At 41.8% G+C, this 1,105,213-nt stretch overlaps 6 protein-coding genes and 1 pseudogene across 20 annotated transcripts; 4 read left to right on the forward strand and 3 right to left on the reverse strand.

Moving 5' to 3' along the window:
• Positions 1-211,367: 211,367 nt before the first annotated feature.
• LOC123810312 lies at positions 211,368-212,335 on the forward strand (annotated as a pseudogene).
• A 1,910-nt stretch (positions 212,336-214,245) lies between these two features.
• On the forward strand, positions 214,246-555,863 carry MGAT5 (alpha-1,6-mannosylglycoprotein 6-beta-N-acetylglucosaminyltransferase). Of its 5 annotated transcripts, XM_045825932.1 has the most exons (20): positions 214,246-214,621; positions 239,579-239,636; positions 272,375-272,456; positions 315,767-315,881; positions 339,127-339,494; positions 354,431-354,595; positions 404,426-404,502; positions 405,474-405,563; positions 420,348-420,419; positions 422,041-422,202; positions 425,524-425,693; positions 428,864-428,998; positions 435,149-435,282; positions 453,155-453,288; positions 501,803-501,952; positions 513,445-513,591; positions 527,226-527,342; positions 533,117-533,191; positions 545,390-545,547; positions 550,020-555,863. In XM_045825932.1, exons 5-20 carry the CDS (start codon positions 339,254-339,256, stop codon positions 550,216-550,218), a joined length of 2,226 nt encoding a protein of 741 aa, XP_045681888.1. In that variant the 5' UTR covers positions 214,246-214,621; positions 239,579-239,636; positions 272,375-272,456; positions 315,767-315,881; positions 339,127-339,253; the 3' UTR covers positions 550,219-555,863. The 5 variants fall into 5 exon arrangements, with proteins under 5 accessions (XP_045681888.1, XP_045681886.1, XP_045681887.1 ...); XM_045825930.1 differs by lacking the exon at positions 239,579-239,636; XM_045825931.1 differs by lacking the exon at positions 239,579-239,636 and having other exon boundaries at positions 339,130-339,494.
• Positions 555,864-557,064: 1,201 nt separating this feature from the next.
• On the reverse strand, positions 557,065-780,471 carry TMEM163 (transmembrane protein 163). Its single transcript, XM_045826113.1, has 8 exons — positions 780,122-780,471; positions 774,370-774,489; positions 640,955-640,998; positions 639,472-639,563; positions 600,860-600,956; positions 571,376-571,487; positions 563,361-563,502; positions 557,065-558,086 (listed from the first exon to the last, which is right to left on the reverse strand). The coding sequence occupies exons 1-8, from the start codon at positions 780,324-780,326 to the stop codon at positions 558,026-558,028; spliced, it is 873 nt and encodes a 290-aa protein (XP_045682069.1). The 5' UTR covers positions 780,327-780,471; the 3' UTR covers positions 557,065-558,025.
• An 88,348-nt stretch (positions 780,472-868,819) lies between these two features.
• On the forward strand, positions 868,820-938,708 carry ACMSD (aminocarboxymuconate semialdehyde decarboxylase). Of its 3 annotated transcripts, none has more exons than XM_045826322.1 (10): positions 868,820-869,011; positions 875,322-875,366; positions 891,249-891,345; positions 895,549-895,598; positions 896,995-897,231; positions 900,910-901,003; positions 904,392-904,487; positions 905,608-905,780; positions 935,251-935,349; positions 937,795-938,708. In XM_045826322.1, the coding sequence occupies exons 1-10, from the start codon at positions 868,955-868,957 to the stop codon at positions 937,855-937,857; spliced, it is 1,011 nt and encodes a 336-aa protein (XP_045682278.1). In that variant the 5' UTR covers positions 868,820-868,954; the 3' UTR covers positions 937,858-938,708. The 3 variants fall into 3 exon arrangements, with proteins under 3 accessions (XP_045682278.1, XP_045682279.1, XP_045682280.1); XM_045826323.1 differs by having other exon boundaries at positions 905,725-905,780; XM_045826324.1 differs by lacking the exons at positions 868,820-869,011; positions 875,322-875,366; positions 895,549-895,598 and having other exon boundaries at positions 891,271-891,345.
• Positions 938,709-951,652: 12,944 nt separating this feature from the next.
• CCNT2 (cyclin T2) lies at positions 951,653-998,565 on the forward strand. 5 transcript variants are annotated; one of them, XM_045825903.1, is made up of 10 exons: positions 951,653-952,004; positions 952,728-952,809; positions 979,269-979,397; positions 981,638-981,698; positions 983,854-983,916; positions 987,068-987,113; positions 988,967-989,130; positions 991,842-992,009; positions 994,227-994,297; positions 994,741-998,565. In XM_045825903.1, the coding sequence occupies exons 1-10, from the start codon at positions 951,847-951,849 to the stop codon at positions 996,166-996,168; spliced, it is 2,370 nt and encodes a 789-aa protein (XP_045681859.1). In that variant the 5' UTR covers positions 951,653-951,846; the 3' UTR covers positions 996,169-998,565. The 5 variants fall into 5 exon arrangements, 4 of the variants coding, with proteins under 4 accessions (XP_045681859.1, XP_045681860.1, XP_045681861.1 ...); XM_045825905.1 differs by lacking the exon at positions 991,842-992,009 and having other exon boundaries at positions 951,655-952,004; positions 994,741-995,899; positions 996,001-998,565; XM_045825904.1 differs by lacking the exon at positions 991,842-992,009.
• A 7,984-nt stretch (positions 998,566-1,006,549) lies between these two features.
• MAP3K19 (mitogen-activated protein kinase kinase kinase 19) lies at positions 1,006,550-1,061,723 on the reverse strand. Of its 5 annotated transcripts, XM_045826174.1 has the most exons (12): positions 1,061,665-1,061,723; positions 1,059,569-1,059,723; positions 1,057,448-1,057,563; positions 1,054,953-1,055,065; positions 1,038,384-1,038,480; positions 1,034,597-1,034,675; positions 1,031,424-1,031,683; positions 1,025,886-1,025,929; positions 1,018,195-1,020,612; positions 1,015,617-1,015,754; positions 1,013,965-1,014,662; positions 1,006,550-1,006,676 (listed from the first exon to the last, which is right to left on the reverse strand). In XM_045826174.1, exons 1-12 carry the CDS (start codon positions 1,061,719-1,061,721, stop codon positions 1,006,583-1,006,585), a joined length of 4,269 nt encoding a protein of 1,422 aa, XP_045682130.1. In that variant the 5' UTR covers positions 1,061,722-1,061,723; the 3' UTR covers positions 1,006,550-1,006,582. The 5 variants fall into 5 exon arrangements, with proteins under 5 accessions (XP_045682130.1, XP_045682134.1, XP_045682132.1 ...); XM_045826178.1 differs by lacking the exons at positions 1,018,195-1,020,612; positions 1,059,569-1,059,723; positions 1,061,665-1,061,723 and having other exon boundaries at positions 1,013,965-1,014,550; positions 1,015,649-1,015,754; positions 1,057,448-1,057,469; XM_045826176.1 differs by lacking the exons at positions 1,018,195-1,020,612; positions 1,059,569-1,059,723; positions 1,061,665-1,061,723 and having other exon boundaries at positions 1,057,448-1,057,469.
• Positions 1,061,724-1,091,834: 30,111 nt separating this feature from the next.
• LOC123810432 (cytochrome c oxidase subunit 7C, mitochondrial-like) lies at positions 1,091,835-1,092,005 on the reverse strand. Its single transcript, XM_045826179.1, has one exon. The coding sequence runs from the start codon at positions 1,092,003-1,092,005 to the stop codon at positions 1,091,835-1,091,837; it is 171 nt and encodes a 56-aa protein (XP_045682135.1).
• Positions 1,092,006-1,105,213: the final 13,208 nt, after the last annotated feature.

Consider the following 1,105,213-nt stretch of genomic DNA (forward strand, 5'->3'; position numbering starts at 1 on the left):
GTTCCTTCTCTGACCCCTCCCCCACATATAGAGCCACAACGCGGAGAAGTGGGTTGCCCCGCCCTGGCAAATACCTAAGGCTCCACCCCTTACTATATAACTGGTGCACTGAGACAAAGAAATATGGCCCAAAAGAACAGTTCAAAACTCCAGAAAAAGAAGTAAGTGACAAGAAGATGGCGAACTTATCAGATGCAGAGTTCAAAACAATGGTAATCAGGATTTTCACAGAAATGATTGAGTACTGTCACAAAATAAAGGAAGAAGTGAAGGCTAGGCAAAGTGAAATAAAGAGAAATACACAGGGAACCAACAGTGAAGGGAAGGAAACTAGGACTCATATCAATAATTTGGAACAGAGGAAGAAATAAACACTCAGCTAGAACACAATGAAGAAACAAGAATTCCAAAAAAATGAGGAGAGGCTTAGCAACCTCTGGGACAACTTTAAACATTCCAAGTTCCAAATCATAGGGGTGCCAGAAGGAGAAGAGGAAGAGCAAGAAAATGAAAACTTATTTCAAAAAATAATGAAGAAAAATTTCCCCAATCTGACAAAGGAACTAGACATGTAAGTCTAGAACACTCAGAGGGTCCCAAAGGAGTTGGATCCAAGAAGAAACACACCAAGCTACATCATAATTACATTACCCAAGATTAAAGATAAGGAGAGAATCTTAAAAGCAGCAAGACAAAAGGAGAGAGTTACCTACAAAGGAGTGCCCAAAAGACTGTTAGCTGATTTCTCAAAAGAGATCTTACAGGCAAGAAGGGGCTGGAAAGAAGTATTCCAGGTCATGAAAGTCAAGAACCTACATCCAAAATTGTTCTATCCAGCAAAGCTTTCATTTAGAATGGAAGGGCAGATAAAGTGCTTCTTAGATAAGGTCAAGTTAAAGGAGTTCATCATCACCAAGCCCTCATTATATGAAACATTAAAGGGACTTATCTAAGAAAAAGTTGAAGATCAAAACTATGAACAGTACAATTACAACAAACTCACAACTATCAACAGCTGAATAAAAAAAAAACAAAGACAAAAACTAAGGAAACAACTAGAACAGGAGCAGAATCAGAGAAATGGAGATCACATGGAGGGTTATCAGTGGGGAGGAGGGGGACAATGCAGGGAAAAGGTAAAGGGAATAAGAAATATAATTGGTAGGCACAAAATAGACATGGGAAGGTTAAGAATAGTATAGGAAATGTAGAAACCAATGAACTTATATGTACGACCCACAGACATGAACTAATATTCATGGAGAATACTGATGTGAGGGGGGTTGCAGAGTGGAGGGGGATAAAGGGGAGAAAAAAAATGGTACAACTGTAATAGCATAATCAATAAAATATACTTACAAAATTAAAAAATCTCAGAAGGGAACATTGATTTTTGTAAATAAGAGGATGAAGAAGATGAGGAGGAAAAAAGAAGAGGAGAGAGAAGAGGGAGAAGGAGCATGAGCAGGAGGGAAAAGGCGAGCAGGAGGAGGAAGACATTTGTATGTATCGTTGGCAGAGAATGAGTTTCAACAGTCCCAGAACTCTGCTGCTGGCTTCCCTGTCTTTTTTTTTTTTTCAGGGAAGCACAGGTGTGGTCACTTGAGGTCCCTGTGTCCAGGGTCCTGAAGGAGGAAGTGGCAGAAGCTTGTGCTACTTCTGGTGACCCTTCCTGCTCCACCCACCTGGCTAGAATAGAAGAGCTTTCCCGGTCAGTTTTGTGAAGAAAGTGCAATTTCAAATGGAAGTTGCTGGCAACTAAATCTTAGGGACTTTTCAACCTACTAATGTTTGACTCATGAATAGTCCTTTTCCTCCATCTGACTTTGTAAGAGGAAAAAGCCTGGGTCCCTCCTAGAGGCAACTTGAAGAGAAACCCAAGCAGTTGCATTCACTTTGATTTCACACAGCCTGGGCTGTGAAATCTAAAATGACCTGCATGCCATATTTTATTTCTTTTTCTTCATCAGTCTTCAGACAGTCAACTGCTGGTTTCTTCTGTCTCTTCTTATTGTCACTTCTCTAGTTCAGGATCAAACATCTATTACCTGAATAGAAATCTCATTCTAACTAAAGATGGAAGATCCCTGCAGTGTGAAACCCCAGCCTCTTGCCCTGCTCTCTCTGCAGTTTGAAGTTGAACAAGTTTGTTTAGAGATACACACACACCCCTCCTAAAAACACTATGAGGACACCATCCCAATCAACTCCTTGGAGAACAAGGGAAAAGCATTTATCAAGAGCCAATTCAGTGCCAGGTGTGAGTAAGAGCTGTAGCTTGTGAGTTATTTAGGTAGCCCCTATGGTACAAGGTTTCATGTCCATTGAAGAAACTCAGGTGTGCATACTCCCTAAGACCACTTACTATTAGTAAATGGCATAGACAGGGTTTGGTACTGTATCTGCCTGATCCAAATTCCAGGATTTTCCCCTATATAAAGAATCAGTTTCTACTAAATTTTTTATTTTAATGGCTCCTTATTCTTCATATTACAATATGCAGATGAGCTTTAGATGATAAGAAAAACATGTGTCCTTTTAATGTTGTATACAAACTGAGTTTTTGTAGCTCAGATCATATATCAAGTATCTTAAATTTCATGGCAAATCCTTTTTCTACATCAAAGAATCCTTTCACAGAGAGCTATTCCCTAATTTATCTCTAGTTTCGTGTGTCAAGTTTCCTTATAGTGTAGATCACTTCCACTAAAGAAACCATACATGAAAAAAAAGACAAAAAAGTAATACAAGGAAGATATTGTACACCCTGAAAAAAGCACCAAATCCAAAGTTACACTGTTTTCAGTGAGAGCAAAGAGGCAGAGCTGGGAGCCGCAATGCAGCCCCTGGAGGGAGACTCTCTGGTATCCGGAGGCTCCTTCTCCTTACTGAGAAGCAGTGGGACCCCAAATCCTCATCCTGAGCCCACTCAGTCAGGCCAGTGCAAACTTCTGTGCATACCCATTCTTGGAACTTCTGGGGGAGGTGTACAGAGGCTGGGTCAGACAGACTTGTCCAAGACCTGTCCCTGGTGCTGTGAATCCCTCAGAGATAGACTCAGGGAAACCTGAGGAACATATAAGAGATGTCCCTGTGAAACTCCCACTCCTCTGCCCACTCTTAACAGCTGAAGTGTGCAGGCAGATTTCTCCTTCTCCTACCTCACCCCACTGCCCAGAAACTGAGTAGGTGAATTTGAGGACTAACACAGACAACTACTTCCAAGCCCTCCCTCTTTCTGTATCTGCCCTGAATTTATGAAGTATGTATAAATCTCTGTGCACCTGAATGGGCTGAGCCTGGGGGTACCTGGACAGATACTGTCCTCTTAGCTTGGACCTAAACTCTTTTAGATCCAAGGCTCATCTTTTGTGCCAGTCAACTGTGTCATCTACCAGATGTCCCCTAGACACAGGTAGGACTGCACTTCCCCAGTGCCTTTAGAGTTAGGCATGGCCATGTGACTTGATCAGTAAAACATAAGCAGAAGCGATGTGTCATTTCTAGGCGGAAGCCTTAGGAGCCCTTGTGAGGGTAGAAGCAGGCATTGAAATTATGCAGTTGTCTGTCTGGGTCCCTAAAAGATGATATTGAGCAGAGCCACCTGCCAAACCCCAGTGGACCCAAAGGGGAAAAAAGCCCAGGATGTCATGGTAGTCCTTAAGAAAACTCTTCAGGGAAGGTGAAGTGGGTGAAGGAACTTCCCAGAAGAGGTTGTGCGATGCTGGGTAGGAGTGGAGAATGAGGCTTGTAGAATGCAGTGGGGAAGGCAGCAGCACAGGAGGAGGAAGCAGCATGTGCGAAGGCCCAGAGGAAGGACAGCCAGAGAGTGGGAAAGGAGGCAAGCAGGGTGGGAGGGAGGGAGGGAAGGAAGGAGGGAGGGAAGGGTCTAGAGTCATCAGCAGGGTCACACATCATCAAAGGCCTGGCTTACCTAAGAACTCCTTCTTTCCTGGTAAACTTTGGAGAAAGAGAAAAAAGGATATTGGAGGAATATAAGAAAAACAGAATAGTACATGTAAGAAAGAGAAAACTAGAAAAGAACAAGAAGCTCAGAAAATTCAGACTAAGGGAAAAATAAGAAACAAGATGCTATGCATGGAATAATGGCCCCAAAGATGTCAAGCCCTCATTCCCGGAACTTGTAAATATGACCTTATTTGGAGAAAGGGTCTTTGCAGATGTGTTTAATGCAAGGATTTTGTGATGAGGAGATTTTCTAGCACAAGTGTCCTTATAAGAAAGGCAAGAAGAATCCCTCAAAGAGAAGAAATCCATGTAACCACAGAGGTGGAGATTAGAATAATGTGCCCCCAGCCCAGAACACCTGCTGCCACCTGAAGCTGGAGGAGGCAAGAAATGGATTCTCCCTGGAGACTCTGGGAGGAACACGGGCCTGTTGACTCCTTGATTTCAGACTTCTAGTACCCAAGCAGTGAGAGAATGCATTTCTGTTCTGCCCCACCCAGACTCTTTGTTGCAGCAACCACAGGAAACTAGTACCATTCTGGCCAGTGTGGCCTGGCTGCTGGAGCATCGTCAGGGCACATGCTAGGTTGTAGGTTTCATCCCTGTCAGGGTGCATAAGGGAGGCAACTGATCTCTCTCTCTCTCTCTCTCTCTCATCAATAAATGTAACCCCAGGTGAGGATTAAAGAAATAAAAAAGAAACTAGTACAGAAGATAGCAGAGAATGACTTGCCACTTCCCCTGCAGAAACTCCTGCCTCAGCCTCCGAGCCTCCTGTGTAGCCAATCAAGTGCTTCTTGCACTTTCCTACCTCAGTAATTGCTAATACCATCCCCTCATTTTCTTTCCTTCCACTGGGCAGCCTGCCCCCAACAGCCCGGTGTTCTCTCCCCTTTCCCCTCCCCCACTCCACTTCAGCCTCTGTGCAGACTACCATGTTATTGGCTGTGTTTCTCCACTCACATGGAATCAAAACTTTTAAGAGGCAAAGAACATATAACCATCCCCATGTTTTTTGTTCAGTGCCACACTAAACACACAGATTTTAATGCATAAATGGCTGACAATTTGGACCTGGTTATTGTTAGTACAACAATCATTTATGAAGTGCCTGTCATGCTCCAGGCATTAAGTAATAATAATAATAATAATAATAATAATAATAATATTAGTTATAATAACTAATGAGCTGTTAACATCATGTGCCAATTATTGGGATACACACTAGAAATTTATTATTTTATTTAATTCTCACCACCATAGTATTATTATCTCCTTCTTATAGATGAGTAAGTCAGACCAAGAGAGGTTAAGTAATTTGTTCAACGTTACCCAGCTTGCAAGCCTTTAGAGCCAGAGTTCAAATTCAAACCTGGCGGGCTCTCGAAACTGTGCTCTAAGTAGGATCTTTGAAAAAACAATCCTAATTATTCTAGATGGCCATTTCCTCAGCCATTTTCTTAAGGTGCCTCAGTTTCTCAAAATTTTGGAGTATTCCTTAAACAATGTGAGCCCAGGTTTACCGGCAAGAAAGACATCAGTGTCTCAGTTCCAGGACCTGAGATCAACCTATTTGGCCACTAGGTGGCATCAAAAGGCGTGTCTGAGACAAATGCCAGCTAGCTAGGCAGGGAGGTTTTCAGCTCTGAAATGCTGCTAGAGGTGAGCTGGGCAAACAGGGAGACAAAGCCGCCCCGAAGGAAGTAAACCAAGGGTCAAAAAAACAAACGGGAAAACGTGTTTCCTCAGGTGTCGAATGCTGATAAGAAGAGATAGCAGCAAATGTGCACACTTGTATTTCAACGAAAAATCATAATCCTGAGGCATGCTGACTATTTAAATACATCTGTTTACCAGGTGTACCCAAAAACCCCATGGGTATTCCAAGAAAGAAAAATTACAGGCACAATCACCAACAGCAAGGATGTCCAAACACCTTAACAAGTCCTTGTTGAAAGGACAGTTCTTAAATGATTCAGCTGCCTCCTAGCCAAAACGCACAGCAACAGCTATAAATATGTTGTAATTAACATCACACACAAAGCAAAATAAACTTTGAAAATATTTCATTTAGCATCTCAAAGGAGTCATAGATATTCTTCCCCATGAATGAAGATACTGTCAAATTATTTATCGAGAGCCAGCTGTGCAGCCTCTGAGCTGTAAAATACCTAGAGAGTGCTCTGTGTTCAGTGGAGGAAGGTGCATTCATTGGACAGCGCCACACTGCTAACCTCGGAGCCCTCCTGGAGTCCTGGTGACAGTACAAGCACCGTGTTCTGCACCACTGCCCCCTGAGTGTGGTCCACTGGGCACTGCCCATCTGTGAACGGTTTGCTACCAGTCCACAAAAAGTACAGAAAGTGAGAGTGAGCATTAGAAACTTGTAGAGCAATTTGCCCTTCCATGATCTCTGAGGCTTCAATCAGTTCAACAGAGATGGACCAGTAGGGATGTTGCAAACTAACGGAGCCATTTGTGGCAAGAGATGTGAACTAGCCCTGCACAGTAAACCCACTCACTGATCTGAAACAGATTGGAAATGAACTGGCACCCCACCACAGGTAGTTTGAAAACCACTGCCCCAGGGCAGTTCTCCAGCTCTGCCCACCCAGGGCCCAACCTGGAGAGGCAAAGAGCCTGGGGATTGAAGGTGAGGGCTTTGAAGTCACAGAGAAGCAGATTGGCCGCCTTCGTTAACAGCTGTGCGCCATTAGACACCTTACCTAAACTTTTGTGTCTTTAGTTTCCTTAGTACTGAAATGAGCCAATAATACATGCTTTATAGAATATTTCTGAGAATGATTTAAAACAAGATGCATGTGGGCAGACTGTGAACAGTCAGATGGTTTTCAAACCTCTTTCTCAATCTCAATCTCAATCTCCCCTCCCCTCTCCTCTTCTCCCTTCTCCTAATGTCTCCTCTCTCCCACCCTGCTTCTCTCTCTGTCTACTTTTATCTTTCTGCAAATAATGTCACTAATCTGTTTGGACAGTGTTTGAAAATGAGATCCTCTAGGCCCTCAAGAAAATATTATCAGTATTGTCTTGGAGGTTCTTAAATACCTAGACTCTGGATTTAGTCAGCCATCAAGTTTTCTTGTGAAGGGAAGAGAGAATTCCAGATTAATAAATAGAAAAGGGAAAAGAGAAGGTGGTGTGGAGGAGGAGTGGAAGGGGAAGGAAGGATTCTCTTGGACAAGAGGACAAAAAGAAGTCTTGAGCCCTGACACAGAGGACAGGAAGGATGAGGAGGTTTGGGGGACAATAGCTACATGCTGACTCTGAAAGAAGGTTCCCGAAGAGTCGACTGTCCTGGAAGGCCAGAAAGTATGCGCCAGGCCTAGAGCTCAGAACCACACGTGAGCCCACTGGCTCTCACTTGCTTGGGGCAGTGCCAATACTCCGCCTGTTCCCAGGGACACCTTGGCTTTGTCAGCGTCCAGCACCTCATCCACTGACTGCCTGGGCATGTGAGGCCCATTCAGGACACATCAACTTGCCGTCTCTGTCTTATCCTGTCATCCAATAAATATTTGAACACTTGCTATGTGCCAGGTGCTGTTCTGACATTAGAGACTTAGCAGTGTTAAGTCTCAGCACAACACAGTCCCTGTGGTCCCTGAGCTCATCTTCCAGATGTGGTAGAAAGAAGACTAAGAAATATTAAATAAACAACAATTCTATCTTCATGGGACAGTGGCATACAATAATTTGCTTCAGGGTGGAGACTGTGCTCTGTGCATATTAAACTGTACACTCGCGGGCAGGGCTTCTCATGCTCAGGCCCACAGAGTGAATCCGGGGGAGCTCAGGACCCCGGATGTGGGACAAAATTACCTCTTTATTTTCACTAACCTTAACAAAAATTTAGCATTTCCCTTTAAATAAGAACTCAGACAACCATAGAAGTTCCTGTGACTTTCTAGCCAATAGATATTACAGAGATTTGCATTTCACATTACAGCAACCGCATGTATTTTGAAATATTTGAAGCTCATGGCTTCTCCAAAATGATGGCAGTTGAGATCTGCCACCAGACCTTAACATTTAACACATTAGTAAAGAACCACATATATATATTTTTTTTTAAATATTTTATTTATTTATTTTTATAGAGGGAAGGGGGGAGAAAGAGAGAGGGAGAGAAAAAAACATCAATGTGCGGTTGCTAGGGGCCATGGCCTGCAACCCAGGCATGTGGCCTGACTGGGAATCGAACCTGCGACACTTTGGTTCACAGCCCATGCTCAATCCACTGATCTACACCAGCCAGGGCAGAACCACATATATTATTACATCACATACATTTGGTATTCAAAGTTTTTTATGATTATTTTAATTATTGAATTTATTGGGGTAACATTGGTTGGTTTTCAAGTTAACTATTTTAATATAATTGGTTTCCCCTACTTGTAAATATTATTTGTAAACACTACTCTGGGGAAAGGGATCTGAGGGTTTTACTAGCCTGCCCAGAGGGTCCAAGTGCAGAGAAGATTAAGAGCCTCTGTTCCTTAACATTTAAATGGACCTCATCAGGAATCCACCCTCCAGGGACTTAGTAGGAAAAACCCCTGTGAGGCAGAGCTCTGTGGCAGTTCTCCCAATCTTGCTATTTTGATAGGTGCTAGTGGGCTTATGAATTAGCATCAGGGATATTAAAAGCAATTTTTCATTGGTGAAAGAAGTGGTGTTGAATATATGCAGAAAAGATATAAATATTGCACAGGCATGCCTGCCTCCCGTGAACAAGAACAGAAGAATTTAGTGAACCCGGCTGCCTAAAACCTCTTGAGCATCTACAAAGTCTAAAACTCCCATTTGACCCTTTGTTCAGATACTCAGGAGGGGCTTCCAGGAGTACGGTCAAGAAACCTTGCCTCTCTTGTCTAGACTATTGTCTCATCTAACTCTAGTTGAAACTTCATGCAAGGTGTTGTGGAAATGCCTGGGGAACTGGTGGCCGGGGTTTCCACAATTCCACAGAATCCGTTTGTATGACTGTTTTTATGCTTGCTTGCATTTCAATATTTGTACACGTGGTAGACTTCCTTCTGAGACCTTCTTCCATGTAGTATACATCTGATAGCAAGGTGGTGGGAAGGAGACTCTGGAAGTAAACAGAAGGAGAACATATGGAGGCTACTTCTTCAGAAATTGCTCTACCAAAGAGTCAACTGCCATCACTTGTTAGGCAGAGACCCAAAGACAGGCAGAGAAGTGGGAAAGCTTTATAGCGGGGAAAAGGGAGGGCTTTGGATATGATCCTATTTCCGTTATAGGCAGAAGGAGACTGTAGGTGGGGTAACTAGAAGCTGGGAATCTCATGAGATTAGTTTGAGGAGCACGTTTGACTATCTCTGGTTAGTCCTGAGTTAAGGGAAAGTTGCCAGACATGGACCAAGTCCTGACAATTCTGGACTGGTTGCTGCAGAGGTGGTGGGTCAGAGCTCTGTTGCCACACATGGCCTGGCCTTTGTGTGTTGTATATTCTGTATGTCAGGGAATAGAGCTCAGCTGCCTCTGACAGTGACAACACCACAACTGGAAAAGCCCAACTGGTTTAGGTCTGTTTGCCACAGGCACATATACACATGGGCATCTCCCAGTAAAGGTCTTGGACACCGTGTAGCCTGATGTTGAGCCAATTCTTCCTACTTAACCTGGAGCAGTTGTAGTAAACACATCTTATGCTCCTGAGCGAATGGTGTGCTTACTGACACCAAATCCATAGCTAAAGCATTAGACACAGTGCCTGACACACAGTAAGCACTCAGGAAACATGTTTTTGTAAGAGAGAGCATTTTGCCAAGGAGGTAGAATAGATATCAGAAGAGATTTTTCTTCCCAGGGAATATTTGATGATGACTGGAAACATTTCTGATTGATTGTCACAACACAAGTAAGGATGCAACATGCCCATGGTCATGAGGAAGTGGCAGGATCAGGGTCACGCTGCATTCCGAGTGCATCGCTCTCTTGATCACTGTGCTGTTCTGCCATCAGAACAGTCCTCTGTGTTTACATAGTTGGGGCCTGGTCTGCTTCTTTCTCATGACTACGGAGAAGTTGCTTGACTTCTCTAACAGTGGATCCCTCACAGGATTCATTGTGAACTGACCTAGGCCAATTTTGTTTCACACATTTTTTAGGTTCCTATCAGGTAAATATGGGTAAACTGAGAAGGTTATGGTGGAGGACAGTTGACCTACCCTGTCACTACAAGACAGCCACCAGGTTAAACAGGAAGGACTTTTCAAAATTCTGTCACACATACAGGTACTTATTAGCAAGCAAATTCAGAAGTGTTCACAGTGCCTGTCTGCATATTCCACAAAGTCCCAGTTCTCAGTCTTTTAGTGCTCTAATCTCCACTCTGCATGAAGGCTCCCTGAAGGCAAACACACGGTGACTGCCAAGGCAGGGTTCTGTTGGAGGTGTCACTGGCATCGGGCCCCAGAACCCTTCTCCTTGCTCATGGCTAGACACCAAACAAGTTAGGGATTCAGTTCTCCTGAGTTATTTCTAAGGATTCAGGTCTACCTGGGTCTTTATACTCAACTCATGCTAAGGTAGAGAGCATTTCTAAAATATTTTATCCAGTCCAAACACTTTGAAGATCTTTATTTCCATTGGAACCCATTTCTAACAGTTACCATGCTCCTTAAAGCCACTGATTTCACCAATAAAGAAGCATTTCTGACATCCTCTAAGCTAATAAACAAAACATCTAATCTCGATGGAGGTGCACATAGCAGAAACCTGTGTTAGCACTCTGGAAAGGCTTCCCAATTAGGGTTCTAGGTGACCACACCTGCGAGTCAGTCCTCATTAGAATACCAGCTGCACCTGGGTGATTGCTTAACCACACACACACACACACACACACACACACACACACACACAGAGGAATGCACTAACCTTAGGCTCAAAGGTTAAATCACAGACAATGTGAGAGGGCTCAGAGAGGTCACATGCACAAAGCATTCAGCAGTCTTCCTGGAATATTATAAATATGAAATATATGTTTCCTATTACTGTAACCATTTTTTAAGCCTTCCTTAAAGTCAGTGAAGAAAGAGAGTAGAGTTTTTAATATATAAGGGCAGCTCAAGGAAGGAAGGCTATGGCATTTGTTGAGTAGCCACCGGGTGCCAAGCACTTTATGAGCTTTGTGGCATTTAATTGGCACAACCACCTGGCCAGGTGGCTTAATTATCACAGATTCCCATATAAGGAAGTTGAAGCTCAGGGGGCCAGGTGCTTCACCCAAGGCCACATAGCAAGTTGGTGTTAGGGCCAAGACCAAAACTCTCTTGGATGGAAAAGCCTGAGACAGCTCCAGCTGCCTCCCCAGAATTGCACTTTGAACTCCCAGTGACAGGAAGATAGTAAAACTCAGAAGTGTCAGGAAGATAAAGCCAAAGGAATAAGTGGCAGGTGGAATTTCACAGAATCCCTGCTAGAGGCTGCCAGCCAGCTCTCCATAAGGGAGACATGGTCTGATGAGGAGAGGACTAACTGGATATTAAATCCCTGGGGATCTTCAAGAGGTGTGTTGTCCCAGGAGCAGAACTGGAACCAAAGATTTGGTACAAGTGACAACATACCAGGGAGTGAATGGGGGCAGGCTCTTCTACAACAACACCAGCCAACGTTGTCCTGGGGCCGTGGCTCTTCAGGCTCTTCTGGTTCCTCCAGTTTCCCTGGGGTGAGGCAGCTCCAGTGAGCTTGGGCAGTGCTCTGAAGGCACAGAGAAACTGGGTGAGGGACTCAGAGCAAGTAAAAGAAGTCCCAGGGGCTCTAGGAAGGGTGCCAACAGTATGCATTGTGATGGTCATCCCCGGCACCCAAAGAGGTTCATCCTTGAAAGTCTAATGAAATTCAAGTCTTTTCCCTGGCCCAATGGACTCGGGCTTGACCCCGCCTATCCGTGTAACTCAGTCCACTCTCTCTTGCCTCCCCCGTTCTGCTCCAAGCTCGCGGGCTTCCCCACCATCCTTCAGAGACACTTAGCACACCAGAGCTTCAGGCCTGGGCAATTGCCAGTCTTTCTGCTTGGCACCCTCTTCTCTGGAGAATGGCCTGTCTCCCCTCAGGTTCTACCCCAAATGACATCTTCTCAAGGAGACCTGATCACCCTTTCTAAAGTAGAGTCCCTGCCTTCTTCCTTTACCCTGCATCCCTTTTCCCTGTCTCCACTTGACTCTACATTATGTGTATTTCTCTGTTGATTTGTTTACCAACAGAGAAATATAAGCTCCTTAAGGGCCAGGGCTTCTGCCTGTTGTGGTCACTGTTCCTTCTTCAGTGTCTAGAACAGTGCCTGGTACAGAATAGAGGTCAATAAATGCTTGCTGAATGAATGAATAAATGAGTGAAAAAATAAATGAAGGAATGAACAAATAAAGCCAGGAGTTCAGAATATATTTCTTAAGGTGGCATTACTACTGGAAGTCAGTCCAAAGACCACTTAGGTCAGAATCCCTTGGGGGAACTTATTATAAAAGCAGAACACTGAGTGGTTCCCTGCCAAGAAAGGGTTCCCTCAGTAGTGCTGACCTTCATGCAGCTCTGCAGAGGCCTCCTGAAGAAGGTGCCAGGTGGGGTGGAGGGAATAATTGCTTGGCCACCCAGAGAGGCTGGGCACTTGGTACAGAGTTCCCATCCCTCCTTTCTCTCTCCCCCAGATTCCCAGACCCCAAGCCCAGCCAGGAAGCAGCAGAGTTGTCAGATTCTAAAGACACTTGTTAGTTTAGAAAACACAGCTCTCAGAGGCCCCCACAGCAGACAGGATATCAGAGGGCCCTCGCCTGTTCAGGTGCTGGCGAGGCCTTCCTAATGCTGTGAGCTCTGGAAGAGAATCATCCCCGACATCAACTGCAGCTGATAAAGTCAGACTTTTTTAAATAAATAAACAGCAACTTGATGTTCTAGTTATTTTTACAACTTACTACTAAGTGGATAATTAATTATATCTATACCATTTTAACCTTTTAACAATATGCATCCTTTATCAGCAGTTTAATATTTAATATTTAGTCAATATTAAATTCAAAATTATATTAAAAATATTAAATAATACTTATGAAACTCATTTTAACACATGTATTTGAACTAAAAGATGAAGTCAGATTATTTCTGGAACTGAGATCACTGTCGATTTGATTTAGAGGAAACAAATTGGTGGAGATGTCTTTTGAAATGCATATGCCTGGGTTGGGGAATCCCAGGTTCACTGAGTCAGAGTCTGTGATCATAGGGCCGTAGAATTTTCATTCTTACTAGGCTCCACATAGAATTCTAGTACCTTCTATGGAATTCAAGGATCCTTGTGATATATGCCCTCAGGGTGAGCGGGAATATTATAACAAGCAGAAGGGGAGGGTGAGGGGCTAGGCCCCTGCTACCCCCAGGCTGCAGGGTACTTGGTAAGGGACAATGTGATTAATAGCCTGTCCCCTTCTTTTAGATACTGAAATGACTGTGTTCCCTTCTGGCCAAAAAGATCCTGTCTGTAGAGCACAGGTGGCCAACATAAGGCCCGTGGCCAAATCCTGCCCTCCAACTTGTTTTATCCAGCCCGGCACCTTTACCTGGTGGCAGCGCCAAGTTCTTGCTTAACTGTTAAGGAGTAGTTACATTTATACAGTCCTAAAATTACATTCGGCCTTTTGAAGGCAACCTCAAGGCTGATGTGGCCCCCGGTGAAAATGAGTTTGACACCCCTGCTCTAGAGGCCTGCTGAGGTGGGTCAGCTGCTAAATTAACCAAGTGCAAGGAGGCAGGCTGGACTTCACAGGGAAAGAGGGGTGGAAAGGAAACAGAGGGAGAATGATAGGACTGCTAAATAGAAAAGATTTGTATTAATTAAGAATGATGTCACTCAAGGTTTCTTTAAGACACAGTAAAGAAAGAGAGAAACTTCTTTGAAAGCAAGCAGCCCAAGAGCTAAATCTGGAGGACATCTCTGTGTCTTAAGGACAGAGCAGGTGGCTGTGATGGAGATCCTTTGGGTTGGAGCTCTGACTCAGACACTCACTTGCTGTTTGTCTGGGAGGATCCTTTCACTACTCTGTGCCCAGGGTTCCTTATTTATGAAAGTTGCATCATTATTCCTGCCCTTCCCCTTGACATTTGGAAGGGTGGGCTGGTGGAGTTCACTGTCAAAGAGACAACCTTATTTTCCTTCCCCAAGGACAAACATGCCTATTCTTGCACTCTCAAGGATTGAGCAGGAACACCTTGCCCTCAGGTTCCAGCCCTACCTTTCACTTCCCTTTGCCTGCCCATGGCAGGTGCATGGCCACCAAGACTTGGAACTTTTTCTTCTTTCTACCTGGACCAGTCTTTCTCTGTACCTCCATGTTGACTTGCAGTTATTTTGGTTGTTTTTTGGGGGTGGGGGGTGTGCTGGGGAGGGATTGGGTTTGGTTTTTTTGGTTTTTGGTGGGGGGGTTGCCTGGAATATTTTTTCATCTCCACATGCTGCCTTGTCATTTAGATCTCAGACATCATCTCTTCGAAGAGAACTTCCCAGGATATCTTGTCCAGCACTGCTCCCTCTACTGTCGCCCCGAGACACTCTCCATTGTGTCATTCTCCTTTATCTTTGTCTTTGGATCCATCCATCTCTAAACCATCTTATTTGTCCATTTGTTCACTAGCCTATTGTCCAAGCCTTCCTTTCCCATGAGCATGTTCCCAGAAACACGCATATGTATATAAATGCCCAGAAATATCCACAGAATGAAAGAATTTACTTGCTCCTCTCTTCTTGCCTCTCAGACCACTTCCTCTCTGTTCCACGCTCAGATCGCCCTTTTGTCTCCTTTGGTCTTTTTATTTCTGCCCTTCCCCCAGCCCCCACCACCTCCTCTAGGCTCCTGACTCACACTGGCAGTTTCCCCTAGATGGCACTGGAGAAGATGGTTTTAGCCTTTGCATTCCTTCTGGAGGATTTTGGGTTGAAATAATCCAGCCTTAATGAGAATCAACCTTTCTCAACCTGATGCTGCTAAAAATATAGCTCTAGAACATTTTTTTTAACTTTTAAATTACAGTTTACATTCTATATTATTTTGTATTAGTTTCAGGTGTTAGCTCTGAGGCATTATTATGTCCACATTTTCTTTCTCATCAAAGATGGTCTTCCAGCAACCCAATTTAGGAAGGGAGTGAATGGGGGTGGGGGTAGAAGGAGAAAATGCCATCCTCCACATTATCTGACAGGCATTGGTGCTGATTTGTGGGATTCCAAAGTGGAAAGCCCTCCAAGGGACTGAAAAAGGAAGAAAATAAGGTTGCTGTCAGCCAGGCAAGCAGGAAAGCAACTAACTTTGGATCAGGACTGCATGATTCACTGGGGCAAACCTCAGGTGGAGGAGCTACCATATCTAAAGGAAGAAACTCTCTCTTGTTGCAGGAGGAGTCTGGAATTCGTAAATGTTTCTTTAGTCTCATTACTTGCCAAACACTTTGCTGAGAGCTTTCTTGGCATTATCTCCTGTAATCCTCCCAAAAGCCCTGTTCTTTGCTACCATTGGTCTTATCCTCAGAAGTAGATTACCAAGACCCCTGGAACAGGAACCGTGTCTTTTGTTTTTCATGATTCTTTTGCTTGATATTTTATCTAAACATCACAGTGCAGAACAGAATCCTGAGAGGAACAACCAACAACGATTGATTAATGCCTCTAGGCAGGGGTTTTCCTCCCTCCTGAAAAAGTCTCCTCCCTTAGCTTCTAGTCTACAACAGCTACATCACTTATTCCTTACCCTTAATCTTCTATTCTCCTGTTCCCTCTGTGAGGAATGCCTCTTTCATCTTTGACAAATATCACTTATTTTAAAGCAATATAGCTTAGCTTAGTGGTTGGGCAAATGGACTTTGGAAAATAAGAGGCCCATGTATGAATTCAGATGCTGCCACAAAATAGCCATGTCAAATTGGGCAAGTTAATGTTTTGTGTCTGTTTCCCTTTAGTGAGAAAAGCTAATTCTAGAATCATTGTAATGGAGATAACTGTACTTGAACAACAATTTAAAAAAGAAAGAAAAAAGAGTTAGTATAAGAGTTGGAGTATAAAGAGTCAATTATTGTCAAGAGTTAAATGGTAATTAAAGACAAAGCACAGAACCTTGGAAGGTAAATCAAGCTGTAGAGACTATTTGGGGATGAAGATAAAAATTGCTGACTGTATGAGAGCTGGTGGGGGGTTTTAATGGCAAGTAAAAGAAATTACATTTGGCTAGGTTAAAGAAAAGGAAAGAAAAGAAACAGGGGTGCTACCTGTATCAAAGGGTAATCAAGACAATCAGCCTGGAGAAGGATGGGCCTGTAGGGGTCTCAGCTGGTACAATTCACTTAAGAGTCTTCTTCTGGGTATTGCATTAGGATGATTCATCTCCAACGCTTTCCATCTGATCCTGGTCTCAGTTCACTTAAAATTCAAATTCCAGGATAGGAAATCTGGGTCATGTCTTCTCTTTGGGGAAGAAGCGAGGTAAGCACAGTGATTGACAGTCAAGGCATCAGCAGAGCTCTGTTCCTGCCATCTGCTATCACAGACTTACACCACATAAGGTAAACACAGAGAGACCTTCCCATCTCCTAATCAGGGGAGTGATGTCCCATCATACTCACAGGTCCTGCCCACATTCAGGGTGTGTATCACACAGATACACACTGTCTATGTGTCTGAAATTGCCTTTTAGTAAGGTGAACAGACAGCATAGGAGGTGTTGGCACAAAGGAATGTATGCGGCCTCATGGGCAATTATGAGCAAAAGCACCTGGAAAAGGAGGGAGGAAATGGGGTTCAGAAAGGAGGTAAACTTCAAGCTGAGTTTTGATGGGTGAGGTTTCCTCCCTAATGCAAGCTGCATGTGTACACCAAGGGGGAACCAAATTCAGGTTTCTGGGTAAAAGACTAATGCTTTAATCTGGACCACTGCTGAATTCCAGGCAGAATTAATGGCTTAATCAGCCAGTCAGACCACTGTTGGCTTGCTTTGGAGATTTAAAAGGGCTTAGACAATGCATCTGGATCCTATTTTTAAAGTTTGCAGCATTTTGAAATTCTTCTTATTTTAGGATTACTAGCAAGTTCACAGAATCTTTTTGCTAAAAAAATACCAGGAAGGAGCAGGGAGGAAAGAAGTCATAATATTGTCTAGATAGTATGCTAGTTGAATTCACCAATCAGCCAGTTGCCCTGGGCTTATTAGTTTCTTTTCAATCTTACAGTGCAATATAGAACTGCAGGATGGCGTGAAATATGAAAAAGAAAAGAAGGGAGGGTTGGAGGGAGGAACACCAAAGCAAGCACAGAACTGAAGGAAGCAGGCAGAAAGCAGCGCGTGAAGTTCCAGCTGGCTAGCACTGATCCATCACAGCTCCATGGGCTGTTGGATTTGTAGGGGGGTGTTGGGGTGGGGTGGTCCTTTTTCCCCAGATGTTTCTTTTTGTAAGACATGCACAAATTTTTCTTAAAAAATTGAGTTTTACAGAAGGATTTGGAATGAAAGACAGCAGTCTCTGGCTATGTTCCCTCACCTCTGTTTTCAAATGTTTGGGAAGTTTTTGCTCTACCTACAAGCAATCTGTTTATGTCACTCTTGCTCTGTGTCCTAATTTGAGAGTTCTCTTGACTCTCTGTAGTAGATGAAGATTTAGCTTACCTATGCTATCATACCAACCCCTAACTTCCAATAAATTTTACCACTGTTTGTACTCCCTCTCCTGATTATTTTTATCACTTTCAATGATATTCCACAACCTTTATTTCCTACTCCATGCCTGTGAACAATAGTACCTCTTGACTTTCTCCCTTGCATTGAAGGGATTTAACAGGAATGTTGACAGGTGAAAATAGTTACACAGATATTAATAGATGGGCCATAAAAAAGTGTTCCATATATAAATAATCTGAAGAAAACCTGGGTAAATAAGTAGAAAAAGTTTCTCTAGAATGGGCCATTTCAGAAGCTTTGATGTGCAACAGTGTGCCGTGCCTCTTCAAAGGGGCAAGCGCCCTGGCCTGTGTGACTCAGTTGGTTGAAGCATCACCCTGTAACCAAAAGGTTGCTGGTTTGATTCTTCACCAGGGCACATACCTAGGTTGCTCATTTGGTCCCTGGTACAGGTATGTATGGGAGGCAACCAACCAGTGTTTCTTCCCACATAGATGTTTCTCTCTCTCCCTTTCTCTCTAAAAGCAATTTTTTAACGAAGTCCTCAGGTAATGATTTTTTAAAAATGGAGGGAGGCATATAATGCGTGACATTTCACAAACATTGGATTGTAAATACTTCTCCCTTCTCCATGGTATACCTACTAATATGTTAGGGAAACACTTATAAAAAGGTAGAGGAGGCAATCTGCTGTTGGATGTGAATAAAGGAGCACCAAAGTCTCCTTTCAGCAAAAGAGAAATGATGTGCCCACACCCTGAGCGCTTGCTAGGGTCAGGGCTACATCAGCGCTGGCACAGAGCACCACATGCGCTCTGCACTTACAGTATCTCCCTTTTACAAAGAGGAGTCTGGGGTGTAGAAATGGTCAATAGCTTGTCCAATGTCCCACATCTTTTTAAGTGGTAGAGTCAGGATTCAAACTGAGGCTTCAGGTTTACAATTCCCCAACAACATTATATTATTTCCCCAAAAGACTGCCACCCTGCTGGAAATGAGGTCAGGGCAAAAGGATTTTTAGAAGAGCTTAAGCGTTTGAACTAGATTCAGTCCTTTCTGCAATCACTATGCTCTCTTACCCCTGCAGAGTGGTTTAGAGTTTACCAACAGCATTTACGTGCATTATCTTGTTTGAGCCTCACCCAGCCCTCTCAGGTCTGTAGAAATTGAATGTGCTGGTCAAATTAACATGGCTCATAGAAAACTAAAATAATCAGTAGTTTGCATTATTATTGGCTATATCCAAGTGAGTAGGGTTTCCAGATTTAGCAAATAAAAGCATAGGACTGTCAGTTACATTAGAATTTTATTTTATTTTTTTAATTTTAAAATTATTTTAATGGATTTTAGAGAGAGAGAGGAAGGGAGAGACAGAGAAACAGTGATTTGTGGTTCCACCCCTCCACGTGTTAATTGATTGACTCCTGTATGTGCCCCTACCTGGCATTGAACCCACAACCCTGGCATTTTTGGAGGATGCTCCAACCAACTGAGCTATCTAGCCAGGGCAGAATTTTAGATAAAGAATGACAAATTCTTATAGTACAAGTATGCCCCATGCAGTATTTGAGATATACTACTAAAACATTATTCATTGTTTATCTGTAATTTTTATCTGCATTTTATCTGGCAACCTTACAAGTGATAACAGAACTCAGAACACAGGATTAAGTGAAAGAAGAGCAGGGGAGCTGAGGGGCCAGGGAGCACTGTTAGAGTACGAACTGTCTCTGAGCTTCCCTGAATGGGTGTGCTAGTGGTTTATGGTGGACAATAAGATGCTGATTTCTCTGCACAGCCCAGGACACCTGGTGTGGCAGAAATGCAAAGTCAGGCACAGCAGTCTCTTACAGGCTCCTTGAATGGTGAATCTAGTGTGATGAGGTCTAACAGTGGGCCCATGGTTCCCTCAGCTGGCATCTGGAATAGTTCCATCGAACCTTTACATGAGCAGCCGCCTGGAAAATATTCCTCCTCCCACTGTGAACAAGGGCCCATGGACACACTAGAGTTCATATTGCAAATGGCCACATAGCAGGGCTCACAGCCCACAGTACAATTTGATGAGGTGAAGGTGTTTAGAGGCCCCTGGCAGGAACAGCTCCAGGCCTTACAACCCCAAATCTCTGTTTCACAGGTATCAGGTAAGTGTTGCTTTGTAGCTGATGTGCTCTTTACTAGCAATGCCCCACTAGTGTCCCATGACTGTTTTGCCATGTATGTTCTATAAATTGGAGCTTCATTGTTATTTTCAAATATTTAACATGCAGAAGATAGTTTGCATTTGAACTGTCTGCATTGTTATAAAATAAAATTTAACATACCATTTGTCAATAAAAGAAAAGGAAGTCTATTAAAGTCTTTAAATACAATTTTAACTCTTACAAATGTTGAGTGGTCATAAAAAAATGGTTTCAAATTTTTATCACCTCTGTGTGAAACTCTGTTTTCAATAGTGATGATAATAATTTGAACAGCACACATTAAAAAGTCAATTAGGATTTGCTTATAACCATTTGACATAAAATTTTATAGAAAAAGCTATGTTGACTTCTACTTCCACTTGGGATATAGAAAGTCACAAGGGAACATTGCTCCCACCTTATCAACAAAAACAAGCCATATAATCTACAAAATCATAATTTTTAAAGCCTGTAGGAGCATTCAGGTTATAAAGAAACCCAATAAACCAAAATCCGAAAGTACCACTGTCCTCATAGGAGAGCCACTTTTACCCTCAGCAGCACAGTGAATGCAAGAGAAAGCAGATTAAAATAAACAGTTGAAGCTTTAGTGCAATTTTAAGAGATTCAGAATCCCCAGGAGCTCAGATGAAAGGGCAATCTCCACCTACCACTGACTTTTTTCTTCAGGCCTTTACTGAATGCTACAGGACACCTCAGGGTAGAGTAAGAAAGCTGAGAAGGTGAAGGGATTAACCAAAAAAATGTATAAGTAACACATAGACACAGACAAGAGTGTGGCATTAGTCAGAGTAGGGAGAGGGGGAGGAGAAGGTGGGCAAAGCAGTGGGACATGGGGGTGGAAAGAGACTTTGTTTGGGGTGAAGGGTGCATGATTCAGTGTGCACATGATGTTTTATTCAGTGGTACACTTGAAACCTGTATGGTTTTGAAAACCAATGTAATCCCAATAAATTTTGTAAAAAGAAAATATTCTCTATGATACCATAATGATGGATACTGTCATTATGCTTTTGTCCAAACAGAGTGTACAAAATTAAGAGTGAGCTCTACTATAAACTATGGACTTTGGGTGAGAATGACGTATCAACAAAAGTTCATCAGTTGTAACAAATGCACCACTCTGGTGGGGGATGTTGATAATGGGGAAGGCTCTGCCTATGTCGGGGGGCAGGGGTGTATGCCCCACCCCCCCGTAATTTCCTCTCAATTTTGCTAAGAACCTAAATCTGCTCTAAAAAAGAAAGTCTGTGTTTTAAAAGAAAGAAAAGAAAAGAGAAAAAAGAAAAAGCTGAGTGACCCTGAGGCAAATGTGTACAGAGCCTGCTGAAGTCTGACCAGGAGAACTCAGGGAATTCCCTGGCACTCAAGTCATGGTGTTGATTATGAGGCAGCAACTTACTACCCCTTGGGTAGGAAAACATCTCTTTTTCCTGAGGCATAGGTGGGCAGAGCCTGCTGCAGTCTGAAGGAAAACAGAAAAATTCCACAGACACCTATGGGCCTCACCTTACTAAGCTAAGTAAGCTAAGTAGGCTACTGGGGAAACAGCTAGAGAGCTAAGACACTACACCTGGAACAAGTACATAGGGCCCACTGAATTCTACCAGCACTGCAGGGATATTGAGCAAACCACCCCCGGGGCTGGCACTGAATAGAAGGCAAGGGTCACAGCCAGTTGGGAGAGAGCAGGAGAAAAGACACAGGCATGAGACAAAGGCAAACAGGGCCTGATACAGTGGAGGGTGGGAAGGAAGAGCTGACAAAATACCCCCAGATACTTATACCCTGAGTCCTGGTAAAGAGAAGGTTCTGATTCCTCCATCAAATAATGGGAAGCCTGTAGTGAACTGAATCTAACTAAAGCAACAAAACTCTCAGACTTAGGTCAACTACAGGCTAGAGTGTCTCAAATCTTCTCACTAATGGGATGCCAAACAGAACATCTAGCCTTTTCTAGATACGATTGTCATTTTCTCCAGACTCTACTATTCACTTATAATTCATGATGCCTGAATTCAGTGACAATCAAATTATAGGAAACATGAAAAAAATGGCTCTTCCTAAACAGAAAACAGTAAAGAGAACCAGACCTATAAAATAGGATTGTTGAAATGATAAAGTGTTTTAAAATAATAATACTAAATATATAAAATGATAAAGTAGAAGGAGAAGAACATGTGTGAACATGTGGACAATTTCATAGTCAAATGGAAATGCTGGGAACAGAAAATTGATCAGAGATAAAGAATGTTTTCAGTGACATTATTAATAGGCTGAACACAGCAGAGGAAGGAATCAGTGAAACTGACAATTTGTGTTTGAACTCTATTTGCATTCAAAATAACTAACACATAATATATACATATAATATATAATATATAGAGTTATATATTATATATTATATACATAAAATTCAAGTAAATACATAATTGGAGTCCTAGGATAAATATTTAAATGGTGTAGGATTTTCTAAAATATATGAAAGACATCAACTCAAGATTCAATAAGCTCAGCAAACTAAAAGAAAGATAAATACAAAGAAATACCAATAAATGCACCCTTAAACACATCATAATCAAACTTCTGAAAGCCAACCATAAAGAGAAAATCTTAAATCTGCCACAGAAAATAAGACACATTACATAAAGGGGAATAATAACAGAAATTACAGCTTCTCACCAGAAATAATGGGGACAAAAAGGCAATTGAATGATATCGTTAAAGTGTTGAAACAAAAACTGTATCAATCTACAATTCTTGGTCTCGATGAATAATTTTCCAAAAATAAAAAAATTTTAAATACAAAAATGAAGGAAGTTGTCTCAGATATAAGGAATTCCTATTATGTAAGGAATTCCTACTATAAGGAATAGCAAAATAAGTTATTTAGGCCAAAATGAAACAATACCATATAGAGAACCAGTTCTTCAGGAAAAAGTGAAGAACAAACACCAGAGAGAGAAAACATGTCAGTAAATACAGAAAACATTAACATACACATGCAAGCATGCGCCTGATGCATAACATACACACTTTAAAGACTACTGACCTTTTAAACTAAAAATAATAACAACGTGATGTGAGGTTCTGGGATATTTAGAAGTAAAATATGTGACAAGAGCAGGAATGGTGAGAGAGTAGTAATTAAAATATATTATTTTAAGATTCTTATATTGTAGTAAATTAATTTTCTATTGTAGATGTGTTAGAGATATATATTATAATTTCTAGGTCAAGCACTAAAAATAATGTAAAGAGACATTACTAATGACTATAACTAACACAAAAAATAAAAATAAGAATGAATACCTAGAAATAGTTAATTCACACCAAAAAAAAGGCATAAAAGGAGGAACAAAAAAACAAAGAGCAGATGTAACAATATAAATCTAATATCACTGCAGTGGATGAAAATCCACATATATCAATAATTGTACAAGCCCTGAAGAGCCAAGTTCAAAGCCAGAGATATCTGGACTGATCAAAAAAGAACAAGACCAGAGTATACGTTGTCTATAAGAAACAACTTTAACTTTACACACACAGACACAGAAAAGTAGAAAGTCAAAGAATAAAAAATGGAACAGGAAATAACACACAAATTCTAATCATTAAAATCTATCAGTACTATGTTTTATAGCAAAGGTAAACTTCAAGACAATATAGGGAGACATTTCATGATGATAAAAAGGTAGTGATCAAGGAAACATAATGATTTCATTATTTATTTTTAAGACATTTTAATTATTTATTTTTAGAGAGAGGAGAAGGGAGTGAGAAAGAGAGGAAGAGAAACATTGAAATGTGAAACATTGATTGGCTACCTCTCATTCGCCCCCAACCAGGGACGTGGTCCCCAACCCAGGCATGTGCCCTGACCAGGAATAGAATTGGTGACCTTTCAGTTTGCAGGATGACACCCAGTCCACTGAGCCACAGCAGTCAGGACAAAATACAACAATTTTAAATGTGACCGAACTACAGAAAAGCATAGATAGATTGACAATTTTTCTTGAATTTAACAATTATCTCTTAGTTGACAGGACAAGTAGACAAATAAGTTAACAAAGACACAGAAGATGCTACTCAACTCAACTGACAGATATATAGCACTATATGCAGCAACAGAAAAGGACTGCATACTCTTCTCAAATGCACATGAAAAATTCATCAATATAGACCATTTTCTGGGCAATAAAACAAGTATAAATAAACATCAAAAGTTAAAATCATGCAGAGTATATTCTCTAGTTGCAATAGTTTTAAATTAAAAATTGATAACAATAAAATATTCCAACAGAATTTTCTGCAATAATGAACGTTCTCAGTGCAGTACCTCAGTGCAGTACTCAGTGCAGTACCTGCACTGCCCAATGGCAGTAGCTATCCATGTGTAACTACTGAGCACTTCAAGTATGGCTAGAGTGACTTAGCAGGTGAGTTTTTAATCTTAACTAATGTAACTGTCTACATATGGCCAAATACACAAATATGCATCACACACAACAGATTTCAGGTGGATTGTAGGTACAAACTTAAAAGCTAAAACTACAAACTTCTGGAATAAAACATGAAAATATTTTCATGACATTTATATGAGTAAAAACTTTATAGAAAGAATAGGAAAAGCAGTAACCATAAAATAAAATATTGATAAATTGGTCTCCACTAAAATGAAAAACTTCTGCATGCAAAAAAATACCATTAAGAAAATGAAAACATAAGTCCCTGGCTGGGAGAAAGTATTTGTAAAATAACGTCTGACAAAGGAATTGTATCTAGAATACATGAAGCGCTCTTACAACTCAAAATAAAAAGACAAATGACTCAAATAAAAACTAAATAAAGGCTTGAACAAACACTTCACAAACAAGATTTAGACATGGCTGATGAGAACATGAAGAGTGTTCAATATAATTATTTATCAGAAAATGCAAATTAAAACAACAATTAGGTATCACTACAAACCAACCAGAATGGCTGAAGTTAAAAACATCAATACCACGAAACATTGGCTAGGTGTGTAAGCAACAGGAAGTTTCCCACATGGGCAGCAGGAGTGTAAAATGGTACAATTACCGTATTTTTCAGACTACAAAACGCACCATTTTCCCCAAACTTGGGACAAAATGGAAGTGCATCTTATAGTCCAAATGTAGCTTACTTGGCTTGCTGTGGGGGTAGGGAGCAGCAGTGGAGCAGGGTCACAGGAGGCAGGAGCAGGGTCGCTGCTGCAGGAAGCTGGTGGCAGCTGAAGTTAGGAGATGCTGTGGACCCTGAGCTGGGAGGAGGGGGTGTCTCAGTGGTGCAAAGCAAGGGAGGCAGGAGTGGAGTCCCTGCTGCAGCATACTATAGTGCTAGGGAGGAGGAGGGTACAGGCATTAGGAAAACAAAGCCTTCGGGCTTGCCTCCATCATGTGACTGGTGTGCCCCCCACCCCCGCCATTACATTAACATAGGACAATTCCACTGCAGGGTCACCTGTCAATGTGGCCCTGCAGCTGTTGCCAAAATACAACTCCCATCATGCTTGGACAGGTTGGGATGATGGGAGCTATAATTTGCAACAGCTGCAGAGCCACACAGGTTGTGCAAAACTGCTGTCCCCATACAAGAGTATTGCACAACCTGTGGCCCTCCACCAGAAGATCTCCCCCATAAAAGTGTCAGCAGCAGATCTCCCCACAACAGTGCGTTATCCACTGATGTTCTCAGCTATAGTGCCCCCATAACTATGAAGGACACAGTGTTGATAGTTCTGCCATTACTGTATTTGGTTGTAGAAAGATACGATAGCATACCATAGTCTCCTGCTGAATCTACCATAATTGTGGAAAGATGTCAAAGCAGAAAAGGATTTCATATAAAATCCCTTTTAAACTGGAGGTGGTGAAGCATGCCAAAGAACATGGGAACAGAGCAGTGGAGAGACACTTTGGGCCACTTCCAACTGAAAAAAATGATACAGGAATGGAGGAAACAGGAGGATCAACTGCAAAAAATGGACAAAACAAAACAATGTTTTCGTGGGCATGCCACAAAATGGCCACAGTTAGAAGTGGATATGAGTGTATCACACGTCACAGGAACAATGGCTTTTCAGTGTCTACAGAAATTATCATATATGAGGCCAAACGTTTTGCTGCAGAGAAAGGCATTGAGGACTTCACTGGCTTACCATCATGGTGCCACAGATTTATGAAGAGATATGGCCTTGCTATGCACACCAAAATTAGGATTACACAAAAAAATGCCTATAGAATATGATTCCAAGATTGTGTCCTTTCACAAATTTGTACTAGATGCAAGAAAGAAAAATGGATTTGAAATAAGCCAGATTGGGATATGGATGAAGTCCCATTAACCTTTGATGTTCCATCAAACAAGACTGTTGATGTGAAATGTGCCAAAACCATAACCGTGAAAACCTCAGGGCATGATAAAACCCATTACATGGTTGTGTTGTCCTGCTGTGCAGATGGCACCAAATTGCCACCTATGCTGATTTTCAAGAGAAAAAACACTCCAAAAGAGGCAATCCCAAGAGGAGTTATTGTTCATGTTCATGACAAAGGATAGATGGATGAAGATGGTGTGAAGATATGGATAGAAAAAGTGTGGTCCAAACGTCCTGGAGGGCTTCTGAAACCTGTTCTATTAGCTCTTGGCCAGTTTAGGGCACATATCACTGAAGCCACAAAAAAAGAGATTTAAAGAAGAGAAAACCCACCTAGCCATAATTCTTATGGGGCTTAACCAGCCATTTGCATCCTTTGGGTTTTTCCATCAATAAGCCATTTAAAGTTTTTGTGAGAGAAGAGTGGAACAAATGGATGGCTGCTGGAAATCATGATCTGACACCAACTGGGCAAACGAAGAGGCCCACTACTACCCAAGTTTGTGAGTGGGTGAAAACCTCACGGCAGTTAAGGATGAAACCGTTGTGAGGTTCTTCAAAAAATGTCTCATAAGCAATGTCTTAGACAGCTCTGAAGATGACGTCCTTTATGAACAGAGTGAAGATAGTGATACTACTGATTCTGAAGAACTAAGCTTCATAAATGTGGACAGTGGTACCAAGGAGTTCTTGGGGTTCCCTGATGATTAGAGGAGTTTCTGTACTTAAAGTTTAAAGTCAGTAGTAATGGTTGTTAATGCTACTGTTGAGTTCTGTTTACCTCTACATTGGTGAAATATTATGTGATTTATGTTATTAAATATTTTACCACATTTTTTTGCTTCAAAATTTTTTTCCCTATTTTCCTCCTCTAAAACCTTCCAGGTTTAAGATGGAGGTGTAGGTAGTCACATTGTGCCTCCTCACACAACCAAAATAAGGACAACAACAAGTTAAAAATAAAAAAAACAATACTGACAGGTTATGGAACTGTATGGAAGTCTGACAACCAAGGAGTTAAAGAGAATACATTCATTCAGACCAGTAGGAGGGGCAGAGTCAGGCAACGGGTCAGAGAGGACTCGCGGCAAAGCAGCCGCTGGCGAACCCTGGCCGCACAAGGCAAAGGCTGCTGGACCCAGTGAGGCAGTGGATTGTGGACTGTAGCATGGCACTCAAGGTGGCTGGTGGACCGGGGATCCCACATTCGCATATAGATAAACCAGGAGAAACTGGGGAGCAAGGCAGACTGCGCAATCCAGGGTCCCAGCTCAGGGAAATAAAGCCTCAAAACACTGATTGAAAACACCTGTGGGGGTTGAGGCCCCAGGAGAAACTCTCAGCCTCACAGGAGAGTTCCTTGGAGAGACCCACAGGGTCCTAGAATGTACACAAACCCACCCACTAGGGAATCAGCACCAGAAGGGCCCAGTTTGCTTGGGGGACATGGTGGAAGGGACTGAAATCTGGCAGAGAGAGGAACAAGTGCCATTGTTTCCTCTTTGACCTCTACCCCACATAGAGCATCACAACCCAGTGATGTGGTTTGCCCTGCTCTGGTGAACACCTAAGGCTCCACCCTTCAGTACAAAATAGGCACATCAAGACAAAAAATGACCCAAATGGAAGAACAGATCAAAGCTCCAGAAAAAAATACAACTAAGTGACGAAGAGATAGTCAGCCTATCAGATGCACAGTTCAAAACACTGGTAATCAGGATGCTCACAGAACTGGTTGAATTTGGTCATAAATTAGATGAAAAAATGAAGGCTACCCTAAGGGGAATAAAGGAAAATGTACGGAGAACCAATAGTGATGGGGAAGAAAACTGGTACTCAAATCAATGGAGTGGACCAGAAGGAAGAAACATCCAATCAGAAAAGAATGAAGAAACAAGAATTCAAAAAATGAGGAGAGACTTAAGAACCTCCAGGACATTTTTAAATGTTCCAACATCCAGATTATAGGGGTACCAGAAGGGGAAGAGGAAAAGCAACAAGTGGAAATGTTATTGGAACAAATAATAAAGGAGAACTTCCCCATTCTGGCAAAGGAAATAGACTTCCAGGAAGTCCAGGAAGCTCAGAGAGTCCCAAAGAAGTTGGGCCCAAGGAGGAACACACCAAGGCACATCATAATTATACTACCCAAGGTAAAAATGAAGGAGAGAATCCTAGAAGCAGCAACAGATAAGGGGACAGTAACCTACAAAGGAATTCCCATCAGACAGTCAGCTCATTTCTCAAAAGAGACCTTATAGGCAAGAAGGGGCTGGAAAGAAGTATTCCAAGTCATGAAAGGCAAGGATCTACATCCAAGATTACTCTATCCAGCAAAGCTTTCATTTAGAATGGAAGGGCAGATAAAGTGCTTCTCAGATAAGGTCAAGTTAAAGGAGTTCATCATCACCAAGCCCTTATTTTATGAAATGTTAAAGGGATTTATCTAAAAAAAAGAAGATTTAAAAAAAACATGTATAGTAAAAGGACAGCAAACTCACAATTATTAACAACCACACCTAAAGCAAAACCAAAAGAAACTAAGCAAACAACTAGAACAGGAACAGAACCACAGAAATGGAGATTACATGGAGGGTTAGCAACAGGGGAGTGGGAGGAGGAGAAAGGGGGAAAGGTACAGAGAATAAGTAGCATAGATGGTAGGTAGAAAGTAGACAGGGGGAGGTAAGAATAGTATGGGAAATGTAGAAGCTAAAGAACTTATACGTATGACATATAGTCATGAACTGAAGGAAGGGAATGTGTGTGGGAGGGGGTGTGCAGGGTGGACAGGAGTGAAGGGGGAAATGGGACAACTGTAATAGCATAATCAATAAAGTACACTTAAAAATAAATAAATAAAATAAAACCTAGGTGCATCTTATGGTCCAAAAAATACAGTACTTTGGAAAACAGGGAGATTTGTAAAATGCTAAGCACACATCTACTGTATTACTCAGCTATTTCACTAAGGTATTTATCCATGGAAAATGAAAATGTATGCCCACAAAAAGCCTTATGCAAGAATTTTCATAGTAAGTTTTGTTCATAATAGCCCCAAACTAGCAACAACCCAGGTATCCATTCACAAGAGACTGGACAAACTGTGGTATGTCCATGCAATGGAATATTACTCAAATTAAAAGTAACAAATGACTGAGGTATGCAACAAGCTGAATGAATCTGAAAAACATTATAATAAAAGGACGCAGACATATAAAAAAAGTATATAGGATATTATTCCATTTACATGAAGGTCTAAAACAAGGCAAAACTCTCTCCAGTAATAGATGTGAGACCAAGCTGCTGCTTCTAGTGCCCAGGCATTGACTGGGAGCAGGCACAAAGGAACTTTCTAGGGTGACAAAAATGTGCTATGTCTTCATGGGGGGTGGGGAGAGGTAATGTGTTCATGTGTCAAAAATGATCAGAAGTGCACACTTAAAATTTGTGTATTTCACTGGATCCAAGTTAAGCCTCAATACACATTTCCAATAAATAATGAAGTGATGTTCAGAAAAGCAGGTTTAAGTTTGTCATTTAAAAATTAAAATGCTTTTATTTGTAAGTGTAATACAAATTTAATTTTAAAAGCTTCTACAATATATCTATTTCATTTTTCTTGCAATATTTTATAGATATAAATTTTTTTTCACCACGCCTTATCTCAATGTCCCAGCATACTCTGGTGTTTATTTCAGTGTCCCATGCAGCTGTGACCCTTTTCTTTGTGAGCCTCAATATGAAAAGGCTGGGAAGCACTGCTCGACCTGGAACTGAAGCAGGGAGGTAGGGGCAACAGAGAGACATGTGTGGGGTGCAAGATGCACGAAAATGTGAAGGGTTGCCCATGTCATAGTTTTATTGTAAGAATAAAAATCAAACAGTCTGTGAAAGTCAAATGAGATCACGCATCTAATGTTCTTGGTTCGATAAATATTATTTCCTCTCCCCTCTTGGGCCCTACTATTCTGGTAAGGTGTAGATTTTGCCTCTCCCTGTATGGAAACCTATAGGCCAGGGGTGTCAAACTCATTTTCACTGAGGACCACATCAGCTTCTCGGTAGCCCTCCAAAGGCTGAATGTAATTTCAACTCCTTAACAGTTATGGAGTAGTTACATTTATACAGTCCTAAAATTATTTCAGCCCTTTGAAGGCAACCACAAGGCTGATGTAGCCCCTGGTGAAAATGAGTTTGACACCCCTGCTATAGGCTATATTCAGGAAAATGCTTTTCTCATACCTTTATTTCCTACTAAATACATTGGAATAGTCAAGGGATACAGTTTTGGCTGCTCTTCGGAAATGAGCTAACTTATAAAACAGAATATTCTGAGTCTTCATATTTACGGTCTTAAACTTTATGCAAATAAGGAATTCAAAATTTATTAATTTATCTTTGGCAATCTTGTGAGTTGTGAAAAGGACAGTATTCCTATAAAACTAAATACTTTGTCATAATTAAGATGACAGTAGGATGGTTTTCAGAACTATAAAGACTCTTTTTTTCTAGACAATAGCCAAATACTTAATTTAGAATACCAAATTTAGAAATTCATTTATTTATCAAGATACCAAATGTTTAAGAAGGTTTTTAGGTTTCTTCAATCTTTATGATTTAATATGCGAAATTAATACAAAAAGAGTATGTCACTGTTCCATGAAAATGTCTTTTAAAGCAGTTTTAAGTCAACAAAGTCTAAATAAAGGGTCCTTTTTAAAAACAGCACTACTGTTTTAGACTTGGGGTAAATATCAAAACAGTCCCTGAGGTGTTATCTCATGCTTTGAACGGGAGGCCTGGAAAGCTAGGTTTCTTTTTGGCTGTGACTAAAAAAATTGAAAAATTTCTTCAATTTGTGAAGACACTGATCAAACACCCATAATATGCAATGTCACAGCCCTTCTCCCATCTTACAGATAGTGAAGTCAGGGGACAACATAGGGTAGTTGATCTATTTACCCAGGGTCAACAACTGATAAAAATTGAGCCAGGATTGAAGTCTCATGCCCTCCCCAACTCCCCATGGTTTCTAACATTCCACCCTGCTCCTGAGCACCCCACACTCCATGAGGAAATCTGAAGGAGAGAGGGTACCATAGCGTCAGGACTCTTCAGTCCTCTTTAAGAGCCTGTGACAGGCAGAGCAATGTGCCCACAAGACACCCAGCCTGCACATGCTTCCTTCAGAACTCTCCAGGGTGGTTTCTCTGCTCTCCCCCATAATAGGGTTTTTGCGATGTTTGGTTTTTCTCACCTGTGTATGCTTAAGAGAATTCTAGTCTAGGATCCCTGCTCCCCATCCTACATGCCACTCACAGCACCACCACCTCCCCAGGGAGACACAAGCTTCAGACAACCACATGTTTCTCTCCCTGTTGAGGAGTATGAGGAGGAGAATTGGCCACTTGGGTGTAAGCATAAGCCATCCCTAACCACCCTGGTATGATTCAAGCAGCACAAAAGGCATACTTGAGAAAACACATCACTTTTAGCAGTCTGTTGCAAAACCATAAAACGCCCACCATTTTATGCCCCACTCAGAGGCCTTCTGGAACCCTCTCTATTTTAACTAGTTTAAATCATTTTTCTTAGCAAAGTCTAATGTCTCAGCTAAAATTCATGTCTTGGTGAACTTGGTTTCCATGACTTCTAAGGGAGACAAAAGACCAACAGATTTTCCTTTTTTACATTGAAGCTGACATTTCAGTGATTCATCCATTGTCCCAGGCAAAACTCACTTCTTCCCTAACCTGTAGCCTTCATTCGACCCTGATAGTGGTTCTACAACAATGGAAAGTGGGGATTCAGAAGTAATTTCTACATAAAATAATATTACTAACATTAAGACTACTTATCCATACTTTCCCAACAGGTTGATATTAATCAGCAATTATCTGAGACTTTGTTACAGAAGCCTCTAAGATGCTCTTGACTTTGGAGTGACCATTTATTGACTGCCAGGAGCTTCATCTACATACATGTCTCTAATGATTACATATAACATAGATATCATTTTTCCAATAAGGAAACCAAGACCCAAAGGGGTTAAATAATAATGAAAACAACAATAAAGGAAGCATTAACATTCAGTGAGCACTTACTAGGTAACAAGTACTGTACAAAATACTATTAATATATTTCATAAACAGCATCATTCTAATTTCCTCCTCTCAACAACCCAATGAGATGGAAACTACTAATTCCCTATTTCACAGATGGGAGACAGAGGTTAGAGAGGACAAATAACTTGCCCAAGTCACATTATTGGTGAGTGGCAAAGCTGAGACTCAAACACGGGCCAGATTGACACTGAAGTTGACACTCAGCCACTCCACTTGACAGGCTACCTTCTCTAGAGTTCGGATTCCAGCCCATATCTGTGTAACTCCGAAACAGATACATTTTCCACCACCACATTTCCTAGCAAGAAACAGCAATCACAGGGAGTCAGTCATTCACACAGATGGTGAACAGCTCATCTAATTCAATCCAACCTGTGCTGTAATAACCCCATCTGTACACCACCCTTTGGTGTTGGGAGCACACACTTGGAATTTGTCAGACTTCTTTTACACTGCCTCTTATTAGCTGAGGGCCCTTATGGATGTCACACAACCTCTCTGAGCCTCTATTCTTCACTTCTGAAATAGGAAAATAATAGTACACACCTCAGAAGATTGTTGTAGGAATTAGAGAGAAGATGTTGGAAAAATCTTGGTACTTGGTAAATGATTATAAACAATACCTATTATTGCAAAACATTGCTCTACAAACCCAATAAAAACAAGATATAATGAAAGACATATTTAGGAATAAAATATTACCCATGTTTTCAATCATAACTTTGCCATTACCTAGCCAAATGAACTTGGAAAAGTTACACAAGGTCTCTAGATCTTGGTTTGTTCATGGATAAGAACAGAGGGCTAGATGAATTTTAAGTTACCCTCAAATAGTAATATTTGATAATTCTATGAATGTACATAAAATTGCTTTAGAGTTTATAACTTACTATAAAATGTACTGTATTATTATCTCCATGACCATCTTCTTTATCATGGACTTAGGGAAGAGCATAGTGAAGCTGATAACCATTGACAGGCACTCTCTGCTTTCTGTGTATTATTCCATTTCTTCCTCATATTTCTCCTAAGGGACTTGTATTTTAAAACAAATATTACTGAGCAACCTGAGGTTCAGAGAGATAAAAATGACTTGCCTAAGTTTGGACTGTTAGACAAGAGGAGGTATCTTTCAAATTCACAACTGTTTGTTTAAAACCCATATTCAACCTTGGAAGTGGCCTTTGAAGATTCACCAAGCTCATCAGAGACTTTAGGAACCAAGGGGAAGTGTTTGTGACCTAAACAGGCATCTCACCCTGGGTGCTGATTGTCAGGCCTTGGAGATTTCCAAGTATCTCAGCCATGGGGACCAAGGGAATCACTGGGGAAGGGAAAAGACATTAAAGTTACAAGGCACCTCCACCTGCTGCTGGATAACCAAAATGCAGCCTCCCAAGCTCAAGTGAACAGCAGCACCCACGCAAAAATAAAACTAAATACATTCTTGAAAAGAATTTGCTATTTCCCCCCAAAATAGGGACATTGTGATTTAGGAAAAATATTTTTAAATTTAATTTACAATTTACACTCTTTTATTTTTTATCCTCACCTAAGGACATGCTTATTGATTTTAGAGAAAGAAGAAGGGGAGAAGAGAGAGAGGGAGAGAAACATCATTGTGAGAAACATCTTTTGGCTGCCTCTTGTGCATGTCTCAATCAGGGACTGATCCCAAAACCTAGGCATGTGCCCTGACTGGGAATCAAACTCACGACCTTTCCATGTACAGGATGATGCTCCAAGAAACTGAGCCACACTGGCCAGAGCTATAGTCTTTCAATTTTGAATTTATGAAGGGACACCATAATTTTAAGTATATATAATTTAAATAATATATGGAGGTAGGGCACTATAAACTTTTAAAAATACATTTTATTTTTTAAATCAGTTTTAGACCCGCAACAAAATTGAGCAGAAGGTCCTGAGAGCATTATGATGCCAGGTAATTCAGTTTTTCCCTTTATGTCCTTTATGCCTTTCCAAGCTGCTGCCCCAGTGCTGGAGCTCAGAGGGAGCAAATCCAAGTAAGTCTGTGCTTGGGCCCTTTAAGAGGAACTGCCTGGGACTCCAGAAACCCTCTGTTTCACTCAGCCACAATCCCTACTGGTTTTTACAGCCAGAAGTTTTGGGGACTTCTCTTCCCAGTTCGAAGAGAAGTCTCCTGGGTTGGGGGGCCTGTTGTGGGGCTGGGACCCCTGCCTCCTCAGGAAGGATCTCTATAGCTGAGTTATCCCTCCCAATTTTAAACCACCATACATGGGTGTGAAAACAGCCACTTCCACTTCTCCCTCTGCCTCTCTTCTGGTCTCTACGTGGCTTTTTCATTATACTGTATTCTTTGTTATAAAACTTCTGTTCAGAAGAATATATTTCAGGTGGTTTTGAATGATAGCTGATTGGTAGTTTAGTTGTAATTTTGATGTGGTTGTAGGAGGATGTGAGTACTGAATTTATCTACACCACCATCTTGACTGGAAGCCAAGAAAATATCTTTACATGCCCCTGAGGTCAGTAGTTTCTACATAAAGTCATACTACCTGGTTAATTCATTTATTGCAGCCAGTTGCAAGAACAGCAACATGAATTTCAGCTATGAAATCTCTCAGTACAAGAAATACAATATATTTTTACCAAAAATTCTATTTCTCTTTTATCCCATAGGAAGAAAAGTTGATTATTTCAATTATTACCAGTCATTAGGGAGTTGGGAACAAATTTAATATTATGCTGTCACTGAAACATAATTAAAGGATTTTTCCTTTAGCTGATATTATGAATACTAGCATTTATCCTAAGTATTAATTTTGAACAAAAATTTTACAAATTGCAATAACAGTTCCCTTCTGCATAGATGTGAATGAATAATTTAACTTAATTTCATTTTACTTTGATTTCAAATCTTTCTTACATCCTCTCATTAAATAACATAATTTTATCCAAATGAAAGCTAGTACCTCTAACTGTCTTTGTATCCCACATGAGCACATGTTCCTTTGTTAGGTCAGCTCACAGCTGGTGCTGAATATTTAATTTGAAGAGAATCTTCAGCATCTGGCATGAACTGTCGGTCTCTCTACATCTGGTTTAGCTGAGATCTTTGTATATTTATGTTTAGTCTTTTCATTGATGTTTTATAAAGAAAAAGAATGTGAGACAAATTAGGAAAAGGGAATGGATAAAAGTAGGGCAACAATAAAATGATGTAGCAGAATTTTTATAGTATCTGGTAAAAAAAATGCAAAATTAAATAGATGGTTATAGGAAGTGTTTCAAAGCTCAAAAATATATTTTACAATTTAGTGTGATAAGTAAGACTTTCTTATTTTATGAAATGTGTAGGAGGTTGGGCTAGTTAGCAAATTTGGGTACTGTTCCAAAAGAAATGATCCATTCAGTTTGATGATAACCAGACCCTTAAGTGGTGTTTTTGGAATCTTTATAGAGGAAATCATAATAGTAAATATGTAGGGATAATAGGTAATAATAAAATAGAAAGTTTTACTGCTTGCCTTACCCACCTATGAAAGATAAAGTAGTTGAGCGTCAGAGGTAAGGAACTTGGAAACAACAAAAGTCAGTTCTCCTACTGTGTAATCAATGAAAGGACACTATGTCCTGAGAATACTATAGGAAGCTTACTGGGTGACTATAACTGAATTAATCACAATGGAAATGGAAATGTTATAGCCTGCACTTATTTGAAAACCTAATAGGTCCACCATTTGCTATATAATTGAGTCAAAATTGAGAACTATTTATTAACTTAAAATATGCCATGAAGTGATCAAATTATGGATCTTACAAGGAAAATTAAAGTTAACTGTTGTGTAATTTCTACAGATTATCTTTTGTACTTGAAAATCACCAACACCAAAATATTGCTTTTATGCACAATAATGGATAATTTTTAAATGGATATTAATACCTATTTTGTATGATTGTTATGAAGATTAAATAAGTAAATTCATGTCAAGAATAGCATTTCACACATAGAAAGCCTTCAATAAATTATAGTTATTGGTTGCTACCTATTTGTAAAATTACCAGATAAGTGGATATCCAAGTTCTGTTCCAGCTTTCCCATTGATGGACATCTTGATTCTTCATGAGGTCATCTGTCCCACTATTGGATAACTCTAACACTTAAAATGAAAATTTTTATATGGAGTTGAAATCTTCATTCCAAATTTTGATTTTTGGTATCAGCTTTGTCCAAAGGAGCAACATAAAACCATTTAAACATTTATACACAGCTACAGCCTCCACCTCCAAGTCTTTTCCCTTTTGACAGTCATCTTTAGAAAATTGAGCCTGGAAATGACCACAATAGTCCACACTAGTGTAGCCAAGGAAGAACTTATTAGGGCTACCAAGAAATTTAGTATTTTATGATGATCTCACCCTTACTCTGGATGTTATAGTTGGAGTTTAAGTCTGTATATTATTACTTAGGAAATTTTGTGTTGCAAATGACAGAAACTTAATAGCTTGAGTTAAAGGGGAATTCATTAAGTTCTATTAGGTTATTAGAATAAAATGATGCTGAGCAAGGAAGAATGCAACTGAACCACAGAATACCTGAGCAAGGAGTCTAAAATTCGACAGAAGTCTCTCTTTCCATCTCTCCTCTTCCTCTCTCACAAATGAGATTCTTTTCTGCCCCAGTGGTGAAGACATGGCTGCCTACAATTTCAGAGCTTTCCAACTTCAAACCCAAGGTTCCAGAGGGAGACTGGCACATGATTCTCTACTTTAAAATAGTCAAATGTTTAAATTAATATGAACTTAATAATTATTAAGTCCTCAGAGATGGATTCTCATTCTTGCACCAAATGTCCACTCCTGGACCCCACCTTTGTGACCATAGGACCAGGTCATGTTATGACGTAAGTGCTTATCTTTCAACCATTTGGACTAGGTGAAGGTGAAACTTCTAGAAAATATGTGCTGGACAGACAGGCCAGCAAGTGTTCACTAGAAAACAAGTTGTGTTATTTTTTTATCTTTTGACTATAAGTTAATTAAACCCTTTATACTGTTTATATTTAAACTGCCATGTAGTCTCATGTGTTCCACTCTCAACTTGTGACACTGGCTTCCTGACTCTATGACACCATTTATACTTACTGAATTTCAGCACATTTTTGAAGCCTATTGAAATTTTGTATCATAATTTCTCATCCAGCATATATTAATACAGGTACTAACATGTATCCCAATTGTCTGTCTGGAGTCTGGCTTCAACATCTTCATGAGTCATAATAAAATGGACAGAGTCACAGACAGAACTTTGTTTCAGTCCACCAGAAACTTCTTTAGGGATTGACATGGATCCATTAATCAGCACTTTTTGGGTACAGTTATTCAAGCAACTGAGATAGCTTAGAAGTGAGTCTTCCCAGAAGCACATAGGTCTAAACGTCAGAGACACTGTGGTTAGGAGATTCATCATCTCCTCATCCCATGGAGGAAATGATTTGAGGAGCAGCATTCCTGCAAAACCAAAAAATAGAAATTCTTAAACAGTTACCCGAAATGCTGATTGTCCCCCTCAAATAAGAGATGGTTCCTGAAATACGCTGTAACATTGTACAGATCATCTCAACAAAACATTTTTCTTGTGAAAAGAGCGCTCAGAAAGAAGTTTTCAGGAAATGCCAATCCTGACAGGAAGGGCAAGGGCTCTAAAATCCCAAAAGGAAGGAGGTGGGACAGGTGCCTCAGTGTCATGTCCAGATTCTGACCCCAGGACAAGTACTAACCTTAGCTGTCACTCCCTGGTCCTCTGAGATACACTGTGCACTCAAAAGCAAAGTCATGCTTCACAAGTTCTGATTTATCTGAATATTTTCTCAACAGACTTGGATAATTATTATCTAGGTACTTCTCAGTTTTTAACTGCTATCTCAAATTGTGTTATCAGTGGAGTGAATGAACTATCCACAATCCATAAACAGTTACCTTTAACTCAAAGTTGATGCTAAACATATAGTTTATTCATTTATCCTTTCATTTGTTCAACAGGTATCAATCAAGCATTTATAATGTGTCAGGCTTTGGGGATAACTTAGTACAAAAAACACAGTCCCTGACTTTATGGAACTTAAAACCTCTCTGGTCCAGCCAAACAAGTCTGCTCACTGACCTCTGAAACTTCCAACACTTTCCTGACCCAGCCCCTGACCCAGAGCTCTTTCCGCTCCATAGTCTCCTGCTTAAATGCATTTCAAAGGGTGCCTCCTCTACTAGCGCTCCCAGATCAACCCAGCCTGCAGTGATCTTTTTGCTGTCTCAGTTCTCAGGACTAAATTGACTGGACTTCTCATGGGCAGCTAGCAACTACATTTGATAGAGAGAAATGAACTTTACAGTAAGAGAGATCCATTTTCAGATCCTGCCTCAGTGACTTATGAGATTTTATATTTGTAGATTATCTAATATTTCTGAGCCACATCTGTAAAGTAAGGGTAATTACAACTTCATAGAGAAGTTGTGAGAAATAATTTGTTGACCTTTCTTAAATTCAGACATTCAGTTCTCCAATGGTGGTGTAGAGAAAAGAATAGGATTTAGGACTAGAGCGTGAGTGACTCTACATTTTTAGCTTTGCTCCCTTGGAAATATTACCCAGTGTCTGTGAGTACCAGTTTCCTGAGAGCCAAAATAGAAAGATAATTCTTTCTTCAAAAGAATTAGTTGTTATGTTTTCAAAAAGAAAAAGTTGTTATGAAAGGGAATCATGTTAATGTATAGAGAAGTCCTTTACGAGCTAGAAAGCACAAATCACACAGCAGATTCTGTCTTGGTGACTATTAAGTAGGTTTCCCAACTGTAACTACAATAGATTGTGAACCCAGTTTGGTCAGTGAACCTCTTATTTTTCTCCTGCACCTCTCCTTTTCCTAACTGCAGAGGAACAGTCAGCAATTCTCTCTCTCTCTCTCTCACTACATACACAAACACACACAGCTGTTTATGTTCTGTTTTATAAACTTTTAAAATATAGCATTCATGCAAAAAGTGCACAAATCTTAACAGTCTGATTAATTTTTTTGAAGTTTATAAGCAGCCACCCACCTTAGAAGCCTTGATCTCAGTACCCCATTCACCCAAATTTAACAACCATCCAAAACCAAGGATTTGGGGGGGGCGGGGGGGGTTTCTGTGCTTAATATAAATGGAATCATACATGAACTCTCATGTGAGGTCAGGCTTATTTCACTCAGCATTAAGTGTAGAGATTTACTCTTTGTTGCATGTAGCAGTGGGTCATTATTTCCATTGCTCTACAGCATTTATTGTATGAATATACCAAAATTGCTTATCCATTTCATGGCTGATGGACATATGTTGTTCTAGTTTGAAGCTATTTCAAATAGTACAGTGAACATTCTTGTTTATTTGGGGATAGACTATGTAGTCTTATTGTGTGAGTACCTGAAAGTGGAACTACTATTTCATAGAATATGGATATATTCAGCATTAGTAGAGACCACCAAATGTTAGTTCAAAGTAGATATGCTGATTTCATTCAATCAATGAGTGTGAGTTCAGTGGCTTGACTCCCTGGCCAAGATTTGATATTGTCTGTGTTTGTTTGGGCTCTTTTGGTGAATATGTGGTGGTATCTTGTTATAATTCTAATTTGTATTCCCTAATGATTGATGAGGCTAAGCATGTTTTCATATTTAGTGGCTATTTGGAAAAACCCTTTGATGAAATGGCTATTTAAAACTCATTTGTCTGCATTTAAACTCGGTTGACTGTTTATGTTTCTTTTTTTAAAATTTAATTTTATTTTAATTGTTCAAGTACAATTTTCTGCCTTTTACTACCATTCCAGCCCACCTTCAAGCCCTCCCCACCTCTCTCCCTTTTCCACCCCCACCTTGTTTTTGTCCATGTGTCCTTCATACTCGTTCCTGCAAACCCTTCGCATTTTCCCCTGAAATTCCCTCCCCTCTCCACTCAGGTCACTGTCAGCCTGTTCTCTATTTCAGTGTCTTTGGTTATATTTTGCTTGTTTGTTTGTTTTGTTGATTAGTTTCCTCCTAAAGGTGAGATCATATGGTATTTGTCTTTCACTGCCTGGGTTATTTCACTTAGCATAATGCTTTCCAGTTTTATCCATGATGTTGCAAAGGTTAGGAGCTCCTTCTTTCTTTCTGCCACATAAAATTCCATTGTGTAAATGTACCATAGCTTTTTGATCCATTCATTTACTGATGGGCACCTAGGTTCCTTCCAACACTTGGTTCTTGTAAATTTTGCTGCTATGAACATTGGGGTGCATAGGTTCTTTTGGATTGGTGTTTCAGGGTACTTATGATATAATCCTAGCAGTGGAATTGCTGGGTCAAAAGGCAAATCCATTTTGAGTTTTCTGAGAAAATTCCATACTGTTTTCCATAGTGGCTGTACCAGTCTGCAATCTCACTAACAGTGCACTAGGGTTCCCTTTTCTCCACATCCTCTCTTTAGAGAGGTTGTTCGTTGTTTGTTGCTTTGTTTATGATGGCCATTCTGACTGATGTGAAGTGGTATCTCATTGTGGTTTTCATTTGCATCTTTCTGATAGCTAGCAATACTGAGCATCTTTTCATGTGTCTCTGGATCCTCTGTATGCCCTCCTTGGAGAAGTGTCTGTTCAAGTCCTTTGCCCATTTTTTAAGTGGGTTGCTTGTCTTCTTAGAGTGGAGTCATGTAAGTTCTTTATGTGTTTTGGAGGTTAAACCCTTGTCTGAGGTATCATTGGCAAATATGTTTTCCCATACGGTTGGTTCTCTTTTTATTTTAATACTGTTTTCTTTAGCCATGCAGAAGCTTTTTATTTGATGAGATCCCATTTGTTTATTCTTTCCTTTATGTCCCTTGCTCTAGGGAACATATCAGTGAAAATGTTGCTGCATGAAATATCTGAGATTTTCCTACCTATGTTCTCCTCTAGGACTTTAATGGTGTCATGGCTTATATTTAAATCTTTTATCCACCTTGAATTTATTTTTGTGTATGGTGTAAGTTGGTGCTCAAGTTTCATTTTTTTGCACGTAGCTGTCCAGCTCTCCCAACACCATTTGTTGAAGAGGTTATTTTTACTCCATTTTATGTTGCAGCCCTCTTTGTTGAATATTAATTGGCCATAGAGGCTTGGGTTTATTTCTGGGCTCTCTGTTCTGTTCCATTGGTCCATGTGCCTGTTTTTTATGCCAGTACCAGGCTGTTCTGATTACAGTGGCCTTGTAATACAGTTTGGTATCAGGTATTGTGATCCCTCCTTTTTTGCTCTTCTTTCTCAAAATTGCAGCAGCTATTCAGGATCATTTATGGTTCCATATACATTTTTGAAGTATTTGTTCTATGTCTGTGAAATATGCCATTGGTACTTTAATAGGTATTGCATTGAAACTATAAATTGCTTTGGGTAGCATGGACATTTTGATGGTGTTAATTCTTCTGATCTATGAACACAGTATATGTTTCTATTTGCTTGTCTTCCTTGATTTCTTTCTTCAGTGTTGTGTAGTTTTATGACTACAGGTCTTTTACCTCCTTGGTTAGGTTTATTCCTAAGTATTTTATTTTTCTTGTCACTATATCAAATGCGATTTTTTTTCTTGATTTCTGCTTCTGCTGTTTCATTGTTGGTATACAAAAATGCCTTTGATTTCTGGATATTGATTTTGTATCCCACTGTTTTCACAAATCTATTTATTAGGTTGAGCAGTTTTTTGGCAGAGTCTATAGGATTTTCTATGTACACTATCATGTCATCTGCAAACAATGACAGTTTTGTTTCCTCCTTTCCAATTTGGATGCCTTTTATTTCCTTTTCTTGTCTGATCACTGTGGCTAAAACTTCCAATACTATGTTGAATAGAAGTAGTGAAAGTGGACAACCTTATCTTGTTCCTGATCTTAGTGGAAAAGATTTTAGTTTTTCCACATTGAGTATGATGTTGGCTATAGGTCTCTCATATATGGACTTTATTTTGAGGAATGCTCCCTCTATTCCCACTCTGCTGAGTGTTTTTTATCATAAATTGGTGCTGTACCTTATCAAATGCTTTTTCTGCATCTATTGATATGATCATGTGATTTTTGTCTTTGCTTTTGTTTATGTGATGTATTACATGTATTGATTTGTGAATATTACACCATCCTTGCATCCCTGGGATGAATCCCACTTGGTCATGGTGTATGATCTTTTTAATGTATTATTGGATGCAGTTTGCCAATATTTTGTTGAGGATTTTAGCATCTATGTTCATCAGTGATATTGGCCTGAAGTTTTCTTTCTTTGCTGTGTCTTTATCTGGTTTTGGGATTAGGATGATGCTGGATTCATAAAAAGAATTTGGGACTCTTCCATCATTTTGGAATTTTTGGAATAGTCTGTGAAGGATAGGGGTTGGCTCTTCCTTAAATGCTTTGTAGAATTTTCCTGTGAAACCATCTGGTCCAGGGCTTTTGTGTGTTGGGAGTTTTTTTATTACTGCTTCAATTTCATCTTCTGTTATTGGTCTATTCAGGCTTTCTGCTTCTTCCTCATTCAGTTTTGGAAGATTATATTTTTCTAGAAATTTGTCCATTTCACCTAGGTTTTCAAATTTCTTGGCATACAGTTCTTTGTAGCACTTTCTTACAATCCTTTGTACTTCTGTGGTATCAGTTGTAATCTCTTCTCTGTCATTTCCAATTGTGTTTATTTGGGTCTTCTCTCTTTTTTCTTGATGAGTCTGTTTAAAGGCTTGTCAATTTTGTTTATCTTTTCAAAAAACCAGCTCCTGGATTCATTGATCCTTAGAATTGTGCTTTTAGTCTCTATGTCATTTAATTCTGCTCTGATCTTGGTTATTTCCTTCCTTCTACTTGCTCTGTGCTGTCTTTGTTGTTGCTCCTCGTGTTCTTGTAGGCATAGGCTTAGGTTGTTTGTTTGAAATGTTTCTATCTTTTTTGGGTAGGTTCATATCACTATGAACTTCCCTCTCAGGACTGCCTTCACTATGTCCCATAAGTTTTGGGTTGTTGTGAGTTCATTTTCATTTGTTTCCAGAAACTTTTTTGTTTCTTCCCTAATTTCATTTTTGACCCATTCATTGTTTAATAGCATGCTATTCAATCTCCATGATTTTGAGTGTTTTGGGGTTTTTTTCCCTTGGGATTGGTTTCTAGTTTCAGTCCCTTGTGGTCAGAGAAAATGCTTGATATGATTTCAATTTTCTTGAATTTGTTGAGGCTTGTTTTCTGTTCTATCATGTACTCTATCTTTGAAAATATTCTATGTGCATTTGAAAAGAAGATGTATTTAGCTTCTTTGGGATAAGGGCTCTAATATATCAGTTGAGTCCATTTCATCTAGTGTTGGGAACCTCCCTGCTTGGTTTCAGGAAACTGTAACCCCCCCCCTCCATGGCTAAGGCTGAATGAGAGACCTCCAGACCAGGAGCCAGTAAGGAGACAAGCTTATCTCCCTGGCAGGAGCACTGCCTGCTCCTTGCCTGGCCCCCATAGCTTGGTCAGTTAGCCAATGACGGGTAATATTCCTCAGAGGAGGATGAATCTAAGACAGGCACAATCACGTGGCAAGGCCCTCAGGGAAAGACTATGGAGGCTGTGGAAAAGAGAGGGCGATCGACCCCGCCCCCCGCTGGCTTTGACAAAGCCTGAGTCCTCATTCTGCCTGTGAGACATCCAAATCTCCTGGCTGTCTCCTCTGCCCAACTCAAGCCTGTGACAATAACAAGGGGTGATGCAATCCACACTGGGGACAGCGGACTTCCTGGGATGATTAGACCTGAAGAAAAATATGTAAAATCCTGTGAAATATGCTTTGCTGAGGATACTCTTAACTAGATTATGAAGGCCTGGTCAGGAAATGAATATACCTCCTTAAGTTCTGTAGATGATAAGACCCCAACTCAGTGTGAGCCCTTTGAACGTTATCTGTCTGTTTGATCCTCATTGCTAGACAATGGTTAATAAGCTATATCTGTGTTCCTACCCAATACTACCTAATAAAAAGCCTGTTCATACAAGATGGTGGGGCACTCTTCCCTTGAGAGAGTGGCCGTGTTGTCCCTATTCCTTCACAGGACTTGGTAGTCTGTGTGTATTTTTCTCATATCTTGAGCAGCAGCCATGGATACTGCTGGCCAGTATCTGCATCAATCTAAGGCTTTATTCAATGCCACAATATCTTTGTTGATATTTTGTTTGGAAGATCTGTCCATTTTTGACAGTGGGGTGTTAAAATCCCCTACTATAATCGTGTTGCTGTCAATATCTTTCCTGAAGTCCTCTAAGATTTTCTTTATGTATTTGGGTGCTCCTATGTTGGGTGCATATATATTTACAATGCTTATGTCTTCTTGGTAGATTCTTCCCTTGAGTATTATGAAGTGACCTTCTGGGTCTCTCTTTATGGCCCTTTTTTGGAAGTGTATTTTGTCTGATATGAGTATTGCTACCCCAGCTTTTTTTTTTCCTGTTCATTTGCTTGGAAAATTTGTTTCCAGCCCTTCACTTTCAGTCTATATAGGTCTTTTGTCCTGAGGTGGGTCTCTTGTAGGCAGCATATGTGTAGGTCATGCATTCTTATCCATTCAGCTATTCTATGTCTTTTGATTGCATCATTTAACCCATTTACATTTAAGGTTATTCTTGATGGGTGCTTATTCATTGCCATTTATGTACCTGTGTTCCTCTCTCTCTTTTCCTTCCTTTCCTTAAAGCAGGCCCTTTAGCATCTCTTGCAGAGCTGGTTTGGAGTAAGTATATTCTTTTAGACTTCTTTTGTCTGGGAAGCTCCTTATTTGGCCTTCTATCTTGATTGAGAGCCTTGCTGGGTAAAGTAGCCTTAGTTGCAGACCTCTTGTTCTCATTAGTTGGAATATTTCTTGTCATTCTCTTCTGGCTTGGAGCATTTCCATTGAGAAGTCAGCTGCTAACTTTATCGGGGCTCCTTTGTATGTTACTTCCTGTTTCTCCCTTGCTGCCTTTAAGATTCTCTCCTTGTCCTGGAATTTTGTCATTTTAATTATGATGTGTCTCGAAGTGGGCCTCTTTGGGTTCCTCTTCATTGGGACTCTATGTTTCCTAGATTTCTGTGACATTTTCTCTCATCAAATTAGGGAAGTTTTCCATCATTACTTTTTCAAATAGGTTTTCTATCTCTTGCTCTTCCTCTTCTCTTTCTGGTATACCTATTACACAGATATTACCACATTTCATATTGTTTTGCATTTCTCTTAATCCCTCTTCATTCTTTCTGAGCCTCTTTTTCTTTTCTTGCTCTTTCTGGGTGTTTTTTTTTCTACTTTGTCCCCCAGCTCACTGATCTGATCTTCTGCTTCATGGATGCTGCTTTTGATTCCTTTTACTGTGTTCTTCAGTTCAGAAATTGTATTCTTCAGTTCCTCTTGGCCCTTGCTGATAGTTTCTATTTCCTTTTTCATGTTGATATAGTTTGCAGTGAGTTCATTGTAGTTTTCCTGTAGTTTCTGGTAATTCACTGTGAGCTCACTGAACTTCCTGATAACCATTGCTTTGAACTCAATATCTGATAGTTGAGTTGCCTCTATTTCATTTAGCATTCTTTCTGAGGCCTCCTCCTTTCCTTTCGTTCAGGGACTGTTTCTTTGTCTTCCCAGTGTTTGTGAGACTCTTCTTCTTAGCCTCAGCTTCTTAAATTGATCTGTTCTGGCTCCCTGGGTTTATGGTGTGAACTTCTGTGGTAGAATACCTGTGAGATTCAGTGGTGCAGTCTCCTTGATCTCCTGAGCTCAATGGTCTTGGGTTGTCATTTAAGTTGGCTCTGTGTTTGTTTTGGGGTTTTGATTGTTGTTGGGTCATTCTTTGGTGGGTCCTTCCCACAAGCTGGCTAACTGAGGGTCACTCTGCCCACCACCTCTTGTATTTTGTTGTGCTGGTGTGGGCAGGTTGGGTTGAAGCTGATTCTTCCATGTGTACAAGGTTTTGAGGATTCTCTCTTGCTCTTGTTCAGTTGTTTGTTCTGGGTAATTTCTCCACTATTTAGTTGTATTTCCAGATAGGTCCTGGATTGAGTTTAGTGTGGCTTCCACTCCCTCCTTCACCTTCTTCTGTTGTTATCTGTTGGTGGTTCCTTTGTTGTTGGGTTTCTTCTTCCAGCGGGTATCCTGGTGTTCACAGCTTCCACCTACTCTTTTCTGTGATCAGTTGGAGGGGGAAGAGAAAATGGTTTAAGACAGCAAGAGTGTATTCTATGATATTTACAGTAGCAGCCAGTAGAAAAGAGATAGGAGACCCCTTTGGCTATGTATAGTGTTAACTGTGATATTCCACCCAACTAGCCACTTTTTAGAAAGGATGGAAAGAACATAAGACTCTTGTTGGGGACAGAAGGATTGTGAGTTGGATCTAGAAAGCAGTGAGGTTGTGGGAGGTCAGATTCTGAGATAAGGTGAGAGTAAAGGATAGTAAGTAGGTGTAGTGTGTGAGAGAATAGAGTTAACCACTACAGTAATAGAGTTCAGGAAACCATGAAGTGGGCTAAGATCTGGGAGGGGTGTTGTGTAGTATTTACAATTGTGTGGAACAGCTATTATTTACAATAATATTAGAGCAGCAATCATATGACAGAATCTATGTGATTTGGATAACAAGAATAGGGAGTATAGGACCTTGAGTAGTGTGCTAATGGAACCCAAGTGAAGTGAAGGATAGTAAATTAGCAATACACTATGAAAGAGAGAACAGGGGACACCTGCCAAATGATACAATATAGCCAGCTAAGCAAAGGCAACTAAACAGAAAGAAGAGGAATACAAAAATACTATTAAAATAAAAGATGTAAGAATAATGAAAAATGATAATACAAATAGGCAATAACTTGCAGGTTCTCTGTAATAGCAAAGTGAAATTTGTCTCACTGTCTCAGCTGTTGGGATGACCACTCTCTGGGTCCAACTCTGGTCTTTTCACTCTTCCAGGTTTTTCTGTCTCACTTGTGGGTATTTAAAAAAAGAAGAAGAAGAAGAAGAAGAAGAAGAAGAAGAAGGAAGGAAAAAGAGATAAAATTGTAAAGAAAGGACGAAGGAATAAAACAAGAAAGAATGAAAGAGAGGAAAAAGGAATCAGAGATAAAAATAATAAAAATTAAAAAATAAAGAATTACTGTAAAAAAAAACCCCAAAAAGCCTCTTGCTGGTTTCAAACTGGCCAAATTGGTTTTGCTGGTCTTGCTGGCTGCAGCAGGCTGAGGGGCAATTGGTTTTGCTTTTTTCGCTTTCTGATCTACACTCGGTCAGTCTCCAGTACACACTCTCCGCAGGGCTAGCTGGTGCCTCTCCCTGTAGCTTTGGGTGTGGGATCCAGGCCTTCCTCAGGGTGCACTTTCTCTCAGTTGTGAGCGTGTGTGCTTGGCCAGGCCACCTCCAGTCCCTCAGCTTCGGGTGCCCTCTCTTCCCAGGGCTATGGGGTGCAAAGGGCCTTTCATGCCACTTCAGGAGTGCTGCCCAGCTGGGTGGAGAGGAGGCCAGAGTGGCTGCTGCAAGAGAATTCCCCAAACAGTGTTTCTTTTTTTACTTTTTCTTTTTGAGAAATTCCTCCTACTGAAGCCTGAGGCTCTGTACAGATGCCTGGTCTCTCACACAGCCCAACTCTCCAAACATACTGGGAACTATCAGGGTCACGGCTGACCCAGCCCAATCCTCAAGTCTCCCCAACTCTCAACTCTCCCTATCCGGCATTCACAGATTCCATAGGTGCTCACAGCCCCTGTGTGTTTGCCACTTAGTCCTTATTTCCCTCTCTGTGACTTCAAGCAACCAGGTCTCTCCTGGTGCTGCTCAAACCTTGTTTGGCCAGAGAGGGAGCAGCTCACCCAGCTCTCTCCCAAGAGTCCTATGGCAGACCCGGTGGGCGCCGGGCCTGGAGCTGCCACTGCCCTGGCCCCCACACTGGTCCCAGGGACCTTATTGTCCTGAAGCACTCTCCTTACCGTCTGGTTTTTCAATGTCCACTACAATTTTTGGTCTCCTATCTTCAACAGCTGGGGTACTTTTGGCTATTTGCTCTGTTCCTCCATAGATCAGCTAGGATTTTCTCCCGTGTGTGGGGGGAGTGGAATCCACTCCCTTCTACCTCACCGCCATCTTCTCAATCCAACATATGTTTCTTAAAAAAATGGTTGACTATTTTTAATAATTTATAGTTTTTTGTATATTCTGGATATGCCTTTCAATATATATTACCAATATATTCAATAGTGTGTGGCTTGTGTCTTTTGATGATAGCAACTTTCTAATTTTAACATAGTCAAAGCTATTGTTTTATGATTAGTACATTTTGCATGCTATTTAAGAAAATTTGGGTACCTGAGGTAATTAAACATAACCTCTGATTTTTTCTAAAATATTTTTCCTTTGCATACATAAATATATAATCCACCTGTGATTGATCTTTGTAATTTAAAGATAAATATTAATTTTTCACATGTGAATATACAAATAACCAGCCCCATTTATTTAAAAGGGCATTTTACACTATACAATGGTGTCACCTTTGTCAAATATCATGTAACTGTACAGATGTGAGACTCTTTCCCATTGGTTGTTTATCCATATGCAAACTTCATTCTCTCTTTTCTTATTTTTACTTTTAAATTATAGTTTACACTCAGTATTATTTTGCATCTGTTTTAGGTGTGCAGCCTCTGTCATAATTTTAATAGCTTTGTGATTGACTCGTCATCTGACAGTATAAGTCCGCAAACTTCTTCCTTTCTATTAATGATGTCCTGGACTCTGTTTGACCTCTTACCTTCCTGTATGAATTTTAGAATCAGTTTGTCGATTTCTACATAAAACCTGCTGAGATTTTAGTTAGGATTTTGTTTAGGCTAAGATTAATTTAGGGAGAATTTACAACCAATTTTAATTCTCCCAAGCAATGAGGATGGGGGTGGGGGAGAGAGCTATCTAGGCTTTTTAAACTCCTCTTGGCAAAGTTGTATATTTTTCAGTGCAGAGGTTTTAATCATGTCATTAAATAGATTCTGAAATTTTAGAGGGTTTATGGTAATATAAATTATACTTTTTTAAATTTCCTTTGTGATTTTTAAATTGCTGGTACATATAAATAAATTTATTTCACATTTTGACCTTGGATCCAACACCTGGATAATTCACTTATTAATTCTGGTAGTTTGCCTCTAAATTTTTTAAAAAATATTTTTTATATACACAATCATGTTCTCTGTGAATAATGATGGTTTTATTTTGTCCTCTTTTTCTAAACCTTATGACTTTCCTTTTTATTATCTTATTGCATTGGTTAAGATTTTCATTTTTATTTTAATAGAAATAGTAAGAACAGATATCCATATCATGCTACTACTCTCAGGAGGAAAGTTTTAAATAATTCACTATTAAATTGACTTCGATTTTGCTATGAGTTTTTATCACAAATCAATATTGTGTTTTATCAAAAGTTATTTCTATAATTAAGGTAATCATTTTATTTATCTCTACTTTTCTGTGAATGTGGTGAATTATATTGAGTATTAATGGTAAAATAGTACTAGCATTTCTGTAATAAACTTTGGTTAGATGCATTTCTATTTTATGTATCACTTAGTTATACTTGCTAATATATTATTTAGAACTTTTACATATATGGTCATACTATATATTAGTTTGTATTTTTCCTCTTTTATAATTTTTGTAGCTCATCTGGCTGTCAAGGCCCCATAGAAAGACTGTGAAAAGTACCTTCTTTTTTATTTTCTAGAAAAGTATTTATAAAATTGGAGTTATTACTTCCTTTAGTAGAATTCACCAGAGAAACCATTTGGTCAGGAATTCTATACTTTGCAGAGATATTTAAAGTAAAACATCTAATTTCTTTAGCAGATACATGATATTCTGCATATTCTCCCTTAGTGTATCAGTTTTGGTCTCATTTTTTTTCCATCATTCTTGCCAGAGTTTTATCAAGTTGATTCATCTTTTTCAAAGAACAAACTTTTGATTTTGTTTATTTTCCTTATTGTATTTTGTCCTATATATTTTTTATCTTTATGTTTATAAATATAATTTTCATGTGCTTTTATTTTTGTTCTTTGTGTCCTTTGGATTAACTTGTATGTGTGTAGTATTTTGTTTTGTTTTGCTTTGTTTTGTTTTAAGATGGAAACTTTCATTACTGATGTATAGCATTTTATTTTCTTTCTAATATGTACAATTAAGAACATAAATTTTACTCCAGGCACTGCATGAATTCTCCCAGTTTTTGTTAATCTGAAGATATGTTTATCTCATCTTTATGTATGAAGGATATTTTTTGATGATTATAGAATTCCAGGAAGTTATTTCCTTAATCACCATTTTCAGCTGTTTTCTACATATTAATATGCTATATCTTCAGTATCATTTAGTTGAAAATATTTTCTAATTTCCATTGTGCTTCCTTTTTTTGATTCATGGGATTCTTAGAATCTTACTGCTTAATTCTATAGCAATTGGTACTTTTGTAGTTAGCTTTTGTTACAGGTTCTGAGAATACTTCCACTATACTCACAGAACATACTCTGAATCTTTTAAAATATATTGCACATTGCTTTATGACACAGCATATGGTGAATCTAGTAAAAGTTCCATGTGCATTTGAAAAACACTGTGTTTTCATTCTGTCATTGTTGGATGCAGTGTTCTATACTGGATATTTAACAGAGCTCCAGTTTTTTGCTATTGTAAGTAATGACACAATATACATCTTACTGTATATATAACTTCTTTTTCTTACTGAATTATTTCCTTGAAGTAAGTTCTCAAGAGTGCATTACTGGGTCAAAGGGTTAGGGATATCTGTATGGGCCTTTCTATTTACACAATATTGCTCTGCATTGCATCTAATTGCAGTGTCAGTTATGATGCATGAAATCACCAAATTCCCCACAGTGTTGGGTGTTGTAATTGTTTTGTTAATCAAATGCATATTAAATTGTAACTCAAAGTTGACAATAATTTTTGTGTCTGGTAACTAGATAAAATGAATGCTTTACAAAGTGTTCACTTATTGTACTATTTCAATATCCTCTCGTGTAAATTGCTAGTCACATGTTTTATAACCTATTGGAATCTTGATTTTTTTTTAGAATAAATTTGAATGAGTAATTTTATAATATTGGAAATTTGCTCTTGGCTTACATATTTAGTGCAAATGTTTTCCCAATCTATTATCTGTATAATTTTAGCTTTGCTGTTTTTCACTCTATAATCATGTTTAATTTGTATAGATTTGAATCTATGCCTTTGTTTGTTTGCTATTCCTATCACTTCAAAACTGTGACAATATTTGATTCTTTTGCAATTCTTTTTTTCCTTTGTTTTTCTTCCCCTAATATTTTTATTGATGCATGGTACAGAGCAGCATTGTCCAAAGAGAATATAATGCAAGATACATATGTGATTTTAAATTTTCTATTAGCCACACTCAGAAAGTAAAAAGAAACAAGTGTATTTAACTTTAATCATATGTTTTATTTAACCCAGTATCCAAAATATGGGCAATGTTGCTGTGCATGCCTTCAATATGCATGAAGTTCAGTTACCACTGCTCAGTTAAATAATATCATGTTCAATATGTTATTCAATATTCAATACTTGATGGTTCACATTTAAGTTACTGTGGTATAAGAACTGAATAATTGCATAAAGTACAAACTTTGCTGCTATGTTTCAAGCCACAACTGACTAAACAATGGGTGCGCATCATTATCAGTGACCAGCCATATGATTTCTTTCAAAGTCTCTTTGTGACTGGTCGCTGCACATCTATTCGTCAGTTCATGCATAGACAGCAAAGTGTACAGGTGTGTTGCTTCCTTGTCTCCCAGTGGTAAATCCCATGGAACATTTACAAAAATGGGAATTTAGATAAGTAGCTGGCCAACAAAGGTGAGAGAGCAGCAAAGAAGCAAGCATGAAGGTGGGCGTGATGAGAAGACGGATGACTGTGGGAAGCTGGCACTTCCACTGGTGTAGAGATTCCAGAGGTGCAGGCAGAGGAACTGGGTAAAGGCAAACGTGACACAATTGAGGAACATGTTGTGACAAAAAGGATATAGATGTCCCAGAAGAAGTGACACCAACTAAACACTGCACAATAAAGAAACTTGAGGAGATACTTTATGACATGGGATAGGAAAGGATAAAATGTTGGGAGAAAATTTCAGAAAGGAGTGTGGCAGTTCGCCAAAGCTTAGGAACATGCTCACTCCACATATAAGTTATACAAGAAAGTGGCAAGCACTGTTCAAACTACTCTTGATAAGTTTATCAAAAGAAAAAGGCACTTTAATTCTCAGTTTTTCTACTATCATAAATGACTGTGTGCCAAATAAATAAATTTTACTACTTTTTTCATTCCTTCAAACATTTGTAACTGACAGTAAGAATTTTTAATATTTTGACAAAAATTTCTAAAGGTCACATAGCAATCATAATTTCCTCCCAATTGATTATTACAATTACTTGTATGGTTTTAGTTTGCACAGTCACTATTGTGGTTCTGCACCACCATGCAAAGCAAGGACTACCTGTAACATCATTTGAACAGATCATCAACATAAAATTTTGAGATTTACCACTTTTTTTCATGCTAAGTATTTAAAAAAAAATGCAACGCGCATGGACACTTACAGAACCATTCCCTTCAGACTAGCTCCATGTCAAGTGCTCCATAGCCACATTGGTTAGTGGCTACAGTATTTGACAACATAAGTCTAGAGCAGACTTTCTTTTTAAGCCAGAGTTGGTGGGAATACAAGTAACTGAGTAGAAATATACTGTCCCAACAAATCACAATTTAACAGACAAAAATGCAGAGATACACTCTCTCCCTTGGCGGTAATGAAGGTACTGACATCACTTCAGCTCCCTCTGGAAGGAAGACTGAGAAAATCAGCCTTGAATTGTTCTCATCAACTCACTAGAGTCAGCCTTGTTGGATAATAAGGGAGAAGAAAAAAAAATAGTCTTCCGGGGAAAATACTGGCTCCTAAGTCTCCTGTGTGAGCCAAAACAGCTTGGCTAAACTTAGCATTGGGGTGATTTATAAAACTTTTTGGGTTAACACATTTTCTCTGAAAGTTCACACAGAGTCTGAGGGGCTCTGAAGAGTGAGTAATCTGTGTGGAGTTTTGAAAATACTTTTACAAGTTGGTGGAGTCAGCACAGTATTTGTTTGACTTCCTCCTCAGTCTCTCATTCGGGAACTCCCAGCAGCCTAATGGAAATGGTAGCAATGCCTGCTTCGCTGCCGGTTTGCAGGCCTTTCCTCCTAATATTCCCCAAATTATTACCCTGCCAATTGTTCTAAAATCTCTAGACTTTTCTTGGGTGAACAAGATTATAACACCTATATCACTTTTTAATCCCAGTTCCATCTGACATTTGGCCCATGCATACTTGTACACAGTTAACATCTGAAACTAGATGCCATGTGTGTGTGTGTGTGTGTGTGTGTGTGTGTGTGCATACTTATGCTACCCATGCTTTCTAACAAATTTGTTATTCATCAGAAAAGAATAAAGTGGTTAAAAACACAAATCTTTGAAGACAAACAAAACTAAGTTCAAGTTTCATGCTATCATTTACTGGCTATGTAATTTTGAACATGTTACTTAATTTTTGTGCCTCAGTTTCCTCATCTATAAAATGGAAATAATAATACCACCAAATTCATATAGTTGAGATCATGCATTTAATGTGCTTAAGCAATGTCTGTCACATTGTACATGCTAAATAATAGCCACAATTCATTACTGGTATTATTATAACTTTTTGTTATTGTTATTATCACTGTTAGACCTTTTGTTTGCAAAGAGCAAAGCAAAACAAAAACACTTAACAAAAGAAAAAATCCAATTTCAAAAGTGGCATTAAATAGTAAATATTTTCTTGGACAAAGAGCATCACAAAAAACAATATATCCCACCCCAGCCCCCAATGAGACTCTGCAAACTTCTCAAAAACACTTTTCAACCGTGTATCTTCCAGGAGCTCCCCCCTCAGAACAAATCCCTTCTGCCTTTCCTCAAAGCTGCAGCCTATACCTGCACCTTCTTCTCTTTCCCCACTTTCTTCTCTTTGCCTTCTGTGTCCCATCCCTTTTTATCTTCATTTCACTTCCCTTCAACTTATTGACATCTTCACATGGTACAAAATTTTAAAGATGCAAAAGATAAGAGTAATATCTTTCTCGCATCTCTAGCCCCTACTATTCAGATCCCAGAGGCAACCACCATAGCCTGGGATATTCTATGCATAGACAGCAAACTGCACGTGAGAGCACACACACACTTTCTTTTTAAAATCACTGTACTTTGTTTCTTCATTTAACAAAACTTGGAGATTGTACCATACTAGTACCTAAAAGTTGCTTCATTTTCTGTAACAGCTGTTTTGTTTGCCACACACCATAACTTATTTATTTAATCCCCTACAGAAAGAGATTCGAATTGTTTGAACATCTTATTATAAATAATGCTGCAATCAGTAACTATGTACACATAATCTTTAACATCTGTAAGATAAATTCCTAGAAATTCAATCTTTGGAATAAGGGTAGTACATTTAAAATTTTTGTAGGTTTGGGCAATTGCTCTCCATGTCAATTTTGCTAATTTATACTCCTGTTAGTAATGTAAGAAAGTGTCACTTTTTCCACATACTCAGCCTGCATAGGTTATTTTAAATTGTATGACTTTTTCTATGCTTTTTCTCAGGCAGAGTAATCTCAGCTTACTCAATACTCTATAAATGCATCTAACCATAGATTCTAATGAAAAAAATGTTTTGTCTCTTCTACATTTTCCCCCTGGAGAATCTTTGCAATCTGCAGCCTGTGGTATCCAGGCTATCTTCTATCCATAACCCCAGATCCTCAAACTTTCCTTCCTCTATGCTTGTGAGGATCTTCTCCATAATGCCCCTAGGGCCTGCATCATCTGAGTCAGACTGTGTAGGGCTGGGAAACCTCTAACTGACCTGAGAGCAAGTGGTTCAGGTCAAGGTGGAACTCCCATCCCCCACCCAGAGTCTGAAGCACCTGCCAAGGGAGGCAGGTGCTATTCTTTCCCAAATCTATTTCCTTGATGATTTAGTCAGATGCCATTTACTAAATCAGGGTATATTTATACACAGGAACACCATAATCCCTGAAAAATAAGTGACCCACTACATGTATTAACATGGATAGATCTCGGGTACACGTGGCAGACATAAAAGCAAGTCATAGAAATGCAGCATTACTGTGTCTATTTAGTACTAAAATGAGCAAACCAAATGATGTAGTTTATTAATATATACATGCATGGTAGAAACTATTCACATTGCAAGAGAAAGACAAATACATACCTCTGGTCAAGATGACAATGTTGGCAGACATGGCCTGCCTCTTCACATGACCACATCAGAACTACAGTGAAAATATAGAACAACCATCACTCAGAAATGTCATAAATTGAGTTGAATGGAAGTATGACAACTACAGAATTGAAGAAACCATATCCAACTTCTGGCCAAGATGGAGGCACAGGGAGATAGGCTTTCTTTCCTCACATAACTGAAAGAAGGACAACAACAAATTTAAAAACAAAAACAACCAGAACTGCCAGAAAATCAAACTTTATGGAAGTCCAAAAACCAAAGAGTTAAAGAAGTAACATTCACCCAAACTGGTAGGAGTGGCAAAGATGGGAAGCTGGGCCAGAGAGGATGCCCAGCAAGGCGGCAGACCAGGTGGGCAAGGCAGAGGCTGGCAGACCAAGCAGTACTACATTTGCATGCAGATAATCCAGGAGAAACAACTGGGGAGCAAGACAAACCACACCACCCAGGATTTCAGCACAGGAAACTAAAGACTCAAAACCTTGGGCTGTAAGAACCTGTGGGGTTTGTGGCAGCAGGAGGAACTCCCAGCCTCACAGGAGAGTTTGCTGGAGAGACCCACAGGGTCCTAGAATGTACACAAAAGCACCCACCCAACAATCAGCACCAGAAGGGCCCAATTTGCTTGTGGAAAGTGGGATAAATGACTTAAAGCCAGCTCAGAGCCTAGCAAGTACCATTGTTCCCTCCCTCACATACAGTGCCACTACACAGCAAAGTGGGTTGCTCCACCCTGGCGAATACATAAGACTCCGCCCCTTACTACATAACAGACTTGCAGAGACAAGGAAATATGGCCCAAATGAAAGAACATATCAAGAAAGATCACTTCAGAAAAAGAGCTAAGTGACAAGGAGATAGCCAACCCATCAGATGCAGAGTTCAAAACACTGGTAATTAGGATGCTCACAGAAATGATTATGGACACAAAATAGAGGAAGAAGTAAAGGCTATGCAAAGTGAAATAAAGAAAAATATATAGGGAACCAACAATGAAGGGAAGGAAACAGGGACTCAAATCAACAATTTAGACCAGAAAAAAAGAAAGAACTATTCAACCAGAATAGAATGAAGAAAGAAGAATTCCAAAAAATGAGCAGAGGCCTAGTAACCTCAGGGACAACTTTAAATGTTCCAACATCTGAATCATAGGGGAGTCAGAAGGAGAAGAGGAAGAACAAGATATTGAAAACTTATTTGAAAAAATAATAAAGGAAAACTTCCCCATTCTGGGAAATAAAACACACTTGCAAGTCCAGGAAGCTCACAGAGTCCCAAAGAAAGTAGACCCAAGGAGGAACACACCAAGACACACTAAAACTAAAGATAGAAAGAGAATTTTAGAAGCAGCAAGAGAAAAGGAGACAGTTACCTACAAAGGAGTTCCCATAAGACTATCAGCTGATTTCTCCAAAGAAATCTTACAAGCAAGAAGGGACTGAAACGAAGTATTCAAAGTCATGAAAAGCAAGGACCTACATCCAAGATTACTCTAATCAGCAAAGCTATCATTTAGAATGGAAGGGCAGATAAAGTACTTCTCAGATAAGGTCAAGTTAAAGGAGTTCATCATCACCAAGCCCTTTTTATATGAAATGTTAAAGGGACTTATCAAAGAAAAAGAATTGCCCTGGCTGGTGTGGCTTTGTGGATTGAGTGCTGACCTGTGAATCAAAGGGTCACTGGTTCAACTATCAGTTGAGGGCAAATGCCTAGGCTGTGGGCCAGGTTCCCTGGTGGAGGCCACACAAATACAACTACACATTGATGCTCCTCTCCCTCTCTTCTTCTCTCCCTTCTCCTCTCAAATAAATAAATATTATAAATAAAATATTTTAAGAAAAAGATGATGATCAAAAATATGAACAGTAAAATGACAACAAATTCACAACTATCAACAACTGAACCTAAAAAAAAAAAACTAGCACAGGAGCAGAATCAGAGAAATGGAGGTCACATGGAGGGTTATCAGTGGGGAAGAGGAGGGAGAGAATGGGGGTGAAAGGTACAGGGAATAAGAAACATAATTGGTAGGTACAAAATAGACAGGAGGAGGTCAAGAATAGGAAGTTGAGAAGTCAAAGAATAGGAAGTTGAGAAGTCAAAGAACTTATATGTATGACCCATGGACATGAACTAAGGTGAGGAGGGAATGTTGGTGGGAGGGTGCAGGGTAGAGGGGGATAAAAGGTAGGAAAAAATGGGACAAGTATAATAACATAATCAATAAAATTTACTTAAAAAAAGATGAAACCACATCCATCCAGACCACTAGGAGGGGCACAGACATGGAATGGGCTGGCCCCACACCAAAGTGGATAAAAATTCAGGAGGAATATCTTGGGAACAAGAAGACCTAGACTCATACCAAACCCCCTAGCTCAGGATTCCAGTGCTAGGAAGGTAAGGACCCACAACTCTGGCTGTGAAAACCAGCAGGGATTGAATTAGTGGATGAGGCTGCTGGAGCCCTAAGCAGTTCCTCTTGGAAAACCCACACTTGGACTCACCTACACAGACTTGCTCCCTCTGTGCTTCAGCACTGGGGTGGCAGCTTGAAGACACCAACATACAGGGAGAGACTGAAGTGTCTGCCATCAGGGCAAGCAGAGTCCATTGTACCTTTGCTGAGCCCATCTCCCCCACAGAGCCGGTAGGCTGGTGCCATATATGAGACTCCATCAACCTGGCTAACTCTGTGTGACCCACCTTGGAGATCCACAGAGGCTCTACCCCGCCCAATTTATAGGCCCGCCCAAGCTGCTTTTCCATAAAAGTGGTTTCTCGTGGCTCCTAAATCATATCAAACAAGCAACAGCTAGCTTCAGTGAGCCCTAGCAGCAGCCAGATTTAGGGCCACAGCATGGCTTCACCTGGGAATCTCTAAGCCCAGAACAATATGCAGCCATTTCAGATTGCTTTACAGCTCAGGCAGGGGCTCCCTGGACAAAGTATATTTTTGCCTGTATCACCTGGAAAACCCCAGGGCCAAGGCACCCAATGGATAGCTACAGACCATGTCAGAAAACCAGCACACTGCCCCTGCACAGCTGATCCTCCAGGGAAGGCAGAGCTTGGAGGTCAGTAGTCACAGCCAGTCCTTGCAGTTGACTAGCCTGGGTAAATCCCTCCCATTGATCTGCCAATGGCAACCAAGGCTCAACTACAAGAGGAGGGTGTACTCAGCCCACACAAAAGGCACACATCAAGTACCCAGCTTGGGTGATAGGGGAGGCTGTTCCACTGGACCCTACAGGACACCTACTACTTTAGGCCACACTACCAAGACACAGAGTCCAAGCAGCTGTACCTAATACATAGAAATAAACACACAGAAGCAACCAAAACAAGGAGACAAAGAAACATGGCCCAAATGAAATAACTAGTAAAAACTCAAAAAAAAAAAAGAGCTAAACAAAATGGAGATAAGCAATCTATCAGATGCAGAGTTCAAAACACTGTTTATAAGGATGCTCAGGGAACTTAGTGAGATCTCACCAGCATAAAAAAGACCAAGTCAGAAACAAAGGACACACTAATTGAAATAAAGAACAATTTACAGGGAAACAACAGTAGAATGGATGAAGCCAAGAATCAAATAAAAAATTTGGAACATAAGGAAACAAAAAGCAACCATGTAGAACAATTAGAAGAAAAAAGAATCCAACATTCCAATATTTAGTTCCCTTATACCTCCTTCCCCCCAGCAATCACCACACTGTTGTCCATGCCCATGAGTCCTTTTTTTTTTTCTGCTCAATTCCTCTACCTCCTAACTTCCCCTCCCCACTACCTATCTGGCAATAATCACCTTAAATGTAAATGCTTAAATACTCAACCAAAAGATTTAGGGGAACTGAATGCATGAGAAAACAAAACCCATATATATGTTGCCTCCAAGAAACACATGTCAGATTGAAAGATACAAACTAAATATAAAGGAATGGAAAAATATATTTCATGCAAATAGAAAAGAAAAAAAAAAAGCTGCCCTGGCTGGCGTAGCTCAGTGGATTGAGCACGGGCTTCGAACCAAAGTGTCACAGGTTCGATTCCCAGTCAGGGTACATACTTGGGTTGCAGGCCATGGCGCCCAGCAACCTCACATTAATGTTTCTCTCTCTCTCTCTTTCTCTCTCCCTTCCCTCTCTAAAAATAAATAAATAAAATCTTAAAAAAAAAAAGAAAAAAAAAAGCTGGTGTAGTAGTACTTATATCTAACAAAACAGTTTTTAAAACTAAGGTTATCCTAAGAGACAGAGGATACTATATAATGATAAAGGGAACAATCCAACAAAAAGATATAACCCTAATAAACTTTCACACACCCAACACAGGAGCACCTAAATATGTAAAGTAAATCTTGATGGACATAAAGGGAGAGACTGACAGAAACACAGTCATAGTCAGGGATTTTAACACCCCACTGACTTCAGTGGATATCTGGTCCAACAATTTGGACCAGAAAAAAAGAAAGAACTATTCAACCAGAATAGATCAGTGGATAGATCTTGCAGACAGAGAATCAACAAGGAGACAGTGGCCTTAAACGACACTCTAAATCAAATGGATTTAATTGACATCTTCAGAGCATTTCACCCCAAAGCAGCAGGATATACATACTTTTCAAGTGCACATGGAACATTTTCTAGGATATACCACATTGATAGGACACAAAACAAGTCTCAATAAATTTAAGAATACTGAAATCATATCAAGCATCTTCTCTGACTACAATGCTAAGAAACTAGAAATCAATAACAAGAACAACATGGAAAAAATAAAATTAAAAATTAAAAAAAAGAACAATGAACAACATGGAAAAACACACAAAGACATGGAAACTAAATAACATTCAATTAAACAATGAATGGGTCAACAATGAGATCAAGGAAGAAATCAAAAGCTACCTAGAAACAAATGAAAATGAGGACACAACAATTCCAAATCTGTGGGACACAAAGAAAGCAAGCCTAAGGGGGAACTTCACACACAGCATTACAAGCCTATCTCAAAAAAAAAAAAAAGAAAAATCTCAAATGAACAACTTAACTTCACACTTAAAGAAACTTGAAAAAGAACAACAAACAAAGCTTAAATGAGTAGAAGGAAGGAAATAAGATAGATTAGAGTGAAAATAAATGAAATAGAGTCTAATAAAATGATACAAAAGATCAATGAATCCAAGAGCTGGTTCTTATTCCTCTTCTTAATAAATTCTATGCTACTCATATTTTTGTATATATAACTATTTCATGATAATTTTGATGAAAAGCTACAGAAGAAGTATGAACTAGAAAGAGAAAGATGATCATGATATATTAAGTAAGGAAAACAATTACAAAATAATGTGTACCTTATGACCCTGCCTTAAACAGAATACATACACACACCCATACACTAAAATTTTAGATAGATATTGACCAAAATGATAATAATGGGTGTCTGGATTGTGGAATTACAATTTTTAAAACTTTTCTTATTTTTCTGATATGTATTTTCCAATTTTTCAAGAATGGACTTTTTTTCTTTTGTAATAAGGATATATTTTGAAACATTTAAAATTAATATAATGTACAAAGTGCCACTACCAAGTGGTTAATAATAGCACTTTTTGAGCTTACTCTGCACAAGGTTCTACACCAAATGTATGGCAAGCATTTTCTTATTTGATCCTCATGGAAAGTCTGTGTAATTGGCATATTTTCTCCATTCTGCAGAAGAGAAGGTCTGAGAGGTTAAGTAACTTACTCATAATCACATAGATAGTCAGTGGCAGAGCCAGGATTCAAGTCAATCTGTCTTCCAGTCCAGTGTGTGCCTCTAGCCAAGCTAACATGTCACACTCACTGGCATAGGGAAGCCCAAAGGAGCTCTACAGCTAATATTAAGGGTCTGGGATTTCACCTTACTTATCAAGCTAGTAAGCTAGCTTGTTACATTTTCATGGATGTTGGCAGAAGACAAAACTCCTGGGTTAAAGACAAAGGAATGTAGTCACAAACAGTAAACCATGAGCATACTGCTGGGTTTTGTCCATTCCTCATGCCCCCCAAGTCCTAGGGGGCATCACAGGTGACCCTATATGAATGTCTCCACATATGGTGGGTGGTGCACAAAAGGAATTAAAACTGGGCAATTCACCACCTTTACAAAAGGCAGAAGTAAGACTGCTGTTTGTGAGAGAGGTTAAGCTCATCCCTCAAGGTGCTCAATGCAAACAGAATCCTTGAGAAGTGTCTCAAGCAAAGATCAGTCAGGACCTTGAATTTTTAACATATCCGGCAAGATTGTGCAGGGCATGTGCAAGATTGCTTCCCAACATACAGTTAAGATTCATCAAGATGAAAATTATACTTACTGAGCTTAAATTTATTTAAACAAATAAGAAAAAAACAAATGAGTGTTAAAGGAAAATGTATTGCCTCACAAAACTCCCCCTTCTCTGTGCCCCCCCCCCCACACTCTTCCTTTCCTCTATGGTGTCTCTGCCCACTGGCAGGCACTTTCCTTATGATCTTAAAGAGAGCCGACTACCTGTAGTACTAACCCCAAAATAGGGCATGCCTTTTTCCAACCCTTCTAACACAAGTCCTAAAATCAAATCTCAGTGGCTATGTTTGGCCTGTATGGGTCTTATGTCCATCCTAAACCAATCACTGCAACCAGGTAATACAGTGCTCTGATTGCCCATATCTGGGTCTCATGCCTTCTGCCAGAGCCAGGTGTGGGATCAGTCCCACCCCAATCATGTGAATTGAGGATTTTTCCCCTCAGAAAATCAGGGTGCCCTTAATAGAAGACAAGGGAATGAATGCTTAGCAGGTAAAATACACATTGTGCCCAGGAATGGATCATCTCTAAAAGATTTAATGTAGTAAGTTGATTGGGCTAACAAGATGAAATGTGAGGTATTCCAATAAGATTTGCAAAGTTCCACAGATCTCAGTGGTACTTCTGCAGAAATGATGCTAAACTGCTGGTTCTCCCCATGACTTTGACACTTAAGGCAGTTATCAGAAGGTTGCAGCAGCTTGACTACACCCAATTGCATTGTGCATGGGGATTTGCCAATATGGAATGGGGATGGGGGGAAGAAAACAAACAAGGGAATTTTTCTAAGATAATCATTTTATAATTGATTTCAGTGCCCTCCTTTAATCTGATGCATCTTTTCTTCTGAACTCTCCTAAAGTTAAGAACCAGGAATAATGTTCCACTATGATGTTACCCAAAGAAAAGTCAATCTGCATGGAAATTACCTAGGCGCCCAGCGTTGTGTTTGTTAGAACACAATATTTTTGATGAGAAGGGAGCATACCTTTACAGTGGCTTAGCTAAACGTAGCAGAATCAAAAAGATTGCATTACTCCCAATATTTGGTCTGAGTCAAAGCTTTTCAGAAGAAGGGACAGTTGTCCCATTTCCTCTACATTGCCAGCTCTGCCACCGCAATAACCTCTTTCCAGTTGCAACAAAATTGTTACAACTGTGATAATGATGGATGACAGTCATGGCTATGAGCTCCCCATTTCACAGAAGGGAAGAGGACTAAAGGTGTCCCTCACAGGCATACTTGCTGCTAGCAAAGATGTAAACGGTAAAGGGCTCTTCAGTGAGGCTGGGGCAGCTCATGTCATGAATATGTGAGACATGCATGAGTACAGAGTTGGCATCCTCTAAATAGTTGTTGATTTGAGCTAGGTTTAGTAGCAGAATAGCCCTGCTTTTGCATCTCTGCCATGTGATGCTATTTCTCTAATTTTTGCCAGCCTGCTAAGTGAAAATGCAAGTATTGTCATTCCAAGAAAATGTACTTTTGTAATCAAAGAGAATGGTTGGCTAGAAGAAACCAATCACAGACCTCAAAAGTCATGATTTCCTCTTCAGCACTAAGAGTCCCCCTTCTTTCCCTTCTCACCACCTTGAAGCCTAATCAACAGCATTCATTCCACTATGCTCAGCTTGCCAATCTTTATTATCATGGATGTTGTTTTCCAAAGAAAGTATCATCCTAGAGCAAGAACTCCGGAGGGCAAGGACCATGTACTAGTTATCTAATGATGTATCGCTAATAAGCCCCAAACTTAGCAGTTTATGGGAGTAGTACCTCATAGTTTCTGAGGTTCAAGAATCCAGGTGGCATAGCTGGGTGTCTCTGGGGGCCTGTTCCAAAACTAAAATCAAGGTGTCAACCAGGCTCAGTTATCTGAAAGTCGAACATTGGAAGAAGCCAAGCTCCCATCAATGGCTGTTGGCATGACTTAGGTCCTCACTGACTGTTGGCTAAAGATATCAGTTTCTTTCCACATGGACCTATTCATGGGGCAGCTCACAACATGGCAGGTGACTTCCCTCAGAACAATGAGAAGAGAGAAGAGAGAGAGAGCAAGATGAAGTCACAGTGTTATAGTATCCTAATGTTGGAATTGGCATTCCATAAGTTCAGCTCCTACCTAGCTCAAGGTCACAAGTACTAGGAGGTGGGGCCTTCTTAAAGTCTTTCTATCACCAACCACATCTTAGTCACGTGGGCATGCCCCACACCGAATAGAAGACCAGGCAAATAGTAGGCTCAATAATAATTGTGGTACCATGATTAATCCAGTCTGAGGGACTCACACCATGTAGAGCAGGATATATACAAGGAATGAACAAATAGTGGTATGATGCCTATGAATTTCATTCCACCAATTCAAGCATGTCAAAATTACAAAAGTTTCTACAACTCAATTTTTATTTGAGCCCTCACCCATCCATGATGACAAAAAATGCACTCTCAGTCCATGGCAAACCACCTCCACTTTAGCTGGGGTAGTTTTGCAGTTCAAGAGAGATTCCTTAGTGCTAAGGCCATTGGGGTCAAGGGAGAGAGGAGGTAATTTCCTGGTGCTTGAGCCACAGGTGTTGGACGAAATGTATCTCATGCCATTTGCTCAGTTACTTGTCTGCATCCTGAGATTCCTGTTCTTGTGGCCCTTTGGGGGATGCATTTTTCTGTTTTACTTATGACACATTGTAAAGTTTCTGAGCCAGAACAGGGCACAAGATTTTCAACCAGGCTCTCTGTGGCCCACCTTCTGAAATTTCCTGCTCAGGCACAACCCATCTAGGCTCTCACAGCCTCCCAAATCTAAGGCCAAGGAGGCAGAAAGTTGCAGGACCTCCTGATCCTCAGCCACTCCCAATTCTCTGCAGCTCATGGGCTCGCAGACCCTGCCTTTGAAGCTGAGTGAACAACAGCCATCTCAGTTCTGTTGACTTCTGTTCTCACTGTCACCTCTCTACCTCTCTCCTCTCTGGGTTGAATCCAACCCTCAGGCCCTTTTCCAGTCTGGGGGTGGGAAAGTAGGAGGAAAAACCTCTTCTCTGTTGATGTTGAGCATATTCCCTCAGAGGTACTCATATTTCCTTTGTCTTCAAGGTTTCCTACTATCCCCCACCCTACCCAGGGCATCTCACCTTCTCTCCCACATGGGTCAGGCTTCCAAAACAGAAAGCCAGCACCTGGCAGGCTACCCTGCCCAACCACAGCCCTCCCTGAGGCAATGAACACAGAGTGGAATCTGGCTTGCACAGGAAGGGGGGAAGAGACAAGAGGGGGAATTAGAAAAAAACCTTTATATTGGTTCATCTTTCAAAAAATATTATTTCCCACAAGGACAAATAGTTTGCACCAAGTCAGAGCCCTGGAAAAATGTTAGTTGACACTTTGAAAAAGAAAGGAGAAGATAACAGGAAGCCAAAGAGTACACAAAGATGAAAGCAATACCAGTTACATGGACAGGTGGGAGATTGGAGTGCTATGGCTCCTTTTACTGGCAGATGAGACTTTTTCTCTCATCTCTTCCAGTTGGTTGGTCTCATTTCACATGGGTCTCTGGCTCTCTGCCTTTGGCCAGTCCCACCATCAGAAAGGAGCTCCTGGAGCCTGGTCTCTCCCAAGCATTCCATGATTTGGGCACACTCTTGAGAAGGTGCACGGCCTCCACTTGATCCAGAAGGAGGCAAGCCCAGACAGACCTAGGCTTCTCTGGAAATAGATGGCCTTCTATGGGAGTCTTGGAATCTCATGAGGTGTCAGATACAGTATTATTAATGCAGAAATTGTGCACTAATAGTAAAAATCATTACTTTAGTTTTTAAACTAACTTATAGTCTTCTCCTTCTTAAGTTTTTCCTTAAGTCTCACATACAAAAGTGCACTATTAGTAATTCTGTAACTAATAAAGAAACTGAGACTAGCAAAACAGTAATTTGAGAATTGAGCTCAGAGACTCTTAGGCTAAAATCAATGTTCTTCCATTAACATATGGCAAAATGGATCTTTCAAGTAAAGGAGAATAAAAAGCTAAACAATTCTCTGGAAGGGTGTAAGCAATCAATGTACTTCATTCTTTTCTTTAATAAATCATTTTGACTGAAAAAAACCCCACAATTTTTTATTTCTTCCCTTTGTTCCAAATATACAGAAAGGTGGTAGTGGCAAGAAAGGTTAGAATGTGCTCATGAGATTTCTGTTTGCTTGTTTTCTATTTTTACAAAGACTGGTAATTAGAGGTGTCAAAGAAAAAAATTAAGGTATTTTGTGACTGATTTGTTCATGTGACTATTGCTGCTAATTAGCTCAATTGTTAGAGCATCCTGGGAGCAAGAATTCCAAAGGCAGGCAAGGCAATTAGCATGATCAGCCTGAGACAGCAGGGGCAGCACTCAGTGCAGGATTTTCTTCCCACAAGAAAGTCAACTCATTGCAAGCATTGGGTTGGTGGTGAGCTAACTGGCATTGTTATTTTTTACAAGCACTTATTTTAAATTTTTATTAAATTTATTGGGGTGACATCAGTTAATAAAATTATATAGGTCTCAAGTGTACAATTCTATAATACATCTGTATATTGTATTGTGTGTTCATCACCCAAAGTCACGTCTTCTTCCATGACCATTTATCCTACCTTTACCTTCTTCTATCTCCCCCAACCTGTGAAAATACCCCTAGTGTTTTTTAACATTTTGGTTTTTATGATATTACAGTTGTCCCACTTTTCCCCCTTTATCCCCTCCTCCCAACCTACCCCCACTTCCATAATCAGTCCCGCACCTTTGTCCATGTCCATGGGTCCCTCATGTATGTTCTTTGACTAATCCCTTCACCTTCTTTCTATCAGCCCCCACCTCCCTCTCCCACTCTTACAGCTGGACATTGTATTTAGTCTCAGTTGCCACTCCTGCTGAAGCTCCCTTCTGTGGTTGATGCATTCTGTATAAAAAGATGAATCTGCTATACAAGAAAAACTTTCAAGCTAATTAGAGGTTCTCAAGGTGGGAACCAACAATTGTTTTTGTAAATGGTACATCCACCCCATAAATATTATACCACACATTGACTAAAGACAAGAGTACTTAACATTTCTTTAGATTATGTATTATGATATCTTAATTATATAGAGACATGGTTATGAATTGACAAAATACAAATTTATGTGAAAGCATTTTTGAATTTATAATAGATTTTGTCCTTTTGTAATTAGGCAATAAGAGGTTACTATTAATAGAAAAGTACAATTTTTATCCTTTGAGAAATCAACAATAATGTTTTGCACTACAAAAGGAACATGATGCTCAAAACTGTTGGAAATCATTGATGTGAATAAACCAGATGACCAATGTTCACATTTGGAAGCAAAGGATTAAAACTGATCCTGGAATCCTCCTCAAGCTGATCTACAGTTAATGCTATCCCAATAAAAAACACAGCTGACCTTTTATTCAAAAATTAAAAGATTATCCCAAAGTTCATATGGAAATGCAAGCAATCCAACATAGCCAAAATAATCCTGAAAAGGAAGAACAAAATTATAGGACTCACATTTCTCAATTACAAAATCTATTACAAATCTTCAGTAATCAAGACAGTATCACACTGTCTTGATACTCTGACAGTGTGATAAGGAGAGGCATATAATAGATCACTTAAATAAAACTAAAAATCAAGAAATAAACCCTCATATTTACAGTTGATTGATTTTCAACAAGATGTAAAGACAATTCAATGGGGAAAAATAGTCCTTTCAAAAAAAAGGTGCCACATGCAAAAGAATGAGGTTGAACCCAACCTCACGCTATATACCAAAATAAACTCAGAATGGATAACTGCCTAAAATCTAGCTGAACAAGGCTCCCACAACTAAGGATATAAAGAAGCAGCCACATCAAGACTGAAAGGAGGGTCAGAGATGAGGAAAAGTCTGATCCCACACCTGCAAGTAGTGAATAAAAACTGGGGAGGATATCTTAGTTGCAGAGGTGCCCCCCTGAAGAGCAAGGGATCCTAGCGCCACACTAGGCCCCCAGCCGAGTTCCAGTGCCAGGAAGAGAAGTCCATATAACTTCTGGCTATAAAAAGCAGTTGGGATGTGGCTGAGTGGCACAATAGGCCACTGGAGTTCCAGACACTCCTGTTAAAAACCCTGTACACAAACTTATTTGGAATCACTCACTCTAAGATTCATTGCTGGGGCAATAGCTCAAATGGCACCAGAGACACACAGGGAGGAACTGAATTATCTGGCATCAGGACAAGAGCTGGAGGGATAGCTTTTTCCCAGATGAAAGGGCTGGCAAAAACCATTGTTCCTTTGCTGAGCCCTCCCCCAACAGAACTGGCATGCAGGTGTCATGTCTGAGACTACATGAACTGACTAACACTGCTTGTCCCACCCTGGTCACTCCCTAAGATCTGCCCCACCCATTTCATGGGCCCACCCAATTTGTTTCCAGTGGCTTTACATATGAAAGCTGGTCTTGGCTTATGCTTCAGACTTTCCTAAAATCTCTCGACCAAGCAGCTTCTGGCCTCAGCATGCCCTGTACCTCTCGTTAAGTGGCCCCAGGCCTAGCACTAGCAGCAGCCAGCCTTGGTTTGCAATTTGGCCTCTTCTGGGCACCTCTAAGCCTAGCAAAAGTAGCAGATATCTGAAGATCACTTTGTAGCTCATGCTGGGTGGGCCCAGGTAGAACACAGGCAATAGCTGACCTTGGCCTGTACTTCCTAGTAAGCCACAGAGCCATTGCACCATTGGACAGCTTCAGATCACAATTGAATACCACCGAACCACTTCCACAAGGGACACACTCAAGGGGCAGATTCAGCAGACACCAGAGCCCTGCTAAAGTAAGTCCTACTTTGAGGATGGGCCCATGCACAGATGATCCTCCATGGTGGTTACATCCTGTCTTTGTGGACAGTTGGCCTGGGGGTAAATGTGCCAACACTGATGTACCAACAGTGATCAAGGCTCAACTACAATAGGAGGGTATACTCAGTCCACAAGGTGGGATAGGGGCACACCTGGAATATCCAGTTTGGGTGATCAGGAAGGCTATGCCACTGGATACTACAAGATACCTACTACATAAATCTACTCTACCAAGCTTGGGAGACATACCAGTTCTATTTCTAATACATATAAACAAACACAAGGAGGCTGTCAAGATAAGGAGACAAAGAAACATGTCCTTAATGAAAGAACAGAACAAAACCCTAGGGAAAAAAACTAAAAATGGAAATAGGCCCTCTACTAGATGCAGATTTAAAAACACTAGTTATAAGGATGCTCAGTAAACTGAGAACTTCAACAACATAAAAAAAGGATGTAGAAACCATTAAAAGAGGACCAGTGAGAAACAAATGATTCACTAACTAAAATGAAGAATAATTTACAGGGAATCAACAACAGAGTAGATGAAGACCAAAATGGAACCAGTGATTTGGAATATAAGCAAGCAAAAACACCCAATCGGAACAGCAAGAAGAAAAAAGAATAAAAGAAACCACAAGATCATATAAGGGAGCCTCTGGGATAATTTCAAGCATACTGCCATTTGCATCATGGGGGTGCTTGAAAGAGAGAAGAGAGAGTCAGAAATTGAAAACCTATTTGAAAAAATAATAACAGAAAACTTCCCTAACCTGGTGAAGGAAATAGACATACAAGTCCAAGAAGCACAGAGAATTCTAAACAAGATGAACCCGAAGAGGCCCACATCAAGATATATCATAATTAAAGGTTAAAGACAAAGAGAGAATCTTAAAAACAGCAAGAGAAAAGCAGTTAGTTACCTACAAGGGAGCTCCCATAAGACTGTCAACTGACTTAACAGAAACTGCATGCCAGAAGGGATTGACAAGAAATATTCAAAGTGATGAAAAGTGAGAACCTATAACCAAGATTACTCTACCCAGCAAAGCTATCATTTAGAATTGAAGGGCACACAAAGAGCTTCCCAGATAAGAAACAGCTAAGGGAGTTCATCACCACCAAACCAGTGTTACATGAAATGGTAAAGGGTTTTTTTTTAAGAAAAAGGAAAAAAATATATAAAAAATATGAATAATAAAATGGCAATAAATACATTTCTATCAACAATTGAATTTAAAAGAACAAATAAGCAGAACAGAAACAGACTCATAGATACAGAGAACATTTTGATGATTGCCAGATGGGAGGAGGTTTGAGGGTATGGATTAAAAATGTGAAGGGATTTCGAAGTACAAATTGGTAGTTACACAGTAGTCATGTGATGTAAAGTACAGCATAGGAAATATAGTCAATAATATTCTAATATCTATGTATTGTGTCATATGGGTATGAGTTTTATTGGGATGATCACTTAGTAAATTATACAATGTCTAATCACACTATTGCATGCCAACTATAACTAAAAAATAAGAAGTGATTAAATAAATTCAAAATGGATAACAGATCTAAACGTAAATGCTAAAACTGTGACACTCTTAGATAAAGACATCAGAGTAAATCTTTGTGACACTGAAGTAGCAATGACTTCTTAGATATGGCACCAAAAGCACAAGTAACAAAAGAAAAAATAGACAAATGGGATATCATCAAAATGTAAAACAATTTTTTTAATTCCAAGGTTATCATCAAAAAAGTGAATAGGCAATCCACAGAATTGAAGAACATATTTGCAAATCATATGTCTGATAAGGGACTAGAATCCAAGATATATAAATAGCTTGTAACTTAATAATAATAACCCAATTTAAAAATGGGTTAAGGGCCCTGGCTGGGTGGCTCAGTTGGTTGTGGTGTCATCCCATACACTAAAAGTTTGTGGGTTTGATCCCCAGTCAGATCAACCAATCAATGTTTCTCTCTCACATCCATGTTTCTCTCTCCCTGCCTCTCTCTCGCCCTTCCACCCTCTCTAAAATCAATAAAAATGTATCCTCAAGTGAGGATTTTAAAAAATGGGTAAAGGACTTGATAAACATTTCTGCAAAATAAATGTTCAAATGCCTGACAAGCACATGAAAAGATAATCATCAGGGAAATGCAAATCAAAACCACAAGACAACACTTCACACCCACTGGGATGGCTAGACAATGCAAGTGTTAGCAAAAATGCAGAAAGATTGAAACCTTCATGCATCATGCTGGAATAGTGAAACAGAATGGCTGCTTTGTAAACAGTTTCTCAGTTCCTCAAAACAATAAACATAGAGTTTATCGCATGACCCTATAACTCCACACCTAGGTATATATATACCCAAGAAGATTGAAAACTCATATCCATGCAAAACTATACAGAAATGTTCACAGCAGCATTACCTGTAACAGACAAAATATGGAAACAACCCAAATGTTCATCAACTGATGAATAAACAAAATGTGGTATATCCACACAATGAAATATTATTTGGCAATAAAAAGAAGTGGAGTACCAATACATGCTACAACATGGGTAAACATTGAAAGCAGTATATTAAGTGAAAGAAGCCAGTCATAAATGGCCACATACCACATTATTCCATTTGTATGAACTGTCAGGAATGGGCAAATCCATAGAGATAGATGGTTTAGTGGTTGCTAGGGGTTAAGGAGCTGACTGCTAATGCATATAAGATTTCTCCTGAGAATCATTAACATGATAAAAATATCACGTTATTTGATAGTGGTGGTAATTCTGTATATATACCCCAAAGCACTGACTTGGACAGACATGGACATTTTCTGTAAAGAACCAAACAGTGAACATCAGAGTCTTTGTGGGCCATATGGTTTTATTTACAGCTACTTGACTCTGCCATTGTAGAGCAAAGAGCAGCCATAGGTCATATGTAAATGATTGGGTATGGTTGTGTTCTAATAAAACTTTATCTACAAAAATAAGTGACAGTCTTCAGCCCACAGATGTAGTTTGCCAACTCTTACTCTAGACAGCGAGATCTTTGAGACCTGGCCGGAAGGGGGTAGTCAATACATACTTACCTGAACAGAAATGCTCTCACGCCATTTTTCTTTCACAGACATAGGCAGCTGCTACCATTGCTCTTCCCTCTTGGCTTCTGACAGCACCAGGGATGTACTGGCCAGCTACCCTCTGACTGGCTATAGGAAGAAGCCCTACATCCTGCAGACAGCTAGGCCTGAGATTGAAAATAAAGTGATGGAAATAGGATAAGATCAAGTGCCAACTAAGTGATGAAGATTAAAACATGGAACCCATTTAACACTTGAGTTGCCTCATCTAGAGCATTCCTAGAAGAGTAGCCTGGCTCAGAGGAAAGAGCTCTGGCCTAGCTGTCCCCAAAACTGCCTCACCTAGAATGCAGACTCTGTGCAGACCCACATGTCTCTAATACACCTAGCACACCAACTGGAAACAGAGTCTGTGGTTCTCTTCTGAGAAAAGACCTTGATTTACTGTTCTAAACCTAGTTAAGGCTTTAAGGCTCTGTTACAGTCTTCCTAGGAAGACCAATTGCATTATTTATCTAGCTTCCTCAAGGAGGAAGGGTAGATGCATTACAGCATTTGCCATCCCAACTTAATTGGTTTGCTTCAAATTGCACGTGTCCCAAAACAATTTGCTCTAGCACAGTCTAAGAAGAGAGATGGAGCAATGAGATTTTGTACCATTAAGAGCAGTAAGAGAAAACAGGCACATTTTCCCTCCCTGGGTTTTCCCTGTAATGAACAGTGGGGATACTCCATTGATGATTTCCACTCACAGGTCTCAGCTCTCTCTCCAAATAACACAGCCTTGCTGTCACCTCTTTGGAAAGTCACCACAGAGTGAGCAGTAAGAAGGAGCTTTGAGCTGTCTTTCAGTGGTGAGAATAGATATGAGTCATCTGCACTCTCTGACCTATATATAGAGTTTAGTGACCTCAGTACAGTGACTTATTATAGACACAGTTGAAGATAAAGACAATTACAGATAAATTTCTATAGCACCATCTTACAGTTGTTTGATACCCAAGTACAGAAAGTGTTCGGGAAACCTTAGGAAATATATTATGAAGTCTTCTGGTAACAGAACATGTCAGATAGAAGTAGAGTTATTAGCTATGCTTTTATTTTTATACAAGGCTAATTTACATGTTTGCTATGTCTAGAAAAAAGAATATATTTGAAGATACAATTATTCAACATGTGGACATGTGTCTTTTATTTTCTTTTTTTAAGTTTCAGACACCCAAGTCAGCCAGTTTGTTAGACATTGAACTAGAGGACACAAAAGCAGAATCTGTATCTGTAGCAAAGCATCTTGGGAGCAAGGATAAATAGGTATTGTTTCCTTGGGTCACAAGCCGACAATTGGAACCTAAGGTTTTAGTTCAGGATGAGCACACACAACCCATAATAATCCTCATAGTGTGATGCTCTAAAATAACCAGTCTGACTCCTTGCTGCATTCCAGGGGCAGGCACTTTAGAAACTGGTGCTGAGGGAGAAGGCAGGGACATAAGGATAAAGCCTCCCCGTTGAAGGTGTGAAGTGGTTTGCAAGCATTTTTATTTATTTCCAGCTTACAATGAAAACCCATTTCATTGTGTGAATTTACATCCATAAATTAGAAACAAAGCCCAAGCCTATGTCATTAGGATATTTGCACCTGTAACTGAACTTACTGAGGAGCTTAAACAAAAAGTTAGGTTAAATCACATAATAAGAAGATAGGCATATAGCATTACAGTTCCAGCCCCATATCGCTTCAGCTCTCTTCTTTCTCCCATCCCTCCTGTGCTGGATTCTCCGACAGGCTTGTGCAAAGATGGTTATAGCTGGTTGAGGCATGTGAAGAATGACAGTGTTGAAAGGAAAGGGACTCTATCTTGCAGTCCTTTGTTATAATCCAGAAACCATAGATGCCCCTATGCAGGATCATCCTCTTGCTTCATAGGCCAAAAATGAGTCACATGCCTCTTCCTAAACCAGTTACTAGTTTAGAATAGTCAGGATCTAACCCTGGGGTTAGGGAAGCTTTTCTACAAATTACCATGAATAGGAGATGTATACCTGAAATCTGTTAGGAGGAAGAAGAAAAAGCAACAGACAACCAGTGATACCCAACTAAAAACACAGAGATCATTGTGTCAAACTGACTCAATTTTCTAGCATTAGGAACCCCACAGCTAGAGATTTGACATGCTGTAGGCTCAGTCGCTTCTCCACCATCACCACCCCTACTCCACTAGCTCCAAGGCCAATTCTTACCTGAGACAGGAACTCTGTAAGTAGAAGACCACCCATTTCAGTTACTTATTCCTGTATAACTGCCCCCAAACTTAGAGGTCTAACGCAACAGTCATTTTATTTGCTCACAATGCTATGAGTCAGGAAGCTGCATAGATACAACAGAGAGGACTCATTATTGCTCCCTGAGAGCTAGGGCTTCAGCTGGGGGACTGAGCAAGACTGCTCAATCAGAGCCATACATCTAGGACCCGGAGTTTCATTCTTGGCTGAGTTTCTTGATCTTCCTCCAGGTTGAGGGTCCACATGGCTAATTTGGGCTTCCTCACAGCATGGTGATTTCAGAATTCAAAGGTGGAACATTCTAAGAGTATAGATCCAATATGCAAGTGCCTATCAGCCTTCTACTATATCACATTTATTGATATCACATTGGCCAAAGCAAGTTACTGGCTGAGACTAGAGTCCATGTGGGATGGGCTACACGAGAGTGTAAATACTGAGAGACATGGCTCTCTGGGGAGCATGAAATGTAAGGTACCACCATAACAATCTGGCTCATCCCTGAGTCCAGTACAGCCCTGATCCTGTTCTGATCATTGTGCCTCTGTGTCTCTAGAAAATTGTCAGCTTTTGAACCTTTCTTTATGCCCATAACCTAAGCCACAGATAACCTGTAAAAAGCAACTATACCTATCTCCTCTTCAGCTCAGGAATTTTTCCATACTCTACCTCTTTCACTCCTCTTTGAAGTTCTTATCTCTCATTTGCTTATCTTCCTTTCTTCTATAAATATTACCATAACCACCCTCTCTGCTCAACCTCTTTCAAATGATGACTACTATTTAGGATGATCTGTTTGACTTTTATTATTCTGTTTCAACTCAGATTCTGCCCCTTACATTGCTTCCTTATTTCTATGTTTGAGGGAATACCTGTGAGTGATGCTCACGCTGGGTCCTTCCCTGGGCTCTGAGCTCAGCACCTTAGAGCCTGGCTGGCTAAGGACAGCACTTAGGTATCTATTTTGTCTCATGATCCTGAGTCCTTGACTTGGAACTCTTTTAGGGCCCCATTTCATCTAGGACTGTCAGATCCCTCATCCTGTCTCCATAATACTTGGCTCCCATCCTGAAGCCCAGCTCAAAAGTGGAGAGAGAATTTGCTACTTACTGAAACACTTCCATGGTCCTAATAGCTACTTATGCTCTAAGATGCCCAATATCTCCAGGTTCAGGGATCCCTGAAACTTTACACTGTCTCCCTGAAAGGACATCCCTGCTGCTTCATGTATAAACAGGACACTTGAACCAGCTTAAGCAGGAGATGGAGATTTATGGGCTCACATAATCAAACCTTGGAAAGGTAGAACTGGCCTCAGAAATAATGGATGCCAGGACTGGAATATACACAGGACCTGCTCTCTAGTCCTGCCTCTCACCATTGTTGTCTTTAAAAATTGGCTCTACCGTCACTCTCTAATGGCAAGAACCATGGTCAGCAGCAGCCCTGGAATCTCTAGTGGGTATAAATTTCACCACCTGCATTAAAATCCATAACTTTCTCCTACAGAAGATGATTTTATGCCAAAGCTAGTTAGCAATAATGAGAGAAGAAACACAGAAGGGAATAGCTTCTTTTAAAGCATTTATTTTTGCTTTTCTTCCCACCATGTTTTGACCCATAGAGGAAACAGAGACTATGAACAAGAAAATAGAGAAGAAGCAGGTTATGCCCATAGGACCCCTGGGTCCTGGGAATCCCCACAGTGTTCTTCACTATGTCTCCAGGTGGAGCCAAGTCCCATGAAGCTGCCTCACCTAGGTTTGCTTCAGAAGGACTTTTAAATAGTTGGGTATATTAATCCAAAACACTTGCTTTTGGAATCAGAGGAGTTTTAGAACTTTTTCAATTTTAAAAACATAAAGTATATACTATGGATTATATGTGACCCCCATTAAGGTGTGGACCATCACTCCATAATGAAACTCATTAACTTTTTTAGGACAAAATATATGAATATTCACAATATTAAAATAAATGACATTTATATAGATCCTCTTGTTAGCTCAGGTCATATCAGACTTTGCCACTATGCATAATGTAAAACCTTTTGATTTTCAGAGTTTAGGATTGCAGAACAAAATACAGGATATTGCAGATCTATACCAGGGATGTGGAAAGCGATCACTAAAACCTGTACGATTGATTCTTGGTGTTAGAGACCATCTCTGATATGAGCTGGGGTCTGTGATTGGTTGAGCTTGTGTCATGTGCCCACTGCTATGCCTCATGCCTTTACCCCACCATGCCTACCCAGCCATGCCTCTACCACAAAGCACCTCTTTCCCATTATTTTCTGCCACTGCTACCATATGCCTAAGGATCTACTTCCAAGGAGATACAACACTTACAATGGATTGTTCATCTCCCAGTTGGAGCCCACCAGTGCACTCCAATTGGCCCCACACTCTTCTTTCCCTATATCACCACAAGATGTCCACAATCCCAGGTTTCTCTTCTCCACCTGGACTCTCACCTCCATAAAGTTCAAATCAAACCCAATTTCCTATTACTTCAAACTTTCCCACTGCATCCTCTGAAACCCATCATCCATCATCAGCAAAATCCTATCCATCCTTAAGAGCTGTACATTTCCTTCTACTTGCTCTTGCTGAAGCCATGCTCCTCCCTGAGTACACTCCCCTCACCTTTGTGGCAAGCTCAAGTCACAGATTTATCTCACATCACTGGTACTGTGAGTGGGAAAGATGTCATCCTTACTCTTCAGTGCCACTTTCTGACCTTCATTCCTCCCCTATGAATACACACACACACACACACACACACACACACACACACAGAGCTTCTTTTACACATACACACCATATAGTACCATCTGTTGTTCCTCTTTATTGGAGCTATTCAAAGCTCTCAGATTCCCTCCTTTCTGTTTCCCACTCTCTCCCTCTAGAACTACTGGTACAACACTTGATGATTTCAGTATTTACATAGATGCTACCTCAGGGACCTTTACCTCTCAGTTCCTCAATCTTCTCATCTCTACTTATTTTGGCCACCCACCTCTGCTCACCCTTACCTCATTCTTCATCATTATCATTTACCACACCCTTCCATTATCTGTGTTTCGAATATCTTAATCTCCAAACAGAGTCTTTTATCACTGGAGCTTACTCCCTCTATATTTTAATACCACTGATTCTTAAACCACATGGGATCTTGAACCCTGTCCATTTGTAACCAAATGTCCCTCACTAGATGCCATGTTCCAATATTATAATCATTCCTCCACAGACATAATCAACTCTTGTACCTCTCTTCCTCTTTCATACTCAATTGGCAGAAAACCCAGTGCTTGTCAAATGCAGCTTTCTTCCTGCCCAATACCCAGTCAGCTGAGTAAGTGTGGTCAGAGAAAAAGCATACAACTACATAACTTGTCTCAAGTTAGTCACTTCAGTGAGCCTGTAGCATTGTCACTCCTACCACATTCCCTTAGTCAATTCACTCCCCCAGGCAGAGATGAGTAATTCACACCTTCTTCTCACTTTCCCAGTAGCCCACTCCCTTCCCATTCCTACTCTCAGCTGAAGACCTTGCCTTTCATTTCACTGAGAGAATAGAAATAATCACAAGACAACTATTATATGCTCCCATATGCTTTTCTCACTCTCATGTTCATACTCATTTTTCCTTTGTTTGATGTGGTTTTTCATTTCAGCTTTTCTCTGGGTGTTGAGTTCAGTCTCCTCCTTCTGAAGATCATCATTCCCATTTCACTTTTTCACTGCCACAAATTCCACCGTGATCACTTCAGAATGACAACTTCAGTCCCCAAGACCCCCTGACTTGTTTCTGAGTTTCAACTCCAATTCTCCGTCTGAAAAAACTGGCTGGCCCTGGCCAGATGGCTTAGTTGGTTGGAGCATCATCCCATACACTACAAGGTTGCGGGTTTGATTCCCAGTCAGGGCACATGCCTAGGTTGCAGTTCCATTCTTGGCCAGGGCACATATGAAAGGTGACCGATCAATATTTCTCTCTCTCTTTCTCTCTCTCCCTTCCTCTCTTTAAAATCAATAAACAGCCCTGGCTGGCATAGCTCAGTGGATTGAGCACGGGCTGCAAACCAAAGTGTTGCAGGTTCGATTCCCAGTCACGGTACATACCTGGGTTGCAGGCCATGACCCCCAGCAATCGTACATTGATGTTTCTCTCTCTCTCTCTATCTCCCTCCCTTCCCTTTCTAAAAATAAATAAGTAACATTAAAAAAATCAATAAACATATCCTTGAATGAGGGCTAAAAAAATTTTTGAACCCTCATTGGCCCATCTTGGGTTAGGTGTTCACCTCTAGTCTTATCAGCTATGGCTATGGAAGAGAGGCTGCATTGAATATGAGGCTCTTATAAAGAGAATACATTCTGAGAATGGCGATAATGTGGCACCAGAAAGTACAGGACAGCAAATGACCCAAACCAAACCAAACAAAATCCCCTCAAAAAGCCTGTCTTCCACTGTAAGAAAAAACATGAATATAATAGGACACTAAAAATTCAGAGAGCAAAGTTGTCCAGAAACTACTGAGAAAAAGGATGATATTATTATAAGAGAAACCTGAGGAAAGCATAGCTACAATGGGACATGTATTTCACTCTGCATCCTGCAGATTGTTAGTGTCCCAGAGCCCAGAACTAGCCCTACCCATCTTTATAACTCAGTATGTAACATGGAACCTAGCATTCAACATTTGCTGGATTGAATAGAATCTCCTAGAAGAATGGCAGAGAAAATGACAGGACATTGAACATTCCAAGTCTCATCTACAGAGAGGCAGAATTCAACATTTCCTGGAGAGTCAAATTTTTCTCGAGCACTGAGTATTTTAAGGGATTACAAAGAAAAGTCTTTATTTGGGTGACATTTGTTCACCTAACAGACAATGGCCTCATCTAAGGCTTTGAAAAGATTCAGAGATGCCCTTAAACTGTCTGTTTCTTATATTATTCCTCTCTAAAGCCAAGGGCATAACACTACATCATGACTCTTGGATGGCATTTCCATAGAGAGATGAGCTCATCTGGCAGAGTGGGATGCTTTCTGACCAAACCCAGGAGCAGAGCTGAGCAAACCTGGAGACGTGACTCTCAGCCATAGGCAGGGGAGTGAGAGGCAAAGGTATTTCAGAGTCACCTGGAAGAATTTTTCAAAATACAAACCACCCTCCACCATGTTTCTAATACCACCTGGGTCTGAGAGTGGGGGTAGGGATGAATCAGAAAGGATACTGACATGTATATTTTGAAAAAACATAGCTCTCTTCCCTTCCTCCCCCTCCCACTCTTTTGGATACCAGGGTCCTGGAGGGATGCATTTGTATTTGATATGTCTTCCTCAAATACCAGTATACATTTTATGTATGCATATATGTATGTATTTATATGCCATCTTGTTCCAGAAAGGATAGCATCTGCCTTACAAAGACATATAAAACACCAAAAAAAGGAGCATAAAAATAGCAACAAAATGCCAAAGAGAAAAAAAAAGTTAGAAATGTAAATGCAAGCAGCTCTAACTGCACTTTCCAAAGTTCAGTTAGCTTCAATTCAGGAGATGCTGAGCTCTCTCAGGGGAGACATGAGGCCTGAGTGCGAGCTGGGCATTCAGAGAGCACAGGAGCTTCAGGCACTGGACAATCTGCTGAGAAGCTGATCATTTGTTACCGCGATGCAGCCCCCAACTCCTGGGTTCTCACAAAATGGAAGCAACCCATCTGCAAGGGCGGTGGACAGCAAGGATCCCATTTTATAAAACTGGAGAGTTTCAGGTTCCCCATAAGAGGAGAGGACTTGGAATGTAAGAAATTAGCAGGCAAGGCAAAGGACTGTTACTTGGCCCTATTACTACTTGTCCTATGCAGAGAGATATCCCAGGTTCAGGCATCTGGAATTAAACTTTGTATACTCAGATTCTGACTTGACCAGTGGCTGAATTACAAATGAGATGTCTAGGTCTCCTAACCCTGATTCTACTTGATTAATTTTATCTTCCTACATATACCCTGTATTTATACTTGGAACGTGACCAGGCATTTATATAAGATCCCATGATAGGACTGAAAACATTAATATGTATGTGGAATGGTGGGGGAAACATTTAGGTGAAGGAGGTCAGATCAATTAATTACACTACTGAATAATAATAATGATAGCTAGGATAGACTTGGAGATGATTATGCTAAGTAAAATAAACAGTCAGAGGAGGACAAACACCATATTATTTTACTTATATGTGGAATCTAATGAACAAAATAATTTAACCAACAAAATAGAAACAGAAGCAGGGATACTTAGAACAGACTGAGCACAGTCAGAGGGGAGGAGTTTTGGGGGGCTGGGTGAAAAAAGGTGAAGGGATTAAGCTTAATATATATAATATATAATATTGTTTTATATGTTATATGTAATATAACATATACAGACAACAGTATGCATATACTGTTTAATGTATATGTATTGCTTAACACACACACACACACACACACACACACACAACAGCATGTTGATTGCCAGAGGGAAGAGATGGTTAGGAGGAAGTGGAAATGGGCAAAGCAGGGATAAATGGGGACAGAAAGAGACTTGACTTTGGGCAATGGGTGCACGATATAGAATGCAAATGATGTTTTATTGAGTTATACACTTGAAACCTATTTGGTTTTATTAACTAATATCACCCCAATAAATTCAATTAAATAATAATTATGAGCCCAGGCCAGGTAGCTCAGTTGGTAGAAGTTCCATCCTCTACACCAAAAGGTTGCAGGTTCAATTTTGGGTTAGGGCACATACTTAGGTTACCAGTTCAGTCCCCAGTTGGGGCACATATATGAGCAACTGACTGATATTTCTCTCTCATATCTCTCTCTCTCCCTCTGTCTCTCCTTTCCCACCCCCTTCCTCTCTGTCAACAATCAACAAACATATCCTTGGGTGAGAATTAAATAATAATAATAATAGCAATATTATTGAGGACTTTTTAAGTTCTGGATGTTTTAAATGCATTATCTCATTGAAGCATTTCAATGATCACCTTGCTAGTATGCTTATCATCATTCTCACTTTATAAATGAAGAAGTGGAGGCTCACAGAGATTAAGTGTCTCACTCAGGACAGTTCAGCTCTTCAGTGGTTAAAACAGGATTCAAATCGTGCAGCCAGCCTGGTCAACAAGACCACAGAGAGGAGGTGAGAGCTGATGTAAACTCTAATTCTGTGAAGCTCAGTGGTCTTAGCTTTTTCAAACCAGTGAAAGAACAGACAGCCTTGGAAACATGTTTTCCCAAGCCCCCTTCCAAATACTGAGTCCTCAGTTATGCCAAAGAAAATTTTCTGCTAATAATTTTGCTGTCACTCTGCTTTGTCTTGCCCAATGATGGGGGAAGGGAGGTTAGAGGTGGGGAAAATAAGATGTCATTCTTAGGAAAAGGAGAATCATACCATCCACCCGGAAGTTTAGAATAGTTTTTTTTTAAACCCACAACACCATTTGATGAAAAATTTCACCATCGCCCTAAGAATTATTGATGTGTACAGAGTGTTTCCTTTGACATGTCCATCCCATTCAAGGAGATTTTATTCAGCTTTACTTTTTCTAGATAAAAATTACCAAAAATACTTAAAATTTATTTTTCCAAATATACATCACTGTTAACAATTGAAGTATGAGTTTCAAACTACTCATTCCACCCCTTTGAGAGATTCTATCTATTTACTGCCTTTGAAGAACATTGGGAAAGACCTTACGGCTGGGAACTTTGGTCCGAACATATTTTCCCTGAAATACTTCCTGGAGTTCAAGAGCTTCTGAAGGGTGAATACAATTGCATTTGGAAGAGTCAGAAAATTCTTTGTTTCTTCCTCATCCCTGGCTCTAAAAAGCCTCATGTGCCTTACTAGAGTAGCAAAATAGCCTGATCTGTGAGAGGTTTGGTGCATTGCTCCTTTTAAGGTCTTAAAAATTGTATTTCCAGACATTTCAATAGTGTTTTTTTAACTACGTGATGCACAAGATTATACACTTATTTCATGTGCTTACCAAGATTTTATCTAACATTTGGGCCCAATATACATGATGAACAGCTAAACTTTGAAGTTACTAAGGCAAGTGTGTAGTGTGTGTGTGCAAACACACCCTGAACTCAGACCACTGAAGATTTTTTGCCAAGGTCTTGCATTCATAATTAAACTAGGCAGGATGATGTTTCTCTCAAAGCTTTCAAATCTTGGGCTTTTCAACTACAAGTTGCTTAAAGATTTAATTAGCTACTCCCTAAGTAGCTAAAGCTTTACTCTAAAATGTACAGTGGATCCTGAAAAAACTCTCTTTGATTAACCTTGCAGCCCTTAGGCCAGAGCAGCTCCTGCAGTGTAACTAAGAATTGCCTTTTCCTAATGATGGAGAAAGAGATATCTAAGGATGTGTACAGACTTCAGAGCCAAGAGATTTGCTTTTATTTTATATAACCTTTTATTTTGAAAGAGTTTAAGACTCATGGCAAGATGCAAAAATAGTGCAGATTGTTCCTGTGGACCCTTCCCCCAGCTTCCCCCAATGATAGGATGTTATTACATAACCATGTACACTGAGGAGACCTGCTCTAATAGCAAATATTTACTGTGCTCTTACTGAGCTTGTGCACAGTGTGCCAGGAAATGTTTTAAGGCTTAATGTATTAACTCCTTTAACCCTCATGGCAAACCTTTGGGGTAGGCAGAGTAGTCCCCATTTTACAGTTGAGGAAGCAAAGTTTACCACTGAGGCACAAAGAGATTTGAGAGATTACTCTTCGCCAGATTCAAACCCCAGCAGTTTGACTCTAGAATGCATGCTTTGAAGCACTCCACTCCTGATTTTTTTCTGTGTGACTTTATCCAAGTTACTTGTATGGCTACCTGTTCATAAAAATTAGATCGTTTGAAGATTTTTTTTTAATTAGGCAAGACAGTACCATGTACAGGTTCCAGTACTCAGTGGATTGTAGTTCTTCTTCCTCCACACCCTCATCCCATTTCCTTTAATGACTGTTGAAATCTGGTCTTCCAAGCACTAGAAAATGCATCATTTGAATGAAGAGAAAGCTTGTGACTGGTGGAAACCACTCACTGGTCAAGTAGCATTTGCATCGAGGTTTGCACAAAATAAACTGGTCATGGGTATGTTTTAATATTCCAGGAACAGCACCTTCTGGTGCTTTCTGGGATTTCAGGTCCTTCAGATAGTTTTCTTAAGGAACAACATATGGGTATAAAAGGCATAATGTGCTGATTTTACAAAATTCAGGATAAGCAGCAAGACATTAAACTAAAGTCACAAAAGTTCTCGAAAGTATTCAAGCAAAAAAAGATGAGAATGGATTTTCCTCTCATGGTAAGGTCTAAGGAGAAGAGCAAGTACCAATTATTTATTATATGACTACTATGTACAAAGCTCCTTATAGTCTCTAATCCTCACAACTTCCATGAAACAGTAGCCCATTTAAAAGGAAAGAAACTGCAGACTGAGCTATTATTCCTACCAAAAGAAAGGAACAGGTGACAATAGCATCCTTTGCTATTCTGTCACCTACTCACATCAGTACTAAAAACCAAGAATAAGGTGACAAGCAAAGATAAGCTAATTAAGGGGACAGTTATCTGCCTTGCTATTTAGGGGGTGTCCCTTACCAATCTCTTGGGGACCTGATAGAATATATGTCATGATATAAATGGTGATCAGTGAAGTCATTAAATTTTATTGGTTCTATATACTAGCTTTCTCCTCCACTCCCTTTCCATTCCTGTTTAGTTCAGGGTTGGAGGAAGCAGAAACATAAACTTAGACCAGGCCAAATTTATTGATAAGGGCTTTATGATGGTTAATTTTATGTGTCAAGTTGGCCCTGTTGTGCCCAGATATTTGAGTAAACATTATTTTTGGAGTTTCTGTGAAAAAGTTTTTGGGTGGGATTAACATTTAAATCAGTGAATTAAGTAAAGCAGATTGCCCTCCACGTGAGTGAGATGATCTAAGCAGTTGAAATCCTGAATAGAACAAAAAGGCAGACCTTTCCCCAGATCATGGACAGTTCCATTGCCTGAAGGCCTTCAGACCTCTTGACTTTTTCTGCCTGTGGATTGAAATGAAACATCAGCTCTTCCTGGGTATCAAGCTTGCCCAACTTCAGATTGGAACCAAAACATCAGTTCTCCTGGATCTCCAGCTTGCTGACTCACCCCTGCAGATTTTGAGACTTGCTAGCCTCTTTAATTGTGTGAACCAATTCTTTATGATCAGAGTCTCTCTCTCTCTCTCTCTCTCTCTCTCTCTCTCTCACTCTCATCTCTCATCTCTTGTTCTCTCTTTCTCTGGAGAACTCTGATTAATATAGGTTCACTAAGGAGAAAATACATTTTGATAATCTAGCTCAAGGAGATGTGAATAACTGTAACATTTTGCTTAGATGCTGAATGGTTAGCTAAATGACATATTGCAAAGAGCAGGACCAATTAGATGGCATTAGTCCAGTCAAGAGAGCATAAAGTATATAAAACAAAGTAGAGTCACTCATGTCAACCAAGATGGCTGCCAGTCAGCTGTGATACTTTGGTTCAGAAGGGAAACTATCTAAGTCATGCTAGACACATCTGACAAGGAGACACACCTAAGATATCTATACATGTGATCAGAACAGTCATGTCTGCCAAGCAGGACCATAGAAAGACTCCTGGGGAAACTCCCTACTTGCCATCAGGGGTGCCAAGACACTTATGAAGAGACTCAGAAGGGTGGAGTATACCACTTTCAAGGTGTAACTGAGGCAGACCACTGCTGAGACAGCTGATATCCACACGCCAAGATGTTCCATTCCATGCTGATCTCCCTTGGCATCAGCCACCAGAGGCTCTGCCCTGCTGGACTGAGGACTTCATCTGCCCTGCTGTTCACCTGGCTCTGGAGATTCTTCCTTGCAAAATGAAGACAACTCCCTTGTTTACCATGCCATCTCCCAGACCACAGACTGAGACTCTGGTACTCAGGTCCATTATCCCCTAATTTTCTCACGTAATATTGTTACTGATTGTTTCTGAGTGATTAGAATTATTATTAGGTTAATAAAAAGCTGAGTGAACCTGCATAATAAGATCTGAGTGAATAGCATAAGTCACCATTGTTGGCTCCCTGTTTTCTTGGTTCTGGTGTCACCTGTAGGACTGGTGATCATATAGGTGGCTCAGCATTTTTGGTTCTTAAGGCCAGGACCAGAAAATTTAAGTGAGGAAAAAATGCTGGCTTATAGATAAGGCTATATCAAGAACATATGCTCATGACAAATATATACAAAGGTGTTCTATAGTAATTGAGGATGAAATGCCTTAACTCCATTGGTGCACTGTAAAAAAATTATATATATAATATTATATTTATAATACATATATTTATTTATTCAAAGTTCTAAGAAGATTGGAATGCCAGAATGAATTAATCACATGGACCTTATAATCCATTCTGGAAGGGTCCAGAGGACACCCCCTTCACTAAGGCTGTGATAAATTCATGAGTGGACCACCTCCCCTTGCACCCCTGAAGAGTTTTGTGGTTGCTCTTCTCTGTAGGTCAGATATTATAGTGTAAATTGTGATTTCTAAATACAATAGGAATGATAGAGTTCTGATGTTGCAGGGACCAAGTGACAGCAGAGCCAAAGCAATTATCACAACAATCTGACTCACAGAGATCTTTGGCATTGCCTAGTTGGTTGTGCTGTCCTCACACCAAAATATTTAGGGAGTATATTAAAGTCTTATTTTATCTGACTAAGAAGTCTACTGAACAGAAGTCTGGCTTAAGTCACTAACCTAGAGAATCACAGCCTCTCAGTCAATTCCCAGGCTTGAGCAAGATCACAAACCCAGAGCTAGAGGGTCCTTGAAGAAGAAGCATGCTACTCTATAAAAAAATATACATTGTTTGTCTTCTTCCCTGCTTCTCCAAAAGGACATGTGACAATTTACTATGGTGACTATACATTGGGGAAGAAGAAACAATGAGACTCTTAGTGGACTATGGGACACTGGGTCTGAATTGGCACTAATTCCTAAAAAAACTAAAATATCCCTATGGTCCACCAGTCAGAGCATGCAAATATGAAGGTCAAGTGGCTAATGGATTTTGGGTTCAATCCCTCCTCGTAGGGGCTCAGTGGATCCTGAAATCATCCTGTTGGTGTTTCCCCAGTCTTGAAGTGGCGTATTTGGAATAGACGTACTCAGCAGAACCCCTATCTGTAGAGTGGTGTCTATCTATTATAGTAGGAAAGGCCAAGGGAAGTCACTAATACTCTCTGTACCTAGGAAAATAGTAAACCAAAGCCATTGTCACATTTCTGGAGAGACTGCAGAGATTGTGTCACCATCAAGGACTTGAAAGATGCAGGGATGATGATTACTTCCACATCCCCATACATTTAGTCTGTAAGAGTTTGCCCACACAGAAAACAGGTGGAGCTTGGATTATCTTAAGCTAAATAAAGTGGTGACTTCAGTTGCAACTGCTTTTCCAGATATGGGTTTTTTTTTTATTATTGGAGCAAAGCAACACTTCCCCTGGCACCTGGCATGCATGTATTGGTCTGTCAAAAGCCCTTTTTTCTACACCTGTTAATAAGGCCATCAGAAGTAGTATTCTTTCAGCTGGCAAGGCCTGTAATACACCACTGTTCTACTTCAGGGCTATAGAAACTCTCCAGTGTTATTCACAATCTAGTCCACAGAAACACGACCACCTTTCCACCTCATAGGATATTGTGCTGGTCCATTGAACTAATGATATTATGCTACTTGGACCTGGTGATCAACTTCTTTAGGCACATTAAGATAACATTTGTGTAAGGTGAAAAGAAATAAATCCCACAAAAATATTAATGAAATTTTATTGTCTGAGGCATATTGAGATATCTTTCAACATGGAGGACAAGATGCTACATCTAGACCATCCTGCATACTGGGTCTCTGGACTGTGGAGGCAACATTTACCAAGTGACTCAAAAAAACTGCCAGTTTTGAGTGGGCCCCCAAATAAGAGAAGGTTTTGAAGTAGGTATAGGCTGCCTTGAAAGCTGCTCTGCCACTTGGACCATATAACCCAGCAGATGTACTCATGCTTAAAGTGTCAGTAGCTCAGAGGAATGATGCGTGGAAACTTCTGTAATGGTTCATAGATGGTTCTTCCTCTGAAAGCAGGTGGCTACAGCACTATGGCCAGAACCAGGATTGGCCAGAAGGACTATGATAAATGAAAATATGCCCAATGGATAATATTTGGAGCAAAGCACTCATTTATCAGGTTGGCCAAAAAGTTCATTTGTTTTTTTCCATAAGATGGCTCTAGTAGAGCTTAGCTGTCTAACTTCATTTGAAACAAATTTGTTAGATTGTATTGTGACAGCTGTCATATTAGCATGCATTTAACAAAACTTACCAAATTGGTGGATTTTTGCGTAGCCATTTTAATATTGAAGATGGAAGAAACTATACAACATTTTCAGCATATTATGTTTTATTATTTCAAGAAGGGTAAAAATGCAACAACTGAAAAGCAAAAACAGATTTATGCAGTGTATGGAGAAGGTGCTCTGACAGATAGAATGGGTCAAAAGTGGTTTGCAAAGTTTCATGCTGGAGATTTCTCACTGGGATGTTCCACAGTCTGGTAAACCAGTTGAAGTTGATAGTGATTAAATCAAGACATAAATTGAGAACAATCAACATTCTACCACATGGGAGAGAGCTGACATACTCAAAATACCCAAATCCATAAAGTTATCAGCGAAAATGAAAAATGCGTCTTTCATTTTATGGAAAAAACTAAACAGACTTTTTGGCCAACCCAATATTTGCCTGGAATTAAGATGGCAAGAGGTATGAACCCAAACTGCTGTATGGGCTATAGCTAATATTTGGACCAGAAAATGAATGGTAAGGAGGTATAGGGAAGAGGTACTCTCCAAATGGAAATGGTTGTAAAGGTATTAGTGCTTTGTGCATAAATGCTCACTAAAGGATGATCTTATGAGATAAGAATTTAATAATCAAGTGGCTAGATGACCCACTCTGTGGATACCAGTCAGCGTCTTTCTCCAGTCACTCTTGTCATTCACCAATGAATTTGTGAACATTGTGCTACTGTGGCTCTGGGACATGAACTTCTCTTCACCCAAGCTGATGTGGTTCCAGCTACTGCTGAGTCCTCAGTCTGCCAACAACAAAGGCCAACACTGAGCCACTGATATGGCACCATTCTTCAGAGCAACTGTGTGGCAGGTTAACTACCTTGGACCATTTCCATTATGAGAGGGAAGTATTTTGGTTTTAGCCAGTTACTCAATATGGATTTGTCTTCCCCACCTACAATTCTTCCATCAAAACTATCATGGTATTCCAAATAGCCTCACTTCTAACCAAAGAACTCATTCATAGAAAATGAAGTGCAGAAATGAATTCATATTTATCAAATTCATGAATTCACTGGTCCCATAATGTTCCCCCATCATCCTGAAGAAGCTAGTTTGGCAAGATGATGGAATGACCTTTTGAAAACTCAATTCTGACACTAAGTTGGCAGCAAAATATTGAAGGGTGGGACAATATTCTCCAGGATGCAATATATGCTCTAAATTAGCATGTGGTGCTATTCGTCCCATCGCCAGGATTCACAGGTTTAGGAATCAAGGGTTGGAAATGGGAACCACTCATTATGATTCCTAGTGACTCACTAGTAAAATTTTCCTACTGTCTCCTCAACTTTAGATTCTGCTTGGTTAGAGGTCTTAGTTTCAAGGGGGAAATACTTTCACTAGCAACATAGCAATGATTCCATTCAACTGAAGACTAGTAAGACTGCCATCTGACCACTTGATCTCCTTTTGCCAGTGACTCAACAGGCAGAAAAGGGGAAGTTCCTGTATAGGTTGGGATAAGTGATCCTGCATATCAAGGGGATATGTGTTACTACACAAAAAGGGCAAGAAGCAGTATGTATGGAATGTAGAAGGTTCTCATGCTCTGAGGTTAAATTCAACAACCCAATTCAGGCAGTACTACTAATGACCCAGACCCTTCATCAATAAAGTTTTGGGTAACTCACTAGGCAAGGAACCATGACAAGTGGAGGTGCTTGTTGAAGACAAAGAGAAAATGGAATGAATGGTGGAAGAAGGTAGTTATTGTAAAAATACCTACTACAATACAACTCTGTGATCAGTTGTAGAGAGGACTATAGTAGTAATGAACATTGATTTTTATATGTGTTCAAATGTTTACTAAATATTTTTCTTTCTCTCTCTCTTCTTTTTTTATCTTAAATCAGATATGTTAATAGATATTAACTTTGTGTTTCAGTATTTAAGGTAGAGGATAAAAAAGGGGGAGTATGAATCTCCCAAAGGAAGAATGAACATTAGCCAAAGACAAAAAAGACTTTATGTCCTCTTTAGGAAAAGGGGTTAGAGTGTTTCTGTTTGCACACTGAATGTTGTATTATGTTTGGTAAAACATGGCTGTTGTTATCTTTATTTGGGAATTAAATATGGTTTCAGCAGTATGTATAAGTGACAAATGGTTAGGAAGAGGACAATGGTGACTTGCTGATGCATGAACTTGGTTAGACTGGACTACATTTGCTTACATTCCCATTCCTGTATGCTTCTGATTAGGGTGGGCCACAAGAGACAGTCTTATGGGAGGTTTTTGGGGGGTGGTTTGGAAGGAAAGCAGCAGGTATTTTGTAGCTCACACATCTTCTCACTTATCTGCTGGTTCATCTCATTGGTGTGAGGGAGTAGGTAGACCTACAACTGCTCTACCCTCCCTTAAATTCTTCTTCAACTTGTGTAACTCTTGGCCCAAGTGTGTGCTTTACTCCTTGATGAAAAGACTCAACTTCTGCAGGAAGTCCATTCCGCCAAGGCCAGAGGCAGCAAGAACTGCCATGAGCTTCACTTCATCTTTCTGGTTCCCACTTGTGCTTGTGAGTTCCAGCTCGTCCTTGTTCTCTTCTACTTTACATTCACATAAATACATATATAGTGTTACAGGTATTTGACCTTACCTATAAATAATAGGTATCACCTCTCTCTATAAATATATAATATAATAAATATAATTATCATGTTATATGTATATATGAGGGGACCCCAAAAAACAGAATCATCTTCTGCTGGTGGGCACCTTGTAGAATAGTCTTCTTCCACTAGATGAGTGTTCTAGGAACCCATCTGTATCAGTGTACTAGCTGGTATTGTGTGAGAGGCTAAGTTCAGCTTCAGTGAATGTTTTTGAAGTCTCCTTCAACACATTTGCCAATTTCATGGTGGGTGATTTACAAGAGCACTTGCCCACACTGTGCTGAGTGTTCAGCAATTTTTTACCAAAAACAGCATGACCCCAGTACCCCACCCTCCCTATTCATCCAACCTTGCCCTGGGTGAATTATTTTTCCCCAGATGAAAATAAGTCTTCGAAGGAAAACATTTTGCCAATATGGAAGAGGTAAAACAAAAAAAGGGCAGAAGAACTAAATGGCATCAAAACTGATGAGTTCAAAAACTGTTTTGAGCAGTGGAAAAAAAGTTGTGATAGGTGTATTGCATCAAATAGAGAGAACTTTGAAGGTGACTGAAGTTTAAACATGTAAGACTAAATACACAATTTTTAGAACTAAATTCTGATTTTATGGGGTATCTCCATATACATATATTTTTATATATTCATATAAATAACTATTTATGTAAAATTTGTTGCAAGGATTTGACCTTACCTTTCTATGTAAATATATAATATATTTACAACAGCATGAATGGAAATGGAGAGTAGTATACTAAATGAAATAAGTCAGGTGGTGAAAAACAAATACCATATGATCTCACCTATAAGTGGAACCTAATCAACAAAACAAACAACCAAGCAAACTATAACCAGAGACATTGAAATAAAGAACAAACTAACAGTAACCGGAGGGAGGGGGATAGAAGGAAAAGCATTGTCAAGGAACATGTATAAATGATCCATAGATAAAGCCAAAGAGATGTAGGATAGAGGGTGGGAGGTGGGGGTAGATGGGGCAGGGGAAAGTAGTGGCAGGAGAAAGGAGACAACTGTACTTGAACAACAATAAAAAATAAAAAAAATATAATACTTCCAGCCAAGATGGCAGTGTAGGTAGACACACTGTGCCTCCTCACACAACCAAAATAAGGTCAGCAACAATTTAGAAACAAGATAACAACCAAAACTGACAAAAATTGAACTGTATGGAAGTCAGACAACCAAGAAGTTAAAATATACACATTCATCTAGACCATTAGGAAGGGCAGAGTAGGGCAGCCGGGCGGAGAGGGGTTGTGGCACAAAAAGTGGTGCCACCGGGCGCGCAAGGCATCTCGGGCACAAGACTGCAGCAGGCAGGCCCTGGGTGCGCAGGCAGCTGGCAGACCCAGCAAGGCAGTGACTGTGAAGTGAGGCACTGTGTGCAAGGCACTTGGCTGTCCTGGCAGTCCCACACTCGTGTGCAGATAAACCAAAAGAAATTGGGCAGTGAGACAGACCTCGCACCCCAGGGTCCCAGTGCTGGGAAATAAAGCCTCAAAACACTGATTGAAAACACCTGTGGGGGTTGAGGTGCTGGGAGAGGCTCCCATCCTCTCAGGAAAGTTTGTTGGAGAGACCCATGGGGTCCTAGAATGTGCACAAACCCACCCACACGGGAATTAGCACCAGAAAGGCCCAGTTAGCTTGGGAGAGGTGGTGGAAGGGACTGAAATCCGACAGAGAGAGGAGCAAGTGCCATTGTTCCCTCTCAGACCCCACCCCCACATACAGCATCACAACCTAGCAACTGGGTTGCCCCACCCTGGTGGACACCTAAGACTCCATCCCTCAAATGTAATAGGCGCAAAAAGAAAAAAAAAATTGCCCGAACAGAAAAACAGATCAAAGCTCCATAGCAAATAAAACCAAGCAACCAAGAGATAGTGAACCTATCAGATGCACAGCTCAAAGCACTGGTGATCAGGATGCTCACAGAATTGGTTGAATTTGGTCACAAATTAGATGAAAAAATGAAGGCTACACTAAGTGAAATGAAGGAAAATGCATAGGGAACCAATAGTGATGGGAAGGAAACTGGGACTCCAATCAATGGAGTGGACCAGAAGGAATAAAGAAACAGCCACACAGAAAAGAATGGAGAAATAAGAATTCAGAAAAATGAGGAGAAGCTTAGGAACCTCCAAGACATCTTTAAATGTTCCAACATCCAAATTGTAGAGGTACCACAAGGGGAAGAGGAAGAGCAGCAAGTGGAAAAGTTATTTGAACAAATAATAAAGGAGAACTTCCCAAATCTGGCAAAGGAAATAGACTTCCAGGAAGTCCAGGAAGCTCAGAGAGTCCCAAAGAAGTTGGACCCAAGGAGGAACACACCAAGGCACATCATAATTACATTAGCCAAGGTCAAAATGAAGAAGAGAATCCTAGAAGCAGCAAGAGATAAGGGGATAGTAACCTACAAAGGAGTTCCCATCAGTCTGTCAGTTGATTTCTCAAAAGAGACCTTACAGGCAAGAAGGGGCTGGAAAGAAGTATTCCAAGTCATGAAAGGCAAGGACCTACATCCCAGATTGCTCTATCTAGCAAAGCTTTCATTTAGAATGGAAGGGCAGATAAAGTACTTCTCAGATAAGGTCAAGTTAAAGGAGTTCATCATCATCAAGCCCTTATTTTATGAAATGTTAAAGGGATTTATCTAAGAAAAAGTATATAAAAAACATGTGCAGTAAGATGACAGAAAACTCACCATTATTAACAACCACACCTAAAACAAAAACAAAAACAAACCAAGCAAACAACTAGAACAGGAACAGAATCACAGAAATGGAGATCACATGGAGGGTTAGCAACAGGGGAGTGGGAGGAGGAGAGAGGGGGAAAAGGTACAGAGAATAAGTAGCATAGATGGTAGGTAGAAAATAGACAGGGGGAGGTAAGAATAGTATGGGAAATGTAGAAGCTAAAGAACTTACGACACATGGACATGAACTAAAGGAGGGGAATGAGGGTAGGAGAGGGTGTACAGGGTGGAGGGGAGTGAAGGGGGAGAAATGGGACAACTGTAATAGCATAATCAATGAAACATAAAAAATGGAAAAAAATTAAAAAATAAAAACATAATATATAATATACATATATAATTTATTGCAGGGATTTGGCATAGAGAGATAGAGACTTGTGACTGACTCCCAAGCACACAGCCCATGAGGCTTTGGAGATTTTGCCCATTCTAGACAATGGCCATCATGAAATTCCCAGCTCTGTGTCTGAAGGAGAAACCTGTGTGCCTTCATGACTTTTTTCCTTCCAGGCTCATCCTTTCCCCAGTTCCACCATCTCAAGGAGAGGTTTATGGTAGGAATGATCCCAGATCAAGATATGCTTGAAGAAATGAGAAATGGCTGCTGAGACTCTTGAACTGTGTCCCAGGCCTAGAATAATTCCCGAAGGACCCAAGAGTCCTTCCTTATTTTTGTACATCTCAGGAAGACATGATTTTCCCCTCACTCCAAGTGAACTATGAACCTCTTTCAAACTTTCACCAAGAAGCACATATTCCTGTCATGTGAAATTGAATATATTCTTCCTCTCTTCCAAGAAATGCCTGTGAGCTCCCATACTAAAAGCCTTCAGCCCAGGCATCCATTGTCTCCAGAGCTTTCTCTGTGAATCCCACCCTTGCCACACACTAGCATAACTTCAGATGTCTCCTATCTTAAACCTTTTTGTTCTAGTGTGGCTCAGGATCAGAGGTAAAGATGGAAGTCTTCCACTTCAGGGAGGGAAGGGGAAAGTAGGGCTTATCCCCTCCACCCCCTCACCCTGGGTGTTCACAGAGGATGAGTGATAGGAACCCCCTCTTCTTTGGAAGATTTCTGCTCCTCTGAATGCCTCAGAACTTCTCCTTCCTTTGGGAAAATGCCACCTGAGTTCTGACCGGTGGGACCTGGGTCTCAGTGGTCCACACTCGCACTGCAGATTGCACTAAACCCCAAAGAGGCTTGAGAGACTGGTGAAAGTGAGAGGTGAAGTCAGAAATCAAGATGAGACCAAAGGCAAGAGCCCAATTTCAGGCTGAATTCTTGATACTAACTTGCTTAGCATACAAAAACCATCAGAAATACCCTCTCTTCCTATCAACAATGAAATACATATTAGGATGTTCACCTCAGCATTCTTGAGAATACTAAAAATGCCAAACAATGTAAGTGCTCAATAATATTGAGTAGTTATAAAAAGTCATATTTTCACTATTTTTAGTAAAAAAGGACACATAACCACAAAATGCTAAATCTCTTTTAAAAGCAATTGGCTGAATGATGTGAGCCCATTTGTTTATATTTTTTAAACTTCGAATTACTATGCCCAGAAAAAGTTCTCAAACTATTAGCAGCAGTTTCTTCTCAAAAGTGGATTTGGAGAGGAGAAAATTTCTCTTTCTTACTATATATATAATCCTGAATCTTTGGGTCTATTTACAATAGTATTTTTGTATTAAAAAAAAAGATTAAAACTCATGTTTTTGATGACAGATAAATGACAAAAATGTTTATAATTCAAATTTAATTTTTAAAAGTAAGACACATAATATAAAGGCTACAATTCCATGAAATACCATACCAAAAAAAAAAAAAGATGGAAAGAAAGACACAGAAAAGAAGAAAATAATTCAACACACAAATGCAAGTGTTTTCTGGGTACATGTATTGAGATTTTATATGGAACTTATGGGATACTTTTTGTATTTGTGAAACTTTTAAAGTGTGAATTAATTTTTTAATCAGAAAAATAAGCATTATTCTTTTTTTATAGTCAGCCTTTAGTCAGTCTTTATGTTAATATCTTATGAAGTGCTAAGCCAGGGCAGCTGTGTAGGACTCACATTTCCTTTTTATTTTTCCCCCAAACCAAAGTTCTTTGTGGAGAATTTTTCTCATGCATGCTGCTGTAGCTGTGCTCCTGTGACAACACTTGGAACAATCCTGCCCACGGAATGGCTCTGTGGGCCACCAGGTCTCTTGGCATTCACACAACCACTCCTCGTGTCATCAGTAGCCACTGTCTCCATTCACCTTATTGATTAACTGGTTATTAATTAACCTTCCTCCTAGGCAGATATTTTTGTGCCCAATTCTCTAATTCATACTGCTGCAAAGCACCATTTCCTTTATTTCATCTACAATATGCATTAAATGGAAAGCATTTAACTCCCTGCCAAAAAGACCAATTCCATAGCAAGGCCACACCCACATAACCAATTATTTTTGCATTCATTTAAGCTCCTGGTGTGTGCCAGTCATCACTGACACTAAAGACACAAAAACCACATTGGTATAATCCTTGTCTTTGGGTGCTTAAAATAACAGGTTAGAGAAGGGCAAGGGGGGCAGGAAAGAGCAAGAAACAAGTTTAGAACTAGTGGGACTCACCAGTAGTTACGATAATGGCAAAGGAAAACTGTGGCCATTGCCACAGAGACAGAACAAAAGTGCAGGATAGTGGCAGAAAGCAAAGCCTAAGCTGGTCCATTTTCCACAAGCAGTTGTTCTCCAGGTGTGGTCCCCAGAACAACAGCACCAGCATCCCCCAGGTCTTTCTGGACATGCACATTCTCAGGCCCCACTGAAGACTTTCTGGGAAACTGAAACTCTGGAAGTGAAGCGCAACCATCTGCATTTTAACCCATCCTCCTCCTGTCTCCCTCTTCCCTCCCCTCAACACACTTCCCCCACCTCCACCACCTGTGATTCTGACATCCACTGAAGTTTGAGGACCCCTGTCTAAAAGTCCAGTGATTGACAGATTCTAAATAACTCAGAAAGGCAAACACAGAAGAAAATTTAGCACAGATAAGTCATCGGTGTTTCCTGGAAAGACCAGAAAAGATGCCCCTGAAAGTTGCCCTTTCAAGATAAGCTGGGGCGTCAGGAGTATGGTGGGAGGAAAGCCCTGTTGCTGTTGCAAATTGAAATCTGGGAGAATTTATGATATGCTAGTTCAACAGTAAGTTAAACACCTATTCAAACAACTCAGAAAGAACTCTCTTGCCATTTCATATTTTAACCATTCACAGGAGTGCTGAGCAACAGAAAATCACCCAACAGCAGCCAAATTCCACGAATCCAGAGAATCATGTAAATTTGAACCTGCACAGGTGGTGAGGTGTGATAAGTGCTTTATCAGAAATTTGAACACAAAGCACCAGAGCACACAGGAAGCAATAACTGCTGACTGGAGATAGTTAAAAGAAGGCTTAACTGAACAGACATCTAATGTAGAGCTTGAATAACTAGTAGAATTTTACCAGGTAGAGAAAGAGTAGGAACAAAAGTTGGGGGATCACAAAGGCCTCCTGAGTGGCAGAGAAGGATGGAAAGGCAGATCACGAAGAGCCCCAGTGCTATGCTGAGGGCGATAAACATTTTCTGCAGAAAGTGGGACCATTAGGAGGTTGCAGAGTAGTGGTGTGATGAATCAGAAATATAGAAAAAACATTCGGTATGGGTAGAAAGAATGGATTGGAGAGAAGCCCAGTTAAGTAAGATTCTGAGTGATTTTTATTTTTATTTATTTGTATTTTTTCTACTATGAATGTACTTTACTCACCACTTCTAATGGCATTAAGACATGTGGACATGAAAAGAAAAAGTGACCGAGGACAGGGACACCCTGGAGATCTAGACATAAGAGGCAAGAAGAGCAGGAGTTTGGGCCACAAGTGGAAGCATTAGCACCAGAACAAGGAGAGACTGTTTGTCCTTGGACATCAGAAAGCAGGGGTGACACATGCATGAAATGTGAAGGTTTGTAAGTGAATAAAGTTGAGATCATTTGTACCAGAGGGCTCTGCTTCCTCACTAGTGAAGACAGCAACATCATTGCCTGAGAATGTAGAATGGGGCTGGGGTGGGAACAAAAGAAGCACTCCAAGGTTGGGATAAGTGACAGCTGACACCCCTGTAGTGTGTGTTATATGCCAAGCACAGTCCTAAGTGTTTTATTTATATTGAATCATTTAGTTCTCACAGCAACACAATGTGGTAGACACCATTATTATTACACCCATTTTACAAAAGAGAAAACTGAGATACAGAGAGGCTACAGTCACATAGGTGGTAAGTGACAGAGTTAGAATTTGAACCCAGACGGTCGCCAACCAATGTCAAGTTTTAGAGGAGAAATACCCGAGGGATGATTCAGATATCATGAAGTAGTGTTGAAATCTCAGCTGAGTTTAAAACCACGTATTTGTCATGGAGTCAGTCCCAAGCCTTGCCCTTGCCCACTTCTACAGAGAGAACCATAGAAAAACTATAGTGTGTTCTCTGAAGCAGAAACGTCTAGGGCCACCCTTAAAATGTTGCAATGAGTTGCATTCGCAGAAGGTGATGCAAGCTGCCACACACGTGAGAAAGCCTTGGTTTTAGCACGCCATGAACACCAACTGTGGGCAAGCAACACCTGCTGAGCCAGAGCCTGCCCCTTCCCCCACGTCTCAGAAGCCCAGGAAATGGCAGTGAGCAGAGGGCTGCTTTCTAGTTAACACCCTCCCCCCACCCACCCTCGCATCTTTGCCTTATCCACTGTGGAATTGGAAGTTCATTAAGTATTTGGGGGAACAGCAGCTGCCAACTAAGCTGAATCAAAGGATCTAAAAATAGTTAAAGAAAACACAAAGACAAAATGTGAAAATCAGATTATTTGGGAAGCCAAAACAAACTTAGAAAAACTACAAGATGGATGGGGAGCAAGAAAACAAAACTGCAGCCTTACTTCCTCCATCTCCCAGGAAATAATTACAGCCCTGATTGTTCATTTGCTTTGCAGGGCTCACTCTACCCACTATTTTTTCCTGGTGAAAATGCTCTCAGGCCACCTTCACTGAACATCAAAGCCTTCAAATCAGATAAACAAACCACCTTGTCTAGTACTGTGCTCACATCAGGCATAATCCCAGAGAAGTGAGAGGGACCCCACACATTCCCTGTCATCAATTGGATGGACCTGCCTTATGTGCAATGGGAATAAACTGCAAAACCTTAAGTGTCTCCAAAAAATGCTCAGCCCTCCTGGTCCTTACATGTGAGATTTTGAGGTGCCCAGAGGAAATCCAGCATAGATTTGGGTAGTGAGCATGTAATTGATTGCCACATCAGAAAACCCTCTTAATAGTGACTTCACAGATAAGGGTATATTATACACACCCACCCACATAATAAAGGTAAAAAGAAAGTTGGAGGAAGGTTGTCTCAGGGTAAACTCAGCATTTCCACATTCACATTGCAACTGAGAGGACCATCCTCATGGCTCCCACACAAGCTGTAAAGAAAGAGACTCACTGTCTGCTCAGGTTGGAACCTTCATGCCCTGCACATCCAAGGGGATGATTATTGTTCTCAGCCAGGACCTGTATTAGTCTTATAAGGGAGTATAGAGTGTGGGCCCCTGACATTAGAGGCACCCTACATTCCCCTCAAATCCTGCAAAAAAGACACAGGAGGGCAAAGGGATAGAATGCCTCAAAAGTGAAAAGCACAGTGTTTAAGGCACATTGCATAACAAAGATAGATTAACAGCCCATGCCTTCTTGAAGGAGAAACTGCTGAAGCTACAAATTGTGTACATGACTTTGAGAACAAATGTCACACTGGCAGAGTGACTTGGCAGAGTGACTCATCACATAGCCAGAAGGAAAGCTCACAGGGTGTTTGCGTGAACTGCAGGGGTGGACATCCACCCTGGATGCCGGTGCATGGCTGGGAACTATTGCCCTGACTAAAGATGGCAGCTGAAAGAGGGTCAAAGACACTGGGGGCTGACAAAAATGGCAGACACTAACACACCATAGAAAGAGTCCATTGTAGGGATAGCTGTTTGGCCACGCAGGAAATTCTGAGCCAAGCCTTTAAAACTGGAGTGGGCCCTGGCTGGTATAGCTCAGTGGACTGAGCACCAGCCTGAGAACCAAAGGGTTATGGTTCAATTCCCAGTCAGGGGCACATGCCTGGGTTGTGGGCCAGGCCCCTAGTAGGGAACGTGTGAGAGGCAACCACACACTGATGTCTCTCTTCCTCTCTTTTTCTCTCCCTTCCTCTCCCTCTAAAAAATAAAATCTTTAAAAATAATAAAAATAAAATTGGAGTGGGCCGAGTAACATGAGGTCTGGAAGTCTGCATGGAGGTCTGTCTGTCAATCGGTCTGGAGGTCTGTTGGAAACATCCTCAGTGGCCCTCGCACACAGAAGATGGCAGCAGAGCTGGTGGCACTGTGGGGAAGCAGCCTGGCCAAGCACACAGACACATGGGAGATGCTTGGAGCTCAATTGTGACAGAGAATGCTGAGCTACACACTTCTGCACTTCTGAAGGATGGTATTTTTGAGTGGCATATTCTGAAACTGGCCTGGCTTGGCAGAGGGAAGTGGGGCTAATCCTTTCTGGGTGTTTTCAAAAGGGTGCAGGACTTAGCAGCAGAAATCTGCTGTTATTCTAAATCTGTACAACCTTTAAATAAATAACCCTTTTCCTTTTTCACCAAACTCTTGACTTGAAAGTTACACTTGGTGATGGGCAGTGGAGCCCCACAGCTGCTCCTGAACACCATTGTCTGGGTTCTGTAACAGTCTCCCTTGCTTTTATCTTCTGGAAGCCACTTTATTCCTTTGCTCATGGTCTTTTTGTCCATCCTCAAAGCCCATTGCCACAACATCTGCTTTCATTGTCACATCTCCTGCCCTCTTCTCAGACCCTCTTGCCTACCTCTTTTAAGGACCCTTGTGGATATATTGGGCCCACCTGGAATACCCAGGACAATCTCATTTCAAAATTTTTACCTAACCACATCCACAAAGTCCTTTTTTTGCCATATTAAGTAACATATACATAGGGTCCAAGGATTAGGATGTGAACATCTTCAGGGGACCGTTACTCAGCCCACCACAGGGCCTCAAAGAGGTATCTCTTTGGCTGTGTCCTCTATGCTCACACTTACTCTAAGGAAACAAGACTCTTCCTAAAGATTTATATCTGGAAATTTACACATGTGTTCCTCAGACAGCCCTTTTGGCTACTCCATGGCATGATCCTATATTTTGGGTCGCAATGGTGATGCTCCTTGACAGTGTATATTAGTCAGAGGTTTTCCAGAGAAACAGAATAAAACAAGTTATTTAATTACTTAAAAATTGGCTCATGCTCTTGTAATGTCTAGCAAGTCAAAAATCTGCACAGTCTATGTCACAGCTTGAGTCCAAAGGTCAGGACTCCTATAGACCCAGGGAGAGCTGATGTCCCAATGCAAAGGCTTTGGGAAGGAGAATCCTCTCTTACTAGGTCAGAGTCAGTCTTTTTGTTTCATTCGGGCCTTCGGCTCATTAGAAAAGGCCCACCCACATCAGGGTGGGCAATCTGCCCTACTCAGTCTGCCAATTTAAACATCAGTCTCATCCATACACCTTCATAGACACACCTGAAATGTTTAACCAGATATCTGGGCACATTGTCACCTAAAATTAACTATCACATAGTGCCAGTCGGAGGTGTCAGTGGCACTACTCATGCCCAGCTGCACCCTGCTAGGAGGGTTGTCACCAATCACTGGCAAGGTCACTGGTACCCTCTATAATCTATACCACAGGTGCCCAGAGGCCACCAGCACCATAGTCCATCACAGCACCACTGCACTGTCAATACCCCACCTGGTGCCAGCAGGTTGGTGCATGGCAGCCTGAGGGTCCCACAAAGAAGGCAGGAACAAAACCTGTGTCATTTGTACCAAAGCCTTTCTTGTAGCTGCCCTTTTCCTGGCAGAGTCATGCAGCATGCCCTGCATCACCTTGATTCCCTTCCCTGCACTTTGAACCAAACATATGTACTTTAACTTCCTCTTCCCTTACCTTGAGCTCTTTTCCTGCAAAATCTTTTATTTTTCATATAAATAGACCCCCCCATGTAGTCCTCTCATGCTTCCTCTCCAACAATCAGCTCTCTACATGATCAGACAAGCCTGAACCCTAAGATAAACATGATTCACAATGTAAACCCAGCCTGAGAAACCTGCTGAAGTGTTCAAAGTCTTCAAGACGAAAGGGAGGAGACTCTGATGTCAACAGTGTCCAGGGTACCTGGGAGCAGAAAAGAAGTGGGAAGTTTGGGAGACGAGGGAGGGGGGAAGGGTGAAATTATATCAGTTAGGCCCTGTCCTGTCTCTTGGCTAAGTGGTTACCCTGAGAACAATGAGGTTTACCCACTGTCACCTGAAGAACTGTCCTTGGGCAGCTTTTCTGATCCTGAGCTACCCTTGAAACAGGAAGATGCTCCAGCCAGAACTCCTCTCCCTCCCTGCTTGGTGAAAGGCAAAGCAGTTAAATAAGAGTGACTCTCATCAGCCTCAATTGTTAATCAGCCCAGCTGATCTGGGCAGAGGCAGACTTCCCAAGGATATTGGAAAAAGCATGCATATTTTATGAAAACCTAATCTAGTTGAGAGTGTAGAGGTTGGAAAAAAAGCCCTAGAGGGCGTTCCCCTCCTGGCTGGGCAATCACGACCAACACCACAATGCAGGTGGTGTCTGCAGAGTCAGGGGGCAGCAGAGTTATTGAGCAGACTTGAGGTTGGGATTGGGAAGCACCAATCGCTCAGGGGCCTTGAGAGAAACCTTTCAGCTGGTCATGAAAGGGGCTAACTTTCAGCTCCACTCCAAAATGTACCAAATGTTGGCCAGTGAGTACCCTTGACTCATGGCAATACTAGGTAGCAGCTGAGAACACAGGTGTGGTATCTGATAGTCCTAGATTTTAGTTCATGCTCAGCCCTTCTTCAGATGAAGAGATGAAACCACTTCCTTTATCTCTCATAGTTAATGATTCTTTATCTGTAAAGATCTACCTAGTATGAAGTTTAATAACAGCACCATTAATAGTTCCCCAGTATCATTAGGGGCCCAGATATTTCCTTCTACTCTGTCTCCCTGGTATGTGGCTTTCATTCTCGAGATCACCTAATGGTCTAAGATGACTATGGATCTTCCAAATTGCAGGCTGCAAGTAGGAGAAAAGTCAAAATGGGGCGTAAAAGAAGAAGAAAGAGGTCTCTTCCTCTCTTCTGGTTTAGAAATCTTTCTTTAAGCAGCTGGTCTGCCTATTTAACATATATTTAAGCTTCCATTTCAAGGAGGAGAGGTTGGTCTCAAGACCAAGATGCAAGGTATAAGGGCACCTGAGAAATATTGCTTATGTGTTTTTATTAAACTAGGTTCATTGCTCACCACCCTAAATAAAATCCAGCTTCTGTTACTAAGGAGGAAGGAGAATTGAATGTTGGGGGAGACTGCAGCACTTGCCACAGGATCCCTAAGCTCTCTTCTACTTAGTTTTGTCACCAGCATCCTGCTCAGTGTCTTCCCTCAACAAGGACCAGAGTCAGGTTCTGAGAGCAGGACTGAGACTAGGGCACAACAATTGAGGAGGCCGATACTCTCAGATTCGTGCAAGTGCAGATGCTGCACCTGCATGGACCTGGGAGTGAGATCCTCCTTAAGTTTCTCATTGTAGGCATCTTGCAGACCTCATCCTAGTCCCAGCTATGCCTTGTGTTGCCAGGTGGAGAGCCCCCCTCCCTTCTTCCCTTCACCACATTGTGCAGGATAATTTCTTCCCATTACATGTTGTCTCCCAGCTGGGCAAAACTTCTATGTCAGTCTCAGCATTTATATCAGTTTAGAGTTCCCAAAGGCCCCAGATTTCTCCAGACCCTCGAGAGCACACAGGTCACTCACAGCCAGTGCCCATGCCCCCCAGAGAGCAGGCAAACATGCCTAGATGGTCAGGCTGGATGCTGCTTTACTGGGAAGGGCAAGCCTGTCATCCCCGTGGCACAACTTGTCATTGCTCTGACTTCTACAACTCCTGCAGGAGTCCCGGCACCGCTCTCATCCTACCTCTGCTTTGACTTCTTCCAAGAACACAGCCACCATCTCACAAACCAGCTGGCCTAAAACATTATGGATTCCATACACAATAGGTTAATTTCCAGTCCAATTATAATAATCTTAATAATTGGCCACACTCTGGGAGCTGGCAATTTCCACTATTTTTAACCTGTATCACTAAGGCAAATGGTTGTATGTACAGCTGGTTCCAAGAGAACTGAATTTCCTCCAGCTGGGAAAATCATGCACCAGGGTCACAGCATAACCCTATTTCTCTGATATTCTTCTTCCAGTATGGCATCACACACAAGTTCCAGGCTCACGTGACCATCAACCTGCTCCTTCTTTCTTACCCTTTCTTCCCAGCTGGCTCTCCAAACCAGCAGAGATCTCATTTATCCTGTTACCATAGGTAGATACACAGGGGCTCTTGAACTCTGAACCCCTCTCAGGGTTGCATTTCCGGAGAAAATCTGTACTACTAGTTTTATTTTGACATCACTCTTTCTGAACCCTGGCGTGGGCCTCCTGGCTCTGTGTGTTTTCTGACATCACTATGGGCCTGACCTCCTGCCTCACAACAGTTGCCAAGACAGAGGAGGTGTTGGCAGGACACCAGGAGGACCACCCGTACTAGGAAAGCAGGAGGGAGGGAATAGGGCAAAGGAAATACTCCATTGCTTTCATCTCTCACCCTATGGATAGAAGGAGTTTGAAGTACTCCTTGTAAAAGGCCTAGAAGGTTTCTAGGGCAGACACAATCCTCTGGAGGAGCTTGGCCCTGCTTTGCACTGTCTTTTTTCTGTGGTGTTTGTGTCTCTCTGATCTCCCTCCTATCAGTGAACCCCACAAAGACAGAGATTGTTTATTTTGCTGTTATCACTCAACACAATTTCTGACACTGTCAGTGCCTGGTGTTTGTTACGCAAATAGTGTTGGGCATTTCCATAGCCTGGATATGTTCAGATTTCACCAACTGAGCATTCAAATAGAATCAAAGGAATAGCAATTACATATTATATATGTCATATCAAAAGGTGCCTATAGGCAATTTTTCCCTGTGTGCTCCTCATTGAGTTGTTACAAATGGATAAATGAGAGGACAGAGCCAGCAATAGGGTCAGGAGAGGAAGTCACTCACCTGGGATGCAAAATGTAAGGGGCACCAAAAACCTCAGTAATCTGCATAAATAATATTTTCATGCAATTGTGTTGGTTTCCTAGAGTTGTCGTACAAAGTGCCACAAACTGGGTAGCTCAAAACAACAGAAATGTGTTCTGTCACAGTACTAGATGCTGCGAGTCAGAAACCAAGGTCTCAGCAGGGTCATACTCCCCCCAAGACTCTAGGGACAAATCTTCCCTTGCTCTTCCAGCTCCTGGTGCCTGCTGGCAGTCTTTGGCTCCTTGACATGTACTTGCAGTGCTCCAATCTCTGCCTCTGTTTTCATGTGGGCATCTCTCCTGTGTATCTCTGTGTGTTCACATGGCCTTCCTATAAGGGCACCAATCACTGGACTTGAGTCTCCCCTCAACCAGCCTAACCTTATCTTAACGAATTACATTGGCAAAGACTCTATTTCCAAATAAGGTCACATCCTGAGGTTCTGAATATGAGGAGTCACTATTCAATCGAATACAACAATATTTTCAAAGTCAAAATTAATGAAAAATCCATGAAGAACAAAATATTTAAATTGTATGTAAGGACAGAATCCCCACCCCCCTCCACACTAGCATGATGCTCTTCATTCACCTCTTCCTGGCCCAGCCCTAATGACAAAACCTCTGTAAAAAGCCTCTAGAATAGTGCAGGGAGCTAGAAAGACACAAAAACATTGGTTTCTTCTACCATTTTGCTCTGTGCATGTTCTCGTAAGCAACTCTTACCTCTTCCTGGGATTTGACCTCTCAGGTATCAAGGAGCACAAGCAATGTTGAAAACACTTCTTTGTCTTCTTGTACCAGCTCTGCATGCCTATATGACTCCATTCTTATTGAAACAGGCACATAAGAGAGGCAGAGCCCAACCCATAAACCAGAAGCCAGATGAGATTTCATTATTATGAGCATCTGAGGGAAGAAGCACCAATGCAGACAAGAACCATCCCCAAGGATCCAGCCCTGTAAGGAATCCTGGGGAAACACACCTATGTTTGCACCGCAGCCATTCTCAATCATACTAGTAGCTTGTGCCATACACTTGGAAAGGTTTCCAGAATTTCCAGAGAAGCCTACCCACCCCTTCACAGAAAAACACACACTCTCTGCTTGTATGCTGGTTTCTTAGCAAAGGAACATAAGAAATAGCACAGCCAGGGCTGCAGAGAACCAAAAAGTAGGTCATAAATAACCTTGAATCAAATTACTGGGGCTAACAGCTGGCAGCAGACACCATCACAAGCAGATTCTATGTGACTTATTTGTCTTTTCTTTCTGGAGGTGCAAAGACAAAAGCACTGAAATCTTCAAGTTTCTCTCACTCTGAAAAAAGTATTTTTTAAAATCTACAGATTTTTTTAGTATACACAAAATTTTATGCAGTTTTCTATGTGTAATTTCCATGAATCCAAGTTGATAAGGTTGATACTGAATCATCCATATTTTCAAAATGAGGAAAGTCTCAGAGAGATAGCTGACTTACCCGATGGCACCCAGGTCAGAATTTGAACCTGGGTCATATGCATTCCTTCAAATACTGGAATCCTTCAGCTGGTTCACATAATACATGCCAAGTATCAATTCTGATAGGTTCATGACCCTTCTGATGATTGTTTTTCTGGAGAGTTCAAAGATTGAAAACAAAACTGATCTACCTCACACGCCTTTGAAACAGGTAAACAGTAACCCAAGCAATTCTCCTTCTAGGAATGTGCACCAGGGACACAATCAATAATACACCCAAAACTTTATCTATAAGATGGCCTATAGCAGTGTGATGAATAATCATGGAAAATAGAAAAACATATAAAAGATGGTTCAATAAATTATGATACGCGCTTAAGTTTAAAGTGTCCCAGTCTTTTCAGTCTCGTGTAGTTAACCCACTATTTAATACCCAAATAAAAATTGGACTTGCCATTCTTTTATGACACAGGGGTTCCTGAATGTTTCTAACAATTCATGAGAATGGCTAGAGTGGTTGTTGTACCTATCAGCTCTTAGTTCTTGCTGCAGTTGACATATCTTTTGACCATATTTTTATCCTTTCTTCACTTCACTGCAAACATGGAACTAGTCTCCTTCCTCCATTTCTCAAGGCATCACTTGGGTGTGTACTCTGTGTGCAATAGTTTTTACTGGGCAGATCATAAACTGAATACAAGACAGGAAAGCAAAACTTCAACCTCAAAGTCAGACATCTTGGCTCACAAACCCATTATTTGTGCTTCAATGCAAGGAGTTTTTTGCTGACCAAATTGCCTCTTCATCCTAGGCTCCCTGCCCCTCTAGAGGCCACTCTCACTCATACCCACATCCTTCTCACTTTCCTAGGTCTGAGACCTGTACCCCTGGCCCCAGACCCCCAAAGGAAAACAAAAATCTGCGAGCACCTGGACAGCTCAAGAAGAGAGCTTTCTCATTGCCATTTATCTGCTGCATGTCTCCAACTTGGGCTCCAGTGACATCATTAGTTATTGCCTTTGCATAAGCAAGAGGCCCAGTTAAGTGTTCCTGTTATCCCAATTGCAAAAAAGAAAAAGAAAACAATTTTTCCCTCAAAGGAATTTTGCTATCATACCCTAAAGAAACCAAGACAAACTGCCAATAGCTTTTAAAATAGCAATTTATTTTTCTTCTCACCACACATTTAATTGAATTTCTCAGAACCATTAAAAGTCATGTTGTAGAAAAGTATTTAATGACATGGAAACAGTGTTTATGGCATATGGATAAGTGATGAAAAAAGACCCATCAATAAGTACGTGCAGTAGAATCCAAATTATATGAAAGTTGTGTGTATATTTGATTATGAAAAGAGGGTAGCATTTGGAAACATAGCATTGTGTTTTTCTATTTTGCCTTCCTACACCCATCTGCTTCAGGGTGAGGCATTATTACACATGCCAAGAGAAAGAAGTACTGTTTAGCTTTTGCTATCTGAAATAGGATTTTACACCTGAGATGGCCTTGACAGCTGGGAAAAGAGGGCCATTCAACATATTAGGGGTTTTGCATAAAAGACTGGAAGGAAGAGAACTGGAGACAAAGTCAGGGAGATGGTCAGGGAGAAGAAGAAGCTGTGTCCCATGAGCTCAAGGGATCAAAGGCAAACATAACCTCATTCTAGTGTCCTTTTGGGACTTGGGGCAGAGATCACTATACAAGGCAAGTGCACAGGACATGACTAATAAGGCAGAGAGACTGCCGAGCAGAGTGAGCATTGCCTCAGGGCAATGGACTCCCAGGGAAGACATTGACAGATGACAGCGTGCATGGGCCAAGCCAGTCAAGAGTATACAGAAGGTATGGCAGAAACTCGGGGGTCTACAGGAGCCATGGAAAGACCTAGTAGCAGAGGGCGGCCCCAGCCTCTGAATAAGCTGAGAAAGAATAGGACACATGTCAACAGTCACAAATGTCAGGGGCAAATGCCAGCAGAGTGTCCAAAGATGAGACCAGGCCAGTTACCTCTTGGCACATGGGGGATATCACCACAAGGTATGGTGTCCCTTTGGTCCCTAGGCTGCTTGAGAGGAGGTGGATGAGGCTGAAAAGGAAACAATCTGAAAGATTGAACAGTTGTCCCAAGAAGACAAAATTAAAACTAAAGGGACTATAAATTATTGGCCTAGGCTAAGTTTAACCCCCGAAAAGCTACCCAAGAATCCTTCGAACATGCCTGTGTAGCAGATGAGTTAGGGGTCAGAATGGCAGTGGATGGGAAAACCAGATTGGGGATAAAGCAGCAGTTCTCAGACTTCAGTGTGTGCACAGTAGAATCCCCCAGAGGACTGATTAAGTCACAGATGCTGCACCCATCCCCAGAGTTTCTGATTTCCTGAAGATCTGAGGTGGGGCCTGAGAATTTACATTTCTAAGAAGTTCATAAACTTCTTAGAAAGAAGTTTGTAGATGCTGCTAGTCAGGAATGATACCTTGAGAACTAGTCTTCTAGAGAGTTAAGGAATTCCATTGTTTTGATATAGAAAAATGTAGTGATACTGTGGCTTCTTCTATATTCTATCTATCTATTTATCTATCTATCATCTATCCATCTATCTACCTACTTACCTTTTTATCTATATATCACCTATCTACCTACCTACCTTTCTATTTATCTGTGTATCTATGACCAGAAGTACCAATACCAAATGGCAGCTATGGTTATAACTAGTTTATAAGAACATGGATGATTTGTATTTTTTACTTTGTGCATTCTGAATTTTTCTAATTATCTAAAATGAGTATGCATTACTTTTGAAATCTGAAAAAAAAATTAGCATTATTCAAAAGAGAGGGGCTTGCTCATTGGGATAGGATTTGTTTAACGCAGTTCAAGAAAATGGTCCAGACTCTCACTCTGCCTTTAGGCCTGGGCTGGTCCTTCCCTTCCCTGAACCTTGCACTGCAGTTATTTTAGGGCAAAGACCAGTCTTTTTAATACAGAAAGGAAGGTGTGGTTTGAGAGGTAAAGCAAATTCCATATATCCCTAAATATCTCACTCACCCACTTGCTTTGGTACAAGAAACGGCTAAGGAAATTTTAAAGGTTTGCATTGTCATTAACTCAGCCTCTATGTTACCTGGTAGGGGTCATTGTTTACTCTCCAACCAGCAAAGCTATATTATAGTACAACACCTGGATTGACTCCAGGTCACTAGGAGACAACAACAATCTAAGGGGTTGGGACAGGTAACAGACTGACCAATTTTGCTAGCAGGTTCAGTACCAAAAGTTTCATGACACTGGACCCAGCCTGAAGGAAATGGTGGTCAGCTGTTAGCATTCATGGTGTAGCCCAGGAAAGGAGACCTGGAGAGAGGCAGCCAAGGCCAACTTGCACAAATGACATTAAGACTGAGAGGCTCCTGGCTCCAGCCTGGCAAGAGGGCTGCCTGGGATGCACTGCCATTCCCACTGGATTCACCCTGCTTCCAGACAGCTAATGCACAGGGGCTTAGTGAGGAGCCTTCTATAAAGGCCAAATGGCCAATAACATGGAAATAGTACATTTCACACACGATTAAGTTTTCAAAGCAGTTGGAATGCTTGTGGAAAACTGTCCTTTGAATGCCTTGGGACATCTTATTTTCCACGGGCAAAATGGTCTCAACAAGAAATGGTGCTGGAGGCTCAAATCTGGCCATAATGAAAATCACAGAATAGATGGTGATTCTATTTTTAAAAGAAATCTCAATTCTTACAGAGACCTGGCTTGCCTCTTGCAAGCACCAGTGCCCCAACCTATTTCTTCTCTGCTGCCTCGTTTCTAAAAATGGCTCAAATATAGATTTCTTAAACTCTGCTTCAAGGATGACCCAGGTTTAGAAGCTCAGCAGGCTGACTTAGAGTTGTGAGCAAAACAAAAGCATCCATTTAAAGAATTCAAATCCATCTTCTTTGACCATAACAGTCTGTTGATTTTATTCCCTCCCCCACTCAGGGAACATTAACAAGCCATGCATGGACTGGATCTCTTGAATCCACCACAGGCTTGACAATCCACAGCCTCTGTACAGAAGGTGACACATGTATTACGCACAGGGGCACAGATGGCCTGCTAACTGCACAGCATTTTTTTATTCCCTTGTTTTTCTCACTACTTGGCTGTGAGCTCCTTGAGGGCTGGAATCACATCTGAATCCTCACTGTAACTGTGAATGCCGAGCATTGGGCCTGATGCATAGTAAGTTCAATAATGTTTGTTGAACGAATGCATGAATGATTCAATAAATGCATAATAATTGTAATGGCTCCCATAGAAAAGACATTTCCTATATATCCAACAGTATGCTAAACAACTCACATTGTATAATTGCATTTAATCCTGTAACTGATCATTTTACAGATAAGAAGTGAGTGGAGGGAAAGAGAATAAATGGGGAAAGAAAAAAGAGGGAAGGAAGATGAAGAGAAGGATGAGGAAAGGGGCTGAAGGGAAGAAAAAGGAAAAAGGGGAAAGCGGATGAAAGGGGAGAGACAAAAGGGGGCAAAATAAAATTGAGAGAGGAAGAATAGGATGGGGAGGGGGGTGGTGAGAAGAGGTGAAATGGGGAAAAGGAGATGGAGAGAGTGAGGGAGGGAGAGAAGGAGGGAGGAGGAATTTAGAGAGACTAGCTGGCACCTGCAAGTGGCCTTGCCCAAAGGGAAGCCCACATCCAGTGGAAGTTACTGGCAGATGTTCAGCTGATCCAGCAAAGCTCACCATCTGGAGGGACTGATCAGAGGAGCCTGGTGCAATGCCCGCACAATGGTCAGCACCAAGATCTGACCAGAGTAAACTGCAGGACAGCAGGCCCTGGCAGAAGGACTCTCCCTGCAGGCCAGATTTGAAAACCAAGGAGACAGGCTTGGTAAAAAGTCTGTCAGCAAGTGGTGAAGCTGGAGATGCTGGATTAGAAACCAGAGACAGGACTCTCATCCAAGGTTACAAACAGAGACAAGCCCAGTGCACAATCAGGAAACCAGTTACAGAGAAGCATGAGGGGAGACCAGGCAAATTGCCTCTGGTCAAACAAGATAATGTAATACATTGTAGTGCAGTGTTCTTATGTCTGTCTGTTTTTATTTTTTTTATTTATTTTTTTTTAAATATTTTATTTATTTATTTTTAGGGAGGGAAGGGAGTGGGGGGAGAGAGAGAGAGAGAGAGAGAGAGAGAGAAACATCAATGTGCGGTTGCTGGGGGTTATGGCCTGCAACCCAGGAATGTACCCTGGCTGGGAATCGAACCTGGGACACTTTGGTTCCCAGCCCGCGCTCAATCCACTGAGCTACGCCAGCCAGGGCTGTCTGTCTGTTTTTAAATTAAGGACTTCATCGTTTGACAGGAAAAAAAATGTGGTAATTCTAAACAAAAATTAAGCAAATCAAAATAGAACAAAGGTCAAAGAATAAAACTCATTCATCTGCATTAACTAGGAATAAACCTTGGTACTAACCATTTGGTAGATTTTACTTCACACAATGCTCTAAGCACATACACACAGAGAAACATAGATAAATAGATGGATGAGTATACAGACTCTTGAACAGACAGGTATATATACTTCTAAAAAGTTATTTTTTAAGTTTATTTTAGTAAAACTTACTTCAATTTAAATTTTACTTAAATTGGCGATCAAAACTTATACTTCCTTGTGATTTGAAAACCTTTAAGCCAAAAATAGAATTTTAAGTCATCCTAAACTGTGATATTGCTGTAAGGCACAGAGCAGAAGTAAATGTACCTTCACTCCAGGTGAATTTCTGTAGATCAAGTTTCAAGAAAAATGAGAAGCCTAGAATTTAATGTCAAAAACACACACAAGAAAAGAAGGTGCCATGTTTGAGAATAAGCAAAGCAAGAAAGGGCTGAACCAACATGAAATATTTCAGATATTAGAATTATTAGACACATAATTTAAAATTATGTTTAACATGCTCAAAGAAATAAAGGGGACACTTGAAAATGAGCAAAGAACTAGAAATATAAAGTGTACCCAAACAAATTTCAAGAAAAACCAAAAGCAACTACTAGAAAAAAAATTAATAATTGAAACTTTAGTGACTGGTTACAAAGCAGTTTCATCAAACTAAAGAGAGACTTAGTGAACTGGAAGTGAAAACTGAGAGGATTATCCAAAAGTAAGCACAAAGAGATGGAAGAATGCTACACAAAAAAGGTTAAAAAGCATCAAATATGGAGAAGGAAGGTGCAACATATGTATAGTTAGAATTCCAGAAAGAGAAAGAAGGAGAATGAGGTAGAAGCAATCTCTGAAGAAATAGGGGCTAAATATTTTATGATAGTGATAAATTATTTTTATCCACAGATTTAAAAACAATAAAGAGGATACTTAAAGTGAAATATATCCAGAGATACATCATAATTAAATTGAAAAATACTCAAAACAAAAAGCAGATTATAAAAGTGGCAAGGAAGAAAAGAAAAATTCATTTTAAAGGAGCAAAAGTTAAAGTACAAGTTTCTTCTCAAAATAAACCAGAATATAGTGGGATGATATTTCAATAATAGAAACTAGTACTTAGATGGTATTTATAATGTACCTAAAAATGTTCTAAGGGCTTTACTTGTATTAACCCATTTAATCTTTGAAATCACAATGAGGAAGGCACTACTGTTATCCTCATTTTACATATAAGAAACTGTAAGAGAAAGCTTAAATAATTTCCCCAGGTTCACACAGCTAGTGTCAGAGTTAGAATTCAAATCAAATTAGTCTTGCATCAGAGGTTTTGCTCTTGACCACTGTATTCAATTAATTTTCTGTGCTGAGATAAATAACCGTCAGGCTGAATTTTTTACCTGCATAAATGTCTTTCTATAATGAGGCCACAGATAGTTTCCTCTTCTAATAATGGCAGACAGCATAAATCAATTAAAGCTTTGAATCTGCAATTAAAAACCTTCCCACAAGAAAAACTCCAGGCCCAGATGGCCTCCCTAATAAATTCTATCAAATATTTAATAAAAAATAAATTAAATAAAGCCAATCATACACAAACTCTACCAAAGTAAACAAGGAAATATCCAAAATTCATTTTTTGAGGTAAATGTAATCCTAATATCCAGACCTGCAAGAACAAGACAAAGAAACAAAATTATAAGTCAATCTCACTCATGAACATAAATATAAAAATTTTAACCAAAATATTAGCCAACTAAACCCAGGGCAATTTGGAAAATCTGTTCAGTTAAGAATGCATCTATCCTGTGACCTGGCAGTCACAATTCTGGGAATTCATTCTACAGATTTAACTGCTCTTATGTAAAACGACACTGCTCACGAGAATGTAGAACATTTATGGTATCATTGTTTCTACAAGGAAAGGGTTAGAGACAACCCAACTTTCCAAAAATAAAGCCTCATTAAATAAATTATTATACATCCATACAGGAGAGTATTGTCCATCTACATAATATTGAACAATGAAAATCTCTTTGAACTGATATAAAGGATTTCTAAGAAACATTGTCAAATTTAAAAATCAAAGTACAAAGAACAGTGTTTATAGTATGGTGCCTGTCATATAAGAAAGTAAAAAATAAGAATTTTGATTCATAGCTATTTGTATAAATACTGAGAAACATCAGAAGTTACAAAAATCTTCTCTGTAGGGAGGTGTCTGAGGGGTGGATAGTAGTCAGCGATGGTAGAGAGAATTTTTTATTGAACTTCCCTTTCATGTTGTGTTTGATATTTCAAACCATGAGATTTTATATATTATAAAAATCAATAAATATCACACAGTAATAATATCCTATAGGAAGAAAGTAAAAGAAGATTACAATGAAAATACATCAAAAAACAGCATGGTAGGAAAGATAGGCAGTATCCGAGATGCTGGGCAAACATACTGGTTAACTTTAAAATGTGATCAGTTAAGTGTTAATGATATGACTTCCAGGCTAATTACTTAAAAAAACTAGAAATATTAAAATAGTATATAACTTCTGAATTGGTAGAAATAAATTGGAATGAGAAAAAATATTTAATCTCTCCAAAAGAAGAGAAGACAGAAAACCCACAATAGAAAAGGCACAGCAAATGGAACACAGAACATGAGATGGTGGAAATAAATCTAAACACACAAGTATTAACAACATATATGAATAGAATGACTGCTTATTAATACACAAAGGCTGTCAGAAATTTTTAAAATCCAAAGATATGCTCTTTATAAGGGCATGTAAAATATGAATAAGGATACAGAGAGGTTGAAAAATAATAATAATAGAATATGAAAGCTATATATCATGTAAATATTTACCAAAATAAAGCTACTGAAGTTATATTGATAATAGAAAAAAAATCCATTCTAAAGCATAAAGACTTTCTTAAAATAATATTTAACTTATATAACATTTGATATAAGATTGGTTTTATTTACTTTTTCTTTTTTACTGAATATATTAGGATGACACTGGTTAATAAACTTATATAGTTCTACAGTGTACATGACCATTTGTCTGCCCTATACCCTCCTCTGCCTCCCCACCCCCCTTTCCCTCTGGCAATCACCATACTGTTGTCTGTGTCTGTGAGTCTTCTCTCTCATTCTTTCTCTCTCTCATTTTTTTTTGCTTACTCTCTGCACTCCCTTCACCCAACCTCACAACCCCAATCACCTCTGACAGCTGTCAGCCTCCTCTATCTATGAGTCTGTTTCTATTTTGTTTGTTAGTTTATTTTGTTCTTTAGATTCCACACATCAGTGAAATCATATGGTATCTGTCTTTCTCTGCCTGGCTTATTTCACTTAGCACAATGCTCTACAGGTCCATCCATGCTGTTGCAAAGGGTAAGATTTCCTTCTTTTTTGCAGCTGGGTGGTATTCCATGACATAAGATTGGTTCGACTGACACAATATGTATCTAATAACATAGCCTCAAAAAATGAAAAGCAAAATTTAACATACTGCTAAGAGATATACATACACATCTCACTATCAGATGGGAGACTTTAATATACCTATCTTAGAAATGTATGGTTTCAAGCAGCCAAAAAATAATTAATTAAGAATATGAAAGATTTGAACAACATAATAAACAATCATGACCTAATAGTCATATATTATGTAACTTTAGACACAATAATAAAAGAGGACATATAAAGCACACATTAAGCATTTGTAAAAATTGACTTTGTACTGGGCTGTAAAGTAAGCCTCAGTAAATTTTAAATAACTGGTATCATAAGACTATACTTTCTTACTACTAGGTTATTAATATAGAAATTCACAACTAAAAATACACATTATAACATCTAAAGAAAGTTAATTCTAATCTTATCCAAGCTATTGAAAGATTACAAAATTAAAATAATATACTCTGACTCATATTATGAGGCAAATATAGCCTTGATAGAAAACATAGCATGGATATCATGAGAAAGTAGCATTATAGCCCACCTTCTCTCATGAACATAAATGCAAAAGCCCTAAACTAAATACAATGCTCTTTCCATTGGCAGAGCAAGAAGGGGACAGAAAGCAAAGTGGTAGATTCTGAGACTAGAATAGAAAATGGCACAAAGGCAGCAGTGGCCTGAGAAAGAAGGCCTCCATAATTTCTGCTCATCTCTAGAGGGCTTGAGTTCTCTGTTAGCAAGAGATCTGGGGCTAAGCACCAATGCCAACTTTCAAGTGTGTGTATTGGAGAGCATGGAGGGGATTGGAGGGGAGTTCTCACCTTTGTACTGTAAAATTGACTATAAATCCCCTGGGCCACACTTTCTCAGAACCTCATAGATATCATTTCATTGTGTTCTTGCATTGATTGTTCCACTAGTTCCCCCCCACCATGGTGTCTCAATTCATCTCTCGGTTGACTGGACTTTATCAGAAAATAGTTCATTTATTTGTTTCCAGAATGGCTCATATGTGCCTATTCCCTGATTAGTTGATGTTTGATAATTGCTGATATGTATTTTAATTGTATTTTTCGATTATAATTTACATTCAATATGATTTTGTATTAGTTTCAGGTGTACAGCAAAGTGGTTAGACAATCATATACTTTACAAAGTGTGCCTCCTGGATATTCAAGTATCCACCAGTTACCATTCACAGTTATTACAGTATTAGTGACTATGTTCTCTGTGCTATACTTTACATCCCCATGACTATTTTATGACTACCAATCTGTAATTCTTAATCCCTTCATCTTTAGTACCCAGACCTTCAAACCCCCCTCCTCTCTGGCAGCTATCAGTCAGTCTGTTCTCTGTATCCATAAGTCTGTTTCTATTTTGTTTGTTCATTTATTTTGCTCTTTAGATTCCACATATAGGTGAAATCATATGGTATTTGTTTTTCTCTGTCTGACTTGTTTCACTTAGCATAATACCCTCTAGGTCCATCCACGCTGTCACAAATGGTAACATTTCATTCTCTTTATGACTGAGCAATATCCCATTTTATATAGGTACCACATCTTCTTTATTCAGTTGTCTTTTGATGGGCATTTGAGTTGCTTCCATACCTTGGCTATTGTAAATAATGTTTCAATAAACATAGGGGTGCATATCTCTTTTCAAATTAGTGTTTTGGGTTTCTTCAGATGTATACCCCAAAGTGGAATGGCTGGGTCATAAATTAGGTCCATTTTTAATTTTTTTGAGGAACTGTCATACAGTTTCTCATAGTGGCTGCACTGGTATGTATGTTTTGTCATACTTTCCCTCAGATAATTGTAGACATTACTCCACTGAATGTGGTTATGAAAAGTCTAAAAATAACCTGATTCTTGCTCAAAAGACTTCCTTATGCTACACAGAGACCTATAGATTGTTATCTTTCCTATTATCCAATAAATTTAAAAGTATGCGTTTCAGAGTCTACTCTACAGACCAATGTCTTTCTATTGGATCGGCCAAAAAGTTCATTTAGTTTTTTCCATATGATGGCTCTAGTAGTACTTAGTTGTTCTTAACTTCATTCAAAATAATTTTGTTAGATTGTATTGTGACAGCTGTCTATCAGTGTGCATTTTTAAACAATGTATCAAAATTGGTGAATTTTTGTGTAGCCATTTTAATATGGAAGATAGAAGAAGATATACAACATTTTCGGTGTATTATGCTTTATTATTTTAAGAAAGGTAAAAATGAAACTGGAAATCAGGAAAAAGTTTGTGCTGTGTAAGCAGTCTGTCTTATGCATTGGAAGATATTTAGCAGCACCCCTGGCCTCTACCCACTAGAAGCCAATAACAGCAGATAGCCAACATACTCAAAATAGCCAAATCAATCAAGTTACTTATCAAATGAAAAATGTGTCTTTTATTTTATGAAAAAAAAACAAACAGAATTTTTTTTGACAGCTCAATACAACACAGTTTGCCTTTTAAATCAGACTCAGATATTCCTTTTAGGTTCATTTTTCTTCTATTAAATCTTTTAATTGTTCTATTCCATTTGTTAAGTTCTCTATTTCAAGTTTATCAACATTTGATCAGCATTATTTCTCTTCCATAGTTGTTATCTTCACTTTTTCTAATTCCTTTAGTCTTCTTCTAAATCAGTTCAATGTATTAAAATTATCTCTAGCTTTTCCTGGATTTCAATTATTACATTTGCAGCCATGATTATTCAATTCTTTCTTGTTTCTAATTTATTCATTACTTCTCTGGTAGTATTTCATTATTATTTATTTTCATTCCTTACCCTTGGAACCTCCTTTCCATCTCATTGAGATGCTTTATCATCTAATTTCTGATTTCTTCTAAAAATTGAATTTAAATTCTTGTTAAGTTGTTGTATAGGATGAAATATTTGTAGAGAAATTTCATGTGTCTTAGGCTATTTTTCCCCAGAATGGATTCTTCAGCTGTCAACTGCACTCTTTGATCATTTAACTTACTATTATTTTTCTATTATTGCTATTATGTTTCTACTATTAGTATTATTTTTGGTTGCTATAGTACATTGACCTAAGTGCCACACACTTTCTTTTGATTTTGCTTATGCTTAACAGGAAAGCCCTGTCCTCTGATGAAGGATGGATGAATTCTCACCCATCTCCTTCCCACCCGAAATCTGTTTCCCATCGCTCCAAACTTCGATTGAAGAGTGGAGCATACACTTTGACCCACCTGAAGCTGGAGGAAAACATCAGCTTGGCCTGTGTGCAATCTTTGTTGGAAAACTTGGCTCTGACTGCTCTCATTTGAGATTCAGTTAAATGTTCTATAGAAAAATGTTCATTCCACTTAATAAAGTGGATAATATTAGCCCTGCACTTCAGCTCTGAATTATACTTGTAATTCAGTGTGATTCTCTGGAGACCATATGAAATTGTCACCAGTTCCAGTTGTTTACTTTTTCTTTTCACCCATCTTTTCCCAGTAGCTGTTTTTACTTCCCCAGGTAGAAATGATCCTGAGCTTTTTGTTCAATTCATTCTTTTTCCTTACCAATTAGAAGATATTTGCAAAAATTCTAAGGACTTTTTAAATTAATCTTCTTTTTTAATACTATGCTTCTAGGTTGGAAAGAAAAGCATTTGTCTTCTTAATCACCACTTTAGAATTTTATGATGGAGTTGTATTTCTTTATTTGGTTGCTGTTGAATTTTATTTTTGTTTTGTTTCTGATTTGTTGTTTTTATTTTATTAGATGTAGAGGGAAACAAAGTGTGTGCTCCAACTTCGTTCCACTGCATTAACCTGGAGTTAGACAGATACATACTGACATGAAGAGATAAATTGTTAAATAAAAAAGTAGGATATAAAACAGTATTTATAATAGATTTATTATCATTAAAACATAAATTTGATCAATTTGTGTGTATATTTGTCTAGCTATATTAATGTCTACAGATACAGATGTATATATAGATACTGGTGTATATTATCTACATAATACATATTTAGATATATAATTATAATATATAAATGCACTATATAAATTATATATAAAAATATGTAAGGGTGCATACCAAAATGTAAATACCAATATTCTCTAAATGAATAGTTTTAACTTTCTTCTTCATACCTACATTTTATAAAATGTTTACATTATATATTAATATGTATTGCTTAAATTTTTTTTTAAAAAGCATGCTATTACCATAGCCAGGTGGCTCACTTCATTGGAACACTGTCCCGTATACCAAAATGTTGTGGGTTCCATTCCCCATCAGGGCACATACCTGGGTTGCAGGTTTGATCCCCATTCAGGGTGCAAACAGGAAGCAACCAATAGATGTTTCCTTCTTACATTGATGTTTCTGTACTACATCGATGTCTATCTGTCTGTCTCTCACTTCCTCTCTCTAAAATCAATAAACATATCCTCAAGTGAGGATTTTTAAAAAGCTCTTGTTTCATTTTTTGTTCTATTTATAGCTTGCCTTTTCCAAAAATGTATTTGACATGGTTTTCAGCAGAAGAAATATACAATGAGCTTAATGAAATAGAAAATCAAGACCAAGGGAAAACAAAGGAAGCAAATAAAGAAAGGGGAGAGGAGCAAATAAAGAAAAGGGCTGTAAGGATGACCTGGTTCTGTTATGAAGTTAGTCTTGCTGTATCCAGCCTGGAGGCGGCCTAGGTCTTGTTAGGGGAGTCAGTAGGACCCAGTTAAGAAAATGAGAGTCATGCCAGGGAGTGAAGCAGAGACTGGGCCTACACTTGCCCTTGAGTAGAGAGGTCACTTCCCACATATCCCAGCCGGAAATAGATTATGCATCCATGTCATGAATAAAACCTACACCTAGAGCAAGCCCAGCCAATGCCATCAAGAAACATTTGTGAATGTGCTTACAGGGTGATTTAAACAAACTGGCATTTGGAAGATAAAATAAGACATTCAAATTGAAAGCTAACATAAGAACAATTCAGAAATTGGTTAATTGTTCTCTGTAGGAATGACACCTTTACATCACTGTTCATAATATTTAAGGTAGATTATTATCTAGGCATGTGGGTTGGGAAGGCAATCCAGCTGCTTCTCTCACTGGCACACATATCTTAGCTGTTCTTTTGTTTGATGCTGCTTCATTTTCCTTAAACATGGCGGAGTCCATTGTATCATCTACCATGTACCCAGGCCCACTCCTAATGCCTCTGCATTGAGTATGAGATACAAATACAACTTCTACAAAATGATATTCATAAAGCTCCCAACATCACACCTCATCCATCTAAATTATTTCTAGCTTAAATTAGCAAAGACTTAGTCTAATAAATGAAGTATATAACTGCATAATCTTCTCTCTAAAATCTGACTGTCTAACAGAAGAGATATGTACATAAACAAATATCAATAATGAAATGTAATGATGCAATAACTTATTCCTCTGTGCAGGGTAAAGGGTCTGTTATAAAAACCTAAGATGGCTAGGAGTCACTTGTGCTGGGTTTTGGAATAGAAAGGGGAAGTGCCAGTGGTAAAGCTAAGGAAAGGAATTCTAGGTAGAATGAGAAAAGACTATACCCCTGGCCAAGTAGCTCAATTGGTTAGAACACTGTCCCTTATTCCAAAGTTGTGGGTTCAATCCTTCTTCAGTATACATATAAGAATCAACTAACACATGTGTAAATAAGTGAAACAGCAAATTGAAGTTTCTCTCTCTCCAAAATCAATCAATAAAAAATTGTTTAAAAAGCATGAGAAAAGACTACAAACATATGACTGTACTTTTTTAAGGGAACAGAGAGCAATGGAGAGAGAGAGGGAAAGAGAGAGAGAGAGAGAGAGAGAGGAAGGAAGGAAGGAAGGAAGGAAGGAAGGAAGGAAGGAAGGAAGGAAGGAAGAGGAAAGAAAAAAAAAGAAAATACAAGAAAAAAAAGAAAAGAACAGGCTATTTCACTGTAAAACTTCAGTGACATTGCATTTATATAAAAATGTCATGTGAATGGTGTTCCATGAAGCTGTGCCACATTAGTGGCCCTTATACTTCTAAGTGGGAGCATTGTGCATGTGACCAGAAAGATAGGTTTAGATTAGGTTCTGAGGGACTTTGAAATCTAACTAATTTATAATTTGTGCTGTGGAAATTAGGAGAGCTATCGGGAATCTGCAAGTCATGGAGTAACTCAATCATGTTTGACTCTTCAAAAAGATAGATATTTTACACGATCACTCTTAGAGTAGTCAGGAAAAGTGTGTGTGAGAGAGAGAGAGAGAGAGAGAGAGAGAGAGATACTACAGTTCAATTAGGAGGCAAGTACAGCAACTTTGACCCATGATTGTTAAGGACTTGATTAGAACAGTGGCAGGAGAATCAACAGTATGTTATATGTGACAACTTTAGAGATAGACTCCAATGAAATTGGTAACCCATTGATGTGGTGAGAGAGAAGGTGAGGTCAACAAGTCCAGGTTGACTGGGTGGTTGGGAATGGTATTCTCTAAAACAAGAACTTCCAGGTAGAAGCTGGTCTATGGGGAAAGTTGATGAGTGCCATGTAAGAAATGTACATTTAACAGGGTTAAGATACTTAGGTTTCCAGATTTTGGTTCTGATATAGACAGTTGCAGTGGATCATCAATCACATTCACTGTGACAACTAGAGAAAAAGTGGATATGCTTTTAAAAATGTACATCTTTAAATAACATCAGGAGTGGTGAAAGCAGTCTACAGGAACAAAGTGCCTGCAAAGGACCGGCCCTCCCAAGGTGAGAAGAGGTCAGGGGCTGCTTTCTTCCCTGGTGGGGGCTACTGACCCCTGGCCCCAGGCCATGGAGGATCCAGCTGCTATAGACAGAGAGATTTTACTCTGTTAAGACCAGCAGAGCTTTGAGCAAACTTGTGAGCTGGCAGGAGAGACTAGAATCTGTAAGAGCTTTAAATGAACTAGTTCTCTTCATCCACCAATTCTCACCATGTATCATTTGCTGAGTGTGTAGTCACAGCAGTGAGGGAAGCTGGGGCTAGGCTGGGGACCAGAGACATCCACAGTCATGCTGTGCTTGGAGTCCTGCTGGAGGGAAGAGCCTGTGACATATACCAGACAGCATCTTGACCCTTATTTCTCACTGCATGCAAAAATTACTTTTAGATGGATATATTAAATGTAGAAGCTGGAATGGTTTTTTAATTGATAAATTAGAATTCCTCAAAATGAAAAACTTCTATTTATGATAAAGCATCATTAAGGGAATTAAAAGGTAAGCCACAGGCTGGGAGAAAATATTCGCTGAATTTATATCTGACATAACTTGTATCCAGAATATGTGAAGAACACCTAGAAATCAATAAGAAAAGCCAAACCAAATAATGAAAAAAAAAAGCAAATGACTTAAGAAGATGTCTACAAAATAAAGATATTCAAATAAACAAAAGACATATGAAAAGGTGCTTAAAATAGTTAGTCATCAGGGAAGTGCAAATGAAAACCACAAACAGATAATACTATAGAACCAATAGAATGAGCTAAAATGAAAGGCTGGCAACTGCAAACATTGGTGAGAATGTGGAGTAACTAGAATTCTCATGTATAGCTGGTATGAGTGTAAAATGGTATAACCATTTCAGAAAACTATATAGCACTTTCTTAAAAATGTAAGCATAAGCTTTCTCTGCAGCCTAGCAATTCTACTCCAAGTTACTTACCCAAGAAAAAAAACTATAAGAGATATGACCGGGAAAAATCTAGCCATTGTTAATATAACCAGAACAGTGCGTGTGACATCAATGGAACCTGGCAATCAAGGAAACCAGGTAAGAATGCACATGTGTGAAAAATGATGACTTCACTGTACTAGTTAGGGGGGGCAGTAGACACTGTTGAGTGAGCATGTGTATTGTGTGGCCATCGCATTCAAAATGACTGAGTGAGTAGAGCAATGAATCTGCATCAAATTTTTCATTAAGCTTGAACATTCCTCCATGGAAACTATTCCGATGATTCAGAAGGCCACAGCTATGGGAAATTGATGAGTGGTGACTTCATCGCAACAATGTGTCACTCATGTCTCATTCAGAGTTTTTTGGTGAAACATCAAATCACCTAGGTGACTCAGCCCCCTACAGCCTAGATTTGGTGCCCTATGACTTCTGGCTAAACTAAAATCTAAATCATCTTTTTCTTTCTGAAAGGGAAAAGATTTCAGATAGTCAGTGAGATTCAGGAAAATACAACAGGGCTGCTGATGGTGACGGGAAGAAATGTGTGAGGTTCCAAGGTGCCTTCTTTGAGGGGGACTGAGACCTTATTGTCCTATGTACAATGTTTCCTGTATCTTGGATCTTCTTCAATAAATGTCTCTATTTTTCATATTATATGGCTAGATTCCTTCTGGATAGAACTTTTTTTTCACATAAGTCTTGTAAAAGGTTCTTCATAAAAATTTTATTCATAATAGCCCAAAACTGAAAATCCTCAATCAACAGGAAAATGGATTAACAAATTGTGATATATTTGTACAGTGCAATAGCATACAACAGTGAAAAAAAGAGTGAATTACGAATACATACAACATGAGAGAATCTCAAAAAATTATGTTAAATGAAAGTAAGACACAAAGAATACCAACTATATGATTTCTTGTATATGCAACCCAAGAACATGAAAAACTAATCTACAGTGAGAAAAGGAAGAATAATGATTTCCTTGGGGTGTGGTTTGGGAGTGAGCATTGACTAGAAAGAGGCACAAGAAAACTTTCTATGTGGATGGAAATATTCTAGATTTTTACTTTGTTTGTTATATGGCTATATGAACACACACAAAAAAAAGCCATCAAGCTATACAGTTGTGATTCCTGCATTTTTCTGCATGTAAATTATATCTCTAGATGTAATACTCTGAAAAGACTATAATATCACTTATGCAGTATTCTAGCATAGACTGCATAACCTGAATCTAATCACAAGGAAATACCAAATGAACAAAAAACAAGGAACTTTCTTTTTTAAAAACAAATGTTAATGCATAAAATACAAAAAAAAAAAGTCTGTGGAAAAGTTCCAGATCAAAAAAAAACTATGGAGCTATGACAGCTAAATGCAATAGCTGACCTTAGATTGACTGCTGTACTAGAAGGGAAAAATGCCATAAAGGACTTTACTGGGACAACTGACAAAGCTAAACAGTAGACAGCAGGTTAGATAAAAGTGTTGTATCAGTATAAACCTATGAAGTTGACAACTATTAGGTAGTGATGTAAAGAAATATCCCAATTCTTAGAATATATGCCCTAAAGAATTTAAAAGTAAAAAGTTTTATATATATATATAAAACATTTTCCCTCAAATGATTCAAAGAGACAGCAAATAATAAAACAAATGGGATAAGATAAATCTATGTGGGTTTTATTTTCATGGTACTGTATTAATTTTTCAAACTTTTGTACATTTGAAATTATTTCCAAATAAAAATTTTTTAAAAAATAAAAGGACCTGAGAAAACAGTCCTGACTGGTGTGGCTTAGTGAATTGTGTGCTGGCCTGAGAATCAAAGGGTCACAGTTTGATTCCCAGTTAGGGCACATGCCTGGGTTGCAGGCCAGGTCCCCAGTAGAGGGCGCACAAGAGGCAACCACACAGTGATATTTCTCTCTCTCCTTTTCTTCCCGTCTCTCTAAAAATAAATAAATAAAATATTTTTTAAAGAAACTGTTTAAAAAATAAAATAAAATGAGAAAACAGCAGATTATAGAATACTGCACATTGGATGATCAGGCAAAATTATTAGCAATGGTTATTTTTGAAGGGTGCAATTATGTGGAAATAGGGAATAAACATTAACATTTTAGTATTATTTGAAATTATTTGTATACTTTTGTTGTTATCAGGGAAAAGATTATTTAAATATACAAAAGACAATTGACATGTGATTTGGCCCATTTTCTTTGGTGGCTCAGGCTTGGAGCAAAAGCCAAAACTTACAATACCTAAATCCTAGCCATCCTTTAAGACTCAGCTCAAGATTTCTGGGCTGATGGAGGCACAGGTAAATGTGGTTCCACTCCTCACACAACCAGAGCAAAATTACAACTAAACTACAGGACAACTATCACTCAGAATCATCAGAAAATCGAGCTATATGGAAGTCTGGAGACTGAGGAATTAAAGAAACCACATTCAACCAGACAGGTAGCAAGGGTGGAAGGGCAGAGTCACAAAGATGTGTCCTACACCCACATGTGGTAGATATAAATTGGAGGGATATCTCAGGAGAAAGGGTACCCAGCCCTACACCAGGCCACTCAGCCTAGGGCTCCAGTGCCAAGAAGATAAGTCCCCATAATTTCTGACTATAAAAAACCAACGGGGGTTGGGTGGGCAGAAGAAACTATAGGATCCTTAGTCATCACCTCTTGGAGGGCCCCACACGCAGGCTTACTCAGACTCATTCCCTCTTGACTCCAGCACCAAGACAGCACCTTGAAGGGCACCACTGGCATATGGGGAGAAACTAAAGTTTCTGGCATCAGGGCAAAAGCTGGGGAACAGCTTCCTCCCAGACAGAATTGCAGACAGTGGCCATTGTTCCTTTTCTGAGCCCTCCACAAAACAGAGCCACAGTGTGGTAGCACCATATCTGAGACTCCATTTACCTGTGTTATACCATTAGCCCCACCCTCATGATTACCTAAGGCTCTGCTCCATCCAAATTATGGACTCACCCAAGCTGGTAACAGTGAATTTTCCATATGAATGGCTGAGCTAGGCACAGGCTTTAAACCTTTCTAAATCTGCTCAAACAAGCATCAGCTGAGCCCAGCCCCCATACCTCTCACTAAATGGACCCAGGCCCAGAACTAGTAGCAGCCATCTGCACATTACTTCATTGTTCATGCCAAGTGATCCCAGAGAGAATACAGATGATGGCTGACCTTGGCCTGAACCACCCAGGAAACCTCAGACCCTGTGCACCCAGCAAGCAGTCATAGCCCACATCAGAGCACCACCACAAGCCATGGAAGGAGGTAGTTGGTGGTCAGTGATTAGAGCCAGTCCTACCAGCTGTCTGACCTAAATAAATCCCTCCCACTGACATGCTGACAGCAATCAAGACTCAACTCTAAGAGGACAGAGTACTCAGCCCACATGGAAGGTGTACCTCAAGTACCCAGGTTGGGAGATAGGGGAGGCTGTGCCACTGGACCCTACAGGACACCTACTACATTAGATCATGCTACCCAGACATAGAGTCAAAGCAGCTTTACCTAATACATACACACAAATACAGGGAGGCTGCCAAAAACAGGAGACAAAGAAATATGGCCCAAATGAAAGAATAAAACAAATTTCCAGAAAAAGAAGTAAACAAAATGAAGATAAGCAATCTATCAGATGCAGAGTTCAAAACATTGGTTATAAGAATATTCAAGGAGCCCTGGCTGGTGTAGCTCAGTGGATGGAGCGTGGGCTGAAAACCAAAGGGTCGCCAGTTCTATACCCAGTCAGGGCACATGCCTAGGTTGTAAGCCAAGTCCCCAGTGGAGGCCACATGAAAGGCAACCACACGTTGATGTTTCTCTCCCTCTCTTTCTGCCTATCTCCCCCTCTCTCTAAAAATAAATAAATAAAAATAAAATCTAACCCAAAAAAAGAATGCTTAAGGAAATCAGTGGGTACTTCAACAGCATAAAAATGATCCAATTAGTAATGAAGGATACACTAATTGAAATAAAGAACAATGTACAGGGAATCAACACTGGAGTGGAATCAACACTGGAGTGGATGAAGCCAAGAATCAAATCAGTGATTTGGAACATAAGCAAGCAAAACACATCCAATCAGTACAACAACAAGAAAAAAGGAATAAAAAAAAAGGATAGCATAAGGAGCCTCTGGGACAACTTCAAGTGTACCAATATTCTCATCATAGGGGTGCCAGGAAAAAAAGAGAAAGATTAAAAAATTGGAAACCTACTTAAAAAAAAACACTGAAATAACACTTCCCTAATTTTATGAAGGCAAAAGACATACAAGTTTAGGAGGAACAGAGTCCCAAACAAGATGGACACAAAGAGGCCCACACCAAGACACAGTATAATTTAAATACCAAAGGATAAAGATAAAGAGAGAATCTTATCTTAAAAGCAACAAGAGAAAAGTAGATAATTACCTACAAAGGAGCTCCCATTTCTCCATTTCTAAAAAGAAACTTCTCAGGCTAGAAGGGATTAGCAAGAAGTATTCAAAGTGATAAAAAGCAAGGACCTACAACCTAGAATACTCTATCCAGCAAAGCCGTCATTTAGAATCAAAGGGCAGGTAAAGTGAATGGCAGACAAGCTAAAGCTAAAGGAGTTCATCATCACCAAGCCAATATTATATGAAATGTTAAAGGAACTTATTTAAGAAAAAGAAGATCAAAACTATGAACATTAAAATGGCAATAAATACATAACTATCAACAATTGAATCTAAAAAGAAAAAACAAAGCATACAAATAGAATAGGAACAGAATCATAGATATGGAGAACATGTGGATGGATGCCAGCGGGGAAGGGGACCTGGGGAAATGGGGGAAAAGATGCAGGGATTAGGAAGTACAAATTGACAGTTAAGAAAAGGCACTGTTATGTTAAGAGCAAGTATAGGAAATGGAGTTGCCAAAGGACTTATATCCATGACCCATAGTCACGAACAAAGGAGGGGGGGTTGCTGGAGGAAGTGAGGGCTTCTCGGTGGAGGAGGGCAAAGGGGGAAAATTGGGACAAGTGGAATAGCTTAATCAATAAAATAATTTAAAAATTATTTTAAAGACTCAGCTCAAATTTCGCCTTCTCTGGAAAGCCCTCAGTTTTAGAAAGGATTATTTTAGTTGCAAGTGACATAAACCCAACTCTAACTAATAAATACCAGTGGTGAATATGTTGGCTGTTGAAATATTAGAAAGGCTTGAACAAACAATACAAGAAAAGAGAGAAAAGTATAGCTGGGCTGCAGGTTCAACTGGAAACATGGAATGAAAGATCATCAGACATTTTCTCTCCTAGTCTTTCTTCATTTAGGCTCCATTCCCTCTCACTATGACCCGATTGTTACCACATGGCAAAAAACACTCTGCTTCAAGTCCCTTAGAACTTTTCCTCTTAAAATCTATGCTCTTAGGACTTCCAGACAAGATGGAGGCATATGTAGATACACTTTGCCTTCTTGCATAACCAAAAGAAGGACAACAACAAATTTAAAAACAAAAAATAACCAGAACTGCCAGAAAACAGACCTGTATAGAAGTCCAACAAACAAGGAGTTAAAGAAGAAACATTCATCCAGACCAGTAGGAGGGGTGGAGATGGGCAGCTGGGGTGAAAAGGATGCACAGCAAGGTGGCAGCTGGAAGACCAGGGCAGGCAAGGCAGTGGCTGGCATTGTGGGTAGTCCCACATTTGCATGCAGATGAACCAGGAAGAACAACGGGGGAGCGAAACAGACCACAAAACCCAGGGTTCTTGGGTTGGGAAATAAAACTTCTGACTGAAAAAACCTGTGGGGATTGAGGTGGCTGGAGAAACTCCCAGCCTCACAGGAGAGTTCGTTGCAGAGACACACAGAGTCCTAGAAAGTACACAAAACCACCTACTTGGGAATCAGCACCAGAAGGCCCTAATTTGCTTGTGGGTAGCAGAGAAAGTGACTGAAAGCTGCCCAAGAGCTGACCAAGCAGGATTTTTCCCTCTCAGACCCCTCCCTCACATACAGCACCACAACACAGTGACATAGGTTGCCCCACCCTGGCAAATACCTAAGGCTCCACCCCTTACTATGTAACAAGCATAAGAAGACAGAAAAAAATATGGCCCAGATGAAAGAACAGATCAAAGCTCCAGAAAAAATACATCTAAGTGATGAAGTGATAGCCAACGTAACAGATGCACAGTTCAAAACACTGGTAATGAGGCTGCTCACAGAAATTGTTGTGTATGGTCACAAAATAGAGGAAGAAGTGAAAGCCATACAAAGTGAAATAAAGAAAAATACACAGGGAACCAACAGTGAAGGACCAAGGACTCAAATCAATAATTTACACCAGAAGGAAGAAATAAACATTCAACCAGAACAGAATGAATACACAAGAGCTCAAAAAAGCCAAATGTCCCAGTGCTGTGAAGAGAGGTTTAGGAACCTCCGGGAAAACTTTAAACATGCCAACATCCAAATCATAGGGGTGTCAGGAGGAGAAGAAGAAGAGCAAGAAATTGAAAGCTTATTTGAAAAAATAATAAAGGAGAACTTCCCTAATCTGGCAAAGGAAATGGACTTCCAGGAAGTCCAGGAAGCTCAGAGAGTCCCAAAGAAGTTGGATCCAAGTAGCAACACACCAACGCACATCATAATTACATTACCCAAGATTAAAGATAAAGAGAGAATCTTAAAAGCAGCAAGAGAAAAGGAGACAGTTACCTACAACGGAGTTCCCATCAGACTGTCAGCTGATTTCTCAAAAGTGACCTTATAGGCAAGAAGGGGCTGGAAAGAAGTATTCCAAGTCATGAAAGGCAAGGACCTACATCCAAGATTGCTCTATCCAGCAAAGCTTTCATTTAGAATGGAAGGGCAGATAAGGTGCTTCTCAGATGAGGTCAAGTTAAAGTTCATCATCACCAAGCTGTTATTATATGAAATGTTGAAGGGACTTATCTAGGAAAAAGAAGATAAAAAACATGTACAGAAAAAAGACAGCAAACTCACAATTATTAACAACCACACCTAAAAAAACCAAAAACTAAAATGAACTAAGCAAACAACTAGAACAGGAACAGAGTCACAAAGATAGAGATCACATGGAGGGTTATCAGTAGGGAGAGGGAGGAGACCAAATGGGGGAAAAGGTACAGGGAATAAGAAGCATAAATTTTGGTAGATACAAAATAGAGAGAGGGAGGTCATGAGTAGTATGGGAAATGGAGAAGCCAAAGAACTTATATGTATGACCCATGACCATGAACTAAGGTGAAGGAATGATGGTGGGAGGTGAGGTACAGGTAGAGGAGGAGAAAAAATAGGACACCTGTAATAGCATAGTCAATAAAATATTTTTTTAATCTATGCTCTTAGAAAGGAACAGAAACTCTCAATTTTAGTTTGAAATATTCCAGAGAAGGAAGCAAATTTGTCAAGCTTGGTCAGGTCCTTTGCGTACACCAGTCAACTACGACCAGGAGTATGGATCAGCTTGAATTTTGTCCCACTATCAGACAAAGAGTGGAAATTATATTTTTACATGAAAACTCCATCAGGAAAGAAGTAATGCTTTACTCTCTCATAGCTCTTAGTTTTGGCTCTCATATCATCTTCTATTCATATTATGGCTATTTGTGTGCTTGCTATAACTCATCAGTAGACTGTAAGTTCCTTAAGGAAAAGAACCTTTCTTTTCTCCATAGGTATCCTATAAAGTGATGACACAGTATTTTCTATGTAATAGGTGAAGTTCAAACTCCAAGCAGAAAGAGATGTTATCCATCATTTTCACTGAAACTTGAAACCTACCTGGCACATGGTCAACACTCGAAATAAATATCTGTTGAGCAAAGGAATAGTTTACATTCAATATATATTGGATGGATGGATGGATGGATGGATGGATGGATATGTAGGTTTTTCTCTTGTGAAGATAAATTTGTCTTCTGGGGAGTCCAAGGTATGCTTTCTGGGCCTGACTAGCAACCAGGCAAGCACAGTTCATTAACACTTGGAATAATCATGTAGTGGCATTGACCTCATTACCTGCAACCTGTACATGGCTGTTTTAGAATGGTGGGTAAACTATAGAGAACTTCAAAAACTTTCTCTCTCTGAAGGATGGAAAGATATCTGGAAACCCAGCTTGGAAGTATTGATATGCATATGAATTCAAATAGCAAATTCTTGGATACCAACTGAGGACCAGACCCCATTCAATGTCTGGGGGCCTAGTGAGAACAAGACAGAAATAAATGTCCCAGTGCTGTGAAAGAAAAGTACTAGGTGCTTGCAAGGTATGTAACAGGTAGATCTAATTTAGCCTTATGGTCTGGAAGGCTCCCTGGAGGAACTGATATTTTAAGCTGAGACTTGAAGGAATTAGTATAAATTAACTAAGTAAAATACCTGGAGAGTGAAGAAGTGTTCCAGTTACAGGGTTTAAAAGCCCACAGCTTAGAAATTAATGGGAACTAAAAAATAATCAAGTATATGGATCAAGACTCATCTGTAAGAATGATTATTATAGCATCATTTATGAGAATAAAAAATAAAATTAACTCAAATGTCCAACAGTAGGGGAAGGATGAAACTGACTATGCTACAGAGAATTTTTAGGTCAGTAAAAAATAACATACATATTATAAAGCTGGATCTATGTCATTATACCTTTGTCCAAATCCATAGAAAGTACAACACTAAGAGTCAACCCTAATGTAAACTCTGGACTTTGCACGATTATGATGTGTCTACATAGTCTCATCAATTGCAGCAAATGTATCATTCTGGTAAGAAATGTGGGTGATAGGGGAGGCTGTGCATGTGTCAGGGGCTATATGAGATATCTCTGTACCTTCCTCTCAATTTTGCTGTGAACCTAAAACTGCTATTAAAAAAGTCTGAAATAAATAAGCTATGCCATCCATGTAACAGAACCAAACAAACCACAAAAAATGTTACAAATGACAATACTCATGATTTATTATTTAAGTTTACAAAAAGGACAAGGTTGTACAATCAAAAAGATCCAAATTCTGCTCTATGTATATTTTATTATGCATTTGCATTGCATGTCCATGATGATGGCCCCACAATTCCACCTGTCATCATATCTGGGTAGTGAAATGAAGGTGATAATTTTCTACTTTGTGCTTTTCACTGGTTTTCAATTTTTTAAAAAATAAACATGCACTTTTTTGTTGTAGAAAATATTTTCAAGAAGAATCAAGCCTGCTGTTTCAGTCCATCTTTCACTGTGTTCTTGCATGTGAAAAACATCAATCAGCAAGCCTGATGAAGGCCCAGCTGGCAGCTCGGCTCACAGGGCCCCAGGCTGTGCTGCTCAGTGAATCCACCTCCCTTGGGTCCATCTGGTGCCACATTCTGGAGGAGGCCCCCTGTCAGAGCAACCTGGGGTTGTGACCTTCCTGCCACAGCCTCCTTTTGTGGGGCCTTTTCCTCCTTCCAGAGGGTTTGCTTTACCTTCATTACACAAGCACTGCTGCTCTGAAAGTGATCTCACTGTCTATGAAAGGTAAGTGCCTTGACTGTACAAAGAACACGGGAGGTGGAGCCAAGCCACTCTTAGCAAGCAGTCTGGGAGCAGGTGCTTACCCCTTTGACCACAGCACCAGGAATGGGCGTGCCTGAGCCTCTGTTTGCTGAGAAATAAGGAGCTGTTGCTTCGCCAGCTGGCTTCGCCACTTCTCCACTCTGTGTGGTAGTGGCCCCACCTGCCCCCAAACAAGGGGCTCTTTCCAATGGGGGAAGATTCCAGAGTGTTGCAGGAAGGAAGGGGTTCTGAATGTGAGTGCATGCATGTCTCAGTTTCAAGCACTTGGTCTCAGCTTGGGCCCCAATTTGGAGTCACCTGGAAATGTTTTAAAAATACTGATACCTAAGGGCCGCACCCAGAGGTCCTGATCTAATCTGTTTGAGGTATGACCTGGGCATGACATCTGGTTCCCTTTTCATCCTCCAGTCTAAACCTCATTGCTGCATTGCATTTTCACCCGTGAGCTGTTACCTAAGTGAGGACCCCTTCCCATGCCACCAGCTTGATGGGTTCTCTTTTCTTTCCATGTTTTAAACCAATTCTGAAATTCTATTTCCTGGAGGAACTTCCAGTTCTGCCACTAAGGTTGTTGAGTTTTAAGGCAAGTCTCTTAATCCCTGTGAGCCTCCTTTCTTTACTCAGGTAGACCTGGTTCTCAGTCCTTCCAACACCTGATGGAACCAGTCTCATAGCGGACCCTCCCTGACACACCAGCAGCAGCCAGACTGCAAGCCCCTCCTCTGAGGTCTGAGTTTCGGCTCCTCCAAGTTCCTAGTGTTAATAATTCCAATTGCTTTCCTTTGTTCTCCCGGTCCTTGAGGTAGAAGCCACCTCCTGGAATTGCTACCTCCTTAATACCTTGATGCTGAGTAGAGGTCAACACACATTTTATTTTTTACTTAATCATTATCGGAGTTTTTTTTCCATTACCATTTAGTCCCCTTAAACCGTCCTCCCCCTAGCATTCACCACAGTTGTCCATGGGTCAGCACACCTTTGAGGCAAAGGCCAAATGCTAATTATTTTAGGCTTTGCACATCATTATGGTCTCTGTTAAGACTATTTAACTCTGTCATTATAGAACAAAGCAGACATAAGCAATATGTAAATAAATGAGCATGACTTGCTCCAATAAAACTTTGCATACAAAAACAGGCAGCAAGCCAGATTTGGCTCAAGGTCCTAGTTTTCAGGCCCTGCCTTATCCTCTTCTTATGCTCTCAGTCACCTAGATACCAACATTACACCCAGTTAACAATTCTTTACATTGTTGTCTCTGTTCAATAACTATTGTTATTACTGTCTTTGAATTGAACTCAGTCTGAAACATCTTTTCTGATTTTTTTATTAGGCAGATGAAAAATATTTTAAGTATTCTTTTCAATGCTACTGTATTGTTTGAATTTTTTATGGTCATATTCGTTTTTGGAAAATTTGACCTAAAAATGAGTTCTTTAATAAGCACTTAGCACTGTCTCTCCTGCATTTTAGCAGCAAAGGAAGATTATTTATATGTTAAATATTTCATTTCACTTAAATTTTCCCTCTGAGGACAGAAGAGTTGCATTCTGCTCAGAAATATCACTGCAATTCTATCTTAAAATTTTGCTGTGATTCTGGCAAATTTGTGTTTTAAATATATATTTTTAGAAGGAAATGCAAAAGAATAATAGTTGCACTGCCCAGCCCAGGGTGGTTGTGAAAAACAAATTAGACAGTGGATGGAAACAATGCTTTGGGTAGTTAGAAGTGCTGTGCAGATATGAGGACTCACAAGACCCTTTCAGCCTCCATAAGAAAGGCTCCTAATGTGCCTTAGGGAAATACTGAATCTACTCACAGCCTGGTTTTTAAGTGCATTGCTCTCATATGTGGATAGTCATTATGGTTCTTGCTAGTCACCTGCCTTGTGTGTACAAGATGGCAGACGGAGGCCACACCTCCACCCCTAGCAGGGCAGAGCCAAGGGTCCCTGAGCTCTCGGTAAATGCCTTGGAATTAAGACTTGGCTGGGGACTGGGTACCCATCCTGTTTGTCCTTGATGTCCCCTAAGAGAATCCACTCACACAGAAGCACTGCCCTCCAAGGCAATCTTTACCAGACACTACCTGGAGAAGGAGGATATGTGCACTATACCCTAGAGCAGAGTTCTTAATCTACAGTCCGTGAACTTGGTTAGACAAAAACACAGTGCAGGTTAAGCACTTCCTTCCATTATGAACGTAGGCAACAAAGTCAACAGTACCTGTCAGTGTCTGACTAACAGAAGTCACAGGCATTTCCATATCACGGTGTAGTTGTTGTATCTAGAAATACATCATCTGCACTCATTGCTACTTCAAAATTTATGGGGGTTATTAGATCTTTTATATAAATTATCAATAACAAAGTGCATATGTCAGTATATCTTAAATTTGGCTTTTTATATTTTGGCCATTATATTTCAATATAATTGGTTTCCTTGGTAATCCTATATGCTGTATTTTTGCCTTTAAACAGATTCCTAGGCCTCACCAGACTGCCAAGGGTTAGATGACACAGAGAAGGTTAAGAACCTTCTCCCTAAGATAACAGATATGTTCTCCCAAGATGTTTTGTTCTTATATTTGTTTTATAGTTGATCCTCACTGGTTCTTCTCTCTTTACTCACAGATTCTTATATACATTCACCCCAGCTTCAAATTCCTTGCCCTACTCAACTATACAGAGCAATTCATATCAGCCACCTTGCCAGGGTACTCAGAAAAATGAGGGTTTCAAACTCCACTACAAAACTCATCTGCCTTCAAAGGCAGTTTACAGATTATGTTTTTTCCCTTGAAGAAGACCTTGGGGTTTTAGCCACTACAACATAGGCTTACTGTATTAAAATGCTCTGCTCAAGAGTAATTTTGATGAATTATTGTAGAAAATAGGACCTCAAACCCTAGGCTTTGAGGAAGACTTTATTGTTTACCCAAAAGCCTCATACAGGAAGAACTGGGGCAAACACACACAATACCAAGTTTCTACAATGCTCACCCCAGTTCCTTCCCTGACCTTTCTAGGCATACGGTTCAAAAGTACAAAAGAAACAATAGATTCTTTTAGGTACATAAGTTAAATTAAGAAACAAGATCATAGCGAAATATTCCAACATGGCAAGATATTCTGTGAAATTCTCTTAAAATAGAGCCTGGATTAGCAATTTCTAAAATGCCACTGTAAAACATACTATGACTTTTGAAAAAAGTCATACTATTTGTTCAGGAGAACTAAAGCACAGTTTGTTCTTGTTTTCTGAGGTCTAAACCAGCAGTCTCTGTGACATGAAGTTTTATTGTTGTGGGACAAAGAGAAAGGAAAGATTTCTTTCACAGAATGATGTCTCTCCATCTTACTATACCAAGTTTACAGTACTATCTGTGAATGACACAGGGAAATATCACACGGTAACTATCAGGTCAAGGAATTTGAGGTCAGGGAGAGAACAGCTTTTTCTGGCAAGCAGTAACAAGCTACAAAAGCAAAGACTCTTGAGAATCATACACAACCTATATGGGGCTCCCATCCCATAATATGAGATCAGAGATAGTTGGTCTGAATCTCTGTACACTTTATTGAGATTTCCTTACAATTTTACTACATTGATAATGGAGGCCTGTCATGAGTGAATGTTGCACAATATAGTCTGGTCTATGAGTCAGCCTCCAGCCTTTGGGATGGTCAGAGTCTCAGGGCTGCCTGCAGCCCTGCAAGCAGCGCCCACACCAAGGAACATCAGTGAGTCAATGAAGGTGACTATGCTATTCACTCAGCTTTCATTAATGCAGATTTAACCCAAACCTATAACAACTTAATAGCAATAATAGCCACTCAGAAACAATCAGTAGTAACATCACACAAGAGAATTGGGGGATAGCAAACCCAAGTCCCAAAGATCCAGGTCAGGTCCGGCTCCGGGAGGCACTCAGCCAGCATCTTAAAAGGCAGTCTGACGGGCTCAAGTCAGCTAGAGCAGAGATGAATGGAGCGCCGTGATGTCACTCTCTCCCTCCCAGCTGTCTCAGCTGTCTGGTTGAAGGCCTTTGCTTTCATACTCTTGTCTAATGCAATGTCGTATCAGCCTCTGATTAACACATGTTGTTTTGTGCTACCCCCATTAGCATATTTTGATTCTGTCACTCTCCTGTGCATGCTCTGAGAGGGTGTTGTCATCCTTCAGATAAACCTTTGTTGTTTATCGCATTGCACAACCAAAGGGGTGTATTATTTCTGAGTCATTGCTGTACTGCGCATGCTCTAAACATGGCTTCCCTTGATACCGTCTTAGCTGATAGGACTGAGGCCGTCTTAGTTCACTCCTGATCACCACAATGCTAAAAAACACCTCTTGATTTTCCTGTCATCCCTGAAAGATGTTTCCAGAAGGTACAGAATTCTAAGTTGGCAGTTGTTTTCTTTAACCACATTGAGGATGTGGTTTTCTGGCGTCCACATTTTCTGTTGTGAAGCTGGATGTCAGTCCTTCAATAGTGATTGGTCTTCACTTTTGGCCTACTTTTAACATATTCTCCTTTCCATTTATTTTCTGTAGATGTGTATTTCTACTAATTTTTCAAATTTTCTTTACTTTGTAACATTCCTTTGGAGTTATGTATTTATTTTTCAATTAACATTTACATTCGATATTATTGTGTATTGGTTTCAGGTGTACAGCATAGTGGTTAGACAATCATATACTTTACAAACTGTTAAGCTGTGGTACACGTATACAGTGGAATATTAGGTATTCAGCCATAAAAAAAAAGAATTAAATCTTATCATTTGCAAGTACATGGATGAATCTTCCTTGGATGGACTTAATATACTTCTTGAATCTGGGTTGTTAATTTCCATCATTAGGACAATAGCCTCAAAAAATGTCTCTTGTAACATTGCCTCTATGCCACTCTCCATTTCCTGTATTTCTGAAACTCCAATTGCAGGTGTGTTAGAACTTCTGATTCTTTACTCCATATCTCTTAATTGCTTTTCATAATTGTGTTACTCTCTGTCTGTCTAGTCTGCCCTCTGTACTTTTCTCTCACTTAGATTTTGTCCTGAAAATTATAACCTTGTCAGCTCTATAATGTTTTTGAGATTTTATAACTCCATTTTTGTACAGCATTTCTGGTAGTTGTCATTATATAGTTATTTTTTATACTTACCCCACCATATTCTCAGAAGCTTATGTGTGTGGTTGAATTTGATCATTAAAGCTATATTTTCATGTTGGAAAATTTGTCACATTAAACTGGAAGCTTCATTTACATGACTTGTGGGTATCTAAAACATGTAAATTTTTTTTACCATATTCATGGATTTATTCCTGGAATCTATTTTATTAATGTATCTGTTTTTGTGCCCATACCACACTGTTTCTATAACTATAATTTTGTAGTATAGTTTGAAATCAGGACGTGTCATGCCTCCAGCTTTGTTTTTTTTCAAAATTGCCTTGAAAATTTGGACTCTTTTGTGTTGCCATATAAGTTTTAGAATTGTTTTTTCTATTTCTGTGAAAAATGCCTTTGCAATTTTGAAAGGGGTTACATTGAATCTACAGATTGCTTTGGGTAGTATGGGTATTTAACAACGTTAATTCTTCCAATTCATGAGCACGGTATATCATTCCGATTATTTGTGTCTTCTCTAATTTCTTTTATCAGTGTCTTATACTTTTCAGTGTACAGATCTCTGACCTCTTTGGTTAAATATATTCCTAAATATTTCATATTTTGATGTTATTATAAATAGAATTGTTTTCTTTATTTTTTCAGCAGATATTTAGTGTATAGCAATGCAACAGATTTTTGTATCTTGCAACATTACTGAATTCATTCATTAGTTCTAACTTTTTTTGGTGGAATCTTTAAGATTACCTGTATATAAGATCATGTTTCCTGCAAACACAGACAGTTTTACTTCTTCTCTTACAATTTGGAGGCCTTTGATTTCTTCTTCTTGCCTAAATGCTCTGGCCGGGACTTCCAGAGTTCTGTGTCATGGTAGCTATGTGCTTATTGTATAGGCCTGAATTATGTTGAAGTATATTCCTTCTATACCCGGTTTGTTGAAAGCTTTTTTTTCATCATGAAGCAATGTTGTATTTGTCAAACACTTTTTCTGCATTTATTGAGAGGATAATATGATTTTTAACTTTTATTCTATTAATATGGTTTACATTTATTGATTTGCATATGTTAAACCACCCTTCATCCTAAGAGTAAATCCTAACTGAGCATGGTGTATACATTTTATGTGTTGTAAATTTGATTTACTGGAATTTTTTTTGCATCTATAGTCATCAGGGATATTGGCCTGTATTTTTCTTCTCTTTTAGTACCCTTGTCTAGATTGGTTTCATCAGATAAAGACCTCCTCTCAGTTCCCTGGGCTGATGGGATTACCTCTGGAATTGCAGTTGTGCTGGGCTGAAGACAGTTATGATGCTGTGGCTGGGTCTGCAGTGGGGTCTGCAGTTGGCCATCTTGTTACCAGGAGCTCAGTCAGGCATGGATTCTATCTAGTCCCTGGATGGATAGGATTACTTTCAGTACCTTGCTTAGCAGGGTGGCACTGAGACAAAAGTTTACTTTAGGGTCCTCAGTCAGCAAGCTTATTACCAAATGTATGGTGGGTGTGGCTCCACAGGGTCCTGAGAGGGCTGCTGCCTGGTTACCAAACTTGTCCCTGAGTGGGCAGGACTGGCCCTGTACCTTGGCTGGGAAGGGCTAGATCTAAGTCCCTGGGCTGTTTCAGGGGCCATAGTCATGACTGCAGTCTGGAGACCTGGTTCTGGAGACATGAATGGATGTGTCTCCACCAGGTACCTGGGTGGGCTAGACTGTTTCTGATTGTGACAGAGCAGCTGGAACCCAACGTATGGTCCTTTAAGGATCTCCTGAGGTGCAGATGTATCTTCTGCTTGGCCTCTTTGCCAGCATGACAGCTCACAGGCTGCAGCTAGGAGGAGCTGCAACCAAAAATAGAGTCTTTTAAAGATCTCCAGGGGCAGAAATGGAAGTGTCTCCCATAGTTTCCCTGGACCAGCAGTACTGCTCGTGGACTATGGCTGGGAGGCACTGGGCTGGCAAGTCTAATGGAAGACTGTGGCTGTGATGGGATTCTCTGGGGATGCAGACAGCAGAGTCTCCTGCTGGCTCCTTGGGCCAGCAAGACTGAAGTTGGGTGGGGCTGGAGCTGAGTATAGGGTAGATGGGAGTGTCTTACTGGTACTTGGACTCTCCACACTACTGGCAGACTATAGTTGTAAGGAAGCTGGAGCAGCCTATTTTTTTTAAAGATTTTATTTATTTTTAGAGAGCGGAGAAAGGAGGAAGAAAGGGAGAGAAACACTGATGTGCAAGAGAAACATCAGTCTGTTGCCTCTTACATGCTCCCAACTGGGATCTGACCGGAAACCCAGCCATGTGTCCTGACCTGGAATCAAACTTTTTGGTTCACAGGCCAGTGCTCAGTCTTCTGAGCCACACCATCCAGGGTTATAGAGCCTTTCATTGTCCCCAGAGGCACAGATGACTCCTCTTGGTTCCCTGAATCAGCTGACTGTTTGTGTACTGCATCTGGGACTGGCTGGTAGAGCCCAGCTACAGGGCTCTTTTCAGATGTACAATCTGACTGACCTTTGTAGGTGTTGGGAACTACCCTGCCTGGTTTCAGAAGCTGTGACCCCCAATGGCTAAGGCTGAATAAAAAGGCCTTAGGGACACAAGCTGCTAAGGAAACAAAAACTTATCCCCCCTCTCTCATATCCCCCTGCTTAGCCTGGGCAGATGACTGGTTAGCCAATGACAGATAAGATTCCTCAAGGGAGGAACAACCTAAAACAGGCAAAGTTGCTAAGGGACCACCAGGGAAGGATTTAGGGGACTATAGAAAAGGGGGATGGACCTTCACCCCTCGGCTTTGTTGTAGCCTGAGTCCTCATTCCACTACAGGAAGTCTCCTACTGTCTTGGCTACTTTGTTTCCATGGCCTGACTCAAGCCTGGCAGAATGCCGCATGGGGGAAGGCACAGCCCCATACTATTATAGGCAGTTCCTGAGGGTAATCAGGCCTGAAAAAGAATGCATGAAGTCCTGCGAGTCCTACTTTGCTAAGAATACCCTTAGGTTAATCTATGTTAGCTGTTTAGGCTTAAAGGATAAAATTAGTTTGTTTCCCAAAGTTTTATGACCCTTTGACATCATTCTATCTATCTGAACCTGACTCAGAATAAGCCCTTCTAGTTCTTTGAATGTTATCTATTACTTTATCATTACTGCCTGACAATGATTGGTGAGCTTTACAGGTACACCCTGTATTCCTATGCAAACTAAACCCAATAAAAGCCCAGGGAAAGAGGTGCGAGGTGCTCAAGACCCTTCTCCTCTGAGAGATTGGCCAGCCTTTTCTCCCCAAGCATATCTATCTTCAGGGACCCCAAGCAGGTTTATCTTCAGGGACTTCCAGGCCATAGCTGAGAGGTGCTGCAGCCACAGCTGAGAGGTACTGCAGCCAAATCATGGGCCGCTTCAGAGTCCACAGCTGGAACTGAGGTCTGTGTGTCTATTACCCAATGCACAGGAGGGCATGACTCCTCCCAGGTCCCTCAGTGTATGATGCTATGAGAAGACCAAGTCCAGCAGAGCTGTAGCCAAGTCCCACAAAGTTATTTCTGTGTCTAGCACAGTTAGCAAGTCAGCACCTGGTTGCAAGCCCGTCTTATCAAAATGGCTGAGGCTTCAACCATTACCCTAAGGCTTCACAATTTCCTACCTAGATCCCAAAGTTCTCACAAAGGTACTTTTCTCTAAATGAATGCCAGGTTGTAGAGAGGGGGATACATGAAGGCTGTCTTATTCAGACATCTTGCTGACATCACTCCCCTTAATTTACATTCTGAGGTATTCTCAGCACTATCTGTATTAGGACCTAATACATAGTTCTCACTTAATAAATATTGTTGAACAAATGAATTTTAAAATCAATAGCATCCTATATTCTCTGGGTGGTTTTTTAAAGTACTTATCTGATGTTTAGTTTAGTCACATTATTTCCACTTATTTTTTAATTAGAAGGTGTTGACATTCTAGCAGATGGTAATTCTAAGTTCTTATAAGAGAGTAGCATTGACTACTAATATTTTCTTGGTGACAATATTGAGCTACTAGAGTGGATTAGAAATGAGTATTGTCACATCATTTTAAGATAGTCATGTATAAGACTTATATTTAACATCTCTGGGCTTTAGGCAATGATTAAATGCATGGTTATAGCTAAAGATTCATAAACATATAATATAGGTAAGCAATCCAATTATACTTTCTATTATTCAGTTTCTAGTAATATTAGAACATATATGTTTTTCATATTCTATTTAATATTTACTTTATTGAATCCAGATATGATATTAGAACTTTTTTAATTGTCTTTATATCTTTTTCTGAAAAGAATATTTTCTTCCTCTTATAATACAAACAATAAATATTCCCTTATTTACTTAAAAATTATATAATGTATTGTTATACCAAAGTTTACAATATATAAATCTAAGTCACTCTCCCAATTAGTGCTATTTTGGACCAATACCAGTTAAAATCCTTATTTTTTCTCAGGACATTTTAAAGAGAATCCCTAATACCTTGGAATTCTTTGTGATTACCAAGGAAGGATACACGCAAACACAAGATTTTGTGAACACTACTTCATATAGTATATGTGTTATTAGTTTTACTTTAAGTTAAAAACAATTCTACTATAAAATGCCAATTTCTGAGAGGCATTTATATATAAACACTGATGTTCATTACTCTAATATCCTGTAAATTTAAACTTCCAAAAGCAAATAAAAAATATTAGAAAATAGAACAATCCTAAAGTATGTTTGGAACCACAAAAGACCATGAATAGCCAAAGCAGCCTTGAGAAAGAAAAACAAGGCTGAAAGTATTACACCTCCTGATTTCAATATGTTACAAAGCTATAGTAATCAAAACAATGTGGTACTGGCATAAAAACAAACACACAGATCAGTGGAATAGGATAGAGATCCCAAACATAAACCCACACATATATGGTCAATTAATTTACAGTAGAGCTAAGGATATACAATGGGGAAAGCACAGTCTTTTCAATACATGGTGCTGGTAAGACTGGACCACTATCTGACACCATACACAAAAATTAATCACAATGGATAAAGACTCAAACGGAAGACCTGAAACCATAACCTCAGAAAAAAATAGGTGGTATACTCCTTGACATTGATCTTGGAAATGATTTTTTTTTATTTGTCAACAAAAGCAAAAATAAACAACTGGGACTACATCAAAATAAGAAGCTTCTGCACAGCAAAGGAAACTATTAGCAAAATGAAAAGGCAACTTACCTAATGGGAGAAAATATTTGCAAATCATATATCTCATAAGGGGTTAATATCCAAAATGAAAAAGAACTCATACAGCTAGCTAGCAAAAAAATAAAAGTCCAATTTAAAAATGTGCAGAATATGTAAATACACATTTTTCAAAAAAAGACATACAGATGGCCAACAGAAAAGGTGCTCAATATCATTAATCATCAGGGAAATATAAATCAAAACCACAAAGAGTATTTGCCTCATACCAGTTAAAATGGCTGTTATTGAAAATACAAGAAATAACAAGTGTTGCCAAGAATATGGAGAAAAGGAAACCCCTGTTCATTATTAGTGGGACTGTAAATTGGTACAGCCACTATGGAAAAGAGTATGGAAGTTCCTCGAGAAATTATAGAGGTCTCGCCATGGGTGGTGTGGTTCAGTGGATTGAGTGCTGGCCTGAGAACCAAAGGGTCACTGGTTCAATTTCCAGTCAAGGCACATGCCTGGGTTGTAGGCCAGGTCCCCAGGTGGGGGCACGCAAGAGGCAACTGCACACTGATGGTTCTCTCCCTCTCTTTCTCCCTCCCTTGACCTTTCTCTAAAAATAAATAAAATCCTTAAAAACAAACTTAAAAAAAAAGAAAGAAATTACAGAGGTGTCAAGAACTACCATATGATCCAGCAATGATCCAGCAACTCTACTTCTGGGTATTTATCTGAAGGAAATGAAATGAAAATACTAACCTGAAGAGATACCGGCACCCTTATGTTGCAGCATTATTTACAACTGCCATGATATGGAAGCAACCTAATGGTCCATCGATGGCTAAATGGATAAAGAAAATGCTATTTGCATTAATATGGGTGGACATCAAGGACATTAACCTAAGTAAAATAAGTCAGACAGAGAAAGACAAATACCATATGAGTTCACTTACATATGGCATTAAAAAAAACTGAGTTCATAAATACAGAGAACTGATTGGTATTTGTCAGAGGCAGGTGGTGGGAAGTGGGAGAAATGGGTGAAGGGAGTCAAAAGGTAAAAACTTTCCGTTATAAAATGAATGTCATGGGGTGATGTATATGTATACAGCCTGACGATTGTAATTAATAATACCATCTTACATATTAGCAGCTTTGAAAGCTGCTTAGAGAGTAGATCTGAAAAGTTCTCTTCACAAGAAGAAAAATTGTGTGACTATATATGGTGACAGATGTTAACTAAACTTATTGCAGTGATCATTCTGTTATATATGCAAATATTGAATCATTATATAGCACACCATAAACTAAAATAATGGCATTTGTCAATTATTTATCAATTTTTAAAAAAATATTTGAAAATACAACCAGGTTGAACCAGATAAAATACATTGTATAATAAACAAATACCAGAAAAATGTGACAGATGTCACCCTTTAAAATTTTACTCAGAACAGGAGAAAGAAAAATATATTAACAGCTTGGCAGTAATCCACAATCTCTGGACCCACTGAAAAGTGTACAAACAAAACCCAGTTGTTTAACAGGAAGTGCATAAAAACCTACAGAGGAAAACTTTAAAACCATCCTGAAGGGCACAGCAGCAAAGTGTTGGAAACAAGCAGGGTCCAGCATTGAGACATCAGTGGAGTAGGCCATGGAGAAGCGACACAGCCCCTTCGGCGAAGCGACACTCCTCTCCAGCAAAAAAGAGGAGTGCAGAGGCTCTCTGTGCACAGCAGAGGAAGGTCTACATAGTAAGTGAAGAAAGCAAATTATCCCACAGTGTCCTTACTATGCTGCTTTTTATATGAAGAAAAGCTGGGAAACAAGAATAAATATTCATACTTGCTTTTATCTGCAAAAACAAACACTAGGATGATAAATAGGAAATTAATATAAATGGCTATCTGTGGGGAACAAGATGGATGGAGTGAATGGGAAAAAGAGTGAGTAAACGATTTAGTGCATACATTTTTGGATTGCTTTGATTTTATTGGACCATGAAACTGTATTACCTATTCAAATAAAATAAAATGTATCCAAAATGTTCAAGTGAAATATTTCTCTAGATGCATATATTTTTTAGATGTTACTAAAGGTTTTACTAGCACCAATTCACAAATGATGACTTTTTTTACAATTGTAACTAGCATAATACAATTATAATACATTTCAATTGAAATCTCATAATACATTACATTTGCATAATGCAATTACTCTTTTCTCTGTGGAGAATAACAACAAATTGCATTCTTAATATTAAAGCAAAATGTTAAAATTTTCATTTTCTTTATATAAATGTTTTTAACAACCTTTGGAAGTTTAAAGGGACAGTATACAAAGGTGCCTTTATTTGAAAAGTACATTTTAGAAAGACAAAATCCACAGAAGACTTTTTAAACAAAAAACCACACCTACACATATGCTTTTTCTAGGACCAGGACTTTTTATTCCTTGGCTTATATTCTCTTGTTAACAGATTAAAAGTTTTTGAGCTTAATAGTATAGTAGGGCCCTGGCTGTTGTGGCTCAGTGGATTGTGCACTGGCCTGTAAACCAAAAGGTCCCTGGTTCGATTCCCAGTCAAGGCACATGCCTGGGTTGTAGGCCGGGTCCCTGGTTGGGAGCATGTTAAGAAGCAACTGATTGATGTTTCTCTCACACAATGGTGTTTCTCGCCCTCTCTTCCTCACTCCCTTACCCCCTTTCTAAACATAAATAAGTAAAATCTTTTGAAAAAGAGTATAGTAGGAAAATAAAATTCTTATTTTTAATTTGTAATTTTTTGTTGCATGCAAATAAATTCACACATTTTTTTCTTGGCTATAAAAGTACAGTAAATTTAGAAAACTGTTCAGAAGTACTTGCATCTTTATCAATGGAAGCTTCGTATTTTCAATCAATTATTTTATAATTGTTTGCTTGGAAAGTGTATTCCAAATTGTCAGGCATTCTTGACATTCGGCAATCACAAAATATCATTTTTATTCAGTACCCGATAATCTCTTTGTTTGTTTTGCTGAATGTTTGTGTCTTTGGGGAGTTTCCTTTGATCCAATTTGTTCATTCCTAGTCAGTCACAGGACACTGTGAGGCTGCATTTTTGCCACTGACCTGGTGGTTGACTGTGAGTCCCTCTTGTGAAACTTGTGGGACCTGTGTGGGACTAGGTGTGTGTAACTAGACTGGTCAGGATGTAACAGCTTGTCCAGCATTGCTCTAAACTCTCTTTCTCTCTGGGGACTTCACCCAACCCATGGGATTGTTTCAAGATGAAAAATTTAAAGGAAGACCTTGAAAAGAAGAAAGAAGGCTCACCATCATCAAGGGGGGCATGCACACAAGGCCAGCACTGACTTAATTTCCCAATGCAGTTACTGGGTTTAGGAGACTGGTTACAAAACCTTTTGCTGGGGTATTGGGAATGGATGGTGCAGGTGAGTAAGCGAGCAGAGACTCTGAGAGGTAAACATGGCAAGAAGGCAAAAGAAAGGTCTTTCTAGGGGACATAGCCAACTGCAATAGTTAACTATGCCATGGAAATATGGAAAGTCAGCATTTGCCTGTCCATGTCTCAAGTCCCAACATCATAAACCTGCATCTCCAAAGAGTTCTTTATGCCTTCCTTGCAGGCCTTATATAATCTTCTCTCAGGGGAAGACACGAAGTAACCCGCTTTCCTTCTAGAGTAGTGGTCAGCAAATATTTTATGTGAGGAGCAACATAGTAACTATTTAAGGCTTTATGGTCATACTGTCCCTGTTGTAACTTCTCCACTCTGCCACAGACAACACAAAAACAATGAGCGCGGCTGTATTCCAGTAAAACTTTATGGATAATGAAGTTTGGACTTCATATAATTTTTATATTTAATAAAAGAGCCATTTTTTTTCTTTCAACCATTTAAAAATGTAAAAATAATTCTTAGCTTATAGGCCATTACAAAAAGAGGTGGCAGGCCAGATCTGGCCTGTGGGCCATAGTTTACCAACTGCAGTTCCAGGGGTAAGAAGAAAACCGTTGAAATATAGGTGGGAACCACCCTGCCCATCCCCTCCCAGTTTCATACAGGCTGGGCTCTCCGGCTGCAGAACTAACAACATGTTCATTAACAAAACTGGGAGATCCTCGGGCCATTTAACATCTCCATTGAAATGTCTACCTAATTTTGTTTAATGTAAAATTTTTGCTCTACCTTGTCAAAGCTTTTCAAGCTTATTGGTTAGAATTTAATGTTTAGGGCTTTACATAGAAAATAGAAACCTTACCCACAAAATTGGAAACTTAATCTAAGTCCATGTTGAAAAATGTATTTTCAGAGCAATATTTTGGCAAAGTAACATTGCCTGCTTTCTTCTAGGGCAACAGTTCTTAATGTAGTCACCAAACCGACAGCATCAGCATCTCCTGGGAACTTGTTAGAGCACAGATTCTTAGGCCCCACAACATACACCAGACCTACTGAATAAGAAGTGGAAGGCATGGCCCGGAATCTGGGTTTTAACAAGCCCTTCAAGTGGTCCTCATTCATACCAAAGTCTGGAAACAACTCTCCCAGCAAAAATTTTGGATCCTCCAGAAAATAAGCATAATTTAAATAGGACTCAGAGCTACCACTTGATAGGAGAAAGTTAATCATTTAATTTGCTAGTTGGTGAAAGGCATGTGATTCCCAGGAAAGTCCCGGAAGGGTCGTGGATCAGCATCCCTTCACCACAAGCAGAGAGCACATGCCATGACAAGCTGCTGTGATGGATAATCCAAGCAAACACAGGCCATTCTGATTTGTTCTGTTCCCTTTGGTTTCCCAGGTGTTCCCTCCAACTGATGTATTGACTGATAAAAGGGACATAGGAGTTATAGGGTGATGGCATGGATGTAAACAGTTCGTAAACAGGATAAGGCAGGTAAAATGCTGTTTTCCTCATGGCCTTTTTCTAATCGGTGGCTTCATTCTTTAAGTCATATAGTTGTTTTATGATTGTCAGGTGGCAAGAAGAAATTGATGGTCCTTGAGAGAAGCAGCTTTAGTGACTGCCATAGTGCAAGCAATTCTCTGACCAACCCCATCTGTGTAATTGATGTGAGCTGTTGGTCATAGGAGAAAAGGTAAGAGGGGTTGAGAATAGGAATATAGTGGAGAGGAAAAATAATGCATTGGCCAAGTAAAACAACAGAGACCTGGGATCCTGCAGAGGATAGTATTAGAGTTAGGAACTATGGGATAGAGCTGACATACACATTGAGGTGGCATGGGTTCTCAACAAAGCATTGCACTTGTCTTCCATCAGAGTTAAATGCCCTGACATCTTCGCTAGGTTTCCTGAGGTATGTGGACTCTGGGTCAGACCACAGACATCCTGTTCAAAGAAGTTATTAACGAAGGACTCAAAATCTATTCTGCTTACTTTGAACACAGATGTTAGAGCATCAAAGTGGCCACACAGGCAACTTAACTTTGGTTTTAGCAGGAGGTGCCTTAAGTTGATTCCCCTCCTCATTAGGGTAGCTGCCCACAGACAGATGGGATTTCAACAAAGGTCAAATCCAAGCTGGACAATACTTGTAACTTAGTCATTGTTAGTTTTGCACTGAAGTTGGGCCAGATATGAAGATCTGGTCCATATATACCATGCTCTGCAGTACATCACTATATTTAAATTACAAAGTAAATCTCAATTCAATACACTTACAGGCCAAGGAGGAAGGAAGGTATGTTCCTTCTTATGATTCAGGGATGGTTTGAAGTCACTTAGTACCATGACAGCTGATTGCTCTTCTTCAGTTCTTATATCAGTAACCATCCAACCAGATGGTAGACAAAATCAATAAATGACAGCATTGACTCAGTAGCCAATGTATAAGAAATCTGCATGCTTCTGTCTCTGATGGGATGTAGCATTGGTAGGTAAAAGGGGGAAGAGTGTTTCTAGGAGTGGCTAAGGCAAGTGGACAAGACATCGTAAGTCCTGATAAAATATAATGGCAACAAGCAAAAGTTTTACAGGTTTCCCAGAATGGTGGTTCTTCCAATGCTCTGGATTTTAAAATAGAATTTATTGGATGAAGTTTAGGAAAGAGTCATCTTTAAGGTGTGAGGTTATGAACCATTGCTCTTGTGAACTTTTAACTTGGAGGAACTTACAATGAGCTCTCTCCCTCTCTTTAGGCAGTAGAGTTGGTGTGGGCTCCTGGAAGGCAAGCAGGGTGACCAAACTAGTTTGTATAGATCTGTCCTACTTTTACCCATGGAAGTCCCATGTCCAGGGAAACCCTCATCAGGATGTTCAAAGTCCCAGTTCTTGATCTTATAACAAAAGATTAAAAGAAAAGTACAAAACAGCTTTATGATAGCTCCCCAACAGGAGCTGAGAGTAACAGTTTTTACTGTCAAATGGATTTGGTGTAGATTATCCATCTTTAATAGTCACTGTTTTTCTCTCCTGGTTGGAATAAAAAGGAGCGAGAATTTCCTGAAGTGATTATAAAGAACTGTGAGGTCATTTGTCTGAACTGTTTGTGCTCCACTAATTGTTGGATAATTATCTTTAATATAAAACTAATGGGCACATTTTCCTTATATCATATATTAATTATTTTCTATTCAAAGCTAGCTTATCACAGCTGAACACTTACCAGCTATGTTCAGGCCCTTTCTCCCAGGTAATCTGCCACATAGCCATCTGTAGCCTCTCTTTCTTTTATTGACAGACAGAATGGTTATCACTGGCATTTTGTGCCTCAGAGGGTACAAGAGGACAATGTCTACATTCAGCCCATCTCTCCATTGCTGCAGTGCCCCATGTCCATTCATTTCATGTGCTAGGTCCATGTCCACTTCAAGCGAATACACGTGTCTATCTGCTATTGAGTCCAATCACCTTCTAAACTGGGGAGGGCAGTCTTCTGATGGGCATTGACATGTCCCAATTTCATGCCCCTGTCAAATTTCCATAGGGCCACAGCCCATATGTGCACACCTTTAGTAGGCCAAGTTTCCATTGCCCTTCTGCTCTGAGACCATTGGCTACTGCCCATGAGTCAGTAAAAACCCAAATGTAGGGGTTTTTACCACTGCTCAATTGTTCTGTCACAACTAGAAAAGCAATGTACAATTTGGCACACTGGGCTGATTTATTCTTATTTTCTTCAGTCAGAGTCTTGCAATCCACTGGTCTTAATGCAGTTTTCCAAAGGGCATAATGTCCATTCATCATGGAACTGCCATCCATAAACCAAGCAGCTTTTTGTTGTTCAGTCAAGAGCTGTTCATAAGATGCTGTCCACATGGCAGTTGGTTCTGGCAGTTCCTTGGATGGCTCCCAAGTTGGTTCTGGGGGGAAATGGGTGCCCTGCTAGTGGCTGCATGGGCACCTCCTTGCATTCGCCCAGCAGCATGCTCCCATATAGACCATTTCCATTTTATTATGAAACTCTTCTGAGCACAGCCTTCCTCGCTGGAATGTTTTTCCAACATCACCCAAGACATCTTGGTTATATCAGGTTTCATTATAATTTAATATCATTCAGTCATTGAAGCAGCCTCAGTTAATGCTCAATAGCAGGTTAGTAATGGTCTCTTAAATGGTGTGTTCAAGTGGCAGCTTCTGCGAATTTTCTGTCCAAAATTCCAACAGTCAGTGCTGGGAGGTATGAGTGGGCTTTTGCCCACAGCTCCATCTGCACAGGTTCTGGTGGCAGACCCTTCCAAAATCATATCTGAGTGGTGATAATAGGGCCCGAAAGTGTCGAGGGAGCTGCCACCTTTTGTAATCCAGACATGGCCTGCTTTTGTTCCGGTCCCCACTCAAATATAGCATTCTTCTGTGTAGACTTTTAGTATTCCCACATGTGGAATATGCATTCCCCAAAATCTAAATAAATCAACTGAACACAGGGCTTCTTGTTTGGTCCTAGGGGTGTGTACTGATGGTAGTTTATTTTTAGCCTGTGGAATATGCTGTTTAGTTCCTGCCCAAGTTTTTCCTCGGAATTTACTGTTTGGGCAGGCCCTTGGACATATGCTGGGTTTTTAATCAGCCCCAGCTGGTCATGTTTGTCACTATTGCATTCAAATCAATCCTACCCTGCCTCTTCAGTTTCCAATATTATCATAATGTCATCAATACAGTGTATTATTACACTTGAGACCTGCATCAAGTCCAAATCCCTCCTGACCACATTTTAATAATAAGCCAGTGAGCTCAGAGAACCCTGTGACAGCACAATAAAAGTACATCGGGATCCTCTCCACATGAAGGCTGACTATGATCAGCTCTTTTCCATGATCAAGATAGAGAAGAGAGCATTTACACGGTCATTGAGTAAAAACCTCCCTCAGCCTGCTATACATTCTGTTTGGTTGAAACCATGCCCAGAACTGCTGAGGCTATGGGTGGTACTTTATTTAAGCCTCAGGAGTCTACTGTTTGTCTCCACAATTCACCCACCTTTCTCATAGGCCACACAGGGCTATTATCCAGAGAATTCATTGGTCCAGCACTGCAGCTTCTAGCACGTCAGTAATTAAACTGGCCATCTCTTTTTGTCCACCATGTTCTTACACTTCTCTAAGTTCATTGCCTGTTTGGGCTCATGCAGTTGTACTGGTTTCCATTTAGCACATCCTATTAAAATGGGTCTGAGAGAGGACTTATATCCTTCTGTACTGGAAGATTAGGTAGGGGAAGCTTTCCCTAATCAAATGCAGTATCCATCCCAATAGTACATGTAAGTAAAGGAGATGCTACTACCTGACACAAAATCTGTTCAAACACCCCAATTTTCATCCAAAAGTTCACCTTAATCACATCCACTGTTGTATTTCCATATCCTCCTATTTAACCTTAGCCCTGTTAAAACTTCACCAACAGGTTTTGTAATCACTGCACAATGGGATCCTACATCAAGGATTCTCAGAAAAATCTCTTCTCTGCCTGGCCATGGGTCCCTGGATGAGGGTGCTGCCAGAGACCCTGGCCTCCATATCAATCTTTACCTTGATTAATCTGCCTAACCATCACCCTAGAAGATTTCTGGTCAGATTCCTCATCACAATCTTCACCTTCTGGCTTTTTAAATTCCTCCAAACTAGGGTAAATTGAGTGGACTTGTTTGGGGCCCTCTAATGTTGAAGGACCACAAGAGGGTTCCATTGGCCCACCCAGTCTCTGGTAGTGTTGTAGCAACACCTTTGTTTCAACTCCATTGATGTCTGCTTTATCCATCCCAATCTTCAATAACCATCTGAAAACTTCCACTCTACAAGGTGGAATCCCTGGACTCTCTGTGTCTCCTCCCATTTTCTTTTTTTTCTTCTTTTTTTTTTTTTGGAGGGACTCAGGTTCTGAAATCTCAGTACTGCTATTGTTAATTGCTGTGTAATCTTTTTTTTAAGATTTTATTTATTTATTTTTAGAGAGGGAAGAGAGGGAGAAAGAGAGAGAGAAAGAAACATCAATGTGTAGTTGCTGGGGGCCGTGGCCTGCAACCCAGACATGTGCCCTGACTGGGAATCGAACCTATGATGCTTTGGTTCGCAGCCCATGCTCAATCCACTGAGCTATGCCAGCCAGGGCTCCATTTTCTTAATTACTTTAATAGCTTTGGCATCAGTAAGGCCCATATGGGGAAGCTGAGATAACAAATCTGATAAGGCTTATCAATCTATCATTTGATTCTATAGCAATAAAATTACGTGGGGTACCCATGGAACAGGGGCCCCCTTAATCACAGCATTAACCATGACCTGGGTAAAGGGCATACTAGGTGGTGTATATCCACCCCAGTCATCATAAAGCCAGTCCCACATGGCCTACTTACAATGCATATCAGCCACTTTGTCAGGTATGTTCCACTTGATATACACTGGGGACAGTTCCCCTTCTCGGGGTACAAAGACAATACAGTGGCTTATATTCTGTCTGGCAGACTAGCTGTTACCTCAGAAGTAACTTTCTGTGTGTCTGGATCATGTACAACCACCTGTGATTGTTCAATAGTGACCTGTGGATTCTGTACTGACCTAAATATGCTCTTCCCTTCTGCAGCCTTCAAGACCAAAGATATGGCTTTTGAATTGGTCACTCTAACCATCAATTTTAGTAAAGGTTCTTCGGAAAGCTGGTGATACAGATCTGCACAATGAGCCAGTTTCTTCATACCATGTCCCCTGGTTTCAGTTGTTTCTTGGTCTTGCCCTCTTACATCCATTAACTACCTTCTTGGTGACCAAAAGTCTTAGAGGTACTTTCTGTTGTTTAGAGACTAATGGCTGAAGCTCAAATCAGCCCAAATCTAAGGTTAGTTCAGCATCAGAGCTTGACCCAGCATTTTATTTTATTTTCATTCATCTCTTATAGATAATAATAACCACATAATCATATATTTAGCATGCTTCTTATTTTTCATTTCATTATATATCCATTGAGCCAAATTCTTGGTAGTCAGTTCTACTACCATTTTTAAGTTCCATTGGTAACTTTTACCTTTAGTAACTGAACACAGCACACCTGCAGTTCTCCAGAGAAAGTTCATAATGTGAGTGACTAGTTGCCCTTCCAGGGATCAAATGTTCTACCTGAGAAAGGGTACATGGTAGAAGAACTGCAATTGGCAAAAGCTATAGGAATTGTCAAGATGAAGGAAGTTTTAAGACATAAAACCCCCACTGGCCCTGGCTGCTATAGCTCAGTGGATTGAGCACGGGCCTGTGAACCAAAGTGTCACTGGTTCAATTCCCAGTTAGGGCACATGCCTGGGTTGTGGGCCAGGTCCCCTTCGGGGAGCCTGTGAGAGGCAATCACATATGGATGTTTCTCTCTCTTTCTCTCTCCCCTACCGTCTCTCTAAAAATAAATTAACTAAATTAACTAATTTTTTTAAAAAAAGAAAGAAAATAAGAAAAATGGATTTCTATCTTTAAGAAAAAAAAAAAACACTGGCTTTATGTCTTAAAACTGGCAGAGACCAGCTTGTTCCAACATGGCAACTAATTACACCTAACAGAAACCCCTAGCCTCACTGTATGCTCCTTGTAATACATCAGGGTGTTTCACACTTAATTTACATTGTAATACATCTGGTGCTTAAATAGCACACCCTGCACTGCCATGATCATAAATAGAAAGCCCATGTAAAGACACAAAATAGTCAACAAAGCTCTTCTGAGAAATATCCACCCCTTTCTTGGGAAGATCCTGAATATTCCTTCCCCTCACTAAAGAACCTACTCCTCGATAAAATGAACCTCAATAAAGAAAACCAATTCCACTGAAGGGGAGTTGCTCTATCTATGGAGTGTCTAGCCCATGCTGTGTCTCACTGCTCCACTAATAAACTCACTTCCACCTTAAACTCTCTTCTGGCTAGTGCTTGAATTCTTTCCTGTGTGATGTCAGGAACCTGCAGTGGGTCATGGACTTTGAATCCCCGGACATGTGGAATGCCTGTATCCTTTCTCTCCAAAAACCACATGTTTCTGTGAGCCAGGTCCTTTCAAGCAAATTCCACTTCACTGACACCAATTGAATTGATGTTCTGAGACCCGCATCCCAGTGAGGGGAAGGGTTGTTCTCACACCAACAAACAATTCTGGAACACCAACACAGTGCCCCAGAATGCAACTAAATTTTGACACTAGCTACCCAGAGAGAGCATTGGATTCCACACGTTAAGGGTTCAGTCCTACAAGCATTCACAAAAGAGTGTCCAAACCTATAGAAAACATTCTATAAGAATTTATCTGAGCCAAGTTTTTGAGAACATGATCAGAAGCAAAATCTCAATGGACTGAGGAAATGCTCCATAGTTTCGTAGTTCCTTTCATGCATTTAGGATCAAAGGAGAAAATGTAAGGAAGGTACATGAAATCCACTGGTGATAGATTAAGGAGGTGGGAGAAAGCAATGTAGGGAAGTCTCTAGGGCTGCATAAAAAACAAAATGAAGAAACATAGTTATTTTGCATTGGTGGGTACAGCATAGTTAACGATGAATACTTACAGCACGTAGGGATGGTGTGCAGGGAACAAGATAACAATGAGGGATTCTGAGCTCTACCGCTCTGAGACCTATGGTTGTGCCTGCAAAGGATTTAGAAAAGAAAATTACTTTGATTTTTCAAAGGTATTATTATCCTCCAAGTGCAAAAACAAGGGACTGGGCTCACTTAAGGTAAAGACAGACCTTTGCTGTAAGCCTGGGACCTGACTACCCACCATGACCTGTCCAGTTAGGAATTTGTGATGAGCCCATCCTGTGTGGTTTCTTCCAGTCACGGAGTGTGTCAGGCCTGCTTTGTGCCCTCCCTGGGCTTGTCAGGTTTATTTTATAGCCCCTTTTCCATTCACATTCCTTAAGGCAGGAGTCAGCCAACTTTTTCTATGAAAGGCCACATAGTAAATATGCGAGGGTTTCCAGGCCATACAGCCTCCATCACAGCTACATCCCTCAGCTGCTGGTGTGAGAAAGGAGCCGTAAAGTGAGGGGGCCTGTGTCCCAACAAAACTTTATTTTGGGGCACCAAAATTTGAATTTCATGTACTTTTTACACGTCAGAAAATATTCTCCTTCTTTTGATTTTTTTTAACCATTACAAGGTTTAAAAGGCATTGTCACTAAACTGTATACATAAAAATGGTTAATGGTTCATTTTATGATATGCGAATCTCAATATTTTTTTTAGAAATTGTTTAGGTCATTTTGGTGGGCAGGACAGATTTGGGCCATGGGCTGCTCCTTGTCAACCCCTGCCTTAAAGATACCAACATTATCTTAGATACACATATGTGCAACTTATGCAGATATGTTGGGAACCGCCCTGACTGGTATCAGAAAACTGAAACCCCCGCCTAGGCTAGGCTAAGGGAACGCCCTTGGAACCGTGAGCCGGCAAGGAGACAAAAGCTTATCTTCCTGGCAGGAATGCTGTTTCTGCTGCTTTGTTCATAACTGAACCCCCCAAAAAGCTTGGTCGGTTAGCCAAAGACGGGTAAGATTCCCCACGGGGGAAACAACCCAAGCCAGGCACGATCACTTTTGGGAGGCCCCCCAAAAGAAGGACTTGGGGGGGGCTGCAGCAAAAGGGGGTGATGGACCCTCACTCCTCGGCTTTGACAAAGTCTGAGTTCTCAGCGTCCGGAAGAAAATCTCCTTATCTCTCGGTGGCCTTAGTTCCCTTGCTCCACCTAAGCCTCAAACAATGACGGGGAAGTACAGCTCGGTACTGGGAAGTGCGGATTTCCCGGGGTGATCAGGCCTAAGAAAGAACATGTAAATTACTGTGAAACCTTCTTTGTTCAAGAATGCTCTCAGTTGAATGAGGAGGGTCTTAGGAGGAAGCTAGTTTGTTCCTCAGCCTTACAGCTCTTTGACCCCCCAACTCAATAGACTGGCAGAGCTCTTTGTTTTCTATATTCCTTACTTCCCCTAATGAGTATTGTACGTTACCTGAGTTATTATGCAAAATGAGCCTAATAAAAGCAGGTATGGACGGTGGATCAGCGCGCTCCCCACTAGGGGGGGTGGCCATTCTGTCCCTACTTCCCCACAGAAACTGGTTTGTCTCTGTGCATGTGTGTTTTTTCTCGCGTATTGTCGAGCCATCCACAGTGTGCCGTGGTCACTGCTAGCCGGTGACCCACGCGCAACACAGATAACCATTATTAAAATAAAATACATTATTTTATTTAAGATCCACTAAATAAGCTATGTGAGATAACATTTTTTTAAAGATGAAGAAACTCAGGTGCACATACACTCACAAATCTTCCCAAGATTGGGTCCCACAACCAATGACAATAGCAGGATTTGAATCCTAGGCCTTTCTGTGTACTTTTCCTACATGAAAATTATAAAAGCTAACACAGATTGAGCATTCAACACATGCCAGACTCTGCTCTAAGAGCCCTAGACCAGTGCTTCCAAAGCAGAGGCACCCTGGCCGCCCCACCCCTCCACAGAGGCACTGTTAGCCAAGGACACAAACATCCTGCAAGGTACAGGACAGCCCCCGGGGCAGAACACTCCAGCCTAAAGTGTCCACTGTACCAAGAACAGAAATCCTGCTCTAGACGTGTTATCTCATTTAATCTTCACACTTCTAAGAGGTAATTATCATTATTTTTTCCCATTTAACACACGAGGAAACTGATGCTTGGAGGAGTTGAAGAGCATACCCAATGGCAACAAGCCAGAAAACTGGATTCTAACCCAGGCGAACCCAGCAACTAGCCCAGGGCCTGCTCAGTGGTAGATACTCAGCAAATGAATGAGTGAAGAAATGAAGAAACACACATGCGGGCGACACCAGAACCACCTCTGCCTTTATTAGCACTGGAACTTTTCAGTCCTCTCCCTCTCCCCCGCCCCCATATATATCACAAACTTCACATAATATGGGAGAGAACTATTTTTAAATGTTATTGCACATTCCTTCTCCTTAAACATTGAGCTGAATAATTAAACTCAAACATTTACTTAGTGCTTTTAAACTCACAGAGGACTTTCTATTTGTATTATCTTGTCTTCACAAGAACACAGTAGCAGGTGTTCTACTATTATTACCCACCTCACCCCATTTGGTAAATGTGAAACGGGCTCAGGGGGATGGTGACTTGCTAAAGGTCACAAGGCCAGTAAGTGGTGGGATTGGGGCTGGCCCACAGCTTGTCTGTGCTTTTCTGTCTCCACCTAGGCCTGCTACTGTCTCATCAGTGAATCCCTCCTTGAGAGTTCAGGGTTTTCTTCTGCCTGTGGGTTGCCGGTCATTCACCATATGCAGTGCCCAGTGAACTGCAAAGCCATGTAGAGTGGTTATGGCCCCAAATGGCTGCAGGTGCCATGTTTCCTGTGCACGTGCACTTCCCATGTATAATGTCTCAGTTTCTTCTTCCGTCATTCTCTTGCAGTCAGCCTGCCCATCATTAGCTCCTCCCCACAAATGCATGCCTTATATTAATTAGAGCTTTCCAGAGAAACAGAGCCAATAGGATACAATATATAGAAACAGGGTTATTCCCAGGAATAGGCTCACACAATTATGGAGGCTGGACAGTCCCACAATCTGCTGTGCAAGCCTGAGGCCCAGGAAAGTTGGTGTAGTTCAGTCTGAGTCTGAAGGTCTGAGAACCAGAGGATCTGATAGTGGGAATCCCAGTTCCGGAGCAAGAGCAGACCAATGTCCCAGCACAGCAGGCAGCCAAGAAGCAAAAGGAGAATTCCTCTTTCCTCCACCTCAACACATTGGGTGATAACACTCACACTGGGGAGGGCAATCTGTTTTACTGAGTTCACAGATTCAAATGATAATGTCATCTGGAAAACACCCTCACTAACACACCCAGAAAAACGTTAATCTGGGCGAGTCAAGTTTACATTTAATATTAACCAACTCTTTTAATTTGATACTTCTAATCTTCTTCAAAATAGAAAGCCAACTGTTTGGACTCATCAAAAGCATACCTTATATAACAATTAGCAGCTGTGAGTGAAGGCCTAGGAGGCAATCCTTTGAGTAAGAGTAAGAGTTCTACCTGTCTGTTTTTCAGTTAGCTGTCACAGAGCTGACTGTAAAGGACAAAGACTGCAAACAGAGCAACCCACCAGCTGGGTCAGGAGGTCAATGCCATCAATGATGGAGCTTGGTAGAGCTGCCTGGGTTGGCCACCAGGAATCAGGCAGGTAAACAACTTGCAGCCTGGGGTTCCTACAGTTGACAAAATTAGGCTCAGAGGCAGGAAATTTTCAGGACAGCAGTCAAGTCTGGGTCAAATAGCCCAGTAGCTATTTGGTGGCTCCCTGGTGGCTATGGGAGCAGGGCTCCACCTCAGTTGTTGCTTCAGAAGGATCTGCCACCTTCCACCTGATGGTGCTAGATTTAAAGAGATGTCTTTCTACCTGATGGACTTCCTTCCTTTCCATCAGTGTGCTTCTGGTGGAGGCACAGATGTCCCTAATGTGGGTCAGTTAGGCCAGAAAGGCCAGGAGGTCCAGGGCTTAGGTTGGATGACTGTGCTACTGACTATAACTACAGATTAGATTAAGTTACTCATGTAAAGGCTTAATACCATCCTGGGTCATTCAGTGAATGCCAGGTTTATTTGGCTGATTTTTACTATTTATTATTCCATAAACAACAGTCTATTAAATCTAGATCAATAACTCCATAGCTTTTTAGGAGCTTCTTGGTGGAAGGTACCTTCCATTTTGCTTTTCTCAGCCATGTTGTGAACAGGTGGAGTGTCTGGATAAGTGGCCTTATAAACCAGGTATGAATAATAAAATATAGTAAGGCACTAGTGTAACCAAGCAGACTGGGGCCCGTCTACATGGTGCCCTGGTGAATGACCAAACAATTAATGCTGGAAGGAACAGGTCTTTATTTACAATACCCCAACCCTGGGGGGGTGCTCAGAGCACTTCTGCCCTGAGCCCTCCTTTCCCATGAGACTCAGCATTTCCCTTGTTCCCCAAGAGGCTATGAGCCAAAAGGAAACCCAATAGTTCTCCATGTTCTTATCTTTAGCCAGCTGTGCAAACAGCTCTCTAGTCTATTTGGAAGATGCCAGAATCTCCGTCCTCACCCAGCAGCTCTCTCTCTCTTTCAGAATCTGAGGTACATTGTCATTGCCTCCATGTAATTGTCCAGGAGAGCATGTGCCATGATACACTGGATCATGGCGAAGTCCAGTGAAAGAACAAGTCTCAAGAGTCCAGATAAAGTCTGGATCTGCATGGCAACAGGTCAGCACCTTGCAGGTAAGGGTCCCTGATGGACTTGGAGTCCGCTAGAGTGGCCATGATCGAAGCAGCCTGTTTGCTTTCTAACTTGCCCATGGCAGAACAGCTCCTACAGCCCACACAGCTCCTGTCTCATTACCGGCAGCATGGCTCTTCCACACCCTCCATCAAGACTCTACTCCCTTCCAAGCTGCATGGCCCAATCCCCTCATGGCTTCACCCCCACACACACTTAAATCCTGACCTGGAACTTCCTACAAGACCTCATCTCTAACTCTTCCAACAATGAGTGACACTTGTGAGTTCTCCTGTACAGTTTATATTCTCTCAGCTGCCATCCCCAGTCCAGGCAAGAGTGGCTTGGTGATCCACAGGCAACTGCCTCCCCTGGCTATATCACGAGTCAGGATACACCTTTCAAGTCACACCTACCGGGGCAGCACAACTATTAACACAACTATTAAACTAGTTACCAGGTTGCTATAGATATGCAAAATGTCTTAATCCTGTCATCTGCTCTCCCTCACCGTCCAACTAAGGTTTGAGAGGGTTTTCCCCTGTTTTCCCAGAGACACCCTTCGCCCTGTGTACCCTGTTACACTATCATTGCATGTTTCCTATGCACCAAGCACTTCTTTCTATGGGTTAATTCATTTAACCCTCTCACCACTAAGAGACAGATGCTATTACTATCCTCATTTACAGATGAGGAAATGGGGGCAAAAGTTCACTCAGTGAGTTGTGCCATCAAGATCACTCTCACCCTTTCATTTTTCTGGAACATCCTCCTTTTAACATACAGCCTCTCCTCCTCATCCCCTACTAACAGTTGAAATCTCACTAAGATTTTGAGGCCGATTTCTGACAGCAACCTCCTCCCAAGTGACCTTTTCTGATCTTCCTGACTTGACAGGTTCCCTTCCTCTTGTAAATGCACCAGAACTTTCTTCCTTCCTCTGCCTTGTGCCTCAAACCTGAGTCTGCCTTGTAAAGTGGTTATCTGTGACCTTGTCTGTATTCCACAGTAAATCATGTCAAAACACAGGTGTGAAACCAAAGTGCACTGAAATAAGTTGTTGGATCTTGATTAGTATTTTCAAAAATAAATAGAATAGAATGGAATAGAAGAGAATAGATAGAATGGAACAGAAGTATAATGAAATAAAAGAAAATAGTGTGCCCATGTAGAAAGAGCAAGTATTATTTGACGAGATTTTTGTATCAGTAGGGTATGTGTGTGTATGTGTGTGTGTGTGTGTGTGTGTGTGTATAGGTCCACGTACTGGGTTGCAACATAAAAACTAGTCCTGCTGGGGAGTTATTGTTTAATGGGTATAGAGTTGCAGCTTTGCCAGACGAAGAGTTCTGGAGAGCTATTCCACAACAATGTGAAGTACAATAGTCCCCCTGCCTTATTCGCAGTTTTGTTGTCCGTGGTTTCAGTTACTCACAGTCAACCATATTCCAAAAATATTAAAATAAAAGCTCCAGAAATAAAAACATTTGTAACTTTTATTTTTTCTAATATTTTATGTCTATTCTTAGAGAGTGAAGAAGGGAGGGAGAAAGAAAGAGAGGGAGAGAAACATCCATTGGTTGCTTCTCACATGCACCCCAAAGAAGGACAGAACCAGCAACCCAGGCATGTGCCCTGAACAGGAATCAAACCAATGACCTTTCTCTTTGTGGGACGACACCAAGCCAACTGAGCCATACAGGGCAGGGCAAGAATTCATAACTTTAAATTGCACACAGTTCTAAGTAGCGTGACGAAATGTCCTGCCATCCTAGTCCCTCCTGACTTGGACATGAATTACCCCTTTGTCCAGTGTGTCCACGCTGTATACGCTACGTGCTCCCTAGTCACTAGGTAGCCATCTTAGTTATTGGATGGGCTGTCATGGCATCACAGTGCTTGCATTTAAGTCACCCTTATTTTACTTAATAAACAACCCCTAAGTGCAAGAGTAGTGGCACTGGCTGGCAATTCAGATGTACCAAGAAGAAGCCATAACGCGCACATCTGTATAGGAAACGATACAGTGTATGATCGTATACATACAGGATTCTGTACTGTCCACAGTTTCAGGCATCTACTGTGGGCCCTTGGACTTATTGTCCAAGGTAACGCAGGGCAACTATATGTAACGTTACTAAATGGCACACTGAAAAATGGTAAAGATGGCAAATTCTGCATCTCGATTTTTCCAAAATTAAATAAAAGTTTTTTAAAAAGGCATTTCTTGTTGTGAATCAGGGCCATAGCCTTTGAGAAATACTGTGCTACTGCCTGAAACCATGCTTCAGTCAGTAGGGCTTGGATCGTGTGTGATTCATCTCGCTACGCTGAGCAGCACACAGCCCGCACAGCAGCAGCAGCCTCTCCTTGAATGTCCCTTGAACGGAATACAGCAAGCCCCCATTTTAATGTCACCAGTAGGTTCTTGGAAAAGGTGGCTTTGAACAAAATGAAACATAACAAAACCAGTTTAACCATAGGCTAGCTGATATAAACAAGTTAAGTTTCTACTGCATATTTCTGGTCACAAAGACATCACCAAACTTCTAAAAAAAGACCTAAACTACTTCTAATATTAAACATTGAGATAAATGTAAATTCTACATACATTTTAAGAAAGATTAATATAATCAAACAAAATAATTACTTTATAACCCATTTATTTCAGTTCAGGGTCATGGGTGACCAGAGTCTATCCCAGCAGCTCAGGGCACAAGGCAGGGACCCACCCTGGACAGAGACCCTTAAAGGGAGAGAACACTTGGGTCACACACACTTTTTGGATCTAAGGGAAGTGAATTCAGTATTCTCATTTTTTCAGAGCTGTAAAAAATTCTTTCTCAGTTCTAACATGAAGAATCCTTTACTTTTTTTGTTTGTTTTTTTTTTACTTTTTTCTCTTTTAAAGAGAAAGGCACTTGTTCTTTTAAAAGCTATCATTTTCTAAATCAGAGGAAAAATAATTTTCTAGCTATTTTCTCTTAGAGACAAATTGTCTTCCTGTTCATATTTTATTGTTTCACTCTTTTTTTCATGTATTAATTGAGGAAGACTCCTACAAGCTGCCCTTCTGTTAGGCCTCCTACGGTCTGGAAACCAAGGATGACAGACCAGGCTCCCACACAGGAATTGCTGACAATCTGTTCAGTAGGGGCCAAATAAAAGCACACTCTCCAAAAAGTAGCCCTGGCCCAGGGGAGCCCCCCATAAGCAAGAGCAGGTCTCCCTTGCAGCTACTCTCTCCATGGAAGGAAGGAGCATGTATCAGAATCTCAGCTCCCCAGGAAACTTCTGACCTGCCCACCTGCAGGAGTGTGGCCCTGCCGCTTCCCCAGGTCTGGAGGAGCCCCAAGCCCAGTCCTTTGAAGAAAGAGACATTTTAGGAGTCTTAAAAGGTGAAGTAGATATTTCTCTGGTAAAGAGGCAAGTAAGGGTGGCTCAGTCAAAGGGACCAGCATATACAATGGACAGAGACAAGGGACATAAGCACTTAGGAAACTTCTTGAGGGTACCCAGGTGGGAAACAGGTGGGAGTGATGGGGATAGAGACTGAGCAGGAGGGCCAGGTTGGATCCAGGCTTGAGAAGCTAAGAAATCCCTTCTGCTTTAAAAAAGTTCCTATGTATTTGCAGTAAGTTAATTTCCCCTGTTTGGATAATTAATATTAAGTATTCAGCTGCAAGAGAGGGGGGTGGGGAGATCTTTCAACAGGCTAAAAGAAAGCTACACCTTGACAATTCATTCTGCTATCTGATGAGCACTAAATTAATTTCCATATTAACACATTATGTGCAGATAAGACACAGCAACACGAATTATAAAAGACACATCAGGCTCTTATTAAATTTCCAAGGAATACAGTACGTGCATTAGTCTGAAGCCCAGAAACCTAATGCAAGAGAGATTTGCAGGGAGCAGCTGTACAGAGATGGATTACCCAGAGAAATAGATTTGGCTCTGAAGCTGATGTTTTCTTTTCTACTGTGAATAGAACAAGATAAGACACATTTCGTACAAAATGGAACCATTTTGGCTCCCTATCCCCTGATTCCCAGCCTCCACCCCAAGTGCTGCCAGGTACAGAGAGTGGCTCTCACCATAAAGCTTGTGGGCCTCTCAGGCAGGCCAAGCTATGCTTGCAGATGAATTGTGAAAATCCAGGAGAAAATGCCCGTCCCCAATCCTCTCAGGCTTGGTCTGCGCTCTGCCAATCCAACTTTGGGTAATGAACTAATGAATTTCCCCCATGAAAGGTACTGAGGCACCTTTGCCACTGGGCCCAATCCTAATGCATTTTAACCTTTTCCCTTTTAATCAACCACCAAGGTGAAAAGATCAACTTGAAAAAATTCCCTAGAGAGATCACAGAGAGCCAGGGATGAGTTCCAGTTTCTTTGAAAGGTTGAAGGCACTGGGGGTAGAAGAGTTTTAGAAACACTAACATGGATTCAGGCCTCCTTGACTGTGGCTGATGCCAGCTGTGGCACCCTCAGGACAGGGTGTGGACTGCCTGAGGAGAGTCCAGAGGCACAGAGCATGTGAGCTGTTCTGTTTTGGGGAGAACAAAGGCAAGGACAAGGATTTGGTGTGCTTTGACCTTGCTGTGTAACCTTAAGCAAGTCATTGAACCCTTCGTTTTCCTCCTCTGTTCAATGAAGAGATTGAGATTCATGATCTCTAATATCCCTGTGAATATGAATGTTAATCACCTATTATTTCTATTATTCTATTAATTAACAGAACCTTATGCTTTCAAATTATGATGGGTACGACCCAGATGACTCTTCAGTGAAGACCCAGCAGTTGGAAGAATTGCCTCAGGCTTCAGGGAGTACCTTGCCAGAGTCCCAGCCCATCCTGGGGCAGCCCACACTGGCAGATGTGGAGTGAAAAGGCCTGGTTCTTTCACCCCAGCTGACACTCTGTCCAGGGGCGTTCTAGCTCCAGAGCTATTCATGTGGTCAAGGTTTTTTTTACCAGATCTCAATTTCTTCTCCACCTAATTATGCTTCAGCCCCTTTCTTCTAAGATATTGCTCCCACAGCTCTTCCTTAACAAGCAGTCTGCATGCTAACCCCCTTCTCAGAGTCAGCTTCCCAGGAAACCCACCAGCCATGCCCATTTCCATAGCTTCATACACTTCAAACCTCTAACTGTACCCCTACCCAGGCCCTCTTCCTCATTTTTCAAAGGAGAAAAAAGGGGCTTAGAGAATGACTTACCAAGTTCACTCTACCGGTAGAACTAGGGCTAAGCCTTTAGTTTCCCAAGTCTTGGTCACATCCTCTTTCTACCACACTTGAGTGCCTTCCCTAACTTACTCATTTTCCTTGCATGGTGGAGAGACACATGGAGTCAGAGAGATAAATCAATTCATCCATCCATCTCCACTGCAAGGAGGAATAATAAGCAAATGCAGAAATTCAGGAGTCATTCACTGCCTCTACTTTAAGTACATAAACCGTGGGTCTATGTTTAGAGATTTTTTTTAACCTCCTTGGGAACTTGGACCACACAACAAACTCTGGATTAGGAACCAGTAAATGAGTTTTAGTCTTTGTTCCTTACTTTTGCATTGCAAATATGCTGCTCTTTGATCTGAGGCCCTTTCAGATTCTGAGACTGATTGATTGCTGGGGTGCGGTGGTGGTAGAAGAGTTGGGGGCTGGGGGGGCTGGGGTTAAGGGGTGGGGAGGAGGTTAATCTTGTGAAATAATAGCCAGTAACGATGGTTACCTAAGATGTCATGGGGGAGGAGGTGAAATGGGTGAAGGTTACAGAGGAATTTTTGTATTATTTTTGCAATGTCTTGTAGTTAAATTTCCTTTATAAAAAAATTTAAATAACCAAAAGATGGTTTCATTTATTCTAACAGGAATGGATGACTTGAGGCAGACAGAAGGGGAGGCAGCAGGCAGGCTGCAGACACGTTAGAGCACCTTACTGTAAGGCTGGTGTATGCTAAGTGCCAGTCAGTGAGATGGAGGATGAAGACTTGCACCAGGCATGTATCTGTAAAACATGTCCTTTGTGACTGAAAATACCTAAGGACTGACAATCTTCAAGCCCACACCTTGAGAAATGTCTGCTACGGCACCTGCTGTCCTGCTTGGACTAAGCTTGCCCCGTGAGTCTCACTTGTCTCCAAGTCTCTCATCCGCTGTGTCTAACCAACTCCCTCGCTGTACAGGTGAAAAAAACTAGCTCTGAGAGGTAAACAGCCTGCACAGGTTGCCCTGGGAGTGGCTAATTTAATATAATAAAAGCAGATTATCCCAAGATATAAATAGACACCTGGCCAGTGCTTTGTAGAGAGTCTTGTCCTATTTCAAGAGCCCAGAGTCAGAGAAGCAGAACCCACATGCAGGCAGGATCCCTGCCCTGTGGAATGGTGTCGGGGACTATGTCCTTAGAGCCAGCCAGCCCCAGCCAAGGGCCACCAGACCAACAGCAGTGCCAAGCAGGCTGTCCAGCATGGTCTCCCGGGAGAGGATCCTGACAGTAGGAGCTGTCCACAAATCACTTAAGAATTGAGCATTTTCAGGTTTGAAACTAAACTGCATTCCAGGGTACTGTCAACTATAAATGAAATGTCACTGTAAAAGACAAAAGCTCATTAACTAAATGGAGATGACTGACTCCTATCACAGTGTCATGTGACAGATAAAAGGCCCAGTTCTTTTCTAAGTCCTAATTTTCTCCTCAAAGAAGTGAATGTTTTTGGAGTCACTAGATGCAAATACAAACCAAAACTGCGGTTGATTCAAAATGCATGCTGCCTTAGTGGTGTTCAATGTCAGACAAAATCACAATGGCCTCTATTTCATGTTTCCAAGTCCAAAGTTACAAAGAGGATGGTTTGAAGACTGTTTATCCATGCACATTTTGAAGGCATATATATATTTTTAATTTTTAATCAACATATATTATATATAATCAAGTATATAAAACTAATTAATTTTATATGTTATATACTCAGTAACCACCACCCTTACCAAGATAAAGAAAATTTCCAGAACCCCAGAAGATTTCTAGAGTGCATACAAATTTAAATAACACTTAAATATTGTACAAACTGAAGCCTCCAGCCTCCCTTGCCTGGGTGGCCAGCTGCGCCCAGACCTGGGATAGGCCCCCTAGGTAGCCAGCAGAGAGGGGGAAAGATTTATACTATAGGCAGTATAATCTATAGTATAGATTTATACTATACTAACTGTGAGACATTCAGGCACACTATTCCAGAAGTCTCCAAATGCCTTGTTAAAACAAGCCCATGCCCTTGAAAACAATTTCTTGACAAAGCAAAAGAATCTTTAAGGCTAGGGGACAATGGAATGAAGGCTGGATGAGGATGGCAATGAACATGAGGTTTAAGGAAAACCCAGACATGGGGGACAGAGAAGCGTAACAAAGAAATTTGAGAGATCTGACTTGTAAATCATGGTTTTCAGTAAGTAGTAATAATGCTTATAACTTCATTTAATAGCCACTGAGCAGTAAAAACATTGCTTTTAGCCTGAAAAATAGATCCTCCTGATGCTTATAAGTGCCTAAATTGATGTTTGCAGGGAGCTGCCTTTTCTTCTGGATTGTTGAATCAGGTGCCAAGTATCTGCTTCCATCCCATTTTTCCAAAGGGAAATTCCCTCCAACTGTGAAGTCAAGATTTCATAACACAGGATGCTGCTGGCAACCCAGGGTTTTAGATTTGACTTCACCAACCTTCTTCATTCTGGGACACCTCAAAGTCTGTTACTTGTCTCCTACCCAGGTTTCTTCTTTGAGGAGCCTATCTACTCTTCAGATTAGAAAATATATCTTCCAAAATTCAATTTCTAGTCCTAAAGAAAGGTTTAAGACTTCCCCCACCTCCCAGCACAGCCTCAGTTCCTTCCCACTGTCTTGCCCAGGGCCTGGTTAGCTGATAAATTAAGCATAGCTGCATTTAGGACAATTTTATTTTTCTATTTTTTTTATCCTCACCTGAGGACATTTTATCATTGATTCTAGGGAGAGAGGAAGGGAGGGGAAGAGAGAGAAACATGATGTGAGAAACATCGAGAGGTTAAACCCGCAACCTGGGTAGATACCCTGAGCAGGAATGTAACCCACGACCTTTCGGCCTACAGGACAACGCTCCAACCAACTGAGCCAACTAGCTGGGGAAAAGACAATTTTGAATAAGACACTTCAAATTGTGGACTGGATTGAGGCCTTGAGAATCAGATGGGGTTAGGATCCCATGTGCTGACTTTTCACCAGTGGAGGAAAAAGACAGTAAATAGAAGACATCATTTCTCAGAGGATCCCACTCAGCCTTCGTAGGTGAGCCTAAGTAGGCTCATCTTCGTCATTGATGAGCCTACTTAGCTCTCCTTGCTCTCCAGCATACGTGAGAATTTTGAGACAATACCAACTCCCTGTGAACTCAGAACTCTCTTTTTCTTTTCCTGAAAGTTGGGATTTGATTCATCTGCTTTCAACAAGGTTGGCAGACTGTGTGTACGCACTGTATAGCTGGAAACCCCAGTTGAGTTCAAATTGAAGTCTGGCTCCTGCTGTGGATCTAACAGGCTCTGGTCATACTTTGAAATTTTTACTTGCAGTAAGTTGATTACATTGAAAAGAATTTGGATTTTTGCTTCAGGAAAGAGGGGTTGCTTCGTGAACAGATGTCTGGGGAGAGAAATCCCACCTCAGCTAGAAGGTGTACATTTTTTCTACACCTTTTATAATCTTCTTCTTACAGTGTTTTCTGGTTATAATATGTAAATATCAAATATTCTTTATAAATAATTCAAACAACTTATAAAATATGATAATTAAAAAAATAAAAATATAAAAAATATATTTTACTAACCTAAGATGACAACACTAACGATCTGGTGACCATTTCTGCAAGCATCTGTTAATGCATACATGCACATATCTATGTCATTTTACAAAAATAGGATCTAGTATAAATGATCATATTTCTGGTGGATACCTTTCCCTACCTCTCTCTGTCCTCACACATATCTGCACCCACACCCTTCTCTATTTTCCCCAAGTAGCCCATATGTCTTAGCCAAAAGGCAGAGTCAGGAAATGAGAGTGTGCATGCGATAGTTTACTTGAGGAAGTGATCCAGGGAACAGGAGTGAGGGACTGGAAAGAACAAAGCAGAGAAGGAAGAAGAGCCAATACAAGGTTTTTTTATGGAGCTGGTCACTCCATAAGCAACCAGGTGCAGCCTCCTTGGGACACTCTAAGGAGCTGAATGGAACATACCTCAGAATTGTCCACCCATGAGAAGAAAGAGGGGAGCACTTTTTATTCACTAGCTTCTACCTCCCATTGGTCAAGGTCACCACATGGAGTATTCATTCCCTCTTACTCCTAGCAAGTGCCAGAATGATTTAGCAGTCATCTTCAGTGAAGCCCTCAGGCAGAAAGTGAGAAATGAGGTGCAGCTCAGGGAAGGTACTAGAAGGTTATATCTGCATGAAGCTGGTCACTGCAGCAAAAGATCCAGTAAAAGGTAGGCAGAAGGGATGTAAAGTCTGAGGCATGATAGATGACCAATACAGTTTACTCTCTACACAACCCGTGTCTAGTAGCAATCTTTGCAGAAGACTGCCAAGGGTCTATAGGTAGCCATAGCCCAGGCCACCTGTGTCCTTATGTACATTTAGCAATCAATGTACTGCCTGCCCACAAAGAGGATTTCTCTTCTCACAGTCTTACAGTCACACCTGGGTGGGGGTACAATGAGAGCTCCATTTTCAGTTAGCACTATCATGCTGAGCTTACCTACCTATGAATAATGTCCAAGTTCTTTCCTCCTATGTCAGTTCGTCTTAAGAATCCCCCCACCCCATTAGACTACAAGTATAAGTTGAGGAGGAGGCAATGGTACAACAGAGACAGGTGGAGTGAGATTCAGGGCTACCAGTTAATGTGACTGTGCCCTTTGTCCCTCTTCATGTACAATCCAAAACCTATAATTTTTTTTACATGATAGATTGCTGCTATATCTGTACAGTCTTATGATTTGGTACATGCCATAATGCCCTACTTTTAATTGGCAGATCAGGTTACATAGTCAGTCAATGACTCGTGTCAGGTGCTCAGTCTCCACTAGGACCTAGTAATGCACAAAGAATTGCTTTTCAAATGGCAAGTGAATTTCTGTGGCAGAAGTTACAATCATACCTCAGAACTCAAGTGCCTGTGATTTTCCTATCAGGGTTTTCCAAGCACTCCATACAAGCATTCTTATCTACCATGGACAATGCTAGCACAATTGCATCTGCTGGGTCTTATGACCCAAGTTGCAGGAAGCTCACCTCCAAGCCTGGACCTGCTGCAGAGCTTTCTCAACAAACAGGATTCTAAGTCGTTCAATCAAGGGAGAAGAGCAGTATTCCCAAATGTATTCAATGCAACCTCCAAAATTGAAAATGGCACTTGAAGTAGTTATCTTTTACTTGGCAGTAAGAGGTGCAAGAAAAAAGTAAGTTTTTCTTTATGACTTACTGGGACTGTCTTGGCACACCCAGACCACTGAGCCCTGAACACTCATTAATGTGCTGGATTCCAGCCCACTCACCTCCAACAACGGAGTCCTTATCGCTGTCTGTCCAGTGAATGGCTAGTTCCACAATCACATTCTTGAGGTTCTGCTTTCTAGGGTCACCTCTGGAACCAAGCTCATTAGCCTAGATTTCCCCCCACTCCCAGAAAGCAGAGCCTGAGACCAAGGATTCCATGTAGGTGATTTATTCTGGGAAATGATTCTATGGACTGGGAATGGATGACTGGAAAGAGGGAAGGAGGGAAGGAGGGAAGGAGGGAAGGAGGGGAGGAAGGAAGGAAGGAAGGAAGGAAGGAAGGAAGGAAGGAAGGAAGGAAGGAAGGAAGGAAGGAAGGAAGGAAAAAGGGAGGGAGGGATGGGGAGGAGGGGAGGAAAGTCAGTCCTTTAATGACCAAGCTTGCCCCAGTTGTGGGCAACTCGGGCTGGATGCCCAAGGGACATTGCATTAGTTTGTTTGCTGTGGCTACTGTAATAAATCATTTGTTCTTAATACTAACAGAATCTTATAAAGACCATATTGCACAAATCCTTTACAGATACATACATACCAAGGCATATAGGGGGTTACATTGTTGTACAAAAGTAGGGTCATATTTCATATACCTTTCTAGTTCTTTTATTTGCAACCCAAATTCCTCCAAGTCATCTGCAATGGTTATAATTCATTCTTTTTAATGTCTACATATTATTTCACAGTGAGGCTATATCACAGTTTTTTCATCCAATGTCTTCTTTTGGTGGGAAATCAGTTTATTTCCACTTCTCAATACTAACCACATCTGAAATACATATTCTTATGCATAATTTTGACAGCCTGTTGGTGAGCCCTGTGGAAAAAGGGATTCAAGGCTGAAAGTCCTAAGGTTTTGTGAGACTAGATAAGGTGCAAGGGCTCAGAACAGTCCACCCTGCAGCCTTGTTATCTGAGGACACCAGCATCCCCAAAGCTCAGGGAGTGGTGCACCAAGCAGAGGGCATTCTCACAAAGGATACCAGCAGTACATGCAGGACCTGAACAGACATGTCCCTGAGCACAGCTAGGCACCCCTGGCGACCTCCAGAAATCCCTGGGGCAGATGTTGCCCAAGCTCTGTTTCCACAGTCACCTCGTGATCATTTGTACCATCAGGTCATTGCAGCTCAGGGTCATCTGGATTGAACAGGGAAGTCTCCCATGTTCCTTTTCAAGGTAACCACAACGCACAACATTGCTCTGAAAAATCCTAGGGGTTTTGAACTCTTGAAATCATCACAGGGTGTCCACATTTTGCAGAGCAAGTGAGAGAATTGCTTAAGCAGCTTTACTTCCCTTCAACAGCAAGAGTAAAATAAATCTGGCAGGAGAGGATGCTGGGGATATAAATGGCAAGTGTCACAATGACAAAAGATTCCATAAAGCATGTGGTATGAAAAGAAAGAAAAAATGTGGAGACTTTATCCATTTTTCCTTCTTGTCATTGGCTCTAATTCTCCACTTTATGATCATCATTAAAAATAAAATTCTCCATGAGGGACTTCCAATGGAGGAGCTATGTCCAGATGACCCTGCCCAGAGACCCACTCCATCCAAGCACATCAATTGCCTAGATTTATTCTTAAGCTCATGATACACTTAAGTAGCCAGTCGAAAAATGGTTATATGCTCACTATGGAAACACTGTCTGGTCACTGCTAAGTCATTTATGTAAAATTTTCCATGGATCTGTATGTCCCTTCACCTGATTCTACTCTTCTTGTGCATTCATACATAGCTACAACATTTTAGATAGCTTTAAAACTCAGAGGGTGGAGAAAAAAACAAGGCAGAGTGAGAGAGAGAAAAATAATTTCTAAAATGGTCACTGATTTCCTGCCCCACCATCTGTTCTGCTATCCTCCTTTCAACTTGAAGCTTGTATCCAATCCCCTGGGCTCTGTGCTGTGTATGGGATAAAGTTCAGTCTCTCCTGCCAGGGTCTCAAGCTCAGCCCCAAACTCACCCTCCAGTTTGACTTCTTGCTGATCCTACCACCAATTACAAACGCCTGGGCCACTCCACAAGTCTCCTCTAGCTCTTTCCCACCATGAGAATTTCCTGTGTTTGGATTTCACACTTGCTGTTCCCCGTGTGATGTCTTTTCTGTGCCAATCAAGGCTGTTCTTCCTTCAGGATATAGCTCAAGCCCCACCTCCTCTAAAAATGTTTCCAAGGATGTAAACTCCCCATAGAGAGTAGCTTGTTCATTTATGTTGTTCGACCATGTATCCCTGCGTGTCTGACACACAGTGGCTGCTAAATAAATATTTGCTAAATGAATGAGAAGCGAAGTCTAGCTTACCACCTGCCAACCGGGGGGACATCTGTCGCTCATAATACCTGCACTTAGATCCTCTGTTGTATGTTGTCTCATCTGATGAGGAAACTTGCATGTTTTGTTGCCTTGTCTTCCTTATAAACAGAAGAATCCTGGAGGGCAAGGATCTCCTCCAACTCACCTTTCCTGTGAGCATATCATATTATTCAATTACATTACTGACTACATAATGCAGCATCAACATTGTAATAAATATATGTTAATTTTCATCTTCTACTACCCTCAGGGACAGGGGTTAGTTAGTTTGAAATCTCTAATCAAGCATCCACACACCATGAGCCTTCAACCACCATTACATTCAATCAATACTGGAGATTTTCCTGAGAGCTTAAGGGATGAAAAAAGTGTTTTTCATCACTGCAATATACAGTTCTCAAAGTGTGTGTATTGCCTACAAATATTGTTTGGGCACTGTAATTGTCTAAACAGAGCACCAGCATCTCTCTTGGGAAAGTGCCTCAGCTTCCTCACTCGGGTCCTTGAACCTCGCTCTCTTAGGTAGTTTTCTAAGAGGCTGTCCAACGTCAAACCAGTCTTCACTGAGCAAAATGACATTTCTCAAACACGAAGCCAACTGTCCTTCACTTGCCCTCTTGCAGCCGCCTGTGGCCTCTGCAGTGCACAGCAGCTGAGGAGCTTCCTGGCCACTGACGACCTGTCCTCCGCACACCTCCCCAGCTTCATCTGTCCACATCGACTCACCAGTCCACCTCTCCCTACCACACACACGTGCACCAAACTTTTATCCCACAAACACTTAGCTCACATTGTCAGATGAACCACGTCCAGGGACTCAGACAAGACACATACAATTTCTCATTTTATCAGTATCTGTCGCCTGTGGAAAGGTGACTTGTCAGTAACCCCCTTCGCTTCAACTATAAAGTGCAAGGCACTTCATCTATAAAGCAGAAATAATTCTCTCACTGGTAATTCTCCCTGCAGAGATTTCAGTGAATCCATTGAGGATTCTATAATTTTTATTTCTTAGAGGATGGGAAAAAAGATGACTACAAAAAAGGAACCATTAAACCAAGGGAAAAGGCTAAGGACTAACTCTGTGTATCTTTGCTTTGGTGTAAACTCTTTTCAGTCGTGGGTGCAGAGTGATATGCCAGTCAGGAGATGAGCTCCGAAGCTGTATTGTCGGAAGTCAGACTGACTTCGGCACACAATTCCTGTCAGACCTAAAGTAAGTTTTATCATCTCTGGGTGACTCAGTTTCTGAATCTGTTAAGTGACAGCAATAACACCATTTACTTCTCTGGGTTTTTGTGAAAGTTAAATAAATTAATACCTGTAAAGTACTTAACATAATGCCCGGCACACAGTGAGGACTCAATAAACCCTATATTATTATTACTACAGTCACCCAATTCATAATCCAAATATCACAATATTCTTACCTGGATGGTATTTTGTGGACAGAGGGTGATGGGGTATAATTGAAAAAGCTCTGTCTTAGAGACCTAGTTTTCAGTCTCATCTCTACCACTTACTGACTGTGTGACATCTGCTAAGCCTCTCCCTAACTCAGGTACATACTTAATTTCCTCAATGAGAGTTGAATGAAACAATGTCATTCAAATTTTAGCAGTGGAACCCCCTTTTAATGGACTGCAATATAGAAGACAGGTAAAGATGACGCTGCTTCCTCCTGGGTATCCCTGCCCAAGCCCCCTGAGATGCCTCTGAACCACCTGAAGGCTCCTGGGTGAGATTGCTAGATTAAATGACTCCTATGGGTCTTTAATTTATGAATGACTTTCCCTTTCAACAGAGAATTCAAAACTTCTGGCCACATAGTAAATACTCAATAAGTACTACTGTTGTTATAGTTGTCGTTGATGGTGATGATATAAGCACTGCTATGCTTGACACTCTGAGTGGCTGTTTATTCATACACGCATTCAACAAATATTCTTCCAGAGAGTCCTCTATCTGCTCAGGTGCTGGACTAAGGAGGGGCAGGGTATTTGAAGCATGCCTTCATTCTAACGCAGGATGATAAATTCTCTCCATGGCCCAGTTGCAGCCATAAATTGCTAATGAACCTAACTCAGTGGCAGGCGTCTGTGAGAAACAATCCCAGTTCCAGGCTCTTTTTTTTACTAACTGTTCTAATGCAAAACAAGTCTCTGCCAATTAGTTACTTCCTTTTTTAAGAATAGCATTGTGGGAGGTAACGTTGAGTAAATACCCTGAGCTGTAAGCCAAGAAAGTTCCTAGATGACTCAGTATGAGAATAAGTGAACTCTGGGTGCCTGAGAGACTATAAAGAAATATCCCCTCCTGGATAAATGACCCCATCTTGTTCCTTGTACATATCAGGGATTTGAGCAGAGAAAATCAATGATGCTTTTGGGAGTGGGATTCTTAAAGGGGAACAAAAGTCCCTTAGGTCATCATGGTGTTTGTTGGTCATTGGTAGAGAGATTTCTGGAGAGAAGGGTGAAGCTTTGGGTCCCAATTTCCATCCCTGCAGACTTGGAGTTTCTCCCTTCACTTTCAACCTCATAGAAATGGATGGGTAGTTATTAAGAAAACCAGTGGGGTTTCCTCACAGGTTCTCCACTTCACCAGGTGTCACCCTGTGACTTCCCCACAAAGGCTGTGTACTCTCCACCTAGGTCTGCCTCTGCCTGTGCCCTTTCTGTCACTAGTATGTAAAGGACTGGTTCACACAGAAGTAAGGAAGGCAAGGCCATCGTCAGGCTGACCCCTCAGAGAAGAGGCAGGTTGGGTGCTCTCTGAAGCTCATTTTTAGGAGATTCCTAAATTCATGTGTTTTTATTGCCCAAATTCAAATGCAGAAGCCCTAACCTCCCCTGTGGCTATATTTGGAAATAGAGCCTTTGGGAGGGAATTAAGGGTAGCTGAGGTCATGAGGGCGGGGCTCTGATTTCTTAGGATTAGTTCCCTTAGAAGAGTAGACTCCAGAGAGCATGTTCTGCTGCCAGCACAGGCACTGGGAGGAAAGGCCATGGGAACACTAAGCCAGAAAGGACTGAGCGGGGAAGAAAGGTCTTACCAGAAACCAAACCCTGCTGGCACTTTGATCTTGGACTTCCCGCCTCCAGAACTGTAAGAAGATAAATTTTAAGTCACACAGCTCCTGGTATTTTGATAAGGCAGCCTCAGATGACTAAAACAGAGATGGGTGTGTGGTTTAAGGCATGGGTGCCTGCCCCCCGCAGGTCTGTGGCCTTCAGGCCTTTAGGGAAGCTGGCCTGAGCTCTGCCTCCTGTCCCCACCACCCTCCTTCCCATCTGGAAAAACCGGTCCCTGGTGTCAAAAAAGTCAGGGAAGGCTGATTTAGGAGGATGTCTCACTTGAGGCTTTGGGCTGCTGACCTGGCTGAGGAAATATGCAGGGTGGTTTTATTGCCCCCTAAACAGAAACTTTCTGAGGGCAATCAGAACCAACTCCTCTCCACTCTTTGTAACTCTCTGGAAGCATTCACATTTCTCTGACAGCGTATTTGTCCCTTTGCAACTTGGCAGATGGAGCTTTGAAAGCCTCTAGGAGACCAGTCCTCTGAAAACCTGGCTTAGTGTGTGAATGGCTCTCAGGGAGGGTTTGCACTCTGTCCTGACTAAGTAACTCAGAGCTTGCCCCAGGCTCCTTCTGGCTGCTGGGCCAGTGCCAGTAGGGTGAGGGTGGAGACACAGTTCAAAACAAACCACATTTAAAATGAGCGTAATGCATACACATAAATAATCTGGTTATAACAGTAATAAGACTTATTTAGAAAAATTGAAAGATCTTTTTAGGTGTGCAATAGGGATTTTAAATTACTCAGACTTCTACTGCCTGCATGCATTTCCTCCCAGTCTATTGTGCGTGTGTGCATGTGTGTATGTGTGATTTTTTAAGAGAATTTAGAACATACCATATATAGTTATATATTCTTCTTCATTATTTATTGTTATGTGTATGGACATTTTGCCAAGTCACAAAGTCTTCTCCAAGAAATAAAATGTTATTTTAGTGGCCTTTTTAATGCAATTTTTACCTAAGTCCATGTAAAAGGAAAGATGATTGTAGCTTCATTTTCTTGTGTTCACGACCCCTCTTAGTGATGATTGCAAGATAACTGGATGGGCTACCAAGAGAAACTGTAGAATCTCTTCTCTCTAGAACCTAAGAGCAAAGGAGTCCCATCCAGCTGGGATGGCTTCAGCAGGTGCTGAGGTAGTAGGTCAGAGCAATTTTTATCAACATCAGGCATGCCAGTTTGGGTCATACTTAATCACTTTAGTTTGTCACTCTTTTTCTCACTGTGTTATCTAGACACAGCCTTAGAAGAAGGCTGATAAGCAGACAGAGGCCCTGGACTCTTTCCTGCAGGTGCCTATAATCTTAGATTGTTGAGTCCAGCTCTTTGCATCTTCTGGGTCAGGAAACTAAGGCTAGAAAAGCTGAGGGTGGCAGAGCAGTGAGACAACACTGCAAATTTGGGCCTGCCCTTGTGCTTGCTTCTCTGTCTCAGCCCATTCTGTCTGCAAAAACAAAATACCATAGATTGAGTGGCTTATAAGCAGCAAACATTTATTTCTCACAGTTCTGGGGACTGGGAAGTCCAAGCTCCAGGCACCAGCAGATTTGGTATCTGGTGAAGACCCACCTCCTTGTTGACAGACACTGTCTTCTTGAACCCAATTATGAATATTTAATAATATATTTAGCCATTCTCATGTTTGTGAACATTTAGGCTATGTTCACGTGATAGCGGCCCAGCACCAAACATTCTTGCACGAGTCTCCTAATTCTTCCAGTGCTTTGCCCACTAAGTTAAGTAACCAATGGTAGCAGCTGCTCCCCACATGCATGTAGATTCTAGTTATGTTCTAATTATTTCTGTTGTAGCTAAATGTGTATTGTGCCATCCTGGGGAGGATGAAAAGGAAACAGAGTGAGAGTAGAATAAGTGAGTTGGACCCAGAACAACTTCACAGGTGGAAATACCTGTAAGAAAAACTCTGACAAGAAGTGGAATAGGTAAGCCCTGGTTGGTTAGCTCAGCTGGTTAGAGCATCATCCCCACACACCAAAGTTACAGGTTCCATCTTTGGTCAGGGTGCATAAAAGAAGAAATCAATGAAGGCATCAGTAAGTGGAAAAACAGATCGCTATTTCTCTCTCTCTCTTCCTCTCTCTCTTTTCCTGTTTCTAAAATCAGTTGTTGTTGTTTTTTAATTAGAAAACACAACAAGAACATCTGGAATACAGAAAAGAAACTCCAGAGAAAACTGTGGCCCTAATTCCATTCCATGACCAGCCCGCACACCCCTCTCCTGGAGGGCACTGAAGCCTCTGGGTCAGATATTCAGGTATTTATTGATTGGAAAGGGGTTGAGTCTCTTTCTTTTTCTTTTTGATCATTAAATTTTAAATGTCATAGATGTTAAAGTTCTTTTAAAATATTTGTGTAATTGCTTGGATCTGGAATATTTTCTTTTCCACCTTTGTCTCTCTGAAATTTTAAAAAATAGCTGTACTTTAACAGCATGCTCTAGAAGACACCAAGCGACAATGTCAACTAATGTTTATTCATTTGAAGTTCTAGCCTTTCTTTTTGTTTTTAAGACTCTCAGAGAAGTTAAACATTAATCCTTCCAGTTTGGTCTGCTTTAGCAAGTGTTAAGATTTGTGGCCTGCATTTGAGTTTTTAATGAATCTGAAATTAAAACTGCTCTCCTGACCCAACTACAAAGGCTGTTCTTTTGTGAGCTGGCTTTCACCTGCATGAGAAGCAAGCTCATTCTTTAACCACCCACCACAGAAAATAAAATTCTCTAAATGTCAGTGAGGCAATGTTTGTCGTTGGTTTTTCCTAACAAAAAGAGGGAAGGATTTAGACACAAAAAAAAGGAATCATTGAAATCTTGGCTCCTTTCTTTCCCAGGATGTGTTTGCTCCAAAGTAGGTCAGACTGTGATGCTATAAATCTTAACAATTCTCTTTAATTCTTTCACAGGTTACACTTGAGGGGTTGGAGGGAAGGAACTCATTCAATGAATTAAAGAAAAATCTCAGTAGAAAGAGAAAGGCTCCTGAAGTGCCTGCTGATGATCCCCATCTCCACCTGCAATGAGTTCATCAACATGAAAATCACTGTCAAAAACTGACTGGTGGTGAGGCGATTATGATACAGTGGATGCTTCAGTAGCAACCATGGGTGACTGCAAACGTTCAGTCTTCCTCCTGGTGTCTGAGAAGGGGGCTGACACAGCTCCAGAGAGAGGCCGAGATGGAGTTCCAGGACGGGAAATGGAATGAATCTTACCACTGCCTGCTTGACATCTCTTCCCTGAAAGTCCAGGAAGGACTTTTCAAACTGAGGATTCAGCAGAAACTTGCTAGAAGGCATTGAATTCGATGGAGAGATGTGTGAGTGATGGGAAAATACTGAGAGCTTTCATAATCTCTGGGTGCATAGTTTTCCTGAATTTAAATCCTTTCTTTTCTTTGGCCTCTAACTTATGTTGCTACTTTACCCATGGTAAAGTTATTCCCAAAAGCAATCTGGCCAAAAAATGAATAGTACAATTTTGCCACTTAATCAAAATGTTGCCAGTTAAATTTTTTAAACGATATATTTATGACTTAAAAAACTTTTTAAATACTTTCTAAATGATCACAGGCCAGCAAAATCTGCAGGGTTCTAAGGGATTTTGAAATGACCTCTAGCCCATTCTCTTCCTATATCTGAGTCTGTAAATTATTTTAGAAAAATAATTCTTCATTAAGCAATCCCAGAAAAAAATATTTCATATTCTCCAATTAACCAATCTAGGACAACACAGTTATCATCAACAAATTCTTTCCTCTGTATGTAAAAGATAAAGGCCCTCTGGTAGTCTTTGCTGGGAGGGGATAATGTTCTTATTTTATTATATTTTATGTCTCTAAAGTTAACTTCTTAACTGATTTCATCTACTATTGCCAAAAATATACAGCCTAAAGATACCAATCCCAAACAACTCCAAAACTCAGTGGCATAATAAAAGTATTTATTCCCTGATCAGGCATTTGGGGGTTGTTGGAGATTTGCCTAACATAGGTTGACCTTACCTAGGTGGACATCAAGCTGTAAGGAGGCACTAGGGCCCCTCCATCTGTCTCTCCTCCTCCTCAAATAGCAGTTTCCTGAGGTACAGATTTCCAGCAGGAAAAGTCGTAGCACAAAGAACAAGCCCAGCCCCACTGATGGACTGAATGTCTATGCACACTTCCCATCCGCTAGCATTCCTTTGGCCAAACCAAATCACAGGGCCAAACCCAGCACCAGTGGAGCCAGAAAATAAGCCCTACCTCATATGGCAGGAACTGCAAACTCACATGTCAAAGGGTGTGGACTGGAGGACAACAGGGAAAAATACGATCTATCTCCCTAATCTTTTCTATTTTAAAGTAAAGTAGTAGTCCATAACCCTTTTAGAAGACTTAGAAGACTGCACAGAGAATCTAATAAACCTTCTGGTTTTGAATGTTGGCTTTTCCACTGACTGGCTGGGTAAATTTAAGTAGAGTGTTCTACTTTTCCAGGCCCCAGTTCCTGCATCTGTAAGATGAGGGAGTGAATGGCAGAATAAATTTACTTTCTGTGACCATTGGAATGACTAAATGCAGTTCTTCTACTTGGTGATGTAAGCTTTTGTGTCATCTTCCTTGGAAGCCCCTTTTAACTCATTCTAAGCATCCCACTTGGCTTTGCCTTTGAGGTCCAGCATCCCAGTCTATCTGTATTTATGTTACCACAGTGTCTTGTTTGTAGCATCTACAAATGAATAACATCTTGTCATCCACAACCTTGACTTAAGGCAACAAACATCCTCAGCAGCTTTGTCCAGCTCAAGCCTAAGACATGCTGGCAGGTTCTCGAGGACTGCAGAGAGCCACAGAGGCCATGAGGGGCAGGACGCAGCATAAAGCTTAGCAGAATGCGATACCCATAGTAAAAATGTGCTCAATAAATAATAACTGTTCATATTGGGTCATTTACTCAGTAGACACTTTTTAAGAATTTACTATTGTTAGGCGATGGTGATACAAAGATAAATGACAGTACCTAAAGGTGATGAGTATTAACTGTGCTTGAAACAAGTAACAGCCACTAGGAGTACACAGGGAAGTTACACTTCATCCAGCCTGATCAGAAAAAGTCTTATGGTAAAGATGATACATAAACAGAGTTTTAGAAAATAAATGGGAATTCTCCAGACAGGTGGGGAAGAGTGCAGTGGGACATCCCAGACAGAGGAATAGCCTGAGAGAATCTGATGTGCTCAGTGTACTATTAGTGAGTATGCAGGGAAGAGGGAGAAAAATTGGAGAACTGTGGTTGGGACAAGGGACAAGTAGTTATCACAAGTTTGCTTAACTAAGAAGTTAGATTATATCCCAAAGTCCATTAGCCATCCAGTATATTCATATTGAGAGCATTCATGTAATGACATCTCCAGTTTGCATTAATGCTACATGGTCTCATCTGAACTCCCGTGACTTGGTACAGAGAGAGGTCTGGAGTCTGCTGGGAGAGAGATCCTTGGTCACACTTGCTGGGTGGGACAGGGGACCTCGGAAGCACCTTCAATCTGATGCAGTGCAGCAAAGGTTTAATGGAATGTTCTTCCCTGCCCAGCACTCTGCTTGGCACTTGAGATGAAGGGGCGGGTTGGAGTGAAAAGTGTGAACAGACAGGAGCTCTGCTTCTGGAGGTTCCAAACCTAGAGTTGCTGTGGCTGTCACATATGCCCAATCCCCTCATCTCCCCACCTGTTCTAGCTCAGGCCACACCCACTGGGATCAGTAAGCAGAGATCATCTCCACTGAGCAGAATGGGCAAGAAATACTTTTCTGGATTTCCTCAAATGCCCTTCCTCTCCTTTTCTCACTGCTCACTGTTTTCCTGGGGAAAGAAGATGGAGTCATCTGGGGGAGTGATGAGAAAGAAAGGAAGGCTTAGACTCATTTTGTATTGCCTATCCTTTGGGGAAAATAAACAGCTCGTGAAGCCCAATTTTCTATCTCATGAAAATTAAAGATAGGGATTTTTAAAAGCTGATCCTGGACATGAATTAGTAATGAGTTTCTGCTGAATTTTTAAAAGTTATACTAGTCACACCATTCAGTGGTCATTACACTTTTCTGATGAATCCAAAAGGTTTAGTTTTGTAATTTGCAATAAAGTGGAGCTTCAGGAGAGACTGTATTGTGTGCTGGTGAACCCTTCAAGCCAAGGTTATTCTAACAGTGGATGAGTCCCTCCCCCTCAAACACAGGAGGGACGCCTGGGAGCCCATCCTGACAAAAGCATCCTCCCTCTGGACTCTCCCTCCCTCCCAACCTCCCAGTCTTCCTCATCCTCCCAATCTTCCAGCCAAAACCCTCACTGCTTCTGCCACCTGAGTTCATACATTTCTTCCTTACCATAATTGACTCCAACATTTAATGCCTGCACCTCTCAGCCAACACTCCTGCTACCTCCTTCTGTGGGTATCAGGTACCATTTTATGTCATCTCTCCCCAGGCCACTGGAAACCAAAGTTTCAGAGACCCCTTTTCAGACATTTCTGCTGTCCTAGCTTGGAGCCGGTGGGTGGGATTCACCCTTATTTGTGGATGATGATGCAATTGACCCCCCTCCAAGAAGGCTTTGAAGGTGGGCTGTCTTAGCCTGAGTCAAGCAGGATCTGATTTATGAATTCTGTTCATTTCCTGTTGCCACTGAAACAATTTACCACCAAATTGGTGGTTGGAAACAACCCAAATGGATTATTTGACAGTTCTGGAGAGTGGAAGGTTTAAGTGGATCTCACTAAGCTAATGTCAAGATGTCAGCAAGACTGCACTCTTTGCTGGAGGCTCAAGGGGAGAATCCTCCTCTTTACCTTTTCTGGCATCTAGAGGCTGTCTGCAGTCCTGGGCTGGGGGCCCCTTCTCCATCTTTAAAGCTGGTAATGACTGAGTCTCTCTCACTTTGTATCAGCTTGATACTGTTTTGCCTCCCTCTTCAATATTGATAAAGGACCGTGTGATTTCACTGGGCCACCTGGATCATCCAGGACCATCTCCTTTTCTTCATGTCAGCTGATTAACAACCTTAATTCCATTGCTCCCTTAATTCCTTTTTGCCAGGTAACATGCTGTCATCACTGGTTCCTGGGAGTAGGACAGGAATATGTTTGGGGAACTGTGAGCCTGCCAACCACACTAATTAGTGTAAAGATGTTCAAGACAAACAGTCCCAAGCTTGTTTAGTGGGACAAATGCAACCCAAGGCAGCCGCTGGGTAGAATGCTTCCAAGAAGGAAGAGCAGAGGAAATAGCATGAAGCAGCATTTCACACCCTCCACTCAATTTCTTTTATCTTCTCAGTGTTTCAGGTTGCCAAAGAGTGAGGGCCTTTCACTTTGCTTATGGCTGCTACTCTGACACACTAATGACAGGGAACTTCCCCAGCCTTGAAAGAGTGGGGAGGACAGATGAGATGGAAGACAGAGCCTGCCTTTCTTCCATCTGCCATGGGCCTGTCAGAGCCATCATTTAACTTTATTCTTCAGGAGTTTTCCTCCTATGTTCCCTGAGAATGAGGCCATCTACTTCCATATCTGTAATTAGCTGCACCCTTGTGCTTCTGCTGCTATTGCATGATGTTATTGTATCTGAGTTTTTTCAAGTATAAGGTGTGCCTTCGTTGTTTGAATCAAGAATTCCTCAGACAATGGTACATATTTTTAGTTTGATTTTTACCCCCTGTTCCACCAGTGCCTGACAGAGGGCACTGGGCTTAATGACCACTCAAGTGGATATGACATTGGCAGGTTAAGGAATCTCTGGGGATGTGTGGAGTCCTTGAGTGGAGTGAGGCCACTAGCATGCTCTTACCTTCCAGGAAGGAGTTGCAAACGGGAAATTGCCATTCATTTTCAAAGTCTTGTGCATGCTGCTTGCTCCATGATCCAGGACAACATGGAAGGGTTGCTAGTCTTCTAGAGCAGGAGAAAGACCAGAAGGGGAAAGGGAATCTTGAGTTGAAAGTTAACAATCCTCACCATTTTGTCCTCAAAGGGAAAAACGCTGGTGATGGGAGCCAAGCAGAGGAATTGGCAGGCACCACAGATGCCATAGGTGTGCACTTGGGTCATAGTTGATGGGAGAGTGAACAAGTAAAAAACAAAGAGCAGCCACTCCCTTTGCCAGCTTTGTCTGGTGTCACATGCCCTTGGTAATATTTTCTGCATCATGGTACTAACAAGTAGCATATCGACAAAGTACCCAGTGGGAAAAAAAAATGTTGAAAGAGCTTTTCTTTTAGACAATGTGCTCAGAGAAAGCAACAGCTCCTCGCTACTAGCCCAGGCCCGTCTCTACTGGAGGGCAAGACCACGGGGCCTGTGGGGTCTCCAAGATGGACAGAAGCCACACATCTTTCAGGGACAGGCATCCTGCCTGGGCATATCTGGGTGGGAGAGCTGACATGGGAGCTGCTCCTCGTTCTCTGCTGGGATCCTGCTATTTGGCCACTTTTTGGTGGAAAAGCAAAGGAAACCCAAACCGGAGCTTCAGAACACACCTGTATCATTACATTTTAGCAAAAGCAGACACTGAGTGTGGTCATGGTTTCCATTAGTGAAGTAGTTTCTGTTTGAATATGTAACATAGTCACATGCTGTACAATTTAAAGAGAAAACAAAGAGTACACAGTGAAAAGTTTTCCCCCATCCCTGACTCCAGGCTTCTAATTACTTCGCTGGAAACAACTAATGTAATTAATTTCTCAGATATCTTGTCATAAATATTTAATGCATATATAAGCGAGCATGTATAAGTACTTTCTCTTCCCTCCTTTATTTTTAAATTTTTCAATTTTTAGAAATGGATGATTTTTTAGAGCGATTTTCATTTCATGGGAAAATGAAGGAGGTACAGAGATTTCCCAAACCCCTTCTGTCCCCACACATGCATGAGCTCCCCCACTGGGAGCCAACACCCCCACCAGGGTGGTACATGTTTACAACTGATGAGCTTACATCGACACATCACAATTAATCAAAGTTTGCATGAGGGTTCACTGTTGGTGTTGTACATTCTATGACTCATGACAAATGTACAATGACATATCTCCATCTTTACAGTCTCACACAGAGTAGTTGCACTGCCCTAAACATGCCCTAATCTCCCCATTTATCACTCCCTCCCCACCAACCCCCGGCAACCACTGACCTTTTTACTGTCTCCACAGTTTTGCCTTTTCCACAATGTATGATTCCCAAACCATATGACACATATATAGCCTTTCAGATCAGCTTTTTCCACTTAGTAATATGCATTTAAGTTTCCACCATGTCTTTTCATGGCTTGATAGCTCATTTCTTTTTAGTGCTGAATAATATTCCATCGTCTTGATATACCAGTTTATTTACCCATTCACCTACTGAAGACATCTTGATTGCTTCTAAGATTTGACAATTATGATGAATAAAGCTGCATAAACATTGTGTACAGATTCTTTTGTGAACATAAGATTTCAGTTCATTTGGATAAACACCAAGGAGCGTAACTGCTAGATTGAACAGTCTCCCCTCCTTTTTACCCAAACAGTAGCATTTCATATACAATGTTCTGCATCTTGCTTTTTTCATTTATATTTTGGAGATCACTCCATTTCAGTTCCAATGAATTCTTAATGGCAGTTTTTAAAAATGCATGGAAAGGATCATGTGTCTAAGCCTATGACAACCAATCATGCAACTAAGCCTTCTATGAGACCTCATTACGAAAGACGAAAATTCCTGCTGAGGAAGCAGATATGGGGTAACTAATTAATCAGCCTCAAAGAGTTGAGGGGGGCTACTCTCTGGAAGCAGGGACACCACTGTGAGACACACAAGATAACCACAGGATTTGGTAAAAGAACAAAGGGTATGGAGTCAAAAACTGGTTCAGACTCTGGCTCTCTCTCTTTCTAGCTGTGGCCTTAGATAAGCCATTCATGGCTCAGGATCCTCAATTTCCTTATCTATAAACTAAAGCCAATAAAAAGTGGTTATCTCACAGGTTTTTGGAAGAATCAAATGAAATATGTGTGAGAGAGGGTTTTGTAAAATCAGTGCTAGAAGCATGTGTTCATTCTCTCCCCAACATTTCCCGGATTCCAGTGGCACATCACACACAGCTCCAGAAACTGGGGTCCTGGGGGGAGAGGTGACAAATTCCCTCACCAGTGGAGCTCATGTTCTAGACACACAAATGAGCAACAGAAGATTTTGTGCTCTAGTGCTGGGAAGGAAATAAAACATGGAGACATGACAGTGAGTGGTCGGATGGGATGTCCAAGTGCCATGGCGAGGTCAGAAAAGTGGCCTGCTCAAGGGCTCCTGACAGAGCTGGTCCCCAACCCACGCAAGGAAGAAGGGAGTTAAAGCCATGTGTAAATTTCCTGTGCCCACCCAGGGCCAAGGGAGTGCAAGGTAGAGACACGGTTGTCTTGTCTTTTTTCAAACTGAAGGTCCTCTCCTTGGTGCTTCCTCTGCCGTGAGACCTGTCTGCGTTGATGGCATCGAGCAAGGCAGCAGAGGCTGTGGGCCATGTAACACTGCTCTCATTCAAGCACAGATCTGGAACAGGAGACCATGGGGACAGCCTGTCCAGCTGTGAGCTTTCCCTCTGCATTGCCTCTGTAGCTGGATCAAGCCGCTTCTTTGTTTGTTTGTTCAGATTGTAGAATTTTTTTCTGCAAAGCAGTGCATGTGTGTGTTTGTTAGGTGGTGTGCATTTAAATGGAAGGAACCAACTTTTATATAAATGTATAAATTCATAGAGCAGCACTTCTAGGCTCTGGCTATGCTTTGAAGTACAGTGAGAGCAAAACAGTTTCTCAGATTCATCCTCCATTCAAGAAGAAGACTGCATCAGCCCCAGAGGAGGCAAGAGAGGGTGTGGTGTGTCTTAAACTGCAGAAATTAATCCAAAGGACACTCCCTTGGTCTCATATCTCAAAATGTCCCAGCCTAAATCCAAGTTATTCTCAGGCAACCTTGTGAATACTAGTAAAAATAACCACCCTCTGTTGAAGACCTACCATATGCACAGTACTCGGGCTAAGTATATTCCATATATCCCTTGTTCTTACAACAAAACTGCAAGGTGGGTGCTTCTGAAGTGAGTCTCAGGAACTGCTAGGCAGGGAGGAAATCAAAGGAAAATCAGTACCACCCTCCCAGGAAGGTTTGATCTATGTAAAACGTGTAACTTGACTAAAGACACAAGCTAGTCAGTGGCAGAGCTGGGATCCCAGCACAGGTGTATCTCATTCTAGAGTCAGCCTGGGTCTACTGTTAACACTGTACTTGGTCCACATCCCCCTACAAGGCACCAGAATCCCCAGATTGCTGGGCTGCTGCTCAGACCACCAAAGACCACCAAACACCAGCAAACAGCCCCAGTTTCCTAAGTAGTATCTGTGTTCTGGCTCTTGAAGGGGGGAAGTTCTGAGTAGCCATGACTGCTGCTTTATGCAGAGAGGCCTGGCACGATCTCATTTGAGTTCCTGCCTCTGCCCTCCTTCCACTGACCAGCCTTAGCAAGATGGACAACCAGGGGAGTAGTGTCTTCTGATCTTGTCTTCCTCAGTAACCATCTATCAAAACTTACCAAAAGCAGGTTAATGGTTGCCCAGGGTTGGGCCAGTAAAAGGAAGGGGGAGTGGGCACTAATGGGTACAAGGCTTCCTTTTGAGGTGATGAAAATATTCTGAAATTAAATAGTGGTGATCTCGGGACAGCACTGTGATTGTACTAAAAACTGCTGAATTGTGCACCTTATGTTGATGAATTGTATGGTGTGTCAAATACTGAAAAATGCTATTAAGAAGAAAAATTCCTACTTGCCTCATCTACCATCTCTTCATGGGTAATCGGGTGATTAGCTGTGGTGAGTTTTAACTATGTCTACAAATCTTTGATACTCTTCCATTCAAGAGATGGAGCTTAATTACCCTCCCCTTGAATATGGGCCGGACTTAGTGACTTTATCCAAGGGAATGGCATGTGACAGAAGTGAGCAAATATAACTTCTGAGAGTGGGTCATAAAAGTCACTCACTCTTGAGGGCAGCTAGCAGCCACCTTGTGAGGACACTCGGACAGCCCTGTGGAGCAGCACAGGTGGTAAGGAACTGAGGCCTCCTGCCAGGAGCCACAGGAGTGAGCCATTTGGAAGCATTCAAGCCTTTATTTAGATGATGACAGCCCCAGCCAACATTTAACCACATCCTCATGAAAGACCCTGAGTTTGAACCACCAGCTAACCCTCACCCAAACTGCTGACCACAGAAACTGAAAGATAATAATTTTTTACTGTTTTAAGCCACTAAATTTTGAGATAATCTCTTTATAAGAAGAGATAACATTAGATACCATAGAATACATTAGATAATTCACTAGATTATATTGGCTAAAAATGAGGCAGTCTGGGCTAAAATTTGGACAAACACTGGTAGCTTAATGCTTTATCCTTCCAAAATAACACTTTTCTATTTTAACAGAGGAACTCTAGAGATACAGTACACCAATCCAAAAGCACCATGACAAAGGTTGAAAAGCACTGTGAGCATTTCAACCTTGGTGGCAGGCCTGCAAGGTTATTTTTGGTCCAGGGCTGGGAAGTCTGTGACTTTCTCATCATACCATGCAGCCTGCTTCCCATTCTTCCTGGAGAGTCTCTACCCATCCCTTAGGCAGACCAGAGACACAAGGGTGGGGACTCTGTAGTATCACGATCAGGGACTGGAAAGTACTCCTTTCTCTCCAGGGCTCTTGTTCCCCTTTCTTTCTGTGGCACCAGCTCCTTTTAGGATATCACGTCTCCCATGAATAAAGGTCAGTCATTCTCTCCTTTATCTCTTTAATCAACGGGGTCTTTCTATTTCAGATAAGTTATATCTTTGCTGCCTGCTACCTTCTTTTCCCTTTCTCTCGCCCTTTTATTTCTTATGTCTCCTTTGACATTTGTTTCTGCTACAGCCCTTTGAAAATCCTGGAATTCCACTAACAGTTTACCCAAGGCTGGGGATTGGAGTTAAAGAAGACTAGAGCCCAGAGCAATTACTTCAGAGTGTTTTATGCTTGGCTGAAACAGAAAAGAAGAGCATGCACACACACACAGTGCACCACCAACAGCACAACGAAATGGCTGGCGTACTGGTTCCTGGGCCCACCTCACGGTGACAGGCCCACAAGGAGGACGGCTGATTGGACTCTCCACCTTTCCTTCTCCCACACAGACTGAGGATTATTACTAGGTAACAAAACCCAAAACCATTCATAAAGGATTAATAATAATCTCTCAAGCACACAGTAGTCCTTTGCTAGACTCTACCTTCCAGTGTGCCATTTCTCCATCTGCTTTACGTATGTTCAAGGATTTCCTGTCATTCACTAAGCATGTAAACAATTGGTTAGCACCACCAGTTACTAACTCTAAGTTTTGAGTTTTGTGGTTTCACCACTTACCTCTTTTTGAAACCATGAACTCTGTTTCAGCCCCAGGATTCCCCTGTTGGGTCCTGGAGTGCCTCAGAGCACTGTGGGGAGCTGCCATGTGAATCAGGAAATTTTATATTTTTTTGAGAGAAAAGCAGCTGTGCTTGACATTGGGGGAGACTAGACTGAGAGAATTCACACTTCAGCATTAGACTCAACTATATTCTTTTATGATAAAAGAATGTATTTGCAAAGCTGGGGTTTTGGTGGTCACAATGAGAAAAAGAAAATGTCACCCAAAATTCAATGTGCAGCAGAAAATGCAGATGGTAGTAAGGTTGGAGAGATTGTGCAGTGTAAATTCTATTCTCAAGTAACTGTGATCTTTTTTTAACCCTAATCTGAGGACATGTTTATTCACCAGAGAGAGAGAGAGAATCAATGTGAGAAGCTTCAATCAGTTGCCCCCCATACATGCCCCCACCAAGGATCATAACCAGAATATACATGGGTATGTGCCCTGACCAGGAATTGAACCCACAACCTTTTGGTGTACAGGATGACATTCCAACCCACTGAGCCACCAGTCCAGGGCAGTAATTGTGATCTTTTAAGAATGAAATAATAATAGTTTTCTTTTCAATTTATGTGTATTTTTTTCCAGTGACAGTAATTGTTAGGACATAAATACCTATTAAGTTGTTTTGACCCAACTACTAAATATATGGAGCCGGTGAGTATTTCTTTTGGCTTCAGGTCACCATGAAAAAATAACTGACATGCTAAGAGAACAACCGAGAAACCGAGAAAGCTTGGAATCTCTGTGTGGCCCATTGCAACCTGGCCTCACTGTATCCATCTCTAACATTTCCCTGATCCCTCATCCTATGCCTTTCCTTAGTGCCCAGGGTGCTATGCCCCAAACTGCCATGCTTCCTCACCTGTAGGACCTCACACATGCTCTTCTCTCTTTAGGAAAATGGCCCTTTTGTCTCTCCTGTCTTCAGTGTATGCTCTCATATCAGCTGTATTTACAATTATAGCAGCACCCACCACATAGTATAGCATTTAATTGGCTTGCACCTTTGTTTTCTCCATAGACAATGAGCTTCTTGAGAGCAAGGACAGATTTTGCTCACCTTGGTATACCCAGCATTGGTTAATTGAAAGAAAAGTGGTAAGCATGTTGCTGGAAGCTTTGTTGAGAATTCTGCTGCCTAGACACTGCCTTTTACTTTCTCCTCCATGGATAGTCCTACTATCCACAACCTCAGCTGGATCATCTGTACTGCAAGAACAGAGTCCAACCATGGATCTATTGGCCTTTCTTCCCCCTGAAACTGTTCCTGTGATAGGTTATCGACGAATTGGGACATAGAGATTTTGTTTGAGATACTCTAGTCTCCCCTTAGGAAGTGCATGTGCTGGGGCTGCCCTAAGAATGAGGCTCTAGAGTGCAGAACCAGGGCAGACACAAGCAACAGAGATTCCAATTCCTAAAGGAAGGAAGAAAGGTGTGTTTTGTGTTTTTTTGGCTTAGTTTTGTTCATTTTGTGACATGGATCCCGACTCCTGGGGTCTGAGGCATTATGGATGAGACGAGACAAATTCACACAGACTACGAAGTCCTGTGGAGGAAAAAGGATGGCTCGGTTTCTCTCTTAAGAGGAGAAAAAGCCTCAGAGCACCTCAGCCACTCTCTCAAGGGGAGAACGCCTCCATCCTTGCCTTGACAAGCTTTTATTGGGTTCCATTTGCACCAGAACGCAGGGTGTATGTGTAAAGCTCATCAATCCTTGTCAGACAAAAATGATTAAACAATAGATAACATTCAAAGAACTCTGAGGGCTTATTCTGAGTCAGGGTCAGATAGTAAAAGGGCCATGAAACTTTGGGGAACAAACTCACTTTCTGCTTGGACCCTTATCATTTAAATTGAGGGTATTAGCAAAGTAGGTGTCATAGGATTTTATGCATTCTTTCTGAGGCCTGATAATCCTATGGAACCCCCCTTTCCAGCACAGGGCCGCACCCACCTCCAGCATTGTTTCAGGCTTAAGGCATTGTTTTAGGCTTAAGGCATTGTTTTAGGCTTAAGTCAGGCAGGGGAAGCAAGCCAGCCAAGAGATTAGGAGACTTCTTGCAGATAGAATGAGGACTCAGGCTATGTCAAAGCTGAGGGGTGAGAGCCCATCACCCCCTTTTTTATAGCCTTTCAAGTCCTTCCCTGAGGGCCACCTCACAACTGTGCCTGTATTAGGTCATCCCTCTTTTGAGGAATCTTACCAGTCACTGGCTAACTGATCAAGCATTGGGGGCCAAGCAGGTTGAAGAGAAAGTGGGCAGAGGTAGTGCTCCTACAAGGAAGATAAGGTTTGTCTCCTAAGTGGCTTATGGTCCCAAGGTCCTTTACTGAGCCTTAGTCACAGGGGATTACAGCTTCTGAAACCAGGCAGGGCAGTTCCCAACAATTTTGATTTGTTTTGTTGGTTGTTTAGAATCATAGCATTATGTTCTTCTCCTAGGCCAAGAGCAGCATCAGTGCCAGGATCCTGGGGCAGCTGTGCTTCCCAGAGCCTGGGATTCTAGTCATGAGCTCAGGACTGGCTCTGAATTCAAAACAATATCAGTGCCCAGGTCATGATGAACCTCACCCAAGGCTCTGTTGTCAGTATAACAAGGTTTCTTCCTCCTCCTTCCAAGCCCCTCTCTTCTGCACTCTCATTACCAACTAACCACCTTTCTCTTTTTAGCTGCAGTTCAAAGTCCAAAGAGAGGGAATCTGGTTGGTCCAACTGACCAGTGAAGTCTCTCTTTGAACAGACATTTTGCAGAACCTATAATCTGGCTGTGCTTGAGTCAGGTGTTGACTTCTCATCCAGTCTGCTGAGGTTAGGAGAAGAGGTTCCAAGGGCATCAGGATGATCATTCAACTGGAAGGAAGTTGAATAGGAGCTATGAGTGCAGCAAATAGCCTGAGAATTTGTTCTTCTGGTCCATGGGACTTTCCAGTTGTAGAGTGCTAACTAGCCATTTTCTCAACAACATTGCTTGCTTTCCTTCAGAATTCTTACTTATCATTCTGAAATTGTCAGTTATAGTTTATGCTCTGATAATGCTCAGACATCTAGTCATGGAGCCATCAGTATCAAGTATATCATTTAACATTTAACATACTACCAAGGGAACTCTTGCTGTTTCCTTCAGCAAGTCTCTTTCTCTCTCAGGGAGCTGCTCCCTGAGCTGCTCTTGGGTACTCAGTTGCATTCACTGAGTAGGTGAGCACAAATGTGCCTTACCTGCCCGAAGAGAGGGCAGAGACCAGTTCACCTAAGGTACTCTCTCACACCAAGAACACAGGATTCTACAGTGATTTATGAACTTAGAGTTTCCAGGCCACTGAAGCAGCATCTATGTGCAGGATAAATGGATCAATAAGGTGGGAAAATAATTTTTTTAATTTGAGCAATGAAACCCATTAAATAAAGAAAACCCTTTTAATTGGCAGGTCCAAATAATTGAGGATGCTGTTCTTTATCCTTGGTCTAAATTGGTAGGTATTTTGCATGGTTCAGGCCAAGCCTGAATCTTCAGTGAGATCCTCCTGGGATTCAGGCACATTCTTAAGACTGGCTTTAAACTTAAATACTGAACTTTTCCTACCTCTTCCACAAGTACTGTCTGCCACTTCAGTCTTTGGTGTTTTGGCTTGTTTATTCACAAATTTCACTTTCTTCTGAACTATTATATTCTAGACTGCTACTCTTCTCTTTTGCAGGTTTTAAGCTCTGTGCCAACTGGTTCTTTTGTCCAAACATACTTAAGCTTCATCCAAAAACTAAATCACCTTCCTTAGACCCTGTGTAATCCTTTAGCTCTCTCTGTTCCTTACACCTGAGCTTCAGGAAAGAATGGCCTATACTCAGAGTCTTCATTTACCCAAACCTCTCATCTCCTACATAAGTCAGGGTGGCTTCTGCTTCCAGCATACCACTGACCTTGCTTCAACCAGGGTTACTGGGAGTCTCCTGATCTTACCCTCAAGAGGGTATAGAATATACCTCTTGAGGTCTAACGTGCCTGACCCTATCCAGTGGTCCTTCTCTGACCCTCTTCACCTGTGAGTTAGGTGTTAATATCTGTACCCATCTGTTATCATATTTATCACAGAGAAGGGTCAGGATAGCATGGTATTAAACACTATGACTCTAAACTGAAATTTCAGGATTTGAATCCCAGTTCTAATGTTTACTAGCTATATAACCTTGAATAATCTACTTAACTATCTTTCTCTCAGTCTCAGTCTTATCTTTATCTGGTACTTACCTCTTTAGGTTGTTGTGAGGATCAAAGGAGTTACCGTACGTGTAAAGTACTTAGGAGAGGGATCAGCAATTAATAAACTGTTTGATACTGTTGGCCATTGTTGTTATAATTTACTTATCTACTTACCTCCCTGGATTGTAAACTTGGTGAGGACAGTCATATGTGTTTGATTCGAGGCTTTGTACTTCAACTAAGCATAGTAGTGTCTGCCACTCTTCTCTGTCACCATAATATAAAGCTATCATAAGAAAAGAATTTATGGAAAATGTAGAGAAATCATCAAATATAAAATACTTACTTTTCAAACTTTTTTTGTTGTTGTTCTTAATGAATCCAAAACAAGGGGCATTCATCTGAGCTATAATTATTTGCTTACTGTTCTTCACAGGAAAGTTGGGAGAAATGTTTAGTGAGAAATAAATTTGTTAAGACTGTGAGAGGCTAGAAAGCTAAAGGTAAATCTTCAACTTACAGAATCATGCTGGTTAGTGATCAGCATTTTCCAAGGAGTGTTTCAAATACTTGTTCCAGGTCCTGGTACTTTATTCTTGTGATGGTGGAGATAGAAATACTGGATTAAACAAATCTATATAAGTTTCTTTGTGGTAGGAATTTACAGATTCTTTAATAAGCTAATGTTCACCATGAATCTCTAAGATAAGATCTCAGATGAATCTAAAGGACAGAACTTCCCAAAGTTATTTGACCAGATTGCTTTTCCATCAACTTCTTTCTTGGGAAACAACTATTTCGTGGCACATACTTTGGAAATACAGTGTGGAAAACACTGGTCCAGCTCATCTTTTTTTTTAATTTACAGATAATGAAGGTAAGGTACAGAGAAATTAAATAACTTTCCCAAAATAACACAGTCGGTGGAAGAGTCTGACTACTGGACCAGGGTATTTTCTTTTCTTTTCTTTTCTTTTCCACATTTTTTATTGTCATTCAAGTATAGTTGCTCTCATTTTCCCCCCACCCCAACCATTGCCACTTTCTCCCCTTAATCCTACCCCCCTTTAGTTTTGTCCATGTGTCCTTTATACATTTTCCTGAAAACCCTTCCACCTTTTCCCTCCTTTATCCGCCCCCCCCCTTCTACCCTCTGGTTACTGTCAATTTGTTCTTAATTTCAGTGTCTCTGGTTCTGTTTTGCTTGCTTGTTTGTTTTGTTGATTAGGTTCCACTTATAGGTGAGATCATATGGTAATTGTCTTTCACTGCCTGGTTTATTTCACTTAGCATAATGCTCTCCAGATCTAGCCATGCTGTCACAAAGGGTAAGAGCTCCTTCTTTCTTTCTGCTGCATAGTATCCCATTGGATAAATGTACCATATTTTTTTGATCCATTCATTTACTGATGGGTACTTAGGTTTCTTCTAGCACTTGGCTATTGTAAAGTATGCTGCTATGAACATTGGGCTGCATAGGTTCTTTTGAATTGATGTTTCAGGATTCTTAGGGTATAATCCCAGCATTGAAATTTCCAGGTCAAAAAGCAGTTCCAGTTTTCTGAGAAAATTCCATACTGTTTTCCACAGTGGCTGCACCAGTCTACATTCCCACCAGCAGTGTACTAGGGTTCCCTTTTGTTCACATCCTCTCCAACACTTGTCTGTTGATTTGGTTGTGGTGGCCATTCTGACTGGTGTGAGGTGGTATCTCATTGTGGCTTTAATTTTCATCTCTCTGATGGCTAGTGATGCTGAACATCTTTTCATATGTCTCTGGGCCCGTTGTATATCCTCCTTGGAGAAGTATCTGTTCAAGTCCTTTGCCCATTTTTTAATTGGGTTATTTATCTTCCTAGAGTGGAGTTGTGTGAGCTCTTTACATGTTTTGGAGATCAAACCCTTGTCTGAGGTGTCATTGGCAAATATGTTTTCCCATATGGTTGGTTCTCTTTTCATTTTAATGCTGTTTTCTTTAGCTATTCAGAAGCTTTTTATTTTGATGAGATTCCATTTATTTATTCTTTCCTTTATGTCCCTTGCTCTAGGGAACATATCAGTGAAAATATTGCTGTGTGGAATATCTGAGATTTTCCTGCTTATGTTCTCCTGAAGGATTTTTATGATATCACAACTTACATTTAAGTCTTTTATCCACCTTGAATTTTACTTTTTGTGTATGGTTTAAGTTGGTGGTCAAGTTTCATTTTTTTGCTTATGGCTATCCAGTTCTCCCAACATCACTTGTTGAAGAGGCTATTTTTAATCTATTTTATGCTCCTGCCCACTTTGTTGAATATTAATTGACCACAGAGACTTGGGTTTATTTCTGGGCTCTCTGTTCTGTTCCATTGGTCTGTGTGTCTATTCTTATGCTAGTACCAGGCTGTTTTGATTACAGTGGCCTTGTAATATAGTTCAATACCAGGTATTTTGATCCCTTCTACTTTGTTCTTCTTTCTCAGATGGACCAGGGCATTTTTAAATAATTATACTAAGGTGCTCTCTTCTAAACTTTCAGAAAGTAGAGGCCTGAGGCTTCTGACTTTGTTTCAAAGTGGTTTTCAACTTCAAATTTCAGAATCTCAAGAAATTTCAAAGCAAAGTTTCTGAAGAAAATAAAAGTGGTTTCATCTCCCTTTCAGTCAGATAGAATGACCTATCTTCTCTGAAGTTCTAAATCCAGCCTATGCCTCAAGGCCTCTTCTTTTAATTCCTAGCATATCAGAGAAGCTCAGTTAACAGTCACTGAGCACTGAACATTCCATAATTTCTCCTATCAATAAGGGATCATCTTCTGCCCTCATAACACATTTTCAGCACTATTCAATGGAAATTTTCATAATCTCCCTGATAACTGCTTACACACATTCTCTTCTCAGCACTAGATTATAAAATCCTGCAAGAAAGGGTCGATAAGTAATTCATCCCTATAAATTAATATCAAAACTTGATTCCAGAGAAAGAGCTATTATAATTATTTATATGTTAATATAAATTAACATGCATCATTTTTCGTGCCATATTAACCCAGGCAGATTAGGTTATGCTGCAGTAACAAAGAGCCCCCAAATCTCAGTGATACAACCCAATAAAAGTTCTCACACATATTACAGACCTTATATGGGCCAGCAGAGGACTCTGCTCCATATAGTCAGTTAAGATCCTTGAGCTAGTTTGATCACCACTCTGAGTATCAGTTCTTTCATCTGTAAAATAAGAAACTGGAGTATGTAACTTCTAAGATACCTTCCTGCTCAAATATTCTAATATTCTATGATGAGGCAGGGGGCATTTATCCCAAGAATTACTCTCTTTCTCTCTATAAAAGAGATCTTGTTGACAAAGGCCTGACATTCTCAGCAGAATTATTCCTTTAATACCAGCTGTTTTTCCCCCCTAAATAAATAGAGAAACTGCAGAGGACAGAATAGTACAGAGAGAATGGATCCAGAAATAGCCTTTTCTTTCAAGCTGGAGTCAAGCAGGAGCCTTGAGCAGATGGGAGATGTTCACTTTGCTTTTGAGAGATGCCAAACTTGTCTCTTGAATCAAATTGGATTTTAAGAGGAGCACAAAAAGTCTTTAATGTTCTCTGAGCTGCTCTCTGGCCTGGGCCCAGGAAACATTGTTATTGTAACTGAGACGTTGGGACATTGGCAGTGTTATGTTCTTGTTTGGCCTGGTACATCTCTTTATTTATTAAAGCCTCTGGGCTTTCCAGGCCATGTTTAGTGTATTAATTTATGTAGTTTGCCTCCTTAGAGAAAAGACCAATTTAAATACCTCCAGCTTCAGTATGACCCAGTTTGCCACCGACATATTAACTCTGAAGATATCTCTTTCCTTTTCTTTCTTATTAAGTCTGTAAAATGTATTTGGTGTCCATGTTAGACAGAAGGTCAAGATCCCATAACTTCCCATTCAAAAGCCATTCTCTTCCTTCCCTATGAAGAATTGAACTCTCAGTTTAATTTAACCAACTGTAAGTTCATTCAACAAACCAAGTATTATTTAGTTTGTTATCATGACTAAATACAACCCAGCTTCTGTCTTCAAGGAGATAGGAATGTACTAGGGAGACACAGAAACAAACTTCTCCAGAATAGTCTGGCTGGGGCAGAGCTAGAGGTAAGTAGTAAGAGGGATGTGGAGGAGGAAGCAGCATTTCTTCCTAAGAGGCACAGGTTGGGAGGTGATTTCTGGAGAAGAGTGCTTGACTTGGGTCCCGAAAGATGGACAAGTTTGCCAAATGTAGTTAAGTGTGTGTCCTAACCTAGATCAAGACATGATGAACCAAAATAACATGCCATGGTTGGGGAACTTCAAATAATTGTAGTTGGCTCAAGCATGGGATGAGTGAGAAGAGGTTCAAAAGTGAGAAAGGGGTCGGATCATAGTAAACATGGTTCTTTAGAAATATATATTTTTTAATTTATTGGAGAGAGATAGAGAGATTTGTTGTTCCACTTAATTTATGCATTCATTCATTAATTCTTATATGTGCCCTGACCAGCGATTGAACCCATGTCCCTGGTGCATTGGGATGATATTCTAACCACCTGAGCTACTCAGCCAGGGTCTTTAAAAATAATTTGAAAAACAGCAGGAAATCTATAAGCCAGGTACAATTTTTCCAAGAGGGCTTCATGAAGTCAACCTTTGTTTCTTAAAAATATTTGGTCATATCTGATTAAATGAGCATCATTCTCAAATAGGATATTCTAGGTAAGGCCATGGCTGCATAACTAATGTTTCCATTTATGTCCTGTTAACAAGAAAGACTGATCATTTTTTAATCTACTCAGATCACTATATTGCCAATAAGAGAGAATATATAATAGTTCCCAAATTCTAGAGAAATCAGGCAGGGAGAAAAAAAATAAGATGTGTTACTTATGTTTATAAAAACATAATTTATTAAAATTTTACAAGATTTTAGAAAACTTAAAGAAAAGACAATTTAAAGGATTTCTTATATTTGGAAAATAGAACATTAAAATATCAACACTATTCTTATCATAAGCCACAATCATGCTTTATCATTCAGTTCTTATCATTAATTCTTGCTCTGCTCCATCTTGGATTAGCAATCTCATGAACCTATATGGTTTTTTTTTTTTCACTATTATCCTGGAAATCCTGACTCATCCACTTGTCTGTCTCTAAGTTGTTTAAGTTAGACCTGAGGCCCTCAGAAACTGTGCCCAAAAGTGCCTGGCCAGGTCCCCTGCATGGGGCTCCAGGGCCGTCCTTGTTGAAGAGCGGTATAGGCAAGACTTCTCAGGGAAGGAGTATAATAAAACAAAACTAGTCTGTAGATGGTGAAAGACTCAAAATGCTTGTGGTTAATTTATTACTGATGATTTTCAAAAGTGAAAGATGTGATAAAAGTCTATTACAAGAATAATGCAGCCGGCAGGAAATTTGGATGTTTCCATGGTGTGCAAAACAAAATAAAATCAATCCAGAACAAGTTTTATAGTATCTATAAACATAGTGATTAATACTATTTTTCAAGAAGAGTAGAGAGAGCATATAATTGTTTTAAAATAGATGAACATGATCTTTACAGAAAAAAATATCTTTAAATATAACATAATAATCCTGAGACATAATATACCCCGAATATTAAGCACATCATCAGACTAAGCCAGGAATATCTTGAGAACATTAAGAGATTCAGAATGTTGCAAGTAGGTCCTAAACACCTATATGTTAGTAAAACTCCATAGGTATCTGAATTCCCACTTGAAAACCACTCGCCTGGATGCTATATTCAAATTAAAGAAGAAAAGTTGTGATCAAGTTAACATTTAAAAAAATGAGTGAAATTATGACTAATGACACTGTACTGCTGTTATCTGGTATCAGGCTAAGCAGTGCCAGGAGTCTGACAAACAGGAACACACGGTGAACAGCGAGGTCACTGACAGTTCTCCAGGAACATCCTACATAGCACGTCACTTCAGAATATTTATAGCAATAACGTTTTGCCAATTCATATTTAACCTGAGGAAGGTTATCAACATTAGCATATCAAATAAACCTAATCACTCCCAGCTCTTCTTTTTTTAAAAGGTGAAAGAACAAATCTCTTGTGATTTTCTGGGGACCCTCTGTGAAATCTTCAAGAGAGCCTTAAAAGATATTATTTAGGATTCAATTTAGGAAAGAAAATATGAAAAACTGTCAGGAGATCTGAACACTGGTTAAGAAAGGATTGTGAGTTACTGAGAATAATCCTTGGCAATCAATTTATTTCAAGTGACAATAACAGATTTTAAAAGTAAACATAGAAGGTAGCATGATGGTAAAGAACATTAATTTAATTTCAAAAGCCAGAAGCTGTTGTTCTCTTAAATGATCAAGGACATGACAAAGTCAACAACAAGCGCAGGAAATTATTCTTAAAATACATAGAAACTTTGTTCTCTAGGCAGATGATATAGAAGGTAAGAATCACCTTTTACAACCTCTCATGGATAGCAGAGCAGTAATCTCAGAATCTTTTGTTATTTTAAATGAGAGAAAGCCAAAGCCTAGTTTTGCATCAGTTCAACAATTGACACCGTTGGTTTTTGAAAATTTCATAAACCTTAGTCAGCTTTGACTACGGCAAGTAAAATTCCCTTTCTGCAAATTTTGTACATCTTTTTATACATTTTTATTCATTTTACTTTAGGACAAAACTACTCTTTTTTTAAAAAACAAAATACATTCCTCCTAGAATAATTTCTCAAAGTGGCAAAAAAAATGAACAAACTTATTAACAGACCCAAAGATATAATCATACAGGACTTTAGGAATATTCAATTTATGTGAGAATAGAGCTCTTTGAAGAGATTTTTATAATCTCTTTTGGTAATACCACCTCTATGTATGTAAGTATATATATTTAATCCTTACCTGAGGATATGTCTATTGATTTTAGAGGGAGAGGAAGGGGTGAGAGAGAGAAAGAGAGAGAGAGAGAAACATCGATCTGTTGCTTCTCATATGCACCCAACCTGGAGAACCTGAAACCTAGGTATGTGCTCTGACCTGAGATGGAACCTGCAGCTCTTTGGTGCACGGGATGATGCTCCAACCATCTGAGCCACCGCCCCCACCCCCAGGGCTCTAGGAATATATTTTTAACACAAATGAACATATAGATACAGGTAGAGAGTTTATAGCTTCAATTTTAAAATTGCAGCTATGGGTCAAGCATAAACACAGAAACACCAAACTCACTCGTTCATATCAAAGAGCTGTTCTCTTCTGATTGTGCACAAATTCTTAATTAACTTGAGCTCAAAAAAGACAAATTGATAAACAGAAAAGAGTAATAAGTCAGATTATCTATCATCTCAATCATCAGTCCATTTGCAGAGATCACAAATGGTCAGACCATATAACCAAAAGTTTACTGTAGAAATCAAGCAAGTACTCAAAAAAAAAAAAAAAGAAGAAAAGAAAATCATATCCTTACTGTACTATCAATGGACAAGATTCTGGAACATGGGACCCCAAGTCAGACTCACTATTGGGTACCCCAGTCCGCAAGTCAAGAAGGGAACACAGCTCTGGCCAGTGTGGCTCAGTTGGTTGGAGGGTCATCCCATAAACTGAAAGGTTACAGATTCGATTCCCTGTCAGGGCACATGACTAGGTTATGGGTTTGGTACTGGTAGGGGCATGTATGGGAGGCAACCTATGAAAGTTTCTCTCTCACATTGATGTATCTCTCCCTCTCTCTCTCTCCTTCCCTATCTTCCCCTCCCTCTAAAATTAATAAGTATGTCCTCAAGTGAGGATAATAATTGTTTAAAAAAGGGAACACAGAGGTCTAAGTCCTCGTTATTTGGGTGGAGTAAACAAGGACCAGAAGGAGAGGCCCAATGCCAACCAGACTGTCAAAAACAAAATGCACTGGGCAATTCAGGAGATGACTTTATTTACACAACTGCAATAAGGAGAACATCCATTACTGAGGAATGACAAAGAAAAGGAAGGGTATCTGGGGTTTCATAGAATCACATAAACAAGGCAATTGTGAGGAACAGTGGAGGTGGGTTATCTACCGTAAGTCATATTGGGAGGAGTGGGGGTTCTTTGCCTTTAGCTGTTTTCTGGAACATCAAAGGGTAAGGATTTCAGAAAATAAAAAAGTCGAAGATTTGCAGAAAACAAAAGGATAGAGGGATTTTTTAAACTACTGCTCTTTCTTTGAGAACAGGGCTCAGGTAAAGTTTAATATTGTGAGGGCTTATCAATCAATCAAAACTAAGCTATGATTATTATTTTAGTGACTTTTGACTTTGGCATTATATTGCGGTGATCATTGTAATTCATTATAAGGTACAACATAAGATTTTTTTTTTACTATATAGAAGTCAAACACTAATGTTTAAAGGTGACTTATCTTTTAAAAATATAATTTCAGACCAAGTCAGCCACTCACTTAATTGGTCGCATGGAAATTGGCCACATGGAATGGAATAGCTTATGCAAAAGCGTTTACAAACTTCAGGGCACTGGGAATTAGCATGGGGAGAGTGTGAAGTGAAGAATGGCCTGGGAAAGTCGAGGCTGGAGAGATAGCCAAGGCCAGGTGAGGAGGCCCTGAGGCCTCTCTCACAGTGACAACCCAATCTGGAGGGTCATGTGCAGGGTTTGGAATTAGGGGTGCAATGCCACCTGCTAAAAGCCTGTCCTTGGGCCAAACTCTCTGGCTTTAGATCAGATGTTGTCACTTACTAGCTCTGTGATTTTGAGGAACTTACCCCAGTTCTCTTCAGTTGTAAAATGATGTGAATAGCACCTGCTTCAGAGGAATTTTGCAATTTTAACACAAGTAAAGTACCCAGAATTATTTCTGGCATGCAGAATTAGCTGTGATGACTACTAGAACCTCTATTGTCTTTACTTTTGTGTGCCCTTTTGGGCTGTTACTGTCCAAAGGCATTGGCAATTGGGCCTCAAATATTCCCCTGTAGGAATCACTCAGTGACACCAATCTGTAAGTTGTGGGTTGGGTAAGGTTTTTGTTTTTGTTTTTTAACTTGCTGGTGTGTGTGTGTGTGTGTGTGTGTGTGTGTGTGTGTGTGTCTGTGTGTCTGTGTGTCTGTGTGACAGAGAGAGAGAGAGAGAGAGAGGGAAACATAGTTTTGTTGTTCCACTTATGCATTCACTGGCTGGTGCTTGTATGTGCCCTGACTGGGGATCAAACCTGCCACCTTGGCATATCGGGATGATGCTTGAACCAACTGGGCTACAAAGTTTTGACTTGCATAACTATATAACTGGACAGCTATGTAGGCAACAGTGAGTCAAGTCAACTGATCACATCAAATAATGAAGTTTTGGAGACTGGGGTATGGGTAAAGTCCAGCCAGTGACACCCTTATTGTGTGGGGGTGGGCAGGAAATGAGGCTGACTAAGGGCTATTGCAATGGTTCATACTATATGGTTCCAGGAAGGTTCCTTTTACATCAGTATCTACTCAGTGGCCCTGCAGTGCAAGTGGGGAACTCAAGTAAAATGAGCAGGGAGAGGTACTAAGGGCCTAAAGGTGTCTGAGGTGTGGAATGCACAGAAAGTCATAAAGCAAAAGCAAAACATTGCATATGTTTGTCAAAATGTATGATGGGTCATCAAAATCTGAGAAATGTGAAGAAGAGCAGCAACTCAGCTTCCTCACAAGGACAGACACACAAAAGTAAAATTTAAGATTCTTGTCTGACACAAAGATTGCTTCAAAATCTTCATTAGCAATGCCAACTAGACTTGCTTCTAATTTCCAGGCCAGGTGAGCTGGCCTGATGCCTTATTCTAAAGCATAAGGTCTCTCAAATTACTGTGCAAGTGCCTGCTGGCCCCAGACAAGGGCTACCAGCATGGCCCAAAGCCAATTCTGTCCCCCATCTCACTCAGGAATAGCACTGCTGAGTCATGTGACATGGTCTGAGAGAAAAAAAAGCAGAGACAGTCATCTCTTGAAGTCATACAAGCAAAATACCCATTCTTTTCATAATTGACATAAATGTAATCTGTAACCTGAACCATTAGGATGAAATATACACACACACCTCCCCCCTCAGCTCCTGCAGGTGGGTAGAGGAGAAAGAAAAACACAGAAACCCAAATAATTATGGCAGAAATATCCATATAAAAATGTCTCTTTCTAAATTAATTTAGGTAGTGTCACAGTTTGCTTTGCTGCAGGGTCAAGCCTTGCTTCCAGGAGCAGAAATGTTTTACACAAATAGATTGTTAGTACTGTGGGAGTTGAAGTTTACTCAATCACTGTGAAAGCCATGGCTTTCAGAGCTTTTGACCATGACCCACTGTAAGAAATGCACTTTCTATTATGACCCAGTGCACACATCCATAACTGCAGCAAGGTTTCCGTGGTGTAAATACTCCCAGCATGGCTCATTACTAGCTATCAACCTGATGTCGCCAAACCGCTGAACATGGGGCTAAGAAGACATGCACATGATTGGCTGTCAGCACACAACTGCCACACACACACACACACACACACACACACACAACAGCAACAACAATGACATCAGTTCAGCCCGGTGAACTAGTATTGCAACACTTTGGGAAACCTTTTCTAATCTGAAAATTTGTAAAACACCACCAACAAAAAATGAGTCCATGTGTGGTATCTGAAGGTGAACATTCACGTCTTCTGTGAGACTCTTTGAGTAAACACCTCCTTTAATAACTTACCTTCTTTTGGGGTTTTCCAAAATAGTGTTCCCTCTCATTTAAATCACTGCCTTCTCTGATTTCATTCTGATCCCTCTCTGCTTCAGTCCAGATGATATTTTTCTTGGAAGTAGGTTTATTTTTTTATTTTAGAGATAGAAGAAACAAGAGAGAGAGAGAGAGAGAGACAGAAACATTGATATTCTGTTCCATTTATTTATGCATTCATTGGTTGCTTCTTGTATGTGCTCTGACTAGGGAGTGAACCCATAGTCTTGGTGCATTGAGACGACGCTACCCAGCTGGGACTCTTAGAATCATTTTTTACCAAAAAACTAAAAAAAATGACTTTGCTACACTTTAAAATGAAGAGTGTATGTGTTAAAATGTATATGACTCTAGCCCTGGCTGGCTGGCTCAGCTGCGTGGGGCATTGCCCCATGTACAAAAGGTTGTGGGTTCCATCCCTACTCAGGGTATGGCCTGAAAGAGGTGAATCTCTCCCCCCACCCCCGCTTCCCCTCTCTCTAAAATCAATAAACATATCTTTGGGTGAGGATTTTAAGAAATTACATGACTTTAGGTATTCAAAACAATTAGATAGACATTTGTAGTTTTTCCTTAGGCCTTAAAGTTATTGTGCAAATAAAAGAATTGTATTGCTGAATAACAAATCACCCTAAAAGTCAGTGGCATTCAGCAATAAACATTTATTTCTCATATTTGAGAGTGAGCTGTGAAGACTCTTGTCTTAACTGGGTTTAGTCTTTTGTTTGTGGGGCTACTGGAGAATCTACTCTGAACTACATTTAGGGGCACAGCTTTGCTCCACACATCCCTGGCCCACCTTGGGGTCACTGGCCTGATGGAAGCATTCTTTCTCCTGGTAATGGCAATAACAATGGCTCAAAAGACAGGAGGAAATTTGCTGTGGGATGGATGTGAATCTTGAGGGACCAGGAGGCAGACTGTGGTAAACTCAATAAGGATCCTCCAAAATGTTCATAGTCTAATCCCTAGAGCCTGTGAATGTCACCTTATGTGGCAAAAGCTATTTTGTATTTATGATTGTTAAGGATTCTTAGATGGGGAGATTATCCTGGATTACCTAGGTAAGGTCCTAATAGAATTAAGGAGGACAAAGCAGGGAGAAAGTGATATGGTGACAGAAGCAGAGGTTGGAGTGATGAGACCAGGCACAAGGGACTCAACTTTAGACTTCTGCCCTCCAGACTGTAAGATAATAAATCTGTATTATTTTAAGCCATTAAATTTGTGGAAATTTGTTACAACTGCAACTGGATACTAATATCATGCCAATAATACAATCTCATGTAGAAATAAACCTAGCTTCCATCTCTTTTATATACAATGTCACTTAAGCATTATAATTAATTTTAAAATGTATGCTGTTATTTTTAAGGTATGCTGTTTGCAAACATTTGACATTCTCAAATGTGATTTGACTGCATATTGTGGCCAATTTGTCTTTCAAAAGAAGGCATCTTTGCTTTAAAGATAAAAGTCAGTTAGTAATGGGACCTGAAATGTCCATGATAAGCAAATGTAAGCCCAGTTTTAAAAATTAAAAATAAAAATTACATATGATGGAGCAACAATTATTAAGATAGGAGAGTTGGAATCTCCAGAGGGAATTTTGCAGTTACAAGTGCCCTTCCTCCCTCCTCAGTTTCACTGGTTCAAAGCCAGGAAGTCTACATTAGAAAGACAGAAACAAGGACTGAAGAAGGAGAAAACCAGGAGCAGAAAGGGAGCCAGAGACCCATGGAGCACGATGCTCTGGAGCAGCAAGGATGTGATCTAAGTGAATAGAGGGAGAAAAGGGACTTTTAAAAAATATATTGCTGTAAATTATATAAACATATTTGGATACTCTTTAAAGTTTTCAAGAAATACAGTGTAAGGGTATAAGCAATTGGGGATTTCTTCTAGTTGTTGAAAGATATATAAGACATACCTGTGATGTTATTTTGAATACTTCCTCAAGGGTTACTTTATCAATTAGGAATGCTTTAGTTTGCAGGTGTTAGAAAAGTGGACCAATAATACCTTAACAAGTAGGGATTTGTTTCCCTCTAGTAACAAGAAGCCTAGGGGTACACAGTTGTAGGAATGGTTCCTCAAGGATCCAGGCTGTTTTCATCTTGCACTGATCCTCTGAGTGGCTTTTAAGCTTAGGCTTATATCTTGTCTAAATCAGGGATGCTGCCACTCCAGGCATCATGACCTTGCTCAAAGTCAGGAAGGACAGGGTGGCCAAGGAAAGAACCTATCTCCTCCTACATTTCTATTAAAAGGAACCAATTTATCTTTCCCAGAATTCTTCAACAAACTTTCCCTTAGATCTCATTGTCCAAAACTGGGTGACATGCTGCCCCATCTACTTGTAGAATAAAGGCAGAGAAAGCAAGAATCTGGCTTTCCAGACTCTGTAGTCAAGTGTAGCAAAGAAAATGAGACTGGGAATGGCTTTTGGATGGCCATCGATGGTGTCTGCTGCAAGAATCCAGTCTCGCTTTTACTCAAGGGGCTCCAGTTTCGTGGACAGCAGTTTTGGGAACTCGGTGAGGGCTACAACTCTTTGTCCTGAGGTCTTGCCTCCAGAGAACAGTCATTGCCATACTCTTCGAAATGCTGGCATCCCTCACCAGTGGGCTTCTCAGTGCTGACGTGAGTATGCGTCTTCTGGACCACCGTGGGGAGTTTGTATTGGAATGAGCAAGTAGGTCATACTTGATAAATCTATTAGATTATTTCCCTAAAGTCTTGGATTCCTTCCTCCAGACCATATGAAAATATTTCTGGCATCTCACCTTTGTAAGAAGAGCTTCAGCATAGACCTTAATTTAAAAGCCGACTCCAGAACGAGGCTGTCTGATTTGAACCTCAGCTTTACCACTTGCAAGCTGCATATGGTAAGTTGTAGAGCCTCTAAGTGCCTTAGTTTTCTCTTTTGTAAGTGGAGGTGATAACATATATCCCAAAGCTTATTCTTAGTATTAAAGAACTTAAAATACAGAAGCATATTAAACAGTGCTTGGCACCTAGTAAGGGCTCCATGAGGGCCAGCTAGAGTTGTTATTTATGCTGGACCCCATGAGTCTAGGTTTCAGTAGCCAACTGAACAGGAGGTTAGAATTTTGGTAACTGCCTTCATTTGAATAGAGTCAGCCTGATCTAAGCTACGTTCTGCCTTCTCTGGTCGAGAATTCTCAGAATCCCTCGCCATATGTATTCCCCAGATTTTTCCTTTTACAAATGAGCAGAAACTCACAACTCCTGTGCTGGGTAAGTCTTCTCCTTCATTGTTTGTCTTTCCAATTGGTCTCATGAGGTGTGTTAGGAACCTCATCATTGCCTTCATTTGGCACGGTAAGCCAACCCAGGGCTCAAGGGGTGAGGAGTACATTAAGTCAGCTGATCGGCTCATGTCTCTCCATTCAGTCCTCAGGGTCCTACTCTGCTCTAATCGATAATCTGGGTTTCAAATAAGAGAATGTTTATGCTGTGAATTTAAGTGACTTTGTAATTTGGCAACCCACCTGATCAAACTTTGTTTTTAGTTTTTAACCTATTTTAGCACCCAGATGCTAGAAAAAGAAATCGTGTTGTTATTGTTATTGTTTGTCTGTTTTAGAACTCATAGGAAATCTGTGGTATGTATATGGTTTGAGCTGAGAACTTGGGAATTTGAACTAAGACATCAAGAGTTAGAGCTCATTATTCTCTTTCTTTGAGCTGTCCACCTCCACAAAACAAAACAAACAAAACCACCTACTCCTATAGTCCTTGTATTCCTCAGCTACTACTTGGTCTCTCCAAAGTTTAATTTAAATGGATACTTTATTCTAGATGAGTACAGCTGATAACTTAATGTTTTGCTGCTGTACGCCATTGACTACCTACATTAAAACCCTTTAAACCAGTTGGATTTTCTTTTCTTTTTAAGATTTAACATTTAGAGAGAGGGGAAGGGAAGGAGAAAGAGAGGGAGCTGGAGATACAAAATCAATGTGCCAGAGATGAATCAATAGGTTACCTCTCTCAAGCCCCCAACAGGGGACCTGGTCGGCAACCCAGGCAAGTGCCCTGACTGGGAATCAAACCAGCTACCTTTCAGTTCACAGGCCAGCACTCAATCCACTGAGCTGCACCAGTCAGGACTAAACCAGCTGGATTTCAACCCTCAGCCTTAATCAGACTAGAAAACCCATTCCCGATTTCTTCTGTTTCCCTGAGGGTTGTGCCTTTTGATTCTAGTGTATCAGTTAGGCAACTTAACGCAGGCAACAAAAACTTAGTCTGACCAATTTAAGGAGAAAAAGAATTCCTTTAAAGGCAAGGTGGAGTCAGGCTCAGAGGCATATGCATCTAGAAATAACTTCTAAAATCATGTCATAGAACTTGCAAGGTGAGGACACTGCTGCCCCTGCCACTATACACCAGACATCTCAGCTTACATTATCAGCAGCATGGCGTCAGTCACTGGGTACCACTGCTGTCGATGCTGTCCTCAAAACTTCATCAGCCACCTTTACCATCAGAAGCTTCACCTTCCACCAGGACTACATAATAAACACCTCCCAAGAGATTTCAGGTCCTGGACAGGAAAAAACAATTCATTTGTTTATTTCAAAGAGACCTGCTACACATTTACATGCAGATAAACTGGGAGGAACAACTGGGGAGCGAGACAGATCCTGCAATGCAGAATTTCACTTCAAGGAAAGAAAGCCTCACACCTCTGATTGAAAATACTGGTGGGGGTTAAGGCAGCAGCAGGAGAAACTCCCAGTCTCACAGGAGAGTTTGTTGGAGAGACCCACAGGGTCCTAGAATGTACACAAGCCAACTCACCCAGGAATCAGCACCAGAAGGGCCCAATTTGCTTGTGGGTAATGGAGGAAGTGACTGAAAACAGTCTGAGAGGGAACAGTGCCACTTGCTCCAATGTTCTGCTTGCTCCATCTAGTCAGAGTGGAGCAAGTGGCACTGTTCCCTCTCAGACCCCTCCCAAACACACAGCATCACAACACAGATTCCTGGGTTGCCCTGTCCTGGTGAACACCTAAGGCTCCACCCCTTACTATGTAACAGGTGCACTGAGACCAAAAAAATGGCCCAAATGAAAGAACAAATCAAAGCTCCAGAAAAAATACAACTAAACAATGAAGAGATAGCCAAACTATCAGATGCACAGTTCAAAACACTAGTCATCAGGATGCTCACAGAATTGGTTGAATCTGGTCTCAAATTAGATGAAAAAATGAAGGCTATGCTAAGGGAAATAAAGGAAAATGTACAGGGAACCAATAGTGATGGGAAAGAAACTGGGATTCAAATCAACAGTATGGACCAGAAGGAAGAAAGAAACATTCAACCAGAAAAGAATGAAGAAACAAGAATTCAGAAAAAATGAGGAGAGGCTTAAGAACCTCCAGGACATCTTTAAATGTTCCAACATCCAAATTGTAGGGGGTGCCAGAAGGAGAAGAGGAAGAGCGAGAAATTGAAAACTTATTTGAACAAATAATAAAGGAGAACTTCCCAAATCTGGCAAAAGAAACAGACTTCCGGGAAGTCCAGGAAGCTCAGAGAGTCCCAAAGAAGTTGGACCCAAGGAGGAACACACCAGGAACATTACAATTACATTAGCCAAGATTAAAGAGAAGGAGAGAATCTTAGAAGCAGCAAGAGAAAAGGAGACAGTCACCCACAAAGGAGTTCCCATCAGACTGTCAGCTGATTTCTCAAAAGAGACCTTACAGGGAGAAAGGGGCTGGCAAGAAGTATTCCAAGTCATGAAAGTCAAGGACCTATATCCAAGATTACTCTATCCAGCAAAGCTTTCATTTAGAATGGAAGGGTAGATAAGGTGCTTCTCAGATAAGGTCAAGTTAAAGGAGTTCATCATCCCCAAGCCCTTATTATATGAAATGTTAGAGGGATTTATCTAAGAAAAAGAAGAAAAAAACATGAACAGTAAAATGACAGCAAACTCACAGTTATTAACAACCACACCTAAAACAAAAACAAAAGCAAACTAAGCAAACAAATAGAATAGGAACAGAATCACAGAAATGGAGATCACATAGAGGGTTATCAACAGGAGAGTGGGGGGAGGGAAGGTACAGAGAATAAGTAACATAAATGATAGGTCGAAAATAGACAGGGGGAGGTTAAGAATGGAATAGGAAATGTAGAAGCCAAAGAACTTGTATGTATGACCCATGGACATGAACTAAAGGGCGGTGGGCGGGGGGGTGGATATAAGTGGGAGGGGATGTGCAGGGCAGAGGGGAATAAAGGGGGGGGAATGAGACAACTGTAATAGCATAATCAATAAAATATATTGAAAAAACAAACCAACAAAGAGACCTGCCTCAAAACTGAATTACCTGGTCCTAGTTTTATAAGATATACATGCATAATTTTTATTCTGTTGCTTATAATTTTCCTATAATTTGAATAGGTCAAGAAATGTGGTTTATGTATAGTACCTGAAATATCCTCTTTAGTTTTTAGTGTAGTCTTCAGAGTAGTGTCTGCCCTGCCCTTCATTTCTTCCAGGTTTCCTGGGGGTGGCCAGCAGAGTATAGTAGAAAGATTTTGAGCTGTGGAGTCAGGAAGACTTTGAAGTCCATACTAGATCTGGTCCTAAAAATAACAGTGTTATTGGTGGGCATATTACCTAACTTTTTGAAGTTGTGGCTTCTTCTTCTTCTTTAAAAATGAGTGTAGTAAAATCTGCTTTGTGAGTTGTTATAAGGATGAACATAATTCACATAGAGCTTAGCAAGAGAGGCTGAAAAACAATGGACTTGATTGTGTGGGCAGAGTTGTGCCCTCAAAGTTTGTAATAGAGCAATTATCTGAAGTTTGGCACTTGAAATAAGCATGGGAATCAAAGGTACAGACTTAGCTACACCAACAGACACTGTTGTGTTGCTGTGAAGTTACCCCAGACACCTTTCTTCTATTAACTGAATACTGTGGTTCATGAGGGATAGAAATGCTAAAAAATGAGTCACAGTTCACCGGGAAAGCATGACCTGGACCAGCAGCTGCCAGGGCTTTCACTATTGAAATCCCACTGTGCTATTTTCTTATACTCTAAGTTTGTAATGAGTTCCCTCCTGAGAGGACATGATGAAATATACAACTCCGTTCCAGTAAGCATCTTTATGTCTATAAGCAGAATCCTTTAGCAATTATTACTATAAATTAAAATCTTAATTCTAGAACAGATTTGGTAGGGGCTGCAAGGAGGCATCGGTCTTTGGTGGAGTTATCCTGGCTGAGTGAGGGGTCCAGGCTCAGGCTTCAGAGTTGGTGGGGGTGTCATTACCACGTGTGGCCTGCAAGCAAGGTGCACAGGCTAACATGGGTCTGATCTTTCCTGAATCAGGAAGAAGACACGTTGGACTTCGTGGACTGATGATTCTGAGGTAGCCTTCTGTAAGGACCACAGCTTGATATTCAATGTCTGCCCAGCGGTGCAGCTTTGGAGGACGGTATCAAAAAACTGATGCTTCCTTGAATTTGCTTCTGTGTTCGCTTCATCAATGTCTCTCATATTAAATATCTTATGACGGATGCTTGAATATTTTGGTTTCTCATGGACCAGGGTTTGCAGATTTGGGAAAATAAAGGCTATGGATTGGCTTGGAGTACTGTTTGTATTATTTGAAAACTTATTCCTTTAAAATATTGTCCCAGGCCTGATTTAGACTTGATCCTGAATCCGAAGACTATAGTAGCTATGGATTTGTCATTTTATCTTTTGCTGATACTTTGTGTGTGGCAAATGATGAATTCAGCTACCTCAACTTTTGAAATAGTATATGACAAAATGAGGCAGATGAGCCCTGGCTGGTGTGGCTCAGTGTGCATTGAACGCTGGCCCATGAACCAAAAAGTTGCAGGTTGGATTCCCAGACAGGGCACATGACTGGGTTGTGGGCCAGGTCCCAAGCATGGATACATGAAAGGCAACCACACACTGATGTTTCTCTCCCTCTCTTTCTCACTCTCTTCCCCTCTGTCTATAAATAGATAAGATCTTTAAAAAATGAGGAAGATGAGAAAAGAGACTTTTCTATCCTTTGCAATTACTTTGGGATCCACTGTCACCTGCTCTAAGACATAATAAACCAATGAAAATGCTCAGCCTATAAATGATGCTACAATGAAAAAAATAGCTGCTTTTGAAGATGAACTAACTTTTCTTTACTCTCAGATTGCTGTGATTGTGGAAGTGCAGGAACTGAAAAGCAGTGCAAATTCTGGCTCCTTTGACTCGAATGATGGGCCTGGTGGTTTGGGACAAGTGCTATCATCAGGGACTGCTCTACTGAATGTTAAACCAGATCTATTTTCAAATTCAGTGCTTTCTTCTCCTTCTCCTCCACCCCCTCAGTTTTCTTCTCTACAGTCTCTACATTCTCCTCTTGTATAGCCAGGATTTAATAATATTTGCAACACAGATAATTCAGCAACTGAAATGAAAAAAAGAGCACCCAGGTGCTACTAAGACCAATTATAATTGTCATTCAAAAAAACAAAAAAAATAAGGATGTTTCAAACATGTTGTGCCCAATTAGGGCACAAGTATATTATTCATGCAAATAAATAGTATGTCTATAATACAAACATATTTGTATTATGTGAAATACATATGTGTGAATATATGAATATTATAGCCTTATACTTTATACATACATACATATACATTCACTAAAAATATCCTGAGATAATCATCTGTAATATCCTCTATAGCAGTTTGTCTGGGAAGTATAAATGATTGATGTCTTTCAGAAATTTCTAGGCAACCAGGTGGTACAATTATTAACCATTCTTGGGGACTTGGCTTCAAAGCAAATCAATTAGGATTAGAATCTGTACCATTCGTGTCCAAAACACAGAAAATCTTGACCACCAGATGTCACCATTCTTCTATTTCCCCTCCCAGTGCCAGAAGAGGGGTTGAGATGTTTTTTCCTCCAAGGGACTGAGGTAAATAGGTGCCTCTCAATATGCCTGGATTTCATCAAAAGGACTTATTAAGAGGAATTGTCCTGCCCATGGAGATTTCCTTGTGGTTATTGAGCATCACCTGGACAGTTTTTGACTGCTAAGGATCCAGCACCCTGTGGCTGATAATTTGGGGCTCATCTGGTCAGAAAATGTTAAAGCCATTTCCTCCAGCTTGAAGTTAAAGCTAGGACTGACCTACTGTGCCTAGAGCCAGCGTGACACAAGAGAGGCCACAGGGTGTTTTCTATTAAGATACTGGAGTCAGGGGACCTCCCTAACTAGCTGGGTGGCCCAAGAGCTCACAAAATGAGGGAGAAGGACTAAGTCATTTCTAGGGTCCCCAAATTCCACGATTCTTTGTTTTTAAATGTCTCTGTTTGGAGGGTGGGCAGCAGGATGGTGTGATCTAAGTTCAAGAATGAAGATCCCAGGGAGGACAGTGAAATGGGGATGGAGAAATCCTGCAGGCAACAGAAGGTGAAGTTGATCATAAACTCTCCTATTCCAGACATAGTTACTGGTTCCATAGTCTGGAACTTGCTGGGGTTATGAACCTTGTCATTTTCACCCCTAAGTACCCACTAGGTCACTCTCCTTGCATTCTAATACTACTTAACAAGGATCTATAATGCTTAATGATGTTAATATACATATTCTCTCTCCCAGGGCTTGGCTGGATTTAATGACCTGTCAGTCAATGTTCTTTGAGGTGCCTTCAGGGCATGGGATGCATTTTATTTCTTTTTGAATTTACAACAGTACAATGTTCAGTTAGCCTATCTGCAGTGTTCATAAAATACAGAGGCGGTTGGGGGAAGAGAAAGAGAAATGGAATTCATTTATTGAACATCTACTATGTGCTAGGTATTGCTAAATACATATATTCTAATTTATCTTCAAAATAACCTCATGAAGCAACATTAATTATGCTCATAGATAAGGAAGTTAAATTCATATGGTTAAGTGGCTTGCCCATGGTCACAAAAACCAGGTGGCAGAAACTCAGACTGCTTCATATAGCCCATTCTATGAGGGAGGAAAGGCTCAGGGCATGTTTGAGATGGTTGAGCTCCAAGTCCCCTAACAGGGTTTCATAGCTGGAAGGGACCTGCTGCTTAGAGACCTGGACTGCGCCACTGTGGAGGATGCAGTGCTGATATGGCAGTGCTGATATGACCTTGCTAGTCAGTGCCCCGACCTTGCTAGAATATTATTTATGGCCGGGATCAAACTATCTCTCTCGCTTGTTTCTCCTTTAGGGCTGCGGAATGGTACGGTTGGTAGAAGTCCTCTAAAACAGGGTTTGGTAGTTTGTAGACGGTCCCTAAGAGGCTAGGGCGTTCCGAATTGGCTGAGCGCTCCGCCAGGGAGGGCGGGGAGTTTGCCGAACGTCCCTGGCCGGAATCCCTGCCTTCCAGAGACGAGAGCCCAGAAGCGGGGAGAAGTTGGAGAGGTCGGGTAAGGGAGGGTTGGTAGAAATTGCACAGACTCCAGCCCTGGTCGGTTGACCTCCCGAGGAGTGCCTTTGCTGCGTCCCGGCCAAGTGTGGACGCGCCGTGCGCGGCCCGGCCAAGGCTGGGAGTTTGCAGACCGTCCCTGCCGCGACCAGCGCGGCGGCGGCCCTGCGGCTCCCGCTGCAGCCGCGGTGGCCCCGGGCAGGATACAGCCCTGGTAGCCGCGCCGCAGGCTTGAGGTACCGCAAATCCTGCCCTGCTGCGCCTTGGGACCCGTCGGGACGGTGACTGGCAGGCTCTTCTGGTTTCTGCTGCTGCCCGACAAGGAGGTGAGAGCCACTGGGTCGGGGCTATCGCGTCGAAACTCTCCATCCCCGCGGGAAGATGCACGCTGAGAGGACCGTGAAGGGCGCAAGGAGCTGGGTGCGGGCAGGGAGAGCCGGTACCGAGGGTGGCGCAGTCTGGGGCTTTCACGCGCCTCCCCTCTGCTGTCTGCGTGGGTGCCCCGGTCGTGGTCGCTCTGCTGGACCCACGAGTGCAGCCGCGGACGCGCCTTGAGGCGCCCACCTGCCTGTTGGCAGCAGGTACCCAGGGAAGGCTGCAGGCCCCCAGGACCCGTGAGGAGGCGGTTTGTTGGCTTTTGAAGGGACTGTCCAGAGGAGGCTTCGGCTTTGCGGGCTGGGGACGAGCGGCTGAGGTTGGCAGATGGGCGCTCAGTCCGCGGAGGAGCTTCGGTGGGGTCATGCTGGGGCTGTGGGCCGGTCTGAGGTACCCCGGACCTGGGCGAGCAGGGCGGGCTCAGTCACCCGCCGGTGAGTAGAAAGAGGAAGGAGGCTGGCCCAGGGCCTCAGGGGGACAGAGATGCGGTGCGCGGTCGCTCTAGTCTGGGTGACCAGGGAAATCCGACGGTGCCCTCCACCCCTTGGGGATGCCTGTTGGCCCGCGATCCCGTCGGCCGGAGAGGCTACCGGGAGCGCTGAGTCCACACCCGCGCCCACACTCCCCGAGAGCATGCTCAGTGCGGCCCTGGGAACTTCCTGCTGAGTCTCGAGTGGCCCCGGCCCCCTCACGGCCCACTGCTCCCAAAGTTGGGGGCGGCGTAGGGGCTCGAGGGAGGGCGCGGAGCCTGCCTGTCGCCCTTTGGCGTTCTTGTTCCCTGCATCGCCCCTGCGGGACCCCAGAGCTTCTGCCCTACGCTGTCCCCGCTGCTGGGAACAGAGGCGTGGATGTCACCCACCCCCGCTCCCCAAGGCCAGGTCCGAGGCCGGGTGGCCAGAGGCCTGGCGGTGGGGCTGCCTGCCGGGTAGACCCGCTTGCGATGCGCTCGCCGCGCGCACGGACCCTGTGCAGTAAGCAGACTGAGTGGAAGGGGGTGTGTGAGCACTGGGCTCTTGGCGCACACACTCGCTGTCACGCACAAAGCCTTGGTTTCATAGCTTTCGAGCAGTGGAAGGAAGAGGTGCCACTTGCATTGTCCAGCTGCTTTTGGAGCACAAACAGAGTGCTCGGTGCCTGGGGGATTCTGGAACCAGCGGACGTTTTCGGTTTTCAGAGATGCCCCAAGTGAATTCTAGGCCCCGGTACTCCTGGCACTTACTGTTAGGCCCTGCCCTGGGCGGACACTGCTGCCTGCACTTGGCTCTGGTAGCCCAGTTAGAGAAGATTGGGCACTTAGGCGGCTGAGAAGTTGGGGTGGAGAAAGCTGAGGTTTGTGTGGGGTTCGGGTGGGATGGCAACACTGCACTTGGAAACATTCGAATCCAAGTGTTTGAGGCAGGATCTCATTCTAAAGAGACAAGTGGGAAGCTGATACCCCTTCACCCAACTCCCCCCAACGCTTCTTTATTGTCAGGACCTGAGACACTTGGTTGGTTTTTAACTCTTGAGAGAGGAACAACCCCCCCCCCGCCGCCCTCCCCGTGTTAGTCACTGTGCAACTCACACCCTAAGCCTTGACCTAGGGTCAGAACTCTCTTGTTTTTGACTTGAGAAAAATCATCAAACAGATTTTCATGATGGAGAAGGCATCACAGGTCTGTCTAGATAAATGAATGTTCACCCCCACCTCCCCACCCTTCCTGTTTTCCTACAAATTGTTTTTGCTGTTACTGTTCAGGGCTGAGATAGGGACCCTAATTTTTATTGCTGTTAGGATGAGAGAAAAACTCCCCTGTCCAGAGATCTTTTAAGTTTTTGCCAGTTATCAGTGTGATGCTCATGTTGTCGACCTGAAATGCAGAGGCCTAAGAAATGAGGTGATGGGAGAGGAAGGGGAAGAGGTGGTGACCTTTTGCCCCTTTTAGGGACTGAGAGAAGAAGAGAAGGAAGCTGCTTTGCTGGACACCAGACTTTTCCTTTTCTCTCCTTTGTGCCAACTTGCCTTCCTGGGTCTGGGAGACTTGTGACTGGAGTCACTAGGGGAAAGGATTCTGCAGTCCTGGTTTTGAGCTTCACAGGGCTTGCACCTGCACAGGCGGCACTGGTTGGTTTTAAGGCAGACAGCAACCGCAGCAGGACTGAAGGTCTCGCCCAGATCTGCTAGTGGCATCTGTGTGTTTCAGCCAATGCTGCAAAGCTGCTCATGGGCTTTTGAATCTTCTCAGGAGTGCGCATTTCAAGTGCTTTGTGTTTGGAAGTGTGAATACAGTACTCATTTATATATAGTCACACATCCCTATAGGTTTTATAAAGAAGCATGGGCATATGTAAGTGCATATGCAGTGTTCTTTGGTAGCATCTTGGAGCTGGAAAGAACCTCAGGAGATCATAGCAATTCAAATTTTCTCCCTTGCCATTCAGTTTCCTCAGTTTAAAAATAACCAACCAGCCTGCTGCCCAGCTGGCTTTCCAAAGCATTTGATGCCATAGTCCCCCTGTGACCCTAGCCAAAGGGAAGGCCTTTGGCTTCTCTGAAAAGTGTGACTCCTCAGGATCTGGTCTCTAACATTGGACATGACTTTTCCTGATTCTCCACAGGGCTTGGGATCTAAGTCATTGCAGAGTCACTCTCAGATTTTGGCAGGGGATAAGTGACCAGTGCCCCCTGCAGCAATGTCTAGAAAATTGCAAAGAGCAGTCAGTCATCAGTAAGTAGGATGTGAGTTGGAAAGTTTGGGCCCTTTCATACTCTGTGGTCATCTGAGGAGGTAGTTGCTCTGCGCCTTCCCAAGAGAGTGGGGATTCATTTTCACCCCCTTCTCCATGTGTATCTTGGCCTACTGGCTCTAGGAAGATGGGGTGGTGGTTGGGGATGGTGGTCTGTATTGGTGTTGTTACTGTAGGTCTCAGGAAAGCATGTGCTATCAGGAGTATTGTCTTTGGGGGTTTGTTACTGTGGATGTCAGAGTTTGGGGGAGGATGCTGGTGTCAGGTGAATAGTTAACAGAGAGTTTTGGCTAAAGGAAGGTGTATGTGTTCCTGAATTCAGGTACTTAACAACAAAGAAAAGAGGAAATCATTTTATATCTGGGGAGAGGGCCACACGGGTGACAGTTGAGAGGTTTGGTCAGAAACATTTGGTGCTTATCAGTGCCATCTTTACTAGGCTGCCTTCAAAGTTCCTACTTGCTTTGAAGTGTAGAATCCTTCCTAATATCCAGAGTATAGCCATACTTTTAATTTTCTGTTTGAAATTGAGTAAAGATCTCCCCATCTCCTTAAAGTTTCTAATGTAAGCCATGTGCCCCTATCCTCTTGTATCCCGTGTCAACACCAAAAATCCAAGCACAGTCATGGTGGCCTGTGTGCCCCTGCAGGCAGACTCGAGTGTGTAGTGTGTGGCACACACACTTAGTGTGTATATTTAGTGTTCAGCCATGCTGTGTGCTGGTGCTGAGTGTAAAGATGTCCTTTTTCAAAATTACCTCCTCACTTTTAATTTGTCTGACCTTCTGTTTCAGTGTGTCAGTGCAGACTAATAGCTCTTGGGAGGCTGCCAAGGTGGGTCCCTGGAGCCTTAGTACTGTGACCATGTTTTCAGCTGAAAGAGTTGGGACTTGAGCTGTGTTTGCCCACTTGCGCTGTTTTATTTGTTTGTTTGTTTTTTTGTTTTTTCATTGCCACAATTAAATGCATCCTTCCCCGACTTTGTCACATTTGGAAGGCTATATGTGTGCATGAGAGGGTTTGGAGGAATCACTCTATTTCTTTGAAATCCCACAGGGCTCTTTTCTGAACATATGACCTTCTGAAAAGAAACCAGGACTTTCTTCTGGGCTCTTTTGCCTCAAAAGTCAGGAGAGGCAAACGGGGTAAGCTCTCATGGCTGGATTCGGTAGGTGCAGTTCTCCCTGTAAATTGGCACCCCCACTGCCACACCTGCGTTTCTGCCTTCTGGATCTTGGCCCCAGGTGGGGCGCTGTCCTAGGGTGGGTAAGGGGTATTTCTCCACCTTGTTGCCCATGAACTCAGGAGTGGCATTATCTAAGTATTTTATTAGTTGTAAGAGTTAAGTACCAGTTTTTGCAATTTAGTTAACTTATAAAAACGTCAGTACTTCAAGGTTATCCCTAGAATAATAACGACCTCACTTATTTGCATCCGTCTATGATTTTTGTGGCTGGCCCTTGAGGGAATGTGTGCTGCCCACCCGCTTCTATCTAACCGCCTCTTAGTGTTGTAGTTCTGAGGAGAGATGGCTTTTATGTCCTGTCATGCTGGTCAGATGCTTTTTATAAATATCCTGCACGGCACAGTCTTCTACTGTGATAGTGTAGATCTCTTTCTTGGCTCAGGCCACGTTTGGGAGTGTGTTGTGTTGGTGATCAGTGTAGTGACTGCATGTCTTGGTGGAGAAATTTCAAGAATAGATGGGTGAGAAAATAGGGATGGTGATGAAAAAACCCTATCTTCTATATTTGACAGCATCACAAATTTTGTATTTCATTTACTCCCCACCTCAGCACTGAAGTAGATACTAATGTCATTCCCAGTTTGTACATAGAGACTGATCATTAGGAGTTCGTGAAACCTGGTCAAGGTTACACATGGCAAGTGGCAGAGTGTGGATTCGCATCCCCATGGTCTGGCTCAGGGCCTGTGTGAGCTGGACTGTGCTTAGTTGTTAAGGCTAGGAACCTCACCCTCTCCTCTATTAGCCAGCACCTTCTTTCCAACCAAAGCCAAGAGAAGTCTTAAGACACTTCGGGGCTGGAAGAGACTTCAGGAAGATCCCTCTGGATCCTTATCCTTCTAGCTGATGTCGAGGAGGTGCAGAGGTAGAAAACTTTCTCTGAGTCTCACCAGCAGAAATCAGTGGGAAGGCTGGCTCTCAATTCTGACTCTTGGTCCCACGGGAACAGTTGGTAGCAAAGGGTAACAGGTATGGCCTGCTGTGCTTGTAGCTTTGATCAGGGAGGAGAATGTGAAGGTATTTTGGTATCTGCCCCTCCCACTCCTAGACCCAACCCTTCTGTGCGCTTACGTCCCCCTTAACCTTGGACTCTGGTGGTGAGCCAATGGGTGTGTTCCGGTTCCTTCACTGTCCCCAAATGGGAGAATCTAAGCATGCCTTTAGTTGCATGTTCCCCTTTTTATGCCACCTTTTGAGTTTGACATCTTAAGAAGGTAGCCTGGGACGGACTCGACATTGCACTCTGAGATTCTTATTTTCTCTTTCTCTGTCTCTGTCTTAGGGCTTAGGGCCCCTTTCAGCATGGATTTCTGCTCTTCAGGTGCATGGGTGACCTAGCAGAGGTGGCAGGGCTGTTTCTTTTGTTTTTTTTTCTCTTTCCCTTTTTATTGAATTTATTGGGGTGATTCTGGTTAACAAAATCATACAGGTTTCAGGTGCACAATTGTACAAATCATCTGTTTGCTGTCTTGCATATTCACCACCCCAAGTCAAGTCTCTGTGACCATCACCATTTAACTCCCTATATTTCCCCCCTCGCCCCCCCACCCCTAATCACCACGCTGTTGTCTGTTGTCTGTAAAGACTATTTCTTAACAGCAATAAAGGGCTGGTGAGGACATTCCCACAGTGTATGTGGAATCCTAGAAAGATTGCTGAATGTAAAAGGTCTCTCTGACCACTGGGGTCTTACTGTTTTGTGGACTTTTCCTGTTTGGCATACAAGGAGCACCGTTTCCTTTCATTTTGTTCCTTGCCTAGGATCAGGATTGTGTCAGGCACATCAGTGCTCTCACTTGATTCTGATTCTGATCCTGCAGGTTTCTGGTACTAAATAGTCCTTAGCTGCTCACAGACTTTGAGGTCTAGGCCTGTGCAGGGCCCACACAGAAGGGTTAAGTTCAGTTATAAGGCAGTATGCAGATGAAGAACACATTCATTCAGCCCAGATGACTTCTCAGGGCCTTAGTTCTTGTGTTGAAAAGTAACGTGAGTGAATGAGCTTTCCAAAGTTCTGTTCAGTCCTAATGCTGTATAATCCTATATATGTAGCAAAGAAGGTGTAGAATAAGGAAATAAAACTGCTTTATTGAAAAGGAAAAAACATTCAGGAAAAACTCAAGTAGTTTTTGCCTTTGCTGGCAGACTATATAGTACATAGGTCAAATACTTACCTAAGGAAAACCAGCCCTCCATTTATTGCTATCTTTTGGGATGTTTAGTTTTGAATGTTTTGAGTGTTTGGAAATAAGAAGTCAGGTGCCTGACTTCTCAGCCAAGAAATAACTTACTCCCCGTAGTGAAGCTATTTTTCCCCTTGGGATATGCAGATTCAGAGTGGAAGATGGCGAGGGGCAGGAGTGTGGGGTGTGCGGGGCAGGGACAGCGCCCTGGGGAGCGTGGCCAGGTGTTCACGCTGTGGCGGGCTGCACCTAGTTCTGTTTGCATACTGTTACCACTTCGGAAACCACTTGGAAAGAACAGGGACTTTGATATCTATCTCCTTGCAGCTGCTTTTTTTTTTTCCCAAGGCCAATTTTTTATTTACTAGTGTTCATGCCAGTGAGAAGTTTCCTAAATTACCAATTCCTTCTTTTACGTATCTTTAGAAAAGCAACCTCTCTGCCTCATGCTAAGCATGATCTTTCTGTTTTCTTAGGACTACATTTCAGTTTGGCGTACTTCCGTCACCCTGCCTCCTGGAATTGTTCAGAGCCACCTAGGTTAGAGGCAGCACCAAGTGGGGTTTGGAGAGGAAAGGACACTTTCCTTCTCCCATCTCCCCAATAATAATGTTCCTCATGTGAAGACTCCCCAGTCTTCTGTGAGACCTTTGCCAAAACAGCCTCAAGGTCCTCTGTCCATCTGGATGGCCTTTCCTCTTTAACAAAGTTCTCAGCTCCAGTGACTAAGAATGGTACATTTCCCCCTCATCCCCTCTTGTGATTTCTATTGTGCTTGCTCCATTTAAAGGTGACACTGTTCTGTGGGTCATCTCTCACTGTATGTTATATATGCAGTTCTCTTGAGTAAATGTTAACAACTTCCTTCTATATGTTCACTGTTACTTATTTGCTATTCTGATGTCCATTGAGCTCCAGAGAAGGAAAGTTTCTGCCCCCCACCCACGTTGCTTAAAAAAAGAAATCTAGCCCTGACTGGTGTGGCTTAATTGATTGGGCATTGTCCTGCAAAGCAAAAGGTCACAAGGTCGAAGATTCCCAGTCAGGGGACATGTGTGGACTGCAGGTTCGGTAGCGGTGTGTGCCAGAGGCAGCCGATCAGTGTTTCTCTCCCTCTCTTTCTCCTTTCCTTCTCCTCTCTCTAAAAATAAATAAATAAAATCTTTAAATAAATGAAAACATCTGGCCCCAAGGATTTCTCAGGAAGGAGTATATAGCTCTAGTAGGCACAGCTGGAAGCCCCATTGCCTTGTACAGGACATGACCCCTGACCACATGATCAGCTGGGCAGCGTGGCATTTACTGAGGGTAAACTACGACTGGGGCAGGCGAGGCCTCTTCGCAGCAGGCTGGCTGTCTACCTGTAGTGTTCTGTGATTCCGGTCTCTCTCCTGTCAAATGAGGCATCCCAGCTTCTCCTACAGCTGTGGGATTCTACTGGTATTCTTCTTGGCTGAGCTCAGCCGACTCATCTGCTCTAATTTCTTTAACCTGTCCTTTAAGAATATTCTTAGGTGTGCTTCTACTCTTGAAGGAAGTACTATTTGGTTGTGTCTGTTTAGAGTTCTGTTTTTTAAATCAATGGACCTGTGGTAGACAGTTTGTCTTTTCTCCCTCACCATGGGTGTAATTCATGGGCTCCTGGAGCCAAGGAAATTGGGACTTGGTGTGTTAGTGAATGAGTGAGTGTGTGTGTGTGTCCATTTTCAAGCAGCGCTAGGGCTTGTTACCTTATTGTCCTGTCATCTATGAAAAGAAGTAGGATCGATCCGAGTTGGCGCTGCAGATCTGGAGTGGCCGTCAGTTAAATGAAGTCCCTGCAGAGTTTCTGTGGAAGGATTTTGGTGGTATGGCTTTCCGCCTAGTGCATGCTTGGAGATGGTACGGGTCGTGCTTTTCCTGTGCTTTCTACAGACTGCAGCAAAGGTTTTTTCAGTCACGAGTTGCTTATTCTATCATACTGCCTTTTGTCTAATTGCCACTATAACTGGAATCAGATACAGCTTTCCTTTTCTCATGCCACTCCTGGTTAGTGTTCTCCAGGTTCCAGACTTTCTTCCTCCCAGTCTAGAGGCTTCAAGAGAGACTTTTCTGTTTCTTCAGTGTCCATCTTTAGGATAAAGATTACAAAATTATGTAATCGTTCTGTTATTGCTATAACAAATAACCACAGCCTTAGTGGCTTAAAGCAACACAAATGTATTAGTTTATAACTTTGTAGGTCAGATATCCAGCATGAATATCACTGGCTAAGATCAAGGTATCTGTTCCTTTTGGGAGCTCCTGGGAGGATCCGTTTCCTTGCCTTTCCCAGCTTCTGGAGACCATGCACGTTGGTAGGCTTGTGCGTCCTTCCTCCGGCATTAGTGTTGAGCCGAGTCCTTGTCCATCTGTCATCAGGTTGGGGCTTTGACCACAGCTGGGAAAGGTTCTCTGATTTTTTTTCCTTTTCTGCCCTGGTTTATTACTTAGAAATTAAACAATGATAATTATAATAAATGTATAATTTACAAAAGCCCTGTGTTTGTTCATAGGATTTATACCTACAAGCATTACAGTACATTCATCTGAAAGACTACAATCAGATGGATGTAGGAACGTGAATTGATTTGAAAGGATACTTATAGCCTGGGTATACGAGAAACAGTAAGTAGCTGTTACATAAATGAAGGCATAAATTTACATAAATATAAGGAACATTAAATTCTAGGAAAAGATTCTCCGATTTTGAGGATCTGTGTGATTAGATTGGGCCCACCCAGGTAATCCAGGATAATTTCATCTCAAACTCTTTAACCTAATCACATCTGTCTTGTAAGGTGAAGTATTCTTAGGTTCCAGAAATTGAACGTCTCTGGGGGCCACTCACCTGTCTCCCACAGTTCTCAGAACCTTTTTCAGAGAAATGGTTTCCTACTCTTTATGGAAAGTAACTGTTCCTTCCTATCGAAGAACTGTACTGTCACAGGAAATGTGCCTATTTCCTTGTTGTTCATATTTTTAAATTCAGTTGTATCTTAGTGTCTGCCAGGGATTGCATCCAGGATTTCCCTTTGGATACCAAGATTCTTGGAAGCTCCAATCCCTCACACAATATGGCTTAGTATTTGATAACCTACATCTGCATATAGGCTACAGCAGGGTGTGCCTACATATCACTTCATTAGCCTGGATTCAGTAGTGCTTGGTGTGTGGCATGTTCATGGTTTGGGTTTTTTTTGGAACTTCTTTCTGGGATTTTTTTTTTTAATTTCAATCTGCAGTTGGTAGAATCCATGGATTTAAAATCAGTGGATATGGAGGGCCAACTGTATATTCAAATAAACCATTTGCAAAACACAATATGTAAGGTTGGTGTTTAGTTGTAGCTAGACACTGAGCTACGCATGTTTACATGTTCCAGTTTATGTGACTGTCGGCAGTCCTGCTACTACAGTGAGGGAGCTGAGGTGCAGAAGAACCCTGCCCAGGGTCACGTAGCTGGAGCGGCGGAGTCGGGGTACAGATGTGGATCTCACTGGTTCCGGAAGCCCAGTCCTTTCACTCTGCCTTCTTGCCTCAGAAGTGATAATGGAAAAACAAAATGAGGAAGGCAATGGGAAATTTTAAAATAATGTGAAATCTCTCTGCTTCTGCCAAGGTGATGACAAATGATAAATATTGTCTGTGGTAGATTGATTCCACTAATGGCCCCAATTAATGGCCTCCCCAGTCCACACCCTTATTTATAACTCTTCAGCCCCATTCCTTGCCCTCCCCCACCACTGGGATTTGCCATGAGGCCTGCTCTAGCCAGTGGAATGTTAACACATGCCATGTAAACAGAGTTTGGAAGAGTCTAGGAGTTTCTAGTAGCCTTTTACACATCTGGGCTGCATGCAAACAGAGTTTAGAAGAGTCTATACACATCTGGGCTGTTCTTGTAGGTCCCTGCCACCACCCTGAGAATATGCACAGATTAGCCTGATGGAGAGGTCTGAGAAACACTTGGCAATGAGCCATGTTGTGTCAGCTGAGGCCATCCTTCAGCAGCCAGCCCCGACCTGAATTCTCCTAACATGTCCAGCCAGATCACCAGAACCACCAGCTGACCTGTAGTATTATGGAAATAATCGATGATTATTGTTTTAAGCCACTGACTTCTGGGGAAGTTTGTTATACAGCAGTTGCTAACTGATACATATCTTGCCAGATATTTAAATAGCACACAAAATATTTTAGTGTCCTTTTGAAAATCATTATGGACTACATGTAACTAAATAGTTTTTAAAAATATTTAATGTTTTTAAATATTTTTTCTTTCTTTAAATATATTTTATTGATTATGCTATTACAGTTGTCCCATTTCCCCCCTTCACTCCCCTCCACCCTGTACACCCTCTCCCACCCACATCCCCCACTTTAGTTCATGCCCATGGGTCGTATATATAAGTTCTTGGCTTCTACATTTCCCATACTATTCTTACCCTCCCCCTGTCTATTTTCTACATACTATCTATGCTACTTATTCTTTGTACCTTTTCCCCCTCTCTGCTCCTCCTGCTCCCCTGTTGAAAACCCTCTATGTGATCTCCATTTCTGTGATTCTGTTCCTGTTCTAGTTGTTTGCTTAGTTTGCTTTTGTTTCTGTTTTAGGTGTGGTTGTTAGTAACTGTGAGTTTGCTGTCTTTTTACTGTTCATGTTTTTTATCTTCTTTTTCTTAGATAAATCCCTTTAACATTTCATATAATAAGGGCTTGGTGATGATGAACTCCTTTAACTTGACCTTATCTGAGAAGCACTTTATCTGCCCTTCCATTCTAAATGAAAGCTTTGCTGGATAGAGTAATCTTGGATGTAGGTCCTTGACTTTCATGACTTGGAATACTTCTTGCCAGCCCCTTTTTCCCTGTAAGGTCTCTTTTGAGAAATCAGCTAACAAGTCTGATGGGAACTCCTTTGTGGGTGACTGTCTCCTTTTCTCTTGCTGCTTCTAAGATTCTCTCCTTCTCTTTAATCTTGGCTAATGTAATTGTAATGTTCCTGGTGTGTTCCTCCTTGGGTCCAATTTCTTTGGGACTCTCTGAGCTTCCTGGACTTCCTGGAAGTCTGTTTCTTTTGCCAGATTTGGGAAGTTCTCCTTTATTATTTGTTCAAATAAGTTTTCAATTTCTCGCTCTTCCTCTTCTCCTTCTGGCACCCCTACAATTTGGATGTTGGAACATTTAAAGATGTCCTGGAGGTTCTTAAGCCTCTCCTCATTTTTTTGAATTCTTGTTTCTTCATTCTTTTCTGGTTGAATGTTTCTTTCTTCCTTCTGGTCCACTCCATTGATTTGAGTCCCAGTTTCTTTCCCATCACTATTGGTTCCCTGTACATTTTCCTTTATTTCCCTTAGCATAGCCTTCATTTTTTCATCTAATTTGAGACCAGATTCAACCAATTCTGTGAGCATCCTGATGACTAGTGTTTTGAACTGTGCATCTGATAGTTTGGCTATCTCTTCATTGTTTAGTTGTATTTTTTCTGGAGCTTTGATTTCTTCTTTCATTTGGGCCATTTTTTTTGGTCTCAGGGCATCTGTTATGTAGAGAGGGGCAGAGCCTTAGGTGTTCACCCGGGCAGGGTAACCCACCTCGTTGGGTTGTGATGCTGTATGTGGGACGGGGGTCCAAGAGGGAACAGTGCCTCTTGCTCCGCTCTCTGCCAGTTTTCAGTCACTTCCCCAACTACCTACAAGCAAATTGGGCTCTTTTGGTGCTGATTCCCGGGTGGATGGGTTTGTGTACGTCCCAGGACCCTGTGGGTCTCTCCAACGAATTCTCTTGTGAGGCTGGGAGTTTCTCCTGGCACCTCAACCCCCACAGGTGTTTTCAGTGGGTGTTTTGAGGCTTTATTTCCTGGCGCTGGGACTCTGGGTTCTGCGGTTTCATTCCGCTCCCCAGTTTTGCCTGGTTTATCAGCACATGAATGCAGGACACCTTGCCGGCCAGCTAGATGCCTTCTGCACCACGCCCCTCCACAGTCCGCTGCCTCGCTGGGTCTGCCCACTGCTGTTTTGTGTGCCCAGGGTCTGCGAGTGGCCCTGCCACGACCCCTCTCATCCCGGCTCCCCAACTCCGCCCCTCCTACTGGTCTGGATGAATGTGTTCTCTTTAACTCCCTGGTTGTGGGACTTCCATACAGTTCAATTTTCTGTCATTACTGGTTGTTTTTTGTTTCTAAACTGTTGCTGTCCTTATTTTGGTTGTGCGAGGAGGCACAGTGTGTCTACCTACGCCTCCATCTTGGCCCGGAAGTCTAGTATTCTTTTAAGAATATACTTTAGGCTCGAGAACTTGCCCATTATGTCTATTCCTTCTCCTTTTTTTCTCAACATGAAACTCCTGTAAATTCTTATCAGTCTCAGTCAGAAGCAGACTTGTTTTCCTGTCTCAAGCTTTTTATTATTTCTAATAGAAATTTCTATCTCTATTATTTCTGAGGCAGTTGACTCAGAACTCACATATATGCAAGAAAAGTTCATGAAACAATACCTACCCTGCTACCTCTGATGTCCCCTCATGTTTTCTGTTCTATTTTATTTACTTAAAAATGCTGGTTGCCACTATGGCCTGTTACCCATTCCATAAATAAAGTTTTATCAGAACACAGCTACTTGTTCCCGTTTGTTCGTCAGTGTTGTTCACAGCTGCCCTCAGGTTACCGTGGCAGAGTGGTGTGACTGTGACTGAGCTGATCTGGCCTACAAGCCTGAAGTGCTTACTTGTCCCCAGCTCTTGAAGAAAATGTTCTGACCCTTGCGCTCAGTTGATTTCATAACCCATCAGTTGGTTGGGACCCTGCATTTAGAAGACTGAGTGACTGTTAGTTTTTGTGATATTCCTATGGAAATTAGAGTAAGTAAATCTGACAGATGTGAAACTAACCCTTTTCCTGCTAACAATTCCATTTTTGCTATATAACATTATACCTAATTGGCTTATATAGGAAACTTTCCAAGCAATTCTAAAATGTTTCATTTTAAATAGTATTACCTCTGCCCCGCCCTCCCCACTATTTTTTCTTTCTAATTTAAATGAGGCTCTCGTGGAAACTAGCTGGAATTAACACGGACCAAATGCCATTCAAGTGCTCCTTATTTATTCATTAGATTCCAGCAATGTCTTTTTTTGTGATATAATGGGTCCATTAGTGGAAGAGGTAGGAAGACTGTGACCTTGGCTTTTACAACACTGGCCTGGCAACTGGTCCTTATTGCCATACTTCTGAATGAGGTGGTATTATTTCTGAGCATTAGTAAGATTTAGAGACATTAAAATCATGGACTTCCAGTGTTAGAAAGACTTTGGAAAACAATTTTTTTTTTCACTCAGACCTATTTGGGCCCTTAAGACCAAATTTCTCCACTACTTAAATTTTCCAAGCCTGTCAGGAAAGGGCAACATTGTTATTTACGTGTTGTGGCCAATGAGATTGAAGGAAGGGAGCTGGGGCAGAAGAGGCTTTGGAATGATCTGGGTGTCTCTAGAATCTGAAATGCCAGGTGAGGAATGATCACTGGTCCTTTTATTTATTGGCAGTGAGAACGGAATGAAAATAAATGGGCTCCAAGTATAGCACGAAGAACCTAGGTACAACCTAAGAAACGTCCCCCAAATATGGTAAGTTCTGTGCATTAGAACAGGTTCTCCTGAGCATTTTTGATGTTAACTGCCCCACTCAGTTTAGGTGGGTGGCCATCTCTGCAGGTGGTTCCATGCCTGTAATTAATAAGGACTCCTCCAGGTGCTTGCACCAGAAACTGCCAGAGCTCACTTCAAACAAATGTGGATAATTTCCATTATGACTGTGGGAGCAGGAGCCGGGAGCTGCCTGCAGCCTGGAGTGAGGTCTCTGGGAGACCTAGGGGCCCCCCTTTGCTTCTTCTCCACCTCCATTTGTCTTCTGGCTGCCTCCGTCTGCTTTTCTTGTTCCAAGGGCAGAACTGTGGGGAAGGGCACTTTTTACTGGGAAAGCCACCCAGGAAGACGGATCTTGCTCTTGTAATGCCGCTTCCAGTTTCCTGGGAAGTATCCCTTCAGTGGCCCAGCTTGATATCACCCAGAGGTGGGCAGAGCATGAGCAGTGCAATACGGATTTTGACTAGTAGGGGCATTTTAGAAATTTGTGGAGTGGTTTTGGTTTGTCAGTGATGGAAGGGTGCTACTAGCATCTGTCGAGCGGGGACCAGCAATGCTAACCACCTGTGATGGCTAGAACAGTCTTATATCCCAAGACGTATCCTTGTGTTCCACTGGGAAGATGATCCTGGATGAAAAAACAAAACCGGTTTATTACTTAACTCACACACAAACAAAGTCTGTTTTGCATGTTTTAAGTAAGCATTGAGTTTCTCAGTCGAAAAAAGACGGTGCTTTGTTTTGTTGGGCAATGTGCCACGGATGATTGCTGTTCTGAAAAATCCCGCCACCCACAGTGTCACCACGTCACCTGGACGGTCCTCACTGACGCCTGGCCCACTGTGGGATTTCACAGGGAAGTACGAGCAACCAGTGACCCCATCATACCTTCCAGATTAGTCTTGCCCAGCAAATTGAATTGGATATTTAAATGCATGTTAGGTTTGTTATAAATTATTTATTTTCCTTTTATTCTCATTTATGTTAACTCTCCAGACAACAAAATATATATGTTTGAAACTGTGTTTAGGAAGTTTTTCTAAGAATGTGATTTCAGATAGTAAAAGAATATTAAAGTTTGCTTATAAGCTTGGGGCTTTGGGGCTGAGAGAGTTTAGAACATGGTGCTAGGGGAAGTGACTTGTAATTTCCCCCTAGCCCAGTGATTCAGCTGATTTAAACACTATTTAAGAAATAAAAAACCGTGGCTCATGCATTGGGTGCAGCTGACTGAGAAAAAAGGAACAGGGATTTTGGCCCCATGCTGCAGACCCTTCCCCCTCCCACGCATGTGATTCATGGCCAGGGTCCAGACTGTGGGTCTCTTCATCTTTTGGAAAAGCCACAGGAGTAGGGGATAACGTTGGATTATCCTGTGTGTTTCGTCCACACCACTTTGCAGGGCTTCCAGGGGATCAGTGAGTTTGCATGAGAAAATACCACACCTTGATTTTCACTAACTCCTAACAAAAGTTGAGCAATTCCTTAACCTGTAAATGTTGACGACAAATCACAGTAATGTTGGTGTTGTTGCCTGTGACTCTGTCACCAATAGAAATTTGATATTTTCATATCATATCATAGATGGCTAACAGATATCTTGAAATAATAATCGTTATGACTTTGAAATTATGGTGGTTATTATACCTGCTGCAAGGTAGTGTTTTTAATGCATTGATAAATAAGCATATGTTATCACAATTTAAAAAATATTTGGATAACCATATTTAACTGTAATTCTGTGTGTTTCATTTTATGCGTATAAAAGGTCCTGAGAAGGAGTCCCTAGGCCTCACCAGTGTGTGATACAGCAGTAATAGAGTAGGTTTTCAGAGTGTCCTTCGCACTACACACCCCACTGCCACCCTGTGTCTTCTGTTTCTCTGGAGTCGACCCCCTCCTGACTTGGTTTCCCCAAGATAAGGGTATGGAGGGGATGTGGGCTTATCTCTGATTGTCTTGCTTCTTTCTTAGACCTGGTCAAAGAATTGAGCTTGATTTACCTTTGGTTCATTCTTTCGTTCTACATGAAGTACATGAGGAGACAAGTTTGTCAGGACATTCTTCCTGAAAGACTGTGTCAGTCAGTGCAAGGTACATAAGGTAATGTATTTAAACCCAAAATGTAGTGATTATCTGACTCCCAAACAGAAGTGTGATTTCTTTTTTCATATTTTCAAGTGGAGAAAAACCACAGACATCCTGCAGGAAAATTCCCAGTATGCAGACCAACTTCTCTTTTCCTCTTTGTATGTTTCAGAGTTACATACAAGAACTTGAAAGGACCCCATTGCCCAAGAAATATGTTGCACAAGTGGCTGCTGGGGTGTTACCCTGCTACTGTATGGCTTGTGGGGGGAGGGACGTTGCTCAGACATCAGGGTGTGAGGTGCAGGCAGACAGCTCCCTGGGTGTGTCCTTCACCCTAGTGTTTACCTTGCCCCTGGGTGAGTCCAGCTAGAGGATGCTGTGCTGCAGCTGTGACTGGATTTTTGGGAACGGTGTTAGCCTTTTTCTATGTCAGGAAACTTCTGTTGGTCGGAAATGAGTTTGTCACGGAATAGCCCACTGCTCTCTGTTCCTTGCAGTCTTCCATGCACGGAGTCGCTGCTGTGCTGGCGTGTGTGTTTTCTCTCTCTGCGTCTGTGTTGAGAGCAGGAAAATGCTGACCCTTCCCTTCCTAATTCTGCACTAGTTGAGCATAGAGAGGGATCTTTACTCATTCAACTCTGATACCTTGGACAACTGTATTCAATAATAATGAGAATAATTTTTTTCACTCTTTGGTTCAAAAGGTATGCTGAAGATTGGAATTGAATAATTTCAAATTTTTAACCTCCATTTTCCTATGGGTCTATTGACTGAATTTCCTAATGAGTAAAAGCCACTCCCTTAAGGTTGTAGGAGCAGCCCCACTACATGATATTGTTACTGCTTTTTTCAGATTAAAGAGAACATACGTTTGTTTGACAAGTGTGTCAGTGAAGTGACAGCATCTCTTTCTTTCTTTTGTAAAAGAAAGCAGCAAAATTCTGTTGCTTCCTGAGCTGCTGATTGCTATTACAGATACATGTGCAAGACTGAGGATACCATTTGGCTTAATTTTTAAAAGTCAGGTACCTCAGTCCTTTTTACTGTGTTATCACTGGATTCATAGGGGCAATTTTTTTGGCTTGAGAAAGTAAGAAATTTACAAATTCATTGGCTGAGGGGTGATTATTTCACATAGCTTGAAGGATCTCCTACTCCTTTCCCCTATTTCAAGTTGCATTTCCTTGGTCTACTTTTCATAAAGGTTTATTTCAGGTGAATTTTGATCTTAATCCCACCTTTGTAGAGAGAATAAATAAGTCCAGAAAATTGAGAGTATAGGTGTTTAAATATCCATGTGTGATTCCTCTCTTGGTTGGATGGTGGTCAGAATTACCTGTGCAGCTTCTGGACACAGTAGACCCCATTGCAACATTATAGAGTCTGTGGATGGTTTATGATATAGACCATCTCACAATGAGAGTTGATACTGGTCCTGTCTTCAAACCTGCAATCAGTGGTGAGGACTGCACATATAGACTCACGCGTTTTCCTGGAAAGTGGACCTCTCGAGCATGTAGCTAATGTTCAGGGGAGTGCTGGGCACTCCTGGGAACCAAGCCCTGAGTACACCGTCTAATTCCATGCTCATGACAACCCTCTAAATTAGGTTCCCTTGTTTTCATTGAACAGGTGTGAAACTGAGTTATGGAGAAGTTAAGTGTCTTGTCTGCAGTGACTCATAATTTTAAGGGGACCTCATAATTTATCATATAAACCTGAAAGCTTTTGAAGGTGACAGGGGGTGGTAATGATAATGCTGGGATAACAGCTATAAATGGGGATATATGGTCCCTCTACTAATAGGGTTCAGATTGGGGGCTTAATTCAAGTGTCTGATTTCAAAGGCTGCCTATTCTCCATTAGAAGCATTAGATCGGGCAGCCTCATTTACAGATAAATGGGTGAGGTAGATACCCAAGAACCTCCTGAAGATGAGTTCTGCAGCAGGTAGAGAGACAAGGAGAAATTCCTCTAAGGCTAAATAAAAGTTTTCTTTGGCAAGAGAAACTTCTACTAGAGATCTTCTTTCACATAAAAATGTGGAAAGGTTTTTTTCTTTGTTTGTTTTTGGGAGGCAGATGGTTTTCTCTTCCTAAAAAATAGTTTTCCTTTTTCCTTTTTTGTTGAAATAATTGAGTCTGCTTTAGCATTTACAAAAAAGATAAAGTGAGACTCATAAAATCTCATATCCAGGGCAAACATCTTCATAGCCAGTGGCTGTGACGATATAGAGTGATATAATGAAATCTTCAATAGTAAAGGGTGTAGAGGGAATTTACTGCCCCTGTTTTTAGCACTCCGTCCATGACTGTTATTATCAAGGCTGATTTTTGTGGCATAATCATTACTCTGAGCTGTTAAGATGAAATCCCAGCCCTGGAATATGTTGCACCCCCAGGACGGGACAGTCCAGCTTGTGATCAGTGTCTGTTCCTCTGTGAGCCGCAGACACACACGAGTGAACACACCCAGCAGAGGTGAGGACAAAAAGATAGATGGAGCTCAAGGTACTTACAGCTGAGATAGTACATCACGTGGCACTCATGCGGGGGCTTATTTGTTCACTGTGTCATGTTCTCTTGCGGCCTTCTAGGCCAGATGAGGTGTGGAAGCAAAGCTTTCCTAACACACCAGTTCTGGCAATACCACTCCTCTAAAAACAGTCCTGCTGGATTGCCATTCATCAAGTCAGCGGTGACAAAGAATGACATACCATTCGTTCAAAGGCCACCAGGGGAAACCTATAGCCAGCAGGTGATGGTTGAGAGTTATGTGGTTGGAAATTTGGGATTTGGCTTTTAACGGAGGGCTGTGGCTTGGCCTTCATTCTACATCCAGATTCCTGAGGAATCTGCCTTCTGAACCTTGGAGCACCTAAAAAAGACTGAATCCCAGAGTAGGCAAATGAGACTTTCTGGTGACCATGAAGAAGCTTCCTGCTCAACAGGAGTGCCCAGTGTGACCTAGAGAGGGACGGCGGGGTGGGGGCAGGTGACGCTCAGGGATTGCATCTGCTCTGTTGGTTTGTTTGAGCTGCTCCCTGAAGAAGACAACAGTTCCTGGTTGTGTTTTTGAAGGGCCAGATTGTCTCCAGGAAATAAGAGAACGACAGGCCATGAGACAGAGAAAAAACGAAAACACAAAGCAGGGTTAGAGGAGAGGCATGAGAAGGAGAAGCGAAGGTGTGAAAGAGGTGGCCAAAGCAGCAAGCAGCAGCTGTTCCTCTGTGGAGAGCAAGAGACCATGGAGTAGGCAGAGGAGCCGTGCTGTCTTAGGTGACAGGAGTCTGCTGGGAATAGGGCAGGAAATGTCAGCTGGGAAGTCAGGAGACCTGGGGGCTGGTGCTTGCCTGCCATTAACCACCTTTGTGAGCCTCTATCTGTGTGCAAAAGTGGGCAGGTTTGGTCGGATATTATCTGTCATGACTTCCAACTCTAAAGGTCCTTGATGCTAAGCCACTGACCCTTTGTGGGGCTCATCAGTGGCCCAGAAACATTTGCTGAGTACTTACATGCCAGGCGTAGGGGCACTAAGGTGAATGCAACACCTGACCCACATCCAGGGCAGGGCCCTTCCATAAACGATCCCATTGCTCCCATACTAAGAATAGCTGACTCTTATAAAGCATTTATTATGTGTCGGGCCGTGTTACAGGTACTTCTTATTGATTTACATCTGTTAGCTCTTTTAATCTTCTCAACCCTCTGAAGTAGTACAACTGTTCTAATTTTAGAGATGAAGGAACTGAGGCACAGAGAAGGGATTTGTCCCTGATTTTGCAGCTAACAACTGATGGAGGCTGGATTTGAACCCAGGGAGCCTGACTCTAGAGCCCACACTGTGCAGCTTCTGGGCCAGGGGTGGCTATCACATGTTCTTGTCTTCACTGGTGGACTGTCAGCTGCCTGAGAACAGCAAACTTGTCTGTTTTCATATTCCTAGTATCTTGATTTTTGTTGGTTCTTGGGACATTTTTGTAGAATGCATGAATAGATGGCTGGGTGGATGGATGAGATATATAGGGTTTTCAGGGACCTTATAGTCTAAAGAGGAAGAGAGATCTGTAAGCACCTAATGTTGGTCAGTGTCAGGCAGGAAGGGTGCTCAACCCAGTGTAGGGTATCAGGGAAGCCTTCCTTGAGAGGGTGATGCCTGAACTGAGCCTTGAAAGATGAGTGGAATTTGGGAGAATTGGTGGGAGGGTGGGGCGGGGAGGGGAGGGAAGGCATGCCAAGCTGAGGGGCACTGTGGGCTGACTTTAGCATTGCCTTGCAGTCAGCTATTTCCAGAGCACAGAGGCTGAGGCAGGGCTGTTGGAGATGGGTCACGACAGGCCTTCCCTGGGAAGGTGGTGGGGAGCTCCTGGAAAGGTTTCAGCAGAGGAGTGACATGGGCACTTTAAATTTCAGATGGGGTGTTCTGGCTACAGTGTGAAGGGCTGAAGGGAAGGAGATGAGATCGGAGCTGGTAGTGGGGGGGGGCGGGTTCCTACAATGGTCTCAGCAAGAGATCATGGGACATTGAACTGAGGATGCATGTTGGGGACCCTTAAGTGGGGCATGTTGGATTCAAGGCATCCTAGGGCTGCTGAAGTGCTACACAGGTGCCCCCACAGGAGTGCAAAGCTGGGCTGAGCCTGGGAGCGTCAGGACCAGGGTCAGTGTGGGTTTGGGCACTGCCTGCCTCAAGCAGCAGTGCAAGCCAGAAGAGCAGGGTGCTCGCACCCCGGTACCTCAGGTGATGATGGGTCACAAGCACTGGAGGAGCAGGTGGCTAGAGGGATGAAATCAGAAAGTGCAGAGCTGTTGTTCAGAATTGGAGGGGGTTGTATGGTTCCATTCATGTGCTTCTGGACAAGTTGCTTCACCTCTGTGATATCTGGTTTCATTTTGAAATTAGGTGATTGTCTGATAAGATTATGGGTAAAATTGAAGGAGGTAATGATGCATGCAGAAGGCCCTAGAATTTGCTAGGACTCAATAAATGCTATTTCTTTTTCCTCCTGGACACTTCCCACCCTACCCACCGCCCCATTTCCTCTTATCTTTACCTCCTGTACCTTCCCCCTCTGGTGGGACAAATGTAAATAGCTGAGACTTCCCGCTGGGCTGGTTTAAGATGTCCATGCTGTTGGCTAGCCTACTCTTTTCCTTGTGCTGTCTCCTTTGTGGGTTCCTTTCCCCAAATTTTCCTGTTTTAAGGAGATTATGTGGCATCCTAAGTTTGTTACAGTGTTTGGTTAATGCTGAAACAACTCATTAATTATGAGCCTTCCCACCCCGTAAAATGCCTTCAAGGAGAACTGATTTCATAGGGATCAGAAAGCAAAATGACGCCATCCTTTTGCCTCCTACGCCGCCATTTCAGGTGTTAAGTCAAAGGAAAGGAGTTCTGAGAACCATTTAATTCAAAATGTTTGTATAGGGTCATTGCAGAAGCCCTCTTACAGTTATGAATGACAGCTGTCACAATACCATCTAACAAAATTGTTTCAAATAAAGTTGAATACAACTAAGTGCTACTAGAGCCATCTTACAGAAAATAAACAAACTTTTTGGCCAACCCAATAATACTCCATGAATGGAAGAAAAATGGAAGAAATGTAAAAGTCATTCTAGCTCTGACCGGGTAGCTGAGTTGGTTAGAGCATTGTCCTAATATGCCAAGGTTGTGGGTTCAGTCCACAGTCAGGGTGTATTCAAGAATCAACCAGTGATGCATAAGTAAGTGGAACATGCATGTTTCTTTATCATTCACTCACTCCCTCTTCCTCCCTATCTCTTTCTCTAAATTAAAAAATTTCAAAAAAGCATCAAGAAAAGTCATTCTGGACTCTTTAGAAAAGTGTGGCTATGAATAAAATAGGCCTTTGAGTAGCTTAGCTCAGTCTGTTGCTAGGTTAAGTGGGTGTGGTCCTTTCCCACCCCAGGAAAATATTTTATTGTTTAGTTAAAAATAACTGTAGGCATACCTCAGAGATTTTTCAGGTTAGGTGCCAGACCACAGCAATAAAGCAAGTACAGGCATACCTCACAGATATTATGGGTTCGGTTCCAAGCACTGTGATAAAGCGAGTATTGCAATAAAGGAAGTCTTGCCTTCTGTTTGTAACAAAGGGAAAATCTGTGGAGCGAAAATAAAGCAAAGCACAATAAAATGAAGTATGCCTGTTCCTTTTAATTTATAACTAAAATTCCAGCCCAGATGTTAATGTCTTTTGAGCTTTCTCCCCCCCACTCCCCACATCAAGCTCTGTTTTGAAGTTCCTAATTGTTTTATTTTTGCATTAGTAAGATGGGGTGATAGTGCAGCATGGATGTGAGCATTAGAACTAATTCAGGAGGAGAGCCTAGCGCTGCACCTGAAGTGTATAGCCACTCAGTACATGGTAAATGCTGTGTTAAATTGAGGTTGGAGAGAGAAGCGTTCAGCTGTGTGCAGGCAGCGTAACACTATATGAAAAGGAACCTATTGATTAAGCACTTAGAAAGTTTCCAAAAACCTCCTTTAAATCCCAAGATATTGGCACTCATGTGATGGATGTCTCGAGGCAGATAAAACAGCTGAGTCTTTTTAGTGGAAGAAACAGGGATCTTTTCACCTCAAGTGGCACTTGAAAAATATTGCTGTAATTAAGATACACAGTGTAGTTAGTTCTCAGAAAATGTAAATTTTTTGAGTTTTGAAGAAGCCTTACAGAGTTACTTTAAAAGACAAAACCAGCCTTTCCTGGAAATTAGCATGGGATGGGTTGAATTTTGTTTTTATATTCTACACCTGGTGATGTTGGGCTGTGCGAGTCCTTGAACTCTGCGCTCTAACTGCACCCTCTCCTCCTCCCTCTAAACCTGGGAGTCTGTCCGCTTGAATGGAAAAAAATTCCATCCTTTATATACAATGAATTCTAACTGAAATTTGGCATTTTCTTCAGTTATGAATGTAGGCAACAAAGCATAGTAATATTAGAAGTATCTCAACTTTGTTGCCAACAAATCATTATCGCATTAAAGGTTTCACAGATGCCTTCAAATATTATTTACATGCATTACTACTGTAAAACAATGGCACACAACAGACCTCCTTTTAGATCTTGTCACTTAGTGTATTAATAAAGAAGCACTTATGTTACCGTATCACAGTTTAACAATATTGTGATAACTAAAGCCAAGTATAATTTGTTTACTTTGAAATGATTTGTATTTTACTTTATGCATTTAAAAACAGTGTTTGTAGGAGATGTGCCCCCGCCCAGGGGTGTCACCTGTTTGCCAGTGGGGTCTGTGGCATGCAAAAGGTTAAGACCCTCCCCTTCACCCTTTGTTTAAATTTTATGCTAAGGGACTAGGACGAATGGAGTGGCTCTCAACCCTGGCTGCCCACTGGAATCACCTGGGGAAGCTTAAAGACCCCCAGCACCCAGGGCATTCCCCAGACCACTCAAATTTGAATTTCTGGCATGGGACCTGGGTGAGTATAGGTGATTTCACTGTGCAGCTGAGGATGAGAACCATTGGTCTACATGTTCAGATAAATCCTTCCCTCTTCCCTTCCTTTCTGATTTTTTAAATAAGAAATTAAGTTTCACGCTTGTGGTAGAAAATTCAAACTATATAGCACAGATCTCTCACCATTCTGAAGATAAGTATTTGGTGATTTTTTTGTGCATAAGGAATCATTATAGACACAGACATCCACACATGTGTCCACAGTGGGATTCTACTCTACATGTGGTACCACACAGACATACTATACAAGTTTTTTCACTTATAGAGCTTTCATAACCAGTTTCTGAGCTAGGTTGGTCCTCAAGGTCAAAATTCTCTTTCATTGGTGTTATTGATTTGCCTGAAACTAGAGAACCTAATCCCTAAGGCCCAGTTCAGGAGTAATTTGGAGACTACGTGTCCTTATTTCCCTTGTCTTATTTTAAGAACTTGTACAATGGAGAGGAAAGAATAGCACCAGAATCAGTCCTGTCTTGGGGGTGGGTCTTTGGGAGAGAATCCGTTTGCTCATTTGTCAGCTGGAGACAAAGAATGCTTCCTTCCTCACAGGGCTGCTGTGAAATGGGTGCAAGGTCTGTGATGGGTAGCTATCATCATTTTCCCCTTTGAAGGTTGTATTCTGCAAAGGGGCTTGGAATGTTCCTTGGGCCCGCTGAGTTCTTTTTCCCATTAGTATGCAGAGAGCAGAAAGCATAGGCTAGGTTAAGAAAAAATTCCTGTGCACCTACTACAAAGTTAGAGGGCCTGAACCCATGCCTCAGAATTGCCATCATTTGGCCAAATTAGGAGTTGGGTTCCAGGCCACACCAGTGATGAATCAGCCTAGTACTGCTCCTCTCAGCCTAGTACTTACACTAGGTTAACAAACTCCCAGAAATGCCCCCATGTTCTTATTGACGCATATCTTTGCATTTCATTGTATTTGCAAAGGCAGTTATGTTTAGAGTGGAGCCAGTACCAGAGCTCCTGGGAGGAAACAGAAATCACCCAAGGTGATTTGAATGAAGACTAATGGAAGGAACAGTTACAGAGGTGCTGGCCAGGCACCGTGGGACACCCAGGGACTAACAACAGAAAATCAATACATCCTTAGAGCTGAGGGGTGAGGGGAGGAAGTAGAGTTGCTGGAGCCCAGTGAGGTATTATAGCACTGGAAAGGGGCTGCTTAGCAGGAACTACAGTCAAGAAGAATGGTGCCCACCTGGCTGGTGTAGCTCAGTGAATTGAGCATGGGCTGCGAACAAAGGGTTGTGGGTTCAATTCCCAGTCAAGGTATGTGTCTGGGTTGTGGGCCAGGTCCCCAGTGGGGGCCACGTGGGAGGCAACCACACATTGATATTTTTCTCTCTCTTTCTCCCTCCTCTCTCTAAAAATAAATAAAAACCTTAAAAAGAAAAAAAAAGAATGATGCCCAAAGATGTGGTATCCTAGGAGAGAGGGAGCTGGTAAGACATACCAGCTTTCTGACCCTGACCTTTCTTCTTTCTCCAGCCCCCTAACCAGGCCTCTGGTTGGCTGAACCAGTGGGAATCCAGGCATTGGAGCCCTGGTGAGTAGTCTACAGGTGTCAGCTGGTCAGGCACAGGCACAGAATAGGACTGAGAATAGTGGGGGTGGGGCAGGCAGAATAACCAGATCACCAGCAGAGAGACTGTTGGATGTCAGAATTGTGTGAAGTGCTTGACAGAGTGCTAAGCACTTAATGATGCACCGTAATTACTGTTTCCTTCCCGTTGCCTCCTAGGGTTGGAATGGCAGCTTGTTCACTCCTGTTATAAGGAAGCAACGGCAAGGCCATTGAGACAGAGAGGGAAGGGGGAAGAGTTTCATCTAAAAAATAGCAAACCCTTGAATCAAGGTCTGTCATACAATAGTTTTCTGAGCTCTGGCTCTCTTGGTGTCTGTGCCGAGAAGCTCTCCATGTACAATGCCCTAGTTCACGGCTGGCACTGGGCGGGCAGTACGCTGAAGACATGGAGATCCAGTTAGGGAGATGTTAATATGGAACCTCCCTCTCTTGCTCCTGATACCGAAGCCTGGAGATTTCTAGTAGTCATCTTGGGTAGCTAGGAGACCACACTGGTGGTGGAGTAGCTCAGAGGCTCCTGTACAGGACAGCCTCTCAGGGCTCAAGGGAACACAGGGCTGCTTCCATAATTTGAGCCTTCCAATATATTTAAAAGGTAAGAAAGTATGTATTATGTTTAGTAATACCATAGGGAATTGCAATGTTTACATGTGAGAACAGAATGTTTTTAACCCAAAGAAACAATATAGCCTATCACTTTTTTTTGTAAGATAATTCTAGGAGGTACAAAAACCTGGAGACATAGCACACTAGAGAAGGTACAATCTGGTAATGGGACCTCAGTTCAGAGTTAGACGATGGATGTCCCCTGTTTCAACCCCATTGTTCTGTCTCTGTGAGGCTCGGGGACTTCACTGGGAGAAAGTAACAGAAGTCTGGATTGGGCTCTTCCGAACTTATGTGCCATTCCTCCATGTTCTGTATGCTTCGAGTCCCGCTGCCTCTATGCCTTTTCAGACCCTGACTGGAAGGGATTCCAGGTTGGAGTATGTCTTCATTTTGCAAAGGTATCAGGCTGACCAAGCATGAGTAAGTGAGTCTTGCAGGACTGTTTTGTTGAACAGAGTGGTCCAGCCTACCACCATGGTGACCGGTCTTCTTTCTGTCTCCACATGTTGACATTTCAGACCAGCAGTTTTCAACCAGTTCACTGCAAGAATTTCTGAAACGTGAAGTACCTTACTGTTGAGTCAGGGGCACTGACCTCTTTTCCCTTAGATTGTCAAATAAAAGAATGACAACAGGAAACACAACAATAACCATCTGGTATGAATGAATCAAAATTATACCTTTTTTTGTCAGATTGGCAAAAAATGTTATTTGCTTTTCGGTGTGCCACAGAATTTTAGTAATTCATTCATTTTTGTGTGCCTTGAGATGAAAAAGATTGAAAATAACTATTTTAGATCACTGGTAGTTCATAGAGACTTCAGTGAAGGAAAAAAAAAGGAAATGTAAACTACATATCTTTATTTATTTTTTAAAATAATGAACTGTCTGTTGAAAGATTTGGGAGCTAGAGACTTGGCTGATGAACACGGTGAAATACGTTTTATCTCCAAATTACATGCAGATATGATTAAGGCTATCTTAGTTTTAAAAGAAAGGTATGATTTGTTGTGTGACTTCAGCTCTATTATCAACAGTGTATTAATAAAAGAAGGCAGCAGTTTGTCAACTTCAGGTGTATGCGAAAGGCCAAAGGAGCTTGCGGAAAAGGCAGGTTGTTCCCTGTCCCGAGGTGTGGAGCCCTGTTGAGCTGACACCCCAGGTGGTTCTGGAAGCAGCTTAGGAAACACTTGCAGGGTGGGGTATTGGTCCTCTTAAGCCGTTTAAAGTTGTTGGTGCTTGATCAGGAGATCTTTGGTGTCTTTAAAAATTGTTTTTTCTTTTATTGATTTTGGAGAGAGGGAAAGGAAGGGGGAAGAGAAGGAGAGAAACAGCGATGTGAGAAACATCCGTTGGTGCCCTCTTGCGCATGCCCAGAGCGGGACCGAAGCCACAGCCCAGGCCTGAGCCCTGACCTGGAATCACATCTGCGGCTTTTCTGTTCGTTCGCAGAATGACACCCAACACACTGAGCCATCCCAGTCAGGGCAGTCCTTCGGTTTTTAAGTCAGAATTGTAAAATTCCTTTGGACCTTCTTACTGTACTTTTTTGTTTTGCTGTGACTCTGTCCTTTAGGCGGCCTGTCACTGGTCAGGCAGCTGCACCAGAAGTCGTTTCCCTGGAGAGGAGTCCACGGCCACATGGTGGAGGATGCTATCTTGTTTTAAAACAAAGAAATAAAACCCTCCAGCAAACTCAGTGGTCTCCCTGAAGAGGTGGAAAAGCAATCCAGTGGCGTGTGTCTGTTTCAAGCCTCTATTATTATTAATCCTGTTACAAATGATGATGCTTTCCATTTACAGGCTTGCTGTCTCTGAGGAGTTTTACATATCTCGTACTAGACCCTGCTGGGTGATTAAGCCATTCCGTCAGCATCTGACAGGCTGCTGGAGGACTGTTTGCGTGTGGCAGGCTCCTGTACTTCTCCCAGAGCTCGCTGTGAGGCCGTTAGCTGTTTCTTCTGGTTCCTTGGGAAGGGGGAACTACTCAGGGCCTAATGCTATGGGGTGGAGGCCCAGAGAGATGGGGTGCTCCTTGCAGTCTTATCCTTTTATCTTTCCTATATTATTAGAAGCTTCTTGGCGCCTTTGAGTGGGGCAAGGGTAGGGCCATAGCTTTTTCCTTTTAAGGTTCATTATTCTCTAGGGAAAAAAAAAAGCAAAATAAAACAAGAGGTAGTTAATTCATACTTTTGTAAGTAAGAGAAAGACAGTTGTTCCCTCACCAGGTTTTAAAGTTTCCATTTACAGTGCAGAACATCTTGGCTGATTATGGCAGTGAGTGTCAGGGGGCAGAATACGGGCAAATGAAAGGCGGGGGAACAGTTAAGGCAAGAGAGAGGTTGAGGTCAGGGGTCAGTTTGCCCACTTCTATAGCCTTTTAAGGCTAAGCCCTTCACACCTCAAATCTATATGGCCTATTCACAGCTGTGGTGAGTGAGGCTGTGACTGACTTACACAAGGAACCGGTGCTTCACTGCCCACCATTCCCCTGTCCTCTCCTCCAGAGGCCCGCCCCGGCCTCTCCGTGCTGCCTGCAGACCTGCAGGACAGAGGACGAGAGCAGGGTTCGCCTGGAGGCCTGGCGGGGCCTGGTGGGGCCTGGAGGGGCCTGGAGCCAACCTGTCGTGGGAGACAGGATGCCCAGCAGCTCCACTGGTTGGCTGGAATGTCCCCACTGCCCACGAAGACCTTAGTCAGCAACTTTGATTCTCAGCTTCTGCAGGACGATTGGTGGGAAGCCTCCATCCCCTCTCCCCATCCTTTTAAGTTAAAGTCAGGTAACACTGACCATACTTCTCAGACTCAACATCTAACCCAAGGAAGTGGTTGAATATCAGGCTTCTCCAAGACCCGTACCATTTTACCAAGTGATAGGTCGGACTTTTCGGGAAAAGTCAGCCCACCTGTCCCGCCACCAGTGTGCTATCACTGTGCCCCTAATGAATGAGGAGGCAATCAAAGTCACTGAGGGGAACCCTTCCCATTATAGCGTGAGCCAGAAGCCTCTCTCTGCCTCTCAGATCAAACCTGACCAGTGTTTGTGAGAGTACTGCTGTGGGGTTTCCTGGCCACTGGTCACCTGTCCTGCTGGACAAGGATGTCCATTCCAAGTGCTAGTTTAAGAACAGTGGCCCTGATTGAAGAGTCCAGGTGCTGATACTTGTCACCACGAGAGCTCTGTGTTTTGGGTTAGTCCCACAGGTAGGACACCCTCTTTTCAGCCCTTCTCCTAGTTCTCCAATGGAACACGCAGGGGGTGAGTTGTGATGCACCACTTTGTTCAGGAGTTTTAGAACTTGGTAAGCAGCCCCTGGGAGAGTCTGCTCTTTCTCTGCTACTCATGCAGTTGTCTTGTTGGGTATCTCTTCTGCCACCACCGTGACTGCTATTTCTTGCCTGGATGAGGCGATGGCTCTCCTTTCATTCTGCTTTCCCTGCCTGCAGGGCACCCCCGGCGAGCTTCTGAAAACACAAACCACATCGTCGTTGATGATGGCCATCAGTCCGCTGCTGCTGACCTCTCCTGCGGAGAGGCAGCATCACCTGTAGTTGAGAGCTTGGTTCTGAAGTGGCTCTGACTGGTTCATTCCTTTACTCGTTGGGTGACTTGGCAACTTAATTAACTTCAGTCCTCATCTGTAAAATGGAGAAAATATGATGACAGAACCTACTTCTATTAAGGATTATATGGTACTATGTGAAGCACTTAGACCAGTGCTGAATAAATGTTTGTCATTATGTTTATTGTCAATATTCTCCCTAAAATTCAGGGCCAGTTGTAAGCCTGTGAGGGGCAGCATGATCCAAGGCTGGGCAACTTCTTTAGCTTTAACTCCCAATTACCCCTGCCTCCTCCTCTGTTTTCTGCTGACACAGGCTTTGTTTGGAATCTCCAAAGCACCAAGCTCTCTCCTGCCCCCGGGCCTTTGCATGAGCCTTTCCTCTGCTGAGAATGCTCTTGTCCTTTCCTCTGTTTGGCCAACTCCTGCTTCTCCTTCATATCTCTGTGTAATTGTCCCTTCCTCAGGGAGGCCTCCCTGGACCCTGAGCTGAAAGGACAGCCTGTCATTCTCCGCTGCAGCACCCACCATTCCTTTCTTTTACAGTGTTTGCCAGCTTGCCATTTATCTTGTCCGTTTTCTGGATTGATATCTTCAAGTACTCCTATGCTTTAAACTCCGTGGAGCCAAGGATGGGGCTGTAGCGTGTAGCACAGGTCTGGCTTCTGGTGGCCAACACCACTCCCTAATTTCAGTGTGTGGTAAGTGAATGTGTTGCCTGCCCTGGGTTTGTGAGTGTCATCCTGGGGCAGATAGTTGACATGTGACTCAGTGCTTATTTGTTTATTGAACAGGTGTCTTGGGCACAGGTCAGCCGGGGGGTGGGGGGGGAAGTACATAGCTTCGTGGTCTTCAGACTGTAGTATGCATCAGCAGCTCTTGGAGGGTTTCTTAAAACTCATTGCTGGGCCCACCACCAGAATTTGTGACTCTGTAGGCCTGAGATGGGCCCCGAAGATTTGCCTCTCTAAGTTCCTGATGATGCTGATGCAGATTTAGGGCCATACTTTGAGAATGACTGATGGAGGTGCAGGCATACCTTATTATGGCACTTTGCTTTATTACATTCCTTTTTTAAAAAAATATATTTTATTGGTTATGCTATTATAGTTGTCCCATTTCCCCCCATTATTCCCCTCTACCACACATGCCCCCCCCACCTTAGTTCATGTCCATGGGTCATACATATAAGTTCTTTGGCTTCTCCATTTCCTACACTGTTCTTACCCTCCCCCTTGTTTCTTTTGTACCTACCATTTATGCTGCTTATTCCCTGTACCTTTCCCCCATTGTTCCCCCTCCCCCTCCTCACTGATAACCCTCCATGTGATCTCCATTTCTGTGATTATCTTCTTGTTCTAGTTGTTTGCTTAATTTGTTTTTGTTTTTGTTCTTTTAGGTTTGGTTGTTGATAGTTGTGAATTTGTTGTCATTTTACTGTTCATATTTTTTATCTTCTTCTTTTTCTTAGATAAGTCCCTTTAACATTTCTTATAATAAGGGTTTGGTGATGATGAATTCTTTTAACTTGACCTTATCTGGGAAGCACTTTATCTCCCCTTCCATTCTAAATGATAACTTTGCTGGATAGAGTAATCTAGGATGTAGGTCCTTGCCTTTCACAACTTATAATTTTGAGTAATGTAATTATGATGTGCCTTGGTGTGTGCTTCCTTGGGTTCAACTTCTTTGGGATTCTCTGAGCTTCCTGGAATTCCTGGAAGTCTATTTCCTTTGCCAGATTGGGGAGGTTTTCCTTCATTATTTTTTCAAATCAGTTTTTGATTTCTTGCTCTTCCTCTTCTCCTTCTGGCACCCCTTTGATTGGGATTTTGGAATGTTTAACGTTGTCTCGGAGGTTCTTAGGCCTCTCCTCGTGTTTTTGAATTCTTCATTCTATTCTGGTTGAATGTTTATTTCTTCCTTCTCCTCCAAACCGTTGATTTGAATCCCAGCTTCCTTCCTGTCACTGTTGGTTCCCTGTACATTTTCCTTTATTTCAATTTTTATAGCCTTCCTTTTCCTCTATTGTGCGACCATACTCAATCATTTCTGTAAGCATCCTGATTACCAGTGTTTTGAACTCTGCATTTGATACATTGGCTATCTCTTGATCACTTAGTTGTATTTTTTCTGGAGCTTTGATCTGTTCTTTATTTGGGCCACTTGTTTTCTTGGTGTGCCTGTTATGTAGTAAGGGGCGGAGCCTTAGGTATTCACCAGGGTGGGCAACACACATCCCTGCTTTGTACCACGCTGTATATGGGGGAGGGGTCCAAGAGGGAAAAGTGCTGCTTGCTGAGCTTTCTGCCAGCTTTCATTCACTTCCCTGATACCCACAAGCAAATTGGGCCCTTCTGATGCTGATTCCTGGGTAAATGGGCTTGTGTTCATTCTAGGACCCTATGGGTCTCTCCAACAAACTCTCCTGTGAGGCTTGGAGTTTCTCCCACTGTTGCAACCCCCACAGGTTTTTATAGCTAGAGGTTTTGAGGCTTTATTTCCCCACACTGGAATCCTGGGTTGCAGGGTCTGACTCACTCCCCAGTTTGCCCTCCCAGTTTATCTGCATGCAAATATGGGCCTACCCAGTCTGCCAGCTGCCACCTTGCTGCGAGTTCTCTCCACCCCAGCCGCCCATCTCCACCCCTCCTACCTGTCCGGACGAATGTTTCTTTAAGTCCTTGATTGTTGGCCTTCCATACAGTTCAATTTTCTGTCAATTCTGGTTGTTTCTTGTTTGTAAATTTGTTGTCCTTCTTTTGGTTGTGCAAGGAGGCACAGTACATCTATCTACCTACACCTTCATCTTGGCCAGAAGTCTCTTGCTTTATTACATTTCACACATGTTGCAATTTTTATAAATGGAAGGCAAGACCCTTCACTAGCATAAAGCTTACAACTTACGTTATTGTGGTAGTGTGGGACCGAACCCGCAGTATCTCCAAGGTCTGCCTATACATAGACAGCTACACAATTTCTGTGACACTGCCCAGAGGCCTGCTGGATCGTGGGTGCCACAGAGGAAACAAAGGCCAGGAGAAGGTGAACAAGGTGGCTTGTTGTGAGCCATCCAGGTGAGTTTGACCTAGTTCCTGCCTCACTTGCTGTGTGCAGTTCTGTGTGAGGTTGATAACAACCTCACAGTGGGAACAGCTCCTCTTCCTACTTTAGTTGCTCAGGTGGTAAAATCTAGGGGCTAGAAAGGTTTGAGGTACTGGATCCCCAAGGAGAAGACTGTTTTAAAGGAGCTTATTGTAATCATGTTGTAAAGGCTCCGTGGAGCATGGCTCCCGGTGGTTTAAGTAAGTTAGATTTAGGATAGTTATTGATGGCAGCTCCTTCTGCTGCATGTTCCTCCAGAAGTGCTGCCTGTAAAGGGCTCTTGAGTTTTTCCTTGCTCACTGAGAGCCACAAGGAAGCTCAGGTTGCTAGTGGACTTAAAACAAGTTACATGATTTCCAAAAGCATGATCTCCCCTTTCCCTTCACAGCCACCCCAGTCTTCTTATGGGTTCCAGGAGCTTTTCATGAATGCAAGTGGCCCCTCACCCTTCACTGTCAGGGAGGGAGATGGTGTGACTGCAGCGAGGCCTTTGCAGTCAGACGTATCCAGGTTTGTGCTGTGCCTTTAGGTGCCTGGCTTCTGTTCCTGTCCCGTATGATGAGGATGATGATATGTAGGGCAGCTTACAGTGCAAGGGTCAAGCAGAGGCATCAGGTTGAAAAGCCTTGCTATTTACTGTCGTGACCAATGAGCAAGTGATTGAACCTTACTAAGGCCCAGCACCCTCCTTCACCAGGTGGGGGCTAAAGTGGTGCTTACCCTGCACTGTTCTTGGGAAGATAAGATTCCTCTGAAGACTGGTGGGAGCCCAGTAAAGACTATAGTTTAGTTAGTGGTATTATGCTGGTCTTAATTTCTTGGTTTTGACAAAATGTGTCATGGTTCTGTAAGAGGTTAGCATCAAGGAAGCTGAGTGAACAATATATAGGGACTTTGTACTATCTCTGTAACTTTTCAGTAAACCTGAAGTTATATCAAAATGAAAATTGTATTTTAAAAAACTGTTTGTGAAGTAGTTAGCAGGATGCGTGAGATTTAGTAAGCCCTCAATAAATGGTGGCCGTTACTGTCACTGATTCTATAAGTACAGTTACTACTGTTGATACCTTGAAGGGTCCTCAATATTGATGTGTGTGTCTAACTGACCACTCTAGAAATTGCGTATTAGTGTCCTACTGCTGCTGCAACAGATTGCTACCAACTCAGTGTTTTAACATGAAGCAGGTCTCAGTGGGGTGACATCAAGGTGCCAGCAGGATTGCTTTTCTTTCAGGAGACTCTAGGGGAAGATTCTGTTTCCTTGCCTTTTCCAGCTTCTAAAGGCAGCCGTGTGTTCCTTGGCTCATGGTCCCCCTTTATCTTCAAAGCAAATGATCAAATCGTGCTGACTTCTGCTTCCATGATACATTTACTTCTCTGAATGTGAACCTCCTGCCTCTCTTCATTAGGACCCTTATGATGACATTGGACCCACCCAGGTAGTCCACGATAATCTCCCCATCTCAAGATCCTTCACATAACAGCCAAGCCCCCTTTGCCATACAAGGTAACATTATTCACAAGTTCTGGGAGTAGGGACAAGGACTCCTTTGGGTGTAGGCATTATTCTGCTCACCACAAGTGGTAAGCTGTCTTTCCTCTCCTTCTGTAATTTGACTGTGTCCCATTTCCCTACACAGCCCTTAGATGGGAAGGAACTGTTGTTTTATTTCCTTGGGTGGAGCTTTGTTCTCCAGCTCTTTTTCCCACGGAGGCCTGAGCTCTGTGTGGGTGCAGCCGAGGGTGCAGACTGTTCCTTGGTGCCTGGCAGGTGTGTGTGATGTACTCCAGGGCACCATGTTACTGGTGGTCCATAGGGCAATGGATCTCATCCTTCAGTTGTGGGTCTGGGCATAAAAATGGTGAAACCTACTAACTCTTAGTTAACAAAGAGTGTTAACACACTCATGTTCGAGGTGGAAGGCTGATTACGCCTAACCCCTTAGGAACACAGATTGTGGGTCATGGATGATCCTGGATGTCATATTTCCTTAGTTGTTTGTTCAAGACCATATTCCCACCCATCTCCTTCCTCTTTCTCTTCCCATCTTGGTGGAATCCTGATTTGTCGGCATGGTAGCCAAGTGTGGCTGCTAAGCAATTGAAATGGAGCTACTTGGAATTGAGGTATGCTGTTAATTCAAAATCCTGAAATTTGGAGACTTATTGTGAAGAAAAGAGTAAAAGATTTTATTAATGTTTAAGTGCCAATTGCGTATTTTACAAAATTTTGGATATATTTGGGTTAAATAAACCACATTATTAAAATTGATTTCACCTGTTTCTTTATACCTTTTTAATGTGGCTACTAGGATGTTTTAAAGTATATATGTGGCTTGCATTATTTTTCTTTTGGAGAATGCTGGTCTAAATGCTACCCATAATGTATGTATGAGAGAGAGAGAGAGAGAATGTGTATGTGTGAAGGGTCCCATTGTTCCCATCACAGTGACATGTAAAAGGCTTCCCTAGGACTTCTGTCTTTCTTTCCCTCACTGCTTTCTGTCTGTCTGTCTTTCTGTATTGTTCTCTCTTTCCTCTCCCCCAACTCCTTTTTACTCGATTGCAAAGAGCCTGGTAAATGAGTCTCTGGAGGTGGAATGTTAAATCATTTGAACCATGACAGGGTTGCTGGGGCTTCATACTGGCCCACAAAGTGAGAAAGTTAATCACAACTTCCAGCTCCTCTCCTTACTGTTTGTGCTCTAGGAGATTCTACATTTTTTGGGTGTCGTTTATTTGTTTTGTATTTGTTGGGGGTGGTGGCAAAACTTTTCAAAAGCTCCCAGGGTGGATTCTAACATCCCTCTCCTTTGAAAATTGCCACTCTGGAGAAAGGGGGGTAGCAATGGTTCCGAAATGACATCAGAGTGAAAATGCAGAGTCCTAAGCTTGGTCTCCGTGGGGTTCTGCCAGGCATGAGGATGGAGTTACACCTAACAAACACATTTGCTGACTAGTGTGGCAGCACAGCCTGGCCTGCACGGTGAGTTTCAGTCTCCATTTCTGCTGTTGCAGAGGGATGCTGATGAGGAGGGCAGTGCAGCTGTTGGTGTAGGTGGGCGTGGACAGGGCTGGTCCTCCCTGGCCTCCCCAGCACCCAGCATGGTGATGGTGATGGTTTGTTAGCCTAAGAGGTCATTCTTTCCTCCAGCATTCTAGTGAAAGGACAGTGAAAGGACAAACAGTCCAGAGTGGCTGGATGCTACATGGCCAACACAAAGGTTACAAGTGAGGTTAGACAGTAGGGGTTCATGTCCTTGCTTCACCCCCTGTCAGCTCTGTGACTCGATGTGTGTTCCTTTATCGCTGTGTCTCCATTTCTTTATCTGCAAATAATAGTCCCTCCAAAAAAGAGCTGTTGTAAAAGTTATTGGCACTGGAGCATAGGGCTTGTCAGGGAGCATTCAGGGCTGCTGACTGCAGCTGTGCTCTGATCATTAGTCTTATCTGAAAATCCTGGTGAACTTCGAGCTTTCATCAGTGAGGAGCATGGAGCTGACTTCAAAGTTTTAGCAAGTGACACCTTCCAGCCCTTAGGCATGAGCCTGAAACCGGTGGGGCTAGGGAAGAATGTGGACGGCTGAAGGTGGTGGTGTGGGCAGGTAAGGAAGTGTGGATGTTGAAGAGCTGCATGGAGTATTTGGGGATGGTCAGTGTTTGCAGCTCTTAAGAGAAGTTTGGGCTCTTGTGAAGCACAACTCACTCTTCCTGGGCCTGCATCAGTTGGCTGAGCAGACTGCGGTAAGAGCCTGCGTGCCTGAGCAAGCCCAGTGCCTGTGGACTGCTGCACCCTTCCCTGGGCCCTGGGCTGGGCCTGGCAGAGCGAAAAGGAAGTGAGGTCATTTTCCAGCCTGGTAGAGTCACACCTTCACCGAGAAGACACACATTCCTGGTGGGAACCTGGCAACTCATATAACTCTGATGCTGGCTTCTTGCCTTTCCTCTCCCCTCCAGCAGTTGAGGTATCTGACTGTAGCTCCGAGGAGGCCAAATCCAGGAACCACACATGGCTCCTAGGTAGGGGAGAGTGAGAGTACCAGGCCTCTCTGCTCTGACTTCCCCTCCGAGGTTTCAAAAACTTGCACATTGACCTGAAGGAGTAGAGTTCATTTTTCTCCCCAGTAAGGGCCTGGTCCTGGTGGGGATGGCCTTTCCTGGGGTTGGACAGCTTTATTTGTTTGAACATTCATCTCAAATCTGGCTTTTTTTCTGAGCAGTTTGGGCTCTTTTCTTGTAAGGATGATTTTAGCCCTGGAGTCGTTTAAAACATGTAACCAGTGTTACTAGTATGTTTTCCCTTCAGGAATGGCCTTACTATTGCTGTGTGTGAGTATGAATCGATATGAATATTTGGAGCTCAGCAAAGCAGTAAAGGCGAGGATGCATGAATGGGTCTCCTTGCAGTGCAAAGTGATTTTCTTGCATCTGCTGTGTGCATGCCCTGGGAGGGGCGGGGCCTGTTCTGTGGGCTTAATGTGACAGGAGGAGATGACAGTGACGTGAGTGGGGAGAACACAGGTGTTCTTTTCCTTCCCACTTGTGTTTTGACTGAGTTACAGTCATATTTAGTAAATGTCACTAATGGAGTGGCTGACTAGGTACTGGGAACTTTCAGAACATTTACTTATTAAATTCTTAGACTAACCCTTTGAGGTTGATTATTATCCCATTTTACAGATAAATATACTGAAGCTGAGTGGTTGAGTAATTTCCCCAAGGTCTCACAGCTAGCATCTGAACAGTTGGGATTTGAACACACAGCAGTTTTATTCCCATAACCATGTCATTTCTTACTGTGCTATATGTGCCATAAGGAGATTTACTGATAATAGTAATAAAAGGGGTAGGGGTAACATTTATTGACTGCCTACTGTGTGCCAGGCACTGTGCTAAGTGCTTTATCCTTGTCTCTAATGTGCAGAGAGAGCTGGGGGCATTGGTACTATTTATTATTACCTCGGCTTCACAAAAGATGGAACTGAGGCTTGGTGGTCACGGGCCTTGCCTGATAGATGGTGGAGCTGGAAGTCACAAGGCAGCCTGAGTCCAGAGCCTGGCTTCCCTCCCTCAGTACAGAGCCTTCATGGGCTTCTGGTGTGCAAACAGTATTTCAAAGGGTTCTTATGGACTGAATCCACTGTTGGAATAATGAGCTTACAAGCATGGATAGAAACTATTTCCAATGGATTACAAGAGTGTCGATTTTGTGTGAGATCCTGGTCTAAAATGCTGTTTAGAGATAGCAAGTAGTGTAAGACGTGTCCTGCTCTTGAGGAGTGACAGTCTGGATATGGGCGTTCCCACGCCCTGGAGGGAACGGGCATTCCACATCCGGGGCAGTTTCTCAGAGTAGTTCTTGTTTGTGTTATGGAAGGGAATGCTGCATGTACACCATGCCTCAGAGATTTTGTGGGTTCAGTTCCAGACCACTGTAATAAAGTGAATATTGCAATACAGTGATTGGTAATATTTTTGCTGGTGGAGGGTCTTGCCTTCAGTTCATAAAAACATAATAACCTGTGAAGCACAATAAAACCAGATATGCCTGCATTGGCGGCAGGTAAAATCTGAACACAATAGGGAGAAAAAGTAGACCAGTGGGCTTGAGCAAAGCAGTCCTTCCTGATTCTGGAGAGCTTTACAGGCCAGGGTTTGATCTAAGAGATGGTTCCCAAGACACGATATTGAATCAAATCAGAAAGGCTGGCCTGGGTGGGTTGTTTCCCAAGGTTCATCTGGTAGGTGGCTAGGAATGGGTTGGGAGGGAGGGGGAATGAGACTGGAGAAAGGTCCATCAGGTTACAAAGCTGTTGTTTTGAGCTATTGGGCAGGAAATGGTTAATGCTAGACCACTCATTAAGCTTAGTGATCTGGATGATGCTTAAGCAAAGGGGAGTGATGCTGGGAAGAGGCAGAAACTGATCTTACTGATGTGACTGCGTTGGGAGCTGGGAGAGAAGAGAGAGGACTGTTTTTCCAGGATTAGATTACTTCCATAGGCTCTAAGGGAGGAATGTGTTAGTTTATCATCTCTCCAGGCTCCATAAAGATGAATCAATTGGCATATTTATTAGAAAACTCTCCACTTTGGTTTCTTGTCCTTGCTTTACAAAATAACTGTTTGTTACTTTACTGTGGTGGTGCACGAGGCCTAGGTCTGACCTGTATACCAGTTTGAGTCTGGGACCGTCAAGGGGTTCCTAACATTACCTAAAGGAGCTGGCAGTGGAGGTGGCTTCCAGACTTCGACCCACTGCTTTGTAGACCAGTGTTGGCAGCCATGAGGGCTGGTTCGTCCTGGGCATAGTGTTCAGTGCCTGGTGCACAGACAGCAGGGAGGGAGGGGAAAGCAATGAAGAATTGAAGGAGAGAAGAAATTCATGTTTGGGGTGTTTGAAGGTGGAATATCAATCACCTCACCACTGTGTGCCACCTCGGGCTGTTCTAATCCAATAGTAACCACCTGTCAGGTTAGTAGGCTTCTCTCCCAAGTAGGAGCTACACTCAGAGTTTCTCAGGGTTTTAATTCCTGGGAATCTTTTGAGTAACTCTTTCCAAGGTGTCACCGAGGAGACGAAGAGGACTGAGATTCTCTTTTCTAGCCTGTTGCTAGACTGTCACCAAGAACTTGTCTCATTGCTAATTATCCTACTTTTAGTGAAGCAATTAAGTGAGAGTGATGGGTAGGAAATAGTGATTTAAAAGGTAGTTTCTTTGCATTGGTCTCTTTAATAATTAGAAAGAAGAGATCAAATTTGGGGACTTTGTCTTGCCAAGGAGAAATAGCAAAGATTAACTTCTCCCCCAGAGAGAGCTTTGGTGAGGATGTGCCTCCAGGAGGCCCTGCGTGGGTGGCGGTCCACGTGTGTGGGGGGGGTGGCCCCTGGTGATTCCTGACCTACGGTTGCACAGAGTGGTTATTGCCGAATGGAAGGTCTTATGATGATTCGTTCTTAATGCTCCTCATCTCTGATGCTTTCTGTTCTATCTGGTCAGACTGCTTGTGTTATGTATAAATTTACTAAGTGACTTCTCAAGGAATACTCTTTCTTAAAAGACAATATCTAAAGACACATAGATATGGCCACCATTAGTCTGATGCAGCGGTTAACTAGTTATGAGGTGAAGAGTGTCCTCCTCCACCGCTGCTGGTGGCCATTAGATGGGAAGGTGCTGTCTTGAAATAGCGCTCTCCCAGTGCCGTCCAGTAGAACTCTCTGCCATGGCGTTCTACGTTTGTGCAGTCTGTCCCCTGGCCGTATGTAGCTATTGAGCACTTGAGATGTGGCTACTGTGTCTGAGGAGCTGAATTTATTTTATTTAATTTTAATGAATGTAAATTTAAATAACCTCATGTAGTAGGGACTGCCATCGGTGAGCACTGCCCTTGACAATCGCTCGAGATGACCGAGGGCTGCACGTAGGAGCTGGCTGCCTGTCTGTCTTTGTTGGGCAGGCTCGTTTGTTTGGGGAGATTTAAGGCAGAGGGTTTAGAGTGGACAGCTGAAAATCTAATAGCATTGAATTGTATTCAGTAGCATAGAGACTGTATTCAAATGTTGGAATTCAAAAGAGACATGGGTCAGTTGGAGCTGGAGTAGGCAGGGAAGTTTCTTGGGCGGCATGCTCGCAGCTCTTAGGTCCTCTGGAATAATGTCTAAACAGCAGTAAAGGGTCCATTTACTCAGGGTCCAAAGGACACAGTGTGGTGTGGGAGCCAGACAGCTCTATATGAAGATGGGGGTCCCTGTGCAAGGTATTTAGCTTTCTGAGTCTCTGTTTATTTATCTGCAAAATGTATATAATCGTACTACCTCGAAGAGCTGTTATGTTAGATGACTTATACAGGACTATTAGTGTCTTGGCACATAGCGGGCTCTCATTAAGGGGGGCATTATTGTTGGGATAGGGTTAGCATATGCACACCAAGGTCCCTGATGTCCAAACCTGTGCAGTGAAACTGAGTTCATACTCATTTTCCTCATATCCTCGGATGAGAGAGACCTGTTTCTTCACAGGTATCGAGCTGAGAGTCCTGAGATGGTTGCAGAGACAGTTGAGAGAAGACAAGGGTGTGAAGAGACTAAGAAATACACAGAAGCACCCTTGGAAAATTGAGAATTGTAGTGGTAAACCAACCCAACCAACTCTTTAGTCAGTGATAAGGGGACAAGTTTAGCTGTGCACATGGTGGTTTTCAGAATTCCAGCTTTCATTCTCCTCCTGTCCCATAAGAGTATTCACTGGAATTTACAGCTTAAACACTTCCTGGGTTTCTGGGCATTTACTTGCATGGTACCTTGGACACCTCCTAGAGATGATTCCATTATTATTTCCTTATCTGGGTTCTGTTTACTTGAACACTTGAGGTTGATTTAGTATCTTACAAGAACTGAACATTGTTCTCCCAACATCATTAATCTCGCCTTTCTTACCCAGCATAAGTATGAAATTAATCAAAAAAGGAAAGGGAAATTAATAGTATGTTGGTATTCACAATTTATCAGGAGATTTCACAGCAGGTATGAAATTTAACTTCTCCGAATTAAGACATACTTCAACAATTTAAAGGTATAGAGAAGGGTTATTTATTATTTAAGAAAAGCACCTTAAAGCTTCCTGCTTTGATAATTAGATGATGGGTGGTGTCTGGTGATAAGACCTTTCAGTTGTGAGATCGACTCGGGGCCCACAGTGAGCATTAAATCAGTTTTTTTTCCATGTTTCCCTGAGATAAGTTAGTTAAAGCAAAATGGTTAGTGCACGCTTGTTTCCTGTCAGTTGGAAATGGTTACTAAACACTTGTAGTTTTGATCTCTGTTTATAATCAGCTAAATTTGATCTAGGTTCTGTGTTTCCTTGTTATGACATGTGATATGATCAGTTTCAAAGGATACATTATTCTGAACACATTATGGAAAAGAAGGGAGTGTTATAATTACAACTCTATTACAGCTTTTGTGGAGGTTGATAAAGGACAGACTTTTGTTACTGGATTGTTGCTGTAATTACATCAGAAATAGCAAGCAGCAGTCACCTCCCATTAGGGGCAGGAGAGAAGGAGACTTACTATTTTATTTAAGTGATCACATAAGGCACTGAGTGAATCATCCTCAGCCTCATCATGAGGATTTAAAAATAGAAAGGAACAGTTGACATCATGCTATAGCAGGTTTTTAAGGAACAGAAAAATGCCAGATAGTATTTTAAGGAAAAGAGCTGTCTGAAGTGATATCCCAGTCCACATGGTATTAGCCTATTGGCTGTAGTTCTTGAACCTAAGCCTGCCTTTGAGTGTGCTGGAGGGCTGGTTCAGGTTGCTGGCCTGGCTCAGGGGAGTGTGGGGGTCTGAGATTTTGTATCACAGCTTCCCAGGTATGATGTTCCTGCTGCTGGTCCAGGAACTGCACGATGGGAACCATTAAGCTAAGGGATGGACCAGGTGTAACTTGGGGATGATTCCAGAAAGAGAATTTTAAGATTAATTCCCTAGCACCTGTTAAAATAATTTTAACGAAAATACCAAATTTTGTTTGGGGCTGTGTGCAGGTTTTATAACAGCGATTTGCTCTTTGTGACATTGTAAATGAACATTAGAACCAGTTGCAAACCTAGATAACTGGTTTCCCAGCACTCCTGGCCCTGTCATCTGCCATCTTGGTAAAATCTTGGATGAACTTTGTCAGCTACAAGTATTATCTCTATAACCCAAGCTAGTGATGAATTTGGAAATTACAAGGTTTGAATACCTTTTTTCTCAAGTGTAGATCAAACGCACTTGTTTACCTGGGGACCATCGCTTTAAGTGTGGGTATTCTAGGCCCCAAGCACTAAGTCGTCATCATTGTGACACCTAACTTACGAAACTGCTGTCAGCAAAATGAAAATTTAGCACATTGGGCACCCCCAGTGGTTGTGATTCCAGGCTTCTGGTTCTAGAACTGTCCTTTTATTATGCCGTTAATTTATAATTCTCTTACAGCAATGGCAACCCCAATAATAATCACTAACATCTGTAGAGGGCTTGCTGCCCCTCTGATGTGGCGGCTGTACTCTTTGGATGTGTTGTTTTAAGTCCTGAATCCCGCCGTCATTTCTGACTGATGCACTGTGATTACCTCTGACGTAAGCACGAGCAGACAGAGGCTTGGAGAGGCACTTGGTTGCCCTCATGGTTTGTGAGTGTATTTGAGTCCGGGCAGTGTGATCAGTATGGGACAGATTTAGATTTGATTATATATTTTGGGAAGCTTTCAGTGAAAGCTTGATGAGAGACCTCACTGACACGGAAAGGTGGTAGAAAGTGTGAAGTGTGGTCAAACTGAATGCATTTAAGGTGAAGATTGTGTTAAGTTCTGACGTCAGGGACCTCTCTAGATGTTTGAAACTGGGCAAAATTTCACTGTGTGGTGCATTTAGCTGCTCTGCCCACCATCAGATGTAAGCTGAATGAAGCCCATATTGTAATCATAGGGTCTTTTTCTATCTGACCATCTGATGTTCGATACGGAAGATTAAGTGAGTTAAAGCTTATGAACATGGCCAGGATTTGTTTCTAGTGACTACTACTAGGTGATCTTATCATTTCAAATCTTTTCTCTAGGCATGTAGATATTTTAGAATCCCTTCAAGTGTTTTCTCACGTGAATAACTATGGGACAGCTTTGGTGTTCTCAATGAGCCACCTTTGCTTATTAGCTGTGGAAAAGAAGGAACGAGGGGAAAAGCCTGCTTTAAGTCATGTCCGTGGTAGTCTTTGCATCAAGATTCTGAGATTCTATTTGGTGAGACATGCCGTTGGGGATAAGAGGATGAACGCTTGACTGTAAATGAAAAGGGGTCAACCCAGCAGGTTCCAGTGTTGACAGGCATGAGGGGACAAGGGGAAGTGTGAGACCCACAAGTTTAGAATTGGCCACCGTGTGTCTTCAGCTCCTGAGGAGACACTGCAGGGGTGGTGCTTGAACATGCTTGCTTTATCCTTGCCCACTTTTTGAGGTGCTTGGAAAGAGGGTTGGGATATAGGCAAGAAAATAAAATGCAGATTTCTAATAGAATTCCACCCTAGAGTGCAGAGCTTATCATTAGGTTATGTTATGGGCCACCTGCAATATATTTTATCCAAAATATAAAATGAAAGAGGCAAAAATGTTACTTGAAAGTGGCGTTTCAGTTTTCTCTAGCTCCTCTTTCACTGCCTGCCCCCTGTGATTGCTGTCTATTCTTTTTTCTAGATTGAATTGCATTCCCATGATCTCTGTTTACAAATGCTTTCACAGTTTTGGTATAATTAAGAACGGGGAGGAAAATCAAAACATAAGCCCAAGAAGAGTTTGAGGGAACGTGTTAATCCCCAGAAAAGATACCTTGGGGTAAAATCTTGATGAAAGTTGTAGTGATTTTGTTTTGAAAATTAGGAAAGAGAAAGGACTTCCTTCAACATTTTCTTTATCTATAGATATAGGTAGAAATGGCTATAAACTTTCATTAATATTATATCCTCGTCTCTGCAGGAAATTATATTAAGATTAGTTGGATAGTAGAGCTTTGCTAAGGATAGAAGTGGATGGCCTTTGGTTCCTTGGAGACCATGAATTTTGCTGATGCATACAGCCAAGGGTAATATAGTAGTTTTCTTGTGACTCAGGGAGTAGCTTGTCTGATTCTTAAGGTAAAATCAAGATTGAGTTCTTAATTATTGCATTATTAAAGAAAAATAAATCCAGGTTTGAAAGCATCGGAGGAGGTACAGAATAATGAACTTTCGTTTTTGGCACACCATGAACATTTTTTGAATCTTAGAATTGATACTACTGATGTGATTCATGCCACCTACTGCCCCTGTACTTGATCCAAGAACTCATAAGGAAAATTGCCAAAGTACCAAATGAGATGTTTATGAAAACACACAGAAAGGAATAAAAGCACTGAAAGTATAGGTTGATACTACTTAGGTCTGAGGCATTTTATTAACCTATACCACTACAGGTGAATGAGGTGATTTTGATGTTGGCTAAGATGCTTAGGATTGTTTTTTCAAAATGTCTTTTTTATATTTATTTTTCATAGTTTTTTAAAGTATATTTTATTGATTATGCTATTAGAATTGTCTCATTATTTTTCCCCTTTTATCCCCTTCTGCCTAGTACCCTCCTTCCCTCCAGCATTGCCCACCCCTGCCCTTAGTTCACATCCATAGGTCATGAAGATAAGTTCTTTGGCTTTTCCATTTGCTATACTATTCTTAACCTCCCCCTGTCTATTTTGTGCCTACCAATTACGCTTCTTATTCCCTGTACCTTTTACCCCCATCTTCTCCCTTCCCCCCACTGAGAACCCCCATGTGATCTCCATTTCTGTGATTCTGTTCCTGTTCTAGTTGTTTGCCTAGTTTGTTTTTGTTTTTTTGGTTCAGTTGTTGATAATTGTGAGTTTGTTGTTATTTTACTGTTCATAGTTTTGATCTTTTTGTTAGATAAGTCCCTTTAACATTTCATATAAGAAGAGCCTAGTGATGAACTCCTTTAACTTGACCTTATCTGAGAAGCACTTTATCTGCCCTTCCATTCTAAATGATAGCTTTGCTGGATAGAGTAATCATGGATGTAGGTCCTTGCCTTTCATGACTTGGAATACTTCTTTCTAGCCCCTTCTTGCCTGCAAGGTTTCTTTTGAGAAATCAGCTGATAGTATTAGGGGAACTCCTTCGTGGGTAACTATCTCCTTTTCTCTTGCTGCCTTTAAAATTCTCTCCTTATCTTTAGTCTTGGATAATGTAATTATGATGTGCCTTGGTGTGTTCCTCCTTGGATCCAACTTCTTTGGGACCCTCTGAGCTTCCTGTACTTGTGTGTCTATTTCCTTTGCCACATCGGGGAGGTTTTCCTTCATTATGTTTCCAAATAAGTTTTTAATTTCTTGCTCTTCCTCTTTGCCTTCTGGCATCCCTATGATTTGGATGTTTGAACGTTCAAATTTGTTGGAACATTTAAATTTGTCCCAGAGGGTCCTAAGCCTTTCCTCGTTCCTTTGAATTCTTGTTTCTTCTTTCTGTTTTGGTTGAATGGTTATTTCTTCCTTTTGTTCCGAAGTGTTGATTTGAGTCTCAGTTTCCTTCCCTTCACTTCTTTATATTTTTGTTTATTTCACCTTGCATAGCCTTCACTTCTTCCTTTATTTTGTTGCCATACTCAGTCATTTCTGTGAGTATCCTGGTTACCATTGTTTTGAACTCTACATCTGACAGGTTGGCTATCTCTTTGTTACTTAGTTCTTTTTCTGTGGGTCTGATCTGTTCTTTCATTTGGACCATATTTCTTTGTTCTCCTGTTACATAGTAAGGGGTGGGGCCTTGGGTATTCACGAGGGTGGGGCAACCCTCTTTGCTGCGCTGTGGCACTGTATTTGGGGGAGGTGTGAGAGAGGGAACAATGCTGCTTGCTCAGCTCTCCACAGGCTCTCAGTCACTTCCCCCACTACACATAAGTGAATTGTGCCCTTCTGGTGCCGATTCCTGTGTGGGTGGGCTTGTGTATGTTCTAGGACCCTGTGGTCCCCTCCAGCGGGCTCTCCTGTGAGACTAGCAGTTTTTTCCACCACCACAACCCCCACCAATTTTTACAGGCAGAGGTTTTAAAGCTTTCCTTCCTAGCAATGGAACTCTGAGTTGCTTGGTCTGTCTCACGACCCCCTTGTTCCTCCCAGTTTATGCACATATGAATGTGGGACTGCCCGGTCTGCCAGCTGCTGCCTCACTTGCCTGGTCCACTAGTCACCGCCTTGCCACATGTTCTCTCCCACCGCCTTGCTGTTCCTACTCTCCACCCCAGCTGTCCATCTCTGCTCCTTCTACTAGTGTGTATGAGTATTTCTTCTTTAACTCCTTGGTTGTTGGACTTCTATATAGTTTGATTTTCTGGTAGTTGTGGTAGTTTTTTGCTTTTAAATTGGTTGTTATCCTTCTTTTGGTTGTATGAGGAAGCAAAGCATGTCTACCTGCACCTCCATCTTGGACGGAAGACTTCATAGGTTTTTTTGTTTTGTTTTGTTTTGTTTTAGATTTTAAAAATTACATTTAACTTTAAATATTATTTTGTATTAGTTTCAGGTGTACAGTATAGTGGTTAGGCGGTTGCATGTTTTACAAAGTATTTTCCCTGACATTTCCAGTATCCAATAGATATTATGCATAGTTATTAGAATATTACTGACCATAATTCCTATGATGTATTTTATATCCCCTTGATTATTTTGTAACTTCCAGTCTGTACTACTCAGTCCCTTTACCTTTTTTGCCCCACTTCCCAACCCCTCCCCTCTGGCAACCATCAGTCTGTTCTCTATATCTATGAGTCTGTTTTGTTTTTTTTTTCTCAAAATATGTTTTGATAATTGGACTTCTTGGACTTAGCAACTTTTTCTGTATTGTGATAGTCTAGTTGCAGAAATCAGTCTTTTACCTTCAAAACTATTTTAAACAGAAGCTGGTATAAAAAGGCAGCCACGTTGCTCACTGGCATTGATTCAGTCTCTTCCAGCCTGCCATCCTTCTTTGGTAAGCATTTATTGAGGGCAGACTGTTTGTGGAAACAGCGGATTTGGAGTGACTGAGGGCTGAGTCTGCTTTCCCAAGTTGCCCCAGTTTGCCACCTTCTGGTATTGCTCAGAGATTGTTGACACAGACAAAAATGTTAATGCTGCGAGGAGTTGTTATATGCTACAGACCATATAAGGAAGGAATTGGCTGGGTTAGATTAAAAATAACAAAACTCTCTCAGACATTTTCTAGTAGAAAATGGTACATGTTCTGACATGAGGTTCATAAATAGAAGGTAGACCAGTTGGTTCCTCTCAGAAGACCAGTGGGCAGTCAGTGTGCAGATGGGCCTGTGCAGCATGGCCTTTATTTTTTTGTCCCTCCTCCTCTCCCTTTCTCTCCTTGCTTCCCTCCCTATTGAGCTCTTTCAGTTTTATAATTCTCTGCTGTTAGATTTTACAATATCAGAAACACACATATTTATCTGTTAAAGGACATGTTTTCCTTCCTTTATAAAGGTGTTTTTAGAGGGAAAATATTAGCTGCATAGAAGCACATAGTAGATATATTTCTAAAATTGCTTTCCATTGTTTTGGGGGGGTTATTCTTCAAGGCAAAGTGGCTATAAGTAGTCTGTTAATATTTGAGTGAACAGGCGTGTAATTCAGTTGGCTTTATCTCATATTGCAGACTCCTTAGTTTTTTATAATAGAGCTATTTGTTGTTAAAATTGTGTGGATAAATATACTTTGGACATTGTGTGTATACATATATATATATATGTGTGTGTGTGTGTGTGTGTGTGTGTGTGTGTGTATTAGTGTAGTTGAGTCCGGAAAGCTTTAGGATTGGTAAAAGCTTTGGTTTAATGCCTCCTGAGATTCGGAACAAAGAGCACTTCTGTGCAGATGCTCTGTCTTTGCCAAATGCAGCCTTACTCCTATGGAACTAATAATGGATGGATTTGGATCCTGGCAAGTGAGATAATACAAGTTTTTAGACAAATGCCTCTAGATGTTGAAGTGATATGGTCCCCCACCTAGCTATTTTTAGGCATCCTTTCTTGGGAGGAGACTATCTTAAAAGTCACTTGGGTTCCAAAATGGAAGAAGCAAGGTTCATAGAAGCTTTTAGACAGACTGTTTGCAGTGAATCAAGTCCTTAAAGAGGAGAAACTTAAAAATGTTTTAGTCCTTGTGATTTCAGGAGTGACCACTGTTCTAAAGTGGACATCGAAGGAGGATCAGTCAGGCCATGTAAGTACTGTAGTAAGCAAACATTTACCTGACTAAGCATAGATCCAGGACAGTTGACCTTGGAAGGGAGAGGGCCAAGTAGTTGACCCAGGTGTTATCGTTTAGAACCATAAAATACAGACACTATAGTCTACCAGTGTAACCCAATCCCTAGAGGACATGTCTGGCTATCTGGTTAAAGCCTGGTGGACTTGATCTTTTGTGATAATTGGGCAAGGATATTTCATCTGTGTAGAATTAGTAAAGTGAGTGGAGCAGAAGGCCAGTTGTTACTTTGTGGAGCCATCATCAAACACACATTTATTCATCTTGTTTATGGCTAGGTACTCTTACATGGATTGGGCTAGCCCTGTCAGAGCAGCCCCACCCAGACCACAGAAGATCATGAATGTAGATGTGAGAAAAGGCAGTGGACTGGGGGGTGACTCCTAAAGATTGTACAGTTACTGAACTGTGTCTGTATCAAGGAACTTGCTCAAGGACTACATTTTCCTCAAGTCCTCAGTCATGAACATACTTTTTGGAGGAAGCAATTTGTTAAATACTTCTTATTTACCTGTCTGAATAGTCTGCAGCACTTGAAACCACTCACTGTTCAGGGTGCCCTTCAGAGTTACCTTGGTGAATGAGACGTGCAACTTGGGAGTAGAATATTTGGATATCATAGGCTGAGTGGATTTGGGTGTCAAGGTTATAGGGCCAACAGAATGAAACATTAAATATTCCTAATTCTTATTTCTTTTATGTGTGTGAGTCTTTGAACAAACTTTGTCTCTAACATCACAGGATTAAAAACTTCCAGCATCTCACAAGCAGACGAATGTCTGATGTGAATGAAAGCCTTGATGTTAGAGCTAGAAAATTATGTGACCATGTGAGTTTTATCAGAGGCTGCTCTCTAGCTGTCACCTTGAGAGTTTGTACTGCTGGAGGAAACCAGAAAAACAGGAAGTGTCTTCTTCAAAACCTCAAAGGAATTTCAAATCTCTAAAGATGAGGGATTTTTGTCTGAGATGCAACAAGCATATTTGATCCATCCCCCTCCCCACCCCACTTCCTCACATGCACACACACACATCTCTCAGTGGAAATGGAACTTTATTTCAGAGACTGACCAACTGAGCAATGCCTTCGAGGGGCTGTTCTGAAATTAGTGTAGTGTAGCAGATAGGGACATTTGTTCACTCCAGGAGTTGTCAGGCATGGCACCTAGAGGTCACAGGGTGACATTCTGCTGACTCAGAGCTGGGTCTCTGGTCCCTGATACCTAGTTACTCTGGCTGATTCTGTGGGAACGATGAGCATCTTTCTGCCTTTCCTGTGCTGTGGGTTGTTTTCTGGTAGTACCCACATCTCCCTCCTGTTCTCATCTCTGTGCTGTGTGTGGCTGACAGGCTTTATGGAACAGGCAGACATGTTGGTGTTGTGTGACACTCCTGGGCTCTGTCTGTCTGCCACCACATATGCTGTCACCTTCCCCGCCCCCCGGCACACCATACCTAGCTGCCTTTGGGGAGGCCTCTTGGCTCCTTTAGGAATAACTACCAAAAGAGCTGCTGTCTTTCAGCTTTCTCCAGACCGATTGAATTGTGTTGTTGTCAACCTGTTGTTGGAAGAGTTCCCAGTGTAGCAGACTTAGCTTTCAAGTCATTTATAACTTGAAAGCCTCATCACAGATGATTTTGCATTTCCTATAATCCTTTAAGTAGCCTTCAGAACGTTAAGCACATGGCTTCTACACCATACTTTGGCAACTTCCAGGAGAGAAGAAAGAGTTGGGTCTTCCAGAAGGTAGAGAAGCAGACCTCTGTTCTCCCGTATTGTAAAATCATGTCTTCTGATGGAGGAAGGAAGAAGTTGTCCTGGCTTTGTGCTTGGGTGTGTGTGGAGCCACGTGAGTCCGTTTACATCAGGAGATTATTGGTTTCTAAGAACAAGTGACTCTTTAGCTCTGACTGCTGTAGAGCCTGTGGAAACTGATGTAAGAAAACTGAGGTCGGAAGGTGTTCCTCACATGGGTTGGTAGATCCTGTACCTGGTCTTTTGTGCCCCAGTTTCAGAAAGAACCAGTTTCTCAGCTTCGCTTCTTGATGCACGACTGGAAGAGGAAGATGCAGTGTTCGTAGTAAAAAGTAAAATTAAAACCAAAGCTACCCCAATAGATCATGTGAACAAATACTACCAAAGAAAGTGGAGAAAGGGCAGAATGAAATTGGAACACATTTTACCACCTGTGATTCTGTCTAGACTGTAAATTTTCCGAGGGCTAGGACTGGACCTGATGCCCCTCATGCCACCGGGGGCCAGCACAGAACCTGGCACGCGGCAACATGATGAGCTGAACAAATGAGTGTAAAGAAGAAAAGGTACAGAAAAGTTGATTTCATTTTACAGTCATGTGTCACTTAATGACAGGGACACATTCTGAGAAATGCATTGTTAGGTGATTTTTCCATTGTATGAAAATCATAGGATATACTACACAAACCTGGGTGGTCTAGCCTATTGCTCCTAGGCTACAAGCTTGTACAGCACATTATTGTACAAAGCAGTAAGACACTAAATCTAGCACAAAAGAAAATGATGCAGTCGAGAGACGTGATAAACACAGCATACTGCTGGCATGGTACAGCATACTGTTTTATAAGTAGGAAGAGTACACTCTAAATTAACAATACAAAGTGCAGTAAATACATAAACCAGCCACTTACCATCAAGTATTATGTACTGTACATAGTTGTTGTGTGTTGTACTTTCACACACTGGCAGTGCAGTAGGTTTGTTTACATAGGCATTACCATGAACATGTAATACATTGAGCTATGACATTCTAAACTTTTTTTAACCTGAGGGTTATGTTCACTGATTTTAGAGAAAGGGGGGTAGGGAATAAAAGGCAGGGGGAGAGATGGAGAGAGACAGAGAGAGAGAGACAGAGACACACATGGGGGTAGAGAAATATTGATTGGCCCCCTCTGCTTGTGCCCCACCAGGGATCAAACCCGCAGCCCGGGCGTGTCCTGACCGAGGAGTGAACCTGCCACCTTTTGATGCATGGGACGGTGCTCCAACCAACTAAGCCACCTGGCCAGGGCACATGACTGTATTTTTATCCTGGTAGTGCTGACATGGAAATACATTAATCAACAAACCCAGATTATGGGACTTAAAGTTAATTATGTTTTCCTGTTGGTGTCAAAGATGAGTAATCTTGGAAGAGGCATGACAGAATTGGGGATTTACACAATAGGCCGTGGAAGTGATTAAAATGAAACACTTTCACTGCCTGTGCTCAGATTTCTGCCTATGGTGCTCGGGACATAAGTCACGTCTCATGAAATGTGAGTGCCCGACCTCTTCTGTGTGCTGCGCAGCTAGGCCCAGTGCATAGTTTGCCAGGCAGGAGTGCACAGGAGCAAGCTCTTGAGCCAGCTTGATAGTGTGGCCACAGGCTTTGAGAAGATGGTCACCCGAGGGGTGTTTGCCACCTTCCTGGCTCTTTGCCTGTGGTGCGAGTTGGTGCTGCATCTGAGTCCCCTTTCTCGGCCCAGGGAGTGCCCTGGAGTCCCTCAGACGGTACTCCAGATAGCCATGGCCCACTATTGATAGAGGGGCGTGGTGGAGGCAACCCCGCTTCCCTCCTGGCCCAGGGAAAGGTGAAAGGTAGAGCCGCAGGGGCAGAGGTGAGGGGTGTGGAGAGCCACTGGCCTTGTTACCTGGCCAGATGTGGAGCCGTAGAGCAGCTGTCTTTTCAGGAGTGCCTGGTTTGGACTGGATCTAATCAGAATTCCCTATTAATGGCAAAAGGTTACAAAACAGTATCTTGCGTCTGTTTTCTGGCTTTGCTTGAAAACAGTATTTAAGAATTTTAAAATATTTCAAATAACCAGACGAGTGATATCCAGACAAACACAGAGACTTACTAGAACACTCACACACTTTCCCTTAGATTCCCTGCCTTTCTGATCTCACTAATCACATGTCTTATTAACTGTAAGAGATGCTTATGTGGGCCTCTATGAAAGTGACTGTCCTTTTGTCCCCATAAATTCTAAAAAGTGAGTTCTGCCTGGAACCCAGACGTACACAAAGCGGCAGCACACGCACGCTCTGCGGAGGGCCGGTGCTGTGTGGGTCCACCGTTACCCCCGGTTTTCTGTGTGCCTCCTGTTACGTCCTGGCCCTCCTTGCCATCTGTTTCTCTCCCCATTCAGTTCCAGGGAGGTGCGTGTGAGTTTCAGTTCTCTTTTCTAGCTGGCGCAGGACTCCCTGGTAAAGGACAGGTCAGTCCTTTACCGGGATGCTCCCCAGGGCTGATACCGTCTCCACATCTCCTTCTCTCCCCGTAACACTTCATCATGCTTTTACTACCACACGCAGGCAGCTCACTTTCTCAGTGGCCGCTCGTTTCTCCCCAGACCAGTGTGGGATTTCTCCATGTGTGCCCATCTCCCCGGAGGAGGGAGGCGAAGGCCATTTCACTTCGCCTTTCAGGTTTGGGGTGATGGATTGACAGCATCTGTCGGGCAGGCTGAGGCTTCCGCCAAGGTTAATTGATGTAGGTAAGACCCATTGACAGGTTTCTGGTCTTCACCGCAGCCATTTTCTGGGACCAGAGCCGTGTTGTTTTAGCTGTGCTGATGGATGACTGATGATTCACTTAACTCCTTCTTTTGTTCTGAGCCTCAAGCTGGCTTACAGGAACCAGGGTCCACACTTACACATTGGAGGGGTCTGCAGAGTGCTTACCACCCCCATGTAACAAGAAATGCCACTGTGAAAGGGAGGGTGGGGGAGTTGCTGAGCCAGGAGGACTGAGGGGAGCCCGGGTGAGGACGAGGCAGGAGGGATTGGGGAAGGGGTGCCCTAGCCTTGGGAATTTAGCTGAAGAGTTTGGGGACTTGGGGTGCTTGCAGTAACTGAACAGTTTTGAAAAATCCTAAGCCATTGTGGTCTGCTACAATAAAAATCAATCACTAGAAAAATGAAATAAAAGAATAACAAAGTTCAAAGTAACAAGTCTTTAATTTTATTATTAGCTTCAAAAACATGAAATTATCCTATCAGCTTGCTACGAAATTTCCCAGAACACTTACCCTCAATTTTGGCACTTCTTTCTTCACAGACCAGAAACCCTTCGTGGACTGCTGCCATCCTGTGGTTCCCTGCCCCCTCTTCCCACCCCGAGTGGCAGGGACCCAGGAGGTGTGGGTCTCAGCTCTGTGTCTGCCTTGTATGCTGGGAGGCCCATCCTGACCTTTCGGAATATGGGTTTTATGTTACGAAGTGGTGGTTGCTCAGTGTGGTTCTGCTCTCCCTGACAGGAATGTAGGACTGGGACGACAGGTGCTTATTCCTGAGTCCCTGACCCCAGTGGGTCTCCTTTTAGGATCCTTCTGGAAGAAGCATACGGGAGATTATTTTACATATCCCCTGGCCTCCTTGACCAGGTGTCTGACCAGGTCGTTTGAAAGGTGTGTGTCCCTGCATTAGTGACTTATAACAAATGGGCCTCCGCATGTGTCTATGTCTGTCTGTCTGTCTGTCTATAGTTATTTTCTTTGTCCACAGTTTTAGACTGGTGGTGGGGGGTGGAGGAAGAGCCCCTTTAAAGAAGACATTTAGCCACCAGGGCTAAAGAGGCCTGACTTCTAGAGCACGGGCCCTCCAGGATCACCATGTGCTGCCGCTCATCCCAGCTCGCTGGGAGTAGGGAACAGGCCGGGGAGCAGCGTGGACGGTTTTTTGACCGGGCCTGGAAGTGGTGTCCCTTCCCATTCCTATCCCCTTGCCGAGAACTCAGTCGCCTGGCCTCGCCTCCTGGGGAAACAGTCTGGCTGTGTGTCCAGGGAGAAGAGAACGTGGATTCAGCGAGCAGCGAGCATTTACTGTTGCCCCTCTTCCCCCGCTTCTCTGACTCACTCATTAGAATCTTGTTCACCATGGCATTCTTTTCTCCAAGTGAAGTCATGTATTCCTCTTTCGTGCCTCCCCCGATTACAGTCAGGCATTCCGTTTTTATGCGCTGGGCTAAGAAGCAGTGGAAGGAAGAGAGAGCAGAAGCTGCCTCGGAATGAACGGGCAGCGCTCGTGCAGGCCGCTGTCAGCAGCCAGGAGTGGCCAGTGCCGACTATGAGAGTCAGCTGGATGAGTGCCATAGGTCGTATTTGCATTTTTTTTTAAAATCAAGGTATTTGTAAGTTGTGAATAATGCTAGTCTTCAAAAAGAAAATGACACTTAGGTGGAGGGAAGCCTTGGTTCAGGGGAAGCCAGTAGCCCATACTGAAGTAATATAACTTGATAAAAAGCTGAAGTGGCTCTAATATCTTTATAAGTACACTTTTCCTGCAGCAATGAATAAAAACAAAAGACACATTTATTGGCTCTCAATGCAGAGAAATCTGAGAGCAGAAAGCGAAAGGTGAGATCTGTGGGAGTGTCAGGGTGTGTGGTGGGTTCTTGGCGGAATTGCAGGGTGTAGCATTCTCCTAGAGCTGGTGTTTAGTAGGATGTCAGACTGAAGAACTGGACTAGGTATTTTTGGACTGAGAATCTACTACTAAAAACCAGCTATGTAGGTCATGGAAGAGGTGAGATGCCCAGGGTATGTGGTAACCCAGAGATTCGCAGCCAGAGGAAGATATTCCCACCCTAGAAGGCTGCAGAAGAGATGGGAGTAAGGGGCATTATCAGAAATGGAAGTGGGGTCTCCAGGAAGGAGCTGCGCCCTGGACAGATGGAAGGAGGGTGAGAGCCCCTGGCATCTTGTGTGCCTGCCCTTCCAGCTTCTGCTGGTGCCTCCCACAGGCCAACCTGCGGGGAAACCAGTTGGCAAGGGTGTTTGGGACATGTCCTCTCCTTGCATGCCTTGCAAAAAGGACAGGGTGTGCAGAGAATGGATTTGAGAGCAAAGAGGTAGATGGCTGGCACGGGGAATGTGACCTCTTGGTGTAAAGGAAGGAAGAGAAACAGATTGAGTGAGAGATTGCTTAAGGAAGAAATTTTGAGTTTTGATTTTTGATGTTTCTTGAAGCCATATATATTCTTGCATCTGTGGTTCCCTATTACCAAGTAAAGTTCTTTTTTCTATAATTTTGTTATGCTTTTTATACCCTGTGAATTCTTTTTATTGACCTACACTGTGGGGCAAAAGTAGGTTTACAGTTGTGAGTGTGCAGAACACAGAGTTTATTCTTGTATTATTGTTTATTAATTATTGAATTATTGTCCATATGACTAGCTGTAAACCTACTTTTGTCCCGCCCTGTATTTGACTCCCCAATAATAGCTAACGTCCATTGAGTGCTCCCTGTGTGCAAGGAAGGAAGTGCTTCATCTGTACCGCATGTCTTGTTTCAGTGCACTTCGTAGACCCTGTGCTTCAGTCGGCATCAAAGTAAGACCGACCCTCCACCAGCAAAAAGAGTAAAATTTGCTGAAGGCTCACAGGGTAGTTAGCATTTTTTAGCACTGAAAACATTTTAAAATTAATGTACCTACATTGCTTTGTTAGGCATAATACTATTACACACCTAATGGAATACAGTGTAGTGTAAGCCTAACTTTCATGTACACTGGGAAAGCAGAAAGTCCGTGTGACTCACTTTGATGCTTGCTTCACGGCGCTGCTGATTGGCTCCGAGCCTGCAGTGTCTCCAAGGTGTGCCTGTTAACCCATTACATCATCACAGCTGCTCTGTGAGGCAGGTTAGTCAGTTCTCATTATTTGCGGATTCTGAATTTGCAGACTTGCAGACTTGTGTTAAAAAATTTATTTGTAATGCTAAAGTCAGTAGTTACAGTGCTTTTGTGACCTTTCACGAAGTGAAGGAGACCCCAAGTTGCCTGATGGGCACGTTCCCAACTGAGGTGGAGCAGGTCAGCCCTTTGCCTTCCGGTTTCAGGTCCCATACTGTGCGTGCGTGTCCTCTTTGTGCTCTAGTTAGTGCCATTTTGGATGTATTTGTGATCTGTTTAAAGAAAGTTATTTTGCTGTTTATGATGGCTACTGAGCATCATGCTAAAGTTCTGTCTAGTGTTCCTAAGTGCAAGAGAGCTGTGCTGTGCTTTAGGTAGAAAGCACACGTTAGATGACTTATTCAAGCCTGAGTTATAGGGCTGTGGCTGTGAGTTCAATGTTAATGAATCAACGGTATATATTAATTAAGGTATCAACACAGAAACACATGTGACATGCTTATATGTCAATCAGTTGACAAAAATGTTGTGACCAGAAGCTCACAAGGACCGATCCCTGTACTTCTCCAGTTCAGTGTTTACCAAGTCAGTGTCAGTGGTGACTCTGTAGGATAAAAATACTGTGAATAAAAAAAGTTGACTGTGCTACTTACTGTTACTCCCGATTTAGAGCGACAGAGGCCTACAGAGTCAACCATGTTGCCCAAGGTCACCCAGCAGGATCAGAACCCAGGCAGTCTGGTTGCCTGCTCTTCTCTCTTCACCTCCATGCTTTACTGCCTTTCGTATCTGTTTCCTACTGTTTTACACCCTCCTGAATCTGCTGCTGATGCTGCTGGAGTCAGCTCTAGTGCTGTTTTCAGTGATAAAACTCCTGTTGGTAAAGCCAACAGTTCTCTGCTTGAGAATTGTGATGTGTATAATCCTGCAATAAAGGTAACAATATTTGACATTTGTATAAAAACCTCCATGTGTTTTGAATGACTAAGTTCTCACAGCAGCGTTACCCTGCACTTCATAAATAAAAACTGGCATCTTGGGAGTCTGTGATTTGGTCAGGGTCCCAGGATGAGAAAGTGGTAGAACAGAGGCTCACACCCAGGTTTCCTGACTTTGAATCCCCAGCTCTTCTGCGCTACCAAGGCTGCCATTGGGGGAGTCTCTGGAGTCTGTGTGCCTGGTAGCTGCTGCTTCTGTCCTGCGTCAATCTGGAGAAACCACAGAGATTAGAATTGTGTGTAGAGAATACTTTTCTTTAAATAGACTGTTTATTTCCAGGTTCATAGGAAATCTCCCATGGGCTCGAATGACTTTTTGGGAAAGATGTTAATTTTTTTCTATTCATTAGGGGAATATTTGGAAATAAGTGAGAAAATAGAGGGAAAATAACTGGAGGGCTGCTGCAACTTTGTCATTGGTCCACTTTCTCACTTAAACGTTGTTCCTGCCTTCTTCTAGCTTCTGTTTGTTATTCAATTTGTATTTGGATAAGAGGTAGATATAGATATTAAGAATTATAAATGTACTATATAAAACAAAGACTTTGCCCTGACTGCTGTAGCTCAGTGGATTGAGTGTGAGCTGTGAACCAAAGCGTCACCAGTTCAATTCCAAGTCAGGGCACATGCCTGGGTTGTGGGCCAGGTTGCACATGAGAGGCAACCACACTTTGATGTTTCTCCCTGTTTCTTTCTCCCTCCCTTCTCCTCTCTCTATAAGTAAATAGAATCTTTAAAAACAAAACAAAGACTTCCTTGCAAGGTGATCACTGTACCTGATTTCTGGTATACAGCAAATCTTGAAAATCCTCAAATAACATCCTTTTATTCAACATTGTTTTGTTTTAATGGTGGTGAGATGCTGTAGAAACTTAACTCTCATTTTTATCAATGAATTTATGCTAAAATTAGTTTTGTCATTTTGCTTAGATTCACAGAACCTGTTGACCCAGGAGGATTTACTGCCCTCTTCCACTGGTGTTCTAACCTCTACCCCAGGGATTTGCAACAGGTACTGAATTTGCTTCCTAGGGGACATTTGTCACATCTTGGGTAGAGGATGGGGGTAGGGCCTTAGTGGATAGAGCCAGGAATGCTACTAAACTTCCTACAATGCACAGGACAACCCCCAGCAAAGGATTATTTGGCCCAAATAGGCAGTAGTGCTCAGGTTGAAAAACCCTGCTCTTCCCTCAATATTAACTGAAGAATTGGTTTAATGTGTGAAACAAAAAAGCTTTCATCTGAACTTTGACGTTGATTTTGTGTTTTTGGAAGGCTTTTGTTTGCCTGGGGTGGGAGTGGTCTTCTCCAGGTACCCACACAGGGCCGGACTTATCTGTAGAGACTAAAAACAGTAAAACCAACTTCAGCAGATCTGCTTTTTTGTTATCACAGTGTGTGGGCAATTCTAAATTCTTAGATGAGCACACTTTTTAAACTTACCCTATAATAAACATTATTTTCTACATGCAAATGTATCTGGAGAACTCTCTGTCATGCCCTGGCCCTGACACACACGTGCTGAGCTGTACATGTCTCTTTGACAGTAAGTAAGTTCCTGACAGTTCACAATTGGAGCTTGCTTCAGGTGCAGCTGATGCTTCTAACCCTTGGTGCATGGTACAAGGAATATAGTATAGCGTATTTCTATGTGTAAATAGAGCTTTTCAATGAACAGTGAGTGCAGTTGAAGATGAAGAAATGGAACTGGAGTTTCTTAAATTCTCTTACTCTGTGTGACCTTTTGCAGTTTTTATCTGATTAAAATTTAAAACAATGAAAGAGTGGAACACTTAGGTGTAATGTTGTTTGAGTGCATACTTTAGTTCATAGAAGAAATGTTTTCCTGAATTTTAGAAGTAACTTTAAAATTGACATTCTTGTTAAATGGTTGTCTTAGCTAATCAAGAATACAATAATAATTGATTATTGCATGATTGTTGCTGGAAATAATTCTGTCCTTTGGGGGAGGGAATGTTTAAATAGAGATCAGCCCTGTGTGTCCCCATGCTAGGTATGTCATGTTAGGAGGCTTGAGACCTTTAAGGAAAATGAATGAAAGAGAATGAAAGCAGGCCCAGCAAAAGCAATTCCTTATTTCTGTTGATCTGGTTTCTGTCCCTTGTGAAACCTGTGATCTCTCAAATGCTACATAGGATTGAAATTCTGACTTATTAATGTCTTTGTGATAGTAGCCAAAATTCCTTCCACCTTAATGTTTTAAAACATTTTTGTTGAATTATATATAAAGAACAGTGCATACCTTGTTAGTATACAGCATGATGAATTGCCACAGCCAAACACACCTGTGTGAGTGTACCCAGATCAAGAAGCCAAACTGAACAGTACCCCCAAGCTCCTTTGTGCAGATCTCCATTCACCCCCGTCCCAAGCATGAGTACCGACCGTTCCAATAGCACAGATCAGTTTTGCCTGTTTTTGGATGTCATGTAAATGGAATTAAGTATTCAGTACATAAAGAGAAGACTAATTTTTAACACATCTCTGGGTTTTGATTCTGGCTGGAAGCACTTGAAATATTCTAAAATGTGGCAGTTAAATAAAACATCCTGCGATTTTAGCAGCAGATGAACAAAAATTCCCACCCTGTTTCTTATGTGGCCTCACTAATAGAAGCATTGGCCTTCAAGTAGTAACATCTAAAATGCTTGCTTCTGTAATGAAGACAACACCCAAATTATGTTATTACTTGTTGGGCTATTGAATTTTATTTGGAAGGCAAATAATTGTACAGAAGTTAAACTGGATTTTGTGCATTGAAGCAATCAAGTTCATTTGCAGCCATAGTAGCTTATAGGCTTAAAGTGTAGTCAGTGAGTTGGATACACCATGTAGAAGCTTATAATTGCATGTGGGTTGGAAACCCTAACATTGTAGTGGAGTCTTATTGCATCAGTGTATTGCATTCAGAATACCATTTTCTGGGTAGTCAGCATGTCTTGTCTATAGGGATGGAACGGATGGGAGGCTTCACGGTTGAAGTTTGGGCCACGGGGATCTGAAATTGCCCTTCACATTATGGGAAAATTTAGTACTCAGTTTGAAGGCTTTTGGGAATGTTAAGTTAACATAAAACTGTTAACTTAGAAAACACAGCCTCCTCTACAACCGTCATCCATGATGAGAGTACATACTCTCATTCCTTCCTGGATCTGTCAGAGGCTGGCTTACTCACGGTGAGCTGTGGTGGCCAAGTTGGGAAGTTGGGGTGGCTCCTACCGAGGTGTTATATGGCAGCAGGCCACGTGGGACGGGAAAAGCATTTGCCACGCAACTTCTGTTGATTCCAGCAGAGATGAAAAGGAACAGTTCTAGCAGAACTGTTAAGTCAGGGATGTTTGTCTCTGAGAAGGTGGTCTTGGCTCACTTACTTTTTTGGTTGTGAAAACATCTTCTTTCATCCCTGTGGTGATTTCTAGCTATCTTCTCGAATTAGAACAAGGAAGAGTCTTATATGCTTTATTCTTTGAAACTTTTTTGTGTCCACTTGCTTAATCTGCCTGTGTTTTGCATTTTCGAACCTTTGATGCAGGAGAGGCAATGCTTGCAAATAAAGCCATTAAGAAACTTCTATCTGAGATGGGAACAGGATCATGACACTCCTGGGCTTCAGTCTCTTTGAAGTCACTCTTCAGGTACAGGTAACTGTAAGTCCTGCGGTGGCATTAAAGGTCCCTGGTCACCTTGTCTTGCCATCCAAGACTTGCCTTGCACCTCCATGCAGTCCAGGCAGGCAGGGGAACTGTGCCCTTGGGTGGGACTATTTGCTGGTGCCTCTCTCCATTCACAGACTCTCCCTGCTGTGGACGCCTTTCTCCATCATCCTCTTTTTATCTTCCAAGATTCCTTGCAGGATTTTCTTCCTCGATCCTCCTAGATAGGATGAGAAGAGCTTCTTCTGTGTTGGAGGAGTTTCTTCTGTGTTCTTGGCAATACCTGTGTCTACAATGTACTCCTGCATTTGTCCACTGGCCTGGTGTGTGCCCAGCATCCAGAGTGGTGTCCTTCACACACAGGTGCTTAACAAACACCCATTGAACCAATGGGTGGATTTCATTTTTATGTTATATTCTGGTTCATGGACATGCCTGTCTCCCTACTACAGTTTGAAGGCAGGGATCATACCTTGTCATCATCCCACGCTCAGCGCCTGACAGAGGTTCCCCAAAATACTTGAATGGAAGACGAGCATTTTACCCCTAGAGGCAGGGAGAGTTTTCTTTGTACCCCAGTCATTTGTATTAAGCCTTGAGTGTACGGGCAGAACCTCTTCCTGTGGCTTTGTGACAGGCGCAAGGGAATCCAAGAATGCTGTGGGGTAAGAACCATGTCCTGTTACTCCCCCATCTTCACCCCCTTGTTTTTGAAGAAGGAATGTCTCTTGTACAGGCAAGTGTTGATGAAGGCATTCATCTCTCAGAGAAAATTCCTGACAGTGATGTTGATTACCCTCTTGATTGCTGATGCAGGAAAACATCAGTTTTAAAAAAAGTGGGTTATGTAAAGGCAATATTAATTATCATCCTTTAAGGGAGATAACTGTCATTTTTACATGATCACTACAGCCCAGTAAAGGTTCCTAGAATCAGATCATAGCAGTGTTTATTTAGTTCCCAGAAAAAGAAAGTAAATGATGGGATAGAGCTTTTCAAATTTAAGTCTTTCTTTCCCTAACCTGCTCTTTGGCAGTCGCTTATTTGCCTGTGAGTGCCCAGCAGGTCATGAAATGAGTAATCAAGGAAAAACTGCATTTAGTAGGAGAGCAGAGGGGTGTGCATTTTTACTATTTCCTGCATTTTTTGTTGTGCGGAGGCCTCTGGCCTCAACACATGCCGTTCCTCTAGTTGGATTTTCCCTGAGTCAGAAGGGGATTCCATGTTGCAGGATGCCCAGGTATCCCAAGAGCCCGTGATTTTAGGGGCTGTGCTCCCTTCACAAGTTTGAGGACCCCGGAATTATGAAGAGGCACATTGCCTGAGGCCTGTGGCCCACACAGCATGGCTCCTTGCTCCCAACTTCAGGGAAAGAAAATAAGAGAGAAGACTGATCCCAAAACACAGTCCTCAACGCTGCCTCTCTCTGCATGGGAGAATTGAGCAGATCAGCATGGATGGTCTGGGGACCGCCACATCCAGAATGCAATGACCGTTTGTGGAGTGGTTGTTACTCTGCATGGATTACCCCCCACTGGCTTGGGCACAAGGGAGCTTTGCTCAGACTGACAGGCAGAAAGGAGGCAAGTGAAGACTGAGCAGCCATGACAATGATGTCCGTCACGAAGGTTGCACCTGCTGATCTCTGCTGTGCTGTGACAGTGCCACCTCGGAAGGACATTCCCTTTCCCAGGCCTGAGGTTAGCAGGCTTTGTGACTCACTGCAACCCTGCCCTCAGAGCCACTACTCTTGCCCAGAGAAAAGAAAAGTTGCTTTGACCACTGTGAAAGGATTGAAGACAGCCGCAAGGGTGAGGCTCCCTTCTCTCTCTGTCTCCCCTCCCCTATCCGTCCTGAGATCTCCACTTCCTGCTTTGGCCTGAATTCCTTTAAGGAGGCTGAGTACCCCGCCCCCAGGCCGGAAGACTTTTCAGCCACTGATTCCTCACACACTAGAGCATAGGGACTGACACCATATTTTCCCCAACAGTGGTTTTTGAAAGGACAAGCGTGTGGGGAGGACTGGCTCTAAGAGGCAAGGGGGGAAGCACAGATGTCAGGTAGGCTGCTGGGCAGTGACTGTTGGCCTGGGTAAGGCGGTGGTGGCGTAGGCTGAGGTTCGGGGATGGGGTAGTGATGAGGGTTGGCTGCCTCATTTCCCAGTGGTCGGGGCCCTCTCCATCTTCATCTCCCGCTGCCCTTCCCATGATCGGCTTCACTCCCACCACACATGTCTTCTTGTACTTCCCCCAGATCCATGTACTTTATTTTTTAAATGTCACTCATTTCCTGAAATGATGTACGTGTGCACGTAAACACACACTTGCTTGTCACTCCTTTGACTTTCTCTCCTGTTGGCAGGCATTTGTGCCAGTGGCAGGCAGGGACTTTCTCATATTTATTGCTGAGTCTCAAGTTCCTAGAATGCTCAAAATATTTACTGAAGGAGTGCTTGAAACGGAAGGACAGCCAGCTGATGTCCTGATTACATAATTTCTATTTCAAAAACTGCTATGACTGCCTGAGGTTTTAATTGCAGTGCTAAGCACATTGAAAACATCAAACTGTAGTATCAATTTAATAAAAATGAAGAAATATTTCATACTTTAGAGTTTAAATAATAGGAAAAAATGAGGGAAGAGGGCACTGGTGTCAACCACAGGTAGGTTCTGCATGTGGTGACAGAGATGACATGAAAGGGGATAGCTTTGACTCTGTTTATTTGTTGCAGTGAAATTTGTCACTTTCATTTACATCTTGTACCATCCAGCTGTTAATTTGTGTTTTTGCTGGAAAAGACTTTCAGTGAAATAGTTAATCTCCCCCAGTGCTATCCGTGTTTTCAACATCAGTTTTCTCAAACCATGAAATTGGCCAGTTCTGCCATCGGAAAGCACATATTCATCCCAAAGGACAGGAGCATGTGACCCGGGTAAGGATGGAGAGGGGGCCCATAAGGATGGGTGGGAAGAGCAGTGGCCATGTTCCCTCGGGTGGGTGGGCAGCTGGCTCTCTCTGCTTTTCCTGTACATGTATGTATGGCTAAGGGGTGGCCTCTAGAGACAGAGAAGCTTGTTTTGAATCCTGGCCCCTCTACTGTGTGGCCTTGGGAAGTACCTTAACCTCACTGTGCCTCCATGCTCTCATCTGTAAAATGGGGATGATGACAGTGCCTGCTCTATGAGGTTGCTTTAAGGATTGAGTGGATACATGTTGAAGGTCTTAGAACAATGTCTGGGGAAGCAGTTACTCAATACATTTCAACTATGGTTGAATGGGGGAACTTTTGTAGTCATTAGCAGTTGTAAATTTTAGCAGATAAAAGTTGTTATTTGGACCTGGGTATTGAGCCAGGATGCAGCAGCACTTGAATCAACTGGAAATACAGGTGTGAGGGGAATATTCCGATACCAGGTGGTGAACTGCAGTAGAATTCTGATGTTAACCATCTGGCATTGGTGTGAATCCCGTAAGTTAAAGGGGATGGTCCCCAACAAGACTGCCCCTACTTCAAATGTCCACTGCAAGTGGGGTCCCCAGGCCTCTGGCACTTCTGACTGGCTACAAATCCGAGGGGGTCCCATGAGTCCCTCAGGTTCAATAATGAACTAGAAGGACTCACCAAACTCAGAAAAGTATTATACTTAGGATTACAGTTTTATTTTAAAGAATATAAATTAGGATTATCCAAATGAAGAGACATGGAGCATGAGGTCAGAGGGGTGGGGTCCAAATGCTGAGCTCCCATGCCCTCTCCCTGTGGACCTTAGGGTATGTCACCTTCCTGGAACATCGTTGTGTTCAAGTATTCCTAGGAATCCCCACTGGGCTTGGTGTGCAAAGTCTTTCTTCAGGCAAGACTGACTCAGTCATTGGCCCTGTGGATAAACTCAGTCTCCAGGCCCCTCCTCTCCGCAAGATGGGGCTGGCTCGTAGCCCCAGCCCTCTGATCACATGGTTGGCCTTTCTGGTGATCAGCCCCAAGCTGACTCTTCTCATCTCTTAGCATCAACTCAGGTGTGATGTAAGGGGCTCATGAGTAACAATAACACTTCCATTACGTGGGAATTTCCAAGGACTTAAGAGTTTCCCTCTTAGGAACCAGGGACAAAAGCCAGTCAGGTTTTTGGCTATATAGTAGGGGATCATATTTGAGATCAAGAAACAAGGTGGTGGCCTGGGACAGGAGCCCAGCTCTTGTCTTGGTGTTGTCACTCTCATCTGGTGTCAGGTTGGATTTATGACTAGGCAGTAACATGATTAGTCTCGATAGCCCTAGCTTTTCTTTAGAACAACTTTATATAGTCTCATGGTGATTAAGCAGTCTTTTGGGATTTTTATAGTGACCTTTTATTAAATAAGTCCCGAAGACAGCATTTCTGAATTTGAGTCTTTCAAAAGTGTCTTTGAAGTTGTTCTGTGATGCTGTTTGAACAGAGTGAGTTACTGACTGGTTGCAGCTGTCTTTGTGGCTCCCAGAAGTATCCTTCTCGATAAGTGCACCCCAGCCCTGGACGGACATGGGGTGCTGGCTTGGGGAGGGGCAGTCTTTCTGTTTTCTGCCTGCTGTGTTCCTGACCACTGAATACTTGAGGCCTGATGATCTGCAGGCTTCTTCAGTGTAGAATAATGCCTTCAGTGTACATCTATGTTGTAGCATGTGACAGAACTTCTTCCTTTTTAAGGCTAATATTCAGTTGTATGTGTATACCACATATTGTTTATCCATTTATCTATTGATGGACATTTGGGTTGCTTTAACCTTTTGGTTATTGTAAATAACGCTACTGTGAATTTGATGTGCAATTACGTTTCAGTCCTTACTTTTAATTCTTTGGGGTACACACCCAGAAGTGGAATTGCTGGATCCCAAATCCTTTTTGACACAGGAAAACAAATATGCCCTTTTATGTGGTTAGTGTGACCTACTTCAGACATGTCAATCACTTAGAATGGTGCCTGGCACATAGTAAGTGCCTGATAAACATTGTGGTAGTGGTTTTTATGAGCAGCAGTCATTTGCACCTATTTGATTGGCAAATAATTTATTGAATGACAATAAAATACAGATAATAGAAACTTTGGTGAAAGTGCAGGGTATATGGGCAATCTTATAGATTGCTAATGGGGAATATACATTGATACAAATTTTCTGGAAGATTGCTATGGGAATATTACTGTGCCCAAAGCCTGGAAATCCTCTTAGGTGACCTGGTAATTCCTTCATTCTAAAGAAGTGGGAAAGGTAGGAGTGAGAGACAGTTTATTATTGTTATTTTTTGATACAAAAAAATTTGGGAGTAAAATAAAATGCCTAATACTGTGAGAGTATTTAAGTAAAACATGATGTGTATGGGCAGTGAAGTACTGTGTAGCTTTTACATTGTGATCAAAATATTCTCATGGGAAAGTGTTTAACATGTGATAACATTTAACAGCAGGCCATGTGAAGGCAAGTATCACATTTTGTGATTTACATATGTTGTGTTTGTGTAATATACCGAAATCTTACTAGTAAATATGTGCAGCGGTGGGATGATAAATAATTTTTAAAATTTCTTTGTGGTTTTTCTGCTTATTTGGCACTGAGTAAGTTTTTGGCATCCATCGACTATTATGTTTCTATTAGAAAAGAAGATGAAAAAAGAAGGTTCTGGTTGGTCATGTGAAATTTTAACAGAGCAAGCCACAGGGGGAGACCGGTGCCGAGCGGGCCTGTCTTACAGGGATTCCCAGCACCCACTGATTGACCTCGTGCCGGCTGTGGTGCACTTGCCCTACAAGCCCTCCTGCCCAGCCAGACTCCAAGGCTCCAGCTTGAATGTGAGCAGCCCCCCACCCCACCAGCTCCAAGTCTGATGGCATTAGTGGATGCAGGGCAGTCTCCCCTCCGTCACATGTTCACAGTCCTGGTGGTTTCTTAAAGACTTTCTAGCTGAGACACTGGAGGGTTTACTGAGATTCCTGAAATTTGGAAGGGCATTGTTTAATCAAGTGTGATGAAAGCTAACTTCTGCTGGATTCCATTTTTGGATCCCATTTTCAAGTTTTTTTAAGTCTCCCTGGCATGCCTGCTGCAGACATTTATGTCCTTCTGGTTTTGTGCATAAGATTTGAAAAGGTTAAAAATAAACTTGCTTGCTGTTGAGAATTGATCCTAAGCAATACATCTTCCACTGGACGTGGCTGGCAGATGGTTTGTACCTCCTGCTGGGTTAATGAATAGGCATTTGCCAAAAACCTTGAGTTGCTCTTGAATCATTCAGATCACCTTAAGCACAAAACTCTGCCAGTGGCAATTTGCATTTGTTTCTTTTTTTCTCCACATTTTGATTTTAGGAAGGAGAAAGAGATGACAGTGTCTCTGGATAATTTCCTATAGGTTGAGTTAGTTTTATTGGTAGTGTATAGATATGTCTCCCTAAGTAAACATATGTTGTGCCAACTTCTGGGAAAAGTAAATTTCTTCTCAGAGCTATCTTTCTTTCTTTTTGTTAAAGTATTTTTTATTGATTATGCTATTACAGTTTTCCCAATTTTTCCCCCTTACCCACCGTCCGCCCTGCCTCCCAACCCTCTAGCATTCCCTCCACCTTAGTGCATGTCCGCGGGTTGTATATATAAGTTCGTTGAGTTCTGTGTTTCCTATACCATTTTTATCTCTCCTCGTCTATTTTATACCTACTAATTATGCTTCTTCTTCCCTGTACCTTCCCCCACCTTTCCTCCCTTACCCCTCCCCACTGAAAACCCTCCATGTGATGTCCATTTCTCTGATTCTGTTCCTGTTCTACTTGTTTGCTTAGGTTTTGTTTTCCCTTTTCTTTTAGGTTTATTTGTTAATAGTTGTGAGTTTGCTGTTATTTTATTGTTCATATTTTTGATCTTCTTTTTCTTAGACAAGTCCCTTTAACATTTCATATAATAAGATCTTGGTGATGATGAACTCCTTTAACTTGACCTTATCTGCGAGGCACTTTATCTGCCCTTCCATTCTAAATGAAAGCTTTGCTGGATAGAGTAATGTTGGATGTAGGTCCTTGCCTTTCATGACTTGGAATACTTCTTTCCATCCCCTTCTTGCCTGTAGGGTTTCTTTTGAGAAATCAGCTGATAGACTAATGGGAACTGCTTTGTAGGTAGATGTCTCCTTTTCCCTTGCTGCTTTTAAGATTCTCTCTTTGTCTTTAATCTTGGATAACTTGATGATGTGTCTTGGTGTGTTCCTCTTTGGGTCCAACCTCCTTGGGATTCTCTGAGCTTCCTGAACTCTCTGGAAGTCTATTTCTTCTGCTGGATTGGGGAAGTTTTCTTTCATTATTTGTTGAAATAAGTTTTCAATTTCTTGCTGCTGTTCTTCTCCTTCTGGCACCCCTATAATTCAGATATTGGAATGTTTCAGGTTGTCTCAGAGGTTCCTAAGTCTGTCTTCAGTTTTTTTAATTCTTGTTTCTTCATTCTGTTCCCGTTGGATATTTATTTTTTCCTTTTGTTCCAAATCGTTGCTTTGAGTCCTGGTTTCCTTCCTGTCACTATTGGTTCCCTGAATATTTTGCTTTATTTCATTTTGAGTATCTTTCATTTGTTTTTTTTTTATTTTGCAACCAAGCTCAATCAGTTCTGTGAGCATTTTGACTACCAGGGCTTTAAATTCTCCATCAGATAGGTTGTTGATCTCTTTGCTTAGCTCTCTTTCTAAAGCTTTGCTCTGTTCTTTCATTTGGGCCCTATTTCTTTGTCCTGTCAAAGCTGATAGGTTTTAAGGGGGCGGGGCCTTAGGTATTCACCTGGGCGGGGCAACCGTCATTGCTGCACTGGGGCACTGCCTTTGGGGGAGGGGCCAGAGAGGGAACAGTGCGGCTTCCCTGCTCATCTCTAGCCCACTTTTCGACGACTCTCTCGTGAGACTGGGAATTTCTCCCACTGGGGCAACCACTGTAGTTCACAGTCAGCTCTAAGTCTCAGTTTCCTGTTCAGCCAGCCCTGCCTGTGCAGTCTGCTGCCTCGCCGTGGTTTCTTACCTGTCTGGTTGTTTTGGTTGATTTTTTTCTTTAATTCCTTGGTTGTTGAAGTTCCACGCAATATGATTTTCTGGCACTTCTGGTTGTTTACTGACTTTAGATTGGTTGTTACCCTCCTTTTGGTTGTGCAAGGAAGCAAAGGGTTTCTACCTATGCCTCCATCTTGGCTAGAACTCTCAGAGCTATCTTCTAATGGTAGTTTTAAAATCAAGTTCTGCCTGAGTTGGAACAGGATGTGTGTAGGTATCAGTGTGATGGAGACCAGAAAGGATGGGCTTGTGACTGAAATACTGATTTCAGCATGGTGTTCCCTGGGATTCTGGCTCACCCATTCTTGCTACAACCTTGAGCAGTAACAAGGAGGCAGACAGTAGAATATTAAGTTCATCTACCCAGTAGTTGCCCAACCAGCTTGAAAATAAGATGTCTGGGTGCTGTGCAGTAATAAATAATGTTTGAATCAATCTAATCAATTTATTCCACAGACTATGAAATAAATGATTGGGGGAGTTGTTTAGAATCCAAGAGCTTTGGTCCTGCCAACATAAATTATTTGCTTCTCCCAGCAGGTGCAGATCCCTCAGACCACATGTAGAGAATATGTTTAGCTCTAATCACTTAAGCCGGTTCTGAAACCCTGCCTCCTTCACCAGGCCTTTCTAGAGATAGGAGTGTTCCTTGATTCTGCCTTCACTATCTGCAAGGGGAAGGCTCTTGTCGAATATCTCCTGTGAGCATTTATGCCTCTCCTTGTTACTGGTATTTTGTGGTTCGGTGGTCCATGCTACCGCAAGAACTGCACCTCAGGAAGCCAATAAAGAGTTGAAGTTGTGAAGTACTTTACCAAAGTCCAGGAGTCTTTTCTCCGTGATCCAAATGGGTTGCTAGGGATCTTAAGGTCCAGCAGTATTTTATTAGTGGCTATAGCTGTGAAGGTCACATATCTACTTTATATTCATTATCTCTGATCTCAAATGTCCCCATGACACAGTGGGCATTGGTGTCATACATAATGGAGGTGGTTAACGTCCATGACTAAAACACCCTTTGGGATATTTCGTCAACAATTTGGATTCCCTCAGGTTCCCAAACCAGCATGGTTCACTTGGTTCCCAAAAGGGTGACTTGAAGCTGAATTAGCAGTTACTATACTAGCATTGTGCCCTTTTTAGTCTTTGACAAATATAACACCCTCAACATTTTTAAAGTGGACTTAGAAAAAAGTTTTAAGTATGAATTTCCTGTTTTGGAAAAGGATTTATCTTTTCAGAGGTTCTAAAATAGTATTTTGATTTTAGTCTGGGCATTGTGTATGACAGTTCTTACTTTATTTTTCACTTACGTTAGATTATAATTTTCTGGAAGTTACTCTAGAAATTAGAGAGAAGAAGGATCCAAACATTTTAATCATGGAGTCAGAAATGTCCCGTAATACCCTGTTCTTATATCCGATGTGGGTTGTAGCATGTCGCTTCGTAATGTACATATGTAATCTCTGTTCCCTTCACTCACAGTGAGTTCCTGGTGGGATGGTTTCCTTTACTTCATTTATTTTTACTTTTTCGCACCTACTGCATTAAGTACATCCCCTTGTAAAGTTTGCCTGGACCCTTTTTAATGTCCATAATTTTTGTTGTATTTGATAGCTGAGCTGTGTGTGTGTGTGTGTGTGTGTGTGTGTGTGTGTGTGTGTGATTCATTTGGGTAGAACTGGGCTGGAGGATCTCCCTTCCCAGAGCAAATGGTCTGAAGGCCCCTCACCTTTAAAATGCTGTAATTTTAAGAATAAGAATGACTTGCTTTATTTTGGGGGAATTCTGGGGTAACCAGTAAGATGATCCTCATAGAATTAAAAGTAACTTTTCCTCAGTTCATCACTCGAGGTGGCTGCCCTCAGGCTCCTCTTTGTACTCTGGGAATGGTCGTAGGTGGTTGCATATTCTCATTGTTCTGTATTGTTCTTTAACCTTTTGTTAGATGTTTGTTTAGTCCCTGCACCAAATTATATGCAATTAGCAGAAGTGGAAATTTTCTCTGAGCATAGAATTTGTCTAGATTGGCTTTGTGTTTGGGAATTATGACCTATGACCTATCTTTGGTATTTCAAAGAATACGTTTTCCTTTATCTTTGAAAAGAAGATTTTAGGCTGCTGCCTCTGGTGCTCAGGTAGTATGGGATGTGTGTATATAAATTTATTTTCTTCTTTGGTTCTTAAGGTTAAAAATATCTATCTAGTATCCAAGGAAGCTTATTAAAACATTGTTTAATGTATGTATGTTTTCTTTCTGATTCAGTGTAGGGTATGTTTTCAAAGCAAAATGATCATTTAAAAAATATGACAGCTCAGATTTCATGCTGCGCTAGCTAATTGTTTTTCTATTAGGTGCAAAATTGTTTTTCTATTAAGTGCAACTCCTGCTAAATGACAGTTGATGATTGTAAGTGTCAAGGATCTTTAGCTCCACTTTTATCCTTGAAGGTTGTGTCTCCTATCTTAACAGACTAAGTAAGGTGTAATAGTGTAAGGAGAATACTTCTGTTGGTTGAGTTTACAAGGAGATTTAAGACAGAGGCTCTGTCTTTGAATTTTAAACTATTTACTCACAAGATAGCAGTTACTATAAGAGTTTCATTCATTAGTTCACCAAATGTTTTTTTGCTGTCTCACTGTGCCAGGTACTGAGATGCAGGCAGTGGGGGTCAGGGGTGTGACCGGAGTAAGCAGTTCTCACCAGCGAGCACCCAGCAGATGGGAGGGCTAACAGGCATATGTATCACAGTGTACTTGGAAAGTCTTCCAAGCCCTTAGGAGTTGGGACATTTTTACATTTGAACTTGGCTATGATGGTGAGGAATTTTTTAGGTCAGGAAGGGCCTTCCAGGCAGAGGGAACAGTAATAGCATTGGTGAGACTTGTTCAGAAGTCGTGAATAACTTACATGGTGATTATTGGTAGAAAGTTCACTTTAAAAGGTAGATTGGGACATTGGCCAAAAGAGGAATGCTTGTGTTTTCAAGGGGGTCTGGCATTTAAAATCCGAGGTTTAGGGGGAAAGGGAGGTTTTAGAGGATCCTGATAGAACTTGCCATCCTTTGGGGCTGAAGGTGAACCTCTGCCCTGTTGTGGGGCAGAGGAGGAAAGGGCAGTGTGAGGGGATAGCTTTTTGATCAGTAGTTCTTATCTTATTCCAAGTAGAAAAGAAATGTTTGGTATTAGGACACATATGCAGCTGCTCTAACAGGAGCCCCAAACCATAGTTAAACAAGATAGAGTTTATTTTCTTTTATGTTAAAATCAGCTGGAATGGCACTTCTGTTCTGCTGAAGTCTCAGGGGCCCAGTCTGCTTCCATAGGGTCACATTGCCATGCCCAGTGTTGCCGTCCCTTGTGTGGCCCAGGGTAAGGGAGGAAGAAGGATGGGAGGAAGGGCATGGGGAAGTGATGACCCAGAAGTTGCCTGGGGGCAGGATTCAATCCCATTGTCACCTTCTGCAGGAGATGCTGGTGCTCTGCTCCATTTGGGGGAGAATGGCTTTGGGGGCACAATAGCAGCTGCTTGGACCATGTCATCTATAGCTGAAGCTTTGGTAACTGGAAATGAAAGGTTCTTTAAACCCTGACTAACCAAGGAGCGTAGCCACAGCTTACTTTCTCCAAGTTCTTTTCACTGGAGAATAAAACATGTTATTATCTATTTGCCTTTTCAGGCTCTCTGAGCCTATTAGCTGGCCTCAAGTTCCCTCCCTGACCTTTCCCGTAGTGGGCAATACAAATGTACTGCTGGACATGCACCCTTCTTGATCTAAGCATTTCCAACCTTCTGACCTGGCATTCTTCAGTCTTGCCAAGCAAGTGGCAGGAATGCCCAGGAAGTTTGCTGGAGGACGCCTTTAGCTCTTTAGTCCATCTGGATGTGAGGTTGGTTTTCTTGAGCCATCTGGCCTCCCTCCAGGGTGGTTGAGTTAATAAGACTTCTTGGGTATTTCAGTACAAGCAGCCTGTGCACCTGGAGTTCTGTGGGTGTGGCTGAGCACAGTCAACTCACCCTTGCCATAGTGCCTGTAGCAGCTGCCCCCAAATGTACCTCGAGCTCCACATCACCTGGAGGAGGGGCTGGTTAAATCGGTGTGTTCCTGTGGTCTGCCCGAGTAGACCAGCTAACTCGGGCTCTCAGGGTGGGGCCCAGGAAGAACACCTCCTCCACGTGGGTTTGACGGTGGGCCAGCTTCGGGAGCCACTGTTTGGTGACCACTCTCTTACTGCGTACCACTTACTCCTGGGAACTGTTCTACATTTCCCCTTCCACTGAGAGATTTCTGTTACAGCTTAATTTGTAAATGCTAGCACTTGGCTGTTTCTGATACTCCATAAGTATGAAAGAGAGACCAAAGTTTATTTTCAAATGAATGGTATTTTCATGAAGCTCCCTGACTCCCTTAAAATGTATTCTCATGGCATATTAAGTTGTCTTAAAACACTTCGGTTAACAGAAGGTAAAAATTAGCATACCAGATATGTTACGTGCACATCATTTCAGAGAAATTAAATACTTTCATATCTTCCAAAATTGGTGATAGATTTTCAAGTAAACATTAAACTCCATTCCAGTTTTTATGTTAAGCCAGTGTTTCTTAGGGAAGTCTTTTGCACATAATTTGATTAAAGTCTAAGCATGCTGAATTCCTGTCCTTTCTTAACTGCATGTTTTTGCCTCCCACCCTCCAGCTCTCATGGCGGGCAGTATGTTTTCCTGTTTCCTGATAGGGCTCAGAGGCTTGTATTTCCTGGACGACAAAATCTCACAGAATGGGTCTGGAGTCTTAGAGCAAGTCAGAGCAAAGTGAGAAAAGCTGTGGGCTGAAAGCCACTTCTTTTGTGCCACCTGTGAACTGTCTGGCTGTCCTGTGATAGAAAGTGATGATTCAGGGCTGGCTGATGGCTGCAGCTATATTTTGTTTGCTTGCTCTGTTTTCTTTTTCTAAAAACAGTAACTTGTACCTCGTTCTTCCATTCACTCTGGGGATGGAGCATTAAATTTCTGTTTTGGAAAAACATAATGATTTTTATCCTGTTCCTTATGCTGTTCCAACAACTCTTTGATGTCAGCGTTCTGTGATTTTCCCCAATATTCATTCTGTGGTTTTGTTCCTCTAGCCACCAGGATTTTCTTCATAGGGTTGACCTGGAATCCTTTGCTTTTTCTTCTCTTCCCTTACTGTTTGAACCTTCAACTTTGGGAAGGATACTCAGAAATTCTTTGCTGGGGAAATGCCTTTGCATAGTGGCTCTTCTCCATCGTTACTCATCAGTCCTGTTGGTGTTTGAGGGGGACAGGTTTTGACTGGGTACCACCTGGGTGCTCTGTATGTGGAGATGTTCAGGTGGCAGGATTGACCATGGTCCTTGCCTGCAAGGAACTTCAGTGGCCTGACAAAAATAGCATCTCAAGCACAACTAGACTGTTGAAACCATTGACTAGAAATAGTTCCCAGAATACCTAGGGACTTATTTTCCTTCTGTCCCTTCTTTGAAATGAATGATGGTCAACTTCTCTGAAATTAAAAATCAATTAGGTAGTCCTTTTGCAGATAGAGTGTTTTTTAAAATTTGGATAATGATGACTCTCCCATCCCCCAGGGAGATTTTGGCTGACTCTCCCATCCCCCAGGAAAGGCTGAGAAAGTCGTAACCTTGGGGAAGTATTCTGGAAGCGTGTGGATGACTGACCTTGGTTAAGGATACTGCCAGTAGTTGTGCTTGAAGGGTTTCAACAGATTTTCTGTCAAGGCAATATAGCCTTCAGCCTGAATGCTTTGGACAGCTGTTTGGAGGTCCCTTGACATCATCTCTCTTTGCAAGTTTTTCTGGAAACTTCCATGGTCTCTACAGTGATGTTGCCTTTGCAGGGACATAGCTCTTCTCCATGATCCATGACAGCCATGGCCAGTTGGTCTCTTTTTCCTCTTTTCTCTATTTAGCCACTCTTTGTCCTTCACCCCCTGATCGTAATCAGGCACACCTGATTTGGTATATGTCACGTGTCTGTTACCTCTCGGCTACTAGCCTTTCTCCATGTATTTCACATATTCAAGGAGTAGCTGAGCACTTACTGAGTGCTGGGTGCTATTCTCATTGCCAAGGATACACTGGTGAACAGAACAGGTGAGTGCTCTGCTGTTGTGGAGCTGGTATTTTGGTAAATAAAATAAATAGGATAATTTTAGATAGTTATATGCCTGTGAAGGAAAGGGAGAGTTGAAGGGGAGCAAGCATTTTGTAAAATGATCGGGGACAACCTAATGCCTACATTGGAATGATGAATTGAGTGAGGAGTCAGGCGTGGGAGAATTTCCCAGGCAGAGGAGAGAGCAAGCACAGAGACCTTGTGAGGAGAAGGTCAAACTGGCATTTTTTCGGGGGGAGTGAGGGAGAATGGGATGAAATGAGGCTGGGGAGGTAGCAGAAGGCCAGGTCACAATAGTCTGCATGTAACCAGGGTAAGGAGTTTCAGATTTCCTTAAGTGTAATGGGAAGTCACTGGAATAAAGAGCACATAGCCTTAGCAAGGCTGTGTAAATGGCCTCACATTTCCATAGTGCTGATATTTTGGGTTACACACTGGTATGTGGACACTGGAGATCCAAGGCCAGGTTATAAACTTAATTTCTTTCCTAGAAATGACACATCACACCGTCTTCACTGCCTTGATACATTCATCCCCAACAATTGAGGCCTTTATCTGCCACCACAGAAGCTGTCATTTGTGATGATCTTGACTCGTGGAGGGATTGTGGAAGGAAAGTTCGGGCCACTCTGCCTGCCTTGTCTGTTCCTGTGTCACTTTGACTAATGTTTTTTCTGGGTTCTTACTGGTGTAGTGAGAGGAAAGGGAAATGGAATAAAGTGTGGGGAGAGCAAGTCATCGTTACCCACATTGTCAGCGCTGTGGCTCTCTTTCTGTCCCTCCTCTCCCTTCTCTTTTCCCATTTGGGGCTGTGCCTAGAGTCTTCTATCTCCCTCACTGTTCCTGTAAATTATTACCAGGGCTCACAAAGACTTAAAGATCATGTGTTAATAAATAGCATAATAAAATTCATATCCATAGTCTGTTAAGTTATGACAGTGTCGAGATTTTCTAGAAGCTACTTTGGATTTCAAACACCTATGAAAAAAATGAATTTACACTTCAGTTTTGTGGAGCTTATCTATTGTGTTTATTTGTTCAGCTACCTTTTTAAAGACCTGCTTTGTGCCTGACCTCACCCCTGGTGCTGTTTCCTGAAGGAGAGGATGTCGTGTCCTGTTGGGGGCCTGTTTGATCTAGTTAAGGCAGGTTGACCTGTGAGCCCATGGGTATAGCAGAGTGTTATGTAATATTGTAAAGGCAGGTCCAGGGGCCAGTGGGAACACAAAAATGGTTCTTTTAGGAGCACCGAAGAACCATCTGCTCTCCGAGATGGGAGAGTGGGGGGTGGCATATTGTAATCCTCTCTTGTGCTTTGGCCATAACAAGCAAATTATTTTTCTCTCTTCTGTTTGAAAAGCCTCTTCCTTTTCATGTTCTTTTATGTTGGGAAATCAGAAAATTGGAGAAAATAGGGAGAATAGGGGTGATGAGGGGAAGAGTAGACAGTCGAATGCCCCTCGAATCCTCAGGAGGGCCTCAAGAAAAGAAGTCGCCATCCTCTGCTGTGCCGTCAACCCATGACAACTCCAGTCAGGGTGAAACTGTTTTTATAACTTGTCTGTGGATCTCTTTCTCCTCCCACCTTCAGGGTGACCTGTGCTTGTCAGATTACCCCAGGGGGTGTTATTGTCAAATGAAGTAACAGCTGCACAATGCTAATGAGAAAACTGAATGGTTTTCCAAGGTGGCTTGGTGGCCGCCAGACACTGGCCTCTTTATCTGCCTGACACACTGCTCTGGAGGCCCTGCTCTCCATACCAAGTGCCTGTTTCTTCTTTTTATATTAATGTGAGAACAGTGGCTACCCATCCTTCCAGAAGCAGCTAATTACCACTCAGGCTTAAACCATTCCATGCTAATGTGTAGTTTGCTGTTCGTAATGCAAGCTGCCTGCGCTTATGGTTGCTAAGTTAATTATTTTCCTTTCTACGATTATTAATACAATAGTTGATTGATCCTAATGAGTATATGCAACTAGTTTTATAGTGTTATTATTATTATTATTGAATATCTTTGAAACCACCTAACCCAAGTTCTTGCATTTGCCAGTAACTCCCATCCCTGCCGCCTCCCCAGTAACCACTAGCTGGAATTTTATGTTCATTGTTCTCTTGCTCAGTCTCTCCCTTGTGGCTGGCCCTGGGCTCAGCACCTGTGTGGATACCAGTGCCTCAGGCTGCCAGCGTCTAGCACCCAACTCACTCATTTTTTTTTTTTTTTGTATTTGGGTAAGTGGGTGGGCAGGGAATGTCTTTAGGGACCTGCCCTACTTGTGAGATTAGCAAAATTTCAGAGTCATTTTATACAGGATCTTTTGCGAATTTAATCCTATAAGGCCCATTATCATCTTTAATAGCAAATATTTTGTAATGGTCTCTTTGCATCTTGAATGCAAGTCATAAATCAGATAACTGACCAGCACACACAATTTCAAAAACAAAAACAAAAAGTGATGCTATTTGCTAGTAAACGTAAAGAGAAATGAAAGAAATCTACATTCAGATATTTCATTGCATCAGTGCTTGGGCCCAACCCTACGAATGAAGAGGACAAAATGAAGGAAACAGATAGACCCCTGTATCTGTTAGTGAACTCACCTGTGCAGGTCACAACTCCAAACACAAGGGTACCCTAACTTGGTGACTCATAGTGGCTTTGTAATCAGTGTTACAGTTTTTTGTTGTTGTTTGTTTTAATAATTAATACCTTGATATAAAAGTTCAAAACAAAACGAAGTATGTTCTAGGCTCATTGTACAGGTAAGTACATTCTGGGAAAATTCAGAACATATTAAAACTATTTGAAAACTAGTTTGTCCCTAGATATGGTCCTGACCAGTGGGTCTTAATCACTCTGCAGGCCGCACTCCCCTGGGGTGCCCGTTTACACTGCAGATTTGTGGCCTCTGCCACTGCTGGTTCATCAGGGCTCTGGACTTTGCATTTTTAATGAGCATCCCAGGTCCTTCTAGAGCAGTTAGTGGACCTGGGACCTTCTAGAGCAGTTAGAGCAACTAGTGCACCTTTGAGATGCACTAGTTGATACTCAGTCTTTATTTATTTTGAGTGCTCTCCAAGGGGTGTTCTGGAAATAGGGAGCACCAGAGCCCACTTATGTTAATGTTTGCTAAGAACACTTGGTCTTCTGAGTGAGCTAAGCATTTTGGTCCTAAAAGGGAAATTTTTGGCTTCATGATTCATGCATTAAAAAATGCATTTTCAAAAAGATCAGTTGCTGTAGGGATTCTAAAACTTTAGAGACACCCAGGGTTTTATGAGGCATGGACTCATGAGAAGCTGAGTGGTGTCCTGGAAAGCGCTGGGGCAGATCTGGACTCTTAACCTCTCCACTCTTTGCTGCTGTGACCTTGGGCCCAAGGCCCATTGGGTTTAATAGACTCCTCCCTCTATTCAAAACATAGTGAAAATTGTATTTTATGATTGTATCCAGGGTGGGCCATATGCATTTTTTCCTTCCGATTTTAAAATAATGAAAGCATTTTCATGGCCCCTAAAGGGTTCATAGGTGCAAGGCCGATGCGTCCAGGAAGCATGGCACAGAGGCTGCCTTGGACATAACATTCTTCTGAACATAATGTTATGTTCTTCCTGAGCATAACATTTTTTTCGACTGAAAAATGAGATAGTAATTACTTTGCAGGTATGTTGTGGGCACTAGAGCCACTATGAGTAAAAACCCTCTGGCATATTTACTGTCTGGCATAAACTGGAGTGGTACGTGGGCCAAGAGGAAGCATCGCATTTAAGAGCCTGCCTTGGCACACACACTTAAAGGATCAGACTTGTCCTTTCACTGCTAATTTTTTTTAATCAATCATGTTGTTTACATGGAGATTCTTTTCCCTCCTAATCTTCATTCCTATTCATGCCAACACTCATTTCACATGTTCTTAAGATTCCTACCATCTGTCGTATTTGACAGATGTCCCACCCCTTTGAGAGGATCTTGTTGTCACGTACTCATCTCTTGAAGGAGAATGATTGGAGATGCATTTGGTCTTCTTGTTGTTGGGAGGATTTCTTCATCTCTGTACTAGAATTTCTAATTTCTGCCCTAGTGGCCTTGTTTTTACTGTGTCCCCTTCTTTCCAGGCCAGTGAGACACTTAAAAGAAAACTTGGTGATTAGCAAGTAGTGTGATACCCTGGGGTTAAGTGAGAGCCTTGGCCAGCAAGAGCTGTACTAAGGAGCAGAAACAAGGCTGGGGAAGGTTAGGGAGCCAGCTAGTTGGCAGAAAGGAGAGAATGGGTAAGGGAGTGGGCGGGGGGGCGCGGGGTGGCAAGCAAGAGCAAGAGAGCAAGAAGCCGGGAGAGGGAATGAAGGTGAAGTGCAGGACCCCGGGATGCAGATCTTGCTCTCTTTTCTCTTTCTCAGTGAAAGAACATCCAGCCCACAGAAAAGTTTTATAAGAGTTTATTTGAGCCAAAATTTTGACATTGAGGACATGGATGGAAGCACAATCTCAATGAATTGAGAAAATGTTCCAGGAAATGTTTGCAGCTTATTTTACACATAACAGTCAGAGGAGGAGCTGTAAGGAGGGTTACATGAAATCCATAGGTGGTAGATAAAGGAGGTGAGATAAAGCAGAGCTGGGGAATCTCTAGGATTGCATAAAAAACAAAATGGAGAAACACGTACTTTTATATTGGTGGGTACAAGATTGTTAATATTTAACATTTGTAGTGCATAGTGGTAGTATGCAGGCAACAAGATAGTAATAGTATGCAGGCAGCAAGATAACAAGGAGGGATTCTGTGATCTAGTGCTCTGGTGGTTGTGTGCTCTGATGCCGGGGTCTGGGAGAACACCTGTTCTTTCATTCCAAAGGTATGTTATCCTAGTGCAGAAGGACAACAGACGGGGCTCACTTAAAGTATCAAAGCAGCTGCAGGCCTAGGAAGTGACTACCCACTATGACTCACGTACGAATGTTTATGTCCAGGCCATCCTGTATGGTTACTTTCAGTCTCCAACTTTGTGAGCCCTGCCACGTGTCCCCTTTTCCCCTAGCTTGTCAAGTTTAGTATATGGCCCCTTTTTTGTTGAAACCTAGAAAATCACTATGCCTTAAAACCAAAGAGACTGACTAAAGTAATATATTGTAAGATAAGTTGATACTGCTTCTGGATTGTCAAACCAGTCAGTAGCTTGCTTGTGATCAAGTGTTGATTGAGCTCCTGATATATGCCAGGCCCTGGGGCTACCATAGTAAAGGGTCCCGTCCTCAGTGAGTGGACACCCTGAGGAGGGGTCACACACTGCATTGGCTGAGGAACAGAGTGGCAGGTGCTCCTGAGCATCCTGAAAAAGACACAGGGCAGTACAAAAGTGCGTGACTGAGGGGTGACTTTCTCCAGAGTAGGGTGACAACTTCAGCATTTGAGGTGAAGTCTCAGGGAGGGAAGAGGACAGACAGGCCTATAGATCGGGAAGATCATTCACAGCCGAAGAGGCAGCAAGTACACAAGCCCTGAATTGGAAACAAGCCTGTGTGCATGGTAATGTCAACAGAAGTTTGCGGCCACCAGTCTCATACCAACAGAAGTCCCTGATCTGGGGTGCAGAAAAAGGAGAAAGTTTATTCAGGTGAACAGTTTGCCAAGCCAGGGAATTACAGCCTCCAGTGGAAACCGGGAGTGCACTCCCCCAGGACAAAGGGAAGACCTGCTTAATGGTCCTGATTAGTCCATTTTAATGTACTTGAGGACTCCCAATTGCATAGTTCTGGTTGGTCCAAGTAGCACTGTCTTGATCGGTCAGCTTCACAAGTTCTTAATGGTTTTTATGGAGCCACTCTGATTGGTCAGTGTAGGTGGAAATGAGGATACAGCTTGCACTTCCCATTAGCCCAGGAATGTCTCAGACTATTGGAAATAGGATTCCAGGAACTCCTTTATAAGGGTCCCTTCAGATGGCAGGAACTCAGAGGTAGGTCAGTCTGTGGCTTTTCCCTGACATGCAGTGTGCATGAGAGGCCTCTGCCAGTGATGGCTGCTGGACTCTGGTTATGAAATTGACCCCAGTTAACCACAAGGAGTCCTTAATGCCAGATATGTTTCTTCTCAGGGTTCACACTAGTAAATAAGGAAGAGAAAGGACACAGAGGTTGAGGGCCAGGCAGTGGCCAGATCAAATAGCTCATGGTCAAGTGTGTAGTTTGCCTGTAGCCGGCAGCCCCTGAATAGTTAATACCTGGGAGTGACCTCTGATTTATACTTTAGAAAGGTGACCAGCTGCCCTGTGGAGGGTGAAGGCCGGTTGGAGGTGAGGGTGAGCATGCTGGAGGACTGGCTGGGATCCGATTGCTGCCATCTGGGTGGGACGTGATGATACTTTGGGCTGGGGTTGAAGTAGGGGAGATGGTAGAAAACAGTCAGGTTTGGCATAAAGATTGAAGGCAGAGCTTATAGAATTACTGATGGATTAAATACGAAAGGCGGGAGGGCTGTGGGATTTGTTTGAGCACTGGGTGGATGGCAGTGTTGGTTACCGAACTAGTGTGTGCTCTGGTCTGGCTGCTAACTTGGGGATACTTCCAAAACAGTCCAGTGGGGTGACTGAATCTGCACTGTGGTATTTGGATCTGGTGCCTGCTCAGGTGAGGGTTCAAGGCTGGATGTATGTTTGAGATCATGGCCAGGGTACACTTACTGCGAGAGAATTTAGGGAGAGAAGAGGACCAAGGATAGAGTCTGGGGGTGTTCCACTTAGGGAGTTCTAGTGGACCAGCCCTCTGGGGAATGGCTGCGGTGTCCTGAAGACAGGTCAGTGAAAAGGAGCAGTTCTATACATAGAAATCCCTGCGGAGACAACAGAAAACCAGCCAGCTGTATATACCACATGCCCTGAGAAAGAATACTGATTGAGAGGTGCTTAAAAGTGTGATGTTCTGCCCCTTGAATTCTAGGAAAGCTACCTGAGGAGGCTGTGCCTAATTGAGTAATATGGCCCTTTAGAATCTCACATTGTCTTATGTTTGTGTTAGGGATTATTGGCTTTGTGAGCAAAGGCTTTTGACATTTGTGGATGGAGTGTGCTTGTTATTATTAAGTGGAATGCTCTGAAATGAATGTCAGTTCTTTTTTCCCCTAAGCTTTGCTTTATGAATTACCACAAAGTTTATTTCAGAAACTTGTGAGAGGTGAGAGGAAAAAGAGAAGGGTGATTTCTGAAAATTCTAAAGGCCATTTACTGCTGAATCTTGTCATTCTTTCACATCTCATGGGGGAAGAATGATGTCATTTTGTATACAAAGAACCTCCTGGGTGTTGATGTGACTAGTTGGGATAGGCCAGCTCCTCCCTCTCACCTAGGCCTTCTGATCTGTAGCACATGTTTGAGAGATTAGGGGGTGTATTACCATAGTTTCCTGTTGTGGGTGTAACAGGTCACTGCACTTCATGTCTTAAAACAAGGCAAATTTAGCCCTGGCTGGTGTGGCTCAGTGGATTGAGTGCCAGCCGGAGAACCAAAGGGTTGCTGGTTCAATTCCCAGTCAGAACACATGATTGGGTTGTGGGCCAGGTCCCCGTAGGGGGCGTGTGAGAGGCAACCACACTTTGATGTTTCTCTCCCTCTCTTTCTCCCCACCTTCCTCTCTCTCTAAAAATAAGTAAAATGTTTTTTTAAAAAAAGACAAATTTGTTATCTTACAGTTCTAGAGGTCAGAAATCTGAAGGAGATCTGTAGCAGGCTGACTAATGCCCTCCAAAGATTTCAGGCTGTAACTCATAACCCCTGTAAATATTCCCTCAGAGGGTAATATTTGCAGGTTGAGTAAATGAAACATTTTGAGATGTGCAGGCTATCCTGGATTATCAAGAAGGACACGATGCCATCACAAATGTCACTATAACAGAGAGGCAGAGGCAGATGACACAGAGACGGAGAGGAGAAGACAGGGTGGCCTCAGAGGCAGAGATTGGAGTGATGGAGACACCAGCCAAGCAATGGTCGCAGCCACCAGAAGCTGGAAGAGCAAGGAAAGGATTGTCCCTGAGGTCCTCTGGTGGTAGCACAGCCCTGCTGAACTATAGAACTAGGAAAGAATAAATTTCTGTTGTTCTTTGCCACTACATTTGTGGTAACTTGTTATAGCAGCAATAAGAAACTACTACAGAGCCTCACTGGGCTGAAATCAAGTGTTGCCAGGGCTGTGGGTTTTTTTCCCCCTTTCCTGGCCGCTCTAAGGGAGAATGTTAATTTGCCTTTTCCAGCTTCTAGGAGCTGCGGGCATTCCTTACTTCATTCTCCCTTTCGTCTTGAAAGCCGGTCTTTCTTGACACTTTTTAGACACCGACTCTTGTACCTCCATCGTCCACCTGCAAGGACCCTTGGAATTATATTGGACCCACCTGATTAGTAGAATCTTAATATCGTCTGATCAACCCTTCAGTTCCACAGACAGCTTTAATTCCTTTTTGCCATGTAAGGCAACATATTGACAGGTTCTGGGGATTAGGACAGGGACAATGTTGGAGGCCATTATTCTGCCTCTCACAGGCGATAATTTTTTTATGATTAGCATCTAATTTTAAGATTAGTGAAGAAATAGGTCTTGCTGGGAAACCTGACTTGCCCATTACTATGGCATGGTTACCCTCCTGCCATGGCCTGAGCCAGCTGGACTTTCCTGTTTCAGCCTCCAGCCCAGGCTTGCTTTCTCAAGGCACGTGGCAAACCCTGTGGTGATACTAACAGTTTAAAAAAAAGGATAGTTGCATACGAGAGATACTGAGCATTTGCGTTTGCTGGGCTCAGATTTTAAGAGCCTGGCAGTGAATGATGACCTTGGAAAGCCCTGCCTTCCTGGAGATCTTGTGCGCAGCAGTCGCTGAGCTCAGATACCAGGCTGCATGATGTGCATTGTCTGTGCTGTCCCCCAGGAGCGCCGCTGGAGTCGGTGCTGCAGGCTTGGAAAGTGGATTTCCTCCACGGCTCCAAGAGGCTTTAAGGAGAGGGCTTTGCTTTCCCTATCTCGCCTTGCCGTTTTTTTGTGTCAAAACTCAGTAACGGTTTATTAGTCTCAGCAGGACAGTGGCCACTGCTTATCTGAAGGCAGAAAGTCCTTGCATTCTATTTCCAAAGATTTCACATTTGTCACACGGTCCTGGCCCTATCAGCTTTGTCGCTGTCATTCTAGGGAGGCCTGCCAGGGGCAGATAGGTGAAGGACCCGTAAGGACAGGTAAGGACACAGTAAGTCAGTCTTTAGGACCAGAGCTTTCTGAACCTTGGCCGAACTTGCCTCTTTTTTCTTTTTAAGTGGACCAGTATTTTCAGAACTTCAGGCATAGTCTTTATCATATCCCTGTTACCACCTGTACGTAGCATACTTGTCTTCCAATTTATTCTAAGTCAACTCATTTATTTTAATTTGATCTCATTCTAATTAACAACATATCCAGACTTAGGATTTGTTATGCTTATGCATGTTAAAATAAACTTAATTATTAGAGTAAAAAAGAATGTGTTTGCATATTGCGTTCCATGGCACCAGTGTATCACACTCAGAGAAAGAATTCTGTTAGATCATGCCTATGTTCCCAGAGGCTCTGTGCCCAAGGGAGATAGTCTTTGATGATCAATCAGTCATCAATCAATCATCAATCAGCCAGACTTCTGTTAGCTAAGAGGGTGGCTGGCTAGCTATTTAAGGACATTTCAAGAAGAATACCTGTCAACCAGGGAGTGGACGTGCCTTTATTCACAACAAGCAAAAGAGTGTCTTTACTTATTCTGTAGTATTTGCAATATAATTACATAGATACGTATATACACCAGAAACCTTCATCTTTATTCCACTTGTGGATAAATGCTAAGGAAGAACTTACATTACGTTATCTGAAGGAAACAGGGCCTTCACCAGAGGTGTGAAATTCGTTATCCAAGGGAAGTAAGAATTTAATCAACATATTTTTATCTATTTGGCCTTTCTTGGCTGTGCTTTTTTAAAAAATATTTTTATACCATATTCTTCGTTTTAATAAAATTATCTTGCTCTCAGCCTCTGGGGAAAATAAAAGAATTAAGTAACAAAGGATCAGTGGGGAAAGGTCCCGTTGTTGCGCTCAGTGTCAGCTTCTGGAAGTGTCCTGCGAGCAGGTTGCCTGGCCTCTGTGCCGCCAGCACGGGAGAGACCCGTGCGAGGCCAGACCGAGGCCTGTCTGCCTCCCGGGGCTCTGCAGTGCTTGTCTCCTCTGTCTCTCACAACCTATGGGATTCGCTTCTTCTTACAACATAAAAGCACCTTAAAATGATTAGCTGGATTCCAGGGCCTCCTCTTGCCCAGCTTTGAGAGAGTGTAAAATCAGAGTTCTTTGGAAATTTGGAGTCTCTCCAACCTCCTCAAAAATCAAGGGTCTAGTTTTACATGGAAAATTGTGAGAAGACTTGGGTTTCGCCATTGCTCATGATCTGTTCCCCTCTGCTTCATTCTCTAGAAATATTCCTTTTATTAGTCAGTTGTATCAAACTGTTATTTTCCAGGGAGCTGGAAGATGTCATGAGACCTTGAGAATGGCATGTCTCTTGAGTGATGGTGGTAAATGAACCGGCTTGAATGCAGAGCTCTACTTGGCGTAGATGCTGATTTGCTGAAGCTGATGCATGTGCAAAATGTAACTCATCTTTTTGACATTGAGATACTGTTTTGCTCTTGGGAAGAACCCTGTCTGGACAGGCCTTTTGAATATTTGCATTTTATTTGCAGAGTCTTTGCTGCTAACTTGGGTAAATGTATTACTTTGCATACCCCCTTACCTCATTTTCCTAGAGGAAACAAAGGTAGCCAACTGACAGGTTGGCAGCAAATTAGACTATTGGGCTGGAACTGCATGTGAATAAAAGGTGGCCCAGGTCATGAAGTGTCATTTTGTCTAATAGCTATGGGGCTGGCTTTGGAAACATTAAGTATATGCAGTTAGTGGCATCTTGGGCATCTTGGGCATCTTCCTTTTAAATCCTGTGTTCTGAGATGAAGAGGGTCAGCGTCAGGTGCTCTTTCAGGTCCCGGCTGGGCTCTGTACCTAATCCTGGGCAACTTCCTCCTTTGATTCTGATTCACTTTGAGAAAGGCCAAGGATGGCGAAATGAGCAAGGAGGATGATCTTAGAACCTTCAGGTACTGGAGTTGAGGAAACACGAGCCAACATTTTGTCCAGCCTTTTTAGTGCTAATAGGCATGTGGGTGAAAGAATGTGCCTCAGGCATACAACCAGCTGATGCCTGAGCTCACTGGTTACCTCTCCAGGAGTAGTCATCATCAAGAACATTATACCCACTGTACAGCCAACCAGCATTTTTAAAAATCCTCTCCAAGCAGTTTTAAAAAGTGATCTTAGAGAGACAGGGAGAGAAAGCCAGCGATGTGAGAGAAAAACATCGTTTGGCTGCCTCCTATACACGCCCTGACTAGGGACTGAACCTGCAGCCTAGGTATGTGCCCTGACTAGGAATCAAACCAATGGCCTTTTGGTGCATAGGACAATGCTCAACCAACCAAGCCACACTGGCCAGGGTCCTACCAGCATTTTGATAGAGAGTCATGAGGTAAGTAGTGACTTAGCAAGGAAACCCATACCCTGTATTTTATTTTTAACTTTTTATTGACCTATAATATATATGCAGAAAAGCACACATGACAAATATACACCTTGATGAATCTTCCCTAAGTGCACGCACTCACATACCCACTCAGAAAACAGAACATTGTCATCACTTCAGAAACACCCCCAGGCTCCCTTCTGGTCACTACCTGTGCTACCCCCAACCACTCTCCCAACCTTCACCAGCACAGATTACTGTGGCCTGTGTTTGGGTACTCTATGTAAATGAATTCATGCAGAGCGTGCTATTTTGTGTTTTGCTTCTTTTGGACAATATTATGCTTGCGAAATTCATCTATGTTGTATGTATAATTGTAGACCAGCGATTTTCAACCTTTTCATCTCATGGCACACATAAACTAATTACTAAAATTCTGAGGCACCTAAAAAATATATTTTTTGCCGATCTGACAGAAAAATAGGTATAATTCTGATTCATTCACACAAGATGGCTATTGTGCTGGCTGTTGTCATTTTTTTATAATTGGCAATCTAAGGGAAAAGAGGTCAGTGCCCCTGACTGAATAGTCAGATATTGCATGTTTTAAAAATTCTTGTAGTGCGCTGGTTGAGAATCACTGTTGCAGACCATTCAGTCTCCTTGCTGTAGAGTATTCCACTGTGTGAATGTGCTGCAGTTCCCTGGTCTGTTCTACCAGAGTTGGGCATTGGGATTTTCAGCTTGGGGCTGTTGGGACTGGTGCTTCTGGAAACGTGCAAGTATGTGGCTCTTGGTGAACACGGGTCCACATTACAGTTGAGTATCTATGTAGAAGTGGAATTTCTGGTCATAGGGGCTACCTGTGTTTAGCTTTATGAGGTAACTGCCAGTTTTTCCAAGTGGTGGTTTCAACGTGTGCTTTTACCAGCAGTGTGTGAGGGCTTCCCTCCCTCACATCCTCAGCACTTGGTATTTCTCACCTTTTTCACCTTAGCCATTCTGGTGCATGTGTAATAGGGTTATGTTGTGGTTTTAACCTCAGCCTTTATATTTGATTCTAAAGGACTTGGATATGTGCTTTTCCTGTGCTTGGCATGGATTTGGGAATCTTCACTTTTTACTGGTGACCTTAGAAGGGCAATACTATTTTAAGTTTTCGAACAGGCTGATGGGTCCTAACAAATGCCCTTATCCTTCGGCTGTTCTGCAAGAGAGAAGCATGTGGAGTTGGTGTCTTACGCTGAATAACACTCTGCTCTCACCATGTGTTTGGTGTGTTGCAGGGAGATCAGCAGAAAATAAGGAACCAAGCCAGCTTAATTTGGTCTAGCTGAATTTATTAGCACCACACCTGGACATTTGTAGTTTTATACAGGGGAATCTGCAGGTGAAAGATGGGTAAGTCTGAAGCTTGTTGACATCAAGGCCCCATGAGACCCAACTCGATTTTCAGGTTTTGAGTGGGATGACATTCCCTGCGGAATCCAGCACGCCGCCTGGATAGAGGGACTGTGAACAGGAAGGAAAACGAAGTGGCTCAGAACCACTGGGCAACTGAAGTTGCAACCCTAGTGTCATTTCTTAGCACAGATTCCATCCAGGGTTTTCTCTTGGTCCAGGCAATTTCACGAGCTGGATAATTTATCCTGAAGGAAAATTAAAGTTCAACTAAGAAACAGTGCTGGTGTGTGAAGCATGCGGGAAAGACCCAGGTCTTATGAAGGTGGGGTAATGTGATTTATTCCTCGGCTATTTTTCTGAGGGCTCACACCAGCACAGGAGGGTGGTTAGCAAAGATGGATTTGGCATTGTTGTTTATGAAGCTACTTTGTCTGGGACCCATGTCAGATGCTCAGTGAGTGAGGGAGGGTGGGCAGGAGTGGGGAAGAGCTGGAGTGCGACTTCTGAGTTCAGATTCCTCCGTTCTAGGTGAGGGCCTGCTGAACACATTGGAGCCCTAGTCTGTGCAGGGATCTTGCCCGGCAAAGGGATTCTTTTTGCCAGAAAATGAAGTCACTATGGGCTTGGCAAAAGACCGACTTTAGTAGGATAATGGGATGCTGTTTCCTAGGACTCAAATGGCTTTTCTCATTAGTTACCCTGTGGATTGTGTAAAGAGACTGTTGGTTTCCCTTCTAGGGAGAGAAAAGCCCCCACAGGTTGGTAGGATCCCTTGTTGATTACACCCGGCATGGTGGATAGAAGTTGAATTCATTCCTGTTGTTTTGGGACATGACCTTTGATACTTTATGCTATTAGTATCATTACAAATGTGACATTTTATTGGGCAGGAGGGGATGAGTGTGGCCTGAAGGACCATACATGTGTGTGCACATGTTGTGTGTTGTTCAAAGTGTGCTTTTGTTGCCGAAAGGGTAGAAAATAGTCTTTTTGGAGCACTGATAAGTGCCTGGGTCAGTGCCAGGCCCTTGGACTCTAACGTTGTATTACCTCATCTTGTTCTCCATTTGGTATCTGCAAGCAGATGCTTGCAGGGTTGATAGTTTGCTGGACTAGTTACCTGGGAGAGTGTAGGGGAAAGTAGATGTCAGTAAGACATTGCATCAGCCACCAAGGCAGCAGTTACCCTCAGCAAGGGCATTCCTTGAAGTACTTTACTGAGGAAATACAGTTGAGATTAGGATCTTCCCGCTCTGCCAATGAGGACAAAGCAGGTGTGGTTAGGGGAACTTTTCATTTTTAGAAGGCATGCCCTGGGGCTCACCACCTGCTGTGGGTTTTTGATGGTTACTTAGGAAAGAATAAGGCTGGGCTCTTATGTGGCTTCTTGCTGACAAGAAGCCCTTTTAGCTTCACCAGACTGAGTTCCCTGAGGGTAGAAGCCATGCCGTTTGTATCCTCAATACTGAGCACAAAGCTAGGTATTTTGTTGACTGAAGGGGAAGAACACCAAGAGTTGAAGGGGAAAAATATGGATTATAACTTTGAAAAATGTTTTTATGCCTTGCCCTTTCCCAGAAGGAATTGACATCATCAACAGAAATTGCCATTTAGATTCACTGAGAACTGGTCCGCAGGCACGCGATGTGCGCAGAGGTGGACAAGACAGGCATCAGTAAACGCTTTCTGTGACCATCATTATTGGCTACCAGGAGGTGTAGTGGGAAATAGGTTCTCCATCCTACTCTTCCACTTTCTTTCTTTCCTTTTGAAGAAACTTATCAAAATGCACAGCAGTAGTGTGATAGATGAGACTGAATCCACACTAACTGCAAGTAAACCCCTTGTAACATTGAGAAATACTTTGTTCAAGTCCCTTACAACAGATCACTGTGTACCTCTTAACGAGCTGCCACACTGTGCCGAAGATCTATGCCCGCAGAGGAAAACTTGCAGCCCCTGCCTGCCCGAGACTTCATGGCCATAAATTCATTCATCGTTAGTTAGCTATTGCCACTACCAGCTACCCCAGTGCTTGATGGCATGAAACAGCTCGTTTTTATTGGTGCTCACAGGACTACAGGTCAGTTGGATCATTATTTGCATCTCAGTTGGGTTCACTTACATGACCTGGGGGTCAGTCTGCTGGTCTTAGCTGGGCTTTCTCACACGTTTGGGGTGTTGGTGGCTGAGTCTGGTCTCAGATGGTGACAGTTGGACTCCCTTCCATGTTGTCTGCCAACTTCAGCAGGTTATTCATGTGATTCTAAGAAGGTAAGCAGAGGCATACAATGAGTGGCTTTTGAGGCCCAGGTTCAGAACTGGCATACTGTGATGTGTGCCGCATTCCATCAGCCAAAGCAAGGTGTGAGACCAGGCTGGATTACAAAGAGTAAGGATAGAGACTCCTTACAAAGAGTAAGTAAGGATAGAGACTCTTCTCAATGGGAGTTGCTGCAGCCTCATTGCAAAGACCATGAACACTGGGAGACCGTTAACTGGGGCCATCAATGTAATCAGTCTACCATGTCCATTGTTTTATTCATCTTTTAATCTTCCTTGTGACCCCTTATGCAGTCTTTTATCCTCTTGTTCCATTCTTTAGTAATTATAATTTACAAAAGACTGTACCACTTACTGTGCACGGTCTGAGGAATCCACCAAGATAAGATACTAAGCTCATTCTGCAGAGACTCATAACCCCAGGGGTAGCAGAGAGACACAAACTCAGCCAAGCTAGAGAGAAAAGGGGCAAGCCCAAAGGAGCCTGTGTGCAGAGTGGGCTGTGAACCCAGAGGAAGAGTGAACTGAATCTGTGGGTTGGATCAAAACCAGAAGAGGAACTGAGTCACCCAGGACCTGGGAGCAGGAAATGGCTGGAGAACAGGAAGAGAAGAGGGGGTGTACAGAAGGTGGAGAGGTGCCAAGGGGGCAAAAGGATGACAGTATTTGTTCTGGAACGCTGGGTTTCATTAGGTGTGGGAAAGGCAGGTGATAAGGTTGGGAAAAGTGTATTGAGGTAAGTAGAGTTGTTCGGACCTAACTGCAGTTGACCCTTGAACAACACAGGGCATCGATCTCCTTACACAGCCAAAAATTGGTGTGTAATTTTTGACACCCCCAAACCTTAACTATTAATAGCTGCTGTTGACCTGATAACGTAAACAGTCTATTAATATATACTTATATATTATCTGTATTTCATACTGTATTGTTACAATAAAGTCAGCTAAAGAAAATGTTACTAAGATCATAAGAGAAAATGCTTATACAATATTTACTGAAAAAATTTGTGCCTAAGGGGACCTACACAGTCTAAAACCAAGTTGTTCAAGGGTCTGTTGTACTCGGTGAATGGAACTTGTATTAGCCATTTCTTTTGGCCTGTGGGTACCATGAAAAAAGTGACTGAGTCACCAACAGTGCAGTAAAGTGGGAAAGTTTGAGTTTGGGAACCTCTGGTCAAGTTGTTAGAGTACTGGGTTTGAATCCTGCCCAAGCCTGTTATTAGAAGTGTGACTTCGGGCAAGTGAGTTACTTTCTCTGACCTCATCTGTAAAGTGGAAATGATACCTCCCTGCCTACGATTATTGAGAGGAATAAATGAGTTTGTAAAAGGAAAGGGCTTTAAATGGAGCCTGGCACAGCATAAGCACTAATCTTGGAAGCTACTTTCTTCCCATTATTAATTCAGTAATGCCATCTTTGGCTACTGCTAGGTCAGTGGTTCTGCCACGGCAACAAAAGCACAGCACAGAGACCCCTGTGGGGGGAAGGAAGGCCTGCAGGGCAGTTCAGGAGCCGCCGAGTGACAAATAGGACTTTACATTCTGCGTGAAATGACAAGCTGAAACAGACACTCTGCATACCTTTATGCTCGTCCAGAAAATCCTAGTTCTCCACTAGCCCGTCATTTCAGAAAACTTAGCTTGCCAAATACAGCTCTGGTTTCAAAGTGATGTTCTCAGGCACAATTATTTATATTGTCTCCTGTGTATTGTTACTCCCCCCGAGGCCCCCACATGAAATAACCTGTCTCTACAATAAATGGCACAGGTTAAAGGAGCATAGATGGTGCCTTGTCATTTCCAACATTAATGGAAAGGAGCAGAACATGGTAACGGGTGTGCGTGTGGTAGGGTGAGGTGCTTGTGCAACTGGGAAGAAATGCTCTTCACACACCATGTAGGGTTTTGTTTGCAACTTAATGCTGATTTGTGATGGCCTAAGCAGATCATTGTTCCCTACCTCCAGTTGGTCTCCTTTTTTTCCTTAAGAGAGCATCAGATTACATTGGGTTAGGTTCTCTGCTGTCCTCAGAGAGAGAAAGAGAGAGAGAGCGTGCGCTTGCGTGTGTGTGTGTGTGTGTGTGTGTGTGAGAGAGAGAGAGAGAGAGAGAGAGAGAGAGAGAGAGGGAGAGAGGGAGAGAGAGGGAGGGAGGGAGGTGCTTTTGTGCTCGGTGTTCCGTAGCAGGGATCTGCCCACTTTCCTCCTCAGCCCTCTCTCTCAGTCCAGTCCGCTTGCTCTCCTTTCTGCCCAGGGAACTTTTTCCTCTCTGCCTCTCCACAGACGTCACTGACTGCATCTCTGACTTGTAACTGGGAGTTGGCTTTGGCCTCATTTCTCATTCTGTTCATGTTCTTTTTGGAGTCTGCCAAATCTCTTTTGCATTTGTTTTTCACCTCAGTGCTCTATTCTGTCAGCAGTGCAGTGAGCCCTTTCCCAGCTAATTTTTCCCCATTTGCTTTTTAATTAGTTTCCGTCTCCAGCTTCTTGCCCCCACCCCTTCGTCCTTCTGTCCTTCTGTGGATAACCAGTACCAGACCCAGGATTTCTCCCATGCTTTTAAGAAAACATGGGTTGGAGCAACACTAGTCCCAGTTACTGTTTCCCGAGTTGTGACTTTGTCATCTTGCTCTGTGATAAATAAGGTGTGCGACTGTTTGCAAGCATGTGTGGTCTGTGGTAAGTTTCCAGAGGCAGGGACCTGGTATCTTGTATAGAATATTTGTTGGAAAGGACTCATATTTTAATAATAAAGTGCTGAGTGTTGACCTCTGTTTTTAAAGTAAATCTTCTAAAAGACAGGTAGCAAGCTTCCTTTTCATAGATTCAGACACAGTCTGTGAACCCCCTGAAATACTAAGTAAACCTTTAGTATCAGTGTCGTCAGGGGTGAGAGTGTTCACAGTTTTTATCGGACTCCTGTAGGAGCATATGGCCCCTGTGTATTAGGACCCCGTGCCTGGCTTACTTAGCCTACGGAGACTTGAGATTGCAGTGTGATCTGGAAGGAGAGGACAGAGGCTGCAGGGGCACACAGAAACCTGCTTCCAGTGAGGATAAAGCCCTTATTAGGTAGCTGGGAGGTGCATAAGTGCAGGTGTGCACAACTCCACCATCCAGACAGGCAGTGGTAATAAAGGAGCTTGAGACTTGTTTTGAGAATTTCTCCCCTGTACTAATTCTTACCCCTTGGAGGTTGGATGGAATAAAAGAAAAGGTGGCTGCCTGCGGAATTTCAGTCCGAAGCACACCACATGAATTCTGTCCTCCGCAAGTTAGCTCAGCTCCTTAGACCAGCTGTAGGCTGCCAGGGACAACAGGGCTTGTGGGTCCCCACTGGAGCTCCTAGCTCCTTGCTGCTCAAAGGGGGTCCCCAAACTGGCAGCAGCAGATCCATTTTGGAGCTAATTAGGAATGCAGACTCTTGAGGCCCACTGACTCAGAACCTCCCAGGTTCCCAGAACCTCAGAGGCAGGTCCCCAGGTGACTCACAGACACAGGAAGGTGCAGGAGTGAACCCTAGGCTCCGTTCCGCCTGTTTCCCTGCGGCAGTCAGATCTCTCACAGGCAGCCTGTCATGGGTGCGGCTTCAGTGTTTTGGACTAAGTTCTGATCTCCTATCATCTTTATGGTAAGTTCTAAAACAGTGGTTCACATGTAGTTCTGTATGCCCGCATGTGATTTGATTTAGTCCCTTTCGGTGGTGGTCACAGGCAGATGTGTAGATCAGGAAAATCATCCTTGCCTCTGCCTGATGTCTGAGGGTGGCAAGATACCATCATGCCTACCATAGGCAACCACCTTTGAAAGCGCTGGGGATTCAAGTGTAAAACACTGGGTTTTTTAGAAATCTGGCCCAGGGATATGAACACACAAAAGGGTAATTCATCTCATACTATGTCTTGTGATAGCATAGCGGACCAGAGAAAAGCATGGGTAGTTCTTTACTCTACTGCTGGGGTATCAGTATATGTGGATAGGTGGACAACTCAATGTGATAAAGACAGTTCTAGAGCTTTGCCAGACTTCTAACCTCTTAGGGGGGCTGTCCTGATTCCTCTGCAGACTGTGAATGGATAGCAACTTTTGTGTTTTCAAGTAAGGAGCTGACACAGTCATTTGTTTAGTGACCCTCCTGCTCTCGTGCAACCAGAGATGGAATGTTTGCTGGGCAGTGTTGTTCTGCTGCTCTGCCCGTGGCTGAGAATCCCTGCTTCCCTTTAGGAGGAATGACTTCCTGCTATGACTTTTGTCTTTGTGATATTAGATCAGAGGCAGGTTATGTTTAAATGTATTGCTTTTCCTTCAGGATTGCCTAGCTGGAGCATGGGCACTAATCCATGGTAGCATTAACCCCATTTGAAGATTTAGGAGGTAGATTTTGGCTCTCTTGATGAAAATTCTTAAAAGTTTTACAGAAGAAAGAAGCAGTGGCCTTATATTTGTACTGTTTACTGTGGGACAAGAACTTTCTGGGAAACTAGAGAGTGTCTGCACTCAGCCTATTGCCTTCTTTATTTTTATTTTTTAACTAGAAGCTCTTTTTTTCTGTACCCTAACTTGTATATCCACACTCCTTTGTGTTGGAGTAAAATAAACCTGGAAACAAATTCTCTAATCATGTACTAGCCGTGTAATCTTGACAAGTGCAGTTAGCTAATTCTCTGAATCTCATATGTAAAGCAGAGAGCACATATTTCAAAACAATTGAGATGAAGTACACAGAGGGTCTAGTAGAGTTCACACAGTTGTTTTTGTTTGTTTGTTTTATATGGAGCACCTGGCATCTAGCAGGCACAGCTCCTGGGACGTATGTACTAGGCACTATGCTGGAATATGCTTGCATTTCAAATGAGGACAAAACCTGTCCTCATTAGAGCCTATCACCCTTTAATATATGACTAAATGGAAACTCTAGGCCTGTAACACAGATGCGTGAAGCAACCTGTGTAGGTTCTGTAGAAAATTGGAGAACCATGTGCCAGTCCTCCATTCCTTACAGGAAAGGGTGCAGAGATAGTCTCATTTTTTTTTCCAGAAGATACTAGAAACTCAGATTTTTGTGTGAAATCTCCCTGTTTTTCAAATGTTGCTGACCAATTAAAAAAAGCTTCATGACCTGATTTCTAGTATGGCTTCAAATAACAGTTAGAGTGTATCCTTATCAACAAATGTACTTCTGATGTTCTGGCCCATGCCTTCACCACAAAGCAAGGCCCCCATTATCCACCCGTCTTCCCTCCACCTGCAGGACACATCGCTGGGGTCTGTATCCCAGGGCCTTGGCTCATCTCTCCTCCTCGTGAATTGTGGGCCACAACAGTGAGAAACTTGACCACAGAATGGCCACTTTTCTGAAATAAAACAGCTTAAAAGATCCATACTAGATTGAGCTCTGGGTATAGGTTTTTTTTCTTTTTTCTGTTTTAATGCTGTTCTAATTGCTGCTTCCACTTGAACCTAAAAATGAAGATCTGAAATAGTGTGTTTTAGAAACTAGCTATTCTCAGCAGGGCCTGCATTTATATTCATCCTGTACAGGGTTCTGCATTTATGAGCACTCAAGTTGTGAGCTACCAATTTTGACTAAAATAAACAAACAAAAAATAGTACTTCTCAAAAAACATTGGCACCGACCTCATTGTCAGAACGGCTTTTTTAGGCTGTCGTCTGGAATGGCCAAGCTCTCACACACATGTACTTACCACTGAGTTACACTGTGTGGTTACTGGGAGTGAGCTTGGCAGGGAAGACTTCCTCAAGGAGAAAAGGTCCTTGGTTTCTTCTGGGATCCTCTTTAACTGTCACTTTCCTCAGCCCCTCCTGTGGCCTCAGACTGCTCTGGTTCATGGTGGGCAGGAGCTGTTCTTCTTCAGCCACTTCCATGTGCTTTGGAGTCGCCGAGGCTGGTGCTAATGGATTGTCTTGCCGGTGGCTGTGGAACATGCCAGAGAGGAATTTGCATGCTTCTTTTATGAGCCTGGGGCCCAGGTAGCCAGCTTTTTCACTCACCTGCCAGCCATTAGAGGCAAAACACAGTGGCTTAAAGGCTCACAGCAGGGAAAAATTGATCCAGAAAACACCATGCTTAGGGTAGTGATTTCCAAGTGAGACTATTAGCACAAAATTGAAGGACTTATACAGAGGGAGTAATCCGAATGGCCCAGAGTTAGCGTGGGATCCATCACAGCAGTGTCACCTGTTGTCACAACATAATGCCTGTTTGGGATGGGACTGTATTTGTGTGTGTTTTGGGAGGTCAGGAGAAGAACAGGAGTGAAGTGGAAGGTAAGAAAAGTGTTCTCTTGAGGGGAGAAGTGAGAATTCACAGGAAAATGTAGAGAGTTAGTGGTGTTACAGATTCAGGGTCAGCCCATGTTAAATTACACTGTAATTTGAGAAGCTCCAATTAGAATCCTTGTTTTCACTTTTTATGCGGACTTTAAATCACTTTTTATTTTTTAATTACGGTTGACATACAGTGTTATATTAGTTTCCGGTTTACAACCCAGTGATTAGACATTGCATAACTTACTAAGTTATCACCATGATAAAGCTAGCATCCCTCTGACACCATGCATTGTTACTGGAATATATGGACTGTATTCCCTATGCTGTACTTTACATCCCTGTGAGTGTTCTGTAACAACCAATTCCTGATTCTTAATCCCTTCACCTTTTTCACCCATCCCTCAAACCCCCTTCACATCTTAAAGAAGGCCTTTAACATTTCTTTTAATACTGGTTTGGTGCCTATGAACTCTGTTATTTTTTGTTATCTGGGAAACTCTTTTATCTGTCCTTTGATTTTAAATGATAGCTTTGCTGGGTAGAGCAATCTTGGTTGTAGGTCCTTGCTTTTCATCACTGTGAATATTTCTTGCCAATCCCTTCTGACCTGCGAATTTTCTGTTGAGAAATCATCTGAAAACTTTATGGGAGCTCTCTTGTAGATAACTAACTGCTTTTCTCTTGCTGCTTTTAAGATTCTCTCTTGGTCTTTAGTCTGGCATTTCAATTATGATGTGTCTTGGTGTGGGCCTCTTTGGGTTCATCCTGTTGGGCTCATCCTGAGCTTGGATGTCTGTTTCCTTCACCAGGTTAGGGAAGTTTTCTGTCATCATTTTTTCACATAGTTTTCAATTCCTTGCTCTCTCACTTCTCCTTCTTGGAACTCCGTGATGAGAATGTTGGTATGCTTGAAGTTATCTCAGCAGCTCCTTACACTGTCCTCATTTTTTTGGATTATTTTTTTTCATTTTGCTGTTATGATTGTTTTCTGCTTCCTTATCTTTCAAATTGCTACTTTCATTCTTTGCTTCTTCTACTCCACAGTTGGTTCCCTGTAATGTATCCTTAGTTTCAGTTAATGTAGTCTTCATTTCTGACTGGTTCTTTTTTATGTTCCCTAGTTCTGTTTTTATGCTTCCTCCCTCTTTGTTGTGTTCTCACTAGGTTCATTTCCTCTTATCCTAAGTTCATAGAGCATCCTTACAACCAGTTTTGAACTCTGCATCTGGTAGATTGCTTGTCTCCATTTTGTGTAGTTCTTTTTTCTGGAATTTTATACTGTTCTTTCGTATGGTACCTCTTTCTTTGTCTCCTTATTTTGGCGGCCTCCCTGTGTTGGTTTCTATGTATCGTGTAGAGCTGTTTCATTTCCTGGGCTTTGTAGAGTGGCCTTATATAGTAGGTGTCCCATAGGTTTCAGTGGCACAGCCTTCCCAGTTACCCAACTGGATACCCAGGTGCGACCCCCTCCCCCCATCCGCACGTGGGGTGAATATACCCTCCTGTCCTAGTTGAGTCTTGATTGCTGTTGTTATGTCAGTGGGGGCGGATTTTCCCCCTTGAAGGATCAGCCGTGCAGGGGCCCACTCACAGAGCAGGGCTTATGAGGGGAGACCACAAAAAAACAAAATTATCTTTTGGAGGACCAGCCCCTTGTAGTACAGTCTTCCCCAGCTAGGTGAGCGTTCTAGGAATCCATTTGTATCAGTGCGCCAGCTGGTGTTATTGTAAGAGGCTGTGTTCAGCTTCAGTGAATATTTTTTGCACCTAGTTTTCAAAACAATCGATTGTACCATCTCAGAATGAAAGAGATCTAGCCGAACAGCAGTTCCAATTATAAACAAAACCATGGTGATTTTAATTGGGGTATGGTAGGGAAGGCTGAATGAAAGCCAAAGATTGCTGTGGCTTCCAGAAAACTCTTAGTTTTGTTCAGCCACTTAGAAACTGAGTAGCCAGGGCAGTTTACTTAGACCTGCTGCAGCTGTTTCCCCGTGTGTAGAATAGGGATGATAGTCTCTACCTTAGAAGTTGTTGTGAAGATCAGCCTGGTGAATGCTGGTGAAGCTCTGCTTGGCACACAGTAGGCACTATATGATAATGATGCAGATGATAGCAAATCGTTACAGAAGTGCGGAGTCTGGAATAAGGATAATGACAGGTCCAGTGTATGGCAAGAATCAGATCCCATTGGAAATGCTGGGATCTGGCTAATAGAATCACTGGCTTAAGGGGACTGCAGGTACAGGGTCCCCTGATGGGGGAGGGGCTGGGAGATGTGAATGCAGTTTCAACTACTAATTATTGAGTATCTTGTGTGAGGCAACTGTGTTAGATGCAGTGGGGATAGAAACCTCACATCACATGTAATGCGGAATAAACTAGGGCTCACCCATAGGGGGTTGTTAGTATGGAATAGTAAGGAGGGCACTGTGCTTTACTGCTACCTCTCAGTGTCAAGTTCCTCATCTGTTACATGGATATTATATTGGCTGTGAGGATTAATTAAGATTTACATAAAACACCTAGCTGGTACTTACTAGCAAGCACTGAAGAAATAGTACTTGTATTATACAACAAAACAAAATCAATGGAATCAGACAAATACAAAAGTAACTATGGTGCAGACATTTAATAAAAGTCCTAAGAGAGATACAGAGTGCTCTGGGATTTGGAGAAGGGAGGAATCTTATGTATTAGGGCCCAAAGAAGCAATGTTTCATTTGAAAATGGCCTTTCAGTAGGTGAAAGATGGGGGTGGAGGTTGGAGGACATGGTGAATATGCTAATTTCTGAAAATCAGTGACATGTAGAAGGACTTTTTTTAGGTATAGAGATGGTAATAGGAGGTATGTATTTTTAGTCCCCTTCTACCTTTTATGATTCTTAGCAGTTTATTCTAGGACCATGTCTTTGGTTTAAGGGGTTCCTGGAATTGTCATTTTCTACCTCACAGAATGCACTCCCTACCGAAACTGGAGGAGCTGTGGCAGTCTACTCAGGAAGTGTCCGAACAGAGGCCCTCTTCCTGTTCCCCAGTAACCTATACTCCCAGTACCAGTAAGAGAAATGTGAGAAAATTTGTTTCAGGATGTTTGATTTTGAGGAAAACTTTTTCAGTCTGATTTCCTGTGGTATTTAGATCTTTTTATAAGAATACTATAATCCAAGCCCCCAGGTGGGTAGACCCTTTCCAAGTGGTAGTATGTGGGGTCAAATGACTAGGTGTGCAGCTGGTGTGGGAAGGATCTGGCCAGGCCACCCTTCTCACCCCCGGAGAAAGTTGTTCGTCTGCCAGTACTTCACACCTAGTTCAACAAGGAAGAGGATATTCCCCTAATAGAGGCAGAAATCTGTTGGTCAGCAATATGTAGTGGAGCACTGTTGCCTTGTATAACCTTTAGGCAGCCTTTTTCCTCCTCCCTCACAAACCGGCTCCTCGTTTTTCTTGTCTTGGTAAAGGACTCAGTGTTTGCTCAGCGGCCGGAGCTGAAAGTCCAGCAGTCATGAGGGACTCCTTCTCCCCTGTCCCCTGCAGTTAGCCCCTCCATAATTGCTCATTGTTGGCTGACTTGATCTCTTAAATGTTTCTGGCTCCTGGTCTCCACCTACCATGACAGCTGTTACCCTGCCAAGACCTTTTTCTGACTCACTGCTCACCCAGTGTCTCATGAATCCCTCACGGCTCTCCAGGTCTCCAGCCCCATCCTCGTTGGATCCTCTCCATGGCAGCCAGGATTACACATGGCAGTCCCTCCACTCTTCAAGTCTCCAGTGATTTATGTTGTCTGGGGTAGTGGTTCTCTTTGAGCAGTGGAAGTTTTCCAGACTCTGCTGACCCTTTTCAGAGTATTTAGGGGTGGGTCCCACTGTAGACATGTAAGTAGAATGGGGGAACTAGAAGGGGTTTGGGCTTCTGTGTTATAAAAATATGCAATAAATAATGATTTAAAAATAGCCTTTTATTTTAAAATAATTATTTCACAGGAAATTGTAAAAAAGAGTACAGGAAGGCTCTGGTACACTATGGAAACCAGGAAGTTAACAATGATACTTAATGTTAAGTAAACTACATACCTAAGTAATACTTTTTAATGTCCATTCTCTTGCCAGGTTACAGTGTAGTGTGTCCTAGTACATAAGCAATTAGGTTATTTCTTGACTTCATTGGGACACATTTAAGTTTGGGAATGGAATGGACATTCCTGATTTTGGGAGTGGTGGTGGTGTGTGTTGTGTGTGTGTGTATGTGTGTGTGTATGTAAGATTTTGATAGCTGCCAGTTGTTTATTCTTACAAAGTGGATTATACCCCAAAAAGCTTTCCAAGAATAGATTTGAGCAATGTAATTCTATCTAGTGACCTAAGGTCATAATTTTCTTACATAAAAAGTCGGAACTGCCATACTAGGTTTTATGCTAGAAGAATAATACAGACATTTATTCTTCTTGAATCTAAGATACAGTTAATTTAAAATTATGTCGGTGTGAATTGCTTCCCAGGCATGTGTAAATCTTGCTTTGTTTAGATCGTAAAGCAAAAGGGCACAGGGCTTGTTCTGTTGTTATGTTTTGGTCATAATTCTGAAATACAGCATATGCTAGGGGATGGCTCCACGCAGTGATCGTAAAGTATGGTTTTGCTCTGAGGAGTGGGATATTATGCTGAGTTATAATGAATTCAGTGGAATGGATTTCAGACTTTTAGGTGCTAACCGAGGACATTCTTGAAACAGCAATCTTCCCCAGTACTGGGAACTGAGCTTGGTGACGGAGCTCTGCTTGGTTTCCTCATCAGAACTGATGGACGAGCTAGAAAAGCTCTGTGTAAATCCTTACCAGTTGCGGTGACATTCTGCTGACACTTGTCTGTGTTTCTTGTGTTTCAGAATTCGCTTACATCTTCTGAGAAAGGGATTGTGAGCACTAAGGAAACCACTCTCTGCTTCAGAAGAAAACTAGGTCAGAGAAGGCCAATCTTCTGCTTTACAAGCAAGCAGTAGGGTGAGTTCTCCCACCTGCCTCGCAGAGGCGCCTGGGCTCCTTTGAGGGGTCATGAGATGATAACCTCACTCTCCTCAAGGGTCAGGTACTGGACTAGGTCCTTTGTAAATTAAAACCTGCCAGGTGGACATTTACAGAGGAGAAACCTAGATCTTCATTTCTGTAACTTCCCGAAGAGGATGCAGGGCCAATTCATGTCAATGCTGAGATTTGAATCTGGAGCTAATTCCCAAGCCTTTCTCTATCATACCAGATCGCCTCTCCATCCATGCAGACCCTTGGGTTCAGCTCTGACCCTCTTGAATGATTCCAAAGCAGGGTTCTGAGAGAGGACTGCCAAGGCTGACTGTTTCCACTGCTGAGAAGCTGCCCTCTGAGGTGTATATCTGAGTGGAGAATTTCAAACACACTGGGTGCCATGACCCTTGATGATGATGATGGGTAATAACCTCATTTAGAATAGGAAGACTTTGTGGCCCAGGGGAAGACAGAAGCAGCCAGCTGGAAGTTACTCATGTGGTTCAGTTCTTCATGTTTCTCTTACTTGTGTGAGCAAAGTGGTGAAGCGGTTCCCCGGGGGCGGAGAAGGAGGGTGTGGTGCGGAGTGGTGGAGACCTTCAGAGACACTCCGGCATCACACCAGCAGGCATCTTTCTTGATCAAGGGGCTATGAGGACTTTTCCAAACAAGTAGTAAGTTGATTTGCAGAAATGCTTGACTCATTTTCTTCAAGGAGTTGGAATCAAACTGAAACTAAAACGTGAGTCGGCATCAGGAATTACCAGGTGATAGGGCTTCTGTACGATGGGCAGCGGTGCAGCTCTGCCCTTTTTCTCAAGTGACCAGCCACCTGCTTTGACTGGGACAGGAGGGTTATCAGGACAGGAGACCTGCAGTGCTCACACCAGGACACCTGCCTTCAATAGTCTTTGTGGCCCTGGGTAGGTCCCTTAGACTTGCTGGATCCTGTGGCCTGCATATCTTTGTCTCTCTGTCTCTCAATGGCTTTTCAATGCCCTTCCAGTTTCTCAGGATTGGCAATTAGGTGTGACTAATTCACAGGCTTTTACTGGATAGAACACGTGGGCTGGAAGCTAGTTTTCTGATGCCTTTGATAATGATTAGACATTGGCATTTGACTGAGAATAATACAAGCTACTGTTTAGTGGGTTAGCAACAGTTGGGCAAATAGGGCAAAGTAACAGATAACCTATAATGAAGTGGACTGCGCAGGTGAGCAAGGTTTAAACTGCTTTGAACTTTGGCCCACCCAGAATTTGTTTTTACAGGTCTAAATTAGTGTGAATGTTTCTAAATACAGAGATTTTACCCCAAACTCAGGGTTGCTGGCTTCCCTGGAAAGATTGGAAGATCTGGCCACTCCAGGCCGGCTTCCCTCAAATTGTCTGGTGGCTGCGGCTACAAAGTGGCCACCCCTTCTAGATAGGCCATGTGGTCACTGGTTCTCACAGGCCCCTACCATCCTTCCCCTCAGACTTGCCCCCCTCCCCCCTTGCTTCCTTTTATTATCTGCCTGGGAAGGCTGACACTTTCAATAGTTCTTAGCATTGGCTGCACCTTAGAATATTTGAGAGTGCTTAAAAATATTTTGGTTTCTTGGCCCTACTCAGACCAATTGAGTCATCATCTTGCAGAGGGTGTTGGGCCGACATCTGTGTTTAAAAACCTCCCCAGGCTGTTGTGATGCACAGTGAGGGCCAAGGACCAGTGCTGAAGCTCCATCCCAGCGTGGGTTTCGATGGGGCAAAGCACCACGGAGCAGGGGAGACAAGGACACAGTTTACCTGATCCCACTGACTGGGGCCATCACAGCCTGAGTTTAGTCATAGCTGAGCTCACTGGGAAAAATCAGGGAAGTATTAAAAAGCAAATATCCCATTGGCATATTCATGGCTCATTTTGCTAAGGTATTAAGAAACTTACCCCAGGTCTTTTCTTTTAAGATTGCAGCTTGTAAAAAATGCTATACTGCCATAGGCATTTAAATCATTATAATAATGTCTATAGTTTTTTGCATGGTGTGATTATGGAAGTATTTTTAATGGGCTTATAAATCTAGTGGTTGTGAGTGGCAAGTAGCATGAATTTAGTGTATTTGAGTCAAGGGATAAAATGGAGGGGCACAGTTTTACATAATGGCTTTATTCATCCATAATTCTTTCACTGTAAATCAATTTCTATCATCTCTGGCCCACGCCCCCATGCCCCCACCCCCTTCTGCCAGGATCACTTCTGGGCTATGAGTGTGGTCACCGTGAATTATTTAAAAATTCAAGTAGTTGGTTAATAAAAACCTTCTCATTTGAAGCTTAAAATGGAAGGGGCTGCGACACTACCTATTTCTGCCTCTTCATTTTAAGGGTAGACAAAACTAAGGTTTTGAAGTGTTAAGTGACTAGTTCAAGCTGTACCCCTACTGCTGGAACCTCGGTGTCACGGTTCCGTCCCTCCTCGGTAGCGCGGTTCCTCTGGGCCGGGCCTCCGTGACTGCAGTGATGGGGTCTCCACGCTGTGGACTTTTCTTTAAGATTGCAGCTTGTAGCCAGTTCCTTTAGTGACTTTGTTCTACTCACCTTTTGTCCCCAGTGTCTAGCTGGGCCTGGCATTAGTTGCAGTTCAAAAACTGAGGGATGATGAAGGAAAGAAGAGGCATTCCAGGTTACAGAGCCTCTATGGAACCTTCTGGGCTTCTTTCCAGCCTCCGATTCTCGGGGACCCACTGGGACCTGCTCTCAGATGCGCCCCTGAGTTAGCAGTGTTCTCTGCTGCTCTCTGTGAGTGTTGGGGAGGTGGGGGTCTGTCCCGAAGGGCGGAGGCATCTCGTGCACCCTCGGTATTTTCTCCACGATGTGTAGGGCCATGGACAGCATACAGCGAGCCTTTCCCTGAATGTTGGTCTGATGGGGTCTCAACTCTCAGGTTGGCCTCGTGCTGACCTTTCATCTAGCTTTCATCCTATGGGAAATATTCTAAAATGGCACTCCAGTGTCACTTTGATAGAATTGCAAGATAAAAAAAATACTAGGATGGATAGTCTATTTCTAAACTGGTGATGTGTGAGTAAATCTCTGATTTTTCTTAGGATAACCTCTAGTTCAAGGTGTGTGTGTTTGACCCTCTTGCTGTGTACCTGGCTGCCTAGCTGTAATAGCACAGTGGCTCTGCTCACTGTTTACATTTTGCTTGTGCATCCTCATGCCTTTGAAATCAGGTTCCCACCAAGAGGCCCCCCACTCAGCCCACTCTGGGTTCTCCTCCTTGCCTTGGGAGCCGAGACACCTCCCAGCAGAGATGCTTCACTGATGAAGCTGGCGCTGGCTAAGAACCGATGTTTGCAGGGTCACCTGGCATGTTGTTTTCTTCTAAAATCCCCCAATAGAAGCCCAGCCCAGAATGACAAAAGAAGAATTTGGAATAGGGATGAGGAAGGTCTCTGCTTAGGGCTATAGATTTAGAAAAATCACCAGGTGATTATAACTCTGTGGTTCCTCATTTGAAAATAACTGGTTTATAGGGTTTCCTTAATGAAAGTGTGGGGGAAAAGCCTACCGAATATGAGAAAGCAACTCATATTTGTTAAGTGCATATTATTATATGCCTGATTGATTGATTCAGTCACATCCCACTCCATTTATTCATTCCATGAGTTTTGATACCTTCTTGGTGTCAGGCTCCCTGATTGGTGCTGAGGCACCCTGAGCATGAATCGTGTGCCCCTTAAGAAGCCAGATGGCCAGAGTCCCTAGCAGCTCTACCACCTGGCAGCTGTGTGACCTTGAGCACATTGCTTAGTTCATGCCTCAGTTTCCCCCACTCCAAATGGGGACAGTCACAGCACCTACCTCAGGGTGAGAAGATGTGTGTTAAGGTGGTAACTGTCCATTCTCACTGCAGTGTTGATGAGGACAGTCCTGCCTTCAGAGAGCAGAGAGTTTGGTGGAGTCAGGGTCCAGAGGCAAAGCCCCATGGCTAGTGTATGTGGCATTGGTCCCTGTCTGTGCTTTTCACATAATGCCATACTGTACAACCCACCCCCCCTTTAATGCCTCATTTATCTATCACTGTCACTTAGGAGCTCGGTTATATGAAATTTTCTAGAAACATTCCAGAAATCTGTTTTGCATCCTGTTATTGAATGATGCCTTGTTATCATGAAAATTGGTTTTGGTCGGAACTGTAGAGAGATGCTCTCAGGCTCTCTGAGAGCTGCTTGCCCTTATGCTAAATGGCATAAACCCATTGTCCTTTTATGCAGGTTTTTTTGTTGTTTTGTCATCTTTATTAGGGAGCCACCTTACTTCTAAAATTCCTAACCTATTACTGTTAGAGTAGAAACGAAGGTCAACAGGAGAAACCAAATGACCAGACTTGTTAAATTGGTGACCTTAGTTTTATACAAAAGACTTAGTTTGAGGGTTCTTCAAAGTTGGAGGTATGATGCTACCTGATGCCAAACTATACTACAAGATCATAGTAATTAAAACAGAATGGTGCAGGCATAAAACCAGACACATAGATCAATGGAACAGAATAGACATCCCAGAAATAAACCCATACCTTTATGGTCAATTCATACATGATAAAGGAGGCAAGAACATACTATGGGGTAAAGACAGTCTATTTAATAAATGGTATTGGAATAACTGGATGTATACATATAAAAAAATGAATCTAGATCACCAACTTACACCGTATACGAGAAAAAACTTAAAATGATTGAAGATTTAAATGTAAGACTTGAAACCATTAAACTCCTAGAAGAAAACATGGGCTGTAAGCTCTCAGACATTTCTCTTACCAAGATTTTTTTCTGATATATCTCTTTAGGCAAGGGAAACAAAAGAAAAAAATAAATAGGACTATGTCAAACTAAGAAAGTTTTTGCACAGCAAAGGAAACCAACAAAATGCAAAGACAACCTACTGAATGGGAGAAGATATTCACCAAAGATACATCGATAAGGAGTTAATATCCAAAGTTTATAAAGAACTCAAAGAAACCAAAAGAATAATCCAATTAAAAAGTGGGCAGACGAGTGAATAGGCATTTCTCTAAAGAGGACATACAGATGGCCAGTAGACATATGAAAAGATGCTCATTATCACTAATCATCAGAGAAATGCAAATTAAAACCACAATGATATATCACCTCATACCTGTCAGAATGGCCATCATTAATAATCAACAAATAAGTGTTGGAAAGGATGTGGAGAAAAGGGAACCCTAGTGCACTATTGGTGGGAATGCAGACTGGTACAGCCACTGTGGAAAACAGTATGAGGTTCCTTAAAAAATTAAAAATGGAACTGCCTTAAGACCCAATAATTCCACTTCTGGGTATTTATTTAAGGAAACCCTAAACACCTATTTGAAATAATATATGCACCCCTGTATTCAATGCAGCGTTATTTATAGTAGCCAAAATTTGGACCCCAATGCTCATCAATAGACAGTTGGGTAAAGAAGATATGGTACATATATACAATGGATTATTACTTGGGCATAAAAAAGAATGAAATCTTAGTATTTGCTACAGCATGGATGCACCTAGAGGGTATTACACTAAGTGAAATAAGTCAGTTGGGTAAAGACAAATACCATTTAATTTCACTTCTATGTGGAATCTAAATAACAAAAATAAATGAACAAACAAAATAGAAACAGACTCAATACAGAGGTCAGACTGATGGTTGCCAGAGGGGAGGGGTGTTGGGGGACTGGGTAAAAACGGTGAAGGGATTAAGAAGTGTAATTCAGTAGTCACAAAGCAGTCATGGGGATGTAAAGCACAGCATAGGGAGTATAATCAATAATATGGTAATAACTGTGTATGGTGCCAGGTGGATACTGGAAGTATTGGGGGAACACTTCCAGTATATGACTGACTAGCCACTATGCTGTGCACCTGAACCAATACAAAATAGTACTGAACATAAACTCTTAATTGAAAAGTAAAATTGAAAAAATAGTCTGAGAGTTCTTGAGGACAGACTATTGTACCCTTATGACATACCCTCTGTCTCCTGTTTCTACTTTTAAGGACCCTGTGGTTGCCTTAAGCCCACCAGAGTAATCCAGGATCATCTCCCCATGTTAAACTCAGCTGATGAGCAACTGTTAGTTCCATCTGGTACCTGGATTCCCTGTTGCCATGTAATGAAGCAGGTTCTGGGAAGGAGGACAGTGGCTTTTTGGAGGGCCACTGTTCTTACTGCAGCCGTTTCATTCCTTTTTGTTTTGCTTACTTTCTTACTGTCATAATATGTTCCAGAAAAAATTAAAACATGTAATACAGGGAGATAAAAACACGTTTAAAATTCAGTAAGGAAAGAAAATGAGGCAAAGAGAAAATCAGAGCAACGGGGGAAAATTGGGACAACTGTTAATAGAACAACAATTAAGAGAAAAAAAAGAGTCAAGAATGAAGTTTAAACACAAAATAGATACCAATTTACTTCCTGGAAGTGGACCCTGAGCTTTACCCAGTGGCTCTCTTGGAGAAAGAAGTTAACATTTTACTGTGTCGGTGAGTCAAGTCTGGCTGAGCTCAGATGCCCACATGAATATCCTTGATGCTGTGACGAAAGAGAACTTTTGACTGGATACATGAAACCAGGTTTATGGTAAACCCAGCAACATGATTCACCTGGCCATCTTATTTATTTATTTATTTTTACTGCTTTCTGTTTTAGGTTAAATGTGCATTGCTTTGACAATTTCTTCGAAAATGTGGTCGAGGGCGAGGCCAAGCCCAGGGGCTGGACTTATCTAAAGCAGAGGTTCCTGCCTGGTGGCTCCTGTGGGGCTGCAGGCGCCCCGAGCTTCTGTTGTGGAAGGCAGTGATGCCTGTGTTCCTGTTTCTGTTTTTGAGGTTCATTAAACAAAACACGTATTTACATACACGATCTTGATCTCTGACCCCCCTTTCCGATGAAGAAGTCTGAAAGCCTACCAGCGTTTATCTAGAGCTTAGATCGTGGTCAGTGACATTCAGAAGAGTGCGCTGCACTAGCAGCCCATATGTTACAATATGGTTTTCATATGGTTTTTGAAAATATGTTACAATAAAAATATTTATTTATGCTCTTAATGGACTGTTGGTTAAAAACAGGATGCATTAGGAACATTCAAGTCAAAATATAATTATTGGGCATTCTGCTGTTTTCCTTCAGGTTCTCTTCCCTCTAGCCGTAGTTGCATTCATCTGAGCAAAATTTCTTTGGCATATCTTATAGTATTTTCTTAAAAAAATCGTTATTAGAAAGAGAAAATATTATGAGTTTCATACGAATTTTTTCTTTTAATTTATTAGGATTAAAGATTCCTACACCTGCAGTGTGTTATTTGTGGAGAAATGCTTTCAAAATAGCTGCTGGAAACCACTTGTCTTTTCCTGATATTTAGAAACAAAACAGAAAAAAATGTAAAATAAACTTATGGGTGTTTGCAGATGCCAATTAATCACACTCTTCTTCCCTTCTGGGCTCTGAACTAGAGGAAATTAAAAAAAGTCAGATGAAGATTGAAGTACAGTACCTGCTTTATTAGAGTAAAGCTGTGTGTCTTGGTGCAAGCCTTTCTCATCTGCCCTAGATGGAACCCACACATCTGCCGGGGTAATGGCCAGGTGGTGTGGGTGCTCTCTGTAGGGTAGGGAAGCTCTGTCCATTTAACATGTGGGGGGCAGGAAGAGAGAGAGTGCACCCCCCAGTCACCTGCCCAACTTAGACACTGTCCTTCCTTCCCTACAAGGCCTGTGTGCTCTGATGCAGAAGCAGGAATAGTCTGTTCTGCAGTTTCATCCTGCGAAATGGAGTGCAGATTCTGCATGAAAACATGTCCAGGGAGGAAGTAAGGAATCCTCCTCTAATAAACCATTTGGTTTGTTTTTAAGTTCAGATGCAGGAAGTCCAAACATTGAGCGGTTTCTTGTCTCATTTTGATTCCCGGGCCAGAAATGAGATTGCTGCCTGGTATTGAATATACATCTGGTCCCCACAACAATTGTATACTAATAAGATGTAATTTTGGAGTTCAATTTGTTGACTAGTCATCCTTTTTTTTCTACAGAATTAAATACTGTATATTACAGGCTACAGGGGCAGAGAGTAATTTTTCATTAATTGTTTTGAACATTAACAAAGATGGTATCAAGATGAATGAACTTGCCCTGGCTGGTGTGGACTCAGTGGGCTGAGTGCCAGCCTGTGAACCAAAGGATCACTGGATCGATTCCCAGTCAGGGCACATGCCTCAGTTGCAGGCCAAGTCCCCAGTAGGGGGTGCATGAGGGGCAACCACACATTGATTTTCTCTCCCTCTCTTTCTCCCTAACGCTCTCTCTAAAAATAAATACATAAAATCTTCAAAAAGTTCAAAATCAATGAACTTTATAAACTTTAATGTCTTGTTTCAAAAATGATATAATTTTACCTTAATAATCCTTCTTTTCATATATATGTAAAAATTAAGAAATGATTTAAAAATTCCTAAGGCTGTGTGTGTGTGAGAGAGAGACAGAGATGATAGAGGAGCTCATTTGTTATAGAAGGCTGGGCAAAGTTGATCTAGAACAGCAGATGAATCGTGTGCCCCTTAAGTCATCCTTCAAATATAGTTTCTTTCAGCACAGCTTTGAAAAGCTTTCAGTAGCCATAAAGCTGTTATGTTCCTAGGAAAATAACAGAATTAGAGACATTTTCAGAAACTTTATTGGTGGACATCATTTTATACAAAATTAAGACACCTAATGAAGATGTTACCTCAGTTGAAGACTGTTTCACTTTAAAGTCAACAGGAAAAGCGGTAGTGGATGTTAAGCAGGTGTTCTAAAGTGTGCATTTCAGCAGTTATAGAACAACAAAAACTCAGTGCATAGGGTAATTTGCTATATGGCATTACAATATTTGCTATAACAGAGTTAAATGTTGGAAGACATGTATCCAGACTGTGTCTTTGATTTTTGCATAATGGATCAAGATGTAGCACATAGAAGTACAACCAGTTGCCTTAGGTGTACTTCTAGTTGACAATGATGAAAATATGCCGTCTGCATATATAATTCTCATCTCAGCTAATGCATCTTAACCATAACTAGGAGTGTCCATAAGTCAAGTGGTCTTCTTACTGACATGTAGCCATCTTATTCAAAAGTTCTGTGCACATTACAAAAAGGAGAGCAGTTGTGCCATATTCTCCATCGTCCTTCCCTGGAAATGAGTATCTGGTTTTCCCTCATTCTTACTCTCCTGGATAAAAGGATAAAAAGCAATGTGTCTCAAACTTTAATGTACAAGCAAATAACTAGGGATCTTGTTATAAACACCAGTTTTGATTTATTTGCTCTGGGGTTTGACCTGAAATTCTGCATTTCTAGCAATCTACCAGGTCTTCTCAGTGCTGTCGGTGCACAGGCCAGATTGTGTGCAGCAAAGTTAAAGAGGTGCTGGTTACTAGAAGTGTTGCTAGACATTGAAGCTATTTGGTTAGACCCATGTAATTTCTCACCTTTGGAACCAAATACTGAGGAGAGGTTAACAAAAACCCTGACAGTCCAACATGATCCTCAGCAAGTCTTCCATGGCAGGGTGGCGATGTAACAGGGCTTCCTAGTGGACTAGCTCTTCCTGAAATGCTGCCTTCTTGGGCACTGGCTTAAGAAAACCAGCTTGCAGTTTTTTAAGGAGAAAACCAGTGTACCTTGCAGATGGATTATCTAGTAAGCCAGTGGATCTACATTTGTGGAAGGCAGAAAGCTTATCTTTTTTTCCCTCCTCCTTTTAAGTATATTTTTATGCTATTATACTTGTCCCATTTTTTCCTCCCTTTTTTCCCCTCCTCCCTGCACCCCCAACCCTCTAGCATCTCCCCACCTTAGTTCATGTCCATGGGTTGTACATATAAGTTCTTTGGCTTCTCCATTTCCCATACTATTCTTAATGTCCCCTGTCTATTTTGTGCCTACCATTTATGCTACTTATTCCCTGCACCTTTTCCCCTGATTCTCCCCTTCCCTTCCCCACTGATAACCCTCCATGTGATCTCCATTTCTGTGATTCTGTTCCTGTTCTAGTTGTTTGCTTTTGTTTTTGTTTATTTTAGGTTCACTTATTGATAGTTGTGAGTTTATTGTCATTTTAATGTTCATAGTTTTGATCTTCTTTTTTGTAATAAGTCCCTTTGCAGGTGGGTGGGCTTGTATATGCTTTAGGACCCCATGGGCCTCTCCAATGGACTCTGCTGTGAGGCTGAGAGTTTCTCCTGCCACCACAACCCCTACAAGTTTTTATAGTCAGAGATTTTGAGTGTTGAGTTTCCTATGCTGAAATCCTGGGTTTCCCAGTCTGACTCACTCCCATTTGTTCTCCCAGCTTATCTGCATGTGAATGTGCGATGACTCGGTCAACCAGCCCCACCTCGCTGGTGCAGCCATCTTGCCTTGTGTCTTCTCTGCCCCACTGCCTATCCCCCATTGCTGCCCATCCTACTGCTGGTCGGAATGAAGGTTTCTTTAACTCCTTGGTTGTCGGGCTTTCATGCAGTTCCGGTTGTTTTTTGTTTTTAAATTGTTGTTGTCCTTCTTTTGGTTGTGTGAGGAAGCGAAGCATTTCTAGCTATGCCTCCATCTTGGCCAGAACTGAATTAGCTTTTCTTGTAAAATATTGGAACAGATCACATTTGGAGTCCCACTTGATAGGACCCGTGGGGTTAATACAAGGGACAACTTTCCACGGATGCATTAGTCCTCATGTCTAGCTGTATATTAAAATCACCTAGGCAGTTTATAAATAAAAATACCCCTCCTTGGGCCACACCTCTGATGACGTAGGTCAGAATCTTCAGGCATAACACCTGGATATTTATATTTTTTAAAAAGGAACCCAGGAAATTCTGAGGTTCATCAGTGTTGAGAGGCCCGGTTTGGCAGTGTCTTAACTCAGTGGGTAGGAAGCTTTCCTGAGAATGCTCCGTGGTAGCTTGAGTTAACTCGTCATTTGTGTAATTGGAGGGCTTGTGACCAGATCCCAGTCGGGCTGACACAAAATATTTGCAGCATTTGGGAAAGTTCACCTTGCTTTATAAATTGGGAGGGATGGTTGTGTTCCTCCCTAAGAAAATTCAGACCTGGGACATTATGACCCAGGATCTGCCAAAGTTTTGGGCCTGTGCTTCATGTGCATTTACTCTAGTCCTGTTTTAGAAGAGAAGGGAAATTCATTACAAGGTTGAAAGGTGAGAGGCTTCTGAGTGGCCACCTCAGATTGTGTGTGTATGTACACACATACGTTCACACCTTGTCATTCATCAGCCAGTTTTGTTTTTTTTTTTTAATTTAACATGGTGACTTCTATCAGGTCAGGTGCTGGGAGGGCTGCCTCATTTCTGCAGAGTGTGGCTGGAGCTCTCACGGGGTAGACCTGCACCAGCCCATGTCTCTCTCCACTCAGAGGAGCGGGGTCCTGGGGGTGGGGTCAGTAGCTAAGGAAGGTTCCAGGAGCACTTGCTGAATAATGAGCTTTACCTTGTGGACTATGCCCCACCTTTGGGGAACAATTTTGACAATTTTTATGACAGATTTTTTTTTCTGTCACTAGGGCCATTTTGGGCATGTTGTCATTCATGAGTATTTTCTAGATACAGTTGCCAGAAGTCTGATCCTTGGACAAAAAAGTACCTCTTGTACTTACCATAAAGATTCCTTTGCAACTCTGCTGTCCTTTGGCTCTGGGTGAAAGCAGATCTTCTGAGCATTTTCATTTAACACAGAAAAACTACCTAACAAATTTAAACACTCTGTGATCTCTTCACTGACTATTCCTCCTCTTCTTAGAGAGTCATTATCAGCCCGTCAGAATGCGTGTTCATGGTTTCCTAGGCTGGAAGCCAGATGGCAATCCTTCCCTTTAGAAAACTTCCTGACATAGCATCATGCAGGCTTTCTTTCTCAAAGCCTTCTTCCCTGTGCCTGTTGCTTTCATAGACTACGACCTTGGTGGGGCAAAGCCCCAGTGCCATGTACTAATTAGTAAAGGGGGCATGGCCAGCCTAGAATGAGCTCCTTGGCTGGTGCCCAGATGGTGCTGTCACTGAAGGATGTGGAAGAAAATACTCATCTGTCAGTCATCTTGGGACAGTGTCGGGACTGGGCCCCCTCACGTCTTTGTGGTCTGTAGTCTTAGCACAGGACACTGTACCTGCTCGTCTCTAGGCCTTTGACTGACTTCTGAGTTCCCCTTCTTCTTGCTCTGCAATGTAGTTCTGTGGGCTTCCTTTTGCCGAACCTGTTCCTGTTGTGTGGGTAAGGCTCTATAGATTGCTAGAGGCAGTGGTTCTCAACCAGGGTGCTTGTATCCTTTAGGGAACATCTGACAATGTCTGGAGACAGTTTTGATTGCCCCAGTTGGGGGGTGGAGGGTTCTCACGGCATCTAACGGTAGAGGGCAGGGAGACTGCGGAATCAGAGCACAGCCCTGAAACAAAGAATTGTCTGGCTTCAGAGGTCACTTGTGCCAGGGATTGAGAAACCCTGAGTTAAACAGGGTTTGTTTCATTTTTCAGGAACCCATGCTTTTTGGTTTTGGTTAGTGTTTTCAGAATTCTTACCTAGTTGCTACGGCTTCATTTTTTTGTTGATGGGGAATTCTGTCAACTGTGAACAACCTGTGGGCCTGGTGAGCTAAACTGACAGAAGTGTGAAGATCTATCTTATCTGATGCAGCAGCAGCAGCTTCCCTCTCACTCCTGCGTCCCCTTTGTCCACCTGCCAGAGATGTGTACGCCCAAGAAGCTAAGTCAGAATACAAGCACCAAACATTCCTTCCCAAGTGTTTTCCCTGCCCCTCGCACCCTCTGGTGGAGATGGCCGTATGTGAAGTCACCAGAGGATGGGGTGGGAGTGGACAGAGGGCAGGATGGGGGCTGTTCTGGATAAGGGGTCATTAGCCTTAATACAGTACTTGAAAATTTATGTTGCCATTCACACCAGATATGGAGCTCTAAACTACACTCAGTGGATCTTGCATCTGTGAGACAAATATCCACTTTAGGGGGCAGAGGGTTCCTTCCCTGCCCACACTAAGAATGCAAGTATAACAATAAATGAAAGCTCTGGGCACAGCCTGTTGTGGTTTGATCACTTCAAATATAAAAGAGACTGGACTGTTTAAAACCCCAGATATTACAAGGCTTCCCCACAACACAGGCCATTGCTCATGCGTAAGCCTGGGTCTGCCAACAGTTTATAGGGCTTATAATAAAGCCAGGATGAAGACTGAATTAAAAAAAAAAACCTCCCTAAGAATACCAAAGGTGTGTTGTCTTAGTGGGTGTCTTTCTGCTAGTGACTCAAAATAAGACTTGTTTAGCCAGATCCAAAGAGAACAGGCTGTTTTCACTTAGAATGTGCTTTTCCTGTTTATAAAGAAAAGTTGCAGAATTCATCAGAGGACTGAGTTATGAAAGTGGAAAGAAGGGCCCCTGTTCATACCTGCTCTGGCCTCCACTGTGGGCCCCTGAGCTCCTTGGCTCCCTGGAGTGCGAGGGGCCCAGTGGTGATTATAGCTGTCAAGGAGTCGCACTTCAGATCGGGGGCTGTTGCCACGTGGGTCGTTTACTTGGATTCAGATTGGTGGCACCAGGCCTGTATGTCCAGGCTACGCAGGGACCTGAAGAACCAACCTCGGAGCGTCTTCCCAGGAATTTGGACTCATTTTGGAGGAAAAGCTGCTTAGCTCTTCTTTCCTTCCTCCTCCTTGCCTTCTCCTTTTAATGACAGAAGACAACTGTATTCCCAGACCATCTGTCTCCCTTATACCGGTATTTCTGTAAATTTGTATTTTTTCTTTCTCTCATCTGTTGATTCTCTCAATTCGTTCAGGTAGGTGGGATGTTGCATTAGACATACAGCTCCTTAAATTCACCAGACTGTGGTTTCTGCTTTGTGTTTCACGTTGATAAGTCTCTTCTATTTTGAGTGTCTGCAGGTGGGTGGTAGCTGCAGCTTGGTTTGGTGGAGACCATGTCACACTAGGAAGCAGGTCTAGGGCTTCAATGGACTTGAGTACGGTTCGATTCCAACTCTAACTGGAAAACAGAACACTCTCTGGGCCTCCATGTCTTCCTCTGTAAATTCAGGGTTCGTACTTGCTTATTATTTTCTGAAGCAAATCTGATGTCTTCCAGTCTATATAAAGTCTGTATGTTAAAACTTATACATTTTAATTCATATTCCCTTTCAAAAGTGTTCATTAGGCAAGTGAGCTGCTCAGATGAAATTTGGTAAAATGGTGTGCAGTCATTTCAAAGTTAGCATCAGATTGATTTATATGTATGTGTACCACATTTTGGTTGCATGGTAGTGGAAATTCAGGTTCATCCTGATTGCAGATGGTAATTACTACTATTTTTTAAAACAATTTTCCACACACTCACGTTTAATGTAGTTGATACAGAGGCTGGAAATGAAGTAGTTGAAAACTGTTTCAAAGTTGAATCATTAACATTATCTAAAAATCTGGTGTTAATTCTTGTAATTAGGAAGTCAAACAAGAAATCGCTGAAACTTATAATTTATGACTGACTCTAATCTAGCGTTTAATTACTCATAATGTTCTCTGTCATACAGTTTTCCATGAGTGGCCACAGAAAGACTGGAATTTAATAAAACAAGTAAGCAAACTAGACCACTGCCAAGCATTACTTTCCTGACCAAAAAACACAGAAATTCAAAGTTCAAATTCTACATAGAGAAGTAGCTAGGGAAGTTTTGTTTTGAATCTCTAGAGTATACCTTGATACATATGTTTATATATGTCCCCAGTATCTTAAAACTTGGCATGCAAAAACTTTTCCTAACAAAATTTCTAAACAGAACACAATTAAAAAAATAAAATTAAAACATTTGTGGAACCTCTGAAACATCTCTAGGAATCCTGACCTCCATTGGAATAGCTTGAAAACCAGTAAGTAGGAGCACCGACCCCTCACTCATCCAGCTCTCTCAGGATTTGCGGTTCTTTCCCCCTTTTATACATACAGAAACTAACACAGACAGACTGGACTAGGATCACACAGTGGCATTAGGTGGAGAAAGCTGTAGATCAAAGATCTGCAGGCCTTGGGTGCAGGGTTCTCTCAGCTCCTCCTCAGCACCCCTGCATGACGTCCTCTGACCACCAGTGATGAAGCAAGCAGCCTCCATGGAAGGTCCTAGCACTGGTTTCCCCTCCCATTCTCTCAGTCCTGGACATTTTTCTTCCCTTAGTCACTGCCCCTTCCAGAATTCTTTTCTGGAGCTTTTCCCCTCTCCTTTTTCTCTTGTAGTTCCTGTCTACTACCATAACAGCTGTAGTTAAGCCCATCTATTTTAGGGCACAGTGATTGTCACTGGGATGTGGCAAGATCCTAGGGTAAAGGCTTCCAACAGGTGAGGTACCATCAGCAGTCTCAGGGAGCCAGGTTCCTTGTGCTTCACACCAGAAGGGGTCCTTGGAGTCATTGCTTACTTGTGTTCATCTCATTCCTACCATCCTGTCCTTTCATCTGCAACCACTGTGTGCAAGGCATGGCCATCTCTGGCATTTCCTGTCTCTGGGAAACGTAGTTAGAGATGAAAAAAAGGATTACTCTACAGAGCGGTAGGCAAGAAGCTCTCCAGAGCACAGACTGCTGCGAATGCCCAAGGAGAATGAGCATTCCTCTCTCTGGGAAGCTTGATACAGGAGGTGGGGTCCAGTTGTGAGATGGGGTGGGATTTCCCAAGGTAGCTTGGATGAGCATAGCAGACTCAAGATTTCTTGAAAGTTATTGCATAGGATGAGGCTAAAAATAGACCTTCGTTTGCTTATCCATTTGTCAGTTGGTAGCCACCAGTAGAAGACAGATATGAAGTAGTTTGGGTGGTGCGTGGTTAGGACAGAAGAGGTATGCTAAGTTAGAGTGGTACTGCCCCATGTGAATGTTGGACCAGCAAGCAGTGATGGGATTGTCCTGTAGGGCTGTTGGAAAAGATCAGGTTGGTGTGGTTGGGGCTGGCACTGCTCCTGGAGGGGTGGTCATTTCCCATTTCATTCATCCTCTGAAGAGACAGGTTTCGATATAAGAAATGGGGCATTGGGTGGGCATCTAAAGGAAATGCTCCATCAGTCTGCTTTTTAGTCCCTCAGTACTGGTTTGTTTTTCATGGTGTTCTCAGGTGGTTCGAGAAATTAGCATCAAGGCAGGCAGGCCATGAGTCATCTGATTGGTGGCCTGTGAGATTGTTCCAGAGCATGGAAGAAATAGCTATGTCTGTTGAGCTGGTGGCAAATTTCTCCATGTAATTTCATTTTGTTGCTAGGTGGTCAGCCCTTAGTAATGGTACAGCCTGGGCTTGGCCTTTCAGTAGGGAATGAGGGAAGAGCTGGGTCCTCGTTGGACTGGGAGGCTTCTCAGCCCACCTCCAAGTACAGCTCCTCCTCCACCCCCAGCTTTGGAGGTGGGTTTTTCCTCCCCCTGCCTCTCAGCTTTATTGAGATATGATTCACATATACAGTTCTCCCATTTAAAGTGTGTTATTCAGTGACTTTTAGTGTATCCACAGAATTGTGTATCTTCACCACAAATTTTAGAACATTTTCTTGACCCTCCAGAATAAACACCCCATGCCTTAGTTGTGCCCTCCCAATACCCCATCCCCTCAAGTCCTAAGCAACTGCTATTGTACTTGCTGTGTCTATGGGTTTGCCCATTCTAGACATTTCATTTAAATGGAGTCATTGTGGACTTTTGTGGCTGCCTTTTCTTTTTCCTTCATTTAGAATAATGTTCAGGGATTATCCGTGTTGGAGCACATATCAGTACTTCATTTCTTTCTATTGACAATATTCCATTGTGTGACTGTACCACATTTTGCTTATCCATTTGTCAGTTGGTGGACATTTGGGTTGCTTCATTTTTTATTTATTATGAATAGTGTTGCTGTGAACATTAGTGTACAGATTTTTGCATGGACATATGTTTTCATTTCTATTGGGAGAATTCCTGGGAGCAGGGTTGTCTGGGTCATATGGTAGCTCTGGGCTTACCATTTGAGAAACTGCCAAAATATTTTCCACACCAGCTGCACCCTTGCACATTCCCACCAGCAGTATGTGGGGCTGCAGTTTCTCTGCATCCTCACTAACACTTGTTCTTATATGCTGTTTTTTTTTTATTATAGCCATGCTAATGAGTGTGAATTGGCATATCATTGTGATTTTGATTTGCATTTTCCTAATGGCTATTGATGTTGAGCAGCCTTTTGTGTGCCTTTTTTTTTGCATTTTTAAATTTTCTTTCCTGTGTCAAGGCTTTTTATTTAATATGTAATCTTATTTTTTTCCATTACCATTTAGTCTCCTTATAGTCCCCATCCCTAGTAGTCACCACCCTGTTGTTCATGTCCATGAGTCCTTTTTGCTTTTTGCTCAAACTCTCTACCCCCTAACCTCCCCTCCCACCACTGGCTGTCATCTGCTCTCCATCTATGAGTTTGTATCTGTTTTGCTTGTTAGTTCAGTTTGTTTGTTAGATTCCACATATGAGTGAAATTATATGGTATCTGTCTTCCTCTGACTGGTTTATTTCACTTAGCATAATGTTCTCTGGGTCCATCCATACTGGTGCAAAGGGTAAAATTTTCTTCTTTATGGCTGAGTAGAATTCCTTTGTGTAAATGTCCCATAGTTATTTTATCCACTCATCTACTGATGGACCCTTGGGCTGCTTCCATATCTTGGCAATTGTAAATAACACTGCAATGAACATAAGGGTGTTTGTGTTCTTTTGAATTAGTGTTTGGGGTTCCTTCAGATATATTCCCAGAAGTGGGATCCCTGGGTTAAAAGGCAGATACATTTTTAATTTTTTGAGGTGTCTCCATACTGCTTTCCACAGTGGCTGTACCCATATACATTCCCATCAACAGTGTGAAAGGGTTCCCTTTCTCCACATCCTCTCCAGCACTTGTTTTTTGGTTTATTGATGATAGCCATTCTGACAGATGTGAGATAGTAGCTCATTTTGGTTTTAATTTGCATTTCTCTGATGATTAGTGACCTTGAGTATCTTTTCATATGTCTACTGGCCATCTATCTATATGTCCTCCTTGGAGAAGTGTCTATTCAGGTCCTTTGCTCATTTCTTAAATGGATTGTTTTATTGGTGTTGTTTTATAAGCACTTCATAAATTTTGGATATTAACCCCTTACCAGATGTATTGGTGAAACCAATTGGTGAATCTGCTGCCTCGCTGGGCCGCCAGCCGCTGCCTTGCAGCGACTCCTCTCTGCCCAGCTTCCTGTCTCCACCCCTCCTACCAGTCTGGATGAATGTGTCTTCTTTAACTCCTTGGTTGTCAGACTTCCGTACAGTTTGATTTTCTGTCAGTTCTGATTGTTTTTTGTTTTTAAATTGTAGTTATCCTTCTTTTGCTTGTGCGAGGAGGCACAGTGTGTCTACCTGTGCCTCTGTCTTGGCCAGAAGTCTTTCCTTCTATTTTAAATGATAGCCTTGCTGGGCAAGTTCTTGTATTTCATCACCTTGAATATTTTACACCACTCCTTTCTGGCCTGAAATGTTTCTGTTGAGTAATCAGATGAGAGTCTAATTGGTGCTTCCTTGTAAGTAACTACCTGCTTTTCTCTTGCAACTATTAGGACTCTCTCCTTGTCTTGAAAGCCTTTTCATTTTAATTATAATGTGTCTTAGTGTAGGCCTCTTTGTGTCCAACTCATTTGGGACCCAGAGCTTCCTGAACTTGTGCAGCTTTTTCCTTCACCGCATTAGGGAATTATCATTTATTATTTCTTCAAATATGTTCTTGATCCCTTGCTCGCTCGCTTCTCCTTCTGTGATTCGAATGTTGTTACACTTCCTGTTGTCCAGAATGTGTCTTAAGCTGTCCTCATTTTTTTAATTCTTTTTTCTTTTCACTGCTCTACCTGTTTTTTTCTACATTGTCTTCTAAATCACTGATTCAGTCATGTGCTTCATCTAACCGACTGTTTATTCCTCCAAGTATATTATTTATCTCAGATATTGTGTTATTTATTTCTGACTGATCCTTTTTCATGGTTTCTATGCCTTTTTCATGCTGTTGAGTATCCTTGTAATCATTACTCTAAACTATCTGATAAATTGCTTACTTCCATTTCATCTAGTTCTTGCTAGAAAATTATCTTATTCTTTCATATGGGATCTGTTTCCTTGTCTTCCCATTTTGGCTGCTGCTTTGTATTTTCTGCCTTAGATGTTAAAGTAATTAGCCACTAATCTGGACAGTTGTTAATCTAATCAATCTGTGATCAGCAGTCAGGCTTAAGCACCACAGGGCAGGCAGAGTGATTCCTGTGGGTAGGGCTATTGCTTCCTCTCAGGCTGATGCCATTCAGAGAGGAGTGCTCTCGCCTAAGAGAGATGGCTCCTGCTGTATGGGGAATGATTCAGCATGTGGATCCTGGCTGCTGTTCCCTCAGTTCTCTCCCAGGCTCACCAACCCCAGACTCTCCTCAAGCATCTCTAGTCCACTCTGCCCTTCCTTTGCCAGGACCCAGGGTAAGTGGCTGCAAACAAAATTTTGTGTGTTGGTCCTTTAAAAGGCTTTCTGCATTTCTAGCCATCTCTCCCTGGATGATAGAACTTGTGCTATTTTTATAGCTGGATGATATCTGTGCTCCTTTCCAGCTCTGGTGCTGTAGGCTGGGGAGCTTAGCTTGGGGTTTAGACCACACACTTCTCAGGGGGAATCCCCTGGACACAGAAATATACCTCCGGAACCTCAGCTGCCACCCTTGGGAGTCCAGCCAGCTCTCTCATACCTCCTCTACACACCCTATCAGTCACATTGTGCTGAAGTGTTTTCTTCTGTCTGTCTTTGGTTGTAAGGCTTCTCTCCAGCTAGTGTTCAGTTGGTTATTCAAGATAATTTCTCTAGAATTTAGTTGTAATTCCAGATTGATCCTAGGAGGAAGTTAGGGTAGCTTCCACTGACTCCTCCACCATCTTGGATCTCCAGTGTCTGCTTTATTTTTTTAATTAAAAGATTTGATGCATTTTCTTGCCAAAGATCTTTGACCACATTTGGAAAGGTGGAAGCGAGATACTGTGTTGAGGAGTGAAGAGGGAAAAAAAGAAGTGAGTGCGGCTCTTTTAAGAATCGCAGGAGTAGAGGAAACGCATATTAGGGTGGTTAGTGGCAGTGATTGATCTAGAAGTTTAACTCATTGCAAACAGACTTGGTGCAGACTTCTTTCTGGAGGAGAGCAGAAGAGGTGATGGCTTCCCTGGCAGTCATCACTTGGCGTCACTGGTGACAAGGCCTTCTGAGATATGCTGTCTAGCCCTTTTTTGTGCCTACCATATCCACTGGGCTAGGTTGTTGGAAGGTCTATAGGCAGGCAGATTCTTGGCCTGACAGACAACTTTTTAATCACTATTGTTCTTTATCAAAAAGAAGGTCCAGCCACTTCCTGAGGAACTAGGGGCACTGGCTACTAGATAATCAGCCCCTTGAGGGAGGGACCTCTGTCATGTTTGTTACTCAGTCCTCAGGACCCAATGGCAGCAGTGCTCAGCACATGCTTGTAGAACGAATGGAAGCAGCAAAGATGGCAGGTGCTGCCCAGCATTTAGAGAGGCCAGAAAAATGCCATAGTGCCCAGATTACTGGTTCACTTAGTCACTGAGTATTTTATTGTGCCCCTGTCCTCAGTGTCTTTCTCTGAAAAGGTATGTGGGGAATCCCGTAGAGCAGGGGTGTCAAACTGATTTTCACTGGGGGCCACATCAGCTTCAAGGTTGCCTTCAAAGGGCTGAATGTAATTTCAACGCCTTAACAGTTAAGGATTAGTTACATTTATACAGTCCTAAAATTATTTTGGCCCTTTAAAAGCAACTGTGAGGCTGATGTGGCCCCCAGGGAAAATGAGTTTGACACCCTTGCCTTACAGGATGTCCTGGGATTCCACACAGACACCGATAGAACAGCCAAGGCAGCAGCAGGCAGTGTTTTAAACTGCAGAGTAGGAAAGAGCATCATAGGCTGGAGCGGTGGGGAAAGTGGTCTGAAGCTGCTGGGTCAGGTGCAGGGGCAGGGGCAAGGCAAGGCCAGCCAGGTGCTGGGAGCAGCCTCCGTGGAGACGGGGAGGCCCTGAGAAGGTTGGCAAGGCTATGGTGATAGAGCAGCAGGTGTGGAGGGTGGGGATGGTGCAGAGGAACTTACTTAGGTGATAAAGTGGAGTGAGAGGGACTTTAGGCCACCTTGTGTTAGCAGTGGGGTGGGGCGACATGATGGTGGCAACCCTCTGCCTGAGTCAGAGGCTCTCACACTTGAGCAAGCATCAAAATCACATGGAGGGCTACTAAAGCACAGGCTGCTCTGTCCCTCACCCCTGCGCCCAGAGTTTCTGACTCCATGGGTCTGAAGTGGGGCCTGAGATTTGCATTTCTCACTTTTGCTCTTGTTGCTGCTGAGTCAGGGGCCCCACTTTGAAAATGACTGGTCTAGAATTTTCTTGTTAAGGACCAGTACTAAACATTTTAGCCTCTTAGCTATGCATGATTTCAGTCACATATTCTTATTTGTCTCTTTTTACAGCCCTTTTAGCATGTGCAGGCCACTCTTGACCATAGATACACAGGCAGGTTGGAGAGGAGGGGTGGTGTAAGGAAGGCAGAGTCTCATTTCCTGGCTCCCGATTGGTCCCTAGATGTTCTGTCCTCTGCTCCGTGGTGCATCTCCCTACACCTTTGTTTTTTATTCTCTAAAACAGGCATAATATTAATGGTTCTTACCATATGAGACTCTTACAAGAGTTCAGTGAGCTAAGGCACAAAAAAACATTAACCACAATGCGTGGGACATACCTAGATTTTATTTTTTACTGTTAGCACTGTAGTGGCACTACCCACTACAGTGACTCTTGATAGGCAAGGTGGATAGGAAGAGTCGGTGACTCTTGATAGGCAAGGGAAGGGCAGTGAAAGAGGAAGACCAACATAGATTCCCTGCATCGCACACTGAAAGTGCTAAGGTTTTGTTATGGTTTCTTCTTAGGTTGTTCACAGAGAAGAGTCTTGAACTGAAACTTGTGCACACTGTGAATACCTCCTGGCTTAGTCCCCCGCAGGAGACCCTTGCTCAGCCTTTCCCTTGGCACACTTAGAAAATGGTGTCCTTTTTAAGCTGGGTGGTTCTTGGGCCCAGGACTCTGCCTGGGGCCAGGGGGGTTCTCTAGCTGGATATCTTAGCCCACCTGCAATTCATTTGCAGCTTATGTTTCTGCCCTATTTGTTGGGAAGCCTTGATTTAGGACCTAGCCTGTGCTGATACCAGATAGGATCTGGTTGCATTACCTTTTTTTTTTTTTTTTTGTAAATTAAAGTACAGTTGACATACAGTAGTATATTTGTTTCAGGTATACAAACATACTGATTTAACATTTGTATTCCTTATGATGTGATGGGCAGAGGAAATGCCTTTTAACTTCGTGTTGCCCGATGGCATGAGTGAAACAGAGAACCGCAATAAAGCAGGTGGGCGAGCACTCCACATTTCCTGTGAGAAGTGTGCTGGTGAAAAGTGAGGTATAGCTTTCACTCATGGCAGGGAGAACTGAAGGACCTCCGAGTACCCTGGCACAGCCTCTCTGTGCTGGTACCTGGGAGAGGCCACTTGGTGGCCCAGAGAGATTCACCTTGTCTCTGGACACTGCTAATGAAAGCTGGCCATGCATAAGTAATAGGAGGGCTCTCTCCCCTTTCCTTGTCTGATTACCCCTGGGGGGCATCCACTTTCTTGCTCACCTGTCCAGCTGCACGCTCTAATCCTTACCAGAACACAGAATAATGACTTTGTAAGCTCACATTACAGACGTACAAAAGTGCCCTGGGGCGATACAGCTCCACCCTCCACTTGGGTTTCTGCTGACATTCAATGAAATATCCTTCCATCTCCTCCTTACCTTGCAAAACAAACTTCCTGTTTTGAACTTGGGCCAGACTGGAACAGCTCTGCTACACTTGTTAACACACTGAGACACACATTTACTCCTCTGTATTTGTACAGCTTTTTGTCCCCTGGATACTAAACTAGCAAATTAAGAAAAAAAGGAAGTTCACATTTTACAGTTAAGTGAAACCAGGGTTTCTGGTTTATTTTACTGTGTTTTGCCCCAGCCACCATGCTAACTTTCCTCCTTCTTCACAGCAGAATGAAAGAGAGGAATGGAAATCGGCTGACGCAGGAGCCGGAGTGAGATGTTCGGCACTGCCGTGAACATGCATTTCTTTTCTGCGCTTTAAGAGCCGACGGCAGGTGACGTTGCCGGAGAGCAATGGCTCTCTTTACTCCATGGAAGTTGTCCTCTCAGAAGCTGGGCTTTTTCCTTGTGACTTTTGGCTTTATTTGGGGTATGATGCTCCTGCATTTTACCATCCAGCAGCGAACTCAGCCTGAGAGCAGCTCCATGCTGCGTGAGCAGATCCTGGACCTCAGCAAGAGGTACATCAAGGCACTGGCAGAAGAAAATAGGAATGTGGTGGACGGACCATATGCTGGTGTCATGACAGCTTATGGTAAGTGCTGTGCTTCTGGGCTTCTTGATTGAACATGATTTTGCCTCAAAAGGACCCTAGAATCCCTCAGACTTGGTCTTGTCGTGGATTGAGTGTGTCCCTTGCCACCGCCTTCATGGCGGTGAATTGCACACAAAGGGACACTTTTAGAAAGTTGAAGCAATGCCCTTTGGGAGGTTCTGAGCTCTTGTACACACTGACAGCCCCAGTAGCAATGGGGGAGAACAGTTAGTATTCTGTTGCTTGTATTTGCAGTTAGCTTTTCCTCCCTCAACACATTTCTGGATTGTATGATTTCATCTGGGAGTATGATCAGGAAATGTAGAAAAATAGTCTCATTATCTTTCCCTAAACAAAACTTAATTAGAACTGGTAGACTGAGGTAAACAGGCTGGGGAGGAATGTTCTGTGGACGCCAAGAAACTCAGAGCCAGTGTGTGCCTCCCTCTGGCTAATGTGCAGGACATCAGGGCTGCGTGCTGGCTAATAGCTTTAACCTTTGACTTCTTCAGAGTTTATTGCTCTTATTTCTTGCCCTTGACTCTAAGTGCTCGCACTTTGAAAGAAATCTTTTTGTACTCGTTGCTTTTTTTGTCAGGTGGCTTAAACCCTTTTTAAAATGAGGTTCAGTAAAAAAATATGCATATGGTATTTCATTTATTTTTCTTTTGGCAAAATTTATGCTTAATATAGAAAAATTTGGAAGCTGAGACCAGCAAAAAAAACAGTAAGAAAAAATAAAATCATGCAAAATACTATGCTAAAAAATAACCACAATTAACATTTTAGTTTATCTCTTTCTGATATTTTATATATGCACATGAAACTACACATAAAAATATATAGAGACACAAAGTACTTATGAAAACATATACATAACTACAAAACAAAAATTCCAAAAGAAATTTAGATCATACCATGTTTTAGAGAAGCCACTTCCCAGGTCTGCTGTAGTCACCGAGGATTGGAATGGACTTGGTCTGTGGGATGACCTGTTGCTGTTCAGTGACATGTCTAGTCTTTGGATGGAGAATTCAGTGGCCTCTGGGTTTCAGACCCCAAGGTGTGATATAGATGAGATACAAGAATGGGGTTGGGTGAGGAGAAAAATGGTGATGGTCCATCTCAGGACCCAATCAAGGAATGTCCCCTGACATATGTAGAATCCAAATGATGATTCCTGAAAATGTATAGCATCCGGTTGAAGCATGAGTTCAGATACAGGAAATCACGCTCAATTACATATATATATATTCCTTTCTTTTTGAAAGGATCCAGGAAACTTGGTTAGTTTTTAGTTTTACACACACACACACACACACACACACACACACACACACATTTTTTTGGCAAGGAGAAAATGGTGGTCTTTAGCATACAATGTGGAAATTCTCTTCCACTGCCTACTGTTTGAATGATCACACTGTCTGTGTTTGGTCTATTCCCTCATGGTTTGGCCATGCCTGTAGACATCAGCTGCTAATATGTCTAAATACAATGCCACCTTTTTTGATTTGATGGATTACTAAAAGGAAACTCCATTTGGAAAGCCTATATTGAAAAACAACTAAGTCATTTTTAGACAGTGCTTTTTTAAACTGCTAATTGACTTCACACTTCTGTAATACAGGGTGGGGCAAAACTAGGTTTACAGTTCTTTGCTATGGAAAATAATAATAATAATACAAAAGTAAACTATGTTTCATGTACTCACACTGTAAACCTACTTTTTCCCCACTCTGTATTTCCTGTCTGTTATTAGTAAACCACCAGAAAAAAAATAAATGAAGCAAATTGTCATGATTAGTATTGCCAGTGTGTGATAAGTAAGCATAACAAAATAGATGACAGCTGGGGGGCTGGTGTTAGGGAGTGGAGGGATCGAGCAAAAGGGAAAAAGGACTCAGGGACATGGACAACAGAGTGGTGATTGCAGAGGGTTTAGGGGCATAAGAGGAATAAATGGTAATGGAAAAGAAATAAAAAATAAAATAGGTGCTGTTTTCAAGTGTCTGGTTTAGTGTATCCCGTTCGGGAGTGAAAAGGGAGGAGTCCAGTACTGGCTTCCTCCTTCTGTTTATCTCCACCTAGCGAATGTTTTCCATAGGAAGGAAAGAAGCAATGGATGGTAAATACAGATTTTCCGTTTCTCTAGTTTTGACCACTTTTATTTCTTGTGTACTGCTAAATATCTCATAGGGTAGGTGTCTGCTACATTCTAAAGGATAGTGATCTGGTCTTAGCTTTTCATCCTCACAGAGATGCTATGGTTTTCAGAAAGTTACCAGCCCCCAGAATAGTATGTTAGATTTCAACCCCCTTGTATGCTTATAATCATAAAACCCTAGAGCTCAAAGAAACTTCAGAAATGTATTTTCTCTTCCTTCCTTTATAGATGACCCTTAGCAAAGTGATCTTTTCTTTCTCAAAAACAACAAAGAAATAACTACATAGACACCATCAGCAAGTCTTAGCTCACACTGCTATTTTTCTGTCATTTAATCAACTTGGTATGTCAGTCAAAATGGTCTTCGGAGCTGAGTTTCTGGCATTTAATTGGACTGTGCATGTGTGCTTGTGGCATTGGAATCATCAAATCATCATGTGGTGAAATCCTAAGTCAGGGTTTCTGACCTCGGCACCGTTGACACTGTGGCCTGGATAAGTCTTTGTTCTGGGGGCCCTGTTTGTGCATGGTAGGATGTTTAGCAGCATCTCCGGTGTCTCAACCCACTGGATACCAGTAGCACCTCCCCAGATGTGACACTCAAAATGTTTTGAGATACAGGGGCCAAAATGCCTCCCTTCCCACCTTGGAAAACCAGTGCACTAAGAGTAGAGACAGCAAACACTACCTAACAGCATCTTCTTCTGGAAGTTCTTAAGCAGATAACTGTTTTTTGTTCTTTAAAATGTAACAGCCTGTCTCCCTCCCTGGTTCCCAATTCTGGGCACCAGCCATGGGACTGAACAAGATGGTATAGTGCACATCAAGCCCCGGAATCCTGAAGAGCCATTCTGATGATGTTGCTTCCCTGGTAATTCACCAGTACCAGACATAGACAAATCAGCAGGGAGGTAGCCCTGGCAGTTGATGCCATATGTCTGATGGAGATGCAGAGACTGAAAGATGGTTCAGTGGTTTAGCTGTGCTGGTGGAGTGGGGAAGAGGGTGCCTGAGTCATCAATTTGCAGTTTCTTTTTGTCTCACAAATGTACCTATAGACAGAATCTGCCTAGAATCTTCTCTGAAAGAGTGAAGAGCTGATCCTGTAGGGTTGGGATCTGTCTCTGGTTTGAATGAATCCAGTTAATAGACAAAGGAAAAAAACCGTTCCTTTTCCTAACCTCATATTGGTATTATCAGAAGTTGCTAGTATGCTGTAAATGTTTTTTATGCTGTGGCAGGTGTTTGAAGAACCATGGTGGCTGATTTCAGATTGTTACTGGTTTATTGGAATCCCTGACTTGAAATCCTAGAGCAGCAGGGTTCAGTCAAATTCAGACCTTTGCCTGTTTGTGCAAATAAAATTTTATTGCAAGCCTACTACTCCCATTTGTTTATAGTAACTGTAATAACTAAAAACCATGATAACACCAGAGTTTATTTCACATAACATCTAAAACATGCTGACTCCATCTTTCGGCAGTGACCTTAGTCCATTCTAAAGCACTCATCTGATTATGTCTGTCCTTGACTCAGGAATTTCCTAGGACTCCCATGGTCTAAGGCATAGTCAGCAAACTGTGGCTCCCTGTTTTTGTGTGCTGTGTCTTGGAACTCAGCACACCCCTTTGAGGTGTCGTCTGTCTGCTTTTGATCTACAGTGGCAGAGCTGCATAGTTGCCACTGAGACAGCAGAGCCTAAGACATTTGCTGTCTGCTGTTTTGCCAAAAATCTTGGTCTCTGCTCTAGATAGTCCCTGGTCAGGCTTTCTGCCTACAGGAGATATTGCGTGCTGTCCTCAAGACTCCTTCACCTTTGCATTTGCATTCACTCAAGGCATCTTCAGGAGGCACACGTGCCAACGCTACATTTCTCCGTCCTCTGGAAATGCTTCTGAACATCACGTTGAGAGTTGAGTGGTTAGATACCTGGGCTTTGGAGCCAGCCAGTTTGGCTTTGCCACCTCATGGCTGTGTGGCCTGGGCCCTGGTGGCACAAACCACTGTGGAGTGGGCTACCACTGCATGCCTGGCCAGGTGGGTGTGAAGCATGAATGAGGTGATGCGTGTCAGGTGCCTGATGAGCAATTGCTGTTTGTAATTTGTCTGACTTGGCCTCAAACAACAGAACTTTTAAATGGTATCTTCCCTTTCACATCCTTTTTGGTAATTTGAAAAGAGACTCTTGAACTTCTTTTGGGATTTGGTAATTCAAAAGTGGTGCCTGGAAGGTGTCCTGGGCAGCCTGTGTGGAACAGTTGGAGCATTCATTCTTGGGGTGTGGCGGGCATTTCTGTGGGCTGCTCTGTCACTCCCAAGAAGAGTGTGTGGAGCCAGAGCTCCCTGCAGCGCAGCCTCCACTGCATCCCCCAGGCCAGCATGGCAGGGCCATGCCTGTCAGTGCCTTCGCCGGAATCGCGTCATGCATGGTGTCACTCACCCCAGTCAATGCCGTTCTTGTTTCTACGGAGAATCGATTTCTTTCTCTGATGGCCTGACCCAAATTCTCATTCTCAGTGATCACCTCTTGTCTAACAGGCCAGGTCCACTTGTGTTCTCTAGGTAACAGGAACGGAAACCTGAGGTGATGAGAGATTCCCCCCACCCCCCATCTTTCTCACCTGCCTGTTTCTCTGGGTGCTGGGATGCTCTGCCCTGGACAACTCACCGGCTCGGACTGAAGCGGGTGTGGGCCCTCCGTTTCTCTGCCACCCCTCTCCCCACCAATATCCTGTTTTCCTGCTCCCCGGCTCCCCTGACCTCTAGGTCTCCACGCCTGCCCTGCCTTCTCTCCTGTCTCCTGGTTCCCTGAATTTCTTGGGCCTAGACTGTCCCCTGGATTGGCTCTTACTCTTCGAGCCTGGCCCTAGAGAAATGTCTGTCCCATTGGCTGGTGTATGGCAGTGCCATCTAAGCTTTGTGCGTGCAGCTGGAAAGTGGCGGACAAGGTCCCTGTCTTGTGGAGGCTGTGTTGATATTGGAGGGAGAAATAATAAACAAGAGAATGTTGGATAATAATAAATTCTGAGAAGAAAAATGACACAGGAGCCCTGACTGGTAAGGCTCAGTGGGTTGGGCATTGTCCCACAAAGCAAAAGGTCTCCGGTTCAGTTTCCCATCAGGGCACATGCCTGGATTGTAGGTCCGGCCCAGGTTGGGGTGTGTACAAGAGGCAACTGATTGACATTTCTCATATTGATGTTTCTCTCCTTCCCTTCCCCTCTCTCTAAAAATTTTAAAAAAAAGTATTTTTTAAAAGGAAAATGACAAAGGAAGATGTGATTTTTTTATGGAGTTTAAAGTGAAAGTGAGTTTATTAGTGAAGCAGTGAGACAGAGAAGAGACTACTCTGACAAAGAGTAGTCAAGTACTTTTTTGACTTTTTTTTTTAAGTAGTTGAGGGCTACTTTCCATGAGAAAGTCAAGGAAAGCCTCTCCCAGGAGGTGTCTTGCTAGCTCAAGTTACAACAAGAAGCTGCTGGGCAGGAAGGGAAGAGGGAGGTTGAGGCGGAGCCAGCTAGGCAGAAGACAGGGCGTGTGCCAGGCTCTGAGGCCGCGTGTGTGCTCTGGGGCAGAGCAGGCTGCTGCAGCTGGAACTGAGTGGGCACAAGGGCCGCCCCCTGGAAGGGGCCGTTGGCTGGGAGGCTGGGAGAGGGCAGCAGGCAGGGTGGCCATGTGATTGTGTCTCACAGTCTATGGGAAGGGGAAGGAGATGAGGGGGATGGGTGTTCTTGTGGGTGAGCTAGGGCATTAGCCCTGTTATCTGCTGTCACTTCCTCGGGGGGTGGGGAGCATAGGGAGGAAGTAAGTTCTTACTTCCTTAAGGAAGTAAAGAACCAGGGTAGGGCTTTTGGGTGCTGGTCAGGAGCAGTGGTGTAGTAGCTGCTTTGGGTGTCAGGTGGCCCTTGTTGGCCTGGGGTGCCCTCTTTGAAGACATTAACACCATTTTCTGTGTTAATGTGCTCAAAAGCCAGTAGGAGGCACCCTCGGTGACACTGGCATGGCTGCCTGGCGTGGCCCTGGAAAGGCAGCCCCTGCTCTGAGTTGAAGACCTAGGTAACCTTGTGAGAGTCAGACAGCAACTTTTACACATGTTTTGTTCCACCTCTCCTATGAAAAAGTAGAAGGAAAACTTAATTTGGATTTTATTAGACATAGAGACCTATAAAGGGTTTTTCATTTTTTCTTTTTGCCTATGTTCTACAACTGTGAAGGGACTGTTTTGCAGGGCGGGGGCACTGTGGAAAACCACCGACACCGAGGCAGAAGTTCTGGGCCTTGAGTGCAGTGCACTGTTCCTGGAGTGAAGGTGGCAGGGCTGTGCGCTCTGTCTGAGGCGGCCCTGGGAATCCATGGTGATGTGGCCGATGTGACTAAGGAAAGGGATTTCTGCTTCCAGAAGCTTGGAATCTACAAAATGGGCCTCTCTGGGCTCGGAGCTTTTTCAGTGATGCCGTGGTTGAGGCCCAGCCCACCCAGCAGCCCGTGCGTGCCAGGATGCACACACAAGCACCCCCCTAGAGTCTGGAAGACTGAGGAGGGCCTCCCAGGGTCAGGTGGGAGTGCAGTCAGGACAGGCACCTCTGGAAGGAGCTGGAGCCTCATCCTTCTACACCTTTGTCACCTAGGCTTCTCTCTCGTGCCACACCACCTCAGGTGTGATCCGCATCCTGACCCGAGAGGGGAAAGCACGAGCGAGGGCCCCAGAGCAGGCTCCCTCGTCTGGCTTGGTGGCCACAGCCCCTCTTCCTGGCTCAGTCTTGGTGTCCTGCCCCTGTCAGAACTGCTTGGGCAGGCCTCTTGCCACTGTGCCACCCATAGAGCCGCTTGCCCTTCTCATGTCATCAGCCTTGGCACGCACTGACTGCTAGGACCAGCAGTTGGGTCTGGATAAGCATTTTTCTGTCTTTGAGCCTCTGCATCAGCTCTTTCCTCCACCTACAAATCTTCCGTCCAGATGGCTTACCCCTTGCTCTCCTGTTCTCTCTCCATTCTCACTCTTCTCAACACTTAAACTATTCAGCATCACATATTTATTGTACTTGATCATCTCTGTCCCTCACTTAGAACGCAAGCCCACAGAGCATAGGTATTTTTGTCTATTTTGTTCCCCAGGGCTTAGTGCATGCCTGACACATAGTAGGGACTGTGAGTGGTTAGCAGTCCCACCCCTAGAGTCCATGTGTGGTACAGCTGCAGTTAGGGCTACTTTGAAAATCAGAGTAATGTTTTTAGTGAGACAGGAAATGAGGAGAGATTCCCTGTGGATTCCATGCTTAAGAGACTCCAAGTAGCTATTATGCGTAATCCTGTCATAGGGAACCACTGTTTATTCTGGAAGGCAGTGAGAGAGTGTTTATCTGTGGCTTGTGGAAGGGGTCCTTAACTAGATGTGTGACCATGGGCAAGTCACTGATATTTTAAGAGCCTGCTTCCTCTGATTAAATAGAAGATTGTAATATTACTTACTTCATAAGATTCTTGTAAGAATTACATGTGACTGAGCTTATTAGAGCCCTGAGATTAATAAAGAGCCTTCGTTACAGTGAGTTATCACTAACCCTGGCCTGCACGTACCTGCATCTGTGACCACCCAACCAAAATTGCCCGTAAACCTAACATTGCTTATTCCCTTGAATGCAGGGCTTCAGGAACCTCTTTATGTAGCTGCCCTTAGCATTTCCCCGGGAGAATGAGGCCCAACCAGACACCCTCTCCTACACAAGGACAGGTTCATCCACCAGAAGCACCCGGGCTGCTTTAAGGAGAGCAATGCTGGGCGCCACACCATCTGGGGTTTGGAACTGCTGCTCTGGCCCCTAGAGAGGTGGCATTGGGCTCCTCACGGGGCCCCTTTCTAAGGGTGTGTTAGTGGCACATTTTAGAAATAGGAGGTGTGATTGTTACTGCCTTGTTGGAAAGAGAAGGCTTCCCTCTCTAGGCTGTGAGGTAGCTCACTCAGTCTCTGAAGGGGGCACACCGGGGGACATTTCTGTGTGGATGGTGAGCCAGAGAACACACCCTAGAGTCAGGTTGGTGACCTTGGGCAACAATGGGCTTGACCTCTTCAAATCTGAGTTCTTTTCTCTTCTATAAAAAAGCAAAAATGCTTGACTCCTACTCTGTGTAGCTGGCTAGTTAGGGAAATTGAGAGAAAGGCCCAAGAATGTCATTCTGGATATTTACAGGTTCCGTAAAGCACGTGATATCATTAACAGGCATAGACATGATCTTTTCTCAGATTCTGCTGCCTAGAAAGTTTCTTAAAATGCCAGTGACACCCCCTGCAGTCCCTCAGGAACAGCACTCACTGCTAGGTGTGAGTCGGAATCAGAGCGTATATCCACACTTAAATCCTAACCCAGGAGAGAGTGTTGGGCAGTGATGCTGAGCATCTGAGCTGCCCTGAGCTGCCCTGTCACTCTGTGATGGCCAGCAACTCCCTTCTGTGCCCTGGTATAGCTGTCTGCGGCCACCACAGGGAAGGTCATGTGTGAGCTCAGGCGCAGGCAAGCCCCCCACTGAGATGAGGCAGTGGGAGTCAGTGACTAGGGTGTTTCGGGGTGGGAGGGTGTCTTGCTATCTGACATCAGGGCACTTGTGGCCAGTATCTTTGAATTCTGAGGATAGAAGTCACTGTACTATGTATTTTAAAGTAGCATTTAATACCTTCGTGATGTGAGAATAATGTGTATTCTTATATAAAATTGAGAGCATATGGAGATAAAGCTATCAAAAGCCCTGGGACTCTGTAGGCAAGTCTTGGGATAGGCATGTTTTCTCTCGCAATATGAAAGGAAAAAGGTTCGTAACTTAAGCAGCTGATTGAGTCACTATTTCAGGCAGTCCAACACAAAAGGCACTGTCAGTAAAACACACGAAGGCAAAGCAGTCCAAGTCTGTCTCTGTGTCCTTGCACGTAAAGACAAATAAAAAATACAGTGCTCCATAACCCCAAACCCAGAAGAGAATTAAAGAATAAAAAATAAAATGCTCCTTAACCCAAACCCAGACAAATTTTGACTTCATTCCAGGCCTTTTTTAATGCAGAGAGAGATGTGTGTGCGCTCATTTTTAAAAATTGGAATATTTCATATACAGCTGTTTAATTTATCTTTCTTATATTTCCTCAAGCCACTAGATATTTTTGGTGACCACATGCTTTTTCTTTCTCATCCACCCATTCAGTAATACTTACTGATCTCCTGATGTTAGTAGGTGGTGGTGGTGACAAACACAGATGGCGAGACAGACCTGCCCTCTGCCTTCCTTGAGTTTCCACTCTAGCAGTTTGTTCCACCTTATGAAGAAAGTGACATGTAATTTAATCTTTTGTTTGGGTATTTGGGGAGTTTCCAGCTTTTGTCTATAACAAATAACACTGTTCTCTTTTATAACTAACTTTGCTTTGAACGTCTATGCACATAATAAATGGCATGTATTTTGGTCATTACTGTAACTGCATTCTCTTTCTGTGGAAAGGTCACTTTAAAATTAATTTAAAAATACATAACCGATGAAACTTGACATGCCTGGCAGTCAATGGGAACGAGAGGTTGGGGTTAATTCTTTTTTCATTAGCACCTTCCTTTCTCATTAACGCCCTGTCTTTGCTGGTTTCTCTGGAGCCCAAAAGTGAAGCCACTCTTTTGTTCACACCCTGCCTCTTGGGGAGCGGCTGTGGTGAAGACGGATTTTCATTAGAAGCAAGCACAGATGTAAATGATTTTTGGCAGTTCAGATGGAAGCCCTTGCTCACTGCAGCTCTCTGCCAGTGAATCATGGCAGCTGCGCTTTAAACATAGTTCTCAACCATGGCTGTGCCAGAGTCCTCGACATGTGGGTTGGTTCTGCAGATTCTCTGTGAGTGCCCAGAGGATGGGCCGGGTGACTCGGACTCCATGGGTAAGCCTGCGGGACAGCAGGCCGGAGAGCCTCTGCCTTAGAAACATATCCCCACGGAGTGGGGTGGGACCAGCATAGGCCCCAAGCACAGGCTTTCTCGATAATCTCTCAAATATTGACTTAATGATCTGGGAAATCAGGGTTCACCACCTGTTCTCACAGCTTCAGCTAACAGACCTATCTATACATCTTTTCCACTAGCAAGACCACTCTCTCCACTGAGATCCTGTCTCCTTGGACTCCAGCTGTGGAGGAAAGTATAGGTGGCAGTGGCACCCCCTTGGCTGCCCTGCTCAAGGATGTGGCAGCATCTTCTAGCCCCTTCTCACCCCTAATGCTGAGATAATGGAGATCTCACCCTTTCTAGCAAGATAGGAACCAAAGCTTACTTTCCCCAGAGGGACATTTTAAATGCTTTCAAATCTCCTCTTTGTCACGTACAGCAATTTTTAGGAACACAGAATTTTGTTAGTAATGTTAGGATTAAATTTTTATTGTTAAGGCTTTGAAACACAAAATTTTAAAAGCCTGTTAGTAATTGAAAATTGTAATGCTGCTGAGGACACACTTTACTGTTAGAATAACTATAAAACATAGTGATAAATATAAAAAATAATAAATTTGGAAGAATGTTTTCACTCTCATTTTTATTAAACTCTATAGAAATTATTCTTGGGTGTATAGTCTTATTGGATATATGGGTTAAGACTAAAGATTAAGACTAAAAGAAACAAAAACACTCTGGCATCAGTTTAAAATTGCAGTAAAACTGTAACAGCTTTTAAATAAAGCTGTTCGTGGGTTTAACCGTAAAATACAAAGGTGAGAACTAATTTCATCACCTAGAAACGTGTGACTGACGTGGCCTTCCCGGTGGGAAGACTGCCCCCACACTCGCGCCCTGCGCAGCACGCACCCCCCGAGCACTGTGGCGTGTCCGGCCCGTGCCGGTCGATGCGGGTGCAGAGACGGGCTTGGCATCGTTTCACCTTGTGTCATTGGCAGTGTCTTTTCTTTCGTGTGGGACTGCCTTGAAATAGTGACTCAGAGACGCTAGAGTTGAAAGTGAACTTTTTTCTTTTCACGTAAGGAGAGGACAGATGCCTACCCAGGTGATGCACCTTAGAGAGTCCAAAGTTTTTGATAGTCTTATATTTCATTCTCATTTTAAGGCAGAAGGGCAGATTTAAAAATTATTTTTAGTGCTGGAGTTGCTTAAAAAACAGTGGCATCAGCAGTTGTTGCAGGTGGTTGCCATACAATTTAGCACGGCTGAGGGCCAGAGGCTAATCCCTGGTGAGTGTGTTCGGAAACAGCAAGGCGGAGCCGCTTGCTGGCCCGCAGGTCCGTGGTGGGTCTTTAGAGGCAGTGCCATGTGGTCGCCTGAATCCTTCTGTGCTGCAACCAGGCTGTGGGTATGAAGACAAGGCTGCAGTCACCTGGAGCAAATTACGTAACCTCTTCCTCCTTGTGCTGCGGTTTATGGGTCTATAAAATGGGGGTGGGACCCACAGTACAGTCACCAGACTGTCAGGACAGGATCGCATGAGTTAATTCATGTGAAGGGCTGAGGTGGTAGCTGGCACAGTAAGTAGTGGTGGTGGCAGCGTGACGGCAGCAGTTAGTAGCAGCATTGGGGTGGAACACCTGCCATCATCACAGATTCCCTTACTTATACCACACCAGAGTCACAGAGGTCAGTCACAGCTAGAGATAAGTCCCGTTTATTGGTGGACTTCAATTTAAGAATTGAGGAAGAATATCTTCTTAATGTTGACATGACTACTTTGTACTCTAACTAAGGTGTGAGCCACTGATAACCGTGGGTTGGGGACTCTGGCCAGTAGTCCCGGTGCCTGTGACCCTCATACAAGGTTACCAGCCCTGGTGTGTCTGTTGGTCAGCTCTCACGGGCAGGAAGGCTGACTTCCCTCATGGTACTGCCTGTTGTGCTTGTAGCATGCCTCCAGTGCCTCAGCAAATGGAAGTCAACGTCAGGCAGGTTGTCAGGCAGGGAGTAGCTTCTTGTGTTTCCCTATCCCATAGTCGCTTTGTCAGAGTTCTCTCTTGGTATCTCCACAGAGGAACAAAGGGAAGAAAAGAGTGGAAAGAATGTGCCTAATTCAGTGGTTCTCAAATGGGAGATATTTTGCCCCCCAAGGGACTCTGGCAATGTCTGGAGACATTTTTGGTTGTCACAAAGGAGTTATTGCTACCATGATTTAGTGGTTAGAGCCCAAAGATGCTGCCAAACACCCTACAATGCACAGGACAGCCCCACACAACAAAGAATTATCTGTCTCATAGTGTCAATACAGTTGAACTTGAGAAACCCTGAGTTAACCCAAACTATAGGGCCAGGCTTCTGTGCCTGGCTAAGTAGTGGGTACCTGTTACATGCCATTTTACACAGGGACTCCCCAGCTGGCGATACAGGCAGAAGCTGGAGGTGGGGGAGCGTGCTATCTTTTGTCAGAGGAGTGGTTTCTCTATACTGAGTGCAACCGTCTCTCTATGGCCCCAGTATCCCCATCTGTGTGGCTGGCCTCTGGCAATCTTCGGATCACTGGAGGACCAGTTGCCGCCTTAGATTCAGTGTAAAAGCAGGGCTGGTGGCTGACTCCCAATGACCATGCCAGCTAATGACGTGCCTGGGACAGACTGTGAGTCATGTGGATGGCAGAGTGGTGGTGGGGGGTCCTTGCGCCCTGCAGGACAGTGATCTTGTGACTCTGGATAGTGATAAAGCTTTGTATCACCCAGGGGGACATTTCTTCAGGAAGGGCAGAAGCATATTCTAGAGGATGGTTTTATTTTTTATTTATATATCTATAGCAGGCAGTTATGTAGTGCCTATTATATATCAGTAAGTGTTTAAAGTATTTTATCCATATTAACCCATTAGACCCTCATAACTGCCCCAGAGGCAGGCTTATTATTATCCCTCTTTTACAGACAGGGAAACAGGAATGGAGAGCGACAGCTCAAACCTAGGGAGTTTGGCTGCAAAATCTGGGCCCTTCACCACTATGCTGTGGATGAAAGACACTGAGTTTCATACTTGGTTTTCTTTTTCTGCCTTGGCTCTTGACTTCTGACTGGTTCCAGGGAGGCATCAGGGAACTAGGCAGACCGGAATGAAGTGTTCATTCTGACTTACATCTGTAACCACAAACAGTTACTTCATGTCTGTGAACCTCAGTTTTCCCATCTGTAAAATGAAGTCCTACCTACTCATGGAGAATATGGACATGTCATGGGATTTCATACACACACACACACACACACACACACACACACACACACCCCTCTTCAGAAAATAATTCTCTTCTACCCTTCTTCACTGTAATCAGATTTTTGGCCTTGTTACTCCAATGTCATGGCCAGCTTGTCTTACTGCCCACAGGTAAGATACATATTGAAGAACAAAAAATAGGCCTGGTCAGATATTCATCAGAATTAGTGAGAGAACAGACTGCTACAGACCTTCACATGCGAAGAAGCCCAGTGTTCGGTGTTGGGCAGTGGTGGAGACAGTGAGATAATGCCAAACGCATCAAACCAGACGTTCAGGATAAAGATGCGGGTTCTGCTTCTGTCTGTAGATTTCAGTCAGCTCCAGCGATGTTGTCTGTAAACCACTGAGAACACATACTTCCATGTCAATTACATATCTGTGTCTCTGCTGGGAAGAGTTTCTCTCTGGACTTGGGGGAACAGGGCAGTCCAAACACCTCCTGGCCAAGGTTGGTTGGCTGTGCTCCAGGGTTGGTGAGTTAACCAGGTGTGTGTTTCTTTCTGGGCTGGATCAAAGTACCTGCTCAGAGCAAGTTTGCTGTTCCCAGCAGAATGGAAGGGGGCAGCTTCCCATTTGTCTCAGTTCAAGACTTTACTATATCCTGCTACCCGCACAGTGTACTGCCCTCTGGCCCGCTCCCAGTTCGTAATGAGTCTGGATTGTGTCTACATGGGTGACCATCCTGTTGTCCTTCTGCCTTTTCCACATGTGCAAGTCAGTGTATCTTTCTTTGATTGTGAGTTTCCAGAGGAGGAGGGCTGTTTCATCTCTGTGTGTGTGTGCTGATACATGTCTGAGGATGACACATCTGGAGGGAAGTGTATGACTCCTTGACCCTCAGCCAGATGTGTAAGAAAGGGCGTCAACTCTTACATGTAAGCGCCATGGGAGAACATCCCTGACATCTAGAACAGCGCCTGGCACATAGCAGTTGTTTGACAGATATTTCTTCAACGAATGAATGCATCTGGTCTTTGTGTATTTTTCAAAGATCTGATTATAGTTAACTGAGTATACTATGCCTGGAAATGTGGAACTGTGGCTTTTATTATTACTATGTCTAACCAAGAGATATAAAGACTTTGCAAAAAAAACACCTGGGACACGTGCTGGAGTACAGGGCACTAAAAATAACAACAAACTTGATCCAGAAGCTACTTTGGGACTTTGGAGTTGTCCTCTGTGCATCAGTAACCATCGTGCTATAAGGAGGAGGAATTTCTAAATAGAGTGCTTTGGTAGGATGCTGAGGCACAATGAGCATTCTCTGTCAGCCCAGGAGCTAGAAATAATTTTTGTCATTTATGCTAAACTTGCATCACAGAATAGACCATGTTGTTTTGTACTTTCTGGCCTGGGGAACAGAATGGAGGGTAGACCTTCAGCGGGGATATGGGAGGGTTTTGGTCATGTTTAAGATACGGTTTGTTAGGACAGGTCTTAGGCAGTACCTTTTGACTACCACTCTTTGTTCCTTAATGTCAAAGAGAGAAAGAGAGAGCATGTGCATTGAACAAATACGCAGTGGTGAAAGAATTTTAAAACTCTCTGCATTTTATTTTACAGATCTAAAGAAAACTCTTGCTGTATTGCTGGATAATATTTTGCAGCGCATTGGGAAGTTAGAGTCGAAGGTGGACACCCTGGTGATCAACGGCACAGGAGCAAACTCGACCAACTCCACCACAGCTGTTCCTAGCTTGGTAGCACTTGAGAAAATTAATGTGGCAGGTAAGAAGGGTAGTCCTGTAGCTTGGCATGGAGCCAAACCCTGATTTGAACTGGGAAAAGAATAAAGAAGCACAGTCGTTCTTTTTGATAGGATATAAATCCCATAAACTTGGTATGGCTCCTATAAAGCCACATTTAAATTTATTTTTGAATAACAGATGTTAGAATGCTTTTATAGTTTCATCATGATGTGTGGTATCTGGTGGTTTCTGTGACATATTTTACATAATGAGCTCCTGGAATTCACTTTTAATGAGAAGATTCATAACGTGGATGAATGAAATATAGAGGTTATCTGGGGAGCTCATGGCAGTTAGAGGTTCTTCCTCCTCCCCATTTTCATCAGACAATTTCAAAAGTTTGTAACATATGGTAGATTCTCTCCTCTGAGCCACCATTGCAGAAAATGCCTCCTGTGTATATGTAGAAAATTTAATTCTGGAAATGGCACTTAGGAAATAACTGCCCCGGCCTCTAGCCACTCATGGTGCCACCATGCATTTCACTGGGATTCATTTGGTCCCTTCTTGAGACTGAAATCTTGCATGAGAGAAGGGAAATGGGGTAAACACAAAACCCAAATCATATACAACATGGACTGTCCACAGCTCATTGGACCACCATTACACTGACCTCGGGCTGGCCTCCGGGTCTTTGTGGTTGAGTCAGGGCTTACTCTTGTTAGGGTGATCACTGTCCTTTCCTAGGGACTCAGGACAAAACAAAGAGCTGGAGGGTTAGGGTTAGGTGCTCTGGGGGAGTGGTTGTGGATACCCATCCTATACTCCTGGTGGGTGGTACCCAAACTCTAGTTAGTGGGTAAAGTAAGTAGCTGAGTTACTTTTGAAATTTTTAAAATGTAGTTTAGCACGCACTTGTTGACTTGCTTCTCTCTCTCCCCCTTTCACAGACTTACTTGGGAGCAATCCTTTCCTTTCCCCTCCAGTGTCAGAACATTTAATCATTTCACATTATGCAAGCTTGTTGTATTACCTGTTTGTTATGTTCTTTGCCCTTTTCACAAGTTTCAAATTGCAGTATATACTTCTGATAATCCAAAGTAGCCCACCAAAGATTTTAAAAATAACTTTTAATTACAACACAGAGGCAGTGTCATCTAGGCCATAAATCCTGTCTTCCCTGCAGTTCCCAACAGCTTCTGTAATTAGACTAGAAAACCTCCCACTGTGTTGAGCTGCTTATTAATAAACAGAACCCATGCCTCTCCAGTCTCCACTCCTCCACCCCTTTCCCAGTGGGAAACACTAATGAAAAGCTCCCATCGGATTTCACGGCAGCTCTGCATTCTCTTAATTCTGGAGGTGGTGCGGGGCACTCTGCCACAAACGCTGTGGCTCCCATTGCCTCTGCCCTGGAGGAACCATGTAAACATGTCTGCTGTCGTTCTTTTCCCTGACAAGGTATCGTGCTGCCTCTGGCTGTCCTGTTCGTGAGCCAGACTCACAGGAAAACTTCTCTTTCCGGGCTCCATGTCCCAGGGTACAGAATGGTGGGTAGACCTTTGGCATTTACAAGGGAGGGATTTGGTGGCTGCTTCTTTCAAATGAGATCCAGCCCTGTGTATTGAACTAGTTTACTAAGTTAACAAATATCTCTTGAGCATATTCTCGAAGCCATTGGTTCTGAGGTAGGCCCCTTTAGTTATATACCATGGGTCCTGTGTTTTCACTAATATTTAAAGAACCAAGTATTTTGGTTTAATTTTTTCTTTTGGGGGAAATGGGAGAAAATTTAGAGTTATGCCTTTAATAATTAATTTCATCTTGCTCCTTTGTATGTTTTGTGTGTGTGATATCCTTCATGCCTTTGTGATTTATACTGGCCGATAAGGAAAATAACACAGACTGTGATCACTGTAAGTGGCAGTCAGTGTGGAAGACTTTTCATGGGAAAGTGAGCTTTGAAGGTAGGAAGGACTGAGGCATAGGGCCCTCATGGAGGAGATACAGACTAGAAATGGGTCGTGGCCCAGAAAGATGCTTGGAAGGAAGGAGAGGAGACTAACACCTAATGAATCCACTAATACCAGTTACTGTTCCTGACTCTTGGAGCCACATGATTTCATTTAATCCTCTCCATGTCTCTGAGAAATGAGAGTGATTTCACTAGTTTTAGTGAGCTGAAGTATTTGGGAGAGGGGGACCTTTGGTACTGTAATCCTCTGAGCTCAGCCTCAGACCTCCTAGCACCACCTGGAGAAGACATTGTGAGTCTGTCTTTGACAGACTCTGTCAAAGACATTGAAGACACTGTCTTTTCTTGCTTCTATTTGTGAATTATCACAAATGAATGCATCTGGGGAAATGTGCTATCATTTTCTTAGAGGTTCCTAACGAACTGACAGTGTAGCCTGTTTAATAAGGAAGTTTTTTTTTGCGTCGGAGTGTCTAATCTTTGGCTGACCTGTGTACTTTAAAAAAATAAAAGGGAATAGCAGCTCGTCCCCCAGGGTGCTTGCATGCATGTGTGTCCCTTCCCTAGATCCCACGTTGGCCACAGTGGGTATAGATGTGAAAAGGACAGGGAAAGCACCCTCCCTTATTTCCCCCAGAGGTTGAAGGGTCCTTTGTGTCTTTTAAAATGATTGACATAAAGTTTTTATTTGTCTTATCTCTAGATTAGGGTGTGAAAAAGAAGGACAAGAACCTAAAGTTCTTAGTCCTAATTCATTATCAGTCCCCCAGTGCTTTCATGCCCTCTGCTGATCTGTGGCCACACAGGCGGTCCTCACAGCCCTCTTATCAAAGCAGAAATAATAGGTCTTGAGCTGTGAGAGAGTTCATTTTATAGGGTTCCAATCCGAGTTGAGTGAAGTTTTTCATTCTCACTTTCTGCATTAAGACATTTGGTAATTGCTCAGAAATGTTCTCCCTGGTGTGTCTTTACTGCTCACTCTGGTGTCTTATTGCTCATGATGTTTCTGATTGCTTACTGTTATGTCTTATTGCTTGTTGATATATCTTCTGGTTGGCTGTAAACTGCTTCTAAATTGGATACCACAGCAGTGGAAGCAGGGCTTCTTAAATTTATGTTCTTTTTGGGGACATTTGCGTGTGTGAGTGTGTGTCCCCTTTCCTTTTCTGTTTGGTCGTACTCAATGTGGCTTCCATCCAAAATGGTTTTTCCTTCCAAATTTATCACTCTTGGACTTTTTTATTATGTGAAAGTGAACATTCCCCAGAGAAATTTAGGTGAAAATGAACCTTATCAAAACCAAAAATCATATTGAACTGCATTTTGAGCTCTATTTATTTTGTTGAAGAGGAAGGTGAATCAGAGGAATGGAAAAAACAGGTATTTAAAAATCCCTACCCTTCAATCAATCAATCACTATTTCTCTAGGTTTTTTCCCTGAAAGAGCTTGTGTATGCCTTTGTCAAAAATTATATGCTTTCAGAATGATACCCTGTTTTTTTTTTAAGACCAATTCTGCTTTTCTCTAGATTTGTGACCTTAGATTATGAAGCAGAGTGAACAGTATTGGGTTTGTGGCTCTTTGCCCTGTAACTAACATGGGGGAAGTAAAAAGTATGTATGTATGATAATGAAAATGCCCGTCTCCTGAGGATTGACAATGCCCTCATTTGTCCTTGTTTTGCCCATAGTGTCTTGTTCAGAGCCAACCTGTTGAAGGTACTCAATAAATCCTGCTCATGTGGTTGGGATTATGTTGGACAGGGAGAGCATTTGGTTTTACTGCTTCAAGGAGTTTTTTATAGTTTCTCTTCTCACAGTTTTGCTCATGAGGATTTGCATTGGAAATAGTGTTTGGTATCTCATTTCCCTTTTCTCACATCTCAGCGGACACTGCCTAGGAAGCAGGATTTACTTTCTGTCTGGCATGACAGCTCCCACAGATGATTCTGTACCTGTGGAGCCTTCAGAGGAAGTGATAGTTACAACTCCAGATTGTAGTATTTGGGGGGAAGGGCCCACATTGTACAGCTGTGTACTGTGGGTGAGAGGAAAGGGAAGCATAGGTATGTACATGGGTGCATTTGTTTATACTCTCAAAAACCAGTTGTTGTCATTCAACATCAGCTGAATAACAGGTTGGCCAGCATTGACAGTTCTCTAAAAGACACAGCATAATGCTAGCATCCCCTTTGAGTTTTGACCACTTGCAATTACAAGAGAAGCAATCACAAAATCAAAGATGCAGGAATAATTCCAGTGGCTGTTTCCTGATATTTAGTCCAAATTGCACATTATGCAGTCTTGTATTTTGCAAACATCACTTGCAACATGCAATATGTTCTAGTATTTGGGTTTGAAGTGCAGTGTATTTGAACCTAAATGCTCTTCTCAATAAAAAGAATCATAATTATTATTCTTACCATTTGAAATTGAAAATGAAAAATGTCCCTGCTGAGTTGCAGGGCTTATGTTTAAAAGTACAGTTCCCCACTTTGTGCTGCTAATGGACCTTAAAATTAAGTTGCACTTGTGCTGTACAACCCACATTGTCAGTTGTGTTAGAGTGCCACCTGAAGGGTCCAAGTTCCCCTTACCCCTGAAATGGTTCAGCAGGGGGCTTTTCCAGGATTGGATATTGGCCAGTCAGTGGCTCCCCAGATGCTGGCAAGAGACAGGAAAGAGATGGGAGTTGAGGGGTACTTTATTATTGATTGGAGCAAGGAACACATGTGTTCCTCCTGTCTGCCTGTCACTTTCTGTTTCATTCTTTGCAAGGACAGCAATAAATAGTCAGTCACATGTCAGAAACAGTCCTTTTAGTACCTTTACCAAAAGATTTATGTCCTTGTTGGTGTGGTTTTCACTTGGCGTGGTCATGGGCATTTTGATTTTTATGATGGAGGAGGAGAAGAACAGGAGAAGGAAGAGGGGGAGAAATACAGTTCAGGAGAATTGATGCTGACCTTTGAGCCTGTGTATTTATAGCACTGAATCCCAAGACAATTCTGTCTCAGTAGGTGACACTTGGAAATGTCTGGAGACATTTTTGGTTGTCACAACTGAGGAGATGCTATTGACACCTGGTAGATAGAGAGGCCAGGGATGCTGCTAAACATTCTGCAGTGCACTGGATGGCTCCACAACAGAGCACTGTCTAGCCCCAAATGTCAGTTGTGCTGTAGTTGAGAAACCCTGATCTAAAAAGATATTGTTGGAACCTGGAATTACCACTTATATGATCAGTGCAGAAAGATGCCTGAGATGTTGAGGTTTCCTGAGAGGCCTGCTGAGACCTAAGGTCTCCTTCCCTCGCCTTTCCATGGCTGTTTGTGAGGTCCCAACACCCATCACTTTAGCTTTACAACTGATGTTTGATATCCCTAAGTAAGAGGTTTTATAAGCTCCCAGGAGACTATTTGAGATCCTGACCTTAAGAAGCTCTTTTTTCTTTTTTTTTTTAAGAGTTTATTTATTTAGTTTTAGAGAGAGGGGAAGGGAAGGAGAGAGAGGGGGAGAGAAACATCGATGTGCGGTTGCCTCTCACGTGCCCTCTGCTGGGGACCTGGCATGCAACCCAGGCGTGTGCCCTGACCGGGAATTGAACCGCAACCCTTTGGTTCTCAGGTCCGAGCAAAATCCACTGAGCTACACCAGCCAGGGCAAGAAGCTCTTTTTCCTAGACCCAAATCAGTAAAATTTTGGCAGTCTTATATTTTACTACTGCTTATATAGAAACCAATTATTTTCAAGAAAGAGCCACTAATTCAGCATAATGATGGTAAAGTAGTCTGAGAGAGTGGATTTAAATTACAAGAAGGTTTTAGAATAAATTTCATTCTATTATTTTAAGCAGATTATATAATTATCAAGATTTGGGAGAGTAAATTACGTAAGTTAAGGAAAATAAGACAGGTTCCTGAAGATCTGCTTTATAGCACGGCACGCCCTACACAGCACGTCTGGAGCAGCGTGGAAGAAGAGGGGACTGCAAGGTGGGTTGGGGAACTTGTGAAGAGTTTTCAGTGTAAAACTACTAAGGAGTTTCTGTTTTGTTCTGTAGGCAGTAACAGCTGATGAGGATTAAAGCAGGAACATGATTAGATGAAATCTCTATTTTCAGAGAAAAATGAATGGCCACGTGGAAGTGGAATGATTTTGAAGGGGGTCATACCACAAACCAGGTGAAAGAGGGGTTAGTTGACTCAGGTGGGAGAAGGCCTGCAGTTGGACACGTGCATGAGTCCCAGGGGAAAGGGGCAGATCCGAGACCATGTCAGGGTGGAGCTGACATGGTGAGGACGCTGGTGAACCATGGGGGTGGGCGAGGGAGGCGCTGTGCTAACGATTGCCAAGGACATGGTTTCTTGACTGGATGACGAATATATATATTGAGGAAACAAGCCAGCAAAGAGACAGGATTGTGGGAACACAGTAGCCATGTGTTAGTGTGGGTTTAGGGAGTGTAAATGCTTTGCTGTGAGCCATGTGGTTAGGAGTAACAGTTTAAAGGCAGTTGGAACATTGGCTTCTAGAACTCAGTACATGAGGAACAAGAAAAGGCCATGTTTGTGTAGCCAGGCCGCCCTGGTTCAAAGCCTGGCTCTTCCACTTCCTACCTCTGTGACCTTGGGCATGTGTTTGAACATTTCTGTGGCTGAGTTTCCTCATCTGTAACATTGGGGAGGTAATAGTAGTACCCATTTTGTGGGGTCATTATGAGGTTTACATGAGATACATGACTAGGGAAGGTGCCCGGTACCAAGTCAGCGTTAACTGAGCTTTTGTTAATTACAGCTTAAATGCCACACGTTTGAAATTCTGATCTAAAAATTAAAATTGCCTTGACTAGTTATTAGGATATTATCACTAATGAAAAAAATAATAACTAGTACTTGTGCTTTATAAATTAGGAAATATTTCTTTCTATATTATTTCATTTAATTGCTTTAAACTTGAAGAAATTCCCAAATTGACCTTTTCTGTCAATACTTAGAGACCTTTATTATCAATATTTAAGAGGCTTAGTAGGAAATCCATGAGTCAGTAATCTCTTGGTTGTGAGAGGCAAAAGAACCCCTAGCTTTTATTGCCTTAAACAGAAAGGGAATTTAGGACTCATGTCATTGAAAAGTTCAAAAGACAATGCTGAGAGCAGCTCTGCTGGACACAGACATGGAAACTGTACTGCCTTCTCTGTTGGCTTCACTGTAGGCCGTGTTTGCACGGTGGTGGTGGTCATGGTCCCAGGAGACTCTGTTTCTGGCAGCGTTCTTGGGGCAGGTTCTGACCCGGTTGACTTGGAATATATCCTTATCCGTGATCCAGTCGCTGTGCCAGCGACCTCCTGATGGGCTGAGCCTGGTTCACATAGGCTACCCCTGAGATTAGGAGGGTCCCTAAAGAGATTCCGGGCAAGCAGATAAAACAGATATGACTTTTAGAGACCCCTGTCACAGTTTGGATGTCCAAAGTCGTCCTAAGACTGACTCTAACATTTCTTTTCTTGAGGGCTCAGAGGGCAAAGCTTCTGAAATACTAACCTTCCTGCCCTCCCCCCCCATTTTAAATGCTGCTGCGGCTGAGTGTGCCTCGCTCCTGCTAGGAACTAGCCTGGTCCCCAGCAGGCTGTTCATTTCTGCCCTTGTACATTTACAGCCTGGAGAGCCCTCCTGTTGTTATGGTTAACGCTTCCCGTCCTTTTCAAAATTCATCTGAAGCACTGTCGCACCTAAAGAGCCTTCTTGACACCCCTCCCACCCAGGAGGTTTCTGGTGACCTTGCTTTGTGTTCCCATGACTGCTGTGTACATTTTGGGAATGTTCCATGCTTCCCCTGTCTCCACTGCCAAGCTGTAAACTACTCAGAGGCACAAGTAAAATATCCTGCATTTTCCTTTTAAACCCAATACCTAACCGGGTGCCTGGTAAATTGCAGGTTCTCAGTCAGTGATCGTGCAGTTGAGTGTGTGCACCCCTCACTCTCCTGAACACACACCAGGCCAACCACTGCCCTGGAATTTTCCACGACAGTGATGGCCACACACTCAGTTCTAGATTGGCAAATCTGCCATCGGCCTGCTGTGGCTGTTGACTACTATATTGTTCAAAAAAGGAAGTGCTTTTGCTTTACTCCGCTTTCTGAAAACTGATACTCCATAATAAGATCATTTCTTTTGTAACTTCTTGGTGGCTGATTATAAAAATGTGAGTAAGATTTAAAAACATTCTAATCCAGCTATGCTATGTCAGAGGTTGTTCTGAATGAATAGTGCTTACAGAAAAGAGGCAGGGATCCACCAGTCTTAATGCCTTTGGACTAGTTTGCTGACCCTTCAGGGAATACATGGCTTTGTCATTTCAGAAAGTGAGAGTGTATATCCCTGTGGGGATTGCTGTTTCTCCTCAGCAATTTGAAGGGAGACAGTGGAGAGAACAGAAGCCTTCAGGAACTTGCACCATGAAAGTGGCCTGGGGAGCTTAGGAAGAATTTGCTGGTTTTTTTTTTTGTTTTTGTTTTTGTTTTTAATGAAAATGCCTCTACACAGGGTTGTTCTGTGGATTGGAGATAGGATGTACTGGAATTAGACTTGTTTGTTTTTGTCAGAAGGCGACAGATCCCACTTGCTCTAATTTGGCTTAATGAGGTGTGTGCATACAGTTGTGCTATCAGCTTACATATGGTACTGGCTCAGTAGACGTTCCACAGCTACAGCAGAGCATATGCTTTCCTGCGCACGCTCCTCTCTTTGCCGTTTAGTCCTTTACCTGAGTCCGTTGACATGTATTTCAACAGGCACATTCTAGAGCCTGCGGTCGACAACTTCACAACTATGTCCTAATTAAAGCTGGTGCTCTCTCTGTCTCTGTGTTGTTGCAAACGTCATTAGATGTACAGGGTTTGAGGGATTTTATTTGAAGCTGTGCTTTTGACTTTGTGTAGCTACAGCTTCTAAAATTAGGTGACCTAAATGAAAATCAAGTGCTAGTTTTTGTTGTTTTTGTCCCCTTTTCACTGTATCTCAGAAAAAGAAGAGATAAAGCATATGTGGTGAAGGTGGACCTAAAAATAAAGAAGAGGTGTCTGATTTTACATGTGATTAAGAGGGGCCAGCCTGACCCTCAGTCTGCACTAACAGCAGCACTAACCTTCCTTGCAGTCTCCTTTCGCTGTCCCTCCTTTCTTTGCCTTTGGACATTCATTCGGCAAGTCTCACATGCATGTTCATAGCCTCCAAGTCCATTTTTCTCAAGCTGAGGGCCTGAAGCACTGACAGAGCCAGTGGAGGTGAACTTAAGCTATCTTAATGTCTCATGTGGTGAGCTTTTCAAGTCAACATTTACAGCAGGACTTTCTACATTGGTGATCCTGGGGATGGGCTCTTGAAACAGAGTTATTGTGGAAGAGCCACAGTTGAACATCAAGTGTAGGGCTTGTGCCAGTGTTTCCCCTGCTGAATAGCAGCTATAAGATTGTGATTCATTCAGATACAGACCCTGGACCCTGACTGCCTGTGTTCAAATCCCACAGGCTCTGCAACCTCGTAGCTGTGTATCCTTAGATAAACTCAGTCAGTTTCCTTGTCTGCAAATGGGAACAAACTACCTGTGCCGTCGTATTGTTGTGAGAACTGTGAGTTTGTATGTGGATACTACTCAAGACCAGCCACAAAATAAGAGCTCAGTAAGTTTCGGCCATTGGGACATGCATTTCTTAAGGACCCAGCTCTGGTCGGGCCCACGGGCCAGGCATGCCAGATGACCAGTGCTTGATGAGCATGTAAAGTACCCAGACCCAATGTTGTATTTTATAGAGAAAACTGCCTGGAAGCCACTGGCTGGACCTGGCCTTTGGCATTAGACAGTTTTGAGCTGAACTCCCAGCACCCTGCTTTACTCATTGTTGGTATTTTACTTACAAGCATAGGCTGTTCTCTGTACAGGGGAGACAGCAATGCCAATACTTTGTTCTTGCACCAGTGAGGATGCCAAGAGATAATGTATATTGAGCACCTAGGAGGCATCTTACACACACTGACCTACAGACCCTGCCCTCTGTGGTTAATACCTTGCTGAGTGTATACTATGGCAAACACTGATGTATCTTTTATACAACCAGTGCTGCCTGTATGGTGCCAGTCCTTGTGTCCAGAATTGGAAGTGCAGCCAGGTGAGAAGCTAGGGCTCCTTTGTGAACAGAGGGCTCACTGTGTAGTGGAGGAGAGGGGGAGAGATTAATAGCAGTGCTCACTATACCTTCCCCAACCCTCACCCTAGAGCTTATTTCATCCTGGCCCAAAAGGACCTGTTGTTTTTGCTGAGCTTTTGGCCTTGGAAATGACTGTTAAACTCTACAGCTCTCTGGGGATAGGGATAGGAATGACCTATAGGATTTGGCACAGAGGGAATTTCACTGCCACACAGTGGAAGTCACTCAGCCTTCCTCACAGCCAACTCAAGCAATGTGGATACCATGCCTGACCCCTCACTATACCTTCTCACTCCTAGTAGGGAAGGGAATTCCCTGTGCTGTGGAACTCAGCTCTGAAGGGAAGACAGTCATTAACCTGTCTAAACTTTATGCTAATAGGACTTTCTCAATAATTGCTTTCATTAAGTATGGTTAATATGAGCAGTTCAAGCTATAGCAAGATAAGCAGAAGAACAAAGTAAATATTTAAGGCTTTATTTCAGGGTGCATTGGGTTGGGGCAAAGAGAAGATTAGTAAAGGCTGAATCTGACAGTATCTGACGTCAAAATACCATGGGCCACTTGGCTGAAGTTCCAGTGGTTTCTCTTCAGTGTCTGTCTTCTCTTGTTCCCAGCTCAGAGGAGACAGATGGATGTCCTTAGGAGGACGGGTATGAGCTCTGTTCTCTCCTTACATTTCTGGCCTGTCAGAGTAACGTGGTAACAAAGAGAAATGGCCTTTCCCATACTTCTAGGCGTGCTGTGAGGATGAAGAACGTGGCTGTTGGCCCATGGCTGTGCCATGCGAAGAGGGCCATTAGTAGCAGCTGAGTTGTTTGGAAAAGCCTGTAACGAGTGTGTGTCCATGGACTGGGCATGCTGATCTGTCATCCAGGGTGCCAGGGGATTAATCCAGCCATGGTTTTCATGTCTCCAGATTACCAGTGACCAAAAGCAGCCATGACTTTATCTTCTGTTTATGTCATGGCAGAGTAGTATTTTCAAAGGGAAAAACTTCACAAACAGAACTTTTGTTCTATATTATTTAAAAAGATAAAATTTTACTGCTTAGAAATTTGGAAATTACAGCTAAGCAAAAGATGAAAATACAAAGCAGGTGAAATTCTATCACCCAGAGGCTGACTGGACTCATTCCTAGCAGGTACTATAAGTGTCTGCACTCTGCCAGGCGCTTTCGAGGCACCGTGGATAGAGGAATGAGCAGAACCAAGTCTCTTTTTCCATGGAGATTGCATTTCAGCAGTGATGGCCAATAATCAACAAATACACAAACATACTGTGCCCAATGAAGATGAATGCTGTGGAGAACAATGAAGCAGGGTGGGGAAATGGCAGGGAAAGGGGGACTGCTTCAAGATGGGCCAGTTGTCAGGGAAAATGTCTCTGCAGAAATGACACACTAAATGGAGACACAAATGAGTGAAGGAGGGAGCCCTGTACCTGGGTAAGGTTCTGTGCAGAGGGGGCCCAGGCACGTTCTTTCTGGGGATGTTCCAAAAACATTGCTGTGCCCTTTGAATCTTACTGCAGAAGGTGGCTTATTAAAATTCCCCAAAAGACCATTTACTACAAAACTGTGTCATTTGAGATTCCCACTTCTGCTAGGCTCATACTGGATATTGAGAGAGCAGCATTAAACCCATGGTCAGATGTCAATGGGTAACACCATGGTTTGGTGTATGATGGTACCTAAGTGTTTGCATCAGCCAAGAGTACAGGCTCCGTGCTCAGGCTGCTGGGGTTTGAATCCTAGTTCCACCAGCAGTGAGACTTGGGCCAAGTCATTCAGAGAGATCGAGTCTCGGTCCCTCATCTATATTACAGAAAGGAGCTCATGGAGATGTTGGGAGGGTCACAGGAGAAAGTGCCAAAGAAGGGCTGATGTACAGTAAATGCTTGGAAATAGTGGTCATTACTGTAATGATCAAAATGAGACTTTGGCAAATGGTTTTAAAAGCCTCTGTGCATGACTTTGTCCCATAGACCTTTCAACCAAAAGTCAACAAGCTTCAGAAATTGTATTAGAGGCACCAGAGTGGGAACAAGTTCAATCATTTGCCAAAGAATGAGCAAAATATAATCAAGCCTTTTTAGGAGGATACATTTTGGGTAGGGTTTAGGCTTGGTCGTGAAGTGGGTGCAGAGTTCGTGGAGATCAACTTCTTGCCTGTCTCTCTCCAGATTTAAAAGCATTGATAAGGAATGTAGAGTTGATTTTAACAGAAACCATTCTCAGCTTTGGGAGTTGGTGTGTGGCTTTGAGTCTTCAGAAAACCACAGGAAAATCGTCATTGGTCCTGTGTGGTATTTGTGAGATTTGACTAAATTGGGTTTTGCTTTTAGTTAATACTTCCTGAAAGATGGTACTTGGATAAGTAAGTCCTCTTGACATAGCTGGGTGTAAGATCCAGATTTTATCACTGTTTCAGTCGTCTACTCTGCTCCCCTTGACATGAGATGAAATCTCGGACACAGGGAGTGATGGGTGAGAGTCTGTCCTCCCTTCCCAGTCTCTACAAGAGATGACTTGCATGTAGCACAGACCATATGACCTTCAAAGCTGAAAGTATTTTTCATCTGGCTCTTCACAGAAAAAGTTTACTGACCCTTGATCTTAATGGACGCTCCCGGGAGTGGATGCACACCCTGTGCCCCCATGTACTATGGCCCTCATCCGACTCAATCTCTGTAAAAGATAACCATATGGGTATGGGGCAGATCTGCTTTGGTTTTTTCACTTGGTGATGTTGGCTTCACCTTCTAGAGCAACTCCTAATCTTTGCAGACTTGAGTCAGTCTGTAGAGTATTCCTTTTCAGAGAGCACAACCTCACCATCCTCATGTCTGGCACCTGTCCACTTCTGGTACAGAATCTTGATTCCTTGCCCCTCAGATGCCCTCCTCTGAGCATGCTCCAGTTTGTCAAGACTCTGTGTATGGTGAGACAATAGGACTGTGATCATTACTTCAGTAACTGAGTAGTCCAGAGCTCAGAGGAAGAGAGGGGCCTTACCCTCCTGTTCTGCACACTGGGCTTGCTTACTGTGGCCTGAATGGACACCTGCTACATTGTGCTGCAGCTCTGACTCAGACTAACCTTACAGTCTTCTCTGTATGGACTGTCATTAAGCCACGTGGTCTCCCTATCTCTACTCCTGTCTTTCTCCCCAGCAATACATGCTTTATTTATATTCCCAGAGCACAGAATTTTATCTTCATCCCTATTCAATATTATTACATCTATTGTTAAATATTTAAATATAATATCGACTTTAAGGTTTTTCTCGTCCACTGAATTATTAGGGTTTTTTTCCCAGATGGGTCATCAGTATTCCCATTTTGTCTTTCAGCCAGCCAGGCACAAATACAACTAGTTATGCCGTCACTTCCCCGCTTTGTCCATGAGGATATCATTAAATGACTAAAGTCAAGATGGCATGTCAGGGGACATTTCTCTGTGTCCTCTAGTCCCTCCATTCCTGGTCTCGTACCCCTTTCAAAAGGGGGAGGGAGGGAGTTGTGAATAATGTTGGCATAGTTGGTATTCTAAGTGCTCTCATGACATCTGTTTAATAATCTCAAAATGATCATTTTGCTGGAAATGAACAGGAAGCTTATTTTTACTTTTCATAATCTTATCACTCCTATCACATTTAAGCATAGAGGAATCATTTGCCCATCTCTAGTCTTCTCAACAGTCCCTTAATAATAGTGCAAAGCTTCCTTATTCTCCCTCTCTACATCATACTTATTCTTTGCCATTCTACAGATTTTGGCAATAGAAACTAAAAGCAGAGTTATTGAAAGCACTATTAAAAATATTTAAAGCACACCCTGCCTGGTACAGCTCCACTGGTTGGAGTGTTGTCCATACGCGGAAAGGCTGAGGGTTCGATTCCTGGTCAGGACACATACCTGGGTTGTGGATTCAATTCCCAAATTGGGACGTGTTCAGGAGGCCACCAATCGATGTTTCTTGTTCACATCAGTGTTTCTCTCTCTCCCTCTCCCTTCTTCTCTCTCTCAAATCAATGAAAAATATCCTTGAGTGAGGATTATAAAAGTACATATTTAAAGTACTGTCAGAGCTGATGGTGAAAATAATCACCTAGATATGCTTTGTGTGGATATAACACACTGATCTTGGTAAATGCCAGCCTAACAGGTAATGCTCTGGTTCATTTACTTTGCAGCATTACAGCTTTCTGTAATTTCACTACTGAACAGCTCTTACATCTCTTGAATTTACATTGGTTACTTTGAAAAAAGAGCTCACAAATTTTTTGCAAGTTTGATCAAGTTCCCTTTGAAATAGCCACTTTTGTTATAAAGGATGAAGTTGTACAAATTTGACACGGTGAGCTAGTCACTGCCGCGGAGCTCTTTGAAGTCAGTTTCTCTTCTCGCCCATTCTCAAACCTCGGCATGTGTGGTGCAAAGTCGAGTCTGGGAGAAAGACTCAAGGAAGGGATGAGGGCAGTGTCTGTTAGTGAGTATGGCTAAGCAGGTTAGACTTGTGGGGTGTTTATAAAATAGGACCAAAAAATAGCCACTATTTTTTTCATGGATTCCTATGTCCATGGCACTGATTATCATTTTAAAGTACTTTACTAATGTTTTCCTCAGAGAAAACCTGCAAAATAATTATCCCAATTAAGAGACAAGGGGTGTCTGAGTGGGAGATACTGTATAATCTGTTCACGTTGGTGAAAGCCTAGGATTCAGATCCTGGTGGCTCAGACCCAAAGTCCATACTCACAGAAGCTGCCCACAGCTGCCACAATAGGATTTCATTGAACATCACACCAAAATGTCACACATGGGGTGTTTTTAAGGATGAGAATAGATTAAGGCTCAAAAATGAAAGATAATGTAAGAAATAGGACCTTTTTCATGATTTATATGTGATTGTAAATATTTCAGGAACCAAGCCTACTTTATTTTGTGAAATTTTTTTTGGTCTTTTTGCTAATGTGCATTGATTTCCCTTTGATTTTTCTTCTTAACCATTAAATATTTCAAATGAATGATTTTTCTCTAGAGAAATACGGAGAACTGCTTTCTAATTTTCTTTTTCTACTTTAAACGTTAAAAGCACTGTAAAAATATTTGACAAAGTGATACAAATATATTGTAGGAAATTTGGAAAATGCAGAAAATAAGAAATAAAAATGACCAGCAATTCAGTTACTGGAGCACATGACATTTAACATGGTTATTTTTTTCTGGTCTTTTGTTTTGTATGCTTGCAGTGCATAAAAATTGTAATTGTTATTAAAATCTTGATTTTTAAAGGAGCATTCTCTCTTGTCCTTATTATCCTTAAAAAGCTTTATTTTTTCAATAACTGCATAATATTCTCTTATTTTATTAACTAGATCCCTATCTTCAATTTTTTTTTCTATTGTGAAGGCCATTGCAGTGCATATAATAAATCTTTGAATCTCTGATTATTCTTTTGGGAGAGTTTCTTAGCTATAGAATGGTGAGGCCTACAGTATAAGCATTTTTTAGGTTTTTTATTTTTATCAAATTTGGACATGCACATAATTTCAGAAGTCATATAGTACAAGGCTTATAAAAAAATCCATTCCCTGCCCTGTACGTCTCTGTCCTCCCTCCTCCTGACTTACGTTGCTTAAATGCAAATACCCTGAACTGTTTTCAGTTGTTTCTTCCACTGTATATCTTCATGTTTCTCATTAATATGTTTATGCTACTTTTCCCTATCTTGCAATTTTCTGTATTGTCTCCTGATTTTCTGTTATGGAAGATGGGAATTTAGCTTTCCAACACTACACACCCCCATTGCCAGGAATCCCTCCCACCTGCCACATACACTTCCTGTCTTCATCCTCCAGAATCTTAATACCCCGATTTCTTTTCTAAGTTAAATCAGTGGTCCGTGCTTCCTCTATAAAGACAGTGCTTAGCCATCTAGTAAAATGGTATGATACTGAATTCCCTTTTGGACACATCTTTTTGTTTTTTCCAGCGTTAATAATTTACTTTTTATATTTGCTTAGTTTTAATTAGTGCAATAAATATTTACTGATTACTTTCAAGGTGCTAGGAACATATCAGTGAACAAAATAGACAAAATTTCTTTCCCTCATTAAAATTGAGCCCTAAACTTTCCATCAGAATCCCTCCTAACATGGCCAGTAGATCCTATCAGATAGTCTTTTGCATACATTTTCTTTGAGCAGCATCCTTTTTAAAAAAAATCTTCACCAAGGATATGTTTATTGATTTAGAGAGAGAGAGAGAAGGAGGAGGAAGAGAGAAACATCCTCGCCTCCCATATGTGCTCCCCTACTGGAGATTAAACCTTCAGCCTTTTTGTGCGCTGGACACTCCAACCAACCGAGCGACCTGGCCAGAGCCAGCAGCATTCTTCCTGGAGCATCTGTGCTCCCGCTGCAGCCTGGCCTGCTTACCTTCTAGCCTGCTGTTCAGCTGTTGTGCGGGGCCTGCCTGTTTCCAATACCTGGGAAGAGCCTTTCCCTCTCTCCTGGGCCAGGTCTTCTATTTGCTGGATTCCATGTCTCTCTCTGTGTTGCTTTGTTACCTCATCCAGGTAGAGCTCTTGTTTTAGTAGTTTACCAAGGATATGTGGGGAGAAATTTTTGAAATTTCTCTCATGTGGGAAAGTATCTTTATTGTACCTTCACACTTGAAGGATAAATTAGTTGAATGTAAAATTCTAGGTTTGAAAATTATTTTTCTTAAAAATGTAAACATCTCATTCCTTTGCCTTGTGGTTTTCAGTGTTATTTTTGATAAGTCCTGTGGTATTCTCATACATGGATGGCACCTGTGGACCCTCTGGAAGCTTGATGGATTTGCTTCCTGTGTTTTCACATTTCTTGTGCTTGCTGTGCACCATATTTCATCCTGACTCTGACCCTTCTTTCCGACCCATGAGCTATACCTCAACCTAATGTTGGGCTTACTATAATTCCTTTTCAGGATTACCGAAGATGGCGGTATATAGGTAGAACTGGCAAGCCTTGGGGATGTTTATGTGTTTCTTGCCTACCCTCCTCTCCTCAGAACTCCTCACTCTACCCTACGTTTTCTTCTAGAACATTATTTGGAATTTGCACTGAAGTGATTGATTTCCCTTCTCTTCAGACCTAACTTTCCCCTCCTATCATATTTCTGTTTATCTTTTTGCTTTATTTTCTGGAAGATTTCCACTACTTTTTATCTAGCTCCTCTACCAAACGTGTTAATTCTTCTACTTTAGTCTTCATTTCCCAGATGTCTTATTCCCTCAAGGTTCCCTTTAAAATAAATAAATAAATAAATAAATAAATAAATAAATAAATAACATCCTGTTCTTTTTATGGTTTCTTAAATCAGTATGTTTCTTTGCTTATCTGTTATATATTAAATTTTAAAAAAACTGTAAATCATATTTTGTTTTCTACATTATCTCTATTTCCTGTGAGTTTTGTTCTTTCTCTTTTCTTCCCTCTCTCTCTTTCTCTTTACCAGTTTGTTTTGACTTCTTTCATGTTAGAATGTTTTCTCAAATGCCTGGTAACCTGTAGGCATTATTTTGTATTTGAGGGGGAGTTGTCTGGGACCACGGTGGTTGGCCATTGGTGAGTGTTGACAGATGATAGGCCACCTCACAGGGAATCAGAGATGATGCCAGAGTCTCTTAGATATCTGTTACCAGTCTTTTCTTTCTGGTTAGTTTCCTTAGAGATGAATGTTTCAGCATCCTGTCCAGGGGACCAACATTGTCACTGCTGAAATTTTGCTATAAAACTGGTGATTTGGGACCTTTTAAAATCGGGGTATGCACCTCACTTCCACTTCTCCACCTTCTCCTCTGTTCTAGGATCTGAACCCTTTTTGTTTCAGTCTCTCCAGAGAGTAAACCTCTGCTGTTTATGACCAGAAGTCTCTAGAATAACTATCTTATGGTTTGACAGGCATTTTAAGTTACACTCCCTGAGTAACGTATGAGTGTTCCTGTTGTACATTCTCTGCCTAAATACTTGGTATTTTCCTTAAAAAAAGCTTTATCAGTATAATAAATAGAAAATTATATTTTGCATGCTGTTTCTTTGATTTTTAGAGTGGTCGGATGTTTTTCATATGTTTCATGGACTCATATATTACATGAATACCCTGTTTGTATCTTTTGTGTGTGTTTCTTCTTTTGGGTACTCACTGAAGTTTGAGTCCTATTGCTGGTGTCTGCAAGTGAAGGCCTCCTTCCTACTTATTGGTTCAGTGTGGTCCTGTGGCCCTGACACAGCACCAGTAGCCTCGTGTGAGGCCAGGGGCACCTGACATGCCTTATCTGGCACATGATGTGCATTTCTTCTCTGGTGGGTTAACACCAGCCCAGCTAAAACTCTCAATGGCCATCCAGGACCTTTTCTACCTCTTACAAGTTCTGTATATGAATCAGTGGTTTGCAAATGACAGCCCACGGGCCAAAATCCAGCCCACGTCTGGTGTAAACAAAGTTTTATTGGAACCCAGCCATCTATGCTCATTTGTTCTCGCATCGCCTACTGCTGCCCTTACGTTGCAATGGCAGAGTTGCACAGTTACAACAGAGATCATTAAAGTCTAGAATATTTAAGATCTGCCCATTTATAAAAATTTTATCAACCCTTGAACCAGATGTTTGTTGGTTTCTTGATACCATACACTATTTGCAAAGTCTCATGAAAATTGATGGTTCCTTGTTCTTATGAGTAAAAACTAATAAGTGTGATTACCATCCCTTCTGCAAAAACCAATAAATAAGATGATAGTGGCAGTCATCCTTCTTCAATGATGTATGTCACTGTAATACCTGTGTCTGCCCACTCTTTGAGGAAGAACTCACCCATATAATTGAGTTCCAGGAATATTGCTTTTGTAGCTACATTCTGCCCTGGCTTGACTGTGCCCACTGCACTTCTTTGCTCGGTGGGGCCACTCTTGTTGTGTGGACCTGCCTTGCTCTCTCTGATTTTGGGAGGGGACTCTCTGCCTAGTTCTGTGCTCCCAGAGACCATTCTCTCCTTCTCTGGGTCAGTATCCTGTGACTCTTGCTAAGTCCCTGTCAGTAACATGTCTCTTGATAGTGGCCCGGACACAGAGATGTCAGCTGCTGATTCCTGCCCACTCTCATGCATGCCGTGTGAGGCATGGGCGTCTGGGCAGCAGCATACTGTGTGTTATGTGTACAGAGATGTGACAGACTTGGGTACAGTGGAAGACTGCACAGAAAGGGTTAGCATAGCAAGCCCAAGAATGCTATCCTTAGAAAGGCCTACCTGCAAGGTTGGTCCATGGCTGGCATCTGGGAATGTGAATATGGGGAGATTTCTGACCACTCCCTGGCAAGAGTGGCTCACTCTGCCTAAACTGTGCAAAAATATGGTTCATGTTGCACATCTGCTTTCCTTCTGGAATCTAGGCACAGGGTAGGCAGAGGTGTATATGTGAGCAGCTCCCAATAAAAACCCTGGACATTAAGTCTCTAAAGAACTTCCCTGGTAGACGGTATTTCACACATGTTGTCACAACTCATTGCTGGAGGAATTAAGTGTGTACTGTGTGACTCCACTGAAAGAGTTAAGTTTGCACCTGGGCTCCTCTGGACTCTGCCCCCTGCACATTTCCTTTTGCTGGCTTTGCTTTATATCTTTCTGCTGTAATAAATCTTAGCTAAGAGATCTCCTGGTGAGTCACTGAACTTGAGAGTGGTCTTGGGTATCCTCCCCAGACACAAGGGCTGATTATTCTCAGTTCTGGTTCTCAGAATGTCCAGAACTCTCCAGGCTATGTAAATCCACGTAGACTGTCTGTTGTTGGATAGTTCTGCACATGTGTTCTTGTGTTCATCTCTTTCAAGAAGGCATGCACTTGAAACTGGTGAAATGATACTGAGAAGAGCCACACCCACCAGCTTTGTCTCTCCACCAGCTGATGCATTGTAGTGTGCTCTTAGCTTTTACTCTTTCACCATTTCTGGCTAGAGCTGCCTTCTTTTTATCTATGATCATGTTGCCCTCAGCAATCTCTAGGGGGTTTTTTTGTGGGAGATTAAAACATGACAGAAACCAGTTCTACTTACAGTGCAACAGATTGGGGACCTGTGGTTGCCATCCTCCTCTTCCTTTATCACACTCCTTCTTCCTGTGTTCTCTCTAGAGGCAAATGAGGCATTTGTTCTTATCTCTTTTCATGTCATACAGTTGGCTTGTACTGATGTCTGACTTTATAAGTTGTTCTAAAACCTCTCCTGATCATCCCTCAGTATCCTGTGGGCCAGGCAGCCTCCATGGCTGGTTTTGCATTAAAGTGGGTGGACCCTGAAAATGGGCACTAGCAGTCTGGTCCAGCATGATTTATCACTGTGGCAGAGCGCCTTGATGATTTGGTGGCTTTCTCTATTTGATATCTCTTGTCAGCACAGGAAAACATACTAGAAGGACTGAAATACAAAGTAAAACCAATTTATTCAGCACTTGACAGTGGTGGTAAAAAAGCAGGTAGCAGCCCTGGCTGGTGTGGCTCAGTAGATTGAATGCCAGCCTGTGAACCAAAGGGTCACCAGTTTGATTCCCAGTCAGGGCACATGCCAGGTTGCAGGCCAGGTCCCCAGTTGGGGACGGGTGAGAGGCAACCACATATTGATGTTTCTTTCCCTCTCTTTTTCCCTCCCTTCCCCTTTCTCTAAACAAATGGATAAATAAAATCTTTAAAAGAAAAAGCATATAGCAGATAACACGTCCCACAGTGGAGCTAAGTAGGAGTCTGAAAATTAATTACATAGTCCAATAAGTATTTATTGAGCTTCTTCTAGGTTCTGGGGACAGATGCAAAACAAAATGGAGCATTCTAGTTAGGGAGACAGGCAGTAGACAGACAAGTTTCACGTAATAGTGTCAAGTGATAAGTCTGACTAAAAAAGTACAATAAGTGAAGGTTGAAGAGGAAATTACCAGGGACAGGTTGAGGATGCATTTAGACTGGTGGGGGAAGACCTCGCAGGGAATGCCATCTGAGCTGAAATTGAAGACAGAGGATACAGCAGAGAGAGAGTCTGGGACTCAGGACATTTCTTAGCATGTCTGTGGGTCAGAGTGAGGCCAGTTTGGCCAGAGAGCAGGGAGTGAGGGTAAGAGTGGTACAAGCTGAAGGTGAGAGCTCCATAGGCTGTTAGGGTCATTTTTTGGATGTTTTAAGAATATATTCATGTTAATTGTGATAGCAGGTGAGTCATTGTTTACTCATACGATTACTTGCTGAGTTAACTTTTTAAAAATGTATTTTACATTAAATTTGTTGTGGTGACATTGGTTGATAAGATTATGTTGGTTTCAAGCATACATTTCTATGATATATGATCTGTATATTGCATTGTATGCCCACTATCCAAAGTCATATCATCTTCTGTCACCATATTTTGTCCCCCTTCACTTTACTGCCCCTTCCAACCCCCTCCCCTCTGGTGACCACCCTACAGTTGTCTGTGTCTACAAGTTTCAGTGTTATATCCCATATATGAGTGAAATCATATGGTTCTTAGCTTTTTCAGACTGACTTATTTCATTTAGCATGATATTCTCAAGGTCTATCCATGTTGCAAATGGCTATATTTCATCTTTTCTTATGGTTGAGTAGTATTGCACAGTATATTTGTACTGCATCTTCTTTATCCAATCCTCTTGAAGAACAGTTTGGTTGTCACTGTGACTTAGCCACTATGAGTAATGCTGAAAAGAACATAGTGGTTCACATATCTTTGCGAATAAATGTTAATCAGTTTTTTAAAGATTTTATTTATTTATTTTTAGAGAGGGGTAGGGAGGGAGAGAGGGAGGGAGAGAAACATCATGTGTGGTTGCCTCTTGCGTGCTCCCTACTAGGGACCTGGCCTGCAACCCAGGCATGTATCCTGACTGGAAATCGAACTGGTGACCCTTTGGTTCACAGGCAGGTGCTCATTGTAGTTTTGATTTGTGTTTCCCTAATAGCTAGCGAAGTTGAACATCTTCTCATATATATGTTGGCCATTTGTATGTCTTCTTGGGAGAAATGCCTATTCAGGTCCTTTGCCCATTTTGATTGGATTATTTCTTTCATATTGACTTATATGAGTTCTTTATATATTTTGGATATTAACCCCTTGCTGGATCTGTTGTTTGCAAATATCTTCTCCCATTCATTGTCAATATTTTTTAAAAGTGTGTAAGACTTGAGCCCTGCTAGAATGTTTTAATGTTCTGTATTTGATGGTCACTCTGACTATATGAAGCATAGTGCTTTCCCTCTCCCTCCGTTGTTAATTATAGAATTTGATCCATTTTTGAACTTTTCATGACTGTTTATATAGAAGATTTCCTTCTGAAGTTTATTCACTTGGTAGGCTGTGTCAGGCTGGAGTGGTTGGCATAGATGATCACATCATTTTTGTTGTCATTGTTTGGAGTGATGTTTTTAGTTTGTGAAAGAGTGGGGCCCATGTAGATTGAAGGAGTAAAATGGAAATGTTCCCTTATGTTGGCAGGTAAACATTGCCTCATTTAGTGAAGTCATTTCAGAATGGGTCTCTGTCTTCGGAACAGAGTGTGTACCTCAGTAAAGGTAGAACAGGAAGCAGTACTGGAATGTCTCTCCTAGGTCTCATTTGGAGAAGAGCATTGAGGGGGAACGTTGTTTGCTTATGATTCCCCGCTCTGAAGCAGGCCACCTGAGACCCGGCTCCATACCCTTTCCAGTCCATCCTAATGTATCTGGTAACAGGAGAGCTTTCTTCTCTTGCCAGCTCTGCTAATGATTGGTAGTTTTAACTCGGGGATAGAGTCACCTTCTGGTTTTTTATTTTTGAAATGAGAAGATTTGGGTTCTTTGTAAGGTCTTCCAACTCCAAACTTACATGATTTTAACGGAAATTTATATGAATTTAGGTTATCCTCTCCCACACCCCTGGCCCCCACCTGAGTCAGTCTGTGTCTCAGTCGTCCCTGAGTGTCCCCCTTCTCCAGCAGGATCTGTCTTCCTGGGTTTTTTGCCTGGGGCCACAGCTGGTGACTGAATTTCCACTTGAATGTTTCTGTTCCATGGGCAACTCTTATAACCAGCAGTTGTGCTGTAGATGACACACAGGGGTCTCTATCAAAGCATATTACATGACTTTTTCTACTCTGACAGCTCTTTGAAAAGCCACTGCATTTGAGCCAGAAACCAAAGTTAATAGGATCAGGCAGTTACTGGGAAGGCCGTGTTTCAAGGTGGAGTCTCCAAATAGCTTTTAGGTGCAGGAGGTCATGGTCTCCCTGAGGCAAAGAGCCAGACCACCCTGGTGGATGTGAAACACAGTGGAAGGCAAAGGCTGGACCACACCCTTCAGCAGGTAACTCCCCTCCCAGGTACCTGCCCAGTCTTTTTTTCTGGGTTTTCGGTGTCCAAATGGAGAGAAGGTGGTTCTAACAGACTAGTACTGGCTTCTTCACAGCATTTTCCATTCACTAAAGAGATCCTGTGCTCTTTTCTGGTGGCCTCAACCCTTTTGCCTGAGTGAGGGACAAATAGAGGAAAGAGATAAAATTGTGTTCTGTCTTCTCTCACAGTGGTTGGTCTGTACTGTTTTAGGCATTAATTAAGGGCAGTAGCTGTTGTCTAGTCCCAGGGGCCCTGGAAATGGTGGGAGCATCTCCATACTAACAGCAGAGTAACTGTCTTCATTTTAATGTTTTCATTTTCATTTTCATCTGTTTCCGAGTCTTAACGTAGGGTCTCAACATAGGATTTTATTGGAATGCCAGGTGTTTGTTTATTTTGCTTCAGATGCTACTAGGATGAAATGTTCAGGGTATGATATTCATGTTTCTCAGACAAACTTAGAAATATGTAATCTAAGAAAGGTTTTTATTCCAGTACATCCTACTGCACATCAAGTTCTTTATAAGGTGATTATAGTCCTGCATGCTGAGCATTTTAGAAAAGGTCCATATATATAAGGTCTGTCCAGAAAACATCCAACCATTGTTAATATAATGAGAACAGTTTATGCGACATCCATGTAACCTGGCAGCGAAGGAGAGCGGACTGGAGTGTGCATGAGTGAACAATGATGGCATCACTATAATATTCAGTGGGGGCGGTAGACACCATTGACCGAATGTGTATCCTGTGCAGCCATTGAATTCAAAATGACTAGGCCATAGAATAGTGGATCTGCATCAGATTTTGTGTTAAGCTTGACTGCTCCTCTGTGGAAACTATTCGGATGATTCAGAAGACCACAGCCATGGGCAGCTGGTGATTGGCAACCTCATCACAACAACGTACCCGCTCATGCATCACGTCTCGTGCAAAGTTTTTTGGCAAAACATCATATCAACCAGGTGACTCAGCCCCCCCACAGCTCAGATTTGGCACCCTGTGACTTCTGGTTTTCCCAAACTAAAATCACCTTTGAAAGGGAAGAGATTTCAGACTGTCAATGAGATTCAGGGAAATAGGATGTGGCAGCTGGTGGCGATTGGGAGAACTGTGCGAGGTCCCCACGTGCCTACTCTGAAAGGGACTGAGGCCTCATTGTCCTATGTACAATGTTTCTTGTATCTTCTTCAGTAAATGTGTCTATTTTTCATAGTGCATGGCTGGATACTTTATGGACAGACAGACTTTGTGTAATTGTAGGTCATTTATTGACATTTGGTAACTCTTAAGGGATTTGAAAACGCCAGGAAAGAGCAATTGGAGACTTAGAGTGGCCAGAAAAATCTAGTAGTTATGGTTAAGCCACTTACAAGTTGAAAATAGCTGTAGTTGAGCTGGATCGCGTGAGAAGTACCTGCTAAAACTGGCTGTGGGCCCAAATCAGTCAGTCAAGGAAAATACAGTCATTTTAGAGCACTTTTTCAGTAATTCCCAAATATTGGAGCTTCGAAATAGGATAGAATTATAACAAACTCTTCATGGTGTTGAAAATATTTTTACCCCTGATTGGCCTCCTCTTTTATTCTCTCTCTTTATTCTCTGTCTTAATTTAAATAGGTAGTTTCGTTATCATTTTACTAAGAGTATTTATTCTCTTTTGACACATCATACAGACTCTCCAAAGCAACAGCAGTAGCCTGATAGTGGCTTGTTCGTGGTGCCACTGGCTTCAAACAGACAGGAAAGGGCTATTTGGAGTTTCTGTTGAAAGCATCAGGAATACTGTTTGGCAGCTCTGAAACCCAACAGGAGTGGTTTTGGGAAGCTTGAGTTACATCAAGTTCCAGTTTGTATTTCAGTCAGTCTTTTTTCTTTACACAACAAATACTCCTCTATCTTAACCTAACTTCTGCTTTAGGAGCTGGGAATCAGCTAGATGATTTCACAGGATTCCTTTCAAATCACAGGGATTTATGGGTTTAGTATTTGTAATGGGACCCAAAAATGACTTCAACATTATTTGGGAGTTAGAGAAAGTTAGGTGAAATCATTTGCAAGTGAAGGGTGGTTCATCCAGTTATATTTGGCAGCCTTAAGCACACATGTTTGTTCTTATTTGAATTTTGATTCTTTGGAAAAAGAAATCTTGGCCATTCAAACAGATAGGTGGAGTGGAGGGAGAAGAGAGTGGGGCACAGACTAAACTCATTAAATTTTCTGTAGCAGGGTAGACAGAACCAACTGCATTTGAATTGCTGTTTTCTGCAGGGCTGTGTTTTAGAGAATTGGGGGTGGATACCAAACACTTTAAAAACAACACACAACTTATAACTTCTCTATAATCATATATAACTTCCTGCACTTGGGAGTCAATGTCTGGAATTTGTGGGCTCTAAATAAACACCAAATATTAAATTACTTGGTTTGGTATTGAGGGAGTTCCCAGCTGATTCATTTTTGCTTGAACTTCCTGTTCTTAATATTCTTGGCTTCAAGTTTTAATTGATGGAAGGTTGAATATTCAGGTCCCCATTCCCCCACCTTTCCAGCATATGACTAAAACTTAAGGTTATTTTGCTTCCTCTTTTTTTTCCCCTTTAACCCTTTGGAATTAATTTTAATACTTGAAAGATAAACCACTTCCCTTATTCCTTATAGAGTATATGAGAGACAGAAAAAAGGGAGAATCTTTTTATACAATTGTATTTATTTTGCAGATGTTGTAATCTATTTCATGTAGCCTCTCATTCTTCTGTTATATATTTTACTTTCCTAAAATAGCTTGCTATTTGATTAGGAAAAGAAAACAAAAATTTTCACTCAAATGGCAAAACCTCTAGAATCCTGAAAAAGGGAAGATAGAAGAAAATTATGATTTCTTCTATTCAAAACTATTGAATATGAATAATTATACTTTTACATTTCATAGTATTTGTAGTTTTCTGTAAACACAGTTTAAGTTGGAAACAGGATTTTCAGTAAGGTGGAGGGTGTAGGTTGACAAAAATGGCAGTGGGAAAACTGAATAAAGTTGTCAAATATAATCATTTCAGGGCTTTGGAAATTGATGAAAGGCATATATCAAGTTGACATGTGATTAATCATGAAAAACTCTTGAACTCTGTGAAAAACAATGGTATTGACAGTAGCCCTTTTGCCTGGAGTTGCTGCCATTCTCTGCCTAACTCTATCAGGGGAATACTTCTCGCAGGGTTGGGCAACCTGGGAAAACTAGCAGCTCCACTGATGGAGGTTTAACTTCATTTGAAGTGGAGTGGATCAAGTGGTTACTACTGTAACGTCCAGTCAGTTACAGTAGTGCTCTTGGCAAGTGAAAATGAATAGCCCTGGCTCAGCCAGACTGAGGATGCCTTCTGGTTTGGGGCAAACAATGAACCAGAAGACTAACTTGATATTTAGTATGAAGATCTGGAAGTAAAAGTCACAAGAAGCTTTAAAAAGCTCTACATGAATCTGCTCAGGAGAGACCAGAAGGGACCAGAGCTGTCCACCTATTTTTTAGCTGCCTGTGAACCTGTGCGAATACATGGAATCATCATAAGAGGGTATGACAGAAAACAAAGGTTAGTTTTGAATATTGCTGAATATTGAATATTTGCCAGCAGACACACATACACACAGATCCATTGGTAGAGGGTGGGAATCTTATTCACTTCAGGTATTTCTGTACAACCTGTAACCAATTATTGGCTGACTACTGAGCTGTGAGGACCCAGGGGTGATCCCTAGGACTCTAGTCTTAAGAAAACAAAACAAAACAAACAAAAATGCAAAAAACCTGAGCAGAGATGACAGCCAAACATGATGGAGAGTATGGAAACAACAGATTCTACAGATTTAGTCTAGACTAATTGCTAAACAAATAATAGCAATAACACCCATGGAGAAAGTCAGAATCCAGAGCTGCTGCAATATATGTATCTAAAATACCTGGTTTCAGCAAAAATACTATGAGACATGCAAAGAAACATAAAGTAATCTACAATAAGAGGGGAAAAATAGTTAATAAAAACTGTCCCTGAGTGGGTTCAGATCTTGAACTTAGCATACAGAACCTTCAAAGCAGCTATTATAAGAACTAAAGAAAACCATGTTTAAAACATTAAAGGAAAGTATATAATGACTCAATAAGTAGAAAATCACACAGAGAGGCAACCTATATAAAATAACGAAATGGAAATTCTGGAGTTCAAAAGTAATATAGCTGAAATGAAAAATTCATGTAAGAGGCCCACAACAATATTTGAGATGTTGAAGAAATAATTAGTGGACTTGAAGGTAGACAAATGGGAATTACCCAATCTGAAGAACAGTATAAAAATAATGATGAAAAACAGAGTCCCAGAAACCTATGTGGATTCAGTCAAATGAATATATGTACAATAGGAGTGCCAGAAAAAAGCAGGAAAGACAGAAGGGGGCAGAAAAAAATCATTTGAAGAAATAATGGCTGAGAAATTGATAGGAAACATTAATCTGATGACCAAGATGCTCAGCAAACTCAAAGTATTGTAAACAGAGATTCGCAGGTAGACCTATCATAGCCAGCGTATTGAAAGACAAAGAGAAATATCTTGAAAGCAATTAAGAGAGAAACAACTCATCACATCAGTAACAAGGAAGACTATAAGACAATGTTACATGAAGTGCTAGTAAAAAAACAAACAAACTAGCACTTTTTTTGTGTGCAAAACTATTCTTCAGTAGTGAGGACAAAATCAAGACATTCCCAGACAAATTAAAAACTTAGAGAATTTTTTCCCAAGTATACCTACTCTATAAGAAAAACTAAGGGGTGACCTTTGGGGTAAGAAAAGATGATACCAGATGGGCAACATGAATTTACACAAAGAAATGAAGAACACCAGAGAATGTAAATGAGTAGATGTAAAAGATAGTAGCTAGGTATAATAAATATATTTTTCTTTACTTAACTTTTTCAAAATTCTATAAAAATAATTACAGTATTGTTGGGTTTATAACATATATTAATGACTTAGAAGTTTAAGAACTTACATTTGAAAAGGTGAAAGATTCCTGTGACTTAAGTTTGTACACTAAGAAACTAGAAAAACAAGAGCAAAGTAAACCCAAAGCAAGCAGAAACCAGGAAATAATAAAGATTAGAGTGAATAATCAATTAATTAGAGGAAGTCAATGAAACCAAAAGTTAGTTCTTGAGACTGAGTAACATCAGCATCATGGCAGAAAGGGAAGGTCCCATTGTTTCTCCCCTTAAATGTGCACGTATAACAAGTTGGACAACGGTAACTCAGCAGAGGGTCCCCTGCTCGACACACAACCAGTCTGACGGATCCATGTGTTGGGACATATGAAGATGGTGTGCTGTAGTGAGTAGGGGAGGTGGTGAAGGCTGGGGGAGGGCAGGGACAGTGGTGGCTGCAGATGTAGTTCAGTGCCCACCACAGCTCTGTGGAGCAATGGGAGCTGGGAAGAAGTCAGGCTGCAGCCCTCAGACTACAGCCTGGAGCGTAAGAGGGGCCAAAGCAGTTTCTCTCCCAGAAAAGGCATCTCCCTTCCCCTGCCCATTACAGCAGAAACAGATAGAGGTGGCTGGGAAACTTTAAACAAAACAGCAGAACAACAGCCACAGGATGGTGAACCTGCCTCCTCTCCCCGACATGCCCAGGAACAGCTGAAAACACAGTGGGAAAAGGATGTAGCTCTGGGAGCTCTCAAAACTGGTCCTCTACCACCCACTACATTTCCCTACCACAGAATGGCGCCCCATTACCAAGGAAAGCCAGTCACAGAGAGGCCACCCACCAACACTTCTCTTAACCAAAGTGACACCACAGTGATCCTAGAGGCACAAAGAGAGTACATAAGGAAAAACAAATACTTATGCTATAGTACCACCTTTTGAGAACACAAAAGAAAATACCCTGCCCATCAATCTGCTGGATTGTCAAGAGCAAAACAGCATCTACACACCTCAAATGTTCAGACAGAGAAACAATCCATCAAATACCATGAGCAATCAAGATAACTTGGGAGCACAGAAGGGAAATGAAGTCTCTAGAAACCAAACTGAAAGCCTTGAAGACTGTGATTTAAATGACAGAAATAAAGGCTGCAGTTATAAAGAAACTCAGTGATGTACAAGAAAACTCAGCAGGGTATCTAAGAATTCAACTCAATTCTGACACTGTCTACCCAGATATAGCATCACATTTCACAGACTGAGGGTTTAATCTTATAAAACTGCCTGTGTCCCACCACACACACACTTCAAACACCAGTTGCAAGCCCAGGCTATTTGTTACCTGTGCTACTGGCTACAAATTGAGGTTACAGGGGCTCCTTCCTTGGGTTAAATACACTAGTGTGGCCCACAGAACTTGGGAAAACCCATTTACTCACTAGAGTACTGATTTATTGCAAAGTATATTAAAGGGTAGTAATCAACAGCCAGATGAAGAGATGCATAGAGTGAGGTCCTCCTGGAGCTTGGAGTCCAGCAAATGGAAGCATTTTGGTTTCACAAAGTGGAAGGCTCTGAAAAAGAGGACCAATGGGCTGTCTTCCTGGGTTTTTGTGGAGGCTTCATTACATAATCATGATTGGCAGTTGAACTCAATCTTCAGCGCCTTTTCCCTTCCCAGTGGTGGAGGGGTTGAGAACTGAGACTGGAAGTCGAACCATTTAATTACATGGTTGATTCTCCCAGTGACCATCCACTACACTTGAGCCCAAAAGTCACTTCATTAACATAACAAAGACACATTTATCATTCTCAACACTTAGGAAATTCCAATGGTTTTGGGAGCTGTCAGGCAAGAACTATGTTTAAAGACCAAATATACATATCATAATACTGTAACTGGAAAAGATGCCAGCGTTCGGGCTGCCTGTCACTACCAAACCCAACAAGCAATGACAACGATTGAATCTTTTATTGGCGCTTTATTCAGATGGCTGGCGATCTGAGAAGATGGTGGGTTCATACCCTAACAGTCCATCTTCCCCTTCTCTTTTTAGGCCAGACCTTTTATAAGAGGGTGCGGGGGGGAGCATAAACAAGGTACTGTGGGCTTTGAGGTACAAGGGGCTTTGAGATTCAGAAAGGGCAACATCCATGTTCTGGGCAGTTAGGTGTTCCTAGGGGAGGGTAGTCGTCTGCTCTCCCTGGAACACAAGGTCCAGGATGCCTCCAACTTGTCCCCATGTGGTCATCTCTAGCAGTGCCCCAGGAGGTCAGCTGTTTTCCCAGGAGCCAGGATGAGCCTTATCTGTAGTTTCTGAAATGAAACCTTTAACATACACATTACTTGCTAGACTTACAACTTTTTACCTTAAGCTAAAATTTTCCAAGTCTTGAGTCCCCTATCACATAGACTTGTGAAAAAACTCCAACAAATGAGTTGAAACCTAGAGGTAAATAATATGCTATTAAGTCTGAATGCTTTTCCCCTAAGATAAGGAAAAAGATGAAATTGCCCATTCTTGCCACTTATATTCAGCTGTTGAAACTGAGCGATGGGGAGTAGGGGTTCATCATATCATTCTTCATGTATTGTGTATATTTCAGCTTTTTTCAATAAAATTTAGAGAAAATAACAGGTTATTTGGGAAAAAAAAACTGAGTCCTAAAGTCTTGTTTTGTTTTCTGTTTAGCCAAATTGTTGAAGATCATGTTAGCAATACTTTTAGAATATAAATGAATATATCTTTATATATTAGTGTTGAATTCCTTGGATAAATAATATAGTCGAAAACTTAGAACATTGTTTTTATTTGTAGTAAGTCGTGTTCAGCCCTCAGAGTGATCAGAGAATTGAAGGAGCCATTTATAAGGGGGACTAGACTTAAAGAAAACCAAATTCTTTTGTTGCAGATCCTTGTCAAAGTTTAATGTCCAGATGTAGTTCTGAGTTACTAGGCTTTGGAAGCTATTTTCGGTGACATAAATTCAGGACCACAGATGAATTTGGTTGAGCTCTTGGAGTCTGTTTTGATTAGCTATGATCAGAAGTATACCAAAGAAGTGACCGAGGCTGGAAATCAGGGAAGGGGTTGTTTATCATGGTGGGTAGTGGCCGTGGTGGTGGGTGAATGTATATTCATGGGTGGAGGCTGCTTGTCTTTGGTTGGTAGGGGTCACGGATTTCATTTAGGGCTGGATGCATGTGATGTGTAAAAGCCAAGATGATTTCAAAGCAACAAAAAGCACAAAAGCAGTTTCAGTCTATCTTCCCTCTGAATAAGGAAGGCAAAAGAAGAGAAGAAGAAAGTGACATTTAAAAAATGATTCTTCCCCTTCCCTCTGAGAGAGAGAGGTCCTCATTGGAGAACAACATACTTACCTAGGTCCTTCTGACAGCACTTTCCATCTTTCCAGAAACACATATGCCTGCCATTTCTTTTCTCCCTTGGGGTTCGTATCTGACCTTTCTGCATGCCAGCAGCACTATCACCATCTTTAACTCACAAAACCTATGTCAATTTCAGTGAACCTTTGTCATTCTATTGTTCTGGGGAACACAAAAGAAGGCCAATGCATCGTCACTGACCTTGCAGAAGTTATTGATTTTGCAATATTTTTGAGTTATGCTCATGTTTGCATATACAAACACACCCTAATTAGAGGACAAAGTGAGTACAAGACAGTTACAGAAGTTCACAGGCAGCTCCAGGTGTCTGTTTGAGCTGAAATACTCTTGCAAAGTTTCACAAATAAGGAAGAGTGTGAGCGAGATCTGAAGGCTGGGTAGGATTTTGAAAGTTCCTTGCATGCCTTCATTAAGTTGAACAAATGATGAAAGCAAGATTTATATTTAAGGTTTTGTATCTCATTGATCTTGCTCTTTTAAATGGAGTGCATCTGCATGTGGACTCTCTTTATTTCAGTCAGATGAGCCACAGTGTGGGTGAGGGTAGATGTGCCCTCTCTCCTGCAGGGCCGTGCCAAAGAGGAGGAGTACCTCAAAGAGCTCCTAGAAATTCTCTCTCTCTCTCTCTCTCTCTCTCTCTCTGATCTAATATTCAGATACAATATCTAATATGTATTTCCTGTCTCATTTTTTTATTCCTCAAGAACTTTAGGTTGGGTATGTATAGGCCCCAATAAAGAAAAAGTTTGCACTTCAAAGCCATCTTCTTGTAACCCCATACATACTCAGTGCCCAGAGGCCTCCGGGGGCACTGTCCCTGCCCTGCAGCAGGCACTGGCCCCTGGCACACGTGAGCCTGGCTCATCCCCACCGGCTCCTCCCTGACCTCCCTTTGCCTTCTGCTGAGCTTACCTGGAACTCGGTGAATTCTAGAAGCTCGTATCGTGCAATTTTGTCATGTAATTATGGAAATCATTAGTCATTACTCTTCGTTCTGCAGTTCTGTGGCAGAGGTCACTAAGAAATTAGTTTCTGTGTTCCAGTGAACAAAGTGGAAGTAAAGGGAGATTAATTCCTTACCCTTCTGGTTGTTCACTGTAACTTTTGCAAGAAGCAGTTATTCTCTGACCCTTTGGTTTATGACCTCTGCATGATGCTGAGAAATGAAAAATTTCTAATTACTCCTATTTCCCTTGCTTAGAGCATTTTCTCTTTTCATAACTTTTCAGAGCTTAGTATGAGAGGCAGAAAGCCACATCCTACAAATAGACTGACAAACAGGGCTGCACGTTGTTAATTAGAGTTAAGTGATTTCTGTCAGAGCCCACAGGCAGGGAGGAGTGAGTCACAGGCTTTCTCACATTGAGTGTATTGCCTGTGAACTATTTCCTGGGACTGCTGTCTCTTTTCTGCCCACGTGCAGTTACATTTTATAGCAATGGCTGCTATTGAAGCCCCTCCTCTGCTTTGGGCCAAGCACTATAAATACACAATGAATTAGTCTGCTCCAAAAAAGGACACCTAGATATAGTCAGTGGCTGAGAAAAACCCTTTACCAACAGATTGTACTTAACTCTGAGATTGCCATTTCAGGAATAAAGATTAAATGTCCATTCTCTCTGTGCTTTTGTGACCAACCTAAACTGAGGGAGCCCCTAGCATGCTCAGCCACAGTGAAACTTGATATTGGAGGCCACGGAAGGGACTGTTATTTGAAGTGCTTTAAGATGTGTAGGTCCTTATTGGAGAATAAGTATTTCCTCTAAAGGTGGCTGGCAAAGGGCTAATGAGTGAAGGGAAATAATATTCCATCATCTATATTCCCAAGTCAATAGAGAAAGCATTTTTTAAAGCAACTTAGCTTAATTTTTATGTAAGATTACATATAATGCAAGGCACAGATTTTAAGTGAGTTTTGGTAAGTGTGTGTATCCCTGAAACCAGTGCTGCAGGCAAGGCACAGAACAGAGCCACCACCCAGGGTGCTCCCTCAGGCCTCCTGACGTTGTCTCCACCCCCCACAGGTGACCGCACTCCTGATTGCCATCACCAGGGCTTAATTTTGCCTGTTTTTGAGCTTCATAAAAATGAAATCATACAGTGTCAGCATTTTTTGTGTCTTGGCTTCTTTGTCTCAGCATAATATTGTTGAGATTCATCCATGGTGTTGCAAATATCAGTAGTTCATTTTTGTTTATTTTTTTAATCACAGGGTAGTATTCTGTTTAATGAATATAGCATGATAGATTTATCACGTCTTCTGATAATGGACATGGGAGTCACTTCCAGTTTGGGACTGTTATGAATAATGCTGCCAGAATACATCAGCTCATCATTCCTTCTAAATTGTAGACTATATTGCTGTAAGTTGTTCATAATCTTTTCTTATTCTTTCAGTATTTATAGGATTTTTAGTGACATACTATTTCAGTTCTTAATACTACTCGTATTTTCTTTTTCTTTATCACTCTTGCTAGGCGGGTTGACATTTTTATTCATCTTTTCAAACAACCGATTTTGGCTTTGTTAATTTGTCTCAGACAAATCAGAGAAGCGGAACCCTAGGAGGTGATGTTCGCGTGTGCCTGTGTGTGTATTAAGGGATTTGTTATAGGACACTGATTGTACACAGTTGTGGGAACTACTTTAACAGTCTCTATAAGGCTGTGTTCTTTGTGTCTGATTCTGGAGCTTGAAATCCACAGGGCAGGTGGCCAAGAAGGGAAAACCACACTCAAAAGTTAATATTAGAGTTAGTATTACAGACTTCACATTTAATTCCATTAATCCCTCACCCTTTGTACTATTGTTAAGTATCTTGCATCTGTAAATGTTTTAAACCTCAGTCTACCCTGCTATGGTTTTTGCATTAGACAGGCAAGTGATAAAGACATTAAAGAAGAGAAAAATGATCTTTTATATTTACCTACATATTAACATTTCCAATGCTTTTCATTCCTTTCTCTAATTCCAGTTTCTAGCTGATGTCATTTTCCTTTCATTGCAAAGGAACTTTTTTTTTGGTTGTTTATTTCTTGCCATGCAGGCCTGCTAGTAGTAAACTCTCTCTTCATTCATTTATCTGAAAATGGCTTCTTTTTGACAGGAATTTTTTAAGCACAGAGATATAGAACCTGGCAGAGAATTCTGGGTTGACCATAGTTTTCTTTCACCATTAAACAAAGACTGTTCATTTGTTTTCTAGGTTTCATCTTTTTGATGAGAAGTCTGGTGATATTTCTTTGCACCCTTTTTTGGAATGTATCTCATGATTGTCTGGCTGCTTTCAGCATTTTGTCTTTATGTTTGGCTTTCAGGAGTTTGATTATGATGGTGCAATTATCTTTGTATTTTTCTGGCTTCTGATTCACTGAGATATTGATTCCAAAGTTGATGTTCTTCACCTGGTTTGGAAAGTTTTTGGACATTATTTCTTCAAGTACTTTTCTCCTCCATTTTCTCTCTTTTTTTTTTTTTATCTCTGGGTGCCACTTCATTTACGGTTTAGTCCACAGGATGACATCCCGCAGGTCACGGAGGCTCTGCTCATTTTGTTTCTCCCCCTGTCTTTATTTTTATTGCCTATTTTCCTGATCGGATCATTTCCATTTTCTTCAAGTTCACTTTTTTTTCCTGACATCTCCAAACTGTTGTCAATTCTAGTGCACAGATTTTTCATTTTAGATGAAAAACTTTTTAGTTCTGGAATTTTTATTTTTTCTTTTGTTAAATTATCCTTTCCTTTCCTTTAATTATATTTATAGTAGCTGCTTTAAAATCTTTGTGAATTTCAACATTTATATAATCCTGCATTATATTTTTGTTTACTCATTTTCTTGATTTTGGTCCTTCCTGCTTCTCCACATTTCTAGTAATTCTTTATTATATGTTGGACATTGTAATGCTAAATTGTAAAGTGTCTGTATTCCATTGTTTTCCTCTGAAGAGTGTTGATTTTTGTTCCAACAGGCAGTTAAATTACTGACATAACACTTTCAACTATGAAGACTTGATTTTATGGTTTGTTGGGCACATCTGTTTGAGTTTTCACCCCAGTCTTAGGAAGTCGTAAGTCCTGGGCCTGATGCAGGGCCTTTCTGGGATTTCATTGGAAAGTTGAAATGTTGACCAAACCCATGTGACTTGTCAAGATTCAAACTTTGACTCCCCAACAGTGAACTAGTAGCTGGATCTCTGAATACCGTTTCAGGTTTCCTTGGAGTCTCCCTTACAAATCCTTATTTATGGGGTCATTCAAGGATTTTAAGACAGTTTTATGTGGATTTGGAGGTTCCCTTCTTTGGTACCCACTTTCTGGAGATACCCTACCTCCATTTCTAGCCACCCTGATGGGTCCAAACTTAATTCTAAAATTGTAGCATTTTGCTTACCTTCTACTTACTTCCCACCACCCAGTAGGGAGGTTCCTAGCAGTAACCCAGCTTTGTAACTGTTGTTCTTATCCAGCACAGTTTCTTTTTTTGTAAGGACCGAATCTCTTCTAGTGTGGGGTCCTTTTCCTTACTCTTCATTGTCTTATTGTATTATCTGTGGGAAGATCATTCTAGTAGAAGCTTCTATGCCATTGTGAGTATATAATTTCTCAGCTTTGATTTGTAAAGAATTACATGTTAAATTAATCATCCACTTCTTTTTTTAATTTTAATGTTTTTATTTTGTAAGTGTATTTTATTGATTATGCTATTACAGTTGTCCCATTTATCTCTCCCCTTTATCCCCCTCTGCCCTGCATCCTCCCTCCCACCAGCATTTAAATGTCTAGTTCTTGCACAAGTAGTGCAGTTGAGCCTTCTGCCCTGGTCAACAATCGGGGTTATTTCTTTCCAGAGCTCTGACTTTTTCCTGCCTTTAGTGTGTATGCCATCTCTTTTTGCTTTCGATACAGTAGCCATTTCTGGGTTGACAAGGAGAGTGAGTTTGTAATGACAGTTCTCCCTCTGCCCTGGCTGGAGAGGTGTGTGTGTGTGTAGTGTGTTCTGGGTACCAGCACAGCGGAACAGTACCTGGTGAAGACCTTCAGGTAGTAACAACCACCAGAGGGTTGGTGCCCTCCAGGAACTGTCTCAAAAACCACAGCCCAGTCTGGCACAGACCCCCTTCTGAAACAAATATCGAGGCATTTGAAAACCTTTGCATTTCATACTATAAAGAACTTGCATTCATACATGTACTAGCCTTTTCTATTTAGCAGATGAATAGCATCCCAGGGTAACACATAACATTTAAGAATATGCACATTATTCTCTCAACTTCACAAGCATCATGCCAATGTCCAAATTTACATGGTCTTAATTAGTACCAGGGATGTTTCCTTTTCACAGGAAAGAAAACCTGCTAAGGTAGGAGAGGTAAGAGGAATTAAGTTATAGTACAACCTGGGTTTTGAGAGACATTCCTAGCCAAGGATATATCTAGCAGGCATAGTGTATATGTTTTATGCCAGTGGGCTTATAGATTTGATGCAACTCCGGATAAATCAAATGAGACCTAGAAATTAAGTATCTCTCAGCCTTTCTTCAAATGTACACAAGGGCTTGGTCTACTTTTGGGTGTTCTCGCCATTCTCTTTCCAGCTTCATTTTTCCTTCTTTCTCAATTTCTTCTTCAAGTACCAAAAGCTTATTATCAAGGTGTCATCTTAATTCTAAACTAACTTACAGTTTATTTTTTCATGCTAAAAAGAGAGAAGGGAAGCTAAAATCAAGCAAACAAAACAAAATGAAAAACACAGTCCATATGAGAGAATGAAAAAATTTTTGTCTTGATCTCCATTAAAAGAATAATCAAAGCACTTCCTCTGTGCCCAGCGGTGTCTGGGCGGCCAGTTAGAATCCCTGTCTTTTACCAGCAGCTGCATAAAGGCTATAACAAGTGATTCAGAAAAGAACACTCTATGGTAACACCTACAATGAAATAGCTTAGGGATATAGCCTGCCTTCTACAGTTGTTAATTCTGTATTTCTTTATTTTCTTTTTTCAGTTTCAAGAAAGAACTGCAAACACGCACACACACACACACTGTATATATTTCTCTACTTTTCTTAACAAAATTCCAACCCCAAGCTCCTCTGGAAGTTTGATAAGGACAGTCATAAATGTGTGAGCTGTGCTTAACTCAGCTGTGCTTTAGCGGAAAAACCGAAGCACTCCTTGTTCGAGGGGAGAAGGAAGATGAGTGTGCTCCATGTTTCGGGCGCATCGCTATTGCGGGGAAAGGGCCGCACGGCGTGTCTTTCCCTCTCTTAGGAGACCGACTGCACATGAGTGAGGACGGGGAGTGGGAGAGGCTGTGTCCTGCCTTGCTCACTGGAGAAGAACAGGTGTCAACATTGCCTTAGGCCCCTAACTTGAGAAGGTGATGGAGCTTTGTAGGTGAATTACACCTGCCACCTACTTCTCAGTATATTTTCTTAACTCTAAGTTGACAACTGAGGATACATCAGAATCTTTTTAGTACTGTGTGTTATTTTTTTAAATATCATACACAGAAATATATATGTATACATGTTTTCTGAAAATATGGCACTGGTGAACCCTTTTTTAAAAATCAGTGTATAAAGTTAGCATTCTCCCAGTTTAATGACTGCTATGCCTGTTATTCATACCTGGATACCCTATTAGTTTTAGGTGTACATCATAGTGATGATATATGTTCTGGCATGCACAGTTGGTCTAGTTACCATCTGTCAGCATGGGAAGTTACTACAATGTTATTGACTGTATTCCCTATGCTGTATATTGCACCCCCATGACTTTTTTATTTTATAACTGGAAGTTTGTACCTCTTAATTCCCTTCACCTCTTTTATCTACACACTATTTGCAGATGCTCTTTTGGGTACAGCAGTATTTGTTGAATGAATCAGTGACAGGTTTGGAGTTTTTTTTTAACGTCTTTATTGAGATATAATTTGCATATAATATAGTTCAGTAGCTTTATGTATTTTCATACAGTTGTGCGACCAATACCACAATCAATTTTAGAACATTTTCATTGCCTTAAAAATAAATTCAATACCTATTAACTATCATGACCATCCTTCCAATCTCTCTTTTCTCTAGTCCTAAACAACCGCTAGCTATTTTCTGTCTTTCTAGATGCCTATCCTAGACATTTCATGTAATATGTGGTCTTTAGTTAGTACCTTCTTTCACTTAAATTATTTTTTCAAGGTTGATCCATGCTGTAGCACAAACCACTACCTCATTCCTTTTTAATGGATGAATAATATTCCACTGTATGGGTAGACCACATTTTGTCTATTCATTTATCAATTTGTGAACTTTGGGTTTATTTCCATTGTTCAACTTCCAGCCCTTATGAATAATGCTACTGTGAACTTGTGTGCTGGCATAGTTTTACATTTTCTTGAGTATATACCTGGGATCAGAATTGCTGGGTCAAATGGTAGATAACTCTGTAACTTTTTAAAGAAATACTAGCTTCTTTTACAGAATAGCTGCACCATTTAATATTTCTACCAGCAGTGCTTGAAGGTCCTGATTTTTCCACATCATTGACAATGCTTGTTATTATCTGAATTTTTTATTATAGCCCTTTCAGTGGGTGAAGTTTTAACTCATTATTGTCTTGATTCACATTTCCCTGATAACCAAGAATGGTGAGCTTTTTAAATTTGTCCATGTCCGTAGCAGGTATTTAATCCCAACCCTTTTCCACCTGCTACACATACATGAGTCTGCCTGACCAACCTTTTCTGCCTGAACGTTCCTGGGACTCTCACATGCTTTTATTACAGCAGTGCCTGGGGTTCCTCAGAACGGAGGGCTGGTCTGTGTGTATACAACATTCTTGTAAGCCCCACCCCCTTCTACTGAGAATCTTAATCCTGGGCCCTCCTTTTTAATGCTGTCCTACAACAAAAGGAAAAACCTTATTAATGCTGGTATCTTAATATTAGATCATTTATGCTGTCCTTTGTAATACTGTCTGTCATTATTATTTTTTTGCAGGATCCTGCAAAATGATAAATTAGTGATAGAGGGTATGACAAAGGCCAGCGTAAATAATCCAGGGTTATTTGACTGTTACTGTGATTTGAAATTTTATGACATTGATTATCCTTGGCAGTGTGTTTTGTTTGTGTCAGTCCCCACACTTCATCATTCTTTTTATATGTCAGTTCCATTCTCAATAAATTGTGCATACTTGTGAAACTGTGTATACTGAAAATGACTTTCTTGTTGACTTCCTTCATGCCCATCGTGTTCATACATGGGCAGTAGTCCGGCTCCAGGTTTTTCACACATGTGTGAGGCCCTTGGAGGTGCTTATTTAGAGAGAAGTGAGAACTTGTTATTTTATTCTTCAGTATTGACCTGTCAGACTTCTAGTGCAGCACATGAAGGTGGTGGTGATGGCAGTGTTAATATCTAGACACTGTGTAGTGGAAGTAATCTTGACTCAGAAGACAGAGGTCTGGTTGTAATGTGTAGAATGCTTTATACATGGGAGGTGCTTAATGAATTGTATTTAATCAGTGAATGAGCAAGGCATTTCATCTCTCTAAGCCTTGATTGTATGAATCAGGAAAAGTGAACAGTCCCTTGCAGCTCTAAAACTTTTTGATACAAAGATTGCATTCCCAGTTTCTTAGGTTAAAAAGAAAACAAAAACAATGAAATAAGCAACTCTTTTCAAGGTGCCTGGTATGCATCCTTGAGGGTATGTGAGTGGGTCTCACCCATTGCAGGATGTGGCTTCCTGCATAGGCCTTTGATGGGCCCTGGCACTGGGTTATGTGTACTTGACTCAGTTATAGAAATTAAATCACTTTTCTCCTAATGCCAATGTAAAGCAGCCCTAAGTGAATATTGGCCAAGCTGAGAATGACTGGTGAGGTCATTTTTAATGGGAGATTATGTTTCACTGTGGCTGATTTCTGTCCGATTTATTGCTCTTAACTCCTGGTGCAGGGCTAGTGATGGAGGTTCTGGCAGGAGCTTGGTCTGCAGGCTGAGCACAGCGGCTTAGTCGGTTCCTGGCTGGCGCCGACAGCCCGGCACCGTGGCGTGCTCCTGTGGGTGCCCTATGGGACCATCTGATAACGGAGGCCGCATGTTCCCCTCAGATGTTGCGAGAGAAACACTGCCTTATCCAACACAGAGAACAGAATCACTGGGGGCTCTTTATCTTTTGAGAGGAGATATGTGTAGGGTATGTTTGGGCTGAATTGAGCCCTCATTCATGAAGATGGTTATCTTAGTTGTTGGCAGAGGAACTGGATGAGGAAACTGAACTGAATTTCCTAAAACTACCTGGGGCAGACAGATGATCGTTTTGGGGTTTTTTTTGGGGGGCGGGGTAGAATTTCTGAGGGTTTTTTAAATCTACTTTTTCTCTCCCCCTTCCTTGCCCCCCCATTTAAAATAGCAATGGTGGAAGAAGCAGAGAGCCTTAACCTCTCAGATGTGTGGCCAGTTCTAAATAAAAAATGAACAGTACCACATTCTACAAGTTCTGAAAAAGAAGTGCGTGCCATTTCAAATACTTGTTATCTTCGCTGTAATTAATGTACGGAAAAATGAGCCTGACAAGGAGGCTGTCATGACAGAGGGAACTTTGAAGTAGCCACCTCCCGTGTGGATCCCGCTTATAGACACCTGCTGCTTCTCTGCGCAGAGCGGGACTCGCAGGCGACACCGGACCGCTGGCCCGGTTGGTTTGGGCCTCCTTTTGTAAACATGCTTCTGATCTCTTTAGTTCAGCAATGAGGTGTGGTTATCATTAACTTTAAATGCGTTTGTAATAGGTGGGTGTTTTATGATGTTACATATTAATAGTTGATGATGTGTTAAAAAACATAAAAGCTAAAAGATACAGCATCCTTGTGTGGTATCCAGTGGACCTTGTATTCTTGTATTTGTTTTGTGAATACATATTGAGATTTCTTTTTTTTTTTGAAGCATTTTTTTTTTATTTTAATCATTGTTCAAATATAGTTTTCTCCTTTTTACTCCCAATCCAGTCCCCCCTCCCACCCTCCCCACTTCCCTCCCATTACCACCCTCCCCTTAGTTTATGACCATGTGTCCTTTAAGTTTGTTCCTGTGAACCCTTCCCACTGTCCCCCTTAAATTCCCTCTTCTCTCCCCTCTGGTCACCGTCAGTCTGTCCTCTATTTCAGTGTCTTTGGTTATATTTTGCTTGTTTCTTTGTTTTGTTATTTAGGTTCCTGTTAAAGGTGAGATCATATGGTATTTGTCTTTCACTGCCTGGCTTGTTTCGCTAAGCATAATGTTTTCCAGCTCCATCCACGCTGTTGCAAAGGGTAGGAGCTCCTTCTTTCTTTCTGCTGCATAGAATTCCACTGTGTAAATGTACCATAGTTTTTGGATCCATTCATTTACTGATGGGCATCTTGGTTGCTTCCAGCATCTAGCTATTGTAAATTGTGCTGCTATGAACATTGGGATGCATAGGTTCTTTTGAATTGGTGTTTTAGTATTCTTAGGATAGAGTCCCAGCAGTGGAATTGCTGGGTCAAAAGGCAGATCCATTTTTAGTTTTCTGAGGAAGTTCCATATTGCTTTCCATAGTGGTTGTACCAGTCTGCAGTCCCACCAACAGTGCACTAGGGTCCCCCTTTTCTCCACAACCTCTCCAACACTTGTTGTTTGTTGCTTTGTTTATGATGGCCATTCTGTCTGGTGTGAAGTGGTATCTCATTGTGGTTTTAATTTGCATCTCTCTGATAGCTAACGATATTGAACCTTGTTTTATGTGTCTTTGGATTTTCTGTATGTCCTCCTTGGAGAAGTATCTGTTCAAGTCCTTTGCCCACTTTTTAATTGGATTCCTTGTCTTCTTAGAGTGCAGTCTTGTAAGTTCTTTATATATTTTGGAGATTAAACCCTTGTCTGAGGTATCATTGGCAAATATGTTTTCCCATACAGTTGGTTCTCTTTTAATTTTGATACTGTTTTCTTTAGCTGTGCAGAAGCTTTTAATTTTGATGAGGTCCCATTTGTTTATTCTTTCCTTTATGTCCCTTGCTCTAGGGGACACGTCAGTAAAAAGTTTCTTCGTGAAATATCTGAGATTTTCCTACCTACATTCTCCTCTAGGACTTTAATGGTGTCACGTTTTATATTTAAGTCTTTTATCCACCTTGAATTTATTTTTGTATATGGTGTAAGTTGGTGCTCAAGTTTCATTTTTTTGCACGTGGCTGTCCAGTTCTCCCAACACCATTAGTTGAAGAGGCTATTTTTATTCCATTTAATGTTCCTGCCTCCTTTGTCAAATATTAATTGACCATAGAGATTTGGGCTTATTTCTGGGCTCTCTGTTCTGTTCCATTGGTCTATGTGCCTGTTTTTATGCCAGTACCAGGCTGTTTTGATCACAGTGGCCTTGTAGTATAGTTTAGTGTCAGGTATTGTGATCCCTCCTTCTTTACTCTTCTTTCTCAAAATTGCAGCAGCTATTCGGGGTCATTTATAATTCCATATAAATTTTTGAAGTGTTTGTTCTATGTGAAATAAGCCATTGGTACTTTAATAGGTATTGCATTGAATGTGTAAATTGCTTTGGGTAGTATGGACATTTTGATGATATTAATTCTTCCAATCCATGAACACGGTATATGTTTCCATTTGTTTGTGTCTTCCTTGATTTCTTTCTTCAATGTTGTGTAGTTTTCTGAATACAGGTCTTTTACCTCTTTGGTTAGGTTTATTCCTAGATATTTTATTTTTCTTTTTGCTATTTCAAATAGGATTTTTTCCTTGATCTCAGTTTCTGCTGTTTCATTGTTGGTGTACAGAAATGCCTTTGATTTCTGGATATTGACTTTGTATCCCGCTGTTTTGCCAAATTCATTTATTAGGTCAAGCAGTTTTTTTGGTAGAGTCTATAGGATTTTCTATGTATACTATCATGTCATCTGCAAACAGTGACAGTTTTGTTTCCTCCTTTCTGATTTGGATGCCTTTTATTTCTTTTTCTTGTCTGATTGCTGTGGCTAAAACTTCCAGTACTATATTGAATAGAAGTGGTGAAAGTGGACAGCCTTGTCTTGTTCCTGATCTTAGTGGAAAAGATTTTAATTTTTGCCCATTGAGTATGATGTTGGCTGTAGGTCTCTCATATATGGCCTTTATTATGTTGAGGAATGCTCCTTCTATTCCCACTTTGCTGAGTGTTTTTATCATGAATGGGTGCTGTACCTTATCAAATGCTTTTTCTGCATCAATTGAGATGATCATGTGGTTTTGGTCTTTGCTTTTGTTTATGTGATGTATTACATTTACTGACTTGCGAATATTGAACCATCCTTGCATCCCTGGAATGAATCCCACTTGGTCATGGTGTATGATCTTTTTAATGTATTGTTGGATGCAGTTTGCCAGTATTTTGTTGAGGATTTTAGCGTCAATGTTCATCAGTGATGTTGGCCTGAAGTTTTCTTTCTTTGTTGTGTCTTTATTTGGTTTTGGAATTAGGATGATGTTGGCCTCATAAAAGGAGTTTGGGAGACTCCCATCTTTTTGGATTTTTTGGAATAGTCTGTGAAGGATAGGGGGTTAGCTCTTCCTTAAATGCTTTGTAGAATTCTCCTGTGAAACCATCTGGTCCTGAGCTTTTGTGTGTTGGGAGTTTTTTGATTACTGCTTCAATTTCTTTTGTTGTTATTGGTCTGTTCAGGCTTTCTGCTGCTTTTTCATTGAGTTTTGGAAGATTATATTTTTCTAGAAAGTTGTCCATTTCACCTAGGTTTTCAAATTTCTTGGCATACAGCTCTTTGTAGTAATTTCTTACAATCCTTTGTATTTCTGTGATATCTGTTGTAATCTCTCCTCTTTCATTTCTGATTGTGTTTATTTGGGTCTTCTCTCTTTTTTTCTTGATGAGTCTGCTTAAAGGCTTGTCGATTTTGTTTATCTTTTCAAATACTGAGATTTCTAACCTGTGGCCTGCAGGCCACATGTGGCCCAGCATGGCTATGAATGTGGCCCGACACAAAATCATAAATTTACTTAAAACATTATGAGATTTTTTTTGTAATTACGTGTCACAATGTATTTAATGTGTGGCCCAAGACCAATTTTCTTCCAGTGTGGCTTAGAGATGCCAAAAGTTTAAACACATATTAATCATTAAGATCATATCTAGCCAAACCATAAGGTTCTCTTTGTAAATACCAACAAGGTGTGAATGCCAGTAATACATGGGAGATAACCACTTCCCCTCTCTTTGCATCAGAAATGATTCCTGTTTCACTGCCCTACCCCCATCCCTCCCCTCATTCCTTTCTGTCGAACCTAAGTTCCTTCCCGTTGTGTTTAGTGTGTCGTCCAGAACTTGGATTTCCTGGCTCAGTGATTCTGAATGAGGATCTCCCACTCCCTTCCTCTGCGATGTTTTCTCCCCTCTTCATGTTTATAGAACTTAGATTCTTCATTCCTTTGTTATATTTGTTCATTCATTTGCTTAAAAGATATACTGTGGAGTTCCCAGGGGGCCAGGAGCTATGCTGGACATTGGGCCCTGGAACTGAGGGTGTTGTCTCCCCTCCCAGGAGCAGGGCTCTGCTGCCAGGTGCCTCGCTCTGCTGGGTGTGGTCCCACCTCCCCCACATCCCGCGCTGTGGTGAGCTCCTTGAGGACAGAGCATGCCTTTCAAGGATGCAGCTTTGACATTTCAGCACATGGCAAACAGCAGGCTTTTGGAGATGTTCCAAGTGACTACAGGTTGAGTTTGGAGGCAGACACCGAGGATTTTAAAGTTTCTCTTTTTCAAACTCTTAGATATCCAACTGTCTTCCTTTCTCAGGAGGATATGGGTAGTGCACCATGCGGTCATGTATGCGACAGCACTTTAGATAGGCAGCTGCTGTATCGAGGGAGGTAGTTCTCATTCACCTGCGTTTCCTGTGTTGCCCTCTTACGGTTCTCACCATCTCCCTGAGCCATCACCACTTCTGTCCTCCCTGCTCTCCTGTCTCCCCACTTTCCTTCCTTCCTCAGAGGCAGAGGAAAGCATGAGTAAAAAAACGTGTGTGTGGTTCCCTATCTCTGTCTCTGGCTTCCAAATACATGTATTGAATCTGTGTTCGTACATTGTGACTGCCGGGGAGAGCCTGGCTCCACACTTCACAGGAGCAGCCCACCCTGGGTGTGTCTCTGGCATCTGTGGCTGCTTCTGCTCCTACCATCCATGTCCATACAGAAACAATCATTTTTGGTAACAAGAAAAGTGTCCTCTTAGATTAAACCCAGTGTTTAGCCCCTCCTACATTATGTGAGTCCTGGTGACTGATAAACAACAACATTTTCACACCTGTGTTGTCTGCCTCTCCTATAATGCCTGGTTGAGAATCCCACAGAATCAGTGCAGAAGTGAGGTCTTCTGTGAAACACGCAACAAGAGCTGGTGTGTGAGGGTAAGGGATGAAACTGGATCCTAAGCAGTATTAAGAGCCGAGCTTCATTGCTTACATTAACATCTTTTTTCCCTTGCCCTTTCACCATTTAAAAAAATGGGGTGCTGGAGAGCATGGGATGACTAGCAGGGAAAAGATTTCACCAACAAATCTTGGCAGAATTCTGTCTCCTCCTTTTGAAGGGGACTTGTGTACAATAAGATAAATCTCCCCTGAAGAGCAGTAACATTAACCTGAATTTTTGGTTTTCAACCAAACTTAAATTGGAGGCTCTTCCACAGGTAGGAACGTGTCCTGTGGATACCAACTAACAAAAACATTATGTTTTGAATCTTTCTCATTGTGATGAAAACAAAATGGGGAGCTCTCCTCTGAGAGGAGCTGTGAGGTGATGGGGGTCTTTCCCTGTCACTGATGCTGGGGTTCGGAGCAGCCCTGGCCCACGCTGGGGAGGCAGCTGGAAGCGCCTGCTTCTCCCTTTCACAGATCTCTGCTACCCCAGAGCCTCAAGCCACTAAACTGAGCTCTTGGAATTCATTGTGTACTCATCATCTTCATCACTGTGTAACTAAATAGAAGACTCATCATAAGAAAGTGGAATTGCAGAGAAGACCCTGTTGGGTTAGTTGATAAACGGCCAGTTGGAGGAGCAGTAAAAAGCCTAGCCTGGTGGGGGTCTCAGCTCAGTCTGGCTCTCCCTGAGCAAAGAGGCAGACCCAGAGTGCCCATGGAACACAGGTGTGTTACTCAGTCGGACAGTACTTACCAGGTGCCTGGTGATGGGGCAGAAAGTCATCGCCTTCCTTAAAGTCCTCAAGGCTTAGGAGGCAAGATGGACAAAGGGGGTAAAAAAAAGAGCTCGCAATTGTTCACTGCCAGGGTGACACTGAAAGCTGACTGAGTGTGGGGAGGAAAGACTGGGACTGTTTGTTCCACAGGTGGGGCTTGAGCCGGGTCTCACAAGAGGCTTTTTACTGAGTGGAGAAAGAGCGGAAGGCGGAAGGGGTGGGAGGAAGGGCATTCCTGGCAGAGGATCCTACAGGTAGCCTTAAAAAAATCATTTCAATAGGTCTTAGCAGAAACGAGGCTCCTCATTTTGGAACTCTTTTAGCATAGCAGATATAGGGGGTCTGTGCCTGTTTTTGTAAATAAAGTTTTACTGGAACACGGCCATGTCCATTCTTCCCCCTGTTGCCTGTGGCTGCGTTGCTGGTACAAACCCGAGTAGGTGGTTGTGACAGAGACCATGCAGCCTGCTGAGCTTCACACATTTACCATCTGGTCCTTTATGGTCAGTGTTTGCTGACTCTTGATGTGACGTTTTTATTCCTAAAACTCCTAGTGAAGAGGATACACATTGTCAGCAGCCAGGCTTTGCTTGCAGACCTTCACGGACCTGTTAGTTTAGCCACCCAGTAATTTCTCTTCACCCCACACATTACACCTGCAACTCAGTAGCTTCTAGTTTTGATGACTTCTGGCTCTGAACATCTGGAATTGGAATACTACATGAAGAAAGGGAGGCATTTCACCCAAACATTTCTCCCCTTAAATGTTTAATTGCCCCAATTCCCAGCTGTTTTGGACTCAGTCTAATTTCTTACAACCTCTGCTGCTGCTGATTTGCTTGGTAAAATGTTGCCAAGCAAAATGGAATTAAAAATAGTGATAGGAGCCAAAGTCATTGAAAAGCATCAGTATTCGTTGGTGAGGCAGTCGATTTGATAAGTGGATTGTGGAGCTGGCTGTTCCCTTACAAGTAAGTGAGAGAGAGTGTGTGTTTTCAAAAGCAGCAATACATTCGAAGTACTGCTTTCTTGGATATAGTGACTGAAAGTTATGTCGAATTACATAACAAATGCCAGCTTTAAGCATCTGCTCTGTTCAGTGTTATCAGTTGTTAAGAGTGCTAGACTTTACAAATATTAACCTATTAAATAACAGCTGGGTGAAATAGAGGTGTAGTTATTCCCATTCTATAGATGGGGAAACAGACTTTGACAAGATAAATATGTTCCATGTTAACTGTTAAATGGCACTGCCCCCGATCTGTGATAAGGAAGATACTAGGTTTTCGCTGTAGTTATCCTTAGGAAGTAGAAAACACTGAATCAAGAAGTCAAAATTTCTCTGTTTCAGACTAGCAGAAGAACTGATTTTCAAGGAAAGATACAGCTAGCCCTCCCCTACCCCCTCTTTAGCACTAACCTCTCTTCTAGCCCCAGCAGCCGCCGACATCACTTACATACCACTGTCAATTGATATTGTGGCCTGGGATCCAATTTCTCATTGATACTTTGTAAAGATAGAAAACTGTCAGCAGTTAGTAATGGTGACATTTTCCAAGCAGGTCTGGAAAATATAGTAGGTCCAGAAAATATAGTATGTTTAGGGTCATTCTAACAGACAGCTCAAATGATCATTCCTAAACAAAACTCTGATTGTAACCTTCCCTCCTTAAAACCTTTCAGAGCTCTGCCACACCCTTGGCATAAGGACCAGAGTCTCTCTCTCTTGGTACTTGAGGTCTTTCTGATTTGGGGTGCATCTGCTTTTCCTGTCTAACCTCTCAGCACCTCCCAGTGTCGTTGCAGTCAGAGCAAGCCCCTGCATTTGCAGCAACCTACCACCTTAGTTCCTGAACACCATCTCTACCTTGTCCCTCTACCTGGCTCACTTCTACTTCCCCTTCACATCTCAGCTAAGCTGTAGCTGGACTCAAGAGGGAGGTCTTCTTTAATTCTCAGAGTGGGATGGGCATCCTTCCCTTGCCCCTCCTGAACATGATGTCAATCATACTACTGTTCAGTTGTTTAATTATTCATCTGCTGTTCACCCCTTTTAGGCTTCTTAAAGGCATTCTTTTTGTTTTGATTCTGTAGTTACAAGGAATAGGAGCCTATTTGAGCTAGTTGAAAGGGAGCTTACAGTGAGGAAATAATTGAAGCAGCAAGGAGATCTTCAAGGAAATTTAAGAGCTGAGTCCCTAAGAGGCTCTGCTCACAGATGTACCTAATGGCATTGTGCTCTCCGTCCGCTAACTCTGTTTGCCCCTGCCTCCTGGTGGCTGCCTCAGCCCTAGCGCATGTCCTCGTGAAGCTGCTCCTGAGCTCAGCCTGTCGCCATGGCCTGGCATCCTCCCCGCCAGCCTGCGGGCCCTCCTAATCCTGTGGCTCTGTTTCCTGCTCCCTACTTCTTTGGTTTCTCAGTTTCCCAGTTGTAGATTTCCAAGCAACTGCTCTGGTTGGTGTAGCACGTCCATTCAAACTGGGCCACACACATCCTGCAGGTGGGCTGTCCTCACTGCACATCAGTCAGACCTGCTGCTAGCTGAGGGGTTGCACGGGTCAGTGCATGGCTACCACTGTGACTCTGTTTTCCATTCCTCTTCCTGCCCCTTGCTTGCAAAGATGCTAGGCTTTGTTTCATGAACTTCATGTATTCTTTGCTCTTTTTCATCTTTTACAGATATCATTAATGGAGCTCAAGAAAAATGTGTATTGCCTCCTATGGATGGCTTCCCCCACTGTGAGGGGAAAATCAAGGTAAGGCTGAAGTATTGAGTATTCGTTTCTATCATCCTCATTTGGCACTAACTTGCCCTTTCTTAAAGGGTGAGTGAGCCCTTTAAGGGAGTTATTTAAGGGATGGTTCAGTCCTGCCTGTTTGGGGCTGTGGTCATGACAACCCTTCCCTGCCGCTGCCAACTCTGTGAGGTCAGTCTACAGTGGCTCCGACTGGTCAGACTGAAAGAGCCTGGACCATTTTAGGCGCCTGCTGTGTCTTTGAGGCTGCCTTTCCCTTGCTTTCCCAGCCTCCAGCAGGTGATCTTTCAAGGGTGAGTGACAAGGGGCTGCCATTATTTAGTGTCCAGCTTCTCTCTCTCAGTCCCTAGGCCCAGCTCTGAGGTCTCCAGATTGTCATTTAAATGTCATATTTGCATTTGCTATTGAATACCCAGAGACACTTGGCCACTTTTCCAGTCTTAATATTTTTTTAAAATATCTTATTTACATGGCCTGTTGTTGGGGAGACCGCTCCCCTGCTCAGTAGTTGCCAGAGAAAAGTCTTGGTTCAGGAGTATGATTAGGGTGGTGAGACCCAGCCCCGGGAACACTTCCACGGTCTCTGAGTCGCCTGCGCTCATTCATGCACTGCCTTCCTAGCACTGTGCTCCTGCTGGTGAAACCAGCTTTCTGGGGAGGGGATTTTGATGCAAGCATCCCATGAGGCACTTGCTCATGGTAAAACTCTCCTAGCTATTGCCTCTCCTGGGCTTTGCTGTCTGATGTGCCCATGACCTCTCTACCTTGAGCACATCTCAAGGCCCAGCCCAAGCCCGTGTGTGTCTGTGGATCATGCAGGAGCTGAGTCTGTCATCCTGACCACAGCTAAGTGACTGAGCTTAGGCCTCCACTTGAGCCGTGCACGTGTCCTCTCCCTCTGATAGGAGATGGGCAGGGTCACCAAGAACAGGCTGTTCAGAGATGTTCTTACCTGGCTCTTGTTGTTTCAGTGGATGAAAGATATGTGGCGCTCAGATCCCTGCTACGCAGACTACGGAGTGGATGGGTCCACCTGCTCTTTTTTTATTTACCTCAGTGAGGTGAGTGGCTTCGGAGGGGTGGATGTGTGTGGTTAAGTAGGTTTTGCAGACAAGCCTAGAATTCAAAGAGCTTGAAAACATGTATTGTTTTTACATGGTAGACCTGTGATTTCCTTCATTACTTTCCTCTGCCTGCCACATAGAGTGACATTTTTTTTTAATTTGACAGAAGACAGACATAGCTAACTAATTTTTTCTAAAACCAATTCTAAACCATTGAGTGTACTTTGAATGCACTTACATTGCTGTGCACCCATCACCACCCTCCATCCATCTTCAGAACCCTCCATCCTGTCCGTGTGAAACTGCCCATTAAACAGTAACGTCCTGTCCCCTTCTTCTCCCAGCCCCAGGCAGCTACCATTTTGCTCTCTGTGACTTTGACTACTTCAAGTACTCATATAAGTGGAATCGTACAGTATTTTTCTTTTAGTGATCAGCTTATTTTACTTAGCGGAACATTCTCAAGGTTTATCCATGTTGTAGCTATATCAGAATTTCCTTCTTTTTTAAGGTCAAACAATATTTTGTTGTATTACATACCGCATTTTACTTACCCATTCATCTGTTGATGGACACTGGGTTGCTCCCACATTTTAGCTATTGTGAATAATGGGTGTGTGTATAGTTCTTTGAGACCCCACTTTCAGGGTTTTTTGGGGTTTTTTTTTTGAGTATCTACAAGTGGAATGGCTGGATCACATGGTAATCGATTTTTTTTCCCTGAGGAACCTCCTGATTGTTTTCTAAAGTGGTTGCACCATTTTACATTCCCACCAACAGTACATAAGGGTTCCAATTTCTCCACATCCTTGTCAACACTTGTTATTTTCTGGGTTTTTTGTTTGTTTGAGAGTAGCCATCTTAATGGGGGTGAGGGACTCTCATTGTGGTTGTGGTTTGCATTTCCTTAATAATTACTGATGCTTGAGCATCTTTTCATGTGCTTATTGGTTGAGTTAACTATTTACTTACAGAATACACTAATTACTTTTGCCTTTTTTTCTCTTTTTTATTTAAAACAATTTTTTAAATCCTCACCTGAGAATATGTTTATTGATTTTTAGAGGAGGGGGGAGGGAAGGGGGGGAGAGAGAGAGAAATGTCAGTGTGAGAGAGAAACATCCATCAAAAACCTCAGATCAGTTGCCTCCCACATGCACCCTGAGCAGAGATTAAACCCTCAACTTTTCTGTGTATGGGGGTGATGCTCCAACCAATTGAGCTACCCAATAAGAGCACCTTTTTTTCCTTTTGAGTTTCATTTTTTGTACACTTGAATTAAAATGGCAGCCTTTTTTAATTTGTTTGTTTTTGTTAAGAAGTTGCAAGCATATTATAGACCACAAGCTTTAATGAACTTATGTCATCTTTAGGAAGGTTGAGCAGATGGAATAGACTTAAGACTTTATCCCAGGCAAGGTACAGGGGAAGGGCTGAGCAGGACAAACTCTGGCTTCCCCCTCCACCCTTCGTGGAAATGGGTGGTGGCTGATTTCAGAGGATGTGCACTTGGCAGGCTCTGGGCTGCCATTTCTCTTTCATTCTCTCCCCCAGTTTGTGTGCAGTTGCCCTTTGACAAATACTGCTAACACCTCCCTGGGCTGCCATGCAGGAGGAGAATGGCTCCATTATGAGGCTGAATGAAATGCTTTTTCCATAGTTTTTCTTGTAGGACTCAAGGGCCTCTTCTCTGTGGCATAAAGGTGACAGGGACAGCTTTTGGGGGATAGAGGCCAAACCAGTATACTTCAGGCATATGGCCTTGGATTCTATGGGTTGTCCTCCTGCACCTTTACTTCTCTTGGCTCTGTAAGACCAATTCTGACCTTTTGTTTTTTTTGGACAGGTGCCCCATGGCCTCCCCAGGGGATCGTGGGAACTGTCTCAGCTAAGACAGTTAAAATGCCTCTTGGAAATTAAAAGCACAGAGGATTGGGTGTGTGATGCTCCTCATTAGCAGGCTGCTGGCAAATTGATTCTGTGACATTTCTCATGGTATATGTCTGACTTAGGTTGCCAGTGGCCCATCTTCCCATTTCCTTCTCCAGAGGAGGAAGGCCTGGGGCCCTGGGTGAACCCCTCTCCAGTGAGCAGTCATAGGAAGCACCTGGCCTACCCTGAGGAAAAGGCTCTTCATTCCGTTTAATTTTCAAAAGTTTTCTCCCCTTTCCTTGGATAGAATTTAGCCAGAGTCCAGCTGTGCTCCCTGATTGACAAGCTGAGCTGATTTCACGCCTTCCTGAGAGTTAGCACATTGGGGCAGGCCGCCAAGGTAAAGGTGGAGGGTCGTACATTCCCACTCCAGCCTTTCTCCACCTGGGAAGGCCTGGGAGAATGGTCCAGCTGGCACTTGGCTGTGACTATTTGTGACATCCTTCCCTTCCTCTGGAGCAGCTGTCCTACTCCCACTCGTTTGAAGGAAGGACGTAGCTGAGATGAGAGAAAAGTGAGATTCTGGGGAAGGTGAACTGACAGGATGTGGGACAGACCGGCTGTATAAAGACATGATGGATCATATATACTTAATATTGGATCCTGGGTGTTTTCTTTCAGAACTTTTAACTATTTTTTCTCTTCCTGAGGTGTGGAACGGTTCTTCATTAGCTTATTCCAATCTCTATTTATGCAGATGATTGGGATTTTCTTTTTGTTCATTTGAATTCAGTTCGGTGAGCACTTATTGCACAGCTATTATATTCATTGATTGTCAACAATTACTGAGAACTCATTTTCTTGGCACCATGCCATGCATTCATTATCTTAGGAGAATAATGTAAGAGGAAGAGTGGATGCAGGCAATTGAACCAGGAGAGTGAAGATAATTCCCCTGGGGAGACAACTAAGAACTCTTTTTTAGTGTTAATTTGAAAATAACGTTGAAACTCTGTCCTTCTAAAAAATTTCCACTTTATCATAGCATCTTAATAGGTACCCTAAAAGAGTTAGTTAGGAGAATTTCACCAATATGGCCATTTTGATAGGAAGTATTGACTTGGCAGCCTCACACCTGACTTTAGCTTGTGTTTCTGATGCTTTCTAAACTATATATTTTTGGAAAAGTTACCTTCCCTCTTTGTGTCTTAGGTGCTTCCTTTATAAAGTAATCGTTTTAATTTTGTTTGTTTGTTTTGAAGGGATCCTACCTTGAGGATTCCTGACTGTATATGGGAACATGCTTAGAGTAGAGCCTGGCAGATAGATGACACTCAATACACCTAACTGATACCTCTATCTTTTCTTCTTTTTTTAAGATTTTATTTATTTTTAAGGAGAGGGACAAAGAGAAGGAGAGAAACATCATAACCTTTTGGTTTGCAAGAGGTCGTGTAATCCACTGAGCCACAGCAGTCAGGGCACTTTGTTTTGTGGTGTTACGTTTTTAGGACAGTTGTGGGGTGTCACTTGCCATTTTATGTGGAACCTTGAGTTTATTTTAGAATTAGGATCAATTTATGGTTTTTATTCAGCAATCTAATTTAATTTTAGATCCCTTGACTTCTGGTAATGTAGAAATTCAGCTATTTCCCTTGGCTTCTTTTCTTGGTTAGGACACTTCTGTTTGACTCAGATTGTGAGCTGATGTGTGAAACAGCTGAATTGTTAATGTAAATTATATTGAGATGTTTTCTTTTTTTAAAAGATTATTTGTTTATTTATTTATTTTTAGAGAAGGGAAGGCAGGGAGAAAGAGAGGGAGAGAAACATCAATGTGTGGTTGTCTCTCATGCACCCAGGACTGGGGACCCAGGCATGTGCCCTGTGACTGAGAATCGAACCGGCAACCCTTTGGCTCACAGGCCAGTGCTCAATCCACTGAGCCACGCCAGTGAGGGCTAGAGATGTTTTCTTAAGCCAATTCTACTCTAGTATTTTTAAAATCCTGGACAATATCTAAGGCTTTGTGGTGCTGTTTTTTGTCATCTTTTTTCCTCTTGATTTCTTGAAACTTTCCTTTTTCGTTCAATTTGTATCATATGCCAGGTTTGTCTTGCAATTGTGAAAATGACTGAGAAAGACATCTTCATTTGATGTGTTTACTTGTTTATCAGGTGTACCAGTGACTTTTATTCTTTTCTTAATCCATATGGAAAAAACCTGTTCTTATTTCCATCTACATTTAATTCATGAACTTTGGCAGATATAAAAAAAGAAGGTGAAATAAAATTTAGTCAGTCACCGGTTGAATGGAGCATTTAGATTCTGACCAGTCTTGGGAGATGGCCACCTCCTTCATTTTTCTGTCCCCCAGGGTCTCAGTGTGCCAGCTGTCACTGAATTGTGGAATTATAAACTTCTACTTTTACTGTCACCAATTTGTCGTCTACAGATCATTTCTGGTGAATTCCAGGAAGTAAAGCCGTTTCCCCTCACGTTATCCCCACAGACACCTGTTACGCAATGCTGTATTAGGGGCTGGATGTGGCAGTAAAAGCCCAGTCCTCGCCCTTTTGGGGTGGCAGACAGTACGAGAAGAATGAACTGTTAATCAGCTCCAATGTAGGCCAGACACCTCAAATACACAGTGTCATTTAAACCGCCCCCCAGCTCTGAGTAGGAAAAAGTCAATCCGAGTGGCCCTGAGGGGTTAAGCTGATGAGTGCTTCTTCACTTCTCATTGCTGTTGCTCCTTCCTGTCAACGGAGAACTGAACTCAGCTCAGCGAGGTGATTTGTCACCATTGACTTTGCATTCACTCCAATGCTCAAATCTACCTGTGTCTGAAATTTTGCCCTCATTCTACTAGTTTCTTTGAATCTATCTTCATTGCTAGTTTTCAAATACAGTTTTGATCTCCTACCCCCTGCCAAAAGAAACAGCACCTTGCAATTCTCCTGAGGACACAACTCATGAAAACTAGGTGCTCAGTCATTTTGAACAGTGGGAGTGAATGAATTAGGCTGCTGTGCATTTCCAGATCATCAGGCAGTTCATTTTCTGTATCTGTTCTTGTGAGCCATGTAACTATTCCCGTTATGAAGACAAGGCCTGGGAAGTAATTACTCTGTCATTGTTTCAGCTATATTAACTTAGCCCTCTGCAGATCCTTTTACTACGTTCAGCTTTTATGAAATTTAGAATGATTTTTTACCCCTATTGATATTATATTGATAGATGATGCTGATATATTTGACACAGACATTTTTTTTCTGTTTACACAATTATTCTAGCAACTAGCAACCACTATACCTTTCAAGACTTCTTAAATGGTTTGTGCTGTTTTATAAAGCACTTCCATTGCCATTGCAAGTATAGTTGCCCTGAAATAATCAAATTGCCTAGTGACTGATTGCTAGACCTTAGGATGTGTGCAGACTGTTGTTTCAAATGCCAGTTTGGCCTAGATGAGTGAGTGTGCGTGCACGTGTGTGTAACTCCTTCCTAAATGAACAAATGAAGCAGCTTCCTACCTTACTCATTGATCTGTCTCTTCTGTGTCATGAACAACAGGCATAAAGGTATTTGCCTCTTTCTGTTCTCCCTTGGCAGTATGTAAAACTAATATTGGCTGAGCATGCTATTAACCTTGAGTTTAAATTCATCATACTTAATCTCTTGATTAATGTCAAGTTTAATGCCCAACAGCAAAGGTTGAAAGCTTAACTGTTTGTGAATGTGAGCATGAAATGAAATCCTAATAACCAGCACAGTGATTTGGATTTATGGGCTGTGTTGGCTGCTAAAGATAACTTGGAAATTGTGTTGCATAGACTAATTTGTCAAAGTGGACAGCGATAAAGAACTGACTATTTAGATTGCAGGAGAAACCTGAATGAGAAAAACATAACTAACATTTTGGAACAAGTCAAGAGTATTTGAAAAATGTCACTAGACTGTTGCCTAAGAACACTAACACACACCTTTTAAATGTTGAACTGCTTCAGTAGGAAATTCCCTTTGTGCGAGATAACATTTCTTGGCAGTAAAAGAGTGGGGAGAGATTTATGATCATGTTCTTTTCCCTGTTTGAGTTCAACCTTTATTTGTATCTTATTCATCTCTGTGTTTTTGTAGCTCTTATTACCTGAATTCTGAGACATCCTTAGAAAAAGGATTTAAGAAAAAAGTCCTGAGTTTACACAACAGTCAGTTTAACTGATCTCTCAGTTTTCTCCCTGCAACCTCTGTCCTCTCCCAAGTTTATCTTCTCAGTGATACCTACCCTGTTTGTTGGTAAGTTTCAGATACTACAACATTTACATGGAGACTCTTTGCGCTGGCTTCCACCTCACAAAATTTGAAAGGACAGGACTTGCCAAAGCCCAAAGCAACACCTCCTTGCTCCTTGGACTACAGCTGGCAGGCAGAGGCTTCAGTGCATTCATCTCCAATTTGTTTTTCTTTAACAAACTTTTAAATACTGTCTTTTGTAATTTCTATTGCATGCCAATAAAATAGTTGTAAAAACGTTTTATGTTTTAAATTTAACATGGGAACTTTAATATGGCAAATTTCAAACACATAGATGAAAAGGAGGTGTGCAACGAGCCCCCTTGTGCTCACGACTCAGATTAACAGTTGTCATTTCATGGGCAATCTCATTTCTCCAGTAACCTCTGCCCTCCATTATTTTGAATTCCATGTGTGAATGTTTCAATATGTGGCTTTAAAAGAGACTCCTCTAAAATATATAAGTACTCCCATTATAACTACTAATAACATTTTGTATAAAAATAATGCAATTCTTTAATATCATCAAAAGTATCAAGTTAGTATTCACATTTTCTAGGCTGTCTTATGAATTAAAGTTTATTTGAACTAGGTTTCAAGTAAAGACCGTGAATTACAATTGTTGGTGTCTCTAAAGTCTTTTTAATTTTAAGTTCCCTTTTGCCACCACCCTACCACCACCTGACTTTTTGTTGAAAAAATTTATTTATTTGCCTTAGAGAATTTGTTACATTCTGCATTTATTACATCCCCATGTTGTTGTAGAACCTGGTTCCCAGCCCCTTATATTTCCTGTGAATTGATGGTTAGATCTGAGGCTTGATCAGAGTCAGCCTTAATATTTTTTGTAAGACTGCTTCGTGAGTGATATATACTAGGCACATCAGTGCCTGCTTGTCTCTGTCTGTGATGTTAGCTGCTGCTGGTGATCAGTGCATGGGTTCATCAATTCACTAGGGGTCCCTTTTTAATCTACCAGGAATAGTTCTGTGAAGAGAAAATACTCTTCTGGTATTTGGTACCCTGAGAGATAGTTCCTGTGGAAAATCTTTATACGTGTCTCTCTTGTTCGCCTAGCATCTTCCATTGTGAACTGTAATTGGTTTGTTTACTTGTACGTTTATTGGTTTTTATCATTATTGTGAAGTCATTGATTGAAACATATTTGATATGTTCACTCTGTTCCAGTTATTTTCTTACTGGGTCTCAAATTGCCCCTTCTTGGGCTAGAGTAAGCTAATTTGTATTATATTCTGAGTCCTTTTGTCATGACTTTGGTAGTTTATAAAACAGTTTTTTGTTTGTTTTTTGCTACCTGGTATGTCAAGCTCTTCCAGGTTCATCTTATACAATTTCTGCTCAAATCTGGAAACAACTATTCCTCTAATGACACCTGGTCCTGCTATGGGAAATAACACTCAGAGACCATCGTCTGCATGCCGAGGACCTGTGTGTAATGCTGCTGGGTGTTTCTGGGTACGGGAGTCAGAACAACAAACAGGAAGATAGACATTCCTCATTAAGGTTATGTTTTGCAGGGGGAGACAGACAAGTTAAAAAGTAATATACATTTTTAGATGGTAGTAAGTACCATGGAGAAAAATAAAACAGGAGAAGGGGGTGAAGAAATGCTCATGAGTGAGGATGCCCATTCTAGGGAGAGCGGCTAGGACGTGCCCACTGAGAAAGGAGAGGATGGTGTCTGGACACCAGGCCGGGGGAGAGCGAAAGGTGTGGGTGTCTGGCAGAGCGGTTCCTTCAGCAGAAGCCCCGGGATGGCCCTCAGCATCCAGTACGGAGAGCAAGCACACGGAGAATGATCTCCAGAGGAAGCTGTCTGTTTTGTTCACAGGTGCAGTGGTTCCTGGCACACATGTTTATTGAACGAATGATTCTATTTAAAACATTTTATAAATAGGTGTTAGCTTTTTGTTTGTTCTGAGTAGTAACCTCTCCCAGCTATCACCTTTCTAATTTTGAAAAAACACTTTGTAAATTGTGTAACATTAAAATCTGCTAAAACATTAATTTTGAGACATGAAGCAGGGTCATTTTGAGCACTTATTAACAATTTTAATATAATGTTCTTTAATGTTATATTTATAAGGGAGTACAAGGGTTCATGTTAGACCATTAGAATGGAATGAGCCAATTATATTGGAAGGCACAGCTTTCTTCCCCATCTTTCATTCTCATTGCCACTCAGCATTATTTGCCTGGATTTATGATTTAGGCAAAATTGCACATCGACACAAAAGGGAACTGTACCCCTGGTCTCTACCATGTAACTACCTCTATAAATTGGGTGATTTTGACTGTGGAAGTGTCCTCAATATGGACACGGGCTTGATGGAGGCCAGCTTGCCTCTGTGCAGCAGGAACTGTACCCAGTGAGAGCTGGTACAGGAAGCATTTCTATGCATTGTCTATGTGGTTGATTACACAGGAATTCATTTTCTGCCTCGCCTGGGTAAAGGAAAATGGACAGTTCTCCGACAGCCATTTGGGATGGATTTTTAAAAGTAACATCTTCTCATTAGAGCCCTGCTTGTTTTGTGGCATGTTGAAAACATACTGCAGCTTCTCTTAAGGTCTGCCCCTTCCCTAACATCCTGAGCAGAACTATCATGGATCTCTCCCGCCCTTGGCTCTATCTTGCACGTGGTAGGTTCGTACTTTCTGTTCATAATATTCCTGCCTCCTTTGGTCGGTGGCAGCAGTACAGTATGATGGAGAACACGTGACCTGATTGCCTGTCTGGGTCCCCCTCCTACCTTCGTGGTCTAGAGCGTTCCCTTCAGTTTTCAGTTGGTTTCTTCTCACTGAGGTCAAGGCTAAGCATGCCTTCGTTGTAACAAAATGATGGAAATGGATAAATGCCACGTAAATGGAAAAGAGAATCATCATCACAAATGTCTTTAATGCTGAAGTGATGTTTTTGATTTATTTATTAACTCCTCAACACATAATGATTGAGTCCCTGTCATCTCCCAGGCACTGCTCTCAGGGATGAGGATAAAGAACTGAACAGGCAAATTGAAACTTCTGTCCTCAAGGAGCTTACATTCGGATGGGGCAGCAAACAATAGTAAACAGTAGTACATGAAAAAATTTTCACAAGTAGTGAGTGCCCCCCTGGAAAAATAGAGTAAGGATTTAGTGTGGCCAGGTGAGTAGGTCAGAGAAGGCTTCTCTGAGGAGAAGTTGGAGCATACTGTGTAAATAAGGGAGTGAAGCATGAAACTCTCTGGAAGGAATAGGAAATGCAGACGCCCTGAGGTATAGGGTTACTAGATAATATGGGGGATAGCCAGTGATACTTAATTTTCCAGTAAACAATGGTTTTTGTAGAGATTTTATTTATTTAAAAAAAATATTTATTAATTTTTAGAGGGTAAGGGAAGGAGAAAGAGAGAGAAACATCCATGTGTGGTTGCCTCTTGCACAACCCCAACTGGGGACCTGGCCTGCAACCCGGGCATGTACCCTGACTGGGAATTGAACCAGCGACCCTTTGGTTCAGAGGCCAACATTCAGTCCACTGAGCCACACCAGCCAGGTCAAGCAATGGCTTTTTAGAACTATAAGTGTATAACATAGTTATACTAAAACAAAATCATTTATATGAAATTCTAATTTAACTGGGTGTTTGGTTTTTTTCGCTCATACATGCCCACCTAAACCTGGCAACCCTTCTGAGGTAGAAATGTTCTGTTCGATGTGCAGGACATTGGATGAGAGTTATAAACAGGGAGCTACTTTATAGCTTACAATACGCCAAGCAGCAGGAGCACAGTAAACCCATTTTGAAGAATTTTATGTAGAAGATTAAGGCACTGACACTCTAATATTGAAGAATGGACTGTGCTTATGGGACTGTAGGAACCAAATGTCAAGTTTCTGTGGGTATCGAGTGGGGATAAGCACCTCTGCTCTGGGGCAGCACCGGGTTTCAGGGCTCAGCTGTGGGTGCTCTGGGTGCCGGTGCATTCATCTGGCATGATTAGCAGCCTTTCCCAGAGGGTTATTGGAAAACCAGTTGAAATAATGTGTGCACAGTGCTTAACCAGCCTAGTGTCTGGTTCCATATGTTGTGCCTTTTGTTCTTTGCAGTTTCTCCTCCCCACTCCCGTACACATCCATTTCTAACAAGCACTTTGGACAAAATATTAATCATCTCATTTGTCTGGTACACAGGACTGGTCTAGAGAGCTGAACCATTTACATGTGTAGGTATCTTTTACCATTTCACTGCCTTTTGAAACTTTAGATAGAGAAGTGCAACAGGGGCGGAGTGAGGTTGAGAAGCCTTTTTTTTTAAACATACACCTTAATGAGTAACTTCGTTTGTTACGTCATCAGTATAACAAATTTGTGTATATATGTGTGCATTTGCATATATATGGATCATCAGTTTATCAAATGAATAGATGTTAGATCAACTGTACTCTTTTGATATATAACCAACTAGCCTGACAGGATGGCAAGCTGTAAAATTATCTTCTGCAGATCTTACAGAATTATTAAGAGGTCACCTGAGCCAATTCCTTCATTTTGTAGATGAGAAAACTTGAAAGCCAAACGGTTTAAGGTTATATTCCTAGTTTGTAAAGTTGGGCATGGAATCCATTTGGCCTATTCCAGTCCTCTTTCCCACTCTCTTGTCTTTGCTGAGCGTGGCCTCTAAGGTGGCTCTAAGGTGTGCTGTTCAGCGGAGCGACAGGTCTCAGGTGTCACCTAGCCCTCTGTTCACTATTGAGCTTACCTCGCAAGTCTCCAGCTCCTCTAAGCCTTGATTTCTTCACATGTAATCGGACGATGGCACCTGTGTCACAGGGCACCTCTGGGATTAACTGATATAATGTATGCAAGCTTTTTTTTTTCCCAGAGACCCTGCCATACTGTGAATCTTCAGTAAATGATTGGGTGCATATATAAATAACTCCTTTAGAAATTATTAATGTAAAAAATCATTGTAAAAAGTCATAATATGCAGATTAGTGTAAAGAAGAAAATGAAAAGCACCCATAACAACATCATCCAGAGATAATCTCAAACTTTTTCCTATGCATTTTTCTCCTTTAGTTTTGATTGCGCTTCACTGTCTGTAAAACACAGCATGTATTTCTGTGTTGGGGACCCGTTAGAGTGAAACACTCACCATCGGTCCTGGGAGAAACAGCTGTGACAGAGCCTGATCATCATGATTTCCAAGGAATTGAACGTTACTGTGAGGAGTTACCCAAGTACATGCGCACATATGTTCAATCTTCTCTAGTTTTTGCTGCCATTTCATTACTTTTTTTTTTAAGAATAATGAATTGTCCATTCCACAGACCTTGAAAGTGTGACCTACTTGAGCTCTGTTTAGGGACTTGGGGACTTTAGGGACTTTAGGGATTCACGTGGCTCATGATTAAGCTGCAAAACCTCCTCAGATCAAAGAAGTTTAAATCATTGGGAGGAGGGATGTCAAAAATCAAATTGGTTGATTTTATATTCCTCGTTCAAAAAAGTGATTTACAAGGCTCTCACGGTGGAATGCACATAATTCTCCAAAGGTCTAGCCTAGCTGGTCTTTTTCTGTTTTCGCTGCCTCTTCATTTTGTTGCTTGAGGCCAGTGTACTAAAAAGATTAGTTTCCTTGGAAGAAGCATTGCCTTCAAATCCAAGGTTATTAGAGTAATGGTTCTGCTCCTCTATTGATTCTTGTGTGTGTTGTCATGAACTGGGACAGTTTTCAAGTCTTGGACTAACTGGTGATCTGTGGACTATGTGAAGGACGTGCAGTCCCTCCACTGGCAGAGGGCTTGGGTGCACTGGGCTGCCAGCTCCAGCAGTCAGGCAGGGTGGGGGGCAGCGGGAGGGCCCAGCATCACAGCCAAGTGTGCCTGTGAGGGCAGGTAACACAACCCTATCCCAGGGAGAGCACCAAGGATCACAGGTGGAAAAGTGTGGCCAAGGCAGTGGGTGAAGGATGGCAGCAGCCACAGGTTGACATAGGACACTGGGGTTCTGAGACCCAGGAGGGGAGAGGAGATGATGAGGATGATTTGGAATGGAAGAGTGTCCCTAGGAGAAAGGCAGTGGGCTCACTCTGGTGTCCTGACATCCTGCTGAGGGGTAAAGTTTCTTATAGGAGCCTGACTAGATCAGACAGAAAACAGGGATTAGAAGGCTGATTTATTAGCTCGAGCAGACTTTCCCTGAGTATAATTGATGACTCTTATTTAGGAACAGGTTGCTCATTTCACAATGTGGAATTACTACCAGTGCTGACCTTCTTCTAATCCTGGTAATCCCCTGAGGTTTCAGAAAGAAATGCTTTCCCCTGCTCCCACCCCTCCCCATGGTGAAATTGGTTTCTGTTCAATTTAATTATCTTCTTAACCAGTTATCCTGTCACTGTATACAAAAACAACCTTAAAAACTCACCTTCCTCATTCTGTGTCAAGATGCTCATAGTTGTTTTTTTCTCCATTATGAGTGAATGTGTGGCAGTAAGATTTCTTGCTAAAAGCTAAAATAGACTGACTCCATTTTCCATGCTTTCAGGAATGCCCTTGAAGTCTTAGAAAGCATTATCTCGTCATTTAGAGTAACAAGAACTGAGATAAATGATCAGTTTCAAAGAGGAATTAAAGCCTTGAGTATTCTATAGGGAAGTCGTATTTCAGAATATCACCTTGGACTGTATTTTCATCAGAGTGAGTTTTGGAAGATTCTTCTTAGGATGGAAAAGTGAGGAGGAAATGTCCTTTCCTTTAGTGGTGTCCGATCTCACTAACATCTCTCCTTTTGCTTGATTTTCTTTATTCATAGTCTTGTTTCATCTTTCTCTGTCATGCTGTTCACGAGGGAGTGTTTCATCTTGATGGTGCTCCGCTGACCGCCAATGTACCCTGCTTGCCCACCGTCATCCTTTTGTGTGGGGTTGAGGGTCTCTCCGTGAGGTCTGCAATCCATTTTAAGCCTTCATGTTATAAATATGCTGTATAGCAGTGTTTTCTTGAGTCCACTGACAAAAATTTAACTTGTACTAAATAACTCAGTTAGGCCCAGCAGTGCAAGGTACACAGGGGTGTGGCGCTATTGGGACCCACTGGGCTTCGTCCTCTTGCTTCTTTTCTGTTGGTTTTCCCTCATTTTTCTTATTGTGGGGCTCCAGATATTGCCTTTCATGGTGATATTGCTGTGAGGTCTCAGCAATTAGGATGAGCATCCAAGGCAAGTTAGTACTTTCTTCTTTTATGAGTAAAAACCATTTTGGCTTTCCTCATGGGGAGTCCTCTGGAGCCTCTGAAGTTATTCACAAATATGGTAAAGTCTAATTTTACTCCACAAGAAGAAAAAGAGAATATTGTGCTTTTCTTCTTCAGGGACTCCATCCTCCCTCTGGCTTTGCTGCCCTCTGCTTAATCGCTTTCAGCTCATTTGCAGGCAGCTGGCTATACGCAATCCCAACAGTTATTTTGGTCTTAGTAAAAATCACCTTGCTTTAAGCACAGTTTCTAGGTGAGTGAAACTGCTGTTTCTTTGAAAACTCACTCTCAGCTGGAAGACAGACCATTTTGTTCGACTCTGCATCACTGACCCAGGAGGCTGTGTCTCCCACGTGTGCCTGCTTTCTCAGTGACTTTCCAAGTCATCCCTCACCCCCTTGCTTTGTTGATCTCTGTAGGTCCTCCTGGCCATAGGAAAAAATTATTTCAGTGGCTATTTACTGTCCATCTTTAATAATCTCATTATGTGTTAGTAAATGGGCGATATGCAGTCTGACAATTATATGGCCAGTTTTGACATTGAGGTCAGACAACAATATTCCTGAATGCATTTTTTATTTTTTCTTTACTAGAAATTGTGAATTTGCCTAATCCTCTTTGATAACCTTTGTTGAAGTGATTCCTGTAAAACCTGGCACGTTTACTTTCTCTGTCTTCCTCCCCACAACTCGCCAGACCCTTGTGCGTTGACAGAACAATCCATCTTCCAGAGTGGTTCTCACAAAATCACTGAGGGTTTTTTTTTTCTTTTTCCTTTCATCTCTGTCTCCAGTAGTTTTTATCATCTTGGTCCTTAGTGTGAAGTGAACAACTGGGAAATGAGGGAAAGCCCGGATCAATTAGCCTTAAACATCAGTTGCATTTCTAATTCTGAGATAAATGACTGATTTCTGTGGCCCAAATGCCAGACATGCCACCGCAGGTAACAAGTCATACCTGTCCTCCTGCTAAAGTCACAGAGGCACCTTTCCCTTCTCATTCCCCTGAGGGAGTGTTCAGGTCTTTTAACTTTCTGCTGTGAGAACCCTCCTTCTCCTGGTGTAGAAATATGAGAATTAAATGATAAAGGAGTCAATCACTGTAGAGTATTTTGAAGGGAAGATACAAAATGTAATCATATTCTCCTTGGGACCTTTGCTGATTACTATTTCATCTGAGGGGACACCTGCCTCTGGATCCCTAGCTGAAGTGTGGGGCTCTGACAATAACAATAACCCACTTCAGTATAGTGCTCATGGCGTGTCAGGAACTGTGCTCAGAGCTTTGTATATACATTAATGCATTTACGGGTAAGCCAGTGTTCTGAGTGCATCTGATTTATATTTTTCAGGTTGAAAATTGGTGTCCTCGTTTACCTTGGAGAGCAAAAAATCCCTATGAAGAAGCTGATCATAATTCATTAGTAAGTGATTTTGGAAACCTCTTATTAGTCTTGTGATTTGGGTCTGCTGCCAGTTGATACACGTGGAGTCTTCTAGAAATGCCAGTTGTTATCTGAAATAGTGGTAAACTGAAGAACTTCTATCCTCACCCCTGTGGAAATCTCCGTAGCCAAATCAGTCAGCCAGTTAGCACATATATTTATGGAGCAATTCTCCGAGGGTCCTTAAGTGACAGGCTACTGATATGAATAAGACCTTGTGCCAGATGTGGAGGCACTCAGGTCTGATAAGGGTGATAGTTGTAAGTAGTGACCATACCTGTGTGAATGCTAGAATACAGACCCATGGAAATTAATGAGGAAGTGTGATCTCAGCCTGCAGGGATGAGCAGATATTGCAAAGAGATGACATTGGAGCTGAATTTATGATGATGAGTGAGTTTATACTGGGTCAAGGAGGTAAGGGCGTCAGCTGTGAGGGGAGAAGGTGAATATGTAAGAGCTCGGCATTTTCAGGGAGTAAAGCACGGTTCAGTGGGACAAGGCCATAGGCATTTGGATACATTGGGGCAAAGGTGAGATTGGAAAGGTAGCTAGGGGGACAGGGAAAGGTTTTATATGCCTCAAGCTTAAGTCTTTCATCTTTACATTGGGGATCTATAAGCTTTTTAAGTAAAAGTCCAGATAGTAAATATTCTCATCTCTGTAGGCCATAAGGTCTCTGTCACAACCACTCAGTTCTGACCTTGTAGCACAGAGGGCAGTCATAGACAAGATGTAAATGCATGGGCATGGCTGTGTTCCAGTAAAAGTTCATGTATGAAAACAAGCAGCAGGCAGGATTTGACCCAAGACCTGTAGCTTAGATCATGGGAATCTGGGGAAATTGTTGAATGAAGGAGGGATGTGATCAGGTGGGTGTTCAGACTGAACCATGGGGCCTGCTAAAAAGTTGATTCAGTTACATGAAATTAATACTGATGTTATTATTATTTCTGTCATTTTAATCACTGGTTGTATGCAGCTATATTACAAACATGTTCTTCCTGGCTTTTACACAGTTCTGGCCTAAATTTTAAATTTTATTCACTTGTAATAGGAAAATGTTATTTCTGGCTTTTGAATTCTTTAGAAAGTAATGAACTTTTATTTGGATTGGGAAAAACCTGGAGGAGGAGCATGTATTTCCCTACCTAATTTTGTGGGCAGAAGGAGGCTTTTTGGCAGCCTCTACACCAGGTGGGCTGTTAAGAACTAACTTCAGTTTTCCCAGGATTGCGCTGCCCTGCAGTAGAATGAAATGGCCAATAAATTGAGGTGCAAAGAATTTCAAGGTACATCAAACAGGCTTATTTTAAAAAATGCATTTTAACATAGCTCAGGGCTGTGCAGTAACTGTGCTTTCTTTCCCAATTTCTAATTTTTTAAATGATGTCCCTTTTGGCGGATCAGCAGTCGGGGGCCTTTGCTTCAATTTGCAATTCTGGGACCTTAAAGTAAAGCTGTGCAGCAGAGAAGACTTGCTTTTGAAGCCCTGTATTTAATTGAGTACCTCTTTCAAGTTTTCAAATGTCACCTCATGAAAAACCATTATGCTTTCTGACTTTTCATCTTCTCATTTTTATTAAATTTCTGTTTCCAGGCTGAAATTCGTACGGATTTTAATATTCTCTACAGTATGATGAAAAAGCATGAAGAATTCCGGTGGATGAGACTGCGGATCCGGCGCATGGCTGATGCGTGGATCCAAGCAATCAAGTCCCTGGCAGAAAAGCAGAATCTTGAAAAGAGAAAGAGGAAGAAAGTGAGTTTGTAATTAATTCCATTCAGTTAGATGCCGGTTTTCTTTTAAAATTTGAATTTGCTGAAAAACAAGACTGAGAGAAATGTCATGCCTCAACGATGCTCCTTCCGCGTGAACTGCCCCGTCTCTCCGCAGCCCCTTCTGCGTTTTCCTTTCCCCGGCTGCAGTCATCCTGCCTAGCTAGGTGCATCCAAGCAGAATATCTGCCTGGAGGATTTTCCTTTGAACCATCTGGCTCCCTCTCTCAGTGGTGTCAGGAAACGTAATCCTCTTTTCTTTACCTGAATACAACCTTTGAGAACTTCCTGTTACATCATCATGACAATTTCATATTTTTGGAGTTTGTCAGTCCCGGGCTTTGGGCAACTGGTGAGTTCCATTACTACTCTGTACGGTTGGTACTTCTGCTTACATTCTTGAAAGAGGGATACTGTGAATTAAACTCGAGCCAGTTTGTTCAAGTTCATGAGGAAATGCCTAGAAAACCTGTAGAAAACTCCTGAGAATGGGAAATTTTGTACCCTATTAGTTAGAGACTAAGTGACTGTGGCTTTAGATTAACTGTTCTGATGATGAACAACTGAGCAGAGTAAACAACATGTTCCTATATCTAAAAATTAATTTAAAATGTGTTTGATATTATTTCTGACTTGGTTCATTTGATATCTTTTGATAAAAGAAAATATAGATGTGCTTCCAAATCACGAGTCACAGTTTGGTGGGTCAGCTCTGCTTCGATCCCTTGAGTTTATGAGACAGCAGCTCCAAACCTCCTGGCACTGAGTAGTCTTCTGCAGAAAAGTACGTGGTCACAGAGCAGATGGGCTGGAAGAAGAAGTAAAGAGCATTTCTGAGTGATCCTATGCAGTAACCTCCAGGGTATACTGCCAGGTGGGGAGACGTTAGGTGGAGAACAGTAAACATTATTCTTTGAGGGGAGAGAGAATTTATCTAATAATCTGTATCTGTACTTCCACATATACATAGAGATGCATACATATATACACACATATAAAATGTAATTTAATATACTATACACTTCTTGCTCATATTTTTAAAAAATGGTTAAAATGGTAAAGTTTATGATATATATACTTTACCACAATAAAAAAATCTCAATAAAGGGACGGAGGGAATAGCATAGAGGCAACAAGTAAAGAGACCAGACAGACTTCTCTGAATATATCTTACTTTGTAGATTTGATACTGGAATCATTTTACAGAAGTGTAAAAACTTAATTACCAATAAAAAGCAATACTTGAAAATCACAAGGAATATAAGACAAATCAACTCATTTCTTAATCTAATTTTATACAAATACATAAAGAAGGACTATTTTTACTGATTTTAGAACATAGTAAATTGGACATTTTCTGATGGGATATCACAAGGGGCAAAAAACCTGCCAAAATATCTTTAAACAGCCTTGGCCCAGTGATGCAGTTGGTTGGAGTGTCATCCCGTGTACCAAAAGATTACAGGTTCAATTCCCAGTTAGGGCACATACCTGGGTTGTGGTTTTGATCTCCAGTTGTGGGGGTACAGGATGCAACCAACTGATGTTTCTCTCTCACATCATTGTCTGTCTCTCTGTCTCTCTCTCCCTTTCCTCTCTCCCCTCTTCCTCTCTCTAAAATCAATAATAAAATATCCTAAGGCAAGGATTAAAAAATATTTTTAATAACTTTTACTAATCATGTAGGAGGTGGGTAGTGGTCATATTCTTATTCTGAAGCCATTGTGTATATTGTAATAAAGCAAGTAATTATGTTAATGAGCTTGAAGAGTGGGATTTTCAGTGTAGGAGAGAGGAATGACAGATGTCAGATGGGAAATGTTATGTAAAATACTGTGATCGTGTGTTTGAATTGGAAAAACCAGTATGAACTCATGATTAGTTTTATCTGTGAGGAGAAAGGTGTTTTCTAGCTGTGTGCTCTGAGAGGCCTACAGACAGTGATAACCTAGAGCATCGTTGGCGCTGGACTTTGATCTTTAAATGCCCTTTCCACCACTTGATCCAAGGTCCTTAGAAAAATTGGCTGATTAGAGCCTGAGACAGAATGTATACGATGAGGTTGGAACACCTTGTCATACCAAGAAACTATTAAAGACTTAAGTATTTACTAGCCTTTTTGTTAAAATGTAAACTGCATTTCAGAGTGCTCAAATAGTTGATACAGGGTAGCTTCTCTTTATAGAAGTATTCCTGCTAATAAATGCAGAAGAAATGAGAGAATATCACCACTCTGACATCCCTAATGGACTAATACATTTAGTGACCATCAATAGCTGCTAATATCAGAAAACAAAGATTGTTCCCACCCGTGGAAGGAAGTGCATAGCACCACCTGTGAAGTAGTGTTGCCAAAAAAAACTGAGTATGGGTTTGGTCATGTCTGTAGATCTAATTACTGATTTACCATGAATACAATCAGCAAAGTCCAGAGTGTGAGAGAGACCACTGGATATACAACCTGGTTTCTTTGTCGAATGAATTACAAGCCCCTCACCACCCCTACCCCAGCGCACCCCCGCCCCTGCAAAAGGATGATCAGGCATTACCATAGGTTAGAGACAGCTAAGAGACATATGAGGCAATTACAATTTATGCACTTTCTTCGACTTCTGACTGGAACGACTACACTTGAGGAAGTGTAAGCACTAACTGGGAACTGGATAATAGCAGGAATAGCTATTCTAGGGGCATTAGTGATGTTATGGTATTTTTTAAGTGAAGATATGTTTCTTTTAGAAATATAAATTGAAATAGTTATCAGTGAAAACATGATATCTAGGATTTGCTTCAAAGAAAGCTAGAGGGGTTGGGAAAAAATGAGGGGTATTCATTAACTGCGATTTGTAACAGTTAATAATTGTTGAAGTTGTGTGAGAAGTACATCAGAATTGACTTTATTGTTACGTCTGCTGTAGTATGTATTTGAAATTTTCCATGTTATGAGCATAAAAATATTTCAGCTGTGGAAAATAGCCCAATGTCGTTAAAAATATTTTATTGTTCTGGCTTACCCTCCTTTAATTTTTAGTTTTCAAATATATCCTTCTTTTTAAAAGGAGGATTACTTGTCCGTATCTCCTCCTCATAGCTGCACCAAAGGCAGTTGTTCCTCTAAGCCAACAATGAAAAAAATCATTTCCTTCCTTCCTTTCTCCTTTGTAGAAAAACTGCTTACCCCACGTCGAGATTTCATTACAAAGTAAACACAGCGTTAGAATTGGTTGATCACTTTTTAGTGTGTTACCGTGGAGTTGGTTCTTGGTTCAGTGGGAATCAGCATGTGCCTCTTTGTCTTTTTCAGGTCCTTGTTCACCTGGGACTCCTGACGAAGGAATCTGGATTTAAGATTGCAGAGACAGCTTTCAGTGGCGGCCCTCTTGGTGAATTAGTTCAGTGGAGTGATTTAATTACATCTCTGTACTTACTGGGCCATGACATTAGGATTTCAGCTTCACTGGCTGAGCTCAAGGAGTAAGGAGATTATTTTTCAATTTTAAAATCAGAATACAAAAAGAAATTGTAAACTCTTAAAGCCCTCTATTAGTGTGTAATTTCTTGTGGAGGAAAATGAAAGTGATAATTCACTAAACAGGAGATAAGAAGATTATTTTCAGGAGGTAAATACATACACTGTGAAAAGGATAATATGTTTTCATTGTAGCTACAGGCTCCAGAGGCTTCATAAATGAATGCCAGAAAATTCAAATTAAGGGGTTTATTCTTTGGTATTACAGGTGCTTCCAACATCTGCAGCACAAAACATTATTGACTTTTCTAATTCCCTGTCTTTTGCTGAAATTCATACCATTCCCTACTCAACATCAAGCTTTCTAAATCTTGAAACAAAGCAGGTTCCTGTTTATAATTTAATTTGGATAGAATGAGTTTCCTGAAAGCCCTGATCCAGTCCTTTTTCAATTAACCAACTTTCAGCTCAGAGTCTGTTAACTCTACCTGGGTTTTCTCTTTCATGGAAACTTGCTTGTGGCTGTAGTCCTCTCTTTATCTCTTTTAGATTGGCACAGCTGGCTAAGCAGGAATGCTTAGAGCCCCTTCTCTCCTTTCGGGTAACTGCCCACTGAAATTTTCCCACCGCACAGCCAAACTGTCATGTTGCAATAGGTCAGATGTTGCAGAAGAGACACGTTGAATGAATGTTCTGTATTCAACGATCATGTCCCACCTGGCTCCTACTTTACTCTTGAAGATATTGACTGCCAGAGAGGTTACCTATGTTCAAGTCCAAGGTCTACACCTGATCAGTGGCAGTGTTGAGATGAAAGCAGTATCAGTAAGATAACATTGGCTTTCATTTGTTAAATGATTTCCATATGCTGAAACTGTGATAAGGGCTTTAGTTATAATAGCAGTTTCAACAATGATGACAACTATGATGGCTATTAACACAGCTCAAATTTGTTGAGCACTTACTGTGCTTCAGATACTAAGTGTTTTATATGCTTTCATCTTATTTAGTCCTTAGCACAAACCTGGAGGTAGGTGTTGTTGCTTTCTGCATTTTAAAGATGAAGAAACTGAGGTTCAAACCAAAAGGAAGTTGTTTAAGGTCACATGGGGAATATGGACTTTAGCCCTGTGTCTGTCTGACCTCAAAGCCTGTGCTCTTGACCTCTGTACTACATGGCTCATTTCAGATCTGGATAAACCCAAGTTCTTCTGAACCCTTAAGCACCACTCTGTCCCTTTTGCACGCTGCCTCCTGTTGCCTCCCTCTTGCTTACTTTGAAATACACTGTGTGCACCGCCTATGAAGTGGGTGCATTCGTGCAGTTAACACTCATCCCTTCAGTGCTTCTTGGTATGGGATATACAGACATGACCAGCACGTGCTCAAGGAGATACCAGTCTTTTGATAATTACAATTAATACATTACATAATGATTATACTAATTACAGTGTGCATAGTACTAATTAAGGTGTGGATGCTATTATGTAAGCACGTGAAGTGAAGAAACTGAATGTTGTTCTCCACTGTCATTTAGCACCAGAAAAGTGCCTAGCATACACTGGGTGCTCCTAACTATGTACTGAATAAATGAGTGAAAGGGTGAATGAGTGGATGGATGAATGAGGGGGTGGGTAAACAAAGAGAATACTGTAGGAGCCCCAGGGACACGTGCTTTCCAGGCAGGTCAGGAATGGCATATTAGTGGTCTGTCAGGCAAAGACTTAGTTTTGTGGTCAAGAGGAAGTCTGTGGAGGTCTTTAAGTATTGCCGATAGGGACAGATGTCTCTAATTTAGGAAGATAATTGTGGAAGAGTATAGAGCAGTAGATTCCAACCATGCCAGTACATTAGATCCTCCTGGGGATCTTCAGACTCCCACAGCCCAGACCATATGTCAGACTAATTAAGTCACCACCTTTGGGGATAGGACACAAACATAAGTACCTTCTGATGCTTCAGATTATTCCAATGTGCACATAAGTTCAGGAACCAGTGAATGCCGGGTGGACCAGGAGTTGGGAGAAAATGGCTCAGCAGGCCAAGTGTAGCCCTGCATGTTTTTGTTAATGAAGTTCCACGGGAGCTGCGCCCATTGCCCATGTACTGTCTGACTGCTTTCGCTCTGCAGTGGCGGAATTGAGTAGCTGCCACAGAGAAAATGTGGCCTTTAAAGATGAAAGTATTTACTATCTGATCTTTTACCCCATCCTTCCCTCTCAAAAAAACCCTCAAATTCTTGGGAAGAAATTGCTTCTAGAGACCAGAACTGAGGAGCAAGGTGCTCAAAGCAGTGTCAGTTTGGAGCCAGAGAGCTGAGTCCTGTGTGTGGCTCTTGTCCTCTGAAGTAGCATGTCCGCCCATGACTTGGTGAAGGGCTGTTGGGCGTGCGCAGGGATGAACACCCTCAGTGATGACCACTTCTAGGAGAATGGCAGTACCCTTAGCAGTGTACTGCCACATGTGAAGTTGGTGCACAGTCCAGTATGTTGGCTCTCTGAGTACAAGTGTGGGTTTGTATGGATGGCTGGGTGGAAAAAGGGTAATGGAAAAGTATAAACCATAGTGCCAGTCGGTCATACAGTCTAATCAGAGGGAACAACTTGATGTAAGAGAAAAAACTAGGAAACAGCACAAGGAGCTATAGAAAGAAGTTTATACTGCAAAGGCTACAAAGAGTAGAGGTCAGAAATAGGTCAATAAGGGCTGGAGTAATAAGAAACTGAGTCAGTATCTAGAGTACATTGGGCACTTTCTATTCAATTCCTCATTTAACCACCAAAGAATCCCCGAGAGGTCGCTATCCAATCTGGTTTTGTGGTGTTGTTTGTTTGTTTGTTTGTTTGTGAATGAGGAAAGATTCTGAGGTTAAGTAACTTGTCCAAGATCTCACAGCTTCTGGGTAGGGGAGAAGTTCAGACCCATCTCTTCCTGGGTTTCAAAAGTGGTGTTTGTACGCCATCATTTGCTCTTGCAAGAGCCAAAGTCAGGACTCTGGGTGGGCCTGGATGAGCCTGGATGGGTGGGAAGAATTTGGATAAGCAGTGACTTGTGAAGAGCCATGCCGTTTTCCCCATATGGATTATTGGATGTTTATTTGCCTGTTAAAGTTGTTAAGTATAGTACCTTGAAGTAAATTGTTTCTTTTTTTCCCTTCCTTCTGCCCCTTCCCTAGAATAATGAAGAAGGTTGTAGGAAACCGGTCTGGCTGCCCAACTGTAGGAGACAGAATTGTTGAGCTCATTTACATCGATATCGTAGGACTTGCTCAATTCAAGAAAACTCTCGGACCATCCTGGGTTCATTACCAGTAAGTGTTACATGCAGTTCTTAAGCTTGTAGAGCTTTTTATTATTTTTTTAAACACAGTTGAATGGTTATAGATAGAAAAAAGCTTATCAAATATCTTTTGAACTGTGAGGAGTATGTTTCTCATTTCTGAATTGAAATTCAGATTCTCTCTATTGACTTCTTACTTTCAAGGGCTATTCATGATTTTCATTGATTTCTTTTAAAAGAAATCATTCTTTTAAAAATAGAAAACAAATGTCCAACGTCCTTTTTACCTTTCCTACTACCTCTCTCAGTATGCCTACAACAATTTCATCTATTTCATCAAATAACAATTTTGATAAAATATGGACAGTGTCATTTCTTGTGTTTCTTAGGTTTGAGATAATGACTCATTTCTCTTCACCTTTCCACCAGCAGTATTCTTGGAAGAGAAAGCTGGGGGAATAGGTTGTCTGAATGCTGGCGTCTTGCACTTTTTACGATAAGCCTTATGCTTAGTATGACTCTAATGCATGTGCTACCCTGTTCACAGTCTTTACTAGTTAGTAGACGAGTTCGGTGTTCCCCTTGCTGTGGGTGTGGGGCATGATTTAGTATTTGAAACTGTTGTCAGTGGAACTCAGGCTCTTCCACGAGATCACAAGGAAAGCATTCCAAGGACCCATGCACAGGATATTGTGATGTGGCAAGGTTTATTCCGGTGGAAATAGAAGCTGCCCCGTGGGTTTCCAAGATCCCATCTCTGCCTGTCCTGCCATGGAAAAAGTCCAGCCTTGTCTCCAGCAAGGCCAAGACAAAAGCCAGTTTCCAGCATTTTTGCTTCATATTAAAGCTTAGTCCTTCAGAATCCATGCAGTCAGCTGCAGGCACCCCAGGAGCTTGCTAGACCCACATGGTCCCGTGCTCCCAGGTAAGAGAGCACACAAACAAACAGGGTGAGTGTGGGTCATGAACAAGAGAGAGAGCGAGCCAGCAAGCAAGCGTGAGCAATTCCCTTACCCCCTAAGGGAATAAAGAAGGGGGTTATATTCAGGATATTTTTCAAAATAACCAACCAACTTCCCAAGCTTTGGGGGGCTTTTGATAGGTCCACCCCCTAGTTAGACTGATAAACCTCTGTGGTCAAATACCTTCCCCTGTGCGCCCCCTCCTCCAGCAGTCTGGAACCAGAGGGGTAGGGAGGAATGTTAATCCACTTGGCAGAGCAGTGCTGTGGTCCCCTGGGGTGTGAAGCTGCAGCTTCCTGGTGAAGCAAGCAGGCTCCTGCTCCCAGTTTATTAAGCTCAGTGTCTAATTTCCTTTGCTCTCTGTCCCATTAATAACTGGTTAACTACCTAGGTAATAAAAAGATTTTGCATGATATACAGCATAACACTAAATGACATTGAATTATATAATGAAGTTTATTAATTTTTCAGTTTTCTTTCAATCTTTCTGAAAAAGGCTTTATTTGATGTTACCGTCTCTCCAGCTCTACCTTTAACACTGCGTGTGTCTTTAACAAAGTGCGGGTGCTGCGCATTCTGGCCGTCAGCAGGCAAAAGTCCCCTGCTCTTTTGTTGTCTTCCATCCACTGCAGTTGATGCTGGCTTTTACTTATGGTCTGTAAAAGTTTCCAGTACATTTTAAAAGATGGATAAATTTAAATAAGTATTATGTTTATTTAATAGTGTCAGTGTTGCTTGAATTTGGGTAAAAAACTTGATGTTAATACCACCTTTATCAAGGATAGTAAATGTTAGTCTATAATTTAAGCCAACTTCCTAAGAGAACACTCTGAAAATCTTTCAATTGAACGACTTGGAAACCCCTCCACGTGTTTCTTTTCTATTGATACTTGGTAAAGAGATGTTCTCATGTGTTCTTTTAACTTCACCAATAAATGAATCCTTAATGGCCTGAACTAGATTTCTTCACTTCAGGTTAGTTTATAGTTTAATATTATTAACTTTCACTTCCAAGGGTATGCCAGATTGGTAGTCCTTTAGAATTGGAAGCCATGAAACTTCAAAATATTGAGATTCTTGTCAAACAACACAGAGGGGACAACACCAAGTCCTAGAACTTCCTTGCGGTAGCAGTGATTTTCTCAGTGGGCAGTGAAACGCCCCAGGCAGAGGAAAGGGGCTGACTGAGGCGCAACTCTGTGCTTTTCATTGCCTTTGGATACAGTCTCATAGAATAGCAAAATAAAAATTTGGTTCGAGCCTGGATAGCACTCTACCTTTTGCATCAGGTTTTCCCTGGTTTGGGTTTGCTGTTTTCTTGAAATCGTCATGAATCCCAGGCCATCACCTTTGTTCTGTTACGTGGAAATAACAATCTCTCTTCTTGGTCCTTGAGCCATGTAAGTAAACAAATGTGTGTTTTTTTTCTTTTTAGCTACAGCATTAAAAATGAAAGAAAGGCAGTGTGTTTTGTCCTAGCATTTTGCAAATGGCAGGCATCCAATAAACGTGCAATAGGAACTGGCCACAGTGGACACCCTGGACTTGTCCTCACCATTAAGAGGGGCTGTTTGGATGGGAAAATACTCTCAGTGGTAGTATTCAGGTCAATTAAAAAGGAAAATTTCATTATTAAAATGGTCACCATTGATTGGTATTTGATTCTTGTTGAATGAAAAGACTCCATCTCAGGGGCTTATGGTAGAGTGTAATGTAATGTTTATCCCTCCTTGCTTTCGTAAATCAGCTACGTCAATGGTGTTGGTGAGTCACTGGCAGGAGGTCTGACAGTGTGTTAGCCCTGCAGTCTTTGTGGTGTGCTGAAGCTCAGCTTTCATCAGAAGGCCAAGCAGGTTTTCTAAAAAGTTTCTTGCTCGTTTCTTTGCTTTTTGAAGATTAGAAATTGTCAGGGCTGTCTGTATTCATCTTGGTTGATGGTAGATGGTATGAATTCCATCAAGTGTGAAGTTATCTTCTGATTTTTCATTTGGGGCAAACCCTTGAGTCATACTGATCTTGGAAAATGTTGATCTTTGTAAATTCTTTCCAATATATGTAGGGATGCAGAAAACTCAAGTATTTATTTAGTACTTGTATGTGACTAGTGTACTGCTAGGTACTGCAAAACTCATACCTGCTTTGTTTCATGTGAAGCCTTTGCTGAGCATTGAGAATACACAAGACAGTGAAATGCAAATAGTCTAACATGTACTACATCTTACATCAAGCTCCAAATTAGAAAGTAGGCCCTGGCAAGGAGGTTGTAAGCATCCATCTCACAATAGTGTGGCTCAGAGCAGAGGGAATACTCCAGGAGTCATTTGGCATAACTGCAGGAATCCCTGTTAGAAGTAGGCCAGCTGCTTGGGCAGCAAGGCAAGTATCTTTTTAAGTCATCAGTCTGTTTCTCATGCTCCACACACACAAAAGACATTAGAGGAAGGGCATAAATATTAACAACACAAACACAATTCCAAAATCCACATATGTAGAATGTGATTGAAAAAGAAAAGCTATATTAAGCCTCCTGTCATAGAAAGAGATCAGTTTCCTGCTTCTAGTTATAAAACAAACCCAGATAAGCTAAAAACCAGACAATTTCTAAATCAAAGCTTCAAGTATGAGGATGTAGAATTAGTAGTATCTGAGACATGAGAACATTCATTCTTACAGCCTTCCGTTGGGAAAAAGCCCAGCATTACACAGCAAACATCTAGGCACTTGAGGAAAAGTCCGGGCTTCTAGGAGTCAGGCAGCTACCAGGCATCTTTATTCACTGTACTTTATTTTAATTATCCAAACTGAAAATAACACCAGCACAACTCCAAGTCAAAAATAGACTGACAAGCCAAAGCTAGAGAGGAACACACAGTCAATTGCAAATAAGTGGAAGCAGCCACAGCCTCCAAGGCAAAGGATCCTTAAGACAGAGTGCCTGTTTGTCCTGCTGTGCCTGCACACAGTGCCATGGTCCCTGGATTGCAGCTCGGTTCCTCTGGCAGGGGCTGGACCTCCCGCAGCCCCACCTGGCAGTGTGTCCCTCCGTCTCTCACAGCAACCTTCTGTAGAGCTGCCACTATCATCCTTGCTGTTCCCTGAATACTTCCGTCTTCCTCGGAAGAAAATACACAGGCCCCAGTCAGTTCCTTTTGCATCTTTATTTTAAAATGAAAACTGTAAGTTATGTCATGGGAATGTTTTATTAAGAAGAAAAAAAGGAATGTTCTGAGCTGTTCAAAGAGCAGGAAAAACATGCGTGGCCAGCTCCTTGCATCCCTAGCTTTTTTCCTCCTGGAACGTGGACGCCATTTCTGTCTGCCTGTTGGCCGAGCCAGCTGATAACATGTTCTTAGTGATATTTTGAAAAGTGTCACTGTGATGATAGCATGTTGCTCAAGAGCCACACAGGGATCCAAAACAAGGAACTGCTTTCTGAGGTCAGCTTGTATTTCACTTGCGGTTAAGACCGCCCCCTTCCACCTGCCTTCCCTCTTTCTTCTCTTTTCTTCCTTGTCTGGACGAGTGATGGTGATGTCTGATGAGAAAAATCATTACACCAAATTGATAGTTTACTATTGCTCTTTCTCAGAAAACCAGTCTGGTGTTTGCATTTTGTTTTTCTGAATCATGTATTGATGTAAAAATTAAAAAGCTGAAAGAATGAACTTCCTAAAAGTGAGAAAAGGAAGAAACTGAATCAAATACTAAAAGTCATTGCCAGCCTCTGATTCTGAAATGTGGGCTTTAATCTTTATTTACTTTCATGCTTTATTGGTTCAATAAGCACTGTTCAGAAATACTATTGACACATGACAACAGAAAAAGTGCTGTTTTAATTGGCCATTATGAGATAAATTTACATCAGTGTTTTGAGAATCAATCAGTAATGAAATGTCATCAAAATCAATAAATTCTGTTTCAGTATTGATTCCTTTCTCCTGACCAGTGATGCCGTGTGCGCGCTGATGCAGGCTCTACTGGCCACGTGGTCTCCACCTCTCTCACTGCGTGACAGCAGTCACAGGAAATACATAAAGAACTGGGTGTAGCTGTGTTCAAATAAAACTTTTTGAATGTTGAATATTGAATTTCTTATAATTTTCACATCACAAAATATTATTTTTATTGTTTAATATACTATCTAAAAATGTAAAGCTCATTCTTAGCTGGAAGGCCACACAGAAATGGGTGGTAGACACGATTTGGCCGACCCCAAGGCTTTGTTCTAAGACTGGTGGGTCAGCCAAATGAAACATCTTGCTTCCTCAGGCTCTGAGAGGAAGCAGTAGTATTCTCTTATCATCAGCTACGTAAAATCACCACTGCCTAGGAAGCGACCTTCTAAGCTTTACCTAAAAACACATTTAAAACAGAGTATTAAACATACTGTGATTATAAAAATGTGATTATGTGATTGATGAAAATGTTGAATGGTTGTTGAAAGAGATAAGGCATGCCATGTGCTTTGGGCAGAATAAGACTGCCACCTGCATCTGCTCAGGCTGCTATTTCATGATACCACAGACTGGGGGCCTTATAAACAGCAAGCATTTATGGCCCATAGCCCTGGAAGCTGGAAGGCTGAGACAGGGTGCCAGAAGGTCAAGTGAGGGCTTTCTTCCAGGTTTCAGGCTTCTTACCTCCTCACACAGTGGAAGGGGCTAAGGAGCAATGTGGAGTTTCCTTTGTAAGAGCACTTTTTCCATTCATGAGGGCCCCACGCACATGACCTCGTCGTCTCCCAACAGCCCCATCTTCTAATGCCGTCCCCTTTTGGGGATTAGGATTTCAACCTTAATTTTGGGGGGATACAGACCATCCATAGCAACCTCTGAAAAATGGTAGTCCTTTGTTTCTTTAAGTGTTCATTAGGCACTACTGTATGCCCGGTCCTGGCTGGGGTTACAGCAGTGGACATGCACTCTGTGGTTCCAGCTTTCGGAAACTTTGTATTTCACAGGTATTTGACTGATCTTCTGTGATTAGTCAATTAATCTGAAGCAGATATATCTGCTGCATGATCATCCAGACTCAAAAGTCACACATGGAGGTGCTTGGTTATACAACGTATTCTAAAACCTCTCAGTTCCTGTCCAGTAGCATTTCTCATTAAAAGTGTCTGTTCATTTTTGGTAGTGCCTGAAAGAGGGCCTACAGCTTCTACTTCCTGAACTTTGGGTCAAGGTTGTAGTTTTACCCACAGTATATTTTTCTTTCAGATGCATGCTCCGAGTCCTGGACTCATTTGGCACCGAGCCAGAGTTTAACCACGCTAACTATGCCCAGTCTAAAGGCCACAAGACCCCCTGGGGAAAATGGAATCTGAACCCGCAGCAGTTTTACACCATGTTCCGTGAGTATTCGTGTTTCACCTCTGCTTTCCAGAACACCACTAAAGATAAATGGGAAAAGAAATTAGACAGCCATGCGTTTTCGGTTATGACTCCCAGGGCCCCCTGAGCCATAGAAATATGTGTCATTGAACCTTGGCCTTGAGAGAAACTGATTTTTTCTAAATTACAATCAAAAGGCCATGTGAGCCTTTTGTGAAAAGCCTTAGAAATGTTCTGGGGAAAAATGTTCCCATAGGCAGCATCACAAGGAACCACTGGGAAAGGGGCTTGGGCCAACTTTGGGCTGGCAGGCACGAAACCTGCTTCCCGCCACACAGGTGCTGTTTAGGGTCCGCTGGATCAGTGATGAGGAATGAGGTCTTCTGTGTCCACACATTTTCCAAATAATTAAACCTTCATTATTTCCCCATTAAACTTTGTAAGGAAAAAAGTTAGCCTCTATTAAATGGAACCTTTTAGAAACTCAATTTCATTCATTACTGACTTCCTTAACACGAGACCCAGAAGGAGACCTCGCCTTCTCTGTTCCTGGGCAGTGGGCGCACTGGAGACAGTGCCCTGATGGGCCGTAGCGGCAGGCTCTTAGCATTTTTCTGTTTCTGTAGTGGTTTTTGTCCCCCACTTTCACCATCTCTTACTGCTTCTATCAGTTTACCTGCCTCTAGCCTCATTTCCTTCCTAATTAGCTGAGTACTCTGAGGCCAGATTTGTTATTTAAGTCAGTAGCTCTTGGTGATGAGGTGAAGTTTGATTCTGTAAATGGAAGGTCACATGAGCAAAACAGTTCATTGAGACGCCCAAGAGTGGAGAATTCTCATTTTCCAGAATTATCAGGTAATTTTATTCAAGAGGTTTCTATCCTAGAATGAATTATCTAAGAGGTAAATCTATTTCCTTTGTATGGTTGTGACCCAAGGGACCCCTACCCTGCCTTTGCCCATGTGGCTGCCACACCCGCTCATCTGCAGCCACCTGAAGGTGACTTTTTTCTCAGGCTCACTAAGGGTGACAGCAGACACACTGGACTAAGCCCTGGGTGTACGGTATGAGAAGGGGGAGAATTAAGAAGGGTTAATTTTAACAATCCGTTCATGTTTAAATGTTTTTAGCTCAGAGAGATTTGTGAGAGCATGTTATGTGTGTGGTAAACGTGATTATTATTGTTCTTGAACTATATCATCCTGTCCATGGGGCACACTTTAGGGGACAAACTAATATATGGCATGTTCAGTGACAGATGGCTGGTCACCATGGTGAAGCATGTGTAACTTTGAAAGGCTGGGATCAGGTGGTACAAAATAATGTAAGAAGTGACCTGTGTGGTACATCAAATGAAAAAAAATGTTAGCTGTGTCGAAAATGGCCAGAACTGATATGTGTATGCCCTCCATGAGATGGTGTTTTTCTGCATCTAGGGGGTAAAAATAAGAACTTTTCCAGAAAGTGTTATAAAGTTTTCTTTTAGAGTGTTAGAATTCAGAGTCCTGAAAAACCTGTTTTGTTGAACATGAATGGAGGATTTCCACAGTGTTGGTTGATTGAACTGAAAGAAATTCATTGCTTCCAATGTAATTAGAGGTGAAACCACATTAATTCCTGCTAACCTGGGAAGTGTATAAGCATCCTAACAGACTCATATTCAGCAGGAATCAAGGGGAAACGGATGCATATGACAGCCCTTAAAACAAAAAGAAACTATGGCAAAAATAACAATAACACCATAAGCAAATTCTGTAGCAGACAGTTAGTATCACTAATATATAAACAACTTCTAAAACATGAGTAAAAAGTTCTACGATCTAATATGAAAGTGGGCAAAAGCTATTACTGGTTCAGAAAATAATGAAATATATTACTTCAAACATATTAAAACATGTTAACCTCACTCACAATAAACAGAAATGAGTTTTCAGACCGCACCAAGATACCATGTCCCACATATCAAGCCAACATCCGAAAGGTTGCTAGCCTAGCTCTTCCAATAGTGTGGCTCCGGGAAGCCGTCTTTTCCTACCCTGTGGGTGAGAATGCAGTACGGCACCAACTGGGAGAGGGCGTATGTCACCATCCAGCCAAACTATCTGTGCATCTTTCCCTGAACTGAACAGGACTCTATCCCAAAGATATGTGAGCAAAATTTAAAGAGGCACGTGCAAAGGCCATTTATTGCGGCACTATTTATAACAGACAAAGACTAGAGCCCTGGCTGGGTGACTGTGTTGGAGTGTTGTCTCATCTGCCAGGGGGTTTTAGGTTTGATCCCCAACCAGGGCACATAAGGAGGGCAACTGACTGCTGTTTCTCTCTCACATCAGTGTCTGTCTGTGGTCTCTCTCTTTCTCTCTTCCTCTCTTTTTATTTTCATTTTATTTTTTTAAGATTTTATTTATTTATTTTTAGAGAGAAGAAGGGAAGAAAGAGGGAAACAACAGTGTGTAGTTGCCTCTTGCATGCCCCTTCCTGGGGGCCTGGCCTGCAACCCAGGCATGTAATGTGCTCTGACTGGGAATCGAACCGGCAACCCTTTGGTTCACAGGCTGATACTCAGTTCACTGAGCCATACCAGCCAGGGCTCTCCTCCTCTCTTTTTAAAATCAATGAACATATCCTTAGGTGGGGATTAAAGAATAAAATGACTAGAAATACCCCAAATGTTCCTAACAGGCGACTGAGTGAATAACAGGTCCACTGATAGAGTGAAGTGCTGTGTAACTGGGGAAAGCAAGGGTGAGGTCTCCACTGCTCTGGAGGGAGATGTTTAGGATACATGAGGTTATAAAAACCAAAGTGCAGGGCAGCACACATGGTTACTCCCTTATGTAAAAGAAGGGTATGGAAGAGGAACGTGTGAATACATTCATGTGTATGAATTTGCTTGTATTTTCAGAAGAAACAATGGAAGAATAAATAAGCTAATAAAAATGATTATCACTGGAGGAGGGGTGTGCAGAGTCAGGGATAGAAAGTAGGTGTTTTTTAACATACCTTACTTTGACTTTGGAACCATTCATTGTTTTACATAGCTTAAAAAGAAAAATCAAAAAGAGAAAAGCATTCACTAATAAATGGAACAGGTTGAAAAATGAAGCAAACCTAGTGATATATCAGGTTAGTGTTAATCTCTCACACAGAGAAAATAAATGATTTCAAGTGACTTTGAAACAGTCTTTGGACCATACATTTATAGGGGAAACATTTATATTATTATCTGAAAATATTGCAAGTATACTGTAGAAATCAAAATTTTCAGCATACAAGAAAGCAGGAGTACTTAAAGACTCTAATACTTAATGTGAATAGGAAATATCAATATGAATTTATTTTTTTCTCTTTAAAAAGATAGTGTTCCCCAGCCTGGTACTTTGAAAAGGATCAAAAGTAAAGGTGACTCACTAGCAGGCAGTATTCTTAGCACTCAGACTGGGATTCCCTAAATACAATTCCCACCAAAAGGAACCTCCTGCTTAGATAAGTATCTGATTCCCAGTCTAGGGCCGGAAGCATTCAGGATGGGACATCTTGTCATGCCAGACAGCAAGGAAGCTAAGGCAGACCAGCGGGGTGGAGTCAGAAGGAGACAGGAGCCAAAGACAGGTTAGTTAGAGCATCAAAATGAATAATGACTGCAGTAGGTTGAAATCAGACCAATGACAAATAATCCATGAGTCCAGAATCCATGATACTTCAAACAAGAAAAACTCACAAAATCAGTCCGGCACCTTAGCAAGTTGCTAGGACACCTCTTCATTACTCTGAAAGACAAAGGGAAACTCTGCTTTGATCTTGATTTTCTAAGACAAATTGTATTTGAAGACAATCAAATAGTTGATGAGAAAAAGTTGTTAATCATGAGGAAATCACAGCTAATAAATGCAAACGTACCCAAGAATTAGAAAATCAGCATTGTATAAGTCTTAATGAGATAATGGAGCTATGCAGGGATCCTCAATGGTTGAGAAACCCATTAAGTAACAGGTTGGTGGGAAAATTCCTCATGGATGAAGCTGTCTTGAATGGAGGAAATAGGGAAATGAAGCAGCTTGAGATCTTTTATCATGCTGAGATGTGTCAGTTGGAGGATTTGCAGCTGAAAACCAACCCTGTGCCCTGTTTCCAGAGCCTGACCTCAGAGAACTTGGGTGCATCCTGGACAGAGGGGCCCTTCCTTCCCACATGGCAAAGGGGTGGGGTCCAGTCCAGTCCAGCCCTGTCTTTGCCACAAAATCTTTCATTCCCTCACTCTTTAGAGAAAATGTGGCTATTCTAGTGGTCTAAAGTGCAAATTTACTAGTGCTTAGCGTATGGGCTGATTGTCATCATTATGTAATTGATGTATAAATATGCATATGTTTTACAGGTATAATTAGATTGTTTTCCATGGCTGGGCACACAATAAAAAATCTAGAGACCACTGAAATAGAGTGTTGTAGGATCAAGTTGTCTTCGAGTGCACCGGTCTTCTTTGAGATAAGTAGTGTTCTACTGGCATGTGTGGAGTGCAGGGAGAGAATGGGAAGCCTGGTCAGAAAGGGCCCAGCAGGAGGATAAAGAAGGAAAAATGCACCGATGGAAGCATTTTTAGGAGCAGTGAAATGAGGTATTTCTGACCAGAACACATTTGTTCTCAAACATTAAGAGTACACTTTTCACTTTAAAGCTGTTCCTATTTCTCCTCTAATTCATTTCCCAAGTTGGAGGAGTTTCTACAAGTTGGAAAGGCTGGTTTTTCTTTATTGCTTTGCCCCCATCTCAGAATTTCACTGGATCATCCTCTCCATGTATTCTGTTTACAATTGGACAGTTCCTTATGTCAGCGTAGACTGTTTCTGATACCTTCCTAAGCAGCTTCTACAGGGCCCAACTGAGTGGTCAGACAACCTATTTCTACTGAGCATCTTTTTCTAAGAAGCTTAGAGATCTGGTTGTTCATTGCTTAAGATGGGCCCCTCTTTTCTGTTTGTCCACACTCTAGCACAGCCTCTGAGCTAGGTACTGAGGCCTTTATCCTGCCACCAGAGCCAGCTCTTGAAAGCTCAGCTCGGGCCAATCCATTTCTCCTCAGAGATCACAGTGCCTTCTCTTTGCTCTCCGAGTCAGATCCAAAGTTCATAGCAAAGCATTTAACACCCTCGTTTCTCAGTCCCCCTGCCCTTCCCGGGTCCTGGTCCCAGCCTCACCAGAAGGCCTGTTGGTCCTGGAAGAGGCCACCCAGATTCCTCACCATTCCTGCCTCCTTCAAATCATTCTGACAGCAAGATTTTAGTTTTTATCTTCAAGACTCTATTTAAATAACCTCCTCTATCTTCCAGTGAAATTTAAAAAGGAACAACCCTATTACAAAAACAAAGAAAGCCCCTTTCCACCAAAAATGTCTTCTGTATCGTAATGTAAGCATTATTATCTTTTTCTTTATTAATTTTAGGGAGAGAGAGGAAGGGAACATCAATTTGTTGTTCCACTTATTTATGCTTATTCCACTTTGTTCCACTTATTCATTGGTTGATTCTTGTATGTGCCCTGACCAGGGATCAAACCTGCAACCTTGGTGTATTGGGACAATGCTCCAAGCAACTGAGCTACCCAGCCAGGACCATTATTATCTTTTACACACATACATTTTTACATGGGTTTAACACACATACTAAAATTTTGTTTCTCCTTTCCTTCCACTTAAGTCATAGATTTCTAGAACCATTGTTTCCAAGTCTGTTTTATAGTGCATCATGTGGCTAGCTCCTAATTTGTATTTATTTGGAGATTCTTTTGTTATTTCTTATTGAGAATTAATTGTTGCTTTTTTCTGAGCTTGTCAGGGACCTGGCTGACCCTGTAGGTAGACATTATTTCAGCCAGTGTCCTTTAGTCTGCTGTGCATGCTGCCTTTACCTAAGTCCTGAAGACAATCTCTTTTCTTTTTCTCAGTCCCAAACAAGGTATGTTATACTTCAGAATGAAAGAAATCTGCCCATAGATAAGCCATTTACCTACACAATTTAGGAGATAAAAATAAACACTAAGGTGATGCTTGTGCCTTGAGTTACTCCGTATGTAGGTAGTTCTAATTACTGTATCTACTACAGATGCCCTCTTTCACAGCTTCTTCTGGCTCATGTAAAAACACCAGCAGTGGGGAAATATCTTTATCTAATGGAATTGTTTCCTCTCTTTCCCTGGAGACTGGCTGAAAGTAGCAGTAGCAGAGATTGTCAGATTCCTTATTCCTGGTTTCAGGCAAGTTTCATTTCAGACTTATATTTACATCCTCTAGTTGAAAACTTGGAAGAATGTTTAGTAGTCTGTCTGCTTAACAACCATACTATTCATATCACTATCATAAAACATCTTATTTTCTAGCAAAGTCTGGGTGTAAATGTTTATTTTTATTTAATAAACTAATTTTTTGAGTACCTGCAACATTTCAGCTGTCATTCACAATATGAAAACACCAAAGAATTTGCCTTTTGGGTGCTTATGGTCTGTAGTTATAGTCAAGGCTGAGGGATAGTCAGTATTCCTTGGTTTTGTGGTAATTTAGGGCAGAGAAGATGGAGATGTAATGAAGTTGAGTGAAGAACAGACTGGAGATTTGGGAGGCATTAATTTACAGCCTTTCCATTTCATCTCCAATCCATCTCTTTTTTTTAGCAACCCCTCCTTCCCAAATCTCTGAGGTTGTACCTTAATAAGGCCTTAAGAAGTGACTAAGCCTGAGTATATTTGCTTTTTCATTGTGAGAGTGAATTGAAGACTTAGGTTGGAATATTTTGAGATGGTTGATTTTATCTACTTATTCAATATAAGTCTAATGACCATGTACTGTATACCAGGCTCTGTGGGATCGTGAAGTGTCTGCTCTCTGGGTTACTTCTTTATGGGGCAGGAGGAACATAATAAAAAATAAGGCTTTATCATCCTCCACTTGAGAAATTACAGGCCCAGTTGAATGGGGCAGAGAGGACTTCAACATAGAGGAAGAGCATATCCTGTTTGTTCTGTCACTCACTTCTGAGGATGTGTTTTGAAGTGCTGGTTCACAGTAGGGTGACCAGCTGATCCCAGTTCTCGAGTTGAATGGCTCGCATTGTGGGAACACCCTCTGTGCCATGCAAACCAGGATGGTTGTTCAACCCGTTTCCCAGTGAGGAGACATTGTAGAGTGGAGCAGAAGTTTATGTAGAGGATGAGGGAAGAAACGAAGACAACTGACAAACACCCATTCCTTGGGCAAAATCAATGGAAAGGGAAGCAGTGCAGGGGAGTGACTACCTCACTCTATGGTGATTAGAAAATAAAGCCATTCAGTTCTCCAGATGATGCCTCTTTAGTTGACAGAACATCTGTCTAGTGTTGTCTCTCCTTTGAGAATTCTAGGTGAAGTGTTGGAGAAAGAGTTTATGGTCGTCTTGTGAAAAGGCTGCAGGTGAAAACCCAGTTGGTGTGCCAGTTCATCTAATTGGGATTAGGATTTGGTGAGAGAGAGGGGCAAAGTAGTAAATAGAAGACCACCAGCTTTGTGTCTATACTTGACATATGTAACGCTGAGTAGTCCCTATTATTCAAGTTGGGCATCAGAAGTTTAAAGCAATTGGCCCAAAATAGCAAGTGGCAAAGGTAAGATCTGAACAGAGCACTTCACAGCCCACGGTTCATTCTTTCCCTTATGCTCACGGTTGAAAGATTGAAAGATTCGTGTCTGGTCTCATCTTCTCTCTTCCAAATGAACACACCTCGGGAGCCTTTAAGGAGGATGCCAGGTCCTAAGTCTGAACTCCTCATCATGATTCCTACACCATCTAGCCCCTGTCGGCCTCTCTGCTATTGTCTTGCTTCCTCTTTTCAGACCATTCCATATGCTGCTCCCTTGTCCGGAAGCCCCTTTCCTGCACTCCCCATCACTCTGCTCACCCTTTAGGGAGGCGTCACGTCCCCAGGAAAACCTTCCCTCCGTGAGCCAGGCTCTGCTGCTCTGTGGCTCCATCAACCTATGTTCCAGCCCAGAGCCCACTTGGCAGCCTCATGAGCATGATCGCTGCCGCGTCCTCAGTGTTTGAAGTAGTTACGCCACTGGTAATAAATATCTGTTGAATTAATGAATAAAGAACAAATACCCCCAACTACAAAATGGAGTGAATTAAAACGTCAATCAGATCATGACCCTCCTTGTCGCAGGGCCATGGTATCGCGGTACGGGGAGAGGTGAGTCATGCCAGTGGCCTGTGGCCTGGCCCCATAGCCCAGCTGGCCTCTTCCCTTCTCACGTGTCATTCTGTCCCCCTGGTATGTGTCAGCAGGGGTTTTGTCTGTTTTCTTCATTGCTAAAACTTAACACCTTGAAAAATGCTTGGCACGTGGTAGGCATCCAGAAAGTATGTATTGATTGAATTAAGTTAAATTGAATGATAATGTCTGTTCTGTTTCTAGTCCGTGCAACAAGGGTTCTCTTTGTCTCCTCGCAGAGTTTATTTACACAGTCGGGTTTCAAGAGTTGTCCAAATCACATTGGTTACTGTCATTGACATTCTAACTCTTTGAATTTCTCCAAGGAGTTGAGGCTTCCAGCCACAGTTATGTGCCTGATCAGATCAGAATAGTGGCTTGTAGACCAAAAATTTTGCCTGACAAAGCAGGAATTTTAGAAACAAGCCTCTTCTTTGTTTTTCTTTTCATGCAAATGACAAACCTGTTGGCTTCAGCTAAGGGTTAGTTGCTTCCACGTATGATTTCCTTTTTAGGTCCTAACAAGCGAAGGAGCTATTTGTGACTTAAACTGCCTTTTGGCCTTTGACTCGGGCCAGAAGGGCTCTGCACTTGTGTGTGGACCAGTGAGTAATAGCATCAGCCTTGGCAATTTCTTCTTCAGTCTGAGTCTGTTCAGGAGTGATGTCCTTCTAAGGAGTCCATTCCTCCTAAATTGTTTTTTGACACTTGAAGAAATTACTCTAGTGTGCTTCTGTCAACAGTTCAGGCACTTATCTTTTCAACTCAACTGTTTATAATAGGTTCCCTAGCTTGCATCCCAGCCTTCGGTCTCTCTCAAAGACACTGGTATCAACCACCATTTCAAAAAAAAATCAGTTTGGGTAAAATTTAAAGCATAACATCACTCACTATCTATGTACAATTTTTAAGACCAGATCACTACTTGTGTGATGTAACTTTATTTTTCAATAAGTTTTTCTATCATGTCAGTTTCATTATCATGGAGATCAGAATTAACCATGTGAATGTGACAGTAGGCAATATCCTCCTTGTTTCGACAAAATGTGTCAACTTGTTATCCTCCTTGTTTCGACAAAATGTGCAAAACGGTGAGAGAAATGTACAGTACAAACCCAGGACCTAGACTCGACAGTGAACAGTTCGCTTATTCCATGATATATCTATACATGAATATCTTCTCTCCATTCATCAGTTCACCCTTTTTAATGCATATCAAAGAACACTTATCCTTAGATGTTTTAGCATGACATCATTAACTAGAGTTCAGTGTTAGTCACCAAACCAATCATGTTTATTTCTTTGTTATCTATAACATTAAATTATTTACTTACTACTTGTCTCCCCAGCTGAACATAAGCTCAGTGAAGGGAGCCTCTTTCTTGCTTGTCAGTTCACTGGTACATCCCGAACTCCTAAGTTGTTGCCTGGCTTGTAGTAAGTACCCAATAGATGTGCTCATTTTGAATGAATGGCAGTATTTTAAAACCTGTGATATTAGAATTTTAAAAGTCTGTATCATTGATTTATTTTCATTCTGCCAACATCAACTTAGTGACCTAGATAAGAAGACATGTTAATTTATTGGTTCAAAAAATGTATATTGATCACCTATGATATGCCAGACCTGAGCCAGCTTCGGGGATAGAATGATAAGCTGCTTTGAAAAACAGGCTGTGGTTTGGGGGCTTTGTGTAAAGAGCATGATGCTAGAAGTAGTTCAGCCATAGCCTCTGCTGCCTAATAGTGTAGATCTGCCGACAAATCAATCACACCAGCTAATTAGACATTCCTCATTGACTTAATCAGTCATGCATTTAAAAAATATTTGCTGACTTTCTACTATGCTTTGGACTCTGGGAATTTATAGACACATAAAACAAGGCTCAGTCCTCAGAGATCATGGCGTCTCTTAGGGGAGACTGTGACGTGTAATGGAGCTCTAACTCTTCGGGTCTGAGGGGAGAGGTACTTATCTCGGTCTTAGGAAGTTAGGGAACCCTTCACCTGGTAGGTGATGGGAGCTGAGACTTAAAGGGAGAGGGAAGTGATAGATGTGTCACACGCATGGCAGCACGAGACAACATGGAAAAACATGGCATTAAAAACCTCAAAAAGGTTATCATGGAGCAGAGGTATTGGCTGAAGGATGGCCCCAAATGAAAATAGAATGCTAGATGTTCGGGGCTTGCTTCATCCTGAAGGAAGTGAAGGTTTTCAGCAGAAAACTGCTGTAGTCACGTATTTGTATCAAAAACTATCTTGTCATCAACACAGAGGATGGATCAGAGTTAGGGAGCAGAGGAAAAGGGGCAAGGCTGAAGTTACGGGGACTACTTATAGGAGCTACTGCAGAGTTGATGAGGGTGCGATGATCTCTGTGATATTCTTGATGTAGATAGAAAAGCATTGGACGTCCTGAATGTCTTGTGGCAGGGTGTATCAGGCAGGATTTCCATCATATTGACGTGACCACAAGGATTTGTTGGCTCTTGTCACTAGGAATTGTAGAAACTGGCTTTAGGTGGAACTGAATTCAGGACTTGGAAGATAAGCTTTACGGGTTTTGTATCTTGGCTTTGCATGTCTCTGGATTGGCATTTTTCTCAGGCAGGCTGTCCTCACATGGGCACACAGATGACCCCTGTAGCTCTGGGCTTCTACCCTGACAGTCTCGTGAATATAGCAGAGAGACAGTAACTTCATCTATGGCCCTACCACCCTGAACACGCCCGATCTCGTCTGACCTCAGAAGCTAAGCAGCATCAGGCCTGGTTAGTACTTGGATGGGAGAAAGACAATGATTTCAAAAGTAGCTCAACTAGTCCTAGAGCTACTGTGATTGGCAGCACTTGAATCGTAAACCCATCCTTCAACTAATCTGGTCAGGTAGAGTCCCTTGGGTTATGTGTCCTGTCCTTGGAGGCACGGACAGTTGGGGCAGTCCTGGGATCTGGATTCTGCCTGAATGGAAAAGAATATCATGGCCTAGGGAGGAAGGGCAGTTGGTTCCACAGAGTAATGCTGGCAGCCCAGAAGGGGGCATCCCAGCTGATGGAATGAGTTCATGCATGAAATATTGTTCTGCTTTAACAAGCAGTGATGAGCTGTGGTTGTTAACCCAGAGAGATACCTGTGGCACATTGGGTAAGTGAAAAAAGGTCTCCAAAGAGCAGGTATAGTAGGACCCAATTTTTATTTGATCCATAAGTGTAGGAGGAAAGCTCATTAACAGTGGTATGTCTAGGTGGTAAGATGATGGATGTCATCGTTATGTGTGTGTGTGTATGTTTCTAAGTTCTTTATTTTTAAAGTATATTTTATTTGTTATGCTATTACACTTATCCCATTTTCCCCTCTCCCTTATTCCCCTCCACCCTGCATCTCCCACCAGCATTTGCCCCCTTAGTTCATGTCCATGGGTTGTACATATAAATTCTTTGGCTTCTCTATTTCCCATACTATTCTTAACCTCCCCTGTCTATTTTGTTACTACCATTTATGCTTCTTGTCCCCTATATCTTTTCCCCCATTATCCTCCTCTCTCCATCCCAGCTGATAACCCTCCATTTGATCTCCATTTCTGTGATTCTGTGATTCTGTTCCTATTCCAGTTGTTTGCTTAGTTTTTGTTTTTTGTCTTTTTTTAAGTTCAGTTTTTAATAGTTGTGACTTTGTTGTCCTTTTACTGTTCAGTTTTGATCATCTATTTCTTTTTTTGAATTTTAAAAATATTGATTATGCCATTACACTTGTCCCATTTTCCCCACTTTATCCCCCTTCCACCCTGTATACACCCTCCCACCGGCATCCCCTCCCTTAGTTCATGTCCGTGGGTCATACATATAAGTTCTTTGATTTCTCCATTTCTTATACTGTTGTTAACCTCCCCCTGTCTATTTTCTACATACCTTTATGCTACTTATTCCCTGTACCTTTTCCCCCATTAACCCCCTGCCCCACCCTGCTGATAACCCTCCATGTGATCTCCATTTCTGTGATTCTATTCCTGTTCTAGTTGTTTGCTTGGTTTGTTTTTGTTTTTTTTTTAGGTTCAGTTTTTGATAGTTGTGAGTTTGTTGTCATTTTACTGTTAGTAGTTTTGATCTTCCTCTTTTCTTAGATAAGTCTCTTTAACATTACATGTAATAAGGGCTTGGTGATGATGAACTCCTTTAACTTGACTTCATCTGGGAAGCACTTGATCTGCCCTTCCATTCTAAATGATAGCTTTGCTGGATAGAGTAATCTTGGATGTAGGTCCTTGCCTTTCATGACTTTGAATACTTCTTGCCAGCCCCTTCTTGCCTGCAAGGTCTCTTTTGAGAAATCAGCTGAAAGTCTTACGGGAACTCCTTTGTAGGTAACTGTCTCCTTTTCTCTTGCTGCTTTTAAGATTCTTTCCTTATCTTTAATCTTGGGTAACATAATTATGATGTGCCTTAGTGTGTTCCTCCTTGGGTCCAACTTCTTTGGGACTCTCTGAGCTTCCTGGACTTCCTGGAAGTCCATTTCCTTTGCCAGATCAGGGAAATTTTCCTTCATTATTTTTTCAAATAAGTTTTCATTTTCTTGCTCTTCCTCTTCTCCTTTTGACACCCCTGTGATTTGGATGTTGGAACATTTAAAGTTGTCCCAAAGGTTCCTAAGCCTCTCCTCATTTTTTTTTAATTCTTATTTCTTCATTCTGTTCTGATTGAATGTTTATTCCTTCCTTCTAGTGCAAATCATTGATTTGAGTGCCGGTTTTCTTCCCTTCACTGTTGGTTCCCTGTATATTTTTGTTGCACTTTGTATAGTGTTTACTTTTTCCTCTATTTTGCAACCATATTTAACTATTTCTGTGAGCATCCTAATTACCAGTGTTTTGAACACTGCATCTGAGAGGTTGGCTATCTCTTCGTCACTTAGTTCTTTTTCTGGAATTTTGATCGGTTCTTTCATTTGGGCCATATTTTTTTTTATCTCAGCAGGCCTGTTATGTAGTAAGAGGCAGAGCCTTAGGTATTCACCAGGGTAGGGCAACCCACATCCCTGCTTTGTGGCTGTGTATGTGAGGGAGAGGTCCAAGAGGGAATAATGCCACTTGCTCAGCTCTCAGCTGGCTTTCAGTCACTACCCCTGCTACCCACAAACAAATTGAATCCTTCTAGTGCTGATTCCCATGTGGGTGGGTTTCTGTATATTCTAGCACCCTGTGGGTGTTTCTAATGAACTCTCCTTTGAGGCTGGGAGTTTCTGCCACCACCGCAACCCCCATGGGTTTTTACAGCCAGAGGTTTTTGAGGCTTTATTTCCTCATGCTGGAACCCTGGGTTGCATGGTCTGTGTCACTCCCCAGTAGTTCCTCCCAGTTTATTCGCATGCAAATGTGGGACCACCTGTCTACCACCTGCCACCTTGCCCTCCCTGGTCTGCCAGCTGCCACCTTGCCCACCCAGTCCTCCAGCCACTGTCTTGCTTCTCATCCTTTCCAATCCACCTGCCGATCTCCGCCCCTCTTACCAGTCTGAACGAATATTTCTTCTTTAACTCCTTGGTTGTCAGACTTCCATACAGATCCATTTTCTGGCACTTCTGGTTATTTTTTGTTTTTAAACTTGTCCTCCTTTTGGTTGTGTGAGGAGGCAAAGTGTACCTACCGACACCTCCATCTTGGCCAGAAGTGAGATGTCATCTTTATGTTCCCTGTATCTTTCTCTATTCTCTGAAAAAAGTTTTGCACTGAAGGTATATTTCTGTTATAATCAAGGGGAAGAAATACCAACGCTGTTTCTATTTAGGAAAAAGGAAAACTTATGTATTGCAGAAGTCTTGGTAAGAATCAATGAGGCCAGAGCTGAGAAAAGTGAAGAGAGGAAAGGAGTTGAAAGATTTTCGAGAAGCTGACATCCTTGGGGCTTGGTGTTTGACTGGCTAAGGGAGAGCCCAGGTTGGCTGTGCAGGTTCTGCCTTTGGAGACCTGGCAGCAGGTGGTACCCAATCCTAGAGCCACCTGAGGACAGGCCAGCAGACAACATGTTAAAATGAATATTTGCACTTCTTAGAGATTTTGAGGACTTAATGGTGGAAAAACTGACCGTGGAGATTTATGCAATGAAGGAAGAGTCCATTTGACTTAGTAAAATTATTGATTTACATTTTAAAAAAGGATGTTATTACTGCTTGGTAGATATAGTGTGTACCTCATTTATTAAATAGTTGGTAAGCTCTGTGAGGGCAGAAAATCATCTTTATGTTTGAAATCTCTCAATACCTAGAATATAATCTGGTTTGTAAAATAATGCTTTAAAATGTTTGTCACTGAATGAATTATTGAAGCCAAACTAATATTAGTTCTTAGAAGAAGTCATCACCACAATCTCAGGAAACTCATCAAACTAACTTGTCATACACGTGTATTTGTAAAGAGGCACTCCCAAAGTACTTAAAATAATGCTTTTCTTAAAAAGAAAAAAGTTTGCTCCAAGTTATTTTAAGATCATTGTTAATGTTTAGCAAATCCCTCCTAATTTATACAAGTCAGAAAATCAGCTTGGTCCTACATACAAAGAGCATAAGTTGCTCAAGAAACTGAGGTGACAGATTAGATACAGGGTCCAGCAGAAGTATCTCCTGCATGAGTGTGGTTGGTGGGTAATAATATGATGTGATAATTTATAGTTTTCATTTGAACATTTCACCTAAAATGCCATATGGCGTGCTTGAGTGTGATATTGGTACATTACAGAATTACATGCTTATGATTTTGTAATAAACGATTTTGTAATAAAAAGGAGGCATTATTTGTGCTATACCCTGTATTTTTCCCTGGATCTTTCTTGTAACATTATTTTCCTCTGAAGCGTGTTTACCACTATGGTTCAAGAGCCCAGAAAATAAGTTACTTGGACTATGAGGCTATGTATTAGAAGTGCTTTAAGGAGCATGGGCTCTGGAACCACTGGCCTGGCTCTGAGTCCCAACATTGCAGTGTGTGGACTAGGGTGGGTACTGTAACTCTCTCTCTGTGTTCTCACCTGTACAAACATATTATCAGGGTGCCATGAAGATACAATGAAATAGTTACTATAGAATACTTAGCACAGAGGTCAGCTTGTAGTCAGAACTCAAATATCAGCCATTTTTTAAATCCAGACTTGTTTCTCTTCTGGGATGGAGTGATTTCCAAAAAGTACAGGATTTCCTGTGTCCCATTTATAATGGGACTTCTTAAATTTACCTTGAAATATGTAAATACCTTCTCTTAGAAACCCTCTCAATATAGCTAAAGTCTGCGTCACCATTTGAAGGCAGACCAAAAAGACAAACCTTGGTTAAGTTTAGATCTCCTCGAAAGGTCATTTCAGATACCATCAGTCTGACCTTGAGGCTTTTGATTGATCATAAGCAGTTTTAGGATATCACCATGCAGTACCTGGCTGCTGGCCTGCCTTTATTTCCAGATCACCTGCGGCAGAAGCCACAGCTGAGCAGCCCCTCATGCTGTAGCCCTCCAGTGTCCTATGAGGGTTCCATGTTACCTGGGAAGGAACATACAGGGTCTGACCATTGCTCATGAAATGCGGTGGTGCCATTTGTAAGCACTGCTGGCACTTCTCCTTAAGTCTTGTCTGAGGTCCTTAAACTGCACTTGCTCACTGTCAATCCTCAGGTTAACATTTCCAGATAAGAGAAAAGAGGCCTGCCATTTCTCACAAGTTTTTGAATAAATTACGTACTTCCCCTCCTTCTTACTACTCACACCATACACTAGGGAGATCTTTGACCCAAAAATGTAAAGATATATGTCTTTTTTTCTTTTGGGGGTTTGATGGTCATTTTATTTTTGACTACATCTGAGTGTGTTTTAACATAAAATAAAGCCTATCAAGTGTTTTAGATGCTAGATTATTTCTTTTTTTTTATAAAAGTGCCCACATAAGGACTAGAGTACTGAACTGCAGAGACATTCCAAAGCAAGAAGCTTTGGTCACCACATAACTTTACTGACAATAAAAACGTCAGATCCTATTTCAGAATTTTTACAATAAAAAGTTTAACAAAGAAATATTTAAAGTTGTATTCTTCACATTCTGAATACTCATAGAGCCTCTTCCATACCCTATATCCCTTCAAATCCCCCTGACCCAGCTCCTAAAAAAACAAACAAACAAACAAACAAAAAACAAAGAAAAGAAAGGCAAGGATTGCCTCTTGTTGGCAGTAGCACTTATTCAGTAATTTACTTTCCAGCCAACTGCAGCCAGTGCCATTGCCTCTGGGCACTTGTTCAAAAACACAGAAATGCAATAACAGATTGGCCAGACCTAACACAACTCCCCAGTCTCAGCCCTATTATCTCCTTGTGCTGTCACCCCCATCGGGCACAATCCTGGGATCTGGGTGGTGATCAGTCGGGCTTTCGGCCAGTGCTCCCTCCTCCACCTTCACTCACGGCGTTGGGGAGAGGGGCCTGGTCTCCAGGACCCTGGGCCTTCGTTGTGAGGGCTGTTGTGCTGGCGTCCTGCCTGGAAAGGGCTCCTGAATCCTAAGAAAAACAGAACCAGACAAAGAAACCAGCTTCCTCTGTTTGTTGACCACCCACCTGTAATGAACATGGCTGTGTGGAGTGAAGATGTACTATGTGTATTTTACTCAATGTCGAGTATCTCTCCATTTAGGTTATTTATACTTGTTCTGTTCAGGTTTGAGTCAAGCAGAGCCGTTGCTTCATTTAATATTGTAAACCGCTGCAGCACCACCTCCTTGAAAAACAGATTTCTCTGGACAGAATGAGTGTACAGGAGAAGAGTGCCTTTTTTTCAAGAGAATTGTTTTCTGATTGTTGCCTTCTGGTGAAATTTTTTAAAAAATTATAGGCATAAGAGGCAAATGTTTGATGAGGGTTTGGGGCTGCTTTCTGCCTGGGTCAAGTGTTAAAATAGTGAAGTTTTACAACTTAAATTATGACAGATCCAGAGGAAAAAGCCTTTTCTCTTCCAGAAAAGTCTGTTCTGTGAACCAGACACTAGTCACTGTGGGTCGTTGGCTTTTCAGAGTGAGCCAACCACCTTACAGTGAGCTTTACCTTTTTTTCCTTTATTTCATTATTGGTTCAAAATATGGCCCCATAATTACATCTTTCATTAGTAATTCTTAGAGGATTGGGGGTGACGTTGCTGGGTTTTGCCCCCAAATCCCTTTTTACCCAGCTGGATGGCGAACCCAGCTGGAGCCTGAATAGATTGTGTGGGGCCCACCGACAGCACCCCCAACCCTAGTGAGAACCCTTGATTCAGCCCTGCTCCCTGCAGAGTTCTGGTTATTAGTGGATAAAACCCAGATGAGAGTGTTTCTATCAGGAGACAGTGGCCTTGTTCTGAGGAAACAGGAAGGAGGAGAGCACACGGCTGAATGCTTTTTAGACAAATGTATTTTCCACTAACAAAACCAGTATTTGGTTCAGGTTAATCCATCCGAAGAGAATTATTCTTGTGAGAATGTTTTGCTGGGATATGTGGGGGCAGGCAATTCTTCGCCCCTCCCAGGTAGGAAAGAACAGGGTAAAATGAAAACATTTGGTTATGTGCGAGATGGCTTGTTAAATTTGGTAATTGTTGTTTCTTCCCGCTGGTGAAATCCTAACTGCCCTGCCCTTTCCTTTCACATCAGCTCATACCCCAGACAACAGCTTCCTGGGGTTTGTGGTGGAGCAGCACCTGAACTCCAGCGACATCCACCACATTAACGAAATCAAGAGACAGAACCAGTCCCTGGTGTATGGCAAAGTGGATAGCTTCTGGAAGGTAAGTCAGTCTGTGCTCCCCCCTCTGTCTCCCTGAAAAGATGCTTGTTGGGTAATTTAATTTAGATTTGATCCAGGGAGTAATCAAGCCAAGTGCTCTGGGCCTAATAGAATCTGCTTAGAAGTAAACAAGAGTGTGCACGGATCTGGTTGCTCAGCATCTGGGTGTCTGTCTCATCAAGGCTGTACCTGCTCGTCCGCACGGTGGCTGCCCCACAAAGCCCTTCACTCTGTGCATGTTGGAAGTGACACATTACACCTTCTTTCACATCTTACATTTGCTTCTGAAAGCCAGGTTCCCACAGAAGCTGGGTATCTCTCTGGAGCAGAGCATTGCACAGAGGGACGCTTTGCCAAATGGCTCTTTGCCTCTGCCCCTTGGGAAATGGTGTGTGTGAAGACAGGCAGCTCCCTCTGCATGGGGAGCGCAGGGGCCCTAGCATCTGTGTGGCCGTTGTCAGTGCTCGCAGTGGTCAGTATTCAGCTAACCAGGAAAGGAACGTGACTGCCAGGGCTGACTGTGGGCGGTGTGCTCAGGGACACCTTGGATAGAACAACATTCTTGGCCACAGGCTGACCGGGCTTTCCAAAAGTGCTGGGCTCTTGGGCCCTAGAGGGTCCCTTGGCTCTCCTGGATGCTTTCCGGAGTACATCTGGGGAAGGTCAAACAGGAAAGGAACCGATTGACATGACGTGCGAATGTCTTGATTATTTTTGAGGACGTTTGTGTAGCACAAAACAAACTCCAAGAGTTCAAAACATGCCTCTTTCTAAACATGAATGAATCACTTTCTGGAATGATGAGGAACTGTGGTCTCAGATGATCGTGCCTTGCTTATTGAGGAAGTTAGAAATCAGCTCGCTGAGGACGTGAGCACACAAGATGTCCTGGGTAGCATTCCTGCTGTTGGTCTTCTGACCCCTGATCAAAAAAAGGGCAAGCAGTGCTGCCTGCTCTTCAGTTCTAAAATTCTCACTGTGCCAAAGAGACGATTCGGTCGGCCTGTTTCCAGGGCAGCGGATTTAATTCCAGGTGACTGGCTTGCTGTAAATGGCTAGAATTTTGTCTCCATACAGTACAGTGGTTCTCAGCCGGGGGCAGTTTCACCCCCCAGGGGACATGTGGCAGTGCCTGGAGACAACTTTGGTTGTCATGACTGAGGGGAGGTACTACTGGCATCTCGTTGGTGAAGGTCAGGGACACAGCTAAATGTGGGACAGGGCACAGGACAGCCCCACAACAAGCAATTATGTGGCACAAAATATCAGTAGTGCTGAGATGTTGAAACCTGGGCTGGTGAATAAGATTTTCTTCCTATATTATTCTACATTTTCTCTTCTCAAATAAAATAAAATCAGGCTGAATTATAAATGGCTATTTAAGAACTTCCTATAAATTTATACATCTTTTGAAAGATGTATGAAAAGATGTGTGAAAATTGCCCATGCTAACAGCATTATTCAACTAACTTTCAGCCCATTTTGGGTTAAAAAGGGTACATTGGGCGTTCCCATTCTCAGCTCCATTGTGACGTGAATGGAACACGTCACCAGCTTTAGGAAGGCGTGGGCTCCTAAAAAAAGTGTAACTGCCTCCTCGCCTCTGCACCTGCTCACAGAAAATAATTTGTGTGTCTCTATGGACTCAACCTTCAAATTGTATCACTTCTGTTTTGAAAGCAAGTGCGGCTTCCTCCTAGGTGCCTCTGGCAGCTTTTTTGGTCTTCCTAGAAAATCAAAACAACAAAGCAGTTCTGAATACTTTGGGGTCACCTTTTCTTGGATAAAATAAGGCTGCCACTGAAAGGGTGATTTCTTGATGCCAAGTGGAATCCCAAAAGTATGAATCATGTGATTTGGCGTGTGGTCAGGAAATTCTTCCGAAATTCTGTGGATGATCTGACTCTTCAAGTACTGGGCATTGCCCAACTGTGACGCAGTGCTGAGTGGCAGTGTGCCTACATTAGTCTGTCTAAACACCAAAAATCTGGGCTGGGTTTTTTTTTTTTTTTCAGTTTTACTACATCATCATTACCTAGCATGCATTGATGAGAAAAATGCAAAAAGATGAAAAGTGCTGTAAAGTTTTCACATGAATTCAGGACATCTCCTAAAACTTTTGATTACAGGACAGCATTGGGAGTTTAGCTTCTTTTTTCTAAAACCATCCTCATCCCACGATATCTAGTGAGTGTGCACAGGAAAGAGATGCGCCTTGTAGGTGTGATGCTATAGCACCCGCATTCCCAGAGTTGCATTCCACACGGACTTGAGCTGGCAGGAAGTTTTGGAAGTTGCTTTTCCCGCCACTTGCTCCATTCTCCCCCCACCCTTTGCATCAGAGATCTTTGGGAAGGGGGGTGATGCTGTCAGTCCTGGGAGCATTTGCCTGGCAGTGGAGCACATGGGTATGCACAGGTCTGCACCCAGTGATCTTGGGAGGTCCTCTCCTCTTTCCCTTCAGATTCTAGGACTCACTGGAATTCTGAAGGCACCTTGCTATGCTGTCAGTCCTGCTTCACCGTCCTCCTCCTCCTCCTGAGGGAATCTCCTCCCCTGCCAGGGCACCTGAGTGATGCCTCCACCCATGGCTGGTTGGCCTGGGGTCGTCCTCTGCTCCAAGGCAGCCCACCTTATTGGTGGTTGGCAGTTGTGATTCTGGCTCAAAAAGTCAACCTATATCAATGAGAAGTTTCACCTGGCCTTGCAAAATAGAGGGACAGTGACAGCCATAGGGACAGAAACTAAAAGGATATATCTTTAGTTGCCATGAGGTCAAGGGAGAAGACTTCCAGAAGTCCAGTGATGAAGAAACAGGGCCAATTTGGAAAGGGAGAGAGCACTGTCAGCATGATGGAGCTGAACCTCAGGGAAGAGAGGCCCCGCCGTGAGAGATGTAGGGTGCTTCGAAGGCCAGACAGACATAACTCATGCAGCCTGAAGAGAAAGAAAAAGCAGATGCCAGTGTTCTGGAGGCTTTCCTTTTCCTATCCTACATCCTTTTATCACACTCTGTTCTTTGCAGTAGCCTGAGTGGTTTCTGTCCCTTATAGTCATGTCAAGGATGTCTACTAATATACAGGGTGAGGCAAAAGTAGGTTTACAGTTGTTCATTTGTAAAGTAATACAATAATTAATAAATAATAATATAAGAATAAACTCTGTTTTGCATACTTATAAGTGTAAACCTGCTTTGTCACACCCTATAACAGGCCTTCGCTGCGTTCCAAGTACCTAGCAAGAAACACAGCCTGTTCAGTACAGAGGCTGAGGAGGAATAGGCTACCACCTCAGCTGCTCCCCACTGGCCGCCAATTCATGGCCAAGGTTCCCTGTGGTCTTACCCTGATGTTATAATATGTGGTGGAGGAGTGGGAGGGACATTGCTATCTGACTCCAGAATCCCAAACACACCAGTTTAGGAATCATCTCTGCCCAAGACCCTTAGCATCAAATGACACTTCTTAGAGCCTAATCCCAACTACAAATCTCTTTCTTAGCCCAAGAACCCACAGTTCTAGGATCTGGACATCTACCTCTGGGGCACACTGATCATTAGTATCAGCTAACAAATGTGCCAGGAAAAGAAATCTGCCCAGTGTGGCTGAAATTCAAGGTCCTTCAACATCAGGGAATGAAAAATCAGTCAATTTTGTAAAAATAAGAGATTTTGAAAATTATGGAAATTAAAATCAATTGAAGTTTTGCTTAACTGTATTATTTATTTCTACATTTCTTTAAAAGAATAGCAGCCTGACATGGCTGGTATGGCTCAGTGGATTGAGTGCTAGCCTGTGAACCAAAGGGTTGCTGGTTTGATTCCCAGTCAGGACACAGCCTGGGTTGCAAGACAGATCCCCAGTAGGGGGCACGTGAGAAACAACCACACATTGATGTTTCTCTCCCTCTCTTTCTCCCTCCCTTCCTTTCTCTCTAAAAATATATAAATAAAATCTAAAAAAAAAAAAAAAATAGCAGCCTGGCCCTGGCCAGGTTGCTCAGCTGGTTAGAGCATTGTCCCAACACACTGAGGTTGTGGGCTCAATTCCCAGTCAGGGCACATACAAGAAGCAACCAATGAATACACAAATAAGTGGAACAACAAATTGGTGTTTCTCTCCCCCCGACTTGTTCTCCCTCCCTCATTCTCTGTTTTTTTCTCTAAAAAAATAAAATTAAATAGGTAATAAGAAGAAAAATAGTGGCCTGAACATAACTGAATCTTTCTTTGATGGTGCAAGGTCAGCATATTACATATACCTGATCCCACCAGGATTTTCTGATTACTCACTGATGCACAACTGTGCTAGGGTAAATGTCCTGAAAGTCTTGTTTTGAGTGCCTCTGGGGAATAAACATGGCCTCTGAACCACAGGCTGGGGCTCACAGGTGGTCCTGCAACTCAGCAGCGTGTGAGGCTTTGAGCATTGGCTCCTGGCCTGCAAAAGAGGAGCAGTAGCATCTATCACATAAAACAGAGCTGTTCTGCATGTGGATCATCTGGCATCTTGTTCAGGTGCTGATTGTGCAGGTCTCACAAGCACCCAGGTGATGCTGATGTGCTGTTCTGAGTAACAAGGCGTTGGGTGTTTAGGACTGTGCAGAGTGGTTGGCAATGAGTAGCTGACCGCTCAGTGAATGAATAATTCCTCTTTCCTTTCACCTTCTTGCTACTCTGTCAGACTGCCAGCTGTCATGTTATTTTTTTTTAGTATTCACACCTGATTCCAGTCACTCCTCAAACTTACTTCCCTCTCACTACCCTTGCAAGGCTCAACCCCTTAAAATGGCGTGAACCTGTGGTAAGCAGTAGACTCTAAGAGGAAGTGAAAGATGTAGTATCTTCTCATCATCTGCTCTCCTGGTTTGTACAGGATGCTTACTGGCAGTATGGGATAGTGGTTAAGAACACAGAGCAAAGTAGCTGGCTTCAAATCCTGCCTCTTCCACCAGCTGCCTGATCTTGGGTGATTTAGTGAACTTCACTTGGCCTCATTTTTCATGGAGATGATAACAGGGTTTCTGTATAGATTAAATGAGTTAATGTATGCAAAGTGCTTATATTAACTCACAGTAAGTCTGCTGCTATTAGTGATATTAGTTCTGGGGCCAGATGGGAAACATAGTAAGAATGTGTGTGGGTATGAGATTGCAGTGGGGCGGGGGGTGAAGTAATGCCTATTAGGAACTTGGCAGATGCAAGCCTGCCCAGAGATATTCAGATTCCAATTTTTAAACTATGTTAGTGGTTGGCAAACTCTGGCCTTCCAGCCAGATGTAGCCAGCCATCTATTTCTATAAATAAAGTTTTATTGTAACAGAGCTACACCTGGTGGTTGTCTGTTGCTGGTTTTGCACTAAAATGGCAGAGTTTTATAGTTGTGACAGAGATTCTCACACCAGCAAAGCATAAGATATTTATTATCTGGCCCTTTACAGAAGAAGTTTGAGACCCCTGAAGTATCAATACATCATGTTCCAAGCAAATCAAACCTCCTATAGGATACATTTAGCCAACAGTCCCTGGCATCAGAGGCCTTTTTAGCTTGTTTGTGTGTTCTTGAATTTTTTTCTGTGTGATTGAGACTGATAGATAAGTAATGGGAAAATGAAGTGCGATTTTTTTTACTGCAGTCTCTGTTACTTTAAAGACAAAGCCCCAGGCCCTGAGCTTGACCTCTCTTAATAGGCATTCAGTACAGCTACCGCTTATTCGATTACTAATACATCAATAATCAGAAGCTTTATATTAGTGTATTTACACTTCTCTGAGCCTCCACAGCCATCATTTAAGGAGGTGCATGCCACTCCTTCTGAGGAAGGGCAGGAAATTTTCATCCTCCTTTACCATCCTGGGGAGGACCTGGCCTGAGGAAATAGAGTGATTTGGCCAAGGTCCTACGACAGGTTATGTGACGAGTCCAGAGCCAGGATCAGGGTTCCGATCTCTTCTCTTAGGATCACCTCCCTGCTGCCACTTGCAGAAGGTGTTGTTCCTCTGCCCCTGCCCCAGGGGCCGAGGCATGTTCACAGCAGCATTTGGAAGCCAGGAAGCAAGGTCTACAGAGTGACTTATGTAAGCAGCAGGAGCCCTGGGCAAATACTGGCCTACCAGGTAAAGTGTTGCTCCTGGCTAGTCATCTCCCAAACGATGAAGTCTGCAGCAGCCTTGAAATCAGTTCTACGAAGAGTAAATGAGCCTCGTTTGGGCAATTCAGATTGTTTCCACCTCCAGACCCCAAGGGCCTGGCTTGCCCAGCCCTAGCCTACTCAGCAGCAACCACAGTTGACCAGTGTCAACTGAGTTGCGAAAGCCCCTTTCATCTACATGTCCAAGACTGTGTGGTGTTAAAGCATCCGCTGAAATGACATGTGGTTTCATACCTACAGGCCTAAGTAGTAAGGCAGCCTACCTTCCTGAAATGAGGTACAACTTCTCCTTTTACTCCGTCCCTGAATTCTTGCCCTTCTTAATCCATTCTCCACACAGCAGCAGCTAGGGTGATCTTTTTAAAAATGTGAGTGGGATTGTGTTTCTCCTTTTCTCAAAAGCCCCCAATGGATTCATCCAGTCCCCGCAGTGTGACCTAGCGAGGCTGTCAGCGAGCAAGCCGAATGTGCCCTGAACCCACCAAGGCTCTGGCCACCCAGGGTCCCTCCTGCCACTCTGCATCCCGAGGCTTGGCCGGGCCTCTGTAACAGCTGCTACCTGCCCTACTCTGCCCCAACCCTAGCCTCCTAGGGTCACCCTGTCCCTCACATATGCCCTCAACCAGCCGTCACTTCTGCCCATCCCTATCACAGCATCCTCTTCATTTTATGCAATTTTAATCATTTTGATAATTCCTATACTGTAAACTCTTTGAGGGCAGAAATCATTATTGATTTTGCTTTACCCAACACAGTGCCAGGCACATAGTAGGTGTTTGCTCAGTAACTACTAGATGAATACATCAGTCTTCTTTTGATTTTGTTAAGTGCAGTTTACCTGGGGATCCTGGGATATGACTTGGAATGTGTTTTGCTTTGGTCATTGGCCTGTGCTCACAGATCCAAGGGACACTAGAAGAAAGGATTTGAAGGAAAAATAGCAGAGCTACACCTGTGCAAATTCTGCAGACCACATAGAGGTCTCCAGGTTTTCAAAACCCCTGGTGAAATTAGCAGGGAGATGGCATGGAAAGGAAACAGTACGTGGGAGGCGGGGCCCGGCTCTGGGCCAGCTCTGCTGTCAGCCACGTGATTTCTGGGCGGGTACCTCCAGCCTCTGTTTTCTCACTTGCATGCATGAAGGTACTAGTAAGAAGGAATGAATTATTACACAATAACACAGTGGACCTTAAAATAATCATGCTGAGTGTGAGAGCCAAACATAAAAAAGAGTCTGGACTGTGTGGTTCTGTGTATATAAAACTCTAGAAAATTCAGACTAATGCATAGTGACAGAAAGCAGATGGGTGGTTGCCTGGGGAAGGATGAGGGAGAGAGGTGGGTATGTCCCTGTCTTAATAGTGACCATGGGTTTACAGTGTATCCACACAGGCACACTGTGCTTCAAAGCACATAGATTTGTGCTTTAAAGCGCACAAACCTGTGTGCTTTAAATACGTGCAGTTTATATATGCCAGTTACACTTCAACAGTGCTGTTAGCATAAACTACAGCTGGTAAACAGTGACCTTAGGGGCCAAATTTGGCTGATGACCTGCAAGCGAAAAATGTTTTTTCCATTTTGAAATTCTTAAAAAAAAAAACAAGAAAAGAACCTAAAACAAAAGAATGTGTGACAGACCTTATGTGTTCCCTCAAAGTCTAAAATATTTGATGCCTGTCCCTGTACAGACAAAGTTTGCTAATCCCTGGATGAGACCGATGATTATTTACCTGTGTTCTTGGGAGCACTGGCCAGGGCCTGCCGCTGAGGGACGTGGGGGCCACCCGGTTGGGTCTGCTGGCCACCGCAGCTCTGCTTACCTCCGGCAGAGGCTTGGATTTCCAGTCAGAGTTCGCTGCAGAAAGTGTTCAATGGCTTTAAACAACCAAAAATACATCTTGAAAGTCTCTAGACTAGGTAACCTGAGTCTGAGATAGACTTGCATTCTAAAAATTATGTAATTAGCTCACTAATTTGATTGACTTGGGCCTAGCTTAAATTAATGCAACATTGGAAAGAGGAGTAGTTTGGAGAAATGCCATTTTATTTCCTAATACAAAGTAACTGCTCTTAGTTATATATTGTTTTACTAAACCACCAAAGACCTTTGTAATTAGAGAATGTATTGAAATCCTTGAAAAAGGCACCTTTTTGTAAGTAGGTTAAATCTTGTAGTCCTGTTTGTTCTTTAATCTACCTGGTCAGACCTGTCTTTCCAGATAATGTAGATGTCAACCAGATAAATTTAAACCCATCATCAGTCAAATTGGCTTACATTCTGAAGTAGTGAAATTGGAGTCAGTTTTGTTGAATTTGCTGGGAAATCTAATGTGGTATAGTTCTTCAGTTCTTGTTCCAGACAGAACATTCAGAAGCATCCCCGTATCTCCCCCAATTTATTCCCCTTAGGGGAAAAGTCCATCAGAACAGACCTAGTTATGATCCCTCAAGACCACACTGGCCAGTGGCAGGGGTCATACTACTTTTCCTCAGGGAAGACTCAGGTGTGCCAGTGGAGAGACAGCCCCTCCAGGGCAGCCCCGCACCCGTCCTCGGTCACCTGTGCGTGGTTTTTCATCTGACTCAGTTCTTCACACGTGATAAAGTACAGTCACACTGAAGAGCCTTTCCCCAAAGTTCAGGTGCAAATTTTGCAGGGGCTGGGGGAAGGGGGAAGAGAACAGAGAGGAGAAACCAAATGCAAAGGAAAACACCAGAAATGAATCATTGGCTTTGAAGATTCCAAGGGCTACAGCTCAGAGGACTTAAGGATTTTCTAAAAAGTGTTGGTTGTGTGCTGACTATAATCTAACTCCATGTAGCATCGTTGTGAGCATGTCAGTGTTTGGTGAGCACACGTGGACAGGGAGGAACACTGAGCTTTGAGAACCCTTGGGCAGCCTTTTCTTCTGTCTCATCAGCTAGTGGTCTGTTCCCTGTTTCAGCACATTTTCTGCTCTCATCTTAAACCCGTAGGTATTTACTTGTTCCGTGAGCACAAAGAACACATTCTCCTTGTGCCGCAGCTTTTTGAATAGCATCATGTCATTCAGCATCCTTTCATTATGGTGTTGATTTAAAACAATTATTCCCGGTTGGGGCCACTGTCTGTGGAGTTTGAATGTTCTCCCCGTGTCTACAAGGATTGTCTCTGGGCTCTCCACGTTCCTCCCACATGCCAGAGATGTGCACGTCAGGTGTCCTGGCGTGTCTGCTGTCCCCGTCGGAGTGAGTGTGGGTGTGTGAGTCACCCTGTGATGGAAGGGTGTCCTGTCCAGGGTAGGTTTGCTCCTTGAGCTCTGAGCTGCCAAGAGAGGTTCTGGCCACCCATGACCCTGAACTGGAGTAAGTAGGTTAGAAAAGAATGATTTTGTTAAATTCATCTCTTTTAAATGTATGTATAGCTCACATTTATTTCAGTGCTTATTATTAGAAGTGTTTTGGCTCTTCATTTAGAATTTTGGTGATTTTTTTGTGTGACCAGGAATATGCCATAGGAACTTAACTCGTTTGTATCAATCAGCCTATATAGTAAAGGCTGATCCTTTACTATAGGTTTTCATGTGCATTATTTCCCTTAAAGTCTCAGTTTCCAAGAACCTATCCTGCACATTAAGTGAGGACTTGCCGTAACTGTATTTCAGCCTGACGCACTGATTGGAGACAGTCTGGAGCAGTTGGCAGAGCTCTGGGTGGGAAAGCAGACGCCCAGATTCTAATTTCAGCTACACCACCCACTGGCAGCTTGTCCTTGGACTTGACTTGCCCTCGGGTCTAGCTTTCCTCATCTGTAGAACAAGGCAGAGGACGGGATGTTCTTTTGTTTTACTCCCTAGAGTTCCATGATTCTATAATCTAAACTCCGTGGCTGTCTCTGATTCTTTCAAGAGCAAGGGCACAGAGAAGACAGCCTACAAGACAACTTTATGGGCCATCAGAAATAGGACAGGGGATGATAATTGGGCCAGGCCAGGCACAGAGTCCATAAAGCCAATTGCCTGAGGAAAGGATGGGGTTGCTGTGACTTAGCATCCATGTGAGTAAAAGAGATTTAAGGGATTTGTTCACAGTAAGCTCATGTGAGTCAAGTGTGGAGAACTGCCAACAATTCATAATGGATCCTTAGTTGACGCATAACATGGAGAATGAAGGGCTGTTAGTTCCCATCCATTTGAGAGCACCTAGCACGCCCCATTGCCTAATGCTGTGGGCATGTGGATGCACTTCCTTTCTCTGCACGGTGAGCCCAGCTGGGGACGTGGAGAGCCAGGAGCTCGGACTGTGGAGCCAGACTGACTGGTGGGCTCCCACCCTGGCTCTGCAGTGACTAGCTGTGTGACCACAGGCAAGTGTCTTGGGCTCCCTGTGCCTGTCCTCTCATCTGTAAAATGGGCGGTAATAATAAAAACCTCCTCTAGGGTTTTTATGAAGATCATATAAGTAAATAAATACAAAGGTATTAGAACAATGCCTGGTATTCATTAATGTCTATGCTAGTTTGCTGTTATGAATACTATCCAGGCAAATCAGAACCATTTGACCAGAAGGAGTAAAATGTGGGGTGACTCGCAGCCATGCTTTATGGAGACTGATTGAAGAAACTGACATGTCTGGACAGGAAAGAAAAACAGGCTTATTTGAGGCTGCAGGTGGGTAGGTGAGGATTCCAAAGGAGTGGCAAACAAATGAGGAATCTGATTTGTCCTGGATGCCCCTCAAAAGGACAGAAATAAGCCACTAGTGAACATGCTGAGCTTTCAAGAGATAGCAGGAGATGTAACTCAACCGTCCAAAGATGAGGTGAGCCACCTGGGAAGCCATTAACTTCCCATCACTGTTGGCTGAAGGGACATTTGGCAGGGCTTTGGGAGAGGTGTCACTAATGCCAGGGGTACGTTGGACTGCCTGAACTGTACTGGCAACCCAGAGATCCTGTGTTTGCAGAATGAGATGAAGAGAGACAGGAGGGAATACTCCATGGAGGACAGGCTTATCCATAGCTGGTGGCATCAGAAAACATGTGGTCCAGTTGACTGTTGTTCTGTCAGGGCTCAACTTTATGCCTGGAGTGACAGATATGGCCTTGGACTCCACAGATCAAATCCAGCTCACAGGCATTTTTGTTTAGGTGGCACAATGTTTTTTAAATTGGAAAATTTGCCATTTGGGAAGGTTCACCTATAAAGCTGGAATTCTTGGCTTCTCTCGGAAATGTAGATGGTCTGCCGAATTGGACTCACATGCCAAAGGTTGGCTAGAGCCGAGTAGTGGCTGCCCACGGTTGGTTTAGGGGTTCTGGAGATGACAGTCCTCTCGGCATCTTCTCTAACCCATGACCCATTTCGCCCCCAGGGGTATTTCAGTTTGCGACCTTGCACTAAGAAAGTCAGGAAGACACTAACCTTTTTTGTCTAGTCCTCTCAGAGAATATGTTTCCTCCGAAGAGGGCAGAGTTAGAAAAGGGACTTTGAATGGAATAACGAATTCCATGTTTCATCTGGGCCAAACCGTCCTTTGAATGACCTGTTTGGAAGCCTGTCAAGTTTTGAGGCATAAAGGTGGGCAGGGAGGAAGACCACGGCCCCCTTTTCAGTGTGCAGCTCCAGCAGGAACCCCAGGTTCTTAATATCTATAAGTTAAACGCCGGACGATTTCTTCTTGTCGGCACCTAGCCCATGAGCACTTTCCGCTTGACAGCCCAGCCCTGACTGAGCTGCCAGAGCTTTTCCTGCCAAGTTTTCTTGTGGTTGAAACTCAGTTCTCTTTGGGTTGGCAGTTGGAGTGGATAGGAAGAATGCATAGCAACTAACTCAGTATCTGGGGTTTGAAGTCGGTTGGCTTATTGCTCTTTCATAATGTAGTCAAGTCTTTAGAATTCCTTCCTCCTGGAAGCAGGAAGCTCTGCTTAGAAGGCACTGATCGATCCTCTCATGGCTACGGTTTTTAGCGGTAGCTCTGTTGTAGGTCTGTGCAGGAACCTGGCATGGTCCCCTGGAGCAGCACTGATTTATGGGGTAGTTGGCTTAAATGATTTCCAGCCTGTGTTCCAAGGAAAGGCAGGAAAACTTACATTGGTTCTCAGAATATAGGTCAGTGATAAACAGACGTGTGTGGTCATAAATCCCAACTGGGAACTTAAACTTCTAGATGCCAGGGACTCTCCTCAGCCTCAAGGGACCTAGCAGTTGTGTGTTAAAAGAATCAACAGGCTCCAGGTGACTCTTTTAAACAGGAAGTTTGGGGAATACTGCAGTAGGGAGTCACCGATTTTCATAGATCAGAAAAACCTTAATCAGCTCCTTTCCGTGCATGGTGTATGGCTGCCGTGTTGCCAGCAACCAGCGAAGGCTGTAGAAGACACAGACGCCCTTGTTTTGCCCCGCTGCATTCTGTGCTCTGGGCCTTTGCTTCCGAGTGCAACTCACTAGTTCCCTGACCCATCTTCGAAGGGCCCACCCTCTTATTCCCATGTTAATAGCAAGTCACCTAAATTAATCCTAGTGGGGGCGCAGTCAGCTGATACAGGTTCCAGTGAAGTCTCTCCCAAGAATGCTTGCCTGCTAAGCCAGTATTCAAATAAGAATTTGTAGGAATTGAAGAGGTTGCAAAGCACTTCCACATAGCTTCATGAAGCATGTGTCAGTTTTACAGGTGATAAAACAGCCTCAAAGACATTTAGGAAAAAAAACAATCCACCTTAATGTAGGGGTGAGTGATAGACTTGTTGATGTCATGTATTCAGCTGTGACATTGATACTTTAGAGAGGTCACTGCTGGTGCAGAGGTTTGAGCAGAGAGTAGTTGAGTTGTAGGCCTTGTTGCAGGTGCTTGCAGCCGCCTTGGAGGAGCCTGGGGCTGGAGAGTAGTTTTCTGGATGCCCCTCAACCCTCAAGAGAACCCCCAGCCGGTCGTCTGCTCTGTGAGTGACTGGCAGTCCTCCCAGGGGCCCAAACAGCTGAGTGAAAATGACTGCAGCTGTGGGAAGAAAACATATAAAAGCATTGTGGGTGAAAAGAGGTCCCTTGTGCTCAGCAGAGGGTCTCCTCGGAAAGCCAGGGCTGGCGTGGGCAGCCGGAGGCTGAGGCAGCCAGCGAACATCCTGAGGGTGGGGTGCTTCTATTAGGTTCTGAATCACTGCCTGCCGCTCTCATAGAGCTGGGACAAGTTCATTTGTAGCTCTTAGTAAACACAGCTGTTGTGGTTGTAATCGCCTCGAGGCTTTTACTATTACTCCAACCCTAACAGTTTGGCAACTGATAGAGGAACAATGGTGTTTCAGGGATGGGAAAAGAGTTGCTGTCTGTGAGAAAGACAAGACTCTGGACTATCTGTAGACAAAAGCCACTGAGCAATCCAGAAGCCAGGCGTGTGAAACCCTGCTGCACACAGAAGGCGGCAGCCTCCCAGGTAGTGACCAAAGGGTCTCAGGCACCCCAATGCTGAACAGCGGGGGAGGAGCCAGATGACCCCTGCAGAAAGGAGCTATGAAAGCCTGGCAATGTTGTTCCCTTGAAGCAAAGAAAGGGTTAAAGTCATTCTTGAAAATAGAGGGAGACTTAATGCCTCTGAATTTGTAGTGGTCTGAAAGGTACGCTGTCTGAATGTGAATAGGCACAGATTATAAGATCTGAAATACTATATTTTGACTGATGTTTCCCCCCCAAATAGAACGTTGCTAAAGTCTGTTTTGGATGAAAATTCTAGACAGAGTTCAGGTTCTTCCTAAAGCACGGTGACAGCTCGAAGAGACGCACCTGCACTCACAGTGCCAGGCAGCAGTAGGTTAGGCTGGGAGGACAGAACGGCACTGTCACATCCGGGATCCTGCGACCACGGCAAAGCCTCGCGGTGTCCCCACGTATCCCCTGGTAGCATCTCAGCCCCACTGAAGGTGTGCAGTCCCAGGGGACTGTGAGAGGCGAGGGGAGATTGTCAAGGGCAGAGGGAGGCTTGGTGGGGGGAGGGGAATTCTGATGTCTTTGTTTAGCTCAGGATTAGGAACCCTGAGGCTGCCGCCCCTGGGAGAAGGAAGCTCTTTACCCACTGATGCTGGTGGAGAGGGTTCAGACACCTGAAGAGGGTGCCTTTAACAGAGTGCTCTGTGGTTCTTACATTGGCCCTTGTTTAGGAACTCAGCAAAGAAAGCAAATTCATTGCAGTAGAAGGAAATAAAAGTGCAGTGCTCCAGCTCTTTCTTGGAAGGAAAAGCAAAGTAGAAGTTTTTATAATAAAAGTGGAGAAGCAACTCAAATCTGGGAATGGCATTCCAGTAAGCCAATTGAGTGTGCTGGGACTGTTGAAGGAATTTGGGCGTTTTTCTGGTGCCGTCTACACTGCCACGGGGAACGGGTACATGAGGTGGTAGTGTGAGTTGGCAACCGGCTGGAATCCCTGAGGTCTGTTTTTTTTTGTGGAAACTTGAACCCGTGGGATTGGCCCTATGGAACCTTCTACATCAGTGCAGAGGCGTGCCATCGAGGCCTTCAAACAGGCCCTGCAAGGGCACAGCGTGCTGATGGAGCTTTCCATCAAAGGTACAGATTGGGAGCACATTTCACAACCTGAAGTGTTTGTGGGAAGCAGAATCCATCGTTTTATTATAAAAAGAGGTTTTATGAAATTAAGAAACACTGATAAAGCAATTTAGAAAATATTTTAACTGTAATAATGTGTGCTTTTAAAATCATACTTAGCATTTATATAAAGTCATATTTAAATAAAAATCATGTAAGTAGTATGTGCCTATGTAATCTGGCTGAATGGGCCCATCTGTCTTCGAGATAACTCACACCCCACTTCATCCCCCCACCCCCATCCCCATTTCCCCCCTAGAATTTTGGTCCAGTTCCAGGGACAGCAGAGCTCCAGGGGATATTGCCATTGTCCCTGCTCAGTTGGAATTTTGACAGCTGGCTGGCCTTTGCTCTCCCTTCCCTGATTCTATTTTTGACTAGATTGAGCTCTTTGAGGAGAGGATGATGGTAATGAGGACTAATATTTGAGGACTTCCTGTGTGCCAGGCCCAGTCTGCAAAACTGCGCTATCGAGTCCATACTGTTAATCCCACTGTCGAGCGACACAGCTGAGGCGGGCAAAGGTTAAGATCCCACGTCTAATGGCTGAGTTGAGATTTGAACTGGAAGAGTGTAGCTACTGTAGCCAGCCCACTGCACCGCCCCCCAGGAATGGACTCTCTGTGGCAACTTCCTCCTCTGTCTTCTGTTCATCCCCTCCAACTCAAGAGGCTGACTGTGTTCATGATGGCATGGGGCACATTTCCAGAAATAGGTCTGTAGGATTCTGTGTGGAGACTTAAAATCTCTTACAAAGAACTAGTGAAACTGAATGGGTGAAATTGCTTGTCTTTTCTCAGATGTAAAGATGAAAGATGTTCATTTCTATTATACTTATAATGATTGTTGTCATCTGGAACTAGTTGTTAAGAGCCTGCTTGCATATCTGAACTTGCAAAGACATGTCTGCCCTCTGGGAGCTTGAGAGACAATTACTGACCTAGTCAAGTGAGAAGTGGGAGAAATTTTAAAGTGAAATTTTAAAATGAAATTGGGTAGGAGAGCTCTGTATGAGCCCAAATGGCTTTCGAAGAAGTCAGGAGTTCAAGGATGGTTGTGAGACATGAGCAATAGTCCACGTGGACTGAAGAACTCACTTCCATAATAAGTCCCAACACACATCTCAAGTGCAGGAGAGAGGGGACAGCAGATAGCAGTGGTGGGGGGAGGGGTGGGGCCCAGGACGCTTTGACCTGGTATTTTCATCCTCTGTCCAGGATGCTGGGGAGCTTTGTGACCCCACAATAGGAGCCAATGGGGGGCTACCCCATAGGGTCCTACCTGTCCTCAGCACAGCCCAGAGGGCAACATGCCCATTGCAGGGAATGGAGTAAAGCCATGAACAGCCCCGTTGATGCAGACCAATTAGGGATCATTCCAGGTCCTCCGAGTCTGCCAAGGTTTGCCCAGGCTTCCAGATGGTGCCCGTGTACTTGCAGTGAGGATGTCAGCCAGGCAGGAGCCTCCCAGCAGCCCTGTCAGACAGCGCCACTGTCTGCACTCTCCCAGGAGGACAGGCGGGTCTGGGAGAGATGGCGTTTGACACACTGCCAGAGAGAGGCTGCGTCCAGGGCAAATACTCCCTTTTCCCTCCCTCCCTTCCTCCTCTTTTTCTTTTTCTGTCTTTTTTTTCCCCTCTCTTCTCTCCTCCTCTCTTCTCTCCTTTCCTTCCTCCTCTTCCCTCCCTGTCCTCTTTTCATTTAATGACAAATTTGATTATATATTAGAGTTGGTGTGAAGAATTTTTCCTAAATCAGACAGCGTCTTTTTATGTTCCTATTCTTAAATCAGTGATAATTTTCAAGGAGTGAATCGGCATTTGGACTGGTGAAACCAGTGGCAGTTTGAGCAGCACTTTGCAAGGGAAGTAGAGATGTAGCCGCTTTCAAGGACAAATCCCCCACTGTTTGGAACAGATAGTAATTGCTCCTCAGTGACGCTCAGCACAGACGGGCAGGGAGAGTCTTGTGGTTGAGCCTAGGGACAGGGAGAAGCTATCCGTCATCCTTACCCAGTGGCTCCCCATATGCAGCTGGGAATTAACAGCCTCCTGCCATCCTGCAGCTGAGGCCAGGGTTCAAACTATGAAATTAACCTGCTTAGTTACGTTTGGTGAGAATGCCCTGGCTCTTGCAGGATTTTAACCCAAGGATGAGGCCTCCAAAAATGGAACTGAGTTGGCAGCTAGAGTGGATTTTCCTACCAATAGCATCCAAGGCGATAGGAGCTCGGTAGACCCAGACAGTTTTGCTGCTAAGCATCTCTGTGTTCCACCCAAATCACTTCACATGTCTAAACCCTATCCATATCCTGCAGATGGGCTCACAGCACATCTTCTGCCTATTTCATGGGATGGACGTGAGAGTCAAACAAGAGACAGCTGAAAAATACTTTTTGAACTATCACAAGCTAGACAAGTGTTCTCAGGGTCAGTTAGAAGTGCATTCAGCTTCAGTGAGCAGAATACCTCACCAAGAGTGATTCATACAAGAGCCTACTTCTCTCACATCAAGCCTGGGGTCTGCAGCCCCAGGCAGGGTTCTTCTCCACTTTAGTGCCACTAAAAACACAGGTCACTCCTGTCTTTCGTGTTTGTCTTCCATAGTGTGTTAACTTATAGTCACTGGGACTCCAGCAGCACTAAGCGTCATATCTATGGGCACGGCAGAAAGAAGGGTAAAGGAGCTGGAGCCAGACAACTCTGTTGTTCCTTTTGTCAAGAAACATAAGCTTTTCCTGGCCTCCTCCCCGATATTTCTCGTGACTTGCACTGGGTCACATGGCCATCCTTGGCTGCAAGAGAGGCAGGGAACGTAGAGGAAAGGACAGTGTGATTGGCTTACCAGCCAGGATTCATGGTGTCCTCATAAATATTGGGATTCTTGTAGCAAGGTAAAAGGGAACAGAAGTGGATTTTGTGTCTGTGGCACATTCACTTCTTTCTCTGTATCATAGTTAGACGACGCTTTGCATGGTAGAGGACACCATGGGCAGTGCTGTTTGAGACAAAGTAAAAAGCCTGTGCCCTCCCGGGGCCCTGCCCTCCCCAAATTGCATGGTAGAGGACACCATGGGCAGTGCTGTTTGAGACAAAGTAAAAAGCCTGTGCCCTCCCGGGGCCCTGCCCTCCCCAGTGGACGTGACCTGGTTGTATAGAGGGTTCCCACCCTCAAAACTGGTAACTTTTTTCCTGATTTGGTCCTCCTTTCCCCCACTTGTTTTCCCATTCCTGTTTTCTGGAGCAGAACTGCTAACTCCTCTTTTACAGAGAAGTAGTTAATGCTTGTACTGACCTGACCGCCAGGTACGTCCCAGCAGGTACCAAGGACTTAATTCTAGCACAGTCCTCAGCAAACACCACATGGTGGGTACTGCACCCAGCATACACCTCGCCACCTTTTCTAGCCGTCCACTCCCAACCCCATGAGAAGGCTTCCAGGCACAGGGAGTTCCCTGACCTTGGCATGAAGGGAGGCCAGCATGCCAATTATTGGCTTCTTGCTGCTCTGTCGATTGACCCTTTCTGAAGCAGTTTTCCTTTGCAGCTGACACTAGAGCCTTGTCAGTAAAAGTGCTAGAAAGACACTACAGGAGGAAAAGGACTTCCCATCTGATTCTCTAGTGGCTCCTGCAGCACCCACATCCTGTAGCTGGAGAAGGAGATCGGTCCATGTGGCTGGGGCACAGCGTGTGAGCTCAGCGTCTGTCATCTGGGAAGCGGACCTTTTAACAAGGTTCTCATGTTTCATAACTGGTGTCTGTTTCTGTCTCTTATTTACTTTCACCACAGTCAGATTTAAGAGGACATTCAGTCAAAGAAGTGTCTGTAAAACCGTCGAGGCAAGAGCGACAGTTAAAAACAGGGGCAGTAGAGATAGACCAGGGCTCATTTCTAGGGTCTGCCACTTTTACTCAATGGGTGCTCTTTTCCCTGACACTTAGCAAATGTGAGCTGCAGCATTCCCACCCACACACCGGGAGCAGTACTAGTATACAAGTCACAGGGTGATCCGGATGACCTCAGATAACGATCGTAGATGGAATCACTTAGAACAGTGCCTGGCACAGAGTAATCTCTCCATAAATATGAGCAGAATTATGTTGTGGCTGTTGTTGGGGCACCTTGGCTCTCCGTGGCTGACCGCACTAGATAATTTCTGACTCCTTTCCGCTCCAGGTTCTCACCATAGCAGGGATCCACCCAGCTTCATGCCTCCTGCTGGACTCATCCTCACGTCTGGCTTTCTCGTCCTTCTCTTTCGTTCCGTTCTCTGCTCTGTCTCCTCTCCTTGCTCTGCCTTGTCCTCCTCTTCTTTCGTTTCTTTCCATTTTTCCTCCCTATTTTTCCTATTTTTAGGCTCTTGCTCTATTGAATTAACAATGGTTTGATGAACTAGTTTAGAAACTGCGTTTTCTTCTTCTTCTTCTTCTTCTTCTTCTTCTTTTTTGCTTAGGGTCTTGCAGAAACAAACATGCATTTGTTCTGAATATTTTATTATCTTGTGATGACTTGGTAGTATTACTTGTTTCCAGGGTCAAGTGTTCCCTTCCAGTTTTGTTCTTTGAGGAATAAGATAAGAAGGAAGCACTATTGTGGCCATGACCCAAAAGGCAGATGAGTCACAGCTCAGGAGCAGAAACAACGGTCTCCCTGTAAGTGGTTTCTTGTACTTAGGAGGAAACATCTGTAACTTTCGAGGGCTCCCCTTCACCAGCTGGATATGGAGTTCAAGTAATAAAATTCACGCAGACAGAAGCAGCCTGCTGGCACGTGGACGCCAGAGAAAGGGGTCCTCTGGAGCAGCGCTGCCTCTGCCAGTCCCGTGCCCTGGTTGCACTGTGCGCGTCCTGAGGCAGCTCAGAGGTCCTTGTTCACCTTTGATCCCTACTGCCCAGCCAGACTGTGGTCACAGGAGGAACAAAATACTATTTTAAGAGAATGAAATGTGAACCTGTGGGTGATGAGGAGGGCAGAGGAGCGAGCTGTTGATTCCGTCCCTACCAGGGGAACTCCCACATCTTTCAGTGAAAGAAAAAACCAGGGTGGTTTGCATTTGGGAGGTGTGTTCCTAGGAAGGGATTAGGCCACAGGCTCTGGACTTGCTCTGCAGCCCCAAGCACGTTTTAACCTCTATAAACACTGACAGTCCCTAGGCCATAGGTTTTAGAGATGAGATAAGGAAGGCCAAGAAGTGCTTAATTTAGTGCCTGGCATGTAGTAAGTTCCCAAGAAAGGTTTGCTGGCAGCTTCTTTTACTGTAAGTTAAGGAAGGTGACATTCAGACGTAGAAATTTTTAACATAAAGAATGGGATTGAGAGATTATTTTGTGATTCGGGCTCTATCATTCCTGCCCTTAAATCACCAACTTTTTAAAATGTCATCTGCTGAACCAGGATAGTTATCCTCACCTTACAGGATTGTGGGAGGAGTAAACTAGGAATGTGCATGTAGCACAGTTGCTGGCGCATAGTAAATGCTCCATAAATGGTAGCTATTGTTATGTCATTACACTTTACTAGCACCAAGCACTTACCATTCATGATTGCACTTAGGTTAGCTTTGGAAAGATAAACAATCATCTCCGTTAGCTTTATGCCATTAAACTGCAGGTGCACTACAACCCTCTGCTCCCACCCCTCACCCTCACCTCCTTCCCAGCCTTGGAGTGTGGTTAAGAAAGGGGAGAGCATGGGTTAGAAGCAGACCCTCTCCTGCCCCCTTTGCCACCCAGCACTGTGGCCTTGAACAAAGTCACCTGTCTTCTCCAAGATTCAGATTCCTCTTCTGCTGACAGGTTTGCTATGAAGATCTCAGGAGAGAAGTGTGGATACAGGTGCCACACCAGAATGGAAGTCATTGTTTTTATGATTATGTCTCAATTCAGTATTGCTTTCACTGCCATATGTATGGTTAGATGTTCTCATATTTAGCTGTTTTGTTTTGCTCCATCCCAGCCAAGTGGGTTGTATTCAATTTCTAACTTTCCAGAGGGCAAGAACCTTGTTTCATTGATTCAAATATGTGTGTACTGTATGCCAAACATTGTTCCAAGGTCTAATACTGCAAGAGTAAGTAGGTCGTAAGCTTGCCTTTATGGAGTTCATATTCTATTAAGGAAAATGAAGGCAATAAGCCACTAAATAAATATATAGTGATGTGTTCTGTGAGCAATAATAAAACCAGCTAAGAAAACTAAAAATGATGAAAGTTGCCCCCCTTTTTGGGACAGGTTGCTTTTTTTTTAAACACATATACCTGTCCTTTCCCCAAATTCCAGTCACGTCCTTACAAATAGAAAAGCCTATGTCACTTTTTTTGGAAACGAGACCCAAATTCTTCTTGAATCATGGGAGGTTGAATTCATGTCTTTAGCCTGATTGTGATGACTTGTGGTTCCAAGTACCCAGGTAAATGCCAGGAAAAAGTGGCTGGTTTCCTACTTCCTATAGAAATGCAAAGTCTCCAGAAATCCTGCCCAGGCGCCCAAATGCACATCTTAGTCTTGGCTGCTTCAAACCTTGCAATCAGCTCTTACAAACGTGGCCTTTGTTCTCGCAATCATTTCAATTTGTAGTTCTTTAGAAGTTGATTTTTAACTGCCTGTATGCCTTGGGCCCTGCTTAATTATGAACATGGGTCTTTTCAGCACGTTAGAAATGTATTTTTTCTTTTTTTATTGAATGTATTGGGTTAACATTGATTAATAAAATTATACAGGTTTCAGATATGTGATTCTAGAATACATCATCTTTATATTGTATTGTGTGTTCACCACCCCAAGTCAAGTCTTTTCCCATCACCATTTATTCCCCCTCTATACTCTCTTCTACCTCCCCCACTCCCCAAAATGTTTATTTTTTTAATGCAAACCATTATTTATGTATTAAGCCCTAGTTATGTGGGTTTTCAGGAATTTGGGAGCATCTCTAGGAGCCGGTCCCATCTATAATGTTAGCCCCGAGTGCTGCTGCTCTTAGAATGGTCTGGAGTATTGTCTAAAATCTCAGCGCCCAGACCTCACCCCAGACCAGTTAGATCAGAAGTCTTGTCAGCCTGATAAAAGCTCCCGGGTGATGGTGACTACAATGAACGACCAAGGTTGACCACCACTGCTGTGTCTGATGGGAAGATTGAGGCTTCAGACAAGCTTCCTTAAAGGGTGGTTTTCAAATATAGCTTGCATCAGAATTGCCCTGAAACTTGGCAAAAGCAGTTACCACCCCGAGATTTGGATGCAGTAAGACTGGATAGGCCTGAGGATCACAGGTATTCTGGGTGAGTTTGATACAGGTTGTGAGGGAACCAAACTTAGATAGAGCCTTTCAACCTCTTCCTCCCCAGATGGTTCTGAGGTATTCCAGGGTTGAGATTCACTGTACTGCAGAATTCGAAGTAGACCAAAAGAGCTCTTGACCAGCCTCCGCTTCTCAAAGCTCTGATTAACCTACATCTGCCATTTCTTTGTCCAGTGTGCCCAGGCTCACAGCCTGCCACATGGTGGGGCTGCTGGGCCACTCCTACAGTGGCCATGCACACTGGGGGGTGAGCTGTATGCACGTCAGATGTCAGGTGTGTCTGCTACCAAACCTGTTGATGCTACATGCCCTGTTTTGTAATTACATAATTTATTAACTATTGCATAAACTGATGAGCTGTAAATGTTGAAATTAAGAGCAACAGTTTCTATACAAACTTAGATGGTAGCTTTAGAAGGATTTGATCAAGATGAGACCTCTAAAAGAACTTGCTATGAAATTATACGGATGGTTGAGATGACAAACAGCAATGATGGTGAAATTCACAAAAAAATTGGAGGCTGCATTAATGATGCTCTGCAAGTAATTTTAAGTTTACATTGCCACTTTAAAGAAATTTTAGCAATTGCAGTGTAGTTTAGGTTAAAATAAAACATTGCTGGTGTGTGTTTTCGTCTCTTTTGAAGGATTCTGTTAGTTGATCCACTACTTCTCCCTCTTGTGTTGTGTAAGAACCAGTGAGCAATGATGTCTGCTGTGGGTAAGTAGGAGTAGCTGTGATAATCATTAACATATTAGTACAGCATCAGTTTCCTACTTGTATATTTCAATCATGGTACATGATTTAGTGAACTTTCTGTTTTTCTCATAAAACAAAGTAATTTAAATCAAACGCCAAAAGGAAGATTGCTCAAGGAACTTGTTACTAATCTAGCTATTGAACTGCGTTTCGTTAAGAGATTTGCTTTTGAAATTCTCGTCCTCCTGCTGGCCACCCAGGCTGTTTTCAATACCATTGTCCACTTTGGCCAGTTGGTATCTAATTGTTATTTATAATACAGGGGTTAATTGCACCCCTAAAATGCACCTCAAAGCTCAAACCCGGAGTAGCAGATTTCAGCCTGCACGCCCACCACCTGTTTTTGCATGACGCATGAACTAATCATGGTTTTGTGTTTTTAAATGGGCGAAAACAAATGAAAAGAGGAATTTGTGACATGTGAAATTATATGAAATTCAAGTTTCAGTGCTCCGTAAAGTTTTATCAGGACACACCCATGCCCACTTGTTTGCTACCCATGCTGGCTGCTTTCACCACAGTGGCAGAGCCCAGTAGTTGCAGCAGACTGCATGGTCCACAAAGCCTAAAATATTTGTTATCTGGCCCTTTAAGAAAAAACTTGTGAACCCCTGACCCAAATGTCAGGTCTGCCTGAGTCTCCTGCCTTTGGGGCTGTTTCTCTAGGCAGCCACTGCTCTTGTCCTTCACTGTCCTTGAGAGCTCTCTCAGAGCCTGCCTTTACAGTGAACGCATTGGATGTCACTGGATCAGCTGTTCAGGGGTTCTTTGTTCACCTTCATGATTCTGGCCAGTCCTCTGGTGTGTGAGGACCAAGCTCCCGGTTCTTCTGAGCCATAAGATAGTTGTAAAACCAAATCTTACCTTCTAAAATGCAAATGGTTCATAACTACTTGATTTTTACAAATACACATTTATTTTAAATATACTTCAAATCAATTTTGGTGTGCCCATTACCTCTTTGAGGTTTCATGTGCAAGCACTTCTGCTCTGTCACAATCATCCATGTTCCTGGGGAACAACCTGCAGAACTGGGACTGAAGTGACAGGCCGTAGGAGAACAATTGGGCTGGGCCAGACCACTGTGAATCTAAAAACTTTTGGTCCAAAGTAAGTATAAAAATATACATATAATAATCCTAAAGAAAATTGCAGCAGTTTAACAAGACATATTTAAAACCTAAAAAATACTATAGTACATGTACAACCTCACCTTAAAAATAAGTCAAATAGTGTAATTGGGGCGGGTGGGGCTTCGGATGATTTGAGGCTGCTTCTGCTTCGGGGGCACAGCGTATGCTCACAATGACAGAGGCAAACCCCATGGGAGCACTTCCGAGACAGAGCCCGTGGCCTCACAGAGCCAGCAGAAAGAACAGGTATGCCGTGCTGTGCCCGTCTGTGGCTTATGCACACAGCTGAGTGAGTGTATTTGGTGTTGAGCTGCTGTTAATGATTGTACAAAATATGAATGTGCTGGGGGGAAAATTGCATGTGTGCCAAAGTGACTTACATGCTCCCTTGACATCAGTCCTTCCCTGTCCTTCATGTATGAGCTTATTGATGCTGGAGAAGTGTGCATTTTTGCAGAACAGACTTCACTTCCTCCTTTAGTCTCTCTCATTTCTTACCTTTCTCCAAATAATGTTAGGCATTAACCAGCAGCATGAGCAGAATCTGAATTCCCAAAACTAGCCAAATAAAAAAAAAAAAAACAACCAAGCAGATATCAAATAAGCATTAAAGATTTCAGGTCAGCATTTATGTCAAGACAGCATGTATATTCTGTAATGTATATTAAATCCAAAGAGAATGAAGAATATGAGGGTGACTAGGATGTCATTAGTCACCTAGCCCTTCTAGTGCCATTTAAAGCCTGTCCCTTCTGGCTTCTGATCTGGGAAGTGTGAAGCTGCTGATTGAGTGCTGTGTTCACTTCAGATGGGCCACATTACGTACATCACACAAACTGGAGGTGGAGAGCAATATTATTTTCAGTGTCACCGTATTTGAGGTAGCAAGGTAAGCCTCAAAGATTAGGTCCTAGACATACATGTATCATTTTTGTCAAAGACACATTGAAGGTTGGGTATTTATAAATATATTCAATACATGTATAGGGCATAACAACATGAAAATGAAAAATCAGTGACAATATGAACACTGCAAAAAGATAATAAACCCACAGAAGAGAAAAGAATATTTTGCATTCTCAGGAGGAAGAAGAAATATAGAAAATTAGACTTTGCTAAATGCTTGTTAAAAGGAAGATAAGCCTAGCAGTTTATACTCAGGGCATAGAAAATGAGGTCATATTGATCCTAATAGAGAAAATAAAGGACAGTTAAGCAGAAGCTATGCTAAGCAGCTGCAAAATCTCTAGAAAGGTGAGATAAGTTGTAAATAGCACCTTGTTATCAGCAAAAATCACCTCATAGTAAGCACTGGGCCCATTTTGGTATGCTGGTAAAAATCCTCAGAAGGGTGTCAGAGCAAAACTTGGATGGGGAATAAACTAATGGGTAATTTTTAAATGTACAGAATTAGCTTGTGACTGGACTACAGAAAGTTAGTTAAGTGTCTAGGCATAAGCAGCTATCAGAAGCAAAATATGAAATGTTTGAACAAGCCACTGATGGAAAACGCAGAAGGAAGGAAAGACCTCAGAGGTGTTGGATGACATGCCATTCAAATGAGTGCCTTTATAGATAAAAGATTGGCATGAAAGTTTCCCCAAATTGAAATGTTGCATTTGGGTGGGTATATTAGTTCAGAATTATATTCAAATGTGAATATTACAATAGATTGGCACACCCTAAAACATGAACTTCTCAATAACTTAAAAGTTTTATCTCCCTTAAGAAAGATTGGCAATTCAGGGCTGCCTTAGTGGCTGGCCTATCATCTGGAACCCAAGCTGTTTCTGTCTTTTTACTCAACCATCTTAGTAATAGTGCCCATCCTCAAAGTTACCTCTTGATCCAAAGTGGCTACTGGAGTTCCAGCCACTAGGTCCTCAATCCACCTAGGATGTAAGAAGAGGAGAAGGATAGAAAGGGTGTAATCTTATGCTGAGGATGCTGTCTTTAAAGAGCTCTCTTGTAAGTTATACTCAGTCTTTACCTACTCCAGTTGCTAAGGAGACTTGGAAATGTGACCTTTTATCTGGGACTATTTCTGACCCAAATAGAAGAGGAATTCTGTTCATAAACAAGAAGAGGGGTATCTACTAGCTGTCCCTACCACAAAGGGGATATGTATTAAGCTAATTTTTGTGTTAAACAAAATGGTTGGGAGGATATGCCCAACCCTTTATATGCCCAAAAATAAGTTTGTGTGGAACATCTCAGAATAAGCAAAAATTGGGGTGAAGATAAAAACTGAGCTACAAAAATGTTATCACAGTAGGAATATAGCAGACTACTTGGCCAGATAAAATATATATGATGCATTCTCTTTGCCAAGCTGGCACACAAACTAGCTTTCATAGAGCAGGGCCAAAGAGCTTTGTTCTGATTCTGATTCTGCCATGTAACTTATTAGATGACCTTAGGCAAGTTTCTTGACCTCTCTGAGCCTCAGTTTGTCCATTTGTAAGATGGAAACAGCAGCCCCTTCCTCCTAAGGTGAAGGTGAGAATTAACTGAAATGCTGCATAGGAAGTCATTGTACAAAGGTGAGAGCCAAGCACCCAGGAGCACCATGCTCACTAATGTGGCTGTGCCATCTCTGCTAGAAGTCCTGTTCAGCTGAGAGCAAAGCACCTGGCAAGCTCTTGTCTCATGCAGTCCATGCTGGAGGGAGAGGGAGGAGGTGTACTCATTCTCCTGCCTCAGTCCTGAACAACAGAGAGAGTGGTTTGATGAAGGGGCAGGAATGTAGGGGGAAAGCAGCACTCTTAGCCACAGAGGGTTGATTTTTCAAATGTGTATCCAAGAGTCCCAAAGCCAAGGAAAGGATGTCTGTGAATGGAAGACTGAGTGGAAATCCCCAAGGGAAGATGACTGGTTAGGTGACTGTTGAAGAATCAGGACACTACAACATTATAATGTGATCATGGTAGTCCCTGTGATGAGAAATTAGGAGACACTTGAAAACATCAGCTTGACTTCATTCAGATCAGAGCCTTGGGTTTCAGAAGGATACACAGATGAGCAAAGCAAAGAACTAAAAGGTAAAGATAAGATCTGTCTAAAGCTCAAAACCACATTGAGGACTTTTGGTTAAGATGGAGGTATAGGTAAACACAGCTTGTCTCCTCACACAACCACATCAAAATAACAACTAAATTATAGAACAACCATCACTCAGAAACGGCAGAAATTGAGTTGAATGGAAGTCTGACAACTACGGAATTAAAGAAACCACATCCATCCAGACTGGTAGGAAGGGTGGAGATGTGGAACAGGCTGGTCCCACATCCACATATAGTGGCCAGAAATTCAGAAGGGATATTTTAGGAGTGAGGAGTCCCAGCCCCACACCAGGCACCCCAGCCCAGGGTACCAATGCCAGATAGATAAGCCCCCATAACTTCTGGCTGCAAAAACCAGCAGGGATTCAGTTGGTAGAAGAGACTTCTGGAGTCCCAGGCAGTTCCTCTTAAAGACCCACACACAAATTTACTCAGTCTCACTCCCTCTGAGCTCCAGCACCAGAGTAACAGCTTAACAGGCACCAGTGGCATACAGGGAGAAACTGAAGCGTCTGGCATCAAGGTGAAAGCTAGGAGACAGCTTTCTCCCAGAGCGAAAGTCCAGCAGAGCCATAGAACCAATAGGTAGATGCCATACCGGAGACTCCATCAACCTGGCTAACACAGTTTGCCCTGCTCAGGAGATCCCCCGAGGCTCCATCCCACCTAATTTACAGCTGTTAACAGTAGTTTTTCCTTATGAATGGTTGGTTTTGGTTTAAGCTTCACAATTTCCTAAATCCTTTCAAACAAGCAACAGCTGGCCTCAGTGAGCCCTCAGCCCAAGACCTCTTGCTAAGTGGCCCCAGGCTTGGCACTAGCAACTGGCAGCCTAGATTTCACAGCCTGGCTTCACCTGGGTATCTCCAAGCTCAGCACAAGTAGCAGCCATCTCAGATTGCTCCATAGCTCAAGCAGGGTGGCCCCGGGCAAAACACAGGTGAGGGCTGCACAACCCAGGAAACCCCAGGACCTATGCACCTAGTGGACAACTACAGACCACATCGGGAAACCACCACCCTACCCCCGCACAGCTGATCCTCTATGGAGGGCAGAGGTTGGTGGTCAGTGGTCATAACCAATCTTTGCAGCTGACTGGCCTGGGTAGATTCCTCCCATTGATCTGCCAATAGTAACCAAGGCTCCTGACAAGAGGAGGGTCAGCCCATACAAAGGGCGCACCTCAAGTACTGAGCTTCAGTGCTAGGGGAGGCTGTGCCACTGTACCCTACAGGACACCTACTACATTAGGCCACATTACCAAGATAGGGAGTCATAGCAGAAACAAACACAGGGAGGCTTCCAAACATGGAGACAAAGAAATATGGCCCAAATGAAAGAACAGGTCAAAACTCCAGAAAAACAACTAAACAAAATGGAGATAAGCAATCTATCAGATGCAGAGTTCAGAACACTGGTTATTAGGATTCTCAAGAAACTTAATGAGGATCTCAATAACATAAAAAAGATCCAGTCAGAAATGAAGGACTAATTGAAATAAAGAACAATTTACAGGGAAACAACAGTAGTGTGGATGAAGCAGAGAATGAATCAATGATTTGAAACATAAGGAAGCAAAAACAACCAATCAGAGCAACAAGAAAAAAGAATCCAAAAAATAACGAAGATAGTATAAGCAGGTTCTGGGACAACTACAAATGTTCCAACATTAACGTCATAGGGGTGCCAGAAGGAGAAGAGGAAGAGCAAGAAATTGGAAATCTATTTGAAAAAATAATTGAAGAAAACTTCCATATTAGTAATTTGGTGAAAGAAATAGACATGCAAGTACAGCAACCACAGAGAATCCCAAATAAGATGGATGTGAAGGGGCCCACTCACATCGTAATTAAAATGCCAAAGGTTAAAAGCAGCAAGAGAAAAGTAGAGAATTACCTACAAAGGAGTTCCCATAAGACTGTAAGCTGATTCTCAAAAGAAACTTTCCAGGCTAGAAGAAATATTCAAAGTCATGAAAAGCAGGGACCTAAAGCTAAGATTGCTTTGCCCAGCAAAGGTATCATTTAGAATCAAAGACTAGATAAAGAGCTTCCCAGACACAGCAACAACAAAAAAAAAAAAACAAAAACTAAAGGAGTTCACCATCACCAAACCATTATTATATGAAATATTAAAGGGACTTGTTTAAAAAAAGATTAGAACTATGAACAATAAAATGGCAATAAATACAACCTGTCAATTGAATCTAAAAAGCAAACTAACTAAGCAAACAAAAAGAACAGAAACAGAATCATGGATACAGAGAGGGTTTTGATGGTCGCCAGATGGGAGGGGTGTATGGGGTAGTGGTGAAGAGGTGAGGGGATTTTAAGAAGTACAAATAGGTAGGTACAGAATAGCCATGGGGATGTACAGTACAGTATAGGAAATGGAGTAGCCAAAGTACTTAAACGAATGACCCATGGACATGACCCGTGTAGGGATTGCCTGAGGGAGTGAGGGGTGCTGGGTGGAGGAGGGCAAAGGGTGGTAAATTGGGACAACTATAACAGCACACTCAGTAAAAGACAATAAAAATAAAGCCACATCTTCCCCCAAAAGTCAAGGACAACAAATAAGACTCCCTTCCCCCTTCTGAGTGTTTGAAAACTTTTTTCAGAATAAACGATAGTGACTTTTCATCCCTTAAATTTTATCACGGAAAATTTCTAACAAAAGAGAAGTGTAATGAGCTCCCCTGAACCCATCTTCCAGCTTCAGCTATTAACTCAAGGTCAGTCATGCTTCATCTTTAACCCTGCCCCCAGATTATTCTAGAGCAAACCCAAGACATCATATTACTTCATTGCTAAATATTTCATTAGGTACCTCTAAAAAAGAAAGACTCAAAAAATGTATCCATAATACTGTTATCTCCTAAAAATAGTAACTTATTAACAATACATAGTCAGTGTTCAGATTTCTTACATTGACTCAATTTTTAAAATTGTATTCAGTCAGGATGCAAATAAGATCCACACACTGTGACTGTGTATGTTTCTTACATCTCTTTTAATGGAAGTTTATGTGTTGAAGAAACCAGATTACTGATCTCGTAGTCTCAGTCTCACTAATTGCTTACCCATCGTGTGGTTTTCCGTCGTTTTCTCCCTGCTGTATTTGCTGAAATTGGGAGATAAAATATTACAGCTTGATTAAATTCATGTTTGACCTTTTTGCAAGGCTGCTTCTTAGGTGTGATTGGGTATTCACACCAGGAGGCACAGAAGTCTGGTTATCTTGCTTTTCTTGATGTTCTCAGCCATGAAGGATCATTGCCTTAGATCTGTTAGTTCATTAGTCCTTGCAAATGGTGATATTCTAATTGTCTTTATGGACTGACTTAATTTAAATATGTTTGATGTTTTTCAGTCCTTTGCAGTTATTCTTACTGATGTTATATGGACTTTTAAGTTTAGCCTATTTAAATTTCAAAAATGCTAACTTTAGGAACTCCTGAAAGGCATCTAAGGAAAGAGACCTGGATAACATCTGCACCAAGCTAGCAACCCTCTGCCTTTTCCATACTGCTCCTTTTTAACAGGAAAGCTTTTTCACTTAAATTTTTTTTTCAAATAAAGTTAATCCACAGCCTCTGCACTACCTCCATATGCTTCACCACCTGAACTGTCAGACCCACCAGTTAGACAGGTTTCCCAGTGATGAGTGTTCTTTCCTGAGACCCAGAGGCCCGCAGTCATGCACATATGGCACGTAATGCCTTGGTGGGGCACTGAGTTAATGGTGTGTGAAGGTGACCTGAATGAATTCGAGATCAGAACTGAATATGGCAAGCTGTTCCTGTCATAAATTTGGAGTACTTGTGTTTTTGCCCAAGCGAGTGTTTGTTAGGTGACTCTCTTGAAGAGAAGCTGCGTAGCCCTGACCTTAGACATTCTGTTAAGGACACCGGAGACCAAATGCCTCCTCTTTTGATCCTTTTAAATGAGGGTGTTCATCCTCCTTTTTCTATATTTGCTGGGCTTCCAAAGATATTATCATTCTCCTGTTACAATTCCTTTTATGAATTTGAGAACTCCAAGTGACCAAGACAGATCAGGCAGTGGTGTGATCTCCTGAGTTTTTCCCAGCCCTTCTAGGAAAAATGCATGCCACCAGAGTTTGACTTGCAGGCCTCATTTTGCTATGGTAAAGTGGTTATTAGCAAGCTTCTGTGCTGGGGTGGATTGCCATTTGTTTTTGATCGTTGAAGCCATCTCAACGAAAACAGTTTTGAGCATGCCTTCCCAATCTGTGGATGTTGATTTATTGGTAAAAATGTACAGCAACATGAGAACATTATATACATTATAAAAACATTGAAAACTGTAAACACAGTTTACAGTTTCTCATAGTTTTTTTCTTACAGCCCTGTGGATGATCTTGTGTACCCCTCTTTAGGGTCCACTTCCTTAGTTAGGCTGGGCACTGTGTGTGTGAGGTTCCAGCAAAGCCATGTGCCCTCCAGCAAACCAACACCAAAACAAAAACTGCAACTTTAATTAATTTTCAAAATCAGAAAATATGGAAATAAATTGTTATTTTGAACATGTATGTTTCTGTTGCTTTCAGAAATGAAATTTTATTCTGAATGATATGTTATAGAACAGACCAATGGGGTGGGAAAGATATATTATTACGAAAAGGACCCCCCTTTTTCTCTGGGGGTCCCCCCCCACCATACTAGGTTCACCTTGCCCGCTGCCAGAAGAAAGACGTTTCTCAATGCCAGAGATTGGTGAAAATGAATTATTTTTTTAAAAGTGATGCAGACTTAGAGTAATGACTTAATGTCTTCATTAAAATACTAAAGTTCTTCAGAATGCCCACAAATGCACACAGTCCTTCCATGCTGGGACACATGGCCCTGCTCCATGTGTCCCATTCCCCAGCTCAGACTGGTGGGGATCAGGACATCATATATATTTTTCTCTAATATTTCCTGGACACCCTGAGTTCTGGAGCCCATTACAAATCCCTATTTGGGGCCCCCCTTGTTACAATATGACAGGGGGCTAGAACCATGTCAAATGTGGGGCTTCCTGAATGACTTTAATCTGACTCTACATCCACTAATATCTCTGCACTCAGTAGTGTGACTGCCATCCAGGACAAATTTTAAGTCACATGATGTATATTCTAGTGTGCGAAAACTCAGGTCCCCCCTCCCACCACCCCCTCCACCAAGAAAATCTAAGTTAAATAGTGGTCACTGATTTTTGCTGAAACAGTCACTGCCGAGTTCCTTTAAAAATGTTGAATTATTTCGGCCCAGGTCTCCGCTGGTTTCCACCCCTCTGCAGTTTCTTTTACTAGAGAAACATTTCTTCTTCAGTCAATACCAACTCTCAGACTTTTGCTGTTTGTTGTCTTATTTCAGATTCCAGAGATCTTTGCTTCTCGGATGCCCGTTTCATTTAGCAGATATTTACAGAGCAGTTTCCCATGGTGTTGACTGATGATCAGAGATGTGTCTGACTAGGTCCTTGCTTGCCACCGCCTAAGCTTGGAACCGGGGGTCGGGGGGGGAGAGGAGAGGCACTGAACCTTGAGGCGGGGTTTGAGAAGGTGGGAGACATTACAAAGGACAAGATTAGGGGTCCCTGGTCTGGGTGGAAACAGGTTGTGCTATTAGTGATCTGCTTAATGAAAATGTCAAGAGGAAGGTGCCTCTCAGAAGCTGCCTGAAGTGGTAAAGGGTAGATGGCATTTCTTAGCAGGAGAATCTCTTGAACAAAGACTGGGGACAGCAAAGAAAGCCTTGACTGGTATAGAATACAAGGCTGAGAAGACTCCTAGCTATGGCACAGCTCCTTGTAGTTTAAGTCCACATCATCTCATGAGATCTTTTGGATCTCTATAGAAGGGCAAGTGGTTAATACCTGAAGCATGCAGGTGCAGGTGGGCGAAACCACTTGCCCACAGACACATAGCCAGTAAGTGGCAGAGCCCAGACTAAAACCCAGATGACCTGCCTCCAGATCTTTCACCCTTTTCCTGTACCTCCTCAGGGAGGTTATAGTGAGTGTTGGTTTGGGGGCAGAGTTTAAACTCTCACAGCCTCTGAGAAATGTGAGGGGTGTGAGAGAGAGGTGTTGATTGAACTGGAGAGAGGAGGATATAAAAGTGTGAGAGAAATTTTGCAAAATGATGGACAAGTGTGAGACCTGAGCTTTACTTTCCTGGTGTTATTTAATTGTTTTCAAGCTCCTGCTTCTAAATTAGACAGTTTATCTGCTCTCGCTTTCTAAATATATTTATTTCCAGTATTTTAGATTCAAATATGTGCTAATTCAGCCGATCACTTTTATTCTGCTATCTCCATGTTTTTAAAAGTCAGGAATGAAGTGAAGAAATTTCAAAAACCCTTTGATTTATTTCAAGGAGAGGGGAAGGAGGGTATTTTTAGCTTCCCTCCTAAAATCAGTCCTTCATTTAAAGACTAGCAGCAGTTAGCGGTCCTTCTAGGGGAACTTTCACTGCTGTGCCAAAATCAGAATCTCAATCTATACACTGTGGCTTCCTCAAAAAGCACAGAAAGATAATGCCTGCAATTTAGAAGGTTGTTCTTAGTTTGATTGGAACAGGGGAAGAAAGGAGCCCAAGAGAGAGTCTTATGTTTTAAATGACCTGGTTTATCACATGTCAAGTCCCAGCCTTTCCAACAAAGAGGTGTTGACACTAGCAGTTCTGAGGGGAGAGATTATGCACATTACTACAGACTGACACATCCATCATCATGAAGTGTCTTTAATGTCGGGCATTAATGCATAGGGCACCGGGCTCAACGCCTTGGAGAAGAAATTTAACAAGCACAGTCCTTATGCACTAGAGCTTAAAACTAGAAATGCAAAACAGCCATGTGGGAGGTGGGGATCCCCTCAGCCATAGGCCCATTGTTGAGGACAAAAGACCCCTTGGTGAGTGCAAGGCCTACCACAAGGAGGCATTGCATCCTCTGGGTGCCCTGGTTCTGCCATAACCAAGTACTAGATGGCACTCTTTTGGAGGCACAGCAGAGGACAGGTGTGTGAATCTTTGTGTGTGACAGATGATGTGGGAATTAGGACTCTCTCACTTAATTTAAAAAGTCCTATTTGTTTCTGTGGTCACTTCTCTGATAACAGGTCAGGTTTAATACCTCCTTATTTTACAGATAAAATAGAAGCTTGGGAACTTGCCCAAGAAGTTAGTTATAAAGTTGGAATAAAAAGACAGCCTTATTCTTGACCCTAGACTTCCTACTAAATTGTACACAAATGTGCATGGGTCCCCAGAAATGGCTGTGTTACTGCAGATCTGTTTGGGGGCTGGCCTGCCCGTGGAAATGCTATTCACAGGCAGAGACCAATTCTTCCCTATTTTAGTCTTAATAATGAAGCAGGTTGGTGACAGGTGATTCGCCTCTGCCATCCATTCTGGGAGACGGTGTTTGCGCTGAATGCTGGCTGCTGGTGAGAGCCACCAAGAATACGGGTCTTCAGAAGTCCTCCGTCTCTCTGAAGCAGTGCTGTTTACCCTGCACGTAACCATTCCAACAATGAGAGCATCCCTGGCACTAAATTATGTCTGACTTGGATTCTGTCATCTTCCCGTGCAGACCTTGCAGCTGAGATCTGGCACAGTGCCGGGGGCATGCTTGCAGCCTGCCCAAATCTGTTTGGCTGTCCTGTGTCCCCAAAGAGATGCTTTTTATCATTAATTAGGGCTCTAAAGAGAAGAACACCTTCAAATACTATCACAGAATTATTTCATTAATTCCCTTACAGTAAATGAAGCAGTAAATGAAACTGTTTTCAGTGCCAGACTGCTTGTGTCTGGGTTTCTCCACAGCACAGTCTGGCCTGATCTTGTGGGTTTTTTTTATCATTCAGAATAAAATTGATGGGAAAAATTCACCCCCTGCCCCATGTTTGCAGGATTCAAGAAGTGAATGCATATTCAGTGCAGTGTTCCTACCTGTGCTGTGTGTGTGGTTCATCCAAGTCAAGCTTCCCTTCTTATTCGGAGCTAGGAGAGGCTGGCGGGAGGACGAGGCCTGATCCACTGTGTTTAGAATAAGAGGTGAAGGCGCACACTGCCCAGGAGATGTGGGCGCTGGCTTGTGTTCCCTGCCTGATTTCCCAACAGACTAGAGCCTGCTCCATTTATCTCACCTCCCAGATTTCTACCTAGTCACCACATGTGAACTGTGCCCTTCAGGGCTGACTGCCAGATGCGATTTTAGAGACAGGTATTATCTTTACTTTCCCCCCAGCTGTAAAGTGATTACGGGCAGAAAAGTTAGAGATGGCAGGAAGGCGATTCGTTTTCATCCTGGCTGGCATGCAGGGACAGCCTGCTTGGATACGACTCTGCCACTAGCTTTGTTTCTTCTTTTTTGCATATCTTGCTTCATATGAAAGAAACTTTTTGAAATTAATAAAAAGTCTTCCTCTATAAACATGAGTAAAGATAATTGGACTCTGTCTCTTAACATGAATACATGAAGAGCATCGATTCTGATGGAGTCAATGGCAGATCTACAAAAGTTAACAATCCAAACCAGAAAGTACAATGTTATTATTTACTGAGAGAGACCAACATAGAAAGAAATTTATTCTTCTTTATAGAAAAATACATGAAAGTGATTAAAAACCATTCATCTATTTTTTGCTTTCACATGATAATTTTTTAATTCTTTATTGAAATTATGATACACACAAAGTTCAGAAAAGAAAATGTCTATGGTCTACATTTCTCTTCTGACCATTGTTTTTATTCATTTCATTTTATGGTTATTACTGAAAATAATTTTTGACCTAAAGGAGGGGGTATGTTAGCAATAATCCCCTTAGGGTGTCAGGTGCTCCAGGTACACCCCAGGCTCTCAGCCGGGGACAGCCTCGGTTGGCTTCTTTGGGGAAGTGGAAGTGGACAGGTCGTTGTTCCTTGCACCTTGAGGCAAGCGAGGGAGTTACTTGTTCTAACTCCCTGACAGTCTGTCAGTGTCCCTCCTCATGGAAGGCAGGTCTCTGAGGAGGGGCAGCTGGGAGTTTAACAACCAGTGCTAGACACTCAGGGACAGTTGAGCTGGTGGAAAAGGGGACCTGGGTGGCCATCAGCAGCCACTGCGCCTCCCATCCTCTGTGGACTAATGAGTCTGCCCCTTGGGAAGGCAGACAGAAAGGTGCGTTCAGTCGTATGTTAAAAATCATGCACTTTCAGGCCCAAAGGACCTTCAAGCCCCCCATTTTATGGCTGAGAGACCTGAAATTGCAAAAATGAAGTAGGTTCTCCAGCCTTATCTAGGCAGTGCCAGGAAAGCTAAGGCTTGTACCCAAGGCTTCTGCCTCCTTAATACCTCACTCTGAATACCCTTAGACAGCCTCACCTAAGAAAAAATTTTCTTTTGGATAACCTGAGAAATTCACAGGGAAGGGGATCATTGCAGGCCAGACTCCGGGGAGGAGCGTCCTGCACCGATTTTGCTGAGGAGTTAGCAGCTGACACCTCTGCTGCGGGGTGGAAGTGTGGTATGTGAGGACGCCTTCCATCCTGGACTTCAGTAAAGTGAGAAAACACTTAAATGGAAATGGTGAACCACCTGCTTTTCTTTCGGGATTGGACCACCACCCACCTCTTCCATCTGTCTGCATTTCTGCTCAGAAGCACAGCCCTGTGCTTCTCTCCTGTCTCTGTGCCTGCTGTCTGGTAGAAGGAGTGACCTCGAGTCCCCTGGCCATGATCTTGCCTCCAATGTGCTTGGTGGAATGACAGACTGCAGCTCCTCCTCACCTCCCAGAGTCCTTACCTGTGACAGCAGGCCATCCCGCACCCCACCCGATGCTTTTAGGTGTCGGTTGCCAAAGGAAAGTCATCTACCCCAAATCAGGACTTCTGTTATGTCCATACCCCACCCAGACTATTAATGTCTTAATATTTTAATGGACTCATTTTTAACATAGTTATGTTAGCTATGTCCTAAGTGATTAATAAACATAAGGTCACATGGATGTGATACTTATGCTTTTCTAAGCCACAAATAAACTATTACAATTTTTTTTAAATTCATGTTCCATTTAAAGTCACCTTGTAGATGTCACCAATAAGTTGAAAAAGTGGGCCACCACTGAATTCAACAAAGAAACAACTCTTTCTCTCTTGAGCTGTAGAGTTAGTCTTTTCTACCACTTGGACACAATTTTGTGCAGCTCTTGTAACTCACAAATAATAAAAAACCTTTTTGTTACTTTTAGCTCCAAGAGCAATCCCAGTGCAATAATTAAAGTATCCACTCTAGTTTCATGGAACAACAGTTCATTGTATAGGGGAAACTCTGAACTGTCATTTCCAGTTAAGCTCCTTCCATCCCACTTCTAAGTGCTGCTTTCCCTGAGAAGCCTGCAGGGGGGCGGGGTGGGACCCCATCTTGCAGGTCATCCTCTCACCCTCACTGGGATCCTCCTGTCTCTCCAACCAGGCTGCTGAGAGTTCTTCCACAGATACAGTGGAAGGGCTGAGGTGAGAGGGTAGGGAAACTCCTGTGGGAATAGAATTGGCACCATCTAGTACAGTGCTGCCTGAACCTTTTCTCTGGAGGGACTGCTGTGGATCCACAGTGGGTCTTTAGGTCCCCCCTACCTCCCATGGACCACGCACCTACAGGAATATGTTCCCTTATTACAGTCAGTGCCACCTCAGGCTGGCTCCATGGCTCGCATTCAGGGCAGGTTGGCTGGACCTTACACTCCCTTACACACCCTCGCACCCATAGGACCCGGTGTTGGGCACCGTGTGGCCCACACCTGCACCAAGGGAAACAAGCATCCATTTCTTCGAGGGACTCAGGGAGCTCTGCCTCTGTGGAAACAGGCCTTGCGCACGGCTCCACCTTCAGGGCCTCTTTCCACCCTAGTCTCCACCCATAAGGTGTTTCAAGTCTTGAGTCTGGAGCCAATCGGTGTGCCCCAGAAATTAGCAGGGATGCCTGTGAAGCTCTCCAGGTGACCCCCTGGAGGCCCTTCTTACCTGATAAGGTAGAGGAGGGAAAGCAGCCAACAGGTCCCCAAAGACTGTCTTCTTTCTCCTTTCTTGAGGTGTGGGGAGGTGGGCTGGCTGCCCCCTTGGGAGGGTACTTGGTACCTGTTGCTCAGTTGCTGACCTTTGGGACCTCACTTTAACTAGCCAGAGAAGCCCCATGTTCACACCTGTCCTGCCCTCCACCTGTGTGACCATGATGCCCTGCGAGGTAGACCCAACCCCAGCGCTCCAAAATCCTTCCCTAGAGACACACAGGATGGTCCTGCCGAGTGGCCAGTTCTCCTTCGCCCTTAGATAGCATCGGTTGTCAGGCACTGGCCAGAGCCCATCTGGCTATCGTCTCCTCTACTTTTTCAGGCATGGATGAGACAGACTCACTGGTCAAGTCCATTCAGTCCACAATTCACAGACCCCGAGGAGGTTCTATAACAAGCGCAACTTCAATTTTGCCAGGGCAGCTTCTTGGTTCCCTAACCTTCCATTGTGACACCTTTCTATTTGTCCCTGAACAATCTGTTTTCTATGATTACTACCCAGATAGAGCTAGTAACAAAGCTCCTGGAAGAGTCTGTTGATGGATTTGGGCCGCAGTGGCCTCTTTTCAACCTTTCATTCTGTCTTCTAGGCACTATCGCCTGGCTGGTGGGCTTTGTTGCTCGAGGCCTGAGGCAGTCAGAGCAGGATAAGAGGCATCATTATCCATAACTGACAGCATTTGCATGGGGGTGAGGGGGAGAAGCCTGCTTTACAAGTTGAAGACCTCCTGCCCTTCTCAGAGCAGAAAGGAGGTCATGCCAAATGGCTTCTTGTTTTCACAAACTGGCTGGCAGGTCCCCAGGGTCTTTTAAGAGGGACCCATTTGTTGAATAGCAGAAAGCTTCAGTGCTAAGGCAGAGAAACCCTGGAAACCCTGGAACCTGAAAGTGCTGGGGAGGTGGGGAAGCACACTGACCCCCCAGCCGGTGCTCATGGAGAGATCCGAGGGGATGGGGGCACTGGTTCAAGCTGGGCTGTGAGGTGGAGGCTCTAGCCATCTTGGACCTCATTTCTGACTTGTCCTCCATTTATGGTTTGGGGCCAGTATTGCCACTGTATATTTTTAAATAAGGTATGTATTTAAACAGCTTTTACACATATTTCATTATTCCCAATTCTAGCTCAGCATGTATAGACAGTGTCTAAAATAACTAAGAAGTGATATTATCTTCTATTTATAAATCCATCAAGTTGCAAAAAGAGGGCTGATTGCTCTCTCTGCATTACCCATTTAGCCTCAGAAGCCTCCCATTTTCTTTAGGCCAGAGACCAAAACATTCACCTGACCAGATAATAAAGAATAATAACTAACATGATGGTGAATATTATTCCCTTTCACTTGCTCCCCATCTACTTTTTGTCCTCCTCCTAAAACTCAAAAGTAGGTCAGTTCTAGGACCACTCATGCTACACTTAAGTGCAGCTTTACAGAGAGCTGTTTACCCATTGTATAGATATAAGTCATCATTTATACCAGGTGCAGTCCCATCAAGAAGAAGCGTGAGCTCAGTCCAGCAAAAAGAAGTATATCTCCTTATTTTTATTGCCTGTGGGCTTGTGGGACACAAGAAAGTGATGTTCCCCCACAGTATTCCCACTCCAGTTACTGAGCACCATCCTGGACAGAGAAAGATTTGGGGAGGAGGGGTCAGAGGTGGACAGGCTTTGAGAATGGTGACTTCTCAGGGTCTTCTAAAGCCCCAGGAGGCCTCAGTGGGACATGACAGGACCCCCTCGCCCCCCAACACGCACACCTCAACCTTGGGAGGTTATTTGAAGTTGTTTCTTCTTTGCTGCTGAAATGAACCAAGATTTTCAGTTTAGAACTTTATTTCTGATCTTGAAATAGAGGACATTTTCATCCTTTTTGAATTGTGTGCAGCCCTCAGGAACAGGCAGATGGGGGGGGCTGTCTTCTTGTCTCTCTCCTTCCCTCCTTCCCTTCCTGTTACCTCACCACTCCTAAGAGAATCTTTGGCTGGGTAGCTATCTTAAAAGGAAATTGAATCAACCATGAATATAATTTTTAAGGTTTGCACTCTTTTATTTTGATGCAAATATACCCTTAGGTTAAGTCATGGACCTTAACCTCATTTGCTGGGAGCAGGTTTTGTTGGTGAATCACTCGACTCCTGGAGCGAACTGGGAAGCTGGACAGGACCTTGGCGGGAGTCTGAGGGGGCTGGCCCAAGCCTGTGGCCCATCATCTCCATGGCCCTGCCAATGGTTTGTGGTTCATGGGGCCTCTTTGTTTCCTTCTCCGGCCACTGTGTGTTTACGGAGCACCTGCTCTGTGCCAGACCTCTGCAGGCCCTGAACCTACCTTGAGAAGTTCAGCCCCACAGGGTGGCCACACAGTGACAGCGCAGCCCAAGAGCCCAAGCAGGAAGACACTGTTAAAAGATAAACTGAGGCATATTAATTGAGTTTATTTGAGCAAAAATTGATTCCAGTCAAAACCAGAAGTGGTTAGGAGCACTCCTCTGACAGGAGCCCAGGAAAGGCTTACAGAAAGAGGAGAGGCAAAGAAAGTGTTAGCAGCATTGGGGTTCTTGGCATCCCCAAGATAGAAACCCTAGGGAAATTTCCAGGCAGATTTTATTAAGCTTGTGCTCTAGCACAAGGGAGGTAGCACAGAAGAAAGGAAGCCCTCCTCACTGGCTCCAGGGCTGACTCAGCTTGGCCACTCTTATAAGCTGGGCACAAAAATGGGCTTGTACCAAAAGGCAGTCTTCTTGAAAAAGGCAGGCTTGCAGAATTTTTCATTTCAGGGTCAGGGGACTTCCTTCTCCAGCTGCGTTGCCCCGTTGGTCCCCAGTGTTCTGTGGGGGCAGGGCAGCTCACTACTGCCACCCCAGGGAGGTGGCGGAACAGTCACACTTTGATCAACTGCACTCGTCCACCAGTAGCTTTAACACCTACAAGGAAGTAGGCAGTTAGAGGGGAGATAAAATTAGCTACTTGTGTTTTTAAGTAGGAAGGGGAGGGGAGATGATATTCTTGCAGTCAGTTTATCTGGCTTCCCTTCTGGCCACCTGGTCTTAACTGGCTTCCTGGCCTCTTGATGTTTTTTTCAACCTGTCTCCTAAAGAGATTATTTGATTGACCGCAGCTTAAAGCCTAGTTGGCCATTTGTGACTGGTTGTCCTTAGCATTCTGATTTTGTAACCTTGGGGCATTTACAGGCTTAGATTTTTATTTGCTTATGTAGGAAGACATGGCATTAGAGCCACCTCAGTAATGGCCTCCTTGTTTAATTTAATACTACTAATAGCACAGAGGAGGTTAGCAGCTAACTTCACCTGAGCAAGCCAGGGAATGCCACCTTGCAAAGGAAGTAGGAAGGGAGGGCCTGCCCAACAAAAACAGTGGCAGGCTAGCTCTATGTGACAGTGCAGGAGAGGTTTGGGAGTGGGGAATAAGTGTAGGGGGAGGGGGAATACATTTGACCCTTGAACAATACAGGTTTCAACTGTGTGGGTCTACTTATACATGGACTTTTTTTTTAAGATTTTGTTTATTTATTTTTAGAGAGGGGAAGGGAAAGAGAAAGAGGGGGAGAGAAACATCAATGTGTGGTTGCCTCTCATGCGCCCCCTACTAGGAACCTGGCCTGCAGTCCAGGCACACGCCCTGCCTGGGAATCAAACCTGCAACCCTTTGATTCACAGTCTGGCACTCAATCCACTGAGCCACACCAGCCAGGGCTACATGGACTTTTTTTCAAAAAATACCTGTACTATTTTTGATCCACAGTTGGGAGTGGTGGATGCAGAAGGCTGACCGTATGCATTTTTTTTGTGTGTGCCATTTTATAGGGGACTCTAGTATCCTAGGATTTTGGTATCTGCATGGATTCTGGAGCCAATCCCCCACAGATACCAAGGAGCAGCTAAGTTTCTGGGGAGTCAAAAGTTATATGCAGATTTTTACTGCACAGGAGGTAGGAACTCCTCACTCCTGCATTGTTCAGGGGTGGCCTCTAGTAGGGAGTCAAACTGGAGAGCTTCTAGAAGCCTGGGTTGTGAAGGGCCTTGTGTGCATAGCTAAGCAGGTGGTCTTTTAATGCCATGAGGAGCCTTTGAAGACATCATATGAGGGAACTGTATCTTCAGTCTTGGAAACTAGTGGCACCGAGGAGGGTAGATTGAAGGGGTGAGAACCTAGAAAGAATACCTTAGAGCAGGGCCTGAGGCAAAGATTCAAGTAGTACTAGTTACTGGGGCAGGAGGCACAAACCCAGGGCAGCAAGGCTGAAGGAAAAGGAAGTGGGATTAAGAGAAGTGCAGATAACTTGACGGAGCGTGTGACCATGCCGGCTTCTGCTCAGGGGAGCCACACTCATGCAGCATCGTGGGCACTGGGCTCTGTGGACTCCCTGGAAGGTTTGCAAGGAGGACTTCTTCCATAGCATACCTAGTCTGCAGAAGAGAGAAAACAAGGCAGTTTTGTTTGCCCTGCTCCCTTGTGTTTCCTGCTTCTCATTGTCCCTGGTTCACCTCACAGTGATCTGGGAGAGTGTTCAGAAATGGAGACCCCACTCCCCCATCCCATAGAGTAGCTTCTTCCCATTCTGAAAGTGGAGGGCAGCCTGGCTTGTGTGAACACCAGCTGAGAACCAGGAAGAAGAGCAGGTGGTTGGGGGAATCTGAGAAGGTTCATACATTGTGTTAACATTCAGACAAGGAGCCCAGCTCAGAGATTAGGACGGGCATTCAAGCAGGAGGGGATGGGTGCCAGAGTGAAGGAAGGAGGCTGGGTGTAGAGCAAGATTTAAAAAATCTTCATTCACTCGAGTCAGTAAGTCAGACCCCAACCTTTCAAGCAGTTCCATCACAGCAGCTGATAGTAAAGAGCTTCCGTGGCTACTTTGGGACAAAGTGTACACTCCAACGTTGTGTTTCTTAAAACGTGATTCATCCTTATGTATTTGTAAAATGATGGAGTGGACTAATTTCTGTATTTGGGTGGAGAAAAGGTAGAAGCTGCTATTTTAAAAATGATTTATAATTTACGATGATCAAAATAAAGAATTGATCACAAGTGTCAGGACCCTTAGTGCTTAAACGACAGAAGTCCAGATGCACTAGTGGACTAGTGGGGGTCAGAGTGGGGGTTGGCTCACTCTCTGAATCCATGGAAAGGTAGGGACATGCCAGGATTGAGCTGTAACTGGGAATGTGGACCAAGACCATACCAGAACTTGAGCTTTCTCACGTTTGACCTTGTCTGAGCAAAGATTTCCATTTTCTCTGACTGGAGCCTGCCCTCAATGCAGCAGGACCTACGCTTGCTTTAGCAGCCTGGTTTGGAGCTCACTGCTTTGCCTCTGCGGAGGGATGGACTCTTCCATAACGCATTCAGCTTTCTCTGGAGAGAAGGCCCACTGACTAGCTCAGTATTCACCAGGTACTCTCCATGGGCCAACCAACTCAGGGCAGAGCTGCAGCATTATTATTATTTTAAAGGGCAGGTCACAAGATGCCATGTGGAGGAGGGGTGTGGGGTCCAGAATGTGTATGTCTGCAGCGGAGAACAGGATGGTTGCTAGGGAGAAGAGTACATAATATCCACTGCAACCAAAAGCTCGGAATACTGCCACTTGCCAAAAAAGCATTCCTGCACCCCTAATCACCAGCAAGAGCAAAAAGCTCCTGGTTCTCCAGTTCCACATTTTACCTCTCCTCCTGCTGTGGAATCACACCCTTGCTGTTTTAGATGGAATTGTCTTGTCTGAAGCTCTCTGTTCAAGCTCTGACAACCTTACTGCCATTTCTGCAAATGGACCTGCGTCCAGCTGCATCATGGCAGCTGAAGACACGCTGGAAACACTGCTCCTCTGCTCCAGCACGCACTCTCCTTTCCCTCCACATCTAGGTGGATTTCAATTTTCATCGGTTTGATTGGTTGTGTTTAATGGGAATTTAAATTGAACTTGAGACTGAAGGCATGATGGGGCTGCGAGTTGCTCGCCTGGGACCTTTTGGAGGCTTTACTAATCACCCCCGATGGGTAGGGGCGTGTGGTGCTGTGATACTAGGCACCAGGCCCCTCTTGACTGCGTCTCAACAAACTCATAGTTGATAATTCTTAGGGAGTATATAGTTTTCATTGACCTTGGTCTCTTAAGTCACAGAGGGAAAGCTTTCTGGGACTGATCCTGCTCCAGTTCTTGGATCAACAGAACACCTGCTTCTTCCCTAAGACAGGGTGAGGGGCGTGCTTACTGGCACTCTGGGCCTTCCCATGGGAAAGGCAAGCCGGGTCATGCTGAACAGGAAACCTTAGCACCCCACTTCTTAAACACAAAAGATGGCAATGCACATTACAGAGAGAAGGGAAAGGGGTTCTGTGAACCTCTTTATGGCAAGAACTGAGCCCTCAGTGTGGTGTCAGTGGCACAAGCTTGGAAGTCATACTGGCTGCTTTCTGTTTTTTTTCTTGATTGCATATATTTTTAAGTTTTCTATATTATTGTGAAATATATTAACTATAGCACATATACCTGCCACCCAGATTTATAGATGTTCTTATTTTGCAGTATTGTTCTTTTTTTTAATATTTTTATATTTTCTATTTCATTGATTTTCACTCTTATATTGCTTTCTTGTGTTTACTTTAGTTTAATTTTCTCTTTTAGGTTCTTTTTTTTAAGATTTTATTTATTTTTAGAGAGGGAAGGGTGGGGGGAGAGAGAGAGAGAGAGAGAGAGAGAGAGAGAGAGAGAGAGAGAGAGAGAGAGAGAGAGAGAAACATCAATGTGCGGTTGCTGGGGGTTATGGCCTGCAACCCAGACATGTACCCTGGCTGGGAATTGAACCTGGGACAATTTGGTTCCCAGCCCGCACTCAATCCACTGAGCTACACCAGCCAGGGGCAGTATTGTTCTTTAACAGAGAAATGATATGTCACAAATATCACTAAAGCTCCATCCACCTCACTAAACCTCCCTCCCTCCTTCCCTCAGTGATTACTGTCCCCAAGCTGGTGCCTGTCATCTCTGTGTATAGTTCTGTACTTGGCTGTGTAACTGTCCATGTCTGAGAATGTTGTCCTTACACATTCTATTGAGTAGTGTTGCTTCACATAGTTAAAAAAAATGGTGTTGCCATACAAATTCTTTTGTAGTCTCAACACTACTGCTCACTTGCAGAAACCATGAATGAGCCACACCTTTTTGCGTCACCTTTTTGAACCACAGAGAGATGTGTTAAGATGCTGGTTTTATTAATCTCGACACAATCCAGGTGAGTGAGGATCAAGACCTAAAGAGAAGGAGACAAATGTGATGCTATGGAGGCAGAATCAGCAGTGGTTCCTGACTAATTTGATGTGTGGAATGACAGGTGTGATTCCTGGGCTGGCACCCGACTGAGAGATGAATGACTGTCACTGAGATTGGGAGCGTGGTGGGGTGGTGAGGCCGCCCTGGGGTAGGAAGGTGTGATGAGCCCCTCTTTGACCTGTGGGGTTGGAAGCACCTGCCACACACTCAGGTAGAGAGGCCCAAGAGGTAGTTGGATCTTTGGACCTGAAGTTCAAGCAGCGATTCTGAGCTGGAGATTCCTCTTCAGGTTCCTTTAGCATCCAGTGAGTGTGAACATTGGGAAGGGGGCAGCTCAGTGTGAATGGCTCCCATGTCACCTTCACCTGAACCCATAACATGGTTCACTCTTGCCAGATTCCTACAGAACTCTGACAAGTGGTAACATGACACCTGGCTGGGATCACCTAGTGGCCATGGCAATTTCAAAGGTTAGAGTTCTGTTAGAAACCTTTTTTTCTTCTAATAACCTGTTGTGGTTTTCTTTTCATGAAATTACATGAGTCCTCTCTGCAGGTAATTTCTGCTTTCATATTTTACCATGCCTTAATGTTAATAAGTTCATAGATTTTATTAGCACCTGCATTACTTCTTTATATCTGCCTGAACTTAGCCTCTGGTTGTACTCCAAGGAGGCCTGGGATTGCTGGTGATACCTGTGTGTCCCAGATAGCAGTCCCTTCCCAGGCATTTGGTCTCAGAATCCCAACCTGGAGTCTGTCCTCAGTTGAGTGTTCTTCCCCAGGACAGGAGCCAGGTGGACCACTCGTGTTCTCCTTTGTCACTCATTGCAGACCTGGTGTAGGGGTCTTTGATGCATCTTCATTAGTTAGCAGCTGGTTTTCACAGGGAAAAGTCTCCTTTTGCTAAAAAAGGAAAGATGCACCCGCCCCTATTCCACTCCCCAGCAAAAGCCCAGTAGAATGTCCTGCCAGGCCTCCTTTTGGATGATAGGAATCCTCTCAGAGCAACTCAAGTGAAGGTGTGAGGTGGGGAAGAATTTGAGCAGCTACTGCTCTGGTGAAGATCCAGAAAGACCTGGGCGCTTTAGGGTACGGAGCAGCTGTGGATGGGACGGGACCCAGAGGCAGCTCTGGGCTCTGGGCTCTTCTGTCTCTGCTTCCTTTCCCTTCTTTTCTCTTCCTCCTCTTCTTTTTCCTCTTCCTCTTCCTCCTCTCTCCCGTCCCCTCTCCACCGTCCTTCTCAGTCACTCCTCCTCCTTCCCCACCCTCTCTCTATCATACTTGCAGGGTGATATCTAGGTCTCAGTCACTGTCCGGTCCCTCTTATTACCAACTCTCTGTCTTCCCCTTTCCTCCTTTCTCTCAGCTCTTACCTCATTCTTTTCCCACCTCCACCCCCCAAAACTGGCAGCTGGCTTCCTCAGAACTTGTATCTGCTCTATGATTGCCCAGATTCCAACACTGAATGACCTTTTTGCTCGAAAGCCCAGGGCCATCTGGCAGTAATCTCCCTATGTACAGGATTCCATGCTCCCGAGAGAGGGTCTGGTTGGCTCAGTTCATCTGCCTGAGCCTGGACACGCTGTCCCAGGCTTTGGGCCAGCCCAGGAATGGGTGCCCCTCGGGGCAGATACAGCCTGGGCCAGCCAGCAGTGGCAGGGGATGTGGGTGGGGATGGAGTCCCTGCAAGGGGTTTGTGGGGGTAGGAGTTACCAGGTAACAACTAGCAAAGAACAATGTCATAGAGCCCCTCAAATTAACTTGCCCCAGGGGTGATCCTAAATTTGGCTCAAGCTCTGAATTGGAAGTCATGGTTTATAAACGGTTTGTAGTTACTTCTGCACTAATTCAAGAGTATACATCTCTGATGGAATGAATTTAACATTTTCCAGCCACACTAAACATGGCATGAAATTAAACTTTCAGTCAAAGTGTTCATTTTATTCACACACCAGGGTGCAGGGATGGACTGGTGGATTCTGAACAAAGTCCCCCTGGAAAACGTGGCCCGTACTGCTTTTCAGGTCAGGAAGGCTTTCGAAACATGTACCCCCAAAGCTGATAGTCCTTTGTAATATTCTCCCGGGGCAGTGAACGGCAGGGGGCTGACCCTGAGCCCCGCTCACGATGCCATGAGGGGCTGCCTCACACAGTCAGGACCAGGGCCCAGCCCCCGGGGCAGGCGGACAAGTGCCGGCCGCTGAGCTCCGGGGCTGCTGGAGCCGCACCCCCGTGGACCTTGTGGTGTTTAGTCACAAAGGGCTCTGACTGCGTTTGCCTGGAGTGTCTCAGGCTCAGACGGGAAACCTTGCCCCACTTCTGTACAACTGGAAAACATTACAGAACCTGAATCTTTCAAATTAAAAAGGGGAATAAAAGCAGCCCACAAAATGCATCTTATGCATCTCGGCCACGTGGGCACATGAAGGGGAAGGGAAAGGGAGCTTGCCTCTGCTTCACGGGTATATTTCATTTAAAAAATGTGCCTCAAAATTTAGTGCAGAAAAGAGGTTTTGTTTTGCTGCTAATAAAAGTAAAACTACTCTCAAATGTTTTGGGGTTCATCAGAGTTTACATTTAATTTTTTTTCCACCTTTGTCTACCTAGCTAGTCTTATCTCTCCGGCTGCCGAGTCAATCACTGTGTACTGTGGGAAACTCTCTTTTCATCATGCAAATTAGGTGGAATCCTGTTCTGACAACATGAGTTAATCATCACTAGAAATATTGGCAAGAGCTGGGGATGTTTGCATTCCTCAGGGACAGCATAGCATCTCCGGATAAAGATTCAAGTCCAACTGACTGCCTTCCCAGGGCTTGCCTTCCCCGACCATGCTCGCCTGAAGGCAGACCAGCCTAAAGCAGAGTGTTGGGTCCTTGGTAGTTTACAAAGTGAGGACCATACTCCAAAACAGTTCGCCTTGACTTAGCATTGGTATTCAGTAATATGTTGCTATCTAATATGCTTCTTCTTGCAAAACTGTTCAGTGGCCATGTGACCGTTTTTACCCTCAAAATCCCTCAAAATCTGAAAGGATTCAGATTCCTTTTGAAAGAAATGTTAAGAGTTGAATTTCCAAATTACTGCCATCTCCATATTAGGAACTACTGTTTCTGTGGCCTCCCCCTATGTGACGAGTGGTTATGAGACTGAAAAAAAAATGAGAAACACCGTCTTGTGTCCCCTCTGTAGAATAAGAAGCTCTACTTGGATATCATTCACACATACATGGAAGTGCACGCTACCGTTTACGGCTCTAGCACGAAGAACATTCCCAGTTACGTGAAAAACCATGGTATCCTCAGTGGGCGGGACCTGCAGTTTCTTCTCCGAGAAACCAAGGTAAGTTCTCAGTAGTTTTATAAAAATTTATCAGTGATACTGTTTTCAGGTTTATTCCACTGGCATTGAAAGTGGGATCAGACTCTCTCACGCTTTCCTCTCAATGTGTTGCAATAGCTCTTTAGGTCATTGCTGGGCAGTGCTTTTCGAGACCGGCTGGAGCTGACAAGTTAGCGCATCGTGGAATGAGGTTGCTACAGTTTAAAACATACTTACTGAGGTTTCACTCTGGGCCAGGCATCAAGCAAGGGGCTGGGGATAAGGTGGCAAATAGGAAAGGTGAGGCCCTGTCTCAAGGGCCCAACTTCCTGACGGAGCAGTGGCTCTCCCAGCGAGCCTAGGGTGCTTAAGTCCAAGGAGCCAGTTGCCCAACTAGCTTTTCCTCACATCTCCTCATTTGGACTGCTCACTGAAGAAGTCCAGATGAGGGAAAAGCTCCTTCGGGCTCGAGGAGCAGGGAGAGCAACAGGAGAGACGTGTGAGATGAAAAACAGATGGGGTGTGGGTACACCTAGCATTTGGGACAGACAGACAGGACTGAGAGTCAGGTGATGGGGGTGGAGGGAGCCCGAAACCAACCCAGCAGCTCTGATGAGTGTTGGGAAAGAGTGGAGGATTAAATGTGATAAGGGACTGAGGGTCTGATGGTCACAGACAGGAACAGCGCTCAGACCACGTGGTGCAGGGAGCTGGGGGAGCATTGATGGAGGACGGCCCAGGGGTGTGATGAATGTGCTGTTTGGACACTGTGGGGAGGTCTGCCCAGTGTCCACAATTCTGTCATGGAAGTGCCAAATGAATGGATCAGAGTTTGGTTTTGAAGGGTTGGTAATGTACTAGGTAAGCTTTCTCATGTTTATTGTTAAGCTGTCATTTATGAATATTATAGATACTGACTGAGCAGCTTCTGTGTGCCAGGCATTGTGCAAGGGATTCAGGGTCACAAAAACAAGCACGGCCTTGCCGCAGGGCTTAGTAAAGGATAAAGAAGCTCATTATCAAGAGTGAATTTTTCAGCTCTGGCCCCCGACCGAATGTGTTTTCACTTCTGAAGTGAGGGAGAGAGGCTGAGTGGATGAACTTCTGTGTCATAATAGGGATTTATACTCGCGGCGTGATATTTTGATTTCAGAAAGTGCACTCGCGCATGCTGTCCTGTGTAGTTCTCACAACAGCCTTCAGAGGTAGGCAGGGCAGGTGCTCTCGTTATCTTTCCTGTGAGCGTGAGGAAACAGGCCGGGGAATTTGGCTTGCCCTCAGTCACTGTGGTCATCTCGAGGGTGTCCGTAACTCATGACTTTTTTTATTGCAAAATAAATCTCTGCTGGCCCTTGACTTACTGACTTCATAAATAAACACTCACATTTAAGAACATTTCATGGATATGCTCCAGACAGAAGAATATGCGTCTTTTTTCTGCCTCAGTTTCTCCACAGGCAAATAAAGACATTTGACCATTTCTACCTCCCAGCCATTTGTGCGATGCCATGGATAAAACAGTTTGATAAGTTATTTATCTCCTTAGCCAAAGAGGTGGGTGCTTTCATTAGGATTTCTTTCCTCCCAAGGTCATCATCTGTAGCCTGGTGACTGTGGCAGGCAGGCCTGAAGTGTGTCCCCAGCTTTGCTGTCTGCTTCTCGTTCACCTTCTGTCCTAGATGATATTATGGAACCAGTAGCATGTGTGAGCCCTTTCTGGCAATGCTGTCTTGACATTTGCCTCATTTTACTTTTCCCCACATAGATGGTAGAGAAAGCTTAAGCTCCTTTAAAATAACCTTTGGCAACGCTGGTTTTCAGCAGCATGTCGTTACCGTCTCGCACACTTCTATTAACCCGGCCTCGTTAATGTCTTACTCAGCCTTGCAAGTTTTAAAAGAACTCTTACTTACCTACCATCCATTTGCCCTGTCACAGAATGGGAAGCAGGCCGAGGCCGAGGCTCCCTGGATCTAGGGGGGGGAAAGGGAAGAGGCCTGGAAAGCCCAGGCCACCGTGTCAGAGATTGCCTGACAACCAAGGTCTGCAGCTTGAATTTTGAGTGTGAAAGGCATATACTTATCCTTGAAAAACTGGTGCCTTCAGAGGATGTCACTGGTCTCATTTTGTATTGCCTAGTCATCTGTCTAGAATATATTGAAGTACTTCACGTAGAATTATGGCTAAAACAGTGGCAAATATGATGAAAATGAGGCAGCGTATTACCGAGACACCCCCTGCACCTTCCACCCAGAGCACAGCAGCAGGCACTAAAACGAATGAATCTTGGGCTTTGAAATAATGACACTAAAGACCAGTCAAGCTTTGCATATATAACCCTTTCTGCCTCTAACTCCTTTCTCTGTGTCTCTGAGCAATTTAAAAGCAATTTATTCCAATCCACATTGAAAGCGGAGAGCTGAAGATGCAGAGAAGCAAATGTCTGCGGAGTGAACGGTTTTCAGGCTTGTTACTGGAGAGGAAAGCAATTCTGGCGTTCCTCGAGGTTTAGAGACATAGAAATGATTGATGTTTAATCAGCTTTTGACTCATTATTTTTCTTTATGAGCCATCTTTGAATCTCTGCACCAAGCCCAGCAAACCCTCTGCTCAGCAGAATTCTGTCCTGGCCTGTCGTTCGGGGCTCAGGTGTCATTAGCAGACTACAGCTGCAGGAAGCCTATGAAGACAGAAGGAATTCAGTGTGGCACTAAAACCGGGCTGAGAGAGCTGGAAGTCATGGAATGTAAAAGACTCTTCTAATAGGCATATAAATTTGGATGAATTAATTATTTATCAGAGGGCCATAGACAAGTCATCAAGCCCAACTGTACTCCAGGGGTACAGTTTAAGCCAGCACATAAGCACTGGCTTGGGTGGCTTGTTTTTGCTTTGGTTTAAGTCCCCATCTCTTTTTTTTTAAGATTTTATTTATTTATTTTTAGAGAGAGGGGAAAGGAGGGAGAAAGAGAGGGAGAGAAACACCAGTGTGTGTTTGCCTCTCACGTGGCCCCTACTGGGGACCTGGCCCGCACCCCAGGGATATGCCCTGACTGGGAATCGAACTGGCGACTCTGATTTGCAACCCGTGCTCAATCCACTGATCTATACCAGCCAGGGCAAGTCCCCATCTCTTTTAATGTGACTTCTTCCTTCTCCTTCTTAATTTTAACCTCTTCATGCCCACTTCCCCTGGTTTTACCAGGGCGGCTCCTTATAGAAGGGAGCATTTAGCATCTTCCCCTGGGATGGAGGAGCATTTAGAGTGAGCCGGAACAGGTACCTCTCTTTCTGCAGCAAATGGCAAGGACAAATTCTGTTGCTGCACCCCTTCTCTACCCAGGCCTCTGTTCATTCCCCCTCCATCCTGGGATCATGACACCCCTGTTTCCTTACCATGTCAGCTCATAGCTCATTTGTGGGGCTCACTTAAAAGCTTGGGAAGGGTTGGAAGGTGTGCAGTATATATGTACTGCTCCGTCCTTCCCTCATGTCTGACCCTCCCCCCTGCCCCCAATCAACCAGGACTCTTCCCACGAGCTTGGAGGTTGCACAGCTTTTCTCAGAAACCCAGGGCTGAGACAGCCACCACCAGGGGACCCGACTCACACAGTGCCTGGCTTGTAGAAGGCCTTCAGATAATTAAGAATGAAGGAAGGTGTCAAGATGAAATCTGTTCACCATCTGGGATCTTGAGGCCATATCCTCTAGGAGAGATTTCTTACTTTTCTCATGAATCATGCACCTGGGTCTCCAAGATCTCCCCAGCAAGTGACCTTTCCTTCTGATACTCCTGGCCTGCCTCTCCTGGGAGAGAGCCCAAGAGCTCAGCTACTAAGACAGCAGCCCGTGTTCCATTTCTGTTTCAGATACTGAAATACTCACCCTCAGGCAGTCTAGCAGTTTTCATCCTAGTGACCAGTACCTAAAGTTATTCTTTTTCCAACTATATGGAAAAAACTTTCCATATAGTTTTGTATGTATATGGAAAGTTTTTTCCATATACATACACAGTCTGTCCTGAAGGTATCCAGCCATTAATATGAAAAATAGAGGCATTTATTGAAGAAGATACAAGAAACTGTACACAGGACGATGATGCCTCAGTTCCCATCACAGTAGTCTCGTTGGGACCTCACACAGGTCTCCCACTTGCCATCAGCTGCCCTGTCATATTTCCCTGAATCTCATCGACATTCTGAAATCTCTTCCCTTTCAAAGGTGATTTTAGTTTTGGGAAAAGCCAGAAGTCACAGGGTGCCAAATCTGGGCTATAGGGTGTCTGAGTGACCTGAATGATTTGGTTTTTTGCCAAAAAACTCTGCACAAGACATGACGCATGAGCAGCCACGTTGTCATGATGAAGCCACCAATCACCAGATGCCCATAGTTGCAGCCTTCTAAATCATCTGAATAGTTTCCACAGAGAAATGTTTAGGCATAACACAAAATTTGGTGCAGGTCCGTTGCTCTACTCACTCATTTTGAATACACCACCACACAGTACACATGCTTATTCAACAGCGTCTATGGCCCCCACTGACTAACACCGTGAAGTCGTCACTGTTCATGCATGCACATTCCAGCCCTCTCCTCTTGGCTGCCAGGTTACATAAATGTTGTGCAAACCATCCTTGTTATATTAACAATCATTGGACTTTTTCCTGACAGACCTCATATATTCTCCCCATCTCCCCCTCCCACATACATATGTAGAATGAAGAGTGTGTGGACATATGGTTCAGTAACCTCTCTGACTTCAAGAACAAAAGCATATTCCTACATCCAAATACGCTCAGAATGGTACATCATCTCCGCACAGAGACACTTGATTGCTGGAAAAATCTAACCTATTAGTATTTATTATTTTCCTTTTTTCTTTTAAAGTATTTTTATTGATTATGCTATTACAGTTTTCCCAATTTTCCCCCTTTTCTCCCTTCTACCCTGCCCCCCAACCCTCCAGCATTCCTCCACTTAGTTCATGCCTATGGGTTATACATATGAGTTCTTTGAGTCCTCTGTTTCCTATACCATTTTTTATCTCTCCCCATCTATTTTATGCCTACTAATTATGCTCCTTCTTCCCTGTACCTTTCTCCCCTATTCCTCCCTTCCCCCTCCCCACTGAAATCCCTCCATGTGATCTCCATTTCTGATTCTGTTCCTGTTCTAGTTGTTTGCTTAATTTTTGTTTTCGTTGTTTTTCTTTTCTTTTAGGTTCATTTGTTAATAGTTGTGAGTTTGTTGTCATTTTATTGTTCATATTTTTTATCTTTTTGTTAGATAAGTCCCTTTAACATTTCATATAATAAGGGCTTGGTGATGATGAACTCCTTTAACTTGACCTTATCTGGGAAGCACTTTATCTGCCCTTCCATTCTAAATGATAGCTTTGCTGGAGAGAGTAATCTTGGATGTAGGTCCTTACCTTTCATTACTTTGAATACTTCTTTCCAGCCCCTTCTTGCCTGTAAGGTTTCTTTTGAGAAATCAGCTGATAGTCTTATGGGAACTCCTTTGTAGGCTTCTGTCTCCTTTTCTCTTGCTGCTTTTAGGATTTTCTCTTTGTCTTTAATCTTGGGTAACTTAATGATGATGTGCCTTGGTGTATCTCTCTTTGGGTCCAACTTCTTTGGGACTCCCTGAGCTTCCTAGGCTTCCTAGAAGTCTATTTTCTTCACCGGATTGGGGAAGTTTTCCTTCCTTTTTCTTCAAATTAGTTTTCAATTTCTTGCTACTGTTCTTCTCCTTCTGACACCCCTATAATTCAGATATTGGAATGTTTCAGGTTGTCCCAGAGAATCCTCAGCCTCTTTCATTTTTTGGGGATTCTTGTTTCTTCATTCTGATCCAGTTGGATGTTTATTTCTTCCTTTTGTTCCAATTCATTGCTTTGAATCCTGGTTTCCTTCTTGTCACTGTTGGTTCCCTGAATATTTTGCTTTATTTCATTTTGGGAATCTTTCATTTGTTCTTTCATTTTGTGACCATGCTCAATCAGTTCTGTGAGCATTTTGATTACCAGGGCTTTAAATTCTCCATTAGATAGGTTGGCAATCGCATCGCTTAGTTCTGAGGTTTTGCTCTGTTCTTTCATTTGGGCCATATTTCTTTGTCTCGGTGCACTGGTCTGGTTGTTCTGGTTGATTTTTTTTTCTTTAATTCCTTGGTTGTCGGAGTTCCATACAGTGTGATTTTCTGGAGTTTTTGGTTGTTTGTTGATTTTAGATTGGTCGTTATCCTCCTTTTGGTTGTATGAGGAAGCGAAGGGTTTCTCCCTATACCTCCATCTTGGGTGGAACTCTCCTATCTTCTTCTCATTTATCTGACAAATGTGCATTAAGTACTGAATGTAGTCCAGGCCTTATTTTAGGCACTCTCAATACAAAGATAATTGAGTGCCCACAGTGAGTACACAGGTGTTGGGGAGGAGACAAACAGATAAACAGGTAACTATAACAATCTCAAAAGCACACAGGTAGAATTAGAAATGACAGAAAGTCATGACCTCAGCATAAAACCTTTGCATGGCGCCGTGAGCAGGGTCAGCTAGTCCATTGTAAACTGCTGCACTGCGACCAGAGTCAGGGACGTAATAGGAGAGGGTTGTCAGCCACTTTCAGCACACTCATTTTATCAAGGTGCGCATGACCACAGGGTTTTAATACAATAATAGCCATTTTGCCGACCCTTACGGTGAGCCCTTTCCATGAATTATCTCTTTGTATCAGAATTCCTCTGATCATGGTACCATTGGAATCCATCTTAATGTGGTAGTGACAAGGCTTGTTGGGTGCTAACTGTTGGGGGCTGAGGGGTCAGCCTGGTGTGGAATTTGGGTGAGAGATGGGGTGGTTAGGGAATGTTCCCCCAAGGAGATGACACCTGAGCTGCTTTTTAATGGCATACACTTCCTGCTGGCATGGCTAGAGATAGACGGTCAGCATCCACAGTTTCACATTTATCCAGATATCCTCTTACTCCCCCACCTCCATCTCCAGTGCAAATTCTAAATCCATTTGATCCTGTACTGGACCTTCCGAAGGATGGGAGTGCAGGAAGTTTTAGATTCAGTGGTGATGTTTGTGTTTTGTTTTGTTGTGTTTGGTTCCTGAAAGGCCACTTTGGTAACTAGGCACACTTTGGGAGTCTCTCCAGTAAGCTGGTCTCAGGAAATAGTCTTTGGTTTAGCAGACTAGTTTGGGTGCTAAAACACGCCTTACAAGGATGGTTGTCTTTGTCTCCTTGGCCCTTCTGGCTCTTTACGAGAGAGAATTTTCAGGCAGCGTAGGTCGGGGGCTTATGGAAGCCCATGAGAGGGTGTAGCCAAACCCATGTGGGAGAGAATGGTTCTGTTGTCTCCCCGCAGCATTGGGTGCAAAAGGGAAGACAGATGGTCAAAGAGGGGGCTTTCGGGTACATGAAAGGATCACCTATCAGGAAAAGGAATTTTCTCAATATCTAGCCATTGTGCGGATTCTTTTTAAAGATATAAAAGGGACACCAGAAATATAATGACTCCTGATCATTACATAAGGAATAAACAAGGCTTAGCGACCCATGTGGCTCATGGGACTGGCATTTCCATGAGGCAGTCACTGTAAACCGTGTCCTCTCTCTCTTTCGATGAATGTCCCTCCCCCATTTTTAATCCAGGTAGTTTATGAAACAGCGAGAACTCATAAATGCACATGCAGGTGCTGAACATTTTCTAAAAACCCACAGCGGCACCCCTACACACCTTAACTCCAGATGACCAATACAAGGTCATGTATCCAGAGTTGCATGAAGTTGAGTCTGGATTTGAACTTGAACTGCTCTCGAGTAAGCATTTACTATGTGCCAGGCTTTAGAATATACCCTTTCCATGAAATATCTCATTTAATCCTCACAGCAGCCCCATGAAACACAGCACTATTTTCCCCATTTTACACATGAAAAGATAGGTTTAGAGAGTTTGTGTCACCTTGACCAAGGTCCCATAGAGAGCTTGTGTCTCTGTGACTAAGGTCACAGAGAATAGGTGATAAATGAGCCTTCAGAAACTAGGATATGATGGAGTTGAGATGTGAGCCCTGGTCGCCCTGGTTCCAAAGCCTGTGATGGTAACCACCACATTGGCCCGATCGCTCTGTGCCAGCAGTCAGTGTAATGGATAAGCTGAGGTGCTTCATTACTCAAACTCCCTCCTGAGCCACCCCACCAGGTTGGCAACTTAAAACTAGAAAAGTGTATGTTGATTGCGTATTCCTTATTTTGGATCATCTTTCATGTTCAAAAGTGACTGGAAACTGACCAAACCCATGGAGTCTTCGTAAGAACTACCTTTGTCCATGTTTAAAGGATTCTTTGTTAACCACTCCACTTGGGAGTTTAAAACAATTCCATTTCTCTCTCCACACAGAGTAAACATCTGAGTGGTCTCACTGAAACTCTTTTGTTGATATATAGGAATATCCCAATCTTGTGCCATGAATAAAACATATGGTGCTTCATCTGTTCTCTCTTGCTTCGTATTAGTTCAGAAATTTAATTTTAGAGCATGTAATCCCTCTGTTTAGAAATGCTCATTGATGGAGCCAGAGCTGCAGCCATGGCACTGTTCTGTCATCTGGAATATCGTCATTAGATTCTGGGCTACTGACGGCCAGATGAAGCATAAATAAAAGATGCCACATTTCCTCCTGAGACTTAAGCCTCTGCACTTGAATGCATTCTTGGAGTGTGTCTCTTGCCCCCATGCTAAGGAAGTCGGGAAGTGGGCAGAACGACAGATAAAGTGGGAGGTTCAGGGGGAGAAGTGATTTGGTGTGGTTAAGGTGCAAGTGTGTGGCAAAGCCAGAAGCACTCAGAGGTTTATGGAATGCCCCTTGATGGTGATGAAACTCTCTCTGCCCTCCCTTGTCATTCAAAACTCAAGTGTGCTGTTTGATTGACCTCACAGGTCCATTGTAATGTCAAAGGAAATGAATGCAAATTTTTTTTGCTTATTGACAGAACAAAAAATTGTTATTTTGTGTTTCCAAGCAATGCATTTCTAATTTGTGTGATGAGAACACTCATTGCCAAGAAATTGTGTGATATTTGCTTAAGCTTCATTCTAAAATTGTGAAGCTTTGGAGAGTTAGCCCAAAGTGTTTATTTTATGTGTACTGAGATATTCCAGTGCCAGGAGGGCAGAAGAGATGGTGCAAATTGTTCTTCAGATATAATTAAACCTAGGTCACATTCAAGTCCATTAAGCAAGAGCCTCAAATCCTTTTAATTAATGGGTTCAGATTGGTTGGTCTGAAGGAGCTAATTAATTTTTTTCCAGGATTTTCTGTTTAAATAGACAAGCATTGTGTTTCCTGCATTTCCTCCAAAGTTCTTTGCAATTTGGAGTTGATGAAGGTATCAGCTCCTTATGGCAGGCCCTGATTCTCAGAGGCCAGGAAACACTGAGCTCCGGGCTCAGATCAAACGTGTCTGCATGAAAACTTCATCCGCATCTTCCAGCATCTTTCTTCTCAAAGGGATCTGGAAGCCCTGTACCTTCCTGTGCCCAACCTCAGCCTGACAGAGGTCATCTTTCTCCTGTACAGCTGGTACATCCTCCCCAAAATCGGATGGGAAGACAGATCATAGAAATCAAAGCCTCAAGGATGGGAGCCCTGGATCTTCATATTTAACAAAGCTGGGATGTCTTGGGACTAGTACTTCCCCATTTCTTTCCATTTCTTCTGTTGCTATTGGCCTAGCCCCACTGAGGCACATGCTCAGGCCACACCCTATACACAAAAATTCTCTCTGATAGTCTCACTCCTGTTAGCTACAGAATAAGAGTAGGATCCAGAAACAGGGCTTCCAAACAGCATGAAGATGCACCTTGGATCTTACAGCTATCAGGCTCTTGCTTCCGTGTATCCCTCCACCCCCGTGTGTTCAGTGGTTCTGCCGTAGAGAAATGACCCAGCCAGCAGTAGGAGCTCTGCTGGCCTCTCAAAGCCTGTTTCCTCTTTAAATACCCCCGCCTCATGCCCTCATGGATGTTTCTGACAGTGTAGCCAGTGGTCTAAAGATTTGTGGGAAATGAAAGTTTATTCCTCCAAACAAGAAAACGGTTAAGTACCCTGTCCTGTGCAAAAGAATATACAGTTATAGGATAAAGGATCTCTCCTGAAAACCAGAGATCTTAGTTTCTTGCCATGGAAAAATTCCCTCAGGGGCTACATAACTGTCCAATGTGTCCAATATGGGTTATGCTCAATGTTTGGCCCTGGAATTGTGTGCCCAACACATACATTCTGTGTCTTCCACTGTTGCCCAGAGAAGCCAGCAGCCTGGACTCAGGGCTCCCTAAGCAGAAACACTCTAAATAATCATTCAATTAAAGCAGCTGCAAAGGCAGGATTGCTGTGGGGTGGGGAGGGCTGGGGGAAGGAGGATCTAGCTGGCAGCCTCATTCAGTTCTGCTGTGTCCTCCCTTCCCTCCCGGGGCCTGGCCAGTCAGGTGTTCCTCAGTGTGGTGGCAGAAGAAAACAATGCCCTGGAGCCCAGTTATCCTTTGTCACTTGATGTGCCTCTGGAGACGGGAGTGATTTCAGGACTGGCTCTCGATGGGGGTAGGGAGAGCTCACAGCTCACCAAGCCCAGGCTTGGGCCCTGCCCATCGATAACCTGCAGCCCTCCAGCAGTGTGAAATGTCCTGCCGTGAGGAATCGCAGTGAGGCGTTTCCATGAGCTATTTCATTTCTGGACCCAGGAATCAGTGCCACTGAACTGCAGCAACTCCCCTTTGTCACAGTTGCTCCCGGCTGCGGTGGCCGGCAGGACTCTGATGGTGTGTTTTTGCTGCCATCTATTGTCTGCTGTGGGGAAGGCACACGGTTTGCCTGCTGGAGGAGGAAGCAGCCCTGCCCGCCTAGCAGCCTGGCACCCTTGCCGCCACACATTGAGGGGAAAATAAAAACCAAGATGTTGGTGTCTCCAAGTGAAAACCCCATTATGAAAACCTGTGTTTACTGACCGACCATCATTGTAAAGCAGCTCCATTTGAACTGTAATCAAACTACCAAGTGACCTTTCTGTCCCTCTGCCCATCATCACTGAAAGGGCCTATTGTTCCTTTGGTTCAATGAAGAAACCTTCTGTTTAGTTAAGCAAGTGTTTTTCCAACCATGTCTCCTGGTGAGTTACAGAAAGATGATTGTTGCATTTTGGTTTTTGTTGTTTTTATTCATTTAATACCCCCTCTTTCCTCCCTCCTCAACAGCCCATCCCAACACTTCTTTACTTTTTAAGCAAAGGAGAAAGGAATGACCTGAGCAGCACCGTGAGCCTTGGGAGGTCCCTGGTCCCTATGAAAGCTGACTTCTCTTGGCCCTTGGCCCCCCCCGCCCCGTGCCTGGGGGCCCTGCCGAGTTTCTGAGGCTTCCGCACAGGAATGGGGCACTGAACAGCCCCCTGTGAGCCAAGGACGCCATTTCTGACCAATGTGCTTACACGTAGTGTGCTTTTCTGTCTTGCAGTTGTTCGTTGGACTTGGGTTTCCTTATGAGGGCCCAGCTCCCCTGGAAGCCATCGCAAATGGATGTGCTTTTCTGAATCCAAAGTTCAACCCACCCAAAAGCAGCAAAAACACAGACTTTTTCATTGGCAAACCAACACTGAGAGAGGTAAGCATCTCTTAAAATCCTTTTACTTTCAATAACATGATAATGGCTATTTATTGAATGCTAGGAGCCCATTTAAGCTAATAGCCTTGGACAGCAGGTGTTATCAACTTCACTTAACACAGGTGGGTGGAAAGAGGGTGTGCAGGTGCTCAGAGAGGAAGCACATGATGACTCCCCTTAGGGGAGTGAGCAGCGCCAGGCAGTGGCAGCACCAGGGTTTGAATCGATTTCTGCCTCTCCACAAAGTGTGGGGTTTTTTTTTTAGAAGATTATATGTATTTATTTATTTATTTTTAGAGAGAGGGGAAGGGAGGGAGAAGGAGGAGAGAAACATCAGTGTGAGAGAGGAACATAAATCTGTTGCCTCTTGAACATGCCTCGACCAGGGACCGAACCTGCAACCTAGGCATGTGCCCTGACCAGGAGTCAAACCCGGCAACCTTTCACTTTGTGAGACGATACCCAACCAACTGAGCCACACCAGTCAGGGCAAAGTGTGGGATTTTCTTCACTCTGCCCCAACTATCTATCTTAATTCAAAGAGACATCCCCAGCTGAATGAGCTGAACTCTGGTTTTCTGAATGTTTAGTTGTAGAATAAGGAAGTCATCTGGTTACCAGGTGTTCCTGAAAGACCTCTTCTCCATGATGAGTTGTGGGGTCCTTGAAAAAAGATCCACTTGGAGAAATAGGATGTATCGTGGGTGACTGAAGTAGTGTGCCTGCTACGTTAGCCCACCCTCAGAAGGCACCACCCTGAGAAGTGATCCAGCCTTTGCAGAAGCTTCATTTGAATTGCCTTCAGAGATCCTCTTGAAAATCCACAGAGGGGAATAATGAATCACCATTGGAGGCAGTCAGATTTGATTTGGGACAATAAACAAAACTCCTTTGGAGCCTGTGAGTGACCAAGCTGGGTGTTTTTCTGCTCAGAAACTGGTGTGTGCAAGAAACCATGACATTGATTTTTTTATTATTCAGGTCTAGAGGGAGGAAGCCTCTGAGTCTTGGCATCCTTCCGTGGCCTTGACCTTTGGGGCCTTCTGCTGGGCATTGCACTGCTGGGCAGCCCTCCCATGACAGAACCACCTGTAGCAGTGCTGGTTTTCAGTTCTGCTACTTCTGTACACTTCTGGGTCGACTCTCCCCCACCCCCAGATACTACATAAAATGCCTTTTCCATGAGTATTCTTTACTTATTAGCAATCTTACCAATTTATAGAGTTGTTTATTTTCAGAATTCTTTTATTTGAACCTCCTAATCATTGCTGAAATGGTCAAAGGAAGTGAAGGAAGAGTAACAAGATCCACAGATGATCCTCAAAAAGCTGAACTTATGGCCGAGATAACCTTGGACAAGGGTTCACTGGGTGTGTTTACTTGCTTGCTCTTTCTTCTGCTAATGTGACAAATCTGAATTCTTCGTTTTGAGGAGTAGTTTCCTTTTGGAAGGTCATTCCTGAGTTGCACCCAGGGCCCATGTGCAGTCTGGCACTGAAGAGTGGTTCTTTGGAGAGGCCTGGAAAGGCGCTCCCGGCACTGAGAACGTCTGAGTGCAGGGATCTCTGCCTTCTCGAGTGGCCGACCTCTTCACAACTTTGGTATTTGGGATAGAAAATATGAACGAATAAATGATCCCTATGTTTTAATTTAGGCAAAGGAAATCTCTGGAGTTCTATTTCTTTATACATAGTATAATTATTTGTAATTTTCTATGTTTTTACTTTTTTGTGATAACATGTACATAATGTAAAACTGACCATTTTAATGATTTTTTATGTGTACAATTCACTGGTATTAAGTAGATACCCATGTTGTCCAACCATCAGTGATTTCCAGAACTTATTTATCATCCCAAACATAAACTATACTCATTAGGCAGTAACTTTATATCCTCCCCTCTCCACAGCCACTGGTAACCTTTCTTCTTTCTATAAACTTACAAACTGTAGATACCTAATATAAGTAGAATTATACAGTATCTGTCCTTTGTGACTGGCATATCTCACTTACCGTGATGTTTTCAAGGCTTGTTCAGGTGGAAGCCTGTGTCAGGTTCGTTTCTCTTTAAGAGTGAATAACATTCTGTTCTATGAGTATATACCACCTTTTATCTTGCCATTTTTGGGGTTGTTTGTTTTTCACTTTTTGTCTGTTGTGAACAATGCTGCTCTGAACATTGGTATGCAAGAATTTGCTTGAGTCCTTGCTTTCACTTCTTTGGGGTGTGTACCTATAAGTAGAATTGTCAAAATTTACTTTTTATGTATTTTGAAATAATTTTAGTTTTAACAAAAAGTTGGAAAAATTGTACAGAGTTTGGGTAATCCTTCTTTCAGCCTCTTCTAACGGTAACATATTACAAAACAATAATAGTTATCAAAACTAAGAAATTAACATTGGGCCCTGGCTGGCATGGCTCAGTGGATTGAGCGCCGGCCTACGAACTGAAAGGTTCACCAGTTCAATTCCCAGTCAGGACACATGCCTGGGTTGCCAGCTAGGTCCCCAGTTGGGGGCGCACAAGGGGCAACCACACAGTGATGTTTCTCTTTTCCTCTTTCTCCCTTCCTTCCCCTCTCTCTAGAAATAAATAAATCTTTTTAAAACACAGAAATTAATGTTGGTACCATAGTATTATCTAAACTACAAACTTTACACAGACCTCACCAGTTTTTTTCACTAATATCATTTTTGTGTTCCAGGATCCAATTCAGGATCTCACATTGCACTTAACTGTCATGTCTCCTTAGTCTCCTCCAGTCTATGACAATTCTTCAGCCTTTCATTGTCATTCATGACCTTGACATTTTGAAAGAGTATAGCTCTGTTTTTGTACACTGTCCTTCAGTGGCTTTGGCTGATGTACTCTCAGGACTCGTGTGAGGGCTCACGTTTTGGCAGTAATACCACAGAGGTGACCGTGCCCTTCTCGGTGTGTCATGTCAGCAGGGGCATCGTGTCAGTGTCTCTTATTACAGGTGATGTTAACCCTGATCACTTGGTTATGGTAGTAACAATAAGGTAATACTGCACAGTTACTATTTGTCTTTATATTGGGGAAAATACTTTGATATGATGCAAATATCCTGGTTCTCCTCAAACTTTTGCCCACTTATTTTTACTGTGTGTCAGTGGACCTTGCCTGTAGCAATTATTATTGTGGTACTCTATTAGTGATTTTCTTTGCCCTCATCATGACTTGTTTTATTTTATTTTATTTTCATTTTCTTACACTTCACTTTATTGTACTTCACAGACACTGCATCTTTTTATTTATCTTTATTGTATTTTTCCCATTACCATTTAGTCCCCTTACATCCAGCAGTCACCACCCTGTTGTCCATGTCCATGAGTCCTTTTCCTTTTTCTTCAGTCCCTCCACTTCATAACCTCACCTCCACCCCCGCTGTCATCCTGCTCTCCATCTATGAGTCTGCCTCTGTTTTGCTTGTTAGTTCAATTTATTCATTAGATTCCACATAGAGTGACATGGCATTTGTCTTTCTCTGACTGGCTTAGTTCACTTAGCATAATGTTATCCAGGTCTATCCATGCTGTCACAAATGGTAAAATTTTCTTTTTACAGCCAACAAGTATTTCATTGTGTAAATGTCCCATAGTTGTTTTATCCACTCATCTGTTGATGGAAACTTGGGCTGCTTCCATATCTTGGTGATTGTAAATAAGGCTACAATTAACATAGTGGTGCTTATGTTCTTTCAAATTAGAGTTTTGGGTTCCTTCTTATATATTCCCAGAAGTGGGATTCCTGGGTCAAAAGGTAGATTGATTTTTAATTTTTTGAGGTACCTCCATACTGCTTTTCACAGTGGCTGCACCAACCTGCATTCCCACCAACAGTGCAAAAGGGTTGCCTTTTCTCCATATTCATGCCAGCACTTGTTGTTTGTTGATTTATTGGTGATAGCCATTCTGACAGGTAGTAGATATCTCATTGTGGTTTTAATTTGCATTTCCCTGTTGATTAGTGACCTTGAGCATCTTTTCATATGTCTGTTGGCCATCTGTATGTCCTCCTTGGAGAAGTGTCTATTCAGGTCCTTTGCTCATTTTTTGATAGGGTTGCTTGTTCTATTGGTGTTATTTTTTAAGTACTTTATAAACTTTGGATATTTATCCCTTACCAGACGTATCAGCAAATAGGTTCTCCCATTTTGTGGGTTGTCTCTTTATTTTGTTGGCGATTTCTTTTGCGCTGCAAAAACTTTTTAGTTTAATGTAGTTCTGTTTATTTTTTCTTTTGTTTCCCTTGCCTGGAGAGATAGACCCAAGAAAAATTTCTACAAGGAATGTCAAAGATTTTGCTGCCTGTGTTTTCTTCTAGGATTTTTATGGTTTCTGGTCTAACATTTAAGTGTTTGATCCATTTTGAATTTATTCTTGTGTGTAGTGTAAGGAGGCGGTCTAGTTTAATGCTTCTGCACATATCTGTCCAGTTTTCGCAACACCAGTTATTGAATAAACTATGCTTAGCCCATTGTATGTACTTGCTTCCTCTGTCAAATATTAATTGACTATAAAGTTACGGGTTTATTTCTGCACTTTCTATTCTGTTCCATGGATCTAGGTGTCTGTTTTTATGCCAGTACCATGCTGTTTTGATTACTATGGCCTTGTATATTTGAGATTAGGTAGCATAATTCCTCCAACTTTGTTTTTCTTTTTCAGAATCACTGTTGTTGGTATGTAGGGCCCTTTGTGGTTCCCTATAAATTCTTGAAATATTTGTTCTAGTTCTGTGAAATAAGTTATTGGAATCTTGATAGGAATTGTGTTGAATCTATAGATTGTTTTGGGTAGTATAGACATTTTAATGATGTTAATTTTTTCTAAGAACATGGTATGTGCTTCCACTTATTTGTATCTTCTTCAGTTTCTTTGTTTACTGTCTCATAATTTTCCATGTACAGGTCTTTTACATTCTTGATTAGGTTTATTCCTAGGCATTTTATTCTTTTTGAAGAAATTGTGAATGAGATTGGTTTCTTAATTTCCATTTCAGTTAGTTCATTATTGGCATATAAAAGTGCAACTGATTTCTGGATATTAATTTTGTATCCTGCTACTTTGCCAAATGTATTTATCAGTTCTAGTAGTTTCTTGGTGGAATCTTTTGGGTTCTCTATGTACAATATGTCATCTGCAACTAATGACAGTTTTACTTTTTCCTTTCCAATGTGGATGCCTTTTATTTCTTCTGATCTCATTGCTGTGGCTAGGACTTCCAGTACTGTGTTGAATAAAAGAGGTAAAAGCAGGCATTCATGTCTTGTTCCAATCTTAAGGGGAACACTTGTAGTTTTTGCCCAGTGAGTATGATACTGGCAGTGGATTTGTCATATATGGCCTTTGTTATGTTTAGGTATGTTCCCACTTTGCTGAGAGTTTTTATTATAAATAGATGCTGAATTTTATCAAATGCTTTTTCTGCATCTATTGATATGATCGTATGATTTTTATACGTTATTTTGTTTATGTGGTTAGTCACATTTATTATTTGCAAATGTTGTACCAACCTTGCACTCCCAGAATAAATACCACTTGATTGTGGTGTGGGACCTTTTTGGTGCATTGCTGTATTACGTTTGTTAATATTTTGTTGAGGATTTTAGCATCTATGTTCATCAGGGATATTGGCCTATAAATTTCTTTCACTGTAGTGTCTTTATCTGGTTTTGGAATTAGGGTAATTCTGGCCTCGTAAAATGAGCTTGGGAACCTTCCCTCCTCTTGAATTTTATAAAATAATTTGAGCAGAGATGTTAGATCTTCGAATGTTTGGTAAAATTCACCTGTGAAGCCATCTGGCCTACGGCTTTTATTTTGGGAGGGTTTTTTGATTACTGCTTCAATTTCACTAGGGATAATCTGTTTATTCAGATTCTCTGATTCTTCCTGATTTAATTTTTGAGAATTGTATGTTTCTAGGAATTTATCCATTTCATCTAGGTTGTCCAGTTTGTTGGAATATAATTTTTCATAATATTTTCTTATAGTCCTTTGTACTTTTTGGTGTCAGTTGTTATTTGATGTCAGTTGTCAGTTGCTCTTTCATTCCTGATTTTATTTATTTGGGTCCTCTCTTTTTTTTCTTGATGAGTCTGGTTAAAAGCTTATCAATCTTGTTTATCGTTGCAAAGAACCAGCTCTTGGATTCATTGATGTTTTATATCATTTTTAAGACTCTATTTTATTTATTTCTGCTCTGATCTTTATTACTTCCTTACTTCTATTCACTTTGGACTTTGTTTTTCTTTTTCAAGTTCCTTTAAGTGTAAAGTTAGAGTGTTCGTTTGAGCTTTTTCTTGTTTTTTGAAATAGGCCTGTAGTGCTATGGATATTTTCCTCTTAGGATTGCTTTCCCAGTGTCCCACAAATTTTGGATCATTGTATCCTCATTTTCATTTGCTTCAAGGTATCTTTTGATTTCTTCCTTGATCCTATCGTTGACCCATTTATTGTGTAATATCATGTTATTAGATTCCATGTCTTTGTGTGTCTTTCAGTGTTCTTGTGATTGATTTCTAGTTTCATAGCATTGTGATCAGAGAAGAGGTTTGATATGATTTCAGTCTTCTTAAATTTATTGAGACTTGTTTTGTGTCCTCACATGTAGTCTATATCCTAGAAAACATTCTCCCTGGACTTGAAAAGTATGCATATTCTGCTGTTGTGGGATGAAATGCTCTGAAGACATCAATTAAATCCATTTGATCTAGTGTGTCGTTTAAGTCACTGTCCCCTTGATTTTCTTCCTGGAAGGTCTGTCCATTGAAGTTAATGAAGTGTTAAGATCTCTATGACTGTATTTCTGTCACTCTCTCCTTTTATGTCTGTCAAGATTTGCTTCACATACTTAGGTGCTCCTGTGTTGGGTGCATAAATGTGTACTAGGATTATAGCTTCTTGTTGGATCCTTCCCTTTATCATTATGTAGTGTCCTTTTCTGTCTCTTACTATAGCTTTAGTGTTAAAGCCTATTTTGTTGGATATATGTTCTGCTACCCCAGGGTTTTTTTTTTCTTTTCCATTTGCATGAAATACCTTTTTACATCCCTTTACTTTTAGTATGGTATATCTTTTCATCTGACATGGGTCTCTTGGAGGCTATATATCTTGTTTTCTTATCCATTCAGCTACTCTCTGTCTTTTGGTTAGAATGTTTAAGCCATTTACATTTAAGGAGGTTATTAATAGATATGTATGTAATGCCATTTTATTATCAGACTATTTTCCTCTGTATCTTTATTTTTCTTTCTCTTTTTCTTCTTCTTAAGCCAAGCCCTTTAACATTTGTTGCAGTACTAGTTTCGTATTAACAGACTCCTTTAGCTCTGTCTTGTCTGGGAAGCTCCTTATTTCTCCTTCAATTTTAAATGATAGCCTTGCTGGGTAAAGTAGCCTTAGGTATAGGTCCTTCCTTGCTTCTCATCACCTTGAATATTTCATGCCTCTCCCTTCTGGCCTGAAATGCTTCTGTTGACTAATCAGATGACAGCCTAACTGGTAACTACCTGCTTTTCTCTTGTGGCTTTTAGGATTCTCTTCTTGTCTTTAATCCTTGTCATTTTAATTATGATGTATCTTGGTGTAGGCTGCTTTGGGTCCAACCTCTTTGGGACTCTCAGAGCTTGTTTGACTTTTTCCTTCACCAGATTAGGGAAGTTTTCGGTCATTATTTCTTCAAATCGGTTCTCAATCCCTTGCTCACTCTCTTCTCCTTCTGGTATTCCCATAATACAGATGTCGTTACACTTCATGTTGTCCAAAATGTTCCTTAAGCTCTCCTCATTTTTTAAAGTTTTTTTTCTTTTTGCTGCTTTGCCTGGGTGTCTTTTTCTACCTTGTCTTACAAATAATTGATTCGATTCTCTGCTTCATCTAACCTACTGTTTATTCCTTCCAATGTATTATTTACTTCAAATACTGCATACTTTATTTCTGACTGGTCCTTTCTTACGGTTTCTATTTCTTTTTTTCACGCTGTTGAGTATCCTTGTAGTCATTACTCTTAAACTTAATGTCTGATAAATTGCTTGCCTCCATTTCATCTAGTTCTTCTTCTGGAGAATTCTCTTGTTCTTTCATTGGGATCTTTGTCTTCCATTCTGGCTGCTTCTTTGTTAAACTAATCAGCTTTAAACAGATCAATTGTTAAGCTAATAATGCTGTAATCAGCACCTTGGCTTAAGCTCCACAGGATAGGGCAAAGTAACTCCTGTGGGCAGGGCTCTTGCTTCCCCTCAGGCCGATGCCACTTGGAGGGGGTTGCTTTGCCTGAGTAAGATGGCCACTGCAATCAGTATGGGGAGAACTCGGCACAGGCAGTATGGTGGCTGTTCCCTCAGTTCTCTCCCCAGAGCCACCAACCTCAGACTCTCCTCAAGCATCTCTAGTCCACTCTGTCCTCCCTCTGCCAGAGCCCAAATAAGTGGCTGCAAATGAAATTTTTGCCATTGTCCCTTTAAGAGGCACTCTGCATTTCCAGCTATCTCCCCCTGACAGACAGAACCTCTGCTGCCTTTCACAGCTGGATGTTATCTGGGTTCCTTTCTGACTTTTGTGCTGTAGGCTAGGGAGCCCAGCTTGGGGTTTAGACCCCACACTTCTCAGGGGAAACCTCCCAGCCACTGAAATATCCCTCTGGAACCCCAGCTGATGCCCGTGGGAGCCCAGCCAGCCCTCTCAGACTTCCTCCACACTTCCTACCAGTCTCGTTGTGATGATGTGGTTTCTTCTGTCTGTCTGTGGTTGTAAGGTTTCTCTCCAGGCAGTGTTCAGTTGGTTATTTAGGATGATTTTTCTACAATTTAGTTGTAATTCCAGGCTGTTCTTGGGTGGAGGTTAGTGTAGCTTCCACTTACTCTTCTGCCATCTTGGATCTCATGACTTGTTTTAAATGCCTGAAAAGCAAAGAAACCCATCTCTTTTCTTCCTGCAGTTTCTATGTATAAGCCTTTGAGGAATGATTAATCAGAAGTATCGTAGACTGTGTTGGCAACTAGCACCTTTTTGTTAGTGATAATTCTGAAGATTTTGATGACACTTGGTTACAAGTGAGTACTTTTTTCCTGAAAAAAAAAAAAACAAAAACAAAGTAGGACAATTAAATACAGTCTATTTCCCAGTGAATCACATAATAATACATAGATCAGATCAGCCAGTATGAAGTTACTGAGAAAAGCATGATCACTGTTTTCTATTAGTTGTCATCATTTATTAATGTACTTTTTGTCGAGATCATGGAGGGTTTTCATTCTTCATGACTTAAAAAGAGAATAGGCATTGAAGCTGCCTTCTCAACCCCTGGCATTTGGTTCCCCCTCTCCCTTCAGATGATTCTGCCAGTGCTTGAATGAGACTAGTTAAAAGGGCACTTTGGGGTCCTTTCAACACCTTCCCAGCAAGTGACCTCACACAGATGACCCATGGGTCCTGGGCTCCCATGGGAGGGCCAGGATGCAGAAGATCAGTTGACAGATATACATTGTGCTCTATGCAGTCCATGGTGCTTGTCACCACATTTGGGGGAACTAGTTAAGACACATTTCCTGCTTTCTAGGAGCTCATAATTTTATATGGAAAAGTGGTAAGACAGTTGGATAATCAACCAAAATGCATAAAGCAATAGTAAAGTAGATTAAGGAGGGAAGTTAATTTGGAGTTGTGCCAGGTAGAGAATGTGCTGAGAACGGATGGTGGAGGTGCTGTGCCTTTAAGGAATAGAAGGAAAGTGGGATTTTAAGCTTCAGAGGCATGAATGTTGATGAGCTGGAAGGGAACCCAAGGTCACATCACTTTATGCAAAAGGGCAGGTTCTATCTGATGTTCATCTCTTCCTTTGCTGGAGACAATCCAGAGAGCAGGCTGGGAGCCAGCAATATCACATAGTTTTGAGAGGGGCCAATGAACTTGACATTAGGGCCAGGTGGGCCACAGGACTTTGCTCGTTTGGCTTGCAAAGACCAAAAATGCCCCTAATCAAAGATGCTGTTAATTAGGAAACAGGTATCAACAGATCTACAGATTTCTAAGGGTCAAAAATCCCTAGAAATTATCTTTTTTTTCCCTTAGCAAATAGAAGAATTTCAACAGAAGTGTATATAACTATAGCTGTCTTTTTGTGCCTATGCTTATCTTTCAGGTTAAGCGACAATTGATCCATATAAATTGCATATATGTCTCTTCTTTGCCTCCTTTGAAGAGAAGAAACATCTAGATTTTTCTTTGTTTTTAGAAAACAAAAATACTTTGTCTGTCGTTATTTTTTCCATTGGACGAATTTCTAAGACCATGATGTACACTGAAGGGAGCAAGTTCTATAATAGCATCAGTAATGTGCTTGGTTCAAGTCATACTTTAAATGCAACATAAATTGGATTTTTACCTTTATTTTGGGAAACATATTAGTGGGGGTTTTTTATCATTATCATGATACCTTGTAAACTATTTGAATTCCATGGCTTCAGAGTTGTTGCTGTTGTTTTTTTCCCCATGAAGAGAATTCATGTCCTCCTTGGAGATTTAATAGCCGCTCTAAAGTAATGTCTCATATTTAATAAGATTGTCATTACCTTTACAAAGTATACTCCAGTAAATTTACTGAATGATAGTCAAGGAAGTAGCTGAGATCAGACAATTCTCAATAAATTAACAAGAAGGAACGTAACTTCATTCGAAGGGTGGGGGAGGAATAATGAATCACAAAATGCCTTACTCATAAAATTAAGTAACTCTTAATAAATGTAAATTAGTAAAATGTAATGGCTCAGCATTTTATGTTTTCCAGGAACTTAAAAGAACCTTGTAAATAAGTGAGGACCTTATAAAGGGTAGGGGAGAGAGACTGCTGATATGTAAGTGGCTAAATAGTGACATTCATGCCAACTTTTGCCCTGATTCCATTGTAAGAATTAATTGTGTAGTTTGTTAATCTATATCCAGGCCACAAAATGAATATGGCGTGACATTTTCTTATCTTTAGAAAAGGTCTAGTACAGGCATAAATTCAGCATGGGATTTTTTTAGGTTGGCAACTTTTAAGAGAATGATTAAAAGGCTAGTATTTACATTGGACTTCATTTGGCCTTTGCCTTAAGAACCCAATAGCACCACTAATAATCATCATTTTTCTTTCTTTCTAATGCTAATAAGTTGTTGAAGGATCTAGGTTTGGATTTGCTCAGCTACTTTTTAGCCATGTGGTCTTAGGGAATTGTAACCCCCTCTAACCCTTAGAACCCTCGTTGATACACAGGAAACCTGATAAATAATGCACGTGCAGGTGATTAGCACAGTATCTGGCCTAGCCAGGGGCTTCATCATACACCTTGAAACTAAAATATGTGCTGAAGGAAACAAATGTTTTTATGGCTCCATGAGCCTGTAAGCATTCTGTAGGGTCTATTACTAACCAGGAGTCTGAGCACAAGGGGTTGCCTGTCAGAAGAAAGGAGAACCGAACAGGGTAGCAAGGGCCGTGACTGGTGGAGAAGGCAGGAGCAAAGTTTAGGGTACCTGCACCTCAGTGGTTTTCCTGATAGCATGCCAGGGAAGGCTTGGAGCTGAGACTCCGTAACTCACATACCCTGAGAAGTGCATACACGCCATCTGAGTGGTAGGGCACAGAGAACGGTGACATGAGCAAGATGGAGAGGTGCCCGTCAAATCATTCAGTCCTCTTGAGTATACGGGGGTCTGAACAAAAGAAAGAGCCATCTGGGCCCTTAAAGCAAGGGACCCAGCCCTACCAGTTGCAACACCTCCTTTTATTACAAAAATAATATAACATCTACTTTTCTCCCTGAAATGAAATTTGTAAATAATATACCCTGCCTACATATGTGGTTTCAAAAAAGAATGATTCTCTAACTCTAATATGAGAGAAATGAAAGCAAAATAATTTATAATAAGGTAATGCATATTTCAGTATATATGTAGTCAAGAAATACTAATCTATACCCAAGAACTATGCTGGAAGACATCATGACATCTTGTTCCTCTTCTCAATGAGTAAGTTTGTGTTTAAAAGGAATAAAACATGCAGCTGAATCTGGTCAGGTCTTTTTTTGCTTATAATTGACATGAAAGAGAAGCTAAATAAGAAAGTTCCTATATATACACACATACAAGTACGTACATAATTACATACTTGTATGTAATTAACATTAACTGACATTAATGGGGTAGCTGCAAATACAGATCATTTGGGTATGTCGCACTGGAGATTCAAATAATCTGAACAATGTTGACTTTGCTGCCATTTTTCTGAAATGGAATCAGCTTATTGGTGACATTCCAAATAAAACAGACATCCCTTGATTTATGTGACAATCATGTTCCTAGCAAAGTCAGTGTATATAAAAGCTGTGCCAAAGAGCTAGATCCTGTGATCCCACAGGAAAGCCTGGCAGGGCATGTGAAGGCTGTGTGGGAAGCGGACCGTTCAGGTTGTACAGGACTGCCATGCGCTTTGTGCAGTGTCTGACCTCCCTGGTCTCGCCCCAACCATTAAGGGCAGCACCCCCAGTGTTTGTGAGAACTGAACCTGCTCTCACAAATGCCCAGAATTCTCCCTTCACACCACAGCCTTCAAGGGATACAAGAATAAGGTGGAAAACACATTTGACGGGTGAATTTAGCTCTCTCAAAGAAAGGGGTTTTCGAGAGCTGAGACTTACCAGTGCTCATACTGGGCTTCTTTGACCACCCTTCCTTCTTAAAATAAAGCCCTCTTCAGAGTAGACACCACCTTTCCTTGCTTTTCTGAATCCAGATTGTCTTTATAAATACTGAGTCTTCAGTGTTATGCTAATGATTATTCCTGAAAACCATTCCAAAATTCCCTGGTCTTCTGGCATTATTTCTCTTTCTGTCACCTTTTATATGTGCCATTATCCATCCTCCTATGACTTTAAAGCCTTTATTGTAATTTTCCTATGCTTACCTGCCTATCTTAACTGGCTTTTAACATACACAAGTTTGCTCTGGGTGATTTCAGGGCTGGGACATGATGGTGGGTAGCAAATCTTCATTATTTCTTGTGATATTGAGGGATTGGGGCCACCTGTAACATCCTCTATGTGTCCTGGTTATGACTCTAACTCTTCTTTCCAAGTCAGGTGGAAGATGTGGAGCCATCACCAGGGCTGTTGCACAGCCTCAGACAAGGCTGTGGCCCACACGCCACCCATCCTAGGGCCTCCTAGGGCCCCTCCAAAGTCCTGAAGTCCCATCTCAAAGGACTCAGGGTAGCCCTGGGCACCTGTCTTTTAAAACATTCCACATGAACCTGTTGGGTGTCCAGGCAGGCACTGCCTCAGTTTCCTCATCTGTATCTGTTAATGCTGTGCCTGTGTGTACAGGTGGTTCTGGGTGGGCCCAAGAAATGTCCCACCGGGTCAAAAAAATGTGGAGCTATCACTATTTTCTTGTTATCTACTAGTAGTTTGCTTAGGAGGTTTTGATAGTAAAGAAAGGACAAAAATAGTATCTTGTTACTTGTGCATGTACAACTGGGTACCATAAAAAGCCTAACACTTCATCTAGCACAGAAGGGTTTTTTTTTAAGTGTATATGAAACTCAGATGTTTTATCTTTTCTTTTTTTAGCTGACATCTCAGCATCCATATGCTGAAGTTTTCATCGGCCAGCCACACGTCTGGACTGTTGACCTCGGCAATCAGGACGAAGTTGAGGATGCAGTGAAAGCAATTCTAAATCAGAAGGTTCTTTCTTTTATATCATTTTCCCCATTTGTAATGTGAACTGAAAAGTGTGGGGTGTATCACAGGACCTTTGTTTGAGTAATTAAAACATTTCCATGTCAGCTTAACCCTGACATCAGAAAATAGCCAAGCCATTGGACTCAGCCTGGGGATTTCATGAGTGTTCTGTGAAATGGGAACAGAGCTGGTGTCCAGATGTGTGCATGGTTCTAAAACCCTTTGACATGACTCCCGGGTCCCAGACATAGGAATAGTACTATGTACTACTTGGATCGTAGTACTTCCTTCAGGGACCTATTGATGTGACCCCCACAAAGACCCAAAAAGATAGACTTGATCTTCTAAAAAAAAGTAAGGATGAGGAATGTTTAAGGAAATATTCCTGGGCTGTGCTTTTATGTTGCATCCATTTATTTGGCTTTTCTACCTAAACATTTTCTAGAATTGTGTATAAGTAACTAACATCTGTGGACTCTCTTGATCAATTCAGCAGACGTATTACTAAGTACCAACTGTGCACCGAGCACCTTCTGAGCCTCTCCAGGGGACGCTGGCTTCCATAAACCTAGTCAAGGCTGGCTTCCTGCATGTTGGAAGCTTACCACCAAGCACGAGTAGTTTAAGTTATCCTCTCTGCCAACCCCAGGACTGTGGTGGCTTCTGTCATGTGTACCTTTCCCCTGCACTCATCCTATCAGAGCACTTTTTCCATTCTGTTATGATTTGTTAAGGGAAGCAGTATAGGCATGGTTGTGAAGGCAGACCAAAATCAGGTGGTTTGGCTTTGGGTTGCAGCTCCACCACATGCTAGCAGCATCCCGTCAGGCAGTTACCTAGCCTTTGAGTCTCAGTTTCCGCATCTCTAATGTAGGTTAATATTGTGTACTTTAGAGGGCAGTTGTGGGGATTTAATGAGATAATGAACACAAAGAGCTTACAGCAGTGTCTACCACATGGTATGTGGTTAGTTAGTATTATTAAGTCAATATTAGTATTATTTTTATAATAATATACTACTCTTATTTTTGTCATTGATAGTCTTGATTTCCACTAAACTCTAAAAACATGAGGGCAGTGAATGCATCTGTCTAACTTTCTGTATTCTGAATACCCAGCTTAGTGATTGACCCAATGGATAGAGAGAGGGAGGCATAGATGTTTGCAGAATATGTTCAGTGCCATTAACATGCCAAAGACTGAGGAGTGTAAGTTGGAATAGACTTTCTGGAAATTGCAGCATTGAATTAAGTCTTACAGGATGAGCAAGAATTTGCAAAGCTAAACTGAGAAGTGAGGTCAGAATGGCATGAGTTCCAAGCCCAGTGTGAGTAAAGGAACGAGCCTGGAAAAGCACGAATCCCATGAGGACTGGTTGTTAACTCATGTAAAAAGCCATCTTTCCCCTCTGAGAAATGAAATGTGTGTGGCCCACTGAACTGCCAGTTTCAGTTCACTCAAAACACCGCCAAGGGAACAAGAGCACAGCTATGCCTCACCATGTTCTGCCCCCTCTGGAGAGGGGGTGGTTGCTGACTTTTGGTGTAACTTCTCGGAGTTCCCATTCACGACAGATGATGTCAATCCTGGCCTTAACAGTTTAGGGCAGAAGTCCCCAGACATCTGGTGGCCAAGCCAGTAGAGTGCCGAGTGGAGTGTGGTACCACTGGACTCCATCAGAGCATCCCCCGCACATCTAAAGCTTCCCCACCAGAAAGTCATTCCTGTGGAGATTGAAGGTCTCTCTTCTAAGTCTCCAAGTTCCTTAGTGTATTAGTTTCTTGGAACTGCCACAACAAAGAACCACAAACTTGGTGGCTAAAAAACAGAAATATATTTTGTGACAGTTTTAGAGGCTGGAAGTCTGAAATTAAGATGTCGGCGGGACCATGGTCCCTTTGTGTCTTCCACCTTCTGGTGGCTCAGGTGTTCTTGACTTTCAGCTACAGCACTTTAACCTCTGTCTTCGTCATGGCGTGGTAGCCTCCCTAAGTGTATGTGTCTGTCTGTCTGTCTGTCTTCACTTCTTATAAGGACATCAGTCATATTGGATTAGATCCCACTCAAATCCACTGTGACCTCATCTTAACTTGATTACACCTACAAAATCCCTATTTCCAAATAAGATCACATTCACGGGTACTGGGAGTTAGGACTCCCTCGTATCTTTTTGCAGGACTCACCACAACCCACATACTTAGTTAAGTGCACATCCCCCTTAAGTGGAGTAGTGTAAAAGCTAATATAGAGATAGAAAACCTTGGATCATGGAGTCCACACATTTTTTCAATAGTAGATCCCTTTGGTCAATCAGAAGTCAAATGGGGAAACCTGGCACATAAAGCACTAGGAGTGGGCACCGCTCACTCCCGCATGATGCAGGCTCTGTTCACTCTGTGGAAACTTTAGTGCTCCACACTCATCAGCCTTTTTTACCTTATTCCAAAAACTGTGTAAGGACACTTGTTTAAAAAAAAAGTAATTATTGTAGCTGATAGGCAGAGAGAACCTCTTTCTACACATCTAGAATTTGTATACCTTTATGAGCCTTATCCCTTTTACTCCCTCTGCAGTTGAGAAGATTAAGATTGAAGGAAATTAACTAATTTACTCAAGATCACACAATTCATAAACAGTAAAATCTGGATTGACACTAAGTCTTTTTGACTAGTTTGTTAGGATAATACAGAAGATGAAAGGGAGAGAATAGCATGAAATGAACTAAAGGGAAAGGTAAGAATATGAAAGAGATGAAGTAAAGAATGAGATTACTACACAACGATTGTCATTAAAACCCTTCCACTGGTAAGAAATGGGTCAGAAATTGGGTGTAAAGCTTTCTCATCTTTAATTTACAATGTTTAAATTACATGACAATCAAAAAAGCAAGACAACATGACTCATCATTAAGAGAGGAAACTGAATAAAACTAGACCTAGAGATGGCCCAGATGTTGGAAGTATCACACAGCAACTTTAAAATGCTAGGATAGATACATTAAAAGCCTTGGTGAAACCAGTAAACAACAAAGAGATGGGGAATTTCAGCAGAGAGGTGGAAACTTCTTAAAAGCCAAATGACAAAAAGCTAGTACTGAAAAGTACAGTATCAGAAATGAAGAACTCTTTCAGTGTGCTTATCGGCAGACTGTACACAGGAGAGGAAAATATCAGTGAGCTTTGAAGACTTCTCAATAGAAAGTTTCCAGATTAAAACACAGAGACAGTGGAGGAGAAGGTAATGGCAAGTTTCCAAAGCCAAGGGCCTGCACAGTGCAGCCAGCAGTCATCCTTCCCGTGGCCATGTGAATGGCAGTCCTTTTTCCACAGAGCAGGATGACCAAGAACCCAGCCGCTCCACAACTGGCCCTGCTTGGGTTTCTCAGTGACTGGTTGTGGTTTCAGCATTTCCTTTCATTCCATCCCTCAAAGTAGCCTTGACTTGTTCCTGAAGGAGTGTCATGCAGAAAACTCCCTCTCTCTCTCACTCACACCCTCCAATCTGCATAACAACTTCTACATCAGAGGCTCACTAGTGTTCTTCAACCCCAGAGCTGGGCATCCTGCTCCTGTCCACAGCAGGATGGCTAGTGCAACTCAGGGTGGCAGAGGTGGCTTAATATAATTTCATTTTTTTGGCTTTTCCTTTAAGGGAAAATTGTTCAGCTTTGTGTCTTTTAAAACAGTGAACTGGACCACAAAGCAGTGAATGAGTCAGCTTCCCTTTGGTTAAACTGAGTTTGGTTGCTAGGACAATACAGGAAGAACTATTTTTTTATGCTACATTAGGCCCTTTGAACTAATTCACTTCCATTTCCAATGGATACCCTTTGGATATGTTGTAGGAATGGCCCTCGAGTGTCAGCCTGCTTCCTACCACATGACTGGAGCTGCTGTCTCATGACAGATGACCACTGACGTTTGTTTATTTCACTCTGGAAGTTCTACTTGTCTCCCTATAAATGAGCCCAGTGTGCCAAGTCCTCTGTTGTCAATGTTTGTTTGTTTCTTCTATGAACCTTTGAAAAAAGACATGTCTCTAGGCCAGTTATAGGAAGCTTCTGGAATCACCCACTGATTGAATGTATAAATAACCTTTAAAAGAAAAGATAAAGTTTACATTTGGTATGAAGGGCTATGTCAGGGTTAGAGAGGACACAACAAGTGCAAAAGCTTGAGATGAGAAGGCACAAGCTCAGAACAGGGAAGTCAGTTTTCAAAGTATTTTGAACTTTTCAGAAATGAACTATCTAGGAACAGAATGACCTCTGTTCTTGCAGAGTAGTCATGTCCTCATTCTATAATGCTTAACGCTCCCCCTCTTTCAGCTCAGTTTGGATGGATGTTGCAGAGATGGTGAGATACCACTTGTGTGGTGCACCATCTAGTTGTATGTTTGGAGATATGAAATTAGCAATCACAGTTTAAGATTTAAAATGTAGTGTGTAAATTAACACAAAAAAAGAGAGGCTGCCTTGAAGCCAACTGCGTGTGTACCCACAGAAGAATGTCTTCTCTACCAGTTGTCCCATGTTCAGCTCATAGATGTTTTGTCCAGTTCTCTACCCTGTGGTCTCAAGATAGGCAAGTGTAGACTTCAGAGGGGGATGGTGACGGTGCCCCTGTCTCCGACTGCCGACAGTGCTGTCAGGCTCTAGGAAGCTGTAACACGCTGTTTGCCAATGGTTTTCCGCCAAGTGAAATTTCCATTCCAGGTTGGAAATGCTGGCTGGCTGCCCCACAAACACAGGCTTCACAATGCTGGCAAAGCACTGTGGAGCGGGATCAAACTCACATTCTCCCTTTCCCACCAGTGGCACAGTATTGATCAGTCTGCCTCCCCACCCAGCAAAGCTCCCTCTGGGTCTCTGGCCACCCTCTAATGTAGTCCAGGCTCCTTAGCCTAGAGATCTCAACACTTTTGTGGAAATCCAGTGAACCTCTTCCCAGCCTTGTCTCCAGCCTCTCTGACTCTGAGCTCTACCCTCCAGCTGTCTTCTTTGGTGTCTAATCTCATATTACTCACTCTACTTGGAATACCTTCTGCACCTTGGCTTGCTGGGATCCCCATTGACCTTGACAGCCCAGCATGAGCATAAGTCTGCTTTGACCTTCCAATCTCCTAGGACCCTCTACATGAACTCTTTGTGGCACTTTATCACTGTTTTTTTTTCTTTTTTTACCACATATTATAGTTTTCAGCACATGTCAGTCTCACCTACGAAAGTAGAAGAATGCTTTTGTCACCATCATGGGTGCTTAAACCACTCATCGTGTGCCTGTCTCAGAGCAGTGAGCATGCATTCACTCAACAGCTGTTTGGGCAAATGCTGAGTTCCTGTATGTGCCACCCTGCTCAGCACTGAGAGGCAAAGACAGCCCAGCAGCGGCAGATGCTGCCCCAGGGGGCTTACCTCCTCAGAGTGATTCTCCCCACCATTTGCTGAATGCCTTCTCTGTGCTAGATGCTGAACTAAGTGCTTTACTTTTTTCCCCCCTACATAATCTTCACCACAACTTCAAAGAGGTGGGTTTTTCTGGTCACCATTTTCCACATGAAAACCTGAGGCTCAGAGACAGGAGGTAATTGGCTCAGGATCCCACAGTTAGTAAGGAGCAGTGAGGTTGTGAGCCCAGGTCTCTTCCGAGTTCATAATTACAACCCTCCACAAGGCTGACTACAGGATTGGCCCCTGAGTGTGAGCGAGTCAGTGGAAGACTGGGTAAGTGTCTCGTATTCCTTGCCTTCCACTTGTGATACCATGTCCGTTTCCTCAGATTGAGCCGTACATGCCATACGAATTCACCTGTGAAGGGATGCTGCAGAGAATCAACGCTTTCATTGAAAAACAGGTAAGGCTCTGCACAGTCCAGCTGTCTTTGCTATGTCCTGCTTCCTGTTACCCAGGAGGGCTCTCAGGAAGAGTTAAGAGCTCACCATGGTTTTGTGGTTATTTTCCTGATTTGAAAGACTCCAGAAGTTGGATAATGGCTTGTTGGAACTTGACAGCGTGCCCTGTCCTGGTCACCCAGCAGAGTCACCTGTCCTCTGGGGAAGAATGTTCTTTATGACCTTGGCAGGCCAAAAGGCAACTTTTGGGAGAAACAGGGTGGTCAGGACAGAAACCTGCCTTCACTGGGTCCTCAGAGGCATCCAACCGGCTTGAGGGCGGGGCACAGGGACAGCCTCTGGTCCCGCCTGGTGGTCTTTTCTCACTCTAGGAAAAGCAAGGACTGAACCCTGTGGTTTCCAAGCATTTCTTTAATATACATTCTCTAATTCCAAATATGTTAGGACTTTTCAGTGGTTTTCAAACATCTTTTAAAACAGGACCCCTTTTCAAATGAAACTTTACATGAAGCCTAAGTATATAAAACAGACAAAAGCAGAACTTGACTTCCAAAGCAGGGGAGGGTCTGTAAGTCCCATGACCCCATCAGAACGTGGGCGCTGTGGCTTGTGCGCCTGCAAGTAAAGGCCAAGAGTGTCATTGCCACCATTTACAACACTCTGCTTGCTCAGGCTTCAAAAGCAACACATCTAGAAATAGGCAGACTGAGAACCCCTGTGGGCAGGGGAGTATGAACTCTTTGACCAGATTCCAGAAATAAGGGTCTCCCCTTAAAGGGTAAAGCAGTGCCTTGGGGTGATCAAGAAATCTTTACACAATAGGGGATGAGGATTGTGCAGACTAAAATAGAAATGGTATGTTGAAAATGTAAGTAGGCATAGATCATAGGTCCAATGTAGGTTGCAAAGGAAAGATTTGCTTTGACAGCCTGTGGCAAGCAGCGGACAGTCTCGGGGGCTGCTGTTGGAGAGCGAGGGAGAGCTGTGGGCAGAGGCTTCAGGGTGGTGGTCTGATCCTCTGACTTTTTCAGCCAAGGATGGGACACTCTGCAGCCAGCCACCTGGGTTCCAGTCCCACCACCGTGACTTTGTCATTGTATGATATGGGCATGTTACTCAGCCTCCCTGTGCCTTAGTTTCTGCTCCGATGAAATAGGTTAATAATAGAACCACAGAGGGCTGACATGAGGGTTCAGTGAGTTAATACATGTGACATGCTTAGAACAGGGTGGGTACACAGTGCTCAGTAAATGCAACCAGTATGTTGGCTACCTAATGCATTCTATCATGTATGGTATTGAATTATATTCTTACATAAACCTATTTTATTATTATATATTATACTGTATTACTCATCAGACTTTATCATGAAAGCTGAGCATTTGAATTATTATCATGCAGTTTTTTTCTGGCACTTAAATTAAGAATGACAGTATCATCCTCCTAACTCAAGCAGCCATTTACCTACAGACTCTATGCCAGTGTGTACCGAGCTCATCACAGTGTATCGCCTCATTTAATTCCATGTGACCCTGGGAGGTGGCAGTAATGACCCCCACTCTCTGGATGCTAGGAACTCAATCTCACAGTCACAGGCTCACAAGTCCTGGAATCAAGGCTTGATGCTGGGTGGCCTGCACCCAGGCCTGCACCCAGGGCACTGCAGGGCCCTGCAGGGCCAGGCCACGCCAGGTGGCCTAGAGCTACGTTTCTCATCTTCTTTTACTGCAAGCAGCTGCTGGTCCTCCCTGAAGGTGCAGCAGGAGCTGCTGTGACCTCCTCTGGCAGTGAGTTTTAAGACACAGTTCTTACGACCATCATGGGAAGTCATCTGCGGTTTTACTAGGACCCCTGCAGCCGCTGACGAACCCCACCTCCTTTTTTCCTGTCTCCACTTCCTCGCAGGGAACAGGGTTACTCACTGCCACGACTAGAAGGACTCTTCATCAAATTTATTTGAAGGCTTTGCTTTCTTTCTTTCCTAGGACTCTTGAATCCCAGCCAGTCCTTAAAAGTTCTCATGGGGCCCATTCTCTTTAAATCTATCACTCAGATTCCTTTCAAGCAGGGAGGTCGTGCACCCCAAACAGACCTTGCTAATGCTACGTAATGCAGGGGCCATGCCCATCTTGTTTGCCTCTAAATGCCACGTGCCTAGCCCTCTGCCTGGCACATAGTAGGTGCAATAAATGAGAGGGTGAGTGAGCATGTGTACTCTGATGTTTTTGTGAGTGTGTGCACCAGGAAGCTCATCGTGGGCCTTATGATTGAAAACATGTCACTAAAACACTCTAATGAGAACATGCTAATGGAACTGCCCTTCCACACCAGCTCCTGGTTGTAGGCTTCTCTGCAGAGCTCTGTGGCTCACAGAAATCCAGAGCTTGCTTTCTTGCCTGCTGTTGCTCGTTCATTCATCTGTTCAGTAAATACATGTTAGCTGCGTGCTGTGGCCTGTGCCAGGGGCTGGGAGAGAGAAGATGTCAAAAGACTTGTCCTTGTCCTCAGGTAGCTTCAACTATCACAGAGGGGCCAGCCCAGTTCACAGGCAAAGCCACTGGTGTAGGTTACACCCTGTAACAGTGATGTGACCAGGTGCTTTGGGATCACATAGCTGGGCCTGCAGGGTGGGGCAGGGGAGGGTGGGGGAGTCTGTGCTGGAGCCTTGGCAGGCGATGAGTCTTGAAGGCACACCAGGGCGACATGGAGGATGAGGAGGGCGAGGAGGGTGGGAGAGTCAAGACGCAACGCCTGGGGAGAAAATAAAGAGAAATCGTGGTGAAATACTGGAAGTTTAGCTACGACTGAAGAGGGAGACGATGTGAGAGGATGAGGCTGGGGAGGAGACGGATCACAAAACGAGGCAGACGCTCAGGTGGAGAATTCTGATTTGACTGTGGGACAGCAGGAAGCTAAATAAAGGTGTAAGGCAGGGTGAGGGCAGTGGTGCTGTCAGATTGGTGTTTTAGAAAAATCATTCTAGGAATTTTCTAGGTATTTCTTATTAAACATTCTCCCAGGGCTGAAAAAGAGCCATGAAGGGGCCCATTTTGAGTTTATCCCAGGCATCTGTGAAGGCTTTTATTGATGCCATAATGTTCCCCCAACTCCACCGGGAAGACAGGAAGCCAGAACCCCAGTGGCTGACAGACTAGGTCTTCTGCCTCTAACAGGTGCCTCCAGGCCACAGTGTTTTGGAGCTTTGGGTGTTCATTATTTTTGCAGCTAGAGGGGTCTCTTCAGAGAGCAGTGAGACTGGAGAGAAGGGTGTTTCTGGTTTGAGCAGGAAAGCCTCAAGCTCTAAAGAGGTGGTAGCACCTCAAGCTTCCCATAGGAGCTACAGTTCTAATTAGGCTGATCTCTGCCTCCAAGTCCTCCCTGTGATCTACAGGAGGAACAAGGAAGCTTTCATCCCAGAGCCCTCTCAGAGGTGTCCGTCACGCTCACGGAAGGCGGTGGGAGCCAGAAGAGGCCAATTGACCGCAATCTCGAAAGCCCCAGGCGTGGGCGTACAGCTGAGTGGTTGACAGCAGGACACCTACCTCGTGCCTGCTGACCCAGCTGGCGCATCCCACGAGAGTCCTGGCTTCAGGACAGCCACTTGCTTTTTCCCTTTAATGTCCTTTCGTTCCTTTTACTGTATGAAAAAAATGTTGATTTGCATTGTAAACTCTTTTAAATCGTCTCTCCCAATGAGGTCCTCTCTCCAGCAGCAGGGGGTAGCAAGGCAAAAGTCCCATGCTCCAAGGTCAGGAGCACCATTCTTCCCTGACCTGAGTGGGCCCAGGCCTGTCCAGTTTCTCAGATATTTCTTGGCAAAGACTTAGGTGTTTGCCTCACTCTTTTAAATGAGTGGCAATCAACAACGCTCAGATTGATTTCCAAAAACCATACCTATGTTCTTCAACCCTACTTTCTTTTGCTCGTATTATTTAGCAAAGAGCTGTGTAATTCACGTAAAAAGCATTTTGGAGATATAGAAGGAAAAACGAGTTAACTCCAGGAGCCACTGTGGAATCAGCCTCAGTTCCAGGGAAATTGACTTGACCTTGAACTCCTTGGGGAGTAAGGGCAAGCCTGGTAGCGAATCTGGATAGTCCGAGTAAGGGCAGTGGTGGAGGTGACAGGTTGCAGGGCAAGAAGAAAAGGAATGGAAAAGGGGAGAGTTTATTGTTTATTGTCACTGGACAGGGGGCCGGGCGCTGAGCGAGTCTGCCTGGGGCCAGCCGGTATTGTGTGGGTTCTTGACTTCATGTAGGAAAGACTTCACAGGTCCAGGTGACTATGAGGGTACATTTATTAAAGCTGGGGACTGTGAAACAAGGAAGGGCTTAGCACAGAAGCAGCAATAGGAGAGCGTAGACTGGGATGTTTTAGCCCACTGGGGAGTCAGAGAAAAGAGGGCCTTGGGGACAGGTTCTGGGGATTCACCTGGGACGAGCTGCCACTGCCATTGCTCCCCTGGTTGCAAGTCTCAGAGTTTTTTAGAGTTTAGGAGGCACATGCCTGTGGGTAGAGAAGTGGGGGAAGAAGGAGGAAACGGAATGGTGCAGCCTGCTCCCCAGAGGGAGAGGGTGCTAACTGCGTCCTTTGTCTTGAGTTTTTATCTCTCTCTTGCAGGCGGCAATCTCAGGGGAGGGTTTCAGCAGAATATTCACCAGTTTTCCAGGTGTGCTCTTCCAGGGTCCTGGTCTCTACTGATTGGTCAGTGCCAGGGCAGGGCACGAACTCATTAGTCATTGTAGCTGGTCCTGGCATTGCCCACCTGGTTTCAGTGCTTGTCTGGGTTTGGAGCTAAAACACAACTGATGCTTAGATGTAATCTCTAGGGAAGTGACCTGTGCGTGGCTGTAAATTGCTCAGCCATTGTGTCCTGCTCTCTGTCTCAGTTGCCCTGTTCTGCTGGCCAAGGAATTTTCCTCGCTTCTTATTGTGTCAAATTATCACTAGCTTTCAGTGCTGTTAGCGAGACTGGGTGGATAATGATTAAGCAGTGGGCTCTGTCCCCACTCTCTTTGTGACCTGAGCAAGCTTCCTAACCTCACTGCTCCGTCTGTTCAGTGGGAATAAGACTGCCTACACCGCAGGGCTGGGGGAGGAATCAATAGATGAACACATGTTGAGGGCTACAACAGTGCCGGGCACAGAGTAGGACCTCTGAAAGCCTTACTGTTTGCCCCTGCAGGAACCCAAACCAAACCAGGTATGTGTGTGTGTGTTTAAGATTTTATTTATTATTTATTTTTAGAGCAGAAGGGAGGGAGACAGAGAAATAGAGAAATGTCATTGTGTGAGAGAAACATCCATTGGCTGCCTCTTGCCTGCTACCCAGCCATGTGCCCTGACCCGGAATCAAACCAGCAACCCCTTGGTTTGCAGGCTTGAACTCAGTGCACTAAGCTACACCAGCCAGGGCACAAGGTGTGTTTTTTTCAACAGCTTCACTGAGGTGTAGTTTATAAACCATAAAATTCACTCCATGTGAGGATACAATTTAGTGACTTTTTTAGCAAATTGATGGTTATATATGTAATCACTGCAACAATCTACTTTGGTAATGATTTCATCACCCCAAAAAGCTTGCGTTTGTGCCTGTGTGCAGGCAGTCCTTGCTCCCTGACCCAAGCCCTAAGAAACTACTGATCTGTGTTCTGCCTTTGTAACTTTGTTTTTGCTTGAGATTTCTGGCTTCTTTTCCTCAGCGTAATGTTTGTGAGGTCCGTGCACATTGGAGCACGTATCAGTGCTTCGTTCCTCTTTATTGCGGACTAGTATTCCCTGGACATACCACACAGTGTGTTCATCCGCTCGCCAGCCAGTGGACATCTGGGCTGCTGCCACCTTTCCGCTACTGTGAAGAGTGCTGCTGTGAACATTCACATGCATGTGGACGTATGTTTCCTTTCTCCTGGGCCACTCCCAGCGGTGGAAGGAGATGGAACGTGAAAGGTGAAGCTCTCTTTCCAGGGTGATGTTGTGGGCGCACTGATTTGCGTGTGTGAGCAGAGCCCATTCACGCGGACTAGTCCCCGTAGCTCAGTTTCCCCACTGCCCTCTCTGTTGCCCTGGTGGAAACACACTTTCACTCCCGTCACTGGGGATCCGCCCCAGGGGCCACGCATGGACAAGTGCACTCCTTCTGAGGACAGCACAGGCTGAGAGTGGTGGGTACCAACCAGCAGGCAACCAAAGTATGTTTAATCTGTTCAGTCAGTCAATATCTGAACGTTTTTTCTGTACCAGACCCTGGATTCCTCAGCTATAATATAAATAACAAATGTGTCCCTTGTCCTTGGCTCAGACCCCAATTTCATGATCTAGAACTTGCCCCTACTACCCCCATGTACAAACTTTTATTTTTTACAAATTCCTTCATTACTTGCTCCAAATCCTGCGTGCAGTCCTGTATTGGAACCTGTCCTTTTGGTCTGGACAATGTGTGTTCGCACAGGAATCTGCTTGCACCTGGTTATGTCATGGATGTAGTAACTCTGTTAAAGGTTTGGCCTGGACTGCGTGGGGGTGACGAGTGTGTGAAAGAGATCCCACCCACTATAACCAAAAGGGAGGGGCAAGCCGGCCCTCCACCAAGCACTGCTCTCCCGGGAGCCGCCCACACCCCTCGTCCAACTCTCAAACAGCGTTTTTGTGAAGAACAGTCCCCGGCGCTGTCACTCAGCCCGGGTCATGCACCTGCACCTCCTTTTCACAGTCGCTTTTGTTCATTTGTTCAGAACAATGCTTTTTCTATAAATGTGTGGTGATTAATAAACCTTTCTCATTATAACTGCTGCAGGAAATTTTCAGAATAGTCAAGCAAATTTAGGGAAATTGGGCAACTGCTTGAAATAATTGATAGAGAGGAATGCAGATGTTCTCCATTCCAAGTGGCTTGTGAACCGGACTGGAGACCACTGTGTACGCCCCACTCTGTGGAAAGCCTCCCTCGGTTCGTGTGTTGTTGTGTTCTGCTTCTTCGATCAAAGCTCCAGCACGCCCAGCCATTCCATACCGTTGAACACCTCTTTACTGAGCACCAGTTATCTGCAAAGCACCATGTTAATGATAAACTGCTAACTCCTATTCAGCCTACAAAACCCAGTCTAGAAGTCCCTATTTCCTGAAAGCCTTCTAGCATAGCTCCCACTGTCACCCTTCCCCTCCCCACAGAATTAATTATTTTTCTCCCCTGAGTGGTCTGTCCCTCCTTATTTGGACATCGGTTTTGTACTGTGTAATTTTTTTGATGTTGGCCTCTCTCACCACGCACTGTGCACCGAGCCTACAGCCCAGAGACTGTGCTTCGTTCGTGTTCGAATTTCCTTTACCTAGGACGATTTTAGTAGTCGTTTGTAAAGTTTTGAATGGATGATAAGAGAACCTTCGAAGCCAAACTGAGACATGACTGTTTCTCAGAGGGTTGCTGAACAAAGTTGCCTGGGTCTCTCTCCCGCACTGTGGCCTCCTTCCTGTCACTCTGTCACAGGAGGCGGAACTGAAAGGGGCCCCGAGGTACTTCATGACCTGCAGGTCCTTCACTTCATTCTTTCAAGATCACTTACCACCTTTTAACATGTGTGTATAATTTATTTATCTTGTTTTTCTGTCTTCCTCATTGATTATAACCTCTATGAAGACAAGGGTTTTGGTTCCTTTTTTTTTTTTCCACTGAATCACCCCCATAGACCTAGGAAAGTCCCTTGCATATAGTAACAGTAAGAGCCAACCACAAGTGGTGTTACTTATATCAGGCATTTTTCTGAGCACTGTATACATTATAATTAATCACATCTACAGTTCTGGGAGGACAGTTGATATTTTCTGCATTTTATCACAAAAAACTAAGGCAAGATTATGTAACTAGCCGAGAGCACTCAGCTAGTGATTGGATGAGCTAGATTCAAACCCAGGCGTTTGAGTTCTGGACCATTATGATCTTCTGCTTCTTAGCAGCTATTTTGTTGAATGAATGAATGAATGAATGAATGGGAGCATACAGCAAGGAGACAAGTTGGCATTGCTATGTTAGCCTATGCTGAGGTTGACGGAAAGAGAAGACCTCCAGCCTCCCACGAGCACCTGGGGGGAGGGACTGGATCTAGGGGTGAGAAGAGGCCTGTGAGGGGGGCGGCAGTTACAGGTGCGCCCTGCAAGCAGCGGGGCAAAGGGTTGGCTCTCGTGGACAAATCGCCGAATGCAATCCCGGCAACTCGACTTTTTACTTCTGGACCCTGACGTCAAAAAATGGTTGACCTTGGAATATTATCTTTACCATTTCTAGGTACCTTCTTAAGAGTCACCTCATTTTACCTCACAGGAATTCTATAAGGACGAAGGATGAATGCAGGGAAAGCTAAAGGGACATCTATGAAGTCCACCAGCTGGGGCCAGAATCACAGCCCGGATCCCCACACTCTCCCCTGTTTTACCTGTGACGAGGCACAGGTCCCTTGCTTACTGGGACCACCTTTAGGCCTCCCTTTGTTCAGTTTTACCAGATGGTTCACCAAGCGCTAATAAGGTCCTGCAGCTATTTTTTCTATCCCCAATCCTACTGGTCTCCAAAACAGATCTCTGAGAGGATGCCAGAGCAGCACCCAGTGAGCCCTGAGTGAGAGTGACAGGGGGCCCCAGTGCACATATAATTGAGCTAAGCTTGCCTGTTGAAGGGGACCTCAAAAAGGTCGGCTGCTGTGGTGTACTCAGATCCGCCCTGCTGCGCACGTTGAGGGCACTGCCTTTGTGCAGACCTCAGGGTGCAGGGTCCCGCATCTGCCGATGCAACACTGCAGTTCCTGCAACCTCTATGCTAGCACAGGCAACCCCCCGACCCCAGTGAGGGCCAGGACGGAGGAGGTGAGCATGGTGGGCTACCTGCTGCTTGCCAGCCTTCTGCTCAGCTCCATCACTTAGTCTGTTAGTGTCACTTTCTACAGATGAGTGATGGGGACAAGACCAGACTGGGCAGTGAGCCCAAGGCACCAAATCCAGGCCTTCTGACTCGAAGTGCCTGCCTTGGCCACATCAAGTCCTTGTTTATTTTGTCCCTGGGACTACTTCACATACCACAAGAGACTAAGAATGAATAAAGAGCAGAGTTTCTTAAGAGACTGCTAAACTCAACAGGTCTAGAGAGACTGCCCTTAGCTCTAACTGCATGTAGGTGTCATATAAGAAAAGACATTTGCGGTTTTCTTGCAAGCTCTGCAAGCCAGAGTTTGAGCCTTCAGCCACAGTAGGCTTCCAGTTGCCCGGCTGAATGAAGGGTTGGGCCCAGCTAAATCTGGGAGGCAAAAAGCAAAATTCTTACTTGGCTCCTAGTGGTGTATGTAGATGCTGTGATCTGGCCTGGGTTTTTCTGATGGTTTGCCTGTTCTGGAGAGTCACAGAGCAGGCTTTGGTGTATGTTGGATTTACAGTCTCCTTATTATAATACTGAAAGGCCACAGAAGTTATCAGATGTCTCCTAATGATATATAAACAAAGTTGCTTGCATTAGCCAGCCAGAAAAACAAATTAAAAAGGATCCCTTAACCTTTTCCCAGTGTCGATGCGCCTACTCAGCTCTCACCAGCAAAACTACATCAATCACCTGTGTCCTCCTCCTTTCTGTTTGGTGACAGCCGTCCTCACGGGACAGACAGAGAGGAAGGGTCAGCCAGTATGTTGCCTTATGCCATCAGGTATGAGAGGGAGTCACCCGTGAACACCTTGTTTCCAGTCAGGTGCGGCCAGGTGCTACAGTCTGCAGTCATGCCTCCACCCTTAGTGACCGCATCCAGACCATAGTCAGTGTGCCGTCGTGCCTCAGCCTGCACGAGGGTTGAGCTCCAGATCATCACAAACCTGAGCAGTTGATCAGCGTCTTCCTGCCCAGCGTGTGGCCTTTCTCCAGCGGCACCCAGAGCTGTGGGGGGGTGCACTCCGCTCACCCCTGACCCCTGCGCCATGCATCCCTTTCAGAAGATTAAGCTGATCCTAGTATCTCTACATGTTTCACTGTATTGCTGTGGTCTCCGAATTATTACTCTTCTGGAATCTTCTGTTCTCAGCCAATAGGGATCCAGCCTGGGTTTCCGACCACGGTGCATTGAAGGGCTTCTTTTTGTCAGCCTCACAACTCACCCAGACTCAGTCCTGTCCCCTCATCACAGGGTCCCGTGACGTGGCAGACGTCGTGGGTTTGCTTTACGTCTGGGGTCTCGGTCACTGATCTGAACAGACCGGAACAGAAGCCCCGTGAGTGCCCACCACCTGCCAGTGGCCTTTCTCAGCAGGTAGCAGCATCTGTCTTTCAGGAAGGAGGTAGGAAAAGCAAGAACCATGGGAAACCATCAGTCATCATTTTCATTTTTACCATGAGGAAACTGAGGCTTCATAACACTATGCGTTTTGTCCAGAGTTTCATAGCTGGTGACAAGGAGCAGGAAGCACCCGCAGAGCCTGCTGCAGATAGGGTTCGGGGCACATTTCACTTTGCTCTTGTTTGTTTATATTTTGCTCGCTAAAAGTAATACAAGCACAGGTTTTTACAAAATCTTGAATGATACAGAGGCCCCTCCTGGGGACAGCTCAGGCCTGCTTTCTAAGGGCCGCACCCACCTCTCTGCCAGGGGCCCCGCCTGCAGGGCTCCATGGCCTCCTTCGCCCGCACCAGCTCCGACGTTATCCATCAGCTCCTTGTCCACAAAGTGGGGAAGAAAACTTGAGGAAAAATAAAACATTCCAGAAGGACATACACTGAAAAGTAAATTTCCTTACCACTCCTGATATTGACCCTCCGTTTCCTTTCCCAGCGGCACCCGTGCCAACCAGGGATGTTCCTGCAGGAGCAAATGCACATTCCTGTGCATCTTTCCGTCTTGACCCCCAGGGTCTGACGGTGCGAGCACCGTGCAGCGTCCTGCACGCGGCTGCTCTCGCCTCTCAGTGTGGCCTGGGCCACACACAGACCTGTTGCACTGTGTTATTATTTGTATTTAAACAGGTACCTGTTTAAATACAGATAACAGGCTGTTTCACTTCTAATGCTTCTACTCAGACAACGCCGCTGTGAAGTCCTGTGCAGGTGTCTCTGCACCAGGTATCTCTGCACCAGGTGTCCCTGCATGTCTGCGGGGCCGATTCCTACAACTGGGATTCGGAGCCCAGGACCCTAACCACCACTGGGCACTCCTGGGGGCCAGCCGCCCCAAAAGGAATTAAACTTGCAGGCCCCCTGCACAGACAGACAGCACCTTCCGCAGGTGGGGCAGCCCAGGGATTTGGGGCACAGTGTGAGCAGAGTGAGCGCTGGCTGCCAGGGGTGCATGAGTGCCAGAGCCAGCACCGCTGCCTGTCCAGGGCGACTTCGGGCACAGCTGGAATGAAAGCTGGGCGCCCGGTCAGAGAGTCTCCCCTCCTCCTCTCCCTCTGCCCACCCCACCCTGGGTCTTCCTTGGACGTGCTGCCCCAGTCCCTCTAGACCCCGGGGATGACTGGCCTTGCCCCATTCTGAGCTCCCTACACCTGTGCTGGGGGCGCCTCTCTCTGAGGGGTTTCCAGGTGACTTCACATCCTATCACAAGTCCTCAGGCTGTTTACCGCACAGTTGAATTAGTGCGGTGTTGGAACTGTTTTCAGCCAACAACTCCAGAGCCCGGACCAGAGCCGTGACCCCTCGAGAGGCTCTGTGAGTGGTGCCCACAGGCACCTTGCCATACGCTTTGTAAAGTTGAAACTGGTGCTCACAAAAGTGTCACATTAGGTAACCTGCAAATTAGGTAGACACTGGGAATGTCTTGGGAATTAGAGCAAAGGAAACTGAACAGCTGGTGGAGGGGGCCCAGAGATGGGCCTCGAGGGCGGAGGACTTAAATAGCTGGATTGTGTGTTTGCTGGTGGTAATGGTAATGACTGGCTGGGGTCACTGGCGGCCTGGTGCTATGCACATGACAGCAGCACCTCTTGTCCCGCGTGGGAGGTCCTGCTGTCCCCTTTGCATTTGAGGAGGCTGGTAGGTGCAGAGGGGAAGAGCTGGTCCAAGGCCGTGTTCCAGCTGAGCCCAGTTCCAACCTAAGTTTGTCTGGCTCCACCTCCTCCCTTCACTGCCCCGCCCCTCTCAGCTGCCCGCCTCCCCTCGTCCCGCTGCGGGCGGGGCAGGCTGGGGATCACCAGCTGCATCTCTGGTCCCTTGGCTGATGGCTTCATTGTCATTCTAGGACTTCTGCCATGGGCAAGTGATGTGGCCGCCCCTCAGCGCCCTGCGGGTGAAGCTCGCTGAGCCCGGGCAATCCTGCAAGCAGGTGTGCCAGGAGAACCAGCTCATCTGTGAGCCCTCCTTCTTCCAGCACCTGAACAAGGAAAAGGACATGCTGAAGTAGGTGCCGGGGCAGGGTGGGGGCAGCTCAGCTTGCCTGTGGGTTCAAGCTGGGTTGAGAGGGATGAGGTTTTCATCTCCAGGCTTGTGGGCTGCTGGGGAAGGATCCCCCAGAGAAAGTTAGCCTGGCATTGTTATTGTTAGGTGAATGAGGTCACCTGGCATGCTGACATACTTAGAATTCAAATGGGGGTGCTGTATTTGCATAAATAATGCCAAGTGTGGGCTTGGAGATTGTGGGAGGTGTTTACTTTGCTAATGTTACACCAAGAACCACAGGAGCGAGTGGACACAAAACCACAAGCAGTCGCCCGTCCCCGGATGCTCCCCAGCTGTCCAAGCAGCACAGGTGGTGGGTGACAGTCTTGAGGGCTAGAGTCAGGAAGGAGTGAGGAATACAGGCAAGGAGCTGGCACAGAACCACCCACAGCAAAGTCAGCTGCCCGCTTCCCCTGCTGTAGTCCCCAGCCCCCTTTTCGCCCTTCCCGGCACCTCTGGAACAGGTGCGCTGCAGGGCAGGAGCGGGCCTGACTCTGCCCGGGAGCAGGGAGGGCTGTCTGCACTGCGTGACCCTTTGCACTCCTGTTTATGTTGCATTTACTGACGCCACTCACTTCCCTTTGCGTTGGCATGTGGGGTTTGGCATTTGAAGTTCCCAGATTTCCGTGTGAGGTTTCTTCTCACCTCGGACCCATGGCCCCAGCAGTGCTGAATCTCCCCCTTTTGTCACACCCCGTCCTGAGCCACACAGTGCTTAATTACTTAACACACCGCACCCCCTGCCCCCACCCCCGCCTGCACCTTAATGGCTCTAATCAGATGTTTTCCCCTAAGAAAAAGGTTTGCTCCCACAACCCTAGATGCGCAGTAGAGCAGTGGTGCTGTCCCGTCTTTAGGCTGGTGTTTAGGAGTGGACTTTAGGAGAGTGTTTAGGAGTTTACTCAGGGCTCAAGGCTTGCCCATGGTCCAACCTCACGTCACGCCCTGTTAGACAGCATGCTTGGCCACAGTGGTTGCGTGGGCACAGTGGTCTGAGCTGCTCTGGTCCCGCCCACAAGTCTCGCTCTTCTCAAGGGTGGTATGAAACCCCGTTCAGAAAGAGCACTTGGCCTCTGGCATCACACCTGCAGGGAAGCTCTCCTGAGGAGGGCGGCGGGAGGTGCCATTTTAACTGCAAAGGCCGCCTTGTTCACCATCCGCCCACACGCCAGGCCGGGACAGCCGTGTGGTGCCTGCTGTACGATGGTGAAACCGTGGGAGGGGGGCTGGTAGTCTGATGTTTGTGGAAAGCCTACACTGGTCCCAGAAGCTTCCATTTCCACGGCACATATCCTGAGTCCTAGGGTTCCTGCAGGGTCTTCCCTCTGGCCCTGTGTACAAACAGCAAGGTGGCTCTTTGAGGACCCCGAGCAGCTAAGTGTCAGAGTGCGGACCCGCTGGGGGCAGACCTGGGAGTACACACACTGAACTGCCTGTGCGCCCCCCACCGCCTGTCCCCACCTCTGGGGGAGGAAATGGGAGACGCACTGCCCGGTCCCAGGATCAGGGCCCCTCCACCAGGCCTGCCTCCGGGCACAGGTCTAGGTCCAGTGAGGGGACAGGAAGGGGAGCTAATGGGCCAGTTTCCTCAGTTTTCCTACCTGTAAAATGGGGACATCTGGGGTGCTGGTGACATGATGTGCAGCCAGCACTGAGGACAAGGCAGAATGGCCCCTTCTTCCCAAGAACACTGAGCAGTGGGGCAGCCTGGAGCCGCCGGGACAGGACAGGAGAGCCAGGCCATGCATGGGACCACCCAACCCAGCCTACCCGCCACTGTAGATGTTTCTTCCTAGGAGACAGCGGTGGCGGCTATTTTGCAGCAAAGCTGCCTGAAATTAATGCTCTGAACATAAGCGCCCTCTTGCATGCGGTGTTCCTGCATCCGTGTATACTGACCACGTTGTTAACCACCCCACCCCCCTCGCTGTCGGGCAGTCCGTCAAGCGCCCCCTTGGAGTGAGGCAGTGCTGGCCCCTCCACGTGCATGGCTGGTCAGCAGTGAGGGGCCCCCACAGCCAGTGCTACTTTCCCTTCTCCAGCGCGGGGCCTCCGCTGTAACATGAACTGAGTCCTTCGGAGTTTCCCACGCTGTCGTCTTGAATCCGGGACACAGGTGGCCAGTGTCTGAGCTCCGGTGCAGTCCGGGCGCGGTGTCAGTGCTGAGGGGCGACCCCCAACTCCTGCGCACAGAGCATCCGTGGCTGAGCTGTGAGCTAACCTGACCCAAACCGGAGGGTAGCGACCCTGGAAGGAGCCCAAGTGCCCAGTGGGGAGACCTCGGCTCCATGAACAAGAACGGGTGTTAATGCGAGACCTCATTTGTGAATTGGCTACCTTTCCAAGTTGTATCTTCTAAATTTTGGATTGTTGAATTTGGGGGAATTCTAAGCTGTGAAGTCTAGACTAAGAGAGCTTTGGTGCACCTGAGAGAAGGGAGGTGACCCTGAGTCCGAGGGGTCCAGAGGGAGTTTGGGGCGCCTGGCCGATCCAGGGCGGAAATAAGCAGGGCAGCTCCAGGACAAGCAATATGGGAGGAGTAACACCTGCTTCCCGCTCTCAGGAATCTGGAGGCCCAGGGAAAGATGGGCCTTTGCCCTTTCATTCTTCAAGAGCTATAAAATGTCAACTGGGCACTGATGGGCCTCACAAGCCCAACTCCCATCCCGTAAGAGAAGCTGTTCAGGCCAGCTGGAGAGGTCCGCACCTCTGCAGAAAGGAAACCGCAGGCTGTGCCAGGAGTCTCCGAGCAGGTGTGAGTGAGTGAGCGTGTGTGTGTGTGTGTGTGTGTGATTGAGAATGGGTGTGACAGACATCATAGGAGTAGAGGCAGACACAGTGACATGTGCACCCTGGGAAGCACAGGGCCCGCGGGGGGGGATGTGGACGCTGGCCTGCGGAGGCCGGCGGGAGTCTGGGCGCACTGCCCTGGTGGGGAAAGCCGCCCCACCTCTTCGATAACTGCCATGCAGCAGTTAAGCGAGAGTGGGGCAGTGGCCGTCCTGACAGCCAGGGCTATGGGACAGGGACCTGCCTGCACACTGAGAAAAGGGAGAGCCCCCGGGGGCCAGTGGTGCGGATGGTGTCCAGAGTGGCCAGAGCTGTGCGCACCCACGGCAGGGGATCGAGGGAACCCTTGGGGGGCTGCCTCATAACAGGGCTCCCGTGGCTCTGGTGGCACATGCTGTCTAAGCGAGCTCTTCGTGGCGGTCAGGGCGTCGTCCCCAGCAGGCTGCTTCCACCGAGGCCTCTGCGGCCATGCGCTCACACCCGGGAGGCTGGGCCCGGAGACCCAGGGGCTGGAGCAGGAGGGTCTCTTCGTGGCTTCTGACAGTTGTACCCCTGGCCATGGGGACTGAGACTAGTTGTAGACATTTCCACACTCCTGGTGAGCAGGGTACCAGACAGATCAGTTGACTTAAGACATACCAGCTGCTGAAATTCGCCTAGATTAAAAAAAAAATAGCATAAGCATAGCTGTTTGCCAAGGCCACACGCTGCATGGAAACCTGCAGTGCGCAGATGAGCTCTGGAGACCCCTTTGTGTGGCTTGGCCAGCGGGGGCATCTCGTGTTGGATGCGGAAGCCCCAAATCTCTGACTCATTTTCCTTTAGGAAGTCTGTAAAACCCACACTTCCTGCCCTCGGCTTCATGGTCCATGACCTGAACCCTCTGGGTCCCTCCGTCTCCCAGCTGACATGCCAAGACCAGAGGTGTTTGGGCGTTTAGAGACGTCACAGAGCTCTCTGGCAGCTGCAGAGCAAGATAAGAGGGAAAGCTGCCCTCTGGAGCAGCAGGAGCCCGACGGCAGCCCGGAGAGCCCCCCGAGTCCCTGCCACATGTACTGGAAACCGCCTGATTGATGTTGGCAAGGGCTCCGGGCCAGGGAGTTTGTCAGTCGGCTGCAGGAAGGCCAGAGGAGGCAGGAGTAACGGGGGCTGTGAGGGCGGGGGGTGTGATATGCTGCTTCTCTCCCAGTGTCTGGAAGCTTTCCAGGGGCAGCAGGAAACCTCAGGTTCCCCAGCTGGATCCCCACCTTGTCAGCAAGAATCAAGGCTTCTGTGAACCCAGTAAAATGCAGACGGCGGGCGTGTGGCTCAGTTCACGCCGTGGGGCCAGGGAGCAAGGCGGCCTAGCCCACCCCGCGTCTGCCAGGGCAGGGTGGTCACAGTGACGATGATGATTGTAATAATGACCCTTCCCCAGAGCTAGACTCGGCCCCGTGCTCTGTAAGCGCTGCTGTCCTTCCCGCACCTCCCCTTCCAGTGAAGGGTTGTCCATCCCCAGTTTACAGAAGAGGAAACTGAACCACAGAGAGGCTCAGTCATTCGTCCAGGGTCACAAATGGAGCCAGGACTCAAATCCAGGTCAGCCTGGCCCACCTGTACCTTCTCTGCATCTCCAACCCACAAGCCTTTCTCTTCCTCCTCAGGTACGAAGTGATCTGCCAAAGCTCAGAGCTGGCCAAGGACATCCTGGTGCCCTCTTACGACCCCAAGAACAAGCACTGTGTGTTTCAAGGTGACCTCCTGCTGTTCAGCTGTGCAGGCGCCCACCCCAGGCACCGGAGGATCTGCCCCTGCCGGGACTTCATCAAGGGCCAGGTGGCCCTCTGTGAAGACTGTCTATAGCGGCCACCGGCAGGGCCCTGCACGCCCTCTGCTGGGGAGGACAGCGACTCCAGCCCGGTCCTGGCAGAGCCAGGGGGCACACGTCATTCGGGGACTCTCGCCAGAGCCTGGATTTTTTGGTGGAAGGTTTCGATTTGGTGTTGCCCTGCTGGGGTCCGAGCATCACAGTGGAGTTTTCACCAAAACACAACAAGAGCAGACAGCAGGCCAGGAGCCTGGTTCTGCTCCCTGGCACAACTCTGTCTTGTTTTTTGAGGAGCAACTGTAGAGAGCGAATGTCAAGATTCATTTAAAACAAAAAACAGGAGGAGGAATTGAGCTGGTCGGAAAGAACTTTCTGTTGGAAACATTCCTAAATCCATTAACTTATTTATTTGGGAGGGCGGGCAGGGGATCAGGGAAGGGCAAAAAGGTCTTGATTACAGGTCTTGTTTCTTTGATTTTCCACTGTTTACCATCCACCTTCACTGTACTATTTTTTTTGTCTGCTTCGGCTGGGGTACAGGCAGGAGAGACAGTGCCCCGAGGCCCTGGGTGCACGCCTGAGGGTAGCTGTGGGTGTAGCCCCTTACAGTGGGTGACGGTGGGTGATGGCAGCACAAAAGACAGTCTTCTGTGTGTGCTTGAGGGGGGGCAGCCACAGGTCAGGCGCTGCCTCCCTGTAGGGGGGACAGCCCAGCCCGGGCAGGAAGTGCAAGGTTGAGAAACTGACACTGGGTGTGTGTGGTGAGTCCGCAGGGCAGGACTGAGAGAGCTAATTGAGACTCAGTCGTGATGTTTTGTCTGTGAGCTGGGACTGGACAGGAGTGAAGCTGGCCCCTGTGACCTGGTGCCATCCCTGCAGCTGGGCTCCAAACAGATGGGCTTGTTACATTCCCTGTAATGTCTGATATTGGACCGAAGTCCAAGGAATGGGATCTTGGTGAACTTGACATTGGCTGTGGGGGCAGGGGCAGGCTAGGATGAAACTGACTCACTGTCCTAGCCACTCACCTGTGGGGGTGGGGGCAGCTTTCACTCCAGGCACCAATATTCTGAGGAGGACAAGCCAGTTGCCAGCTTGCCCTGGCCAGACTCATCTGACGCCCCCTCTCCAGCCCTGGGGCCCCTGTGCTCTGCCTTGTGTGAGTTCCCCACCCCCACTAAGCACTGTTTCAGTGCTTTGGGTGCTTTCCTGTGAAGCCCTTGGCATCCCGTGCTGGTGAGAATGAACCCTCTCCTCCTCCTTAGAGAGTCTCCCTGTTGTGAGCTGTTGTGATACACCCAGCCCTCGGGGTGGTTCTCAGTGCCTTGGTGGCTCTGGCAGCCTTGGCTTCCCAGCACCCTGCATGCCCGGGGCAGCTGGCCCCGCCTCCAGCAGGCAGGACAGCTGGCCAGGCTAATGGCTGGGTGGGCCTTCGAGAAGTGAGACTAAAGGAAGGGCTGTTTCCTGACGACCAGAGCAAGTGGGGTCTTTAGGTGTGGAAAGTTAGATGCTGCCAGCTTTGCAATTCTTCCCTGGTACATAATACCAAATGCACAACCAGCCTTCTTTTTTTTTCCCTTAGATTTAGATTCTCGGTCTGAATCCCACCTCCAATCCTAGAGAATGGAGGGGGTGAGGAGGGACAGCTGGGGTCTCCGCCACCCCTGGTGGCCCCAGAATACATGTGCTAGGGAGAGTGCTGACCAGGAGGCCTGGGCCTAGCCACAACGGCACGAGTCCAAAGGAAACCTTAGTAATAGGGTGTGAGTAAGTGTGGGTGTGGGTGTGCTTTGAAGCTTTGCAAGGGCAGTTTCCTGCAGTAGGAAGAGAAATAACTGCCTTCCATGCTGTTAGGAATTGCTTTTCCCTGTGAAAGGGCCTCTTGGCTGCACCCTAAATTGTGGGAATTTGCTTGAGTTCTCTGCCCTGAGATTCCTAGGCCGGTGCCGCCCTCTCCTGGACTCTTTCAGGAGCTTCCAATGATGAGCATGTCAGTGTAGGCATTAGACCAGCAGGGGGAGCCTGCGGGCCAAGACCAATTTCCCACACTCCACAAGGCTAACTTATTTTGCAAAGGGCTGTTTAAATAAGCACAGGAACTCAGAAAGCAAGAGAGGTGGAAAGCTACATTCTGCAGAAAGATGCTGTGCCTACCTTGTGTTCCAGAAGCTGCAAAGATTGTTTGCTGGCTGCCCCAGCTCTGGTCCTCCCCTTTTCTCCTCTCTATATCAGGACCCTCGAGTCAGGCAGTCCAGCGGGAGAGCCAGCCCAGTATTGGTCGAGGTGATGCAGAGTTCCGCAGGGGGGCTGCTGCACATGAGGCAGACCAACCCACACTCCACATGGTGAAGGCATTATCCACAGAGGCAGTGACACAGGAGAGGTGCTGGCTGCCGGGCCCCAGCAGACTTAGCCGTGGGCCAGTGGTCCACAGCAGGGAACTTGGGAGGGCCCTGCATCTGCCCTGCGTGCTGGGCCCTGCCTGTCCTGGAGGAAGGCGCCTCTCAGGGTGTGGGCCTTGGGTGATTTTTGTTAACAGAGCCCTAGACCAGCACGTAACTGGTAACAGTCCCACACTGAGAGATGTCCTCAGCCAGGATCAGCGTCTTCCTGTGCTAGGAGCGTATCTAGCCCAGTCTGTAAGTTTTTGTACATTTTTTTTCCTAAGTGAAATTTGCCCCCTCCCCACTGTGATCTTGGGTTCTTAAAAAACTTGAGGGAAAACATTTAACTAATTTATTAAAAGAGAAAAAGCTTTCCTTTGACATGTAAACACTTTCAGGAGTAAAAGCTCCTCAAGGGGGAAACACACTTTTAATGCCAGTAAACACCTCATTTTATTTTTTGTATGTAATTTGATTTGCACATGTACAAACAGAGAGGGGTCTTTTTGCATTTTTGCTTAGATTGGGGTTTTGTCTCTGCTTATAGTTTTTTGTGTGTGTTTGCTGTATGTTTGGAAATATTGAGAGTCCATTTGTTTATTGATATTTATTGTTTCTCTGATGTGCCTTTTCACTTTTCTTTGGGGTTGGTTTTTGGAATCTGGGTGCTGTTGAAGGAAGACAGCAGAATCCTGCAGCTTGGAGATGGGACCTGTCCTTTATCACTGTGGAAGCTCAGGCTGGGCACCAGCAACACCCTTCAAGCCCCCTAGGCCACCACATGTACGCACATGCTCCCCCATGCAGCCTGAGAACCCCAAGAGAAGTGCTGGCTTTCTCAAGACCAGCCCACACCTTCCCCAGCTGCTCGGTCACGGTCACATCTTCGGGTCTGGGGGCTGCTGGCTGCCCATGTGCCAGTGGGCCTGTGCTCCATGCACCCAGGCATGTGGGAGGTGTGGCCCGAAAAGACAACCAGCCCTAGCTGAGGGGTTGCACTGACGGGGAGCAGTACCCACTGAGCTCATGAGTAGCACCAGCCCATAAACACTTTATCTGGTTCACATCATGAAGGGGAAGGGATATGCATACCTTTGTTGTGTCCGTAGTGAACACAGCGTTTAATAAAAGTGACTGTTGGGCTCCACTTGGGAGCGGAGGCCCGGTGCTTCTCACAGGCCACGAAGGCATCCGTGACAGGCTGACGGAAACTGTGTGTTCACAGGTGGGTTTGTGCTTTCCAGACCAGACCCCGGCAGGCCCCCCCGTTTCTCCACGGCGGTTTATTACCTGGATTGTGTGTGTGATTGGGATATTACCATCCTCTTCCATGGCCCCCAAATTCTCGATTTAAAAAAGTCCATTTTGTTAAACGACAGGCTCTGTTGTATGTGCTACCATCCCAAGCCTGGATTGTTTTATTTATTTAAAAAAAAAGTTTTCACATTGGCTTCATTCTAATTCCATCCATCCCTATAGGGCTACAGAGCAACTTCACATGAGGAGATGGATGGACATAAATAGATTCAGTCTTCTTTATGAAGGTAGGGATTTCCTAAAGCAGAGGGCGAGTTCCTTTCATTCTTGTTGGCTTCCACAAAAAGTGGAAAACCAAGTTTTTATCGCAAAAGGCCAAATTAGCTGTATAGTCTCAGATGCAGGAAAAAAAATTAACCTAGCTTTCTTAGCACTTAGGGGTTTTGTGAGGATTCGGTGTTTAGCAGTGTCTGGCACATAGTAAGCCCTAGTAGATGTTAAATATTGTTGTTGTTATTAGCATTTCACAAAACTTGAGAAATAAAGAGCTGAGCTCACTCCCTATCAGTTGATTCATGTAATACCTACGTGAAACTGTCCTGGGTTGATGGAATGTTGTAGAGGTTCACGGACTTAGCACATCCACGGCCCCGGCCCACCCTGCTGCTGGGGACGTCTCTGTGACCCTGCATGCACTGACTGATCTGAAAACGTGCCTGACTTCAGCACCAGACGAAACCAGGCTGCAGGGACTTGTGCACAGATGACAAGGGTGACCTCTGGCCCCATGCAGGACCTCACCCCACTGATGCCTCCTGGACCATTCCAGAGTTTTTCTTTATGCAACTTCTTGAGCTAGAAATTAAGGTGAATGTTCTCATTGACTGTACCCCTTAAAAGTTAACTGTATTCCTCTAAAGTGTCGTAAGACAGGCTTTTCTGTTTTGAAGGGGACAGGAACAACCAATTGAACTTACTCATTCCCTAGGAAGTCCCTTTGCTGCCCCCTGCTGGTCAGGGTGGCTCCTCCACAGTCCAGTCCACAGGGATCAGACTCCTGGGCGGGTCAGCTGTGACGTGTTTGCGTGGGCCCCAGCCTCAGAGGAGATGCCCTTCTGCCCCAGACCGCTGCAGCTAGCCTGAGGGACCCCAAAACTATCCCACCTTCCTGGTGAAGCCATGGGCAGAGGCAGGGAGAATATCTTGAGAACCATTCCCAGAGGCTGCTCGTGGTTCAGTGATTTTTTTCCCCAAATCGCCCAAATACCAGTTCACTCTCTGTTTGGCTGAGGTGTTAGCCTCTTGCTCCCTGATCTGGAGCTGCATGTCCTCTCCTGTCTCGGTGCTCTTCTGGATGGACTGCAGTTGTGGACTATGGAGCAATTGTTGGAGTCCTGTCTTCAAGTTCCTTTGTTTTCAGCAGAATCAGCAGTCTTAGACTTTGGTGGGTATAGGACTAGAATTTACCTCCTTCAAAGCATCATTTCCTCTGTCCCTGATTCTGTGGAGCCTTAGATTGGTTCCCCTGCTCCTACAGTTGGCAAGGCGTGGCAAAGGCATGACAGGCCAGCATGTGCTCGTAGGACAGTCGGGTGTGTCTGGATGGTGTGGGTCAGGGGCACCAGCGAGCACTTGCCGTGCTGGAGGTCTGAAAGCCTGGCTGGGACAGCAGGGTGGGGCCTTGGCACAGTCTGCCACCTCTGCCAAAGGGGAGATGGGGCAAACTTGGGAAACATTTTGTTCACTGTCCTGCCCAGGTGTTAGTAGGACAATACCGAACAATCGATGCCAAAGGAGATGGTGGTGTCTTTTCTACTGTAGCTGCTGTCACTACGTTGATGTCTTTGAGCTAATGACCGTTCGCATCTGTGTCTTCACACAGCTCCTGGTTCACTCTGGGGTTAAGTAGGGCAGGGCTCTGCAGGTGTGCTGTGGCCGTCCAAACATCCTGTACCGGCATAGAGAACACTGCTGTGTTTCCCACTGTTGTAGACAAAACTAGGGAGAACTTTATTTTTCAATAAACTTTTCTTGTGTGACAGGTGGGAGTGATCTTTGGGGGGCTGGGCCGGGGTGGGGCAGGGCCACCTGTGGGTCATAGCCCAGCCACATCCCCCATGCTGGCGTCACTACTGCATTTCCCCATTTGCAGCCGCTGCTGAAAACGCTGGGAGGTCACGTGGACGGAGCAGAGGACGAGGGGTTCACCGCTGAGTATTCTGTCCCTTAGCGTCACGTCCACCAGTAACTGATTTCAGAGTATTCACCTAGAAGGGAGTGAACTTGAAAGTGGACAGATGGAGCATGTTTTTTGAGATAGCTGCACTACAGCAGATGTTTAAAAATCTTTAAGGATGTGCTAGTAAAATAGTCCCTGAAAAGGCTCAGGGCCTGTTGGAGCTGGAGTCCATGTCCCCCTCACAAAGAGGACTCTGTGACACAGGACACTGTGACACAGGACTTTGACACAGGCCCGTGAGCATTTGGCAAGGCACGCACCCTGGAAACGAGGGAGGTCAAACCCACGCTCACACCAGGGGCTTGTGGGCATCGACGCGGGAGGCATGGCTCGGCCCGAGACGGCACAGCATCCCTCAAGCTCTGCCCTGAACAGGGACAGCACACAGTTCCCAGATACAGCACAGTGGGTGTGCACCAGTCCCAGAAATGTGCCCAGAAAAATGTGAGTGTGCGTAAGTTTAGGGGAGGCTACACCCTAGCTTCCTTTCCCCGACCTCCCACACTGTATAGTAAATGTACAGGAAACCCACAGAAAAGAAACCTGTTGAATCTAGCATTTCCCAGTCCTGTTTGAACAGTCAACCCTTTATTCCATGTAGCACATTAACACCCTACAGAGCTGCTGGAGGAAGCTGCGCTGGCAGCACCAGACTGAACCGAGGTCAGTGACCTCTAAGACCAAACCACTTTCCTTTAACCAGCCTGAAATGGCTGGTGGGAGATAGGGTGTGGGCAGCAGGGGTGCAGTCTGGGGAGCAGCTGTCCCTCAGTCTGGCAAGGTCAGCCCAAGGGCCTCGGGCACCACCGAGTCAATGTGTGGCCACTCCCCACCCCCGGGGCGGGTGGGCCTGCCCCCACAGAGGCACAGAGCCTCTCACCGCAGTGCTTCGGCATCTCCGCCCCCACTCCACCGGGAACAGGTGACCCTGCCATGTCATCCCTCAGCCACAACAGCAAAGCTGCCCGTGACGGTGACAACTCTCAAAGAGAACCTCCCCATACCATACGAAACAGGTAAAGGTCTTTATTGGTCAGACACTGCCGCCCGGCCGGACAAGCATCAGTGCTAGAGGTATACAGACTGTTGTGTGCTGGGAAACATTTCACAGAATCTATACTCAACGTTACATAAACTGAAGACACCTTGCTCCTTACAGAGGAATCCGCCACCTCTAACAGACTGCAATGTACCATCACCACTTAACACAGCATATAGATATATGCACATAGGGGTCGATTATATCATTATTTATTACAAATAAACTGGTTTCACATCTGTCAAAAATGGAGGTTCTGAATTTACAAGGAAGGGTCATGTGCTTAGTTCATCCATGCAAAGCTCATACATACATCACTAAGTACTTGAAAAATAGAATGGTCTCCTTTTGAACAAATCTGTTTAGATTTAGGATTAGTAAAACAGTATGAAACTAATGAAATATATCGATAGAAATTAGGAAGTGCTATATACTGATGGTTCTGGGCATGTAAAGGGGTGAGGGACACACGATGCGTTCGGTCTTCCCTTCAATCTGCCGGGAGGTGAGACAGAGGCTCCAGACGCCCAGGTGGCTGGAGCCCGTCCAGAGGAGGTGGGTCTGGGCAGTCGCCATCTAGTTCAGGCCTTGAGCACCACAGAAAAACTTTCTGCCAAACGGAGATCTTATCCCACCCACAAGAACCCTTTTACTCCTGAAACTAGAAAAGGTGAGTTCCCACTGGGAATGGGAAACCAGTCTCCCCTCCTATGCACGTCAGTCGTCCTATTGGGTGTAGGGGGCAGTGGAGTGAGGGGAGCAGTGCAGACCGACCTGCGGGGCAGGCCGCGTTCCCGTGAACACACACTTTCCGAAGAAGAAACTGGATGTTCAGATAAATGTTGGCACCGTCCGCCTTTGTGGAAATGTCGTCCTGACAGTCTTCATGCACACGCAGAACTGGCTGGCGGCTCTGGCCCTCCTCACTCGAACATCTCATAGTGGCGCGTCTGCCTCACCCTGGGTACCATGTCGATGAGGAGTCTGCAGAGAGGGAACAGAGAGGTCACCCCTGGGGTGCGGCACTTGGGGGAGCAGACAGCAGAGGCAACTGCAGCCTCTTAAAGCATGTGATTCGGTGGTTTTTAGTATGTGCACAGATGGCCCAATCACCGCCGCCTCCTAGTTCCAGAACGTTTCCCTCAACCCAAGACACCCACTTGCGTCACTCCCTTCTCCCCCCGCCCCGGACCACTAGTACATGTTCCCCAATTGAGAAAATACTTAATTTATAAAAGTGGACATGTGCACAAGTTCTTTACAACTCACCTAATTGTTGAAAGTATAAAACTGAATGTTTTGTTTTTCCATATACTTTGTTTTCAGATTCCAAGTATCAGTGAGATCATATGGTATTTGTCTCTCTCTGTCTGAGTTGCCTCACTTAGCATCATGCTTCCCAGGTCCATCCATGTGGTGGCAAATGTAAGATTCTTCCTTCACGGCAGAATCACATTCCCTTGTATGTAGGACCCACACCTTGTCTATCCCCTCATCTATCCATGGACACTTAGGCTGCCTCAGTATCTTGGTTATTGTAAATAATGCTGCATATATCTTTTTTAATTAGTGTTTTAGATTTCTCTGGATAAATACCCAGAAGTGGGATTTTGGTATGTGGTTACACCTATTTTTAATTTTTTGAGGAACCTCCATACTGTTTCCCACAGTGGCTACACCAATTTACAGTCCCATGAACAGTGCCCAAGGGTTTCCTCTTCACCACATCCTTGCTGACATTTGTTAGACTTGCTGACAATAGTCATTCTGATACGTGTGAGGTGGTGGCTCACTGTGTTTTTAATTTGCCTGTCGCTGATGATTAGTGATGTTGAGTATCTTTTGATATGTCTGTTGGCCATAATATGTCCTCTTTAGAGAAATGTCTATTCAGGTCCTCTGCACATTTTTTAATCAGAATGTTAGGGGTTTGGTTGTTTTGTGTTGGTGTTTATGATTTCTTTATATGTTTTGGAAATTAATCCCTTATGGGATATATCATTGGTGCATATCTTCTCCCATGCAGTAGGTTCTGTTTTGTTGGTTTCTTCACTGTGCAAAAACTTTTTAGTTTGATATATTCCCACTTGTTTATTTTTTCATTTCCCTTGACCAAGAAGACATAAGTCACAAAAATATTACTAAGAGTGATGTCAAAGAGTCTACTGCGCCCTTTGTTTTCTTCTAGGAGTTTTATGGTTCCAGGTCTTATACTTGTCTTCAATCTTTTCAGTTTATTTTTTTATATGGTATCAGAAAGTGGTCTAGTTTCATTCTTTTGTACATGTCTGTTTTCCAACACCAATTATTGAAGATATTATCTTTAGCCCATTGTTTATTCTTGTCTTCTTTGTCATAAATTAACTGACCATATCGTTGTGGGTTTATCTCTGGGCTCTCTTTTTCTGTCCCATTGATCTATGTGTCTGTTTTTATGACAGTACCATGCTGGTTTGATTACTACAGCATTGTAGTATAGTTTGATGTCAGGTAGTGTGATAAACCTCCTACTTTGTTCTTCTTTCTCAAGATAACTTTGGCTATTTGGAGTCTTTTGTGGTTCCATATAATTTGTTCTAGTTCTGTGAAAATGCCGTTAGTATTCCGATAGGGATCACACTGACTCTATAGATTTCCTGGCATAGTGTGGGCATTTTAACTATGTTAATTCTTCCAGTTCTTGAGCACAGTGTAGCCTTCCATTTATTTGTATCTTCAATTTTTTTCTTCAGCATCTTACAGTTTTTCCAAGTACAGGGATTTTGCTTCCTCAGTTAAATTTACTTCTATGTATTCATCTCGATGCTAAATAGGATTGTTTTCTTAATTTCTCTTTCTGAATATTAATTTTGTATCCTGCTACTTTACTGAATATGTTTATTAGTCCTCGTAGTCTTTTTGGTGGAATCTTCAGGGTTCTGTCTATATACTATCATGTCATCTGCAAATAATGACAGTTTTACTTCTTCCTTTCCAAGTTGGATGGCTTTTATTTCATTTTCTTCTCTGATGTTGAGTAAAAGTGGTGAAAGTGGACATCCTTGTCTTGTTTCCTACCTTAAAGACAAAATTTTCAGCTTTTCACCATTGACTATGATGCTAGCTGTGTGTTTGTCGTATGGGGCCTTTATTAAATTGAGGTATGTTCCCTCTACATCTACTTTGCTGAGAGTTTTCATCATAAATAGATGCTGGATTTTGTCAAATGCTTTTTCTGCATGTATTGATATTATCATATGATTTTTATCCTTCATTTTGTTTATGTGATGTATCACGTTAATTGATTTTGGGGTATTGAACCAATCTTGCATCCCAGGAATAAATTCCACTTGATCATAGTGTATGACCTTTTTAATGTATTGCTGAATTCAGTTTAATATTCTGCTGGGGATTTTTGCATCTATGTTCAACAAACATATTGGCCTATAATTTTCTTCTTTGTAGTGTCTTTGGTTTTGGTATCAGGGTAGTGACTACCATAACATGAATTTAGGAGCCTCCCCTCCTCTTAAGAAAGATAGGTGTTAAATTCTTCTTTGTTTGATAAAATTCACCTATGAAGCCATCTGGTCCAGGGCTTTTGTTGGTTGGAAGTTTTTTGATTACTGATTCAATTTTGATAGCAATTATTGGTCTGTGCAGATTTTCTGTTTCTTGTATTATTCTAGGAATTTCTTCCAGGTAGCCCAGTTTGTTGGCATAAAATTGTTCATAGGATTTTCTTATAATCCTTTGTATATCTGTGATGTCACTTGTCCATTTTTCTTTTTTAATCTTTTCTTTTAATTTTTCAATTACAGTTACCATATAATATTAGTTTCAGGTGTAGATCCCTGTGATTAGAAATTTATATAACTTACTGAGAGATCATCCCAATAAAACTCATACCCTTCTCACACATACATAGTTATTGACTGTACTCCCCATGCTGTACTTTACATCCCCATGACTGTTCTGTAACAACCAAATTTGTGCTTCTTAATCCCTTCACCTTTCTTACCCATTTTCTCAACCCCCCTCCCATCTGCCAGCCATCAAAATGTTCTCTGTATCTACGAGTCTGCTTTTGCTCTGCTTGCCCATTTGTTTTTTAGATTCAACTGTTGACAGATAAGTATTTATTGATATTTTATTATTCATAACTTTTATCTTTTTTCTTCTTCTTCTTCTTAAGAATGCCCTTTTACATTTCATGTAATACTGGTTTGGTGGTAATGAACTCCTTTAGCTTTTTCTTGTCTTGGAAGCTCCTTATGTGTCCTTAGGTTCTAAATGATAGCTTTGCTGGGTACAGTAATCGTGGTTGTAGGTCCTTATTTTTTATAACTCTGAGTATTTCATGCCAATCCCTTCTGCTCTGCAAAGTATCTGCTGAGAAATCAGCTGCCAGTCTAACAGGAGCTCCCTTGTAAATAACTAACTGCTTTCCACTTGCTGTTTTTAAGATTTTCTCTTTGTCTTTTTAACCTTTGGCCTTTTAATTATGATGCGTCTTGCTGTCAGCCTCTTTGGGTTCGTCTTGTTTGGGACCCTCTGTGTTCCCTGGGCCAGATTAGTAGGTTTTCAAGTCATTATTTCTTCAGATGGGTTTTCAATCCCTTGCTCCCCCTCTTCTCCTTCTGGTACCCCTATGATACAAATGTTGTTAGTCTTGATGTTTTCCCTTAAACTATCCTTATTTTTAAATATTCTTTCTTTTTGCTGTTCCAACTGGGTATTTCCTACTGCCTTTTCTTACAGATCACTAATTCGATCCTCAGTGTTTTAAGCTCTGTATCTGATAGATTGCTTAGCTCTCACGTTTAGTTCTTTTTCTGGAGTTTTCTCTTTTTTCATTTGGGGCATGTTTCTTTGTCTCCTCTTTTTGGTTGCCTGTCCGTGTTTGCTTCTGTGCATTAGGTAGATCTGCTATGTCTCACACGGTCTTGGTAGAGTGGCCTTATGTAGTGTCCTGGGGGCCCTCTGGTGCACTCTCCCTGGTCGCCTGAGCCAGGTGCTCCAGAGGTGTCCCTTGTGTGGGCTTTGTGCCCCCCTGTGCAGTACAGCTTTGACTGCTGTTGGCACATCAGTGGGTGGGGCTGACCCTCAGGCTGTCTGCCTGTCCATGAGTACAGCAGCCAAGCTGTTGCACAGGGCTAACCCCATAGTAGGAGTCACTCAAGTGGGGTGTGTCCACCCTTCAGATGAGCCATTTGTGGAGCAGCTTGGGTGGTGATGTGATGTGGTCTAAAGCTGGCCATAGGTATGTTGGTTCTGGAGCTTCTTAGGAGGGGCTCCAGTGCAGGCCAAGGTCAGCTGCTGCTTGTGACTGGCCCAGGCCTGCCTGGTAGGAGCTACACAGTCATTTGTGGTTGGCTGCCACTTGTGCTGGGCTTGTGGCTGTGGCGTCGAAGCTATGTTCTGAGACAAGACTGGCCAAAGTTTATGTCAGGCTTGGGGTCCCCTGAGGGGAATTACAATGCAAGTTGAGATCTATCACCACTTGTCCTGAGCATGCCAAGGCCAGCTGCTGCTTGTTTGGGGTTTGTGGGCCTTTGGTGAGAGGTTTTAGGAAAGTCCACAACATCAGCCAAGGCAGGCCCCTTGTGTGGATGATCCACTGGAAGCACTCAGGCTGGAAATCTGAGTTGAGGCGGGGAGAGGGGAGGTCTCAGAGAATGGCCAGGGTAAGGGAGAGCTCAGACTTGGCACTCACCTGTGCCTGAGGCTGAGTGAGGTAGGGCTCAGCAAAACAAGTGTGCCTGCCAAGGTTTCCATCCCTGGAGAGGGCTGCTCTGACCCCCTGCCCACCCTTTCAGCCCTCTCGATGAAGCTAATCAGTTCAGTCCCTCCCTGCACGTCCCTGGCACTTTTCAAGCTGCTGCCCCTGCACTGGAGCCCAGAACAAATGAGCTTGTGAGTGAGCAAGTCCATGCATAGGTCCCTCAAAAGGAATGCTTGAGATTCCAGTAGCCTTCTGTCTCACTCAGATGCAGTCCCCCCTGGTTTTCACAGCCAGTTTTCACAGTTATGGGGACTCCTCAGCCCAGCACTGGTGCCAATTGTGACTTACAGTCCATGCCTCTTATCAAAGTCCTTGCCTCACTTTGGTGCCAGCCACAAGAATGTCTGATCCCTGATGGGAATGTTTTCAGTCACCTGACCTCACCGAGGCTCAGGAGGGTTGCAGATACAAGGTATAACCATGGGGGGGGGGGGGGCGGGGGGGAGGGAATACTCTTGGCTGCAAGTAAAACAAAGAGGAAAACAGGCACTTACTTGACCCCGTAGGCAAATATGGTAAGACCAATCAGCACACCTGTGCTGCCATCCAGGTACCAGACCGCCGAGTTATGCTTGAACACCTCGGCACTCAGAAGAATAGAGAAGCCCATCACGCCTCCCACGAGGGAGTTAAACCCTGGGAAAGAAGCAGAGAGAGCCTGACGGCAGTGCCACATGAACTTCCTCAGCCCCCAAGAAGCTACCCAAACACCAGGCACGCCTCCAACATCCCAAACATGTGCTGCATGGAATGGTGCCCAGAAGCACTCTCACAGGTGAGAGCTGCCAACTCAGACACCTACATGGCTTGTCATGTCTTTGTTCAAATACCACAAGAGACCTTGCTAGCCAGAGCTGTCACCCCCAGTGTCAGTGTCCTTCCCCTGCCAGGCACTCATGCCCGCTTGACACAGCCTGTCTGTGCTCACTGTCAGTCCTCCTCCCTCCCTCGCACTGGCTCGTCCAGACCCCGGGGAAGTTCAGGGCAGCACCTGGCACACAGGACACATTCAAATACTTGGTGCGTCAGAGCTGTTGAATGTCTGCTGAGCCCAGGACCTAGCTGGGATCTTCTCAATCCTGTGAAGTCTAATTGTTATCCAATTTTGCTGATGAGAGGACTAAAGTTAAGCAGAGTATGGTTAAATAAACTGGCTGAAGTTATACAGATTGAGAGGAGCAGGACTAGGCTTCTGCCAGAACCCACATCCTTTCCTCCAGGGTCTGTGTAAGTCACCTGAGGATTTTCACTCTCTAGGAAGAGAAATGCAAAGTCAAGAACTAGGTGCCTGGTTGTAGAAATGGCAGCCAAAAGACAACCAGAGCTAACAGACACGATCGTCTCCTTTCACATATGTCACCCCTCAGCTGGTCCCCAAGACTCAGGTACCACACTTCCATTTTACCTGTGAGTTTTCAAAGGCTACATGGGAAGGCATTGGTTTAGAGGGGCTCCGGGGCCGCACTGTGGCGTGGGCCACTAGGCTCCTTGCCTGCCTCGGAGGGGTGTGATGGTAGCCTGGAGAAGCTCTGGGTCCAAGCTGGCCTGGAGACCTCCTGGCAGCTGGTCTGCACAGGGTCAGTAACCTTGCCAACAACAGGCCGTGTTTCATTTCTGGGGCAACTCCACCTGTGTGAGTACCATGCTTTCGCTGAACTAAGCAGTGTTAACTTCAGGTTCAAGTAGGAAAACTAAGATCAAACAATTTAAATGTGTTTACTGGGGACTGTACACCTAGCGGAGAGGTTCTAAAGGAAGAGCAGCTGGGGGAGGAAGAGCGTGGGGGTAGAGAAGGTTTGAGCAAAGCCTGAGGAAGACCCCTGTTCAGGGTCCAAGGCGGAGACTTCAACAGGCTGCTCCCCAGCGATGGGATCGAGATACCCTGGCTGACCCGGCAACCACATCTCAGTGGATAGCGCCACCCTCTCGCTCTTCCCTCAGATCTGTCTTCTCCCCACGCCCGTTCTCAGCTGATGACGGCCTTGTTCCTCTTGGAGCACACAGGTTCGGGCACCAAACCTCACCCTCCCCACACAAGCCCACCGCCCTCATGACAGTTGCCCCCCACACTCAGCTGCTGCTCCAGTCACCGCTGTTCCTCTGTAAGGCTGACCCTCCACACCTGTTCACGAAAGGACTTTGTTCTTGAAATTCTTCTCCTTCTTGTGGAACATTCCCACTGGGATAAATCTTCCCATCACCCACTGCAAACTCCTGCCTGACCGCACACCACCCACATCGCAAGCCCCATTCGCCGTCGACCCCTACAGAACTGGAAGAGGTGCCCACCTGATGGCACCTCCCATGCTCTCTTCAGCCCATTCCAGCCAGGTTCTCTCCCCACCAGGGTGGTGCCTGGGGCCAGTGGCTCAGTCCCTGCTGCCACACACCGTGGTTCAGTCGTCGCTCTCCCCTTACAGCCTCCCGGGAGGACCTTCCTCAGCCTCCGTGACTCTGCTGGTTCCACTCCAGCTCTTCCTTCTCAGTCTGCTTTGCCCGATCCTCTTCCTCCCGTCTCAGCACCCTGCCTCAGTCCCTGAACTCTTCCCCTGTCTACATTCCCTCCAGGCTGCTACCTCTGATCCCGTATGTCCGTGTCTCCCAGGCTTCTCTCCTTGGCCTGGTCTTTCCCTTCAGCTGCAGACTCGCTCACATATGCATCTCAAACTGGCCATGTTCAAAGCAAAAGCCTCAGTTTCTGCTCCAAAACACCTCGTCTTCTCTGTAAATGATGCCACCATTCACCTAGCTGCCAAGGCCAAAAATCTAGGAGCCCACCCTTCTGTCATACCCCAAATCTAATCAATCCCCACATCTAATCAACCATCAAGTGATTCTCACCAACTCTTACCTCCAAAACTCATTCTGCATCCATATACCTCTCACCACCTCCACCACCCCAGCCCAGACCGGCCCCCTCATCCCTGGCCTGCATCCCTGCCTCCTCACTGCCTTCCCTGCTGCCCCTCCTGCCCACATCTCCCTTAGCCCACAATCCACCCCCCTAACAGCAGCCAGAGTGACCTCAGTAAATGGACAGCATCTGGCTGTCCTCTGCATCTTCCTGTTTGTTTGTTTTTTAAAAAAAGTCTGTGTTCCACATCTTCTCTCAGAAGGCCACCAAAAGAAACAGCAGAAGCCATTAATTAGTCTGTCACAGGTGACCTGGGCTGGAGTTTCCCTCTCGGCCACTCTCAAACTCGGGGAGGTTTTGTTTGGAGAGTGGCTAGAGGACAGGGAGAGACAAGAAGGAGGTGACCACTGCCCCAGGGCAGACTGGAACCTCACTCCTCTGCCACAGGTGCACAGGTCAGCTGGTGGAGCCCTCCCACACAGCTAGTGGTGCTGAGAAAGGGTGCAAAGAGAACATGAGGTTCCCCAAGATGGCCACTAGATGTCCACTCAGCTCCACCAAGTCACCAGCTCTGCCAGCCAAGGACAGCCCAGCCTCCTGTTCTGACGGCCCACCAGTGTGCGCCCCCAGCAGGTCACAGTTGATGGACTCCGGGTCTGCCCAACTGGTTCACCTGCACCTTCCAGGAGGAGCCACTGGCCTTCTCCGCTCTGCTCAGCCTTGGTTATGACAGAGCCTGACTCATTTCAGCTTCGCCTCTTACGAGCCTGCAGGGGAGCGCTGCCCTGGGCTCACAGGGACTGGGGGACATCCTGCGTCTGCCCCGCAACATCCTTCGGAATGTCAGAGCCGTTGCAGCTGTGCGCACACCTCAGGAAGAACCCTGAGCTGTCAGCCCCACCCCGCAAAGCACTCACCTGGCCGAGGCAGCACACCAGGCCTCTCCTGCAGGGTGCTGTCCCCACCCCACCCAGGCCTGGAAGCTGGTTCCTGCCTCCTCGGTTAAAACCAGAGCTGTTGTCAAGAATAAATGCTGTTGGCTGTTTAAGAAGTTGTCTTGAGTAGATGCCGCCATTGTGGCCTTAATGACTAGATAAGAATCTGTATAATTAAGTGTATCAATTTTATGAAGAAAATTCTGATTAAAAGTTTTCATGTGCTTAAAACCATGAGAGGCTCTTGGCATTTCAGGTTGTGAAGGAGTGGAAGAGGGTCAGCAAAGGCTGCTCAACGCAGGCTTCCAGCCACCCCCATGGGCAATGCGGGGGCCCAGCTCCTGGCCCCCTGAGCCCCCCCTCTGCTCAGACCTGCCCCAGGTCCCTCTTCACAATCTTCCTCTGCTTGGTCTGCAGCGTGCACTTGCTGCACAAAGTCATTTACCTTAAATAATGCAAAGCCAGCTTCAGCCTAGTGCTGATAGCAACAATCACATGTTGATTAACTAAATATCTAAAGGGACAAAATCCAATTAGACAAGATTTACTGCACTGCACAGCACAGAATGAGGATGTCTGGCATTTACCCACACCCCGATGTCCCCGTTTCTGAAGATCTGCTTCTTGTCCGGACACAACCCAGCGACAAAGGATCTGGTGGGCTCAGCCTGACCCAATTCACATACGGCTCCAGTGGGGGAATCGGCCACCTCACCAGGCGACAGGTGAGGCCCATGCTCCCTGCCTGCACCGGCAGCACTTTGTGGAACTTGCTTTCTTCTTGGAGAGAATGGACCAGACCACGAGAGGGATACTCGCAGGGTGCCCTCAAAGGATGCCCTCCAGACCCAGCCCCTCAGAAACCCCCCCGTCAATGACAGGCACGTCTCCCCAACCCCACTACCTCTCCCCTTCCTCCCCGAGTGGGGAAAGAACCAAGAGATCACCACAAAAGGTTCCCTAGCTCTGCTAATCAATGAGTGAGTAAAACCTCATCCCAGAAACCACAATTAGCGGGAGGCAATTACCTCTGCGTATTCTGCTGACACTCCCGCCAAGCAAGGGAGCACAGAGTACACCACGCCCCCCAGCAGGCCCCTGTGGGTGACAGACCTTCCAGAGAGAGGGGCAGGTGCTCTCTCCCTGCACCAACCCGCACCTGCCTTCCTCTCTCCCTGCACCAACCCGCACCTGCCTTCCTCTCGCCCTGCCACCAACCCGCAGGGCCATGTCACCAACACTTCTTCACACCCCTAACCCTCTACCCTCGGACCTCGCCCGTCCAAGCCGCCAGTCACCCCGCCCAGCCCCCAGAGACCTCCCCTACTTCAGCACTCCCTCCCTCCATCTGCTCCCCACCTGATTGATGGCCAGAGGGCTGTTTAGAAAACATTAATCACGTCTCCTCAACATTTAAATATTTAGTAAAACATACAGAATGCTACCCTTGACGTGAAGTCCTGCATGATCTGCCCTCACCCACTGGTCTCCCCTGCGTGCCCCCGCCTCACGCAGCCCCTCAGATGCCCCGGCTCCCTCCCAGGTTCCCTCAGCCTGAGCAGCGCTCTTCCCTGCTTTCCCTTAAACCATCCACTTCGTAATGGCCCCTCCCTGGTTCAAGAGTGTGATGGAAATACTGCTTGTGTGTGGATAGTTTTGTGCATGAACATTATAAAGTCAGAAGTTATTTTGTCAGGAAAAAGATACCTAGCGTTGGGGTCTTCTCTATGTGCCGTATGAAGTGGTGACAAGTGAAAGGAACAATGAAATGCACATAGAAAGTGTCTGGGAAAGAGTAAATAGAAACATGATACAGAACTACTGTCAAGGCTGAGGGGTCACTGCTCTGGGAAGGTCAAGCCCCATGGTCATGGGTCCGAGGGCCCGACTGCTGGGTCCCCTCAGACTCGGAGAGCACTTCTGTTCGCAAACAGATAAAATGTGAGGCTCTGTAAGTCAGAGGAGCTCTGTGACTTCAGAGCTCAGCTCAGGACTGGGAGAGGAACGAGTTCTCCGTGCTCACCACCTCAGGCCCAGAAAGCTGTTCGGGCCGTGCAGCCTGCCCTCCCATCACCCGCACTCCAGGTGCAGAGACACGCGGGGGAGGCACAGAACACACAGCTGGAGAAACCAGGGTCCAGCCAGGCCTCCGCTCTGTTCAGCCCAGAGGGCTCGGGCAGCTGTGTTCCGCAGAGCCACATGAAGGACACCTGAAGGTGACCGGACCCAGCACGAACATCCCTGTGTTGTTCAGCCCTAAGGAAAGGACTCCATGGCCAAAGGAGGCATTTGCTTTTCCAGATTAAAAACTACCAGACCGCAAAGACCACAAGGAATGAACACTGCCCCCCAAATCCTGGGTCAGCCCCGGAGAGGAAAGAGTGTGCTCTAAGGGTCAGTTGGATACAAACTGTCTGTAAATCCATGCTGTCGGCGCAGGTGATAGAGGCCGCACTCAGCACCAGCTGAGGCCTCCCGCAGGCTTGCATCATCCTCTTGGGACTGAGTCACAAGATCTTCAGATCCAGCCAGGTAGGAAGAGCTATCCCTTTACGCCAGGGCAGGACTCTTTGTAGCAGAGGGACACACAGGGGAAAGAGGTCACCTGACTGCACTAGGTGCTCAGTCCCCAGCTAACGTGGCACACAGCACAGTGCCAGGCTCAAAAGAACTCTGCAAACCCGCTGGGCAGGTTCACTGCAGTATGAGCTCTAACAGCAGCCACCCCAGGACTTGCTTCCGCTGAGTCCTAACTGCACTGGGCCGGCCAAGGACGGCAGCCCCAACTGGCTGGGCCTCCAGGTCCACACAGGGGCCCAAAAGCAGAGCAGGGGAGCAGAGGCCCCAATCCCAGGCACCAACCCTTTTACTATTTTAAACAGCTGTTACTATTTTAAAAGTTTGGTTTCGACAGGCACATGGCCTCCACAGCACAGCGAGAAAGGTGTCATTTTGCAAGGACAGAAGCAGACAGCAGGCCCTGCTGGTCGAAATGGCATGGGGGACACTGCCAGGTCCACCTCCCCTGGGGTGCCACTTGTCCTGGCCCCTCGGGCAGCTATGGAGGCAGCACGAACCTGAGGGGGCACCACACAGACTGGGCACTGGCGTACAATAAAACTTCCTAGGCTCACCTCTGCCCCCAGACCCAGAGTAGTCAGGGGTGAGGCCCAGGAATCTGTGTTTTTAACAAACACCACAAGCAATGCTGATGCTGCCAGTGGTCGCGGTCAACTGACTAGTGTCTGGGGTCCCTGTGTGCAGTGGGCATGTCAGGTCACATAAGACCCAACGGTGTCAGGTCTGTTCAAAGGAACCACATACACACACACACACATGCACACACACATGCACGTGCATGCGCGTGCACACACACACACGCTGATGGTGCTCCTCCCAGGGCAGCTGTGGTTGCAAAGTTGAAAACAGTGCTCTGACTTCCTGCCCACCTGCCCCACTGTCCAAAAGCCCAGCTCCACACACAGCAGGGCATCAGCATGGGACGAGGAGTCAAAGTCCACACCGTGTCCCCAGGTTTTGTCACATGGGAGAGAAGGGCCCTCTGTGCTCCCATCTGCACCCTCCACAACAGACCTGACAGCCAGCCACCCATGCATGTCTGCCGGCACTCACCCATTTCACAGAGAGAGAACCTTGAGCACTGGCAGGTGGAGGGGGAGAGGTTATTTTCTTAAAGAAGAAATCCAAGCCCTGGATGGTGTGGCTCAGTGGACTGAGCACTGGCCTGCAGACCAAAAGGTCACTGGTTTGGTTCCCAGTCAGGGCACATGCCTGGTTGTGGGCCAGGTCCCTGGTTGGAGATGTGCAAGAAGCAACTCTCACACTTCGATGTTTCTCTCCCTTTCTTTCTCCTTCTGTTCCCCTCTCTCTTAAAATAAATAAATAAAATCTTTTTTTAAAGAAAAAATCCAACGATTTCTGCTCTATTTTGTGCAGACATACACACCAACCTACAAGCTTTTACCTTTTGACCTCTCACCCAGGGTACAAGGGTTCATGTCTCTACTCCTGACCCTCTGACAACTGTACATGCTCAAGAAAAAGAAAAAGGAAATGGCCAGGAGATTACGTTTGTCAAGTTCCTCGTTTTTGCACGGGCACTTGTTCTCGGACTGAAATGCATTTTTCCTGCTTTCACACACCCTTCTCCGTCACTCCAAGGCCATACAGAAAGCTCCCTCTGACCCCTAGGGACACGGGGACCCTTCCACCTGGTTTGGGTTTCCGGCAGAGAACACATGGATCACTTTTCCAGCGAAGCCCTGCTAATTGCAACCTCAACTCCCAGGTGAGTGTCTCACTAAGTGGAGGGGAAAATGAGCATGGAGAATCCAAAGAAAACTTACAGATTCCAGAAGAGACTCTGACTTTTTATTTGGAGCAATGCACATAAAATCCAAGATTCTAGAAAACCCTTTGCACTTCCTAGTTAAGCAGTTGAGGAGCCCCAATCTGCCCTGGTCGGAGGTCAGGGTGGAGGTGATTCATGAAGAGTTTATTATATTCCCAAAGCACAAGCCATCTGCCCTGATACGTGAACCCTGAGAATCATGAAACAGCCTGGGAAGGCGGGGCTAGTGAGAACCGACTCCCGATTGTTGACCTCTTCTGCAAGACAAGCATCTGAAAGTGATGCACACAGCATCTCCCCTCACTGTGACCGCAGCCCTCGGAGATCAGCCGCACTGGCCTTACTCACCATCTGTTATGAGCGCTCTGCTGGTCAGAACCTTCCCCAGCATAAACTTCAGCACAGCCAGGATGCTGCAAAGGATCCCACTTAAAATGGAGACACTGAACAGGAAATCATCCTAGAAGAGAAAGTTCCAGATTTCAACAGTTCACCTGCTAGAGCAGATTACCCGCAAATCACTTCCTTAAAATCAGCTTTGTTCCCAGAACCATCAGTCAAGTATGCGGCCACCAGGTTGCGGGAGTATTGCTTGTTTTCTTCTTAGTTACCTGTGTCACTGGAAAAGATGATCAAAAACAGATAATCCTGACTTACATGTCCTTAGAAACCCATTAAGTATTTCTTTTCCTGTAGGAGACTCCTTTCTACACTATTAAGCCAAAATGATTGGCAATCATTGATCATAACAGAGTTGGTCAGAATTGTGAAAACAGTGCCTTCTATGTAGAGTTTTTCAGAGATCACTTTAAAAGCAGCTGATGAAGAATTTTGGAGCATCTAAGTGTACCACTGGCCTCAGAACACGTCAGCACAGAGCCACTAAATCAGCCACACTTATGGCCATACTTTTCCCTTAAATTCACATGAGGCAACTAGAAGTTCAACTATCGCCTTCAAGGTGAGGAAAAGGCATCTAAAAATAGTTTGCTAGTGACGTCAACTTAGCGCTTCCTATAAGTTGTTACCTTGCCTTTGCAAGCAAATGAGTGAGTCACATGCCAAGGAGAACACCGCTGTCTCATGACCTGAGGGCCCAGGACGCTCCTCAGCCCCAGGTCCCCTGCATCGCTCCCACGGGACACAGCCTCCAAATTCTCCACTATTAAAATGCAACTGCCAGCAGAAATCTCATAAAGCATCACATATACCCAAAGAAATTGGATTCCTTCAGCATTGTATTATTCAAAATCACTAACCTGCTGACAGAAAGTTGGGAAGAGGGATGACAGCCTGCTTCCCTGAGTTCAAAACTGAACAAAGTCACCAGAAAAATCACCTCACTGCAAACAGGACAGCGATCTGCATGGCGCCAAAGCAGCTCCCCCACTATCCTGGTTGGTGGGTTGGTTTTAACACGTGTCCACAAATCTTTTGCAACTCCTCCCTCTGGGAGGCACAACTTAACTCCCGCAACCTCCCCTGCGTGTGGGCTGGACTTGTGACTGGTATCTAACCAACAGGGCATGGAAGGGGAAAGATAGTAACTTTGCAGTGGACAGCCCGGCAAGTGGGCTTAGCCAAGTGATCAAGATTAAAATGGCCTGTAATAAATTAGGCTATCATGTGCCTCCTGAATGACATGGCGAGAAGAGTGCCACTTGGTGTTCTACCCAAAAATCCATAACCTCAGCTTAATTGTGAAAAACATTAAGCAAACCCATATTGAGGGACAGCCTACCAAATACCTGAGTGCTACTTCTGACACATGCCAAGGCCATGAAGGACAAGGAACAACCGAGAAACTGTCACAGATGGGAGGCTAAGGAGACGTGAGGACTAAATGCAGCACTGCGTCCCAGACTGGGTCCTGGAGTGGACCAGGTCAGTGAGTGGAACAGCTGGGAAATCAGGCAGTCTGGGGCTCCCTTACCGGTGTTACCAACACTGTAGTTGGGTAAATGCTCCCCAGTCAGCCACGTAAGATGTTAAACCACAGGGGAGGCTGGATGAAGGGCATACAGGAACTGTCTGTAATCTCTTTGTAACTCTTATACATCTATAGTTATTCAAATTTCTTTTAAAAATCACTTTACTGAAGTTTCACCCCTTTGAATTATCAGTAAGGACCACGCCGCACCTGGTCCCTTGGCAGACACAAGTCCCTGCTGCACGTGAGGTTGCACCGCAGGGGCCGTGGCGGGAGAACCCTGAATCAGATGCCCTCTGTGCAGGGACTCTGCAGACACAGGGAGATGGGGCCCAGATGCAGGGAAACAGCACAGCATTACTGAGCAATCACACATCAACACAGACCCAGGTGGTGATGGAATTCAGAAAGCTTAAGATGGGAGACTGGGGCATTCAACTAAGCACTTCAAGGCCCCCAAATCAGAGGCTGAATTCTGACCTTGCTCACCCCACACCTTTCTGGCTCCATTCAATCACTGTGTTTGCAAAGCCCTCATCCCTAAACCTCCCAAGGTGAATGAAGTCTGCATTCACCCCACCCAGGGCCCAGGGGGCGGGGGTTGAGGTGCCCCCCACCCCAGAGGCAGCTGGAAAAGAGCCACTGTGGCTGTAGGGCCCTCTCCTGGGTCTGCATATCCAGGAAGCTTACTGCTGACAAAGGGCAGTGATGAGCCAGCAGGCCTTTGTTCAGGTACAAAATCCAAAAACAGAAACAAAGCCAACCTCTCAAATCTCAATTCTCTTTCCCATAAAGGGCAGTGAGATACCTACAGCCCCTGGCAAAGAGCTGATGTGCAGCAGATCACAACTGTCATCCCAGGACCCAGCGCACCATCCAGGCACTTACTCCCCCCAACAGTTGCATGAGGTGCTAACGGTAAGCCCCGGACTAAGTATGGTAAACATTCCTATAAAAGAAACACAGGGGACTTATTACTGAGAAGAAGGTATGAGTGGTGAAATGCAGGGAAATGTAAGAGACTGTCATTGGGACCCACAGTGGCTTATAAAGAGAGCAGGGGTGTTTGGGACCTATCCTTCACCTTAGAAGCGTCACCTCAGAGAAGTTCTCCAGGCTTAGGTGGCTCTGAGGTCCAATTCCTGGAGGAACAGGGGAGGGGCTGCTGATGTCATTGAGTAGTAGTTGAAGGCACCGAAGCAGGAGCCTCCATGAGTACCTGTGTGACTCTGGGCAGGTCACTGACCTCCCTCTCTTCCTCCACACCCACCTCTGTAAAATGGAGAAAGCAGCAGACCTCCCACTCCTGGTGGCTGCGTACCGTGTCCACAGCAATCAGCAGAATTCCCTTCCCAGGTGGCTTTGAGTCACACTTGGCCACCAGAGCCATCTGTGTGAGACTCGGAAGATAGAAGTGAAGGGGCAGCTCCTAGTCCCTGACGGCAGGTGCAGGGCCAGGTGCTGCCACAGCCCATGATGGGCTGCAGATCCACTGGCAACCCTTAGAGGGAGGGTGGCAGCAGCCCCCAGCCCCGCCCCTCCAGCGTCCTGAGCCCGGCTTGTGTGCAGCCTCACAGCAAAAGGCACTCACAGCATCGGGGTTGAGGCGGTGAGGGTGAGGTGTGGTTCTAGTCCATCTTTGGGCACCCAGATGGTGCCTGCTCTGCGCCACTCGTTACCCACATTTCCCTCCTTCCAGGCCCCTGTGACTTCAGGCCCAGGTTCCGGTGGCAGCCTGACAGGGGCTCTTCTGCAGCCCCCAGCCTCCTATAAGGTCCCTCCCTGCCACAGGGCCCTATCGGGTCCACTGAGAGTGGGGCCACTTCTCTGCTTGGAGCTGGCACGCCACTTCCTAAGGGTGTTTCAAAGTGTTTAGCCTGGGCCTAGCACACAGTAAGTGCTCTGTTTAAATGTGGAGAAGCCAATATGCAAAACCCAAGTTTTTCCTGTCCATGAATTATTTCTGCCACCCACGCTGTGTTCCCCAGGTCAGCTCTGAAGGAACAACGCCTGTATCGGCACCCTCTTGAAGTCTGAGAGAACAGAGACTGTGCCATCTCGAGGCCTCACCCAGAGCTACGAGGTTTGGTTGGCTACTATTGCTGCACTGACGTGTCTTAGAAGGAAACTAACCCTGAAGGACCCATAGAGGACCTGGGCTGGCACAGACCTGCCCGAGTCCCTCTCCCAAAACTGTAACAAAAAGCAGGTCCAGCTGCTCGCTACAGAAGCCAATACTCGAGAGGCGGGTGATGATGTAAAGGAAAGGGGTTTATCTTCAGGAGCCAGCCATCTGGAAGATGGGGGTCTCCTGTCTCAAAGCCCACCTCCTCCTCTCAGTGGAGGCAGAGGTTTTTATGAGGGGGGACGGGAACAGAACAAAGTGACCAAGGGAGAGGGGGTTGAGAAGCTCTCTACGTGCAGGCCCTTCCAATAAGGTGTCAACGTGAGAGACATTTGAACCTGTAGAGAATTTTTGGTGAGTTTATTGGAGCCAAACTGATGACAACTGCAGGGAAGCAAAATCTCAATTAGACAGGCTCAGTTCAGGTGAAGGTTGACCTTTATCAGAGAAAGATTCTGGCCTAGGACATGACTACCCGCCATGAACTGATTTTAGTTAATAAGTGTTCATTTCAGACCATCCTTTGTGGTTACTTTAGGTCTCTGAGTTTGTAAGCTGCCTCACAGGCCTCTCCTGAGCTTGTCAGGTTAAGATGTGGCCCCTTTTCCTCCACAAAGGCAAGTGACCATCCGGAGTGCATCATCCTGGCTTAGTCATCCAGGATCCGCGTCATCCTGGCTCCAGGGCTGCAGGTCAGCAAATCTCCCTGAACTGGGATGCTTGAAGGTCGGAGTCTGTATCTTTTGGAGTTAGTGCCTAGGATTCTTAAACAAACACGCTGAGCCTCTATAAGCTACACAGTAGTCAGAGGCAGCACTCACAGACACGGTGTCCGAAGAACGGTGGGGCGGGCTCCAATTTCCCACCGTTACAAAACCAGCTTTCAGAACCCTAGGAGAGCTCTGTGATTTCCCCACCAGAGCCCGCCTGGCTCTCCTCTCTCCACTCTCCCACCGCACGTATTGTTAGCCTGAGCCTGCTCAGCACATTAGTTGCTGTCATGGACTCTTCGGTCCCCCAAAGTGCGTATGTTGAAGCTGTAACCCCCCAACATGATGCTGTTTGTAGATGAAGTCTTTGGGAGGAATTATGGTTAAATGGGGCCATGAGGATGAGGCCCCTGGGGTGGGCTTAGGGGCCGCATAAGAAGAGGAAGTGGGCTCTCTCTCCGCCTGCACCCACTGAGGGAAGGCCGGGTGAGGCTGCAGTGAGAAGGCAGCTATCTCACTGAGGTGTGAGCAATATCATTCCTCTTAAGCCACCAAGTCTCTGGCATTTTGTTATGACAGCCTGAGTTGACTAAGTCCCTGGGTGTAATAAAAAATAAAAGTGTTTCTGAGAGGATTCCTCTCTAAGAGTTAGGGAGCCAGAGCAGGCGTGGCTAACGATAAGAAATTACAGCGCTAGCAGGCATGGGAACACCACTGACTTCCTTCAAAGTGCAGTCACACCCGTTGTGCCTCGCTCGATTCCCACAGCCAGGTCTGGCCGGCACCTGACGGCAGGAAAAGCAGATGCACAGAGGCCGAATGACTTGCCCAGGGTCACTTAGCTGGCAGCAGGACCTGGATCAGGTCCCAGCTGGAAACTGTACCAGGTTGCTTCATCTGTGGCCTTGTCAACATCTCTCACAGCATCACTGAACCAGGGACTCGGTAAGAACAGAGGGGTGACCATTTCCTTGTTAGGTATTCAGTTTCCACTGTTACTAGCACTGGGCCGGTACGCTCTCAGATTTGGATAGAAGATGAGGGCAAAAAGTACAAGAAAACTGGCCACTGACTCAAAAGTCAAGTACAATTTTAAAAATATAAAGGGTAGCCAGAGATTGGGAAGAAAACATTTGCAAGCACATTTGTTAGAGATATTATACCTAGAATATATTAAGAATTTCTGTAACTCAAGAGAAGAAAACAGAGGACTCAATTTTTTAAAATGAGCAAAAGGTTTGAATGAAACAATTTACCAAAAAAGATACATGATAAGCAAATAAGCACAAAATACTCACCATCAATTCATCAACAGGGAAATGTAAATCAAAACCACCACGAGACACTACTACATACCAGTTAGAGTCAGTAAAATTTAAAAGAAATAATAAGGATGATAGTGAGGATGCAGGGCAACTAGAACTCTCACGTACTGCTGGTGGGAGTGTAAAGAGGTACAGCCACTGTGTAAAACAGGTTGGCCATTCCTTGTAAAGTTAAATATTAATTTACCATAGGACCCAGCAATGCAACTCAGTGGTGTTTTCTGAGAATAAACCAAAGCCTATGTCCACACAAAAACCTGAATACTAATGTCCTTAGCCACTATTTTCATAGTGTCAAAACACTGGAAACAATCTACATGTCCATCAACTGGTAAATGGACAAACCAACAAGGAGATACACCCATACAGTGGAATACTGCTTGGCAACGAAAAAGAATGAACTACTAAAGCATTCAGCAAGGCTACAGCTACACTTCAAAAGCATTATGCTAAGTAAAAGGAGGCAGACAGAAGAGACTAAATACTTTATAATTCCATTAACAGTACAGTCTAGAAAAGGAGAATTATGCCAACAGAAAGCAAACCTGTGGTTGGGGAGGGGTGGTAATTAATGACTGCAAAAGTACATCGTGGAACCTGTTGGAGTGACAGAAATATTCTGTGTCTTCATCGTGGTGGTAGTTCTTTGACTATATATACCTATCAAACCCCATCAAACTGTATGAGAAATTGTATTATATGTACATTACATATCAACGTTACTAATTTTTTAAAAAAGCAATTTATTGCCCTGGCTGGGTGGCTCAGTTAGTTGGAGGATCATCCCGTACACCAAAAGGTTGTGGGTTTGATCTCCAGTCAGGGCACACACCTACGTTGTGAGTTCAATCCTCGGTCAGGGCATATACAGGAGACAACCAATCGATATGTCTCCCTCACATTGGTCTCTCTCCCCCTCTCACTCCCCCCCCCCACTCCCTTTCCCTCTCCCTAAAAACAACAAACACATCCTCAGGTGAGAATTTTTTAAAAAGCATTTTATCTCAAGGAATCCTCAGGTAACAAATACTTACATAGTTCAGTTTATGAACATTATTATATTATACATAGTGTCCATTATCATGATATAGGATAGGGAAGAGAGATCAGACACAGTCATTATAAAGATTAAATCGGAGGCTTAGAGAGGTCAGTGGTGCAACATGGACCCTGATGGGCCGACTTCAAGCCTCATGAATTTTCTGCTGATATATTTCCACTGTCCGGGTGGTAAACACTCCTTTTTATAGACTTATCTCAAGTGTTTCCTCCTCTGTTGAGCATTTCCTGACAACTCATGCTCTAAGAATGACACTTGCACTCTGCACCCCCACGGGGCCACGTCCTCGAGGGTCCTGTGGCATGTCCTTGCCCTTGTTTCTTTCCTCGTCTCCCTCTCCTGTAAGCTCACTGACGGAAGAGACCCTTTCTCATTCACCTCAGTATCTCTCCCCATGACAATAAAAAATGGTGATATGAACTACCACACGGCACAGAGGGATGAGTCATAATCACCCAGACTTTAAGAGCATTTTATGGAAGATGCAGAAATGTTATCCATGTAGCCATTTGTCATCCTGACCCACAGTACACGTCAGTGGCATGAAGTTACAAAACCAAGTCAGTAAAGGTGTTCCTGGGGTGGTGGGGCAGGGAGAGGAGAGGACTAAGCTGATGGATTTCTAATGATCAAAGGGGATGTGGGAATGCACCTCAGAACAGGTGCCCTCGAGCACCAGCTGTTTCTCTGGAACTTTGGAGGGAAGCAGGACTTCAGTGAGGGCAAGGCCGAATTTGCAAACGTGGGAGGGGGGTGGGAACAGACCCTCACAGCCATACACATGCTCCAGATCACCAGACACGAGGTGGGTCTGCACATATCTCTCTGCTCCCACCGGCCGGGGCTGTGGGACGTGCAGGCCCGACTCTAGAGGCCTCCCCACTCCTATCACCCCTCAGCCCCAACCCTACCTCCGGACAGCCTAGGGGAAGTCACTTCAGCCTGGTCTCCGCCTTCCAAACCACATGTGACAAAGGCCCATGGTCAGTCCATCTGAGAAGAGGGATTTTTCTAAGACCTAGTTATACCCTAAATCTACAATTTCCCAACCTCATGGGTCCCAAAACATGAAAAGCAGCACCTTAACTCAATGGAACAAATCACTTTATATAGAAATTCTAAGACCCAGACAGACCCCTGCAGCACAAAAAGCTTTCCACCCTGAACTCCGTGGTCTGTGCCAAGACTAATCCTGTCCTGCCTAAGAGATCACGTCACAGAAACACCCACATGCACCGGCTCTCACCCAGGTTCTCCCCACCAGCCCCATGACCAGGCAAGGGACAGCCCACCTTCCCCATAAGCATCAAGTGGTCTTAAAATTACAGAGCATTAGAACTGGAAAAGGGCTTAGAGATCATCTAATTGATGATGCAAGCGGGGAAACTGAGGCTCATACAGAGCAGGTGGCTCCCCCACAGGCAGCAGAGAGTGGCAGAGGCTAGGGCTTGGACCATCGGCCGCCTTTACCTCAGCAGCCACACGCTGTCAACTCCTTCTCATTCTCTGCACTGGAATGTGGTGAAAGTGACAAGGCTAATTTTGGGATTCAAAGGCAATTGGGGAGAGCTGATAAAACTGATCTGGGGAGGATCTTGCACAGACATGTGGTGTTAGTCATTGCACACCCAACTCAGCCGACCTGCCGCCAGGGTCAGCTTCCCTCCAGGAGGATGCAGGGCCCTGCACTGCTCCACCCACAGACTAGGGCCCTAGCAGATGAGTTCCTGTGACCTGATGTACACTGATAAAATGGTGACCTTTTCCAGCCCCTCTCAGCAAAGCCAAACCCAACCAAACCAACCAGATGGAGCCAACCCCTCTGCCTCACCTGTACCATTCTCCCCTTCCCCCACTCTGCTCCAGTCGCCCTGGCTTCCTCCCTGTTCCTCAAACAGAGCGAGCACACTCCTACCTCAGGACCTTTGCTCATGCTGTTTCCTCTCACTTCCTCATCCCTGTCGTATCTCTGCTCGGATATCACCTTCTCAGTGAAGCTGTTCCTTGACTATAACCCCTCTCCATTCCTGATCTTTTATTTTTAAATAGCACTTTTCACATTCAAACACATTTATGGATACTTAAATTTAAAAATACAGTAAAATGACAATAAAATCACAGCTATCAACAAATGAACCTAAAAAACAAAAAAACAAAAACAAACTAAGCAACAACTAGAACAGGAAGAGAATCACAGAAATGGAGATCACATGAAAGGTTATCAACGGGGATGGGGAGAATGGGGGAAAAGGTACAGAGAATAAGAAGCATAAATGGTAGGTACAAAATAGACAGGGGGAGGGTAAGAATAGTATAGGAAATGGAGAAGCCAAAGAACTTACATGCATGACCCACTGACATGAACTAAAGTTGTGGGGAGCGGGGGGAATGTTGCTGGGAGGGGGTGGAGGGCAGAGGGGAATAAAGGGGAGAAAAATTGGGACAAATGTAATAGCATAATCAATAAAATTTATTTAAAAAGAAAAAAGCAAAACTGAAAACTCAGTTTCTCATTTGACTAGCCACACCCCAGTGCTCAATAGCCATACATGGCTATTGGTTGTCATGTCGGAGAGTGCAGATTTAGAATATTTCCTTCATCTCAGAAAGCATTACTGGACAGTACTGACTTAGAAACAAGTTACTTATTCCCTCTGAACTGCGACAAAGCAGTAAGTGGCCAGAACGTGTTCTAGACAATTGCAGGGCAGAAGCAGACAGATTATGACCCGACAAAGGGTCAAAAAAACTTGTTAAGCAAGGCATCAGACCTAGAATTTAGCGATCTAAAATTCTAGGGCTAAAATTCATTACAACTGACTTACATCCAGTCTCCAAAAGGAATCTAGGAATTAGTTTTTTTAAAAAAATTATTGCATAATTTTTCATTGAGATATAATTAACATATGATAAAATGTACAGGTTTAGACATTCAATTTGATGAATTCTGTCAATGGTAGCACCCACTGAACCACTCCTAAAACAAAATGGAAAGTGCTTCCCTTACCGTAGCAAGCTCCTTCACGTCCCTTTGTCCACCCCCTGCAACTACTTTCTGACCTCAACTACCACGGATTAAGTTAGTCTTTTCTCAAATTTTATGTAAATATAACCATACAGTACCGTGCAGCTTTGTGTGGCTTCTTTTGTCGACATAATGTTTTCGAGACACATCTGTGTGGCTGCAGGTGGCAGCGGTGTGTTCTGTGCCGTCCTGAGTTCGAGTCTGAGTCTGGTGATCAGGGCCACAGCCCTCCCATGAAAGGTTTTCTCTCACTCAATCTAAATGCCTCCAGTTCATACTAGGCTTTTTAATCCAGGTTCCAAATGGAGATAGGCAGTTTTCTTGCAGATAGGAGATGCAAGAAACAGGCAAAGAAACAGGAAGAAAGTTGATGGGGTTTAATCATCTCCCCTTATATAGGAGACCATCTGCCATCATGTACCTTCAGATCAAAATATCAGGGTAAAATGACCTCAGGTAGACAAACAGCTAGAACAATCTCTCCTAGATAGAAAGTGTCTATCAGCAGCCTCTAAAAAGATTAGTCCAATGACTGATCAAGATCTTGGCTGCAGGGATGTCCCAATGCAACTTTATAACCCTATCAACCTGCTGGCTAAAACTGAACTCTACCACTCTCCCCGCTATAGGACTGCATGCTTGTGTTCCCCCTAAATTCCTATGTTGAAGCTCTAATCTCCAATGTGATGGTATTTAGAGGTGGGGCCCTTGGAAGTAATTAAGCCAGAAGAATGGGGCCCTCATGAGCAGGATTAGTGCCTTCACAAGGACAGACGCAAGAGAAAGGATCTCTCTCGGCCACGTGAGGACACAGCAAGAAGGTGACCATCAACAAGCCAGGAAGTCTGCTCTCACCAGACACCAAATCTGCTAGCACCTTGTAACTTCAGAATTTCCAGCCTCCAGACCTATGAGAAATAAATGTTTTAAATTCTGCTGAAAATGGAAGAATAGGTAAATATTGTGCTTGCCTCCTCCCATGATTACATAAAAATTTTAACTAAATTATAGAACAATCTACCTGGAGAACCATCTGAAGAAGCTGAACAGAAGTCCTATAACTAAGGATATAGAGAAGCCACACTGAGACTGGTAGGAGAGGCAGAAACACAAAATGATCTGGTCCTATAGCCACGTATTGTAGTTGAGAAGCAGGAGGGATAGTTCAGCTGCAGAGGACCCACCTCCCAGGAGCCAAGTTTCCAGCCACACACCAGGCTCCTCAGCCCAAAGCACCAGTGCTGGGAAGAGGAGCCCCTACAACATCTGGCTGTGAAAATCTGAGAGGATTCCATCCATCCATTTGAGACAGAAAAAGGCTATTACAAACTCAGGTATCCTCTTAAAGGACCCACACACAGCCTCATTTGCTTAGAGGCACCTACTCTGGGCTCCAGCACATTGCCTGCTTTGTAGCTGCTACCAGGTAGCCCCAGGTCAGTCCCAGGCAGCTGCTTACCCTGGCATGCACTGGAGTCCCTCCTAAAAGGCCCCAGAACCAACCCACCAGGTATCTGGCTTCAGCCACAATAGAGCAGCAAACCCAAAGGGAGGGAGGTCTTGGCACACCAGACCCTGCTGGGGCGAATCCCCTTCTTTGGGGTCAGCCACACAGCAACTTATATGCTGTGGTCATGGCCAACCCTCACAACAAGTCAGCCTGAGGGTCGACCCCACCCACTGACATGCCAACAGCAATCAAGACTCAACTACAACAGGAGGGCACACACAGTCCACCTAAGGAACACTCCTGGTACACTCAGCTCAGGTGACCAGGGAGGCTTGCCACTGGGCCCCAAAGGTCACCTACCACATAAGGCCACTCTGCCAAAATGAGGAGATAAAGAAACATGTCCCAAATGAAAGAACAGGAGAAAACTCTAGAAAAAGAACTAAATGGAGGCTAGCAATCTATCAGATACAGAGTTCAAGAAACTGGTTATAAGGATGCTCAATGATCTCAGTGGGAACTTCAACAAAGAGATAGTAAGCAGAAATAAAAGTTTGTTGGTTGAGCCTCCCAATCTACATATTTCACTACAGCAGCCACACAGACAAAGACATCCACCATCACTCCCACCAACTCATACACCAAAACGGAGGTAGGGGTGTGAGTTAACGCCTATAAACCAAAACTTCATCTCCTGAATGGTTCACACTATCACATAGAATGGAGGATCCTTGCTTCTGCCTGGTCGTCAGCCAGCAGCAGCTTCTTACACTGTAATACTGAGTTTCTCCCTCCTCTCTGCCATCACCCCCATTTTTCCATATAGCCTCCTCCTCTCAGAGTGTTTTTATTCATGGTTTCTCACAGGAAAATCTTCTGTAGAAATGAATTTTTTTTTTGCAGTACCACTTGTCACGTCCTACTCTAAGTTTATTCCTTACCACAGTGACACCAGTAGATGCAATTCCAGGTCGCAGTGAACTGTGGTCACTCACACCAGACAGAGGGCCTGTCTGAAAATCCAACTCAGCCACTCCCCAAAGACCAACGCTCCCCTTTCCATCAGCTGTGTGACAGCACACAGGGGCATATGGACACTCACTTGCTTACGACTGCAAAAAAAAATGCATCCTTTGCTTTCCTAATGAGGACAAATTTCAAGCCATTCTGACACTGCGCATGTTATAGAATTACCCAGGGACATGCTAGTGCCGGATGAATAATAAATGTATATCGATTTACAGCCCCAGGTGAAATTAAAAGTCACTCTTACCCTCAGATCTTCTTGTCCCCCATTCCCACCCCCAGGCAGAGGAGAAAAGCTAGCAGATGTGGAGAAAATTATGCAGAGCACAAGCCTTCAATTTCCCCTGGTTATTAAATTATATTGACAAATTGCCATGGATTCACATTAAATGACTTCACAATTTAAAAATTAACATATGAGACCATTCTGATGTTGGGAGGGTCAAGAGCTCATGTTTACATAATCAGGTAAGCAGCTGGGAGGTTTCGTGGCTGGTAGACATTGGGGTCACTGGTGGGACTTACAGACTGGGGAGTCCTGGTCCCTGGTGATTTCTGGTGGGCTGGCCTACCTGCAAAGTCTTGTGGAGGGAGCAGCTTCACGGTATCCAGCTCCATGGATACCGTGAAGCTGAGGTAGGCAGGGTCATAAGATGCCAGAGAAGACAAGGCAGTGTCAGCTGAGGCAGTGTGACTGCCTCAAGGGCAAGGTGGGCGCTGTGAAGTGCTTGGCTACCATGCTAAGATGCAGCCTCATTTCTGTTAACCAAGGCATCAGTCTGGCCATGGTTTGTTAATGCAAGATAGCAAAGCACAGCTCACCGGGAAGAAGCACTCTAAATCCCGGAATACCACCATGAAGTCTGAGGTGAGCCACCCTGGATGGGCTCACACACCTTCTTCCCTGGAGGACCACTGGGCATTTACAGGGAGAGACACCTCTAGGCTCCCTAAAACCCAGACCAAGCATAAAAACCCCTCAGCTACCCCCTCATGGCACAGAGGCATTGCATCATGAATAGCTCTTCCCTGCAAAGGAAGGAGGACCTTCTGGCGGCTAGTTCTTGCCCCCATTGTTGGTATGAACACCACACCAACAACCCAGTACAGAGTTCCTTAAATAGCAGTCATAACAATACAAGCAGATATTGTTATTAATGCCCATTACAGATGAGGCTCTCTTTCCAAAGGCTTAATAACCACTTTTGTTTTAAACATAATCATTACAAGATTCAGTCTTCTCTAATGTTGTCTAATGGCTCTCAGTTTCAATTTTGGCTTAAAAAAAAACAAATAATCCACATTGAAAAGAATATAACTTCATATATTAGAAAATGCCTTAAAAATCAGAAGGGCCCTGGCTAGTATAGCTCAGTTGGTTGGAGCATCATCATATAACCAAAATGTTGCAGGTTTAATTCCTAGTCAGGGCACATGCCTGGGTTGTGGGTTCAATCCCCAGTCCAGTCAGGTACAATCCCCTGTTTGGATGTGTGGGAAGCAACCAATCGATGTTTCTCTCTCTGTCCCTTCCTTTCTCTAAAAGCAATGAAAAAATGTCCTCAAGCAATGAGATATGTATACACACACACACACACACACACACAATCAGAAGGGATTCCTATTAAAGATCATGAAACAAACACACGTATTCAGCTTTTGTGAGGCCACTAAATGGCAGCACAGGAAGTTTATGTTAAAGGCATGAACCTACATGGAAATTGAAAACAAGAGAAGGACAATAGCCACCAAATTGTATGAGCTGGAAAAGAAGACGAACGAGTAGTGCTGCCTTACAGGTGCAGGGAACGGTGGGATCCTAGGGCAAGGGGGAGCTGGAGAAGCAAGACGCCAAAACCCCAAGGACTCAGGAATCCACGCCACTAGGCACTCCTGGAGTTGGGGTAAAAGAGGTGACACTAAAGCACGAAGAGTAATTAACAATGTCCTTAAGAGGCCCCGAGCCCCTCCTCCACTGGGCACGGGGTGACAGGATGGCTCCCAAGCAGGCAGGAAAGTGCATTTACCGCAGGGATGGAAACAGAGGGTCTCTGCCCTGGGCACACCAGGTGGGGCTGACGACAGGGCCACAGCCGCGAAAAGTGGGGGTTAAGGGAGTTGACCTTGTACCCTGCCAAAGTAACTAGTCCAGGAGAACAGAGAAAATTATCTAACTGTATAAAGTAAAATGTATGGACTTATAGAGAAAACCAATGATATTTGCAAACAATTAATAAGACTGCTTTAGTAATAGAAGTGTTTCTTTCTTTTTTTAAAAGATTTTATTTATTTTCGATTCCCAGCCAGGGTACATTCCTGGGTTGCAGGCCATAACCCCCAGCAACCATACATTGATGTTTCTCCCTCTCTATCTCCCTCCCTTCTCTCTCTAAAAATAAATAAATAAAATCTTTAAAAAAAAAAAAAGATTTTATTTATTCATTTCCAGAGAGAGGGGAAGGGGGGGAAAGAGAGGGAGAGGAACATCAGTGTGTGGTTGCCTCTCACGTACCACCTACGGGGAACCTGGCCCACAACCCAGGCATGTGCCCCAACTGGGAAGCAAACCAGTGACCCTTCTGTTCACAGGCTGGTGCTCAATCCACTGAGCCACACCAGCCAGGGCTAATAATAGAAGTGTTTCTAAATTAATGTACTAAATAGCAAAATCCAGTAACATCTAATAAGTACAGTAATTTTAAGTTGTGATAAGCACAAAAAATATTTTGAAATATCTGAAGCCCTGGCTGGTGCAGCTCAGTGGATTGAGCTCGGCTGCGAACCAAAGCATCGCAGGTTCGATTCCCAGTCAAGGCACATGCCTGGGTTGCAGGCCACGACCCCCAGCAACCGCACACTGATACTTCTCTCTCTCTCTCTTTCTCCCTCCCTTCCCTCTCTAAAAAATAAATAAATAAAATCTTAAAAAAAAAGAAATATCTGCCAAACCAATCTTAAGTAAAAAAATAAATCTGATTTTTTAAATTTTATTAGTGAAAAAGTCACAAGAACTTTAATATTACAACTGTGTTATATTATCTAACTTCATAATGGAAGAAACTGCTAAATTTTAGATAGAATTTAAATAAAAATAAAGACAGTTTTTTTTCAGTTAAAGTTTATGGACCTTCTAAATTCCATCCATGGACCCAAACACCATCTTAAAAGCCCCTGCCCCTAATTTAGATCATAGCTGATAAGCCTCACCTACACACACTCATAAATATATTCTTCTTACATGTAATCAGCCAGCCAATGTTCACCAGACTTTTGGGAAGCCATCTGATATGAAAGACAGAGATTTAAAAAACAGGATAATGATACTGGGCAACAATGGTATGCAGAGAGATGAAGACATTTTAAATTATTGTTAACATCATTAGAAATAGAAGATACTACACTTTCATATGAGAAAAGGATGTTATAAAAAGAACACATCAGGAAAAGAAGTTCTTAGAATTTATAACACAATAACAGAAATTAACAACTTTAAAAGCATCAGAAGATAGGGTTGAGGGAGTCTCTCAGGAAGAAAAACAACACAAAAAGTAAAATATAGGAGAAAAAAATTAGAAGACCAGTCCAACATTTGAATAATATAAAGCCTAAAAATACAGAACAGAAAAAACAATAGTAAAAAATCATTAATAAAATAATTTAAGAAAAACCTTCCAGGATTAAATGACATGAGTTAAATCCTCACCAAGGCTGAACAAACACTGTAAACTTTCAGAACATGGAGGACAAACAGATGATCCTACAAGCTTTCAGTGAGGATAAACAGGCCTTAGAAAAAGTATTGGCTATTAGAACACCATTACCACTTCTTGGAAGCAATATTGGAAGTTAGAAGACAGTGGATTAATGCCTTCAAAGCTCTGAAAGTAAACTCACTTCCACCCAGGCAAACTACCAAGAAAAGTATGAAGATGGAATACCAACATTTTCTGACATTCAAAGTCTCAAAAATTTTGCTTTCCCTCTAACTGTTCTTAGGAAGCTAGTAGAGGATGTGCTTCTCCAAAACAATGGAATAGACCAGGAAAAACAGCAGCGTGGGACCCAATAAGACACATTTACTTCTCCTGAGAGAAAGTAAGATGAATCCCCAGGATTACAATGAATGGGGCCCTAAGATGACGACCATGGCACTGACCCAGAGTGTGTGCGTATACCCATGTGCATAATTGACATCATATATCCAGGTATTAGTATGAGAGAACAACACTGTAATGCAAGAAAGAAAAAAATAAATCATATAAGACTCCTGGGCTCAGCTCTGAATAACATTTATACTATTAATAACAACAATGCTGAATATTGATCTAATCAAAATAACAATGTGAATATACTGGGAAGTAATTAGGAAACGATTAAAGGAATGAAGGAACCACTAAAGATGAAAATTTCATGAACAAGAGAGCAAACTGACAAACTTGATCTACAAAATCAAATGCAGGTTTTTAAAAAAGAAATGAAACAAACTTGTTCAAGCCAGCTTAAGAGACAAAAAGCAAGAACACAAAGAAACATTAGCAATATGAACAGATAGATTAGATATTTTTAAAAATCATATGAGAATAACAGGAGAAACATTAATGCAATAGGTTTGAAAGCCTAAATAAAATAAGTAATTTTCTAGAAAAACAAATTTTGAAAATTGTTCTGAAAACATAAATTATAAAAATATTTAAGGTGGCAGGGGGGAACTCAATAATGGTAATAACAATAACAATAGAAGCAACACACACACCTGTTGTAGTGCCAAGTGCTGGGAAGTTTGGAGATGCTCTTTACATGCACTGCCTGAGCTCATCCTTCCAACTTCATGAGGCAGGCACTGACGTTAATTTCATATGTGAGAAAACTGGAGCCAAAGAAGTGAAGTAACTGGTACAAGTCTCACAGCTAATTTACACAGGGAGTCTTGGCTCCCGAGTTCACTGGCTCAATTTTGCAGGTAAGTTCTGCTAAAACTTAGAGGAATGAGTAACTCCTACAGTAGAGCCAGTATTCCAGGGCACAGAAAAAGAAAAAAAGCTACATCACAGATGAATCAGATCATCCATATTCCAAATGTATGGAAAATGGTAACTTTTACATTATTACATGCATTTCACCCCAATCAAGAAATACATATGTTGAATAAAAGACAAAGAAAAGCTAGGTAAATGATTTGGCAGGGTAGGGAAAAAGTAGGTTTACAGTTGTTCTCATGGAAAATAATACAATGATTAATAAAGAATAATGCAAGAATAAGTTCTGTTTCATGTGGTCACAACTGCAAACCTACTTTCACCCACCCTGTCTGTGGTACACAAGGTCAGGGCTTTAGATCAATGTCACTTATTGTTACAGGGTGCCACCAAGAGGGGGGCCCCAAAAAGGGATTTGGAATGGGGTCCAGAACTCAAGGTGTCCAGGAAATACTAGGATATCCTCACCCCTCGCTGCCACAGGTGTAAGTGGGGGGAAGGGACACATGGAGCAGGGCCATTGAGAGCTGTTTTGCATAGCAACAGCTTTGTAGCTAACCTCTGGGGTGGTCATTTAACATATCTATAACCTATAACTGGTTACATGGATATGTTAAATAGCTGTGGCCTTGCTCTGAGCCAGGAGGATGGAAGGAACTTCCCCCACTAACTGGGAGGCAACTCCCCCTAGTTACAGCACCTGCATGAGAACATGGAAATGACTGGCTCCATTCCATGGGGCCACGCCTGCCCAGACTCACTATGGCAGCCCAGTAAAGCTGGAAGGATATAAGAGTGCTGGCAAGTGTACCCAATTGTGGGAGGAGTTGGAAATGGGGCTGCAGAGGAAGATTGGCATGGGGATTTAAACCCAGACATGGTAGCCATTGGAAGGAGAACCACATGGCTTTGCCAGAGTGGGGACTCCCACGGCCATTGTGCAGAGAGGACCACACAGCTGTAGCAGTGCAGAGAGAGGACCACTTGGCTGTGGCAGTGCAGAGAACCATGTGGCTGTGGCAATAGGAGAGCCACACGGCTTTGCCAGAGTGGGGACCCCCGCAGCTTTAGGGGGGGGAACCACCACCTGGCTTTAGCAGAGATCCCAGTGACACAGCTGATGGTGCTGGAAACTGAGGGAGGCCTACCAGCCGAGATGGATTACTGGGAAGAACCGGGGGCTGCCTGAGCCATGGACTTCTATTTTTTTTCCTGAGATACAGTACCCCAGACTGGGCAAAGTGGGAAGGAAGGACTGTGTATGTTTGTGGGTGTTTTAAGGGACTTTGGGATTTTGATGAAGACATTAGGTCACTCCTTGAAGTCTGTATAGCATTAAATAAACATTTCCTTTCCTTTTCACAAATCTCTGGCCTTGAGAGATGTCTTTCCTACAAGGCAGTGGACATAATGAACCTGGGGGCTTCCTTTCGGTAATAGTATATTGCCCTTGGCCCCCCTGTGTTCTGTAACATTATGAGCAGAGATGCAAAAAAATCCTAAATGAAATAGTAAAGGAAAACAAGCAATGGATTTAAAAAATAATACCTTCTGGTAAAATGAGGTTTATCCCAAGAATATAAGGATGCCTTGATATTAAAATATTGCTTCAAAGTATGAACATCTTAGAGGGAAAGAAATATCTCAGTATTTATAGAAAAAGTACTCAAACTTCAACACCTATTTAAAAAAAAAAGCAACTCTAAGCAGGAAGAAAAATGAATAGTCACTTCATCACTCCAAAATCAGAGGCAAACTTAAATATTGTATTGGAGATCTTGGCGGGGGGGCGGGGGGGGGAGAGAAAATAATAAGAAAAAGAGAGAAACATTAGAATTGTAAAGAGCCAAATCATTACTACATAATACATCCAAAACAACGAACCGATGAACAAACCTAACTTCAGAAAAGTCAGCAAAGTTACAGGCTAACAAAACCAATATTTAAATACCATTAGCTCTTTTATGCAGTAATAATTTAGAAAATGAAATAAATATGAACCGTTAAAGTAGCAACAAAACTCATAAAATATAAAGGAATAACTCTAATAAAAATGTGTAGTGTCCTTAAGGAGAAGATTACAAAATTTCACTACAGGAGATAAAAGAAAAATATGAATAAAGAGAGAAGAAATGGAAGGGAGGATTTAATAGTTAAAAGGAACCAATTTACTCAGTTAATAAATTTAATGCAACCACAATACCAAACAGGATTTTTTATTAAATTTGGCAAACTAATTTTGAAGTTCATATTGAGTACTACAAATGCAACATTAGTCAAAAACACTTTGAAGATTCCAGAAAAGAGAGTGGCCGAACATTAAGACTTATTATAATCGCAGAAATTTAAAAGTACGATGATAGAAGAGAACCAGCAGATTCCCGGCACTGAGTGTGACTGGCTCAGGTACAGACAGCCATGCCCCAGTGGGAGTTTGGCATGTGACGGAGGTGGCCTTTGGAATGGAGGCAGGAAAGTCCTATGTTCATATTTAAAAAGTAATCAACAAAATTGGATCCCTACCTCATACCAAACACACACAAAAAATTCTAGACAAATTAAAGATTCAATTTTAAAGTCTCTTTTTTTATATGTGTAAAAAAATAAGGAGATATTGGCCTTAGTCTTTATTGCATCAGGGCAGTAAAGCATTCTTAACACACTACCTCTCCCAGCAAAACAAAGCCACCACTGTCCCACAAAGGAAATGACTGATGAATCTGATTACACCAAAATGAAAGGTGGGGGTGGGGACTACTAATAGCAAAGGATACATGACATTAAAAACAAGAACTAGATGTTAAGAGAAATTATTTGTAACTTACATACAAGACTGGTGCTCAGAACCTATAAATAACTCCTAAAAACCAGTAAGAAAAAAAGCAACAGAAAAATGGGCAAAGGAAGTGGTTTATAAAAAACACAGACAATAAATATTAAGAAGTATGATCCACTTTACCATAATCAATGGAAAACAAACTAAAATAAGAAACCATTTTCCACCCCGGAGCCTGGAAGACTGTGGTGAGTCGGAAGGTACCGAGCATGGTGACATTCTGAGAGCGCAAACTGCTGCGGCCACACTGAAGGGCGACTTGGCATCGGCTTTAAAGCACGTGCCCCCTCTACTACCCAAAGTTCCTCTCCCAGCTATTTACCTAGAGAAACACCATCTGCACAAACTACACACTACCATGGTGTACTACAATGTTCATTCCAGGAGCTTCATGATAATAATAAACTACTAGAAACCCAAATGCCCAGCAACGGGGAAGTGGCTGCAGTACATGATAGGCATTAACATCCTACATGTTCCAGATCTTAAAACCATGTTGATTTAAAAAGTTGCAGAGTAATATGTGCAATATCCATTCAAGTAATCACACACACATCATTATATTCCTTATGGATATGTCTCATGCAAAAATCAGGGGTTATAGTCAAAGGAACCATATATATATATGGGCTACCTGCCCTGCAGATCTCCTGTTCTCATGCATCACTAGCACTGCAGCACAGAAAAGAGGTCAAGGCTACGACCGTGGGGCAGTGCTCTGGGACAAGTCCTTTTTGCTAGCTCTATTTCTCCCAGAGGGGTGAAAAAATATCCACAGCACAGAGTCTGTTTAAGGTTCCTTGAAAGATTAGCTCCTCTTGGTTACATCCCATTTCTAAGTGTGCAACTGGCTCTGCCTGGTATAGCCAAGGGCTTCACACATGCATAAATTATTTCACTAACATACATTTGTTAATATACATCTATTAAGTTACTGCTACATGCTGGGTTCTACTCAGTGCTGGGAGGAGAGTAAGTCTAAGTCTATTCAGAGAGACAAGTAGAAAGAAAATTACACCACAATGTGGTCAGAGCTACCAGTGCAGTCAGCACTAGGCACTGTGGGAGCACAGAGGACCAGCGCCTACACTGGGGCTGAGCAGTGTTTGGGGAACTCCAAATGGAGGGTGCTAAGGCTGGGTAAACAGGACAGCAGGGAGAACCTAGTGGCAACATGAACTGGCACCAATGCTGCTTCTCCCTAGCAGAAGGGGGCAAGTGTAGAGGCCCACAGCCCTCAACAGTGAGGGCCTTACCTCAGCTGTTTCTCTCGAAGCCATCTCTGCATACGCCCTCTCTTTGGAAGAGTCACCATACAGAAAATAAAAGAGAAAATCCAGGGTCCCACATAATGCGACTGGCCCACACACGTGCCCAGGGCCAGCCTGGATGAACAGAAAGCCTGCTTTAATAGGATTCTTAAGGAATCAAGAATTTTTACCCAGTACCCCAAATCTAGTTCCCCAAAAAGTATCAGCCATTTCCCTGACAATTCAGTAACATGTGAGGCTTTGTCACCAGATATTTGGCAGACGACTCCGGAATAACAGCACGGCTCCTGTGGTAGGAGGATGGAAGAGCTCTCGTCACTGCTCCCCAGCACCCAGGTTACTGTGAGCACCCTATCAACAGGGCTGTTTCAGTCAAAGCTCGGGAAACAAAAAGGCATTGGGTCTGATTCTCTTCATTAGCTGAACAATTAACAGAAAACCAGAGAAATGTTATGAAGAGTGCATTGTCCATGGTATACTTAGGGAAGTGAATGAGAAAATATTTACTTAAAAATGTTAAACATCTTTAAAAGTTTTTTTCTTTTTCCAAAAGATAAGGCAGTGCTCTTAAAACCTCAGAGAAAAAGAGATGCCAAATTAGAAGTGTTGAATTCTCACATACCAGATGGAAAGACGAGTGCCAAGAGATTAAATACACTTCCCAAGGTCAAGCACAGATGCACGTGAATAGCAAAGTACTCAACCTTGATTTAGCAACACCCGTCTCTGGTAAACACCAGTATCCTTAAATACACAGATTCCCCCAAATTAGACTAGGAGGGCACTAGCAGACATGGAGAGAAGTAAACACACTTCCCTCCCTTCCCTCTTCCCTCACTTCCTTTCGCCTCCCCACTTTTGTTACCATAACCCAGCAGTCCCCCTAAGCCAGGTTTTCATAGTATATGTCATGCTAGAAGCTTCAAGGCCACTGGGGAAATGGGGGAGGGTGTTCACTCCATTTAGTAGTGTGCAAAATTCCCAACTTGAAGCTTATTCAGAATCTTCTGTTACACTGAGTCTCAGCCATTTTTTTTTCAATCAGGAAACCGAGGCAGTTAGATCAGCTTTTCTTGAGAGCTGGCTTTCAGGCCTCACACTCCGTGGGGCTTCAGGAGGCAATTCACAGGACAGAAAGAGCCTTGTCAGAACACCTGGTCCTGCGCACGCGCACGCGCGCGCGTGTGTGTGTGTGTGTGTGTGTGTGTGGAGGAAGTCGTTTTATTTCTTTACCTGAGGATTTATTTCCTTATTGCAAAATGGCAGCGAGTCTAACACCCCTATATACATTAGGAATATTTATTGTGGAAGTCTAATGAGACTTGAGCTGAAAAGTACCTTTTGAGGTAGAAAATACAAAAAGGCACAACAGAAAGAATAAAGCAGCATGGCAGACAGCTCACAGACATATCACATTCTGATTCAAATCCAAGGTTAACACAGGTAGGAAAAGAGAACCAGTCAGCCATTGCCAAGGTAACACCTGAGCTGACAAATCACACTGTATGCAAGAGACTGAAAAGACCGGAAGCACCTTTCCTGTGCTTTCAGGTTTAAAACGGTTAATCCTCTCAAGAGCCTGAGCCACTAGCAGGTACCCCGAGTGTTCCAAGCAAAGACATGAGACCAGTCATCCTTCAGCAAAGGCGCCTCTTACTAGGTACCTCTGATGACAGCTGTTATAGTTAGCCAACTATTTACACTTTCCCCTCTTATCATTCGCTTTGTCTTCATATTCCTGCCTATTTATAGTGTAACTTTTTAGAGGTTCTGTCAACATCTCAGCTACTGAATGTATGGGAAAATAAACCTAACTTCATTGCAACTTAAAATATTTATTTTGCATGGAGTTGAGCAGGATTCCTACTTGGCCTAGCAATGTGAGGTCATGTGTGGCCAAGCACGGCCTATGGATGCAGTTGAACTGCATATATCTGAAGTATACAACTTGATCAATGTTGACATATTTTTATATCTGAGAAACCATCACCAAAAACAAGAGAATATAGCTATCACCCCCAAAAGTTTCCTTGTGACTCTCTAATAATTCCTACCCCCATCCACCATCCTCAGGCAACCACTAGCCTTCTATTACTATAGATTAGTTTGCAGCTAAAATTTAATGTAAATGGAATTCTGTATGTATTCCTTTTTGCCTTGCTCCTGGTACCCACCTTAATTATTCTGAGGTTCATCCATGTTGTTGTATGGGTCAATAGTGCCTTTTTAATGCCAAGTGCATTCTGTTATGTGGATATACCACAATTTGTTTATCCATTCACTTGTTATATATTTGGGTTGTTTCTAGTTTTTGACATCAGAAATAAAAATGTAATAAACATTTGTGTAGGAGTCTTTGTTCAGACATATGTTATCACTTCTCTTGGGTAAATCCCTGAGGGTGGAATGGCTAGATCATACAGTAAATGAATGTTTAACTTTTTGATGAACCTCTGACCTGTTTTCCAATGTGGATTAGCCATTTCGCTCTCTCACTGTCCATACATGAGCTAGAGATGCGCCACACATTTGCTTTTCTTAGTTTCGGCCATTCTAATGGGTATGTAATGGTATTTTATGGTTGTTTTAATTTACAACACCCTGATACTAATAATCTTGAGCATTTTCTCAGGAGCTTATTGGTTATTCATTTATCCCTTCTTTTGTGAATTGTCTATATAAATCTTTTGCCAATCTTTTTATTGGGTTGTTTGTCTTCTTAGTAAGCTGTTCTTTACACAGCCTGGATACAAGTTCTTGATACATGTGTGTTGTCTATGCTGTCTTGTCATTTTCTTAACGGTATCTGGGAAGAGAAAAGATTTTTTATTTTGATGACGTCCAACTTTGATTTTTTGATTTTATGGTTCATGTATTTGATACTGTATTTAAGAAATCTTTGCCTACCCCAAGGTTGCAAAGATTTTCTCTTTTTTTATCTTTTAGAAATTTTAGAGTTTTACATTTTAGAGATTGAGCCTTATGGTCCATTTTGAGTTAATGTGGATAGAAGGTTGGATGTCCATTTTTTTCCATATGGTTATCCAGCTGCTCCAGCACCATTTGTTATGGAGACTTTTCTTTCCTCCATTGAACCACTACCTTGGTACCTTTCTTGCAAACCACTTAGCCAGATATGTATAGACCTATTTCTGGACTCTATTCTCCTTGAACTCACTCAAGCCAATAATAATCTTCTTTCATCAGTGCTCAGTTCTCTTCTGTTTAGAAGTAGGTAAGTCCTTGGCTCTGGGATGGACGAATAAAGAGGTCCATCTTGCTTAAGTAACAGAATTATTCTGTCTGAAGTAACAAGGGTGGGCCCCACTGATAGTCTGACCATGATTTCTGGCTTTCTTTGCATAGTGCTGGGAAGATGTTAGCAGGCGGTGTGGAGGGCTTTGACTGTATGTGATTATAATTTTTTTAAAGTCAACACAGCTCCCAAATTAAATTTAGAGTTATGCTCGACAGTGTGCCATACTGGAAGATTACTCTCTGTTGCTGATGGTGAATCCAGGATTTATAGGTTATTGCCCAAGAAGCCTACAGCATTACCCAGTCTTCACTGAGAATAATGTCCCTGAAGACATTTCCCAGACAGTGCAATAGAGTCTCAGCTTCCAGAACTAAAGGCATCAAAAGGCCCGCCAACTTCCTTAGAAGCTTCTCTAGTCCAATAATATCAGCCAACGTTTATTCAATAGTTATGTGCTAAGCACATTACTTATATGCTTTTTATTCTGTTTACTTAACAACCTGACAAAGAAGGTGCCATAATTATTTCCATTTTACAAAGAAAGTGAGGCAGAAAAAGGTGAAACAACCTGCCCCAGGTTTCTCCAATGAGGGGGTAACAGAGTTGAGATCCGTCTGCCTGACTTCAGCTCTCAAACCTCACCCTCAAAGTTACACTGCCTCAGGGTACTCGCCAGGGACTGAGACAGCATTTAGAAACTCACTCCCATGGATGAGGTGCTTGCTCAGAGGACCTGAGGGTGGGGAGCATCTCTGTGAAACTGCTCACCTGGTCCCCAAGGTTTGCTGGGAATGCCACCATACTCCCTCATTTCCTTCTGTTAAATATCTCCTACCTCAAAAGGGACCCAATCTGAATTACCTCAGACCACAAATTGGAGTAACTTTGATTAGCAATTCAGAAATATAAAAAACCAGAATGTTAAGAGCATAGTTAGCACTGTCTTCTAATGACAATTATTTTAATTAAATTACTAATTTGACCCTTATCAGAAACCTCTGACATAAGTATAGTCTCCATTTTACATATCAGGAGGCCCAGGGTCAGGAAGATGAGGGGACTGGCCTGTGGTGGTCACGGGGGCAAGAGCGGCAGAGAGAGAGTCCCACCTCACACAGGGCAGCCCACCACATCCTCATCACGTCCACCTGCTAAGCAGCTTCCCTTCCACTCAATTCCATGTGTCCCATGATTCCCTTACCCCATGCTTGTCCCACTGTATTTTCCATGGCACTTAATTCACCCACCTATAGGTGTTTCAAGAGACAAAGCAATGGAGGCACATGCTGGCCAGTGGCACAGATGGCAGGGGGCTGCATGGGAAAGGGTTGGGGTGGCAAAAGTAGCCTGAAGGGCCAGAGATGGGACTACCTAGGGATCTGGACACCCTGCCTGTAGGATGGCCCTTGGCAGCACCCACTGTTGAGTATGAGAAGATAGAAAAACTACAGAAGTATAAAAAACAAAACAAACAAAAATAAAAATCAGAAAAGAAGAGAAACCAGAAGGTCCAGGTCTGAAAAGCCAAAGAAGAGCAGGACCACGTAAGCCCACAGCACCAGGACCCCAGACAGACCCAGACTAGGAGAAAAGAGTTCAAACCCAGGCTCTGCCACTGGCCAGCTAATGGCCTCAGGAAGATCACTTCACTTTCAAAGCCCCATGTCTTCCCAAAAAGGTGAAGTATACCCCTTGTCCCTGCTTAGCAAAACAAGGTATGATGGGTAGGGTAGACAACCAGGAAGAGGATGGTGCTCTTTCCAAAACCACCCACAAACATCAGGCAAGCACTAATACCACACTTGTGGCACTGCCCACTCTGCCTGACTGTAGAGCCACGGTTCACACAGGGCTTCCAAGAAAGTGCCTTTGGGATTCATTTCATCAATGATCCAATGCGACTGCATACAGGTTGCGAGGGACCAGACTTACGCCATGATTATGAAGCCCTTGCAGCAGACTCCACAGGTTCCTGGGGCTCCCCAAGAGCTGGACTGGCCAGACTGTTCTAGGACAAGGCCACCAAGGGACAGGAGATGCCACCACGGCTCAGGGCCAACCAACTTTATGGTTAGGAAATTCCTAACTGCGCAGCTGTCTTAATCAAAACTCATCCATTCTTGCAATTACTCTCTCCGAGAATTATGCAGCTGACATTAAAAAGAAAGCTGCCAGGGGAACAGAACCAGGGTAGGGAAAATACTGCTTCTGACAGACCTTTGGTAACAACTTGACACAAATCGCATGTGAAAAGGCAGTTCTGTAGTTAAGGGCAAGGGTGAAGCTGAAACTCTGACGTAAGTGCACCGTATCTAGGCCCTAAATACCAGTCTCTCTGGCTTCAACTGCCACAGGCCACGGGCAGCCAGAACGCGTGCTTTATGGGGCCCGTGTGAAGTTGGCCACCCATTCCCAGCCAGAGTTGTCAATTTGTTTCACACTGAACACAGGTTTTCACTTTCTCTTAAAAACTCATGAGCTCTGACAACCCCCAGGTTCACATTCCCACAGGGAAACTAACTCCACCTGGGGGCAGCGGGGGGTGACCCCTCACCCAGGCATACACTTCCTAGTTGCCACAGACCTAGGCAATTTCTCCTGGTTTTGGACTGGCTTTGGAGGGCATCTGAGACTGTGACTCCTAATTTAGATGAGGCCCTGTGGACAAACACTCATTCTGAATTTCTGCAGGGGTTGGGGGATGGGTTGGTGGTTCGGCTATAGTCTACTGCCTTCCCAGATTTCTAGAGCAGACACAGGGGATCAAAGACCCAATATTAAACTAGCATCGGCTCCAGCCTAGCAGCATTAACCTGGCCCTATGTGCCACTCAACTCATCAGAAGGCCTCCCCTCTGGATAAGGGAGCTCACCCAGCTTGAAGGCACCTCTGTTGCCTTTCCATAACACTGAAGGCTTAAAACACACACACACACACACACACACACACAGAGAAAACCTTCAGAGGTCTGAAGGGATACCCACGAATGGGCATGATTTTTAAATCTCATACTAAGACATAAAAGATGCAGTGGGTGTGAGTTCTCCAAGGACAGGTCCAGTCTTGGGCAAAATCATGAAGTTCTTAACCTTCTCTGCCCCCCGCCTGGGGCAGGGCATTAGACATGTATACCTCAATGTGGAATTCAAGCTGGTAAGATTTGTTTCGTAGAAGTATGTGCACCCTAGGATGTGAGACTGTTCCCAGTGAAAAACTGTTCAGCTCTCGGGGGGAAAACAAGGAGGCCTCCGTGAGGGCTTGGGAGCACAGCTATCCACTCCACGTCAGGTCAGTCCTGCTGGAAATTCATTTGTAATGCTTGAATAAACAGGTGTGTCAACTAGCCTTACGCTGAAAATTCCCACCAATAAACAATATTTAGATTAGAGTCAGATTTCTGTACCCTGTAAAATGCAAGCATGCTATCTGACCGACACCTTAATTAATCACATTTAATGCTTTCCTGACTACACATCTCATAAGTTTCAGATTGTGACAGAATGGAACACAGAACAGCAAGTCTGATGGAGGAAAAGGATGAAAGAGTCCAGATCTTAGGCAACCAGGAAGATCAGGGTGAAACCACAGAATAGTGAGATGGTGAGCACAGAGTATAATAAATAGCAATATTTGCTTGAACCAGTTCTGCTCAACAAGACTAAAAACCATAGATAGATACATTCCTACCCTGGTATCCATCTTTTCTTCCTGTCACTGAGACACTAGAGAACAAGCTTTTCCATCTGTGACGATAAATAATAGTTACGATCCTGATGAGTTACCGAAGGAATGGCTCTAATCTCAGTGTGGGGGAGGAGCAACTTAAAGCAGTTGCTTTACTAGCTCTATGAAATGCAGTACCACATCCCACTTCATTTTCACCTTCCCCATAAACACCTGCGCACTCACACACATTACACATTATCCCAAAAGGAATTAACATACTTTCCTGTAACTAAAAGTAAAAGTCTAACAATTTAGGCCTTATATTAAGATGGTACACATAGCCGAGCTCAAATCCAGTCACATCCTAAGAGCTCTTATTTTTGCATTTAAATCACTATGCAACTTGTATCAGGTGATGCAAAAGTAAGTTTATAATTGTGAGTACATGAAACACAGAGTTTATTCTTGTATTATTATTTATTAATTATTGTATTATTTTCCATACAAGCAACTGTAAACCTACTTTTTCCCCACCCTGTATATAGAGAATCACGGTGATGGCAGCATCTTCATGTCCCGGTAAGTAAATCTGCTGCCTTATATGAGGATAGCCTGATAGGAGACTAAAAACAGTTCTTTTCTCAGCATTCATAAAGGGGGGTAGGGGGAGCATCAGAGGCCAGGTAATGATTCTCACCCATAGAACAAAGCAGTCAGAGACACACTTCAGTATGAAATTGTGTCCTCCGATGTCTGCATTCGAACGTCAACTGTGACAAAAACCCAAACAGATCTGTGTATGAGGTGCGAAGGAAAGGAATAGTTCTCATCGCAACGATCATTAAGCTGGTGACACACAGGACAGCAGATTCAATAGCACAGACTGGGTCACATGGTTATGTAAAACTCAGCCCGCTTCTCTTTACATGAAAGACATCATCTTGTTTTCAAAAATAGTCAAAAAGCTAAGGGGAGGGACACAGAACCCACTACAGGTGCAACTATATGAAGTCTTTTCATCTTGCCTAGTGCTTCTCTCTCCCAAGTCATTCACATTTCAGGACTCCTAAAATGGTGTGTATTCTCTTTCCACCTGCCCAACTTCCGCCAGTAAATCTGCGAAGAGGGGTAACACAGGAGAGATGGATTCTTCAGAAAGAAGAAGGACCTTACCACTTCTGGGAGCAGCTTAGTTGAGAGGTCATGGATGGCTTTGACCACTATACAGATGGATGACAGAAGAAATATCACCCCCAAGATGACACAGGCTCTGCAAAAATAAATAAATAAATAAAACATTAAGAAACTTACCTAGGAGAACTCCACTCTGCTGATTTACATAATGAACAGTGACAAAGATGCAATCCAAGGCATTGAGACCCAATCATAATTTGCCGCATTCCCAATGTGACCACCCACAGCCTCAGAATTGGTAGTGAACCCTTTCTAAGAGAATGATTCAGAATTTTATCATCATGGGAAAGAGGCTCACCATCCTGCATCATCTCACAGCTGTCCATGGATGCTGGCATGGAAGAATCTCCAAGGTGATGAAATCCCACTCCCCCATTCCCCCACCCCACACCCCAGCCTGGCAACACAGTTCACTCCTCCTCCAGCTGGAGGGTGCAGAGTTCAAGAGCAAAGAGTGGAGGCTCTAGTACAAGACATCCCAAGCTCTATCATTTAACATGTTGTTTGATCTTGATCAAGTACTTGACTCCTTTTAACCTCTATTTTCACACCTGCCAAATGGGAACATTTTCTACCTGAAGATGAAATCAGATAAGACACAGAGTATAAAAAAGTAACGCACGAATGCTGGCTTAAACAAAGAAAAACAAAAGTCCACGCTGGATGTCTCTGTCTGGTGATAAGACACCTTTGGATTTTACCACAGAGAAAAAGGAAGAATGATCTGTTAATACCAAAAGACAGAGAGTATTTATGACAAAATGGCCAATTCTATTTTTTTAAATCCTCACCCAAGGATATGTTTCTTAATGATTTTAGAGAAAGAGGAAGGGAGAGAGAGGGAGAGAGAAACATCAATTGGTTGCATACCGTACATGCCCTGACCAGGGATAGAACGCTCAACCTAGGTATGTGCCCTGACTAGAGATTGAACTGAAAACTTTTTGATGTACAGGATGATGCTCCAACCACACTGAGCAATCTTGCCAGGGCAAGATGGAACAATTCTTGAGACAGATATGAGGGGAGAGAAGTTAGGATGAGATCAACTAAGATACCCAGCACAGGAGAAGGTGGGAGCAAGGTCCAACAGTGAGGTGTAGGGGCACCAAGGAAGCTTGTGGGGCTCAGACACAGAGCTGTCTCTGGCACCCCAGACACAAAATCTCACAGGAGAAGATGGGATATAAAAGCAAATACAAGGGAATGATAGTACAAGGGTCAAAATACCAAATGACAATGAAAAGACAGAAAAAAAATGCAAGAACGACCACAGTTAGCTCTCGGTCATTCCTGTCCCATCCTAATCATTCAGTGGCCTCCTCCGCCCTCTCCCCCCACTGTCAAATAAAATTACCTCTCTTTACTACCTGGGATTCCCTTCTCTAGACTAACAGAATGGCCCAAAGTTTCCCACCTAACACTGAAGTGGCACCTACTTGGAACCCTAACAAACGTGTAGATAAACACATTCCCTACACACAGCTGCCGGCATCTACCTCATAGGCTCCTAACCCACACTGTAGCTGTAGGTTTTATTCGTCCTACAACACAGACAGGAAGAAGGCATCATTCTGGCTGGGGCACACCACGAAAGAACCTAGGGATGTAAAAAAGTTAATGAATGAGCTGAGGGTTTGGTACAGACTTGAGCAACTGAAGTTCTGGGCCTACAAATCAAATGGGAATCTGCCATGGGTGCCATATATCCTTGGAATGAGTGTGGGTGGGGCGGGGGACTCACACTCGAGAGGGAGAAACAATAATCCTGGCAAAAAGAACACACTGACACAGCAGCAGGAGTGAAGGATGCTGACGCAAGGCCATGGGCTGAGGGCTGGTTGGCACAGTCCTGGCAGGGCGATCAGGGTGAAGGGGGCCGCGGCCAAGAGGGGAGTCATAGGGGAACCAGGTATGCCCACTGGAAGCCCTTCAGTGACAAGATATTAGGGCAAGACCAGGGATTCCCAGAGGTCGGTGGATCGACGCTTCCAAAGCTACTGGCCCGAGTTCTGGCTGTGCCCCAGGGAAGGCAGTGATGGGCCAGCTGTGCCCATTTCTACCTGCAAGCAAATGGGACTGTGAGGCTTCCCATTAGAGGAAAGAGCCTAAAGTCAGGGTAAGCTTCCAAGATGAGATTTGTGATGTGGTTTTTTTTCTCCATTCAAAAAAACCCCTGAGTGATCAGCAGAGACTCAAGGACTCACCCTTTCAGGTAGATCAACCACCAGCTCAGTGCTTCTCAGCCCTGACGGCACACTGCACTCTCCAAGGGGTTTGTTTGAACAGTCGCCCAGAGACTGTCCCAGTTCAATGTTAGCAGAATCTCTGGGAGTGAATCCAGGCAAGTCCCCTGTGCCCTAGGGCTCAGGGTCCTGCCCAGAGCCAGAGGAGGCCCCGTCCTTAGGGAGCTTCCATTCTGGGTTAAAAAAACCACAACTCTATGGACAGAGGCAGAGAGGGAGCAGTCATCCCAGCTGGTAAGGAAGGAATGGGGTCTAACGGTCCCTGAGAGACTCGTAGTATATGTATCTGTGTACGGAGCAGCTGTCTCCCCCAGAGATGTGGGTAGGGCAGCCACCACTTGGGTGCCAGCCCTTCTACAGACAGTTTGTTGCAACATCCTTGAGAAGCTTCCAGCCCCACACTCCTCTGGGGGAACAGGGATGCCACAGGAATCTCCCAGGGCTCTGCTGGCATGCCTCCACAGTGCACAAAGTGGATTCGGGTGTGGTTTACTTGGCTTAAGGAGATGTGTATTAAGAATACAACAATCTCCTTATATAATAACTTGCTTCAAAACTACACTACACATCCTTTAAGGGCAAGAACCCTATTTTCAGATCTCAGTGCCAGCTAGTAGCAGGTGTTCCTCACCCGTCTGTAAAGGGGATGTAACAATTAACTAATTAAGTAATGACTAGCTGATTTGTATGTCTCCCCACCACGGAATCTAAGGGACATGAGCCACTTACCAATGTTAGTAGGAGGAGGAAAAACACTCCTAATACATCCACCAAAATGCCTATGGAATAACCCACATTGTGAAGCAGTTCTGAAGGGTAATGAAAATCTAAAGAAAATGATGATTTGGTTTATTAAAGTTGAATTATATAAAACTGCCATCGTATCTTTTTCATGAATATACCCATGAATATGCTTGATAATGTTTTAAAAACCTATTTTCATCTTCTTTTAAATGTGTTTCAAATTAAAAAACCACAGTCTCCCTGCCTTCCCCACTGCTGGGAGTTTGCGTGTCAGATCAGCTTCCACGGCCTAAAGCGGCTATTATTAGCAAAGGGTGTGATGCTATTTTTTGACGTTTTATTAATAATATATTGCATTTATACAGCAGCTTTCTCCTCAGGCACTCCAAGTTCACACATCAACTCACAGATGCCCTAGAGGCCACTCCCCAGGCCAAGGATTTTGTTTTCCTGCTATTTCACGGGTTGGGAGGGGAAGAGGTATGTTTCATCAACACAGTCAAGGCCGGGGACTCAAGGACTAGGCAGCTTGTCCAAGGTCACCCAAGGAGTATGAGGTCCCCACAGATATAGAAGCAAGTTCTCCTGACTCCCTCCCAGGGGCCACTGCCTGTCAGTCAGCTAGTTGCTAGAAGTTTCTGGGCATCCATGGCACATCCTCACACCACCACTGTCCTGGGGTGGGGATCATCTCCAGAATGTGGCAGAGATTTGGGTCAGGAGAAAACACAGCTGCTTCTGAATCTGCAGGTGCATGCTGCTTCCCGGCTTGGAGGCTGGGGGACCAGCGAGGGTGATGCTCCATCAGCATGCCTTGGCCTCCACCTGGAGAGGCTGGCCTGGCCGGCAAAGAGGTAGTTGCTAAGGAGCCCCATCACTGGAATGAACACAGACTCCTTCACCCTCCTGCCCAACTCCAGAACAGGAAAACACTGAGTCAAAAAGAGGTCATTAAACTACCATCCCCTTAAAAATATTCCCCCAATCAATCCAGGCTGCAGCTGAATTTAAATTCCTGCAGGACCGGCAGCTGTCAAAGAGTGGGCCACAGATCAGCAGCATCAGTGTCACCTGGGAACTTGTCAGAACAGCGAATTCTGAAGTCCACCCCAGATCTATGAATCAGAAATGGTGGGGAGGGGCCGGCGATCTGTGTTGTACTGTGTTTTAATAAGCCCGTCAGGTGATTCTGACATACACTCTAGTTTACATCTGTATTAGTCTTGCCATAGACACGCTGATGGCTGAAAGAAGACTTGTAAAGAAATAGCTAAAGCACTGGCACCTTTTCTTTTCCTTCTGCTAAAGAGTGCAGATTGCTAATTGGGTACAGCATTTTAAATCTATAAATAAGCTTGCAAGTAAGCATTGATTTTTGCCTCTGAAATCGTAAAAGCAAAACGTATTGACAGATTCTCTCACATCCAAAATAACGTAAGGTTGAAAGTTTGGTCCCTTGTCAACTATGGTTTAAAGGCCTGAGGTTCACAGTAATACAGCCTGAGTCTCATCAGACCAATTCTAACTTCTTTTCCAAAGAGAACTTTCTTCTAATCACCCCTAATTTACACAGGATCACAGTAGCCCTGGCAATTAACCAACTTAGTCTACAGCTTAAAGTATAAATGTTTTACTTATCATCTTTCACTCTAGTCTCCAAAGCACTTATAATCTGGGGCACTGTCAGGTGTAAAACAATGAAAAATAAAACAGCCAAATGGCGATTATTCACAGGACTTAAAAATGCACAATTTCTAGTGCTGTTTTATTGTAGCTATGTCCTGTCTCTGTGCAGTCTGCCATTTTAAACAAAGCAACAAACAAAATCAGCTTGAAGACAGGAGAAAGGGAAGGAGAAACTGAGCAAAGAAGGCTCATGAGCTGCCTCTCCTTCTCTGTAACGACTATGCCAAAAAGCCTCCATTTCCCCCAAGGCTCCCGGCTATCCTCACTCCATTACTACCAACATACACCTCCTCCCCTGGTGCAGGAGCTCCCTCCTCCTCTTCCTATTCTTACTCACCTTACCTCCTTTTCTCGACTTTCGGAGGCTCTAGGCCCTTTCTCCCCTCTCCTCCCACGCCCCCATCTCTCTTCTCCATCTCCAGCCCCATCCACCTGCTGCACTGGGAACAAATCGGGAAGGGGCAGGGGCTGGCTTGGACCAGGGACAGCACTCAGGCCAGAGTCTCTGAGCCACACACTCTCCATGGGAAGATAGTCCTTCTCCTCGCCACGTAACCACTAAAGTCCTCTCCTTACTCAACAAATGGCCCTTTGCTTATATCTGTAATAATATGCAAGGTGACTAAACCCACCCAAGTGAAATCTCATTTAGATAGGGCTGTTTTCCTGGCTTCAACTTGGGGGACAAAAGTCAACAAGGGGATTTCTTAAAGAATTAGATTCTAGAGCAGTACAGTACAACAGAATTTCGGGAGAGAAGGAGAGAGGGAGGGGGCAAGAGAGAGAGAGAAGCCCTGAAGCTACGCACCCCAACCAGGTAAATGTCGTGAGCCAGTGGGCTCTGCTCCGGGGGGGCAGCGTGCCTTTGTACCTTCAGTCAGTCAATGCATCATTTCTCTCCCTCCAGTGAACGCCCTGCTCCCAAGGTTCACATGCCAAGTCTCCCTCCTGTACTCAGTTAAAGTCAAGTAATCCCAGTCACAGCTGGGGTAACTGTATTTTAGGAAGGGATTTGAACTTCAGTCATTCATTTTTTTTAATTTATATTTTTACTTATTTTTTCCATCACCATTTATCCCCTTATACCTTCCTCCACCCCCACCACACCCTCCGTCCCCAGCAATCATCCCATTGTTCGAGTCCATGAGTTCTTTCTCTCTTTGTTCCTTTTTTGTTCCATCCCTCCACTCCCAGACCCCCCACCCTCCCACCCCCACCCAGAGCCATCAACCTGCTCCCCATCCATGAGTTTGTCTCTATTTGGCTTGTTAGTTAGTTCAGTCATCCATATTTTAAAGTCTACATCCAAGCCCTGGGGCTAAGGCAAACAAACTCCATCCCCAGGATCCCAGAGCACAAGTGTGGGACGGGAAACCTGGAAAGCATGACAGGGCAGTCCTTCCTTACGGACGTGAAAACAAGGGACAGAAACAAGGTTGGAAGGAAGGATGGCTCTGCAGTGGGACGCCGAAGCTGGGACTAAAAGAATGGACGGGAGTCATCAAGCCAAGAAGCTACAAGGCTGTGACGGGCACCCCAGACAGAGCAGACATTGTGGGCAAAAGTGTTAAGACACAGCACTGCAGGTTCCCTGCTTCAGGGAAAGCTCCACATGGAGATGCTGCTCTTGGAGTGTGTGGCCAAAGGGGACCAGCAATGCGAGGGCCTCACGCAGAAGGGCCCTTTCTGTCCTGGAAGCCCCTCAGGATGGTGGGCACAACACCTACAATACGCTCAATGGCTCTTAGGCGATACGTGAACCAGCATGTTGTATTCAATAGCTACGTATTTTAGCGCACATTAGAGAAACCTGATTGTCACCCCACGTCTGCAAGAATATTATTGCCTGGGGAAAAAATTAAGTATGATCAAACTTAAATAGCGACAGCATAGGTGGCACACAGAGCAAAAGTCACCAAGGTAGAACCCATGCCTGAGGCTAAGGAAGCCTGCAGTGGTGGCAGGAGGTCACAAAGGACTTTAAGCAAGGAAGGCCCATGACGTGATCCGGACTCTACCCAGAGACTCTGACTGGGGTTGGGGTTTGGCCGGGCTGAAGGGAAAGAAACTAGAGGTGGGTGAACCAGCTAGGAGACATGTTAATAGCCAAGAAAACACAGTGATGACTCCTTACACAGAAGCCGTGACAGCTGACAGGAATCAATTGGGGAGGCCCTGGGAAGGCAGCCTCAGTGGGACTGGGTAACCAAATGGCTGTGCATAGCAGAGAAGGATGCAAGCTGGCTACTCTCGGCTTGGAGAGAAACCAAAAGGGAAGTGGTGGTGGCACATCCAAGAGCAGGCGACGTGAGGCTGGGGTGGGGACCTGATGGTGAGTCTACTTTGGGACGTGTTAAGCTCGAGAAGGAATGTCCAGACAGCCAGACACACTGCGCCTAGCTGAAGAAGCACGTCCGTAGCCTGGGCTCCCAGCACCATTTTCCTGGGGCCCCCGAGTTTCACAATGTTGTTTCTAGGGTACAGAGATGGAAGAAGAGAAACACACAGGGATACCCCATCTTGAGGCTACCAGGCCATACCCAGTACCTCTACTTCCAGAGACCCTGCCAGGGTAGTGCATGCTGAGACTCACAGCCCAAGCTCTTTCAAGCATCAGAAAATACCCCCCAATGCTGACTGCACTGGGGGGCAAGGACTCAGAAGTTGATAGGAAAACAAACAACGGCCTGCTGGTGTGGAGCTTACAGGAGGAGAGACAGACAATAAGCATGTGAACAATCACATTATGCATAGAAACATAAAGCAGAATAAAGGAGGAGAATAATGAGAGTGTTGTTTTATATACAGTAGTCACACTTCTAAGGAGAGGACATTTATCCAAAGATCTAAGAGATGGGAGGGCGAGCTGCACAGCCACCCAGAGAACAGCACTCGGGACGGAGGGCGAGGAGGGCAAAGGCTGCCGTGGAAGGGAACCAGCAGGTTCCGTGAGCAGGGACGAGGCGAGCCTGGCTGGGTCACAGCGGCCATGCACGGCCTTCAGGTCATGCTAAGTACCTGGGTTTTTACTCAAATAGGATGGGAAACCAAAGGACTGAGCAGAGAAATGACTCATTTAAACAGGACCACTCTGTCTGTTCTGCCGAGAACAGACCACAGGGAAGGTGACGGCAACGATCCCAGGGAGGGTGTTACAAGAGGGCCAGAGCAGGGGAGGCGGGGAGAGAGGGCTGCTTTCTACCAGTCCCTGTGAGATCCAGGGCAGATTTGCTTTTATTCACCCCCTTGGACCCAATGAAGTAAGAAATGGACTAGCAGGTCTTAGAAAGATTTCAGAAATAGTTTGAGGGTAAACATATGTTTCTCAGGAGAATAAGAAGACTCAGAAGTCTTACTACTTTAACAAACTGGTTAGTCCAAGTATTTTCAATGTCAGGTAAATTATCTGTGCATCAGTTTCAATTTTTTCTTAAATGTTTACTGGATGTACAGCCATCTGCCTATGCATAGGGCATATTCGGGCAGATACCAAAAAGAGTGGTAACAGCCTCTGCAGAAAACACATGGGAACACAGACTTGCTCTTCCCTCCATGCCTTATCCTGCTTTTTGCGTTTTTTAAAACAGTGTGAATACCACCAGTTAAAACAAACACCGCATCAATGTGGACATTGAAGGAGAGTTACTGAAGGTCCATCAGATGCCAATAAACCTGCCAGGCAATATTGTATACAACTAGTATACACTAATGTATACAACTAGTCATTGCATAATGACAAGTAAGATGCAGTCCTTTTCTTCAAAGAGTAGAAAAAGAGGGCATCTAAATCACACTGGAATCTTCTAGAGAAGTTGAGATTTGAGTTGACTTTGAAAGAACCAAAACAAGTAAGCTTGGTAAGGAGGGACGAGAGCATGTTACAGGGAAAGGGAAATTTGTCCAAAGGCCTCTCCAGGTGCATTCATTCAGCACCTTTCACAGCAAACCCCCTCCACGCCAGCCGCCACTCTAGGGAACAGGTCATGCAGATTCATGGGGTTAGAACCTTCCAGGAACAGTGAGGAACAAGGCTCTCAGGCAGATGTTTGCTTGACTTGGTCAAAGAACATCAAGACAGCCAGTGGGTCAAGGAGGAGTGAGGAAGGAGGAAAATGGTGGAAGGGAAGTCAGAGGTGAGGATCGCGCCGAGTCTTACAGCCATGGAAAGGAGTCAGGCGTCTCCAAAGATGGGAAGACACTGGGGGATCTCACTTGGGAATGCCATGGTGTGACGTGTCCTAACCAGATGGCTGTTGGCCAGCAAAGGCAGGAGCAGGGAGGACAGGCAGCAGCTGCTGAAGTACACGCGTGAGGCAGCCACAAACGAGGGTGTTGTGGGTCAGGGCAGCAGCACTGAAGGGTGGGTCTTTGGATATATTCTGATTCTTCAAGTTTCAGTGCACTCAGGGACATATTCTGAAAGTGCAAAATATTCCTTTTCTCATGTGTAATATGAAACAAACAAGAGTGAATAATGACTCAAGATTTTTGACCTGAGAAAAATGAAGGATGGAAAGATGAGAAGACTGCAGGAGAAGTGAAAAAGCAGGGCTAGGGGTGGTGGGTGGCACACCCATCAGGAGTTCAGTTTTAGATACACTAAGTGTGCACTGCTGTCTGTTAGGCATCAAAGTCAAGGTGTTGAGAAGGCAATTAGAGACAGGAGTTTAGCTTCAAAGAAAAAAGTTCAAGTGGTAACATAAATTGAGAGTCGCTGGCACACAGATCGTGTTTAAAGCCTTGAAAACAGACAAGATCGTTTTAAGAAATCACAAGTGCCTTCCTCAGTAAGGCTGCAGTGAAGGTTGCGTCTCTGTGAGGGATCCTGATGGGCAGAAAGGTGGGCAAGGGCCCACTCTGAAGAACCTCATGTGCTATGTTGTAGAACTCGCTCACGAGCACCATGCAGAGCCCCCACAGCTTTGAAAATAATGTGGTATGATAAACACATCTGTATTTCCAACAGCTGACGCAGGCAATATCTATTGTGAACATCTGCTGGTCCTGACCTCCATCCACTCCCCCATTGGTGATGAGCCTCGACTCTCCCTTCAGGCCCAACTCTCCTCAAGAAGAAGGCAGACAGTCATTGCACCCTGCCTCGAACCAAGACACCCAACCTAAGCTTGGGCTGACCAGAGCTTCTTTCCCTGGATTTTGAATCCAAGATCAATAATTAGGACTGAACCCAGAGAGGTAAGTCATCCCACAGTAGTGATGGCTGGAAGGCTGTGCTAAGCTGGAACTGTGGACCAGAGTGGTTAGCCAGTCCCTTGGGGTAGCTGGGCTTCCAACATGATGGCTCACTTCCCCCAGAGCAAGCATTTCAGGAGGATCAGGGACAAGCAGCCAGGCCTTGGAAGTCATGCAGCACCCTGCCAGAGCATTCTGTTGGTTCTAAGTGATTCATAGGACTAAGGTAAAAGGAGAGGGGAAAGTGATGCTATCTCTTAATGGAGAAGTGACAGGGTGACACTGAAAAAGAACACCCAGAAAGTTATTGCTGTGGTCATTTTCAGAAAATATGACCTGCCACAGTGATGAAGAGGACCTCCAGCCACCAACTAGGTCAACAAACCCTTTGTTTCTGGAAACTCTTTTATACTAGGATCAATGTAGTTCATGCACTGAGCCAAGCTCCATGCTGCAGTAGACAAGAAAACAAGAAGATCAATCTCTAGTAGGCCTGTTATAGACTGCATCACCATTCACAACAATTTGATCTCAACTTCACATTCCCAACTTTGCTAGGTACTAGAGGAACAGTACATTCTACCCACCATCAGGCTTGGTGGTGTGACTTGCATCTCCCAATAGTATGTGAGAGGAGATGACACCACAGGCACCTGAGCAGAAGCTCTGCCTGGTTGGCTTGGCCTCATTTCCATCCTGTGCCACAGGAACCATGATCCTTGGAGAGGAGTTATTCCATTAGTCCAAGACATGGAATAAGAATTCACATGGCACAGGGCCACTGTCAAACCTCAGCTTAAGCGGCGAGTGACTGAGAAATTAATGTTTATAGTGTAGGTCAATGAGATTTCAGGGATGTTTGTTACTTCGGCAAAGCTGACAGATACAAGATTCTTGAAAGAAAACTACCTTATGGCAGTGGAAGCAAAAGGCTGTCTCAAAAAAGCAGCACCTGGAACAGGAGCAGGGAGCTGCCTGTTTAAGGACCATTGCAGAACACTGGTCTGATGGCAGCTTTATTATGGAAAAGAGGAATCAGACAGTTTTAATCCAGCCAGAAAAATCAGACAATCTCAATATCATAGATGTGCACAGAAAACATTTCTTGAATGCATGCTCTTACTGAATAATAAAAAAAAGAGTAGAGGCCTCCCCTCATCTCAGGAACTGCTACCCATGTTGGAGGCATCAGGCACCAACTCAACTGCCTGTCTCTGTGGGAAACCAAGAGCTCTGCACCTCAGGACACACGCTGATCAGCGGGACTTGGGTAATTGATTCTTTCCTTTCTTTTCATTCCTACAGAAATACTCTAACATTTCCTTGGTAACCTACCCTGCAGTGTTCCTAACCTACTTGATTATAGTATTTAAAGTAATTGATTTAAATTTTTCCTTCTCTTTGATCCACTTCTGGGAATCTATCCCCAAAGAAAAAGCTTTTTGCAGAAGAATGTTCACAACGGCATTAATTATACTTAGAAGTGGGGAAGTTAAATATGCCACGAAAGGAGTGTTTAAGTTTATCACTGTGATATGTCAATTTAGTACACTATCGGGTGCCATTTAAAATTGGTTTTGTCAATAACATAAGTGTCAGGCAGATAAAATATTTAGTGGAAAAGCAGGATATGAACTTGTACATATACAGATTTAAAACATGTAAAAACAAATCCAGAGCCAGGGAAACATTTGTGGCAGGAAATACACAAAATTAACAATGGTGAGAAGATGAAATTTCCTTCTACTTTTCTGTATGTTATACCTTTATAATGGAAAGAAAACTTCTAAAAATGGCTTCTGCAACTCCATCACTTTTGGTATCCCCCTTTATTGTATCTCATAAAATGTCAAATGCTCATCTCCATCAAGTCTCAAACCTGATGGCACAAGTTAGCCAGTTGTAAGTGTGCATCCGCCGTCTGTCCTGACAGGGAGGGCCACTGCGTGCACGGTGTGCCCTTTGGTGGGTTACGGCAGTGCGCCAGAGCAACAGGGACGCTGCCACCATGTTCACCTGTCCACGTCCCCTTTTCCAGGACCCAATTCACTTGTAAGTAAAACGGGAATAATAAAATTACCACTTCCCTTTCAAAATTAACATGAACATAAATATGATGGATAAAACGCCACAGGTCACTAATAGGAAATAGAGTATATGTAAAATACTAAAGATAGCATCTCTAATTTAACCTCACTGCATTTCTTCCATAGCTGGGAATTCCGTTGAAACCCACCACTTAGCCATCCCCTACCTGAAGCAGAATCCTAGAGGCATGGATTCTCTGGGGCACACAGCCCTTGGCACGTGGGTGAGGGTTTGTGCCTTACGGAGAACTTTCATGGACTTCTCATCAGTGCTGCCTGCCACCTGAAAGTTGGAGGGCTGAGAGATGGAGATTCTGGGAAAGAGAGTGATCTGCCCAGGGTTACAAAGCCAGTGAGTAGTTGAGTTGGGGCTCAAATCCAAATCTGAACCTTGAAACAGAGACAAGCTAGACTTTTCTTTATCTGAGTGTCTGTGAATTTTAATACACAAATTTTGCATACATTTCTGTGCACAAAATACTCTAATGTAAACAGCAGTATTGCTGGAGTTGGTGAAGTTGCTGCCATGGGGGTGAAGTGGCTGCAGTTGGTTGGGACCCAGGAGTCCTGGATTCTGGGTCTATCCTTGTCATTAACTTGGGAAGAACAGGGAACTAGTAAGACTTTGCTAGGCCTCATTTTCAGCTGCTGAAAATTAGCAAATTTGACTTAATCACCAAGGTCCTAATACTCTCAAATTCTAATCTAAATGTAGCAATGGGAAGGAATTCTCACTCAGTAAAGATTTTTATTTCAAACCAACAGGTTTGAGGCACAGATTTATTTGTAAAACCAAAATGTAAGAACTGAATGGTAGGTATTGTTGACCTACTGCAAGTTAGAATAAAAGAGGAGTTTCTCACTGAAATAATAGGCTTCCTTTTATATATTACTACAAAGCTGTCAGATAGCAAGAAAGATTCACCAGGTTTTTGCCTGGATTTTACTTATTTCTTCAACTTCTCTGTGACCTACACAGTCAACTATTTTAAAGAGTGACATTTCTCAGAGTAAGAGATAAAAAATAGAGAATACAGAAAGAGAGCATTTTAAAAGAAAAGTGTGCTTCATCCACTGATTTGGGCAACTAGCTTTCTAAACAGAACAATGGTTTTAAATTATTTGCAGAGTATTAATACACTGTAGCCCACTGTATAACTGGGAGATGTTCATTAATAGTTAATTCTAAAAGCCTTCACTGGAAGGACTAGTTCCTCCTAAACATTCTAGAACTTTACAGTGCTATTTCTTACTAGACTCAAACATGCTAAGACTTCCCTACAAAGTACAGACCCACAGTTGATTTGGTCCCTAAATCAGCAGTGCAAGCCAATGCTGTCAGTCACACCATCACAAGAGAGAAATGCCAGCGCTGACACATTCATTGTCATCCAACCCATGTTAGGGGAGGAGAAATTAAGAAACCTAAGTGTAACTGGCTGGAATGCAAGGAAATCTCAGAGTCAACACAGGTGGGATATTTTTTAACCACTGGGAGTCCCCTGAAAGACTGCAAGGCCCAAGGAGGCACGGCAGATGCCTTTGGAGCCACACTGCATCCCCTCGGCCAGCTCAGATCATAGCTGCTGCCTCGCAGCAGATGGCTCCCAGCCTAGTGCCTGCCGGGGCGGCACAGCAACCCTCACAGGGGCAAGGGCAGGACTGACCCCACCACAGAAGTAACTGCAATATAATACCTTCTGGGCTTTTTTCCTTTCTTCATGTCTAACTCTCCCCTCTCCCTCACTCCCGCTTCCTGGGATTACTCCTAGGATCCCTGTCCAATCTCGGGCAGGGGGACTTCCAGAAAGAACTTAGAAGAACAGTCATAGTGCATTGTCAAAACAAAAAGAAACAAAATACTTGGAGATACACTCAGAGTGCGAGCGCAAGCATCCACATGAACAAACCAAATGGAGATCCAAGACAGGAGCTTCAACATTCTCCTCATTTTGCAGATTAAATCTGTCCTGAGCCCTCAGAACTCGGCCATTCCCTGAAACCCAAATGTCCAACCAAAGTAGGCACAACTGCTGTAGGGGACTACAATTGCCCACTACCCTTTAAAAAACTCACAGATCTAAGAACAAGGCTATGAATAAACCAAGCTATATAAATGCGGTTGGAGAGACAAAAAAAGTGAGACTTCCCTCCTTCAAATGATCACGCATTTTGTCTCTGAAATCCTTTGCTTTTCTCCTCCTTTGAGGGGCAGCCTTTAAAGCCGGGTACAGTGCATGAAGGAGGCCTGGGTGAGTCGGTGCCAAGGTTTGTGCCTTCCTCAAATCTGCACAGAAACGAAAGCTGTATCTCAGTGTGGACTAGGAGGCAGCGATGAGTTTGGAGCAGGGAGAAACATGAACTTCCTGAGGCCAGATGAACACAGAAAAACTGGCCAGCAGTCCTCCCGGTGGCTGGTGCTGTCCGGAACAGAGGGGGGACCTCAGTGCTCAGTCATCTGGAAAAGCTCCATCGGGGCGGCAAAAAGGAGTCTGAGAGCGACCTTTAAAACACAGGCATGCCCGCAGGGTGAGGCAGGTGTGGCCAACTGTGTATCTCACATGTTTGGGGCACAAGGTAGAGGCAAAGACAGTCCACATTACCAATTCTTCCCTCGACAAAGTCACCTGCAAACCCAACTTCCATGCCAACATAAAGGTGAGGGGGTGACGGTGGAAAAAAGCCTCGTTATCATTTATCTAACTGTATGTACCACCACCTTAGAGAAGCAAGGGGGGGGGCATTTTACTTTTATTATTTTAAGACTTTATTCATTTATTTTTAGAGAGAGGGGAAGGAAAAAGAGAAAGACAGGGAGAGAAGTATCGATGTGAGAAAAAAACATTGATTGCCTTTCGACCAAAACCAAAACCCAGGCATGTGCCCTGACTAGAAATCGAACCAGTGACCTTTTGTTTTGCTAGACGACACCCAACCAACTGAGCCACACTAGCCAGTGTGGGGGACCATTTTAATAAGACAACCTGTCACTCTGTATTTGATCTATCCACACATTCCCCCAAGTAGAGAATCCAAGTAGATAATATGTCAGTTTGTTAATTAAAGCTGTGGACACCTCTGATAAGGAATGATCGTACTTGGTTTCTGTGAGGTTTATCATAATGCCCTGACTATTGGCACCCACGGTGGAAGCTCTGCCTGAGTCCTCATTCTTGCTATGAAAAGAGGCAGTAGAGAGTAGCGTGCAAAGAGTAGGCTCCAGAACCAGCATCTGGCTACACTATGGCACCAGCACTCAGCAACAGTGCATGACCGCAGGAGAGCTATTTAACCTCTCTCTGACACAGAGCCATCGTCCGTGTACGGTACATCTGCTGCGAGTTAAATTCACAAACAGAGCTTATTAGCATGGTAGCTGGCACAAAGTTTTTTCTTGTTTTTTTTTTTAAGTGAAAGAAATGTATGATGCACAAAATGTAACTGATCCAAACACACAAAGTTCTCTCACTGTCTTGGACCACACCCCTATCATCCTGTGAGAGGGGCCTACAGCTTGCCCCATAAAGTCCAAAATGCTTTCTCATCTCCAGCCTCACTTTCCTGTTACTACCCCAGTAGCGCATAAGGGAAGGTGGAAACTCTTCTTTAGAATGAGACTGTCCAGGAAAGTCCACCCAGGGCCACTGGCAAAGGGACCTCATGGTAAATCTCTTGAGTAAACCCCAAACTGGCTGCTCACCAGAACCCTCTGTGAGGCTTAAAAAACTCAGAGAACTGGACTACACCTTTATGTCACTGCCCCTGTAGTCTGCAGTAGGGTGTAGGCAAGTGGTATTTGTTCATTTTCTTTGCTTTTTCTTTTCACAAAGCTCTCCAGGTGTCTGATGAGGCAAGAGACTTAGGAACTTCTGTTCTAAAGAAGTGTGACTCTAAGTCAGCACTTCTCACTTGGGGTGATTCTGCCCTCCCCCAGGTGGACAAGGAGACAGGTTGCCATGTCTGGAGATATGTTCTATGGTCACAACTTTGGAAAGTGCTACGGGCATCTAGTGGGTAGAAACCAGGGATGCTGACAAACATCCTGCGATGTACAGGACGGGCCTCTACCACAAAGAATTATCTGGTCTGAAAAGTCAGCCATGCCAAGGTTGAGAAACCCTGCTCTGAGTCCTTTTGCGGCATGTGACTTTTCCTTGGTGGTGCTGAGAGGACAGACATCAGGTTCCCATCGAGTGGGGGCCAACCCACAGAGCCAAGAGGACCAAAGGGGTAACACAAGTTGAACTGATAGATGGGAAACAGCTTTGAAAGAGCAACGATGAACTCACAGAAAGGCCACCGCAAACTCTGCGCCCAAAGGGTGAACAAAAGCTTCCCTTAAGGAGAGCACACCAATGAGCATGACTCGGTGGGCACATCAGATGGCAGAGCTGCTCCTTCAGACGGTGAGCGCAGCTCTGCCTGTGAACACCCATGCACCGCCCACCCTGTGCCCTTTATTCCTCCAACTGTCCCACAGGACAGATATTTTCAACTGCCTTGAGCACCTGAGGAAACTAAGGTACAAAGGGCTGTCCAGCTGGGCTGTGGACCCAGCGCACCCGTGTCACCAGAAGCCCGTGCTGCAGCCACTCATCATCGTGCTTCTCATCTCACGCTGTCCTTGCCTGTCCAAAGCACGGTCTGAGGCATCTCCTACATGTTACATTCCATGGCCCCACCCAGACCTGTAGGAAATTTCTAGAGGGGGCTGGGCACAGACTTTGGGTTTCTTTTATTTTTTTTTATCTTTAGTGGGTTTTTTCCATTACCATTTAGTCCCCTTACACCCTCTCCCCCCAACAATCACCACACTGTTGTCCATGTCCATGAGGCCTTTTTCCTTTTTCCTCAGTCCCTCCACTCCCGCCCCCATTAGCTGTCATCCTGCTTTAAAACCTCCACTGATGATTCCGCAGCACCCTGCAGTCTGAGGCGCAGACACTGCACTTTGATGATCTTTGTTTGTCCTAGTATATTACTGAGGCCAAGAGCCAGGTTTGTTTCCTCCACAAGCAGAGATGGGCTCTGCTACATGAAACATAAACATTCCCTTAAACTAAACAAAACAAAATGTCCTCAGTAGGTCAGTAAGAAGAAAAGCATTCAAATATGCATTCCTTTATTTGGGGAAAACAGTTCCTAAAGGTGGAAATGAAATTCACCTAAGCAGGTTAGGTTTATAAATGAACAGTGTCTCACTTGTCAGCACACTAGGGCTTCACGGGTGCATGGGTCAGGTCATTTGGCCCCCAAAGCCCCACAACCAGAAATTACGAGGGCATGTTTGCAAATAACCTACTTGTGCCCATGTCGGAGGCCAACAGAGACTTTACCAACTGTGGTCTTTATTTTGCCAACAACAGAATCTACCTCATAACAACAGTCCACCAGCCACATGGGGCAAATAATTATGGGAGTAATAAAGAGGAGAGTCATTTATTATTCCCACCATAATTATTCTACTGGCTTATCTGAGACTTACCCCAGTTTCCTCTAATTTGTCTGCCCAATGATTTTGAATTAAAGTAACCTTTGACTGCTTTTTTTAAAACAAAGGGGAAAGAAAGATCGAATTCCACAGATGTTGAAAGAAAACTACTGCGAGGCTCTGAGCAGCCCTTGCCGTGCCCACCCCCTTCCTAATTACCAGGCCACTGGCTTCCTGACAGATGGGAAAGAATGACATGGCCCGAACAGGGCTTGTGTAATGAGGCCCTGGGTCATTACGACCAGACACCCAATCTGCACCGCTAGTATCAGAGGTGGTTCAACCAAATTAGAGAATTAGGGTCTGTGGATAAAGACTGACGTGTGTGTACCCAGTAATTTTATTAACCATTAACATGCTTTGTGTAAGAAAGGCTTCCGATTGAAAACCAAGAAAGAGACATGCAATTTGCATCCCTCACTGATTTAACAGCTTGTCGGTGGGTGTGTAGGTGGGGGTTGGAGTGTGTGCGCCATCACTGAACTGCTAGGACACCTAGAATAAAAACATCACTGGCCAGTCAATTAAGAGAATTATTCATGGGCTTGTTAAAAGGTCATATGCCAAAAACTTCATTCAACAGAAAGGAGCTGAAGTGTTCGATTTTTTTTTTTTTGAAACTCAGAGATGATTGAAAATGAGGATGAGCAAAGTTTCACTTAGAAATAAAGCTATCACTGATGCCTTTCAAAATCCATTATAGAGAAAATTATTGGGGCACTTCTTTGCCCCACCCTAAACCCCCAAACTGTCAGGCTCCCACTGCTTCATCTCACCCTGCCACCTTCCCCTGCCTTAAGCAAAGGAGCTAATATTTAATTCATCCTGGTAGGAATGACTCCTCTCATTGTGCGGCCTCTTCCAGGCATAGGAGCAGTGTAGATAAATGGTTCTCCTCCTGTTCAAAGGAATAAAGCTCCCGTTAAACAGAAAAATGTGACAAAGGGCACAGGGGTCCTTAAGTCCAGCCTCAGTAAGTCACGTTCCTCCAGTGGTTTTGAACAGGGCTAGGTATTTACCCCCACCATCACCCCGGGAGACACTGGGCACCGTCTAGAGACATTTTTGGCTGTCACAACCAGGTGGGTGGCTGTTAGTAGCATCTGCTGGGTACAGGCTAGGGATGCGGCTAAACATTTCACCTCCCAGTAAGTGGATTAAAAGTTGAGCTGCACTTGCTTAGAACAGTGGCTCACTGAGCTGACTGCTCACTGGAATCCCCTGGGTGGCTTGACACTTGGGACCCATGATCAGACAGCCAAGGGGAGTTAATCTGGAGAGTGCCCTGAGCATCCAGTGATCTAAAGTGTAGCCAGGTGTAAGAACACTGTCTTCTAAAACATTAAATCAACACTATTCAAAGTGTGGTCCCCAGACCGGCAGCATCAGCATCACCTGGGAATTTGTTAGAAATGCAGACAGGCTGACAGTGACCAGAGGGGAGAGGGGAGGGAATTGCAGCGGAGAAGGGGAAGGTTTGCAGGAACAAGTATAAAGGACACATGGACAAAAACAAGGGAGGGAGTGGAAACAGGAGGGAGGTGGGGAGGGCTGGCGGGGTGGGCTGGGATGGGAGTAAAAGACAGAAAATTCTACTTGAACAATTAAAATAAGATAAAATTTTTAAAAAGAATGCAAATTCTCAGCCTCTTTCCACCCCTCCACCCCCATCAGAGACTCTCAGATGGGCCCGGCAATGAGTGCTTTAACAAGTCCTGAGGGAACTCGAGGCCGCAGTCTGAGCAACACTGCATTAAATGATATGCCATCTAGCATCCTCTAATCATTTGGAGCTGTATCATCAGGTTCCTCCACACGTTACAAAACCAGATGCTAAGCAGCACGTGCGGGCCCTGGTTTCCTTTATTGTGATCTAGTAAGTGTTTCATGAAAATGTGTCCAGTGGCATGGATGGTCTGGTCTGCTTTTGAGACTGAACTTCGGGTTAAAGGTACAAATAAATGCAGTCTGAAGCTACTCAAAGGAACTTCGACTTCCAAGTCTGTATCTGAGGAAGGACTCATTGAAACCAGAAATGCCTCCCACCCTGCCCCACATACCTAAGAGCAAGAGAGACACCATTACACCTGCTGCAGAACCTGCACCTGGCACCTGGCCAGACCTCACGGGGCATCTCCCCTAATCAGTCTCCCAGACCAGGGGTGGAGGGTGCATGGTGTCCAGAAGAGCTTCCCTAAGTGGGGTGTCTTTCAGGGGAAGGAGGTTAAGATAAGTGGAGGAGGCAACAGGAAGGAGAATGAAATAAGAACCAGAAGGCAGAAGTGCTACAGGCATTTTAGACGCACAACAAATCTGTCCTGGGAAGGGGCTCCTGCATGGGAAACAGAATACTGTAAGCTGGAGAGACGGTTTGGGCCATGTTGCCCCAGGGGTGATGGCTTCCAGTGCCAACCACAGTTCTTAGCATGATTTCAAAACAAGATTTGCTCAGTTTACGATAGGTCAGAAAATGTGATAACATTCACTCTGCACTGAACACTGTCTTTTCTGAAGCCAACAGGGTGAAAGAAAGGGAAGGGACACTTCAGAACACATTTAGCATGACAATACAACTTTATAAAACCATCCCAATTTTGTAAAGTATTTTAAATAAAATAGTTATCTGCATCAAAGTCTCTAAGGGAGGAGATGAGTTAAAATCCACCCTACAACTACTCCAGACAAATCATCTGCCTGGTGTGAGCCTCTCTGTAATCAATAGTCTCTCTATCTAGGTCGGGTCCTTCTAAAATCAGAGCTAATGCTATTTTACACACAGCAGTGAAAACAGTTCTGCAATGCAATTTTTTAAAAATCAAGCAAATAAATCAATTAATTGAAAAACAAATTTTAAAAATCAAGAGTTTTTAATGATGGAGAAACGCTCACTGCAGGGAGTTAAGTGGAGGAGAAAGAAGGATGTACAACAAAACACACTGTATTATCTCAATCTTGTCAAAACGCCCATAAACCTGTGCATCTGCACAAAAGAGATAAAAGAAAAGTTAGCCATTTTCTCTGGGTGGTGGGATAAGGGGTGATTTTTATTTGTATACTTTGAGGTTTTTTCAATTATAAAAAGTCCAAACCTTTTTCTTACAAATGTAAAACATAAAATTTTATGGGGTTTTTTTTTGTGGTTTTCAAAAACCACAAAAGGTAAGTTACAAATATCCAACCAGGGCTAAAGGGTCACCAATCAGGGCTACAACAGAAATGCAACAGGGAAGCTGGCTAGGCTGGGAAAGGAACAGCACTGGGGCTCCAAGGGCACTTCCAAACCGGAGGCCACTCCAGCCCTTCACAGGAAAATTACAAGCACCCTGATTAGGAAGCCCCATACCCCCTTCTGGATCCCAAACCAAAAGTAAGGCTGGTCTGATAAAACTACGGGTAGGGCGCTGGAGGAGGGGCTGCACCCTCTCCTCCCCTAGCACGTTCATCAGGCAAGCACCCCCCACCAACAGAACAGCTCACCGGCACTGTGGTGCCTCTCCTGCAGCTCTCTGAGAGAGGGGTGAGGGAAAAAAGATTGACTGCCCAACATGAAACGGACCCCAGCAAATTTTTTTAAAAGTCTTCCTCAATAAAGCTATGCAAATCATTTTTATTCTGTAAGAAAAAACCTGAATTACTAGTTTAAGGCTTTTTCTTTAACTCACTAACATATGCCTTCTTTGGCTCTAAATCTGGTAACCTCAGCTTCCCTCTGAAATTGGAAAGAGAATAGTCAAAATAATTATTTCTGGAGAGTAGCTAATGTGCAAATGTATTTTCTCCCACAATAAAATTTCCAGCACACACACATACACACACACACATGCATCCCCCTTCCTTTGAAATGGGCCAATCAAATGTTAGTTTAACATCCAAAGAGAAACTGATTTACATACATTTCTATATTTCTTCAACCATGCCTTGAGTCCTTCTGGCTTAAGCTCCGGCAACATTTATCAGCTTATATGACAGTCTGGTTTTGATGTAGAGAAGGGAGTAAGGAGGTTTTACATTTGTTCAGCTTTGCCATTTAAAACCCTTCTTTTAAATTAAAGGCCACTGAAATATGTACTTTGGCTAATATCCTAAATCTGTCCTCATAGAGTTTCTCTGGCAGGCGTCTACTTCCCTGGGGGTGAATGGGGCAAAATGAGGCCGTGGATGGTCACCAACCATAGTGAGGTGGGGTGCGCCCAGGCCTCATGCCCAAACAACAGACAACACGCAGCAAGTGCTGTGCAATTCTCTTCCCAATCAGGCCAGTCTTCCTGGACAGCCACAGGGATTGGATATACAAACACATGCAGAGAGTCACTTCATTCTTCCAAGACCTTTCATCAGCAAATTCTCCTCCCTAAGTTCCTGTGCTTTTAAAAGGGTGTGATTTTTGCAAAATATAGTTTCAATAATAAGGACGAAATGTGTATTTGATCTTCAACGTGCTTGCCACTGCCTCCAGTAATCAGATTTCTGGAAATGCAAAATCGCAGTTAATTACGCAAAGGGCAGGTCCCGCTCTGTGTAGTCTATTGTTTGTAAGCCTGTCCCTGGCTTTAGTTACTCATGATATTCAGGAAAGCAATCTCACACAGACCTGCAGCTGTGCCCACACAGTGAAGGGCGCCAGGGGAATACTGCTGGCTTGACGTGCATACAAACTAGGTGGGCTCACCATTCCCTGCATATGTTCCTCATTCTCGCCTGCATTTGTGCCTGGCAGCATTTCCAATCACAACGGCCACCTCATGAACAACCCAGATCACAGATGAGTGGCACACAACAGCCCCACCGTACTTGGGGACTGGCAGGTCTCCTATGTAAGGCACACTTTTGCCCACAAACCAGCTTTCACCCTTACTCAGAATTCAAATCAGGCTGGGATGCATGAATGGGTTTTTAAGATCACTGTTTAGTTGTCTCTTATTAAAGAAAAAAGTACCCAATATCTCAAACACATGGCCTAGAGGAATACAGAAAAAGGTGCACGTAGATTCACACACAAGCTATAATTGGCATGGCTGCTTGAAACAGCAAAGTCTGAGAACACTCAGATTTCCTAACAGGAGATGGTAAACTAAATTATCATCCAGCCAATAGCAGAACTCCAGGAAGCCCTTAAAATGAGTGGGTTGGATACACAGACAGAAGATTTTAAAATGTCCTTGGCTTGATGTTAGGAAAAAGAAGCAGGATCCAGAACAATATGTACAGAAAGATCCTTTTTTTCATTTACACCTCATCATGTGTGTACATCTGTGTGCATAAAGCATATGGGTGTGTATTACATTTTATTTACACAGAAAATATTCTGGAAGCACATACACCAAACTATTCATTATGATTATCTTTTATGGAGGCAAGGTGAGTAGAGGAAAGGATGAGAGCAAGTACAAATGAGAGAAAACTTTCACTTTAAGACTTCTATTCATCTAAATGCATTTGTTCTACAAATATGTACTACAATTATAATCAGTAAAATGAATATTTTTATTTTTAAAGAAACAACACAGGGCCTCATACATTTGCAAGAATAGCAGATTCCCTCACGATGAACCACCTGAGCTCTCTGACATGAATTTCATAATCAGATCACTTACCCCGGCTTAATAACTTGCCTATGGCTTCCCACTGCTGTTATCATCAAAACTCGTGCCCAGAGTCCCAAGGCCCTGGCCACCTCCCAGCTTCATCTCTCCTTTGCCCCTCATTAACTGGGTCCAGCCACAGACACCTCTTTTTCTGACCCTCAAACTCATCATGCTGGTTTGGGCCTTTTTTGCACCAATCCCCAGTCCAGGAATGCTTTTTCTCCAGGCTCCTTTCTCCTGCCCAAAGGACCAGTGATGGGACCCTGGGCCCCAACTCCGGAGGAGCCCTCCTCACATTGCCACACTGCCCTGGCTTGTCTCCTTCCCAGCTCTCACTTCTCCCAGCGATTACATTATTGTCAACCGCCTTTGAGGTTCTTGAGAATGGGAGTTGGCTTCTCTCTTGCTGCCCAGTGCCTGCAACAGTGCCTGGCACAAAGTGGGCACCCAATAGCTCATTGTGGAATCAACAAATACCTGTCAGAGTCGTGTCAGAAAATTTCCATCTCCTGATGGAAATCTGATCGGTAAAACTGGAATTTTTCCAAACAAATTTAACCTTCTCACACAAGAAACCAAATGAACACTAGATTGATAGAACAGATACCTGACTAGAAACCAGATGCCTAGATCATCACTCAACATCCAGAAATGAAAATTGTAGAGAATTCAAAATAAGGATGTCACCTAGATTCCCTGATATTTCATGGGAGTCCCTCTAGATTTATTGATCCCTAAATCCTCACTATGTTTGGAAGAGGCAGGAAAGAACTCTCTCCATGACCCATTTCCTCAGCTGTCAATCCAAACAGCCAATGAACCCTGAGGAAGAGCAGACATGCATCCAGGCTGGTTTTCACTGGAGCCAGCAGAGAAGACTGCACAAAGTCGCGGTGAAGGGCATGCTGAAATGTAGGGGCCTAAACATGTCATCTCCTGAACTTCCACCTGTTCTCTCAGATAAGACTTGTCATCAGACCCTTCACACTGCCACTATTTTTGGAGGGTTCTCAATGTCAGGCTCCAAGACACACCATCATATGCTAGAAGACCTGCACCTAGGATAACTTGGTTTTCCCATGGGCTCTGCCTCAGTCACCTCGGAAGAGGATGAGAATTTGAACTTTGATTTAAAAGGAGGCAGGTCACTGTATGGTTTGCTTAGGGGACTTACACAACATTGACAATATTTGTGCATGGGTTTTCTCATTAAAAGTACAGGCACAAAGACAGCAAAAGATTTCTTGGCTCAAAATGCCAACAAGTTTTGGTGGGTGCTAACACCCACACTGAGTGATCTCTTTTCAGCAACAAACAATAGCAGACAGAGCAACACAGCCACTTTGCCTACTCACGCACTGCGCTAGGAAAGCTGTAGGGCTAGGAGTGGGGAGGGGGAAACCCCGCCATTTAAAGCCTGGAACAACTATGGGGCACATACACACTGACTCCTCCCAGAGATCTCCCACTGTAGGGGCTTGTATTTAAGACTGTAAGTTAAAGGAGGAGGGGCAAATAGGAAGTTGCTCATCAAGGGGCATAAATTTTCAGTCACATAAGATGAACAAGCTCTAAAGATCTGCCGTACATTGTGGCCATAAGAACAATAGCGCATTGTGCACTTAAAAATTTGGCAAGGTGGGTCTCATGTTATGTATTCTTACTATAAAAATTTTTAAAAATTAAGAGTTTAAGTTTATTAACTTAATTGTATTTAATAATATATATTACTTTTAGCATATGAATATTTTATACATTTACTTCTATATATTTATTATGTATATTATTGTGTGTGTGTGTATATGCGTATGTGTATATACACACACACACACACACTCTTCAACTCTTCAAAACAGGTTCTCTTTTAATACCTTTCTTGGCTGCCTCCAAGACATGTAAAACAGCAGCTTTAATTTGAACCTAACAGATGAAGAAATGAAAGTGAAAAATAGTAACATTATATGTAGCAGAAACAGACCTAAAACCCAGATTTTTTGCCTCCCAAGTTGGAAAAATGACTGCTGTCTGAGCTACAGGGGAAATGAAAGGGAACCCACCCACCCAGCACCTCCAGCTGGCTGTGAGGCTGAGTGACGTCCCTCTGGGAGTTGCCTAAGGTTTGGGGCTGCTCACAGCTGTTCTCTCCACATTCCTCCTTACTTCCGAGTCCACTGTCACAACTGTCATCAGCACATAGTGAATCCATGGGGCTCCCCTCACCCCAGCACATCTACAGAGCACCGCCTGGACATGAAGGCAACGCCAGGCTTCTGGGTACCGCAGGGCTGTAGCAAGTTGCCCACTTAAATCCCAGCTCTGCAACTCTGGGCAAGCCGCTCGCTCTCTAAGCCTCCATTTCCTCTCCTATAAAACTGGAATAGTACCCTGAAACACCAATTCAAAAGAACCTATGCACCCCAATGTTCGTAGCAGCACAATTTACAATAGCCAAGTGCTGGAAGCAACCTAAATGCCCATCAGTAATTGAATGGATCAAAAAACCATGGTACATTTACACAATGGAATACTAGGCAGCAGAGAGAAAGAAGGAGCTCCTACCCTTAGCAACAGCATGGATGCAACTGGAGAGCATTACGGTAAGTGAAATAAGCCAGGCGGTGAGGGAAAAATACCATATGATCTCACCTTTAACTGTAACATAATCAACAACAACAAAAAAAGCAAAAAATAGAACCAGAGACATTGAAATTAAAAACAATCTGACAGTAACCAGAGGGGAGGGGGGAGGGGAAAATGGGGGAAAGAGTTTTCAGGAACAACTATAAAGGACACATGGACAAAACCAAGGAGGAGGGTGGAAGCAAGGGAGGGAGGTGGGTTTGGCTGGGGTGGGGGGTGGCAGGGGGCAAAAATGCAGACAAGTGTAATTTAACAATGATAAAATAATTTTAAAAAATAAAATAAAGTTGGAATAGTGACACCTATAGAATTGTTCTGAAGATTAAATGAGGCAAACATAAACAGTACTTAGCACAGTGCCCAAAGCATGGTAAGAAAGTCAGTAATTAAGACTGTTCAAAGAATTAAACTTTTAGATCAAAACCTATCAGAAAGCAGAACAGGTACTCTACAAAAATCCCTCGGCTCCCAGACCATGGTTTCTGCCAAACAATAAAATCTACAGCTATATGTTCAGAACCTATAGAACTAGAAAACCCATAATTAAAAAAAAAGAATAGGAAGCCTCCTGCTTGGCTAGCAGATGGTGATAGAATTAATATAACTAAAGAAGCTGCCCTGGCTGCTGTGGTTCATTAAGTGCTGGCCTGCAAACAAAGGGGCCACCAGTTCAATTCCCAGCCAGGGCACATGCCTGGATTGTGAGCCAGGTCCCCAGTAGGGGTCATGCAAGAGGCAACCACACATTGATGTTTCTCTCCCTCTCTTTCTCTCTCCCTCCCCCCTCTAAAAATAAATAAATAAAAATCTCTAAAAAAAAGTTTTAAAAAAAGCAGCTCATAAAACAGAAAAGGGGTTGGTCAACTAGAGAAACACAATAAAGGTGTTTATAAAGGCAAATATGACGGGCCCCTTTCAAATGTGCTACCCAAAGGAGAAAGGATGTTAGCCAGTGTCCTGGTCTCAGAGGTAGCTCTTTCAGACCTGCCCAGCATCTCTGCTGCGCAGGCTAATCTATCAGGCTCTCAGGGCCTGATGTCATGAAGCATCTATTCACCTAACCCCTGCTGTTGCAGTGCCCAGGGGTTCTATGTAGGTCTACCTACAGGGAGGAAACCACATGAGTAACAAGACAAGGTCTTGCGATGGAGGAACTGCAGTCACTAATAAACTGGCACCCCATTTTTACATGTCATTCTGATAGCCTGATTAATCTGAGTCCCCTGCATTGTGCCATTAAAACCATGCCTCAGCCTGAAAGGCCAAAAGCCAGACTCTGCAAAGTGCTAAGAGGCCAGGAAGCCATCATCAGGAGGTGGAGGGCCTCTTGAAGGACGTTTTCTCCAGACACAAGCTACTTCACTAGCAGGGAGCAGACAGCCAACTTCACAAGGGTCTGTGGGAATCAAGACTAAGAATCAAACAAGGGAAGAGAAAGGGGATTTTTCAAAAGCATGTAAACCCTAAAGTACAAATCAAAGCCACTCACACCCACTAAAATAGCTACATCAAAAACAGAGACAATAACAAGTGCTGACAAGGATGTGGAGAAATTAGAACTCTCCTATATTGTTGGCAAGAATGTAAAATTGTACAGCCACATTGGAAGGCAGATTTTAGACACAGTTACCACATAACCTAGCAACTCTACTCCTAGATATAAACCCAAGAAAAAATAAAACATATTTCCACACAAATACTTGCACAGACATGTTCACAACAGCATTATTCTTAGTACATAAGCAAATAGTAAAAAAGCAAAATAACCTAAATGTCCATCAGCTGATGAATGGATGAGTTAAATGTGGTATATCCATCTGGTGAAATGTCACACAGCAATAAAAAGAAAGTAACTACTGATACATACTACAGTGTGGAGGAATGGTGAAAACATTACACTAAATGAAAGACTAAGTGAAGGAAGATAACATTTTCCTAAGCTACAAAGGACCAGAGAGTGTATGATTCCATTTACACAAAAGGACCAGAATAGGCAAAACTGTATGAACAGACAGTAGATTAGAGGTTGCCTAGGCCTGGGGGTTGGGGAGCAGGGCAGAAGGGTCTGGAGTGGTGGGAGCTAAGGGGAGTAGAGCTTCTTTCTGTGGTAATGAAAATGTTCTAAAGTTGATTGTGGGGATGAGTGCAGTACTCTGTGGATATACTAAACACCATTGACTTGGACACATTTGGTGCATGAACTCCATGCTATGTGAATTATATTTTAATGAAGCCTTTTTTATAAAAAACATACCTAGTTCTATTTTTCCTGGAAAGCCTACTCTTAAAAAATACCCCCATTAATCAGATACCTACTATATGTCAAACACTATGCCAAGGAACTTACTGATATTACCTCATTTGGTTCTCATAACAAGTTTATGAAGTAGGTAGAAACTATTAAAAAACTCAAGTATTCCTTTAAATGCTTTCTACTAAGTGACATAAATAAACTAAATCATATATAGACAGATGCCTATAAAACTCATGTTAACGAAAATCTTAAAGGGTGCAACTATTTAGAAGAAGGCAGGAAATGGTGAGTAAAAGTCACCAGAATTCCAATCCATGCAATTTCATGGACCCCCAAAGGAAGGCTACCCACACTGCAGTGGGAAGTGGTCATATGGAGAAGCACCCAGTAGTGTCAGCACAACAGCACCCAGTAGGATAGCTGCAGCAAGGCAGTTCAGATAGAGGAGATGAGAGCTTTATTCCTTGTTCCCATTGCTTTGTATATTTCCCCAAAGGGAAAAAAGTATGCTTGTTAGGATTACAAACATAACCTATATAACTTGTGAAAAAGTTTTCAGAAAACGCAAAATGTATAGCAAAGAAAGTCATCATCAGCTAGTATTGATTAGTAGTCAATGGCAAGTACTATGCAAAAGCAAATTGAATTTATGATGTTCAGCAGCTAACACTGGACAAGATCTGGACACTGAAGGAAGAAGAACTATACACCATGAAAGCTCTGACCCCAACACTTCAAAGACAACTACGGAGAAACCAAGCCCATGGAATTTTCCTAGGACTGCAGGACCCTTAGGAGAAGGAAAGAACCTGCCTGAATCTCCTGCTGACAGAGGTGGTCACAAAGACAGAAGGACGCGGTTCTGAGCTACCTCAAATCTCACCACATCAACGAGGGTTCCTGAATTAAGTCCATTCACCTCAAAGCACAGCCCAGAGTGGAAGATGGAAGATCACAAACACTGTGATTTCCAGGCTCAACTTTCCAAAGGGCCCACGACTATCATCAGGGTGAAATATCCACAAATGTGGGCCCTGGCGTTTCCGGGGACAGAAGGCTCCATGCAGCAAATGCCTTCTTCTGGCAGCAGGTGGCAGAGGAGAAGCCACAGCAGTGGATAAAGCTGTGTCTTATTCCTTGAAGGCAAAGCCCTCAGTCCAGGATAGAGGAGGCCCTACTCAGCTGACAGCATGGCCCAAAAACAGGAACCAAAATTCTAAAGAGCACAGAACCAGGCTGCAGCCAAGGCAAATGATCCTCACTGGCAATGCCTTGGAGATGTGGGAGGGCTGAGGGCTTGTCATGACCATTTGCCAGGGGATCCCGGGCATGAATGCCAGCTGTTAGGAATTTGCCAACCCTGCCCCTAGACCGCCTCATCCAGGAAGTTCATCCATGTCCAGCCAACTGCAAACCACTTCCCCACCTTTCAGACTTAGAACCAAAGTCTGGGACAGGCTTTCAACTTGGATAATTTCATAGCTCTTAATTCCTCTGACCCACAACCACTTCCCCTCTGCCTTCAATTAAGTTTGTTTTGCAGCTAATGGCTAGGAAAAGGCATTTCCAATAGGAAGGGGAGGGTCAAAAATTTGGTAAAACCAACACACACAAATGACCATTCAGAAAGGTAACACTGCATAGTGGTTATGAGCAAATTTCAGAGCAAGCTCTGTTGTGTCCATCACTAGTCATGCATCTTCAGGAGCAACACTGACCTTCTCTACCAGGTGTTAAATAATGCCTCTACCTAACAAAGCCCAACATGACAGCTGGTAGAAAGCAGGTGCTCAGTAAGAATTTACTATTATCATCTTCATAAATATGTCAAAACTTTCCATAAGATAAAGGGGTTCCATAGCTCAAGCTTTCATTCTGCAAGACTTTAATGAGCACCTACTAAGTATCAGGCTTTAGTCTAGGAATTGGGAATGAAAGGAGTAAGGCAGTTAAGGAACACTCTTGCTCTTATCAGCTTAAAGTTTTGTGACAGCAATGGATGATAAACCAATACACCAAGACATAAATTAAACACAGATAACTAGATCCATGAAAGAAAACACAGAGCACTGTAAAAATAATAATAATACAGGTGATGTGGGAAAACACAGGAAGGAAGGACCTAGGCAATTATTAAGTTGTACTTCCTCAGGCACCTAAATTCTAGTAGCCAGAGTCTGGGAAATGTTCCAAAATGGAAATAAAAGGTTTCTCATTCCATCTGAAATTCTGTCAACCTGTTTCTCAAAAGCAATACAGATGACAAAAAAGCATATGAGAATATGTTCAACTATAAACTGGTAACTAAAGAAATGCATATGAGCATGGAGAATTCAGTTCTGCCCCTGGACAAGTGGCTACGGCCAAAAAGAACTGTATCACTGAGCTGGCACAGTGAGCAAACAGACACCCTGACCCCTGCCAGCACAGCGTAAAGCAGGGCGACCTTTTGGGAGCCCAGTATGACACTGGGCATTAAAATGGTGTTAGAAAATTCTTTGACCCAGACTTCTAATAATGTATTCTGAAGAAATAAGAGGACAAGCATTATAATACAAATGTGTAAGGACAGTTATTTCAGGTTGTTTCTAACCCCGAGACATCAGAAACTACCTATGTCTTTAGTAGAAAATTGCTTAAACAAAATACGTTAAATGCACACATAGAATACCACACTGCTATCAAACAATAACATACCTCTATCCTCAGATGAAAAGATGTTCAAAACATGGTGGTAAGAAGAGAAGACCCAATTTTCAGAAGGGTATACACACACATGTCCATGTCAATAAAAAAGATGGATGTGTAGCGTTGCACATACATGCACATCCAATATATAACACACAGTCTACATCAAAACGTTAGCTCTGGGAGGCCCTGTAACAAGTGAGCTTCACTACATTCTTTGTACCTCTATGAATTACCTCAACCTTTTACAATAATCATGTATTACTTCCTCTTGTTCCAGATTTCTTGGGGGTGGGGTGTGACAAGGGCAGGAACAGGTGATAAAATCAGGAGATCAAGGAATAATCTTAAGTCACTTCATTACACTGCTATACTACCCCATGTCCTGAGGTCAAAAGCAACTTTCTACATATGCCAAACTGTGTGTCTGAGTTTTTCAATATTTTTTATTCTCACCTAAGGACATATTTCATTGAGTTTTTCAATTTTTAATTGCAAACTCTTGTATTCCACGCTCTTAAAAAGATAAAAAACATTGAAAACATTTTTAAAACTCTACCAATGGAAAATAAGTGGTCTAACATTTTTTGAGCATATATTGACGGTGCATTCAACAACAGGTTTAATCTTCACTGCAGTGCCATTTGGTAGTTATCACAGCCCTCCTCCTTTCACAGGCGAGCAAACAGAGGTCTGGAAAAATTAATAAATAACTTAAGGTCACAGAGCAGGTGAGTGTAGATGTGAAGGACAACTCTTCTCAGGAACAGTGTTAGTTTCCTGTGGCTGCCATAACAAAGTACCACAAACTAAGGGTCTTAATACAACAGAAATGTATTCTCTCACAGTTCTGGAGGCTAAAGTCCAAAATCAACATATCAGACTCACACTCCCTCTGAAACCTGTAGGGCAGAATCCCCTCTTGCTTCTAGCCACTGTGTTCAACAACAATCTTTGGCATTCTGTGACTTGTACATACATCACTCTGACCTCTGCCCTTGTCAACAACATTGTTTTTTCTTGCATGCCTGTCTCTGCATCCCTTTTCTCCTTGTTAGGACCCCAGTCATAGGGATCAGGACTTCATTGAACTTGGTTACATCTGCAAAGAATCAATTTTCCAATAAAGTCACTTTCTGTGATACTGAGGGTTAGAACGTTATCGTATGTTTTTGGGGGGGCCACAATTCAACTTATAACATGGGCCAAGGAAGCCAACACTGCTTGCTCTACTATGTCCTGCCCACAGCACCACCACCATTAACATCATGTCAGTGTCACGGGGGCTCCATACGACTTTTTCATGACAGTGGAAGGAGCTCCGTTCTACCTTCAGGCAAGACTAAATGCAATCTCTTAAAGGCAGATGAGCTCTTCTCCTGCTGTGAAGGCTTTGCCTTCTACACTGGCTCTCATCAGTCACTGAAGCTGTCTCCAAAATTATTTATTCTTCTAGTTCATGGTCTGCTCTTCAGCTAAAATATACTCAAAAGCTCTGTCAAGTTAATAGCTTTAACAGATGTGGAGGAAATGCAATTCACTTTCCCAGAGCCTCCAATTTAGGGTCACATCAAATATATTATGAGAAGGGAGGGAGATACGGTACTACAAGGTCTGTCTGAAAAAAGTTCAGCCATTGTTAATTTAATGAGAACAGTTTGCATGATGTCAATGTAACCTGGCAGCCAAGGAGAGTGAACTGGAATGCACATGTATGAACAGTGATGACTTCACTGTACTAATCAGTGGGGGTGGTAGACTCCACTGATTGAGTGTGTGTACTATGTGGTTGTCACACTCAAAAAGACTAAGCAAGTAGAACAACAATTCTGCACCAAATATTGCAGATTTTAAAATCCACATCTTAAGTCTGCATTAAACTTAAACATTCATCTGCAGCAACTATTCAGATGATTCAGAAGACTGCCGCAATGGGCAACTGGTAGCTTCATCAGGACAATACATCTACTCATGCATCACATCTTGGGCAGAGTTTTTTGGTGAAACATCATATCACCCAGGTGACTCAGCCCCCTACAGCCCAGATTTGGTGCCCTGTGACTTCTGGCTTTTCCCAAAACTAAAGTCACCTTTGAAAGGGAAGAGCTTTCAGACCATCTATGAGACTCAGGAACATATGACAGGGGAGCTGATGGCAATTGGGAGAACTGTGTGAGGTCCCCAGGTGCCTACTTTGAAGGAGACTGAAGCATCATTGTCCTATGTACAATGTTTCTTGTATCTTGTATCTTCTTCAATAAATGTCTTTATTTTTCATATTTCATGGCTGGATATCTTCTGGACAGACCTTGTATTTTAATATGTTCTTGATATAACTCATTATCTTTGCAAGTCTGCTTAAATCAGACACCAAAAGCAAAATCCATCATTTCTTAACTGCATCAGTTACTTTTATTTTTCAATTTCTGGAGCTGTTTCCAGAAACAGCAAGGGTGCTTCTGAAACCAGTAATCAAAAGACTATCAAGCCATTCTGTCAACTGATGATTTTCAGGCCAAGCATTTGGCTCAGCAAATTAAAGAAGAAAACGGCAAATACCCTGCCTGGGTGAGAACCAGGATGCCCATTTATTTTACGTGTGAAGACACACAAAGGATTTCTGCCTCTCGAAGAATATCCCCTCCAGAGCTCCCAAATATGCTGCTGAGCATCATGCCATTTGGAGGTCCGTTTGGAGCAAGAGAACAACCTCCTAGGCAGTTTTTGCCCCAGGGCTGCACAATTAGAAGCTTGCCAAGGTGAGCAGCCTCCCATCTGCCTCCAACCCTCTGTCTCAGGGAGCTGACTGCTGGCCCAAAGAGACAGCTGGACTGGAAAGCCTCCCTGGGGCCTCCCACCTGTGCTGCAATCATATGCAAAATGTCAGAGGCCCCCGATGAGTGTCAGTCTGTACCTTCTGTGGCAAGCATCCGATGGCCCTCCGCGGCTGATGGCAGCAGGAAGCTGTACTTCCTGTGGCCTTACATGGTACACGGGGCTGAGGATGACTAAGACTGGCATGAAATTCCCTGTGCCATTTAGCCTTGCCAAGTTCCTCCTACTCTAATTTCTCCCACAGCCCTTACCTCCAGGGACACCTTCCCTCCTTCCATATCTTTCTCACATTGCCAAATCCCCAGCCTTTGATCTGTTAATAACTTCGTCTTTTTAAATATATTAAAAATGATCAAACTATCTAAAGAGGGCATTGTCCCACATAGTGACCACTACCACACATCACTATTTTAAGTCAAAAATCCAGTTCTTCAGTCGCTCTAGCCACAGGGCAAGTACTCAGTGGCCACACGTGGCTAATGGCTACCACACTGGCAGTGCAGACTCAGACAGACCCATTACCCCAGACGTTCTATAGGACAGCCCTGGTCTGAAGGATATACAGAAATGTGTCCCTCCTTTGTCTGTTCCCAGTCCTCCTCCCAGAGGCGATGCTACTGCCAGTCTCCTTTGTGTCCTTGCAGAGATTGTTCTTTGTATCTAAACAAAAGTGTGTGGAAGCAAACCTCTGTTACTAAAACAAATGAGAGAAGACCCCAAACACTATTTTGCACCATGCTTTCTTCACTGAACAGACCATGGAGCTCACCATATAAGTGCACAAATAGTTCCCTGTTTTTTGCGTGTCCTCACAGCAACCTGCTCTCAGCAGGACAACCACCACCACTCAAGCCCTGTAACCACACTTCTGCTCCCATGTCCCCTTGGTGGCGCCCTGCTCTCTTGCCTCCCAAACACTTCCCTCCGATTCCCAGGCTCCACATCTTCAGTCTCTTTTCTGACTCTCCCCCTCACCTCTTGGCCTAACAAAACATGGTTGTTCTGTGAGGAAGCTGCCTTGCCTACCTCTGATATGGAGGCTGTGTCTCCTCTCTTGTGCACATTCTCAAAGCCTGTCTTCCTCCGGGTGAATTCCAAACTAGTTTCTCTGGCTTTCTCCCTCAGTAGTCCCAGTTACCCACAGACTAAACCACCCACTACACCTCCCTGTCATTGCCCCCAACCCCTGGCCCCTCTCCTTCATTCACTGAGGACATTGGCACCTGCTTCATTCTCTTCATCTCCTCCATAAATTCTACAACCATCCCCTCAACTGCACGTGGACCATCCAGCCAATGCCAGGCCTCACACATGTCCCTGACCTTTTGTCCTCACCCTCCCTCAGCCACCTACTCCTACCCTAAAGCCACACAAATAAAGGAACCACCTGTGAAATCCTGGTTTTCAACATGCTACTCTCACATTAGCATCCCACACCAACACCTGTCAAGCTAAACCAGTCTTCTAATCCGTGATGACTACTCATTAACCTTGCCATCGTCCTCCCATCCCTTCTTACCCATTCTGAATATTCTAGTATGTTCCCAGATCCCTCCCTTACAAACAAACTTGACTCCCTTGCCCCCTTTCTAGTTTATGTACCTGTTGAAAACCCTGACCATGTGTAAACGTGGTTCACCTTCTCCAGTCATATTCCCTATGAGAAGGTGACTGATCAAATTTGGAGCTCTTAAAAATAAAAAGCTAGTTGGTAGGGTTACAAAATGGAGCAATGCTATAGAAAATAGTATGAGGGTCCTCAAAAAATTAAAGCTAGTGCTATCATATGACCCAGCAATCCCACTTCTGGGTCTGTATCCAAAAGAATCGAAAGCAGGGTCATGAAGAGATATTTGCTACGAACCCTTGTTCGTAGCGGTGTCAGTCACAACAGCTGCAGTGGTCATAACCCAAATGTCTGTCAGCCAGTGAATGGGTACACAAAATGTAGATTATACATACACCGGAATATTGTACAGACTTAAAATGGAAAGAAATTCTGAAATGTGCTACAATATGGATGAACCTTGAGGATGTTAAGCTAAGAGAAATAAGCCAGTCACAAAACAGCAAATGCAGTGTGATCCCACTTATACTAGGTATCTAGAGTAGTCCAATTCCTAGAAACAGAAAGTAAAATGGTGCTTTGTTTAACGAGTGCAGAGTTTAGTTTCTCAAGATGAGAAAGTTCTGGAGATCTGTTCACAACAATGTGAATACATTTAACACTACTAAACCATACCCTTAAAATGTTTAAGATGGTAAATTTAATGTGATGTGTTTTTTCAGCACAGTAACGAAGCACAGAACAGAACGGAACTACCGGGCGAGCCCCTCTCTGTGGCTGTGCTGAAGCCACACCCTCCCCCCCTGAGCACTGAGGGCCCAGGGCCGCCAGCGGCTGGCAGGGCTGAGGGAGCTGCCTATGCTCTTTGCACTGGCAAGTCCAAGCTCAACATTCTTCCTGAACTTTAGAGTCAAAGTAGGAAAATTTAAAAGAATTAACTAAGAACCAGTTGAGTATTTCCCTATTCTCCCAAATATTATTTTCTAGCAAGTAACTGGAAACTAGTAGCCTTTCTAGCTCTGCCTCTTATAATTCATTCATGCTCATTAATATGCAAACATCAGTTTCTCAATTGGCAGTGATTTCATGAATTTTTAATTTACATGCAATGAGCCAGAGATTAAAACTTTAAACTAAAGCCAACAGTAGAGGATTGTGAGTGTCGTTTTAATCCCTAGATTAAGAATTTCTGAGTGAATTCACTGGCACCAGCACATTAACTATTATCTGGGAATTACTAAAACAAGTCTTCTGGATTTTTACTTTTTGGGCATTAATATAGATATACATTTCTTAAAAAGCACCTGCTTTGGGATCATTAAAAACAGTGAAACCAAAGACATTTCTTGTTATCAGTCTTAATCTGGGAAAAGCTCCAGGCCACCTGGCAAATGCTCACAGAGATCCCAACACTATAGAACAGCCACGATAATGTGAGGCTTTGTGACTAATGTGTAAGAAACTCATTTCAGCAAAAATAAAATCAGACTTAAAGTAAGCAAATTAGAAGAGAGACATTGAGAAACAATGAACCCAATTCCTTCTGGAATTGCAAATCCAATTCTGGATTATTAATTCTAAAATAAGAAAAAGCAGAGGGAAGAGCTTTCTCTTTCGAGGGCAAGGCCCTGTGAATATATAAGCCCCATATGCAATTTTAAATTTCTTTAGCCACATTAAAAATGTAAACAGAAAAAAAGTAAACAGAAGCAAGTAAAATTAAAGTAAAATTAATTTTAAGAGTTATTTAAACCAGTATATCCAAAATATTCTTATATCAAATTATAATCCATATTTTAAAAATTATTAATGAAAAGTTTACATTCTTTTTTTCTTTCCACATCTTTGGAGTGTGGTATATACTTTTCACTTACAACATCTCTTAGTACCAGCCACATGCAAGTGCTGAAACAGCCACTAGTGGGGACCGTCTGGGACAGTGTGACTGCACAACCAAGGAACTTATGTTCTTCTGACAGGACAGGGACTTGCTCCTGAAACCCAAGCATATCTTAGGTTGTGCTCTCTAGATTGTTCTCACATAATCCTCGAACAGCCAGCAACAGCCAGGGTGGGTGCATCAGCTTCTCTTTTGGCTAGACTGGTGTTAGTTCAACACTGGTCATTAGGTACAGACATTTGAAATTTTACAAAATAAGTTTACTACTAAAGTTTTCTTAATTTTTTTCAACCACAAAGTGACTCACTTTTTTCAAAATTAACCTTATCCTAAATAATATCATCTGTGATATTACAAATTTTTATACTATAATTTTTATAGTTTATTTGTTCAAAAAGCTAAAGTGCATTCAAATAAATATTTAACACTTAGAAGAAATTTGTGCTCTACCTAAAGCCAACAATTAACTAAACTAAAATTCATATTCATTCTCATTGGTGAATCAATTAGGGTGTCATCTTTCAAAAGCTTTCCACGTGGCACGTGAAATGTGAGATATGTTACTCAGAGAGTCGGGGTAACATATCCCCAACACCCAACATATGTATGTGTGAGTATGACACAGACCCCCTACCAAGAGTATCCTCTGTCTGGGAACCACCACAATCCTACCATAAATGCATGGGGCATTTATTCCTTTGTATTCAACTGTTCAAGAGCTGCAGAGGTGGGGTAATACTCTTGCCCTAATGACCAGTGGTGGCTCAGTTCTAGGGGAGTCCCCTCAATAATTAATAATCATGGCAGCTATGATTTACTGAATTACGATTTACTGCATTTGGTACATAATTGTTCCAAAGTGTGTGTGTGTGTATGCATGCGCACACATGTCAAACTGTGATAATTATACCTCACTCATATAATTGTCATAATAACCCTAATGAAGGAAGTATTGTTTTTCTGCTTTTCCAGTCAAGGAAACAAGGTGCAAAGCTGTTTATAGCTTCCCACAGGCAGAGATAATAAATGGGGAAGCTGAGATTCAACGCCAAGAAATATAGCTCTGGAACCTCTTCTGTAATCACTCTGAGGATTGCAAATGGAATAGAAATGAAAGTTGGAAAAAACACATGTTTCATGGTCACAGTCAGAAATCCCTCAAAGACAAAGGCATTCCCCCACAGGGTGTGGGGAGTGAGGCAAGCAATATCCTCTGATACAGAGAGGATGGTGCAAGTAGAATAATTTATAATGCCCTCAAGATGTCTTCTGGAAATTCCAGTGGAGAGCTCATCTTGCTCAGAAATAAGAAAAAAGCATGAAAATTCAAGGGAACAACAATTCCAAAAACACAAAGCTTAAGAGGATGGAAAGATGGATGGATTGATGGATCCATGGATGGATGGACAGAAGGATAAAAAGGCAACTGAGCATATGTTTACTCCAGACTCAAAAGCAGAGAACAGAGAGTGTTATAAAGGGACATCAATCTCTTTGACCACTGTGGAAGGAAATGGCTGATAACCACCCCAGCCGGCCATTCTCAAAGGCAATTTGGGGACCTTATTCTTGTCCCTGGGACCAAAACTGTAGAGTAAGCTGTGCTGACAACCTAATTATGCAGCCTTCATTTGTAAGGGTTCTGCAGTCTGGAAGCAAGTAAAAATCCACTTACATGTATTCCCTATGGGCAGAGTGTACCGCGGCTGCGTTGCTGTAACGCCATAGGACAATCGCCGAAGACAGGACATCGAGGATGGCATCAAACTAGGAGAAGGAGACATGGCATTAGCAGTTTTCCAGAGTTAAGACACAAGGCAATGATTCTGTGACTCAGAACATCTGAGCAAGTGACCTCAGAGCAAAGAGGGTTTGCACCATTATGATGTGAGCCATCACATCCTCTGCACAGTGGGTCCCAGGGACCTGGAGCCCAGGGCACCCCACAGGCCAGGTCCTATTTCACACTGCTCCCACGGCCTGGGAAACCACACTCTCCCACGTGTAGGGTCTGCTCCTGGGCCCGTGGCTCCCAGCACTCTGGAGATATGGGGAGATTGCACTGTTCTAACACGTTTGAAATTGGTTTCCCCATGGCGAGCAAGATCATTTCAGCATTTAACTGTGTATCCCAAGTAAAAGATTTGAGGTGAGGAATATGTTTTTGGTTTTCAATGGGATTGTTCTACCTGGGGTCCAGGGTGAGGGTGATCACCTGGGAATTCTGCAAACACTTTAAAATTGTATCTAAAATTCAGTCCTTTTGTATGAATGAATGATGTGTTGGGGGAGGAGGCAGGGGAGGCAGGGGAGGCAGGGAAAGAAAGGAGGAGGCAGAGGAGGCAGGGGAGGCAGGGAAAGAAAGGGAAAGAGAGGGGAGTGTGAAAAAGAGGGAGAGAGAGAGTGTGTGTGTGTGGTGTGCATTTTTCTGGAGAGACAGTCCACTCTTTCAAAAGTTTCTGAAAAATATCTGCAACACCCAAAACATTAAATTTTCACAACGAAAGGAAGAAGTGGGTTTGGGAAGAGAAACCCATACCCTTAGGTACAGGAAACCCTAAAGCTTCAAAGGAGGAGTGTTTACAAGAACTCTGTATGAGCAATTGTGCCACACCACACTGGTCATCTGGAAAATTACAAGCACTCTCTTGAGGGGATGTGGGGAAGCTTCACCCAAGTTTTCAACATGCTTGGCCTGTAGAACATCTGAGTCCAGGTTTCTCTGACCGACTCCCATCAGGAAGCAGGCTGGGAACCAGGCTACTGTAGTCAGGCCACAGACTGGCGTATCCCCACAGCAGCAGCCCCACTCTTAACTCTCCACATCTCTACTGCGCCAGCGAAGGCTCACTCCAGGGTGTGCCCATTTTCAACTCTACAGCCTTGAGGGGCAAATAAGAGCTAAAACCCTAAAACATCCTCACAATCAGTGTGGGAAATGTGGTCCCCTAATCTGTTCTTGAGAATTACACAGCACCACTGCAGTTTACTTCTAGTAAATTCTAATTTCCTGTAGAAGGGATTTCTATAAAAGGTGTGTTTGTCATGCTAGGCTCTCATCTGCAAACCACCCTCTTCTTACTGAGAGCCCAGGGTGAGATTTGTGGGCTCAGGAAAAACGTGCAAAACTTCATAAAAGTACATTTCAGGTTACTTACTGCAAACCCAAAAGCAGAGGCGCTGTACCTCATAACGGAGACAGCTAAAAAGAAAGAAAATATTATTCAGAATATTTTAAGACCTCATATTTATTCTCTCTCATTTGTGAGTATATTAATTTATTTGATATTCCCTTTTAAACAACAATGGAAAGTTTCCAAGAGAATAAGTTTAAAAATTAACTGCAGTTGTAAACTCTGAGAACAAAAAAAAATGCAGTGTGAAGAGAAGATTCCAGGCTCCACCAGCAACAACTTCCCTTCGAGGCGTGTTCTGAGCAACAAGGGGCCAGTTTCAGAATGAAGATGCTTAAGCAGTTGTCAACCAAACGACCGCAGAGATTTGCTAATTTAGCGGCTGGGAGTAGAGAGCTGGAAACTATATTAAACTTCAAGGTAAAAGTACAATCGCCCAAACTGCTCCCATAAAGAAGCAATTAAAGCCCTGGCTGGCGTAGCTCAGTGGATTGAGCGCGGGCTGGGAACCTAAGTGTCCCAGGTTCGATTCCCAGCCAGGGTACATGCCTGGGTTGCAGGCCATAACCCCCAGCAACCGCACATTGATGTTTCTCTCTCTCTCTCTCTCTCTCTCTCTCTCTCTCTCTCTCCCTCCCTTCCCTCTCTAAAATAAATAAATAAATAAAATCTTTAAAAAAAAAAAGAAGCAATTAGTGGTGTCTGTGTGCACATGCCATTGCTAACAGAGTTGAAAAAGATCTCTAGCCCGTCAGAGCTTAAAATTAGTGTAGACCTCAATAAAACTGTTCAGAAAAACAATAACAAGTAATCTTAAACAATAGCCATCCACAAATGTAGATATAACAATTATAATTAAAACATTTGCCCATAGTCAAAAATATACCTTTGGGGGATAGGCAAGTAGGTAGCACTTTTGCCTAATTCTGTGATCTGTTCTATGCCAAAGCAATGTCCGCTTCAAAGACTATTCTCAATTTACCTTAATAAAGTCAGTTCTCCATAGTTAACAAGCATATGTCCAACCTCCAACAAAAAATGAAACCCTACGCAATGGGTCAGTAAAGCTTTGAAGTGGATGGTTCCGGGCACAGGTGTTGCAAGCGCTCATTCATACAGTGAGAGGCATGGGCACAGGGTAAGGAGGTCAACACTGCACTCAGCTCACTACCTGTCCCTTCTCAGAGTCAAGGACCTGCTCTCTGTCCTTTCCATAGGTCCAGAAATGGACCCGGGACAGCTCTGTTGTCCTTTATAATCCATCCCCAGCCACAAGGGGCATATGACCCAGTGTGAAGCAAGCATGTTTCATTTGCTGTGAATTAGGAATTGAGACTGAGAGAGTCTAGTTGGTTAATTTATGTTGTTGGAATTGAAACTTGCAATCACCAGAGCTAGTGCTGGCCATGGTTTGCTATAAAGACTGAGGAGCAGAGAGATAACCATGGGGTACAACACAGTTCTGGGGCAGAAAGATCCTCTGGCTTCCTAAAGTGTCCAAGACCTTCAGAAATTCAGCCACAGCCCAGGCCTCAGGCTGAGTAATGCAATCGATTAAATTCCTGATCCTCTTTGTTTTCATGTGGGCTGCTCCAGTGTTTCCTGCCAATGCCCTTACTGGTATAGAGAGAGGGGCAGATCCAGGTGTGTGCACAGACCAATAGCAGCTTTCACAGGCAACACAGGTGTGCAGTGCAAAGGGGCACTGGACCTTCCCTAAGAACTCAACTCACCTGCCACATTGGTGTGTGCAAAAAGGGCAGCAAATCCCTCAAGGGGTCTCTCTGGGCACCAAGATGCCCTATCGGACATGGAGCCCACCTTGCAGGAAGTGCCCAATAACTGTTAATTAAACTGGTAACTGACTTTTATGAAACAAGTCTAAATGAGTATCTGGTTTTTCCTTTACAACCTGTTTTTAAACTATCTTAGCTCTGTGCTCTTCATGGGTTACTTCTTTATTAGTAGTGGACACCTTTTGAACTTCTACTAACACCTTGTCAGATGCTCAAAATGCACAACAGATCAGAAAGAGATGCCCAGCTGGAGCTCCTGCTCTGCTCCTCCCTGCGCTGTTCGGCCTGGCACCACTGCAGGGAAGGCACAGCCCAAAAAGCACACCCCTCACCATCACGGAGGACCGCCTGTTCTCCAAGCAGTGAGCCATTACTTTAAAAAGTTTTAACTGAGTTATTTGTTAATACCAAACATTTATACAATGGGCTACAGATTTAAAAGAGGTACACGCCCACTCGGTTATATTGAGAAAACAAGGATCCTTGTCTCTGGTCTCTGGTCTCCAACAAAAGAGCTGGCCACTGAATGGAGGGATTTCTTCCCCTGACTCAGTCAGAGTCAGTGTCCATGACTTCAAACACTCAAATAATTACAATGGGAAGTTATGTTTGTGTGAGTGAGTTTAGGCTGCCCAGTGAAATATTAATACTGTTAACCCAGAGTCCTTCACAGAAGGGAAGGATTAACATGAATCATTTATTTAGAAATTGGCTCCATCAAATTTCCCTGACAAGATGAAAAGGGAGAAAACGCCAAAAACTGCACGGAGAACCCAGGGTACATCGAAGGGCACGCTGAACGGCATGGCTCAGACAGCTTCCCTTTGTGAGCAAGTCCCCGGCTCAGAGAAGCTAGTAGTCATTAACACAGGGCCTGAATGGGAGAGGTCAGAGCCTTTTAGGAATCTCTGAAGAGTGGGAAGTATAACAAGGTAATTTTCCCTGGCCTGTCATGGAATGCGACACATCCTAATTCTGGTTCAGACAGCCCCTGTTCACACAGAAAAAGGGCAAACCGTGGGGTTCTCATCAGGATGCTTCCAACTTCCCTCATGCAAAGGAAGCATTCCACAGAAAGAATGGCAGGCCTGTGCCAGAATGACCCACCACGGCAGGGATGAGGAGGTCAGTGCCCCCAGAGCCCCACGTGTACCTGGCTAAGGGTAGCCGAAAGCCATCGCAGGTCCGACAAAAGTCCAGCAGTGCCTTTAAGACAGGTGCAAATTTAACAAGGGACAACAGACAAGGGCTCTTTCAACCTCAAACAATTATGTGGTAAGCTGGCATGGTCAGTGGACAGACAGGCAACAGGGCAACCGTGAACACAGAACTCTCCCATGAACAGTGCTCTGGGTCAAGGTGGGGGCCACAGAGCTGAAGATAATGAAGTCCTGCGGCCGTCGGCACTCAGTGCAGAGCCTGTTGACCAAACACCGCAGCTGCTCTGGAATGGAGTGCCTGGCTGTCAGCAGCCTCCAAATTCATCCAGAGAGCATTGCTGTCAGAATCCTTTAGGGAAATTTGTGAGAACGTTTCTGCACCTTACCATTAGGACATATCTCCACTGCTGATAACTTAAACATGCACTTAGGGAGCCAGTGGTCACCAACAGCCTTTGAGGTGAGCAATTACAGGACATCAGAGCCTCATTCCCCAGGGCACTGAGGCCTGGATTCCTGCCTCTCCCTGCCCTGTGGTGAGAGTGGAGGTCGACTGCCCTCTGAGCAAGCTGGCCTTACACATCCAAAGTGTATGCTCAGGATGTGACTGGGCTCTTCTCAGTTTCTGAGGTGGTGCTTTGTTTTGTTTTGTTTTTTGTTTTGTTTTGTTTTGTTTTGTTTGTGTGTGTTTTTTTTTTATGCAAAGGCACACAGTCCTTAACATGTTATATTCATAAGTAAAATGAAGATCTGTAGTTCCATTCCCCTTTTGGGTAAGAGCACCCTGAGTATCCTCTGGGAAATATCACTTCCCCTGGCCCCAGACTACGTGGCTTAGGTGGGATGGTATAATTATCCCCATTCTAGTGTATACTGTCCTACGGCCAACGTGAGTGATTCAGAGATGGCACAATTCAGTGCAAGCCAAGGAGAATCCCTGAAGTTTTACTGAAAATACTGGGAATGGGATGTCTTTCTAAGATGAGATTGCAGACAGAGTAGGTAGGATGGAAAGAGGAGTTTCATTTATCAGTTTTGCTCTAAATGGGAAAAGGCTACCTCAGAATAAAGCCAACACAGAGGAAAGCAGATATTAAAGATAAGAGGTACAGCCCAGGCCGGGTGGCTCTGAGGGCTGAGTGTCACCCCAGTGCGCCAAGTGTGCGGGTTTAATCTCTGGTTGGGGCACACGCAGGAGGCAACCAGTGAGCGCACGAATGGGTAGAACAAGAAATTGATGTTTCTCTCACTTTCTCTTTCTCTCTCTCTCCATAAATTAAAAAGAATTCAAGGTAAGAGATACAAATCAGACCACTGATAACATGGACTAAACCTCTGGAATCAACCTGGCCTGAAGTCCATCCCTTGTATTTTTCAAATATGTGAACCAATAATTTCTGTTAATTTGTTTAAGCCAGTTTGAGTTTTTATCACTTGCAGCCAAATGTCTTAATACAATATACTTTGACAGACTAATCCCATGTTCAAGAGTCCCTTTTAATGTCTCAGAAGTAGAAAAACACTTTACATGTAAAAGGCTCATAGCAGGTTTATGTAATTTATAACAGAAAAACACTGGACACAATCTAAATGCCCAGCAGCAGGGTGATGATGAGAATATGGTTCATTCAAAAAATAGGCTACATGTAGCTATTTAAAAATGCATACAAAAAGTAGTGTTGGTTAATGCTCACATTAGCATATTTGTTAGAATAATGATATTGATAATAAAAAGGTGATATGTTCGGTGCCGTCAGTACCAGGAAACACTGGGTCAGGGTCTGGAGGCATTCTGGTGAATATACATGCACACTGATGGGGAGGTCAGGAGAGGCTTTACAGGGAGGGTGACATTTGAACAAAGGCTTAAAGGAGGTGAGGACAGGAGTCATGCTGTCACTTCCAAGAATGGAAGAGTCCGTGCAAAGGCCCTGAGGTGAAGTGCCTGTTATGTTTGGCCATTCAGTCTGAAGTAAAAGGGAGAAGAAAGTTATGAGATCATAGATTTTCCTATTGTTTGAGCAAAAAAAAATTAGGTATACATTGTGAAGATACAAGATGACATATGTGATACAACTAGCTTCATGATACAACTATGATTAACAAATGCATTGAAAACAACTAGGAAAAAAATCCCACAACTGATAACAACAGTTAATCTTTGGTGGCAGAAATATTTGAGTGAATTTCTTTCCTTTCAACTTTTTTACATTTTCCACATTTTCTATACCCATCATATATGGCCATTCAAATCAGAAAAAAATAAGTTTTATTTGGGAAAAATTACCCAATTCATAACAATAAAGCCACAGCTCTAAAACAGAATACAGAGACCAGATTCACAATGCACATCTGGGAATCAGCTGCACCGTGAGCTCATGAAAGCTTCTGGCTGGAAGGAAAACATACTACCTTACATGTCTTCACTATAACCTAGTTTCTAAAATGCATCTCACTAGGCCAAGTCTCCTACATGAGTGGATTGCTAATTCCCAAGAGTTCACCAGAGCTCTGGTAGAGGACCAGACAAGCCAGGATGTGGAATGCAAGCAAAAAGCCACTCCCTGTCTAAGGGACAGCCTGCCTCCCAAGTTTTTGCTTGTCTTGCACTCTACTTTCCTTGTCAAGGGGGTAATAACAGCTACATCCCCAGAAGCATACAAACAAGAGAAGTCTTAAATAAATATTTACACAGGTCTGGTTAAAGACCAGACCTTCTTTAACTAACTAGGTCACATTCAGGCCAGTAAGCATGTCAGCTGAAAACTCAAATTCAAACAAAAAGACAGCTGGAAAATGGAGGGACCCAGGCAACCCATTGTTAGGGCAAAGCCAAATGCAAATTTTGCAGCTGAATAATCAGCAGGCTTTGCAGAGGGTTGTGAAGGTTCAGAGGAAGTGCCTTGGAAATTCAGAGAAGTGAGAGTGTCAGCAAAGCAACTGAGGGTCAATATGGAGAGCCCCTCAACAAGGAACATTAAACAAAGGGTGCCGTTTCATTCGCAGGCTAGTTTATAGCAACAATGAGGACCCATCTGTCATTTTCCCCAAAGTCAGCCAATAATTATCTTTAGCCTTAGCACTCTTTAGCAGTACCCCAGGCCCCATAACACCTCCAAGTTGCTAAATTATGTGCCCAGTAGAGCTCTGCTAATAAACCAAACCCACTTTAATTAGAGCACCTCTGTCACACAGAAGCCCAGCAACCACACCTACAGCTGTGGAGCTGACCCAGCTCGAGAACTCATCTTTCCATCACCCACCTTCATCATCAAGCTACGACCCAGGCAGAAGAAGTGTAGCAGAAAGGGGTCAAAACTAACTGATTTATGTTCTAACTCACTTCAGCAGAACCTCCAACAGCTTCCAAACTGTCTTCCACTCTAACAAGATTATAATGTACTACAAAAATTTGTGATAGGATGTTGAACTCTGCCATCACTGAAGGAAAAGAGAGGGCCAAGCAGTTTGAAAAACAAATCAACAAAACTTTTTATTTTGTCTCCATAAATCCAAATGTGCCAAAGGGCTATCTGAGGATAAAACCCTGGAAGTTTTTGTTTAACCTATACAGTATTATTCAAATATCAGAGTTGGCTACCAACATTTTTAAATCAGGAGCCCTCATAAATTGGAAAAAGGAACACCTACATTTTTTACTTCTCTGGAAAAACTGAGATCTGCTGAGGCTCTTGGGCACCTTCCTGGCCCTTCTGGGTATCTAGCTGCCCCGGTGGGCTTAAGTATGAGACTTTAGATGTAGCCCACACACAGCTCTAAAGAAAGCAATTTCCAACAAATGCCTGGGATATTCATTGTGCTGCATGAACAGCCGCCTCCAATATTTTCTACTATAATGTCTGGCTCTCAGCAAATTACAAAAAGCTGTAATAGGCCAGGTACTCAGAGCTTATTCCATTGTTTGAGAACTCTTTGTCTTCTATAGAACCTGAGAACTATTAATAAGCTCCAGACAGGCTATGGATACTGCCCACCTACCCCCAGAACTCTGTTGGTCTGCAAACAGGCAAACCCCCCACCACGGCCCCAGGATGAACACAAGACTCTCTTTCTTTCACATGATCAAGAGGTGGGTGGTCATGTGCAAGTGGCCATATAGTCAGTCCCTCCCCCAGAATAACCTGTGCAACCCATAGCAAGAGTGGGGTTGAAGAAGTTATAAGATTCTGCCCTTGAACTACTGTTATTGGGGTAGGGAGGGTTATTTGATAGTGATCTGGGCCATTTTGCAATATAAGATGTATTTGCATTCAGGTTTACACCAGGAAGCAACCATGAAAAAGTCTTGCCTGGACCCCCATATCCTCCTGCCCCACAACCTACACCTTTGCCCTAGCATTGTTCACATGCAGCAAGAGCTGTTCTATCTGTTGTACTCTGGGAAAAGGCCAAAGTTTTTCCAATGGATAAGGTGCCATGGGCTGACCTTCTCCCTACCTGCTGCGCCTGCTCACTCCACTCCAGCCCCAGGGGCCTCCTCACTGACCTCCCCACAACCCAGAATGCTCCTGCCAAGCCTGGTTCTAACTCATTCCTCTGACTCATCCCCAGGATCTGACTGGACACTCCCTCATGGTCTTCAGGTCTCCAGTCAAAACTCACTTCCTAGGCCTGTCCTGTTCACCCCATTTAATATTGCAACCTGCCCAGCTCCCACATCTTAGCTCCTCATCACCTTGTTCTATATATTCTTTACCTGGAGCACATATGATCTTCTATCACATTATTGGATTTACTTATCTATGTAATTGCGTATCATCTGCCCCCTCTACCCATTAGAATATAAGTACTGGAAACTTTTCCACTTTGTTCCCTGATGTCTCCCAAATGCCTAGATCAGTGCCTGGATACTTGAAAACATTCAGATTGATTGACTGACTGATTGATAGACTGAAATAATACCTTAGTGATACCTGTAGACAGTCTGCCCAGACCCCTGGGAGCCAGCTGAGGGTGGAGAGATAGGAGGGGTGGCCAGGGGAGATGGAGCTGGGCGGTGGGAATGGAACTGGAGAGGTGCTTCAGTACCAAGCCACGCTCCTTGGGGCACTGAGGGTGTGGCGTGCAGCCAGACAATACGTTCATGAACCACCTGAGGCCATGGCAATGACACTGAGTTGCACATGTATGACAGCAAGGGAAGATGCTGGACCAAAGTAGCCTGTCAGTCTAGCCCAGGGAAAGGAAGGGATTGGTGGGGAGGTGGGCCCACACAAAACACATGAAAGTTTAGGAAGTTTACTGATTTTTCTGAGAAAGCACCTGGTCCATCTCATACTGGAGTTGATACAGACCCAGGGGAACAAAGAAACACTTTCTTGCCCACCTGATGAACACACTGGCCAATGCATTCATGGGACCTAGAAGCCACATGGCCAAGAGTAGCACTGGCCCCACGCACGGGAACCTGAAGCTGGAGAGCAGCTGGGAACAAGCTAAGCTGCCTGGATAACTGCTCAACAGGTGCCTGTGGGTCCCAAAGGGCAGTACTTTAAATGGGAACAGAATCTCTAGACTCTGTCTTTTGTCTTGATCTTGCTGAACACAGCTGGGTTTTGTCTGAGTATTTCGGAGGAGATGGGCTTTGAGACAAGAGTCCATCATTCTCCCAGATTGCACAGTATCTGAATAAAAAACCTTTTTCCTTTCCAACGAGCCTCTGCCTCTAGAATTTGTCTTATGGTGGTGGTGGTCAGCTGAATCCCACTTTGGTTCAGTAACATTAACTCCAACTTGCAGTAAACAGAGTGTTCAGGGAGAAAGCAGACCAAACCAAGGGTTCATACCAAGAGGCCCAGCTGTGTTAGCAGGCAGCCATTCCCTGAGCAAATAGAGCAGCAGCCAACACTCTGTGGGGCATAGAAACCAGCCTCAATAAAGACCGTTCTTTTAAGGAGAATGAGGAGCATCTGAATGACAAAGACCAAGGACTATGAGAAGAGCAAGAAGAGTCCTGAAGCCAGGAAGCTATGAGCAAGCCCAGAATTGTACATGAGGAAAGAAACCAGGATAAGAACAGCCCAAGGAGAGTCTCCACCATGGGGTGCTCCCATGGTCTCCAATATACACCACAGACTCACCCTACTTCAGTCAGTGTAACATGAAACATACTGACCCCCATTCCAGAGCAGGAACTCACATTATAGGAACATGAGCTGGACAACTGCCACTTAACAAGGAGAGACCCAGTTTAGACAGGTTCTCAGTGGTCACACAGGTAAAAGGTACCAGCTTACAGACAAAAATCCAAGAGCCTAGGTTTTCACTCTTTAGTTTCTTCAACAACACAGCCACTTTCACATTGCTGCTTCTACAAACTGGGACTAGAAAGAAGGAAGAGCTGCTTGAGGCCACGATTACCCAACTTTTATGAATGTTTATGAACTATCTTCAATAGAGTAAACAATGTGCCCTCACTTTTATTTATTCCAAAGATCTCATTCACCAGAACTAACATAAGAGCACAGTTCTTGTTGAAAGTCAACTGCATATTATCCCTTACATGCAGCTTTGTGCTGTGGTTTCCCATGATGCCAACACCACTCTCAAGAAAGTAGTGTGTTGCCTCTGGGCATCAGGCCTAGCCAAGTCCCTGCCCAGGCTGGCCAAGCAGCCCCAGATGACACTTAACCCCTGTCCAGCAACCCACCCTGCCCAGTCCAACAGGGGGAGCCTGAGCTCACCAATCATCCTCTCATTCAATAAACAAACATTTATTGAGCATATGCTACATGCCACACGCTGTTGCGATGAGCTGGGGATACAGCAGTTACTTGTCCAGTGACTTCATGAAATATGCCTTGCAAAGTCTAACTGTCCCTTAATCACAGAACACTGCTACTTTTGCCTAGTAAATAAAGTGTTCATTGAATAGAAAACAGAGACAGCAGAAAATTTTACAAATCAGAACCTTCCCAGTTTGTCTTCTCTGGCCTTCTGTTCTAATTGCTGTTTTGGTTGTGGGGAATTCCAAACCTGAGTGCTCATTCTCAGCCCATTATTTCTAGCTTGGCTCAGTGTCTCTCCTCTGGCACCCAACGCCTTCTCAGCTACTGCTCTCACTTTCTATCACACAGAAAAGATCCTGTGCCTTCTTCAACCAGCTTATGAAAACCTGAAATCAGGGGTTACACTATATTCAAATCACTATCCACAGTTAGTACTCCAGAAATGCTTACTTGTTGAGCAATAAAAGCTTGAGGAATCATTAAACCCTAATAATAAGGTCTGGTTTTTATTGACAATTATGCAATAATTAATTCACATCAGAAACAAAAGCTAGTACTATGGGCAACTAGAAACAGCAATGGCATGGATGTTGCGGCCCAAGGTCATCCTCATCTGACACTGCTGACACCATACCACTCATTGGACCTCTTTGGTTTAAAGAACTGCCGAGGGACTTAAAAAAAGACTTGACTTAAAGAAATGGTGCTGAGTAAATATGTACTCACTTGAGCTGATCAAAGTCATTAGAAGACTATTAACATCATCACTCAGAGAATAAAAGTTAAACATAGCAGAATAAAGGCCTTTTGTTCTCCCCTCTCTCCCTACTGCTCTTCTCTATAAAACCCACCAAAAGCAACAAGGAGCACAGAAAGCCAGAGAAAGAATAAAATGACGGGGGGAAAAACTAGGAAAAGGTCAACTTCAAACCCCAAGTTGTAAAAACTATCTTACCAAATACATTAAAATGTACTTATCAAGAGCTTATAACATACCTCAATCAAATTTTATTCAGAGCTCAGAGTTTTCACAATTTGGTGGCACAAACAAGAGCCCAAACAATTACCCTTTATACACAATACCAGGTTGGGAGATGAGCTGCAGCATGTACTCCTGAGCCCTTTCCCCCTATCCCACACAATGGATAGCAAGGGAGGTGAAACCAAAGGAGTAACTGCTCAGACAACCCTGCTCTAAGAATCACAGAGGAACAGAGACTGCCCTGCTAGATAATTTTCTCTTGCTCACGAAAGAGGCAGGGAGTTGCTCCCTAAGGTAGACTACCAAGGTGAGATGTCAGCACCGTGTGAAACCCTGCTCAAATAAAAGCAGCTCGCTGTTTTTCTTTCTTGCCCCAGCTTCCCATAAAGCCCAAATTATTACAACAGGGAGGTACTGGCTAACTGGCTGACTAGCAGACAGAACCAGGGAACTGAAAAGAATTAGTAAGTGAATTCAGCATACATTAGGCCACTAGACACTACACCAATACACAAGTATCGGTTACCACTTACTCACAAACAGTAAGAAAATGCAGTTTTAAAACCCCACTATTTTCAACAGTATAAAAATCAAATACCTAAGAATAAACTAAAGAAAAATGTGTTAAGACCTCTACCTAGAAAAATAATAAAATACTATTGAGAGATACCCAACCAACTGAGCTAAACTGGCCAGGCACAAAACTATCATTTAGAATTGAAGAAGAGAAAAGAAGGTTTCCGGACTAGAAAAAGCTAAAGGAGTTCATCGCCATCAAACCAATATCACAAGAAATGTTAAAGAACTTCTTTAAGAAGAAAAAAAGATAAAAATATGAATAATAGCAATAACTATATATCTATCAATAATTACTTTAAATGCAAATAGATTAAATGCTCCAGTCAAAAAACAAAGGGTGGCTGAATAGATAAGAAAACAAGACCCTCATATATGCTGTCTACAAGAGACTCACTTCAGATCAAAAGACACATACAGAGAGAAAGTAAACGGATGAAAAAAGATATTTCATGAAAATGTAAACCAAAAAAAAGCTGGATAGCAATACTTATACCAAAAAAAAAAACCCCAGACATTAAAACAAAAGCTATAATAAGCTATAATAATAAACAAAGAGCCCTGGCTGGTATAGTTTAGTGGATTGAGTGCCAGCCTGCAAACCAAAAGGGTCATTGGTTCAATTTCTATTCAGGGCACATGCCTGGGTTGTGGGCCAGGTCCCAATGGGGAGCGCATTAGAAGCAACCACACACTGATGTTTCTCTCCCTTTTTTTCTCCCTCCCTTCCCACCTAAAAATAAATAAATAAAATATTTTAAAAAGAAGAATACACACAGAAGGACCTGGCAATCCCTATTCTGGGTATTTATCTGAAGAAAGTCAAAATACTAATTTGAAAAGACATATGCATCTCTATGTTCACTGAAGCATTAATTACAATAGCCAAGATAATGGAAGCAACCTAAGTGTCCATCAGTAGGTGAATGGATAAAAAAGAAGTGGTGCATATGTACAATGGAATATTACTCAGTCATAAAAAGGAATAAAATCTTTCCATCTTCAACATGAATGGACCTAGAGGGCACTGTGCTGAGTGAAATAAGTCAGACAGGTGAGATAAATGCCACAGGATTTCACTTATAAGTGAACCCCAAAAAACAAAGTAAATGAACAAACGAAAAAGAAACAAACCCACAGATACAGAGAACACTTTGATGGTTGTGGGATAGGAGGTGGGTTAGGGGGATGCATGGGTGATAAAAGGGAAGTGATTAAAAAGTACAAATGAGTAGGTACAAAACAGTCATGGGGATGTAAAGTACAACATAGGGAATGATATTGCAATAACTTTGTATGGTGACCAATGGGTACCAGATTTATCAAGGGTATCACTTTGTAAGGTATACAAATGTCTAATTACTACATTGTACACTTGAAACTAATAATATTGTATGTCAACTATACTTGAAAAATAAAAAAATTATTTTTAAAAATTCCATCAATTTTTTGTGAGAGAATTCACAAGATGATTGTAAAGTTTAAGTGGAAAGTAAAGAGTCAAGAATATCCAAGAATTTTTTTTTATTTTGTTGTTGTTCAAGTACAGTTGTCTGCATTTTCCTCCCACCACTCCCCCTCACCCCAGCCGTATATTGAGCAACAACAAAACTGGAAAATAGTCACTTCCAAATATCAAGATTTATTTGAAAGCTACAGTAATTAAGACAGAATAATGTTGGCACTATAGAACAAAAGAAGATCCACACATATACAATCACTTGATTTATAAAAAAGGTACCAATGAAGTACACTGGGGGACAGAAATATCTTTTTAATAAATGGTCCTGAGCCATTGACCCTACCTCACACTACACACAGAAAACAATTGCAGATGAGCTGTAGATACAGATATGTTGAGCATAAAATAACACAGGAGATAACTGAAGTACAATATGGGTGAAATGTTCTTAATCTTGGTGGAAGGAAAAGATTTTTTCAAACAGGACATAAATGCATTCATCATAAAGGGAAATACCAACAAATTAAACTACAAGATTCCATTAAAAGAGCAAAACAGCACACTACAGGGGGGAAGAAGATATTTACAACACTTATTACTGCCAGCAGACCATATCCAAAGTATACAAAGACGTCTTGCAAATCAGTAAGAAAGAGAAAAACAACTCAACAAGAACATGAGCAAGACTTAACAAGCTCCTCATGAAAGATGATACACAAATGACCAATAAGTATATGAAAATATGCTCAACATCATTAGTAATCAGGAAAAATAAAATTAAAATCACAATGAGATACCACTACATAAGAAAAAAGGCTGACCATCTTAAATGTTAGCATGGATGAAATCCAACAGGAATTCTCAAAGAACTGCTGGTGGAGGTGTAAATTGGTACACTTTAGGAAACTGGTTGCCAGTATCTAAAAACAAGTCAGTCACACTCTATAAAGCAGCTATTCCATTCCTACATATATAACCAAAAGAAATGCATACATATGCAAACAAAAATGTTTGCTGACAAAAATGTTCACAGCAGCAGTGTTCACAATTATCAAAAGTGGAAACAACACAAATGTTTTACAGTAGAATGGGTAAATGGCAGTCTATTCACTAATGGAATACTATTCAAAACAGTGACAGTACATGAATCATAGCTACTTGCAACTACATGTATGAATCTCAACAAATAATGATAAGGGAAAAGGAATGATATGGTTCTGTTTGTATAACATTCAAAAACAGAAAAAGGGACTCTCAGTCAAGATGGAGGTGTAGATAGAGAAGCTTCACCTCCTCATACAACCACAGAAAGAATTATAACTAGATCTCAAAACAAACAACACTCAGAACCATCAGGGAATTGAGCTATATGACAGTCCAACAACCAAAGATTTAAAGAAGCCATATTCATCCAGACAGGTAGGATGGGTGGAGTCGGGTGGGGTCGGGGAGACCAGTGGACAGGGGTGGAGACTCAAGTATGGCATGGAGATGCAGTGGCAGCAGTGGAACTGATGATCACACATTCACATGTGGTGGGTAAAAATCAGGAGGGATACCTTGGGAGCCAGTGAGTCCAGGCCAGACCACACAGCCCAGGGTTCCAGTGCCAGGAAGATAAATCCCCATAACTTCTAGTTATAAAAATCAGTGGTTGTTGGAGCAGTAGAAGAAACGGCTGGATTTTTAGGACACTTAGCTTAAAGAACCCACAAGAACTTAAAATGTATACAAACTCACCCACTCTGGGATTCAACATCAGGGCAACAGCTGGAAGGGTGCCAGTCACATACTGCAAGTGGGTGAAGTGAATGGAAATGGGGCAACAGCTGAGAAAACCTCCAGAAAGCAGGCAGCAGCACTGTCCCATCTCTGCACCCTCCCCTCACATAGAGACACAGAGAAGTGAAGTAGGTTGCCCCACCCTGCCAATTGCCTAAGGCTCCATCCCATACAATTTACAGGTGTCTTTTCTATAATAGGCCACACTACTAAGACAGGGAGTCAAAGCAGTTCTACCTAACACACAAAAACAAACACTGTGAGGCTGCCAAATTGAGGAGACAAAGAAATATGGCCCAAATGAAAGAAAAGAACAAAACCCTAGAAAAAGAACTAAACAAAATGAAGAAAACAAACCTACTGGATGCAAAGTTCAAGCCACTGGTGATTAGGATGCTCAAAGAATTCATTAAGTACAGCAACAACAGAAATAAAAAAATGAAGTTTATAGTAAGTGAAATAAAGAAACATTTACAGGGAACTATCAGTGGCAGGGAGGAAGCTGGGATTCAAACCAACAGTTTGGAACATAAGGAAGGAATGAGTACTCAACCAGAACAGCAAGAAGAAAAGAGAATTTAAAAAATGAGGATAGTATAAGGAGCTTGTAGTACATCTCCAAAGGTACCAACATCCAAATCATAGGGATGCCAGAAGGTAAAGAGTAAGGGTAAGAAATTGAACACTTATTTGAAAAAAATAATGAAAGACAACCTCCCTAATTGGTGAGAGAAATAGACATACAAGTCCAGGAACCACAGAGAGACCCAAAAAAGTTGGACCTATAGAGGACCACACCAAGATACATCATAATTAAAATACCAAAGGTTAAAGATAAAGAGAAAATCTTAAGAGCAGCAAGAGAAAAACAGAGAGTTACCCACAAAGGAGTTCCTGTAGGACTATCAGCTTATTTCTCAAAAGAAACTTTACAGGCAAGAAGGGACAGGCAAGAAGTATTCAAAAGGATGAAAAGGAAGGACCTACAACTAGATTATTCTAACCAGCAAAGCCATCATTTAGAATGGAAGGCCAGATTAAAGTGCTTCCCAGACAAGGTAAAGCTAAAGGAGTTCATCATCACCAAGCCATTATTACATGAAATGTTAAAAGGGACTTATTTAAGAAAAAGATTAAAACTATGAACATTAACATGGCAACAAATACACAACTATCAACACCTAAATCTAAAAAAAACAAGCTAAGCAACCAGAACAAGAACAGAATCATAGATATGGGTATTATTTGGAAGGTTATCTTCTGGGAGAGGGAAGAGGGAGAAAGAGGGAAAAGGGGCAGGGATTAAGAAGCATTATTGGTAGGAACAAAATAGGGGGAGGTTAAGAACAGTATAGCAAATGGGAAAGCCAAAGAAATTATATGCACAAACCATGGATATGAATCAAAGGGGGGATTGCTGGAGGGAAGGGGGTACTGGGAAGAGGGTAGCAAAGGGAAAAATATTGGTACTAGTATAATAGCAGAATCAGTAAAGTATATTTAAAAAAAACAAAGTAATATATGGTGGTAAATTCAGGGTAAAATTCTCCTGTTCCCTCCATAAGGAACAGGAGAAGGGTTTCTTGCATAAAAAGGTAAGAGTGAGCGGTGGTTACACAGGTGTGTTCATTTTGTGAAAATTCATTCAACAACAAAATTTTCACCTCTGCACTCTTCTATAGGTCCATCTAACTTCGATTTTTAAAAAGAATGCTTACACAGCAGTGATTAAAAAAAAGTCCAAGAGCCAAAAGATAAGTGAAGACAGGACATAAATAAGCAATTTCAGGGGGAAAAAAACACAACAGCCAATAAACATAAGATAATAAAATTGAATAAAAGAAAACATCAGTTCCATTTCACCTATTAGAATGGCAAAAGTAAAAGGATTTTTTAAATGCTGAGTGTTGGTGAGGGTATGGGATTATAAATCCTCTCATTCAATGTCAGTGGGGAAACTTCTCTGAGGAGAAACTTGGAAAATGTTTAGCAAAATGTAAAAGAGACATTCAGTGAACCTAGCAGTTCTACACTGAGATGTATTCTAAACTCATACTGGTACAGGTGCAGAAAGAATACATACAAGAGTGTTTATCACAGATGCATAACAGCAAAACATTAACCACTTAGGCATCCATTTATAAAGGAGTGATTTAATCAATTATCATACATTTATACCATGAGATATCACTAAGCTCTTGAAAAAAGATTTCAAGTGCTACAAAATGTAATGAGTGAATAAAGCAAGGTAATTCATAGAGCGATTATTAAAACGTGTGTGTATACATAAATAAATGCATATATATGCAGATAAAATTTCAGGGAAGTTACACAACAAACTGTGTGATGATTACCTCAGAAGGGGACTGGGAGTATGAGGTTGAAAGGATGCTCCATTTCACTCTACATCCTTTTGCGTGTGTTGGCAGTCTTCCTCTGTATATGTGGCTGCATGTACTTCCAAGGTGGAGACAGAGGTTCATGCACCACAACTAGAGAAAGAAAAGTGTAACCACTGTTGATACTGCCCCTGTGAATTAGTTCCTATACAGCTACTTGCCATCAGAGACTTAAAGTGGATTTGGCCAAAAAGGGCAGGTGTAAATGAAGATTTAAGTTGCTGGAAATTTAGGCTATCTGGGATTACTCTCCAGTGAAGAATGAAACAAATCCACTATTTTTGAATAAAAACAAAATAATGTTAAATTAAAGAATCAGAGATGTCTCAAAATTAAAGTCCCCAAGACAGCACCTTTCTCCATTTGCAATGACATATCTCTTTCCTACTTGGGGATGATGCTAACAGAGAATCAAGAAGAGGAACAGATGCAAATATTCTCAAGGCTACAATGGTCCTCCACATTCACTGGGTGGACACAAAGGTCAGAGAACATATTCTGCAGTGGCTAAAAAGGTCAGGACTCCACCTGGTGACATTGGCTTCTCTATTACAGGCTCTAAACTTACATGTTCTCTTTTTTAAAGGTTGGCATCATATCTGAGGTAGTTAATTGCTTAACCTTGGCATTCTTACCACTTTAAATCATAAAACTAGACCCAAGTGAGGTTTGCAATAGAACAACATAATTTATTCAACAAATATGATTCACTTTATTTGAAAGTTTATGTTAACTGATGTATTTTGGGGTGCCCCAGGTCTATTATGTTTCAGTAAAGTATCACCACCTTTCACCTTGAGCATGAGTAGGTATAGCCTACAAAAAGTAGAAACAAGGATAAAGGAAAGAAATCTTAAGTATGGTTTCTAAGTCAACAAATGCATTAGCTATACACATACTGTGAGCATTCTAAAGTGAGATGAATACAACAGGGGAAAAAAAACACACAGACGGACCATCAGATCCAGCATATGATCAATCCAGCCTTACAAAAGAAGCCTGGGGATTACTTACAAGAACTATGCATACACAACCCTCCAATATGAAATCATAGGCATTCCATGAGGTCACTAAGCCAAAGACCCACAGTGCAGCTGGTTACCACAGACATAGCCTAAACTGAGCCCTGGCAGGATTTTATAGATGGAGAGCTGTGGGTTGGCATTTTGCATGAATTGGAACAATGTCCCAGTGATACTGAGATTATAAATCAAAGATGAATCAGTGTTGATATCCCAAGGAAAATAAAAATAAGGGGTCATGGTTTTTCTTAATTGTATGACAATAATTCTTACCTGATAGGATGTTTTATTTCCACTCAGTGCTGATAAATAACTCAATACTAGGTATCAGGACACTATAGACAGTGAATTAAACATTTCCAGCTCTCTGCCATGGTTGGCCTATCTACCTCAGGTTTTCCAAAATGAATTCCTTAGATGCTGTTATGCCTTTAGGGATCACACAGGGCCTCCGATCCCACTCCTACCTCATTTCAGCCAGAGCAACTTCCTTCTCACTGTATCTGACAGAACAGAATTAGGGTTCTGTCAAAATTTAACTGCAAGGATTAAATTAAAAACACTTGAAAACATACATAAATGAAAAGCCCCCTATTCACATTAATAAGGAGGATGGCCTTCACACTACATACCACCCACTGTAGGTAGGACAAATATTCTAGTTGCAATCATATCCCTGGCACAGTTCAAGCTTTTACTACAATTACTGCCCATCAGGAATATTAAGGCCATATTCTGTTTCTATACTCAAAGATGGTCCTCAAAGACATCCATCAACTACCAACAAACAATGGAATCCACAACATTCAACCTTGTGCATACCATTGAACCTGAGATCCATATAAACACATATACCAGAATGCTGTTTTTACTTAATTCTGCTCTCTTTCTTCTTTTTGTAAAAGAATCATTTCTTTTAGGGGAGTGAGGGGAGTCTGTCCCTTCACAGCAGGGGTAGTTGATACTAAGCTGACCCTGCCTTCGGGGACAATTCAAGGGTACCACATACAAGGGCTCTCACCTCATTCCTGAGCTCAAGAGGAACCCACATCCAAGGGTGGGACCCAAAATACCCAGAATTACCTTCTGGATGGCAGGCCCTTTGCAGTGTAGGCTATCCCCACTAAGTGCTCAGAGTTCTAAGAACTCATCTGTATCAGTGTACCAGCTGATGTTGTTGTGAGAGGCTGCATTTGACTTCACTGAATTTTTTTGAAGACTCTTTCAATGTGTTTGCCCATTTCATGATGGGTGATTTATAACTGTGCCTGCCCACACCACACCACACTCAGTGTTCCACAGTTCTTGACCAAAAATGGCATGAATCCTGTGCCTCACCCTCCCTATTCACCTGATCTCACCCTGAGTGACCCTTTTTTGTTTCCCTGGATGAAAAAAGTCCTCAATGGGAAACATTTTGCTGTTGTGGAAGAGGTGAAACAAAAAAACAGCTGAAGTGCTACAGGCATCAAAATCTGCGAGTTCAAAAACTGATTTGAGCAATAGAAAAAAGTCTCCTCCATAGGTGTATTGCATCAAATGGAGAGTACTTTGAAAGTGACTGAAGTTTGAACATGTAAGAATAAATACACAACTTTTTATAAATAAATTCCAGTTTATTTTGCCCCCCCCCCCATTGGAGAACTGGCCTGAGAATGAAGCTCACATAGAAGAGAGAGGAGAGAGAAGGAAAAAGATGGGGAGGAGGGAAACAAAATTCTGACACCACTTGAGGCCATGGATCCAACCAACCAATGGTATTTGTATTATGTTCATATTTATTTTGCTTAAATTAATGAGGGATTTCACTGCTAGTACATGAAACACTCTTGAGCGCTACAACATGCACACTGCTTTCAATTAAAACACCTGATACTAATGCTCACAAAATTCCCCCATTCATGTCGGCCTCACTTCAAAAATAAATTAGGAATTGAGTTACATAAGGACTTCTTTAAACAATAAGCTCCCCCAAAACTATACTGAACAAATAGCCTCAAACAGTCTTAAAAATCCAATTATATCCAATTCAACAACATAGAAGAACACACCAACCAGTGAAAAAACACAGCTAGTAGGATAATGACTGAAATGGTATTACCTAGTATTGACCCCAAGAACACACCTGCCAAAAAGGCCCCCTCTTGGTTAATTGGGCTCAAATTCATAACCAGAGTCCAGCAGTCATTATTTACTGAGGTCCCTCAAACACGCTGCATTTCCGGGAAAAATCACAGACCGAGCTGCCAAGACTCCTGCACTGCACTCCTGCCATCTGAGTGGACCCTTATTAAGAGAGCTCCTAGGATTAAAACTTAACCAATAGAACAGACTGCTGAGACTTTCTATCCATCAGAGGTGTGCTGCTAAGCCTCATTTGCATTTTTACTGACCAGAGTGGCTCCTTTGTAACTAATCAGAACAGTGTGATTTGAGTCAATCAAACCCTGAGGATTTGGAGTCCTTATCTGCATAGAAAAGTAACAATCAGGAACCAGGGGTGGGCACACATCTCTATATAAGCCAGCTTCACATCAGCCTCAAGAGAGCACACTCTTTTGGGAAACTTTCAGTTTTTACCAAAGACTGTGCTTCCCTGGCCGGGGCTGGGGCTGGGGCTGGAGCTGGGGCTGGAGCTGGAACATCTCAGCCACCTCACACAATTCAGCTGTTTCAGCAGAGCTGTTTCACAGCTGAGCTGTTTTCACTGAATGAAGTCTCCCCTTTCATATCCCCAAACTGGGGACTCATATTGGCCTTAAATTCATGGTGACAACCTTTGGTTCACACTAGTTACTGTTTCGTTTTGCATTGATCCTTTCTTATTTGTATTTATTTTCTTACACTTGAAAGCACACATCTAATGGCCAACTAGGCTGCGGTTTGACCAAAGTGTGGGGATTTCTGCCAGCTCATCCCCACTTGCCTCCACCATGATCTTCTCACTGTTAAGCTAAGGAGGGAAAAAGCCTAAGGTACTGAAATAATTTTTACTCAGAAAAAAATAACTTGAAGAATTCTACTTTACAGATCTTCAGAGAGTTTTAGAGTACCTATGCCATGTGTTCTCTAGACCAAACCCAGTTTGGTGATTCACCAGAAGTGCTCACACAAAAAGCATTCCAGTTATATCCCCAGCTAAGATGTGTTGCGCAGCAAAAGGATACAAAGCAGAAAAGGGAAAAAGTACATGAAACAAAATGCAGAGGAAACCAGGTACAAGCTTCCAAGAGTCCTCTCAGAGGAGTCATGAAGGACATGCTTAACTCCTCCAGCCACAAGCTGTGACTACACACATACAGTGCTGTCCACCACACGAGAGACTCAGCACCCAGAGATTTTATTAAGGCCTCATCACATAGGCATAGCAGGTCCCTCTTATCCAGGTTTGTACTTTCTGCAGTTTCAGTTACCTGCAGTCAACCACGGTCTAAAAATTCTAGATAGAAAATTCCAAAAATAAACAATTCACAAGTTTTCAATTGCATGTCATTTTGAGCAGCGTGACGAAATCTCACACCTCACTCCATCCTGCCTCAAGACGTCTTTAAACGTTCAATCTGAGGTTCCTTATGCAAAGTTCCATCAAGAAGCTTTAAAAGAGCCTATATGATTACTATTCTTGTACTGTATAAATAACAGGCCACACTTATTGAAACTAGACCATACAAACAAACTAATCTCAATTTGGTAATCTTTGATGAAACTGGGGGTGATTTTAGATAGAAAAACTATGTTTCAGTAACACACCTTGGTGGATGTTAGATTCTAGTACTGTTCATTATGTTTTGAGGTTTTGCTCCTATCTGGAAACTGAACTGGATCCTCAATTCTAGTTTCTTGTAATATCTGGCTATGATACTCCAATATAATGTTTCCAATTATTCTCCCACCCTCCTGACTTGGATTCATTAAGAAGTAAAGCTGCCCTATTTCCTGAATCCCTGCAAAACTAAAGCTAGACACCTTGATATAAACTTCAGGGAAGTCACCACTGTAGCTCACATATGGACAATTCTCATGCCTGTTGTGTGGCCACTCAGAAAGATCACCACATTCAAACTGGAAACCAGGAAAACCTATCACCTTGTCGTGTGTGCCACCACTCCAGGTGATGATGCTTCAAGGGAAACATCTAGAAATCTCCATGGCTGCTTTCAGAACTCAAAAACTGAGATCATAGCCTGCTTCAATCATTAACCATTGTTTTTATTTTATTTCCATAGAAATGACTCACTAAAAATACCTGATTGCTTGCATCATAGGCTTAACTTTCGGAGCCCACTTGCATCACTGCTTTCTGAAATTAGATACAACTGTGTGATTGAACTGACCAGTCTGCAGGACAAAGAGGCTAGTTCAGTGGGATGGAGCAATCTATCAACCTTATTTCTTGAATGTGAAACTTCCCAGGAAGTTTCAAAGTTGGGACTGACGGGATTCAGAACAGGCCTCCATAGGACGTGCTCCTTTGACATGTGGATTATTCTAACTGAAGGCAATGGAGACCCTGCAGGACCAGTAGAAACTTCTGCCCAACCCCTCTTAGCTGCCTAAAAGAATTTAAATTAGGGTCCTTGCCCATAATAAGAATTACTGCCAGAGATAACTTTTTGACATCTAATTACTGAATATCTGCTCTTATCATTCTGTGAATTACCTGCTCCCCCTCCACCCAAAGCTTCAGGGCTCTCACCTCATTCCTGAGTTCAAGAGGTCCTATATACCTCATTTTACCTTTCTTTCTCTGAACCTGTTGTGTATGTGGGGCTTCTGCACATACACATGTAATTGAATTTGGTTATTTTCTCTTGTTAATCTGTCTCATGTTGATTTAATTATTTGACCAGTCAAAAGAACCTAGAAGGATAGAGGAAAATTTTTCTTCTTCAACATTATACCTTCTGTGTAGACAGAAGTATCCAACCTTCTGGCATCTCTGTGCCACACTAGAAGAAGAAAAGTTATCTTGGGCCACACATTAAATACATTGCAACACATAATCACAAAAAAAATCTCATAACATTTTAAATAAATTTACGATTTTGTGTTGGGCTGCATTCATAGCCATCCTGGGCTGCATGTGGCCCACGGGCTGCTGGTTGGGCAACCCGGGCTCCGGCATGTACCAAAATTCCAGACTCCCAGAAGGCAAGCAGGTGTTCAGCATAAACTGCATTGTTTGTACAGGCAGCTTAGGCTCAGTGAGCCACACTTAACATTCAGAGAAAGTTCATCAGTGTTAAAAACAGTTTACTAGCCAGTTCCCCTATGCAGAGGCTCACCTGCTATGTTAATCTTTTCTGCACAAAACCAAAGCTTAATATTTCATATTGAAGTAAGAACTGAGCCAAGTGGCTTGCCCAAAATCACACAGCAAAGCCAGCCAGAACTACCACCCTAGTATCCAGAGTAACAGAGAGGAAGGTAGAGTCACTGTGACGCTCAGCCCCCCAGACACAGGCACACACATCTTCCATACAGGTCACTTCAGGACAGAGATTACAGACAAAGAAGGTTCAAAGACAGCTCTGATTCTCAATCCACCAATTCTCCATGGAAACATTAATTATATCCATCACTTGAAAGACTCACTGATGGAATAAATATAATTTTTAATATCCTACTACTATCCTTCCTCTTAGGAAGATATCTCTCCAACTCAATTTAATTTTATTTGAAAATATCAAGCTCATTATCACTTTAATTAAAACTATACATTTTCACTTAAAGCTGGAAGAGTCCTTAGGGATGGTCTATCTAGTCTAATATCTTTATTTAACAGAAAAAGCACTGGGGTCCAGTGAAGGAAGCAACTTGCTGAGGCACCATCAACACATCTAAACGCTGGGCCAGAACCTTCCTTTCCTGACTTTAAGTCACATGCCTTTCTAAGTACATCTGGCTGTCCTACCAGCCCGGGCTCAGAGCTCAGAAGACCATACACTTATTATAGGCCCTTAAGTGCTTAATGATCTGAAATGAATTCCTCTTCATGACCTGTGCAAGGAAGTCTGTAAAGCTCTGCAAAAAGGCAATATTCCTCACAAGAGAAAGTGAATAAAAATGATGGCTGCACTGGAGGACACTGCATATGACATTTACATGCTATTTGTATGCATCCCCTTAAAATATTCAGTTACTTGGAAGTACAACACAGTGCTGAATCTGCAAAGACTCAACATGCCCCGGACATCTGTGCCCACAAACAAATCCATGGGTTGACCACCAAGGGGGCCTCTCATGCCCTGCCTAGCTTCTGAGCAAGCTGTGCGTGTGCAGATGAAAGAACTTCATGGGCTCATTTGCATGGCCAGAGGACACAGATTTCAGGCTTCCCAGCATGTTATCATCATTATAACACACAAAGAGCCACAAAGGCACGTGACGGCAAAACTGGTCATTTCTCCCCAGAACAGATTCTCATAGTGTGTAATCCAGCAACTGGAAAAACCCAAATGACAAGAATCTTTCCATGTTCTGTAAAATACATATCAAATAAAAAAAAATGGGTAAGTGAGGATCAGTCTACAAAGTGACATTCAAGGTGTATCAGCAAAGTGACATTCCCCTCCACACACACAACTCCCAGGGACATTTGTCAATGTCTGCAGACCTTGTTGGACTGTTGTTTCTTGTCATGGGTGGGCAGGGGGGAAGGCACATACTACTGGCATCTTGTGAGTAATGCCAAGGATGCTGGTAAAAATCCTCCAATGCATAGGACAGCACCCAACAATGAAAACAACCCAGCCCCAAGTACAGATAGTGCCAAGACTGGAAGCCCTGATCTAAAGGGGTAAAGGCCAATTCATAGCTCTTGACAGTATGTAGATAGATTGATTCTGAGAATTCTATGCTGTTCTACTGTTAACAGTGGCATACAAAGTTAAATTAAATTCAAACATTGAAACTGAATTAAAAACATTATTCAAATAACCAGAGGATTCAAGTTGCCATTCGTTTTAGATAGAATTTAGCTTCTTTATTTCACTGTTTTAAAGCTTGTGTTCCTTCAAATGCCTTTCAGCTGGAATTTGGTCATTACACTTCAGATGCCAGTTGCAGCTCAGCCTGCATTATTAGAACCCAGGGAGTTAGGGACCCTCAGGGCCCTGTAGCGCAGAGCCTGCAGGGGCAGCCACCATCCATTATGTGCCAGAGCCTCTGGCCACCACCAGCAGTCTATGTGTTTAATTATGTTTCCAAGGATTTAGAGTCAAATTTTCTAAACCACTATGAGAACACTGGTAAATCAAGACAGCAATCAGGAGAAATAAAACCTGTATTGACAAACTGTAAAGAGCAGCAGACCCTGGTAACTTAGGACATGAGTAGGTGACGTAATAAATAAGACCTATCCACACGGATAAAGGTGGGTGGGGGCGGGGCGGCGGGACAAGCATTAAGAAAGTAAAACAGAGCCAGGACACAGACTATACCAAAAATCTAGGAAGGTGTGTTCAAATGCCACCTTCTCCAAAATCACTTAGTAATTGTCAAAGTCTTTTGGTGTTTTTCAAATGTGCACCAAGAAAGCACCGATCTGGATAAAGAAATTATCTGGAGCCCACAAAGGAGGGTAAACTCTTTAATAGAAGCCACTGTGCTTGCAGGTTTTCCAGCCACAAGATGGGAACAGATTGCACTTGGGCTCAGCTTGATGCAAAGCCCTGAGCACAGCTGTGCAGGCTGTCCACTGCCTGAGGGCTTCCTGCCCAGAGCTCCAGTGAGGGCTGAAACCCAGGCCAGGGAGCTAGCTAAGCAGAGCACCCGGCGTGTGGGCTACATCCACACTCAGGAAAGAGGGCCTTTGGCTAATATGCTATAAAGTGATTAGACCACATGCTGAAGGAAGAGGAAGGAACGATTTGCTAACAAGGCCAGCACAAAAATGCAGGGCTCTGGGGAAACAGGGGGCATGTAGGAGTCCTAAGCATGCAGAATGGGAAGCCAGATGGAGGGGAGCGGTGGGGAGAGTTGTGACCTCCTTGGCCAGTGGATTTTTCTTCAGCATAGTTTGAGGGGAAAGAATCAAAAGGAAATAATCATAAAGATGGCTGGAAATAACTTTAAAAAGATGTTTGGCCCTGAATTTTGATCTACAAAATGAGTTCTGGTTAAGGAGTCTAGAAACAACTCTATCTAAACCCTGGTCAGATCCAATGCCCCCACCACTCCAGCCTCTGTTCATCTGGGAGCTGAGGCTGAGAACTGCCCCCTCTGTTGTCAGACTATTCTCTGGGGTAATGCTGACACCTGCCTCTATTTCTGCTCCACACACTTTTCCTGAGGACCTGTGCACAGGGTTGCAGGCACAGACGCAAATAGGAAAATCCCTGTCCCCCCTGCCCAGCCCCTGGATGGGTGGGGGAGACAGACACACAGTTGGTGTTCTGAGGGTTTTCCTAGGTCCACACCATCATGAGATAGGTCTCTCATCACAGGTAGCCATTGCCCAGGTCATAGGACAGCAGGACAAATGTGTGGCAGTGCTGTGTGTCCAGTCTGGCTAAGAGAGAACACAGACAAGCCTAGTTCTGTTCTAAGTTAAGGCAAGATTTCAGCAGATGAGTGGGAGAGAACATCCTATGTCAAAACAAGACATGTTTTGGGGAGACAGTTGTCCAAGCAGTACTGACCCTCCAGAGAAGCACCAGGCTTATAGCAGAACGTGGAACTTGTCCATACAGAAGGGAGGCCAGAAATATGAAAGAGGGATTCTCCATGGCAAGGATGGGAAAGGACCTTGGGGAATGCCTGTGTTTAAGAGGTGGGCAAGGATAGATGAGTCAGTGAAAAAAACAAAAGGAACTATGGAAGCAGAAAAATGAGGGTTGGAAGTGAGGGAGGTTAGTAAGAAGCTAGGAAAATTCCTTGGCCAAGTGGAAAAGGGAAACTGAGACAGATAGTTCAACCACTGAGCAATTTATAGCCAGCTAATATATTGCAAGATCTTATCTTCCCCAACCAAGGACACTTAGGAGCAAATGGTTTACACATTCCAGACCATGTAGGGGCAGAGCCACCTCAGTCCTGGTCCTCTTCCAGGACATTCTTTGAAGGTGAAACTGACCAGAGAATGATCCTGGCCCCTCTATACACTCACTGTGATGAAACAGCATATTAATGGACACACCTGGAAAGCTGATGAATATTCTACTGAGATCCTCCACTGAGGCTTCCTCTAAAATTCCCACTTCTAGAAAACAGACAAAACCCCTTAAGACAAAAAACCCAGTGTGCACTCTCTCTGGAGCATACCCACTCCTCTGCCAGCCCCTGCACCCACTTCTTTCCTCAGCCATGTATCTTTGCTTTCTTTCTCCTAAGCTCTAAGGCACAGGTGGCAAACACAAGGCCCAAGAGCCGAATTGGGCCCTCCACCTTGTTTAATCCAGCCCAGCACCTTGTTTCTACCCGGCAGCAGTGCCGAGCTCTCACTTAACTGTTAAGGAGTAGTTACATTTATACCGCCCTAAAATTACATTTGGCCTTTTGACGGCAACTGCAAGGCTGATGTGGCCCCCAGTGAAAATGAGTTTGACACCCCTGCTATAAGGTTCCCAGGAGACTTACAACCAGGGGAGCAATGGGCAGCAGCAGCTTGCCCCAGGCTAACCCCCAGAACCTGTCTCCAAGGGTCCTCATTTTGCCTCTGTAACTTGTTTCCTGAGTCCACGCAGTCCAGCTGGCTCACTTCTTCGGCCTCTGTGACTTTCTTTCTAAAGGGCCATGGCAGCCACTCCTCAGCATGACTCTGCTGCACGTCTCCAAACAGCCAAGGCAGCTCCACCTAAGCTCAGTCCTGTTGCTATGCTTGTGCCTCTTCTATCTGAAGTCCCTCCTTTGTTTCACTGGCCCCAGCTTTTATAAACATACTCTCAAAATCACTTGGACTCGTGTTGCAAAATTCTTCCTGCACCAAGTCAAGAGCCCACACATTCCAGACTGTGCCCAGGGCAGACCCACCTTTGTCCTAGTCCCTTTCTGGTGCCTGAGGGTTCAGTACCTTAGTGATTGGGGGAGGAGTTCTCAAAAGGCTGGCCATCAAGAGTGCCCATAAGCAGGTAAGTCACTGAAGAAAGGGCACTTGACAGTGAGCTGTGGAGGAAAGGAGGAACACACACAAAAATAGATGGTATAGAAGGATTTTGAAAACTCTTGGAGATCTTCAGGAGAAAATCATGAAATATTAGGTAGGAGATTATGGCCTGCCTGTGACATTCTACAAAGTGGTTTTAATCAGCCAAGAGCATGTTACTGCTATATTTCTCATTAAGCCCTAAGTTAGGAAACTACAAATGCCAATAGGGCCTTTTGCAGCCATGTTTTGGGAAAGCTGCATCCTCAGATATAAGGGCTTAATCCCAGGTGAGCCTAATTTTAGCTTGCAAAGTAAGCTGTCCTAATATAAAAGGCTGCCCATTAAGTAGCAGTAAGAATTTCAACTTGGAGCAAATGGCCCAGCAGGACCTCTTACTGATCAAGCTGGATGCCTCTCAGAGGCCAAGGTTTTCTTTTTAGGAGAGAAAGGACTCCCACACAACCAGCAGGAGCCAGCAGAAGAGGTAGATAATGGCTTAGCTTCTCCTGAGCTTCCCCAGGGCCTCTCCGTTTAGAAAGCTCAGGTCTTAGGGCCAGCAGGGGACACACCTTTCTCAAACACTAATGCATCTGCAAACATTTCAGGTCCCACGCCAAAAGGACACACTTTGTACTTGTAAACAGGCCTACATCCATTCTTCTGATGCACACAGTTTCCTCCCTTCCCCTGCTATAAATGTGGAAGATGGGAGGTAGGAACAACCTTCTAAACTCCTAACCTGAAATATCATTAAACAAAGATACTAATATGTACTCCCTGCTCATATGCTGCACAGCTGACTCTTCCTAAGTCTCTTAAATACCTTTATCTGTGTGCTGTCACATCCCATCCAAACTTGTTTGTCTGTCCTGACTTCTCAAGCCTGGAAGATCTCCAGGGGCCATTATTATCTTCTTCCTCTTTGTAAAACCCTCCACTTGTATCCCAGTGCCAAGCAAAGAGGTTGATACAAAACAGACACCCAATAGATATTTCCTGAACTTAATGAAGGCAGCTGCCATTTTTAAAAGAATTTTAGACAGACATATGTGCCATACACACACACATGCATGCATATACATCACACAACACACACATTTGGCATGTACTTTAAATGCACTCCTCTCAAGAGCCAAAATCTGTGTTCTCTCTCTAGGGGAGTCACTTCATCTCTCTTCTGGAAAGTCCATTCCTTTCCTCAAGAATCCCCTCTATCCACCAAGTTCCCAGCAGGGAACAGAAGCCACCTAGACAATGTGAAACAAATGAAGAGACTTTACCTTGCGTGGGTATGGGAGCAAAACCAGGATGGTGAGGCACCACAAACATGTAACAGTGCCACTCCTTGGGCTGGAAAGACAGTGATCCCAGAGCCAGCAGGAGCTGCAGCCTGGCAAGAGGTGCTGCCCCAGGAGGAAGTAATTGTCCAGCGGAAATACCAGAGACTCAGAGCCCAAACACAGGGAGCAGGGAAGGCTCAACCATTCTCCCCTCCAGCCTGCTATCTCTTGAAGCGTGGCGGTGGCAGGGGGCGGGGGGCGGGGGGAGTGCTTGCAGGTACCGAGGCCACACCGCATGAGCCACAATGCACTTCCCGAGCTCCTCCCCTCCTGCACTGTGGCCCTCCCTGCCCATAGCACAGTTACTTCTATCCTAAATAAGGAGAAACTGTGGCCGGATAACTCTTTTAATCCACCAATTTTCCTACTTTTAATAATACAGTTATATTAATTTCATAACTTAAAAATAACAGGAAAAGAAGGGACAATTTTCAGATGAAATATGCAGCATTCCGGCAGGCTTCCATTAAAAGTCTTGATTGCGACTTCCGGCCAAGATGGAGGCATAGGTGGACGCACCGTACCTGCACAACCAAGATTGGAACAACAACAATTTAGAGGTAGAATAACACCCAGAACTGACAGAAAATGTATCTGAATGGAAGTCGGACAGCCAAGAAGTTGAAATAGACCCGTTCATCCAGACCAGTAGGAGGGGTAGAGATGAGCAGCCGGGCACGGGGTGCGGCACAGAGAACAGGGAGAATTGGGCACATAAGGCAACCGGGAGTGAGTAAAGCATCTGGGGCGCGCAAGATAACAGCTGGTGGATCCTGAGTATGCAAGCGGCAGCTGGCAGACCCAGTGAGGCGGCGATTGTGGAGCAGGGCAGAGCACAAAACCCAGGATCCCAGGGAAGGGACCAAGGTCCCACAGAGAACGGAGCTACAGCCACTGTTCCCTCCCAACCCCGCCCCCACATACAACGTCACAATCTAGCGACTGGGGTGCCCAGTCCTGGTGAACACCTAAGGCTCTACCCCTCACTGTAATAGGAGTGACAAGACCAAAAAAAGAGAGAGAGAGAGAGAGAGAGAGAGAGAGAGAGAGAGAGAGAGAGAGAGAGAGAGAGAGATGGCTCAAACAGAAGAACAAATCAGTGCCCCAAAACTCATCCTTTTGAGCAACCAAGAAATAGCTAACCTATCAGATGCACAGTTCAAAACACTGGTGATCAGGAAGCTCACAGAATTGGTTGATTTTGGTCACAAATTAAATGAACAAATGCAGGTTACCATAAAAGAAATGAAGGAAAATGCACAGGGAACCAATAGTGATGGGAAGGAAACTGGGACTCAAAACAATAGAGTGGACCAGAAGGAAGAAGGAAACAACCAAACAGGAAAGAATGGAGAAATAAGAATTCAAAAAAACAAGGAGAAGCTTTGGAACCTCCAGAACATCTTTAAATGTTCCAACATCTGAATTATAGGGGTACCAGAAGGGGAAGAGGTAGAGCAACAGATTGAAAATGTATCTGAACAAATAATAAAGGAGAACTTCCCCATTCTGGCAAAGGAAATTGACTTCCAGGAAATCCAGGAAGCTCAGAGGGTCCCAAAGACATTGGACTCAAGAAGAAACACACCAAGGCACATCATAATTACATTAGCCAAGGTCAAAATGAAGGAGAGAATCCTAGAAGCAGCAAGAGATAAGGGGATAGTAACCTACAAAGGAGTTCCCATGAGACAATCAGCTGATTTCTCAAAAGAAATCTTATAGGCAAGAAGGGGCTGGAAAGAAGTATTCCAAGTCATGAAAGACAAGGACCTATATCCCAGATTACTCTATCTAGCAAAGCTTTCATTTAGAATGGAAGGGCAGATAAAGTGCTTCTCAGATAAGGTCAAGTTAAAGGAGTTCATCATCACCAAGCCCTTATTTTATGAAATGTTAAAGGGACTTATCTAAGAAAAAGAAGATTAAAAAAAAAAACATGTATAGTAAAAGGACAGCAAACTCACAATTATTAACAACTGCACCTAAAGCAAAACCAAAAGAAACTAGGCCAACAACTAGAACAGGAACAGAACCACAGAAATGGAGATCACATGGAGGGTTAGCAACAGGGGAGTGGGAGGAGGAGAAAGGGAGAAAAGGTACAGAGAATAAGTAGCATAGATTGTAGGTAGAAAATAGACAGGGGGAGGGTAAGAACAGTATGAAAAATGTAGAAGCTAAAGAACTTATAAGTATGACACATGGACATGAACTAAAGGGGGGGAAGTGGGTGGGAGAGGGTGTACAGGGTGGAGGGGAGTGAAGGGGGAAAATGGGACAACTGTAATAGCATAATCAATAAAATATATAAAAAATAAATAAAAGTCTTGATCACAGAATTTAGCTAGAAAAAGAAAAGCCCACATATGATCCTGCTCACACATTTCACGTTCTGGATTTACCCATGGCAAACTGATTACTCTCACTCATGCCAAACAGGAGACCCAGAAATACCCACGGAGGGAAGGGCAGGATGCTTTGGTCACATTAATGCCTCCACTGCACTGGGACAGCCCTTCCAGAACCAGAACTTGTAACATGTGATTCACGTCAGCCAATTACATTCAATGTTTCCATCTTGTTACACACGTGAATAATGAAGCATTTACTATCATGGTTAGATTTACATGTGTAATGTTGCATGAGGCCATTTGGAGAAGATTAATTTGCTAACGAATTGCAATAGACATCAGACAGTGCTTCCCCACGGTACAGTTAATATGAAAAAGACTGTGTATATCCAAAATAATTCCAGTATGCAGCTGTGATTACTCTCCTTTCGTCTCATCCCAGTGACCTGACACATAGCCTAGATGGGGTCATTCTGATCATGTAAAACCTCACAGTCTAAGTGGATATAGAAATAAGTGTGTCTGTGTGTGTGTGCGTGCAAACACAAGCATGTATACAAAACAACAAGTTTTCTACAGCTCAGCCAAGTGGGGCCTGACCATGTTCTCAGGAAACAGACTGCTCTCTTCCCCCACCCCATATTTACATAGAGAGACCATCACAAAAGGAAGAAGGTTGGTTCCATTATTCCTACTGAAGACAAAAAGAGAAGCTTCCAGCAGGCACAACACTTGGAACTGTGGAGTGGCATCCAGCCCCCCTGGAGTGGAAGGGAGAGTCTGATCCATCGCACTCCACCCCAGTTCTCTACAGTAGCCCCAACTGTCCTGTGACTCACTTCCCTGAAACTTCCAGCTTGACTTGAACCCATTCAAGAGGACACTATTACACCTACAGAAAGGTGACTATTCCCATAAGAGCTTTCAATACAAGGTTTACTGGTACATTTGCCAGTTTATCAAAACACAAAGAGATGTTCATAGAATTATTTTTAAAACTCTGTTTTTCTCATATTACAAAATAAAATGGATTTTAAACCATACAATCATAAAAGGACCTTGAAGTTATCATTTGGCTGTGGTAATTTTTCAGGATGATTCTTCTATAATATTTTCTTTTAAGGTAAAATCGAAGTTTTTCCCACTAAGTACTTTTTAGGGGGTTATAAACAATGGACAGATACTGAATTACAACGTACAAGATTCACCCAAATTCTAAATGTTCCTACTCTTGTAACCAAGCAAACCAGGGCTCATCCACGTGGCACCCAACAAGTAGTGTTGAAGAAAACAGGTTTTTATTTACAGGATACCAACCTTAGAGGGGGCAGTGGCTGAGAGCACACCTGCACAGAGTCCTGCTCTCCCACAAGACCCAGCACTTCCCTTACTCCGCACCAGGCTATAAGCCAAAATCACACCCAGAGTTTCCCCCTATCCTTATCTGTTCTTAAGCCGGCTGCCCAAACAGGTCTCCATACCCTCTACAACATGCACTTGTGGGTTTCCAAGTCGCCAACCTCTCGCAGCAGCTCTCTCCTTAAGGATCTGGAGTGCATTGTCCTCAGCCTCCACATAGTAGCCCAGGGAAGCATGTGCCATGTTACACTGACTGGATCCTGGTGGAGTCCAGGGAGGCACATGTCCCAAAAAAGTGGCTTCTCCATACATCCTTCATAGAAGCAGAAGTCTGCAGCCCAACAGTCCCAGTCACTGTTCAGTTCAGCTCCAAGCATCTCCCGCAAATCCATGCTTGGTTAGGGAGGTCCCCACACAGTTCCATCAGCTCTTTCCTTACCCCCATTCCTCCAGCCCACATGGCTGGTATTCACTATAGACTACATGGCATCTTCCTCCTTACTACCCCAGGCTACACGACGGAAAAACCTCTTTATTTTATTTTTAAAAGGTTTTATTTATTTAATTTTAGAGAGAGGGGAAGGGAGGGAGAAAGAGAAGGCAAGAAACATCAATGTGTGGTTGCCTCTCATGTGGCCCCCACTGGGGACCTGGCCTGCAACCTAGGCACGTGCCCTGACTGGGAATCAAACCAGTGACCCTTTGGTTCACAGTCTGTATTCAATCCACTGAGCTACACCAGCCAGGGCCAGACTGCCTTTATTTTAAATGCTCAGCTTGGAACTTCCTTTGTGACCTCATATCTGGCCCTTCATATGATGTGCTACTTTCGCCAGTTCCCCTATATCTTTCACCTTCTTTCAGGTGCCATATTTAGTCAGGGCAAGAGTTCCCCGTGACACAGGAGCATCTGGGGTGGGCACCCACTTCTCCTGGCTATGTCACAAGTCACTATACTCTCTGAAAGTCACAGCTTTCAGAGTGGGGGCAGCAACACAGCTATCAACTCGTCACTGTTATGCAAAGTATCTTAAACATTATATCATCCACTCCTCCTTCCTCCAATCAAAGTTTGTGGAGAATATGTTCCTATTTTCTGGGGACCCCCACTCTGCACCCTGTTACACTGCCTTCGCCTGAATCACATTCAACCCTTTGCTCCCTTAGTTGCCTCCTTACAAGGGAATCAATGGGAAGTGCAAATGCTCTTGAGAGTACTGTAGTCACGTTGGTAGCACCTCCATACAGATGTACCTGGACTTGAATCCAGTCATAACCCTAGGTCAGCCATAAGGAAAAAGCAATTGTTTAATGTTTCTAAGCCTCAGTTTTCTCATCTAAAGAGGGAGATACTAACTTGCAACATTGTGAAAATGATAAGAAATATTAGGTAAAATGTCAGTTATATAGTAAACGATTTACTTCTCATTGCATGACTATTTCTTGCTAAAAAAAACAAAAAACAAAAAAAACAACAACTAATTCTTGGCTTTTGGGTCATGATAATGATTTTCTCTCTTACACAAGATATGAAAGATCTCATTTGATACCAAATTGAACAATCTAGTCTTAATAAAATAAAATGACAGCAAGAAACAAAAAGTACTTTATATAAGGTACTTATTGATCTTTTTTTTAAAGATCAATTATTAAACCAGGTACTTCAAAGAAATACCAACCCCCAGCTTTCCTTGGGAGCTTTAATAAACAAAGCAGAAGTATTGTAACTGTGCAATTAATGGTGCTACAGGAATCTTCTTATATTGGGAAGATGCACTTTCATGGCACATTAAATGCTGCTGTCTAGACCTCAATGATTTTTATAGTGAGAGAAACAAAAGTGAAGAGAGTTGGGGTTGCAAATTAATTAGTCCATCTCAACCCCATGAGTCACGGCCATCAACTTAGGGGAGATAACACCAGACACTGGATTTTAATTAGGAGGGTTAAAAAACTGTTTAAGAACCAAAACCCAATAACCAAGCCTAATTAAGCAGGTTGATGGAACATGTTATGTGATACTGTAAAGTTTTCCTTTTGCAAAAAAGTAAGTAAAATAAAATCCTTCTTTAGGGGCTCACCGGCTTTCTCTAAAAATATGTAATAACATATATACAATAAAATTCATTCATTCATTTATTGTGCAAAGGATGTCAGTCTTTGGGACAACAAGAAGTTAATCTGGAACTGGGTCAAGACCCACACATTTATAAGTCAATAAGCAACCCTGGGAAGAGGCAAGATGTGGATGGTGGGTCTGGCTCAGTCCAGCTCTGGCCAACCTACTTCTCCAGAAGGGGTTTCATGAGATGACCTCTGAGGCCCAATTCAGTTCCCAAATCCCATAATGAAGACAAACTTCCTCACCGTTACAGATGCCCATGCCAGTGAAAACAGTCAGGGCAAAGAGATGCTGCGTGAAGGGTCAGAGACATTGTGGGCAGAGCTGGTGGAAAAAAACTGTAGTCTACTGTTACCATTAACATCTTGACACTCCATTTTTGGTTGACCCCATTCTTCCTTTTTTTTTTTTCCTAAACCAAGGTTCTATCACCTAAAGAAGCTATTTGAAAAATAAGTTTTATTTCCCTAAAAAGGCCAATTAATTTTTCAAATATTAACTGGATAATACATATCACAGAAATAATTTCATACCATCTTCCTAAGTATCTACATGCAAATAACCTCAACAAGTCATACTTCCAAAAAATAACTGAAATTTTACACTTCACTTTGGTGAGGAAAACTGAATGTCAACATTCACAGTCATTAAAGAACTGGGTCCATTTTCATCCAAATATAAAATAACAGCTACCATCCCATTCTGGTTGCACTGCTATACTGATCCACCCCCACCCCACCCCACCAACCCCCACAACTAGGAACTTAGAACATGTGGGGAGAGCCTTTTATAAAGATAATGAAGAAATATTCTACTTTAGTTTCCCCACCCTTTCCCATTGTCTATATCAGCACTAGTTCTACTAGTTCATACATTAGTTCTACTATATTAGCCATAAAGAAGACAACCTTAGGTGAAGCAGTAGAACTAAAAAGGCAACAATCTCTCAGTCTCCCTTTGGATCACTGATTCTCCACTTTAAACATTCAGTGGCTCAATATATGGTGATCTGTCATTGAGAACTTTGTCCTTCCTAATGGTGTTAGGAAGCTGGAGGGATGTCTATCACAGTGAGTGTAGGTAGAAATATCAAGACACACTGCAATCAGAACTGCTTGGGTTCACACACACACACACACACACACACACACACTTCCCAAACAGCAGAGGACCAGGATAGAGCAAGAAATACAAAGCTTGAGGAAATTTTCAGAGGGTTTCCTGGAAAGTATGAACATTTCAAGAAAAAGGGAGGGAGGGAGGGAGGGAGAGAGGGCGGGCAGTGTATGTTATGGAAAGATGCCTGATGAGAGGGAAAGAAACTAAAGAAAGGGCAGAGGCCAGGGTGGGGAAGGATAAGTTTTGCAAATGCACATGAAAGGACTGCTTAGGCTAATCTGACTTTTCTACCCAAGTTCGTCCTGCTACACAATTACAATTGTCTGCATATAACAATCAGTCATAATAATGCTCAATCTCTGGGAGAAGGAAGAAAATACAATCTTGCATCAATCTTTTTGGCAACATTAAGTCACTGGTAGCTGAAGAAGAGGAGGTGGTGGTGCTGGTGGGGGTGAAGGGGCAGCCTCCAGCTTGAGAGGATGGGAGGCAGGGGACAGAGAAGCCACTTCTAGAGTTCGAGGGGCCTATGTTTCCTCTTACCTGCAAGAAGTAGAAAAGAATCCACCTGCTTGAATACACCCTACTTGCCTCCTAAGATACCTCTACTTCTGAGACCATTCTTCCTATTTTAAGAGGCATCTCTGTGCAATGAGTATTTGAATAAAATATTATATTAGAATCACTTTATTTTTGCTTACTTCTATGGAAAGAGAAGCTTTGGTGTTTCCCTAGATGCTATTATTGGCATCACAGTTACTTAAAGTACCAGCTTTGGAACCCAGCTGCCTGGATTTGAATCCTCAACCCACCCTTACTAGGCATTGAAAATTGGGCAATTTCTTTAATGTCTTCATGCCTTGGTTCCTTAACCTGTAAAATAGTCATAGTAATCTCTAGCTCATGGACTTGCTGTGTATTGAGGGAGTTGACACATGTAAAGGATTCAGAGCACACCGTAAACACCTTGTTTCCAGTAATTAACTCTCATCATCATTCCCATCCAGACTCTCACATTTGCCATGTATGATGATAACACTTTCAGACTACAAATATCTGATAAGAGACTCCTACAGACTGAAGGCAAAAAAGTCAATCAAACCAAGTCCAGGGCTAGTGAGTTCTCTCACTCAAAACCCCATGGAGAAGGCACCAGATCTTCAGAAGTGGGAGGCCACTTGGTCTGCAATAGAGATGGAGATCAAGGGCCAATAAAGGAGCTGAAGCCAAGGGGATTCTGGGAAAAGGGCATCCCCACATCCATGGGAGCAACCTGTGGCCTGTGCTCCAACAGGCTTCTATCAGCCCAATGCTCAGACTCTCAGTCACCTCATGTAACTTGATCTTCTCCCTTCATCCCCTCCTCCACTCTAGCCACACTAGCCACCCAGCTGTTCTGAAAAGCCTAACCCAGCTCAGGCCACTGCCTTGCCCTTCCCTCTATGTGGAATGCTCTTCCCCAGCCATCTGCATGTCATTCCCTCACATCCTCTGCTTCTTTGTGACATTCTTAGTGAGGTTTTCTCAGACCACATTATTTAGCATGTAAGTGCTATTTCTGTCCTCCACTCTCTTTCCAGCTTCATTTTTCTCCACAGTGGCTGTTACTGAGGGTATGCAATCAACCACAGAAATATAATAAAGTGGTAGGGGTTATTATAACAAGCAATCTTAGGTCAAGCATCACTTATATTTGCTCATTTAATCCACCAGAAAAATCCAAAAAGGTCCTTTTATCCTTCCCACAGCCTATAACCAGGAGACAGGGCAGCATTTCCTTTCACAGGAGCCCTGAGCAAAATGAAGAAATGGGAAAACAGGGGTCTAGTAAGAGTTAATCTTCAATTTAATATCTGGCTCCAGAGTCCTAAAAAAAAACAAACAAACCATGGCCTTTAAAGTCCTAAAATAATCTACACTCAACCTTAAACCAAGGTATTACACCCATATGGGAAGCTGGGTTGAGAGTACCATGTACAAGACACCTGCACCCCTGCAGAACCACAGTCCCAATGCCAGCCTTTCCACATGTCCAGGTGTGTACATCCATGTTGAATTCCAAGAAGACACAACCGAGTTCAGAACATGTAGATAAATAACATAGGCATCAGGTAACTTTTCTAATTCTGGAATATTAGGACTCTAAGAAGGCAGTTTCTTAACCAAAGAGGCCCAAATGCTAGCCCAGGGTTTCTGGCTGATGGAATTCCTTTCCCTTATAACGAAGACTCAGTTTAGCCACATGATGTCTTTACCGATGTCCAGTCAAGCCTGGAATGCTCCAGAGACCTTCTCCTGGGCGCTGATGAAGAGATATTCAAACACAGAACGAGAAGGGATGCACTTCAAATCCTTCAAAACAGAGTGTTATATTTAACACTCTGTTAAACACAAACAGAGTCTTTATATTTAGTTTACTTTTAGGAGGAAAACTGCTCCACAGTGCTGTTGCGTCAGTTACAGTCTCTCCGTAAATCGCCACACCCAAAGGGAGGCAGAATGTTAAAGGAGCCGGGAAAAAACTGAACATGAGCCCCTTCAATGCCAGGTTCTCACCCAGTTTTTAACAACCAAAGTCCACTTACTTCAGGTTCTAGAATTCACACTTCTGGAACAAAGAGAATTCATCATGTGACTATGAGGACTGTTTTGTCTTTGCAAAAAAACTACTACGTGTAGTGCTCTGAAAAACAAAAACCTAGAAAATCAGTCAGGCCACAGGCCTCTAAAGCTGTTAAGTTGTTAATGGAATTTTTAAAAGCCATTCCCCAGCAACTCCAAGAAAAAAAAGTGAGTCAGAGAACAAGAAAGACGGGAGAAGGAACTACGTGATTCTTCAGTGAAGGCACCTGCCACCAATGCTAAACCATGACAGTCACATCTCATCACATCATCATTTGGGCTAGAAAAGCAAAGCCAAACAAACAAACAAACAAAAAAAAACCAATTATCACCTTGGAATCTGATCTACAATTCCTAAATCAGATGAAACTAGAGCGGCATCACATCCAAGAGGAAAGACAAGCCACATGGGCACAGGGAAAGGGCACTCAACCAGCACACGCCATCAACCAAGGCAACACACACCACAGTTCCTCCCTCTCAAACATTCATCAAATGCCTACTCTGTATGAAGGGCATGTGCTAGATGGCACAGTGGAGAACCAACAGCATAAACACACGGACCCTGGTCTCTAGAAATGTACCACTGAGTAAAGCAAATGTATCCCAATGTAAGGTTTGCCTGTTGTACAAATACAAAGGGCCTTAGGATTTCACATTTGATAATCGCAGAATCAAGAAGGGCTGCATGGAATAGGTGACATTTGAGATGGTATCGAAGAATATCAAGTAGGTATGCAAAAACTGGGAGAGGAGCAGGAGGCCATTCCCACTGCAGGGAAGAGGACCAGTCAGACTGAAGTACAGGGCTCCTGAAGGGTCTTAGATGGCAGACTAAGGAGCACAGGCTTAATTTAGTAGGGAATGGGGGCCATTTATGTTAAAGGGAATGAGATGTGCTTTAAAAGTTTACTCTATATCCAAAACCCGTAAGGGTGGATTAGACAAGACAAAGGCACAAGGCAGAGAGTGTAATTGTGAGGCTATTTGAATAGTTTATGAACAAAGTCAAGGCATCCAGAAGCAGGGACCTGGGTGAGCTCTGATGCACAGACAGAATCCAGAGGGCCAGAAACTGAAAATGGAACAAGAGAAGGCAAGGATCAAAGAGGCCAACACGGAAAAAAGGATGACCCACTCAGCACTTACAAGTGCCTATTGTATGCAGTGCACTGGTGATGCAAATAGGAGTGAGACACACCCCTAACCCCAAGAACCCTGAGGGAGATGAAGCATCCATGGCCACAGTACTGATGGTAACAGCTACACAGTTTGGACTTTAAGGATAAACAGATGTGCTCTTATTCATCATTCGCTTAGCCTTGAAATTCCCATCATCTTTCTGGCCTCTTCCTACCCTCCAATCTCAAGCCTCACTGATTCTTATTTTTTCCAAGTTATTGATGAACTAGACCAAATTCAGTCCTATGAAGTTTAAGGTTGAGGTCTTCATTTTCAAACAAGGACCTAGCAGAGATACAAAAAGGCTAAGCAACTTGCCCAGTGGCCAAACCAGCTTGTCTGTCTCTGGTCTTTCTCCAACCCACTGTTCTTACCTTCCACCCCACCCTGAAATCTCCCACCCAACTCTCCCTCCCACCCCCGGAGCTCCACCTCAGCCTGATGACTCTCACTTGCGTCTGAGCTACTGTAAGTGCTAATCATACACCTCTAGTATAGTCTCTCCCAGTTTCTGCCCAGTGCTTCCAGGTAAATCTGCCTAAAACCAGATTTGCATCACACCACTTCCATTTACAAATGTCCATAGCTCCCTTACATCCACCAAATAAAGCTCAAATTCCACAGCCTGACATTCACGGACTCCCACCACTGGTCAAATGCCACCACTTACATATGCTGCTCCCTCCCAGTTCACTTTTAGGAGCAACAACCATTTTATGTTTTCCTGCAGTCTTCCCAGCCCATAAATGTGCACGTATAAGATAGCCATTCATGTACAGGCATAGGTATAGGCATAGGCACAGGTATAGAGAGAGCTTTTTCCTTCGAAATGAGAGAAAAGCAATGTCATACTGAACCATCTTTTCTCAGAGTGCTCTACTTGGCTTTTTCCCAAAGCCCAAGCTCCAGGAGCTTCTGTCTCATTAGAAATATAAGATAGGAAGCTTTTAGGAAAACAAGACAGCAAATGGTCAACAGCTGGGCTGTGTGGTACAGCTTAAGCTCCTATAAGCTTAGAGAAGAGAGAAATCCATGTGAATAGATAGGACCAACCGTAAGAAGTGAATTACAAATTGAGCTAGCCCTTACAGGTGAGTGTGGAGTTGGTACATATGGAGAAAGGAGAGCAGGCACCAACAGCTTTGTAGAAAACACAAATTCCCTAAAACTTCCACTGTCAGTCTAAATGCATGCACTTAATCTTACACGAGGAACCCCCTTTCTGTAGCACTGAGCCTCACAGCCGGCAAGGACAGCTGACACAATCCCACACCATCCCTGAGCCCGACTGTTGAAAACAGCAGTCCAAGCAGAGAGTACCCTCTCCCTCTGCCATTAGCATCTTTCAGGACTGGTCACCACCATGCTCTGCAAAAGGCACACACCTCACACCTTGGTGCTGTCTGCAGTTCTATTTGGAGGAGATCCAAGAAACCCCTCTGAGGGAAAGCCTTGTATCAGCAGACCTAAGGTGATGAGAATCAGCGCCGAAGGGAGGAGGCAGGGAACGAGGGGAGGGTGGAAGGTAAGCCAAGTCCTAAGCTAACAATCACTGCTCTTCCAATCAATCAGTCACCATCCAGGCAGCTCAGAACATGTGATCCTGCACGGTTAATAGTTTCTAGTGACTAAAAGCTTGATTCATAAAAAAATTGAAGATGACTCTGATTCTGGGGTTGTTGTTTTTCTTTCCATGTAGAGGTTTAACTCAGGAAGATGCTGGCCGCCCTACAGTGATTAACCCCGATGAAGGCTGTTCCACTACCATGCAGGTTTTCTGGAGCAGGAGGATCATTTAATGAACTCTTCAGTTCTCTAGATGGAGCATTTAAAGGCCATGTGCAGCTACTTAAATGAAGATGCAAGGGGAAATTCCAGTATGGATACAGCCTTTGAACAATGGGAGAGCTGAGATGGCAGAACTCCACCTACCAGCAGGAAACACGTGCCATTTAGCTCTTTTCAGAAAGACTTTCAATCTGCCTCATTCCAATATGTAAGAAATGAAGGGAGGGACAGAGAGAGGAAAATGCTGAACATTTAAGTGGACTAAAGGTCACCTATTTCATCAACAGGCTTAGCTTATTGCATTATATGTGGACCTGAACTTAACCAAGTTTCAAATATGTGTGATACATCTTATTTTTGCTAGGTGGTAATTACACACCATAACTCATTAAGTGAGAGATCCCATTTCAAAAAAAAATTTCATTACCACTAAAAATAAAAACGGAAGCCAGCTATTTATATGCTGCCTGTCACCATGCCCTCTCACGCACACAGCAGGATAAAAACAAAGACATATGTGGCACAGAAAGCTACTCTCCCATTCCCCAAGAGCCCAGGATGCACCAGGACTCTAAATCAGGGAAGCAAGCACACTAGCAGAAATCCTGCTCACTGTATTTGTTAATTTAGGTTCATTTCCATCTTCCAGTTGAGATGATCAGCAAGTAAATACTGTTTCATCAGGCACACAAATGTGTCAAATTCAAAACAAAGTATGGTGGCCAATTCTCAGAATCCCACTGAACCTGCAAATATAAACTCTACACTGCAGCATGCAGCATGGACTCCAGAATGGTTGGTGTCTGTCTCTCTCTTTCAGGAGAAGAAAGAATGACAAGTAGCAGCAAGTTAATGGGTTTCACTGAACAAAAAACATGGAAAATCTATATCCAGGCAGCTTGATGTATATTCTGAATGACAGTATGTGCAAGTGAGTGATCAATTATACACAGAGCATAAGCTCTTTTAACTGACCTCCTCTTATTCATCTTCCGGAGTAGCACACTCTAGTCCCTCTGTAGAACTCCCTGACTGACACAGATTACGCTCTGAGGTGCTCACTTTCTGCTTTACCAGTATTTGGCCAAGAAACAGTGTTGTCTGCTCCCAAACCTGCTTACACCAGCTGTATCTGTTAGTTCAGTTGCACAACACTAAATGTTTACAGTAACAATAATAACGGCTAGCACACACTATATACCAGACATTGCTCTAAGGCACAGGTGGCGAACGCTGGCCTTCAGGCCAAATCCACCTTGTTTTATCCAGCCCGGCACCTTGTTTCTACCCGGTGGCAGTGCCAAGTTCTCACTTAACTGTTAAGGAATAGTTACATTCATACAGTCCTAAAAGTACATTCAGCCCTTTGAACACAACCTCGAGGCTGATGTGGCCCCCAGTGAAAATGAGTTTGACATCCCTGCTAAGGACTTTATTTGTATTCATTAATGTAATTCTCAGCAATTCTATTAGGTATGTATGATCATCAGGTTTACTTTACTAATGAAAAAATTGAGGCCACAGCTCAAAGTTGCAGAGCTCAGATGAGAACTGGGGCAGTCTAGCTCCACAGTCCATGCTTCTAACTGCTAGGTTTTCCTGCCTAAATAGTAGGTATAATGATATTCATGAGAGCAAAAAGCAATAGAAGTTTCCAGGAATAAGATTAAATCTTTTGGGAGGAGTCACTAAAGCCACTGTTAAAAATTAATTGACATACCACCAGGTGTCTCAAGATCTTGTGAATGACTGGGAAGGGGAAAGAACCATACAAAAAATATATAATTCTGAGACTTCTGGTCAAGATGAAGGCATGGGTAAACACGCTTCACCTCCTTGCACAACCACAGAAAGAATTACAGCTATACTTCAATACAAATAACACCCAGGACCATCAGAAAATTGAGCTGTATGGGAGTCCAACAAGCAAGAATTTAAAGAAGCCATATTCATCCAGGCAAATAGGAGGGACAGTGGAGAGATGGCAGTGGCAAAATAGGCTGTCCCACATTCATGTGTGGTAGATAAAAATTGGGAGGGATACCTTGGGAGCAAGCAATCCCAGACCCACACCAGACCATACAGCCCAGGGTTCCAGCACCAGGAAGATAAATCCCTATAACTTCTGGCTGTAAAAATCAGTGGGGGTTGAGGCAGTAGAAGAAGCTGCCAGATCTTCAAGAGACTTAGCTCAAGGGGTCCACACAGACTTAGAATTTAGGCAGACCCATCCACTCTGGGATTCACCACCAGGGCAATAGCTGGAAGGGCACCAGTAGCATATGGGTAGTAAGTGAAATGACTGGAAACAGGATTGAGTGTCGGGCAAACCTCCAGAAGCCAGGCAGCAGCACTGTCCCCTCTCCAAGCCATCCCCCACATAGAGCCTCAGAACTGTGATGTGGGTTGCCCCACCCTGGAAATTACCTAAGGCTCTGGCCTGTAAAATTCACAGGTATCTTTTCTATAATAGGCCATACTACCAAGACAGGCAGTCAAAGCATATCTCCCTAACATACAGAAAGAAACACAGGGAGGCTACCAAGTTGAGGAGACAAAGAAATATGAACCAAATAAAATAACAGAACAAAACCCCAGAAAAAGAACTACACAAAATGAAGATAATGAACCTACTGGATGCAGAGTTAAAAACACTGGTGGATTAGGAAGCTCAAAGAATTCATTGAGTACAGCAACAACATAATGAAGACCAAGGAAGAAATAAAGGCTACACTAAGTAAAATAAAGAAAAATCCACAGGGAACCAACAGTGGAGGGGATGAAGCTGGTGTTCAAATCAACAATTTGGAACATTAGAAAGAAACATAGCTAGAATAGCAAGAAGAAAAAATAATTTTAAAAAATGAGGATAGTATATGGAGCCTCTTGGATATCTCCAAATGTGCCAACATCTGAATCATAGGAATGTCAGAAAGTAAAGAAGGAAGAGCAAGAAACTGAACACTTATTTGAAAAAATAATAAAAGAAAACTTCCCTAATTGGGTGAAGGAAATAGACATACAAGTGCAGGAAGCACAGAGTCCCAAACAAGTTGGACGGAAAGAGGACCACACCAAAATACATCATAATTAAAATGCCAAAGATTAAGATAAAGAGAGAATCTGAAAAGCAGAGAGTTACCTACAAAGGAGTTTCCATAAGACTATCAGCTGATTTCTGAAAAGAAACTTTGCAAGCAAAAAGGGACTGGCAAGGAGTATTCAAAATGATGAAAAGCAAGGACCTACAACTAGATTACTCTGTCCAGCAAAGCCATCATTTAGAATTGAAGGGCAGATAAACTGCTTTCTGGACAAGGTAAAGTTAAAGGAGTTCATCATCGCCAAGCCATTATTATATGAAATGTTAAAGGGATTTATTTAAGAGAAAAAATATCAAAACTACAATCATTAAAATGACAACAAAGTCACAACTATCAACCACTAAATAAAAAACAAATTAAGCAAACAACCACAACAGGAACACAATCATAGAAATGGAGATCATTTGGAGGGTTATCAGCTTGGAGGGGAAAGGGAGGAGAATGCGTGAAAAGGTACAGGGGTTAAGAGGCATAACTGATAGGTACAAAATAGACAAGGGGGTGTCCATATTACTCAAAGCAATGTATAGATTTAATGCAGTTCCTATTAAAATATCAATGGCATATTTCATAGATCTAGAACAAATATCTCAAAAATGTATACAGAACTGAAAAAGACCCCAAATAGCCTCAGCAATCTTGAGAAAGAAGACCAAAGTATGAGGGATCACAATACCTGAGATCAAACTATACTACAAGGCCCCTGTAATCAAAATAGTCTGTTACTGGCAAAAGAAGAGACATAGATCAAAGGAAATGAATAGAGAACTCAGAAATAAACCCAAGTCACTATGGTCAATTAATATTTAGCAAAAAGGACATGAGCACACAATGGAGTAAAAATAGCCTTTTCAATAAATGGTGTAGGGAAAATTGGACTAATACATGCAAAAAAAAATGAAATTAGAACATCAACTCACACCATACACCAGAATAAACTAAAAATGGACAAAAGACTTAAATATAAGTTCTAACACCATGAAAGTCCTAAAGGAAAACACAGCGGGAAACTTTCAGCTATATTGTTGCCAATATATCTCCTAGGTCATGGGAAATAAAAGAAAAAATAAGCTTCTGCATGGCTAAAGAAACCATCATCAAAATGAAAAGGGAACCAACTGTATGGGAAAACATATTTGATAACGATGCATCGGATAAGGGTTTGGTCTTCAAAATACATAAAGAATTCATACGACTCCACATCAGGAAGACAAACAATCCAACTTAAAAATGGGCAAATGACCTGAATAGAAACTTACTACATGATAGGTACACTGAGAACAAAAAAAAAAAAAAAAAGTGGCCCAAATAAAAGAACAGATCAAAGCTCCAGGAAAAAATACAACTAAGCAACAAAGTGATAGCCAACCTATCAGATGCAGAGTTTAAAACACTGGTAATCAGGATACTCACAAAATTGGTTGAGTATGGTTGCAAAACAGAGGAAAAAGTGAAGGCTATGAAAAGTGAAGTAAAGGAAAATATACAGGGAACCAACAGTGACAAAGGAAACTGGGACTCAGATCAACAGTTTGGAGTAGGAGGAAGAAATAAACTTTCAACCAAAACAGAATGAAGAAATAAGAATTCAAAAAATTGAGGAGGGGCTTAGGAACCTCCAGGACAACTTTAAACATTCCAACATCTGAATCATAGTGGTGCCAAAAGGAGGAGAGGAAGAGCAAGAAATTGAAAATGATTTGAAAACATAATGAAGGAGAACTTCCCCAATCTGGAAAAGGAAATAGACTTCCAGGAAGTCCAGGAAGCTCAGAGAGTCCCAAAGAAGTTAGACCCAAGGAAGCACACACCAAGGCACATCATAATTACATCACCCAAGATTAAAATTAAGGAGAGAATCCTAGAAGCAGCAAGAGAAAAGGAGACAATTACCCACAAAGGAGTTCCCATAAGACAATCAGCTGATTTCTCAGAAGAAACCTTACAGGCAAGAAGGGGCTGGAAAGAAGTATTCCAAGTCATGAAAGGCAAGGACCTACATCCAAGATTATTCTATCCAGAAAAACTATCATTTAGAATGGAAGGACAGATAAAGTGCTTCCCAGATAAGGTCAAGTTAAAGGAGTTCATCATTAGCAAGCCCTTATTATATGAAATGTTAAAGAGACTTATCTAAGAAAAAGATAAAAAATGCAAACAATAAAATGGCAACAAACTCACAGTTATTAACAACCAAACCTGAAAAAACAAAAACAAACTGAGGAAACAACTGGAACAGGAACAGAATCACAGAAATAAGAGATCACATGGAGGGTTATCAGTGGGGATGGGGAGGAGGGAATGGGGGAAAAATACATGGAATAAGCAGCATAAATGGTAGGTACAAAATAGACAAGGGGGAGGTTAAGAATGGTATAGGAAATGGAGAAGCCAAAGAACTGATATGTGTGACCCATGGCCATAATCTAAGGTGGGGGGGGGGGTGTGGGGAGGAATGCGGGTGGGAGGGGGTGTGCAAGGCAGAGGGGAATAAAGGGAGGAAATGGGACAACTGTAATAGCATAATCGATAAAATGTATTTTTTAAAAAGAAAAATGCCCACCACAAAAAAGGCAATATTGAATGAATTGTGTGCAACTACAATACTGGCTGGGTGAAACCAGGTCTAGATAAGCAAAATAGCATAGGGAATTGGAAAGGTTCTCCCCAAGTAATGAAGGTAAATGTGGTTTTACGTGACTTAATTGTTTATTGGTGTAATTCTTCACTTGTCTCTGATCCTACAGGGTAACGTGGAAACAATGGTATAAAATACAACATATGCAGAGGACTAAAAATGTTGTCTAATGAAGGAAAGAAAGGGAATAAATTAATACCTGAGAACCTACTAAGCACAAAATTCTTCAAGATACATTTTCATTTTAAAACACAAAAACCTGTAAAGCAGTTCTTATCCCCATTAAGAGTTTCATATATTCACCTAGTAGCCCCTTCCCCCGTTTAAGACTTGTTTTATTGGTAACACAGTAAATTTTTATCCAGCATGATCAAAGAATGAAATGAACACTTTATAGCCACTCGCAGGTGATCTCTTTACAAATGACAGGAGAATGGAGCATCAATAAGCATCTGTTGAATAATTAAAATAAATGAGATATAGCTAGAAAGTATACTAATCTAAGATTAGTATACTAATCTAATCTTAGTTTATAGTAGATTAGTTTACTAATCTACTGCTTTGAAAGGTTCCTCGGGCAGGGGAACATGGCATGTGGCAAGGAGTATTAGCCAGTGGTTCAGGAGACGTAAATGTGACCTTACAGCTCATCAGTGTGGCTTTCAGCCAAGCAGAGCCTATACAGCCCCAGTCACCTCATCCATAAAAGGGGCTGAATTTGCCCCATGAACCTGAAGACAACTTTAGGGCTCAGTCCAATAATCAGGGCTGCATTATGACTCTCAGGGGCCCTGGGCACTCTTACCACCTTCCTTCAGCAATTTTATATTAATTAATTATGTAGCAATTACATGTCAATCACATACTATATTTTACAACTTTATTGATGAGTGTTCAAATAGTATATATTAAAACATTTTCTCTGACCTAGAAGCTGTTTCTTTTTCTACTGATTTCAAAAGAAATTAAAACATTTTCATGGACACCAAACAAAAATATTATAGGCCCAAAAGACTGCCAGTAGTGGCTTAAGGATAAGTCAGCAGGGTGGTCTGGCTGGACACCAAACCTATTCCATGGGCACCAGTACCACCAGCCCCTGCCCCTCTCAAACCAACCATTACAAGAGCCCTCCCTGTTCACATGACCCATGGCCATGGGATCACAGTGGCATTGCTGCAGGATCCATCTGCCCGCCTGCCCAAGGCGGGCAGGAGATGGCAGAGTCACAGCCCCGGAGGCCAGTGAGGCAGAACCCAACCCAACACAGCAGTGGTAACTAAATGACGAGCATGAGGCCAAGCAACGGCAAAGGCAATGCTGCTGGACCTGACCACCAACCACAGCCTTCCTCTCCTCCTACCTCCTCAACTGCTGCTAAGATTTTCTGGTCTAAGTGATTCAAAGTCAATGCACTCAATGAATATTTACAGAGTGCTTACTATATGCCACCCACTCTTCAAGACATTTATCAGAAAAAACAAAACAAAGATCCCTGCTCAGGGGCTACATCTGATGAACAATAAACATAATAAGTAAGTACATTGTGCATATAAAGGTAGTAAAGGATATGAAGAAAGAGGTAGGGCAGACTGGGGGGCTTGGGAATTCTGGGTGGAATGGGTATTCCAGTATCATTCAACACAGTTGACAAAGCATTGTCGCTAAGAAGGTAGGGTTTCAGCAAAGACAGGAAGGCAGTGAGATAGATACTTGGGGGGGGAAACATTCCAGAAAGAACAAAGGCTTAAAGAGAGGACTATACTTCTTTGATTACTCTAAAATTTGTCTTTAAAGGAGAAAATTAAAATCTGTTACCAGCAACTGAGAGCAATTCTACTTTAGATGGAAGGTGGAGGAAGGGAGTAGTTAAGATCTAATTCAAACAGGTTGATTCTGAGATGTCCACAAAAAAATTAGGTACATGGAGCCTGTAACTGGAGAGCAAGGTGGGAGCTGTAGGTAGGCTTTTGGTAGTGTGACAGAAGGCTAAATGCTCAACAATCCCACTCCCTACTCTTGCCTTTCCCATGCAATTAGGTTGAGATCATGTGATACAGTTCTCCTAGACAATAGAATTCGGGTGGAAGTGAATTATGCTGCTTCCAGAACAGCCTGTCCATGCTCTCTCTTCCCCACCAACAGCATTCACAGGGACCTCGCAGTTAAAATACAGCATCATACGATACAAGGCTCTCAGATTCCCAAGCCGCTCCTTGGAGGGCTGCTGCCAGGAAGGGCTTGCCCAACCCACACAAGAGGTGGCATGAGGGGGAGACTGTGAGTTTGCAGTGTCCAGCCCCTGAGATTTCTAGGGTTGTCAGAGAAGATAGCTTAAATGGCCCTAAAAAATGCAACAGGTCTCTCTACAGAGCAGACATTTTCCATGGAAAAAATCAAAATCAATGAAGGGTCATTCCTCTTTTGAAACTGTCTTGTAAGGGTGAATAAGACCTCCTGAATGCCAAGGGCAAGCACTAATCAAACCTGCCTCTTAGTAGATATGCTCAATTATTTCATCTTGTCCTCCTTGAAACTATTTTCTTTAGGTTTCTAGAACCCAGTTCTTCCCTGGTTTTTTGTCTGTCTCACTGACTATTGCATTTCTTCTTCTGCCCTTTCCTGAGATGGGTGTTCCACCTCAGCTGACACATCTGGTCCCTGGGGAACCGTTCTCTCTCAAAGCTTCAACACCCACTTGCACACTTGGGAGTTCTCTGCCTATATGTATAGTCCTCATCTATCTCTTGAGATATAATATCTTTTGTATTACATTTATTTTAGGGTACTGTGATTTTATTTTATGTATCCACTTGACAGAGTCATGGGGTGACCAAATATTTATCTAACATTATTTCTGGGTTCAGGTGAGGATGTTCCTGAAATAGATTAGCATTTGAATCAGTAGACTGAGTAAAGCAGATTGCCCTCCCCAAAGTGGGCGGGCCTCATCCAATCCACTGAGGGCCTGAATAGAACAAAAAAAGACAGGGAGAGGGACACTTTGCCTCTCTGCCCGACTGCTGAGCTGGAACAACGGTCTCACCTGCCTTTGAACTGAGACTTAGCCCACTGACTCCTCTAGTTTCCAGACCTTTGACTCAGACTGAAATTCACCCCTGGCTTTCCTGGGCAGACCACGGACTTCTCAGTCTCCTTAACCACCTAAGCCAATTCATGATAAATCTCGCGTGTGTGTGCATGCGCATGCGTGCATGCTACTGGTTCTGTTTCTTGGGAGAACCCTAATACATGGGTTATGGGCATTGTAAACTTAAAGCTGTATTCCACCACAGAATCATCTTGCCTCCAAAGCATGTTGTCCATATATAGTCATTTGGACCAGTAATACTATTATTCTTCCAGCCATCTAAACTACAGGTTCAGAATCACTCTTGACTCTTGCTTTCCTTTCCCAGTCTCATATGCAAAGGCAAAGACATTTCAACCTTATCTCTTTCTGCTGGAAGAGAACACCTAGGAAATCTCTGTCAAGGGGCCTTGGCAGATTTTACATTTTAATAAGGCTTTTTCCCTTTGGTTACCAGACTCTCCCCTAAATCAGTTCAAGTTCAAAGGCCCTAAGGGTCATTTTAAAAGATGATGGAATTTCATTTTGTTAAAATAGTTTAGATTTGGCCCTAAAGGCCACACTTGAACTGAAGATCAGGGGAGATTTCAACAAAGTAATTTAAGATGGTCAGTAAATGTACCCCATAAAGTCATGGATATCCTAGTTAAAGAAGCCCCATAAGAGAGGTCTTCTGGCCCTCTGCCCAGGACAAAGTGAGGTTACTACTGTGGCACTTTCTAAAAGCCACTAGCAGAATCGCTGTCCCTTCCCTAACAAAGGAAGCCACGAAGCACTCCTCAGGACTTCGGGTCACCGGAACCACACAGGAATACACACACACACACACACACACAAAAACACACACACGCACACACGTGCCTGTGACCTCAGCACAGGCTGGGTCCTGCCTCACAGCAGGACAACTGTAACCCTTATCCCTCCCTGGGCTAAAGACACTCCCCCTCTTTCCTCAGCAATCTATGCATGACTCAAGCAATGAAAAGAATGAATCTTTGTTTCAACCCTTGAACTCTGAAGTTAGTCTGTGGACAGTCTAAACAGCAACCCCTCTCACAAGTACCCTCTTTCTCCAAACCTGCCTTGTCAGCTCGGATCCATTTTCTCTTTCACCTGGACTGTTGCAATAACCTGCTGACTGGTTCCGACCTGACCTCTTTGCCTTCACTCTGCTGTCAGAGCGGCTTCTGAAGGACACATCTGATCCTAACTCTCCCCTGCTTTAAATCTTGCAGGAAAAACACAGGTGTACCCAAGGAGGCATACACAAAGCCAGTAACTACAGCACTGCTTATACCACAGGAAAACTCAGGGGTTGAGGGAGACAGGGTTCAACCATGAGCAATGGTAAAATAAATTGTTACAGCCACTCACGGAATATTATGCAGCAGGTAAACACAACAGCTAAGTTTATACGTAGTAACAAAGAAAGATGGACTAGGCAATATTGTTCATGAAAAATCAAGTTTCAGATTTTGAAATGTGTCCTTTGCAGTTACTGAAAAACTACCCTCCAAATACTATAAGATGTTTTCCCCAGGTACATACGTGTGTGCAAAGGGAATATACGAGGCCGGAAAGGTCACTCACCAAACCGGTAACAGCTGAAGTTCTGGGGCAGAGGACAGGAGGGGGATTCAGGAGGGCTGCTGCCATGTGAATTCACAGTATTCAGAGTGTGTCTGTAATTTAAATGTTAACTAAATTCAAATATTAAATTTAAATAAAAGGATAAAACCTAAAATGTCTTTTTTGTTTTAATCATTTATTTTTATTGTATTTTCATTATATTACATTTATCTCCCTTATACTCCATAAACCTAAAATGTTTTGAAAACTTCCCTGCATCAATAAGATAAAAAGAAGTAAACCAATAAAAAAATATGCTTTTGTAGTCATACTTATGAACTCTTTACCAAACCCAAGGTCACAGAGATTGTCTATTTTTTTTTCCTAAGAGTTTCATAGTTCTAGTTCTTACGTTGAAGTCTATGGTCCATTATGAGGTAATTTTTGTACATGGTATGAGGAAGGGGGTCCAGCATCAATCCACTGTTCCTTAGGGGGATATCCAGTTCTTCCAAAATAGATTACTGTAAATTCTTCCAAAATAGATTAACTGTAAAAATCAATTAACTGTAAGAGTAAGGGTCTATTTCTGGGATCTCAATTCCATTCCACAGACCCATGTATCTATCCTTATGCCAAAAATTACAGTCTTGATTACTTTAGTTTTGTAGTAAGTTTTGAAATTGAGAAGGTTAGTCCACCAACTTTCTCCTTTTCAAGATTGTTTTATCAATTCTGGGTCCTTTGCATCTCCATATAAATTTCAGATGCCCTGGCCAGGTAGCTCAGTTGGTTAGAGCATCATCCCAACACATCAAGATTGCAGGTTCAATCCCCAGTCAAGGCATATATAATAATCAACCAATGAATGCATAAATAAGTGGAAAAACAAATAGATGGGTTTCTCTCTCTTTCTCTCTCCTCCCTTCTCTAAAATCAACAAAAATAATTTTTCAAAAATTTCAGGATAAGCTTGCCAATTTCTGCAAAATAAGAAGCTTGAATTTCCATAGGGATTGCACTGAATCTGTAGATCAGTTTGGGGAGTAATGCCATCTTAACAATTCCAAGTGTTTTGGATCCATGAACATAGGATGTTGTTCCATTTATTCGGATCTTCTCTATTTTATTTCAACAATAGTTTATAGTTTTAAGATTCATTCTGCACTTCCTTTGTTAAATTAGTCCTAAGAATTTTATTCTTTTGGATGCTATTATAAGTAGAACTGTTTTGTTAGCTTCGTTTTTAAACTTTTAATTCCTATTGCATACAAATATAATTAATTCTGTATATCTACCCTTTTTGTACTCTGAGAGCTTGCTGAACTCATTAGTTATAATAGCTTTTTAGTAGATTCTTAGTATTTTCTACATAGAAGACTATGTCACCTGCAAATAAAGATAGTTTTACTTCTTCTTTCCTATATGGCTAGGTTTCATTTACTTTTCTTGCCTAATTGCTCAACTAGAACTCCAACACAGTGTTGAATAGAAATAATAAGAGCAGATATCCTGATCTTAGGAGGAAAGTATTCAGTCTTTCATCATTAAGAATGCTATTAGCTAGTTTTTTATAGATGTTCTTTATGGTGAATTAGTTTTTGACAAAAGTGCCAATGCAATTCAATAGAAAAACAGTTGATCTTTTCAACAAATGGTGCTGGAAGAACTGAATATCCACAAAAGAGGAAAATGAACTGAGAGTCTTATCTAATGCCATATAAGGAAATTTAATAAAATGGATAACAGACCTAAATGTAAAAGTCAAAACTATAAAATCTGTGGAAGAAAATGCAGGAGAAAAACCTCCATGACCTTGGATTAAGTGTCCAGATTTCTTAGATATGACACCAAAAGCACAATCCATAAAAGACAAAGTTGAGAAACTGGACAGGATCACAATTTAACTCTTCTGTGCTTCAAAAGGTACCATTAAGAGAATGAAAAGACAAGTCAGTACTGGAAGAAAAGACTTGTAAACTATATTTCGAATAGAGAGCATATCCAAAAATATATATCTCAGACTATTCAATAAGTCAAACAACTCAATTAAAAAAACAGGCAAATGATTTGAAAAAACATTTTACAAAAGAAAATATACAAATGGCTAATGAGCACATGCAAAGATACTCAACAAAATCTGTCGTGAAGAAAATACAAATGAAAACAAGAATGAGATATTACTATGTGCCCACTAGAATGGCTACAATCAAAAGATAGTAAGAAGTGTTGGCAGACTTAGAAAATCCAGAACTCTGGTACACTGCTGGTGGGAAAAGAAAGTGGTACAGCCACTTTGGAAACCACTTTGATGGTTTCTTAGAAGGTTCACATAGAATCACCATACAATCTAGCAATTCTACTCCTAAGTCCACACCCAAGAGAAATGAAAACATCCACCTACACAAAGCCCTGAATGGAAATATTCATAGCCACGCTGTTCACAAAAGCCGCAAGCCTGAGGCAGTCTACATGTCCACCGACTGAAGAGATAAACCGAATGTGGTGTATCTGCACAACGGCCCACGTGCTGTTCAGGAGGGAAAAAAAGCAGGACATGCTGAGGAGAAAGCCTGGCACACAAAACCTTAAGTATTTACTACCTGGTCCTTGATAGGAAAAGAAACGCTTCTGAAATGTATTTTAGTGTACACTGTGTGAAATACAAATTTTTTATTTTTCAAAAAAATTTAACCATCTCAACTATTCTTTGTATTTGAAATGCCACTTGTTCAACTCAAAAAAAGAAACAGAAATGGCAAGTATACATATAAAAATGTACAGTCTCTCTACATATAATAAATTGCAAATTAAATTAATATGGTATCACTATCAGATTAGAAAAGATTGTAAAGGCTTATAATATGTGACATCAGAGAGGGCGGTGTGGGGTACTGTCAACACTGGTTTTCTTGATGGGAGCATGAGAGCAACCTTCTTGGGGACAACATTACAAAAACTGTCAAAAGTTTAATTCCTTCCCTGACTGGTGTGGCTCAGTGAGTTGGGCACTGTCCTGCAAACCAAAAGATCACCAGTTCAATTCCCAGTCAGGGCACATATCTGGGTTGCAGGCCAGGTCCCCAGTTGGGGGTCATACGGGAGGTAGCCAATCAATGTTTCTCTCCCTCTCTTTCTCTTTTCCTTCCTCTGTCTCTAAAAATAAATAAAAATCTTTTTAAAAAAAAGTTTAATTCCATAGGCTCTTTCATTCACAATTTAAATTTTACGGATTTATACTACAAAAACTCTCACTGACATTCACAAGACAATCTGTGTACAGGTAATTCTTGAAGTAATGTTTATACACAATACTAGAAAAATACTAGAATACTCCTAAATGCCTATCTTTGTGGTATAGGGTTAACTCAGACCTGGAATGATCAAACCTTGCACACTCCCAAGAAAAAACAGTCTCCAGGACTGGCTTTTGACTAGCTCTGGGAAATGAGTTCTGAGCCCTTGGAACATTCTGCCTGATAAGAGCGTTTCTGCTTGCCTGAAGCCTTGAGCCATGCAGTACAGATTTCATTGGTTTATGTTAACAATATGACATATGACTGACACCTGTTTTTGCTCTGAAGGGCTGGAGGGTGATTAGCCAAGGCTGATCGGACGGGCACTATATGCGTACATGACTCCCAAAAAACACTGGCCACCAAAGCTCGGTGCGCTTCCCTGCTTGGTAACACTTTGCATGTGCGGTGACAAGACAGCTGTGCAACTCCACTGAGAGCAGACATTTGAAAGCTTATGACTGCTTTCGACTTCACCCCATAAACCATGTGCCTTTTCTCTTTGCAGATATTTATTTGACTCATTTTGCTATAATAAACTACAAGTGTAATAGCTTTTGAGTCTTGTGAATCCTTCTAGCAAACCATGAATCCTTAGGTTGGTCCTGAGGACCCCCAATACAGTATCAGTAGGAATTTTGATTAATTGGTACAATGAAACAGTATAAAGCCACTAAAAGGCATGAAACACATATGTGTATGGATAAACACTCACAGTGGATGCCTATGACATATTGTTAAATGATCAGCTAATTGCAAAACATGATTGGTATGACCTTACATTTTTAAAAGCTAACTTTTACTGAGTGTCCATGATGTGCACCAGGCCTTATCTGTTTTATTTGTATTCTCTCATTTGATCTTCACAACACTTCATAACCACTAGTATCATCACCCTTTAACGATCAGAAAACTGAGGCACACTGGGGTTAAGTTACACATCCAAGGTCACACACGCAGGATGTGGCACCAGGCTGCCTTACATCAGAGCCACACTCTTACTCTCCCAAAATGTGTGCATATCTGTAGGTATATTTGTAACATTGTTCAAAACATATGTCTTAATAATGGTTTCTTCTTGCGAATAAAATTGCAGGAAGATTCATTTTTATTTTGAACTTTTTCACATGTATCATTTTTGATGTATAAGCACATAGGTTGTGCAGGGTACCAGGATGTACCAGGGTAACTACTCCTTAACTGTTAAGCAAGAGCTCGGTGCTGCCGGCCGGGTGGAAACAAGATGCCAGGCCTGACAAAACAAGGTGTCGGGCCGGATTCGGCCCACAGGCCTTGTGTTTGCCACCTGTGTTTCAGTGTCTTCAGTTTCAAGCTTCATTGTAATTCTGATTATCTTAGTCCTTCCTCATTAATCTCTATGCAGATTTAGGGTTATTTTTGCATATTGACTTTTCTAACTAAACTTCAATATTGCTCTATCAAGTTCTCCAGTTAAATTGCATAAATATATTAAATACAGTTCTTTGCATGGGTTTCACACAGGAATATGGTGTCACTAATGAAAAGACCAATTTAGAATTTGTGATTTCAGGGGTCCTGGCTCAAAGGAGATACCAACTGCTTGCAAAGAAAGGGTTTGATGGACAAACTGATTGGCATTGAACCGAGAATTCCAGATGGACATATAAACTACAGAAAATAGCTACATCTAAACATCTATGATCCACTTTTCTTTTTTTTTTAAAGACTTTATTTTTAGAGAGGGGAAGGGACAAAGAAAGAGAGGGAGAGAAACATCAATGTATGGTTGCCTCTCGAGCGCCCCCTACTGGGAACCTGGCTTGAAACCCAGGCACGTGTCCTGATTGGGAATTGAACCAGCGACCATTTGGCTCACAGGCTGGCACTCAGTCCACTGAGTCACACCAGCCAGGGGTATGATCTACTTTTCTAGAAAATATGCTGAATTATAGATCACTATCAGTAGACACAGGCCCTCTGAGGTCCTTGTCAGTGGCAACTGATTTCATGCATGCAACATACATACTACATTGCCTACTACTTATCGGGACTGTTCAAGGTACTTGACTAACACTCTGGGGTTAAATTCTGTCACTTAGTAGCTGTATGATCTTAGGCAAGTTACTTAACCTCTCTGATCCTCAATTTCTCGCCTGTAAAATGAGAATAATAAGTATATGCCTGTGGGAATTACTATCAAATGAGGCAATATATGACAGCTTCTAAGACATAGTAGGTACCTAAGAAATGGAAAGTACTGTCATTCCTAATGGCTCTGCCACACAACCAGCCTATCTCAAAGTAGTAGCTCATTTCAAAAAAATGTTTTTGTTTTTGTTTTTTAATTGTTTTTTTTAATTCTTTTTTAAATCTTTTTTTAAGATTTTATTTATTTATTTTTAGAGAGGGAAGGGAGGGAGATAGAGAGAGAGAGAGAAACATCAATGTGCAGTTGCTGGGGGTTATGGCCTGCAACCCAGGAATGTACCCTGGCTGGGAATCGAACCTGGGACACTTTGGTTCCCAGCCCACGCTCAATCCACTGAGCTACGCCAGCCAGGGCTTCAAAAAAAATGTTTTCATTAAAATTTTTAAATAATAATTTCATTTTGAGCATTTTCAAATCAGTGAATTGAATTTCATTTACTAAGTCCCTCTTCTCCAATGTAGCAACATACAAAGAATAAGAGGTGCAGAAAGAGAGGGAAATACCTGATACTGGAATGTGGAAGGCAGGCAGGAGAAATAACCTGGGTAAGGGCACAGTCAGCAAACCCATCTCTCCACTCAGGCACTCCCATTGTGCTCCTGGAGAGTCAGATGCCCATCCCAGGGGCGCAGGAAGAAATAAGACATTTCTGAGGGCCTGAATAAGGGTCTGGCAGCCAGTCCCCCTCCCCCATGCTCAGGTTTAGTTAGCTCTCACACAGTCACCATGGCAACCCTGTCAGAAGACACACCACCTCCAGTCTGTGATGCAGGCAGCCTGGCCTCTTCAGCACTGTGAAATATCTAGAATGCTTTTGAAACTAATTTTTTATATCTGTGATCTGTACAGGAGATGTGTGAGAGGAAGGGGAGGAGCTCTGCTGTTAATCTGTGGCTCAGCAGATTAAACAAAAAAAACAGCACAAACACACAAAACACTGAGCTAAAAGAGACTATGCTCACAACAGAAGTAAAACATTTTGACAGCCTCACTCAGCTAACTGTCAAACATTCAAGAAAAATTGTTTTAAAAAAGAAAATCAGCAACCAAGTACAAATAGGAGCCTAAAAGAAATGGATTAAAAGCAGCACAGAACCTCTTCAAGACATGGAAAAGAACCTCCAATATAAGGGGAAAAAGCAGACTGGACAGAGGTTTACCAGAGGTTCGTTTAGGGGGGACTATCAATCAGTCGAGGTGGGCACTGAGTTCTGATCCTCACAGGCAGTTGAGGAGGGTCAGTGATAATAAGCACAGTTTGTTAACTCCTTGCTGTGCAGCTTATAAACCTTCGGTATAGAGCTCAAACAATAAGGAACAACAGGGTATGTGAAAATGTAGACAGGCATCTATGCACACACCTTACAGACAAGACATAGCACTCGGCACTTTCTCCACTACGCATGAGGCCAGTTACCACCTCCCACAGAACTGCCACCTACCCATGAGTAGAAAATTCCAGAAACACAGGTAACCTGGACAGCTGGGTCATCTTTCTCTCACAGATCATCTCACCATGCACTTAACCTTAAAGTAAGAAGGGGCTCATGCCCTTTTCTCTAAATTACAGAGCACCCCTGTTCTATAATGTCTCTCTCTGGAGCAACATCCAAAAGCCTTCTAGGTAGACTGATGCCCCAAAGTGGAAAGAGGACACTTTAGTCTTGGCGGGAAAACAAACATACAGACGCTCCTTGACGTACAATGGGCTTACATCCAATAAACCTACCAAAGTTGAAAATATAAATAAAAATGCACATACACCTAACGTACCAAACATCACAGCCTATAGGCCAGCCTATCTTACATGTGCTCAGAACACTCACATTAGCCTACAGTTGGGGAAAACCACCTGACACAATGAATGCGCTGCAGGGAATCAGTTGTGCGCCCTCACAATCACGTGGCCAACTGGAGCCACAGCCACCATCACTGCCCAGCATCATGAGACGGCACCCTGCCACATACATGTCCCTAGCCTGGGAAAAGATCAAAATTCAAAATTTGAAGTACGGTTTCTAGTAAATGCTTTTACACCATCATAAAGTCTAAAAATTATATTTCAGTTATTTTTATATTTTTTCTAATCACTACAATTATGCCAACTTCATACTAAGTTCTTACAGTGTGGTTCTAAGTTCACTCCAAAACTGATTCTCCATAAATTAAATTACACATTCTCTTCTTATACCTGGTAGAATTCCAAAGCTCTCCTGTGGAGAAAAGGATGGAGGCAGGAAAGAAGCAAGAGCAAGTGACATTATTTTCCCCAACCTGCTCCAAACACATCCATGGAAAAGGTAACATCGCCTGCCTCACTGCCTGCGACTGGCAGGGGCAGAGACTGGCCTATTAGCCTCCTACTGGAACAAGCATTGTACCTGCAGCAGGAATGCATTTGTATTCTGGACCAGTCACGCTATCTTCACACCAGCTTTGTATCTTTGGTTGGCTCTGGTATTTCTATCAAGACAACCTCTCAAAAGACAATGACAAACTCTCCAAACAGTAAGCAGCTGCTAAGCAGGTACATTTTATTTTCTGGTCCTAAGCAATGGCACATACTCCCCACTTCTCATGGCCTGGGGTCCACCCTTGGGAGGCTTCAGGAGCTTCCCCCAGACACCACCTGTAAATGTGGAACTTAGGGGATGAAGAGGGAAATGTAGGTTTCATTTTATTGGGTTGGCCATAAAGTCCATTTGGTTTTTCCTGTAATTTTACACATTAAAAAAGACACATTTTTTATTTTCACCAATAACTTTATTGATTTGGATATTTTAAGTATGACAGCTATCTCCTGTGTGGTATAACATTGATTGTTCTCAGCTAATGTCTCAATTTGACTGCTATCAACTTCGACTGGTCTACCCAACAGTGGAGCATCATCCAGCAAGAAATCTCCAACATGAAACTTTGCAAACCACATTTGACATGTTCGATCAGTCACAGTATCTTCTCCATATGCTGCACAAATCTTTTTTGCATTTCAGTTGCTTTTTTACCTTTCTTGAAATAATAAAGCATAATATGCAAAACATGTTGCTTATTTTCTTATATCTTCAATATTAAAATGGCTACACAAAAATTCACCAATTTTGATAAGTTCTTTTTTAAATGCATGCTGATATGACAGCTGTTATAATACAATGTAACAAAATTGTTTCAAATGAAGTTAAAGACAACTAAGCGCTACTAGAGCCACCTTACTGGGAGAAAAAAGAAAACTTTTTGGCTGACCAAATAATTCTTTCACTTATTTAAAGCCCATGTTCAGTCCACATACAAATACATGGTTTTCATTTCTTTTGAACATCCTTCCTATAATGTCTTTCAAGTGTTCTAATAATAAGATAAAAATCTGGAAAACTACTGAACCAGTGTGATGAAGGTGGATATGATTTTAAATTGCACACATTTAAAGCGTCCATAATAATGTTAACACATTGTATGCGGGAAACATATTTATATGTTTTACGTTGACTGGTAGTAGAGCGTGTGATAAAAACTACCCGCAAACAATGTGTTAATTATTTGCTTCACCACTAAGGAAATCAAAACAATCTTGCATCTCAGAACACCTCTTGGAAAAACAATAAGTCTCCTACTAAATTAAAATATCAGGTTTATAATACCTACTGAATTAATTAAAGTAAAATCTTGAGTATGACCTACCTTGAGTGTCTCAGCCTCAGTACTGCTGACATTTGGACCAGGTAGTCCTTGGTTGCGGGGCTATCCTGTGCAATAAAGGAGTTGAGTGTGTGATAAGGGCAGTGTGACTAGCAAAAATGTCTCCTGGCATTGCCGAATGTTCCCTGGGGGACAAAAATCACCCCGTGGTATTGCTGCTCTACCAAAAAAGGATCTTTATCTACATTCACTTTACAGATAAGAAAACTGAAGCCCAGAAAGGCCAAGAGGCCAGCTCAACACCATAGAGCAGAATTAGTGGCCGAGACAGGGCATATGCTATGGAAGCTGCTCCTCAGTTCTGCATGTTTTTCACACTTGACTGGTATGTGTTGAGACTTTGGCTGAAGATATGATATTTTAACTTAAAATAAATGTTACCAAAGGCATGTTTTAAAAAACTCAACATCATTAATCAACACTATAGAAATATTAGAATGAGAAGCTTGTTAAATTTCATGGCAAACCATATGACTCTTCTACACTTCCATTCAGGCTAACTCAACAAATATGTATTAAGCATTTTCTAAGCACCTTCAACATTTATTAAGCAGAAAAGAGTCCCTGCTTCAGTCCTTTAGCCCTGCAGTGAACTGACTGTGAGGTAAGGTCACTAGTCAGCCTGGTGCATGTGAAGCACCACGTTCCATAAGAAGTTTCCAGAAAGTAATGTGGATGTTTGAAAGGAGGAAGTTTCATGTTAGCTTGAAAATCCAAGAAACCACAGAGGAAATAGCAATTGAAATGGTCTTTTCAAGGTAAAAAAAAGGAATTCTGGGAAGAAAGAATAGCATGGAGGTGGGAAGGAAAAGATTACTGAATTGCCTAATTACCTGGAAGTTGGAGAAAATACAGTAGGCTAGCAAGGAAAATTGAAGGTTATATAAAGGCAGGCTTTATATGTTTCTCTGGACATTTGTTTTTAATTTGTTAGAATGAGGCACCATTGAACTTGTAAGCGCAAATAATATGTGATGCGACACTTCCAAGAAATTGTTTCCTCATTACTGCATAAATAAATTTAAGAAGGGACTGACTGCTGTGGGATCACCGATGTGTGGAGAAGGCTTCCAAGGCACAGCCTGGCAAAGAGGCGCAAGTACCCCGAGGCTGTCTGTCACTCTGGAACTGGAGCGCTGAAAACGGTTAGAGAGACACCATTATGCCCGTGTAAGCAGGAGGCACTGTGCAGAGGTTGACATGGCAGGACTGGGACATGATGAGACACACGCGGGCTGATGGGAGGTGAGAAAACAGGGTGAAGAGAAACATGACCATTACCTCCGGAATCCTAATGACTGAAAGAACAATGGTGCCCCATGCAGGAACCCTGAGGTCGGAGAAAGAACTGGTTTGAGGGGAGAAAATGAGTTTGAGATCTCCTGAGAAAAGCCCAATAAGACATTATAAAGAAGGTGCTAGAATGCTGAGAAAAGATCCAGACCATGATTTAGTTCAGAGAAATACAAGTTAGAACTGGAGTCTTCTGCATAACGCTGGCTCTTCAAGCTCTAAGAGAAGATAAATTCCTACAGAAGAGAGGGGTGAGAAAGAAGAGTTGTAAAGAATGCCTGCCTTTGCTATTATCATTTTAGATCTTATTAAGAGTTTTAATAACTGGCTTTTTAGTTTTTGCCAGAATTTAAATGTATTCTCAAACTTTGGACCAATGAAGTATGAAAAATGTCCTAAACAATTTATAGTAGCCCTGGCTGGCATAGCTCAGTGGATTGAGCACGGGCTGGGAACCAAAGTGTCCCAGGTTCGATTCCCAGCCAGGGTACATTCCTGGGTTGCAGGCCATAACCCCCAGCAACCGCACATTGATGTTTCTCTCTCATTCTCTCCCTCTCTCTCCCTCTCTCTCTCCCTCTCTCTCTCCCCCCTTCTCTCCCTAAAAGTAAATAAATAAAAATAAAAATCTTTAATAAAAAAAAATTTATAGTAAAAAATTTTCAAGGTAAATGTTATTACCACATAGTGTTTTTATTTTAAGAAGAAAGTATATTTTACACCTTTTAATGTACTTAACTATGTTTTTTTAACAGAATTGGAATAAACAAAACATTGATCAATTCAGCTCTAAAATAAAAAAAAAGAATGCCTACGTTTATGCAAAAGTAAGAGGAAGGATAAGAAAAGGAAAAGAGGCTGTGATGGAATTTCTAACTCTCTAGGCAGAAGAAATATAGGGGAGCTAAATGCAGGCAGTGAAGTTCAAATGCACCGGAAAGGCAAGTAAGAGGAGGCATGAACCCAAGTCTGTGGTGCCCCAGGCTGGGTTTGGTTTCCATGAGGCAGCAGCACAGCATAAGAGGTAAAAGACTGCTCTCCAGAGTCAGACAGATTTGTCTCATTTCCCAGCTTTGGCATTTGTCAGTTATGAAACCTGGGACAGGTTACTAAACTGCTCTATGCCTAGTTTTCCTCATTAAAATAAGGATACCATTCTCCACACATAACTTATGGGAGGCTAAGTATGTAAAACACTTTACCTTACCTCCTCCTTCATCAACAGCTACGGCTGCCAACAATTCCTCACCATCCCCCCCACAAGTGACACCACAGAGGGCAGTGGTTTGGTCCTCTGCACCAAGAGCCAGGTGAGGGGGCACGGAGGACTGGTCTGCACTCCTCCGGCTAGTGGTGCTGCCTGAGTGGTTGCACATGTGACATGAACACAGCAGGAGAACCAACCAAGGAGAAAACAAGCTCGTGGGTGTGGGGAGGGCTGGGGGAAAGGAGTGGGTGACAATTTAACATGATACAGCAGGGATCAGCAAATGTTTCTAAAAAGTGCCAGATAGTAAATATTTTAGGATTTGACGGCCATATGGTCCTTATTGCAGCTACTCTACTCTTGCATGGTGAAAGCAGCTGTAGATAATTCGTAAATAAATGGGTATGGCTGTGCCCCAGTAAAGCTTTATTTACAGCCCTGGCCTCATGGCTCAGTTGTTGGGACAACATTCCATGCACCAAAAGGTTTGCCAGTTTGATTCCTTGTCAGGGCATATGCCTTGGTTGTGGGTTCAGTCCCCAGCTGAGGCACATACACAAAGCAACTGATCAATGTTTCTCTCTCTTTCTCTCTCTCTAAAAATCTATGGAAACATATCTTCAGGTGAGGATTAAAAACAAACAACTTTATTTACAGAAACAGGCAGTAGTTAGCCTATAGGCCAGGGTGTACTGGCCCCTTCAATAAAAGGTGGAATATGACAAATGTTCTTAGACCTCTAACGCTGGCTGCTAAGTTTAGAAACAGTAAAAGAGACTAATATTGAGATGAGTAAGGCCAAATTTTAAAGAATCCCAGGCAGCAGAATCTCAAGTGTGGCAAATGGCTTCAAGTGTCCAGTGCTCCATTATTTTTGGACAAGAGGAGGAAGGAGGACAAAGAGACTGGCCGAAAAACAAGGAAAATAATAAACAAGTTAAAATACGTAAGTAAAAACATTAGTGAATATCCATCTACATCTCGAATTGAGAGCATTTCAGTTTCTGATTCCTTACTAAGCTTCCTGGGCTGATCTGGAAAACTGAAATATTACGACCCTATTTCCTGGTTAGAGGGACTTGCACTCAGCACCCAGTGGATAAGAAAGAGACTAATACACTTAGAAAATCAAACATTCAACAGCTCAGGAGTCCTGAAAACTTTCCTCAGGTAGCACAGGGAATAAAAAAGATAAATGACTCTAGATTTATCAACAAGTCATTGAAACCTTTAGCTGGAGAGATAAGACAAGATAAAAACACAGAAGGCTCCAGTAGGAAGAGATAAATGTGGAAGATCAGAGCTTCTGAGAGCAGAGGGTGATTACCTGCAGTCAGGAGTGAAGAGAGAGAAAGCTCTCAGCCTGCCTTGAAGAGCAGGCAGGATCTTGGAAAGCAAAAATTAAGAAAAGGCATTCCAGGTGAAAAGACCACGTGGGACTGGCAAATACTCAGGTCAGCAGAGGCTACATAAAGGACTTCAGGTTGACATTCAGAGGGGAGAGGGCAGAATGGGTGTGCTGGCTGTTAAAATCCCCCAAATATCCATATCAGAGGCTACCTCTCCAGCGGTGTGCAACTGTGCTGCCATCAGCCTGGCCATTCCTCCCATGCTCCCTCCCGTTCTCCCAATTCAACTTCCCACCACATCTGCAACCCAGCAACTGAAGTGAAAACAGGCGCAGCAGCTGCCTGCAGGACTTGGCCCAGCAGCAGGTCCAGCGCCTGTTCTGTTAGGGCTGTGCACACACCAAGCAGGACAAAAGTTCAGAGGCCTGGTTTTCTTTACTGTGCTCAGACTAGCTAAGGAGAACAGTGTAAAGGAAAGGAATAAACGCCAGGCTGGAGCTTAGTTGCTTCAGTGTCATTCTGTATACTGAAAGGTCACGGGTTTGATTACTGGTCAGGGACATGCCTAGGTTGAGGGTTAGGTCCCAGCTGGGGTGCATACGAGAGGCAACCCATTGATGTTTCTCTCTCACATAGATGTTTCTCTCTCTCCTTCCTTTCCCCTCCCTCTAAAATCAATAAGCATGTCCAGGGGTGAGGATTTTTTAAAAATAAGGCTAGGAACACCCACTGGCACCAAATCTAAGGCCAATTTAGTAGAAAACTAGTTCAAATATCCAAACTTCTATAGTCCATATGAAGTGCTTGCAAGATTGTGTTGATTTATTAGCTAAGTTTTCTTTAGGAAACGTGATACATGCACATGGTTAATAACTAAAGTGTACAAACCCTGGTAGAGTACAGGGCTCAGTTGGTTGGGCTGTTGTCCCATACCCTGAAAGGTGGTGGGTTTGATCACCAGTTAGGGCACATATGGGAGACAACTGATCAATGTTTCTCTCTCACATTGACTCTCTCTCTCTCTCTCTCTCTCTCTCTGTTCCTTTGTCTTTTTTTCAACTGACCAATGTCTCTTTGAGTTTGTTCCATCAGTAAATAGATATGTACCTCATTATTATTTATAATCACAGGGTATTCTATTCATTATATGGCTCTTAATCTATTTAAGCAGTGCTCTACTGATGGACATAGAGGTTATTACCCACTTTTTTATGGCAATGTAATTCATACATTGACAGCAAACACTGCCGGGGGTCAGACTTTGCATACGCATATCTATGTCAATTTGAAAGAGAAAGCCTAGTAGAAGTGGAAATGCCAAGTCAAAGAGTATGTACCACTGAAGGTTCTTGAGTGGGAGAGGCAAGAAAATAAAGGGGGTAGATGACTGGAGACACCTGTGAGTCAAGGTGGGCAATGTGGACAAAAGAGTGTAAAGGACTAAAGGAAGAGAGATGATGTAGAAAGACCACTTAGGAGGCTCTCGCAATGTGCAGGTAAGATGACCTGACTGAGGTCAGGGAAGGAGAAGGGGAGAAGGGGGGCTGCGTTTCAGGACCTACACAGGTGAGACTGCAGAGGAAAAAATTAACTGAGTTAACAACTGATGATATGGAGACAGGAACAAGGAGGAGAGCAGGAAGGATACTGAGGAAAGGAGAGGGGGGAACCGAAGACTCACAAAGCATTCCCAAGCCTGAAGTACCAGGACACTGTCTTGAATGGAGAATTACATGTTGTACATGGTAACGTTGAAATGTCTCCAACCAGGGAGATTTTATTAACTGTAGCTGGGAATATCTCACTGAGCTCAGGAGGGAAAAAAAGGGGGGTGGATTTAAGCACCATCTACAGAGATGGGTGGCATCAAACAGGACCGCCCTGGGATAGAAGAGTGCAGAGCACGGGTGCCATCTGTCTTGAATCACCAACATTTAGGGAGTCAGGAGGAGGCGATCAGACAGAGAGGGCGGAGGGGGAAAGCCCCATGATGTGTCATGGAAGCCGAGAGAGGGGCAAGTCAAAGTAGAAGGCAGCCTGGAGGGAGAGGCAAGCTCACAGCAGAGGAGAACAGGGACGATCTGGCAGCCTGGTCCCATAGTCTTTCAACACAAATGGAAAAGACACCACAGGAAGGAAAAGGAAACCTGGCTGGGGCTGCCTTCAACCAAGCTGTCACTAAACAACATGGACACAGGGTCTTAAGAAGAGCATAAAATGGAAAAGGACTTTTCTTAGGATAGAAAGACAGCTCAGAGTTCATAAGTCGAGGAGACGGACTAAGTGCAAAGAGGAGAGAACTGAAAAATAGACAGAGGAGGTAACTGAGAGAAAAATCTCAGGACTGTTGGCCCCAGATGCCTTATTATAATGACTGATCAGAGATTCTAATCATCTGAAAATCAGTCCCTGGTCACACTGTTTAGACACGGCCATGATTTCTTTTATTTGTGGTTTCTGGTTCCAACTCCAATTTTCCCATTTTCTGGTAGCCTTTTGCTTCCACTGCAGATGCTGTGAGCTACTAATCCCCAACAGCGGTTCTGTAGTAAGAGAAGCGTCTCAGAGGCTCACAGCAAAATGTCACCAACACAAGCTGCCATCTGAATGTGCTGTATTTGTGCACAAGCTTGTCCATGGAGAACTCTTTTGTCTAGTTATAGCAAACCGTCTGCTAAATCAGAAATAAAGATCTAGAAAATGCCACAAAAACAAGCAGCAATGCAAAAGATGGCATTCAACTCTTCCAAGACTCAGGGTATTACATACTTTCCAAACTACTGTTGGAAACAAAATTAAAATTATTTTTTTCTGAATAGGTCTCCCAGGGAAGGAAGATGTTAATGTCTCTTGGCTTATTCCTTTAGTGTCAGGTCAGTAACATCATTAAATTCAGCAAGTTACTTTTTTCAAATATTAAATCATCTTCTTACTTCACTCACAGTGTTAGCAATTCAATCTTTCTTTAAAAAAAATGAGTTTTCCCAGATTGCAGATTATCTAAGACTGGTTCTCTTCACTGCTACTTCTATTTACTAGTAAATAAAACTCTAATTTTTTAGAGTACCACTTCTGTAACCAGTACTAAAATTCAAATCAGTAAGATGGGACATGAAATGTAAAATCAGTCCCAAAGGATGAGCCATAACACCTAATGAAATGAAGAAAATTAAAGGTGAAGGAAGGAAGGAAAAAAAAGAAAATGGGTACAATCTTAAAACAGAAAAGAAATATACCGTTTATTTTTTAGTATGGCAACATACTCATTTAAAAAATTGAGAAATTAAACTTAAAAACTTGTGCTCAGAAAAACACATGTTGAAGAAAGTAAAAAGGTGCCCTGATGGGTGTGGCTCAGTTGGTTAGGCGTAATAGTGCTGCAGAGTGAAGGTTCGCAGGTGTGATTCCGGGTCAGGGCACGTGCCTGAGTTGCAGGTTCAATCCCCTGACAGGGCAAGTATTTACAAAAGCAACCAATCAATATTTCTCTCTCTCATCAATATTCTCTCTCTTTTTCCCTCCTTTCTCCTCTCTCTAAAAATAAATAAATAAAATCTTTTTTAAAAAAGAAAAATAAAAAGGCAAGCAGCAGACTGAAGAAAACATGCACAATACATATATCTGACAAAAGAACCACTAATTTATATATATATATATACACACACATATATATACACATACACACATATAGACAAAAACACAATAGTTACATTTAAATGGACTACCAGAAATGTTCAAATAATTTTAAAAGGGCAGAAAAGAAGAAACACAGGAACAAAAAGCAGAGGGAACAAACAAAACAAATAATAAACTGGTATGCTTAAAGTAAAGAATATCAATAGTAGCCCTGGCTGGTGTGGTTCAGTGGATTGAGTGCCTGCCTGCAAATCAAAGGGAGCTGGATCCATTATTTCAGTCAGGGCACATGCCTGAATTGAGGACCAGGTCCCCAGTAGGGGCACTCAAGAGGCAACCACACATTGATGTTTCTCTCCCTCTTTTTCCCTCCCTCCCCTCTCTCTAAAAAAGTGAATAAATTAAATCTTAAAATATAAAAATAAAATAATTACATTAAATGTAAATAATCTAAGTATACTAATTAAAAAACAAATCTTCAGAATTCAAATAACCCAATTATGTGATATCTACAGAAGACTCACTTCATATATAATTATACCAATGGGTTAAAAGAAAGAGGTCAAAGAGATATATTACATAAACATGAATGAAAAGAAAACTAACATAGATATATTAATATTAGATGAAGTAGATTTCAAAGCAAAGGCAACCACAAGGATAAAGAGGAACATTATGTAATGGTAAGTGGGTCAATTCATCAAGAAAATATCAATATAACATCCTAAATGCATATGCACCTAAAAGTAGACTTTCAAAACACATGAAAAAAGTACTGAAAGGAAAAAATAGACCAACCCACAAATATAGTTGGAGACTTCAATACTAGTCTCTTAGTAATAAATGGAACTAATAATAAAAACAGCAAGGAAGTGGACCTGAATGATGCTAGCATCCAACTGGAACTAATTGACATTAATAGAATACTTAATTCCATTACAGTAGAATACATGCTTATTTCAAGTGCATACCAAATAGTCACCAAAATAGACCATATCATGAAACATAAATCAAATCTTAACAATATAAAATAGTTAAAATAATACAAAGTATATCCTTTGACCATATGGGATTAAATTAAAAATCAATAATAGAAAGATGATAAGAAAATCTTCACATTTAGAATTTAAGCAGTACAATTTTAAATGATCTATGACTTAAAGAGGATGTTTCAAAAGAAATTTTAAAATATTTAACTAAAAAATTTTAAATATACCATACCAAAATTTACAGGATGCAAATAAAGCAGTGCTTCAAAGTAAATTTAATCATTAAATACTTATATTAGAAAAGAAAGTATCAAATCAATAATCTTAGCTTCCATCTTATAAAACTAGAAAGAGAAGAACAAAATAAGCAAGGCAAGCAGAGGGAAATAATAAAGATAAGATCAAAAATCAATTAAATTGAAATATAAAAATTAAAGAAAAATCAACAAAACCAGAAACTAATTATTTGAGGGGAAAATCAGTAAAATTTATAAATCTGTAGCAAGGTTGACAAAGAAAAGGGAGAGAAAGAGCATATTACTAATATAAGGAATGAAAGAGGAGACATCACTACAGACCTCACAGATATTAAAAGAATAAGAAAATACAATCATTAAAAAAACCGTATGCACATGATTCTTGCAATGCAGATGAAATCAATCAATTCCTAATAAACAATAAACTACCAAAACTCACTTGAAATGAAAAATATAAACAGAATATTTCTATAGCTATTAAGGAAATTGAATCCACAATTAAAATCCTTCTGAAGAGTAAATCTCCAGGTCCACACAGGTTCACTAGTAAATTCTACCAAAAATTTAAAGAAGAAGTAACTCTAACTCTATACAAAGTCTTCTAGAAAATAAAAGAGGGGACACTTTTCAACTTATAAGGCTGATATTATGCTGATATCAAAACCAATAAAAAGTATAAAAAGATAAAACTACAGACCAATATGCCTCATAAACACAGATGCAAAAGTCATCAACAAAATACTAGTTTAAAATATTCAGTTATACACAAAAAAGAATAATACATCATGGATAAGTAAAGTTTAACCCAGAAATGCAACACTAGTTCAATATTCAAAAATCAATTAATGTAACCCAATATATTAACAGTATAAAGAAAAAATACATAATCATATCAATTAATTGTGATAATTCAACATTCATTCATGTCAAAAAGTCTCAGCAACTGCAAATAGAAGGGAATGTCTACCCTCTCCACTCACTCTTATTCAATTTTATACTGGAAGTTTTAACCAGTGTACTAAGGCAAGAAAAATAAAAGGCAAAGCAACTGAAAAGAAAACAAGCCACCTCTGTTTGCAGATGACATAATACTACATATAGAAATAAAAACAACTTACAGGACTGCTTATACCAAGTACTACAAGGATGAGTTGCAATGGCAACTTTTACACATTACTGGTAGAAATGCCAAATGATACAACCACTCTAGAAAATTTCAGTTTCTCACAATTTTAAACACAATGGCCCAAGCAATCTTGTCCCTAAAGCGTTTACCCTTGAGCAAACTACAGTCCTCATGCAAAATTCAGCCTAGCTCATTCATTTATATATTGTTTTAGACTGCTTTCTACTACTACAGAGTTGAGTTGCAACAGACTATTGGCCTGCAAAGTACTTACTATCTGGTTCTTTAGATAAAAAGTTTGCCAACATCTGCCCTAGAGAAAACAAAGGTTACACAGAATGCAATGTTCATAGCAGCAGCTCTATTCATAGTCACAAAATGGAAACCAACCCAAATGTCTGTCCTTCGACAGGTGAACACATGAACAAACCATGGTACATCCCTACAAGGGTATACTACTCAACAACAGAGGGGAACGAACTAGTGACACAACAATTTGGATGAATCTTAAAGCATTAAGCTGAGTGAAAGAACCCAGTCTCAAAAGGTTACATACACAACAACTCTATTGTATGACACCCTCAAAACAACAAAATAGTGACAAAAAACAGATTGGTGGTTGCCAGGGTTTAGGTGTAGGGGGTAGGTTCCGAGGGATGCTTTGGGGTTAATGAAACTATTCTGTAACCTGATAATAGTGGTGGTTACGTGTGTGTTAAAAGTCATAAAACTCCATACACCAAAAATGAAAGTCAATTTTACTCTGTTAATTTAAAATGTATTAAAAAGATAACCTTTGCTTATAATATGAGCTCCTTATATAAGATATTTATTCCCTTCCAGTATCTGAAAAGCAATATATATAGAGACTTGTTGTGAAAACATGAAAACATATGGTACAACTTTTATTGTTGTTGACATCTGTTTTCAGCTTCACCCCTTATCTGCTTTCAATTAAATGAAAAGCCTGGACCAATAGAAGTCCAGGAACTCAAACTCATTATGGCTGGATTCATAATGAAGACACACAAGAAACTATTTCAGGAAACCTCAGGATAGCATATTAATAACCAATTCATCTTACAACTTAAATCCACCTAGAGTTGCAGAACTGCTAGAGACAAATCAGCTGAAGTCCCGCCCCAGTTTGGGTCCTTCCTTTCTCAGAATGTTATGTCAACAAGGCACAAAGCACAGCAAGACAAGCAGCTTGAGAAAGAACAAAAAGACACTTACTTGTCCAAAAACACAGACTTGACATTAGTCAGCAATGTGTTCTTGGCCAAGTCATTCAGCCTCTCCATGCCTCGATTTCCTCATTCACAAAAGGAAGATCCCAAGATCCTTTATACTCCCTTCCAGCTCAAATTGAGTTCATGTTATCATCATCCATAAACTTCTAAACCACATATTAAACATTAAAAAGAAAAATGATAAAGCAGCATTTATGTCCCAAAGAATGTCATAAGAGGAGTATTTGTGGCCTTTTTATGAAACTGAAACAGAAAAGCCCTTAGTTTCCTCAGCATCCCTCACCTCTCAAAAGGAGCTAGCGTCTCATGGTCTCTGAATATCCTATCAACCTCTAAAATCATCTATGGGGATTCAACAATTCCTGAGCACACATGTACAGTGGGAATTACACTGAAACCTTCCTTTTGTGTAGATTGTACATTAGGCAGTCAAGTTCAATGTTGATTGTGGTGAATGCAGACTAGGTCTCCTGGCACAACCGATACACGGATTTGTATCTCTGTACCCCACAGATATTAATAATATAGCTGACAGCCCTGGTCAGTGTGGCTCAGTTGGTTGAAGTACTGTCCTATAAATGGAAAGGTCACAGTCCCAGTTGGGGCACATGACTAGGTTGCAGATTTGGTTCCCAGTCAGGGCATAGGGCATGTACAAGAAGCAACCAACCGACATCTCTCTCTCTGGCATCTACCTCTCTCTCTCTCTCTCTCTCTCTCTCTCTCTCTCTCTCTCTCTCTCTCTCTCTCTCTCTCTCTCTCTCTCTCTCCCCCCCCCTCCTCCTCTCTCTCTCTCTCTCTCTCTCCCCCTTCCTCCCTCCCTCCTTTCACCTCTCTCTAAAAGCAGTAAATATGTCCTTGGGTAAAAATTTTTTTAAATAATTAATTTTAAAATAGGATAAAAAATAAAATAGCCAACAGATCAAACACATAACCTACCACGAGTTTTGAATATTTAGAAAACCTAGTTGATGAGTAGAGAAGACACATATTACATATATGAAAAAAGAACTACTGTCCAGCTGGCAATAAAAAAAATACTATATTTACATTTCTCTTTGAGTTTTATGCTCAAAAACAGAAAATAAAAAATGCAAAAACCACACACAAACGTATGACTGGTCAATCTGTGCAAGTGTTGTTGCTTCTAATTATATAAGCTTTCTGCAATGGGTAGCATGATTCATTGTGCTAAGACTTGCTTCCTGACAACAGTATTAAATTGTAGTGTTTCTTATATCCTTTAGCTGTTACCAACATGGTATGTAAATAATTCACTTCCGCCAGAACTAAACACTTCCTAAGGGTACTTTAACTACAGTCGATGGCTCATGGCAAAAAAACTTCCATGTTGCTGAAGAATCATTTCAACTACTAAGAAATTGTTATCTATCCATATATTTGTAGTGGGACAAAATAAAATACACAAAAGAACTGAATGTCAACCCTGGAGACAATCTTCTGACATATGACATATCAAAATAACACTTTAACGCATTTGAATCTATCAAAGTAAAAAAGTTTGTGTAACAAAACAATAAACTAAAAGATTGAAAAAATACATGAAATGTATAAAAGTATGATATCTATCATTCATAAAATTCTCAAACCCATAAAAATATCAAGCATAAAGACATAAATGAGCAAAATATATATGCACAACTCACAGTAAAGGAAATAAACACTTGAAATGTTCAATCTCAACTAACAAAAGTTGACAGACTCTCATGCTTGGGACACAAACTCTTACTCCCCCATCTATCCTTGTCATGCCAGTGCCCACAACCAATGCCAGTGACCAATACACCCTCAGAGTGCTGTAAATGTTTACAATCCCTCTGGCAAACAGGACTGCAGTGCAACCCAGTAACACATTCTCTATAGCAGTGAGACTGCAGAATTTTGAGCATAACAATTGGGTCATGTTCAGGTACTTAACTGGCTGAAAGATGTCAATCTTAAGTAATAACTGAAACAGAAACATGGATAAATGTTTATATGATTAAAAACTTGCAGGTACAATGACACTGCATTAAAATATGGGTGTATATTTTAATAACCACAAATTTGAAACCATCTAAATGTCAGCCAGAATTGAAATGGGTGGAATAACATGAGGTACTTCCATAGGACATGCAGCCATGACAAAGCATGCAGCAGGCCTGCATGCTCTGGCATGCAGAGATGTCCACTATGTACTATTGAGGGAAAAGAAGGAAGGTTAGGGGCAATACGCACAGTATGACCATACTGTTGGGTTAAAAAAAAACCTACTCTATATCACATATGATTTATTACGTATGTATATGTACACAAACTATCTGGAAGTATATATTTCAAATCATCAACATTTTAAAAGTATGCTTAGAAACTTTAATTTTTAACTTCGTTCCCTTTTCTATTACACATATTTAACAACCTGAATTACTTTTAAATTTTAAAAACTCAATTATATATTCAAATATCAAACTGAAATAGGAAAAAAATTAAAATGCTGAAGCAGTGAAATTATAGACGATATAAATCAAGCTTCAAAGGTTTATTTCTAGGTAAAAGTTTATTTTAGAAGTAAATAGCTGTAACAGGTAGCAATGAGTCAGCGGCAGGCTGGGCATATCTGCCCACTTGCAGACTCCTGTGCACTTCAGGAAATGCTGCGATGCGTGGGCGAAAGCCTCTGAGGACACAAAGAAACACCCTGAAGGCCAGAACCTGCAGAAATGAAGCACCTAGGAAAAATTCAACAGTGTTCATATTGCAACTTAATAGCTCTAAGGTCAAAACAACCTAATTTTCAATTCAGGATTCTATTGGCTTTGGAGAACAAAAACAACATGAAATTCTTTTGCATAATTTTATTTAAATGATAAGTTCTCCCACAAGCACTATGCAGAAAATGTAGTAAATGTATAAAATTAAAAACTACATATTTTTAATGAGTTTTCAGAAAAAAATATCCTGGCCTTGTTCTTAGTATTAAAACAATTGTCATGCTAATGGAGGTAAAGTGAAATGCATGTTCTAAAACCAGAAGATAACATAAAAATCACTCATGTTTTGTGACACTCTGGTTTGCAAAGAACTCAGTGTGCTTCAAAAAGAATGAGGACAATAGGCTTTGGAGTATGAGAGTCCAAAAACAACCAAAGTCCCTCAGCTTATCCCCATACTGAGCACCAACCCTATAATGACCTTTCAGACCAAGGCACAAGTGATTCCAAAGTGGCTCTGGGTGTGCCACCATCCAAGACACTCCACAAACAGGTAGGGGTGGAGGGAACTCACTCTTCCGACTGGGAAGCTCTATCTCCTGCAGGCCTGTTGGCTTATTCACTCCACAAACAGTGCCAAGCGCCTTCTGTTTGTTCTAAGCTTTGAAGATGCCCTGGTGAAAAAGAACAAGTCCTTGCCATTGCTCGCAGGGACTTTACATTCAAGCAAAGGAAAACAAACAATTAAAAAGTCAACAAAGACGAGGAAATTCCTTCACAATTAAGTTTAGGAAGAAAACAAAACACGATGATTTGATCAAGTAATATGGGGTGGTGCTACTTTAGATGAGGGCCAAGGAAGGCTTCTCTGCAGAGATATATTTGAGGCAAAATCTGAATAAGGAACCTGGGTGCACAGGAGGACCAGGCAGCTGTCGTTGGTGGGAATGAGTGTGGAAGAGCTCCTATGAGGTCGGAAGAGTAGGCAGAGGTCAGACCACGCAGGGCATGGAGGACATGGAGAAGAGTTTAGATCGTCCTTCAAATACAATGGAGAACCACTGGAAGATTTTGAAAGAAAAAAGGTGGAAAGATTTAGTTTATAACTGAAAAAGAAGATCGAGCTGTTGGCAAGGTGGGGTTAGCCAGCTGGGAGGAAATGAGATGCAGCAGGGCTTGTAGGAGGCCATAGGAACGGTGCACATGACCGTGGCCCAGCCCAACACAGACAGCGAGGAACTGGAGAATGAGGGACACACTCTGGATGACTGCTAGGAAACTGGATGCAGGAATAAGAAAAAAAAGGTTAACCACAATCTCACAGATTATTCTGAAAGGATTTTTTTTAAGCAACTACTTTCTTGATCCTCAAAACAGCAGTGCGTGTTTTAAGACATCTCTCTCTGCAGTGATTCTGATTTGCCTAATCTCCCAAACAGGTTCATGTGGTATTATAATGTGGTGCAAAGTATATCCCCTACAATCCTTGACTGTGGGAAGGAGGTAGTGGATGATATGGTGTTTGAGACCCATTGCATAACAATGGTGAGTTAACAGCCATGCCTTCCTGAAGGGAAGAGAGCTGCTGCCCAGGGTGAATTGTGTATGACTCTGAAGGGGAGTTAGGGACCTGTGCCATAGCCAGGGAAGCTATACAGCTCTCATGTGAGAGGAAGGGGGCAGATGCCCACCCTGGAAATCGCTGGGAACTTTTGCCCTGACTAAAGATGGCAGCCAAAAGAAGGTAAAAGATACAGAGCAAAACTGGCAGACACTAACACATCATAGGAGGGGATGGATATGAGTTGACGCAAAAGTTCCCAGCCAAGCATTTAAATGAGGGTGGGCTAAAAGAGGAGGTTTTTGGCAATACTGCCAGAGTTGGCAGTATTGTTACAGGGTGCAGCCAAGAGGGGGGACCCCCAATGGGCATTTGAAATGGGGTCCAGAACTTAAGGTGTCCAGGAGATTTTAAGATGTCTTCACCCCCATTCCCCAGGTGTGGGCTGGGGGAAGGGACAAATGAGGCAGGGCCATTGAGAGCTGTTTTGCATAGCAACAGCCTTGTAGCTAACCTCTGATGTGGTCATTTAACATATCTATAGCCTTTGGCTGGTCACTTAGATATGTTAAATAGCTGTGGCCATGCTCTGAGCCAGGGGAATGGAAGTAACTTCCCCACCAAGATGTAACTGGGAGGCAGGTCCCCCAAGTTACAGCGCCTGCGTGGGAGCTGGGAGAACCATGCAGCTATGGAAGGGCAGAGAGGATCACAGCTATCGAGAGGGAGAACCACGTGGCCTTGACAGAGTGGAGACTCCTGCGGCCCTGAGAGAACCACGCGGCCTGGACAGAGTGGGGACTCTCCCTTCCTGTGGCCCTGGGAGAGAGGACCACGTGCCTTTGCCAGAGTGGGGACCACCCCCCTGCAGCTTTAGAAGGGGGAACCACCACCTGGTTTTAGCAGAGATCCCGGCGACTCAGCTGAGGGTGCCGGGAACCCAGGGAGGTCTCCCAGTCGAGGTGGAGTACTAACTGGGAAGAACCAGAGGACTGCCTGAGCCATGGACTTCTATTTCCTTTCCTGAGATATGGTACTCTGGACTGGGCAAAGGGGGAAGGAAGGAAGGAGTGTGTGTGTGTTTGTGGGTGTTTTAAGGGACTTTGAGATTTTGGTAAAGACATTAGGTAACTACTTTAAGTTTGTATAGCATTAAATAAACATTTCCTTTCCTTTTCACGAATCTCTGGCATTGAGAGACGTCTTTCCTCGGGCGGCGGACATAACGGACCCAGGGCCTTCTTTCAATAATAGTATATCGTCCCAGGCCCCGCTTGTTTGTTCTGTAACAGTAAGGTGGCGAAATGCCCAGCCACCCAGATTCAAGTCTGCTTGGAGAAGACAGCAGCAGAGCTGATGGAGCTGTGGGGACCTGCCTAGCCGCCTGGATTTGTGAGAGATGCTTGGAGCTGAACTGTGACCACGAATGTTGATCTGCAGACTTCTGCTTTTCTAAAAGATGGTACCTCCAGCTGGCATATTCTGAAACTGGCCTGATTTGGCAAAGGGAGGCAGGACTATGTGTTTCTGGGTGGTTTTAAAGGGAGCAAGACTTAACAGCAGAAATCTGCCATTATTCTAAATCTGTATAACCTTTAAATAAAGAACCCCTTTCCTCTTTCACCAAACTCTTGCATCAGGAGTCATACTTCTTGGTGGTGAGCAATTGAACTCCACAGCTGTTCCAGAACAGCATTGGCAGGGTTCTATAACAGTAACCCACAGACAGCTTTTGAAAGTCAGTTCATGACAGAGAGAAGCAAAATAAACCAGTCCACTGCACAAATCCAAAATCAGCCCCTCTACAGCTCCGCACTTTAAACAGCTGAGCAAGGTGGTCACATGCACACCCAGTGGTACTGCTCAAGATCTCCAAAACGACTTCACAGTCACTTAAAAAAAGAGACAGTAGCTTTTTCCTGATAGTTTGAAAATGAGAGGAAATCCTGAGAAAAGTATTTTCACATACAAATGCATCATGTTCACCATATGTTATTTTTACAGATGAATTTATTTCATTTGGCTAGTGAATGAAATATGCAACCACATTTATGTTCCAAAACAGTGGCTTCCCACGCAACACAGCATCATTCCTGAGGATTCTTACAGCAGGTCTAGATGAAGCTCATGCACACGCAAACAGATCTGAAGGCTTAAACTTTTTGGCTTCTTAATTTTTCCAGTAGGACACAGCAATACTTGTTAAATTTCAAGAGGCTTATTATGACCTCAGGGAGCCCTTCACAATACAATCTATTAAAAATCTATAGACTAAAGACCAATTTAACTTTTGTTCATTCAAACATTGAGCAAATGTGTATACACAGCTCACAACCTATACGTTCTTGAAAAAACATTTTGCCAATCCAAGGTTAGAAGCCAAAAGGCTCTAGCTCTATATAATTTCTAGAGAATATTTGATTTTAAAAAGTTTTTTTTGATGGACTTCAGAGTTTGAAATGAAGAAAACTTTACACAGTATTTCAAGAAGGTGCTCATGTATTTGTTACCTTTCATTCATTCAAGTATCCACTCTTGCAACTAATGTGCAATCATATAGTTTCTCCTTCTTTAAGATGAATGCTTGGCCCTGGCTGGTGTGGCTCACTGGTGTGATTCCCAATCAGGGCACATGCCTGGGTTACAGGCCAGATCCCCAATAGGCAGCACACAAGAGGCAACCACACATTGATGTTTCTCTCCCTTTCTTTCTCCCTCCCTTCCCCTCTGTCTAAAAATAAATAAAATAAAATCTTTTTTAAAAAAGATGAATGTTTGAACTGGCTAGAATGTGATCTCTTCATACATAAAGATATAAGAAAAAGTCAACACATGATTGGATAAAGAAGACGTAGTAAATAAATGCAATGGAATACTACTCAGCCTTAAAAAGGATGAAATATTGCCATTTGCAACAACATGGATGGATCTTGAGAGGATCATTCTTTGTGAAATAAGACAGGAAAGGACAAAAACTGTATGATCTCACTCATATGTGCGATATAAAACATAAAGCAACAAATAAACAGAAAAAACTCATAGGTACAGACAACAGAGGGAAATGGGTTGCGGGGGGGAGCCAATGAAGAGGGTAAAGAGAATCAAATATAGAGTACTGGAAGGAAGCTAGACTTTGGGTGATAAGCACACAATAGAGTATACAGATGATATGTTACGGAATTGTACACCTGAAACATATAATGTTATTAACCAATGTTATCCCAATAAATTAAATTACATTTTTAAAAACGACAATAAGGATATACGCCAAACTCATAAAAGTGGATCTTTAAATAGGTGGAGGCAAGGCCAGAATGCGAATGTTGACCAGAAACAACTTTAGCTTTATCTGTAATGTTCTGTTCATGAGATAATTTTTCTTAGAACTTTAATATCTGTATGCATACAGAAAAAACTACCTCTTAATGTGATTAAAATATTAACATTGATCCATTCTAGGATTTGAAAAATGAGTAATTATTATTCTCCCCTTTATATTCATCTCATATGAAAAAGAAAAGAAAGAACAGGCATGATTTGTTTTAACCTATTGGCATGGCTAACCTGAAACCCACCAGTACTCCCACGATGAGACGTATTAATCATGAGCTTCAAAAGAATGAGGGAGAGCAAGAAGCTTTAACACATTTCATAATACCTTACACCTTATACAAAAATTACTTTCTTTGTGCCATGCCTGGCTGACTTGAGGCTACCCACCCAGCTGACAAAACCCCCTTTCTCTCGGAACCAGTATGGACCGAGCCCACTCTAGAGGGTGCCTGGTGGTAACAGTACCTTCCCGGTCAACACTGACAGCACAGCTTTCAGTGAATTAGGAGCCCATCACAGGCCAATCAGATTCTCTGGCCTGAAAACCCCAAACTGGGTCTATACACTGCTCCATCTCTTTGTGTGAAGGACCCTCTCTTGCAGGCAGCCTGGGGAGTGATGGAAGCTGGCTGTGGATAAAGGAAAATTAAATAGACCTAGAGAGAGACACAGAGAGAGGCAAGAGATGTGGCTGGAGTCCTATTGGCTTTCTAGGACTGGAAAGGTCTAGAGTCCTGGCCCTGAGCTCCGGGACTACAGTGGTTCCTGTAGGGAGAAGCCTTATGATTACGTCCCCATTTGGACTTAAGAGAGCTCGGGATGGTTTCTGTTACTTAGAAATTTGTTAGTCCTAATATTTCAAAGGCTGCTGAGTGGTCCCCAAGGTTCTTGGTTTGGTTAGTGAGGCAAACATGCAGCACAGAATTCAGCAGAGGTCCCAGCAGCTCACCAAATTCAAAATTCCTCATTAACTCCTTACTACTTCCTAAAACTTCAAAGACAATAAGCTTTGTGGGGGGCTCCGGTTTTGGCTGTTTGGACAAGTACTGCATTATGATCATTAATCTCTCACACAAAGACATGAATCTGAAGAGTGATGTCTTAGAAGCTATGGTTCCTTTTTGCTTGGATCTCTCTGCTATGGCCTCAACTTGAAGCATCATCAGAAGGACTGCACTGATCTTCCTTATGTTCGGCACAGATGTTGGATGTTCTGCACACATCCTCTGGCATCATCCTACATCCTACTTCCACCTGTGATGCAGGAATTGCCTCCATCCACAGGTGAGGCAGGGAGATGCTGCAACATTAAGCAACATGCCCTGGCCACTGAGCTAGTAGATGGCAAAACCAAGACTTTCCATCTCTGATTCCTGCCCTTTCCACCACACCTGCTCCTTCTCAGATGCTCCAAAGGCTCCCAGGGAAGCTTTCCTGCCTTCATATCTCCTCAAGGCCACTCTGACAGGGCCACTCTGAGCACCCAACCTGGCCAACCTGCTGACCCTCAGTAACCCAGTTGGCATTGTCCCATCTGAGGGACCCAAACAATGTCATCTCCCCCATTTCCATTCCTTGGGTCTCCTCTTCCCCTACCTGGATCGTGGCATTTTCATCATGATTACATGTCCACTTGTCCTCCATAAATTCCAGGTGTGGATTTCTCAGATCAGTTTTCCTCACAAGCAGCAAAGACAGTGCTAATCCATATTGGTTCTTGTTACTACATTATATCCTTGCAGAAAAATTAATACAGAGCAACATGAGATGCCCACAGATTTTACTACCCTTTCCTCAGCCCTGACTTATCCAATTTTACACTGAGCTGTGGAAGCTCAATGTCAACCTCAGGGCCTCCTTCAGAATCATCATGAGGGCTTGTTAAAACAGATTTTTGGCCCCACCCCTACAGTTTCTGATCCTATATGTATGGGATACAGGTCTAAGAATTTACATTTATAACATGTTCCCAGGTGCGTGGGCTGATTAATGTTCCCCACCTCCCATAGATATCTAGGTCCCGATCCTAATCCCTAGAGCCTGAAATGTTACCTTATATGGCAAAAGGAACTTCACAGGTGGGATTCAGTTAAGAATCTGGAGACGGGGAGGTTTTTCTGGATTATCTGGTGGGCCACCCATTTAATTTCAAGGGTCCTTATGAGAGAGAAGCAGAGGAAGTTTCAATAACAGAAGAGGAGATGGCAATGTGACAATGAGGCACAGAGACTGAAGTAATGTAGCCACAAGCCAAGAATTTTGGCAGCCACCAAAATCTGGAAGACACAAGAACAAATTCTTCACCAGGGTTTCTAGAAGAAACAAACCCTGCTGATACCTTAAGTTTGGCACCATAATATTCAGCTCAGACTCCTGGCCTTCAGAACTATAAGAGAATACATTTCTGTTGTTACAAGCCACTAAGTTTTGGTAGTCTGTAACAAAAGACACAGCTATTGTTGGTCATGGTCCACACTTTGCGAACCCTATACTCTGAGCCCTGGCCACAACTAAAGCCACTTTGAGAATCAGGGTCTACAGGAACAGTTCTCTAGAAAACCCCATGACAATTCTGAACAGTATACTAATACATACCACACCCACACCCTCCGTTCTCTTACCTCATAGAGTAGAAAACAGCACAGCAAAGTGGTTACAAAGCTGAGTTCAAAACCTCACTCCACCACTCAACAGCCCTGTGGTTTACCCATTCTCTTAATCTCTTTGTGCCCGATTTCTGCATCTTTACTTTGGGGATGCCACCACCAGCTTCAAAGCACTATTGAGAGCATTAAACGAGATAATATGTGTAAGTTCTGCCTGAGCCATAGAAAGCACTCACCAAAATCCGCTACTATCATTATTTTGGTGACTTATAATTGCATTTCAAGTAGCTACACCCATATGCCTTACTCTGATCAACAGAAACCTGCGTTTTTTTTTTTTTAAGTCCTCATCTTAGGACATGCTTCGAGGGGAAGAGAGGGAGGAAAAGAAATATTGATGTTAGAGAAACATCAATCAGTTGCCTCTGACACTCACCCTGACGGGGGACTGAACCTATAACCCAGGCATGTCCTCTGACTGGGAATCAAACCTGCGACCTTTCAGTTTACAGTTCACTCATCCAACTGAGCCACACCGACCAGGGAAAGAGAAGTGTCCTTCTTGATGATGTCTTTATTGACACAAATTAGTAAACATCTCCCTCTGAGATTTCATCAGATCATCCACAAATTTATCAGAAAGAGTAACAAAAAATAGTAAGGAGTTTTTTCGAAAAAATCATATCCTCTCCCCTGCCCATTAAACTCTTGCATCACAGACGGCTGCCAGTCTCTCCAGCCTGATTTCTCACCACTCACCCTCACCCGACCATCTACTCCAAACTTACTCAACCGGTACTTCCCCAAATCCATTCCTGTTTCTGCTTCCACGTATGCCTCTTCCTCTGCCTGGAAAGCCCTTCCCTGGTTCCCACCTTCAGCACAGCCACGTAGGCGGAACTTCTGAAGGGAGGCCCCTCCACGTTCTCCCTCCATGTTCCCCCTGGGTGTGGAATAAGGCTGGCTCTCCCTGTTCTGGAGCAAGTGGGAGAGCACAGTGGGAGTTTTACCGTCCAGAGGGGAGATTGCCACTTAAGGCAAAACACAGGGATACTGGACCCAGGTGCCTGGGTTCACAACCCTGGTCTACCACTTCCTCATTTTATATCTTGAGCAATTAACTCCAGTTCCTCATTTATTTTTTTTTAAGATTTTATTAATTCATTTAGAGAGAGTGGAAGGGAGGGAGAAAGAGAGGGCGAGGAACATCAATGTGTGGTTGCCTCTCACATGGCCCCCCACTGGGGACCTGGCCTGCAACCTAGGCATGTGCACTGACTGGGAATTGAACCCCGACCCTTTGGTTCGCAGTCCATGCTCAATCCACTGAGCTACACCAGCCAGGGCCAGTTCCTCATTTATAAAAAGCAGATTTTAATAGCATCTGCTACCACATAAGGATATTACGTGGATTAAATGAAATAACTCATGTAACAAATGACATCTAGCATACAGTAAGTGTCTAGCACAGCAAACTGTTACCTGCATATCTGAGTGTTCCTCTTCAGAAATGTCCTCTTGGGGAGCTTTACTCTTTTCTGTCAAACTGCCCCCTCCTTAATACATCGCTGAAGCCCCACTGTGATGCTATGCCCTCAGAACCACCGCATGAGCCGTGCTAGAGAAATCCATTCCTCACTCATGATGGCCCCTGACATATCCCAGCAGCGGCATGACCTAGTGCAGTGATTTTCAACCTTTTCCATCTCATGGCACACCTAAACTAATTATTAAAATTCTGTAGCACACCAAAAAATGTAATTTTGGCTAATCTGAGGACAAAAATAGGTGTAATTTTGATTCATTCACACCGGGCAGCTATTGTGTTGACTGTTGTAATTTTTAAGCTGAAAATCTATGGGAAAGGAGGTCAGTGCCCCTGACAAAATACTTAACTGTTGCATGTTTTCAACATTCTTGCAGCACACCAGTCAAAAATCGCTGACCTAGTGCCTGAACATGGATATTCGCCATGGCTCAAAGCATCTAATGATACCCCAAATCAAGGCCATAGCCAGTGAAGTGTTCCTTCTGAGAATAATGAAAAATAATATCATGGTGCATACTGAATCTGACACTGATCCCCTCCCTCTTCTATAGTAACAGACCCCAGCATTTAGTTGGGCACATGGCATCCAGAAGACAGGCCTCCTTGCAGCAGGAGTGGCCGTGTGAGAAAGTTTGGCCAGTGAGATCTGAGTGTGGACTGCATCTTGCAGGTGGTTTCCCCTGTGGAGAAAGGATAAGCTTTCCCCTCCCGTTTCCCTTCACACTGGTTGGTACGTGGATGGGGTGAATATGGAATACAGAAACCTCTTCTTACAATGTGCACATGATCAACACTCCAGAGAAGGCAGCACAGAAAAGAAGGGAAACAGCCTCTCTGACACCATGGAGCCATCACAGCAGCTAGGATGGGTTACGCCCATGGCTGTATGTTTAAGCCACAACTATTTGGAGTCTCTCAGAACCACTAAACCTGTATTTCACCTAATTCAAACATGTAACAGCTTCCAAATGTATCTATAAAAGAAAAGTTGAAAATATATTTTAATATTCTATGAAATCCCCCAAAGTGACTACCTGGAAAGGAATACTTGTTCAGCTACAGCATTAGAGTATTGTTGATTTAATGAGTCACACAGTGTACTGTAATCATTACATCACCTGAGATGGAAGGAAACGCCAATCCAATGGTCAAATCCACCTATATCACTCAACAGTATTCTGTGACATTTATAATGTTTTCTTTTAAAAATGTTTTGAACCACACAACAGGAAAGTATAGGCCTTTCTAATGGACAAAGCTCTGGACCAGCTGCTGGGAGATCTGAACCATGGACCCAGCCTTGCCAAAGGCAGCAAGACCTGCTGCCCTCATTTTCTGTATCCATAAAACACTGAGGCTGAGACTCAGAAGGGAACAGAAACCAAAACTCTACCACCAAAGAAAGAAAAGCCCCAAAAGTGGCAACTGGAAGGAGAAAGCTGAACCCAGAGGAGGAGTAGCCCATCAAACTTGTAAGCCACTGCCTCAGCCCTCTCCTGAAAGAAGCCAAGGGTCCCCATCTGTGTTCACTGCTGGCCTGGCCACATCTTCCTCTCACTGAGGTCACCGGGTGGGGCCGAGGGCTGGGAGCAAAAGAGCTGAATGTGTGGGTGGGGTCTAGAGAGCCCCATCTCTTGCTCATTGATGTTAACATTCTCCCAAATACTAAGAACCCAAATTCAAATGCCCTAGGCCCAGTTAACCAGTCCTCACTTTTTTTGGGGGGTCTTTTCCACCACTTCCAGTTCCTCTTTCATTAGATTTAAAGAACACAGAGGTTGCAACAAAAGGGTCTTCCGTTGCCCTTTCTCCTCTTTGTGCCATAATGTGGACTTACATATGGTAAGCACATAATTAACTTATTTTAAACTTATAACTGATCCCCTAATAACCCAACCACAAAATAATCTATAGTGGGAGTTATATGTCTATATCATTTTCCTTTGTGTCTGTTTCACATGTGGGAGGCCAAAATCTACCACTTCAGTTACTAAATTACATTTCTTAAAGGAACTCTCACACCAAGTGCTACATGAAAGAGGCCACCACCAAGGAGGCCACCACCAAGTCGGCCTTGCACCTTGGCCACTTCCTAACCACAGCAGCATCCTGGACCACTCCCTCTCACTTCTGAAGAACAAGAGTGGGGAGTGAGTGAAAAGTCCTTTGATCACTTCGAAGGATACACTGGCACCACAAGGACCAAAATGCCATCCCCAAAGCTAATAATACTAATCCTCTTTGATGCCTGCTCCGTGTCTCTGAGCTGCTGCTTCCCCCTCCTACTTTGGTCAATTGCCTCCAGAGCCTCTTGAGGTCTAATTCAATCACTCAGTTAAGAGGAAAAGAAAAAAACAAGAGTTGAGAGCCCTCGCCACCTCCACATCTTTTTCTTTGTACTTTCACTACCGGCCACTTCTAGATGGAAGAAAGAAACCAGATCCCTAATAAAGATTCTCTAACACTCTGGTTCCAAACCTTATTGGCCACAACAAGTCAGCTTCCAGCGAAATTCTCCATCCCAGGGTTTGGCAGGTTGCACTTTCCAAAGATGACCACCCCACATCTTTCCTATCCCACCCATCCGTCTCACAACATGACAATGACACTCATCATTGAAGGGTGGGTCTACATTTCCTCCCTGTGAACCTGGGCAGATCTTTGCAACTAGGAGAATGTGAAAGTCACACAGCACAACTTGTGAAGTGAGGTCATCCAAGGCAAATCAGCTTCCACCTGGTTCTGTCATGCGACACATTTCTTCAGAGCCTGAGCCAACATGGCAGAAGTCTGGCAACCCTGAAGCCACCACACTGCAGAGATGACACAGACAGACTACACAGGGGTAGAGAGAGATACCGGAGGTGTCCCTCTGCTCCAGCCCCCAACTGTTCACGTTTCCCTCGCCAGGCTGCAGACGTGCAAGGAAAGAAGCCTTTGAGATGATCAAACCACAGTCATCCATGGACTGCACCCTTACCAAGAACTGTGGGCCAGAACCGCCCAGCTGAGCCATTCCCCAACTCCTGACAGATAGTGTAAGATAGCAAAGATTGTTGTGATGTGTAAGCCACTGTGCTCCTGTGTGGCCACAGTGACTGGAGCACAGGGTCTCCAGCAGACAGGGCCCCTGCTCTCACAATAGCAATTTGCCACCTCCACGGCGGCACGGTTAGAACCCCTTGTTGGTGTTTGATTTCAAAGTCAACCTTTTAGTAGAATAAATGGCACCTTTTTAAATAAGAGTTTAAAATTTTACTTCAAAGTGTTGAGAATTTCACAATACCTCTTGTAAGATTACTCGAGAGACCTTGAAGCATCTCAAACTGAAGTTAGGCAAACCCCACAGCTAGAAGTGTATGACCCTCCTCTGCTTCCCAAGGGCAGACCCAGAGGGGGGCTGGCAGAGCTGGGCAAAACTTGGGCCTCCCCACTCCCACTGGAGGACTCTTGTCTTTACACTCGCTTTCCCCACCACAGCTGCCACACCATAGCAACAGGCCTCTGAGCACCAAGAATCAGGCTCCCTTAGTAATAAAGAACAACAAACCAGGACGGTGACATTCACTACACTGGCTGAGAAGTTGTCAGGATCTGTGGCTGTGGAGGAAGCAGCAAGTGACACAAGGGAAGACAGGCTTATTAACGAGCAAGAGCCAGGAGAAAGGCAAAGGGTGTATCAAGGGAGCAAGGAGCTTCAATTTCAGAAAAGCAAAGGCCTTTTAACTGAGTTCCGCTGGAATCTGAGATCACCCACTCCCCATTGGTAACTGGAAACCTTTCCATCAGGAGCCAATTACTTGACATTAAAGTCTCTGATTTTAGAGGACTGTGAAACTAACACCATGTAAGTGCTTACATAAACAAAATATCCATCCGTCTGTGATATTTTGGCTCATTTCTTTCACACATTGGTCCCTACTTCCTAGTAGGTGATGCATCTTGACACCAATCTAGAAACTCAGTTCCTGTCCTGTGAGAGGCCTGCCCTCTGCATGCCGAACTGTTTGCAGAATTCCTTCTGGCAATGATTTCTATCCTTTGAAGCCATGACTGCATCCCGTCCTTCACCAGCAGTGTGCTGGCTCTCAACAAAGGCTAACAGCGAATAATGCAAAGACTGGCACCAGACCCAGAGTGCTCAGGTTCCCAGTGCTGAGAGTCCTGCCTGTGTTTCAGAATCCTTGTTATTAACAAAGCCAATTCAGCAGGCCTAGTGATACTATGTTGATTTTCAGGAGCACAGATACCTGACTCTGAGGCGGGCGCAACTGTTCTATCAGCAAGGAGACCCAACCCTCCCCAACTCCTAGTCCTTGCAAGTCTCTAGGGTCAATCACTACTACTACTACTCCTTCTTCCCAAATCATTTTGGATGCAGCCACAGATGCACAAGGGGCCACAATCCCTCTCTGTGTCTGGCATCTCTCTCTCCTGCCTGGATATCTGGAACAACGACTTCTCTGATTGGTTGATTAAAGCTCCAAACCAACTCCTCTGCCCATAGCTGTTGCCAAAACTCCCCTCCCTCATCCTGCAGACCCCAGAATGCCACTGCTCTCTGATCCTTGCTGACACCCTCCTTCCCACTGCCTCCTGGAGTACTTTCCATCCCATCGCTGCCTGCAGAACAGAAAGGCTGCTGTTACCCTTTTCCACACAGCCCGCTCAAGTGAAAGGAACATAGAACTAGGGTTAATGAACATGAATATGAGCTGAGCCCCTCCACTGACAGGCCTCACACAGGCTTTAAGAGACACACCAACTGTTTGAATTCAAAGCATAGCCCTACTGCTCACTAGCTGTGTGACTTAGGGCAGGTTACTTAACCTCTCTGGACCTCCAATGCCTCATTGGTACAATGTGATGATTTTTGAAACTACCTTATAGGGCTACTGTGAGATGAATTAAGCTAATAAATGTGAAGTGCTAAGAACCTAGCTGGCATCATAAGTGCTAAATATATGTTATCTATAATTATTACTTATTATCATTATCCTCATATGTCAGCTATAGTTCACCCACCACCACCCTTCACAAGATTGCTATAAGAATAAAATGAGGTTTGGTTTGTAAGAGTACCCTGTAAATTATAAAAGTAGAAAAAATTTGTTAGCTGTTGCTACTTGCCTCAAAAAATTCGTAACCTAGCTATTCATTTTAAGGGTTTGGCGCTACATTAGAGGAACAGAGTGGATGGTACCAGGTAGGAAGAAATAAAAAAACAGAAATATAGTTTCATGCATACCTACACCTCTGTACTCTAGAACTCTCCAAGCATACATTGTATACTCCTGACCCCCATTTGGATGTCCCATGGAACATATGACACACACATATATACATATATGTATGTAAATATGTATACATATGCACAAAACTTGTCATCTCCCTACCACCCCACAATTATCCCTAAATCTGATTACCACCATATATTCCCCAAGTCCACTAATAGGGCCTTCATCCACCCAGAACTCTGGCAAATTATCCTCCATCCTCCCCAAAGTCACACAAGTCAGTCCGTTCTGCTACCTCATCTAGCGTAGGCTGGTACTGCTGTCTGCTCCCCTGTCTGCCCCAACCTCACCCTCCCTGGCTCCCATCACCACCCAGTCTCCTGAGGATGTCTCTGCCTCCAATTGTGTAACCAAACCCCACCTGGGGCCAGTTTTCCTAGGCAAATGTTTAATTGTGTCATTTCCCTATTTAAAGTTTTTCAGTCTTAACAACCACAGCCGTGGCACTGAATTCTTTGTTCAGAAACTCCATTGAATATATGATAAATGTCATGAGCCTTCTCCACAGAAAATGCACAATGCCTAAAATTTCACATGCAAGGTTAGACAGAACAAGGAAGCCCTGGTATGCTCTCACTTATCTAGGATAAAGAGCCCTGGTCCACAACACAAAGTCCCATTTCATAAGCTCACACAAGCACTTTCTGGTCTGCCTCCAATTCCCTTCCACCTACATTTTGAGCTGCCTCTCCCCTTGTACCCATGGCTCAGCCCCTGTGAATGACACAGACCCTCCAACACCCAGCATTCTTTCATGAGTCCCCATCTCCTTTCAAAGTTATAAACCCCTGGGAGGGGGGGGGAACTGTGCCATTCATTTTTGTATCCCTAGGACCTAGTGCTAGACATGGAAGTGGGTTAACAAAACAAGCAAGCTTACTGTAAGTTAGCAGTTAGTCTTAAATCATGCAGCAGACAAAGTAATGCCCCCAAAGACAGCCACAACCTAATCTCCAGAACCTATCAATACATTATCTTAATGGCAAAAAAGAGATCTTACAGATGTGATTAAATTAAAGGTCTTGAGATGGGGAGATAACCCAGGCGGGCCCAACGTAATCAGTAATCATAAGAGTCCTTTCCAGGGAAACGGCAGGTAGCAGAGTCAGAGGAAGGGAGGTGACAATGAAAGCAGGGGGAGAAGTGAGGTGAGTGCTGGGCAGACGGATGGAAGCCGCAAGCCAAGAAACGGGGGCAGCCTCCAGACACTGGACAAGGCAAGAAAACAGATTCTCCCCAGAGCCATCAGAAGGCCCTGCCAATAACCTGATTTTAGCCCACTGAGACTGAATTTGGACTTCTGACCTCCAGAACTGTGGTTTTTAAGCCAGTAAGTCTGTGAACATTTGTTGCAGCAGCAATGTGAAACTAGTACAAATTACTATACAAGATTATATTGTATATTCTTATTACATAGCTATTAATAATTATAAGACTGTGATACCCTAAGCATCCATCAATAGGGGGCTGGCTAAATATATCATGGTACATATATACAATGATGTACCTCATATCTATTAGGGAAAAAAAGTTTGTCATTTCTGTTACCTTTATTTATATGCACACGTAAACATATACTTCTGTCTAGGGTATAAATTCTTACATGCTGTATTTGGGGGTATACTTTTTGTATCTAAGTCACATCATACTCTATATACACCTGCCCTTTTTCACTGAATACATTAAATCACAAGTATCTTCCCAATTAATACAAAAGTATCTCTTCTTCATATCTGAGGACAGGAGTTACCATCAACTTTTACTTTCTATGAACTAATTGCATTCTGTAATAGGCAGTACCAAAAAGAAATACAGGAATACATTTCCAGTGAAGAAAAGACTCATTCTCCAAAAAATTTCATGTCAAAATTTCATTTTGATCATTACACAAAGAAAAAAGTCAGACCAAGCATTACTAAAATTCAGTGACACTCATCATCTGCTACTTTCCTTATTAATAAAGAATAACACACCAATGCAAGAAATCGGAACCACATAGGCATGAAGCGGATTACACCTGGGTTTAAACTTTAGCCACTTGTCTCACCTGAGGTTCTCCTTAGCCCTCTATTATTTCCACAATTTCCAGTGCGGCTGGCTAATGACTAATCTCTGAGAGATGTTGACAAACCAACACATATGAACAGCAGCAGGATATGTAGCATTGATTTCTCAAGGTACCAATATGCACAGTTTATAATGGGAAAGACATGAATAATTCAGTTATCTCCTATCTGGAAAAAAACGGCTTACATAGCAAAGCCTAAATCAGATTGAATTTAAAGAAGATGAATGAGAAGGAAAGTGGATTCTGTTTCTTAGCTTCACAAGATGCAGTCGGCAAATCTCATCCAGCACTGTCAACAGGGCAGCCTCCTGGTGCGGGAACGGCGCTCATTAACAAATACGGTCTCAGGATCTGGGATCAAATGGCCTTCTTTCTCAAAAGCAGAAAGGCCATGCAATAGCAATCACTGCTTATTAGCAGCACATTCCACAGTGTATGGCTCCCCCAAAAGAGAAGACCCCTCAGGTTAACCCCCAAGCCCTAAAGAAATAGGTCAGTCGCCTTCTGCCAGAAGGAACATGACTGAGACCCTAGCAGAGGCCCACATGACCTCCCTTGACTGTGCCCCCATCAAGACAATTCTCCTAAATCCTGCTCTTACTTCAACTGCCTGGCTCTCCCAGAAAGAAAAAGCCTTGACTTACAGCCTTTGCCAATTTCCATGGTGTAAATATATCCACTATTACCAATTTCAAGCTACCAAGTTGATGTCACCAGTTTACAAAAATCTTGAAAATTTAACAATTGGCTCTCATAAATCTCACTGAGTAGCCCTCCACCCCTGCTCAAAAAAAAAAAAAAAAAGTAATTTCTCACATCCAGATGTACAAATTTCTACTCTTTCTTATGTATAAAAAATTGGGGCTTTGGGGGGTTTGTTGTCATTGTTGTTGTTCTCTTAAAGGGACATGCCCCCTTCAAATGGGTTATATATCAATTATACTATTTGGTACTACAGTAGACATACATATATCATGTATCTCTTTCTAACAGCTCTATGGAGACAATTTACACACCATATAATCACTGATTTAAAGCGTACAATTCAAAAGTTTTTAATACATTCAGAGTTGTACAACCAGTATCACATTAATTTCAGAACATTTTCATCACCCCCAAAAGAAACTCCTTACCCTTCAGAAGTTACCTCTCACTTTCCACCAACAATCCCAACCCTAGGCAACCACTAATCTACTTCCTGACTCTATGCATTTGCTTATTCTGGATATTTTGATACATGGAATCATATACTATCATACATATATGTGTAAATACAGGGTGGGCAAAAGTAGGTTTACAGTTGTGGCTATGCAAAACAGTTTATTGTTGTATTATTATTTATTAACTATTATATTGTATATTTGTATTACACCCTGTACATAAAAATATTCGAGGTGAACCGACCACAATGACTTAGTGCTGTATGAGGCAGTGCTAAAGGAGAATAACCACCCTCACTGTTGTCTTGTAGAACCAAATGATAAAACACCATAAATAGGGAGGAAAAACTCCAGGACCATCCGACACATCATTGTCTGTCAGCATTTCTCTCCTACAGTTCTCTGAAGGAGGCATGCTAACCAGACACAGGTGCCCAGAAGAAAGATGGAAAATACAACGCCAATGTCCACATCCTATCCTTGATGTTCAAATCAGAGCAGGCCAGCTTCCCGTGACCCTGCTCTTCTACCTTCCTCTGCAGACATCATGGCTTTGACGGTGCAGGAAATGACAGCTTTAAAGGAGTTGCAGGACCCTCTCGTGGAGGCGGAGGCTGCAGGACAGTGAGGCCCCACTGGACTGCCACCGTGGGGCTGCTTTTAAAGGCACCTCCCAAGTGCTAGCAACTGAGCCTGCCATGCCCCTCCCTCAGACCAAAGCCCCACTCCTCATCAGGGAAGCACTACAGACAATCGAAATCTATGCAGGAAAAGGCACGGGGGAGACAAAATAAAGGTGTCAATAGCCTTTGAAACAAAGAAACCACCAGCTTTCATGTATTATTTTTATAAGCAAAAGAAAAAACTATACCTGGGGTGGGTGTGGTGGGGGATATAGTTTCTATCTCTGAAAGTCACCCCCGCCAACCAGCAGAATACAAAACCGTGTATATGTTTCTTAAAATGTATTAGGAAAGCTGTAGGGATAACCAAAAACGTATTAAAATGACTATCCCTAGGATATGGAAGAGTGGAAGATTATTTTCTAATTTCTTTCAAATGATATGCTACTTTTATAATATTATTCTATAATAAATAGCTAAGTAATCTTTATCTTTTTAACTAAATGCATCCATATGTCATCCATCCATAATGAAACGTACGGCTCAACAGCTCCACAGCAAGGAGAGAGCTCTGGCCGTGAACAGCTAACTCCCCCAGCTTCTAGGAAATTCTCCTGCAGCCAGACAGAGAAAACAAGTGGCGGCTGTTGCTACCTCAACCTGACCTGCAGTGCCCTCTATTTCAGGGTTTCTGGTCTCAGGAAAGCAAATTGATCCTAGCTAATTGATTCTGCTGAAACAGTTCCAGATGCACATTTTCTAGAACTGAGCTGGGCCATTTAAAATCCTCTTAACAGACCAGCTCCCTTCCTGGTCTACTAGAGAGCTGCAGAGAGACTCTGAGGAGTTCCAAGAGTTCATGTCCAAGGACTACACCAGTGCAGTGGAAACCTCACTGTTCTAAGATGTAGGCAGGTAGAGGTCAGTTAAGGCTCAAGGTCAAAACAGCAGCAAAAGGTACACCCTACCTCATTCTCAGGCCCACTGATATCAGCACATGAACTTGTTACTCTCTTTGGCTGCCTTTTCGGGCTTTGTGGGTTACAAACGGTTCAAGAAAAGATTTTTGTCTTTCTGCAGATAACATGGCATTGTGGGGAAGATGCACATTTACATCTAGATCCTTCTCATTAAAATGAGATCCTATGGGAAAGGACAGTGGCACCTCTCTCTTACTCAGCTTGTCCTTCCTGTCACCCAGTGGGAGAGAGGATAAAGGGCAACGAGGTTAGATCAGCAGTTCCAAAACATTCAGACCTAGTTCAAACCTCTGCTACTCACAAGCCATGTCACCCTGAGAAGTTCTTCCCAAGCCTAGAACCTGCACAATAGGAACCACAGCAGGAACCCCAGGCTGCACACTGCCAATGCCAGCTCAAGCCCTGGCACATCCACAGTAGGCAATCCAATGAGCTGTTTGAAGTATTCTGTTTTTCCATGCACAAAGCAGGTGATCAGTAAATGTAAGCTGAACAGAGTAATCCTTACAAATTACTGGTTTTTAATTGCTTTAAAATGAATTTTTATTGAGCTCTTTTGCTCTATTCTAATTCAAGGAGATAAGCCATATTTTAATCAGGTTACTGTATTTGAGAACAACTGTTACTTCAACTGCTGAAATGTCAGTCTTTCACCAAGTAAAAAACCTTTCCAAGATTTATCTGTGTACAAGAAAATAATGGATTTGTACACAGGGATGACAACGTATTTAACAATGAACAGAGCTCTGGCACCCACCAGCCATAAGAGACAGTGTCTGCTCCCAGGCTGGGGAAGGTCTTGAGGCCCACCCCATTGTGCATTAGCTCTTTTAGCTGCTGCACAGAGGGTATGTCCCCACGATTTCAGGGGGAAAGGATGGATATAGGTGAAGACAGGGAGCTTGAGCCAGTGGTTGATTACAAAGTGGTGTTTCAACACCAGCAGGCCGTCCTAGTACGCACCCACTGACCACTGGCCTTAAGGTTAGTGTATATAACTATACATATCCATACAGCTTCATTCACTTCTTCTAGCAACTCAGAACAATTTCTTTCATTTAAGTCATTCATCATAACATCAGAAGAGGTTTCCTCCACTTCCGACATGATTGGCATTTGAAGTAGGCCACGGGTCTGTGCCTCGTCCCAGCCCACGTCACTCACTTTCATACCTGCCTGGCCAAGTGAGAATTTACACTACAAAGAACAGTCTCAGCCATAAGACAGTGAGAGACGAAGTGCTCTGGGTGGGAAGGAAGAGCAGACGGTGAAGAACTGCAGACTGATTCTGGAACTTACCAGGGAGCATTCTAAGGCATTTTATTTGACTCATACCCCAACACTGGAAAGGACCAATGGTGAAGGTCATCACCCCCAGTCCTCAAATGACCAAGGGGGCTCAGAGAGGCCCACTGTCTTAAACGAGGTCACAGAGTTAGTAGTGGTGCTTTCTAACTGGAAATGAGCTTCCTAACCCCCAGATGCTTGTCCCCAGCCCCCGTCGCCTCACCCCACACCTGAATGCAATTTGGAGAGGGGCTCGCCCACAGGGCCCCCACCCACCCTGGCCAGCTACGCCCCCACCCTTCTCTATCCACATCACTCCCCACCACTTCATCCTGTGCTTGCCAGAGTAAACCCATTTTAAACTGCTCTTTAAATGCTAATTCCTACAAAAATACAGTGGAAACAACCAGGCCACAAAGCAGGCACAGAAAGCATGTTCGAGTGCACGGTTCCGGGCCTGGAGGCATGACGTCTATGAAAGGAGGCTGCGGAGGAAACACCCTGACTGCTTACAAGTCTCTCGACCATACAAATGATTGCATAAACAAATATGTTTTCTACATAACGCTTTTTAAAGCAGCAAATGTAAAATGTGGCCTTAAAAGAATTTTCAATCATTTTCTAAATAATTTATTACTATTTTCTCTGCATGGAATTTTCATTTTAAATGGATGTTTATTCTCAAGGGATAGAGAAAAGGATTAAATAATGAGAATAATCAAATAAAGAATTTAACACACAAAGAAAAAAAACCTATAAAAACTAGCCAAACTTCCACCTCCCACAAATCTTTCACTTTTTCCCAACCAAATTATCAAGACTTACAATTCTCCTTCAGCATTGTATTCCGAATGGCTTGTTATGGCCCAAATTACAGTGTCAGCTTCCTACCAGTCCTTCTGACAATTTGCAGTCCATTTCAAGAGTGGGGTCGGCCTCTCAGTTCCTGCTCAGAGGATGGAGACTGCAAGCAGGCGAGGCTGCTCATCGGTGCATGTAGAGGAAGGAGGGACCATCGCCCTGGAGCGAGAGGGCCCTGGTTCAAACCCAGCTCTGCCACATGTGTGCCGTACAACCCTGGGCATGTTACTAACCTCGCCATTCTTCCGTCTCTTCATAGAGTTGTAGTATTACACAAAAAGATGCAAAGGGCTTAGAAGATCACCTGGCACACAGTACAGATTAGGTCTGTAAGTATTACCACCACAACCACGGTGGACCATTTGAAAAAAAAGCAGTGGGACAGGGCACATTTGGCAATGTGGGATGGAAATAAAGTGGTAAATGTATGCCTTCACTCAGCTTTATAACCACTTTGATCAACTACCTAAATTTCTTGGATGGTTTAAGAGTGCCTCAATAGCTACATTATTTCCTAAGCCATAGTCTTCTCTCCATCTAACTCCCCTACCCTTGCGCTGAAGTCTCTCCTTTCTTGTCCAATTGTTCACCACAGCCAGCTGGCAGGGCTCCTTAATCTACCTCCTGCAGGTCGGTTGGCAATATCTGACGTGCACACCAGGTCATGCCAGCCCTACATCCCCTGCCCTCCACCCCCTCCAGCTGAGCTTATAGCTCCTCTCACACAAACCCCAGCCTGTGCTTTTGTCAAACTGAATGAACCACCCGCAATTCCCCAAAGGCATGAGGCTTTTCAGGAACTCTGCCTTCCCACCCAGAAAACATTCTCATATGTTCTCTCTCTTCCCTGCCCCCATCCTTTTCCTTCCCACTCTCTCCCCCATCTCCCCTCCCCTCAAACACTGCTAGCAGGAATAGAAGACCCATCTGGAAGTCCTACTGTTCGGCTTCAACAACTGGGCACAGGTATCATGCCTACATGTGCAGGGCATCGCCCACAGTACACAGTACACTCTGGGTTTACAAGTCATCCCTGCCCGCCCTCCCCACAAGGACGACCCTGGTGTCCGACATACGGAGACCCCAGTCCTGCCTGTGGAATGAACAGGTGGACAAGTCACTAATCAGCACCTTTTTTCTCTAGGAACAAAAGAGCCTGGTGCCCATGCAGCATCCATTTAGGCTTCATATTCCCGAAAGCACCCTCGCAGTAGGCACATTTTCATACGTGTAAGTTTGGAACTCAGATATAAAGGGAATTTTTTAAAAGCGATGGTTTGGACGAGGGGACACACATTACAGATGGCAAACCACCTTACTTCCTCAAATGCTTACTTAAGAGATGTCTGAGAGAGCAAATACAGAATCTGCAGCAATTAACCCCGAGGATGCCACTTAGCCTTGCCACCTCTCCCAGTCAGGATCCCTCATCTGAACCACAGACCACAAAAATGATCGGAGCGAGCGCTCTCACGTCTCTCATTCATGGGGCATGGCTACTGCTCTTCTAGATGCATGGGACAGAAGTCAGTTCACTGCAGCAGCACTCTGTTTAGGGTGTGAGAGCTTAATTCCCTTGCAGAACCAAGGTTGAATAAGGCTGGGTTAGGGGGACTTTCTCTCAAACTTTTACTCACTTTCCTTTATCACTTTACAAAGCTGAAAGCTTTTCTTCCTGTTTGTGAAGGCCAAGAACATGCACCAGGTTATGTTCTGCCTATTTGTGGGAGGGTGGGACAAAGTTATGTCTCAATCAGCTGACCATTCTGGGCCTCAGCATCATCTGCAGTAAATTGAAGCAAATGGTGTCCATCCCTTTTGGAGAGGCATATGGAAAGAAAATTAGTGGAAAAGGGGGCTCAAGTCCTGAGAACCACAGGCTGTTAGAGCTTGAGGTGCCTTGAGAGCTCTTCATCCTCATACCTTACAAAAGAATAGGAAAGCCCAGGTTCCAGGACCCGCAGAGACTTCCAGAGTCCCAAAGCTGGGACCTCCAGTTTCCTGACTTCCAGCTCAGTACTCTTTCCACAGCACTCAACTCCTTGATTTAAAACCAAATACACTGATTAAGCTATAAACAAGAACAACTTTTCTGATACAGTAAGCAACAGGGGCATTACAAAGTCTAAATCTCTTGACACTAGAGCCTAAATTTCTGTTTATGGAAGGTTCCGCCACCCTACTGATTACGTCTGCACTAAGTACTGCTCATTTCTGGGCAGCTGAATGGCCGCGGCAGGTCTTACTCATTCTGGTGTCCCCGGCAAGCGTCTGATAGACATAAGGACAGGGGAGAACAACATTTATTTGATTTTGTTATGAAAACAAATATGGCCAGTGACAGATAAAAGGACAATGAGGGCACTTGGAGTGATTGCTTCAGCAGTTCCCTAAATCAGATGTGTCAACAGTAAGATATTCACCTCTGGAAACCACAGGAGAAGATAATTTTTGAACACTGTGTCCTCAGTTTCAAGTAATTTCTGAAAGGTTTAGTTTAACTCATGCTAAATTCAAAGCAGTAAAACAGACAATTTATTAGCAATAACTGATGATAACTATCACCATTTATCTGTGCTATAACCACCTAGGCAGTGGCAGCACTGGCTCCCGCACTCACCACAACCTGAGGTAAGTGCTATTACCTTGCTTTACAGGTAAGGAAAGTAAGACATGTAGAAAAACTCAGTAAGTATGCCCAAGGTCACAGAGAGAACAAGGAGCACTTGATCTTTGCATTATTATAGGCAATCCTCATTCGTTCCTTCTGTTAACAAATGTCAAACCAAGCACTTCTATCTACTAGTAAATGAAAAGATCTGTCAAACAGAAACCTTACCATGAAGGGTCTTCTTTAGTGAAGGTTACATCACATCCAACTGTCACTCACAGGACAAAATGAAATGAGCACCAACTAAAACCACAGGCAGCAGCGCTGTAGGAGCACCATTGAGGGGGATGTGCCGTGATTGATTCTGACTATGAGCATGAGCAAAGGCTCAGGCAGGGCCTTGAAGGAATGGAGAATTCTCTGAAGGCCAGGGACTTTGCAGAGGGCATTTTCTCCTGAGGGAAGCTCGTGAGCATGGGGCACCCTTAGGGCTGAGCCATCAGCTAGACTCCATGGGGACAAAAGGGTACAAGAACAAGATAGCGCCCCAAGTTCCCAGTGTTCTAGAAACACATAAGATACCACAATCAACAGCTCCCAAGAATAAGGTCCACACAAAACATGGCACTCCAACAATGCCCACTCTGTCCAACCTAACTCTCAACCTTCAATCCTCACCTCGCTGAGGTCGCACCTAAAGTAAAACAGGAGCCACTTCACCAGACCTTCTCTTAGGTGCTGAGGTGACGAGTAACTGGCTGACCGTGCGCCCACTCAGGGATCAAACACGATATTATGTTTAAAGATCCTGGTGGAGTCGGATCCTGAAGCCAGTCCTCACTCCTCGGAAGCGGCTGACCCTCAAAAATAACCATTTCCAAGATTCTCATTTAATTGCCCAAGACTTCCACCATAAACCCACCACTCAGGACCCTCTTCCTCTACACAAGTCATCAAACATCCTGAATAACACATACATTTCTCATCCGGGAAGACTAGTGAGCAGGTTGAGAACAACAAATCAACACCCCGAGCAGTAACCAGAAGATTTTATGAAGAGCACTTTGAGGGGGGCGATTTGGCTCTTTGCTAAATTCAGAATGCTAGAAATATCAAATTTGGAAATAAATTATCTAGAAGAAATAAAGCATAATTTGTCATCATATTATATGAGTTATAAAGTAAGGAATTTTCCAGGAAAGTTACTGTGAGGTCAGCAGTAGCCTGACTGGATCTGGAGCATGCGACCCACAGCCCCCACTCTCTGCCCTCCTCCATGAGCAGCTCGCACAATCACTAAAACTACTACAAAAGGAACATGGTGAAGAAAATACAATCAAAACAGGGAAAAGGTTCTGTGTCTACAAATCACGTAACATTAAACCCATGTCCTGAAACTACCTACCACCTTAAAGATTCCTGAACACGGACACAGTCTCCGTTGCCTATTCAGGGAAGGCAAACAGGTTTCACAATCATTCGGACTTTTTCATTAGAAGAGATGGAAAACCCAATGCAAACTGGCCTAAACAAAAAGGAAAGGTATTCATACCTGTCACAAAAATAAAAAGCCTAGAGCAAGAGTAGCTTTGGTTATGGCTTGATCCAAAGGCTCAGCATCCTGGGCACCTGTCTGTCCTGATCACAGAAACAGCTGCCACAGGCCCTGGAGTTACGCCCACAGTGAAGCGAGGAGGAAAGGCATATCATCTGGGTCCTCTGTCTTTTTTATCAGGAAAGCAAAAACTTCCCCTGAACCCAGCCCCAGCCTGACAAACCTCTGCTCCTGTATCTTTTGCCAGAAGTTTTACGTAGGGGGAGCTGGAGAAGAGAAAGCATATTTATTTCCCCCAGCCTCCACATCAGGTGGGGGAATGGAGAAGAGTCTGGGGGGCGGAGGGGTGGGGGTAGCCTGCCACCAGGCTCGGGGAGAGCAGCTGTGCAGCCCGAAAGCAATCAGTCCATATTCGCAGCAGGACCGCAGTGGCTCCAAGGCAAAAGTTTTCAGTGAAAGGGAAGACTGACAGTTTGTCCATGAGATGTTTTTTTTATACATTACAGACATGTTAGAAACTGAGGGAAGACTTGACCGGAGATTAAAAGAAAACTCATCAGCTGAAAGTTTTCAAAAAGCAATTATTGACTTCAGGACAACAAAAGTGGTACAGAAAAAGAGATATAGTCATAGCATGCTGCTCAGCTCATGCTGTAAAATTACTGTAAAATTTTTATAAATATTATTTAAAACTTAATATGTATATTAGTAATTCATATAATATAATAACCTTATAATAATAAATGTATAAATATTCATCAAAATTATAAATATACCTGATACAGATTAAACCAAAAACTACAGTACTGGCAAAACTGGGGAGGTGGAAAAGAAACGGTGAAGGGTCTGAGATTTTACCGGACTTACAAACTAAGAAGTCAGCTTGCCAGTTTCATGAAGCTGTCAGAACATATAAGACTTTTGGGTCAGAGACTACAGGAAATTTATTACTCATAACAGCAATAGCTGAGGTATTGACATTTTTGCCTTGAAACCCAACCACCCATTCCCTGGCCATGCAAAGAGGTGCAGGTGATGCCTGCACACAGAGTGGGCTGCACTACAGGACAGGAACCCCAAGTTTAAAGAAGCTGAATCGTTCATCATGAGCTACAAGAAGGCCTGCTCTGGAGGCAAACACTATCTCAGCCTGCCAAGGCTGTGTGCAAACCTGACATCTGCGCTGGAGGAGATACTATCTCGTCCTTCCAAAGCTGTTCGCTTTCACTATACAAATATTTTTTGAAGAGATAATCTGAAATAAAGAGTTATGCCTCTGCTTATAAGATGTGCAGAAATGTGAGAGACCCAGAAAGAGTTACCTCCCAAAAGGGAAGACAGCAAATCGCCACCTACTAACAATAAGTTAACAGAAATGCCAAAAAGTGATGACCCCTAGATACACAGGTTTTACAGAGACGCACAGGAGAGCCCTGGGAACAGGCTGCCTCTGAGGTAAGAAGTGGCCACATGAGACAGAAAGAGGGAAGGGGACCCAAAGAGAATAGGTGTTTGGTTTTTTATAACAACTTTAGTACTGCTTGACTTGAATCATGAGTATGTAACATTTTGATCAATAAAATTAACCTTAAGATACATAAAAATTTAGCAACAAAACACACGCAGTGGGTATTCATTCTCTGAATGCAATGGCAACAATGCCTGGAAAACACGGAGGACCGCAGACCTTCTTTCTAAGAGCGCCGCGGTGCGGCTGGGACACAGCGCCTACAGCAGGGGAGGCAACACTCACTGTCCAGTGACAGTCAACAGCTAAATGCATGATCCAGCTGGCAGTCAAGTGAAGCTATCACAAGTGGACGTCAACTCTTCATAAACCACATGTGCCATGATCAACATTCATGGACCCTGTGTTTTATGTTCATCAGATAATAGATCACTGGTAAGAAACAGAACCTAGTTTACCAGCCAAATAATGGAATACCAAACTATGGGCAAAGTGCCATGGGATGGCACAAAGAAGTATCAAATCATTTCCCAACCTCAGGGAGCTTAATTCTTGGTTGCCAACACCATCTAACCAATTGTGGTTGACAAACGGAGAAGGGATCTGTGCTGGAAGGAAGCCAGAATTCAGAGAACTGACTCAAAGGGTACCGAAAGGAGCCTGGGAAGCTGGCAGAAGCAGAGGGAGGCTGGGTGCTGCGAACACAGCAGAGAGCATGACCAGATCACCCTAGTTCCCACGCCTTCCCTGGTCTCTGGGCACCAAGCTGCCTGACTTCCGGCTGGGCTGCCAGCTCTGTCACAGGGCCCCGATGCTGCTGTCACATCCCCAAAGCTAGAGGGAACCTTAAAAGGCACTGCTGCCAGGATCAAAGCCCCATGTGGGAACCTCTAATTGGTTTATCTTCGGTTATGCGCCTCACCCTGGCTGCAAGCATCCTGGGAAAACAAGTTTCTTCCAGCCTCCCAGAATGCTATGACCCCTCCCACGAAGACAAAAACAACAAACGGGGAGTGTCTCCAAACACAGGAAAGGGGCTCAGATACTGGTGGCCAGAAAATGAAATGAGAACTGTTACCATGGTGGGTACACAGAACGCACACATGAAAAGTCAGCAACAAACAACAAATGAGGAATACAAAAATCTCCAATGTCTATACATTTCTTTTTCATACAAATTCCTAGATTCTCCCAGTCTTTCTACCTGTGACTATAATAACAACCCTAAAATATTCTTAAACAGGTAAGAATAATTAGAGCATATATCACTTGGAGTGTGCAGACGAAATGACTGGAGTTCTCACACCACCCAAATCCCTCGGCTCTCGCTATTTCTCCCCTGGAGGCATTCACAGACACTCGCCTTGACGTGTTTCTAGGAAAACAAGAGATGTTTAGCCGAAAGGAAAAAACTGACCTCCTTCAATTTTCATCAGAGCATTACTCCTACTCAAATACCCCCAACACCAAACGATGGACTGCCTTCCTCCCAGGAGGAACACCTGCACGCCCTCGAGGACTGTGCTGTCCAGAGCGGCAGCCGCGGGGACACACGCCGAGTACAGAGTTAGGCTTGACCCACCGAAATGTACTGCGCATGTCAATCAAACCTACGCTGTGTCCCGAAGATTTAACATAAAAAAAAAGAATGTAAATACCGCATTAATAATGCATTTTATTACCAAATGCTGGTATAATAGTTTCAATATATGGGAATAAATAAAAATATCAATAAACTTAATTCTACCTGTTCCTTTTTACTTGGTTTAATGTAGCTCCTGGAAATTTTCTGATTACCTACGTGGTTCACACTTGCATCTGGAATTCTGTTCGGTTTCTGTCAGACAGTGCTGCCCTGGACATGCAGCCCATCTAGCTCTCGTCCCCAAAAGGCCAGCACTGTCAGCTCCCCTCCAATCTGCTCACTCTCGAGGGCTCGCCACAAGCGGGGGGAGTGCAGGGCCTGGCCACTCTCCAGCAGGCCTGCTCCAGGCCTGGGGCAAAGGGAGACAGGCATACACCTGCAGTTCCTCATCCCCTGGTACCTGTACATGAGTCAGTGGGTCAAATGCAGTTAAAAAAATGAATAGCTTATGCTTTTCTTACCAAAGATCATGGCTTTTTAAATTTCAACTGTCAAACGTACCATAAAGTCACAGGTAGACGTTGCTCAAACAAAGGCCCAGGCGAGTACGCACTCCCCACAGAATATTTCTCCGCAGAATTGCAAATACAGGGTCCAGCAGCAGTAAGGCCTGCTTGAGTGTGGTTGGTAGGGGAATAATATCGGTGTAATAATTTATAGTTTTAATTTGAACATTTAACCTACAACGTCATATAGTGTGCTTGAGTGTGATATTGTTATGTTACAGAATTACATGTTTATGATTTTGTAATAAAGGACTTTGTAATTAAAAAGGGGTTTATTTGTGCTGGACCCTGTATAGCCTAAAAGTAAAGTTCACCCTGCCCCTTTGCTTTTACGTGAACTGAGTATCCATGGATTTATCAAACTTTACCTATATCAGCAATTCATTTTAAAAAGTCACTGATCCAGTGGGTTGAAGGATAGATTTAAAGAATTGCAGGAAAAAACAGTAAATTCTTCAGAGCCTTGAGCAAACTATGAGAAAACCTAGCCCTTCCCTTTGACCTCAGCTCAGCACAAGTGAAAACTTCCTGACCTTGGTTTTCTTTACACGGCTATTCTCCAGGCTAACTCATTAGACCCTGTACAATCAAAACTGTGGCTGTTCCCAGCAGTGTAAAGATTAATACTAGCAAAGTGCAAACAATGATAAAACCCAAATACACTCCTAAAATAAAGCTGGAGCCCCAAATAATGACTCTGAGAGACAACTCATTAATTTATTCAACAAACCCTGTTCCAGGCAGGCAGTGTCCCAGGATCTGTTGACATAAAACAAAAAGCAGGTGCCTGCTGAGGCACTCACAGTGTGACGCGGGTTGGGGGTAAATGCCTGACAACCAAAGGGGAGACATTGTTACAGTGGGCAGTTGAAGGCCCAGAGCCAGAATAAGACTTTGGGGAAGGGAAGGAGCAGCAACTAAAATGCTTGGTGAGCTTCACTAACAGGCAGAGCAAACACTCTACTCCCACCCATCCCTCTGCTGCTGGCTCCTGAGTCCTTGGTTCCAGGAGCTGAGCAATGTGGTACTGGCTCCCCACAGCTGGCAGCAACCAATTCACTAAGTCTGCAGAGCTGAGGCACCAACTGTAAAGAACAGTCATTGTGGCTGCATTGAAAGCCCCATTCTCTAATCTGGGTTAATCAGCAATACAGTTGATTTGTTTCACTTCTCCCTACACTTCTCCCAACTGGCTCTGAATGTGAGAAGAGAAAATGTATGTTATTCATTGGATCTCAAAACTCTAACAAAACACACACATACTTTTTACATAACCCTGAGGAGCCCCCAAGTTTCTCCAACAGACAGCACTGTCGGCAGGCTGCGCTGACGGTCCCTCTCCTTTCCCAATGCCCACTCCCATCTCCTGGCAGCCTGCCTCCAGGCTTCTCCTCTGACGATCTTCACTGTGAGGTTGCTGGTGACTTTCTGAACACACAATGGGCGACCTCCTCAAGCTTGACCTCAGGAAGTACACCTTGCTTCTTGAAGGGCTTTGTCTTCCATTTCCTTGTACAATTTTCATTCCCTCTGTAGGTTTAAAATCACAACTCCCGAAATACACCCACAGCCTAATAACTAGAACCTGTGAGTGTGACCTTTAATGGGAAAACAGGAAGGGAGGATCTTTGTAGATGTGATTAAGTTAAGAACCTTAGGTCAGAAGATTGTCCCGTATTTTCCAGGTGGACCCTAACTGTCCTCACAGGTGTCCATATAAGAGAAAGGCAGAGGATATCTGACATACACAGAGGAGAATGTGACAAGAACAGAGAGAGATTTGAAAATGCTGGCCTTGAAGACTGGAGTGATGCCACCACAAACCAAAGAGTGTCGGCAGCAGCCAAAAACTAGTAGAGGAAATGACCAGACTTTCTCCAGAGACTCTGAGGGAGCGTAGCCCTGCTGATAATTTAACTTAGTCAGTGATACTGATTTTGGACTCTCATTCCAGAACTGTGAGCGAATAATTCCTGCTGTTTTAAGCTACCCAGTGTGTGGTGATTTGCTGCAGCAGGCACAGGAAACGAATACATTCCACTCCAACTTTTCCAACCTCTGAGTTGGGTTCCTTGTTGTGTGCCCACCCCAAAAGGAGTCATTCTCTAAATTCTGTCCTCTGCCCTGTCCCCTCTTAGTTAGCTCAGGCTGCTATAACAAAGTACCACAGACTGAGTGGCTTAAACAACCAGACATTTCTCACAGTTCTGGAAACCGAAAGTCTAAGATTAAGATGCCAGCATGGTCAGGTTCTGGAGGAGGCCCTGTCTTTGAGTTGCAGCCATCATCTTGCGGTAGCTTCATATGGCCTTTTCTCAGTGCATCTGGGTGGAGAGACAGGGTGGGGTAAGGAAGAGAGAGAGAGAGAGAGAGAATAAGAATAGCCCTCTTCCTCTTTTACAAGGACACTAATCCCATAATAAGGGCTCAAGACCTCACCTAAACCTATCTTCCCAAAGGCACTACCTCTAAATACACAACATTTGGATTAGGGTTTTAACATTTGAATTTTGGGAGACACAATTCAGCTCCTCTCTCTTCTCTCTTCACCATCCTAGGCTGCCTTCCTCACCCCACTGCACTAACACAACACCCCCCAAGTCCGTCTCTCTGGCTACACCTATCTCATGCCCCAGGCCCACATTTCTAGCTGACCACCAGCTGTTTCCTTCTCTAGTACTGGCAGAACCTCAACTCAGTGTCAGCAAATTGAAGCCACTACCTCCCCCGCTTGGCCTCACCATCATCACAGCCACCAGAACACCTTTTTTCTCTGGTCTCTTATTTCTGTCAGCGATTCTGTCACTCTTCCTGTCCTCTAGGCTCTGGAATGCTTACTCTTTCACCCGAAAACCTTGAGCATCAACAGGTCTGGTATGAACCCAATCTGAAGAGCAAAATTAAAAATAAAATAAAATTTTAAACTGTTTTAAACAGTTTACTCCAGCAATTTTCAGTGACCAAAAAATGGAACCACAGTCTACAGCATGGTGAAGCTTCAAAAAACGAATTCAAACTTTACATTAATATGTACTAAAGTGAATTCTGCATCTTCAGAGGTCACTGCTGATGACCATTCCCTGTTGATGAATAACATTCTTTGCTTATGGGCATCACTGTAAAAAGGGTCCCTATCAGCCCAGACAAGGCTGCTCAATACAGTGAGTTCCAAAAACCATCTCACACAGGAAACACTGAAGAATGTGAGATGCTCAGTCTTTAGACGAGGTGACAAGATGACGGCGTGAGCTCCCACTGAAGATCGACTTTGTGGAAAATGAAACTCATTTCATGACTGCAAACACAGGCTCTACAGTCAAGCTGACTGGGATGTGAATATAGCCTTTCTCTCTTATTAGCTATGGAGCCTCAGGAAAGTTCATGATGCCTCTGAGCCTTAAAATCCATATCCACAAAGTACAGACGACAATGCCAGCTCAGAACACTGCTGTGAGAATCAAGTGTAGTCACATATGTGAAGCACTTCCACAGTGCCTGCCATGCATGGGCTTGATAGATGCTGGCTAAGAAAATAACAAGTAAGAAGCAGTAAGTATTTTTAGAAAAAAAAGGCAAATTTCAGCAACATTAAAAAAAACTTTCTAGCTCTGGCTGGTGTGGTTCAGTGGACTGAGTGCAGGCCTGCAAAGCAAAGAGTCACTGGTTCAATTCCCAGTTAGAGCACATGCCTGTGTTGTGGGCCAGGTCCCTAAGTAGGGGACACACAAGAAACAACTACACACTGATGTTTCTCTCCCTCTCATCCTCCCTTCCCCTCTCTAAAAAAATAAATAAAATCTTTTTAAAAAACTTTCTAAAATTAGGATTAGACAACATGAACTGGATCTCACTAAGTTACTAGAATGCCAACAGTAGATGTATTCACACAAAGGCTGGAGGACCATTAGAATGTATCTAAAGAGACAGAAGACTCTCCGTGATGGCAGTTTAGACATGGTGGCATCTGGGAGGAAGGAACCTTCTTGCTGCCCTGTGGCATTGGACAACTGCAAGAATAGTGGTTTTGGCATGGCAGCTTTGTGACTTAAAGGGAATGAGATTTACTTACAACTAAAACTTATTCTCATTTTACCAGACACAATCACATTTGTCCCCACTTAGGGAAAAAAAATAACCATCTTTTGTAATTCAAAAAGCACTCTCTGAGAATATTCTCCTTATAGAATAAATACCTATTCAGTTCTGATACTATAGCTCTTCATTTACACCACAGGATAACCAGAAATTAGTTCCAAACTCACAAATGACTACAAATACACATTACCCTTTTTCCAAAAACTCAAGAAGTTCCATTTTGAAAATGTCCTTTATCAAATGAACAAAGTCAACTTATATTCTAAAAATGCTGTAATTTTTCTAAATTCAATTAACAGGAATGCTGGAAATCTCCCTGGATAAATAAAGGCATCATGGAAAAGGTACCTTGGTAAGAAATACAAACTCCAAGGTTTTCTGGGACGATAACACTGTAGTGAACAGATTTTAAGTCTCTCCAAATTCCCACTTAAAAACATCAGGGAAACCAGGGCAGAAAAGCCAAAATTTCAAACATATACAACAAAACTAGGTGAAAGACATCATCTCAAAACATAAAATATGAACACTGACAGCATCAAGACCTGCACACTACCAGCAGTGATCAGGATGAAGAAGAGGGAAGAGAAGGAGAAGGCCCAAACCAACAGAGAGTTGCTGGAATGCACAGTCAGTCAGTCTGAGGAGGACAGTCAAAACTGTGAGAATGCTTCATAAGTTGCAGCTGGTAAGCAAGTACACAAAAACAGCAGAACAGTCAGATGGTGCTGAAGCTCTCTCTGTACTCTGATCTGATGAATCAAATCTTCCTCCCAGGACCAAGCTCCACATGGAAACTGGAAGCAGAATCCAAACTGGTAGGCCCAATCAACTGCGGTAAAGGAAATCTGTCACAATGGAAAATGGAGAATAGGAGCAAAACTGAAGAAAAGGAGGCAAACCCAAAGAGAGAGGCCCTGTTATTTTAATACTGTTTTAAAAAAAGGAGGAGAATTCTAGAGTAATTACGCTCAAAAAGCTCTCTAGAGTTACCTTTCCTCATAAAAGTATGGAAGAGTGCTTTCGCTTAAATGTAAGTGATAGAAGATTGTTGTCAAATATTATACAATTAAATTTTAAACATGAGAGTCAGAAACACGTCCCTCTGTAAGATGAGCACACATCAGAAAATGATGCTCCCAAAAGTGACACAAATGCTAACGTTTCAAGCATTTCAGTAGAACAAATAGATTTCAAAAACAAAAACAAAAGAAGTTTTCATTTCAGCAATGACGAGAAAACTAGAAGAAACACAAGAGCAAATATATAACAAGGTCTGTCCAGGAAAACATCCAGCCATTATTAATATAACAAGAACAGTTTGCATGACATTGATGTAACCTGGCAGCCAAGGAGAATGGACTGGAATACACATGCGTGAACAATGACAACTTCACTTTAGTCAGAGAGGGCAACAGGCAATAGAAGCCATTGAGTGCGCCTGTGTACTGTGTGGCCATTGAATTAAAAATGACTGAAACAGTAAATCAACAAATCTGCATCAAATTTTGCAGTAAGTTTGACATTCCTCTATGGAAACTATTCAGATGATTCAGAAGCCCGCAGCTATGGGCAACTGGTCACTGGCAGCTTCATCACAATAATGCACCCACTCATGTATCATGTCTCATGCAGAGATTTTGGTGAAATGTCAAATCACCCAGGTGATTCAGACCCCTACAGCCCAGATACGGCACCCTGAGACTTCTGGCTTTTCCCAAAACTAAAATCACCTTTGAAAGAGAAGAGATTTCAGATCATTGATAAGATTCAGGAAAATACAATGCAGCAGTTGATGGCAGATGGGAGAATTGTGTGAGGTCCCAAGGCACCTACTTTGAAGGGGACTGAGGCATCATTGTCCTATGTACAATGTTTTCATATCTTGTATCTTCTTCAATAAATATCTCTATTTTTCATATTACATGGCTGGATACCTTCTAGACAGACCTCATATATTTATGTGTGTGTGTGTGTGTGTGTGTATAAACTTTTATATTTTATATAAACTTTTATTTTTATATATATTCTATACATACATATAAACTTTTACAGAACTAAAAACAGAAATGAAGAAAATCTTTAAATTCAAACAGAAATAAAAGATAAAAAGGACTTGAGGAAAATTAACAAGTAAAGATGATGGGTAAGGAATATCCAACATACATATATCAGAAATTCCTAAGGTATAAAACCAAAGAAATAGAACAGAATGCATACTAAAAACTATAATTCAAGAAAATTTGTCTGAAATAAAAAGATATGAAACTACATCTTCGACCTGAGAAAACTGACTCAGAATAGCTATCACCCAGGCATAGTTTGGTAAAACTCTTGATAATTTTTTTAAAAAGTAATTATTTCAGCATCCAGGAAAAAGATCAAGTCACTTTAAGGTAAGAAAGTCAAGCATCAACAGCAACACTTTATGGCATAAGATGTAATATAGTTCAGATATTGGGCGGGGAGGAAGGTGAACTAATATAAGGACTTTATATTCAGCCAAAATTACTTTCAGTATGAAGACCACAGGGGAAAAAATAACACAAATATGCAAGAGCTCAAGAAATTTTTTCCCATCAACTCACAGAAATCTAGTGAAGAACTGAAATGAAGCATCATAATAAGGTTTAGCAGCAAGCATTGAAAATATATTTACCTGTAGAACTAAGACTAAATATTGGTTATAAGGAAAACAGTAGAATATCTAATGTCTATATGATCTGACAATGTAGATGCTATACTATGGATATTTTAAAGTAGGAAGAAGCACTGGAGAGAGTTATAAAAAGAATACTGCAGTTGCATTGGTTACCTTATGGGTATAGGCTGCAAGTAAAAGGATATTATTTCAAATTAGATGCTATGAGAAAGGAAGGAAAGAGAAGGTTACTAAATGCATAGTGAGAAACTAATAGACAACAGCCAAAAAAATGTTGAAACAACGGGATCAGGTAAAGGTACAGATACAGTTGTGACCATTCATCTGACCTTTGTCTTATTCTTCCTCTGGCTTTACTGTTTCACTTGTGATTCTTTTTGCAAGGTTTTTAAGCATACAGTGAACTATGGAACAATGAAAAAACAAAAACAAACACTAGTACGTTTCTCCACAGTTTTGAAAAATCCTAAAACACTTCATGTATTCACTGCAGAATATTGTTTTCCCAAACATTACATTTATGGCTGAAGCCTCCTCCATGTTTCATCGACCCCTTGTCTGCACCCACCCCAAGATATCGACCATCCTGAGGTAAGCTTATCCTTCTCATGCTTGTCGTTATACTCTGCTCATGTAGCCACAGGCAATATATTATGTTAAGATTATATTACATTAATTGGTAAGAACACCCAATGTCTTTAATTCATCAGCATGTGTTTCAGATCCATCCACATTAGAGGTTCTAATGCAGCAGTTTTCAGGACACTACTGCACCCTAAGGGTCAGGATGGAAACTTGTAGGGCTGCCATCGGTTGTCAGAACATGGGACGGGGGAGAGGATGGTATCTACAGAACGGCAGGGAGCCGGGCATCTCAATATTTTAAAATGTAGAGGAGTCCTCCACTATAAACAATTTTCTCTTGTCCCATAAGACTCTCAAGTAACTACAAGATACTCCTTTAGGTGAAAAAGTATCTGAGCAAAGAACCCTATCTATTTTACCTATATAAGAGAAACTGTTTTGTTTTTATAATTTTATTTTTCTTTTTTAAATTATATTTTCAATTACAGTTGACAAAAATATTACATTAGTTTTGGAGCACAACATAGTGATTTGACATTTATATAACTTACAAAGTGATCACCCCAATAAGTCTAGTACCCACCTGACATCATACACATGTATTACAATATTATTGGCAATACATCCCCACTGTTACAGAACCAAAGTTGGGGTTCAACTGGCAGCCACCACCAATAGGCAAACTCTAGAAGCAGAGGCTGGTAAGAAAGGAAAGGCGTTTTTTCCTCAGATGCTACACAATCTGGGAGAATGGAGACTCTTGTTTCAAAGCTACACCACAATTCAAAAAATTAGCAACTCCAATGAAGGCACTGAAGACACAATACAAAACACTTGTATCAATGTGTTCTTACAGCTGTCACATTCATGATTTTACATATGCATATAATACCTATTTAGACCTTATTTCAAAACATCATACAAAAGAAAATGTCGACAATCTGATATGACTCTTTTCTTACCCCCTTAGATCCCAATGTGTTCATTACATGCAGGTGTAAGCAACTAACTGCTTAGTTGTACCTGTTAATATCATCACACCAAGTATTTACATATTCTGAAGTATACTATTTTCTTCAAAATTACCTTCCTTTTATTTCTCCATTATTTTGCATCTAAGATATAATACTATCTTTGTAAGTGATGCGTATCAATGAAAATTTATTTTAAGAGAGTAAAATGGGTATTGAGAGGACAAAGCCAGCCCCATTTACTATCATGGCACCATTTGCTGAGCAGGCCTATGACCTTGTTGAACATGACTGCCATTTACTCTTCTGATCTTGTCCCCAGGGCTGGAAATTGCTGGAAAGAAAAACAGAACGTGACTATCCTCTCCCAACAGCCACAGGCAAAGGATAACATTGGAACAAACTGCAGCCTCCTGTTACAATGCCCCAGCAGCCCAGGGGCCCCACAACAGTAAACCTCGCCCCTTTTGTAATCCAGTTATAATCCAATAAAAGCTCAAAGCCCCTACATCTCAATGCTGGTGTATCCCTCCACACCATGCCCCTCTCCTTTCTTGGAAAGTGAATAAAATCTTTATTCTTTACACTTTCTTCTCTTTGTGAATTTTTTCACAGCCCATGTCACTGGCCACCCTAAGAGGTATGATAAAATATTGGTTATAAAAAGAGCACATTGGGTTGCATAAAACTGAAAACCGCTGCTGTATATAGATCCACAGTATTACGACAATGCAGTTTGCTTATCAAATCTGTTAATGGTCATCTGTCTCCCTCCCAGTCTATATTATCTCCCTAAACACATAATAGTTGCATGCTTTATAAATATCTTCACCCAGGTAAAGGTTCACCTTTCTTTATGTTTATTATGCCCAAAGCTTTTAGCCTGCTTGCAGTTAAATTTATTGATGTTTGTGCTTTCTGTGTCATAAATTAAAAACTAGGTTCACTGCCAAGTCATATACAGGGTGGGACAAAAGTAGATTTACAGATGTATGTAAAACAAAGTTTATTCTTGTATTGTGTATTAATTATTATATTATTTCCATACAAACAACTGTAAACCAACTTTTGCCCAACCCTGTACATATTCTCATATTTTCAACTAAAAGTTTTTAACTCTTTTCAGGTTTAGTTTCTTAATTCACTCAATTCATATGTACTTATTAAGATTAATCTAAGGAGAATTTACATTTTTCTTTTATTGTCTTCCCAATCATGAACACAGAAATTCTTTCTTTATTCAGATTTTATTGTAATAATATTTTAAAACTTTCTCCATTAAGGAACTACACAGATTTATTCCTTTTGGTTCATTCCTAGGAGAAATGGTTGTTATAAATATTAGAAATTATACTTTGGTTTTGCCACTGGGTAAGAACACAGTTGGTGTTTTAAATTTCTATCCATCCACAGCAACCTTGCTGAAATTTATTTCTTCTAATAGTGTCTGCAGAATTCCTTGTCTTTTCTATGTAAAGCAGACTATGATATTTATAAATAGCGGTTGTTACTTTTTTCCCTCTCCGATCCAGACAGTTTTATTTCTTTTTCTTGCCTTACTGCATTGACAAGGACATCAAGAATACTGTTGAGGACAAGTGATCATGGCAGGCATTCTTATCTTCATTTCAGATTATAAGGAACGGCTTCTAATATTCAACAACTTCTAACTGTTGACATTTTAGGGTAGATAACTTTTGTCAGGTTAAAACATATATAATAATATATTAACCTGTATTTAATGTAAATATAATATAGGTTATATGGTATTGAGGTTAAAACAATTTCCTTCTTAGTTTGCTGGAAGTTTTTATCATGCCTTGAATTCTCTCAAATGCTTCTGTACATCTAGATGCTATTACTTTTCCTCTTAATTTATGAACATGATGAAATAAATACTCAGCACCCTCCTTGCAGTCCTAAGATAAATAAAACATGGTAATGATGCTTATTGTTGTGTTTGTTGTATAAACAGAGTGTTTTTAATATCTTATTTATTATCTTTTCATCAATATTCATAAGTGATACTGATCTCCAAATTCTTCTCTATTGTCTTGGATATGTGTATCAAGGTAGTACTAGTCTCAAAAAGATATAAGAAGCCCTCCTTCTTTGTCTGTAGGACACAGAACATATGACAGGGATTATCAAATCCTTGAATATTCATAAAAGCATCTGTAAAACCATATTAGCCTAGATCGGAGTTCTCAACCTCAACACTATTCTTTGCTGTGGTGATGTTCTGTGCATTATAGGGTGTTTAGCAGCATCCTTGGCCTTTGCCAAGCCAATGCCAGTAAACCCTGATACCCCTAGTTGTGATAAAAAAAAATTTCCCCCAACGTTGCCAGATGGTCCCCGTGAATAAAGAGGAGCTGCATATCAAAGCTGGTTAAGAACCATTGGCCTAAATTAACTTCTTTAATTTAAATTAGGCACATTTGGTCATTTTTATACTTAAGTTAATTGTAAAAGATTCTTCTAGGAAACTGCATTTCAACCTAAGCTTTCATATTTAAATGCATGCAACTATAAATAATAGTCTCATTTCCTAAAATTGTATTTACTACTAATTATGTCCCTCATATAATTCCTAATTACTTTGAATTCATTCCTTTTCTGTTTCAATCAGTCTACCAGAGCTAAGTCTATTTGATTAGTCTTCAACAGCTTTTAGTTTCATTGATTCTACTGTATCTCTTTCTCTTTCATTAATTTATATTCTTAAGGTATTATTTTCTTTCTTCCATATACCTGGGATTTACTCTTTTCTGTTTCTTTGCCTCTTCCTTTAGACAGCTTTGCTCATCAATTTTCAATTTCTCATTTAAGTTCTAAATATGTTTTAATATATAACATCCCTGTCCCCCTTGAGATACTCAGAAATGTGTTCATTTCTGAACATATATCATGACATATAGGGGTATTTTATATTGATAAAATATAGAATATATTGGATATATATTTAATATATATATATAAATATAGAATATATAGAATATGTATAGTTATATTGATTTCAAGACTTTCAAATGTATTATAAATACAGAACATTGTCTATAAAATATAGATTCTTATGTCTAGCAAATATACAGTCTTTTTAAAATATATTTTATTGATTATGCTATTATAGTTGTCCCAATTTTCCCCCTTTGTACCACACTGACCAGTACCCTCCTACCCTCCAGCAATCCCCCCACTTAGTTCATGTCCATGGGTCATGTGTGGAAGTTCTTTGGCTTCTCTATTTGCCATACTATTCTTAACATCCCCCTGTCTATTTTGTGCCTACCATTTATGCTTCTTATTCCCTGTACCTTTTCCCACATTCTCCCCCTTCCCCCTCCCAGCTGATAATCCTCCAAATGATCTCCATATCTATGATTCTGTTCCTGTTCTGGCTGTTTGCTTAGTTTGTTTTTTAGATTCAGTTTTTGATAGATGTGAATTTGTTGCCTTTTTAATGTTCATAGTTTTGATCTTCTTTTCTTCAATAAGTCCCTTTAACATTTCATGCAGTAAGGGCTTGGTGATGATGAACTCCTTTAGCTTTACCTTGTCTGGGAAGCACTTTATCTGCCCTTTCATTCTAAATGATAGCTTTGCTGGATAGAGTAATTTAGGTTTTAGGTTCTTGCTTTTCATCACTTTGAATACTTCTTGCCAGTCCCTTCTTGCCTACAAAGTTTCCTTTGAAAAATCAGCTGACAGTCTTATGGATACTCCTTTGTAGGTAACTCTTTTCTTTTCTCTTGCTGTTTTTAAGACTCTCTCTTCATCTTTAGCCTTTGGCATTTTAATTATGATGTGTCTTGGTGTAGTACTCTTTGGGTCCAACTTGTTTGGGATTCTCTGTGCTTCCTGGACTTGTATGTCTGTTTCCTTCACCAAATTAGAGAAGTTTTCTTTCATTGTTTTTTTCAAATAAGTTTTCAATTTCTCTCCCTACCTCTTTTCCCTCTGGCATCCCTATGATTCAGATGTTGGTATGTTTGAAGATGTCCCAGACATCTTTTCTTTTATATATTCTTTTTTCTTCTTACTGTTCTGGTCAAATGCTCATTCCTTCCTTATGTTCCAAGTCACTGATTTGAATCCCAGCTTTCTCCCCGCACTAATGGTTCCCTGTAGATTTTTTTTTCATTCAGTGTAACCTTCATTTCTTCCTTTATGCTGTTGTTGTATTCAGTAAAATCTTTAAGCATCCTCATCACCCATGTTTTGAACTCTGTATCTGATAGGTTGGTTATCTCTGTTTTGTATAGTTATTCTGCTAGGGTTTTGTTCTATTCTTTCATTTGTCTCCTCATATTTCTTTGTCTCCTCAATTTGGCAGCCTCCTTGTGTTTGTTTCTGGGTGTTAGGTAGAACTGCTTTGACTCCCTTAGTAGCATGGCCTACTGTAGAAAAGGAACCTCTAAATTGTGTAGGACAGACCCTGAGGTAATTGCCATAGCAAGGCAACCTGCTTCAACATTCTGCGGCTTTGTGTAGGGAGAGGGCATGGAGAGAGGACAATGCTGCCTGACCTCTGGAGGTTTGCCTGGCACTTGCCCAATTTCCAGTCACTTCACTCACTTCCCATATGCAACTGGTGCCCTACCAACTGATGCCCTGGTGCCGAATCCCAGAGTGGGTGGTTTTGCATGCATTCTAAGTCCGTGCAGGACTTTTAACCAGAGTCTCCTGAAAATCCAGCAGTTTCTTCCACCACCCCATCCCCCACTGTTTTTACAGCCATGTTATTGGGCTTTATCTTCTTGGCGCTGGAACCCTGGGCTGGCCTGGGGCTTGGATTGCTGGATCTCGATTTCCAACCACCATAGGTGAACATGGGACTGTCCATTCCGCTACTGCCTCTCCATGCCACACCATGCCTCCATGACTCGCTGCCCTTTTCCGGGACTCTGCTCCTCCTATCCATCTGCATGAATGTAGTTTCTTTAAATCCTTGGTTGTTGGACTTCCATATAGCTCAATTTTCTGATGGTTCTGGGTATTATTTGTGTTGAGGTCTAGTTGTAATTCTTTCTGTGGTTGCATGAGGAGGCAAAGCAGGTCTACCTATACCTCCATCTTGACTAAAAGGCCCCATACCCAGAGTTGTAAAAGAGCATTTTGGAGTAATAATCCTAAAAAGAACACTTTGGAATGATGATAATCTTAATAAATGTGCATGATTTTTTAGCCAGTAGAAATGGTTAATTGTCCTACTTTAAAATATGAAAATCTGTTCTTGGTTTGGAAAATTTCATGACTGAATTGACATTTTTATCTCTGCCACATTATATATGCATATATGTATATATAATATTTTGTATAAAAGTAGTTTGAGGGTATCAAAGGAAATAGTTGTAGTTAATTCAAGCTCACCCAAGGCTAAGTGAGGCCAGTACATAATTCTTTATTAGTGGGAGGGTTATGACAAGAAGTAGAGATGCTGCTCTAAGAGCTATACAATGGGCTTATGAAACCTCCTGAGGCACAGGCAGTGCTGCCAAGTCCATGCTTTCCATGACCAAGAGGCTGAGCTGAGACCTCCACCCCATGGAGGGCTGCTGGTCCCCAGTGCGGGGTGTGCCAGGGCCAGGGACTGCCCTGCAAACACCACAGCCAAGCCTGTGTGATGGCCTGCAGGCACCACACTAGCTCCACACCACTGGCATCCAGCATAGTGTAGGGAAGTGTGGCCAGGCAAAATATACATTCTTAGAAATTTGATAAGACTGGCTTTGGAGCCAGAGAAGTGGTCATCTTTTTTAAGTTCCATGATGTTAAAACATACTTTTTGGCCATGCAAAATATACATTCTTAGACATTTGATAAGACTGGCTTTGGAGCCAGGGAAGTGGTCACCTTTTTTAAGTTCCATGATGTTAAGACATACTTTTTGGATGCATGACTCTATTCTGACCTATTGGGTAGTGTTTTTTAAATTGAAAATTACAAACAACTCATGGCACATTCATCGTTTGGTAGGTTGTGACCTGAACTTTTTAAAATTAAAGAGAACAAAAATGTTCATAGTGCACAATTTTTTCCTTAATTTAAAATATCTTGACATCACGTTGCAATGAACAGAATAATAGTTTTTAAATTTTTTGGTAGCACAAAAAAACCACGTTGCATAGTATAACTAAAAGTGTCTTAGACAGATCATGAGACATACACACACACAGTAAGTTCAGATATGCTAGGCCACATGTTTTATTATGAATAGCAGTCAAAAAATTTGAAAAACACTAATTCCATAAGTCAAATCTTCAATGTCTTCACCAATGTTTTGTCTTTATCATTTATCAACAAATAAAAAAGGTATATTAAAGCCTACGATTATGAACGCAATGTGTCAGTTTCTACATACAATTTCATGAGTCTTTGGTTAGGTGCTTTGGCGCCTTGTTTGGTACATTCGGATTTGCAAATTGTTTTGTCTCTAGTTGATGTGAATCTTTTGTTTGCATAGTAACCACTCTTTTTGCCTAATGATGGGTTTCTGTCTTTAATTCTCTTTTGCCTCCACTGACTTTCTTTTTTCTACTTTCCAGATATATATTTTTTATTCCTATACTTAAGCCATTCTGTAACCTTGTTTTAAATTTATCTTCTATTAATGGTGCACAGCTGGATTTTTAACAATCCAATATATCCCTGACTTTTTATCTGATCAATGTAAGCTATTTATACTTTTTTACAGACATTCTCCAACATACAATGGTTGGATTTAATGACTGTTTGACTTTATGATGTCCTGAAAGTGACAATCTTTTACTTTTGCTTCCTCTAAAAAACTCACTAAATTGAGAGTAGAGGGAATTTTTTTAAAGACCAATTAGAAAAAGAAAATGGAAGAGGTAACAAAAACTATCTTTAGAAGCTAGAAAACATATGGGCAAGTAGCAACTGATGAAACAGACTCCAGAAAGCAAATTCCTAAGACAGCCGCGTCAGAACAAAAAGGCAACCTCTCCCATCTGATGGTTAGAAGTTTATTCTCTGGAGAAGGTGTAACATCACTTGAAGAGCACCAGACTCAGCTAAATGTGGGAAAACCAAACAAAATGGCAAACCATGTTAAGAATTTCACACAGAATGCTGAGATTCCAATCTCCCTCCTCAATTCAGTTCCCAAAATTCAGGCAGTTAGATGTTCATCCTCTAGGCAGAGGATCAGAAGGTCCTTCTCTAGGCAACCTAGGCAGCTCAAGGGGAGGGTCTGGAAGTATGAAACTGGAATCTACCCAACAAAATGGTCCAACCTACAATAAGGGCCACACACACGCTAAGAGCTCCAGTCAACTTTTAATACCCACTCTCAGTATGAACAGCCTGCCAAAGGCACTGCTCCTTGCGTTCCTCCCTCATATCCACAATGAACCCAAGGCACACAGAAAAGGAAAATAAGTACCTCGGGGAAAGACAACACAAGAAACAGGAAAGATTTTTTAACTATCACTAATATTTTCTCAGAAATGTAAGAAAAGATCAATGAAACAAGAGTTGGATGATTTTTCAAAGAAACTCTCAGACAATTTTTAAAAAACTGGACAGTAGAATTGAAAAGCTGAACAGAAAGGTAAAAATATAAAGGAAATAGAGATGTAAGTAAATACAGGGGTGGGCAAAAGTAGGTTTGAGTTCAGCCACCTCAGGAGGCAGTGGGGCTAACCCAACCAGGCTGCTGAACTTTGAGTTTGTTTACTGATTTTCAAAGACCACAAGAATGTGTAAATAATGAAGGCCAGCACTCTGAGCACTTATGAGGTTGTACCTAAGTGCACTGTGCCATTGTGACATTCTTTTGGGTTAATAAAGCTATTGTAATCATCATAACCTGCATGTCTGTTTTCATATGGCTAAATGTAAACCTACTTTTGCCCACCCCTGTATGCCTAAAGGAAATTCTCTAGGAAGTAGAGGGGAAAAAAAAACCAGAAAAGGATAGAAAGCAGAGGCATACGTACCACACACAGATGAAAATGACCCCATCACAGCAAGTCTCATACAAAGGATTAGGATTTAGAATAGTTTAGGATTCTAATAGCAATACTAGAAATAAGAATAGAGAGCAAAACCTTCAAAACTCTTAAGAAACATTATTTCCTACTGAGAATTTTCTGTGTAGCCGTCAATCAAACGTCAGGATATATTAATGACATTTCAGACTTGAAAGCCTCACCTGCAGCACGCCCTTTCCTCGCCAGCTGGGAAAAGGACGTGCTCCCTGCAAAAGGGTGTAAACCAGTGAACAGAAAAACCTGGTATCCAGGAAATAGGGAACTCAACAGAGGAAAATGAAGGGAATGCCCAAAAACGTGGTGAAGCGCAATCCTAGGATGTAACCGTGCACCAAGTATGAAGGGCAACCAAAACAAATTTCAGGACATCAGATGGCTCCAAGGGAGATTTCTTGAAGAAACTAATAGAATTATCATGCATCTGAAATGCAACAGGGAAGCTGAGGTTGAAATAGAAATGCTGAATCTGAGTTTAATAAGAAATAAAATCTGAGAAAAGTAAATAGGAGTAAGCAAACCAGGTATTAAAACCAGAGAAAATGAAAAATCGTGCAGGAAAAAAGTCACCATCTTCATTCACCATAGGGCTCAGGGAGCAAGGTTTATACAGTAGTGATAATGCCGGCCATAACTACTGAACGAGGCTGAAAATCAGGACGTCAGCCTGTCTGTGTGAGGCCAGGAGGAAGCTGAAAGAGTAAATCATCTTTCATGGTGGCACGTCAACAAATAATGCCTGAACTTCAAAAAATGCCAAGAAATAGCATTGAAAACCTGTTATTTATACACACATACAGAAATACAAGTAATAACTACCAGAAGTAAAGTTGCTGAGAGGGAGAGAATGGAGGGGTTGCTATAGTTCTTAACTTTTTAAAAGATGGATCCACTTTAGAGCTTCAATAAAAACAGAAAAAGAAATATATTTGGTTCTCTTCCAGTTGCTTTTTTCAGTGTTTTTTCCTTTCATGTGTTTGATTTCTTTCTGATTATCTACTCATATTATAGTTATTGACAGATTTTATCAGGTAATTCTCTTATGCTGAATTTGAGCTCTGATTGGATGATTCTCAGTTACCGTAGATCCTTTTCTCAGGAACTTTCTAATGTTGGATTGTGAGCTCATCTTTGGGGGAGCCTCAGCCCTGGGACACTGGCTGGGCCATAATTGAGGTATTCCAGGGGTGCTTCCGACTTCAAACTACATCCATGCTAATACCTCAGCCTGAGGATTCCGAGCCTAGGCGGGACATATAAACTCCCAACGTGGATGCCCTGGTGTCTCCTAGATCCGCCTTCAGGACCCAGGCATTCATTCCCCCAGCGGCCAGGAGTGAGGGCGCTGATGGCTCACAGTGGCGTCCCTCTGCTGGAACTGCTCTCTCCCGAGGGAAGCTCCCTCTCCCAAGGTTACACCCCTCCGTGGGGCAGCCCACACGGATGACTGCTTCAGCCCTTGTTTCAGTTGGACCTCCTGCCCCCCTCCGATAAACCTCTTTCACTAAACTTCAGAGTCTCGGAGTCTAATTCCAGGAAAACAAACATATGAAAATTCCAAACACAGGTTTATATAGTCAGTCTCATGTTGTGAGGTATAGTGGAAGACTCCCCAACCCTCATTCCACGTAACAGCTATGCTGAGACGGACAAGCCTGTTCGTTCTCTTCCTGGGCTGGTGAGTGGGTTTATCCTGGTCCACCCATTCATTCAAGGTAAGTCTTCCAATGAACTTACTTTATTCTGAGATCTTAGTTTCCTCCACCTGCCTGGTACTGGCCAAGGTCATTAATAAAGGCTGAATGGTTTTCCTCGGAAAAACGCTTATGTTGAAGACCTGACCCCCAGTTCCTGAGGATGTGACTGTGTATGGAGATGGAATCATTAAAAAGGTAATTAAGTTACAATGAGGTCACAAGGGCGGGCCCTAATTCAGTAGGACCAGTGTCCTTAGAAGAAGACATTAGGACGCAGATACACAGAGGGAAGACCTTGTGAAGACACAGGGGGAAGACGGCCCTCTAAGGTCAAGGACAGAGGCCTCAGAATGAAACAAACCCTGCCAACACCTTGTCTTGGACTCCAGCCTCCAGAACTGTGAGAAAATTATCTTCTGTTCTTTAAGCGCCAACCTGTGGTCCTTTGTCACAGGCAACCACAGCACGCTTCTGCCGCCACATCAATCCCTGGGTGGACCTCATAACCCAGGCTGCCTTGTTCTGAGACCAGCCACCTTCCTGCACTCCCACCCAGGGAAGCCTGAGCTTCTGCATGAATCTAATAGCTTAGACTTTCATCTCCTTCTTTGGGTGCAGAGGGGACAGAGGCCCCTGGGGACCATAGACTGTCCCATCTCTAACAATTCAATGATGTCCTTTCTAAAGCATCCCTAGGTGTCTAATGGGCAGGGCAGGTCCATCAGGTTCTCTACCTACCCCACTGCCCTATCATCTGCCCTAACGCCTCTAGAGTTCACCTTCCCCTGAGACATGAGACAGGAGCTCTTTGAGGGAGTGGAGAGACTGCTCCTCTTGCTGAGGTCCTCTGTGGTATCCAGCACAGCAGACTGTCCTTTACCAGCAGGTACTCACCAGGGACCAAATGAACACATTCATGAGCTGGAAGAAAGGACTGGCCCTTAGACATGGAAGACAATGAAAAGTAAAAAGCAGGTTCCTTTAAGAGGAGAAAAGCATCTCTCCCTTCCTCTGGCTTCACCTGTTACTTTCAAATCTCAACACCCCTACCTTTGAGCCCTCAGGACATGGCCCAGAAAAGAATCTCCTGTCAAAGAGCAGCTATGCCAGAAGTTTACCTCCAAGAGGCTATTCCCATGGGACCAACTTACTACAGGCCCTAAAGACAAGCAGACCAGAAAACCCCTTCTTATCCCACCTGGCTAATAAGGGACAGAAAAATAAAAAGAGGCCTCAGGGGCCCTGGCCAGGTAGTTCCATTAGTTAGAACATCCTCCTGATGATTCACAGAGTTTGCAGGTTTGATCCCCGGTCAGGGCACATACATGCATCAACCAATGAATGCATGAATAAGTGCAGTGTGGCTCAATTGGTTGGAGCGTCCTCCTGTGAATGGTGGACACAGAGATCATGGGTTTGATTCCCAGTCCTGGCACATGCCTGGGTTGCAGGTTTGGTCCCCAGTCGGGGTGCGTGAGGGAGGCAGCTGATGGATGTTTCTCTCTCACAATGATGTTTCTCTCCCTCTCTCTCCCTTCCCCTCTCTTTAAAATCAATTAGCATGTCCTCAGATGAAGAAAATACATACATACATACATACATACATACATACATACATAAAAGTGGAACAACAAATCAGTGTTCTCTTTCTCTCTCTTCCCCCCTCTCTCTAAAAGCAATACATTAATTTTTAAAAAACAAAACAAAAGCAGAAAAGGCCTCAGAAATTTCCCATGGGACATCAGCCGTTTACTAGCAGACGCAGGGCCCACCCAGGGAAGGACCAGGACTCATGAGATGAGTCCAGCTGGGACTCCTTGCCCACCTGCCCTGAGTCACTGCTACCGCCGTGCGACAAAGACACCCCCGTGCTAACGCACCCTCGGCTCACTTTTAATTAAATGCTGTGTGCAGAATGCAGGGAAAAGGGTGGCAGACATGCAAGCAGCTGCTGAGACCCCTCCTCCACTCTGGTTAGAAACAGCAACTCATTGTGAGGCTGCGACTCAGGAAGATGCGACCTGGTAACAGAGCCACGCTAGTCCCAGGCGACAGAACCCCCATCCTCCCATTAGAGGCTGCAGAGGTGGCAGGGGGAAGCACAGGCTCTTCCACCCTGGCTTTTTACAAAGTTGAAGATGGCCCAGTGGCAGCCCTCCCCCTTGTTTCCACTGACTTGAAAAAGCTGTCATTCCTTTGTCTGGGGTCTTTACCTGCAACCCCACTCAATCTGCTGCAGTGCTGTGGCCCCAGCAGGGGCACATCAAATATGACTCCAGTCCAACCACCATCTGAGTCAGAGGCTGAGAATTCAGACTGCGGAAGACAGAGGCCCTGCCTCCCAGGAGTGTGTATTAGTGCAAAGAGCAATAACGCAATGATTCAAGTACTTTGTGTCAAGTTGCTGATTGATATGTGCTGGAGGGCTACAGGAACAAAGGTGCATTTAAATCAGCCTGGAGGGCCAGTGAAGGCTGCTTGGAAGACGTGCTCTTTCATCTCAATTTTGAGGGATAAGTGAAATTTAGCTAGAAAAAAGGTGGGATTAGGAACAAACAGCATCTGAGGCCAAGTGCAGAGCAGGTCCCTGGGTCTGGAGGCAAAGAGCAGGGCGCACCATTTGCAAACCACAAGGGGCATTTGTGGGTTAGAGTGGCAGGAAGCTGGGAGATGGGAGGAGAGGAGTCCAGCCAGGAAGGAGGGACCAAGACCGTGAGTGGCCTCGTGGTGAGCAAAAGGGCCTGATTAAATACCGCTCAGTATTCCATCAGTAAGCCAGCGGTGCGGAGGCAGGGTGACAGGCACAGGATCTTTGGCAACAAGACCACGAGAGTACGAACCCAGGCTCAGGGAGCATCGTCAGGAGGAGCTTCCCAAACGACACTTCAGCCAGTTCCTCTCTTCTGGCTTCCACAGCACCCACGCATACATGCACCCAGCATGCGGACATGGAGCAAGTTATCTCACTAACCACCCAGGACGCCGCTCACAGACGTTCCTGCCCACCCCCCTGCCACCGTGTCACCCAGATTGGCGGCAGCAGGCAGACTGCGGTTTCGGAGACTGTTCCTGAAGATTCTCCACAGAAAATCCACTTCATACAAAGCCCTGGAAGCAGCAGCCTGTGACAAGTCCCAGGCTATTTGAAATACTAACCCGGAAAAGACCTCGTATCCAACCGAAGTGGCAACCAGCAGGCGCACACACGGGCACCACGCCCGGGGCCTGGGCCTGCACAAGCAAGTCTAGAAGCTACAGGACACTGGCAACAAAGCTCATCTGGGGGAGAAAGAACGGGAAGGAGAAAGAGTTTATGGTGGGACAGAGATCTACGCTTATGGACCTTTGGTCTCAAAAATTTCTTAAATGTCCATACAGGGCAGGGCAAAAGTCAGTTTACAATTGTTCATATGGAAAATGATACAATAACTACTAAATAATAACACAAAAATAAACTATTTCACATACAACTGTAAACCTACTTTTGCCCCATCCTGTATATTGCTTTCATCAATAAAAGCAAATACAAGACCAGCAAACTAGACAAAGGATTACTCTACAAGTGGAATGTAAGTTGCAAGTTTCAGTCTTTGGTTCGCAGAGATATTTCAGGGCATGGGCCTCACACATACCTCCCCTAAAGAAGAGGTGGGGGCACGAAGAGGAAACCTGTGAGGAAGAAAACACACAGTGTAACCGATGTCACTGCTCTGGGGGGAGAGTCCGAGCTGGGGTGTCGGCCACGGGGAGATGCAGGAGAAAACGGGTGTGGCCAGAGGACCTGCGCGCCAGTGCTAAGGAGAAGCTGGGGTGCCTGACAAAGGAAGGCCAAGGCTGGGTCAGGCTGGGCCTGTTGGGCCATTGCACCTACTCAGATGTTACTCTCTGGGCACCGAAAGGCACCTGGAGTGTCTGGGACCTTCTCCATCTCACAGTGTGTCTGCTGAGAGAACACCTAAGAAAGCACCCAGACAGGCTGTGCTGAGTTTACAGAAGAGTCACGGAATTTCATCTTACCCATCTCTCAACTCCTGGACTCGCAATCTAAAAATAAAGAGAGTAAGCACACTAATCCTACCACTTTTAAGGGTGAAGAGTTTATACCAAAATCAAATATTTTAAAACTTCCAAATATAAACTCACTCCTTTCAGAAACTTTTGAATTCTTAAGTTCTCTGATTCACTAAATTTTTGACTGGTCTTTTTCTGAGAAAACCTTGGAGTCTCTCTTTATTTTTATTTTTTAATGAAGCTGTATTATCTTGGGAAAGGCTTTTCCCCTGAGGATGTTCCAAGTACATCTCTATTTCCCACTGAACATGTTCTGAGTGCCTAAAAATTACCTGCACTTGAGGGAGGCAGAGTTTGCCACCCCCAGATTTGTCTCTTTGGGATAGTGGTTATTTAAGTCTTGTTAACTTTAAGATACAGCACACATCCCGGGAGCTGTGAAAACCAGGTCGAAGTGACCCTTTATAAAGGACATTTACATTTGTAAGGGAAATCTCCCTTTGTGAGGGTGTTACCCTCACCATACCAGGAAGAGGAGGCCACCTAAATCTCCAGAAACCGTTACCAGTGGAGAAGCTTCCAGCCTAAAGCTGCGCACCATCTCACTCCCTGTGTTTGCTGTGCTTTCCCATAACCTCCTACCCCTTCCTCCCTCGTCCCCGGCATCTTCAGTCTTCAGCTGAAGGTGAAGGTGACAGAGTCCAAGTTAACCAGTGTTCCTGGGTCTTCCCCATGTACACAGGAGGTACACGTTATTAAATTTTAATTTGTTTTTCTCCTGCTAATCTGTCTTATGTCAATTTGATTGCTAAGCCAATCAGAAGAAATGAAGGGCAAAGGAAAATTTTCCCTCCACCACACACTCATTCAAACCTCAAAATGAGCTGGAATTCATTTTCCTAAATCATTCTAACAAAGACCTTAACGATGTCAAAACTCTGAGTTTTCAAACAGAATTTCTGTTCTCTTTCTAGTTTCATTATTAAAACAGATTTTTTTAAGGCTTGTTCACAACAGCATTGCCATTTTCTATGCTGCCCACTGATTATAAACAGAACCAATTTTAAAACCAAACTAGGGCTCTCTCTGAAATATTCAAGATATATTAGCATCTGCTTTTACATCAGAATTTGGATAGGTCCGAATCACTATATTACCAAATAATATCAAAGCCAGTTTATATTCATTTTGAAGAACATATTCCTTTCAAAATAGTATCAAGTCATAAACTTTGAAAGTTCATCTAATTTTTCAAACTACACCAGACACAGGAATCACCCAGTTACATATATAACTGGTTTAGTGCAGACTAACCCAGTAATACTGACCACAGCGAGTTTTTACTAATTTTTCAAAGTATATTTTATCAGTTATGTTATTACAGTTGTCCTGATTTTTTTCACGCTTGTCCCCCTCTGCCCTCCACTCCTCCTTCCCTCCAGCAATCTGTCCCCCTTAGTTCATGTCCAGGGATCATATGCATATAAGTTCTTTGGCTTCTCCATTTCTCATACAATCCTTGATATCCCTCTGTCTATTCTGTACCTACCATTTCTGCTTCTTATTCCCTGTACCATCCCTCCCCTTTCTCCCCCTTCCTCCTCCCTGCTGATAAGCCTCCATGTGATCTCCATTTCCGTGATTCTGCTCCTGCTCTAATTGTTTGCTTAGTTTGTTTTTGCTTTTATTTTAGATTCAGTTGTTGATAGTTGTGAGTTTGTAGTCATTTTAATGTTCATAGTTTTGATCTTCCTCTTTTTTTTAAATAAGTCCCTTTAACATTTCATGTAATAAGTCCTTGGTGATGATGAACTCCTTTAGTTTTACCTTGTCTGGGAAGCACTTTATCTGCCTTTCAATTCTAAATGATAGCTTTGCTGGACAGCTTCACCCATCTGGATGAATATTTTTCCTTTAAATCCTTGGTTTCCACACTCCCAAACAGTGTGATTTTCTGGCATTTCTCGTTGCATTTTGTTTTGAGGTTAGTTGTGATACTTCTCATGGTTGTGCAAGGAGGTGAAGCATGTCTGCCTACTCCTCCATCTTGGCTTGAAGTCTGGTTTGTACTAATTTGATAGAACACAGCATACCTGATTACCTGGCAGCTTATATGAAGTGAAAGGTAATAGTCTTTATTTGCAATCCAGATGCTGCATTAAAACATGAAAACTTTCTAGCTGACTAAAAACTGAGGCATCCCAAAACTGATACGTATCCATAATCCTCATTTCCAAACACACACACACAAAAAACAGCATTTCTTCAGAAGATGTACAGCTAAAAATCAGCATCTATGCTTAAAGAGAAAATGGTAGGTGAGAAGATAAAGACAGGAATTCTGACTGACCCCGCTGCTGGTGGGAATTAGGCTCTTCCACAGAATCGCAAGGAAGGCATTCCAAGGACCCACACACAGGACATTGTGAGGTGGCAAAATGGTTTACTCATGTGGAAATAGAAGCTGCCCCTGGGTCTCCATCTCCCTCTATCCCACAGAAAAAGTCCAACCCTGTCCTCAGTAAGGCTAAGACAAAAGGCAGTGTCCAGAGGTTTTGCCTCATATTAAAGTCCAGTCCAGTTCAGCATCCAGCTAGCCTAGTGTGTTTCCAGCGGTAATCCATTGCTGGGCTATGGTATTTGGACTCCTTCATGGAGACTGTGTGTGGAGTTTGCCTGGCCATGGGCCAATGTGGCTGCTAGGGCCACATAACTATGGAGAGAACAGGTGTGTGCACCACGCGAGTGTGGGGCACCAAGGGCAAGAGAGAGGGAGAGAGAAAACTTCTTCTTGGTTTCCCTGGGATAATTAGTTTGGGCTTGGGAAAGACCAGGTACTTTTTCAAAATAACCAATCAATTTCCCAGACTTTTGTGGGCTTTAGATGGATTTACACCCCTAGTTACGCCTCTATGGTTAAGCAGCTCCCCCTGCACTCCCCAATAATCAGTACCAGAGGCAGAGGAGGGAGGAGTGTAATTCCCTTGATGGACCACAGTGCTGTGGTCCCCTGGAGTATGAAAAGCTGTAGCTTCTTGGTGAAGCAAATAGGCTTATGCTCCCTAGTGTACTAAGCTCAGTGTCTAGTTCTCTTTTCCCCCTTTTCTTTTCTAAATAATTAGGTAAATACTGAAGGTAACAACCCAGCAGTTACAGCTCCAAGACACCTCCACTAGTGAGAGAATGGCAGTAAGGATGAACCAGTTGTCTCAGAAATATTTCATTTGTTTCTAAAATAAATGAGACCTCACCCGGGTATTGCAACTGAAGGTCCTTATAATTTTAATTTGATTTGTAGCCTTGTTTTAAAAAGCATTCTCTACTCCGCACATTTCACAGACCTTAGCCTTTCCCCTTGAAAATCACTAACCCCTGAGACAGTAAAGACAATAGCCAGGTTCTGACTAATGGTTACAAGGTTTGAGCCTCTGGCAGCTCTTGAGACCCTAAGGGGGAAGGACCCCCTTAGCAGCCTCTCCATGAAACAAGACAGACGGACACCGAAGGTGACCCCAGAGTCATCCTCAAGACCTGAGGAAATGATTTACTACCCAGACCCCACCTTCAATCAATCAGCCCCTAACACAAACTCCAAACCCCTAATGTACTCACAGTGTCTTGTGACTCTGCCCTGCATACCCTGTCAGTCACCTACCAGCCAGGAGCCGGACCTTTTACAGCAAAAGCTTATCCAAACTCCAGATTGACATCAATCCTGGTAAATTCCTTTCCCCACTGTAAATGCTTGCTCATTCATGTACTTTTGACCAGTGCACACAGTCAGATGGACTTACATATTGGGCGATAACAGTACCTAAATAAAACTTACTTTAGATACAGATTATTTCTAAAGAAAACTTTTTTCCAAGAAATTACTTTCCTTCCACCTAAAAAAGTTTTTAAAATATATCTCTGTTAACTCATTTAACAATCTTGAGCACTGCATGCTCTTCCTGCCCCAAAGAGATGGTAAATCACCCAATAGTGGCAAGAAGACACAGCAACAAATGGGGTCTTCTCCTTACCGTGCCTGCCACCCCTGCCGGCACACGCGAGCACAAGCGCACACCCCAGGGACTCCCCTGCCATCTCAAACATGGGCGCCTTGGAATTCTGTACCAATTCTCTGAAAATAGTAACTGAGTCAACCTGGCCATTTCATTGAATAAGACAGACTGTCAACCACCTCCATAGAGAATAACACTGGGGCTGCTTCTGACATTTTTTAAAAAATATATTTGCTATTTCTGAAACATAAAATTTTCCCTTACATTACAATTTATATATAACTTCACGTTGCTTAATCCCGATCGATTTTCTCTCCATTTGAAACTATGAGAAGTTTGCACAAAAGTGTGTCGGCATGTCAGTGATGCTTTAAAAACGATTTTAAACATTTAATGTTACTAATACATTTAGGAATCTAAAGGGTAAAACCAACAGTCCTAACAACACAACCAGAGACCACCCCAAGGATTTAAAACGTGAAACACACACACACACAGAATATAGGTACTCTATATACTTAAAGTAAGGAAAGATACAGTTCATCTACATTTTTCGGTTTAACTTAAACCAAAAGAAATTAAAAGCAACTTGGGAACAAATTGAATGCACTATAGAAAACAACTAAGGTCATGATATTATATGGCAATGCCAACATTTTATAGGCAAAAAGTTAAGACTATTTGACTATGGACAAAAAAACAGGCCACAATATTAAACCTGACAAGCTCAGAGGGCGCTGCACGGCAGGTGCTACAAACTCCGAGACAGAAAGTAACTACCTAGGATGGTCTGAATGTAGAATTCCCAAATGAAGGGTAGTCGTGGCAGTAATACTGTCCTCCGCCTGCAGCTTCCTTGACAACAGCCGGTCTTCCCCTTTGGTGAGCCTGTTGTCTTATTTGCATCTAAGATAACAGACGTTTGAAACGTCAGAGGAATCCCCTTTTCCAGACCTTCCAGGGTGCACCCACCACACAGAACTCCTCATCGCTATCTAGTTGCCCCCATGCCATCTCCCTGTGCTGTAACTGTTGACTGCCCGCACCCACTGATGTGTGCCTCTGCATTTCACTGTGTGTCCAATCTCAGAGGTCTCCTCCTTTGCTTTCTCCCACCTCCCTAATCTACCAGCAATGAATTTCATCTACCACCCCCTTACACTGGCTCCTTCGATTCTCATGTATCAAATAAGCTGTAAAACTGCCATTCTCCAAGGCATTTTCTCAATCCATTGAGATTTTACTTTTTGGCAATTGTTATCAGTTTGGTTCAAATAAACTCTTATGAGGCTTTCTTGGGCCGAATGCTCTGATGACAGTACTTGCTACAACAAAGGGGTAAATCATTTTAAAAAGAAAATGAAAACCCTTTCACAAAGCAATATGTTAATTCTGTATGCATTGTGCAACATTCTTTTCCTATTAAAGGAAACAGAACACAATTTTCAAGACAATCCAACTGATCAGGCATAACATATGAAACCAAAATTTCCTCATGATTTTTTCCTATTATGAAATTAAGCACATCAAATGAAGTATTACTCTCCCAAAGGAGGGACTTAATATCTCTTCACACTCGGGCCCCCATTCCAACACCCCCAGGATAACGTGGTAACAGCTCTATCAGGCACAGGGACACAGCTGAATGACTGTTACTCAGTTTGTAAACCACCTCCTTTCATTCCACTCCTCTCCTTACATATGTAAATCATGGTGTCCCACAGGAGCCTGCCAACAGCCACCACAACCAAATTATCCGCCAGGGACACCAATAGGGCTTGTTATTCTGGTTTCAGCATTGAAAAAGGAGAGGAAGAAGCAGCTGTTTTCAGGAATTAGAGTTTCTCTTGATTGGATTTCTGGCTCACTGCTAAATGTTTATACCCTGAAATGCATTACCCTCTGCTTCTAAATATTTGACTTTCTTTTGAGAGCCAAGATGTGGTACATTTCCAATTAAACTGCTTCAAGTAATGTATGCCTAGTTTTGCCCAGAGCATTTGGTCAAATTCTAATATGCCCTCTTGGGAGCCAACACAAACTTCCAGCAGTAGATCTAATTGTGCAGAATAGAATTTTAAGTAACACTGAGCCCTGTCTTCCAGCGGACACAGTCCTTTCTTCTCCTACTCTGAGGGTTGTCATATGAGACACTTCGTATGATACTTATCACTTAGAATATAGATCTTTCTACTAAGGTGATAAACCAATCACAAAATACATTCCTTTTTCTCCCAACATTAAAAAACATTGGTTTCTACCAAGGGTGAGCTGAAGCTGAATGCCATAGTTAAAGCTTGTGAATCATTGCATGATTAATAATTAATAACATGTGCACATTTCCATAGGCTACAAATGTCAGCTGAGAAAACGCATGTCACAGGGCTTCCCAACCTACCAAACAGATGATCCATAGGTGGACAGTATTCAATTCTCTTAGTTTTTCTTGATTGTAATAAATGTTTTTGTTTCTGTGCCTACTGAAAACTTGAAAAAGGACCCTCTCATCTTTCTTTCATAAAAATATGTGCCCATAACTTTATTTCAAACCTTACACAGATATAACTGAGGGAAAGGAGAGGATGTGCTGCAATGTTGCACTCATCGGATTGCATTAGGCTCAAAACACGAATCTCCAGGATATACATTGATCATGTCATCCCACGCTGAAGGCATCACCAGGATAATATTCTCCTGGTCAGATGGCAGCTGCAATCCACTTCCACAAACCCACGCTCTGACGAAAGCCAAGCCTCCCAAGTGCTGCTCTTCGTTTCTTCTTCTTAACCACTTCTTCCCTCCTCCGAGGACGAGAAGCCATTTTACTAATTTATAAGTACCCCGACTATCCAACAATCTAAAAAAAAATCACTCATCAATAATAGTCAACTAAATCTAAAAGCAAAAGCGCACCCCACAGAAGTCAGAGAATAAAACAGGCAGCCTGGGCACATATTGATCGGCAAGATTCCGGATACTCACTAAAGGCAGCCACAGCCAGGGCCAGCGTCACGATAATGGAGAACCAGGAGACCCACAGAGCCTTCCTCCTGTAGTTCTGGGCTTCATGAGGTTTTAGACGAGTGCTGCTTTCTAGTAAGCCTGGCAAAAACAGGGAGGAAAGGAAGTTAGACGCTTCCTTATTAAGAAAAACCACAGCCAGAGAGCTACACTTTCATATCCAAGGATTGCAGACTGACAGCCTTTGGGTCAAGACATGTTTTAACAATTAGGAGAGTTCACATGCGAATCAGGCTTTCTGGAATCTCTTGAAAAGATGTGAGGCTCTAGCACTATTGGCATGTGTTCCTGCAGGGTAACAATAGCTGCCTTCTTCATAAGGACCGTGCTGACCCACCACTCCCTGACCTGCTGTATGAGCCCAGCCATGCCCCAGCCCCTGTGTTAACTAGCTTGGCTCACACTGGTGCTGTTCCTTCTGACAACACCCTTTTGGTAGGAAAACAGTACCAATAGCCCACATGTAGTTAACCATTCAGGTTCCTCAGCTGTGGGCATTGATTTGCATTGATCCACCCGCAAGGTCCCACTGGTGGGCTGGGTTTTGCCCAAAGCAATGAGTCATGGAATACAAATGCCCTCATTGCTCCCTCAGTGACAATTAACAGGAGAAGGACCTTTCCCTTTAACTGCCACCACCAAGAGCCACCAGACCTAAATTACTTGCTGTTTTCTGCTCTTTCTGCTCTGTACTATCTATCCTTTTGTACCAAGCATATGTTAAAAAATTCTTAGAATATTAAAGTAAGGCAAATCTGTTAAAACTGGAGGTAGCTTTCCAGACAGGCCATGTGTAAGAAAGGTTTCATTTTTGTTTCCTAGGCTTTCAACATTGAGACCTTGACAACAGAAATTCATGACTCCCAGTTCAATGCCCAAGCTTCAACTGCCTTGGGTTGAAGACTAAAATAGCTTCAGTATGATACCAATCTATATTTTTCCTTTTCCTTTGAAAACAGATCATATATGGCATCTCTTTGTTGCAAAGAAAACAAAATTCTCAGTCAAACATTCTACATAAAATGAGCTTATGACACTATCTCTGGCTAAACTGCCTAACATACACCTTTTACGGAGGAGCAGCCTCACCACAATAGGTCCAAAAAATGAAGAAAAGTGTAGCCAAATCTCTGGCACCATTTGTAAAATATTACACAGTGTGCAACATACCACACCTGTGCATTAAGTAAAAGGTATCATCTTATTAAACCGACTGGGCATCACACTAAACCTATGGTTGCCAAAAACTGTGTTCTAGTCAAAAATTATAGCAAGGACCCTGCTGAAACTTCCCAGTTCCATTTACCACCCAGACTCAAGCACCCTAAACACATTCTGAACAAAGCAAGAGGAAATATTGAGAAGGTTGCTTAGTGAGCCCCATTTATAGACAGAGGTTTTTAAATAATTGAAACATGTAGACTTCCTTAGGATCAAAAGATAAGAAAGAAGGAGGGAGGGAGGGGGATGGGAGGAAGGGAAGGGGAGGGAGGGAGGGAGGGGGAGGGAGGGAGGGAGGGGAGGGAGGGGGAGGGAGGGGAGAGGAGAGGAGAGGAGAGGAGAGGAGAGGGGAGAGGGAGAGGAGAGGAGAGGAGAGGGGAGAGGAGAGGGAGAGGGAGAGGGAGAGGAGGGAGAGGAGAGGAGAGGAGAGGAGAGGAGAGGAGAGGAAAGGAAAGGAAAGGAAAGGAAAGGAAAGGAAAGGAAAGGAAAGGAAAGGTCAAGGGTAGGTTTAAATACTATATCACCTCACTGTAAAAATGTCCCCAAACCTGCCAAAATAAATGAATGCACTTGGATGGAAAACAGAAAAACCTCTTATCAAGGGATTTCAAATTAAAATCCCTTTGTCCACTTTCTGTCCTTTTGTTGACATCTTCTCTAGATGCCAAAACACCCCATTCTAATATTCAACTATAATCACCTGTGTCCAGTTAGAGCCACAGCCTAGAATGAGGAGGTCCCACACATTCCCAATAATTTATTTCTCTTTTCCCAAATGATATAAAAAAATCTTCCTTTCATCTTGGCAAATCGATTTTCAGAAGTGAAGCTGATTCAAATAAGCAGTTCATTTGCTGGGCATTTTGACAGCAACAATCTCAAGAGGTTTATCTACTGGGGGGTAAAAACAAGGTTCCTTTTAGAAGTAGATTAAATTTTGTAAGAGAAAGGCAATGATCTGCATTTTCTATTCTGCCACATGGCATTTCTCCTCCAAAGTCAGCTGTTTCCAACCACTGACTGACCTCGAAGGCCAATCTACATGCCTCGCCCCTCAGTGGGCCAGTACTCCAGTGAAGGGGCTTGGGATCCCAGCCTTCATAGGCTAACCTGCCCTGCTAAGGGGAGGCACTGAGGTCTTCTGTACATTAGGGCTGCTGGTTCTTCCCCAGATTTGACCCTATGCCTACCTCCCCGATGAGACTTTTTTTAATTAAAAAACTGCAGTAAATGCAATAGGATGATTGTCCATGAAGGGAAGAACTTTCCCATTTCTTTCCAACCTTAGTTATCTTCTACTAGTTTTCCTCTTTAAACATAGAGCCTCTTTAAAGAATGGAAAACTTCCCACTCCTCATATTATGTACAAAGACCCAGATCATAAATAGCCTGCACACAGGTGCCTCTATCTCTGCTCCCATGTTAGCTACATGCACACTTGCAAGCCATGGAGGTGCAGTGAGAATTTCTGAAGTTTTCAGGATGCTGTGTTTCCAAGGTACAAGAAAGGCAGCACAGCATAGAGAAGCTAAGGCAGGCTGGACTCAGATAGTTGGCCTGTCCAATCAAATTTCTAATCTCACCCAAATTTCGCATACTTGTAATTTTCGCCAGGAAAAGAGTAAGCATAAGGGTTGTATTAATGAAGGACAGATACCTTATTTTTAAGGGGGGGATGCAAATATATGTGGGGAGGTTGAAGATATCAGTCATTTCCATGCTAGTATAAATTAGTTCCAGTTGCTTTCTCCTAAGGAGTTAGTCATGCTTGGTTTTTCTGAAGGGAAATATTCATTAGATGGGAACATAGTGGGAAATGATGAGGCATATAATGCTAGGCTGGGCCCTAAGCCTTGGAGCAGAATGATGGGAAGGAAAAAACTTGTGGAGAGAAGAGTGGGTATTAAAAGAGAGTGAAAACACCTAAGACAAATGTGACCTATATTTTGTGTGTTTAAGTCCCTAAAGCTCCAGACCACAGACTTTCTCCCTGAACTACAAAGCTCAGCCAAATGGCACTGCAGTTTTGACATTGTGAGCTAGTAGGTTTCTGGAATCAGCCCACATCACTCCAAATTCCCAAAACACTAAATTACAAAGCATGCCTTTGGTAGGAATTATAAGAAGTCCGCAACACAGTCCTGGAGTGTCCAACATTTTCACATCTCTGGGCCAGACTGGAAGAAGAGTTGTCTTAGGCCACATGTTAAAAACACAAACACTAATGAAAACTGATGAGCAAAAAAAAAAAAAAAAATGGTTTCCAGTAAATTTACAATTTTGTGTTGGGGCTCATTCATAGCCATCCTGGACCAGATGCAGCCAGCGGGCCACTTCGGGTTGGGCACTCGAAAGTTAGGACAGGAGAGAAAGGCAAACGTAGTGATCCACCCAGGGTACCCAGCCCTCACGTGCCCTCTAAGCACTTAGGCCTTCAAGAAAGAAAGCTTGTAGGCTTTCTTGATGGAGAGATGCACAGCAGGCAACTACTAAGGCTTCTTTCTCCCGAAATCCTCTCACCAACAGGAAGAAGGCAGCCGCAAACGAACCATTCCCACAAGATACAAAAATCAATATTGGAAAGATGCAGCCCATAAGGAAAAATAACACAAACACAAAATATTATAATAAACCTCCCCAGGTAACCTTCTGATTTATTTAATAAAGATGACTCATTCATCATTAACTCTTTGCTGTCAGGAATAGGCTAAACAAAAGAATGTCACACTTTCAATGCCACCCAGCACTGGGTTCTTTGGGGGACAGGGTTCATCCTAACAGAGAGGCTGTGTGTGGTATGCAATGCTTTCACAAAGTAACAGTTTATGAACAGTGAATGCTTTCACGCTATAATATAATGGAAAATGAAATTCAGTAGACCAGTGAAAAATAACCTTAAGAACGAATTCAGACAGGCTTTTTACACTTGGACATGAGCTACAAAATGATGCTAAATATTAACTCGCCCTAGCGCTTTTTCCCCCTCCTATTATTTTGTGTGGTGGGGAGAAATAGGCCAGCTCTTATAGATGACCTGCAATGCTACAAAAATAAGCTCAGCCCAGAGTTCTTTCTTCAATTCCAAATTTGTAAATGCTACAATATTAGTTGCAGAGGGAAAGGTAATTAACACTGCCTAAAATAAAACTGACAAGTCTTGTTGGGTGCTTGTGATGTCACCAATCATCAGCTCTAAAATGATAGCCAGTTAGTTATGTGAGAACCGGAGAACCTGCAACATAGGTACCGAACTCGCTGGTTGCAGCTGGAGTGGCTCCAGGTCTCGCTGAGCTCCCTGCCGATTCGCTGGGAATTGCCGTTTCCATGTCATTCTGTTTCACAGGCTTGCGGCTTAAATTTTCTAAGAGGGAAGAGATCGTGCGTCTGCACACTAAACCGGAATAAAAATGTGCAGGAGATACTAAGAATAGGACAGAAACCTGCTAAGACTAAAATATAAAAATCCGTCACAGCCAACAAAAAATAAGGCGTCCAAGAAAAAGGGGTGAAGTGGTGGTGAGCCGGTTCCCCGCAAGGGCCCGGCTACAAGAATCCCGCTTCGGCCACTAACCAATTTTAGCAGAACCACTAAGTCTTTTTGAGGGGACCGATTTGGACTTGGATTCGGCAAGAAGCAGGAAAGATAAAGACGTGGCCAAGAACAGGGCTTCGAGCGAGCGGAAAGGGAACGATGAGGGGAGGGAAAAGAGGGATTTAGGAGGAGACACGGGAGTGAACGGGGGAGTCTCTCTGTGTCCTGCCGGCAGCGCCAAGGGGGCGGCGGCGGCTGTCCGTCCGAAGCCAAGGTTCGGCCTCCCGGGACGCGGCCAGGCCGGAGTGCTGCGAGTGACGCTGAAGTGGGTGCCGACGTGCGCTCCAGCCACCACCCGGTTTCGGTGGCATTCCCCCAGAGGAGGCCGGCGGCCCAAACCCAGAGGTCCCAGCCCTCGGCCCTCCTCACCAGACACCCTGCAGTAAACCAGACCCCCTGCAAAGGACGGTCGGCGCCGCCCGACTTCCCTTCGCCGGGGCGGGCGGCCCCGCAGCCGCTGAGGGGCTCCCCCTCGCCGAGCCCGCAGGGGGAGTCATGCTGACAGCAGGTGGAGGTCGGAGGGGCTCGGGAAGGAGAGAGTGCTCGGAGCTCAGGTCCCTCCCAGCCGAGCTGGGGCCGCAGTCCCCCGGGAGCACTCGGCTCCGAAAGCAAAGACACCGCCTCCCGCAAACTTTTTCCAGTGGGCGCCGCAGGGGCGCGGGCTGGCGGGGAGGAGGGCGCGGCCCCTGCGGGCTTCCTCAGAAGGCTGCCGGGTTTCGGGTTCCGAGGCGGCGCCGGCCGCGGGAGGTGGGACTGCCGCTCTCCGCGCCTTCGCGGGGAAGTCCCCGCTCCGCGCCGGGCCCGGCCCGGGGGTGGGCAGAGGCGGGCTCCTCGCCGCGCCGGCCGGGGCAGGGGAAGGGGCCGAGCCGGGGGGACGCGGCCCCGGCGCCGCGCGCTCACCTCGGTCCTCCAGCCCGTCGCTGAACTGGCCGCTCTGGCTGATCCGCATCTGCTGCCCCTCGTCGGGCTGCGGGGGCTCGCGCACTGGGGATCCCAGCCGGCCGGGGGCGGCGGCCGACGGCGCGTGGCCCCGGGGCGGCGGCGGCGGCGGCGGGACGGCGGGGCCCGGGGGGCTGCGGCGCTCCCTGCCCGCGGCCGGCTCCATGGCGCGGGGCGGCGGATCCCGGCGGCGGCGGCGGCGGCGGCGGCGGGAGTCGCGGGGCTGGAGTCCTAAGTGCGAGGCGCGGCGGCTGGGACCCGGCGGCCGGACGGCGCCGAGAGGGAGCGAGGGCGGGCGCGCGGAGTGGAGGTGCGGCGGCTGCAGGGGCGGCGGCTGTGCCGGGGAGCGGCGTAGCCCGCGGCGGGGGCCGCGCAGTCGCCGCCGCGCTCCGCCCCCCGGGGGCAGGTGCAGGCGGCGGGGACCCGCCCCGAGGCCCCCGCGCCGGAACCGGCGCGCGGAGACCCGTGTGGAGGGAGGGATTCTGCGGGGCCAGTCGCCCGAGCGCTCCCGGGAACTACTGGGGGCGCGGGCGGCACCGGCGGGGCCTGGAGGGGGTGTGCCTGGAGCTGTGAAGCCGCCCGTGCCGCCCAGCGGGGAAGCCCCTCGGCCCGATTTCTCCGCCGTCCGGGACGCCGGGGCCGCGCTCCCGCAGGAGAGCGGGCGGCGCCCTAACTCGGCCTCTCTCGGCCCTGGAGCCGCGCCGGCTTCAGAGGAGGCTGCGCTGAGTCTCGGCCCGGGCAGCTGTCTTCGCCGACCGTCCGGGGAAACGAGGTTCACCTGTCCCCAAGCCCGCCTGCCCCGGGCCTTCTCTCGAGGTTTCGATGGCCTTCCCGGTCTTTCCCTTCGGCACGAACCTACGGGGCCGGGCGCCCTTGGGGCCACTGAGCACTCGGCCAGGTGTTTGGATCTCAAGGCTTCCCCACTGCGACTGTCCCTGGTCCTTCGTCCCAGCCAGCCCCCCACCGGCTCACTGTTTCCCCTCCGAGTATTCAAGTCCCTCGGGGTCCGCAGGACCCCAGGCCTCCCCGGGCTATGCGGCGCGGCCGACCGTCTCCACCTCTGACCACGCGGAGCCCGGCCCGTGCGCCCGCAGGCCGGTCTCCGCAGCGGTGCGGCGCCCTAGTCCACGCCACGCCGGGGCCCGCGCCGGCTCTCTAGCAGCCTCGGAGATTCAGAGGCAGATCGGCCATTTATCAGATTTATCTTGAATTTAATGGTGTCAACAACCAAACTATAGAGTCTAGATTTAATTTTTAAATGGAAATTTACTATTTAGATTTCGCCTTTAAATTTAATGAGCTCTAAAACGCCAATTCCTTATTTAAAGCCTGCCTACTTTGGGGGCTAGGCACCCTGTGTTTGCAGAATACCCAGTTTCCTTCCTCATTCTCTCTGCCTGCAGTTGACATCGGAGTGGGGTTTAAAGGCCTTTGCGATGTAGTGGAAGCAGCACTAGAAATGGGAAGCGTGTTTCACTTTATGTTGGGAATGAGAACTGAGTTGACCTTGGCCGGTTCACTTTACCTTTTGACCACTAATTTCTTTAACTAAAACTGAAAGAGTTGGACGAGGTTACTTCAATGGCCCCATCTTGCTAGGAGAAGAGAATGGGAAGGAGGGAAGTAAGAAAGAAAGAAAAGTGCTATGATTTCTTGGGTTAAAAAAAAATGAGTAAGTCTCCCTTCCAGTCTTTGTTCTGTCCTCGGAGGTGGACAAACACGGACACAGGCAGACACATAAACCCCGCCTTGCTCTCTCCCACGCAGACTTTTTCCCTCCAGGTTTTCCCAGTTGATCCCTCAGTCAATGGCTCTCAAACATTTGAATCACCTCGGGAGTTTAAAAAAAAAAAAAAAATACCCATGGCTCTTCCACTGCTGGAGATCCCGTAAGTTCGGTGATGGAATTGGTCTGGTCTGGGACCGGAGTGTCAGTACTTTTTAAAGCTCACTCCCCTTTCTAAAATCATCTGGGAAGCTTTTGTTTGTTGTTTGTTTATTTGTTTGTTTAAATGCTGGCTCTTCCTCGTTGCTTTGCAATCCTGATTAAGTGGATCTGAAATCTGGATGAAAATCTTCGTGTGTGTGTGTGTGTGTGTCTCTCTCTCTCTCTCTCTCTCTCTCTCTCACACACACACACACACACGCACAGATTCTGATGTAGATTGTTCCAGAGCCACCTTTGTATGATGGGAGACCACCCCCCCCCCGCAAAAAATGGAATTATCTTCTGGAGGGTGCGTCCCTTGTAGTACAGGCTTCCCTGCTAGATCCATGTTCTAGAAACCCATCTGTATCAGTGTACCAGCAGGCGTTGTTGTGAGAGGCTGCATTGGGCTTCAGTGAATTTCCTTGTGAAGACTCAACCCATTTGCCCATTTCACGATGGGTGATTTACAATCACACTTGCCCACAGAGTGCTAAATGTTCAGCAGTTTTTGACTGAAAACAGCAAGATCCCCAAGGTGCCCCACCCTCCCTATTCACCTGAGGTTCCCCCAGCCACTTTTTTTGTTTCCCTGTGAAAAAAGTCCTCAAAGGGAAACCTCTTTGTCAATATGAAAGAGGTGAAACAAAAAATGGCAGAAGTACTAAAAGACATTAAAATCTATGAGTTCAAAAACTGTTTTAAGCAGTGGAAAAAACATCTCAATGGATGTGTTGTGTCAAATGGAGAGTACTCTGATGATGACTGAAGTTTAAACATGTAAGAATATATTCTCGGGTTTTGGGGGTTCCCCTCATAATTCTTAGTACCTATATACCCTCCACAATATGGACTCGCTAGCTCTGCATCCTTCTCTCTCTCTCTCTCTCTCTCTCTCTCTCTCTCTCTCTCTTTCACACACACACACATACCAGGGTCTTTGTTTTCTCAAAGTCATTAGCATCATTATCCTTTCCTCTGGTTCCTCAGTCAGTTCTGTAGTCCAGTGCATCCAGACATGAATGTACAGATGAACACCAGGATTCTTGTTAAAATGCAGATTCTAACTCAGCATACTCTAGCCTCTAACTGGGATAGAGGCTCATATTTCTAACAAAACTCCAGGTGCTGCTAACGCTGCTGGTCTGAAAGACCACACTCAGAGAAGTAAGGCTCTAGGAGTTATTTATTATTCATGGGATAAATATATTTTATCAAGTTCCAGATGCCCTGGTTCAATAAGCCATTCCTGTCTCCTCCAGAAAGATTCCTGTGACTCCATCTCTGGGAGTGCCCTGAGTACTCTTTTTTTGCGAACTGTAAATGTTTAATAATTCACTGCCTGTTTCATGTGTGAGGCAGGGATTGCGCTGCTTGCCTGATTCCTATCTTCCTTCACCCACATCTACCTGGATGCCAAGGACACAGTGTTCCCCCAAACAATCTCCATGGCTTGACTGGGAGATAATATCGGCTTACATTCTTGGAGGGTGTAATATGTGCCAAGCATCTTGCTAAGTTTTTGTGTGCATTGTCTCCCTCACTCAACTGTTTCTATCTTTGTTTTACAAAGAAACGAAGGAAAGTCTGTTAAGCTTTTGTCTAGGACCACAGCACTAAATAAATGCCCACAGCGGTACTGCCCCCTAGAGGGCATTTTGGAAATTTGCAGTTGCTTTACTTAGTTATCACAATGATAGGAGGAAGAGGCCACTGGCAATTAGTGGGGGATGCAGGGATGCAGGAGGCCCCCCATGCGCAAGACTTTGCAGCACAGTGATTGTTGGTGTCCCACATGGCTTTCACATGTCAGACTAGACATTTGGAACAGTTAAAATATGCTTCTAATTACATTAGAATTTTAATTCTGTTGTACATATAAACCCAAAATATTTTTGTACCACTTGAATACACACTGGTGTCAAATAAATGCAAAAAAAAAAAAAAGAGTCTGGAGGCTTTGCTAGAAATAAATGATAAAGATTTATAAGAGTCTTACAGTTTGCAAACTGGAAACACAGCTAGGCAAAAACCCAGAAGGGTTCTGAAGAAGAAAGGAAAGTTTAGGGCTCTCATAGTAAAAAATACATTCCTGAGAATAATGAGCCTTCATTCTTAGCCCTAAGATTGAGCCAGGAGAGTTAACACTCAAATGTCAGGCACTCTGAATGATGGATTCCATGTGGTCTGAGAGATGGGTGCTTGCGAAAGTCCAGGCGTTGACACAGGACTGGAAAGCTCAAAAGTTTAAGTTCCCAGGCTAGTTAAAGCAAGAATAAAATCATTTGCTCACCTCAACCTACTCAATTTTAGTGATTTAGCAGCTTGACTATAGTGACTGCATTTTTTTCACTCTATTCCTTATTTCCCTCTTCTTGATTGGTATTTTTCTCTCAAAAAACATTCTAAATCAAACAATGTTTTCAAGTGCCTCAATGCCAAGGTAGCAATGCCTTCTTTGGGTCCATTATGTCCCTGGGTGGGATGGGGGGCAGAATATGCGCTATAACACTTTCCCTGATTAAGTGTGTAGTCAGTTCAGTATCTGTGCCAATTTTTAGGTTAAACCATTAGGAAAGGACCCATTAAGACATTATCATTACATATTATTTTCAGAAATCAGTCTCAGTCTTGAGAATAGGTCAGTTCAGTTAAACAGTTGTCTCCTCTCTGAGGTAGCTCCCAAAGTTAGGTCTGTGGTCTTTGGTACAAGCAGTCCAGAATTTAATAGGAGGCATCTCTATGGAAACAAGAGAAAAAATAAGGATAATGACTGAAGCTAACTTAATCCCAGTTTCTGAGTTCTGAAGGCAGCCAATAGAGGTTTCTCAGTGTTTAGCTCAAAACAGTTTCAGATGCAGTGAAGGCAGACAGTGGTAGTCCAATAGACTTGCCTGGTTTGTGGTTTGAATGTCGCCGGTGATTTTTCTGCAACTAGCACAAAAATTGTCCATATATGAGCTGTTGTGGTGACTTCTCTGGTTTATATCAAGTTGGCCCACTTTAATTGCATTGCTTTAGGAAAGCAGTTTTAATTCTCAATGATTCGAAGTCAGGCAGAAAAATTAGAAACATTAGTTTGGAGAGTCATAGCCAGATTCTGGAGAAAACTGGAAGAGTTCAGGATCTAATCCAATGTATAGGTAGGAACAAAACCACAAAAGACAATGAACAGTACTGGAATCTAATATCCATAAAGGGGTATTACTGAAACAATTTTCTCTCTAAAGTCACCCTCATTTTTAATCAAAGATAGTCAAATTAAGACTAATTTGTTTCAAATTCTCATTTCAATAAACTTGGCCTTTTATTTGCACAGGAGTCAAAAGAATAGTAATTAACCATATAGGCTCTTTTAAACCTGCTTTGCTGGAATTTTCCATAAGGACTTAACCAGGTTGAACTTTAAAAGACCTCTCAAAACCAGAAAAGCTAAAGCAAAGACTCACCATCAAACTTTTCCTGCAATACCTATAGATTTGGGTGAGTTCCTCTCTTCTCAAGGTTCCCAAAATAATTTAAGGTTCTTGCACCTGATAGTGACTCCATTTTATTTCTTCACTGGATTCCTCACTGGACTTTCCGTAAATGCAACTACAATCATATGCCTCACAATTCTGGTCAATGAAGGATGGCATATAAGCTGGTGGTCTGTAAGATTATAATGGAGATGAAAGTTTTCTAGCACCCAGTGTCATTGTGGCCATCATAGCCCTCATGACACGTCACATAAATATGAAGTCTCTCCTTAAGAAGTCAAGCCATTGTTAATATAACAAAGACAGTTTGTACAACATTGATGTAACCTGGCAGCCAAGGAGAGTGGACTGGAATGTGCATGTGTGAACAATGGTGATTTCACAGTACTAGTCAGTAGGGATGGTAAACACCACTGAGTGAGCATGTGTACTGTGTGGCTGTTGCATTCAAAATGACTGAGTTAGTAGAACAACAAATCTGCCTCAAATTTTGCATTAAGCTTGAACATTCCTCTGCAGAAACTATTCGGATAATTCAGAAGGCTTTCGGGGATGATGCCATGAGTGCAGCACAAATAAAAGTGTGGCACAAACACTTCAAAGATGGTAGAATCTGTTGAAAGTGATCCATGTTACGGAAGGCCTGCAACAAGCAGAACATCTGAGAATGTTGAATGTGTATGGGCTGAAACTAACAACAATTGGTGACTGAGTGCAAGAACTAAAAGCTGACCAGCCAAGATGGAGACATAGGTAGACACACTTTGCACAACCAAAAGGACAACAAATAAAAATAATAATAATAAGCAGAAATGCCAAATAATCGAACTGTATGAAAGTCTGACAACCAAGGAGTTAAAGAGGAAACATTCACCCAGACTGGTAGGAGGGGCGGAGACGGGCAGCCAGGTCAGAGAGGAGTCTCAGCAAGGTGGCAGGTGGCAGACCAGGTGAGGCAGTGGCTAGCAAACCAGGTGGTCCCACATTTCCATGAGGATAAAGTGGGAGAAACAACTGAGGAGCAAGAAAGACCCAGAGCTCCAGCATGAGGAAATGAAGCCTCAAAACCTCTGCTGTAAAAACCTTTGGGGGTTGTGGCAGTGTGAGAAACTCACAGCCTCACAGGAGAGTTCATTGGAGAGACCCACAGGGTCCTAGAATATACACAAACCCACCCACCCAGGAATCAGCACAAGAAGGGCCCAATTTCCTTGTGGGTACCGGAGAAGTGAATGAAAGCCAGCCAAGAGCCCAGGAAGAGGCATTATTCTCTCTCTGACCCCTCCCCTACATACAACACCACAACGCAACAATGTGGGTTGCTCCAACCTGGCAAATACCTAAGGTTCTGTCCCTTACTACATAACAGGTGTCCCAAGACAAAAAATTATGACCCCAATGAATGAACAGATCAAAGCTCCAAAAATAGAAGTAAGTGATGAATAGATAGCCAAACTATCAGATGCAGAGTTCAAAACAATAGTAATCAGGAAGCTCACAGAAATAGTTGAGGATGGTCCCAAAATATAGAAAAAAGTGAAGGCTATGCAAAGTGAAATAAAGGAAAATGTACAGGCAACCAATAGTGACGGGAAAGAAACTGGGACTCAAATCAATAATATGGAGCAAAAGGAAGAAATAACCATTGAACCAGAACAGAATGAAGAAACAAGAATTCAGAAAAATGAGAAAAGGCTTAGGGATCTTCAGGACAACTTTAAATCTTCCAACACCCAAATCATAGGGGTGCCAGAAGGAGAATAAGAAGAGTGAGAAATTGAAAACTTATTTGAACAAATAATGAAGGAGAATTTCCCCAATCTAGAAAAGGAAATAGACTTCCAGAAAGTCCAGCAAACTGAGAGAGTCCCAAAAAAGTTGTACCCAAGGAGGAGCACAGCAAGGCACATCATAATCACATTATCCAAGACTAAAGGTAAGGAGAGAATATTAAAAGCAGCAAGAGAAAAGAAAACAGTTACTTACAAAGGAATTCCCATAAGACTATCAGCAGATTTCTCAAAAGAAACCTTGCAGGAAAGAAGGGGCTGGAAAGAAGTATTCCAAGTCATGAAAGGCAAGGACCTACATCCAAGATTACTCTATCCAGTAAAGCTATCATTTTGAATGGAAGGGCAGACAAAGTGCTTCCCAGATAAGGTCAAGTTAAAGGAGTTCATCATCACCACACCCTTATTATATGAAATGTTATAGGGACTTATCTAGGAAAAAGAAGATGATCAAAACTATGAACAGTAAAATGACAACAAACTCACAACTATCAACAACTGAACCTAAAAACAAAAACAAACTAAGCAAACAACTAGAACAAGAACAGAATCACAGCAATGGAGATCACATGCAGGGTTATCAGCAGGGAGGGGGAAAAGGGAGAATGAGGGGAAAGGTATAAGGAATAAGAAGCATAAATTGTAGGTATAAAATAGACAGGGAAGTTAAGAATAGTATGGAAATGGCAAAGCCAGAGAACTTATATGTATGACCTATGGACGTGAACCAAGGCACAGGGGCACGGAAGGCTGGTGAGAGGTAGGGTGCAGGGCAGAGGGAGATAAAGAGGAGAAAAAAATGAGACAACTGTAGTATCATAATCAATAAAATGTATTTTTTTAAAAAAAGAACTAAAAGCTGATTTGCAGATTCCAAAAACTACAGTGTCTGAGATTTTGACACAGGATCTTGACGTGAAATGTGTCACGGCAAAATTCCTTCCACAACTTCTGCTACCAGAGCAGAAGGAACATCATACTGCAGTTGCTAATGACTTGATTCAAATAGCAACCAATGAACCAGATGTCCTCAGAAGGTCATAACAAGAGATAAATCCTGGGTCTATGGCTATGATCTGGAAACGAAGGCCCAGTCATCCTAATGGAATTTGCCTCGTTCTCCACATCCAAAGAAGTCATGGCAAAGTCACAGCAAGATCAAGACCATGTTAACTGTTTTTTTGATTGGGAAGGTGTTATCCATCATGAGCACTCCCCTCCAGGCTAAACAATTAATAAGGTGTACTACTTCAATGTTCTTCATCAGTTGAGAGATGCAATATGACGAAAATGGCCACAACTATGGACAACTGGTGATTGGCAGCTTCATAATGGGGACATACCCACTCATATATTATGTCTAGTGCAGAGTGTTTTTTTCAAAACATCAAATCACCCAGGTAACTCATCCCCTCACAACCCAGATTTGGTGTACTGCAACTTCTAGCTTTTCCCAAAACTATGAGTAAAATCACCTTTGAAAAGGAAAAGATTTCAGACCATCGATGAGATTCAGGAAAATATGTCAAGGCAGTTGATGGTGATTCCAACAAAGGATTTTGCAGAGTATTTTGAACAGTGAAAGAGACCTTGAGTGCCTGCTTTGAAGGGGACTAAGGTATCATTGTCCTATGTACAATATTCCTTGTATTTTGTGTCTTCAATAAATGTTTCTATTTTTCATATTATGAAAAATATTTATGGCTTGATACTTTCTGAGAGAATTCATCATATTTACCATGGTATTACAGTTACATACAGTATTCAGTACAGTGACATGCTATAGAGGTTTATAGCCTAAGAGCTCTAGGGGAACAGAATGTGTCACTTCAAAGTATGCCTGCCTTGCATAAGGTTTATTTTAGGCTGGCTGACTTTTAGAAACAACAGACATCAAAGAAGCTCTACCGCCAAATCGAAGTTACCCTTTGTAAGGTATTTACATGTGTAAGGTAAATCTCCCTTACTGGGAAGAGGGGAATGCCCTTACCTCTAGAAACCCAATGCAAAAGACTGAGGCTTAAGTCTGCAACTTTACTCTTATCTAACAACCTTACCCTTATTTACTGTGCTTCTCCTGGTAATCTCCCATAACTGACTCCCCAACATCTTCTTTTGTCTTCAACTGAGGATGGTATTTGAGATGGTGACCTCAGTCATTCTGGCAGCTTACTCAGTTTTCCCAGAGCTCTCCCATGTACACAGGAGGTAATCATGTTCTTGACCTTTTATGTGTTTTTGTCCTGCTAACCTGTCTTTATTTGAGGGACATTTCAGTCAAAAACCCACAAGGGTATAGGGAAGTTATTTTTTTCTCCCCCTACAGAGTATATGTATGGATGTGTGAACCTATAAATAATTTTTATAAAATTTTATTTGAACCAAACTAATGATATATGCTGGAAGGCAAGATCTCAAATGCTCCCGAGAATGACACTTCTGTAGTTTCTTTTATACATTTGAAATTAAGAAAGGAATGTAAGGAAGATTACATGAAGAAAAGAGAAAACAAGGTGGGGATTGAATGCAGGATACTTAACAAGGTGATGTGCTCTCTTGATGATAGTTATGCCTATATCAAAGCTATGTTTACCTAGATGCACAAGAACAATGGACAGGGCTTGCTTGAAGCAAAGATAATCCTTTTACTAAAGAATTTATATGCCTAAGGTGTGACTACTCACCATGACCTGCTCAGTTAGGAATTTATAATCAGATCACCCCATGAGGTTACTTTCTACAGGACCCCTTTTCATCCACAAGAGCAATAGGCTATCCCATTTATTCTAGGTGTATTGTAGACTGTAGCATCTAGGTTTGTTGAAGTGCACTCTATGATGTTCACACAACAATGAAATCATGTAATAATGCATTTCTCAGAATGTATCCCTGTATTCAATGGTGCCTGACTTGACTGGATAAGTTTAGCAAGTATTTTACTTTGTTCACCATTTTGGGAAATCAGGACATTAAAGCCAGTTCCACTGAGGGCAGGTGAGTCAGCAGTCAACACATCTGCACCTGTCAATTGTATAACTGGCACAGGTGCAGTAATTCTCTGTGTATATTAATATTTTTATTTAGCTTGTACCTAAAAATAAAAGGCCAAAGTGAGAGACAAAAAGCATCTATTTGAGACCCAGAGGAATAGCTATTCTGGAAGCACTAATTCAGGCAGAAACCCAAATAGTTTTCTGATTAGAAGGCAAAGGCGAGGGGTATTTATGAGAAAGGGAAGGGGAACAATTACATGAATAGAGGGAAGAAATGTCTACAGCTATAGATAAGCTAACATAGTGATGTTAATTCTAAAGCAGGTCTTTAATTTCCAGTCAGGTGCTTGGTAGTAGCAAACAATTGTTTGGAATACAGTGCTGCTTTAGGCCCAGTCCAGAGGTTACCTGCCCAGTTTTAATATTCCAAAGGTTCAAGGTGTAAGAAGTACAAAGAAGTCCCTCTGGGATGGCTGCTCCAACTCCATTTTAAAGTGGCCTCATTGATATTATATGCACAAGCTCTTATTTCAAAATGTCAAAAATTAAGAAGTGTCAATAATACCTAGAGTCTTGCCTTACTGTTCTGAAATTCTGAGGAGATACAATATCTGACTATAGCTGACCCTTGAACAAGGGGGTTAATTGATCCCCTGCTCACTAGAAAAGTGGCATATAATTTTTGACTCTCCCAAAACTTAACTACTAGTAGCCTATTATTGACTGGAAGCCCTATTGATTACATGAGCAGTCTATTAACACATATTTTATATGGTGTATGTGTGATTATATGTATTCTTACAGTAAAGTAAGCTAGAAAAAATGTTATTAAGAAAATCATAAGGAAAACACATTTACCATATTTTTATAGTTTATTTATTTATTTATTTTTGAGAGAGGGGAAGGGAAGGAGAAAGAGAGGGACAGAAATATCAATGTGTAGTTGCCTCTCACATGTCCCCTACTGGGGACCTGGCCCGCAGCCCAAGCATGTGCCCTGACTGGGAATTGAACTGGTGACCCTTTAGTTCACAGCCCGCGCACACTCCACTGAGCCACACCAACCAGGGCTTTTTACCATATTTATTAAAAAATTCTGTGTGTAAGTAGACCTTCACCATTTAAATCTGTGTTGTGGAAGGGCCAACTACTTCTTTATGACTTTTGATGCAGTTCAGACTAAGCATTTATAAAAGCAAATACATATTAAATCTTTTTGTGTTAACTTTTACTCCTTCATTGTAATCAGGTCTTTATATTGATGTTTAAACTATGTGTGTAGGTCCAGTCTATGATTCTATTTTATGATCACAATAATAAATAAAACAATATAACTGTTATAAAAGGGAACCTTAAGTGCCACAGTCAAGAGGAATCTAAGGAGACATGTAGACTGAAGCGATGTCTTTTCTGTCCAGGGTGGGATCCCGGAACAGAACAGGATATTACATAAAAGTTAAGTACATCTGAATAAGGCATGGACTTTAGTTGATAATAATGTATTGATTATAGCTCATTAATGATAGCAATGAACACACTAATTAAGAAGTCAATAATAGGGGAACTGGGTGCAGCATATTTGGGAACTCTCTATACCATCTTCTCAATTTCTCTGCAAATCTAAAACTGTCCTAAAAAAGAAAGTCTACTTAAAGAAAAAGAAAAGGTAAAATAAAGGTAAAAGGAGGTTAGGAAGGCTTGAATCTGAAACACAGATATTCTAACCTTGAACTTTCAGTGCCCATGCAGAAGAGGGACCACGGAGAGTACACAGGGTACTACAAACTTCGATGTGGTTGCTGGGATGGCAACATTCATGAACAATGGCGAGAAGGATAGAATATGACAAGATAAACTAATATTTGTAATTTTAAGTCTATTCCACTGACTTTTACTGGGACTTATTTTTAGTATATTTAAGGATTTAAGTTTTGTGAATTTTGCAAAACCTCAAATTTTTAAAACACTAGGCTTTCACCAAGACATTTTAGAAAGTCACATTTGGGTAAGAGCGTGGGGAATATTGGAAGATGATAAGAAGTTGAGTGGTGTCTTTTTCTGTTCTTATCTATTCCCTTCTACATTTCAGTAAATGTCTCGATTCCTAGTGCTAGGAATATACCATATATTTTCCTGTATAATACACACCCACATTTTGTGCACACTATATATGGGATTATTTTACCCATTATTATATCCATGGTATGTAACCATTATACTCATGTATAATGTGCATCCTTATTTTTCCCTCAAAAATTTGGGCAAAAAAAGTGCACATTATACATGGCAAAATACAGTACATAGGAAAGAGAGTAAAAGCCAAGAAGCCAAAGAAAACAAAGTAGGCAATAAGAACCTCAGCTGGATAAAAGTCTCGCTTACCTGGTAGAGCTGCCTGCTAAGGGTCATGAGTTCTAAGGACACTTCAAGTGAGAGTCAACTTATTCCTCACAACATCACACCCCATAAAGCAGGTGTTATCAGTATCCCCATGTTAAAGATAAGGAAACCAAAGCTCAGGGTCAGTAACATTGCTAATGAACCCAGGAGTGGAGCTCCCGGGCCTTGATCAGAACCATTACACTGCATGTCCACTCTGGAAGAATCTAAAGCTGTCCAAGAGCATGGCTTCCATGCCTGACTTCCCTACATTTGATCCACACTAAAGACCCACACTGTACTTGTCTTACTATGTTACATGTGTGGGCTTTGGAAAACCAAACATAAACACTTATCATCTTGCACAAGTCCTGAAAGACGTGACACTGAGAGCTGGTGTGAACCTTGCAGGTGTGAACCCTGGGCTTGGGGCTGGGTGAGGAGCTGTCCCGTGGCACAGTGTCTAAACAGGCTGCCAAAGTCAACCCAGAATAGCATTTATAGGAAGGGCCCCAAGATCTTTTCTTGGAGAGTGGGAAGTGTGTGTGCATATGTATGCCTGAAGATATGAATGTTAAATTACAAGCTCCCTTTCCCATTGAAAAATATATATATACATAAATGAGGGCATGACTATGGACCATTTGGAGAAACAATATACTGGTGACAAGCATTATTAAGAGGCTTTAAATGCAAAGTATGATAATATTAAGACATACAAAAAAAAGATTGTGCAATGCTGGTTCTGCCATTAGGGGACTTACACTCTAAACAGGATGGTATGGTACCACCTGGCCCGCCTTCACCACATGCTCTCTTGAACACTGTGTCTCAACTCAGTTTGCACATCACAGTCACTAGGGCTGGGTGACCATCCTGTCCTGGTCTGCTGAGGATGCTCCTGGCTTTAGCATGGAATGTTCTGAGTCCTGGAAAATCCCCTCCGTCCTGGGCAACTTGGGACAATGGTCACCCTGCTGGGATGACTCTAAATATCCTGATGCCCAGACCAGCCCCCTGACCGAATGCATCAGGCTACACCAGTGATGGCCAGCGCAGTGGGAAAGGCTGCTGCCACGCCCCGGGCAGCCCTTGTTGTGCAGTCCTGCAGTCCTTCCTTTGTCTGGCTGCTACATCCACCCCGCAGCTCCTCCTCTGGGCTCGTGAGACCTCTGTTTCCGAGTGGCAGCCAACAGTCCCTTCCATCAGGAGGGCACTGGGTTTCTCCCACTGGCAAATGAGAGCCTGGTGCCACTCACAGTGTTTCAGACCTGGCAGCAGGGTATCCCCACATGCGCAATGATGACGGCCAGGCCACTATGGTGACACCGCCAAGGCAGGGATGGCCTGCTTTTTATGGCTGGCGGCCACCATGGCCAGGGGTGTTTTTGGAAGACCCACACCCCCTAGGTGATTCCAATATGCAGCCAAGCATCAGGAAGGACTGCCTGAGGAACATGCTTCTCAACTTCAACGCGCTCAAGAACCCGTGGGGATCTTGGTAAAATTTAGGTTTTAGTTCAGCAGGCCTGGGATGGAGCCTACTTTTCCACATTTCTAACAAGCTCCCTGGTGATGCTAGTGACTCTGGTGTAGGCACTACACTCTGAGTGGGAGGGTCTGGAATGCAGAGGCAGCAGGTTTTGTTGCTACTTTGAAAGAAACTGCAGTACAGTCAGGAAGGGGAAAATGTGGGGACAAAATTAACAAAAAGGGATAATCAAGTAAGCAAAATATGAGTAACTAGTAATGCAGCACAGAAAGGGCACAGGTTCTAGGACACATGACTCCTTTGGATTCCTCAGTGCTCAACCCACTCACTGACCATCCAATACGTGGAAGAGGGTCGCTGGAAACGCTTCCTGGTGTGAGGGCTGATGGGGATTTGCAAGGAGGGCAGGGCATCCCAGGAAAGAGCGATGGTGGGCATGAAGATTCTGAGATAAAATTGTCTAAACTTTTGTGTAAATATACATATCCATAATTCTCTTCAAATAATGGTCACCTTGGGGGAAGACGGGGGTTGGGACTGGGATAGGGCCAATTGAAGGGGTTTCTGGGTGACTGGGGAACTTTTCATTCTGGACTTGGGCAGCACTAACTTCATAAAAATTTAGTAAGCCACACTTTTGATTTCTGTGGTTTTTAGTTTCTGTGTTTTATTTCACAATAAAAAGCTTTATAAAAATCCATCCAGAATAACCACATGCATTGTAAGGGATAGGTCTTCCTTGGCTGAAGTGCTTGTACTGAGCCCAGCCAGAGCTCGTCAGGGGCGAGACTGCCTCTGCAAGAGCCATCCTCTCACCCAGCTCAGTGGAATGGCAAAGAACAAGGTACAAAGTTAGCTGGACCTGACATGGGAAAAGGGAATTAAATAGGCCCCCCCAAAACTTTCATTTTCTTCTGCTCATGTGAAAAAAAAAAAGCTTATGGCATCCACTGTCCCCTGATTCTCCTCCTACCCCTGTGCCCTCCCCAGAACCCCATGCCCATGAACCCGCCTGTCTCTGAACATCTTCAGCCAAGTAAACCCTGCAAACAATGCATAGAAAAGCAGAGCCTCATTATCCTTCCCTCCAAACCTGTGCATCTTCAGCCTCCTTTGGCTGGCAAATTGCAGCACCTTCCCCGGTCATCTCAAGCCTGATCCTAAATACCTCCTCTTGATTTGACTCTTCCTCATCCCTTACAAGCAGCAGATTACTAACCTCTGTTGATTCCACCTTTTTAATACCCTTATATCACTCCCACCTTTTCAACCATGTTCCTACTTGTTTCACTGCAGACCCTCTTGCCATTTCTCACCTGTATTATTACAGTGGTTTTCTGGCCAATCTGTCTTTCTCTGGTCCAGCTCCCCCAGCACCCTCCACACTCTGTTACAGTGGTTTTTTTCAAGAAATCACTTCAACCATGCTGCTCCTCTGTTTGCTATTGTGTATAAAATAAAGACTTGCATCTTTCAGGTTGGTAAGAAAGCCCTCTTAGTCTATGTCCTGTCACCTTTCTTTCCTGCTGCACCAATCCTCCCGATCTCCCTAGCACCTCTCTCTCCAGATGGCCTAAATTTCTCTGGTTCCCCAAACTTCCCTGGATAATTCATTCATACAGCTGTATTTTGCCCTCACTCTTCTCTCTTCCTGGAAAAGCCTTCTGGGTTCTCCTTCAGCTTCAGTCAAATGCAGGCACAACTCTTTTTTAGAGTTCCATTCTCGTTTCTCACGATGATGGTACTGCAAGCGAAGAAGTAGTGCACCCAAAGGCAAAGACAAAGACAAAGACAAAGCAAAGATTTTTTTTTTTCATCAGTGAGTGAAAATTTATTTAGAGGACAATTCACAGCAGGTCCAGCAGTGTATACTGCAAGACCAGGTACTAGGTAAGCACTTGCCATGCCTGATCCAATTGATCCTACCAAAGCAAAGATCTTGAAGGCAAAGTAAGTGGTGCTGAAAGGCGTCAGAACCACAGAAATAGAAGATCCCCATCACCCACCTTCCCGACTGAGGCTCCAAAGGGAGCCTAAGTATCCTCAGGAGAAACAAGCTTGACCACTGTGCCATCAAGTTCCCCCTGACTACCGAGTCAGTGAGAAGATAGAAAACAACAACACACTTGTGCTCAGTGTAGATGTCAAGACCAACAAGCACCAGATCAAACAGGCCACGAAGAAGCTCTATGACATTGATGTGATCAAGGTCAACACCCAGCTCAGCCCTGATGGAGAGAAGACCTATGTTCAACTGATTCCCAACTATGATGCTTTGGATGTTGCTAGCAAAATTTGGACCATCTAAACTGAGTGCAGCTAGCTAATTCTAAGTGTAAAAATGTTATACCATGAAAAAAAACAAGAGTTCCATTTTCCACAAGTCTTTCATGATACACATATTGCTAAGGGATTCTAATCTTTTCCTCTGTTTTTCTCCTAATATTTATACACTGATAAGAGTTTATTTTTCTAATTTTATTTACACACCAATTTCTTTCTTCCTGATAGAATATTCCTTAAGGTGACAACACAGTTTATTCATTCTAGTGTTTCAGGCATTAAAAACAATCTTTGCTCACTCTGGCTGGTGTGACTTAATGGATTGAGCACCAGACTGTGAACCAAGGGGTTGCTGGTTCAGTTCCCAGTCAGGGCACTTGCCTGGGTTGCAGGCCAAGTCTCCAACAGGGGGCATGTGAGAGGCAACCATATGTTGATATTTCTCTCCCTCTCTTTCCCCTTCCCTTCCCTTCCCCTCTGTCTAAAATGAATAAATAAATAAAATCTTTAAAAAGAAAACAACAATGCCTGAAGAGATTTTTTTAAGGTTGTTGATTGAATAAGTGAATAAATTCTTAGTTGCTTCAATACCAAGTCTTGGATAATTGAGTTGACCAGATCATCTGTGACTGATCTCATGCCAGCCACTGAAGCAGTTCCTAGAAATGACAGCTCCCTCCTAGCCCCTCCATCAGTAGTGAAAAAAGAGAAATCCATACTCAAGCTTTTAACCTTCCAAAACAGAAGGCCTTTCAGAAAATAATGTATGATTTGTAGCTTCATCTTAAAGATGGCAGACAGCCTGTCCCATCTAGCTCTCAGTGGAAGATGCTGTGGAGATTACATTGTCTTAAACTTGGCAGCCCCTCTTCCAAGAAGCCTACACTGATTTCACATTAACATTTCATTGAGGTTTAGTGTACATGTAGAACACTACATAATTCTTAAGGTTAAAACTCAATTTTTACAAAGTGAACACACACATGGAACCACTTCAATCAATAGAGTATTATTCCCCAAAGCCCCTCCCCACTGTCCCCCTCCAGTCACTGACCCCTCCAGTCACTGACCCCTCCAGTCACTGACCCCCCACCAAGGACAGACTGAAATAGTTCCAACTTTGCTTTGACACAAACTATTTTGTGAAAGGTTCATATATTTACATATTTTATATAATTAAAACTGAAGTTTTAATTATAAAATGGTAACAAGCTCATTGTAAAAAGCTAGAACTAAACAGAAGTGCAAAAATGTAGGAAGTGAAAGAATTTCTCCTATCAACCCTCTGCCCCACCACACACACACACAAACACCCCATTCCCATGCTTAAACAATTGCAACAGTTTGGTGCGTGTATCAGTGAAGACTATATAAGAAGAAAGAGGTAAAAAAAGGTAAGAAAAAAGTCTATTCAAATGGATGAAACAATAAGATTATGTATTGGCTCTCATAACTTATTTAATCTTTTCCTGAATGAATGAACAACATTTACATTGTTGCCAGTATGTTGCTATTACAAACACTGCCACATCCACCAAAACATGAAACGTGAAGAGATTGTGAAAGTCCGGAAGTAGGGCAGGCTTTGGGATTTAATTTAGTACTCAACTATGTCACCAAAGACTCAGTTTCCTTTTTTTTTTCATTGTAGTGCTATTTATTTTTAAGTATATTTTATTGATTGTTATTAAGTTGTCCCAATTTTTCCCCCTATACTCTCTCTGCCTGGTACTCCCTTTCCTTGCAGCAATCCCCCCCACACACACCACTTAGTTCATGTCCATGAGTTGTACATTTAAGTTCTTTGGCTTCTACATTACCTATACTATTCTTAACCTCCCCCTGTCTATTTTGTACCTACCAATTATGCTTCTTTTCTCTGTACTTTTCCCCCATCCTCCTCCTTCTCCCTCCACACTGATAACCCTTCATGTGATTTCCATTTCTATAATTCTGTTCCTGTTCTACTTGTTTGCTTAGTTTGTTTTTGTTTTTGTTTTTTAGATTCAGTTGTTGATAGTTGTGAGTTGGTTGTCATTTTACTGTTCATAGTTTTGATCTTCTTTTTCTTAGATAAGTCCCTTTAACATTTCATGTAATAATGGCTTGGTGATAATGAACTCCTTTAACTTGACCTTATCTAGGAAGCACTTTATCTGCCCTTCCATTCTAAATGAAAGCTTTGCTGGATAGAGTAATCTTGGGGGTAGGTCCTTGACTTTTATCATTTTGAATTCCTCTTGTCAGGCCCTTCTTGCCGGAAAAATTTCTTTTGAGAAATCAGTTGATAGTCTTATGGGAACTCCTTTGTAGATAACTGTTTCCTTTTCTCTTGATGCTTTTAAGATTCACTCTTTAACCTTTGGCATTTTAATTATGTCTTCATGTTGCCCTCTTTGGATCCAACTTGTTTGGGACTCTCTGTGCTTCCTGGACTTGTATTCTTTTTCCTTTGCCAAATTAGGGAAGATTTCTTTCATTATTTTTTCTAAATATCTGACACTTCAACTTAAAAAAATTAATTTATTTTTATAGACGGGAAAGAGAGGGAGCTAGAGAGGAAGAGAAACATAGATGTGCAAGAGAAACATCATTCAGTTGCTTCTCGAATACCCCCAACCAGGAACCTGGCCTGCTACCCAGGCATGTGCCCTGACTGGGAATAGAACTGGCAACATTTGGGTTCACAAGCCAACACTCAATCCAATGAGGCATGCTGGCCTGTGCACTTTCATTATTTTTTCAAATAAGTTTTCAATGTCTTGTTCATCCTCTTCTCATTCTGGCACCCCTATGATTCAGATGTTGTCATGTGCGGAGGTGTCCCAGAGTCTCCTTATTCTCTCCTCATTCTTTTTGAATTCTTGTTTCTTCATTCTGTACGGGTTGACTGTTTATTTCTTCCTTATGTTCCAAATCGTTGATTTGATCCGAAGCTACTTCTCCTTGACTGTTGGTTCCCTCTGGATTTTTCTTTATTCTTTTCTTCATTTCTTCCCTTATGCATTTGCCATACTCAGTGAGATCTCTAAGCATCCTTATCACCAGTGTTTTGAACTCTGCATCTGATAAGACGGCTATTTCCATTTCACTTAGTACTTTTTCTGGGGTTTTGATCTGTTCTTTCCTTTGAGCCATATTTCTTTGTTTCCTCAATTTATCAGCCTCCCTGTGTTTGTTTCTGTGTATTAGGCAGAGCTGCTTTGACTCCCTGTCTTGGTGCACCTGTAATGTTGTAAGGGGTGGAGCCTTAGGTATCTGCCACAGTGGGGCAACCTGCTTCGAAGTTTTATGGCATTGTATGTGGGGGAAGGGTGGGAGAGGGAACAATAGCTCTTGCTCAGCTCTCATCCCATTCATTTCCAGTCACTTCTTCTACTTCCCATATGCAACTGGCAGCCTACTAGCTACTGCCCTGGTGCTGCATCCTAAAGTGGATGGGTTTGCATACATTCTAGGGCCGGGTGTGTCCTCTAAACTGGACTCTCCTGAGAGACTGGCAGTTTATTTTACCACCCCAACTCCCACTGGTTTTTATAGTCAGAAGTTATGAGTCTTCGTTTTCCCAGTACTGAAACCCTTAACTGGTAGTCTAGCCTGGAGCTGGGATAGCTCACTCCCCAGGTGTCCCTCCAGGTTTTTATCTGCCATGTGTGAAAGTGAGACTGCCCGTTCCACCAGCCACCACCTCACTACTGCCACACCGCATCCTCTTTGCTCCAGCTTCCTCTCTCTGCCCCTCATACCTGTCTGGATGAATATTTCTTCTTTATATCCTTAGTTGTCATACTTCCATACAGTTCAATTTTCTGAAAGTTCTGATTCTGTTTTGTTTTGAGGTTAGTTGTGATACTTCTTGTGGTTGTGTGAGGAGGCAAAGAATGTCTACATATGCCTCCAACTCAGCCAGAAATCTCAGTTTCTTTCTATTTTGTTGCTTTGCCTTCCAAGATACCAGCTTCATTCTTAAGCCTGACTCATTTCATGATTGCAAGATACTACCAACAGGTCCACATGCTTCATCGGAGAAGAGGAATAGGGAAGGAAAGGAAAGAAGAGAAGGGAGAAAGAGAGAGAGAGACTTTCTCTCTTTCTTTATTCTGATTGGACCAAAGTTGGCCATGTGCTTATTTATTTTTTAAAGATTTTGATTTGATCTTCCAGCCAAAATGGAGGCATAGGTAGACACACTGTGCCTTCTCACACAACCAAAAGAAGGACAACAATAATTAAAAAAAAAAAACAGAATTGACAGAAAATAGAACTGTATGGAAGTCCGACAACGAAGGAGTAAAAGAAGAACATTCATCCAGATTGGTAGGAGGGGTGGAATCAGGCAGTCAGGGTGGAGAGGACTCATGTGAAGGCAGCAGCTAGCAGGCCAGGGCGCTCAAGGCAGCAGATTGTGGAACAGGGTGCGCAAGGCAGCAGCTAGTGGAGCTGTGGTCCCACATTCATGTGCAGATACACTGGGAGAAGCTATTGGGGAGTGACACAGACCTTGAAGCCCAAAGCTCCAGCTCTTGATAATAAAGCTTCAAACCACTCATTGAAAACACTTGTGGTGGTTGAGGCAGCAGCAGGAGAAATTCCCAACCTCACAGGAGAGTTCGTTGGAGAGACCCATAGGGTCTCAGAATGAACACAAGCCCACCCATCAGGAATCAGCACCAGAAGGACCCAATTTGCTTGTGGGTAGCCGAGGAAGTGACTGAAATCTGGCAGAGAGTAGAGCGAGCACCTTTGTTCCCTCTCAGACCCCTCCCCCACATACAATGTCACAACACAGCAATATGGGTTGCCCCACCCTAGTCAACACTTAAGGCTCCACCCCTCACAATGTAACAGGCATGCTGAGAAAAAAAATGGCACAAATGAAAGAACAGATCAAAGCTCCAGAAGAAAATACAACTAAGTGACAAAGAGATAGCCAATCTATCAGATGCACAGTTCAAAACACTGGTAATCAGGATGCTCACAGAACTGGTTGAATTTGTTGGCAAATTAGATGAAAAAATGAAGGCTACACTAATTGAAATGAAGGAAAATGTACAGGGAACCAACAGTGATGGGAAGGAAACCAGGACCCAAATCAACGGTGTGGACCAGAAGGAAGAAAGAAACATTCAACCAGAAAAAAATAAAGAAACAAGAATTCAAAAAAATGAGGAGAGGCTTAGGAAGCTCCAGGATGTCTTTAAATGTTCCAACATGTAGATTATAGAGATACCAGAGAAGAGGAAGAGCAACAAGTGGAAAATTTATTTGAAAAAATAATGAAGGAGAACTTCCCCAATTTGGAAAAGGAAATAGACTTCCATAAAGTCCAGGAAGCTCAGAGAGTCCCAAAGAAGTTGGACCCAAAGAGGAACACACCAAGGCACATCATAATCACATTACTTAAGATTAAAAATAAGGAGAGAATCCTAGAAGCAGTAAGAGATAAGGAGGCAGTTACCCACAAAGGAGTCCCTATAAGACTGTCAGCTGATTTCTCAAAAGAGACCTTACAGGCAAGAAGGGGTTGGAAAGAAGTATTCCAAGTCACAAAAGGCAAGAACCTACCTCCAGATTACTCTATCCAGCAAAGCTTTCATTTAGAATTGAAGGGCAGATAAAGTGCTTCTCAAATAAGGTCAAGTTAAAGGAGTTCATCATCACCAAGCCCTTATTATATGAAATGTTAAAGGGATTTATCTAAGAAAAAGAAGATAAAAAATATGAACAGTAAAATAACAGCAAACTCACAGTTATTAACAACCAAACCTAAAACAAAAACAAACTAATCAAACAACTAGAACAGGAACCACAGAACCACAGAAATGACAATCACATGGAAAGTTAGCAACAGGGGAACAGGAGGAGGAGAGAGGGGAAAAGGTACAGAGAATGAGTAGCATAGATGGTAGGTAGAAAATAGACAGGGGGAGGGTAAGAATAGTATAGGAAAAGTAGAAGCCAAAGAACTTACATGTATGACCCATGGACATGAACTAAAGGTGTGGGGGGAATGTGGATGGGAGGGGGTGTGCAGGGTGGAGGGGAATAAAGGGGGAAAATGGGACAACTATAAAAGTATAATCAATAAAATATATTTTTAAAAAAGATTTTATTTATTTTAGAGAAAGGGGAAGGGAGAGAGAAAGAAAAGAAGAGAAAAATTGATGTATAAGGGAAACATCAATAGGCTATCTCTCACACACCCCCAACTGGGGACCTGGCCCACTCCCCTGGCATGTGCACTGATTGGGAATCAAACTGGTGAAACTTGGGTCCATGGGACAACACCCAACCCACTAAGCCATACCTCTCAAGGCATCATGTGCTTATTTATGAGCCCATCATTGAGGCCTGGGGAATTCCAAGTATTGACTGGGTCAGTGTCCATTCCTGAACCAATCTCTGCAGAAGGATGGAATTATCCTAGTTGGCTCTATGAACAGGGTCAACCTCCGGAGTTAGGCACGGCGTCAATTCCACCTAAACCAAGTAAATAGCAACTATAAAAAGGAGGTATGGTAGGAATGGGTCCTGGGAAGGCCACCATATTATTCACTGCAGTGAATATACCCTTTGAGACCATTTGGGGGGTTCTAAACATACACACATATATACATAAACACATATATTTAATTTTTACTAAAATGAGATCACCCTACTCTGTAACTTACACGGTTCCATAATTGTATATACATAAATCTACTCCTAGCTTTTAAAAGTGGATGGCATTCTACCATATGAATAAAGAATAATTTATTTAACAATTTCCCTAATTGGTGAACATTTCAATTGCTTTAAACATTTCTATTATAAAAAAAATTCTACACTACTCATTTCATTCTCAACAATACCTTCAACAGATGACAAAGTAATTTTCTAAAAAGATATTTTAAATGGTTTTATTGTACCTAAAGTTCATGAACACAAGAGGACACAATGTTCCTTAAAAGTCAGCTAGCTGCACCTCTACCAGTCTTTACCCAAAAAACAGTTTTCTTTTCTTTTATCATTTTGTTTAATAAAGATATGAGCAATACTGCATCTTTCAAGGGGTAGGAAATATTTCATTGTTGCTTTAGATTGAAAGGAAATAAAAGCCAGTTTCTGAAACAGAAATTCAGATTGAGAGATATGAAAATGTTATTTGGCCAGGAGAAACCTAAAATTGATAAAACTGGAGGATTGAAATGAAGCCCAGTGATCAACCAATCGTTCCACGACCTTCACACCAGGATTAATTCACACACACCCAGACACTTAGCTAGAAAGTCTCCTGGAAGCAAATCTTAAAAGCAGCAAGAGAAAAGGAGGCAGTTACCTACCAAGGAGTTCCCATAAGATTATCAGCAGATTTCTCAAAAGAAACCTTGCAGGCAAGAAGGGGCTGGAAAGCATTCCAAGTCATGAAAGGCAAGGACCTACCTCCAAGATTACTCTATCCAGCAAAGACATCATTTAGAATGGAAGGCAGATAAAGTACTTCCCAGATAAGGTCATGTTAAAGGAGTTCATCATCACCAAGCCATTATTATATGAAATGTTAAAGCGATTTATCTAAGAAAGAGAAGATGATCAAAAATATGAACAGTAAAATGACAACAAGCTCACAACTATCAACAACCAAACCTAAAAAAAATTAAAAAACTAAACAAACAAAGGTACAGGGAATAAGTAACATAAATAGTAGGTAGAAAATAGACAGGGGGAGGTTAAGAATATATAGGTAATATAGAAGACAATAGTATAAGTAATGTATAGGTAATCTCCTTGGCCAAATGTAATAGTATAGGTAATAGTATAGGAGATGTATGACCCATGGACATGAACTAAGCTGGGGGGGAGGAGCATGGGAGGGATGCAGGTTGGAGGGGGTGTGCAGGGTGGAGGGGAATAAAGGGGGAAATGGGACAACTGTAATAGCATAATTAATAAAATATATTAAAAACAAAAAGAAAGTATCCTGGAAGCAATTTGGAGCCTTAACACAAAATATTTGATTCAAAAAACTTCTTGTTGCATTCAACCACAAACACAATTCCTTCTTTTCTCTCCTCCATGATATTTTTCTAGTTTTTATCATAACTTCTGTTCCTTTTATTCATCTTCCTCATAAGCTGAGTCAGTTCCTGAGCATGGTGTTTCACGTTCTGCCCCTTCCTGTCGGAGGCTTTGTCAGGTCTGATTTAAAAACCCCCTGGTCATGGGTCAGGCCTGTGCTCTCTCACCCTTGATAGAAACATTCTTTTCATGTGCTCTCCTTTCTTGTGGGTGTTAGGGCCCGTCTGTCTTACTCTCCCTTTCCAGCTCTAAGATGCATATTAGGGGCTGAACTGCGTCCCCCAAGATGCATATGTTGAAGACCTAACCCCTAGTACCTCAGAATGTGAATGTGTTTAGAGGTGGGTTCTTCAAAGAGGTGATTATGTTAAAATGAAGTCGCTATGGTGGGCCCTAATCCATAATGTTCTTATGAGAACAGAAGATTAGGATTCAGACACACAGAGGAAAAATCATGTAAATAAATATGCAGGGAGAAGGTGGCCATCTGAGAGAGAACTCAGAAGACGTTAACCCTGCTGACACTCTGATCTTGGACTTCAAGCTTCCAGAATTGAAAGAAAATAAATTTGTTTTTTTCAGCCACCAAGTCCGTGGTACTTTCTTATGGCAAACCTAGCACACTAATGCAATGTGCAAACCCAGGCATGCGATAGAAGCTCCTGACTGGGCCAGACAGAGCTGTTTGACCCTCCATCGCTGTCTGGGGGGCCCCAGGATTCCTTCTCCCATGTCCTCCTGGACTCTGGTGGGTAGTCCCTCCACTTCTACTCCTGCCAGGTTCTGCTGGTTACCTCCCTAGTGATGCCTGTGGAACAGTGGTTTTTCAGTCTTAGGGAGCTTAAGAATCACTGCTTTGTGGATGCAGATACACAGACCAGGGCTTCAGATGTTCAGATTCACTAGTTCAGTGATGGGGCTAGGGAACCTGCACTTTCAATAAACACTCCCAGATCAATCTGAAAAGCCCCATCAAAGATATTTCTTCTTTCCTGTCTCTCTAACTCAGTGGTCCTCCACCTTAACTGCATGTTAGAGTCACCTGGGCAGCTTTTTAAAACTCACACGCAAGCCCTCCTAGGATGTTCTGAATTAATTAATCTGGGATGGGGCCTGGACACCAATATATTTTTTAAAAAATTTGTCCAGGTAGTTCCCACATGCAGCCAAAGGGAGAACAACCAGTCCAGCCCCACTGTCATTTCCCTGAAGTCAGGCCATTCTCATACTCACCAAAATTGAGCAAGAGCCTCCTAATGTCTCAGTCTGCTTCCACTATAGTTTCTCCCACCCTACTCATTCTCTGAGACACAGTCAGAGCATCAGTGCTAAAACATGAGTTTTCTCATGTCTTTCCCTGGCTAAAATCCATCAATGTCTCCTCATTAATTCAGGTTAATGTTTATAAGCTCATTAGCCTGACATCCAAAGTCCTCCTTATTATGGCCTCTGGGGGTCTCTGTACATTTATACTATCTCTCCGCTTGGTCCCTAAGCTCCTGCCACATTCACGCCTGCTTCCCCAAAATCACCAAGCACTCTTAACACTCTGCCTGTACCTGTGCATTCCCCCTGCCCAGAAAGCCTCACTAATGCCTTTAGTTCAGTGGTGACATAGTGTGGGCAACCTTCTCTGACACCTTCCCCATGTCCAGGCTAGGAGGTGGGCTTCCCTCCTTTTCCAGAAGCCTAGCAGCACACACCTCTATCAGAGCACATGTGGCACTGTATTGTCATTGCTACATGCCTGCCTCTTTTACTTGACTGCACCTGTTTCCCTTCTCAGCCTCCCTGGGACCCAACACAGTGCATATATATACAGGAGGGCTTGGCGGACATTTGTTCAGTGGATGAATAGGTGAATGAGTGAATGAATGATACTTTGCTCTTTCCCAGTTGTGCCCATTGCCCAGTACCTGCTGCCTCATTAACATCCACAGATGGGCATGGCTCCCCCAGTTCTGACATTCCTCCTTACTGCCACGTCCATGTCTACTTATATCCCAGAAGAACTATTTGCACCAGGGCTCGTCCAGCCCACACCAAGTAGTGAGAATAGCTAATAGAATCAAAGCTAGTCTGGGCCAGGCACTTTCCACTCTTTAATACTCACAATGGCAATACAGAGTAATTATTACCATCTCCACTTTATGGCTGAGGAAACTGAGGCTCAGAGAGGTTAAAGGCAACTTTCCTATGGTTACACAGCTGGGGCTGGCTAAGCCAGAAGTGAAACCACAGAATTGGACTCCACAAGCTCCATCCCCTTCTGCCGGGCCACATGCACTTCATTGAAAAGGGATGCAGCTGCATGCTTGGGAAGGAGGGATGGCTGCCTAAGGCTCCAGCTGACAAAGTGACTCAGTTCCCATGAATAGGCCCTGGGGAAGTCCCCCAATTCTATAGCCATGGGTAACAGTGTATGCAAGTGACCTGTCCATAATGCCACCCTCCATCAAATATGCCTAGAATGTGTAATCCATACACAAGGGCTTCTGCCTGTTGTGTTTATTGATGTATTACAAATGCCTAAAACAGTGTCTGGTATAAAGTAGATGTTTAATAAATATATGTCGGCTTAATAAAAGGAGGAGTGAGTTAACAACACTTACTTTATTAAAAATACTCAACGTCCTTTTCAGCACTCTGCAGGCTTTTAGAACCCAGTTCTCCAATGAAGCCATATGTAAAGGTTGACATTTTTGTTCTCTTTGTGATGTATTCTCTCCCTTTTCTCAAGTGGATACTAAAAATTACAAATACTCATTGGATAGAAATGCACATTAAGATCTGATAAAAAGCCCGTTAATAAGTGAAAAAATATCCTGATATTAATTTAACTCCAAAATAGTAATCCTCAGTGGCACTACCTCATGAGACTTCAAGACTTTGTAGCTGTTTATAAACTTGAGAATTGGTTCTTACTCATTACCATGAGCTGTTGCTCATTACTGTGACTTTGACTTTCAAGCCTTTTCTGAGTTCGACCTTGAGCTCTCATCTCATGATGCCAACACCATTGACATAGGCTCAAACCGTTCTATATACAAACAAAATATAAGTATGAATGACCCCTTCCATGACTTTTTAATCAAATGAAAATGCAAGTGACTGGGTTCTAGTTCACCTTTGCCATAGCAATGTGCCCTTATCATGTCTCGCTGGGCCTTGAATTCTTAATGTCTGAAAAAAGATATAGATACATATTCTATATAGCCCAAAAGAAAGCCAGGATGATAATTGAATGCAAATACGAGAGACTTAGATGGGGCCTCAGAGCTCACCTAAGTTTGACCGAGGCTTCACTTTACAGATGAGGAACTTGAGATACAGCCCAGACATTAGTTTCTTATTGCTGCCATAACAAATTACCACAAACTTGGTGGCTTAAAACAACACAAATATATTGCACAGTTCTTTGCATCAGACATCTGAAATGAGTTATTGGGCTAAAATCCAGTTGTCGGCAGAGCTGGTTCCTTCTAGAAGCTCCAGGGAGAATGCATTCCTTGCCTCTTCCAGCTTCTCTAAGCTGCCAGCACTCTTTGGCTTCTGGCCACATCACTTCAACTATGTTTTCATGGTCAGATCACCTTATTCTCTCTCACTCTGATCCTTGTACCTCCCTCTTATAAAGACATTTCTGACTACTTTGAGCCCACCAAAATACTCCAGGATAATCTCTATCTCAATATCCTTTATTTAATCACATCAGCAAAGTCCCTTTCACCATATAAAGTAACATTCACATGTCTGGAGATTAGGACATGGACATTTCTTGGGGCCATTATCCAGCCTACCACATGGTGTAAGAGGAAGGAGCCAGGCCTAGGACTGAGGTCTCTCAGCTGTTCCTGTTTATTTACAACATGGGTGTCAGCTGAGGCCTCTCTGCCATTAAAGATTAAGTAAAAAAAAAAAATGTTTCCAGCTCCCATCTCAGGTTCTGTTGAGAAGTTTAATGTGCTCTGCAAGATTGGACTAACGCCTCCATACCGTGTCAAGGTCATGTCAAGATCACCTCTCCCTACACCCTCTGAGCTCCTGCCACCACTGTACTCCCAATTTCACTTACATCTCAAGTACCACAAATGTTCTGTTGGCTCCTTGTCCTCTCCCATTCTGCACTGATCCAGACATAAGACTCAGCCCCATTTCCTTGCTTTACCTCAAGCCACTCAAAGAGGCAATCACTGTCATTCATTCCGAGCTCTCCAGGGGAACTGAGTCCTAGGTGCCCACAGGGGTAACTGACTTGATAAAACACTCCATATCTATTTCAATCTTTTCTGTCTCACCTTCCAACCCCATTATCAGAGTTCTTGAGTTTACTTCCTAAACGAATGGCTTGTAGTCAAATTCTTATCTCAGGTAACTTAAACCAAAGCAGTAGGCAAAATCAGTCCACTAGAATTAGCAACATCAATGAGGACAGAGTCTCCAGGGTCACCTGTGATCATGCACTTAGACCTCCAGAAAAGGTATAAGGACCCCCACATCCAGGAATATCCTTACATTTAAAAGCAGGGGATTCTGGAAAGGTGCTTTCCCCCACCCACACTCCCACCAAGAAAGACCTGCTATATTCACTATTCCCTGAACTTTTTTAATGGAGTTCAGCATTCTTCATTACATCTAGCTTCCAAATTTTCCTAGAGAAGAGAGCATGTAATATCTCAAATTCACTGATACCTGATCCTCTCCTGAGAAGAGACTTTAATGCAGAGAGGAATGTGGGCACAGGAGATGAAGGCCATGTGATGAGGGGGAAGGCAAATGGAGAGGGAAGCTGGAGAGCAATCACATCCTCACCCTACCTCCACCCCCACCCCCACCCTGAGCCAGCACCATGGCCAGCTCCCATCAGCACAAAACCTTCAAACAGAACTCCCATCCTCACCCTGAGTAGAGTCCTAAATTTCCGCTGGAGGAATAAATAGAATAGGGAAAGCCACAGGACACAGAGCCCCATGAGGACACTCTGTCTTGATGAGGTTGAGCACAGGTCAAACATATCTCTGGGGCCTGCCTTTTATCAGTCTCCTTTCCCAACTTCAGGGCCTGTTCTTCCCCACTAGAAGACCCAGATGAGATGGCTCCACCTGAGGAATTTCAGATGATCCTCCAGGTCCATGCTGCCTTCTAGTTGAGCAATATCCTGGTCATGTGCGAGGCCTGGTGATTATCTTCCTGAAAAGGGTGGGGGGTTGGAAAAGAACAGGAGCTGGAGTCAGGTGGCCTGATTTCTGGTCCTACCTAATCTCACCTTCTGACAATTGAGCTGCTGGTATGCCTTTGGAGAATATAGCCTGTCCCCTGGAATTCTTTCACCTGTAAGTGACATCTAGCTGTGTTCAGTGTTCATCAGAACACTTTCAGGTGCAACAGACAGAAACAAGAAAGGAAAGGCTTACCCCAGCTTGTGTAGTGGGAAGGACAGGATACATCAGGTGTGACAAACCCAGGACTGTCAAGATCACTGTTATCTTTCTCTCTACCTGTTGTATAAAGTAATAGTAAACATCGCAACTCATGATTCTCAGCCAGGCACTGCACTCGACAACATAGGCATGCATAGGCTTAGGGTAACTGGAGTCAATCTGGCTTCCTCACCCAGGCATCTGGGTAACTAAGGGAAGCAGTGTTCCCATAGCCTTGGAGGGGCCTGATAACCATTGTTCTCATAGCCTTGAGACTGGGTCCGATAAAATGTTCCCATAACATGAAGTGGGCTCGCATGCGCAGAATTATGTTATATAATTTCTGGTATCTTGCTGGCTTTGTTTCCCTCTAGTGCTTAAAACAAGTAGGGGCTTCTCAGTAGAGACACATGCAAGGGGACAGGTGCCATGATGGGTGCCACGCTGGGGAGTAAGGGTCATGATATGTGCCACACAGAGACATGCAGGAGACACACAGCTTGCAGTGTGTGTGGCTCACCCACACATGAATAAAGACATGCCAGACATCTCAATGGCTCCATGAATATTATTCTCTCTGAGCGAATACCATGGACCTCCCTGGCCTTGAATGGTAGCAACACAATAGGCAGTAGGAATCTAGACAGATCTAGGTTTATATCCTGTGCCAGCCCTACCATGGACTAGTTGTGTGATTTGGTGTATGTAATTTAACCCCACTGAGCCCCAGAATTCTAATCCACAAAATGGGCCAATAACCAGAGCTACCTTCTGGGCTGTTGCAGGGATGACATCAGTTGCAGTGCTTGGAGCAGAGGAAGGTCTCAAGTGATTCGTCGTTATTATTAGCTTTTGTGGCTGGGCTGCTGAAACAGCCAGCATTTCAGCTCACAGGCACCTGGAGATCATGAGGATACTGACTGGTTTCACAAAAGACAGGAGTAAGAATTTGCATTATGTAAAAGATGAAGCCAACTGTGTTTAAGGGAGTAAATCCATTTTCAAAAAGAGGATGTGAAAGCTCAGCCTGTGCTAAGGATGTCTGTTATTCACTGAGGTGGTGAGGGGGGTGGGGACCTTTGCAGCATCTCCTCAGGTTCACCCAGATCACTGCTCTGAACAAGTGGCCTCACCTGGGTGTTCACAGAGACCTGTCAGCCTGAGGTCACTACCTCCAATCTGGTGGATCAGCTTTTCCAGCCTGTAAACAAAGAGGATGCATGTCCAAGCAGAGATTAGCTCGGGCTCTGACATCAGACAAACCTGGGATGCACTCTAGCTCTAACAGCTGTGTGGCTATGAACATGATGTATAGCCTCTCTAAGTTTCACTTCCTTGTCAGTTAATGTCGGCATTTCAGGTTAGTATAGAAAAGTAAATTAAATTATATTTGTAAATACTTAAATCAGTGCCTGCTCCCCAATGGCAGTTATGATTGTTGTCACTGATGTTCACTTGTTCAATCAACATTTATTGATTTCCTATTATGTGTGAGCACTGTTACAGGTAGTGGGAAGACATTGGCAAAAAACAAAACAAAACAACATGAAGTTTCTACTCTTAAGGGGCTTATATTCAACTGAGAAAAAAATAGTTAATAAATAAGTAAGACAAACTCCAGGTGTGGTTAAGTGTTATGCAGGGAATTAAAATAGGATGATGTTTAAGAGAGTGATGAAATAAGCCCTGGCTGGCGTAGCTCAGTGGATTGAGCGCAAACCAAAGTGTCCCAGGTTCGATTCCCAGCCAGGGTACATTCCTGGGTTGCAGGCCATAACCCCCAGCAACCGCACATTGATGTTTCTCTCTCTCTCTCTCTTTCTATTTCCCTCCCTAAAAATAAATAAATAAAATCTTTAAAAAAAAAAGAGAGTGATGAAATAGATCCTCTAGTCTGGTCTCTTCTTTAGAAAGACCTCTCTAAGGAGGTAAGGGTCAGAGATTCCAAAACAAATAATGGAATGACCCCAGGAAAGGTACATTTCAGGCATAGAACAGTTAATGAAATGCCCCAAATGACAATGAATTGAGCACAGTGAGAGCAAGCTCAGTATGTTTGACGGACACACAAGAGTGGAAGAAGGTGGGATAGGTGAGAGATGAGTTTGACGCCGGAGACAGGGGAGACCAGTTAGGGTTTTGTAAGCCAGGTGAGAAGTTTTGATCTTAATCTAATTGGGATAGAAAGAAACAGAAGGATTTTACACTAAAGAAAAAGAGAATATGAAATAGGCTTTTCAAAGTTCACCTGGATAATTCAATACTTAAAGAAAAATTAACACCATCCTACATATCTTTCAGAAAATTGAGAATGAAAGAATACTTTCCTATTCATTGTGAGGCTCGTATTTTCCTAATAACAAAGCCAGAGAGACATCACAAGGAAAGTAAACTAAAGACACATATCCACATGGACACAGATGCAAAAATCCTTAATGAAATTTTGGCGGTCTAAACCCAGTGACATGTCCTTAGTGACTTGTCCCCTGACTCTCCAGCGCAACCTTGCAGACCTCCTTCTTCCAGCTTTGCACATGGCCTAAGTCCAATAGGAAGCCTATTAAATCTCTAAGACTTGGTTTAAAAAATAAATTTGACAAAATGCAACATTCATGCAAGATAAAAAACTTTCAACAGAATAGGAAAAAAAGAGGACTTCCTCAGCCTGTGGAAGGGTATTTGTGAAAAACCTACAGTTAACTACATAGTTAATATGAAACACGGATTTGGTCCTGAGATCAGGAATGGGAACAAGGTAAGGTGTCCCCTCTCCCCACTCCTACTTAACACTGTACTAGAGGTTCTAGCCTCTACAATAGGGCAACAAAAAGAAATAAAACACATCTAGGTTGGAAAAAATGAAGAAAAATGGTCTTTATTTACAGGTGACTTGATTCTATATGCAGAGAATCCTAGGGATCTGCCAAAAACAAACAAACAAACCCAAACTATTATAACTAATACATCAATAAAGCAAACTATCCAATTTTTAAATGAGCACAGGAGTTGAATAGACATTTCACCAAAAAGGTACTATTTAAATAACTAGTAAGCACATGATAAGATGCTTAACATTATATCATTTGAAAAATGTAAATTAAAACCAAAATGAGATACCATTACATACCCACTAGAATTTTCAAAAAGACTGACAATATCAAGTATTGGTAAAGATGTGGAGAAACTGGAACCCTCACACATTGGTGGTAGCAACACAGTGTAGTACAGCCACTTTGGAAAATATGTTGGCAGTTTCACAAAAAAGTTAATCATTGACTTACTATATAACCCAGCAATTTTATTCCTAGGTATTTACCCATGAGAAATGAAAATGTGCCCATCCAAAGACTTGTATGCAAATTTTCTTAGTGCTATTTTTTATAAGAGTCCAAAACTGGAAATGATCAATAAGATTACCAACTAGTGAAAGGACAATAAAAATTTTGTATCTATACAATGAAATATGATTGAGCAATAACAAGGAAATATGGATCCAAGCTACAAGATTACAGAATCTCAAAGACATTTTACCAAGTGAAAGAAATCAGACATGAGCAGACACATATACTTTGATTCATTTTGTGTGAAATGTCCAGAAAAGACAAATCTATAGAGACAGAAAACAGATCCACAGTTGCCTCTGGCTCAGGGTGAGAGCTGAGACTGACTGTAAAACAGGGGCAGTTCTATTTAGGAAGGAGGTGAACATGCTCTGCTCTAAAGCTAGATTGGGGTGAAAGTTGTACAACTCTACAAATTTGCTAAAAACAATTTAATTGTACATTTACAATTCAAATTGGATGGAATTTATTGACATAACATATACCTCAATAAATCTGTTTGGAAAAATTGGGGTATCTACATGGAGAATAGATTGCAGGGATAAGAGTGAAGGAAGGGGATCAGTTAGCAGGCTGTTGCATTGGTCCAAGATGTCACCTTAAACCAACATGGTAGCACAAGTGGAGGTGGTAAGAACTGGGGGATTCTGGCTACATTGTGCTAGCAGAATTGACAACATTGCTGATGGTTTAAACATGCAGTGAGAAAAGAGAAAAATAAAGAGGCATTGTGATGGTGGTAATGGTGTGGTTGTCTTTTGCAGTTAAATTCTGATGGATCCCTAGCAGCCATTGCTAACAGCTCTGGCCCATGTATGAGAAGATGAGTAGGTGTGGGAGTCAGGAGGCAAGAGTCATGGGACTTTTTAAAAGTACAGATTCCCATGGTCTGATTCTTCTGAAATAGAATTGCTAAAGATTGGTCCCTATGATCCTCACATTTACAAATTCCCTCAGGTGATTTAGAAGCACTGAAAGGTTTGTAAACTAATCTGTTGCCAGCATAATTTTAAAAAGTGCTATAATGCTTGGCTTTTGTTCATTGGTTCCTATAAATGTGTCTAAGGTACCTCTTCAGGGTCCTGAGCATAGATGTCCTGTTTCCATCCACAGTTCTTCAGCCCTAAGAACACCAAGATCAGAAGTCCAGAATTCTCAGTGAGCTCTGTCCTTTTACACTTAGATTCTGTGTGTCAGGGTGATTACCACTCCTGAGAGAGGACATGACTTTGGAGGACAGCAGTTGACCAGGGCTGGAGTCTGAGGTTCCACATGCCATGCCCTCTGCTAGGGAATATTTTGAAATGATGTAACCACAACTTTTAGATGAACCACAAAAATTAGTTAGAATTACACGGACTTTAATAGCATTCCTATAAACATTCTAAATTGGTCCTCCCCTTTTTTCTCCCTGACTATGCTCCCCTCTTCCTAAGACCATTGACAGATTTATGAAACATGAGTTTCAATCCTTATATATCATCTAACTGAGCCATATGAGCTTATTCTACTTTCTGGGACTCAGTGACCTTATCTGTAATAGAAAAATGGAACACAGTCAGTGGTTTTTAATCCGGGCTGCATGTTGGAATCACTGGAGGAGGGTTTATTTTTATTTTTAATTTTATATTTTATTTATTATGCTTTTATAGTTGTCCCAATTTTTCCACATTTTCCCCTCTCAACCTGGTACTCCTTCCCTCCAGCAATCCCCTGCTTAGTTCATGCCCATGGGTCATGTGTGTAAGTTCTTTGGCTTCTCCATTTCCTATACTGTTCTTCACCTTCTCCTGTCTATTTTGTACTCACCATTTATGCTTCTTATTACCTGTACCTTTTCCCCCATTCTCTCCCTTCCTCCTCTCAACCGATAACCTTCTAAATGATCTCCATACCTATGTTTCTGTTTCTGTTCTGGTAGTTTGCTTTGTTTGTTTGTTTGTTTGTTTGTTTGTTTGTTTGTTTGTTTTTAGATTCAGTTTTTGATAGTTGTGAATTTGTTGCCTTTTTAATGTTCATAGTTTTGATCTTCTCCTTTTCTTAAATAAGTCCCTTTAACATTTCATGTAATACTGGCTTGGTGATGATAAACTCCTTTAGTTTTACCTTGTCTGGGGAACACTTTATCTGCCCTTCCATTCTAAATGATAGATTTGCTGAATAGAGTAATCTTGCTTATAGGTCCTTGTTTTTCATTACTTTGAATACTTCTTGCCAGTCCCTTCCTTCCTGCAAAGTTTCTTTTGAGCAATCAGCTGACAGTCTTATGGGAGCTCCTTTGTAGCTAACTCTTTGCTTTCCTCTTACTGTTTTTTAGGTTCTCTCTTTATCTTTAACCTTTGTAATTTTAATTATGATGTGTCTTGGTGTGGGCCTCTTTGGGTCCATCATGTCTGGGACTCTCTGTGCTTCCTGGACTTGTACATCTATTTCCTTCACCAACTTAAGAAAGTTTTCTTTCATTATTTTTTCAAATAAATTTTCAATTTCTTGCTATTCCTCTTCCCCTTCTGGCATCCCTATGATTCGGATGTTGGCACTTTTGGAGATGTCTCAGAGTCTTCTTATTCTCTCCTTAGTTTTTGAATTCTTGTTTCCTCATTCTGTACTGGTTGACTGTTTATTTCTTCCTTATGTTCCAAATCATTGATTTGAACCCCACCTTCCTTCTCTTCATTGTTGGTTCCCTGTGAATTTTTCTTTATTTCACTTAGTGTATGTAGCCTTCATTTCTTCCTTTATATTGTTGCCATATGCAATGAGTTCTTTGAGATTCCTTATCACTAGTGTTTTGAACTCTACATCTGATACTTGGGCAATCTCTGTTTCATTTAGTTCTTTTTCTGGGGTTTTGTTCTCTTCTTTCATTTGGGCCATATTTTGTTGTCTCATCAATTTGTTAGCCTCCCTGTATTTGATTCTGTGTATTAGGTAGAGCTTCTTTGACTCCCTGTAAAAAGCATCTATAAATTGTGTGGGGTGGAACCTTAGGTAATTCCCAGAGTGGGGCAACCCACTTCATTGCTTTGTGCTTCTGTGTCAGGGGAGGGCACAGAGAGGGGACTGTGCTGCTGCCTGGCTTCTGGGAGTTTGCTCAGCACTTGCCCCATTTCCAGTCACTGTGCCATTCCCCAAATGCAACTGGTGCCCTTCCAGATGTTGCTCTGTTGTTGAATCCCAGAGTGTGTGGGTTTGCATATGTTTTAAGACTTTGTGGGCATTTAATAGGAGTTTCCTGAAAATTTATCTCCCCATACTGGAAGCCTAAGCTATGCAGTCTGGCCTGGGGCTGGGTTTGCTTGTTCCCAAAGTATTCTTCATGATTTTTAACCACCACACATGAATGTGTGACTGCCTATGCCTTTTCCTTTTCACTGTTTCCACAGTTCTGCACCACACTGTGTCTCCTCACCTCTCCACCCTGTCTCTGCATCTCTGCCCCTCCTACCCATCTGGGTGAATGTGGTTCCTTTAAATACTTTCTTGTTGGACTTCCATACAGTTCAGTTTGCTGACAGCTCTGGGTGTTATTTATTTTGAGATACAGTTATAATTCTTTCTGTGGTTACACAAGGAGGCAAAGCATATTAAACAATGCCTCCTTCTTGACCAGAACTTGGAGGAGGGTTTTAAAATTACAAATGCCTGGTAAAAATAGCCTCTTCAATAAATGCTGTTGGGAGATCTGGACAGCTATGTGTGAAAAAAAAATGAAACTCAACTACCAACTTACACCATACACAAAAATAAATTCAAGGTGGATAAAATACTTAAATATAAGTTGTGACACCATAAATGTCCTAGAGGAGAACATAGGCAGGAAAATCTCAGCTATTCCATGCAGCAATATTTTCATTGATATATCCCCTAGAGCAAGAGACATAAAGGAAAGAATAAACAAATGAGATCTCATCAAAATAAAGACCTTCTGCACAGCTAAATAAAACAGCATTAAAATGAAAAGAGAATAAAGTGTATGGGAAAACATATTTTCAAATGATACTTCAGACAAGGATTTGATATCAAAAATATATAAAGAACTCACACAACTCCACACCAGGAAGACAAAAAACCCAATTTAAAAATGGGCAAAGGACTTGAACAGACAATTCTCTAAAGGGTCCAGAGACATATGAAAAGATACTCAGCATCACTAGCCATCAGAGAGATGCAAATTAAAACCACAGTGAGATACCACTTCACACCAGTCAGAATAGCCATCATTAAAAAATCAGCAAAAAACAAGTGTTGGGGAGGATATGGAAAAAAGGGAACCCTAGTGCACTGTTGGTGGGAATGCAGACTGGAGCAGCACTGTGGAACAGTATGGAATTTCCTCAGAAAGCTAGAAATGGAACTGCCATTTGACCCAGCAATTTCACTGTTGGGGTTATACCCTAAGAATCCTGAAACACCAGTTCAAAAGAACCTATGCACCCTAACGTTCATAGCAGAACAACTTACAGTATCCAAGTGTTGGAAGCAACCTAAGTGCCCATCAGTAAATAAATGGATCAAAAAACTATGGTACATTTACACAATGGAATACTACGCAGCAGAAAGAAAGAAGGAGCTCCTACCCTTTGTGACAGCTTGGATGGAACTAGAGAGCATCATGTTAAGTGAAATAAGCCAGGTGTTGAAAGATAAATACCATATGATCTCACCTATAAGTGGAACCTAATCAACAAAACCAACAAGCAAAAAATATATAACCAGAGACATAGAAATTAAGAATAAACTGACAGTAACCAGAGGGAAGGTAGGAAGGAATAATGGGGGGGAAAGGGGGAAGGGTTTTCAGGAACATGTGTAAAGGACACATGGACAAAACCAAAGAGGGGTAGGATCAAAGGTGGGGAGTGGGGATGGCTGGGGTGGAGGGAGTGGTAGGAGGGAAATGGAGACCACTGCACTTGAACAACAATAAAAAAATTACTAATGCCCTGGCCACACCCTGACAATTGCATCAAAATTGCAGTGTCTTAAAGGCACTGACCAGAAGCTCCAGGGCCCACAGTAAGGTGATAATATGTTGTTTTATCATCTTTTCTTTCTGCCAAATGGAGTGAGTCAAAGGGCAGGCATGTTGGCTTCACAAAGCAGAAACTATTTTCAAAACATTAATTTGACTTTTTGGACTGATCAGATGCCAATATTAGGTAACAAATCATGGGAAATTTGTTGGAAACTGAATTGTACAGAAATCTCTAGACATCTTATTTTTCTATGGATTTAGAAATTGTCCAGTATTCAATCTGGTACAAATCATCCCAAACAAAATCTGTACAACAAAGAATGTATAAAGACAAGAATATTTGAAAACTTCAAATTATCTTCTTCCCATTCTAGGCACAGTAATTCTACTCCCCCCATCTGCTGGGGACCACTCTGTGTGGTTTCCAACACTGTAGCCCCATGAGAGCAAGCCCTGGAAGGGGATAGTAAGTTTCCCTGGAAAACCAGCTAATGTAGGTGGCAGATGTGACTTAACTCTAACACTGAGGTTTCCCCATGGGAATCAGGCCTGATAAACACATTGCATTCTTTGAAGCTTGCTCTGCTTTGTTTTGTACAGCCCTGTTGATATAAACCAGATGTTTAAGTTCAAGACATAAAGAGTAAACTCTTTATCTCATGAAATATGTCTTAAAGACCCTCTGATATCAGCATAACTAATAGACCCTGACCTATGCCAGATCCCTGTGTTCCTTCAATTGTTATCTATAGATAATACCTGCTTTTGTTTGACTATAGCCTTTTTGACATTGATTGATGGACTATGTATGCTGTATAGACCTACACATACCATTCCCAATAAAAGCCATTTGGGAGAAGGCTTGGGGCTTTCTTCACTAGAGGGAATTGCCACCCCCTGTCCCGCCAAAACAGCAAGATTGTGTCCAGGACTTATTTCTCATCTGTGGTGGACGGTGGATTGTGTCCAGGACTTATTTCTCATCTGTGGTGGACGGGAGAATTCTGCGGGACAGAGTTCCTCCCACACCCATCTGTTTTGTTTCCCATCCCAGCACCCAGCACCATCTAAAAACCCTGACACATCCTTGACTCAGCTCCTTCACACCTACATGCCTAAGCCATCAGCAAATCCTGTTGGCAAGACCTTCATAATATATCCCTAGTCTGACTGTTTCTTACCACTCTTTTCTAAGCCACTGTCATCTCTTTCCTGGACCTGACATTAACACCCATTTGCTCTGTGACCCATAAAAGGAAGGGGTTGTCTTAGCTAACCTCTGAAGTCTCTGCTAGCTAAGAGTCTAGATAGTCTAACTCACAGAGGGGAATAGGTATTTACTGAGCACTTACTATGTGATCTAGTTTTGTTATTTTGTTTCATCCTCACACCAACCCAGTGAGGCAAATACTATTATTCCCCCTTTGAAGAAATGAGGTAACTGAGACTCAGACGCTGCTGGCTGCCACCCCAGGGCCACTCTCTTTTGTCTCCTTGTTAATGGAACCGGATTTTTGGAGATGAGTTGGGTGCAGGGGTGGGCAATGAATTCAGTTCCTCATGAGTGAGTTGAGGTTAGTCAAAACCAGTTTTGGTGACCATACCTTGCTTTACCCATGATTGGTACAGATGTGGGCATGAGTGATAAAAGGGGAAGCCTGCTGGGGGCTCCTGGGAAAATGTCTTCTCCTTGATGAAAAAAAAGCAGCAGAAGAGAAAGCCCTTTATGTGTGGTCCCTGGTGCTTCATGCTTTGAATATTATCAGGAGAGGAGGTGAAGCTAGAAGCTTTGTCAATCTTATGGAAATCATGAGGTTGAGGGACAGGATGTGCCTGAGGATAGAGGAGAAAAGGATGGTCTCATTGAGCCTGATGCTAACTATCTCCCTCTGGGCTTCTTTTTAAGTAAACCATAAATATATTTATGAATTCAGCCAGGTTTGCTGAGTATCCTGATACATGGAACCCAAAGCATCCTGACACAGCTAGGAAGTGGCAGCACCAGGCTGCAAAGCCATGTCTGTCTGTCTGCAAAGCCAAGGTGGACAGGCTCTCACCTCTGCCCCACCCCTAGTTTAACTCCAGCTCTACACCCTGGAATAGAATGCGCTTGAACAAGTATTCAAGGACTCCCCAGCCATGACTGATCCTAGACCCAGATTTAAACACAGCTATTCTTCTCATTGTTCTGGGCAGAACTTTCCTGAATGCTGGCCCCGTGGGAGCCAGGATCCCTCTGGGAGTCATGGAAACACTTGTCAGGGGTTTTCATGATAAACAGTGAGGCCTCTAGGAAGCCACCAACCTTCTCACTTATCTGTTCTCATGGCACCCCCTTCATTTCACTGTGCCTATGTCTGGAGTTTAATTTCAGTTGGCCTGCTTTCTGGAGTTGGGGCTCAATAGGTAGATCCTTCCCCAAACCAGCATGTTCTCATTAGAGGGGCTGCGAAATCAAGCCACTCATTTTTGTACTAGGATCACAGGGCTGGAGGGTTTGGAATGTCACCTCTCCCCATTCCTGGCCTAATCATGTACCTCAATAGGCTGGTTTACAAATAGATCCAAAGGATGCCAAAACATTTTGTCACCTTCGAAAGTCTCTCCCATTGACCTGCTCCATAATAAGAAATTCCCAACTCTGGCTGGTGTAGCTCAGTGGATTGAGCGCAGGCTGTGAACCAAAGTGTCGCAGGTTCGATTCCCAGTCAGGGCACATGCCTGGGTTGCAGGACACGGCCCCCAGCAACTGCACATTGATGTTCCTCTCTCTCTCTCTTTCTCCCTCCCTTCCCTCTCTAAAAAATAAATAAAAATAAAATCTTAAAAAAAATAAATTCCCACTCTTAGTCAGCCCCAGGAAATATAGTCATAATTCCAGAGTGGGCCTTTTGCAAAAAAAGTAGGGATTGCAGATCAGCTTTCTTACTATATCTGAGACTCATATATTGTTTCCACTAATGTGGAGATAAAACCTATTTCCGAAACTATGTACTTTTAAAATGTCATTTATTGTAATCTGTTTGTGTTTCTCAATAGTTTGTAAGCTCTTTGAGAGGGGGATATATATAACTATAATAGCTATATATATAGTTATATAAATAACTATACTATAACTATAACTATAACTATATATATTATATATATAACTATATATAATAACTATATATATAGTTATTTCCTGAGTAATCTGAGCATCCAGCATAGTGTTTGGCCTTTAATAGGCATTTAATAAATATATTTGAAAAGAATAAATGAGTTTGAGAACAATGCAGTGGGGAAGGAAGGTAAGAAAGTGGAGACGAATGTAAATAACTCTTTTAAGATTGACTGAGAGGAGAGAGAGTAGGTGGTAGTTAAAGAAGGATGTGGAGGGAAAGCAGTTTGCTGTTGTTAATACATCGACTGGGAGAAAGAGGCAGTACAAAAGGAGATTTCTATAGTTGTGCACTGCAGTGGCCCAGTTGTATGTAAGAAGTGATCATTTGATGCACAGGAAGATAGGACAGGGATCTGGAACATAGGCCTTAATTTTGGTATTCAGCCTTTCAGATTGAACAGATGAGTATATTAGGGGTGAAGCAGAAAACAGGAAATTAGAGCAGTTTTTGTCCAATGGCCTAATTTTGGGGTCATATAGACAATGAAGTGATGTGACTTGGGTCATCTAGGAGATGACAGCGCTGGGACTGTGTGAAAAGATTAAGAGAAGTGATAGGAATTTGGAAGGAAAGAGAGCATTGACTAAAGACAACTAAAGGGATGTAACTAAACTACATGGGAAGTTGTAGGGATCACAGACCTGGTGTGGCACCAAGAGAAGACTCTGGGAAACTTGGGATCATCAAAGAAAAGGAGCGGAGGCTGGGAAATGCATGGGCAAGGTGATGAAGCCTGGAAGATATCTTCCCTGCACAGCCTCCAATTCCTAAATGGTTATAAAACTCATTTTTAAGAAAGTTATCTAGACTCAGAAACCATTGTCCCATTGGAACAATTGTTCACAGTGATTCAGTTCTCCAGCCAGCAACCCAGCAAAGCCCATTTATTCTTCAAAGTCTTGAAGTCATGAGCTAATGCTGCATTAGTCCTTCAATGTTGCCTCCCATTATTACTAATTATAACCTTTTATGGGAACATCTCTAAGTTGCAGCCCAGGAGACCAGGAATACCTCTCCCCACCCACATCCATCTCTGAGACTCTCCCCCAGTGTCCCTGCCCAGCATGTGTTGAGAGCCTTGGTCTGCCTTCAGAACCAGTCCCTCCGGTGGGACAAAGACTCTGTGCACCCAGAGCCATTAGTTGCATTCACTCAACCAGGTCCTGGACCTGTATGCACTGCAAAGGGATGAAGAGCTCCTGCAGGGGTTCTGAATTCAGGGCAGTGTTGGACGAGGGCACATTCTCAGACAATTCTCTGTTTGATGGAAAGGTCATTTCTGTCACAATACTTTTCCATTGAAGTTTTATGGAAAGGGGCTTTAGACTTTGACTCAGTAGTTCTGTTTCTAGGAATTTATCTTGTGGAAATATCCTCACAAAAGTGCAAAGATAATGCTCAAAACAGTTCACTGCAGCATTATTTGTAATTAGGAAAAGTTTGAAACAATGCAAATATTCATCAAGGGAGGAATGAGTAAATTAATTATGGTATTCTTGTCCCCCTTTCATTGGGCCGCCATGGAACATTTAAAAGGATAAGATATATCTACAGGTATTAACATGTATCTGATTTGATATATTCATGACAAATAATTGATGAAAATAGCTTAGAAACAGCATATGTAATATGAAGATAGATATAGCTCTATAACAAAATACTCACATGTTAAAATGTATATGTGCATATGATTACAAATGTACTTATTTATTTATTTTTAGAGAGGGGAAGGGAGGGAGAAAGCGTGGGAGAGAAACATCAATGTGTGGTTGCCTCTCACACACCCTCTATTGAGGACCTGGCCCTCAACACAGGCATGTACCTGAGACTGGGAATTGAACCAGCAACCCTTTGATTCATGGGCTGGCACTCAATACACGGAGCCACACTGGCGAGGGCCAAATATATTTATTTGAAAAACATCTTGTAGGATGAACACCTAACTATTAACTGTGGTTGCCTCTAGAGGAAGGATTGGGGAAAGAGAAATGGAACTTTCACACACCACTTCATACACTACAGAATTGCCAGAACTTTTTTTTACAGTGAGCCAGTATTATTTCTATAATAAAAACACCATCTTGAACTAATTTGTAAAGGATATTAGGCACTATGAATGTCAGTGTACCACAAAGTAATCTACAAACAGAATGCTATTCCAATAAAAATATCAAAGGGGCTTTTTGGGGAATATAACAAGATGATTCTAAAGTTAATATGGAAGACATATGAAAAGATGCTGTATGTCACCAGTCATCAGAGAGATGCAAACTAAAACCAGGAGATATCACCTCACACCTGTTAGAATGGCTACATATAGTCGATAAAGGGTCAATATTCAAAACTGAAAGAGAATTCATATACCTGAACACTCCTCAAAACAGAGCAATTCAATTAAAGTTGATCTGGAAAAATTAACATACTATTATAACCAGAAATATTCTGACAAGGAAGAGAAATGAGAGGACACAAATCCTAGCAGGCATTAAAATGTACTGTCAAAACCACAATAATTAAGGAATTATGTGGGAAGTGACCTATGAGTAGATAGGTACATCAACTCAAAAGAAAAGAGGCCAGAAGTAGACACAAATGCTCATGAAAATTTCTTATTGGATAAAGATGGCACTTCAAATCAATGGGAAACAGCAAACAGCAAATTGACAATTTTTGTCAATTTGACTTGATGAAATTTAAAAATTTCTATGTGGCAACAGGTATCATGAGCAAAGTAAAACATAAAAACTATTGACTGGAAAAACACCTGCATAATAAGTGCCAGGAGGCTAACTTCATATGTATATATATTTCATATATATATATCTAAATAATTAGATTGATAAAGTTTTTTAAATTTAATAATAAAGTTTTAGTAAGACAGAAAAAGAAAGGACCCCTCCCCCACTGTTAGCTAGAGTGGGTATATCCCCTTTGGCAATATAAGAACAAAGTGTGTGTACCTACCTCTTGAACCTGAATTACACCTCTAAGAGTTCATCCTTTAGCTATGCATGTGTGCAAAGATGTGTATTCAAAGATTGTAGTAGTAGAGACTAGACTGACTGTCACTAGGGAACCGATTGACTGTACTGAAGGACTTAGTCCTGGACTAAGTCAGGAATGAACCATTACACAGCATAGATAAGCATGAGGTAGTTTTATGTATGCTGATATTGAACAATCTTCACCATACATTTTCTAGTGAAAAAGCAAGGAGCAAAGCAGTGTGTGTAGAACCTGCAATTTGTAGATGAAGGGCAACATACCTGTATTCATAGCATCTCTGGGAGCTGGCACAACACACTGGTGCTTGCCTCTGGGCAGGGAGACCAGGGACTATGAGTTTGAGGTAGAGGAGAAACTTATTGTCATTATACACTTTATTCAGACTATGTCAATTGTTTACCAAGTGCATGCATTCATTTTTCAGTTAAATGAACAAAATGTTTAAAATACAGCATTAACTAAGTTCAATCCTACCATTTCACAAACAAGGAAATGGAAGAAGCCCAGCCCATTCATTTATGTGTTCAGAATAGGATTTTGAGTGATATAGTCCTATTATCTGACTACTGTAGCAAATTATCACAAACTCAGTGACTTAAAAAACACAAATATATTCTCTTGTGACTATAGAAGTCAGAAGTCTGAAATGGGGTGACAGGTCTCTGTTCCTCCTATTCCTTGTCTTCCCCAGCTTGGAGAGGCCACCTGCACTTCTTGGCTCATGAACTCTTCCAGGCTTTGCATCCTGCCAACCTTTGATGTCATCATCACATCCCCTTCTCTGGCTCTGACCCCCCAGGTCCCCCTCCTATAAGGACCCTGTGATTATATTGGGTCTACTCAGACAACCCAGGAAAATCTACTTATCTCCAAAACCCTGAATTTAATCACATCATCAAAGCCCAAAAGGCAAAAGCCTGCTTAAGGTAACATAATCAGAGGTTTCAGAGATTGGGACTCAGCCATCTTTGGGGGTCATTACTCTGTCCACCATGTGGGCCTTCACTAAGCTGGTGCCTACACTGCCCCAGGCACTGAGGTTCCAGCGGGACAGCAGACACACAACCACAGTCTCCTGAAGTTCACATTCTAGTTGGGGAGGGAGACAATGAACAACACACATAAATAAAATAAATGGAGTTATGTGTGGAGTCTAAAGAACAAAATAAACAAACAAACAAAATAGCCTCATAGATACAGAGAACAGACCAACAGTTAACAGAGGGGAGGGAGGTTGGGGGCTGGGTGAGAAGGGTGAAAGGATTAAAAGGTACAAACTGGTAGTTATAGAATAGTCACAGCGATGTAAATTGCAGCATAGGGAATATAGTGAATAATATCTGGTAACTGTGTACGGTGGCAGGTGAGTGCTTGAAGTATTGGGGAGACCACTCTGTAAGGTACATGATTGTCTGACCACTATGCTATACACCTGAAACTAATACAAAATACTGTTGAACATAAACGGTAATTGAAAAAAAAATAAAATGCTACAAAATATAGCAAAAATTGATGTTAGATTGTGATTAATGCTATAGAGAGAGAGCAGAAAAGGGGGACAGGACAGTTGGGACTGGGGTGGAGGCATTTAGGACCAGGAACCCCAGTGGGGAGGGGCCTTTGGGGTGAACACCTGGAGGAGCCCAGGGAGCAGCTGTGCAGACATGTGGGGGAACAGCAGTCCCTGTAGTGGGGACAGCAACTCTAAAGGTTCCGAGGCCAAAGTGCATCTGATACGTGTATAGAGCAGAAAGTGACAAGTATGGCTGCAGCAGGGTGAAGGAGAGGGCAGGGGATAAGGTCAGAGTGACTTGGAAGAGGGCACATGGTATAGGGTCTTCCCTACACCAGGCCGTGTAAGGACTACCCTTTCCTGGAAGCAAGATGGAGCCTCTGGAGGACTTGGAGCAGAGACATAACAAGATCTGCCTTACTAACATTATGTTAAAATCCCTCAACATATGATCGGATAAAGAAGATGCGGTGCATATATACAATGCACTACTGCTCAGCCATAAGAAAAGATGAAATACTGCCATTTGTGATAACACAAATGGACCTTGAGAATATCATGCTCAGTGAAATAAGTCAGACAGAAAAAGTCAAGAACCATAAGGTTTGACTCATATGTGGGGTATAAAACTGAAAGCAACAAATGGGCAAACAAAACTATGGTGGTTACCAGAGGGAAGGGGAGTGGGAGGACAGTAAAGGGCAAAGAGAGTCAAATATGTGATGACTTGAATAGGAAAGAAGATTTTATTTGGAGGGTAAGCACACAATGCAATATACAGATGATGTGTCATAGAATTGTACACTTGAAACCTCTGTAATTTTATCAACAAAAATCACCCCAATAAACTTAATAAAATACATAAATTAATGCAAGAGAGGAAACCAGGAGGTAGCTCAGTAATCTAGGCATTACGGAGTGATAGTGTGGTTCACAGGCCCAGCAGTGGATGTGAAAAGAAGCAATATGGTTTTATGATATGGCAGGGTATGACATATATGCCAGCCAGACTGACAAACAAAATTGTTTGTAGCATGTGAAACTGATAAGTCAAAAAGGACTTTGAAAGAGGGAACTGCCATTACTAGAGAAGGAGGTTTGGAAAAGAAGAGGAGATAGTTTAGTTTTAAAATGTTAATTTTGAGATCCCATATGACATCCAAGTGGAGCTGCCCAATGGGCAGTTGTAAACCCAAATCGTGAGTTCAGGAAAGAGGGCCAATGAGAGATAAAAACTGGAAGTCAGAGAAGCTACATTTGAAAGCATGAGACTGGTCAGCTGGCCGCCAGCTGGCAAAGCCAGGGCTTGAGCCCGGACCTCCTTGCTCTTGCCCTTTTACATTGGGGATTTGGTGTGGGGAACTGACTGCATTCCTTATTCTTTGTTTGGTTTGTAAAATAATTAATTTCTGGTTTTCTTTTTTTATTGTAGACATTATTACAGATGTCCTCCATCCCCCTTTCTTTTACCCCATCCATCCAGCCCGCGCCCCTCCTGCACCACTTGGCCTTCACCGCATTGTTCTCTGTGTCCATGGGCTGTGAATACACGCATATATTTCTCTGTTTTTTGGCTAATGTCTTCCAGTCCCCCCGACGCCCTCCACCTGAGATCTGTCAGTCCATTCCATGTTTCCACACCTCTGGTTTCATTTGTTTATCAGTTTACTTTGTTCATTAGATTCTACCTATGAGTGAGATCATGTGGTATTTGTCTTTCTCTGTTGGGTTTATTTCATTTGGCATAATATCCTCCAGCTGTTTTTCTTTTCTTAATAGGAAAGTATTTCCTGTCCAATTTAAAAACTGAAAACCAGCTAATAAACACCAAAAATTAAAATTAGCTATAATCTTATCAACCATAAATGATCACTTCTAACCATTTGATTTCTTTCAGTCTCTTGCCAATTTAAAGTGTATATTTTGTATGTCACACAATGCCCAAAAAGTTGTGTTGATTTTTGCTCTCCTATTTTGTAAAGAAATATGAGAAGGGAGTGGGAGGCACTTTGGAGGGTTCATCCAGGGCCTTCAGATCCACCCATGAAAATACCATAAACACAGGCTTTCTGCCCAAGGGTGCTTCATTTTGCATAAGGATGATCAGCACCTGGTCCTGAGCTGTGTGGCCACTCAGCTCTGCCATCTGTTGAGCAGATGAGGAGCCTGGTTTGCTGATGTGCGCCACGGGCACCTGCTGTGTAAACACACAAATGGGCCCTTCGCTGATGTTACTGTCTTGTGTGTAATACGTCTCACTGCTGCACCATAGTTGGGTGAGTGAGAATCTGTTTCTGCTACAGCAGGGAAGTTTTTTTCTTTACCTGAGCTGTGAGGTTCAGGAAAGGTTACCCAGCAGCGGTTTCACAGTGCAAAGAGAAAATTGTCTCAGACAAAAGGGGAAAGAAAAAAACCTCAGAAATTCATTTTGTCATTTGAGCTCCCAGAACATCTCTTTCAGAGGGGAACTGTCCCCTTTCTATTCCTGATCTGGTACGAAGCTCAGAGCCGATGGCCTGCCTGCCTTGTCCCTGAATTTCTTTTTAAATAGGAGGGCCAAAGTGGTGCATCTGCTCTAAATACCAACCAGCAAAAGGAGAAGAGGGTGTGGGATAAAATCTGCGGGCCCATCTCCTGCTCCCCACACCTTGCCCAGTCCCCTCCCCATCCTTCCAGCCGCTCCGTCAGGACAAGGTGAAACTGGGGCTAAGGGGCACATTTCCACCACTATGGAAGTCAGGCATCTCTCAAGACAAGGGTACCAAACTCATTTTCATCTGGGGCCACATCAGCCTCATGGTTGCCTTCAAAAGGCCAAATGTAATTTTAGAACTGTGTAAATGTAACCACTTTTTAACTAGGGGCAAGGAGGTGGGTGCTGCTGCCCAGTAAAAACAAGGTGGAGGGCCAGATTCGGCTCACAGGCCTTGTGTTTGCCACCTGTGTCTTAAGACATGACCTTACTGTCACACATGGGCTCAAATCCCACCTTGAACAAATCACTTAATCTCTGTCAGACTCAGTTTCCACACCTACAAAATGGAGATGATATCTACCTGTCAGGTCTGTGGGGCAAGACTAAATAAAATGTCCACAAAGCTCCTGGCTCATAGTAGGGTCACAGCAAGCATTCTGTCCCTCCCTTGTTCACTGAGGCCAGCCTTGTTCATGTGGATTCTATGTTCCTTTTGGGGACCTCAGAAGATCATCTGGCAACATACTTCTCCTTTAGCATCTGAAATAACGCTCCAGAAAAGGAATCACAGGCCATTCCCTCGATATTTAGCATCGCTCAATACTAAAATAGATGTGATTCTGAGTGCAAAATCTCAAAGTCACAGTGCAGGCTTAGGAAGGGCTCAAAATAAAAATGATCTGTGGTGAGAAGTTTAATTGGGGAAATGCAAGTAAATCTCTTCGGGGAAAAGTGCACATGCGTGTGCTCTCTGAAATTGCCTGCACGGCAACAGTCAGTGAGGAGGGAGGCCGTGGGTGGCTTAAGCACAGAAAAGAAGTTCCTGTCCTGTGGTCTGAGGGGCCTCCTAGGATTAGAACTGCTGCTCTGGTCCAGAGGGGGCCTCCAGAAGAATTCATGTGAGTCGGCAGAGGACCGCCCGAGCTCTGCTGTTACGAATGGCTTCATCAGATGATCTCGCAGACTCTTCACAGAGTCCTCCCCAGAGAAAATGGGAAAGCCTGAGATAAGTGGTCTTATAAAAGAATAAGAGGCATTGTTAAAAGATACACCATAGAGAGTAGTGGTGAATAAAAATTTTTGATTTAAAGTAAAGACTCTAGTTTCAAGATAATTTCTACAAATGAGTATTAAATGCCTAGGGTGTGACAGGTGGAGTAAAAGCCAACTCCTCAGTGCTGAGCCTGTGTGCCCCTCCTTTGCATGCTCCGCACCAGCGCCCTGAACTTTATTTAGGGGGTGTTCAGTTACCCTTACACCAAAAGAGCCACAACAAGTGCTTCTGATATCAGTATTTCCATCAATGTGTTGCCAATTAGAATAGTGAATGTGAGAAATTGCTCTTCAATAATGAAACTAGTGACTTGGTGACTAGCATGATTCAAGATTAGGAAATGCATTCTAATTGGTAAAAATAATGGTATTTAAGGTATGTGGTCTGGATAAAATATTTTAGAGACATGTTCCATCTTTTATCATCAGGAAGTAAGAATCCTCACCCTGAGGAAGGAATGTTCCCAATGGTCCCACATGTGGCCATTGTTGCAGAGGATTTCTGGTCGCCAAGGCCAGCCCTAACCCAGACTGAATCCAGCCTCTGCAGTGCTGCACTGACTTCCTCAAGTGAACATTCGGGTGAGGGGGAGGTGAGTAACTCAAAAGACAGAGAGCTGAACTTCATTCCAGAAGAGGTTTCTGGACCATTTTGGTCTCTGCTGCTTGCTAATGAATGTTCATGTAATAATTGTCTACAGGGATGGCAGAGTTTGGTCTAACACTTTTATGGGAAGGGATTAAAATATTTTAATGACATTTATTTTTATTATACCAAGATGGGGGTGGGGGTGTCTAGTGAAATCTCCCCAAACCAACTCTGAGGTTAATATGCAATATAGCACCATCACAATGGCAATGCAGTAAGGTTTTTAGAGCGTGGATGTTGGCCACAGGGAGTCAGGACATGATAGACAGAATGTGCTGGCTGAAAGAGAAAGAACACAATGATGCTTCATGGTAACTGGTAGACAGGTTTCTAGCACTTATGAGGCACCCCTTTAGAGACAATTAGAAATAAATAGAAGGTACTTGGTAAGAGGTTGTTGAAATCTCGCAGCAAGCTGGCCAAGGCCCAAACAATTTTAGTTTTGGCATCAAAAGTAAAATGTAACTTCATTTCCTAAGTATATGCCAGAGAAGCCTGAAATATTAGTAACATCCAAAGAAATTATATACAATTATATACGATATAAAATTATATACAATAACTTTTTTTGAAAAACCATTTTAAATATACAATGGTTTCTGTTATAAGCTATCCTGGAAAAAATAGTTGAGACAACCAAAAGCAGAGGTCTTGATCCAAATTATGGCTTCTGTAAGGTTTAATGGGGACTTAGTTCCTTCTCCTCTATTAGATTTATAAAAGAATCTTCCCTACAACATCTGGTGATTGCATGTGCTATACTCCTGGGAGGTGGAGGAGGGAGTGGGGCAGTAAAGCCTGCTGTGCCAAAGGCTTGTCATAGGGACCCTCTAGCTGGTAGTATCAAATAACAGCCATTGAGAAGACTGGGGGGTGTGGGAAGTATTGGATTCCCATTTCACCTCAAGAGGCCATTTGGATGTGGTGACTGATAAGGAGCACAGCCTGCCCATGAAAAGAAGACATTTACATGGTGTGTTAAGATGGGGACCTCACTACCACAGGTTAACAGGCTGACTCTACTCACCTGTGTTCTAGGAGGCAAAGGAAAGTTGGACAAGTCAGTCAGCAAATAGGTACTGAGTCCTTTTTTGGTGCCAAGCACTGTGCTAGCCACTGTGACCCAGTCTTGCTATGAATAGTCTTGTTAATAGCAAAGGCAAAATAAAACATGTTAGTACAAGTTATAAATTAAGTCCTTAAAATCCCAGGTCCTAGCATTTGTTATTCTAGCCAATTTGTTAGTACCAATAAGTAGAACATCTTCAGGCTTCATACTTACTCCTCCTGAGCCTCGATATACCCTAAATTCCCTCTTCCTCCCTTTCTTTCTTTTTCTCAGTAATAAAAAATTTTGAGCCCTGGCTGGTGTGGCTCAGTGGATTGCGCACTGGCCTGCAAACCAAAGGGTTGCTGGTTCAATTCCCAATCAGGGCACATGCCTGGGTTGTGGGCCAGGTCCCCAGTAGGGGTACATGAGAGGCAACCACACATTGATGTTTCTCTCCCTCTCTTCCCCTCCATCTAAAATAAATAAAAACTTTAAAGTAAAGAATAAAAAAATGAGCATCTAAATGTTCTAGATATTTGTGTTAGATTCTGAGGGTACAGAGATGAACACAAGTTATGGCCTGTAAGGATTCATGATATTCATGATCTCGTGTGTGTGTGTGTGTGTGTGTGTGTGTGTGTGTGTGTGTGTGTGTGTGCTGCCTCACTCTGATGGTAGTGAGATGTAAGTAAACAGACAAAACACAACTTGATAAATAGTAGATAACGGGCCTCAGGTAGGACACATCAAACTCAGAAATCGTGTTGAGGGTATAAGGGCAATCTTGAGGCCAATGAGGTGATTCTTGAAGGACAAGCCAGTGGCCAGAGTGAGGCGGCAGGATAAAAGGCACCCACGGAGGCTGGCAGCCTGTGTGAGGGTTGCTGCTGTGCCTGCAGGATGCTGAGGAGCTTCCGGGGAACTCGGCTTTTGGCAGCTGGGGTGCAGGATGCATTGGGGGACAGAGGGATGTGGGGGTAAGATAGTGGCACCAGAGGAAGCTGAAACTTTAACCTCGGCCCAGACCACAAAAGAAACCGAATTTAATTCTGAAGGTGAGAGAAAATCAGAGGATTTAAAACAGAGAAGGAACAGAAAATACCTTTGTTAGAGTAGGTCAAGGACACAGACTGCAGTGGAGAAGAAAGACAAAGACCATGGCAGTGGTTACCGATCTCATTCTTAAAAGAGCCCATTCGGGTGTTCAGGTGTATTTACCCGTAATATCAGTGTACTCCTGCAAGTCGTCTAAGATTAGGATTCAGTTTCGGCCTCATTATTTTCTAACACTGGCACCTGCATCAAGGAATACTGTTTATCATTCTTAGCAAATCATGTTGCTGACTGACCGGGACCCACCCATAGTGTCGATGGTTGTCCACTTTAGAGAGAAGGTAGACATCACTGGGGTCAAAGAAATCCTAGCTCGGCTTTAAGTTTCAAATTGCTTTGAAGTCTGTGGTGAAGATAATAATCTTGAAAGTGGGTTTTGTTGAGGAACAAAGAAATTTTCTAAATTCTGAAACTTCCCTTTAAATAAGAAGCAAAGCATGGATGCAGAGAAGGGAAGAACTTGAATAGAGCAAAACATTTGAAAGGGAGAGAGGACAAAAGGTCAGATGCAAATGTCCTGGCTTACCTTATAGGGTGGAAATGCCCAGAGGGGGTGTAAGGACCCCACAGTTATGTCTTGAGAAACTGAAGACACCAGGGTTCTGTGTCCGAGGAGTCTGCAGGGCACTCAGAGAAGTCCTGCACTGGGCAACGGCCCTTCACTGGATGCCTCGAGGGGTGGTGGAGAGGCTTCACTGAAGTGGAGTTAGTGGACCACGGCCTACGTGCCACACATAGGGCTCCAGGAGGACCCACAAGTAAGGGATAAGGGAGTGTTAAGCCAACTGGTAGACTAGAGGAAGCCTGGGCATAGAGAAGAGGAGGCCACAGAAAAAGGGCCTTGTTTGTAAAGGCTGGAGGAGGGTCCCTCAGCTTCAGTGGTGACATCTAAAATTCCATCTGGGACCAGTTACTCCTCAGCATCATGGGTAGAGGTGGCCCAGAGACCCTGTAAGATGAGGCCCATCTTGTGGAAGTCAGGAGGAGCCCAGAGGCCCTTCCTCTGAGCCCCGGTGCCCAAGGGCAGGGGAGCCACAACCCTGAGATGGAATGTGAATTTGAGTCCACTACCTACATGCCAGCTGACCATTTTAAACTGAAAGAGATTTAGTTAAATTTAACAATCGATTTTAAGTGTATTCCTCAGCATAAGAAAAAAGGAGGATGATCTCAAGCAGAATGGGCTCAGTTTGTCAATAAAAGGATATAAGCTTACTTTCTATGGTAGGGGCTTCTGAGTTATAGTGGGTAAACTTCTTTCCTGTTTCATCCACCCTGTGACACATATATACACACATACACACATAGGCTTTTGAATTCTTTCTCTGACAAAAGTTATCACATCAAAAATTATGCTCCAAACATGGAACAAACTGACAGGGACCAGAGGGGAGAGGGAAGAGGGGAGGGGGATAATGGTGGAAAGAAAGGGAAGGGACTAGTAAAAGAACATGTATGAATGACCCATGGACATGGACAGTGGTGTGGGATTGACTGTGGGAGCCGGGGAAGGATGGGGGGGGTGGGGTGGGATGGGTGGAAGAGGGCAAAGGGGGGGAATTGGGATAACTGTAATAGAATAACAATAAAAAAATGATTTAAAAATAAATTAATTAGAAAAAAATATGCTCCAAAATAGCAGGCATCATAAAATCCTCAGGTATGTTGGTTTTCAAAAAGGCTGAGGACTCACTAACTTTACAGCACGGGAGGCAACAGAGTGTTGCCAGGGAGGCTGACATGTTGTCTTTCAACCTAGGTTCTACCACTGACCAGCTGTGCCCTTGGGAAGAAGTCACTTATATCTCAGTTTCCTTATCAGTAAAATGGAAGTAACAACCATATCTACTTCATAGGCGTGTTGTGAATACTCAGTTCATATCTGGAAAGTTCTTGAAACAGTTCCTGGTACACAAGTGGTGCCACATAAGTGTTTAATAATCACACTTTGGATTCAGAACCTCAAATTCCTGAGGGACTTATGATGGAAGACAGAGTCACATATGAGATGATGACTTGGAATAAAAACTGTAAACTTTCTGTTCAGACTTTTGGATCTGGACAGGTACTTTGGCCCTCAGTTCCCTTGTTGCCCCCAAATCTCTCTATCTACACAGTGCACATGACATTGCTTTGTCTGTTTCTCACACAAAGGAACCGTAACAATTAATGGGGGAGATGTCTGTGAAGTGCTTTGAATTTCTTCACTGAGAAGTAAATCATAAATAAAAAGTAAAGTAATTTTTGAGGCACTTTTTTACAATCTTTAACATTCAACCATTTCATCATTATTGTGTTTCTTACAGTTTATTTGCCAGCTGACAATGAGATAGCAATCAAAAATACAATGTTTCATGAAATGTTTGACCTTTAAATATCTCATTAAATTTAGAGCTGAACGACCTACAGTATGCTTTTGATGTATTTGATGTATTTGATCTATTTGATGGTACATTTTAAAAAATACATTTTATCACAATGATGGTAGCATTCTACACATGAGGAGGAATTTCTTAGACCTGAATCCAGAAAATTAATCTGACATCCATCTAAAAATAGAGACGGCCTCTTTCTTTTATGTCATTTTCTCTATTTTTAAAAGTTCACTGCTTGTCCATTTGCCTTCCCCAGATGTTACCTGAGAAACTGAAGTCTTTTTTAAAGCCTAGCTAAAACTCACAGATATGCAAAAGTGTCAGTAACACCAAAGGTGCCACTTGCATCAACACATCACAGAATCTAAAATCTTAAGGATCTGTTGTTGCCACTTCATCTTCCATTATTAAATAGAAACCTTCCATTATGCATAGAAACCATAAGGTGTGTACCTGTGGGAATTTTGTGACTTAACAAACATCCACAGTGTAGAATGAATGGAGATGACATTTAGGTTTTGAGACAGAGCTATATTCAGATTTACAAAAGGTCTGTCAGCTGCTTCATGCAGATGTTGTTTTAATCTGGTGCTATGATCATTTCTTCATACAAGCATACTTCTTGAAGAGGCAGGAAATTTGAAGCTTGGGATGTGTTAGAAGAGGTAGTTCCTCTGACACAAGCAGATGAGCACATGAATTACCTCAGCCGGGCCCAGTCCCATGATCTGAAGCAATGTTTCAGAGTGGGTCACAGTCTAGTCCTAGGCCCTGAAATCACCTTGTGAATCAAAACCTCGTTTAAAACAATAGAGGATAATGGAATACTTGTCATAGTCGTGCATTGTACGTTGAAAGAGGAAGCCTTTTCCAGTGTGTTTTTGCAATGGATTGTGACACAAAATGTGTTTTTTGTGAGTCAATAAACATATTTGAAAGCCACCAATCTAGATGACTATATGCAGATTTCCTGCCCAATATAAACCATTAACAACAGGAAATTAATAAAAACCTAATGGGAAAGAATTTTCAGTGAGTTTCATAGACTTTGAAATTATTCACAACCTCTAAACCAGTTATTTCATTTTTGGATATCTGTCTTAAGGATATAATCCAAAACCCAAACAAAGATTTTTTACACAAATATATTCACTACGCTATTACTCATTATACTGGGAACCCCAAACAGCTTAAATGCTCAATAACAATAGAAACATTAAGTCAACTTTAAAATACAAAAACTATGTCATCATTAAAAGCATATTTTCAGATGGTTTCTAATAATGTGGGTAATGCTTGTGATATAATATTAAATTAAAAAGAATTCAAAATTGCCCATACCCTCTAATCTGAAAAGTTGTAAAAACATTTACTAGGATAAAAAATGTTAGAAGAGTTGTTTTCTGAGTGGTTGAATTATAGATGATTTTCATTCTCTGCTTTTCTATAGTGCATATGTGACATACCTATTGTCGAGAGGGGGAAAAAGGTGTTTCTTTAAAAAAATTTCTCTCTCCCCAGGATGGTTGGAGTGTTTTCTCATCATCTAGGTAACAATGTCATCATGTGGTTTTATAAGGATGCCACCTATTAGGCCAGAGAGAGTGACATTTCCTTTCTTTAAAATGCATTCCCGTAGTGTAATGACTTTCAAGATTCCGTTTCACATTCTTTCTAGGTGATTAACACAAAAGCCGCAGCACCTGGGTCAGGGTTTTTGTCTCAGGCAGCTTGCCCACAGGTACTTTTTCTTTGCTCAACACCAGCGTCTTAGTTTCCTATGCTGCTATTACAAATTATCACTTACCTGGTGGCTTCAAACAATGCAAGCTTATTATGCTATAGTTCTGGAGGTCAGGAACCAAGATGGTTCTCACTGAGCCAAAATCCAAGTGTTGCCTGGCCTGAGACCATTCTGGATATCCTAGGGGAGAATCTGTTTCCTCGCCTTTTCCAGCTTTTCCAAGGTGCCCGCATTCCTGTCTTCATAGCCAGCAGCAGAGCATCTTCAGCTCTGTCTCTGCTTCTGTTTTCAGATTACCTTCCCTTGCCTCTGACTCTCCTGTCTCCGACTTAATAAAGATCCTGTGATTACATTGGGCCCACCCAGATCATCTCAATATCCTTAGCATAATGACATCTGCAAAATCCATTTTTGTAATATGTAAGTAACATATTCACAGGTTCTGGAGATGAGGAGGTGGACCTCCTTAAGCAGACCATTATCTACCACCACCAAGTTCAACAGAGCAACTTAAAACAGAGTTCATCTCTCTTGCATTACAGACACAGTGGTCTGAAAATTGCAGTGCCCAGTTAGCCCTCCCAAGTGTGGATGGACCCATGATTTTCCACTAGGGGGCAACATCCATTAGTAACAGGGCCTGTCACTCAGTTGTGGGCACTGGCCAAAGGTTCACCAAAGAGATGGATTCTAGCTTTACTATCAGTCCTCAGGTGTACAGCATCACAAGTGCAGACAACAGACAAGGTGAAAAAGCACACCTAAATAGATGCTAGACGACCAGTGGGTGCCATTGCTACAGAACAACGGTGGGGCGGGGGTGGGGGGGCCCTGGGCAATATACTATTACCAAAAGGAACCCCCCAGATTTGTTATGTCCGCTGCCAGAGGAAAGACATCTCTCAATGCCAGAGATTCGTAAAAAGGAAAGGAAATGTTTATTTAATGCTACACAGACTTAAAGTAGTGACCTAATGTCTTCATCAACATCCCAAAGTCCCTTAAAACACCCACAAACATACACAGTCCTTCCTTCCCACTTTGCCCAGTCTGGGGTACTGTATCTCAGGAAAAGAAATAGAAGTCCATGGCTCAGGCAGTCCTCCGGTTCTTCCCAGTAATCCATCTCGGCTGGTAGGCCTCCCTCAGTTCCCAGCACCATCAGCTGTGTCACCGGGATCTCTGCTAAAGTTGGGTGGTGGTTCCCCCTTCTAAAGCCGTGGGGGTCCCCACTCTGGCAAAGCTGCAAGGTTCTCTCTCCACTGCCCCAGTCGCGTGGTCCTCTCTGCACAATGGCCTCGAGGGGGGAGTCGCCACTCTGCCAAAGCGGAGTGGCGGTTCTCTGCTAAACCACATGGTTCTCTCCTCTCCAGCCTGCGGAAGTCCCCACTCTACTAAAGACCGAGTGTTTCTCCCTTCACTGCTAGGGTCCCAGCCACGTGGTCCTCTCCCCAATGGCTGCCGCATCTGGGTCCAAATCCCCACCCCAATCCTTCACCACAGCCCCACCTCCGACCCCTTCCCCACACAGAGCCACACCTGCCAGTACTCTCAAAGCCCTCCAGCTTCACTGGGCTGCCATTGTGAGTCCGGGCAGGTGTGGCCCCATGTCATGGAGCCAATCTTCTTCAAGCTCCCAGTTGTGTCTTGGTGGGGAAGCCACTTCCATTCCCCTGGCTCAGAGCATGGCCACAGCTATTTAACATATCTATGCAACCAGTTAAAGGTTATAGATATGCCAAATGACCACGCCAGAGGTTAGCTGCAAAGCTGTTGCTGTACAGAACAGCTCTCCATAGCCCTGCTCCATTTGTCCCCTCCCACAATCCACACCTGTGGGGGAGGGGGGTGAGGACATCCCAATATTTCCTGGACAACCCAAGCTCTGGGCCCCATTCCAAATCCCCACCTGGGGCCCCCCTCTTGGCTGCACCCTGTAACACCATCAGGATTCCTTCCTACCCTACTCTCTTAGGCTATTGTTCTGTAGAAGGCAAATGAACCAAAGAGGGGAGATTATGAGCTCAAAAGATTCAGAAGTTAACAACAATAATAAAAATATTTTTACATACTCATAAGTTTGCTGTGAAAATGAAAAAAAAATCAGAGGTCATTCTAACTTGTTTTTACTTTTATTTTAGACATTTTAAGTTCCTAAAATAATTCCACATTGCAAAAAAAAATTAGGATGGAGCGAGCCAAGGGACTGCGTGTGGACCCTGGAGGGCCCAGATGCTCGAGTTTTTCCTTGGCGTTAAAATCGGCTGCACTGCTTCGCAGCGGCATCCCAGCGCCTCGTGCTGTTCTCCCGCGAGTTTTCGATGTTTTTATTCGACAGAATATTGGCAGTTGATCATCATTGATAAACTTTGCTGCACTTAGAGCAAAGAAATCTTTTTCTTTGTCCTGGTGGGTGGGGCTCACTGGGTTGTAGTGTCATCCTGTACTCAAAGGGTTGCAGTTGGATTCCTGGTCAGGGCACATGCGTGCCTGGGCCGTGAGTTCCACCCCTTGATCCGGACAGCAGTGGTGCCCGGAGTAAGGGAGTCAGCCCATCAGTGCTTCTCTCTCGCATCGAAGTTTATCTTTCTCCCCTCCTCTCTCTGTAAAAGCAAGGGAAAGTATCCCCGGGTGAGATTTTTTTTTTTTTTACTTTTTTAAAGAACTCTTTTTCTTGGCATCTCAGCCTATCACACTGAAGTGTAAACATCATTTTGTATATTCCAATTTTTATTAAATGCATTCCTTTCAATCATGAAAAAAAGAAAAAATGAGTAAATACAGTTAAGCAATAATAAAAATATTTTCATATCACATTCAAAGCTGAAAATGAAACAACTGTCAGTTTTATTTTTTTTAGACCCTTTTACTGAGTTGTGGATTTGGAACATCGAAATTCATTTAAACGACTAAATTACACTTCAAAGGAGTAAGAATATTTGGTTATTAGTTTATCTTTACACCTTCTGTTTTGGTTTGTTTGCTTTAAACTCCATAGTGTGCTATTTTTAACAAGTTAATTTCAGTGAATTAATTAATTTAGAGTCACAGTTCTCTCCCGGTCGGGGCGGGGCCCCTCTGTCCCGCCAGGTTCCCCTCACAGCCGCCAGTGTTCTCCCCGCTTCCCTTCAGGGCTGATGGATGAACCGCAACGCCAACATTCACAAGCCCGTGAGCCTTTTCTTTTAATTCTTCATTGTGGACCACAAAGGAAAGAAAATTGATTCTTTTTCTCTTCATTTCATGTAAGCTTTTCTTCTCAGCATATTATTCTACCTGAAATAGTCCAGTCTCCTCCCCTCAAAGTTCAGCTTAAACACTCCTTCCCTGCAGCCTTGGGGAACCGCATAGGCCAAAGCTGAGCTCTCCCTTCTCTGAGTTTCTCCAGAATTCACGAGCTACCCCATGTCTGATACTTAACCACCAATGTGCTTACCATGCATTTTTGTGCAGTTATGTTCCTTATTTTTTACAGCTATGGGGGCCTCAGCCCGGAACAGTTAGTCCACTGTCCCAGGGTCTCACTGGACACTCAGGAGCAGCGTAGGCACTCCAGTCAAGTCCCCCGACCTTTCCCAGTGCCTGCCTCTTGTGTCATCATATTGTCCAGAACAGGTCTTTTTATTTGATAGTGGGTTTAATCCTTCAAATACATGTATCTTTCTACCCTAGCCACTTTAAAACTGCTTGAAAGTGGAGATCATATTTATTCATAAAAAATACAGCAAAAGTATATTGAGCTCCTACTCTTTTCCAGGTACTGTGCCAAGTGCTAGAAATGTAAGGATATTTTAAGACACTCCTTACCTTTAAAGTTCTTTGAGTCTGGTGCAGAACAGAGAAGTAAACCAGCAATGGCACAGCAGTATGCAAATGCAGGGGTGGTCAGAAAGCCTGGGGTCAGGAAAATCTTTCCAAAGGAACAGTCCTCCAACTGAGACTGAAAGGCAACAAAAGCAGGAGGAAACGGAGTTTGCATTTATTCAGCAGGTGTTTTGTGCTCAGCACGAACCAGGTGTCACTCAAACATCACCTCATTTAGTCCTCCTAGCCACTCTAGCAAAGACATGGCGGGGGCAGAAGGTGACACCAGACAGGTGACATCAGACAGGTACGATTCACTTACTGTGTGTTTCACTATCCATTATTAATACCAGCAATCTCCTATGTGGCACTTCCTATGTGCCAGTGATATTCCAAATACTTTCCATATGTTTCTCATTTAATTGTAATAATAACCCTTCAAGGTAAGTATTGTACTACAGGTACCTTGATTTTAACAAACCAGTAGAAAGGTTAAGTAATGTTTCTGCAGTCACAGAGTAACTGGATTTAAACCAGGCAGCCTGGCTCCAGAGTCTGTGCTCATAATCACCACATTCTGCAACCTCAACCAGACTATTTTTTCAACACTGGAATACTTTTATTGGCAAAAGTAATGCATATTCTTACTAAATGTGCCAACAATTTAAACTTGTGCAAAATGTAAGTCATTTTTTCATACTCCCCCTGATATAATTTCTGGTATTTTTGGTGAGTTTTGAAGCTAAGTATTATTATGCCCATTTTACACATGGGAAACATGAGTCTTAGAAATATTAAGTAACTTGCTGGATATCACAATGTTGCTAGGTGAAACTTTGGGATTCAGAACTAAATCTTTCTAGCTCTGCCATCTGTGTGGGAACTACCAAGCACACTGGGGTAGAATGAAGAGACCCAAGCTGATGACCAGCATGTGCTCCAGAAGCAAAATCAAGATGGGCTGCACATGCCATGTGCACATCCCCACATCCATGGGGATAAATCTGGGTTTTTCTTGTTGGTGATGCTCAAGGGAGGCAAATGGTCCTATTGGCCTTTGGGGAAGGTCACTCTGGTGACTGTGTGGAAGCTGGGATGTCAGAAACCAGAACCTGGAACAAAGCAGTGTTAAGGATAGATAAATACTCGTGATCTTGGTGGAATGAAGTAATGGATTTGATGACAGTGAGGGGAGGCACTCCAGGAGGAAACCTTGAACTGAGATCTGAAAGAAGAGGAAGGGACAAGCATGCCAGTGAGAGGGAACAGCATATTCAAAGGCCATCAGAAGAAGGGGAGAGGATGCTCACAGGGAGCTGTGGGTAAGAATGTAAAATCAATAGTCTTTTGAGAGGCAATTTGGCAGTTGGTATAACAATTTTCAGTGTGCATAGTCTCCAGCCCAGCAAGCCTCTTTTAGCTTTCTATCACAGAAAACTACTTGCATGTGGGCACCAAGAGGAATTAACCTGTTGAAGACAGCAGGATTTGTTATAACAAAACTCTGGAAACAGCCTAAGTGTCCACAAAGAAGGGAATGGTGAAATAAAACATAGAACATTATCTTACAAAACACCAAACAGCAATGAAAAGGAATAAAGTAGACATCGATATGGTAGCTTGGAAATATCTAGAAGACTTAGTAGTTAAGAAGAAAAAAAAGATTATTGGCAACTCTGTTCCAAAAGTATTCCAGATCCCATCACCCTCAAGGTTTGGCCCCTGGACAGGGACCATGGAAAACAAGGGTTAATCCTTCCTTGACGTGGGACGTGCTGCCTTCAGAAAACAGTGGGGAAGGCTGGTTAGTGAGCAACACTTTCACCACGTTCATGACTAGTCAGGCTGAGGGAACAGTGCTCTGAAGTATATGATAGGGGTGCCTGACATGGCATTAATTTTCTATTAATAAATCTAGGTTTCTCTTGAGGCACCAAGGTGAGCTTGATTAACGTTCTCTTTCAAATGATCCCCAAGTGGTAGCTTTCTTGTCTGTAATTCAAAGTCTAGTGTGGCTCCTAGTCAAATGGTTGCCAGGAGATAGCAGGAGAGACACTTCCCAGCTCCTCTGCCATGGCAACGTGACGCTGTTTCTTCATCCTTCTTTCTGCAGGAGTCTAGATTTCTGAGAGTAGTGTGCAATGCTTGATTATTAAGTTAATCTTGTAGAGCGAAGAGAACACTTTTAACCTTCCTTCTACTTGAAAAGACCTCCGCGTGTGTTCTGTGACCTTGCCCTGTAGCTACCATCACTTGTTTTTATCCTCTCAAGATTTCAGGGAGACACTTCTGGAAGCAGAAGTAAACTTGAACCCTTAAAAGTACAGCATCTCACTTAAATAGGAGACAAGATCTTTGTAATATTTTTCTGACCTCAGAGCAGAAAATGCGTTGAACACAGGGTTGATGGAAATGGGGCTCATTACATGCCTTGGCTTCTCCATCTGTAATACAGTGATATAGCCCCTTGTAGGTGACTGCAAGCATTATGTAGCTGAGTGTGTGTAAAGCTCAGTCATAGAACAGTGCTCAATAAATGTTAGCAAGTATTATTGTAAGTACAGTTTACTCCCATTTGTTTACCAGGAGATTTAATCAAATTTACAGGCAAAAAAACCTAAACATAAATTGTTAAGGCTCTTTCATTTGTAAGTGACCATTCCAGTTGACTTATGTAGAATGGGCATTGTATTGGCTCCAAGTTGAGTTGTCTTCAGACATAGCTGGCTCTGAGAACTTAAAGAAAGTTATCAGGACTTGCCCTCTCTCCATTACTGGCATCTGTTTTCTTTGTTAGCTTTTCCTTATGACACATCCTCTCAAAACTCCAGACCAACCTCTTTACATCTGCCATCCCAGTAGAAAGATGGTTTCTCTTTCCCAAAATATCCCACAGGATTTCAGGCTGGGTGTCAATGGACTGACATATTTGCCCATCTCTGAGCCAATCCCTGTGGCCAGGGGCATGAGTCACACAGATTAACCAGAACTGGTTCGTAGCTCAACCCCTGGAGCTGGTGGAAGGGAGGGGTGGGTGGAGGGGGTCTGGGACATGAGGTTAGCCCAACCCAAACTGCATCAACTGAGGGTGAGCCAAGGGAATCCCCAAAGGGAAGCCAGACTGCTATTACTAGAAGAGGAAGAGATGCCGGCCAGGCCAAAACAACATGTGAGATACAATATCCCTTCCAGTTCATATCTCATATATGTTAGTGAATATATGAATATGTTACATAGTACCAATCTAGTGAGTTTTAATGAGAAATAAACTTCAAACTTATTTACAGTTTATTAAAAATTCAGATGTCCAGGTTCCCACTATAGGAATTCTGATTCAATAATCCTAGAGTGAGGATCAGCTATCCCATGTTTAAAAACTTCCCAGCTAAGTCTGGTGTAATGTGTGATGTGATAAATACATAAGTGCTCTTTTGTGTTCTTTTTCCCTGTTTGACAAAGAAGGCATGTTTGTTACATACCCATCTAGGACTTTTAATCCCATGTCCATAAAGCTAAAGAAAGATAAAATACCATAAAGAAAGATGAAAAGAGCTCCTTCTTTAAACTCTGACTGTATCTTCTAGAATAATTGATCACAGCCCTATGACACTCATTCATGCACTCATTTATTCATTCAGTTATTCCTCTCTTAGTCTTTGCTTGCTGTGAGGGGGATAGTGGTTAGAGACCTGCCCTGAGAAGCACCTAGATTACTGGAGAGAGATAAAGAAGAACCCAGAGGTTGACAAGACAATTCGACAAGGTTTTGATGTGTAACATGTGCATGGGTGACCAGGGACACTGGAAACCATTGTGGGGGGGCCTGGAGAGACCGGTACTGTTCACCCATCTGTTTCTCCCTGTAGACTCCAAATCCCTTGAGGACAGAGATTGTGTATTTTTGCCTTAAGTTTCTCCCAGGTCCAAGGGAGGGTTGGAGAGAGTGACACTGAAGCAAATCCAAGTTTTGTGAGGCCTAAAACAGATATCATTTTGAAGGCTTTCCTAAAGATAAATACAGAATTACAAATACACAATTAGATATAAGGATGAATCTTTATTTAGAATGAGGAAATTAAGAACAAATTACTGGAGGCTTGGAGATCTCTGTCTTTTAGTATGAGGTCTCTTTAGACAATATCAAAACTTCTTACAGAGAAATACTCCCAACTACTAATGGGTTTTGCTTCCTCAACACAGAACACTTTATAGCTCCAGGCAGCAATCAGCACCCCAGGTCCATGTGAGGGAGGGGCCTTCTGGTTTCAATTTCAAGAGCTTCACGATAAATTCATTTCTGATGGAGTATTTCTTCCCCTTCTCCCTTCCTGTGGGGTTGGTTTAGGCCGTCTGTGCCCTTCCCTTTAGGCCTGGGAGAGGTAGTTGCAGCCCACAGGGTCTAGCCTTGGGGTACTGCAGTATCCTAGCAGCTTCCCTACTCCCTGCATAGAACTTGGTAAATAGTCCCTTTATTGAAGTCTTTCAAATTTTCTAATTTAATGTGGCATCAGTTTTGCCAGGACCCTGATTGATAGAGAAGATAAAATGTGTTCATTTATATCTGGTCCATGGGTAAGCACCCTCTAAGTATTGTATTACATGTCCCACATTCTGCATATGGTACTATTATTGTGAGTATATGCACTATTTCTAGTTTCTTCTAATTCACTAGCATGATAGTTGATTATTTCCCTGCCCTGTAGAGACACGTATACTAATGTTCATAGAGACCTAAAACCCAAAACAGAAAAGAAGTCAGGCATTCCCACTGGAACAAATCTATTGAAGGCCTGAGAACAGTGAGCCATCCCCTTCCAGTCCCTACAGGTAATCCCCAAAGGCAAAAGGGAGTGGCAGCACAGGTCGCCTATAGCTTAGGGGCTTAGGCTGCTTAGAGGGCAAAACAGTGAGATCTTTGCTTCAAGCAGAGACAGTTCATCAATAGGCTTCAGCTGAGCGCCCCAGAGACTGAATCACCCTTAGCAACAAGAACTTTTAAAATGTGCCAAAACAGGTAGCAAGCAGAATAAATAGGACAGTCATCCTGAACTCCAAACTTTCACCAGTAAACAGAATTTTAGCATACCAAAGGGCCAAAATCAGTTGTGATATATATCAAATTAAATTTACTTAAGACAAAAGAGAAGTCGTATAGGCTCATATCACAAAAAAAGTCCAAAGATAGGCTTGCTTCAAGTGCAGCTAGATTCAGGTGGTCAGAGGGTGTCACCAGGAATCAATCAACCTCTCTCTCCTCTGCTTTTTTCAGAGATGGGTTGCTTCTCAGTCAGACTCTTTCCAAATGGAGGTAAAATTTCCAATTTTATATACTACCAGTCATCATCCTTCTCCACAGCAACAGTGAAAGACCTGATACTGAGTCTGATTGGCCAGATTTGTGTCACATGCTCGTACCTCTAACCAATCATTTTGGTCACTGTCTAGACTGGAATCGGAGGGTGGGGTTAACCCCACTGAAACCAAATGAACTGGGAGATGTTGCTAGGCAGAGATGTTGTTAGAGAGGAAAACACCACAAAAATCCATCATATGGTGGCTGCAGAGACACCAGGCTGCATCTAATGACCTCCCCAACTTCAATGTTCTAAGCAGCAAGTGATGGTGTGAGACCAGATCTCTGAGAGTCCTCCCAAATCTAAAAAAATTGATGCCTCTGTATATTCAACAGATATTTTAAAATCTCTAGATCTCAAGGGAGAACAAAGTAAAATCCACCACCAGAATTCAGAAATAGACATTCTTTTTTTCACTTTGTTTTCCAGCAGCAGTAGATCAGCATCCTCAGGTAACCACCAAATCACCCCTTCCTGAGGTCTCATCAAGGCAGCTCGTGGACAGATAGTAGCAAGACCAGCACTTCTGTGACACATACTGATCTTAGCAAAGCAACCAGAGGCATTTTCAACAAAGGATTTGGGGCTGACAAAACTGGATGCAGAAATTCCTGCATCAAAAGGAAGCAGACCTTACAAAATAAAAATGAGGTGATATTGTCTGACTTTCATAAAATGTCAGGAATACTGATTACCGCTTGGTAACAAAAATTAAAGACTCTATTTGCCACAGCCTGAAACTGATATTTGATATTAACTTCTCAACAAACATGGACAGAAAATTGATGAAATGAAGACTGCTTACAAATACGAGTGTATAAACCTTCGCACGATGTTGACTTTGAGTTTGCAGGGCCTACCATCCTTGCATCACTGTTTTTGGTTCTGAGGGCTAAGCTGGCATGGTGGCCAGGTGACTACTGACAAATCAAAGCTGAGAAGGAATAAGTCTTTAGTGAGCAGCTGCACACCCATATCAATGAGGGACAGCATTTTGAGTTTCGGTCTGTCAAAAATACATAAAGACCTTGATACCAAGTTGGAACCATCAGGTAACAACTGAATTCCATTTGCTACCTCAGCTTAGTATCCAGCAAACCCACTGCTTCCTTTTCCACAGCTGTCAACAACTGTACTTTAGTCAGAACAGGCCCCACTCAGACCTGGAGGCCTGGTATGAAATTCTCACTGCCTGATCTGGAGTTGAAGGCTAGACAGGGATAGCAGAAGATTTGGCCTTATTAAATTTCCAGTTTGGTTTTTCCCAAGAGGTTGATAAAATCAAAGGATGATTAGAACAAGAATATTTAGACAACTGTTTGCCTACTAGTTTCTTGTTAAATTGATTATCTGCTCAGTTACCAATGCAATCAAACACATATTATTTAAATGTATTTATCTGTGAAATGTTGCCCTTACAAAATAGACCTTACTATAAACACTCTTCACTGCTCTAACTCTGCTCTGACTTTCTAGGTAAGAGTTATACTGCCTATTTACAATAGTTTTTTCAGATAATTTTGGGTCTTCTTTGATATTACCCTAAAACTCGCCAAGTGACTGTTGTAAAAGGAAATTGCAATGTGGAACCTGAAACCATGCTGATGAATTTTTTGTACTCTGTTACATTAAGATTCATTGGCCTATCTTGCATCTGGAATCATCTTATAATGTCATGCATTCCAATACCTGGAAAATACTAGTTCTCTTATGCAGATTTCCCAAATGTTGACACATTTTATTATACAGTATTTAAAAAGCCACATTCATTAACATCATTACCAAATTCATAAGAAAAGTAAGTAGTGGGAAGCTATTGAATTAGTAGATGTGGATGCAAGTTTCCATAATTCTAATTTTGGAAAGCTTAAAAGCTAGAATTTTATCACTGGCAAAAAATATTGTTGTTGTTGTTTTCTGTTAAGTAACAGATTCATTTTGTTAATTTTTAAGAAACTGCCAGATTTCCAAATCACAGTAGCCATAGTTTGTCTGCTAGTCATTCTTTCTGGGTAAAAAAAAAATGGTATATCATGAAGAAATTGGCTAGTTCAGCTTCTAAATCAAATAATCACCCAAGTACTTCCCTCAAGATATGCATCCTGTGGTATGCAGTAGTTCTCTATGCAGACATACCATTTTGCCACACGGAACATTAAAAAGATAAATAAGTGAGTTGAGATTAATAATATTAATAATTTCTACTGCTTCATCAAGGACATTCTTAAGTTAAATTGGCTTTTTTAAAAAATTGCAAGTGTGTAATAGCTTCTGAGCCATTCATTGCCCTGAATCCTGCTAAGACATCAGGAGTTTTACCCATCACTGCTTTGATGCTATCAATGCAAATGTCAACATAGTGAAAAAGGCAAATGATATGTTGGAATGATTATTTAAATAGTTTTTATGTGCACTGTTGTGTGATCTTTCTCCAGGTATCTCAGCTGCTGGGGAGGCAAGTAGTTGGGTATAACCAAGGCAGAGGTTCTGCCTGGCAGGCACAAGAGAGACAGAGAGGACCAAGGGAGTCAGGGGTGTTTTAAAGGGGAGGCATAGTAGTACTTGGAATCTAAATTGAGAAAGGAAAATAAAAGGAGATGAGAACCAGGAGAGCAATGGTTAGTGAGGAAGTGGTTTGGTCAGTAAAGGATGGCTTGGTCCAAACAGGATGGCTGCTATTGAGATGTCAGAGGTACTGTAGTTAACTGATGATTTCAAGCCTGATTTTTGACCATTGGACAGATAGTAAGAGTGACTGATAACAATAAGATCAGTAGTTGGCATTTACTGAAGCACAATGCTAAGCATATTACAAATATTGTATTATATAATCTTTATGTCAAGTCTATGAGAGTAGTACTATCATTATCTACTATTATTTATTCACTGGATTTTTAAAAAACAGTTGTTTTAGGGAGGTTATATACTGTAATGAAGATCATCTTATATTGGAATTGGGTTTCAAACACAGGTCTGTAGACCCCAGAATCCATCTATTTCATCATTACCCAGTAGTTCCCTATCTCCACCACGTTAAAATTTTTGGAAGTCAGGCTTGGTCAGCCTTTGCCTTCACAATGAAAGAATGTTTGTATTTGTGAAGAGATGAGAAGAAAACACCATGATGAAAATCTAGACAGACAGATAAGAGGTGGGTACACATGGCATTTTTCCTACAGATGACCTCACTTCCAATTTCTACTATAATAGTTGCTTTTATTCAATTCATGGAAATGGAGTTCTTCCCCGCTTGTGTATTCTCAGCTTTATTCCAGTCTGTTCCTTCACCCAGGACATATGACTCAGTGACATGAGCCTGGAAAAGTGGGACAAACTATTTGCATGTTAATTTGAAATTGAAAATCTCTTTTTTACAAGATATAGGCAGATGAATTTTCTTCATTTAGAGATAAAACATATGTTTTGAATAAGAACAGATTACATTACTGATTCATAAAAATTTGACAAAATGACACTCTAGAGTTCACAGTTATCTTTACCACCATTCTTTGTCTAATGAGATAAGCTTTCTTTCCAGATCCCCCTTTTCTAAAAAAAATAGCTTTCTGCATAATGCTGCATATTTTTTCAAAGAATCTCACTCATTATTTCATACATTAAACTTCATTATAAGTATAAAATACATAAAATATAGGACAATTGTATAGAGGGTACTCTGACCTAATAGATACTAAATTGCTGAACCAAACACAGTATCTCTATTCTTATATTCTTGTTAAGGAGACAAAAGCCTATGTCCTAATCTCCAAACCTGTGAATGTGTTACCTTACATAGCAAAAGGAACTTTACAGATGTGATTAAGCTAAGAATCCTGACAAGGGGAAATCATCCTGGATAATCTGGGTGAGCTCAATGTGATCACAAAAGGTCCATATGAGAGGGAGACAAGAGAGTCAGAAGGAAGACATGGCAGTGGGAGCAGAGGTTGGAGGTATGGAGGGACCAGGCCAAGGAATGAGGGAACCTAAAGATCCTAGAAGAGGCAAAGAAGCAAATTCTCTTCCACATCTCCAGAAGGAACAGAACACTGCCAACACCTCCATTTTAGCCCACTGAGACCCATCATGGACTTTTGATGTCCAGAGTTACAAGATAATACATTAATAATATATTTGTGCTGTTTAATGCAACCAAGTTGTGGTAATATTTTATAGCAGCAACCAGAAACTGATACAGTTGGCCACTATTATTGGTCCTATTTAACAAATATAAACAACTGAAAAGTTCATATGACTAAAACCTTACATTCTAGAGGGCATGTAAAATGGAATAACCACCATAGAGGACACTTTGGTATTATCTATCAAAACCACCAATGCATTTACTCCATGTACCCTGATCTTACAGATTTACCTACCTGCATGAAACAACACACATTAAAGTTCATTCACAGCAGCATTGTTCATTTGAGCAAAATATTGGAAACATTCCAGTTGTTTATCTCCAGGGGAGTAATGAAATAAACTCCCTGGTGGACTACTATGTAGGTGTGAAAAATCATGAGGAAGCTCTTTACATACTGACATGAAAAGATCTCCAAGATATATTAAGTGAACAATAGTCTAGTCCACAAAAGTATATATAGCATGCTACCTTTTATTTATGGAAAGGGAAATATGAAAGTATTCATATTCATATTTGCTTATATCTGAATAAAGAAATACTGTGAGAATACACAAACACTAACAGAAGTGGTTACCCAGAGTGTCCTAACTTCTGGCCAAGATGGAGGCATAGGTAGATATGCTTTGCTTCCTTGTACAACCAAAAGGACAACAATAAATTTAAAAATAAAAAACAACCAGAACTGCTAGAATATCAAACTGTATGGAACTCTGACAACCAAGGAGTTAAAGAAGCATTCATCCAGACTGGTAGGAGGGGCAGAGAGGATGTGTAGTGAGGCAGTGGCTGGTGGTCCCACATTTGCATGCTGATAAACTGAGAGGAACAACTGCTGAGTGAGACAAACCATGCAACCCAGGGTTCCAGCATGGGGAAAGAAAGCCTCAAAACCTCTGACTGTAAAAACCTGTGGGGCTGTCAGTGACAGAAGAAACTCCCAGCCTCACAGGATAGTTCATTGTTGGGGCCTATGGGGTCCTAGAATGTACACAAACCCATCCACCTAGAAATCAGCACCAGAAGGGCCCAATTTGCTTGTGGGTACCAGGGGAAGTGACTGAAAGCTAGCTAAGAGCTGAGCAAGCAGCATTGTTCCTTCCCCAAATACAGCTCCACAATGCAGCGAGCTGGGTTGCCACTCCCTGGTGAAACCCTCAAACCCTACCCCTTACAATGTAATAGGCACTTAGAGGCAAAGAAATATGGCTCAAATGAAACAACAGCCCTAAACTCCAAAAAAACAACTAAGTGACAAAGAGATAGCCAACCTATCAGATGCAGAGTTCAAAACACTGGCAATCAGGATGCTCACAGAAACTATTGAGTACTAACACAACATAGAGGAAAAAGTGAAGGCTATGAAAAGTGAAATAAAGCAAAATATACAAGGAATCAACAGTGAAGGGAAGGAAACTGGGACTCAAATCAATGATTTGGAGCAAAAGGAAGAATTAAACATTCAATCAGAACAGAATGGAGAAACCAGAATTGAAAAAAATGAGGAGAGGCTTAGGAATCTCCTATACAACTTTAAACATTCCAACATCTGAATCATAAGAGGGCTAGAAGAAGAGGAAGAGCAAGAAATTGAAAATTTATTTGAAAACATAATGAAGGAGAACTTCCTCAGCCTGGCAAAGGAAAAAGACTTCCAAGAAGTTGAGGAAGCTCAGAGAGTCCCAGAGAACTTGGACCCAAGGAAGCACACATCCAGGCACATTATTATCCCAAGATTAAAGATAAGGAAAGAATCTTAAAAGGAGCAAGAGAAAAGAAGTTACCTACGAGGGAGTTCCCATAAGACTTTCAGCTCGTTCCTCAAAAGAAATCTTGCAGGCAAGAAGAGGCTGGAAAGAAGTATTCAAAGTCATGAAAGGTAAGGACCTACACCTAAGATTGTTCTATTCAGCAAATCTATCATTTAGAATAGAAGAGTAGATCAAGTGCTTCCCAGATAAGGTCAAGTTAAAAGGGGTCAACATGAACAAGCCCTTATAAGCCCATATAATAATATGACATGTTAAAGGGACTTATCTAAGAAAAAGAAGAAGATCAAAACTATGAACAGTGAAATGACAACAAATTCAAAACTGTCAACAACTGAACCTAAAACAAGAAACAAAAACAAACTAAGCAAACAACTAGAACAGGAACAGAATCACAGAAATGGAGATCACAGGGAGTTTTATCAGCAGGGAGGGGAAGGGGGAAAATAGGGGAAAAGGTGGAGGAAATAAGCAGCATAAACAGTAGGTACAAAATAGACAGAGGGATGTAAAGAATAGTGTAGGAAATGGAGAAGCCAAAGAACTTATATGTACGACCCATGGACATGAACTCAGGGTGGGGAATGCTGGTGGGAGGAGGTGCAGGGCAGAGGGGAACATAGGGGAGAAAAAAATAGGACAACCGTAATAGCATAATCAATAAAATATACTTTTAAAAAGTGGTTACCATAAAGTACAAGGCTTTATAGACTGAGTTGAAAGGTGAGAGGTGTGGAAGAAAGATTTTTTATATGCATCTTTTCATATCTGATTTTTTTAACTGTGAATGTGCTACCCTATTTTTCTAAGTAATTTTAAAATGACTAGAAGTGCTTACTGGTCTAAGGTAGCACAATTAATTATAACAGTAGCAATAAAAATAACAGTAGTGACAGCAGGTAACCCTTGTAGAGCACATTATGTGCCAGCCCCTTTCACATCTTTCTTATTAAACCATTACAATAGCCATGTAAGGTAGGGGTCATTATCCTATTTACAGATGAAGAAACTGAAGCTCTGAGAGGTTGAAACTCACTTGAGGCCACTCAGTTTGTGAGCAGAAGAGTTTACTTCCTAGGCTGCATCTCTCTGACTCCAAAGCTTGTGTTCATGGGTACCATGTTACAGAGCATAGAAATCACATCTTCAATGTTTAACATTAGTGCTCTTAATATCACAACATAGCATATCACATACAAGTTGTTGACAAACAAAAGAGAGAGGCCAAACTTGCTAAGTGAAGTAACAGGGGGTTTTTAGTTTAGTTTAGTTTTGTTTTGTTTTCCTTCATTTTGTTTTCACTAGACTCTTCTGTGAGGCTTCTAAGAACTTGATTTCAGGACAATCCATGGTTTTTTAAATCTGTAAAATTAGGTAATCAAAGTAGCCTCAGTAGTGTTTACACCATGGGTTAAATCCACAAGTTCTTCCTTTTATTCCCAAGCCAAGCTCTGCATCTCAGCTTCTTGAGTTTTCCATCTGCCTGTCAGGCCAGGGCAGGGTCTGGGGCAAGAACATAAATGGAAGCCTATCAGCCACGCTAAGAAGATGTCAAATAAAATATATTCTATCTATAAAATACCTAGGAATAAACATAACCAAGGAGGTAAAAGACCTGTACTCAGAAAACTACACAACACTGAAGAAAGAAATCAAGGAAGACACAAACTACTGGAAACATATACCGTGTTCATGGATTGGAAGAATTAACATCATCAAAATGTCCATACTACCCAAAGCAATTTACAGATTCAATGCAATACCTATTAAAGTACCAATGGCATATTTCACAGACATAGAACAAACACTTTAAAAATTTATATGGAACCATAAACAACCCCGAATAGCTGCTGCAATTTTGAGAAAGAAGAGTAAAGTAGAAGGGATCACAATACCTGATACCAAACTGTATTACAAGGCCACTGTAATCAGAACAACCTGGTACTGGCATAAAACCAGGCAAATAGACCAATGGAACAAAACAGAGGGCCCAGAAATAAACCCAAGTCTCTACAGCCAATTAATATTCAACAAAGGGGGCAGCAACATAAAATGGAGTAAAAATAGCCTCTTCAACAAATGGTGTTGGGAGAACTGGACAGCTACATGCAACAAAATGAAACTCGAGCACCAACTTACACCATACACAAAAATAAATTCAAGGTGGATAAAAGACTTAAATATAAACTGTGACACTGTTAAAGTCCTAGAGGAGAACATAGGCAGAAAAATCTCAGATATTTCATGCAGAAACATTTTTACTGACATGTCCCCTAGAGCAAGGGACATAAAGCAAAGAATAAACAAATGGGATCTATCAAAATAAAAAGCTTCTGCATGGCTAAAGAAAACAGTATTAAAATAAAAAGAGAACCAACCATATGGGAAAACATATTTGCCAATGATACCTCAGACAAGGGTTTAATCTCCAAAATATATAAAGAACTTACACTCTAAGAAGACAAGCAACCCAATTAAAAAATGGGCAAAGAACTTGAACAGACACTTCTCCAAGGAGGACATACAGAGGATCCAGAAACACATGAAAAGATGCTCAGTATTTCTAGCTATCAGAGAGATGCAAATTAAAACCACAATGAGATACTACTTCACACTAATCAGAATGGTCATCATAAACAAAGCAACAAACAAGTGTTGGAAAGGTTGTGGAGAAAAGGGGACCCTACTGCACTGTTGGTGGGATTGCAGACTGATACAACCACTATGGAAAACAGTATGGAATTTTCTCAGAAAACTAAAAATGGATCTGCCTTTTGACCCAGCAATTTCACTGCTAGGATTATATCCTAAGAATCCTGAAACACCAATTCAAAAGAACCTATGCACCCTAATGTTCATAACAGCACAATTTACAACAGCCAAGTGTTGGAAGCAACCTACATGCCCAACAGTAAATGAATGGATCAAAAAACTATGGTACATTTACACAATGGAATTCTATGCAGCAGAAAGAAAGAAGGAGCTCCTACCCTTTGCCACAGCATGGATGCAACTGGAAAGCATTATGCTAAGTGAAGTAAGGCAGGTGGTGAAAGACAAATACCATATGTTCTCACCTTTAACAGGAACCTAATCAATAAAACAAACAAACAAGCAAAATATAACCAAAAACACTGAAATAGAGAACAGGCCGACAGTAACCAGAGGGATGAGGGGAGGGAATTTCAGGGGAGAATGGGAAGGGTTTACAGGAACAAGTATAAAGGACACATGGACAAAAACAATAGAGGAGTGGAAATGGGAGGGAGGTGGGAAGGGATGGGGTGAGATGGGGTGGGAGTAAAAGGCAGAAAACTGTACTTGAACAACAATAAAATAAATAAAATAAAAGAAAATAAAATAATAAAATATAAAATAAAATAAAATAAAAAATAAAATAAAATAAACATTCTATCTACCTACCTTGACAAATACACCTTCAGAACTATTTGCAAGGTCAAGTTTGAACCCAAAATTCTTGTACTTGCAGACGTTCTGTGTCCAAACATGATATTGAAGAGCACTCTGGTCCCTGGCCCATGAACTATGTCCTTTCTCTCCTCACTTACAGTTCCCTTCCATGTCATGATGGGCCTCAAACTCCCAGCCCGTGTGTCCATGCTCCATTTACATACCCTCAAACAGCTACCCCTTGTCTGCTCTTTGGGCCTAAGGATATGCACTTCATGACACATTCTATCCTTGGGAGATGGACCAGGACAAGACCCACACAGACCCTAGAAGTAGGTCCAGGGCCACTGGGAATTCCAGGGCTTTGGTCTAAATAGGAGAGGGAGGGCTACCTGTGCTCGTAGTCCCTTGACCTCTGGGACTCCTCAGAGGAAGGGCTGAGGCCAGAGGAGAGGCACAGGCAGAATCAAAGTCCACTGAAGCAGGGGGACCAGAGAAGGAAGCCCTCCTCAAGGCCAAGAGAAATGCCACCTGTCCCTGAAAGAGTTCACAAAAGTGATCCTGGAAGATGGACAGAATTCCTTTGAGCTCAGGTCCAGCCAATCACTTAATGAGCAGGAGAGAATAGTGAGGAGAAAGGATCATGCAGTTCATAGTAAATTCAAGCAAACAGTGGGTGGGGTAAGCAGCTAGACTACACCCAAAATTCCAGCGTACTTGGGATGTTTTGGACATATGTAAGCTCAAATTTAAAAGTTAAGCAATGATAAAAATACACCCTTTTCCTTTTTGTTGTTAATGTTGTCAGAATATTTAAGTCCTACACACACATTTTGCACCTTGAAAATCATTAATTCCTGGAATGAAAGTCCACGTCCAAGTTGTTTGAACTTTGTTGACCACAAGGAACTGAATGTTCCTCAGGTACCTTAGGTAATGTGGGTTTCTACTGAGGCTGTGGCGGGTACAGTTTTTGTGCCTAGACATTCTCTTCTCCCACCATCACAGGGGACTCAGGCTCGGCCTGCTCAGCCTCGACCCCTCTGCTGTTTTGCTAAATCAGACCTTTGGGATTTTGTAATGCACAACTGGAAGAAAAGGAAAAGGAGAAAAACTAAAAGTCCAAAAGCAGGGGCTAGGGAAGAATTAAGGGCATGGGGCTATATGTGAAAAAAAAAAACATATTTAAAGAAATTTTAAGAAGTTTTATTTTGGTCTATGTGTCCCCTTCATTGTGTTTGAGAAATGCAAGTGGGAGACTTGAGTTACTTTGAAATCGCATTTAATTGCTGGGATACACTCTCCTGGTGGTGATTGGTAATGTGATGCCATGGGTGAAGGCTTCATGAGATTATAGGTATCTGTGGGAATAAGGAGTTTGAGAATCTGATAGGGACATGACTGCTGTCATATTAACACATCTGTGGTGACCAGAACTTATGCAACAACCTTAGATGTGGTTCAGGACCAAAAGCAGCTTCAACAACCAGCATCAACCATTATCAGCATTTACCTGACTCTGTTCATATACACCCCTGTCTCTAATTACTCTTGCCACTACCAACCAACCAGCCAGGTTTTTCCTCGTTTATGACTCCAGTGTTCTCATGCCATCTGCGTACTGCTCTCTTTATGAGTGTTTTTAGCTTCAGTATCTGTGTTGTCATTAGAGCAAATATTCTCTCTCCTTCGAGGCAAATGATAAGATTATGTTACCTGTTCCACTAAAAGTGATGTGCGGGCATGCAATTTTATTTTTTTAGCCAGGGAAATTGAGAAGTGACACATGTCACTTCCAGGGGAAACTCTAATAAGAGTCAGGGTGTGTTTTGCTATTCTTTCTGCCATGGTGGCCGGAATGTTTCAGAGAGTGGCCACTCCATCAGCCTGGGTATCGGAGTAAAGAAACGGACATTGTGCAGCATAGCGCACAGCCACGTTGGTTGAACATGTGGCCCAAACAAAATATAAACCTTGTTTCCTTCATCCCCTGAGATCTTGTTTGTTACTGCAGCATAAGCTAACCCAGGAATCCTTAAAATGTGGTCCCTGAATCTAGAGAAGCAGCAGCAGCACCTGGAAATTTGCATTCTTGGGTTGCAGCGCAGACCTACTGAATGAGAAATTCTGGGGTGGAGCCCAGAATTCTGTTTTAATAAGCCTTGAAAATTATTCTAATGCTCACTAAGTTTGAGAGCAACTGACCTAACCTATTCCAATCTATCCTGCTTCCATTACCAATCATCTGATGCTCTGTGTCCAGAAATAAAATACTCAGAGAATTTGTTTCATCTAATTTAATCATCAGTACTCCACTGGGCAGAAAGGCCATTGTCCAGACTATAAATTAACAGTCTTGGTCCATGTGCCTCCTTCAGATGCATCCCTGGCCACAGTGGCCAAAATTTGGAAGGAGGTGGGGAGGAGCACTGATACAGAGCACGGGTGCACAGGCCTGCATAACCACTGAGAAATGTCCACTCAGCATTAGCCAAGGGTGTGGTTCAGAAAGGGCTGTGGATGCAGCAGGCACCCTGATTGTTCTAAGTTATAACAAATGTGGAATAATACATAGAAGATAAGGCAACAAAATAAAAGACTTTAATGATGCTATGGTAGGTTCTACTGACCTGAATCAACAATCATTTCTCAACCTTCTCCCTCCTGTTTTAATTTACCTTTTGCCAACCTATCTATAGAGGAGGCCTTTTAAGGTTTAGCCCAGTGTTACTGAATTTTGGTGCACATTAAAATCACCTGAAGGACATTAAAAAATACCAGACCTGTTAATTCTGAATCTGATGGGGGACTGGGGAACTGCCAGCTTTAGCAAGTAAAAATTAAGGCTGCATAGTTAACTTTGAATTTCAGAGAAATTATGATTTTTAAGTATAAACATGCCCCATGCAATATTTGGGACATACTGATACCAAAAATATTATTCATTGTTTATTAATTCAAATTTAATTAGGCCTCCTTGGACAGGGGGAGCAGGGCAAAGGTTGTGGGGGCAGGGGTGTGGATCAGTATTTTTAAATTTCCCCAAGTGATTACTATCTGGGGTTTAAGATTGAGAACCTCTGGTTTTGCCCAACCCATCCTCAACCCCACAGGATATTAATATTTTCTATCATCAGAGCTCTGAATAAGTCTAGAGTGGAATCCATTCTTTTTTAAACATCCTTTAGATGATAGATTTCATATTCATTTATTTCTGCTCCCTCTCACACCCACACACATAGCACTGTAAGAATGTGCAATGACTGACAGCCCCAGCATTGCCATTTTGAGTGAATAGCACATAATCTCCCATTATGTAAATGCCTACCACCTCATTTTTTAATTAAGAGGTAATTATGGCAATAGTGAGTAAAGAGACTTAGTCAAAGAGGAGAATTGAACTCTGATTCAAGTTACAGTGAAAAGAACAGATGAATAAAATTCAAGTGAACTAGCTTTTAGGCTGACACTCATAAATCTCATTTAGGGTGAGCCAATATTTTTCCCTGAGTTCCAGTAGGCATAGCTCTTTCTACCAGTGTAGAATCTTACTAGGTAACTCTGATCTAGCAAATGCTAATGTAATCAGAGGAGATCTTGGATTGAATCTTAATTCTTGATCCCTGCAGTTGATTAAAAAATATTTCTGCTGTAATAGAGTGTGTGTTGCTATGAGATTACTGACTCAGTCATTGAAGCAAATAGGTAAGCTCTGTCATGTCTATCAGAGTGAGATGAACCATTAGGTTAGCCTCTAACAAAACTGCTTAGAGAAGACAAACCATTATGTTTTGTGGTCAGAGATGACATTAGTTATGGTGACTTTTGAGAACACTGACAATGTGACATATCACAAATTCTTTTTCAATATATTTTTAAAATCTTTCCAATTATTACAATGTTATAACTTCATTATAAAATATTTTGAAAATACAGAGATATAAACTTATTCAGAAGCTTGCTCCTCTAAAAGAAATATAGTATTCATTTTGGCTGCATTTTCTTATGGGCTAAAAAATTTTGTGTGTTTCAGGTGGTTGTCCATTAAAAATTCTTAAAGTCCACCACATGTAGCCTCTATGCTGTTGTTCACCACCTAGCAAGCAACTCAAATGCCGTTTTAAAGCTGTTCCTTTCTCTCCTTTTTTAAAAATCTCTGTCTCAGCAGATGACCTCACTTCCTACTGTAAAAAGACCATAGATACTACTAGCTCTTGATGGTTTATTGCCTTTGGTTTAACACATCACAGTTGCCTCCTATCCTTTCATTTCTCCCGTCACCTTTAAAATGAAAGAGGATCTTCTTCTACAGAACTAACCTTCTATGTGTACTCTGATCTCCATCACTTTCTGTCCCCTGAGCAACTTTCCACCTGTTTCCTGGTCCCCATATTCAATGACCTTTTCCCCCTAGTGAGCTAACTCTCCATCTGTTATCTGGTTTCCAAGCCTCCTCAGATGGTTCACATCCATTGATATATACAGGGTGAGATTATCTGTCCCAACCCTCCCCCCTCCAAAACCCTATCCTTATAATAACATCCGGGATTCCTAGTTGAGTTTGTAAAAAATTCAGGTGTGTCCTTGTACAAATGCATGAAAAAAATGTAAATTTCTCTACTTTTCTGTAATACCTCTAATTATTAATATAAGTCCTTATGCTGTCAGATGTACATAATTCAAACTCAAGTGCAAAAGGCTGAAACCCACTCCTCTCTAAATAGCAAGTGTTGATAAGGAAAAAAAACGAGATAAAGACATCAGAGATAGAGAACTTTCTGGGTGCCAAAAGCTAGAGGTTGGGGGAAAGTTAGCAGAAAGGGACTCTGTTGTCTTTGAGGATGAACTTGAAATCATTCACAGCTCAGGGTCATCCATATTCATTCATGCCCCCAACCTACTCTTCCAGGAGGGGGTGGTCCCCTTCTATCATCTGGGGATGGGCATAGCCAGGAGAGGCTTCACAGAGGAGGTGATGTTTAAGCTAAGTATTCAGTAATGGATAGGTGTACACTTGGCAGGAAGGAGGGCAGGAAAATATCCTTCCAGGTATTAGAGGTCAAAGAATTCATAAATACAGATAAAAGGGAAATACGTCACATTTGAGGAGACACAAAGTGTTTCCTGTGGTTGGACACAGGGTACAGTGGCAAAGCGCAGAGACAAAAGAGGTGGACCAGTACACGTGGGGCCTTGTTTCCCATGCATGCTTGGACTTGGCAATGAGAAACTATGAAAAATGTTAAGCTGGACAGAGACGTGATCATTTTGTGATTTAGAAAGATTACACTGGCCAAGAGTTCCAAGGGATTGATTACAGTAGGACAAGACTGTAGTCAGAGACCATTAACAAGCTGATTAAACAATCCTGGAGAGAGATGATGAAGGCCTAAAAATGAGATGAGAGAGGAACAAGATTGAGAAATGCAATGGGATTGGAAGAAAAAGACTTGGTGATTTATTGATTATATGGGAGAGGGAGAGGGGAAAAGAGAGAAGTTTGACTAGTCATCTGCTGAGAGAAAATACAGGAAGAGGAGCAGATGTAGGGGAAAAGAATTCCATTTTTAAATGAGGGCCTCTAGAATTGGTCCTTTCAACCAAAGGAGGTGCCCATCTTCAAGTGGATTGCACAGACCTGTCCAAGGAGAAACACAATCACAGTGCCCACCACAGAGGGCATCCCCCCACCCTACAGTCCTGGATCACATAAAAACAGGCTTCTTGTATGATCCAAGAAAGAGGGGGCAAGGCCCCTCAAACTGACTAATACCAGACTTCCTACCAGTCTTTGTATAAGGTAGACTTAGTAATAACTATATTATGTGTCATGGTATAATTCATAGTTGATAGAATTATACCACTCTAGTTAATACTTCAGTAACTCTATGAATCAGTTCTATTATGATCCCTATTTTGCAGACAGACCATGTAACTTTCCCACAGCCATTCAGCTAAAAAGCAGTAGAGACAGGGTTGAACCTTGGTATTTGAGCTGATTCATATCCTACAGATCAGGGCCAGGAGGAAGGAGCTTCTCAGGCTTAAGGCAAATGAGTAATGCTACTCATTTTTTATTCTTATACAACCCAACTGCAGAATAATGTAAGGCTATCTTGCCTTTTCCACAAAGAAATGCCAGTATAGAGCTTATCTGACTTACAATCCATTTTTGAAAATGTGGAGATGACAACTTATACATTTTTCCCTTTTGTTGCCATTTTCCTTAGTGTTGTAGTGGGAACTGAAAGAGCATTATCTGTTTGCTGTTGAGCCTGTAAACTCCTGCCCACTTAGACAAAAGTGTGCCCATTTTATAAGCAAAAGTAAAAGCATTGTTCTCTTGTTATAGCTGCACTGAATACACAGGACTCACTGGATGTCGTTAAGTCTTCCACTCTCCCTTTAATACTGCATGGTGAAGGTAGTCTTTTCTGCTTACACTGGGTGGAAATCTATGCAGCCTCCATGACATTTCTATCCACTTTAGATAATAAAAATTTGTAAGTCCATTTTAAATTGCAAATCAAGTCTCAGTCAAAAAAAAGTGCCCCGCATAATATATGAATACATTTTTTCAATCCTCATTGAAAGGTAAGGCTTCTGTCCCTGAAGGTGGCACATGAACCTTTCTGCTCCTTTGCTGATTGGCATTTCTCCTTCTCCCTGAGCTCAGGCTCCTTCCCTGGCAGGGTCAAAGCAGGGAGAGGAAGCAATGTCAGGGCTATAGGACAGCTGTTACTTGAAAGACCCCATGGCTAAATGGCTTAGAGCTCTGTGGTCAGGCTGGAGCTTAAAATGTTCTCTTTCTCTTCCAGAATGTGTTTGAGGTTCCTCAGTGGCTCCCCAGAGTTGGGGCCTTCCTCTACAGGTTCCTACAGATAATCTTTATTTGATTGACATACCAAAAATTGAGATAAATACGTTGACTTATCAAATATATACTTGCAATATATGTGTGTCCATTATATATTTTGAGGCAATTTAGTATACCAAATTTAGAATTATTAGGGCTTTGTGCTTAGTTGAACCTTTTATGATTACACAGCGATCCTTTTGCCCTAATAATGCTATGTGTTTTGCAGTTTTATTTGGACCACCCGGCAGTACTTATGATAGCCATGGATGTCATGGTTTATTTTGGGTTAGATTTTGCTTCTTTTATTTTTTCTTACCTTCAGAAATTTCTATATATTTATATATAGAAATTATATATATAAATTTCTTACCTATATAAATTTCTATATATTTATAGTTGAAATGTGTTTCTTACAAACAACATATAGTAGAACTTTTTTAATTCTGCCATTTTGTTTTATGCTTTCTGTTTGCCTGCATTTTTATGTTGTTGTTTTTTTACTTATTGTCTTCTTTTAAACTGATATTTTTAAATTTCATTTTCCACTTAACTAGATTGGATGCTATATACTCTCTGTGTATTCTTTTGTAGTTGCTTTGGAAGTTTTACCATGTCTACTTGTGATAGGCTAATACCCCTGGCTCAAAGATGTCCATGTCCTAACTTTTAGAACCTATGAAAATGGTACTTTACATTGTAAAAGGACTTTGAAAATGTGATTATGTTAAGAATCTAGAGATGGGGAAATTATCCTGAGTTATTTGGGTGGGCCCATTTTCATTACAGGAGTCTTCATGAGAGAGAGATGGAAGGGTGAGAGTCAAAAAAAGACACTATGATGGCCTAAGCAGAGAGAAGGACTATAAGAGGCTGCAGTTCTGGCTTTGACAATGGGAGATGGGGTTTGAGCCAAGCATGCAGACAAGCTTTAAAAGCTAGGCAAGGCAAGGAAACAGATTCTTTTTAAGAGCCTTTCTCGGAAATATAGCCCTACTGACCCACTGTTGATTTTTTACTTACAGAGCTATGAGAATAAATTTCTGTTGTTTTAAATCACTAAGTTTATAATAATTTGTTATGGCAGCGATTGGAAATTAATACAAATTTTGTTACCTGAAAGTGGCATGCTGCTGTAACAAATACATAAAATGTGAAAGTGGCTTTGGAACTGGGCAATGGGCAGAGGTTGGAAGAACTGAGTTGCATGATAGAAAAATCCTAGATTGCTTTGATCAGACTGTTGATAGAAATATGCATTTTACTGTTGGTGAGGGCACAGAAGGAAATGGGGAGCATAAAAGAAAGTGGAAAAAAAGAGATCCTTGTTATACAGTGGTAGAAAACTTAGCTCAATGGTGAGTCCTACAGTTGTACAGAAATCAGACGTATAATTGATATACTCTGATATTTAGCTGAGGAGATTTCCAAGCAAATTATTAAAGGTTCATCCTGGTTTTTTCTCGCTGCTTACAGTAAAATGCAAAAGGAAAAAGATAGCTTGAAAAACTAGTAAGAAAAAAAAAACAGGACATGATGATTTAGGAAATTCTCAGCTTATCCAGATTGCAAAAGATATTGAAATTATGGGATTTACTGTCATGGAAGCATTCCTTGGAGGAAAAAGCCAGGGGCGTGGTTCAGTAACCTTTGGCTAGTGCTTTAACTTCTTTAAACAGACATCATTATTGCTGTTTTAAATATTTAATATTATTTAGGTTTATTTATATGATCACCAGTTTCTTTGCTCTCCACTCACTCTTGCATTTCAGACCTTATTCTGTAGTGGTTTTCCTCCTTTCTGGAGTACAGGCATATCTTGTTTCATGGGGCTTCACTTCATGGTGCTTCACAGATATTGTGATTTTTACAAATTGAAGGTAAGACCATCCACCAGCAAAAAGACTATGACTCACTGAACATTGAGATCATGGTTAGCATGTTTTTAGCAATAAAACATTTTTACATTAAGGTATGTACATTTTTTTTAGACATAATGCTATTTTGTGCACTTAATAGACTATAGTATATTGTAAATATAACTTCTGTATGCACTGGGAAAAAAATTTGTGTGGCTCACTTCATTGTCATATTCACTTTATTGCTGTGATCTGAAATCAAGCCCACAATATCTCTGAAGTATGCCTGTACATTACTAGAAATTCCTTAAGTGAAGGTCTGTTGGTAGCAAACTCAGTTTTTATTTGAAAATATCTTTACCTCTTCATCACTGTTAAAATAAAACATTATGAGGTGTTCAATTCCAAGTTAATCTGTGGCATACTGAGGGAACTGAGTTGGAATGATTTCCTCCAGAAAAGATTTGTGTTTTCTTTTTCTAGGTACAGATGGGGAGGGAACAGTTGAGCATTACAATGTCTCAGCCTTTTGGGTATATTTTCTATTGTCCTATGGAGTTGGCTGTCAGTCTAATTAGTGAGTTTTGAAGGTATTCCCTTTTTCTCTCTAGCAGTTTATAGGATCTAATGTTTATTATTGGTGTTCTCTAATTTTATTGCAAGATTTCCAGAAATGGAGCTCTTATTGTTAATCTTTCTTGATCTAGGTTTTGAGTGTTAGATCTGTTGGCTTATCAGGTCTGGAAAATTCTCAGCTATTATCTCTTGGAATATCTCTTTCCTTTCTTTTAGCACTTCAATTAGACTGGTTTTAGACTTTCTTATTCCATCCTTTGTACTTTGTGAGCCTATACAGGCTCAATCTTCTTATCTCTCTGCACAAATGTCTCTTTCAGTTTATTAATTCTCTATTCAACTATGTCTATTCTGCTGTTTAACCCATCTGTTGAGTTTTTAATTTAAATTACAATGGTTTCATTTATGAAAGTCCTATTTTGTTCTTTTTCAAACTTGGCCAATCATTTGATAGTCTCTTGGTTAATTTTTTGATTATTTTTAAAACCCTTCATATGTAATACATTTATATTCTTTGTTTAATAACTCCAATACACCTGTCCTTGGAGATCTAAATCTATTATTATTTCTGTGGATGCTCAGTCATGATGGCTTTTTTCCTCATGTGTGTAGAATTTTTTATTATGAGCCAATATTTTGTTTACCTTAATCTGTGGCATACAAATGGGACTCAGTTGGAATTATTTACTCCATAAATAACATGTATGGTCATTTTCTGGGTATGGGTGGGAAGGAAGTAGTTGAGCATTACCAACCTGATACCTTAACTAAAAATTTTAGTAGATGTCTTAGAACAGTACTTTTTAAAGAAATTCTCAAAGTAAACTATTATTTATTCTTTCTTTCTCCTTTTCTTCTCACCATAGTGAAGACAGATTTCCTTACAGACCTCCTTACAGATTTCCTTACAATAAAATATCCCCTTTATTGACCAGTGGATATTTTCCCGGTCTACTTTCTCAGTAGGGGTCTAGCTTCTTCAAGTATTCTAGCTTAATGAGAGAGACTCAGCTTTGAACAAGCACATGATATGATCTCCCACTCCTCTGTGGAATACTAATCCTCACAGCTCTAGTGTGGATTCTGCATCCACACTGCCTAAGTTCAAATTCTGGCCCTACCACTTATTATTGACCATGAGAAAGTTGCCTAACTTCTCTGTGCTTCAGCTCCCCTTCTATGAAATGGGTGTCAGTAATAGTTCTTCCCTCATAGTATTGTTATGAGGAATAAATGAACTGATATGAGTAAAATGCTTAGGATAGTGTCTTGGCCCATAGGAAGTGCTCTAAAAGTGCTTACACTTACTCTGGGTATTTGTGTGTACCTCCATGTCAGTTTAAGACTCATTTATTCAGTTTTAGCTCATCAAACTTTTTAAAAAATTGATCTTAGATGTCCAGCCAAGATGGAGGCATAGGTGGACACACTGTGCCTCCTCGCATAACCAAAATTAAGGACAACAAAAATTTAGAAATAAAAAAAATCCAGGACAGAAAATTGAACTGTATGGAAGTCCTGACAACTATTCATCCAGACTAGTAAGAGGGGTGGAGAAGGGTCATGGCAGGAAAAAGTGGTGGCTGGCAGTCCCAGGCGTGCAAGGCATAGGTGGCAGCAACAGACCCCGGTGGTAGACCCTCGGCATGGGAGCGGGGAGGCAACGAGCAGACCCAGTGAGGCATGCAAGGCAGCTGGCTATCTGCAGCCACACATTTGTGCACAGATAAACCAGGTGAAAATGGACAATGAGACAGACCTCACAACCCAGGGCCCCAGGGCTGGGAAATAAAGCCTAAAAGCACTGATTGAAAACACTTGTGGAGGGTGAGGTGTTGGGAGAGATTCCCAGCCTCACAGGAGAGTTTGTTGGAAAGACCCACAGGGTCCTAGAATGTACACAAGCCCACCAACCCTGGAACCAGCACCAGAAGGGCCCAATTTGCTTGTGGGCAGCAGCAGAGGGGACTGAAATCTGACAAAGTGGAGCAAGCGCCATTGCTCCCTCTCTGACCCCACCCCCACATACAGTGTCACAAACCAACAACCGGGCTGCCCCGCCCAGGTGAACACCTAAGGCTCCACCCCTCATACGTAACAGGTACTACCAGACCCCTCCCCCCCCCCCGCAAAAAATGGCTCAAACGGAAGAACAAATCAAAGCCCCAAAGTCAATAGTTTTAAGTGACTAAGAGATAGCCAACCTATCAGATACACAGTTCAAAGCACTGGTGATCAGGATGCTCACAGAACTGGTTGATTTTGGTCAAAAATTAGATGAAAAAATGAAGGCTACACTAAGTGAAATGAAGAAAAATGCACACGGAACCAACAGTGATGGAAAGAAAACTGGGTCTCACATCAATGGAGTGGACCAGAAGGAAGAAAAAAACATACAATCAGAAAAGAATGAAGAAATAAGAATTTTTAAAAAATGAGGAGAGACTTAGGAACCTCCAGGACATCTTTAAACATTCCAACATCTGAATTATAGGGGTACCAGAAGGAGAAGAGGAAGGGTAACAGGTGAAAAACTTATTTGAACAGATAATAAAGGAGAACCTCCCCAATATGGCAAAGGAAATAGACTTCCAGGAAGTTCAGGAAGCTCAGAGAGCCCCAAAGAAGTTGGACCCAAGAAGAAACACACTAAGGCACATCATAATTACATTAGCCAAGGTAAAAATGAAGGAGAGAATCCTAGAAGCAGTAAGAGATAAGGGGACAGTCACCTACAAAGGAGTTCCCATCAGACTGTCAGCTGATTTCTCAAAAGAGACCTCACAGGCAAGAAGGGGCTGGAAAGAAGTATTCCAAGTCACAAAAGGCAAGGACCTATCTCCAGATTACTCTATCCAGCAAAGCTTTCATTTAGAATGGAAGGGCAGATAAAGAGCTTCTCATATAAGGTCAAATTAAAGGAGTTCATCATCAGCAAGCCCTTATTATATGAAATGTTAAAGGGACTTCTCTAAGAAAAAAAGTTTAAAAATATGAACCGTAAAAAGAAAGCAAACTCACAGTTATTAACAACCACACCTAAAACAACAACAAAAGCAAACTAAGCAAACAAATAGAACAGGAACAAAACCACAGAAATGGAGATCACATGGAGAGATAGCAACAGGGGAGTGGGAGGAGGAGAGACGGGGAAAAGGCACAGAGAATAAGTAGCATAGACAGTAGGGAGAAAATAGACAGGGGGAGGGCAAGAATAGTACGGGAAATGTAGAAGCTAAAGAATTTATGACACATGGACATGAACTAAAAAAGGGGAATGTGGATGGGAGGAGGTGTGCAGGATGGAGGGGAATGAAGGAAGGGAAATGAGACAACTGTAATAGCATAATCAATAAAATATATTTTAAAAATTGATCTTGAGGAGTTCATTTTCTTTCAAGCAACACTTAAAAGTATGCTTGTTATACTTTATCCAGCATCTGGTTGAATACCCTAGTAGGAAGGCTTTTTAAAACTATTTAGTTCCTGTATTATAGAGACCAAGCTGAAGGCAACATTCCAAAGAAAGTTCAAGACTTGACACAGGTCTCGGTCCCTTGAACATTTTCAGCTTTTCAGGAATAGGAAAGGCTAAACATAGAATAGCAAAGGGCTACTTTGTTCCAAGTTCTCCTTAGAGGCATGACCATGAGCCCTACTTTATATTCCAATGAAAGCCTTCCCCATACTGCTCTGATGACTCTCAATGAGAATGACTTCTTTCTTCTTTTCCTCAGTTAGGGCTGTGCAAAATTATCTATTAGAATATATGCATCACTTTATCTGCACCTTGTTCGACCTTACATCATCTGCACGTCGTAGTTCTCAATAAGTGTTTGTTAAATGCATGCATGCATGAATAAATGAATGGAAAAGGCAACGGAGGAAAAATGTATATTAAGAATAAGCTCTTTCTATGAAGTAAAACTAAAGTGCAACTTCCCCAACTTTGCAACATGCCAAATTTTCATTACCAATGCTAAATATTGTTTAAAGACATGGAGGCAACTCACTGAACAAAAGGCAAAAGCATTACAATTGGTTGCTCCTCAGGGATGAAACCAAGCACAAGAAGTGTTGAGTCAAGGAACTATTATTTTTCTTTAAAAACCCTCTGTGCTATTTGGTTTTTAACCAGATACTACTTGATTTTTTACTATGTATATCTTGATAAGAATTGAAATATTTAAAAACAAAGGTTAGTCAATTTTGGACTTGCTGAACTCAAAAGCAGCCTGTAATACATTTGGGCTCATAAGGTTTAGTACAGTCCTTAAAAAAAAAAAAGAAAAACTATGCTCCACATTCTCATTACCAGAGAATTGTTTACCCAAAGCTAAGTTGACAGACTTTGAACTTTAATAAGACACCTCCAGTGGACCTAACTTGGCTGAACAGGCTTCTGACCAGTGCCTAAACAAAGCCACAAGGGACAAAGTAAATTAATTATCTCTATGGTTTTCAAGATCTCTTGTTATCGAAACTTCTTTCTTTATACTCGTTTCCTCTGATCTTGTGGAGATGAAAATTGACATCCATAGTCATATTCTACCAAAAGAATGGCCAGATCTAAAAAAGGTAACGGTGATTAATTTGCTGAATTACTTTTGGAACTTCTTTGGGATTTCCCAATGCCTCTATTATAGACCTGTTTCTTCTTTGAGGGATTAGATGTTAAGTTTTTCTGATGTGGGAGTGCTTTAAAAGAGAGTGCTATTTGGCAGCTCTGGTTTCCTGGGTTTCAAAAATAACTTTTATATTAATTTTGAAAGAATGTGGATCAAAGAAATAAGTACTTTCTCAAAATCCCTTTCTTAAAGCATTCTTTAAAATTTCTGGACAATTTCAGTCAGGCAGTTTTACTTCCATTTAAATCACATATTCAGCTGCTAGGAAGATATGTGCCAACTACAGAATTTAAAGTTACAGTTTCCAATAAGAGACTATTAAAAAATGCAATATGATAGGCTTCCAGGACTTCTAAGATATATCTTCTTTCCCAAATGTTTAAAATAAGGTTTAGAAACACCAAGAGATAACCTGTGGAAATTTTTGTAGTCTATTTTAGGACACTGTCTGAAACCTTTGCTTTTTGATATTCTTTAAGCTATAAATCTTTGTTATGAACTAGAGAGAAGGAACATCAAAAAAAACATAGAGGAAATGACATACAGACTTTGCACAATGAATATCTCTAAAGACTCTTCTCTGGGTTTCTCAAAGGATGGAAATTTCCTCTTGTCATTAAGAACTTTTGAATGAATAACTGTAATGTTGAATAAAAACATTAGAAGGTAGGAGACATGAACAAAATTTACAATTGGCTTGAGTTTGTTCAGGGTAAGTATCAGGTTTTACCCCATCTTAAGTCTTCTCTAGAACATGCGCACCACTGATAATGTTTAGTTTTTTTATCCCAAGTGAAGAAAAATGAACTAATCTAAACTCTAATTAAATAGTGGTTCATTGTGCAAGTAGCTGAGAATATTACCTTCTCATAGTTGTTCATCTTAAGTGTTTCTTTGTTCACGGTATTTTAGGTAAAATGGGTGGGAGACATTGTGGATTAAAAAATACAAAATGATGCTGAATCATCTTTGAAAGGCTGTCCCATTGCAGCCAATCATAAAAGCTAACCCCATCAAACTCACCCCTGCCAAGGGAGTCTGAGTGCCCACGTGGGAACTTGCTGTTCTGAATGCTGTTGTCCTGGTCAGAGTTTACTAAAGTGTAAACACCACTTCACAATTTTAGTGATGACAGCCCAGAGCAGCCAAAAAAGATGCCTCCTCTGCTAAGGGGAGAAAACGGTGTACCTAATATCTTGTGCCACAACCCTACCTCACATTACTTGCCTCCCACCCTGAAGCTAGATTAAGCAAAGAACTGGTCACCAAGAGCCTATAATTTCTAAGTGTCCCACCTAATGCAGGACCCTAAAGGTATTGTTAAAACTGCATAGGAAGCTGAGGGATGCAGAGCATGGGGAGGCAATAGCTACAAATGGGTGCCCTGGAGGCTCGGCAAGCACCTGCTCTGCTGGCTCTTTACCCCACCTCCCATCCCTATCTTCCAGGTACCGTCTCAAAGAGGGAAGTGGCATTCTATTGTATTGTAGAAATCAGGCATCTGTCTGGCAGTCTCACACACTGCAAGCAGATAATCAATAACACTTGATGGTGATGATAATGATTGTGATGATAGTAGTAATAATAACCATAAGGAACAACATGTAATTTGATTCACATAAAATCTTGTGAATTGCAGAATACATAGGATTTATATTATTAACCCTACTGGACAGAAAAAGTACTGGAGACCCAGAAATGAGTCTAGGATCCCAGAGTTATGTGGGACCACAGTGGCCCCCTCCCCAGCACGACCACCACACCAGAATGAGATAGCTGGTCCAGGAGACTACCACTGCTATAAGGGATGTCCCTGCTCCTTCTGCCCCCCAGTGCCTCCCTCGACACCAGTCCACTCCCAAACTCCCCACACCCACTTAGGGCTTCACCACAGGGCCATTGGAACCTGGCTTCCAACCTGCAGGTCAAGCAACCAGATCTGTTATATGGTATAGGTTTTAATTTACATACAGGCAAGCCAGTGATGAAACAACTAGCAGAAAACAGTTCTGTGTTTTCCAATTGGGAGGAGTGAGATAAATAAAAATACATTAAATGGTGCTGGAATTCTTCCTCTCTCCCCACTTTCAGTGTCTTTGGTCACAGTAAATTGAATATTAATATGACAATAGTTAATAGCAGATGTTTTTTGGTGTTCATATAGTTCAATAGTTACAGCATATTTTACTTTGTCTTCCAAATGTTTCTTGGTGGGTAAAATGTTTCAAAACATCAGTCTCTCTGATTTTTTCTTACTATTTTTTTCAAACTTTGCAATAATGGGATGAAAAGAATAAGCCAGTACTAGTTCTATGTTAGAGGATAAAGCCTGTTCTTTCAAACCTGCCTTTCTCTATTAAATATTAATAGACACACCTCAATAACCTTGACCTCCTTATGCAATGAAGAAACAGAAAAGCAGAATCAACATGCCTGGCTTGATGATTAACTAGTGATTACAAAAGACTGGGATTTGAGAAAGCTTTTCATTTTCCTTTGCTAATAATGGTTTTAGTCAGAGTTACAATTAAGATCTGTGAGGTGAAAAGAAAGCAGATTGAGAGGGCACTTGATTCCATTGTTTCTAATGAATCAGGACCCATATACTCTGCCATCACAAATAGGGGGTTGGCGACCAAGAAACCATAGTGAAAGCTCTTTCAGATCGATCCACATGAGATTATTCATCAAAGCCATGACATTTTCGACATTTCCCTTCAGCATGACTCTACTGACCACCTATTATGTGTCCAATAGCAGGGCTTGCAAAGGTTCTTCTAATTTTAAATTGAGTCAAAAGATTCTGGCCTCTAGTAAAAAATATATATATATATTTATATCTTTCTTTGTTAGCAATAATTTAGTTGCATTTATTCACTGTAAGATTTTAGGAGACAAAATCTCAGGCATAACTTGACTTTTAAACAACCTTTGTGAGGAAAGAGATATTTGGTTTCATCACCCAGGAAATGTATTATTCGCCATATGAAAGTGTGAGGTCCCCAAGACATTAAAACAATCATTCAGTTCATCAACCGGATTCGTAGATGTCCAATTCAGAAACACATCTCTTGTGTATAGAACTAAATTCCCTTGAATTTTTTATTTGTTTTTTGTCATGCCCATAAATTCCTATGGAACATTGGTCCTTGTCAGTGAAACATCCTCAGACTGTGAATGCCCCCTGGCATATGCACTGACCAAAAGTACTCCAGGGTCTTAAATTTCATATTTCAGGCTGGTTCATTTTAGGATGAGAGCTGGGGGACTGAACAGATTGCAGACTTGGAACAGAATTAAGTTGACCCAAATACGTTAGGTCTTTGCAAGGGGCCTAGAGGAGTCACAAAGTGTTTAAATTCTGTGCTTTCCAAGACAGGGGAGGGAGGAATACAGAGTGACAAAGGGCTTCTTCCTTCATGGCGCTCCTTAGTGTCTGGCCCTAGGGTATGCCTTACTTTATCAGCTAAGGATAGAATAGGCTGTCACCACTATGCCACCCTCACTGCCATCAGTGTCTGCCACTGCTCCCATTACCATCATTGGAATCACCACTGCCACCAAGCTCACCACCACAACCTTCACTACTACCAGCTCACAAACTCTACCACTGCCACTACCACCAACACCATCCCTACAAAACTACTACCTTTGTCATCCCTACTGTTGCCACCACCGTATCCAACTCCACCACAGCCATTTCCACTGTCACCATCATCATCACTGTTAGCACTGATGAGGTCCTTTCTATAAAACAAGTCTGGTGGCAATAGCTTTCTATGAATTATCACAGTTAATTCCCATAAAACCCTATGTCACAGCTGCTGCTGTTTGCCTCATGTTACACAAAGGAAACAGTGACTTCAAGATGTTAAGTTACTCCGACAAAGTCAAGTACCTTTGGAGTAGTTTGTCACATGTGACAAGAGCTCTCTGTTCTTCCTCCCTCTTCCTCTCTGACCTATCCCAGATGGAATACTTTCTAACCTGCTAATTTATGGATTAAAGTTCTGTAGGGAATTAACAAAAAGTAAGAAAGAGCATGAGGAAGGAATGAAAGAGAAAAAGGGAGAGAAAGAAGGAAAATAAAATTTTTTATAATACATTAAAGTAAGATTTCAATGGCAAATTTCCAGTTTGAGAGTTTACGTTAACTTTAAAGGGTAATTGATGGGGCCATCCGTATTCCACCCCCTCCTCCAGCATACATCTCCAGGCAGCTTTACCCAAAGGAAGAGAGGGGACAAGCCCCAGGGTACTGAAATTGTGAAGGGAGGAGAGTGTCAGCAGGAGTGAGCTAGAGGGGAGAAACACAGGCAAAAGACAAACTGTGTACAGAGAGGAGGAGCTTGGGTTCCCAGTCCACAATTTCCCTTGCATGCCCAGTCCACCAAGCCGTGTCCTCTGATGTCACCTGTAGGGAAGCAGGTAAATCTACAGTTAAGATGATTATTTGATTCTGTAACACAAGAATCAAATTTATGCTCAGATAGAATAAAGCTGGTGTAAAATTCACTCAAATCTTAAGAAGTCTGGTGGGGCAAACCCCAGTCACAGACACAGAGATACATAAACACCTCTATGCCCAGCTCTCCCCTCTTACTCTGGAGGGGAGAACAGAGCCAGGAGGAGGGATCTGCCAGACCTGACTCCCTCATGACAACCTCCCTGTCATGACATAAGAACCAGCCACTGTTAGCTGGTCTCATCCAACTATAACACGTGAGAAGTTGTACTGATCTTCAATTTTCTCATCTTATCTACCCACTATTGATAACTGGAAGTGCCAAGGAGCTCTCCATATCATTGTCTCTGGCTGCCACACCTTCCCCTCTTACAACACAATTTAAGAGCCACCTCATTGGAGCATGGAAATGCAGACCACTGAAAGGAAGTTCCTCTCCAATCTGACCCTGGACTATCTTTTCAACCTGCCTTCCCTGACACCACTGACCCAAATTGTGGGTCAGAACCCTCCTCCTGGCTCCCAGAGAATTTGTGCACCACTTAATCACAGTATGTCTCACATGCGATTACAGCTTTTCAAATACCTGCCCACCCAACCCCATCCTCTCAAGACTGTGTTCCACAGGCTGGAACTTTTCTTCACTTTTATTCTTTCTGCCCTAGTAAGGCCAGTCATAGGTGGGACTCCATGCGGATTTGAAGAATGAATGAATGAAGAGCAAATGAATGAATGAATGATCAAAATGAGATTTTAAAACCTATAATTGATGAGTCACATTTACCCATGTCCTTAGGCAGAGGTTTTCAATTTTTTTTATTCATAGCCACCAAGGAGAAATATAATTTATATTGTGACTCAGTATAAACATCAATGTATATAATGGAAACAAAAGTTTCATGAAGTGAATAATTACACATGGGAGGCATTCCAATCTATTCCATTCCATTCCTTTACTATCTAGGCTTGCATTTTCCAAAAAGGAGATTCTGAGGTAAAGACTCAAAAGGAGTAGTTTACTTTGGAGGTGATCTCAGAAAAACCAGTACAGTGAGGCAGCAAGACAGGGAAAGCAAGGCAGCCAAAGGAGGTATACACGTGTGCCTCACCTCAGTCAGACCTTTGAACTAGTGTGTCCAGTGTATTTATGGACAAACATCCTCAGTCATTGGTTGGGGACTGCTGAGGGGAGATGTAACACTGATGTCCTGGTACTTGTGACCTGCTAGAAGGCCCTGACCAAAGCTGTTTCAGTGGCAATAGAAGTGTACAATAGTGGCAATAGAAGAGGTGTACACAGAAGTGTTAAGGGGAGACAGTATTCTACCAACACCATCTGCTACACGTACTATTTTGTGTTTTTAGAACATCTGGGTCACTATCCACTAAATTGATTTCATGGCTCACAACCCACGGTTTGAAGAGCAGTGTTCTAATAGAGTATTTCCTAAAGAGCAGTCCTTACCATCCAGGTACTGTGGCCCCTGAAATAGCTTAGGTGGTATATAAACAAATATTTTTTAACATAAATCCTCATTTGAAAATTGCAACCTGCTTGAGGATAAAAGGTAAAACTAGCACTTCCATGATATATTTAGAATTTTCTTCCTGAATAAATGCATTTAGGGAAAGAAAGTAAATTGGTTTAAATATAAATATTAAGCGATACGTGGATATGAAGAAAAAATGGGGAGGTGAAGCTTGAAAGGATGGAGCTCGGGATTTCTTGCCCCTTTACTGCAGTCCTGTCTGATTTGCTCTTTCAGTCTAACTGTGCTTCTTTCTCCCCCTGCAGAAATTTGGCTACGGAGGCTGGGTGCAGCTCCAACACCACAGCAAGGTGAGTTTCCCCCAAAGTGTGAGCATGCCTGGGGCCCAGCGACGTCCTGAGCCTGAGACCTTCCTGCAGGCCTCCAGGAGCTCTCGGCTCTCCTGCTGACTCTGTAGTGGGCAAGCGAGCAGCACTGATGTTTCTCAAAATCATTAGAAAAAATGAGGGTGACTTCAAAGGCATCATTCCGGAAGATAAAATTGGAATCTGAGAAGCCATTTAAAAACCTTTCCTTTTTTTCACCTCGAACCAATTTTAGCATGTATTGCTCTGCCTTAAGGAAGCGAGCTGGCCCTCTCCACAGGTCAGTATTACATATTAAGGCCAACCAAATAAATGGAACAGTTTAGGTCTGAGCACAAACTAAATAAATTAAAATTAAACACTGGAGACAGGGAAAAGAAGCCACTCTTTGGTTGATTTTGGTAAGAGGAAAAAGTGAAAGGAGGCCTGAGACTGAGGTCAAAGTCTAGAGCTGCACAGAGGTCATGTCTGACTTCATTTTCAGAGGTAGCCAATGCCTGTGTGGAGTTCAGCAGGAATATTCCTCTGCTGAACACGGGTGTGTCTTCTAGCTGGAACACGGGTGTGTCTAAATCAGGCCTGGAAGGCTTGTGGACTGGGAAGATGCAGTTACCCTGTGCAGGGGTAACGCAATGCATTGCGATAACGTTAGGACTGCTTTTGCTGGAGGACATAGACTTGGGCACTAATATTGGAGAAGGCCTCCTGGAAGAAGTGATGCCCATCCTGAGTCTTAAAGCAGGGGTGAAGCCTTGCCCAAGGAATAAAGGAAACAAGTTTCCAGGAAGTAAAGACAGGGAGCAAAGGCATGGAAATATTTATATATGTTAGTCCAGAACTCAAGCACTTGGCTATGGCTGGGAACAGCCCTTCTCACAATGTGATCCAGAGACCAGCCAGTCCAGCTTCACTTGAGAACTTGGAAGAAATACAAACTCGGGGACATCAACCCAGATCTACCAAATCAGGAACTCTGAGGACCTGGCCAGCAATATGTGTTTTGACAAGCCTTCCAACTGATTTTGATGTTTACTGAGGTTTGAACACCACTGGCTATATTTATTCATTCCCTGACTAATTTTTATTAACACCAGTTTTGTGCCAGTCCCCCCAGTCTGGACATGAGAAATACACTGGTAAGACAGACATGCTGCCTGCCCTCATGGTACTCAAATCAGGAGGAGACAAACAAACCTGATCACCTTGGAGAACTGAATGAAAAACAGGAAGATTAGTTGGTGCTGGCTGCACAGGCAGCTAGTGAAGACTTGGGGGAAAGGAAGGAAAACCTGGGGTAGTGTCTGTGGCTCAGGGAACACCGGGCTCTGTTCAGGGAACAGAGAGGAGGGCAACCTGGCTGAGATGTAGTGAAGGGGGCAGATGGTAGGAAATGAGACTAGTGAGGTAGGCAGGGGCCAGATTATGAAAGGACTTTTAGCACTTGCTAAGGAGTGTGGACATGATTTTCAACACAATGCAAATTCTTTGAAGGGTCCTAATACCTTAAAAAGACCACTTCAGCTGTAGAGAATGGAGGCAGGCAAAAGTTTTGGGAGCAAAGTGGTGGGAAGAAGCTGAAGAGGAGGACAGAAGCCTCATTAGATAGAGCCCTGGAGGTTGGCTTAGGCCATTGAACTTGATCCTGAAGGCAGTGGGGAATCATTACAGTTTTCAATATCAGAATCTCTGGGGCACTTCATTCGTACTTGCATTACAGAGCACCTGACTAAGCATCAATTCAGACACTGAGCTGCACCTCTGTCATGAAAAGTGCTAGTTCCAAATCTGGAGCTAGTGATCTAAGCTCCCCTTAAGTCTCCCCAAGGAAGAGAATGATTTGAGTGGAGTGGATAACAAGGCTGCTAGGAAGCCCCAAATGCAGGGAGCTGCAGCCTGTGATTTCTTTTTTTAACTCCATATCCCAGGCTCCAGTCTGTAGCCTTGATGATAGAATTGAATGGCCTTCATTTCATTTTGTTTTCATGTCAAGAGACTGCATAAACTTTAAGCAAATTTCAAAAAAAATAAAAAAGAAAGACAATATTTCTAGTCCCATCTACTGCCTTCATATTTCTAGCAAAATACGACACACTGGTAGTCTAATAGAAAAAACAGTGACACTCTCCTTCCTTCTCTCTCAAAAACAAAACAGAACCAAATCTGTATTTTTTTACAGTGGTTAGGGATTACAATCACTGGAAAACAACATGTAAATGTATACAAATATTCAAATTAGGCTAAGAGCAATGAGAAAATCCAGTATTGTGGGGTTGAAATTCATTTTTATTCTCCAACATTTCTTTGGTGAACAAACATTTTCTGTCCCCATGTCTGATTTATCTCAGAGACCACTGTTCCCTGAAAGCTCTTTTCAAAACATTTCCCTGGTCTGCCTTACTTGTTTCTTTTCTTAACCTTTGGTTTTTCAATGCCTTTGGAATGAATGGAGGGGTATCTGTTTGCCACAGTAAAGCTTTGTTCAGAATTGAAAAATACCATTTGCCTTTTGGTTGAATATTTATAAAAGTATAGGTAGCAAGATATTTTGTATGGCTTCCTCTGAGGAGCTACAGGGGGCAGGGGTGGAAGTGAGTCTTGATGGCAAGAACACCTAGGAGCATTTCAAAGGAGAGACATAGGGCCTCTTCAAAGCCCTGGGTCAGCAGCATCCACAAGTATCCACTGAGTGTTTTTTAGGCCTTTGGGACTACAAGCACACACACACACGTGCACACCATTTCACCATTTCACACACACACTATTCTGTGTAATCTCTGACCATTGGGTTCTTAATCTGAAAATGATTTCCCCTCACAGGGAAGCAAAGAAGACACCCAAATGGATAAAAAACATACAAATAATGATAATTCTGTGCTAAAATGGTAATTTTGTGGTAACTGGACAAAAGAGACAATAAATAACAAGGAAGGTCTGGGAAAGTGGAAAGCCCAAGGCCAGGGGTAGTTTTTATAAAGATAAACAAGCATAAATTAGTGATCATCTACTCCAGCATTTGGAAATAAAGGAGTTGCAACCCAACAGTGAGTCATAACAAGAAGTCAGTGGGTCAGGTAGGACTGCTTTAAAAATGAAATACATTACAAAAGAAAGTATAGCAGTATGCATTGTTCATAATAAGAGTAAATACTATTCATGAAAATAAAATTTTTTCCAGTTTGTTATCAGTATACAGCTCCACTGGGTCACAATGGAAACTATATTTCCACATGTCAGGTCACAGCCAAAGTTATTGAAAGCTATTAATCGAGTCCAGTGCTATCATTTTATATTTTTATTCTGAAGGTTAATTTTTCATTACACAAGTATTATTTCAATAATTTTTTTTTAATTCAGCCCTGACTGGTGTGACTCAGTGGATTGAGCGCTGGCCTGTGGACCAAAGGGTCACCAGTTTGATTCCCAGTCAGGGCACATGCCTGGGTTACAGGCCAGGTCCCCAGTAGAGGGTGCACAAGAGGCAACCACACACTGATATTTCACTCCTTCTCTTTCTCCCTCCCTTCCCCTCTCTAAAACTAAATAAAGTCTTTAAATAAAATAAAAATAAACATAAATAAAATATTTTTAAAGTATTTAAAAAATCAAATAATTGCAGATAAAACTACAGTTCCCTTGGGTTTAAAACCAATTCCTGTTAACAGTTTGGTGGGTATTTACCCAGACTTTTTCCTATTACTCTACTTATGTATACATGTACTATAGAAATACATAGCATTATTTAATATAGCAATGTACATTTTTTGCCATATCAATCAGGCTCCAAAGCAAAAAATAAATGGGACACTCAAATTAGAATACTTCAAAAAGAGTTAATAAGAACGTATAAAGGTGTACGCATGTAGTGAAGTAGTAAAGATAAACAGGGGCTAGGTCATGCAGGGTATTACAGAGCTGGTTAAGGAGTTGTATTGTACCTTCAGGGCAGTGGAAATCCATTCAAGAGTTTTTTGTGGGGCAGTGGCAAGATCTAATTTAGGGACTTTTTAAATTTTTTATTTAACTCTTTTTAATTCTAGAGAATGGTTGTTCTTCCACATTCTTTCATCTTTCTAATATTTTAAATCATGTTTTATTTTTTAATAACAGTGACATACAATATTATATCAGTTTCAGGATTATAGCCCAGTGATTAGACATTATATAATTTACTAAGTGATCATCCAGATAAATCTCATACCCATCTGACACCATACATAGTTAACAGAATATTATTGACTGTATTCCCTATGCTGTATTTTATATCCTTCTGACTACTTTTAAAGTATATTTTATTGATTATGCTGTTACAGTTGTCCCAATTTTTCCTCCTGTGCCCACCTCCATCTGGTACCCCCATTCCTTCCAGCAAGCCTCCCCTTAGTTCATGTCCATGGGTCATGCATATAAGTTCTTTGGCTTCTCCATTTCCTGTACTATTCTTAACATCCCCCTTCCTATTTGGTACTTATAAATTATGCTTCTTAATCCCTGTACCTTTCCCCCATTCTCCCTCTTCCCCCTCACCACTGATAACCCTCCCTGTGATCTCCATATCTATTATTTTGTTCCTATTCTAGTTGTTTGCTTAGTTTGCTTTTGTTTTTTAGATTCAGTTGTTGACAGTTTTGAGTTTGTTGTCATTTTACTGTTCATAGTTTTTATCTTCTTTTTCTTAGATAAGTCCCTTTAACATTTCATGTAATAAAGGCTTAGTGATGATGAACTCCTTTATCTTTACCTTGTCTTGGAAGCACTTTATCTGCCCTTCAATTCCAAATGATAGCTTTGGTGGATAGAGTAATCTAAGTTGTAGGTCCTTGCTTTTCATCACTTTGAATACTTCTTGCCTGTCCCTTCCTTCCTGCATAGTTTCTTTTGAGAAATCAGCTGATGGTCTTATGGGAACTCCTTTGTAGGTAACTCTCCGTTTAAGATTCTCTCTTTATCTTTAACCTTTGGCATTTTACTCATGATGTGATTTGGTGTGGGCCTCTTTGGGTCCATTATGTCTGGGACTCTCTGTGCTTCCTGGACTTGTACATCTATTTCCTTCACCAACTTAAGAAAGTTTTCTTTCATTATTTTTTCAAATAAATTTTCAATTTCTTGCTCTTCCTCTTCCCTTTCTGGCATCCCTATGATTTGGATGTTGGCACTTTTGGAGATGTCTCAGAGTCTTCTTATTCTCTCCTCAGTTTTTGAATTTTTGTTTTCTCATTCTATATTGGTTGACTGTTTATTTCTTCCTTATGTTCCAAATCATTGATTTGAACCCCCACTTCCTTCCCTTCACTGTTGGTTCCCTGTGAATTTTTCTTTATTTCACTTAAAGTAGCCTTCATTTCTTCCCTTATGCATTTGCTGTACTCAGTGAGTTCTCTGAGCATCCTTATTACCAGTGTTTTGAACTCTGCATCTGATAGGTTGGTTCTCTCAGCTTTGCTTAGTTTTTTTTTCTGGGGTTTTGTTCTCTTCTTTCATTTAGGCCATATTTTTTTTTCTCCTTGATTTGGCAGCCTCCTTGTGTTTGTTCCTGTGTGCTAGGTAGAGCTGCTTTGACTCACTTTCTTAGCACACCTGTTAAGTTGTATGGATTGGAGACTTAGGTATTCACCAGGGCAGGGCAACCTGCTTCACTGCTTTGTGGCTCTGTATGTGGGGGAGGGATCAGAGAAGGGACAATGCTGCTGCCCGGCTGTTGGAGGCATGCTTGGCGCGCCCTCTGTTTCCAATCAATTCTTCCACTTTCCTATGCTACCAGCACTTCTCTTGCTGCTGCCCCCGCGGTGGTTCCTAGAGTGGGGGTTTGTGTACCTTCTAGGACCATGTGGGCCTTTCAGGCAGACTCTCCCTAAAGATTGGCAGTTTCTTCCACCTTCCCAACCCCCAGTGGTTCTTACAGCCAGAAGTTATGGTGCATTATTTTCCCAGTTCAGGAACCCTGGGTTGCACAATCTGTCCTGGGGATGGGATTGCTCGCTCACAAGGTATCCCTCCTGATACTTATCCACCACACATGAATGTGGGGCCACCCATTCCACCTGGTGCCACCTTGCCAACACTGCCTCACCACCATCACACTGTGTCCTCTTCACCCCAGCTCCCTGTTTCTGCCCCTCCTACCCATCCGGATTAATATGTCTTCTTTAAATCCTTGCTTGTTGGACTTCCATACAGTTCATTTTTCTGGCAGTTCTGGTTGTATTTTGTTTTCAGGTTATTTGTGATCCTTCCTATGATTGTTCAAGGAGGTGAAGCATGTCTACTTAGGCCTCCATCTTAACTGGAAGTCCCCATTACTGTTCTGTAACAACCATATTGTGCTTCTTAATCCCTTCACCTTTTCAGCCGCCTCCCCAACCCTCCTCCCATCGGGCAGTCATCAAAATGTTCTCTGTATCTGTGAGTCTGTTTCTGTTCTGCTTATTCATTTATTTTATTTTTTAGATTCAATCATTGATAAATATGTATTTACTGCCACTTTATTATTCATAATTTTTTTCTTTTTTTTCTTCTTCTTCTTAAAGAACACCCTTTAACATTTCATGTTATACTGGTTTTGTGGTGCTGAAGTCGTTTAGACTTTTCCTGTCTGGGAAGCTCTTTATCTGTCCTTCAATTCTAAATGATAGCTTTGCTGGGTAGAGTAACCTTGGTGGTAGGCCCCTGTTTTTCATCACTTTGAATATTTCTTGCCAATCACTTCTAGCCTACAAAGTTTCTGTTGAGAAATCAGCTAGAAGTTTTATGGTAGCTCCCTTGTAGGTAACTAATTGCTTTTCTCTTGCTGTTTTTAAGATTCTCTTTGTCTTTAACCTTTGTTATTTTAATTATAATGTGTCTTGGTGTGAGCCTTTTTGTGTTCATCTTGTTTGGGACTCTCTGTGCTTCCTGGACTTGTATGTCCATCTCATTTACCAGGTTAGGGAAGTTTTCCATCATTATTTTTCAAGTAGACTTTCAGTTTCTTGCTCTGTCTCTTCTCCTTCTGGCATCCCCATCATGTGAATGTTGGTATGTTTGAAGTTGTCCCAGAGGTTCCTTACGCAATCCTCTTTTTCCTTCCTTCCTTCCTTCTTTCCTTCCTTCCTTCCTTCCTTCCTTTCTTTCTTTCTTTCTTTCTTTCTTTCTTTCTTTCTTTCTTTCTTTCTTTCTCTTTTTTCTGTTCTTGATTTGGTGTTTTTTGCTTCCTTATATTCCAAGTCACTGATCTGATTCTGAACTTCATCTACTCTACTGTTGAGTGTCTGTAAATTATTATTCACTTTAATTAGTATATCTTTCATTTCTGACTGGATTTTTTTGTGTGGTTTCCATGTCGTTTTTTACGCTGTTGAAGTACTCAGTAAGTTCATCTACTTTTTCCCTAAGTTCATTGAGTATCTTTATAATCAGTGTTTTTTAACTCTGCATCTAGTAGATTGCTTGACTGCATTTTGTTTAGTTCCTTTTCTGCAGTTTTTTTCGGTTCTTTCATTTGTTGTCTCTTTTTCTTCCAATTTTGGCAGCCTCCCTCTGTTTATTTCTATGTATTAGGTAGAGCTGCTACATCTCCCAGGCTTCGTAAAATGGCCTAATATAGTAGGTGTTCTGTAGGGTCCAGTGGCACAGCCTCCCCTATCACCCAAGCTAGGGAATTCAGGTCTGCCCCTCACACACATCTTTTTTTAAATATATTTTATTAATTATGCTATTACAATTGTCCCATTTCCCCCCTTCACTCCCCTCCACCCTGTACACCCTCTCTCACCCACACTCCCCCCCTTTAGTTTATGTCCATGTGTCATACTTATGAGTTCTTTAGTTTCTACATTTCCCGTACTATTCTTGCCCTCCCCCTGTCTATTTTCTCCCTACTGTCTACGCTACTTATTCTCTATACCTTTTCCCCCTCTCTCCTCCTCCCACTCCCCTGTTGCTAACCCTCCATGTGACCTCCATTTCTGTGGTTCTGTTCCTGTTCTAGTTGTTTGCTTAGTTTCTTTTGGTTTTGCTTTAGGTGTGGTTGTTAATAATTGTGAGTTTGCTGTCCTTTTACTATACATGTTTGTTCTTTATCTTCTTTTCTTAGATAAGTCCCTTTAACATTTCATATAATAAGGGCTTGGTGATGATGAATTCCTTTAACTTGACCTTATCTAAGAAGCACTTTATCTGCCCTTCCATTCTAAATGAGACCTTTGCTGGATAGAGCAATCTGGGATGTAGGTCCTTGTCTTTCATGACTTGGAATATTTCTTTCCAGCCCCTTCTTGCCTGTAAGGTCTCTTTTGAGAAATCAGCTGACAGTCTGATGGGAACTCCTTTGTAGGTGACTGTCCCCTTATCTCTTACTGCTTCTAGGATTCTCTCCTTCATTTTTACCTTGGCTAATGTAATTATGATGTGCCTTAGTGTGTTTCTTCTTGGGTCCAACTTCTTTGGGGCTCTCTGAGCTTCCTGGATGTCTTGGAAGACTATTTCCTTTGCCAGATTGGGGAAGTTCTCCTTTATTATTTGTTCAAATACGTGCTCAATCTGTTGCTTTTCCCCTTCCCCTGCTGGTACCCCTATAATTCGGATGTTGGAACGTTTAAAGGTGTCCTGGGTGCTCTTAAGCTTCTCCTCATTTTTTTGAATTCTTATTTCTTCATGCTTTCCTGCTTGGTTGATTCTATCTTCCTTCTGGTCCACTGAATTGTTTTGAGACCCAGTTTCCTTCCCTTCACTATTGGCTCTCGTCTGTGTATCTTCCTTCATCTCTTTTATGGTAACCTGCATCTTTTCATCTAATTTGCACCCAAAATCAACCAATTCCATGAGCTTTCTGATCACCAGTGTTTTGAACTGTGCATCTGATAGATTGGCTATTTCTTAGTCGCTCAACAGGATGAGTCCTGGGGGACTGATCTGTTCTTCTGTTGGAAACATGTCTCTCCATGTCTCTCCTTTTTTTTTTCTTTTTTTTCCCCCAGTCTGGTCGCTCTTGTTAAGGTGGGGGGTGGAGCCTTAGGTGTTCAACGGGGCCGGGCACCCCAGTCGCTAGATTGTGACGTTATATGTGGGGGCAGGGGCAGGAGCCGGGATGGGAGGGAACAATGGCGGTAGTTCCGTACTCCTGGGATCTCAGTCCCTTCTCAGGGATCCTGGGCTGCAAGCTCTGCCCTGGTCCACAGTCGCCGCCTCACTGAGTATGCCAGCCGCAGCTTGCGTACTCAGGGACCACCATTGCGTTCTTGTGCGCCCCGGATGGCCAAGTTCGCACCCAGTTTTCCCTGATCTCCGCACGCCGTGGACCTGCGCCCGCCAGGTTCGTCCTCGGCCCCTCCTACCAGTCTGGATGCACGGGTCTACTTCAACTTCTTGGCTGACCGACTTCCATTCAGATAAATCCTCTATCAGTTCTGGATGTTATTCTAGCTGTAAATTGTTGTTGTTCTAATCTTGGTTGTGCGTGGAGGTATGGTGCATCCACCTATTCCTCCATCTTGCCGGAAGTCCCCTCACACACATCTTGTGGGCTGAGTATACACTCCTCTTGTAGTAAAGCCTTGATTGCTGTTAGCATGTTAATGGAAAGGAGTAAACCCTAGGCTGATTTGGCAGCAAGGACTGGCTGCAACCACAATATAGGATCAGCTATGCAAGAGCCTACCCCACAGAGCAGGACTTATTTCAGCAGGGCTCTGGTGCCTGCTGAATCTGCCCCTAAGTGTGCCACTTGTAGAGGCAGTTGGGTGGAGATGCTTCAATGTGGTCTGAAGCTGTCCACCGGGTGCACCAGCTCTCAGCCTCCTGGGAGATGTAGGCCAAGGTCAGTCACCACCTGTCATAAGCTACAAAGCAATCTGAAGATGGCTGCTACTTGTGCTGGGTTTGGAGGTGCCCAGAAGAAGCCAAGCTGTGAACCAAGGCTGGCTGCCACTAGTGCCAGGCCTGGGGCCATTTAGTCAGAGGTATGGGCACACTGAGGCCAGATGCTGCTTATTTGAAAGATTTCAGGAAAGTCTGAAGCCATATCATTCATATGGAAAAGTCACTGGAAACAACTGTGGTGAGCTGGAAAGTTGGGTAGGGCGGGGTCTCAGCGAATCACCATGGTGGGATGAACACTGATAGACAGGCTGATGGAGACTCAGATATGGTGCCGGGCTGCTGGTTCTGTCAGAGCAAGCTTCATCAAAGGAGCAATGGCCTCTGCCAGCACTACTGTCTGAGAGAAAGCTGCCCCTCCAACTCTCCCTATGATGCCAGACAGTTCAGTTCCTCCCTGTGTATCCCTGGTGCCTTTCAAGTTGCTGCCCTAGCACTGGGGCTCAGAGAGAGTGAATCTGAGTAAGTCTATGTGTGGACTCTTTAAGAGGAACTGCCTGAAAATCCAGCAGCTCTTTGTCTCACTCAGCCACAATCTCTGCTAGTTTTCACAGCCAGAAGTTATGGGGACTTCCTTTCCCAGCAGAGGAACCCTGGACCAGGTGCCTGGTCTGGGCCCAGGACCCCTCACTCCTCAGGGGAGACCTCCATAGCTAAGATATCCCTCCTGATTTTTATTTGCCATACATGGGTGTGGGACCAGCCCTTTTTGTATCTTTGCCCCTCCTACCAGTCTCCTACCAGCCTCAGTGTGGCTTCATCTTTAGATCCCTAGTTGTAGGACTTCTGTTCAGCTAGATTTCAGGCTATTCTGAATGATGGTTGTTCTGTAATTTCATTGTAATTTTGATGTTGTAGTGGAAGAATGCAAGTACCACATTTTCCTACACCACCATCTTGACCAAAAACCCTGATTTAGGGTTTTAAAAGTTGACTCTGGCTGCTTTGTGGAGACTAGGTTGAAGAAGAGCAAGAGTGAAGGCAGAAAGAGTAGGCTGGAGGCTGGGGTCGCCCTTCAGGTGAAAGAGGGTGGAACCTGGACCAGGGCTGTAGCTGTGAAGATGAAGGAAAACGAACCATTTAGAATCTATTTTGGAGGTTGAATCAATGGTTTTGGGTAATGGATTGAATGGTAATGTTAGGCAGGAGGAAGTAAAAAAATGATCTTGTCTCAGAGGGAGGAGAAAGATAATGCACAAGTATCAAGGACAGAAGCAGCCAAGCCAGGAGGGCAAGTATGTCTGGGAAAGAGATGGTTGTCATAGTAGTGGTCCCTCCCACGGAGCTGTCCATCAGAACCTGGGAATGTGAAAGTTGGATTGATAACAGAGGTTGCTTCCTGGTGACAGTGTCTGAGTCATTTCTGACAACTCTGCACCCCAAAAACAAGCAGCATAATAGCTTGCATGATCTAGACAGACAGCCTGAGTGAGCACTGGGGTAAGAGGGTGAGAATGGAAATCCGATGTGAAATACTGAGTTTGAAAATACATTTTTAATGATACACACAGTACTAGACATTTGAAATACCACCCATATTTGAACTTATTTGCAGATAGTATTAGAACTATAAGTTAAGTGTCAGAAATGTCACAGGTTAGGTTCTCTAGGAATCAGGTTCTGAGGCAGAGATTAGGGTACAGGAGGTTTATCGGGAAATTCTCTTAGAAAGGACACCAGTGGAAGGGAAGAGAAGGAAGCAGGCTAGAACAGAGGACAAAGCTGAGCTGTGATGTAGTCTAAATGGAGGTCTCAGCTGGCCCAGTAAGGATCCTAAAAACTAACTTTCAGAGTTACCCCAAATTGGGGTGGTGTGAGAGGGCCAATGTAGAGGGGCCTTTGCACCTCCGTGTCAACTACTCATTAGAAGTGAAGCAGGACCTTGAGGGAGGTAGCTGTCCTCAGCTATGGCAGTTTTCTTATCTCCTCACAGGGACTGAGACCCAAGAGCTGTCTGATAGCAAGATTCCCAGAACCTGGGAGAATAAGTCCTTCATTCCTGAAGGGGAACCTGAGTGACACATCACACTGTTCTGGGAAGGACCTTAGACATAACTTACTTTATAGGTAGAGTCTGAGGTTCTGGGAGGGCAGTGGTTTACAGAAAGGATCCAGGTCTCCTGACCCCGGGCAGTACCGTGATTTCCACTACACAATGCTGTTCTAGCCTAAAAATGTTAGTGGTGTATTTGAAATGGGTTATTTGGGTAATGATGATTGGTTGAGGAATTCTTTAATTAAAAATAGAAAATTGGTTTTCTTTTGAGAGTTTAGGGGAAAAACAGAAGTTGTTTTTTGGCTGAGTAAATTAGAGCAGCTTGCTGCAATTACTTGGTTATTAGTTTGGTTTAAGATGTTGGTTGAAGTTGAGGTCAACATTAAAAACAGAACCTAAGAGACCTCCCAGTTCCTCCCCAGCAGCAAGTGCTGACCTCTGAGGTGCATTTCTAGCCCAGCAGGGGACTGTGTTCCCAACTATAAAGTGAAAGGGATCAGGAATTGATTCTCTACGATGGCTGTCAGGTCCCCAAATTCTGGCTGAAGGAACAATGAGAATTGGAAGCATATTATAAGGGCACAGCTACTCTGTAGTTATTTCTACTCAGGAGTTTCACTGGCAGTTGCTCTCACTCATTTGCCTTACCATGGATCCAGCATGAAGGATGTGGAAAGAGAAGTTCAGTGAGTCTGATTTCCTGACGTGTAATAAGAACAGAACTCATTAGGAAATTATAATAATTAACCTTTGCCTGCTAGATAGATACCAATTACCAAATACTATCCTGGTGGAATAGAAAATGGCGTCATAAACCTGTATTCTTGTCCTAGCTCTATACCAACTAAGTGTATGACCTTGGACAAGTCACTCTACCTCATGGACTCATTGGTAAATTCCTAAGTGGAACTAAATGATCTATTCCTGCTTTAAATTACTCTGCTTTGTCTTAAACCCAGACTCACCCATGCACCTTCCAGAAAAGCCTAATTTCCTCCCTTGTCATTGATAATATAGCTGTTTGTTACCTGCAACAGTCTGAAAACATTGAGTGGAAAATTCCAGAAATAAACAATTCGTGAGTTTAAAATTGTGTGACACTCTGTGAAGCATGATGAAATCATGCAGTCAAAGCAGTCCCACTCCACCCCACCCAGGATGGCATATCCTTTGTCCCAAACATCCACACTGTATATACCTTCCCCCAGGAGTCACTTAGCAGTCATCTCGGTGATCAGATCCCGAGTTCCAGTATCAAAGTGCTTATGCTCAAGTAGCCCTTATTTTACTTAACAATGGCCCCAAAGCACAAGGGTAGTGGTGCCAGCAATTTGGATGTGCCAAGTAGAAGACACGAAATGCTTCATTTAAATGAAAAGGTGAAAATTCTCAATGAAAGAAGAAAAAATCACATGTTGAGAGTGCCAAGATCTCTGGTAAGAATGAATCTTCTCCCTGTGAAATTGTGAAAAAGGGAGAAGAGATTTCTGCTGCTTTCACTGCCGCACCTCAAACTGCGGAAGATAAAACCACAGAGCGTGTTAAATGCTTAGTTAAGATGGAGAAGGTATTACATTTATAGGTGAAGACATGAAACTGAGAGAGACCACATTCACATAACTTTTATTACAGCATTTTTTAATAATTTCTCTATTTTATTATGTTATTGTTGTTAATCTCTTGCTGTGTCTAATTTATAAATTAAACTTTATCACAGGTATGTACGTACAAGAAAAAACATAGTATGTATAGGGTTCTGTACTCTCCTCAGTCTCAGGCATCCACTGGGGGTCTTGGAACACACCTCCCATGGATAAGAGGGGACTAGTGCAAATAGTAAAATCTGGCCATAATTGATTTACCATGTTCTCTGTCTTGGTATGTTCTTTACAAGCATTCTATTATCGAATCTTCTGAATCACTCTGTGTTCTTAGTTGTAAACAACAGAACCCACTCCAGCCAGTTAAATTACAAAAGCAGCTCACAGACTTGCTGGGAGAGTCAGAGATCAAGCTCAGAGGCGGTGCTAACAAGGCCCAGTCATACCTGTGGGGCTGCTCCCACAGAGACAAGGGAGTGCCGCCACTCCTGGTCACAGGAAGCTCACATGCATGCTGATGCTACTGAGACTGGACACCAAAGCATTGTTGTTTCTGCCAGCCATGTCTGATGTCTCAGACAACACTCGGACCAAAAGGTAGATTCTGCATAGTGCCTGCTTCCTCACAGTGCTCATTTCCAAATTAAAGTCACACGGGGGCACCTCTGGCAGAGCCCAAAGCACACACCAGTGCCCTCATGACAAGGGAGGCTGGGAAAGTGAATTCTGGGTTCTCCCTCAGGAAGGAGGAATCATGATGTGAAATTTTCTTCATGTATACAAAATGTTTCAACGACGTCGAGCAACCACAAACATGACAAATATAATGGCCCACACTTTGCAGAGAAAAAATGTGAGGCTTAAACTCAGAAGGCCCATAACTTAGCCAGTTATACCACTGGTAAGTACTGGTAATGAGATCTAAACCCAGGTCTGTCCCAATGCTAAGATCCTGCTCCTCAGCCCTCTACTATTCAGGGTATTTTATGGTGATTAAACTTCACAATTAAGAAGTAAAAGAAAAAGAAAGCCTCTAATTTGCCAAATGAATGTGCATTCCCAGCCTTTTCTCTCACCATCAACCTCTCCCCTCTCCCTCCTTCACTAAATGGAAAGGCGAGCGCACATGTGCGGTCTGTGCCACTCAGGGCTCTTGGTTGCAAACAACAGAAACCAACAATGGTTAATTTAAGCATAAAAGGAATTTGTTGCAAGTATTTTAACACCCTCAAGAATTACAAATGCCTAGGGAACCAAACCCATGAAATGTGTTAGTGACTTAAGCCACAGCCAGCCTGTACACCACAGCAACATCCTGGCTAAAGAGCTGCCCCTCCATCCCCCCAGCCCCCACAGCTAGACAGTGAACACTGCCACCAGTACCCCTGCTGACAGACACAGCACGAGGCCATTGCTGGGATCACCAGCAGAATAAGTTCACTATTCTGTGTTTTTGTATCACTTGCTCTTCATTAAAAACCAAGCCTGTCTGATACTCCACTAAGTGCTTTATTTGGATTACCCCATTTCATGCTCATAGGATCCCTTTAAGCTAAGTTATATAATTTTTTAAAGGGAAATCATATTATTATCCCTATTTTAAAGGTGAGCAACTGGAGCTCAGAGATGTTGTTTAAGTTGCCCAAGGCCACACAGTAAGTAGTAGAATGGGGACTTGAAACTGAGGAGTTCTGATTTCAGGGACCTGGATCAGAACTGTTCCTTTCTCTTTAGGGATCACAACCTGGAGGCCTGATCCAGAAGCCACTGCCATGCGCTTACAGAGCCATTCACTGTGGCCCCTGCACTGAGCATTAGGAGAGGGTGCACACAGGCTGGCATGGTGCCAGGTGGAAGCCAGCAGCTCAGCCCCAAATTGCATACATGCTGCTAGACAATTCAGTTCAGTGCCCGCCTCCTCCTGCAGGCTTTGATATCAGTGGGCCCTGCTCTGTTAGATGAATCATTCATTCTCACCATCCATCTGTTGCTTTTCTATAAAACCAGAGGGCTGGATTCGATGTTCTATCTCAAAGGTCCTTTTCAATTCTAAAATGTTCTGAGCTGCAGTTTTCCAGACACTGGGCCTTCTTCTCGGGACTTGTAGCCAGTGATTCAGGTAGACAAGGTGACCACCCATCCTCAGTCATGAAGCCCCAAAAGGCCATGACCATGACCTTGTTTCTCTCTTTGTCCAACTACTGATACCTATGGAGCACAACCCATTAACTGCAGGCCGGTATTAAGGCATGAGGATGAAAAGCTGAGTTCTGTTCAATGAATAGATTTCTACTCTGTTGAGGATTAAGTAAAAACCCCTAAAAATTTTAGGGGAGAACCGAGTTCCAAAGCATACAAGGAAGGATTAATCTAAGTAAACTCAGGTTAGCTTCTGCTGATGTGCATTTTCTGCTCTAGGGAGAAGCAAAGATGATGAAAGATGGGAAGGTGTTCAGGGTGGTCCAAGAGAACTGCTGGGATCCAGAAGTCCGTGTCAGAGAAATGGACCAAACAGGTACTTGAAATGAGAAATAGCACCAATTTTTACATCTGATATAAAAGCATGTCTCTCCCAAAAGTCTGCTGACCACTTCACAGGATTTACATGATGGTAACTTCTATCGCCTTTTCTTCACTGGGCCAGGCTGCTCCAGCATCGCTGGGGGTGGGATGGGACCGGCTACTGCACTGTTTTCAGTGCAGATTAAATTTGTTAAAAATTAGGTAGACCCTATTTTAAAGGAGAATACTGTGTCATAAAAAATATAGAGTGTCATTTTATTATTTTAAAGCTTTTAAAGTTTAAATGTATAGTATTCACTTATTATAAAGTCAATTAAAACAGTAAAGATTAGGATTCACAGAGTAAAGATGCCAGTTTCCTGCTTAGTCAGATTGAGGATCCAATTTCTTCTGATTGTTTGTCTCAGTACACAGTACACAGAAAGTCCCTGTGGAGACATAAGGGGTGGAAATGGGAGCAATTAAAAACAAAGTTAATAGTGTACTCTCAGAATAGTCTACAATAAAACTAATTAAGAAATTTGAAAGAGGAGAATGGGGAAATTTTTGTTTCTAAGCTGAATCATTAATGATTTCTAAGGACTGCTTTACATTTCTTATCTTATGTTTAAAAAGCAAACAAGTCCCCACAATTTAAAGGAATTTTAAAGACTATCTGAAATATGCTTTGACGGCCGCACTGTGCTCGCTTGCTGCTGCCTGGCTGCTGGTGCCACCCAAAGGTGCACTGAGCCTTCTGGGCGCGCTGGCCGTGCTCGCAGGGAGCTCACCCCTGTGGAGGGGTGCTCACCACTACGACATTGTCAGGCCTAAATTTTGACATCAGTAGTCTAGATTTAACCAGAAAACAAGCAATTCATACCCACAAATGAAGGAGCAGCTTAGAACTACCACCTTCTTAATCAAAGATAAATGTATAAGAAGTTGAAATATATACACAGAGACAGCAGGAGACATTTTATTCCAGTCTACACAAAATGAGTTAACCTGTCAGCCCCAAGTGGGGAAGTGGTCTCTGGCATGCTAGAATTTGGGCCAGGATACTTTAGGCCAGGAACTGCTTTATAGTTCTTTTAAATAATTAAATGTATATTTAAATGACATTTAAATTGAACTTTGCAGAAAGCCTGAAGCACCTCTATGGGCTGTTCTACAGAACGCTGTGCCCATGCTCCCATTCTAGAAGTGCATGGGGCTGGGAGAGGAGCTAGAGAAAGAACATGCTTCTCAGACCCATGACAAAAAGCAAGCTTTTGTTTTGAATGTAAAGCTTGAGCAAAGTTCCTAACCCTCCTTTTGCCCCCTACCATTCAAGGAGAAAAACAGTGGAAAAGAGATTTGGATGACTGGTGTTGTTTTAGATGAAGGGTATCTCCTTAGGTTTTTGCTGTGTGTTTCATTCACTGGCTATCTCTGAGAAAGAAGTCATGACTATGCTGAGCATTCACTTTGTGCCAGACACTTCTCTTAGCACCCAACATGTATTTACTCACTTAATCCCTGTGACAGCCTTAGGAGGTAGCATTTATTACTATGCCCATTTTACAGAAGAAGAAACTGAGGAAGAGAAGTTAAACAACTGGTCCAAAATCACACAGTTTAATTTGTAGGGGCCAGAACCAGAATTTGAACCCCTGCAGCCTGGCCCCAGGGGATGAACAACTACATCCTACCACCTCTGCAGAGCTAAGAAAACAAAATGATGAAGGCCCAACACAGAAGATTCTAGCAATCCATGCCATCTCCACAGGGAGGAAAATGTAACTGGCAGCCCCTGGGTCACATCAGCACAAGATCCAACACAGAGCTAAGAAAGACCAAAATAATAACAATGAGATAATATACATGTAAGTGTCTCCTAAGTCCTCAACTAGGGTGAGTTCCTATTAAAGCTAGTTCTAGAACAGATCCAGGAAGGTCAGGATTGGTGAGGAATCCAGGCCAAGTGAGGGCTGGCATGGGAGAACAGTCCTTTGTGCAGAGGGAGGCTGAGAGGCCCCAGAAGAGTCAGGAGTAGTTCCACACACCTGCTCACTTTTAATCCCCTCTCAGTACCTCTAAGTGGCAGGCATTGTGGCACCTATTGTTACCGAAGGGGGCCAGGGTTTAAGGGATTGCTCAGGATCACACAGCCAGCAACAGCAGAGCAGAGACTGTAGCTAAGGCTATCTTTCTAGTTCCACCACAGAAGCTTTTCCCAAATCTCCCTCAGGATGATTGCCTGGGGTGCTGGTCAAATTTTTTTTCAGGCCCCATCCACTAAATGAAAATTTCTGAAGGAGGGCTTGGGAATTTGTTTTTACAATGTTCTGTAACTCCGCCCCCCCTTTTTAATCAATAAATAAATTTGAGAAACACTGTGCTATGTCATGCTGTTAAACCCCTCTATTATAAAATATATAAATTCTAATTGGATTAGACTTGTTTTCCCCATCTTGTTCCCAGAAACCAAAGAATATGTATCCAAACCAACCAATACACAAATAACACAATTTACTGTGTCAATATGAAGCATTGTGACAAGTGATAGCCACTAGGATGTAGGGGAGGAGCAAGGCTGGACAGGCACCTCATCACACCATTTTCAAAACAAGTGGCCTTAGGTCTAATCTATATAAGAGAAATGAGATAGAGTAATATAAGTGAAAGGTTTTTTTTAAAGATTTTATTTATTTATTTTTAGAGAGGGAAGGGAAGGAGAAAGAGAGAGAGAGAGAGAAACATCAATGTGTGGTTGCTGGGGGCCATGGCCTGCAACCTAGGCATGTGCCCTGACTGGGAATCAAACCTGCAATACCTGGTTCGCAGCCTGAGCTCAATCCACTGAGCTACACCAGCCAGGGCTATAAGTGAAAGTTTTTATGTAAAATGAAAAAGGTTTCACAATTGAAAAGTACTCATCTGTTTGATACTAATCAATGAATGTAAAAAATATGGCAATGTTTAACAATACTATCTTATCAAAAGCTGTAGTCTGTCATTTCCTGGGTATGTTCAATGTGCCAGGCACTGCTGGGTGCCGGTGTTATGGCATAGAGATGCAGGTTCATGTGGTGCTTACATTCAAGTAGGAGGAGACACAGAATAAACAAGTAAACATAGAAATAACAGCTTGCAATAACTATTAGAAAAGGAAAGGAATAGAATGATGGGATAGATAACAGTGGGAAGACCTCTCTGAAAAGGTGACATTTGAATTCAGACCTTAGGGTAAAAAGGAGCCCATCCTGTGGTGAACCAAAGTAAAGCATTCCAGGTAGGTAGAAGAGCAATGCAAAGGTCCTGGGGCAGAAAAGAGTTCCAAAGCACAGTCAGGAAGCCAACAAAGATTATGTGAGCCCTGGGAGAGACTGAATGGGGCCTTGTAGACCATGTTTGAGTCTGGATTTTACTCTAGCATGATGTAAAGTCCTTGAAGTTTTGACCAAGAGAATGACTTGATCTAAGTTTTAACATATTACTCTGATTTCTGAGTAGAGAACAAACCATAGGAGGACAAGAATGGTGGTAGGAGACCACCATTCAGAGCCTTCTGCAGTGGTCCACATAGGAGATACTGATGGCCCAGATTAAGTAGTGGCAGGGGATGGGATATGTGGGTAAATGCAGAACTGCAGTAGAGGTGACAGGTCTTGCTGGTGGGTTGGATGTGGGTATGAGGGGAAAAGGAGCAACCCTCCATTTAACAGCCTCTCTCCTGATACCCTAGCTCCAGGAGCTTAAAGACAAGATTCTAGGCATGCCAAATGCTGGATTCTGGAGCCGAATCCAGGCTCCCATTCTGAGCTGCAGAAAGTGGGACCCAGACCCACTAAGGAGCTGAATTAAGGTGGCTGAGAAATACATTTAGCCATAAATGACCTAAGATGAAAAGCCCTGAAAAAATTGCTAGGGAAATGACTTGCTTAAATAGAACTTCACAAAAAGGAGAGTGGAAATAACTCTTGACAAATGGGGTCAATTAGTTCTTCATAAACGACCTCATTTTTGTCCAGCCTTTAGCCCTCTTCCTGGAATCCAAGACTGAGGAATGAGGGAGGCCCGAAACCAGTGAGCCTGAGAGACAGTGGACCGGGAGGGGCAGCTAGGGAGGGGAGAGCAGGAGGAGGCCAGGGTGGAGAATTCCTGGGAAATGCAAAAACAGTGTCTGGCTACTCTTCTCATGAGCTTTGTATTTCTTTGTGTCTGTGTCCAGGAGTGACTCTGCAAGCCCTTTCTACGGTTCCTGTCATGTTTAGCTACTGGGTGAGTGTGAAACTTCAAACCATCTCATTAGTGGGTGAAGGCTCATGTCTGGCAAGTAGGTAGATGACTCAGGTCTTAACATTGCCCCACCTCCCCTCCACTTCTTTCCATCAGAGATCAGTGGGGTCCCTCAGCTTCTCACACTGCAGTGTGCCCTCCCAGGCCACTCTTCTTCGCCCTGTCCTTGCTCTAGACCCACATGGTCCAGTATCGTAGCCAGTAGCAGCGTGTCGCTGTGTGACTCCCACTGCGTTTCCCCTGGACAGCGCAGTTCTAAACCCAACCTTAACTTCCGTCAAAACTTACCTGTCTGATGACTCCTCCATACAGTGCCTTACTCAGTAATTAACAAGCCAATTTATTCTGAGGTGACAGTGATTTTGAAGTGGAAAGGTTAATAATGGCCTAATATGTTGCCTCTCCCAGGGAAATATGCGATTCAAACTAAGATTCCTGGATTTGGATGCTTTTCCCCAAGTGATTAAGTCTTGAGTGCTCGAAGTTTCAGGCACAACTGAGAGCCTGTGGAAGAACATCTTTCTTTGTACATAGCTGGGGATGCACCAAGCACCTACTCAAACTAGTAAATATTCACTTACATTATGATTTAAGGAGCAATGGAAACACCACCTGCTCACACCTACTCTGCCCACCTGTGCTCATAATTCCATTATTAGTGATCCAGTCTTTATTGTTCCTGTGATTAGATTTATGGCTTTAAAAATGCCCTTAAGATCTCAATATGTCTAAATTTATCAGATTGGGTATCACTCTGACTAAACAACTGGGATTGCAGGAGAATGCCAAATTTCCTGGCAGTGGGGTGAGAAGGTGTAGAAGGAAGAGTTAGGGGAAGAGAAAGCAAACTTCATCTGCATCAGTGTTTTGCTAAGGTAACTGTGAGTGCCACAGCCAACAGGAGGGCGAGGGAGAAGAAACAGGGACAGGAGAGGTGTATGAACACACTGATGTCCTACAGAGAGACATGACAAGGAGGTGCCCTGGTGATGTCAGGCAATGGTCAGGCCCAGCCTCCTGTATGGGGAGAGGGTTGCCTAGGTGTGCAGCTCTGCAGGCTCCTGTCTACAGTGAGTAGGGATGCCAGGCCCAGTAATCATGTCTATCCCTTAAAATTATAGCCTCAATATTTCTGATTCATCAGCAATACTAGCAGTTTTCTTTGCATTTGCAATGACTGGATTCTGGGTCTTCTGCAGCAAGTGCCTATCTCAGTCTGTGCCTGAGCTTGGGGGCGGGGCGGGTGGGGGGGCGCTGCAAGCCGCTGCAAGCCACAGATTGTGACAAGTGATTTAGCCTAGGGAAGGTGTTGTTCAGAGTAAATATCTAAAGAAGCAGGTTTTGAACGATGTGGTTTTCCCCTCCCTGTCTCCACCAGGCCAAACCTCAGGACACTTTAGACTTCTGCCAGTTTTTAAATGACGACTTAGCTGCTACTGTAGCGAGACACCCCAGGAGGTTCGTGGGTCTGGGGACGCTGCCCATGCAGGCCCCCGAGCTGGCCGTCAAGGAGATGGAGCGCTGTGTGAAGGAGCTGGGCTTCCCCGGGGTCCAGATCGGCTCCCACATCAACGAGTGGGACCTGAATGTGCCGGAACTCTTCCCTGTGTACGCAGTGAGTGTGCGGCGTTCAATCAGGGACCTCACAGCGGTGGGGCTGTGCTGGGTGCTGGTGGGAGGAGCACAGAGAGAGATAGATGACACGCTGACATGCTGAGATGTAGGAGGAAATGTGGAGAGAGCTCCCCCAAAGGAGCAGGCCGTTCCTCTAAAGAGGGGTGAGTGGGAATGCTTCCTAGGCCAGCCCTGACTTAACCCAGCGAAATCTCCTTTCTTCCCATCCATTTTTTCCTTTTAATCTTTCATTTGGAAGCCAAAATGTTACCCTTATCACAGTCATTGTGGAAAAGAAACATATTAATGATGTGCAAAAACAAAGTATTTTTGCTTTGGGAAAAAATACTTATTTTTCAAAATTGTAAGATGATTTTGAAGAAGTTGTGGGAAATACAGGAGACTGTAAAAAGGAAAACATGTTCTATAATCAAAGTAACCCATAATTCTACCACCCAAAGATAAATAACCACTGCCATAATATATTTCATTTGTTTTTTATTTGCATATACCTATATTCTACTATATATGTGATTTTTGTATCCTAATTGAGAATTCCCACCCCAAATAAAAAGTCTCTTAATGCATGATTTTTTAATACTTGTATAATATTCCAATTAATGTTTTGATTTATTTAATCATTCCTCAACTAAGATACTTTTTAAGCCATATACAGGGTTCTGGCACAAATAACGCCCCTTTTTATTATGAAAACTTTTACTACAAAACATAAGCATGTAACTCTGTAACATAACAATATCACACTCAAGCATAACATATGACATTTTAGGTGAAATGTTCAAATTGCTGTCTTTGATAACAATAAATAATAAATAAATAATAAAACCACACTCAAGCAGGTGTTACTTCTGCTGGAGCCTATATTTTGAAAATGCATAATAAAAATACATAACAAAAAATAATGCCACCAAAACATTAGCATCTGATGAAACTAGATGGTGCATTTATATTCATTGTACTATTATTTAAATTTTCAATATTTGAAATATCGCATAAATAAATATATTTTCAAAAACTCAGTGCCATGTATTTCTGAAGGATCCAACTAAAGTCCTCTCCATTGGTCTTACTCTACCTCCCAGCCTTTCTGCAACTGAACATGCTCTCCTCGGTACCAGGACTCAAGATGTATAATTTTATATTCAACTATGTTTTTAAGCTGTTTATTTTTCTCCTAGAATTATGATAGTATTTATTATATCAGTAATAGTTTTCTATTATTTTCAGTGTGAATGCAAAATCTTCAATAATGAATTAAATAGATGTTAGTGGACTCACCAGGCACTGTAATCACTGATATTTATTCATTTATTATCATCTGTTGATCTCTGACTACATGGGAAAAAATTCCCATTTTTGTACCTATTGGCACTGCCCACCAGTTGGGGGATTGCACGTTAAATTGCCTCCTACTGACCTGAAAGATTTAATGTTCCTCTAAATATTGAACTCCCCAAAGCTTATCAGCTGCAGTGACTAAGCTAATGCAGTGAATGAATGTTTTCTAGAAACTTTAATGAACTTTGAAAGAGGATTTATTTACTTGTGCATCCAAGTTTTTTCAGCACAGTGTGAGCAAACCTTTAGCTGCAAGTCATTTCATTATTCATTGAAATTGGGTTTATGAATTACTAAGGGGCTCAGAAAGCAGCAGTAGCTGAGTGGGGTCCAAAGGGATAATATTTCCATTTGTGTGACTAGCTCAACCCATCCATCACTTTAACTAGGCTGTTTGGGGGCTCGTAGTCTCCAAGGGGATCTAGGAGAGCAGCCCAGGCCCAGCAGACTTCTGATGCCCTGGGTTGACAGCACATTTGTTTGGGTAGCAAGACTTGCCAGCCTCACTACTCTTTTACTTGCGTCACTAACATGGGCTGAAACAAATAAGAAGGGTTACCATGGGCAAAGTTGGCTTTGTCATTTCAAGGTCAGCCTGGAGCTCCAGAGCATCTAACTGTCCCCCTTATTTCTTAGATCTCCCTTCTTAGTGAGTGAACCCAACAATACACATTCATGTCAGTTTTCAGGCACAAAAATGACTTTGTTATGAGTATGAGGCAGATAGAATGGTAGTAGCAGACTACCTGCCTCTATCATTCATCAGCTTCAAGACCTAAGAAAGTTACATAGCCTCTATCTGCCTTTTGCTTTTATCTCTGTAAGATGGGAGTAATGCCCAGTGCTCATTTCATTAAAAAAATTAGCCCTGGCTGGCATAGCTCAGTGGATTGAGCGCGGGCTGAGAACCAAAGTGTCACAGGTTTGATTCCCAGTCAGGGTACATACCTGGGTTGCAGGCCATAACACCCAGCAACCTCACATTGATGTCTCTCTCTCTCTCCCTCCCTTCCCTCTCTAAAAAAAATAAATAAATAAAATCTAAAAAAAAAACCCAAAACACAAAAACAGTATGTGGGCTAAATTTAAAAAAAAAAAAAATTAAACTAGTTAATAATTGTAAAGTCTTATAATAACTTTGGCACACAGTAATTTCTCAGTTAATGTGAATTATGATCTTGAGAACATAAATGACTTCTGTTTCTATTCTCTGCAATAGTTCACATATAAAAGGTGACCAAAGATATTTGCTAATTTGAATTGAATAGAAATGAACTATTGTAGGCCATAGAATCAACTTTTGTACTAATGAGGAGTCAAATCCCATTGAGATATCATATTAAGTGTCTTGGTCAAGCCCAAACTACCCCAAGAAGCTGATGTTTTCTTCCAGCCTGCACCCATAATGAGATTTATATCAGAGTCACTTCAGCACCCCAATATATTTAGGAAAGAAATGTGCTAAGAAAAATGTGTTTTTTACCTTGATAAGCTTTAATATTTCATGCCTGTTGAGGGAACTTTTTAAAATTAAACATTTTGTTGAATAAAGGTCATTCCATCCAGATGGTATTTCCATTTCCCAGAAGGCCCTGGAACAGGTTCGCCTAATGGCCTTCATTTCAGTACATGCCTGACTGAGGCACTGAGAGCTTTTTCCTTTCTAAAGTCATTTCATTCACACCAGACTATTTAGGAACTCAGCTGGGCTCCTGAGGCTTTGTGGGAGCCAGCAGACCCCAGAAATCCCCACCCAGAATCATGCTGTGAGAGACTGGAAGGCTTCAGTCAGGCCAGCCCACTCCAGCCCAGTCCTGAACCCCTGACTCGCAGGGCATCATTCCCCGCTTTCCACATCCTCAGGTTTCCAAGTAGAGGAAGGGAGGGAATGCTCCAGTCCTGGCTCCAAAGATACAGTCTGAGCAGTCTTTACAAAAGAGGAGACCAGGAAGGAACCAGCAGGGGAAATTTCCCCAGCATTTGAGGTACAAGATCAGTCCTTACATGTTTTGCTCTCAGCCAAAACATTTGAATGATTGATGTTTCCTGTGACTTGTTTTGCCAAATGATATATTAAATTCATCAACCTCAATGGTAAATTCACAACCCCCTTCTTAAATCTAAGTGTCCCTTTTATTTTCCAAGTAGGAGCAGGGTTTAACAATGACTCTTTTATGAAGATCAGGAAACAACTTCAAAAATATTTTGGTTTATGTATTCAGATCAATATAGACTTAGAGAAAAGCAATTTCCCTAAAATAGTATCCTGTACCTGCTGGCTCATCCAAATAACTCTCTCTCTCTCATTCCTTCTTTGAAGGCAGCTGAAAAGCTGAACTGTTCCCTATTCGTGCACCCCTGGGACATGCAGATGGATGGACGGATGGCCAAATACTGGCTCCCCTGGCTCGTAGGTTTGTGTCAGCTTGGAAGTCTAAAAAAGAGGATCTAATCCTTATTTTTCCCAAATCTGTGGAACACTATTATGTCAAAGAAAGAAAGTATGAATTATTAACAGGATTGTGAGTTATCGAGCTCTTACTCAGATCAGTGCTGTATATACTACCTCATTTCATTTTAATCATATCCACAGAAAACTCTTTGAGGTTGACATCACAATAACCATTTTATAGATGGAGAAACTGAATGTCAGAGTGATTAGGAAACCTTTCCAGGTCACACAGTTAATAAATGAAAATGGAATTTACACAGATCAGTCTGAGTCCAAAACCATTTCAATCCACAGACTACCACAAAGGCTCCCCCCAAATAAGTAGCCATGCCTGGTTAGTAGAATTTTTTTAGAAGCCAATAATAGCATCAATGCTTACAGATGAGAACCCTGAAATTAGGAGTGGAAGGTCTCCTTACACTACCCAAGGATCTGAGGCCCTACACTGTACTCTTTGCCTCCTGCTCTAGTCATTCATGGTTTCATATGAGGGAAAAGGAAAGAGGAGAGATCTCCATTTGACCTATCCAATCACTCACTATCATACCTGATAAGAAAAAAAATGAAGAAAGATTTAAAATTCTGGGGCCATAAGTAAAAAGTGCACTCATCTACAAGCCCAAGGAAAAGTGGTCCCAAATGAACAGCATTTGATTTTCTTTGGGAAGCAATTGTTCATTCTCCTCTCAGCATCATTAATACAAATAATTAAAAACTGAGCCTCAGTTCCAGCTAGTCTACTTTTCTGTATAACCTGTGACAAATTACTTCACCCCCTCGGGCCCTTGTTCCTCATCTCTAAAATGAGAGAGCTGATTTGGATTCTCTTTCTGCTCTGATATTTTATGCCCCTAGCATTGCTTTTGGAAACCAGCATATTTAGCAATGCAGCTTCCTATCTACTCCCCACCAAATTTTTGAGCAGCAGTTAGGAGAAAGAGATAATCTAAGGAGCCCCAATGCTTTCCAGGTTCGAAGAAAATCTCATCCTAATTCACACAACACTTAAAGTACATGCACGGCTATGTCTTCTGGGACTGGAAGGCAGTAGAAGAACTTTTCCCTTTGTCAGTCACTCTTGCTAGCTTCATGCATACTCCATGCAAGTCCACAAACTTATTTACATTGCAAGTCCCCACATGAAAAGCAGAGGAGAGCATTTGCGTAAAAGTTCATTTCATCATTCATTTATGTAACATATATATTGATCTCCTCCAGAATGTCAGACCCTATCCTAGGCACCAAGAATATAGACATGGACAAAACCCCTGCCCTCCTGAAGCTTATGTACTGGTTAGAGGTGAAAGACAATATACGAGCACACAGATCATAACCAGTAAACAGGCTAATTTCAGAACTCTTTTCTGCATTCAAAGGTGGTCATTAGTGGACTGGAGAATTCCCAGCAGGGGCCATAATCAATTTACACTGTAAATACTCTACTTTGGCTCCTGGACGAGGGGTTATGGTCCAAGTAATTAATAGAAAGCAGAATCACAGGACCAAAAGCAAGTGATGCTGTTCATCTCCCTGCCGTATGGAAGCTTTGCCCACTCCCGGATGGATGTGAATCCATGGTGCTTCCAGAATTCCCAAGAAGCCAGGGAGCCATGGGCATCTCTGTCCATGGAGCAATGGGGTAGGATGAACATCTGCTAAAGCCTCATTAGGCAGCCAGAGAATCATGAAGATGTAAGAAGATGTAAGGCTCAGCTATGGAGCCCCCAGAGACTTCTTAATCACAGTCTGAAAAGCAATCATCTTGTTTGATTGTGGGGTTTGGCTTCCCGCTGCCACCCACAGGCACATTCCAAACACAAAAGTTGGTGGGAAGGAAAGAGGCCTTTACTAAAACACTGCAAAATTTGGGGGGCCAATCTCTTTCTCAAAACCCAGACAAAGCCCATTTGTTCCAAAAAAGACTGAAACCCAAAACCATGCCCAGAAATCCTGCTCCATCCTTATATCTCTTCTAGAGCCCGAGACTGCTAAGCAGATGGCTCTCCAGTTCCAAGCTCCCTCCCCGTGGTCCATGTGTGGGGCCAGCACACCATCAGCACGCACCTTCCAAAACCAGCCAGTCCTGCAAGGGCTCCAGCCCACACATGTGTGGCAGTGCGTCCCAGAGAGAAGAGAGAGCATTTCTCCCTTCCTTTGGTTTAAATCTCCTGACCCAAACTTCCATGCATTCCATAAGGGTCCAGTTCCCACAGCCAATCCCATCCTTTTCCCAGGCTAGACTGACCAGACAGCACTTCCCCCTGCACCCATGTTGACCTTTATGGTACACATTCAGCTATGTCCTCTGGGACTGGGAATTTGACCTTTATGGTACACATTCAGCTATGTCCTCTGGGACTGGGAGTAGGAGGGTTTTTCCCTCTGTCAATCAGTCTTGCTAGCCTCACATGTGCTCTGTGCAAGGCCTCCAGGACATCTATGCCTGGGGGTAGAAAAATATGGCATCACATGCAGTGCTAACAGCACGGTTTCAGTTGCACTGCCTCAGGCATTTCCTGTGGCTCCTCCCTCACTCTGGGTGGCATGCCAGTATCAATCTGAAAAAGTAATCCAGGCTGACTCCATGGAAGTAAAGGCATCAGTCATGAAACAGCTGCTTCTAAGATCACAAAGCACTTGAAATAATTCTCTTTAGCCCATTTGTATGCAAAAATCCATTGGTGGAAAAAACTGGATTAAAACTGGATTTAGTTTTTCAACCTCAGCTCTAAGAAGAAAAAATTAGGAAGTAATAATATTAGGCAATATTTATTGAGAACATACTAAGTGGCAAGAGCTAACCATTATCCCCATCTTATACATGAGGAAATTGAGGCACAAGGAGGCAACTAATATTTGTTGAGCACCTCCAATGTGAAATCCTGGCCAAGAACTTTCCCGACATTATCAATTGCAGGGCTCCACAATAGCCTTGCAAGATGAGGAAGACTGTCCCCACCTCACAGGTGAAGAAGCACAGGCTCAGGAGTTCTAAATAATTTGTCAAAGTCTGGAAAACAAAACATTGGAGAAGTTAGGGTATAGCCCAGATGCATTGTCCTCTGTTGCCCCACTGCATCCAAAACTGAAGCTTGGAGAAGCCGGACAAAAGCCAGGTCCTCTGGCTCCTTGGCTATTCTGCCATTAGATGACTGAGTCTGCCTGCACATGGAAAACAGAAAGCATCAGATGTTCTGCCTGCCAAGGTCCCAGCATGCAGACAACAAAGCCATGCTGGGGCACAGGGACCCCATGTTTCGGCACTGACTGCTATTCCCCAGCCATGAGTGTCACTGAACCTCTAGCTAAAGGTGACAAGCCTTGTACCTTGTGACTCTTTCCTCTTTTAGGAATGCCAGCGGAGACCACCACAGCCATTTGCTCCATGATCATGGGTGGAGTGTTTGAGAAGTTTCCTAAACTGAAAGTATGCTTTGCACATGGAGGTAAAGACCCCATTTGTACTAGTCAGCTCAGCTGCTATAGCAAAATACCACTGCTAGGTGGCTTCAACAACCAGAATTAATGTTTTCACAGTTCTAGAGTCCCAAGATCGAAGTGCTGGCAGGGTTGGTTTCTAGTGAGGCCTCTCTGTTCCTGGATTGTAGAAGGCCATCTTCTCACTGTCCTCACACTGTCTTTACTCTGTACATGCACAAAGAAGGAGACGGGAGGGGGAGAGAGAGAGAATGAGAATGATCAGTCTATTGTTTCTTCCTCTTTTTATGAGGACACCAATTCTATCAGATTAGGGTCCTACTTTATGTTCTCATTTAACCTTAATTATTTCCTTAAAGGCCCTATCTCCAAATACAGTCACACTGGGAGTTAGGGATTCAACATATGAATTTTGGAGGGACACAATTTAGTCCATAACATTCTTTCTGTAATTATTCTAGTCATAAAGTATGGGATAGTTCAGGGACCAAATTCCATTTTTGCAGATAAGTTTAGTTTGGTTGGCACAATTTTTGCTTTATTTTGTTTTGTTTTTTATTTAAACCTCTTGTCAGACTACAAACTCTCCAGTTTGCAGTAATCCCTACCATTCACTATTGTTTACAAATAGACCTATTTCATTCATTTACATTTCCTGCTTGGTTCCTGTAGGTAATTCAGTTTGTGACTCATAGACATTCAGACACACGCAAAGTTTACCTGCAGCTCTCTAATCTGCTTATGCTTCTCACCAGCATAGAGAAATCTTTTCCTGTCACTAAGTAAGGCTTCATCACTTTTGTTGGTTACATGCAAGGCAATACATTTTATAAATATACCATCACAGGTTACCTTAGTATTTTATTATTATAACAATGATACATTTGAAAACTTTGACCACGTATCTTTACATACTTGTCTTCTCTCTAGAATAAATTCCTCAAATCTGAATCTCTAGATGAATTCATGTTATTTCTCCTTGGTCCTCTCTCAGTGTTTGGAACCCAGCAGGTCCTTTGCTACTGTTAACCAGCTGGGCTATAGTGACTTCTCTTTGCACACAACATGAGGATTAAAAAGAATCCTTTTCAATGGAAGCAAGCCTCTCAGTAAGGAATTTACTTGCAGGTGGAGCCTTCCCCTTTACAGTAGGAAGAATCTCCCATGGATTCAGCATGCGCCCAGATTTGTGTGCCCAGGACAATCCAATCAACCCAAAGAAATACCTTGGTTCCTTTTACACAGACTCCTTGGTTCACGATCCTCTGGCCCTCAAGCTGTTAACAGACGTCATAGGAAAGGTAAGCTGTGGCTGCCACTTGGATGGCTTATAGATAGCAGAGGGCAGGATCAGCAACCAGTTACTTGGGTTCTTTCCAAAAACCAGCCAGAAGAAAAGGCAACTGAAAGAACAGGGACAGTGAGGTTTTACAGCCAAGTCCAAGGCCCAAGCTGCCGGTCACTGGTCAACCAAAAAGCAGAGGCAGGGACTGGATTATAACTGCTCTGTTATTAATATCAGAGGTCAGCTGTCTGAGAAGGTGGCAGGTAAAAACCCAAACATCCACTTTCCCTTGAGCTTTCAGAAGCAAGTTTATACAGGGGGGACGCGGGAATTTGGGAGGGGGCAGTCCCCAGGAGGAGCACAGACTGGCCGTTTCTGGGAGTAGGAGGAGAGGGAGCTGAAAGGGGAGTCCCACAGTTTCCTCTCAAGCCGGCTCCCTTGGTTCTGTTGCTATCTCGCCGTTTGCATTAGGATGCCTCTCTTCCCTGAACACTTTTGGTTTAAGGTCTAGGAGGTTCTGTATTCTCTGGTTAGGGAGGAGAGGCATAAACCATTTATTCTCAAATGTCCTTGGTTAGGGGAGACAGAATCTTGTGATTCACCAGCTGGCTGTAAATTGCTCAAACTGTCTGGCATTGTTTAACTTTGTCTCAGTTTCCCCATTCCACTTGCCCAGGAATTTTTCTAGCTTCTTACCATCCTGTCTCAGTTTGGAACTAGTTTGCACAGGGGATTGGACGCAGAACATACTTCACCACAGATTGAGTGTCACCAGGGAACCAGTACAGATGCCAGGGAATTCCCAGATAATCCACATGATGGGGGAGTTTCCCAGATCAGCTCCTTTTCCTTAAGGTCATGACACATCATGATCTAGTAAGCAGAAAAGAGCCACCAGTTTTGAACTCAAATTGACCTGGATTAAAATCCTGGCTCTCACTCTTACTGACAAGGTAAATTATGAACTCAACTGTCCTTATTCACTAAGTGAAGAAAATGGGAACATTAAAGAGGGGGAACATGGACCACCTGAAATTTCTTTCTGAAATAACATGGCCTTCATTTTGAAAATGATTATCTCATTTGGCAAAAGAGATCAGCCTAGTTGTACTCTAAATCTCACAAGCAAAAAATCTTTCCTGTCTTGTGGTCTGCTAGCAGTCTCTCTGTTGGCAGCATCTCCACGCTTAAGTGTTCTTTAAAAATGCTAACTCAGCAAGTTCAGACAATTTTAGATGAAAGGCCAGCCTGATTAGTGAAAAGTCTGAAATATTTAGTATTTTAATTCTGTTTTATAACCAACAGATATCTATGAAGGTTTTCCAGATTTTCTCAAGGAAAAAAAAATATGTGGGGTTTTCTAAAAGAACATGGACATACTTAAAGATTTGCAATATGGTACTTGAGTTGAGAGTAGACTCAAAGGTATTTCAATTCTTGTTTAGCTAAAAAAAAGAAGTCCATCATTTGAAAGGTACAAGTAGTGTTCTAGCTCAAAAATGGAGACTTCATCTCACTTTGAAGCTGACTGCCTCCCTGGCTGGAGAAACTCTCTAGAATATAAATGTGTAACATTCTGGCTTGCTAATAAATAATGTGGCTGAGATGTGTTTCTGAGCCTTCGAGCTTTTTGTGTTGTCCCTGACAAAATAGGTGCCTAGCAGCTGGTTGTGACTGTTAATTGTTTTTGGTTTAGACAGAGAAATTAGGATCAGGTATGTAAACAGTGTTAGGGTGGTCAGTGGTGCAGGCTGTGGAAGAATTCACAAAGAAAAGAAAGTGTAGAGAATAAAGTTTTTATTCACTCTCCAAGAAAGGAGAGGGGGCATAGTGTGGAGAGATAGACCAGCATTGAGGGATGATGGCTTTGAATTTTTATCGCATTATAATTGGATTAAAAAAGGGCGGGGCTTGCTATTCTGTGGCCCCTGGGCTACTGCTGCATTGTAATATGAGGCTGCTGTTTGTTCCAATGTTTTCTTCTGCCTGTGGCTGTAGGGAGCGGTTAGTTCTGCTCTTGCTTTCCAGTAATTTCCAGTCCTGGGGACAAGTGCAGAAGAGTAAAATGGCAGTCATGTTCAACAAGGTCACAGGCCTGCTAGGCAATGGTGCCACAGTAGCAAATGGGGTGGCTTTGTTCTTTCAAGCAGGAAACTGCAAAGAGGAGAATCTGAAAGAGACTGTACACTCTGGACTTGGAGCAATGAGAGAGGGGAAGTGGGAAAGTGGTGTGGAATTTGGGACAGAGTCATTCTGATTATCTCTCATCAAGCCTAGTACTCCCTGGTTTTCTTGGAAATGGCAAAATCAGGGGAAAACATCCTTGGTGAATAACACACTGACCTTAAGAGAAATACCATCAACAGTGAGGGATACTGTCAGTGTGAGAGTAGTTCAAACAGCATTCAGGGCAATACATACTGGCCAGGAGAAGAGCAGAAGTAGAAGACATGGCAAAAGCCTTGTGGACAAACTAGGTGTATATGAGTCCCTTTTAGGGACCCACAAAAGACCTCAGAGGGCACTCTGCAAAGTTAGTGGTCCTGAGATTTTGCCTTCAAATTGTGAGGATTTGAGCCATTATAATTTGGGCATCCAAAATAAATGTGACCCCATTTTACATGACCTCACAGGCTGGTGAATTTAGGACATTGAAGCTGTATATATAGTAATAATTTAGGATTCCCTTTAAAATATTAATGTTTCCTCATTCTAGTTATATTCTTATCAACAAATTCTCTCAAAAACAGTTCCTTTAAAATGGCTAAGGAAAGTCCCAGCAGGATGTCAGGCTGGACTAGAGAGCAGCTGCCCAGATTCCATGGAAAGGACAGAATACTGTGGAGGGAGGTTTCCAGGATGGAAAAAAGGAACTGATGGAACATTTGATGTGTTCGAGAAGTTGAAACAATGCTTGCCAGGCATTAAACTGTTGACGCATTAGGGACAGACAAGCAGTGCATGCACTGAAAATTAAGCAAATAAAAGGAAAGGAAATAATTAATTCTAAGAAAACAAACATCCATATCATGCAAATAATCACTGTACATAACAAGCTGTGAACAATATTTACAGCCATAATAGTGTAAACACTGAATACTGTTTTAACTGAAAATTGTAATTCTACTGAAAAAATGGAGAAAAGAAGTTAGGGTGAGAAAGAAATTCGTACTGATCATAATGGGAAGTCAGCAGATACAGTAAATATTCTCTGAAGCTAACAAATCAAGAAACAATACTATATGCTTATTATCTGAAATTATGAGGGTAATTATCAAAAGATACAGGTTAAAAAGGTAAAGGTGGCTGCCTTGGGGGTCAAGAGGTGGGAAAGTGGGCCCAGGACTGCTTTTGATAAGAAAGATATTCATAATATATAACTAACTATGCATGGGAATTACTTTGATAAATCAAAATTTAAAATAATACCATAAAATGAATAGTCGTATGTCATATAAAAACAAAACCACTTACTGACACCTACTATTTCTAAAATACTGTGCTAAACAGATAAATTATGTAATCTCTAAGCTTCTTTCCATCTCTAAGTTTCTTTATTTTTAATCTATGTGTATTCATTTTTTAAGACACACACTAAAAATACTGGTTATGTGTTATCAGTCTACCACTGTGAAAATTATGAAAAAAAAGGAAAACCTATTGCCTCCCTACAGAAACATGATCACAGAAAATTCCCTTTATGTATTTAGTTGGATAGATTTTTGAGAGGTCATCATCTCCCATTATGGTTATATCATGATTTTGACTCTATCCACTGGTAACCTATTACTGCATAAGTACTTACACCAACTCAGCCTATCTCAGGCTCTCCCATGAGGTCACAGGCAAGCAGTCAGTCAGGGCTGCCATCTCCTGAAGGCTGAAAGGTTTATTTCCAAGGCACTTTTTACACATGGATGGCACACTGGGTCTGGGTTTTGGGAGGAGACCTCAGTTTCTCCCAAGCTGGTGGTGTTTCTGCTAATACAATCCCTTAAAAACTTTACAAGTCTCTTAGGAATCTTATCAGATTTCATACCATTAGGCAAAAACCTTACCCATAAATCTGAGAAAGCCTTTCTCTACCTTTGATCTCTTGGAATGATGCTAAGGGACAATCCTGCAAGCTACATAGAAGCCCTTATTATCTGACAGAATGCTTCTTTGAGGTGCTTCCTTAAATCTTTCGAGGTCATGATGAAGATAGTATAGTTGTTACAGTCTACAGGGGGTTCCTCCCCACCTATCTGGGTTCATTTTGCCCGCTGCCTCAGCAGGTGGAGGTGAAGGAAAAATGTCTCTTAATACCAGAGATCAGTGAAAAGGAAAGGAATTTATTATTCACTTGAAATAACACAAACTAAAGTTCCCCACAAATGCACATAGTCCTCCCGGCACCCTCCATGTGGAAAAAGGGAGTACCTCCAAAGCCTCGTGGTCCTGACTCTCACCCAAGCCTCATAGTCCCAACCAAGACACCAAAGCCACGTGGTCCTAAGCAGACGTGTGGTCCCAAAAACAGAGACGCCCAATGGCTGCTGTGTCTCCATTTAAATCCCAGCGCTAATCCTCTGCAGCCCCATTTCCACCTCCTCTCACAATTGGCCACAGCTGCCAGCATTCTGGGCCGGTGTAGCCCTGTGGTGTGGAGCCAATTATCTCCAAGTTCTTCTGGACCCTATTACAAATCCCTGTTTGGGGCTCCCCTCTTGGCTGCACCCTGTTACATAGTTACATCTCGACTTCATTTTTAGACTATTTTTTTCTAATTATGCCCTGGATTTAATCTTTGCCAGAAAGCCAGCTCTACTTTCTGCATCATTTGCCATTGAAGAGCTGGGAATTTTCAAACCATCAGTTCCTGACTTATATCGAACAGTTCTTCCTTTAAAGCACCCCCCTTGCATGTTACCATAAGAAGCAAGTAGTTGACAGTGTTCCTATTTTTTTTTTTTTGCCACTACATAGCAAAGTTCTCCTTTCCTCTAGTTTCCAGCAACATTTTTCTCATTCTCCGTGAAATCCTACTGATACACTTCTCACAGTCCATCAGGGTTAGAAGGCTTTACAGCAATCTTTAGTTTTTCCCTATTCTCAAGGTTCTTCCAACTTCCTCCCACTGGTGAGCTCCAAATCCACTCCCACATTTTTATGTTTTTGAAATGGCAGCACTCCACTTACAAGTACCAGAATATGTATTATTTATTTATTGCTGCATAATTAATTAACCTAAAAGTTAGTGGTTTAAAACAACAATGAAAACTTATTGTCTCATCTGATTCCACTGGATCAGGAATTCAGGAACCCCATGGCTGGGCAGTTCTGGTTCAGGGTTTTTCATGAGATTCAATGAGATGACTGCAGCCCACTAATGATGTCTATCTGTCTGTCTGTCTGTCTATCTATTTTTCACTGTTAATTTTTTTTTGCATACTACTTACACTAACTTAACCCCAAGAGTTACAATTGTGTAACTCTTCTCTCAGTATACTCAAACATATTGTGTACTGTATTCTATCAATGCTATCTTTTTAAAGAGATATTGGTACCTTCAGGAGCCTTCTGACTTGCTCCAGTCTGGACTGGATTGCTATTTAGACCTGCTGCACAGCCGTCATCTTGAAATCTCCCTTTGCTCACACTTTCCGTCTCTCTTTTTCCCTCTGTCTCTCTGTCTCCCTCTCTCTCTCTCTCATCATCTCCCAATCTCTCTCTCTCTCTCTCTCTCTCTCACACACACACACACACACACACACACACACACACACAAACAAACTGAACTCCCTGTTTCCTGAATCCTACTATTTTTCCAATTGCTTGGTGGAAAACATCCTCCAATAACTTTCTGAGAAAGGGAAATAGGAGATGAAATTTTTCAAGCCTTGATTATCTATAAATGTCTTCATTCTTCCTTTAGAATGTTGAATTTCCTTTACAAACAAATGTAGAGTTATACACCTAGCCAATGTTGTTTGCTAGGTGTGTAATTCTAGCTTGGAAACTGTTTTCCCTATTAATTTTAAAGACTTTTTTCCATTGTATTCTGACTTCTAGAAATGCTGTTGAGTAATGTAATGCCATTCTAATCCTTGAATCTGCTTATAAAACCTACTTCTCTCCCCTCCTCCCCACATTCTCAAAGACTAAGATTTTCTTTTCATCTTGAAGTTTCACAATAATATTACTTGACGTGGGTCTATTTTCAGCCATTATACTAGCCACATGGTAAGCCCTTATATTTTGTAAATTTTATTTTTTTTAATTCTATTTTTATTTTTTCCTTTATTTTTATTATTGACACCATTACCGATGTCCTCATTTCCCACCACCCCACCTTCCCTCTAACCACCACCATACTGTTGTCTGAGTCTATGGGTTATAAATATCTGTTCTTTGGCTTATCCCAGATTTTCTTAATTTATTCCTTTAGTGACATCCTTTCCCCTGTGTTCTCTTTCTGGAGTTCTGTTTATTCTAAAGTTGAAGCTTATTTTTTTCTGTCTTACATAGCCCCCTCTTTGAGTTTTTGCTTTATGTTCTGGGAGATCTCCTGAACTTTATTTATGAAGACTTCTATTTAATTGGTTTCATTTATTTATTTAATTTCCAAGAGCCATTGTTAGTGTCCTTGTCCTCTAAACTTTTTACATCGCCCAGGGCTCCATGCTTTTTTCTACATTCAGTACTGTTCTATTCAGGGGTTCTAAAATGTTAGAATGGCCTGGAAGCAATGAAAAAATCTTTCATCACCAAAGAAAGATTTTATTATGTATTAGGCAGTGGGGTATATGTATTGGAATATTTGCATCTGACTTAAAATTTAAATGTATTTTAATACTTCTGTCTGTAGCAACCTCTCCAACCTGTATTCCAGTTAAATGATGTTTTCCTGTGCACTGTTGTTCTCAGTAGAGTAAAACTCTTTTTGATCCCTGTAGGCTTCCTGAGAACAAGAACATAAATTTTGCTCTTTTATTTCTTTTGTAAATTTTATTTTTTTTAATTCTATTTTTATTTTTTCCTTTATTTTTATTATTGACAGTGTTCCTATTTTTTTTTTACCACCTTTTCAAGAAGTTGTAATAAATGAGAGAGAGGTCGAGTCCTGTCTCTACCATTTGTTAAATGGGTAACCTTTAATATCGAGTCACTTACCTTCTCAGCCTGTTTCCTCAATTGTAAAATGGAGATAATAACCAGGTAGAGTTGATGTGAGGAGCTATATTATACTATGCCAAAGGACTATACAAATGTCAGTGATTTATATTATCCAGTAGGTGTTAAGATAATAGGTGTTAAGTTAATGTTTGTTAATTCAGTTGTGTAATGATAAACAAGATCATTACACAACTGAATTATGTAGGATATAAGGTTATGAAGGATATAAGGCTAATCTTACTTTACAATGATTGAGTTAAATCTGGCTCTTTCTTTGGAAAATTATGTCTCAGAGAACAAACTGAATCCTTGGTATACTAGAATGTTTGTATATTAAGCTATGTTATAACAGAGTTATGTTGTATTTACTGCAAATGCTAATAATGAAATATGCTAATAAGAAGATAGCTAATTGTTCCTTTTCCAGAAGACAAAAGAATTCTCCTCAACATTTTGCATTCATTTAGTAAGCCACATCTTTCAGTGTTCACAGAATTCCCTAAAAATGTGAAGGAATTAATGTATCCCAGCTGGTGAGCAGTTTATTTCCCTTTCCTGGAAGGAATATTAATCTCTATTATGATCAGCTCAGTAAGTCTTTGGCCTCATAGGGTATGTGTGCTGCTAATTTCAGGAAAGTAAATACATGTTGGGCAGACTGTTGGTGCTGAGAACTCATTCAGGATCATTCCCTGCTTTAATGCCTAACAAAGAAACTAAGTGTTTATCTAGAAAGTATAATTTCAGGATCCCAGATGAGCAAGCCATGGTACCCAAAATGCCCACCATTAGAATTATTCTTTTATATTTAACAGTTTTTAGAAAGGTCCTACTAAACTGTAGATGTTGTCAAATATTGCATTAGCACACATATTCTTAAAAATTGGCTCATGATTGATCCCAAGGAAATAAACTCTTAAATCACACACAAGAAAACAAAATTCCAGCTTTTAGGAGGTCAGGATCAAGTATGTTAGTTGAGACCTGAGATGTCACAAGAGTCAGGTATCCCAGAGAACTTGGATCCATAGGAAACATGCAACAGTCATCCAAGGCCAGATAACTACACCTCCTTAACCAGGATTCTGCATGTAATCCATTTAGAGCATAATTAATCTGCAGTTGTGAGATAACAGGTAATAGAAACAGCAATACAAAAAGTATTTCTTCACTCAAGAAGTATTTATTAAGCATTAATCAAGGAGAGGCTGATATTAAGCAATGGAGTATGAGACCTTCATCCTACAGGACCATACAACTCTTAAGGAATCTCTTCTCCCCATCTTTTCTCTGCTATTCCTTCTCCCTCTGAACAAGCAGAGCAATTAACAAAAACTTCACTTCCAGTGCTAGTTCTTTTATGCCTACTTCTCTCTCCCTTTTGAAATTACTAACAAGTTAAAAATGGTCTAAAGTTTACCAGAGGTATCAAAAAAAGGTGTACAAGCAGCCTAAAGTTTACCAGACATATTAATAAAAGGTGTACAAACACCTTTTAATCTGCTGAGAGTATCTCAGTGGATTGAATGCCAACCTGCAAACTGAAAGGTAAACAGTTCGATTCACGGTCAGGATATAAGGCTAATCTTACTAGCCAGGTCCCCAGTTAGGGGAATTTGAGAAGCAATCAATCAATGCATCTCTTGGACATCAATATTTCTCCCCCTTTCTTTCTCCCTCATTTCCCCTCTCTCTAAAAATAAATAAATAAAATATTTTTTTTAAGAAAAGTAGTACAGATGGGTAAGTGTTTGAAAAATTTAGAAACCAGATCATTATAGGAGGACACTTAACCTCCTATAGAGAGGAGTTGTGAACAATAGCTACAAATAATTAAATGCTGACAAACTATGTTAGGTGTTCTCCAACAGGCATCTAAAATTGCGTTAGGAAGGGGAGCAGAGAAGTATCTTAACCAGGAAGGATGAATTGCTGGGTAGTGTTTTTCATTTCTACTTTATAGTCATTTGCTTTCTCTACATTAAAACAAAACAGACCCCACTCCCTTCCTTAAAGTGTATTTAAATCCTAGAAGGCCACAATACTAGGAATAGAAGGATTCTGAACTACAGAGAAAATTAATTTCTAGATTTCAATTTCATGTTAATATAGGTGACAAATGTAGTATAAGCATGAACTTTTAAAAATTATACTGTATTTTGGAATTGTAAACAGCTTTATTAGCAAGAGTAGTAGAAATATGGACAAATGAACCTCCAGTGAATACCAAGCAGGCAGTTCAGACCAGGATCAGCTGTTCACACAGAAGTGAGTAGACATAACTTTGGGTCTTCAGGGCTTCTATCAACAGGTGTAGTTGTTCAGTTTTATGCAGGAATGAATATGAGAATCTAGATATAATTGTTAGACTATCACGGCCTTTCTCTAAATTTTATTATGTACTTTACTATATTATTTCATGTAAATGTATTCAAAAACCCTAGGAAAATATTTTTTTGGTAGAAGTCAAAGTGTCACATCCTCATAACAGTTCAAATTTAGAGTACTTAAAATACATTTAATTTCAGGCTTAGTAATATTCAGACCTCCCTCTTTTGTACAGTCAAGCATTCATTCCTTTGATAAACATATTTGTTAAAGAAACTCTCAGATTGATTATAAGCATATGTCAGAGTTTTATTTCCAACTTGTTTCAAAGGAAGAAGCTTTCTCAAAAGTTCATTTCAAAGATTCTATTTTGGCAAAGACATTTTATAGGGGATAAAATGGTTAGATAGTTCTGTTAAACTGAAAAATAAAGGGAGGAGGAGGAGATGGGAAGAAGAATTCTATCAAGAGTGCTAATTATTTCCCAGGCAAAGCAGCTAGTCATATCGGACCACAAAGTTCTGCTCCAGCTCAGGTTTGGGACAACTTTCTTACTCACATTTATTGGGGAAAAGAAACATGCCATGTTAACGAATTTGGGCCTTGCTTTCTGGGTAATTGGAAATTATTGGAAGATTTTAGTTAGGGATGTGGTGTGATCAGATTTGTATTTTAAAAATAGCATTCTCTCCAATGTTAGGTATTGATTGAAATGAATAAGACTGAATTGAAGTGAACAAATGATCTCAGGGAGACCAGTTAGAAAATTATATTAATGACCCAGCTTAATTCAGTAAACTTTGACTCTCTACCAAGCCTTTGACTCAGACCTGGCACACTGCATCTGTCCCAGTTCTAAGCTGAGTGGATGTGATAGAGACACAAGCATGGCTCCACCACATAGTAGCTGTGCAACTCTAGGCAAGTTAGTTGTCACCTCTGTTTCTTCATCTGTTGAATAGGAATAATAATAAAAATCATCCCATAAAAAGGTTTGTGTGAATAAAATGAGTTGATGAATGCAATGGCTTAACGTAACATCTTGCACATAGTAAGTAATCAGTAAATCTTAGATATTATTACTACTATATAAGTGATTAACTCATAGAAATGTAGGAAGTGCTATGAATAAAAGTGTATATAGCGTAGTTTGGGAGTACAGAGGTCACACTTCGCTGAGCTAAGAGATGGTCACAGTCTAAGTTAAGGGAGAAACTGGGGAAGTGAAGTATGTGATAGATTCAAGAAACGATATAGAGGAAAAATTCAAAGCTTAGCAATCCATTACATCTAAGCCTAGACATACCAATTTTTTCTGGGGAAAAAAAAACATATTGTTAAGATGTCAGTTCTCTCCAAATTAATCTATAGATTCAGCATAATCCAAGCCAAAGCTAAAATGTATAGGCATATGTATAGGCAAAGTTAAAATGATTTTTAAAAAGAAAAAGCTGGAGACTTGCACTATCTGATTTCAAGAGGTACTATGAAGCTATAGCAATCAACACAATGAGGTACTGACATAGAATGGAAAATAGGTTGATGGAGTAGGCTAGAGAGGCAGAAATAGACTCACTCTTATCCAGTCAATTATTTTTTTCTTTAGTCTTTATTGTATTTTTCCATTGCCATTTAGTCCCCTTATTCCTCCCTCCCCCAGAAATCATCACATTGTTAATGTCAATGAGTCCTTTTCCATTTTGCCCAATCCCTCTGACCACTAACATCCCCCCACCTGAGCTGTCATCCTGCTCTCCATCTATGAGTCTGTCTCTGTTTTGCTTGTTAGTTCATTTTGTTCATTAGAGTCCACTTAAGAGTGAAATCATATAGTATTTGTCTTTTTCTGACTGGCTTATTTCACTCAGCATAATGTTCTCCAGGTCTATCCATATTGTCACAAAGGGTGAAATTTTCTTTTTTATGGCTGAGTTGTATTCCATTGTGTAAATGTCCCATAGTTGTTTTATCCACTCATCTATTGATCGACACTTGGGCTGCTTCCATATCTTGGCAGCTGTAAATAACACTTCAGTGAACACAGGGATGCTTATGTTCTTTTGAATTAGAGTCTTGGGTTTCTTCAGATATATTCCCAGAAGTGGGATCACTGTGAAAAATGCAATTCCATTTTTAATTTTCTGAGGTATCTCCATGCTTCTTTCCACAGTGGCTGCACCAATCTGCATTCTTACCAACAGAGCAAACAATTTCCCATTTCTCCATATCCATACCAGCACTTGTTGTTTATTGATTTATTGATGATAGACATTCTGACAGGTATGAGATGATATCTCATTGTGATTTGATGTGGACGCTGGCCAACAGTGTCCGTGGTGTTATGAATGAGATACAAGACAAATTCACATGGACTACTGAGTCCTCTGGAGGAAAAGAGATGACCTAGCTTCTCTCTCAAGGGGAGAGCGCTCCGACCCTTACCTTGACAAGCTTTTATTGGATTCAATTTGCATAGGAATACAGGGTGTACATGTAAAGCTCATCAATCATTATCAGGTAGAAGTGATTAAACAATAGATAGCACACAAAGAGCTCTGAGGGCCTATTTTGAGTCCAGGTCAGATAGCTAAAGGGCCATAAAACTTTGAGGAACAAACTCACTTCCTGCTTGAACTCTTATCATTTAAATTGAGGGTATTAGCAAAGTAGATTTCATAGGATTTTGTGCATTCTCTCTTAGGCCTGATTGCCCTAGGGAACCCACCCTTTCCAGCACAGGGCTGCACCCACCTCCAGCATTGTTTCAGGCTTAAGTCATTATGACAGGCTTAAGTCAGGCAGGGGAAGTAAGGCAGCCAAGAAATTAGGAGACTTCTGGCAGACAGAATGAGGACGCAGACTTTGTCAAAGCCAAGAGGTGAGGATCCATCATCCCTTTTCTGTATCCCCCAAGTCCTTCCCTGGAGGCCCCGTGATCATGAGTATCTCAGGTCATTCCTCCCTTGAGGAATCTTACCCATCATTGGCTAATGGACCAAGCATTGGGGGCCAGTTATGGATGAATTAAAAGGAGCAGAAGTGGCACTCCTGCCAGGGAGATAAGCTTTGTTCCTTAGTGGCTTATGGTCCCAAGGTCACTCACTCAGCCTTAGCCATGGGGGAGTTACAGCTCCTGAAACCAGATAGGGCAGTTCCCAACAGTGGTTTTAATTTGCATTTCTCTGATGATTAGTGATGTTGAGCATCTTTTCATATGTGTATTGGCCATCTGTATGTCCTCTTTGGAGAAGTGTCTATTCAGGTCCTTTGCCCATTTTTTAATTGGGTTATTTGGTTTTTTGGAATTGAGTTTTATAAGTTCTTTACAAATTTTGGATATTAACCCCTTAGCAGATGAATTAGTGAATATGTTCTCCCATTCTGTGGGTTGTCTTTTTATTTTGTTGATGGTTTCCTTTGCTGTACATAAACCTTTTAGTTTTATGTGATCATATTTATTTATTTTTCTCTTTTGTTTCCTTTACCTGGGGAGATATCTCATAAAGTATTGCTACAAGCAATGTCTGAAATTTTGCTGCCAGTTTTCTTTCTATGATTTTTATGGTGTCAAGTCTAACATTTAAGTCTTTAACCCATTTTGAATTTATTCTTGTGTGTGGCATAAAAAGGTGGTCTAGTTTCATTTTGCTGCACATTATCTGTCCAATTTTTCCAACACTGTTTGTTGAATAAACTATCTTTAGCTCATTGTATGTGCTTGCTTCCTCTGTCAAATATTGATTGACTATAAAGGTGTGGGTTTATTTCTGGGTTCTCTATACTGTTCCATTGATCTATGTGTCTGTTTTTATGCCAGTACCATGCTGTTTTGATTACCATGGCCTTATAATATATTTTGATATTAGGTAGCATGATTCCTCCAACTTTGTTCTCCTCCTCAGAATTGCTGTTGCTCTGCAGAGCCTTTTGTGGTTCCATGTAAATTTTTGAGATATTTGTTCTAGTTCTGTGAAATACATCATTGATATCTTGATAGGAATTGCATAGCATGCATAGATTGCTTTGGGAAGTATGGACATATTAATAATGTTAATTCTTCCTACTCATGAACATGGTATGTGCTTCCACTTGTTTGTATCTTCTCTAATTTCTTTCTTCAGTGTCTTATACTTTTCTGAGTACAGGTATTTTACATCTTGGTTCAGTTTATTCCTAGGTATTTTATTCTTTCTGCAGTAGTTGTGAACAGGATTGTTTTCTTAATTTCCCTTTCTGTTAGTTTGTTTTCATAATATAAAAACACAACTGATTTCTGGATATTAATTTTGTATCCTGCTATACTGATGAACTCATTTATCAGTTCTAGTAGCTTCTTGGTGGAATCTTTGGGGTTCTCTATGTACACTATCATGTCAACTTCAAATAAGGGTAGTTTTACTTCTTCTTTTCCAATTTGAATAACTTTTACTTCTTCTTCTTGTCTGATTAGGACTGGCTAGGACTTCCAGTACTGTGTTGAAAAGAAAGGTGAAAGTGGCCATCCCTGTCTTGTTCTGCATCTTAAGGGGAATACTTGTAAGTTTTGCCTGTTGAGTATGATGCTGGCAGTGGGTCTGTCATCTATGGTCTTTAATATGTTTATGTATGTTCCCTCTATTCACACTTTGCTGAGTTTTTGTTATATAACAGTGCAGGATTTTATCAAATGTTTTTTCTGCTTCTATTGATATGATCATGTGATTTTTATCCTTCATTTTGTTTATGTGATGTATCACATTTATTGATGTGTGAATGTTATACCAGCCTTGTATTCCTGGAATAAATCCTAGTTGATCATGATGTATGATCTTTCTGATGTATTGCTGTATTTGGTTTGCTAATATTTTGTTGAGAATTTTAGCATCTATGTTCATCAGTAATATTGGCCTATAATTTTCTTTCTCTGTAGTGTCTTTATCTGTTTTTGGAATTTGGATAATGCGTGCTAGCCTCATAAAATGAGTTTGGAAGACTTCCCTCCTCTTGAATTTTATGTAATAATTTGAGGAGGAGAGGTGTTAGTTCTCAGAATGTTTACTTAAATTCACCTATGAAGCCATCTAGTCTGGGGGAGGTTGTTGGGAGTTTTTTTATTACTGCTTTATTACTGCTTTATTACTATTGTTGGGAGTTTTTTTATTACTGCTTCAATTTCACTAGGTATAATCTGTCCATTCAGATTCTCTGATTCTTCCTGATTTGGTTTTGGAAGTTTGTATATTCCTAGGAATTTATCCATTTCTTCCAATTTGTTGACATATAGTTGTTCATAATATTTTCTTATGATACTTTGTATTTCTTTGGTGTATATTGTTATTTTTCCTCTTTCATTTCTGAGTTTATTTATTTGGGTCCTCTCTCTCTCCTTCTCTCTCAATCTCTCTCTCTCTTTTGATAAGTCTGGTTAAGGGTTTGTCAATCTTGTTTATCTTCTTAAATAATCAACTCTTGGATTTATTAATTTTTAGGCTCTATTTTGTTTATTTCTGCTCTTTATTATTTTCTTTCTTCTATTCACTTTGCAGTTTGTTGTTCTTTTTCAAATTCCTGTAAGTGTAAAGTTAGATTGTTTATTTGAGTTTTTTCTTGTTTTTGAGATAGGCCTGTAAGGCTATGAATGTCCTTCTTAGGATTGTTTTCCCAGTGTCCCACAAATTTTGGGTCGATGTGTTCTCATCTTCACTTGTTTCAAGTTATCTTTTGATTTCTTCCTTGATCTTGTTTTTGACCCATTCACTGATTAATAACATGTTTTTTAGCTTCCATATTTATGCATGTTTTTCAGTGTTCTTCTTGTGATTGATTTCTAGTTTCAAAGTGCTGTGGTCAAAGAAGATGTTTGATATGATTTCAATTTTCTTAAATTTATTAAGACTTGTTTTGTGTCCTAACATGTGTTCTATCCTAGAAAGCATTCCCTGTGCACTTGAAAAGTATGTATATTCTAATGCTTTGGGATAAAATGCTCTGAAGATATCAATTAAATCCATTTGATCTAGTTTGTTGTTTAAGGCCACTGTCTCCTTGTTGATTTTCCATATGGAAAATCTATCCATTGAAGTCAATGGGGTGTTAAAAGCCCAGACTATGATTCTATTTCTGTCAATCACTCCCTTTATGTCCCTCAAGATTTGCTTCACATATTTAGGTGCTCCTATGTTGGGTGCATAAATGTTTACTAGGGTTATATCCTCTTGTTGAATTTTTCCCTTTATCACTTTATAGTGTCCTTCTTTGTCTCTTACTATAGCATTTGTTTTAAAGCCTATTTTGTCAGATACAAGTACTGCTACCCCAGCTTTCTTTTCCATTCCATTTTCACAAAATATCTTTTTCTATCTCTTTACTTTTAGCCTGTGTGTATCTTTCAATCTGAGATGTGTCTCTTAAAGGCAGCATATATATGGGTCTTGTTTTCTTATCCATTCAGCTAACCTATGTCTTTTGGTTGGAGCATTGAAACCATTTACATTTAAGGTGACCACTGATAGATACATACGTAGTGCCATTTTGTTGTCAGACTATTTTCCTCTGTTATTTTTTTCTTTCTCTTTTTCTTCTTTATCTTAAAGCAACCCCTTTAACATTTGTTGCAGTACTGGTTTGGTGTTAACAAACTTCTTCAGTTTTTTCTTGTCTGAAAAGCTCTTTATTTCTCCTTCAATTTTAAATGATAGCCTTGCTGAGTAAAGTAACCTTGATTGTAGGTCCTTGCTTTTCACCACCTTGACTATTTCACACTACTCCCTTCTGGCCTGAAATGTTTCTGTTGAGAAATCAGATAACAGTCTAATTGGTGCTCCCTTGATGGTAACTACCTGCTTTTTTCTAGTGGCATTTAAGATTTTCTCCTTGTTTTTAAGCCTTATCATTTCAATTATGATGTGTTTTGGTGTATACCTCTTTGGGTCCAACTTGTTTGGGACTCTCTGCACTTCCTGGACTCGTGTGTCTTTTCCCTTCAACAGATTAGGGAAGTTTTTGGTCATTATTTCTTCAAATAGGTTTTCAATCCCTTGCTTGCTCTCTTCCCCTTCTGGTATTCCCATGATGTAGATGTTGTTATGCTTCTTGTTGTCCAAGATGTTCCTTAAGCTCTTGTTTTTAATTTTTTTTCTTTTTGCTGCTCTGCCTTGTGTTTTTTTTCTACCTTGTCTTCCAAATCACTGATTCAATCCTCTGCTTCATCCAACCAACTGTCCATACCTTCCAGTGTATTATTTATTTCAGATATTGCAGTCTTTATTTCTGACTGGTCTTTTTTGTGGTTTCTGTCTTTTTTCATGCTGTTGAGTATCCTTATAATCATTACTCCAAACTCTCTATCTGATAAATTGCTTGTCTCCATTTCATCTAGCTCTTCTTCTGGAGAATTCTCTTGTTCTTTTGTTTGGAGTCTGTTTTTTTGTCTTCCCATTTTGGCTGCTTCTTTGTATTTGTTTCCATTTATTGGATAGGTCTGCAAAGACTCTGGTGCAGGTCTCTGTCAGATGCTACTTGTCACTGTCCCTGAGCAATGTGTTTGGAGATATCAGTGATCCATAGCATGTGGCTCCCTCTGTTGGGACCGTTTGTGTGCAGAAAAGAATCAGGCTGTGCACCACAGCCAGTTTTTACCACTACTGGGCCAAGAGGAGAGTCAGCTAAAGTCTCAGAGCTCCCAGATATTTGCTTTAGTTCTTAAATTTAATCAGTATATAGCCTCAAGCTATACTCAGCAACCCTGTCTTAAGCTCCACAGGATGGGGCAGAGCAATCCCTGCAGGCATGGCTATTACTTCCCCTCAAGCTAATGCCACTTGGAGAGGAGTGCTCTGCCTCAGAAAGATGGCCTCTGCAGAATGGGGAATATCTCAGCAGAGGAATCCTGGTAGCTATTCCTTCAGTTCTCTCCCCAAAGCCACCAGCCCCAGATTCTCCTCACACATCTCTAGTTCACTCTGACCTCCCTCTGCTGGAGCTGAGGGTAAATGGCTACAAATAAAATTTTGTTCATTGGCCTTTTAAGAGGCTCCAGTCATCTCCAGCAATCTCTCCCTGGCAGACAGGAACCCCTGCTGTCTTTCACAGCTGTATGTTATCTGGTTTCTGGTGCTATAGGCTGGGGAACCCAGCTTGGGGTTTAGACCACACACTTCTCATGGGAACCCCCCACCACCACCACCCTGGCAGCTGAAATATCCCTCTGGAACTTCAGCTGCCACACTTGTGGGAGTCCAGTTAGCCCTCTTGCACCTCCTCCACACTCTCTACCACTCTTGTTGTGGTGAAGTGTTTCTTCTGTTTGTCCATAGTTACAAGACTTCTTTCCAGATGGTGTTCAGTTGATTATTCAAGATGCTTTCTCTACTATTTAGTCGTAATTCCAATTTGGTCCTAGAAGGAGAGTACTGTAGCTTCCACTTACTCCTCTGCAATCTTGGATGTCCCTGGTCAATTTAATTTTTGACATAGTTGGAAAAACAATTAAATGGGGATAGGAAAGACATTTCTTTGTTTCTTTTTCTTTTATTATTGACACTACTACAGATGTCCCCTTTCCCCACCCTGCCCACCTACACCCAACTCCCTCCACCCCTTCTCTCTTGCCATTACCACACTGCTATCTGCATCTATGGGTTATACATATATGTTCTTTGCCTAATCCCTTCACCTTCTTTCATCCAGGCCCCACTTCCCTCCTTCCTTCTGATAGCTATCACTGTGTGCCATGTGTCCATGGCTCTGATGAAAGGCTTTTCATAAACAGTACTGGAACAAGTAACTATCCATAAGAGGTTAAAAAATGAACCTTGACTCTACTTCATACCACACACAAAACTTCGTTTGAGGTTTTTAATGCATGAAGGTTTGGTTTGCAAAGACTGGAGAATGGTGAGCAAAACTTGTTTGTTGGAATGTTGCAGAGGCTCAGGAACACAGAGTCTATGTTCCTGAGACTTTACCTTTCCCCAATAAGGATATAAAAAAGGTCAAATGACAGTAGTGAGCTCGGCCCCAGGAATCAGTGTCTTTTAAGGACATGGATGTGTATTGCACTAAGATGTATGGGCAAGCTGGGTGCCTGCTCAGAGAATCATGTAAAGGGATGAAATGATGGAGAACTATGGGGCTATGGCTTTCCTAACCTCACCCACTTCCAAACCAGCTCAGATCTCTCAGATAGAGCAAGCTGGAGCAAGAGCCATGTTTCATCCAGCCACAAGGAGCCCAAAGCATGAGGAGCAGGACAGCAGGCCCTGCAAGATACATCTCAACAGCAGGATTTACATACTTAGCCAAAATAATATCATAAGTAATAAAATTAAAATTAAAATTAAAAATTCCTAAAAACATAAGTTCTGAGAAGACAAGAAAGGCTTAATTCCTTATATTCACTTATTTGTTTTTAAATATTTTACTGCACAATTCTACAACACATCATCTGTACACTGTATTGTGTTTACCACCCCAAGTCAAGTCTTCTTCCATCACCATTTATAACCTATACCCTCTTCCATCACCCCTCCCCAATGCCCTGGCAATCACCACACTGTTGTCCCTGTCCATGAGTTTTTTTCTCTTTTTTTTCTTTTTTACTGAATCCCTCCACACACCCTCAGCACACTGAACCATCCTGCCAGACAGCTGTCAGCCTGCTCTCTATCTATAAGTCTGTCTCTATTCTGCTTGTTAGTTCATTTTATCCATTAGATTCCACCTATAAGTGAAATTATATGGTACTCACCTCTCTCTGACTGGTTTATTCTTAATTTTTTACTTTTAGATATCAGTTTTCAAAGTAAGAAGTTGGTGTCGAATCCACATCATAAATGATGTCAAATACACATTTTCTTCTTCTATAGACTCTTATATTTCCATTGATTTAAAGTTTTCAATTCATTAAAACTATTTGTTTTGATTCACAAAAAAAGTGAATTTGAGAATGATCATGCACATAAACATTAAAACTGAAACTATAAAGCTTCAAGAAGAAGATATAAGAGAATATCTTCTCAACCTGAGAGCCAGCAAAAATTTCTTGGACAGGACACAGAAAGCAATAAACATTTAACAAAATTAACACATTATATTTCACCAAGTTAAATACTTTAGTTCATCATAAGAAAAATTAATTAAATGAATAGGCAAGCCACATATGATGGAAAACATCATGAAACATATATATGATAAAGGAATTATATACACAATAAAGAACTACTACAATCAGCCCTGGCTGGCATAGCTCAGTGGACTGAGCGTGGGCTGTGAACCAAAGCATCGCAGATTCGATTCCCAGTCACGGCACATGCCTGGGTTGCAGGCCACAGCCCCCAGCAACTGCACATTGATGTTTCTCTCTCTCTCTCTCTCTCTCTCTCTCTCTCTCTCTCTCTCTCTCTCTTTTTCTCCCTCCCTTCCCTCTCTAAAAATAAATAAATAACTTTTTTTAAAAAAGAACTAATACAATTCAATAATAAAAGGATAAATAACCTAACTTAAAAATGAATGAGACTTAAATAGCCAGTTTCTAAAAAATATACTACTAGCCAAAAACATGTTTAAAGATGCAGGGGAATATGGGTGAAGGCAGTCAAAAGGTACAAATTTCCAACTTCCAGCCGAGATGGAGGTGTAGGTAGACACACTGTGCCTCCTCCCACAACCAAAAGAAGGACAACAATAAATTTAAAAACAGAAAAACAACCAGAACTGACAGAACTGTATGGAAGTCCAACAACTAAGGAGTTAAAGAAGAAACATTCATCCATACTGGTAGGAGGGGTAGAGACTGCCAGCTGGGCAGAGAGGACTTGCAGCAAAGCAGCAGCAGCTGGAGGACCTGGGTGAGTGAGGCAGTGGCTGGCAGAGTGGGCCATCCCACACTGGCTTTCAGATAAGCTTGAGGGAACAACTGGGAAGCAAGCCAGACCCTGCAACCCAGGGTTCCAGTGCAGGGAAAGCCTCAAAACCTCTGACTAAAAGAATCTGTGATGATTGAGGTGGCAGGAGAAATTCCCAACTTCACAGGACAGTTCGTTGGAGAGACCCACAGGGTCCTAAAATGTACACAAAACCGCCCACCTGGGAATCAGCACCAGATGGGCCAATTTGCTTATGGTTAGCTGGGGAAGTGGCTGAAAGCCAGCTGGCAGAGAGCTGAACAAGCCGCATTGCTCCCTCTCTGACCCCTCCCCCACATACAGCACCATACAAGGGTTGTGCCACCCTGATGACTACCTAAGGCTCTCCTCCTTACTTCATAATGGGTGCGCTGAGACAAAAACAAAACAAAACCAAAAAAACAAACAAACAAAAAAACAGCCAAAATGAAAGAAAAGATCAAAGCTCCAGAAAAAAATACAACTAAGTGACAAAGAGACAGCCAACCTATCAGATGGCGAGTTCAAAACACTGGTAATCAAGATGCTCACAGAAGTGGTTGAATATGGTTGCAAAAGAGAGGAAAAAGTGAAAGCTGTGAAAAGTGAAATAAAGGAAAATGTACAGGGAACCAAAAGTGACCGGAAGGAAACAGGGACTCATATCAATGGTTTGGAATGGAAGGAGAAAATAAACATTGAACCAGAACAGAATGAGAAACAAGAATTCCAAAAAATGAAGAGAGGCTTAGGCACCTCCTGGACAACTTTAAACATTCCAACATCCAAATCATAGGGGTGCCAGAAGGAGAAGAGGAAGAGCAGGAAATTGAAAACTTATTTGAAAAAATAATGAACTTCCCCAATCTAGTAAAGGATAGAGACTTCCAGGAAGTCCAGGAACCTCAGAGTCCCAAAGAGGTTGGACTCAAAGAAGCACACACCAAGGCACATCATAATGATATTACCCAATATTAAAGATAAGGAGAGAATCTTAAAAGCAGCCAGAGAAAAGGAGACAATTACCTACAAAAGGAGTTACCATTACACTATCAGCTGATTTCTCAAAAGGAACCTTACAAACAAGAAGGGGTTGTAAAGAACTATTCAAAGTTATGAAAGGCAAAGACTACATCCAAGATTACTCTGCCCAGAAAAGCTTAATTTAGAATGGAAGGGCAGATAAAGTGTTTCCCAGATAAAATCAAAGTTAAAGGAGTTCGTCATCACCAAGCCCTTATTATATGAAATGTTAAAGGGATTTATCTAAGAAATAGAAGGTCAAAAGCTATGACCTTCTAGAACAGGAACAGAAACTAGAACAGGAACAGAATCACAGAAATGGAGATCACATGGAGGTTTATCAGCGAGGAGGTGGTTGGGGACAAATAGAGGAAAAAATACAGGGAATAAGAAACATAAATGCTAGGAAGAAAATAGACAAGGGGAGGTTAAGGATAGTATAGGAAATGTGGAGTCCAAAGAAATTATATGTATGACACATGGACATGAATTAAAAGGAGAGGGGCGGGGAAGGCTGGTGGTAGGGGTATGCAGGGCAGAGGGGACTAAGGGGGGAAATGGGACAACTGTGATAGTATAATCAATAAAAGACATTTAAAATTTTTTAATTAAAAAAGGTACAAACTTCTAACTATAAGATAAATTCTGAGGATGTAATGTACAGCATGGTTACTATAGTTAATAATACTGTGTTGTATATGTGAAAGTTGTTAAGAAAGTAAGTCTTAAAAATTCTCATCACATGAAGAATTTTTTTACTCTGTGAGGTGACGTATGTCAACTAAACCTATTGTCATGAGCATTTCTCAATATACACACAGTAGTCCCCCTTATCATCACTTTCACTTTCCACAGTTTCAGTTGCTCAGGGTGAACTGTAATCTAAAAATATTAAATGAAAAATTCAGAAATAAGCAATTCATAGGTTTTAAACTTCACACAGTAAAGAGAAACAGGATGAAATTTCATGCCATCCTGCTCCATCCCTTCCAGAGTATCCATGCTGTACATGTAGTACAATAAGATATTTTGAAAGAGAATACATTCATATAACTTTTTTGCAGTATATTCTTATAATTGTTATGTTATTTTTAGTTATTGTTGCTGATCTCTTACTGTGACTAATTTGTAAGTTAAATTTTATCATGTGTACGTATGTATAGTAAAAATAAAATATATATAGGGTTTGGTACTATTTACAGTTTAAGGCATGCAGTCGGGTGTCTTGGAATGTATTCCCTAAGGATAAGGGGGGAATACTGAATATATCAAGTCATTATGTTATATACCTAAAACTAATGCAATGTTATCTGTCAATTATATCTCACTAAAACTTGAAGGAAAAAAAAGAAACTACAAGGAAATATATTCTTTAAAATGGTAAAAAAATAAACAAAGATGCTTCACATCATTAGTTCATCACAGAAACGCAACTTAAAACAAAATGAGGAACCACCACCCATCACTAGAGTAGCCAAACACAAAAAGATCAAAAACTCTGTTAGGAAGGTTGTGAAGCAACTAAAACATTTTTTCTTTTTTTAAAGTATATTTTATTGATTATGCTATTACAGTTTTCCCAATTTTTTCTCCCCTTTTTCCCCCTCCACCCTGCAACCACCTGCCCTCCAGCATTCCCCCCTTATGTCTATGGGTTGTACATATAAGTTCTTTAGCTTCTCTGTTTCCTATACTATTCTTAACCTCTGTCTATTTCATGCCTATCAATTATGCTTCTTACTCCCCGTACCTTCCCCCCATTCTTCCCCTTCCTCTCCCCACTGAAAACCGTCCATGTGATCTCCATTTGTTATTCTGTTCCTGTTCTAGTTGCTTGCTTAGTTTTTGTTTTTTAGGTTCAGTTGTTGATAGTTATGAGTTTGTTGTCATTTTACTGTGCATAGTATTTTTATCTTCTATTTCTTAAATAAGTCCCTTCAACATTTCATATAATAAGGGCTTCGTGGTGATGAACTCCTTTAACTTGACCTTATCTGGGAAGCACTTTATCTGCCCTTCCATTCTAAATGATAGCTTTGCTGGACAGAGTAATATTGGACATAGGTCCTTGCCTTTCATGACTTCAAATACTTCTTTACAGCCCCTTCTTGCTTGTAAGGTTTTGTGTGGGTTTTTTTGTTTTTGTTTTTTGAGAAATCAGCTGATAGTCTTATGAGCACACCTATGTAGGTAACTCTCTGTTTTCCTCTTGCTGTTTTTAAGATTCTCTCTTTATCTTTTCTCTTGGATAATTTAATGATGATATACCTTGGTGTGTTTTGCCTTGGATCCAATTTCTTTGGGACTCTCTGGGCTTCCTGGAAGTCTATTTCCTTGGCCAGATAGGGGAAATTTTTCTTCATTATTTGTTCAAATAAGGTTTCAATTTCTTGCTCTTCCTCTTCTCTTTCTGCTAGAGGAGAGGAAGAACACCCCTTTAAGTACCCCTATGATTCAGATATTAGAGTGCTGAAAGTTGTCCCAATGGTTCCTAAGCTTCTTGGTTTTTTGAATTCTTATTTCTTCCTTCTGTTCCAGTTGGATGTTTATTTCTTCCTTTTGCTCCAAATCAATATTTGAGTCCCAGTTTTTTTCTCTTCACTGTTGGTTCCCTGTATATTTTGCTTTATTTCACTTTGGGTAGCCCTCATTTCTTCCTTCATTTTGTGAACAAGGTCAATCATTTCTGTGAGCATCCTGATTACCAGTGTTTTGAAGTCTGCATCAGACAGGTTGTCTATCTCCTCATCAGAAGTTTTGATCTATTCTTTTATTTGGGCCACATTTCTTTGTCTCAATGAACCTGTTATGTTGTAAAGGGGCGTAGCCTTAGGTATTCACCAGGGTGGAGCTACTCTCTTTGCTGCATTGTGGTGCTGTCTGTTGGGGGAGGAGTCAGAGAGGGAACAATGCTGCTCACTTGCTCAGCTCTAGCCCCACTTTCCAACAAACTCTCCTGTTAGACTGGGAGTTTCCCCAGCTGTTGCAACCCCCATAGTATTTTACAGCTAGCTTTGAATCTTTAGTTTTCTGTTCAGCCAGCCCAACCATGCCCACAGGGTCCACCACCTTGCCTCGAGCATCCTCTGGGTTCAGGTGCCCATCTCTACCTCTCCTACTGGTTTGGGTGAATATTTCTTTTTTCTGATATAAGTTTTTTATTTTATTTTATAGATTTTATTTATTTACTTTTAGACAGAGGGGAAGGGAGAGACAAAGAGAGGGAAAGAAACATCAATGTGTGGTTGCCTCTTGCGTGGCTGCACCAGGGAACCTGGCCCACAACCCAGGCATGTGCCCTAACTGGGAAATGAACCAGCAACCCTTTGGTTAGCAGGCCAGTGCTCAATCCACTGAACCACACCAGCCAGGGCTACATGAATGTTTCTTTAACTCCTTGGTTGTCGGAGTTCCATGCAGCTTGATTTTTCGGGCACTTCTGGTTATTTATTGTTTTTAAATTGGTCGTTACCCTTCTTTTGGTTGTACAAGGAAGTGAAGCATTTCTATCTATGCCTCCATCTTGGCCAGAACTCCTAGAATTTTCATATGCTGTTAGAACACACTCCTACCTTACACCCAAAAGTTTACTCCTACTTATTTACCCAATAGAAATGAACACACACATCCAAAAAAAATCTTTACAAGAAAATTTATAGCAGCTTTATTCAAAATAGCCAAAAACTGGAAACAATTTTAAGTGAAAGAATATGACAGAACTTTCTAGAGTGATGGAAACGTTCTGTATCTTGGTAGGGATATAACATGGGTGTATACATTTGTCAAAACATATCCAATTGGCCCTGACCAGGTGCTCAGTCAGTTGCAGTGTTGTCCAGTTCATCAAAAGGCCGTGAGTTCCATGCCCCTAGAACTCACATAACTAGGTTGTAGGTTCAGTGCCCTCCAGGGCGCATGCTGAAGGTAACCAATCAATGTTTCTCTCTCATATCAGTGTCTCACTCTTTTTGTCTCTCCCTTTCTCTCTCTCTAAAATCAATAAACATATCCTCAGGTGAAGATTTAAAAAAAACATCTAATTGAACACTTAAGAATTTTGTGTTTTACTCAGTAATTATTACTTTTAAAAATGCTAAGTCCTAGGTAGTAATTTTGCTTTTTGCAGCAGCATGTTTTAGCAATTCTGAAAATTATTTCTGTGCATTCTAAGCTTGAACAAAATGAGTAAATACATGTAATAAAATTCAAGTATCCCCCTGCTGGAGAAGGTAGTTACAAATATAGATAAATAGATATAGAAATATAGGTGTGCCTATGTGCACATGCACACAGTTCTATATCAACAATAATTAGCACATCTGGTACCCAGATCTTCATTTTTAGCTACCATTTTCCACTGTAAGGAAGCTGGGCTGCTTGGAGAAAAGGTTTATTTCAATACAGATACAGTGCAAACTGAGCTAGAATGACTTCTTATGCTTAAGAGTAAGGAGTACTCAAAATAATGCTATTGTGCTTAATGGCAAAAGACTGAAAGGTTCTATCCTTACCACTTCTATTCAACATTGTACTAGAGATTCTAGCCAGGGCAATTAGGCAAGAAAAATAAATAAAAGGCATGCAAATTAGAAAGGAAGAAACACAATTATTTGGAAATGGCATGACCTTGTATGTAGAAAATCCTAAGGAATCCACAAATACACTGATAAAACTAATAAACAGATTCAGCAATATTGTAGGATATGATATAAATATATAAAATTAATTGTATTTATATATTACAATGAATAATCCATAAATGAAATTGAGAAAACCACTTCACTTACAGTAGCATCAAAAAAGAATAAAATACTGAAGAATAAATTCAACTAAAGAATAAGACTTGGACACTAAACTATCAAACATTATTGTATAAAATTGAAGAAAGCCTAAATAAATAAAAAGACATCCTATTGATTTGAAAACAATATTGTTAAATTGCAATACTCTGCACTTCAATCTACAGAGTCAATGCAATCCCTACCAAAAATCCAGGTGTGCTTTTTTTTGTAGGAATGGACAAGCTCATCCTAAAATTCACATGGAAATTCAAGGGGCCAAGAATAGCCAAACCATCTTGAAAAAGAAGAACAAAGTCGAAGGACTCTAAATTTGAATTTTTAAAACTTTGAACATAGATACAGAAATCAAAATTGTGTGGTACTGGCTTAAGGAAAGACATAGAGACCAGCTTATTTTGAACAAAGTATAAATTCATTTCAATGAAGAAAGAATATTCTTTTCAATATACTGTAGTGGGACAACTGTATATCCACATGCAAAAAAAAATGGATCTTTCTTTATACCATTCATAAAAATTAACTCAATATAGATCAAAGACCTACGTGGAAGAGCAAAACTACAAACTCTTAGAAAACAGTTGTAAATTGTTGTGACCTTTAATTAGGCAATGATTTTTAAATATCACACCAAAACCACAAGTAGCCAAAGAAAAAAACAGATAAATTAGACTTCAACAAAATTAAAAATTTTCTACTTCATAAGACATAACCAATAAAGTAGAAGGAAAACCCACAGAATGAAGAAAGTACTTGTAAATCATATACCTGGTAAGTCTCTAGTATTCAGAAAATATAAACTCTTACAACTATAACCAAAAAAAACCCCCCAAAAAACAAAAAAAACCCACATGGGCTTAAATAAACACAGGGATATGAATAAATATTTCTCCAAAGACACAGAAATTACCAATGAGCACATGAACAGACATTTAGCCTAATTAGTCATTAGATAAATGCAAATGAAATCCATAATGAGTTATCACTTTACTATGTTGATTATAATAAAAAAGATGGACAACAAGAACTGTGGTAAGGATTTGGAGGAAATAGAACCCTCATACTTTGCTGGTAGGAATGTAGAATCTGCAGCCACTGTGAAAATTAGTTCCTCAAAATGTCAAACATGGGTTTACCATGTGACACAGCAATTCCATTGCTAGATATATATATATAGGGGACCATTCCACATGGCAGTGGGGAATGTACCCTAGCCCCTGATTTGGAAAACTGATGGGGAGTGAGGTCGGCACACAGGACCCACGTCCACGAATAGGTTCTCCTGTTCAGAGTCAGGCCTGCATTGTACCTAGGCTGCTTTGAGGCTTGCTTTTGCTAAAACTCTCTCACCCTGAATTGAAGCAGCAAATGTTTCTGCATATCTTTAAAGTAACTTCCTAAAATCTATGCTAAATCCCCGAAGGATGAGTGTAACCAGTTCAATCACTTTTCCCTTTGCATTTGTAAATATCCTTCTTCTGTGATGTGATTAGTGGCATCCTCTCCCTTGTTTTCTGTAAAAGTAACCACCTAAAGTGAACCTGTGTATACTAAATGAGGACCATCCTCGATATAATGTGCCCAGAAAAGCAATAAAAGCCTGTCCAGGCAGGTGTCAGGGCCCTCTCTCTCACTGAGAGAGTGGCCATGCCATCCCTTTTTCTCCACAGAACTTCTGTAGTCCCTGTGAATTTGTTTGTCGCCGCCACATTGACCCCACAGGCTGGAGTGCAGATCAGATATATATCTAGGAAAAGTGAACATAAGTTCACACAAATTTTCAGAGCAGCATTATCATAACAGCCAAAAAGTAGATAGAAAGAACCCAAATGTCAATCATTTGATGAGTGGGTCAATGAAATTTGGAATATCTATACATTGGAATACTATTCATCCTCAATGAAAGAAAGCAACATATTACATTTAATTTTTATGAAATGTCCGGAATAGGCAATTCTGTAGACACAGAGGACAAATTAGTGCTTTCCAGGGCCTGGAGGGAGGAGGTAATGGGGAGTGCCAGCTAATGGGAAGGGGTTTACTTTGGGACTGATAAAAATGTTCTGGTATTAGATAGTGGGAATGATTACAAAAAATCATGAATATGCTAAAGCAAACTGAACTGTACACTTTAAAATGGTGAATTTTATAGTATGTGAAATATGCCTCAAAAAAGAAGTGGGCTGCAACCCCAAATCCTAGTCTTCTTTCCTGGAGGCAAATAATGTTATTTGTTTCCTGGTTCTCATTCCTAAAATAGACTGTATACATACAAACATGTATTCATGTATCTATAGGTCTCTCATTAACAGAAATATGAGCATAGCAAATATATTGTCCTAGACTTTTTCCCCCTCTACAATGACACTTCAAGAACATTCTTTACAATATAACTTGGTGATTACTCTATTTCAGCATATGTAAGTATCCCTGGTTCCTTTTGGGTTTGGGATTTGCCATAATTTAGTTTGCTAGTACTCTGCTGCTACAGATAATTTTGCAATTAATTTTACTTATATATTTCCATTACATGCGTATGAGTAGGATATGTTTCTAGAAGTTAAATTTCTGGTTGAAAATTTTTTTTGTATTTTGTATTTTTTATTGATAAACTGTCATTATTGGTTTACTGTCCTTCTCATTAGATTATGAGTTCCCTGAGGACATGGGCTATTTCTCTTTTGTTGACCAGGGTAATCTAGATTACAGAACACTGTCTGGCATGCTGCTTTATATATTTATTGATGGTCAAGTCCATGGGCTTTGATGTACGGCATGTCAAATGGAAATTTGAAGCTACACCATTCAAAAAACAGACAATCATCCAGTTTGTAGAGATAGGAATTGTTTGGGAGTTGTTTTCTTTTCATCCAGTTGGGTTTTTCTTTTTCATTTTTTTCCTTTCAACTCTAGTTAGTATGTTTTCAAAAACTGTGATATCAATTGCAATGTATCATTCTAAGAAATACAGAATCCTTAATTTCATCTGAGGACATCAGCATGTTTTATTAGACAAATGCCTGCTTCTTATATTTGAATGTTCTTTATTTCAGTTATTGAAAAAAAAGGTGGGGGGGGGAATGGGGGGCTGAATTGCAATTTTAGGAGACCTCATGGCGACACCTGCTGGAGAAAATATCAGAATAAGTTTTGAATCCATTAAATTATTAAAATTTTAAACAAGTGTTTCTATTAATCAGGAAGAAATTTGGCATTTTACCATACAGTGCTTGTAATAATTAAATATAATTAAGTTTATAGGAGGTTCTTTGATGTTCTAAAAAATTATCGATAAAAATATATTTTATTTTTTCAGGATAAAGTCATCTTGGGGACTGATTACCCCTTTCCACTAGGTGAGCTGGAACCTGGAAAACTGATAGAATCCATGGAAGAATTTGATGCAGAAACAAAGGTATATGCCTTTTATGTCATGGATTTCTTTCCATTTTCCTGCTGTAATTGTGCTTGGTTTCAGAGCACTTTCATGTGTGATAACAAAGAACAGGGAATCATTACACTTAATATTCCTAGAATTGTTACTAGATCACCAGAAATAGCTGAACTATTAAAGGGCAAAAAAAGTTAAAAAGCTGAAAGACAGCCTAGTACATTCATGAAGGCCAGGAAGAAAACTGCAAAGAAGCATATCATAATAATATGTTTCTGTTTGCATGTTAGATGAATAATAAGAAAAATGTCTAAAATTTTTCATTTAATATGTCTATTACAAATCTACCAATCTCAAAAACTGTAATCATTCTAATAATTTGAATGCTGATACTAAATTCTTGATTAAAAAGAACCCAAGGACCTCAAGTAACTAGATTTTTTTCTTTTGCATTTGACTTTTAGGGTGGGTAAATGTTCCATAATGCTGCCAATGCCTATTCTACCCCTTAGGCTCCTGAGCCAAGATGAGTTAAAATGAGATGCATTGTCCTCAGATTCCCTCTCCCTTGCTATACTTTTCCCATTCCACCCCCACCTTCCAACAAAACAAGTTCTTCCTGAGGGCTTCACCAATCACTACCAGGGGTCAAAGATGGCCACACACACAAAAATGTGGATATATATACTCTTTACAAATCTTACAAAAGTCTTAGTTATAATCCTTTTGTATAATTCTTGGCTTTCTTCTGCACTAGAATACAAAAGTTCTCTTGGTCTCTAAGTCTCTGCTCTAATCATCAAGGATTAAGCTCATCAAATCTTTTCAGTAGGTTTAAAACACATTAACAGATGTCAAGAAAAATCCATTATGATGTTTACTGGTTGCAAGTATGAACTGGGAACCCTCAGACTGCTTTTATATAGGAAGTTTCCCCTTTGGCACTTACCTACCTTAAGACACTTAAAGTCTCAAATTGTTAAATATTTTCTTGTTAAAGTAGAAAGCCATAATAAGATATCTTTTTACTTTTTTTACAACAGAGTTTGAAAATAAAAAAACTTTCTATAAAATTAATATAAATTAAACTGAAACCAGATACCCCCAAGTATCCTGATTAAGAGTTCAGTGGAATAATTATTTTATGTCTCATCATTTCATTTTGAGTTTATCATTTTCAAGTTTTAAAATAACATAAAAATGTTATACTGTCACAAATTCAAAATGACAGTTTGTATAAGATTACTCATTGCAACATTGTTTGTAATAAAAGACTGAAAACAGTCTATAGGTGAATAAGTTACATACATATAATATATCCATACAATGGTATCTATACATCCATAAAAACACTAAAAATCCATTTCCAAGATATATCAAGTTTAAAAAGCAAGGTGCCAAACAACCTGTATAGTATATTTCCATTTGTGTATAGTATACTATCCAATTGTGAAAAAAAGAATATCTCTATACCTAAATATAAGTATTTGCTTATATGTGCATAAAATATTTCTGGAATAACAGACAAGAAACTGATGGCTGCACAACTCTGTAAACATACTAAATATCACCAAACTATACACTTTAATGGGTAAATCGTATGGTAAGTGAACTATATCTCAATAAAGCTGTTGCAAAGTAAGTAAATAAAAATAGATTCCATTACAAAAAAAAAGACAGCCCTCAGAAGATAGCATCCATTTTATAATTTTGAATTTTGAGCACTGAAATGATCATGATATGTAGATATACATTAATGGTATGGATGTTATACAATCCTATACATGTTTCCTTCCACCCTCAGCTAAATGCCTGACCTTTGCAAATGGGATATCTATCAGTTAGGGTATCACAAAGTTACCTCTGAAATCACAGGAGTTCTTTTTGTGGAGTTGATCTAGTTTATAGGTGGAGAGAAGGTGAAGAAAAATTTGGCAGTCCTTTTCTCATGTGAAATAAATAAATGTACATATTTGTACAATATTCTGAAACTCTCCATCTATTCACTTTTCTTGCTCTGAAAGAGCTTACCTTGTGAGGGAGGGAGAATGCCAAAAATCAATACCTGTGCCTAGAGGCTGAGAGGTGGCTACAGGACTTCCTAGAACCATCACCAGCTCTTTTGTCCCACAGTCCTAAACTGTACGTTTTCTCTGTTTTGCCTGCAATAAGTTTTTAAAATCTTTGAAAACTTCAGGAGTTTTCAAAGAGCATTTTCTTAAGAGTGCTCTCCACCTTGTAATTTCCTCCTTTCCTCCTACTATCAAGTTTCAAACATAGATTTCAAATAGTGGGGAAAAAATAGGTCAAGAGGATTTTGGTAAGAACATCATTGTTTAACCTGCTAATATTTTTCTCTCACATTGAGGATTTGATTTTTAAAAAAACTTGATAAAGACACTCAATAAAGTACTTAAAAACAACCATTAAATAATACATTAAAATAAAACCTTTTATTTTCTTTTTCAGGATAAACTCAAAGCTGGCAATGCACTAGCATTTTTGGGTCTTGAGAGAAAACTATTTGAATGACTGAATTCACTACAATTTTCAAGAGATGCTTTTTTTTGTTTTTAAATATGTATCACACATACATACTAAAATCCTATTTTGAACTATTTTACCCAGAAATAGAATATCCCTCAGTATCTTAAATTATTCATAACAAAAATGACTCATGTTTTTCACTCTGAAAAGCAGTAAATAATTTCACATGCAAACCAAAAATTATTTTCCGAGCACTTTAAACATTAATGACAGAAGCAAAATGCAAAATGTCATTAATGCTTTTTATGGAGAAAGACCAAAACCAGATTCATCCTAAATGGTTCAAGTTGGTTCTTACTTTGAGCAAGTATAAGTACCTAGAGCCCAAATAACCCATTTTTATTCACTTTAAACACTTTTCATTGGCCCAGAACTGGGCTGGGAATACTTTAGATTTCACAAATAAGTGTACATATTTCATAACCTGTAGGAGCTTATAGTCTAAATAAGGAGGCAAGTCATAAGTTCATGCAATAATTACTAAGCAATGCAACATAAGTATCACAAAAGTTTTAGTAAAATTCATCTGGACTCAAACTTTTGGGAAAATCTTCAAAGAAGTTGGAACTTGGGCTGAGTCTAGAAAGATGGATAAGGCTTAAGTTGGAGATGGTAAACAGATGGGAAGGCAAAACTATGGGAAAACAGGAGTTCATCTACTCTGGAGAAAAGTTACAGTCTATAATTTACTTTTACCAGAAGCTATTTTAATTTAAACTACTGAGCAGAATATGTAAAGATAGCAGTGGAAATTGAGAGCAGGGAAACACCTGGGTAGCCTCAGTTCATTGATGGTCTGCCTGGGCTGCTGAAAATAAACTCAGTTCTGAAAGGGATGATGAGTATCTGTGGTTTGCGTACTTCTGGATGAATTCCAAAATCAAATATAATTCTTCAAAATTACTTTCTTGCTTTGATTAGTTAATACTCTTTTCCCTCCCACTAGCCTAGAGAACTCATGAGTTGAATATTAGCATGAAATTTATGCCAATATAATTTTTGCTAAATTATGTCCATCCCATTATTTTCACTTTATTTAGTTTGTTATTCCATCTTTTTCTTGCTCCTCCTATTGCTTTCTAGAACTTTACCCACCCACTAGTCTGTTATTACTCCAATCTGCCTACAAGAAAAACAAAAAAACAAGGTTGAACAAAACAACAATATAAAGTATATGCTATTTTTTCCTTCCCCATTATTTGAGGAAAATGTCCATTCCTTCTCAAATATTCTATATTTGGTCACTTTTTAACAGTGTTTAATAACTTCTATTATGAAAAGTAACTTGATTACTTTAATCAATATCATAGATAGATGACAGAGAGATAGATAATGGGTTTATTCATATTCATATTCACAGAGTATTTATGTGATACGCCAGAGCTGTAGCACTGTTCCAGGTACTTGGGATATAGAAGTAAATAAAAAGGATAAAAGTCCCTTTGATGAAACTTATAGTCCCAAAAGTAAGAAATGATAAAGGAGAGAGAGGAAAAAGAAACAAGGAATGGAGAGGAAGGAAGAGAGAATGAAGGAAGGAAATTTGTCTTATACTGAAAAATTAAAACAGGGAAATATATACAGAGTAACTTAGGGGAAGATGGGGAATAAGACATTAAATTGTGAGACCAGAGAAAGTCTCTTTAAAGACATTAACCTGAGACTTGAGTGATAGAATAGTAATAGTTAGAAAGCCCTTCTCTATACCCATATTAAAAAGGAATTTACTCATCTTTTCTTCTAGTGCCAGCATAGTTTCATTGTCTTATTATAGTTAATTCTTTGATCTAATCAATGTTGGAGTTATCCTTATGTATGATGTGAGGAATCAATCTAATTTCATTGCAGCACTATGTTATTGCAAAATATTGAAAATTATATACATTGTCCAAATGTAGGAGACTGAACAAACTATAGTACACATACATGCACACACACATGTACACATGTACACACACATATGTCCAGATGCCTGGAAGTAAACCTTGATTTATATCTTTCCTAGCCTCCCTCTTCCTTATATTCAGTCCATCATCAAATGCTATTGGTTGCATATAAGACATCTCACATCCCCATTCTAATTCTACTACTGTTGCCCAAATCACCATGATTTCTTGCCTAGTCTCCTTAATACTAATCTTGACCCCTTACAAAATTCTCTACACAACTGCTGATATGTTTTTCCTTTTTTCATTTTTTAAAAGATTTTATTTACTTATTTTTAGAGAAAAGAGAAAGGAGGGAGAAATAGAGGGAGAGAAACATTAATGTGAGAATTATTGATCGTTTCCCTCTCATACATGCTCTGACCAAAGGACAAATCCACAACCCAGGCATGTGCCCTGACCAAAATGGAACTGGCAACCTTTTGCTTTGTGGAATGAAGCCCAAGTAACTGAGCCACACTAGTCAGGGCTGGTTTTTCCTTTAAGAAAAAAGAAAACTGTAACTCAGCCCTGGCTGGTGTGGCTCAGTGGATGGAGTGCCAGACTGCGAACCAAAGGGTTGCTGGTTCAATTACCAGTCAGGGCACATGCCCGCATTGCACATCAGGTCCCCAGTAAGAGGCATGTGAGAGGCAACCACACGCTGATGTTTTTCTCCCTCTCTGTCTCCCTGCCTTCCCCTCTCTCTAAAAATAAGTAAAATCATTTTAAAAAACATAACTGAGAGCATATCACAGACTTATTTTAGAAAGTCCAATGGCTTCCTATGAGAGTTATAAAAATCTAAACTCTTGACCATGGGCTACTTATCTGGCCAACTTTATATTATCATCTCCTACCTCTTTCTCCCTTGAGCACAAACTCTGCTACAAGCTCTTTCCTGTGTAAAATCAGTAAGGAAACATCAGCTTTAAACAATACATCATACCAATTGGACTTAAGAGATATATACAGAACATTTGGATCCAACAGCAACAGGAATACACATTCTTCTCAAGTGCACATGGAACGTTATCTAGGAAAGGTCATATGTTAGGCCACAAAACACATCTTAATACATTCAGTAAGATTTAAATCAGATCAAGGCATCTTTTCCAAACAAAATAGTATGAAACTAGAAATCAATTACAAGAACAAAACTGGAAAATTCACATATATGTGGAGATTAAGCAACATACTACTGAACAACCAGTAGGTCAAAAAAGAAAAAAAGAAAAATAAAAAAAGACAGTCACACCTCAGTACTTGGTAGCTTCAGAGCTCATCAAATCCTGTACTCATCACATTTTGACAAGAAAAAACTGTTTCAGCACTCAGCACTTGCTTGGGACTCACTGCACTCTCTAGAAATTGTATGAGTCACAATGCTGCCCCACAGGAGAAAATGCTTCATTCTTCAGTATTGTTGGACTTGGTACTCGTCATGAGTTCCGGAATGAATTAACATCAAGTACCGAGGTACCACTGTACTTTGAGACAAAGGAAAATGGAAACACACTATACTAAAACTTATGGGGTACAGCAAAAGCAGTTCTAAGAAGACAGTTCATAATGATAAATGCCTACATTAATAAACAAGAAAAATCTCAAACAACCTAACTTTATAAACCAAGGAATCAGGAAAAGAACAAACGAAGCCCAAAGTTAATAGAAGGAAGGAAACAACAAAGATAAGAGTACAAGTAAATGAAATAGCAATTTAGCCCTGGCTGGTGTAGCTCAATGGATTGAGTGTGGGCTGCAAACCAAAGGGTTGCCAGTTTGATACCCAGTCAGGGCACATGCCTGGGTTTCAGGCCAGGTCCCCAGTGGGGGCCATGTGAGAGGCAACCACACACTGATATGTCTCTCTCTTTCTCCCTCCCTTCCCCCTCTAAAAATAAATAAATAAAACCTTTAAAAAATGAAATAGAGATTTAAAAGACAACAGAAAACAGCTGGGTACTAGACTGATCACTTCATAAGTTATATTAATGTCTAATCACTATGTTGTACATGTAAAACTAATAAAATATTGTATGCTAACTATTATCAAAAAATAAAAAATTGTTTTAAAAAAGACAATAGAAAATAATCTCCAGATTCTGGAGATTATTATGCTAAGTGAAATTAGCCAGCTAAATAAAGACAAATGCCACATGATCTTATTTATATGTGGAATCTAATGAACAATATAAACTGATAAACAAAATGGAAACAGAGGCATGGATACATGGAACAGACTGAAAGCTATCAGAGGGGAAGTAGGAGGGGAGGACTGCATGAAAGAAGGTGAAGGGATGAGCCAAAGAACATATATGCATAACCCAAAGACACAGACAACAGTGTGGTAATAGCCAGAGGGAATGGGGCAGGGCTGGGTGGAGGTGTGCAAAGGAGGGGGGGTGGAAACATCTGTAATAGCATCACCAGTTTTAAAAAGACAGCAAAAAGATCAATGAAACTAACTCTGACTTTTTCTGTGCATATAATTCTGAGGACATTTATCCTCTGAGATATAATTAAACTTATCCATACTTTAGACATATTTACTTATACAGCTGAGTAGATGTATCACCATTTACCATGATGAGGAACACTATGTGATAAACAGGCTTGGGAGAGATGAGAATTAACATTTCCATTGTTGGACTTCTTATATTTCAGATGCTTCTTGGTCATTTAAGTAGCAATGTCTAGTAAGCAGTTGGGTCTACTAGTCAGCCTGGGGCGTTCAGAAGAGAGGTTGGATAGAGATCATCAATGTATAGAAGGTATTTAAGGAAATAAGACTGGGTGAAATCACCTGGAGAAAAAGGAGAGAACCAAAAGAACCCAGGACTAATTCCTGGGATTTGCCAAAACTTGGAGATCAGATGGAGGAGCCAGCATTGGGCACTGAGTAGCAGCCAGTGAAATAGGAGGAAAACAAACAAGAATGTGGTATTCTGAAGTCAAGGGGAGATAATTTTCAAGAAGTCTTCATAGGCTTTAGGCATAAAAAAAACATCAAAGCTATAATACTGTGGTACTTTACAGAATCATATGCCCAAATGTAACTAATTTCTTTATCCCAAAAGTAAGTTCCACTTCCTAAAATACAAACTCTCAGCAATGGCATTACCTAGTCACCTAAATCATTTCCTTCATCCATATCAAATCTGTCAACAACCCAATAAATTCTACCATTTTTATATCTTTTCTTATCTTTCTTCCCTATGGCTTCTAAATAAAGTCAGGTCCTCATCTTTCACCAAGAGTATAGAAATAATCTCTTAGACTTCCAGCCAAGATGGAGGCTTAGGTAAACACACTGTGCCTCCTCACACAACCAAAAGGACAACAAATTTAAAAACAAAAAACAACCAGAACTGCCAGAAAATCAAACTGCATGGAAGTCTGGCAACCAAGGAGTTAAAGAAGAAACATTCATCCAGACTGGTAGGAGGGGCAGAGATGGGCAGCTGGGCAGAGAGGACTCATGGCAAGATAGCAGCTGGCAGACAGGGAAGTCCCCCATTCTAGTACACATAAACTGGGAGGAACAACTGGGGAGTAAGGCAGACCGGACAACCCAGGGTTCCAGCCCTTTATTTTGAGCAGAAATAAAGCCTCAAAACCTCTGACTGAAAAAACCTGTGAGGGTTCAGGTGGCAGGAGAAACTCCCAGCCTCGCAGGAGAGTTCATTGAAGAGACCCACAGGGTCCTAGAATGTACATAAACCCACCCATCTGGGAATCAGCACCAGAAGGGCCCAATCTGCTTGTGGGCAGCTGGAGAAGTGATTGAAAACTGCCAAGAGCCAAGCAAGCAGCATTATTCCCTCTCAGATCCCTCCCCCACATACAGCACTACAATGCATGAAAGGGGATTGCCTCACCCTGGCGAATACCTAAGATTCCACCCCTTCCTACATAACAGACACACCGAGACAAAAAACATGGCCCAAATGAAAGAACAGATCAAAGCTCCAGAAAAAAATACAATTAAGTGACAAAGAGATAGCCAACCTATCAGATGTACAGTTCAAAACACTGGTAATCAGGATGCTCACAGAATTGGTTGCATATGGTCACAAATTAGAGGGAAAAAATGAAGGCTATGAAAAGTGAAATAAAGGAAAATGTACAGGGAACCAACAGTGATGGGAAGGAAACTTTCAAATCAATGGTTTGGAGCAGAAGGAAGAAAGGAACATTCAACCAAAACAAAATGAAGAAACAAAAATTCCAAAAAAAATGAGGAGAGGCTGAGGCACCTCCAGGACAACTTTAACCATTCCAACATCTGAATCATAGGGGCACCAGAAGGAGAAGAGGAAGAGTAACAAATTGAAAACTTATTTGAAAACATAATGAAGGAGAACTTCCCCAATATGGCAAAGAAATAGACTTCCAGTTAGTCCAGGAAGCTTAGAGAGTTCCAAAGAAGTTGGACCCAAGGAGGAACACACCAAGGCACATCATAATGATATTACCCAATATTAAAGATAAGGAGAGAATCTTAAAAGCAGCAAGAGAAAAGGAGACAGTTACCTACAAAGGAGTTCCCATTACATTATCAGCTGATCTCTCAAAAAAAAAAAAACCTTATAGGCAAGAAGGTGCTGGAAAGAAGTATTCCAAGTCATGAAAGGCAAGAACCTCCATCCAAGATTACTCTATCCAGCAAAGCTATCATTTAGAATGGAAGGGCAGATAAAGTGCTTCCCAGATGAGGTCAAGTTAAAGGAGTTCATCATCATCACCAAGCCCTTATTATATGAAAAGTTGAAGGGACTTATCTAAGCAAAAGAAGATAAAAAATATGAACAGTTAAATGACAACAAACTCACAGCTATTAACAACAGAACCTAAAAATAAGAAAAATAAAAACAAACTAATGGACAACTAAGACAGGAACAGAACCACAGAAATGGAGATCACATGGAGGATTATCAGCAGGGGAGTAGGAGCAGGAGAGAGGGGGGAAAGGTACAGAGAATAAGTAGCATAAATGGTAGGTAGAAAATAGGGAAAGGTTAAGAATAGTATCAGAAATGTAGAAGCCAAAGAACTTATATGTACAGCCACCCGTGGACCTGAACTAAAGGAGGGGAATGAGTGTGGGAGGCTGTGTGCAGGGTGGAGGGGAATAAATAGGGGGAAAATGGGTAACTGTAATAGCATAATCAATAAATTGCATTTTAAAAATATGAAAAATTAGAATCAAAATGGTTAAAATTAAGTGTGAGCCAGTACAAATATAAAAAATAAGTAGGTTATGCTTAAAAGATAAAAGAATTAAGTTGCTGGGTTCCTACATCACATCATTCACAAAGAGAAATTCCAGGTACACTGAAAAAAAGAAAGAAAGAATCTCTTATTCATACCTCTGTCTGACTTAATCTGGTATAATCCTTCTTCCACCACGGTGCCAAAGGAAAATTTCCAAAGTATATATCTGATCATATTACTTCCCTTCTCAAAATTTCTCACAACCTAAACTGATGGTTTCTAGGTTTGAAAATTTCATTGATCAGTATATCCCCCTTTTAAAAATTGTACCTGTGTCTCTAACAGAGCACACTTCTCATTTTAAATTGCAAATGTTATCTTCCCACCAGACTGGTACTTCCTTGAGAGTAGGACCTATGCCTTCTGATGCAGTTACCAGCCAGCGGTAACCATGAGCACTGTATATAATCGAGGAAACGAAAGAAATACACATGGACTACTGAGTCCTGTAGAGGAATAGGAACAGAACAGCCACTCTCTCAAGGGGGGAGCACCCCGAGCCACTGCCTGAGTAGGCTTTTATTAGGTTCTTTTGGGTAGAAATACACATACAGTTTGTTGATTATAGTCTGGCAGAGAAGATCAAACAAGTAGATAACTTTCAAAGGGTTAACAGGGCTCATGATGAGTTGGGGTCTTATCACCTAAAAACTACAGGACCTAAGGGACTAGTTTCATTTCCTGCCCGTGCCTTCATATCCTAATTAAGAGCATCCTCCAGCAAGTAAGCTTCACAGGATCTTGCATATTCTCTGCTTCAGGCCTAATTACCCTGGGAGGTCCGCTGTCTCTAGTCTGGACTGCACTGCCCCTTGTCATTGTGACAGGCCTGAGTCGGGCAGAGGAGACAAAGGCAGCCAGGAGATTTGGATTTCTCAGAGGCAGAATAAGGACTCAGGCTTGTCAAAGCAAAAGGGCAGGGGTCGATCATCCCCTCTTTTCCACAGCCTCCCTGAGTCTCTCCCTGAGGGCCTTTCCACTTGATCATGCCTGTCTTAGATCCATCCTCCTCTGAGGAATACTACCCATCATTGGCTCACCAACCAAGCAATGGGGGCCAGACATGGAGTAGGTGGCACTCATGCCAGGGAGATGGGCTTGTTTCCTTAGTGTCCCTCACTCAGCTGTAGCTATGGGGGGTTGCAGCTCCTGAAACCAGGCAGGGCGGATCCCAACAGCCTTCATGCACTCATTCACATGCATTCAACAGTACATATTGAGTGCTTAAGAACCATGCTGGGTGCTTGGGTAATGTAAGTAAAAATAAACATAGTCCCTGCTCTTAATGGTGCTTATAATCTAGTTAGGGAGACAGGTATCAAATAAGCAACAAATTAGTACAAAATTGCTACCAAGAGGTATGAAAGAGCACATAGTGTGTAGAGAGCTTATACTAATGGATTTGGCCTAGTCAGAATTGAAGACAGAGTTTCCAGGAGAAATGTTGCTTAAAATAGGATAGGAAAAAAACAAAGAGTACCAGACAGAGAGAATAGCATAAATGACACCCTTGTGGCAGGAGAGAATATGACAAGAAATAAGACCACTGAGGCTAGAGTTAATAAAGCAAGATGTTCTGTTTGTAAAGTGGTGAGATCACATGAGGTCGTAAGTCAGTTGAGCAATTTATCTATCAAAAAGCAGTGAGGTTTTTAAGTAAGGGGTGACATAACTAGAGTTGAGTTTTGAAAAGACCCTTCTTGCACTAAAATGACACTGCTTATTACCAGAATCTTGAAAATGACTCTCAGGAAAATCAATTTTTGTCTCAAATCTCCTGTTATCTACTCCAAAATAAACCCCTGTGTAAGTACTCCAAAATAAACCCCTGACAAAAAAAAAAAAAATCCCAGCACCATCAGATTCCAAAGAACAGCCATTCATAGCCATTCAAGCATTTCTCTTCTTTTTACCCTACTCTTGCCCATCTTTTCAACCTCTTCTAAAAAGGAAGCCAGTTCTGACTCAACTTAGTTTATATTTTCCAACTAGAAAACTTGAACCTATATTCAAGTAATTCCTTAAGATTAGCTTAATTTGTTTAACTTAAAGAGACAATTCTGAGGCTTTTTCCCCCATCAATTGAACAAAAGTGTATTGAAGTTTCTATTTCTGAATATACAACACTGCTCAAAACCTAATAAAAAATATAACGTTTATTTTTGAAAAGTCAATACATAAACACATTAGAAGAGTTCAAAAAAACAAATTCAATCTGTGTGTCCCAGAAAGAACCAATTTTACCTTTGTGTATTCTTGCAGATAGTCCATGACTGCACAAATATTTACACGTACATATTCTTTTATTTTCTTTTCATATTCTTTTATTCCTTTTTTCCCCTGCTTAATACTTTGGGGGTGGTTCCACATATAAGCTGTCTTTTTTTTAGTCTATTTCATTTATTTTTTATTTTTAAATTACAGCTGATATTCAATATTTTGTATTAGTTTCAGGTGTACAGCATAGTGTATGTTACAAAGTGTTCTCCCCAATATTTCAAGTACTCACCTAACACCATACATAGTTATTATAATACGATCAACTATATTTCATATGCTCCACTGTACATCCCCTTAACTATTTTGTTTCTACCTGTGGGGGGGGGGGCTCCGCCCGCAGGGCCCCCCCAGCTGTCACGGATGAGAATAAGTCTACCAAGACATGATCTGCTTAGGGAGGAAAGGTGGCGATCTCTCAAAGAAGACAGGCCAAGAGCCTTTTCCTCAATGGGCTCTTATTGGGTTCGTTTGTGCAAGAATACAGGTAAAGCTCATTAGTCCTTGTCAGTCAGTAAGGATCAAAGAATAGATAACAAAGAACTCTGAGGGCCTATTTTGAGTCAGGGTCAGATAGTTAAAGAGCTATAAAACTTTGAGGAACAAACTCAATTTGTGCTTGGACCCTTATTTAATTGAGAGTATTCTAAACAACGCAGGTTACACAGGATTTTACAAATCCTTTCTTAGGCCTGATGGCCCAGGGGAGCCCGCTCTTTTCAGCACAGGGCTGCACCACCCTCTGTCATTGTCTCAGGCTTAAGTCAGGCACAGGAAGTAAGGCAGCCAAGAGATTAGGAGTCTTCTGGCAGACAGAATGAGGACTCGGGCTTTGTCAAAGCTGAGGGGTGAGGGTTTATCACCCCCTTTTTCTATAGGCCCCCAAGTCCTTTCTTGGGGGCCTCCCACGTGATTGTGCCTGGTTTAGGTCGTTCCCCATTTGGAGAATCTTACCCATCATTGGCTAACTGACCAAGCATTGGAGGTCAGTTATGGATGAAGTAAAAGGAGCAGAAGCAGCACTCCTGCCAGGGAGATAAGCTTTGTCTCCTTAGTGGCTTCTGGTCCAAAGATCACTCCCTCAGCCTTAGCCATGGGGGGGTTACAGCTTCTGAAACCAAGCAGGGTGGTTCCCAACAACTACCAATTTGTATTTCTTAATCCCTTCACCCTTTTCAGCCAGCCCCCCAACCACCCTCCCATTTGACAATCATGAGTTCAATCATATAGTTCTGACAATCATATAGTTCTCTATATCTATGAGTCTGTTTCTATTTTATTTGTATAAGTCTATTTAAAGTTGATAACTTAAGTTTGAACACATCCTAAAGTCCTACATTTTTACCATGTCCCCCAAATTTAATATTTTTCAGGTCACAATTTACATGTTCTCTTGTGTATCCATTAACAAATTATTGTATAGTTATTTTAATACTCTTTGTCTTTTAACCTTTATACTCAGTTTATGTGATTAACCCAACACCTTTACATTATTCTTATACTACATATTTATCTTTACCTGTGAGATTTACACTTTCATATGTTTTTCTGTTACTAATTGGAGCCCTTTATTTTCAGCTTTAAAAGGTCACTTTAACATTTTTTATGAAGCCAGTCTAGTAGTGATGAACTCTTAGCTTTTGCTTGTTCACAAATTTCCACCTATCCTCCACTTCTGAAGGACTTTGCCAGGTACAGTGTACTTCGTTGGGGGGGGGGGGTTCCTTTCAACATTTTGATGGCTTATTTTTAATAGCTAAGTAAGTATTTCATTGCATATATGTATTATAATCATCAAATCCTCATGTCATAAACAACCATGCTTCCAGTCTTGCAATTACAAACACTTAAGAATACCCTGATGTGAACATGTTTATATGCTTATTTGCCATCAGTATATCTTCTTTGTATCTGTTCACCTCTTTAGCCCATTTTCAAAATTGATTCATTTTCTTGTTTTGAGTTCTTTGCATATTTTGCAAAGAAGTCCTTTATCAGATATGTATTCTGCAAAGATTTTCTCCTTGTATTTTCACTCTCTCAACAGTGTCTTTTGCAGACCCAACTTCTTTAGTTTTAATGAAGTCCAACTTTTTTTTTTTCATGGATAATGCTTTTAGTGTTTTACCTAAAAACTCATTGCCATCACAAAGGCACCTAGATTTTCTTCAGTGTTTTCTTCTACAAGTTTCATATAGAGACAATTGTTGTGAAAGATAAAGTCTGTGTATAGATTTTCTTTTTTTGCATATGAATGTCCAGTTCTGGAATCATATGTTGAAAAGATTGTCTTTTCTGAATTGAACTGCTTTTGATTCTTTGTCAAAGATCAGTATACTATATTTGTGTGGTTCTGTTTCTGGGATCTCTACTCTCGTCCATTGATCCATGTGTCTCTTCTTTTGTCAATATATGCTGTCTTCATTACTGCACCTTTGAGGTTGGATAGTGCAACTTTTCCTTTGGTATTATGTTGGCTATTTTGGGTCTTTTGTCTTTCCATATACATGTTAGAATGAATTTGTTGCTATCTACAGAATAAGTTTAAAATTTCAATTGATATTACATTGAATCTATAGATCAAATAGGAAAGAATTGATATCTAATGATGGTCTTCTAATTCATAAACCAGAATAACCTTTCATTTAGATCTTCTTTCATTTCCTTAATCAGAATTTTGTAGTTTTCTACATATAGGTCCTGTACATGTTAGATTTCTACCTAAGGATTACTTTTTGTAAGCCACATAGTTTTGAACTTCAAACTCCAATTGCACATTGCTGATATATACTGGCTCATATATAAATCTTAATTTTATAATCTTCCTATAATTATAGGAACTACTATAATTCCTGTAATTACTTATTAGTTGCAGCTTTTTTTACACTTGGAGGTTTTCTACATAAACAATTGTCATCTGTGAACAAAATTAGTTTTATTTCTTCCTTCCTAATGTTTACCTTTTTCTTTTCTTATTTTATTTACTGGGACTTCCAATACAATGTTGAAAGGAGTAGGGAGAGAAGATATCCTTGACTTGGCAGGGAAGTTTCTAGTTTCTCACCACTAAGTATAATGCTAGCTGCAGGGTTCTTACAAATGCCTTCAAGATGAGGAAGTTCCCTCCTATTCCTACTTTGCTTAAAGCCTTTATCATTATGAATATTGGAGTTGGCACTTTATAAACTTCGCTTTAAATCATTCGTGGAACTTCTAGGCAGCATAAGATGTGAGACCAGCAAGAAATGGAGTTATTCTGACAACTATTCATGACAACTGCCTACTGCAACCATATCAACAGCTGGATTCTGTAATGTGGTGGGGACAGAGCCAACATCCAGCAGTGTGTTGAGCATAGGAACCCCTAAATGATGACAAAAGCCTGAAGTTTTAATCGGGAACTCACTTAAAAATAATACCAGTTGCCTTTTAGAAGTATGTCTGACTATGTAGTGTTAATTTTAACTTAGAAATTTTCATACATAATAGGCATTGGTTCAGAGCCACAGACCTACTCATGCCCAGAGTGAAGCTCTGCAGCACTTTCTTACATGAACTTGAGAAGTTAATTAACAAACATGCGATGTTTCTGTATTGGATACTAAAGACAAAATTTTTACGCAGCCTCTCGTACTATCTGCTTCTCCTAACCTTTAAAAACAAATCATAACGAGGTTTAAAAACACTACTGATGTGGACTTGAAACCCATTCTAGAAAGCTCCTCTAGGCCCTAATTGCATAACCTTTGGCAAGCAATTAACAAAAAAGAAACCAATGGCCTGCGTGGTTGTTGTTGGACTCAAAACAAGATAACGTCGGAAACACACTCAAGTGGGACAAACAGGTGGAGCGTTATTTCTTATGCAGTTTCCTAACTAGCTCCTTCCCAGAGCCACTGGTTGGGCTGAGGCCGTCCTGCCTACGAGAACCCACGAGATTTTGCGTAAACCAACGTCAGAGAAAAGTGAAGGCTCTGACGGGTATCTGAAAAGGAACGTTTTTCTACTTTTAAAGTGCCAACACACTCCGGACCGAAGAACCCACCCACATTTCAAAGTCCACCGACTAGCCCTACAGCGCAGCCGCCCCACCGACCGCCCACCTACCTCTCTCCCCACCCTACCTTAAACCAACCTCTTCCTTCCTCTCCTCCCCGCCCCTTTGCCTCGCTAGTCCTACACCCGGCGTGCACTGCGCCGACCTTTTCCTTCCGCCGACCCCCACCTTCGGGCGCTTCCAAATGACAAGCGGCGCGGAGCATTATGGGCCTGTATGCGAAAGCGAGGCAGGAGCGGAAAAAAAGAAAGCAAAAGACTAGCGAAAGCCGATAGGGCGGACCCTCGCGCACGCGCGCGGCGGCCGCTAGGATTGAAAAGGGGTAGTGCGTCGTCTACGGCGAGCGCAGTGGGGCGGGGTCGCGCGGCCTTGGCGGGGTGTCCGCGAGCCGGCAGGGTTGGGGGTGTGGGTTAGGGAGCGGGCGGAGGAGGAAGTGTCATGGCGTCGTGCCGTGGAGCTTCTTCTCGCTGGTTCTTTACTCGGGAACAGCTGGAAAACACGCCGAGCCGCCGCTGCGGAGTGGAGGCGGATAAAGAGCTCTCGTACCGCCAGCAGGCGGCTAACCTTATCCAGGACATGGGACAACGTCTCAACGTGTATCCTTTCCTGTTCTTGGCCCTCCGCTGCTCACGCCCTGTCCCCCTCAGTAGTCGCCCTGTTTCTGGGCTTGGTGTCCCGCGAACATGGCGCCGCTGCCTTCGGTGGGGCTCGGGCTCCGAAGGCCGCGAGAGGCCAGCGGAGGAGGGGTGAAAGAGAGGAGTCCGGGAATGCGGTTTGGGAGTCTGCGTTGTGTAACCTGTTTGGGGCCGCGCGTGGTGGTGGTGGCGGGGTATGGGAGAACAGCCGAGACGCGAATCAGAGGCTTATCGCAGACGAGACACGGCAGCTTGGTCTTCCCGTCCGTGAAGGGGATGGGAGGTAGGAAGGTTGGCGATGCTGAAAGGCGTGTTAAGTGTTCAAAGCCTTTCCCCGCGCTCCTCGCCTGTTTGATGGCGGTTCTCTAGTACTTTGGGAACCCACTGGACGTCTTTATGTTCTCGGCGTGGTTTTGTACAAATGTGAGCGCGCGTTTCAACTGTTTGATTTTGGGTTTAGTCAGTTGTAGCTATTGATAAATCCTATCTGAGCTCACTTGAGAAAGAAGTGCTCAGAATTGTTACTACTATTCATTTGGCGTCGAGCCTTCACCACCCTGCCGAGCTTTATTTTAACGAGTTTTGGTTTGTTTTTTGTGTGGACGGGAATTTTCCATCAAAATTGTTTTGGAAATGAGATCTTGTGTTTTTTTTTTCATATATTTCCTAAATGTAACGTTTCAGCTCTCAGCTTACAATAAACACTGCGATTGTTTATATGCACAGGTTTTATATGTACCATTCTTTCACCAAATTCAATAGAAACGTAAGTACTATTTTATTGTCAGTTTTTACTACCACCAAATTTTAAGTGAGTTGATACGCAGAAAAAAAAAGGTTGGTTACGGATTTTACTTTTGGATTTCGTGTTCTGCTAGTGAAGGTAAATCTCATGATGAATGTTTTGCTTCAGTTGGCAGAGTTTTTGGGATTTTAAAAAATTTGTGATTATAAGCTGCCAGACACTTAGGCTCTGCCAGGTCCTTTGAACTAAAAGATAAATAAGAAACATTTCTTTAGTTGAAGGGTTATTCAATCGGTATAAATTTAAATTTTATGCTTATGATTTCAATAATTCCACATAGTAATGTGAAGTGTAATTTGGGCAAGCCTAGTCATTCTTTTGTACATCTTAATTGTATTGGACTAATATTGTTTCAAATATTGTGACTAGGACTTAACTCAGTTGTAACATTAGTTTCAAATGACCTTTTGAAAGAATTAAATATTCACCAGAAATATTTCATTGGCTAGCACAGTAATTCCTTAAGATGTTAAACATTCCTATTTATCACACATTAGCGTTAGTTGCTTAAAATTTTGGTGATTCAAACGTCAAATCTTGCTTCCAACATTACGTTGGGGGACAGGGTATACTTTTGAAGTAAAACTTCAATATTAAGACACTGATTATGAACATAATCTGTAAATATGCACATTTAGTAATGGTGTTTAGTTGAAGTTTTTATTTTATGAAAGTTGTGAATTCTTTTCAGAGTAAGATGTGTACTATGTTCCATCTGTTAACAAAGAAAATTGTGTATTGTTTAGAAATATTTAACCCTACCTTAATTCTTACTGTATGTTTTGGTCTTTTTATCACAGCTATTTTTAGAATGCTATTCCAAAAGGTGTGGGTAGAAAAATGGACCAGGAAAGACTTTATGCTATTTGTGGATTGTCATTAGGACCTTTGTGCTAAGAAAACAGTCTTTGAAAGGTCCTTAATTTTTTTAATTAAAAGGAAAAGCATCATAATTTAGATTGTTTCCTGTTTTAATATATTCTGATCATAAGTCTGACTTTGTTTATTAGATCGGCATATAGTTTTATCTTGAACTGTATATTTTTTTGGTATGCCTTTTGGTCTCGCATTCTCTGTTGCTTCTACTTTTTCTCTTTTAAACTTGCGTGATTCTTGATCTTCTATTTTCCTAGTATTTATTGTGCAAAGAATTTAGGTCAATAATGGTGTTAGGGGAGAGAGGAAGCTTTTTTGGTAATAATATTCAGATTGAGAGAATTAAAAATTTTTTAATATTTTTATTTGTTTAGTTTTAGAGAGGGAGAGAAACAGCAATGTGTGGTTGCCTCTCTCGTGCCCACTACTGGGAACCTGGCCTGAAACCCAGGCATGTGCCCAGACTGGGAATTGAACCAGTGACCCATTGGTTCTGGTTCACAGGCCAGTACTTAATCCACAGAGCCACACCAGCCAGCATGAGAGAATTAAATTTTTAAGTTGTCTCCAATGGCAGTAGTGAACTAATGAATAGTAATATTAATGTGGCATTACTTTAGCCCTGGAAAATACTGGTAGAAATCAAGTGAAAATAGCTCTAGAAATTCTATATGTGGCTACAGATGTCCCATTTGCTGAATCAGGCTTACTTTTTTTCTTCCAAGAAATGGTCTCTCCATAAGACTACACTTCTTGATTTGAACCCTCCCTCTTTAATAATTTGTTTCTATGGCCTGATTGGTGTGCTCTAAAACAACTATTTTGCTTACAGCTAAAATTCACATCTTCAACTTTAAGTTACTGGTGAATTCCAGGTCACTCGCATTCTAACTTTCACTATTTTATTTAAATGTCATTGTTCAATAAAAAGCTAGATTTTTAATTTTTATTACCCTACTTAGTGTTGTCTTATGTGTGTAAGTAAATTTCAGCATTTGACATTGACTTATTATTAGGATAATTGAAATCTGATGTTAATTTCTATTTTTAAAAAGTAACATTGCAGCCCTGGCTGGTGTAGTTCAGTGGATTGAGCATGGGCTGGGAACCAAAGTGTCCCAGGTTCGATTCCCAGCCAGGGTATATGCCTGGGTTGCAGGCCATAACCCCCAGCAACTGCACATTGATGTTTCTCTCTCTCTCTCTATCTCCCTCCCTTCCCTCTCTAAAAGTAAATAAATAAAATCTTTTAAAAAATCTCTTTAAAAAAAATAACATCGCATCATTCATATCAGATTGTTTTTACTTTTCCTATTAAATCAAAAGTGGTTTTAATACTTCTGTTGGTGTAACTTACATCAGTTGTACAGCCTCATTCTTTTATCCTTTTTCCCTATTCTTTTAGGGTGAATGGGGTAATCTCAAATGTGAGTCACTTTTAAATTCATACTCCCTCACCTCATTGGGAGAAAAAAACTTATAGGATTATAATGGAATGGGATAACAAAGTATACTTATAAAAAGCTTGAGTTTTCACAAAGTAAACTGAACTGAGTAAATTAAACCCTAACACACTTAAATTTTAAGATACGGGTGACAAACTATATCTAGTTTTAATAAGTATGCATTAATTATTAAAATATTTTTTACTGTTTATGTAGTTTCATTTTTTCCACATTGACAAATTTTAAAAGTAAAAAATTCTGTAAAACCTAAGTGCTGTTGTATTGAAGAATAAAATCAGTTTCAACATGTTTTGTGACCCAGAAACTCTTTTGTCATTGAATTCCACTGTCATTTTCTTTTGGAGAGTTGGATCACAGTCAGCAGTAAATGACTTTTGTATGTAACCTAGTTAGATCATTCTACCCTTTGCTCACTGAATGCAATGAGGTTTATGTAATTGGGATTAGTAATTAAAAATTGGCTCTTACTGGATCAAGCTCAATACAAATCTAGTAAAATATAAAAGCCTTGGAGCCAACAGTGCCTCCAAGGTGTATATTGTGGTGAGCATCCACCCCAAGGTCAATCTTAGATTAGATATTGACCCAGTTTCTCTTTAATTTGGTTAGACAATTCTGCTCATTAACTTGGTTAGACAAGTTTATGGTTGTTTGTTTTGTATATTCCAAGCCGAATGAGTTAAGATTGGGTTGTAAAGAGCACACTCTTTTCTGAATTTTGTTGGTCATGGTCTATTGTCATAACACTTCCCTTAGTTCCTTTGCCTCTTTAGAGCTGCAGCAATCGGAACTGTACATAATATGCCAAATTTAAGTGTGTTGTAATTCTGTCTAAGGTTCCAAGAGTATATGGTTGGTTAAGAAGAATATTCAAGACTAGGGATTTAAAGGAATGACTATAATGACTTTTAAGAATGAATGCATCATCTTCTCATTTCTGAGTTTGATTTTATACATCTAAGTTTGATTGGTCAGCTGCTATACATAAGCAAACATATTTGCTTGTGCTAATTCTGGATTACCACTTTTTGCTGACAGTATTTATTCATCTTCTCTCAATTGATTTGGCTCTTTTTGACTAATAGGTATAATTTGAAAATTAGAGGTTTTTTATCTCTCTAGAAAAGTGCTCGCTATCTCTGTTCTTTGATAATATAGCATTCTTAAAATTTTTTAAATTGATTTTAGAGGGAGGGAGGGAAGAGATATAAACATGGATTTGTTGTTCCACTTATTTATACATTCACTGGTTGATTCTTGTATGTGCCCTGACTAGGATAAAACCCTTTCTTTAAAGCAAATTTTATTCACTTTACACTGTGCTTATTTATAATTACATTACTCATAAAATTTTCATATATGATTGCTTTTTGTGAAAGAAGACATTTTGGGAGAATTGGTTAGCCAAAGGGTCTTGCTTTAAGTTTTTATTGTGAAAGCTCTAACTTTTCTCAAACATAGCGATGTAGATAAAGTTAAATGTAAAAACACCACCCCCCCTCCAACGCACACATTCAAACTACAACCTAGAAGGTAAGTGCTGTGAAAGGCAGATTTTTTTTGTTTTGTTTTCTTTTTCTTTGGCTTTGCTTATTTGTGTTACCATAACCTCTCAGAGCAGATATTCAGCAACTGTTTACCAATGGAGTGGATCAAATCTTGTTATCCACAGCTCTTTTGAATCAGTCATTATATTTTCCTCCACATACATCTTCCCCACAGACACACTTAACAATGGTGTTTTTTTTTATTGAAAACAAATGGCCTATAGTAAATGAAAACCATACGAAACAGGATATGATTAACTTCCCTCCAATCCAAGTGTCTAAGCCTCCTGCCCTACAGCATGTTGTTATGGTATTTGTGTGCTCTTTCAGAAATACATTTTGCTTGTTCAGGCATATATGTATGTATATTTTTCAGCACAGAAATCCTGCCCACACAGTTCTTAGATCTAGCACACAGCAGCATGCAGAATTAGACTCATCTGAGTTGGGGTAGTATGGCTACTTCTGGGGGAATAAATTTTAAGATGGCACCAGAAGTGATAGTATATTTAGATTGACCCAGTGGATCTAAACTGGGGGCAGGTTAGCCCAATTGACAGTGTCCACAGACATATTTGGTTTTCATAATGAGGGGGGGTGCCAGTGGCATCTCATAGATAGAAGCCAGATGCTGCTAAATATCCCACAATGCACAGGACAGAACCCCATAACAAAAAGTTACCTGGTCCAAAATGTCAGTAGTGGTGAGGTTGAGAAAACCCTGCATTAACCTGAAGAGTTAAGTGAGGGAAGGAGACTAAAACTAGGTTATTTTACACTAGATTGATTTTGAGTGCTTGGTGAGTTTCATATATTTGGTAAGAAATTGTCTCTTCATATGTAATTCTTCAAGGACCTTAAGGACAAAGATCACATTTGTAATTTTTTTTTGAGGGTTTTAGGAAACCATTTTGAAATTTAAAGTTTAAATTTAGTTTGTTAATAAATGTTGCCTTTCTGTGAAATACTATTTCTTAGCTTCTTGTTTGAGTTTGTTATGAATTTGATAACCATATTAATAAACATATTTTTCTAATTTGTTTTCTAATTTTGTTTATGTTCTAATTTTGTTAAGTTTGTTAAATCTGCTAGCCTTTTGCTTTTCACTATCTTCATGTTTACCTAGAGATGAATGTTGCCCTATGTTTATTTACTGATAATCATGGGCACAGTTCTTGGGGGGTTTTGTTTGTCTTTCTTTCTTGGGTTTACTTTGGCATGTGGTTCCTAAATGTTTATTTGAAGTTGTTGTACTCTTTAATTCAGATAAGGCAGATAGTCATAAACAGAATATTTTGTCTAAATTCACACACCAACAGAATGACAAAAGGAAAAATCACAACCAAATCTAGACTACATAGCTCATGCAGTTGTCCCTATGCATACAGGTGTCTTTTCTCTAAAAATCTCTTCATATCCTTGAAATTTCTCAATGAAAACAATATGTGTAAAGCTTTTGTGTTGTGCCACTTGTGATTTATCAACTACCTGCATCAGAATTATCAGGATAGTCATTAAAAATATGCTTTACTGGACTGTGCTTTAGACCTATGTTATCAGAATATTTGTGGTACCTGGGATTCTTCACCTGAACAAGCTTCCCAGGTGACACTAATGGCCTCTCAACTTGAAGACCATTGGACTAAATTTTGCTTTGTTTAGCTGTAAGTCAGATAATCCATTGTTAATGCTCTGGTATTGTGAAATCTAAGTGGTGGTTTTCATTAAACCCCCTTCTACTTCTGCCTTTTAATTAATAAAACACTTAGTCTAAGGATAATCTTAAATTCAAAAATCCATTAATACTACTGGGAAATACTGCAGTGCTATCCAGTAGAACAACTTCCTGCAATAATGAAAGAACTTTTTATCTTTGCTGTTCAGATCAGTAGGTACTAACCAAAAATATATCCCTGGATTATAAATTTGAGATTATTAGACTAAATTCTTTTTTAGCTAAATTGCATGGATGAAAATTTAAGATCCCACTACATAAACAGGCACTTTACTTATCTCAGCTAAAGTATTACCCTCCTGAGAAAACAGATGCATTTACAAAGTAACTGGTCCAAAATCTAAGCAGCCATTTTGTGATTGGCATTTGAACTAAGATCTGTTGCCTAATCTGTAGTTCTCTCACTTTTGTCCTACCCTAATATGTGTAAGAAATAGGGCACACTAACAGTTGATGCCAGTGATTTCTGAGGAAATGAGTAGACAAGTGAATGAAAATACTCTCAGGTTTTGGTTTGCTTACCTCATTGGAACAAAGTCCAATAAAGTTCTTTGAAAATGAGGTCCCTAATTCCTCTTTCTGCCATATGTCAGTCTCAGCATGTATGGATTGTATATCCTGACCCCCGTTTTTTCCTGTATGGTGCTTTCTGTTTTTCACATGATCATGGTTTGTCAGATTTTATGACTCAGTCAAAATTACAACTCTTCTTAGAGCATTTCCCAGATAACTCCACTCTTTGACATCTACATTTTTATCTCTAATCTTATCCTTTTAGTCCTATTCGCACTCTATTGTATTCCATCTATTTGGTGTCCTTTATTTAGTGCTGAGGCAAAAAATCATGCATATGTGAGGTGAAGTGCTTATCATTATTATTACTACTACTACTGTTATTATTATAAAATACAACACTAACATATAAAACCACCAAATGTATAGGTTAGTGATGTGTAAGTCCAACAACCTTGTAAATTCCACTAAATTCAAGAAACTGCTAACTGCCCCAGAAGTGCCTCCATGTGCCCCATTCTGCTGTCAACACCCTTTCTCCACAAAGTAACTAGTATCCTTTTGTTACAGTAATCACTTTTTTCAGTTCATTTATAGTTTTACTACCCAATTCTGAGTTCCTAAATACCACAGTTTAGTTTTGCCTATTATTAAAAAGTTGATAGGTCTTTTAAGTACCTTCAATATACAGGTTTTTCACTTCTATCCCTAAATTTTATCTGTTGAAAGACCTGGGGCATTAGACCTGAAGCGTTTCCAGCTATCTGGAGTTTATTCATTGTATACTCAAGGTGCAGTTTATTGTGTTCCTTTGTTCTCATATCCCTGCAAATTGCCAGTTGGATCCTGAAACTTGATCAGATTCCTATTAGATCCCTTTGGCAAAAGTACAGGTGGTGTTACGTTCTTTCATCAGGAGCTACCTAATATCTGGTTGTCTCTCTTTTTGTGGTGTTACCAGCTGTTGATATTCAATGCCTTGATCCTTTTATTTATTTTGATATCCTAATTCTATCATTTCTTAATCACTTATAAATTGGAGTCTTTTTATAATGAAGTGTTGTGGTTCATATACTATTTACTCAGTGGTACAGTTCGTATTGGAAAGGAAGGATAAATACTTGTTTTCCTACCCTGCATTTACCACCTTTGTGAGGTATAATTCACATACCATACATTTCTATTAAAAGTATACAATTACCTATTAAAATATACAGTTCATTGTTTGTTTTAGTGTACTCATAGAGCTGTGCATCAGTTTTAGAAATTTTCATTCCCCAAAGAAGAAACCCCACACCCTTTGTCCCTCTCTCTCCCAGTCTTCCCTCCAACTTATTCTAGACGTTTCTTATAAATGGAATCATACAATATGTTGTCCTATGTGACTGGGCTCTTTCACTTAGGCAAACCTTGAAAATGTGCACTGTCTTATAGCGTGTATCAGTACTTCATTTATTTTTCTTGATGAACTACCATTATACCACATTTTATATGCATTCATCAGTTGATGAACATTTGGATTGTTTCTACTTTTTGGTTGTCAATATTGCTACTATGAACACATGTGTGTGTGTGGACATATGTTTTAATTTCTCTTGGAGAGGAATTGTTGAGCCATATGGTAACTCTGTATCCCAATAATCTTGAGTAGCTTCACTGTAGCAGGACGTTCCAGGCTCATCTTGTACATTTTCTGCTCCACAGCTGGAATGGCCATTTCTTTAAGAAACTTGCTTTCTTTTAATAGCAAGTAGTACTTCAAGATTCCAACTTGAACACTAGGGTTATTTGTTGTTACTATATTGGTCTTATTTCTGGACATCTTGAATGAACAGTGAAGAAATATATAGTTCATCAAGAATATGTTCACTATGTGCATCAATATATATTAAATGTTTATTGTACATTAAATAATGAGTTATACATTAATTGGGTTTATATACTTTAAGTAAATAATTAAAATACTTTAGGAATTCATTCTGATTCAAGTCAACATTTTTAGTTAGCTTCTTGTATTACATCTCTATGACCTTTCTTTCACACCAAAAATCTTAGCTAAGTCTCAGAATAACAGTACTATCACCACCAATATGTTTACTGAAGAACAGTTAAGTGTTTTTGCTTTGCTCTTGTTTTTCACCCTTGATTTTTACATGCAGAATAATGAAACTAGACTACCACCTTCCACCACACACAAGGAAAGATTCAAAATGAATTAGTCTGTTACTCACTTTTGTGAAAGATTAGTTTTCCTGAACTTTTAAGTAGCTGTGCTTCTGACTTCACTGAGCTTTCTTTTCTATTATTTTGTGTAACATTCAGAAATGTAACAGCTTGCTTCCTGAGGTTTCCTCTCTGTGTTTCCCTCCCTCAGTTTTCTCTTTGCCTTGTCTCTATCCTGACAATTTTGCTTTTATTCCCAGACATTTCTCTTCAACATGGAGTCCTGGAAGAGAGCCTTGGGAGATGAATTTCAGAAGTTCATAGAAGTTAGCTTCAACACTTTAAGCTTTATCTAGGCCTCTTGGATTCACCCACTTACTGAACTTGACAAAATCCCTTCCAGGTTTAGCCACTATACTCAGTTGGCCCACCATGATTTCCAATTAATATCTTTTGGCTACTCTGAGGTTCTTCTATAAAACCACATGCCCTATTACTTTCCTTTGTTCTTGTTGCATAGATTCTGATACTGTGTAGGTATTGTGGTTACACAGTAGCCTGTTTTGTCCTTAGCCATTTGTATTTCAGATTTCCCAAGAATGCCTCTTCAAGTGATTTGGTTATGAATATCCATGGGTTTTGGTTTTGCTATTTTGTTACTCTGGTTTTCTTTGGGGATTTGGGTATCACCTGCCACTATCTTCTCAGAATTCCTCAGGTGAGACATTAAAAGCTTACCCTTATCAGTAAGAAAACAAACCAGAGATAGTAAGTAACATATTCTTGTGAGTACAGGACAGTGCCAGTGCTAGGGCTAACAAGGGAGAAAATCCTGGCTGGAATGGACTGCTGATTTAATCAGGCCAAGGTGTCCCCAAGCCAAAAATGAAACGCTAGGACTTGGTTCATTTGGTGAAGTTCAGTGGTGAAATGTCTATTCTCATCATTTCCATTGAGGTTTTTATGAGCTGTGCTAAATTAATATTGAGTGTTACATTCGCAGTAAAAATGTAATTTGAGTTGAGCAGGCAATAGTTACATATTAAAGCATATAATACTTGTTAAATTCCTAATCAGACAGTGCTTGCCCAGAGTTTATTAATTTAACTTATTTAACCTTGAGGCCATGCTTTTAAAGAAGGAGGGTATATTTATTTGGGCTTATGATTAGAATTTCACATAGGAAAATCTTTAAAAGTGTACCACACAGTCTTTGTTCTGAAAAATTTAAAAATTTCAAAAGTCTTACAATTGCTGCTGGGAAAAGAGTGCTAGTATAACAGCCTGGTGAAGTTCTCAGATGTATAGATATTTCAGATAACCTGTAGAGTTTTCTGCCTGCCAGAACTTACTAGTCGAAGATACAGTGACTGCCACAGAACTCCTGACTGATCAGATAAATATTCAAATTGTTTGTACACTATAGTTAACTTGTCAGTGACCTCTTGGTGTAAAATATTCATTTAGGAAGTAGGAAAAAGCAGCTGTAGATACAAAAGAGTCCAAAATAGTTTATGTAGTAAAAGTGGCTAACTCTGGGATTTAGCAGGTATAAAATGAAAAGACCACCATTTAAGCTACTATTTCAAGATGGCCATGTGAGCTTACAGAGTTTTCTCTTTTCTTTAAACCTTATGAATGGATTTTTAAAAATTTTATTTTAATCATTGTTCAAGTACAATTTTCTGTCCTTTACTCCCATTCTAGCCCGCCCGCCCACCCATCCCTCCCCACCTCCCTCCCATTTTCTCCCCACCCCTATTTTTTATCCATGTGTCCTTTATACTTGTTCCTGTAAACCCTTCCCATTATTCCCTGAAATTCCCTCTCTCCCCTCTGGTCTCTGTCAGCCTGTCCTCTATTTCAGTGTCTTTGACTATATTTTGCTTGCTTCTTTGTTTTGTTGTTTAGGTTCCTGTTAAAGGTGAGATCATATGGTATTTGTCTTTCACTGCCTGGCTTATTTCGCTTAGCATAATGCTTTCCAGCTCCATCCATGCTGTTGCAAAGGGTAGGAGCTCCTTCTTTCTTTCTGCTGCATAGAATTCCATTGTGTAAATGTACCAGAGTTTTTTGATCCATTCATTGACTGATGGGCACCTAGGTTGCTTTCAGCACTTAGCTATTGTAAATTGTGCTGCTATGAACATTGGGGTGCATAGGTTCTTTTGGATTGGTGTTTCAGGGTTCTTAGGATAGAGTCCCAGCAGTGGAATTGCTGGGTTAAAAGGCAGATCCATTTTTAGTTTTCTGGGGAAGTTCCATACTGCTTTCCATAGTGGTTGTACCAGTCTGCAGTCCCACCAACAGTGCACTAGGGTCCCCTTTTCTCCATAACCTCTCCAACACTTGTTGTTTGTTGCTTTGTTTATGATGGCCATTCTGACTGGTGTGAAGTGGTATTATTTCATTGTGGTTTTAATTTGCATCTCTCTCATAGCTAGTGATATTGAACTTCGTTTCATGTGTCTTTGGATCTTCTGTATGTCCTCCTTGGAGAAGTGTCTATTCAAGTCCTTTGCCCATTTTTTAATTGGGTTGCTTGTCTTCTTAAAGTGGAGTCGTGTAAGTTCTTTGTATATTTCAGAAATTAAACCCTTGTCTGAGGTATATGTTTTCCCATACAGTTGGTTCTCTTTTTATTTTAATACTATTTTCTTTAGCCATGCAGAAGATTTTTATTTTGATGAGATCCCATTTATTTGTTCTTCCCTTTTTGTCCCTTGCTCTAGGGGACATGTCAGTAAAGATGTTTCTGCATGAAGTATCTGAGATTTTCCTGCCTATGTACTCCTAGGACTTTAATGGTGTCACGGTTTATATTTAAGTCTTTTATCCACCTTGAATTTATTTTTGTGTAAGGTGTAAGTCGGTGCTCGAGTTTCATTTTTTTGCACTGAATGGAATTTTTTGAAGGGCAGTAAATTTATAATTGAGAATAATGAGAGTAGAGCCATCAGGAAATGATAGTTTTTACTAAGTGTTTTGAACTTGAGGTGAATGGTAGAATAATGTCAGGTAGAATAAAATCTGACACCTAAATATGCCCAAAGCGTGGTAATGGAGGGAGAAGAAATCCAAAGATTCAGGGCTTGAAATATGCAAGTGTGATGAAAGGTAGAAGATATAAGATGGGCTGAAAACAGGATAATTAAATATCAACATAGCAGGAAATCTGATGTTAATTTATGTATGTTAAGTTCATTTGTAAAGTTGCATTAGCAAGTTACTGAGCTTAAGAAAATACAATATTTCTCAAGATGATAATGACATAAAATTTTAAGCAACCAGACCAGAGCTACATCTGAAACGGTCTCACAATGAGTTCAGTCTTGTAATATCACTACTGAACATTGAACTCCATCGCTGCACTGATACTAATGCTCACAAAGGTTGATAGTGATTGTGAGAACGTACTCTCGACTTTCTGATTCCCTAAATCACTACAGAATCAACCGTCCAGGGTGGTGTACTGATTAGCCGAACCTACCTCCATGTGCATGCCTTACTGCCAGGCTACAGAGAAAATAGGATCTGGGGGTTTATTTTGGGGGGGGGATGTTTTTTGTTTGTTTGGTTGGTTGTTTTTTTGTTTGTTTAAGAGACCAGCAGTTTCTGCCACCAGTATTTCTTTATTGAGCTCAGATATTTATCAAGCAGAAGAACATAAAGTTAAAACATTGAGAAACAACCAGTAATTGCTAAAAGTGAGGAAGAAGTAAATGGGAGCCTATAGATAATATTTATGCATTAGAGATAATTTTATGTAACTATAAGTTATAAAATTTTACATAATTTAATGTATATATTTAATCAGAAAAACTAAAACTTTAAAAAAGGTAAACACAGATGATGACTGGTTTGGTTGTTAAGTGTAGGATGAAGAGGGTAGGGGAGCAAAAGATGGCTTTATTTTTTATAAGTTCTTTTCTACCTGACTCTGTCACATCCATGTATTTGATACATTTAATTAAAAAGAATGCATTTGATGAGAACATTTTAAAGTTACACAAAATTAAGGGAGATTTGACTAAAGGTTTGTCTGTTTTCATGACTCTAACCCCAGGATTCAATGAATCCATGATACTATGATTTCAAATCACATTATTCTGTTTCAATTTCTGAAGCCTCATCTTACTATCTGACATTAGTCATCAAGGAAATAAAAAACCAAAGCCACAGTGAGTAACACTTCACACCCCTAATAAGGCTATAATCATGAAGTCAAATGATAAAAGTAAAAGTGATGGATGTGTAGAAATGGAACCATCACAAAATGTTGTTGAAAGTATTAAAATAGTGCAGATACTTTGGAAAACAGTCTAGCAGTCCTTTAAAGTTTACAGCCCTGTTAAATATAGTTAATGTATGACTTAGCAGTTGTATTCCTAAGTATATACTCGAGAAATAAAAACATATGTCCACATAAAAATATATGTAGGAATGTTTATAGCACCATTATACATAGTAGCGCAAAAATGCAAAAACCAAATGCCCATCAACTTGTATCAGTCGCAGAAGGACAAATGCCATGCATGATACCACTTATATCAAGTATCTAAAGTAGTCAACTCTTAGAAGTAGAGAGTAGAATGGTGCTTTTGAGGGACTAGAGGAAAGAAAATGAGTCATTGCTCATTCAAGATGAGCAACTTCTAAAGATCTACTTTATAATAATGTGCATATAGTTGACAATATTTTAGGTTTCTTACCATAAGAAAACCAAGTGTTAATGGAAATATGAAATTTTTTTAGAGAGAAGAAATCTGAATAGTCACAAAACAAACAAAAACCACAATTTGTATGTACATACAACTGAATATTTTTAACCCATAAAAAACAATGAAATGTTGATACATGCTACAATATAAATGACCTTGAAAGCATTATGTTAAGTGAAAGAAGTCACAAAAATGGCATACTACAGAATTCCTTTTATATAAAATATCTGGAACAGTCAAACCTATAGATGGTTTTAGGGCTTGGAGGGATAGGGGTGGTGGAGGTTGATATACCTAAACAGCATGGGGTTTCTTAAGATATCTTGAACATTAGCTTATTTTTTTTAACATCTGTTAGATATATATAATTCACATACCATAGAATTCACCTACATAGAATGTATAATTCCGTGGGTATATTTTCAGAATTGGTACAAGCATCATCACAGTCCTAAATTTATGATATTTTCATCCCCAAAGAGAAACTCTGTATCAATTAGCAGTTCACAGTTTCTTTCCCCCCTCTCAACCCTGGGATACCATTCTCTATATAGTTTTGCATATTCTGGACATGGCATATAACTTGAATTATGCAATATGGTCTTAGTATAATATTTCCAAGATATCCATCCATGGTGTAGTATGTATCAGTTTTCCTTTTTTACTGCTAAATAACATTCTATACTTCATGTGTACATACCTCATTTTATTTATCCATGAACCAGTTGATGAACATTGAGATTGTTTCTGTTTGGGTGCTGTTGTGAATAATGCTACTGTAAACATTCATGTACACTTTTTTGTATAGGCATATATTTTCATTTCTCTTGGGTATATATCGGGGAGTGGAGTTGCTGGGTTGTTTGGACACAGACCTCAATAATCTTGAACTTTTTTTAATCATCACCCAAGCACATCCTTATCAATTTTAGAGAGGGGGGAAGGGAGGGAGAAAGAGGATGGGAGAAACATCGATCTGTTGCCTCTTGACACGCACTCTGGCCAAGGAATCAAACCTGCCACCTTTTTGGTTTATAGGACAATACTCCAACCAACTGAGCCATACTAGCCAGGGCTTGGAGAGCTTTTTAAAACCATTTTGAAAAACTGCCAAACTGTTTTCCAAAGTAGCCACACTATTTTACCATCCCACAAACAATGTCTAAGGGTTCCAATTTCTCTGTTTTTTTTTTTTGGTCAACACTTGGTATTGTCTTTTTAATTAAAGCCATTTTCTTTTAGCCATTTTGTTACTGGGGAGCCCTGAGTTGGGAGGGCTCCCCCTCCTTAGTATTTCTTTCACTTTCAAGAGGTGAATTCCGGTGAGAGAAAACATGTAAAATAGTGGAAATGAGATAGTAAGTTTATTTATAAGATACACTTGAACACAGTGCTGCAAGTAGGCAGGCACCAAGCTAGTCTGAGTGCCCCAGCTGTTCGGATTTTAGGGGTTGAATGCTTGTAGCCAGCTTCTAGGTCCCTCTCTGGACCTTGGGATTAAAACAGTTTCAAAGACTTACTTTCCCAGATAGTAGAAATGAGACATACAGAATTTCAAGGGCTCCCCTCCTACACTATTATGGTTTTTCTTGTGATTTTTTTCAGAACACCTGGCAGTCTTGCTGACCAGGCTCAGGATTGCTGAATTAATGAGTAAGACATGTTTCCCTCCCGCCTCTTTGCTTTGGTTTGCTATCTGTCCTTCCTAACAATTCTATTAAGTGTAAAGTATCTCATTGTAGTTTCACTTTGTATTTCCGTAATGACTAATGGGATTGAACAACTCTTCATGTGTTTATTGCCCATTTGTGTATCTTTGGAGAAATGTCTGCTCAGATCCTTTACCCATTTTCAAAATTGTGTTGGCTTTTTATTATTAAGTTGTAAAAAGTTCTTTTTCACTTTCTTGATGGTATCATTTGTGGCACATGCAAGTAATTTATTCATCTTTTTCTTGTGTTACTTGTGTGTTGATGTTATACCTAAGAAAACATTGTTAATAAGTTTTATAGTTTTAGTTCTCATATTTAGGTCTTTGATCCATTTTGTGTTTTTGTTTATGGCATAAATACTAAAGGCTTTTTTTGAATGAGATCATACAGTTGCCCTAGCACCGTTTATTGAAAAGACTATTCTTCCCCTCATTAAATAATGCTGATCCTCTTGCTGAAAAATCTGTTGATCATAAATATGTTTATTTTGGTCTGTGTATTCTGTTCCTTATGCCGGTATGATATAGTCTTGTTTTTTAAATAATTTTTCATTTTTCAGTTACAGTTGACATACAATATTATTTTAGTTTCAGGTGTGCACCCTAATGATGAGACATTTACATAGCATACAAAGTGATGACCCCAATAAGTCTGGTATTCATCTGACACCATATAGTTATTACAATATTATTGAGTATATTACCAATGCTGTACATTACCTTCCTGTGGCCATCTTTTGTAACTGGCAATTTGTGCATCTTAATCCCTTCACCTTTTTTACCCTTCCTCCCAAGTCCCATGCCATCTTGCAGCCATAAGAATGTTCTCTGTACCTGCAAGTGTTTCTGTTTTGCTTGTTCTTTATTTTGTTGTTTAGATTCCAGATATAAGTGAAATTATATGGTATTTAATATTTGTCTTTTTCTGTCTGACTTATTTCATTTAGTGTAATACCCTCTAGATCCACATTATCACAAATGGCAAGATTTTATTTTTTATGACTGAGTACTATTTCATTGTGTGTGTGTGTGTGTGTGTGTGTGTGTACACACACACACGTACTACATCATCTTTTTCCATTTGTCCATCAGTGGACAGTTAGGTATCTTCTTGGCTATTGTAAATAATGCTGCAATTAACATAGAGATCCATGTGTTTTTTCGAATTAGTGTGTAGGGTTTTTTCAGATAAATACCTAGAAGTAGAAGTATCTCCTATTATAGCCTTTGTTTTAGTGTCTATTTTGTCTGATGTAAATATTGTTACACCAGCTTCTTTTTTTTCATTTCCGTTTGCATGAACTGTCTTTTCCCACCCCTTTCAGTCTGTGTGTCTTTTGATCTGAAGTGGCTCTCTTGTGCTGCCCAGCATATGTATGACCTTGTTTTCTTATTCAGCCACCCTATATCTTTGGATTGAAGTATTTAATCATTTACATTTAAAGTAATTACTGATAGGTATGTAGTTATTGACATTTATTATTCATATTTTTTATCTTAAAGAAATACCTTTAACATTTCCTATAATACTGGTTTGGTGGTGTTGAACTCCTTTAGCACTTTCTTATCTGGGAAGCTCTTTATCTGTCCTTCAATTCTAAATGATAGCCTTGCTGGGTACAGTAATCTTTGTTGTAGGTACTTGATCTGCATCACTTTGAGAAATTTTACTTATCTCTTCTGGCCTACATTGTTTCAATTGACTGGCCTCATAGGAGTTCCCTTGTGAGTCATTTTCTCTTGCTACTTTTATAAGATTCTTTTTCTTTAGCCTTTGGCATTCTAATTATGATACACCTTGTTGTGGGTCTCTTTCAGTATATCTTGTTTGGGACTCTCCACTTCCTGGATTTATGTCTGTTTCTTTTGGCCTGTTGCAGAGCCTTTTCGGTAGGTTTTCAGTTCCTTGCCCTGTCGTCTTCTGGTACCCCTATGATGTGACTGTGTAGGTACACTTGATATTATCTCAGAGGCCTCTTAAACTATCCTCATTTGTTCGAATTTTTTTCCTTTTTGCTCTTCTCATTGGGTGGTGTTTTTTTGTTTTTGGTTTTGGTTTTTGGTATTTTGTCTTCAAAATTGCTGATTTGATCCTCTGCTTCATCTACTCTACTATTGATTCCCTCTAGTATATTCTTCATTAAGTTATTCTTCATTTACGAGTGGTTCCTTTTTATGTTTCCTATCTCCATTTTTATGTTTCCTAGCTCTTTGTTAAAGTTCTCACTGAGTTGATTTACCTTTCCCCTAAATTCATTGGACATCCTGAAAACCAATGTTTTGAACTTAGTGTCTGGTAGATTTAGTTTGGTTCTTTTTATAGAGTTTTGTCCTGTTCTTTCATTTGGGACATGTTTCTCTGTGTCCTCATTTTGATGGTCTCCCTGTGTTTGTTTCTGTTTTACGTAGAGCTACTACACCTCTTAGTCTTGATAGAGTGGCCCTAATGTAGTAGGTGTCTTGTAGGGCCCAGTCACACAGTCTCACTGGTCACCTGAGCTGGGTGTTCCAGGAGTGTCCCTTGTGTGGGTTGTATGTGGTCTTCTGTTGCATTTGAGACTTGATTGCTATTAGCACATCAACGGGAGGGATTGACCCTTAAATTGATAGGTGCAAGGATTGGACAAGATTACAAGGGAGGAACTGTTGAGCAGGATTTGCTGTAGTGGGGCTATGGTGCTTGCTCTTTGTGTGTGTCATTTGTAGAGGTGGTGGAATGGCACTCTAGTGCAGTGCCACATAGTCTTGATTACGGTAACTTTATAGTAAATTGTGAAATCAGGAAATGAGTCTTCGAACTTTGTTCTTCTGTAAAACAGAAGCTGGGATTTTGACAGGCATTCTGTGAATCTGTAGATCAATTTGGGGAATACTGCCATCTTCACAATATTAAGTCATCTATAATACTTATTTAGCCATATGAATGAAAGTGGACTTTTTAAGATTTATGTAGAATATTTGAGTATCTGTGCAATGTTAATGTTCTTGTTTCATAGTACTGCATGATTTTGGGAGATAGTAGGAGCTGAATATATAAGGGAGAATACAGATTTAACTGAAATACTAAGTGTACTTTATTATAATTGTTATTTTTATTTTTGTAGCAAACTCCTGAAGGTGAGGTACTCTTCAATAAATTTTAAAATGCCAGGCAGTGTTAAGCATATTTAATATATTTATAGGTAATTATGGATATCAAGCCTTATTCTCTTAATGAGGACTGCTTTTCAGCAATACTATACTCTAGTATTTTCTTAGTCTTTATTAAGCCAGCTCTCTTTTAAATATACTTAGATATCCCAAATAACATCCAACCTCAAGATATTTTTTTAACTCTCAAGATAAATTTTCATATATTGAGAGTAATTACATTCATACATAAATACATGAATAGAAAAAAATAACCCTGACCCAGACGGCTTCACAGGTGAATTTTACCAAATATTTGAAGAAGTAATACCTCTTCTTCTCAAAATATTTAGGAGGAGGGAATACTTGCAAGCTCATTTTACAAGGCCAGCATTAATCTAATTCCAAACCAAATATATATTACAAAGAAAGAAAATTATAGGCCAATATCCCTGATGAACATAGAGGCTAAAATCCCCAACAAAATATTAGCAAACCAAATACAGCAATACATCAAAAGATCATACACCATGATCAAGTGGGATTTATGTCAGGAATGCAAGGTTGATACAGCATTTACACATCAATAAATGTGATGTACCACATAAACAAAAGGAAGGGTAAAAACCACATGATCATATCAATAGATGCAAAGAACGCATTTGATAAAATCCAGCACATATGTATGATAAAAACTCATAGTGAAGTGGGAATAGCAGGAACATACCTAAACATAATAAGGCCAAATATGACAAACTCACTGCCAGCCAGCATTATACTCAACAGGCTAAAACTACCAGCGTTCCCCTTAAAGTCAGGAACACAACAGGGATGGCCACTTTAACCTTTCTTATTCAACATAGTATTGGAAGTCCTAGCCACAAAAATCAGACAAGAAGAAATAAAAGGCATCCAAATTGGAAAGGAAGAAGTAAAACTGTCATTATTTGCAGATGACATATACATAGAGAACCCCAAAAATTCCACTGAGAAACTATGAGAACTGACAAATGAATTCTTCAATGTAGCAGGATACAAAATTAATATCTAGAAATCAGTTGAATTTTTATATGCCAATAACAGCCTAACAGAAAGGGAAATTAAGAAAACATACCTAGTAATAAATCTAACCAAGATGCAAAATACCTGAACTTGGAAAATTATAATACACTGAAGAAAGAAATTGAAGATACAAGTAAGTTGAAGCACATACTGTGTTCATGGATAGGAAGAATTGACATCATTAGAATATCCATACTTTCCAAAGCAACGTATAGATTCAGTGCAGTTCCTATTAAAATTCAACTAACGTATTTCACAGAACTAGTCAATATTTCAAAAATCTGTATGAAACCACAAAAGGCCCCACATAGCAACAGTAGTCCTGAGAAAGAACAAAGTTGGAGGGATCACACTAATATTAAACTATACTATAAGGCCATAGTAATCAAAACAACATGGTACTAGCATAAAAACAGACCCATAGATCAATGGAACAGAACAGAGAACCCAGAAATAAACCCACACCTTTATAGTCAATATTCAATCAAGGAAGCAGGCACATACAGTGGGCTAGAGATAGTTTATTCAGTAAATGCCTTTGGGGAAATTGGACAGGCACATGCAGAAAAATGAAACTAGACCACCTTCTTACACTGCACACAAGACTAAGTTCAAAATGGATTAAAGATTTAAATGTTAGACCTGAAATCATAAAAATCAGTAGAAAATAGGCAGCAAATTCTTTGACATTGCTTCTAGCAATATTTTATCAGATATATCTCCCCAAGCAGGGGAAACATATAAGCAAATGGGACTACATCAAACTAAAAAGTTTTACACATCAAAGGATACCATCAACAAAATAAAAAGTCACCCACAGAATGGGAGAACATACTCATTGATTAAGAGTTAATATCCAAAATTTATGAAGAACTTACAAAACTCAACAGCAAAAAAACAGACAGTCCAGTTGAAAAATGGGCAAAGGACTTAAGTAGGCACTTTTCCAAAGAGGATATACAGGTGTCCAGTAGACATGAAAAGAAGCTTGATGTCACTAATCATCAGAGAAATTCAGAATAAAACTACAATGATATGTCATCTCACTCCTGTCAGAATGGCTCTCATCAATAAATCAACAAATAAGTGCTGGCGAGGATGTGGAGAAAGAGAAAGCCTTTTGCACTGTTGGTGGGAACACAGATTGGTACAATCCCTGTGGAAAGCAGTATGGAGATACCTCAAGAAATTAAAAATGGGTCTGCCTTTTAACCCAGCAATCCCACTTCTAGAAATACATCCGAAGAAACCCAAAACTCTAATTCAAAAAAATATAATCAACCCTGTGTTCATTGCAGCACTATTTAAAATTGCCAAGGTATTGGGAGTAGCCCAAGTGTCCATCAATAGATGAGTGGATAAAGCAACTATGGGACATTTAAACAATGAAATACTACTCGGCCATAAAAAAGAAAATTTTACCATTTGCAACAGTATGGGTGGACCTAGGGAACATTATGCTAAGTGAAATAAGCCAGTCAGAGAGACACACATACATGATTTCACTCATGTGTGGACTCAAGTGAACAAAACTAACAAGCAAAATAGAGACAGACTGAGATAGCAGGATGACAGCTGTTGGAGGAGGGCTGGTTAGGGGGTGGAGGGATGAAAGAAAAAAGAGGATTCGTGTACATGGACAATAAGGTGAACAGGGTGGTGATTGCAGGCTGTTGGGGGTGGGTGCAAATAAACTAATGCAAAATACAAAATTCTGCAGCACACCAAAAAATAGTATATTTTTGCCATTCTGATGAAAGAAAAAAAATAACAGACTGAGTTCATGACATTTTCTGTAATCCTGTATCAGTCGTTTCAAGTGTGGCAAAATTAAGGATTTAAACCACTTCTTAACATTGTACTGGAATTTTGCTTTAATTTGCTTGTGCTTGGTGATCGTTTCTTATCAACAAATGGTAATTTTGACTTATTCCATTTTCATCTTTGCTGTGGGATGGGCTTACCTCCCTTACCCCCTTGCTTTTATTTATCTAAGTTTCCCCTTTACATTTTTCTATTACAGTAGCATTTTTTATGAGTTTTTGCTAAAGTTACACCATTACCACTTTTCCTTAACTATATCCATAGGCAAAGTGATTTCCAAATTTTCAGCTGTGATATCTAGAACCAGGTAGATATTTATTAATGAAGTCCTTTTTAAAGCAGCACTGAAATAATTACCCTAGTGTTAGTCAAGGGAGGGAGGGATGTTGGGGCAGTTAAGGCAAAGGGGAAGAATGGTTTTGCTACCCTATAGGAACTAGAGATGAAACATTAGAACAGTCAGGAGCTTGTTGATACTGAATTATCAGTTAGAAAGCAGTTTTAGAAGTATTATCTTTTATGGCTTTTTAGGATTAGGAGATTTAAACTTGAGTAACAAAACAGCTGTGGGTAGTTTCTAAATACAAATGTACACACAAAGCATGCACATAACTGACTGGGGATTCTGGCTCCTGGGGTCGGAGGTGTTATGGATGAGACGAGACAAATTCACATGGACTACTGAATCCTGTGGAGGAAAGGGGATGACCTGGCTTCTCTCTCAAGAGGAGAGTGCCTCAGCCCTTGCCTTGACAGGCCTTTATTGGGTTCAATTTGCACAGGAATACAGGGTGTATATGTGAAGCTCATCCATCATTGTCAGTCAGAAATGATTAAACAATAGATAACAGTCAAAGAACTCTGAGGGCTTATTCCGAGTCAGGGTCAGATAGTTATAGGGCTATAAAACTTTGGGGAACAAATTCACTTCCTGTTTGGACCCTTATCATTTAAATTGAGGGTATTATTGAAGTAGGTTTCATGGGATTTTATGCATTCTTTCTTAGGCCTGATTGCCCTAGGGAACCCGCCCTTTCCAGCACAGGGCTGTACCCACCTCCAGCATTGTTTCAGGCTTAAGTCAGGCAGGGGAAGTAAGGCAGCCAAGAGATTAGGAGACTTCTTGCAGACAGAATGAGGATTCAGGCAATGTCAAAGCCAAGGGGCATGGGTCCATCGCCCCCTTTTTCTATAGCCCCTCAAGCCCTTCCCTGAGGGCTTCATAGCCCTGCCTGTCTTAGGTAGTTCCTCTTTTGAGGCATCTTGCCCGTCATTGGCTAACTAGTCATCTGCCCGGGGCCAAGTAGAGTGAAGAGAAAGTGGGCAGAGGTGGTGCCCCTACAAGGAAGGTAAGCTTTGTCTCCTAAGTGGCTTGTGGTCCCAAGGTCCTTTACTTAGCCTTAGCCACAGGGGATTACAGCTTCTGAAACCAGGCAGGGCAGTTCCCAACACACAACATTAATTACTAAAAGAATACAGACGAGATAATTCACATGAAACTTGCCGATACAGCCATTTTGGTGAGTTAGGAATTACCGAGGCTTTTTCTTAATTCAGACTGACCTTTCTCCAGCCATTACAGTTGAAGCCAGCAGTGAAGGGTGAAGAATTAGCAGTGAGGGCATCATCATGAGCAGAAAGTAGAGATAGCAGCAAAAATGGGCAGGAGGAAGGAGTCAGATCAAGAGGTAGGAAAGGAAACATAAAGGAATAGAAAAAGAGAAGGGAGTGAAAACAACTGGAGGAAAAAGGATTATGGGTGTAATCATTGAAGTAATGCTAAATATCATAATGTCAGTGTTTGAACCTGTTCAATTAGGACTAAGAACCTTAAAAAATTGGGTTTAACTATGGAAGAAAGAAGAGCAAGAAAGAAGGAAATTTTTTAAAGTGTGCTAAATCACATTTAAAATTTAAGCTCAACAATACACAATTTAATTTTTCAACATAGTGGTAATATTTGTGTCACATTACTGTGGGGCACTATTCTAAGTGCTTTATATATATCTGTTCACTTAATCCTCACCATAACTTTATAGCAGATACTGTTTCTCTCATTTTAGATGCAGAAACTAAACCACAAAGAGAATAAGTAATTTGTCTAGGCTAGCCGGATTACACTGAGGCATTCTGTCCTACTGTGCTACAGCTGGCTTCATCACCTCTTCCTCCCCCTCTCCATAATTTGTATGGTATATTTCTGTAGAAATTTGTCTTGTTTTGACAATGTCTGTTTGAAACAGTTGTACATCTGCTAGAGTGTAACAAACTCCGGACTATTTAAAAATCATTTTTTCTCCCCTCCAGTTATTATAATTGGAGAAAGTTTATCAAACTAAGGACCAGAACTCAAAGGATGGGTAGTGCATGGTCCCTCACCCCAGTGAACTAAATCTGTTTGTAATTGTTTGGTCACTTGAACCAGCCAAGTATGTACTCCAGTATTGTTGTGAATTCTTTGACTTTCAGCCAGGTTTACTTGTGTTGTTAATGAATGTTACCTCCAAAGCCACAGACCAACTAGTAATATTGCCAATGCTTAAAAATTTTGGGATTCTTTTCCTTTTAACAAACCACACAACAGAATCAGCTTTCCATACAAAAAGCAGTAGTACCTAGTTTGATTACCTTCTTTAGTCATCCTTAAAATTAAAGTCTCACATGGAGATATTCACAAAATATTTATCTAAAAAGGTGTTTTGTTTTGTTTTGTTTTTACAGCCCTGATGGAGTAAAATGTTTGCAGGCTGTAGAGGAGGAAATATGAATGGAGTTAGTGGATTTCACCAGAACTTTGGAAGAGTATTGGGTATTAGTTGCACTGGAGGAGGATGAGAATTGAGCCCTATTTAGAGGGAACAGAAAGACTTCTGTGAGGAGTGTGGGTAAATACACAGGAATATACCCTGAAGGATCATTGCTTAGCTCCCTGAATACTTAATATTTTTAATGATTTGTAGAATTTGAGAATCATTCACTAGTACACACACTTTGTTTATATTGAGACTGTCTTCTAAGGGGAAAACTGTTGTTTGAAAATCTCTTTTGATATTGAGGTTTTCAAAAAGTCTGAAGAAGGATGGATCTATGACTGGAAATCCTAAAAGATTTTACCAGGAAAAGCTCATTGGAGACTTTTACAAGTGCATTTTAGCAAGTAAGAGAAATCCCGGTTCATCTAGCAGTTAGAAAGGAAGTTTAAATACTAAGCTCAGTCTAATTTGACTTGTTCCTCTATTGCTTTACTCTTGGATAAATACTTGTAGCATTTGAAGGCTGGCTTAGTCATTCCCCTCTTAGACATGAATAAGATAATAAATGAGAAGTGGGAAACTGAGTGTGTATGTTTTATTGAGTGTTTCTTGCATTTCTTACTTTGGTATTGGCTCTTAGATTTTTATTGTGGCATTTGGAATACTTTGAATATAGTACAAGTGCGGTTATCCACATATCATACATTCAAATATATTGAACAGCAGCTGCACAACGCTACATAATAGGAACATAAATGAATAATTCACTCTGTTCAAGATGCTTCTAGACTAGAGGACAGACAAGATTAATAAAATGGAAGTTAGAATACAGTATAAGTACAATTATAGAGGTATGCAAAATTTTTATTGAATAAAGAAGGGCCCTTCACTCTCAGACATTTTACTTTGGAAGGAGATGATCTTTTGAGTTAAGCCTTTAAATAGAAAAGGAATTACTCAAAGTAGATAGCAGTGATAGAAAATTTTAAGTATGGGGAAAAGATAACAGGAATAATTGCCTGATCTCAGTTATACTTTCTACATCTCAGAAATACAACCACCACCACCCCTATATGCTCCCCCCACCAGGTGACTGCTGTTTAACTGTATTTCAAGAATATTAACTATCTTGATGTTGCCTAATTAAATTGATTGTAAAGAGTAATAACAGTTTATCTAAATCTATGAAAATTAAGAATACATTGCTTTTTCTTTGAGCATTGTCAATTTTTTTGAATTTTTTTGATATTTTTATTTTAAAAGATGGCAATAGGTTGAAGTTATTCAGGCCTTTCAAAATAACATCATTTCTGGTTGTTTGGAGCCAAACTCACTTCATTTTAGCTGTTTTAAAAGATTTACACATCAGGAAGAGAACTTCTAGTCATTTTTATTCATTTACTCATCTGCAAATACATTTGGAATAGAGAAGTTCCCATTCAGATCCAAAGTCCAGTACTTAAACTTCATCTCCACAACAATATTTGTAAGTTGTTTTAAAAGCACTCAGAGGAGCCCTGGCTGGCGTATCTCAGTGGATTGAGCGCGGACTGCGAACCAAAGCATCGCAGGTTTGATTCCCAGTCAGGGCACGTGCCTGGGTTGCAGGCCATAACCCCCAGCAACCACACATTGATGTTTCTCTCTTTCTCCCTCCCTTCCCTCTCTAAAAAATAAATAAATACATCTTCAAAAAAAAAAAAAGGAGGCATCCTTAAAAAAAAAAAAGCACTCAGAAGAAAGGGTCCACCTTCCCTGTTACCAGAAATTTTCTCCTTTTTGTTATCTACCCAAATCACATAGCATAATTTATGCCCCTCTCTTTCCTTCCCTTTTTTGATGTTGTTTCTGTATAGTGATTGATGTTGCCCAAGATAAAATGAGACTCAGATGTTTATCTCTTGAAAAATAATGTATCTGAATCTTGACATATAGAAATTACCTCTCCATGAGGTTTCTTGAATTTATTGGGGTAACATTGGTTAATAACCATGTAAGTTTCAGGTATACAACTTTAAAATACAACATCAATATACTCCATTGTGCACTCCTCACACAAAGTCTAGTTTCCTTTCATCACCTTGAGATGTTTCTTGTATGTAATCCTAAAATGTTGAGTTTAAAGCATACCCATTTTCCAAGTCAGGAGTTACTCAGTTTATTAGTAACTTTGGGGTTAAATATGTGTTCAAAATAGGTGTTTCTCTGTCTTAATCAATGTCTTTATTAGTGCTGTGTCCTTACACTTTTAGCCAAAGAATGTAACTCACTCAAGCTTAAAATGTTGCTAGTTTCTTGATCTCCAATTGGCAGTGTTTCTACTCTGTTGGTTTATTTTACATGTTTATTCCTGTTATGCTACTTTTAATGATGTTAGTAAAGTAATAAAGATATTAGGTAGCAGTTTCATGTGCAGAATACTCATTTTGCCTAGTAGATTCTTCTTTCTTTCAAGCAAGATTGTGTACCATTTAGCCACACAGTGAATCATCTAAGATAACCCTAGAAAGTGGTGACTTCCCCAAAAGAAGGAAAGTCTGGGGATACTTGACCCACTTTTCATCTTTTTTTAAAGCTTTATGGTTTCATTCCTTGCCTGTAGGGGTTTTCCCCCCTTTTCGTGTACAGTGTGCATTAATATTATTTAAACTTTATTTTAGGTAAAGTGTAAGTCTTTTTCCTTTTTGCCTATAGTGTTCTACTTGCAAAACAAGTAAAACAGATTTTGTAGATTAGGGTAACTAGTTATATTTAATGAATAACTTTATTAATATTTTTAGCATCAGTCATTTCATAGCCCAACTAGCAATTCATACTTTTAATATTACATTCTTTCCTTGCATGCCCTTCCCCTTTAGAAAATAAGTTTCTCCAAAAATTTATTTGTTTTTAAATCACCAACTTTTTATCTTTTCTGCAGATAATAGCACCTACTGCATTATTTTTGGCTGCAAAAGTGGAAGAACAGGCTCGAAAACTTGAACATGTTATCAAAGTAGCACATGCTTGTCTTCATCCTCTAGAGCCACTGCTGGATACTAAGTGCGATGTATGTAAAAATAGGGTTTTTTGGTTTTTCTTTGTAAATTTGGAACCTTTTTATTATTTAGACCTAATTAAATAAAAATATAATTTAGTGTTGCCTTCCAAATGCTGCTTATTTCTTTTATCGCTTAGGAATGTAATGCCAGGAAGCAATCTGGCAGAAACATATTTTGTGTATGTTCATGAATTATAACATCATTCTGAATCATGTAAGGTTTTTTTTAAATGCTTCACATTTTGTTTATCTTCAGAGCAAACTGTGATACATGTAGAGGGTAAATCATATCACCTCCATTGTTTGGGTACATTCAAGGCCATAGATAAAAATAACTAAATTGTGAGCAAATGAAGGAATAGGAAAACCTTCTGTATTTGCCTGCAGACCAGTAATTAATCTCTTTACAGAATTGTGCTTTATTTAATGCACATATATTACTACTTTTCTTCTCTGATGCATAAAGATAACATTTTACCATGCTTTCATAAGCAGCATTTTATTGTATTTTATTATTTAAGATTTTATTTATCTGTTTTTAGAGGGAGGGGAAAGGAGAGAGAAAGAGAGAAACATCTGTCTGTTTCCTCAAATGCCTAGAACTGGGAATCTGGCCTGCAACCCAGGCATGTGGCCTTTCCAGGAAATAAACCTGCAACCTTTCAGGTTGCTGGTGGACACCCAGTCCACTGAGCCACACCAGTCAGGGCTCATAAATGTAAAGACTAATTCTAATTACCAAACACCTTGTTCATCAACATTTTATTAGATCTTGTTTGAAAGCACCATTTAAAAATTTTCTGATATCTTAAGCTAGAATTCTGGGCCTTTAAAATAATTTTTCTAACACTTATTATAGGTGAGTTACTTTATCAGGAATTTTTAACTACTGAATAACTAGCAGATTATATTAATTTAGTTTGATTTGGATCAAGGTCATGGTCCAGATTAAGTGTATCACATTTTATTACTGGCAAGTTTTATCTTAGATGTTGGCTTTAAGAAAGAAAAATATTAATGTAGCCATTCAATAATAGAGAATGTGTGATTCAAGAATATGAACTATTTCAAGTTAGTAATGTCTATTGTAAAAATGTAGAATTTCTTATGAATACTTAGGATATTATTTAAATAATAGAAATCTGTTTTAAAAATCAGCTCAGTGACCTTTTCAGAATGTGGCATAAATCAAATTAAAGGTACATTCACTTTCTGGATTTAGCAGTATGTTTGTACATAAATGAATATTTATATGTAATATATGTTTTTTTAATCTCCTTAGTCAATTGTCATGATTTAAGAATGAGATGCCAGAAAATTTTTCGTACCCTTTATTTCCAGAGTAATTGCAATAGAGGAATAATTTATTGAAGTTGAGGGAGAAGGTCCTCAATTTATGTCTCATGGAGGCCCATGTCTTGATATTTTGTATATACAATTTTTTCTTTAAATCTAGAGATAACAGGATTTGTTTTGATTTTATTTTGTCTTTTCTGAAGAGAGGAGGTTAACTATAAAAATAATTCATTCAGTTTAATGTGACTGTCAAGGAATTAACACATGAATTACCCTAGATTAAATTGATGAGCCTTTGCTTTAAAAAGTGGGTTTGAATTTGGTGTTTGTACTTGGATCTGTTAATTCTGTCCTTAATGTGTTGAAGCACTAATAATACCTTAGTAAAGTTTCACATTATAAGCCCTGGCTGGCGTAGCTCAGTGGATTGAGCGCGGGCTGGGAACCTAAGTGTCCCTGGTTCGATTCCCAGCCAGGGTACATTCCTGGGTTGCAGGCCATAACTCCCAGCAACCGCACATTGATGTTTCTCTCTCTCTCTCTCTCTCTCTCTCTCTCTCTCTATCTCCCTTCCCTCTCTAAAAATAAATAAAATCTTTTTTAAAAAAAAGTTTCACATTATAGATTGAAGAGCTCTTTTCCAATTAACCCACCCCTTTTCATATTACCATTATTGTTAGGTTGGGTTTGTTTTGGGGTTGGTTTTTTTGGGGGGGGGGGGTTTGGTTTTTGCTTTGTTTACATTTCTTACACTAGAAGTAATTTAATTCAATTTCAACGTGTCACAGAGTACAGGTTTTGTCTATCACCCTCAGTTTATTTCCTTCATGTTTTTAAACTACTCTGGTTCTTTTGTAATCAATCTTACAATTCTCATGAGATTTAACGGCTGCTTAGTCTAGTAGTGTTATGTTTACCTTAAGCATTTTAATATTACTATTTTTTCCTGGCAGGCTTATCTTCAGCAAACTCAAGAACTGGTTTTACTTGAAACCATAATGCTACAAACCCTAGGTATGTACTTACATCATTTATTTATGTGTGTGTTCTTCAATGCAGTACAGTAAGTTCTAACTTAACACCATTGATTGGTTTTATGGTTTTAAGTGAAAAAAAAAAAAACATATAACAAAACCAATTTGCCACAGGCTAATCAATACAAATGAGTTAAGTTCCTTTGGTATAGCAAAATGATGTTGAACATAATGACATATTCAAGGACCCTACTATATGCTGAATAAAGAGAAAATATCTGGACTTATTTTATCCTTGGAGAAAATTTCATTTTAAAACAAAATTTAGAACCAGAATATTATAAGGAACCCATTTTTTAAAATTTCATTTGGCATAAACAGCCTTCAATGTGATTTCTGTGTTTTCAGATAGTCAGGATACTGTGCTTCATTCTGGCTTTGTACAGGAAAATACTCATTTCATGCTGTTGCATATGATTGTAGTATGTGCAGGCATATATGGCAGTTCTTGTTCTCCTAGAGCTTATAGTCAGTATTTAATGAATTTATATCATTTTTAATGTGACATAATGGTTCATTAAATGTTGAAAATTCTTATCTAATAGTTATGTTGTCTGCAGAGTTTGTGCAACCTAAGTGATCTCTAAAGATCATTCTTAACTTTCACTTTACTGATAAGGAAATTGAGGCTTAAAGCAGTTTTGAGTTGTATGAAGTCACATATTCTAAAAGAACATTGGCTTTTATGGAAATCTAGTTTTAAATCTGTAGGCCTCTGATTTGCTTTTAAACTTGGACAAAGTTCCCCTGTTTACCTTTCATACCTCTTTTCCGTATGTGAGAGGTGGAATAATAATGCCTGCCTCAACGTTGTAAATTTGAAGATGAAAGATGGTATGTTTTAAAAACTGCCACATACAGTGTATGTCATAAATAATCATTATTTATTACGGTAGTTATTTATCACTCCATTTCCAATTGTTGAATACAAGTGGCAATCACAGCTTCTTATCCTGACATTCTTTTTATTGTAGAAGTAGTTTGTTTGAAATATATCACTTGTTTGAAGTTTTCATAGTAAAAAAGAGATATAAAAATAAAAGTCAGACAAAAGTCAGACTCCTATCATTCTCTCCCAATCCAGTAAAGTACATGTTATTGTTTTATTACGTAAAATTACATAAATATGAAAATTTACAAATATTTATATAATGAAAGTTGAAAGGGGAAGTTATATTACTAAAAATAATATAAAGTTATTTTATTTAAAATCATGTCATTTGTATTGTTTATGACAGATACTTGAACACAGAGATTGAATAGCATTTTAAGGGGAATATTAGAATTCATAAGATATACCTCTTTGGCTTTCATTAAAGTATGATTTGTAAGTTTAATTGCAGCAGAAATGTAAATAGACCATGCAATAACTTTATAAATCCAGATTACCAGTTTATTAGGATGTTATTTACCTAATACTTCTGCAGGCATTAGATGTGACCTCCACCTTTTAAAAAAAAAGCCTTGCCCTACCTAAGGGTAGATTGGACATTGGAAGCTTTTGAACATTTTATCTTTGTTTTGAGAAACAGTGATTTAATGAATCATGAGGCCTACAAGGTTTACTTACCTTAACAGTTTTGTTATTAACGAAATGTAAATTATAAACTAACTAGCTGAAATCCTTTGATCGAAGGCATACTAAGAAAATAAGAGCACTTTGTTATTTAAGAGGTGATTTCTTACACTGTAGCCCAAATGTTACATTTACAAAAAAGGTTCTTTTCACATCTCCTCAAAGAATTGGAATATACTTAAGAACCCCAATAAATTCAATAAAGGCTAGGGGAAGAAATACATTACTCCCTGCTTAAACTGTGGGGCAAGCTTGATTGTATTTGTCACGATTTCAGTTTGTTTTTAACATGAAGACAATTTCAAACTAACTGTAATTCAGAATTTTGAATGAATATTATCCCTGATCTATAAATAACTTTGATAATTAATTTTCATAATTAGAACATTTTTAAGAAGAAAAGATTTTTATCTGAGGTATAATGATTTTAGTGATGAGAAGCATTGTGTTTGGGCTTTTTTAATAATGAAAAGTACATTTATGGTTGTGTGGTGAATGGCATTCTCAGGCCAGTATTGTGGTGGTAAGTGATTGGGGAAAAAAGTGCTTTTCGTTTCAGGTTTTGAGATCACCATTGAGCACCCACACACAGATGTGGTGAAATGTACCCAGTTAGTAAGAGGTAAGTGATCTTTGAAACTTTTTAAATGAGTACAGTATTAATGATTTTTATTGTCTATAATTGATTTGGATGTTATTTTGTTCATATCTCCTTTCCTTGAATTTTATTAAAATTGGGAAAATGGCATTTTGAAGCATTACTTTTTAGTGCTCTGTATCTACCTACTCATCTACTTCTATTGGTTCTACCAGTCAAATTAGCTTCCCTTTAAACTTCAGTGAGTCTCATTTCACTGACAAATTGGAGGGCTTCCAAATATTAGGACTGTCTACCTCCCCATTGAGCTATGCCTGTCCTATTTCAGTTAATATTTAAGACGTAAGCCATTAGCACCTGGGTATAAAAAAATAGTATTAATTTTTTATTTATGTCCAACTTTTGTTGACTTCTTGAAAAGATTATAGTATAAGAATTTGGAGGTTAGCCTGAAGTTTTTTCTATAAATAATTGCCTTTCTTAGCAGATTTGTAATTTTTTGAAATGTTTTGCCATTGTTTGAACAAAACTGATGTAATACATTTTTCACAGTTCTTCAGTATTTCTAAAAATGGTTTCCCTTTTGTGTATGAGGAAATAATTATATACTATGATACCTAGCGTGTGATGTGGCTGTTAAACCTTTTATAAACAGGAGTAGGGGAACTCTTAATTTTTTTTTCTTTTCTGCTTATAAAACATGTGATACATTTGTCTACTCTTGTTAATAAATCCTATATAGCTCTTACATTCCTAGAAATATTTTTTACACAGTTGCATGTTTTTGTACTACTTCAACATTCCTGTTTCCCATTAGAAGTGTTATGTACTAATTGCAACCACTTAGAATCTTTAGAGTTCTTTTTTCTATTATTTCCTTTTTGATGATTGAATGTTGCCATTTCATTCTTTTACCACCAGACTTTTTTAGGACTGTTCTAAACAAAATGTGTAAGATTTATGAAGGCCTTGTTTTGTTTTTTAGTGTTTTACCTAAATATTCTCACAGTTTATTCATTCTAAATTGAATTCATTTTATACTCAGGTAGGATTTTATTATGTTATGACTACATTAAAAAGAGAAAGAAAAAAAAACCCTCTTATCTGACACCACAATGTTTTTAGGAACCGGTCCTCTAAAAATGACATTTACATATTTGTTATCCTAATACCACATATTATCACTTGTAAACTGGAACATAATTATGGTTCCTGTTCTTTGTGGTTATATGAATATAGCACATTCTCATCCCCAGTATTATAGTGTGGTATAGATTTATATAGATAATTAATGTAGGTGTTGAATTAAGAATAAAAAGGCTGAGTAGTTCTGTTTTCCTGAAAATTTGAAAGGGTAAACTTTTATCAGAATTGGAAAGCCATATCATTTGTTTCAAATTGAGCCTAATGAAGGAAGATATTAATACAGGTTAAAATAATACTTTAGTAGGAATTGAAACTGGATTTTCAGCTTCGTGTTATTGTTAAGTTTTAGTCAGCTTTTTAAAACTTCTTTGTCAAAGTTTATTTTTTGTACATGTTCTCCTATATTTAAAGAAGCTAGAGACATGTAAAGAACATTCATTCGCAAAATTGAATAGTAGATTTTAAAACATTTACAAAAAATACAAATTTGATATATCATCCAAAGCAAAATATTTAAATATGATTTTCTGTTGTTGTTAATGTTTAAAATATACTGATTCTTAAATTTTAGTACAAATCTTACATATGTTTAACCTCCTTTTGTCTGACTAAGTATTTCAAGTAACTGGATTGTATCTCACTCTATTTAAGAAATGTTCTTTTATGTTTGGTGTCATCTTTTCTTTGCTCTATTACAATTTTCAGCTAACAGAAGAACATTTTCCCTTTATTCTTCCCTGTTGCACAGTGACAGGTTATTAAATGTATATGTATTCTGAGGTGAAAACTGCTATGGCAGTTTAAAATTTCTTCTTTATATATTTTGAGTCTTTTGTTGGCGGAGGACAGGTAAATAAATGGTTTGGCTTCTTCAAAGTTCCTCACCTTCCTGCCTTACCCTACCCCCATGAGAAAATTGGCATTATTTTACTTTGCTGCAGAATTGGCTAATGTCATTTTATAGGGACCTTTCACTTTTGTGATTCTCCTTCCTTCCCTACCAGGAAAGAATGCAATACTTAAGTCACACTGCCTCCAAGACATCTGATGCTTTCACAGTCTTCCTTAGCACAACTCTGTTAAGCCCAAATTTCTTTTTGTAAAGATTCTCATGGGGCAGCAGTGGTTACAGGTGCTACAGATACAAATAGGAAGGAACAAGGATTTTGAGGCCCTTTAGGAAAGGGGTGAGTTGAGGGGATCCTAGTTGCTGCAGAGGGGAAAGGTATGTCAGTGATTATGAATGTAATTGGTGGGGGGAGAAAACGACGAATTATAGCAGTGGTGTCCCTGTTGAGGAAATTAAGAAGCAGAAGAAGCGGGGAGACTGTTTTCAGTTTCAGTTTCTTAATTTCAATTGTTTTCTTTTGGAGACCTGTGTTGAAGCACCTTCATTCCCTCTGAAGTACTGGTATCATATCTAAAGTTGTCATTAACTGGATTTTATAATTAAAAACAAATAATACAGTGGAGTTTTCTCTATTTATGCCCTTATAATGTTTCTAGGTTTATTCTGTTGATGCTTAGTAACATGATGAAAAACTGAGCAGTTGTGCTCTCTGAGTTTGTGGGTTGGGGGTTTGTTTTGTTTTGAGGGAAGTACTTAAGCCAATTTAAATATGACTGAGGATTAAGTCTGGCAGGCAACTCTTTGTATTTTATATTAGACTTCAAAATCTTTTCTTCTTCTTCTTCTTCTTTTTTTTTTAAATCCAGGAGAATGCTTTATTGCAACTTTTAGCTGACTAGATGCTTAACTTAGTAACAAGTTTAGCCCTTGTAACTGGCTAGCTAAAAGCAAATCGGCTTGTTTCTCAGATCTTTGGGGGATAGCAAGAAACATTTGAGTGAATGTTGTTGAAGATTTTCAGTAGTATAGAAAATGATGGCGCTCTTGTGATATTTGTAAGTAGTAAGTAAAATTTACTTTTTGTGTACACATCTTTGAAGTTTTTGTTGTGTTGAGAACTTTTGATGGTAGCATATTAAAGCTGAAAGTATTGTTTTCTTTTTTTTTTTTTTCTTACAGCAAGCAAGGATTTGGCACAGACATCCTATTTCATGGCTACCAACAGGTTGTTATCCTGACCCTCTTTGTTGCACTGTTGTAGCACACTATAGCTTCCTTTAATGCAGGGCCCCCTCAATGTGTCTCTTACCCTTGTTGCAACAGGAGACTGGACCATCTACTGTGGTGGTACCTTCCTGTCTGCTTTGCGGTGTATTGTACAAGGGACTTTGGGCACAGAGGGGTTAAATGCACAATGTGAAGTGTAGTGGTGCTTTTTGATGACATATTCTCGATTTGTGAGTGCATAAGTCTAAAATTGGTAGCCTGAATAGCAGCTAAAGATTACAGAGAGCTAAACTTAACGTAGAAATTCGAGCAACTTGGTAAGTATAAAACTATTTTTAGTTTATAATTATAGTTAAATGACAATTTTTTAAATTTCACATTTATCCAATCTCTAATTATTAAAGGTTTTTAATAAATTTATATAACTTGGGTTTTTTTCCAGATAATATCCACTAGTAGTGAATTAGAAGTAGTCAACTCCTGTCAGTGTCTGGATTTGCATAAGTGCAGTTTTCACTTAAAAGAAATTTTTCAGTTTATGTAAATAAAAAATGGTATGGGTTGAACATTTGCATCAATTCTGAAACTGAAGTAGAAGAATAGTGTTTTGTTTTTATTTATTGATTTTTAGAGAGGAGGGAAGGGGGAAGAGAGAAACATTGATTTATTGTTCCACTTATTTATTCATTCATTGGTTGGTTCTTGTTTGTTCCCTGGCCTGGAATTGAACCCAGTATCTTTGGGGCAACGCTCTAACCAACTGAGCTACTCAGCCAGGGAAGGATAGTTTTTTAAAAGCCTTTAATATCTATATAAAATTCTGTTCTGTATTGATTATATTAATGATTTAAATTTGTTTTTTCAAATGGGTCATTGGAGAGCAGGTAGTCTCCAGATTTGTATATAGTTCTTAACTTTTTGTGATACTGTTATGTTTTATTTAAAACTTTGGATTGGCAAGTATCAGTGTATTTTATTAGCTATATATATATGTTGTTGGGATTTGACCCTTATCCTGAGAATTCCAAACAACAACAACAACAAAAAAACACTTAAATTTAAAACTTTGGTTAGAACAGCCTATTTGTGACATGTTACATGTCCAGTAGAGTGGAATGAGAAAGGTAATATTTTTGTAGTATATAGCAATATTGGGCCTTGACACTGTTGTATAAAAGGTAAGTTTTCTCTGTGGCTTGACTGAAAAGAAGAGGTTGATGTAGATAAGTGTTAAATTCTCTTTAACTTACCTGAGAATTACATTTGTTAAGCCATACCAAATGATAGAATCCCTTATTATAATGCAGTGTTGAAATTTGTCACTTTTACAAAGAGTTGTTTTTTTCCTTTACTTTTTTACCATATTACAAAAGAAACCAAAATGCCACAAAAAAGTTTGTATTGTACTTGTGTATGGTGACTATTGGAAATAGAAGTATATTAAGTAAAGAAATAAAAATATTGGGTGGGTGTGCTGGAATGGGAGTAAAAGGGAGAAATCTGTACTTGAACAATGATTACAATTTTTAAAAAAAAAGAAATAAAAATACTTTGAATTTAGATGTAAAAGCAAAATTTATAAATATTACTATAGTAGTAGTATTAAATATTAATATAATACTCTGGGGAGTAAGTGGGGGGATGTTCATATCTATCTAGGTTTTGTTAGTACTAGAATTCTGTAACTATAGGGTTAGCTTTTAATTTAATAAAATAAGGTTTTGTATTCTAGACTTAACAGAAGAAAACCTTTGTGATTCTGTTTTTGCTCTAATCTTACTGGCAAATTTTTTCTTTGTTTTACATATTTGAATTTCTATGGCTCTTCCTTTTCAACCTGCACCACAACAGTCTACATCTTACCACCTTCTGTCTTCAATACAAACCAACGGTGATAGCGTGTGTATGCATTCATTTGGCTTGCAAATGGTCCAATTGGGAGATTCCTGTGTCAACTGATGGAAAACATTGGTGGGAATATGTGGATCCTACAGTTACTTTAGAGTTATTAGATGGTAAGTAGAGACAAAATAAGGTTTTTACATTAAAAATAAACTATTTTTAATAGGGGAAAATTCTGTCTACTGCTGCATAGGTTCGAAAACTAGTGAATCCCATATACTCATGCCCAACTGAGCAGTTACCTATTCTGGACAATTCAGTATCCATCCTCCCCTGTAGTTAGTTTAATGCTAATCCCAGATATTTTTTTTTCATCTATTAATATTTCAGTTTGTATTTCAAATTTACACTTTAAAAACAACTTTAATTCTGTTTTAACAACTTGGTAAGAGATTTTAAAGTATAGCTACATGAGCAAATGAACAGGATGAAAATGAGGATTCATTAGCCTAAAGAAAAACAAATTGAACATACGAGGTCTGTCCAGAAAGGATCCAGTCATTGTTAATAAAACATGAACAGCTTGCACAATATTGATGTAATCTGGTAGCCAAGGAGAGTGGACTAGTATGTGCATGCATGAACAATGACAACCTCACTGAACTAGTAGTCAGTGGGGGCAGTAGATGTTGTTGAGTGAGCATGTGCACTGTGTGGCCATGCATTCAAAATGACTGAGTGAGTAGAATAACAAATCTGCATCAAATTTTGCGTTAAGTTTGAACATTCCTCCATGGAAACTGTTCGGATGATTCAGAAGGCCACAGCAATGGGCAGCTGGTGATTGGCAGCGTGTTCATGAAAATGTGTCTGCTGCTCATGCATCATGTCTTGTGCAGAGGTTTTGGTGAAACATCAGATCACCAGGTGACTTAGCCCCCCACATCGCAGATTTGCCCTGCAACTTCAGGATTTTCTCAAAACTAAGATCACCTCTAAAAGGAAAGAGATTTCAGACCGTCAATGAGATTCTAGAGAATACGACAGGGAAACTGATGGCAATTGGAGAACTCTGTGAGGTCCCAAGGTGCCTACTTGGAAGAGGCCTGAGGTGTCATTGTCCTGTGTACAGTGTTTCATTTGTTGTCTTCATTAAATGTCTTTATTTTTCTTTTTTTTTTCTTTTTTTTTTTTTAAGATTTTATTTATTTATTTTTAGGGAGGGAAGGGAGGGAGAGAGAGAGAGAGAGAGAGAGACACATCAATGTGCGGTTGCTGGGGGTTATGGCCTGCAACCCAGGAATGTACCCTGGCTGGGAATCGAACCTGGGACACTTTGGTTCCCAGCCCGTGCTCAATCCACTGAGCTACGCCAGCCAGGTAAATGTCTTTATTTTTCATATTACATAGCTGGATACCTTCTGGACAAACCTTACACCCACACACAGACCAGTGTCCAACAATGGCTGGCCTTTTTCTGGACAGACCTCATACCACCTCATATGGTACTAAAATAAAGTTCACCAAAAAAAGTAAATTGCCTTTTATTCTGCTCTTAACTTACAGGTAGAATTTGTTAGTGGGGGGCGGGGGTGGGGGTTGACTCAATAGGATTCAGTCACCTAAATATCCTCTGCTTCCATTCTAAAAGGTTCAAGCCCATTATCCATTTGGAAAGCCATTGAATAGGAATTATGCCTTTTCTGTTCTGATCCCCTCAAAATTAACAAAATTTAAGATATTAGTATATATCTGAATTTTAGCATGGTGCCCAAAGCATCATTGTATATTGAAATAATTCATTTAAAAGTGTGTTCCCAAAGCAACATTTGCTTGTACTTGGCAGTCTGTAAGCTTTTTGTTTTGTTATGTGGGGCTTCTTGTGATTAATAACAAACTCTCATGTGTTTTTTTATATTTTGAAATTTTTTAGTACATTAGCCTTGAGGAGGTGTATCCTCTATTTTAAGTATAATGTGATTTTTTTATGCATGTAGCTACTTACTTACTTTAGCAGTGATTATCTGACAGATCCTCTTGTTCCCCCACTGTAAAAGTTAATAGGACACTTTAGAAAGGAAAAAACAAAGCTTACATTTTATGCTTGCTGAACATGTGATTTTGGACCAGAAGTTATATGTACATTTAATCTTTGACAACCAAGCTATTAAAGGAATTAAGTCAATTTCTTACCAATGTTGGACCCAAAAGTATTACATATCTGCTAGATTTATTTAGTGTTCAAGTAGAAAAGGGGTGTTTTTTTAGAATGCGGAAGTAAATAGTAGTTCGTGTGTTAAATTTTTTTCATCCAAACTGTCAAAACTCATGAGACTTTCACAGGAGTTACCTTATTTTGCTGTGTATAATGTGCACTTTTTTGCCCAAATTTTTTAGGGAAATTAAGGATGAGCATTATACATGGGTAGTACTAATTCTGTATCTATATAAATGTTTTTAATTCTTTCATTTATGCTTATGTGTTAAAAGTATAACTCTAGAAAGAAAGCAATAATGATATCTGTATGCAATAATATCCTAGAATACATAATCTGTTTTGTTGAATTTATGACAAACTTGCAACAAAAGCAATTTCAGCCAGTGATTCGACGAGATGAAGGAAGAGCACTGTTATCAACAGAGTAAGATAAGATAGATGATGCCATTGTTATCCACTTGATAAGATAGGGTGAACAGCGTGACATTTGACATTTCTCTTCATACACTTTAGGTGGGAGAAATTATTGGAAAATACCTTGGAAAATGTTGAAATGGTTTTCATATACTGCAAGCTTTAAGCTAAAAGTTATTAAATATGCTAAAAAGCACTGCAACAGAGCTGCCAAGAGACTCTTTGGACTTCCTTCCACTCTCTCTGTATCAGATTGTGGAGGCAACAGGAAGAAAAGCTTCTTCAGATGCCAAGATACAAGAAGGCAGTGCGAGGGAAAACCCCCACAGTGGCTGGAGGTGGAACATGAGGTGAAGACCTGGATTCTGGAGCAGCATCAGACTGGGATCTCTGTTTCAACCAAGGTGATTCAAGAAGAAGGTAAAAGGATTGCATGAGAAAAAACATTGATGATTTCTCAGGGACACCTACATGCCATCCAATAGAACCGTGGGTATCAAAGGAGCAAAGACTGTAGCTATTAAAACGAGTGGTTGTGAGAAAACATATTTCACTGTTTTTCTAGCCTGTTGTGCAGATGGGACAAAGCTACCACCTATGACCATCTTTAAAAGGAAAACATTTCCAAAAGAAAAGATTCCAAGTAGAGTTATTGTCCATGTGCATGAAAAAGGAGGGATGAATGAAGAAGGAATCAAAATCTGGTTTCACAAAGTCTAGTCTGGAAGGCCTGGAGAATTACTTTAAAAAACAGCTTTGCTTGTTCTTGATCACTTCAAAGCCCATGTTACACAGAGTGCAAAAGCATCACAGTGGACTTGAAAACCCAACTTGCTGTGATACCTGTTGGGCTAACCAGCCAAGTGCAGCCTCTTGATGTGTCAGTAAACAAGCCCTTTAAAGCCCGAATGAAGAAAGAGTAGACATCGTGGATGCAGTCAGCTGCTAATGATTTAACACTTACAGGCAGGGTCAAGAAAGCATCCATCGCCCGGGTTTATGATTGGGTCCTAAGATCATGGAATGGTGTCAAGAAGGAAGTGGTTGTGAAATCACTTAAAAAATGTAACATCAGCAATACTGTGGATGGAACGGAGAATGATGAAATTTACTGGGATGAGGAAGGTGGCTCTTCAGAAGATACAAGTAATGTAGATACTGAAGAAGATGATACTTCTGATATTGACACTGATGAAGAGTTCTTGGTCTTCTATGATGCATAAATATTGTAAATTTGTTACTGGTACATAAAATTTCTTGTACCATAATATGTTAAAAAATAAATGCTAAAATGCCTTTATCGTATAAAAAAAGTGTCTAAATATATATAAAAATTGAATTTAAAAAAATCAAAACAAAACTTTTTTTCCCCTTAAAGTTAGGACCAAAAACATGGGTGCACATTATACATGGCAAAATACGGTAGTTGTCACAGCTTGTAGTATTATAGTATTGTAGAACTTATAGTATTGCCAAGACCGATATTAAAATTTGTCTTTTGAGTAGCCAGTAACTTAAGACCACTATTTTGGGGTATAAAACTATACTTAATTGATCATAACCACACCACTTTGGACAAGTGAGTCATCTAAATTTAAGGGAAAAAAATGGTCTAAAAATATGACCAGGGTAGTTTACTCATATGTTAATGGTGTTGATTGCTAGGAAGTTAAGAGGTAAGTGGAGGGATTTTTTTCATTTAAGTTCAAAATAATTATAAAATTAAAGACACTGCAAAATAGTACAGAAATTATATATATACTTCACCGAGTTTCTCTAATGTTAATATTACATGTAATAAATAATACATGATTATCAAAACCAGAAAATTAAAATTAGTATAATACTATTAGCTAAACTACAAATTTTATTCTCCAGTTTTTCTGTTTTAGGATCCCACAATTCATTTGGTTGACATGCCCCTTTGTTTTCTTCCAACATATGATAGTTTTTCAGTATTTCTCTTTTTTCCCCATAACCTTGACACTTTGAAGAGTGATGATCAGTTATTTTTTATAGAATGTTTCTCCATTGGAATTTATCCGTTATTTTCTCATTAGATTGAGGCTACACAGTTTTGCAACAGTAGCACAGAGTAGGGTTGTGTCCTGCTCTGCACTTTATCAGGGGAGTACATCATTTTGATATGCCTCATTGCTAGTAATGATAACCATGATGACTTGATTAAGGTGGTATCTGGTGTTTTCTCCATTGTAAAGTTACTATTTTTCTCTTTGTGAGTAATAAATATCTTGAGGAAGATATGTTGAGATTATACAAATACCCTTTTTTCCCTCAAACTTTTTTGCCCACTAATTTTAAATCTGTTGATGGGTCTTGGGTACAACAAGTACTACTATTATTTTAATCGAGGTTTCTATTTTGGGGGAGTATTTTTTTAATGCTACTAAATTTTTCAGAGATTCTGAGTAAGTACATACAATTGGGGTGGCAGAGTAATTTTCTTTAAGAATACTAGTTCAGAGCTGTGTCTACTTCTGTATATGCTGAAAGTTGAATAGGAGGGTAATAGTGAAGTAAATGAATTCTTAAAATCCCTTTTTAATATTGCCCTCTTGAGAGAAATTTAAATCCTAAAGGAACCTTCTAAGTTATAAATTTAAATTTTATTTTTAGAGCTAACACATGAGTTTCTACAGATATTGGAGAAAACGCCTAGTAGGTTGAAGAGGATTCGAAACTGGAGGGTAAGAATTGGCAGGGCTTAATAAATTATCAGTTTGTCATTTATCTAACAATAATATAGCTAACCAGTTTGAATTTCTGTGGTTAAGTATTATTTCCAATATTCCTAAATAATTACAATGTATCATAAGCTACAATACATGCACACATGGTTTATTCAACTATTGTGTCCAGTGAACTTTGCTAAGTATTTTATAAATTTTGTATAGATCTCACAATGATGGAAATATTATTCTTTTTACAAATGGAGATGTTAAAGCCTAGGCAAGTTAAGTTACTTTCTCAGATGACTAGGCTAGGGTTTAACCTGTATCAAATTCCAAAATTAGTGCTTTCAACATTTTATATAGCCTTTTATGCTTATAAATATAGAATTTTTATAAGCAAAGAAATGTATATTAAATTCCTTTGCTGTCATTGCTTCTTTTGTGTTTTATTTAAATAGGCCAATCAGGCGGCTAAGAAACCAAAAGTAGATGGACAAGTATCGGAAACGCCACTCCTTGGTTCATCTTTGGTCCAGAATTCTATTTTAGTAGATACTGTTAGTGGTGTGTCTGCAAACCCAAGTTTTCAGAAACCATCTACATCAGCATTCCCTGCACCAGTACCTCTAAATTCAGGAAATATTTCTGTTCAAGACAGCCATACATCTGATAATTTGTCAGTGCTAACAACAGGAATGCCAAGTACCTCATACAGTTTGTCATCGCACCAAGAATGGCCTCAACATCAAGAATCAGCAAGGACAGAACAGATATATTCACAGAAACAGGAGACATCTTTGTCTGGTAGCCAGTACAACATTAACTTCCAGCAGGGACCTTCTATATCACTGCATTCAGGATTACATCACAGACCCGACAAAATATCTGATCATTCTTCTATTAAGCAAGAATATACGCATAAAGCAGGGAGCAGTAAGCACCATGGACCAATTTCTGCTACTCCTGGAGTTATTCCTCAGAAAATGTCTTTAGATAAATACAGAGAAAAACGCAAGCTAGAAACCCTCGATCTGGATGTCAGGGATCATTATATAGCTGCCCAGGTCGAACAGCAACACAAACATGTGCAGTCACAGGCAACCAGCAGCAGTTCTGTAACTTCTCCCATTAAAATGAAAATTCCCATCACAAATGCAGAAAAACCTGAAAAATATATGGCAGACAAGAAGGAAAAAAGTGGATCACTGAAATTACGGATTCCATTACCACCCACTGATAAAAGTGCCAGTAAAGAAGAACTAAAAATGAAAATAAAAGTTTCTTCCTCAGAAAGACACAGCTCTTCTGATGAAGGCAGTGGGAAGAGCAAGCACTCCAGTCCACATATTAGCAGAGACCACAAAGAGAAGCACAAGGAACATCCTTCAAATCGCCACCACCCCAGCAGTCACAAGCATTCCCACTCACATAGTGGCAGCAGCAGTAGTGGCAGTAAACACAGTGCTGATGGAATACCACCCACTGTTCTGAGGAGTCCTGTTGGCCTGAGCAGTGATGGCATTTCCTCTAGTTCCAGCTCTTCAAGGAAGAGGCTGCATATCAATGATGCATCTCACAACCATCACTCCAAAATGATCAAAGGTTCCAAAAGTTCAGGTAGTTCATCTAGTTCTTCCTCCTCTGTTAAGCAGTATATATCCTCTCACAACTCTGTTTTTAACCATCCCTTACCCCCTCCTCCCCCTGTCACATACCAGGTGGGCTACGGACATCTCAGCACCCTCGTGAAACTGGACAAGAAGCCAGTGGAGACCAACGGTCCTGATGTCAATCACGAGTACAGTACAAACAGCCAGCATATGGACTACAAAGACACATACGACATGCTGGACTCGCTGTTAAGTGCCCAAGGAATGAACATGTAATCATTTGTTTAGGTCAATTTTTCCTTTACTTTTTTAATTTAAAAATTGTTAGAATGGAATCCTGATATAGCAGTGGTAACGCCTGCTATTGCTGCCACTGTTTCAATATTTGTAAGTGCTGCTTTATTCTTCATTCTGAAAAGAAGAGATTATAGTAAACAAGTCTTTATCTCCACATATGATAGTGTTATAAATACTGTAAAAGCATGGAAGGTGCAAAACTCAGTATTTCTACAATTGCAGCTAAGAACATTTAAGATGAATGGCTGGCTGCTTCTAGGAATATAAGATGCCTCAAGCATTTGTTATTTATAATTTGATTACTGTAGCTATATTTTTTTGTTGTTGCTTGGCTTTTGAATGAGTGTAAATTGTTTTCTTTTGTGTATTTATACTTGTATGTATGACTTGCATGTTTCAATGTTAAAGGGATAAAACAGTATACTGAAAACTGTTTACAAGAAAGTGGAGACAAATGTACATACATTTTTGTATGTTTAGATATTACCATAAATACTCAGGATTGGAGCTGCTTGTAAGTATAACAATATACAGAATAACTTTATTTTATCTTGTCAGAGTCCATCACTAATCTAAAACAAAGGTGGCACTTTTTCATGTTAACCTTAAACTCTAGGCCTTACTGGAAGCCTCTGAAGGGGGACACGTCACTACCATATGGCTATGCAGTGCCACAGATGGTCATTTACACTGTGAGGCACTGAACTTTTGCCTTCAGAGGTTCTGACCAGATTGGCTGCTGAAATAGTCCCTAATTTTCTAAAGGCTTGAAGAGGAAAAAATAAAGTTTACATACTTTGGATGTGAAGTGCAGTTAAATGTTTGTTGATTTGTTACAGTACTATTACACAGAGCTGTTAATAATGGTAATGCAGATTACTGTGATTTGAAAACTAAATTCACAAAACGTACATAGTGAAAAATTAGTTAGTTTTTTCTTAAAGAACTTTAACACTACGTAATTTAACAGTAAACGAGAATCGTGTTTCCTTTAGCAATCAGGATGACACCATATTCTTAAACATACTCCTCCCCTAAGGTGTGTTTGTGTGTGATGCCATATTTCTTTTTCAGGTAAATGCAGTCTTCCTTATAAAAATAAAATTAAACCTATTGCTCTCTCAGTTCTTTTATATTCTAACAATAAATTAAAAAAAAAAGATCACTGTGCATTGTACCTGTATTTATAGCTTATCAGGAACCTCTGAGGAAAAAATTTAAAAAAGGTCAGCCTCCAGGTAAACAGCTGGTGGAGGTTTTACCTTTGTTTGCACATCTCAGTGTATTCCTGTTGAGGTCAAATTGGCACAGTCATCTGACTTCTGAATAAACGATAGACATTAACTCGTTTAAATTTTGTCTTAAACGCCAGTAATAGGCTTTGGTTTATCAGTGAGTCTTGTTTTCTGTGGTAAATCTTTGAGCTGTTGAGTATCTTTGAGATGGGTTGAATTCAACTTCTATTGAACTGAAAGCTGTCTTAACTTTCCCTCTATGTATATGAATTATTATTGTTAAAAAAAAGCCACTGATATGTGCACAATTGTAATTTTACTCGAGTATGTTGCAGTTGTAAATATTAGAGTTTAATCTTGTGCTCTACTTTTATTTAGAAATTACCTACTTTGCGAGTAGCTTTATAATTTTTTAAAGATAATTGTTCGTTATTTTGTCAATGTTAGTTGAATTTAAGATAATAGGAGCCTCTTTCTAAGGACTTTGCCTAGCTAGCATGTCCTAACCTTTGTTCTTGTCTTGCATAACTTTAGTAATCTTTGTCATTATGTGTAACTTTATTGTTCTGTATGGCATATTATTGTATCCACAAACCTGATAATTTCGATACAGTTATACTTTGACAGTGGTACATAATCCAAGAACTAGTATAGATAGAATTAAGCTGAGGGCAAAATGAGGGAGGGAAGGGTTTTGTTCTTGGTAATTTAGATGTGAAACCTCTAAGGAGCTATCATGTGAAGCTACATAGGGTGGTTGTGCTACTGTATACTTAGGGATGATAATACCAGGAATTTTAATAAGATTTTGTAAAAAAAATATCCAGAAAATTAGTGAACTTATTTTCAGTATGACAGAAAAAAAATGTGAATATTTAAGGTCTGTGACTATACTTAAACTTTCACAAAGAATTTGCAGAATTGTTTTGAGATGTGGGAATAAAGGTAATTTTGTTGAATCTTTATTGGTGCTAATGATGGACAGTTAAAAGGTAGCTAGTGTATATTGTTATGGGTCAGTACTTATTAGTACTTCCAAAATTGAATTTGAATTGCTATGTATACACTTTTCATTCTGTAAATGTAAATCTTTACAATGACTTTATTTATTAAAGGGCAGCCAGTTGTAATTTTTACAGGATTGTGTGAGCTATTCAAACTCTTTAACCTCTGAACAGGATATTAGCTTCCAAAACCACAATGGGGATAAATATGAAAATCCTTTTAAGTTTTGATTCCATTCAGTGAAAATCCTTATAATTCATATTACCATGAATTTGCTCTAGCCATCTCATTTGCATAAATAGTTCATCAGCCTGGTCCCAATAGGCTCAACCAAAGAAAAAGACTCCAGTGAATGGACATTGTTACTGAGTCTTCTTGTAAGTAGCCATAAACCAAAATAGTATCATCAAATTTAGGTATGAAATTTCACATGTGCAAAGTACTGTTTTAAGGTGAAACATTTTTGATGAGATTTTTAAAATATTTGAAATATTAAAAAGCATTATCTTTAAACAGCCTATAAAAGAGTGATTCATTTTTTAGTTGTGTTTTCCCCAGATCATGGATCTGTGACCTTTATGCAGAAGCACATTGCAAACAAAGTCTTTACTTCTACCTCTTTCAACTAATTTTCTAATATTGATCTGTACCCCTAAATATTTGCCTTAGGTACCTTAAAATACAGTATTTTCAGAACCAAAGCAAAGGAGTATCTTTTCACAGAAATATTCTTGGAAGCCTACTTTACAAAACTGGTGGTAGTATTCCTTATTGAGACCTTGCAAAATTCCTAGTTCCTTTTTCTTGTTTAACCTGAGGTTCATTTCTGTCGCAGGTATTTAAATATTGAAAAGTCATGTGTATATCACCCCTAGGTTTATCTTTGGATGTATTTATAGATGCATCTGGCTCTTCCTACGAGTAGCAGTTCATTCTGGTTAGAGTTCTTAAGAGTCAGAGAAAATTTCTGCCATGATACTTGGTTTCATGAGAGGTGCTCACATTATTTTGTATTAACAGATTATGATTATGCAATGTTAAAAACCTTCAAGGCTGAAAGTTTTTCTGAAAGAAAGGGCTAGCCAGAGCAAGATCCAGGTCCTGGGGCACGTAGTCTAAACCCCAGCGGTGGGCTGGATGGAAAAGACACATGCCACCATCTTGGGGTCGATAGGGCTCTTTCATACACAGAGTCTGAGGAAGAAGGATGTAAGCTGTCACTAAGAAATTTACATTGGCTCTAAATAAAAGGATCTGGAAACATGAGGACGGTTCTAGGATATGCTCTTGTGTTGGTTGTGGGCAGCAGTCTGGAATATTCACATGTGAACTAGGTGAGGCATCATCTGGTGATAGCCATTCTGTCTAAATAATCACAGGAATAGCTACCTGGAATTTAAAGTTTTGACATACATTCAGGAATATGAACAGTCTTGGTTTCAGCTCTAGGCTCTGTTAACGGATACTTTTTTCTGTCTCTCCCACACTCTACTCTGACTTGCTGTGATTTAATTTAGAACATCAGAGTTTTTCTCTTATCAGTAGGATACCTTAATTTTTGGCCTGTCTATCCCCTTAGAACTAAAGAAATGACTAGTTGGGGTCTACTTAAGATAACCAAATAATTTTTTTTTGCCTTGCTTTGCCTTAAAAGCATTCAAAGCACATTTTTTTGTTATGTTTGATAATTTAAATTGCTGGGTTTTTCCCCTTAGCCAACTGTAAAAATAAACCACTGCTTACGTGTGAATGAATGTTATGTACTCTTTAAGTACCCTTGGTTAATTAGATATTTCAAGGCTTTGTATTTACTAACGAAACAAGGATTTTTTTTAAACATGGTATTCATCTGTAAAGGAAGATAGTTCTCAAGATATCTTACCATTCCCAAATTTTATCTAAACAGAAAGTGTTTCTCACCTAGTACCATGCTTAAATTGCTAGCTAATTTCTGTAGATACCTTGCTGTTTCGTGTGCCCATTTGTTTATACTGGACTGGTTTAGACAGGTATTTTTTACATCGGAAAAGCAGCACATTCTTTCCCTGGCTGCGTAGGGTGCCAAGTTACTGTACGAATTTCTAATTCATTTATTTTTGAAAACTCAAAATTCAGCTATGTTAATAACTGAAATTTGATTGCTATAGGCTGACATGAAAGCCCAGAAGTTTGCTTGTATTATAAGAGAAGTTTGCCTCTGAAACGTCTCTATAGCCAGCGGGTCTCGGGTGTTCAGACTGTTCTCAGTCTGATGCCATGCATCCATTTTTCCACAATGTAGAGTTGGGCACAGCTACCTTTTATACTGTGACTCCTTTTTTTCTGTCCTGTGTAATTTACCAGTATCTGTATGCCTGACAGGTTCTTGAGGTAGATTGGTAAACAGATACCTTAAAGGTGGTGTGGCTAGGACTAATTTTGTTCCCCTAAAGGTGAATTAACCTGTTCACTGTGATCCATTAGTCTCAAACGTAAATTCTGAAGGCTGTGTAATTCTCTTCCAAGTTTTGGGGGGAAGCCTCACTTAAAACCTGCTTGCTTGTTGGCTTAATTTGATTTGGCTATTAATGAGTACATTGCCTTTTTATTTTTAAGGTGTGTTTTTCAAGCAGTTTTACTTGGTTTGAAAAACTTCACATGTACTCATTATGTTAAAATGACTGGGATTTCCTTTTCTGAATGTTCTCAAATCCCTCAAGGACTGTTGAATAGGATGTTGATAGAAAATCCAAAACAGGAATATATATGTATATGGCATGAATTCAGTTAGTCATTGAATTTCAGCTTGGTATCTATTACAAGGAATTAATAAAATTTGTGTATTAACAATGTAAATCCAAGTCTTCTTAATATGAATTAGAAATAACTCAGTCCCTGGGAAATGTGGGAAATAAGGTTTCTAATGTGTTACTCCGAGTAACTTCAGATATCATCAAGGAACTCAAGGAGTATGGTCTCAGGGATCAAATCGTCTGCATTCCAATCTCGGCCCCACCACTTTCTTCCCTACAGAATGTTAGTGACAGTACCCATCACAGGTTGTGAGGTTTAAGGCTTAGGTAATGGGGAAGGGCTAAAAAGGACAAATGAGCCCTGGCCAGTGTGGCTCAGTTGAAGTGTCACTTCATACACCAAAAGGTGGTAAGGTGAATCCTGGTCAAGGCACATGGCCTAGGTTGTGGGTTTGGTCCCCTGTCAGACATACGTGAGAAGCAACCAATCAATGTTTCTCTCCCCCCTCCCTCTAAAATCAATAAGCATGTCCTCTGGTGAGAATAAAAATGGAATGGAGGAAGCAGGAGGAGGGGAAAGGATTTACATTAGAAAAAAAATAGATGACATGGGAGAGCATCCTAATAGTTATATCCATATTTTGGGGTATTAGAGGGAATGATGAAAGCCAATCCATGTGCATTAAACTTAAGTGTGTGCTTTGCCTGCTGTTTACAGGACTTTTTAAAAAAGATTTTTTAAACTTATTTTTAGAGGGGAAGGGAGGGAGAGAGGGCAAGAAATAGCGTGTGTAGTTGCCTCTCACATGGCCCCCACTGGACCTGGCCTGCAACCCAGGCATGTGCCCTGGCTGGGAATCAAACCTGCGATCCTTTCGTTCACAGCCCACACTCAATTCACTGAGCTACACCAGCCAGGGCTGTTTATGGGATTTTTGTTCAATTCATACTTTGTGGGGGTTTTTGTTTAACCTCTTGCATCAACACAAAAAGCAGAGTAGTTGCAGTTATCTGGAAGGGGAATTATCCATGAGAAATTTAATCATAAACTGCATTAATATTGTTGCTTTCCTCCAACCTCCTGCTTTCCTCCCCCACTCATTTTCCTGCACCTTCCACTTGAGAGACAGAGCCCTTGCATAGCTTTAATAAGACAGCACTATGATAGGAAAGTTACTCTAAAAGGTACTTTATCCCTGGCTGGCGTAGCTCGGTGGATTGAGCGCGGGCTGCAAACCCAAGTATCACAGGTTCGATTCCCAGTCAGGGCACATGCCTGGGTTGCAGGCCATGGCCCCCAGCAACTGCACATTGATGTTTCTCTCTCTCTCTCTCTCTCTCTCCCCCCTTCCCTCTCTAAAAATAAATAAATAAAATCTTTTAAAAAATAAAAGACAAACGGCACTTTAAGCCTAAATGTAAAATCAATGTTTTGAAGTCACATTAAAAGGTTCGTCTTCATCTTAGGTTGATAACACCAGTAAGGGCTTATTTCCTTAACATTTAATAAATTATATGAGTTTTATTTTAGAAGCATTACAAATTGGTAATTCCACTTAAGACTACTGTATGGACCTGCCTGTTCCCTCCCCCAACACCACCTTCACAGCAATGTAGGATTTCACTAACAAGGGTTTTCATCATATTGCCCTGAAATTAAGAGGCTTACTAAGGTCTTACACAAATACCCAAGCATATACCTGAGATCAGTTTCTGTTAGTTTTCATGAGCTTGAGTAGTAATGGTAAAGTATTAGGTTGGCCAAAAAGTTTGTTTTTTCCCATAAGATGGCTCTAGTGTTCAGTTGTCTTTAACTTCATTCAAAAGTTTTGTTAGACCATATTGTAATAGCTGTCATATCCAGTGTGCATTTAAAAAAATTTTTGAATTTTTACGTAGCCATTTTTAATATTGACGATGGAAGAAAAAATGTTTTGGTGTATTATGCTTTATTTCAAGAAAGATAAAAATGCAACTGAAACGCAAACAAAGATTTGTAGTGTACTAAGTGCTATGATTTATCAAACATGTCAAAAGTGGTTTGTGAAGTTTGGTGCTGGAGATTTCTCACTGGATGATGCTCCATGGTTGGGTAGACCAGTTGAAGTTGATGACGATCAAATCGAGACGAACTGAGAACAATCAACGTTATACCACATGGGAGATAACGGACATACTCAAAGTATTCAAATCAATAGTTATTGATGAAAATGAAATGTGTCTTACAGAAAAAAACTAAAGGGACTTTTTGGCCAACCCTTAGCCATTCTTAGGTGTTTGCTATTTCAGCTTGTTACATTATGATGCCATAAAGATTTGTTAACTTAGTACAAATGAAAACGTAGACTACCAACACTGGGTGATTTCAAGTTGACATCACCTGGGAAGCCTTTATAAATACAAGTTTCTACATTATGTAGCTGCTTTAAATTGAATTAATACAAGTGTAGCAAGTTAGAGGAGTACTTGACCAATAAGTGATGGAGGCTTTTGGTGGCTCATGGAGCAGATTAAGTGGGTTTTTTATTAGAGTTACTAATTACACTGTGGAAGGATAGGACTGTTGTAGTGGGCATGCAGGAGGGACAGGATGAAGCAAGGAAGTGGAATACAGTGTATTCTCCAGTCCCATACTCTAGAGCTTGCTCTTCCACTGTGGCAACCCCTAAATCAGCCACTGGGAGATGGCCACAGTGTAAGGGCTTAAGTAGGCTCAAGGGAAATACTGTAGAGCTGGAAGTACTTGCAGGATTTTACTCAGGAAGTTAAATTTCCTTTGGTTGAGCATGGGGTCCAGAGCATATAGGAAGATTCAGCACACAATGCACTTCCAAATGTGAAAAATTTGGTGCATTGTACTTACTGAAAAGAGAGGTGATCATAGAGGAGAAAGTAATAAGTGAAAAGTGAAAATCTAGCCCTGGCTGGCATGGCTCAGTGGATTGAGCACGGGCTGGGAACCAAAGTGTCGCAGGTTCGATTCCCAGTCAGGGTACATGCCTGGGTTGCAGGCCATGACGCCCAGCAACCGCACATTGATGTTTCTCTCTCTTTCTCCCTCCCTTCCCACTCTAAAAATAAATGAATCTTTTTTTTATTGTTTAAAGATTTTTATTTATTTTTAGAGAGGGAAGGGAGGGAGAAAGAAACATCAATGTGTGGTTGCTGGGGTCCGTGGCCCGCAACCCAGGCATGTCCCCTGACTGGGAATCGAATCTGCGACACTTGGTTCGCAGCCCGCGCTCAATCCACTGAGCTATGCCAGCCAGGGCAATAAATAAATCTTTAGGAAAAAAAACGAAAAGTGAAAATCTTTTCACACCATTAATAAAAATTTATCAGTGAAGTTTGAGTGAAGTTTATGTAACTGATTTTATTTATAAAGTACGAATCTAGGAGGTTGCAGGGAAAGTGCTCTGAAGCCAGATAAATCTGGGTGGCAGCCCCAACTCCCACCTACCAGTTGGATGACCTTCAGAAAATTATTCAGCCCTGAGCCCTGTTCTTCATCCACTACTTGCCAACCCAAACAGTAGCAAGAATTAAGTGATATGCGTAATGCTAGCCCCCCAGTCCCCACCTGTTTGCACTCCATTCTCCTTCCAAATCCTTTTCCTACTAAGGAAGCTATATGGGGTCAAATATCTGGGCAATGATAAGAGCAGAAGTCCAATCTGTTAGGTCAAACACACTGGTCAACAGAACTAGCTCTTAAGGCCAAGGCTTGCCTATTGAAACTCAAGTTTTGAAGGTTCTGTTTAATATTCCAAAACTCTTCAGAGTTCCACATCGAAAGAAATAGGTTTGTTAACACCAAATGCTTGTGTCCATATTGCGATTTGCATACATACTATAAACATCTCCCTGCCCTTTCCCCATGAAGTTTAATTGGCTAGAATGTAAATAATTGCTCCAAAGTAAGATAAAATCATTCAGATTTTAAAGAATATTAAAGATCTCAGCTAATTTTTTTTTTTAATTTCAGCCCTACTTTAACAAAATGATGTTTCAGGTTATGGTGATATACAAGTACAGGCATAACTCACACATAGGGTAGGTCCAGTTCCAAAGCACTGCAATAAAATGAGTCAATCTTGGCTGGTGGAGGGTCTTGCCTTCAACTTGTAAAAACAAAAATGCAACATCTGTGAAGTGCAGTAAAGCAAAATGCAATAAAATGAGGTATGCCTCTAAGTAAAAGTAGGGACACATTCCTTAAATTCCTATCAAATGGGAAAACTGGACAAACTGGAGAGAAAGAAGGAAGATGCACACACAAAAACCCATCTTTAACAGTTTGACCAAAGTAAAACCTGTTTTACCTCAGGTGGACTGCCTGGACTGCATTTCACATTTATTTTTCAAAAACTTGAAGCAGGCAGCTTGATTTTAACCAAATCTGACAATTGGTGTTAGAATACACCTAAAGTCTATAGCTATACCATCTTGAACTGACAGCAGCCAGTTTTTAAAAAACACAGGTGCAACTAAAAACAATAGGTCTCAATGAAACTTACTAGACGGGTAGAGCTGACAGCTACAGAAAACATCAAATACACTTAGTCCACCAACTTAAAACAAGGGCTTGCTTGTAATAATTTTGACAACTTGTCCATGTTCATTTTGTGAGGTTTAGCAATGTTCAGGAAATGAAGGTGAAGAGTGTCTTAAGTGGGGATATCCTTCAAGTGAGAGGAGGAAAGTGCCCTGAAAAGTTTATATATGCTCACTTACTCTACCCAATCTAGCTTTATCCCACCAGCTGGCTTAGGTTTAGCTAGTTCTAGATGTGGCAATGAACTAAATCACTCTGCAAACAAGTGAAGACCTCAAATCACACTGTGTATATTGCAGGGAAAGCAGCCTGAGGTTTATGAAGCCACACAATAACCCAGCTTCTTGTAGGTGGAGTCTTCAGAGGAGTTTGGGGACCCTCTGACAATGAAGCACCAAGGCCCTTAGCTCTTCCTGTTAACCTTGAAGTTCCTACAAAATGTAAGGTTAAGATTGCTGCCAAAATGAACAGAATCTAGTGTCTGTCTTCTCACCTTCCTCAAGTCTCTTGTAAAAATAAAATGTGCCTTCACACACAAAGCAATTAAATACAATTTTCTTGTTCTTACAATTTATTTTAAACCAATGACATTAAAATTGACAGGACAAAAATAAAAAAGAATTGCATAAGCAATAGAAGCTATAGTTCCTAGATAGTCAAAACTGTAAACACTGGAAAAGGTGTTTTTGTTACTAAGAAAAATTTCTCATATATGTAAGTGATTACACCTGAAGCTTGAAGAGACTAATGTAACAGACTTTTCAGTTAGTGACACTGTAGGGTCTGGTTAAATTGGGTTAGACTGACTTTCCAGTAGGAAGGCAAAGGTCTTTGACCATCATTCCCACAATGAACCAATTAACAGATTATAATGGAACTGGAAAGTCTTGGTGTATATTCAGTGACTTCAAGAAAGAGTGCTTCAGAAGCTGAACAGCAGAAGGTCGCTCATGCTGGTCCCTAAGAAGAAAAAAACACATGAGAAGCATCACCCAAAAATGTGCATACCAATTAGATGTAGTTGACTCAAAATGCCAACGTTAAGGTGAAAGTACAGTCTCTGCCAATCAGATGGATTGAGTCCAGTTCTAGTTTTCGGGTGTGTGATCTTAAGCAAGTGACTCAAACTCTTCTCAGCAAAATGGGGATAACAGTGATACCTAACTCACTGGGAGGATTACATAATGTATGTGCAGCTTTTAAACAGTGTCTGGCACATAGTAATTGTTCAAAAAATAGTTGCTATTATGATTAAAAAGTAGGCCCTATTTTTTACATTGGGGTTATGTTCAGTTTTGGGTAGAATTTATACACAAGTAAAATTATAATTTTTCAAAGAGCTTAATGCACTTCTAACTAGCAATGTTTACTTTTAAAATTTTGAGGCATTGGGATCCAGAATTGAAAAGCCGTTAAGGAGACATTTAAGTATGCTTTGGTGATTGACATAATCCTATTTGGGCACTCTTGGAAAAGCATAACATAAAAGGAGAAGTTGCTCAATTGCAATAGTCCAATTGTGCTTTTGTTTTTTCCACTTGAGCAACCAAAACATTTTTGCTAATGAACCAGTCAATAAACTAATAAACCAGCCAGTAGTTATCTGCAATGACCTATTTCAAAGGCATTGTTTTGGTTAAATTGGCATCTTTGGATAAGTTTTGAAGCAAATAACCACCAAGAATAGCCTAAGTGAAAATGGAAATAAAAGTAAAACACTTGGGGAAAACAATGGTGATAAATCATTTACAAATGAAAACCTCTCCCCTTCTGGAGGCTCTTTCTCTTGCCTTCAAATTATGCAGAAATTGCCTCTCCAAAAAATCCTTTTCTGCCCTAGCTGGTGTGGCTCAGTGGACTGCGTGCCAGCCTGCAAACCAAAAGGTCACGAGTTCAAGTCCCAGTCAGGACACATGCCTGGTTTGCAAGTCAGGTCTCCAGTAGGGGGTGCACAAGAGGCAACCACACATCGATGTTTCTTGCCCTCTCTCCCTCCCTTTTCCTTTCTAAAACTAAATAAAACCTTTAAAAAAAATCCTTTCCTTTACCTGGAAATAGAGGAAGTTGCCATCTTCCTCTATTCCCGACAAATTTCCATAATATGACTGTAGGGTAAGTGGAGGCAGACTGGCTTCCTCACCCAGGTGTCTGGGTAACTAAGGGAAGCAGTGTTCCCATAGGCTCTAAGGGGCCTGGTAAGTAGTGTTCTCATAGCCTTGAGACTGGGTCCGATAAATGGTTCCCATAACATGAAGTGGGCTGGCATGCACAGAATTGTGCTATGTTATATAATTTTCTGGCTGGAAGCTGGCTTTGTTTGTTCTAGTATTTAAAAAGGGGCTAGGGGCTCCCTGTTTGGTGCTACATTGGGGAGCAAGGACCGAGACATGTGCCACACAGAGACATGCAGGGAGACACGCAGCTTGCCCACCATGAGTAAAGACATGCCAGACATTCCAACAGCTCCATGAATATTCTTCTGTTTGTGCAAATGCCATGAACCTGTCAGGCCTTGATTGGTTGCAACACAATGCCCAAAACCAGTGACTTTTTCAACATTATCTTAAATTCTTAACCTTTGACCCACTCCTTTCTACATGGAAATTGCCCTGTTAAAACTAACCATGATGCCCAGACCTGTGTGATTCAGTTAGTTGGGTATCAGTTCACAAAGTGAAAGGTCGCTGGTTCAATTCTTGGTCAGGGCATATGCCTGGGTTGTGGATTGCAGCCCCCATCAGGGCACATATGAAAGGCAACCGATCAATTTTTCTCTCTGACATAGATGTTTGTCATCCTCTCTCACTCCCTTTCTCTCTCTCCAAAAATGAATAAATAAACTCTTAAAAAAAAACATGGCTTTCTCATTGCCAAGTTTAATGAACACATTCTCCTTGTCATCTCTGTAGCAATTGAAGTATTCACTGCCCCCTGTTTCCTGAAATGATCTCTGCTTAGACAGAAGAAACTGTTCTCTTGGTTCTTCATCTGCCTTGGAACAACTCCTTTGCCTCCCTCTCTCTCCCCTCCTTTCCTTGTTACCAGTTATGTGCTAGACTCAATGGTATATGCATATTGTTATCTTCTCCCATTTTCATGAACATTGTTCTCAGCCTCTAGTTTCTTTTTCACGACTATAGTTACCAGCCTTATGATTCTGAAATACGTGCCTCCAAACTTGGTTGCTTTCCTGAGCTGCAATTCCATAGCTTCAAATGCTTCCTTAGCTGTAGGGACCTTCATCAACTTCCTCCTCTATTTCTCTTTCACAACTTTTTATTATAGTTTCTTCCATTATCCAGACTCAAAAACATGAAATCCTATCATCTTCCATCACCAAGGTCTGATTCATCTTCCCTGAAGTGTTCTTGAATTCTCTTTACAGTGTCAAGTTTCAAGCAGCCTCTATTTGAGGACTCACAGTACAATGCCTCTGACCTGCCTTCTCAAATACTCTCCCTCATGGCACTGTCTACCCCAAATCTCCTGCAGTCCCCTGATCCTCACTGCCTATTGCAACAAAGCTAACCTCTGAGGCCTCACTTCCCAGAGCTTTTAGCTGGCCCATAGGAATATCCCCACCCATGCGTACTTCTTACTGACAGACCTAGGCAGGCCTAGAAGGAATGAAAAATTACCGTGGGAAACTACCTGTCTGGGAAACTGCCTGCCGACCCTACCCAGGACAAACAGATGCCCAGCTAAGATGGGGGCCTAGGGTCAGCCTACCCAGCATAACAGGATGAAGCTTTAACCCGAGGCTGACAAGATGTATCAAGAACAATGGTCAGCAGAAATGGCACATAGCAACCAACTCTAGCCAGTTGGACTCTGATACCCAACCAGCTAACTTTTGCAGGTTTTTGCACTTATAAACCCTGCCTTAAGAACAACTGAGAGAGTTCCAACCTCCCTCGGTTGGCTCCACTTCCCCTCTTATTCCCCAGTAATAAATTCTGCTCTGCTCCTTGGCTCACTGTGTCTGGTTTCTTGAGTGACTCTGACCTAACACTTACTGCTCCCTGAAATGAATTTCTGTTCTGACCAGTCCTTGTGCTCATCCCTACTTCCAAATCTTTAAAGTGCCTTACCCCTTTATTTCTGACTATCCACAATCCAAGGAGTACTCTCATAAACATCAGGTTCTAGAGTACTTAGGGTTTTGCCATGGAATTTCAGGGGATAATTATAGGCTCGAGTATGACACAAATTAGGTAAGGTGGGTTAGTATTCTCCTTAACAGTTACTGACCAAGGAGCCCTAATTATGTGCTTCATACTCTGCGAAGCAATTTGCATACACCATTTCACTTAACCTTCACAGCAACCCTATTAATTATTAGTGGTATGATTTGTATGTTGCTTAGTTTATAAAACAATGTTTTAAAAGCACAGTCATTAATATTTTACCCTTTCTCTTTACATCTGTGTAAAGATGCTCACATATGTGAGTGATAACAACTTGAAAGAAAATGAGAATAGCGAGTAATTTCTGTTGCTCAATAATAGATCATTATTCAATTCAGAACAAAGCAACTACAGAAGAGCTAAGACCAATCTCCAAAACTGGTACTGGTCCATACGATATTCTTAATACCTTTATGTCCCGGTTGCGACTTTGCAAGGAAGGAAGGGGCAGCTGTGTGCCTGGGGCTCTGCCCACAAAATCGATGCTGGTAAGCTTATGGTGTCTCTGCATCTAAGGATGCCCAGGACTGCACCCCTGGGGTATATGTTCCTGACCTGGCCTACATGATCTAAAGTCAACCAGGACAGTCGGATGTACATATGCCAAGAGACAGAGACCTGTGCATCCTGAGATTCACTAAGAAAGACATAATGACCCCCCTGGGAGTTGGAGTTTGCCATATATCCTTGCTGAAAGCACTGGAACTTTTCATCTAGGAATAAGAAAGCATAATTCACTGAAAGGCAAGAAATAATGATTGGTGGGGCCTCAAGTCTTCCTCATCCTGTAAGTGCATCTAAATGTTGATCCTCACCAGGCTGTTCTGAATTATCCTGGAGGCCAGGTGGGTGGGCTCCAGCTCTCCAGCTCTCCCTGACCATACACACACATTTTATTTTTTTAAATGTTTTAATTTATTTAATTTTTTGTGATTTTATTTATTTATTTTTAGAGAGAAGGGAAGAAAGGGAAAAGGAGAGGAGGAGAAACATCAATGTGTGGTTTCCTCTCACATGCCCCCCACTGGGGACCAGGTCCACAACCCAGACATGTGTTCTGACTGGGTATTGAACTGGCAACCCTCTGGTTCACAGGCTGGCACTCAATCCACTGAGTCATACCAGCCAGAGTCATACACACACATTTTAACCACAACCATCTCTCCAGTTTTATGTATCATTCTTTTTTTTAAAGATTTTATTTATTTATTTTTAGGGAGGGAAGGGGGGAGAGAGAGAGAGAAACATCAATGTGCGGTTGCTGGGGGTTATGGCCTGCAACCCAGGAATGTACCCTGGCTGGGAATTGAACCTGGGACACTTTGGTTCCCAGCCCGCGCTCAATCCACTGAGCTACGCCAGCCAGGGCTTATGTATCATTCTTTGAATTAAGATTTTGTATGAGCAGAGAGTTTCTGGTTAAGTAAAATTTGAAAACCATGCAAGTGGGTAATCTCTAAGGTCCCTTACAGTTCTAACATTTTACCCAGATTTTTATTCCATAGATACTAGGGGGCATCAGAACAGGAGAAAGGTGATGAGACTTCTGACCAACATGGAGGCATAGGTAGATATACTTTGCTTCCCCATACAACCAAAAGAAGAACAACAATAAATTTAAAAACAAAAAATAACCAGAACTTCCAGAAAATCGAACTGTAAGGAAGTCTGACAGCCAAAGAGTTAAAGAAGAAACATTCATCCAGACAGGAGAGGAAGAAGTAGGCAGCCAGGGCAGAGAGGACAAAGCCACAAGGCAGTGGCTGGCAGACTGGTTGGTCCCACATTTGTGTGTGGATAAGCTGGGAGAAACAACTGGGGAGTGATACAGACCACACAACCCAGGGTTCCAGCACAGGGAAATAAAGCCTCAAAACCTCTGGCTGTAAAAATCTGTGTGGGTTGTGGTGGCAGGAGAAACTCCCAGCCTCACAGGAGAGTTTGTTGGAGAGACCCACAGGATCCTGGAACATACACAAACCCACCAACCAGGGAATCAGCACCAGAAGGGCACAATTTGCTTGTGGGTAGTGTGGGAAGTGACTGAAAGCCAATCAAGAGCTGAGCAAGTGGCATTGTTTCCTCTTGTACACTTCCCCCACATACAGTACCACAACACAGAGACCAGGGTTGCCCCGCTCTCACAAGTACCTAAGGCTCCGCCCTTACTGTGTAACAGGCATGCCGAGACAAAAATATATGGCCCAAATGAAAGAACAGATCAAAGCTACAAAAATAGAACTAAGCAATGAAGAGATAGACAACCTATCAGATGCACAGTTTAAAACACAGAAATGGTTGAGTATGGGCACAAAATAGAGGAAGAAGTGAAGGCTATGCAAAGTGAAATAAAGAAAAATGTATATAAAAAAAAAAAACAAGAGTGAGGGGAACAAAACCAGGATTCAAATCAACAGTTTGGACCAGAAGGAAGAAATAAACATTCCGCCAGAACAGTATGAAGAAACAAGAATTCCAAAAAATCAGGAGAGGTTTAGGAACCTCCAGGACAACTTTAACATTCCGACATCCAAATCATAGGCATGGCAGAAGGAGAAGAGGAAAAGCAAGTAATTGAAAACTTATTTGAACAAACAATGAAGGAGAACTTCCCCAATCTGGCAAAGGAAATAGACCTCCAGGAAATCCAGGCAGCTCAGAGTATGCCAAAGAAGCTGGATCCAAGAAAGCACACACCAAGGCACATCATAATTACATTACCCAAGATTAAAAATAAGGAGAGAATCTTAAAAGCAGCAAGAAAAAAGGAGACAGTTACCTACAAAGGAGTTCCCATAAGACTAACAGCTGGTTCCTCAAAAGAAACCTTGTAGGCCAGAAGGGGCTGGAAAGAAATTCCAAGTCACGAAAGGCAAGGACCTACATCCAAGATTACTGTGTCTAGAAAAGCTATCATTTAGAATAGGAGGGCAGAATAGTGCTTCCCAGATAAGGTAAAGTTAAAGGAGTTCATTACCAAGCCCTTATTATATGAAATGTTAAAGGGACTTATCTAAGAAAAAGAAGATAAAAAATATGAACAGTAAAAATGACAACAAACTCACAAGTATCAACAGCTGAACCAAAAACAAACTAAGCAAACAACTAGAACAGGAACAGAATCACAGAAATAGAGATCACATGGAGGGTTATCAACTGGAAAAGGGGAGGGGAGAGAATGGGGAAAAATTTACAGGGAATAAGAAGCATAATTGGTAGGTACAAAATAGACAGGGGGAGGTTAAGAATAATACAGGAAATGTAGGAGCCAAAGAACTTATATGTAGGACCCATGAACATGAACTAAGGAGGGGGGATGCTGGTGGGAGGGGGCATGCACGGTGGAAGAGAAAAAAAGGGAGGGAAAAATGGGACAACTGTAATAGCATAATCAATAAAATATAGTAAAAGAGAACAGGAGAAAGGCAACTTATTAGGGATGTTCTGCTTCCCTGAATACTCCCCAACTTGATGCTTAACATGCTCTAATTAGTGACCTGTTTCTTTGGCTCAAAATGTTTATCCTCACTTTAAACTGAAGTATTTCTGGGGAAACCAATACGTTAAATGTCCATCATCCATCAATCAACCAATCAATTTATATCAATCCTGGTATATGAATGAACTTCTCACATACTTTTCTGTGAGCTTGTTTTAGGAAGGGAATTAGAACACTGGTTCCATGAGAGGAAAGGGAAACCTAACCACAGGTGATATCATTTCACATTGGCCCATCCCTGGGAAGATGTCCCATTGATAGGTAAGTATGTAGATCTTTAGCAGTTTTTGCACACCTGTTAACTTGGGGAAGAATTGTTAGAACCCTGTAAGACATTTAACTGTGGCACTTTCTACTTGAAGCATTACCCCCATACCCTGATCCAACAAGGCACACCAATACCTAAAACAGCTAATGATGATTCCTTTCAGCACAAAATCACTCCCTGCTTCACTTCATAATGGGAGTGGGGGGTTTGAATGGGTCGTAAATTGCAGGGGAAACGTCAGCTGCTTGACATCTGTGGTAATCTATCTTCCTCTTTGTGCTTTGAGTTGCTTACCTGGTTAGGCAGACACGCACAAAGTCAGCTGCATTTTCTGAGAAGTGTTCAGGTAGGGGAGGCATCAGCCCTCTGTGTGCTCCAATGTAGAACATGGCTGCCATCCTGCCCATGGACGCCAGCGGCGGCTTCCCTGTGGCCATCTCAAACACAGTGCAGCCAATGCTCCAGATGTCCGATTTCCTCCCATAGCCAGACTCATTGATGACTTCTGGCGCCATCCAATATGGAGTCCCATGCATGGACTTCAGCATGTCACTGTGGGTGCCATTTAAGCCAGCCCAGGCCAAACGTTTGGCACAGCCAAAGTCGATCAGCTTTATTATTCCCGTAGGCATGAGCATAACATTATTTCCTTTGATATCTCGATGCACCACACAGTTCTCATGGAGATAAGCAACACCTTGCAGAATTTGTTTTGTATATTTACAGAATACCATCTCAGGCAATGGCCCAAAACGGTTTATAATACTAGAGATTGAGCCGCCAGGGACAAACTCCATGAAAATGCTTACAATGTTCTCTTCCAAGCATGTGCCCAGATAGGCCACGATGTTGACGTGTTTCAGTGCTTTGAGCAAGTCTACTTCTTCCTGCAGTTTCCGGTATTCTTTTTCAGTAGCTAATTTTTCAGAGGTGTCCAAAACCACCTGTTTCACAGCTATTAGCTGTCCTTGGCTAGTTAGACCACAATATACCTAGAAGCAAACAAAACACCTTATGATTAAATATAACCCAACGTTTTAATGGAGCCAAGATGGGGAGGAGCAGCATGGTGCATGGGTATCATAATGGCTTGGCACCAAGTGGCCTGGGTGGGTTAGAATCCTGGCTTCCCCCATTCCCCAGCTGTGTCACTTCTCATCTATAAAGTGGAGGTAATAATCTTACCTCACAGATAGCTATGATGACTACATGAGATCGTGGTTTGGGAAATCTCTTAATGTAATAAATAAAATAGGGCTGTTTTGGTGCTAAAACTCTGAGGAGAGAGAGGAAGGCAGGTCCTGAGAAAATTCAGCAGCCCTCTCTGTCATGTGGTTTCAGTGGTTTCATGCTTCCTGCCTTTGCACTGATTCCTCAAATGTCCTCAGCTAGAAATGTAACATGCTTTATCTGGGGGTCTGTCTTTTCCTTACCTACCTATTTAAATACTATCTTTAGTACTAGGACTTCAAGTGATCTTTTTTACAATTCACAAAAGGTAAGGAACATCTTTTGTTTTTGCCATGATTCTCACCACTTCTAGTAACATACTCTGGGTGGCTGACCAAAATGACTCCTTTCCCACTGGATGTGAACCTAGGAGAATGAGAGGCTAGAAATGCAGTGGCCACTGCACCACCACGTGGAGCCTGACAATGAGAGCTGGAGGGAGGGATGAGAGAGGCCAGCTCCTGCCAACGTGGTTTCTCCCCTGAAGCCACCTGTGCCTGGGGCTGCACCGACTCCAGGTCCTCCAGCTGCACAAAGCAGTGGACCTCTTTTCCTTAGGCCAGTTTGGGTTGCGTTTCCTGTTACTTCCACTTGAAATAGTTCTAAACAACAGAGTAGGAAGGGGGTTGGGGGGCTCACTTGGAGTGTTAAAGAAGAAGGAGGGGGCAAGGAAGACTGGGGATTTTTGGTTTCATCTTGTTTCCAATTCAACTTACTGTGCCGTAGGCGCCCTTCCCAAGGATCTCACCCCTGGTCCACAGGATAGGTTCTTCATACGTTAAACTATTTTCAGAAAAGATCTTTTCATTGAGAAATTTCTCTTGGTCATATATTTTGAGCCCATTATTATGTTTCTGGAGGAATGAGACAAAAAGAAAAGTCACCATCAGACTCTGAGTCTTTGGGGTAGAGAAGTGGAAAGTAGAGTCAGTCTTCCTTTTGACTAACTTAAGATCAACTAACTAGAGAAAGCCAAATATGCACCCCTCACCATCACAGAGGATGTCCCTTCTAGGTAGCCTGCCTACAGCTTCCCCATGCCAACAGCCTCCGATCAGGAATCCCTGAAGCTTTCCCTTTTTTTCATTAAAAAACTTTCCCATTCCTCTGCCTGCCCTTGAGTTGCTGCCAAATGCAAGTGATGGTGGCTGACTCCTTTGCTATAGTGAGCTCTGAATAAGGAGCCTTTGTTCATTTATTTCCACAACACATACACACTCAAACACACACATATTTACCTAAGCATATGTGCCCACACTCATATACACATACATACATTTATACACAAATACACATAGATAAAAGACTTTCTGTCATGCACACACACAGCCATAACAAGCAAGTCTAGTGGTCAAGACCCGGTGCAACAGACTAAAGATCTGTGGCCTTGTAGACCTTTGATACTCAAAGGAGAATCTGCAGACCAGTTGTATGAACATTACCTGGGAGCAGCCTGTTAGACATGCAGAACCTCAGGCCCCAGAGGTACTGAATCATGTCTACATTTTAACATGATCCCCAAGAGATTTCCATTCATAGTAAACTGTGAGAGACACGTCCCTAGAAAGGAGAAAACAAGTATCTCTGTGTAGAATTTAGGCCATGTTTTCCCTCTGGTTGATCAGGACCAGAAATGCTTTGTTCTGATCTCCTGCACTGGGTTTTAATAATGAACAATCATGGTGCTGCAGGGGTGTGGCGAAGGCACTTGGGGAACAAGACGTAACATAGGGTCGCCTTCCTGGCAAATGGACATCTGTGCCTCCCAAGGGCCATCTGGGGTCCCCGCCCCCATCCTCTCACATTTCTCTATCCAAACTGAAATTTAAGGACTGCTTGAAAAAGAAAAGGTCACAAAAGGTCAGTTTTTGACTCCACAGTTGTAAAATGGGGTTACGAGCAATTATATTTACTAGCTTATCAGCTTTTCTTCAGTTTGAAAAGGCAGAGTGGTAGACCTCATTAGACACACAGGCACACACATACCCCCATGTCCCACCCCAGCCTGAAGGCCTCCCTGACTCTCTCCCTCTCAGTAGAGACCAAGATCACTGTGAAGGTAGAGCTGGCCTCATAGGATGAGGAATATCTCCACCGTGATTAAGTGATTAAAGCTGTGAGGATGGAATCAGAATGCCTGGCCCACCACTCACTAACTGGATATCTTCTAAAGTTCAATTTCTTCATCTGCAACATGGGAACTTGCTAGTACCTTTAGTATCTGCCTCATAGAGCTGTTATGAAGCATAGAAAGGAGACAGTATGATGCACCTCACTCATATGTGGTAAGCTCTCAGTAAACCTAGTCATGGTATAATTATTTACCTAGGGTATTCTTCTGAGCAACCATTTAAAATAATTATTCCTGATCCAGATGTAGGGTGATATAACCTGAGTTAACACTCAATAAGTAATATTTCAGCTAAGCCATTTCCATCTGTAAAATTTGAGAATAGGGGCTCATGTACTTCAGTGAGAACTACAACAAACTAACAAAACCCAACAAATTATCTGTTGATTCTCTTCTCCTCACTCCCATGCCAAACAGATTTAAATTTTTTCAAGATTATTGCTTATACTTCCTTGAGAGCAATGGCTAAGTCTTGTGTCCCGTAATGTCTCCAGTTCTTAGCCCAGGGCCAGAAATACAGTAGCCACCGCCAATATTTTTTGTGGTAAACTAGATGGTGAGCCACTTCTTTCTACTCACAACCCACCTAGAGCATTGTTTTACTCACAGTTATCTCAGTGCTGCTATTTTTCTCTTTTTTTAAAAGATTTTATTTATTTATTTTTAGAGAGAGGGTAAGGGAAGGAGAAAGAGAGGGAGAAAAACATTGATCTGTTGCCTCTCACATGCCCCCAACCGAGGACCTGGCCTGCAACCCAGGCATGTGCTTGAACCTGCAACCCCTTGCTTTGCAGAACAATGCCCAACCAAATGAGCCACACTGATCAGTCAGGTCATCACTGCTGATAGTTGTTGATTGAGAACTTCATCACTGTATAAAATATTCACCTATTTAAATAAGTAGTTTTGCTACATTAGCATACCCCAAATCTTTCCACTGCAGTGTCAGCCTAGCTAAATTCCAGAAGCAGCATAATGTAAACATTTTAGCTTGAGAGTCAGGGGTCCTGGATTCCAAACTTGTAACCAAACAATGAGACCTGGATAAAACTGTTTAATTGTTTAGGATTTCTAATTCCTCATTTGAAAACAAAGAGTTTGAACCAGATTGTCTCTGGGGTCTTTCCCACACTAATTAAACCATTGATTCTAATTATACCAACCTGTATTTTGGCATTTGCTGTCTCTCCACCCAATTCTCGTGTGGTATTTCCTCTCTTACTGAAGATAAGATTTAGGTTTTCAGGATCTGTTTCATTTGCCGTTATCTGGCAAGAGTTATCTTTTTCATCAAGAGCTAATAGTTCTGCAGCCAGACAACCTAACAGTTCATCTGTCAATTCTTCGTTCTTTATAGAGTCTAGAAGATCTTGGGAAACTGAATTTGCATCACTTAAAGTTTTTTCAAATGTTTGATGTATAACTGACTTATCAGCTAAACTATCAGGCTCCAAAGAATGTGCCCACTGTTGGTTGGTTTGTTTCTCTTGGAAAGAAAAATTCACAAGTGTTTTAGACTTATCTATCAAACTATCAAACTCTACATCATTCATTAAAATTTGACTGGCATTTATTTTACCAAGAGATGCTGTATTCTGCCTTTCTTGCAGTACATGCTTGTTGAAACTCTTCTCACTGGGCACTGGCCTGCTGCTTTCTGAAAGGAAAAATGGGGTCTGGTGATGTAGCTCTTCCAGTTCATGCAGATCTCTGAGGCTTGGGGCAAGTATTTGGTTGTTAGAAATGTCTTCATCTGCAGACTCTTCCATAGAGGCTTCCTCAACAATGGACAAATCTGAGAGAGGAAGGAATTGGTTCTGTTTAATGGACTGCTCATGAGTCTGAGCAAAGTTCACGGGCTGAACTTCATCTTTGGAAGACAGAAAGTCTTTTCTTGAAGACATCATCTGACACTCTGGTTCTGAAATACCACCACCATTTTCAATGTCTTGTAGGTTGCTACCTACAGTCTTGCAACATTTTTCTTTGCAAATTAAACTTTTGTGCTTGTGTTTAATTCCAAGTAAAGCCTTGGGGGGCTTAACATGTGGTCTCTTCTGAGAAAGTCTTGTTCTGCTATTGCTGTTCCTCTCAGTGTGTGAAGATCGACATTTGCTGGTGGTACATCTGCCTGATGGAGCTGAACATATCTCTCGGTAACAGTTGCTTCCATGCCGTTCAGTCTCTCTCATGTGACAATAAACAGGGGTCCCAAACATTTCATAGATTCCAGGTCCATTAGCAGTTGAATTGATTTCTTTGAACATATCACTATAGTTAAGATCTAGGTAATTTAGTCTTGGTTCTGTTGGCTGAACAAGGAGAGGAACTGAAGACTTTTTTATTCCTGGATTTTTACAGATGCAGGGAAATTGTTGCTTTTTAGGTTTCAGAGTCTGGTAAGTTGCTTGCTTCTTTTCTGTCTGTGGCATTCTCCTTTGGAACTTGGGTGATTGCTGAGGTCTGGGGTCAATAAGCCCCAAAGAAGGGAAAACTTGAGTTTTTATGCTGGTCTTATGCGTGGTAGGCTTAATGGAACCTTCAATGGAAATCATGAAATTCTGCAGTGTCCTGTTACTGCTCTTGGTTTTTGAATCTGACTTATTTCTAAGGGTTTTCATCCTTTGCCTGTCATTTTCTTGGTGTGCAAGTATGTTGAAGCTACTGTTGTTGTGAAGGGTGCCCTTTCTCTTTTGGAGGCTTGGTTTGGCTATTGTTGGTTGCGTGGGAGTCTCATCTCCAGGGAAAGTGATGTGAATAAGAGGCACTATCCCATTCATTTCTGGTTTGGTTGCCTCTGCTGCTGATATTTTTATGGTTGTCTCCATGTTGTTATGACCTGGGAGCTTTTCAATGGGATCATCAGGAATTACGTTGGACAAACTTTTAAGTAGAGTAAACTCTTCTAAAATCTGATTTGGCTCAATTACTTCACCTTTATGCACTGAAGCACTTTTTGAATCATCATTACCATTTCTAGTCTCTTTATCCATGTTTAAAGTTATTTCTGAATGCCGAGCTTCTTGGAACTTGATTGGTATGGTACACCCAATGTCTGAATTTCGTTCATAGTTTCTGCCTACAGAACCTTCTACCTTTCCTGATGAAAGATATTGAAAGTTTTCTTCTTCTGACTTTCTCATTTCACTACCACGCTGGTCAATATCCACTTCTCTACCTGCAGGAAAATTTCCTTCCTTCAAATTCTCAGAGGACACCCAAGACTGCCTTTTTTCAAAGTGAGAGATTTGCATTTTGTCACAGCCTTCTGTTTCCTTAGATGCTCTATTCTCCTCCATCTCCAGGTGCTGTCTGTGATGGTTAGTCTTCCGGAAAGAGCACATGTTTCTGGACCAGACAGAGCTGTCAGAGGACCTGAGAGTCTGATATACAAACAACTTCAATGATGCTTCTGGTTGCTTATTTGATGGTCTAAACTCATCAGATTGACTAACAGGCTCTGAGCGCTTAGATACAAAACTTTGAATATTTCTTCCTCTCTCTTTTTGATCCTTGTGATTTTGGGGCATAGTGAAAAGACCAGGTCTCATGGGCAAGAGTGACAATGGTGGTAGAGGAAACTAAAAGGAAAGAGAGAAAAAGCTAATGAATACAGAAACACATACACATATCATGTTTACTGGTTTAAAGTAATCTGAAGAGAATCTAAGATTTTCTTTAGGAAGGCCCTGTGCTTAGGAAATACAAAGCTATCCTGGAGATCACAATTTTAAAAGCTAAAAGATCATTCCTAGTGTTTTTTTTTTAAACAAGGTAAAATAATACTTCTAGGAACCAAAATTACCATAGAGATTCATGCTTACATATTTAAAAGAAGACCTCAGATGTAAACATTAAAAATATAAGATGAGACATTTTCTTTCTCTTCTCTTTTCATTTTCCAGAGAATCTATTCTAAGATTTCCTTAAAATATTTTTCCTTATTTATTGATTTGAGTGAAAGACAGACAGAGAGATTGAGAGAGAGAGAGATCAATTTGTTGTTCCATTTATTTATTCATTCATTGGTTGCTTCTTGTGTGTGCCTTGACTGAGCCTCAAACCCACAATCTTGGAAGACACTATAACCAACTGAGCTACCCAGCCAAGGCTGATCTAAGAATTTTTATTTATTTTTATTTTTTAAGTATTTTTTATTGTTTATGTTATTACAGTTTTCCCAATTTTTTTCCATTTTATCGCCTCTCCACTCTGCCTGCCCCCAACCCTCTAGCATTCCCCCTGTCTTAGTTCATGACCATGGGTTGTGCATATAAGTTCTTTGAGTCCTCTGTTTCCTATATCATTTTTATCTCTCCCCATCTATTTTATGCCTACTAATTATGCTTCTTTTTCCCTGTACATTCTCCCCCCATTCCTCCCTTCCCCCACTGAAATCTCTCCATGTGATATCCATTTCTCTGATTCTGTTCCTGTTCTGATTGTTTCCTTAGTTTTTGTTTTTGTTGTTTTTCTTTTCTTTTAGGTTCATTTGTTGATAGTTGTTAGTTTGCTGTCATTTTACTGTTCATATTTTTTATCTTCTTTTTCTTATTTAAGTCCCTTTAACGTTTCATATAATGATGGCTTGGTGATGATGAACTCCTTTACTTTATCTGGGAAGCACTTTATCTGCCTTTCCATTCTAAATGATAGCTTTGCTGGATAGAGTAATCTTGGATGTAGATCCTTGCCTTTCATGACTTCAAATACTTCTTTCCAGCCCCTTCTTGCCTGCAAGATTTCTTCTCAGAAATCAACTGATAGCCTAATGGGCACGCCTTTGTAGGTAACTCTCTCCTTTCCCCTTGCTTCTTTTAGGATTTTCTCTTTATCTTTAATCTTGGGTAACTTAATGATAATGTGCCTTGGTGTGTTCCTCTTTGGGTCCAACTTTTTTGGGACTCTCTGGGCTTGCTGACTTCCTAGAAGTCTATTTCCTTTGCCAGACTGGGGAAGTTTTCCTTCATTATTTGTTCAAATAAGTTTTCAATTTCTTGCTGTTGTTCTTCTCCTGGCTCCCCTATAATTTGGATATTGGAATGTTTCAGGTGGTCCCAGAGATTTGTAGGACTCTCTTCACTTTTCTGAATTCTTGTTTCTTCCTTTTGTTCCAGAAGGATGTTTATTTTTTCCTTTTGTTCCAAATCATTGTTTTGAGTCCTGGTTTCCTACCTGTCACTGTTGGTTCCCTGAATATTTTTCATTATTTCATTTTGGGTATCTTTCATTTGTTCTTTCATTTTTCGATGAAGCTCAATCAGATCTGTGAGCATTTTGATTACCAGGGCTTTAAATTCTCCATCACATAGGTTGGCGATCTTTTCCTTGCTTAGTTCTCTGAGCTTTCTGAGGCTTTGCTCTGTTCTTTCATTTGGGCCATATTTCTTTGTCTTGGTGCAGCTGATAGGTTGTAAGGGTCGGGGCCTTAGGTACTTACCCAGGCAGGGTGACCCTCCTTGCTGCGCTGCAGCACTGCCTGTGGGGGAGGGGCCACAGAGGGAACTGTGTGGCTCACCAGCTCATCTCTAGCGCACTTTTCAACAAACTCTAGTGTGACACTGGGAGTTTCTCCTACCGAGGCAACCCCAGCCGTAGTCCACAGTCAGCTCTGAGTCTCAGTTTCCCCCTTAAGTCAGCCCCTCAGCAGCCAGCCCTGTCTCCACGGTCTGCTGTATTGAGGAGGTTTTTCTGAGTTGGCCCTCATGGTCTGCTGCCTTACCAGTCTGGTTGTTCTGGTTGATTTTTTTCTTTAATTCCTTGGTTGTCAGAGTTCCATGCAGCTTGATTTTCTGGCACTTTTGGTTGTTTATTGATTTTAGATTGGTTGTTATCCCCCTTTTGGTTGTGAGAGGAAGTGAAGGGTTTCTACCTATGCCTCCACCTTGGCCAGACTTGATCTAGGACTTTTTTTCTTTTTTTGTTAATATATTTTATTGATTATGCTATTACAGTTATCCCATTTCCCCTCCTTCACTCCTCTCCACCCTGTACACCCTCTCCCACCCATATCCCCTCCTTTAGTCATGTCCATGTGTCATACTTGTAAGTTCTTTAGCTTCTACATTTCCCATACTATTCTTACCCTCCCCCTATCTATTTTCAACCTACAATCTATGCTACTTATTCTCTGTACCATTTCCCCCTCTCTCCTCCTCTCATTCCCCTGTTGCTAACTCTCCATGTGATTGCCATTTCTGTGGTTCTGTTCCTGTTCTAGTTGTTGGCTTAGTTTCTTTTGGTTTTGCTTTAGGTGTGGTTGTTAATAATTGTGAGTTTGCTGTCCTTTTACTATACATGTTTTTTCTTTATCTTCTTTTCTTAGATAAGTCCCTTTAACATTTCATAAAATAAGAGCTTGGTGATGATGAACTCCTTTAACTTGACCTTATCTGGGAAGCACTTTATCTGCCCTTCCATTCTAAATGAAAGCTTTGCTGGATAGAGTAATCTGGGATATAGGTCCTTGTCTTTCATGATTTGGAATACTTCTTTCTAGCCCCTTCTTGCCTGTAAGGTCTCTTGAGAAATCAGCTGACAGTCTGATGGGAACTCCTTTGTAGGTTACTGTCCCCTTATCTCTTGCTGCTTCTAGGATTCTCTCCTTCATTTTTACCTTGGCTAATGTAATTATGATGTGCCTTGGTGTGTTTCTTCTTGGGTCCAACTTCTTTGGGGCTCTCTGAGCTTCCTGGATTTCCTGGAAGTCAATTTCCTTTGCCAGAATGGGGAAGTTCTCCTTTATTATTTGTTCAAATACGTGTTCAATCTGTTGCTTTTCCTCTTCCCCTTCTGGTACCCCTATAATTCAGATGTTGGAACGTTTAAAGATGTCCTGGAAGTTCCTAAGCTTCTCCTCGTTTATTTGAATTTTTATTTCTTCATTCTTTCCTGTTTGGTTGTTTTTTTCTTCCTTCTGGTCCACTCCATTGTTTTGAGTCCCAGTTTCCTTCCCATCACTATTGGTTCTCCATGCATCTTCCTTCATCTCTTTTATGGCAACCTGCATTTTTTCATCTAATTTGTGCCCAAAATCAACCAATTCTGTGAGCTTCCTGATCACCAGTGTTTTGAACTGTGCATCTGATAGATTGGCTATTTCTTAGTCGCTCAAAAGGATGAGTCCTGGGGCATTGATCTGTTTTTCTGTTTGAGACATATCTCTCTCTCTCTTTCTTTTTTTGGCGGGGGGGTCTGGTCACTCCTGTTACAGTGAGAGGCGGAGCCTTAGGTGTTCATCAAGGCTGGGCACCCCAGTCGCTAGATCATGACGTTGTATGTGGGGGCAGGGGCGGAAGGGAACAATGGCGGTAGCTCCATTCTCCTGGGGCCTCAGTCCCTTCCCTGGGATCCTGGGTTGTGCGCTCTGCTCTGGTCCACAATCGCGGCCTCATTGGGTTCACCAGCTGCCGCTTGTGTACTCAGGGTCCACCCGCTGCGATCTTTCACGCCCCAATGCCTTACACGCTCCCGGTTGCCTTATGCGCCCAGTTCTCCCTGTTCTCCGCGCACCGCGACCTGCGCCCAGGTGCTCGTCTCCGCCCCTCCTACCGGTCTGGATGAACGAGTCTATTTCAACTTCTTGGCTGTCTGACTTCCATTCAGATAAATTCTCTATCAATTCTGGGTGTTATTCTGCCTCTAAATTGTTCTATTCTTGGTTGTGTGTGGAGGTACGGTGCGTCCACTTATGCCTCCATGTTGCCGGACGTCGCGATCTAAGATTTTTTAAATTCCCACTTAGGACAGCTTAAAATTGTTGTTTTCATGTACTTTAATGAGGAGTTACAGACTAACTCATAATTTGTATCCAGAACACAACTACTCCTCATTGTTTTACCAAACTGTTTTATTGAGGCTAGCTTTTAAATGTGCTACAGTATACACTTGAAAGTTTGCAACCATGATGGTTTCTAATTTCCTTTGCCCTCCAATTAGTTTCAAACTAAGCTAGTTTTTAGTATTATTCACCACTAGAGGTCAATATAACTCAGTGTATAATCAGCTTTCAGGTCATTTAGCTTTAAACTCCAACTTTATGCTTCTTTTTATTGAGACCCTTTCCTGCATATTCAAATTTAATACCCAGTTATATCAGAATATTCATGGGCTAGATCTTGAGTGGTAATTGAGAGCTATATGTTTCTTTTTCCTTCTGTTGCCAACTGTGTGTAAGAAGAAAGGAAAAGTAAAGGAAGCTGACACCAGAAACTTAAACTTCAGAATCAGATGAGATGCAATGTAATTCCCCAGTTTTATTGCCTAGATGATTTTCTCCCATTTCTTAAAAATAATGGGAAGTAAAGACAGATTCTCCCAGTGCTTAAACATCTCCCATGAGCAGCCTTGTTTGTTTGTTTGTTTGTTTGTTTGTTTGTTTGTTTGTTTGTTTTAGGCCAATAAACCCCTTTTACAACCAAAAGCAGTACCTATGCATTTTCTCAAAGGCTCATTTTCTGAAAGGACACAGAAGAGGTAGACAGTTGACAGAATTGCAAGGATCTTTCCAAATGTTTACTCATAAATCAGACAACTAGAAAAACCCTTCTGTCACTGGAAAAAAGAACGACCTAATTTCTAATATGTTATAAGACAAGTTTAAGGACGTCTAAAGAAACTACTCACCTCATTCATTATACAGAGAAGAAGGAACATCCCAGAAAAGGAATATACACATGGCAAGGTACAGTTTTCCCAGAAATGACTTGCTACTCTATAAACTATATGTGAGTTATTGTATTTCCAAGAAATAAGTGCTGAGGATTTTGGTTCTGAGTTCTTTGACAGAGTATCTCTAACAACAAAAGTTCTTTGGTGGTAATCCTTAAGACAGTAACACTAAAACTAAACTTACCTCAATTCTTTGGCCACTGCACTTCACATCAGAGGTAGAAAACTCTATAACAAGAAAAAATAATAAAAGTCAGATATTCTTATAGTTGAGTGAACCCAGTCTGCCTTATACCAGAGTTTGGCGATAGAGTAATCTTGGTGCTGAGGTACAAAAAAGTCAAAATTAGGAGTTATTCCAGGTGTAATCCATGTGGAGGTGGGTCTGGTATGATTACACAAAACCTTAGGCTACTTCCACTAAAGGGGGTTGTCATTTTATATATGATATTGTTTCTTACATGCATGGAGGTAATATGTATGTTCTATATAGACAACATTTGTGTGTATACATGTGTTAATATATATTTATATTTACATTCTGGCAGGAAACACGAGATCTCCGGAACAGAGAACAGAGCACATATTACTCACACAGCATTACGACACCAGGTCCCGACACCCCAGTTTCAACAGGGCGAGGGAGCCAGATGTTCACCCGGACATCACAGCTCCGAGCCTCATAACTGCACCACAGGAATTATGAGACTCAGAGCTTATATAAAGTGTTTGGCACTTTGACCCACGTTTTCCTCCCAAGAAAGAGAGATCTTTGCTATGAAGTGTAAGCAAATGTTTCCATAAGAAAGGACAAATGTGTCTCTGGATTTTATTACCCGAAAATGTAAGCAAACAGCTCCTGAGGAAATAAGCCTCTGAATCTCTCTGGAGCAAGACGCTATCTCTAATTTCTAAGACATGCTTATCATTGAATCATCTTTTAACCTAGTTTCCTAGTGCTTTTTGCTCAGAAAGTCGGGACTCTGTAGAAATGTGAAAATATTCAGGTACAATTGTCTCTCAACCACCATTTGAACTCAGACTTGGAATACATCATAAATTCTGAAGGGGAGGTACGTGGAAAGGGGAAATGGACTTACTAGGTAGTGTAAAACCTAGTTTTTGTCTTTTTATCAAAAATAAGAATGGTCCCCTAAACCTCATGCACCGCCACAGCTTGAAGCTGAAACAGAAAGTGCCAATGTGTCCAGAGTCAAAGCAGGTCACACAAATGGAACAAGAGGGACAGGTGGGCACAGCGGCAAACTGAAATCATGTGCCCAACTTAAGGCAGATCCATTACCAAGTTCTGACTGAACTATTGCACACGGGTAGTCCACCACGGTGGATCTCCTTATTGTCAAGAGAAGACAGAAAGCTGGAAACTTTATGTGAAATCTCCCCCCACCACCCCTTTTTTGAATACTTTAAAGGCTGAACAAAATATGTCTGTGGGTCCATTTAACCACAGCTGCTATTTTGAAATTTCATTTACAAACGCCTCTCTAAGATGTAACACAGGTAAAAAAGCCATTCTCAGGTAAAAGATGGTCACCTGAGATGAGGGTCGCAACTGGGGGGGCAGAGGCCTTCCCTTTAGCCGCAGCGGGCCAAGGCATGTCCCCCAACCCTGGATGCACTTACTCAGCAAATACCGAGTGCATACTGAATGGCCAGCACTGTTCCAGAAGATGACAATTTAGTTGTAAACAACAAAGAGAAAATCCTTACCCTCACAGAGATGATATTCTAGAGATGGATTTTCTGTTGAAAAGATACAAGTTAATGCCAGAAGTACAAGTGAAAATAACTTATAGTTGGGTGCATATGGATACTTCCTGAGTTTTTATTTTCAGATTTTATTATAAATACTTGGGTAGATAGTATCCACCCAGTATTGAAAAAGGAATGACATGTGGTAGAAAGGCACTCAGACATTTCTGGTGAGATGCAGATATAAGATCTTTCCGGTAGGTAATTTGAAAGCCTTTAAAAATGTATATAGAATTCCAGTTAAAAGAGTGAATGTACAAACCTTTCTCCACTCTCTTTACAAACCTCACTAAAATGACATAAAGGGATTTTACAAGGTGTGAGTAAGAACAACAGAAACCCAGAGGATAAAGCAGCAGATGAGCAACACCAACACACTTTGGCCAGTGAAAACCACACGGGTGGGTAATAGTCCGTGAGTTGCCAGCATCCTCTAGTCTGCTCACTGCCTGCAGAGCGGGGAACTGAACAAGAAGTGAGGACAAGGAGCAGGAACTGCAGACACCAGGTACTCTGAAGGTGAGGGTACAGCTGAGGCTGAAACAAGGATTGCCTGTAAATCCGCAGAAGAAGTAGGTTCCAGAGCTGCCCCACTAGAGAGGAGCACCCTTCTCCATTCCTGGCTGGGGGCTGGAAGTTTACCCTCTGGAGAGTCTAAAACAAAGGTGCTAAGGAGGTAGGTGCAGCTGAGAGCAGAAATGGGGTGCTATAGTGAAGACAAGAGGATTCAATGAAAACATGCACACTGACATGTGAAGCCCCAGCCTTACAACCTGCAGACGGGAGCCTGGATAATTTGTCCCCAGGGAAACTCACTGAGAGAAAAGCCTCACTGTGTGCACTGACACCCGGGAATCCCTCACCCAGCAGTCGGGATCTCTGCCCACTCAGCAAGCCCTCGAGTGCTCTGCATTTTTTAGTGCTGCCCTCTTAAATGCAAGCATGTAGATAGCCAAGGATCAACTGATATGTGAGGAAAAGCCTCTAATGTGAAAACACAGAGAATAAAACAAACTGAAAGGAAGTAAAGAGCTCAGAGGAAATGGAAACAATGAAAAACTATCGTTAATGCACTGTTCTTGGGAAGCTACTGGAAAATGCACCCACTAAAATGAGGGAGTAAATCAAGCAAGAGAAAGCCGAGTATCCAGTGCACAGGGCCCAACGCAGCAGGGAGGCCAAGGGAAGTTTCAGCACGATGGTGAGGGAATCCCAGACGTGGCTGTGAGAGGGCAGAGGGTTCCAGGAGCAGCAATGTCTCCAGTGGCAAAACTACCCACAGGCTACCCACGTGCAGCTGCACTTCACAGGTCCACCAAACAGGATGGGACGAATTAGGAAGGGATTCACAGAAAGGAAGCTAAAAATGAAATGAGGCATTTATTAATGCTATAATAAATACAACATCTCAGAAGAGAGGAAATGTAATCATAGCACACAACTGAGCTCAGCTGTAAACATTTTACCTAGTCATAATAATAAAAACAGTGAATATTAATTTCTTTTAAACACAAATATCAAGAAGATGGGGTACTGCCCATGTGTGAGTAGACTAATGTAAAGGTATTAAATTCTAATAGATAAGGTCCAAATTGAACAATCAAGCAATATCATTATAAACATGTTATTTAGAAAAATGGAAGTGCATTCTAGAAGAAATGGTTTTGGAATATTATTTGTACTTCTAATTTTTTATTTTTTATATTTGCTCATCTGCTTTTTCTGAAATTTTAAAAAGATTTTATTCACTTACTTTTTTGAGGGACAGGGAAAGGAGGAAAAAAGAGAGGGAACAAAGTATCAATGTGTGAGAGAAACATCAATCAGCTGCCTCTTGCATGACCCCAACTGAGGACATGGCCCATGGCCCAGGCACATCCCCTAACTGGGAATTGAACCGGCAACCTTTCCATGTGTGGGACAACAGCCAACCCACTGAGCCACATCTGTCAGGGCCTGAATTTTTCTTAATCAATATATATTGATTGTCTGAATTTTTTAAAGTTGCATTTAAACACATTTTTTAAAGGGTGGGGGACAAATACTGGCCTGGGAAACCCCAACTGACGTTTTCAGATAGGAATGCAGCTCCTATAGAGCAGCTTCCCTTACAGAACATTGACCGAACCACGTGTGTTCTCGTCTGGGTGTGCATAGTTGCTTTTGCTCCATCTTCAGGATCCTCTGTGGTTTGGCTAGGAGAAGAGGGTGTTTCTGTCACATCCAATTCAATCCTTCCATCCACACTCCTGGCAGTTTGTCCTGCACCAACTGCCCCTCCTTTTCTCCCAGGGGTGTCCAACCTTTTGGTGTCTCTGCGCCTCACTGGAAGAAGAGTTGTCTTGGGCCACACATTAAATACCTTGTGACATGTAATCACAAAAAAAGATTTCATGATGTTTTAAGTACATTTACAATTTTGTGTTGGGCCACATTCATAGCCATCCTGGGCTGCACGCAGCCCATAGGCTGTAAGTTGGACACCTCTACAACCATCTCTACTACAACACTAATCATATTTATTCTTTTCTTCACTCGTAACTAGAGAGGGGTTCAGATGGAAGATGTGAACTATGAAAATAGACGGCATGGTGCTTAAGCACACTGGCTTCAGAGACAGGTGGTCCGGGTTTGAACCCACCCTCTATAATTCACTAGCTATGTGACCTGGGCACATACACTTAGCCTTCTTAGGGCTCAGTTTCCTCATTCGTAAACAAGTCTTCCATATGTTCCCTCTATCAGTGGATATTTGTGCCTTGCAATAGTAGGCACTTAATAAATGGTTGTTATTTTTTACTTCAATATACAGTTTTTAATAGTTTTGCACCAGATCTGGTGCTAGGTGCTTGAGGGTACAATGATTTTTGTGTTTGTAATGTGGTAAAGGGCCAGGGGCATGGGGAGAGGAGAATGGGAGTCGGGGTTCAGTCAGGAGAGAGCACCAGTTCTGCAAGGTGCAAACGTTCTGGGGACGGGCGGTGGTGACGGCCGCACAGCAGACTGCGTGTGCTCAGTGCTGCCAACCTGTACATGCAGAACAGTTAAAGTAGTGACTTTAAAGTTATATACATTTTACCACAATAAAAACTTAAATTATAATAAAATACTGCTTTATTTAAATTTCACTTAAGCTCTACCCATCCCCCTAAAACCACAATTTTATTTTTTTTCCTTTGCTTGGTGAGACGCCTCAGTTCCTATGCTGTGTGATCTCCCTCATTGCAATAAGCCAATAAATGTAACTTTTGGGATCACACGTTTGTCCTGGGTGGTTGGCCTGCTGGTTCAGGACATTAGGAAGCAAATATCAAAGGCAGCATTGCCCTCAGGGGAAATGCTGACACCTGTGCTGCTAACTGGTCATTAAGTCTTCGGCTGGAAAGAGTGGCAAACTCAAATCCTGCAGGAAAGCGACTTCAGTGAGGCCACCGAGATTCCCGCAGGTAAACATCAACAAATATGAGTTCACAATAAAGTTTTTCAAATACTCAAGAAAAAGATAAATAGCCCTGGCCGGGTGGCTCAGTTGGTTGAAGTGTTGTCCCGTACACCAAAAGGTTGCTGGTTTGATCTCTAGTTGGGGTGCATGTGGGAGGCATGTGATGGATGTTTCCCTGTCTGTATCTCTCCCTCTTTGTCTCTCTTTCTCTGTCTCTCTCCCACTCTCTAAAATTCAATCAACATATCCTTGGGTGAGGATTTGAACAAAGATAAACAAACATTTGTTAAATGAAAAAATTAAAGAATCACTGTGTAATTACCATATTTTGTCATATGTAATGCCCACCCACATTTTTGTGCACATTACACACGGGATTATTATACCCATTGTTAACCCATGGCATGTAATCATTATAACCAGGTATACTGTGCATCCTTATTTTTCCCTCAGAAATTTGGGCGAAAAAGTACACATTGTACACAGCAAGATACTAAATGGACTCACCTTCAGATTTTCTTTGCTGGCCTTCCTGAAAGTGAGGAACCTCTTCCCTGACTATAGACTTGGAGATGCTGAGTTCTGAGTGAGCTCTTAGCAACAAGGAGCCCAAGTTCTCATCACAGTGCTCCCTGGCGCTTTCCTCTTTCCTCCGGAGTGAAGGCTGTGTAGTTGGCCCCTTTGTCCTCAAGTCCACTGATTCACTTTCACTGGGAAGAGGAACAGAATGTGCTCGTGCCCAGTCTCGATGCACTGAAGTGACCTGACTAACAGGGGAAGGAAACGGCTTGATTTACAACAGGTCCCCATGTCTTATGGATCTCCAGCTCTCAGTCCAGCCTGACACCACTGGAAAGTTGGGAGGACTATTTCTAAGTGGTGCTGCAGAGGAGGAGGCTGCAATCCTGAAAGGACAAGACCACTCCACCCTCCGACTGGCTCCCTGCATCGTCTGGCCCTGCATCCCACACCTCAGGTGTCCCAGTCCCTTTGTTGAGCAGAGTGGCCAAGGGCACCCTTCTACGTCTCCAGGGGTGTTAACCAGCCCAGTGCTTCTCAAACTATCTTTGGAGACGGACCAGATTTTAAATTTTCCACTCCATTGTGGCCTAATACTTTTGTAAAATGTAAGAAAAGTGAATTACCATAAAAATGAAACAAAAATCAAAACCAACATAAATCCCAATTTTTTCATTACCAGATCCATAAACATAACATTAATTTGTCAAATGCTATACAACTTTAAATGTGTAAATTTTCAAGTTTATACTGATTTCATCATGGACCAGTAACGGAAGGACCACAGGACCACAGGACCACATTTTAAGCTCTGCTGCAGAGAAAGCATGTTCTGCCTCCTGCCTGTTTCTGCAGTTTGATCGCTCACAGCCACACACCCTTTTGTTTTCAGTCCACGACTGAGGTCAAGATGCAACTGTAGAGATGAATCATTGCAATAGAAACCATAAGGCCCACAGACATTCATCTGGGCCCTGCCACATAATGTTTATTATGATCTCTGCTTTCCGGTGATTTTTTTCTTCTTTTTTTCAATATGCTAAATGAATATTTATTTATTTATTTATTTTTCCCCACAGTTGGTTGTTTGGATTTTTAAATATATTTTATTGATTATGCTATTGCAGTTGTCCCATTTCCCTTCTTTATTCCCCTCTGCCCTGCACACCCCCTCCCACCCACATCCCCCACCCTCTCCCCCCCCTTCAGTTCATGTCCATGAGTCATACATATAAGTTCTTTGGCTTCTACATTTCCTATACTATTCTTAACCCCCCATCTATTTTCTATCTACCATCTATGCTACTTATTCTCTGTACCTTTCCCCCCTCTCTCCCCCTCCCACTCTCCTGTTGTTAACCCTCCATGTGATCTCCATTTCTGTGGTTCTGTTCCTGTTCTAGTTGTTTGCTTAGTTTTCGTTTTTGTTTTTTAATTTCAGTTGCTGATAGTTATGAGTTTGTTGTCATTTTACCATTCATAGTTTTTGATCTTCTATTTCTTAGATAAATCCCTTTAACATTTCATATAATTAGGGCTCGGTGATAATGAATTCCTTTAACTTGACCTCATCTGGGAAGCACTTTTTCTGTCCTTCCATTCTAAATGAAAGCTTTGCTGGATAGAGTAATCTTGGATGGAAGTCCTTGCCTTTCATGACTTGGAATACTTCTTTCCAGCCCCTTCTTGCCTGTAATGTCTCTTTGAGAAATCAGCTGACAGTCTTCTGGGAACTCCTTTGTAGGTAACTGTCTCCTTTTCTCTTGATGCTTCTAAGATTCTCTCCTTATTTTTAATTTTGGCTAATGTAATTATGATGTGCCTTGGTGTGTTCCTCCTTGGGTCCAAATTCTTTGGGACTCTCTGAGCTTCCTGGACTTCCTGGAAGTCTATTTCCTTTGCTATATTGGGGAAGTTCTCCTTCATTATTTGTTCAAATAGTTTTCAATTTGTTGTTCTTCCTCTTCTCATTCTGGCATCCCTATAATTCAGATGTTGGAACATTTCAAGATGTCCTGGAGGTTTCTAAGCCTCCCCTCATTTTTTTGAATTCTTGTTTCTTCATTCTTTTCTGGTTGAATGTTTCTTTCTTCCTTCTGGTCCACTCCATTGATTTGAGTCCCAGTTTCCTTCCCATCACTATTGATTCCCTGTACATTTTCCTTTATTTCACTCAGGACAGCCTTCATTTTTTTTAATCTAATTTGTGACCAAATTCAACCAATCTTGTGAACATCCTGATTACCAGTTTTGAACTGTGCATCTGATAGGTTGGCTATCTCTTCATCGCTTAGTTGTATTTTTTCTGGAGCTTTGATCTGTTCTTTCATTTGGGCCTTTTTTTTTTTTTTGTCTCAGCATGTCTGCTACATGTAAGGGGCAGAGCCTTAGGTGTTCACCAGGGTGGGGCAACCCATATTGCACTGTGTTGTGATGCTGTCTGTGGGGCAGGGGTCCAAGATGGAACAATGGTGCCTGCTCCACTCTCTGCCATATTTCAGTCACTTCCCCCGCTATCCACAAGCAAAGTGGGCCCTTCTGGTGCTGATTTCCCTGTGGGTGGGCTTGTGTACATTCTAGGACCCTATGGGCCTCTCCAACAAACTCTCCTGTGAGACTGGGAGTTTCTCCAGCTGGCACCTCAACCCCCACATGTGTTTCCAATCGGTGGTTTGAGGCTTTATTTCCCTGAGCTGGAGCGGGGGTTGCGAGGTCTGTCTTGCTCCCCAGGTGTTCCTCCCGGTTTATACGCAAGTGCATATGGGACCTTCCGCTCCACAATCTGCCGCCTCGCCACGTCCGCCAGCCGCTGACTTGCCTGCTCCAGTTCTCCACCACCACTTTGATGTGAGTCCTTTCCTCCCAACTACTCATCTCTGTCCCTCCTACCTGTCTGGATGGATGTTTCTTCTTTAGCTCCCTGGTTGTCGGACTTCCATACAGTTCGATTTTCTGTCAATTCTGGTTGTTTCTTGTTTTTAAATTGTTGTCGTCCTTCTTTTGGTTGTGTGAGGAATCACAGTGTGTCTACCTACGCCTCCATCTTGGCTGGAAGTCGATTTCTTTCTTCCTTTTAGTCGGCTTGCTAAAAATATAGGTCACCACACAAGTATCATTTCCTACTTAAATTGCAATCTAACACTTCAAAGAATATTCCTTACTTGTTTTCTTTTATATCTTCTTGGCTCATTTTCCAGGGGCAATGTCCATCTCTTGGAAATGTAACAACATTCTCTCCACCTACAGAAACACATGACAACAGTAGAAAAAAGAAGAAAGCAATGAATTCCAATGGCAACCAAAGGAAGACATTATTTGTGGTTATTTGGCTAATCTACATATTCTTAATGATTATAGAATGGAATTAACTAGAAGGTTTAGTCATGTTTGTATCTTTTCTGTTCAGCATATGATAGGTCATAAATAAATGCTTGCTTGAAAAGCAAAAAAAAAAAGTATAACAAAACTTTCCAGATGTAAAATAAAGTTTCACTGTGAGCAATGCTGTCCATAGAGTAGAAAAAACAAGGCTCCCTTCTGCAAAGTGTAACTGACAACACCTACTTCGGACAGAGGACTGCCGTGAGAATTAAATGGGATAATTTACGTATTTCCATGGGAATTTGCTCATATTTGTAATTTTGATGATCTCCTGTCCGATTCCATGGAATGATTCGAGAATAACCCTTAAAATAGAAAGTTCCAATCTATGGAATCGATGCTTGCTTCCAATGCCACGTGAAACAAATAGAACTAAAAAAGGTACTGTGAGCCCTTCATTTTAGAAAAGAAGAAGCTGATACCTGTGAGGTCGTGGGGCATGGTCAGGGCCACTCTCATACTAGAAAGGAAGATGGATGTCTTTCATAACATTTTTGTAATCATCCTGGAGCACAAAAACCTAGCTAGTATGCTAAGAGTAAGAAAAACATACAGCATCCACTCCTAATAATTGTCAGTGAAAAGGATTTCAGAGGCAGGGTGCAGCTAGTACTTCACTATGGAACTTAGAGAACTACGCAGTGCGTTCACAAGAACATGTTCTTAAGAATGACTATTTTTACAATTATTGAGGACTAATAAAACCAGAAGATTTTAAAGCAAATTTAATGTGTTCAAAAGTCTATTAATTCATTGATTTCTTTTTCACACCAAAGAATAAAGATACAATAAGCAGGTATAAGAAATATCTGCTTTTTATGAAATTGTTAAAAGATAATGGGCCCCTTAAGTTGTTGACCCTGCATGAGAAAAGAAATTATGGAACATGCGGACTCTAAAATCAGGTGCGAACATGCAAATGTGTTCTGCTTTGTCTCTTGAACACTGTGAATGGCAGTGGGAGACTCAGAACCAACCCAGGGGGCCAGGAAAGATGATGCATTGTCCTATGTAAAAATAAAACATTTGCGCCTAAGTGCCTCTTCCCACTGGAGAAGGTACAACATAACCCCACCAGAAACTGTTACAGTGGAAAAACTAAAAGATGTTTAAACATAAGCAGAAACAATATCTTCACAAAAGTGGTAAAAAATGACATTCATAAAGCCTAAAAATGACTGTTATTTGTAATGTAAAGGCCATTATTAAAATGAAAACAAAAGTTGGCCAGCCTCCATTCATTCATTAAAGAAAAATTGTTTTCTCCTGAAAAGTCTCACTTTCCTGTGTTTTCTGCTTGTTCTTAAATTGATGGGTATCAAGGTTCAAAATATTTTTATAATTTCTCCATGTTTTGATAATTTCTGAAATCATAAATCTCAACAAAGAATTTTCAAAAATTACATTTCCCAGCCTCCTTTGCTGCTGTACCTCAGGAGAATCCCTTGAGAAAGAGGTTCACACAATTTACATGGAGAAAGATACTGTACGAGCTTCCTTTCTGCTGAGGTGGCAGCACAGAGAGTCGAGGCTGAAATGGAAGGAGTCCCCACACTGGGGCAGAGGCAGTGTGATCGGGGTCAGTAGCAGCCACTTTCAAAATGCAGTTATGAGAATTCTTTCTGAAAATCCAACCTATAGTCTGTTCCTCTCCTTTGGCTTTTCAATGTTCTAATATCTTTTCAAAACTTTCTTTTAACCCAGCTAGAGCAGATTCTATTATTTGCAACTAAGAATCTTGATAGATATACACTGCAGTATAAAAAAAATTTAAGTCCCATAATTTCAGGAAATAGGTTCTTAATCACTCATGAAAAGAGCAATTTTACACACATAATTTCCCATCTACAAGGTTTGTATCTGTTATGTTCTGAGAAAAGAGCTGATTGAGGAATGAAAGATTTTCATACTAAGGAAAAAGATGAGGGGTTGTTTTGGAGTCTGAAAATTATAATTTACACATTACCATCTGTAAGAAGCAAACGCGTCGTGTGGGAACTCTATGGTAGTTCAAGTCTATGGGAGTGATCCAGACATGGAGATGTGTATATATTTTAGTGATGATCCCTTTAATAAAATACTACAATGGACAAACAGATATAAGCTAAATGAAAAGTGTGTATGTCTACAACAGAATAAACAGTCCTATGGCAAATGCAGGTCTTCACAAGGTGTGCAGCACTTTAAACATTAAACACTTGGAGGACGTTAGAAGCAACGTGTAATGGGATTTAAAAAGATGTATTGATATTTAGGATGAATGCAGTGTGCAATAATGCCCAAAACATTTTTATTTTAGACTTTGCAACTGAAAAGAATAACTAGCTCAACAGAAGACTATATCAACTATGAGAAGGAAATTTGAAAACAAATGTTTCTTGTAATAACCCAAAGTTTTGGAGTTTCAAACCACAAAAGCTTAGTGGAGATGCTGCACAAGTGTTATGACTCCTATATGAAAATCTAAAATGTTACAAATTGATTTAAAAAAAAAGAATTCCTAGCACTTCAAATGGTAAGTCATCTTCCAAACTGAGCAGAGTAAGCAAATTTAACCTCTTGAAAGGTGCTTGGGACAAAACAGGGTATCTGAGAACTTGGCTTTAAATCTTTGAAAGTCAAAGGCCAACCACAAGGACTATTTGGAAAGGGACCAGGATTTGTTTATTTCGATTAGGTCTTTCAAGGTTCATGGTGTTAATAATTTCAATTGTTACTAAATTATTCTAGGCCCTCTCAGCCAGGGTCGAGATTCCAAGTGAGATGGAAATGGATGCCCAGCAGAGGGCAGCATCGCACAAGGGGCCAGAGGAAACGGCTGCTTGACTCACAGGCCTGAGAGGGAAAAAAGATATCCAAGGGGGCAGCTTCCCTGGCCTGTTAGAAATGGAAGTCAGAAAATTGCCAGAGAGAAATTGCACGGTATGAACAAACATTTAATTAAGAAGTTTATAGGTGAACATGATAGACCAATGTAATGCTATGGTGAGTATAGCATTTTTCCAAAGTGAAAATTTGCAAATGCCATGTGGTCTGTTAAATGCAAGCACACTTAAAGACATGACAGGACAACATATTTGGAATGAGTCGATGTTCTAGAAAATTCCAGACGTATGGCCCCATAGGATAAAAGACTTAGACTTGGAACTTTAGTGCCATGTTCAGTCTGCATCTTGCCCTACAAGGGGAAGCTCTAGAACAACAGCTGGTGGACAGATGCCTGGTTCTGAGAGGGACAGGCAGATCCTTGTTGCTGATGGAAGAGTCTGTGAAGAAAGAAATGGGGTGTGGAGAGAGGGTTGGGCAGGGAGAGATATTACTGAACAAGAAGGAAAGGGGCATAAAATGGCTGGTTGAGATGAAGTGGGGTAGAGTAGAGAGGAGGGACACCAGAGGGATGCCATTTACCAAAGGACAGAATTATGAAACTTTTTCTAGTCTCTTTGTACTTTTCTGTGTTTTTGAAGTTCTGCACTGAGTACGTCTGAAATATGGGAGAAATACAACCAATCCACATTATCTTCCACATTATCTTTGTAAACACTTCAAGGACAGACACTGAGGTACCTTCTGTGCTGGGTTGCCAGTCCGGTCCATTGCCACCTGGACCTCCTCCTTCAGTAACCAGTATGGAACGACCACAGTCATCATCTTGGTCAAACTCCTGAAATGTCATAAAATAGGAACTCAGTTATTCATGTGCTTTTTTTTTCCAGAAGAGTGAATGTTGACTTTTCTAGGCTGAAGTTTCACACTGTGGACTCCTTTTAAACTGGGTAAAGTATTTAGGACTAAAACAACAGGAAAGAATCCACCCCCAGAACAACAGGCTCAGATAGACATAGATGTGATTAATTACATAATTAAAAGTGAAGATCAAAGCTGAAATCACATAGACGCATAGAAATTTAGTATGTTCTACTTTACCATGTCAGCATCCAGGCTTCCAAGTTGCCATGAATTCCATCTGGGTGGGTAACTGGAAAGAATCCTTTGGCCACTGTCACAGTGAATAACCCCAAAGGAGCATGATCTTTTTCCAAATCCCTTCCTGGGACATCATTTAACAAGTGCTGCAGGTGGAAAACCCTGCCCCATATGGAAGCTACAGATAGGATCCTACACTGACTGGAGGCAGCAGAGGTGATAAAAGTTTCACTCTGCCAGCTTTCTGATAAACTCACAAGCATGCAAGCTCTCAAACTTCCTTTTTACCCTTTAGAAAATTAAATTATCATTATGCTGAAAAACATGCTTGAGAAACAACTGGATTTATAAAAAGTTGTCCAAACTCTCTAAAGAAGAAATGTTTGCTTATTGGAATTCATTGTTATTGATAGTTTCCTTCATTAGAAGTTGTTGCTGGTGATTTCCCCCTTTTAAATGTTGAGAACAGTGGCAGATGCAAGTGGTAGCTACGATACCCCGTCACACACTGGACATTACAGTTAGCTCTCTGGCTTCTCTGATCTGAGTGATCACCTATTTAAGGAAACTGTTAGATGAAGGTCTTTGTCCTACACACAGATGCCTGTTGGACAAGCAGACAGTCTACCACAAAGCCTCTGGCATTCATTACTCACCAAGAGAGCATGGGAATCTTTTTTTTTCACTTTGTTCATTTTAATTATTATAGAAAATCACGAAATAACACCATCACTTATACTACCATAAACAATATTTTAGGTATTCAATCATAATAATTTAGTAGTTAACCTTAATTTTATGTAGCAAATCATGCTTTTAAAAGTATTTTCTACTTTCTGCAAAACTTAAGTGGCCTACTCAGACCATCCTGTTGTCAATGGCAGCTGGGCCACTTGACTGGTCGGCCCCAAGCTGAGACTGCTGTCAATTTCACTGCTCACCCTTCTCTGCATTTCAAAACTTCCACCACCACCTGGCAAATTTCTTCTTCCTCCAATCAAACTATAAACATGGGGCCCTCTTTTTGAGCATATGTGGAAACACAAAATAGTCTTTTTTAAAAAGCAGAAGAAAAATAAACTATAATTCTACAAATAAAAACCAAACATTGTTAACAATTGTTATTAACACTGTTAGACATTATTAACGATTATATTTCCTCTCTCTTTTTCCTAAGAATTAAAAAATATAGCTGCATCATGTAATTTTATATCTTAAGATAAGCATAAATTACACAGCAATTGACTAAACAAATGTCATTTTAATGAAATTTTAAATTTCCCTCAACAAATATCTATCAGCCCCAGGAGTCTTACAACATAAGCCCTATGATACATATTAGGCAGTTTTTAATTCTTTGTTATTACACACAATGCTGCGAACGTCTTGGCAATTAATACCCTAATATTGCATTATTTCTTTAGAGTAGATTCCTAGATATGGAATTATTGATCCAAAGAGTATAAAATTTTTAAGGTATTTTTTTACACACACTGCTTTACATTCACACTCCACTAGCTGTGTGTGTGTGTTTCATTCCATCTTCTCCCTTATCAATCATTGTCACTTTTCATTTGTAGTAATGTATTAATAATGTATAGAATTGGTTATCTTACTGTTGTTTGCATACTTTGTTTAGTAGAAAAGGTAGAGATAGTTTCAGATGCTTATTGACCTTTACGAAAAGTTGGAAGATGCAGAGTGTGAGCATGCCTATCTATGACATCCGTAACGATGACTGAAATGTACATATGCAGTGCCAGATGCTGTTCTGTGCATGCTCCATGTATTAACTAATTTAATTCTCACAACAATTCTAAAGGCAGGACCAACTTTCTTCTTTTTACAACGAGGCCCAGAGGAGTTAAGTTACTTTACCCAAAGTCACATGGCTAGCCAGTGGTACACCATTCACACCAGACTCTGAAGTCTGGGTCTGGACCTCTTAACAGCTCTGCTACCATGAAAAGTTCAAAATAAGGAATCTCAACAAAAGCCAGGAAAAAAAAGAAAACAATGAGGAAAATTCAGAAAAAGGATACCAAAACCTTATTTATAAGCTTTGCATAGGAAAATATTTTAAAAAGTGTGTTACCTACAAGTGCCTAAAAAAATTTCTTTTTCGAATAAACTGAAAACCATAAGTATCACATACAAAAAGGGTGTAGGGAATGATATCTACTTTGAAGGTTGACATGAAATGAAGACTCACACAAAAACAGCTTAGAATTTTCTAATTCCTTTTAGAATGCTAAATATGAAAGCCTTTAAGATGTGCTTAGGTGTCACCAGGAAGAAAATTGAAATAATGACACTCAATTGTGAATGAAGGAGAAAAAAATATTAGAATAGCACACCCCAAATACAAATGATTTTCATAAACCATTGACAATAATTCAGGAGGTAACAATAGACTAGAAATAGAATAGCATTCTCATCTACAAACAACAGAATGCTACACATACAGAAGAGAAAAAGGCATCAAAATCATACATAATTAGAGACTTACAGTCAAGATGGAAGTATAAGCAAACACAGCTCACCTTCTCGCATAACTACAGCAAAAATGGCAACTAAACTACAAAACAACTATCACTCAGGATCGTCAGAAAATCAAGCTGTCTGGGAGTCTGACAATCAGGAAATTAAAGAATTCACACTCATGCAGACGGGCAGGACAGGAGGAGGTGGGGAGACACGCCGAGAGGCATGGAGATGAAGAGACTCAGAATGTGAATGGATAAAAATTGAGAGGGGTGCCTTGGGAGTGAGGGATCCATCCCCATATCAGACCACCCAACCCAGTGCCACGAAGATAAGTCCTCATAACTTCTGGCTGTAAACACAAGTGGGGTTGAAATGATGGGATTCACAGGAGTCTCTCTTAAATGTCCTGCAACAAACTTAAGACTTACTCAGATTCACTCCATCTGGGCTCCAGCACTGGGGCAGCAGCTGGAGGGGTACCAGTGGCATATGGGGAGAAATTGAAGTGTCTAGCATCAGGGCCAGTGCCAGGGGACAGCTTCCTGAGGCCAGACAGTGGCATTGTCCCCTTTCTGAGCCCTCCTCCACACAGAGCCACAGAACAGTGACACCACATCAGAGACTCCATCTACCTGGTACACATGGGTTAACCCACCCTGGTGATTACCTAAGGTTGTGTCCCATCCAACTTACAGGTGCACTTTTCTACAATAGGTCACACTACTAAGACAGGGAGTCAAAGCAGCTCTACCTAATACACAGAAAGAAACACAGAGAGGCTGCCAAACTTAGGAGATAAAGAAACATGGCCCAAATGAAAGAGCAGATCAACATTTCAGAAAAAGACTAAACAAAATGGAGATAAGCAATCTATCAGATGCAGAATTCAAAAACACTAGTTATTAAGGTGTTCAAGGAACTCATTGGGTACTTCAACAGCACAAAAAAGACCCAGGCAGAAATGAAGTTTACACTAAGTGAAATAAAGAAAAATGTATAGGGAACCAATAGTGGAGTGTATGAAGCCAAGAATCAAATCAATGATTTGGAACATAAGGAGAAAAAAATGTTTAATCAGAACAGCAAGAAGAAAAAGAATCCAAAAAAGCAAGAATAAGCTAAGGAGCCTCTGGGACAACCTCAACATTCAAATCATAGGGGTGCCAGAAGGAAAAGAAAAAGAGCAATAAATTAAAAACTTATTTGAAAAAATAACAAAGGAAAACTTCCTTAATTTGGTGAAGGAAATAGACATCCAAGTCTAGGAAGCACAGAGAGTCCCAAACCAGTTGGACCCAAAAAGGGCCACACCAAGACACATCATAATTAAAATGCCAAAAGTTAAAGACAAAGAGAGCTAATCATAAAAGGAGCAAGAAAAAAGGAGACAGTTGCCTACAGAGGAGTTCCCATAAGACTGTCAGCTGATTTCTTAAAAGAAACTGCACACTAGAAGGGACTGGCATAAAGTATTCAAAGTGATCAAAAGCAAGGACCAAAACCGAGATTACTCTATCCTGCGAAGCTATCATTTAGAATGGAAGGGCAGATAAAGTACTTCCCAGAGAAGGTAAAACTAAAGGAGCTCACTATCACCAAGACATTATTATATGAAATATTAAAGAACTTATTCAAGAAAAAGAAGATCAAAACTATGAGAAGTAAAATGGCAGTAAATTCAAAACTGTCAACAATTGAATCTAAAAAACAAACTACGGAAACAAGCAGAACAGAAACAGAATCATAAATAAGGAGATCATTTGGAGGGCTAGCCGCTAGGAGGAGGAAGGGTGAGAATGGGAGGAAAAGTGCTAGGATTAAGAAGTATGAATTGGTAGGTACAACACAGACAGGGGGAGGTTAACAACAGTACAGGAAATGGAAAAGCCAAAGAAATTATATACATCACCCATGGACATGAACTAAGGGGTAGGGGGGAATGCCAGTGGGGTACCAGTTAGAGGGGGACAAAGGTGGAAAATTGGGACAACTGTAATATCATGATCAATAAAATATATTAAAAAAATAAAAGTATTGTCAACATTAAAAAACAAATCATACATAATTAAATTCGGAAAGTAGATTCTTCTTAGACGAAAAAGGATTGGGAGAGTCTACAAAGTGCTTCTAGGAACAATCCTGCAAGCAAGGCATCTGTTTATATGTGTCAGCTATGAAAGTCTATTGCAGACAACCAAAAAGAGAAGTGAGCTTTCATTCAAAGGAAAGAAGTAAAGGATGACCTTCAGTTTTGCAATTCAAACTCTAGAGAAAGCCCTAGGGAAGAAAAGGCAAGTTCAACAGTGAAAGCATATTTCTCTCTCAGATTTGAGTTCAAAGTTACTTTGATCATAAGAAAAAGGTCAATAAAAATTTAAAGTTGCACAAAAAGAACTGCATTAATATAAAGGGGGTTTTTTTTGCCTTTCCAAGAAGAAAATTGTTTAAATATAACATAAAAATTAAATGTAAATGTGCTTTGTTTATCAATTTCTAATCCATGACACACCATTTAAAGATCGGTCTTTAGATATTTTATTTCAATTACTATGTTATATTAGTAGCCAAAACCAATACAACCTTCAGTGTTGTGACAGAATCCACTACAGGACTGGACCTTGGGACATACTCCTCACCACCTCAACTGTGGTGAAAGTGGCAGAAATAAAACCTTGGATTCATCACACCGGAGTAAAGAAAGCACCGGAGGAACAATGGACAGCTGAACAGCAAGAAGACCTGAAAGTCGTCTTTCAAAAACAATGACTTATGTTCTTTTCATTACGTTTTGTTCAACCCCGTGTTGTGGACAACTTATCCCTTTCAAATGAGATGAAAATATTTGGGTATACTTAGGAAAAAATGTTCTAATCATTTCTGACTCTTGTCTTGCAGGAAGAACTAATGTTGAACAAGCTTTCACTTCATGTCTTGTAGGTGTTTGTACTCCCTTAGAAAGCCTTCAAAATTATACTGTGTTTGAGCATATCAATAAGAAAATGACCTACTCTGATATTTACAATTGGGGACCTGTGGTAACTCTAAAGGACAGGGAAATGTTTTCCTTAAATGTCACTAATGTAGCCCCAGCTAGAGAGTGTGCAACTTTTGTCAACTGTACTAAAAACTCTCTTGTGCTCTTAGCAGAGGTGAAGACGAATTGCACCACCACCACTGATGTATCTTGTGCCTTTGCTCACATTAAATTGCCCACAGGATGGTTTCTAATATGTGGAAGGGCTGTTTATTCCTATGTTCCAGCAGACAGTTCTGGGGGACCATGCTCTCTGGGAAGACTGACAGTGTTTATGCCTTGGAAGCCCCACCTGACATGGCTCATGGGACCTCTCCCTTGCACCTGATTGTATCAGTGACTTACACCATATTAGCCCTGCTGAATATGTGTCTTTGATTATATTTGTAATGCCAGCCACGGTAACCTATTTGAATGAAGAAGTAGGCTAGTCTGTGTTATGGCAAAAGCTTTGAATGCCACCTTGTAAGCCATCAGTGCCATTGGTCAAGAACTAGGACAAGTTCTTGTCAGAGATGCAGTATTAGAGAATTGTGCAGCTACAGACTACCTCCTTTTAAGACATTATCTTGGATGTGAGGAATTTAAAGGACTCTGCTGTTTCAATCTGACTGACAATTCACAGCTCATAGAGCATAAAGGAAAGCAAGTGATGGAGAGAGGGATTCCTTGGTATTGATCGGTCTAAACTAACCTCCTGGGTGCCTAGTATTACTGGTCTTACAGAGCCATTGCTGCTGTTGTTATTGTTGTTGTTTTCAGTAGCATAGCTTGCTGTTGCATACAATGTACCCCCTCATGTGGATCTGCAATTAAGTGTATTCCTAAGCCCCCTACCAGATGGTCTAATGTGCTCAACAGCAAAATGAATACTTTCATATGAAACTGATCTCACAGATACAAGGTAGTATAAACTAACAGTGGGGGAATGATGGGGGCCTCAAAAGTTGGAAATTTTAGTTTAGGTAATAGCTAATAAGTTTACTAATCAAAGCATGTAATGTAAAAGCTATTGTTCCAGGAACTGAAGGTATGACGCATCCTGACTCCAGGAGACCATAAGCAGTTCCACTTTTGTGCTCAGGAGGACTGCAAACAATCAAGATGTATCTGAGCCATGGTATTCCAGGGTGGGTCACCCACCACCCAGGACACAGCTAAAGACCACCACCTGGAGTGAGAATGCTGCAGTGTTTTTAATCCAGTTAACTTTTTCCTGAATTCTAAGGCTTTGTTCTCCTTATAAAAGGGCCATTTTAAAATGGAATTTAAGACGATCTGTTAGGGTACAAACTCACTGTCTTCTCAGATCCCTGGTCATCTGAATAAAGCGCCCATAAAAATTTTAAAAAAAATCACTACATAGCAGGGTTTCTCAGCCTCAGCACAATTGACATTTGTGGCTGAATAGTTCTTTGCTGTGGGGCCAGCCCTGTGTATTATAGGATGTTTAGCAAAATTCCTTGCCTCTACCCATTAAATGCTAATAGCTCCTCTGCACCAGTTGTGATATAGAAAATGTCCCCAACCATTGCCAAATGTCCCCTGGGCAGGGAAATCGCCCTGTCTTGAGAAACACTATACTAAAGGAATTTTTTTTTAAATACTAACCTATTTAGGAAATGTATAAATGCACAAAGATAAAATGTTCATTTGCATTAAAAAATAAAAGTTTCCATTCTTCTTCATCCCACCCCATGCTTCAGAGCAGTACTTATTTACCCACTTGTGTATTTTAATTAATTTTAATCAATACAAATTCATCTCATTCTTTTAATGTACATCAAATTTTGTTTCTCATTCTATTCTAGGAAAACTGCCCTTTTTACAACCCTTCAACTTTCACCCCAATCCGTGCCACCAAGCCCCCTCCCCTTCCAGCCCAGCCTCAGTCAGCAGTTCCTGGGCATACCATTTCCTGTGCAGTTTCTTACACAAGAATGCCCTTGTGCACAGCACATGGTGTTGTTGTGGGGTTTTCTATCTGATGAAAATAACATCACACTCTACACATAAATTCGACCATGGCATAGTGTTCTACAGTATGGGTATTCTATAGTGGGTTTTTTCTTAGTTTATTTTAATTTTATCAAGCTTGATATTTTTAAAAAGTCAAATAATGTTAAGAGACATAACAAAAAGGTCATTAGTTTCCTTTCCCTCTAAGACAACCACTTCCAACCTGTTTCTTTTGGTATTCTCTTCCACATCTCTAGAAAATATTTATTCTGTTATTTTTTAAGGAATCAGAATGAGGCATTATCTACTGACTTATTATTATTGTAGTTGACAAGTCAATATTCTTATCCTCCACCCGCACCCTCCCAATACATTTACCATCTTAAGTCAGTAGTCAAAGTTCAAATTAAGAGTATGTGGGTATTGTACTACACAGTAGGACAATATAGTATGGTATGATTACATTTTCTTTCTTGTGTAACTTTTTTCTGCATAAAACCCTGTTTTTATCTTTAATTGTTTTTATTTCTAATTTTTAATCATTTTCTTATGATTCTTTTTCACAGATAAATCTTCTGACTTCCAATGGTCTTTCCATTTGGTTAAACATATCAGGTCCATTTCATTCCTGGAAATCTCCATTTCCTGTGCTTCTACCTAATTATCTGACTATCTGAAGCTCTGGGGCTTGACTTCTCCATTATACCAACGATTCCTTCCTCTTTCTTGTTTCCCTAAATCACAGATCCAATTTTTCCCTCAATTTTTATTTATTCCCTTAATTTATTAGAACACATAGTAGCTTCCATTAAGCGTTAATGGGAAGTAACATTTTTGAGAGTTTATGTGTCTGAAAAGTGTATTTATTCAACTCTAATACTTGATTTATATTTGTCTGGGTATAGACCTTACATTGAAAACCATATTCTCTTCTCAGATATTTGAAAGCATATTTCTCTCTTTTCCATTCCTTTTAAGTTCAGCATACATTCAGAAAATTGTGCATATTAATAAGTATATAGATTCATGATTTTTAAAGAAACTGAACATACTCTGTAACCAGGACCCAAATCAAGTAAAAACATTCTTAGACATAACATGAAAACTAAGATCCAAAAAAAGGATAAATTAGTTTTCAGCAAAATTAAAAATGTCTGTTCCATAAAAGACCTCTTAAAAGGGTGAAAAGGCAGGAGGTGCTTCCAATCAAGATGGCAACATAGGTAATGTGGTCTTTGCATCCTCCCACAACCACATCAAAATTACAACTAATCTGCAAAACAACCGCCATTCAGAAACACCTGAAATCTGGCTGAAGAGAGGTCCTTTAACTAAAGATATAAAGAAGAAGCCACACCAAGACTGGTAGGAGAGGCAGAGACGTGAAACTGGCTGGTCCCACACCCACGTGTGGCAGATAAAAAACCAGGAGGGGTATCTCAGATGCAGAGGTCCCTCCTGAAAAGTGAGAGGTCCCAGCCCCATACCAGGACCCCAGCCCAGCGTTCCAGTGCTGGGAAGAAAAGTCTCCATAACTTCTAGCTGTAAAAACCAGCAGGGCTTGAGGCTGAGTGAGATAGGGAGGCTTCTGGAGCCCCAGGCATTCCTCTTAAATGGTCCGTGCATGGACTTATTCATACTCACTGGCTTTGAGCTCCATCTCTGAGGCAGAAGCTCAAAAGGCATCAGAGACATATGGGGAGGAACTGAATTGTCTGGCTTTGAGATGAGAATTGGAGGGGCAGCTTTCTAACAGACAGAAGTGCTGGCAAATGACATTGTTCTTTGCTGAGCCATCCTCCTACAGAGCTGGCAGGTAGGTGACATATCTAAGTCTTCATCAACCTGGCTAACACTATTTGCCCTGCCCTGCTGATTCCCTGAGACCCCACCCCATCCAATTTGCAGTCCCAACCCAGCAATTTCCAGTGGCTCTTCCATACAAATGACCTGTCTTGGCTCATACTGTTAACTTTTCCTAAGATATCAAAAAATGTTCACAAGCCCCATATGAGCAGTATCTGGCCTCTACATGCCTTGTACCTCATGCTAAGTGGCCCCAGGCCTGGCACTAGTGTCACTGGGCTCAAGTCTTAGTTTGAAGCATGGACTCTCCTGGCACCTCCAAGCCTATTACAAGTAGCAGCCCATCTATATATCACCCAGTAGCTCATGCCAGGTGGCCCTGGACAGGACACATGCAGTGGCTGACCTTGGTCTGCACCTCATGGGAAGCTCCAGAGCCAGTGCTTCAGACACACCAGATTACAACCTAACCACCTCCACAAACAAAACATTCAAAGGGAGGACTCAGTAGGCATCAAAGTCCCACTAAAGTAAGTCTTGCTCTGTGGGGTCAGCCCCTGCACAGCAGCACCATGGTTGTAGTCACAGCTGTTCCTCACAGCCAACTGCCTGGGTGCCTGGTGGTCAATTCTTCACACGGATATACCAACAGCAATCAAGGCTCAACTACAACAGAAGGGTACACACAACCCACACAGTAGGTGGGGGGGGGGGACACCTAGAGTGCTAGACTCAGGTGCCCAGGTAAACTGTGCCACTGGACCTTACAGGACACTTACTACAGAAGGTCATTCTATTAACACAAGAGATGAAGCAATACATAATACATAGAAACAAACACAGGGAAGCAGCCAAAATTAGGAGACATAGAAACATGTCCCAAATGACAGAATAGATAAAAATCTCAAGAAAAAGATCTCAATGAAATGGAGGCAAGCAAACTACCAGCTACAGAGTTCAAAACAATGTTATAAGGATGCTCAATGAACTTAGTGAGAACTTCAACAAGGAGATAGGAAACATAAAATAGAGACAGAAAAATAAAGAACAAGTCAGAAATGAAGAGTACAATACATGAAATGAAGAGGACATTACAGGAAATCAACAGGAGAATAGATGAAGCAGAAGATCAAATCAGCGATCTGGAATATAGGGGAGCAGAAAACACCCAATCAGAACAGCAAAAAGAAAAAAGAATTTAAAAAAATAAGGATAATATAAGAAACCTCTGGGACAACTTCAAGAATAACAACATTTGCATCATGAAGGCACTGGAAGGAGAAGAGAGATCAAAGACTTGAAAACCTGTTTGAGTCCTGACTGGTGAGGCTCAGTGGATTAAGCACTGGACTGTGAACCAATGGGTCACTGGTTTGATTCCCAGTCAGGGCACATGTCTGAGTTGCTGGCCAGGTCCCCAGCACGGGGTGCACTACAGGCAACCACACATTGATGTTTCTCTCCCTCTCTTTCTCCCTTCCTTCCCCTCTCCCTAAAAATAAAAGCAAATAAAATCTTAAAAAAAAACCAAACACCTGTTTGAAAAACTTTCCATAACCTGGTGATGGAAATAGACATACAAGTCCAGAAAGTGCAGAGAGTCCTAAATAAGATGAATCCAAAGAGGCCGACACCAAGACACATCATAATTAAAATGATGAAGGTTAAAGACAAAGAGAGAATCTTAAAAGCAGCAAGAGAAAAGCAGTTAGTTACCGATAAGGGAGCTTCCATAAGACTATCAGCTGATTTCTCAACAGAAAGTTTTTTAAAAATTTAACCTTTATTGTATTTTTTATTACCATCTAGTCCCCTTATACCCCTTTCCCCCCAGCAATCATCACACTGTTGTCCATGTTCATGATTCCTCAAGCCAGAAGGGACTGGCATGAAACATTCAGAATGATAAAAAGTAAGGACCTACAACCAAGATTACTTTACCCAGCAAACCTATCACTTAGAATCAAAAGACAGATAAAGAGCTTCCCTGACAAGAAAAAACTAAAGGAGTTCATCACCACCAAACCAGTAGTACAAGAAATGTTAAAGGGTCTTTTTTAAGAAGAAGAAAAAGAAGGAAAAGATAAAAAATATGAATAATAAAATGGCAATAAATGCTTTAAATGCAAATGAATTAAATGCTCCAATCAAAGGACATATGGTGCCCATATGGATAACAAAACAAAATCCTTACATATGCTGTCTACAAGAGACTCACTGCAGATCAAAAGATACATAGAGAATGAAAGTAAAGTGATAGAAAAAGATATTTTATGAAAATATTAAAGCCAGTGTAGTAATATTATACCAGACAATACAGACTTTAAAACAAAGGCTTTATCAGAAGACAATGAAGGACCCAGCAATTCCACTTCTGAGTATTTAGTCAAAGAAACCCAAAACACTAAATCAAAAAGAGATATGGATTCCTGTGTTTACTGCAGCATTATTTGCAATAGGTAAGATATGAAAGCAACAAGTGTCCATCAATAGATGAATAGATAAAAAAGAGAAGTGCATATTGTATATAATAAAATATGACTTGGCCATAATAAAAAGTGAAATCCTGCCATCTGAAATAACATGGATAAACCTAGAAAGTATTGTGTTGAGTAAAATAAGTCAGACAGAGAAAGACAAATACCATATGATTTCACTTATATGTAGAATCTAAAAAAACAAAATAAACAAACAGGCAGGCTTGAAACAGACTCATAGATACAGGGAATATGTTGATGACTGGGAGATGGGGGGCCATAGGGGAGATGAATGGAAAAGGGGGACAGATTAAGATGTTTAAGTTGCCAATTATAAAAACAGTCACAAGAATGTAAAGTACAGCATAGAGAATATAGTCAATAATATTGTAATAACTATGTATGGTGTCAGAAAGGTATTAGATTTATCAGGGTGATCATTTCATAAGTTATGTAAATGTCTAATCACTGGGTTGTATACCTGAAACTAATACAATATTGTACAGCAACTGTAATTGAAAAAGAAAAATTATTTGTTCAAAAGGGTGAAAAAAGCAAGCCAAGTTTTTCTTATTGACTAGCAAAAAAGATTTGTGAATTATATATCCAGGATATATAAAGAATTCTGTAAACCCAACAGTAAGAAAATGAATAATTCAATTAGAAAATGAACGAAAGACTTAAACAGATGATTAATGCTGATGGTATATAAACACATGAAAAAATGTTCAGCATTGGTCATTAGGGAAATACAAAGTAAAACCACAATAAGATACCAGGACACAACTGTCAGAATAGTTAAAATAAAAAAAATACTGAAGTATCAAATGCTGACAAAGGTGGATCTCTCATTTCTTGCTGGTGGGAACATAAAATAGTAGAGTCACTCTAGAATATCGTTTGGCACTTCTGGCCAAGATGGAGGCATAGGCAGATAGACTTTGCCTCCTCATACAACCAAAATAAGGACAATAAATTTTAAAACAAAAAATAACCAGAATGCCAGAAAATTGAACTGTATAGAAGGCCAATAACCAAGGAGTTGAAGAAGAAACATTCATCCAGACCAGTAGGAGGGGCAGAGACAGGAAGCCCAGGGCAGTGGGGATGGGTGGGTAGAGGACTCTCTGCAAGGCAGTGGCTGGAGGACTGGGGTGGGCAAGGTGGTGGCTAGCAGACCAGGCAGTCCCACATTTGCCTGCGGATAAACTGGGAGGAACAAATGGGGAGTGAGACGGACCATGCAACCCAGGGTACCAGCACAGGGAAACAAAGCTTCAACCTCTGACTGAAAAACCTGCGGGGGTTGAGGCAGTGGAGAAACTCCCAGCCTCACAGGAGAGTTTGTTGGAGAAACCCACATGGTCCTAGAATGCACACAAAACTACCCACCCAGAAATCAGCACCAGAAGGGCCCAACTTGCTGGTGGGTAGTGGAGAAAGTGACTGAAAACTGGTGGAGAGCTGAATAAGCAGCATTGTTCCCTCTAAGACTCCTCCCCCACATATAGTGCTATGATGAAGCAATGTGGGTTGGCCCACCCTGGTGAACACCTAAGGCTCTACCCCTTACTACATAACAGGCCCACTGAGGTGAAAAAATATGGCCCAAATGAAAGAACAGATAAAAACTCCAAAAGTAGAACCAAGTGAGAAGTGGATAGCCAATCTATCAGATGCAGAGTTCAACACTGGTAATCAGGATACTCACAGAATTGGTTGAATATGGTCACAAATTAGAGGAAAAACTGAAGGCTATGAAAAGTGAAATAAAGGAAAATGTACAGGGAACTAAGAGTGACGGGAAGGAAACTGAGCCTCAAATCAATAATTTGGAGCAGAAGGAAGAAATAAACATTGAACCAGAACAGAATGAAAAAATAAGAATTCGAAAAAATGAGAAGCTTAGGAACTCTGGGACAACTTTCAACATTCCAACATCTGAATCATATGGGTGCTAAAAGGAGAAGAGGAAGAGCAAGAAGTTTAAAACTGATTTGAAAAAATAATGGAGAACTTCCCCAATCCAGCAAAGAAAATAGACTTCCAGGAAGACCAGGAAGCTCAGAGAGTCCCAAAGAAGTTGGACCCAAAAAGGAACACACCAAGGCACATCATAATTACATTAGCCAAGGTAAAAATGAAGGAGAGAATCCTAGAAGCAGCAAGAGATAAGGAGGCAGTTGCCCACAAAGGAGTTCCCATAAGACTATCAGCTGGTTTTTCAAAAGCAACCTTGTAGGCCAGAAGGGGCTGGAAAGAAGTATTCCAAGTCATGAAAGGCAAGGACCTACATCCAAGATTGCTCTAGCAGCAAAGCTTTCATTTAGAATGGAAAGGCAGATAAAGTGCTTCCCAGATGAGGTCAAGTTAAAGGAGTTCATCATCACCAAGCTCTTATTATATGAAATGTTAAAGGGATTTACCTAAAAAAATAAGATAAAAAATATGAACAGGAAAATGACAGCAAACACAACTATCAACAACTGAACCTAAAAAAATAATAATAAAAACCAAGCAAACAACTAGAACAGAAACAGAATCACAGAAATGGAGATCACATGGAGGGTTATCAGTGGGGAAGAGAAGCAGGGGAGAATGGGTCCATTTGCCCATTCCAGTGGGGAAAAGGTACAGGGAATAAGCATAAATTGTAGGTACAAAATAGACAGGGGGAGGTTAAGAATAGTATGGGAAATGGAGAAGCCAAATAACCTCTATGTATGACTCATGGACATGAACTAAGGTGGCGGAATGATGGTGAGACGGGTAGTACAGAGAGGAGGGCAATGAAGAGGAAAAAAAATAGAATAGTGATAGCACAATCAAAAAATATATATATAAAAGAAAATTGTATGGCATTTTAAAAAATAAGTTAAACATACATTTACCACACATGTAACTTAGTCATTGGACTCCTGGGCACATATCCCTGGGAAATAAAAACATACATGTGCACAAAAACCTGTACACTAATTTTCATAGTAGTTTTATTTGTAATAGCCCCAAACTGGAAATAAACCAAATGTCTTTCAATGGGTGAATAGCTAAATAAACTGGAATACCTGTATCATAGAATGCTACTTAGTAATCCAAATAAACTATTGACACACACAACTTGGATCTATCTCAAGAACATTTTGCAGAATAGAAAAAGTCAGCCTCACAAATTTACATGAATGATAATTCCATTTATATGACATTTTTGAAATGAAAAAAATATATAGAGATGGAGAACAGATCAGCAGATGGCAGGAGTTAGGGAAGGGGGTTGTGTGTGGTCATAAAGAGGGTAGTAGGAGGGGATTATTTTCTGGTGACCAAACAGTTTTGTATCTTGATTGTGGTGATTAAGGGGATAAAATGTCATAGAACTCTGCACACAGACACATACAAACAGAAAAAAAAAATAAAAAGAGAAAGGCATGCATGCAAAGCCTGGTGAAATCCAAGTGAGGTCTGTGGTCTCCTATTGTGTCAATGTCAGTCTTCTAGTTTTGACAACGTACCGTAGTTACGACAACAGCTCTTGTTGGGGACAATAGCTCTTGTTGGGGAACACCTGTGAAGGGTACAAAGGGTCTCTATGTGTAAGTTCTTGTGAATCTACAATTACTTTAAAATAAAGGTTAAGAAAGCAGTTTTTAAACATTTTCTTTGTTGTTTTGGGAAGATTTTTGAAAGGCAAAAGGGACTGAAATGTGTTTGCTCCACCATCTTCAAGAGTCATTATTGTTTATAAATATTGCAGCCTATACCTTATTGAATTTTAAAAACCAACAACTTTGTGGCCATATTTTTCTAATCAATAAAATATTTAGTAGTAGTATTTTAACTGTTTGGACTATGTTAATTTTATAAAAATTCAAGAGGTACGAATAAGGATACAGTGTAAAGTCCATTGCTATCTATGTCTCTCCCCACAGACAACCACTGTTACAAATTTGTTGTGTATTATTCCACAGTTTCCTGTGGATCACAATCTTTGTTACTAGTACTGTTACTGTACTATGAGGGACTTTTTATGGAGTCATCCATCACAGGCAGGAGGTGATGACTAGGGACACGAGAAGGCATCTCCTTAGTGGTACACTGTGATGAATTTGACATGCTCATGTTCATGATCTTCTCCTTTTCCATATTAACATCCATAAAAAAAGCTACACTTTTTAATTTAGTGTGGATGCAACAATATTTTGTGGTATTAGATGCACACATGCACACACACAAGACATGAGATTGAGAATTGACTAGCTAATTGCTGTTCTGTGATTAACCTCAAAGAACAATGTCATATTTATTGTGCTTTAAATTTATTTATGATTATATTAAAATATAATTGTAGTATATAATTGTTATAAAATATTCAAGCAACACAAATGAAGCAGTAGATGGAGTAGGTTATCCATCTTTTGTTGGTTTGTTTCTTTAAAGAGGACATCTTACCTCGCTGCTGCTGATGCTTTGCAAAAGTATATTTTGTTTCTTAGTAACTGTCATATCCGTTGGAGAGGAGTGTGTATCATGACCAATGTCAAGCAATAATTCAGCATGTCTTTCTGCCAAAAGAAATACAATAACATGTTTTGATAAGACTCATCTCCAACAATTTCACAGGAAGATCTAGCTCTTGGTTTTAAAATAAGTTCCATTTTGTCAAAGATTTTCCTGAAATAGTGGTCTGGTACCCTGAAGACGCTTCAGGGGATAATTTTCACAGGAAGAGATGTGAGAATAACAAGAGTCCACAGAATGAATGGGTTTTTGTTTGTTTGTTTTTAAAATTAGGCAAAGTTGCTAAGTGAAACCCCTAACAATGGGCTGGAAATTGCATTTGTTCTATAGTTGCCAAAGGTAAAGACACTCAGCTACTGTGAGCACACCTCCTGTCTAGCGCTGAAGCTACATTAAACTGACAGTTTGAACAACCAACAGTGAACTCCCAGTTAGCTCCTGGGGGACGCTGTTCTCATCATATTCATTCCCCTCCTGCTGGCTTGACACCTCTTCAATAAGCATGGGCTCTTGGATGAAAACGTCTTCCTCCTCCAATGGCTGTTCCATTTATCTTGTAACTGAAACAAAATTGAACAAGTGATCTATACTCAGACCCTCTATTTCTTCCCCATATTTTCTTCTTTACTCTGTGCTATCTATCTTCTGCCTCTATCCTGCCACTGAAACTTCTCACTTCCTTACCATATCTACTTTGTAACCTCTTTTCTAATGTGATGTTTCCATTTACTCCTCTTGCAACTCTCTCCCCATACTCCTCCTCCCTCTCTTACTCCTCTGAGACCCTATGTGCACACCACTGTCTAACAGTGGGTGCACCTCATGGGCTCCGTCTCCTGAAATTTTCTCACCGTCATCAATCCTTCAATGATCTTGTCCACTCTCATGTCCTCACAATCTTCTTTCTGTAGAGAACTCCCAGACTAACACATCAACCCATCCTTTCTCAGAAGCTCTGTCCTACAGAAAGCTGTTACTTCACAGTGCCAAGGTCCCATCAATCCACTGTTTTGGAACACATTACCTTCAATATCCTCACCAAAGTAGTGCTCTTCTGGTTTATTTATTGTCTTTCCATCCTCCCCACCTCCCAGGGCTGAAACTTCAGAATCATGTTTGGTGCAACCCTTCCTCAACTTTTGTCTTTGTGTCTCCTCTATCAGCTTTACATCAAGTTCTGTGAATTCTCCTTTCACAATATCTTTTAAATGCACCACATCCAGCACCTCTCAGGCCCACTACCACACCTTGTCCAAGGTCTCTTCCTGGTTCTCATCACCACACATGGACACTTTTGCACTTTCTTAACAGAGCTCCCTCCCATGAGTCTCTTTCTTTGAATCCATCCTACAGAATAAGAACAGGTTAATTTTCCTAAAATATGGGTTTCCTCATTCTCTGGCTCAGAATTCTTCAGTGATTCTATTTTATTGAAAAAAATTATATCCTCAGGGGGAGGGAAGGTGGTGGCGAGGCGGGAGGGAGCAGATTCCACTTCCCCCTACACACGAGAAGAAAACCTAGCCGATCTGCGGAGGAACAGAGCAAACAGCCAATAGTACCCCAGCATATATGAAGATAGGAGACCAAAACTTGTAGTGGACATTGAAAAATTATATCCTCAGCTTTATATTTAATGGGCCCTCAATGGACCCAATTTCTTTATGTATCTGATGTTTTGTGTTCCTTTTCCCTGTGTATATGTATACATGATATTATGCATCTGATAAGATATGTGTGTATGATGTTGTCTATCTGATGTCCTGTGTCCCTTTTCCCTGACATGAACTTTCAGTTCTAGTCTCCTTGTTGGCCCTAGGATACCCACACTACCTTACAGCATGGAGCCTCTGCTTCTCAAGTTCAAATCTTATCATTTTTCAAGGACAAGACTGAGTCTCACAGTATCCATGAAATCTATTTTAGGTATGCATTGTTTCCTGCCCAGAAGCTTCAAAGAAAAAGCCAATTAAACAATCAAGTCAGTCAGGTTTCACAAAGTCACATTGCTCAGTCGCATTATTTTTCTTCATGCCTTTTGCGATGGCTGTCACTATGTCTTTGTTCAAACTCTCTTTCCCCACCTATATCAAACTTTCTCTCTTTTATTCTCCCTACTATATTTTATCCAGCATTCAAGAACCACGATAAGTCCCTTTTCCCTTTCAGGTTCACAGTAAGTTCTTTCTCATCTGACTTATGTGATATATCCCTGACCATACTGAACACTTTCAAAAGTTTGGACCATGTCTTGGGCCTCTTCTCATTACTCAGAGAACCTCGCCATGGGCTGTCAGACACTGCTCAGTAAATAGTTGTTGGCTAGATTTCTTTAAATGGATCCATGAAATACTTGTAAAAAAAGAAAGATTTCTAGTAGGACTTTTAGAGCTGGGGAAATTTGAGACTGTAATAGAAATACTTACCTGGTTTTGGCATAGAATTCATTAGAATGTCCAATAACTGCTGTTTCTTTAAACTCTTCATTTGTGATACATAATGTATTGCTGATTTTCCACTAAAATCACAAAGTTTAGGGTCTCTATGGGGAATAGAATCAACATCAAAGATTATTTAGTTAAATCTGTTGAAAAAGCAGATGAATATGGAAGGAAAAGCATTGACATCAAATAAATAAAAGTAATCTTAAGTAGTTTTGGGATAATGACTTCAAAATGTATGAAATAGTGATAATTTTTCAAGATGTTTAAATAAAAGGGATATATTATATATCTTATTCCTACTCCCATTGTAAAAACATCCTAATATTTGCAGAAAATTTTTGTACAAAAAAATTCATAATGCTTTAGTGATGTATAAATTAAGCAAAGATAAAAACATCTTTTTTTTTAAGATTTTACTTATTTATTTTTAGAGAGGGAAGGGAGGGAGAAAGAGAGGGAGAGAGAGAAACATCAATGTGTGGTTGCTGGGGGTCATGGCCTGCAACCCAGGAATGTACCCTGACTGGGAATCAAACCTGCGACACTTTGGTTTGCAGCCCGCACTCAAGCCACTGAGCTATGCCAGCCAGGTAGATAAAAACATCTTGATCAAGCATTATCTTATCATTCTAAATAGTTGACTTCATTCTTTTTCTTTCCAATGTTTTAGCTAACTGCTTACTTTCCTGATATATCTTTTTTCTAATACTAACACGAAATTCTTTAATCATTCAAAATAGTAGAATGGCATAGAATCTCTCTTTAAAATTAAGCTTATTTCATAAGCTCTTGGTGGTTGAGTGGAGTGATCTTGTCATAAAATCCCTCTCTGCATGGTCTTTTCATTTCCCTTTGCTTTGCCCTGTGGTTGTTAAACCCAAATGGCTGATCGTAGGGCTCCTTGCAATGGCACTAAGAGCCTCTCTACCCTGTACTGAGTCCTAGGATTAGACATCAGCTCAGAGAGATCCAGAGGGTAAATGATAAGAATCCTATTGACAGGTTATGGTGAGGGAAACAATAAAATTTTCTAGTCATGTTTTAGGACAAGGAGAGAGTTGATCATGGTCTCTGACCTGACACCTTTGAATTTGAATATATCATTATGGGACTGGGCAGCAATTATTGTCTTTTCTATTCTTGTCCTGTCTTGTCAATTCTATTATTGTCATTTCTCCAGCAAAGGTCATGATTCAAAAGAAATAGCATAAAATCAAGGATCAGGAGAGTGCCACTACCTTGATATGTGGCCTTAAGCAAGTCATTTAACTTATTGGGACCTTAGTTTGCTCATCTGCCATGATTGCATTTCTCCATGTGACATCCTTTGCTGTCTTGTATTCAGGACCCCACTCCAGGATTGCTGAACACCATCTCCAGGGTGGTCTCCAGTAGGCTCAATTTGTAACCATCTCCTCAGCTGTTTGTCAACACTTAATTCTGAGGTACCTTCAAATTTCCATCTTCAATCTCTTATACTATCCAATACTTCTAAAATAGCTCACATTCTAGATTATACTTTTCTTTTTGAGGCTCCTTTTTCCTTATTTTTTTTTCCAAAATAAATCCATATGAAAGAGCCTGGGCCATCTGTTCTTATCTGATGACAAGATATTTAGGTAACAAGCAGCAGTAGGAAACTGCAATTCTAACACGAGACTGTGAGAGACCTTCTCTGATTTCTTTTTTAGTTAAGTGTTTACTTGCTCTCTCCTCAAAGAGCATGTTGGCAAGCAGTAATTTTTAGAATAATTTCAAATCATTATCATACATTGCTTTTGATAATGGACAATGCTTTAGTATTGTCCATTAAATAATTGTCCAGTAACATCTTGGGAGTAGGGAGCTACACACTAAAGACTCATCTGACATTCCCAGTAACTATCAAAAGAAAAACTATTTAAACCAATAAAACAAAGGACCAATGTAGTAAGAATAATAGAGAGCAACATCTAACATCTGTATATCACTTGCAACCGTGAAATCCCTTTTACGAACATGCACATGCATTTAGTATGTATAATTTAAAAAACGGACATGACTTCTGTGAATAAGGATGGCATATGTACGCTTCCCTGCTGTTGCCTGACCACTCATACTCACGCGCCATGCCTGAGGAGCTCAGACAGGACCTCTGCGGGTCTGTAGGCTGTTAGCATTTCAAGGCTCTCAAACAGGTCCACATCTCTCACAGCCAGCATTAGAGGGGTCAAGCCATGTTGGTTTGGGAAATTTACATCCACGAATTCTTCAGATGCCTTTAAAAATGTGAAGCTTTATTTCCATTATGTTTTTCTGAATGTCTATTTACACTAACCCTTGCATTTTCATTGCTTGGCCAAAATCTTATTTTAACTTCAATACATTCTTTTTCAATATGTATATTGAGGATTGGAAGAACACAGGCCTGAGAGGCAGACAGAACTGGGTTTGAATTTCAGCTTTTTAAGTTGGTTATTAATCACCCCGATGGGGTTATATCAAGGACACTCTGTTAAAAGGTGATTAAATCACTCTGATGAAATAAGGGGCACCACCAGTTAAACAATGAACAATTTTCATTTGGGACATAATTATACACCAAAAATTATATTTATCTAAAATTCAAATTCAAATGAGTGTTCTATATTTTTATTTGCAAAATCTGGCAACTCTACTCACTGTCCTTCAGAGTCCTCAGCTATAAAGTTGGAATAACAGTGTTTTCCCTGCAGGGTTATTTTGATGATTGGAGAGCAGAGCATCTGACACACGCTCATAAACATTTGTGGGATGAATGACTGACTTACAATAATGAGGCCATTCATTTAACTGTTTATATAATCAAATGGTAGACATATAAATGTTTCTTGTTTTAATGTTTTTAATTAATTAAATTTTAAATTTGGATAATTCAAAACTGAAAAGCTACTGAAAGGCCAAATTATCCAAATTGCTTATTTCACAGACCAAAGTAACTCACTAATTTTCATCTGTTTCATTTTTTGCCATGTTAATATAGTCAATATCACTATTCCCCAGTTTCTCCAGGGAAAACCATATATAATGATATTACCTCAGAGGAGTGCTGTGGGAATTAATTAGTTAACATTTTTTTCAGTCTCTGAAAAGAAACCACTTCTTAAATTAATGTTTATTATTAGTCAGAACCAACATGAAAGTTTTGAGCTGAGAATAGTCTTACAACAACATATCATTTCCCGCATCTGTTGATTAACCTCTGGGTTCAGTTATATATACTAGTTTCCTAAAACTCAGCTGCCAATCTTTAGGGGTGAAAAACATGGTCACAAAAATAGATACTGGTTTACAACTACAGCAAATGCCATTAAAATAAATGTACTGTCTTTCAAAAAAAATTCTAAGCTGGAATTATGAGGTATGGTAATTTTAGACTGTCATTTAATACAACAAAAAATGTAGAGTCCTTTGGATGTTGTTGTATATTTTCTTAAACTCCAAGTGACTAGAATACAGTTCTCTTTTTCTTTACCTATTTGTATCTCTACAATGGGATACAAGGGAAATGGGAGAAACCGTTCCCTAGCAGCAATTGATTTCCTTTCAGATAGGTCATGTGACCTGACAGAATCTCTGAACGTAAATGCCAAGAGTAGACAGGGGCCACCAATAATTAATGTCCTTCATTATGTATGTGGTTTTGCAAGTTACACTGGAAAAGAGTATCTATGGGTTGAAAATCTAAACAATAAGATCAATACCCTAAGAAGAAAGCATTTTTAAAAATGTGTCCTCTTAATTCCTTTAGTCACAACTAAATATTATGCAAAACATAGGCTTTCTGATCCCCTTTTCAGGATAAAGATAATAACTGCAACTAGTCCAAAGGGATCTAAACAGCAATTGTACAAATGGCAACGATGTCAGGGGAACGCTTCTAGGCAAGTTGACAGTAGCTCTCTAGGGGCATCCCAGGAGCACACCATTTCCCCAGGGTGCAGCATGGCTGCATCCAGCTGGAGGAAGGTGGAAATAAGCTGCTGCTTTGTTCTTTTGTTATCTTGTTTTTCACTCCAGTGTCCTGTTTGACCATGTTTCTTTGTCATATTCCTGCCTGAAAATTCCTGGGACTGCATTTTAAGAGAACTTATTTTTCTTTAAAAGGAGTCATATAATCTGTGCTCTTCTTACCACCCACCAACCCACCAAAGGCAGAAACAAATATCAACTTGACTGACCAACAAATGTTGAAGCTGTTCAAGATCACCTTGCCATGAACTTTGTAGAAGTTGCATTTGGGGAGTCTGGATTGCATTGGTGGCCAGGAATTTTCTTTGGACATCACAATGAGCCACATGGAATGCGGTTTGATTGTTGTAATTGCAAAGGGTGATATCTGCTCCCTTTTCCAGAAGAAACCCAACAACCTGAAACACCACAACATTCTTATTCAGTATTTTTGGGCACCAATAGTGTCATCATGGCTGAGTAGAAAACTTACTTAGAGGTGGCTTTGATTAATGATACAGGAAAGGAGAATAAGAGAGGCATAAAAATGAAGAATTGATTTGGAAGCAGGTGATTGCTATTTGTCTTTCTTAAATTTGGGAAACAAAAATCTCCATGATGTGAATGGTTTGAGGGTACTATAGTTTTTTTTAACTAGAAGTCTGTGAGTATTTTATGTTAAACCCACATAAAATATTCAAGTCCTATTAGTATCATCTGTAGTTTAAAATACCAAACCCCAAAATTCAGGTGTATAGATTATTGAATATTACAAATATTTCTAGGGAAAGAATAAATTCTATTCAAAATGGCAAAGGCATAATTTATTTAATAAATATTAACTGAGTGACTAGTGTATTTGTCAAGAGTTGTTCTTGGTGCTGAGACCCCAACAATAAACAAGACATGACCAGGCTTTAAGGCATTTACAAATTAGTGAGGAACAGAAATGGATAAAAAGGCAATTGCAACACAGCATGATATATGCAATGATAGGGTAAATATAGGAAGCTGAGGGGGACACTTAGAAGAAACCAATAGCTGCCTTACAGGGGCTGGGAAGACTTCCTGGAGAAAGTGATGTCTAAGTTGAGAACTGTGGGATCAGGCTCAGTCAACTAGGCAAAGACTGCTGGGAAAGATTGTTCAGGCAATTCATATAGTGTAAACAAAGTACTGTGAATGCTATGGACAGAAAAATCCATACATCGAAGCCCTAACCTACAATGTAATTGTATTTGTAGAGAGGGCTTCTAGGAAGTAATTAAGGTTGAATAACTTTATAAGGATAGGGCCTTGATCTAATAGGATTAGTGAAGAAGAGACATCCTCCTCTCCCTCCTCCTCTTCTTTTTTTTCTCCTTCTCCTTCTTCCTCTTCTTCTTGCCCTCTCCCTCCCACTGCAAAGTGAGGACACACACTTAAGTTGGCCATCTGCAAACCATCAGAAGAGCTCTAACCAGAGACTTGGTTAGCTCTAATCAATCAGAACCTTGATCTTGGACTTTCCAGACTCCAGAAATATGAAGAAATAAATTTCTGTTGTTTGAGACATCCAGACTATGGTATGTTTGTCATGGGAGCCCAAATTAATACAGTGGACAAGAGGAAAAATACCATTCAAAGCTCTAGAGAAAGTTATGCATGGGCTGGAGTTTAGGATGGGGGAAGGAGGAATAGAAAATGTGATGAAGTGAGTCATCAGCAGCTAAATTGAAAGGCCTTACCAACTCCTTTTAGGAATTAGGGTTATAATTTTCAGGGCAAGGAGGAGCCAGTAAAGAATTTTAAGCAGAGAAACAACATGCTCAAATAAGTAAAATCACTCTGGTAAAATCACTCTGCTGAAATAGATTGATGTGGGGAAGATTTGGAGTTGGGAGACCAATGAGATCCTGGAGATATGATGGTGAGTGAATAAGGGAAGTGGCAGTGTAAATGAATGTCTGAGGGTATAATCCAGGAACATTTAGGAGGCAGAGCTGATTAAATGAGAGAGATGAGGGTGATTAAAGATAACTCCCAGGTATCTGATTCCAGTCCACTTTTATGTGTATTCCCTACTGTCACAGCATACCAGACCACCATAATCGCATGTCTGAAACAATGCAACAGCCTTCTAATAGGTCTCCCATTTTCAGATAATTTTACATGAAACTCATTACAATAGCTAGAATCAAAAAAGTCAGATAACAGGATGTGTTGGCAAGGTGTGGAGAGACTGGAACCAGTATACACTGCTGTAAATGATCCAGCCAACTTGGAAAACAGTCTGGCAGTTCCTCAAATAATTAAACATAGAGTTATCACATGAGCCAGCAATTCTGCTCCCAAGAATGTTAGGAGTAGAATGAAAGACAAATAAAAATATGACCAGGTCAAAACTCATGCCGAAATGTTTGTAGCAGCATTATTCATAGCAACCAAAACATGAAAACAACTTAAATATCCATCAATGGACAAATGGATTAATAAAAGGTGGTATATCCACATAATGGAATAATATTCAGCTATAACAAGGAATGAAATAGTGAGACATGCTACAACATGGATGAACCTTGGAATCAGTATGCTAAGTGAAAGAAGCCAACCACAAAGACCACATACTATGTGATTCCATTCATAGGAAAGTCCAGAATAAGAAAATCTATACAGACATAAAGTGGTTGCTTAGGGCTAAGTAAAGGAGAGAGGGGAAGGGTAAGGAGTACTGGCTGAAGGTTATTGGGTTTCTTTTTTGTTTGCTCTTTTTTGAGGTGATGGAGGTGGTGAGAGGTTCTCTTGGGGGTGATGAAATGTTTTTAAAATGTGGTGATGCTTGCACACTCATGTCAATATATTAAAAACCATTAAATTCCACTCTTTAAATGAATAAATTGTATGTTATGTGAATTATATCTCAATAAAGCTGTTCTTGAAAAAATCTTGCACGCCTTTGTGGCCCTGCATGGCCTGAAACCTACCTTTCTTTCCAGCCTCATCTTGTGCCAGTCTTCCTCCTCCCTCTGCAAGCTCTAGCGACCTTTCTATACCTCACATATGCAAGTTTTTCCTAACCAAAAAGCCTTTGTCTCTGCCATTCCCTCTGCCTCAACTGCTCTTCAGATGTCACTCTTTATTGTTACTTTAGTCTTAGCAAAAATTCAACTGCACAGTGAGAACTTTTCTTGACCACCTTAGCAAAAAATGATTCACCCTACTGGTTATTTCAAAGCACTAATAGTAATTTGTAATGTAATTAAGTGTTATTTGGTTTCTTGTTTATTGCATTTTGCCTTCATTAGAATGCAAGTTCATAAGGGCAAGAAACCTTATCACATGAATAAATATTGCATGAATGAGTAAATGATTTAAGATAAATAAATGGTAATGCTGTTTAATGAAATGAGAAATGATGCTGTCATAGGCAGGACTAGGAGGAGTGGAAAATCACCGGGCAGGAAACTGCACCATGGGAAACTGCCTGCCTGGGGAACTGCTTGCTGACCCTACCCAGGACAAACAGATGCTCAGCTAAGATTGGGATCTGGGGTTAGTCTATCCAGCATAACAGGATGTAGCTCTAACTTGAGGCTGACAAGATATATCAAGAACAATGGTCAGCAGAAATAGCACCCAGCAACCAGCTCTAGCCAATCAGACTCTGACACCCCAACCAGTTACCCTCCACAGGTTTTTGCACTTTAAAAACCCTGCCCTAAGAACAACTAAGAGAGCCTTAACCTCCCTTGGTTGGCTCTCCCTTGGTTGGCTCCAATTTTCCCTCTTTTTCCCTGCTAATAAACCCTGTCCCTTTGCTTGCTGTATCCATCTGGTTTCTTAAACAACTCTGACCTAACACTTACAACATGAATAAATATTGTATGAATGAGTAAATGATCTAAGATAAATAAATGGTGATGCTGTTTAATGAAATGAGGAATATTAATGCTGTCATTCCTCAGAAGGATTAGATTGGGGGAGAAAATGAAAATAATTTGAAACATGCTGTGTTTCAGATATTTGTTACATATAAGTGGACAGACACAGTTGGAAGCTCATGGAGATGGGGGCTGAGTCTCAGAATTAGGAGCCATCTCCATATTATTAAGGAAAACCAATATTTAATGGATGAGAAGAAATGCTCTATACCTGAGGTTGGGAAAATGTTGTCAGGGGGTAGGAGGAAAAGACAAACTGAAGCTGATGTAAGAAAGCACTTCAAGAAAAATTTGTGTCGAGGAGGCAAGATGGCAGAGGAATGAATGGAAACCACACTAAACTCCTCCCAGAACCAATCTGGAATTACAACTAAGCTGTGGAGAAATCACCTGGAACAAACAACTGAACAATAGTGAGAAAGAATCCTTATAATCTCAGACAGACAGAATCATCTTCAGCACAAACGGACTGGTGAGGAGTGCGGTGGAGACTCGAGAAGGCTGGCTGGGTGGTAGTGCTGGAGGGATAATTAAGCAACTCATTGGATCCCCCTGAGAAGTGTGGGGTCTAAAACCTAAGCTGTCCAGCCTAGAACACCAGAGCCCAAAGATAACACAGATAACAACCAGTGGCAAAAAGCGGCAGGGTTGCTCTGGGCCAGAGATGGACAGTTGGAGACACAAAGAACCGTTTAAATGGCCAAACCACAAATTTTCCTGTGCAGTCACTTACCCTGGGTTCCAGCAAAGCTGGGGACAGAGTAGGCTAGAGATGCCTGAGGAGAGACTGGGGACGGAGGCTTTGGGGAGAGAACTGAGAGACTAACCACTGGGATCCTGGTGCTGAGTCATCACCCATTTGGGAGCAGCCATTCTGTCAGGCAGACCACTCCCCTCTGAGCAACAGCGGCCTGAGGGTAAACAATAGCCCCAACACCAGAAGGGATTCTGCCACACCCTATGGGGCATAGCGAGACTGCTGAGTGCAGAGTGACCAGGTTAACTGAAGGAGACAGTCACAGACAGTAGATCCCTGACAGTCTCAGAGCAAGCTGCCTAAGGTCAGACTGGGTCAACACCTGACATCACCACAGGCTGATCCAGAAAGAAAAAAAATGGTAAATACTAGAGTCTACTGAGATGAAATCCATCATGGTCTTCTCCATGATTAGTGATATTTTCTTTTCTGCATAGTTTTTTAACATTCATTTCTTGTCCATCAAGTTTGTTCATATTAAATCACTTGATTTTATACCATAGTTTATCTCCCTCCTTTCTTATAATAGTCTTAATCTCTTTACACCCTTATTAATACTGGTTCATTTGCTGTTGATAGTAGGACTGTGGGGGGGGGGAGGGAGTTATTTTTGTGGATGTGGATTTGTTCCCTGCGCTTTGTGGTTTTGTTCTGGAAGTACCTAAGCAACAGCATACAAGATGTGGTGAGCAGAGTCACCCTCAGTCAACTGCCTGGAGGGAAGGACCCACCAAAGAATGACCCAACAACAATCAAAGCCCAATTACATCCAGGGAGCCAACATAAATGGCATAAAGGGCATCCCAAGAGCATCAAGTTCAGGAGATCAAGGAGACTGCACCACTGAATCTCACAGATCTCCTACCATAGAAGTTCACATCACAAACTCAGGGAGACAAAACAGATCAATTTAGGAAGCAGAGGCAAACTAAAAGAGTCTCACAAACAATGTGAAAACAAACAAACCCCCAAATGAAAAGAAAGGAGGAATCCTCAGAAAGAGTGTTAACTAAAATAGAGTCAAGTCAGCTATCAGATATTAAGTTCAAAACAATGGTTATCAGGAAGCTCAATGAGCTCAGTGAGAATTACAAAAAACTACAGGGAAGCTACAAGGAACTTAATGAGAATTACACCAACATGAAAAAGGACATAGAAACTGTCAACAAGAGCCAAGAGGAAATGAAGAATACAACGTCTGAATTGAAGGACACAGTAGAAGGAATCAAAAGCAGGCTAGATGAAGCAGAGGATTGATTTAGCAAGCTGGAGGACAAGGTAGAAAAAAACTCCCAGAAAGAGTAAGAAAAGGAAAAATGACTCAAAAAAATGAAGAGAAGTTAATGAAAATGTAAGACAACATGAAACATAATAATATCCATATAATAGGGATCCCAGAAGGAAAAGACGAGCAAGGGATAGGAAACCTGTTTGAAAAGGAATGATGGAAAACTTCCCTAACTTGATGAGAGAAAAACTAACACAAATCCTGGAAGCACAGAGGGTCCCAATCAAGAGGAATCCAAAGAGGCCCACTCCAAGAAACATCATAACTAAAATGGCAAAATTCAAAGACAAAGAGAGAATCTTAAAGGCAGCAAGAAAGAAAGGAGAAGTAGCATATAAGGAAGCTCCAATAAGGCTAGCAGCTGACTTCTCAACAGAAGCACTACAAGCCAGAAGGGACTGGCAAGAAATATTCCAAGTGATGAAAGGCAAAGGCCTGCAACCAAGACCACTCTATCCACCAAAGTTCTCAGTTAAAATGGAAGGCAAAATATGGAGTTTCCAAGACAAAAGAAAGCTGAAAGAATACACCTCTACCAAACCAACACTGCAAGATATGCTACATGGACTGCTTGAAGAAAAAGAAGAAAAAGAGTGAGAGAAAGATGAACACAGGTATGAAGGAAGTAAAATGGTAATGAATAAGTACCTATCAATAATAACCTTCCATGTAAATGGATTAAATGCTCCAATCGAAAGACATAAGGTATCTGAATGAATAAAAAACCATGACCCTAAAAATATGCTGCCTACAAGAGACCCCCTCCAGAACAAAATTCCTACACAGACTGAAAGTCAAGGGATGGGAAAAATATTCCAAGCAAATGGTCAGGGAAAAAAGCCAGGGTAGCAATACTTGTATCAGACAAAATAGACTTCAAAATAAAGACCATAAAAAGAGATACAGAAGTACACTTCATAATGCTCAAGGAAAGAATCCATTAAGAAGGCAAAAATATTGTAAATATATATGCACCCAACATGGGAGCACCCAAATATATAAGGAAAATCTTGGGGGATTTGCCTTAAAAAAGGCATAGACAGCAACACACTTATACCAGAGAATTTTATCACCCCATTGTCAAAAATGGATAGATCTCCCAAGCAAAATATCAACAAGGATATTGCAGCATCAAATGGAATGAACTGGTATATATAGAACCTTTCATCCCAAAGAAGCAAAATACATATTCTTTTCAAATGCACATGGAACATATTCAAAGACAGACCACATAATAGGACACAAACAAGCCTCAACAAATTTAAGGAAAATGAAATCATATCAAGTATTTTCTCAGACTACAAGGGCCAGAAACTGAAAACCAACCTGAAGTAAAAAACTCAAAAACTTTCAAATTCATGGAGATTGAATAGCATGCTATTAAACAATGAGTGGGTTAATGCTGAGATCAAAGAAGAAGTCAAAAAGTTTCTGGAAACAAATGAAAATGAACTCAAAACAGTTCAAACCTATAGGACACAGCAAAGGCAGTCCTGAGAGGGAAGTTCACAGTGATACAGGCCTACCTAAAAAACACTTCAAATAAACAAGCTAACCCTACACCTACAAGAACTGGAGGAATAACAACAAATAGTCCAGAGCAAGTAAAAGGAAGGAAGTAACCCAGATCAGAGCAGAATTAAAAGAAATAGAGGCTAAAAGAACAATTCTGAGGATCAACAAATCCAGGAGCTGCTTCTTTTAAAAGATAAACAAAACTGACAAACCTTTAAGCAGATTCATCAAGAAAAAAGAGAGAAGACCCAAATAAACACAATCAGAAATGAAAGAGGAATGATTACAACTGATACCACAAAGATACAAAGGATTGTAAGAAATTACTATGAACAACTCTATGCCAAGGAATTTGAAGACCTGGGTTAAATGGACAAATTTCTATAAACATATAATCTTCCAAAACTAAATGAAGAAGAAGAAAGCCTGAACAGACTGGTAACAGCTGGTGAAATTGAAGCAGTAATAAAAAAAAAAAACCCAGCACACACAAGCCCTGGACCAGACAGCTGCACAGGAGAATTTCACAAAACACTTAAGGAAGAGCTAACCCCTATGCTTCACAAACTACTCCAAAAAGTCCAAGAAGAGGGAAGATTCCCAAACTGTTTTTATGAAGCCAGTATCATCCTAATCCCAAAACCACATAAAGACACAACAGAGAAACATAATTACAGGACGATATCGCTGGTGAATATAGACACTAAAATCCTCAACAAAATATTGGCAAACTGCATCCAGCAATACATTAAAAAGATCATACACCATGACCAAGTGGGATTCATCCCAGGGATGCAAGGGTGGTACAATACTTACAAATCAATAAACATAATACATCACATAAACAAAAGCAAAGACAAAAATCATATGAACATATCAATAGATGTGGAAAAAGAATTTGATAAGGTACAGCACCCATTTATGATAAAAAAACACTCAGCAGAGTGGGAGTAGAGGGAGCATACCACAACATAATAAAGGCAATATATGAGAAACCTACAGCCAACATCATACTCAATGGGCAAAAACTAAAAGCTTTCCTACTAAGATCAGGAACAAGGCAAAGATGTCCACTTTCACCACTTCTATTCAAATAGTATTGGAAGTCCTAGCCACAGCAATCAGACAAGGAAAAAGAAATAAAAGGCATCAAAATTGGAAAGGAGGAAGTAAAACTGTCATTGTTTGCAAATGACATGCTAGTGTACATAGAAAATCTTATAGACTCCACCAAAAAACTATTTGACCTAATAGGTGAATTTGGCAAAACAGCAGGCTACAAAGTCAATATTCAAAAATCAAAGGCATTTTTGTACACTAACAATGAAATATGAAAAACAGAAATTAAGAAAAAAATTCCATTTGCTGTAGCAAGAAGAAAAATAAAGTACCTAGCAATAAACTTAGCCAAGGAGGTTAGAGACCTATACCCAGAAAACTACACGTCACTCAAGAAAGAAATTAAGGAAGACACAAACCAGTGGAAGCATATACCATGCTCATTGATTGGAAGAATTAACATCATCAAAATGTCCATACTACTCAAAGCAATTAATAGATTCAATGCAATCCCTATTAAAATACCAATGACATATTTCACAGATATAGAACAAACATTTCAAAAATTTATATGAAACCATAAATGACCCTGAAGAGCTGCAGCAATATTGAGAAAGAAGAACAAAGTAGGAAGGATCATAATACTTGATCTCAAAGTATATTATAATGTCGTAGTAATCAAAATGGTCTGGTACTGGCAGAAGAACAGACACATAGATCAATGGAACAGAACAGAGAGCTCAGCCCTGGCTGGTGTGGCTCAGCAGATTGAGTGCCAGCCTGCAAACCAAGGGGTTGCCAGTCGGATTCCTGGTCAGGGAGCATGTTGAGTTTGCTGGCCAGGTCCCAAGTTGGCGGGGGTGGTGGTGTGCGAGAGGCAGCCACACATTGATGTTTCTCTCCCTCTCTCCCTCCCTTCCCTTCTCAATAAATAAATAAATAAAAACTTTTTAAAGAACAGAGAGCCCAGAAATAAACTCAAGTCTCTATGGTCAATTAATAGTTGACAAAGGGGGTCAAAAGCATAAAATGGAGTAAATATAGCTTCTTTAACAAATAGTGTTGGGAGATTTTTTTGCATATAGATCAGCCTATATGCAAAAAAATGAAACTTGGCCACCAACTTATACCATACACAAAAACAAACTCAAGATAGATAAAAGACTTGTGTATAAGTTGAGACACCATAAAAGTCCTAGAGGGAAACAGGCAGGAAAATCTCAGATATTCCACAAGCAATATTTTCACCAATACATCCCCTAGAGTAAGTGACATAAAGGAAAGAATAAACAAATGGGACTTTATCAAAATAAAAACCGTCTGCACATCTAAAGAAAACATCAGCAAAATGAAAAGGGAATCAACCATATGAGAATATATATTTACCAATGATACCTCGCATAAGGGTTTGATCTCCAAAATATATAAAGAGCTCACATGACTCCACTCCAGGAAGACAAACAATCCAATTAAAAAATGGGCAAAGGACATGAACAGACACTTCTCCAAGAAGGACATACACAGGGACCACAGACATATGAAAGCATGCTCAGCATCATTAGCCATCAGAGAGATGCAGATTAAAACCACAATGAGATACCACTTCATACTGGTCAGAATGACCATCATAAACTAATCAACAAACAATTGCTGGTGAGGCTGTATAGAAAAGGGAACCCTAGTACACCATTGGTAGGAATGCAGACTGGTGCAGCCACTGTGAAAAACAGTATGCAATTTCCTCAGAAAACTAAAAATGGATCTGCCTTTTGACCTGGCAATTCCACAGCTGGAATCATATCCTAAGAACCCTGAAACACCAATTCAAAAGAACCTATGCACCTCAATGTTCATAGCAGCACAATTTGCAATAGCCAAGTGTTAAAAGAAACATAAGTGCCTATCAGCAAATGAATGGATCAAAAAGCTATGGTACTTTTACACAATAGAATACTATGCAGCAATAAGAAAGAAGGAATTCCTACCCTTTGCAACAGCATGGATGTATCTGGAGAGCATTATGCAAAGTGAAATAAGCCAGGCAGTGAAACACAAATACCATATGATCTCACCTACAAGTGGAACCTAATTGACAAGACAAGCAAGTAAGCAAAATATAACCAGAGACATTGAAATAAAGAACAAACTGACAGTAACCAGAGGGGAGGGTGGAGGAAATAATGGGGGGAATTGGGGGAGGGTTGTCAAGGAACATGTATAAAGGATACATGGACAAAGCCAAAGGGGTGGGAGATGGAGATAGCTGGGGTGGGGGGAGTGGTGGGGAAAAAATATAAAGAATACATACACATATAAAATGAAAAAAAAGGAAAAAGAGAGTGAAAAGGCAATGCGCAGTATTAGAGAAAGTATTTCATATAATGTATCTATAAGGGATTAATAGCCAAAATATATAAAGAACCCCTACAACTCAAAAACAGATAAAAAAGGTAACAACGTGATTAAAATATAGGCAAAAGGAAAGGAGTTTAGGAGGTAGAGGGATTAGCAAAAAAGAAAAAGGACTCATGGGCATGAACAAGTGTGGCAATTACAGGGGGAGGGCAGTGGGTGGAGGTGGAAGAGGGTATAGGGGGGATGAAAGGTAATGGGGAAAATCCAATAAAAATGAACTTTTTAGAAAGGGAAGGGAAGGGAAGGGTTGGGTTTTGGCAAGGACATGGAGAAATACAAACAGTTGTGCATTGCTGCTTGGAATGAATAATGGTACAGGTGTTATGGCAAACACCATAGTGGTTCCTTAAAATATTAAACAGAGAATTACCATACTCAACCAATTCTAATTCTGAGCATATACCCAAAAGTCCTGAAAGCAGACTTGAACAGATAAGTGTATACCAATGTTCATAGGAGCATTATTCATAGTAAGAAAAAGGTGGAAACAAACCAAGTGTCCTCCAAACGATGAACACATAAAAATGTGGTACCCACCCCAAACACAAGGGATATTTCCAACCTTCAAAAAGGAGAAAAGAAATTCTGACATTTGATACAACATGGATGAATCTTAAAGACATTATGCTAAGTAAAATAAGCCAGATACAAAAGGACAAATGCTATGAACTCCTATCATACAAAGTACCTAAAATAGTCAAATACATAGGGACAAAGTAGAATGGTGGTTGCTGGGGGGCAGGGGTAGGGGGAATAGGGACTTAATGTTTAATGGGAATAAAGTTTCAGTCTGGAAAGAAGAAAAAGTTTTGGAGATGGACAGTGGTGATGGTCGAACAACACTACAAATGTACTTAATGTCATGGAGCTGTACAATTAAAAAAGGTTAAAGTAGTACATTTTGTTGCATATATTTAAGTACATAATATTACAAAAATACTTTAAAAACATATCAACAATCCCAATCTGTAGGAAGTGAGACTGAGTGTCCCTTTCAAAAATGTTCATCTGTTTTTGAGATCTTTTCATAATCTTTTATTACCATCTTAATAATAAAAGAAAATACCTCTTGTTTTATTTTTTAAAGAAAGAATATCAGCATTAAATTTTGTTATTGTACTAAAAAAGAAAAGAAAAAAAATTTCTGCTCCATTCTGCTAAAAGCTGCAAGCAACCAGGGACATTATAGGTCATGTCAGCAAGATAAATTGAGGCAGTGAGGATTGACCAGCAGAACACTATTCAGAAGGGCTGTTGAAAGACAATTCTCCAGAAACTCCAGAAATTTGGTTTCTGTAGGTCTTGTGAGCAGAAACACCGACTGCCTTTGTCCTAGACTGTTTTTAAAGATGGATGTATAGTGAACAATGTTGGAAAATAGAGAGAGCGCTTCCCTCTGGAGCATTGGGAAGACTTGCTTACTGGCTATTATAAAAGACCCAGGTTTTCTAAGTTCAGGTTTCCTCTCTTATAATCCAACCCACTGGGTGAGTAGGTATCACCTCTTCATGTTGCCCTGTGGAAACTGGGGCTCCCGGAACTGAAGCCAGTGCTGGCTGTTACTACTGTGATTAATAAGCTGTCATTTTTCTCTGACCCAGGAGTCTTGTGTCTTCTGCCAGACTCTGAATCTATGGCAGACTAACTTATAACTTGCATAAAAGGAAAATCTCAGATGCTTCACAACTGATTATTTGTGCAAAAGATAAGATGATGAGAGAAACAGGAATGACAGAGGAAGAGTGAGGGCTTCATTGGCTAATTACTGGGATTTAAGGAAAGTTCATGAGCAATGGTAGCAAATATGTTAACCAAATTGTATACTAACCAATATTGTATATTGGACAATAAAAGGTCCTCCACTTTATTGACTACACATGACTGTTTAAGAAACTAAACAGGATAGTAGTTGGAGTCTGTGTATTAGGAAGTTCGTTCTAAACAGCTGTTCCTAGCTTTTGATAATTCTTCTGTGGGTTGTATCTTCCTCACCAATCTGTCAGTCAGCCTCAAATTCATGCCATTGTAGCGAATAATGTATTTTTTTGGACCATAAGACACACTCACCCTCAAAATTTGGGAGGAAAAGAGGGTGCATCTTACAGTCCAAATGTAGCTTACCTGGCTTGCTGGGGTGGGGGGGAGTGTGCAGGGGATGTGTCGGTAGAGTGGGGTCACAGGTTATTAAATATTTTACCACGCTTTTGCTTCAAAATTTTTTCCCTGTTTTCCTTCTTTAAAACCTAGGTGAGTCTTATGGTCCAGTATGCATCTTACAGTCCTAAAAATACAGTAATGCCACAATTGTCCTGGGTGGGCAGAAGATTCCACTTACTCCCTTTCATACAACAGTTACAGAGGTTTATATCTTCACTAAGGATGGCAGTAGGAAAATGCATGACTGAAATGGTAAAAAAACAGGCAAACTTTGAACTCTGGCTGGTTCCTCTAGAATATGGATAGTAAGATGTATAATTCTTGCTATGGAGAAATGATAATAGTTATCTTACTGCTCAGCCCTTCCTGCTGACAACCTTAGATCCAGTCAGTGATGAAGGTAATGTCTCAGAATTTTTTTTCTGGCTGTGGGTTTGAGCCACCTAGTGGTTAAGTCAAGCTGAAACCTGATGGCATGCACTGGGCTGTTGCAACAGGTCAGCCTGTGTGTCAACAACACAGAACTGATCATGGACATGGTTGATCTACTCAATGGGGAGAACTGAAAGCCATTCTCATAGCTCTGGCCTCTGCTCCCCTTGATGAACCTTCTTATATTTTTACTTATTCTTGAGCAGCTGCCAATGGCTAGCTGGTGGTCTGACACCTGGAAAATTATAGACTGGCAGATTAAAATTTCAGACTGGCACCTTTCTTTAAGGTCATGAACTATAGAAACAAACTGTCTAGGTCAGTTGATGTAGAAACCCATGGCAAAAGTCTGTTCTCTGATGGGTAGACTGGAATGAAACTGTCAACTGACCCCACACAACCCAGACTGTCTCCACTGCTGCCTGCACCCATTATAATCAGACATGGCAACACAGCCATGGCAACACAGCCACCAAGGTAGACTGGGCACAAAATAAAAAACTCCATGTTTCTGATACAGGGGTGAAGTTGTAGCTACTGAAATGGGACACATAGACTTTGTGTTGGTGGAAGGAGAGAAACAACCCTGGCACTTAAAGGCAGAACATCCTAGACCCCATATGGTACAGGGGAGGGAGGGACATTAATGACCTTTGCCCTTCAGAACCACCCTCATGAAAAAAAATGTCCAGTTGTGGCTCTCTAAAACTGTTACAAACACGTTAAATTTAACTTACTGCTGGGTCTGCCAGATAGCCCAATCATGAATTCATTGCCAATTCCCTTAGCCTTACCAAGAAGTCTATTCACAATAATGGCCAACAGCCCCAGATCTTGCACCTGCCATGTAAAAAACCCTGTCAACACCTCCAGATTACTGCTCACTAACATTCCTGTAGCCATCACTCCCTCATTCTGGGGGGTGAATGAATGCTATGAGGCTATTGACACAAACCAACAGTACTGATAATCCTCCCGAATCTAGGACCAGACTCAACTATTCAGACTGAATTGGGAATCTTCAGCCGACCAGCCAGCTGAGAGGCTGCATGGAGGCACTGTCACCCTGTGCCCCCTACTAATGTAGGTCCCACTTGGGGGGCCCAACAACTGTAAACGCCACCTCCAGCGCCCACCTACCAAGGGAAAATACTTACTGTGTGGAAACCTGGCATTAGCTTCCATCTCTCCTGAAAACATGGTGACTTATGCCTTAGGGGTGATCCTAAGAGACCTTCAACTCTTTAAGCAAATAGATGATGAAGGATAGACACGGTAGCCTCGGATGGCTACCGAGCTGTCCCCAAAATGACGTCACCATTGGTTATTTGGGGGAACTTATAGAGAGATAGTTACTTGTTACTTCTGAGCTCCCTGTGAGTAATTATCCCTAAGACAGGAGGCATACAATTAGAAAAAGTAGGATAAAATTTGTCCTTGAATTTAGTTGAAGTTATCAATAACACCACCTCATTCAGATCAGCAGTCAAGTCACTGGCCAGGGTTGTTTATACATGATAGAATTGCCCTAGACTTCCTCCTTGGAGGCCAAGGTGAAGTTTGCAATGGCTAATGCATGCCACTGTACCTGAATTTATGCCTCAGACCAAATGGGATGATCAACAGAGAAACTTAAGGAGAAAGCCACCTGGTTTTCTAGGGTAAGATCTTGATGGTTTATGGGGTTTATTCAAGCTGGAGGGGTCCACAACCCTTGATGGCATGCCTGAGGCCCGCCTACAGTACAGCCTCCTTCTGCTCCTTGGAGTCCTGTAGAGTAGCTTTAATTGAATGTCATATAAGACAAATTGATGGATTTGGTCCCAGTCTCTTGTTGATCAGATTAGTCAGAGGGACTAACAGAGTGGTGCACTCACGGGAAAATTCACCAGAAACCAAGACGATGTAGAAACGAAGGATAGATATTTTTAGGAGACAAGTGTCTCTGGGTCTCTTACATTTGTACAAGTTTAGTGAGCAGAAGCTCTGACTGCCTTTGCCCCAGAATCTCTTTTCAAGCTTATTTGTGTAGTGTTTGTATAGTTTCCTATAGTTTCCTACAGTTTCACTATAGTTTGTATAGTTTCCTATAGTTTCACTATAGTTTCCATAGTGAATAGCCTTAGAGATAGTATCTCCTTCTGGAGCAAAAAGTAGGATTGCTTAATGCCCATTATGAAAGATCTGGCCTCCATTAATTTAAGGTTCCTCTCCTGCAATCCAATCCCCTGTAAGTAGGGTCATCTGGTCCCCTTCCTATCATCCATGGGAATTAGGAACTGACATAAAACTGATAATACTCTGGCAAGTGCTGTTGTTTCTGACCCTGTTTTGTTTCTTATGCCAAGAGTTCAAGAAATTGTGCCAGGCTAACATGTTAGCTTGAAAGTAGAGTAAAATCTCAGATCTTCTATAGTTATTGACAGAGGTCTGCAGGTGAAGAGGCCTGGAAGAGGAACAAAAGTGGCTGGAGGAGGATGTGGGAGTCAGTGAAGGTGTTTGTTTATTTATGTGTTATCAGAAGGGAGATATTTAAATATATTCAATGCTAATGGAAAATAGCATCACTGTTCTGTAAGTTGTGCATACATGTTTTGTAAGCATATATAATAATATTTTAGAATTTGTTTAAAAGGTGCTAATACAAAAGAACCAAAAGAGAAAACGAGCTGAGAATTAGTCAAGAGAGAGGCTAATTGAGGTGGTCAGGTGGGGTTAAGGATCTATTTGCATTTATATTCCCAAGAACTTACAGAGGCACTGACCTGTGCAGGTGAGTGAAATTTGTCTTTTTCACTCTAGTTTCCCATTCTAAGCCCTTTTCTATTCCACTTATAGCTCCCTCCTTGCTGACTGTTCCCAATTCCAAGTGCCCATATTGTTATGACTTTCACCTGCCTTCTTAAAAAGGCTCTTCTAAGTTCCCACACATGATGATATAAATGATTGATAAGACCCAAATGGGTTATTTATTCATTTTTCCACTTAATACATATTTATTAAATACCTAGATTGTCAGACACAGTAGCTGGATATATAGCTAGAACAAAGAGGACAATTCTCTGCTCTTTGAGGTCTTACGATTATTTATTTACACCTCTTGCCCTATTTTCAGGATTATATACATTTGTTAGAGCAGGGAACAAATTCCCAGGTCTGATGGGGCTGAGGGTGGGGAGTGGGAAGGAGGAACAATCTCAGGCTTCATTATATTGTCCCACTAGACCATAAACTCCTCAAGGGTAACATCTGTGTTTGATCCAACTTTGTATCCAACATGAAATCTAGTATTCTGTTGACTGAGTAGGGGAATAAATCAAGATAACGACTATCTAGATTATTTAGGTGCTCTCAGTTCTCCCTCCAGTTGCCCCTCACCCTCCATCCCCACCTCTACCCTCTGCTTTGTGCCTTCAGGCATTTTTTCATGGAGGTGGTGGTAATGTTATTCTCAAACACATCATCTCAGAATGAGCTAGAAGAGCATTCATGGGCCCTCAGACACCACGTGTTACCTCTGATAAATTTTCTTCTGCTGCAGTAATGAGAGGTGTATTCCCCGTCTCTGGATGCTGAAAGTCAAGGTTTCCAAGGATGGAATGGACTTTAGCAATATGGTCACAGATGAGTTCCACATCACCTCTTGAAACTACTTCCAGGAAATCATGGATCAGTTTATTTTTATTCATCTTGCTTGTTCCATATAATTACTTTTAAGAAAAAAATAAATGATTTAATTAAATGAGAGACTGCAAAGCAGTGGGTGATTCAAATGCAACAAAGTCTATCTTTAGTTCCCCTGTTTCCTTCTTTTGTGTACAAAATATTATAACAATTTAAAGACAATTTTGAAAAAGAAGAAACCCCATAATCCCACCAATCTTGGTTATTAGTACACATTCAGGGTGAGATAAAGTGGGTTTACCATTGTTCATATGAAAAATAAGGCAATAATTAATAAATAGTAATATAAGAATAAACTCTGTTTCACATACTCACAGCTGTAAAGCTACTTTTGCTCCAGCCTGTGTTTTAAATTGGGGACAGTAATAATTTTACTATCACTTTTTAAGATCTGCTGAGGTACAGAAGGTACAGATGAAGAAAGGATGAATCCACACCAAAATGGAAAAAAGAGCACAAGTTTTAGAGCCTGACAGAACTCTAGTTCAGATCCCTCCTCCACAGATTACCAACTGTGTAACCTGGAGCATGTCACTCAACATCTCTGAACTTTATTTTCTCATATCAAAAACAGAAATTATATTTCCCTTTTCAAATGGCTAGTGATGATCTGAAATACTATATACAAAGTGTTGGCTTGTTCTATTGGTGAAAATTCCTGTAGGATTTTATTTTCTTTAGTGATGTTATTAAAATCCCCATGATTGTTTTCTTTTTGTAAATCCAATCTTCCCGACAACACTTCAAACTCCTCAATAGCAGGGACAGCCCATGCCTCCCATTTCTGTACACCCCCTAATTCTAGCACAGTGTGCGTCACTGAAGAGCATGGTGGCCAGCATTCTAGATTTTTCAGGGAAGTCCTCATTTTAAATATCCCATCTCAATATTCTAAATCATTAAAGTATCTCTCACATTGCATTTTTTGAACCCACCAAACTACCTCCCCCATGGAGCCTCTTACTGTTGGGAACAGCACAAAAACCCTTTGTCAGACTCAATGTTCTAATTTCAGCTTCTGACACCACAGTCACATGCTATCTTGTTGAATGGGCAATTTATTTGCAATCAACTGGCATTTGGAGAAAAGCTAAGAAAATATCTAGAATTGGTCTTTAATGTTCTAAACACACAAATGCCTTCGGAATTCATGGGTTAGACAATGTGAAGCTTTTTTTCTCAAGGAGAACATGTACTTCACCCCAGAATCAGTACTCTTTGATAAATTCACACATTTGGTTAAGAGGATACTATTGCCTTTCACAATCTTTCATGGACTGTCACAATAGAACATAATATAAAATATTAAGTTAATACAAAATACAAGAAAGAAAATACGTAATGGTCAGAGCAAACAACAGATGCTGAATCTCACAGCTGCCAGAGAAATGGCACAGCCGTATGGGCTGGAGCACTGTGTGTCAATAATATCTGGAGACCCGGAGTGGAGGAGAAAGGTCAGTGATGACTGGGGCAAAGGCATGAACAAAGGCTGATATTCAGGGTCAATGCGGAGAGAGTGGACCACAGGGAAATTTACACTTTACTTCTGAAGAGTTTGGGAAAGCCATAGAGAGTTCTGAGTAGTGCCTTTTAGGAGCATTGGTACTTTAGGAAGATCATTATGATATAGAATAGAAAGGCAGAAACAAAAATTTGAAGATAAAGCTAAAGAGGATTTGTGACATATTGGCCATAGATAATGAAAGGTAGGCCCAAGGGGACGGGGTTGGGCAGCTGGGAAGACCTGATGCCAGAGGAGGCGGGCATTTGCTGCTATGGAATGATAACAGCTGAGGTGCCAGAGTGCAAGTAGGGCGTCTTGTATCTTTGGATTTTAAAGCAATGTGGCCTTAGCTTTGTGCAGTTTCCTAAACTTGACTGAGCATAGTATTATCCTACTCCCTTGCTATAAATAAAAAGATTCTCAGATTCCCTGGATTTAGTAGGTCTGGAATAAGGCTAGATGGAGACCCTCCCGTCTTTTTGTTTTAATTTTAAAAGGACTAATGGGCTCTTTTAAAATAGACTTTATTTTTGGAGCAGTTTTAGTTTCACAACAAAATTGAGTGGAAAACATAGAGTTCCCAAACATCTCCTGACCTCTCCAAATACAGCCTCCCCACTATTGACTTTCAGCACCAGAGCTGTATACCTGTTACAACTCATGAATGTACATTGACACAGCATTGTCATCCAAAGTCCAGAATTTACAGAGGTTCACTCTTTGGTTTTGTACATTCTAGACTTGGACAAATGTATCATAACATGTATCCACCATCACTGCAGCATACAGAGTAGTTTCACTGCCCTGAAAATCCTTTTTGCGCCACTTATTTGATGCCCCTCCCCCAGCCCCCTGCAACACAGACATTTTCACTGTCTCCAGGACACACCTCCCAGCCCCCCTTTCTCTCCCTCCCCACTGAAGCAATCAGGTGATTTCTCTCATTAGACAGCTTCTACAGACACTGACTTAGTGATCAGAATCCAATCCACAATCTTTCTTGCAGTTCACGTTATTTTCTAATTGCATTTATCATTACCACTTATTCCTTTTGATTTAAGTTTCCTAGGATAAATACTAACATTCCCCACAAATTTCTAATAGAGAATAAACTGAAATAGAGAATTCCTCAAGTCTTTTCCTACCTTTACTCAAAGTGATGTTACATAATAACAATAGTAGTAATAAACCAACATTTATTAAATGCCTTTACTACGTGCCATACACTATTCTAAATACCTGTATTTTATCTAATTCCAAACAACAACCATTAGAACAGTAGCATCAGCATCCACATTTTACAGATGAGGAAAACCGGGCACTGGCGTTGGCAATATGGGATCTCACACTGGAGAGATGTGGGTGCTAGTGCCCAAGAGCCTCAATACAACTAGTATTTAAAGGACCATTTGTAAAATAGGCCTATTTTCATTTCCTCGTTTGGACACTCAGTAGAGGAGGTTTGGGTTGAACATGCTCCTTATTAGTAATACTGGGCTGTGTCTGGCTTTCCTTTTGTTTTATTTTATTTTTCCCCCTTTAGCTCTAATCCCCTCTTCCACTCCCCTTTACCTCACAGAAACCCAATCTAATGTAGGTATCCTCATATATGTGTATGTCTCTTTTTAAGAATATTTTATTTACTTATTTTCAGAGAGAGGGGAAGGGAAGGAGAAAGAGAGGGAGAGAAATAGCCATTGTGAGAGAAACATCAATGTGTGGTTGCCTCTCGCACACCCCAACTGGGAACTTGACCTGCAACTCAGGCATGTGCCCTGACAGGGAATCGAACCAGTGACCCTTTGGTTCACAGGCTGGCGCTCAATCAGCTGAGCCACAGCAGCCAAGGCTGATATGTGTATGTCTTTATAAGATATATGCATATGGTGCTATTATGTGTCTCTCCATGTGTTTTAAATTTGCAGAAATTATATTGGTTACTTATTTTTTAACTTAACATTTGTTTTTAAACTTTAGGTTTGTACTTATCTGTACAAGCTGGAATTATCTGAAGCAAAGCTGGTTGTTTGCTTCTAATAGCTGGCTGTATCATGAGCTTCCACCATACTATTTTATTATCCCTTCCCTTGGTGATGGACATCTAAATACGTCCATCTTCCCACTCTACAAACGACACTGTGATAACTATCTTTGTTCAGGCCTTATTTCACATGGTACATGTTTCTCTGAGGTGAGTGGGCTGAGTGTATTTAATTTCACCAAATACTGCTAGATTTTTCTCCAGAATGGCTGTACCAATTCACACTCTAACCAGTAGTGCCTGTTTTCTTTAAGCTCTTTCTAAGGGAAGCAGATATTTGGTTGCTGTCTCTTCATTATCATTATCTTAATTGTTGGCATTCAATGTGCAGTGTACTTGGAACTTTGCTACAAGCTGAAGGAGAGAAGACACACTAGAAATCAGGCCATAGAAAATTTAAAAATGAATATACATATCTGTCCCAGCAAATTGCTTTGTGACTTGGATTTATATACTTATTTTTGAAAATACAACAATATTTGCTATATCATTGTATGTAATAGAAACACTTTCAGAAATGAAGGATAATTAAAACCTGTTCTTCAATAAAGCTGAACACCAGATAAACAAATAACAACTAGGCAATGGCATACAGAGTGATCATCCTGATAAGTCTAGTACCCTTCTGATACCCTGCATAGTTATTACAATATTATTGCCTATATTCCCTATGCTGGACTTTATGTAGTTTAATTTTTAATGCAACATTTAAATTAGAACATTCTACAAGTAGTAACTACCATCTAAATAAAAACCAAACTGCAGCCCAAATGTCATTAAACCCAGTCACTATAGTACTGGGCAATGCGCTCATTATTTGATCGTCCAATGCCTCTCACATTCAGCAGGGGCTGGAGGAAGACAAGGATGACATATAGCAGTATTCCCGTGTATAGTTCCCTCTGTCAGTTAGCACCGACAAACCCACAGTGCTTTTTGTTAGTGAGCTCCATTTCCTCTTGTGATCTTCAGTCTGTGCATTTCCATTTTAAGTTTTTTCATAAGAAAACTCTCCTCCATTTTCCCTTTAAAATTGTTTTGACAGAGACACACTCAGGTGGACAACAGATGACAGCTAGTGGGGAGTGGGGGCAGTTAGCAGGAGGAGGGGTGGAGCAGAAAGGAAAAAGGACTCGTGGACATGGACAACAAGCTGGTGATGGCTGGTGGCAGGGGGGTATCAGGGGACTGAATGGTAATGGGAAAATATAATAAAGATTGTATTTTTAAAAAATTATTTTGATCAATGATTTTTAATCAATAATATTTCATTCTACAATCAAAGAAATCTCTTTGATTTCTGGTTTAGCATCTATTGAAGCCCAGTCTCTTTTATGTTTAATTGTATGCATGGTTGATCCATTTGTACAACAAAATCTTTTGATTATGCTGTATGTTTGATTTGGAATATTAAGAAATTAAGACTGAAAGCAATGGGAATCTTTTTTTTTTTTGAGAAAATATGGCCAAGAACACATATATACAGGGTCCGGCAGAAGTAACACCACTGAGTGTGGTTGGTAGGGTGAGTGTCTCACATGAGATGGACAGCAATTTGAACATTTCACCTAAAATGTCATATGGTATTCTTGAGTATATACTGTTATGTTACAGAATTGCATGCCTGTTATTTTGTAATAAAAGATTTTTATATAATAAAAAAGGAGCATATTTGTGCTGGACCCTATACAATACTGAATGGTTACAAGAAGGTTTATACCATGTAAAGTTAACACATATTTTGGTGATTAAAAGAAAAGGTTGTCCCTGAGTATAATTCAATGGAAACAATTTTATATACTTGTATTTACCAGTTGAGCTTATGGTTTAGCAGCATTTGCATAAAAGATAAGAAGGGATTGTCTCAATATTGGAAAACTCAAAAAAGTTTGTTATAACAACCCCAAGGATACAATTATTTAAAATTAGAACACAGTTTTCTCTGTTTATCTGATATTCCTCCTCTGGGACCCCCTTTAGGGACGAAAAAAGTTACAACATACGGTGTTACCTAAAACATGATGAAAATGGAGATTTGGCTTACCTATAGTGTGTTTTACCGAGGGAGTTAGTACACAGCTGAAGAAACATCAAGCCAAACAGCAGCCAACATCATTCGAATTCACTGTGGCACTGGTTTCTGGGACAGCTGTCAACCCATACTTCAACAAGGGATTCATTCAAAAGCAGCATAGATTTAGGTTTTTATCTTCGATTATTTTCCAGTATTGCACAGCTCAAAGTACTTTTAAAATATATTTAAAGCTGGTTCTGTGTGCACAAACCCTTCAGCTACTTGCAAAGCCACTGCTTAGTTTACGAGCTGTCACCCAGGCAACCATCCACTGTGCATTTAGCTTGGAGGATTGAAAGCAGGACAGCTTCACCCAGCAAGGAAAATAAGTATAGTATACTCCTCAACGTTGCTTTTAAGTGCTTTAAAGACTTGGATCCCTGTGCACTTCTATGGTTAGCACCGACGCAGAGATTTTTCTCCAGGAAAGCCATTGTAATTGCTATAATGTGCCAAAAGGGCCCTTTCCAAGCCTGAATGTTACAGAATGAGAACCCGACAGATTATCCTGAAACTACTTTTGTATTCTTAAAGTCATGCTTAAGAAAGTACCAGTGAAGGGAAATTCTTACATTAGAACATATTTCTTGTCTACACTTGTGATACTTCCAAGCAGAAGTGTTAGTAAATATACTGCATTTTTGAGTCACAAATAGTAATAAACCCAGTTGTATGTGACTTTAAATTCTAGACTACAAAAACACACTCATAAGGAAGTATACTCAGAGCATTTTAAAACATAAGGCCAACTGGCATGTGTGTGCTCCTAGTCTTTTTTCTGCTATTTACTGAAAGATGTAGGGGGTTCTCTTCTAAAGGTGTACGTAACGTTATATATACTCAACTGACTAGGGTACAAATATTTTATCATAACAACAACTAATATGTATTAAATACTTACAAGGTTAGTCTTTTATATGAATGATGTCATTTAACCCTCACAACTCTGTGAACATTAGAATCACCATCATTCCCATGTTACAGATGAGGACATTAAGGCTTAGAAATTTTAAGCTAAAAATTGGTAAAGCTAAGGGATTGCACCTAATCAGCCTGACCACAATATTGAACTCTTCACTTCTTTTACTATGCTAACGTACAATTCAAACATGCACCATATTTTTCAGACTATAAGACACACACCCCCAAAATTTGGGAGGAAAAGCGGGGTGCATCTTAGAGTCTGAATGTAGTTTACCTGGCTTGTGGGGGGGGGGGCACGGTGGTAGAGCAGGGTCACAGGTTATTAAATATTTTACCACATTTTTTGCTTCAAAAATTTTTTTCCTATTTTCCTCCTCTAAAACCTGGGTGCATCTTATGGTCCAGTGCATCTCATAGTCCTAAAAATATGATACTTCTTGAGTGAGTGAAGACTTCAGGGTAAAAAACACTCGGATATTGCTGAGTTTATGCATACTCTTTCATCACCCAGTTCAGCCTGAAGCACTCTGACATTAATCCAAGCACTGTCATTCTCCGTTTTACTTCCTACACCCTACCTTGCTTCTCTGCTCAGGAGGAATAGTAATGTCTCTTAACTTTTATGTCAAGAGAAAATTATAAGTACTGTGGTTTCTGATGCTCAGGATCTATGCAGGATTACCCTTGGGTTCCATTCCATTCAGCTGGTCTGCAATCCATAAATATTTTGATTGGTTCCCCAAAAAGTAATCTTCCTCTTATCTCTCATTTTGAGAAATAGTTATTCATTCAAATCATGTGCTTTCAAGAAACTTGGGTTTTTAGAAACAGAGGTGAGTCAAATGTGCAAAACAAACATAATATTAGGTGACAAGGCCACCATGGAGCTGTCTAAAAGGCTCCAAGGAAACACCAAAGGAGAGTGCCTAACTTTCTGGGTTGGAAGGAGTGGGGTATATTAGTTCTCCAGGGCTTCCATAACAAACTACCACAGACTGGGTAGCTTAAATAACAAATGCCAGGTGGCCTTATGTTTTAGAATGTTCTCAGTATACTTCCTCATGAGTATGTTTTTGTACTCCAGAATTTAAAGTCACATACAGCTGGGTTTATTACTATTTGTGACTCACAAAAATGCAGAAACTTACTTTGTCACAGTTCTGAGGCAGGAAGTCTAAAATAAGGTTGATAGATTTGGCATTTCCTATGGCCTCTCTTTTTGGCTTGCAGATAACTGTTTCTCTCTGTGTCCTCACCTGGTCTCTTCTCTGTGTATTTGCATACCTGGTTTCTCTCCATGCATCCTCATCACCTTTCCTAATAAGGATTCCAGTCAGATTGGATTAGGGCCCACTCTAATGGCTTCTTTTTAACTGAATCTCCTCTTTAAAGGCCTTATCTCCAAATGCACTCACATTCTGAGGTAGTAGGGATTAGGGCTTCAACAGATGAATCTTGTGAGAACACAGTAGGGAGTCCTCAGAAAGACAATTATCCAAGCTGAAACTTGAAGGACAAACAATTCACCAGGTAAATGACAGACAGAAGGACATTACAGGTAGACCACACAACAGCATGTCCAGAGAAAAGATAAAAGCACAAAATATTGAAAACATTCAGGGAGACACATGATTAAATTGTATTTTAGAAAGAACTTCCTGACATCAGTACTGAAAATTAATTAAAGAAGAGAGACAGAGAGAAAAGTTAGATTATTATTATAATGGATCAGGAAAAAATAATGGTGACAACTTAAATCAATGGCAGCAAAGATAAACGGAAGGAGCTCAGTCAAGAGATTAAAACAAAACAAAGCAGGTTTTCAGATGTTTCATGGTAGGTCATGTTGTTTAGACCAACCCTTCCACAGGTAACAAATAAAAGTGCTGAATAAAGTATTTTAGAATTGTCTTATTGGTAAAGAAGAATTAACAAGATAATAAAAAATCACCAGGCCAAAGTATAGGTAAAAATGAGAACCCATATTGTCTAAGAATGACTGCTATCATCACTTCTATTTAAAATTTTGCTAGTGATTTTTGTAAGCACATTAAAGCCAAAGAAAAAGGGAAGCAAAAAAGAAGACACAAAAAGTCAAAGATTGGAAAAGAAGAAACTAAATTGACATTATTTATGGTTAATACAAATATATATGTGAAAATGCAAAAGAATTACAAGAATTAATAAGATAAAAATATAAGAATAAAATAATTGGATACAAAATCAAGACCAACTATATTTCTATGTGCTGGCCAAAAAAATGTTAGAAAATAAAATGTATGAAAAAGTACTATCTATAATATTATCAACAAATATAAAATATCAAGGAATAAATCTAATGAAATATGTCTAAGACTTTATGGAGAAAAACTTTGAAATATGTATTCATAGACTTACAAAAGGTATGAATAGATAGAACATACTCATGGATTAGAAGGCTTAATATTGTAAAGATGTAAATTCTTCTACAGTGTCACAGTCAAAATCATAGAAGTTACTTTGTGGACACTGAAAGTTAATTTTTAAACTTTTATAAAAATTTAAAGGGGCCGAAATAATGAAGATACTCTGCAGAATAAAACAAGAGGACCTTAACTGCTATAGTAGTCCCTCCTCACCCACAGGGGATGTGTTCTAATGCCCCAGTGGAGATCTGAGACCGTGGAAGTGCTGCACCCTCTATGTGCTGTTTTTCCTTACACATACACACCTGTGGTAACATTCAATTTATAAATTGGGCACAGCAGGATATTAATAACACTAATAGTGCAACAGAATGATTGTAAGAATATACCGTAAAAGAAGTTGTGTATTTGTGGTCTCTCTCTTTTCAGTTATTTTTATATGTTTCAGTTCAAACCTATTCCTGAACCTGTGTAACCATACCTTATTTGCAGCAAATGGCTACATGTCACCTGTTTTTGGTGATCACTTGCTGAAGTCTTTGTATAGGCTCAATGCTTTCTGGTGCAACATGTTGCCATCAGTCAGAACACATTTTCTGTTCACATCTTACACTCATAAATATGCCTTTTCCATCTTAACTAAGCACTTACCATGCACTGTAGCAGTAACTATTTCATTCTGAGGTATGACCTCAAAACTAACACAGATTTCTTTTCCCTTCTTCAAAATTTCATGGATAGAAGGTTCGCTCTTACCATAAACCTTGGCAACCTCAGCACACACCCTCTTTCCCCTTAAACTGAGAACTTTAATCTCTTAAAGGAAGCACCTTATGGCTCCTCTGTGGCATGTCCAAATTGCTAGCACCAATCCTCTTGTGCTTTGGGTCATTATTAAGTAAAGTAAGGGTTATTTGAACACAAGCACTGTGGTACTATGACAGTCAATCTGATAACTAAGAGGACTAGTAAGTGACTAATAGGCAAAAAGAATATATATATTCTTTGACTTTATTATATATATATATATTTTATTCTTTATATATATATTCTTTATTTATTCTTTATATCTATTTATTCTTTATATATATATATTCTTTGAAAATACTTTGACTTTTTAAAAAAGATGTTATTTATTTATTTTTAGACAGAGGGAAGGGAGGAAAAAAGAGAAGGAGAGAAACATCAATGTGTGGTTGCTTCTCACACACCTGACACCAGGGACCTAGCCTGCAACCCAGGCCTGTGCCCTGACTGGAAATCAAACTGGTGACCCTTTGATTCACAGGATGGTGCTCAGTCCACTGAGCCACACCAGCCAGGGTAAGATTATATATAGTTCATCATGTTATACAGAATGGCCTGCATTTTAAAACCTATGAATTGGTTATTTCTGGAATTTTCTATGCAATATCTTTCATACTACAGTTGACCACAGTCTGAAACTGCAGAAAGCAAAACTGCACATAAGGGGAACAACTGATCCTGTACAGCATCATCTCAGTATGCCAAGGTTGTGGGTTCAATTTCTGGTCAGGCACATTCAAGAAGCAATCAATGAATGCATAAATAAGTGTAAAACAAATTGATGTTTCCCTCTCTCCCTTCCTCTCTCTCCAGAATGAATATATATAAGCTCCTGTTCATATAAAGATTCTATTAAAGGAGTGTAACAAATACAGAGGTGACACTCAGAGCCCCATTCAAGAGATGACTTGCTGACCAGCTGTAAGGAGTGTGGTTGGACAACAGCCTCCAGCTGTTACCATCATCCAGCTGTTGAGCCAAAGTCAAGCTATGCTAAAGGTTGTTCCCCAGCCAGAAACTGAGCAAACTTTGATAGCCAAGGTCACTTTCCTCTTGAGGTGGTTCCCAACCAATGACCAATTGAGAAAGGCAGTGGTAGAAAGTATGTATCATTTCTGACCAATGTGGGGCTCATAATGGAAATTTTTTGTCCTGGTGCTCCCTTATTGGCTGGCCAAGACATTTTCAGGTTGGAGTTGTTGCCTGATGACAATTCCTGCCCAACCCTACCTCCTCCCTTTTCTTTCACCGGTGTTACTCCTCAATAAAACTTGCACATTTAATTCCATCTCAGTGCCTGCTTTAGAAAGCACCAACTTGCAAAAGAAAGTGAAGAGGTAAGCCACAGAGTGGGAGAAGATATTTGCTGCTTATGTAAACAATATAAGGCTTATATACAGATTTATAAGTAACTTTTAGATATCAATAAAATAAAGATAGACATCCCTGTAGGAAAATAATTTAAAACTCTATTTTCTACTTAACAAAAAAAGAACATTTCAATGGCCAACAAACAAATGAAAATGTATTTAATCTTACTAGCAATAAAGGAATGCAAATTAAAATCATACTGAGATACTCTGTACACCTAATGTAATGACAAAACAATTTTTAAGTCTGAAAATTTCAAGTTTTGGTGTTGATAATAAAAATAAATGAAAAAACCCTGGCATGTGGCTCAGTTAGTTGGAGTGTTGTCCCCTACACAAAAAATGTTGCAGGTTCAGTCCCCAGCCAGAGCACATACCTAGGTTTCGGTTCAGTCTGGTCAGGGCACATACGCAGAGCAATCGATCCATGTTTCTCGCCCATATCAATGTTTCTTTCTGTCTGTTTCTGCCTATCTCTCTCCCTTCCTCTTTCTCTAGAGTGGATGAACATATCCTTGGGTGAAGATTAAAAATAAATAAATAAACAAATTTTAAAATGGAATAAGCATTGCTAAGCGAGTCACTAAAGAGTCGGAGGCTATGAAGGAAGTGGGGCCTAGGCAGCCTGTGCACATCTTGTATCTCACTTCTTACAGCTGCTATTAAGTTGCTAAACCTGTTGCTAATCTCAGCTCAAGGTCCAGACACAAACTTCCCAGAACAACTGCTGTATGGACACATGTAGACTTTAGTTTCTTGCTTGTAATTTTTGCCCCTTCATTTGCATATCGGAACTGACCAATCCTTGTTAACGCAGCCAGCAACTCTTCATTTGTGTGAAAGAATTTCATTTTGTGGTTTTTGCCTTTATAAATCCTTCCTTTCTTTCTTCTTACCAGGTTCAGTTTGGTTTGTTACCTGAATCTGCATCTCTCAAATTGCAATCTTTTTCCTCAAAAAAGTTATATCAAATATAACTTGATAAAACATTTTGAAACACTAGCATTATCCAGTAATGTGGAAAACACTCATAGCCAGTGACCTAAAAAATCCACTCCTACATTCCTCACAAATACATGAGGACACCAGTACAGGTGTATTTCCAGTAGCATTATTCACCAAAACCTAAAAACATTCTAAATGTCTATCAGTAGTTGAAGAGATGAATAAATTGTGTTATATTCATGTGGTGAAATATCATACAGCAATAAAACAAATACTACTATACATGGTAGCATGGTTGACTCTCACAAGCACAATGTTGAATAAAATGAGATACAAAAAAATATACGGTTCTATTTAAGGCGGGCAGCACTAAACTATATCACTTAGGGATGAATCTTATTACAAGTAAAACTATGTTATAGTAAAACTATAAAGGTCAGCAAAAATATCAACATAAATGTCAAAGTAGTACTTGTGCTGCAGAGGAACTATAATTGGTAGGGGCACATGAATGCTAGTAATGTTCTATTATGATTTCACCTGGTTGGTATGTGGATGTTTGATTTATGAAATGGTAAAAAAAAAACCTTTTCATTTGTTTTCTTACTATTACCAATGAGCTGAGACCTAGTAGATGAGAATGAATAGATCATACAAGAGCCTGAGGAAGAGCATTCCACAGAGCAGGTGCCACCAGCTCAAAGGGCTGAGGAAGCAGAATAACTCTTAAAAATGTTTTAAAATTAAATGTATTGGGGTGACATTACTTTAAGCTTTGTTCAAAGAACTAAATAGGGGATGATCCAAGCACACTGATCAAGGGCCAAGGTGGTAGCTAGCATATGAGGCTTGCATAGCACGAATGTGTTGAACCACGCAGGCCACAGTGAGGAGTTTGAATTTTATTCCATGGGCAATATAAAGGCATTGATGGGTTTTGTTCATTTTTTTTATGCCATAAGTTTATTTACAAACACATCTAGTGTGTCGAGTTCAACAGTTTGATCCAGTTTTCGAAGAGACTGAACCTCTTAAAATGCTCCTTTTCATATCTGTTTCATGGATTAGCTGAAACATCCTTATTTTTTAAGCAGTTGATGTCATACTATAAAGAAAGGTGCAGCAAATCCAGATCCAAAGTACAATGTCATCATAGCTAGTAACTGCCACTTGTTTTCCACCGAAAATGGCAAATTCTTCCCTGGACCTTCCTCAGAGTGGCCCCTACAGACCATAGTGGTTGTGAATCTCCAAATGCTCTGTCCCAACATTTTCCTGTTGGAAGCCCTGAGAAACGGGCATAAACTGAAAGTGGAAAAAAATGGCACTATCACACTAAGGCCTTTTTTTCACCACCTTGTCCCCTTTTGTGCAAGTACTGAAAGGGTGATGGGTTTTATTTTTAAAAAGATTTTATTTATTTATCTTTAGAGAAAGGGGAAGGGAGGGAGAAAAAGAGGGAGAGAAACATCGATGTGCAAAAGATACATCGATCGATTGCCTCTAGCATGCCCCCAACTGGGGACCTGGCCCACAACCTAGGCATGTGCCCTGATAGAGAATCGAACCGGTGGGCCCTCAGTTTGCAAGCTGGTACTCAGTCCACTGAGCCACACCAGCTAGGCTATTGATAAGTTTTAAATAGGGAATTGGTATGGCCTGATTTTCTTTCCCTTTCCTTCTCTTTCTCTCCTTCCTTCCTTCCTTCCTTCTCTCCTTCTTCTTCTTCTTCTTCTTCTTCTTCTTCTTCTTCTTCTTCTTCTTCTTCTTCTTTCTTTTGAAGATCATTCTGGTTTAAAACCAATAAAATCAACAACAACAAAAAAAATGCCCTGGAACAAACAACTGATTACAGGAAGGTAGCAGGATACAGGGTAATTACTTTCCTATATACCAGCAATGAGCAATTGTAATTTGAAATTAAAAACACAATACTACTTACATGAGCACCCAAAAGTAAAATACTTAAGTGTACACCTTTTTTTTAAAGTGGGTTTTATTTATTTATTTATTTATTTTAAGATTTTACTTATTTTTAGAGAGGGAAGAGAGGGAGAAAGATGATAGATAGATAGATAGATAGATAGATAGATAGATAGATAGATAGATAGATAGATACATCAATGTGCAGTCGCTGGGGGCTGTGGCCTGCAACCCAGGCATGTGCCCTGACTGGGAATCGAACCTGTGATGCTTTGGTTCGCAGCCCGCGCTCAATCCACTGAGCTACACCAGCCAGGGCAGGTGTACACCTTTTAAGAAAATATGTACGAAATCTATATAAGAAAAGATACAAAACTCTGATGAAAGAACTCAAAGAAGGCAAGTAAATACAGAGACATTCCATTTAAATATCAAGAAATATAGGAAATTCAGTATTGTTAAGATAGCATTTCTTCCCAACTTGATTTATAAATCAATGTATTCCCAATCAAAATCTAAGCAAGTATTTTATGGATATTGATAAACAAATCTGACTGTAAAGTTCTTATTAAGAGGCAAAAGATTCAGAAGGGCCAACACATTATTGAAGAAGAACAGTCAGAGGATTCTTAAACTGCCCAACTTAAAGACTTACTTAATGTTACAGTTATCAAAACAATGTAATATTGGTGAAAGAATATACCAATAGATTAATGAAATAAACAGAGATTTTAGGAATAGAACCACACAAATATAGTCAATTGATCTTTGACAAATGAGCAGACAATTCAATGGAAAAAGGATGGACTTTCCAATAAACCATGCTAGAGCAAGCAGACAGCCACATGCAAAAAAATGAGCCTAGGCACCCACATTATACCCTTCACAAAACTAACTGAAAATGATCACTGCCCTAAATGTAAAACACAAAACCATAAAACTTCCAGAAGGCAATGTAGGAGAAAAGTTTAGATGACGTTAGGTTCAGCAATGACTTATTAGATACAACATTAAAAGCATAATCCACCAAAGAAAAAAATCAGTAAGTTGAACTTCATTAAAAGGGACTTTTGAAGGAATAAGACAAACCAAAGACTGGGAGAAAATCCTTACAAAACACATTTCTGATAAAGGATTGGTATCCAAAACATACAAAGACATCTTAAAACCCAACAAAGGAAATGAACAGCACAATTTAAAAAAGGGAAAAATATCTGAACAGAAACCTCACCAAAGAAGATATAGAGATGCTCCACATTATATGTCATTAGGGAATTGCAAATTAAAACAGTAAGATACCACTATACACCTATTAGAATGGATAAAATCCAAAATATTAACAATGCAAATGTTGACAAGAATGTGAAGCAATAGAAACTCTCATTCATTGTTGGTGGAAATACAAAATGGTACAGCCACTTTGGAGATAGTTTGACAGTTTCACACAAAATTAAACATTCTCTTACAGTATAATTCAGCAATGGGCTCCTTGGTATTTACCCAAGTGAACTGAAAACGTGTGTCCATACCAAAACCTACACACCAACGTTTATAGCAGCCTTATTTATAATTGCCAATACTACTTGGAAGCAACCAAGATGTCCTTCAATAGGTGAATAGATAAATAAACTGTGGGATATCCAGGCAATAAAATGTTATTTGGGAATAAAAAGAAATGAGTTATCAGGTAACAAGAACACTTGGAGGAACCTTAAATACATATCATTACATGAAAGAAGTCAATCTGAAAATATTTCATACTGTAATGGAGCACAGCAGATTTTGGGGGCAGTAAAACTACTTTGTATGATACATAATGGCAGATATATTTTGTCAAAACTCATGAAATACACAACACAAAGAGTGACTCCTGATTTAAATTATGGACTTCAGTTAATAACCTATTAATATGGGTTCATCAATTGTAACAAAAGCACTGCACCAATACTAGTATAAATAATAGAGGAAACTGCATGTGTAGGTTGTGATGGGGGATGTATGTGGAAACTCTGCATTTCCCAATCATTTTTTCCCTAAAGCTAAACCTGCTAAAAAAATAAAGTCTATTAGTCATGTTTTTTAAATTAAAGGACATTGAATGGGAGGCATTTTTACATAAATAGAAATAGAAAGGATTTGTCGCCAGCAGACTGGCACTGCAAAATGTGCTACAGAAAGCTCTTCACCATGAAGCAAAATGATACCAGATAGAAAGGGGACCTGTAGGAAAGAGTGAAGAGCACCAGAAACAGTAAATATGTGGGTAAAGATGTTTTAAAAAGTGGGGTTATCTGTCAATTACACCTCAGTAAAAAAAAAAAAAGGGAACTGTCAAGGTAAATGAAGTGACATGGTGGAGGGCTCTAACATTTAATGAGAATGATGCAGTACATTAACCATAAGTAAACTGTAAAAGTTAAGGATGAATATTTTCATTCCTGGAGTTACTACTAAAACAATCCTCTAATTAGTAAACATCTAATAATGCAGAGATATAACTAAAAAGCCAAGAGATCATTTTAATTTATTAATGCAAAAGATAAAGAGACAAAAAAAAAGAATAGATAGGGCAGGTTGTGGCCAGGTAGCTCTATTGGTTAGAGCGTTGTCCAGATAGGCCAAGGTTGTGGGTTTGATCTCCGGTCACGGTACATACAAGAAGCAACCAATGAATGCACAAACAGGTGAACAACAAATCAATGTCTCTCTCTCTCTCTCTCTCTCTCTCTCTCTCTCTCTCTCTCTCTCAAAATCAAGAAATAAAAAGTAATTTTAAAAGTAGATGGGGCAAATAGAAAACAAATTGACAAGATGGTAGACATAAATTCAATCACATTAAGTAATTACATTAATTATAACTAAAAGGTAGATATTGTTAGAATGAGTGTAAAAAGAAAACTCAAAATATCTGATGTATATGAGAGACACATTTTAAATATAAAGACACAGGTTGAAAGTTAACAGATAGCAAAGGTATACCATGAAAAAATTAATCTTAAAAAGTCAGAGTGACTATATTATCATCAGATAAAATAGACATTAAGACAAAGGGTATTATTAGAGATAAAGAGAAATGTCTCATAATGAGAAAGAAGTTAATCATCAAGAAGTCCTAACAATCATAAATTCCACAGGAGGTACAGTAAGCACAGGGTGGTTTAGGCAGGGAATTGGTAAACTAGGTGTATTGCTGGAACAGCCAGTGGTTTCAACCTTAGAATATGTGGATCTGTGTGATAGCACTACAGCTGTAAACTTGTTTTGGAACATATGGCTCTAAATTAAGTTTAGATAGTTTGTTTTGCATCATGGTTTGGTACAGTTTATCTGTTCCATGTGTCAGGGAACAGTTTGCTTTGTAAATGCTGTGGCTGTTCCAAATTCTAAATTGGCCAATTTGACATTTATTTTAGAAATATAATTAAGGGGATATGCTGAGAAAACTGAAATTAAGAGTTGAGGGACACAAAAGGATCAAGAAAGACTTAAACTCTGGGACTTAAAAAATGTAAAAATGCAGGTGTCATTTATTGGGATGCAGGTAGTAGGAGAGAAATAATTGGGACAAAACAGTCCAGAGTTATGTATGTATATAACACACAACCCTGGCTGGTGTGACTCAGTGGACTGAGCGCCAGCCTGCAAACCAAATGGTTGCCGGTTCGATTTCCAGTCAGGGCACATGCCCCGGTTGTGGCCAGGTTCCCAGTAGAAGGCGCATGAGAGGCAACCACATACTGATGTTTCTTTCCCTTTCTTTCTCCCTCCTTTCCCCTCTCTCTAAAGATAAGTAATAAACAAAATCTTTTAAAAAGTAAAAAAATAATACACAGACACAGACAACAGTGTGGTGATAGGCAGAGGGAAAGGGGCATGGGGGTAGGTGGAGGTGAGCAGGGGGGATAAGTGGGGAAGGAAAGAAACCATTTTGGGCAATGGGTGAAGGATGCAGTGTACAGATGATGTTTTATTGAGTTATACACTTGAGACCTGTATGGTTTTGTGAACCAGTGTTACCCCAATAAATTCAATTTAAAGAAAAGAGTTATGTTTTGGACTTACTAAGTTTGAGATGCTTGTTAGTCTTATAAAAATTGATATCAAGTAAGGTGCTGGATATAGAATTCCACAGTTTGTGGAGTGCTCTTTAGGTGGGAGATAAAAATTTGAGGGTCATCTATATATATGGATGATATTAGGTCACCATAGAAGTTCAATGGTTTTGACCTTCTTTCTTTTCTAACATAAGGCTATATACTTCCTTCGAGGCACCATTTTTGGTGTGTATTACAAACTTTCATGTGTTGTATTTTATTGTCATTTACTTCAAAATATTTTCAAATTTCTCTGATAATTTCTTCTTTGATCTCTGGGTTTCTTATGAGTGTGTTGTCTAATTCCCAAATATTTGACAGTCACCTACATACAGATGAAAGGTTAGATTACCCGGAAGCGTACCTGAAGGAAAAGAGGGGCCCACCCACTCATCTATTCAACATTGTATCTTGAAAGTCTTTTTTTGTGGGAAGCATTATTCTAAGCACTGGAAAAATATCAAATAAATAAGATTAATAGATAAATAAATGATTAAGGTAATATCAAATGGTTATAAATGCTATAAAGAAAATTAAAGTGATAGAGACCAACAGTTGTGGGTAAAAGGGAACTTTATTAGATCGTATGCTCATATGAGATCTTACTCACAGGTAACATTTGATGTGTTACTTGAATGAAAAGAAGAAGCCAGTTGGAGGCAGAGAGTTCTAGGGAGTAGGGACAGCTGGTACAAAGGTCCTAAGGTATCTATTAATACAACATGTTCACATTACAGGAAGGAGGTTGGGAAGGTGTTAGAATTGAGGATGGAGAAACATGCAGGGGCCAGATCTTGAGGGTCCTCATAGGCATGCGAGGAAGTCTGATGTTTTTCCAAGTGTAATATGAAACTATCAGAGCACTTTACTCAAGGGAGTAAGAGGGTCAATTTGTTTTTTTTTTTAAAGATCATATCAATAGTTCTATAGAGAAAAGGCTGTAGGATGCCAACAGTGGAAGTGAGAGGTGAATGTAAAAGCAGTTGGTACTTGGTTTGCCATAAATACCTACCAATAAGTGAAAGCGTTGATGGCAAAAAAATTATATAAATGTCTGTGAGTGTCCTTGTGAAGGACATTCTCATGAGTACATTTTTGTTGAATCCAAGGCAGAGTGAAATAAAAGGTCTTGAAGGATGACTGCTTGCCTGAGGTGTCTATTACTTGTTTGGCCCAAAGAAACTGATTTGAACAGCATTTTTATAGATTACCATTAAAGATGCTCCAGGACCAAATTCTAACATTTCCCTCTCCCTCAGATCATAGTTAAAATGGAAAACTACTGGCTTGGTTTTTTTTCCCCTCTTTGCTATTCTGGAGTATCTGTAGTGTTACAGATGATGCACACGTGTGGGGCTTATTTACTTTTTAATGAAAATATAAATTTTGGGGAAGGAGTTAAGACAGCTGATCCATTTCTCTCCCATTACCGAGGGTGAGGAGGTCAAGATTCTCTCAGATAAAGGGAGAAGGTAGTTGACCCAGTATTGTAAACATGTTAATAGCTGGACCTCCTGGAAACGATACCATACAATTTGCTAGGAGGAGTGTCCTTATCTATGGAGTGCCCTCTGCAGGATATCCCTACTTTAAGCATGCTTGTGGTGAATTTGCAGATTTAAACAGAATGGCTTTCTGAAAAATGTCATACAAACTATTCAGCTACATGACTATAAAATTAAAATGCTTCTGTACAGAGAGCATATGTCTTACGCTGGAAGGAAGTGCTGGTGAGCTGCCCTTAGTGTCTCAGATTCCCCCTGCTATGCTTGTTTCTGTTGGTTGATTATATTCCTATAATTATTCCTAAACTGTAATACTGGGTAAGATCTCTGATTTGTATGAATCTGATTTGACAATATAATCCGTTGTATTAAATACACACGCGCATTCAACTAACAAATGCAATTATCTTTGAAACATGCTAGCGAGACCCCTGAAATTAGACTGATATTTTAAGAGGCAGAGGAGCACAGAAGTTAAAACAATAAACAAAGACATTGTGTTTTGGTGCAAGGAGCCCTAGAACAGGAGTTAGGATTACTGAGCCCTCATCCTCAGTGTTCTCTAGCTACATGGCTTGGGCGTAGTTCTCCCATTAATAAAATGAAAGGGTTATATGTAATGTGATTTCAGAAATCCCCTGTTTCTAAAAAACTTCAGGTCCCAAACAGTAGGAAAAACAATTTTGTTTACACAAGAAAAACTAAGGAATGAGAAATAACAGTGATCAAATCCTCTCTCTGGTGGTCACCACGTTCAAAACTTGCCCTTGGCCCTGGCAGGGTAGTTGACTTGGTTACAGCATCATCCCAATACACCAAGGTTGGAAGTTCAGTCCCTGGTGAGGGCACACACAAGGGGCAACTAATGAGTGGATGAGTGGAACAACAAATTGATCTCTCTCTCTCTCTCTCTCTCTCTCTCTGTCTCTCTTTCTCTTCCCCCCTCCTCTCTCCCTCTAAAATCAACTTAAATTTTTTTTTAAAGTTTGCCCTTATTCAGCCATACCTGAAGCTCCACTATGCTCCCTGATGGAATATCCTCCCCTTCAATCCACTCTATTCCTGTATCATTTCATATTATGACACTTAACAGAATCAGGCTCATTGTAGAGTTATTTTATCTCTTCATTAGATTCTAGTTTCTGAGGGCAAGAAATGCATTTTAATTATCTTTGTTTCCCTTATTGTGTTTATGCATTTTACACATAGAAGGTTCTCAGTGAATGTTTTTAGAACTGAATATACACCTTGGAAAGCTAAAAAACAGTGGAGAATTTTATGCAGTGATATAAAATACTATAGGCAAAGCTCAAGTTCTCAGTAGAGCTATGTCTTTATTACATACTGGCTAGGTAGAGAGGAGGAGAAATAATTTAGGGACACAATAGTAGCAGATGAGATGCTGTAGAGGAGCTTGAAAGGAAGGACAATTAAAGATTTAAATACAATGTTGGCTGTCAGAATACACTGAATAATTTTGGAATGCCTGGGCAACCTGAAATTATCGAGTAGGACAGGATTAAAGGATTTAAAAGTTCTAAAAAGAGCTTTTCTGCTGAGGCAGCAGTGGTTTGAATATGAGCTGCATCTTATGCACGTTAAACTCAACCTGTTTGTCCCTTATAGCAAGCATAGTTGTGGGAAAAGGTGGAAGCTTTTCCAGAAAGATTATGAAAGGGCCAGTTGCTTTTTTTTAAAAGATTTTTATTTATTTATTTTTTAGAAAGAGGGAAAGGGAGGGAGAGAGGGAGGGAGAGAGAGAGGGAGAGAAACATCAGATGACTGCCTCTCGCACACACCCAGCCGGGACCTAACCACAAACCAGACATGTGTCCTGACTGGGACTCAAACCAGCCAACTTTCACCTTGTGGGATGATGCCCAAACAACTGAGCCACACTAGTCATGGTGAAAAGGGCCAGTTACTTTTAAGGAACAAAATATTCCTAGGAACACTTTGCCCCAAATCTCTTCTTTTCCACTTAAAAGGTGGTGGAGGAGGGAGTGATGGGATGGAGGAAAGAAAGGAAAATAAAATGGCCATTTTAGTGGACCAAGAAGAGAGACAAAGGAGATCATTGAGGTCCAAGAGGCATAGTAGCCTAGAGTGAGACAAGGATTTTGTGTGACTGTGAAGGGGGTGCTGGGGGGGACTGCTAGTTTCATTAAACAGGGTGTTCTGCAGCTCAGAGAAGGTAAGCAGGGACATTTCCAATGTTATGAGATGGAGCCAAAAAAAGACAGCCCTTAAAGCCTTGGCAAACAAATATGGTTGACGTCAGCTTCATCTGGAGAGATTTTATAAAGACGCAGATTCTTACAATCTCACAGAAAAACAAGTGAAAGATTTGAAATCCCTCTTAATAGGAGAGAAATAGGAATAGCCAACAAACACATATAAAATTGTTTAACTTCACCAAGGATCAAAGAAATGCAAATTAAACTTTTTTTCAGCATATTGGCAAAAACTTAAAAAACTGATAATATTAAATGTGCGGGGGGAAAAATGGCTACTGCTGGGGGACTGTCAATCAGCAGTGCTTGTTTTGGACCTTGCAGCCTGGTGCCGTCTATTACAGTGCATTTAAAATGCACAAACTGTTCTACCCAGCATTTGCATTTCTCATCATTCACCCTAGAATAATCCTTACACATAATCACAAAAATGCTGGTATAATGAATTTTTATCATAGAATATTTTTAGAAAACTTTTATCATGGAAAATTTCAAACATGTATGCATAGTTAACAGTATAACATAATGAACCTCTATCTACTTATCACCCATCTAAGAATGTTATCACTTTGAATAGTAAATCCTCTACATGTCAACAACCCATAGGAAACAAATAAGAAGTAGTACATCTATGCTTTGAATTCTGGAATGCTATGGAGCAGTGTAAAAAAGTTGGGAAGAGCTTTAAATCAGTTCCTAAATGGGCACCAAGTCGTATAGTTCAGTAAGAAACATAAGTTGCTGAATAATGCACATACAGTAGCCTGATACTGGTACTGCCACTGGTGTAAAGGTTCTTGACCCCCACCCCAAGACAGAAGTCAGAAGAGGAGGTAAAACAGATTCAGAAGGAGAGGTTTACTGAAAACAAGGCGGAGGGAAAGAAGAGAGGGAGGGAGCTTGATGCACCAAGGGAGGACACACTGAAGACAGCGTGGCTCCCCAAACCGATGCCGGGGTCTGGCTGATACAGGGCTGGGTTCTTCACCCAGGTGCAGAGCAGATTTCTTTGCTGCCCAGGTTCCTGCCTATGGCTAGAATCGACCAGCACAGGTGCAAAGTGGAGTTTTGGGGGAAGTGCCTGAAGAGAAAATTTAAACCTATTTAGGACAGGCTTAAAAAATGGTCGAAGAGCATTCCTGTCTGTTTAAAGAGAGCCTCAGCCTGTTTCAGTATGATGAAGAGGTTCAGGAGCTAGAACTACACTCACAGACTCAGGCCAGTTATCCATGCTCTTCCTGCCTTAGGTTCCTCATCTGTAACATAAGGATGTATGATTAGAATAGTATCTACCTCATACGGTAATTGTAAGAATTAAATGAGTTAATATGAGTAAAGCACTTAAAAGAATGCTTGATACATATTAAGTGCTGCACATTTTTATTTGTGAAAAAATTGATTTAAAGAGGGTAAAACTAAATATATTACATATACAAATAGCATATAAAAGCATAAGAAAGGGTCTGAAAGGATTCACACTTAACTGATAGCGATTTTATCTTGGGGCTATGGGAATTGAAAAGGCAGTCAAGGAGACCATTTACTTTACGCATATGATTTGAACCTTTTGTGATGAAAAGAAATTCCTATTATTGTATAGTACTTGAACATTTAAAATCTGATTCCCAGGCTCTCTACCTCTGATGACAGTGATTTAAGTATCTCCTTCTAGGCAGTATATTGTTGTACATAAATGGGCAGATGCAAGAACAGAGGTAAATGGAAGATAGATTAACTGCAAGTAGTAGTTGAGATAGAAATCAGTCCACCTAGTGTAGTTAGAAATTAGACTGACTTGAATGTTAAAAGAGATCTGAGGAACAGATCAACAAGCATTTGGAAATATTATTAATATAAAAGTAGTTGGTGGGACTTAGAACAGTACAATACAAAATAAGGTCAGGATTGGGTTTAGGATTTTGCATTTATTAATCATCTGTGGCTGAAAGAGTTCACTTTCCCTAACAAGGAAAGACTGGTGATTAAATAAGGATACATCTGTATAAATATAATGATTAATTGTACATACACACACCATAGGCTTAGAAAAACATGCTCATTCTGTAAACTTGTACACAAATCTCATGACTCCTTGATTAATTCTTTTGCTTCCTAGATTCAGAGTTCAAGAACCATTAAAATATTTTAAAAATAGAAACACATATACTTGGACAAACTAAATCAGCCTAGCAGCAAGTACTATCCTTTGTGAATCTACCAGACAAGTTACAAACTTAAAAATTGGAACTAGCTGCTCTTGATTTATTATCTAGAAGGATATCAATTACTTTCTGGTTGAAACTTCCTGAGGGCAGGCACTTTGTTCTTATAGCTTTATTTCCCAGTTTCTAGAACAGTGCCAGGTACATAGCATCTGCTTTTAATAAATGCTCATTGAGTGAAGAAATGACTGAATGAATGATGAGTGTATGAAAACTACTTCTCTGGAAATTCTCTGGATATTCCTTGACTTGTTGAATATGCCTATTCCCAGTTCAAGGAATAATGGAATACCTAGTTAGAATATAAGATAATGTGTGTGTTCTGAAAGATCAATTGAATATTTTCCAGATACTGATTTTACCTAGAGTTTTAAGAAGTGGGTAACCATGAGACACCCATTTCTAAACCATATTTTAGTTCTATACGTTTTATCTCATACTGTGAGCACATTGAACACAAAGATTACTCTTTGAATCCCACTATAGGATTGGTCACATTGCCCTGACAATAGACAATAAATATTATGGAATGAGTGAATGCTGTCTGATAATTTTGATTTAGAGAATTTCTCTCTAAAGAGTTTCTTGTTCTCCTAGCATGTCTTCTTCTTCCAGCTGTACCTTTTATTGCCATTGTTCTCATGGTAGCATCATAGAAATTCTTAATTATCCCTGCACAGAGGTCAGAAAGGTAGATGAGGATGTTGTAGTCCCATTGTTATTGCTCCTCTCACAAACAATATTTACTCTCTCATGAAGAACTATTTAATCTGTTATGCCTCCACACATCCAGGCTGCTAATCTCTTAAATTGTCTAGGTATCAAAATTCTCCCCATGGCCATTATTGGTTACTCACTGAAGTAACTGAAAATCATGCCAGAGAGGAAACACTTTGGCATGGTAAAGCCCTTGCCTTTGGACATATAGCAAAACAGCTGCTAAGACAGAAGAAACAAAATCTTTTCTGCTTTGTGAGCCAGTGAAAATCTAATAAAAGTGTGTCTCCCCTGGGTACTTTACATCATTAGCATCCTGGCTTCATGCTTCACTTTTACAAATAACTTATTTTAAAAGTTTCTCCAGGGAGAAGACAAGGAGCTGAAAATATCTTGGAAGAAAGCTTTACCTAGCAACCCAATAAGGCTGTTTCATACACTTCCTAAAATTCATGCAGCCAAGTCTTTGTGACTTTTTAAAGTTTCTGATGTTGATATGTACCAAAACTTCTTCATGGCTAAGCAAGTAGAAAAAAAGTAATGCCTTACATGTGAATAGCACTTTACGATTTTCATAGTATATTTGTTATAAATACTACTACCGTAATTGATCACCTTCTACATTCCAGGACATGTGCTAACCATTTTACATATGTACATAAAACCTAATCTTTGCCACAATCCTATGAAGTAAGAGGTATCACAAGTCCTATTTTACTAATGAAGAAACTTCGGTTTAGATGAGTTAAGTAATTTGCTCAGTCATATAGTTAGTAAATGGCCAAACCTGGACTTGTCTAGCCTTAAAACCTACAAACTTATTTCACTTGGTGAGAATCTTAAAAATTTAAGTGAACAGGTCAGTCTTTTCCTTTTCTATGTACAAGTCTCCTGATGTTTAATTTTTATCCATCTTTTTTCTTTCCTTCTTTCTCTCCTCAAAAAAAGCCAACTTCCCCACATATCCTTCATTCCATCCACAGTTAGCTGAATGCTATGCAAAATCCCAGATACAAAGAACTGACTGTATTGAAAGAAATCTGTGTATAAGTGAACCCGGGTAATTCAATCCCATGCTGTTCAAGGGTCAACTGTATCATCCTTTGCCTTAAAGACAAACAAAAAACCCAAGAAACAACAACAATCACCCTTGACCCTATATTCCTCTCTCACTTAATTTTACAGCAGCAGTCAATATTTATCATCTTGAAACATTCTCCTTTTCGGGGTTCTGTACCATCACTCTTCCCTTATTTATTTTCCTAATTCTCTAGCCACTACTTTCTTCTCTCTTTCACTGTATACTTTTTTTTCCATCTCTAAATATGAAATTTCTTTAGGCCTTTATACGAAGCTCCTTTCCTTTTCTTTCTATGTTCTCTTTTTAAAATACCTCATCTAGTTTTGTGATCTAAAATACTCTCAAATTTATATCTTCACCCCAGGTCTTGCCTCTGAATCCTATTATGTATTATACCAAATCTTCTCCTTGACAACTCCCCTGGAATGTCTTACAAGCCTGTCAGTTTAACACTAGTTTCCTTGCTCCTTCCCACCTTTCTCATCTCAGGACATGGCATCATCCTCACATAGTTGCTTAGGCCAGACACCAGAAAATTACCTTTGATTCCTTCCTTTCCTTTATTATTGCATTTAATTCATCATTAAGTCCTGTCCATCATATATCCGATATATGTATCAAATAAGTTTACCTGGCCTACAGACCACTCTAGTCAGTCTCCAAACCATCTCATTGGATGCTTTACAGTCACCAGCTGTTCCTA

This window comes from Phyllostomus hastatus, unplaced genomic scaffold (genome assembly GCF_019186645.2).
Source record: "Phyllostomus hastatus isolate PE091 unplaced genomic scaffold, TTU_PhHast_1.1 phas_scaffold_60, whole genome shotgun sequence".
Classification (NCBI taxonomy): Eukaryota; Metazoa; Chordata; class Mammalia; order Chiroptera; family Phyllostomidae; genus Phyllostomus; species Phyllostomus hastatus.

Bases quoted from the DNA above. Each gene is read 5' to 3' on its own strand.
- MGAT5 (XM_045825932.1), top strand. From the start codon at position 339,254: ATGGCTCTCTTTACTCCATGGAAGTTGTCCTCTCAGAAGCTGGGCTTT. The intron at 501,953-513,444 runs GTAAGTTCTCAG...TCTGTCTTGCAG, and splicing joins TTCTTCTCCGAGAAACCAAG to TTGTTCGTTGGACTTGGGTT. The intron at 533,192-545,389 runs GTAAGGCTCTGC...TTGTCATTCTAG, and splicing joins ACGCTTTCATTGAAAAACAG to GACTTCTGCCATGGGCAAGT.
- MAP3K19 (XM_045826174.1), bottom strand. From the start codon at position 1,061,721: ATGCAACTTCTACAAAGTTCATGGCAAGGTGATCTTGAACAGCTTCAA. The intron at 1,038,481-1,054,952 runs GTAAGATGTCCT...ATGACATTTCAG, and splicing joins AAAGCATCAGCAGCAGCGAG to GAGTTTGACCAAGATGATGA. The intron at 1,034,676-1,038,383 runs GTACCTCAGTGT...GTGTTTCTGTAG, and splicing joins CTGGCAACCCAGCACAGAAG to GTGGAGAGAATGTTGTTACA.
- CCNT2 (XM_045825903.1), top strand. From the start codon at position 951,847: ATGGCGTCGTGCCGTGGAGCTTCTTCTCGCTGGTTCTTTACTCGGGAA. The intron at 979,398-981,637 runs GTATGTAAAAAT...TTTTCCTGGCAG, and splicing joins TGCTGGATACTAAGTGCGAT to GCTTATCTTCAGCAAACTCA. The intron at 987,114-988,966 runs GTTGTTATCCTG...GCACCACAACAG, and splicing joins TATTTCATGGCTACCAACAG to TCTACATCTTACCACCTTCT.
- ACMSD (XM_045826322.1), top strand. From the start codon at position 868,955: ATGAAAATTGACATCCATAGTCATATTCTACCAAAAGAATGGCCAGAT. The intron at 901,004-904,391 runs GTTTGTGTCAGC...TTCCTCTTTTAG, and splicing joins CTGGCTCCCCTGGCTCGTAG to GAATGCCAGCGGAGACCACC. The intron at 904,488-905,607 runs GTAAAGACCCCA...ATTTACTTGCAG, and splicing joins AGTATGCTTTGCACATGGAG to GTGGAGCCTTCCCCTTTACA.
- TMEM163 (XM_045826113.1), bottom strand. From the start codon at position 780,326: ATGGAGCCGGCCGCGGGCAGGGAGCGCCGCAGCCCCCCGGGCCCCGCC. The intron at 639,564-640,954 runs GTAAGTAACCTG...TCCTTCTCCTAG, and splicing joins CCTCTGCTTTTGGGTTTGCA to TTTGATGCCATCCTCGATGT. The intron at 558,087-563,360 runs GTAAGTGCCTGT...CCCTCTCTGCAG, and splicing joins ATATTTGCCTACGGGGTCAA to ACTCCTCATCGACATGGTAC.
- LOC123810432 (XM_045826179.1), bottom strand. From the start codon at position 1,092,005: ATGTTGGGACAGAGCATTTGGAGATTCACAACCACTATGGTCTGTAGG.